This window comes from Rhineura floridana, chromosome 13, assembly GCF_030035675.1.
Source record: "Rhineura floridana isolate rRhiFlo1 chromosome 13, rRhiFlo1.hap2, whole genome shotgun sequence".
NCBI lineage: Eukaryota > Metazoa > Chordata > Lepidosauria > Squamata > Rhineuridae > Rhineura > Rhineura floridana.
In genome coordinates this window covers 33,620,039-34,772,041 of record NC_084492.1, presented here as the reverse complement: position 1 = coordinate 34,772,041, position 1,152,003 = coordinate 33,620,039, and the positions used below count along the sequence as shown (strand labels likewise).

The following is a 1,152,003-nucleotide window of genomic DNA, read 5'->3' as shown; positions in this document are numbered from 1 at the left end:
GTTCGGCTGTAGAACAACTCATAGTTTATTAGAACACACAGTAGCTTAAGCCATTTTAGCATTATGTGTGAGCACACAGATCCCTTTATTCCTCTGGGTCGGGTGGGCTTTCTAGCTTTCTTGTCTGTCTGGACATCTTGGCCAACATTCTGTTGCTGGCATTCACTCTGAGCAGTTATAATGTTTCGGTTCCATGGCAACACAAAGCTGTTCACATTGATTTTAGCCCAGTGGTGAATTCTAGGTTCCAAAACACAGAGGCACATGCTCATAAAGCTGCTGGAGATTCCCAGAGCTCCTCTAGTTTCAGCACCTTGGACAACTTTTTTCTCTGCCAACCAAAGTATTTTTGGAGATAACACCAGTGCCTTAACTTGAGCCCATTGATAAAAGTTGTCCTGTGTATGCCTTGCTTTATGTGGGGATGAAATGTTTGCCATATTTCTACTTCTTACAGCCCTTTCTAGCAAGTGTTTTTTTCCCCAGGGTTGATTATTTGGAGGGTTGTCATGTATCACACAGGCTTCTAATCTATGAACATTCTAACCTGAAAATCTATTATCATTGCCCTGACACAGTAGATAAATGCCTGCTGATTGAATCTCTTAAGATGAGTGGCCAATCTGGTCCTTCACCTGACAGTTCCCATCATCCCTGACTACTGACTATTTTGGCTGGGGCTGATGCAAGCTGGGAATCCAGTGACATTTGGAAGGCCATTGGTTAGCCATCTGTGCTCGAAAAGGATGTACCTGAAACAAAATGTCTCTGTGTGGAGTACATCTCTTTGGTTCTCCATGCTCTCCAGGCTGCTTAATTCCATTCTGCTGCTCTCCTTCCCCCTCCAGTTGTCTAGTCATCCCACTCAATTAAGTCAGCATTCTGTGCCCACTGATTGAGCATGCTCAGTCACAATTGTCTGTTTTGGAGGTCTCTCCTCTCCCCTCCCCCCTTAGCTCCCCCCCATAATATTTCTTGTTCTGCAAACCTTGGGCTTCTCCAGGCCTTCTGGCACCTTTCTCCTGTGCATGGCTGATGGCATTTTAATCTTCCACGCTTGGAGAGTTGAGTTGGTTAGTAGAACGTAAGAATTCTGATTCTGTTGCCTCATTTTTGTGTGTGTTGATAAAAAAAGGTTTCTCTTTGCTTCGGCACTGCTAGTAAGTATCTCAATGGAACAATTCAAAGAGTTTGCATTTACTATATATTAACCTGAATACAAACTCATTTTTACCCAACAGCTGGCCTGGCAGTTGCAAAGCCTTTGCTATAAAGCTTTTCTTCTTTTAAGAGTAATTGCACCCCAGAGCTATGTAGCATAACTAGCAGGCATGTAACATTCATCAGCAAATCAAGAGAAACTATATATCCAGATACCAGTTACAAATCTTACCAGCAGCTCCTGATGGAGACTGAAAGCATATCTGGACCAGAATTGTTAAAAGGGAAACTAAGCGTGTCTCTTTGCTCAACTTGGAGAGTGTATGCCAGAAGGCAGTATTGTATGGGCCAGCACAGCAGTTTGTCAGCATCTGAGTCTTGTCTCTTGGCTACTGGCAAAAAATAAAACTGCGAAGTTTCAAAACAACTGTTTTGAACTGCCTCTGCCATCCTTGTTTTTTAAATCCTTAAATGAGAAGCATTGGAAGCAATGGGAGATTTTAAGCTTTCATTTCAAAATTAGGGCAGTTGATCAGTTAAAGAACTTAGTTGTCTGAACACTGTTAACCTCTTAACTGTTCAGTGAAATTGCAGAACCTCAGTGTAGTTGCCTTTTTTGACATAAGGAAATAAATGGTAAATACAACAGTACAAATTGTTTGAAGGAAAGGGGTTGAAGATAACTTTCTCTTCACTTTTCCTGTCACAGTAACAATGAACCACCATCAAGATAGCAAGAGAGTCCAATTCTTGCATGCAGACTACTTCAAGGGTGGGGGAGGGTAGCTGTTTAGCCAGCATGTGTGTCTACCCTTCAAAATCATGTTTTTGGCTAAAAACACTTGCAGTGGGTAGCAGTCACTGTATGTGACCCCTGCTGAGCCTTTAGATACTGCTTCCTACTGTCCGTGTAATCACCAATGGTGCCGCTTCATTGCACTTCACTGTTATAGAATAGTCACTTGATAAAATCAACACACTCCCTTTGGGCCCTATTAAATATATCTTGGCGGTGAATCATTGCTGAATTAAATTCCTTGCATACATTGTAAAACGCAGGTTGCTCTATTCCTGGTGTGCTGTCTATATGTGCTGAAATTACCTGGTGGTTGAGTTTGTTTATTTAAAACATTTATAATTGCCCTTTATCATAACTGATCTCATGGTGGGATGCAATGAAATTCCATTTAGAATTAGAGGGTTTGCTGTAAGCCATTTTGCTGGCCTGGGAGTATAGCAGGAGTGGGAAACCTGTAGCACAGTCATATCTGGAGGGTTGCAACACCCATCATTCCTCACCATTGGCTGCTCTGGTTGGGGCTGATGGGAGATGGAGTCCAACAACATCTTGAGGGGTGCAAGTTCTCAACCTCTAAAGTAGAACAATTGTATATAAATCCAGTGCTAAGTATATTTACTTGCCATAACATAGGGTGGCCAACTGTGAACTCTTGGTCTTTAAAACTCAGTTTAACAGCAGTTGTACACCTTTCTGGTATGTTACAAAGTGCTTAGGCTGCAAACAGATTGATTTTTATTTTTACAACATCAATACTTGTATTTGGAAAGGTTGTTTAAAGCATCTATGCAGAGCTTCAAAAAAAGTATAGGGTTTACAAGGCTGAATTTCCCCCAGCATGAATGCAAACTAAATGTATAATTATTTGACTGATGTAGTCTTCTGTCCAGGAGCTGACAAATCAAAAACCTGCTTCCATAATATAATACCATCAAGTGCCCTTTAGTCCATTCTCTGGGCCCATGTAGAGAATTGTGCAACATTAAATGGCAATCTTGTCTGCCTACCATTGTCACAATTCTCGTATTCCAGGGCAATGAAAACCAATTGGGTCATGTATCAAATTAACCTCTTGCTGTGTATGTACTCAGATGTTTCTGTACTTTTGCATTTGCCAACCAGGATTAAGAAGGTCATATGAAGCTTCTCCCTACAGTGTCAAACTACTGGTCCATCTAGCAGTGGCTTTTCCTACACCAACCACCTGAGATCCTTTTAAAGCTGGAGTTACCAGGGATCAAATCTGGAGCCTTCTACAAATGAAGCATATACTTTACCACTAAGTTATAAGACATCTGCTTATGGTTAAGAAACCAAAAAGTAGTTAAAGAAGGAATCTTACAAGCTGGTGATGGTGAACTAAAATCAAATGAACCTAAGCCTTTGGTTCCTCTAATCCTCCAGGGCAGCCTTTCCCAACCAGTGTGCCTCCAGATGTTGTTGCACTACAACTCCCATCAGCCTCAGCCAGCATCGCCAATGGTCAGGAAAGATGGGAGTTGTGGTCCAGCAACATCTGGAGGCACACTGGTTAGGAAAGGCTGCTCCAGGGGATGAACACACTAACTCTGCCCCTCCCTTGCAATAGCTGTTGGCCTCCATGATTGGAAGGTAGATGTCTGCAGGTGGAGGTTGCTGTAGTTGCTTGGAAGAGCAGCCTTCTAAAGCACATGGATAACCTATACGAGTAGAGTGTAGAAACTATTTCTCTTAATTTCGGTGGGGGGGGATGATGAGGATGGCAATGGTGGTGTTTTCCTTCATCAAATGAGGGATTGAATGGTCTCAATAGAAGTGGGTGACCTGTAACTCTCCAGATGATGTTGGACTCCCAGCTTCCAGATCATGGGGCTAATGGAAGTTGGTCAGAGATTATCAGGGATGATGGGAGTTGTAGTCCTGCAACATCTGGGGAGTCATATGTTGCCCATGCCTGTTCAATAGGGCTATTGTCCCTGTGCTCCCAATTGTACCTCCACATGAGCTACATAGGAAGACCTCTGCTAGATCAGCCCAAAGATCCATCTAGTCCAATATCTTCCCACAGTGGCCAACCAGGTGTCCAGGGGAAGCCCGCAAGCAGAACCTAGCATTTTCTCCCCACTTGTGATTCTCAGCAACTGGTTTATCTGTTATTTGCTGGATCAGACCAAAGACCCATCTTAATTGAGCATCCTTGTCCCATTGGGGACAACTGGCTGCCTATGGGAAACTCACAAGGAGGACATGAGCAGAATAGTCCACTCGTATTTCCCAGCAACTGGTATTACGAAGCTTACTTTCTCTGATACCGGAGGTACTGTGGCTCTCATGACTAGCAACCATTAATAGTCTTATCCTCCGTAAATTTGTCTAATCCCCTTTAAAAGCATCTAAAGATGGTGGCTAACACTGTATCTTGTGATAGTGAATTCTGTGCTTTATGCACTGTGTGAGACACCAGGGATCCTGTAGTCTGTCTTGCATCATTATGTTCAGTATTTGCAAGGTTGGCAACAGAGGTAACATTTACATGCTGGCCTTGTAACTGTTGCTGTCAAAGTAATGTTTCTAGATGTGCATCCCTAAAATGCTGCTGTTCATTCAGGAGTAAAATTGCATTGGCCATGGCTGTAGGACATGACATACCCATCTGCAAATGCACACCTTTGTTTTTTCTCTTTCCTATTTTCCCAGTCTGGCCCCACAGCCTTCTGTGAAAGAATAACACACACTTTGGCTTTCAAGGTGAATTGTAGCACTGTTCGCAAATATAAGTGTTGTTGTGAACAAAGAGCTTTTATTTGTGGTGGAAATAATTCTCAGGTTTGAGAGGCGGTTCTGCTTGAGGTAAAACAACTCAACTCCCACCCCAGCCCAACCTGAAAGCCGGTAGATATTTTATTTAAGTTGCATTATGGACTGATAAAGTATTCTTTCTCATTCCTGGATCAAGCTTGAGTGTATGAAAGGTGAGCTTCCAGTGTACTGAAAATTGAAAAGCATCTTGCAAATTGAATATTTGTCAATCATGACCTCAAACGGGCATAAAAGTGAGGCTTAGCTTAGCAGGGTGGAAATGAATAGCGTGCTTGCTTCAGCCACATTGTACAAGAACCAGTGACAGCCCTTATGCCAACTTTGCCCTTCAATCCTCTCCCCTTTTTTAACCAGTCTTCTGTTCTTTTATGCTCTGGAAATAATTCCCGCCCTGTCTAGGTCAACCGAGCTGTCCTGTAGGCAGCTGCAGTCCTTGTTTTCTTGTTAAAAGTCTCCTTAAAGGTACACATAAAGAAATTCCAGCAAGGCAAAATATGAGCAGCTGGCTGTACAAGAGAACTACAGTATAACCTAAGAACATAGGAAGCTGCCTTATATGGAGCAGATCTAGCTCAGTATTGTGTACACTCACTGGCAGCAGTTCTCTTGGGTTTCAGGCATGGTCCTTCCCTGCCTTGCCTGAAGATGATGGAGTTTGAACCCGGGACCCTCTGCATGCAAAGTAGATGCTCTGTCACTGAGCTATGACCCTCCCACCTAATGCAAACCACTTGTGAATCTGTTACACTTATCAGCCCTGGTGCAATGCACCAGCTGTGTATCAAGGACAACCAGGAGCTGGAATACACACACACACACTAGTTTTTACAGTTCAGCATAACCAGGTTTATCAACCCCTTGGTGGTCCACCATGCACGGCTGATAAGCTTCCTTCCAACTGGGCGGTTCTCAAGTGTGTAAACCTGAGTGACCACCCAAAGTGTGTGTGTATTGTTGGCAGTGCAACTGCAGTATAGGCTATGGACTACCTGGACTATACCCTTCATCATCCATGGATTTGTATTAGCACCTTGGTGTCTGTTCTCCAACCCCAGTGCACCTGCAGAGTTCTTATTCCCTTGACCAGTAGTTGGCTGGGTGGTTCACCTCATCTGTTTTTCTGATAATTGGTGGCAGGTGTTTCCAACAGCAAATTATTTGTCAGATGAAAAAATGCTGTATTAATATTTCTCCCTAGCTATGCCAAATGCTTTTGCAATCTTTCTCTTTCATCCTCTCAGCAATCCTGTGTGTGTACTCAAGATCACTTAAGAACCACTTAGTTGCCGCTTAACAATCTGCTCCATCTTGTATTATATTCAGGCTTGTTTAAAAGTAACTCTTTCCCCATGTCTGAATGCATGCTGTGATTGAAGTGGGAAGTTCTGATATGTACTGGTGCAGAAATGTGGAGCAAGTCTACTATTAATTGTTTTCTAGGTAGGTTGGCTATAAGAATTGCACTGGCTGCCCACTAGCTACCGGGCCAAGTTCAAGGTTCTGGTTTTTGTGTACAAAGCCCTATGCAGTTTGAGACCAGAGTACCTGTTGGCTCTTACATCTGAGTAGATATGCATAAGATTGTACTGTGACTGGTTGCAATTCTAAGCATGCTTACTGAGGAGTAAACCTTTCACTCAGTCGGACTTCCTTCTGTTTAGGCTTACAAGTCATAATGTGTTTCAAAAAAAAAACTCAGAGAACTGTGTTGGTCTACTGGAAAAAGCACTGCTTCAAGATATATATCTATATAGTCAATAAATCATTATAGGTATTTATTCCAGAGATGAGGAAAAAAGGACCCTAGTTGTATCACTCATTTATGAATTGGGGAAAAGATACAAGACCGAGACGCTGCTGGTGAGTGCCTTCACTGCCCAGATGGAGGATGTTCATCCTGTTCTTGATGGGGTTACACTCCCCTTGAAGGAACAGGTTCGTAGCTTGGGAGTTCTTTTCGATCCTTCCTTGTCTCTCGAGGCCCAGGTGGCCTCGGTGGCACGGAACGCTTTCTACCATCTTCGATTGGTAGCCCAGCTACGTCCCTATCTGGACAGTGATGACCTCACCTCAGTTGTTCACGCTCTGGTAACTTCTAGGTTGGACTACTGCAATGCGCTCTATGTTGGGCTGCCCTTGAAGATAGTTCGGAAACTACAGTTAGTCCAGAATGCAGCGGCCAGACTATTGACGCGGACCAGATGGTCCGCTCATATAACACCTGTTCTGGCCCGTCTGCACTGGCTTCCTATTTGTTTCCGGGCTAAATTCAAAGTGCTGGTTTTGACCTATAAAGCCCTACACGGCATGGGACCACAATACCTGGTGGAACGCCTCTCCCAATATGAAACTACCCGTACACTGCGCTCGACATCTAAGGCCCTCCTCCGAGTGCTATCACATCGAGAAGCTCAGAGGGCGGTGACTAGATCCAGGGCCTTTTCGGTGGTGGCCCCCGAATTGTGGAATAGTCTCCCCGATGAGGTACGCCTGGCGCTGACGCTGCTATCTTTTCGGCACCAGGTGAAAACCTTTTTATACTCCCAGGCATTTAATTTTTTTTAAAAAATATTCTATTTAAAAAAAAATTGCTTTATAGTGTATTTTAAAACAGTATTTCATTACTGGTATATTCTGATGTTGTTTGGTTTTTGTTCTTTGTTTGTTTTGCTTTTTGATTTTCTTATATTTGTTCTATTCATATATTTTCTTGTTTATCCTCTATGTACACCGCCCAGAGAGCCTTTTTGGCTTAGGGCGGTATATAAATTAAATTAAATAAATAAATAAAAATAAATAAATAAAATATATAACAGCCTCAAATAGCCTTTCATGCAAACCTTGTAAATGGAAGTTTTCTGGCACTACAGGAACCTGGTCATTTTACTGTCTGTTTATATAGCGATTTATATGTAAATCTCCTTTGGTAAAACCAAAGCACAGTTCTTTGCTCTGTTTAGGGCACAAACAAGAGGATGCAAACCCACGCCATTTGCATTTTGTGCCGGTTGGCCCAAGTGAAGCATTTGGCGAACTTATTTGCTAGGCTGCTACAGAACATTATCTCTCCCCGACTGAAAGTTTCGCTTCAGTGTTCCTGAAAATTGGTGGAAAACATTTCCATTTTCTTCTATAAAAACCAGTAATTCCCTTTTCCTTCATCCCCTCTCCACCCCTACCCCAAATCCTAAAATACTCTTTCTTTCAACTGTGGGAAGGCTGATCCGAGAAATAGCTTGGCATCTTGTTATTTATTATGACTAAGTTTCCATCCCATTTACTAACCTAACCAAGGTTCTTGAATTATAATAAGACACTGATAAGATTTAAGTTTAAATTTGATGGGAAATGATGTAATTCAGTGAAAATGGCAAGGCCACTAGTTTTGATGGCTTTAAAAAAGTGAGTATGATCAGTTCATGGACCATAGATCTAACAGGCCTGTTTTGCATGCCACGCTAACCTTCGCACCAATGCATGAATGTACAAACTCACAGAGTTGCTCCCAGCTGCTCTGCTCTTCCCTAGTCCTTTTTTGCTGCCACACAACACTGAGCTAAGTCAGCACCAGGCCTGTGGCTTCAACTCATGGTTACTCTAGAGTAGGGATGGAAGGATCTGTCAGTTTGGGTTCTTTTGGTGTCTTGTTTTTCCAACATTCAGTTCTCCATATTTCTGCAGCAATAATCTTCATTTTAGTGCAAAATTCTCCTGTCAACACATTTTTGTATGCGGTTTTGACTAATCCACCCATTTTTGCAAGCAATTTCTCTTAATATTAATGCATTTTGTATGTTATTTTCACCAACATATTCATTTTTATGCTTTCCCCTAATATATGGATTTTTGTAAGCCTTGTTTGGTTGCAGAACTGCATAGCAACATTCGGATAAGTGTGAATTTCAAAGACTGGCTGTGTTTTGATTCTCATATCGTTTCAGAAAGTATAGATTTGACTTTAAATGCAAACTGAATCGAATTTCTCCCCCATCCTTAGTCTGGAGAGAACTTAACCATGAGCCCAGGTTTGGATGGCATGCTAACCCAAACCTTGGCTTAGCTCAGGGCAGCAGCAAAAAGGACGGCCGTGCAACAAAGCAATGACAACCTTCTTTTCATGAGCCTGTGTGTTTATGCTAAGGTAAGCCATGGTTTGGTTTAGGGTTGGGGTGGTGAACCTCATGCCTGGGGGCTAGATGTGGCCCTCCATGCCTTTCTATCTGGCCCTTGGGACATTCCTCGGTCCACACCCCTCACTGGCCTTCTGTACCCCACCGAGTGTTTTTGCCTGGTCAGTAGTCCAGCATGCTCAGTATTGTCGACACTGGCTGGCAGCATCTCTCCAAGGTTACAGACAGGAGTCTTTCCTAGCTCTACTGGGAGATGCAAGGAACTGCGAACTTGGGACCTTTTGATGCAAAACGTGCTCTATCACTGAGCTATTGTCCTTCACTGGTGATGCTACGTTGGTACCTAAAAGGCACTATAGGTAGGTGACCAAAATTAACTAAGCACGCTTGACTGAGGCTGGGGTCCAAAGAGCTTCTTCAAGACTTGATCCTGGCCATACAGCTGAGCTGAACTTTTGACTTTCCCTTCTTTGAATGGCATACCTTCATGCTATAGCCCTCAATTTCAAAATAGGGTTGCCACTTAGCATGGGATGATTAGGGATTTGGTATTCAAGATTAGCAGAATACCTGCTTGGGCAGGTAGAACTCGTCACACATTTTTAGATTGCTAGAATACATTTTACATGGGGATACTTTTGAAAGATGTTTGGAAACCTTACTTGGTTCAAAATGCACTGGAGAAAGCTGTAACAGCGGTATCATAGCACTTTAAACAGTCATGGCTCCCCCCAAAAAATCTTGGGAATGTTAGTTTGTTAAGGGCGTTGAGAGCAGGAGTGTAGTTGTCCAAGGTCTTGGGGGTGTGTCTTAGACCCCTTACTTGTTTGGAAGTAGGTTCCCAGCTGGATCCCCATGTCTCCAGCATCCTACAAGCCAATCAGCATGGAAGGGGAGTGTGTTAGTCACTGAGAAGAGTCTTCTAACATGCTTACTTGTCTGTTTCTGTTGATTGGATGTAATCAGAGTGAAAGGAGATGAGCCAGCCACTGAGAAGACTCTTTTCAGTAGCTAACACTCTTCCCTTTCATGCTTATTGGCTCCTAAGAATGTCTGTTGTTTTGGGAGAAGACATTAACAAGGATTTCATTCTCACACAGCAGCAAAAAGGGGTGTGTGGCTGTGGCTATCATGAAGCGACCCTGTACTTCTCAATTTGCCACTACACTACTGGTTGAGAGTAGTTAGAAGACCGCTGTTCCTCTCACAAAGCTACAGTTCCCTGAGAAGAGGGACTGACTGTTAAACCACTCTGAGAATTGTAGCTCTGTGAGGGGAATAGGAGTCTCTCTTAACAACTCACAGCAGCCTTAACAAGTGACACTTGCCAAGATTCTTTGGGAGAAGCCACAGCCTGTTTAAAGTGGTATAACACTGCTTCAAACATATAGTGCAGATGGAGCCTGGGCCTTGTTGCTTGCATCCTCCAACTCCAACACTAGTGCTGGTGCTGTTCTTCAAAAATGGAATTTGCAGATTGGCCCAGAACAATGTTCTCGTCATACAATGCAAATGGTGTGGCTTGAAAACATTCTGAAAAGTCATGTACATTTATTGAGACAAAGGGTTTTCTTTTGTCAGATAAACCGGATAGAGGGAGAACTCCCAGATATACACACACAGAGAAAAATATTGGCAGTTCCTGGCTGGGAGTCAAGGCAGGTGTAAAAGCCACAGTTTCTGTAGTTGTTATTTTTTTAATTTGTAAGTTGCTTGTTAACCAAAGGTCTCCAAGTGACTTGCAATATTGTTAAAAGCATAAATAAATATATTTTACCATAAAAACAATTGGGGGAGTTTCCAGTAGAGCAGGTGACTGCTGAAGCTCTTGTCTCACTGTGTAACAATGAGATACATCAGGTTCTTAACACAGTCGCCCCTGAGCCATTGTGGAGGCTGGTTTGCACCTTGGGACACCAGTGAACTAAGGGCAATGAAATAGGCTAGACAACGGCTAGAGCACAAGTGGTAAAAGGCACAGTGCTGTGAGGCTGATCAGGCATGAGTAAAACATCATAACTGTGCTTACTGTGTGATGGTGAGAGCAGCGAAGAAGGCCCACTTCTCTGCCTCCATCATTTTCTCAAGTAGATGTCCAGAGGAGCTTTTTTCATATTGTCAGGGGTCTGTTGACATCAACTCCAGGAAATGTTTCGGAGGCCCACTGAATTGCTTGCAAGGCACTTTGAGGGTAAAGTTGCTTGCCTCCATAGCAATCTTGATGCCCCATCCACATCTACTGTAGTCCCCAGTGAGGTGTCCAGTGCAACGTCTTCTGCAACTTCTTGAGATCAGTTTCAGATGATGCGGCCTGATGATGTGGACAAGGTACTTGTGACAACGTGGCCAGCAATGTGTCCTCTCGACCCTTGTTCTTCTTGGCTCATTAAAGCTTGCTGAGAGGGTTTACTGAATGGATCCAGGGTGTGGTACACACATCTTTGCAGGAGGGAGTGGTCCCAGCCTCTGTCCTGCCCGTAGTGGAAGGACTCCGTCAGACGTGTGTGTTTTCTCTTTTTATTAAAGTTATAGATGCATCAAAGGCAGTGTGCCTCATTAACCTAACTAAGCTGGCTAGGAACTTTGGCCCTAAACTAACACTGACTAAGCATGCTTTCACAGCACTAAGATGTTGGCTCAGCAACTGGGTCCCCCTCTTGAGTCAGCTTAAGTAGGTTTGGATTGTGTGTGTACACAAAGGCTCAGCCTCAGCTCTGACTGTTGAACTCCCCACCTCAAGGGCCTCTGAGCGCGAGGCAAAGGTGGTTTGATCTCCAGCTCCAACTCTGACAGAGGGGGGCTTCTAACAGTCAGTTCGGGCATGGGCAACTGGGCAGCGCTAGGCTGGGAAATGTCTGACATGCCCCGCTGTGTCTCAGAGGTGGGCACCAGGGGTGTGTCCAGTTGGAGAGTGTCCGATGAGCCAGGTGGTGATTCTGCAGGGAGATCAGGAGCTGGGGGAGCTGAGCCATCAGAGATGGGTGTTGGGGCACCCTGTGAGTCCACCCTTCTGTCATCCCGCACCCCAGGTTCCCAGTCCAAGTCCTCATCATCTGACTCACCTTCATCTGGCTGCCTCCCTTCTGTCTGGCTCACGACAGCCTCCCTGAAAGAGGTGGTGACTCAGTGAAAATGAGATTTTCATGCCGAAGCTTTATAGTTGTTTCATGAAATCGTAGGATTGCCTTGACGCTGCATCTGTGTTAAAAACACTTCAGCAGGTGTTGACCACGCTGCAGTAGACTATTGAGGACTCCTTATGGCAGCTTTTAGTCTCTTATAATACCTGTAATTTTCTGCTGTGCACACTTAAGTATTAAATTGCCCCTGAATCTGCTTCACTTTAGATAATTATTTTATATAGCACTTTACATATTAAATTCTTCCGGCATAATAGTCTGAAGTGCCATTTTTTTCTCCCCAGGTAATTAGCTGTCGCTGGTTATGAGTCCTAGGAGGCGTCTCCTAAACAAATTAGGTGCAGTATTTATGGTTATTTTTGCCCCTTTTTGTTTTGATGCCTGGCACGGTCATGATTTAATCTAGGTGTTTTGACTTTGGGTGCATTTCCACCCCCTCCTTCTGACAATATTCCAATGCAATTCTCGGAAACATAGCTAGGAAATCACTGTATGATCCTGTGTTTTGGGTCACATTCATTGCTCTTAAAAAAAAAAATACTGTATGTCAGAAAAAAATGATATTTTTTCTAGCTTAACAGCCATTAATATGCATATGAAAATGGTACATATAATATATATGTCACCCTGTCACATAATATATCTATGATTTGCCACATTTTTATTGTCAGTGAGCATAAGAGCTTAAGAAGAGGTTGCCAGGCCCAGCCTCTAAGAGGTCTTCTGTATCTTTAAAAGTTGTGCAGGGGGAAGGGAGAATTCCACCTTGTGGTTTTTCCCATTACAGGGTTGCAAGAACACCTGCACTTGGCTGACTTTCTCTTCTCCTAAAGATACAGGATCAGTCTCAGGCCCTGAACCTGGCAACCCTAGCTACTAGCCCAGCCTTTCCCAACTAGTGGGCCACCAGATGTTGTTGGACCATGTGACGCCCTTCCCTGGCTCTCCCTGTCAGGTTCCTACCTGCTCGTGGCTACTGCCTTTCACTAGGCACCACCAGGGACTCCACCAGTCCGGACTGTCCTTTTTTATGGTTTCTCTCTCCGCTCTAGCACAGATCTCAATAGATGCCCCTGCTAGGCAGCACCACCAGTCACGTTCTACAACCAATGTTCCCAGAGACCTTGCCTGAGTCTCTCTATCTGGTTACATTCATGACTGCGTGCCTATGCTGTTCCCAACCCCCTTGTATCAATGCAGATAACTCATAACTCGGGGTTGCTCTGGATACTTATAATGTTATCTTCTCCTCTTCACCGCTGCCACCATTTGTTACTGTTTCCCTTCAGCCTTGGTTATTATCTTACCCTCCCTTCTGGTCTGTGAAACCCCAGCCAAGGATCAGGCCTTCGGTAAACCAAAATAGTATTCATTAAATAACATTAATAACAAGATAACTTTGATAATGATCTACAAGCTTATGGTTTCATCTATTACTGTGATATTTGACTTATTACTAATCCGAACTCCACCTCCCTCTTTCTCCACACTCTCCTGACATACACCAACTCACACCCACCTCCAAACTCCACCAAAACAACCCACTCACGTCCACCCAGATTCAACTGTCATCCTTCCATTTATACTCTTAGCCATCCAAACACTCAGCCAATCATCCAGCATTCTACTGCTCATTTACTCCCCCTCCTCTTTCATTCCACTTACCACATATCTTCTATACAAACAGCACTTACCATATATACATTAATACAGGTACATCACAGACCACAACTCCCATCACCCTCAGCCAGCATTGCCAATGGTCAGGAAAGATGGGAATTGTGGTCCAACAACATCTGGTGGCCCACTAGTTGGAAAAGGCTGTATTAGCCTGATCCAGCAGGCTTTTCTTAGGTTGTATTCAATACTAGCCCTACTCAGAGTAGACCCATTAAAATTAATAAATCCAAGTAAGTTGTGTCCCTTAATTTCAAGTGGGCTACTCTGAGTAGGAGTAGCATTTGCTACATTCCTGTGATTTCCAGAAGTGTAGGGTGTTCAATATTAGTCCTACTCAAGTTGGTCCACTGAATTTAATAGACATGATTGACTTGAGTTCATTAATTTCAGTCTTTCTACTCTGACTAGGGCTCAGTTGAATACAATCCATACTGCCTCCAACAGTGGAGGTGGAACACAGACATTGTAGCTACTAGCCTTTGATAGCCTTATCCGCAATGAATTTCTGTTTTAAGGCCATCCAAGTTGATAGCCATCCTTACATCTTGTGGGAGCACATTCCATCATTTAACTGATGTGCTGTGTGCTTTCCTTCCTTTCCTTCCCAAAGCCACTTCCAAGGAAGCCCAGAATCTCGAAAGTTGTAGTTTGGTTCACTTAATTAAATTTGCCGAAAGAGCTGCTGAAATGTGCAGAATGCAGGAGACGACATGGTAAATTAAACTGGGGAATTTGCTAAGTCCTTATTTCCCTCTTATCACTGATTTTGTTTTCACACTTTCATACTGATCAGCATATGTTTGGGTCTCTCTCTCTCTCTCTCTCTCTCTCTCTCTCTCTCTCTCTCTCTCTCTCTCTCTCACTCACTCACACACACACACACACACACACACACACACACACACACACACACACACCCTTCCCATTTTTTAAAAATGTGTACCTGTGTGTAGAAAACTGTTTTCTACCACCTGTTCCCGTTTTGTTTTCTCAGTGGGGGGGGGGGACATAATTCTTCTTAATCTATTTAAAGGATTTAAATGGCGCATTGACATGATCCCTTCAGGCTCATGACGCTGTGCCGTTATGGAATGTATAAAATATGTGCTGATTTAATTCAGCCGTCTTGAGCTTTCTTGGAACCAACTAACTCTTAAGGTGAGAAAGCAAATGAAGGTCATCTAGATGAACTACCTAAATCTAGCTACTTTCTTGCTCTACTCTCATCTGTTGGGGGGGTTGGGGGGGGAGGAGGATACTATAGAAACATAGGAATCTGCCTTAAACCAAGTCTGACTGTTGGTCCTTTAACTCAGTATTGTCTGCACTGACTGGCAACCACTCTCCAGGGTTTCAGAAACGGGTCTTTCCCAGCCCTACTTGGAGGTGCCAGAGATAGAACCTGGGACCTTTGGCATGCAAAGAGATGCTCTACCACTGAGCTATGGCTTCTCTCTTTATTCACCCTTGAGATGATGATGATTTTCATTTATTACCTGCCCTGCATCCTGACGTCCCAGGGCGGGTTACAACAGCTTAAAAGACATCATTAAAATCTATTAAAAATCACAAAAAGTAGGGTGGGTCCTAAAAATATACATCTCAAGTGTCAAAGGTGAGGGTAAAGGGTTGTGTCTTCAGCCATTTGCTGAAATTTATTTATTTATTTATTTATTTATTGCATTTGTACACTGCCTCATAGCTGAAGCTCTCTGGGCGGTTTACAACAATTAAAAACATTAAAAACAAATATACAAATTTAAAAACACATTTAAAAAAAAAACAGTTTAAAAACACATGCTAAAATGCCTGGGAGAAGAGGGAAGTTTTGACCTGGCGCCGAAAAGATAACAGTGTTGGTGCCGGGGGCACCTCATCAGGTAGATCATTCCATAATTTGGGGGCCACCACTGAGAAGGCCTTCTCCCTTGTTGCCATCCTCCCTGCTTCCCTCGGAGTTAGGCACCTGGAGGAGGGCCTTTGATGTTGAGCATAGTGTACGGGTGGGTTCGTGTCGGGAGAGGCATTCCATCTGGTATAGTGGTCCCAAGAAACTTGTACAGTGAAGTTGCCTGATGCATGTTAAGCAACCTTGCTTCCATTCTCTAGGGTGCGGTGGGGCACCTGTGGCCCATGGGCCTAATTACGACCACCAGGCTTCTCTGTTTGGCCAAGCTATGCCCACCTGCCCTACACTTCATGTCATATATAATAGATCCAGTTCCTTGCTCTTGCCCAAGAAGCCAAATGTTATGCTTGCGGGGGGTGGGAGAGTTATATCAACTTCCTCCCAATTATTCTTTTCCTCACTGCCATTGGTCAGTGTTAGTGAATAAATAATAAAAAGTAATAAATAAAGCAATTAAGACTATCAGGATAGGGATTGGAGAAGATGACCATGTCAGTTTCCCATGTTTCTAATCTGTTTTCCACATCAGTATGCAATTTTTTTCAAGTCCTCATGAAAACTCATCAGCATTTTAGTGCAGATTTCTCCTAATATACATGTTTTTGTATGCAATTTTAATATAATTCATTTTTGTATATTATTTTCACTAGTATATGTGTTTATATTTACACTTGACCCTAGCATGGGCATTTTTTGTACGCATCACTTGGTTGGAGAACTGTATTGCAAAATTCAGAGGAGTGAGAATTTTGAAGAATACCTGTGTGTTTCACATATTGTGTTGGAAAATGTGATTTAGGTAAGTTCACCTGTAAATGCAGACTGAATCTAACTTCTCCACCATCCCTAGTCAGGGGTATGGAAAACCAGTCCTGTGAGGAAAAGTTGAAGGACCTGGATATATTTAGCCTGGAGAATAGAAGACTGATACGATTGGGGGGGGGCATGAGTGCACTCTTCAAATAAATAAAGGGCTGCTTGTCACATAGAAGAGGGCAAAGATTTGCTCTCTGCTGCCCCAGTAATGACAGGGCAATTTTGGCTGAACTACCTTTGGAGAACCATCATGATGGTAAGAGCAATTTACAATGGGGCCAATTACCTGAAACAAGGCTGGAGCGCCTTTGGCCCTCTGGATGTTGCTGAAACACAACTTCCATCAGCCCCAGCAAGCATGGTCAATCATCAGGGATGATGGGAGTTGTACTTCAGTAGCATCTGGAGGGCCAAAGGTTTGTTTGTTTGTTTGTTTGTTTAATTTCCTGCCCTTCCTCCCAGAAGGAGCCCACCCCAGGAAACAAAAGTATTAAAAGCACTTTAAAACATTAAAAACAAAACATTTTAAAACACATTAAAACAAAACATTTTAAAGGCATCTTTAAAAAACAACTTTAAGAACATCTTATAAAGCAATTCCACCACAGAAGCAGACTGAGATAAGGTATCCACTTAAAAGGCTTGTTGAAAGAGGAAGGTCTTCAACAGGCACCATAAAGATAACAGAGATGGAGCCTGTCTGAAGGTTCCCTATGTTTGACCTGAAAGGGTAGACAGGTTCTCTCTCACTGGAGGTCTTCAAGCAAAGGCTGGACATCCATCTTTGGGGAATTTCTTAAATCAAGCAAGGGGGTGAACTGGTCATCTAACTCTAGGATTCTCAAATTCTGTGTGCCACTCTTGGCTGTTTAGCATGCATATTGGTACAGACACCTTCTGATGTTATTGAACCATGCGTTGTAACCAGCATGCTGCTCTGTGATATCACTGGACCATGTATAGATCACATTGGACCACTGTGATATCACTTGACCAACAATCTTGATCTAGTGCCAAATGAGATTTACCTTTAACATGGATTGTATGTAGTGCTACTCATACACAGAGTAGAACCATTGAAATTAATTGATGTGACCGGTTTGGTCCATTCATTTCAAAGGGTCTACTCTAAATAAAACTTAGTTGGATACAATAGCATAATATCAAGAGCTGGAAGGAAGCTTGTGAGATCAGCCAGCTGCAAGATTCTAAGAAAGGTGTTTTTGATGGAAAGGTACCAAACTTCCCCCTTCTCCACTAATGGACACTGCAGGGTCATAGTCCTAGTAGATCCTTTGACATTAATGAACCTCAGTTGCTCATGTCTATTAACTTCAGTGGGTCTACTGTGAGTAGGACTAGCATTGAATGCCACCCATGGAGTTCAACTTGACCTCAAGAACTCTAGAAGATCCATCTTCTCTGGCTCTTTCATTTGCTCCAACCTCTGCCCATATTTGGAGTGTGTTTGTGAACCTCACAAATGATGGTTGGGAAATTGTGAGTGGGGACCACGGTGTAGCTCGCTTAACATAGCACCTCTTTCTCCTCCATAGGAAAGAGACTCCTGCAGACTTAATGTGAATCAGGTGCAGAAGGAAAATCCTTTGTGCATAAGAAAGTGTTCGATAAATGATTCATCATAAATTAGTGCCCAACTTAAAACATGAGTGCCGTCTCATTGTTTTCAACAGCTGCAATCATAAGCTCAGAGTACTTTGCTGATGCTTTCTAATTGGATTACAGAGGATTATCCTCCCCAAAGTTTGGAGGACAGCAGAGAGGAGGCTGGTAAACAAGGAGGCAAGGATGCCTGGTTGGCTTTCTCCGTCTTGCTGTAGCTCAGATGTCTATTTCCCTCTAGAGATGGATCTGTGTAGGACTTCCGGGAAGGGTGACTTAGCCTGTGCCTGCTTTTGAGACGGGCTCCTGCCTCAAAAGAAGCTTATTCAGATATATCAGTCAGTTTTTTCTTTTTTTTTGACTGATTAAACTTCTCCCGGGTAGGGAGAAACGAAGAGATTAACCTCAAAGCCTATTTTTGTTGGGACGACCAGATCTCATTAATTTATGGGACGAGGTCCAGCCGACGAAGGTGGGACGGATTTTCAACAGCAAGCTCTATCTGTTAAAGCGAACGTTCATCTTATCTTCTAAGAGAGAACGCACTAACAGGCAAGCACCCTTCTTTCTATATTTTTCTTTTACTTGACTTAAATTGTTGCTGTTTAAAAGAGATTTGCCAGATTGATCGGTTTTTGACATCTCACTGGGGAGCCATAACTTCTCTCTGCTACGCACTAATTAATAGCTTATCTCTGTTTTTGTTGCAAAAAGCTGTCCTGGATTTGCATTCTAAAGATATACACAGAAGAGGGATTTCTATTCCAGATTTTTATTTTGAAGAATATTATACTGTCTGAGACTACTCTCTTTTTGGTCTATTTTATTTTGACGAATCTGTTTCTTGACGACTGCCATTAATTGTTTCGATCCTGGGAACTGCATTTTGTTTACTTAATTATGGAGAGATAAGGCTGTCTGCTCTGTTTATACTGTGATGTCACCAAGTTTGGAGTATTAACCCAATTGTTGCTGAAATAAGAAGTGGTTTTCCTATATTTTTCTTTTAAAATGGCAATTAAGAAAGTGGCTGAGAATCTGGAAATAACTATGTTTCAGAAAATAATGGATGAGATTGAGATAACGAAACAAAACCTGCGACAGGGTTGTAAGGAGCTGAAAATTGAATTGAGTAAAATGACGCAGGAGATTAAAGATATAGGGGTCCCTGTGAGAGAGGTGACCCTGGAAGGGGTCCCTGTGAGAGAGGAGACCCCGGAGATTGGAACAAACGTGGAACAGGAAAAAGATTTGGAGTCTATGGACTTTAGAAATAAAATTTATTGTTTGGAGACACAGGAGATTAAAGACATAGGGGTCCTTGTGAGAGAGGAGACCCTGGAGACTGGAACAGGGGTCCCTGTGAGAGAGGAGACCCCGGAGATTGGAACAAACGTGGAACAGGAAAAAGATTTGGAGTCTATGGACTTTAGAAATAAAATCTATTGTTTGGAACTCAATGTTATCTCTGAAGAAATTAATGAAGATTCTAGAGATAAAGTTATCAATGGCATGGATAATCTTCTGGACTGGAATGATGTGATGGAGCCCAATATAGAGAAAATTTATGGAATTAACTGCAGCCATGTAACAATGGAAAAACTTTCAAGAGATGACCCAGTGTATTTTGAAAAAAAGAACAGAGATATGATTTTACAGCAGTATTTCAGCAACCTATTCAGAATGGATGGCAAGAAAATATCTGGGATAGAGGTAATTCCCATCAGACTCTTACTATATGACTATGGCTTTGACAGCAAGATTATTATGGAATACTGATAATGGAAGATTGGATACTGAAATTACTGGACTTAACAAGACTACTGAAGATGGAAGATGGAAAATGGAATTAATAGGGATAATAGAACAATGGCTACTGAAATTACTGAACCTAACAGATTCTGATGTGATGGATTAATTGAAATGTTTATTTTGACTATGGTTATGACAATAAGATTATCATAATTAGTAATGAGATGGATTAATTGATATGCTTATCTGGAAAAAAAAATTGATAGATATATTTCTTAAAGAATTGAAACCTCTCTTTGACTTTTTGTGGAAAGAATAAAGTAATGTTTATGAGATTTGATGATTAAGTAAGATAACTATTGGAGGAAAGTGATTTTATAATATGACTTAAGAGACAGGATTGTTATATATTATAGACTTATAACTGATCTGATCTTTGACAAATGGGAAGTCAATATTTTACTCTTTATTTTTTATTTTTATTTTTATTTTTATTTTTTTTTTATTTTTTTATTTTTGTTTAACTATTTTTGATTTTGTTTTTTGTCTTTGAATGTTTTATGATTTCGTCTTGTATGTTTTATGAAAATTTGAATAAAAATTATTGAAAAAAAAAAATAGAGATGGATCTGTGTACCAGGAAACTTGTTCCACATAAATTGCTGTTGGCCACCAAATTGCAGAGCTGAAGCAACCTAAAGGAGCCCAGATGAACTCTCAATCTCTTGCTGGTCCTGTGGGCAATCCAGAACAAAGCATATACCAAAAAGGAACGTTGTGCCTGCGCAGCAGATAACTCCAAATGACCCAAGCGAGCTGTATATAAGGCCTGAGTTAGAAAAAGTACAGACTCTTGTCTTACCTTGCCTGTTATTTCCCCATGCCCTAATCACTGCTACACTACAATTCTGGATGTAGCCTTTATTTTCTTTGGACTGGTTTTACTTTCACCCCAGCACAGACCAAGCAAAAAAAAAAAAGGGGGGGGGGAAGGATCAACCCAGCAAGTTCCATCTCTAGGCAATACCTATTGTGGCTCTAACTTTTTTTCCCATCTCTATGCCTGCCACATGATTCTGGGCTGCCAAAGGAAGAGTGTTTCGGATGCTCAGGTCACAACAGTTGTATCCAGTAAATACACTGTTAAGAACATTATTTGCTTCCATTCTAAAAAGCAGTGGTTCCCAAATCTCTTTCCCCCCACAGACGACTTGAAAACTGCTGAGGGTCTTGGGAGACCATTTCATGATTTTTATGCCTGGGGTAGCAATTGAAATTCCATATAATTAAAATTGCAATAGAATAAAATGCAAGAAACACAAGAAGCATTAAAATGCAATTAAAATCAGTAAGAATATTTAATATGATGGATGTGCCGTTTCCTACCTTCAGCCACAAATCCACAGGCATGCTATGGACTACCTGAATAAAGCGTGTGGACCACTGGTGGTCCCTGGGCCACAGTTTGGAAACCCCTGGTATAAAAGAATATGCATTTAAAAGTATGGCTGAGAGTCAGGAACCCAGTCTGGCTCCTTAGCTGGTGACTCTATAGCCTCCAGAAGCAGCCACACTGAAATTTAAATGCAAGACCTGTTGCATTTTGACTTTCTTGCTGTATTTTGGCTTTTCGTCATCTTCTTACCTTTTCTCTTTCAGGTAACGATCGCATACCCCTATCTGCCCTTATTTCTGATTTTTTCCCCCATTTCCACTGACCTTTCCATTTACTTATTTACCTTGTGAATTTCCAACCGGCTGCACTCCATGATTGTTAAATACATTCTTTAATCTAAATCTCTCTTTGAATGAATGACTTGATCCAACCTAAGCTTTATCCCCCCCCCCTTTTAACTTCATGACATTTCCCGATTACTTAAAAATGGTTTTTTATATATATAAAAAAAGTAACCTTTTCTTCTTGGACCCTCATGATCTGCATTCTTAGTGACTACATGACTCCTTTCCCCTCTTTTCCTATGCTCCACTCCCCTATTTAAAATGCATTCTGAATCTTGGCCCTTTTTTTTGCTTATGCTGCTGTATACACAGATCATTCATTGAGTGCATACAAATACAGACCTGGCTCATCTCTCTTGCCTACATGGTACTTTCTCACAACCACATCTTTCACTTGATGATTGCAATTCTTATTGGATAGCCCCCAGTGATGGCGCAAGTGGTGAGGCAGAGATGCCCTCCCGACACTGCTGCAGCTTACCTGCATGGAGCTGGGGTAAGGATGGAGCTGTGTGGGTGCACCTGTGGAACCAATCCAATGCTCCTACTAGTGCACCCACCCTGCCTCTACCGTGATGCTGCCCTGCCCCTTCCTAACCCCATTCAGCCAAGGAGCCAAGGTGCCAAGGTGCCACTGTCAAGAGAGTGCCGCTACTGGATAGCCCTGATCATAAGACTCTTTTAGGTCATTACAGAAGGTTACATCCCCCTGACGCCAGCACTATCAGTCATGAGATCTGGTTGAATGGATCTGTTCTACATATTGATGTGAGTTTAGGTCAAATCATAGGGTTGTCTCCAATTAGGTCCTACTCAGAGCAGACCCACTGAAATGAATAAACCTAGCTTTGTCATGTCTATTCATCTCAATGGGTCTACTCTGAGCAGGACTAACGTTGGATCCCACCCATCACTTGAGCTTCAGTGGCCGCATCATGCAAGAGGAGAGTTTGGAAGCAGAATAAGTCAACCCGAAACTTTTAGCTTCCATTTAATCAAGAAGCACTGTGGACAGTTTTCCAATTGGATTCAGGATGAGGTGTTAGGGAGTGTTGGAACCTGCAATGTTGCCCTCATAGAATTGTAAAGTTGGCAGGGGCCTATAAGGCCATCAAGTCCAACTCTCTGCTCCATGCAACAATCCAACTTAAAGCATACCCAGCAGGTGGCTGTCCAGCTGCCTCTTGAATGGTTAGTGTTGTTTTGTTGTATGAATAATAATAATGTAAATTTCACAATTTTTTTGAGGGGGTTTGTATCCAGTGTTAATCCTACTCAGAGGATGGGCATGACTGAGGCTTCAATCCAATGCATGTCTTCTCAGAAATAATTTCCATTGGGTTCAATGGGACTTACTCCCAGGTAAGTGTATTGGATTGCAGCCTTAGTTAGGTCCATTAATTTCATGGGTCTACTCTGAGAAGAACATAATTGGACACAATACAATAGGGACAGATTCTGCTCAGATTTGAAGTTTCCTTGTGTAAACCCTATTGAAATGGATATTTCTTAATGCCACTTGGACCCTTGCTCTTCCTCCAAGGACCTCGGGTGGTAAATGTGAAAATCCCCATTGGATGGAATCCAGCGTAGCATCAAGGCAATGATTCTGTCAGCACAAGGATTTCTGATTGCGCAATGAAATGTCCTCCTCTTCTCCCCTTGCATGTTCCCTAGATCTGTTCTAGGAGTTTTCCCAGCCCTCTGGAGCAGATTTGGGGAGGGCATGGGGTGCAGGGGGGTGGGGGAAAGACAGCGGAGAAGGTCCTGTTTCACAAGCAGAAATCCTTGTGCTGACTGGACTCAGCTCTAGAATGCTTCCCTTTAATTTTAATGAAGTTTACGCAGGAAAATGTCTCAGTAAGTCATGTCTTTTGTGTCCCTAGGATGGACCACTTTAGGGTCTGTTTGCTGTGTTTTTGTTTTTGTATTACTGTATAGTGGCCACAAGGAGGCCAAATCTGAATGAAGACCGTGGGATGGGGGAGGACTGTTAACCTTTTATACCCTCATGCCACAGTTTCCATGCAGATCCCCCACCTCTAAAAATTCCTCTTGATGTTGGGCAGGAATCTTCCATTACTTCCTCTTATAATAAACTCCGACAGTGAGTGACTCCTGCTGATGGACAGAAATGAAACATAGACAGGGCCACAGAAAGACAAGACAGAGGTATTAGCATGCCCAGGGGAACCCAAAGGTTTGGGACAGGAATAAAAGGAGGTGCCGCTGTGAACCTGGCGACAACGACGACAGCAACTAGCAGAGGCTGTAATGTCTGAGCTGCGGCAACACAATAGTTTCTTGTATTTGTATATTGGAATGTTTATTATGTTTGTCATTAATTGATATGTTTTAGTTGATTGATAGTTTGTTTTACAATGACTTTAAATATTACAATGGTCATGTAATCAAACTGAGTTATTTGTTGGATTGTTATGCTTTGAAATGATTTAGCATTTGATTGTTACTGATGTAACGATTTGTATTTTTGTTCCGTTGTGAGCCGCTTTGAGCATGTTTATATGGGAAAAGTGGCATACAAATTTAAATCGTCGTTGTCGTCATCATCAATGTTAGAAACAGTGCGGTGAGGACTCAGCATGCTCAGTAGCTATCAAATTGTGTCAGTCAGAAAAGAAAATGGAAAAGGTGGAGAGATGGAATGGAGTACCTTGGAGGAGGGCATGACGGCCTGGCTGGTTGGAACCCTGACCAGGGGACACTCCTAAGAGTTGAGAATACAACTGCAGTGTTCTGTTGCAGGCCCCACTCATTGCAGGTCCCACAAATGGCTTTGGTGGGGTGGGGTAAGGATTTCCATTAGGACTGAGGTGAGGGAGAAGAGGCTTAGGATAAAACTCTCTGGCTGCTTTCACACATGGGGCTAATAGCGCTAGTTTAACGGATTAAAAATCTAGCGCGTCGTTCCGGATTTCAAAAATCCCTTTCACACTGCAGTACCAATTTAGTGGCATTTCGCGCAATGATCTTTCACACAGCACTCTCACCTACTGCGGCCATTAGAAGACTGCTTCTTTTCCCACCTTTTCTGTTCAAAAGCTCTGCTTGTTCCTTCTGCGTGGGGGGGTTGAAAGAGGCGCGATCGCAATCAGCTGAGAGGCGTGGTAGCGCAGCAGCAGAGGCGCTGGTTGAGCACAAGCAGCAGCAGCACAGGCTGCTCTCAGGAGCAGCTGGGATCGGCTGGGAGGTGCAGCGGTGGCAGTGCAGCAGCGCGTGAAGGCTGCATGCTGGGATGGCTGTTGGTAAGGGTGGGAACGCACTGCATACTGGGATGGCTGTCACGTGAGCAGCGGCAGCTAGTGCAAAACTCCCGCAATCTTCTGGGTTCCCAGCCTGCTGTCAGAATTTTTGTGGTATCATTTATTGCGGAAATTAGCGCTAAACTTCCACTACATTCCACCAGAATTCCGGAGCTACCCGTTATGTCATGTGAAAGCTCAAATTTTATGCGCAATTTAACAGGAAATAAATCATCAGAATAACGGAATAAAGTGCAGTGTGAAAGCACCCCCTGTCAGCACCATGAGCCTGATCTTGATTCCTCTCTTTTTGGGCTACTCTGAACAAGCCTGAACTGATCTCAGAAGCTAAACAGGGTCAGGCCTGGTTAGTACTCGGATGGGAGACCTCCTGGGAATACCGGGTGCTGTAGGTTTAGAGGAAGGCAATGGTAAACCACCTCTGAATACCTATTACCATGAAAACCCTATGAATATATCCAAAACAATATTTATAGGGTCGCCATAAGTCATAATCGACTTGAAGGCATATAACAACAACAAATTTAAGTTAACACCATAAACAAATGCAAGTCTAAACTACACATTTAAGGCAACATATAGTTTGGCCTATTGTGGCTTAGTCCCAAAGGCTTATTAGAGCCCGAAAGTTGTATCCAGGTAGGTTCTACTTAGATTAGACCCATTGGGCTATATCCAGCATTGTCTGCTAGCTCAAGGACTCTGGCAATAGTGGACAGGTGGCTTTCAATGTTGCACAACAGAGGAATCCAACTAGTGCAATATCTGCGCTAGCAGAAATGTGTTGTGCAGCAGAGTGAACCATCTATTGCAAAACAAAAATCATCAGCAACTTGTTTTTATGTTTTCTTGTGCAACAACGTGCAAAGCCTTTCACCAGCAGAACAATTATACCGCTAAGTGACTTTAATGCAGCTCTACAATCCATTGGGTTGCATTTAGTTAAGTCCTCCTCAGTGTAGTCCTCCTCATAGACCAATAGCAATGAATAAACCTAAGGTGGCTATGTCCATTAACATCAATGGGTCTACTCTGAGTTTGACTAGTACTGAATGCCGCCACCCTTTGAAATTAATGGACCCAAGTTAGTCATGTCCACTAATTCCAATGGGTCTTCTCTGAGTAGGACTTAGTTGGCTGCCAAGTGCTTGGCTTAATGTCCATCTGCTTTAAATGCCCCCTTTGCCTTTAACTCTCTTGCCCAGTGTGAATGTTTGTATGTTATCCTTCAACAGATAAAATTAGACAATTCTTGCCTTCCACCCCTCTTTTTACAGGCTACATTTCTTCCTTTATAACTCATCCCCTGAGAAAGGTTCATGACTGAAAAATCATTGCTAACTTCATTTTCTGTCTTCAGCGCACATTTCTTTCCCAGGGCAATCATAAGGAGTAATGGCCAAGACATCTTGAAAGGCCTGCGGAAGGTGGCAAAATGGCTTTTGGTGTTTTCTTATTTGTTGCCATATTTAACTTATTTTAAGGATGCTAATTTGTCTTCCCGGCTTAGCTGTTTGTCTTCCCATTTAGTGATCCTTTCCAGTCTCTCTGTGATGTGTTCAGAGTGAAGGGTTTTCTGTTTTGTTTTCCACTCCCCATCCAACCAGGAGAGGAAAGTAAAACCAGGCGGCCCCAGCCCCATCCTTTCTCTTTGGAATGGCTCATTCATACAAATGTAGGAAGCCGCCTTATACTGGGTCAGACCATTGGTCCATCTAGCCCAGTATTGTCTACACCAGTGGTTCTCAAACTTTTTTGGTTCGCGGTGCACTGTGAAACATACAAAAAATTTCTGGCGCACTTCGTGTACAAAATGTATATATATGTATATATATATTAATTGATCATGGATGTAATAAATCTCTACACAAATGGGTTTCTCATTTTTAAAATATACTTCCTTAATATTCGCAGCACACCTAGTCACCTCTTGCGGCACACCAGTGTGTCACGGCGCATCGTTTGAGAATCACTGGTCTACACTGACTGGCAGCAGCTCTCCAGGATCTGAGATAGGGTCTCTCCCACCCCTACCTGGAGATGCCAGAGATTGCACTGGGACCTTCTGCATGTAAAGCAGATACTCTATCAGAAGCTCAATCGCACCCATATTCACTTAGAAGTAAATCCTACTGATTAAGGCTGCATTTCTAAACCTGCTTACCTGAGAGCAATGGGACTTTCCTCTGATTAAAGATGTATAAGTTTGTGCTGTTAGGAACCTAGGAGGTTGCTTTCTATTGAATCAGACCACTGGCCCATCTGCTACACCAGCTGTCCTCAACCAGGTGCCCTCCAGATATTGCTGGACTATAACTTCCATCAGCCCCAGAGAGCATGGCCAAATGGTCAGGATGATGGGATTTGTAGTCCAAGACTTGGGGGCAGTCCCTCTGGATGTTTTGAATTCTAGCTCCCAACAGCCCTGGCCATTGGCATGCAGAAGGTCCCCGGTTCAATCCCTGGCATCTCCAGGTACAGGCGGGAATTTCCCCTGCCTGAAACCCTGGAGAGCTCCTGACAGACAGTGTAGGAGCTCACGCAATCCTGCTGAAAGCTCTTCCTTCTTTGCAGGGGGCACTGTTTTGGCGATGGATGCAGCAATGCTCACAGCGTAAGCATTAAAAACAGAGGGAATGGTGATAGCTAAATGGAACATTCAGTTCAGAGATGGCATTCCTCTGAATTCCAGCAGCAGTATCTGAACGTTGGTGGAATGCTTCCCATTTGCATCTGGTTGTCCACTGTGAGAAATAGGATGCTAGAGTAAATGAGACCTACATCTTGTCCAGCAGGGTTGTTCCTATGTTATTTGGGGGGGGGGGGTTGGATGGGGAGATTTAGTTCAGTTTGCATTGAAAGATGAACCTACCAAATTCGCACTTCTGGAAACAATATGGAAATCGAAATGCAGCCATCCTTTGAATTTCACACTTCTTTGAATTTTGCAATGTAGGTCTCCAGTGAAGTAATGTGTACAAAATTGCATATATTAGGGTAAAGTGTGCATAAAAATGTATGTATGTATTAGTGATAATAACATACAAAATGCATAATATTAATGGAAATTGCTTGTAAAAATGTATACATTAGGAGAAATTTTCACTAAAATGCGAGAATTGAAGACTGGAATAATTAGAAACAGAGAGAAACCAAAACTGACAGATTCACCCATCTCCACCAGTAAATTATTCCTACATTTATATTTTACCTGTCCCCCAAGGAGCTCAGGGAAGTATATGTGATTCCCCCAATTTTTTTTTTTTAAAAAAGCATGCTCTAATCATTAAGCCATGCTGGCTTTAGAAAAGTTAGCCCTAGAACTTTCTAGAAAAGTTCTCTCCATCATGCCTGATGGTTCATTCCCAAATGGACATGATCATTTCATGGCACACTCTTTTAAAGATAAGACTATCAACAAGGGAGAATTTAGCCCATTTTACACAGTCTGCCAACTGGGACAGGGGATATTTAATTTTCCAAGTGAAAAGAAAACAGAACTGGCAGGGAGATAAAAGCTAGTCAGGGTTCTCCGCAGTCTGTTTTGGAAACCCTGGAGAGTAAATAACAAGCAAGCATTAAAATATTTGTTTAAAATAATTTTGTTGGTGTCCCTTTAGATTTAAGCAGGAAGCATCACCTGTCACGCTGTGGAGTTTCTGCGGCCTCTCTGTCAGGTGGTGGAGGATATACAGCTGCCTGCTTGACAGAGGTAATGAATTCTGAGACAGGTGGTGTTTCTTGATTATGCAGCATTATAATTGTAGACCTTTTCTTGTGACGTCCTTGACAGTTCACTTTTATATCTGGAATGGCATGCAGATTAACTGATGGGATGTGCATGTGTTTGCACCTCATCTAACAAGAGTTGAATAAAATTGCTAACTGGAAAGGAAGAGAAGTGAGAAAATGGTAAAGTGGAAGAAAAAGTGGAAGGTGTCTTTCCGCCTTTGTCTTCTGAGCATGCCAAGGGCCAGTAATAAGAGGGCTTCTATTAGTGCAAAGCCAAAACTGATGGCACCCTCTCTCTGCACTGAATCCCAATAGCAGCAGTAGCCAACAGGGTGGCCCTCCAGATGTTGCTGGACTACAACTCCCATCATCTCTGATCGTTCAGCATGCTGACTGGGGCTAATGGGAGTTGGAGTCCACAACAGGTAGAGGGCACCACATTGTCTTCTCCTGTCCTACATTTTTGTTTTTGACCTATGTTAAAATAATGGAAGGAACCATAGCTCAGGGGCAGAACACACACTTTGTAGTGTGGAAGGTCCTAGATTTAATCTCCAGGATTGAGGGAGCCCTAGGCAAACTGTCTACCTCTCCCTGTGCCAACCTGTGGAGCACCAGGGTGAGGTCTGCCCCCATAAGCTTACCAGAGCAGTCAGGGACGGGAAGTGGTGCTCAGCCCAGCACTCGGCAAGATGTGCATAGCAAAGTGCCTGTAGGTGTGGCCTCCATTGATATGACCTCAGAATGTCTCTAGGTAGGAGCCCAGAGGCATTCTGTGTTAAAAACCAAACACCAGGATTGGGGTTGACCTTTTAGGATTCTTCCTTGTTATTCATGGTGATGGAGGCACACTTTTACTATTCTCATGTTTAATCTGTGATTTGGATTTTAAATGCTTGATACATTGTTCTGCATTTCAATGTTTTGTAAATCCTGTTGATACATTTTTTGGGGGAAAGCCACTGAACAAATATACACAAGAATGTTGTCTGCAACCACTTCTCTGCTGTGTGTCGAGCCTCCCCCAGCTAATATTTTGATTTTTTTAAAAATAACTTTTAAGTGATGACAACTTTGGGCCCTGTGGGCCTTGACATTTGCCCCACTATGCCAGGTGTTGACATTGGGATCTCCAGTTTATACTAGTCAGTACAGGCCTCGCAGGGCTTGGTGGATTGGCGGTCTGACTTAATTCAAGGCAGTGTTAATCTGTTTAAGAACTTTTAATGCACACAATGATTTTTGGAGAGTGGGGGTAGGAAAAATAAAGGGGTTCTTCTAAAAGCTCAGATCTAATTTAAAAGTTAATTGTAGCCACCTTTTCAGAAAAGAATACACCTTTTCTGAACAAGCACCACTGAAATCCGATTGGGGTTGTGCAGGATAATTTCTCCGTGGACCTTTTGCAAAGGCAGCAGGATGCTGAATAATCCAGAAAGTTGTTTGGCTTTTATATAATAAATCTTTTGTTTTTTTCCCACCATTTTGGATTTTTGCCCATCTTTATTGTTTGTTCAGTGCTTTATTGGGTTCTTTCTATTTATACATTGACAGCTGTGCATTACAAAGTGAATAAAGTTTATCATTTATAATGCATGAACATTATGGAGCTCCGTATGCCTTCAATTGCTTAAATGCATCTTCACAGCTATAAAGCATCTTCTATTCCTTCCTTCCTTCCTTCCTTCCTTCCTTCCTTCCTTCTCTTATTCTTGGGGAAGAACTGAACATATGTTTTCATGTATTGATCCATTTGCTGCATTTAGAACTGTATACAAAGATTAGTGCCCTCCTTTGGCACAGAAAGCGTTTTTGTTTTCTCTCATGTTCCTCTTTTGACTGAAGAGCTTTTCTTTCCTGGGGAGGGGGGGAGTAAATCTTAAGGCTGTGATCCTATGCACACTTACTTGAGAGTAAATCCATTGAACTGAGGAGAATTTACTTATGAGTAAACATGGGTGTGATCAGGCTATACGACTGATTCCCCCCCCCAAAAAAAGAAGTATGGCCCAACTTTTGAATATTTACCTCTCTTGTTCACATGAGCCTCTCCTGCTGGGTTAATAACAAAGCCATCTCCTTGGCATGCACCATGGCAGATTAGGGAGATGCTGGGTACAATTTCACACATGACATGGCATCAAACCTGGGTTTTTCACTGCTTTTACCCATGGCAGGTTGCTGAAGTGAATCCTAGCTCTTTATAAGTGTACCTTGTACATTAGGGATGGAGAACCATTTTCACCTCAAGGGCCGCATTCCCTTCTGGGCAATCCCCCGAGGGCCACATGCCAGTGGAGGGCAGAGGCAAAAGTGGGCACAGCAATGCATGTGAAATTTTCCTTTGTACTGTAGGGTAATTTCTACACACACCCCTCATTGTCCTCCATCCAGGCAAGGAAGAATCACGATCAGAGGTCAAAGACACATCCCAGCCAGGCAAAAACGCTCAAGGGAGATTCAAAGTAGGAGTGGTGAGGGATGCGGCCTGGAGAGAAGGTGTGTATGTGTGTATGGCCTGGGGAAAATCCCAAGGGCCAGGTACAGAGGGCCATATCTCTGCTGTATGCAGGCTAAGGCTATCAATGGCTACTAGGGTTGCCAGGTTCAGGGCCTGAGACTGATCCTGTATCTTTAGGAGAAGAGAAAGTCAGCCAAGTGCAGGTGTTCTTGCAACACTGTAATGAGAAAATCCACAAGGTGGAATTCTCCCTTCCCCCTACACAACTTCTAAAGATACAGAAGACCTCTTGGAGGCTGGGCCTGGCAACCAAGAGGTCTTCTGTATCTTTAAAAGTCCTAAAGGGGGAAGGGAGAATTCCACCTTGTGGTTTTTCCCATTACAGAGTTGCAAGAACACCTGCACTTGGCTGACTTTCTCTTCTCCTAAAGATCCAGGATCAGTCTCAGGCCCTGAACCTGGCAACCGTAATGGCTACCATCTATGATGGCTATGTTCTCCCTCCCCTGTTGGAGGCAGTATACCTCTGAACACCAGTTGCTGAGAATCACAAGTGGGGAGAGCGCTGTCACACTCAGGTTCTATTTGTGGGCTTCCAAGAGCATCTGGTTGGCCAGTATGGAGAATTGGTTGTGGGACTAGATGGGTCTTTGGCCTGATCCACCAAGGTTCTTCTTATGTGCTTAGCTTCTCCAGCTTTTGATGCCATTCATCTTTTTTCTTCAACATTTTTCTCCCTAAGGTGGAATTGAAGTATAGCTCCCATTAAATATTTCATCACCCCTCCCAAGTGGATGTGCTAAAAACATTTAAAAAAACACAAAACCTCAGACACCACTTGCATCTTGGCATTGGTGTAATATTCTGACACAATTTGAATTATTGCGAGAGTATTGCTCTTCTAAACAACAGTTCCACCAAGCAAACTCTCTAATAGTGTAATACTGTCTGGGAAAACGCACCAAACTTTTTTCTAAGAGTGTAACCAAATTTTAACACATCCTGAAGTGACTTATTAGTGGCCCTTTCAATCTTTTATATTTCCCAATAACAGCCTGACGTCTTCATCTGATCTCACGGCGCAACAATTGGCTGAGTCCAGATACTGGAGCTGCAGGCCACGCAGTCTTATGGATTTTAATGACTTGTTAGGTACTTGTTCACTTTTAACTTAAACAGCCTGGCCATTTTGTAGAGAATGAGCCTTTAAAACAGAATTAAGGCTTTTTTTTAAAAAAGTAATTGAACCACATAACTTGAACAGCCAGTGGAATTCTGTGTCTGAACAAGCGGCTTTAATCTGGTTTCTCAGTTATTTGTGCCTTTCCTTTCCCCTGCCTGTTCCTCTTGCAATGCCATCTACAACTTAATGACTTTCTCGGGCTTCAGGGTTTATGTCACCAGGATCTCTTGAAACAAATAAAACTAAACTTCCTTCCCTTTTAAACAAACATGTGTGGAACCCAGATTGATCTCTCTTTCCATCCACATTCTGGCTATCACTCAAATTACCCAGAAGGTCCACTCTGGTAAAGTAAGGACAGAGCCTAACTCAAAGTGGACTTGGGCAACCAGCAATCATTGTTTTTTGTACAGTATGTATTATTGGGAGTATCTAACTTATTACTGCTGGTCTATGACCGAATTGAATAAATTCATTCATTCATTCATTCATTCATATCCTTCAGTCATGGTGCTGCCCTCACTTCCCAAGGACTGTGTGACTGGAAGGGAGGTTTGCCAAATGACCAGAGGCCGCAGACAACACATTGTATGCATCTAAACCAGGGCTGGGGGGATGTTGCTGGGCTCCGATTCCCATCATCCCTGACCATTGGCCATGCTGGTTTGCACTGATGGGAGTTGGAGTCTACAACATCTAGAGGGCCACAGGCCCTGTTTTCCTCCCTGTTCTTGGCAATTGCCATAGTTGTTTGTTTGCATGCATATTATATTTTTACATATTACTTTCTTGTGATGGTACTCACCTCTTCTTTGCTGCCCATGGCAATTGCTGAATTGTCATCTCATTTTTTTTTTAAAAAAGCATTATGTGTTTTGATTCACACTATCCCCAAGGAGACACTAATAATAATTAAAAAACAAAATTGAATATTAAAACCATCAACCATCACAACGTTCCCCTCCTTTCCGTAAAATGCAGAATGATTACGATGAGTGGCAGATGCAACTGTAAGCTCTGAAATTAAATTCAGATACCATCAAAGGAGCTCTGCGAGGATTTGCTCATTTGCAAAACAGCTACATTTCAGGAGTGTCGTATCCACTTAGCAAACTCTTTATTAAGGAGACACATGCAAATAAGGGATCTCGCTACATCTCTTTAAAAATCATTGCTGTGTTAATCTAACATCTGACTGTCAATTCTAATTACTAACATGTGCTAAGGGTTGGCAAAGAGGATGGGGGCAGCTCCCAGGAGTAACGTGACTTGGCTGAACCCTGAAGGGATGAAAATCATTGTATTTGTCTATGTGGTCTTGACGTCACATTACAGGATGAGAACCCCCAAAACAAGAGAAAAAAAGAGACTTCATTAAAGCAAGCTGTTATGGACATTTTCTAATGTATAGTTTCTCTTCTCTGCAGAAATTAATGCTTTATTTTGGCAGTTTAGCAAATTTTCTCTTTATTGGGCCGGCTGTTCTTATGAACATCTCAGTTTCTTTATTCCTACCAGTTTATGAGAGAGCTGCAGCTTATAAACATCCCTTGCTGAATACAAAGCTGGAAATGTCTTGATATTTCCAGGTGATTTTTATGATTCATGTACTGCTGTAATTTGGATGCTAATTTACTGTTCAATTTGGCTTGAGTACAACCTTTCTCTCCCTGCCTTCCAAGGGATCGGTGAGGTCTGAGTAACGCTAGAGATATACACATACGTTGCAATTCATTACATTTTTAAGGGGAACAAACGGGTTACGTTTACTGCTTTGTTGTATTTGTGTGCGTGTGTGCAAGAGAGAGGGGGTAATGGTGTGTGCGTGGGGACTGTATGTAACTCTAAGTCTAAACAGCATAATCTGTCTTTCTATCTAATGTAATTATTTGTGACATCTCTCTATATTTGGACTGAAAATGTGTACATATATAGAGAAGTATCCATAAGGGATGGGGAAGAATATCCACTAAATCAGACTTCGTACTAGATTTCGACATAATCCGACAATCCTGTCTTCTCTGACCGGTATTGATTTCTTGTGGAGGGTCGCAGCTGTCATCGGCATTTTTTAAAAGAACAACAACACACATTCCACTCCAAATTTTACATTATTGTCTGTGTAACTGGCTTTCCTCTAAGCAGATACATTCTTTACTGATGTCTAGGTGATAACAATTGCTATATACATCCATTAACCTCCCTCCATTTTTAGGCCATCTGCCTAATAGATACATAAATAGAAAAAAGGTGGAATATCATAAGCATTTTCATAAAAATTACGTTATTTTTGTCGCTTAAAAAACCCAGCGGATCGGCAATTGCAAAAGCAAATGGGAACAAACAAAAGGCAGATTGGCAACGAAAGCCAGACTCTCGGAACTCAAGTGAATTGGAGGTAGGCAGCGAACCCCATCTGTAGCGTACAGCACATCTGCAAGAGTTAGTATTTATAGTGACTTAGGAATATCAGGCCTGTTATGCAGTGCAATTGAGTGAAGAACTGCACAAAAATATACACTGAATGTTGGAGGATTCAGGACAGGCAAAAGAAAGTACGTCTTAACACAGTGCATAGTGAAACTATGGAATTTTCTCCCCAGGAGGAGGCAGTGATGGCCACCAACTTGTATGGCTCATACAGGAATGAGTGGAGCAATTCATGGAGAGAAGATGATCAGTGGCTACTAATCCTGAGGGCTATGTTCTGCTTCCACAGTTGGAGGCAGGATGTTTCTGAATACCAGTTTCTGGAAACTGCAGGAGGAGAGAGTGCACCTGAGCTCATGCCCTTCCCATGGGCTTCCCATAATGGACATCTAGTTGTGAGAACAGGAGACTGCATTAGATGGGCCATTGGCCTAATTCAGCAGGCTCTTCTTATGTTCTTATGTTCCTTCCTTCTTGGAGATGTCTGTCAGTGGAGCACAGACCATCCAGTGTTTGGAGTACTGGGTAAGTTTTGCCCCCATCGTAATCCGCTTTTCCTGTCCGTATGAATGAATGACACCCCCCTCTGATGTACATTTATCAAAGAATGCAGTTGGGATAGTACTGGAGAACCCTCCTCCTCCCCATGAGAGCCATCCTGGTAATTCTAATATTTGGAGCAAGGAACATACTTTGCTCACTCCCTGTTTCATCTCAAATAACAACCTCTTCACTTTATCCTACAGAACTTAATAGGAGCCATTGAGAACTAAGGCTGCTCATTTATGTCAGGGATGAAGAACCTGCAAGCCCTGTCAAATGTTGTTGGACTCCAATTCCCATCAGCCATGTCAGGGATGATGGGAGTTGTGGTTCAACGACATCTGGAGGGCCATATGTTCCCTGGAACTGGGAGTCCCATTGAATCAAGTCTCCACAGTGGGGCTTATGTTTGAGGAGACATGTTGAGGATTGCCCTGTAAGTTTCAATATCACTCCACAATCAACTCAGTTTCTTTGTCATGCTATAACAGGGGAAGTCAACTCCAGATTTTGCTGGACTACAGAGCCTATCAGCCCTGACCATTGCTATGGGGAGGATGGGAGTTTGAGTGCAATATCATGTGGAAGACACCAAGTCAGCTACTCCTGTGCTGCAGTGTGCTATTAGAATGTGATGAAGACACAAATTAATGTGTGTGTACATGTGTGCATTTGTGTGTAGAGGCACAAATCCCGCACAGACGACATCCATGGAGTTCACACAGATTCATACCTCTAGCAAATATGCAGGAGTTGGTAGCAGACTCAACATGGCGCCTTCTTGTAATGACAAGCTGGTCTGTGTTGTTGTTAAAAGGTTGCCCTTTTAATAAGGGTTTGGGCTGTCCTTATTCCAAATCAGAAAGAAACATTACAAAATTTTGGGGCTGACCACCAGATGTCTCTGTTAGACACACAGACGCATAATCCAGTATTATATCCTTCCCCGGTTGCATTCAGTTGCCAGCTGAGGTTTTTGTAGGGATGTTTTATGTTTCATTTTTGACTCTACTCTCAGTGCTAGGTGAGGTTCCCTCTACCTGCCACCCCTGACCATAATACACCATTAGGAAATAATTGTGATGATGAAGGTGTTCGTTGGTATAGGTATGTGTATTTCTCTGTGTAAAGGAGGAGGATCTGGCCTGAGATAAAATTGACAGACTATTTCTGATGTATCAACAGATCTGTTGTGCTTTTTGTTGTGAGAGATCAGAAGGCTGATTGGAACATTGTACTGAAGATGAACTTGCTAACCAACAGCAGGTCTCAGGATGGGTTACAACAACTGAAACTTCAGTATTAAGAACAATTAAAACAAATCACAATCACACGGCACAGATGGCCCCTCCATTTTTTCTTCACAATAATCCCACTCAGGAATGTTCAATCCTGGAATCCATTTTCAGTTTCAGAGTTGGAATGTGTGTAAAGATAATCAAAAGGCCTTTACATGCATGCAGAGTGTTTTCCACCACCGCCGCCACTGAACAATCTAGCAATGGGGGGGGAGGCTCCAAACCTTTCAGGACAGTGAGCATATTTGGAACTTTGAGAAACGGCCATGAGTGTCAGTCCCAAAATGGCTCCCATGTAGGGTTGCCAGGTTCCTGGCCTGAGACTGATCCTGTATCTTTAGGAGAAGAGAAAGCCAAGTGCAGGTGTTCTTGCAACCCTGTAATGGGAAAAACCAAAAGGTGGAATTCTCCCTTCCCCCTGCACAACTTTTAAAGATACAGAAGACCTCTTGGTTGCCAGGCCCAGCCTCCAAGAGGTCTTCTGTATCTTTAAAAGATGTGCAGGGGGAAGGGAGAATTCCACCTTGTGGTTTTTCCCATTACAATGTTGCAAGAAAACTGGCACTTGGCTGAATTTTCTCTTCTCCTAAAGATACAGGATCAGTCTCAGGCCAGGAACCTGGCAACCCTACTCCCATGGGGTGTGTGATGTAACACAAAATGGCTGCGGCGAGAACATTCAGGAGAGGCTGAGCCAGTGTAAGCAGAAACTGAGCAAGAAGAGCATGCACTGTGGATTTTTGTGGGGATATTTACTAAGACCTATCACAGGTGCAGTAGGAGGCACTAGTGGGCATGATGACATCTGTGAGCACCTCATTGGCAACCCCTGACATATCTTGTCCTCTGGCCTAAACAGTGAGATCTTTAACTGCTAACAAATTCCAAATGACTGGTAAGTACAAGCATATGGGAACTTTATGCAAGTGCATTAACACAAGATCATGTGTGGAATGCATGACGATATCTCACAGTATTGCTGATTTGTCAAGCCTCTCTTCTCTCAAGTTGTCACATAAAGAGCACCTTCCAAATTGGATTTGACTCAACTGAATAAACACCATCAACAGCAAACTAGGCCTCTGTTGCTTAACATGGTAAAATGTTGCTCGAGATGGGGATTTGTGCACACGCATTTGTGTCTTTTGCCTTACACTTGAAACCATATCAGTGTTACTTCTGTGTTGGAGTTCAGAATATTTCTTGTCTGTAATTTTTTTCTTGCAGGAAAGACATTGGCTGCATTCAGAAATGTGCCGTCTTTTCAAAGTGCTGATGCTGTTGTAACGCTGGCTGAAATGCTTTTACATAGTTTTTCTGACCCTGAAGCCCCAGTGATAAATAAATATCTGAGCTTCTTTCAAACAATGCATCCGTCCCAGTCCTAAATACAGTGAGATAGATTTCTGAGCCTGACTCAGTAGTTTTGGGAGATGTTTACCTTTGACAGTGAAGTTTTAAATGAGAGTTAATCACATTGAAGAGCTTCTTTCGTCAGACAAATTATATATTTACATACAATTCTCTAATTGCTTACAGTATGTTGCTTTCCAAATGTAGCACCTGCTAGCAGGAGATGCTGTTAATTTAGATATAACGAGATAAACACCAGAGTTCTGCACTGTAAAGCACACACACACATACAAAACTGGACAGTATTTTGCAAGGAGGATTCATTATGCGGCGGCTCGACTACTTATGAACAGTCGCCGCCGGGATCACATCACACCAGTGTTGTTCGATCTACACTGGCTTCCAGTTGTTTTCCGGGCCCAATTCAAGGTGTTGGTATTAACCTTTAAATCCCTATACGGTCTCGGCCCAGTTTATCTTACGGGGCGCCTTCAACGCCACCAATTATGCTGCCCGACAAGATCAGCCACACAGGGCCTTCTCTCAATCCTGCCAACAAAAACAGCCAGATTGGCGGGTACTAGAAAGAGAGCATTCTCAGTGGCGGCCCCCACACTCTGGAACTCCCTCCCACAAGACCTACGGCACGCCTCTTCCCTTAATGTATTCCGTAAAGCCTTAAAGACCTGGCTCTTTCAACAGGCCTTTGGGATTTCCGCGGAGGGTTAATTGCTATGATTAAAATGCCTCTTACCCTGTCTAGTTTTGCTTTTGCTGTTGTATTACTGTATCATTATGTTTTATTGTATTGTGTTCAACTGTTTACATGTACGTCACCTAGAGTGGCCATTGGCCAGATAGGCGACACATAAATTAAATTTATTATTATTATTATTATTATTATTATTATTATTATTATTATTATTATTATTAGCATCACTGTAAAGCAGAGAGGGATTAAAATAACAAGTCATTGGATTTGATGAAAATGTTTTTAAGATAGGGGTTCTCTCATTAGCCATTTCAATGACTTGCTGATTGGGAATTTGGGGGCCACTCACAAAGACATTATCTGAGGTAGGGGACTTTTGAAAGATTTGAGCAGAAATGGTTCCTGCAACTTCACCATGCTATTTTCAGTTCAGAGTGGCCTTTTTTTTTTAAGGGGGGAACGGAATGCATTCGGTTGTGAAATGTTCACCCTACTTACTATCCTGGCTCCCAACCAGAGAAACAGACTCAGACTTGGAGACTGGGTTTTTCTGCATAAAGCTTTATTCCAGAGATCAGAACAGGGATCTAGCATCTCATGCTAGGCCTAAACAGAGATCCAAACAAGAACAGGCATACTAGTTGTTGGAAGCCACAGCAGATGAGTTGTAGCAACAGCAAATGCAAACAGTGTTCATTCTTATATACAGATCAAGGGAGGACACCTAACACTTTGAATTAATTCAGGTTCTTTCCAGCACAAGCTGCAAAGGTGAGGGGGGAGGACATGGCAATCTCTGCCTCTGCTGAATTATTTTCATTTTCTGCTGCTAGAGACATTCCAAAGTGTTCATTACAGCTTATCTCTTCAAGTGTTGTGCCCGGCCTTGATTCCAGCAGAAAGTTCCCACTAGCCGGCTGAGACAAGGGAAGGCTGGCTGAGCCTTCCTCAGCAACTCGAGCAGCTGACTTTAAGGCCTGCGGAGACAGCCCCTCCGTAACCCCCTCAGTTTCATCATCAGTGCTGGCAATGTCTCCCCAATATCTATACCCCGCTTTCCATTCTCCCAAACTTGCCAGGGGTTCCCCTTGGAGCCCATGACATGTACTGACAGCAGTATTCATTCTCTTTGCTGGTGCTGGACACTTTCTTTTTTACAAAGTTTCTTCCAAAACAGTGTTTCCTTCTACTCTCTGATGGGGCCTCTGAAGCCAAATCAGAGTGAGGTCAGTAGCACAAAACAGTCCTTCCTGTCTGGGAAGGAATAGAAGCTCTAGGGGGCTCTAGGTGGGTGTGGGATGTGACCTGTGTCCAGATAAAAAGGCCTGGAGGGCCATATATGGCCCCAATCCTGAGTTTCCCCATCCCTGATGTATAGGATTGCACTATAAAACCTAAGAGATGAGGATGGGATTTTCTGGTACTCAAATGATAATGACATTGGCACTAGGTGGGCATGTATGAGAAAATGTTTGAGGCTGTTGAGGGCCCTGGTGTTTGTGGTAGGTGGGCAGTGATTAAGGGAAGATAATTGAATGAGCGATAAGGCTAGAGATGGAAGGTGGGGTCAGGATGGGTCACAAAGCCCCTCCTAAACTTGGCCCTCAGAACTAAATCCAGCCCCACCCAGCGTAGCCTTCATTCCAAGGTTTCCTACAGAAGAAGGCTCTACTTCTCATCACTTCCTTCTGTCCTTAACACTTTCCAACCGTTGCCTGATAACTGTAGATATCTGAAGAGCAAGTAGAGGTCAAAAGCACGGGAGAAAAAGCATCTCTGCCTTAAACAAAAAATCCAGCTTGGGCAAACAGCCTTAAGAGGATTGGAAAACACAGACAGCTAACACCAAAGGCTACAGAGGGAAAGGTGGGAAGAAAGCAAACCCGACCGAAGGCAAAGGACTTAAATATTGCCGAGATGAATGGTCAAAGTAGAAAAAATACATGTCAAGGCAATTATGGTTAACAAAACAATCATGTCATGGTTGGCAACTCCACCAGCATGCTTGGCAGGAGTTGCTGGTTTTGAAGTATAACTTGAGAGGTGCTCTCCAAAGGCCCTGGCAAACTTACCAATGCCTTACATTATCTGTGAGCAAACAGGTGGCCCTCCAAGTCTCCTAAGCTGCCAGATGGACATGTCTGCCAGGCCGTCTCAATCCTTCGGGTGAAATGCTGATTCTCAGAAGTCCCCTTTGGAACAAGCTTTTCTTTGCTGCTCTTGATGACTGAGAAGTGAAACATCTGTTTGGCCATTGTATGAAATAAGTGCTTCTAATCTACCTCTGGCTTCAGAGCAGAACTAAATAAATGGAAAGGCCTGATGCCCCTTAATTGTTCCATCTGCAACCAGATATAATGATGAGACTAGTTCAGCTCATTCATGCTTTAAGAACATAAGAAGAGCCTGCTGGATCAGGCCAGTGGCCCACCTGGTCCTGCATCCTGTTCTCACAATGGCCAACCAGATGCCTTAATGGGAAGCTCAGAAGCAGGACATGAGTGCAACAGTATCCCCCACCCCTTGTAGTTTCCAGCAACTGGTATTTGCAAGCATGCTGGATCTGACTGTGGAGACGGAAGGCAGGGAGCCCAAACAGGTGGCCAACAAGAGGCAGAGCCAACTAATTCTAGCTTTGTCCTCATCTTCCTCCCTGCTGAGTTCTTCAAGGGCGGAAGACTCGAAGTGAGTCTGACCGAACACGGGCTAGAGCCTCCTTGAAGGCCTACTCCGTGGCAATGCGGGCAGCAAAGAAATCTTTCTTTTCTGCCACCATTGCATCTGCAAGGAGCCATCCAGCGGAGCTGTTTTGAGTGGTCAGAGGCCTTTTACATTCTGGCCCTCGTGAGGGCAATATGGACCACTCAACAGCCTACTGTCAAGAGTTTGCATGACACTTTGCTGATAAAATCACTCAGATTCGTTCCGACTTAGACTCTGGAATTGATACAGTTCCAGGGGATGTAACTTTGTCTTCTGTCTGTCCAGTAATGATGGATTCTTTTCAATTTGTTCGACCCGAGGACGTGGACAAGATTCTTGGAGAGACGAGGGCCACCACATGTCTGCTTGACCCTTGCCCTTCCTGGCTCATAAGAAGTGCCAGAGAGGGTCTGGCTGAGTGGGTACAGAGAGTGGTTAATGCCTCCTTATGTCAAGGCAGAATGCCAGGTTGCCTAAAGGAAGCAGTGGTAAGACCTTTGTTAAAAAAGCCCTCCCTGGACCCCTCTATAATGGACAATTACCGGCCAGTGTCTAATATTCCATTCTTGGGGAAGGTAATAGAGCGTGTGGTGGCCTCCCAGCTCCAGGGATTCTTGGATGAAACAGAGTATCTAGATCCATTTCAGTCTGGTTTCAGGCCTGGTTATGGGACGGAGACGGCTTTGGTCGCCTTGGTGGATGACCTACGCAGAGAGCTGGACAGGGGGAGTGTGTCCCTGTTGGTTCTCTTGGACCTTTCAGCGGCTTTCGATACCATCGACCATGGTATTCTTCTGGGTCACCTTGCGGGGATGGGACTCGGCGGCACTGTTCTGCAGTGGCTCCGTTCCTTCCTGGAGGGACGAACCCAGAAGGTGGTGTTGGGGGATTCCTGTTTGACCCCTTGGCCGCTCACCTGCAGAGTCCCTCAGGCTTCAGTTTTGTCCCCTATGCTATTTAACATCTACATGAAACTGCTGGGAGAGGTTGTCCGGGGGTTTGGGGTTCAGTGCCATCAATATGCTGATGACACCCAACTCTATTTCTCCTTTCCACCTACTTCCAAGGAAGCTGTCTCGGTTTTAAACCAGTGCTTGGTATCAGTGGTGGACTGGATGGGGGCGAACAAATTGAGGCTTAATCCAGATAAGACAGAGGTGCTCCTGGTCAGTCATGAGGTGAATCAGGGAATAGGGATACAGCCGGTGCTGGATGGGGTTACACTCCCCCTGAAGACAGAGGTCTGCTGTTTGGGTGTGCTCCTGGACTCAGCTTTAAACCTGGATTCCCAGGTTTCTGCGGTGGCCAGGAGCGCTTTTGCACGGTTGAGACTAGTGCGCCAGCTGCGCCCGTTCCTTGAACTGTCGGACATGGCCATGGTGACACATGCCTTAGTTACATCCCGCTTAGATTACTGTAATGTGCTGTACGTGGGGCTGCCTCTGAAGACTGTTCGGAAACTTCAGCTGGTTCAACATACTGCAGCCAGGTTGTTAACTGGGGCTGGTTACAGGGACCATACAACTCCCCTGCTGCAACAGCTCCACTGGCTGCCTGTCTGTTTCCGAACACAATTCAAAGTGCTAGTCATGACCTATAAAGCCCTATACGGCTTAGGTCCAGGCTATTTATCAGACCGTATCTCCCTGTATGAACCTGCCCGGGCCCTGAGATCTTCAGGAGAGGCCCTTCTCTCCATACCCACTTCCTCTCAAGTTCGACTGGTGGGGATGCGGGATAGGGCCTTCTCGGTGGCAGCCCCTAGGCTGTGGAATTCTCTCCCTAGGGATATAAGAATGACCCCCTCCCTGCAGTCCTTCCGGCATCAAGCAAAGACTTTCCTATTTCAACAAGCTTTTGGTACTGATGGATGCTAAAGTTAGGACTGCTGGGACCTGCACTACTAATACCAAATATCATTATTTTAAATTGGCTTTGACCCTCTTTTAGCTATCAGTTTGAATGGTTTTAATATTGGATATAGTTTAATTCTATTTTAATGTAGATTTTGTATGTTTTAATTATATGTGTTTTTATCTGGAAGCTGCCGCGAGTTCCAGTGTTGGAAGGATAGAAAGGTAAAGGTGTCCCCGCACTTATAGTGAGAGTTGTTTCCGACTCTTAGGGTGATGTCTTGTGACATTTACTAGGCAGACCGTATATATGGGGTGGGATTGCCAGTTCCATCCCTGGCCTTTCTTTACCCCCCAGCTTATGCCAGGTACTCATTTTACCGACCACGGATGGATGGAAGGCTGAGTGGACCTCGACTCCTTTTACCGGAGATTCGAGATTCGACTTCCTCCTTCCATTGGAATCGAACTCCGGCTGTGAGCAGAGCTTCAGCTGCGTTACCGCCGCTTACCACTCTGCGCCACGGAGGGTCTGACATTCCAGAATATCCTAAACTGTTTTGTATCAGTATCCAGAATCAATTTGTTTCCAGGCCCAATTCAAGGTGTTGGCTTTGGCCTATGAAGCTCCAAATGGTTTGGGCAGTGGTGGTTAGCACCATTTGTGACTGGTGGGGTGGAATGCAGGGAGGCCAACAGCGGGTGGCGCCAGAGCCAATGAGAGGCAGAGCCAACTTATTCTAGGTTTGCCCCCATCCTCCTCCCTGCTGAGTTCTACAAGGAGCAACACGGAAATTAAAGAGGAGGAGGAGGAAGTGGATAGCAAGTGCCACTCCCTGGACTAGTTGTAAATAGGGATGGAAAAATCAGTCTGGTTTTGGTTCTCTCTGTTTCTCATTTTTTTCTGTGTTAAATTCAGTTCTCTACATTTCTAGAGCAATCCCTTCATGAAAATTCTCCACCATTTTAGTGCGAATTTCTCCAAATAAACACATTTTTGTAGGCAGTTTTGACAAAGGTACACATTTTTGCAAGCCATTTCTCATCACTTCATGCCTTTTTGCCTGTTATTTTCACTCATGTATTCATTTGTATGCACACTTTCCCCTAATATGTGCATTTTTGTAAATGTTGTTTAATTGGCGAACTGCATCCCAACATTCCAATAAATGTGAATTTCGAAGGATAGCTGTATTTTGGTTCTCATATTGTTTCGGAAATTGCGAATTTGATAAATTCTGCTTGAAATGTGAACTGAATTGAAATTCTCACCCATCCCTAGTTGTAAGTAAGAAGGCAGACAGGTGGGGGCTGGCTGAGGTGGTGGGCAGGTAGCCCATTCACTCTAGTAGACCAACTTCCACTCCTTTCTGTGTGTATTTCAAATAGGCAACACACCTCTATATTTCTGTAATTCAGTGTTTCTATAATTCAATAAATGCAGGCTGCACCTGCCATTTCCACAAATGGTAATTACCTTGAGGAGCAATCAACAGGCCCCTTTCAACATCTCCATAAACAGCAAAAGGACTTTGCATGCAAACTAATTCAAAGGTACACCCACACGTCCCTCACTTCTCAGATTAAGTTCCCTTGTTATTACTTCCCCCCCCCCCCAAAGAGCTGAAATGGAAAAGGTCTAGAGGTGGCAACAGGAATAATTAGAAGAATGTAGGACAAGGTGCATTTCACATGCAAGAAGAGATTTAAGAACCTGCAGTTATTATTCTCTTAGAAAAGGAGTCACTCACAAGAGAGACTTGGATGAAATAGTAGAAAAGAAAAGAGCATGCCCTGTGGGAACTCCTATTAATTCTGATCAATAATATGAGGATCAGAGGCTTTATATCACTGGCAACTGGGTGTTTTTGTGTCGAGAAAATCAGAATTGGAGCTGAGCTGAAACAGGGAAGTTATTTTTGCAAATATTTTTATGCACCTAAAAAGGGCCCCCCTTTTAGGTGATTTTTAGAGGGGAAGCTTTCCAAGGATGTGAAAGATATTCATGAGGGTGTCTCCATTGCCAAGGCAACTGGGGCTTTGCTGCACAGCAACAACAGAACTGCTACAGCAAATGCACAGGGAAACAGGAAGCCTCAGCCCGAGCACTTCAGTTTTGTCAGTGACGTCATGCAAAGCAGACGCTCTGCCACTGAGTTATGGCCCTTCCCCAAGCAGAAGGTCCCAGGTTCAATCCCTGGCATGTCCAGGTAGGGCTAAGAGGGAGCCCCTGTCTGAAACCCTGGAGAGCCGCTGTCAGTCAGTGCAGACAATCTTGAGCTGGATGGCCCATTGGTCTGGCTCAGGATAAGGCAACTTCCTATGTTCCTATGCTCCCAAAACTGAGACCAGGGAGAAGGGAGCTGGCACTGGACAAGCTATAAGGCCGCTTCCTATGCCAAAACAGCCAAAATCACAAAGCCAAAATAGCTTGGTACGTACCTCTATGGTTGGGTTATTAAAACATGCATTGCAAAAACCAGTTGCCTCTGGGAAGCCCGCCAGCAGGGCCTGAGTGCAAGGCCACTCCCCTCCCCTGTGACTCCCAGCAAATGGCATTCAGAAACATCCTGCCTCTGACACTGGAGGTGGCACACGGCCATCACAGGTAGTAGCTCTTGAAAGCCAGATTCATGGAGGATAAAGATATCCGTGGCTATCAGCCATGCTGGCTCTGCTCGGCCTCCACTGTCAGAGGCTGTATACCTCTTAATACCAATTGCTTGGAATTGCAAGTGAGGAGAGCGCTGTTGCCCTCACGCCTCACTTGTGGGCTTTCCTTGGCATCTGGTTGGCCACTGTGAGAACACAATCCAGGACTAGAAAAGTCTTTGCTATGATCCAGCACGGCTCTTACATTCTTACGCTGAAGAAGATACAGATGGCTGTTTCTTCAGGAGCTTATTGCGCCCTTCAAAAACCTCTTTCAGAAATGTTTGAGTGTGAAAACTGGGTGCAGCTTTGTCCATGGAGCAGCAGACGGCAAGGAGCTGATCTTCACCCTCAGAATGGAATGGTTCCATTAGGACAACCGTGATTCAGATTCCAGGTGCAAACTGGACTTATTTCAAAAGCATAGCAGGTGTCCCCCGCTGAGAATGGCCCAAATCACTTCAAGGCGTGGCGGCCTCTTTGTTGGTGGTATCTCCAAGCGGAGGCCGAGCAGCCGTATGTTGGGGAAGCTCTAGCATTCATTTCCTCCACCAGGGATGGGGAACCTTGTTCAGGTCAAGGGTTGCGTTCCCTTCTGGGCAACTCTCCAAGGGCCACACGCTTGAGGTGGGTGGGGGCCAGAAGCAAGAGCTGGTGAAACAGCAAATGTAGATTTTACCTTTGCACAGCAGGCTGGTTTCTACACACATGTTTGCCTGCTCCTCGCTATCCTCCATCCAGGCAAGCAAGAGGCATGATCAGAGCTCAAGGGCACGTTCCAGCCAGGCAAAAACACTTGGGGCATGAAGCTCATCCAGTGAGGGGTGCGGCCTGGGGAGAGGGAGTGTGGCCTGGGGAGAGGGGATGTGGCCTGGGGAAGTGTACTGAGGGCCAGATAAAGAGTCCTGGAGGGCTGCATTTGGCCCCTAGGCCTGAGGTTCCCCATTTCTGGCCTACATTGAGCAGGAGGTTAGATTAGATGACCTACAAGGTCCCTCCGATTCTGTGATTTTACTTGGAAAGTGAATATCATGAAACAAAGTTCTCACCCAGCCCTGACTGATGAGCTAGCTTGCCACATGCAGGGAGTCCAATTTATTAATGTGGGTTTTTTTCTTCTTTATTTCAGGAGTCCTATTCATCATATTTATTTACAAGGGAGCATTTTAATGTGTAATCCCCCACAAGCAATCTCGAAAGGACTGTATTCCATGGTTATTTGAAACGTGTCAGTTGACTCTGTGAAGTGCAAAAGGGCCGTTCCTTGGCCAAGGGTCACCTTCTTCTCTAGTTCCCAGGTTCTCTTTGCACTTTCCTAAGGGCTGAATGTCTAAATCAGACAAATACCTGGTCTCTCAAGTGGCACCCTCTCCAGGTACCCGACACAAAAGGCAGGCTGCAATTCCTGATGATGAAGACATTCTACATGTAACTGGGCGCAATCTTTCAAATTTGTTTTTCCACTTTCTGTATTTTAGGACTGAGATCTAATATTGAAAGGAGACGTTGGGAGTGAATCTACTGGTCTAGGCCTCAGCCCTGGGTCAAATTAAAGCCCTCATATTCTCCTGCTGTATGGTGAAAAACTACATTTTCACTGCTAATCGCTCCCTCCTGATTAGCCCAGGTTGCAGTTGGCCTTTTCTGAGCTGCCCCAGCCTCCATAAGCCAGCTCAGAGCTTAGCTATCTGAGGAGCTTGCATCCAATTACATGCTTAAAGCAGAGGAAAGCCCGTCCCAGGGCTTGTCGTGAAAGACAGAATCCTGCCATACCAAGGGTCTCTAGCTGTTGAGCTGCTGATTTATCTGAAGAGAGACAACGTTCAATCTCGGAAAAGGAGGTAATGAGGGCTAGCAGTTATGGCCCTTGCAACTTGGATCTGCTTGCAATATGGGGGAAATTGGAGAGGACTGCCTTCTGTCGGTGACAGTCATGGGCTACCCAGCTGGACATGCAACGCTTGCAGGTTAGAAACCCAAAAATGTTTTATCCAGGCAGGCTGTCCCAGTATGTGCAACCCGCATTTTATACTTTTATAATTTCAGAAGCAATGATAAGAATTCCACAACTGTTCAAGGTAGCTTACATCTTGGGCCTCCCATGGCTTGCACTGAACCTTTGTGCATGTTCAATCCATTGCTCACAGTAGCTTGAGTTTTTTGCAAGGGCTGCATGCAGACACTCCCCCCAAAGTTCACAAATACTCCCTACTGCTGACACCTATCCTTTTTCCTACCACAAGAGACTTATCTGGGACAAGGCAGAGCAAGAGTAGCAGTCCCACAGTGCCTGGTAGAACATGACACTATAGATTCCATTTCCACAAGAAAGAAGGTCCTCAAAGGATATATTTTGACCTTGCTCATGAATGTTCAAATAGCATGCTTATAGAGGATGCTTATGACATCCCTAGTTACTGTTTACAGAAACATTCTATGAACAAACTGAAAACAATAAAAGCAGTCACTAATTAAATCAAAGCAACAATAAACTTACAGATATGACACAAAAACATAGGAGCATCAGATGAGACACTAAAAGCCTGGGTTGTGGTTGGTAGTATTAACTACAACAACAGCAGCAGCATTCTAGGTAGGGTAGCCAATGTGGTGCCCTCCATATGTTGCTAGTTGACCACTGTGAGAACAAGATGCTTGATGAGATGGACCATAGGCCTGATCCAGCAGGTTCTGCTTTTGTTCTCTTGTTACTTCCCAGGTCTTAATCCAGGAAAGCCTTGTTTGCTCTCTGGCTGGCTTTGACTATCATTGAGGTTAATGACTGTACAGCATATTACATCCTGCACGGGCTGTATAGATGACTGATAACACTAATAATACACAGCTTCATTGTTTCTGATCATAATGCCAGTATTTCGCACCGTTGGTTTGCAATCAGAAAGAGCTCCTTACCTGCATAGCAGCTCAGCAGGCATTGAAGGCCAATGGCTTTCCACCTTATTCATGCATGTGTGCGTGCTCATATGTGTGTGTGCTTGGGCTGCTTTTTCTGTCCACCTCACAGAATCCTTGACAGGAAAAGCAACCAAGGTGGCATCAACACACCAGGCACGCCATCCATTTTGTGCTTCCACGTGGATTTGTATTTCCATTTGGCTGTTGTTTTTCCAACTCACTGAATTGGCAACATGCATTTCTCTCTCTTGTCGTCAGCAATCATGGGACAGCCAGGAAGAATGTTACACTCTCCTGATAACAGGCCAGGCAGTAGTAATAAACCTCATTGCTTAGATGAAAAGGTAGTTCGCATACTTTATTTGTTCCTTGTCAATCTGATGCTAGGATTTCCCTTGGGGAATTAAAGAGGCAGTCAAATTTGCATCACAAGGTGCTTGTCTAAAAAAACTGTTCCCTTTACTCAATTCTTCTGCTAGATTGGAAATGCATTAACCAACCAGGATATAATAATGATGGATCTCCTTCAGAGGAAATCTTTCAGCCTGATGTTCTCAAGTTATGTAATTCTCTCTCTGTCTAGATATAGATGTATTTTCATTTGGTGGATTGTGTGTGTGTGTGTGTGTACACACACACACACACACACACACACACACACACACACACACACACACACACACACACACACACACACACACACACACACACACACTCACTTGGGTTACATCTCTCCAGGTTTAACTGAGGACCAGGCATGTGTGAGCTCCTTCCTCTTTTCCTCCCAAATAAATTGGGATGAATGACTGGAAATCCTCAAAGGGATTTTGGAGTGTTCATTGAGAATGCTCAAAAAGCACAATTTGACCACTGCTTCTTTTTCTCTGCTAGTCCCCCTCTTCCCCAAGCCAGAAAAATGCCCTACCTTTTGGGAGATGGAGGAGGGCTCTTTTGATTTGTTTATGTTTGCTTGCTTGTTACTATAACACCATCTGTGTGACTGGATCTTTGCAAAGTACAAAAGGACAGGTTCCAATTATGCTCTTCATAGTTTCATCCACATCTTTCTAATATTTCTGAACTTTTCTACTGCTCCCATTTCATGCACATGTCATTGCCAGAGGTGTAGTCATATGGGGAAGCAAGGGGTCGTAGACCCGCTACTTTTTTGGGAGCAGGGTCCCAGCCAGGTCCCTATGTATGAGCCAAAGCCAATCAGCATGAAAAGGGAGCATGTTAGCCATTGAGAAGAATCCTTGTCCTTTCATGCTGATTGGAGCAAATCGGAATGAAAGGAGGTGGGCCAGCCACTAAGAAGACTTTTCTCAATAGCTAATACACAGACTCTCCTTTCATGCTGATTGGCTTGTGAGATGACAGGGAGAGCAAGGTAGATGAGGAAAACTGGAAAAGGGAGTGAGGCTGTGATGGGTGTGTGGCATGACTATCATGAAGGGACCCTGCACATCTGAATTTGCCACAGCAATACTGGTCATTATCATTCACTTGCCAAGAACGTTGATATATATCTGCTGGTACACCACAGTTATGCTTATTAACTCCAACTGTAGTGAGATGCCACTTTAAAGGAACTTTAAAGTGTTTTCTCTTCAACTCATTGAAACTGCATATCTCTTCTCTTTTACCAAAAATACTTTGCCATGTATCTTCTCCCAAATTTATTTTATTTATTTATTTAATTACATTTCTAGACCGCCCTATAGCAGAAAGCTCTCAGGGCGGTGTACAACAAATAAAATCACAATTAAAATATGAGCAAGTGTGGAAAAAATATATATATATAGTACAATTATAAAACATTAATAAAATTGCCATTGAGATTTATAAATTAAGATCATATTAAGTTTAGAATGTTAAATTTAAAATATTTAAAAATTTACAAAATTTAAAAAGCCACTCTATAGTCATTTCCCCATCTTCCTTTTAGCCACTGAAGGGTCCTTTTCCCATCTAGACCTGCCTGAACTGAGCAGTGGTTAATTCCTAATGTAAGGGTCCAAACCTATGACCTCCTTTGGATGCCTTGCTCTAACCCCAATGCTTGCGTATTGATTATGGATGGTCACTGAGGAGAGAGCAAGAGACAATTCATACCTGTTAAGAAATTGGGCTGGAAGTCAGGAATGCCTTGTTCTGAATGCAGCTTCCCCATGTGGTGAAACACTGAATTGCAGCTGGCAGATTCCACAGTGAAGAACCTGCCGGAATGACTCCACCCAGCTAGGCTGGCCAGAAGATCCTTCTGGCCAGGAAGGGGTATAAAGGACTTCCTCTTCCAGCTTAACTGTGCTTGAACAACAAGGTCTTCCTGAGCTCTGTTGTGTTCTGCCATGCTCACCAGTTCTGCCTGCTTGGATTGTTCTTTGATCCTGCATCCTGGCTCTGCCTTGCTCATTGGGTGTGACCGCTGGCTTCACTCACACTTCCTGGTCCCTGGTCCCTGACTCATCTCAGACAGCAATCTGCAGCCCAGCCTTCTATGGAGACCGATGGCTCCAATGTCAGCGGGGCAGCAAATCTGCTCTGAAACTGTTCCCAGGATCTGTTTGGGAAAAGCCATGACTGTTTAAAGTGGTATGATGCTGCTTGAAATGCATAGTACAGATGGGACCTAACACAGACGAGGAACCAGCTAAATCTGGAAGATCAGCAGCACATGCTTTGGAAGCATTGAACCGAGGTCCAGGTCCTCTCGCCAAGCTTGAATCTCTTCAGCCAGATTGCCCACCCACCCAAAAAGCTGGGACTCCCTGAGCCAGATTCTCCTGGGTCCCTTTAGACCAAGGGTCTTACACTATTTAAAGCAGGGATGGGGAACTTGTGGTCTTTCAGATATTGTTGGACTCCAGCTCCCATCAGCCCCAGCCAGTATGACCAATGGTGAGGGATGGTGAGAGTTGTAATCCAGCAACATCTGGAGGGCCAAAGGTTCCCCATCCCTGATTTGGAGCTAGTCAGCAGGAACTAACTGAAAGGTAATGCAAAGATAGCGTCCAGTCCAGACGATTTCCCCCTTAAGACTCTCCACTTTTCAGGAAGAGGGTGGAGCCTAGGAGGCATGACATGGAAATAGACTGCCTTCAAGTCAATTCTGACTTACGGTGACCCTATGCATAGGGTTTTCATGGTAAGCGGTATTCAGAGGGGGGTTACCATTGCCTTCCTCTGAGGCTGAGAGGCAGTGACTGGCCCAAGGTCACCCAGGGAGCTTCATGGCTGTGCGGGGATTTGAACCCTGGTCTCCCAGGTCACAATCCAACACTCTAACCACTACTCCACCATAAACTGTCTGCTTGAAGCTATCCAAGGTCTTGCAACTCTAAGCTGACCCTCTCTGCCTAACTAAGCCACTCTTAGGTATTTGTTGAATCCTAAGGACTCCCACTTGTGTTCACACACACAAAAAATGTCCTGTTCTTAGAGGCACTCAAGGAAAAAATGGTAGCTACTACAAAAAAATATTGATCCTGCTGGCTGAACTCTGGCATTAAACATATGTGTTGATTCCTGGTTAAAATCAAGCCCCACTTTTTAATGTGAGCTGGGATAATTAATCAACACATTTCTACAACTGCTTTCTTGAAACATAATGATTGATGATACCAGCACGTTTGGGGTATTATTTTTGTTTGGTACTTCCCCATGAGAATCTCTGGGGAGTTTGGATAAATGTCTAGTTTTCCAGGGAATATGAATGAGCCTGGTTTTAGAAAGCTAGCCAGAGGAGATCCAAGCCCAGAGACATGAGAGTTGTGCTTGAATCCATCTTACTATCTCAACAAGGATATGATATATTTTGCTTCCAGGCAACCACAGGTGAATAAACCTGAAAAATGGCTTAGATTTTAACTGTAGGTGAGAAGAGGGGGGAAATACCGTTCATGAAGAATGATGATCCAGGTCAAAGTTGCCTTTATGTCTCTGATTTCATGCTCCGAGTCATGGTCTTTTGTGCCCCCAGCCACCACCAGTACAAAAAAGAAAGGAAGAAAAGATCTACATCAGTAATATTTCTTACATGTCAGCCCTGCCCCCCTTGGGTTAATGCATTCTGCAGTCTTGTTGTTTACTTCTCATTAAGCTAAATGTTTTATGCAAATCGTCTGACATAAAGCCAGACGACCAATCTAGAAAGGCTGTAATTCCATCTGATGAGTTCATTCAAATGAAATCTGTACTTAATTTCCATAATTATGCTCCCCTATTCTCATAATGTGAACTGATTGCTACAAAAACACAAAATAACTCAAATGCATTTAGATTTAAAATATGAAAATGATAAGTCCCTTTGGGTACGAGAGTTATGTTTTACAAACAGTTTCTCAATTTTCTTACTCCTTTTGTCTCCCTCCCCTCGTCTAATAATATTTCTTTATTTAAGGCTGTGCTATTTTACAGTCCCCTAAAATGCTTTCTGATACATTTTTGACTTGGCTGAAAAAGTGTGTGTGTTGCAGAATCAAGCTGAAACGTGCAGTTATATGAATGGGTTATGTTGTGATGTTTGGAGACTGCCGTCTTTATAGACATGCAGCTTAAAACCAAGAACAAACTGAGTGGGCTGCCGCTGATAAAGTCTTAAGTAGTTTCTTAATTAGAAAATCAACGCAATTAAGTCACCACTGCATCGGTTGAGGCACAAATGAGAATTAATGCAGCTGCTTCCTGATGGACTCTGAAAACCCACCAAGGATTGCTGTTTCTAGGGTTTTGGAAACTTCAGCTATATTTTGCTCAGCTTGTCACAACTTGCCTTCACACGGTCTGAGAAAGAGGAGCTTAAAATATGGCTCTTCCTTCCCATAATGAGTTGGTAGCTCTTGTACATTAAGTAGATACCTGAAAGCTCATCCTGATATACCCGGTCGATCACTGCGCTCTGTAGATGAGGGCCTCCTTATCAGGAAATCCATTTCTCACAACATAGGAAGCAGACCATAGTGTGGTGGCCCCTGACTTTTGGAATTCACTCCCCTTAAAATGGTGAGAGTTGTAATCCAGCAACATCTGGAGGGCCACAGATTCCCCATCCCTGATCTGGAGCTAGTCAGCAGGAACTAACTGACAGGTAATGCATAGATAGCCTCCAGTCCAGAGGATTGGCTGTTTTATGCAAATCATCTGACATAAAGCCAGACGACCAATCTAGAAAGGCTGTTGTCTTTTTGGTACCTTCTTCTTTCAACAAGCCTTTTAAGTAGAGACCTTTATCCCAGTCTCTCTCAATCTAACCTACCTCACAGGGTTGTTGTGAGGATAAAATGAAAAGAGAGGAGAAGTGTGTACACCACCTGGAGCTCCTTGGAGGAAAGGTGGGGTAGAAATGTAATGACAGTCTGCATCTATACTGGAATTGTTTTTAACATGTTTTGTATATAAGATTTTTTAAAATATAGTTTTAAAGCTTGTTTGCTGCCTGGGTTTCTTTGGGAAGAAAGGCGGGAAATAAATTTAATGTTTTTATTATTAATATTATTAGCTATTGCCTTATCCTTTCAATATCCTCAAAACAGCACCCATGAGTTTGTTTGCCTGTGGAACTTGCAAAGCTTTTAAGGAGATTGCTCCTCTCCAAATATATACACACACAATCGTACACTTCAAAAATCCAGTTTCAAAGCTTTTCTCAATCACTGCACTGACACTTCCCTTTCATATCTATGAAGGTAAGTGCCCTTGAGAAGGGAGATTCACTGTTAACATGGAACGTTCCATCTGCTCACGAAGCTCCTCTTATTCAAACTACCTGCTAAATGAAGGCAAATATGATAATAAATCAGGAGTATTATGGTACCCGACACCACTCCTGGAATCCACTATTGTTAGCTCTGCCTGCTGCTGGAGAACAGAAGGCCTAGCCGTTGTCATTCATTCCAGATTAAATTGCTGCAGTGCAGGGCTCCTCATAAAGACTATCCAGAAACTGCAGCTAGTGCAGAACACTGCTGGCCAAGTATTTGATCAGTACGAACTGCACACCTGTATTTCACTTTTGCAACGGGTTGCACTTTTGTTTCCAGGCTCAGTTCAAGGTGTTACCTTTGACTCCATAAAAACTTACATGGCCTGGGCTTATTACATTTATGCCCCACCTTTTTCTCCAAGGAGCCTAAAGTGGTTCTCCACCTTTCCCTTGTAATCCTCACAACAACCCTATGAGGTAGGTTAGGGTGAGAGACTGTGATTGGCCCAAAGTTACCCAGCAAGTTTCCTGGCTAAGGGGGAATTTGAACCCTGGCCTCCCAGGTCCTAGTCCAACCACTAAGCTATACTGACACTTTACTTTAGATGATTTAGACAGCAAACTGTTTGGATTCTTTTATGCCACCTATCTTTGCTCCTTTCCTTCTGCCATTATATCACCCAAGAGTTAGGGTAAACAGGGAAGTGTTGACAAAAGAAATGGGAAAGTCTAGAGAGCTTGGAAAAGTTACTTTTTTGAACTACAACTCCCATCAGCCCAATCCAGTGGCCATGCTGGCTGGGGCTGATGGGAGTTGTAGTTCAAAAAAGTAACTTTTCCAAGCTCTGATTCATCAGCAGAACTTTGCCCACAGCCTGCTCCCTGAATGTCTTAGGGACATTCTGCTCTGCCCTTGTGAATGCTCTTGATCTACCAGGGACACTCTCCTGCAAACACCATCACCTTTCACCTTAAAGATACCTAAGGGTGCTCAGCTCACCCAAACCCTAACCTGTTCAAATTGCCACACATACCAGCCTAATGTGACCAAATTAACCTATTTAAGGGGACACTAAAACCAGATCGAAATCACAGGGCCGAAACAAGACCAAATTAGAGAAACAATCTGAAACAGCTGAAATGAAAGACACAGTGCAGAGTAGGCAAACAACCCAGCCATCCAAAATTGGCAGGTTGGGAAAAAAACCCTCCTGTTTGGTCTCTCTAAAAGATGGCTGGATAAACCTGTACTATGGAGAGGCAGGGAGGGAGAGCGCTGCAAAGTGTGAAGAGGCCCGAGAAGGGGACAGAGCAGGCTAACAAGGGCTGCTGTCCCATCCCTCCCCTTGAGCCAGTGCAGCATGCATCTGCATGCTTTTTTCCTGGCATGGCCGCAAAGTCTGCTACCCCTGGAGCTCATGTGCTGAACGGGGATTGTTTTACACCTGGAGAACTCATTTTATGAGGCATCTCTCAAATAAAAAATACGACTGCTCTGCAGTGCATATAGGGCTGTATGTATTGCTTTTAGGATAGGTTCCGAAATGGGGAAGTTGCCCAGTTGTGTGAGCTGCTAATGGCCATTGTCCCTCATTCTTGAGCATGTTACACCTCATTTTTTTTTACTTACAAGTTTGGAATACTGCCCTCAGGATCGATTTCCCAAGTGCTGTACAGCCAAAATCCAAAAGAGCCGTAAGAGGAACCCTTCTGGATCAGGACAAAGGACCATCATAGCCCAGCATTCTGTTCTTCCAGTGGCCAACCAGATGCCAACCAGGATTCTCCTGACCTGCAACTCCTAGCAGCTGGTATTCCAAGGCATACTACTTCCAACAGTGGAGGTAGAACATGCTCATTGTGGCTAATACCATCCTGCAGAAACTAATGCCACAGAAGCAAATACTGTGGGAAGACTTTAACATGAGACAGAAGCTGGGAGAATCTGGAGATGTTTATATCAGATAGAAGGCTATTCCACTAAACAGAACGTGAGGCAGAGACAGGTATTTACAGCCTGATTCAATGCATCTTTACCTGAAAGCAAGTTCCTCTTCCAAGTTTTGTGGCCTTAGATTTGCAGCCTTAGATTTTTCTTTCTTTTTTTGCAGAGTGAGGAAAGAAGCAGATTCTTCATTAGTTAAACAAAATATACATAGAAGCTTAACTTTATATCAGGGGTGATGAAGCTGTGACCCCTCCACTGCTTAAAAGGCCTGGGAGTCCAAAAAAGAGGCATAGTCTGGCATCAAAAGGACAGCAATGTGGGAACCAGGCAGGTATCCCCAGGGAAAGCATTCCATAGGTGTGGGCCATTGCCATCTCTTACGTTACTTCAGAACATTCAGATTGTTGGCCCTGCTGCTTTCGTAGTTGCTGGTTATTCTAGATGAACAGATTCTCTCTAATTCAATTAGTTTAATTCAGTGAAAGTGCCTAAGCTCAAATGCTCACTTCCGAGCTCACTGAAAGCCAGTGATTTGTAAGGTTGCTCATAGCCATACGGCTTATTAACTTTGCATAGTTCAGTCAGAGCCTAACAGAAAATATTGTTGTGTAACCCATATCCTGTGAATTTTTACAGCTGAGAGAAGCTTCTTTAAGAAAGCAAATGATATTTTTTTTTAATGTAGCTTAGAAACAATCAAGCTCCGTTGGATTATTGTCTCATAGTGGTAGTGGGGAGAGAGCTAATGAAAGGAAGAGAGATGTCATTTGTTCTGAAAAGTGAGGGTCATGGCACGTTTCTTCATCTGTTGGAGAGAATGCCCTGATTTTATAGAAGACAAGACCTATCTTCAAACTAGCATCCTGTATTTGCATATTGGCATCTTTTCATTCTGCTTACGTTGCTTTGAAGCAGTGTGGATGCGAGATAGTTATTTTAGTTATCAAGGCAAAGTGCAATTATTGATTTTTTTAAAAAGGCTAATTCTCGGCAGCTCTGATGTTCATGAATGGTAAACCTGTCTTGGCTCATGACTGAATTGGGATCAGATACAAATGGAGTGATTTCACCCAAATTAGGAAATAACTCTTTGTCTGATCTAGGGTCATAAGAAGGCACAATTTTCTGTTACGCCCCACGTTCATCTCATGCAGCACCGTTTCCATTCTACTGCAGTTTGTCATCTACCAAAAACCATGTTATTGATCTCACTGTCCACTGTGGTGGAATTATGTAACTTACATAATTCACATAATTAATTAATTATATATTACCAAATTCTTCCAAGCTACACAGGAAGTGGATTAACTGTGAAAGACTGACACAAATTGTGTTTGCATTTTTACAAATTTGTAGGGCAGTCTGGGCATTGCACCTCCAACTTAGTTAGAACTAGGTATGCCTTTTTTATCTACTATGTATTTCTATAAATAAAATACTTTTCTTATTTTACTCTTAAGTCTCAGTGATCTAAATGCAGGGTAAAAGCCTGCTACTTAGGTAAATACACACACTGGCACACCCGCAGCTCAGACCACTGAGGATCTCTGCAAATATACACATAACAAATTATGTAATAGTGGAGGTGGTGGGGCTCGCACTCTGACCTTTAGGTATAAAAATAGGGTAGTCACAAGCCATGTCCATGTTTTCATCTGTTAAATGGTGGTGGGTCAACCACGCAATCCCACTCTTTTATGATGCAGCCGGTTTCTTTGTTAGTCTGTTCTAGCTACACCAAAGGACAATCCTTTGTGAGATTACCAAGAGCAGTTTTATTCCATTTTATTTTGTAAAGGAAAATATCTTCCTTTCATCTCTGGAAATGTGACAAGGCCAACGCCATAAGCTGGAATGGCTTGAGCAGCTGACCTGAAAAGCTGCTTATTTTCCAGTTTAAGACACCTAAAGTCCATTCGGTAGCTTTGCTGTCATTTGTTTCTAAGCACGTATTCGCTCTCCCCGATTCTGAGATCACACTTTCTCTGGCTAAGTGCCTTAAATGCTACATCACACGGCATTGCCGAACATACAAATGGCATTATCTCCTCTCCTTCCCAACCTATTACTTTTCTATCAGTTCCCTCTCCCAACACATACCCATTTTTATCAAATGCCATGCCTAGAGAGAATTCATAAAATATAGATTAAAAAAATGAGAGTACTGCTTATATTTTGCAGTTTTGAAATGCACTATTTTATCATAAATTACTACACAAGAAGCAGATGTATACCAGGAAGCTTGCTTTCATATTACATTTGGAAAGGGAAAGAAAATAGAATTTCCATACTGGTCCTGTATCAATTGCTGCACAGCCAGGGATGTGATGGAAAGCAAATTCAGAAGGATCCTGTTGTCTAAACTCAAATAAATAATTAAAAAAAATGACATTAGATCAGCGGTCGGAATCCTGTTATCTTCCAGATGTGGTTGGACTGCAACTCCCATCAGCCCCAGCCAGCATATCCCAGAGGTCAGGCATGATGCGAGTTGTAGCCCAATAACATCTTGAGAGGCACCTCTGAGCTGTAGGGAAGGTGATGTGTGTTCTCCCTTGCTGGAGCTCTTTGAGCAGAGGCTAGACAGACATCTGTTGGGATACTCAAACTCTGGATTTCCTTTACTGAGCAGAGAGTTGGACTAGATTGGGTTTGGAGAAGGGCCATAACTCAGAGGCAGAGCATCTGCTTTGCATACAGGTGGTTCCAGGCTCAATCCCCAGGAAAGGCTGGAAGAAAACCTGTCTGAAATCCTGGACAGCCATGGCCAGTCAGTGTAAACAGTACTGAGTTAGAGGGACCAATTATCTGACTTGGTATAAGACAGCTTCCTATGTTCCTAGATGGCTTACATAGCCCTTTCAGCTCTATGGGTTGTATTGAATGGCTTTTTATACAGAGCAGACCCATTGATATTAATGGACCTAGTCATGTCCATTAATTCTAATATAATATAATTATAATATAATATCTGGCTTTTATACTGTTTATGTTTATGGATATTGATTATGTATTTTCCTTTGTAAATTATTTGATATGTTTTTTATTGTACCTTGTCTATTCTATTGTAAACCACTTTGAGATCTTTTAGATAGTAAGCGGTCTATAAATGGAAATAATAATAATATAATGCATTTTCTTCATTGACTGGAGGGTTGGACTAAATTAGCTTACATCATTTATACCATACATTTAAAACATATTTAAAGCACATATCTTCCGCCAAAGAATCGTGGGAACTGTAGTTTAAGGGTTCTGGGAACTGTAGCTCTGTGAGGGGTAAATGACACTTTCCAAGATTCTTTCTAGGGGAAGCCATGTGCTTTAAATATGCTTTAAATGTATGGTATGGTTGTGACCATTCCAGTTCTATGATCCTGTAACATTAACATAACCAACCTCTTTATCTAGGCTGCATCATGTTAAATTCTTTTTCCAAATGCTGAACTGGAACAGTCTGACATTTTTCTAGAGCTTATGTAACAAAATTTCCATTGGGTGAAATACCAGAGCATTCTCATAATTCTGAACTTTCGATGAACAGCGCATGGTGGTGTGTTGTCTCACACATGAGAAACAAAACACACTCCTCTTAGATTATTTGTTCTTCCAGCTTGAAGAATAGTTATCTACATAAGAGGTTCATATCATTATTTCATCTGACCCAATCAGTAGCCAGAAATATTCTACTTTGTTATTATTATTATTTGAATGGGTGTCAAGTTTCACACAGTGTGACATTCTGAGCTATTATACAGCCATTCTGATGGTTCCCATAAGCTCATTTCAAAACTTATAGTCCTGAACTCAGAAACACTTGCTTAACAACCCTCTTAAATTTTCATGGCGATACACAAAACAGTCAGAGAGAATAGAGAGTTCAAAGTGTAAAAAGAGAGACAGAGAAAACCAGACCCCTGTTGGACTTTTTTTCTGTCAGAGTACTCATAATTTGTTGAAATTAATTAAAAATCAGCCATGTTCACAGAGTACCTGTAATTGTATTACTGACCTTGTCCCATACTCTGACCTTCATCTTCTGCGGTTTAAAAGTTAAAAAAATCCCTGGCCGATTTTTAATTAATTTAAGAAATTTAACATTGGAGTCAATGATAAGCCTGGGCATGCTCAGTAAGAATCAATTCTCAGTGTTCTAAAAGCCAGAGTCACAGCTGCTTGGCTTGGCTAATCAGGAGGCCACACCCATGCCAGACCTTGATTTCACTTTAGACAGTCATGGCTTCCCCCCAAGAATCCTATGAAGTGTAGTTTGTGAATGGTGCTGAGAGGAGACTCCTATTGCTCTGACAAAGCTGTAGTGGCCAGAGGGGTTTAACAGTCAGCCGCTCTGATTCAAGCTCTGTGATGGGAACAGGGCATTTCCTAGCAACTCTTAGCACCCCTCACTAACCAAACTTCCCAGGATTCTTTGGGAGAAGTCATAACTGTCTAAAGTGAAATAAAGGTCTGGTGTGGATGTGGCCAGTGACAGCTTTGGTTTATATTTGGGTGGGAGACTGCATGTGCTTGCTGTAGAATAAAAAGGTGGGGGAAATGCTGAAAAACAATGATACTGTTCACAATGTTTTCCTTTTGGAATGGAAAGGGGCTTCCCCTCTGCACAGTGCCTACCCACCCAATCTCCTCACCTACCCCTACCCTTCCTGTCCCCTTCCTCCCCCTCCCCCAGGTTGGTTTCACCTATCCTAAGCGTGATTCCACAAGAGTAAATCCCATTGAATGGACTGGACTTTGAAACCATGGACTGCAAAAAAGACAAATAATTGGGTGTTAGAACAAATTAAACCAGAACTGTAACTAGAAACTAAAATGATGAAACTGAGGTTATCAGACTTTGGACACATAATGAGAAGACATGATTCACTAGAAAAGACAATAATGCTGGGAAAAAACAGAAGGGAGTAGAAAAAAAGGAAGGCCAAACAAGAGATGGATTGATTCCATAAAGGAAGCTACAGACCTGAGCTTACAAGATCTGAACAGGATTTTTATTATTTATTTATTAATTAGATTTTTATACCACCCCATAGCCGAAGCTCTCTGGGCGGTTCACAACATGTAAACATCCAATACAATTAAAACATTATTAAACAACTAAAAATACAGGAAAATCATACCAAAAACCAAAACATAATTAAACACATAGACGAGCACAAAACTCAATACTAAAATATTAACTGTTAAAAAAGTATTAAACTGGTTAAGATGTAAAGATGTTAAGATGTTAAATATTAAATAATTATATATTAATTGTTAAAATGTTAAAATGTTAAAATGCCTGGGAGAAGAGGAAGGTTTTTACCTGACGCCGAAAAGATAGTAATGTTGGCGCCAGGCGTACCTCATCAGGGAGAGAATTCCATAGTTCGGGGGCCACCACTGAAAAGGCTCTTTTTCTCGTTGTCACCTTCCGGGCTTCTCTCTGGGTCGGCACCTGGAGGAGGGCCTTTGATGTTGATCGCAGCGTACGGGTAGGTTCGTATCGGGAGAGGCGTTCCAACAGGTATTGTGGTCCCAGGCCGTGTAAGGCTTTATAGGTTAAAATCTTGAATCGAGCCCGGAAGCATATAGGCAGCCAGTGCAAGCGGGCCAGAATCGGTATTATATGATTGGACCTCCAAGTCCCTGTTAACATTCTGGCCGCTGCATTTTGCACGAGCTGTAGCTTCCGAACCATCTTCAAAGGCAGCCCCACGTAGAGTGCATTGCAGTAGTCTAATCTAGAGGTTACCAGTGCGTGGACAACTGAAGCAAGGTTGTCCCTGTCCAGATAGGGGCGTAGTTGGGCCACCAACCGAAGTTGATAGAAAGCACTCTGTGCCACCGAGGCTACCTGTGCCTCTAATGACAGGGATGGTTCTAAAAGAACTCCCAAACTACGAACCTGCTCCTTCAGAGGGAGTGCAACCCCATCCAGGACAGGATGGTTCATGAGATGCTATTGGAGGTCGCTAATTCATAGGGTCGCCATAAGTTGTAATCGACCTGAAGCCACATAACAACAACAATACTTTCAGCAAGCCTTCCAAGGTGATGGTGGTGGTCGAGTTTTGCTGTGTGGCAAAGTTCCATAATTCAAAGTCAGGCATGGTTAATAGTGCCACACCTGCACTATACATTTAAAGCACTACGATAGTCATGGTTTCCCTCAAAGAATCCAAGGAACTGTAGCTTGTTAAGAGTGCTGAGAGTTGTTAGGAGACACCTATTCGCCTCTGCCCCGGAAAGAGGGATTGATTGTCAAACCACTCTGAAAACTGTAGCTCTATAAAGGGAATGGGCGGGGATCTCCTAACAACTCTCTCCACCTTTAACGTTCATGACAGATGCTCTTGGAGGTCACTGATTCATAGGGTCGCCTTAAGTCGTAATCGACTTGAAGGCACATAATCACAACAAACAATATCTCAGAGAGGAGGTCAGGTCTCCTGTCCCCCTGGTGCATTCGCTATAGCTGCCCAATTTCCCTGCTTTTTAAAGTTTGATAGAAATATCTGTGGGCTATAGGTACGTTCTTAAACCGCAAGGTGTTTTTTTTGCCTATTGGTAAATTAACATATGAATATTTTGCCACTGTGTCTGGAATGGGACATGGAATGGGCATAATGAGGCAGAAAAGATTGTTTCTTCCTGATAAAGACATTTCAGCCTGTTAAGGAGAATTCATTGCATCAAGGAATCAAGTGATATTGAGAGAATAATCTCTTTTTATTTTACAGCTAGATGGATCAATGGTATGGCTCAGTATAAGGCAGCTTTCTGTGTTCCTATGCTCCTAAAACTGAGGAGGAGAATTCAGACAGCTGTGGCCACCTTCTAGAATGGTTGCAAGGAGGAAAGCATGTGGTCTTGGAGAAACTAAGACTGAGGTTGGTGGGACAGTGCTCCATTTGCTTCAATAGGCCAACCTCTGTTGACAAAATTTCTAGTTCTGAAAACTTTACTGTATTTGTTCCTTCAGTTGTGGGAATTCAGGAGGATCTTCTTTATGGCCTCTGCAGGGTTAAGAGTAAATTAATTTTACAGAGAGGAAGGGTCTTCTCCTTCCTCAGCTTTGCCCCTTAATCCAAAGGAGAGAGATAAGAAGGATGCCTAGAGACCACATAAATGGATTTTTGTAGCAGAAGAAGTGAAGGCCTAGTCTATTGCATTCACTAAGGAATATTGTTGCAGGAAACTGTAAGCTTTTTCAGAGATGAGGAAGTGCTGTGTTGGCCTTGCATCACCCTGTAAGAAAGCCAGAAGAATTTGACACTGTGGGGTTCAGAGAGTGTGCCACCTTTCACATCCTATATCTGCTTTAGGCTTGATTTGCAAGCACAAATATTTCAGAACAACTTTTGTCAATTGCTCATTTCCAGATATTCTTTGCCTTCGAACATGAGCCCAAAAGACAAATGGATATTTATAGTCTGAACTCTTTTTAACATAACTCTTAAGAATAGCAGCCATTCAGAAATAGCATATAAGTAACTTGTGTGCAAAATTTAGAGCTGTTGGCTAACTTGGTTGACTCACCATAATCGGTTTATTATAAGAACTGACCATGGTTGGTCACAACCAAGTTCATAATTTGCATTTGCCAGACTGGATCAACCCTCAGTATGTTGTTACAGCATCACAGCTTACTCTGAAGGTAGTCAGTGCAGTGCCCTGAAGATGTTGCTGGACTCCAACTCCCATCAATGCTCACCATTAGCCATGCTGGCTGAGGGTGAAGGGATCTGGAGTCCAACAACATCTAAGGGCAGCATGTTGAAAGCCTCTGGTTTATACTGTTAAACTATCATAAGAATCCTTGCATATAATCCTGTACATTTCTTTTGCTCTAAGACCTTTAGAGTGGAAACAAATAATAGCCTTTATTTATTTAGTCACTTATCTCACAGAAGTGACCCACAGTGATCCAAAGCGACAATCAATAAAACCTAAAAGCACATCTATACAATAAAGGCAGTTAAAAACAACACAATCAGCCAATAAAACCTGGGGGGGAAACCACAGCCGGACAAATAAGGGCAGATCTACAGATCCTGCCCCAGAAAAAGATGCCACCAATAGCTAAGACCCCACACATTAAGGGCTAAAAGTCTGGGAAAGAGAAAATTCTTTGTCTGGTGCCTAAAAGTAGATAAAGATGGCACCAGGCATGCCTTCCTGGAGAGAGCATTCATTCCACACTTGGGGGCCGCTGCTGAAAAGGCCTGTTCTCATGTTGCCACCCTCCAACAATGAAGGGCCTCAGATGATGATTGCAGGGTCTAGGTTAGTTCATATGGGGAGAGTCTGTCCTTGAGGTATTGGGGTTCTGAGCCACATGAGGCTTTAAAGGTCAAAACCATCACTGAACCCAGAAACTAAGTGGTAGCTAGTGCAGTCATGCCGGAATTTTACTCATTTTTAATGATCCATCATATGAATAGATATGTTTGTGCACCACCTCATAAATCTTGAACATCTGAAGTCCTTAGAGCTATTTGGAGATAACTGATATGTTGTAAAGCTATAACTTAGTTCAAGATCGATTTCTTCAGTATCATCTTGCACATGTCAATACAGTTAATTTTGGGAATATTAGGGAGCCTCATATGTTCATTACCAAAGACAGTCTTGGCCTATTCTTTTCCCATTCCAGTGTTATGTTACCATCTCTGAAACCATTGATTTCATGTGGTGTGTGTTACCGGTGATATTTTCACTGTTAGTCAATATCTCCCCTCTGTTAGTCGATAGGTAAAAATCAAGGGCATAGCTTCTCAGGTATCCTCCAAGTTCACTTAGAAGTCAAGGAATTTGTATTTTGTGTATGCAAAACATATTCATTTTTGATGTGTACTTTTAGTCATGATTTGAGAGAGGAGGAGCATCATTACCTCCCCCATCAACTCTTTTTTAAAATGTAAAGCCCATAAATGATTTATGCATGGAGTGAGCCATTTCTTAGTAAGGTCAAAATTTATCTTGCAGGAGAAGCTGAAATGCAGAGACCCTCTTAGGAAAGCAATACTGGTCATGGGTAATGGCAGGAATACAAAAGAATTTTACTAATTCAAAAGGATGCAGGAGAGAGAGAGAGAGAGAGAGAGAAAGAGAGAGAGAGAGAGAGAGAGCGCTCAAAATTTGGATGTTTTTCTGTATCTATTACTATCATTATCATCATTATTGGGTTGTATCTGATTAAGTTATACTCAGAGTAGACCCACTGATATTGATGGCGTTAAGTTGGCCTGTTTATTTCAGTGGGCTGTCTCCAATTCCTACGCAGAGTAGACCCACTGAAATTAATGGACATGACTAACTTAGGTCTACTCTGGGTTGAACATAGCTGAATAGAATGCAATAGTACTACTCTGGATGTAGCATCATTTTTGGTCATGCAATGGGGCTTCCATTTCCTCTCCTATTCCCTGCAGCCCCCCATGCACCCTCAAAATCTGATCTAGAGGGTTGGAGGACCCCTAGAGCAGACCTGGAGGGCACAGGGTGGAGGAGGGGAAGGGTAGTCCCGTTGTGTGAGTAGATGTTCACCTGCACAGCCTTGGGCACAATCCGTTATATCTGTTTATAGTGCAGAATCCTTATACATGGACCCATGTAGAAGGCAACCCATCCACTCCCATATAAGCTGACTTGGCAGCTGGAATAGCAATGAGAGCCTCTTCCCAGGTGCCTTTGCTTGTGGAGTTTAAGAACATAGGAAGAGTCTGCTGCCAATGGCCCATCTAGTTCAGCATCCTGTTCCAACAGTGACCAACCAGATGCCTGTTGGAAACCCCCAAGCAGGACCTGGTGGGTGGCTACTGGAGAGAAGTTCAGCTGTTCCCAGACCTTGATGTTCAGTTCACATGAAGAATGAGTGATGTGGATCCAGCCAACATTCTGCCCATTGATGGGCTTGGGTTGTAGATGATAGCAAAGCAATCATGAACACATCTAAATGTGGCAAAAGCGGAGCTGAAGAGAAGGAGCAGAGCTGAATTAATCTGATAAATGTGTCTGTCTTGCCTGGTCCTCTTGGGGCAATTATGCTTCCAACAGGGATGATTTCAGAAGTTTTGAGCATAATTGACAGATGGCAGAACCTGGAGAACAAGCTCACCTTTAGCTTGGGGGTGAGGGAAGCAAACCTCACTGGTGGAGAAATGTCTCTATAATGCTCCTGTAGCAGCAGGAGTTCCCTGACTCCTGAGAAGATGCTGCTTGTCCTTTGCAGAGAGGATTTCTTTTGCTGCTGAGATCCTGTGTGGAAAATTATGCTTCTTTTTTCAAAGGAGTGCTGCTGAAGTACCCACAGCTTTCCTGACCAAGGTGAGCAGATGTATTTGCCTGTTCTTTAACCAGCAGGCCTTACCATACGTGATCAAACAACAGCAAGATTGTGTCAGATTTTTGCCAGCAACACCCCACACCCCCCAAACTAAAGGGAAAGGGAAGACCCTTGGAGCTGTGCTGTGGAGTTAATGGCCACGGGTCAAACTAGACATGATAGTAACAGATCCATGTATTTAACAGTGTAATCGTATGTACTGTATATAAAATATATATTAGGGCACTGCACTGCATTCAGCTGAGGCCCAAACCAAATTGGCCCAATTTTGGACGATCCAGGTGCCACTTGGTTTGAGATAGGCCTGGATCACCATTGGTCAGGCTGGGTGGCCCAGAGTGATCCCAGGCGTGAGGCCGGAAGGAGAGGCAGGTGTTGGATGGAAAGGAGAAATCACAAAAAGAGAGTAGGAGGGGCCTACCTGGCCAACTGCGTTTTCCGAGGAGAAGATTGGGATGGAAAAGATGCCTTTGGGTGCAAGTTGTGGTCTTCCCCACCCAGCCTCTCCTTTCCTCCTGACCTTTCCTTCCAGATGGTAAGCGGAGGATTCAGTCCTGCGGGGTGCAAGTTGCTGCTCCGTCATGAGAGGCTTCCCCGCAGGCCCTTCTAAGAAAATGAGCTGCAGAGTCCATTTAACAAGAGATCCTGGAATTTCTATTTCAGAGACTGTATGGCAGAAATATAAGACAAAGGCTGCTTTCAGACATGGAGCCTATTGCGTTATTTTAATGGATTGAAATGGTAGCACTTCTGTCCCGATTTCTAAAATTCCTTTCACATTGCAGTACCTGTCGTGTTAAGGAACAGTAGCTTTTTCCACCAATGTACAGATATTTCATGCAAATGTCTTTCACATGTCTTGTTTTCATCTCTCACATGTTATACACATGTGCATTGTAGTTCCCCACTGTGTAGAAGATTTCTTCCTGTCGTAATGCAACCCCTCTTCCTTTATCATCTGACATACTTTAAAAAAAATTGCATAGACACAGGAGTGCGTGTGGGAAATGCTGTTGCTACTGGTGCCTATGTCGGAATACTGGTACCGTTTCAACAGGCAAGAAAAGCCTTGTGCGCCAAAAGGGTAGGAATGTACTGCATGTTGGGATGCCTGTCATGTGAGCAGCTGCAACTAGTGAAAAAACTCCACAATTTTCTGGGTTCCCAAGCTTGCAAATGGATTGTTTCTGGTTTTATTTATCACAAAAAGTAGCTCTGAACTTGCACTATATTCCACAAGATTTCCGGAACTAGCTTGTATGTTGTGTGAAAGATCAGATATAATGCGCAAATTACCAGATAAGAAATAGAATAAAGGAATAAAGGGCAGTGTGACAGCAGACAAACAAGTGGGTTTTTTTTCTATCAGTACATCACTGAAAGAAGGCCGGTAGAAGATTATCTATAAATGATATGTGATACCTGAAAGAACGAATAGGGTATACAGAATGTATATGTCTGGATGTTTGACTTGTGGAATGATGGGTACAGATTGATATCATGTGTTATGAAGTTGCCCCATAGTTCAGAAAAATTGTAGGTTTCTGTGATTGCAAGTATTGGCTATCACCATACCCCACCATAGCCCATGGAACCAGCGGTTAACCCCCTGCCATTTCCCCTTCTATTGATCTCTACAGATGATGTAGCAGATCCACTATTTCTGCTGATAGAATCTCTTCTGTAAATGTGGGAAGTGGACTTTTGTTCATCTTTCTTTGCAATTCTTTGTTGTTCAGCATTTCCTTATAAGAACAAGATACATTGAATCAGGACGGGGGTCCTAGCTCAGCGGTAGGAAGTATGGAGCTCAATTGCTTAGCAATGCCAGTTTAAACAACTCTCACAACAGGACTGGAAAAGATTTTGTACCTGAGTCCTTTGAGAGAGCCATTCACAACCACAGTAGACTGTTCTGCACTAGATGGAACAATGGTCTGACTCTGTGTGTAGCAGTTGCATAGGTTTGTAATAAGGAAATAATGAAAAATTAAAGGGTTTTTTGGTACTTGGGGAAAATGTACTTATTGCATTGTTCCTTTTTCTTAAGGTTTCCTCTCTCAGCTGATATTGAAAAAATATTAATTGGGAATTTGATCTAAAGAGCAAGACAGTGCAATTTGAAGAATTTAGAACGAGAAGTTTTTTAATCTTTTCCTGCAAACTGTGTTCCAAAGCTGTGGAGCGAGTTAAATAATAGAAGATAAATTAGACTATTTATCAAGGGTGGTGCTTTTTCACTCTTCTCTTTTTGCTTTTCAAGTCTGCAAAAAGTCAGTAACTGCTTGGGGACTCAGTCCTCCTGACCCACCATTAAGGGGTCTATTATGATTGCATCTTTTGCAAAATATGTAAAAATAATGGACATTATTCTGTCTTAGCACCACTTAAAAAGATATAAACCACTAGGGGGTTAATAGCATTGGAGAAATTCTTGCCTAGTGCAGACTTGATGTTCTCTCTTATTGTGTGGCTTGGGATAGCATAGCAACATTATCTTGTTAAATCCCCCAAAGGATTTTTCATGAATTTACTTAGCTATGGTTGCATTTCGTAGTTCATGATGGAAAATGTCCTTGACAAACTTGCTGGTGGAAGCAGGTGGAGCCTGGGGGTGGGGGGCATGGAAAACTCTGCAGGAAACATTATGACCATACCTGAGAATGGTGAAAAAGTGTAATCTAACTGTGGAATAAAACAGCATCTCTATGGAGTCCATGTTGCTTTATAGGTAATAGTCTGATCCCCTTTAAACTAATTCATCAGTCAAAGGTAAATGATTAATGAACTGATGGATCCTTAACCTATGGATAGCCCTAAACCTTGTTTCTAGCATGAATTACAAGTTGTGGGGGTGTGGTAAAGGGGGGCCAATCCCTTTAACTTTTGTGATGGCCCTTATAGATACCAATTTAAGAATGCTACGGGGGTGATTTGGCTAAAACTGGGAGTCGGGGGGGAAGGATGTAGATTTTATTAACAGCCCTGTACCTTTCCTCCACAATGTGATCATTGACTGTTTAGATATCATCCCTCACACACACACAAACCTGAATTATGCCAACAAAGAAATTGGTACCGGGGCTTGATCTTGTACAGGAGTGGCGAACTTGTCCTCCAGATGTTGCTAGACTCCATCATCGTGTCCATTGGCCATGCTGGCTGAGGCTAGTCAAGTCCAGCAACATCTGGAGGGCTACAGGCTGCCCATCCCTGATCTAGTAGAACCTGACACGCTCCATCCACTGCCATTCCCATGCCTCCCCTCATTGCGGGGGCGAATAACTAAATCAGGAAACCTCACACTTTTTTGTACAGAGAATGGGGAATCTGCCATCCTCCAGATGTCATTGGTCTTCATCTGCCATCATCCCTGACCATTGGCCATGCTGGCTGGTGCTGAATGGGGGTTGGAGTCCAGCAACAACTGGAAGGCCTCATGTTACTGAAGGGGGTAAGGCAGGGGTGGAGAACTGGATCCAGATGATGGGCCAGATCCTGATCTGCCCCACCCTCCATGGACCAAGTTTGACAGGTGGTCTGGGCATCATTGTTATGTTAGGTGACCAACTTTTTCACAGTGTTCCGCAAACATGCTGCGCACAGAAACCCAGATTGCCAGCTGAGTCCAGGGGTTAGTATAGGAAATAATGCTTGAACAGATCCGACTTACTCAGAGTCTTCACAACACTCAGAGTGGGAAAGTTCCAACCACATCATCAGGCAAAGTCTGACTCTCAAAGGCAGACCAAGCGTATCCACAGAGGGAAGCAGCAACATGTTGCCTCTAACTTTTACAGGAATGACTTATGAGGACAAGTTGGAGGAGGGGGAGAGAAGCCCCTTAACCTTATTAAAAAAAAAAAAGGGAATAAGCGGATCTAATTAAAGAGTTCAAACTCCATAATGGTAGAGCTAATGTCAGCATTATTCATAACTCTTTGCAGGGGAAATTTGACAAAAGAGCACAAACGGAATTCAAATTAAAATAAAGACACAAGGGAGCATCCTCCTCTGTCTGAAAGTAATAAGTGTTTTTGAGCGAACTACCTGGCAGGCTTTTGGAGGTGAAGACACCAAGGGCATAGGGAAAGAGTTCCTAGTTTCAGCAGTGTTGAAACATGGTATTAATATGGATGAGCTCTTAATACGCAGAGTAGCTCAACCTGCACTGCAAATGCCGACAGATGCTTGGTTCTTTACACGAAAAGGACACAACCTGGAAGGCAGGATGGTGGAAGGACCAAAGCCCTTCATTAGGGCAAAGACCGGTTTTGCTTGACTTTGACACTTCTCTTGCAATCTTTATGACAGCGTCATTGACCTATGGTCCCCTCCTCCCTATGTTCCTGGCTGAAAGGGGTCTATTTTTGTATTTTGTACCATCTCCCAATGTCTTCTGCAGGAGTCTTGAAATATTTATCAGCCTAGTAAAATAAATGTTAGTTCCCCACACTCACTAAATAGCTGAAAATAAATAATTCACTACAATTTGTTCATAAAACATATTTTAAAAAAGAGGGGGGTGGGAAGAAACTTGATCCATTTTGCATTTTAAAGCAAATATATCAAATTCACACTTTCCAGAACAATATGCGAACTGAAACACAGCTTTTCTTTGAAATTTGCACTCTTCTGAACTATGCAATGCAGCTCTCAAGCCAAGCAATGTGTGCAAAAATGCATAGATTAGGGTAAAGTGAGCATGAATGCATATATTAGTGAAAATAATATACACAGATGCGTTGTTAGGGAAATCTGCTTTGCAACAATCTGTACATTTTTCAAAATTGCATACAAAAATGTGTTTCTTCAGAGAAATTCGCACTACAATGCTGAAGTCATTTTAAAAAAATGAAATGCAAATTGCTGCAAAAATGTGGAGGACTTAATTTAGGATTGGAAAAATGAGAAACGAAGACAACAAAAAACTGACACATTCATCCATCCTTACGGAATGGGGAAGGAAAGGGAAGGGAAGTGAATGGCTTTTGTTTGAGATGCTGAATGATGGTTTCAGCTAATCAGTTTCTACCTTCTGTTGCCTTCTCATGAGACTCCATCACAAGCATCCAGGTTGATCATCAGTCCCAATGGAAACTCTGCTAGCACTGGTGGCATCTGGGTTGTGGCTTCTGATGAACACCTCTTTCATCGTCATGTTGTTCGCCTGCTTGCAATGACCTAATGGGTCTTGTTCTGTTTTTGAACAAATGCTAAAATTTTATGAGGCTCTGAGATTGAATTTAATGTTGCAGAATGTCACATTGTTTGTCATTTTTATGTCCCTTTGAAGACACAGTGTAAATGGTTTTTCCAGGAAGCATCTACGCAGCCTTCGCATTACCACTCACGGATACCTTTATAGCTTGCACTCTGTTATCTGCTGTTCCAGAATGGAAAGGAAGAGATGGATTGCGATAATGATGTGCAGAATTTATGCAAAAACTAAACAAAACACACAAAATCTGTATTGCAATATTTCCCAGCAATAATTAGGGAAGCATGAAATCAACCTGATAATTTGATGAGAAAATGGTGGTCCTTTGTAAAACTTTAGACAGATCAGAGCCATGAATGTCATTTCATCAGTCTGGACACTGAAGAAGAAACAGTTGTTGGCATGCTTTGAATTTTATTTGATGAACCTCTTTTGATATTTGTGATGATATCTCTTGCCAGATGCTTGAGGAAGCATTAATGCATTTTTAAAAACATAGACTTTTAACTCAGGATCCTGCCAAAAAGGGTGTTCTTAGCCTTTCCCATCTGAGGTTTATACTGTATCAGGATCACTCATCAGATGGGACACTACTTGTGCTCACTCCCAGATGTACCTTTTTACTAGGGAGAGGGAGGAAATTCAATTCAGTTCTCATTTAAATCCAACTCTGTCAAATTCACACTTTCCAAAACAATATGAGAACCGTAACACAAACATCATTCTAAATTTGCACTTATCTGAATTTTGTGATGGAGTTGTCTAACCAACCAATGTTTACAAAAATGAATGTATTAGGGGAAAGTGTGCATAAAAATGAATATATTAGTGAAAATAACAGAAAATGATATATATTTTACATATAGTTTTGACTAACGTACACATTTTGCAAGCCATTTCAGGATTGCAAAATATGTACATTAGTCGAAACGTTATAGAAAAATGAGTTTATTTGAAGAAATTTGCACTAAAATGCTGAAAAAATTTTCATGAGTTTTTTTTAAAAAAACCATAGATGGCTGCACAGATGCTGAGAACTGAATTTAAGACTGCAAAAAGGGGGAAAGAAGAGAAATGAAATTGACAGATGCTTGAACCCTACCCTTTAACCCCGCTTTTGCTACCTGAGATATATATTTAAGAACTATATTTAAGGACTAACCCAGAAACTATCTGTAACCCCAAAACTATTTCTAACCCCAACCCCAACCCCAACCCCAACAATAACCCTATCCCTATCCCTACATTTAACCCTGAATCTAACTCTAACCTGGACACTAATCCTAACCCTAACCATAACCCTAACTGTAACCTGGACCCTAAACCTACATTTAACCCTCAATCTAACTGTAACCCAACCCAAACCCCAAACCCAAACCCTGTCAGCTTCGGGGCTGGGGGCTGGGCTGTAACTAAGCAGCCGGCAGCTAGCTAAGTCATAAATCTGCCAAAGCCAGCAGATAACAGGAGCCTGCTGGAGAAAGGAACGCTTCTAGCAACTTTACCAGTAGCAGTGTCCGTAAGCGTCGTCGAGGTGGGGAATCTAGGTTCAGAAAGCCAAGGGTTCAGTCCGAAGGGTCTGGAGTCTGCAAACTATGTTTTACATGGAGGTCACGCCCAATGTTGTAGTCAGCAACACACTGAAGCCAGGGTCTCTCTTTTAAAGAACAGCTCTGCAGACAGGTGGGAACAATCACCCCTTTTGCTTCTGCAAGCGTGCCGGCCTTAAACGGACAGGCCAGCCCCTCTGCTGCCTGACTTTCTGTTGCCTCCGGTCTGCAGGTGGGAGGGGAGCCTCCTGGTCACTGCCTGATTAGGGCTGAAGAGCTTCAGCTGTATCTTGGACGGTCTCCAGCTGAGGGGGAGTAGAAGCTGCATTTTGAGGAGTTTCCTCTGTTTCCTCTTCTGGGTCTGTGGCTGTTACTCCTGAGTTGTCCTCGTCTGATGAGTCCTCTGAAGGGGCCATGACAAACCCAAACCCAAACCCAAGCTCAGAAACTATCCCTAACCTCAAAACTAACCCTAACTGTAACCTTAACCTGGACCCAGTCCCTAACTCACAACATAAACCTAGCCTGGTCCCTAACTCTACGTTTAACCCTGAATCTAACTCTAACCTGGACCCTAATCTTAACCCTAACTCTAACCCCAACCCTAACCCATACCCTAACCTGGACCCTAAACTATGTTTAACCCTGAATCTAACCCTAACGTCGATCCTAATCTCAATCCCAATCCCAGCCCTATTTTCTTGCATGTAATTTGCTTTAACTGATTTTAATATTGCATTTTTAAATGGTTGTAACCTGTTCATGGTGAAGGGTGGTTAAAAAAGCCAACAAACCAACAAACCTCCCCTCTCCTCCTGCTCACTCTCTAACCCCCCTGAGTTGAATGTGAAAACTCTGAAGAGGCTTCTTCCCATGTTTGCTTGAACATGAGTAGAAGCCTCTACACAATCAGGAACCCCTCTTTGTCAGGGGTTCCTATCACATGGAGCTCCACTTCCATCCCTGCCCACTCTGTCCCTGCCCTTCCAGTGTTGTGTTCTACCTGTGTTTGCTTAAATGCGAGCAGAAGCCCCTGCATGATCAAGAACCAGGGTCTTATCAGTGTTCCTGATTGTATGAAGCTCTACTTGTATTCCCCTCGCCACCTGCTTAGCTCCCAACCTTCCCCTATCAAAGGGGAAAAGTCTGAAGGGGCTTCAACTAGTGTTTGCTTAAACATGAGCAGAAGCCTCTGCATGACTGGGAACCCACGTGGAGCTCTACTCTCACTGAAGTGGGTAGATAGCCCTGTACAGAACATCCCCATTCAATAGTGCCAGGGAGGTCAGAAACAGGGCAGGCATATGTGGGGACGCTGGGGGGGGGGTTTACAACAGGCAGAGCCCTATGGTTCCTCTTGATCTCAATATTTCCTGTTTAGGCACAACTCCTAAAGAGGGCTTTAATGATGCCCATTTCTGGAGCACGTGGGAAGGTGAGCATTCTGCTGGAGGAGAAAAGGGCTATTTATAACTAACATGAAAGGTTGAGAAATGGACTAGGTCTAGTTCTCAGTTATATACAGTCCCTCATATTTTATTCCTGGGTGGTACCCTACAAAAATCATAGCTAAAGAGCCAATTTATCTCCAAGCCTCTCACATTACTTCACTCAGAACGGATTATAAATCTCAAATCAAGCCCAGCCAGTTGTACAAATGATGTATTTCTTTCATTACTGACCTTTTATTGCCTCTCTCCCTCTCTCTGGCATGGGCATGCAACTTTTTAATATTTTTATGAGAGAGATGGCTTTCCACAGCATTGTAGTTAATGTACACTGTGGCCCTTACCTTACTTTACAGAATAAACAAGAGTCCTTCTTGATGGCATTATTTCATCCAGAAAGAGGTGCAGGTTCTGAAACTGGCACACAGAGCAGATATTTGGTGCTCTGGGCTGAGTACAGCACAGGTTCGTGGCATATGTCCTAGTAAGAGTGCCTTGGGTTTTAAGGTGCCCTGAGCAAAGTGCCTATGGGGGAGGAGCCACAGCTCAAGGTCCCAGGTTTAATCCCTAGTGTCATCTCCAGGTGGCACTGGGGAAGGTGTACTATTGCTGTGAATAATCACCCTGCTAAATCATCCTGGGAGCAGATAGCCCAAAGAGTGGCAACTTTTAAATGTTGTACATTAGGCAAAATTGCATGCAAACATGTTATATTAAAAGAAATTAGCTGATAGATTTTCATGAGGATTTTTCATGAGGAAAAAATGCAAGTTGATGTGGAAATGTGGAGAAACTGAACTTCAGAATGGAAAAATCCCCCCTCCTATTCTTAAATGGAGAGAAATGGAGAGAAGCTGAAATTGACAGACTTGCCCATCCTTAAAGCTGGGTAGCTTGTCAAAATAGCTGGTGAGGACTGGAGTCACCAAATCACTCACCAGCTAGAAAATGTTCCCATCCCATACCCTGGTTTAAATGATAATAAATGACTTCAGTCCTCCATCGGAGAATAGATTTAAATCCCCAAATGTTAGAGGCTTTCAAGGGCCATTGGATGCTGCTCAATTTCATTACAACCACCTGGAGAGTCCTCAAACTTTTCCCAATGGCTATTGGAGAAATCCTGAGAGTTGCCAACTTCATCCTCTCTCTGTTTTGGTGTTTGTTCTGGAAAAATCTCTTAAAACAAACACATGGAGGCCATGGCGCTGGAGAGTGACAAATCTCTCTCCTTCACCCTCAGGGACCAACTGCGACTTACAACTGCTGAGTGAATAATTAGTTGTAATTAGCACCAGAAATTGATGCCTTTGGAGATAGTCTGCCAACTTTTTAAGCACTTTAATACTAATGGGGTTTTTTCCCTAGGAATAAATCTTTACAGGCGGAAGCAAGCGCAAATTGATTTTTAAAGAGCCTGTCCAACGTGGAATTTATCTTTCAAAAACATTAGGTTTTTAAAAACAATTACCTTTTTTACCTTTACAGGGTGGTAATGCTTTTTTGATAGGCTCATTTTTCTTCAAAATATTTTTTTTCTGTCACCATGGGTCCATTTCCTTTGGAAAAATATGCCTACAGGAGGCATATACATCTGTAGAAGGTGTTGGGATAAAATATGACAGGAACTCCAATCACTTTATTACACAAGTCATTTATTGCATGTGAGGAAATGCCCTGTGTTGGTGATAATGGGATCATAATGCTGTTTCCAGGCTCTTGAACAAAGGCCACATCTGTTTTCTTAAGGCACAAGAATTTATTGGGAAAACCCAACCTGCAAACCCAGTTCAAGTGAATAGAAGCCCTGCATATGAATGGAAGAAATCAACACATCCCATTAGCATGCATAGAATTGGGTGTGTGTCTCTTTAAAAATACCAGAAATTGCAGTCAGGAAAGGATAGGTTCGCCATTCCACCTTGCTATTGGTTTTTGATTTTTTAAAAAAATTAGATGCATTTTCCTCCTCCAACCGGGGGCAGTTTGTTGTTGCTTTGTCTAAAGTGCATCCCTTTCAAAGCAATTCATTGCAATTGATAACATTTGTAAGCCGCTCTGAGGACCTTAGCTGAAAAGTAAGAACATCACTGACTGCCTAAGACTTTGTATCCCAGCCTGATCACTGGATCATCGGAAGAGTGCTGTTAGTTGCCCCCCACCCCATGCTAGAGAGGGTTGACTGACCTAAACCAGAAGTTTAGTGCTCTAGAACATTCTTCCAGCAGAGATTCAACAGGCATTCTTGCTTTTGACTTGAGAAATTATTTTTATGCCGACAGTCCTGTGTGATGGTTTACATTTTTCTTTGGTAGCCAGTCATTTTAACTATTGTTCTGTATTGCTTTTAAATATTTTTTTAAATGTTGCTGTATGGTGCCCTGATGTTTTGTGAAATGGCAGTATATTTATTTATTACATTTATACCCGGCGTTTATTTTCGTCATAGAAACCCAAGGTGGCTTACATATGGTTCTCATGAGGTCTCCCATCCAGGCATTGACCCTGCTTAGCTTCAGGTACTGGCCTCATGTGCCTTCAGACCATAGCCTGGTCTGAAGAAGAAAGTATAGAAATGCTTTTATGAATAAACAAATTCATGCAGTGCTTACATAGGGTTGCCAGGTTCAGGGCCTGAGACTGATCCTGTATCTTTAGGAGAAGAGAAAGTCAGCCAAGTGCAGGTGTTCTTGCAACCCTCTAATGGGAAAAACCACAAGGTGGAATTCTCCCTTCCCCCTGCACAACTTTTAAAGATACAGAAGACCTCTTGGTTGCCAGGCCCATCAAATATCTATACCTGCTACTTGGAACAGTTTCCCCCTGGAAATTAGGCATGCTCCAATGACAATGTGCTTGTTAATTAGAATTATTATCCTTATCCAGGCTTTCTCAGATTACAGAGCATTTCAAACCTCCTTTGCACCAACAGGACTTAATTCTGGGAAGAGCTCTGTAGGACTGCATTGTTAATGTTATAAACAGCTTAGAAACAAACAAACAAATAAATAAATGGCCAGTGCTTGCCCATTATTCCAGTGCCTTTGTGTGGAATTGTGAAAGTCAGGAGAAAGTTTTCTTCCCAGCACGCAATTGTGTAGAAAACTTGTTTGCATACTTTCTCTCATATTTCCACAAATAAAAAAGCCACTAGGGCCTTTTTATTTTTAAATGAAAGTTGAATATTCAGGAAATGGGACAGAGGAAATATTGTAACTGAGTAGCAGAGCATCTGCTTTGCATGTAGAACCTCCCAGATTATAATTCCCTTGCTTGGAAACCTGGAAAGCTGCTGCCAGTCAGTATATGCAGCAGTGGCAGCTGGTGGCTCCATGTCAATGGGGCAGTGGAATCCACTCTGGGTTTTAGCTTGGACAGCTCCTTGAAACGTTCCAACTAAAACCTGGGGCGGATTCCACTGCCCCACTGACATGGAGCCACCAGCCATCACTGGTAGGCAGTCCTGAGCTAGATGGTCTAATGGTTCCTTGTCTGAAACCTTGGAGAGTTGCTGCCAGTCAGTGTAGACAATGCTGAACTACTTGGGCTAAATGTCTAACTCAGTTTCCTATATTCCTATGTATGTAATTCCTTGGTGGCTATAGCCCTGATTTGGTCACTCAGTCCCTAAAAATGGCCACTACCTAGCATGAAAGCACAACACTCTTTCCATCCCTCCAGCTTATGTGGTCCTGGCCTTGGTGTCTCTGTTGCATGTGGGAGAATGACAGAGGGCTGCAGGAGGGGTCATGCTTCTCACTGAGCTGTTCCCAACGTGCCCCGATCACTGCTTCCCTCTTATCCATTCAATCCTAGAGTGTCACTGCACTTAGCCAATTACAGTGCTTTGCATTCACTGGCTGCTTGCTCTCTCCCTTCTCCACACAACTGACTGGGCAGCGCTAGTGCTTTGTTCCCCCACTCCCTAACCCTCCAGGCTCAGGTTGCAAAGGCTCAGCATGACAATAACCGATCTGCTACATCAGCAAAGGTTTGAGGTGCCTGGTGGCCAGTCCCTAGAGATCTGGGACTCCGGACAATAGGGTAGGCTTCAGGCCTTGGGGATCATCTCCCAATGACACCCTGATAATATGACCTGTTTATGGAGCAAAGGCTGAGTCATTAGGGTGAATGGGGCACTGCTCCACCAACCTCAGCCTGCCCACCTGCCTGCCTTCTTACTTACAACCAGTGCAGGGGGTGGCTCTGCCTGTCATTGGCTCTGGCTCCATTTGCTGTTGGTATTCCTCTCTTCTGGCCGGCCAGTCCCAATGAACGCCAATCATCTTCTCCAGATTTCAATGAGCATTATCTTCTTTCCAAGGAATGGGCTGGGTTCACAGAAACATGCAAGTGGTTCAGTTTATCTAAGGGGATTTTGGTTTCTTTTTTTTCTCGTACAACATTCGACTACCACCATGCTACATGGCCAACTATTATTTTGGGGGGATTGAAGGAGCTTCAAAAATAGTTGGCTTGGTGATTTTTTGGCTTGGTGCCTGTAGTAGCTAGTTGGATTCCATATCCACTGAAGCATCTGAAAGTGTAGCTCCTGAATCACCCCTCCCAAATAATCTACAGCTGTATTTGCATGAGCAAAGTCCAACTGATCTATAATTCTAAACTGACCCCCCCCCAATCCTTTGTTGTTGTTATATGCCTTCAAGTTGATTATGACTTATGGCGACCCTATGAATCAGTGACTTCCAAGAGCATCTGTCATAGACCACCCTGTTCAGATCTTGTAAGTTCAGGTCTGTGGCTTCCTTTATGGAATCAGTCCATCTCTTCTTTGGCCTTCCTCTTTTTCAACTCCCTTCTGTTTTTATTTATTTATTTATTTATTTTATTACATTTTTAGACCGCCCTATAGCAATAAGCTCCCAGGGCGGTGTACAGCATTTTTCTGCTTTTTCCCAGCATTATTGTCTTTTCTAGTGAATCATGTCTTTTCATGATGTGTCAAAAGTATGAAAACCTCAGTTTCATCATTTTAGCTTCTAGTGATAGTTCTGGTTTAATTTGTGCTAACATTATTCATCTTTTTCTCAGTCCATGGTATGCACAAAGCTCTCCTCCAACACCACATTTCAAATAAGTTGATTTTTCTCTTATCCACTTTTTTCACTGTCCAACTTTCACATCCATACATAGAGATTGGGAATACCATGGTCTGAATGATCCTGACTTTAGTGTTCAGTGATACATCTTTGTATTTGAGGACTTTTTCTAGTTCTCTCATAGCTGCCCTCCCCAGTCTTAGCCTTCTGATTTCTTGACTATTATCTCCATTTTGGTTAATGACTGTGCCGGGGTATTGATAATCCTTGACAAGTTCAATGTCCTTGTTGTCAACTTTAAAGTTACATAAATCTTCTGTTGTCATTACTTTAGTCTTCATGATGTTCAGCTGTAGTCTGGCTTTTGTGCTTTCCTCTTTAACTTTCATCAGCATTCGTTTCAAATCATTACTGGTTTCTGCTAGTAGTATGGTATTGTCTGCATATCTTAAGTAATTGATATTTCTCCCTCAAGTTTTCACACCTCCTTCATCTTGGTCCAATCCCACTTTCCGTAAGGTATGTTCTGTGCATAGATTAAACAAACAGGGTGATAAAATACACCCCTGTCTCACTGCCTTTCTGATTAGGAACCAGTTGGTTTCTCCATATTCTGTCCTTACAGTAGCCTCTTGTCATTCCTAGTAGGAATGAATTTCTCCCCCATATTCACTCAGACTTGATCTGATTTCTAAGAATATAAGAAGATCCTGCTGGATCACTCCAATTGCCCATCTAGTTCAGCATCACAGTGCGGTTTAACAATTGATCCCTCTTCCCAGGGAACTTTAGAAACTGTAAGTCTGTGAGGGTGTGAAGGACCACCAGGGACTGTCCTCTTGGCTTTGGCCCTATGTGGATTCAGAATCAGGTTCCCGGTCAATTGAAGTGGCTGAGGTAGAAGGACTGAGAGACAAGCCAAATGAGGAAGATCTGGAGGGAAGCTCAGCTGTTGGTAGAGAGCCTTCAGAAGCTTATATAAGAGAAAGCCTGAAGAAAGCTGGGGGAGGCCTTCAACCTGAGAGGGAGAAGAGACTGCTGGAGACCTCGGGGCTGGAAGGCTATAGGATGAGGGGTGAGGCCTCAGCCTAGTCCCCCCCCCCAGGACTGGGAAAGAGCCCTCACTGAGGGAGTGGGAGTGCTGTAACTGCCTGCCCCCAATAAAGCATAAGCAGCAAGGTTGCTCAGGGAGTTGTGATTTTTTTCCCACGGGAAAAGGGAGACCGGGTCATGGACAGTGGGACTTTTGATGTTCTCCTACCCATGGATGCCCTATAAAGGGAAATAGAGGTCTCCTAACAACTTTCAGCATCCTTAACAAACTGCGCTTCCCAGGATTCTTTGGGTGAAGCCATGACTATTTAAAGTGGTATGATACTGTTTTAAAAGAATAGTGCAGATGGGGCTAAAAGCTGAATCTGAGTCCAACTGTAGCAAATGCACATTTGCTTCAACTTTGGCAGTGGCTCACTGGGAACTTGACAGTGATTCCCATCCTCCAAAGGCCTATTAAATTTGCAATGCTTTTTAAAATGCTGACTTTGGCGAAACTATATTTTTGGAACCTCTGCTGAATAAAAATCTTTTGAGAATGAATGGATTTCATTCTCTTTGAAATAAACCCCAAAGATGTGACTCTCTTCCTGTTGTGTTCCAGTGATGAGTTGCATTTTCCATCTCCTGTTTTGCATCAAACTAACAGCTGTTTGTCAATTACACACTGTTAATAATGCTGCATTTGCTGGTGTTTCTTAAATAACTACATTGTAGACTTCCTAATTATGTGGAGTAATTAGACTGTCATTAATACTATGCTATGTTTTTCCTCTTCAGCTCTTTGAAAAGTTGAGGCAGCCAGCCTGTCCTTTAGGGAATCAAAATGGGAGCAAGCAGCTGTGTTTCCAAAGAACAGCATTTGGCCACCATTTTGTGATGCCCCTCATGGCCACCTTTACTCAAAAATTCCAAAATCTGGGTCTCTCTACACAAGGATCCCTCCACCTGATAGCTGCTTAGACATGCCAGTTACTCCATGTTAGACTTCCTGATAAGTATAGTGTTGCTATTTCATTACATGTTTTGCATTCTTTTAAAACAGGGGTCACCAACATGGTGTCCGTGGGTGCCAATGCACTGATCAGTACCTCTGATGGCTCTTACAAAAAGTCTTGGTAAAAATCCCCAAAGCACAAGAGACTGTTCTTCTTGCTCAGTTCCTGTTTGCACCGGATCAGCCTCTCCTACATTAAACATGCTCCCTTAAATATGTCCACATTTCATCGGATGCCAGGACTGGACACTCACCCCCCTGAATAGCAGGGAGGCACAAAGAACTTCTCTTTGTGAGCAACCATGGCAGTGGCTGATGTATGTGCTTTTTTGCTCTTGATGGAGGGGCTGGTATGTGCGTGTGTGTGGTGGGAGTCATGACTGCACCATTCTGTGGTCCTCATTTTCTAGATTCCCACAGCAGCCATGTTGTGACTAACAGCCAAGTCACTTTCTCAAAATTCCAAATGTGCTCACTGGCTGAAAAGGATGGCAATCCTTGTTTTTAAAAAGAACTGGCCATTTCTGAATCTATCTCTTTCCTTGGATCTTAAATCAATGAAAAGTGGAACTCTGGAGGCAAATAAGTTCTTTTGCATAGCCTGGGCTGGTTTTACCCACCTAACCTAGACCAGAGACGGGCAGACTTCAGGCTTGTAGGATCTACTTTGCTGTGTGTGTGTGTTTACTAGAATCCTTAGATGGTGGTCCCCCATAGTTCATGCGCATGGCTCATAACTACTAGAAGCCATGCTTTCAGTATTGTGGGCCCAGGCCTGTAGAACTTCTTTCCAAGCATTTCAAACAGGCTCCAGTCGTATGGATCATGGAAAGCTTGGGGGGGAAAGATATGTCTACAAAAACATCTGAAGCAACTGATAGTTGCTGCTTCATGTATGGCAGAGGGAAGGTCATTCAGCAGAAAAAGAAGAAAATGCCCATTTTGGGGTCACCACCGTATGGTATTCTGTAGGGTGCAGTGCCACAAGTAGGATTTCCCCAGATGATCTAAGTGATCTTTTTGTACCAATATATGGGATGGGATGGACTTATGTATAAGGTCGTGTGAAATTGATCCAGACCAGCAACAGACTGATTCATCCATCCCTTGTCAAAAGCCAGTGAATGAGCTGTTGCCTTTGGAATGACAAATCCTCCTTTCTCCAGCCTGATGCAAGAACCTTAGGGTCCCAGCGCAACATTGCATCAGCTCTGGCTGGTGCTTCCTACCTCTTCTGTTATGTGCCTCCTGTCTCCTGAGGATGCTGTCTGTGCTGCCGCAGCCTCAGCCATGTTTTGTGGGATTTAATATTTTCCTACATATTTGATGCATCCAACTTGTTTATCAGACAAACAGACAAATTAAACTTTATCAGGCTCTGAAATGCCAAGACCTTTTGTGTTCTCCTGACGTGCATATAGAGGATAAAGATTGCGGCAGCTAACGGAGCAAGGAGGCTCGCTGAATATATAGCTTTGATTAATACTTTCAACACACTCCTAGATTAAATATATTGAAAACATTTAATAATAACCTTTTTTTCCCTTGGTGAGATGTGCTTAGCATTTTATTCCTCTCTGTGTCTGGAGGTTAGATGCTGAGCTTTCTGAAGGTTATGTGCTGTACCTCTTTGGGTCTGTCTAGCTCTTGGAGGCAATCTTTATTTCTGCTGATGAGGGCTTGAGAAATGTATTTGCAGGCTTTTCTAGCAAAGCACTTTTAGCAACAAACCCAGTTATTTTTCAGCTGGCCAGGCGGCGATGTGGTAAACATGACTGCAAGTATCAGCACAGGAATCCTTTTAGTTGGCCATGGGAATAAAACTAGGGACATCAGTTGGGCACTTGCTCTGACAGCATGTGGCATTTTTGGAACAGCTCAGCAACAGGAACATGGGAAGCTGCCTTATTCTGAGTCAGAACGTTGGTCCATCTAGCTCAGTATTATCTACACTGACTGGCAGCTGCTTTCCAGGGCTGCAGATAGGGGTCTCTATGAGCCTTATCTGGAGATGCCAGGGATTGAAACTGGGACCTTCTGTGTACAAAGCTGATGCTCTGCCACTGAGCCGTGGTCTTTCCCCAGATACTTGCATATCTGTACTCTGGACTTCCAACTGGGTTAAGGTGGGGATGAGCTGAAATGTCCTTCCCATCCCTCTTTTGGTGGCTCATTTGTAGATCAATGTGCCCACTGGTTTTGTTTTTAAGGGAAGCCCTTCCTTCTATCTTTCTAAAAAAGAAACATCCACACTGATTTCTTGAAAATAAAAAGACTGCTGTAAAACAGTAACATTCAGCAACTGGGAGGCACATGCTAGGCAACCTCTTTCCCACCTTCCTCTTACAGAAAAGCCCACCCGAGGTCATCACAGGGTATTCAGGAAGCAACAGCACCCAAGGAATCTGCAGAATGTAGGCCACTAGACACATGGTTTGCAGAATGGAAGAAAGGACACTCACCCCTTGGTCATCTCAAAAGTAAAGTAAGCACAATACAAACCGGCACCCTACCCAGGGAAAGTTGGCCTATTTAAGCTAATGAGGCCATGCACCATAATCCTCAGTCAGCCTCCTCCCTGCTTCCTACTTGCAACCCGTCTAGGGAATGGCACTGTGTTGTCTCTTGTAGAACTCATCAGGGAGGAGGATGGGGGATAAAACTCGAATGAGTTGGCTCTGCTTGTCCCTGGCTCTGGCTCCACCTACTGTTTGGGCTCTCTGCCTTCTGCCAGTCACTGATCACCCCCCCCCCAAGAATTTAATCTCAGTTTTCTGCCCCTTTTGTTAATTGTTCAGGACAATGTCTCTTTTTTTTTCATTAATTGATGGATCAGTGCTGAAAAAATGCAGAATTTTTTTGAGGAACCACTAGTAAAATACAGAGGGTATGAAACTCTTTAGGAAATACAGAGGGCCCCATGTCTGGTCAGTTCTGGTCACATGAAGTTTACCAAGGGTGCAATCCAACTGCAATTTATGCTGGGCTGAGCGGAGCTGGATATGGAGAGCCCCCGGCTGAGCCAGATGGCTCCCAGCTCTGCTGGGCTCTGCCAGGCTCTGCCGGCAGATGCCCTTCATCCCGGCTCAGCTGTGGTGAAGCTGGGATCCAGCCAGCTCACCGGGAAGCCTGGCCCGGCATTAGGAGAGCTGACAAAAGCTGGTAGAAGGTCCAAAAAGGGGCGTTCCAGGGGCATGTCAGAGGAGGGGCTGAGGGGAGGGGACTTTGGCCACATCCAACTTTTGTTCAGAGCACTCCTGTGGGTCCTGATCCAAACAAAAGTTATACCAGGAACAAGGTTGGCCTAAGAAAATAATTGCAATGGAAGTCAATGGAGAGTGCTTACTCCCTGGTAGGAGTATTTGCAGGGCTAGGCTTTTCCTTTCCGGTCCCTGTGCACAGCTCCCAGCTGAGTCGGCATTCAGCCGACCTGGAGGCTTTTGAATGGCAACTGGATTCCCTGGACCTTCCTGCCGGCTCCTCTTCCACTGGCTGCCCCTGAGTTGGATTGCTCTGTCGGAGATATTTCTTTGAGACTGTTGCTTTCCTTTACTCACTCCAGAGGGCAAGTTCAGGATACACCTAGATAAATAAGTAAAACTGCAATAGCAGCAGGGAGGAAAAAGTGACAGGCATTTGCTTCCCTTTGCTGTCACCCATCAAGGTCTGGGTTTCAGGATAATTTAAAAATGCTTGAAGCCACAGAGGTTCAATGTCTCTGCAAGAGAGAACTCTTTACAGTGACTAGCTCATATGTCAGTTTATAACCCACAGCATGAATCGTTTTTTAAATCCCCTGTAATTTTTTTTTCAACTGCAAAGGATTTGGGGATCTTATCAGTGGAGAAAGAATACTGTTAAGGTTTCTTTTGCTGAAGTTCAAATGAAAGAGCATCCTGATTTAGTTAGACTTATCTAGTGCTTTAAATAAAGTTTAAGGCACAGGAATTAAAGAATCACTGAGCAGCATAGCCAGACTTATCTGTAAAGGGAATTGGCCAGCTGATCAATGCTAGATACTCTTAGATGTTCTGTATTTAGATGGGGACTTATGGAGTCCAAAATCTTGCTCTTGACCTTCGGCAGAGAGACGGAAAGCTTGTTGGCATTGATATTATTCTAAAGCCATGGCTGAATGCTTGTAACATGGGCCTCACTCTATGGAGGCATGAGGTGGCCAGGAAGCCCCATCCTCCCAGAGGTGCGAGCTCATTCTTCTGCAGTCAACTACTGCAGAAGGCAGGGAAACAAGCTGTGAAGCACGGCTGTGGAATCTTTCCTGGCAGGTGGGAGAGACCCTTGTCTCCCCACCCCTGGATAGCCAAATTTGATAGGGGGTGACCATAGCAATATCAGGCCATGCTGCACTTTGAAGCTCTGACTGTCGGGACTTCAAAGCACAGTATGGGGCTGTTTGAAAGCCCTTTTGAAAACAATTTAAAGAGTTGTTAGGAGACCCCTATTCCCTTCCCAGAGTCACAATTTCTAGAGTGCCCTGGGAAGAGGGATTGATTGTTAAACCACTCTGGGAACTGTAGCTCTGTGAGGGGAAGAGGGGGTCTCCAAACAACTCTCAGCACCCTTAACAAACTACAGTTCCCAGGATTCTTTGGGGAAAACCATGCCTGTTTAAAGGGGTATAGTACTGCTTTAAATGTATGGTGTGGATTAGGAATGGGAAGATCTGTCAGTTTTGGTGCTCTCAGTTTCTCATTTTTCCAATCTTAAATGCAGTTCTCCACATTTCTGCAGCAATTTGCAATTTCTAAACAACAAAAATCCTTATGAAAATTCTCCAGCATTTTACTGTGAATTTTTCCTAATAAACACATTTTTTGTGGGGAGTTTTGACTAATGTATGCATTTTTCCAAGCAATTTCTCATCATATAATGCATTTTTGCATGTTATTTTCACGTTCATTTTTATGCATATTTCCCCCAAATTTATGCATTTTTGTAAACATTATTTGGTTGGCAAACTTGCAAAATTGTGCGAATTTAAAAGGATGGATGTGTTTTGATTCTCATACTGTTTTGGAAAGTGCGAATTTGATAGATTTGGCTTGAAATGTGAGCTGAATCCAATTTCTCACCTATCTCTAGTGTGGATGTGGCTTCAGCTCTGGTAATGAGATAGCATTCTCCACCACACTTCATGCTGCAAGCCAGGTTCTCGTCCAAGGACAAGCCATGTGGTAATAGCTAGAGGCTGCTGCTGTCCCTGAATATCTACCATTGAGGCTATTGTTTCACTCTGCCTAATGACAGGGCCAGCCCTAACTTAGAACACCCTGGCTGAGTGGGGAACTCCTTGCTTTGATCTCATCTGATATTTTATTGCTCATCGATTTATTTAAAATCTTCTTTATTGATGTTTAACTTGTACTTTTTAAGTAATATGTAACTGCCTTGGAAATCCATTTTTGACAATACTGTAACAATATATTAATGACAATATTTATTTATTTTATGCATTTATTTATTAGATTTATATCCCTCCCTTCCTCCCAGTAGGAGCCCAGAGTGGCAAATAAAAGCACTAAAAACACTTTAAAACATCATAAAAACAGACTTTAAAATATATTAAAACAAAACATCCTGAAAAACATATTGAAACAAAGCATGTTTAAAAATATTTTTAAAGCTTTAAAAACAATAATTCTAATAATAAAAAACATATAGAAAGCAGCATGTTGAAAGCAACTGTCTTGATCCATGAGAAAAACAAACAAACCCAGAATCCATATTAAGTCAATACTGTTATTTTTGGACACTTTTGTTGGTCTAAGAAAGTTATTACCCTAATAATAGATTTTAAAATTATATAGAGTGTTTCTGATCTACCCATATGAGGTAAGTCAGAAGGTCACATGGAAGCCAAGGAATTGCATCAAGTGATTCTATAACTGCAACTCCAGACCACGCTGAATTTTTTTCTTTTTTAAAAAAGAAGAAAATCTTCTCTTGGATTCAAGACTTTACTTGCAAATTGCCTGCTGAGTTCTGTAGAATCTCAAAGGAGTTTACTGTGTGTTCTGATGCAAAGTCCCTTGGGCAGAGTAACCAAGCAAAATTGCCAAGGGATTCGAATCTACACTTCAGTAGCCCAGAGGCTGTTATTAACACTCTTCAATAAAGCTTTATTTAAGGATGCAAAACTGCTGAGTACCACCAGGGCCAAGAAGATGCCAGCATGGTTAACGAGCAAAGTCAAGGAAGCTCTTAGAGGCAAAAAGTCTTCCTTCAGAAAATGGAAGTCTTCTCTGAATGAAGAAAATAAAAAGGAACACAAACTCTGGCAAAAAAAATGCAAGAAGACAATAAGGGATGCTAAAAAAGAATTTGAGGAGCACATTGCTAAGAACATAAAAACCAACAACAAAAAATTCTATAAATACATTCAAAGCAGGAGACCATCTAGGGAGGCGATTGGACCCTTGGATGATAAGGGAGTCAAAGGTGTACTAAAGAATAAGGACATTGCAGAGAAGCTAAATGAATCATTTGCATCTGTCTTCACAGTGGAAGATATAGGGCAGATCTCTGAACCTGAACTAACATGTGCAGGAAGGGATTCTGAGGAACTGAGACAAATAGTGGTAACGAGAGAGGAAGTTCTAGGCTTAATGGACAATATAAAAACTGACAAATCACCGGGCCCGGATGGCATCCACCCGAGAGTTCTCAAAGAGAGCTATTGCTAGTCGGGCGGTATATAAATTTAATAAATAAATAAAGAACTCAAATGTGAAATTGCTGATCTGCTAACTAAAATATGTAACTTGTCCCTTGGGTCGTCCTCCGTGCCTGAGGACTGGAAAGTGGCAAATGTAACGCCAATCTTCAAAAAGGGATCCAGAGGGGATCCCAGAAATTACAGGCCAGTTAGCTTAACTTCTGTCCCTGGAAAACTGGTAGAAAGTATTATTAAAGTAGATTAACTAAGCACATAGAAGAACAAGCCTTGCTGAAGCAGAGCCAGCATGGCTTCTGCAATGGAAAGTCCTGTCTCAGTAACCTATTAGAATTCTTTGAGAGTGTCAACAAGCACATAGATAGAGGTGATCCAATGGACATAGTGTACTTAGACTTTCAAAAAGCTTTTGACAAGGTACCTCACCAAAGACTTCTGAGGAAGCTTAGCAGTCATGGAATAAGAGGAGAGGTCCTCTTGTGGATAAGGAATTGGTTGAGAAGCAGAAAGCAGAGAGTAGGAATAAACGGACAGTTCTCCCAATGGAGGGCTGTAGAAAGTGTAGTCCCTCAAGGATCGGTATTGGGACCTGTACTTTTCAACTTGTTCATTAATGACCTAGAATTAGGAGTGAGCAGTGAAGTGGCCAAGTTTGCTGACAACACTAAATTGTTCAGGGTTGTTAAAACAAAAAGGGATTGCGAAGAGCTCCAAAAAGACCTCTCCAAACTGAGTGAATGGGCGGAAAAATGGCAAATGCAATTCAATATAAACAAGTGTAAAATTATGCATATTGGAGGAAAATATCTGAATTTCACATATATCCTCATGGGGTCTGAACTGGCGGTGACCGACCAGCAGAGAGACCTCGGGGTTGTAGTGGACAGCATGATGAAAATGTTGACCCAGAGTGCGGCAGCTGTGCAAAAGGCAAATTCCATGCTAGGGATAATTAGGAAAGGTATTGAAAATAAAACAGCCGACATCATAATGCCGTTGTATAAATCTATGGTGCGGCCGCATTTGGAATACTGTGTACAGTTCTGGTCGCCTCATCTCAAAAAGGATATTCTAGAGTTGGAAAAGGTTCAGAAGAGGACAACCAGAATGATCAAGGGGATGGAGCAACTCCCTTACGAGGAAAGGTTGCAGCATTTGGGGCTTTTTAGTTTAGAGAAAAGGCGGGTCAGAGGAGACATGATAGAAGTGTATAAAATTATGCATGGCATTGAGAAAGTGGATAGAGAAAAGTTCTTCTCCCTCTCTCATGATACTAGAACTCGTGGACATTCAAAGAAGCTGAATGTTGGAAGATTCAGGACAGACAAAAGGAAGTACTTCTTTACTCAGCGCATAGTTAAATTATGGAATTTGCTCCCACAAGATGCAGTAATGGCCACCAGCTTGGATGGCTTTAAAAGAAGATTAGACAAATTCATGGAGGACAGGGCTATCAATGGCTACTAGCCATGATGGCTGTGCTCTGCCACCCTAGTCAGAGGCAGTATGTTTCTGAAAACCAGTTGCCGGAAGCCTCAGGAGGGGAGAGTGTTCTTGCACTCGGGTCCTGCTTGTGGGCTTCCTCCAGGCACCTGGTTGGCCACTGTGAGAACAGGATGCTGGACTAGATGGGCCACTGACCTGATTGAGCAGGCTCTTCTTATGTTCTTAAAATAAGGGCCTGTAACAGTATAATTCCTAAGCGTGCTTACTAGAAGTAAGTTTCACCGCCTTCAGTAGGGATTACTCTCAACTAAATGTGCATAGGGTCGTACTGTTAGGCTGCAATACTAAATTCAGGGAATAGGTCCTATTTAATGTAGTGGGACTTGCTTCTGAGTAAACATGCACATAATTGCACAACCAGGTTTGGCCAGCCAATCTCATGAAGAAATGAAATTGCTGTTCCACACTTTCTGTCAACTTTCCTCTCCCCACCCCCAGTCCTCAGTTTCCAGCAGAAGATAGATAGATATTCATGATTAATTCATAAATGAATGCTAACTACAGAATGTGCAGGTTAAAGGTTTAGACTTTGCTAATGATTTCATGAACTGAGCAAATACTTAAGACACAGGCTGGCTTCTCCCCCTTCCCCCGTGCCAATTATGCTGCCTCTATTATGTTTATACTTAATTTTCTTTCTTTTCTCTCTGCTTGTTAATGCCATCACTTTATTCCATGAATGATTTGCAACAGGACTACTGGTATTCCATGAAAATGAATCTCAGTTTACACTAACACCAGAGAGCAGAAGGGATTGGTTACATATGAAAATTGTAAGCCACTGCCTGGCTGGGTGTTGACAATAGGCCTTCAGACTCCTGGGGACAGTTCTGTGGGACAGTAGCTCTTCATAGTTTATGCATTCCTTGTTTGTATCTATAGCATAACCCAGGGGTTGTTCAGAGAATTCTTACCCCTGGTGCCACCCAGGGCAAGAGTGGAGAACCTCCAGGTCATGGGGGGGCACCATGGCTTCCAAACACAGTGAGTGGAGTGTGTTGTGCTGCAGCAGAGCCAATTTGATGCTCCTGCTGCACTGCACTGGCTCTCTGTCCCTTGCTCCTCATTTCGCTCTCAGTCAGTGACAGCAACCAACCTTATTCAGAAACCAGGAGAGCAACAAAGTGCTACCTACCCAACTTCTCTGGCTGCTGCTGCCCATGGGCCAATCTTGGCCCACCAGGGGTTCCAATTTGACCTGTGAGGCCATGTTCCCCAAATCACGCCCACATGTCAATTGCCTGACATCCATCACCCATGGTTGGGGAGTGGGTGCTGCCATGGTGGCGGCAACGCCTCCCAACCTCGGTGTTTACATATAGATTTCACAGATGTACAGAGTAGGGTGTTACGTTTTGGATAAATTAAGAGGGCAGGTGGCCACCATGGATGGGAGCAAAGCCTCATTCCCATTAAAAAGCAGCACTGCTACAATGGCCATCTAGGCTGCTTAAAGGGAGGGTGATGCATGGCGGCACAGTTGGGTCAGGCTGGTGAGGAGCCCTTCTGAGCACCTGGAGTCATCAGCAAGTGCCTGATCTGGCCCAACCTCTGGCACTAGTTCTGTACTAAACATAATAGAAATGGGGAAAGTGTTAGGGAGAGAACAAGAAAATTCAGGTGCTAATTCCTCATAATCACATAGATTATGAAGGTGGAGTGGCTGCTGGAAAAGACATTTCTGGACTTGGAGGAGCTAAATGGAAGTTAGTCATAGCCAAGCTGATGGAGTGGCCTCAGTGTCTCACCTCTCCCTCTGTTGCACCCAGATTTCAGGCCTCTACTCCAGATCTATAGAAGTGAAATCTCTTAGTTGTGGGTGGGGGTGGTGAATGCATCACATACAATATAAATGCACATGCACGTGTCTTAGGAAGCCATGTGACACACTGCCTGCCATTTTGATGCTGCTGAAACTGACTTTATTGATACCAGAATGTAGGGCAATTGGGCATTTCTAGTAGGGATGGGCAAATCTGTCAATTTCAGTTTCTCTCAATTTCTCATTTTCCCACTCTTAAATCTTTATAACCTCTTCATTTCTACATCAACTTTTAAAAAATAAGAAGTCCTCATGAAAACTTGTCGGCATTTTATTGCAAATTTCTCCTACTATACACATGTTTATGTACATAACGTACATATTTTGGCAAAGCTGTGTTCTGTAAAATATTCTTGGTCATTTTCACTAATGTAAGCATTTATATGCACAGTTTACCCTAGCTTAGGCATTCTTGTGCACATTACTTGGATGGAGAACTACTTTGCAAAATTCAGAGAACTGCAAATTTTGAAGGAAGATTCTGTTTTTGTTTGTGTATTGTTTCAGAAGAAATGAATGAGTTAGGTTCACCCTTAAGCACAAGCTGAATCAAAGTTCTTCCCCTCCTTAATTTCTAGTACATCTTTAATCAAAAGAACTCATGCTTTTTTTGATTCTGAAAAGAGCACAAAAGAGGCTAGAACAGAGTAAACCAACACAGCAGACAAGGTTGAACTGTCAGCAGAATGTTACTGGGGATTTGGGATGGCTTGGGCAGTCATCCTTGGTGTGAGAATGTTACAAGCATGTCCCTTCTTTCATCTCTGCAATTTTGGAATGTCTGCTGCCTTTCCCTTCCTCTTCAACTTGCTTTTAAATGTCCACTGTGGATTCTTATTTTTATCCCTCCATTTTGCTGGAGGTCCTGGAGAAGCTGCACCAAAAGATAATTCTACCTTTACCTCCTGTGGAAGGGAGACGAACTAATTAACAACTTTCCTTCAACTGGAGAACCGCAGAATAGTAATTTGTGTCCTGGGAAGCCACTGGTGTGGGGGATTTATTGTCGATTCACCAGATTGTGAATGCCAGCATGGCAATTCTCTACACCTCAACTTACAACTGGGATCAATATTGCACTTGCAGTTTCCCTTTGTATATTTTATTTATGGAGCACGTATTTTGAAACTTTGAAGAGAAAAAAAAAGAAAGGAGAGAATTTATTGTCATGTTTGGTTTAAACCCTCTAGATAGTTTGTTGTTTACTGAAACAAAGAACCTATATTGTGTGCAAGAACAGATTCCAGGTGTGTGTGTGTGCAGAGAAGACCCTGTTTTCAGTTCAGTTTGGAGGAGGAGAAAGAACAAAGGACCCAGCCATTGGGCATATGAGTCCATTGTCCAGAGCATTGGTCCTGGAGGGATGATGATGATAGATATAATGTTTAGTTGACTGATCTAGCTGTCGCTACTGGCATGCTCAGCTGGTTGGATGCCAGTTTCAGTTTGAAAGTGAACTGGGCCTACTACAAAAAGGGAATGGTTTCTGTGTGTGTGTGCGTGTGTGTGTGTCTGCAGTGCTATAGATAATCAGAACTACATCTGTTCTGAATTGAAAAGAAAAATACATTTTTAGCAACATCCGAAATTACCTGGCAAGAACCTGTGAGCTTCCAGAATGCTGATGGCAACTGAGTGGAGCCACAAAAGAAAGTGTATTGGACTATGTTCCTTCAATTCTATATGGAATTTTAAGGATTTCCCCCTTAAAAATCCGCACAGAAATACAATGCAGATTTAGTCCCATTCCCATACAGAACTGGGTTGGACTGGACTTTAATAGGTCTGCCCATCCCTAGTTCTGACCGATTTCCATTCCAAACATTTGGTTTAGCTGTGCTCATCTCTTGAGCACCAAACAACGCCCCAGAATGACAAGAGATTTCAAAAGTGGATTTCTTTCCTGTAAAAGTGTTCCCTCTCCCCAGTGAGTGACTTTTTTGGTCACTATGATAAACTGCATAGCTTCTGACTCCAATGCAAATGTATATATTTGTGAATTCAGTGGGCTACAAGTGCTAGAGTACTTATTTATTTATTTATGCGATATATACACAGTGAAATGACAACTGGGGCTTATTTTAACAGGTGAGTGAACCAGATAAAGCAAGCTTTTAAATTTTAAACATTCAAAACCCGACCAACTTTGAACAGGAAAATAGGCAGTACGTAGTTCAGGGAGTGAACTATAAGAATATGAATCTTCAAATAAAAAAGAAAGGGCTCAGAACATTTTCTATGTAAGAAGAAGTAAAAAAGTGTCCATATGAAGCAAATAGGCTGCTTTCACACTGCACTTTAGTCCGCTATTCCAACAATTTCTTACCTGGTAATTTGTGCATTAGATTTGACCTTTCACACAACATAAAAGCTAGTTCCAGAAATCTAGTGGAATCTAGTGGAAGTTTAGCACTAATTTTCATGATAACTAATACCAGAAATAATCTGTTTGCAAGCCCGGCAATCGGGAAGATCATGGGAGCTTTGTGCTGGCTCCAGCTGGTGACGTGACAGGTATCCCTGCATGAAATGTATTTCAGCCCTTTAGGCGTACATCAATATTGTTTGCCTGATGAAAATTGTACCAGTATTCTGGCACAGGCATGGGTAGCAACATCCCTTTCCTACTTTTCCCATCCCTCCTGTGTCCAGACACTACCATAAGCAGTGTGTTAAGGGAGAACTGAAGTGTGCATGTGTATAACAGGTGAGGGATGAAAGCAAGGCACTGTTTGTTGCAGCAGGGTGAAAGACAGTTGCACAAAATGCCAGTATATTGGCCAAAAAAAACCCAGTTCCTTAACACAACAGGTATTGCAGTGTGAAAGGAATTTTTAGAAATCGGGACAGAAGCGCTACCATTTCAATCCATTAAACTAATGCAATAAGCTCCATGTCTGAATGTAGCCATAGAGCTGCCAACTGATTTCTGTCTGGGCTCCTGTGCCTTTATCTGCTACCTGATATGCATACATTTAGAAGATGACACTTCCCGTATCGCTTCATCTCCATGCCAAGGAACCTTTCATGTGCTAAATTCATAACTGTTAATGGCACAAGATTTCTTTCAGGAAAAAAATAGTTGGATCCTGAGAAGTCTAAATAGACCAAAAATGACCAAGGGCACAGAGCAACTCCCCTCTGAGGAAAGACTGCAGCAGGTAGGGCTCTTTAGTTTTAAAAAAGAAGCAAGTAAGAGGTAATATAAGTTTATAAAATTATGCATGACACGGGGAAGATGGATAGAGAAATTTTTTTCTCCCTCTTTCATAACACCAGAACTTGTAGACATCCAATGAAGTTGAAAGTTATAAGATTCAGGACAGACAAAAGGAAATGCTTGTGCACACAGCTTATAGTTATACTATAGAATTTGCTCTCACAAGAGATAGTGGTGGCCACCAACTTGGTTGGCTTACCCACCATGCCATGTTACATTTTCCCCCCTCAATATGATGGGTATATCCAATGTCAGTCCTATTCAGAGTAGAATTATTTGAATTTAGTAATGTACATTGATATCAGTGAGTCTATCTATATGATGACTGTTACCTCCATTAAAGGAATGTTAGGGTACAATCCAAACTGTGGGCTGGTGGGGCTTTGCAGAGTAGCAGGGACACTGCCATGGCCTCGCCTCCATTGCTCGTGGTCGCCACAGCAGATCAGGCACAATCTGGACAGGCACACTCAGCCAAAAGCAACAGGATTTCATTCCTGCTCAGACCCTTGCAAGAGAGTGGCACTGAAGTCTACATTCATCAGCTGATGAGTAGAGAGTTCAAGGCTGCTTTCAGTCATGCGGCTTATTGTGTTAGTTTAACAGATTGAAATGGTAGCACTTCTGTCCAGATTTCTAAAATTCCTTGCACATTGCAGTACCTGTTGCATTAAGGAACAGTAACTTTTTCAGCCAATATACTGGCATTTCACACAGCTGCAATGAACAACATTTGGTTTTTGTACCGTTATACCCATGTGCACTATGGTTCCCCACTGTGTAGGAGGTCTAAGATCTCATCCCATCGCCATGCAACCCTTCTCCCTTTAGCATCTGACTTTTTAAAAAGTTGTATAGACACAGGAGTGTGTGGGAGAAATACTGCTGCTACCTGCACCTAACCCAGAATACCAGTACAATTTTCATCAGGGAAAAAAACCCTGTGCCTCTAGAGGGCAAGAGCGCACTGCATGCTAGGTTGCCTGTCACGTGAGCAGCTGCAGCTAGCAAAAAACTTCCATGATTTCCAGGGTTCGCAAGCTTACAAACGGATTATTTCTGGTATTATTTGCCATGAAAATTAGCACTAAACTTATGCTATACAAGATCACCAAAGGCTTCTGAGGAAGCTTAGCAGTCATGGAATAAGAGGAGAGGTCCTCTTGTGGATAAGAAATTGGTTAAGAAGCAGAAAGCAGAGAGTAGGAATCAACGGACAGTTCTCCCAATGGAGGGCTGTAGAAAGTGGAGTCCCTCAAGGATCGGTATTGGGACCTGTACTTTTCAACTTGTTCATTAATGACCTAGAATTAGGAGTGAGCAGTGAAGTGGCCAAGTTTGCTGATGACACTAAATTGTTCAGGGTTGTTAAAACAAAAAGGGATTGCGAAGAGCTCCAAAAAGACCTCTCCAAACTGAGTGAATGGGCAGAAAAATGGCAAATGCAATTCAATATAAACAAGTGTAAAATTATGCATATTGGAGCAAAAAATCTGAATTTCACATATACGCTCATGGGGTCTGAACTGGCGGTGACCGACCAGGAGAGAGACCTCGGGGTTGTAGTGGACAGCACGATGAAAATGTCGACCCAGTGTGCGGCAGCTGTGCAAAAGGCAAATTCCATGCTAGCGATAATTAGGAAAGGTATTGAAAATAAAACAGCCGATATCATAATGCCGTTGTATAAATCTATGGTGCGGCCGCATTTTGAATACTGTGTACAGTTCTGGTCGCCTCATCTCAAAAAGGATATTCTAGAGTTGGAAAAGGTTCAGAAGAGGGCAACCAGAATGATCAAGGGGATGGAGCGACTCCCTTACGAGGAAAGGTTGCAGCATTGGGGGCTTTTTAGTTTAGAGAAAAGGCGGGTCAGAGGAGACATGATAGAAGTGTATAAAATTATGCATGGCATTGAGAAAGTGGATAGAGAAAAGTTCTTCTCCCTCTCTCATAATACTAGAACTCGTGGACATTCAAAGAAGCTGAATGTTGGAAGATTCAAGACAGACAAAAGGAAGTACTTCTTTACTCAGCGCATAGTTAAACTATGGAATTTGCTCCCACAAGATGCAGTAATGGCCACCAGCTTGGACGGCTTTAAAAGAAGATTAGACAAATTCATGGAGGACAGGGCTATCAATGGCTACTAGCCATGATGGCTGTGCTCTGCCACCCTAGTCAGAGGCAGCATGCTTCTGAAAACCAGTTGCCGGAAGCCTCAGGAGGGGAGAGTGTTCTTGCACTCGGGTCCTGCTTGCGGGCTTCCCCCAGGCACCTGGTTGGCCACTGTGAGAACAGGATGCTGGACTAGATGGGCCACTGGCCTGATCCAGCAGGCTCTTCTTATGTTCTTATGTTCTTATGTTTAAGATTTCTGGAACTAGCTTGTATGTCATGTGAAAGATCAAATATAATGCACAAATTACTAGGTAAGAAATCATCAGAATAACGGAATAAAGTGCAGTGTGAAAGCTGCCAACTCTTGAGTATCTCTCCCCTCCCAATATCTGGAGGTCATCTCTGACAGCTGGGCAGGACTGCCCACTTATCAGTCAGCTGGTGTTATGACATCAGATGATTGACAGGGAAGTGACCCTGCCCATTTGTCAAATGTGGTCTGTGGGGTTTTGAGGAGACAAAATATCTGGCCCACTGGCCAAAACGGGCTCCCCACTTTTCCTTTATGGCATGCGGTGAGCACTGCTTAAGAATTTGGGGCAATGCTGAAAACCTATGTTTCTTTTTATGTCACACTGTTTTCACTGTAATCAGCTTGGTGGATTGTAACAGTTTTCCACATGATAAACTGTACCGATCACCTCTCTCTTTTTTTGAGGGTGTTATCTTAGATTGACCATCATGAATTGTTCATTCTTTTCACTCCCTGATGATAGACGATGAACTGACATAATCTGTGATTGTCTGTCTCTGATAAGGTTCAGAGAAATTGCTGTGTGATTGTTACAGTTTATCCCATGGAAAACTAAGTTTGATCACATTGACCGATCATATGAAGTTTGTTCTCTAAGCACCTCTGTCTTTTCCACCTTCTTTCCACTTACACTGATGTATTGTCATCCATTGTTAGGTTCATACAATTTTAAAGTTGGAAGGGTTCTTGAAAGTCACCTAGTACAACTTCTGCTCAATGCATAATATTGCAACTACAATTAAGGATGGGGAAGAAATTCAAGCCAGTTCACATCTGAAAGCGAACGTACCTGATTTGTACTTTCCAAAATAATATGCAAACCAAAACTCAGCTACAGTTTGAAATTCACACTTGTCTAAATTTTACAATACAGTTCTCCAGCCACATAATGTGCACAAAAAATACCCTCAGATAAAGTGTGCATAAGAATTCATGTAGCAGTAAAAATAATGTTAAAATCCATTAAATTAGGGGAAATGGGTTTGCAAAAATAGTAGGCAAATGTGCATACAAAAATGTATACAGTAATACTTCAGTTAATAAAATACATGCATTCCTGGACATTAGTTCTTTAACAGAAACTGTGGTACCAGAGGTAGGAATAACATGGAAAAAATAGGAATAGGTTTCTTCACTCTAGAAAAAGACAGCAGTTCAACATATCTCAGCAAACCTTTTATTCAAAACTAACAACTGGATTTACAGTTACAGAGGATAAAAAGAACCACAGATGGTTGTTGTGTTGTGCTCTTTTTGTAAGTTTTCCAGAAGAATCTGGCTGATATTGGACTAGTGTGACAGTTGTGGCTGGGGTTGATGGGAATTGTAGTCCAAAACATCTGGAGGCAATGATGGCTGGTGCCCATTGGGACTGGTAGGGCGGAAGGCAGGGAGACCAACAGTTGGTGGAGCCAGAGCCAATGGCAGGCAGAGCTACCTCCTGATTGATTGTATGTAAGGAGACAAACAGGCAAACTAGCAGAGAGAAGACTGTGGTTGGTGGGGCCAGAGCTTGGAAATGTTACTTTTTTGAACTACAACTCCCATCAGCCCCAGCCAGCATGGCCACTGGATTGGGCTGTTGGGAGTTGTAGTTCAAAAAAGTAACTTTTCCAAGCTCTGGGTGGGGCAGCACCCCATTTGCCCTAATGGACCAGCCTCTACTGTCTGGAGGGCATGAAGCTGGAGAAGGTTGGACTAATTGGACCTTGCCTTGACTCAATAAATTGCTATACTACTATCTTAACTGACAGAGATCTTGTGGCAAATCTTGGTACAGAGCAAAAATCATCAGCTGAGGCATATGTTGTTACACTCATTTCCCTCTCCCCACCAGGCTTTGTAATTAATCTCCACATTTACTTTCCAGACCACTTGCTTAAACAGCAATAAACACTTTGTCAGTGTCAAGTTTTCAATTTTTCTCATCCCTGAATATTTTACATCACATCTATGCCACTCACACTGAACTAAGCAACTTTTTTTCTTAACTCACACACACACACACTTCTCAGGGTTTTGTCAGGGCATCAGTTTAATAGTTACCTTTTTTAAAAAAGAGGAATATAATGATGGAAGTCTGGCTGCATGCTTGATATATCGCAAGGAGGTTTTGCCTGTGAATTCCGAATAGGAGTAACAATTTTTCAAATATATATTGTCAAAGCCATTTTCTCTCCAATAACATTGCACATAATTTTTTTTACACGTGTAATGGCTATTTTACTTGCAGTTAAAAAGTGCATACAATTGCAATATATCAGCAGTTGTTAAAATGACATTGGGGAATATATACAGTGCTTGGTTTTTTTTAACTCATCATATTTCAGTTTTCTTTACTGTCAGTGTTTCCTGGTTTTAAAAACAAACTATTAGTAAGAGATGATGGCAGAGGGAGAGAAAGAAGGCTGATAATATATTCTCTCTCTTTTTTTATCTTTTCAGCTGATGGATGAAGATCTGTAGATACACATTTTGCAGAGAGGGAGCTTAAGAGTCCACACGGGGTGGGACAGAAAATCATTGCAGTCAGACCCTAAATACAGATGCTATACTTTGTTTGGCATAACTAAGAGTCAGAGCAGAGGAACTGCCACTTCTGGAGGGAAAGTGTAGTTAATAGGGCTGTGCATGCCCTCCCCTTCGGATCAGCCCTGACCCAGTGAGTGAAGGTTTCAGTCCTGCTGGGTGCTGCTTGGCCAGCCTGTTCCCATTTTGTTGGGGGAACATATTCTGGGGAATTAGGGGGCTTGGGATCGAGCAATCCAAAGCCTCCCCTCGCACACCTCGACACAACCCCAGAAATGCCTCCTTTTCAGTGGCAGCTTTTGGTTCCATATCAGTGAAATAAGCTCTAGGGCTTAGTCTGAATGTTTGTGGAGCTGTCCAAAGTGCTGAACCTATTCCAGGAACCAGCCTAGGTGGTGCATGGTGGCTGGGTTTGTCTGAAGTGGCGGTGGTGGCAGCTGAGGAGCAGACAAGGCAAGTGGGTTGGCAAGGGGAGTAGGGGGCCTTGGGAGGTGGGGGTTGGCACAGGGTGTGGTGAGGCATTGGGGTGTGGTAGAGGGAGCTGGTGTTGGGGGTTGGAAGGTCTGGGGGTTGGTGAGTGGAGCAATGATGTGCAGAGCAAGCAGGGGTGCAGAGCCCCCCTAGTAGTGAGCATAAAATACTAGCAGAGAATATTTCTAACTTGCCATGCAAATATGCATTCTGTAGCCCGAGGAGAGTCAACAGCAGAGAATGGACATCATTAGGCTAATATGGATTTTTAAAAAAAGTTATCAAACATTAATAAATTGTTTTAAACGTTATAAGGTTCAGTGGGAAAATATGGCATTTTGAAAGGCAACTAATAAATGTATTAAGTAAATAAAACAAATAAACAAATAAAATACGTCTAGTAGTGGGATCGAGAGAGATCCATGACAGGACCAGACCGCAGGTGGAGGTCTGACATGTACACAGCTTTAGTTACAAGAATCAATAGGAACTATATTGATGCCTCTGATAGAGTGTCCATCTGCCCTACTTTTGGTAAGGAGATGGATCCCTATAGATGGGCTCATTGGCCATCCTGGCTAAGGCTGATGGGAGTTGGAGTCCAACAACATCTGGAGGGCCACAGGTCCCACCTCCCTGCTGTGAAACTTCTGCTTATGCTCAGCTTGTTTGTATGTGTAAAGAAAACTCACACCACACACGCTAATGCCATAATACTTCAGGGACCACCTCCTGAAGGAAAACTGAACCTGCATCCCTGAAAAGTCTCACTGCTTAGAAGTGGGCTGCACAGAGACAACTGGATTTTAATATTGCTAATCAGTGTGGGCTTTTTTTTGTAAGAAAAGAAAAGGTGTTGGTACTCACAGCTTAATTAAAGTACAGTGGGTGCCAACACAAAATGGCTGAGCTTGGGGAGCAAAACAAAAGTGGTGCCAGTACTCTGTACCTGTGAGTGTTGTCACAAACAAGCCTCTCTTAGCCCTTTGCTTTCTTCATCCACTGGGATAAACTCACAATAGAGATTAACTGAGCTGACATTTCTCAGAAGAGAAATGACCCCCATACCTGTTGTAGAATTTCACACCCCCTCCCTCGCTGGAGACTATATTTGACAAAATATCCCTTCTGGATATGCTGTTCAATGAAGAATAGACAAAATTCCTAAAGTATGATGATACTAATTTCAAAATCCTTAACATGGGAGGTACACATTAAATTAAATAATCAAAACTCTAGCTCTAGCTCTTAGGAGTTGGGTACAGGGGAAACAACCGCAAGTTTAGTTTTTTTGTCGGAGCTTGCTGGCTTCGTAGAAAATTGGAAGGGGAAAAAATGTCCAAGTAGAGAAGGGATTTAATATGATGCTATCTACCACTGAGAGCCAAAGCTGGGGATGAGCAAGACATTTGAGCAAGGGAATCTGTGCAGTGCAAATGTTGTATCACAAGGAGAAAATAGCCAGTTCATATCCAGGAGTAGATTCTGGCTGGGAAGAAGTAAACACAAACTTTTGATTGAATACACGTTCATCAACAGAGCGGGACTGGGAAGGCTTCAGAACGGGAGACAAATACTGGAACAGAGCTGCAGAAAGAGAGTGAAAAAGAAATTAGGATGGTCACCTGGTCTGAGCAGAAGATGCCGAGAGCTGGGACTCAAAGAAAGATGCAGCTTTCAGTTCAGGACACTGAAAATTATAGCTCTGGGAGGGGAAGAGAGGTCTCCTAACAATTCTTAGAGCCCTTAACAAACTACAGTTCTCAGGATTCTTTGGGGGAAAACATGATTGTTGAAAGTGATATGTTGCTGCTCTAAATGTATAATTTAGATGGGGCCATAGTTGGATATCAACCATTGGAATGCTTATGGTTGTAACAGTGACACACAGATGCAAGTGGCAGCAGTTGTGGCTATATCACATTCATAACTATCTTTTCACAACCCTAGAGTGGCATGACGTTGGCAAAAGGGGTGCCAAACAGATGCTCAGTCTTTTGATGCCTTTCTAGAAGCTTTGGATGTGTCTCTCTGTCCTCTTCTGCCCCCTCTACCTTTGATGTCTGCAGGCATCTGGGTCTCCTGCCAACATCTGGAGCTGAAAGTCTAAGATTCTGCCTTAATCTTGTTCCGCATCACTCTTGACAACTAATGCCTGATTGATTGCCAGAGAGTTGGCCCGGAGAGACATGGATTGATAGTCCAGCTGCTAGAATGTTATATCACTGTCTAGGGGTGGGTGACTGCTTGGAACATATTTCTGGCTCTCTGTGCTATGTGGGCCCTGAGATATATAGATTGGAACTCTGAAACTTGCAAGGGAAGGCTAATTTTCCATTTTACCTTGACTGGGTCCCTTTTGAACACTAAAACAAGGCAAGTGCATTTCAAGAGAAGCGTTTTGGTGACTTAAGCATCAGAATGTTATCTAGCTTAATTCCTTTAGACTCTGTGCTGCTTATTTGGGGGTAGAGGATTCTGACAGGCTTCCAGCACAGGGTGGACATTTATGCACCACCAAGAAAAGAGAAAATGCATCATAAAAAGAAAGAGGAGAAAAAGAGGATATAGATAAGCGTAAAATTTGCATGTACTAATTTATAGGTACAGATGCAAATGCAATACATCTCAATATAGTGGGAAAGATTGTAATCTGATTACCTGTTTGCTGCTCAGTCTTTACTGCCCAGGTGCTAACTGTTGATGGACAACTAAGGATGGACAGATCTGTCAATTTCAATTCTTTCAGTGTCTCATTTTTCCAGTCTTAAAATTCAGTTTGCTACATTTCTGCAGCAATTTGTGATTTTTTTTTCAAAAAAATTAATCCTCATGAAAATTCTTCAGCCTTTTAGTGCTGAATATCTGCGTGCACAAATACTTTTATGCACACATATTGGTATGCTGTTTTGTCTAATGTACACATTTTTACAAGCACTTTCTCCTTATATAATGCATTTTGTATGTTATTTCCCTTAATATAGTCATTGTCATGCACACTTTCCCCTAATGTATGCATTGTTTTGTAAACATTGTTTGGTTAGTGAACTGCATTGCAAATTTGGGTAAGTGAATTTCAAAGGAAGGCTGTGTTTTGGTTCTCATATTGTTTTGGAAAGTGTGAATTTGATACATTTGGCTTGAAATGAGAATTGAATCAGATTTCTCTCACATTCTTATCCTTAGGTTTCATCTTGTTCCCGGTGAAGAACAGCCAGGGAACTGATCTCATAAATTCCCAAAGACATGTGCACCTTTAAGGAACCAGAGAAAATGCCTAGGAATGTTGCATTCAATCATTCTTAGGTGACTGTGGGAAGAGCAGCAAGGCCAGACAAAGAGAGGCCTGGAGGACTCCTGCCCTGAGGTCCCCCACTTCTGATTTAAGGTCTTGAGTATCTTTGGGATATCTTCTTTCTAAGCCCAAAGCTGCATGAAGTACATATAGAGACAAAACTTGCATTTCTCTGTCTTCCAGCATTCAAGAAAAGAAAAGAAAATCTATGCAGGTGAAAAGACTTAAAAAAAAAAAAACCTCTGCTGCGCAACTAATGACAATAATGATAGAGTGAATATCCAGAGCAGTGTCTTTTCTTCCTGCTTGCAGCCAATTTCTCTAAGGGTCTCCACGATTACTTTCTCAGCCCCTGAGAATGGCAGCTACAGCACATTACCGACCTCCTATGATTAGCCAGTACAGAAAGGAAAGGAGATGAAGAAGGCCTAATTCCCTTGGAGGATAGTATTTAGTGGCTGTCTGGTAGGAGATATCATGTAATTGCTGCATTGCAAGGAGATTAGTGTGTGTGGGGGGATTGACTTGAGTGAGGTGAAGTTTCACACAGCTATCAGTCACCAGATGGGCTCTAACTTTTCTTTTTTTAAAAAAAAAAATTAAATGCTCATCACAGTAGGCAAGAGCCAGAAAAAACACGTGCTGAATTCCACAGTGAAGGAAAACCTGTATTTATACCAGAGCTTGGAAAAGTTACTTTTTTGAACTACAACTCCCAACAGCCCAATCCAGTGGCCATGCTGGCTGGGGCTGATGGGAGCTGTAGTTTAAAAAAGTAACTTTTCCAAGCTCTGAACTGAGGTTGGAATTATGAATACAGGGAGCAGACATATACCAGGTCAGATCGTTCATCCACTTAGCCCAGAATTCTGACTGGTAGGCAGAAGGACACAAGAAGAACCTGCTGCATCAGGCCAATGGCCCACTTAGTCCAGCTTCCTGCTCCCACAGTGACCAAGCAGATGCTTATGGGAAGCACGTAAGGGGGACCTGAGCACAAGAGCATTCTCCCCTCCTGCATTTTCCAGCAACTGGCATTCAGAAGCACACTGCCTCAAGCAGCAGAGGCAGAACACATCCGTCAGGCCCCTGCCCCTGTACAAAATACAAATGGCTTTTTAGGCCTTTAAATTGCCTTTAAGACCCATAACTGCAGGAGTAGGTATGCCAGCAGGGGGTAGCTAATAAAATGAATAATGATGTAGAAGCATATGTCTTCTGAAAGTTCATTTTGAAATACATTAGGTTCACATTTGATCTGTTTACTTCGGGAGACATTCCAACAGTTAACCTAGTCAATACTGCTAGAACATGCACTACTATTTCCCAATGTTTTCTTGCTGAAGTTCAAAATGGCATACTGGAAAGCACCAGAATCAGTATAGGGCTAACATCAACTAGGCAAACTAGCTATAGTCATATAATAAGAGTCTGATAGGAATTTCCTTTATCACAGATATTTTCTTGCCATCAATTCTGAACGTATCACTGAAGTATTGTTGCAAAGCCGCATCTCTGTTCCTTTTTTTTACATGATACACTAGCACATCTCTTGAAGATTTTTCCATTGACGCAAAACAGGGATTTATTCTGTTAACTTTCTCCATTTCAAGTTCCATCAAGTCCTTCCAGTCCAGGAATTTTTTTGAACTGATAATATCTTTATCTCCAATCTCTTCAATTCCTTCAGGGACAGCGCTGACTTCCAAACCGTAATATTTGTCTCCAGGATCCATCACAGCCAGGAAATCCAAATCTTTTTCCATGTCCATATTTAATCCAGTCTCCATAATTTGAACCTTGGCTTTAATTTCTCTTTCATCCTTTTTTGGTTTTCCAGATCTATCTTTATTCTCCTTTCTCATAGAATCCTGAATTTCTTTCAGCTCCTGTCTCATTTCATCAAATTCAATTCTCCACGCTTGACAATCATTTCTCAGTTCTTGTTTTATTGACTTAATCCCATTCATTATTTTCTGAAACATGTCTAAAGATAAAGTCCCTTCTTGTACATCCATGATCTTCTTAATTGTCATTCTTAAAGCCAAAGGAACAAAACTCCTTCAATTTTGAATGTCCCAAGCAAAAAGCATTTTATTTCTTTATCCAGTTACAAAGGAGTTAATCTTTCAAACCAACTAGCGTCACACTCTAGACAGCCCTTATCTCTTATATGCCCAGAAGTGCAAAAACAGCTTTAGTTCACAGCATCCAAATAACTAGTAGCAGAGAGAATGAGCAGATTCGTCAAAAAAAAGTAGATCAGAAAAAATAGTCCCAGACGTATATTACACAAAAGTCTTATAAATCAAAAAGATTTCTCTTTTCTCTTCCAATCAAAAACCCCCCATCCGTTGTAATCTTTATAATGCTATTTTCCATGTCAGCTTTTTGCAATAAGAAAAAAGATAGGCTATTTTTATATTCTTCCCTCTTAGCTCCGTGAGTAAAAAAAAAGGAAAGTTTTGGCTTACCCAGGTTTTCTTAATTGCTGTTCCTTTGACAAATCTCTTTAACTGTATAGATAAGAAAGTGATAAGCATAGACAGGAGAATGCTTGCCTGTTAGTCCGTGTTTCTTTAAAGAAAAAAAAACGGATCACTTTTCCAGCTGAGCTAGCTAAAAATCCTCGCTCTGTCTGAGCTGCTGGGAGACCTTCTTTCACAGACAATTCTGACGAATTCCAGTCTCCAACAATCACAACAAAGCTATGTGGGAAATCTCACGTTTCTTCCTTATCCAGAAGAAATTATCCCCAGTCAAAAAAACCCTTCTGACTGGATTTAAGGCTGAAAAAGTTTCATCCAAGACAGGAGCCCGTCTCAGAGGCTGCACAGGCGGAAAGACGGTGCGTAAGACGGAAGATGGAAGATGGAACCAATATGGATAATGGAAGAAGAGCGATTTGAAATTACTGGACTTAGTAGACTTGATGAGTTGGATTAATTGACATGTTTATCTAGAAAAAAAATGATGGACATATATCTCAAGGATTGGAAACTTCTCTTTGACTTTTTGTGGAAGAATAAAATGATATGATGCTAATGAGATTTGAAACCAACTAAGATAACCGCTGGAGGAAGGTGATTTTATAATCTATTTAGAGACAGGCTTGTTATATATTATAGATTTATAGCTGAACTACGACAAATCGGAAGTCAATATTTTTTTTTATTGTATTAGTTATTGATTTGTGTTTTTTCTTTTTGTATTGTTTTGGTTTTGAAAATCTGAATAAAAATTAATTGGAAAAAAAAAAAGTAGGCAAACTAGCTCAGGGTAGCCAATGTGGTGCCCTCCAAACATTGTTTGGGACATCAGGTCCAGCTAGCACAGACAATGGTCAAGGATGATGGGAGTCATAGACCAACAAAATCAAGAAGAAACCACGTTGGCTGTCCCTGGTCTAGTTCCTTGCTTTATTCTTGGTTGACCACCATGATTCCTTTCCTAGCTCCTAGGGAACAGATGCAATGGAATATAAATGCCTTCCCCAATCTCTTGCCTTCCAGATGCTGTTGGACTCTTGCTGCCATCAGGAATAACGGGAGCTGTAGTCCAACAACTTCTGGAGAGCACCACATTGGCTACCCACAAGTCCCTCCCACAAGATCTCCGGCACGCCTCTTCCCTAAATGTGTTTCGGAAAGCCTTAAAGACCTGGCTCTTTCAGCAGGCCTTCGGGGTATCCGGGGAGGGTTAATTGTTATAACTGTAATGCCTCCTGCCCAGTTTTAATATTGTTGCTGCAGATGTATTGTTTTTATATTGTATTATTATATTTAATCAATTGTATTCTAACAAATTTGTAAGTCGCCTAGAGTGGCCATCGGCCAGATAGGCGACGAAGAAATTAAATTTATTATTATTATTATTTATATTACCCCTGCAATACCTCTAACAGAGGCCAAAAGAATAAACTGATAAACATGGCTGTTTTGGTCTAGCATCTGTGAAGCAAAACCCCCCAAAAAACCTCCAAGGTGATATATCCTTTCTTTCATTATTCTAATTGCAAGCAAATAACAGGTATTCTTATGGACTGAATTATCTTGATATCTCCAAAATTCTGGGATTCACTGAATGTGTAGTTTTTTTGTATGAATGAATGATGTTCTCAAAAATCCTGCTCTATCTGGAAAAAAATACGAGTGATTGATCATTGTATTTCACATATCATGAATACGAAATAGGGCAAGGGAACATAAAGGTGCTGGTAAATCTTCACTTATCAGAGAGAATCAGAAAAGTGCAGATATATGCTAATTTTTTTTTATAAAAGCACAGAAAATGCATTTTTGTTCCCCAGATAAGATGATTGTACTGAAGTCTCTCTGGGAGGAGAATCACCAGGGTTTTTAAACTAGAAGAATCACCAGTGGAACAATGAAACTGTTAAAAGTATTCCCAAGTGACAAAAACTAGCTAAACATGAAAGGTTTTGCAGGTAGCCGAATGCCTGCCATCAATAGGCTGATATGGTTATATGGTAGAATTAAACTTATTTATTAATAAAAATGTTTACAATTCGGCCTATACTACTTGGTCTCAGGATGGAATACACAGTTCAATTAAATCAACCACTCAAATAGCATATTATGTGAATAACCAGCACTAATCTAAAAACAACAAGCAAGTCACAATAGGCTTGTTCACATGTTACATGACACATTTACAAGCTGTCTCTACACATGTGCAAGTGTTTATGTGAAAGATTGTACACTTGTTGAGTTGTGCACAGGCACACAGGTTTGACACGTGTTGAATGTTACATGTAAATAACTGTAAAAGTATAGAGCTCAACTATTGTGTACACAGGTACACAGAGTGTACACTCATTGAATGTAATACGTGGACACCTTTACTGTTAGACAACAAACTTAACAGCCCAGAAATTCCCAAGGGAACAACCTGGCACCAAAATGAATGTAGACTTGGCACTGGGCAGGCAGAAGGGAGGGCATTTCATAGCCTGGATACCACCATGTGTAAGGCCTCTCCTGAATTGCCACATAATTGGATTCCTGCATTGAGCAGAGGCTGGACTTGATGGCTTTATAGGCCCCTTCCAACTCTACTATTCTAAGATTTTATAATATATAGTTCCTAAAGGAGAGACATGGATGCCAGCTTCCCCAGCAAATCTTAATGCTCAGGCAGGCAATACATAGAACAGGTGTTCACACATTGCATTCAATGAGTATGCAATCTATATCCCTGTGTACACAAGTAGTTGAGTTGTACATCAGAGTTATTCACATGAAATGTTCAACAAGTGTAGAGTCTGTTAGCTGTGTTCACAATAGCTGAGATGTACAAATCAACACGGGCACACTCTTTCACACAAACCCTTGTACATGCATTGGGACAGATTGTACCTGTGTTCATTGTAACATGTGAACAAGCCTACAGTGATGCTTTTTCAGGTACCTTGGTCTGAATTTATTTAGGGATTTTTTAGGGACCTGAAATGTACTGGAAAACACAGAGCATAAGGTGGCATTTTAGGCTTACTGCAACACTGTAAAGTGGGTTAGGCTGAGAGATTGTAATTTGCTCAAGACCATCCAGTGAGCTTCACTGGTGAGCAGAAATTTGAATCTGTGTCTAAGTTCATCTGTTTCTTCCATCATACTGGCTCTCAGCCACTTTGCTTTTCTCATACTCTGGCTCTCTGAAGAGTGAGATGTGACACACACACACACACACAGAGAGAGAGAGAGAGATGAAAATGAGATGTACTGCAACCTTTTAAAAAAAGTCACCTGCCCATTTTGTGCCATAGAGTCAAAGTTAAGTTTTTGGCGGTTAAAATTACACAGCATGAACTTTTAATTTAAATAACCTGAGCTGCTGCAGAGTGGCCTCAACTAGACAGACAGGTTTGCTCGGCTTCGAATATTTATAGAAACCTGAGCAGTGAAAAGCACATGGTAGCGAGACACTTCCACTGCAGGAAAAGACAAAGATAAAATAATATAAGGCTGACGGGGGTTGAACTGAAATGTGCTCAGTGTCAAAGGACAGGAATGGAAATAATTGATGGTCTATCTCATGCCTATGACTGCTAACTGTGGTCACTACATTTTGGAGCTCAACATGACAGCTCCCATAGCTATGCCCCCAAGGAGAGTTCAAAAATGCCATAAACAGCACACACACACACACACACTCATGCCATACATGTACATATACAACAGAGAGCTGGTGACCTCCAGATGTTGTTGGACTCCAACTTCCATTAGACCCAGGCAACAAGGCCAATGTAAGAGATGATGGGAGTTGTAGTTCAGCAACATCTGAAGAGCACCAGCTCCCCACCCCAATATACAACGAGAGTGAGAGCAGTTACACAGAATAATATCCAATTTATTATGATCAGCTGAAAGTAATAAATAAGGCTGTCAATGGCTACTAGCCATGATTGCTGTGCTCTGCTACTGTAGATAGAAGCAATATGCTTCTGAAAAGCAGTTGCTGGAAGGTAGTTCTTGTGGGCTTCCCATAGGCATCTGGTTGGCCACTGTGAGAACAGGATGCTGGACTAGATGGGCCACTGGCCTGATCCAGCAGGCTCTTCTTATGTTCTTAATCAACCTCGCAAAAGGTGGTTCAGTGGTTAGCAAGTTGGAATTTGACTGGGTAGACCTGGGTTCACCTCTCTGATCACTCATGGGGCACACCTGTAACTCTGTGCATAGTTACCTAGCAGTAAACTCCATTGACCCATTGCTACTTCTGATTTTACTGGCTCAACCTTGTGCAGCACACTGACCTTTAACTAAAGAACTTCAAGCAGCTGAAATACAACATTTAGCTTTTAATTAGATATGCAAATATGCAAACAATCTTGCAAAGAAGTATTCCTTTTGAAACTGCTATCATTAATTATGAAGGAACCCCATCTGATGAAAGGATCCATAAAACAATTAAAAGCAAATATACATAAAAGCATCATTATTGCTAACAAAGGGAAAAATCAATACAACTTTTAAAACAAATATAGATTACTAAATCAATTTTCAGCATGCATCTAAAACAATATCATGAGGGTGCCTGTCTAATATCAATATTTTTTCCTGGGGACAGAATTGTCCAACAGTTAAGGAGAGGAACATAAATTGTTTGGGAAATTTGTTAGAGAATTCTCTTTGGGGAAATTTCAGTTCACTTAACCCGGAATGAAAACTCTACGTATGTGTGTGTGTATGTGTGTGTGTGTGTATATATATATATATATATATATATATATATATATATATATATATATATATATATATATTGTATTTTATGTGTTTTAATTGTATTTTATGTATTTTAATTTATTTTAATGTTTTTGCAATTTTTATTGTGTACAATTTTGTTATGTATGTGTTCAATTTTATTGTAAGCTGCCCTGAGTACCCTCTTATAGGGTAAAAGGGCGGGATAGAAATATTTTAAATAAATAAATAAATAAAATATTGTTAGTTTATTCTGCTGGTTAAAGGATACAAGAGAGAAAGGACTGAAGGAGCAGAAGCCAAGCCACTGCTTCCGTCAAGAATATTGGTTTGGATCCACAGTTGTCTTTGAAATTCTCCATACTATTCCTGGGTGAAGTTGGCTGGTGAGCATTTCATCCAATATTCTCTGGGGACAGGGGGCTGAAATTGGGGGGAGTTGGTACAATCCTCCCCCACAAAAATTCTGAGAGAATTTCTTACGGCATTCTTTTCTGAGAAAGTTTGGGCCAGCTCTTATCTCATGTAGATGAAAAGGGAAGCGAGTGTGGATGTAACTCAGATTCAGTTTGTTTACATTCTGGACAAGATCTTGTGCTCTGAACAGGTATGTCTGATTTCATGCCAATATCTCAATGATCAACAAGGTGATCATCTTGTAAGCAAACTGTGAAATGAACAAACCTCCAAACGAGAATGCCAGATTGGCATGTTAAAACTTTGCTCAGCCGAAGTCCTCGCTTTGCTCTCTATTTCTTTCCCAATGTCCTTATTTTATTTTATTTAGATTGTATGCCTTTTGGGGCAGGGACTTGTATTTATTGTTTTATTTTATGTACAGTGCCATGCACATCTGATGGCACTACAAAAATAAATGATAATAAAAAATAAACGTTGGCATATAGAAAATCAGCTCAGCTGAAGATGCTATCTTTTCTGGGGAAAATAGACAAGAAAGACAGTGTGAGAGGAACGGGAAGTAAACTTTGTTTCCAGGGCTGCAGTGCATATAATGATGAGAGTTCCACTGGTGTGGAATTGCTTGGTTCAGATAATGTTTTGGCAGGTGGGGGACTCGCTGAAGCATGCAGGAACTATGTCAGCTTTGATAAAAGTAGCCAATCATTATGCACAAGCCTGAAATATCAGCGCTGTCAGAGCTGTTCAGGAATCATCAGCGAGACCTCCTTTATGAATAGGGAGCTATATTTTATGCTGCATATGATAATTGCAAGATGGACTGTGCTAAAACAGGAAGAGAGAAACAAGAGGCTACTCTGAGGTGTGATTAATGCAGTCTTTCCATCCTTGTGATGTAGAAAAAGTCTTGAAAGCTGCGAGGCTGCTTTCAAGCAAGAAGTGTTAAATTTAGGGTCATCCATATCTGAGGACATTGGGTTTCCTTGTTTGGCCCATGGCATGATTTGGCCCAAACCACACATCCCTGCCCATCACCTGATGTCATGTGACATCAGCAGTAAGGACGAATGAGGAGCACACTGAGGGGGAACTTCTGTGCCTTCCTTGAAATTCGTATCAGCTGACATCATGTGCTGTTGGGTGACTGACAGGCCACACCCACCTGTAAAACTGGCCTGCAGAAGGTTGGCTATTTTTAGTTTGGGTCCTCTGGCCCAATCCAGTCCTTCACTCCTGCTGTATACTACTAATGAGCTCATTATGTGAATGTGAGTCCTTATGCACCTAAAATAGTACAAAAGAGAAGTATCGAGCAGGTTTGGAGGGAATCACAAGGTTTACAGAACAACAACAAAATGTTTGGGGAAAACCCCTATGGGGTAGGTGGGAGAGGAATGCGAAGCTGCCCGGTGAGGAATGAGCATGCTCAGTGGACATGAAATGCTCACTGAGTGTTAGATGAAATACAGAAAGCTGAGATGGGAGTGAAATGGAATGGAGTATTCTGGGGAAGGGCAAAGCTGAGTGGCTTGCTGGTCGGCACCCTGAATAACCGCACTCCACATGGCAACAATTTATTGCAGGTCCCACATGTGTATGTGCATATGTATAATGGGTTGTATCCAACTAGGTTCTACACATCCGTTAATTTCAGTGGATCTACTCTGAGTAGAATTAGCATTAGATATAACCCATAGGATCATTAATTTCAATAGGTCTACTCTGAGTAGGGCTGCGTTGGATGCAACCCATATAAACTGTATCCCACTTTTCTTCACAATAAATTCAAAGTGGCTCACTGACATGTTTTACAACAGCAACAACAAAAGACCATCCATCAACAAATGCATATCAGCATTCACAAAAACCAAAGAACAATGACACACCAATAATATAGCAGCAGCTTTAGACAGAACATAACACTAACCAGCCATACAGCAACAGGTAGGAGGCACCCACAGAGGACCTCAGCTGGTCCTGAACGCTCTATGAAAAATGCAGTCTTTTGCCTGCTGACTGAATGCATGCATTATTGGGACTGGGCAGACCTCCCTAGGGAGGGCATTCCACAGAATTGGTGCCACCTCTAAAACATTCTTGTGAGGGCACCCAGAGCAAGACATCAGGTGCTGAATGGAGCACACCTTGAATGAAGCTCAGAAAAGAATAGGCAACCCTTACAGATCACAAATTGGAATAATATGCTCCAAACGTCCAGTTCTGGCATGCGTGATCATGGCAGCATGTTATACCATGTTGTGTATTTTAAAAAACAAACAAATAGGTAGTTGCTTGATCCATGCTGGATCAAAAATCCTGCTGTCCCTCCCCCAGCTGTTGGTTGATCCGCCCAGAATAATTCACTTTGAGGAAGGATCCCCTTGGCCTTTCCTTGAGGGAAGAGGGAGAGGGGCCTTGCAAGGAGGCTGATCCATGAACGTAGGAACATAAGAAGAGCCCTGCTGGATCAGACCAGTGGCACATCTACTCCAGCATCTCCTTTTCACAGTGGCCAACTAGATGCCCATGGGAAGCAGACAAGCAGGACCTGACTCCTGACTGCAAGAACACTATCCCCTCCTGTAGTTTCTAGCAACTGGTATTTGGAAGCATGCTTGCTGCCTTGGACAGTGGAGGTAGAATGTAGCCATCGGGGTTAGCCATTGATAGCCTAACCCTCCAGGAATTTGTCTAATCCTCTTTTAAAGCCATCCAAGGTCATAGCCAATTTGGCTGAGGCAGCCAGGCCAGGCCAGGCCAGGCCAGTGGAATTCCCCATCACATATCTTCAGATAATTCAGACGCTGTTAATATGGAGTATTATCGAGTAGTCCAATTATTCTCAGTCAGTCCTGGCGCGTTGGATGAAAGGACGGTGGATCCTGTTTCCCTGAAGCCCTCACTGTTTCATATCTCCTGCTGCAGTGGCTGGTTGGATTAGGGTAAAAATGAAGCAATGAAATGGTCTATGGGGAAGAAAAGGCAGGCAAAGAAACATCAGAGTCTGCTCCAGACTTTCAAGTAGAGACATTATCCCAGTCTGCATCTGTGCTGGAATGGCTTTTTAATGCATTTTTAAAGGTTTTTTTTTTTAAAGATGTTTTTAAAGCTTTTTGTTTTAAAAGATGTTTTGTTTTAATATATTTCAAAGTATGTTTTTATGATGTTTTAGAGTGTTTTTAGTGCTTTTGTTTGCTGTCCTGGGCTCCTACTGGGAGGAAGGGCGGGATATAAATCTAATAAATAAATAAATAATAAATAATCTTCGGCCTGTGACAATTGCCTCAATTTGCCTAATGGTAGGGCTGGCCCCAGCCATCAGAATGTTTTTGTGCAAGCTTGTCTGCCAGTGCTGTTTGAAATAAAAACAAAGCTGACTCTGTTTACTGAGTTAAAGCTAGATGTGATAAAAGTGAGGAAGAGGCATCACTTCAGATGTGTTGTTATTTTGCTCCTGAAACCATTCTGAGGCAGCATACAAAGAGGGGTGACTCCATTGAGTTTTCAATGCTTCTTATGTGTCTAACTATGCCTGATGGACTGCTTACACTCAGAAAGGCCAGCAGGGCAATCAACAAAGTGAGTGACTGTTGGGAGTCTGAAAGCAGCTCAAGTCTCTAGAAATAACCTCCTCTCTCCATTCTTTCACCATTCATGTCCTTTGGCACTCAGGGTATGACCTGACCTGCATATTCTGACCTGCAAATTCTCTCTCAGAGAATCTCACGGAGGACTTAAAAGATGATCTCTCATCCCTTTCTCAAAACCAGTCTCACCACCTTGTGATCAGAACTTGGCTGCAGAGCACTTGCTTTGCATGCAGAAGTTTCCAGGTTCAACTTCTGACATTTCCAGTCAGAAGGTTTGGATAGCAGATGATGGGAAAGTCCTCCTTGTGAGACCCTGGATCCAAGAATTGTCAGGGACACACCTGAACAGGATCCCAGGGAGACGTCCTCATAGTAAGAGGTGTTGGATGCTTCAGAGGACCACAGCACAGCTGAGGATCTGGAAGAACATACTATAGTCTTAAGGCAGCCCAAACTGCTAGGTACAAGGACATGCCTCTTGGGCACCCCAACAACTTCCCCAACCACACCAGGAACCCTCAATTCTAACCCTTTGACTCCCAGACCTTAAAGCTACAGCAGACTCAGGGGAAGCCCAGAGTTGTTGCAGGAGTGCTTGTTTGGAGGCCAGAAGCCTCCTCAAGAGGGTCCACTCAAGAGGACAGAGAAGTCAGAGAAGAGTCAGCTGTCAAGAAAGACCCAGCAGATGACCTGGAAGTGTAGGGGATGGCAGTGAGGATATGAGACTCTCAAGAACACAGGACACTGCCTCATACTATGTCAGACCGTTGGTCCATCTAGCTCAGTAATGTCTATACTGAGTGGCAGCAGCTGTCCAGGATTTTGGATAGGATTCTCTTCCAGAGCTTGGAAAAGTTACTTTTTTGAACTACAACTCCCATCAGCCCAATCCAGTGGCCATGCTGACTGGGGCTGATGGGAGCTGTAGTTTAAAAAAGTAACTTTTCCAAGCTCTGTTCTCTCCTAACCCTACCTGATGGTGCCAGGGATTGAACCTAGGATCTTCTGCATGGAAGGCAGATGCTCTGCCACTGAGCTACAGCCCTTCCCCATAGGTTTCTTCTGGGGTCTTCCTAGGACAGCAGCTCCCTGCTGAATTCTTCTTCTCTAGGTCTAGAAGGTACAAGACTAGAAGATACTGGGTTAACTGAGTAAATAGACTGATGGTGTAAGGCAGCTTTTCTATGATAAGTTTCAGTTCTATTCTAATTTCTTAAACTATGTCAGCCTTTCCCAACCTTGGATCCCCAGATGTTGCTGGACTACAATTCCCATACTTCCTGACCATTGCACGCGCTGGCTGGGGCTGATGGGAGTTGTCGTCTAACAACATTTGGGGACCGAAGGTTGGCAAAGCCTGAACTATGGGACAGTTTGGACAGTCTTCTCCATGAGCAGACATTGCATGTGGTGCAGAAGGACAGCCATACCTTCCTACTCTGCCCACAGGTTTTACCTGTCTGTCTTCCAGGTATGCAAGATGTTCACTTTTGCCTGACTTGCTTGGGTAGGGTCTACCCCTGTGCTTATTGCAGGGAAACCTGGCTAGGAAAAAGTAAATGCCTTGTTCACAAAAGGTTGTGTGCCTTATGCCACTTGAACTTGGGTATGTTGTCTAAAACTAGGAAACAGATCCATTTTACTGCAAACTGATTCCATTCCATTTTCACAACATTCATCAAGTTATCCTTAAGCACTAAGAAGAGCCTGGCTGATGGATCAGGCCAAAGGCCCAGCTAATCCAGCATCCTGCTCTCTCGGTGGCCAACAAGATGCTTATGGGAAGCCCCCAAGAAGGACATAAGTGCAACAGCACCCTCCCCACTTGTGATTCCAAGCAACTGGCATTCAGAGGCTCCAACAATGGAGGCAGAACACAGCCATTGTGGCCAGTTGCCATCACTAGCTTCATCCACCATGAAAGCCATCCAAGTTGGTGGCTGTCACCACATCTTGTGGAAGCAAATTCCATAGTTTAACTATTTGCTCTTGTGGGTGAAAAAATACTTTATTTTGCCTGTCCAGAACCTTCCAGTGTTCAGCTTGCCTTGGGCTGGAAAACACACTTGAGGTGCACATGTCAGCAACAGCCCTTGGGTGGAGTCTCTCTGTTGTCATTGAAACGTGTTCTACACAAAACAACCTCATACATGACAAGCACAATTTGGGTTGAAGCTTCAGAAAGTCCATCTGCAAATTTGACACAGTTGCTCTCCCTTCATCCCAGACAAACACACAGGGACAAATTACTCTGGCTTCATGTCAAGAAGTTTCCTTTTCATTCACTGGGAACATAATTAGTGACTGCAAGGCTTAAGACTCTCATATCCTTTGTTTAGCAGTCATGTAGTATCTGATAAGCTACAGATGATGATGATGATGATGGTTAATCTTCTTTTGCTTAGTCTGCCATTGGTGTGGGCCTGATTGGGGAGCCAACCTATATATTATATGCAGAATGAAATAGCACATGAAAGAGGTTGAATTCTAGATTGCACCATTTCAGATGTCAGGTGGGGAACTCTAACAATCTGGGGCCGCTCTGCCTGATGCAGACAAATTCATCATCCCCGATGGAGAGTGCAGCTCTTGACCCACTGTTGCTAATTCCTAACATGAGTTGGCTGGGGCTGATGGGAGTTGTAGTCTAAAGCGTCTGAAGGGCACCAGGTTGGGGAAGTCTGGTCAAAGGCATATGCTGTACTCTGAAAATAGGGTTCCAGTTTTGTCTGTCATTGCTCATTGGCAGAGAATGCCATGCTTCAGCTGTACCCACATCTGGAATCTGGGCTCTTGTCAGAACAGGAGCAGGGAGAACTCAACCCCTGCTCCCCCCCCCACTAATCCCTACACTACTAGTGACTCGGAAGATCTATCAGATTCAGACATCCACACTGAAGGACCGGAGGTCTCCATACTGGTTGTCTGGGTGACTGGCCTGCCCTCAGACCCCCACTCAAAACCTTAGGAGGAAAGGAGAAGGTGAGATGGGCAAAAGCTTCAGAGCCATCCGTCAAGTCCCTGACTAGATGCAAGGCAGACTGTTCAGGAGGAATTGACAGCACATGTAAGCACCTGCCCAGATCCAGGCCTTTCTGAGAGCCCAGAAAGGATGAAGTCTCCAGCTCCCATATAAGCTCTTAGTCTTAGTGGAGTTTCTCCACTGCTGAAACAACAGACCCCCTTCAGTGCTCCATGCACTAGTGCAAAGCCTTCCTGGATTGGGGCAATGGGTGGACTACATTGTTCTTTCTCACACCTGTTTTAGCCTCACAATAACCCTGTGAGGTAGGTCAGGCTGTGAGTGACTGGCCCAAGTCTGAGTGGGGTTCTAGTCTTGCCTAACATTCTTAACCAATAAACCTCACTAGCTCTCAGATAAACTTCTGTTCTGTTATGTTGGTGGCTATTGCAGCACACTGTGACAAGGAATTCCATGGGTTAATCATGCTTACACTGAAGTTTACACAAGTTAAGCTATGTGGAGTTTATTGCCCTTATGAAACGTCATTTTTCATGGTTACTGTGTAAAAACATGAACAAAGCTAAGGCATTAAGCCATAACTTGTCTCTTCTAATTTATTTCTACAAAATATTTCTTGCCCATCAATGCCTAACTGGCATTCCCAGAGCAGCATTTACCCTACACAAAATATTATCCATTTGTTACCTCAGAGTGGCTGAACTGAGGGGCTCCAGAGTGGATCTATAGAAGCTTTACAATTATACATCTTAGCCCCAATTAAGCAGAAGTCCTCATTTCAGCAAAGTAGATTGATTTGACCCTGTTTGTCTCCATGGCTAACACCTTTCTTCTTGCTTCCCATTCAGGAAAGCACAAAATCAGTTTTTGCTGTACCAGACTTGAGAAAAAGACATTTTGAAAGGCTTTAAAATGTATTTGTGTATGTGTAGATGGAAGGAAAGGTATTGATGGACTTAGCTATCTTGAGCCGAGGTGAGAAACCTCAGGCCTACAGCCAAATGTATCCTTTCAGTCTTCATTACTCTCCCCAGGCCATGCCCACTTTCTAAGCCACACCTTCACCCCAGGCCAAGCCCTCTCACCAGCTTTGCTCCATGCCCTCCTTGAGTGCCTTTGCCCACCTAGCATGTGTCCCTTAATTGTGACAATGATGGGAGGAAGCTGGAACGACTTCCGGTAAGACGCTTGCTATCTCGGCTCCCTCTGTTCACAATTTAAAAACTTCTAGAGCTACCTTTAACTTTTTCCAAACAACTTGATAAAAAGTCTGTTTTGAAGTTAAAAGAAGGAAGTACATTCCTGTGGTGCTCTACCTCTCACTAAAGGACTCCTAGTAGACAAAATAATATAACAACTATTTGCCTGCTCCTGTCCCTACAGTCATCTTCAGGAGAGTAAAGGGAAAGATGGCGATTTAATAAGACGCATTTATCGGAGTTGATGCTAAAACACAGTATAATCTGACTAAGAATTTATCCTCCCTACTTAATTTACTGCTGATATCTCATAATTCTCGGCACCAAATCTCTGGTATGAAATGTATCAACTGACTCAAAATATAGTTTTAGTGCTCTGATGAACTACTTTTAACTGAAGAATTTTCTGGCGGCTAAGAATTTCGGAGACATTCCTAAAGTCAAGCCATCAGCATAAATCTTCTTCCCTCTCTCAGGTTATGATGGACTTCCCAAGATAACATATTTCACTAATTTTTAGACCTTGACTTTTTGTTCTACTAATTTTTAAGCTGTTTTTAAATTAAAGAATAATCCTGACAGACTTAAAACTGCTATAATATCCAATGAGAGGATAAGATGGCGTTGTGAACGACAAAACCTGTCTATTCTTTTAATTTTTAGCTTTTTAGCGTATCTGATTCAAGAAAAATTACTCAAAGACTTGCTTATTTCTACTTATGGGAGAGCTGGAACATTACCACACTTTCTAAGACTTATTCCAGCTCGTAATCTGAAGTGGTGAAGCTAATAAAGCTAGTAATGGTTCTAACAAGAAAAGCTCGAAAAGCTTTGGGAAATACCCCCAACTTTGAGAGCCTACCTGTGACTGGAGGTCTTGAAAGAAAGGATTCAACCCAACTCCTAACATCTAGTCCAAGCTGTCCAGTGGAGCCTCAAAGTGACCAATTAAAGATTACAAACTTTTTTACTATAACCTCAAAGAGAGAAAATGAAGGGGCTTCTTTACAAGACATTCAAGTTTCGCATTTCCCCCTTGATTGGTCTCTATCCCTTAAGGATAATATCCAAGCTGTCCCAGATGAATATCCATCAGTAAATTTGGCCGATGAAATTGCATTGGATGAGAATGTACAAAAACAACTGCCAACTCAATTTAAAAATAATGGTAAAAAGACGGTGATGGAAAAGTTACATCAAGCAGACCCACCAAAATACCAGCTAAATAATGATTCGACCAACATGTCTAACACCAAGCCAAACCCAACTGTGGAGAAATGTTTAGACTCGCTAAACGAAGAACATTCTCAATACTTACACCTGGATTCAGTAGAGAATAACCCACTGATCTTGGGCTGGATGTCTATGCTACTAAAGGATATTGACCTTATGAAGTCATCCCTGAGGGAATGTAATCATCTTTTAATAATTCTTGTAAAATTGTACCAAAATCATGAACAAAGCGAAGAGAAACCACCCTCTCCCGAAAGAAAGTTACAAAAATTCAAATACAAGAAGGCAAGAACAAACCCTCAGAAATGTAAAAAATTCAAGACTAGGAAGCCTAACACAAAAAAACCCAAAAAACTTAAAGAATTTAAAGACAACACGGGGAAAAAAGATGAACTTCAAAAAGCTTTTTGACATATTGGATAAACCCGCCACCCAAACGATCTCAAGATTGCCTCAAAAGAGTGCAGGCATAACATCTTCCTTAATTTCTGGAGCGAAGCTCCAATCTCAGGACACCCCCGTATTCCCATCTACTCTGCCTCCCCTGAAGGCCTATTTACCAACGTCCATGCATCATATTACTCCTCAAAATAGGTTACCAGATATGCAACTAAGGGAGTCTAGTAAACATCTGAAAGTGGAAGCTATAAAAGATTATAATTGGAACCTTGTTCTGAACCCCTACAAACTGGTACTGATAAACTTCCCCAAACCTAATGGTTTTCTATCCCAATTTAATCGTAAACTACATCTCCAAAAGCTACTATGAAATCACCTCCTGATTCATATACCCTTAATAGAAATTGAAAGGATAGAATATATATACCATGATGGGAGAAGAGCTCGTGCACTGATCTCCTTTGCTACTCGGAGTGTGGCGAATCGAGTTCTCAAGGCCAAGGCTCTATTTGAAAAGCTTGGAATTGCCATATCAAGATTCTTTGAAAATAAGGCAGTCCCAGTAGCTCTAATACACTGCTGTAGACCATGTGAAGACCATATGAATGAAAAGGAAAAAGGAAAACAAGAGGCCAATAATGAGCTGACTCTAGAAGATTTATCACCTACCAAACTTAGAGACATCGTTCCAGACAATTATGAGAAGAACATAGATACAGTGCATCAAGAAGACAGCCAATCTCTTAATGAATTTGTGAACTCTTTTGATGAGGATGAGAAAATGACAATAAATTCCTTTGCCACGCTACCTCCTCACAGTCAAATTGATATCCTCATAAGATTTGAACGTCTAAAGTCTCACTTACTGGACATTTTCAAAGAAGTAAAAGTCCCCCTGGACCCCAAAGCTGGAGAGATCGATTTAACGTTAAGTCCTTCCAAGGACAGAGGCACTCTTAAATCTTCAGGAGAGTTGAAAAAAAACCCGAAAACTATACATGATACAACTATATCATTACCACCTTCCTCCAATAAGTCTGTAATTACACCAATCGAACCTATACAAAAAGATGATTATATAGGCCCTACCGGGGTGAAGAATACAGACCAACAGAATCTGGATATAGCGGAGTCAATTCCAACCATTTCAACCATCACACAGTCTCACTTTGATTATAATTCCTCCCCTAATCCATCTGCTAACAAAAGAAACAGACCAGCGCAGAAAACCAATCAACTCAGCAATGCCTGACTGCCATTTAACTCTACTGAGAATAATCTGGCTTTTATATCTTGGAATATCTCTGGATGGCGGAATAAATGTGCTGACCCGAGCTTCTTTACCTATTTAAAAAGATACGATATCATTTTACTGCAGGAGACATGGATCTGTGAGGACATATTTCTAAATGGATACACATCCTATACTTTACATGCATCCCCTAGTATGAAAGGTGGCCGCCCTAAAGGAGGTCTATGTCTCTTCATTTCGACTAAGATACTGGCCTCCTATATAAATTTGGATTCCTTAGATGAGATGGCAATTGCAATAATAATAAACCTCTCTTGGACTCGGCTCCTGATCATGAATGTGTACCTTCCAGTATGTAGTCAAAAGAAATCAGCAAAGTCAACCATAAAAAAGCTTGAAGAATATATTGAAAACCAAACAGCTCTTTTTCCAGATGCTATGGTCATCTTAGCAGGTGATTTTAATGCGAGGATAGGACCCTCTGATGAATGTCTTTACGCCTGTTATAATGAACCGGTACGAATAACTTCATGTCAAAATCTTATTCCAGGCCGACAGTCAAGGATAATGGCACCAATCCTTCTGGTTTTTATTTGATAAAGATGCTAAATAATCTAAATATGACCATATCTAATGGGCGGGTTGACGGAGACATTCCCGGTGAATTTACTTTTCTAGTCGGACCTAAAACTTCTACCATTGATTACTTCAGTGTCTCACAAGAACTTCTGCCGGCTATCTCTGCCTGTTTTGTTGAAGTGCGTCCTGAAAGTGATCATTTACCACTAGATATACTATTGTCTTGTGGTAATAAGTCCACTTTCGCAGAGCAAGCTCCAACTTTTGCTGCAGAATGTGAAAGACAAGCCACTCGGACTAGTTGGTCCTCCAAATTGGATGCAGATATAAAGAGATTACTAAATTCTGAGTACTGTCTCATACTTCGAAACAAACTTATAGCCACTCAGCCTACTGACTCGCCCCTCGACACGCTTCAACAACTGATACAAGCTTTGCAAAAAAGTCTATCTAGCACCCCAAAACCTACCTCTCGTCGACCCACTTACCAGTCTAAATCATGGTTTGACCATGACTGCGTTGCTCAGAAAAAACTTCTAACTGAAAAATATCGAGCGTACAGAGATACAAATTCTCCTGCCCTATTCCTCCAGATGCCGGAAGAAAAGAGACGATATAAACAACTAATAAAAACCAAAAAGTCCTTAGCTCAAGCAGAAGATTGGCAACGTTTACTGAAAGCATCCAGAGAAAAAGATGTATGTTCTTTCTGGAAAATGGTGGCTAAAGGATGGCCCCACTCATCAATTTCCCTGGATTATTATATTTTGGTAAACACCTGGGAAGACCACTATACAACGCTCTTTTCCGGAGCACATCCCTGCACCAAATACATCAAATTACATCAACAAGGTCTCTCCGAGTGGCCACCGGTCACTCCAAAGGAAATCGGCTGTTTAATAGCGAGATTAAAAGCGGGAAAAGCACCTGGTTCGGACTGCATTCCTGCTGAACTCTTTAAAGTCAACGTGGACTGGTGGGCCCCGGTATTAGCCACCCTATTTTCCTATATCAATGCGAACATCACTATTCCAAGTGACTGGGGTTTGGCAATAGTAATTCCGATTTTTATAAAAGGCTCCAGAGTTGATCCAGCTAATTACAGGCCAATTAGCCTTCTGAACATCATCAGTAAAATTTATGCCACGTACCTAAATGACAAACTTACATCTTGGATAGAACAAGAAAACATCCTTGTAGCTGAACAGGCAGGATTCAGAGCTGGACGTTCTACAACTGATCATGGACTACTTCTAAATCATCTAATAGAAAAATATACTAAATCTTCTAATGGTGCTTTGTATGCTGCTTTTATCGATTTTAAAGCAGCCTTTGATTCTATATCGCGATGCAAGCTCTGGGACAAGCTGGAGAACACCAACATTGACAGGCGACTACTAGCCTTGATACAATGTTTATATAAATCTACTTACCTGCGTGTTAGATGTGATAGAGCTGGTCACTTAACAAAAGCCATCCCTACGCTTAAAGGCGTTAAACAGGGATGTATCCTGGCACCTTCACTATTTAACATATATATATAAATTCCCTGGTCAGCTATTTATCACCTCTTGGTTCACATTATCCCAGTCTGACTGGGAGACCAATTCCAGCACTTCTATATGCTGACGATGTGGCCCTCCTTTCATGCTCTCACATTGGCTTGAGGCGTTTGCTAAGAGCGCTAGCCGATTACTCTAAAAAAGAGCTATTGGAAATTAATTATACTAAACCAAAAGTTGTTGTCTTCTCTAGAAGAAGGCTAAAGCATCTTTGGCAGATGGATGGTTACCCCATAGAACAGGTCCCATTTTTCAAATATCTGGGAATGGTATCCCTCACTTCAGGTTCCTGGCAACATCAAATAAACTATGCTGTTTCAAATGCCCATAAAACCACCAAGGCACTTCTCTCTTTCTACTATAATAAGGGTGGTCAACATGTCCCCTCAGCAATACAAATTTTTGAAACTAAAGTAATCCCTCAACTTCTATACGGAGCTCAAATTGGATTCTTTACTAACTTGGAACCATTTGAAAAAGTACAATCAAAATTTCTAAGGGCAATTTTTGGTACCCCTACCTGTGTTTCAAATTCCATCGTACGACAGGAAGCTGGCCTCATAACCTTGGAAGCCCGCATTTGGATAGCTAAGATTAATCTATGGCTGAAAATTTTGTTTATGCTAGTGGGCCTCACCCCTCTCATCTTAACTGATGTTTTTTGTTCAAGATGGCTAACATCTGTAACAGATAAAATAGCCTCTCTAGGGTTCTCTATATCTATAATATTGTCATGGGGCTTTATAAAAGCAAAATCACAGATCCAACAAAGAATACACGATATAGAACTCCAAAATCACCTAATGAGGATGACACCTGCCCCTAATTCTGGCTACAATTTAATTCCATTCTCCATCCCCCGCTATCTATTTAATTTAACTGTCCCTAGATACAGGAGGGCTTTTACTTTAGCAAAATTTAACGTATTGCCATCAGCCCTCTTACAGGGTAGGTATAAGAAAATTACCTACTCTGATAGAGTATGCCCGTGTGGTGCCGATGTAGTAGAAACGGTCACCCATGTATTACTTTACTGTTCCTTTTATCATGAATTGCGTACTAGGCTCCTAGTTCCAATCCTGAACCAAATCCCTACTAAAGATGAAAAAATGATAACTGACTACCTTCTAGCAGACAAGTCTCAACAGGTCACACTAAAGGTAGCTAGCTTTTGTGCAGCAGCAATTCGCACCAGAAAACTTTTAATATCATCAAATTCTCTACAATAGTTTTAATCGTAGAGAAATCACTGAAAACTAAATTTTTAGTTATTTAGTTTCTATAAGTGCTACTCTCTTTAATATAAATGTAATTACAAACCTAACACTTATACTCTAAAGTTATTAAGGAAAAACTGTTTCTTCCTCCCTTCTGTATTTTTTACATTTTGTATACTCTGGCTGGTCTTTGACCGTAATAAAGATATTGTATTGTAATTGTGACAATGACAATTGCTACCCTAGGTGGAGAAAAGTGTGTGTGTAGAAATCTCTGACTTTTGAGTGGCTGGAATATAACCTACTGTACAGAGGTAAGAGTCACATCCATTGCCCTGGAACGTTACCCAGAAGGGAATGCAATCCTTGAGCTGGAAAGCAAGTAGGACCTGAGTGGAGGAGTACTCCCTCCTCCTGCATTTTCCAGCAATTGATATTCAGAAGCATACTGCCTCCCACAGTGGAGGAAGCACATAGCCATTAGGGCTAGTGGCCATTGATAGCCCTATACTCCATGAATTCATCTAATTCTCTTCCTCCTTTGGGAGAAAGGATGGGATAATAATAATAATAATAATAATAATAATAATAATGCCATACAAATTGGTGGATCACTATCTTGTGGGAGCGAAGTCCACAATTTAACTATGTGTTGTGTGAAGTACTTCCTTTTGTCTATCTTGAATATTCCAACATTCAGTTTCAATGGATGTTCACAAACTGTGGTGTTGTGAGAGAGGGAGAAACACTGTTCCCTACCCACTTTCTTCTGAGAGCCAGTGTGGTGTAGTGGTTACAGTGTTGGACTATGACCTGGGAGACCAGGGTTCAAATCCCCACACAGCCATGAAGCTCACTGGGTGACCTTGGACCAGTCACTGCCACTCAGCCTCAAAGGAAGGCAATGGTAAACCCCCTCTGAATACCGCTTACCATGAAAACCCTCTTCATAGGGTTGCCATAAGTCGGGATCGACTTGAAGGCAGTTCATTTCCCATTTTCCATTTATCACTTTCTTCTAAAGGATAGCTGCCACCCAGATCTAGAGTTTACAACTCACCCCAACGATATAGCAGTTGAACTTCACAAGTCGAAGCCCTCCTCCAACAACAAGGGGCTCCCTTTAAGGGGGAGAGCAATGAGAATATGCAAGTTTCTTGAAAGAGATTTAGCTCCTGAGGTCTGGGCCAAAGTCTCACGGGATTTAAGCATCTTGTGAGGGAACAATCCAAAATGAGATTGTTTCCAATGATTCCACTTAACAAGTTCATGATTGCTGCCTCCTTTTCTTCATCCTGAGGAGGTTGCTGTGTGGACATCTATCTCTTATTTATAATTATAGCTACCAGCAATTACTTTGATAACTATGGATTAATTAGTGGAAAAAACCTGTACTATTAAAGTGTTAATAGATAAGGCTGCTGCAATTCCTTTCACTTCCTCATTTACCTTGTCAAATTGGCCCATTAAATCTTTGCACCTATAATTGCAGAGCTCCAATTATCATACCTTTAGCTAAAAGAGGCGATAAGGGTTTTTTTGCCGGAGTGGAATGCGATAAGAGATAAAAGGGGAAGGTTGCCTTAGAATAACTTCCGAAAAGCGATCAACACCAAATTTATAATTCTGATAAGAGCCCATAGTGGATGATTTAAAAATTAGTTCAATTATCTCCAAGCAAGCAGCATCCAAGGATGGAAAGAGGGAAAACTGCTTGTTGGCGGAGATGTCAAAATGGGATGACCCCCCCATCTTCTTGCCTGCCCTCCTCCCCATCCTGCCCCAGTTTGCTTATAGGCATCTGCATTGATCTGCTGCCCGTCGGACGCCAGAGACGAGAAGGGAATAACCTTCAAGAAAATTGTAGTTCAGGAATACTATCTAGAAACGTGTGATCATATTTAGAGCTGCCTGAGTCTATCCATTGGTGCTGACCTTAAAAATTCTCATTTTCTATTTTGGGTTGCCTTTCAGATAGCAATTAACCAGGGGAAAGAGCCTTTCAGCATCCAACAGCTGAGGCAATTGCATATATTCAAAAACAATATTGTCTGTGTGGAGAACCTGGAAGAAATTGGCTTCTAGAAGGTGAAGAGACATAGGCATGCATGTACACATGTGTATGCCTCATAGAATCATAGAATAGTAGAGTTGGAAGGGGCCTATAAGACCATCAAGTCCAACCCCCTGCTCAATGCAGGAATCCAAATCAAAGCATTCCTGATAGATGGCTGTCCAGCTGCCTCTTGAATGTTTCCAGTGTTGGAGAGCCCACTACCTCTCTAGGTAATTGGTTCCATTGTCGTATCCTGATGTCCAGTCGAAATCTGGCTTCCTGCAACTTGAGCCCATTATTCTGTGTCCTGCACTCTGGGATGACTGAGAAGAGATCCTCTGCATGGCAACCTTTCATGTACTTGAAGAGTGCTATCATATCTCCCCTCAAAGCTAAAAGAATGGAATGTTGAATTGTATGAGACCAAGGACTGCACTACATGGGACACTGAACTAGGCATGGGCGACTCTGCTAGTTACAATTTCTCTCAATTGCTCATTCTTCAGGACATTAAAAAAGTACTTCTTCACACAGTGTGTAATTAAATGACGGAATTGTTCTCACAGGAGGCAGCGGTGGCCACCAACTTGGATGGCTTTAAAAGAGGAGTAGATAAAATCATGGAGGATACATCTATCAGTGGCTACTGGCCACGATCATGATGCTCTACCTCCACTGTTGGAGGCAATATGCTTCTGAATTCCACTTTCTAGAAATGGCAGGAAGGGAGAGTGTGTCTTGTGCTTAGGTCCTGCTTGCAGATTTCCCATGGGCATCTAACTGGCCACTGTGAGAACAGGGTGCTGGACTAGATGGGCCATTGGCCTGACCCAGCAGGGTCTTCTTGTGTTGTTTATGTTCCAATCTTAAGTCCAGATCACCACATTTTCAAATCAGTCTGCAAATTGTTTTTGAAAACAACAGAAAATCTGCGAGGATTTTTAGCCCTCATTTCTTCTAATGTACACATTCTTATAGGCAACTTTGCCCAATATGTGCATTTTTGCAAGCAATTTCACCTGCATTTATGATATTTGTTCCCACTAACATATACATTTTTGTGCACATTTCTCCCTAGTATATATTGTTATGAGCATGGGGGGTTGGAATGGATGATTTCTATGGGTCCCCTTTCCAGCCTCTGATTTGGAATCCTGTGCCTTGGAATGAGGAACTCTCTGCTGGTCACATGAGTCTTTTGTTAATCAAATAGATTGGCCAGGTAAGATGATGGGCCGATCAGTTGCCTAGCAATGGAGAATGGCCTAGGAAGACCCCTTTTGTGATTGAAACTCTCCTGGAGAGGCTCTCCCCCACTCCTGGCAGCTAGCAGAAGGTGTGTGCTTATAGTTTTGAGTTCTGTCTAGAGAATGGCTGGGGCTGGAGGGAGGCAGGGAGATGAGCTCTCTGCACCATGGCGTTTTGGGTGCCTCTTGTAACCTTGATGGGAAAGCCGAATATTGGACTGCTGATGCATTGAACCCCTCCATTCTTGAGCTCAGGTTGGAATGTGTGTAAATAAACAAACCATATTTCATAAAGACACCGCAGTCTCCTCTGACCTTCTTCCCAAAGGAAACAAAACCCTGGATGGGCGCAGGGACCCCCGAAATCTCACAGCTCGGAGATTGGGGGAGGCGCGCAACAATATATTTATGTACACTTTTATTTTTTGGTTGGAGGATTGCTTCAGAAAATTCAGAGAAGCTGGTGTTGGACTGAAACAGGCTGGAGAAGGCTATATCTAGATTGTAAGGTCCTTGGGACAGGGATCTACTCTCAGTCTTGTTAAGTACCACCTACATGTATGATGCTATATCATTGCAAATAATATATAAATAAATCAAATCCTATACCATCAATTAAACATGCCTGCCACCAGTCCCATCATGTGTCTTCATGCAGGAGATTGGACAGTGACAGTGGAAAAAATAGTGTCTTTGTAGCTTGCTAGTGTTGGAGTTCTGCACTAGCACTGAACCCCTCCCTAATTGGGTCCCCAGCATGGGGGGGTGATGTTAGAGGAGCCACTTGGAATCCCTACTGAATTCCTGCTTATGGGGGCTCCATCAGATAAGCAACAGCTGAATGAACTAGAAACGAACCTATATCTGATTTGCAGCTAGTCTAGTCTCTAAAATCTGAATCGAAATCTGATTTTTAAGAGATGCTTTACTTTAAAAATAAAAATCTTAAATGTCCTCGACAAATCTCTCTCTCTCCCCCCCCTCTCCCCCCCAGTGAAGTTATCAAATTTAGTATATTTGGGCCTTCGTTGTTTTTAATTAAGTTTCGCTTGTTAATTACTCTCCAAAAATATGTGTTTCAGCAGCAGCATGAATTGGCCAGGCAAAGGTGTCATATATAAATTGTTGCCACTTTGTGCGCGCATTTACGCGCATGCACACGCATGAACTTTTCAAAACCTGTAGTGCAAAATCTTGTCGAGGCTTTAGAGAGCTTGAAATTCAATTTGTGAAGGGGTATAAAGGTGACAGATTGTGTGTAGGTCCAGTAATTTTGAGAAATACATAAAAACAGGAGAAGGGCAACATTAAGAACAGGACAGATAAAAGCTTCGCTGTTGTTAAGCAGAACTTGCCGCTTGGGGGAAATGGGGGGGTCACGGGGAGGGAGGGTGAATAAAAACAATATTAACCTGCCCGTGGGTGGGGGGAGGGGAAGAAACATAAAAAGAGGAAATATTTTCTGAAAAAGCAAGAGGGATTTATCCATCCCGGAAACCGATCCTGGGGGGGTGGGGATGAGTCAAGCAACCATCTGTAGTCTAAATGGCACTTCAAGCACTCTCCCCCAAAAGTTGTTAGTGTTGAAACTGGCCACCGTGTGTTCTCTGTGTCTGGGTTTCTAATTGCTTTTGAAGCAGAATGGGACAGGGCATGCAAAGAGAGCCAAGAAGGGCCAATGTGGCTCTTAAGAAAAGATGGAATTGATTTTTGGCTCCCCCCTAACCCTGCAATTCCTCACAAGCGAGTTCCCCACGAGAGAAAAAGGTCTTTGCAATGCATATAAATCAAATAATAAATAAATATAAAAACAGACCAAAAGAAGGTGTGTGTGTGTATGTGTGTGGAGGCTTCTTGGAGACATGCATGCTTTTGTTGCAGCAGGCATCTGTGGGGGTGATGTTCACTGGTTTATTGAAGAGGGACAAAGGATAAGGGAGATTTCATTTCATTTCTGGCAATATGGGGCCAATAGAAAGTATCAAGTCATCTGGGGCAGCCATGCTTTTGAGAGTCCTGGTCCAAGCAAAACGTCATTCTCTGTCATGCTTAGCCCTGATCTGGTACCAGGCATGGATGATGAACTAGATACTGCACAGGCTGAGGACCCTGGGGAGCAGGCACGCCCCCCACAGTCCAATGCTGAGGATCCCCTTGAGGAATCCTCTAGTTTAAACCTGAAGGGGAAGAGCATGAACTGTCAGTGGAGTCATGCCCCACTACTCAAGAGGAATCCCTAGTACTTCTAGCAGCTGTGGTTAGGGTGTGGCTTAGGAGTATATAAGGCCTCCCTCTTGAGTTTTCCAGTTGCTAGAAATAACACCGCTTTCTGGTTCTAGTTGCCCTGTCTTGCTGTGTTGTGTTCTTGCCTGAACTTCCTGTGATACTGACCTTAGACTAGGGATGGGATCCATTAGTTGGTGCTGATTTGATTGCATTCCATCAAACTGGCAGGCAGTTCTGTTTCGTGTTCATCTGTTTTCTGCTATCATCTGTCTTTATTAATAACCATAATAAATCAAGACAATGTGTTCTGTGCATAAAATTAAAGGGGGTGGGACTGGTGGCCTGGACCAACCCAGTGCTCAGATGTTTAAACAGATACATATGTATAAGGAGTCCATACATCAGAGAACCGCCTAGCTTTCTTGTGCTTATGCAAGGCCACCTTCTTCTACGCTACCAATTCAGCCATGCCTTAAGGACTTTGGTTCCACCACTAAATCACACTAGTTTTGATCTTCATTATGGCTTACTGTTTTCCAAAATTAAGACCCTTGTAACTCTTTGTGAAGATTGTTGTCTCCATGACTCTGACATGACTGAAATAATTCTGCTGAGGCAAAACAAACAACTAATTTTTAAAAATGGAGTTATTTCAAACTGATATCTGACTCACTCACTCACTCACTCACTCACTCACTCACTCACTCACTCACACACACACACACACACACACACACACAGAGAGAAGAATCCAATCTAACTCTGAAATATTTCAAATGCTTTTTAAAAAGGGTACATGAGATCCCAAGATAAAGGGGTAAATACTATTAGATTGTATCTCATAACAGCTCATTGCATATTTAATCTACAGCTCATTGATGCATCTCACCAAATTTTACACTTCTCTGGTTTTGGAAAGCAGAACTGGAAGTCTGTTATTCCATACAAGAAACTTTTAAACATTTTTTTTTGGGGGGGATGCACAATGCCTTATTATTTGCTCACCCATTCCCTGACACCCCAAAATGAATTGCATTTTTTTCAGAGCAAAAGCAAACTATTTCTAAACTGTCTGGGGAAACGTAAACCATTCAGTTGATGCCAGTGGAGACTGGTGGCTCCGATGCCAGAGAATCCACTCTGAATTTCAGTCTGAACCTTCAAGGGGCTGTCCAATGGGCAGAACCTAGTTTTGGAATAAGTTTCAGTACCTTGAAAGTTAACATTAAAACCTGGAGTAGATTCACTGACCTCACTTGGTGCCGTTGCTGGAGAGTGGAGAGGAAGATCATTCTGGCTCTTGGGAGTGGAGATCTCTCTACCCCACATGAGCAAAACTCTGCAGACACCATCAGCATCACACCTGGGTCTGAACTCTGCCAAGGCCATTCTGCAGCATTTCTTTAACAAAAGGGCATTTAGCACTGCCTGGCTGGTGCTGACCCACAACTGGTGAGGTGGCATCTGTCTCCATCACTATGGACTTTCATGGCCAGCGCCAAAGGGCTGCCAGGTCAGGCCCTGGCTGAGGACCCTTGCGGCCCAAAGGGGCCCTCCTTAGGGCGTGGGAGTAGTGCTCCTCTTCTGCGATCCTTGGCAGGGTCTACTCCTGACCCTGCCACAGATTGCAGAGACGGAGCTCCCAGCCCCCCTACAGACCATGCAGGCCCATTGTGCCTGCCCGCTCCACCTACCTCTCCTCCCTTTTTGTGAATGCCCTGCGTGCTGAGTGCACAGATGCCATCAACCAAGATAGCAGCAAAGTCTTCTCTAAGGGTCTGATTACCCTACCACCATCTTGGTTGATGGCAGGCATTGCACGCAAGCGTCGTAGTGCATATGCGTGCCATCAGTGAAGATGGCGGTGAAGGTATCAGCCCCTTAGAGACGCTTCTACCGCCATCTTGGTTGATGGCAGTGACCTGCATGCTCAGCACGCAGGGCATTCACAGAAGAGAGAAGAGGGAGGTGGAGTGGTCCCACATGATCTGGAGGGAGCTGGGAGCAGGGGGACCCGGGTAGGTTGGCACCCAAGGACCCAGTCACACCTGGAGCCAGCCTTGTTCATGAGAATATGAAAACTTTCCTGTCTATCCAGCCATTTGATGGTTGAAGGGGACCTTTCCTGGCAACCCGAAGATCACTGATGAGAGTGTTTTTAAGCTGTATTTTAGTATATTTTAACTGCTTTTCAGAATATATTAACTGTGTTTTAGTATGCTTTTAATTATAATTGTGTTTTGGGATGTTTTAAACTGTTTTTAGTATGCTTTTCTTTTTCTTGTTAAATTGTTTTGCTTATATTTGCCACCCAGGGCTCTCTCAGGAGGAAGGACGGGCTATAAATTAAAGAAAGAAAGAAAGAAAGAAAGAAAGAAAGAAAATCAGGAGAGTACCTGAAAAAAGCACTGTCATTGTTACTTATGGTGTGGTATGGTAAGTTGGTTTATTTAAAAAGTTATGTTTACAGCTGGGAGTGAATCTTAACAAAGGGTGTGTTTAAAAATCACACTACCTATGTTGATTGGCTTATCCTTGCCAGGATGTCTCAGCTATCAACAACTATTTTTTTGTGAGTAGCGACTGTTAATCCGATAATTATATAATTATCACTGCCTGTATTTTTCATCTTTTCCTTTCCTTCTGTTTACAGTTCCCTGCCCTCTGAACCATGTATAGATATATCTGCAACTTGGGATCTGATGCATCTGATAGATTGGAGTCCATGGGAGCTCCTTGGTTAATCATTAAAGTGTCACACAAGACTCTTTTGCTATTTTTGCTGCAACAGATTAACACAGCTACCCATGTGAAATATTTATTTATTTACTATTTAATTAGATTGCTATCCCACTCTTCCTCCCAGTAGGAGCCCAGGGTGGCACTGGGTAGCTGGATATGCTTACAAAATCATGTTCATTTTATTAAGCCTCGTTAATCCCCCCCCAAACCATTTGGTTTTCCTAGACTGGGAGCCCGTTAAGGACACAACTATTAATCTTTAGAGAGTGGGGGAGTACTGTAAGCCACTCTGATCCCATGGGGTTTGTTGTTGTTATGTGCCTTGAAGTCGATTATGACTTATGGCAACCCTAGGAATCAGTGACGTCCAGTAGCATCTGTTATAAACCACCCTGTTCAGATTTTGTAAGTTCAGATCTGTGGGTTCCTTTATGGAATCAATCCATCTCTTGTTTGGCCTTCCTCTTTTTCTACTCCCTTCTGTTTTGCCAAGCATTATTGTCTTTTCTAGTGAATCATGCCTTCTTATTATGTCTCCAAAGTATGATAACCTCAGTTTCATCATTTTAGCTTCTAATTATAGTTCTAATTTGTTCTAACACTCAATTATTTGTCTTTTTCACAGTCCATGGTATGCACAAAGCTCTCCTCCAACACCACATTTCAAATAAGTTGATTTTTCTTTTATCCACTTTTTTCACTGTCCAACTTTCACATCCATACATAGAGATCGGGAATACCATGGTCTGAATGATCCCGAGTTTAGTGTTCAGTGATACATCTTTGCATTTGAGGACCTTTTCTAGCTCTCTCATAGCTGCCCTCCCCAATCCTAGCCTTCTTCTGATTTCTTAACTATTGTCTCCATTTTGGTTAATGACTGCACCAAGGTATTGATAATCCTTGACAAGTTCAATGTCCTCGTTGTCAACTTTAAAGGTACATAAATCTTCTGTTGTCATTACTTTAGTCTGTACTTCTAAATTAACAAGGGGCAGAGGGGGAGAGAGACGTAGCTCATCCTTTCAATCTCCTCCCACCACAAATGAAGTCTGATGACAAAGACGCCTGGGAGGTTCAGAATAATTTACAGAGCCATTTTGTCTTAGTGTTTCTTCTTGGTAGCTCAGTTTGGCTCTCTCTCCTCCATAAAAGTCAGTGCTGGCTCAGGGAAGAGGGATTAAACACGGCTGTGTGAGTAGGTGGTATGCGAGAGGGAAAAGGTTTGAGTGAAAAATAAATGGTAGGTCCCTGTCTGTGCAAACCGACTGGGAGAATTCTTTTGTCTTGCACATCTCTGACAGCATTTTCAGGCTTGGCTCTCACAAAGAAACTGCTCTCTTGATGTATTAAATTTTGATAACCCTTTCATCATTCCAAATGAATGAGAAAGAGGTGCAGGAGAAAGGAAGATCCATCATGTCAGCACAAGTACCTGGCTCTCCTCAGCAGTGGGAATTCAACGTGACACCCACTCCTCCTCCTCCCTTCCTACCCCTGTAGTTCAAGAGGGATTTGGGATGCTTGCAGGAAGCTTTGATTTCCCTGCAGAATCCTTCAAAGTCAGGCTGTTTTGTAACGGAAAAGTCACCCTCCTTCACTTCCCACAAAATATGCAGGTGGCTTTTGGTTGTTTTGTTTTTTCTAAAGGAGCAGCCCTGCAGTGCAAGGATTTCATGCAAGGTGTGATGATGCAGTCTGTCATCGCAGAGGGTATGTGTTACACATGCCACAGTGGTTTGCTGTTTCATCTTGGCCATCCTTCTTTCTAAAAGGGATACAATCCCATAGTGGGAATGCATTGGATTGGAAAGCATGTCCCCACCAAGCGCAGAGATTAACTTTTATTTCAGGGCTGGCCCAAGACATAATGCTGTGTGGGCAAGATGGTGCTTCCCTTCTCTCTTTATTCCATGTACTGAAGCTGACTGGAGTACTAATTGAATCGTACATCATCTACCACACCTGAGGGCTCAGAGCTTCAGGGCAGGATGTGTAACACACACAGCTCTGCTCTTCCTCACTACTGCTGGCCTCCCTTTCCAGCATCTGCTGCCTAAGGCAGCTGCTTCACTCTGCCTAATGCAGGTGAGGGGAAGATTTGGCCCTCCAGATACTAGTGAACGACAACTCCCATCAGCCCCAGCAAGTATGGCCAATGGGCAGGGATGATGGGAGTGGCAATTCAGCAACATCTGTACATTGGGCCCTCCAGATGTTGCTGTCCATTGGCCATGCTTGCTGGGGTTGATGGGAGTTGTTGTTCAGCAACATCTGAAGGGCCAAAGGTTCCCCACACCACTCCTAATGATAGGACTAGCCCTGCTTTGATTATCAATGCATGGTATGAATGTCGTTGTAGATCGGGCTGTCAGATGCTCTTCAGATGCTACACAAAATGGAAATGGACTGCTTTCATGTCGATCCCGACTTATGGTGACCCTATGATTGGGGTTTTCATGGTAAGCGGTGTTCAAGGGGGGTTTACCATTGCCTTCCTCTGAGGTTGAGGGTCAGTGACTGGCCCAAGGTCACCCAGTGAGCTTCATGGCTGTGTGGGGATTCGAACCCTGGTCTCCAAGGTTGTAGTTCAACAGGTTTAAATGAAGTCTGGGTGTGGCATTCACTTTACAGATAGTGAAGAAACAAATCGAAGCAGATTTTGAAATGATGCTGAATCTGATGTTTATAAGCAAAGCAACCATATATATTCAGTCTTCCTGTCATAAGCCCTGTGGAATGTCTATGGAGTGACAATGAAGAAGAGGAGGAGATGGACTAGGATTTGGGGGAGGTTTCTAGTGTCGTGCAGTCAGAGGGCATTAAAGCCAAAGACTGCAGCTCTATTGTCACTGACAGTTCTGCCCCTATAGGTCTAGTTACAACTGACAAGACGTTGATCAATCAAGACATTATCCTTGCACCTCCCTTGTACCCCCTTCCCTGTTCACTTCAGTGCCGCCACCACAGACTCCTCCTCCTGGGGAGGAGGACCTTGCAGATGTGTCTCCACTGCCCTTGCCCCAGACATGAAGGCAACTGCACCAGCAGGCTCAAATTCCTCTAAGGAACCCCCCATTCCTCTAAGGAGGAGTGCTCACGTCCATGAGCGCTCCCGTTCAGGGACACCTTCTTCACTCTAGATGAACCCGTCTACACTTACTTAAGGGATGTAAGGAGGCATACCCAATTGCTGCGACAACATCTTAGCACTGTGTAGCCATGCCTACTTATGCCAAGTAACCTGTAAGCTGATCTATGAAATGTTCTTAACTGAAATGTTCTATTAAACGCATTAAAGAAAAGCAGCTCTTTGCAGCTGTGTCTGACTTAAGCAGCCTAGGTCAGGACTTCTCCAGGCCTTTCTATCTAGCCCTTGACCTTGGGATGCCCCCCCAGGCCACACGCTCCTCCCCAACCACATACCCTCTCTCCCCATTCTACATCCCTGGCAGCTCAATGGGACAGCATCTGCTTTGCATGCAGAAGGTCCCATGTTCAATCTCCGGCACCTCCCAGTAAGGCTGGAGAAAGGCTGCTTTCATGCTGCACTTTATTCTGTTATTCTGATGATTTCTTACAGCAGCAGCATTTCCTGCACACACCCGTGTCGATGCAACAAAAATAATTTAAAAAGCCAGATCCTGAAGGGATGGCGAGGGGACACAGTGGGGAACAGTGTGCATGTGTATAATGGGAGAGGGGTGAAAACAAGCCATGTGAAAGACAGTTGCGCGTAACGCGGGCATATCAGCTTGAAAGAAAAGATGCTCTCCCTTAACACGACAGGTACTGCAGTGTTAAAGGGATTTTAGAAATTGGGACAGAAGTGCTACCTTTTAAATCTGTTAAACTAATGCAACCAGCCCCATGTCTGAAAGCAGCCAAAGACTTTGTGTCTGAAACCCTTGAGAAGTCTCGCCAGCCACTGCAGACAATACTGAGCTAGATGGAACGATGATAAAGCGCTTCCAATGTTCCCAGGCCATCTGGTGGTTGGCCTCTCATGGCATTTTGGTCCCTTCTAGCCCTGGTGTGGTTTCCAACATATTTTCCTTTGATCCCCTATTTTTGCCTTTTTGCTTTTTATATCTTGTATTGAGTTTCACCTTTATGACTATGGAACTAAAACCTTGCTTTTTAAAAAAGAAAGAAAGCTGGTAGCCTTTAGAATGTGAGCCCCAGATATGCACAAGCCTTGGGAGGGGGCACGGTGTCTCTTGTTCCATCAAACTCATCTTCCCCTGCACTAAGCACAGACTAAATTAGGACAACAAGAAGTAACTGATCTTTCACATTATATTTAGCAGTCTTCAGGAAAGGGGAGCCAGAAGGTTCAGGTGTTTGCATTAAGATGAAATTTATAGCTATCAGTTGTTCTGTTACCATCAGCTAACAACGTAACAATTTTTCATGTCTTTTGTTTTTTTTAGAAAAAATATTTTTTCTCTAACTGCATAACAAGACTTCTCCACTGATTAAGCCAGTGGCCCCTGATGGTGCTCAAATCCATTGTTGGTGAATACTGGCAAGCTTTTTAGTTCAACACAGAGATCTAGAGAAACAGGCGGAATAGTGACACAATGAATATGCAAATCCTTGTTGCCAACCATCACCACAGATGTTGTTGCTACGCATCTGGGGTCCATCCACAATTCATTCATCTTCCACATGCTTCCACTCAACCAGCTACTGAGAGTATTTTTGTCTGATAGCGAATGGCTGATTGTTCAGTCTTAATAATATTTTCTGACGTTTACTCCACAAACATCTGTGTACAGTCATTACAGAGCTGGAACCAGCACTGAGACACACTATTTTTTTCTCTCTCAATAGCGTGGAACACTGCCTTTGCTTCCATTGACGACGATGCAAAAAAGCAAGCTATGCTGACAGGTGCAGATAGGCTTTGTATGACCAGAATTGTATGACCAGGTATGGAACACCTCTCCCGACACGAACCCACCAGTATACTACGCTCAACATCAAAGGCCCTCCTCCGGGTGCCTACTCCAAGGGAAGCTCGGAGGATGACAACAAAGGAGAGGTCCTTCTCACAACAACCAGAGTGCAAAAGAGCACAGCTAGGAGGGATAGAGGGTGAAAGGAAGTGCCAGGGATTGAGGAAGATCCCAACTATCAGGAATCTGAACAATATATTGCATACCCTCCATCATTTCATAGATTAAAATAGGATCACGACTAGGATCACTTTGCAACCCCTCACCCCCATTTTATACAGTTGATGCTGGGAACCTTTGGCTCTCCAGATGTCACTGAACTATACCTCCCATCATCCCTGGCCTTTGGTGGTGCTGGTTGGGACTGAGAAGCGCTTTGTTTCTCAATTCAATGTCCACGCTCCTGAGCCACTATTTTGCACTTGTGTTCAGTTGGTGGATGTCTGGCTTCTAGCGAAAAACCAAGGAGGTCCAGCAACCCTGAAGTCTGTCCACCCTTACACAGCTCTTAAGCACTGTATAAATCTGGAATGTTATTAAATAGCAAGAGAGGAATGGGGAGAGATGAGAGTCAGATGAAGAGAGGTGGAAAGATTTATGATAAGGGCTAGAATTTTGAAAAAAATGTGGAAGCCAGCAGGGGTGAATGCAGAGACTTGGAGAGGTGAAATGATTTGCAGAGGTGTGTGGGGCATAAATTATTTCAGCTGTCTAACAGCATTCCTAATAATGCCACTGCAGTTTCACTGGGATTACTTATGGGAGTAAATGCTTGTTAGTGAAAATAATGGAGTCGCTCACAAATGACTTTGCAACCAGCCCTTGAATATTAGCTCGGATTTGATGTGGCCTAATTTTGATACTATTTTATGGAAATGACCTTTTCCAGCAGTTCATTTCCTGACTTATTGTTTTAATAGGGTTGCAAGTATCACATCTTCCAAAGTGTCTCAGAGAGCTTTCTGGAGTTGCTTACCTGTACTATGGAAAAGTGTTAAAGGGTGAATGTGGGCTGCTACAGAGACCTGTGACCCTAGCACAAGGGATCATAGAGCTAGAGCCGGGGTAGCTAACATGTAGTGATGTCTGGTGGCTCCATGTCAGCAGGGCAGTGGAATCCACTCTGAGCTTTAGTCCAAACGTTCAAGGAGCTGTACAAGGTGCTAAAGCTTTCATTCAGGCAAATAACCTGACCAGATCCCACTTTCCCACTGACATGGAGCCATCAGCCACCTCTGCCAACATGGTGAGCTGTAGCTCAGTGGTAGAGCATCTGCTCTGCGTGGAGGAGGACCCATGTCCAATCCCAGGCATCTCCAGGAAGAGCTGTCAATGTCCCCTGCCTGAAACCCCTAAGAGTCACTGCCAGTCAGTGTAGACCAGGTATGGAGAACCTTTGCCTCTCCAGATGTTGCTGAACTACAATTCCCATCATCCATCCTGGCTGAGGCTGATGGGAGTTGTAGTTCAGCAATATCTGGAGGGCCAAGAGGTGGGGTGTCATTAAATTTGGGCTTTCCCTCTTTCTCAAAGATGCTCACATTCAGACATCTGCAATTTCAAGTTTCAGAATAGATAGTTCTGCTTTAAACATGATCTGTGCCTTGGCAGTGGTGTCATGTCTTGGTAGGATTTGAAGCAAAGATAAAGGTACTTTTAGAGCCTCTTTCTTGAGAATTAAATCTAGCCCAAATCCAGGGCTTTCAAGTCTTTTTTTTTCTGAGCAGAGAAATGTTCAGCATGCAGATAAAAATCTTATTTTTCATACCATGACCCATACAATGTGTGTTGCATTAAATTCTTCAGCAGAACGGCATTGCAAAAGTCTGTCTGCCTTCATCAGTTGCTGAAATTTTTGACTTAAATAAATTCCTATAATGAGGCACTTGATGACAGGTTCTGATTGGCTGTTTCTGGACTAGTTAACAAGAATGTTAATTGCTTCAGATGATCCTTTCAGTGCAGATTTAAGGAGCCCATATCAATGATGAATTTTACTGGATTTTCAGTCCGATGACTGTTTTGGTGGCTTAGAAGGATGGAGAATACATTCACCCAGGGTGACTCAGGAAAATTTGGTTGTTGAATAATCCAACATGGCCACCACCAACAGTCATTTGAACACATTTCTTTCTTGTGGAAGAGCAGGAAGGCATTTTGGATACTAAAACCCCAAATTACAAAGATTTCAATGAAAAGAGATATACAATGACCTGGAAAGGTTCAAAACAATTTTAAAAGTTTGACTTTGGCAAAATGGGATTCCTTGAGCCCTATTTAGATACAGAAAACACGCTCTTGGGACATCTGTAGTGTACGTAGGGAACATGTAGTCAAATTATTGTATTGTGGTTATCTTGCATTTTTGCCTAGCAAGTGCTCCTCAGACTTTGGACAGGATCCCCACAAGCCAAAATATTCTCCATCTTTCTAAAATATTAATACAATCATCTGACTTTTGCCCCAGTTAATTATCATAAAAGTTTTGCTTCTATTGCAGCCCTTTTTAGATGTCATTTCATTTGATGGAATGGTGAGATGTAAATTTAACAAATAAAATAAAACGAACACATTGGCAGGGTGGAGTGACATTGCAGCGGCATCTGGGTTCTCCCCTGACCTTCACTAGAACATATAGAGAGAGTCCCAGTGTGTATTCTGGTGTATGCCTAGGGCACTCTTCAAGCACATTAAGAACATAAGATAAGGCCAGATCAAGCCAGTGAAGACTGGTGGCTCCAATGTCAGTGGGGCAGTGAATCTGCTCCAGGTTTTAGTCCTAACTTTGAAGGAGCTGTCTAAGATGATGACACCCAAAATAGGTTCAGCACCTTGGACTGATCCTTGAACGTTTGGACTAAAACCAGAGTGGATTCACTTTCCCAGTGACATCGGAGCCACTAGTCTCCACTCGATAAGGCCAAAGGCCCATTGGGAACACCATCCCATTATTACAGTGGCCAACGAGATGCTTATAGGAAGTGCTCAATCAGGACCTGAGTGCAGCTTTGCTCTGCCCACTTGTAATCCCCAGCAGCTAGTGTTTAGAGTCATACTGTCACCAACAGTGGAGGTAGAGCATTCTAATGAACATGCACAGGTTTGGTAAGATTGCACAATGTGAGGTCTCGGACCTAGCTTTGCAAGACCTCCAGTGATGTCTGAGTCTGACACTGGTAGGTGAGAGTGAAAAGGACTGAAAGCAGAAGGTGTGGTTGCAGAGACTGGAAGTCTGGTACTGGATCAGGGAACTCTATATTTCTGCTCGCTGTGAAAAGTTGCTCAAAATATGAAGCTGGCTTCACAGGGAAGTCTTACAAGGCCTGATATGTCTCCATTGGCTCATGAGGTCACATTATTTTCTTCAGAGTGTTTTCAGACTGGGTTAGTATGAGGGATGGAAGGATCTGTCCATTGTGGTTCTCTCCGTTTTCATTTTTCCAATCTTAATTTCAGTTCTCCACATTTCTGCAGCAATTTGCAATCTTTAATTTACAAAATCCTCATGAAAATCCTCCAACATTCAAATTGAATTTCTCCTAATAAACACATTTTTGTGCGCAGGTTTGACTAATATACACATTTTTGCAAGCAACTTCTCCCAATATAATGCATTTCTGTAGGTTTTTCATGAATATATTTATTTTTATGCACGTTTTCCCTAATACATGCATTTTTGCAAAACTTGTTTGGCTGGAGAACTGCATCGCAAAATTCAGATAAGTGTGAATTTCGAAGGATGGCTGTATTTCGGTTCTCATATTGTTTTGGAAAATGCAGATTTAATAGATTTGGCTTTAAATGTGAACTGAATTGAATTTTTCCCTAATCCCTAGTTAGTACTCAGGCCAATGCAGCAACCTAGAGCCACGGAGCCTTGTCTGATTGCCTAAGGGAGCAGAGAGCTGGTGGTGCAGGAGATAATTCATTGGAGGCCCACTTGAGTTGAGACTTCCTCCCTCAGTGCTTTACGCATAATATCGCTCCCTTTCATGCATGTTTGTATTTGTATCTGAAAAGGGCCATTGGCTCTTGTAAATCTAAACATTCCTCACAGTGTGCTCTCCACGCTTGGCTGTTTGCACATGCTTTGCTCTGTTTTGTTTCAGCCATCCACTCAAACATAAAGGATGTTTTTTGTACTATATTCTTTATCGCTTGACATGGCTCCAAGAGAAACAGAGTTGATTGAGATATTCTGCTCAGGGCATCTGGTCTTTACGATTGGTGAGGGATTTCCGAGTAGCACGCTGAGAGCTAGTTTGTAGCTACTAAGCACTGGAACAGCATTTGCCGCTTCTGCTTTCAGCCTCAGCCTAGTATGGGTTTTGAATCGGGCTTGGTGTCGCATTGGGTCCAGGGTGCAAAGGTGCCCTTTATGCTGTGTTGCTCGTGCAGCCTCTGCAAGTGTCACTCTGCAGCAAACTGCGATTCTCAATAGTGGCTGTTGAGTCCTGAAAGGCACCTTTCCATGCTCTGTCAGCCCTTGCACAGTGACATTTCTCTTGCGCTTCAAGCATCTCTTTTAGTTGCAGCAGTTTACTCTAACCGTGGCAAGTCCTTTGCTCAATGGAACCAATTAGCAGGAGATTCTGGACAGGTAAAAGAAAGTATTTCTTCACTAGGGCACCACTTAATGCATCACCAAACAAAGAGAAAATGCATCATCAAAAAAACGAAAGGACAAAAGGGGACACAGATTTGCAAATGAATAAATAAAATAAAAATACACATGCTATTTTTATGACTAAATGCGAAAGTAGACAGATATTTTAATTTAAACAGAAATTTAAATCGGTCTCAGGCTATGGTCTGAAGGCACATAAGACCAGCCCCCTGCTGAAGCTAAGCAGGGTCAGGTCTGGTCAGTGCCTGGATGGGAGACTACCTGGGAACCATATGTAAGCCACCTTGGATTTCTATCATGGAAAGAAAGGCGGGGTATAAATGTAATACATACATACATACAATGCATCTCACCATAGTAAGGAACGCTGTGTCCAGATGATCTGTGTGAATACAGAGGCATGTTGTTCTCCCTCTGTCATGATGCCAAAATGTGGGACCATCCAAAGATGGTGAAGATGGTGATTCAGGACAAGCAAAAGAAAGTACTTCTTCACACAACAGCACATGGTTAAACTGTGGAATTCACTCCCACAAGAGGTAGTGATGGCCACCAATGTAGATGGCTTTAAAAGGGGATTGGACACATTCACGAAGGATAAGGCTGTCAATGGGTGCTAGTCTCAGTGGATATGTTCTGTCTCTACTGTCGGGGGCAGTATGCCCCTGAATACCAGTTGCTGTGAATCACAAGTGGAGAAAGTACTCTTGCACTTAGATCCTGCTTGTGGCCTTCCCATAGGCATCTGGCTGGCCACTGTGAGAACAGGATGCTGGACTAGATGGACTTTTGACCTGATCTAGCAAGGTTCTTTTTAAATTCCTACACCTGCTCAGTCTCTTGTCTGGGTTCTATCAATTGATGGGCAACTTCAAAGCACCTGCTGCTTTCTTGTCTTATTGTCCTTGTTGGCCTCTTGTTGGACTGGACTTGGACTGGGCAACCCTTTAAATAGAGAACACCTTCAAATCAAGGGCTGTTTTCTGTAAAGTAGGGCACATGACCACCTTGTTCTTCATACAAGGTATGACTTAGTTCCAGAGCACATATTAGTGTGGCAGGTGCAGATCAGGGATGTTTGTATCAGAATTCACAAAGATGGTATTCATCAGGCATCCCTACATTGAACTAGGGATGGGAGAACCTGTCAATTTGAGTTGTCTCAGTTTCTCATCTTTTTTCCAATCCTAAATTCAGTTCTTCACATTTCTGCAGCAATTTGCTTTTTAAAAAAACCCTCTTGAAAATTCTCCAGCATTTTAATGTAATTTCTCCTAATAAACACATTTTTGTGTGCAGGTTTGACTAACATACACATTTTGCAAGTGATTTCTCCTAGTATAATGCATGTTTGAATGTTATTTAAATGAATATATTCATTTTTATACACATTTACTCCTAATATAAGATCCTCCGTTGCACAGAGTAGTAAGCGGCAGTAACACAGCCAAAGCTCTGCTCATGGCCGGAGTTCGATTCCAACAGAAGGAGGAAGTCAAATCTCCAGTAAAAGGGATCGAGGTCCACTCAACCTTCCATCCATCCGTGGTCGGTAAAATGAGTACCCGGCATACGCTGTGGGGGGGGTAAAGAAAGGCCGGGAAAGGAACTGGCCATCCCACCCCATATATATGGTCTGCCTAGTAAACGTCGGAAGACGTCACCCTAAGAGTCGGAAACGACTCGCACTATAAGTGTGGTGACACCTTTACCTTTACTCCTAATATATACTTTTTTGTAAACCTTGTTTAGTTGGAGAACTGCACTGCAGAAGTTGGACCAAAGGGTGGCTGTGTTTCTGTTCTCATATTGTTTCAGTAAGTGTGAATTCAATAGATCCAGCTTTAAATGTGAATGGAATTGAATTTCTCCCCCATCTCTACCTCCAACACAGGTAGACCATCTACATTGTTTATGAACATCATCCCATTTATCATGTGAATTAATGTGAATTAACGTGTTTGCAGTATTGCTGTTAACCTCAAAACAAACACATCAGTAGCAAGAGGGCCAGCCTGGGAATTCCACTAGTTAAAAGAAAGAAAGAAAAACCATGAAACATCTGGCGTCTTCTGGCGAGGATAACAGGCTGGTTCCAGAAGGGGGAAAATGCTTCATTTGCTCAGAGAGTACTTCTGCAGTGCCCTTTCAATTCTGCATGCTGTTGCAAGTACACACAAAGAGCAGACATGTCCCCCGTGGAACGGAAGAGCTTGCTGTGTGTTAATCAATCAGTCACAGATACAAAATCCACTTTGCTGGAGCTGAGAATCAGCTTGCCAATTTAGGTAGAGTAAGAACTACTCCAAATCTATCCCACACCTGAGCCCTCATTGCGGTGTGGTTTGGGAGCACTGGGTTAATGGTTTTTGATGACTAGTCTGCTGTGGGAAGGACCCAGTTGTTGATTGTTGGGGTTGAATTTAGAGAACTCTTATTGGGTTTGCAAGGAGGTAAGGAACAGTAGTTGGAAAATCGGGGTAAATACTAATAATCATTTTTCAAGGTGCCAACTAAGGAGTTGGATGGGTTTCCTGACTTTTCCACAAATCAGATTTGTTTCAGGAAGTTCTGGAAGATGGAAAGGCAGCATACAAAGTTCAAAGACCGAAGTGCAAGACAGCCTTCCCATTTCAGCACTGGATGTTGCAGGTGACAAAGGGATATGCTTCCTTGTGTTTTTAATGTTGGGGGCAGAGAGAGACAGGTGTGGGGGATATTTAACCTATGGGTCACTTCTGACTGTGTGTGATGACGCAAAGAAAACACCCATTCTCAATGGCAACTATTAATTCCAGCTGTGTTGGAGGCAGTATATCTCTGAACACCAGTTGCTGGGAATCACAGGTGGGGAAAGCACTGTTGAGGTCGGGTTCTGCTTGCAGGCTTGCCATTGGGGCATCCAGTTGGCCATTGTGAGAACAGGATACTGAACTAGACGGGCCTTTGGTCTGATCCAGCAGGGCTTGTCTTCTGCTCTGATGGGCTTGCACACTCAGATAGGGAGTCTCTCCCAGCCCTACTTGGAGATGCCAAGGATTGAACTCGGGACCTTCTGTATGCAAAGCAGATACTCTACCACTGAACTATGGTCATTTCCTCTGAACTATAGTCAGTGGAGGCTGGTGGCTCCATTGTCAGTGGGGCAGTGATTCCACTTCTGGTTTTGGTCTGAACTTTCACCATGGACAGCTCCTTGAAAGTTCAGACTAAAGCCTGGAGCAGATTCATTGCCCCACTGACATCGGAGCCACTAGCCTCTACTGACTATAGCATCTCCACTGCTTTGATGATGTTTTAAAGTGTTTTTAGCATTTCTGTTTGCTGCCCTGGGCTCCTGCTGGGAGGAAGGGCAGGATATAAATAAAATAAATAATAAATAAACAAATAAAATAAAAATATAACCAGCACTTCTCTGTTGCTTGTGCCAGAGGCTTCTGTCTGTCCTCTTGGATAACTGATGCTAATTTTATCCACCTCTTAGTAGTCTGCTAATAAATTGATTATCCTTTCAAAGGCAGGATGATCCAATTTGCATCTTCACCAATTTGCGTTTGTGGGCTGCCATTCAAAGCCTTGGATATCTGCAAAGTTCAGATCACTTTACAAAACAAAACATAAACACTTTAAAACCAGAAGGATCTGTCCTGAAAGATTTTAATCTAATGCTTTTAGAGAGGAAGAAAAGTGAAATGAGTGTGAGGGGTATTTTTTTTTAAAGATGATGTTTCAGACAATGTTATTCTAGAAGTCCTGCCGTTTGCCACATCAAGTGAAACATCAGTTTCCAGGTCTCCAGCTGAGTTTCTGAGTAGCAATGCCAACTCCTTTCTCAAACCTAGTCCTTCACACAGCTAACAGATGTGTCGCCTGCAGGGCTGAGCTGCTGGGTGCAAAGGTTGGCTCTGCTTCCAGGAAATTAACATTACTTAGCCTTTCCCAAAGAAATCCCATCACTTATGTTCTTGAAATAATATGTATTGTGGGCTCTCTGACTGTCATCCCTGACGTCGCCTGTCACTTATGACTTTGGTTGCAGACTCTATTGCTCAATTTTTTTTAAAACAAAAGGTTAGAAAATATTAATATTATGAGCCCAGTTAATGTGGCAGAGGAGCCCAATCCTTTTACTCTGTTGACGAATGTCACATAGATGAAAATGGAAATGGACTGCCTTCAAGTTGATCTCGACTTATGGCGACCCTATGAATAGGATTTTCATGGTAAGCGGTGTTCAGAGGGGGTTTCCCATTGCCTCCCTCTGAGGCTAGTCCTCCCCAGCTGGCTAGGCCTGCTCAGCTTGCCACAGCTGCACAAGCCAGCCCCTTCCTTGTCCGCAACTGCCAGCTGGGGGGCAACTGGGCTCCTTGGGACTCTGCAGCTTGCCCACGGCTGCACAGGTGGCAGGGCACGTCACCCCTGAGCCACTCCCTGTGGGGGTGATCTTTATCTGGCCCTTGGCGCCCAGGAGACACGAGTGGGGATTTGAACTCCTAGACTCTGGACTCCCAGTCAGGATCTCCTCCCCTCTGTGCTATATCCAGTCACATAGATAAGAAGGCAAAATTGGAATATGATGCTGTAACTGTTGATATGGAGTCCATTCAAATAACATCTCAAAACAGCTAAAGGTTCTGCCCGGTCCAGATAAGCTTCAGAAAACATCCACGCTTTAAGACATTCGTTTGAACACCCTGGCTGAGCCAGATTCCTATGGATATCCTGAGAGCTGGATTTTCTTGCAAGACCTCCAGTTTGAGTCAACCTGGGCTTGAAATACTGCCAGACCAGAGAAGGAGCTTGACAGTTATGCTAACAAGTAGAGCCTTAAAAAAAGTAACTGGAAAACAGAAACTTCCAAGTTTTCTTTATTTCCTTTTGTTTGTTTTTAAACCTTTCTATTCGCAAAGAATGTTTCACGTAAAATGTTTCAAAATAGCAGGCATAGCTTACCATAGACATGGACAGTTGAAAAAAAATAATGATAGTATATGCATAAAATAAGCAGGGAACAAAATCTATAACACAGACCATAAAATCAGTCTCCATTTCTCATACATCTCCATAGATGAGTTCATTAGAGAACACCAACAATTGCTTCAACATATAAAACCAATAGTGGGGTTGATTACAGGACTCAGAGGACCACAGGTGAGAAGTTTCTACTTACACTGAGGGCCTTTTAGAGTTACTGCCCAAGTGACTCCTGTCTGAAACCTTGGAGAGCCACTGCCAGTCAATGCAAACAATACTGAACAATATGGACCAATAGTCTGCCTTGGTATAAAGCATCTTCCCGTGTTCCTGTGACATTCCCTAGCTGGATGCTCAAAATGCATGTGGATGAGAAGAGACCAAAGATACATGTCTTTGTATCTTTGGATTTGTATCCAACTAGGTTATACTTAGACCCATTGAAATGAATGGACCTATGCTGGTCATGCCCATTCATTTCAGGTTCATTCATTTCAATGGGTTTACTCTGAACAGGATTAAAATGGGATGCAACCCTCAGTAAATACCAAAACAACAATAAAAGCTATGTCCACACCATATATTTAAAGTACATTTTATGCACCTTTAAAGCACATGGCTTCTCCCAAGGAATCCTGGGAACTGTAGTTTACCCTTCACAGAGCTACAATTGCCAGCACCATGACAAACTACGGTTCCCAGTATTCTTTGGGGGAAAGCCATGTGTGTTAAATTTTCTTTAAATGTGTGGTTTGGATGTGGCAAATGTCTTGTGGCACCTTAAAGGCTAACAAATTTATTATAACATTAACTATTGAGGCCTAGAAATGAATGCATTGGATTTTATTAAATGGTCTTTGTAAGGTGTGAACTCATGAATCTGAAAAAGAGATTCAGGAAAACAGCTGGTGCTGCAGATTCTCAGCTGACCATTCAAACACAACAAAAGCTCTGCACATGGTTTAGAACCCTGGGTTTCTTTTACTGCACTCACCCCCTTCGTGTGGGCAATGGCCTTGCCTGGCAACTTCTCTAAATGCAATTTAGCTGGAATAAATAATAGCTGTGTGGAGATTTGACATCTGAACTTAACTTACAAATAGAGATGCACAGACATTTCTACCCCACTCTGTTCATTTAGTGATTGGAGCCGATTCACTTTGCCCTGCCAACCAGTCCTAAACTGACATTCAGAAGTGCACACTCAGGATGCATTCAGCACACCCTACTCTGGTTGGTGTTCTCCTCGTTTCAGCAGAGGTTGCTAAAACATATTGCAACACTTTTCCACTGCCTTTTCCTTACTGTCCTTATTTTCTTCCATTTCCTGCAGCCATGAACATATCGATTTTCAAGTAAAGTACCTCTGCTGCTTTAAAACTGACTTGTTGATTAATTGATTAATTAATTAAATAAAAGAAACTCAGTCATACATAATCAATACACTCAAAAGGAACTCCTTGTGTAGATTATACACAGCAGAAATGCGTATGTGTAGGGAAGGATTGCAAAGTTCCTCCGTGGCGCAGAGTGGTAAGCGGTGGTAACGCAGCTGAAGCTCTGCTCACAGCCGGAGTTCGATTCCAATGAAAGGAGGAAGTCAAATCTCTGGTAAAAGGGGTCGAGGTCCACTCAGCCTTCCATCCATCCGTGGTCGGTAAAATGAGTACCCGGCATATGCTGGGGGGTAAAGAAAGGCCGGGGAAGGAACTGGCAATCCTACCCCATATATATGGTCTGCCTAGGAAACATCGCAAGACGTCACCCTAAGAGTCGGAAATGACTCACAATATAAGTGCGGTGGCACCTTTACCTTTTTAGGGAAGGATCGTAGCTCAATGGCAGAGCATCTGCTTTGATTGCAGAAGGTCCAATGTTCAATCCTTGGCAGGTGGGGCTGGGAATGTCCTTGGTCTGAAACCCTGGAGAGTTACTGCCAGTCTGTTTAGATCAGGTGTGGAAAACAGTTGGCCCTTCAGATGTTGCTGAACTGCAACTCCCATCATTCCTGGCCATTCCTGGTCAGGAACATCTGAAGAGCCAAAGGTTTCCTGTGTCTGGTTTAGATAATGCTCAGCTTGATGTTCTGGTATAAATCAGCACCTGATGTTCCAACTGTCTTATGTTCATATGTTCCACCATGACACTATATGCCATCATAGGATGCCGGACTAGACCTTTGGTCTGCTCCAGCAGGGCTCCCCTTAGGTTCTTATGCTTTTGGGATGTGGCAACCAAATCTGTACACAGTATTCCAACTGTGGTTGTGTCACAGATTTATATAAAGGAATTACCATATTGGCATTTTTATTTTTGATCCCTAACATGGGCTCCAGCAAATTGGAAACAAGCCTCCAATTCAGTATGAATGAATATTCAACAGTGGGAAGTTAAGAGCACAATCAATATGCAAAGTTAAATCTGTGGAGTCTTCATTGTGGACACTCTTGAGCTTTAGATGGGTTATGGGAATTTACTGGAACCATTAACCTTTAGGGAATCTGAAGCTAAAGCGAAAACATTTTGATTAAAAATAAATTAATCAGCTATTAACTGAATTACATTTCTTGTGGTAAAAGTCCAAGGGAGATCATGTGTCATGCAAAGGGTTTAATTGTATTCAGAAGCTGTTGACAGAGTATTGCTGATGAGCACATTCTGGGACTTCGCGTTGAAAAGTGTTTGTGCTGATGCCAAAGTTGGTCATCTTTTGCCCCTTTCTGTGCTCCACAAACTTAACACTGTTCATTAATTACAGTAAGGCGTTATTCTCACTCTTCACCTAACAAAGCTTGCTGGGTGACTTACAGAAGATCAATAAAAACAGTAACAAGTCATGAAAATGTGCAAATGTGATCTTTATGTAGGCTATTTGAAGAGGTGGGAAAGGATGACATTTCACCTTGCTGGTTGCTTCTTCCTCTCCTGATTGCAAATCCCTTCATTCCATTGGCCTCAGTGAAGGGTGGACAGACCAAGTCCCAGCTAGTGAAACAGCATCAGGACAAGGTGGCAATCCACAGTAGCTGATGCCCATTGTGTCTGGTAGGGTGGAAGGCGGGGAGGCCAACAAGTAGGTGGAGGCAGAGTCAATGAGAGGCGGAGCCATCTCATTCCAGTTTTGCCCCCATCCTCCGCCCTGCTGAGTTCTACAAGGGGCACTACTGAGACTAAGGAGGAGGGGGCTGGGAGGCAGGGCCACCCCCTGCACTGGTTGTAAGTAAGAAAGCAGGCAGCTGGCTAAAGGCTGACTGAGATTGGTGGGAAAGTGCCCTGTTCACCCTAATGAACCAGCTTCCACTAGCCATTCACCCTAATGAACTAGCCTCCACCACCAGCTGTGGACCTCCAGATGTCAGACTGCAGCTCTCATCATCCCCACCCACTGGCTATTGCAGGGCCGATGGAGGCATCTGGAGGAGGCCCTGCATTAGATGCAAGTTGGTTGTGGAAGAACATCAGATTATATGTGACATGTCATCAAAACAGTGGGTGAATGAACACTGTGCACACAGATCATGTTATAGGAATATCCAGCAGCTGTTGCTGTGCTATTTTAAAACAGGGAATTTTGTAGCAAAAGTAGACAGAGGTGAATAGGAAACCACTTGGTTCTTCTCCACCAAACGTGTTTAAATCCAGAACAGGTCATCTGGCTACCTCTCAGACCTGAGAACTCAGAACCCATAACATCTCTGTATTAACCAGGATCCTGTTTCAACTCAGTTTTGTGCTTTTTAAAAAAAGAAAATCAACACCCACCCACCCCGAAAAACCCCACATTTGTCATGGTCTGACTCTATACAATTTCCATTTTGCTGGCAGGTTTCAGCTGATTACATTTTGTGAATGAATATTGTTCACCTCAGCCATCCAGAAAAAAAAAACAATTAAAGAGGCAGGTTGTCAGGATCAACAGTTGCAAACTAGCCAGCTATAGCACATCTTTGAATGGGTGGCAGGGTTGAATCTCAGGCTTTGTCATTGCAATTACTGCCTGAGTGATGGAGGTGGCAGCTGGCCGAACATTTTTATTTCTTCTTCAACCTTCTGAAACCCATCATTTTTTTTACAGATTGCAATCAGAGTTGAGATGACAATAGATTTTTTGGCATTTTTTGGTACATCCCTTGTCAATGTCAGTTATTTTTTTTGCAATCTAGATATGCTTTAAAATTGGCTTAGAATTAGGAGATTTTTTATGAAACACACCTTTGTTGGAACTGATTGTAGAATATATATGATTGATGAGGCTAAAATATGTTATGCAGAAGAGGTAAGTGACGGAGCATGGTGAGAGATTTTCTGTTTTGAGCTATGCGATGGGGGGGGACTTTATGATTTTTTTGTTTTTAAGGGTTGGCTTGGGTGATCTACTGCCATGATCCTAGGGTGCCAGTTTGAAATAGATACTTGCTGTCAGAATTTGTGTGGAGAAGGGACTTGCTTGAGTAGGCAGCTAAACCAGCTATTGCCCAGTCAGCCTGAAATCCTTCCCTTTTAGAAGTGCTACTGGGGGCTGGACATCATGAAAGCTGGAAAGCTCAAGAGGGATCAGGCCAGCCTGAACTCCAAGGTAGGACTGGGAAGGAGCAATTCCTGATAGAGTAGGATGATTGTAAGGCACAGAACTTGCCTTGTGGTCAGTGCTGTGGAGACAGAGGCCATTTTTGAACATGAAACTAAACCAGAAGTGGGGAATCTGTGACCCTTCAGATATTGCTGCACTACACCTCCTATCATTCCTGGCTATTGGCCATGCTGGCTGGGGCTAATAGGAGGTGAAGTCCAACAACATCTGGAGGGGCACATGTTACCACCTCTATGCTAAACCATAGTTTAGTGTGATGAGAACCAGCAGCAGAGTTCCTTGGGTCAAACACTTCCCTCCACTTGTGGGGTCTCAAGGAGATCAGAAGCTTTCACTATTAAACACAGTCTAGAATTTTGTCCAAATCCTAAACTGTGGTTAATGCTAACTATGGCTTGTTTAAACAAGTCACCTTCATAAACCATGATTTGCAACTGACGTATTTCAAGAAAACCAAAGTTAACATTAACTGCACTTTATTGCTTCAGATGAATGACATATAGGGTGGGGGAAGGAAATTAAAGCTTCTGAACATCTCCTTGCAGCTGCACCAGAGGAGGAGAGGAATGGAGGAATGTGCATGTATGTAGCATGCTGAAGCTTGAGGTTGGTATGCTAAACTATGATTTAGTGTAAAAATAGAGAACTGGGCCAGATTCTTTTCTCGAGTCCCCAGTACCTTCTGGCAGTAAATTGGACATCTGATTTTATGTTACAGAACTGACAGTTTTGCATGCAGCCACAACCCACTCAATGTGATTGATAGAAGTTTGTGAAACATGTGCCTCTCTAAATTGTGCTAGCTGACCCTAAGTCTGAAATTTTTGTAATATAGGTCGCAACAACTTGTTCTTTGTATATTATATATATATAAGGTATTTGTCATGGCCTTTGGCTAGCACAATAAATATTTTTGGACTTGGACTCCTAAGTATTTGGTTGACCACTGTCGATGGACAATAGTCCTTCAAGTGGATGGGCCCTTAGTCTGATCCAGAAGGGCTCTTTTTACATTGAGGAGACACTTTTGGCTCACCATGAATGTATTAGATCAGGGGTTCCCAAACTGCCATTCACAGACCACTTGTGGTCCATTAACTTCATTCAAGTGGTCTGTGGTGTGTCTGTAGATTAGTGGTTGAAGACGGGAGACAGCACAGTTTCACATTAAATGTTCATATTGATTTTAACTGTATTTTTGTGGCTTCTTTTATTTCTTATATATGATATTATATGGTACAGTTTGAATTCTCTGGGATTCAAATTGTAATGCAAGAGAATTAAATAAACCTACAGCATCTGGCACAGGGCATTGCAATTTCTACAACAGGCAGAAAAAAAATAACGGAGCGGTGCAACAAGGCCCTCCACAATGTTCAAGTGATAGGTGGGGGAGGGGAGTGTGGGAACCACTGTGTTAGATGATCCAGCCACATCAATCAGAAATATACTAAGTATCCACCATAAACAGGATGGTAGTGTACTTCCGGAATGGAGAATCTGCAGCCCTCAAGATGCTGTTGAACTCCAACTACCATTAGACACAGTCAGCAGACCTAGTGCTCCGGAAGATAGGACTTGGAGTCCAAGAACATTTGGAGGGGCACAGATTCCCCATCCCTGTTGTACAGACGTAGAACTGAGCTTTCTCCTTAGCAGTGGCTAAAGGGGTGTCATCTTTATGAAGGGAGGTTTAAGTCATTGGAGCATTTTAGCTTATATTTGGCAGGAGACTTTCCTTCCATACACATTCCCCTGTAGATCTAAAGGCAATGTCAAGAATCTCCAAACAGCTTCTCTGTTGTTTCAGGGGGCACTGGCACATACAATATTTTCCAGGGCATTAATGCTTTCCCACCTGCTTCATCGAAATGTCACTGCTGATTAAGCTCTGCTCCACAAATCAGAAATTGATGTGAATTACATGTTCTGTGGCTGTCCTTGCAGTAACAAGCAAGCTCATCTCTTACTGGGGAAGAGGATCTCGCAACATCCAGGATTGCATAGATGTACCTTTTTTAATTCTGTTGTTACCAGCAGAGGTACTGGTTTTCATGCTAAATTTAGCAATCAAAGCTTTGTCAAGCTGGAATCATTCACTGTGTCGTGTCAAGGTCCAGACATGCCAATTTGAATGGGATTATCCTTGACAATTTGAATTGACAAGATCTTTTTTTTTTTTTTTTTTTTCAATAATTTTTATTCAGATTTTCATAAAACATACAAGACAAAATCATAAAACATTCAAAGACAAAAAACAAAATCAAAAATAGTTAAACAAAAAGAAAAAAAGAAAAGAAGAAAAGAAAAAAAAAAAAAAACAAAAATAAAAAATAAAGAGTAAAATATTGACTTCCCATTTGTCAAAGATCAAATCAGTTATAAGTCTATAATATATAGCAATCCTGTCTCTTAAGTCATATTATAAAATCACTTTCCTCCAGTAGTTATCTTACTTAATCATCAAATCTCATAAACATTACTTTATTCTTTCCACAAAAAGTCAAAGAGAGGTTTCAATTCTTTAAGAAATATATCTATCAATTTTTTTTTCCAGATAAGCATATCGATTAATCCATCTCATTACTAATTATGATAATCTTATTGTCATAACCATAGTCAAAATAAACATTTCAATTAATCCATCACATCAGAATCTGTTAGGTTCAGTAATTTCAGTAGCCATTGTTCTATTATCTCTATTAGTTCCATTTTCCATCTTCCATCTTCAGTAGTCTTGTTAAGTCCAGTAATTTCAATATCCAATCTTCCATTATCAGTATTCCATAATAATCTTGCTGTCAAAGCCATAGTCATATAATAAGAGTCTGATGGGAATTACCTCTATCCCAAATATTTTCTTGCCATCCATTCTGAATAAGTTGCTGAAATACTGCTGTAAAATCATATCTCTGTTCTTTTTTTCAAAATACACTGGGTCATCTCTTAAAAGTTTTTCCATTGTCACATGGCTGCAGTTAATTCCATAAATTTTCTCTATATTGGGCTCCATCACATCATTCCAGTCCAGAAGATAATCCATGCCATTGATAACTTTATCTCTAGAATCTTCATTAATTTCTTCAGAGATAACATTGAGTTCCAAACAATAGATTTTATTTCTAAAGTCCATAGACTCCAAATCTTGTTCCTGTTCCACGTTTGTTCCAATCTCCGGGATCTCCTCTCTCACAGGGACCCCTATTCCAGTCTCCAGGGTCTCCTCTCTCACAGGGACCCCTATTCCAATCTCCGGGGTCTCCTCTCTCACAGGGACCCCTTCCAGGGTCACCTCTCTCACAGGGACCCTTATATCTTTAATCTCCTGCTTCATTTTACTCAATTCAATTTTCGTTATCTCAATCTCATTCATTATTCTCTGAAACATAGTTATTTCCAGATTCTCAGCCACTTTCTTAATTGCCATTTTAAAAGAAAAATATAGGAAAACCACTTCTTATTTCAGCAACAATTGGGTTAATACTCCAAACTTAGTGACATCACAGTATAAACAGAGCAGACAGCCTTATCTCTCCAATAGTTAAGTAAACAAAATGCAGTTCCCAGGATCGAAGCAATTAATGGCAATCGTCAAGAAACAGATTCGTCAAAATAAAATAGACCAAAAAGAGAGTAGTCTCAAAACAGTATAATATTTTTCAAAATAAAAATCTGGAATAGAAATCCCTCTTCTGTGTGTATCTTTAGAATGCAAATCCAGGACAGCTTTTTGCAACAAAAACAGAGATAAGCTATTAATTAGTGCGTAGCAGAGAGAAGTTACGGCTCCCCAGTGAGATGTCAAAAACCGATCAATCTGGCAAATCTCTTTTAAACAGCAACAATTTAAGTCAAGTAAAAGAAAAATATAGAAAGAAGGGTGCTTGCCTGTTAGTGCGTTCTCTCTTAGAAGATAAGATGAACGTTCGCTTTAACAGATAGAGCTTGCTGTTGAAAATCCGTCCCACCTTCGTCGGCTGGACCTCGTCCCATAAATTAATGAGATCTGGTCGTCCCAACAAAAATAGGCTTTGAGGTTAATCTCTTCGTTTCTCCCTACCCGGGAGAAGTTTAATCAGTCAAAAAAAAAAGAAAAAACTGACTGATATATCTGAATAAGCTTCTTTTGAGGCAGGAGCCCGTCTCAAAAGCAGGCACAGGCTAAGTCACCCTTCCCGGAAGTCTACAATTTGAATTGACAAGATCTGAACAGGGTGGTTCATGACAGATGCTCTTGGAGGTCACTGATTCATAGGGTCGCCATAAGTCGTAGTCGACTTGGAGGCACAGAACAACAAATCCTTGACAATTTGACCTAAAATGCGTTATAGTGGCCTACTGTTACTTTCATGCTTTCAAAAGCTGATTCTGTGGCCTGGGGAGAGGGGGAAAATGGCATTTCTTATCTGCTGTGAGATTTTGTAACCACATTTTGAAAGCTCAGCCCAAAGAGAAACAAACCATGTATATGAGGAGTACAGTCTTAATGCAATTTTAATAATCTGCATGAACTTGCGTAATTGTTGCATTTCCCAACTTTGTATAGTCTACATACTAAAAACGGTGTTTTTGCAAACTAATTTCCCACCTTGAACACATCACATGTTAACTGCCATTAGTACCTTTTGAAATGTGTTTTTATTGCAACCTGGGAATTAAAAAAAAATCCCCCTCCCTGAAATTTGTCAATACTGCTGATGTCCCCTAGGAATTTAGGAAGATGTGTTATGCTGAGTCAAACCAATGTCATCACACTGAATGGCAGAGTTTCAGAGAAGGAAGCTTTCTCAGCCCTACCTGAAGGTGCTGAAGATTGAACCTGGGACCTTCTGCATACAAAGCAGATGTTCCACCCTTGAGCTACGGTCCTTCCCCACCACTCTGGCAGGATCCATTGGTGCCGTTGCCAGAACTGAGTCCCCCATGACAGGAGACTGGAAATGGATAACGAGGGTGGATTGATTTAAATCTAGACAATTAAGCTCCACGATTTCAGTCAGCAAGGGGGAGGAAAGGCCAATAGAAACCACAGTTTGATATCAAATTTCCCACTGATACTATTTCATATATTATGTAAATCACGGTGTAAATCTGTCCAGCAACACCGCAATCCTTGCTGCAAACACAGCCAGGAGTAAGCCCCACTGAATGCAATGGGATTTCTTTCTGACTGAATAGACATATATAGGATTTGCTCTGTAGACTATGTTAATTTACAACAAACAGTGCACGCCTGTGCCCATCTACACACAAAAAAAGTTAGAAGAAAAAATGCTTAAAGTGAATTGCACGTAAAACAACACTTGACATCCCATACAGGAAGCACCATCAGTTACCAGCTTCAGATATCTTTTGAAGACACAGCTTCTTTCCCAGACTTGATGATCAAGCTTTACTTGATTATAAAACTGGACCCCGTATTTTACAATCCTTGATTGGTTTGTTGCTGTTTTATATTTTTCCTGCTGTTCTAGTAGTGTGTACTGATGGTTTTACTGTATAGTTGTAATATTGTGTTTTATTCTACTAAAGCAAACAACTGCATATGTTACAAAAACCATCAAAATGCAACAAGATAAACAAATAACATAATTACAATATATATAGTCATAAAAATCATATTCCAATAGGAAACACATGTAATAATAAGATCTCCAAAATTATTCACAATCACGCTACACAAACTAATCTAGACAACTAATCTCCCCCAAACAGTTTTTCAACACTCACACTCTCCTTCATCCACTCAAATCGCATGTCACAAAGCAAATCAAATATTCAACTGGTCACTAAACAATTACCAAAATAAATAAATCCATGGAATAACACAATTCAAGAGTAACACAGAAGAATGAAACAGCATTCATTTTACCCCATCACTCACCTGGGACCTTGCAACCATCCTCTCCCCATCTCTCACCTAGGGAGGTTCAGTCCATCCGACCAAATAGGCTCTCACCAAGTAGGGAGTTGGGCACAGCCACTAGCACACCTGACACTCGTAACCTCAACAAGGAGCATCCCAGTTGGTCAAGCAAAGATCACAAAAAGCAACCTCCATTATAAAAACACACATATTAGTACCAAGGTACATAACAGGACAGAAATGGTACCCTCAGGACTTGCCCTCAGGACTGTCCCTACACTCACCCCCTCCCCAGACACACCCAGTCTCCCCATGCCTCTCACTGGTTCTGCTTCACACCCTCCTTGAATGTTTTTGCTTGGCTGCAATATGTCCTTGAATTCTGAGCACACTTCTTTCTTGCCCGGATGGAAGATGGTGCGGTAAGTTGAGACGCAGGAAGCTGCCTGACACTGACTCAGACCATTGATCCATCTTGCTCATTATTGACGGGCAATGGCTTTCCAGGGTTTCAGGCAAGAGTCTCTCCCACCCCTGCCTAGAGATGTTGGGGGTTGAAACTGGGACCTTCTGCATGCAAAGCAGATGCTCTACCACTGAGCTACGACTCCTCCTTATGGGTGCAGAAACAAGCCCACCGTACAAAGTTAAAATTTACATGTATTGCTCCACCTGTTTTTGCCCACCCATTACTGGTTTGTGGCCCCTGGAAGGTTGCCCAGAAAGGAATGTGGCCCCCAGGTTGAAAATAGTTCCCCATCCTTGGCCTATGTGATAACTCTGAACATGTGGTGGCTCCGACGAGCAAGTGACCCTCTTTTCTCTGTCATTCACAGACATTATCTTTCACCTCACGTTGTGTAGTGCTTGAGCCATCTCAAAGACCTCACAGATATGTAAGTAGCTGTTCTAAGCATCCTCTTAAACACTCCAGGCTGTCAGTAATCGTGCAGCAAAGCGCCAATTAATTATCATCCCTTTGCTAAGTGATTTGTCAATGGGGGCTTAATAAAGTGTGACCCCATTGTGGCCGCTGTCTCCAAAGACTCTGCCTTCAATTGAAACTTCCACCTGTAGGAGCTGCTATTATTATTATTATTATTATTATTATTATTATTATTATTATTATATCCCACCCTTCCTCCCAGTAGGAACCATATTGACTTAATTTTGTCCCCAAACAATGCCCACAACCACCTTTGATCTTTCTCAAATGATGGCAAAGCAATGGCGCCCTATGGAAGAAAATTAGGATGCTTTATGGTACTAAATTATGAATTCAGATAGTAAGCAAAATAATGGTATGTGGTTTTTCTTTCTTGAAATAATGAATTGCTTCTGCAGTTGCTAAGGTGACAAAATGTTTCTGTCCTCCCTGACCTAGCAAGGGAGATCCACTTGTGGAAAAGATTTCTGCATGGTACTCAGGGCCCATTGAACTGCTGTGTAGAGAAAGCCTATGTACATTTACTGAAAAGTAAGTCCTACTGTGCTCTGTCAGAATCACACCCTGGTAAAGTTGCTTTAGAATTATAGCTTCATAGTTAAGGATGGGCAAATCTGTCAGTTTCAAATTTCAATCGGGTTTGTTGCACAAGACCTTCGAATCAGCTAGAATTGCACAACCTGGATTTGATCGTATGTGACTGAATCCCATCTCTAGACTAAATGAGTAGTTTGGAAGTGAGAGTAGTCAAAGGCTGGTTGCAAGGCATCTGGAATGGTCTCCTCCCTCCCCTTAATTTGTACTGGGGGAACCTACGGAGGGTTTGTGAAAACAGGTGGTTTGAGGGCCATGTATAGCCCTTTGTGATGAACAGCATATTTAGAAGCCAAGACATTATCTGGATTTTCATTTGTGTTCTTCGTGATGAGGTTTGCAGTTTCCAGCGGGCTGGAATCTCACTGCCTTACCCATTCTGTTGGTTAATTTATGAAGTGTGAGAACGAAAAGCTGGTTAAAAAAAATAAATTTACTTTGGAGATACTTAATCTTCTCCCCCCCACCTCACACACACAATGTGTGCTGTAATTAACATATTAATCTGCAACAAATGCTACAAGTTTCCTCCTAATCATCCTTCCATATATTAAGTTTGACGCGTCAAGTTATATTTCACTGTTTCGTCCCTCTGTGCATGAAGGGATGGAAACATGCAATGAAATCTAACACATTAATAATACAACGTGTATGACTTTTAAAAAGAAAGAGAGAGATGGGAACCTTAGTCCATAGTTTAACACCAGTTTGCATTTTTTCCCCCTCCAAAAAATTCCTCATAAAAATCCATCAGCATTTCAGGGTGAATTTCTCCTAAAGTACCCATTTTTGTTGGCAGTTTTGCTGAATAGACACACTTTGTAAAGCATTTTTCCCTAATATAATGTGTGTGTTTGTGTTATTGTCACTAATATTTGCATTTTTATGCACGCTTTACCCTACTATATGCAACTTCTGCACATTACTTGGCCTGAGAATTGCATTGCAAAATTTGCAGAAATGCCTATTTTGAAGGACAGCTGTGTTTCAGTTCACATTTCAGAAAGTGTGGATTAGGTGGGTTTGCCTTTCACTTTCTCCCCCATCCCTACCTGTGCCCCACTGCATCTAGGCCTACAACCAAATCTAGCTCTGGAAGCGAAACAACTGCATATTCCTACTCTCTTTACTCTTGCCTGCCCCATCTCTCCCCTTCCTCCGTTGTTTCCTCTGTGTAGACATTTTAGACTGTAAGGTCTTTGGGGCATGGACCAATCCTCTTGTGTCAACTCAAGCTGGTCCTAATAAGAACTATGTAACCTTAAGATATGGTGTCTGAGTTTGCTTTCTTTCTTTTCTCCTTCCCATTCCATTTTTCTTTAGTGTTGTGTTTTTTCCCCCACTGATCTTATTCAAGAAACCTTTTCAGTGGAAAATTGCATAAAAAATGCTTTAAATCAAGGGTAAGGAACATGAGCCAAGGTGCCAGATGTGGCCCTACAGGCCTCCCTATCTGGTCCTTTGGACTCTGCCTCCAGGCCACTCCCTTTCCTAAGCCACACCACTTCCACCAGGCCATTTCCCCTCACTGACCCTACTCCATAACCTCATCAAATGCTTCTGCCTGGCTTGAATATGTTCTTGAAGTATGAAAACATCTCTTCCTTGCCTGGATGGAGAGATGTGTGTGTGTGTGTGTGTGTGTGTGCGTGCGTGCATGTCTCTCTTTCTGTGTGTGTGTGTGCCTTTGTGTAGATACAAATGATGGTTTTCCGGAGACTTCTGAAAATGATCTTGTTCCGGAGAGCCTCTGGGAGGGACTGAAGGTACAGCCTGACACTGATTTTATGCCTTCTATGTTAAATTTTACCCTTGTAGTCCCCTTTAGTACCACTCCCTATATGTATATGTGTATGTGTATGTGTGTGTGTATATAGTATTTTATATATTTTAATTGTATTTTATGTATTTTAATGTTTTGTTTACAATTTTATTATGTACGTGTTTGATTTTATTTTTGTAAGCCGCCCTGAGTGCCCTATTACAGGGTAGAAGGGCGGGATAGAAATATTTTAAATAAAATAAATACAATGTAGCCTACCATAAAAAGGTCATATTCCTCACTCTGCCCACGCTTGCCTGTTGGTCTGCCCACCATTGGCATGTGGCCTTTGGAACATTCCTTGTGCGGGGATGTGGCCCTCAGGCTGAAAAATATTTCTCAGTCCTTGGACCACACCCAAGATTCAAAAGCAGTCATTTCAGATTAGCTGATAGCCCTGAGATGTAACTTGCTGCCCTGAATCCCTGCAAATGGACTCCAAAACACCAGAACTGTCAGCCTTGCATGGATTCCATGCTTATGCCATGAGAAAGGTGTCACAAGATTAGTTGTTGTGATGTGTGCATGCATGTTTTTTTTTTGTAGAATAGTCTTATATTTCTATAATGTATTTCTGTATTATATATATGCTTCAGTACTATCTCTGGAGACAAAAGCCCTATTTGATCTGGGTCAAAGCAGCTTTATTCTGGCAGTGAGCTCAGCCCCCTGCTATTAGCAATGGAGTCAGTAAAGAACAAATAATTGTGTCCCCCTCTTTTCTGCAGTTAGTATTCAAGTAGTAAGTTAACTAGGACAAGCCAGAGATGTCCAGGTTTAGAGGGATTATAATTAAAAGAGAACAAAGGAAGGGGGAACAAAGTTGCAATAAGACCTGATATGTCAAAGAGTCAGAGGGAGTGGGACGAGTTGTCCTAAATAATCAGCAACAGCGTTAGATCATGCTTGGCTTCAGCTGCCTCGTCTTTTTCGTTTTCATATTGAAGAAAAGTTTGCCAAACGGATTTGTTTCCCCTGCTAGCAACCCTAAAGGCAAATGTAACCCTCCTCCCCAAAATATTGTGTCCTCTGTATCCTCACTCTTTCCATTGGGGGCCCATGTGGGGCAGAGCAATCCAATGGTGGCTGGGGGAGAAAGAGTCCACGATGGTGAGCCATCCATTCCAAAGCCCTGCTGAGGACACACTGTCCAAGATGGAAGGTGAGGAGTGGAATTTTCCCCTTTCCCTTCCTGATTCCTTTAATTTTTTTTTACATCCCATTGGTTAGTTTTTTGTTTATGACTTTGATATCCCACCTTCCTCCAAAGGAGCTCAAGATGGCATTCATGTTTTTCCTCTCTCCACTTTATCCTCACAACCATCCTGTGAGGTAGGTTAGGTTGAGCGACAGTGACAGTGAAGGTCATCTGATGACCTGAGTGGGGATTTGAACCCTGGTCTCTCAGGTCTTTGTCTGACACTAACCACTACACCACAATGGCTCCAGTTTATTCCAGTGGGAAGAAAATAACTATTTCAGCTCCAGGGCTGGCATAGATTTTTCCCCTTTGGGAGGTGTGTTTGGGGAATGAGGGAGTTTTGAATCTCATGTATTGAAATCCTTCTCCGATCTGCAGATAATATCCCTCAGAATCTTCTTGGCCTCAGCACTATCAGGATTCTAAAGATAGATAAAAAACAATGACCATTACTCCTTACGAGACCCCTATTTCCCTCACAGAGCTGCAATTCTCAGAGTACCCTAGGAAGAGGGATTGATTGTTAAAACTCGATATTGTAGTTCTATGAGGGGAACAGGGGTCTCCAAACAACTCTCAACAAACTACAGTTCCCAGGATTCTTTGGGGGAAGCCATGGTTGTTTAAAGTGGTATAATAGTGCTTTACATGTATAGTGAAGATGGAGCCTTCAGAGCACAACAAGTAACATTCTGAAGAGTGAGTTGTTGGCCAAGACTGGTCTCTCTAGAATAAAGAGTCCATGAATATGCAGTTAAACTGGAACTTGTAGTCTGAGAGACGTAGAGACTTGTACTTCCCTATGTGACATACTGTCTCAACAACTACCTATCCCACAGTTCCTTGATATGCCGATGATACCATACTACTAGCAGAAACCAGTAATGATTTGAAACAAATGCTAACGAAAGTTAAAGACGAAATCACAAAAGCAGGACTACAGCTGAACGTCAAGAAGACTAAAGTAATGACAACAGAAGATTTATGTAACTTTAAAGTTGACAACGAGGACATTGAACTTGTCAAGAATTATCAATACCTTGGCACAGTCATTAACCAAAATGGAGACAATAGTCAAGAAATCAGAAGAAGGCTAGGACGGGAGGGCAGCTATGAGAGAACTAGAAAAGGTCCTCAAATGCAAAGATGTATCACTGAACACTAAAGTCAGGATAATTCAGACCATGGTATTCCTGATCTCTATGTATGGATATGAAAGTTGGACAGTGAAAAAAGCAGATAAGAGAAAAATCAACTCATTTGAAATGTGGTGTTGGAGGAGAGCTTTGTTCATACCATGGACCGCAAAAAAGACAAATAATTGAGTGTTAGAACAAATTAAACCAGAACTATCACTAGGAGCTAAAATGGTGAAACTGTGGTTATCATACTTTGGACACATCATGAGAAGACATGATTCACTAGAAAAGACAATAATGTTGGGAAAAACAAAATGGAGTAGAAAAAGAGGAAGGCCAAAAAAGAGATGGATTGATTCCATAAAGGAAGCCACAGACCTGAACTTACAAGATCTGAACAGGGTGGTTCATGACAGATGCTCTTGGAGGTTGCTGATTCATAGGGTTGCCGTAAGTCTTGAGGAGGCACATAACAACAACAAATTTGATAACTTCAGCAAACTTTAATTGTGCAAAGCAATGACAGCATGTCAGCTACCATGGGCAGTGCCTTCATAGGAGAATGGAGGGCAAAACATTTACAGTCTAAACTAACTATAATCTCAAGTGACCTTGCAGGTCAACTGAAACTATTACTGCCTGCTTCTCCAAATCAACCGCTCGGAGGTTAGACTTCAGACTGAGCCTCTGAGATCCTGAGTCTTATTAAGCATACTCTGTCCATTGCAGCAAGACAGTTTAATTTTGAGACAAGGTTTATTTTTAGACACAAATAACACTGAAGGGGAGGGGAGATGCATGCTCCCCCCCAGCTGTGTTGTATTTCCATTTATTCCCTGGAAGCATTCTCTTTGAAGGTTTAATCTAGCCATTTTCAAAAGCAGTGCATCGAACCTGTTTGCTTACAGATCCTGGTACATGTATTCCAGCATCGCCTCCTTGCCCAATGGATCATACACATTTGTTCAGAACTTGGAAAAGTTACTTTTTTGAACTACAACTCCCATCAGCCCTTGGCAACATGGCCACTGGATTAGGCTGATGGGAGCTGTAGTTCAAAAAAGTAACTTTTCCAAGCTCTGCATTTGTTTTGTGCTTGTCTTACTTACCCAAGGTTCTGTGCTTGAGGAGCATCAACTAATTAGTTTTTTTTAAAAGGCAAATTAATCTTCAAGTAACACTGGGAGGTGAGAAGTTAATTTTCCCTCACTCCCTGTTTCTTTATGACTATCAAATTATTCATGAACTTTTTATGAGTGCCTTTTTGCAGAACTTCATCTCAGCAGTTTGAATGGAAGTGGTGGTTTGGGGGGGGGAATAGAAGAGGTCAAAGGGTTTGATAGGTTCTAGACCCAGTTCAGGTTGTATGAATGCACTTCTTGGAAGGGAACAATACATGAATATACCCTTCTTAAATTATGTATTTCATGCATCTTCAGAGCAGTTTGCAGGAAAAGGAAATCCAGAAGCCCCACCAATCCAGGATGTTCTAAACCAAGTGTTTAGAAATACTAGATCAAACTTGACAGCCAGGAGGCCGCTTGTCACTGCTTCAAAGAAATATGTGTCTATCAAACAAATGGAGGCAGGCCTAAGCGCATCCATTTTTCCTCTGTTGACTGACAGGATCACATCCAAGACCTGTGAAATTAGCCAGTCATCATGATGAATACACTTGTTAGCAGCACATATCTGTTTAGCTGAATCAAGCTGAGAAGGCTTATTTAGGCAGGAAGTGGGTTCTGTTTAACATCTGGACATTTTATTTAAAAACATCCTCTCTCTGTTTTCTGTTCTTTACATTTTCATCTGAGCTGTTACTTGTTTGCTGTCTGGATAGACCTCCATTTCGTAACTCATTCCACTGGTTTCTTAAGGTCCAACTCCACATGCTGTTCAGGAGTGGACAACCTCAGGCAAGGGGCCTCTTGCTTATCTGGAAGGAGAATGGAGTTCTGTGTGTAGAAGCCTCTGCCATTTGCACGACTAGAATGCAGCTTACTGTACAACACCTGAAGAGCCCTCACTGAAGAGCTAGGTTTCCATCAAAGGCCAGAAAATGGTGGGACCCTACAGGCCTCCCTGAGGAAGATGTTCCACACTGTTGGTACCATAACAAGACAAGTCCTGTTCCTTCTCTACCCCTCTTCCATCAGGAGAATTACAGGGACTACATGACTTATTTCATCGTAAACCTTGAACTTGTTGTGGCTTGCTTGAAGTATAATGGAAGTTCCACTTCTCTACTTCCATTCCCATCAAAAGAGCTTTTTGCTTTCAGTCCAGAGAAAGGATGTAAAAGGATGTCTTTCCATCTTGTCTCCCTCACTTCCACCCTCACTCTGATTTCCAGGTTTCTGAATGTGCCAAAATAATGCACTCAAAAGGGACCTGAACTCACAGTCCTGGGAAGCATAGCTAAATGCATTGTGTTAACTGCTTTGATGCTCTTTATGCAGTGGGATCATCTTTATTGATATGGTTGATGTGGATATGGACTTTTGCTTCTCACCCTCAAGGACTTTGCTTACAGTGCAAGTTATCAGCTTTTTCATATGCTTCGTTGGTATGCTATGACATGCACTTTGTCAGCCATAAGATGGTGTCATGACCCAGGACTTGCACTCCCCATTCTCGGGGAAGAGCCCATGGATTCAGAGGACAGTGAACCAAATGATGAGGCTAGTTGTCCTCATCATAAGACTAGCATCCTAACCACTACACTGCCCTTTGCCAGATCCTATTCTATAACTGTCTGTTGAGCCTAAAAAATAGGATATTACACTGTGTGCTGCTGCTGCATGGCTATGTTATATATGGATCAGTACAGCTGCCTAAATTTGTGGACGTGAATATGGACTTTTTGTGGAGGCGTGTCTGTGGGGAGTGTCATGACAAACTCCTGCACTTCAAACTTGTGCCACTACATCTCTGTTTGATTTAATAGGAGTTAAAACATCACTTAGCTGTCCATTAACATTGACCATCAAGTGTCTCCACTGCCGCCACCACCACCATCGAAATTAGTAGGACTTAAAAGCACCAGTGTGGCTGGATCACGGCCATTACACTGATCACAAACTGCATCGTACAAAAAACCCAAAATGGGTAATCAACGAGCTTACAGCAGAAGTCTGCAACTTTTCTTTCCCCATACCCCATTGACATCCAAGAGTTTTAGGATTCCAGCTAACCTTTCCACTGACCTGCTTTGTGTTATGCACAATGAAAACAAACAAGAGAGTGAACAATTATGCATCACTTCAGATGAAATCAGAGGATGGAGGAGAATGGGCTCTCTGAACCAGCTTTCGATGCCCTTGCCTCCTTGGAAGCTCCAGCACCAGTAGAGCCTGTGGCACCAGCACCTCTTCAGATTGAAAAGGTTGTGTTAACATTTTCAAACTCTAAAGACTCCAGCTCAGAGGCCATAATAAAACCACAGCCTCCTCCAGATGCTAAAACAGTCTGGGTCCCTCTAAAAGTAGAGACTCCATTCATCAGGTGGTGGGCTTAGCTTCTCAAAGGATGGTGAAGGCCTATTTAAGGCTCAGTCTCCACTTACTGATGGAGCAATTGACTTCCAGCTTAGGCTCTGCTTGGAGCTGTCCAGAGTGCTGCCCACCTTTCTTCTTTACCTTACCTTGCTTATTCAGACTTGCCCTCTGCTGTGTTTGACCTTGCCTTGCTGACACACGACCTATCCTTGATTTGCTTTTTTTGATCTAGAAATGGTGCTAGTGGTACATGGTTTGTTGTCTGAACTTTGTGCCTAGCACAAGCCCTCACGTGTCTAGAACCTCATTCCCCAGCTGGGACCACCAAGACAGAACAGATGTCCATGAGAACACACGCGTATGTTGGAACTAGTTGCACACACAACTTTTCTAAGGACAGATCCATGGGAAAAACCTGACAAGATACTAGGATATCTCTTGGCAAATTTCCATGAATCACCAATTCCAATGTGTATTTTCCACGTGCATCCACAGGATCCTTTCCATAGGCTTCCCTGTGAGTCCCAAAGACTCCCACAAAATCACTCTCTTAGGTTGTGAATTATTGGCTTGAACACCCATATTTGCTCATCACGATGGAGCCCCAGTCTCAGCCTAAAAGTGTTACTTCACTGAATTCTTAAAGATGAAAAAAACCCAGAAGTCTGGAAGGAAACCAAAACAGCAGCAAATGAACTGAACAATGTGATTGAACAGAGAGATGTTTGCATGAGGCATCAGTTGAAAAGAGGGACAAAAAGAAGGCTTAGACAGACAGAGGCTGCTTTCAAACTGCACTTTATCCCATTACTCCAACAATTTCTTACTTGGTAATTAGGCATTATATTTGACCTTTCACATGATGTAAAAGCTTGTTCCAGAAATCTAGTGGAATCTAGTGAAAGCTTAGTACTAATTTTCATGAGAAATAATACCAGAAACAATCTGTTTGCAAGCCTGGGAACTCAGAAGATTGCGGGAGCGTTGTGTCAGTAGCAGCTGCTCATGTGACAGGCATCCCAGCATGCAATGCATTCCCTCCCTTTAGGTGCGTGCCAATTTTATTTTTGCCTGATGAAAACTGTACCAGTATTCTAGCATAGGCATGGATAGCAACTTCCCCTTCCTCCTTTTCCCACACACAGCCCTGTGTCCAGACACTAACTCAAGGAGTGAATGATGGGGCAACTATAATGCACATGTGTATAACAGATGAGGGATAAAAACAAGGTGCTGTTGGTTGCAGCAGTGTGAAAGGCAGTTGCACGAAATGCTGGTATATTGGCCCCAAAAGCCACCATTCCTTAATGCAACAGGTACTGCAGTGTGAAAGGAATTTTAGAAATCGGAAGAGAAGCTCCACCATTTTGATCTGTTAAAGTAATGCAATTAGCCCCATGTCTGAATGCAGCCAAAGGAACTGAGAAATGGCCAGATTCTGTTGACTTGGAGCAATGTGATTGAGCAGAGAGACTTTTGCATGGGAAGTCAATTGAAAAGAGGGACAAAAAGGAGGTTTAGACAGACACAGTGGCGTTTGGTAGAATGGCCATCACAGAGGGAGAGTGACAAGTCCATTTTGTCAACTTGGCTCTGTCTCTCCATTTTCAGAGAAAGATCTGATAAGCAGGTGATTAGATCCTTAAGCAGAACAGCTGATCAATTGAACTAAATGTGTGTGTGTGTGTGTGTGTAAACTCAACTGAAAAGAAAGAAGCAGGAAGAAAACAGGAAGCGCTTTGTCATTGCAATAAGGCCTATCTGCTCTGGATTTGCTTTTCAAATGGTGTGCATCCAACCAATTTCATTACCACTGCCTCCTCTTGTCAAAATCAAAGCTATATAGCTTTTTTTTTTTTAAGGACAGCAGTGGTTGTGGTGGAGTATAATTTCTTAAGATATTTTGGCTTGAATTTATAGCTATCTTAGAAGAGGGAATTGATGCCTCTTTCCTCTTTGCATGTTCTTAATACCGCAAGCTGCTGTGCACAGCATGCTATCAATTAATTTAAACTAACTTTCCATCTGCTCTGACAAATGTAAGGTTTTGTCTGAAAGGCAGCATGATGGAGTGACATGAAATACACTAATAGCAAACACTAATGTAATGTGAAAGGCACTCTTCTGTGGAAAACGGAATGATCATGGTGTGGATTCTTCTCTCTCCCCCCCCTTCTTACTCCATGTTAAAGGTTTACATTGGTGAAAAATGATTATTGCTCTCAAATAGTTTCCCAATCGATGCAGGAGTCTTTTAAGGCTTCTGCAGCAGAGACGAAAATTTTTACATAGCTTTGTAATTTTAAGAATCGGAAGCGTCAGATCAATCCATTTTTTAATTACTGCTTTAATCAAGCTTTATGTTATGCAATTATTTCATTAGTTTTCTGCCATTAAAGTAAAGCCAAGGAAGTGCTGGATGTGATTAGAAACTTGAAAGCTTGTGTTTTCATTATCAATTTGATGGCAGCACGACTTTCCCCCCATCATTTGACAAAAGAAGCAACAGAGGTAATGAAATTTAAACAAGCAAGTCTTCTCCAGAACATGAACTGATAATGGCAGAGGCCATATGATAGCTACATTCATTTTTTAAAAAAGCTTTGTCATTGAAGGTGCATTCCACTTTCAAAACATTATTGCAGTTATTTTCATCTCTTTTTATATTTAATTGGTATCTGCGCCAGTATCAGACCTATGCAGTGATTTGTGAATAAACCCCATTGAACCCTGTGGGATTTGCTCCTTCATAAGCATGCATAGCATCAAACTACACATCACTGAATGGTAACATTCTGCAATTGCTCACAAAATCATGTGCATAGTTTTTATTCCACTTTTTTTCCACAGTGAAAAGGGTTCTTCAGTGTAGAGATGGATGAATTCGTCAACGTGTGTTACAGATTACTTTAATTTTAAGAGGGTTTGGCAACCTTCAACCACCCGGCTACCTTTAGAGTCTCCAGTCTATCTCAGGATTTTAGAGGAGACCTGATGAGGCTGTTATCCCTACAGAAAGTCCCAGTTCTCTTTTCATCTTCAGGAACTTAAGGCTTAAATTCACTAATAGGCAAAAAAAATTAAATCTTGCCGTTTAAGAACGTACCTATAGCCAACAGATATTTCTATCAAACTGTAAAAAGTGGGGAAATTGGGCAGCTATAGTGAATGCACCAGGGGAGCAGGAGACCTGACCTCCTCTCTGAGATATTGTACTGCCCTACAAATTTGTAAAAATGCAAACACACTTTGGGTTGGTCTTTCACAGTCCAATCCACTTCCTGTGTAGCTTGGAAGAATTTGGTAACCTGTGCCTCTGAGCAGTTTCTCAGTTCCTCTGAGTATCAATATTTTGGGGGGGTTTCCCCTACCTTTTTATTCTACAGCAGACACATGTAGTCTCCTTCCCAAATTTAAACCAAAGCTAGCCCTGGCCACATCCACACCAAACATTTATTCCTCTTTAAACAGTCATGGCTTCCCCCAAAGAATCATATTCCCCTCACAGAGCTACAATCATCAGAAGAGTGGCTGACTGTTAAACCACTCTGGCCACTGGAGCTCTGTCAGAGGAATAGGAGTCTAACAACTCTCAACACCGTTCACAAACTACACTTCACAGAATTGTTTTGGGAAAGCCATGACTGTCTAAAGTGGAATAAAGGTCTGGTGTGGGTGTGGCCCCCTGATTAGCCAAGCCAAACAGCTGCTAGTCTGTTAATTTTCTTTAATTAAAAATCAGCCATGCATTTTTAAACTTTTGAATTGCAGAAGATGAAGGTCCAAGTATGGGGCAAGGTCAGTAATAAGATTTCATGTACTCGGTGAACATGGCTGATTTTTAATTAATTTCAACAAATTATGAGACCACTGAGAGAAAAAAAGTCCAACAGGGGTCTGGATTTTTCCTCTCTTGTTTTACACTTCGAACTCTAGATTCTCTCTGAGTGTTTTGTGTATTGCCATGTAAACTTGGAGGGTTGCTAAGCAAGCATTTCTGAGTTCAGGACTGTAAGATTTTGCTTTGAAATGAGCTTATGGGAAGCATCAGAATGGCATGGTGTTTTTTTTCAATTTAACATGTGAATGTGAAAAATCCATGCTGGCTATAGTATACAGCCACTCTTGGAGCTGTATAATAATATTGTTTAGCCACTTAGGTTTAAATCTATCATTATACAGTCCCAAAGTTTACTTTCTCTCTTATTTTCCCCCTCTACAGAGCTGTGCTGTTCCACCTCTCACAGTCTCTGCCTGGCTTCTTTGTCCACACTGTCCAGAATACTTCTCTCTTCTCTTTTGTCTGGCTTTCCTCCCTTGTTTTGGCAAAGGCTTCCAGTTGCTAGCCCCAGGTAGGCTGTGGGACTTCCCAATTATATGGCTGCTCTCCCTCTCACTGTTTGTCTGGGCCTTTACCAACAGATAAGGGTGGGTCCGACGCTCTCATCCCGTCACCATGCCAACCAATTTCTGGCCCACCAGGGTTCATACTTGGCAGTGGTGAGGCCAGAGAGGACTGACAGCTGGAGTCACCTCTCAACAGCTCCTTATGAACCCTGTGGAGAAATCTCGGCAGGGCTAAATGATGATGAGGAGTACTGAGATCCCTAGGAGAGGTGCAGTGGTCTGAACAGGTTGGCTGATGAGACCAGGGAGGGGCTCAGTGCTCAGTGATATATCCCTTACTCTGCCCCCAATGGACCTTCTGCTTCTTAATCCTGCCCATGCTTCCCTTCCTGTAGTTTATTATTACTACTACTACTACTACTTACTATTACTACTACTACTACTGCTACTGCTATTACTATTACTATTATTGCATTTATATCCTACTTTTTCCTCCAAAGAGCTCAAGGTGGCATATATGGTTCTCCCCCTCCTCATTTAATCCTCACAACAACCCTGCGAGGTAGGTTAGGCTGAGAGGCAATGACTGGCCCAAGGTCACTCAGTGAGCTTAATGGCTGAGTATGGATTTGAACCCTGGTCTCCCATGTCCTAGTCCAGTACTCTAACCACTACAGAGCATGTACACACTCTGCAGAGTATGAGGTTCAGTTGGAGGCAGAGCCAGGGACTTAACTGGTCAAGTCATCTCCATCAAGGATGCACCACCGTTTACGCAGGCATGAGCAGACCAAGCCTGTTCATCTTCCCACTCGTAGGAGTGCCTGCTTGCTTGCCCAGTCCTGCTCCAAGAGACCATTCCTGTGCAAGTCGTTTGCTTGCCCTGACTCTTCATAAGGGGGTCCTTGGGGGTCTGCTCTTTGTTCCATTGTCTTTGCTTGAGTAGCCATGCCTAGCAGTGCCCTGTAGAGATCCAGAGAGCTGGGTAGTCTGATCTGTATGCCAGTCATGTGCCAAGCTCTGGATTAAAGCCTTTGGCAATCATCACACAGGTGGTTCCGAGTCTGATTCCATAGGGGTAGCCAGGACCCAATCAGCTCCTCATTTATCTAATTGTCAATTCACTTTGCCACATTTCCACATCGATTTGTTATTTTTGTTTTGTTTTTAAAGCCTTCATGAAAATTCATCAGCATTTTCATGGGTGGTTCTCCTAATGTATACATTTTTGTATGCAATTTTGCCTAATATACATATGTTGGCAAGCAATTATCTCTCATATAATTCATCTTTTATTTTTATTTTTTTAAAAAAACTATTATATGCACTTTTATGCACACTTCCCCCAATATATAGACTTTTTTTTGGTAATGGAGCAGTGCATCAAAACATTCAGAGAAATATGAATGTCAAAGAACAGCTGTGTTTCAGTTTGTGTATAGTTTTGAGAAGTGCAAATAAGGTAGGGTTGACATTAAAATGTGAATGAAGCAAATTTCTCCCCCATCCCTACCTCAAGGCCTGTAGTGACCATTATAAACCAGTACCAAGAAAATACAAAAATAAACAAATGACAGCAATTGACCCCATTTTCCGTAACATTCAGAAAAGAACTTGACTCAGTCAGGGTTAAAGGCAGAGGCAACTGGCAGCTCCACATGAGTGGGGCAATGGAATCTAGTCTGAACTGTCAAAGAGCTGTCCAGGGTGCTGAACCTATTCTGGGACTATTGTTCAGCACCTTGGACAGCTCCTTGGAAGTTTGGAATAGGTTTCAGTACCTTGGACTAAACCCCACAGCAGTTTCCATTGCCATACTGAGGAACAAATGGAGCAGTTAAAAAAGCACCGAGTGATGATCAAAAAGACAAGAGGCAAGCTCTGGTGTGATGTGCATGATTTATTTGAGTGCTTTATGTGTTTTGGAGAATATCTCCTTCCTCAGGAGCTAAAAACACGAACATTCAAATAGACAAAATTAATGTCTTGGAGACAATGCAGTGGTCATTGATATGAGCATAACATTTTACAGAGCACATTCGATATTAAAACTGAACTTTTTAAAAACACTTTTTTACTTTGATTATAAGTGAGTGCATCCATAATCACATGACATCAAGTAAAATATTACTATGGCTTAGTTTTAGCTAGATAAATAATTGTCTTATTTTCCCACTGCATAGCTACTTGAAAAACCCCTACCCCCAAACACAGTCATCAACCCATTTTGAACCATGGAGCCATATATTGTCTTCATTCTGTCCGAACAATAAAAATATTTTCCCGAAATGGAGCCAGAAACCATCACTAACTAAAGATATTATCTTTATCTGTTCAGTAACTTGAACAGATTGTTTAGCCCAGTCAAGATAACTGGAGCTACCTAAGTGTGTGTTTTAAGTAGGGATGGAAAGATCTGTCAATTTTGGTTCTCTTTTTCTCATTTTTCTAATCTTGAATTCGTTTCTCCATATTTCTGCATCACTTCGCAATTTTTTTAAAAAATCCTCATGAGAACTCTTTCACATTTTAGTGCAAATTTCTCCTAATAAAAATAGTTTTGTATGCAGTTTTGACTAATGTACACATTTTTGCAAGCAATTTATCCTAATATAATGCATTTCAGTATATTATTTTCACCAATATATTCATTTTTATGCACACTTTCCCCTATTTTTGTAAGCATTGCCAGTTGGAGAATTGCATTGCAAAATTCAGATAAGTGCTATATTTGAAGGATGACTCTGTTCAGTTCTCATATTATTTTGGAAATTTGATGAATTTGATAAATTCATCTTTAAATGTGAATGGACTCAAATCTCTCTCCCATCATTAGTTATAAGCCACTCAGGGAGAAAAAACACCGAAGTTATGTAGTCTTCTAGCATGCTGAAACCCAACTATAATTGGCTGCGTGTTTTGGGGAAGTTGTGGGAAATAATGGCCTTTCTCAGCACTTGTTGACAATTGACTCCTACTGGTGGGCTTCTTATGCACTTGGATCCAATGGGAGTGGGCTTTGGAAAAGGTCTTAGCTGAGCAGTAAAGCACATGATTTACATGCAGAAGCTCCCAGGTTTAATCCCAGACAACAATAGGCAGGGCTAGAAAAATCTCCTGAGTAGTCTTCTAATGCATTGCAGTAATCTAATCTAGAGGTTACCGGGCAGGGCTGGCACCAGAGGGTGGCCAGTTTGGGCCCTGGCTAAGGGCCCTTGCATCCCAGAGGGGTCCCTGAAAGGCCTCTCCTTAGGGTGGGAGGGTAGCACTTCCATTCTGCTATCCACAGCAGCATCAACTGCCAACCCTGCCACAGATTGCAGAGAGGGAGCTCCCAGCTCCCCCCATATAGACCACACAGACTTTAATTAGTCCACATGCATGCCCCACCCCCCTCTCCTGTTGCTGTGAGTGCCATGCATGCTGCACCATTAATCAAGATGGTGGCAGAGGCTTCCCTAAGGGGCTGATACCTCTGCCACTATCTTGGTTGATGGCAGTCATGTGCGCACATAGTGTAGTGCACATGCATTCCATCAATCAAGATGGTGACAAGGGCATCAGCCCCTTAGTGAAGCCCCCACCGCTGTCTTGGTTGATGGCAGGCATGTATGTGCAGTGCACATGACATTCACATGAGCCAATGGAAGAGGTAGACAAGTCGTGCAGGTGAGTGGGTGGGCACCACAGGCCTGGGGCAGGCTGGTGCCCAAGGGCCCAGTTATGCCTGGTGCTGGCCCTGTTACCAGGGCACAGAAAACTGGCCAGGTCCTTGACTATTGTAGTCATTCATAAATCTTTAAGACAGAAAACTGTCTTGGTACCTTAGGGTGACAGGTTTGGGGAAGTTCTTGGTATGAGAACTTGGGTATAAAATCAAACTTAGAGGATGTAATCCCTGAGCAATCAATGGATGCCAATAAATGAATAAAGCCCAGGTCTAAATGAACACAATACATTTCTATCACATAGGTCTACAAAAATTTTAAAACTTTCAAAAAATTAGGTCTATGATTGATAGCCAATAGACTGTATAATATTGACGAAATAATCTTTTGTGGCTTTACAACATGGCAGTGAAATGTAATATTACATAAATAGGTTCTGAAATATCTGGCTGTGCTGACTGAAAATGTCTTACAAATGTTAAGTACACAACAGCAAAAGAATCCAATGTTATGATACCTTGAAATCTAGAAGATGCTTACAAAAGATGCATTTTGAATAACCTGCCAAACATGTTTTGACTTAAACAAGTCTTCATCAGTGGCATCTAGTTGAAGGGCATCTCCTTGTGTGTGGGCTCAGTCAATTCCTATAGTGCATTATGCTGTTGCAGATTCAAAGAATGAGAAAAACGATCTGAAGCTCTTCTGTGACATGGTAATATGCAAGTCCCATACTGGGTCATAGTAGATGTTGTTGGTTAGCAGAGGATGAGGATAATGTAGAGTGTCTATTTGGAGGCTACCTTGGATTGCAACAGTTGCCCTCCATCCCTCGGGATTCTTTTATTTCCCCAATATTAGAATTCTTGCTAGTTTTGCCTCGGTTTTATTACTTTTCAGTTGATGACTTTTGGTTTATTACCTTGTATGTGTTTCATCTGTTTTATTGCAAGCAACTTTTGAGACTTTTCCCAGAAGCATAGCAGGACATAAATTTTAAAGAGTCATAATAATAATGGGAATGATCATTCTTAACTATTGTAGCAGCTTGTCAGTTGCTTCCACCACATTTGTGGCACACCTATTTCTCCAATTTGGCAGACAGCAAGAAATTATGCTCATGTGTGCATGCATGCGCATGCACACACACACACGCGCAATCACCACCGTTGCTGCAGAGGGTACATTATTAAATGCTGAGCTTTGATTTATCAGGGTGCTTGTTCTTTGATTTTTTGAAATAATCTTTCTTTTACGGCCCAAAGGAAAAGAAGGAACCTTCTCTGCTCTCTGAGATGCGAGGATAGATGGGGTGTGCTTCCTACTGCAATCCAAAATTCATGCCCCGAAAAGCAAACTTTCCTACTGTGATAATGGGTGCATTACAAAGGCCCGCAGCAGCTGTGATATTCTTGCAAAACACTAAATAATAAAGCACAGCTGTAGTGTAATGTGAAGTGCTTTGGGCCATGGAGGCTCCTTCCCTGCTGTAATTAGAAGGGCTCTCTGCAGGTTCCAGAACTTGGGCAAAGAGCTGAAGGAGGGATTTTGAGTTTTGTCTGGCTCACAGCAGTGAGGCCAAGAGAGAAAATATCCTCTTAGCATAGCAGCAAAAGCAACGCCCCTGTGTAGCATTCTGTGGAAGAGGCATCTGTAGAAAAAGCCAAGAGCGTGGAACTATCTTGGTAAAGGAGGGGCAAAAATAAAAAAAATCACTGCAAGCAAGAGCTCAGGGTTGGACGATGCAGTCTGATTCCATCCTATCACAGTCTCGCTGGTGCTCAGCCATAGGTCCATCCCTTCCCATTTTCTGCAGATTTTTTAAAAAAGGATGCATGAAAACTCTGCATGTAAATCGCACACATTTTGTATGCACCTTTCTGCAAAGTAAGTACTTTTCAATGCATTCATCTGTAAAATGCAAGCATTTACCCCCCACCCCCTTTTGTGCACCAAACCTACATTGCAAAATCCAGAGAAGTGCATAATCCAACTGGGAGTTGCGTTCTGATCCACAAGCAAATTCAGGGGTGTTGGGTCCAGTCAGTCTATTGTGAAAAGCATGGCAAATAACATCCCCCCATCCTTGTGAGAACTGTGCTACATTGTGCACTGCTGAATATACACAGAAATATAGAAAGTTGCCTTGTACAAAGTGGGTCCAATGGTCTATCTAGCTCCACATTGTCTACACAGATTGGCATGTGGCTCCCAAAAAGCTCTGAGCCAACAGGAGGGAAAGCCATTGCACTTTGCTTACTTTCTGAAACTGCCACCAGATTCATGACAGTGGTTCTTCTCATGGTTGGTAACTGACAGGAAACATCTCTCCCTCCCCCCCCCACACACTCCAGAATTTTCCCATGAACAATGCTAGATCATTGGGTAGCATCATTTGGGGAAGGGCAATAGATCAGTGGTAGAACATCTGCCTTGCATGGAGAAGGTTCCAGGTTCAGTCCCCAGCATCTCCAGGTAAGACTGGGTGAGGCCTCTGTTTGAAACCTTGGACAGCCACTGCTAGACAGTGTCAATCAATCAATCAATCAATAAACAGTAGTTAATACTGAGCTACATGAACCAAGGGTCTGATGCGATGTAAGACAGCTCCCTATGTTCCTAAAGGGACATTCTGGGGGGGGGGGACTGGTACCCAAAAGTTGTCAGTCTTCAAGAGGCCTTTCGCTCAGATTTGTAAGCCCCTCATTTTGTCCTCCAGCAAATCTCACCCCTCCCCAATTTTGTCATGAGAATCAGGTGGCAAAAATTGCACGTGTGAGGTCATTTGAACTCAGCCTTATCTACAATCCTCACTAGATAGAATGTTTGAATGGGAGCCAATTATTGAGGATGAATGGTATCCAAAATACTCCCTTGCGCCATTTAAAACCTGCCAGGGATCCTATTATCTCTCCATGGTTTAATGTTTTCTTTTTCAGCATCAGGAAAGCTCTAAGCCTGGGGTGGGTGTGGAAGTAATATAGTGAAAGTCCAGAAATCCTTTATTTGAGCAGTTTGGAAATAAATTACAAGTTTCTTTGCACACCGTAAATCAAAGCATTTGTTTATACCTCTGAACCAAAAAGGAACTAGAGCCCCCGAAGGAAAAGCAGCTGGAGAAAAGTAGCTGAGCCAAATCTGTTCAAAACAAAGTAAAGAACTCTTCTTTTGTGTTTTTCTCATTTAGTGCCGTGTTGATAATGGAGCCCAATCAGCCCAGAGTTCATCTGAGGGCAAATATATTACTGGCTTTAGGACTATTGGAACAGAATCTACACAACCTTCTCCTTTACCATGTAGAGAAATGAGTGGGGGGGGGGGAAGAGAGAGCAGCAATGGTGCTTGTTGGAATGCTATCCTGCAGTGTCAAGACTGAAACTGAACCCTACTAATGTGCAATTGATCCATGCTCACAGTGGGCACACAATGGGCATGATTCAGCCATGGCAAAACAGTTTGGCAACAGAGTTAACCATAAAGGTATAATGGAGGGGGAATGGGAGGGGGAAGCACGGCTCTAATATAGTATAAGCACAGTAGCATAGTGGGAGCGATGATATCGTTATGGGCTTGGGGTTGAGATAGATGATTTCTATGAGTCCCCTTTCAGACTCTGATTTGGAACTCTGCACCTGGAGGTGGGCTCTGCAGCTGAGAAACCTGCTCTGCTGGTCAGATGAGTTTCATTTGTTAATCTAACAGAGTGGCCAAGTGGGCTAATGGGTCTGTCAAGTGGCAAATGGGCCAGGGAGATCCTATTGTTATTGAAACTCTTCAGGAAAGCCCCCCCCCTCCTGAGGCCAAAAGAGAGGCTTGTGTTTTTAGTTGGGTCTGAGGAAAGGCTGGGAACTGGAGACATGCAGCAAGGCCTGCTCACTGCACGATGGCTTCAGGATGCCTCCTATAAGCTTCATGGAAAAGCACGATCCATTGGACTGCTGATGCTTTGAACCCCTCCCTCTTATGCTCAGGCTGAGTGTGTGTAAATAAACCATATTTCATAAAGACACCATAGACTACGATGACCTTCTTTCCAAGGAGACCAAACCCTGCGCAAGAGCAAGGACCCATGGAGACCTCTCACCCCCTCAGAGATTGGGATGGCACACAACACTGGTGTAGGTAATTATTTTAGTCTCTCCTCATAGGAATTTGTTTCCAGTCCCCTGATCATCCTTGTTGCCTTCCTCTGAACCTGTTCCAGTTTATCTGCATCCTTCTTAAACTCTTCATGTCATGATTTAATAAAACACTTAGGCTGAACTATGTCCATTACCATTGATCACTTTGTACTTAAGTTGTTAGACATTATGAAGTTCACAGGGATTGCTTAATTTTGTTATATATTTATTCAGATGTTTTCATTTGTTTATTGTTTGTGACTATTGTTTGACAATATATTTTGTTTCATTTTTGTAACTGATAGAATGAATTATACAGGCCGTTTTGAGCATGGCTTAGCTATGGAAAGGTGGCATACAAATAAATGATTATCATAACAATCACAAAGAGTTCCCCCTAGCATAGAAATTAATACGACTTAACAGCACCCGTTGGGCTGGATCAATCCATTACATTGATCACAAAACATATCTTAAGAAAGCCCCAAATGGGTGGTTGATCAGCTTATAGCGAAAGTCTGCAACTTTTCCTGCTTCCTCCCCAACCCAAACCCCATTGACATCCAAGAGTTTTAGGATCCCGACTGTGTTTCTTTAACCTTTTTGCTGACCTGCTTTGTGTTTTCACAATAAAACAAAATGAGTCAGTAAACAATCATGCATAGCTTCGGATGAAATCAGTCTGCATAAAGAGAGCCAATTGTGGAATGAATACAACATGAGACGTTTGAATAGAAACCCTTTTCCCTGCAAATTTAGGCTCCTCTTTGGTGGTGCGTTGTGACTCTTCTCTCCAGTGGTGTGTTGGTTCATAATTGATAGAATGCAGTTGCTTATTCCAGATCTCCCATGCTGCATTGACTCTCTTATTTTCCTGCACAGATACTCTCTATATATTTATATAGAGATATATTGTTATACACACCCCAATCTCTCAAAGGTGAGAGACTTCATGGGGTGCCAGCGGCTCTTCAGATCTTGTTGGACTTCCAACTCTCCTCAGCCCCAGCCAGCATGGCCAGTAGGCAGATGTGATGGGAGATGGAGTCCAGAAACTTCTGGAGAGCAATGGTTCCTGACCCTGCTGTAGTGGCGGTAAATTGGCTGACTTGTTGGTCAGAGCCATTGCACCAAAAGTTAAGAAGGATGTGTTCAGGACAGTAACAGAGGAACCTACCTTCTCCTGAGCCCGGCCATTGCTCCATCTATGTCAATATTGTTTATGCTGACTGGCAATGGCTCTCCAGAGTTTTAGACAGGGATCTTTTTAGACCTGGACCCTTTGTGCTTTGCTACTGAAGCCTTTCCTTTTAACTCAACAGAAAGAAGACAACTGTCTGTTCAGGACTGCCAGTTCTGTATTGCCAAACAGTGTAATAGATTATGCTAAAGATTAACCTATGGACATGGGATAAGATTAGCTGATGGCAATTGTTCCCCCTGCTCTTCCCACCTCCTGTAGGTGATAACTTGGGTGATAAGACAAGTTCTTTTTTTTTAAAAAATGCGCTGATTCATTGGCTCTGAATGCCCACCCAAGAGGCTCAAAATATTCACATGGGGCTCCCCATGGAGAAGTGGTGCTCCATTTTCATTAACACTGGAGAACACTTTGTGCATGCAATAAGGCTGAAGGCACAGAGTACAGTTGTGTGCTGGATTCAGCCAAAGCCTGAATCTCAAACCAGTTTGGGGGATCCAGGCCAAATCAGGCCGAGACAACTCCAGATCACCCTTGGTTGCTTCCAACTGCCCAAAGCAGCCAGGAGGTGAAGCGCTAGGTAGGACGTCTGCAGGAGTTCATTTTGCCAGTGTGTTCTCCATAGGGAATGCACCAAGGAAGCTGCACCCACCATGCGGTGAGCAGAGGATCAAGGTGCTCCTTTGCATGTACCTTCTCCACAGGGAAGGTTTTTGTGAAGCAGCCCCCATTAAGACTGAACCCTCTGCTCTCAGTTGGGGAATGGGGAGGAGACACAGTGTATGTATGTTTAATTAGGGCTTAAAAACCTGACCCAAATTTAATCAAGGCCAGATTGAGGCTGGGTGTTCCCATGTTAGCCTGGGAGTTGCTGTGCACAGCCCTGGCACAGAGCATGTGCTGACCCTGGATGGAATGGGGACTCTTTTTGTCATATGTGTGTGTTGCAAATCAAGTAAACAGGTATTAGAATTAGATTAAATGACACAAAAAAAGAATGGCATGGATATGACAAGCCAAATTGTCTTCCACTGGCCATCAGTTTAAATCCAGAAGAAAAACACATAAATGTTAAATAGAAATCTAGCTAAGTAGCTATTCCAGCCAAATGTGGTTTCTCCAATCTAAAATGTTGTTTTGACACCCAGGGGGAAGTTCCATTGGCATTGTTTTGCTTTGATCTTTCAGCTTTGCAAAACCCGAACAAAATGTACCTTAATGTCTGCACACAAGCAAAGCATGAACAAGCTCTCAAGGCACACTGGCAATTTCTCCGTTTACGAATGCTACTGAAAACGGCACACTTACCCTGCTAATCAGCACCATTCTTTGATTAACTTAATAACTGTGATATTAAACTTGTGCTTTTAACAGAAAATACTGTTTAAGGAATGAAATGATTTAATATTGGAGCTGTTTTTATGTGCGCCTTTCTCTAAATGCAGATAATTTTGCATATATATCCTGATTTTTAGTGAATTCCATATCAGAACAACTCAGACAGACAGCTCTAAGGAAGAAAATACAACTAGACTATAAAAGCAGCATGACGTGCCTTAACTCTTAACAAATGTTACACTTAATTCACTGTAAATAAGATGAGGATTTTTAAAAATTTTTTAATGTTGTCTTGCTTTTTCATGCCATAGAAAGTTTTTACAGGTTCTTGCCATCTGGGTGAAATGAAAACAATGATGAGCTAATCAAAGTATTTGTATGTTCTTGCTGTTCCTTAGGCTTTGGAATAGTCCACTGGTTTGTTTGTTTTTTGCTCAATCTACCAAACAAAAGGATAGGGTGGGGTTTACTGACGGGTCAACATGCTAGTGAAAAGGGCTTTTTCCTCCAGCCTTATCTCATAGCCTTACAGTTGGATCTTCATCCTACTTAAGTTGATTTACTTGAGTTTGAGTCTATCTAGGGTCAAGGTGTGTACCAAATTGCAGATGGCACTGCTTGATAAGATGCTTCCTAGATGTATTGTCTTCCTTCCTAGCTTGGATTCTTGATTGGTGTAACTTTCTTTAAAAAAACAAAGCCTGAGAAATTATATTAAGAATTTTGCTGTCTGTTTTTGTAAAAGTAAAATGCTGACAAAGCCTGTGCACTAGAGTCAACAAAAGGACAGATTCAACAAATTCATGGTTTGTTCCCCCTTCACATGATTTGGGAAATAAAGGCATTGTCTTCTGAGAGGTAAAAAAACTGTCATAGAGGTGGTCAAGACAGATGGGTATATTTCCATTGGCCATAGACAGGGCCATATTAATCCTTATGCTTACTATGCAATGTCAGAGAAGCCAAAACAAAACTTGTCAGACAATTACACTGTTATAGGATTCACAAGTTCCCATCTTCTGGTGCCTTTCAACTCCCCCAATCTTTCAAAAGTTGGGTAATCAGGTTGTATCCAACTCAGTTCTGCTTAATTGCAATTAATGGGCCTACATTAGGCCACATCCACACAATATATTTATAGCACTATGATATCACCCTACCAGAATGACAATTCCCAGAAAAGGGGCTGATTGTTAAACCGCTCTGGAAGTTGTAGCTCTGTGAGAAGAATTAGGGAGTCTCCTAACAGCTCACAACACTCTTAACAAACTACAGTTCCCAGGATTCTTTGCTGGAAGCCATGGCTGTTTAAAATGGCATGACACTGCTTGAAATGTATAGTGCAGATGTGGTCTGTGTCATGTCTAATAATATCCATGGGTCTACTCTGAGTAGGTCTGACACTGGATGAAACCCTCAGTAGACAATGTGCAATGGCATTTTCAGGGAATGTGAATGTTCCACCTGTGTTGTCAAAAGCATTTTTATATTTTATTTTATTTATTAAATTTCTATCCCACTTTGCCTCCCCAAAGGAGCCCAAAAGCATATAACAAAGCTTATCCCAAACAATGTAGAAAAATCGACTTACGTTGACATGCATTGCCTCAAATGCAGAATCTTTTATGCACTCTGGTGCACAACAGGAACTCCTACAAGCATGGATTGGGTCTCTTCATGGAGAGGCCAGCTCTGCAACTCGAAGAGCTAAGAAGTGCCCACCAGTGGAGTGAACAGAGAAATCATTGCATATGGTGGAGTAGCATTTGTGCATCCAGTTCTCTTGTCTGCTGTGAATTTTTTTAGACCAGGGGAGCATGTAAAATAAATAACATAACATAACAGCCAGCCTCTGGTCTTGAAATGAATGAACAATCATGGTTGATATCAGAAGGCAGCTAGAGAGAATCATTTCCTCCTAAGACACGTTTGCCACTTAGTGTAAGAGTATGAAAAACTAAATGTATGGTTGGATTTCTTTAATGATTCAAAAAAAGTTACTGTAGGAACAGAGGTAAGACATAGAAGGAAAAGCTTCAACATACAACATGGTATGTGTTTTGTTTGTTCAAATCCAACCCAAAATATACAGCTGCAACATTCTCTTGCATAAGAAAGCTCTGCAATTCAAACTTTAAATAAGCAACTTTATTAAAAGAGTCTAAGACACTTACCTTACCCCTAGTTACTGTCAAATTCTATTAAAAGCCACACTCTGTCACTTCAATATACTTTTTTTTGCTGATATTTCCTTCATTATAAAAAAAATTTGGTGTGAGCTTTGTGGATCATTTACAATTTATTCACAAGATGGTCATCTTGATACAGTTAGAAGTTTGCCATTTCCTTACATGCTCACCGAATAATATTTTTTTTAAAAAAGGATTCATATTCATACATAATGAATACCCTTTATTCCTATAGTTTGCAAACAAGTGTGGTTATTTTGCACACACCAAAAGAAAAAAAAGAGAGTTCTTGTTAGTTTTTGTTTAAACTGTGTGTGTACCTGTGTATGTATGTATATATACTATATTCAAAACAAATTTTATATATATGTATATATTTATATAAGAACTTCCATCCCCCTCCCTCAGGTGTGCTCAAATGTCACTTTAGAGAGAGCTAGCTTTCAAAGATGTTGAGAGAGAGTACTTGGTTCTCAAGTCATTCAGGGGTTTATGCAACAACTTGGAGTTCAGTCAAATATTCACTGGCAGCAGTGGAAGCTAGTGGCTCTGATATCAGTGGAGCAGTGAATCCATTTTGGATTTTAGTGTGAACTTTGAAGGAGCTGTCCAAGGTGCTGAATATGTTTGGGAGCAGGTTTAAGCACCTTGGGCAGCTCCTTCAAAGTTCTCACTAAAACCTGGAGCAGATTCACTGTCCCACTGACATCACAGCCACCAATCTCCATTGACTGGCCACTAGTGTAGTGTTTTGAGGATCACGGTGATTTTTAATGCTCCTGTCTCACTGCTTTTCATTCTCCTTCTGGTGCCCAGAAGGATCATATCATCTCAATTCTCGAAATCACTCAGTGTTGTCATTCTGCCTATAGAATTCTTTCCTGGGTGAAATCAGGATGTCCTCCACTCCAGCTATGCTCAGGTGCAATTTTTGAAAGAAAGATAAAAAACCCACCTATTTGTCCAAGTCTTTGGGGGTATGACTGGTGTTAGAGAGATAGTAGCTGCTGCTGTTCTTATTGTTTTATTTTTTAAAAAAAGATTAATATATTATTGTACACTGTTGGCTTCCTTTGGGGAAGTATAAAAATGACAAATAAATAAAATAGATACTATTCTTTTTTTAAAAAAATCAGAAATATCTAAATAGATGATCCATCAGCAGGACCTACACTTTCCTTTTCTTTCCCGGGAACACTGTTAAGTGTTGCCTTTTCCTTTCTTACAGGCTGCTGAAAGAATAAAATATTTCTTGAATGTAAACAGCAAGGATGAATGAACATAAAGTACATTACATTTTGTAGAATGGTACAGGACTTTTTTTTTAAGTGGATGCCACTGTGGTGATGGTTTCTCATGGTACCACCACATTATGCGCTCTCCTTTTCATTGAATAGTTGTTGGTGACATCCAATATTACTCATATTTGGAGTAGACCCATTGAAATCAGTGGATGTCATTCAAGGCTAGTGGTACTCAGAGTAGACTTACAGAAGTTAGTAGGCATGACTAACTTAAGTTCATTCATTTCAGTGGGTCTACTGTCAGTTGGATGCAACCCAATGGACTTGAGTAACTTAGGCCCTTTCATTCAGAGCAGAACCACTGAAATCAATCGAATGTAAGCCCATTGATTACAATGGGTCTACTCTGTGCATGACTAATATTGGATATAACCCTCTATATGTAGCTTCTACAGTGTGTTGAGCAATTACTGGTGTCTGTTCTGTTACCACACCTCTGTGCTGCTTTGCCCCATTGACCACAAGCCTAAGGGGAATGCCATACAAAAGCTAACCCTATTGTATATCTTTTCTCTCTATATAAATATATATACATATACATACACTCATACATATACAAATACCAACCCACAGACAATTGTTTTTAAAACAGTTGAATAGCAACAAGTCAACAGAGAGAAGGGGGAAAGTGGAGTCATTCTGTCATTCTGCTCCCAGAAGATCTGGTGTATGTGTCGTTGGTGGTGTTTAATTTTTCAACCATTCAGCGAGCGACTGTGTCAGCCATCAGTCTTGAATGAGGGATCCATTGGTAAAGCCAGAGCAAGGCTGGAGGTTTTGTCAGAAAAGTATCGTGCAGCTGGGAAGATAGTGAAGTTGTAAAGTGCCACATCTGGAGCAACCAAGACTTAGGAGTGAAAGTATCATAAGAGTCAAAGGTGATCTTCTGACTGAGATGGTATATCCTTTGCTTGCTGTCACCATGGCAACTCGATAATGTCAGCTTTAAATGTCAGGAGTTGTTACAGACCTAAATGATGGGCAATAATGTGTGGTTGTTAGCAAGCAGATGGTAATTTTTTAAAAAATTATATCTATATCTATATATATATATCCCTTTAATCTGGAGGTCTTGCTGACTCAATTGCTTGAACATGATTAAGCCATTCACTTTAAATTATCCATGTTCAGAAGCAACCATTTATGAAGATTAAGACTGGAGGATAAAGGTCAAAATACCACATTGGTCAATTGCAGCCCTTGCATAGTATATCTTCTGAAATCCAGTCCATGAACCAGAGGGGCAAAATATGGAACAAAGCAGTGGGAAATGACAACTTTTAGGAGAACACAGAACCATTATTGGATTTCTGGAAGCTTCCTCACTACACTCCCATTTCATATAAAATATGTTCATTTAGAAGCAGGGGTGTGGTCAGAGTCTTAGAACCCTTAATTTTGGGGGGAGCAGGATCCCAGCTGGGTCCCTATGTCTCCAGCACCTTATGAGCCAATCAGCATGAAAGGGCAGTGTGTTAGCCACTTAGAAGAATATTTTAATACACTTCCTTGTCATTTCCTGCTGACTGGAGCCAATTAGAGTAAAAGGAGGTGAGTCAGCCTCTGAGAAGACCCTTCTCAGTAGATGACACACTCCCCTTTCATGCTGATTGTCTCCTAGGGACATCTGTTGTTGTGGGAGAAGGCATACACAGGAAGGACTGAGGAGTGTGGAGATGAAGAGGGAGCAAGCGAGAGAAGGGGTGTGGCAGGAACAGAGCATGGCATGACTATCATGAAGGGACTCTGGAGTTCTGAAGTTGTCACTACACTATTGTTTACTATTTACTAGGCAGTTTCCTTTCCCTCTCCTCCTCCTGTGTGACTCCCTACAATGCGCCAAATATTCTATGGAGGGATGGAGAACAGATTTTAGGGAGGTGCATGTGGGAGGAAAGGGAGGGGCAGTTCTGTGGCACAAGCGCCTGCACAATGACTTTGTGGATATAGCCAGATGTATTTGCTTGGTCATCTTTCTCACCAACTTGCAATGGATCTTTATGCTTAAAGCACAGACAGACAAAGATGGGGTGAGACAGAGATGCAGTAAGAAAACTGTTTTTACCAGCCATATGGAAATAACAGTCCCAAACAGAGTGGGGCTTATTAGCATGCAAATAAATTGACAGTTGTAGCCTGAATTTCCACTGTTAACAGATCTAGGCACATTCCACTTAATGCTAAACATACTAGGATTAAGCAAGGCCATAGTGGTTGTTGCTCATTTGCTGGATGGCTACACAGTAGCTGTTAGTTTTAAATAACTTATTTGTGTGCTTCCTGCAAAGGCAAATTCTGTGGGATTTGATATAGCTGATAAAGTATTTGTTTGTTAATATCACAGCGCTGTTTCTCAAATCAAATTTGATGCCGAGTTTCTCTAACTGAGGAATTGTGTGATTTGCAAATACAGGTCAACTATGCAATGACATGATAGCCGCAGTGTAGGTTATCAGCTGAAGGTCATAAAAATACCCTCCTGGCAGCCATCATTGCACATGATTCAGGAGACAGCAGTGTATCTACTACTACCACCATGCTACATACTCTGCATTTTCAAGGTGAGTGCAACCTCATCCAGAGCAAGTTCTACTACCCTACCTAGCTCACTGGTATTTTTGACTAATAGTACTTTTATCAGGTTGTGGGGAATTTACAGCCCTCTAGTGGCCTCTAATGGTGGCCATCACTACTTCTTGTGGGAGCAAGCTGCAACCTGACGGTCAAACGTGTGGTATGAAAATTGGATTTGGAAAGGGCTGGGGAACAGGACCCAACCAGCAAGGGCAGCTCCTGAGTTCTCCCACAGGCCACGTTGACAGCTGGGTGGGGTGGCCCACCTTTCAATCACCATAACATCAAGGGACCCAAATGCAAAGGGACAGAATTGGGAGCACACTCTAAGGGCAGCAACAAAGAGGGTGGTGTGTGTGTGTGTGTAAGAGAGAGAGAGAAATTTGGGGTGGGGGAAAGAAGCTGTGGTAGTGATGAACCCTACCCCTCTGGAAAGTGTTGGAGAATTTCTCCTCCCCAGATTTGGTGAATTGCCCCCCACCCCATTTCTCTGCCTACGAATAGGATGGGGAATAAAAACGCCATCTGCACACAACTCTAGTAATACGTAGTCATTTGGGTGATAAGGATAGATGTTCAGGTTTGCTGGCTGATCACTCAATTTCTTCAGGGGGAGAAGCACAATTACCCTCTCTCTGGATATTTATTGGATTAATCTTCAGATGATTAAAAACATGCACTTTCAGCACAAAGGTTCAATGAAACCTGACCGCTGTTGAACGAGGAGATGGGAAGCTGATCAGAATCAAAGAGCTAACAAGACACTCACCAGCATTCAGATTGATTGGTTTACCTGTATTCCCTCCCTAGAGGAGGATGGGAAGGGAAAATTCACATGACTGTTTTTTTTATCCCATAATGCTTTCCTCAAGGTCAGGGATGGAGAGCCTCAGGGCAGGGAGAGGATGTGGCTGTCCAGATCTCTCTATCTGGCTCTCAGGACTCCCCCCAGGACATCCCCTCCCAACCTTGTTTTACATCCTGTTTGACTGTTTTTGCTTGATTATAATGCATCCTTGAACTCAGATTATTCTTCTTGCTTGCCTGCAAGAGGAATGTTTGAATGTGTGCAGAAACAAGCCCAATGTACAAAGGTAACATTAATGCCCACTTTTGCCTCTGGCCCTGCACACCTCTGGCATGTGGCCCCTTGAAGGTTGCCTAGAAGGGAACGTGGCCCTTGGATGGAAAAGGTTTTCCACCCTTGTCCTAGGCTGTCTGTGATGGAGCATTGCCAGCAGCCTCATCGCTGCACATTTACACAACTTGACAATGAAACTTGAAGGCGAACAGAAATCATGCTTTGCTGAAAGAGACCAAGCACCCATCTAGCCCAGATCTCTGGACACAGCCCACTGGGATGTTCTCTACAAATCTCCTTGAATGGATGGAAGCAATCCAAGAGCGCGGTAGTCCCTAGTCATGCCCAGACGCTGGTAAAGAACAAGAGAGGACTCTCTCCTTCTTCTAAGCTTCCTTAGGAAACTGTGCCAGAGGATCTGTTCCACCAAGATGCGCTGATGCGTTGAACTTCCTTCACATGAGTAGGAGCTGCATATGTTGGTGGTAGTGATGCCACTGAAACGTGGAATACAAAATCCCCATTTCACTCATAAGCATGCATAAGGGGGACTTGCCACAAAATGTTGCAGTCTGGAGGACTCCTGTTCAGGGTTCCAACCAATCAGCTACACTGTCTTCAAGGGTATTCTGTTCTTTTCCCCCTCCACCTCATTTTTTACCTCTCCCACCCCTATTGGCAAAAAAACAGAGGTAGGTGATTTCTCCTTGAATGTGTTTAGGCTATAACACCACAAATGATTTGCTCTCAATGGCTGGAGTAAAGTTCTTTTCAGGGTCCTTCATTATGGGGGAAAATGCAGCCTCTTTGTGTCCTCATAGCCACGTAGCTATTATATTGTGGATCTAATAGATTCATAAAAAACTAATGTCAGTGTTAGGCTTTATGGTGGATAATCAGAGCAAATGCTTAAATAACTGGCTGAGATCAAATTGAACGATGGCATGGATAAACACGCCACATCCCAATGGGGGCATGCAGGGGTCAGGAAAATAGTATGTCCATTGAATCGGTGATGGGGAAGGTCTTGTGGATCACCAAGTCAAAAATTCCTACCAGCCACAGGAATTCTACAACAGCATATTTGGAAAGAAAAAGAAAGAAAAATGCCTGCCTATTTTCATTTCCAATAAAGACCAGTGAATTTCGTATGTTCTAGGAGACAGGTTTGATATATATTATATACTTATAGCTGATCTGTAACAAATCAGAAGTCAAGTTTTTCTTTTTATTTTATTTTTTTTCTGTTGTATTGTTTTTGTTGTATTTGTATTTGTTTTTATAAAAATTTGAATAATAAAAACATTATTATAAAAAAACAACAACTAGAAGATTCTCCCTGATGACCAAAATATTGGGTTGTATTCAACCTTAGTCCTACTCAGAGTAGACCCCTTTGAAATTGATGAGCCTGCCTAACCTAGGCCCATTCATGCCAATCAGTCTACTCTGAGAAGGCTTCGTTGATAGTAGTAGTAGTAGACTTAAACATTTATTTATTTTATTTATTACTATTTGATTTATATCCCACCCTTCCTCCCAGCAGGAGCCCAGGGTGGCAAACAAAAGCACTAAAAACACTTTAAAACACCATAAAAACAGACTTTAAAATACATTAAAATAAAACATCTTTAAAAACATTTTTTTAAAAAAGCTTTCAAGGCATCTTAAAAAAAGGTTAAAAACATTGTGTTTTTTTAAAAAAAGGTTTAGAAACATATTAAAAAGCAATTCTAACAAAAGCAGACTGGGATAAGGTCTCAACTTAAAAGGCTTGTTGAAAGAGGAAGGTCTTCAGTAGGTGCCGAAAAGATAACAGAGATGGCACCTGTCTCATATTTAAATTATGTCTAATATACAAATTATTGTTGTTGTTGTTGCTGGGTGGTATTCAACTAGGCCCTTCTCAGAGCAAACCCATTGGGAGACCAGGGTTTGAATCCCCACACAGCCATGAAGCTCACTGGGTGACCTTGGGCCAGTCACTGCCTCTCAGCCTCAGAGGAAGGCAATGGTAAACCCTCTCTGCATACCTCTTACCATGAAAACCCTATTCATAGGGTCGCCATAAGTCGGAATCGACTTGAAGGCAGTCCAAGTTAGCCATGTCCATTAACTTTAGTGGGTCTACTGTGAGTTGAATGCCACCCTCTATTATTGTATTTATATACTGTTTAAATGCCAAAATGGCTTACATTGTTTTCAGCTGTAGTTTAAGACAAGCTTCATGAATCTGAAATTTCAACAAGTTCTTATTTTCTACTCCAAGCAAAATAAACCCAATTCCATTGGTCTTTCATTGGAGGAAGCTTCAGGGAGGGATATCTAATCTTGGAGGTCTCCTCCCTGCCCCCCCTGAAATTCCTGTGGCCCTTGCACTACCAAAGGCAGAGTTCTAATGTTGGAAGGGATGAAAAGGAGGCATGTCCGGGGTGGATCAAGGGAAGGCTTGGATCCAAAACTATCTGACAAAGCTCATGATGAAAGGTGGCTGGCACAGAAGTTCCCTGCTTGCACTGTGAGCCCATCGTTCAGCTGCGGAGGTGAGCCAAATATACCAGAAGAGGTTGGGCAGGGCAGTCTCAATGGAGAAGAAGAAATGTTCAACCAGCTGGAGGATAAAGGCATGGTGAGTGGCACATTTAGAGGGGGCTCCAAGCAGGGATAGAGCAAGGACAAGGAAGGAATGGCAGAAAAAGAGTAAAGAGCTAGGCTACAGGCAAGCTTTGCCACAGCTTAGGACACACGCTGGGAGAAAGGAAAAGATGGCAGTTCTGGGATTAGCCACCGCAGTGGCGAGTTAAAGAGGGAAAGGTTTAATGGGAGGAAGAGAGAGGCCACTTACACACTGGGTGCTAGAGGGATTCACAGGGGAGCAAGACTGCTTAAACAAAAAGATCTCAGAAGGAGGAGAGCTCTACAGGTGTTTTCTGAAGGCAGGAGAACCCTTTGGGCTCAATGGGTGGAGGCTCTCACACGTAGCTTTCTAGAGGTGCCAATGCTACCGGAGGTTCAGTGTGGAAATGCTACTCTGTAGAAAAGGCTTATCCAATCAGGGGATATGGGGGTAAAAGAAACAAAAACACTAAGTGGCCTTTGTGATTAATCAAAAAACAGCCGACCCAGCTTGAGTTTGGAGTACTGAATATCAGACAACATGGCTTCAGTTTTGGAATATCACACTGTGAATCCCGAATCCCGTGGCAGACAAGGAGATAAACTGGGTTAGATAAAAAAGAGATAAACTTGAGAGGACTGAAACTGTGATTTTCTGCAGCCTCCCTGCCAACGAACCAACAGCCAAAATTTGTCAAGCAAATTGTCTTCTGTGAATTATTGGCTGGTTTTAGCTATAGACTGTTTTAAAACAATTCAAAAAATGACTTGCCAGTCGTATGTCTGACATTAATAAGCCGCCCAGAAAAGAAACACAGTCTATTACAAACCAGTAATTTAGCTCTGTCAAAACCAGGGAATATTAAACATTTTCCCCTCCCTTCAATATATACCACAGAAAGCATCAAGGTTTAATCTTTTCAAGTGCAGCTTTCACCACTGAGCAACAGCTGATAAAAAACCCTGAACCACATAGTAGTAATATTTCCAAATGATCAAGTATTTATGACTTAGGGAAACACTTATCTTTCACATATATTCATTGTTAGTATTTCTCTCTCTCTCTTTGAATGTGAATGTGAATGCACAGAATATATACTGTCTATATGTATTGATTCCAGTGTTTTACACTGTCTGTCACATATACAACTATCTGCTTGTTGGGGCATGGGTGTGTCCTCAGTGCAATGAGATTCTGGCTTTCTGGACACAGGTTTGTTCCCTGCAGGCCAAAGTGGCTGACCTGGATAAATGAAAGAGACAGAGAGATTTCTGGATGAGGCCTTCAGGAACTTTATAGCTGCATCCCACTCTAAGGGTGATAGCTCTCCTGCTGTCATGAGAATGAAGGCTTTGGGGATGGTGAGCTAACTCTGTGAAAGAGGAAAATAATCCTTTCAATGTGTTTTTTAAAGCTTTTTGTTTTTAAAAAAAATGGTTTTAACGTTTTGTTTTAATGTATTTTGGGTCTGTTTTTATGATGTTTTAGAGTAGTTTCAGCATTTCTGTTTGCCACCCTGGGCTCCTGCTGGGAGCAAGGGTGGGATATAAATCAAATAATAAATCAATAAACATATTCCTCAGTGGATGAGCAACTATACTCTCATGCCAAGGATACTTCTCTGGGGAGGTGGGGGAGGAGGAGAGAACCTCCTGGTAGTGGGTGATTTGATGATTAGGAACATAAATAGTGGGGTGTGTGATGGGTGTACATACTGCAAGGTGATTTGCCTACCTGGTGGGAAGGTCATGAATGTTACCTGTCATCTAGATAGCATTCTAGGTAGTACTGGGGAGGAGTCAGTGCTCCTAGTGCATACTGGCACCATGTAGTAGTGAGGAAATGTAGTAGTGAGGTCCTGGAAGCATAATTTAGGTTGCTAGACAGGATGAGGAAAGTTGGGACCTCTAGCATGGCTTTCTCTGAGATGCGACCAGTACCAAATGTAGGGCAAGCACAGCTTTGTAGTCTCATGTGTGGATGAGCCGAAGATGTTGGGAAGAGGGGTTTGAGCATTTGGGGACAATCTGGGCTTGTACAAAAGGGACAGGCTCCACTTGGACAGGAATGGAACCAGACTGCTGGTGCTTAAAATAAAAAAGATGGCAGAACAGCTTTTAAACTGGCTTTCAACACCTGAGATGTATAGATTTAGGAACCATCCTATTTTCTGTAATGTTGTTTAGGTTGTTTTTAAACAGTTCTAATTATGTGTTTTAAAATTGTTGTAACCCGCCCTGGGGCCTCTGGGTAAAGGCAGGTAAATAATAATAATAATAATAATTTAAAAAAAAATCTGCCTGGAGGGGAGAGCTGACAGGAGCTGAGGAGGGGTCCAGTTTGGAACATTTCTCTCCCCCCCCCAGGAAGAAGATGAAAAAATGACAAAAATTTAAATGACGCAGGCATAGAACTAGCCACTATGAGGGCAGGGTACAGGATAGCAATCCAGAGAGGGCAAAGTACCACAAGCCATAACAAAAGTGCCAACGACACTTGAAGAAAGACACTGCATACATGTGTTTATATCCTAATACTAGAAGCTTCTGAGCCAAGGAGGGCAAGCTAGAGTCCTTAGTCTTAAAGGACAGCACTGACATTGTGGACATAATAGAAACTTGGTGGAACGGAGAAAGCCAGTGGGACATGGTTATCTCTGGATATAAACTCTATCAAAAAGACAGGGAAAGACATATTGGTGCTGATGCCACTCTGTACATCAAACAGAGCACTGAGTCCAACAAGCCAGAAATCCCCAAAAGGGTAGACTCCTCAATAGTTATGGGTGGTGCTACTGAGCCCCAAGTGACTTCAATGACTCTCATATAGATGGGCTACATATCTGTTCCAAATAATAAACCAAAGGAAGAGATCCCTCAATAAAGCATGGAAAATAACCATGTCATTGCCCAATAGAGGATTGAAATAACGAGTTGATAATAAAGTACATGTACAATTCAAACCACAAACATAATATAATTGTATACAATAAAGTATAAGAGGCCTGTATATCAATAAGCACGAATAAACACAAAACAATCCTAAACCATGTCCCAGGGAAGTTAAACAACCAATAAAAACCTGTATATAAACAGGAATAATAAGCAGTCCAAGTTCTATATACCAGTGGAATACAACAATAATAGCTTTCAGTTTTTTGTCAATTAGTTATTTTGCATACTATTGTTTTTAGTAATGTCGTGAACCCAGAGATAATTTGGGAGAGTCAAGCTTAGCTCCCATCCATCACAGCAGTTTTCTGAAGAAGCATAGCAACCAAAACACATTCTGGAGTTTTATTCACTGTAAAACTACTGTTTTATTCAACTTATATATAGAACCTGGACTGCTTCAGATATTGTAGATTTGGAAAATCTTCAGAAAAAGGCAACCAGAATGTCAAGGGGACGGAGTGACTCCTGTATGAGAAAAGGTTGCAGCATTTGGAGCTTTTTAGTTTAGAGAAAAGGCAAGTAAGCGATGACATGATAGAAGTGTATAAAATGATGCATGGCATGTAGACAGGGTATAGAGAAATGTTTATTTCCCTCTCATAGCACTAGAACTCATGGACATCCAATGAAGGCTCAATGTTTTCAGCCTTCATTCCGCCTTCATTCCACCTGAATTCAGGACAGACAAAAGAAATCACTTCTTCACACAGCACATAGTTAAACTATGGAATTTGCTCCCAGAGGAGGCAGTGATGGCCATCAATTTGGATGGGTTTAAAAGAGGATTAGACAAAATCATGGAGGATAAGGATATCAATGGATACTAGCCACAATGGCTATATTCTACCTCCACTGTTGGCGGCAGTATACTTCTGAATACCATTTGCTGGAAACTGCACAAGGAGAGAATGCTCTTGCACTCAGGTCCTGCTGGTGGGCTTCCCATAGACATTTGATTGGCCACTGTGAGAACAGGAAGCTGGACTATATGGGTCATTGGTCTGATCCAGCAGGGTCTTATTATGTCCCTGGGTAAAATCAACTACAACTCCTGGTTGCATCCATTCATTTCAATGGAGTAAACATAGATAGGATTAGCTAGCTTAAAAATGGCTGCTTAGAAATCTCTTGCGCAGATGATCTCCAAACGTTCATGGACTCCAACTCCCATCTGTCCTAGCCAGTGTGGTCAGTGGGATTATGGGATTTGTAGTCCTATATCTAGAGGGTGCCAAGTTGGTGAAGGGTACCATAGTGTAATTTAGCATGGCTCTTCTAATCCTCCCAAAAATTCTTTTGGCTTTGGCTCAAATAGATTTAAATAATCTAATTACTAAAATGTTTAATGGTTTACGTCTTCTGGATTTGTAGGAAAATGAAAATATATAGCATCTTAGGCCTTGAGGTTCATTGCTAAAATGGGGGAAGACAAGGGGAGGGAGGAGGACTTGCAAGTGTTACCAGGGATTGCCATTTCAGTGGTAAGGCTGGAGGAAATTAATAGATGATTAAATACAAGGATATCTTTGAGGCTTATTTGCAATCACAGTCCTGGCATCTGTGTGATGTGCCATTCCACTGCACACCTGAGGCCTTTCACACTTAGTTTGACAAATTAATTTCAATGCAGACTCCACAAAACTCATTTAATCTCTTCACATCAAGTTTAGTCTTTGCCTTCTCACTTTCTGGCAGGGTAATGGAGTGTTTTACTTGCCACTGCTGAAGTCAAACTTTAGAGCTTGCAAATCCGGCTAGCCTCAAAGCCAACTTGGGAAGAGATAGTTCACTAGAAGGATATTTAGCCTGACTTCAAAAGGACTAAGCAATTCATTGTACATACAGCTTGTTTCAAAAACAGCATAGCTATTCTCATATCTAGAATGGATAGGAAATGCATGGTAGAACTATGTGCAAATCTCATCAAATTTCTCCAGGGGGTAGGAGAAATTCTCTAACAGTTTCCCAAGGATGGTGCTCACTGTTATTCATGGCTTCTTGATTTTTTCCTACTTTGTTTGGTTACCATTTGCATCCTCCACAATGTCCCAGACCAGAGATATGCTTGGACTACAACTCCCATCATCATTACCCATTGCCCTGGGACTGGCTATCTGGGTCTGATGGGATTTGGCATCCATCAACATCAGGCAGGCCACAAGTCCACCTTGCATGCGACAGACCTAGGCCCTACCTGCACTATATATTTAAAGCACTAGGATACCACTTCATAGTTATTGCTTCCCCCACCCCTCCAAATCATGGGAACCGTAATTTGACAAGACTGCTAAGAGTTGCTAGGAGACCATTACTTCCCCCACAGAATCCCTCTTCCTAGGGAACTCCTCTTAGACCTAGCCAAGACTCTCCCACACACACATTACCAAGCCCCCTGTTCCTGCCCCCTCTCCCTTCTCTAAATAGATTCAGCACCTTGGACAGCACCTTGAAAGGTGAGCCTAAAACCCAATCTTGTCGTCATTTCAGTGCCAGGCAAATATATTCTCATTTTCTTGGGAATCTGGGAAGCACCGGTGATGTGATATGGTTAAAATCTGGCCCTAATCATGTTTATGCAATTTACTTATGTTTAAAAAACAAGAACAAAACTTGGTTGCAAACCACTTTGGGATTAAAGTGGGAAGTGATACATACATTGAACAAACCAAACCTACCACCTATCCCCCCAAACCTGTCTGTAAATCACTGTGGCCCCAACCAAGACTCCACCACACTCCTGCACTGATCAGCACTTTTTCTGCTCATCTTCTCTTACAACTTGATGCTTCCAGGTCACTCCTAGGGGCCTCCTCCCCCTCCATGGAGGGCAGGATTATCTACCTAGGAATTCCAGAGCACATTCTGTTCCTGGATGCTAGATTACCTCGTCCCTTTACACAGTTGATGTAGTTGCAATTCATCCCACCTTTGCTACAGGCGTAGCTGCATATTCCCCTATTGCAGTTTTTCAGAGCTGTTAAACTCATTCAAACACACACACAAACACTTGGAAACACCCCCACCACCACCACCACATATAATTTCAGTGACTTCCTGAACAGGCACATATTCCAAACTTAGATAATAATTGCCTCATTTAAATGATAATACCAAGATGTTTTGTTCTGGCAAGAGATTCATGGAGGGCTCATAGTTGTGTTGAATGGCTCATTCATTGCGTTATCTATCCTCGGCTCCAGATTGTCAAATGTACGCACACAAGCACACAAATCTGGCACAGGAAGCAAAATCCTCACTTGACGGAGGGATTTACCTCCCAGGCAGAAGTGCTTCGTAAAGCATGAGCACCAAGAGCGAAGCCAGACAAGTAAGTTTGTGTGTGTGTGCATGTGCGTGCAGAAATTAAGCCCATCGTTTTGCCACGAGCGATGGGGATATTTCATCTGTTCAATATACATTAAGGGTCTCGGTTTTTTTTTTATGGCATCATAATCTTTGCTTGATAAATATCTGTACTGTGGAAGAGATTGTGCTGGAGTTAATGGCAATTATAAACAAGGATCTCAGTGTGTGGAATTGGGGGGGGGACTCCAGATGTGAAACTGGCAACTTCTGTCAATCCAGCACTAAGTTGCTTTGCTGGTTCTTTGCCCTGATTGTGTTTCACGTTCTGTGGAGGCTAAGGGTTGTATTCAATTACTAACTTAGGCCCATTAATTTTAAGGAGTCAACTGTGAGTAGAACTTAGTTAAAGACAACCCTGAGTGGATACCTGTGGAAAAACTGCAGAATCATCTCTGGCTATTATTGTTTCAAGTTGACCAGTGTGCCCAGAACCAACATAATCTGTATACAAGTGTTCATCTGCACGCAGTGGTTAAGGCAAGTATGGTGGTATGCTTCTGCCTACCAGTTGCTGGAAACCACAGGAGAAGAGAGTGCTCTTGTGCTCAGGTTCTGCTTGTGGGCTTCCCGTAGACATCTGGTTGTCCACTGTGAGAACAGCCTGCTGGACTAGATGGATCACTGGTCTGATCCAGCAGGCACTTCTTATGTTCTTATGTTATATTCTTATGATAGGGTTGGAAGCATACATGCACCCCCCCATGTTTCCTGTACACATCTGCCCTCGTGCATGTCAGTCCCGACTTTCATTTGTTGAATGGTGAAGGTCTGCAGGGTTTTTCTTTTACTTATGTTTGCTTGAATGCGAGTGGAAATCTTCACATGATCAGGGACCCTGATGAAGCAAACTAGCCAACTGTGAAGAGAGTTTTACTCACATTCAAGCAAACAGAACCCACAACGTCAGGGGATAAGAGGACAAGGCTGATGCACACAGGGACTTGTGGTGGGGCTTTTATGCACTGCCCCCATCCCAGGGTTTAACCATCATGTGTCTGGGGGAATGTTTGAATACAGCTATAGCATGGGACTAATGTGGCCAGCAGCTTCCCAGTGGAAACCTGGCTATGACTTGCCCCAGCAATAAGATTACTAATGATATTAACTCAAACAGGTTAATCTTTGGAGAATCCTCCCAATCCTTTTGCTGAATGAACAGTTAGCATAAATCACTGTCTCAAGATCTGCTTTCCAATCATCTGGGCCCCCGCCTCATACTGACCATGGGCTATGCCTCAATCAAAAGGAGTTGGGTCCCCCACGAGGGTGGCACCAAGGAGTAGATCTTCTGTAAGCCACATTTCCTGTGCCCCACTAAGGGGTGGGAATTTGGCACTGGGTTTTTCCCCTGTTTACTTATCATTTATAATGGCAAGATGTTGATGATAACCGATAAACCCCTAAATTACTTGGAACCCAAATACTTGAAGGACTGCCTCTCCCTACATCAGCCTGCCTAGTCTCTAAGATATGCAGAGGAGGGCCTTCTTGTTATCACAGCAATGGGCTTAGTCCATTCAGTGGTGATGCAGGACAGCATCTCCTCACTTATGGAACTCCCTGCCCTTGGCAATAGAGCAGTTTTCAGTGCTGCCTTAAGATCTATTTCAGCTAGGCCTTCCAGAGAGATTAAGTTAGGGGTGAGACAATCTGAAATCGTAATAATCCCTTGCTGCAGACACAGAGTTGTTCGGCCTTTCTGGTTGTATTGATTCATGTGGTTTTATGACTGGTTGTATCGCTGCTTTAATATGAATAATGTAAACTGGCTTGGGATCCTCCCTGATGAAAGGCAAGTTACAAATACAGTAAACAGATACATAAAATAAGCATAATATATCTGATCCTGATGATTCTCCTAAGTCAGGGATGAGGTTTCCTAAGTCATGCCCTCTGGTTGCTGTTGGATTCCAACTCCCATCATCCCTGACCAATGGCATGATGGCTGAGGCTGATGGGAGGTGGAGTCCAACAATATCCAGAGGGCCACAGGCTCCCTGCATCTGCTATACAAACGTTATCATCTGAAATGGTTGTTTTGCTGTTGACACACTGTCTTATGTCCTCTCTGAATTAGCATAATGATTGGAGCCTTCATTTTGCTCTTGTTCCACCTACAGTGAAGTTGGTATCTCCAAGACTGAAAGCTGCCATCCATCAGAGGCAGGCCTGGCAGCAACACCCAGCACCCTCAGGCAACTGCTGGGGCCCCAGCCCTCTGGCAACAGTCCTGACTCTGCTCAGCATCAGGCAACTCCAAGCTGCCTTTTTAATTTCCCAAATGGACTGAAAGTGACACTATGGCAGGGGTTCTGGGGCATTGTGGGAAATATTATATGGCAGCCCATAGCTGCCTGTTATTGCAGTCATAAGCACGTAAGACAAGTCCAGGCCAAAAGCCCATCTAGTCCAGCATCCTCACAGTGGCCAACCAAATGCCCCAACAGGAAGCTCATAAGCAGGACCTGAGCTCAAGAGCCCGCTTGAAATCCCCAGCAATGGAAAGAGGACATATCCACCACAGCGAACAGCCACCAATAGCCTATCTTCCATGATTTTTTTCTAATCCTCCTTTAAAGCCATCCAAGTTGGTGACTATCACTACTTTTTGGGGAGCAGTCAGATAAGCCTGTGGCTGGGATACTGATGAATGAGGCCATTTTGCAAGCCCCCCCCCCAACCTCAAAGCTGGAGCCAGCTCTGATCAGAGATCACATTCTGAATGATCTTCTTCCCTCCTTCCCATTTCTCCACCTCTGTCAGAGGCTTGAACATGTAATCAAGAGAACTGGGCTAAGTGAGAACTCAAACCTATTGTTAGATGTTTTGGGGAAAACTTACCATATAAACTGAAGAGTGAAATGAAGATTAGGACCATGCTGATGTGAAGGGCGGAAGATGCGCTGCAGTCCATTTTGTATTTTGTGCAGGAGCACACTTGGATTTTCAGTTCTGTATTGTTAATTAGAGGAGGTTTCCCTGCGTCAGCCACCAAGATGGGGATGTTGTAATTGGCCTTCTTCAAGTTTTGTGGCAGAGTGACCTGGGCGTGGGTGCCTGCAAGGAAGGAGGAAGTAACAATTAGGATAGATTTATTTATTTATTTTAAAAATGGAACCATTTCATAGAATGATAGCATTGTAGAGTTGGAACAAGCCTATAATGCCATCGAGTGCAACCTGCTGCTCAGTGCAGGAATCCAAAGTAAAACATATCCCCCAGGTGGCTGTCCAGCTGCTTCCTGAATGCCTGCAGTGTTGGAGAGCCCATCACCTCCCTAGGTTATTGGTTCTATTGTCGTACCACTTTAGCATTTAGTTTTTCCTGGTGTTCAGTCAAAATCTGGCTTCCTGCAACTTGAGCCCATTATTCTGTGTCTGCACTCCGGGACGATCGAGAAGAGGTCCTGGCCTTCCTCTGCAAATGTAGTGTGTACCACATGGCAACCATATAAATCAAATACAAAAACATAGTGTACTGTAGCAGCTAGGAGACTGAGCTAAAAATTGAGAGGTCCCCAATTCGAAATCTGCCTTTGCCATGAGCTCCCTTCAGCCACCCATTCTCTGTTTCACCCTCAGTCTCCACATCTGCAATATAAGGATAGTAATATTCACCTATCCCATAGGTTTGTTGTAAGGCTTGCAACTAGATGATGCATGTGAAGCATTTGAACATGTAAAGGTCTCATCAACATCATCATCATCATCACTGAGACCACTTTGACTGTGAGTGCTGCAAGACCCTCTCTCTGCTTGCTGGCCTATTTCCACCCGTCTGGGAGGATAAGCCCCTGGCTGACTGACTGCATCTAAAAAAGCCACTGCTACCTGGAGATGCCAGAGACCATCTTATTTATTTTATTTTATTTATTATATTTACACCCTGCCTTTCTTTCACCATGGAACCCAGGGTGGCCTACATATGGTTCCTAGGTGGTCTCCCATCCAGGCACTGACCAAACCTACGCCTGCTGAGCTTCAGCAAGGTGGTGGCCTCATGTGCCTTCAGACCATAGCCTGGGACCTCTCTTGACTGTGGGGTGTTGTTTAGGGGCTTTTGTTTAGGCCAAAATTTAACTCTGCTGATCGTGTATTTTTGCTATTATTGGGATTATGTCTTTGTATTATTATTGAACCATTATTAATTATGAGCATTGTTTCAATTGTTTTATTTAACTTATTGTTTGCCCATCTGAATGTTGTTTTGTAACAGTGAATGATTATTTTATTATTATGTTTGTTTATATACCACCATCGGTGCATATGACACTGCACAGAAAAGTATGTAACTTTTTTCATGTGAGCTGCCTTGAGAAGAGATTCCTCTGAAAAGGTGGCATACAAATAAACCATGAAGCTGTCATTGACTGAAATCAGATTTTTAGCCTTCAGCATTCCAAAACCTCGGAAAGATGTGGACTGCATCTGATGAATAGGACCTATCCCCCACGAATATGTGTACTGCTTTTTAAATCCATTTACACTAACTGCTTCAGAAGTCTTATAAAGACACCTCTTTTTGCCTAGACTCTCCCTGACTTATACAATTACAGAACTTCTGTGCTGACCTGTTTTTATAATACTGTTTACTGCTTTTTTAAAAAAAAAATGTATTTCTGTTTTTATGATATTGTTCTATTGTTTTCATATTGTATTCCACTTAGAATTAAAAAAATAGGCAGATTATAAATGTAGTAAATAAATAGATACAATTCCATATAGGAATTCTCTCTCTCTCTCTCTCTCTCTCTCTCTCTCAAATTGCTTTAAAAATCAGCATACGAAAGGCTGTTCTATTTCTAAAGTTCTGTCAAGGCCAGAATGTCTATATCTGTAGTCATAACAGAAGAGGCAGAAAAGCCTGTACCGAGGAAAAGATCCAGCAGGAGAAAAAAAAATATGCCAGGAAACACTTGCCCACACCTGTAATGTTGTGCAAATAGAATCCAGCAGGTGTGCTAGTTATCCCATTGTCTGGAATGGCCACAATGCACTGAGCTGGCTCATTCTCCCTGGACCCTTGTTTCCCAGTGAAGAAACGGCAATATTCCCACTCCCTTCAATAGAAAAGGATTCAATGCGCTGCAGAGGCCAGACAAAAATGTTAAGGGTACCATTTAGATAAATGGCATTCTCTACAGGCGTCCTTCGGCAGAAATCTGTCAGCCTCTTGACTTCTTGGAGTCACTGAATTTTTTGGACAGCTTCATGAGTCTGAGTCAATCTTGGAGCCTATCACGGAGACTTTGGCTGGGATTTGAGTATTATGGTCTCAGGCAATGCTTTCAAGAACAGCCTCAGGAAAGTCTTATTGCATGGCTGTTTCCCATGACCCAGATTTAGTTGGACTGTCTTCAGATGGTCCATCAACACATTAGCCCACTTTATGAGCCCACGATACTGTGTTGCTTTTCACACAAAGCTGGGCAATTGAATGAGCGGGAAACCTGCACATTTGCAACCAAGCTTTAGAGGCAAAGGTTCATAAGGAAAAAAGGAACCCCAGAAGGAAACAAAGGAAAACCAGAAAGGGAATGCTTTGAAAGAAAGTTTGCTTTGTGGAAGTGTAGTACTACTATTATTTTCTGACTAGACAAAGACCTCTTTGAGGTAGAGAGGGATTCATCTGCCAGTTTCAGTTTCTCTTCATTTTTTATTTTTCATATCTTAAGTTTAGTTCTCCATATTTCTGCATCAGTTTGCATTTTTTTAAAAAAAAGTCCTCACAACATTTCATCAGCACTTTAATGCACATTTTGCCATATATATTCATACACACACCTTTTTTGGTTGTAGAACTGCAACACAAAATTCAGAGAAGTGGTGGATCCCAAAGAATGGCTGCATTTCGGTTTACATATTTGGGAAAATCCAGAAAATATGTGCATTAAAATGCCAACTTAAGCCCATTTCTTCCCCCTCTCTACTGCTTGCCCAAATCTGACAGTCCTCTTCAGCAGGCAATATATGTTCTACTTGTGCAGGACAGCTTGTTCCTTATCCACAACAATCCACACAAATCTGCTCCATGTGGAGAACATGATCACATCTGCTATTCTGCCTTTCGCTCATGGAAAACAGCATTCTTGCCAATGCAGGGGCACATTTGCCTCCATCACTTTCCTCTTGAAAGAAGACTCAGGTGTGGGGAGGGGACAGGACTGAGAAGAGCAATCCAAACCATCGGAAGCCAATGTAATTTACACTGGGGTAAATTATGCCAGTGTAACCTGCCCCTATTCCAAGCTCCATTTAGGAACGGGGCTACTGCTGGCTGAGCTGACTTATGCTTGGAAGAACGAAAACAAGCCTTTAAAATAAAGTATGACTTTCACCACCCTGACCAAGCTGCATGGACTTTGGAATAGGAGTAAGTCTCCCCCTGTCCCATCCCACCCGACACCCCCAGAAAGCCCCTTTTATAGGACTCACCCTGACCCCTGACTGTGCTGGGATGGAGGACTTCTGCTAAACCCATGCTCACCCAGAGATCCACCTATTCCAATCTCCATTCATCTCAATTGATTTAGAGTTTTGATTGTTTCCTAAGAGAATGAAAATGGAAAGGGGATGTGTTAACTATTTCTAATAGACTTACTGTTGATTCTGGTGATTTTCCATACTTTATCTTGTCCAGATTGCTTGCTCAACTCAAATTTGAATGGCTCTGCATTAGGGTAAACATCCTTATCTAAGGCTCCAAAAATGACCTTCACATCTTTTGCATCTTCACATACAGCTGACGCCACTTGATACAGAGAGGGGGCGTTGTCATTAACATCCTCCAAAGTAATCTGCAGTGTCCCTGTCCCTGTTGCAGGAGGGCTACCTATGGAAAAAGTAACATAGTTTTGTGAATTGGCCATTTATAGACAATGCTGTGTACCCCCATAGTGCATTATAAAGGCATCCATGGACCAAGGTGATATATTTTTATCGTTGTGGCTTCTTCTCATTTGAGATGTTATTTGCAGCCCAGTAGCACTATTTTCAACTCCAGTGCATTCCATCTTTGGCAACTGCAATAAAAAATGTTCCATCAAAAAATTAGTAAATAGAATAGATATGGAAATGCTATCTTGTGGGCAAGAATTACACAGACCACTAGACATGGCAATTTTCAAATGAAACGCATATGTCCCAGACTTGACCCTAGCTGTTCTCACTTGAATGATCCAAAGACTGGGTTTGTGGTGTATGTATTCAATATATGTGAAGCAAGTTGCACATATAATTCAGCTTTTAAAAATGTAATTAAGCATTTTGTATAAACCCAATTTAATAATACCTGGGTTGTTCCATTGATTTCAATCAGATACCACTGCAGTAAATGATGTTGTAGATCAGATGCTGAACCCTGGTAGGAGCAGAACCCTGATTTTGGGGGGCAATGACATCTTCTCCCCACAAACACAATATTAAGTATAGTTAGATCTTTTGACTTCTTCAAATGGCTCCTTATCATGAAACTTTACCGCTTTGTTCTTGTCATGGGTCTTTGCCTTTTGTGGCATCATCAAATTGCTAACAATTTCAATGGGCTAAGTTACCCATAACTAAGCATAACTTAGCATAGCTAAGTTACAGTGCATTCTTTTGAATATTTACTCTGAAATAAGTTCAACTAAATTCAGTGGGAGTTATTCTTTGGTAATTATGCATAGGATTGCAGCCTTGAATGTATGAAGTTATAGATCTTCATATAAAAATTTTTACTTTACAATTTATTATTATTATTATTATTATTATATCCCACCCTTCCTCCCAGTAGGAGCCCAATGGTCTGTGTAATTTCCTCCCCCTGTAGGGATGTAAGAAGGAAGCAATTTGTGTTCTGACCTACTGTCGGCACAATCAGCACTGTCTCTGTTTCACTGCAGTTTGAGTTTTCCCCAAAATTACATTATTCATCTTGCTGTCTGCTATTTAATGTAAGTTACATAACTATTCATGTAACATGTTTAACTTGTATTCATTTTAGTGAAAAGGCAAGGCTGAATTAGACAGATCCCTAGACAGGGTAATTTCAAACTAAAAATAATTGCATATATCCTCATAATTAATTATGTATTGTTTGTGGACTTAAAAGCAACAGAAAGGACAGTGTGAACAAATACCGATTGCATTTGCTTGACTGATTTCCGTTCCTAACCAAAGATGAACATGCAAACTGCAGCAATTTCTGCTTCATTTCCCACATTCATCAGAATTCTCCAACATCCCAATCCACCCTCAGTCCTTGCTTGTGTCCTCAGTTGTCTGATCCTCACAGGACTTTGAACTGCCTCTGAATTGCAAACTCAGCTATGACCATCAACTTGACCATAGAGCATCAAGCCATGAAGCCCCCAGAACTGTGCTGGATGAAAAAAGCCACACCTATGCAATGGCTCCTGACATGTTGGAAGGAAAGAAAAGTTAACACTCTCTTTAAATCTTAAGAAATCACTAACTGTAACAAAACATTAGTTAGAATGATACATTATCCCAATGGTGACACCTCATCTGTTACAGATACATAAGGGCATAACAAAGGCAGAATTGACAGAATTGAAGACTCTCTCTTTCTCATCACAAGGTGAATTCCTTTTAAGGAAAAAGAAATGGTTTCCCTCTTATTGCTGGACTAATTGAATTATTAAAAAGATTCCCATATTTTTTGTTCTTGACATATTATTAAGACAAGTCAGAGAGGAGAATGGATGAAACAGGCATTTGAATCATAAAAAGTCAGCCTTTCATGCTCTTAATTAAAATACTATCTTCTGTGTATATTATTTCCACTGGGCTGATACTGTCTTCTGCTCTGTCTTTTTTTATGTTAACAACATGTCATCATCTTCTTTCTGAAATTTAGAATCCAATACCATTACAAATATGGCCCTATTTTGCCAACTACAGACATAGTTTTCATTTGCCCTAACTTGTTTACATGTCATCTGTCTTCCTAAAAAAATGTTTTAAGGATTTCTCAGCTAATATGTACAATCTGAGGAACAGAAAATGGCCTCTTGTCCATTCTGGTGACTTATCATCCATGTGTATTATTTACAACCAATTATACAAAATGCAGCAGAATTCCAAAAGGAAAAAAACACACAAGTAAATGTCAAGGTCATAAACTGCAACTGGTTAACAACTTTGCTGCAAGAAATACATCAACAGAGAAGCCAGAGATAAATCGACACAGCCGGGGCCAAATTACCCACTAAGCTAAGTATACTATAGTTTTGACATTCATTCTGTTTCAGTTACAGAAATGGATCAGGTAAATAGCAAGTATTTATATAGCTTTTTTTAAGGTTTGTTAAGTATACATATAATAGGGAACAGGTTAATCAAGTCAACCAGAGAAGGGATTATGAGGAATACGTTTAACATGTTCTTAAGCACAGCAGTTCTTTAATACTATAATACTATACATAATACTAATAATACTGTACATAAAACCCTATAATACTACACAGGGCAATCCACCAATTAAAGTCCTAATCAACTACCAATTAAATCTGCATAAATTTGCATCTGAGAAGAACAAAAGAGGGAAAATGCACACACATACTCGATAAGGGCTAGATTACCAGTGCAGTCCTATGCATATCTATTATTATTTATTTATTAAATTTATATCCCACCCTTCCCAGTAGGAGCCCAGGGCAGCAAACAAAAACATTAAAAACACTCTAAAACATCTTAAAAACAGACTTTAAAATATATTAAAACAAAAGATCTTTAAAAACATTAAAACAAAAGATCTTTAAAAACATTAAAACAAAAGATCTTTAAAAACATTAAAACAAAAGATCTTTAAAAACATCTTTTAAAAAAGGTTTTAAAAAGCAATTCCAACACAGATGCATACTGGGATAAGGTCTCTACTTAAAAGGCTTGTTGAAAAAGGAAGGTCTTCAGTAGCTGCCAAAAAGATAACAGAGATGGCTCCTGTCTAATATTTAAGGGGAGGGAATTCCAAATGGTAGGTGCCACAACACTAAAGGTCCACTTTCTATTTTGTGCAGAACAAACCTCCTCATAACACACCCACAGAGCGCAGTGATCCACTGGATATATAAGGGGTAAGATTATAGGTATCTTTCAGGTATCCTAGTCCCTATCTACTCAGAAGGAGAGATGGAGAGAAATTTGCTTTGGTTTAAAACCCATCTAATTTGCACTTTTCAAAACAGTATGTGAACTGAAATGTAAGAATCCTTTGAAATTCATTCTTCTCAGAATTTTTCCTTGCAGTTTGTCAATAAAAGACCTTCAAGTTCACAAGTGACTAATAAATCAAATCAACCAACCAACCAACCAATCAATCATAGCCTACAAGAATGAATATATTAGAGAAAAGTGTGGACAAAAATGCACACATTAGTGAAATTAACGTGAAAATGCAATATATTTGGGGAAATGGCTTATATATATTAGGGAGAAGCATGTACAAATAAATGTATACTAGGATAAATGTACACAAAAATGCACGTGAATTTTCATGCATGTACATATAAAACTGATGCAGAAATGTTGCTTTTGAATAGGATCCCTGAATTATTGGGGACACCTTTATAGTAAGATCTCTGGATATTGCTTGTCTGGGTGGAGGATGGAGAGGGGTGTGTGTTTGTGTAGAAACTAGCCTATTGTACAAAGCTAAAAATTATATTCATTCCTCTATCCACTTTTGCCTCGCACTCTGCCCACCACTGGCATATGGCCCTTGGAAGGTTGCCTAGAAAGGAATCTGGCCCTCATGCTAAAAAAGTTCCCCCACTGCTTGGACAGGGGAAATAGTGGACATCCCAGGAGAGAGTTTTTCAAAACTCTGGTGCCATGACAAGAAATAACCTGTCCATTTTGGCCACCTGCTGACCAATCATTGCCACTGTTGTCAACCTTGATGATCAGGCACATAGATATGTCTGTCTGTCTGTCTTTCTGTCTGTCTGTCTGTCTATCTATCAAGGAGTAACAAAAGGAAAAGCTACTGCTTCCTGTCCCGTTGAGCTTACCATTTAATTTTTGGCAATGATGGGGAGAGATGAGAAGGGCCAGAGTAAGCAAGGAAGATGTGAGCAAAATTGGATAGGACTTGTTAAAATTAGAAAGAAGTGCTCAACATTGGGAGAAAGACCCACAGAGATGAAACACATTGTTCAGGACTGGCTCCTGGTATGAGGGGGTAGAACCTGCTTACATTTATGAGACCTCTTGGGCTTACCAATAGTGTTAGCAACAAGAGGGGAGTGCTTTTGAACTCCGGTCCTGCTTGCAGGCTTCCCATAAGTATCTGGTTGGCCACTGTGAGAACAGGATGCTGCACAAGATGGGCCTTTGGCCTGATCCAGCAGGCTCTTCTTATAACCTTATGCTTCTTCCACTAACTCTATTCTGTTTTTATTGCAAGTATCCCAGTTTTCATTCCACCCCTCAAAACTTTTTTTAAAAATGATGTGCTTCAGCCCAGCACTAAATCTCTTTGAGTAGGGGACGTACATGTTTTGAGCTCACCCGCCCACACTCTGAAGCCTCTGACCATCCCTGCTTCAAAACACTGTGAGCCATCAACTTTAATTCAGCCCCACCAGCCAGCTATTGACTTGACAATTCATTCTACTACCACCTCAAAAACTGTAGTTGCCAACCACATACATCACCCATAATAAGGAACTCCTCATAAAAGTTCCCTAAACCACAATTCAGGGAGCTCTGTTTTGTGCACATTAATAATAAAAAAGTTAGCAAAAATGTAAACACTTTTCTTTCTTTCTTTCTTTCTTTCTTTCTTTCTTTCTTTCTTTCTTTCTTTCTTTCTTTCTTTCTTTCTTTCTTTCTTTCTTTCTTTCTTTCCAGATCAATGCTTTGTATTCCAACACAGTTCACGTTGGGAGCTCTTTCGTAAGAGACAGTACAATTTATTCTGAATTCACCGCTACGTATCAAAGAGCACAATTTGGGCCTGGGATGACCTCAGTGACCTTGAGCTTTGACTTGGATTTTCCTCCCCCAATTCTCTCATTTTAGGCTTTTCTTCGCCCTTGCCTTTAAGGAAGGTGATGGCTGCATGCCACATTCTATAGATTGCTTGCTTTGTGTGTTCATATATATGGAAGGAAAAGATAAATTGAAAGAGTGCTTCAGAAAAATCCTAAAACGATTCTGAGCCTGCCATGTAACCACCCAATCTAACCTCTGGGAGGACCAAAAAGATGTCATTCCTCTTAAAAAAATGCTTTGATAAAAACAACATGCTGCATGGTTGGTGATGCTGAGAGGTATCTAAAAGTTTGCATTAAAGGCCTAGCAAGATAAAAGTGTAGGGAGGGAACTGTGTGGCTCTTAAGTGACTGCAGTCTACCTATGGGCAGAAAATTGTCCTTTGCAAGGTCACACTAATTTCCCCCCAGATTTTTTAAACCTAGAATAAATAAGTGGCAGTACCCACACTTCTGGATAAAAAGAATAGGGCTGTCTGCTGAAACAAAGTGTTGGATCCCAATCATCTTCTGCTTTGTATCCCATTAAGTCCTTTGTCTGTGAACATTGCTATAGATCCAGGATGGGGAACCTGTGGCTCTCCAGATGTTGTTCAATTACATAATCCCTGATCCTTGGTCATGTCTGGTGGATCTGATGAGATCTGGAGTCCAACAACATCTAGAGGGCCACCCCACCCCCTATCTGTAGACATATGAGAGTATGAAGGGGTGGCTAACCTGCAGCCCTCCAGATGTTATTGGACTCTGGGTCCCTTCATCCCTGAACATTAGCCACACTGGCTGGGGCTGATAGGAGCTGAAGTCCAGCAACATCTGGAGGGCACTAAGTTAGCCACCCCATACTTAATAAGTTTCCTTTTTGTATTGTTAAGTGGTGTTCTTCCTTTCAGATGCCAGCATTCTTAACTTTCTAAAGTAAAATGGGGAGGAGAGAGAAAATAAATTGGTGGGATTCCTGCCCTGGAAGATGAAAATCATCACATGATGACGAGCCAACAAGTAATGGACATCTAAGTGTTAATCAGACCTCGGCCTCCCCGTCTACTTGACTCATCAGGCCTACTAGTTGATTTCACATCATGCAATTGTGTTAATATCTTTGCACTTGATTTAAAACCAGTCCATTCTGTGCATCTTAGGTTGATGCAAATGCTCCAATTTAAATGCATTTCTCTCAGTTTTGGAAGAAACAGATCCATATGCAAAAACTGCATTTCGGCGGCTTTCCCCTGCCCCCCAAAATATATTTCATTCCCAATTTATACAAACTGCTCTTTAAAATTACAATCACTCATATATTTCAATAATGTGTGCAGTTCCTATGTTTGAGTAATTATACTTCAAAAAGCAAAGCTCTTATCAAATAGCTACTGACATATGCCATCCATCTCAAACACACTTTGCTGCAAATTAATTTTTTCTTTCCCCAAATCTGCAGCTCACAGTGACTAATTTCGACAATATTTTCTCTGCAATTCATATTTTGCTAAAACTTAAAAATGACATGCAAAGGATGAGCGTTCCATTTATTTTCCCTCTTCAATTAATAGAGCAATTAAAATAAAGGGTGTAAATGCAGCTTAATTGGGTTGCCATGGCCACTAATTGCCTGATTTCTTTCCAAATAGTGTGTTTTAGGTGGAATCAATCTGTGGTAATTTAATTTCAGGCATCATGATGTATATAAACAGGTTAAGGTAGATGGAAAGACAACTTCTAACTGAATTATCAGACATTTCTTTGTTATTTTCTTGGCATCTTTTTCATATCACCTGTCATTTTCTTTGCAATAATACACCTGATGTCAAAGATGAAGACTGGAAATAAAGATCCACAGAGGTTCAGGAGGGTAATTAAGCTCACCTCTATTTATTCATTGGTAGCATTTTAACCTGCATTTCTCTCTCCCCCTTTCCTTAGCTGATTCCTTCTCATCAAGAACAAAAGGCAAGGAGGCCAATTCATGTTGACCTTATGAATATCGGCATTCCAAATACTTCTGTGTGTTTGAAGAGGACTTCCATGTCAACTCAAGTAGACCCAGATGTGAGTCTCCACTGCATACACCAGGGAAGAGGAATCTCTTTAAGTCTGAGGGCCACGTTCCCTTCTGGCAACCTTCCAGGGCCCACATGCAATCAGTGGGCAGGGCCAGAGACCAAAGTGTACAGAGTAACAAATGTCCAGTTAGCTAGTTTCTACACGCACACTCACACAGCCCTCCTCTGTCCTGCATCCTGACAAGCAAGGAGTTCAAAGACACACTATCTAGGCCAAAACACTCCAGGAGGGTGCACAGCAGGGCCACTGAGAGGTGTGGTCTGGGGAAAGTTCCAAGGGCCAGACACAGAGGTCTGAAGGGCTACATTTGGTCCCCAGGCCTGAGGTTCACCATCCTTTTCATATACCAAATAGTCCTTCACACTGAGGTCAGTGGCAAAGTCTGTGTACCAGAGTATTCTCTGCAAATGGAGATTTAAATGAGCCCTTGTAAATAAGCCTACAAAAGTTACTAGCCTTCCAGAAGAGCAGGAACAGAGAGTGCTGCCCCTCCAACAGTAGCCCTCTAACAGATGCAAAGGAAGGAGTTTCCTTCCTCTGGCAGCTCATTTGGTTTCTACACATGGGCACAGAAGAGGGATATAGATTGTAGTGGTTTAGACGCTGCTATTGCGGCAGTTCAAGCCGAGGTGTCCAATGCAATGTCGAACCCAGTGTTGTGGGATCAGTTCCAGTTCGTGCAGCCTGATGATGTAGACAGGATGCTGGCAGTGACATGTCTCACCACCAGCTCAGTAGATCATTGTCCATCCTGGCTTATTAAAGCTAGCCAGAGTGGGGTGACTGAATGGGTCGCAGCTTCGGCAAACATCTTTGCATGATGGTGTGTTGCCAACTGACCTTAAAGAGGTGGTGGTGTGCTCACTCTGTACCCAATGGAGTGTAACAATTATAAACCAGTTGCCAACACCCTTTACTTGGCCAAGGTGGTGGAGAAGGTGGTTGTAGAGCAACTGTAGGTATTCCTGGATATGAATGATTATCTAGATCCATTACAATCTGGATTCAGACCAGTTTCGGGAACCTTGGTTGCCCTGGTGGATGACCTTTATCGTGTGAGAGATGTGGGAGTGCGACCACTGCTTGATCTCGCAGTGCCTTTTGATGCCATTGACCATGGTATAGTCCTGGACTGACTCAATGGGATGGGTAATGGAGGCACCATATTAGGTCCGTTCCACTCTTACCTTCAGGGCTGCATCCAAAGTTTAGCACTGGACGAGTGTTCCTCAGCCTCCTGGCACTTGTGCTATGGGATTCCATAGGATACTGTTCTTGGCCCAGTGCTATTTAACATCTATATGAAGCCATGGGGAGAAGTCATTAGGAGTTTCAAAGCAAGATATCAGCTGACGTCATGCGGCTCTATTTTTCCACAACATCTGGATCCGGAGAAGCTGTGAATGCTCTGGATTGGTGTCTGAATGCTGTAGTGGACTGGATGAGGGCCAATAAACTGTGCTTGAATCCTGGAAAGGCGGACACTCTTGGGGTAGGTGGTTTCCATGTCCAGGAGATAGGTAAGTAGTCCATGCGGTAACCTTGAGGCTGGATTACTGCAATGCACTCTGTGGGGCTGCTCTTGGACCTGGCTCGGAAGTTCTAACTGGTATAAAATGTGGTAGCCAGATTGGTTGATGGGGCACATGGCCGATAACATGTGATACCACTGTTAGACATCTGAACTGGCTGCCCATCTACTACTGAGCCAGGTTCAAGGTCCTTGTATTAATTTACAAAGCCCTTGAATCACATTTCTACCTGTCTCCAACACCATCCCACCTTCCACCTCACCAATGTAAACATGGAAGGATTTTTTGATGTCATGGCATGCCTACCTACAGTTCGCCTCCCCCAGCCCACTTTTGTAATGCTCTGCACACATATAAACTACAACCCACAATGTATGTGTGTGGGCTAAAGCTTTCCGTTACAGCTGTGGATTTCTTTGATGTTTTCAGCTGCTATAGCTCCCACTGCAAATCAGGAAGCAAATAACTTTTAATTATACATGGATATGGATCAAAAACTGTTTCTCTCTTAATTGCCTGAAACCTCTAACATTTTCTGAGTTTTGCCTTTGGCTGTCCCATTTTCAATCCCCTCCCAGATTAATCACGGTTTAATCCATTTTAATGTGCCAACTCTGCTTCGCAGAAGTTTCCCCAGCATTTAATTTCTCCCTTAATAGATTAGAGCCTCTATGTCCACATAAGCCTTTAATAAAAAAAGGAGAGAGAGATAAGAGTACACTACAGATAGTGCCTTGACCTTTACAAAAAGCAGGAGAGTACAAAGCAAATTAGGACATGCATTGAGGAGGGGAGGGGTTTATAAAAAGGAGATCCCATCCACAGAAAAGGTCATATTTTATTATCTATGAAATTAAATACTGTGCTCCATCAACTCTTCAGTAGCAAAATGTTTCCAATAAGAGTTTGAGGAAGCAATCCTGTACCCACTTACTTGGGATTATCTCCCATTAAACTCAGTAGGGCTCACTGCTGGGAATGTAAGAAGAGCCCTGTTGGATCAAGCCAAAGGCCCAGGTAGTCCACCATCATAGGAACATATGCTGCCTTATACAGGGTCAGACCATGGGTCTATCTAGCTCAGTGTTGTGTGCACTGACTGGCAGCTGCTCTCCAGGGTTTCGAACAGAGGTTCTCTCCCAGCTCTACCTGGAGATGCCAGGTATTGAACCTGGCAGGGCTGGTCCCAGGTATGTTGGGGCCCTTGGGCACCAGCCTGCCCTGGCCCTGGCACCCGCACACATGCACGCTCCACCTACCTTCCTACCTACCAGGCGGGTGGAAGAGCAGGAGGTCAAGCGGGCAAGTGAGTGGGGGAGCAGGATGGTGGGCGAACAACCAAGTGGGGGTGGGGTGAGGGTGAATGAGTGGAGGAGAGGGTGAATGAGTGAGCAGGTGGAGAGAGGGCGAGCGGGCGAGCAGGCAGGTGAGCTGGGGGGAGGGCAAGTGAGAGAGAGGGCAGGGGTAGAGGGTGAGCAAGTAAGCAGGAGGGGGAGGGCAAGTGGGTGGGGAGAGGGCAAGTGAGGCAATGGGTGGGGATGGAGGGTGAGTGGGCAGGCGCAGGTGGGCTGGCGAGTGGGCGGGCTGGCGAGCGGGCAAGCAGCTACCTCCCTGTGATCCGCAGCAGGGAGCCTCCCACAGAAGGGGAGCACTGCTCCCCCCACCATAAAAAGGGGCTCTTCAGGGGCCCCTGTGGGCCATGGGGCCCTCAGCCAGGGCCCCACCTGGCCACCCTTTGGAGCCGGCCCTGGAACCTGGGACCTTCTGCATGCAAAGCAGATGCCCTGTCACTGAGCTATAGCCTTCCCTGTTCTCACAAAAGCCTGTTAGATTCCTCAGCGAAGTCCACAAGCAGGATATGAAGCCTACAGCTCTCATCCACTCACATCTTCCAGCAACTGGTATTCAATTTACTTTACACTTGCTTACATTGCATCACATTTCCCCTTTTATACCCCGTCCACGTAGTTTGGAGAGGTCCTTGTGGAGCTCCTTCCGAACCCTCTTTGCTTTAATCACCCTGAACCATTTGGTGTCGTGAACAAACTCAGCTACCTCCAGATCGTTTACGAGCAAACTGAAAAAGAAACGTTTCTCCCAAATGACTTCTTTCCAGGATTGTTTGCCATTCTAATTAAAAGTGTAAAGTTGCATTTCAGTAGGTTGAAGATCTTTAGTTAAAGTTCAATGTGCTTTGCAATTTGGATCTTTGCACTCAGAAGGAAGCATCACTGAATATGGAAGCTTATTCCCAGGAACCTAAACGGTGTTTTATGCTATGTATTGCTGCTTTTGGTGTGTGTGTGTGTGTGTGTGTGTGTGTGTGTGTGTGTGGTATATGTGTGTTCAAGGTGCTGGTACTGGTGTGCAAAGCCCTATACAGCTCAGGATCAGGATACCTAAAAGATTGTCTCATTTCCCTGCATACTCAAACAATCACTGCATTGCATATCAGACAGGCACCTTCTGTATTGACTTTTCAGCACCTGTTAAAGACATTCTGCTTTCAACCAGTGAAAGACACTTCCTCTTTCCTTCTAAATGGAAAACCTTATCCCAGCTGGCATCTGTAAAGGGTTTGAACTGATTTCATGTATGTGCTGCTGTTGTTTTAAACTGTTATATTTGAGGTTTTAAAACAGATATTTAAAAGTTAAAATTTATATTGTAAATTGCATTTGGATGCCCCATGGGAAGTGATCCAGAAATAAGATAAATAAATAAGGAATGGATCAACACAGCTACCTACATTTTTTGGAGTCTCCTTGCAGGTGTGCCTATGACCTCTTCGGTGTGGTGTGGTTATGCAGGCTGTCATGATGAGCTTCTGCCCTTCAATGTTTAAGACTTCTCCACTGCCGAGCAGAGTCAGGAGTCAACCATCTTTCTCCGTGCCACTTTGTGAAATCCTTTCTATGCTAGAGGTTGAACTCTGACATTCTGCACACACACAAAAATGTGCTCTCCCTTTAAGCTGGAGAACCTTCCCAGTAGAGATGGGTGAACTGGTCATTTTCTTTTGCTCCCAGTTTCTCATCTTTACATTCAGTGCATCACATTTCCACATCAATTTGCAGTTTATTTTTAGAAGTCCCCATGCAGATTCATCAGCATTTTAGTGCGAATTTCTCCAAATATACACATGCTTGTGTTCAATTTTGACTATTATATACACTTTTGGGCCAAGCACTGCCTCCCAGAAGAGGCAGTGATGGCCACCAATGGCTTTAAACGAAGATTAGACAAATTCAGGGAGGATAAAGCTATCAGTGGCCACTAGCCACGATGGCTGTGCTCTGTCACTATAGACAGTATGCTTTTGAAAACCAGTTTCTGGAAGCCACAGGAGGGGAGAGTGCTCTTGCACTCAAGTCCGGCTTGTGGGCTTCCCATGGACATCTGGTTGGCCACTATGAGAACAGGATGCTGGAATAGATGGGCCATTGGCCTGATCTTGTGCTGTCCATTTTCCCCAAATATAATGAATTTTTATGCACACATTACCCTCATATATGCATTTTTGTACCATTTCTAGGGTGGAAAACTGCATTGTGAAATCCAGAGACATTCACATTTTAAACAATGCCTGCATTTTGGTTCACATATTGTTTTGGAAAGTGTGAATTAGGTAGTTTCTGAATTGAATTTCCTCCCATCCCTACTCCCAAGCAATAATAAAAGGGGGGGAAAGTGCAGTATGCTAGCACTGACATCTATAGATGCCACTGCTGTTCCTGAGAGAGCAAAACATTTCCATTTCATACTCTTTCAGTTAATTTAACCTTCTTTGAAAGATCCAGGAATCATTTCATACTTGCATTAGATTATTCATACGCCAACCTACATGTTTTATGTAGCTCATTGGGAACATAATAATCTCTAGAAAATTAGGCATTAGTGTTGGTTGGCTAGAAAAATTGTGAAGGAATCAATTTCATTGCATTAGTGCGTTAAGGTTGGCCAAAAAATGACAGAGATCAACAATATTCCTTCAAAAAGACTCCAAGGAATCAAACTCAGTAGAGAGAATTGACCTATGTGGATGCTGAAGCACACCATCACAAATCTTGGGTTAGTCACATCCAAGACTTAGAACCATCAGCTTTCTGCTGGTTTCAATGGTTCAAATCCCTGCTCAGCCATGAACCTCACTGGGTGACCTTGGGCCAGTCACTGTCTCTCTGCCTAGCCTACCTCAAAGGGTTATTGTGAGCTTAAAACGGAGCAAGAGACCCATGTATGGCACCTTGAGCTCCCTGGAGGAGGAAAGGTGGGATGTAAATGTAATAATAAATCAAATAAAAAATAAATGATGTCTCCTCCTGAGCTGTAATTGAAGCAGAGGCACCCAGGAGGGCTGCAGGATGCTGGCCATCAGTGAGATGATTGGTAGAATAAAAGAAAGGACACTCACACACACTCCATTTTCCCCTTTGATAATTTTCTCCTATCTTTTCTCATTGACTGAGGGGGAATGGTTAGAGGAAGAAAATGGGCACAGTATGACAGCCTAGAAATAAAGACTGTATTGTTGGATCACTCCAAGAACATCCAGCCTAGCTTTCAGCAGTCAGACAGATGTATGGGACACTCACAAGTAAAATGAAAAGGTGCTAGCCTTCCCCATCACAGTCTGGACACAATCCAGATTATAATGGCCAGGCCAATTCCAGGCAAAATATCCTTGGTGGACTCACCTCAACACTACTGAGCCATCCCCCACCCCAGGAAGGGTGACTGACAGTGGTGGGCTGCAATAGCACTGTGTTCTGTGGGCACCCCTTATTTGTGGCTTCCCAGCTGCCCTTTGCTGATACTCGATAAGTCTGTGGAGACCCATGAACAGGTGACCCCACCAGGGTCATGTGGCCTCAGCAGCTGCCCGAGGACACCAGGTGCTAATGCTCATAAGAATACCAGCATGACAACTAATGCCACATGACTCAAAGAAGTTAGCCGAACTACAAGCTGAAGGGAAAGGCAAACTCATGACCACCTCTCTTCCTTTCATGGCTGGTGGCTGGGTTGCTGGAACCCAGGAAACTTCAGGCCTGGGGTTAATTGTGGCCCTTCAGGCCTTTAAAGGTCTCCCTAAACCACATCGCCTCTCCAGCCTTCTTTCATATGGTCCCTGAGTGTGCTTGACTGGCTAGAATGTGTCCTTGAACTCATGTTGGCCAGGATGGAGGATATAGAGAGGCATGTGAGTGTGTGTAGAAACTAGCCTGTACTTTTCCCTTGGCCCCACCCACTACTCCATGTGGCCCTTGGCAGGTTGGTGAGAAGGAAATGCGGCCCTCAGGCTGAAAAGATTTTCCCTCTCCTGCTGCAGCCATTGCTCTAAGTGTCTGAAAATTCACCCTCTCTTAATGCCAGTATTACACACATTCTTTTGCAAGCAGCAACTTATAGTTCTAATCATATTACAGTTAACACATACACGCTATACAAAAGACGCATTATCCAAACCCAACAAATGCAGTGTGAGGAATAAATTCAGTAGCGTTTTTTTAATCTCCCACAGAAATGGCTTTGCAAGAGAAGTACATTTATATCCAAGTAAATCCCCATGGCAAAGGGGACTGCCCCTCCCCCCAGTTTGCATTTTAAAGCCATATTCTTGATGAAACCTTGCAAATGTTCCCTTGTTCAGGCTTATGCAGTACAAAAAATGGTAGAATTACCCTCTTAAAAAGAGCATTTCACAATTCATCGCTGCAGCTAAACCAGCTGCATCTCAGAAGTGTTAAGCATATTAGCTTTTTCAACATTACATACAAAGCCCATATTTATTTTGTGTCTTTCGCTGAGCAGGAAAATCGTGCTATCTTTCCCTCCCATCTGCAGTGTATAATGTGCTACAAAAGTAACTTGCAATGAGTTTTCATAAAATCCTTTTAATTTAGGTTATGTGCAACAGAAGGGACTTTAATCCACAAAATACGTTAAGAATATTGCATTTTAACAAGGATTTTTAATTGTCTTTTCGTTCGAATTGCCGTTTTACATTAAATGGGATAAACTCTGGTATGTCTAGTTAGTTATTTGTGCTATGGTGCCCAAGGCTTAATATCAAGTCAAAATTTTGGGGGGGAAATAAACAAAACAAAATCTGTTAATGCTGATATATCCAACTTCCAGAGAACATTGAGTCCAGCCTTTCCCAGCCTTTGGGTCCCCAGATGTTGCTGGACTACAATTCCCATAATTCCTGACCATTGGCCAGGCTGGCTGCGGCTGATGTAACATCTGGGGACCCAAAGGTTGAGAAAGGCTGCTGTAGGCCTTTATTACTTCAAGAAATAAATCTTCATAATGGGTATGGTCCTTTCTAACAGAGTCTGAGATAGAGATGAGTTGAAATTTCTCAGAAGGCAATTTCTCAAGACAATTTTGTTTTGTTCTAAACCCACTGGAAAAAGAAGGCCACTGTGCAGTTGTATGATAGATGAATGAAAGGCAGAGACAGTGGAAGCTTGAGTGCCAGTGCTTGTTTGTGTGAATGGATGTGTGTGGATATGTGAACATAGGAACATAGAAACCTGCCTTATAATAGGTCAGATTATTGGTCCATCTAGCTCAGTATTGTCCTCACTGACTGGAAGCAACTTTCTAGGGTTTCAGACTAGGGACATTCCAGACCCACCTAGAGATGCTCACCTTTCCCCATGTGTCTGTGTATGTGTGTGAGACAGGCTGAAGGATGATGGATGGATAAAGACAACGGAAGAGAGAGAAGAGGAGAAGTGATGTCTCTCCTAGGTTTTGCTTTCACCCTGCCTGCCCCCACTAATATGTGGTCTCCAACTATGTTCTCCAAAGGGAATGTGGCCCTCCATCCCCCTAAAAGTTGCCTACATGTGGCTTAAAGGGTGAGGAATGTCTCCTTCCCCCAGCTCAAAACAGATTGGGAGCTTGAGAGTTTTGAGAGTTAGGAGGAGGTGGCTCAATTCACTTGCTTGAGTTATCTGAGCTTGGAGTTAAGATTATTTATTTATTTATTTATTAATGACAATTATATCCTGGCCTTCCTCCCAGAAGGAGCCCAGGATGGCAAATAAAAACCTTAAAATCACTTTAAAACCTCTTAAAAACAAAAGACTTTAAAACCTCTTAAAACAAAGCATCTTAAAAACATCTTTTAAAAAAACAACTTTAAAAACATCTTAAAAAGCAATTTCAGCACAGACGCAGACTGGGATAAGGCTTCTACTTAAGAAAGCTTGTTGAAAAAGGAAGATCTTCAATAGGCACTGAAAAGATAACAGAGATGGTGTCTGTCTAATATTTAAGGGGAGGGAATTCCAAAGGGAAGGTGCCACTACACTATAAGGTCCACTAAAGATGAGCCCTATTGGATCAGAGCACAAAAGCCATTCAGCTCAACATCCTGGCTCCCACAGTGACCAATCATGTGACTTTCAGAGCCCTATAGGGAGGGCACTTCCTTACGGTTGTTCCTCAATAACTGCATGTACCTATCATGGTAAATCATAAAAAATCCTTGAACTTGTCAAGGATTATCAATACCTTGGCACAGTCATTAACCAAAATGGAGACAATAGTCAAGAAATTAGAAGACTAGGACTGGGGAGGGTAGCTATGAGAGAATTAGAAAAGGTCCTCAAATGCAAAGATGTATCACTGAACACTAAAGTCAGGATCATTCAGACCATGGTATTCCTGATCTCTATGTATGGAAGCGAAAGTTGGACAGTGAAAAAAGCGGATAAGAGAAAAATCAACTCATTTGAAATGTAGTGTTAGACAAATAAATGGGTGTTACAATAAATTAAACCAGAACTATCATTAGAAGCTAAAATGATGACACTGAGGTTATCATACTTTGGACACTTAATGAGAAGACTTGATTCACTAGAAAAGACAATAATGCTGGGGAAAACAGAAGGGAGTAGAAAAAGAGGGCCAAACAAGAGATGGATTGATCCCATAAAGGAAGCCAGAGATCTGCACTTACAAGATCTGAACAGGATGGTTTATAACAGATGCTATTGGAGGTGGCTGATTCATAGGGTCACCATAAGTCGAAATTAACTTGAAGGCACATAACAACAGCACTATCCTTTTCCATGACTTTAAAAGAAGCTTGAAAATTAGACAAATCATGGACTAGGAGGAATGCTGGACTAGATGGGCTTTTAGTCTGTTCCAGCAGGGTTATTATTATGTTCTTAGTGATTCTCCAGGAAAATGTGACATACCATCAATGGGATGAAAACCACCACATCCCATCTCATATCCAACCACTTTCTCCTTTCAACAATTGCCATTACTCACCATTGTCTATTGCCAGTAAGTGTGCAGTGTACACATTGTTGATAACAAGGGGTGATTCACGATCAAGGATACCCCTGGTGCGAATGGTGCCATTTGTAGGGTTAATTTCCAACCATTCAGCTGGATCCTTGTTGATGGAGTATCTGAAGAAAAAAGAAACAGTAATCAGCAATGAATTGGGAATTTAGCCACAACCTGAGACACCTAATATAGAACTTCTCTTAAGTAGTGGTGCCATGGGGTTTGACTTATAGGTTTCACATTTTGAATTGCAGTTTGCGGTTTCAGAGAGAGAGAGAGAGACAGAGACAGAGAGAGAGACAGAGAGAGAGAGAGAGAGAGAGAGAGAGAAACCACTCCAGCTGTTTGCCAGACATCTTTCTGAAATATGCAATCACTGATGACTATGTAATAGTTTGAGTTTACAGGAAAATGAGACAGGTGACCCCTATTAACTAACCATTCAGCAAGGCACAAATTAAAGAACAGTCAATGGGCATGAAATGAAGGATGCAATATGGCAAACAAGTCACAACAATGAAGCCAACTGAGGGTCAGTTCAGACACAAATCATGATCTTGTCTGACTTGTGGACAATCCATCCATCTATCAGACACCTATTGTCTATGAAGAAGAAGGGACACATATCCACTGCTGGCAGCATTGATGATGGACAGTTCTTGGAAATGTGTGCCACTGTTCATGTTTCAGTGCATCTGTGCACTTTGTTATCTGCCATTGTTGACATTGTTTAATTTAACACAGTTGTCTGCTATTAATTGCCGTCGTGAATTGCAAATTTCTGAAGCAAGGAAGACCAACTGCAGTGAGGGCTATGTTGCCACAAAGATGGTCGGTAGCATGAAAATAAGACTTTTGGGCTGTCCTTGAAACCAATAGGAACATAGGAAGCTGTCTTATATTGAATCAGACCATGAATCCATCTAGCTCAGCATTGTCTACACTGTTGGGCAGTGGCTCGTCAGGGTTTTAGACTGGATATCTTCCAGCCCTAACTGGAGATGTGGTGGATCGAACCTGGGACCATCTGCGTGCAAAGCAGATGCTCTTTGTACTGAACTATGGCCCCTCTTGGAGCCTTTATCTTTATTTCAAAACAGAAACTGAATAAATTCAAGAGGCACCTGTCGGAGATGCTTTAACTTGGATTCCTTCATTGAGCAGGGGGTTGGACTCAGTAGCTTTATAGGCCCCTTCCAGCTCTACGATTCTATGATCTGTTTTTAATATGCATATGGTCAGCAGGCGGACTTATTAATTCCTCCTCCTCCACTACACAGCGAGAGCCACAACAGATTGCACTCACTGTATTCCTGACACCAGACTCAAATGTCCAGATTTTCATCTTGCTATATTAAAAAAAAGAAACAAAATCCACTGGCTCAATATGTCCGACAGAATCTTGTCCTGTTTGTCATCCCAGAAGAACATGCATCAATGGAACTTTGCTTAGCTATCTGGAATGAACTGGTGGTTCTTCATCTCTGGAATGCCCAACTGGTGAGGTACATCTGTCTTCCTCATTATTAACTTTTAGGAAGACTCTAAGTACATTCCTGTTTATCCAGGAATTTGGTAGCGGAAAGATCTGTCCCTGGCAAACCTGAAATTATTAGCTATGAGAGCAAGGAATAGGGGCTTGTTTATTTGTGGAAGTTTTAAACTGTTTTTCAGAAGTGTTGCTTTCTATTATTGATGTGCTTGCTGCCTTGAGACCCTCTGGGAGGAGGGGTGGGATATGTGGCCCCCAAGCTTTGGAACACCCTACCCCAAGAAGTCCACTCTGCTCCCTCCCTAATGGTTTTCTGGAGACTTCTGAAAACAATCTTGTTCCGGAGATCCTTTGGAAGGGACTGAAAGTAGAGCCTTACACTGATTTTATGCCTTCTATGTTTAATTTTACACTTGTAGTCCCCTTTAGTACCACTCCCTATATATATATATATATATATATATAGTATTTTATGTATTTTAATTGCATTTTATGCATTTTAGTGTTTTGTGATTTTATTGTTTACAATGTTATTATGTACGTGTTTGATTTTATTTTTGTAAGCCGCCCTAAGTGCTCTATTACAGGGTAGAAAGGCGGGATACAAATATTTTAAATAAATAATAAATAATATAAATTTAATAAATAAACAAATAAATTGTCTGCTCTAGTGTTTCACCAGCACTCATTAAGCACTGGAATATTCTTTCCTGTTTCTGGAATGCTCTAACCTGTTCTCAATGGGGATGAGTTGTTCATTGCTGTTGCCACTGAAACCTCTGCTGAAATTACTCAAACCGCTGCTGATAAATTGGGATGATGGGGCTTTAGAAACAGCTTGGTAGGGTTGATCTGGCCCACACAGTGTAGCTTCACCTCCCCTAATTTAATGCTTTATTTGGACTAGGCAACCAGTGCACAATACATGTGCAATAAGTATGATTGTTGAACAAAGACACAATAGTTGTGATGCCATTAAGACTGTGTTATCTATAGCAACATCTCCATTTCTGTAACATCTCATTAGTACAAATGAGGTTGTTGCTACCGGTATCTCCGGAACAATTTGGTCCCACTGGGAAAGGGCAAATAACTTAATCAATGCAGCCACTGATGAATAGTGAATGATGCAGTCCATCAGCTCTGCCTGTACTTCTGGTTTCATAACCATTTAAACATTAATCAATAGATTAGCTTTATCTCCCATGAAAACTAGCCATTAGAATAATGATAATGATCTTATCTTTATCATGTTTTAAAATGTTTTTAGTGCTTTTGTTTGCTGCCCTGGGCTTCTGCTGGGAGGAAGAGTGGGATATAAATCAAATCATAAATAAATCAAATAATAAAATCTTAACTATAGCATACTATTCATTTGTTCCTTAAAAAGAAGAAGATAGGGTATAAAAAAAGTACAAAGGTGTAAATCAAAACATGAGAAATGGAAAGTGAATCCATTCCCAGGCAAAAAAAAAAAAGCTCAATTAATCCTAAAACAATTTGAAAAAATATATATCAACACTTCAAGTTTGTGACATCTGATGAACAAGAGGTTCTAACAGATCATAACATATTCCCCGGCTGTCCTGCAAAGGATTGTGCTGCAGAAGTGACGTATATAAGATGTAATTTAATTTGACAAAAGGACATTATTATTATTGTTAAAAAAGAAATATTCTCTGAAATATTACCTATTGTAAGTGTATAATGCTGCTTAACTAAGATGATTGTTCTTTGTTGGGATCTTTTTCAAATGTTAATGAGATTTCTGGTAGTGAAAAAAGGGGAAAAAATCCATGGTTAACAAAATCACAGTAGCACTACTTGAAATAATGTAATGGGGGGATTCAAACAATATTTTTTTCTTCAGGAAACACAGTTTCCTCAGTCCACAATCCTGTGTTTCACGGCCCGGTTAGTTTTTTTTTTCATATTTGCTAAGAGTAATAATCTTTCCCTTTTTAGGGGATCTGCCAAGGGGATTCAGCATTCCAAGATTGTTCATGTTTCCTTTTATTTGTGTCTACGTTAATTTCTATTTCTGCTCACTTGCCCTACTTTTATATTATTAAATGTTGTCTTGTAATGATTGAATGGTTAGAAATGAATAAGTGAATCTGATCTGAATAGGGATGCCAGGGAATTCTAACAAAAATGGAAACGGGAACAGAAATTGCTCATGTTCCCTTATTTGTCCTATGTCCGGAGCAGAAATCAATCCAGTGAATATGACTGGCTTTCACTGTTGTAGTAGCTTTCAGTCAGCAACTGATACATAAATGATTTTGTCCCCCCTCCATTTGAATTGCATTTCCTTTACTTGAAAAGAATGAATGGCAATGTAATTCAAATAATTTATATAATTAATTGTGTAAATTCCATGACTGATGTAATTTTGTCACAGCGGGATAGTGAAACAAATAACATAGCTTTTGGCAGAAGATGAACTGCAGCCAGATCGAAACAGTGCTGCATGTGATGGATGCAGAGTGGAATAGAAAATGATGCCTTCTTACATCCCTATTCCTGAGAGCACTGGAACACCCTGGAGGACTCACATGCACCTGGTGGATAATTCAGGTTTGGAAGCTTGCACTGCATGAAAATCTTAGCATATCTAGTGTGACATAGGACAAAGAACACAAGGCTGTTTTGGGGGAAAGTCAGGGCCCCTTTGTTATTTATGATGGAAGAGGGCTTCCAAGAATGGGTCCCTTGCACCTTCAAAAATTCTTCTGGATGGGTCTTTACCCACAGATGTGAGAGTAATTCTGTATAATCTGGGTGCCACCCATGCTGTGAAGGATTATTGCCGGTTATGTATTATAACCATGTACTCTGTCTGTTGCTGATGTGTTTTTTTTACCTTGTGCTTATTGCCTGTACAAGAAAAAAGTTTAATAAAAGATAATTGTATCAGAAAATGATGTGACAATCTCTGTATGTACAAAGGATGAATATTTATTTCTGCATCTACATACTATTTTCCATCCTGCTTTGAAAATAGGTTTGGCCTCCCAAAGCGGCTCACATCAATAAAATGGGAGCAGGAGCGAACAGCCCTGCCAGGAAGCTTACATACTAAAAAGTCCACATAACTAGTGAAGACTGGTCCTTTAGGGCAAATGGGTCAGTTCCCCACCAACTTCAGCCTGCCCTCAGCCAACACTCCCCCCCCACACACCTACCTACCTTCTACTTATACTCAGTCAATGAGGTGGCCCTGCCTCTCAGCGTTGTCCTTCTTTAGTCTCAGGATTGCCCTTGTAGAACTCAGCAAGGAGGAGGATGGGGGACAAAACTGGAATTACTTGGCTCTATCTGTCATTGGCTGTGCCTACTGTCAGCTTTCCACCCTACCAGCCCCAATGGACACAAGCCACCGCTGCACAAGGGAGTGGAGGGAAAGGGTAGAGGAGAAATGTATCTTACGCTTTCCCCTACCATTTCCCATCAATTAATGAGAAAGGAATTGCATTTGAAAATAATCAAAGGGGAGACAAACATTTGATATAGTTCTAATGGGCAACATGCAGGGGCTTTGAAGCATGCTACATTAATGTTGCATAAGAATTTCAACACTCCAGGAAACCAAGGGTGAACGTACATATCATGGGTGTGCACAGACACGCACACCCAATTCACCCCATGGCTCCAAGCCAGAGGGGGGCATCAGGCAGACCTGGGGACTACCTGCCCCAGCTTGGAGCCACTTCCGAATAAGTTCAGAAGGTGGGCTAACATTCAATTAGGGTAAAAAAAACCCCTAATTAAACTTAGGGTGGGGAGGGGGAAGGATATAAACTTAGAGTGGGGAGGGGGAAGGTCCCCTGACTGAGAGTGGGGTTAATTCTGTGCAGGTTTGCTCCCTCAGCTCATCGGCTGCTGACCTAGGCAGCGATATTGGGTGTGGTTGGTTGTTCTGTGGGCTCAACAGCCGATGAGCCAAGGGGGTGAACCTTCACAATGCAGGTTTGCAATGAGGTTTCCTGCAGGAAGCCCCTTTGCAACCCCACCCCACCCTGGATATCTCCTGGGCTCAACAGCCAACAAGCTAAAGGTGTGAACTTGCATGATGCACCCGTAGTAATCCTGTGGAGCAGCAGTGGTGCTCAGCCAGGAAGCAGAGGCATGGTGCCTCTTCTCCTTGTCTGATACCTCACCCCCTGACAGCCCCAGGTTGCTCTGGGTCATCCAGTTTAATCCGTAGCCATCTGTGGCTGTCAGAACCCGACTTGGCTGAGGCCCAAACATGTCCAAATGGGCCTGATTTGGCCCAGGTCTCAAGCCTCAACTGAATATGGTGTACAGCCCTAGTACATACCCCCCCTTTTTTTTTGCTGATGATGGAAATATAACCTTCTTACTGTAATATAGTTGCTCACACTATCAGTATCGACTCCTGTACCAGCTGTCACAACTATCTTGTTTAATTTTCTTTGCACGATTGAACAGTAGCATTGTTAATCTCTTGGGGTTTCTTATTAAAGTTTAAGACACCTTTATACAGCAACAACAAAAGTGAAGTTCTTAATCAAGAGTAGGCAGTATGCTTTCCAGAGGGTTACTTACAAGCTTTGTTTTATGGTAGAATTATTGATCTTTTTGATAAAACAGCCTTATAAAAACAAAGCGCTTTATATTTTATTTTTTATTTATAAGAATATCTATAAAGCGCCGACTCATAAGAAAGATATCATGGCTGTGTACAATAAAATAATTAAAATCTCATTGCATTAGAAAACCATAAAAAGACCACCTACAGAGGTGCATCTGCCACCTTTCCTGTACAGTTTTTGGCAAATGCTAAAAGAAGTGCCTCTTTATCCTGGCCTTTGGCACCTGAGATGTACAGTATGTTTTCAGGATCCATTCTATTCCTCTGAATGTAATGCGTTTAAATTGTTTTTAATACTGTAGTTTAAATTTCTGTAACCTGCCCTGTAATCTACTGGTGAAGGGCAGGCAATAATAATAATGATAATAATAATAATAATAATAATAATAATAATAATAATAATAATAATAATAATAATAATAATACAGAACAAAAAACAACACTGAAACAAGTTAAGTGCTAGGCAAAACTAGTTGGAATACAGCAGGTGATCAAATATCAGGATTGGCCAGTCACTGCCTCTCAGCCTCAGAGGAAGGCAATGATAAACCCCCTCTGAATACCGCTTACCATGAAAACCCTATTCATAGGGTTGCCATAAGTCGGAATTGACTTGAAGGCAGGCCATTTCATTCTGAGTAGGACTAAACTGAATATTTAACCCATACTGCCTCCAAGAAGTGGCAGTACATTCAAAAATGTAAACCCCCCCCCACATTTTGCAGCCTTGTTTCTGCTACTCCACTGCCACAGGTTTCAACTGCCTCATTCTTTTGCATGTGTGGAGGTTTGAAGTCCACAGCAAACAGAGCTCTGCTATGGGAAAAGAATAGGAACAGCAATTGTTTCCATCCAGACCATAGAAGCTTGACCCTACACACAGGAAATATATAAAGAAGTGAGGCTCACTACATCACAATCAGGGCTCACGTGGGCCTACACCAATTGAGAGATTGAATGCACTTCCATCCCTCTGTCAATGGTTCATAAAGACTAGAAGCCATGCTTTCAGGGTGGTGGGTCCAAACCTGTGGAACTCCCTCCCAACTGAGTTGAGACAGGTACCCTCTGTGTGATGAACCTCAGGCACATGACTAAGAGTTTCTTGTTCCAGCATGTCTTTTAAGGCATCATTTGGTTTTGCAATGATTTTATTGTTTTCTTGTGTTGTTTCATTCATGGCTTGTTTTTATGTATACCACTTAGAAATGCAAATGATTGTGGCATATAAATGTCTTAAAATAGAAACAAATATATGAAATAGGAATAGTGTCCAAATTATTGGTGCTGCTGTGCTAAAAGCCTTGGTTGACAAAGAAACTACATGAAGTTAGGAGGGCTTCTCCACATCATCACAGTAATCTGGCTGGCATATAAGAGTTTTGTTTGTTACAAGCCAGAAGTAGACCATCATGGTAAACTGAAGCCATCTCTATAAGGTTTGATTGGTTTGCTGGCAGAGGCTGTAACCACTTTAAAAGACCATCTCTGTAGACTATCTGTGCCTCAGGATAGTGGTGAATATCCCAAGCATCTGGGCAGAGCCTGCTATGCACCCAGCAGGAACAATAAGAACATACAGATCTAATCAGCACCATGACCTCTGACAACAACACAAGGAACGCTCACAGCCAGAGGCAGAAAAATAGCAAGAAGGAGGAGGGTAGTCATCTTGGCCCATGCCCGTACAACATGCTGGCAGAAGTAGGCAGTTTTGGGGAGCTGCCAATGAAAGAAAAAGAGTAGTCTTAGAACTGGGATTCAATAGAGAGCGACAGAAAGCCAATAAATAAATAAATAAATAAGCAACCAACCAACCAACCAAATAAATAAATAAATAAATAAAAATGAAGCATATGGCGTTCCACCAACCGCAGGATATGGCAGGTGCCAAATCAGTGCAGAAAAAACAATGGCCACACCAGTGGGAATGGTCAGCTACCTTTCTGCAGAGAACACTATTTGAGTCCTACAATTTGTAAGCTAGGAAAACATTCCAATAGTATATTTTGGGGTGCTTGTTTATAGAATTTGACAATATTCAAAACATCAAACAGCCCTGCTGGATCAGACCAAAGGTCCATGTAGTGGCCAGCCAGATTCTTCTTCAAAGTAGGACATGCATTCAACTAGGGCTGTGGCAAACATTTGTTCCAGCTGAACTTCACAGGTTTACAAGTTTTTCTCATTTATATTAACTGAATTTCAATGGCACACACAACATAGTAAGTCACACACGTTAAAACTGGTCTCAGATATGCCTGGAGGAAAAATTGAATGCATTAGCATACTGTCATTCCAGGTCCATTGCCAGGGGGGGCAGGGAAATGGCTGATCCCATAGACCTAGCTGAAAGCGGTGAACCCCCTTCCCCTCCCCCAAAAGTTGGAAAAATTATCTCCCCTACCTTTTCAGGCGATGAAGCTCCTGTGCATGAGAGGGAGACATTCAGTACAGCACTAAAGTCAATAGCCTTTCCATGTTATTTGAACCCCACATCTGATATCCAAAACCTGCCTCTGAATATGCAGTGAATCCTATTCTCCTGGGGTGCTGAACTCACAAAGGAAGTGGTAGCAATTTCCAGAACCTCTCTCAGTCAGACAAAGGCAGGTCAGCACCATGGTCAGCTCCAGTGGGTCCTACTGTTTAAGCTATGGAAGATGTCTCAGCAAAGAAGCTTAATTAAGATGGCTATCATAGCCTTTCTCTTCAGTGGCACCTCCACCCCACCCCCAGATGAACTGTCTGCAATCCATAAAGGACTCATAGCTGATTCTGCAGTCACATGCTTCTGCATGGTTGTGGAGAAGTGACAGGGGAATCATGTCCAGAATCTGAGGATGATGAGTCACATACTCAGGCCAGAACAGTGCATAAGGCGGTGCTGAGGGCTCTTCCTCCCCTGAGTAGGATGCCATGTGTACTGTACAAATCTGAGCCCTCCTGGTTGCAACACTGTCACTCAGATGCAGGGGACATGACACCAAGGAATTTTAGCTATTTTCACTGACAGCCATGGATAGATCTATCCTCTTCCATGAATTTAAGAATAGTCCTGCTGTATCAGACCAGAGGTCTATAGGGTCCAGCACCTGTTTCACACGGTGGTCAACCAGAGTCCTATAGGAAACTCACAGACAGAGCAATGAAGGCAATGGCCACTTTCTGCTATTTTTCCTTAGCAAATGGTATTCAGGGGCATGTTGCTATTGATCCCAGAGGTTGTTTAGTCATCATGGATAGCCTTATCCTTCATGAATGTGCCAAGTCCCCCTTTAAAGCCATCCAAGTTGAAGGCCATCACCACAAGTGGAGGAGTCCAGATGCTAGTATTCCCCATGTAATTTTACTGTAAACTGAATACCCCAAAAGAAAACTAAAACCACAGAGATTGAAACCTTTCCTCATAGGGGAGCACTGTCCACAAAGATTATCTTGACCCATTCCAGTCTGGCTTCAGGCCTGCTTATGGGACTGAATCAGCCTTGGTTGCCCTGATTAGGAGGACAGGGGGAGTGTGACCCTGTTATTCTTACTTGATCTCTTGGCGGCTTTCGATACCATTGACCATGGTATCCTTCTGGGCCAACTTGGTGGGATGGGTATCGGAGGCACTGTTTTACAGTGGTTCTGATCCTATCTCCAGGGTTGTTTTCAGAGGCTAGCACTGGGCGATTGTCTTTTGGCCTTCTGGGAGTTGTGCTGTGGGGCACCACAGGGTACTATCTTGGTGATACCCTGCACCAGTGAGCAGTCTTGTTGCCACATTTTGCACCAACTGCAGCTTCTGAACCAACCTCAAGGGTAGCCCCACATAGAGTGCATTACAGTAATCCAGCCTGGAGGTTACCAGTGCATGGATAACAGTGGTCAGGCTATCCCAGTCCAGAAACATCCACAGCTGTCTTACCAACTGAAGCTAGTAAAAGGCATTCCTAGCCACTGAGGTCACCTGGGCCTCTAGCGACAAAGATGGATCCAGGAGCACCCCCAGACTATGGTCCTGCTCCTTCTGAGGGAGTACAACCCCATCCTAAGCAGGCAACTGACCAATTATCTGAACTTGGGAACCACCAACCCACACTGTCTCCATCTTGCTAGGATTCAGACTCAATTTATTGGCCCTCATCCAGCCCACCACTGAGTCCAGGCAGCGGTCCAGGACTTTCATGGCTCTCCCGATTCAGATGTTACAGAGGAATAGAGCTGGGTATCGGCAGCATACTGCTGACCCCTTGCCTCAAATCTCCTGATGACCATACCCAAGGGCTTCATATAGATGTTAAACAGCATTGGGGACAAGATGGTACCCCGCGGTGCCCCACAGCTACCAGGCTAAGTTCAAGGTTCCAGTTTTGGTGTACTAAGCCCTATACAGCTTGGGACCAGGATACCTAAAATACTGTCTTATCCCTTATATACCCAGTTGATCACTGCACTCTGTGGGTGAGGTCCTCCTGCAGATATCATCTTATGAGGAGGTCTGTTCCGCACAACGTAGGAAGTGGACCTTTAGTGTAGTGGCACCTACCCTTTAGAATTGCCTCCCCTGAAACATTAGACAGGTGCCATCTCTGTTATCATTTTGGTGCCTACTAAAGACCCTCTTTCAATAAGCCTTTTAAGTAGAGACCTTATTCCAGTCTGCATCTGTGTTGGAATTGTTTTTAAATATGTTTTTAAACCTTATTCATTTTTTTAAAAAAAATAGATGTTTTTAATGCTTTTTAAAAATATTTAAAAAGGGTGGGATATAAATAAAATAAAATAAAATAAGTAAGTAAGTAAGTTGCAGTTGTTTACATGAATGCTATCCAAATGGATGCATCTGAGAGGTGGGCTGGTACAATTTTCACCCAATTACCATTTCACCCAATGCTTATTTTATTTATTTCCAATATTTACAGACCATTTTCACCATAAGATGCTTACAAAGTGGTTTACTCAACAGTCAGCAAAATAATCCATCAATCAAAATAATGTGTTGTTTAAAACACACAGAAACCACATGTAAAAACATGAAGTAGAACTTACTTAAAGTGCCTACAGAAATAGAAAGGTCTTTGTCAAACTCCTGAAGTTCAACAGGGAAGGGGCCTGTCTGATCCCAGCTGGAAGGATGTTCAACAGAGTCAGGCTCACAATACTGAAAGTGTGGCTCCTGGTGGATGCCAGCCATGCATCTGAGCCATGGGGAACCACCCAACAAAGACTTCTCCCCAAAATCTCAGTGATCAGGCAGGTTTATAAAGAATCAGGAGGTCCTTAAGATCTCCTGGACTTAAGTTGTTAAGGAATGTGTACGTGAAGAAAAATGTATTGCCTCCAAACCCCCGGATTTCAAGCTTTTCAGAACCCTACAGTCTGTTCATCCTGCTGAGTCTACACCACATAACTGAAACACTCAGCTGCTATGTGCTTTTGATGAGCTGTTCTATGAAGAATGATCAGTAGGAATGTATGTTCTCCTTTTCAGTGCTGAAACATCTCAGCATGTTAATTTTGCCCTTCAGTGAGAATGCTCCCCTTTTCTGAACATGAACATTTTAGGCGCCCTGAAAGACATCAGTGCTGGAACCATCACATAATTACAATCACCCCTCAGTATGAAAAAAACACCTGCCTTTGTGAAATATAGTGATTCATTCCAAAAGAGAACAGCAAACTAAGTTATTATGCCACAGACGTAGAGATGGGTGAATCTGTTAATTTTGGTTACTCTCAGTTTTCATTGCTCCAAACGTAAGTTCTTTTCATATTTTCACATCAGTTTGTAAGTTGTACTAGTACTTGCAAACTAGTACTAGTACTTGCAAACTAACATGGAAAACTGAATTTAAGATTGGAAAAATGAAAAACTGGAATAAACCAAAATAGTCATGTTTGCCTATTCCTCCTCAGGGTAAACCCATTGAAAATATTGACCTATGTTAGTTTTATTTGTTAATTTCAATAGGACTACTCTGTGTTGAGGATGACTAGCATTGGATACAACCCCATATACATCATCTATGAAAAAGTCCAGTTTACTGAAACCACTGACATCAGTCATCCACATTTTATCACTGTGCCCAATTTCTGTCCATTTTTGACATAAGGTTCCCTAGGGGAGCAAATCTATTGTCCGACTTATGGAGAAAACTACTTGTTAAATAAAGAAATCCCTATGAGAACGCATGGCACAATTCATATTGAGATGGCTGTTGGAAGCCATCCAATATGACCGTGGCCAAACACTTCATAATTTCCCAGCATTTCCAGATGATGGATTGCATTGACAGAACTATGCCTAGAAGGGAAAATAGCTGCCAGTGATTCTCCAGATGTTGGTGCAGGTTCATCAACTCCCATCAGTCCTAGCTACCATTGATGGGAGATGGAGTCCGGTGATATTTGGAGGGCCAAATGTTCCCTATTTTTTTTATGTAGGCACTGAATATTTTTGGCTGCATTCCAAAATGTTTACATGCCTGCACTACAGAAGAGTTTATGCAGTAGAACAACAGCTAGGTCCTACAAGCATTAATTATATTTTCATAAGAGGCTGCAGAAGCTCTTGCACAAATGGAGGAAAATGTTTAGATGTAGAGTGTACTTCAGATTACCTTGGAAATTATTCAAGGTCTTCTGTAATCAATCAGTCAATCAATCAATAATCAATTACCACATTCCCACTACACATGTATTCCATTATTATTTCACTTTAAACAGCCATGGCTTTCCCCAAAGAATCCTGGAAAGCATAGTTTGTGAAGGGTCCTGACAGTTGTTAGGAGACCCCTATTCCCCTCACAGCACTACTATCCCCTGTGTGGATTAACAGTCAGTCCTCCTTCACAGAGAACTCTAGGAATGGGAGCTCTGGGAGGAAAACAGGGGTCTCCTAGCAACTCTCAGCACCCTTCACAAACTACACTTCCCAGGATTCTTTGGGGGAAGCCATGACTATGTAAAGTGGAATAGTAGTGGAACAGTGTGATTGTGGCCTCTGTCTCTGCTGCCCTCCCCCATTCCCCAAAACAAGTCCCCTCTGCCCAAAATACACACCCTACTCCCCTGATCCCCTCTTCATGGGGATGGCGCAACTTCCCTACAAGGAAAGGTTACAAAGGGACATTTTAGTGAAAAGGTGGAAAAGAGAAGGCATAATGAAGGTGGATACAATTATGGCATGGAGAAGGTGGATAGAGGAAATGTTTTATCCCTTTCTCATAATACTAGAACTCTGGCTCATTCAATGAAGCTGAATTTTGGAAACACAGAGCAAAACTACTTCTGCAGGAGGGAGACACCCATGGGTGGAAGGGGCACCTTTTGATCCAATCCAATATTTATGAATAGCTGCCTTCTTACATTGCCAGACAACTGAAATTAAGACACCCACAGAGGTGTACTTTAGCAGCAAATGATGGGACTTGTGAGTACTATTGTCCCAGCCATCAACCCTTCACCCTCTCTGAGGATATATGAAAACAGTCAATATATTGGTCTAACCTACAGAGTTACTGATTGACAACATGATATATGGGAATTGCTTTGCCCGTTCTCAACACAACATGATGCTTGGTATTATTTTGATAATGATTACCCTTTTCCACACATCTAAATGTTTCTCTGTGATTATTTAGGGTAAAAAAACCCAGCTTTTCAATCATCCATATAACAGAGGACGACACTAGAAAGAAAATTCTCTAGGCTTGATTGTAGTGCCATAGAATAACAGGGCACTAAAATATAAATATTACATTAATCACTCCATTAGATGTTGCTTATCACATGGTCCCAGAAGAAATTGTGTCTCCCAATATTTTAAAATCCCTCGGAAGCTACTTCTTCACACTTGCAACTGAGCTTTTCCACTTCATTTACTGATATGATTCAGCAGCAGCAGTAACAACATTAGCTTCTTGAACGAGGTAGGTAGATTACTGACTGCAATACATCAACATACTCTGCTTGAAAAGGATTGGGTTGTTGTTTTTCCAGTCACACCCAAATCTATAAGACAGTGTTTAATCCAATTCTCCCTTTCAGTATCTGAAACAGATCTAATGTTTTACATTTAATCTGCTACCATGTATTCCTTCCTCCTTGTGTTTACTGTAAAGCAGAGGATGTGTGGAGTCAATAAAGGTGACAGAATATGAAATTAATGGTTTCGGTAGACAAAACATGGTTGGTGCTGATAAGGCATGCATTATAACTTTGCTATCCAAAAGTCCATTACTAGTAAACAGTCCCATGGAAAAGCGGTAAAATCCAGGGGAAGGGGAGGTTGCAAATGTTGCTTTTCAAAAGTGGTACCTACAATGCCTTCTCACTGGGATCTTTACAAAGACACATCAAATCAAGGAAGGAGACTGTCCCTCTCTTTTCCTTGTGGCCGCACCAGCCTCTCCCAGCTTTAATGCAAGGTCAGACATTTGCAGTCTCTTCTTTTTGTGTCAAATTTAACAAGCTGAGCATAAGCAGCCATTATCAGTCTATTCAAATGTGAGTTTTTTGGACAGGCATAACTAACTGACCACTGTGCTGTTTCCAGAGCCCGCCTGGCAACAGTTTTGATGATTGGTTAAGACGCTGTGGACAGATAATGAATTAAGGGGGATGAAAACAGAACCTGCTGAGTCCTTGTGAAAGTTGTTTTCTTCTTCATAAATGTTCCATATTTTCTTTGTCCCTTTCTGTGAATGAACACAGGGAGAAAGAGCAGTGGGATTGCCAGAACCATTTAATTGCTCATTATGCCATCTGATTGCATCCTGCAATCATTTGAGGCAGGGGCGGGGAGAAGGGATAATTTCTACTTGTCTGCTGCTTGGATAACTTCACTTTTAGGTTTCTCCTTCTTATAAAGATGCACCTTTTTTACCCAGGCTTTCCCTAATCCATAAGATTGACCCTTTCATGGGAATGTTACCTCTGCTTTTATTATATTGCTTTAATATTATCAGCTTCTGACTTGCCATTTGATTATCAACGACCCTTGAGGTATGATTTATCATCTTTAGAGTTTTACACACTGGGTGGAATTCAGTGCTAGTCCTACAATTTTGCACTGAGCCAGGGAGAGTCGGATGAGGCAGACCCCTGGCTGAGTTGGCAGGCTCCTAGTGCCACCAGGCTCTGCCAGGGTCCACCAGCAGTACCCCCCATTCTGGCTGAGCCACAGTGCCAGAAGAACCCTGCCAGGGATGGCCAGCCCAGTAGAGGGAGAGCTGGTGGAAGCTGGCAGTGACCCTGAAAATGGGGCCTTCCAGGGGCATGGTGAAGCAGGAGCGCTCCCCCGGATCCAGATCCACACGAGAATTCTGCCAGCAAAAAGGCTGGTGGAGTAAAATAATTACAATGGTGGTCTACAGAAAGCGCTTACTCCCCAGTAGGCCTATTTGTGGGAGCCGGATCTTCCCATCCGGCTCCCACACATGGCTGCCAATGGAGCCTGCATTCAGCCAGGCCAGTGGCTCCCGAGAGACAAGTGGAGCTTCTTGCTGGTTCCTTCTCTGCTGTCCGCCCTTCCTGACGCTACCCATAAACTGGATTGTGCTGTAATTCAGGTTCATTCATTTCAGTGGGTCTACTCTGCAGAGGCTGCAACTCACTGGGAATATTCGTGTGACCAACATGTCTGCTTCTGCGTTGGAATTGCTTTTTAATATGCTTTTAAACCTTTCTTTAAAAAAACAATACGTTTTTTAACTTTTTTAAAAAAATATTCAAAGCTTTTAAAAATGATTTTAAAGTTGTTTTGTTTTAATGTATTTAATGTGTAGTGTAGTGGTTACAGTGCTGGACTACGACCTGGGAGACCAGGGTTCGAATCCCCACACAGCCATGAAGCTCACAAGGTGTCCTTGGGCCAGTCACTGCCTCTCAGCCTCAGAGGAAGGCAATGGTAAACCCCCTCTGAATACCGCTTACCATGAAAACCCTAGTCATAGGGTCATCATAAGTTGGAATCAACTTGAAGGCAGTCCATTTCCTTTTTTCAATGTCTGTTTTTATGCTGTTTTATAGTGTTTTAAGTGCTTTCGTTTGCCGCCCTGGGCTCCTGCTGGGAGGAAGGGCAGGATATAAATCAAATAATAAATAAATAAATAAATGTCCCAAACTGGAGAGCAAAATGATAAACACTGAAGACCTCTTATTTGAAAACACACACATTTGTGCACCAGAAAGGAAAAAGAAAGGGCCCTGAGTTCTTTGCTCTGCGCTCTGTTTGCCCTCCACCTAATCTTTTCCCCATATTTGGCTGTTCAAATGGGAAACCATAAGCAGCTGGGTAGTTTTTTCCATTAAATATTTGATGATACAAAATGCAGAAGTCTGCATGTGTTAGCAAAGCCATGATAATATGTGAAATGTGCAGCGGGCCATAAAAACACTTCCTGGAGTGCAGAAAGATTTCAAAAGATACCAAATGAGTTTCTCTCTCTCCCCCCAAGCTCTAGGTAGATTCTGTGTTAAGACCTGAAATATAATAAAGAACAGAATTTAAAAGAACCACACTATTCACACATAAAGTGGCGTGGGGAAAAATCCCTTAGCCTACCATTTAAAATTCTGCTTTCAGGCAACAAGCTTTTGATAAAGTTGGCTGCCAGCTTTTGAACCCAGTGTTGTAGCTGTGCCTTTAACATACAGGTGCCATGAACTTTCACCTAGGGGTGCTTGATTAGACAACAACAACAACAACCCTGGTTAAGGACATAAGAAGAGCCCTGCTGGATCAGGCCAAAGGTTCTTCTAGTCCAACATCCTGTTCTCTCAGGAGCCAACAACATGCCCCAATGGGAAGCCTGCAAGCAGAACCTGAATAAAACAATACTCTCCTCACTTGGATTTCCAGCAACTGGTTTTCTGTGGCATACAACAGTGGATGCAGAACACAGCCATTGGTAGCATTATCCCCCATGAATTTGTCTAATCCTGTTTTAATCCTATCCAAGTTGGTGGCTTCTTGTGGAACTGAATTTCGTAGTTTAACTATGTGCTGTGTGAAGTGTTTTCTTTTGTCTGTCCTGAAACTTCCAAAATTCAGCTTCACTGTATGCCTTCCATTGAGTTATAATAGTATGAGAAAGGGAGAAAAACTCTATCTGCTTTCTCCATGCCATACATAATGTTATATACTTCTGTTTAAATCTTAAAATGCAAATCCAGTCGAGGTGGGCACAGACCCCCTCTAACTCCAATTGAGCTCACACCTGCTTACACATTTATTATTTTCTGATCAGCGATATTGATCAGTATTATCATTCTTATTCGTATCATTATTTAGAATTATATCCCATCCTTCCTCCCAAAAGAAGCCCTATGGTTTTTTTCTCTCTTCTTCCTGGTTTTGGGTTGTAGTCAATGTTAGTTCTACTCAGAGTAAACCTATTGAAGCTAATAGACATACCCAACTTAGATCCATTAATTTCAATGGTTTTACTCTGGGTAGAAATGAATTGGATACAACCCTCTGTCCTTGAGCAACAAAATAAATTAATTGCTTTTAGAGCAATGGATAATAAGTTACTTAAAAGTAGGTGGTATAGAACTGTCAGTGATGTGTCATTGTGCGTGTATGTGTGAGAGTGTGCAGGGGGAGGGAATTAGATGGAGATCCTTGGTATTAAAATTGAAGTGCTATAAGAGTGTCCACATTTTGATCTGTGAAATCACTGAGGTTATGGCATGTATTATTCTCATTTCTCCTACTCAAGTTCCCACTTATTATTAATTAATTAAATTTATATCCCACCCTAGAAGGAGCCCAAGGCGGCAACTTGCTCCCTCTCTTAACCTTCTGCATCTCTCCATCTCTTCCAGCTCTGCTCTATTGCACTTCGGTTGTGTGCAGATTCAGACCAAGAATGAGCAATCATCAGCCAACTTTCACAATATATTCCAGCTGTAAAATCAGATTTTGGAGGGATGCGTTTTGCTTTCCTTTTTCTTCTTCTTTCCACATTGATTGATTGATTGATTGATTGATTGACTGACTGACTGATTGACTGACTGACTGATTATTACCATTGTAAGGGTTGAACCAAGGCAGCCTACATCAAAAAAAGATAGCACAATGCAATAAAACAAATACCCCCCAATGCCATACACTAACTACATAGCAACACATCAGATGGTATATAGGGGAGCACACACAATAATGGTTCCACTGTCAAAGGCCACGGAAAAGAGCTGTGACCACCTAAAGCTGTAAAGAGACAGGACCTGATGTACCTCTGCAGGAGGAGGTTCCACAGGTTTGGGGCCTTGACCAAGAACCCTTCCTCCCATCACCAGGAGCCTTCCTTCACCCCATCTGTCTGCATTACATAGATAGGACCACACATGAATTCCTATACCTGGAACTGTTACTGTAAGATATTGTAGGATACTTATATACCTTCAACCAAAAACCACACAAAACCCAGCCATTTGGCTTAGAAATTAATAGAGAGCAGGCTATTACAAAATAAACCAATATGCCAGCCCTCCAGATGTCTTGGACTATAAGTTCAATCAGGCTCTGTGAACATGGTCAATGGTGAGGGATTATGGGAGTCCAACAGCATCCAACAATTCAAGGACCAGCTTGGAAAATGGCAGATCACTGTTTTTTTCTCTAGAAATCTATGTCGAAACTCTGCAACAGTTCAGTGCAGGATCTGCAATGCAGGAAGCAACTTCAGCATGCCCAATAAATGAATGTTCCACCTCTGTTTAAATACCTCCAGTGAAGGAGACCCTACCAGCCCCTGCAGCAATATATTCCACAACTGAACAGCTCAAAGCATTAGAAAGTTTACCCTACTGCAGGGGTGGGGAACCTTTGTCCCTGCAGATATTCCTGGACTCCAACCCCTATTAGCCTCAGCAAGCACAACCAATGGCCAGGGAAGATGGGAGGTTCCCCATAGCAGTTCCAATGTTTAGATGCAGTCAGTTTCCTTGCAATTTCCACCCATTGCCTCTACTCCTATCCTCTTGAGTGACAGAGAACAAACATGCTCCATCTTCTACATTACAGCCCTTGAAGACAACTGTCACATCTCCCTTTAACAGTCTCTTCTCCAGGCTAAACATATTGAGATATTTCCATTGTTTCTCAACAGTGCAAATAAGAGCAGACCAGGTAGCTTTTTTAGTTAGTCGTCAATCCTGGCTAAGGTTGAGGATTAGTTCTGCATTGTTTCTCAAACTATTCCTCGTCTCTGGAAAGCCATACCTGAAATGCTCTTCTGATTTACAATATATGTCAGTCAAGAGATTTAGCAGGCTAGTCTTAATCATCATTTTCTGAAATATTTTTACAGAGAGGAATAAAACAACAACAGGCAATTGGCAAGTTCTTTGCCACTGGATGACAGAATCTGGAAAAATGTCCAAGTAATTAATTACATGTGGGAAAATGAAATAAATGGGGAGGGGAGATTAATCTAAAACCTGTGGAATTGTTTCAACAAGAGCTGTTAAACAGAATGTAAATAGTCCTTCATCAAATTAAGATCATAAACTGGCAATCATAGGGCTGTTAAAAAAATTAGATGTTACAGGAAAAAGTTTACTTCATCTGTCTTTTCCTGAACCCCTTTCCAAATTCTTCTAACTGCCACCAACTTACATTGTTGTTCTTCAGTCATCGCACATGGAAATGCACTTCAGAAGAGTGAGATGTTGTTTTATTAAGCAGTCTGAGCTCATGGGTATTAAAATCAATGTTGCTTCCAGCATAGACAGAAGGACTCTAGTTTTATTCCCCAAGTGGAGAAGAATGTAGGGATGGCCAAATATGTCAACGTTGGTTTCACTCAGTTTTTCATTTTTCCAGTCTTAAGTTCAGTTCTCCACATTTTCACATCAGCATTAAAAACAAAAAAGTCCTCATGAAAATTGATTCCCATTTTAGTGCAAATTTCTTCTAATACACACATTTTTGCAAACCTATTTCCCTTAATATAATGTGTTTTTGTATGTTATTTTCATTAAATTATGCACATTGTGCACCCTTTACCATAGTATATGCATTACTTGGCTGGAGAACTGTATCACAAAATGCAATTTTAAAAAGATGGCTGCTCACATATGGTTTCAGAACGTGCCAATTAGGTAAGATTGCCTTTACATGTGAGCTGAATCAAATTTCTTCCACATCCCTAGCAGAATGAATATATGAAGTCAGACCACTCATCGATCAAGCCTACAATTATCTGCTCTAACAGCATCTCTCTCTCTCTCTCTCTCTCTCTCTCTCTCTCTCTCTCTCTGCCTACTTCCGGTCATTCCTGAGACCCTTTGAACTAGAGATTAAACTGATGACCTCTGCCTGCAAAGCATATTCTCCATTGTCATGCCATACATTCTCCCAAACAGCATAGTTGCCTTATACTGTCAGTTCAGCAGGTGGGGAGAGAACTCTTGCATTTGGGTGCTGCTTGTAGGCTTCTCATGAGGTTCCCATTTTGCAACCTGCTCTACATAGGGCTGCCCTTGAAGATGACTCAGAAACTTCAAAATGCAGTGGCCAGATTATTGGCTGGGGTTGCCTTTAGAACTCATATAACCCCTCTTCTAAATCAGCTGCATTGGTTGCCAGTTTGTTTAAGATGCTCACCCTAGCATTTAAAGCCTGAAAAGACTGAGAGACCGTCTCCTTCTCTACAGACTCAGATGTTAAGATTTGCTTTACCTTTTATTAATACTGAATTTTAAATTTTTGTAACCTGCCCTAGGACCTGCTGGTGAAGGACAGGTAGTCAGTTGAGTAGTAGTAATAGTTGTGGAAATAGTAATCAATATCATCATCATCTGGTTGGTCACTTGGGCCACATTCACACAATACATACATTGCCCTATTATTCCTCTTTAAACAGTCATGGTTTTCCCCAAGGAATCATGGGAAGTATTGTTTGTGAAGGGTGCTGAGCGTTGTTGGGAGACTCCCTATTCCCCTCACAGAGCTACAGTTTCCAGAGTGGTTTAACAGTCAGTCCTTCCCAGAGAACTCTGGGAATTACAGGTCTGTGAGGGGAAGAGGGCTATCCTAACAACTCTCAGCACCCTTCACAAACTCCATTTCCCAGGATTTTTTGGGCAAAGCCATAACTGCTTAAAGTGAAACAATAGTGCAATAAATGTATGGCGTGAATGTGGTATTAGAGAACAGGATGCTGGATTAGATAGGCCCTTGGCCTGATTCAGCAGGGTTCTTATTAGGGTTGTATGGTCTTAAGTTTACCTCCCTCATGGAGATTTTGCTTGGAGATGTTGTCCCACTTTTCATTTCCATTAGAATAAGCAAGGACAAAGGCAAAATTTATCTGTGAAAAAGTGATACATTTTATTCAGGAGGATGTATATCCAACCCATGTTATGATTTTTCATTTCAAAGCTGAATTTGAGTTAATAATTGAGAGTGGCTGAAGGAATGTTTTTCTGACGGCAAGGCTTATTCAATAATAGTGGGGTTTTTCTTTTACTTTCCCAATAAGGCATAATGATATGAGAAAAAATTATGGATGTATACAGTGTTTATATATATATGATTCAAAGGTATGTTTCAAATTACTTGGATGATAAAAATAAATTTAAAAAATTGGGTTTTGAATCCCGCAATACAAAAGATGCCACTATAAGTTGCACATGGTTCATTTTGTTACTGTTCCCAGCACAAGCATCTTTCCAAGTGCTGTGGTGATCCGCTGCACCTCCTTGCCTTGTTAGTTGCCACTCTGTCTTCAAAGAGGGGCCGGCCAATGAAACGCCTGAAATGCCAGGACAAAATAAGCTTATTAACTGGCAAAGTGGCTCAGACAGAGTGGCTTTTTCCACCCCAGGAGGGCAGCCTCTGAAAAAAAAGGCATCAAAAGCACTCACTCCCATGAAGCTTTAATCCTGTTTGGATCAACAGTGTTGCAATAGGCCAGCAGTTCTCGCTGCCAAAATTACCGGTGCGAAAATACTTTCAGAGCCATTGGGCAAAACTGAAAATTCTAAAGGAGACATGGAAGATCTATGACTAAGACCTTTTCAAAAAATAGCAGGTGTGTGGTGTGTGTGTGTGTGTGTGTGTGTGTGTGTGTGTGTGTGTGTGTGTGTGTGTGTGTGTGTGAGAGAGAGAGAGAGAGAGAGAGAGAGAGAGAGAGAGAGAGAGAGAGAGGCTGTTTTCACACTGCACTTTATTTCATTATTCTGACGATTAGTCACCTGGTAATTTGCGCATTATATCTGACCTTTCAAGTACAAGCTAGTTCCAGAAATCTAGTGGAATCTAGTGGAAGTTTAGCGCTAATTTTCATGATAAAGAATACCAGAAATAATCCATTTGCAAGCCTGGGAACCCATAAGATTGTGGGAGCTTTGCGCTAGCTGTAGCTGCTCACTTGACAGGCATCCCAGCATGTAATGCATTCCTGTCCTTTAGGTGCATGCCAATATTTTTCTTTTTTGGCTGACAAAAAATGTACTGGCATTACAGTATTTGGAGTAGGCATGAGCAGCAGCACCCCCTTCCTCCTTTTCCAACACACACTCCTGTGGCCAGACACTAACTCACAAACTGAATTATGGGGGAACCACAGTGCCCATGTGTATAACGGGTGAGGGACAAAAACAAGGCACTGTTTGTTGCAGCAGTGTGAAAGACAGTTGTGCAAAATGCCAGTATATCATCCGAAAAAGCCATGGTTCCTTAACACAACAGATACAGCAGTGTGAAACAAAGTGTAGAAATAGGGACAGAAGCTCTACCATTTTAATTTGTTAAACTAACACAATAAGCCCCATGTCTGGATGCAGCCTGTGACTTCCCCTGTAGCGCCAGGGGAGAGGAGTAAAACTCTTCCCCTGGAACTGCTTTCCCAGTTAAACAAACCCTTCTCTTTGAAAGTGCCGTGTGCCCCTTTGTGGATTGTTATGTTTTTCCCTGCATAGCCTTTAATCGAGAGAACAATACAGGAGAAAGGAATTAACTCCTGCTTGTAATTAGGAATGATGAAGAATTCTGACAAAAACAGAATTGGGAGAGGAAATTGTCAATATCCACTTATTCATCCCGTGTCACGAACATAAATTAATCTCATGAATACTATCAGTATTTGCTCTGGTTGTTGCTTTCAGTCACCACAGCAGACAGCAAGACAAATAATGTAGTTTATTTTAGTAGAAGATGAACTGCAGCCGAACGGAAACAGTGCTGAATGAGTTCTCACATCCCTCCCAATCTCATAAGGCCCCTCCCACCAGAGTTGCTGCTGCTGCTGCTGCTGCTCCTCCTCCTCCCTCTCTCTCCTGCTCCTAACCTCAATCTCTTAAATATTTGGGTTTCAAAGGATGTAAAACAGGAATAGGAAACCTATTGTCCTCCAGATGTTGCTAGACTACAACTCCCATAATCCCTGGCCATGTTGATTTTTTCTTCTCCCCCCCCTTTTTTTTTAGAATGGTCCTTTGCAGGTTGTGCTCAAACTGTTGGAGAACATCTGCCCCTTTCCTTGGAGAATTTTTGGTGAAATGGTTAAACAACCTTCCACCACTGAGAGCAGGTTTTTATTTTATATTTATTATTACACTTATACCCTACCTTTCTCCCAAGGAGCTCAAAAGGGCATACATAGGTCTCCCCACTTCCAGCTTTATTCTCACAACAACGCTGGGAGGTAGGTTAGGCTGATAGACTGACCCAAGGTCACCCAGTGAAGTTCATGGCTCAGTGGGGATTTGAACCCTGGTCTTAGTCCAACATCCAACCAAGTCTGCATTGCTCTTTTTTAGCTATTACTTCCATGATTCCCAAACTATTACATATGAAACTTGCTTTCTTACAAATTAAATTATTTTTTTTAAGTATTACAGCTACTTTCCTTTCAGAGGACAAGGAGCAATTTCAGAGGTGTGTGAATAACTAATTGACATGCCAGAAAAACATCAAGGTTCAAAAGCCTTACAGCATTTTTTCTCCTCTCCATGCCAGGGGTGCCAAATAACATTAAGAAGAATCTTGTTCAAACATTTCCTGGGGATGAAGTTGAGTGGTTTCCTGAGATGATAATTGGAGTCTTGTGGCTTAATTGAGCACTACTTCAACAATCAACCTGGGATGTTCTACAAGAGCAAAGGGGGGGGGAGAGACACCTCTAAGTGGAACTTTTAACAAACTCTTTCCTGCAAGAAGATTAGAAATGCCTTCCAATAGCAACCCAGCACTTGGGTCGATTTCTCTCTTGATAGGTCAGGGTGGAAAGGATGCTGAAAGATGGATAGCCTGGCATCTGCACAGCTGTCAAAGAAATCAGAAGTATGATCAACTTTCAGAGAACAGTAAGAGACCTCCTGGATCAAGTCAATGTTACTATTCATTCTAGATTCCAAAATTGCCCAGCCAGCTTCCTGGAAGACTACCAATCTTTGGGGAAGGGCCATAGCTCAGTAATAAAACATCTGCCTTGCATGCAGAAGGTCCCAGGTTCAATCCTTGGCATCTCCAGGTAGGGCTAGGAGAGAATCCTGCCCGAACCCCTGGAGAGCTGCTGCCAGTGCATTTTATTTTATTTATTTATGTATTATTACGTTTACATCCCACCTTTTCTCCAAAGAGCTCAAGGTAGTGTACAAACATGGTCCCCCTCCCGATTTTATCTTCACAACAATCCTGTGAAGTAGGTTAGCAAGAGCGATTGGTGGGGACGCGAGATAGGGCCTTCTCGGTGGCTGCCCCCAGGTTCTGGAACACTCTTCCTAGGGAAGCACGAACGGCCCCTTCCTTGCTATCCTTCCGTCAGCAGGCAAAGACTTTTTTATTCCGACAGGCTTTTGGACTAGAAGCTGTTTAAGATAGGACCTCATAAGGTCTGTTGTATTGTTCTATGGTCCTATTCTTAATGTTTTAAATTGTCTTAGTATTTTAAGTGTATGTTTCCTGGTTTTAATGTCACGAATAGTTTAATTCTATTTTAATTGTATATTTTTGTATGTTTTTTTACCTATGTGTGGTTTTTATTTGTAAGCCGCCCTGAGTTCCAGTTCTGGAAAAAAGGCGGGGTAAAAATAAAGAGTAATAATAAAATAAAGAGTTAGGCTGAGAGACAGTGACAGGCCCAAGTTTACCCAATGGGCTTCATGGCTGACTGGGAATTTGAACCCTGGTCTCCTAGGTCCTAGTCCAACACTCTAACCACTACACGCTGGCTCTAAGAGTAAAGAGAAATCAGCTAGAATGCATGAGACAGCTTCCTATGTCCCTAACCATAAGTGGCTACTAGTAAGAATTGCTATATACTTCTTCTGGGATCAGAGGCATCAAACCTCTGAATAGAATAATGGAGAACAACCATGGGAGAGATTCCTGCGCTGCACCAAGAACAACAGTAGCAGGAGCAACTGAACAAAACCAAGATGTATTTTATGAATAGGAAAGGGTGGTTACTAGTATTATTTTCATGTAGCTTTAGCGGCTTTAGGGTGGCCATGCGACCTACTTTATTTTTATTTATTTATTATTTTATTTATATCCCACCCTTCCTCCCAGCAGGAGCCCTTTACAGAGGGCAGTCCTCTGATTGAAGAGTTCTCTGGTCCACGTCCTGCTTAAAGACAGGAACAAAGGAAGTTGCCTTATCTGGATCCAGACCATTGGCCAATCTAGCACAATACTGTCTACACTAACTGGTAACTGCTCTACAAGGTTTCAGACGTGGACTCTCTCCCAGCTTTATCCGGAGATTGAACCTGAGGCCCTCTGCATCCAAAGCAGATGCTTTGCCACTGAGCTATATGCCTTCTTCATACAGAACCCTCAGAATGCATAGCAGGAGCATTTTGTAGGGCCTATCAAGTAGCGATGGAGGAAAAATTCAATTCAGTTTGCATTTAAAGCTGAACGTATCAGATCCACACTTTCTGAAACAATATGAGAACCAAAACACAGGCATCCTTCTAAATATGCATTTATCTGAATTTTGTAATGCAGTTCTCCAACCAAATAATGTTTACAAAAATGCATATATGAGGAAGAAGTGGGCATAAAAATAAGATTGTTAGTGAAAATAACATACAGCAATGCATTATATTAGGAGATATTGCTTACAAAATGCTCACCAAAACTGTACACAAAAATGTGTTTTTTGGAGAAATTTGCACTAGAATGCTGAAGAATTTTCAAAAGGATTTTTTAAAGAAAAAATTGCAGATTTCTTCAGAAATGTGAAGGACTGAATTTAAGATTGGAAAATTTCAAGTACTTGAAAGGTTGCCACACAGAGGAGGGCCAGGATCTCTTCTCGATTGTCCCACAGTGTAGGATGTGGAATAATGGGCTCAAGTTACAGGAAGCCAGATTTCAGCTGAACATCAGGAAAACCTTCCTAACTGTTACAGCAGTACAACAACGGAGGTGATGGGCTCTCCAACACTGGAGACATTCAAGAGGCAGATGCACAACCACCTGTCAGGTATGCTTTAATTTGGATTCCTGCATTGAGGAGGGGATCAGACTTGATGGCCTTATAGACCTCTTCCAACTCCACAATTCACTGATTCTATAATTCTATGAACATGAGAAACCAAGAGGACCAAAATGGACAGGTGCTTCCATCCCTACCATCAACAGCTCACACCTGGACAGCTGACTGAGCACAGTTTCCTCCACTAAGGAGAGATGCAAAGTATCTCTATTTAAATTATAGTAATATTTGTGTATACGTATAGGTGTGGGTGGGTGTACACACATATACACACAACACATTAACATATTCAATTTTTATGCAAATCTGGGTCCCCTTTCTCATTTTTTGGTAATGCATTTTTTAAATTATTTTTGGGCAATGTGGAAGTGATACCCCTAAAAGTGCTTGCAGTCTAGAAAATGGCACAAGGAAAACAACAGAAAAAGAGGTGGGAAATGGGGGCAAAGTTGAACGGGGAGAATGTGCAATTACTGAACTTACACCTACTTCAGATTCAGTGCAGTACAATATAAAGACTGCAGGATTGTGCCAAAAGCTTAATGGAAAGTCATTCAATATTCTGCCTCCCTCTTTGCATCAAAAACACAGAGAAGAAAGGGAGGAGGTGATGGTTACAGTTGCCAAAGATGGCCCCGGAGAGGAGAGATTTTGTGTTCCATTCAGCAAGTTGCAGTTTCATGCAGAAGAGCAATGAGTAGCTGACAGCTAAACATGATTAACTTGGATGAGGCAAGCAGTACATCTACAGTTTGAAGATAAAAGATGCCTGAAGTATCAGCAGTGATTGGTGCTTGATTACAAACAGGTGCAAGGGGAGATATTTTAGTTGGCTGAGGTGGGCAGAACAACCATCAAAGCCCCAGATACTATAAGCTGATTGCCAGATGAGTTAAGTGAGGTGTGGCTAAGTGGAGTGTTTGATTGTTCTAACTAACAGGTGTCTTCACAGATGTGTCTTCTATTGCCATGGGGGTTGGGCTTGCCATACAGTCGTTTGGTGTTAAATTAAGACTAGAAGATCCAGTAGTAAAATATTCCCTCCACTTCTCCTGCAAGGGCTGTCCCATTTCATTTCATGGAGACAGCAAAGCCATGCAGGTGTTTCTTTCTTTTAACAGTTCCTTTGAAAAGAAGACCACTGTGCACTCATGACAAAGCATGGGGGAGAAATTTGAGCAGCTCATATTTTCATGCAACCTTAACTAATCTGCACTTCCTGAACATAAGAACATAACAAGAGTCCTGCCGGGTCAGGCCATCCAGTCCAGCATCCTGTTCTTACAGGGGACAACCAGATGCCTATGGGAAGCCCACCAGGAAGACCTGAGGGCAACAGCACTCTCTCCTCCTGAGGTTTCCAGCGACTGGTATTCAGAAGCATACTGCCTCCGACAGTGCAGGTAGAACATATCCATGAGGGTTTGTAGGTACTGATAGCCTGATCCTCCATGAATTTGTCTAATTCTCTTCTCAAGCCATCCATGTTGGTGGCCATTACTGCCTCTTGTGGGAGCAAATCCCATAGTTTAACTTTACTGAAATGAATAAGTGAACCAAAAACACAGCTATCCTTCAAAATTTGGACTTCCCTGAATTTTGCAATGCAGTCCTCAAGCCTTAAAAGAGTGGGCAAAAAAAAATATATGAAAGCAATCTATAAAACTACATTATGTGAGGAAAAAAATGATTGCAGATATTAGGGAAAAGATCAGCACAAAAACGCACAAAGATTTTTGTGCATTTTTTTTAAAAGGAAAAATTCACAAATAGATGTGGAAACTGAACTTAGGGTTGAAAAATGAAAAATGGGAAGAAATGGGGAGAAATTGAAATTGACAGATTCATCTGTCCCTAGGAATCCATAAAGTATTGAAAAAAGATATTGTCAAGGGAAACCTTACAATGTGGCAAATATAAATGTAACGCCAAACATAATCAATGAAAGAGAGGCGGGTTTCTTTGTGTGTCTGGTTATATTGAGGCCCTTTCTGAACTACACATTTAAAGCAGTGTGCTACCACTTTAGAGAGTCATGGCTTCCCCCAAAGAATCCATCCCCAGAGTGGATTAACAATCCGTAATTTTCCTGCAGGTGAAGGACAAGTAACATATTCAGTAGTAGTAGTAATTGTAGCAGTAATCATCATCATCATCTGGTTGGTCACTTGGTCCATACTCACATTTATTGCACTATTATTCCACTTTAAACAATCATGGCTGGGAAGTGTAGTTTGTTAAGGGTGCAGAGAGTTGGTGGGAGATCCCACACCCCTCACAGAGCTACAGAGTGGTTTAACAATCAATCCCTCTTCCCAGGGAACTCTGGGAACTGTAGCTCTGTGAGGGGAATAGGGGTCTCCTAACAATTCTCTGCACCCTTAACAAACTACACTGCCCAGGATTCTTTGGGGGAAGCTATGGCTGTTTAAAGTTGTATAATACTGCTTGAGAAGTATAGTGCAGATGGGGCCTGAAAGTTTTTTTAAAAAACTGAAGCAATCACATTTTGCCTTTCAGATTTGCCAACGGCAGTGTCAGGCTCTAACAGCCTGCAAAAAAAAAAATAAAACCTTGAAAGATTACTATGGCTCTCTAATTTGCTCTTCTTAAAACAACTGGGGGGAAACGATAGTGGTGGTGGTGATTGTGGTGGGAAAAACATTGCCATGATTCACCTGGCCTGGAGGAATGTGTATCCCTTTGAATAAAAACATCATATGGGACAAGGAACTGAGAAGAAACAGACAGGTGAGACATCCCACAGGACATGTGACAAACCAAAGACGTGATGCGGCTGAAAAACTGCACAGCTTGATCTGACTGTGAGCTGTCTCTACATAGAAGCCAGTTCCCTCACTCCAACAACTGTAGAGCCGTCCAAGGGCCACATTCCCATATGGGAAATCTTCTGGGGGCCACATGCCCATGGTAGCATGGAGGAAGAGAGGAAAATGAATATCACACCCACAATACAAAGCCCTGCCTCTATACAAACCTCTCCAACCAATAAAAGCAGCATCTAGAGTCTTGATGAAGATAGGATTTAACAGACTATGCAACTCCATAATTATGTCCACTTTAATGGCCTCCTCACCTTTTATTTATTTATTTAATAAAATGCGTATACTGCTTAACTGTGAAAAATGCCTAAGTGATTTACAAAAATAACATTAAAATTGTCAATAAAAACAATAACAAATAATTAAAGACATTTTAAAAAGCTGTTAAAAACAACAGTAGACTAAAAAGAGATTAAAACACATCAGCATGTACACGTCTGGAGAGGGGTGCCTAAAGAAAAATGTTTTAAGCAGGTGCCGAAAAGAGTACCGTGAAGGTGCCTACCAGATGTCAATAGGCAGGGAGTTCCAAAGCGTAGGTGCTGCCACAGGAAAATAATGACTTCTTAGAAGTGCAGAACAAGTATTAAGCGGCACCTGTAACAGTGCCAGTTCCACATGCCAAAGTAGTCAAGTGCAAAGCTTGGAATAGTTACTTTTTTGAACTATAACTCCCATCAGCCCAATCCAGTGGCCATGCTGGCTGGCGCTGATGGGAGTTGTAGTTCAAAAAAGTAACTTTTCCAAGCTCTGTGAGCAGATATGGATTAAGGCGATCCCACAAGTCAAATGATCCCAAGCTGTTAAGGGCTTTATATACCAATAGCAGCACCTTGAACTTCTCTCGGTAACAAATTGGCAACCAGTGCGGATCTCTGAGAAGCCCAATGCAAAATGCCAATGGTTACCTTATATGCTGCAACAAACTGTGACCTCAGTCTCCTCCCACTGGATCGTGCCTGCCTGCTCAAGTTGTCAAGGGAGGTCCCACAACCAGCAGAGAAACAGTTGCCAGATCTACACGAGAGGAACTTTTCTGCTCCACTGCCCAGGTTATAGCTGCTCTTCATAGCACTGAGATACCAAGTGTTTGTTTGTTTCTGCATGCTTATACCATGACAAATGTCAGATTTTTTAAAGAAAACAAAACCCCGGCATTTTGTAAATATATTTTTTTAATCTGCTTCTTTCATAAAATCATAGAATCATAGAATAGTAGTTAGAAGGGGCCTATAAGGCCATTGAGACCAACTCCCTGCTTAATGCAGGAATCCAAATTAAAGCATTATCGACAGGTGCCTGTCCCGCTGCCTCTTGAATGCCTCCAGTGTTGGAGATCCCACCACCTCCCCAGGTAATTGTACCGCTCTAACAGTTAGGTAGTTTTTTCCGGGTGTTCAGCCAAAATCTGGCTTCCTATAACTTGAGCCCATTATTCCATGTCCTGCACTCTGGGATGATCGAGAAGAGATTCTAGCCTTCCTCTGTGTGGCAACCTTTCAAGTACTTGAAGAGTGTTATCATATCTCTCCCAGTTTTCTCTTCTCCAGGCTAAACATGCCCAGTTCTTTCAGTCTCTCCTCATAGGGCTTTGTTTCCAGTCCCCTGATCATCCTCATTGCCCTTCTCTTAACTTATTCCAGTTTGTCTGCATCCTTCTTAAAGTGCGGTGTCCAGAACTGGAAGCAGTACTCAAATTGTTGTATTTTAAATATCTGTTTAAAATGGAACTGATGCCTTTAAATTGCATTGTTGGTCACCTTGGGAATCCTGCTAATGGGATGGAATGATGGGATAGAAATATTTGAAAGAGAGAAAGAACAAATCATAACAAGGAAGGGGTTGTTGCCAGACCTACTATAAAAAGCAAGATTGCTCCGTAACAGTGTAAATATCAGAAACTGGTGGCAACTGCTGTTCCTTACTGGTACCAATTTGGAAGAGCCAAAGTCTTCCTTGCAAGAAGAATGTGGCACCATTAAATGCTTAAAGTTCTATTGAGAGATCTACTTGGATTTTGCCTTAAAAAAAAAGAAAATGGCTGTTTATTTCATTTTTTATTTTTTTGCTCTCAAGAGGACACTGGATTATGTTTTAGGTATTTCATGTACCACATCTCAAGCTTAGTTTCTTACACTTGTTATTACATGCCGTGCCAAAATGTTTTGGGCTTTTTTATTTATTTATAAACTGGCTTGCGCGCTGCCCCTCGAGGCCTATGGAAAATGAAACACTGTTGCTTGGGAGTTAAGCAAAAAAGAAACAAGGCAAACAGCACACCAACCTGATGAAGACATAAAATTTCTGCTGTCAGTTCTGCTGGAGAAAATTGTGCACCCCCATCTCCTGCTGTACTGAAGACCCACTGGGACCTCGCCTAGTGAGCTACCTTGAAGGGGCCATAGCTCAGTGATACAGCATTTGCTTTGCCTGCAAAAAGTCCCAAGTTCAGTCCCTGGCATCTCCAGGTAGGGCTGAGAGAGACCCCTGCCTGAAATCCTGGAGAGCCGCTGCCAGTCAGTGTAGGTAATACTGAGCTAGATGGACCAAGGACCTGACTCAGTAGAAAGCAACTTCCTGTGTTCCTATGGTTTGCATTTACTCTGCCCTCAGCTCCCTCTGCAGGCACAGATAGAAATGTGTGTGTGTGAAAAACCAGCGCCTGCAGAAGCAGGCCAGCGTGGGGAAACTGTGGCCCTCCAATTCCCATTAGCTCCAACCAGCATGAGTGTGCAACATCAGCGCCAGAAGTAGTGTGATTCCCACTCGGCCATTCTGTGGGACAATGTTGCAGTGATGTCGGACTGCTGATTGCCGCTCCTATTGAAGCGTCAGCAAGGCTTTTTAGTTAAAAGAAAGTCTCCTCACTTCCTTTCAAAATAATCACTTGCTCCCCAAAATTAATAGATTTTGCCCTGCCCCAGAAAATAATACTGTTATTCTATAGGACATAATACATTGGGACAACTACTACTGCCTTTGCCAGGTGCTGTTACTGGTTATTTCAGTTGCCATTCAAGACAAGTCTGCATCATATTTCAGGGTGGTGTAGTGGTTAGAGTGTTGGGATAGGACCAAAGAGACTCATGTTCAAATCTCCACTCAGCCATCAATCCCACTGGTGACGCAGGGCCATTCACTATCACTCAGCTTAGTTTATGTTGCAGGGTTGTTTTGAGTATAACATCTACAGGGGAAGAGAACTCCTCTTATTTATTATTTGATTTATATCCCGCCCTTCCTCCCAGCAGGAGCCCAACTATTAATTTTGGGGAGCTCTTGGATAAAATGTGGAATTTTAAGAAAGAAAGAAAGAAAGAAAGAAAGAAAGAAAGAAAGAAAGAAAGAAAGGTTGGTTTCCAGTGTCAGTCCTACTCAGAGTAGACTCATCAAAATGGACATGACTAACTTAGGTTCATTAATGTTAATGGGTCTGCTCTGAGTAGGACTTAGCTGAATGCAACCCAAACTGTTTACTTGCATTGATGTGACCTTTGACGAACCTTTGCATACTTAAGAACATAAGAAGATACTGGTGGATCAGGCCAGAGGCCAATCTAGTTCAGCATCCTATTCTCAGAGTGGGCAACCAGATGACCTTGAGATGTCCACAAGCAGGACCTGAACACAACAGGATGAAATGCAAACATACTTATTCCCGAAAACAATCTGTGTTGGTACCTGATTGTGTTGGATATGTTATCAAGGTTGGATTTATCACTTCCCCACTCTCTGATTCATACAAGAAAACACCAAAGCCATGGTTTCTCTCAGGTGATGAAGGCAGTCCTGTTTTCTGTTCCCCCTTACACTGGATTTCCATATACTGATCAAGCTTACATTATAGGCACACAATCTGCTGTTGGTTATAAGCTCTGAAGAACTTCAGTTCATGGGTGACTTATGGTCTCTCTGATGCCTAACAAAGTGCATAATTTCACTTACACTCAGAAGCTATTTTATAGAAATTGAACCTCTTATTATAAAGTTAATAGAAAAAACACTGGTTGAACTCCATGAGGTATTTTTCCTATTATTGTAATATTATAGAAGCTATTGGATGAAAAACGAGTGCTCATACATTCCAACAATTTCCTAAGTGAACCGAAGTGCAATTCCAATAGCAAATGCTGCATGAAGTCCTTGAAAAGAAACATGAGGGTTGGTTGGGGGGGGGAGGAGGAATTTTGAAAGGGTGTCTCATTCTACTTGAGTCAGACTTCTCATAAAATGCCCACTCGTTGGGCAATTATAGGGACATAGCCCTGAGAATTGTTCCTAGTCTTATCAAACTATTCTGGACTTCCCTTAGAATTCTCCAGATGTTTGCCTGAACTGGAGTGATAAGAGCAGTAGGAACCAAAGGGTTCTAAGAATGGGTGCATGGAGGGAAGCTGTTCTGTGGGACACCCAGTGGCAGCAGCCACTTTGATAGAGGTGCATAATGTTATGTAAAATTTGTTTACTCCACAAGTGTTGCCTGCATTTGCATCCTTCTGTAAAGTTTGCAGCAACAAAGGGCAAAATATGGTGGGAACCTCTGATGACGGAACCACTGCAGGCGCTTCACTATTTTCTGCTGATTACACAATACTAGTCAGGACAGAGTGAGAAAATGGGAACTCCATCCATCATCATCATGCTCAAACAGAGATGAGCCTGAAGCAGAAAACTGGTGGGCCAACTCTGAGAGCTCGGCAGCCTCTGTGTTGACGTCCCTCTGAGCATTCAGATGCAGGGAAGGCACCTGTATTCTTTGGCAGTTTTGTGCTCCCCTACTTGAATGTTAGAATGTGGCACTTGGGCAATCCAATATCACTGGAAAAACTTAATTCAACTGCTTTTCATAGAGACAATGCCTCTACACTTCTGAGAGCTTTTTGCAGGGACAGCTTATTCTCAAGGCTGGGCTGGGGAACCTGTGGCCATCCAGATGTTATTAGACTCCCACCCCATCACCCCCAGCCAGTATTGCCAATTGACAGGGATGTTGGGAGCTGTATTTGGAGAGTCGTAGTTTCCCTATTCCTGCTCTAAGCCAAATTGTACCCCCCCTTTCTCATTTCCTCTGCCATTACCCTTATTTCTTCATCTTCTTAAGGAAGCTAGAGTGGGGCCACATTCATACCACACATTTATTCCACTGTTATTCCACCTTAAGCAGTCATGGCTTCCCCCTAAAGAATCCTGGGAGCTGTAGTTTGTGAAGGGTGCTGTGATTGGTTAGGAGACCCCTATTCTCCTCACAGAGATACAATTCCCTAAGTGATTTAATCAACCCCTCTTCCAGGGAACTCTGGGAACTGGAGCTCTGTGAGGGGAATAGGGCTCTCCTAACATCTCTTAACACACTTCACAAACTACATCTTTGGGGGAAACCATACCTATTTAAAATGGAATAAATGTACAATGTGAATGTGGCTGGGTTCCCACCTCTTTCCCAATGCAACTTTTCAGATTTGGAGATGCACTTCAAGATTCCCAAGGGGCAGTTTGTGGGTCACCTGCAATCACCAGCTCACAGAGCCTATGGGTGTAACTTATGATGAAACCCTCAGACTACATCAAGAGGGAGAAAGGGCAAGAGAGAGACTACATTCAGACATTATAACATTGCGTTATAATGGTGGTGTTTCTGTCCCAATTTCTAGTGTTCCTTTCACACTTCAGTAAATGTTACATTATAGAACTGTGGTTATATGACCAGTATACCACCATGTTAAGCTAAATTTCATGGTATAACACAACAATGAAGGTCATAGATATGTTGCGACTCCCCCACTCTTTCCACACAGGCGGGAAAGAACTGTATGCCAGTATACTGACCCAAATTTTGTCGGTTTCCTCCCATTATTTTCTAGGTGAATGGGGTTGCAAACAGATTTTTTTCTGGATGCAGTTAACATGGAAATGAGCACTAAACTTCCACTAGATTCCGCTAGATTTCCAGAAGTGGCTTTTACATAGAATGAAAGATCCAATGAAATGCGGAAATTATCAAATAAGGAAACATTGGGGAAATGGAATAAACTACAGTCTGAATACAGAGAGAGAGAGAGAGCATGGAGCTAGGCTATTAACTGAGGCCAGTAAATCTATTATATTTGCTGTCTACAGGAGGAAAAGAAATCTCCTGACTTTAGAGTCTGGAGGCAACCTTTTCAAACTCTGGAAGGCATATTTAGACAATGAATCAGTGCCTGGCTGCACAAAAGCAGACACTCTTGGTTCAAGACTCTCTAGACCTTTCTCATTATTTTTTTTATATATAGCGCTTTTCAAAATGAGATTGCTGAGTAATCCAAAGGCAAGCTCATTGCTCCATGCCTACAATAAAGAGAGTGCAAAATTAATCCCCACACCGTTATGCTGAGGAATGATAGTTCTCGGCTCCCATCACATTTTGACAGAGGGTGCTCAGCTCTGCTTGATGAAGCTGGCATCAGAGTATGAAATACATTTCTAGAATTAGTTTCATGACTCATAGCTTATGCTTTCGCTGCACAGAGAGGGCCAGTGATTGGCAGCATAAACAGGGACAACAAAAGTAAGCTACTTCTTGTTCTGTGCCACTGAATTCTGTTTCATTTCTGCAGTTCTCAGGAGTTGGGAGGTAAAGCCACTTCTCAAACACAATTTCCATGGATCAGTGTCCCCTGTAAACGATTTTAGGAAGACTCCGACTCTTTACATATGTGAATTATATATTGGGATTTCATCTGTTTCCATTTTTCCAGGAAGCTTCTCTTTGAACATCTTCCACATCTCTGAACTGGCAATTACCAGTTGCATTGCATCAAAACTTAGATGCAGCAAGGTCAGGTTGTGCTGGGTTATTAGTTTTGTGCCAGGTTTAGTAGGGCTTTTTAAAAAAAAAGAAAAAAGAAAATGGATAGATATTTGCATGAGATCCTGGTATTTGCAATTTGAGCATAAAATACCAGCATTTATAAACAATTAAGTGAGCAAGATTTACCAAACTAGATTAAAACACCAGCCACTGCAATCTGTGAACAAATTATAAACATAAGAACACTACTAAGCAGATAAAATTTTCAAACTCAATTAGAATTATACAGTTTAAAACTCAGGGCATTATTGTGTTATTTTAATGGGGGTTGCAAATAATTTTGCTGTCACCAGCTTGTCTTGATCCACAAGGGGAAAAGTCACATAAAATAATTGGCTGAACACCCTGCCTGAGACGGTAATAACAGAGTGATTAACTCTTTATGTGAATCTCTGTACAAAGCGCAAAACAACAGTTCATAAACAAGAGTTTTGGCACTGCTGTCTCCACAAGGGCATATGCAGTTTTGTAAAGAGATTCTCTTAATGGATGTTTCCTCTGGTTTTAGAATGACAGTATAGCATTGTTTGTACATTGGTGTACATTTCTGTAAGCTGCTTTAGGGAAAACTGCTCTTGAAAAGTAATCCATGAATTTGCTAAATGAATGTAAATATATATTTGGAAGCGATCTTATGGATCACCTTCTTTAATAAAGATTCCTCAGTCTGAACATCTCATCACTCAGCAGTGCCAAACAGACGATCTACTGGCTTCTTGGGTTGTCTCCAGACCACCAGCCTTCAAATATCATTACTTTTCTCCAGTATATATATATTTGATGAAGTAGACTTTTGTCTATTAAAGCTCAAGTCATGAAGGATGTTGAGGTGCCACATGCTTTCTCTTTTACTGCCATGAACTACTCATTTCTCATCTAGCATTACTCATTTCTCATCTGGCATCTCTTTAAGGATTTATTTAACTTCTAAGTCACTTAGTATCATTCATATCTAACCCTCTATCTAACTGTCTATCTATCTGTGGGGAACCTTAGGCCCAGGGGCCAAATGTGCCCCTACAGGCCTCTCTATCTGGCCCTCAGAACACTCCCCAGACTCTTCCCCTCACTGCCCTGCTTTGAATCCCTAATGCTTTTGCCCAGCAAGAATGTGTTGCAAGTACAACAGCAGAGGGCATTTAGTCAGTAATTTAAGGGATTAATTCTGTTATTGGTCTAGCTGACAGCAGGCTCTGATTGGCCTATCGTTCTAGTCAGTTGGGAGTTAGCTACCAGTGAGGAAGACTGTGGAGATTTGACATCTGGAGGTGTTTTGTTTCTCCTCATATCATATACTGTTATTGTTCCACTGACCCTCAGTAAAGTATAACCGGTTTCCTTCTCTCGCTGGAGTCTCTCTACTTTATTCCAGTCGCTGATAACAGAATGCGTCCTTGAACTCTGCTAATACCTCTTGATTGTCTGGATGGAGAACAGAGCAGAATGAGTGTAGAAACTAGCTTACTGTACAAAGGTGCATTGCCCCACACAATTTTGCCTCTGGCCCTGCTTACCACGGGCATGCAGACCCTGGAAGGATGTCCAGAAGGGAATGTGGCTCTTGGGCTGAAAAAGGTGATTTCACACAGACACACACACACTCTTTTCAGATAATATGTATGCTATTTTAATATAGCTATTTAATCAATTAGACATGCTGCAAAATCATAATCAACCATGGTTCTTCCCCTTTGCTAGAGAAAGATCTGCTCATACCATCTCCCGAGAATGAAAGTTGCAGTAATATATTTACATAAATAATTAAAACTCCAGAAGCACAGTAGGTAATAAAAATATATTGCCACAATAAAATATGAAAGCAGAGAGCATTGCTTTAATTAAAAATTACCACTACAGTGCAGTAAACAACTTATTTATACTTAGTGTGAAGTGTAACTCTTTCAAAGCTTGGACTTGTTGAGCCCATGGTGGAAAGGAATATCTTGAAGGATCTTTCCACACAGACAAATTATTAAAGCTGGTAAATATGTTTAATTAAGATCTACTGTTAATAATGGATTTCTGAGAACAAGGCTCTTCTTTTAATTTCCCATGGTAAAAAAGTTATTAAATTTGGCCTTTAACGTCTCGTTGACTCACACACACACCAGAAAGTCCTGATTAACAGTCCAGAGGTGGAGAAGAGGCACCCAAAATTAAACTCTTAAATCTGGTACAAAACTGACAAGAATCCATGATTAAGAAATCAAATTTCAGAATTGTCATTAGGAACCTATTAATTGTTGGCTTGGTTAACTGTTGGATAATAAATGGTTTGGGGACTTCTAAGAAAAACAGCACAATAAATGGGAAACTTCAGGTTGATGTAACATGATCAAAAACTTGCCTCAACAACAGCAAGATTCTCTATTGGTCTCAGGAATTCCCATGCCATCAGAGTGATCTACCTCGTCAATGGCAAGCTGAGCTGCTTCACACTCTAGCTCACTATCTCAAGGAGCTAGGGGAAGTTTTAAATCATCTTTTGCCAACCTGGTGCCTTCTAGATGTTTTTGACTATAACTCCCATTAACTCCAGCCAGCACAGCTGATAGGAGTTGTCCAAAACATCTGGAGGGCACCAGGTTGATGAAGGATGGTCCAGATTGTCCCACTGGCACTCTCTCATGAACCATACAGATTAGGGTTGCCAGGTTCATGACCTGATCCTGATCCTGTATCTTTAGGAGAAGAGAAAGTGCAGGTGTTCTTGCAACCCTGTAATGAGACAAACTACAAGGTGGAATTCTCCCTTCCCCCTGCACAACTTTTAAAGATACAGAAGACCTCTTGGTTGCCAGGCCCAGCCTCCAAAAGGTCTTCTGTCTCTTTAAAAGTTGTGCAGGGGGAAGGGAGAATTCCACCTTGTGGTTTTTCCCATTACAGGGTTGCAAGAACACCTGCACTTGGCTGACTTTCTCTTCTCCTAAAGATACAGGATCAGTATCAGGCCATGAACGTGGCAACCCTAGTACAGATTAATCCTTCCCTTCAAAACAGCAGCTGTCTTAGTATAGCCATTCACCCAATGAATTGGCCGCAGTGCTATTGTGAAAAGGGTTCAGCTGCCACCATACTAGCTTCACTGCAGCCAAACAATAGCTCACAGCCCTTATATCACAGCAGAACGGCAACAGTGCTGTATATGATGATGACAGGACAGAATGGAAGACAATGCCTTTCTACAGTCGTAAACATGGGCCATGGTGGCAGGTCTGGTGCTGATGGGAGGTGAGTCCAACTAGATTTGGAAAGCACCACGTTCTTCACTCCTGTTTTACATCCAGTGAATTCAATCCTCAAGCTAGCAATACAATGTAAAAAAGGACAATGACCATAAAAATCCAGATACTTGTAGGAATATTTAAAAAACCAGGGACAATTTTTCCTTCCAAACTAGGAAGAATGTAATTTTAGTCTCACTCAGGCAAATGTGTTGAAGATACCAGCTTGGCTTTGGATGAGGATGTATTCATCCTACGTTGTGAAGCAAAAATCTACCCTCAGTGCAATTTTCATTGTGTGATTTACACATAAGTAGACCTATAGGGTAGTCTTTCTAAGACATTGTCACAAATTGTCAGGCATACAATGTCGCCAATTTTCAGCCAGTTACCACTTAGCATTTTCCTTCTGGAAACAAAAAACCACCTGCAGCATAATGTCCTAGAAATGCTTTGGGGTATATATTACCCTAAGCAATGTTAGTGGATTGGGGTAGTAAATATACCCCATCATATTTTTTTTCATAGAAAATTGGTCAGGGACAGGGCAACAAAGACCACTATAGTCAAATGCACAGACATATTCTGCTTCCTCTGAATAATTATTTTCTGGCTCTGGGTGTTTGGGTATTTTCAAGCACACTCCTTCTGGCACCACAGACACAAATGCTATTCAAGATCAGCCCACCATACGTTGGAAATCTCATTGGGGCAGAAAATACACCCCAAAAGCCATTAATGTGATTTTTCTCCCTTGACATTGGATGAAGGTTTTAAAAGTGTTTGAGTACACTCTATTCTTGAGTTGCATGAAGCAGGCTAGCTTACATTGTACAGAGCAGGCTAGCTTATGCTGCTCATTACCAGAAGCCTGAAGGGTCTCCTAGTTATTCGAAAAGCAGCCTGAAAATACTCCCCTTGCAATAAATAGCCTTGTAGCTTAGCAATAACACTTTCCAGGAGCACCCTTAGCCACAACAGCAATATATGTATACAAGCACATGTTTTCATTGGGCCTCTGTTGACAAGAAACATCATACAGACAACTGCAGATTTTGAAATTGTTGCAGTCACTTGTGAAAAACTAGTCCAACGTCAGCTCAAGGCATTGCAAGACATAACAGAGGGCTGGACCAACTCAGCCCGTGTGATTTTTTTTTTAAGAATCTGGTTGCCACAAGTTCAAATGGTCATGGCAATGTGATAATCAAACCCATAAGTAGGGGCTCAGTATGTTCACAATTGAGTGGTTAGTCTTGCACAATAAGTATGGACGAATCTGTCAGTTTTGGTGTCTTCCACGTACTTATTTTCCCAGACTTACCTCATTTTCATGTCTGTCTGCAAACTCCCCCCCAAAAGGCAATTTGTACACATTTTTTCTGAGTATTTCTTCTAATATACAAGCTTTTGCAAGTAATATCCCTTAATATAATGTATTTCCGTACATTATATTCACTAGTATGCACCTTTTGTGCAATTTTTACCATGATATATACATTTTTGTACTTTTTTTTTTAATTGGAGAACTGCTCTGCAATATTTGGAGTAGTGCAAATTTAGAAGGACAGCTGTGTTTTGGTTGAGATATTGGTCTGGGAAGTGAATTAGTTACATCCACATTTAAATGTGAACTGAATGAATTTCTCCCCTAGCCATCTCTGTTCCACAATAATTGGAAGATCAGCCTTCTTTGGCCAAGTTACTTCTTTTGGCTAGGCATCTAAACTGTTCTTACCTTTGTCACAGTTACGTGTCTGACAGATTTTATTTATCGCACAATAGTCTGTTGTATCCTGGTTTCATTCATTCATTCATTCAGTGTGTGTGTGTGTGTGGTTTTCATACATTGGTGTAGATGCGTAGCCTTTCATTATAGCCCAAACAGTGCACAAAACAAATTAATCTGAATCCATATGAACATATAGAGTTCAGTGGAGGTTGGTTAATTAGGGTGAATTGAACACTGCCCCTTCAACCTCGATCTACTGTTATCCAGCCTCTATCTGCCTGCCTCATAATCAGCCCAGGGGGTGGCCCTAGCTGTTAGCTTCCTACTCCAGGTTCTTGGGGAGAAATCTTTCCCAGCACCTGATACCTGATCCTGTCCTGAGAGAGCCAGTGTGATGTAGTGGTTGGAATGGTAGACTAGGATCTGGGAGATGAGGGTTCAAATGCCTGTTCAGCCATGAATCTCACTGGGTGATCTTGGGCCAGTCACTGTCTTTCAGGGTAACCTACCTCACAGAGTTTTTGTGAGGATGAAATGGAGAGAGGGAAGAACCTAGTGCACCACCTTGAGCTCCTTGGAGGAAAGGCAGAATATAAAGGCAGAAATAAAATCAATAAACGGAGGGTGCAAAGGTGGTGCTCTTCCATTGAGCTGCAGTGCATCTCCCAATTAATTAAAGGGGAGTTTAGCTAGGGAGGGGGGAGAAATTTGATCCAGGTTGCATTAAAAGGCAAATCTCCCTAATCAGCCCTTTCCAAAACAACACATGAACCAAAACACAGCCATCGCTCGAAATTCCAAATTTTGAAATGCAGTTCTCAAGACAAGTAACATGTACAAAAATGCATACACCAGGGAAAAGTGTACATGAAAAGCGACATACAAAAATTTCACTATGTCAGGGGGGATTGCTTTGTGAAAATGCTTATATTAGGAGAAACGTGCCTTAAAATGCAGGTAAATTTTCATGAGAAGTTTTAAAAAATTAAAAAGAAATGCAAACTGATGTGGAGTCTTAGTGAACTGAATCCCGGTATGAACCCACCCGTTCACTGCGTTCAACATCTAAGGCCCTCCTCTGAGCTCCGACTCACAGAGAAGCTCGGAGGGCTGTAACAAGATCTAGGGCCTTTTCGGTGGTTGCCCCCGAATTATGGAACAGTCTCCCCGATGAGGTGCGCCTGGCACCTACACTTTTTTCTTTTCGGCGCCAGGTTAAAACCTTTTTATTCTCCCAGGCATTTTAATCTATCTTTTAGCTTTTAATGTATAGCAGGTTGTTGAACTGTTCAATATGTATGTTTTTACTGTTTCGTGATTTTGTTGTTCTATTGTATTTTATCCATGCTGTGCACCGCCCTGAGAGCCTTCGGGCTGTGGGCGGTATATAAATCGAATGAAATAAATAAATACATAAATAAATTTAAGATCAGATTTGTCCACGCCTAAGTATAACACTCTGATCTTGCACAGCCTTAAGCAATTCACAGTGACTTCAGCCTCCTCTCTCTTCCTGCTGGTTCCTTCTTGCTTCCAAATCCTTCTCTGTGAACATCCTTGTTCATGTGGAATCTTTGTCTTACCTCCAAATTCATGACTTTGCTTTTCATATTGTTATTGTTGCTCTTTTCTAGATGTTCAGCCTGAGGAAAGAAAACCTCTCCCCAAACTTGGCAGTGCAAGCTATGGTCTAAGTGATGCCGTGAGCTCTGGGAGCATTTTCTTTTGGCTTCTGCGCCATTGTTATTCAAGATTGCTAACTCCTCTGCAGGAGATTGCGACTCACGCTACACGGCCAAGGGGATTTCTGCCGTTCTGTCTGGCTAGGTTATGCTATTTGCAAAGCAAACGAGCGCCCCTGACGAGCCACTAATACCAGCTGCAATTTGCATTTGAAACATAATCATTAAAAAAAATTGGCAAAATCATTTGGCCTGGTTTTGTGGGGAGGATAAAAGGGAGGGGGAACTGGTATTCACGGCAGATTGAGGATAATAACAGCCCACAGACTGTTTTACATCTCTCCCTCCTTCTCTCGAGACTCCATCCCTTCCAGTGTGAAAGATCAAACACTGCAAATAATTAATGAGCCCTTTCTCATCAAAATCACTCCCTTGAAAATAGTTACACCTGTCAATAACTTCTGCACCATATTTGCTAATCAAAAGGCCAACTCCATCAGTGAATGCAGAATGTCTTCAATACAAGCTAGGCTTTAAGCAATGCACCTGGGTGCTTGCTTGCTTGCTTGCTTGGGGTGGGGTCATATATTGATGTTTCTGGCACATAATAGAAATTCCACTGCACTTGTCCATCCATCACCAGCCATCCTCAAGAACAGCAAACGACACCAGGAATCCCTGGAGCAAAGTCTACTACAAAATGAAGTGCGTAAACCTGAATTTTAATAAATACATTTCTAAAAAATCAACAGGGGGAAATGACACCTGTTAAGGGCAGCACTCATAGTTATTCCTGACACAGGTGCATGAAATATTCATACTTAGTTTTAACTAGGTGTTTTAACGATGTGAGGAACTGAACTATCTAAATATGTATCCTCACTTGACTCACCTAACATTATGATTTGAAACACTCATATCTGCTTAAACTCTCATTTGCACTGTTTCATCTTCTGCTGCACTGAGGCCCAATCCACCGAAATAACTAACACTCATTTTTTGACACCATGAGTGTAATGATCAGCAGAAATTCTCCAATTTTAGCCAATTCTCAGCTAAAAATGACTTGCGAAGTTTGACCGCTCTTTGGGTACTGGGCAATCTCAGACTCAAATGTCTGCATGAACTTGGGAATGCAGAGCTTCACCTTCCATCTGCTGATCTCCTGAGAAACTCAGGACATATAGCGTGAGAGAGAAATTTGATTCAGTTCACATTGTCATGTGAAGCTTCCTAATGTGCACTTTCTGAAACAGTACGTGAACTGAAATGGAGACATCCTTCAAAATCTGTTCTTCTCGGAATTTTGTGATGTAGTAGTTCTCCAACAGAATAATGTGTACTCAAAGTAGAGATAGAAAGATATGTCGATTTCAGTTCTCTCAGTTACTCATTTTTCTAATCTTAATTTAGTTCTCCACATTTCTGCAAACAATGTAAAAGTACTGCCTTCAAGTCAATTCCGACTTATAGTGACCCTATGAATAGGGTTTTCATGTAAGCGGTATTCAGAGGAGGTTTACCATTGCCTTCCTCTGAGGCTGAGAGGCAGTGACTGGCCCAATGTCACCCAGTGAGCTTCATGGCTGTGTAGGGAATTGAACCCTGGTCTCCCAGGTCGTAGTCCAGCACCTTAACCACTACACCACACATTTCTGCAGCAATTTGTAAAAACATTTTTTATAAAATTCTCTTGAGAATTCTCCAGCATTTTAGTGTGATATTCTCCTGACCACATTTTTGTAGGCAGTTTTGATCAACACAGACATTTTTGCAAGCCATTTCTCATCATATAACATTTCCCATGTTATTTTCACTCATATATTCATTTTATGCACACTTTCCCCTAATATATGCATTTTTGTAAATATTGGTTGGTTGGCGACTTGCATCAGAAAATTCTAATAAGTGCGAATTTCAAAAGATGTCTTTGTTTTGGTTCTCCTATTGTTTCAGAAAGTACAAATTTGATAGATTTGGCTTGAAATGCAAACTGAATTGAAATTCTCACCCATCCCTAACACACATTCCTATATTGGGAGAAAGTGTGCATAAAGCTGCATTTATTAGTGAAAATAACATACAAAAATACAATGTCAGGAAACATTTCTTGCAAAAAATGTGTATATTAAGCAAAACAGCATACACAATGTCACCAGTCATACTTACAAAATGCTAGTCATTCTTAGTTTTTCTTTTATTATTACATTTATATCCCACTTTTCCTCTAAGGAGTTCAAGGAGGAGTACAAACACGGCTCTCCTCCTTCTCCATTTTTATCTTCACAACAACCCAGTGAGGTAAGGTAGGCTGTGAGACAGTGACTGGCCCAAGGTAACCTAGTGATCTAAACAAGGATTTGAACCCTGTTCTTCCGGGTCCCAGTTTGACACTTTAACCACAACACCACACTAACTGTCTTACTTAGAGCAGACTCATTGAAATTCATGGACATGGTTAACATAGCTCCATTAATTTCAACAAGCCTACTCAGAGTAAAACGTAGTTCACTACAATTCACTATTACAATAACTTATGATGATACATCACTATTATGACTAATGTGCGCTAAATGATGATGAAGCTTTGTTCTCTTTAAAAAACAACAGCACACAGAACCTGATGCAGAAATGTAGTATACTGAGCAAGAGAGGAATAATGAGGGGGAAAGAGAAACCAAAATTGACAGATGAAAGCATCCATTTTTAGCTTGATAGCAAGATAGCGAAGACCCCCTTACAGAGGGTTGCTCCTACATATCTCCCAAGGACATAAAGTTTCATCATAAGGTTGGGCTTTCTGTTGCATTTGCATAACACAGAAATGATGTCTGCTCCATGTCTGCTCAGGAATTCCAGGCACGCTGAACAGAAGAAAATATCCTTACATGTAAATATGAAAACCAAAGGTGGGATTCAATGCTAGTCCTACTCAGAGTAGACCCATTAAAGTTAAAAGACATGACTAAGGCTGCAATCCAATACATTCTTAACTGGGATAAAGTCCCATTGAACTCAATGGAGCTTACTTCTGAGTAGACATGTATTGATTGAAGCCTAACTTAGGTTCATTAATTTCAGTGGAATTGAAAACCAAAATAGAAATCCAGATTTTTGAATAGAACTTTTCAATGTTACATTTTGTCAGTTTTCAGTCTTTAGTTTCCAAGTCTTTGCCAATGCTCAAATCAGGATATGTGCCAGGACATGCACTCCATCTATCAATCAGTCAGTCAATCCAATATAAAAGCCATATAGTTGTGTGCATTTAAAAAAAAAATTGCACCCCCTGTTCTGAAATGTTTGTGGATGCATTTAATCTTTAAAAAACAACAACACCAAGTTTATGAGAAATGACTAGTAGCAACTGAGAGTCAAGATTATTCTATTTACCTTATAGTCTGGTGTTGCAAGGTATCAGGATCTGTGGCATTGACTGTTAACACAACACTGCCAATGGGGATATTTTCTTGTTTGGTGACAGTCATTGGGTCTGGGTGGAAAACGGGGGCTTCATTGACATCCAGAACTGTGATCTGAACGGTTGCTGTGGAACTGGTGTCATATGCTATGTCTGGAACCAACGGATCTTCATTTTCTACTTTGATCAGGAGTGTGTGGAAAGCAGAAATCTCATAGTCCAAAGGCTGAAAGATAAAGAGTATACATCATTGCCTGTGTTGACATGCTTTGATGCTTGTGGTCCAAGTTCCTTGAGACCAAGAAATTTACTTATAGCTCCCGCCTCCTGGATGTTTCTGATTGATCCTCTGTTAAGTCAAAGAAACCCAGAAGACATACCAGTTTGCTTATTTAATTTTAGAGAAGGGGTAGGCAGCTTGCAGGTAAGGGCCAAATGTGGCCCACAGCCAATCACCAATTGATCTACCATCCTCCTATTTCATGCTGTTTTAATTTAAAAAAATCCAGGCCACATTCTTCAAGAAGGAAGGGCAGCTGCCAGAATAACACAGCCTAAATTCCCCACATTTCTCAAAACAATCATACACTCCCCTCAAAAGAGTGTTGGGTATGTCATGGCTACTTTGGCAAGCAGCATAGAAATGACAAATACTGACAAATGGCAGGGTACATTTTACACCCCGAGGGCCACATTCTCTTCTGGGCAACCTTCTGAGGGCCACATGCCAGTGGTAAGTGGACCCAGAAGCAAAATTGAGCAGATCAATTAATATAAATTTTACCTTTGTGCACCCCCTCTTGATCCTCAAAAACACCACTCAGGATGCAAAGTAAGACCATTCAGGGATATGGCCTGAGAAGAGTTCTGAGGGCCCCCAAAAAAAGTCTGGATGGCTACATTTGGCTCCCAGGCCTGAAGTTCCCCACACCTGAAAATAGCAACTCTGAAAATCTAGGGCATTGCTGACAAGGTGCAACCTAAGACTTTATGCCCATGCTAAGAGAGGAGCAGTTAATCTCTCCGTCACTCACCTTTACAACCAATAGCATCCCTTCGTTGTTTTTGGGATTGGTGCAGATTTCAAAGCTCTGCCCTGGGTTGCCATTGATGATGGTATAAACTGCTCGCCATGCTCCTGTTTCAGGGTCATCCTGATCTTTCACCGTTAAATTGACGATCACGCCCGTGCTGCCTTCCTTCACCGTGGCTTGGAACTCAAAATTAATAAAGCAGTAAATATTACTACCTCTCCACAACAAATTTGTTTAAGTTGTTATTAATTATTTGCTGCAAACGCCCCCCCCTCCACACACGAAATGTAATCCTGGATTGAAACTGAAATTTTACAGGCCATAAATAATCCATTCGTAGAGCGTAAAGTACAGGAAACTGTATTACTGTTTCACTACCTGGTTCTTGAAAGATTTCAGATAAAGAACAACATGATTGTTGAAACAGGCTTTGAAAACTCTCCAGAAAGGAGTAAAAAGAAAGAAAGAAAAAGTATTATTGTGTTAACTCCCATTAATATAAAGATATTCGATATTCAATACATAAAGGTGCTTCAGAATGCAACTGTTAAGAAAGGAAATGCATTCAGAATGTATAATGCTTTTAAGAGCAGGGTACTTTAAAGGTGATTTGCACACATTCTGGCTATTTTCCCTCTCTACTTGAACCATACTATTTCAGTGTTGTTTCTGGTCTGTGCGGATGATGGTGTTCTTTGTAATAAAATAACTGGACATCATCCCAAAGCTTATTCCTCAAGCTGTCAAGGTCTCTTTACGTTATCTTTCCATCCCAAAGATTCCACAGAGCTGAAGGAAACCTTTATGGGTGGCTGTAACCATCTACAGGCTAGCTAGGAAGACTTTCACATACCCCCAATCAACCTTAAAGCAGCCCAGCATGGAGTTGGTTTGACCTGGTTTTATGCAATGCCAATTCCTTATGGACAAATAACCAAGGCACACAGAGAATTTAAACTCACAGCAAGCAGATGGTGAAGTCCTAAATTTTAATTAAGCTTTCTCAGCTACTAGCCATGAAGTCTACATTCTCTCTCCACTGTTGGAGGCATTAATGCCTTTGAGTTGCTGAGAATCATCTGTAGGGAAAGTGCTGTTGCACTCAGGTCCTACTTGCGGGTTTCCCATAAGCATCTGATTGGCCACTGTCAGAGCAGGATGCTGGACTAGATGGGCCCTTAGGCTGATCCAGACGGGCACTTCTCATGTTCTAGCTCACCAATGCCAACTACCCAAATATTTTGCTGCATTCTTACTTGAGTGGGTAAAAACATGAACTGCGCCTCCACCCTAGGCCCAACCTTAAAATATCAGTCCTTTCAGCAACGTGGTGTGTCTTCCTCCGGGGTGGAAACAGTGGAGAAAAAGAAAGTTGATACAGGTTTGCTGCTTGTGTTAGAAAACGGTTATGTCTCGAACAAAGCAATGCATCAGAAAAACTGCTGGTTATTTTGAAAGCAGCAGAGAAGTATTTAGAAGCAGAGCAAGTTTGCTTGAGATGTCCTGAGACATAACGTGTTTGTCTTTGAGGTGCTGATGTAGAATACACAACTGAATTTGAAACAGCGTATCTTGTTTGGAGTAAAAAAGATGGAAAGTAAGATTAAATTTGTTGAAGAGCATTTGAGGTCACATGGGGATGTTGAAAAAAATGCTCCTGATGTCCTATTACTGTGACATGAACAAATGCTGGGCGCTGACACCCAGGACTCTGAGTCCGAGGTCCGAGTTTGAGTTTACCGACTTCACCCTGCCCAGCTAGACTCGGATGCCGCCCGAAGCGGGAGGAGACGTGGGCGGCAACAGCGGAGGAGGAGGAGGAAGTTCTGTGCAAGGCACCCCTGGAGGCCCCAGAGGGGCAGTGGGGTTGCCATCTATCGTCTCGCTGGGGCAGCTGGATGCCCAAGAAAATCAGGACATTCCCCTCCCAACAACAAACATGAAACTATAGACCTGGTTGCAAATGCAATTCAGCTGGCTTTGAGGAGATTGGAATTTAACACAGAAAATGCAGTTACTTGTACCACAGATAAAGCCACCATTAAGAGCTACTGTATGTATTGTTATTTAACTTTTGCTGATTGTATTTGGTATTGTTTTATTCATGCATTTTTATATTGTATTTTATATTTGTGCTTTTTGTAAGCCGCCTTGAGGGCCTTTGGCCGAAAGGCGGAGTATAAAACAACAACAACAACAACAACAACATAGCTCAGATCTAAAAGCTAGGGAATGACCTGTTCCCATGGCATGGGTGGAAGGCAAAGGAATATAGGAAAGTGTCCTGTGCCTGATGACAATAGTTATCCATTTAGTCTAGTACTGCCTGCCCTGATCGGCAGCGGCTCTTCAGGATTTCAGAGTGAGGCTGTTCTCATCATTTGCTATTTGATCCTTTTTTAAACTGGAGAGATGAGAAATTGAACCAGGGTCTTCTGCATGCAAAGCATGCACTCTACTACTGAACTATCGTCTCTCCCCAACAGACTGTGCCTGTAATGGCTGCCCATAGATACAGACAACTGAGGCAACCACCTCATTGCCTGGTCATTCCAGCTGGCCTGACTTAACGCAATTTAATGTTCTCTCTTATCCATCTCTTTGGGCTCATCATGGTTCCCTGGAGCTCAGATCACAGGAAATATTGGAAGCTGCGTTTATCATGTCAGACTATTTGCACATGTAGCCTAGTATTGTCTGACTGGCAGTGCCTCACTAGGGCCTCAGACAAAGTACTTTCATATCGCCTGCTGTGTGATACCTTTTTTTTCAACTGGAGATGTCAGGGATTGAACCTTGGACCGTCTGCGTGTGATGCATGTGCTATAATACTGAACTGCTGTCCCTTCCTCTATCCTGAATGGAATATAGAGCATTTCCCATCATCAGAATGAAATGAGGCCCTGTGCATTTAGAGCATCATATGTGCATGGAAACTGGTGCTGTGCTGAACATTTCTCATGCTTCCCCCCCCCAACCATTTCCCATGAGAAAATAAATTTCACTGGGAAATTATCAAAGGGGAGATAAAATGTCTATGAAATTCTCATGGATACAGGATTTTTGATGTACTTACCTTTTGAGGATGTTTGTGAGTGTCCTTTCTTTCCATAAATCATCTCATGTGTTGTCTCCACTTTGCAGCCTCCCTGGATTCCTGCTCTTCAATTAAAGCCCAGGGGAACACATCAGGAGGCAACTCTTCCCATTGGGCTTTTTCAGATCAGGAAGTGCGGGCAGCCAGGGAGGCTGCAGAATGCTGGAGAAAAGTTTAGTGGGAAAGAAAGGACATACACCACCCTGAACCACATTGGAACAAGGAGAAATGATCTCAAAACTGACCTGGAGATGAGGCAGAACAACGTAAGCTTTCTTTCGCAAAGGAAAACATTTGAAAAACTAGAGAACAGATTTCAGCATAGCACTATATATAACTGAATAATGATCACTCAATCATTGTTTCAGTCTTAATCAGATTATATTAAGCCTCTGTGCGTTCCTGTATGCAAGAGAAGAACGCTTCCATTAAAGCCGAAGGGAAGATGTTACAAGGTCACTCCTCCCACAGGGCTATTACGGACCAGGAAGTGTGGGCAGCAGGGAAGGCTGCAGAGTGCTGCAGAAATGTTTACTGTGAAGGAAAACATATGTACCACTCTTGACCACTTTGCAGTGAAAAAGTAATTTTAAAACCATGCACCTAGAAATAAAGTAATTTTCCAATACCCTGAGAATGAGGCCAAAAAATGGAAGCCTATTTCATAGAAGGGGAAAAAACTTTTGAGAAACTAGAGGACAGATTTCTGCACATAGCATAATAGAATCACCCACGTGGGAGCATTAGATCATACATCACCAGCACTCGATATAACATGAGCATAACATCCCCATTCCATCAAAGTTGGAAAAAAGTAGTTAGTCTGGGAGAAGTTGTGCTGGTAGTCAAACCTCCAATGACTGTTAGATATGATTAGATTATGCATTAATTGGCTTTGTTCTTTAATATCTACACATCCCTGAAGCACCACAATCAATTGAGAACAAAATAGATGAGTCCAGATGTGTATTTAAGCTGTTGCCATCAGCATCCATCTAAAAACCATCACTTAGAAGCAGAGCACCTTGGGCCAAATACCCAGTTGGCTTAAACTGGGTCAGCAGATTTGTACTTGTTCACATGCCAGCTAAGATACTCTTCCTGGCATGTTTAACCTCCTTAAAAGATTGGAAGCAACTGGCTGCAAGCAGAAAGTTAAATTCTGAAGTGCAATTTAACATGGATGTAAGTGTCCAGATCTGCATCTTGAGAACATGGGTGAAACAGACCTGTACTGAGATAGGCATATGCCAAAATTGCCACAATGTTTACTCCATTTGTATTCCACTTCGCTCCACTTGTTCCACTCCTTGGACAAATGCCAAGGACAATTGTGTCACACAAATGACACACCTCAGCCTGCATGGTTCAGATCAAGAAGAGCCCCGATGGATCGTACTAAAGGCCCATCTAGTCCAGCATCCTGTTCTCACAGCGGCCAACCAGGTGGCCTCTGGGAAGCCCACAAATAGGACCTGAGTGCAACAGTACTCTCCTCACTTGTATTCCCAGCAATTGTTATTCAGAGGTATAATGTCCGGCAGTGAAGGCAGAACATATCCTGACATGGCTAGTAGCCACTGATAGCCTTATCCTTCATGGATTTGTCTAACCCAGGTGATACTGCATTAATACTGCATTTTACATTGCAATATATTATACAGTAGGGCCCCACTCATACAGCGGGTTATGTTCCAGACCCCCGCTGTAAAGCGAAAACCACTGTAAAGCGGATCCCATTGACTTACATTGACCCAAATGGCGTCCGGCGGCAAAAAAACGCCGTAAAAGCGGAACAAGCGCTGTAAAGCGGGGCCTTTCTACAATTCACAACCGCTGTATTAGCGGAATGCTGTAAAGCGAAGCGCTGTAAAGTGGGGCCCTACTGTACCATAATATAATATACTTTATGTATATTACAGTGTAATATACTTTACATTGGAGAGCCAGTGCAGTGTAGTGGTTAGATTGTTGGATTACAACCTGGGAGACCAGGGTTCAAATACTTTACATTTTACTGTTTGTTGTTATATGCCTTCATGTTGATTACGACTTATGTAGACCCTATTAATATTTTTATATATATATATATATATTTCAAAGGATTATCATAGTATGAGGTATTCAGAGGTGGTTTACCATTGTCTTCCTCCAAGCCTACGGCACCCAGTATTCCCAGGCAGTCTCCCACCCAAGTACTAACTAGGCCTGACCCTGCTTAGCTACCGAGATCAGATGAGATTGGGCGTGTTCAGGGTAGTATGGCCGTAGCACATTATACTGTAATACTGTTTTAATACTGTATTTTATATTGTTGTGTCCCATCCTGGACCTAATGGTGAAAAATGGAAATGGACTGCCTTCAGTCGATCCTGACTTATGGCTACCCTATGAATAGGGACTTCATGGTAAGCGGTGTTCAGAGGGGGTTTACCATTGCCTCCCTCTGAGGCTAGTCCTCTCCAGCTGGCTAGGGCCTGCTCAGCTTGCCACAGCTGCACAAGCCAGCCCCTTCCTTGTCTGCAACTGTCAGCTGGGGGGCAACTGGGCTCCTTGGGACTCTGCAGCTTGCCCACGGCTGCACAGGTGGCAGGGCACGTAACCCCTGAGTCACTCCCTGTGGAGGTGATCTTTAGCTGGCCCTTGACACCCAGGAGACACGAGCAGGGATTTGAACTCACAGACCCTGGACTCCCAGCCAGGCTCTCCTCCCCATGGTGTTAATAAATATAACAACAACAACAACCGCCCTGGTCTCCTACTGGGAGAAAGGGCGGGATATAAATCTAATATATAAATAATAAACAAACAAACCCTTTAAAGCCATCCAAATTGATGCCTATCAATACAGTTTGTAGGAGCAAATTCCATAGTTTGGTCCCATTCAGTCGCAATTTCGTGTTTTTGCTTGATAAAAAGGGAGATCTGATCACAGGTCTCCTATCGTCACAGTCAGTTTGCCTCTAAATTTAATGTGCCACTGCTCATTTCAGTCACTGTGGAGTGCTATAGCAAATATGCCAGGGAAGTTGTACCACGCAGCTGTTCCGCCCTGTGCTGAACTCTGCATGGATCCTCTCAGTCAGTTCAAAACCCAGACTCTTCGAAAATGACCTTCTCAATCATCCGTGCACACAAAACCTTCTTGCAACAGGGGATGGCCGCTTTATATCCTGTACAAATATTGGGCAAAATTAAATATTTGGTAGGGGAGTTGAGAACTAGCCCCTGAGGCTCTTCTAAAGGTACTAATTTCTGCCACAGGCTCTGATGCCAATGCAGCTTGAATGACAGAGCCCCAGAGAGCAGCAAATGTAACGCAAGAGAAAGCACGGCCTGGATTGATGAGAGCCAAACCCAACGAGTCATTAGGATTCCACCCACCGAGAGCACCAGTTGAGAATAACCAAATTAAAAGTGCAAGTCACTTTGCATCAATCTGGGAATCGTTCCTTGGCTGAAGATGTTTGGCGCATCCTATGGCTGTGTTTGTTTTCCCCCCGTAGAGCTCGCAGATGATGGAAAATGACAAGAGAGGCACCAGCTCCAGAACAGGACAGCTACAATGCCCAGAAATGCTGTTTCCTCCATTTTTGGCAACCCATATATTAGGTTTGGACCCCAGGAAAGAAAAGAAACATGTGCTTGAAACTGGATCATAGGGTGCACAATGGGGAACACAGAAAGGTGGCTTATGTGGAGTCAGACCATTGGTCCATCTTGCTCACTGCACTGACTGGCAGCGACAAGGTTTCAGACAGGGTGCCTTTCCCGGCCCTGCCTGGAGATGCCGGGGATTGAGCCTGGAACGTTCTGCATGCAAAGCAGGTGCTCTGCCACTGAGCTACGACCCTTCACAGGGTAGGATGCCGTGTCAAGTAGTGTGAGTTTTACTATTACCATCTGCTTCAGCTTATTGACTTTTTGGGGGGGAGGGAAGGGAGGAATAAACTAATTTAATGTTACATTAAATGAGCTCCATTAAATGAGCTATTAAATATGTTGTCCCCCAAATGTCAATAGAACATTTTTTTTGCGGAGGGGTTGTATGTTTCAAGAAAAAGGGCAGTTGTGTGTGTTATCAAACTCTGGGTTTTATTCTGAACTTTCAAGGAGCCATTTTGGGAATAGGTCTCAGCACCTTGGACCACACCTTAACAGTTAGGAATAAAACCTGGAGGGAATTCACTGCCCCACTGACATCGGAGCCACCAGTCTCCACTGTGTGAGTAGCCAGGCAAAAGAACTGGAGGAAAGTGTGAGCAAGGCCAGTGAGAGGTGGCCTGGAAAGAGTCCCAAGGGCCAGACAGAGAAGTCTGGAGAGCCACATTTGGCCTCTGGGCCTGAGCTTTCCCTCTCCAGTTATCTGGGTTTTGTTTCAAGTCTGTGTTCTGGGCTTGACAGAGGGTCATATGTCTCTTCATCTCTTAAATACCGTAAAGACTTGGGAGAGACCACACAGGCCAGGGGCGGTTCATGCTTTGAGGGCTCTGAGCACAGCACCTTCTGTTGGAGGCTGCCGTTTTAACTTTTCACAGTTTCCCAGAGCAACATTAGGGACCTTGACAGAAGTGAAAATGGCTGCCTGTCCCAGCTGCTGCCACAGAGGGAAAGAGAGGGAGTCATCGACGAACAACTGCTCTTGTATCTATGCAAGCATCAAAAGGAGAAAGAGGGAAGGGCTGGCCCAAGGCATTTTGCTGCCTCAGGTGAAGGACAAGATAGTGCCCGCCCATTCCTCATACAGAATTCAACTGGACCGGGATTTGGATTTTACTTCAACATCAGGAATTGTAGTCCCCAAAACATCTGGTGGGCATCAGGTTGGTGAATGCCACTCTAGAGATAGACCCTCAATTCTCTGCTGCCTTTCCATTCTGCCCCATGAAGATTCCTGTGGAACTTGAAGGCTTGCACATTCTCTCTCTGTGTGTGCAATGCATGTATGTGTGTGCATGTGTATTCTAATATCTCATGGTATCCCTTGGGCAGAGTCCCCCTGCTCAAAATACTGCTCTCTTTTGCTGTTCAAGAACAACTTGACCCCCCCCATGCCCTCTTTGGCATTACTGGCTTTGGAGAAGCTGAGTCCTTCCTACTCAGCTTCTGGAGGTCCCAATGGTAAAGTGGCGTGGAGGTCCCAATGGTAAAGTGAAGGCTTTAATTTTTGCTGTACTCAACAACATTTCTAAGTCCGTGCTCCTAGGCGCACGTAAACACAGCTCTTTGACATTAATCTAAGCTGCACTTATGCAGGGAGAGCAAATTCTCTCTCTCTCCCCCCCCACTTTTAAATGTTTGCCGATCTTTCTAGTGCTTGGATTTTATAGACAGAATGTTGCTTTAATCTTTTTGAGCTGCTGCAAAGTTGACATACTTGGCTAAGCTATTGATGCTTATATGCTAATATAAACAAGGGCACGGAGAAACATTCGGCTTTCCATTAGGAGGGATTTAAGGTGAGTCACAGGATGCAGTCAGACACACTCTCCAGCACCTGCTCCAGTCCCAAGAATTTTTGGGGATGTGCCGGTTAGGATGCCTCTGTATCCCCAACCAGATGTCAAGGCCAGTGTGCAACAGAGTCACACAGAATCTCCTCATTGCAGATATGAGGCTGCAACTGATTAGCAGAAGCATGGGTGCAGACTAGAGACCGGGGAGTAATTCAATTCAGTTCACATACCTAATTGGCACTCTACAAAAGAACATAAGAAGATCCTGCTGGAGCAGGCCAGTGGCCCGTCTAGTCCGCCTTCTGGTTCTCATAGTGGCTAACCAGATGCTTACGGGAAGCCCACCAATGGAACCTAAATGCAAGAGCACTCTTCCCTCCTATGGTTTCCAGCAACTTGTATTCAGATGTATACGGCCTCTGACCATGGAGGCAGAGCATAGGCATCATGGCTAGAAGCCATTTATAGCCTTTTCCTCTGTGAATGTGTCTAATCCTCTTTTAAAGCCATCCAAGATAGTGGCCATCACTGCCTCTTGTAGGAGGGAATTCCATAGTTCAACTATATGCTGTGTGAAGCAGGACTTTATTTTGGCTGTCCTGAATCTTCCACCATTCAGCTTTATTGGATGTCCATGAGTTCTAGTGCTATGTGAAAGGGAGGACAAAAACCCCTTTCTCTATCCACTTTTTTCCATGGCATGCATAATTTTACACACTTCTATCATGTCACCTCTTGCTAGCCTTTTCTCTAAACTAAAAAGCTCCCAATGCTGCAGCCTTTCCTGATAGGGAACTCACTCCTCTCTCATAGCTAGTTCAGAAACATTCCTCCTAGGGGAGTTTCTGAAACAACAAGTGAGCCAAAAAATGCAGCCACATTTCATAATTGCACACTTTTTCTGAATTTTGCAATGCACTTCTCCAGCAAAGTCAGAATTGGTGTCTGAATGGTGCTGCAAGACTTGTTAAAGAATTGGTCCTTTGGGTGGGGGCAGCATTTGGGCTCCGCTTCATGCAGCAAAAGGAGTTGGGCTACCCCAGTTTATAAGTTCTGAGAGAGGGGTGGGAAATTCTCCAGCCCATATGGGCTGGGGGATAACATTTCGAGTGGCCACCATGGATGGGAGCCAAGCTTGGGCTCATTTAAAATTGGCGCCACCACCTGCCTACTGCTAAAACATCCATCCAGGGGACTGGCAAGGAGGGTAGCGAGGCAGGCAGTACAAACAGTTCAGGACGGCGAAGGGCCCTTTTCAGCCACTGGGATCCTTAGCTCATGCCCAGCCTGACTGCTGGCACTGGATCTACTAACACCCAAACCAAAATATCAGACTTTCTCTCGTGACAATGCTGCTTTTCATTCATATTTTTCCACCAAAGGAGATTATTATACCCATGAAATAATGAAATATATCTCTGAAGTTTTGCCTGAAGAATTGCCTTGATGGATCACCAGACCAGATATCTGTCCACATTGCCTAAGCAGCTTAGACCAACAGCCTATCTTGCATCTCAAATACTGGAAAATGTTATGCCCCCAGGAAGCTCACAAGCAAACTGATAGTAACAGCTCCCCCTCTGTTATTCACACCCAGGGACTGGTATTCATTCAGAGTGACTTCAGCTGCTGAATGATTAAAAAGATCATGGCTCCTATGTTGTGCTTTTAACAAACAGCAGAATGGGAAGTAGATTTGATACTTGCCACATGGCTGGTGGAGAACAAGGGCGCCTTTCCAATGATCCCTCTCCTAGCTGACAATGAAGTTATCATCTGAAGAAAGGACAATTTCCCATCTTTGACTGTCACTTCTTTGATGTTCTATCCTGAAGAAATCAGAGCATTCGCTTGGTATGAACCCCATGACATTCTCATTGCTCTTCTCATTGCTCCATCTCAGCTACTGAACCTTTTTCTGTACCTGAACTCCATGTGTTGCATTCAAGTCTCTTTGTCTCTGTTTTGAGCATTACCGTTAAGCATCAGTATACACTTTCAGAGGAGACTGATGCATTGAAGTCCAATACAGATGCCGACTAGGTCTTCATTTAAAGTTCTTCATTTAAATGCTTGTTGGAGACAAAAGGTCTTCAGCAAGAACAGTTAACAGAGATGGTGACTGTCTGATATGTAATGGGAGGGAGTTTCAAAGACAGATGCCCTCATACTAAAGGCCAAATTCCTACATCACATGCAATAGATCTCCTGAAGAGAAGGTATCTGCAGAAGGCCCTCTTCTGCAGAGCACAGTGATCGATTGAGTATTTAAGGGATGAGATTATCTTTTAGGTGTCCTGGTCCCACACTTTACAGGGCTTTGTACCTCAGTACCAGCACCTTGAACATAGCCCAGAACTAATTGGCAGTCAGTGCAATCCTTTCAGCACTGATGAAACATAAGAACATAAGAACATAAGAAGAGCCTGCTGGATCAGGCCAGTGGCCCATCTAGTCCAGCATCCTGTTCTCACAGTGGCCAACCAGGTGCCTGGGGGAAGCCCGCAAGCAGGACCTGAGTGCAAGAACACTCTCCCCTCCTGAGGCTTCCGGCAACTGGTTTTCAGAAGCATGCTGCCTCTGACTAGGGTGGCACAGCACAGCCATCACGGCTAGTAGCCATTGATAGCCCTGTCCTCCATGAATTTGTCTAATCTTCTTTTAAAGCCGTCCAAGCTGGTGGCCATTACTGCATCTTGTGGGAGCAAATTCCATAGTTTAACTATGCGCTGAGTAAAGAAGTACTTCCTTTTGTCTGTCCTGAATCTTCCAACATTCAGCTTCTTTGAATGTCCACGAGTTCTAGTATTATGAGAGAGGGAGAAGAACTTTTCTCTATCCACTTTCTCAATGCCATGCATAATTTTATACACTTCTATCATGTCTCCTCTGACCCGCCTTTTCTCTAAACTAAAAAGCCCCAAATGCTGCAACCTTTCCTCGTAAGGGAGACGCTCCATCCCCTTGATCATTCTGGTTGCCCTCTTCTGAACCTTTTCCAACTCTAGAATATCCTTTTTGAGATGAGGCGACCAGAACTGTACACAGTATTCCAAATGCGGCCGCACCATAGATTTATACAACGGCATGATGATATCGGCTGTTTTATTTTCAATACCTTTCCTAATTATCCCTAGCATGGAATTTGCCTTTTTCACAGCTGCCGCACACTGGGTCGACATTTTCATCGTGCTGTCCACTACAACCCCGAGGTCTCTCTCCTGGTCGGTCACCGCCAGTTCAGACCCCATGAGCGTATATGTGAAATTCAGATTTTTTGCTCCGATATGCATAATTTTACACTTGTTTATATTGAATTGCATTTGCCATGAGGATGATGATTGTCTGTCTCAGTGAGCAGTTGAGCTGCTCTATTTTGCACTAACTGAATCTTCCAGGCCAACCTCAGGGGCAGCCTAACATAGAATGCATCGCAAACCTGGAGGTTACCAGCATGTGGATTTGGCTTGATATACCCACTTTTGCAAAGCAATGTTCACTAATATAATGCACTTTAGTGTGTTATTTCCACTAATATATGCATTTGTTTGCATACTTTCCCCCTGGTATATGCATTTTGTATAACAACAACAAGTCACTTGATACCCAAAGGTCTCCAAGTGACTTACAATGATATTAAAACCAAACCAGATATATCATACTGTAAAAAACGAAACCATAAAATGTCAACAACATAATACCTCCCCCCCCATGCAGCCACAGGAAGCTTTTGCACATACTCCCTAATTTGTACACATCACCTGGCTAGAGAACTGCATTGCAATATCAGAGAAATATGAATTTTGAAGGATGGCTTAATTTCAGTTTGCATATTGTTTTGGAAAGTGCAAATTAGATAGGTTCACCTTTATATGCAAACTGAATCAAATTTCTCCCTCATTCCTGCTGACCCCCCCCCATGGATTTCTGGATCACAGACCTAACATCTAACAAGTAAAATTCCATTGGGACGATCCTGCAACACGTTGAGCTTCTCAGCAAAACTCGGTTGTGACATCCTGATTAATACCAGTGTAGGTTCTCTGAACCTAGCCATGTCCCTGATCTTTCAAAGTGCAGCTCATGCCAGGATAATTAGCCTCCTGATTATTCCGAGTAACTGGAGGGTTCAAAGGTTAGCGAGCGTCACGAAGCATGTTTAATTCAATCAATTTAGCTAGCGAGGCAGTTCAAGAAACACATTCTGGCACCACCGCCATCAAATTTAAGGCGATCTGCTCAAAATTCCCGAGCTGCGGTAGATGAGCATTTTAGCTTAATTTCTAATTTAATATTCAGCTGGGGTATTCTGCTTAATTACTTGTGATACTTCTGCTCAGGAGCTCAAGGACTTGGGCAAGCAGTCGGGGGGGGAGGAAAGGATGAGAGCTGTTTCACGTGGAAATAAAATAAAAATCAATCTTTTTTTTAAACCACAAAGTGGTATTTTATTCCCCCTAGCAATACGTCCTGGGAAGAACTCTCTTGAGTGATGAAACACACACACACACACACACACACACACACACACACACACAGCACTGCCTCCTTTTTTCCAAAGGTTTGAACAGGACTCTATCTCAATGCTGTCAAAGAACTGGCCCACTCCTTATCACTCTGGTGGCTTCCCTGGCTGGCCTGTTGTCACGTCATGGGTTGAAGATGAAAGGGAACACAGAGTCCTTCTAGCATTCTATTTTCAACCACCTTGTACACACACAGAGATATGAAGACAGTCTTCTGGAAGTGTAACAAACCAGCTGTGCATGTTTCAGCCATGACCTTATTTATTTGAAACATTTACATCTCACTTTTCCTGGAAGTAAGCCCCATTAAATACAGAGACATACTTCTGAGTAGACATGTATGCCATTGTACTGCAAGTTAGTTATACAGTGAATTCTTAATGAGTCCCTGAGACTCTTTGGCTCCTATAAAGTGGGAGACATGCCTAAGCCTCTTTGCAAAGATTCCACATTTGCCTTTTGGGGGAAGGGGATTCTTTAACATTCACCCACACTTATTGTGTAGTAGCATTTGCAGAAAACAATTCATAGGTACTACCTGATCTCAAGGGAACCCAGCACGGGAAATATGCATCCTGGTTGTTAGGAAAAAAGGATGGACAAACTATGGAGAGTCCAAGGACTGGGGGGGGGGAGACAGAAGCAGGGAAAGTGCAGTAAAAGGGAGGGCAAAATAGTATCTCTTTAGGACCCAAGAGATTCCTATTGCCTGGTGTCCAAACAACTCACTTAGCAATCACTGCTCCCTCAGCAAACAGTGTGACATAAGAGCAGCCAGGTTGGCTCATTTCACATAACTCACTAAAAATGGTTATCTGCACATTTTGCTCCATAACTTTATTTCTAGGAGGGCTAGAGACTTACTTTTTTTGTTAATGAAAGCTCTGGTTCTGGGCTACCTCCTGGGGACACCACTAAAGGCCTTTGTGGACAACCCATGGGCAATGGGTTGGTGACCCCCACTTTAGGGTGTTTCTAGTCACTTGGAATGCGTATTACTTGCCACTTGGGGAAGCTTTTTAAAAGGCAGTCCTTGGATTCCCTTGCAAATGTGCATATTAATAAGGATGTAGGTAATAAGCTGAGCCCCCCCCCCAAAAAAAATCCTGGAGATAGCCCAGCATCAAAGAGGAAGTTTCCATATAGCTGTGATCCAAAGATTTTTTTCCCTTCTGGCACTTACCACATCAAGCTGTAACATGATCCACTCTTAAGTGAATACCTGCAACTAAGTACTCCTATATTTCCATCTCTTGCCAGGAGTGTTTTGCAAGCTGCCTATGTGTGCATCTTGCTGAGTTAAAACAGATGCTGCAAAATGTTTCTCTCCAGTTTTACTAACATTTTGTTTGCTCACCTCCCCAAGCAGCTCAGAATGAGCCTCTGTGCAAGATGCAGCTTCCGACGACAGCAGTATTTTGCAATTATCTCTCAGCATGCGCACACTCAAAGGCTAGGCTCTAGTCAGCAGAAATGAATCTAGCCAGCTGCATTCTGCACACCTGCATTTTGTTCTTCTTCTTCCCAAAATATGAAAATATCACTGGGACCATTTGTTTGGTGGTGGTTGGGAGGGGAGAGAATTGGATTGGAGGGATGCTTCTGTTGTGCCCTAGCTAAGTTCATTTGAAAATTATCAAACAAATCAGGGCTAGGAAACTTTTTCATCCCAAGGGCCACATTTCCTTGTAGGCAACCTTTCGGGGGCCACATGGCAGTGGTAGGCAGGGCCAGAGGCAAAAGTGGATGGAGCAAAAGATGTGACACAGAGACTGCAGTGGTATAGTCTCTGTTTGAGGACTATACCGGCTCCTTGTTCAAGTTTTGAGTTGGCCCTTAGGTATTGCGGTATTCTGTCTCTTGAAAAGTGTTGAATAGGTCCAACACTGGTGGACACTTAGACTAACAAAGATTGATCCAACAGAAGATAGCACTGTATCTTGTAATTCTTTGGCTCAGCACAGCAGCAACTTTCGCTTTTAGCAGGCTGATGTTATGCGACAAGATTGATTGATTCTATACATTTTAATAGTATGAGCTGCACTACAGGTGATAGCAATGTTATTATAAAAGACATAATTAAAAAAAAAACACAAGCCAGTGTGTTCTTTAAAAGCTGGTGTTACACACACCATTTTTCTCAGCTTTATTAAAATGAATAAACAGATGTACAATTTACCCTGTGTCAAAGCATCATCTAAATTCATAAGCTATATATCTCATAAGTCTGAACTCCATGCTTGTGTCCCAGTTTTTTCCTCTCCCCCTCCCCAAGAAACTAAGGAGAATAACGCTGTCTCCCATTTATCATTTTAAGGAAATGCCTGACAAGGAATTTAAAGCTCATTCACATTTAAATGAATAACCTCAGCACAATTTAAACTCCCATCACTTCATGGCTGCTCAGCAAAAGCAAAGCACTGCAACAGCCCTCCATGATCCAATGGGCAAGTTCTCCTGCCATCTTAAGAGTGACAGGGTGAATCACACAGATCCACAATGAAGTGATCCACTATCGAGTGATCATCTTTTAGCTTGGCTCCACAAAGAACTTTGCGATTCATAGCAAGGTTGTGTTTATGTCCTTTTATTATTATTATTTGGCCTGGCTTGAAGCAAAACCAGGAGAGGAAAAAGAGAGTGCTCAGAAAAAATAGATGTGGGAAAGATCCCAAGCAGAGGCAGGCAAAGTGGTGTCTTTCAGGTGTTGTTGGACTCCAACCCCCATCAGTGAGTAATTTAAATAGAACTTGGTTGCCAGATCGTTTCTGGCCCCAATTTAAGGTGATCACATTAGTATTTAAAGCCCTAAATGACTTAGGCCTCCAAATATCTGAGAGACCACCTCCCTCCTTACAGACGCCCTTGTGTGTTAGGATCAGCAGAGGAGGGGTTCTTCACACTTCTGTCACCCTGGGAGGTTTGGAGGAGGGTGGCCCAGGAGAGGGCGTTCTTTGTGGCAGACCCTAAGCTACGGAAGTCTCTCCCTATAGAGGGTCTCTGGCAACTTCACTTTGCAGTTTTCAGTGAATTCTGAAGACAGGCCTATTTGCCCTGACATCTGAGATGTATATTCTTAGGGCCCACCCTATTTTTGTGATTGTAAGTTGTTGTTGTAACAACAAAACAACAACAACAACAATAATAAATACTTGTTTAACCAAGTCCTCTGGAATATTTGCAGTTCCAGTTTTGTAGTGTACTCCAGTTGTATGCAAGTGGATGGCCTCAATTTTTAAAGGCATGATATAACTGTATTGGTTATAATTAGTTACAGTTGAAAGACTGTCTCCATCTGTACCAACCTTCTTGGGCATTAAGATCTACAGAGCAGACTCTCTTGGAAGCACAGAGAAAGGCAGCCCAGAAGAGGGTTTTCTCTGTGACGGTCCCTAAGATGTGGAACTCTCCCCCCACAGAGGTGCATCTAGCACCTTCATTGTACAGATTCTGCTGCATGTTGAAGACACAGCTCTTTACCTTGCCGTTTGACAGTTATGGTATTTTGTTTTGTGGGGGCCACCTCTTTTTGCTGAATTTAAATTGTTCTGTTCCAATGGTTATGAGCTGTATTCAATGCTATTCCTACTTAGAGTAGATCCATTGAAGATAATGGACATGATTAACTTTGGCTCATTAATTTCCATGGGTCTATTGCAGCCTTTCCCCACCAGTGTGCCTCCAGATGTTGTTGGACCACAACTCCCATCAGCCTCAGCCAGCATTGCCAATGGTCAGGAAAGATGGGTGTTGTGGTCCAACAAGATCTGGAGGCACACTGGTTGGGAAAGGCTGGTCTATTGAGTAGGATTTGTGTTGTTTATCTACTTTTATTATTGTATTTTCTATAGATGTAACCTGCCCTATGATCTTGTGGTAGAGGGTGGGTAAAAAACCCCACATATAAATAAATAAGATTTGGGGCTTTTTTTGCGTGTTGGGCAGGCTCCTGCCAATGTTGATTTTCTTCCCCCCCCCCAAAAAAAAAGATGTTGTGTCTGATGTGGTTCTCAGCTTCATCACTGCAGATGTGTCCCAGCAAACATACAGTGCATGTGAAATGGTGGGAAGGACCAGAGCAATGCTTCTCCCTGCAGGAAGAGTAGAGTAGTGCCTTCTAGATCTTGAAAGTCATTTGGGGCAGGAAAAAAATCTACCCTTGTGGATCCTGTGTTTTGATTGAACTGTTTGTACTTGGATTTATCTACAGAAGGGGAAAAATATACAATGCTGGAATCTGCCCAGAGCAAAGCTATACTTAAACCATACTTTTGCCTTTTCCTCCTTTTCAGCTGCATGCTGAGAGTTTCGCCCTGGGTGGTCTGCAAAATCTCTTCCCTTCTCCTTCTCCCAGGCTACTCTGCTACAAGATGCATGTGTTGGCAGTGCTGGGGTAAAGGCCACCCTGATAATGAATGATTTAAAATGTGCACATGGGAGGCAGGCCTGCCATTACATGGGGCAGAGGCCGCTGCCTAATTTTGTACCTTTGATTTGTGTGCTTTTGCTGTTGGATATGAACAGATATTTCTGCAGAGGAAAACATAAAAGGTTATTATTAACACAGGCTAGATGGATGCACTTGAAGGAGGCCTGATGAAATCTCCTCCATACAGTTCTGCTAATGCACTGAACTTCTAGTCTACAATTAGCCACTTGACCATTCGCTGAGCAGAAGAAAGCAAATAAAAGACTCCCTAACTCGTATATGGATAAACACTTCTGGCAGTCTAGACCAGCTCCTTGCTTGACAGATGCTTTTGAGCCTTGAATAGTCAGCTGGCAGAGAGAAATTTAGCTGATGATACTTTTCCTGGTATAACGATCCAGTGATAGAAAAGGTCTGAGCTGTGGCATTTGTCCTATGTGTCAAGGACACAGGAGTTTCTTCCAAGGAGAGAGTGTTTGTAACCCTATTCTAAACAAGAATTTCATGCTAAGCTAATAAGCCTTCCATGGTCATTCAAAGACAATATCAGTCAGATATCTTCTAGAAGATCATATTGGAATCTATTTAATATCTATTGAGAGCATCCATACAAATCATATTTCAGCTGCCCCAGTTCACACATAGTGCAATATATGCATGTGGGCTAGATCCAGACTTAGGCTGCAATCCAATACATATCTGTAAGCTCCATCAGGTTCAATGGGCCTTACTCCAAAGTAAGCATGTATTGGATTGCAGCCTTAGTCATGCTTTAGGCAGGGCTGGATTAAGCTGAGCTGATTGGTGTTTGGGCTCTCCTATCCCCACGCTTCACCTACCTTTCTGTTGTTTTTTGCGGCGTGTGCAGGTTTGCCATCAATCAAGATGGCGGCCGAGGTTTCCCTAAGGAGTTGAAGCCTCTGCCACCATCTTTCTGGATGGCAGCAACGCGCGCATGTAGCACACATGTGTGCCATCAGCAAAGATGGCGGCAGAGGCTTCAGCCCCTTAAGGAAACCTCGGCCGCCATCTTTATTGATGGAAAATCTGCGCACTGCAAAAAACAATGGAAAGGTAGGTAAAGCAGGGGGATAGTGGGTTGATGGCGGTCCGCGGATGCTTCTGCGAATCGCGGAAGGAGAGCAGAGGGCCCCCTGTAGCTCCAGGGGTCCTTGGGCCAGTGCCCCATGGGCCGCCAAGAGCTCCGGGCCCCTAGGCTTCAGCCTACTAAGCCTAATGGATAATCTGGCCCTGGCTTTAGGGATGTGTGAAAAATTTGATTCAGTTTGCATTTAAAGCCGAATTTGTCAAATGTGTACTTTCTGAAACAACGTGAGAACTGAAACACGGCTGTCCTTCAAAATTTGCACTTATCTGCATTTTGTGATGCCGTTCTCCAACTGGGCAATGGTTGCAAACATGCCTATATTAGGGGGAAGTGTGCATAAGAATGAATATATTAATGAAAATAACATACAAAAATGCATTACATTAGGAGACATTGCTTGCAAAAATGTGTACATTAGTCCAAACTGCATATACAATGTTTTTAGCAGGAGAAATTCTCACCAAAATACTAGAGAACCTTCATGAGGATTTTTTTTAAAACAATAACAAATTACTGCAGAAATGTAGAAAACTGAATATAAGATTGGAAAAATAAGAAATGGAGAGAACAGAAATGGACAGATCCTTCCCTGGCTTAGAATCAACCCACTTAAATCAATGTGACTTAAGTTAGTCATATCCCATTGTTAACAATGGGTCAGCTTCCCTATGCGTGACTTAGGCTGCAATCCAATACATGCTTACTCAGAAGTATGCTCCATTAGGTTCAATGGGACTTACTCCCAGGTAAGTGTGCATTGGATTGCAGCCTAAGTCTGGATCCAGCCCTGTGACTTTTAATACAAAAGTCTCCCAATGAACAAACCTAATGAAAATATATGTGCTCCTGCTGACTTAGGGTTGTTCACTGCCAAAAGGAGTCCATGCAATCCTACACACATGCCTTCTGGCTGACTTTGAGGAATGACCCCCATGATCAGGACTGCTTCAGACGTGCCCGTACATTACTGAATTGCTATACTCCATCTCTCATCGGATGATTGGCAGTGAAATGGGCGAAGTGCCTCTGATGGAAATCATTGTGTTTGAGGTGACATGAATGGAGTTGGAAGGAGAAGCAGAAGGAGACCAGCATTATTAGGCAGTGACTGAAGTCATTTACATCCTACCTGGGAATGCTGGAGATGGAATTTGGGATCTTCTGCATGCAAAGCATGCAGTGAGCTATAGCTCTGTGGTAAAGCACCTTTTGCACATCTCCTGCAAAAGGTCCCAGATTCAGTCCCTGGCATCTCCAGGTAGGGTTGGGAAACACCTCTGTCTGAAACCCCAGAGAGCTACTCCCAGTCAGCATAGACCATCCTGAGCTAGACAGACCAATTGTCTGACTCATTATAAAGCAACTTACTATGTCCCTATGTACTCTACGATTAAGCTATGGTCCTTCTTTTCACAATAGCTAACATCTCTGACCAATGTAATTACTGTTGTTATCCCTGCCTACTATTTCATAGGCACAAAGTCAGAAGGTCCTATATGGTGATGGGGCAACTCCCCATGAGGAAAGGTTGTAGCATTTGGGGCTTTTTTATTTAAAGAAAAAGGTAAATGGTGACATGATAGAAGTGTATAAAATTAGAAAGAGTGGATAGAAAAAAGTGTCCCCCCCCCATCTCATAACATTAGAACTCGTGGACATCCAATGAAGCTGAACATTTGGAAGATTCAGCACAGATAAAAAAAAGCACTTCTTCAAACAGAGAATAGCTAAACCATGGAATTCACTCCCAGAGGAAGAGTGATGGCCATCAACTTGGATGGCTTGAAAACAGGATTAGACAAATTCATGGAGGATAAGGCTTTCAATGGCTACTAGCCGTGATGGCTATGCTCTGCCTCCACAGTCACAGGCAGTATGCTTCTGAATACCATTTGCTGGAAACTGGAGGAAGGGAGAGTGCTGTTGAGTTCAGGTCCTGCTTGTAAGCTTCCCACAGGCATCTGGTTGGCCACTGTGAGAACAAGATCCTGGATTATGGATGGGCCACTGGCCTGATCCAGCAGGCTCTTCTTATGTTCTTAAGGGCATTTTGAAAAATTCAGTACATTCAAGTTGGACCATCCAACCCATCAGCTCTCAACCAGCCACAACCTTTAATACTAAATCATCACATGCAGCAAAATACACAAGAGTGCTATGAGACTGTGTGAAGTGCATTGTGTTTTAAATTGCCCTGTGGGAAATCCTAGATCTCAAGTGCAGCTGCGCTGCCTGATCATTCATATATTTCACAAAATGTATAAGTACCAAGAAACCATCATCAGTGGGTTGTAGAAATTACAATAGGACTTAGGTGATGCTCTGTTACTGAACTACAGCCCTTTATAAATCCATGCCATTGTGCCTGGTTGCAGTGGTGGCTGCCGGCTCTAATGTCAGTGGGGTAGTGGATGCATTCTGGGCTTTAGTCTAAACTTTCAAGGAGCTGTCCAAAGGGCAGAACCTATTTTGGGAATAGATTTCAGAACCTTGGACAGCTCCTTGAAAGTTCAGAGTAAACCCTAGAGCAGATTCACTGCCCCACTGACATCGGAGCCACTAGTCTCCACTGCCAGCTTGTGAGATGTGTCCCTGTGCATTGACCGGCCATGAATGTAAGGCTCAAGCAAGCCATTAAGTACATCATTGCATCATCAAGGAAGAAGGGTCTCTCTCTCTCTCTCTCTTGTGAACCAATTATTTGTACCTGAATGACTTCATTATTTGACCAACTAATATATCAAAAAAGTGCAAAAGAATCTACAAGAGACAGAAATAAAAGAGCAGCCCAGTTTTGCTGTGATGCTGTCTCACCTACACAGCTAATTAATCCATACTTAAGCACTGGATATATGTTCTTTTTCTCCCAAAGCAAAGATCTTTCTTCCAGTAACTGGATCGGCTCATTCATTTGGCAGAACATGTCTTCATTCGGCACAAGTCTATCACTAAGTGTTTTATCCCCACAACACAGAACAATTCCAGCTGGTATTCTGAGAAATGTCATCACAGGCAGCTTGGGTAAACAAGGCTTATGGGAATTTGTTTCCCAAGTGGATACAGGGAAATATAAAAAAGAGTAATATCTTCTGGGGCAAAGAAGCCCCTGAGATATATCCTTATGGTTGAAAGGAAAGATAGTGATGCATTGGCTGCAACTGAAATTTTAATCATAAGACTAGAAGAGATGTCCTCACCATACATTTAAAGCACACCCAATGCACATTTAATGCATGTGACCTCCCCCAAAGAATCATGGGAAGTGTAGCTTGTTATGGGTGCTGATTTGAAGATGAAACTACAGTTTCCAGGATTCATTGGCAAGGCTGTAGTTATCTAGTGTCTTGGGGGGGTGTCTTAGACCTCATACTTTTTTGGGGTCAAGGTCCCAGCAGAGTCTGTGTGTCTGCAGCATCTTACAAGACAATCAGCATGAAAGGGGAGTTTGTTAGCCACCAAGAAGGGTCTTCTAATGTACTTCCTTTTCCTTTCCTGTTGATTACAGCTAATCAGAGTAAAAGGAGGTGAGTCAGCCACTGAGAAGACCGCTTGGAGGCCGGGCCTGGCAACCAAGAGGTCTTCTGTATATTTAAAAGTTGTGCAGGGGGAAGGGAGAATTCCACTTTGTGGTTTTTCCCGTTACAGTGTTGCAAGAACACCTACACTCAGCTGACTTTCTCTTCTCCTAAAGTTACAGGATCAGTCTCAGGCCCTGAGCCTGGCAACCCTACTTTGGAGTTTTTTTTATATGGACATTGGGCAGAGTGAGGTTTTTGGGGAGGAACACCCACTAATACACTGACTTAAGAATGCCTTCAAAGCAGAGAGGCATGTGAGTGTTATAACCAACTCAGTATTCTTCTAACATATCTTATGCTTTAATGTTTGCATTCCCTTTAACTTCTATGTCAATGACGTGACGATGGTAGCTATTAACACTCATTGTTTTATTCTTAATTTATCTCCCCCTTGTATCTGTTTTTTTAACTCACAGGCACAGCAGTCAATCATCTGTCATATATGCCTGCTTAATGACACAGGGCCAAGGCAATGGGGGTGAGGAAGGAAAAAATAATCTTAAATCTTAAAAATGGTCATTATATATGTGAGATTTTTGGTGGATCCAGCAATATAATCATTTGGTTGACAAACAGGCTAATTGCTTCCACACCCCCAAAGAAGACTCAGAGATTTGTTCTGTTGGAATTTTGGCTAATTTGGTAGGAAAAATGGAAATGTACTACCTTCAAGTTGTTTCTGACTTATGGGCTTTAAGGTAAGCGGTATTTGGAGGAGGTTTACCACTGCCTTCCTCTGAGGCTGAGAGGCAGTGACTGGCCCAAGATCACCCAGTGAGCTTTATGGCTGTGTGGGGATTTGAACCCTGGTCTCCCAGGTCGTAGTCCAACACCTTAACCACTACACCATAACGGCTCTCAATTTAGTTTAATCTGGTTTATGTTGGTCTGCAGGTCTCCAACTTTTATTATATTTTAACAAATATAACATTCTTCCAATCTATACCAAGTGTTATAACCAACTCAGTATTCTTCTAACATATCTTACACTTTAATGTTTGCCACTTTGTTATCAACTGTGAAAAGCAGAAGCTCTTTGAGAAGCACAGAAGGATTCCTTGATCTATTAAGCTAGTCTGCAGATTGATGATGTGTGACACGTGGGCTTCAGATGGGAGTATCCAACATGCACCTCTGCCTCCCTGGGCTCCTTCTGGGAGAAAGGGCAGGGCAGAAGTTTAATAAATGAATGAATGAATAAATAAATAATGCCCCTAACAAAAGGAGGAGAGGTCATTTGGGAACAAACCCAACCTATCTGGTCACATCCATGGTTATGTGATGGCACCTGTGGAAGGCAAGCACTGATGTGAAATAGAAGAGGGCAGAAGTGAATCTGAAGTCAAAAGAAAGCAATCAAGCTGTTCCTGGGAGCAAATTTAAGATGATAACATTGGACAGCAATAGAAGAAGAAAAGATCAAAGGCATCTCTGGGCCAGTGAGGCAGAAGGTTGTAATTTAATTTTGGCGAGGCCAGTTGCAGGTAGGAGAGAATGACTCAAATGTAAGCTGCAGGCAGCCTCACTAATGGGACTAAATTGCACATTTCAGAAGAGTTCTGAAAAATTAAAGACTTACAGCATTTGGAAGATTCAGGGAAGCTATCAGAAGCTCAGAGTATTTTACAACTTTCCCAGGGACACTAGTTTATGGAAAGGTAAGTCAGGGGAAACTTCGATTCCAGGGAGATTTCAGAGCACCCAACTGGTTCCTAAGAACCACAGTTTGCTTCCCTCCCCTACAAGGAGAAATATTTATGGTTGTAGGTGAAAACAGTCTGCACTAAAAGTTTTCAGACTAGAGAGTAGGGCTGTGCATATCCCCCCACTCCTCCCACAGCTCTGATCTTGGGGGGGGCATCAGGCCAACCTACCCTGGATTGACTTTGGGACCACCTTCCTACCCTGCCTCAGATTCATTCCCAAACAAGTTTGGGGGCAGAGCTATTATTTAAGTAGGGTTTTTAAACTCCTAATTAAAAATGTGGCAGGGAGAGGGGTGGAGAAAGGGGACCTTGCATCTCATCCCCCTCCCCATGACTGAGACAGGATTAAATTCTGAAGGATGCTGCGATGCCTTCCTCTTGATTTATGCCTCAGTGGAGGCATTGATGGGGAGAGGCATTGCAGCACCCTGCAGAATTGTTCCCGTTGCTGATCAGCAGATCAGCAGAGGGGACAATCCTACACTGGCGATGCTCCACGCCACCTGCACCATGCAGAATTGACCCCTCTGCTGAACAGCTGATCAATGAGGGGTGATTCTGCACCAGTGATGCTGAGCAAGCGACTTTCCTTTAGGAAATCCACTTGCATGGCATCCCCCTTACCTTGCAGAATCGCAGAAGGATCAGTGCTACTGGGGGTGGGGTGGGGAGGCAGCAGGCAGGCAGGAAGCTAGCCCTACCTTCTCCTGGAAGACACAGCCAGGGATCTAAGGTAGGTCTTGGCCTTTTTGTGAGGTTTTCTCACTCCGCTTGCCTCTTCTTTCTGACTGATGCCCCTGACAGCCACAGATTGCTCTGGGCCACCTAAACTGATCATAGCAATTCATGACTGTCTGAACTTAACTCATTCAAGGTCCAGGTACCTCCAGGGCTCGGGGCTTGGCTGAATCAAGTGATCAGCCCTACTAGAAAGGATTTGCACAGCCCTTCTTGTGGCCAAGGAAGCATCTTGTTGTCTTCACAGCATTCTTGAAGCACAAAGCACAGCATGCCATTGAAACAGAGCATGGTGGCACATGAGGATAATGTGCCAGAGCCTGACAGCTCAGACACACAGTTAAAGACTTCTCTCAGATGTAATGCCCAAATTATCTATTTTAAAATTGTGTATTTCTAAACTGTAATAATGTCAAATGTATCCATTTCACCCTATTTCTGCATTTATCTGTGAATTATTATATTTTAAACCAAAGGATGGAATGATCTGTCAACTTTGGTTTCTCCCAGTTTCTCTTGTTTCCAGTATTAAGTTCACTTCTCCATATTTGTGCATCAAAGTCGAAGTCCCCATGAAAATTCACCTGCATTTTAGTGTGCATTTATCATAATATACACATTTTGTATGCAATTTTCCCTAATATACACATTTTACAAGCAATTTCCCCATATGCATATTATTTGGTTGGAAAACTTTTGAAGTCATGTGAATTGAAAAGGATAGCTGCATTTCAGTTTGTGCATTGTTTCGGGAAATGTGAATTAGTTTGTATTAGAATATAATGTGAACTGAATTTCTCCCTTATCCCTAGCAAAATCTAAATTATAACTGTGTTCCAATCTGTACATTCGTCCAAGAGGTGCAATTCAGGGTCAATTCATTTCAGAATTCAGACAAATGAAATTCCTCAAGATTCCTAGTTAGCATGCAGTACAGTCATTCCAAGACTGAAATCATAGGAGAAACTGAGTTGACATAGCAGTGGTATGCTTCCCTGAAATCCCAACCATGACTTCATTAGATGGTCTCATAGAATCACAGAATAGGAGAGTTAGAAGGGGCGTATAAGGTATTCAAGTCCTACCCCCTGCTCAATGCAGGAATACAACTTAAAGCATACCCCACAGGTGGCTGTCCAGCTGCCTCATCTCCTCACTTGCAATATGGGACGTGATAATCTTGGTCTACCCTACAGGACTATTGTCAAGATGACTGGGAGATGTTGCCATATACATGTGAAGCACTGTTACTTTTAATACATAAACCATTCCACAATATTTTTAATGCCATGCATTGCACAAGGCTGTTCCTCCCTGTCTCCCAGTGGCATATGGACTGGGAAGTGCAGAGAAAGCATTTGTACCAACAAATAAATATTAAGTGACTATCAGAGAGTGAGCTCAAGATACAGCTACCCTTTAAGCGAGCAAGTGAGCATCTGGACTGCAAAGCAACACAAGGCCAGGAAGCGAGCCAAAAGTGCTCTGGATAAGTCACTTGGCCAAAGCTGTTTTGCTTGAAAGGAACTTCTGTTGCCAAGACCATTGCATGATGCAAATCCAGACATCTGTGTACCCTGCAACTTTCCCTCGAAGTCAGGGAGAAGAAGGGCCCTAAATATTTTCCCTGCTCCAAGTTGGTAGAGCTACATCTGTGAAGCTGCCCTCAACTGAGTCAAACCAGGTCTACACCTTCCCAGGGTCTTGAGCAGAGATCTGTCATAGCAACTGAGATCCCTTGACCGGAATTGCCAGAGATGGCATCAGAGACCTGTATGCAAATCATGGGCTTTACCCGTGACCTATGGCCTCTCTCAGTTTTCATGGCAACATTGCTTGAGTGGATGTGTGGCAGTTTCTTGTGGCTTTGTTTCCTCTAGCTTAAATGTTCTAAAGCAAGGAAACAAAACCTTTTTCAGTTTGAGGGCCACATTCCTGTCTGGGAAACCTTCCAGGAGCCATATGCCAATGGGTGTGGTCAGTGAGCAGAAAAATTGACCTTGCCCCTCCCCCCCAGTATGTGGCAGCAATGCTGCTGTCAGGAGGCCAGAAGAGGCTGGTCCATGAGGACAAATGGGACACTGCTCCACCAATCTCAATCTGCCTCCAACCCATATCTGCATACCTTCTTACATACAACCTCTCCAGGGGATTGGCTCTGTCTGTCATTGGCTCTGGCTCTACCTACTTTTGGTCTCCCTGCCTTCCGCCCTACCAGACCCAAAGGGTACCACTGCAGGAAGCTACTGTTGTGGTTCCACAACACTGGGGAAGCTGCTCCTGACCAGTGGTGGAAACCCAAAAGCAAGACATAAGGACAATAGTTCTCTTCAACTCTCCAGCAGTGATTATTCAGAGGTATGTTGCATCTGATCATGAAGGTAATGTAGCCATTGTGACATAAGACAGCCCAGCTGGATCATGGCCCATGAGAGTGGAGAGATAATGGGGAAGAAGGCTGTAGAGGAGATTGAAGGTAACATTGAGGAGTTTCTGCTGCATCCAAGAATGGACAAAACGTAAGAAGAGCCTGCTGGATCAGGCCAATGGCCCATCTAGTCAGCATCCTATTCTCACAGTGGCCAGCCAGATGCCTATGGGAAGCCCACAAGCAGAAGCTGAGTGCAAGAGCACTCTCTCATACTGCAGTTTCCAGAAATTGGTATTCAGAAATATACTGCCTCCAACAGTGGAAGTAGAACATATCCATCATGGTTAGTAGCCATGGATAGTCTTATCCTCCATGTCTAAAGCTCTTTTAAAGCCATCCAAATTGGCAGACATCATTGCCTCTTGTGGGAGTAAATTACACAGCTGAACTGTGTGATGAAGGAGGATGACTTCTGTTTTCTTTCAAGGAGGTCAGGGAAGCATATGTGACTCTTCCCCATCTCTCTGCTTGTATCTTCAGAACAACCACATTCATAATTGAGTTGTATCTAATACTGGGAGACATTGAGTTGTATCTAACATTAGTCCTCAGAGTAGACCGACTGAAATTAATAGACATGACTAACAAACTTCCATTACTTTCTACAAGTCTGCTCTAACACTGTGTCACTTGCTACCATAGAGGGTTTTGTATGGCATACACTGACTATGTTTCAGATCAGAATCATAGTGGGTTGTCTTGGGTTAGGTTAACACAGAAGCATTATCACATGGAAGGGGGAAGCATGCTTACACCCACTGACCCCTCCCTCTACTTCCATGCACTCATCCAGAGGTCTGACCAGAGCCTACACATGTACAACATGTACCCCTATTTGCTTTCTCCACACAATCTCTAGAAAACCGTAAAGGGTTCCCGATGGGTTGCATTCTGCTAAGTCCTACTCAGAGTAGACTCAATGAACCTAAGTTAGTCATGTCCATTAACTCAAATCGGTCAATTCTGAAGGACTAGCATGAAATACCACCCAATGGATGTAAACCTGCTTCTCTGCCATGCATTGATCTTCAACACATATGTTGTGTGAAGTCCTCATAAGGCTATTAGAAAACTCTAAATTGCCCCTCTCCTCTCTCTTTGAGATTAGAGGGTCACCGGGGGGGGCACAGCAATGCTGTTTTGGGCTTATTTCTTTCTGTGTTCTAGACATTGCACAGATTGAAAAAAGCCTTCAGAAGATAGTCAGCATTGCAATGGGCTTAGCAGAGAAGATGTTACCAGCTGTGGTGAGTGGGGTTTGCATTGCCATGGGTTTGATGCTGAATTTATGAGCAAAGGCAAAGGTCTGGCAATGTCACCAACTCAGATAGAGGTGCACATCAGGGCTGCTTCAAAAAGCTAATGGTACCTAATCAAAGAACCCAACCTAAAAGGAGAAGGGGTTTTCAGGTGGTTGGATCAGAACCCATGTCAAATATTTAAATCATGCAGACCTGATTATTTGTGGCATCTAAACAGGAGAAAGGATTTTTTAAAAAGTTTATAAAAACAAACCTGTTGAAGGATGATAAGGAAATAGTTGGAGGCAATTGTGTGCAAATGAACCAAACAGAACTCACAAACAAGGAACAGATTTCTTGAGGGGGAAGAGAGAGTACTCTGAAAATGTTGCTGCCAATTTTGTACTGATTGGCCAATCCTTACTAGTCATTGCAACTTCCTCGTGTTTTCACAAGGCTTTGCTGCTTTCTGTTGTCAAAGCCAGCACCATGTCATTTGGCAACCGACTGAAATGTGTTTATCGGGAGATTACAGAGACAACTGCATGAATTCGGTGACCTTGGGAGAGAGTGGAACAAAAGCATCACAGCCGATTCTCAGGAGGAAGAGATAAATGTAAAATGCTGCTATGCTGTATATCCAGGTCTAATTATGTGATAAGTGGAAGGATGCGGTGGTAAATGGAAGCCCTCTTCCCCCCTCCCACACACACATCTCTTTGCAATAAGGTGTTCTTGAGCAAGGATAAGCAGATATCTAAAGAAATCAAATTAACATGCAGGCAGTGTATGTCTGAAGATGTTAAAGGAGGGGGAGCTCTCTTCAAATCCTATTGTTAACATTCATTTTCTCTCTTCTTTTGAAGAGAATATATTGGCACTCTATTTTGTCATTTTGAAATGACTAGTAATCTTGCTTCTTTCCTTTTGGGATGAATTTCCCCTCCACTAAATGTTACGGTCATTCTTTGGATTGGATAGTTAGATGCTACACATGTTTTTTTGCAGATGAATTCAGCATTGAGTTCATAGGTGGAGCCAGAGGATTGTTGGAAGGAGGAGGAGATCTCTCACCAGACAAGGAGCTTGCCCCCACTCCACTCCTAGATTCCTTTAGTTGAAGGAAAGGCACTTTTCACAAACACATGTTTAATTGAATCAGAAACTGGAAATTAAAGTAAGGCTGCAATGCTTATTTGAAAGGGAACGTTTGTTGTAGACTCTGGGCAGCTCTTACCAAACTGCAGCTTCCAAATTAAATCACAAACTGTAACAAACAGCAAATGTGAAGACCAAGACCAAGGTCACCATGGTTTGTGCACATAATGACAAACCATCATTTGTACCAAGCCTATGCATGCACCAAAACCATGTCAAGAGCAAGGGTCTACTCATCAGAATGAGAGTATTAAGAGCCCCCCAAAAAACCTTCAGACAATTTTACTCAACATCATAATGTATTATTAAATCAACAGCTTCACAAAGAATATGACTATTGATCGTAGCTTTTTCAATTGCAATTCAAACTATCATGCAAATGAGAAAGTCCACTAAATGTTTAGATGTTAATATTAAACTAAACAGTTGTGGATTACATCTATTTATACATAATATATGTGGATTAAGCCTGGGGGCAGGGGTTTCTATTTCAACAAGACCTTTAACATTCATTTCAACTAATAATGTAGTCCATTTTTAATTATCTCTCTGTCTGAAAAATGCACTGGGAGGGGTCTTAATCCCAGTTTGGAAGCCAGATTTCTAATAGTGTCCTGTCATTAATATCTGTCAATGTGAGCAATAGACATTTTGTAAGTGAAGCTAAATAGCCACCTTGTAAATGGATTCTGCCTGTAGCACATGTGCCTCTACAATTATGAGCCAGGCTTCAGGATGAAAGGAAACTAATTATGAGCTCTTATGTGTGCATTTGTCACACAAGGCAGCATGAACAATTTCTGAACTGCATATCAAACTAACAAATAAGGCTGCAATTCTAAACCCATATCTGAGCAGACATGGTTAGGATTGTGCTGTAAATATAGGGTGGGCTTGGAGACGACCAGTTCAAATGTACCTTTTAATAATGTAGGGAAGGACTATAGCTTACTGGTAGAGCAAGTGCTTTGCATGCAGATGGTTGCAGGTTCAGTCCCCAGCATCTCCAGGCAGGGCTGGGAGTGTCCTGGGTTTCAGACAGGAGTCTCTCCCAGCCCTACCTGGAGATGTTGTGGATTGAAACTAGAATGTTACTCATGTGAAGCAAATGATATACCACTGAGCTATGGCCCCTCCACCCCCAAGAAAATGATTATGACTTCAAGTCTGGGATAATAGGCAAAACTGACTGATTAATGCATATGTCCTATGTGTATAGATTTGCACAGCAGGTGGGGAATTCCTCTATTAATATTACATCTGTCTTCACATAAAGACTGACAGTCTTCTTTCTGTGTTCTTTGAAAGGGAGGGCATGGGAGGTGTTTCTGTGGGGGTGGAGCCAAATGCACTCCTTTTGCCTCTATCCCCTCCTTTCTGCAAAGAGGATTTGGGTGGCTCAGCCTGAGGGAGAAGGGGGGTCACATGGGCCCTGAAGCCAATCAGGTGGGGGCAAGGAGCATGGCTTATAACCTGGCTCCACTCACAGTTGTGCCTCTTCTGTGTTTGCTGTGTCCACCCTCCCATTCTTTCAGTATGGGTTTGACTAGTCGCCACTTAGGGGCTGAGTAGAATATCTGTGGGGCGGTGAAATGGTTAGACTTTACATACTCCATACTGTGGGGTTTAATTCAGTTGGCTTTTTGAAGTGGTGTGGCTGCTTGCCGGTTGGCATGGAGTTTGGGCAGATGAGGAGGTTGGGGATCATCATGAGGTATACTGAGGAATTTCAGAGGTTAGGGGCTTTATGCCTGGGGTGCACCTGCGGGTGCCTTTGGGGCCTATCTTGCACATTTCTTGCATCTCAAGTCTTTGTGATGGTGTGGGGACAATGATTACAACTTCAAGCCTTGGATGATATCGAAAATTGAACCACAGTGTTTGATTCATGCATGTGATCTATGCATATGGAAGGTGTGGGGAACCTTTGACCCTTCAGATGTTGTTAGACTACAACTCCCATCAGTCCCATCAAGCATGGCCAATGGCTTAGGATGATGGGGGCTGTAGTTCAGGTTTGTCACAATAGCTGGAGAATTTGTTGGAAATCCTTTTATAATATTACATCTGTCTTCACACACTGACTGACAGTCTTTCTTTCAGTGTTTGCTTGATAGGACAAAGGGGAGACATGGAAGGTACTAACACAAGAAGCAGGGGAAATCAGAAGAAGCTGTGCAGGTTTTACATATTCCCTTGAGGACAAGACATAGGGAAGTTCTCCTGTGCATCCTTCATTGAGATGGATGAGAGCTGAGAAATGAGTGCTGCCATGAGAGACCTGAGAACCCTTCAATATTCCTCTGCTCACATTCAGAAGAAAATGTGAGCCTGCAGGAATGTATTGCCTAGAGATTTCTGAGGCAGCTGCATTCCTGGTGTAACTTAATTGACTTTCATTGGGACAATCTTGGCCTCCAATCATTCAAAATTGGGGGGAAAATAGACCTTGAGAACACAGATACACCACGCTACCAGAAGCAACTCCCAGAATGAAAAATAAAAGCGAAAGCTACTTTCAACCAAAAATCATGTGGTCAGTCGATGATATAGACATAAAAAACTGTTGAAAAATATCTTTGGAGAAAAGTAAACAAAGAGACAGATCGATCGATAGATCGATAGATCGATAGATCGATAGATCGATAGATAGCAATGTGATTGGGAAGCTATTTTTCAGGGAAACTCATTTCCATTTAGTGATCTTCCAGCCAATGGAGCCCTCCTGAATTTTTCCATGTTTCCCAGAAACACAGTTTGTAAATCATTGTTCCATTTTATTGGGGATTTTAGCTCTTGGTCTGGGTTAGAAGGGCCATGGCTCAGTAGTAGTAGAGCATCTGCTTTGCCTGAAGAAGGTTCCAAGGTCAATCCCTGGCATCTCCCGGTAGGGCTGGGAGAGAGTCCGTGCCTGCAGCCCCAAAGAGCCACTGCCAGTCAGTGCAGACTGTACTGAACTAGATGGACCAGAGTTCTGACTCAATATGAGACAGCTTCCTAAATTGGGGGTTGCCTCCAACTAAGTTATATCCATTTACATTAATGGACCTAAGTTGGGCAGGCCCATTCATTTCAATGGGTCTATTCTGAGTAAGACTTAGTTGGATGCAACCTCCGAGTCTGGATTGTTAATGAAAGAAAAAAAAATCCATCCTGCTTTCCAGTGAATATAGCAAAGAAAATTTAGCAAGGGAAGAAATCCCACATGTAGCTGTAAAATGTGCTAAACTTACAGGATCTTATTTCATAGCATCTGTAATTACAATCTAAAAGGTTATGCCTCTGTTTCTTTAGTTAATGAGTCTAATTTTCTTTTAAAGGCTATTTTTGGCCGTTCATTCTTTCCTCAGTCCTCCTACTCTAACTGGAGAGAGAGTGGCCACACCTGCAGGCAAATTCAGTTAATGGTCGACACTGCATACATTTACCACCATATTTTACATTCCTTTTTGTTAATTAATTCGTTGACGAACACCAAACGTAGTGCAGAGTAATCGACAGGCGTGTGAAGTACTCGCTACTTGTAACAGCCAATGTTCCTTGAGGCAACATGGGTTTATTTGTGCATATGCTGAGGCCTGGATCCAACGTTCCCCATGGTGGATTCTGTGCACACCTGGTGGTTTTTAGACTTCTCTTTCTAGGACAATGGGCCCACATGTCACCTATGTCACCCTTTCCTCATCTCAAACTCTCCAGATGTTTTGGACTACAGCTCCCATCAGCCAGAATGGCCAGTCATCAAGGATGATCAGAGTTGTGGAATAAAACTTCTGGAAGGCACCAGGTTGGGGACTACCAACTACCTTCAGTGTCCAACCAAATAGTTACAGGAAGCTCTTATGCTCTTATGCATAAAAGGCCCGAATGGCATATTGTCTCTGAACCTGGAGGTACCATGTACTTATCATGGCTAGCTAAGTCTAACAAAACATCTCCTATGGATTTGTCAAATCTCTTTTTTAAACACAGTTAAGGACCAAACTAGACACTATTCACATAATTTACAATTGTGTGGATGCCTTTTTAAAAAGAAAATTGTAGGTACGGGGCTCCAACTCTAATCTGTATTGGGACCCTGGCATGGGTGTTAGGAGTTTGACCCTTTGCTCCATACTGTGGTCCCAGTCCAGATCAGGGGGATCCACACCTGCCACTTGTGTGGGAAAAAGCTCCCATTGGAGAGAAAGGGACTCCCCCTCCATACAAATAGCAGGGCCCAGTCCAGGATTGCAGTGGGAGGCAAATAGAGATGATGTGCTCCTTCCCCCCAAAATTTGCACAGCATTTCCTTTGCATTGAAATGAATGATATGGAATATCATAACAATGATGTAATTAATGATGCAGTTGATTACATAACGTTTTTCTGTAGAGGACAGTGAGATGAATAATGTTGTTTTTGGCAGAAGTCAAACTGCAGTGGAATGCAAACAGCAGTGCATGCTGTAAATATGGGATGGAATAGAAATCAATCCTTCTTATATTTCTGCCTACACCTCACACCAGGATCCTGATCTATAGGGAGGAGCCTTGTGCCTGATATGTCATGTTTAAAAGCCATTCACACAATTGCTAAATGTTGAGCCTCAGCCTAGCAGCCACTTTGCACCATGAAATTCCATAAATTAATTACGGTGCAACTAAAGGCCACAGCTAAAGTCCACTTTACATGTGTCAAAATTCCTACACAGAAGGCATTTAATATGTAAAACATATACATTTGCATGGATTTCTCTTTGTAAGCATTTTGTGACAAACAAGGAATCTCTGGGAAGGATGAGATATTTTAATTCCATCCTTATGCAGCGGTCTCTAGAAAATGTTCTCATTTCTTCTCCACATAAATGAGTTCTGCTCTTCTAGTTACGCGGGAACTCCAGTTTTACACAAAAAGATTTATTTACCACCATCATTGCCGCCACCTCTATCCCCTTTGAAAAAAGATGTTGCTGTTATTTTATATAGAGAATTAATCTTTCAGGGAAGGAAGCTCATACTAAATCACAGAATTACTGTAGCTCAGTGGCAGAACATCTGCTTTGCATGCAGAAGGTCCCAGATTCAATCCCCGGCATCGCCAGGTAGGGCCAGGAGTGTACCCAGTCTGAAATCCTGGAGGGACACTGCCAGTCAGTGTGGACAGTACTGAGCTAGATGGACCAATGGCTTCCCATGTTCCTATTGCATCCAGGTTGTAATGTGTGCTGTACCTTGTCGAGTAAATTGAGAGAACTTTTTGTTTCTTGTTTTATGATCACGCTGCTGCATATGTTGATTGGCTTAACTTTGCCAGAGTTATCAACCACGAATGTGTGAACTGTGAAATGTGGTTGTGGTGAATGGTCACTGCTAATTATGTAATGATCACTACCTCTGCACCTTTTGCATTTGATTTCCCTCTGACCTCACTGCTGACCCCCTCCCCTCCAAAAAAACCCCTTATACCTTGCAACTGCAGATCATGTCTCAGATGAAGTGGACGTTAGTCCATGAAAGTTTATGCTGTAATAAATCTGTAAGGCCACATTCACACTATACATTTATTCCACTTTTATTCCACTCTAAATAGTCATGGCTCACCCCAAAGAATCCTGGAAAGTGTAGTTTGTTAAGGATACTGAGAGTTGTTAGGGCGGGGGCTGTTCCCCTCACAGAGCTACTGTTCTCAGAGCAGGTTTAACAGTCAATCCTGCTTCCCAGGGAACTCTGGAAATTGTAGTTCTGAAAGGGGAACACGGGTCTCCTAAAAACAACACTTCCCAGGATTCTTTGGGGGAATAAATGTATGGTGCAAATGTGGTCTTAGTCTTTAATTTAACTCTTTGTTGTTTTCACTTCAGTTCTCAAATTGTTCCAGAAAGTGTGAACTTGATAAATTTGCTTTAAATGCAAACTAAATCAAATTTCTCTCCCATCCCTAACACACATGCACACACAAGTGAAAGCATCGTTATAAAACCAAATCACTTATTTTCCTCTGCATTTCAGAGAAATATGTTGCTATGCTATAGTTATTAAATTTCCCTCTTCCAGCTTTAATGGGGAAAACAGACAGACAGACACATACACACATGCTCTACTGGCAACTGTGTATGCTGACTGTTTAGGAGCTGAGTTCTGAAACAGCCTTCCACTTTGTCCAAGTATCATTTTGTAGACACCCTTTTCAATGACACCCACAGTTCCCAACAGCAATTAATTATCAACTTTTGCATGGCTGCTCAACTTCCGTCGCTCAAACAGCCTGAGTTTTTGACACTCACTTGTTTGTTTGTATATTTATTTATTTTCACTTTTGTGTGTGTGGAAATGTCAGCAGATGGGATAACAGAACTATTCAATTCATATATTGGACTAAATTAACAGGTTCTAACATTGGAAAAGTCATTACAACACTTAGAATGAACTGCTCTGGAAGGGAAGTATTTGAATATTTCCTGACAAAAGGCAATGATTACCATCCAAGTTTCATTTTGTAACTTTTGGTTCAAATGACATTAAACTCCAAATGTAAAGAGGAAGGATGCAAATAAATTCAAGCTCATGCTCAGTCAGCCCCAGAAAGATGGAAAAGAGGAGCCAAAATCTAACATTTGTTCATTCATTCATACATTCCATTGCCAATTAATATGATGGCTTTCCCTTCAATTTGATAATCTGAAAAAGATGCATCAACGTAACCCTTTGCTTAATTTAACCTCCATCCTATCTGCACATCACACACAATCTAACACAATCAAAATATCATGGTTGGATTTCCATGAGGTGAAGCAGCAAAGAGACTTCACTTGAGGAAGGGAAGACTCCCATTAAAGTTTAAAGGATTGCTCTTGGAAATGCTCAAAGTTTAACCCTCATGCAGACCTGGCAAAAAATTATACTGACTGACTTTGGGATACGTTTGGACCCCAGTGAGATTTCCAATGGAAGGATGGGATCACTTTGTCCCCCAGAGGACCCTCCCACTTTTTTTGGTCGTCACAAGGGTGCTTAACACTACCAAATCACATTGAGCCAAAAAACACTTACTCAGCGAAGGTAGAATTTTTCTGAGGGGTATACTTCGGCCCTTTCTCCATGCATATTGAGTAAATAACACAATTTCTGGAGTGACAGTTTGTGACAATGACCTAGAGGGACAACCCTGTGGGTCTACTCATGTGAAAATTATACAATGAAAAGTGCACCTGGGTCCAACAAGTGCCTTACAAGTCTGCATCAAGATTAATTGAAACACACATACACAAACATACACACCCATTGTATTTTAAGAGCATTTGTTGTGTGTCATGGTAATGCCATCCATAATGCACTTGCAGAAACCTCTAATGGCACAGGCTGAAACACAGAGGGTGCTCACCATGTTTAAATGGCACCCCCTGTATTAGATTCAAGACAGGTCAGGTGAATCACCACTTGACTATTTTGCATTTTAAAATAAATGTTTACCTCTTTCTTGGTGAATTCTGGTGCATGATCATTTTTGTCATCAACAACAATGGTTGCTGTGGTGGTGCCGGTTAACCCAGCATCCAGGCTTCCCATGTCCTTCGCTTCTATGATTAGCTCATACATCGGATTCTCCATCGTCTGCAGGTATGAAAAAGGAAGGAAGCAATACATTAATCAAGTTTTAGAAATATCCATTATTCTACCAGAGGCACCCTTAGGTACAACTCATCTGTAGGATTTGTATCCACTGCAAAGCAGTAAGCAAAGCAGTAAGCAGACAAACTGGAACAGGTTCAGAGGAGGGCAACAACGATGATCAGGGGTCTGGAAACAAAGTCCTAAGAGGAGAGACTGAAATAACTGGGCATGTTTAGCCTGGAGAAGAGAAGACTAAGGGGGGATATGATAGCACTCTTCAAGTATACATGAAAGGCTGTCATACACAGGAGGGCTGGGATCTCTTCTCGATCATTCCAGAGTGCAGGACACGGAATAATGGGCTCAAGTTGCTGGAAGCCAGATTTACTGGACATCAGGAAAAACTTCCTAACTGTTAGAGCCATACGACAATGGAACCAATTACCTAGAGAGGTAGTGGGCTGGACAGCCATCGGTCGGGAATGCTTTGATTTGGATTCCTGCATTGAGCAGGGGGTTGGACTCGATGGCCTTATAGGCCCCTTCCAACTCTACTATTCTATGATTCTATAAGATGAACAATGAATCTTTCTAAAAGAAAAAGCAGGCAATGTGCTCATGACAAAAGTCAGCAAACCCTGACAACATACATGTTGATATTTTTGCCTAGCTCTTGATGGAACATAAGATCATAAGGAGAGCCCACTAGATCAGGCCGATGGTCCATCTAATCCAGCATCCGGTTCTCACAGTGGCTAACCAGTTGCCCATGGGAAACCTGCAAGCAGGACCTGAGTGCAAAGAGCACTCTCCCCTTCTGAGGTTTCCAGCAATTGGTCTCCAGAAGCATACTGCCTCTGACGGTGGAGGTGGAGCATAGCCACCATGGCTAGTAGCTATTGATAGCCTTATCATCCGTGGATTTGTCTAATCCTCTTTTAAATCCATTCAAGTTGGTGGCCATCACTGCCTCTTCTGGGAGCGAATTCCATAATTTAACTATGCACTGAGAAGCCCTTTCTTTTGTCTGTCCTGAATCTTCTAACATTTAGTTTCATTGGATGCCCACGAGTTCTACTGTCATGAGAGAAGGAGAAAAACTTTTCTCTGTCCACTTTCTCCATGCCACACGTAATTTTATACACTTCTATCATGTCACCTCCTACTCTCTTTTTCTCTAAACCATCTATGCTAACCTTCACCAACCTAGTGCCAGATATGTCAAAGTAACCCAACCTGGTGCCTATCATTCCAGATCATTGTTCACCCTGGCTGGGACTGATGAGAGTTGTAGCCTAAAACATCTGGAAGACTCCAGGTTGGGGAAGGTTGATCTGTTCCAGCTTTCTCCAATCTCATGCCATCCAGATGTTTTGGACTACAACTCCCATCAGCTCTCACCAGTACTTGCTGGCTGGGGCTGATGGGAGTTGTAGTTCAAAACTTCTGAAGCACTACAGGTTGGAGAAGGCTTATTTATTTATTTATTTGCCCTGCACCAGTTCAGGTAGAGCAGGGTGTCTTCTTTGGACTAGCAAACATGGTACTTTTTGCTTGTGAAAAGCACGTAAAAGATTTGAAGGTATGACAGCAATGTCTTTGGAGAGACCAAGCTTAAGTCTATTTCAAGCTCAACTAAAAACAGAGATTGTATTAGAAATAGTATTAAAAATTATCAAAGGTGACATTTCCCCTCTCTTTGCGGCTGTCTTGTGCAGGCCCATCTGTTGGAAAACCTCATGGGCCACATTGCTGATGGAGAATGCAGATGGCAAAGAGTGGGTTGCAGGTATCTCCTTTTATATTCTACGTTCCTTGTGCATTCTTGACAGCAGTTACTGCAAACACAGCACAATGGATATGAAGAGATTTAGCTTTTGAAAGAGGGAAACAAATAACCCCACTTCAGAAGAAATTTCCATCCAAACATATCCAGGAAATGGTCACAGATAGAGCATCAGCTTTGCATGGAGAAGATCCCACATTCAATCCCTGGTAGACCTGGGAAAGACTCCCACCTGAAACTCTAAAGACCCACAACCAGCCAGTGGGTGGCATTCAATGCTAATCTTACTCAGAGTAGATTCACTGAAGCTAACAGACATGAGCAACTCAGGCTCATTAGTTTCAATGGGTCTACTCTGAGTAGGACTTAGCTGAATACAACCCAGTATAGATAAAACTGAGCTTGATGGGCCAATTATCAGTCTCAGTGTATAGCAGCAGGAATAAAAGAAGAAATCAAAATATATGATGGATTTGAGGCTCCTTGGGCAGTGGAACTGAATGAGATTTACTTCAGTCATTCTCACATGTAACATTTCAACCTTTTTTAAACCAACAACACTACTACATCTATACAAATACACATGTTGTAACTCTCTCATGCCTCCATCTGCATCATCACAACTGGCAGTGCAATCCCATTAGGTGTCTACTCAGAACGAAGCCCCATTGAATTCAGTGGAATTTATCTTCAGGTTAGAGAGTATAGGATTTCAGCCTGAAACACGGAATAACTATTTACAGAAGACTACAGAACCTATGACACAGTGTGACCCGGGCTGAAGTACAGATCCAGAGCTAGGCATTGATATAAAATGAAAGAACGACTTCCGGGAAGGGTGACTTCGCTTGTGCCTGCTTTTTGAGACGAGCTCTCGTCTCAGAAGAAGCTTTTTCAGATTAAATCAGTCAGAACGTTCTTTTTGACTGGTGAAGATTCTCTCCCGGGCAGGGAGAAACGTAGAGATTAACCATAAAAGCCTGTTTTTGTTTGGGAGGACTGGATCTCATTAATTTATGAGAGAAGGTTCAGCCAGCAATGCCGGAGGACGTCCATCAAGCTCTAACTGATTAAGCGACACGTTTATCTTTTCTTTAAAGAAGAACGGACTTAAACAAGCAAGCATCCTTCTTTCTATCTTTTATTTGGTTTAAATCGTTGCTGCAAAAAGAGATTTGTCAATGAATCAGCTATAAAGATCTTCTGGGTGAGTTAAAACTCTTCTCCTTTATTCACGAAACTAAGGAGGAAAGAAATTGAAAAAAACTATCTTAGTTTTTATTGCAAAAAGCTGGCCTGGAAGTGCATTCTAAAGATACAAACGGAAGAGGGATTTCTATTTCGAGGAGGGAAAAAAATAAATAAATTTGATTTATGAACTTTGGAGCATTATATGTTTGGGACTATTCTCTTTTTGGTCTATTTCATTTTGACGAATCTACTTGTTCACGACGCCACTAACTCTTTTGAAGCTGGGAACTAAATCTGTTTTGTATTCCTGAACATAAGAGATAAGGCAGGCTGTACTGTCTACACTGTGACTTCATCGAGCCTGGAATATTAACCCAATTGTGACTGAAATAATTTTTGTTTTTGTGGTTTTAAGAATGGCAATCAGGAAAGTGGCTGAGACCATGGAAGAAATTATGTTTCAGAAAATAATGGATGAGATTGAGATAATGAAACAAACCCTGAGACAGGGTAGACAGGAGATGAAAAATGAATTTAGCAAAATGACGCAGGAGTTTAAAGAAATAGTGGATTCTGTGAGAGAGGAGATTGTTGAGATTAGAGATGAGAAAAGAAAAATTAAAGGGAAGATACAAGCTCTGGAGATTGGAACAAATGTAGAATTGGAAAAAAGATCTGGAGTTTATGGATACTAGAAATAAAGCTTACTGTTTGGAACTTAACGTTGTCTCTGAAGAAATTAATGAAGATAATAGAGATAAAGTTATCAACGTCTTGGATAATTTTTTGGACTGGAATGATGTGATGGAGCTTGATATAGAAAAAATCTATGGAATTGACTACAGATATGTGACAATGGAAAAATTCTTAAGAGATGAGCCAGTGCATTTTGTAAAAAAGAAGAATAGAGATATGACTTTACAACAATATTTCAGCAACATATTCAGAATTGATGGCAAGAAAAGATTTGTGATAAAGGAAATTCCCATCAGACTCTTATTATATGACTATGGCTATGACAGCAAGATTAATATGGGATACTGATAATGGAAGAATGGATACTGAAAATACTGGACTGAACAGGACTATTGAAGATGGAAGATGGAATCAATATTGATATTGGAAGAATGGCTATTGAAATTATTGGATCAAACTGGTTTGACGAGATGGATTAATCTATATGTTTATTTGGACTATAGCTATGATAACAAGATTATTATGGGATACTGATAATGGAAGAATGGCTACTGAAATTATTGGACTTAATAGGATTATTGATAATGGAAGAATGGTTACTGAAATTATTGGACTTAACAGGATTATTGAAGATGGAAGATGGAATTAATATTGATAATGGAAAAATGGCTATTGAAATTATTGGACCTAACAGATTTGAATGAGATGGATTAATCAATATGTTTATTTGGAGAAAAATTGAAAGATATATCTCTCAAGGAACTGAAACCTCTCTTTGACTTTTTGTGGGAAGAATAAAGTAATGTTTATGAGATTTGATGATTAATTAAGATAACTACTGGAGGAAAGTGATTTTATAATATAATTTAGGAGACAGGATTGTTATATATTGTAGACTTATAACTGATCTGTGATAAATAGGAAGTCAACATTTTATTTTATTATTTAATTATTTTTGTTTTGTTTTGTTTTGTTTTTTGTCTTTAAAAATTTGAATAAAAATTAATGAAAAAAAAAGATATAAAATGAAAGAATGTGAGGCCACAACCGGAAGCAACATTCAAATCATCAGCTGGATTTATGACAGAAATCTGCTGCTCAAGATTGGGAATCGGAACGGCAAAAAATTGGATTTCTCCAGTCAACTCTGAATGCCCCTCTGTGTCACTTATGATATCTCACTTTATATGATTTTCCCCTCCTCTACTTATATTGCTTTTTCAACGGCACGTTCAGTAAATGCACACATCTGTGTAGGGTGCATGTGTGTTTTATGGGAAGAATGCAGGAACAGCTGGCCGGGTGGAGTTGCTTAGCCAACAGGTGGATCATTCTTGCTTATGGGAAAGGAGACAGGGAAGGCTGAAGCAGCATAGGAGTTGGTTTGGTGCAAACACACTGGCAAGAACACCAGACTGGCTCCACTGGTGTGTTTGCACTGTGACGACCTCCCTGCCACCTCTGATTAATAAAACGCGACCCACCTGCTGGGAAGCTAGAGTAGCCGCTCCACCTCACCCAGTGAGCCACTTCTGAAAGACTAGATATGCACTAAGGATGGAAGGGTTTGTTAATGTTGGTTCTCTGAGTTTCTCATGGTTCCAATCTTAAATTCAGTTCTCCGTATTTCTGCAGCAATTTGCTTAAAAAAAAAGTCCTCATGAAAATTCTTCAGCATTTTAGTGTGAATTTCTGTTAATAAACACATTTTGTATGCAGTTTTGACTAACACGCACATTTTTGCAAGCAATTTCTTCTAATATAATGCATTCCATATATTATTTTCACATTCATTTTATGCACACTTTTACCTAATATTTGCCTTTTGGTAAACATTGCTTGGTTGGAGAACTGCATCACAAAATTCGGACAAGTGTGGATTTCAAGGATGGCTGTGTTTCACTTCTCAAATTGTTCCAGAAAGTGTGAACTTGATAAATTTGCTTTAAATGCAAACTGAATCAAATATCTCTCCCACCCCTAACACACACGCACACGCACACACACACACACACACACGAGAGAGAGAGAGAGAGAAAGAGAAAGAGAAACAGAACATCATTATAAAACCAAATCATTTCTTTTCCTCTGCATTTCATAGACATATGTTGCTATGTTATAGTTATTAAATTTCCCTCTTCCAGGTTTAATGGGGAAAGCAGACAGACAGACAGACACATACACACTTGCTCTACTGGCAACCCTGTATGCAGACTGTTTAGGAGCTGAGTTCTGAAACAGCCTTTCACTTTGTCCAAGTATCATTTTGTAGACACCCACAGTTCCCGACAGCAATTAATTATCAACTTGTGCATGGCTGCTCAACTCCCGTCACTCAAACAGCCTGAGTTTTTGCCATTCACTTGTTTGTTGGTATATTTATTTATTTTCACTTTTGTGTCTGTGGAAATGTCAGCAGATGGGATAACGGAACTATTCAATTCATTATCCCAAGAGATAACGATTCACCGAAGCTTTATCCCTATTTGCTGACAATGTGGTTTTTCTGTATCAATAAGGCATGAGGAATCAGTCAGCTAAGCTGGTGATGGTTGCCTACTCTTCAGAAGCAACAGAGATGAATTTGGATGGGATCTGGGAGGGGGTAATCCCATATTGGTAAGAGAAATCCAAGAGGCAGATACAGAGAGAATGCTGATGAAAAATGCATATGATGCTGGGGGGAGGGGGAGAGATTAAGTAAGGCTGGTGACAATTCTTGAGTGCAGATGATAAGCTGCTGCAGAGTCCCACTGTGGCAGATAATCAAAAGGAGAGCCGAGAATGAGATAGGGTCCTCAGAGGTGAGTGTCTATCAAATTCTAGGACCCAATTATGCATTCTCTCTGCACCCCAAACTCCTTAATATCTTGCACATATCCCAAATCATGAATCTAGCCAGGAGATGTTGTATCCTTAAAATAAAATTAATGTATTCTTGGGGGGAAATGTGGATAACAATCTGATCATAAGATCTTTAGGGAACTGTTTCTCCAAAAAAAGGAGGGAGGGGAAAAATGAAAAGACCCCTCACTTCTCCAACAACTTTTCTTAGAACTCAGAAAAAGTTTACAGTGCAAACTTATGGATGCTTACTTAAGTAAGTCCCACTGTATTCAATGGGACTTCCTCCCTGGTTGGTTGTTTTTAATAGTTTTTTAACACTGGATTGCAAGGGTGTTGTAACCTGCCCTGGGACCTCTGGGTGAAGAATGGGCAATAAATGCTAATACTAATGTGAATAACAATAATAAATGTGTTTGAGGCTGAAGTCTTCAGATTGGGTTGCTAGATGACCCCCGTTTCCCTGAGTAGTAAGTCCAGGGGCAGTGGTGTAGGTCTTAGTCCACATATAAAGCACATTTCAAGCACGAGTTCCCCCAAAGGATCCTGGGAACTGTGTTTGTGAAGGGTGCTGGGAGATATAGCTCTATAAGGGGGTAAACTATTGTCCCCAGGATTGTTTGGGGTAAGTTTTAAATGTCCTTTAAATGTATGGTGTGTATGTAGCCTTAGTTCCATATCAATGGGGAAGCAGAGTGCTGGGCCTAAATAGGCCTATGTTTTTTCATCATCATCATCATCATATATTGTACTATGTAAAAAGTTCTATACCAGAAGTCAGATTACTTTTTTGCAGCTATTAATGTGGTTTTCTCCTCTCCCTGTCTTTCAAAGTCTCTACCAGCTTTTTTGAGTTTGGGGGCATGCATCTGTCCTTGTCTGAAGCAATTTTGTTTAGCTTTAGAAGCCTTAGAAATGACAGGAAACCACAGCAAACTTAGAGACTGCATAGCTTCACCCACAGAGTAAGCTCTCACACTCTGTTTCAATTTGGAGGTGGGAGGAGTGCCGGATTATTTGGTTGTGGAACATCCCTTTTAATCACCATTGCTGGAGATATTCATAGATGGACTAGATGAAAGACTTCTTAATATTCAGTAAGGACAATAATGCATTTGTATGGGGGTAGACAAGATTATTATTAATACTGTGGGCGGTTATTCTTGCTGCTGTAAATGGTTTCACAGATATGACAGCTGTGACTGATTTCTGAAAGCAACTTTTTGGAATGCTTTTCAAATATTTTTCACACCCCTTTATTTCTACTTCTGTTGCATTTTGAGATTCTGAATATAATGTATTACCCCTATGGTTTCTGTACTTGTCGTGGCTGATTGTATCTGAATCATTAATTCATTTTCCTACGGAATTGGGATAACACAATCACTTATGATGGTTCACTTGCCATACCTTTCATTAGCAAAATTGTATATGTATTCTGCAAGAGGTCTAGCTGTTGGCATACCAGGACATTGAACTGGTCATTTTGGAGAGGTTTAAATATGGCTGAACTGAGCATTTTTTATAGTAATCATTTTTGGTGAGCCTGAAACTCTCTTTTTCACCTTTAATTTTTTTCATGCCAATATAGGATAGTCTCTGCAGCACCGAAAGACAATTTGGCACTGAAGCAGCAGATAAAGAAGATCCATTTTCCCCTAAGGACAAGAATATTTCACAAAGCCAAACAGGTTTGTCTATATTATGACATCACTGAGGGCAAATAAAGTTAATTCAAAGTGAGGGCAATATTTCTTGAACAGGCATTATTCTTACTCTGAATTAACTTATTTTTTCCACCAATGACGTCATCACACAATCAAACCTGATTGAATTTGTAACAATGTCTCTTGTTCCCAGGAAACGTACCCTTTGTTTTCAGAAACAAAGCTTATTTAAAGCTACAATGAGGTGTAATGATCTTAATGGCTGGGCATTAAATCATGTTTTGTTTGATGTCTCATTTATCAACTGTAGCTACATGCAAACATAGTACTGATGGTATAATTACAGCAGGGAACCTCTTCATTATCCCATAAATTTGTTCTTTAGTCATTTAGCCTGCTGCATGACTAAAGCTTGAACAATTTGTGGCATGCAAAAAGAAAACAAAAGAAAGAAACGAAAAAGAATTGCACCATGTTTTTGTGATTGCTTTCTCCAGCAAAAGTCCATCCTGTCCCAAACTGTGCTACTTTTGACTCTTGCAATTTTGGACTCTCTAAGTGATTGGAGAGCTGTTCTGTGGAGTGTGCAGTGTGGGTTCTAGTGATGTCTGTGCTACCTTCTTTTACATTAGACAAATTCATGGGAGGCATCAAAGGCTACTAGGGATGTGTTTCTCCCCATTTCTCATTCTTCCTGCCTTGAGTTCAGTTCTCCACATTTCCACATCAGTTTGTGATTTTTTTTTTAAAAAAAGGCTTCATGAAAATTTGTCAACAGTTAAGTGTGAATTTCTTCTAATATACACGAGTGTATGCAATTTTGCATAGTATGCACATCAGTGCAAAGCTATTTCCTCTAATGTAACACAACTCAGTATGTTATTGTCATTAATATCTGGATTTTCACAACACTTTACACTAGTATATGCATTTATGCACATGTTACTTCGCTAGAGAACTTCATTGCAAAATGCAGAGAAGTGCGAATTTCAAAAGGTGTCTGATTTTTGGTAAAGTGCAAATTAAGCACATTCGCCTTTAAATGCAAACTGAATCTAATTTCTCACCTATCCATATGATAGATATATGGCACCTTCAGATTCAGAGACAATATGGCATAGAATATCGTAGCCATGGAGAGCTATTGCATGCGGAAGGCAATGTTGTAAGAGCTCCTTTCCACAGATTTCCAGATTGCTGACAAAATCCGCTGGAGATGACAACACCAGGATAATAAACTAAGTGATAACTTTTCAGGCAAGAGACAAATGAAATGAGACATGGCATTTCTGTGCTGGGTTTAATCATTCTAATGTTTTCATTACACTTTCCAGTACGAAAACTGTCAGAACTCCAGGAGACAAAAGGAAGGTGATCTCTACCAGTCAGCCATGTTCCACGTCAACAGCACTAACAATTCTGAGTGATGCTGAAGGTTGAGTGTCTATTGAAGGTTACAAGGAACAGGGGGAAGGAGAAAACTCAGGAAGGCAAAGAGGTTGTCGATTGCACACCTGGCAGCTGTTCGTTTTTTTAAAAAAAATATTTTTGCACAAAGATCTGCATGGAAAGATTTCTTTAAAAGCTAAAAGGGAGCACTTCCCTCAAAAACAAAATCAGGGAGTGCACAAATTTCGGCAACCCTGGCTTTGCATGCTTCAATTAAAGCTTGGAAGAAAACATGAAGCTTTATCAGAAGAGGAAGTGTGAGTGTTCCAGAATGCTAAAAAGTGCTGGAGAAAGGTTTCAATGAAAGAAAGAAAAACCCGCACCCACCTCACAATGTTAGGATAAGCTCAGCCCAACCCCCTGCTAAAATGATAAAAAAGTTATAAAGTGTCCTTTTGAAACAGGGGGGGGGGAATGGACGCCTCTTTCGCAGAGGGAGAAAGTTTTGAGAAACTGGATGATGGGTTTTAGCACAGGACTAGTTCAAAATTAATGCAGGGACAGCCAATATGGTGCACACCAAATGTCATTGGACTACAACTCCCATCAGCCCCAGCCACCATAGCCAATGGCTGGGGATCACAGGAGCTGTAGTCCATAATGTCTGAAGGGCATTATGTTCTAATTATTAGACTTTTGTTGATGTTGTTTCACATAAACTTAAGTGGTATTGATGAAAAACCCCTCTAGTACATAGCTGCAAACCTCCCTGAGCCAATCACAATGTGGACCTGTATAGAGAAAGCAATTATTACTCGACTAATTTACATTTGCAGGAAATAATGGCTGGAGGATTTCATTTTCTCCCCCCGCCCATACACACACTATTAACACCTATACAGTTTACCTGAGGTAAGATCAACATCTAGAGCAGCCAACTCAAACAAGTGCTATAACCATCACAAACGAGAAATCGGAAGAGAAAGAATGCAGCTATTCAGATTATCATAATATTAGCATTTACTCTAAGATGCCCATTGTGTTTGTGGAGGACACAGGAACCATGGGACCAGTTCCACTTTCAGAGCTTGAATTATGGTTTGTCACAACCAAAACTCACAATAGCATTATTATAACTCTCTTTTTAATGCCCAATTTCCAGTTATGATTCTTGAAAGGAAGATCTGTTTAATCATAGCAAAGTGGTATTTCTGCTATGATGAACATAGAGTCTGTTTACTATCTACAAGAGAGGCATAATTCTTATGTAAAGAAATGGATAAAACAAGGAAAGAAAAAAAATTGCCAATCTAAGTACATTTACCTGCTGACTGCCAGCTCACTTTATTTCACTACTTATACATCATGAGCCATGAAAGCTGCATGAAATAAGCCCAGCAATCTCATGCAAGCATGCTGAGGTTCTGGAGGTACCTCACTGATTTCAGTGGGGAGGAGCAGCTCCAGATGTGTGGAAGCACCTATATCAGTACGAATGGGGAGAGACCATCATTCAGTGGTAAGCATATGTCTGGCATGTGGAAGATCACAGAGTCATTCCCGTCCAGGTCCTGTCAGAGAATTTATATTCACAGTTAGGGATGGAAGCATCTGTCAATTTTGTTTCTCTAACTTTCTGATTTTTTCCAATCTCCACCTTTCTGCAGCTATTTGTGATTTATTTATTTATTTATTAAAAATTTATTTAATTTATTTTATTTAATTTAATTTATATACCGCCCTAAGCCAAAAAGGCTCTCTGGGCAGTGTACATAAGAAATAAAAACAACCCCATGAAAATTCTTTGCATTTTAGTGGCAATTATTCCCAATAAACCCACTTTTGTAGGCAGTTTTTACTGATGCACACATTTTTGCAAGCAATTTCACCTGATGTAATGCATTTTTGTATGTGGTTTTCACTAATATGTTCCTTTCTTATGCATACTTTCGCCTAATATATGCATTTTTTGTAAACATTGCTTGGTTGGGGAACTGCATTGCAACATTCAGATAAGTGCAGATTTCAAAGGATGGCTGAGTTTTGTTTCTCATATTGTTTCAGAAAGTGAGAATTTGATAATTCGGCTTTAAAAGCAAAATGAATTGAATTCCTCTCCCATCCCTTTTCACACTGTGCCTCTGAGTACCACTTGCTGGGGATGGACAGAGAAAGGCTATTTTATTCAGCTTCTGCTTGTGGGCTCCACAGAGCCATCTGGATGGCCACTGCGGTAAACAGGATGCTGGATTAGATAGACCAGTGGTTCCCAACCTTTATGAGCATGGGACCCCCTTTATAAGCTGAAAAAATTCATGACCCCCTCCCCCCAGGGAGGCAGGCTGGCTGCCAGGAAGGAAGGGGGAAAGCAGCCTTTCTGTGCAGCCTTGCTTCTTTTTGCTTCACAAAAAGCCCTCTCCTCTCATTCTAAGTAAGGGCGCTGTCAGTAGCGGCAGTGCAAGGAGATGGGAATCAGTTCTAGTAATCCCCTCTTCTTCCTGGTAGCTCCACCCTCAGCCTCCTTTGGCATCTGTCATGTATTTTATAGGCAGATGCCTGCCCTCAGTGCGCCTGAAAGACACTCTGGTGCTTCAGCAAAAGGCCTCCCCTCTCGTTTGGAGCATGGGGGAGGTGTCATCTGCAGCACCAGTGGGAAGCAGACAGTGTCGAGGGAGTGAAGACTTCTTTAAAAAATAATAATAAATAATTCATTTACTGTTCACGGCCCCCTCTGGATTACTTCGCAGCCCCCAGGTTGGGAACCACTGAGATAGACCTTTGGTCTGATCCAGCAGGACTCTTATGAAGTCTCCATGTGTAGGAGATCTGTACATGTAGGTTATTCAGATGAAGGCATCATTTGTGTAATGCTTTGGACTTTGATCATGACAGCCTCTGTTTAAGCACTAGATATGGTGGGATAGTTTCCAAGTCCTTCTTAAACATACTTTTTAATCTGGTCTCCCTTGGAGCAAATTCAATATTTGACCCAGATACAGTTTAGCTCAATAACGGATCTCTCTCTCTCTCTCTCTCTCTCTCTCTCTCCCTCCCCCCCAAAGTCTAGCATTGCAGATAATGTGCGTTTATCACAGAAATCAGCAATGCCTTGATATTGGGTGCTTTCCACACCCATTTAGGCAGGAGATTTGCCTCCTATAATCTGCAAAGAATTCTGATCAGCTGCAGCATAAGTGGAAATAATCCTTAACATTCTGCAATTGAGCTCTACCAGTCCAGGTAGATTTTACATTTATTTTTAAGAAAAACACACCTGAAAGGTCCCACAGTTGGATGTGAAATCTGTAGATCTGATTTAGTGCTGGATTTGAGAATGTGATATTAAAACACAGATACAACCTTCTTGCATAAAAGTGCAAATTAAAGTTTTTTTCTTGAGTGCAGTTTATGATTCTCTAGAATAATATCTTCCACCAGGGTAATAAAAAATAACATGTTTTCTAACATTTCCCTTATGCCAAATTGAACATAATCTCTTGCTTAGAGAAACAAAATGAACCTTATTTGGTTAACTTGGTGGTGGTGGGGGAGAGGAAATGACGCACACACATCACATTGCTACAAATTAGGAGCACTAAAGGTTACTTACCCCTCAATATACCTCCTTATTCCCACACAAGAAAGTAATGCGATAAAGGTCAAGGCAGAAAATTTATTCCTATGCCTAATCTGCCTTGCAAATTAGCGCCGATGGTCAGAATGTCCAGGAAAACTCAATTACCGAAGAGTCCTGTCAACCCTACCTCAACTGGATGAAATCACAGAGGTTATTTTTGAAAATTAGTGCCGTAAGGTGTGAAACATCCTGCAATTCCGATTTTACATCTCTGGCATGATGTTTATATTCTTAAATATTAATGGGAGAGTGGTGTGTTATTTCATCTCCTTTTTTTTCTCCCATCCTGGAATAAGGTAGCTGTTATGGACATTGAAAAGTATTACAAGTTGTTATATCTGTCACAGCTCTTGCCTTATTCATGCGCTTGCATCTAACACATGTTCATAGTAAGTATGGAGGGGGGGTAGAATCTGTCTCCAACTACCATGCATGCATCCAGCAGAATGTCTGGAAAAGGGAGTCTTCATGGTTACAGTTTCACATGCATAGGCTCTCCACATGATTGGAGACCCTGTACAATCAGGGTTCTCAATGGAGTGAAGTGTATGGCCACATCCACACTATACATTTAAAGCAGGATCACACCACTTTAAACAGTCATCGCTTCCCCCGAGGAATCCTGGGAAGTGTAGTTTATTGAGAGTTGTTAGGAGATGTCTGTTCCCCTCACAGAGATACAGTTCTCATAGTTTCCTGAGAAGAGGGATTGATTGTTGAAGCACTCTGAGAATAATAGCTCTGTGAGGGGCATGAGGATCCCCTCACAATTCTCAGTATTTTTCACACATGGCAGTTAACAGCTACAGATGCCTATACTCTGCTGAGCCCAGTTCAAAGTGCTGGTTTGGACCTGAAAAACTATTAAGGCTCAGGACCCCAGTATCTTCTGGAATGCCTCTCCTGATATGAATCTTCCTGGACCCTTAGATCTTCTTCTGAGGCCCTTCTCCAGGTCCCCCCTCTGAGGGAAGCTCAGAGCGTGGTGACAAGGGAGAGGGCCTTCTCAGTTGTGGCTCCCCATCTGTGGGATGCAGTGAGGTCTGCCTGGCACCGTCATTGACAAGCCAGGTAAAGACTTTCCCCCCAGGCTTTTGATAAATGAGGATGGCCCTGTTTGTTATGAGTGTGCTGGCAAAACATTCTGTGTATAGGGGTGGTTCTTGCTGTTCTATTGTGTTTTTTTTATTAAAAAATGGAATTATGCATTTCTTTTTTTGTTTGTTTTTAACAGTGTTGCAACTTGCTTGGAGACTACTAAATAATAATAATACAGTTCCCAGAATCCTTTGGGAGAAGCCATGGCTGTTTGAAATAGTGTGATATTGCCTTAAATGTATAGTGTGAACATGGCCTATGCACATACAGCTGTGCATAAATACACTTACCTTTTCTGACATGCCACAAAACCCTAGCCCTTTCCTTACCTGCCACAAGAGTAGAGCTTGGCTGGGAGTCCAGAGTCTGTGAGTTCAAATTCCCGCTTGTGTCTCCTGGGTGTCAAGGGCCACCTAAAGATCACCCCCACAGGGAGTGGCTCAGGAATTACGTGCCCTGCCACCTGTACAGCTGTGAGCAAGCTGCATAGTTCCAAGGAGCCCAGTTGCCCCCCAGCTGGCAGTTGCAGACAAGGAAGGGGCTGGCTTGTGCAGCTGTGGCAAGCTGAGCAGGCCCTAGCCAGCTGGGGAGGACTAGCCTCAGAGGGAGGCAATGGTAAAACCCCTCTGAATACCGCTTACCATGAAAACCCTATTCATAGGTAGCCATAAGTCAGGATCGACTTGAAGGCAGTCCATTCCCATTTTGCAGAATATGCAAAATAGGTGACTGAGATTTGGTGGAGCAGTGTATGACAACCCTACCTACTATTGAACTGGCAACCACAATAGCCAGCCTAATTCATATATCCAGAGTTTGTGAGCCACCCCTTAGGCAGCTGAAAACTTCCTTGTTTTGCCTACCCCATTGAAATTTCTGTTGTGGTTAGCCACATATTGATGCTGTTGCTGGAACCCACCAGGGTTAGGAGAGAGGTTGCCTCCAACCCTGGTTACACAACCAGTGGAGGCTGGTGTCCAGGTAGGGCAGAAAACAAAATTAGGTGAAGCCAGAGCCAATGATAGGCAAAACCTTGACTGGTTTCAAGAAAGAAGTCAGGCTGTGATCTGAAGGCACATGAGGCTAGCACCCTGCTGAAGCTAAGCAGGGTCAGGTTTGGTCAGTGCCTGGATGGGAGACCACTTGGGAACCATATGTAAGCTGCCTTGTGTTTCTATCATGAAAAGTAAGATGGAGTATAAATGTAATAAATAAAATAATAAATAATAATAAATAATTGGGAACGGGCTGAGGGCAGACTGGGGTTAATGGGGCAGTACCCCATTCATCCTAGTGGACCACCTTCAAGGCTGATGCTACTGAACACCAGACTCGTCAGTTGCAGCTTGCAAACAGCAAACATGGAGGCTGATTCCAATCAGGACTATGGTGAGGAGAAAGAATTAAAGCTCCATCCTTCATGCCATGGTCCTGATGTGCTGTGTGAAGAAATCCTTTCTTTTGTTTGTCCTGAATCCTTCAACATTCAGCTTCATTGCAAGTCCAAGAATTCTGGGGTTATGGGAGAGGGAGAAAAAAGTGTTTTCTACCCACTTTCTCCACGCCTTGCATAATTTTATATACTTCTATCATGTCATCTCTAACTTGCCTTTTCTCTTGACTAAAAAGCCCCAAATGCTGCAACCTTTTTGTTGAATCTTGCTTCAGTATTGGCAACGGGTCAGCATCTTCCACTGGACCTGAGGGCAGCAGACTAGTTTAGAGGGCACAGGAAAGTCTATGCAGAACACATAGCTCTCTCCTCCAACTCCTCACTGCTATTGCCCACTGCCCCCAGAATCTGCCACTTGAGGCAGTTGCCTCCCTCTGCCTAATGGTAGTGCCAGCCCTGGGCAGAGACCAGGTCTGCTTTAACCCAGATTCATATTTCATTACAGGTCTTTCCAATTTCTTTTTGTCTTGATGGGGTTAGTGTCATTGTTACTCAGGAGCTAAATCAGTGAACATTGCTGTCAATGCTAGACTTCTAATGCTTATCAGACTCAAACCTACTTTGTTTTTCACAAGGTCTATCAACCACCAGAGCCCCCTGCAAAAGATGTACAGATAGAATTAAAAAACAGGGGGGTCATTGATCACATTCTGACTCCAGGAATTTGTTTGCTGTACTACAACTTAGCTGTTGAGATGGAAGTCCACTCCTGGTTAGCATTCTCCATTTCAGTGGCCTAGTTTAGGTGGGGAGAGAGAGACCCTCACAGTTCAATTGCAAGTCACCTAGTGACCTACCAATAGCTCCTCAACTACCCTCTGCCCACCCCTAGTTGTCATTCTCTATATTTTTCCTTTGATTTGTCCCATGTTTGGTCTATATTCTGTTCAGATGACTACCAGATCCTGATCGATTGGAATGTTCTAACTTACTTATTTAATATAATAATAACAATAACAATAATCCTATATTGTGATTTTGGGTTTTTTTTAATGCCGTATTTTAAAATTGTTGTAACCCACCCTGGGACCTTTGGGTGAAGGGTGGGTAATAGGATTATAAATAAATCAAATTATTATTATTATTATTATTACTATTACTACTACTACTACTACTACCACCACCACCACCATCACCACCACCACCACCACTACTACTACTGATAATAATAATAATAATAATAATAATAATAATAATAATAATAATAATAATAATAATAATAATAATAATAATAATTGATTTATTTATAAGCCTACCCTTCCTCCATGGAGCTCAAGGCTGTGTACATCATTTCTCTCTCTTTCTCTTCCTTTCTCCCTATCCTTTTCTCTTGACAACAAAACCTGTGAGGTGATTTATAAGCCTGCTATGAAAGTGAGTGGCCTGGGGAATTTCAGAGAACTCTCTCAAAGAATGACCTTGATCCTACAAACAGAGATGGAGGAGAGGTCACCTATCTCTGCTGTCATGATTGGCATTCCATAGGGATGTTAGTGAGCTTTATTTATCATGTGGACTGGATACCCAGTAGCAGGTCCCAGGACATGGTCTGAAGGCAGCCTGATGGAGCAGCTTTAGTGAAGCTGATTAGAAGGCTGTTCAGATAACCCCCATATATGTCTCCTTCACACATAGGAAGCTGACAGAGCCAGACCATTGGTCCATATTCAGAGTAGTCCCACTGAAATTATAGTCTACTACACTGATTGACAATAGCTCTCCAGGGTTTCATATAGGGGACATTCCCTGGAGATGCTGGAGATTGAACATGGGACTGTCTACAAGCAACAAATGTGCTCTATCTCTCAGCTATGACCCTTCTGATAATTGGCAGGGGGACATGACCACCAAGCACTGATCACCACCACCACCACTTCATTTGTATGCCATCTTTCCATGCACACACAAAAAAGATGTTCAAAGTGACTTATAACAATGACAACAATGCACCACAAAATCAACAACTTCAAGAAGAAACTCATAATAATAGCAGTAATAAAGCAGCAACATACAGTAAATGAATCAGAATACAAAAAAGTCAGTATTATAAATGTAGCAATATTATACCTTGTGGCAGTAGCAAAAATAACACGGGAGTTTGAACAGTTTCATTCTAGCCATTGCTGCTATGCTGTGTCTGCTACAGATCAGCCAAGGATCAAGATAACTGGATCAAATGCCTAGGCCTGTGCTTCCCCAAATAATCGCTGCCCCTTAGGGATGGGCAAATCTATCAGTTCTGGTTTCTCTGACTTTCTCATTTTTCCCATCTTAAATTCTTCACACTTCCACATTGATTGAAATTTAAAAAAATGTTCTCATGAAAATTCATCAGCATTTTAATGAGAATTTCTCCTACTGGGCTCATACTGGGAGGAAGGGTAGGATACTACTACTGCTACTACTAATAACAATAACAATAATAATAAAACACATTTATATGCAATTTTGCTTAACAGACATTTTTGCAAAGCAACTTCCCTTAAGATAGAATGTTTCTCCATAAAATGGCATATGCTATTTTCACTACTATGTCCCAGGACATGCATTTGTGTACACATTACTTGGCTAGAGAACTGCATGACAAAATTAACATTGTGATTTTCAAAGGACTGCTGTGTTTTGGTGCTTGTAGTGATTCAGTAAATACAAAATTTGGATCAAATTTCTCTGCCATCCCTACTGTCCCGCTGGCATCACCACTTAGGCCGCAACTCCTCTCATAGTCTCATAGTCCCCCTCCTGCAGCAACTTCTTACAAGGCTTCCAAAGGAGGAGGGTGGAATAGCTCCTCCCATTATGCTGCTCTCCACATCAGTGGGGGACAGGGGAGACCACACAGCCCATGACTTTAATTATATATTGTCCTCTCTCTCTCTCTCTCTCTCTCTCTCTCTCTCTGTGTGTGTGTGTGTGTATGCCTGGGTATATGTAAGGGGATCATCTGGACCTTCCTTAGATCTGAGTGTACACAGTACCTGGATTGGGTACTGCTTGGGTGCCCCACCCACTCCACTTGAGACATATTATTGAAGAAAGGCAGGTTATAAATGTAATTAAGGGGGAATCATAAAATAAAGCATGCACAATCCAGCACGTCACTCTACATGCTGAAGTCCTATTTGAAGCATCAATGATATTTACTGTTTTGTGCCTGATACTTTAATCAAAGCAGGCCATCTAATGTTAGTTGTAATCAGTGTTTTCATTATCTCTTTACGTTTGATTCCCCCTTTCTCCTCTTCTTTTTTTTAATGTAAAGCTTATCTTAGTTTAGTGTTCTATTGCCAGCAATAATTCCAGGTAGCTTTCAAAAACTGAGCACCCTGCAGAGAGTGTAATGAATCAGCAAATGATATCAGCCCTGCCTATGGACAAAACACAATTCTAGCGCCTGCATTTTTTGTGCTTGTTGGGTAGTCCCTGAGAAATAGAAATTGATCTGATCCTAAATGATTAGAGGAAAGACAACATAAAATTGATTTCAATTATATTACTGATGTTTCACCAAAAAACAAATCAAGCACAAAAAACACAACCCTTTCCACATCATGGGAGGTGAAATTAACACCTCTGTAGGATTATTATTTTCCTACAGATGAGAACATCAACAGAATTTTCCATAGATACCCATCCATATGTGTATGTAATATAGAAAATTCCATAAATGCTGGGAGTAAGGGCGGGGTATCAATCAATCAATCATCAATCAATAGTTTCCATTCATTATAGAACTGATTCCTAAACCTAAGAACAGTTTTTTCCTACATCATATCTCAGGGGAAGGAGAATTTTTTTAAAAAAGCTCATCAGGACAGGAACATAGAGACTTCCGGGAAGGGTTGCTTTGCCTGTGCTGCCTCTGAGCCGAACTCTTGTCTCAGAAGAAGCTTTTTCAGCTTTAAAATCAGTCACAACTGACTGGTAAAGATTTCTCCCGGGCAGGGAGAAACGTAAGAGATTAACCACAAAGCCTGTTTTTGTGGGGAGGACTGGATTTCATTTATTTATGAGAGAAGGTTCAAACTGCAATGCCGGACGGACTTTCATCAAGCTCTAGCTGATTACAGCGACACGTTTATCTTTTCTTTAAAGAATAACGGACTTTAACAGGCAGATAAGCATCCTTCTTTCTTTTTTCTTTTTTCACTTGATTTAAATTGGTGCAGCAAAAAAAGAGATTTGTCAATGAATCAGCTGTGAAGAATTTTTTAGGTGAGTTATGGCTTTTCTCTTTCACTAACGAAATTAAGGAGGAAAGAAATCGAAAAAGCTTATCTTTGTTTATTGCAAAAAGCTGTCCTGGAGGTGCATTCTAAAGATACCAACGGAAGAGGGATTTCTATTTCGAGGAGGGGGGGGGAATTTTTTTTATTTTTATTTTGGTCTATTTCATTTTGATGAATCTGCTTGTTCATGATGCCACTAATTGTTTTGATGTTGGGAACTAAGTTTGTTTTGTATTCCTGAACACATAGAGATAAGGCAGGCTGTATTGTCTACACTGATATAAGCAAGCCTGGAATATTAACCCAATTGTGGCTGAAATAATTTTTGTTTCTGTGGTTTTAAGAATGGCAGCCAGGAAAGTGATTGAGACCATGGAAGAAATTATGTTTCAGAAAATAATGGATGAGATTGAGATAACGAAACAAACCCTGAGACAGAGTAGACAGGAGATGAAAATTGAATTTAATAAAATGACGCAGGAGCTTAAAGAAATAGTGGATTCTGTGAGAGAGGAGTTTGATGGGATAGGGAAGCTACAAGCCCTGGAGATTGGAACAAATGTGAAATTGGAAAAAGATTTGGAGTTTATGGATGTTAGAAATAAAGTTTACTGTTTGGAATTCAACGTTGTCTCTGAAGAAATTAATGAAGATTTTGGTGGTAAAGTCATCAATGTCTTGGATAATTTTCTGGACTGGAATGATGTGATGGAGCTTGACATAGAAAAAATCTATGGAGTTGGCTACAGATATGTGACAGTGGAGAAACTCTTAAGAGATGAGCCAGTGCATTTCGTAAAAAAGAAGAACAGAGATATGACTTTGCAGCAATATTTCAGCAACATATTCAGAATTCTTGACTGGAATGATGTGATGGGGCTTGATACAGAAAAAAAATTATGGAATTAACTACAAATATGTGACAGAGCAGAGATGCACCCAGAGCAGAGATGTGACCTTACAACAATATTTCAACAACATATTCAGAATTGATGGCAAGGACATATTTGTGATGGGGGAAATTCTCATCAGACTCTTGTTATATGACTATGGCTATGACAGCAAGATCATCATGGGATACTGATTATGGATGAATGGATACTGAAACCACTGGATTTAACAGGACTATTGAAGATGGAAGATGCAATTAATATTGATAATGGAAGAATGGTTATGGAAATTATTGGACTTAACAGATTTGACTAGATGGATTAATTGATATGTTTACTTGGACTATGGCTATGACAACAAGATTATTATGGGATACTGATAATGGAAGAATGGCTACTGAAATTACTGGACTTAACAGGATTATTGAAGATGGAAGATGGAATTAATACAGATAATGGAAGAATGGCTATTGAAATTATTGGGCCTAACAGATTTGAATCAGATGGATTAAGCGACATGTTTATTTGGAGAAAAATTGAAAGATATATCTCTCAAGGAATTGAAACCTCTCTTTGACTTTTTGTGGAAAGAATAAAATAATGTTTATGAGATTTGAGGATTAATTAAGATAACTACTGGAGGAAAGTGATTTTATAATATAATTTTAGAGATAGGATTGTTATATATTGTAGACTTATAACTGATCTGCGACAAACATTTTATTTTATTTTATTGTTTTTTTTTTTGTCTTTGAAAATTTGAATAAAAATTAATGAAAAAAAAAAAAAGGACAGGAACATAGAAAGCTACCTTGCAGTGAGTCAGCGTTTTGGTTCATCTAGCTCACTATTGTCTACACTGAGTGGCAGCAACTCTCCAGGGTTTCAGGTCAGAAGACGAGTTTAAGAAGGATGATCTTGTAGAACGGCAGAAGGCAGCCACTGAAGTATTCCACTATCACCATCTTGCCTTAGTCTGCAAAGCTACAATTGGCTGCTCTCTTATGGGGTATGCTGGGAATCTGCAACCAATCACAGTGCTCCATCTTACATCTACAGACACAGATCAAATATTTGTTTTCTTATATTTACATAATATTTTCTTACATTTATCTCCCACATTCCTTTCATTATGGAACCTAAGGTGGCATACCTTGCTTTTTCAACTCATGAGCATAAAATAATGGACCTGGGGAACATAATTCCTGCTGGGCAGAGAAAACTACAAATCCCATAATCTCAGTTTAGGTGCATCATTTCCAGTGATATGGAGGGCCACTGGTTACCCCTTGCAACAGTCACTTGTTTTTTTAAAAGCTAGCATCAGGGAAGACCCCCACACACATTTCTCCCATAAGTCAGCCTTGAATGGGGCCAGATTTGCACTATACATTCAATTTTCACTATACAGTATCATCTAAACAGTCATGGCTTCCTCCAAAGAATCCTGGAAACTGTTAAGGGTGCCAAGAGTTGTTAGGAGACCCCTATTCTCCTCGCAGAGCTACAAATCTCAGCATGGTTTAACAGTCAATCCCTTTTCCCAGAGAACTCTGGGAACTGTACCTCTGTGAGAGGAATAGAGGGTCTTCTAACAACTCTCTAAACCCTTAACAAACTGCAGTTCCTAAAATTCTTTGGGGGAAACCATGGCTGTTTAAAGTGGTATGATACTGCTTTAAATGTATTGTACATGTGGGGCCTAGGCTGCCATTTTGTCCTTTGTCTCAGACAGCAAAATGTGTTGGGTTGGCCCTGAATGTGGTTGGATTTGCTTAAAACAGATTGAGAAGAGGAGAAGTTCCAATTTCTTGAGAACATCTTTTCCCCTAATCGGATTTGAATGCAATTAATATTGAGTGCTAAAAACTAGGATATAAAATTAGCACAACAATTTAAGATTATCTTTTTTTTAATGGCACAAAAACAAATGGGAAGAGGTATAATACCAGCTATGTCCTCTCCCCCACTTCCACAACAGCTGCGTGCAAGTGTTTGGTTACAAATTCCATTTTTCAATGGTGATTAAAAGCAGGACCTTTAAGGGAAAAAATGTTAATTTTCTCTGGGTGTCGCTGGGCCAATTCTGTCCTAACTGCTTTGCTTTCATATAATGCTGGGAGTTACATGAGCATTAAAACAGGTTGCTGAGCAAATGCTGCAGGTATTATTTGCTATGAGATACAAGGTGAGCTTCTCTCTCCCTCGAACAGTTGGGGACTCACAACTTTTGGTAACCCTATGGGTTCAGTGGACAATTCTCACTGAGGAAAGATCCATTTAATCTCTTTGTTCAGCTGTGTGAGTATGGAAGCAGAGCTGGAAGCCTGGGGAAATCTAGTCAGTCTGCAGACAGGGAAATGCAGAAGTATGAAGCTTGAATGAGAAAGCTAGTTATATATACTCAGAGTTCATTGAACTGGGAAAGGGCTACCAGCCTTCTGAGGCTCAGCATGGCTGCAACAATCCCTCCTGCATGAATTAATTGTTGATCCTATAATGTATTCCCAAAATGTACATCTAAAAATGACAATAATGCTAGATGCCATAGGCGTGGGCAGAGTTTTGTCTTGTGCAATCTATTTTATTCTCCTTCTGAGGCCCTTCTCCAGGTCCCCCCTCTGAGGTAGGCTCAGAGGGTGCTATCAAGGGAGAGGGCCTTTTCAGTTGTGGCTTCCCACCTGTGGAATACACTCCCCAGTGAGGTCCGCCTGACATAAGAAGAGCCTGGATGCTGGCTCTTACCAAAGGCCCATCCATTCCAGCATCCTCTTCTCATAATGACCAACCAGATACCTATGTGAAACTTGCAGCCAGGAGTTGACTGCAACAGTACTGTATTCAGTTGTTATTCCCAGCAACTGGTATTCAGAGGCATATCATCTCTGACAGGGGAGGTAGAACATAGTCATTATGGCAAGTAGCCACTGATAGCCTTACTCCAGTTATCTAGAGAAAACAGTAGCAAAAGTGGCTCTGATTAGCTAACACAAATGGAGAACTAAACAGCTCTTTGCACAACACTGCACACAAATCAATGGTTTAAGTCAGGCTCTGTTCTCAATGGCTGAGTGATGCATGATGGTTCGTGAAAGAAGCCATAAAACTTGTATCAATGACAAGCATATTGAGCAAAGTGCCCCACCATGCATTCTTGAAAAAAAGGGGGGAAATGTGTCTTCCAAGGTCTAAGACAAGAACTCTATTATTTATGGTCTTGTAAGTAGCATATACATTTCAATTCTTCATAAAGAAAACTTAATGGCCATGGATTATTTGCCTCATTGGTCATGATGCTAGAAAATAATACAATGGAGAGTATTGGTTATAAAACATTCTAGTATTTAAGTTTGTAAGGCAGTGATGCATTAATATCAATGTCAAATAAATCCTTATTGAAAATGTAAAGGGTAAGTGATCTATATAGGAGGAACATTGCCAATTGACTGCGGATTCCTTGTCACCACCTTACATTTTTTTCCTGGTTAGTTTATGATTTCATTGCACCCACAACATCTGTCAGCAACAGCAAACAAGCCGCAGTGTAAATGTTTTTGATTGCACAAGAATTGTAACCCCTTGTGACGGAGAACAGAGAATTGGGAGCCCCAAAGGTCTTTATGCTTTTTCATCCTGTAGCAGCAACTGTGAGGAGTGTGAAGAGACAGGATCTATATTATATAAGCAATGTGTTAGAGAAACAATGATTTTTAGTGGTGTGAAGAGAAATGAGTTGCCTCAGAGGAGGGGAGCATAACTCGTTGGCTGGACACATGCTTTGCATGTCAAAGATCCAAGGTTCAAACCCAGCTTAGGAGGTCTCCAAGTTTAATACAACAGGTAGCAGAGATTTGAAATATAATTTTCTCCATCATACCCTAGAAAGTTACTATCAGCCAGGGTAGTCAGTGTTGGGTTAGACACGGTCAATCATCTAATAATGAAGAAAATAAAGGAAAATCTCCCTCTGTCTTCTGTTTTATTCACCAGCAAAGATATGCCAATTTAATTGATGAATTGATTGATTGGTGAAACCTCATACAATTAATCAAACATGGTTTCTTTAAGTGGGTGACAGCACTTCTATGATGCAAGAGGGACAGCCTGATACGTTTGCAGTTCAGCATTCTATCACTGCAGATGACACAAAGAATCAGAATTTAATCAACAAGATTCCCAGCTTGACCTCTGCAGCTCCTAGACATCCTGAACATTTAGGATAGGGCAGGATGTTGAGGCATATAAAGAAGTTATCTTTTCTGGGTCTGGGGAAGTGCATTGATTTGCGTGGGGGAAATACTTTATCAGCATTAGAAAGCCTTTTTTAAAAAAATACATGCAGCTCAGTCCTAAGTATTCCTTCTTAGGATGTATGGATCAATCTATTTCCAGTCTATGTTAATTTCATATTCATAAGTCTGTTATGAACTATTTTTCACATTGTGATTATCTATCTATCTATCTATCTATCTATCTATCTATCTATCTATCTATCTATCTATCTATCTATCTATCTATCTATCTATCTATCTATCTATCTATCTATCTATCTATCTATCTATCTATCAATCATCTATCAATGTCTATCTATCTATCTATCAATCTATCAATCGTCTATCAATCGTCTATCAATCGTCTATCAATCATCTATCAATCGTCCGTCCGTCCGTCCGTCCGTCCGTCATTTGGGGAATGGCCATATCTCAGTGACAGAGCATGCACTTTGCACACCAAAGATCTCAGGTTCAATCCCTGGAATCTCCACGTAGAGCTATCTATCTATCTATCTATCTATCTATCTATCTATCTATCTATCTATCTATCTATCTATCTATCTATCTATCTATCTATCTATCTATCTATCTATCTATCTATCTATCTATCTATCTAGTCTGTCTGTGTCTCTGTCTGTCTGTCTGTCTGTCTGTCTGTCTGTCTGTCTATGGATTTTTGTATTTAAATACACATTTTGTTAGGTATGTTATTTATTTTTGCATTGTTCTGAGATGAAAACAGTCTCACAAAGTGCAAAATCTTAGCTACAGGTGTGTTCCAATTGACACTTTAGACCAGGAGATGCAGATCGGCCTAGTTTGAACTGGAATTCTAAGATATCAGAGGTAACTAGCATCTCTACTCAGAAGGAAATCCCTCTGAGTTCATGGAGACTTTGCACACCCAAGTAAGTGTTCAAAGGATGTGCAGCTTTAGACAGCATTGATATTCCCCAGTCTCCAGCTCTATCAACCAGATCTCCCTCCAAACTAATAACATATACTAGCAAAATGGTTAGGCATGGTTCTATAGCAAAGATGGTATCATTGGAACTACACAGATATAGTCAAGTACTGTATTTTAGCTATCAGGTACAATTCAATATGTACCAGGGACTGGGGTGTTTCTCCAGGTCCAATTCTTGGTAGTGGCCATTGCCAATTTTCTGCTTTTTGCCATAGAATGGTACTTAGGTCACTTATTTCACCTACAAGTTCCTGTTTAGAGTTTTTGTCCCTTCAACCTCCTGAGTCACTAGGAAGGAAATAAGACAATTGCAGGCAAGATAGCTTGTTCAACCGTTGAACCACTTCAGTCGATGGAGAAACACCTAAGTGCAACCACTTCCTGTTTGTCTTCACCATTAGGTGGCAATATAGTGACAGGGTTTTGGTTTCTAATGGACATCCTGATGAACTTCACTTGCTAGCACACTCTGTTAATGGAATCATTAAGACCTTTTCTTCAATTTCCAGGATACAAGAGAATGATGTTGAGCAGTAGATTTTCTTCATATAATCTCACAGCACTAAATCATACCACTGCTATGTTTTGCTGCTCAAAATCACTTTTCTGATTAGTTTAACTTCAGCCCAACTAGCAGTGTTGGCAAATTTTGAATCATTAATAATTTGTAAGTTCAATATACACTGTCTAAAGAGCTAATTTCTGAGAAATAAAGGGAACAAAGGCAGAAGTTTATTATGCCAATATGATGACTTTAAATTCTATGGGAGTTAGCACTGAACAATGTCCGCAACAGAAAGGCAAATGAAAATGACAGCTGAAGAGATTTGTGATGCAGCTAAAGAATTTAAATTTCCTTCATCCTCTCCCCCCATGCCTGATTAAAAGAATGGGTGGTAGAGCTCTGTCTCTGTGAAATCAACTAGAAGGAGACAGGTGTACAGAGGCCAGAGAAAGAACTGTAAATGGAGAGGACACTCACTGAACCAAACCCACTGTAGGCTGGAAAGGAGTGTGTGGAGTGTAGCTGATTGAATGCTGAGTGGGACATAGCTGTGGGCATCCTGAGGCAGCTCTATCCACCTTGGTGCTTGGGATCTGTTGGCTGGTACCACTTCGAAAGCATTCTGTCGACCTAACAGGCAGTCTTTGCTTGAGTTTGTTCTTTGTCCACTATCCATTGTTTGTATTGGTCCAATTTTTATCTTCCCAAAATGTTATCAATACTGATATTGATATTTTGAAAGAAACGATCAAAATTTTGAAAGAAACAATTGAAAATTTAAAAGGAATGTGGCTTTACATCCCCCTCCGCTATTATAGACTATTATAGGCTTGGCTTGCATCCACCATGCTTGAAGCTTAGACTATTTGAGTGGTGGGCAGTGGCACAGAGAGAGAGAGAGAGAAAGAGAGAGTGATTTTACTCAGATCTGTGCTATGAGTAAGATAATAAAACAAACAATATATTTTAGGGGATATTCGAGGGGGGGAAATCCAGTGTTGGGGGAAAGCTGCTGACATTTGGAGCCAACAGGACTGCTCTGCAAAGATGGAGAATATGTGGACCATTGAAAAATCCAGTGCTAAACCCAAATTCAGCAGAATTCTCCTTCTGCCCATCCCTAGTGCCTGTCCATAAACATAAGCATAGAGGGAAACTGATAAGAGTATGCAAACCAGAACACAGTCTCCTTCAAAATTCACACTTCTCTGAACTTTACAATGCAGTTTTTCAGAGAAGTAGTGCTTATAAAAATGCACATACCAGGGTAAATTGCTTTGCAAAAATGTGTATAGTTGAATAAATTCACATAGAAACGCTGCTGAATTTTCATGGACTTTTTTTTTTTTTAATTAATATGGAAATGTGAAGAACTGAATCTAAGATTGGGAAAATGAGAAACTGGGAGAAACCAAAATTGACATATTTGTCCATCCCCACTCAGTAATCTGTCCTATTGAATTCAGAGCTCACTCCCAGGTAAGCGGGGTTAAGATTGCAACCTAGGTTTGGGACATGCAGTGGTAGTCATTTCCTGCAGGAATTCTCAAAGGTTAAATCCCTCGAGTATCCTTAGTGATATTTGGTAAGAGAGCATATCCTTGTTGTTCTTCATGAAACGTTAGAGGGTACAAAAGCCAAATCCTGAAGCCAGCAACATTGTCAGCCAAATGTTCACCAATTACATTTGTTTCCTATTGACTGCTATCTTTGTTTCCCATTATCAAAAATCACTGTAGCTGAATCATTTGGAAATGCCCAGGGTCAAAAGGGGAAGACAAAACCTTTCAGCAGAAATGACAATGTTTCAGGAGAATATAATACCTTCAAATACTGGTTAGTATATTTCACTAATAACTAAGTGACCCTGTTTCAGGGATTTATGATATTTAAGAAAATGACAAAAACGTCTTTGCTGTTCTCTCAAGGTTTAAGGGCACCAGAGAAGTGGCATTCAAGATCTGGGGAAAGCAATAAGGGTTTAGCCTCACACACTCATTCTTGAAGATAAGTTGACTCTTCTTTTCCACAATGTGCATGTGTTTGTGCGCTCACACACACGCAGTTCTTTAAAATAAGTTATTTTTTTAAAGGCCAAACTTGTGGCATCGTTTCTCATTTTGACAGCTCCTGAAATGCAGATAGATTTTGCATCAGATAAGTGGGCTTATTTATTTATTTCCTGCCCACCTTGTCTCTTGTTTTCATTCCATTTCATTCTGCTTTTGGGCTATCATATAGTCTGAGCACTCTTTCAAATGACCCTGTAATAAGACAAGAGTGAGAGGAAATGAGAAAGGGGGGGAGAGAGAGAGAGAGCTCTTCTGTTTGGAAACTCTGACAGATATGTTAATAGACAAAAATAGACAGGGATTTGCAGTATTGGCGTATGGCTGTTTTGGTGGTGGGGAGAGCTAACAAGACTTGTCATGAATGCCAAAGGCCCTCTTTTTTTCTTGATGGCCTAAGAGTCGTAAGTTGAAACTGCACAAGAACTAAAAGTAGCAAATGAATTCTGAAAATATTCTCTAACACCCTGATCCTAAAACATTTGACCCACAATGAATTACATTAAGGACATGGATAGACGACAACACTCTCTTTTTCCCTGAAAGAGATGAAGTTGCTTTTAAAGAGCGATCACCATGATATACACTCAGTACACTCTTACTACAGGTTGTAGGAACAGCATCACATTGTAGAGCACTCAGTGACAACTTTACTCTGGACATTTTTACTCTGCTCCCCCCCCCATTTAACAGATCCCAAGCGATACTTGCAAAACATATTTGCGTATCATTGGAAACTATGGAGCTCTGCAATAGTTGCACTTAATTAACATCATTTTGGATTCAAATTAGCTACCAAATCACACAACATGTGGCTGCTAAACAGCAATTACAATTTAATTTTATTAATTTTGTTGATCCTCTTCCCCCAAAATCTCATTTGTTTCATCTAATTCCAATAATTCCAATAAAGTATACAAAGACTGCTGACCTGAAATTGCTGTAGGGTTGACTTTATGCGCACACATACACTTCCTTGCATGGAGGAATGGGAAAGGGTCCTCTATGTATCTAGACATTCTCAGCATGATTTATTTATGAGAAAACTAACACCATATGGGCTCTAAATGTGTATTCCATAATGGGATTGGACACTGGGCTATTTGTCTGTGCTGTTGCTGTAGACATGGGGGACATGAGGGGAATGCAAACACCTGGCTATAGGTACCAAAATAATGGAGCCCTGCCTGGGAAAGTGGAATGCTTTTCATCAAACTGATCGTTATGAAAAGAAGCATTTTTCTACAGAGGCTTAAAGGTACTACAGTGAAAATATAATAATAGAATATATCATTTTGTAACAGGATTGGATCTTCAAGAAATGTAATGATGCAAACAGCATTGCTGGATGGTTCCCCACTGAAATAAAGGGAGATACCACCACGAGCGTAAACAAAGGAAGGGCATGCAAATCCCTCACATGCAAGGCACTTCGAGGTGACCTGTATATGTTGAGCATTTTGTCTGCAATTTGTTTGCAGGGGTATCTGTTTGTAGGGAGATTAGATGATGTCTAATATTTAATGAGCAGTCATCTCAATCTGTTTGTGGGGTGGTTAGATGATGTCGCATCAATGCAAGTGTTATCCCACACTTCCTAGTGCATTCCCCCATCACTTTCCATATCACTAAGCTATGTCACAAGAGCTCCCAATCAATGGTAGATACACAAACTTAATTTGCTGGTATGTGGTTGTATCTCACCTGAAAATAGCAACAGGCTGGAAGTGCCCTCAACCCCACCGCACCCACCCACAACCTGTCTGGAAGGATCCAGGACAAACAGTATCCCATTAATACCTTCCTTTGCTTTTAAGTACCACTCGTCAATCCTGCCATTTATGGCATTTTAGTAGAGGGGGGGAGGATTGAAAAACAAGATGGAATAGGGATGAGACCAGAAATGCTTCCTAGGTTCAAAACTGTTGAATTCAGTATTTCGAGAGATCTAGCCGTCCCATAAGCACATCTGTTAGGGAAACTTTGCCGTGTGTATGCATGTGCACACACCAGTAGTCATGCATGTACACATATATGATGAGTAACAGTCCTTCATTAAGCTGCAAGAGAGAAGTACAATTCAAACCTGAGGCATTGCACATTGGTTCATTATTCGTGATTCAAATTAATAATAAAAAAAAACAATTGAATGTATGCCTGGACTGAAAACCTTGCAAAATTCACTGGAACGTCTGATTATTTTACAAACAGTCTTCTCAATTTTTCCCCATTTCTGCAGCTTTTTTAGACCATCTCTGAGACGAGAAGAATATTGGCGATTTATGGCAATTTCATTATTATTCTTTTCTTTATTAATAATAATTGTATACAGCCATTGGCTATTACAACAGGATTACAAACACAAAAATACAATTATATTTAAAACATTCAAAATAAAAACACGAACTGTGAAATGTCATTTACAACCACTATTCATGACATATATAGCTCTAAGCTTTTTTGCTGCCAAAGCAAAATTAGCAGTGGCAATTATTATGTGAGGTTGGATGGAGGACAATAAAAAAATCACAATCTGAAACCTGTTATTGCCTTGATTTGCATGAATTATTGGAAGTAGGAATTTAGATCTTGGTAGAGAAAACAGAGGACAATCAAGTATGTAATGTGTCAAATCTTCTGGTACATTACAGCCGGCTATACATAGCCTTTTAGTGTAAGGGATGCCAAGGTATCTACCTTGTAGGAACGCCGATGGCATCACCTGGAATCGCAACTCGGTGTAGGATCTCCGAAGGGGAGCCCTTGTCAAGATATCCAAATAGTGAGGCCACATTCGGGTGGAGTTAATGTGGGAATACCATTTGGAAAATTGTGAGTTGGCAATCATTGCCCTATCTTGTTGTGCATCAAACTCAAAGATCTGATTTCGGACAGACTTCTAATTAAGATTAAGTAGGTGGGTAGGGGTTAGCAAATATTGAATACCAAGAACAGGGAAATTCCCTGCCCAGCCCCCCTTATCCCACTGCTCCTGCCAGCATAGTTTGGCCAGTGAGGATGAATCAGTATCCGAGAGTTTCTTCCATAGTCGAAAAAAGGCTAGGTCTATCCTAGCCGTTAAAGAGGGAAGATTGAGTTCAGCTCTCAGGAGAGCAGCCGGGGTGCCCTTGGGTAGACCCAGAATTTGTTTAAAGAAAGTGTTTTGAATTGGTTCAAGGGCAAGCCGCAACGAAGGACCCCAAATCTCGCACCCATACATAATTAACGAGAGTAATTTTGTTGAATAAAGCTTGGACATGGGTCTTATGAGTTGGCCTCCCTTAGAATAAAAGAATTTCTTCAATATACCGAGGGCCCTGCTCGCCTGGAGTTTGATATGAGCCAATTGGTGTGACCACGACAATTTATTATTGATAAGGAGTCCCAAATATTTAAAAGTATGAACCTGTTCTATAGTGTGGCTGTTTAAACGCCAGATGGTTTTTGCTTTACTGTGTTTTCCACAGATCATTATTTTAGATTTTATATAATTAATTTGTAACAATTGGGAATCACAATAATTTTGGAGATGCAATAGCATTCGTTTTAGACTGATCTTGTTTTGTGAAAGCAAGAGTAGATCATCAGCATAGAGCAATACAGGGATTTTCCTCTCTTTGATTGAAGGTGGAAAGAACGTAGAGGAAGTCATTTCTAAAACAATATCATTGATAAAAAAGTTGAACAGGAAAGGGGCCAATATACATCCCTGTTTGACTCCATTTCTCATTGGAATTTCTTGGGATAGGAAACCATTGAGACCCAGGCAAATTCTTATAACATTGTCATGGTGTAGGATTTGTAATAACCAAAGAAGTCTTTTATCTATGCCAGCTTTGTCTAGTTTACTCCAAAGGAGATGATGATTGATGGAGTCAAAGGCGGCCGCAAAATCAATGAACGCTAGATAAAGAGAATGGGAAGGTGTCTTTTTTGTTTTCATGATTAGATGCTGTAAAATAAACAGTTGATCAATCGTAGAGGCACCTTTATTATTATGGAAGAGTGGGTGAATAGCAAGGCAACATTCGTCTTCAATAGAGATGGAAAGATCTGTCAGTTTCAGTTTTCTCCTTTTTCATTTTCTCAGTCCTGCTTATGCATAAGCAGATAGTTTAACTAAGATGCAGTGGAATTAAGCTATGTGTGTTCTGTGATATACCTGAAAGGAGCAAGCTTTCCCCTGCTTTTAAATCATGGAGACTCTGTAAAATAAGAAAAGCTACTTTATTTATAGAAAATTTATATAAATATAGTTGATAGGAAAGGCGTAACTAGTTCTAACTAACTAACTAAGTTGAAGAAGCAATGGCCAGGCTTGGTGATTCATCCCATGCTAGAGACAAATGCAAAAATGACTCCTCTGCCTTGGATGGATGGAGAAAAAGGCAAAATGAGAGTTTGGAGGTGAGGTCAGCTCCCTGACAGTATCACTTTATAATGGAAGGAAGACAAGTAGAGGAGTGTTAGGTAAAGACAGACAGCCTAGCCAGCTGGAGGACCCTCTCTCTATCTCTCCTCAGGCATGCAAAGAAAATCAAATGGGAGTTCCTCTTGCCATACGTCCAACAATTTTCATGCATATATTCATTTTTATGCAAACTTTCTCCTAATGTATGCTTTTTTAAAAAACAAACAAACATTGCTTGGTTGTAGAACTGCATTGTGAAATTCAAATAAGTACAAATTTCAAAGGATGGCTGTGTTTCACTCTCATATTGTTTTGGAAATTGCAAATTGTATAGATTCCGCTTGAAATGGGAACTGAATCAAAATTTCATCCATCCCTACCTTCAAAGGACCAACAGTTTCCCACAAAGCCAACAGTGCATCTTTGGAACCCCCTCCCACAAAACACTTCCTCCTTCATCAACTACATTCACACTGATAAACTTATTTTCTCAAGTCCCCACACAAGCAGATGGTGTGTTCAGTAGCTACAAGCCACCAGCCACCAGGACCCATTTAAGCAAGCATATTAGCCATCACTACTCATCAAGAAGCATTTTTGGCTACTGGCTAAATGAAAACCTAAAGAAAATGTCATCCCCATATCCAATAGCCATAACAGTAGAAATTATGTGCAGATCACGTACTTGGTGAACAAAAAGCTTCTCTTGTGTCCAGAGAAATAGTCAATAGTTGGGCCATTAACTTCTAAAAGTACACAGCTGTGTGCATAGAAGGTGAAAAGTTTAAGGTCCAGCACAGCCAGAAAGGAGACCCTTTGTTGCAAGAGCTTGTTAGGTTACAAAGAAAGTCACAAATTAATCCCCAAAGCAGAGTGTCAACAGCATGAATCGGATTTTCTTGCCTCTGTTCAAAACACCTGGGGCCTCAGAAGTTGCGACCCTGAGTAGCAGGTGAAGTCTTGTCAGCCCATAATATTCCTGTCCCCAATTTTCTCTCTCAGATAGATATGTAGAGTTGGGGGCAGCCTCCCCCCTCCTACCAACAATGTACCTTCAACAGAAGCACTGGGGAGTAAGATAGCCCCAGATCAGAGTAGGAAGAACAATGCAAAAATTTAAAAAGAAAGGGGCAGAAAGGAAAGAGTATTCTTTCTTTCTTTCTTTCTTTCTTTCTTTCTTTCTTTCTTTCTTTCTTTCTTTCTTTCTTTCTTTCTTTCTTTCTTATCTTACTTTCTTGTTTATGCATGCTGCATTAAATTCCAGCTTTCCTTCAAGGAGCTCAAAATAGTGTACCTGGCTCTCCCCTACTCTAAATTATCCTCCCAACAGCCTTGTGAGGTAGGTTAGGCTGAGAGACAGTAACTGGCCACCCAGCGAGCTTCATGGCTGAGTGGGGATTTTAACCTTAGTGTCCCAGGTCCTAAGATACTCTAACCATTACACAAAAGTAAAAGGAGTTCAGTGTAAGAACTGGGATTTAATAGCTTTGGTGAAATTGACAGCATATCAAAACTTGGTGCCTAAGTATAAAAATTTGAAAACATTGGAGCTGGTAACAGACTAGATGAGTAGCTCATCTGTGATGATCTACTAATGAGCATGATCTTCCTAATTAAATTTGAAATATTGTACTCTTTATATTAATGCCTAGAATTAAGAGCTTACATGCTTCTCTTTCATTTTGTATTATGAACCGCTAAATATATTTGCTGATTGTTAAGCATTTTTTATTTTAGTAAACACAGAATATGTATGGATCAGTGACTCTTCTTCAGAGACATTAAGGCTGAAATCCACCCCATCTGCCATGCTAATATTGGTTGCAGTTGGGTGTGGCTGTTGGTCTCCCTCTGTCCAGCCCAGAACAGCTCTGCCGATCTCCACCCACGAGCAATGCTAGCGTCACTCCAACATGGAGTTCCCCAAGTCTATCTTCTGGAAGGGGTAGGCAGACAGAAGTACTGGTGGTGGGCTTCCTCAGAAGCTATCAAGAAGCCCCAAAACAGGGCATTTGGAGTAGGAGGGGCTGAACTGGCCCAGGATCCACTGGATCTTGAGCTGACCTCACTGCCATCATGTTATGGCTTTGGCCCTGATGTGCATCCAGATGCTATGCAAGTTCCAGGCAAAATGACTTTGGTTGCCCCCATCTTCCTACCATGACCAGCATGAGCGATGGGGCTGAGCATGCTATGGTGACTCTGCTGTTCCATCATGCTCTGCCACTGCTCAGCCAAGGTTTGAATTGCTCTATAATAAAGTAATATTGCATGCTGTCAATAGGGATGGGAGACACATTCAGCTGTTCACATTTAAAGCTGAATTTATCAAAGTTGCACATTCGGGGGGGAGGGGAATGAAAACTGAAACACAGCCATCCTTCAGAATTCACACTTACCCAAATTTTGTGATTAGGTTCTCCAACCAACCAATGTTTGCAAAAATGCATATATTATGGGAAGATGTGTATAAAAATGAATATATTAGTCAAAATAATGTATAATATACATTATATTAGGAGGATTTGCTTGCAAAATGTGTAAGTTAATCAAAACTGCATACAAAATGTTTTAATTAGGAGAAATTTGACTGAAATGCTGAAGGATTTTCATGAGGATTATTAAAAATACCAATTGCTGCAAAAATGTGGAGAACTTGATTTAAGATGGGAAAAACAAGCAACTGAGAGGACTGAAGTTGAGAGATGCTTCCATTCCTAATCAAAACTAGGGGTGGGAGAACTTAATTTGATTGAGTTCATTTAAATGTGAGTCTACCTAATTCACACTTTCCAGAACACTGTGCGGACCGAAACTCAGCCATCCCTAGAAATGTGCACTTCTCCAAATTATATAATGCCATTCTCCAGCCAAACAATTTGAAGAAAAATGCATATACTAAAGTGAAGTGTGCCTAAAATGCACATATCTGTTAAAATTACAAAAAATGCTTTATATTAGGAAAAATATGCTTTGCAAAAAATGTGTTATATTAGGCAAAATTACAAGCAAAAAGGAGATAGGAGAAATTCACTCTAAAATGATGAATTTTCATGGGGACTTTAAAAAAAATTCACAAACTGATGTGAAAATGTAGAGAACTGAAATTAAGATTGGAAAAATGAGTGAAATTGACAGAATTGCCCATCCCTAATCACAAGAGCTGTTCTTGCGTTGACTTAGAAATGTAACAAACTGTCTTATACCAAATTAGATCAACGTCCTTCTTGCTCAGAATTCCCAGTGCTGATTGGCAGCAGGTCTCCAGGAAAGACTCAGACAGGGAGGCTTTCTGGAACTGGATCTAGACCTTCTGCATGCAATGCAGATGCTCACCCACTGAGCTATGCCCCTGTCTCAAATTACTGAAGTGAGTTAAAGAACTCATTGACTGCCTTGGCTCATTCACATGGGGACTTGCTCTGATGTCGGTGCTACTCACATGCCTGTTAAATTCGCTGAGTTTACATGACATTTCAGCCCATGGGAAGGCAAGTCGCTGCTTTCTCCCTTAAATCCGAACCAAATCAATCCAATTATAATCCAAAAAGGGAAGGAAAAACCATCTGTGCTTCGCATCTCTAGGGGCTTGTAGATGCTTAGCTCTGATGCTTTGGTGAGTCCACACCCACTCCCTCCTCCTCCATTTGTTTTTTTTTTACTCTGGAACAAACTGAGCATGCTTGGTTGCCAAGGTAACCAGAGGGAAAGATAGTTGGACCTTAAGAGGGCATGGTCATTAGGAAGATGCGAGATTAACCCTTCCCCTTCAGTATGAACGCACTACAGCAGATTGAGGGCTCAAATAAGGTAAGAAGTATGAACCTTTAAACTCCATTGCAATGAGAAAAGTTTCGCCTTTAAAACACAGTCCAGCTCCAGTGTGAACCAGCCCAATGTCTCAGAATTTGAGAACAAAATTCCAGCTTGCAGGGGGAGGGAGGCAAGGCACCTCTTTGCAGGGAATATCCTGCCATCTGCTTACAGAACACCATAATAGGCATGCTCATGCAGCAAAATCATATGCCTGCAACCATCATATTATGACCTATACATAGATGGTTCTCCATGTGAGAATTCTGTCATGTCGGAAGCAGCCCCTGGCATATTAAAAATACTGTACTCTCTAAACGTCATGCTCTTGTATTTTTCTCCATTTGGGAAGATGTGCCGCTGTGTATTGCAGTCGCAAATCTCTGTTATGGCCCTCTGAATATGTATAGGCACAGCAGGCCACTTACCGCTGGCTGTAGCTATCTGTGGGAAGTTAGTGGAAAGCATGATGTGTTTTTTAAGGGAGAATTTCAATGCCACCACAAGCAATTTATCCCCTCCTCCCTCCTGTCCCAGCACATAGGAAATACTCAGAATGAGTTGTGTTGCTTAGTAGAATGCGGCTGTGAGAGGAGGGAAAATAAGGCAGAGAACAGAAAAAGGGAAATACTAATTTGGAAAACAAGATTTAAATCCTGTCAAGGAGATGTTCAATTATGTTTGTGATATCAGAGAATAGCATTTGCTAGTAAAAATAGCAGGAAAAATAAGTACCAGACAATAGTCACACTATACAAAGTAGATTATGCATTTTCACCAATGAAAAACAGAAAGCCTTGTTTCATGAAACTTCATCTACTGCATGTTAGGTCACTTTTCAGACTAAGAATAATTTTTGCATGAGAATTCATAAGAGGTTTTTTTTAACAACAACAAAAATACACCTGCTAGTAATATGAACTAGTCTGGACCCTGAAATCCAAATAACACATACGTACCTGCCTGGACCCTGAGTTTGTAATCTTAGATCCTTCTCTGTGTGCTACCTCCAAGGGAGATCCTGAGGGTAGCAATGAAAGAATGCACCTTTTTTTGTAATAGATCACCATCTATGGAATGCTCTTCCCAGGAAGACCCACCTGGCACCAACTTTTGTCATATTTTTGATGCCAGACAAAGAGCCTTTTTTCTTATGGGCATTTGGGCAACACCCAAGATTTGATGTTGACTATGTTGAGGTAGATTTCGATCAATACTGAACAAGTCTGACTGCCATTTTCCCTAGATAGGGGGGCACGTAGACAATAGAGAATAGTGCTGTTGTAGTGAAAATGTGCCAAGGACACTGATATTGCAGGAATGGAGGGAGGACGGATGGAATAGGGGGCAGAGCATCATTGTAGCATTGTAACATAGAATAAAGCAATGTAACTGTTGCCATGATTGTGACGGAGGTAAAGGTATATAACTGTCTGTAACTAACCACCATTTTGAGGAAGAGAGTTGAGTCCTGTACTCTACTCTGGCTAAGCGTTTTGCTAAATAAACAACCTTAAAACAGGCTTTGGCTTCATTATTAAGTCTCCTCAAAAAGAACTCAGTCGTAATTCCACGACAATGTCTCTCATATGTGTGTTTCCTTCTATACTATTGCATTCTATTCTCATAAATCAGGACTGTCTGTTGTGGGAACTGCTTCAGAACTTCAGTCAACTAGCTGACTGTACTATGCACATATTGCAACGTCTTGAAAAAAGGCTTATGGTTGCAGAAATACTGCACACAGATCTTCTCTGCTAGATTTCTGACCTTATTTCACTCAGGCAGACTTGGAAGAGTCACTCTGTGAAAGTCTCACATTTGTAGGATGGTTCCCAATATCATTGCCACAGGAGCATAATATGTTATCTGTGTCACTTGATCACAGGTGATCCTATGAGATACAGTTGAATCTTGTCGATGCCACTCATTGTGTTGATCGGTGGATGACCCATTCTAGCCATTTCCAAATTTTGGCTGAACATTAGGAAAAAGTCCTGTTACAGTGGTATGACAATGGAACCAACTACCTAGGGAGGTGATGGGCTCTCCAACACTGGAGGCATTCAAGAGGCAGCTGGGCAGGCACCTGTCGGGTATGCTTTAATTTGGATTCCTGCATAGCAGGGGGTTGGACTTGATGGCCTTAGAGGCCCCTGTCAACTCTATGATTTTATGATTCTAGGCAAAATTACTTTCACGATGCATATATTAAGTGAAATGCACACAAATCGGTACTGATATTCATGTAAACTTCTTTTTTGCAATGCACTTAATTTCTCCCCATTCCCAAGTTGAGCAAGGGACATGTGTGGGAGTCAGCTTCTATTTAGATTGCTTGAATGTGAATAGAACCGTCCAGACAATCAGGAATCTTAGTCACACGAGGTATTCTACCCATGGTCACGACACCAGGATTGGGGCTTGCACACGTGTCCCTGTCCACACTATGTGTTCAGAGAGAAAATGAACTTGACAGATTTGTGCATCCTGAAAACAGCTCCTTTTAAAGCCCCCACCCCCACCCCAGGTGATCTGTTGTTGTTCTCCACTGTTTTGACCCATCACTTCTTTGCACTATCTACAATCATTTTATTCCATCATCATTTCAAATCACACTGAGTTCCCCCCTTGCTGTGCAGAGAAGGAAGGTGGGCACAAATTTAGCTTAATGACAAGTCTCATTATGGAGAGAAGGATTCCAGACTTATTTATTTATTCCATTTATGTCCCACTGTTCCTCCCAGAAGGAGCCCAGGGCAGCAAACAAAAATACACTAAAAGCACTCTAAAACGTCTTAAAAACAAAGGTTTAAAACATATTAGAACAAAACATCTTTAAAAACAGCTTTAAAAAAATAGCTTTAAAAATATCTTTAAAAGCAATTCCAACACAGATGCAGACTGGGATAAAGTCTCTACTTAAAAGTCTTGTTGAAAAAGGAAGGTCTTCAGCAGGCACTGAAAAGATAACAGAGATGGTGCCTGTCTGCAATGTAAGGGGTTTTTAAATTTTAAAAGTTGAGTACTATAGACCTATAGACCAGGAGTAGCCAATGTGGTCCTCACCAGATGTTTTGGATTGCAACTCCCATCTGCCCCAGTAGATGTGTCAATGGTCAGTGATTATGGGAGTTGAAGTTCACAATATCTGGAGGGCAGCACATTGGCAGCCCAGGCCATAGATTATAGTCCTGGCCTATCACCTGTCACCAGCTCAATAAGCGTGCTGCTCACCATGCTGGTAACAAGGGAACACAGTCTCCAATAGGATCTCTGCTCAAAGGTAAAACCCTTGCACTGTGTGCCTGGATTCTCCATTTCAAGGCATTACCTTCTTGTGATCTTTTCCCTTTAGAAGCCACACAACCTCTGATTTCAATCAACTGTGCAGACAGATGGAACCTGTTCATATGATGCCTAGGAGACAAGGCCCTCCCATTTGATAGTGCCTTGCATCCAATTAGTTACAGATCACTCCATCGCAAGATGCTACCCGTGTGTAACCCAAACCAGTTATGACAATGCCCTTCTCTGTAAACAAGAAAGTGCTTCAAAAGTCCTCCTCCCTCTCCCCTGAGTGGTGAGAGTGGCTTAAATGGATCTTGATTAAAATGCAGCTCAATCCGTTCTGATTTGTGAACACGACACTTGGCCTCATTTGGAGTTTGGAGAGTTGGAGGCAAAATCTCTTGCATGCCTCGTGCTTCAAAAAAAGTGGCAGAAAGCATGGAGGGCTCTTGAAGGAACCAAAGCAGAAATATACTATTCCCTTTGATGTGCCAGCTTACGTCTGCTCTTTTTTCTTTACTGCATTTTAAAATTCCATTTCATTAGCCTCATAAAAGCTGCATCTATCATGCTCCCAAGTCTAACAGCTGTGTTGCATAGTGATACTGATACCCAGAGGCAAAACTCTTTCATGGGGTGTCTCATGGGATCAGAAATAGAGAAAAGGGGGTGCAGGGGGGTGGGGAGAGACTTCCAAATGTTTAAACTAAACAGCAGTGGGGATGACAAATAAATATTTGAAGAATACAGGCACATATTCAGACATTTCACTTTCTATTTCCGAATGAAGCAGTGCATTAAATAGGAAAAAAAATATGCATGTGTTCAGGCTTGCTGAAATCCAGAAGTCCATGGTAGTCAAAGTAAAAGACTCATTATATTTAACAGGAGCATTATGAACTGTTAAAGCAAATGACTCAAATCTAGGGGCTTTTGCATAAGGCTCAGTTTAATATTTATTGCATTTTGTGCCTTTAATCTAAAAATAATAGCACCGGCTGATCCCCTGTGTGTTGCGAACTGCCAGATGTCATTTGGCTCTGGTCGCTCCCAATTTGGTTTCTGAAACAGGTCATCAAGTTTTCATTAGGCCAGGATCTCTCCATATTTCTTGAATGGGTGGTTTTGCTTTTCTTTTATGGACTCATCAGACCAGGACATGATCTCCAAGGTCCTCAAGCTGAACCTTGTTGCACCAGTGATAGATTTGTGAGTGACAAACATTCCCTGGCTGCTCTTTGAGCCAGCCTTTCAACATGCCAGATTATCAGACACTACAATGCTTCCCTAGGACGCGATTCCCCAGTGACTTTATAAATATTCATTCAGTTTGGGTTACTGCAATGCCTTGTGCATGGGAATACCCTTGAAGACAATTCAGAATCAGAATCCTTTCATTGACAGATTCTTTCACTCTCCTAGGAAGCTATTCTACAGTGACATACTTATATTCATCCAGATTTGATTACTGCAATGCATTATGCATGGGGCTGCCTTTGACAACAATTCAGAATCCTAAATTGGTTTGGAATATAGCAGAATATCACTGTTAATAGCAGCTAACTAGCAGGGTACACGTAGCTCAGTAGTACTGGAAAAAACTGGTTACCAATTTATTTCTAAGCACAATTCAATATGCTTGTTCGGGTCTTATTAAACCCTATATGGTTTGGAACCAGAATAACTGTAGGACTACCTCTTTCCATTTTAAAGTGCCTGATATCTGAGATCTTTATCAGAGAGCTTGAATCTGGATGCTCCTCATCTAAAGAAGTCAGGCAGACAGCAATTAGATACATGGCCAGCCCAAGATATTTCACTGCCTGAGACTGAGCAGCAAATGACACTCTCCCCTGCCCCTAAATCAAGGTGCATAGACGAAAAGCCACCCAACCTCTTTCAGAACCTCCCTAATGGCAAATCTGGCCCTCACTGTTCTGATGCCCAGAGAGACTTGTTGAAGATCTTGAAATTTCATGGCATTTGCTTGAAAAATTTCTGCCAAAATTATAGGCAGAAGAAAAATGGCCAAGCCTACCATGAAAATCAAAGGAAATGTGAAAGTCAAGATAAATAAAACTAAGGAGGCTTCAAAAATGAACCAAGAGGGCTTCTGTATGTTTAAAAGTTGTGCAGGGGGAAGGGAGAATTCCACCTTGTGGTTTTTCCCATTACAGTGTTGCAAGAAAACCTGCACTTGCCTGAATTTTCTCTTTTAAAGATACAGGATCAGTCTCAGGCCCTGAGCCTGGCAACCATAGCTAGACACTACTGTTTTATTACCATTGTTATTATGAAATTGTTCTTGGGAGTGCTGGTTTTGTGAAACATTGGTGTTCCTATTGTTGTAAGCTGCTTTGAGCACATTTTTGTGTGGAAAGACAGCATTCAAATCAAGCAGTGATGATGAGTTTATACCCAGAAAAGGTTGAGATCTGTGAAGCAGCTGAAGGAATTCTTTACTGCCTAGCAAAGCAGCCTTTTAACGGAAAGAAGAAAACATTTTGGCTTATTTCATTTTACACTCCCAAATAACTTATATTTAATGAATTATTTAGACACATTCCCGAGGCCCCTTTTCGGCATGTAAATATAGCTCAGCTACTGTTGCATTTTGAAATTACTGTGGACTGGGAGAACTTCTTTAAAAAAACCTCCTGTTTAAATCTCCTGACAACCCAAAACATAGATGGTATCTTACTCAGCCCCTTCAGTGAAGAAAGCATATTTGTCTCAGGATACAGATTTAAGAGTGTAAAGCATCTAGAGATTGATTACAGACTCAAGAGATTTCAATAATAATATAAAAATCAGGCTGAAACTGAAGTAACCTTTTTCATGCAAAACTCTTGGTAGGGCTACCCTTGAAGACAGTCTGGAAGCCCCAGCTGGTGCAGAATGCTGTGGCCTGGCTGTTGCCAGCATCAGCAAGGGGGGATCATAACTTTCCAATCCTTGAAGTGCTGCCCTGGCTGCTGGTGAGGTCCTGGCCCTGATTGTTTAGGCCATAGAAAACCCTAAACAACCTGAGACACAAGTAGAGATGAAGAGAAAACTTTATCAGATCAGAGAAAATGGATCTGTCAGTTTCTGGGTTCTGGAAGAGCTCATTTTAACTGCTACCTGTGCAATGGGGTCAATCAAAAGCCTTGGAAGCTTTTCTATCTGCAAGCATTTCAAAGTCCATATTGACAAACAAACATTTTTGGTTGGATTCAACAATGAATGGTGTCGCTCTAACATTGGGATTTTATGTCATCTCTGTTGAAGGAATGTAAGGGTCAATAGATGTGTTACTAACCAGTAGGGGTGGGCTAGAATTCCTCCCAATTTGGATTTGGTACCAAATTTTCCATTACTTCACTTCTTCTCTACCATTGCAGACCGGATTATTATGTAGTGATCTTCCATGGCTATTTTCGAAAATGGATTTTTAAAACAACAACCTGCCTCTAAAATATCAGTATGAAGAATGATCATTTTCTCAATCTTTCCTCTCATTTATCAATATTTCCTTTCAAAATATTGATATATCAGTATCAATATTTTTGGAGAATGGAAAAATGGGTTGGTGAAAGCAGACAAAGTGGACAAAGCATGAACTCAAGTTGATACCGGCCTGTTAGGTCAACAAAATGCTTTCAACCCGGCACCAGCCAGTGAATCCCATCCCTACTAACCACGCACAAACTGAAAACTGGATTACAGGAAATGTCCAGTGGCACTTCTCACACCAACCTAACCCCTTGCCCCGACAAGAAACCCAACCCCTCATCAAGAGCTAGTCACTAATGGTTTCATTTTCCTGCAAGAGGATCTGTCTCTCATTATGTGTCTGGCAGCCAGGAAGTACATCCCCCACCCGTAATAAGGAGTTATAGTAAGTTGGCTATGTGTCCTTCTTTCGAGAGAACATTACTTGAAGGTGTCCTCTATTTGAAGGGCTGTCCGACAAGGATGATTTAAAGATAAAGAACTCTAGGAAGAGAGAGCAAGAGGGAGCCTTGAAGTTGCCCGTCAAGAGCAGACTGAGCAGGCATGTGAGGTCACCTGATGACAGTTTCCCCCACTATGCTGAGATGGACTGCATTTATATTTAAATTGTAATAATTATTTCTAAGTGTGCATCTATACGTATGCAAATCCGAGTGCTGTTGGTGATGCATAAGTGATTATCTTGAGCTACAGCAGCATCCTAAATAGAAACTGTTCCACTTCTGCCTTATGAGGCTGTTAAGGGCAAGGATCCTTGGGCAATTAGATAGACAGACAGACAGATAAGGAAACCCTACCAACCTCATCATACAAAGCCATACAACGTCACACCAATCCAGAGGCTCCTTGTGCTATGATGTGTATGTGGACTTCCAGCACTAAGAGTCTCAGACACCAGTGGGGATTGAGACAAGTGCTGTAATCGAGCTGCTGTTCAGAGTCCTTTTCGTCTGAAGCTTGCCAGTAGACCAATCTCAGGGGCAAGCTTCACAGAAACAGAAACAACCCAAAAAGCGTGTTAAAATAATGAGAATCAAAAACAGTGCCAAGCACAGCACATACAATAAAGCAAGGGAATTACGGAGGCACCTAATGCAGTAAGAGAGTTTGTTCGCTGCCTCTGGAAGATTATATTGACAGTGTTTCGTGAATCAGGTGAGCCCTCAATCACAGCTTCACCATTTATCTGTAGGTGGTGATGGCATTTCTCACTCATCCCCGACACTCTAGCACTCTGTCTATAGCAAATGCATATCCTGCTCTTGTGTTATCAAACTCATTATCAGAACCACTGATATATGACCTTTTCTTCCTCGACAATGAAAAATAATTTGCCAGACAGTCTAACAGCAGCTGGTGTCTGGTAAAGATACTTACAGAAGAGGTGGGGTGGGTGGCATTGGATCATTTATAAATTCAGAGAGGAAGTTTTCAGATTTGATGCTTGATGTCAAAGCAACTTTAAAAACAACAATACCACATCAAGAAATTCAAAGAAACACCCAGAGCTCCTGAAGCGATGATGGTGTTGTGTTTATATATATCAGGGGTAGGGATGAGATCTCTTGGTCTGTGCCAGTTCAATAGCATTCTGTCAACCTAACAGGTTGGCATCGATTCGAGTTCTTTCTTTGTCCATTAGCCACTGCTTTTACCAATTGGTTTTTTCCCCCTTGAAAAAATATTGATATCAGTATTTTTAAAGGAACTATTTATATTGTAAAGGAAATATCAATAAATTAAAGGAAATATTGATATTAATATAAATATTTTAGATGCGTTTAAAAAAATCTATTTCTGAAAATAGTTGTGAAAAATCACTACATAAAAATCTGATCCGCAACTACAGCAAACAAGCAAATTAATAGAAAATACGGTAGCAAATCTGAATTGGGCTGAATTCTAACACATTCCTATTCAGGGATGGAGAATGCATAGGCCTCCAGATGTTGTTGGACTCAAATTCACATCAGCCCCAGCCAGCATGGCCAATGATCAGGAATGGAAGGAGAAATCCAACAACATCTGGAAGGAAACTAGTATACCATCACTGGCTTATATAAAGCTTGTTCATACGTTGCACTGAACACGTGTACACATGCTTGAGTGAAGGGGTGTACACATGTTGATTTGCATGGTTTAGTTATTGTGCACACAGACTGCATACTTGTTGAACATCACCTGTGAATCCCTGAACAAGTGTACATAGGTACACAGATTGTACCCTTGTAAGGTGTGAACACACCACTATAGTGATAAAAGTGTACGTGGTACTTTGATAGAAAAGCTGCAAGATAACAGGTCTTCACTCCAAGAAGCTTGCAATGTCAAACTGTGCATGGGGGGGGCAGTGGCGGCTACGGAGGAAGGTAAAGAAGACATAGATGAGATGTTCAGTTCATTTACCTGCATTTAAGCCTAGTATGGGTAGGGGGTAAGGATGTAAGAAGGCATTGTTTTCCATTTTGCTCTGTATTTGTTGCATGCAGCACTGTTTCCATTCTGCTGGAGTTTGCTTTCTGACAAAAACTACATGAATTGCCTGAATCACATGAATTTTGGCAAAATTACATAAAGTACATAACTACATTTTCATTACATTTCACCCCATTAATTCCAATGCAAAAGAAATGCAGTGCAAACAGGGGACAGTCAATTGCATATAATTTGTGGATGGAAAGCAGCAACAAGAGCAAATAGCAATTGTATCCTGCATCTACTGGACTGATTTCCATTCTGGACATTGAGCAAATAAGCAAACATTGGCAACTTCTGCTCCTGCTTTTGCTGGAATTCTCCAACATCTCTAGTAGGGGGTGAGGATTACAGAGTTAAAGTTTTGCGAAACGGGTAGATTTTGAGGAGGGGACCGAGGAAAGCACAATTCATATATTGCTCATGTGTAGGACATTCACAGTTTGAAGCAAGAGCCACATTTCTAACCCTAATCCCAACACTGTGGCCCCAATCAGAATAGACCTATTGAAGTTGATGGACATTACTAAGTTTATTAATGTCAGTGGATCTACTCTGAGTAGGGCTACAGCTGAATACTACCCTGCATGCCTGGGCTTACCTGGCCCTGTTGCATCTGTACGTTGAGCACAGTTGTCTGCAAAGTAACTCTTATACATGAGAACCTGCTCATGCACATGGGGCTCCACACCATCAGGACACTCACACAGCCAGGTGTCTCACTTGTGTGGAGCCCCAACATGCAATCTGCTTCTTGCTTGGTAGACAATCATGCTCAATGTGTGGACACTGGAAGGTGAAGCACCCAGGGGTGGGGTGACAAGTGTGGCCTAGGGGGAGATTGATCTGTCTGTTCTGGTTCTCTCAGTTTCTCTTTTTTCCAATCTTCAATTCATTCTTCCACATTTCTGTAGCAATGGTCAGGTTGTTTTTTTTTAAAAAAAATCCTTATGAAAATTCTCCAGCATTTTAGTATGAATTTCTCCTAATGAACACATTTTTTACAGTAGTTGTGACGAATCTACACATTTTTGCAAGCTGTTTAATGCATTTTTGCATGTTATTTTCACTCACATATTCATTTTTATGCACGCTTTCCCTCTGATTATGCATTTTTATAAACACTGTTTGGCTGGCGAACTACACTGCAAAATTCGGATAAGTGTGAATTTTGAAGGATGGCTGTGTTTTGGTTCTCATATAGTTTTGGAAAGAGTGAATTTGATAGATTCACCTTGAAATGCGAACTGAATTGAATTTCTCGCCCATCCCTATTGTGGCCCACTACAGTTTCAAACCCTGAGTGACCTCTGCACATGCATAAGAGTGAATAGGTAAAGAAAACACATCACACAGATGTTTTTGGAGGCAGTTCCAGACATAAAGGGGAAAGGATGGGAATTATTTGAGAGAGTGCAGCAGTAGTATAATGCCAAATTCAGTACAGGGTCTCTTCATGATAGTCACACTGTGCCCCCTCACAGCCACATCCCAAAGATTCGCCATCTGGTTCAATTATAGAACCACAATAAAGGCCCTGTGTGCATAGGCTTCCCCACTCCCTTAACCACTCTCTCTCTCTTTCTCTCTCTCTCTCTCTCTCCCCCCCCGGGGGGAATTAAGAATTCTGAAATGATACCAAGTTTGGGACTAGGATTTGGGAGACCAAAGAACTTTGCTATGAAGCTCACTTCTCAGAGACTGACCCACATCCTTTCACTCTGATTGGATTCAATCAGCATGAAAGGACAAGGAATCATGTTGTTGGCCAAGTCAGAAGATTCTTCTCAGTGGCTAACATGTTCCCCTTTCATGCTGATTGGCTCATGCATAGGGACCCTGCTCCCAAAAAGGCAAGGAGTCTCAGAGCCTCCACAACCATGGATGACTACACACCTGGAGAGCAGAAAACCTCTGGGGGAGCTGGAGGATGAAAGGTCATAGGTAAGGCTAGAATCATAGAATTGGAAGAGAGGTCATTTGAGGCCCTATCCAGCCCATTGACAGTGCTGGAATTCCGCTGCTATAGCATCCCTGATAGGTTGGCCATTGAGTCTCTGCATAGAAATCTCTAATGAGGGAGAGTCCACCACCTTTCAAGGCAGTCTGCTCCATGACTGAACACTGTCAGAAAGTTTTTCCTGACATTGAATTTAACCCCCTTTCTTCGAATTTGAACTCATTGCTTTGGGACCTCCTAAGCGATGGATATATTTTATTTGTTTTATTTGTTTCAGACATGTATATGCCATTTATTCATTAGCATATCTGGGTGGTATACATACAGACTGCAGCTGTATACATGTCCAGGGGTCTGGAGGGTTGGTTCCCTACAAAAATTAGACAAATTCCTCACCTGCCCATACTTTCTAAATGTGGTTAACTTGGTTTGCAGTTCTTCCAGTTATAGTACTAAAGATAACATTTTCACCAATGCTTTGTCTCAAGATGTGGGGGCAATGACCACTTCCTGTCTTCTTACCTCTATGATCCTGTCCATGATAACATCTCTATCTCTGCTATCTTTTCAGCACCTTTTGAAGACTGTCCTCTTCCAACAAGCCTTTTAAGTTGAGACATGCCAGTCTGCGTCTGTGTTAGCACTGCTTGTTAATATGTGTTTTTAATAATATGTTTTAACCCTTTTTAAAGCTTTTAAAAATGTTTTTAATGTTGTTTTGTTTTAATGTAGTTTAAGGTCTGTTTTTATGATGTTTTAAAGAGTTTTTATGTTTCTGTTTGACACCCTGGGCTCCTGCTGGGACGAAGGGCGGGATATCAATCAAATAATAATAATAGTAGTAGTAGTAGTAGTAGTACTAGTAGTAGTAGTAGTAGTAGTAGTAGTAGTAGTAAAACATCAATTAACATTCAGTATGGTTTCCAATGGAAGGCCCTTGTCAGGTTCAGCAATATTACTAACCTATCCAATAAATTTGAAATATGCAGAAGCTGGCAATGTCTGTGTGAGTTCTTCACCTGAACACCACGGGAGAAGGAACATCCCTGTCAATTCACAATAGCCTATCATTCCACAGATCAAAGGGCTGATGTACTGTAAATGGGTTTTTACCGTGATTTAAGATGGATCTATTAAAAATGGGCTGACTCCCTCATTCTATAAATTAACCTGAAGACTCCTCAGTTGAAAAATGCTGAAATATCTCCTAAACACATTGTCATAAAGCTGACAGATGACAAATGGGTTTCTTTCTCCCCCCCCCCCCACGGCGTAGCTAAGGCAGAATGGAAGCCAGCACTTGCATTTTTGGAAGTGGCTATTGCTCAATGCACACATTTGGCACCCCTGTGGTAGTGAGAAGTCCCATTCTCATGTCTCATTGGACTCCCAAAAGGTAGGGATGTAGGAATGTAGCCTTACACTACGTCAGAGCATAGGTCTGTCTAGATCAGTATTGTTGACCCTGACTGCCAGCAATTCTCTGGGGTTTCAGGCTGTTGCAGATGCACCTGGCCTTGGACTTGGCATGTTTTGCCTGCAAAGCATGTGCTCTACCGCTGAACTACAGCCCTTCCATGTCACAGTGCTCCCTCACACCCCTTAGTTCAATCCTTGGTATTACCTGTTTAAAAGATCAGAGAGCAGTCGATGTGAGAGACCTTGGGGAGATAATCCTAGCCTAGATGAAGAAATAGTCACACACCTACTGTGATGTAAGGCAGCTTCCTTTGTCCCTATGATCAGTGTGTATTCAGATCCCCTTGGGATCTGGCTTGAATGAACCAACTGGCTTTTATTTATCCAGATTAATCATTTGTTTCTCTTGAGTCTTCCAGGTTCATACTTGGTAATAACACAGATATGTCCACATACAAATGGGACTCAGTTTGGATGCAACCTTATGATCACTTTTGGATGCAACCTAATAATTATTGGTTTGTGGTTTCACAGAGGCAGGCTTTTTCATTGATAAACACCAGTGTTATGGAACACATATTTCCCTGCTGAAATATATGTTGTCCCATCTATATTGACATTCCACCAGCTTTTGGATACACACCTGCTTCAACAGGCACTCCCGCAATCTCTCAACCCAAATCTCTTGTTTTAATTACATATTTTAAAACATACCTAATTGGTTTTTATAGTTATAAACTGCTTAGAAGCCTGTTTTGGCATTAAGCAGTATATAAATTAAATACTATTCAACAATTGTGCTCCAAATTAATTGGGATTTGGCTATCCAGATGTTATAAATATAGGAAGAACTCTGCTGGATCAGACCAAAGGTGGGAAGGGCTGTAGCTCAGATAAAGAGCACCTGCTTTGAAACTATAACACCCCAAATTCAACCCAGGTAGGCCTGGGAAAGATCCTCATCAGAAATCTTGCAGGGCCACTCCAGTTAGTGCAGACAACATTGAGCTAGATGGACCAGTAGTCTAACACAGTATAAGGCAGCTTCCTCTATCCATCAAATCCCAATGTCTGTTGTCATCTTTCCAGGATGACCACAAGCAAAGACATGAACCCCATTTGTGTCCTAGAAACTGGGAATCAGAGGTCCCCTATCATTTGACTATCATGGCCACTGAACATTACTTCCCCAAGAGACTTATCTTAAGGGATTACTGTTCTAGTGACTCAAGGCACTCACAGTTCCATTACTTCCAAGAAGGAGATAAAAAAGAGGTCACTTGGATTTGCAAGCAGCCACAGAATGCAGGCTTCCACCTGGCCTTGGTTGGAGAGCTCCTTCAGACTGTTGCCTAGCACCATTAGGAGGTTTTGTTTTGGGGGGGGTTGTTTGCATCCCCAGAAGCAGCAAACTAGATAGGCCTTGGGGCTATTGCTCCAGGAAGAGAGCAGCCCAAGGAAAAATAGCACCCTTAAATCAGGCCTCTTCCACTCTGACTTAAATCCATGTCCAGAAACTGAAACACCTGTTTCATTTCAGTTCTTTCCCGGGAACTTCTAAGCAAGGGGGAGGGCGCTACATCTAAACTGCTTGTTAAAGCCCCTTTCAAGTGAGCAGATGTGGGGTGGGGGGGGAGAGAGTATTAGATTGGGGAACAAATTTGGAAACATGTTCCTTGAGCTTACTGCCTGGAGCAATTTGTAAAGCAATTTTCTACTGTGAAGCCGAAAAGTTGCACAAGTCACAAAATAGAAAACACTCCAAATAAACTCATGTTGCCAACACTTTCTTTTCTTCCCTTCCTCTTCCCCCCTCCTTCCGTTTTTCCTGACCATTTGTTTTTCTGTTTGCATTTTTTTTCTTTACTGAAAATGATAATGACTGTATGTTTAAAAAGGCAGGAGAAAAGGCAAATAAAAGATGCAGAAAAGCTTTACAAAGAAAGGTTTGCTATGACAGCACGATTCTTAAAATAATGTGGCTTTATCTGAACATCTGGGACACACTGAACTTAAACGGATGGGTTTATTTAACTATAAAACTTGATAAATTGCAGCCTTTTGTTGAAGTTGAAATGAATACAATGTTCAGCTCCTACTTTCCCCCACATTAATTTGTCCTCATTGGTTACAGTTTTACTTTTCAACAAATGCATCTTAAAGTTGTGACATGTGGATGCCATGTATCAGGTAATCATATACAAACTCTTCTTACCCAGTCACCAAAGGGAAATTTAATGGCAAAACCTGGCAGACCCCAAAGGATTTAGTTCTGTCTGCAGATACGGGGCAGGAAAATGTCACTGCATGTTCCAGTGGGGCTTGCCAGTAGGGAACTCTCGGCAATGCTGCAACAAAATGTATTTGCATCTCTATGATTCTGGCACAGTGTATCATTTCTGATTGTTCACAGCACAGAATGTCCAAGATCTGCTCTGGAAACCGCTAAATTTAGAGAGATGCTTAAGGGATTCAGCCTATAACAAATGACTTGATTCACACTTCTAGGACTATTCACTAATAGGCAAAAATACTTGTGGTTTAAGAATGTACCTATAACCCACAGATATTTCTATCAAACTTTAAAAAGCAGGGAAATTGGGCAGCTATAGTGAATGCACTAGGGGAGCAGGAGACCTGACCTCCTCTCTGAGATATTGCACTGCCCTACAAATTTGTCAAAATGCAAACACAATCTGGGTTGGTCTTTCACAGTCCAATCCACTTCCTTAGAAGGGGATTAGAAGTGGATGGGGATGTGGAGGGAGGGAAAAGGAAGGGCGAGGGAACGGGTAAGAGGGAGGGGATATGTGGGGGGAGGGGGTGGCTCTGATCATTTGCATACTTTTTAGTTCAATGGGATTTATTTCTGTGCAATCATGTTTAGGATAAGATGAAACTGACCTGGCGGAAGGGTAGGAGGAGGGTGAGAGGAGGAGATTGGGTGGGTGGGCACTGGGCAGGGGGCAAGCCCCTTTTCTTTCCAAAAGGAAAACACTGTGAACAATATCATTGCTTTTCAGCGTTTCCCCCCACCTTTTTATTGTACAGTAGGCACAACATAAATTTAAACCAAAGCTGTCCCTCACCACATCCACACCAGACCTTTATTTCACTGTACACATAATGACTTCTCCCAAAGAATCTTGGGAAGTGTAGATTGTGAAGGGTGCTGAGCATTGCTAGGAGAGGCCCTGTTCCCCTCACAAAGCTGCAATCATAGTGTCTCACTGTTAAACCACTCTGGCCACTGGAGCTCTGTCAGGGGATTAGGAGTCTCCTCTCAGTACCATTCAGAAACTACTCTTCCCAGGATTCTTTGGGGGAAGCCATGACTGTCTCAAATGAAATAAAGGTCTGGTGTGGGTGTGACCCCCTGATTAGGCAAGCCCAGCAGCTGTGAGTCTGGCTTTTAGAACACTGACAGTTGGTTCTTACTGAGCATGCCCGACATTATCATTGAGTTCAAGCCAAAATTTCTTAAATTAATTAAAAATCAACCAGGCATTTTTTAAACTTTTAAACTTAAAGAAGGTGAAGGTCAGAGTATGGGGCAAGGTCAGTAATAGGATTACAGGTACTCAGTGAACATGGCTGATTTTTAATTAATTTCAACAAATTATGAGAACTCTGACAGAAAAAAGTCTAAAAGGGTTCTGGGTCCCCCCCCCTCTTTTTACACTTTGAACTCAATTCTCTCATACTGTTCTGTGTATCAGCATTAAAATTTAGAAGGTTGTTAAGCAAGCATTTCTGAGTTCAGGACTATTAAGTTTTGTAAGGTTTTGTTCTGAAATGAGCTTATGGGAAGCATCAGAATGGCAGTGGGTATTTTCAATTTAACACTGCAGAATGCAAAAAATCCACACTGGCTATAGTATACAGCCACTCTTGTGGCTGTATAATAATGTGTGGATAGGAACTTAGCTATCCACTGGATTTTGCCCTTCTCCAAGCATGGTGACACATTTCTTGGCAGTTTAGATGTATCAAAATACACATTGTTAAACAACACGTTGACAGGAAATGCATGTTTAGGGTGCAATCCTAAGGCTGATGGTGGTGGAGGAACTGAAGGTAGCTGAACCACCCATCTAAGATCACATTTGCACTATACATTTTAAATAGTATATCATACCACTCTAAACAGTCATGGATTCCCTCAAAGAATCCTGGGAACTGTAGTTTGTAGAGACCCTTATTCTCCTCCCAGGAAACTCTGGGGATTAACAACTCACAGATGGGGCCTTAATGATGCCCAAAATGGAATTCATGCCGTTTCCTGACATTGACAAATTAATGTTTGGTTTGTCGAGTCTGCTGCTTTTTGGAATAAGGCAGGGGAGCAATGGAAATGGTCAACACATCATTTAGGAATACAGATCATGAGACATTGCTGAGAGGATTCAGCTTGCAGAGGTCTCTCCCTTCCTGCACTCCCCAAGATGTATCAGTGAATTTATTTAAATCCAAACGCTGCTGTTCCTACCATATGGCCCTCTCAAAGCAGCTTAAAATAAAACTGCAAATAGATCATAAAACATTATTCAGTTTAAACCCACAAAAATATGTGTAATTAGCTGCAATTTGGAACCCTGCTCCTATCACCAGCTTCATAGCATAGATACAAACTCGTAGGAGTTCAGAAAGGCCTGGTAGAACCGAGAGGTTTTCATTACTCATGGCCTCCTACTGGGAGAAAGGGCAAGATATAAATGTAATAAATAAATTACTCAGAGCTGGCCCCCTCCTGAGATGGCCAACTCATCCAGATGATTGTGGGTGTCATGAAAGGGCAGCAAATTGTTAATTGTGCAATTTATTATTGTCATGTTTTTGCTTGCAGGATATCCTGCCTGAGGTACCAGAACAATTAGGCTGGCCTTCGAAACTAACCACCCTAAGAACGGACACAGTCATCATGGCTAGGAGCCTTGGATAGCCTTATCGTCTAATCCTCTCTCAAAGCCATCCACATTGGTAGCCTTCACTTGAGATGGAGGAAGGAGGACATTTGTCCCTCTGCCTTTGGCAGCAAAATAACTCTGATTGGATCCTAAAGCAGGGGTGAGAGACCCTTTCCAGCGTGAGGGACCCATTCCCCTCTGAGCAATCTTCTGGGGCCACTTGTCTGTGGTGGGCAAGGCCAGAGGCAAAAGCAGAGTAAAGAATATGAAAATTAGCTTTCTATGGGAGGCTAGTTTCTGCAGACCCCCCCCCACTTCCCTCTCTGTCCTCCATCCAGGCAAGCAAGAAGCATGGGCAGAGTTCAAGGCTGACATTCTAGCCAGGCAAAAGCACTCAGGGAGGGTGCAAGGCATGGCCAGTGAGGGGCATGGCCCTTGAGAGGGGGTGTGGCCTGGGGGATTCCTGAGGGCCACATAGAGAGGGATGGAAGGCCGCATTTGGCCCCTGGGCCGGAGGTCCCTCCATTCCTGATCTGAATAAATTGGACCTGGTAAACCTTTTCTTTTTTTTACGGAGGGAGTCCCAGTGTTTGTATCTTATTTCCTCTTACCTAATACCAGCCTCTACCAGAAATATCATAATATATTGAAGCATCACACTTTCCTGGGTCTCAGTCATAATTCAGGGTACTTCATACTGGATGGTTCAGCTGAGCCATGTGAGTCCTGCTCAGAAATCTGAAATTAATGGCCTTAAGTTAGCCATGTCTATTAACTTTAGTGGGTCTGCTATGAGTAGGGCTAGCATTGGATACCTCCCTCAGACTACATTCACACCACACATTTATTCCACTTTAAACAGTCATGGCTTCCCCCAAAGAATACTGGGGAGTGAAGTTTGTTAAGAGAGTTGTTCGTTTGCTGAGAGTTGTTAGGAGGCCCCTACTGCCCCCTCAGAGCTACAATTTCCAGAGTTCTCTGGGAACAGGAACTGACTGCGGACACTCTTATTAGTAGGCTGGTTAATGGACTCAGTTTGTTCACACCTGCACCACTGACAGCATGTCCATGGTGACAGGTGTGGGGACAACTCTGCCAGATCCTCCTCTGACCCTGCCCTGGACAGCCACACTGTGTGTGTGGGGGGGAGGACTTGGATGCAACTCTGGTACCACAGGCAGTCTGGTCTTCATCCATGCTGACATCTGTCTCAGGGGAGGTGCTGTCAGCAGAAAGACTACTGGGCTCCTCTCCAACCTCCACTGGGCCTCTTTCCTGGATCCCAAGCCTCCTTCTCCTTCTCCTCAGATCAATCCTGCCAAGAGTTCTCCACAGAGCTCATGACAGTAACAAACCCGCTTCCGCAAAAGACTGGGCATTTTGTGATATGGAAAGCGATGGGAATACGCATTGGAAAGTGTGTGGAATAACATTTGCTTTGATGCCACATCATCTAACCTCCCTACAAACAAATTAGAATCCATGTTCATTAAATAGCCAACATCGTCTAACCTCTACACAAACAAATCAGAATAAATGATCAACAAATAGGTTGTCTGGCAGCGCCATGTAATTGCCATTGAGCCATCTTCCTCCATGAGGGTAATTCCCAAACAATTCTTATGGCGCCTGTAATCATGTTACTCTCATTATCATTATTATTTTTTGTCATTTACTTTTAACCTTTGTGTCCTTGACCTTCCATGCATGCCTAGACTTTTTTTTTTTTTTTGCTTGTTGGCTTCCTCAGTGCCACCTGTTTCTCCTTGTTCATTTCAAAGCTGCTATCAGATCCCCGACTCTGTCAATATTTGAATAGCATTCATATTTACATGTAGAGTGATTCAATATTTTTGCCTGGATATATATATATATATATATCCATATATCCATATATATATATATATATATATATATATATATATATATATGTGTGTGTGTGTGTGTGTGTATATATATATATATATATATATATATATATATATATATATAATGCTGGAACTTGGAGGTGCAGGGGAAGGGCTGGAAAAAGTACCGATGTCATTTGTTAATAAAATAGATACACAAAATACCTTAATATGCTTTTCATAATACATTGCATGATACCTTTCGAGATAGTGGCTGCTCTTTTTGGAGGTATTTGATAGTAAAAAGGCTCAAGCATTTTAAAAAGTTGCTCTATCATCACTGTGTATTGCAATATTTACAGTAAATATTGGATCCATTATATTTATCTGCCATGGCATAATATCCAAAAATTTAATTTATCTGTCTGGAAAAGGATTTGAAGAGAGAGCAGAGAAAGAAAGGCAGCATTGCTATAAAGATGGAAGCAGCCAGGCTTATCTCGTCTCGACAAACATCATCTACATTCCGCATTTATATTTCAAAATCCGTGCTGGCTTTCTGTCTCTGGACCAAGCAGCAACAAAAATTACACACATCTCTCTATTTCCTCAGAGATGAAAACAACAATCCACAACTCTTTCTTTTTTTCCCTCCTCTGTCCTCTGGAAGCGAATGACTTCCCAATGCAATTTAAATCCCATTGTGTCTAGACAGGTGACTGGCTTGATGCTGCAGATCAAAGAAGTAAACTTCTTTGCAACCCACATATTGTGCTGGTGTAAGCAGTTGTCAGAAGAGTGTGCAAATGAACACACAACAAGGCGGTGGGGGGACTGCAGTGGCAAGGCCAGCCCCTATCCTCCATGCATTCATCAAAACATGCACACAGGAGGTTACACAAACACTCCATTGTGCATCGGCTGTGAAACCAGTATACTTCAGTTTTGAAGAATAAACATTATGTGCTCAGAGCCTATGGCTCCCATCTACACTCTACACTACAGTTTGTTAAGAGGTACTGAGAGTTGTTACAAGACCCCTATTGCACTCACATAGCTACAGTTCCCAGAGTTTCCTGCAAGGAGGGACTGATTGTTAAACCACTCTGGAAACTGTAGCTCTCTGTGGGGAATAGGTGTCTTCTAACAACTCTCAGCACCCTTAACAAACTATAGTTCCCAGGATTTTTTGGGGAAGCCATAACTGGTATAATAGTGGTATAAATATGTAGTAGGGTTATATCATGGGGTGATTCGTGTGCATAGGCTCCAGTAGGGATGGGGGCGAGGATACAATTCAGTTTGCATTTTAAGGCGGACCTACATAATTTGCACTTTCCAAAGTAATACCTGAACTGGAAGACAAACATGTGGATATTAGGCAAAACTGAATACACCAATGTGCATATTAGGAGACATTTGAAATAAAATGCGGATGGGTTTTCATGAGGACTTTTTGTGTCTTTGTATATGTGGAGAACTTAAGTGTAGCTAAATGAGAAAAACCAAAACTGACAGATTTGCAAAGCAATCTTCCCTTATATAATGCATTCCCATTAGTGTATCCTTTTTTTCCTTCACACTTTACTCCAGTGTATGCATTTTTATACACATGGCTGGAGAACACCACTGAAAAATTCGGAAAAGCATGAATTTCGAAGGACAGCAGTGTTTTGCTTCACACAATGTCTTGGTAAGTGTCAATTAAGTAGATTTGCCTTTCCATGCAAACTGAATTCAATTTCTCCTTCATCCCTAATCCCTAGTACTCAAGACCCACATTTTTTGTGAATCTTTGGCTCAGCTCCTTAGGTCCCATGCCCTTCTGCATTTAAACTTGTAACAAAGACTTAGCTCAGGTCACTCACACATTTTTTTCAGTTTATTCCCCTGCCGCAGCTTCTCTCCCCTTCCTCTGTTTCCCCTGTGTTGAATTCTAGATTGTCAGCATCAAGGCAGGAATCTGTCCTCTGTAAAGTGCTATGCACAGAGGGATGGTCTATTCCTCCACTCCATGCATCCGGTTGTGCCCTGCTTGAACATCTCCACAGGGCTATGGTGGCCAAACCCACATAAGACACTTCTGCACAGGCGAGGGATGGGGAACCTGAAGCCCACCAGATATTGTTGAACTCCAAAAAGTGTGGCCAATGGACAGGAACAATGGGAGGTGGAGTTCAACAAAATCTAGAGGGCTACAAATTCCCCATCCCTGCTCTTGAATCACAGAGTGAAAGGTGGATGCATCCATCTCTAGTGCACATGGATGTCAGTACCTGCACACGAGCACTAAGGCATCTTCCAGAGGGCATCCCTGCCATTTCTTCTTATATTATCTAGAACAAGGCTGAGGAGCCTGTGTTCCTCCAGATGTTGCCAGACCCCAACTTCCCTTAGCCTCAGGAAACATGGCCAATGGTCAAGGATGATGAAAGTTAGAGTCCAACAACATCTGGAGGGCACAGATCTCCCTATCCCTAGACATGGGCACAGACACGATCACTATAATATATTGATTGATGAGAGCAGGAGGACAGAGCAAGGTTTGCAATGGAATGCCAGGGAAGATTCCCCTTAAGCGTTTAGAACCTCCTGCTTAGCATTCTGCTGTTGCTGTTGCTTGTGGCTGGAAGGCAAATGGCCTCGCCTGACAGATCGGGAGGAAGGGAATCCTGCTGATTTAGAAAGCTGCAAATGTTTACTTTGTTTTAAAACAATTACGGCCCATCCTAAATTAAGCTGTACATGCTCTCCCCCCTTTGTCGCCGCCTTGCTGAAAGCCTGCTTTAATTGAATCTACAGCTTTCCACTCGGATGTAATTGCCCTTTCGGCACTAAGGTGCTTATAGAATTTCTGACAGCCACTCCATAAGACAATCACGCTCAGCTCCCCATGTGCTGTCATTTTGAATTAGAAGGATGTTGCTCGGGGGGGGATCTTCTAACAAAAGCCTCAGCAGACAATTAAATATATATATATTTAATTTAATATTAAATATAATAATTAATTTAATATTTAATACAAAGAGTTCAGAAATGTGAAGTGTTTCCTAAAAGTCTCTTCCTTTGCACGGATGAGACTTAAATCTGGAAGGAGGGAAGGGGTTTCTTATATTGCGAAGGTCATCCCAGGGGATAAAACTGAGATCAATGGGGGGGGGGAAACATTCCAAGAGAACCATCTGGAGGCTGTGAAGAGCTGAAATGTTTCATTATGAGGCAACTACTGTTTTTCGTAAGGATGTATATACAGTATTTTCTCAAAGGGAAGAATGGTCATCGCCACAAAGGTCAAACCCAGGGGTGGTATCCAATGCTAGTTCTACCTAGAGAAGACCTATTGAAGTTAATGGATATGACTTACCTAGATTCATGAATTTCACTGGCACAGTGGCAGTTGATGGCTCCATGCCAGTGGGGCAGTGGAATCTGCTCCAGGTTTTAGTGCAAACTTTCAAGGAGCTGCTGCATTAGGTCTACTCTGAATAGGACTTAATCGGATACTACCCCAGAGAGCATCCCTCAATATTACACAGTGTCCCGGAATAGAAGGATAATGCAAATCTAGGGGTGTGCTGAAAATTTATTCCATTTAATTTAATTTCTCTGTCAAATAAATGTTTCTGTTTCTTTGTTAAATAAATGAGAAAACAAATCAAAGGGGAGGGAAAGAATCAGTGAAATTATCGTGGGTGGTGTGCAAGGTTTTTGTCACATCTATATTACTTTCAGGGTGGTGAAGGGGTTTTAAAAGTGTCAGTCCTTTCATTCTAGAAGGGATTGCTCTGGTGGTCTGCATTCTGCAGCCTTCCCAGGTGCCTATCATTCTTGAAAACCACACAACATCCCGGATGGGCTTTCCTGTAAGCATGGGAAGGCAGAGAGGCAGCCTACCACATGTCTGGCAACTGTTCATTGTTCATTAGTCTATCTAATTCAGTATTGTCTACTCTGACTGGCAGCAGCTCTCCAGGTAGGGTAGGCAAAAGCTCCTGTCTGAAACCCTGGAGACAACAGGGATGGAACCTGGGAAGCACTGCCTTGCCCCATTCAAAAGTGGTATCCCCCCCACATGCCATCTGAAATGGTTCAGCCCACTCTTCCAGCCTGTTCTGCTGCATGTGTAGACCCAGAGAAGGAACTCTCAAATTTCGCACCATTAGGGACAACCTGCCTCATAAGTCAGGCAGTTGTTCTATCTAGATCAGAAGGACTGAGAGTGGCTCAGTGACTGGCATCAAGCTCTTCATGTCATGAGTCCTGCGAGGAACTCTTGGCAGGACTGGTCAGAGGAGGAAGCGATCTAGTATGCGGAAGAGGGACCTAGTGGTCTGGGAGTGGCAGATGAGGATGTTGGGGATGGATCCAGTGGGCTATGTGGAGACAGTCCCTTCTCCAAGGTATCAGATGTTGCCAAGGAGGAGGCTGAGCTGTTGGCCTGTTCCCTCACCCTACCCCCCACTGTTGAGCTCCCCCCCCCCAGCCATCCTCCTTCCACCAAACCACTTCCAGCACAGGAGGGAGTAGTGGAGTAGTGGCCAAGTCGTCTCCATCTCAGTTGCCACGGGCATGCCACAGGCTGTGCAGGCGTGAACAGATGGAGCCCATTAGCCATCCACTCACTGGAGTGCCCACTTGTTTGCCCAGTCCCAAGCTGAGAGACAAAGTTCCGCACAAGTAGCCGTGCCTGCCCCATCCTTCATAACGGAGATCCAGGGTGCATGTCAAGTGTTATGACATCTTCACTTGTGTACCCATGTAGTGAACTTAGCTCAGGGAGTTGTAGTTTGATCTATGTTCCAGTTGTGTGCTAAATTATGGGTTAAAGTTATTGGCAATAATCAATCCAAGAGTCCTGAGTTTGAATCTATTGGTGGGAGCCAGGGCACTTCAGGGTTTCAGTCAAGGATCTCTTCCTGTCCTGCCTGATGATATTGGGGATTGAACCTATGACCTTCTGTGTGCAAAATAGGCCCTCTGTCATTAGGGAATGTGGGAGAAATTAACTTCAGTCCACAGTTAAAGGCAAATCTATCAAATCTGCACTTTCCAAAACAATATGAGAAATGAAACAGCCATCCTTCAAAGTTCACACTTTTCCAAATTTTGCAATGAAGTTCTCCAACCAATGTTTACAAAAATGCATATATTATGGGAAAATGTACTTAAAATGAAAAATATTGATAAAATAACATACAAAAGTGCATTACATTAGGAGAAATTGCTTGTAAAAATGTACTCAGTTAAAACTGCACGTAAATGAGGATTTTTTTAAAAAAAAACACAAATTGCTGCAGAACTGGACTTAAGTTTGGAAAAATGAGAAACAGAGAATTGAAATTAACAGATCCTTCCACCCATACCTACCACTGAAACTTGCAGGATATGGGGCAACTGCCCCCCCCTATTTTGCAGGATTCCACAAAGCTTGGTTGTTTTGTTTCATTATTTTAATGATCCTTGCTTATTCAGCCGTCTATTTAATATCTGCAGAGGACTGATTTAATACAATATTGCACAGGCAAAGACAATAGTTGCAGATAGAGCAATGCTTGTGAGCTCACTGAAACAATTTAAATCTTTTCTGGATTGCTGGGGGGAGCAGTACACATTCAGAAATAATTTCTAATTAAAATACTTTCTTGTCAAGAAAATAAAAATAAATTTTAGCTCTAAGAAGAAAAGAAAACGAGCTATGTCATGTTTAATTTCCTTCAGTCCACAAGCTGTCACTACAGCTTTCTTCTTCAGAGAAGTTATTTGGAGATGACATAATTAAAATCCTGGGATGGCAGTTTTAAATATACATGACAGTTGTTTGTTATACTGATATACAACCAGGCCAAATAGGAAGAATGAGAGGTCCTCCTTTCTTGACTAAACAATAGCACATTTTTGACACATTTCTGACACTACTTAGCCACTCTGAAAAAGCATGATGGATCTCATCATGTTTAAATGGGTGGTAAAACAACATCTGGTAGAAGACTCTTCTGCAATGAATGTCATTGCCTTAGATCCACTGAAGATTTCTGGCTGAATGAATAATGAATCAACAAATGTGACATAAAGCAAAATCCATGTTCCTAAAACAAAGGTGAAGATTCCACTGAATTTAAATGTAACAGTTATTCCACATTTTTCATTCTGGGGATGGGAGAAAACATCACTACAAGAGGTAGTGATGACCACCAACTTGGTTGGCTTTAAAAGAGGATTAGACAAATTCATGGGAGATAATGGTCGGAGACCCTGATCTAGACACAATCAGACAGAAGTGAAACAAAGAATTAGAAACTCGCCTAACCCCTGCATAATGGAAAAAAGCAGTATGTAGAATTAAACTAGCCACCCATGACATTAGGTTGATGTTAATCCAACAGAAAAGAAACCTCCAGGTCTACTGGACAGCAGCATGTCTTAAGCACAGGGGCATTACCCCTATGCATGACTGGCAGAGATGCAGAGCCACAAGGCAATGTAATTCACCTACTATGAAGCTGCCTGATAATCAAACCCTTCTGGAAGGAAGGACAGGCTAGGATTAAACTTGGTGCTGAACAAATCCCTGTTAATAAGTGACACCAACACAATAATTGGCTAAATAGCAGCAAGGTGCGGAGATGGGCAAGACATTAGATTTATTTGAATTTGAAGTCGAGTTGCATTTTCAGAAACAACATGAGAACTGAAACAGCCAGCCTGCGAAATCCACATTTATTCAAATTTTGCAATGCATTTTGTCAACCAAACAAGGTTTGCAAAAATGCATACATTAGAGGGAAGTTTCTCATTTTTTCAGTCTTATATTCAGTTCTCCACATTTTTGCAGCAATTTAAAAAAGAAAAATCTTAATGAAAATACAGCATTTTAATACAACTTTCTTCTAATAAACACATTTTGACTAATGCATACATTTTTGCATGCACATTTATCATCATATAACGAATATGTACATGTTATTTTCATTCATGTATTCATTTTAATACATGCATTCCCCTAACAAAAGCATTTTTGTAAACGCTGTTTGGCTGGCAAACTGCATTGCAAATTTCAAATATGTGTGAATTTCAAAGGGTTCTCATACTGTTTAGGAAAGTGCAGATTTGATAGATTTGGCTTGTTCTTATAGATTCTGCTTGAAATGTGAACTGAATTGAATTTATCGCCCATCCCTAAATGCTGCTAACTGAAAAAGAAAAGGAGGTATGAGGGCAGAGGAAGGGAGGGCATCTGAGAGGAAGCACAGAGAAGGGGAATAAAGGACTTGCATTTTTATTGTAATAATGCAAAACCCTAATGAACTATAGATAAAAAAAGAGAAAAGAAACTCCCTCCTTTGAAGCTAGTGTTTACATTGTGAGGGAATTCCCCCATTGACAGCAATACACATTTAAAGTCATATCTAGTTTGGCTTTGTATATGTACACTTTCAACATTATTAAAGTTTTAAAGCTTTTTGCCTGTATGTAAGCCAAATACTTAAAAATGCTGAAGCAATTGAAAACAGTTCTTTTTTTTACTAGTTCCTTCAGAATTTCACAGCTACATTTTAATCAAGATTCCAAAGTTATTTATTTGTTCCTACCCATAATGGTGAAAAGCACTCAAGTCAGCAAAACCTCACATGCATTCATGTTTTATAAATGATTCTCCAGCTGATTCAATGTGTTTTGAAGGGGAAGAAGTTCTCTAATCCAAGGGAAAAATCAAAAGGAAGGTTTGATTGACATCGTGGAGACTTTTTTCCTCATTCTTTAGGGTATAATTCAACGATTTATCTAAATCCAGCTCTTTTCAAGGAGATCACATTTATGTCACAGATGTCTGTCAATATTTATCTCAGTTTTAATTGCACTAACTTAAAATTTTAAGAGCATAATTAGACACAATGCAGAACTGTCTTATTAGTCATATGTAGCTTTCTCACACCAACTTTTACTGAGGCATCCATTATATGAACAAATAAAAATACCTCAACACTGTAAGAATGTGGGATGAATTTAAAACTTAATCCAGTGACCAACTACATCTGTAACAGACATCAAAGGCCACCTTGGCTTCAGTTTGGGGTGAACCAGTAATAGTCACAGTGTCAGGTCTGGTGAAGTGTGGATTCATATCTCCAGTCAGCCATAAAGCTTACTGGGTGACTCTGGGACAACCTCTCTCTCTCAGTTGATCCTGCTTCCATTGCTGTGATAAAATGGGGGAGAACCATGTACACCATCTTCAGATCCTTGGAGGAACTAAATAAATTAGGCCACCCTTCCTATAGGGATATGTACACACACTAGAGTTGGGTGAGAAATTTGATTCAGTTTGCATTTCAAGTCACATCTATTAAATTCGCAGTTTCTGAAACAATATGAGAACTGAAAACAGCCATTTTTCAAAAGTTGCACTTTTTGAATTTTGCAGCTGCACCAACGAAACAATGTTTACAAAAATGCACATGTCAGGGGAAAGTATGCATTAAAATGATTATATGAGTGAAAATAGCATACAAAATGCATTAGATGATGAGAAATTACTTGCAAAAATGTGTACATTAGTCCAAACCGCCTACAAAAATGTGTTTATTAGGAGAAATTCACAATAAAATGCTGGAGAATTTTCATGAGGAATTTTTTTCTTTTAAAAAATTGCAAACTGCTGCAGAAATGTGGAGAATTGAATTTAAGACTGGAAAAATGAGAAACCGACAGAACCAAAATTATCAGATATTTCCATCCCTAACACACACACGGACGCACTCACGCAATGTCTGCCCTGTGGAAGGGTTATTGCTGAGAGGTAGAATACCTGTTCTGCATGCAGAAGTTGCCCATTTTAGTCCCTGGTAGTGCAAAGGATTTTAGGTGGCTGAGAGTTTCTGCCAGTCAGAAAAGATAGTACTGAACTAGCCAATGATGGGAAGAGGTCTCTGTGCCAACTAGGGATATTTATGGACTTTGTTCAGTCTGCATTTTCAAGTGAAGCAGTCTGATCAGCACTTCCTAGATCGAGATGGGCATCCTCCAGTCTATGTAAATCTCAAAGATCTACTAATCACAAAAAGCATCACCTGATATCAATGTGACATCAGGTGACTGGCACGTGGTAAAGCCCACCCAACTATTAAACTCAGTCCACAGGGGTGGGGGACATAATGATCCAGCCTGCCAGCCTCATCCAGCTCCCCACCCATGTCCTAGAATAATACATGGAGAGGTTTTGCACTTCTCATTTGGTTTTTCATGTCTATGAATTTTGTGATATAGTTGTGGGCTCAAAAATATATTGAAATATGTACAAAAGTGCACATTTTAGGTTAAAATGTGTATAAGATGTGCATTTTAATAATAATAATAATAAATTTTATTTTTCAGCCGCCTATCTGTCCGGGTTAGGGACACTCTAGGCGACGAACAACAAGAATAAAAACAATACATATATATCAACATAATCAAATTTTAAGCTAAAAAACCATTCATTAATTCAATTGTAACATAAGTTAATCTGTCCCAATCTTGTAGGCCTGCCTGAACAGCCAGGTCTTCAAGACTCGGCGATAGCTGGACAGGGAGGGAGCATGTCTGAGATCGAAAGGGAGAGAGTTCCAGAGGGTGGGGGCCACAACAGAGATGCCCTCTCTCTGGTCCGTACCAGCCTAGCTGTTCTCACCGGTGGGACAGAGAGAAGGTCTTGCGAGGCTGATCTCGTCAGGCGGCACAATTGGTGATTCTGTAGGCGTTCCTTCAGATATACTGGGCCGAAACCATATAGGGTTTTAAAGGTCAACACCAACACCTTGAATTGGGCCCGGCAGACAACTGGTAGCCAACCCATTTTGGGATGAAATGCATAAAACGTGTATTTAGTGATATAAAAGAAGTACAAAAATGATGTAAATTGTCATGCTTTTTAAAAATTAAAATGCAGATCAAGGTAGAAACAACATGGAAATGTCTTAGGAATCAACACTTTAGAAACTGACATGGCCTGGGAATAGAATGACTTGTCCATTACTGGTGCTGATCCCCAGAGACCCTCCCCCCACATATGCCAATGAAGTGGGGATGGAGAGATGGACACCATTGGTTTGCTTCAGAGATCATTGCTGCATCTCATTTTAGAAACTGACAAGAGCAGCCATGCAGCAGAGGGTTTAGATGAAGCTGAGCTGTCCCTTTGCCCAGTTCTCCACCACCAACTGTGCCCACATAAACAGTAGGTGGCTGGTAGCTGGTGCATATCCCCAAAATGGGCCATTCTGGGATAAAGCTGGGTCAGCCAAGGATCAGCCAGATCCTAAATCACCCGACTACTGGCCATGGGTTACTGAGGCCTTTCTGCTGTGCCAGCCTAGAGATGGCTCTAAAAAAATACAGGATTTTCCTACTCTACCACCATTCATCCTGGCTTGCATGAACAGTGGGACTCTGGATGAGTCCATGGCTCAGTCTCTCCATTAAGCCCCTCTGCTGCCCGGCAGGAGTTTGGATTGCTTTGTAAGTGAACAAACTCCCCTTTAAAAAATTCAAGTCCTGAACTGGGAGTTTTATGGAAGTCAATGGAATTTACTTTGTAAAGGCATAGTTTGGAGTAGGCTTTGGATATTTTTATACTTGTTTGTTTCCGTGCCCCTTGAAAGAGTTTGGGGTCAGTGGATGTTCACTGGGAGCCTGGTTGAGCTAAAGAATGAATGGCTTGGAAGTTGTTTTACTTTCAGTTTGTATTCAGGTCAAACAAAAAAAAATATTGAGAGCAGATAAATCCATAATTTCATTCCGCATTTCACCTCAGATGGCATTGTGATAGCAGAAGTTAGACTGAGTCAACAGTAGCCAGAACTGTGGGAGTCTTTTGGGAGGAAAAAAAGGAGGAAAGAAACCACTGCCTTCTCTTTCATGAAAGCGGGGAGAGGATGAAGTGAGAGGTAAGGGAACACCTCAAAGCAATAAAGCTAGAGTGAATGCAACATGAAGCCCACAAAGCTCTTATGAAGCCAAAGAGTTTGCACAATGAAGAAAAGTCTGGGCTGATGTAGCATTTACAGAGTACTTCAGCAGTCAAAACACTATTGGCCCAATCTGTACTATACATTTAAAGCAGTAATATGCTATTTTGAACAGTCATGGTTCCTGCAAAGAGTCCTGGGAACTGTAGTTTGTTAAAGTTGCTCAGAGTTGTTAGGAGACCCCTATTCCCCTCCCAGAGCTATAATTATCAGAGTGGCTTAACAATCAGTCTGTTCTTACCACTGAACTCTGGGAATTGTAGCTCTGGAAGGGGAAAAGGTGTCTCCTAACAATTTGATTTTCAAAGTAGATGAAAGCCATCGTCACCTTTTAAATGGAAGTAATCCTACCCAAAAGTCAGATGACCTTGGCCATACCTCATGAAAGCCCCACCCTTCAATCTCCCCACCTTTGCAGAAAGATCAAAGTCTAGTGAAGGTGGAAGATCCACTCCTAGTTTGTGTTAGTAGACGTCCTTCCTGTGCCACAAGTTGGGGATCTGATTGTGCTATCAGACAGGAGGATGCTGTTGACTCAAGAAGTTTTTTCCTGAATGGCTTTCCATAAATGTTTACCGCTTCAGACCACCGGAGTTTAACCTGCATCTGCTGTTCTTATTTATATCTTGAATATGAGCTGCAAGAGTGAATCTGCTAATTTTGAAAGTATTACTTAAAAGAAAAACTTCAAACACCTAGGCAAAAATGCTCAAATCAAATAGAAAACTCACAAGTTTTTTATTCTGATTGATGTCTACACACACACACACACACACACACACACACACACATAGGTTAAAGAACATTTTATAGAGAACTGTTATTTCCTAGAAGAACTAATAGGTTTTGTGGTTAATAATGATAACATTTATTTAATAGAAATACATATATGGTAGATTCAGATAACTGTGTTATATTTCTGCTGATCATTTATTGGTTGATATCCTGGTCATCTCAGAATGAGATAATGCTTTCATCTCCTAAAAGCAGTACCCTTTATAGGGGCTACTATCACTATGTGAATGGATCCCTAATAGACCTATTGCACTTGGATACTTGGAAAGGGATTTGTTTTTGTTTCCCATATAGAATTCTGAGATTCCTACTTCTGGACTTGGAGGTTCAAGTCTGGGGGTATTGTAATGTCCCCAAAAGTCTTCTCCAGCTTGGATATTAATGTGAACCAGAGAACATCATCTCTTCTCCTCCCTGACCTTGTCAGCTGCCAAACCTTCTCCCTTTTTTCCACCAAACTTCCAGTTTCCTTCCCTGCCACCCAAATCCCAAGCTAAATTTCCTAAAATGGAGGATATAAATTGAATTAAATAAATAATCCCCCTTTAAAACCTTTCACGATGGTGGCCATATGATTCCCTACCAGAGAGTTCTCTTGTCTGAACTCACACAAGCACCCCCTCCCTTATTATCCCTCTATAATCATCTCTCTATGCCCTGTCTTTTCTGTTCCTCCCTGCCAGTGCCAACTTTAATGGTACACAGCTGAAACTACCACCATCAAGAAAAATAAACACACTGAAGGCTGGAGTTAGGCTGTGGGCTTCATCCAAGCTGCAGGGAAATATAAATATATGTAATATTCTCCTCCCCATGTGCCATTGACACCCGCCCAACAAAAAGAGAGTTCTAATGAATGGCAATTAGGTTTAGAATAAAAAACCCCTCATACATGCAAACAGAAGATTTTTCCTAACTCTAATGCAGTGGTGGCTGGTAGCTCCATGTCAGTGGAACAGTGGAATCTACTCTTAGTTTAAGTCTGAATATTCAAGGAGCTGCCCAAGGTCTTGAAATGTATCCCTAAAATAGATTCAGCACTTTGGACAGCTCCTGGAAAGTTCAGACTAAAAACCAGAGTGGATTCTGCTGACATAAAGCCACCAGTTGCCACTGCCCTAATGGCTGCATGAGGGGAGTGAGGTTAAGGAAAAGAAGCTGCAAGCCAGATCCAAAGGCACTCCTAGGCTAACCCATACTTTATTGTTTATTTATTCAATTCATATACTCTCTTTTATCAACCGGTGATCTCAGAGGTGCCAGGAACAGTATCTTTCAGCCATCAGAAGCCTAAGTAGACAGAAATGTTTTCAGATTCCTCCTGAAAGTCAATCATGAGGGAGACAGACACATCTCATCAGGGAGGGCATTTCACATATAAGAAACTGTCACTGAAAAGGCCCTGTCACACCAACCAGGCAGTCCTCAGGGGCTGCACCACCAGGAACTCACCTCCTAGGTGTAGTTTAGCAGACGGTTAGCCAGCATGGTACCCTCTAGGTGATATTAGACTGCAGCTCCAATTATCCCTTTCTCAAGCATATCAACACCAACAGGCTGAGGTCAAATAATAGTTTATTGTCCCTGCTTTATCCAGAAGGAACTCATACCTTGATAAAAGTGCTGTGGGTGCCAGCCTCCAGCACCCAGTCATTACCATGTGCAGCCAAAAAAGACATGCTAGTGCTCCATACCAGTGAGTATCATCATACACCAAAAAAGCCCGGATAAGAATAAGTCTAGCTAGCTCACTGCAATCAACTTTGAACAGCAGTGGTGTTTTAAGATCCCAGGCAGAGGTCCTTCCCATGAACTACCATATCATCCCTTCACCTGGAGATGCGAGGGCTTGAACCACTGTATAGGGAGGTAGTTTATTCTGAGGCAGCTATGGAGGCACAGAGGATATCAGCAGCACCTTGCAGGTCTAGATGGTCTAGATGGCTGATATCATCGCCTTTCTGCTTGATACCCACCATGCATTTGCACAGTGCTCCACTGCTTCCACTTCACAGCACCAATCTCTAAGATTCAGGACAGACAAAAGGAAAGTCCTTTTTCACAAAGCACATAGTTAAACTGTGGAATTCACTACAGCAAGAGGCAGCAATGGCCACCAACTTCAATGGCTTTAAGAGAGGATTAGACATGCACATGGTGGATATGGCTATCATTGGCTACTAGCCATGATTGATATGCTCTGCCTCCACTGTCATAGGCAGTATGCTTCTGAAGACCGGTTGCTGGAAACCTCAGGAGGGGAGAGTGCTCTTTGTACTGCTTGTGAGTTTCCCATGGGCAACTGGTCCAGTGGGCTCTTCTTATGTTCTTAAGTTCCATCAAGAGCTAACCAAAATTATCAACATGTATTTTGTCGGGGTTTGATGGCTTTCGGTTAGAAAGATTCTTTGTTCATCTTACTACATCACAGTGGAAACAAATCCTACACAGGAGTTGTAGTAAGAGTGCCTCTGATGTAATCAGTTGTACATGCTCTGGTAACCTTGCGTTTGGACTACTGCAATGCGCTCTATGTAGGGCTACCTTTGAAGACAGTTCGGAAGCTACAGCTAGTGCAAAATGCAGCGGCCAGATTGTTAACAAGGACCAAGCGGTCCGAGCACATAACACCTGTTCTGGCTCACCTGCACTGGCTACCAATATGCTTCCGGGCCAGATTCAAAGTGTTGGTATTAACCTATAAAGCCTTATACGGCGCGGGACCACGATACCTGTCGGAACGCCTCTCCCAATACGAACTGGCCCGTACACTACGGTCTACTACGAAGGCCCTCCTCCGGGTTCCGACTCATAGGGAGGCCCAGAGGGTGGTGACAAGATCTAGGGCCTTCTCAGTGGTGGCCCCCAAACTGTGGAATAGTCTCCCCGAGGAGGTGCGCTTGGTGCCGACATTGTTATCCTTTCAGCGCCAAGTTAAAACCTTCCTCTTTTCCGAGGCATTTTAATTTAAGTTAACTTAATTTTTAAAATTTGTTGTAACTGATTTTAGATTGTTTTATTTTTATATGTTTTGTTGTATTATATTGTGTGATTTTATTGTATTTCTTGTGTTCACCGCCCAGAGAGCTATTGCTAGTCGGGCAGTATAAAAGTCTAATAAATAATAATAATAATAATAATAATAATAATAAAAAATAATCATGGATAGCATGCCTCCACTGTCGGAGTCAATTTGCCTTTGAATGTCAATTGTTGGGAATCACAAATGGGGACAGTGCTGTTGAACTCATTTCCTGCTTGCAGACTTCCCAACATAGGCATCTGGTTGGCCACTGTGTGAGAAGGCCACTGAGCTAGGTGGGCCACTGGCATGATCCAGCAGGCTCATCTTGTGTTCTGAAGAAGCCTCTTATTGGGTTTAGGAGGACTTCCCCACCCCCCAGGCCTTAATATGACAATGAAGCGAGGAGCAAGAAGAGAAGGCCGTAGTCCAGATGGAGAAGCTCCACAACCACATCTGGCCTGTGGGCTGGTGGTTCCCCAAAATAATTATTGGGACTGTGAGCAGCTATTTAACATGGAAACAGAAGTGTCAGTAGGGATAAATCCCTCCATTCACAGTAAAACACACATTTCACAGAAAAATTCCCACTGCACTTTGCATATGCCACTTTTGAGAAGACACAAGCAACAATAGTTAAAGCAATGTGTTAAAGCAACAATAACTAATGCAACAATAGTTAAACGAATAGTTAAAACAATAGTCAAAGCAACAATAGTTAAAGCAATTCTTCCAAAGGGACAGGAAAGATCCTTGAATATCTGAGCCTGGCAGTATTACATCATCTTTGGTGTCATCCTTCTCCAACCTGGTGACCTCTAGAAGTTGTTGGACTTTAATTTCCATCAGCTACAGCCAGCATGGCCAATGGTCAAGGATGATAGGAGTTGTAGTCCAACAACATCTGGAGGACACCAGATTGAAGATAATGATAATCTTGGAGATCCACACTATTCTGCATCTTATATAAGACTAGCATAGTTTCTCATTTATCTTGACATTTTTCTCTTAACAACTCAAACAAAACCTATTCACTTCTGGGGGGGAAATCTAACTTTCACTATGGATTTTTTTTACAATAACAAAAATAAGTTATTATTGTTAAATTGTAGGTCTCTTACATAAAATCATGGAATCATAGAATAGCAGAGTTGGAAGGGGCCTATAAGGCCATCGAGTCCAACCCCCTGCTCAATGCAGGAATCCAGCTTAAAACATCCCTGACAGGTGGCTGTCCAGCTGCCTCTTGAACACCTCCAGTGTTGTACAGCCCACCCCCTGATTTCTACCCAGTTCCTGGAAGCCCTGGGGGGGGCACCAGGAAGGACCTGGGAGGACCACAGGGCTCAATCCTGGGCACAAAAGTGAGTCCCACTAAGTTCCATAGAGTTTACCTTCTTCAGCCTTACAGAAGATGGCAGCCTTACAGTGCATTCCTCTACATGTCTACTCAGAAGACACCCCCTTGTGTTAAATGGGGTTGACTCTCTGGGAAGAAAGACTGCAACCGAAGTAACCCATAATGCATTTTATGTTCTTAAAGTAAGTTTATAACTGACAAGTAAATAAGTACCCTATACATTTTAGTCCTTGTCCAAATTTCAATTTTCACCTGGGAAAGGTGGGGTCCCACATGCCCCCCTGGTGGCTTCAGTATTTCCAGATATTTTGCATCTCTAATCCCAGTTCCCAGCTTAGATCATAGCAGCTTCTAGTTATTTGGTTTTTCCTCCCCCTTCCATCACCTTAAATGGCATCTTGATTAAAAGTTTATGACAGGTAACAACCTCATCTTCCAACAAAATCCTTCTGTATTTTCATCATGACACTGTAACATCACCTTGTCGTAGAAGGTGGTGGCAGATAAGTTATTAAAAGGAAATCATGAGTGGTTCAGTTCTTGTGTTACTGTCCTCACTCCAGTCGCAATACTTGTTCAATCTGGAACACATTCTTTGTATGTAAATACAGCATCATTATTTCATGTATCACCAGTGACCTTTACAATGCAGTGGAGAAAGTGGGCTTGTTCATTCCCTCCTATTGATTTTTCAATTTTCAGCAAATTGGTTTTACCTTGAGATTGTTTATATATTAGGGAGGGAGGGAAATGTCCAGCCTAACGTGAAAAACCATGAAAAGCATGTTGAACTTAGCAGCTGGTTATTATGAATACAGGAGGATATTCAATGCTTGTCCTACTCAGAGTAAAGCCATTGAAGTTAATGGATGTGACTAACTTAGTTTTTTTTTAATTTCATTGGGTCAACTCTGAGTAGGACTTAATTGAATGGAACTCAAAATCTTGTATGTAAACTAACAGGAGAGACTTGAGGACGGCACCATCTAATTACAATTATAAGTGTCTTCATTTTCACAACAGAACTTAAAAAAAGAAGCTCCAACCGAATGACAAAAGTCTATCGTTCTTAAACCCTTTGACAAAATGTCACATTTGACAATGCTACCCTTGCAAACAGTGGTGGCTGGTGGCTCCCTGTCAGTGGGGCAGGGGAATCTGCTCCAGGTTTTATACTGAATTTCCAAGGAGCTGTACAAGGTGCTAAAACCAATAGGTTCAAGTCGTTGAAATATTGTTCAGATATGGCAAGGAATCACTTCTTTTCAGCTGCAGCCTCATCACAAGTGTGAGAGTCAAGGTACCCTAAATTAAACTTGACTATCACTAACCATATTATTAGGCAATTCCAGAGCAATTCCAAGCATCCAAAGAAATTTACAACTCTCATCTATTCCCCTCTCCCTGAATAAGAAGAATTGTGACAGATGGCTACTCGGTGAGCCTCACGGTAAGAACTAGAATTATTGAAACTAACATGTCTCACAACCAAATAAAATACTCCCTTCTAACATACTTTAAACTGTTTTCAATAATGTATTTTATATTGTTGTGGCCTGCCCTGGGACCTACTGGTGAAGGGCAGGTAATATATTTCATCATCATCATCACAAATGAACTTCAGTATATATATACAACCTATATATGGGACAACCATTGAATACTCCATCTTAGCAACATACATTACACCACATCCTTAATGATCCCTCAGATTCTGCAAAGGCTTTTTTGTTTTTGCAAAGAGATCTAATGCTATTCAAAAAACATTTTTTCATCATGCAAGGCAGGAACACTCTAAAGAACAGTGGGAATTCACAAAGCTTATCCTATGTATAAGACATTTATCTGTTTTATGAAATTCCATATCAGCAACATCATCTTGGTTTGAAAGTATCTAACAAATAGATGCCCAGATTAAAGCTCCTAAATCATATTATTAATTTCTCTGATTTCATCTCTCAAGTAGCCCTCAGTATGGGTGATCTTTACAGTTGTCAGTCATAGCTTTGATCTGTGTTGAACCAGGAGAAGAGCTGTAGCTCAGTGGTGGAGCATCTGCTGAGCATGTAGAACGCCCCAGGTTTAATCTGTGACATCCCCAGGTAAGACTGGTAGAGATCCATGCCTGAAACCCTGGAGACCCACTTACAGTTGGTGTAGACAGTACTGAGCTAGATGGACCAATGATCTGTCTCAGCATAAGGTAGCATCCCTATGTTTTTAGAAGCTAGAAGTGAATGAAACATAGGAAGCTACCTTACAGTGAGATGATCCATCGAGTTCAGCAAAGTCTCTAGAGTTACTGTTAGCATCTCTCCAGGTTTCAGGCAGGAATCTTCCCAAGCTCTATGTGGAGATTCCAGGGATTGAACCTGAGATCTTTGGTGTGCAAAGTGCATGCTCTGTCACTGAGATATGGCCATTCCCCAAATGACAGACAGACAGACAGACAGACAGACAGACAGACAGACAGACAGACAGACAGATAGATAGATAGATAGATAGATAGATAGATAGATAGATAGATAGATAGATAGATAGATAGATAGATAGATAGATAGATAGATAGATAGATAGATAGATAGATAGATAGATAGATAGATAGATAGATAGATAGATAGATTTGGAAATCTGGATTGCCACTCAGTTCTTTTTCTGTTACACACAATGGATATTAGTGGAAGACAGGAATAGCCAACATGGTGCCTTCCAAATGTTTTGAACTCCAGCTCCCATCAGGCCCATTCACTATGGTCAGTGGTCAGAGTTGATGAACTCAGAGTTGAACTGGAGGCCGCAAGATCAGGAGGCCACCATATTGGGTACTTTTGAACTAGTGTGATTTTTGAAAGCCCCTACATAGACTGGGTTTGGGCAGACTTCAGGTTCACAGAATCCACTTTGCATTGCACTAGGTCCACCAACCGGAACTATGGGGAAAAAGTGGCTCATATGGGGGATGCAGCCAGATACAAACTTTATTTATTTATTTGTTTATTAAATTTATATACCACCCTTCATCAAGAAAACCTTCTTCATCACCTGAAAGATCATCTTACCCCTTATATACCCAGTTGATCACTGCCCTCTGCAGGTGAGGGCCTCCTGCAGATACCACCTTATCAGGAAGTCTGTTCATCACAATATAGGAAGTGGACCTTTAGTGCTGTGGCACTGACACTTTGGAATTCCTCTCCTTAAATATCAGACAGACACCACCTCTGTTATCTTTTTGGCACTTACCGAAGACCTTCCTCTTTCAACACCCTTTTAAGTGGAGACCTTATCCCAGTCTGTGTCTGTGCTAGAATTGCTTTATAAGATTTGTTTTAAATAATAATAATAATAAGAGATGTTGTTTTGTTTTAAATTTGTTTTAAAGTATTTTGTTTTTAAGATGTTTAGAGTGCTTTTAGTGTTTTTGTTTGCTGCCCTGGGCTCTGGGAGGAGAGGTGGGATATAAATTTAATAAATAAACAAATAAATAAATAATAAAGAGACCCCAAGATGGTTTGCAGCATAGAAAATAACAAACAAGATATTCCAATACTTAATATCTATTCCACACATAAATGAAAGCAATTATAATCATCAGAAATATATAATAAAATACAAAATCTTAGATACATCTGTAAAACATCTGTAAAACAAAAATGATGACTCATGGTGGTTCCAGTTATTTACTGTTTATTTCCAGTTATTTCCAATTCATGACATGATGAATTGCTTATGCAAATATAAATCTGCAGCTGCCTTACTGCACATCAGAAATTCTAAGAGTTCCTTAATTCATTCATTTATTTAATAAGACTTGCATCCAGCTTTCTGTTTCTAAAGAGATACCCAAGATGGCTCACAAGACAAAGTTAAAAACAAAAAGCAACAACAGTCAATCAGCAATTGCAAAACATACTAACATTTGAAACTTATAGCTTAAGAAAAAGAGGGATAGCATCTAAGACTTCAGAAAATAACGGATTAGAAAGATATCAACAGTTCATCACGTAACATGTTGGTTAAATGATAACAAGATCTTCACAAGGTAGTGAAAAGCTATCAAGGAAGGAGCAAGGTGGGATTCCACAGGTAGAGCTTCACAGCCTAAGCTCATTACTGAGCAGGTCCTCTCCCACACCCCAACCAACTGCTTTATGTCTCTGATGTTGGGAGATGGAGGAGAGCTTCTTTTGTTTGGGGGTCATATCCAATGTTATTTCTACTCTGAGTAAACGCAGTAAATTAATGGGTATGATTAACTTAGGTCCATCAATTTCAATGGGTCTACTCTGAGCAGAAGTTAATTGGACATAGCCCATTGCTGTTTTTAAAAATGGGAGTCAGGAATACTCACTGAGTCTCCCAGTGATCTGTGAGTAGACAATGATTTGCCCTTCAGGTAGTTCAACCGTATAGACATTATCCTGCCCCATGTTTTGCAGAAGTATTCCAAAGAAAATGTTCAGATAACACATCAGTGAATAGCTGACTGCACAGGTGGGGGAATTATTTAAGCCAAGGGCCACATTCCCTTGTGAGAGACCATCGAGGGCCACATGCCAATGGGTGGAGTCACAGGCGGAAATGGACAGATCAATGGATGCAACTCATATCTTTGCACTACATTACTACTACACATACAAGTCTCCAACCTCCATTCCGGCAAACAAGAGGCATGATCACACTTCAACAATATATTCCAACAAAGTAAAATCACTGAAGGAGGGCATGGAGGAGGACTGGTGAGAGGTGTGGCTTGGGGAACATCCTGAGGGACAGATTGAGACCCCTGGAGGGCCACATTTGGCCCCCAGGCCTAGGTCCCCCTGCCTCAGCCTTCTATACTCCAGAACAGATGACAAAGATAGAAGAAAATAACAAGTACACCACCTTTGTGTGTATTGCATATATCTATCAACAACGGACAAACTTGCAACTTACTTCGCGGTCCAGCAAGACTGGCGACACAACTGTGACAATGTCTCCTTTCTCTGGGTCGATATAGAACATGTTTGGTGATGGCTTGTCCGGAGTCTGCTTAAGGATATTATACCTCAGCAGAGCATTGTCTGTAGCTGGGTCATCAGCATCAAAGGCAGTCACACGCATCACAGTGCTTCCTGAAAATAACAACAATATGAAAAATATTATATTTGGGAAGAAACAATGAAGATAGCATGAACATAAGAAGAAGCCTTCTGGGTCGGGCCAAAGGCTCACCTAGTCAAGCATCCTGTTCTCACAGTGGCCAGCCAGACACCTATGGGAAGCCCACAAGCAGGACTTGAGTACAACAGCACTCTCCCCAGTTGTGATTCCCCAAAAACTAATATTCAACAGCAAAGGTAAAGCATAGCCATTGTAGCTAGTGGCCACTGACAACCTTATCCTCCATGAAACAACTTAGGACTCACATCCAGCTCTCCATGTTTAGGAATCTAATGTGCTTTAAAAATAATAATCTAGTCCTCAAGATTCAAGCAACCCAATGGTGTTGCATCTGAAATCTCAAAGATGAAAGGATTTTCAATTTTATTATAGTTTTACACTTGATATGTCACTATGCATGGCTATTGGTTGATTTGATTATTTTCTGGATCCCCAAATCTATTCATAAACAATTGAATGCACTTTCCCCTGGCATGTACAAACAATGAAATAATTGCACGTGTGAATACCTCAAAGAGCCACTTAAAAGAAACCCAAGGGTTATCTAGTCTGTGATCACATCATTGTCATCCAGGGACTCCAGAGATGAACGGCAGAACACTTTGTCCTCTGCATCAGCCAGGAGGCCAAGGACAGTAGAAGATTTCACCCCTTGCCTCCCAGGAAGACCATCACAGCAAGGGGGAGACCAGCCTGCCTCAATCCGTCAACACTAGAGAAGGAACAGCCACATGGAGCTTGCTTTACCCCTTCTTGGCAGAAACAACTTCATAACTAAGAAACTGTGCCCATGGTTGCTTTTTAACCTCCTCCCTTCCAATCTCTTTTCCTTTCATGCCATGTCTTTTAGATCCCAAGCCTGAGAGCAGGAACCATCTTATTACTGGATTGCAATTTTATTGAATTGTTGCTGGGAACTGCAGGTTGGGAGAGAGAGCCGTTACATTCAGGTCCTGCTTCTGGGCATCTCATTAAGGCATCTGGTTGGCCACTGTGAGAACAGGATGCTGGACTAGATGGGCCGTTGGCCTGATCCAGCAGAGCTTGTCATATGTTCTTATGATCATGATAATGACATGGGCCCTACCTACCAAAGAGAACAGCTTCCCTCCATATGCCACATCACAATCTCCACAGCTAACTGAGGGGTGTGTTCTAAGTATCCCATCTATGCAACAAATCATCTATGCAACAAATCAACAAAGACACTTTATTGATGGTTACCACCTTCAAAGTATGGTTAATGGACATAACAGCCAAAGTTCTCCAATGGACAACGTTATCCTCAGTCAACCAGACAACGCTGCATACACAATGAAAAGGATTTAATGAATTTTCTATACCAACCTCATTAGGCATATTCTTCAGCAGCCTAAAGTATCCCCTTGCTGTGAGCAAGTTGTAATTAAAGGAAGGCAAGGGATTATTAACCCTGAAGGTCTAAGGCCACTCCTTCCTCTCCAAATCTAGCATTCCAATTTGCACAAGCTGGCTCTCTACTCACTTGCCATTTCAGTCCCTTGAACTCCTAATTTCTCTCTTCTTCATGAACAGCAAAACTCCTGAAACTAAGTTCTCACTAGAGATCTGCAGAGACACCTTTCATGGGCATCTTTGCACCACTCTGAAAGGTTCATTGAATAAAGTCCCTTCCTTCCATATACCCAAGTGGGAATGAGAAGATTTCCCTCCATTTTCTTCCGTTATTGTTCTAGTGACTTTGATCTGTGTTGTACCCCCTTTCCTCCTGGATACTTGCTTAATATTTATTTATTCATTGTATTCATATCCCATTTTTTCCTCCAAGGAGCTCAAGATGGTGTACAAACATGGTTCTCCCAATTTCATCCACACAACAATCCTGTGAGGTAGGTGTGCTGAACCCTGTGATTTCCCAAATGTGGGAAACTCCACTGCATAATTTGATTTGAACCCTGGCCTCCCAGGTCCCAGTCCATCACTCTAACCATTACACTGCACTGGCTGTCAACTAGGGGGAAAACAGTTCTGAAATAGGAGCACACAGAGTTTGCACCAGCTTTCACTTCCTTCAGTTCATCTGCATCTTTCCCTTCTCTTTATACGTGCAAAGACTGCAAAATAAAAACAAAAACAAAAACTTCCACTTCCCATGCAACTCCATCGGAGAGTGATGGAACATCATCAAGTTGCATAGCTCCCAGAGAGACTTACTCTATCTCACTAAAAGGCTGATCTATTAGGGCAAATGAGGCACTGTTCCACCAACTTCAGTCTACGCTCAGCCAGTCTCGATCCATGTGCCTTCTTACTTACAACCAGCCCAGACAGTCAGCTTCTTCTGTCTAAGTCTCAGGGTTGCCCTCAAAGAACTCAGCAAAAAGGAAGTGGGGACAAAACTAGAATTAATTGGCTCTGCCTGTCATTGGCTTGACTGCACCTGCCATTGTCTCTGGTTCCACCTACTGTTGGCATCATGCTTTACACCCTGCCAGTCCCAATGGACAACAGTCACCACTGTTCTTTCTGTTCTAAGCATGCACCACTACATTACCCACACCAGCTTGTAAGCAGCTGGAAGATTTTTTTTCTAAACTATTTATCTATATCTATATTATTATTATATCCCACCCTTCCTCCCAGTAAGAGCCCAGGAGGCAAACAAAAACACTAAAAACACTCTAAAACATTATAAAAACAGACTAAAATATATTTTAAAAACTTAACATTTTTAAAAGTAAAATATAAAGGAAAATAAATACTACGGAGAAGACTCAATCCGAGTGAAAGGAGGTGAGTCACCTACTGAGCTACTGAGAAGACTCTTCGCAGTAGCTAACACACAGCCTCCTCTTTCATGCTGATTGGCTGCTAGGGACATCTGTTGTCGTGGAGTGTGAACATGTGAGATGTCAAGGAGAGCAAGGGAGATGAGCGAAAGTGGAAAAGGGGGTGTGGCTGTGAGGGTGTGTGGTGTGACTATCATGAAGGGGGCCTGCACTTCTGAATTTGCCGCTACACTACTGCATCAGGGCAAGCAGCCATTGACAGTCTCATCCTCCATGAATTTGTCTAATCCTCCTTTAGAGCCTACCATGTAGGTGGCCATCATTACTACCTCTTGTGGAAGCGGATTCCAGGACCAGAAGTTCAGGATTCCACAGCAGCAACAAAGATGCCCAACAAACCACCACAGCAAAGGCAAAGTATGGCAAGCTCATGTGGGAGACTCCCTCCCATTATGGGGATGGTGTGCTTGCAGATGCACATTCATCCAAGGCTGGTGAGTCTGTTCCCATTGATCAAGCTGGCAACAGGTTCTCTGTGAGAAGAGAATGTCTTGCACCTGCTCATCCTCCACCTCCTGTTCAGCCACACACACACGACCGATCAAAGTCCTCTCTACTTCCCAGTGAGTCTCTCTCCTCCACAGGAGAGGTGGAGGGGAGAGTCAGCCAGCCTGCTTCTCCTTCCCTAACAGCTAGAGTGAAAGCAACAGAAAATCCTCCCTGATTCAGCTCTGTCCTTTGTTCTCCCCTCCTTCTTATTCCAGGGCCAGATCCTTTCAGAACCACAGGTTCCATGACAGATCCCACCCCTTTCCAAAGGTGAGACTGGGTGTTGCTTTTTGTTAGGGAGCCAAATGACCGCACCCCCCGCCACTGTCCTCAAAGACAACTCAGAAATTTCAACTGGTCCAAAATGCAATGGCCAGATTGCTGGCTGGTTTTGCTTTCAAAGCTCCAGTAACCCCAGTTCAAAAACAGTTGCATAGCTTGCCCATTCATTTCCAGGCCCCATTTTATTTTCTCACTCTAGCATTTAAAGTCCTTAATGACTTAGGCTCCAAATATCTGACCCTCTCGGGTGTTAAGATCAGCAGAGGGGACCTTCTTGGTAGATCCACCATCTTCAGAGGTTCAAGGGATGGTGGCCTGGGAGAAGGCATTCTCTGTGGCAGCCCCTAAGTTGTGGAATACCTTCCCCACAGGGATGCGTTTGATATCTTTGCTGCACAGTTTTCAGCAATTGCTGAAGAAGCACCTCTTTACCCTGGCCTTTGACACTCACGGTGTATGTTTTCAGAACCCACCCTATTGCTGTGATTGTAATTTTTTAAAATTGTTTTTAGCATTGGATTTTAAACTGTTGTAACCCACCCTAAGGACCTGTTGCCATATGGACTGACAGTTGAATCTTACTTCAGCACTGGTGATGGGACAGTGTCCCCCCCGCACTTGGCAACAACCTAGCTTAGCTTAGCAGGATGTGGAGCACACAAGTTTGTTCTCCAATTCCACAAACATCCCCCCACCCATCCTAAGGACAGACATTTTTCTACTAATACTAACACATTCACTTTTGTTGTCTTCGTCCTTCTTCACTACTCCTGCAATGAGATTTTTCTTTTTAAAAAGAAAAAAAAAACCCTGGATTTCTTAAAAAAGGAAATAACATGAAGATCATTCGGTTTTGGTCTGTGCTCATGTAGCTGGGTTCGTATTTCAAAAGGATCTATAGCTTTCAGTTCATCCAAATGATTTAAACTGAAGATGCACACCTCCCTTGCATTGCTCCATCATAAAGTTTTATTCTTCATAAAAGATTCATTTCCCAAGACTCATAAACCAACTATTTCTAATTTGGTGTCATTTTATAAATGCTTCCATTCTGTGCATCAATCAAATGCAGCTGGGTTCCAAGCCACCAAATAACAGCTTGCAAAATTATTGTGTTAAAACAATATGTGTGTGTGTGTGTGTGTGCGTGCGCATGTACATATAACCAAAATGAGGAACAAGTTAACTGATATTACAATCAGCAGAACCTTCGTAGTTCTGACAAATATTTGCAACTAAGTCTCTTGTGCTCACAGTGAACATGGACACAGAGCCCTTTTCCAAGCACCTTAGCTTTTATATATATATAACTTAAGGCTAAGGATGGTGGAGAATTTCAATTCAGTTCACATTTAATGCTGAATCAATCAAATCCACACCTTCCAAAACAATAGGAGAGCTGAAACGCAGCCAGCCTTCAAGATTCACATGTGTCCGATTTTTTGAGATGCAGTTCTCCAACCATAAAATGAATATATTAGTGAACAATAGATACAAAAATATATTTAATTAGGAGAAATTGCTTGCAAAAAACTTATGTTGCTCAAAACTGCATACAAAATGTGTTTGTTGGGAGAAATTCACAGTAAAATGTTCAACAATTTTCATGAGGCTTTTTTTTTTTAATCAAATTGCTTCAGAAATGTGAAGAACTGAATTTAAGATTGGGAAAATGAAAAACGTAGAGAACTGAAAATTGACAGATCCTTCTGTCCCTACTTAAGGCTAGACATGTGATTCACTAATAGGCAAAAAACCCTTGTGGTTTAAGAATATACCTATAGCCAACAGATACTTCTATCACACTAAGTAAAGAGTGAGCACAGGTTAGGAGGGAAAAGATTGGTCTTTGATGCATATGGCATTGAAAGTCTAAATTAGTATTTGATTCACTAATAGGCAAAAAAAAAGTTGTGGTTTAAGAATGCACCTATAGCCAACAGATATTTCTATCAAACTGTAAAAAGCAGGAAAATTGGGCTGCTATAGTGAATGCACCAGGGGAACAGGAGACCTGACCTCCTCTCTGGGATATTGTACTGCCCTACAAATTTGTCAAAATGCAAACACAATTTGGGTTGGTCTTTCACAGTCCAATCCACTTGCTGTGTAGCTTGGAAGAATTTGGTAACATGTGTCTCTGAGCATATGGGGAGTAGTAGCAACACCTGCAATCAGCCCAAATAACAAAAACAAGACATGTGCTGTACTGATCTTGTTTAATTAATTAATTAATTTATTTATTAATTAAACTTATATACCGCCCGACTAGCAATAGCTCTCTGGGCAGTGAACATCAAAAAATACAATAAAATTACACAATCTCATAAAACAAAGTATATAAAAACTGTACAAACTGAAATCAGATTACAACAATTTAAAATTAAATTAACTTAAATTAAAATGCCTCAGAGAAGAGGAAGGTTTTAACTTGGCGCCGAAAAGATAATAGTGTCGGCGCCAAGCACACCTCCTCGGGGAGACTATTCCATAGTTCAGGGGCCACCACTGAGAAGGCCCTAGATCTTGTCACCACCCTCTGGGCCTCCCTATGGGTTGGGACCCGGAGGAGGACCTTCGTAGTAGACCGTAGTGAACGGGCGGGTTCATATCGGGAGAGGCGTTCCGACAGATATCGTGGTCCCGCGCCGTATAAGGCTTTATAGGTTAGTACCAACACTTTGAATCTTGCCCGGAAGCATATGGGAAGCCAGTGCAGGCGAGCCAGAACAGGTGTTATATGCTCAGACCGCTTGGTTCTTGTTAGCAGTCTGGCCGCCACATTTTGCACTAGCTGTAGCTTCTGAACCGTCTTCAAAGGTAGCCCTACGTAAAGCTCATTGCAGTAGTCCAGACGCGAGGTTACCAGAGCATGTACCACTGATGTGAGGTCTTCCTTACTCAGATAGGGACGTAGTTGGGCTACCAACCGAAGTTGGTAGAACGCATTCCGGGCCACCGAGGCTACATGAGCCTCCAGTGAGAGGGAAGAGTCTAAAACGACTCCCAGACTATGAACCTGCTCCTTTAGGGGGCGTGTAACCCCATCCAGGACAGGGTATATATCCAGCATCTGATCAGAGAAACCATCCACCAACACCATCTCAGTCTTATCAGGATTGAGTCTCAGTTTGTTAGTTCTCATCCAGTCCATTGTCGCGGCCAGTCAACGGTTCAGCACATCGACCGCCTCACCTGAAGAAGATGTAAAGGAGAAGTAGAGCTGTGTGTCATCAGCGTACTGATGACAACGCACTCCAAAACTACTGATGACCACACCTAGTGGCTTCATATAGATGTTAAAAAGCATGGGAGACAAAACTGAACCCTGCGGGACCCCACATTGGAGAACCCACGGTGTCGAGCAATGTTCCCCAAGCACTATCTTCTGGAGACGACCCGCTAAGTAGGAGCAGAACCACTGCCAAGCAATGCCTCCGAGTCCCAACTCCACAAGCCTCTCCAGAAGGATACCATGGTGGATGGTATCAAAAGCCGCTGAGAGATCAAGGAGAATCAGCACAATTACACTCCCTCTGTCTCTCTCCCGACATAGGTCATCAAACAGGGCGACCAAGGCCGTCTCAGTGCCAAAACCAGGCCTGAAACCCGATTGAAATGGAAGCAATGAAGGAAACAATGTTAAGACAGTTGATAGAGTTCAGATAGTCACTTTAAATATATTTGATTTACTTCGCAATTTTAGTGACATTTCCTATAGTAAATTATTTTCTTTGGCTTCTGCTTCTGTGAATATGTAAATTACAGCAACACTTTGCATAATTTACTCCTGTGCAATCATGCTTAGGATAGATGAAACTGACCTGGGGGAGGGGCAGGGAGGAGGGGGCAGGGGCAGGGAAGGTTAGGGAGGAAGGTGGATGGAGATGAGAAGGGGTGGGGGGGGAGGAGATTGGGTGGGTGAGCACTGGGCATAGGGAAAGCCCCTTTCCTTTCCAAAGGGAAAACATTGTTAACAGCATCATTATTTTGCAGGGTTTTCCCCACCTTTTTATTCTACAGCAGACACGTGTAGTCTCCCACCCAAATTTAAACCAAAGCTGTCCCTGTCCACACCCACACCAACCATTTATTCCACTTTAAACAGTCATGGCTTCCCCCAAGGAATCCTGGGAAGTGTAGTTTGTGAAGAGTTCTGAGAGTTGTTAGGAGACACCCTATTCCCCTCACAGCTACAATCACTAGAAGAGGGGCTGACTGTTAAACCCCTTGGGACACTGGAGCTCTGTCAGGGGAATAGGAGTCTCCTAACAAATCTGGCTGTGGATGTGGTCCCCTGATTAGCCAAGCCAAACAGCTGTTAGTCTGGCTTGTAGAACACTGACAGTTGGTTCTTACTGAGCATGCCTGCACTATCATAGACTCCAATGTTAAATTTCCTAAATTAATTGAAGATAAGCCATGCATTTTTTTTCACTTTTAAACTGCTGAAGGTGAAAGTCAGAATATAGGGCAAGGTCAGTAAAAGAATTACAGGTACTCTGTGAACATGACTCATTTTAAATTAATTTCAACAAATTATGAGACCATTGACAGAAAAACATCCAACTGGGTTTTGGATTTCCCCCCCTCTCACTTTATACTTTGAACTCTCTATTCTCTCTTGGTCTTGATTAGGCATAAGCAGAAGACAGCAGCAGAAGACAGATCAAAGCCAACTGATGGACTGATAGCGAATTTGGCAGATGTACCATGTAAAGAAGTGCTAATGAACGCATGGAAGCTGGGGTAAGGCCTGGTGATGTGCTCCCATCCTCCCATGTGTTTAGTATCCAATTTGGCCTTGTGAACAGGGTATTGCAATTGTCGCCTTTTCCTTTTTGAGGAGGGTTTGTGGGGGGAGGGAAGCAAACTGGAGTAGTCTGAGAATTATGAAAAGCATGCCTAATTTATTGTGATCGAAATAAATCAACTTTTGGAAAAGTGCAATAGCGAAAGGAAGACGGCTAGCTGCGACACTCACCATAACTAATTACATGTTTGACTGTCAATTTGTACTTCAAAGAAAAGCAAGCCCCAGGGAAGCAAAAACAAATATAAGAAGAACTATCTATTATGTCTCCAATCAAGTACAGTTGAATTGCAGCCATAAATATTAACTTATGGCTGTTATTAAACTTGGAGGTCTTGCTCAATAGAAGGGCATTTAGCAGGAATTAATGAGTTCAGTCTCTTAGCATATCTGAGCGTTTTGCAGGGCCAAAAATTCCCTAACCTTGGGAACTCTGTTTTGTCTAATGCATATTTACATGGCTGTCTAATATAAGGCAGTTTTAAAATTCAAGTCGCCCTTTCAGGATTCATCACAGTCAACATTTCACTTGACCAATATGGAGAGGTCAAGGGAGCTCTAATGGAGACTTCATATTCACAGCCCAATCAGGACAGCCAGTGTGGTGTAGTGGTTAGAGAGTCAGACTGGGACCTGGGAGACCAGAATTCAAATCCCCGCTTGGCCATGAAACTCACTGAGTGACCTTGGGCCAGCCACTGTATCTCAGCCTAATCTACCTCACAGGGTTGTTGTCAGGATAAAATTGGGAGGGGGAGAACCACGTTTGTATGTCACCTTGAGCTCCTTGGGGCAAAGATGGGAAATGAATGTAGCAGCAGCGGCAGCAGCAGCAGCAGTAGTAGTAAATGTTTGATCCCATGCGTTCACCCATACCATATGTCTCTCTCACCCCATTTATCCTCAAATTCACATTTTAGTAGTATTAAAATATGAACTTCTGAATTTTTTATTTGTCCCCTTTTAAAACATTCATTTTTTAAAGTATTTTATCTCAAAATATTAATTTTTAAAACACATTAGCATTTTCTTTTCTTTTTAAAGTCCAGAACTGTGTCACAACATTTGGAAGAGTGTGAATGCAAAAGGATAACTAAGGCTACAGCCACACCATACATTTAAAGCAATATCATACCACTTTAAACAGGCATGGCTTCCCTCAAAGCATATCGGGAACTGTCGTTTGTGAGGGGTGCTGGCAGTTGTCAGGAGACCCCATATTCCCCTCACAGAACCACAGTTCCCAGAATGGTTTAACAATCAATCCTTCTTTCCAGGGAACTCTGGGACTGGTAGCTCTGGGAAGGGAATAGGGGTCTCTATAACAACTCTATGCATCCTTAACAAACGACAGCTCCCAGGATGCTTTGGGGGAAGCCATCATAGTGCTTTAACTGTAATGTGCAGATGTGGCCTAAGTTCCAGTCCACACATTGGTCCAGGAAAGGTAGGTTTCCTATTAGCTACGTATTATTTACAGGGCTAAGTTCAAGGTTCTAGTTCTGGTGTATAAAGCCCTATACAACTTTGGACCAGGATACCTGAAAGACCGTCTTATCCCTTATATACCCAGTCAATCACTGCACTCTGCACGTGAGGACCTCCTGCAGATACCATCTTATCAGGAGGTCCGTTCTGCACAACATAGGAAGTGGACCTTTAGTGTAGTGGCACCTACCCTTTGGAATTCCTTCCCCTTAAATATTAGACAGGTGCTATCTCTGTTATCTTTTTGGAATCTACTGAAGACCTTCCTCTTTCAACGAGCCTTGTAAGTAAAGACCTAATCCCAGTCTGCGGCTGTGTTGGAATTGCTTTTTAGTATATATTTTAAGAGTTCTTTTAAAACATGTTTTTAAAGCTTTTTTTTAATATCTTTTTAATGGTTGTTTTTAAATATGTTTTTTATGATGTTTTAAAATGTTTTTAGTGCTTTTGTTTGCCGCCCTGGGCTCCTACTGTGAGAAAGGGCGGGATATAAATCAAATAAATAAATAAATAGTTTGCATTGGTCTGACCTGATATAAGACAGCTTTGTATGTGTAGAAAGATAGATAAACACATATCCCATATTCTACAATTGAAGGGCACTGTTGCAGTGAGGGCAAAGTCAGGGTAGCAACTTTGACACTAGATGGCTGGGTTTGTCTTGACTGGTTGCAAGGGACAGCAGGACCGCCTCCTCCATGGGTCCATGCAATGGACACATTCTCACAGTCAAGGCTGCACAGGAGGAAGCTGAGAGGAACTACCTCATCAACCTCTGTCAGCCTCCACCAGCCTGCCTTCTTCCTTACAAGAAGTCCGAGAGGTGGCTCCAGCTGCCAGCTTCCTCTTCCATAGGCTCAATATTGCCCCTTGTAGAACTCGGTAGAAAGAAGGATGGGGACAAAAATAGACTTACTTGGCCCTGCTTGTTATTGGCTCTGGCTCTGTTGGGCTCCCTGCCTTCTACTCTACCATTCCCAATGGGCACTAGCCACCATGCACAGAGGTGAGCTGGGCATTGGGTCAGGGAGTCAGAACTGGGGGATGCATAGAATTGCACCACAGCCAGGAGGAAGGCTGTGCCCATTTATAGGTGTTATACTCGTGAATCAGTAAAGACTGCAAGCAAGGACAGTGGAACAAGCATGCAAACTCTGTCCCCATTGCTATCCCTGTTGTGTTCCATGAACTGGAGGGCAATCATCTACAGAAGGAAGCCTGCTTTACTTGTGTAGACTCTCCATGCAATGGGAAATCAGGGGCTCTGCATGATTAGAAAGTCAGGGTTCTACATGGCACAAATAGATCCCCACTGCAAACAGTCACCCTCCAACTCTTGGCGATCAATGGGGAGGGTAGAAATAGCTGTCAGTCAGGAAGATGTTCCACAATGTGGTTCTGCTAGCTCACCCACATGGGACAGCCCCACAGAGGAGCAAGAGTTTCGAGTTCTAAGCTCGGGGATCTCCTAATCTTATACGGATGTTATTTCTAGGCATAATCTATCACAGTGGTTCCCAAAATTTTTCACCACAGACCACTTGAAAATTGCCAAGGGTCTTGGCAGACCACATAATGATTTTTCTACCTGTTGTAGCAATTATACTAAACTGGACAGCCACCTATCCGGTATGCTTTGCTTTGCATTCCTACATTGACCAGAGGGTTGGACCCGATGGCCTTATAGGCCCCTTTCAACTCTACTACTATCTACAGTTCCATGAGTTGTCATGTGCTGTGCTAGCTCCTGCATGATTTTAAATTGTATTTTTATAGACATGCCACGAACCACCTGAACAGAGCTCATGGGCCACCAGCGGACCACGAACCACCGTTTGGGAACCCCTCTTTTATTATAGGCCTGTTACACCATGTCTGTTTTGTAGGATTCTTTTTTCCATGTGTAGTTAAACAGGAGGAACTGACTTTGGGTGTGCTGAACCTTTTTGATGTAAAATAACCTCTCTGCCACTGCCCCCTTCCTTTTTAAAAAATGTTAGAAGCTTGATCGTAACTGGGTGAAATTTAAAACACCAGTGAAGCATGGGAGTGGGGGAGAGGGAGCTCCTAAAACCTCCAGTATGACAGCAATCAGTCAGAAATGACTTATAAAGGCAAGGCAACAGTAGTAAGTGGGAATTACTTTTCCATTCAATGCTTTCATAAAGCATGAGCCAAGTGGAGATTTATGGCCAGGTCAAACTTTAGCAATTCCAGTCCTTAACCTCTCCCTCTCCCACTCCCCATACCTCACTCCAAGGAACTTTATAGGTATTTGGTTAGCAGAAATTATTCATGGGCTAAGGTTACTTGGAAATGAGTTATGTCCACTCTAGTTCCTAGAAATACACTGTGTAGCTGAATGACAGCATATGTTAAACAGTGTTCATTAAGAGTATGGTGCTCCTGAAGGGACTGTGAAATATGAAGCATCCTGGGATAAGGACGTGAAGGTGCATTGTTGGGAAGGAACCATTTCCGATACTGATGCCTTGCATTTGAGGCAGAATCAAACTACTAAATTCAAAGATACCTGGAGACAGCAAGTGAGGAACAGAAGACATTGTGTTCCATTCAACTAAATCTTACTCAGACCTAGACCTTGAAATTAATCTACGTTAGCCATGTCTCTGAGGTTAATTGGATTGGCTGAGTAGGACTAGCACTGAATACCATGAGTTATATTTTACTTCCTTCCTAAAAAAGGTGCAGGGAGCCATTTCCATCCAGCTGACTGGATCCTTAGGTCCCCATTCTCTACAATGCTTAGGAAAATGTAGGTGCTTCCTAAGCACTCAGTATTCATATTAAAACTACTCCTGGTAAAAAATACTTGAAATGCTAAGTCATGCTTTTAGAAAAAAACAATAGAACTCTGGGACAGGAATTCCAGAAATCAGGGTTGTGGCTTGCCCTGTATAGTTCTGTATCTTTTCTACCATTATACCACTATGACACTATGACTTGGGAGTGCATCACCAGTTGCATTAGAGTAGCTGGAGAGGTGTGTGTAATGGGGCTAAGCACATATGAGCAAGGAGAACATTGATGGGGACTATAGCCCTGTGCAGAGAGTTAAAATGTGGGGCTACTGAGTGCATGAAGGAGGAGGAGGAGGAGGAGGAGGAGGACATTCATTGTCTCTGTTCTGAGTGCAGGATCTGAGTACAATATTCTCCCCCACCTGTGATTCCCAGCAACTGGCATTCAGGGGCATTTCTGGGTGCTGTTCAATGCTAGTTCTACTCGAAGTAGACTCACTGAAGTTAATAGACATGGCTAACTTAGGTTAATTGATTCTAGTGGGTCTACTCTGCCAACAGTGGAGGTAGAACATAGCCATCATGGCTAATAGCCTTTGATACCCTTATCCTCCATGAATCGGTCTAATCCTTTTTTAAAGCCGTTCAAGTGGACATCTTGTGGTAGTGAGTTCCATCATTTAACAATGTTCTGTGTGAAGAAGTTCTTTCCAGCATTCAGCTTCATTGAATGGTCCTATTATTTAGAGGATGAAACACGTCTCCCGAAAAACTTCCTTTGTGAGCAGAAAAGTTCCAGGTTCAATCTAGGGCTTTCTCACTTAAAAGAATCTCTGAGAAAGTGGAGAGGGCTGTAGATTAGAGAAGACAATACTGGTCTAGATGGTATAATGGAACCCATGACCTAGGGAGATGGTGGGCTCTCTAGCACTGGAGGCATTCAAAGGCAGCTGGACAACCCCTGTCGGGTATGCTTTAATTTGGATTCTTGCATTGAGCAGGGGGGTGGATTTGATGGCCTTATAGGCCCCTTCCAACTCTACTATTTTATGATTTTATGACTTCTCATTTAGGGGATGTGTGATAGCTCAGTGGTAGAAGACATGCTTTCACACAGAAAGTCCAATTGTAGGTAGGCCTGGACAGAGCAGCTGATTCCCATGCCATGTCAGTATTGCATATGTTCAGTCATGAATCTATTCCATCCAGTTTTCTGTGAATTTTGGAAAAAAAACTGGGGGAAGGGGAACTCATTTAAATTGTATGCAGTTTTGGCTAAAATGTTTTTATGCATTCTCCTCCTAAAATCCACATGTGTATACATGTTTTCATAATAAAAACCACACATTTGTGTATGCATTTGAAAAAACAAAAAGACAAAAATGTTTTTCAGCATTTGATGAAATGTGCCATCCTATCCATGTATTAGCTTGGGAGCTGCAAGTTCTATCCTTCATTATAAGAACTTTGGTTAGGGGGCTGAGAAAACCCTCGGAGAGGGTTTAAGCCTCCCATGTCCTTTACCACCTGAACAAGATGAGCAGGTAGAATCTGTCCCACATCTAGATCAGGGGTTCCCAAACTGTGGTCTGTAGACTTCATTCAGGTGCTCCATGGTGTGTCTGCATTAGATATTCATATTGATTTTTAATTGCATTTTTATCGCTTCTTTTATTTCTCACAATGTGTTTTCTTCTATTACAATTTGAATTCTATGGAATGGAATAAAACAAGCAATAAAGCTTTCAGACATAGGGCTTATTGCATTAGTTTTAACAGATTAAAATGGTAGCACTTCTTTCCCGATTTCTAAAATTCCTTACACTGCAGTACCTGTTGTGTTAAGGAACAGTAGCTTTTTCAGCCAATATACCAGGGCACAAATGTCTTTTACATGGCTGCAATGAACAATGGCTTGTTTTTGTCCCTTGTCCATTATACACATGTGCACTGTAGTTCCCCACTGTGTAGAAGGTCTACAATCTCATCCTGTCACCATGCAACCTCTCTCCATTTAGCATCTGACTTTTTTTCTTTTAATTATATAGACACGGGGGTGGGTGGGAAATGCTGCTACTACCAGTGCTTATGCCAGAATACTGGTACAATTTTTGTCAAACAAACAAACCTGTGGACCTAAAGGGCGGGAGCACACTGCATGCTGGGATGTCTGTCACATGAGTGGCTGCAGCTAGTGAAAAACTCCCATGATTTTCTGGGTTCTCAAGCTTGCAAAGGGATTGTTTCTGATATTATTCATCACAAAAAATAGCACTGAACTTGCACTATATTCCACACGAACTAGCTTGTACCTCATGTGAAAGATCAATCATAATGCACAAATTACCAGGTAAGAAATTGTCAGAATAACAGAATAAAGTGCAGTGTCAAAGCAGCCTAAAAATCATACCGCATTTTTAGCACAGTGCATTACAATTGCTATAACAGACGGACAAATCATTAAGTGGTCTCCCAAGACCATCAGCAATTTTTAAGTGGTCTATGGGAAAGCAAGTTGGGGAATCACTGATCTAGATGATGATCTCTCACCCATCTCTGCCTGGTCTCAACACTTCACGCATCAGCTTTCAATCCAAGCCATTTTTATTGTCGCGCTATTCCATCATAGATGTGCACTTATTCCTGGATTTGCTGTACCAGTTTTCTCGCTTCCCACAAAGCAAGCAGGATTGCTTGCCATAATTCAAATTTGATTTCAGACGTTTACAGGCTGTTTAAATGCAGATGCAAACTTTATCGTCCAGAACGGCTAAACACAGAGCTTACGAAAAGATATAAATCCTGCTAGGCTTTTGTCTTATCCTTCTTTCCATATCTAAATGTCGGTGGGGGGCTGCTCCCCTCCATGCTAGCTCTTTTCTGCCATCTCTCTTATTTTCTTCTTGCATATTCCCCATTTGTCTAAATATGGTGTAGAAGTTAGAGAGTCAGGCTAGGACTAGGGATGAAGGAGAAATCCATTCAGTCTCCTTCTTTGCAATGGACTGGCCCAAATTAATGGTCCTGAACTTGCTTGAGGATTGGAGCATAGCTCCCGACTGGATCATGCACTTCTACAGATGTTGCAATGCACTTTTGATGCACAGAAAGTGAGGACAAAATACATATTTTACCATTTTAAAAATGCATAAAAGGTGTTGTGTTGTATAAAGAATGTGCCAAAAAGCATTGGGGAAAGATGTATTTAGGGGAAATGCATACTGTAAAACAGTGGAGGCTGGTCTACTATGGTAAATGGTAAATGGGGCACTGCTCCATCAACCTCAGTGTACTCTCAGCCAGCCCCAACCTGTCCGCCTTCTCACTTACAACTAGTCAAGAAAGTGGCAGCTCTGTCCTCCTTAGTCTCAGTGTTGTCCTTACACAACTCATCAAGGAGGAAGACAGAGACAAAACCAGAATTGGCTTTGGCTATCATTGTCTGTGGGTGTACCTGCCATTGGATCTGGCTCCACCTACTGTTGGCCCCCTGCCTTACACCTCACCAGTCCCAAATTTGGACACCACTCACAACAGTGATAATGCATACAATTTAAATGCAGACTTCTCATGCATTCTTTCAAAAATATTTGCACCGAACAGGATGCAATGGACTTATGAATGAGTGCCAGTAAAAGTGAAATGGGATGGGCTTAAGCTAATTGGTCTATCCTCACCTAGGACTGGGGAGATGTATGTTAAAATCGCCACTTGGGCATTAACTGAATTGGGTGAGCTTGAACTAGACATCATCTCAGCATAATCTGCTCCACAGGGTTGTTGTGAGGATAAGAAAAGGAGAGCAGCAGACCATGTAAGATGCCCAGAGGTAAACCTTCCTTGTACAAAGCAGGGGAAGAGGGGTGACACATAAATGTAATAACAACAACCACCATAATAATAATAATAAAGTTTGAGGATGACTTGCCTTTACAGTAAGCTGCAATCCAGAGTTGTCTACACCTCTGGATTGCAGTTTACTAGAAAGCCAAAGACATTTTCACAATTCTGGGACACATTTCAGCCTGGTATTCAAGGATGGTGAAGGGTGTGGCTTGTGGGTAGGGATAATGGAGAAATTCAATTTAGTTTCTGTCCTGGCCAACCCCTTTCAATTCAGACTTAGACTCACTGGTGTGCTTTTCTCCATTATGTTTAATGTGAAACCTAAGTTTAGAGTGTTTCATAGAACAGCTTACAGAACACACAGATCTCTGTGACCCTACACAGCATAGCTAAGATGGCTACTCAAGCTAAGATGTTGTTGCAGCAATTAGACACTCCCCTTGAGACCACTTAAGAATACTTGGGGTGGACTCGCTACTTGAGCAGGAAAGGTCTCTTGGATTGGGACTGGGCAAGCAAACAGGCACTCCTTTGCAGCGGCCCCTCTCTTCTTGTGCCTGTGTAGTCAATGATGCGTCCTTGGATTGGTGGTGGAGTCAGCTCAGCCAAGTCTTCCCCAACCTCAACCTCAGGCTGTGCCTCCAACTCCTCGCTTCCTGGAGATGGCACTGGAGGTGGCTCAGGCAGATAGGAGGAGTTGGGAGGCACAACCCTTTTTTGTCTGGCTCTGACTCTTCTTTCACCTCTGGCACCTTGGGAGAGGGGCTGTCACAGGAAAAGCTACTGAAGCTACTGAATCATGGTCTTCTCTTTCTGTTGATGACTTGGCCCCTCCCCTGGATCCCATTTCTCCTCCTCCCTCTGATCACTTTGCCACTTTTCAGGGAGGTCCGTGATAGTTTCCATTTAAAGTGAGTCTATCTAATTCTCACTTTCCGAAACGACATGAGAACCAAAATACAGCCACCCTTCAAAATTTGCACTTATCCAAATTTTGCAATGCTGTTCTCCAACCAAGCAATGTTTGCAAAACTGTCTGTATTTGGGGAAAGTGTGCATAAACATGAATGTAATAGTGAAAACAGCATAAAATGCATTATATTAGGATAAATTACTAGCAACAAATGTGTACCTTAGTCAAAAGTACATGCAAAATGTGTTCATTACAAGAAATTTGCACTAAAATGCTGAAGAACTTTCATAAGGTTTTTTTTTAAAAATATGCAGATCCTTGCAGCAGTGTAGAGAACTGAATTTAAGATTAGAAAAATGAGAAATGGAGAGACAGGGCTATCAATGGCTACTAGCCATGATAGCTGTGCTCTGCCACCCTAGTCAGAGGCAGCATGCTTCTGAAAACCAGTTGCCGGAAGCCTCAGGAGGGGAGAGTGTTCTTGCACTCAGGTCCTGCTTGCGGGCTTCCCCCAGGCACCTGGTTGGCCATTGTGAGAACAGGATGCTGGACTAGATGGGCCACTGGCCTGATCCAGCAGGCTCTTCTTATGTTCTTATGTTCTTAACCAACACTGGCAGGTCCTGTTCCTACTTGGGGGTAAGCAGTGTGGCCTGTGGAGGGAGCATGTTGTAGAAGAATTCTGAGGGCCAGATAGGGAGGATTTGGAGGCCACAATCTGTCTCCAGGCCTGTGGTCCCCTACCCATGATCTAGTCCAACATTCATGCAGGGCCTGAAGGCAATAGCCCTCTCCTGTTGTTGCAACCCATCAAATAATATTCACTAGGATACCAATTCAGAACATGGACTTTATCCAGCATATATTTTGGAAAGTTTGTGATGCACTTGGACACCTCTTAAGATATATTAACCACATTTTGCGTGATGGTCCCTGAGACTGAGGAGCAGGTTTTCATCTATGATTGGATACAGCTGGATGCCATTTTGAATCAAGATGGTAGACTGAACTTGTCGACACTACACTGATTTTAACCACTGATTTAAAAAATGCATTGATTTGAGTGTTTCTTAGAATTCCCCAACAATTCTGAGTATGAGGCTGCTATCGACTAATATTTGCTAATACCATACTCATTCTCCAAGTATAGCCTTGTAGAAAGCCAAAATGGGACAACCCATGGAGGCCTCAGCTCAGGAGAACCCCTAAGTTTGTAAAAATGCAACTTCAACCCAAGAAAACTCCCCCTGCATATAAAACAAAATGAAAATCAACCCAGCCATTTTCCGATTTGCTGTGGTCTGAACCTATCCAGCATGAGCCAGGGGTAAGGGGAAGCTCCCCTGTGAATAGTTTCTGCACAACTGTGGCTATGAGTGAAGTGAGGCTTCAATTTTTTTTAAAAAAGCAACAACCTGAAGCAGCACCTCCATATACTAAAGGAATCTCTGTTGCCTTCTGGCAAGAATCACTCTGACCTAAGTGTCATATTTTCCCTTTGTGAAAGAAAGTCATAATCCAGGTTTCTAAAACATGAGGTCATCAGCAATGTCTTTAATTCCTGGCTCATAAATTCCTTGCAGAGAGAGACTACTCATCCTCTGTGCGACAATATTATTTATCATTATCCATTTCCAACTGGACATAGTGCATTACATGTGGGGGCGGCTGATGAGCAGATGAACTCTTAAATATTCCATGACTTCATCTTTTTTTGTGCTCTGCAGATCCTCTTTTGATTGGCATGCTTAATTGGCTGCGTGCTAATCCTCTGTTATTAAGTGCAGCATCAAAGCAAAGGATGGCCTCTCACCATGCAGTGGCTCATATTCCATCTCCAGGTTTGCGTCTGATCTGATGCTTACAGAGGGGCAAATCAAGGGATGCATTCATATGAATTATATCGTGCAACACAGGATTGTACCAACTCACCAAATCCTGAAAGGAGGTGTTGTCCTTCTAAGCTTGTTCATATGCGACATTGAACAGAGGCCATACACAAGTATTTGTGTGAAGGGGTGTACACTTGTGGGCCGGTACAGCTCAGCTATCATGTACACAGGCACACAAACTGTACACTTACTGAATGTGTGTTATGCATATGCAGACTAATTCAGTCTTCGTTGCTGCATGTGCCAGTGTGTGTATTCACCTAAGAAGTAGGCTTTTACCCTGTATTTAAATCACTGAGATGTAAAAATTAGTAAAATAAGAAAAAAGCTACTTTATTTATAGAAATACATAGTAGATAGTAAAGGCGTACCTAGTTCTAACTAACTAAGTTGGAGGCGCAATGCCCATACTTGGGGATTGCCCTAATGGTTCAGGAGAGAGAAGAAAGACAGAACTCTATAGCCTTATAGACCCCTTCCAACTCCACTATTCTATGATTCTATGAACTCTGACTGGCAATAGCTCTCTAGGGCAGGCGTGGGGAATCCTTTTCAGCCGGAGGAAATCATGTCCTCCCGGGCAACTTTCTAGGGCCCTATGCCAGTGGGGAGTAGGGATGAGGGAGGAATTTGATTCTGTTTGCAAATCTATCAAATTTGCATTTTCTGAAACAACATGAGAACCAAAACAAGTGATTCTTTGAAATTCACACTTATCTGAATTCTGCAATGCAATTCTCCAAGCAACCAATGTTTACAAAAATGCATATATTCGGGAAAAGTGTGCATAAAACGTAAAAATGCATTATATTACAGGAAACTGCAAAGAAGTGTACATTAGTCAAAACTGCATTCAATATGTGTTTGTTAGGAGAAATTCTGCATTAAAATGCTGAAGAATGTTCATTTTAAAAAAATGTACATTGTTGCAGAAATGTGGAGTAGTGAACTTAGGATTGGAAAGATGAGAACCAGATAAAATCAAAATTGATAGATTTTTCCAACCCTTTCAAAATTGTGTTGTTCCACAGTGCCATGGGCTACAACAAATTGTGTGTTTGTTTTTAATCCCTATTTATAAATTGGCTCCATTTGTGTTTGTTTTGAACTCTCTCTCTCTCTCTCTCTCTCTCTCTCTCTCTTTCTCTTTCTCTCTCTCTCTCTCTCTGTGTATGTGTGTGTGTGTGTGTATGTGTGAATGCAGATTATATTTTATTGGTCCTGTTTTTAAACTTTGTTAGTGGGCTCTGAGGTCCCATTGTTGGGACATAAAGATGGAGTGAATAAATACCTTAAAAAAACAGCTAAGGGGTGGATCCAGAGTTTGCTCCTACCAATGGTAGCATCCACTCAGGACACTTCCACTGGTGGAAAGGGTTGAGACCATTTTTTTCACCAAATTTCTGGTCCTTCAGAAGTCTCCCCCCCATTCAACCAGTGCTAGATCATAGATTCCTCTGTTGGATAAAAAGCCTTCTCCAGCTGTAAGGAGCCCTTTTGTGTGCAAAGTCTGGATCCAACCCCAAGTTAGATTGGAGGGATCATAGTCTTGCCCTGCCCCTGAATCCACATTCTAATGGGAAGCTCTGAATAGAGCCGACAGATCCCTGTAGGTTCTGTCAGCTTCTGATGAAGATGCAGAAGTTAGGTGCTCATGGGTTGCATCCAACTATGTTCTACTCATAGTAGACCCATTGAAATTAATGGGCATGGCTAACTTAGTAGAACATAGTTGGATACAACCCCATGTCTCACATATTACAATTTTCTGGCATTTCTTAGTCAGTGCACTATATGATTGCAATTTATCATTTCATCCAAATATTGATTTCAGAGTCAACTCCTGTTAATTTAATCCACTGAAGATCTCAAAATCCAAGTGCAACCAATAACTAGGACCTGTCGTGACTCTTTTATATGGGTGAAGTATTATATACTTGCTTATTGATTCCCCCCAAAATAATCCTCTCCAAATTAATACAAATGATTAAAAACAACATGTTGCCCTTTTCATGGTTTCCCCTTTACAACACTGTTTTTTTTTATACATATAGGCAATCCCATTACAGGTGATTAACATGCATTTTTCTTCTTCTTCCTTTCCCTTCAATGACTGGACAATTTCATATGTGAATGATGGCTGTTGAGTGACCCTTCAGCAGTCTTTCCAATTTTCTTACTGCCATTTTACATGTTTATGCAAATCTTTGGTGATGCCAGTTATGATGGGAGTACATTAGGCTGCAATCCTAACCCTATTTACCTGGGAGTAAGCCCCACTTAATTCAATAAGACTTACTTCTGATGAGACTGTGTGAGGATTGTCCTATTAGTCAATGAGAGAACTTCAAGGTAAGGCAAATAGAAAGAGGATTTTGTTTAACATTAAATCTGAGTGGATCATTCTCCTCCATGCATAGGTGGGTGATAAGTGTTTTCAGGAAGGCTGAAATGTCCCATGACCACTAGCACCCATTCCCCTGTTTCTCTGGCATTTGCTGACCCATCCTTGCAAAAAAGTGACTCCAGCCAACCAAAGATCACATCGTGAGCATGGTAACATCATGTTGCTATGTAGCCAATCAGATGTTCCTATTTCATGCCATTGTGAAGTTAATTCACAGTGATTACTATGCTTCTAGGGACAGCTTTTCCATCACTCTGAATGACCTCTTTTCCCAGCACCTGGGGGGGGGGGGAAGAGAGAATTGAAGTAGAGAAAGGCTTTTTCAAAAACCTTTGTGAAAAAAAATGATCTTCCTTTTAACTGCATCCTCTTTTATGTCAACCCACTTTTTACTCTTTTAAGGGTCTCAGCGCTGTGTTAATTTCCTCTCCCCAGCCATATTTTATCCTCACAATAGCGTTGTGAGGCAGGCTACAGCCAAGAGATAGCAACTCATCCAAAATTATTCATAAACCTCATGATTTAGGCTGCAATCCAAACCCCACATGCATGGGATTAAGCCTGATTGAATTCAATAGGACTTCTGAGGAGTTATGGTTAGGACTGTGCCTTAAGTGGGGGTTTGAATCAACCAATTACAATGGTTAACTAAAAGCCCCTCTGCGCTATAGATTGAAAGTGGTATGATACCACTTTAAAACTCATATCTTCTCCCAAAGAATCCTGGGAAGTGTAATTTGTTAAGGGGGCTGAGAGTTGTTAGGAGGTCTCTTATTCCCCTCATAGAGCTACAATTCTCAGAGTGGTTTAACAGTTGATCCCTATTTCCAACGAGCTACGCGGAAGGCACATCAAGCAAATCCTCATCGTGACCATCTTCCATCTGGAAACCTATGTCCTCACTGTGGAAGGCTGTGTGGATCCAGAACTGGCCTCCACAGTCACTTACGGACCCACCGTTAAATATCTTGTCTTGGAAGACAATCTTACTCGGCCACGAGTGATTGCCAATGAATGAATGATTTCCAGAGAACTCTGGGAATTGTAGTTCTAAGAGGGGGATATGGGGGTCTCCTAACAAATCTCAGTATCCTTAACAAACTACAGTTTCCAGAATTCTTTGAGGGAAGCTATGACTGTTTTAGGTGGTATGATACTGCTTTAAATGTATAATGCAGATAGGACCAAAGGGAGCAGGAGGCTATGACTAAATGCTGTAGGATATTGTTCTCCTTCTATCCTTTGGCTCAAAGAAGGTGGACCGATGCCTCCTTGGATCTCTGTTTATTTGTTATTTATTTATTTAGGTAGTTATTAAATTTATATCCTGCCTTTCCTTCCATAATGAGCTCAGGGTGGCAAACAAAAACACTAAAAGCACTTTAAAATATCTTAAAAACAAAATAGTTTAAAACATATTAAAATAAAACATATTTAAAATATATTAAAACAAAATATATTTTAAAACATTTTTTAAAGCTTTAAAAACATTAAAAAGGCAGTTCCAACAAAGATGGGCTTGTTGAAAGAGCAAGGTCTTCAGTAGGCATCAAAAAGATAACAGAGATGGTGCCTGTCTAATATTTAAGGAGAGCGAATTCCAAAGGGTAGGTGCCACTACACTATAAGGTCCATATGATATCTCCAGGAACTTTATCTTATATTTTACCCCCACCCCCAGCTGCTAAACAGGCATAATGGAAGGCCTGCAGTCTTTTCCTAAGGATAGGAGAGAAATTTGATTCAATTTGCACTTAAAGGCAAACCTACCTAATTTGCACTTTGTAAAACAATCTGCAAATCAAAATACAGCCATCCTTCAAAATTTACACTTCCCTGAATTTTGCAGAGTCCTTCTCCAGCCAAAAATGTATAGACATACCAGACTAAAATGTGCATAAAATGCATAGTGAAAATGACATACAGAAATGCCATATATTAAAGGACATTATGCTTTTTATACACAATTATACACAAAAATATGTAGATAAATTCATACTAAAATGCTGACGAATATTCATGAGGACTTTTTTATAAAAGGAAACAAGCCTGCAAGCTGATGTGGAAATGTTGAGAATTGACCTTAAGACTGGAAAAATGTGAAAATGAGAGAAACTGAAATTCACATATTCCCCTGCCCTATCACCTCCACCTGTTCTGAAAGTCTGCATTCTTGAGAGATGTAGGGTGGTCTGTCAATCAGGAGAACACTATGCCTTAATGGAGCTTTTATACATGCCACAGAACCTTCTGGTGAGAAAGCTGATGGCCATATAGTAATGTTCCTTCTAGCTACTAATGTGTTGAGCTACTTTGAGAACTTAAACCCTGAATTTGCAACTATATGTTTGGTTCCACAAGGACTCAGATGGTTCTGTGACAATAACCCTTCAATACATCAGCTTACATTCGCATGCACAACACATATTTTATGCTTCTCCTGAACCACATATGTTGCAATGGGGGGGTGTCAGTTACACAATCATTCACTTTAATCTCCAACATTTTGGGTTTTTCTTCTTTTTAAAATCAATTATTATTATTATTATTGTTATATAAATAAGCATCCCCTTTTCTCCACAGGACTCACTGAAGCACGCATCATTTTTCATCATCAATTTTATCCTCACAACATCCCCACAAGGAAGGTTGGGCTCAGTTGGACATTAGTCCAAGTTTACGCACTGGAATTTAAGAATGGGGAGTCCAACACTCTGACCACTACAGCTCGCTGGCTTTCAATGCTTCAGTAGATCAAAGACAGCCATACAAAATACTCTCATCTGTTTTCATAAGATATTTCATATTACATAATCAAATCCATAACCAAATAAAGGGATTTCTTCACCCACAAAATCGTCAAGAGTGATTTCAAATAAAGCATGAAAGGGAAGAGATCTTTTGCTTTGGACATTTTTTGGTTTAGAGAATTATTAGTTTCTTTCTCCCCCAACTTATTTAATAAAAAAATTTTTTTTGAAGCCTTACTGTCTGTGAATTTGAACGGTAAGTCTTCAGATTAGTTAGGTAAACAGGTGAAAGTCAATGCACAAGAATACTTTTAAGACAACTACTCTTTTTTTCTGAAGACATTTGCAATTATCTTCAGAATTACAGGAGATTGCATTTATAATTTTTTCTCCTCATAGATTCTATAGCTCAAGAGGAGACAGAGAATATAATTATCCTGCAAACTCTCCTCTTACTACCTATAAGACTTTTTTTGGCAGGGGAGGGGAAGGATGAGTATATAATAAATAACTTCTTGACTTTGATAGACTTTTAAAGATTATTATTTTACGTCTGTTTATCCACCAAGAAATGCCAATGACAGTTTGTGATCTAATAGTAAAGCACATGATTTATATCTATGGATTATGTGTCAGGTTTGAAAAATTATGGTTTAAATCTTTCAGCCCATGGAAAGCCAACTAGGACACTTTCTAGATATATGACTCAAAGTCAAATGAAGTTATTCATACTTTTTTATCATGCTTCTATTATACTTTCAAAATTATCCGAATTTATCCCAGGATTTTTGAGTTCTGAATCACCTGATAAATGCAATTCATGCATTAGGAATCCTCATTGTTCTGTGATGTAACACACACACACACATTTTGTACACAGTTTGTTGCACTTTTTAGTCCCTTCATTTCATACTCATCTTCTCTTCCTCTACATTATGAATGGCCATGGGAGCATGTCATAGGAACATAAGAAAAGCCACGTTAGATTAGGCCAAAGACCCATCTAGTCCAGCATTCTGTCCTCATAGCTGCCAACCAGATATCAATGGGAAGCCCACAAGCAGGACCTTGTGATGTAATGTCTTCTCATAGGCATTCCAGGAAGTGCACTTGCTGAGGTGTTTGCAGCAAGCCAGAAAGAGGTGCAAGTTAAAAGAAACAACATCTCACAGCTAGGAATATTTGAAGAATCTGATTCACATCTCCTAGACTAATTTATGGATCAGAACATAATCATCCTTTTGATTTTGCACTTTTCCAAAATTTTGGATACAATTCTCAGCTCAAAAACAAAACAAAACCTGTTCACAAATGTATACACTGAGATAAAAATGTTTTCATGCAGCTTTTAAAACCTTCATCCAATTTTGTAGGGCAAAAGACTAACCCTGATGCAGTTTTCATTGTGTAATTTACATATAAGTAGACCTACAAAGTAGTCTTTCTAGGACATTGTCACAAATTGTCCCCCATACAACATCACCAAATTCCAGCCAGTTGCCACTTCCTCTTTTCTTTCTCGAAACAAAGAAACACCTGGGCCATAAAATGTCTTAGAAATGCATTGGGGTATATTTACTCCCCGAGCCAATGTTAGCGGATTGGGGTAGCAAAGAACACCCCATTGTTTGTTCATAGAAAAATGTTCAGGGACAGGTTAACAAAGAGCACTGGAGTCAAATGCACAGGCATGTTCCAACTCCTCTGAATAATTGCTTTCTGGCTTTGGGTGTTTGGATATTGTCAAGCACACTTCTTCTGACATCACAGACACAAACGTTATCTGAGATCAAGATTTCAGTCCACCATACATTGGAAATCTTATTGCAGTAGAAAATACACCCCAATACATCCCAAAAACTGTTAGTGTGATCCCCTCCCCCCTCCCCCATTGGATGAAATGTAGATTAATGTGGCAATGGAATGGAATGGGTTAATGAATGAACACATACGGAATTGGCGTAGGAAACTCTGTTGTGCAGCTGACTCCTGAAGAAAGCTGAGCTTAAGGTCAGCACCTTTTAGATGACCAGTCTTGTGCACGTATATGCACATTATTCATGTAACTTTTGCATATGATCCCCAGAGCATGTTAGAAACATAGAGACATAGGAAGTTGCCTTATACCTAGTCAGATCATTGGTCCATCTAGTTAAGTATTTCCTACACTGACTGGCAGAAGTTCTGTGCCAGACAGTGTTTCTCTCCCACGCCTAACTGGCAATGCCAGAGGTTGAACCTGGGACTTCCTGCTTGCAAAACAGATGCTCTGCCATTGAGCTACCCAAACAAAGAAGCAAACAGCACTCCTGAAGGATGATCTCAAACAGAAGCAGGCACTCAGTGCAACAGATAATTCAACATGAAGCCAAATCTAAGCACACCAGAATTCACAAATCCATGTCAAAATCCATTTGAACCAGATTCTGCAATCATCTCGACCAAAAGGGTCCTAACTGCCCTGGCTGGAGAGTCACAGTCTAGGCTAGCCATGTTTTTCTATAGCGATGGAGACACTTCCTCCCCTGCCAGAAAGGCTGGATGTGTGAAGAGGTGTGGTTTCTTGGTCTGGTCCCTAGCAAGCCTGGCAAACTGGCAAGAGAAAGTCTGTCTCAGAGCTCTTTCCAGAAGATGGGGAAAGGGCAGCACCCCAGGGTGGCAAAATAATAACAACAATAAAAGGCTATGTTTAAAAGGAATATCATTCAGTTCATAAGCTACAAACGAAATGCCCTGCTGGGTGACATCAAGGTACATCTAGTCCTGTATTTTGCTTCCAGCAGAGCGGTAGCCAGAATGATGGCTCTGGGATGCTCACAAACACAACATGAAGGCTACGTACTTCCCTGGTTGTATGTCCCCAAACTGTCCTTTAATGTTGCCCTGAAAATCTGACTCCAGCTGGAAATCATATGCTCCCTTGCTCCTATCCATGGTCCTCTTGGTGGGGAGAGAAGCAACCATTTACCATTCTAAGCAATAGTGCAACAGTGCAGATTCAGCAACTGTATTGTTCATGTTATATTGCATTGAAAAGCAACTAGGAATGTGAGGGGGAAGAAACTGATCCTGTTGAAAGCTGCATCATAATTACTGAATACAATAAAAAAGGGAGGAAACGATCATTCTTCCCCCTGCCATTGTGATTGCATAAAACAAACAGAATTGCAGAATATTGGCAGATGATATATATGATTGTCACAAAGACTGAAGATTGTTAAGCAAAATTGGAGCAATTTCCCAGGTGTGCATGTGTGTGTGTGTGTTACCAAGCAGAGGTGTCTGTGTATGTGATACTGTGTGCAGGCATCAAGATGTGCACCACTAATACCCATAGCAACCATAGCTAAGGCATGATATCTCTGCATTGCTGTGATACAAAACAACTGCTGCTTTCGCTAATGCATTCCATTTTCAAACTTGCTAACGATGAAATATATTTACAGAAAACAAAGGCTGGGATTCACAACTGTTTACAGGTTAAGCAATCAGGTTTCATATTACTTCAAGCACAACAAGTGCAGCAAAACACACAGTTCCTCCCCCCTCCCCTTCTCCCAATGGAAAATACTGTTGATCATTTAAAGAAATGTAATTTGCATAATCTCCTACACATGGCTTAATTTGAGCTAAGATAATAGAATGATTGGTTGGAAAGCACAAAAAAGTCATTGCCCAACTTTCTGCTGCCGGATTGGCCCCCTTGGTACTAATTGACTCATACCAATCTAACTGGCACAAGATCAGGAAATTTGCCACTCTTGGTTTCTCACTCCCGGCCATTGCTACAATGGGATTTTCTAGAGCATTATCAGTTATTTCCCAATGTATACTGGATATGGAGCTTCAAACCCACTTAGCATCGGCAGCATCCAGGCTTGATGTTACCTCCTTCTCCAAGGGTTTTGTACCTGTGCAATATTTCACTAATCTTTCCAGCGCTAGACATAGAAAAGCATTCATACTGGCGAGATTTGACGTGCTTCCATCAGCTCTCCTCGAGGGTAGATATCGTAGAATCCCTCGACAAGAGCGGCTATGCCTGTGCAGGATGGGAGAAGCTGAAACGCCATCCCATGTGCTTCTATCTTGTCCATTTTATCATGACATTCGTTCATCAAATATAACTTCAATTACCCAATTGATCCCAGGCCAGGACCTTTCATACTGTACCAGTTACCTTTTATCGGACCAGTATCCAGAAATTACTCACTCTGTTGCAAGGTTCTGTGCCACTGCAATTATCATACACAGAACACTTACTAGCTCAAATGTTCATACAGCCCTAATTCCAGTTGACTAATGTATGACTTTTAACTAGTTTTAATTAATGTTTGATGTTTTGTACTGGTCATGGACTGTAAATAAAATTCATTCATTCATTCTGCTGCAAGACGGAAACCTCAAGGACTCCAGGTTCCTGTGCTCTCTTTCCCCACTGCTGCTGGTGCAGCTGCTGAGAAAGAAGAATGGAAGACCCTTCAAACATTTCTTGCTGGCCCTGCTCTGCACCCTCCTTGAGTGCTTTTGTATATTTGTGAACTGTGATAGCACTTCTTGCAGTGGAGGCTGGTGGGCAGTGAATCCACTCTAGGCTTTAGTTTGAACTTTCAAGGAACTGTCCAAGGTGCTGAAACCTATCCCCAAAATAGACTCAGCACTTTGGACAACTCCTTGAAAGTTTGGACTAAAATCTGGCCCACTGACATTGGAGCCACCAGTCTCCACTGGCCTCTTGCTTACCTGGATGAAGAGTTGTGTATGTGGGTGTTTAAGCAAACCTCTGATTGAATGTAGCCTATTGTGCAAAGGTCAGAATCACACCTGCTTTCCCCCCCTCTGCCCCTGTCCATTACTGGCATGCGGCCTTCAGCAGGTACCCATGGACCCCCTAAGTTAGACTGCTTCCCTCAGGCATAGTGGAGGACATTGCCCTGTTGTCAGCATTCTTGTTCATGTTAGCTGCCTGTCCAGTTTGCTTCTGTATGAGGAACTGGGTGGTTGAGCTCCATCTTGTCCTTTGTCCCAGGCAATAAAATGTCTTGGGTTGGCCCTGATCACAGCCACCAGCAACTGGTCTTACGGATCAGGGTTTCTAAGTAGGGGTGAATCTGTCCCAAGCACCTTGCATTCTATAAACTTGAGCAATTGTAAGTCAAGTTTTCGCTTCATGTTCTCTAGGAGTCTTGATTAGGGATGGAAGGATCTGCCAGTTTTGGTTCTTTCCATTTCTCTCTTCTTTTTTTTCAATCTTAATGTCAGTTCTTCACATTTCTGCAGCAATCTGCATGTTTTTCAAAAAAACTGAAAATTCATCATTTTTGTGTGAACTCCAATGAAAACAGAAATAGGAGTGGATCAGTTCTTTGTCCCATGTCAGGAACAGAAATCCACCCAGTGTACAATCAGTATTTGCTGCTGCTGTTATTTTCATTCTGCAAACAATATGTAATTGATTATGTTTTTTCCCCATTTGCAATGAGTTTCTTTTTTACTAAAATGAATGGAGTGGAATAACGTCATGGTAAAGTAATTTACAAAATTAATTACATAAATTGTGTAAGTTATGTAATTTCACTGTAGTGAAATTACCACTGCAAAATGAATAACCTAAGGGTTTGGGGGCAGAAGATGAACTGCAGTGGAATAGAAATGATGCTGCTTGCAATGAACACAGAATATCCCTACTTGTGGCTGTACAAAGAGAAAAAAAGTAGATCTCTCTCAGAGCACAGCAGGAAGGACTGGTGGCAAATGGGTCTGGTGCTGCATTCTGTAGGTTAATCTGCTTTGTCTGTGTTTCTGAGAGCTTCTGCATGTTCCAGCCCTGAATTCCTGTCCCTCATTTCATAAGTAATAGGTTTACGCTTCTGTAACAGAACAAGTGTGAGCTCCTAGGAGGGAGAGATTTATGACTGTGACACTTTTTACCACTTTAAGATGTTGTTTATGCTGGCTGGTTGAAACGGTGGACTAAAAATAGCTAGAAAGGCAACCTGCTTACAATTTTACATGAATGACTGCTGCTGTCACATGGCTTGGTCCCCCCCCTCCCTCCCTCCCTCCCTCCCTCTCTCTCTCTCACACACATATCACTGAAGACCTAAGTAATGATAACCTGAGTCATAAAGCTGGGTGTCCATAACTGGCCCCACAAGCTGCTTAATAAGCAAGACATTTAAGATTTCCAGGGAACTAAAGACCTGAGTGGGCATTGCAGATCCTATCAGTCTAACCTCCAGGGCTTGTCTGCCCCATGGGTGCCCCCTTGCCTTTTTACCCATCATATAGTTTTCTTGCAAATTGCACAACACCTTTCAAGGGCCCATGTGAGGCTTTTCTTTGTCTCCTTTATAAGAGTCCTGCTGGATCAATTCAAAGTCCATCGAGTCCTGAGTCCTGTTCTTACAGTGCCTGTGAGAAGCCTGCAAGTAGGGCTTGGGTGCAACAGCCTGCTCCCCACTTGTGATTCCCAGCAACTATGCAGAGGCATACTCCCCCCAATAATAATAATAAATTTTATTTTTCAGCCGCCTATCTGTCTGGGTTAGGGACACTCTAGGTGATGAACAACAAGAATAAAAACAATACATATACATCAACATAATCAAATTTTAAGCTAAAAAACCATTCACTAATTCAATTGCAACATAAGTTAATCTGTCCCAATCTTGTAGGCCTGCCTGAACAGCCAGGTCTTCAAGACTCGGCGATAGCTGGACAGGGAGGGAGCATGTCTGAGATCGAAAGGGAGAGAGTTCCAGAGGGTGGGGGCCACAACAGAGAATGCCCTCTCTCTGGTCCGTACCAGCCTAGCTGTTCTCACCAGTGGGACCGAGAGAAGGTCTTGCGAGGCTGATCTCGTCAGGTGGCACAATCGGTGATTCTGTAGGCGTTCCTTCAGATATACTGGGCCGAAACCGTATAGGGTTTTAAAGGTCAACACCAACACCTTGAATTGGGCCTGGTAGACAACTGGTAGCCAGTGAAGATCTAATAACACTGGGGTGATACGATCCCAGCGACGGCTATGCGTAATCAAGCGTGCCGCCGTGTTCTGTACCAGCTGTAATTTCCGGACCATTTTCAAGGGTAACCCCACGTAGAGCACATTGCAGTAGTCTATGTGAGAGGAGACCAGGGCATGAACAGGAAGATAGGGACGCAGTCTCCGTATCAGATGTAATTGATACCAAGCTGCCCGGCTCACTGCTGTAATCTGAGCCTCCATGGACAGCTGGGAGTCAAGTATGACCCCAAGACTGCGGACCTGGTCCTTCAGGGGTAAACTTACCCCATCAAGCATCAGGTCAGTAATTCCTAACTTCCTTTTATCTCCCACAAGTAATACCTCAGTCTTGTCGGGTTTCAGCTTCAGCCTATTCTCTCCCATCCATCCACTTACGGATTCTAGGCACTTGGACATGGTATTCACAGCCAACTCCGGTGAGGACTTAAAGGAGAGATAGAGCTGAGTGTCATCCGCATATTGATGACACTGCAACCCAAAACTCCTGATGATTGCTCCCAGCGGTTTCACATAGATGTTGAATAGCATGGGAGAGAGGATAGAACCCTGTGGCACTCCACAATGAAGAGGCCAAGGGTCTGAAACCTCATCTCCCAATGCCACCTGTTGCTGCCTATCCGAGAGATAGGAATGGAACCACTGCAAGACAGTGCCTCCTATTCCTAATCCCTCTAGGCGGTTTAAAAGGATACTGTGGTCAACGGTATCGAAAGCCGCTGAGAGGTCCAGGAGGACAAGGAAGGTGTATTCACCCCTATCCAATGCCCTCCGCATATCATCTACCAGAGAGACCAAGGCTGTTTCCATACCATGACCAGTCCTAAAACCCGATTGGTATGGATCTAAATAATCCGTTTCCTCCAAGTGTGTCTGTAATTCCGCAGCCACCACCCTCTCAATCACCTTGCCCAAGAATGGTAAATTAGAGACTGGGCGAAAGTTGTTTAACTCTTGGGGATCCAAGGACGGATTTTTTAAGATGGGCTTTATTACCGCTTCCTTGAGGGCTGATGGCATTGCACCCTCTTGCAAGGATGCATTCACCACCGCCTTGATCCCTTTGCCCAGTCTCTCTTTACAGCTCATGATGAGCCATGATGGGCAAGGATCAACCAGACAGGTGGTCGGCTTCACAGTACAGAGCACCTTGTCCACTTCCTCAGAGAGAAGAGGCTGAAACCGATCCCAACAGACCGGAATGCAACTGGCCGACTCTGGCCCACTTCCTGTCTCCACGGCGAGCGGAAGCGTGCTCTTCAGACGTTCGATTTTATCGGCAAAGTGTTTAGCAAAAGTATCACAGGAGATTTTAGAATGTTCCATGGGTTCCTGAGCAACTGGACCGACCAGGCTTTGGACCACTTGGAACAATCTCCTGGGACAACACTCTGCTGACGCAATAGAGGCAGCAAAGAAATTTTTCTTTGCTGCCTTTGTTGCCACCTGGTAGGCAGCTATTGCTGCTCTAACCCATGTCCGATCGTCTTCAGTGCAAGATTTCCACCACCAGCGCTCAAGTCGTCTCACCTCCTGTCTCAGACCCCGCAGCCATGGTGTATACCAAGGTGCTGTCTGAGTTCTGTTCAGGGGGAGAGGATGTTTCGGAACCACCCGGTCCACCGCCCTGGCGATCTCCTTATTCCACTCCATCACCAGGGATTCGATCGGGCGACCTTCAGTCAGCTCCATATCCCCCAGCGCATTCAGGAATCCTTTGGGCTCCATCAGGCGTCTGGGGCGGACCATTCTAATAGGTCCTTGTCCCCTGCGGAGGGCGTGCGGCATCAAGAGATCTATATTCACCAGATAGTGATCTGACCATGACATGGGGTTAGAAGAATTCACCCCCATTTTCAGAGCACTATCCTCCCCTCCCGAGACAAACACAAGGTCGAGAGCATGACCGGCTACATGGGTAGGCCCTATATTACTAAGGTGCAGATCCCAGGAAGTCATGGTTTCCATGAAATCCCGAGGGGCTCCTGTGAGGACAGCCTCGGCATGTACGTTGAAATCCCCCATCACCACAAGATTGGGGGAGAGCAATCGCACAGCCGAGACTACCTCGAGCACTTCAGTCAGGGATTCTGCTGCGCAGCGGTGTGGGCGGTACACAAGCAGAATCCCTAAACTGCCCTTTGGGCCCAACCTCCAGTACATGCAATCAACAAACTTGGTCTCGGGGAGAGGGGGTCTGGCAAAACACAAAGATTCCCGGTAGATAACTGCCACTCCCCCTCCCCGCCTACCAATCCACGGCTGCTGTGCATATCGGAAACCGGCTGGACGCATGGCCTCAAGTATAGGAGCTGAGGCCTCGTCCAGCCATGTCTCCGTAATACATACCAGGTCTGCGTCCTCATCCACGATCATATCCTGGATGAGTGATGTTTTCTGTACCACAGACCTGGTGTTACACAACAGCAATCGAAGATTGGATGGAGTTCTGCTTCCCCCAGTTATCTTCTGGTGGTAAACAGGCCCGGAACAAGGGATGGATATTAAGCATCTATCCCTAGTTCCCCGATGCCGGCTTGGCCTGCTACCCACACCCCTACAGAATCTGCCGCCTAGCCTTTCAATATTGTGGCCCCCCACCCCCTCCACACCAACCCCCTCTGATCTACACATAGCTCCCTCCGGTACGCCGACAGGCAGGCCTTCTCCTTCGGTCACAGTAAATAAAGATAAAAGTAAAATGAAATAAAATAATGAAAATAAAGTAAAAATAAAAATAAAATAAAAATAAGAATAAAATAAAAATACATTCAAACTTCATTCATAGACAAGCACATCCACACACTCCCACACACAGTACAGCAGGTACTAATGCTGTAAATAAAGATAAGAGTAAAATGAGATAAAATAATGAAAATAAAATAAAATGAAACAGTGGGATCCTTTGAGTTATCACTTTCTTAGGACTCTGTTTTTCAGCTCCCTACAATGCTTCTTGGCTGTCCCTTCCTCTGAGTGCCCCTTCCTTCCTAAGGACAGATTGGGCATGCTTATGATTTTTGAGAGAATTATTATTATTATTTATTTTTGTGGGTGGAATTCAACTCTTAAATGGGAATAGGTTCTTGACTGACTGTGCTACTGAGTAGGAAGGCAGACGGGGTCACCACTCCAGAGGGAGGTGAGGTCAAAGATTCATTAAAAAGAAACTGCTTTATAGCATGTGAGATTATTTGTACAGATAGCCTGGCATTGTCAGCTCTGTGACTGACAGCAGCTCTCTGAGGTCTTTCTCCTTGTTCCTGTTGAGATGCCAGGGACTGAACCCAGGTTTTTCTGTATGCAAAACATTGTGTCCTACCATTGAGTGTTGGGTTAATTTCTCTCATTCATTCATGATATTTTTGTCCAGACTTCCTTTCAAGGAGCTCATGTTATTGCATACAGTTGTCTGCCTGTATTTTATTTTCACAAAAACCCTACGAAGTAGGTTAATCTGAGAGGTGATGATTGCTTCAAGATCACCCAGTGTGCTTAATAGCTGAATGGGGATTTTGAACCTGGATCTTCTCCCACATCTGCACTATACATTTTTGAAGCACTATTATTGGTCCCAGGCTATGGTCTGATGGCACATGAGGCCAGCACCCTCCTGAAGCTAAGAAGGGTCAGGTCTGGTGAGTGCCTGGATGGGAGACCACCTGGGAACCATATGTAAGCCTCCTTGGGTTTCTATCATGAAAAGAAAGGTGAGGTATAAATGCAATAAATAAATACATAAAATTATACAACTTTAAGCAGCCGTGGCTTCCCCCAAAGAATCCTGGGAACTGTATTGTTTAGACAAGGCTTTGCAATACAAAGAGAGCCAGTGTGGTATAGTGGTTAAGGTGTTGGACTATGACCTGGGAGACCAGGGTTTGAATCCCCACACAGCCATGAGGTTCACTGGGTGACCTTGGGCCAGTCACTGTCTCTCAGGCTCAGAGGAAGGCAATGGTAAATCACCTCCGAATACCGCTTACCATGAAAACCCTTTTCATAGGGTCGCCATGAGTCAGGATCTACTTGAAGGCAGTCCATTCCCATATTGCAATACAAACTTGTCGTTTATCCAACCATATTTACTGATGTTGTATTGATTTTTTATGGATTCTTTTGGTCGTATTACAACTTCATATGTTGTATTCTGCCATGACATACTTTCATGAAAGTGCAAATTATAAATAAATAAATATATAAAATAGTTCATTAAGGTTGAGAGTTGTTAGGAGACTCCTATTCTTCTCACAAAGCCACAATTATCAGAGTAGTTTAACTGTCAGTCCCTCTTCCCAGAGAACTCTGAGAACTGTAGCTCTATGAGGGGCATACGGGCCTCCTAACATCTCTTGGCACCATTCACAAACTACACTTCCCAGGATTCTTTGGGGGAAGCCATGACTGTTTCAAATGGAATAAATGCATGGTGTGAATGTGGTCACTATCTTGTATTTGGCTCCAGCTGGTGAGCCCAGCAGGGTTCTGCTAACAAAACAAAATATTGATCCCATAAGTCTGAAGTCTGTTTACCCCTGCTTACATTAATTCAGTTTGCATTTAAAGGTGAATCTTTCTAAATTACACTTTCCGAAACAATACACAAACTGAAATACAGCCATCCTTTGAAATTTCCACATTCCAGATGTTGGAATGCAATTCTCCATCTATGTAGCATGTACAAAAATGCATATACTAGGGTAAAAGTGTGCATAAAAATGCACATACTAGCAAAAATAACATACAAAAAAGGAATTATATTAGAGGAAACTGCTTTGCAAATATGGGTGTATTAGGCAAAATATGTATATTCAGAGAAATTCACACTAAAATGCGTATTTTATTAATGAGGACCTTTTTTAAAAATGCAAACAGATGTAGAAATTTGGAGAACTGAACTTAAGAATGTAAAAATAGGAAACTGCGAGAAACCAAAATTGGCAGATTCATCTATCCCAATCCCTGCTCTAAACATACAGCACCAAGACTAGGGGTGGGGGAGAAATCTAATTCAGTTCAGTTTAACTTTAGATAAGTTAAATTTATCAAATCTGCACTTTCCAAAACAATATGAGAAACAAACCATAGACATCCTTCCAAAGTCACACTTATCTGAATTTTGTAATGCAGTTCTCCAAACAAGCAATGTTTACAAAATGCATGTATTAGGGGAAACTATACGCAAAACGAATATATTGTTGAAAAGAGCATACAAAAATGCATTATATTAGAATAAATCACTCGCAAAATGTGTACTTCAGTCAGAACTGCCTACAAAAAATGTATTAGGAGAAATTCACACTAAAGTGCAGAAGAATTTTCATGAGGATTAAAAAAAACCCTCAAATTGCTGCAGAAATGTGGAAAAATGAATTTAAAATTGGAAAAATGAGAAACAGAGAGAACCAAAATTGACAGATCTTTCTAGCTCTACCCAAGACTGGCAAAAGTAACAATTTCCACATTGCTATTATCTCTTTTGCCTGGAATACCCCTGATATGCTCCAACAGAGCATGTATTCAGACAGTCTCTTCCAGCTATTTTGTACAAACAGCAGATATCATAGGAGATTTATTTTATTTATTTTATTTATTAAATTTATTAGTCGCCCATCTGGCTGGCAATCCAGCCACTCCGGGCGACGTACAAAATTAAAACATATAGTTGCATTAAAATATTAAAATCTCAACCAATAATAATAAAACCTGTTGTTGACAGAGTGATAAGTATTGCCTCTGTTTTGGGAGACTAAAAATCTTACTGCAGCAACAGGAGGCTGATGTGGTGAAAACTGCCAAGGGTTCGGTCCAGCAGTCAACAGGAGTCAGGCTTAGAGACTCCTTTCTCTAAGGAAAGACAGATGTAAGTTAAACACACTTTGCTCTGGGGCCACTGGAACTGAACCTAAATGGCCACAATGGTTCAGGAAGCAAAGATTATTTCCCCTCAGTTGGTTTTTTATGGGCCAATTTATCTCATTAGAAAATAAAATGGGAAAGAATGAGCTGAAGCACTGTTGACATGATCAATCCAGGAGGTGTGCTGAAGTAATAGAATACCGTGGATCACTAGCCTCCAGTGTACTCCGCAAATGGTTATTGGTCTTTCAAGTCTAGAACTACTAGAGTTGCACAAAATGAAAAGGCAGCCATTTCATTATGAACACACTTTGGAGTGAAAGGAAGCAGAGAGAGGCAGGAAAAGGAAGGCCGTGATTATGGATTCATCAGCAGGAAACCAGAAACCATCATGGTACGCATGGATGGACAATGCTTTGGTTTTTGTCCTACAATTATGCTAACTTCCTCAAATGTTTTTGCAAATCCATTGTCATAGATTTGCTACTAAATAGGTAGTTGTCATCAGGTGTGGGCAAATCTGTCAATTCCAGTTTCTCATTTTTCTCATTCTAAGTTCAGTTCTCTACATTTCTGTATCAGTTTTCCATTATTCTTTTCTTTTAAAAATAGGCCTCATGAAAATGCATCAGCATTTCAGTGCAAATTTCTCATAATATAAACATTTTTCAAAGCCATTTTCCCTAATATAATGCAATTTTTGCATGCTGTTGTCACTGCCATCTGCATTTTCATGCACACTTTACTGTTGTACACATTACTTGACTGGAGAACTGCAATGCAATATTTGGAGGTATGTGAATTTCAAAGGTTGGCTGTGTTTCAGTTTACACATAGTTTCAGAAAGTGTGAGTTTGCTAGCTTCATCCTTAAATGTGAACGGAATCAACTCACTCCATCATCCCTACTTCTCACGTGCAATTTTTAACTTGCAAGGTGAAGGATGCATGGCCTGGAGTTTTAACCAGTGCTCCAGCTCAATCCCTGCTGGCTATAGTCATGGGTAGGCAAGTAGCCAGGGTGCCACAGCAGTAACAGCAGTGTGGGGCCCCAGTAGTCACTATGATGCCACATTCTGGGTCTGGGCCTGGGCCTGCAGGAATAAAAAAGTAGCTGAAATGTTCAGGATCACAACGGCAAACTGAGGAATTCTATTGTGCTATGAGGTTAAATGCAACTGAGTTTCATTAAGAGAAAAAGCTGATGACTCAGGGGGGAAAAAATCCTTACTTGTGCATGAATCAATAAAGGGATGAAGAGGGTGGCAAAAACAAAGCAAAAAACATTCAGTAGTGGAATAAAGCTAAATGTCTAATCAGCCTTATGATGAAAATTGGTCTCTGGCTGGTACAATGGCCTCATCTAACACACACATGAAATAGCCATAATTGAAGGGGAAACGGCAAAGAAATTACTTAATAATGTGCTAAGAGTACTTGAGCTGCACTAAAGATGTGAGGGGTCCCTCCCTCAAATGTCTAATTTTCCTCTCCTTCTCTCTTAATACAGCAATTCAATTTTTCAAACCAACATCTACATATAACCTTATTCTGTGGTGCTTTCTCAAGGTCATCTCTTGCACTGGGGCACTTGGAAAGAATGGCCGGAGGCATCGCATGAAGAATGCTTCAAATGTGCATTGTGAGACCCACACAGGCATTTGAGCCTGCCTTATACTGGCTGCATTCGGACATGGATTTTATTGTGTTCATTTTACAGATTGTAATGGTGATGCTTCTGTCCTGATTTCTAACATTCCTTTCACACTGCAGTACCTGTTGCATTATGGAATTGTGGCTTTTTGACCAGTATACTGCCATGTGGTGCAAAATGTAATCCACATCAGCTGGCATGTGTGACACAACAATGAATGTCATTGGACATGTTGCTACTCTCCCACCCTTTCTGTGCAGACATACTTCTATCCCCTCAATATTCCACCAGGAGAACGGTTGGGAAAGAACTGTATGCCAGTATACCACCCCAAATTTTGTCACTTGACAGCCATGATTTTCTGGGTTAGTGGGGTTGCAAATGATTGGTTTGTTTTGTTTCTTTTCTGGAAAAAAATTAACATGGAATGGAGTGCCAAACTTCCTCCAGATTTCCAGAAGTGCCTTTTTATGTTGTGTAAAAGATAAAATAAAATGCAGAAATTACCAGGTAAGGAAACATAAGGGAAATGGAATAAGCTCCTGTCTGAATGCAGCCATTGATTCGACCCATTGATCCCCCTAGTCCAGGGTTAAGGAACCACACTTCTGTCATGGGCTGCATGCCCTCAGGGGTAACCTGTCACTGGCTGCATGTCAGTGGTGGACAGAGCTAAAAATGAACAGTGGGTGGGGCTAGCTTTTTGGCACTCCCTCTTCCTTCCTTCCTTCTCAGTTCAACGGGATGCTGTGAGAGAGGCAAATCTATTTTATTTATTTATTTATTTAATTTAATTTATATACCGCCCTAAGCCCGAAGGCTCTCTGGGTGGTGTACATAAAAGATAAAACAAGCACAGTGTATAAGTACAATAAATACAATAAATCAAGAACCAAAAACAAACAAACAATAAAAGAACCAAACAATGTCCAAGATACAAAATAATAGTGAGATACTGTTAAAATACACTTTAAAATGCCTGGGAGTATAAAAAGGTTTTCATCTGGCGCCGAAAAGATAGCAGCGTCGGCGCCAGGCACACCTCATCAAGGAGACTGTTCCACAGTTCGGGGGCCACCACTGAAAAGGCCCTAGTTCTAGTCACCACCCTCCGAGCTTCTCGATGGGATGGCACTCGGAGGAGGACCTTAGATGTTGAGCGCAGTGTACGGGTAGGTTCATATTGGGAGAGGCGTTCCACCAGGTATTGCGGTCCCATGCCGTGTAGGGCTTTATAGGTCAAAACCAGCACTTTGAATCTATCCCGGAAACAAATAGGAAGCCAGTGCAGACGGGCCAGAAAAGGTGTTATATGAGCGGACCTTCTGGTCCGCATCAGCAATCTGGCCGCTGCATTCTGGACTAGCTGTAGTTTCCGAACAGTCTTCAAGGGCAGCCCAACGTAGAACGCATTGCAGTAGTCCAATCTAGAAGTTACCAGAGCATGAACAACTGAGGCGAGGTCGTCACTGTCCAGATAGGGACGTAGCTGGGCTACCAATCGAAGATGGTAAAAAGCATTCCGTGCCACCGAGGCCACCTGGGCCTCAAGAGACAAGGAAGGATTGAAAAGAACTCCCAAGCTACGAACCTGTTCCTTCAAGGAGAGTGTAACCCCATCAAGAACAGGATGAACATCCACCATCTGGGCAGAGAAGGCACTCACCAACAGCGTCTCAGTCTTGTCTGGATTGAGCTTCAGTCTGTTAGCTCCCATCCAGTCCATTATCACGGCCAGGCAACGGTTTAGCACGTTAACAGCCTCACCTGAAGAAGATGAAAAGGAGAAATAGAGCTGCGTGTCATCAGCGTACTGATGACAACGCACCCCAAAACTCCTGATGACCGCACCCAGCGGCTTCATGTAGATGTTAAAAAGCATGGGGGACGTACCGATCCCTGCGGGACTCCACAATGGAGGGTCCAGGGTATCGAGCAATGTTCCCCAAGCACTACCTTCTGGTGGCAACCCACCAAGTAGGAGCGGAGCCACTGCCAAGCAGTACCCCCAACTCCCAACTCCGTGAGTCTTCCCAGAAGGATACCATGGTCGATGGTATCAAAAGCAGCTGAGAGATCAAGGAGAATCAACAGAGTCACACTCCCCCTGTCCCTCTCCCGACAAAGGTCATCATACAGGGTGACCAAGGCTGTTTCAGTGCCAAAACTGGGCCTAAAACCGGATTGATATGGATCAAGATAATCAGTGTCATCCAAGGGCCCCTGGAGCTGGCCGGCAACCACCCGTTCCAGCACCTTGCCCAAGAATGGAACATTCGCCACAGGTCTATAGTTGTTCAGGTTATCTGGGTCCAAAGAGGGTTTCTTCAGGAGCAGTCTCACTACCGCCTCTTGCCAAGGGTTTGAACTGATCGTGTCCAGAAAACTTTCGAAATTAGGCCAAGGGGTGCCCTGCTCTAGTTCAGTATTGCTTGCTCTGACTGTTGGCATATCTCCGGGGGGGGGGGGATCTTTTCCAGGAGAGGCATGATGTCTACTAATATTAAAGTGCCTTATGCCGAATCAGGCCATTGGCTTACTAGCTCAGCACTGTCTAATCTGGATTCAGAAGCAGAGTGGAAGATGGAACTTCTGAGGAAACGGGGGTTTCGTGGGAGGAGGGACTGATTGTTAAATCACTCTGGGAAATTGTAGCTCTGAGAGGTGAACAGAGGTGTACTAACTCTCAGCATCCTTAAGAAGCTACAGTTCCTAGGAACCTTTGGAAGAAGCCATGACTCTTTAAAGTGGCATGATACTACTTTAAATATATAGTGTAGATAGGGCATAGGAGTAAGTTCAGGGAAAAATCTCCAATTTTCTAAACTTCTCCTTAGCACAAGGGCTGAAGTTGTCCAGCATGTCCTCCCCACCCCACTTCTCTGCTTGCTTTTGCAAATGAACTAATGGTGGTTTAGGGTTAAACCATTTGTGATCCATGATCTTTTTTGTCTGTATTCACTCAAAAATCTGTTTTATCCTGTCTCTACATTTTAAAAATGCAAGCAAGAAATGGTTGGTTTTTTAAGATCTGCAGGGGGGGAAATCATATTCAAATACATATTTATAAGACAGTTTTGAAAGCAACAAACAGAACTTCACTCAAGCTTGCTCTGGATCCCTATAAGGATTCCGTTAATCACCTAAAATATATATATGAACGTAATTGTGATTAACCAAACAGAGGTTTTTATTATATTAACAAAACGTTTCAGCTTCCGCCTTCATCAGCTGCCAACTGGCTGAAACGTTTTGTTAATATAATAAAAACCTCTGTTTGGTTAATCACAATTACGTTCATAAATACATATTTATATATACACACGTATAAACTTGGTTTCTCTCAAGCTACACACTTCTCAACATACTTTATCACAAAATGTACATCTCTCAGAATGCACAACTTTCAAAATATGCATTTCAAAACAAGTTGTCTAATAAAAATGCATTTGATATGGCTTTATGGTGTCAGAATATTTGAAAGCCTTGTATTCAACTAAGTCCTACTCAGAATAGGCCCATTGAAATTAATGAACCTACGTTAGTTATGTCCATTAACTTCAGTGGCTCTATGCTGAGTAGCACTAGCACTGAATACCACTCTAAACCCTGATCTGCATGTTAATCCAGGAGATGTGGATCAGGTCAATTTCATCAGAATTCACAAAGATCAAATTACCTAAACTTCCCTGTTAATGAACTACATACCAGGAACACAAGATTTATAAACCTAAGGGAAGATAGCATTGAAAGTGACAGATATGTACATCAGAGGAACATCAGAGGAACAGATATTAGCCATTGGCCAGATAGGCGACACATAAATTAAATTTATTATTATTATTATTATTATTATTATTATTATTATTATTATTATTATTATTAGCAACGTTAATGAACATGCTCTTCAGATACTACACTGTAAGAAAAAAACATTGTGGTTTCACACAGCTTTGGTTCAGCTTCCTAGCTGTGTGGTCTTATGCAATGATAAGCTTCCTGATTCAGCTCTGTCTTAGATGGCATACAAAGACTCTTAAAGTGCAAGATGATTTATAGAATTTCACATGGGCGTCTTTTGCCCACACAGTAAAATGAACAGCTCCAAAAAGCTTGCTCTGAGCAGTGTTTACGATTTACCCATTTATTACACAGATGATCCCAGCACTTAGAAATGGATTGGGGCTCCAGCACAACTCATGAGATCAAGTGCGTAAGACAAAGAGATGTCTGAAAAGCTCCCTTGTCACACGGCTACCATTATTTTTCTTCCTGGCTGCATGGTCTTGTGAGATGATCAACTCCCGGGCCAGCTTGTCCCAATAATTACTAAGGCTGAAAACATTCTTACAATAAAATAATTATAATAAAAAGAAGTGACATGGGCAGAGAGATGTTCCATTTAAAGGGCATCACCTTGGACCAGAGTGCATCAAGATTATGACACAGCCCTGAGTTTCATCTCTATGTCCTAGCTGGGTTTACACCAGGGGGTAAGGAACCTGTGGCCCTTCCAGATATTTTTGGACTTCATATCCTGAACATAGGTCTGGGGCTGATGGGAGTTGGAATCCAATGACATCTGGTGGGTCAGAGGTTCCCCAACCCAATTTACTTGAATCTCCAATACATTGTAAGAAGATGTATCCAACATTGTCTGCCCACTAGAACAAGGGGCTAATGGATGCATGACTTTTAACATTGTACAGGACAGGAATCCAATGCAACAGCTGTGTGAGCAGAAATTGGCTGTGAAACAGACTGTACAATCTATTCCATAACAAAGTCACCCCTAGGGATGGAAAGATCTGTCAGTTTTGGTTCCCTTCCGTCTCTCATTTTTCCAATCTTAAATTCAGTTCTCCACATTTCTGTAGCAATCTGTAAATTTTTTATAAAAAAATAATCTTGAAAATTCTCCAGCGTTTTAGTATGAGATTCTCCTAATAAACACATCTTTGCAGGCAGTTTTAACTAATGTATACATTTATGCAAGCAATTGCTTGTCATATAATGCATTTTTGTTGTTTTCACTCATATATTCATTTTATGCACTTCCCCCTAATATATCCTTTTTTTGTAAACATTATTTGGTTGGTGAGCTGCATCGTAAAATTTTAATAAGTGCAAATTTAGTAGGATGGCTGTGTTTTGGTTCTCATAAAGTTTCGGAAAGTATGAATTTGATAGATTTGGCTTGAAATTCAAACTGAATAAAAATTCTCGCCCATCCCTAGTTACTACCAACCTGCTTATGTATTGTCTTGTGCAACAACGTTCTGCTGGCGCAAAACATTTCGCTGGAAGAACAAATATATAGCTAAGTTACTTTAAATTTGTGCTACATAAGATACAGCCTATAATGTGAGGAAATTGCAAGCTCATGTTGCACAGCATTGACCCGTGTCACTGATATGCATGCGTAACTTTCTGTCTCCTTCTGCCCAGGAATTTGTTGGCCATGTGAAGGAGCCCTAAGTGCACACAAATGCAGAGCTCCTTGGAGAAAAAGAGCAGTAGATTTATTGCTTTTTTTGTGTATTGGGTTGCTGAGACACCTAGCTTGTGCTTATAGAAAAGTGGGGTAAAAATACTTGGTGTAAAGAAGAACACATAATGCCTATTCTTCAATCCAATCCAAATATTCAAAGAAAGGACATGGAACAGCTGTCTTTGGGTTGGACCATTTTTGACTGTTTGTACATGTGTGGTGCGGGTGGGGGACTGCACTACTCTGTGTGTAGAAAGCTGAGCCATGAGTGAAAAGCCTTTAGCCTCAAAGCTCTCTCCCTGATTTTCTCTCTTCCTGTATATGAGGACATTTTTGACACGTATGCAGGTGCTTTGAAATATCATCGTCCCATCTGAAAAAAATAGGGATTCATACTGAGAAGAGCTGGGGAGCAATTCCTAATGCTGCTGTACAACTACCATGGATGGTCTAAGGCAGGGGTAGGGAGCCTCAGGTCACCCTCCAGGCCTCCCTGTGTGGCCCTTGGGCCTCTTTCCGGGCTACACTTCCTCCTCAGCCACATCTCCCCTCCCCAGTTCTGCTTTGTACCTTACTTGAGTGTTTTTTTACCTGGCTGGAATGTGCCCTCAAATTCTTCTAATGTCTCTGGGTTGTGTGTGTAGGAACTATCCTATTGTACAAAGGTAAAATTTACATTTGTTGTCCTGCCCACTTTTGTCTCTGGCCCTGCCCCCCCACTGGCATATAATATAATCACATAACTCTTTCTCAGCCTCAGTTCCCAGTCTTTAAAATGGGCACAATAGCCAGCAATGAGGAGGCCAGATATCCTAATGCACAGCAACTGTTTTGCAAACTGAAAAGTCCTATAGAAAAGAAAGCACTGAAGGAGGAGGGATGAATCTTTGCACGGAGTTCAATGTTGTGTCATCCCCTCCAGAGAACAGAGTGGCTTAAAAGGATGCTCTAGCAGGAAAGCAATAGTGAAAGGTGCATTTAATCAGCCATAAATCACTTTAGTGAGGCAGGCAGGAAAGAATGTCAGTCCTTCACATGTGACAACTGTTGCCATTTCAGACAGATGGTTCTTTATTCTGGGTAGCCTCTCTGGTCTCCCCCCCCTCCCTCCAAAGTAAATAAAGGCTTTGCCTTGCTTCAGATGCTGTAACACATCTCTCTCATCACAGCAGCCCTGTCTCTGGCACTTCTGAGTGCTTGCTAGAAGGCCTTTCACATTTGTATCTAATGCAAGATGGGAGAGGCGTTGTCCTCGATCAGAGGTGGAAGAAAGGGGATTTTGCAAAATCAGGCACATCTGTCTCTCTATAGAAATAGATTTCTTAAAAAGAAGAAGTCAATCAACTTCTGGAGCCAGAAGAGGAAAACAGCCTGATAAGGCATTCTGAACATGGATCCACATAATTCCCCCCTCCCCAAAAAGAAAACTACTAATGACTTGCAGAAGAAGGGGGGAGAAAATCAATATTCTATGCACCCAGAAGTGTGATTGTGTTTAAAAAATGCAACCCTGCTACAGGCAATGCTTCGAAATTATCTTAAACTTTGCAGAGAGAATCTCCAAGGAGCAGTCTGAATGCCAAAGGAACAGGGCCTGATTTATTGCTGTTCCTCGGACTTCATACCAGCCAAACCTCAGTTGATTACAATGAGCTTAAATGAGCACAGCTTTACAGTTGTCCAGTAGAGACTCATTGTCAAAAATGGAGTTGAATTACAGGAAACCCAACATGCTTTTAAATGTTGCTGCTGTGGAGTCTTTCCGTATGCCCTACCTTGCATCAGTTCTACTTCGAAATGAGTCCATGGTTGTGATATTCCCAGGTTGTGAAATTCCTCTCTAGTGGTTATTCTTGGGTTGTAAAGTCCACTGAGTCAGTGGAGGTTGGTGGTGAATGTGCTCTGGGGTTTAGTCCAAACTTTCAAGGAGCTTTCCAACGTGCTGAACCTACAGCAGCAGAAGGTCAGGTAAGTGACTTTGGCCCACCAGAATCTTTGGGCCTTCAGATGTTGCTGAACTACAACTGCCATCTGCCCCAGCAAGCATGGCCAATGGACCAGGGATGATAGGAGTTGTAGTTCAGCAATATCTGGAAGGCCAAAGGCTCCCCACACCTGATCTAAATCTAGGTAAGCCCAAGAAAAATTCTGTATGTGACCCATGATAATTTCAATACATTTTCTCATTTGATTATCTTCAAAAATAATTTCTTTTTTCATTAATTGATGTGATATGGTTGCCCTGATGGACTGAACCAAAGGTCCATCTAGCTCAGTAAGGATTCCTCCAGGAAGCCTACAAGCTACAAAGTAATCACTTTTTCCTCTTGGTTTCTTGTTAGCATCTAGTATTCAGAGATACATTGCCCCATTTAGCTACTGACATACATTTGTCCATCAATTTGTCTAATTCTAACAAAAAGAAAAATCTACAAAGATCTCTGCTCAAGTTCGAAAATCAAACTATTAAAAATGGTGAAGCTGTGAAGTGTGTGTGGAAATAACAAACCCTAAAGCTTCAGAGCCTCAGAATGGACATGGGCTGTCTTCAAGTTGATCCTGACTTATGGCGACCTATGAATAGGGTTTTCATGATAAGGGGTATTCAGAGGGGGTTTACCATTACCTCCCACTGAGGCTGAGAAGCAGTGACTGGCCCAAGGTCACCCGGTGAGCATCGTGGTTATGTGGTGATTCAAACCCTGGTCTCCCACCTTAACCATTACACCACACTGGCTCTCTCAGAGACTCAAAGCAAAAGCAAATGAATTATTATTATTATTATTATTATTATTATTATTATTATTATTATTATTAACAACAACAACATGTTATGCTTTTTGAAAATTCAGACTGGCATTCACAAGTGCTGTTTGACATTCAGATCTTCAGCTGACATAAATCATCATAAAGTTGGCCGATTCATAATTGATTTCTTAGAAATGCCTCATGTAAAAAGAAAAAAGACAGATGCCTTAAAAATCCGTTAAACAAAAAACCTTTAAAAGAAAAACTGTCTGATTCATTTCAGACAGACATCTTCTTCATAGAGACAATATAAAAATAGGAACAATCTGATTTTTTTAAAAAAACATACCATTCCCATGCATTTTTCTCCCGCCCCACAAAAAAACTTTGTCTTTGACCCTTAGATGTGCAATTAAATCATATGCATATGCAGAAGCAAGTCCTGCTGTGTTACTTTCAGACAAACAGGCAGAGAATTGCAAGCTTCCTCACAGCTCATTGGTAGAGCATCTGTTTTGCCTGCAGAAAGTCCAAAGTTCAATCCTTGGACTCTGCTGGTAGGAGTGGGAACGTCCCCTCTCTGAGGCAGTACTGTAGACAATGCTGAGCTAGAGGAACCAATGGTCTGGCTCAGTATAAGGCTGGATCCTGTCTTCTTACACATCTGGTTGCCCAAGACAGGGAACAGGATAGTGTAGAGTTTGACCTTTGGTCTGATCCATCAGGGCTCATATGATCTTATGCTTACCCTAAAGCAGCAATTGACAAAACGGTATACTTTAGAGACCTTTGGGAAACATTAATTTGTCTACCATGGACTTATATATGCTGTGGTATCCTTGTGCAAGTGTACACTATGTGTTCAGGTGGGACACTGGCCAGGTTGATTGGATATCTTTGCTACCCTGACAATCTTAGTGAGTACCACGCAGCATGTTCAACATAGTGTGTGGTGTTTTTTTTTAAGGATAGCCAGAGTTTTATGTTTTATTTTCAATTGTATGCAACCTGCCCTGGGACCTCAGGGCCAGAGGTTCCCCATCCTTGGTATAGATGATAGGAAATGCATCCTCCCCATACCAATCAATGAGCCTCATCTGGTTATACTTAGGGTTTGGGGTTTTTTTGGGACCCACCTTATGAAAGCACTAGGTGTTTGCTTTATCAAGGTAGTATTATAGTTCAGTTATTATATAATAAAGTTGTTTTATTGCTCTTGGGCATATCCTTGTAAAACATGTCTGCACTTTATCAGCTAGGCTTGTTATTACAATCTAGCAGACAGTAGCCCTGTAGACAGTGGTGGTTGGTGGCTCTGTGTCAGTGGGGCGGTGGAATCCACTCTGGGTTTTAGTTTGAACTTTTAAGGACCTGTCCAAGGTTCTGAATCTATTTTAGGACTAGGTTCCAGCACCTCGGACAGCTCCTTGAAAGTTTGGACTAAACCCCAGAGCAGATTCCATTGCCCTACTGACATGGAGCCACCAGCCAACACTGCATGTAGACACGCTGGGCACAATCCTGTATGCTTTCAGCAGCTACTCTGTTCCTATCTATGAGGAGAGAAACCCTGCTTCGCTTCCACATTCATTAGAGAAAATGGAGATGGCCTCGTGCATGCAGAGTTCCCAGAATAACAGCCTAAAGGGAGGATACATTGGAAGGAAAAAAGAGCTAGCCATTCTGCATTGTCTTTTATGAAACTGGCAAGCAAAATAGCAAGCTGTGGTTAAAACGTGCCAGTTGGTTTTCAGGCCAAGTCACCAACAGGGACACTGCATGGTTTCCACCATAAGCAATAAAAACTTAAAAATCTTGCACTGCAATATAACTTGGCCTGAACTAATAATACAAATTTTATTTTGCTTCCAGGTATTCACTCAGCAGAGGCAACGTTGTGATAAACTGCGTGATGTGCAGAAATGGCTAAAAGGATCTGAAGAGCGAAGGGTAACGCGTGAGAAGCTGCCTTATATAGAGTCAGATCACTGGTACAACTAACTCAATAGTGTCTGCACTGATTGGAAGCAGCTCTTCAAGATTTCAGACGGGATAGTCCCAGCTTTACCTGGAGATGCCAGAGGTTGAATCTGGAACCTTCTGTATGCAAAGCAGATGCTCTGCCACTGAGATACAGCCTTTCTGATAACGAGTTGTCATTTTCACTGGCAAAACGTTTGTGCCGTCCCTTTTTGTGATGGTCAGTGGTTTTTATTTTTCACTCTTCACTTCCTTTTTCATTCACCAAGAGGCTTCAGTGATTTTACAAAGCCTAGATATTATCTTAGGATAAAGCAGAAAAATGATGGGGCAGAATGCTTTCTTCTTGCTACCTTGACTCTGTGCTGATATGGACTTTAGAACTGAATGTTTCTGCCTTCCAACAAGTAAAGCAGAAAGAGAAACCAATCTCAGAAAGGCCACATCTCACACAATGGCTTAAAGTAATATTTTATTTCATCCTAGTCTCTTCTGTCTAAAAAAGCTGGTGGTTCTGTTTTTGTGTCCAGGCAAGTGCGTGTGAGAGAAAAATAAGGGATGCTGTGTTAACCAGGTATCCAGCATGGCAAGGGGTTGTTGACAATTCAGGCCACTTATTTTACCTAAGGCCATCAAACTACAAGGCAAGGCCAGTTTTCACTGGGAATATTATCCACAGGCAATTATTCTATGTTTAGAAATGTAGCAATCCTCAAGATAGTCCTGGGCCAACTATATTATCCCCAGAGGTGTGGTTATATATTTCATTAGCTTATAGTATTGATCTTTTGAGCATGCATATTCAGTGAGTGACTGTAATGCTCTGTGTGTGTGTGTGTGTGAGTGTGAGTGTGTGTGTGAGTGTGTGTGTGTGTGTGTGAGAGAGAGAGAGAGAGAGAGAGGATATACTTTATACAGAATGCAAGTAAAGATCATGTGATATTTCAAAATTAACTCTAGAAATTATCCTAAACAAGAAGTAACAAAGGAATGCAACCAGGGAATCCATTCATCTCTACCTTGAGGTTAATGGCTTTCCTTCTCTACCTGCTTTTCTACACATTTGCTAGCTCACCTTCCAATGAAATATTCAGAACTGAATGCTATTTGCTAGATGTTCAGCTGATGAACCATCTTGTTCCTAGTTGTAATTCCTGCCCTATGTTGTTAAAGAATCTGGGGTTGCTTGGCTATGAAAGTCCATCTACTTGTGACCTTGGAGAGCTGCAGCCAGAGTTGACAACGTCTGGCTTTCTGATAGACACAGTGCTCTGACTCATAGAAGACAACTTCATATATTATTGGAGAGGGGCTATGGCAAAGAGACAGAGCACATGCTATTCATAAAGAAGGATCCAGGTTCAGTCTCTGGGCAGAGCTGGGTAAGACCCCTGACAGAAACCCTGGACAGCTGCCGCCAGTCCGTGTCAGTGTACTGAGCTAGATAGACCAATTGTCTCATTTAATATATAGTAATGTCCCATGATTGTAATGGAGAGAATCAATAGCTTAGTGGCAGAGCACATACTCTGCATGCAGAAGAATCCAGGCTCCATTCTTGGCATCCCCAGTGAAATAAAACTCTGGCAGCTGGATTAGGATAGATCTATGCTTGAGACCATATTTGTCAGCATAGGCAATACTGGAAAGATCCTCCGTAGAGCAGAGTGGTAAGCAGCGGTAACGCAGCCAAAGCTCTGCTCATGGCCGGAGTTCGATTCCAACAGAAGGAGGAAGTTGAATCTCCGGTAAAAGGGGTCGAGGTCCACTCAGCCTTCCATCCATCCGTGGTCAGGAAAATGAGTACCCGGCATATGCTGGGGGGTAAAGAAAGGCCAGGGACGGAACTGGCAATCCCACCCCATATATACGGCCTGCCTAGTAAACATCGCAAGACGTCACCCTAAGAGTCGGAAATGACTCGCACTACAAGTGCGGGCACACCTTCACCTTTAACTTTAGGCAATACTGAACTGGATGCACCAATGGCCAGTATAAGGTAGACTCGTATGTTTCTGCTGTGGTCCTGCCCCTTAAGACTACTGTCCTTCCAAGCCTACTATCTCAGTTTTCTGCTGATGGCCTCAGCTTCCCTATGGCACAACACACTAGAATTCTAAGCATGTGCTTTGGGATCAAAGAATATAGTGTGCTGCATTTTAGAAACATGGACTTAAAGATCAAGATCTGGTACTCTTCACTATCAATGCTTTCAGTTCTCTAACACTGGCAAAACAGTGGCCTGGTGAGAAGGCCTGCTAGACCAAGGTCACCATCACCCTTGAGCAATTAGGGAAAGGCAGTTCCAAGTGTATTCAGATTCTACAGCAGACTTCCCCAACCAGGCACTCTCCAGAGGTCTTTGGACTACAGCTGGGTCAGACATGATGGGAGTTGTAGTTCAATAACATTTGGAAGGCATCAGGTTGGGGAAGGCTGATCTATAGATTCTCTTGTGAGGCTAGGTACTTGTTACTGATGCTCAGAAAGGAAACAGCCACCTCTGACTGTTCAGAACCATGGACATTTCCCTACCAAAATTATCTCAATAGGAAACAGCTTGAAGAGCAGGCTGAGTCCTCTCCTCTCTCAGCCTTCCAAGGACATGCCAGTGAATCAAAGGACTAGGAATCATGACTTGCCTGGAGGTAGGAGTTACACAGTAGCAGCCAAAGACATTTTGCCACCTGTTGCAAAGCACAAAATGGAGCTCTCCCCTAGACTTCATGCAGATCAGTTGCTCTACCACTGAGATATTGGCCTTCTGAACAGGGAGGATATACAACTTTGAACGTCGCTTGCTCCTCCCCTTGATAAACCTCTAAACACGCAAAGGTCCCATCCTGCAGCAAGATAACATACACCTTTGACTCACCAGGATGTCCTCATCTTCTCAGTGGTAGTGCATTTACTTTGCATGCATAAGGTTCCAGATTCAGTCCCCGGTGTCTACAGGTAAGGCTGGGAATATTTCTTTCCTAAAACCTTGGAGAGCCATTGCCAGTCAGCACTAACAATACTGAGCTAGGTGGACTGTCGGTCTGACTCAGGGCAAAGCAGCTTCTCATGTAGCCTATGCTCTTTCTAGGAAAGAAGATGCTCTTCAGGAAACAGAGGAAGCTGCCTTGTGCTAAGGCCATACGGCTCAGTATTGTCTACTCTGCAGTGGAGGCTGGTCCATTAGGTCAAGTGGGGCATTGTCCCACCAACCTCAGACGGCCTTCACCTGTCTGCCTTCTTATTTACATTCAGTCCACAGTGTGCTTCCTCTTCCTTTGTCTCAGAGTCGCTCCCTGAAGAACTCAGCAGGAAAGAGGATGGGGACAAAACCAGAATGAGTTGGCTGTGCCTCCGAAGTCTGGCTCCATCGACTTTTTGGGCTCCCTCCCTGCCAGTCTCAGTGGGCACCAGCTGCCACTGTTATGCTGACTGACAGCGGTTCTCACCTGGAAGTTCTGGGGATTAAATTGGGGACTTTTTGCATACAAAGCACCTGCTCTGTCATCGGACGACCACAGCTTCCATCAGTTGTGGGATCGAAGCCTTCCAGATTCTAAGAAGTCAGATCTAGCTGCTTCTCAAACAAACTACTGTAATGGGGAGCTGGGTCCCAAGGAAGGGGAAGAGACCAGAGGAACAAACACAATGAAGACCTTTGTGTGGCCACCATCATCCCTGTTTTGTCCTCAACAGATCCTGGAAAGGGCAGATACTGACATGGAGAGGCACATTTCCATGACTACTGTGAATGATGTAGCTTCAGCTGCCTGACCAAGGAGAGCTCTTTTGCGATACAGGCTGGAGGCTCTGAGTGGTGTTTTTGGGGAAGTAGATTGCAACATCTGAAGATTTTGGAGGAGGGGAGGAAGCCTGAAGCCAGGGCCAAAAATGAGAATTAAAATGATCAAGCTCTTGTTGCCATGAAAGCCCTAGAAAACTCAGTGGGCAAGGCTGACATGAGCTGAGCACAGAGACGGCAAAAGGGTTCTCAATTGACAAAGGATAAGACTAGGAACACAGGAAGCTGCCTTATACTGAGACATCTACCAGTGCAGACAGTGTATTGTCGGCATTGATTGGTAGCATCTCTTCAGGGTTTCAGATAGGGACTTTCTCCCAGCCCTACCTGGCGATGCTGGGGATTGGGTCGGGGACCTTCTCCATGAAAGGCATGTGCTCCACCATTCCGCAACAGGCCCTCCCCATATCTGCAAAATGAAGGCAAGGAGGTATGGGGGATGGCAAGGCAGAACCAGACTATAAAATGGGTGGGTGGGATGGAGAAATCAACATGATGGAAATGGCACAGATGAGAAAGTAGGTGAACAGGAGATCATGGTTCCAACTAAGGCTCAATCAACACTTTAGTCACAGAGCACCACCCTGAAAGCATTTTCAATGTGCCCCTAAAGCCGGATAGGGGCCATAATATTTGGGGGAGTGTGTGTAGGGTGGTTATCACTTTCCCCCTTGCTCCAGATTGAGCCCTGCTTAAGAAATCTGCTTTACCAAAACAAACAAACAAGGTCCCATCTCTTTATTTTTCTTTCTTTCTTTCTATGCAAATTGTAGGCATGCCCTTCCCCACACAAAAAAATAAACAAATCTGGATCAAGCCCATAGTGGGAGGCAAAGAGTGATATGCCCCAGATTAAGTTCTCCATCTGGATTGAGGGATGCATGAAGAATATTTGTAAAAAAAAAAAAATGACAGCCACACCTTGCACATAAGGGTGGTGCTGTGTAAATACACCCCTCCCTTTCCTGTTAAGCCTTTACCTGGCTGGCTGGGAGCAACCTTGGAGAAAGGGAAGGGGAGAGGGAGGTTTATCCCCACCCCATTGTCCTGCCACACAGATCGTAGGAGAAGGAGTTTTCCCAAGGGACACCACACTTGTGAGCGGGGATAAGCCCACCCATCTCTAACAATAGGAATTTTGCCTCAACTGGAATAGAGACAGGAAACGTAGGGTCATCTAATCAGGAAAGAGTGAGAAAGACTGTCTTCAAGGAAATCCCCATGTAGAGTACATTACAGTAGTCTAACTAGGAGGTTACTAGGGCATGCATTACTGTGGTCAGGCTATCCTTGTCCAGGAATGGCCATAGTTGGTGAATACAAATCCAGGACTTGTCCAATTCTATTACCATTCCATACTGAAAGCTGTGTGCCATGGCAGGACCCAACATAGCTCACCAATGTCCCCAGCAAAAGTCCAGCTTGCCCCTCCATATCTGAAGGTTTCAGAAGGAAACCAGACTCCTGAATTGTCACAAAACCTGCACAATCCTGGATAACATAAATAATAATAAAAAGGATTTCTTCATACCATGAGAGGAAAGATTTCTTACATCACTCTTGGGAGTTAAGCCTTGATGATGCCTGAGTGTACAACAGTGGAACCCTTATTGCTAGTTAGGGATGGATCAATCTATCAATTTAAGTTTCTCTCAGTTTCACATTATTCTAATCTTAAATTCAGCTCTGCATCAGTCTGCAATTATTATAATTTTTTAGAATAAGTTCTCATGGAAATTCATCAGCATTTGAGTGTGCATTTCTCCTAGTATGCATGTTTTAAACATAATGTTGCCTTATATGCAGATATTTCAAGCAACATTCCTTAAAATAGCATATTTTTGTGTATTATTTCCACTGAGATACACATTTTTGCACACACTCTCTCTTAATGTATTTGTTTGCACAGTTTTGGGTTGGGGAACCAACATTTGAAGAGGAGTGAATTTCAAAGGCTAGCTGTGTTCCTCTACATGCATTGTTTTTAGGAAGTGCAAGTCAGGTAGGTTAAAATGCAAACTGAACCAAAGCAAATGTCTCCCCCATCTCTACTGCTAGCCAGCACAAACTTTTCCAGGGAGACTGGAAAAAACAGTCAAAGCCACAGGTTTACACAATGACCACAGCAATCATTAACATGCATCTTTCCCACGCACCCGAATATACAAACGGGATGAGCTCCACAAAACTTTTTTTTCAATAGAAAGCTGTCCTGAAAATGTCAGAGTATTTAAATACCTTAAATATACAAAAGGGAACAAATTGGATATGGCTTAATGGAATAACTAATAGCACACTAGTAGTTGGCTGAAAGAAAAACTTGGGAAAAAATCCCCAAACACACACATTGTAAAGTGAGCTTAAAAAAAAGAGTAACGCTAACACATATTGTCTGTCCCTTGTGAATCATAATTCTCAAACCTTTTTCAGAAACAAACAATGGAATTAGAATATAAACTACCCAATTATTTAGAACTGGCATTGGTATCTACCTGCTTTATTTATTTAGGGGGGAAAGGCCATTGAGCTCCTGGAAACACATTTTCATCACGCAGAGTAATAAGAAAAACCATCTCCTTTGTCATAAAACCGCAATGAAACAAATTACTATTGCAGGGGAGGGGGGGAGAGGGAAGAGGCCATTAAAAGTTTTAAAATGTTGGTGGGGGGAAATCATACAAATGCTAAAGTATAATACATCTGATGTGGATAACTTTGGAAAATATAGCGACGGGAAGGGGAAATTAGTTAAAAGAGTAAAGGTTATTTTTCTGCCTATCCAGTCTCCATTGCAACTCTTCATGCACTGTGGGTTGTATCCAGTGCTACTCCTACTCAGTCAATGGACCTGATTAACTTAGGTTCATTACTTTCAATGGATCTACTCTGAGTAGTATTGAATACAGTCCACAGTTGATTACATCTGCGGATCCCTGCATTAGGGATGGGAAACTTTTTCAGTCCAAGGGGCGCATCCCCTCATAGCCAACCTTATGGGGGGAACACACCAGTGGTAGGTTGAGGCCATAGGTGAACATGGACAGAGCAAGGGAGGTTGTACAATAGGCCACATTCCTGCCATGCTAATGTAAAAGATTTCTCTCTGAATTAAGCACTTGCAGACACAAAAGCCCCATCTGCACAATACTTTTAAAGTAGTATTACATCCAGAGCTTGGAAAAGTTACTTTTTTGAACTACAACTCCCATCAGCCCCAGCCAGCATGGCCACTGGATTGGGCTGATGGGAGTTGTAGTTCAAAAAAGTAACTTTTCCAAGCTCTGATTACCGTATATTCCGGCGTATAAGACGACTGGGTGTATAAGACGACCCCCAACTTTTCCAGTTAAAATATAGAGTTTGGGATTTACTCGCCGTATAAGACTACACCTGCTTATGACATGCAAGCGATGTACCTTACCGGCGATTGGCTGGTTGTTGTATACAAAGCCTATCGTGCGAAGGCAAGAATGTCTTTGAAGTCAAGACTAGGGGCGTCAGGCCCCTCCCACTCTCCAGTTCATTCTTGCCTTCGTACGAACAAGATTGAGATCCTATAGCGTAGCTTAGCTAAGTTTTCTGTGTTTTTTGTTGCTGTATTTGTTTGACAGAGTGTGGAGGTTTTGTGACTGTGTGTTTACCAAGTGTTCCCTTCCCTCTGTCTTGTATCTAACGTCGTGTTTTCCATTCCTGGAGAGTTCCCTTGGGGGGGTTCCCTGTTGCCCGGGCCGTTGATTTTCCCAGCCTTTCATCCAACGGCCATCAGAGGGACCGCTGCTGCGGTTCTCTCTATTCCCAGCAGGAGCTTGTGGCTGCAGCTCCCGTCATTATTTCCCTCCCGTTCCTGGCCGTTTGAGTCTCCCCCGTCCCGGGAATATTTCATTGAGAGTCTGCAGCTGCGGCTCTCTCTCTCCCTTTGCGGCTCTTATCTCTGACTGCCTTGAGCCTCGCTGCCTGACAGTTTCGCGCCGCAACGGTCCCTGCATACGGCGGCTGCGGCTGCCTCCTCCTGCTTCCTTAGCGGCGACGGCTTTTTTGCCTCTTTTACCTAGCCGTTCCTTTATTGATTTTCTGCGCTGCAACCTTGCTTATCGGCCCCGCGGCTGCAGCACAAGCAGCTCTACCCCCGCCCGCCATTGCTGCTTCGTTATTATCCACCATTTTTTGACTTAATTTTCCCGCTCTTTTTCAGCACCCGGCGTATAAGATGACCCCCGACTTTTGAGAAGATTTTCCTGGGTTAAAAAGTCGTCTTATACGCCGGAATATACGGTACATCACTTTAAACAGTCATGGCATCCCCCAAAGAATCCTGGGAACTGTAGTTAGTTAAGGTGCTAAGAGTCACTAGGAGACCCCTATCCCCCTTCCAGAGCTACATTTATCAGAGTTCCATAGGAAGGAAGATAGATCATTATTAAACCCCTCTGGAAACTGTAGCTCTGTGAGAGGAATGGGGGGGGGAGTTTGTTTATTTTCCTCATGCCTCAACTCCTTTTCTTTTTGTCTCATGTCTTTCAGATTGTAAGACTGAGGGCAGACACTGTCTTATTATCCATATTAGTCAGCTGCTTTGGGAGATCCTTTTTTTCAGCTGGAGATCTATGTAAAAAAAAGAAAGAAGAAGCTATAAATCAAGCAACTTGTGAGCCTCCAGATGTTGTTGGACCTCCAGCTCCTATCAGCTCCAGCCAACACAGCCAATGGTTAGGAGCGATAGGAGTTGTAGTCCAGCAATGCCTGGAGAGCCACAAGTTCCCCACTTTTGGTATAAATATACAAATTAATAATGATGGATCTGCCAAACATCATGTGCTGCTGACTGCAGAACTGCAACGCTAAGACATTGCTCTTGAGTAGACCCATCAAGTAGCACTTAAGAAACAATATTCAGGCGCACCTAGGATTCACTTGCATGCATTGCCCGTTACAGCAAGATGTTTGCATACCACGTCAATGCACAGAATGAACTTGAAGGGATTGTTTTTAAAATTTTGTTTTAAATTTTAAAATTGTGTTTTCCATTGTTTTTCAAATATGTGTTTTAAATTGTGTATTTGTTTTAATGTTTTTGATTGCTGTAAACCACCCAGAGAGCTTCGGCTATGGGGCGGTATACAAGTGCAATAAATAAATAAATAAATAATAAAATTTTCTACTACAATAAGAAGGAAGATAGGGTGGGGAGAGTCCCTCGATTCAATCTTGCTGGTTTGTTTGGATCACAGGAATGGTGCACTGCCACACAGAGTTACCACCTGCCAGTAGAAAGCGGGGGGGGGGGCTCCACTGCATGAAATACATTCCAACAGATTCAGGAGCGATCAAGGCAGCAGTAAAAGTCATGAGTAAAATGTCCCTCAGCTTTAGACTTTGATGATAATTTGGATATTGGTGAAATTTGTCTGTTTACAAATCCCTGAAAGACAGGCACATCAAATCCCATTAACAACTTGGCAGTCTGAGGTTTCCTTTTAGCCTCGGGGTGTGGAGGCGGGGTGGGGTGGGAAGAGAAGCAGAACAGTTGTGCTGGAATTAAGTCCACAAATTCCATTTGGCATTAACAAGTTTTGTGTGTAACTTGCCACAGGAATCATTTGCAAAGGCACCAGTCATGACTCATGCCAGGGATGTTTGTATGTGTGTGTGTGCGTGTGTGTGTGTAAATAAGCTTATTTCCATAAAGGAAAATAAAAGCACCCTCCTCTGTCTCTGTAATATATAAACAAATATTCTCTCCATTTTGTGTCTGCCATATCGTTTAGACGCATCAAAAGGACCCCAGAGGTGTACTATAGCAAAGAATTGGCACTTAATGATATGCAAAACCCCATGCATACCTGCAGCACATGTGGAAAGAAGACTCGACATTAATACTGTTGCACGTTGCGCAGGAATACAGAAGGAATTAAATCAAGGTCTTTTGTCTCTATGTAAACAGCAAAGGTGAAATGAGAGCTTTCTAGCAAATATCTACTGAGGTAGAAACAGCAGTAGAAACTAACAGCTTTGCCTGACTACATACATATGCATCAAGGACCTCTCTCTATATACAGATAGATACAGAAATGCCTGCCATATTTCTGTCTTTAGAAAATTAGACTTTATCCCCTATAGAAATGCGGAGCAAATCAGCTTCCAAGATTTGCCTTCTATTCACTGGCTTTCTTATAAAGGGATCCCAGTCAATCAAGAATTACACATAGACAGTGTGATATATTCACACTGTCACAGGGTCAACCAGATTTGGGTATGTGATGGGATTATAAAATCAAATCAGATAAATATAGTAAGCATTGCCCTCACTCCAAATAGGCTTCCTGGCAATGTCACATAGCCAGTTGGAGTGAAGGGAATGCCTCCTGTCCTTGCTCTAAGTGGGTGAGCATCTCCCTGTTTTGTAGATCCGTGGAGATTTGCCCAACACTGGGAGTGTGTTCCTTTGGAAGACAAAATTTGCTCAGCCCTACGTAGTGTGGACTTCATAATGCTTTGCAATTAATTCATGACTGCTACTTTCAAAGCCTGCACAGCATACATTCAAAAGTGTCATTAAGGACTTCATTAAAATGTAGCTGTAATGAGCATGATCTGTCACTTCTTTTGAGATGCATTCCAATTATTTTCCATGTGACTAATTCTCCAAAGAAAACCAGAGTTATTAAGCAGAGTTCTTTGTTTTTAGGGATGGACTTCAGAAAATATCTTTTGAAAACTGAGTCAATGAGAACACCCACATGACCTGGTTCAGCCCAAGCATTTTGAACCACTGAAAAACCAAAATTGCTCAGAGAGAAGAAAAGTGAGGAGATAAGTGAAGGTCAACTATCAAACTCATTCAGAATACAATTCTTATGTAATTGGAGCTAAGCCTTAGTCTTGAATCATTGTGCACAGCCACCTGAATTGCTGAACCTGAAATAAAATCCAGCAACTATCTGGATCCAATGGCCCACTAAATTCAATCTGCTTTGCTATCCTCCCCTCTGTCTTTTGTCTCCTGTACTGCAGGAAGTATAAACAAGTTTGGTGTAAACAAGTGTAAAGTTATGCATATTGGAACAACAGGATGCAGGACTAGATGGGCCACTGGCCTGATCCAACCAGCTCTTCTTATGTTCTAAAGGGTTCATATAAGGAAGTAGTGGTACTCATAAGTGCAATTTATTTATTTATTTATTTATTTTCATTTCTAGACCGCCCATAGCTAATAGCTCTCTGGGCGGTGTACAAAACGAGATTAAAATACAATATAGAATAAAATCAGTAACAAAGGAACACATTAAACTAAAAACATTAAACATAAAGCATTAAACATTAAAATGCCTGGGAGTATAGCCAGGTCTTAACCTGGCGCCTAAAAGAAAGAACCGTAGGCGCCAGGCGTATTTCCTCCGGTAAGCTGTTCCATAATTCGGGGGCCACCACAGAAAAGGCCCTAGATCTAGTAACAGTCCTCCAGGCATCCTGGTGAGTTGGTACCCGGAGGAGGGCCTTAGATACTGAACGAAGTGAACGGGTAGGTTCATAGCAGGAGGGGCGTTCCACAAGGTATTGCGGTCCCACACCGTGTAAGGCTTTATAGGTCAATACCAGCACCTTGAATCTAGCTCGGAAACAAATAGGTAGCCAGTGCAAGCGAGCCAGGACAGGTGTTATATGCGCAGACCGATTGGTCCTTGTCAACAGCCTGGCTGCCGCATTTTGCACTAGCTGAAGTTTCCAAACAGTCTTCAAGGGCAGCCCTATGTAGAGCGCGTTACAGTAATCCAGTCTAGAAGTTACCAGAGCGTGAACAACCGAGGCGAGATCATCACTGTCCAGATAGGGGCATAGTTGGGCTACTAAGCGCAGGTGGTAAAACGCATTCCGTGCCACCGAGGCCACTTGAGCCTCGAGCGACAAGGAAGGGTCAAAAAGGACCCCCAAACTACGAACCTGTTCCTTCAAGGGGAGTGTAACCCCATCTAGAACAGGATAAGCATCCACCATCTGAGCAGGTAAAGAGCTCACCAACAGTGTCTCAGTCTTGTCTGGATTGAGTTTCAGTTTATTAGCTCTCATCCAGTCCATTATCGCGGTCAGGCAACGGTTCAGCACATCAACAGTCTCACCTGTGGAAGGTGAAAAGGAGAAGTAGATCTGCGTGTCATCAGCATACTGATGGCAACGCACTCCAAAACTCCTGATGACCGCACCCAGCGGCTGCATGTAGATGTTAAAAAGCATGGGGGACAAAACCGACCCCTGAGGGACTCCACAATGGAGAGTCCAGGGTGTCGAGCAATGTTCCCCAAGCACTACCTTCTGGCGACGATCCGCTAAGTAGGAGCAGAGCCACTGCCAAGCAGTGCCCCCAACTCCCAACTCCGCGAGCCTCCCCAGAAGGATACCATGGTTGATGGTATCAAACGCCGCTGAGAGATCAAGGAGAATCAACAGAGTCACACTCCCCCTGTCCCTCTCCCGACAAAGGTCATCATACAGAGCGACCAAGGCTGTTTCAGTGCCAAAACCGGACCTAAAACCGGATTGAAATGGATCCAGATAATCGGTTTCATCCAAGAGCGCCTGGAGCTGGCCGGCATTGTTGCAGATGCCTATGGATGCCGACAGTTGAGCTTCACCCATTTTCTTTAGAATTTCCAAACAATTCTGACTGATGTCAGTTGGCCATAAATGACTAACTTGATGATAGAAACTCAGTATGCTAAAGATTCCAGGTTCAGTCCCCATCATCCCCAGGTAGGGCTGGGATGAAGGACTTATGTCGGAAGCCCTGGTGATCCTCTGTCAGTTAACCTAGACAAGTTAGCTGGACAAATGGTCAGACTCATTACACGGGGGCTCCTTGTGTTCCTGACCAATGCTTTTGGGCTCCTCCTTTGTGAGCCCGTCTGATCTCTGGACAAAAGAAAATTTCCAAAGGAATGCTTCCAGATGCCACTGAAACCCCCAATAGCTAGAGCAGGTCCTATAAATATTTATAGGTGAGGCCTGGTTTATTAGCCAGGCTGTCTTACCTAACTTCTGTTGCTTGCTGTTGAATAATTCACTTTTTAAAAAAATATATTATAAATGATACCTAACTTCTAGGTCTTTATACAACACCACCTCTTCCCTGCCTCATTCTTCTTGCATTGGTACCCAATGTGACAGTAACAGGATATGCAAGATGCCTTTTTCTTCCATCCCTAAGACATTAACAGGAAACAGATAATAAGGCTTTTAACCCAATCAGGACCAACAAACCCCATCTAATCCAGCATCCTGTTTTTCACAGTGGTGAAGCAGATGCCTCTAGAAAGCCCACAAGCAGAGCTTGAATGGAATAGATCTCCCTAGCTGTTGCTCACTAGCAACTGATATTCACTGGCAGGCTACCTTGGAACATGGAGTTCCATATAGCCTAATACCCACTAATAATCCTATCCACCATGTATTTGCCATCCCCTTTTAATCCAAGTAAACCAAAGGCCATCACCCCCTCTTTTATAGTGAATTCCATAAGCTGATTATGCATCGTGCCAAGAAATAACAGCTGGATTTTAAGTGTCCAGATATGACTGAGGTGGGTTGACGGGTTCAACCATTATATGCTCCTTTTCCTCAACAGCCTTAGATGTAACCTGAAACCTGCATAGCACCTAACAAAGCCTTATCTGCATGTGTGCTACCTCCTGTCACATTTAATCTTGAGACAGCAAACAGATGTAGACTTTGTGGCTTCAGCGTCAGCCAATGTCTTTCCCCCACCTCCCTTCACAACTTGGTTTGTTTATCATCTAGTCGCTGGTATCTGTGGCCATCCAAAAGTTTCTGGACTACATATCAGGTCAGGTCACACTTAGGTTCTGCTTGCAGGCTTCCCATAGTTCTTCTCCTCCTCTCCCATTGTCCCAGTCCATTGACCATGCTGACTCGGGCTGATGGGATTTGGAGTCCAGCATCATCTGGAGGGCCACAGGTTCCCCATCCCTGACCTAGCCTAATGAAGAGCTCTGAAGAACACAAAAGCTTGCCCTGATGGCTATGTTCTGCCTCCACAGTTGAAGGTGACATCCTTCTGAATACCAGTGGCTGGAAACCGCAGGAGGGGAGAGTGCTGTTGGGCTCAGGTCCTGCTTGTGGGCTTCCCACGGGCATCTGGTTGGTCAGTGTGAGAACAAGATGCTAGACTAGATGAGCCACTGGCCAGATCCAGCAGGCTCTTCTTCTGTTCTTAGGTTCACTATTTTTAGGACATTTTATTTGCTCTTATACTGATTTTAATTGAATTTATTAAACACTGTTCTAATATACTTTTGCCTGCCACTCCTCTGTATACTCCAAGCACTGTTCCCCGGCTTGAATGTATATGCCAAGCCTAAGTTGGTGCTGTTTCACCCTCCCCCCCCCCAAAAAAAAGTTTGGTTATTCACTGTTGCTTCCATTTCATACCCCAGCACTAAATAATTAAGAAACAATTGCATCTCTGTTCCTCAGTGTTACTCTTTCCTCACTCCAGGTATCTATTAGGGCATTGCATTATCTTCCTGCCTGACACACACAGGCAGGCACAGGACCTAAATGGTTGTATGCTTAATTTATTGATTTGCAAAGCCTCTGGAAGGAATGTATGGTGAACCAAATGCTTCAAAAACAATTTAAAAAACTCATTCCTAACCCTTGGTGAATGCTAGATTTTTTGGGGGGAGGGTGGAAGGGAAGAGAGGAAGAAAGTCCTGTGCACCTGTTTAGATAAAAAAGAATGATTTTGTTGCATAAGCAATAAAAAGCCCAACTTAGATAATAAGCAAGGTGGATGTATCTTCCTTTGTCTTGTTGAAATCATGGCCATGCATGTGATTTTGCTGTCTTTGTACAGTAGAAAGTGCGACAAACTGGATAAATTGGACAGGTTGGCTTAAAACAGGAATGGGGACCCCCTTTTTAGCCCAAGGGCCACATTCCTTTCAGGACAACCTCCTGAGGGCCACATGCCCTCAGTGATGGTTAGGGCCAGAGGCAGAAGTGGGTGAAGCAATGACTGCCAATTTTACCTTGGTAAAGTAGGTTAGTTTCTACACACAGTCCCATAGCCTTCTCTGTTGTTTATTCAGCAAGCATGACAAGACTTCATGGAAACATCTCAGCCAAGCAAAACTCTGTGTGAAGTAGGGCCGGTGAGGGGCAGGTGGTTAGGGAGAAGATGTGGCCTTCAAAGCATCCCAAGGGCCAAACAGAGAGGTCTGGTGGACTGCATTCAGTCCCAGGACCGGAGGTTTCCCACACCTGGCTTAAAGATGCTCCAATTTTCAGCCAGAAACAGAGAGGACAGAATTGGCACTGAAAATGCTCACCTCCATTCTTGAGTTGTGCCTAAATTGAAAGGGGGATTTGGAAGTTCCTGACAGAACAATAATAATGAGTGGATAACAAACACACAGACACACAGACCCAACCTCCAAGTGCTGTACACTTCATGCTATACATCAAAGCCAACTCTTTAAAAGAGGAAGAAACCATATCTAACAAGAGAGTGTTAAGATTTCAGATTCCACCCCTGACATCTCCAGATAAAAGAAAGCAATGGAAAACAGGGATGAGAAACACCACTGTCAGAGACTCTGGAGAGTGAGACTGGTAGTGTCATCAAGTCAGGACTTTGGGGCAAGCATCCAGGGCCCTGTTCAGCAGTATGAGTATGAACATGTCCTGTTTTAAGCAGTGGCCTCAGCTATACAGAGGCAAGGCCACTATGATGCCCTGGACAGCTCCATGCAGGGCTCATGCTGAAGATGATGTAAAAGCAGAGCTGAAACGTTGCTTCAGCAGCAGTCATCCTCAAACTGAGCCTTAAATAGGGGCTGCAGCTGTATCTCAGTTGCCATCTCTGCTTTTGGGGAGATGAGCCTTTTCATTTGAAGGGGCCCCATCCTACCTGTCAGCTCTGCACTGAGTCAGCAGTGCCGGTGGGGGCTGGAAATTCCTGGGTTGTTAGCAGGGAAGGAAAGTCCTTAGCCGGCAGTCTGGTTGTAAATCTGCCAGGCCGACGAGGAGGGAACCTGATAAGGGCCAGGCCTGTCTGAAGCTTACTTGCCAAGTCAGAAGTCCAGACGCGAGGTCAGTAGAGGTCTGGGATCAATTGCCAAGGGGTCAGTCCAAGAGATGCTGCAGGGAAACTAGGAATACACAAAGCCACACCTGACATTGCAGTCAGCAACAAGCTGAAGCCAAGGTGTGCCTTATAAGGAGCAGGTTTGACAGCAGGTGTGAGCCCTCAGCGTTGTGGCCTTAAGGGGACAGGCCTGCCTCTCTTCTGCCTGACCTTCTGCTGTCTACGTTCTGCAGGTGAGGGGGGAGTATCCTGTTCACTGTCTGCGTCTGGCTGCAGAGCCTCCGCTGTATCTGGGGTGCTCTGCAGCTGAGGGGGAGAAGGAGCTGGATTCTCAGGAGTCTCCTCCGTGTCTCCTTCTGGGTCTGCTGCTCCTGGGTCTGCTGCTGTTACTCCCGAGTTGTCCTCATCTGAGGAGTCCTCTGACGGGGCCATGACACTACCTCAGCAGCTGTTGGCTCTGAAAGGGTGGAGTTTCCGAGATGCAGTCTTCTGAGTCAGAAGAGGGCAACATGATGCCCTCAGGCTGGAAAGGTACAGGCACAATAGGCTTCTCCTACACAAGTGCTTCTGGTTAATTATACAGATCTGGGGCTGGCCCTGAGGTCAATTCCCTCTCCAGCTCCTACTTCTCAGCCTCATTCCCTCCCCCCTAGAAGTGGATTCATGACATTGAAACCTGAAACACTAAATGTGGTTGGCTTACTGCATTTAAAGTAAGTGGAGCAATACACATTAAGTCCAGAGTCTAAAATTACCTAGCTGCACCATGACCATTAAGAGTAGGCAATACTGGACTAGACAGATCAATGCTTTAACTCAGTATAAGGCAGCTTCCTGTGTCCTGATGGACAGATGAAGCATGGGTAAAAACCATGTCTTGCATGTCAAAGGGCCCAGGTTCAATTTCTGGCATCTTAAAAAGTTCTCAGCTAGCAAGGTTAGGGCAGGAAATCTCTGCCTGAGATTTCCACATGAGCTGCTTCCAGCCTTAGCAGTCAAAATTGGACTAGACAGACAGTGGTCTGGCCTGGTGTAAGACACTGCCAACTGAGTATGGGCAACGAATAACTTCATATGTTCACTCTCAGATGTCCAACAAACCAGTGTGTTCTCTATAACACCCCACAGAGAGGACACAGAACCCCAGAATGGTTCCTCACTCCAGGTTCCGCCTGACAAATTCTCATCACGGGATCCCTTTTTGTGTGATATGCAATTCCTTTTGATATCTCTGGCTCGCCACTGAGTTTGTAACCTCAGACTCCCTCCTTCAGATCTCAGTTATCTCTTTCTCTTTCACAGCTGACTCACTTTCCCTCTATAACTACAAGTTACCCATGTGATGTAGTGTCAGAGTGTTGGACTAGGACCAGGGAGACCAGGGTTTGAATCCTCCACTCAGCCATGAAGACTCGCTGGGTAACCTAGGGCCAGTCACTGCCTCTCAGAGCCTAACCTACCTCACAGGTTTGTTGTGGGGATGAAATAAGGAAGGGGGAGAACCATGTACACCTCTTTGACCTCCTTGGAGAAAAGGTGGGATATAAATGCAATAAATAAATAAATAGCACCTCCTCTGTTTTCCTTTCCCCCCACTCTAAATTACATATGAGGGGCTCACTGGGGCAGAGCTCTCTCCCCTTTGCTCTTGCCTCTACTGCTGCATGCTCGCCAGCAACTCTTCCTCCTTGCCTTCCTCTCTTGTGTTTTTTACTGCTACTGTTGCTATCACACTCTCCCATACCCACCTACCATCTTCTATCAAGCTGCAGTGAGTGAGAGAGGATGTTGCCCCCATGCCGCTACCAAAGCGTGCCATTCCTGGTCCCTCGCACAAGTTTGACCAAGGGCTCCAAATATCCTGAATCTAGGGTGTCTGTCTGTCTGTCTCTCTCTCTCCTCTCTCCAATTTCATACCTCACTTTTGCATATATGCCTCCATATATCTATACCAGCAGGATCTCACCTTCTTCAATATCATTTCAAGAGTTCCCCCTTCTCCTTCCAACTGGAGAAATAGGTCACAAGATGTTTTCATCACTTTAAGCCATTATTTAAAGGAATTAGCACATCAAAGCAATGAGAAGCCAATGGGAGAAATAAAAGAGATTCCTTTGTACAGAGTCAGCAAGCTCATGTACAATGCGTTTGTGACTGTAAAAGTGGACCATCTGCAGGGTTTTTTTTAAAAAAACCAAACTGTTAACAGGAGGACACAAAGAAACAGAGAAGGAGAAAAACTGCTAAAGAATAGTGCCTAAAATGCAATTAAAGCAAAAGTTCAAGGAGCATTTAAAACTGCAGTGTTCTCCAGATTGGTCATTGGTATATCCCTTTAAAGGCTACTTTTTCCATTCAACAGCAGCCAGACTGGATTGTTAGCTAAAGGCTCAAGCCTGATCTTTCCAAAGACAATGGGCAACATCTTCTCATTGATTTTTTCCCCCAGTGTTGACAATCTTCTTATCTAATGCATTCACAAGCTCTCAATGCAGGGGGGATGGCTCACTTGTTGTGGCCCAGGAGCCATTCTCAAGGTTGGACAGCTCTCTGAGGGCTATGTGCCCATGGAAGCTATATGTGTGCCCTTGCCACACACATATACACACAAACCACACATACACAGACTCAGTTCAGTCTCTCTCCCATTCTCCCTTTACACATGCGCGCGCGCACACACACGCACACACACACACCCCTCATCTCCATCACAGAGTAGGGCTGTGATGAAAGAATTAAACCTCTGTCGTCCCTGCATACTAGCTTTGCTGAAGATAGCATAAAGCAGGGTTGGGGAACCTACAGACCTCTAGATGTTGCTGGACTACAGCTCCCATCTTTCCAGACCTCTGACCATACTGTCTGGGCCAGACAGGAGTTGAAACCCAACAGACCCAGGCCCTGCAGGAGAAAGAAAGCATCGCCCAAGGGAAGGAGAGGCTGCTGCTGCTGTGCTGCTGCTGCTACTGTGGGACCACCATCTCCACCACCCTTCCCTGAGGGACTTCTGCCTGGCAGGACCAGGCCCCAGGTACCCAGCCAGCCAGGACTGATTCTTACCACCTGTCCCTCTTTGGAGGGATACATAAGCCGGCTGGCTGAGGTGGCCTGGGAGACCCAGGCCCTGCAGGAGAAAGAAAGCATCGCCCCAAGGGAAGGAGAGGCTGCTGCTGCTGTGCTGCTCCTTTCTTTTTCTTTTTTTTACTTTTTGTTGGTGTGTTGATGCAATTTGAGATGAATGGGTGCCTGATTATATGAATGTATGTTTGTTTATATGCTGTATATATGGCTGTATATATAGCTGTTTTTATACGTTTAATTGTTGTATATTTTAGTTGTATTATGTGCTTCAGAGAGAGTTTTATCCATCAGGCGGGGAGACTTGAGGGGGCCCCAATTGCCGTAGTGACGGGCAAAGGAAGGTATGGCGCTGTGAGAAGGACGTGCCAGGTAAGGGGAACGCGGTCCAGACATGTTGTGGCTGTGCCTTGTTCCGGTCCTTCCCACACCCGCAAGGTCGTTGGTAGTCCTATCAGCCAACTCTCAGATCTCCAGTTGCTGTTATTAAATGCCAGATCGGTATATAATAAAACCTCCCTCGTCCACGATTTGATTGTGGATGAGGCAGCCGATCTGGCATGTATAACCGAGACCTGGGTGGGTGAGCAGGGAGGAGTTGGTCTCTCTCAGCTCTGCCCACCGGGGTACCTGGTCCAGCATCATGGTAGATCTGAGGGTCGGGGAGGTGGGGTTGCTGTCGTCTATAAGAGTTCCATCTCACTCACCAAGCACCATGTTCATTCAGTTACTGGCCTGGAGTGTTTGCACCTTGTGTTGGGCCAGAGGGACAGGCTGGGAATCCTTTTGGTGTACCGCCCACCTTGCTGCCCAATGGCTTCCCTAACTGAGCTGGCGGAAGTGGTCTCGGATATATTGTTGAGGTCCCCCAGACTAATAGTACTGGGGGATTTCAACATTCATGCCGAGACCACTTTGTCTGGCGCGGCTCAGGACTTCATGGCTTCCATGACAGCCATGGGGCTGTCTCAATATGTTAGTGGTCCAACACATGTATCGGGGCACACTCTAGACCTTGTTTTTGCTACTGAGCATGGGGAAAGTGATCTGGATGTGGGGAGTTTTACAACACTCCCTTTGTCATGGACAGACCACTGCTTGCTGAAGTTTAGACTTTCAGTAACCTCTTCCCTCTGCAAGGGTGGGGGACTTATTAAAATGGTCCGCCCCCGGAGACTAATGGATCCTGAAGGTTTTCAAAGGGCTCTGGGGGATTTTCCGGCTGATAGGACTGGCGCTCCTGCTGAAGCCCTGGTCGCTCTGTGGAATACGGAGATGACCCGGGCTGTAAACACGATCGCTCCTGCACGCCCTCTCCTGTGTAGAGCTCATACAGCTCCATGGTATACTCCGGAGCTGAGAGCGATGAAGCAAGATAGGAGGAGGCTTGAGCGGAAATGGAGACGAACTCCCGACGGATACAATTATGCGCTGGTTAGTGCTTCGACTAAGCTCTATGTAGGAGCAGTGAAGGCAGCTAAAAAACATCATTTTGCTGCCACTATTAAATCATCTCTTTGCCGCCCAGCGGAGCTCTTTCGAGTTGTCCGGGGGCTTCTCCATTCAAACCCTCCGGACACGGTGGAATCATCGGAGGCCCGCTGTAATCAGTTTGCCGATCACTTCCAGAATAAGATCTCATGTATCCGCCGGGACCTAGACTCTCAAGTTATAGCAGTAGATCCTAGTGAGGTGTCCGGAGCACAGTCTTGTCCTGTTTTGTTGGATGAGCTTCAGTTGGTTCAACTCGAGGACGTGGACAAGGTGCTTGGACAGGTACGTGCAACCACTTCGGTACTGGATCCTTGCCCCTCCTGGCTGATAAAAACTAGCAGGAATGGAACAGGTAGCTGGGCCAAGAAAGTGATAAATGCCTCTTTACGAGAGGGAGTGGTCCCGGGCTGTCTGAAAGAGGCAGTGGTGAGACCACTCCTGAAAAAGCCTTCCTTGGACCCAGACAATTTTAACAGCTACAGGCCAGTGGCGAATGTTCCATTCCTGGGCAAGGTCTTGGAACGGGTGGTTGCTGGCCAGCTCCAGGCGCTATTGGATGAAACTGATTATCTAGAACCATTTCAATCGGGTTTTAGGCCCGGTTTTGGCACTGAGACAGCCTTGGTCACCCTGTACGATGACCTATGTCGGGAAAGAGACAGAGGGAGTGTAACTCTGTTGATTCTCCTTGATCTCTCAGCGGCTTTTGATACCATCGACCATGGTATCCTTCTGGAGAGGCTCGCGGAGGTGGGAGTTGGAGGTACTGCTTGGCAGTGGTTCCGCTCCTACTTGGCGGGTCGTCTCCAGAAGGTAGTGCTTGGGGAACATTGCTCGACACCGCGGGCTCTCCAATATGGGGTCCCGCAGGGGTCAGTTTTGTCCCCCCTGCTTTTTAATATCTACATGAAGCCGTTGGGAGAGGTCATCAGGAGTTTTGGAGTGCGTTGTCATCAGTATGCTGATGACACGCAGCTCTACTTCTCCTTTTCATCTTCTTCAGGTGAGGCTGTCGATTTGCTGAACCGTTGCCTGGCCTCGACAATGGACTGGATGAGAGTTAACAAACTGAAGCTCAATCCAGACAAGACTGAGATGCTGTTGGTGGACGGGTTCTCTGATCGGATGGTGGATATATACCCTGTCCTGGACGGGGTTACACTCCCCCTAAAGGACCGGGTTCGTAGTCTGGGAGTCTTTTTAGACTCTTCCCTCTCACTTGAGGCTCAAGTAGCCTCGGTGGTTAGGAATGCGTTTTACCAACTTCGGTTGGTAGCCCAGCTACGTCCCTATTTGAGTAAAGAGGACCTTACATCAGTGGTACATGCTCTGGTAACCTCACGTTTGGATTACTGTAATGCGCTTTATGTAGGGCTACCTTTGAAGACAGTTCGGAAGCTACAACTAGTGCAAAATGCGGCGGCCAGATTGCTGACAAGGACCAAGCGGTCCGAGCATATAACACCTGTTCTGGCCAGCTTGCACTGGTTGCCAATATGTTTCCGGGCTAGATTCAAAGTGTTGGTATTAACCTATAAAGCCTTATACGGTGCGGGACCACGATACCTTGCGGAACGCCTCTTCCGATACGAACCGGCCCGTACACTACGTTCTGCTACGAAGGCCCTCCTCCGGGTTCCGACTCACAGGGAGGCCCGGAGGGTGATGACAAGATCTAGGGCCTTCTCAGTGGTGGCCCCCGAACTATGGAACAGTCTCCCTGAGGAAGTACGCCTGGCGCCGACTCTGCTTTCCTTCCGGTGCCAGGTCAAAACCTTCCTATTCTCTGAAGCATTTTAAGTTACATTGATCTAATTTTAAAAATGTTTATTGTATTGTTGATTGTATTTTAATATTATTTTGTTATTCATTGTATTTTTATACTATTTTATGTTCACCGCCCAGAGAGCTATCGCTAGTCGGGCGGTATATAAATTTAATAAATAAATAAATAAATAAATAAATAAATAAATATCTGGAAGTTTGCAGATTGCCTAAGCCTGAATATATAGGGAACATGGATTTTGTGCAGTCCACTATGTTAAATTGAAAATAACCCCATAAGCCATTCTGCTGCTTCCCATAATCACATTTCAAAACCACAGGATCAAACCTCTCCTCCCTCCTTGCCCCTCCCTCCCCCTCCTTTCTTCCTCCTCCTCCTCCCATTCCCCCCAGCCTGCCTCTCCCCCAGGTGAGTTTCACCTATACTAAGCATGATTACATGGGAGTAAATCCCACTGAACTCAATAAGCATGCAAATGATCAATCCATTCTTAGCAAACGTGCACAGGATACCATTTCTTACCTCCCAAATTAAAAAGCAGAAAAAATCACTAAGAGTCAAAAAAGCCTTGTGGTTTAAGAATGTACCTATAGCCAACTGATATTTCTATCAAACGTTAAAAAGCAGGGGGATTGGGCAGCTGTAGTGAATGCACCAGGGGAGCAGGAGACCTGACCTCCTCTCTGAGATATTGTACTGCCCAACAAATTTGTAAAAATGCAAACACAATTTGTGTTGGTCTTTCACAGTCCAGTGCACTTACTGTGTAGCTTGGAAAATTAACTATGAAGATCAAAGGATCTGGCCATATCCCCGTTTACTGAAGTTGTCATAATATATTATATGATACAATATAATGATTATCCCTTCTTGTGGGTATTGGGGCCTTGTAGCAGATTTATTATAGTGGGATCTTGTGGTTAAAATATCAAATGTTGACTAAAAGTGTACCTTTTTCCTTTTGTAGCCTGGGTTCCTGTTCCCGATTAGACCAGTTTAGTTAACATCACTTAAGCTAGCATTCACCAACCTGGTGCCCTCTAGATTTTTTAAACTACAATTCCCATCTGCCCCAGACAGCATGGTCATCAGGTTGCCAGTGATTGCCCCACCCCCAAGAACTATTTTTGGGCAGGTTGGGCAGGGGACTGGTGAGGGAAGGAAATATAGGGATGATAGGAAAGAGGGCTTTTGAAGCCTTTGCTTGTCAACTGATTGGCTGTTCAAAATCCCCTGTATGTCTGCTTTTCTCCCTGAAGGTAAAAGATGCGGGTAAATTTTGCAAACTAATCCCACCATCCAACCAGGTTGCAATTGGTCAGCAAGAAAGCTTGAGATAATAAACAAAGCTGTAAAGACTCAACCAAAGGGGTCCAGTCCCAATATTGTGGGCGGCAGAGTGGTGGAGACAGGGCAGTGTTGCTCACTGTCAGGTCCCAGTCAGGAGAGCCCTCATCAGAGGAGTCCTCATTGGAGGAAGACCAGGAGGGTCTGGTCTTGGACCGAGCCCTGGCTCTGAGGGTGAGGGGCCAGGGAGCTATAAGAAGTCCAGGATGGGCCTTCTGGACCTGGGGCCCATTTGGCCTCTGACATTAAGGCTGAACAGCCCCCAAGCCCAAGGGAGAGGCATTGCCTCCATCTACAAGTGGAAACCCAGCCCATCCAGAGGAGTGCCCAACTACAGGCCCAGACTGCCCAAGAGTAAAGGTCTGGCTGCAGGTGATCAATGGGAATCATCAGAGGTTTGGGGTATGGTTCAGCAGCTCCAGCATAAAAACCCCAGTGATAGCCTGGAAAGGTTGCTGGAACAATGTCTATACACCAGTTCTGTACTTGCCCTGTCTAAAGATTACCTGTGGACCCTGGACCCATCTCTTGCCTTGTCCCTTATTGTGTTGCTTACAGACTGCTTGGCTTCTGACTCTGGACTGCTCAGACCCTGATTCTTGCATGACCCCCTTGGCTTTGAGGTAGACTCTGGACTCTGACTTTGGACGCTGTTCTGGTGCTGCCTTTTCTTGTGTTTATGCTGGGGAGCCTCTCACCTCCTTCAGAAGCCCAGTGAGAACAGGACACTCACCTGCCATCCCAATGCTGAGCATCACTGCCGGTTCCTGTCAGAGAGAGGGCCAAGGCATGGGGAGCTCACTGCGGTGTGGGTATGGCAGTGAAGCCAATCTGATGCTCCTGCCACCGTGCCTGCACTGCATTGAACCCCCCATGTCTCACCCCTCACCCTCTCAGGAGCCAGCAGTGATGCTCAACATTGGGGAGGCACCCAAGGCCCCATCCTGCCTGTGCTGCTCCACCCGCTGCTGTGAGCCAACCATAAAGCATTGCTTCAGCTTCCAAAATCAGAGTATTACTTTCAGCCAAGGAGGGGGAGCATGGCTCCGGTTATTTAGTTTTTAAAATGCCATCCTTTAAATACTGACTTCGTTTCAGAGGTACTCCCAGCATGGGCATGAAACATGCAAGGAAACAAGCAAAGGAGCAATACCTGGACAATTACAATCCAGGCATTAGATAATTCTGTTCCATAAAATACACTTACACATAACTCTCCCGATACCAGCTCCGCAAAAGGCTTGTTAACAGACATCTGAAGGAAAAGAGTTCCACATCATTGGGCCTTTTTATGCAACTTTAATGTTCAGGGAAGAAGCCAGTGGAATATATTAGCTTACGCTTACGTTCCGCTTATCGTACTGCTGAGGAATTACTGGTTAAGATGAAAAGCCAGGTGCAATATATCGCCTGTTCTTATAGTGATTACTTGAAATTGTATTTCTGGTTTGGGAAAGTACCATTTAATTAATTAAATTTATATTGATTAATGGAAAAGATAATACTTAATCCTATACTTTTAGCTTACATATATAACACTTAATTCAAGACATACAACCAACACGTCTTCCCTAGGTGGACTCCTTGCTTTTTTTACCTGAAGAAGAACCTTCACATTTTCTTCTGATGACAAGTCAGGATGTCACCAGATCAGCTCATGTGTCTATACACGTATACATGTGAACCCATATACATCTTACACATGTGTTCCCAGAACCATCATCTTGGATGTCAACACTGCATGCCACAGAGGTTATTGCAATGAAAACATTTACTTTGGGAATGCCAAGGAGACAGGTGATGGTTTATCAGTAGACATCACAATGGAATTCTTCCACCAGAGTGTGGTAGATAGGTCATGATGGGCTCTGGCCAATCAGAACTCACAGCCAGGTGACTAAGATGTCCCTTGTGGGGAAAGGTAGAGATTTAATCTGATTTCTGGGAAGCAAAGCTTGCTGGAGAATACCCTACTGTTACTTTCCTAGAATGAATAACAACATTATTTTATTGTGGTTAACCAACCATTAAAATGTATACAGCTGGATAAATACATACAATCAAAAGAGCAAAACTGAGGATTTAAGAACTAACAATCATTGAATGGCTAAGAGATAACTGATTTCAAAACATCTACACTGGCTGTCCATATGCTACTGGGTCAGGTTCAAGGCTCTTATGTTGATATACAAAGCCATAAACAACATGGTTCCAGGTTACCTTAAGAAGCCCTGAGTCCTAATCCTGACTTGATCACTGAGTTCATTCAGAGAAACACTGTTAGTTGTCTCCCATGTTACAGAGGCCCAGCAGGCCTCCACTACAAGCTGGTCATTTAGTGCCACTGGTCCTATGCTGTGGAACACTCTTTTCTAGCAGGCATCCCCACTTTTGCTTTTCAAGTGTTTCCTGAAGATTTGTTTTAAGCTGACAGGCCTATGCAGTTATTTAAACATTTTCTGGAGTAGCCAGTCATTTTAATGTTTGTTCTGAGTTGCTTTTAAAGGTTGTTTATGTTGCTGTCCACTGATGTTTTGCAAGTGGGCAACATATAAATACTTTTATAAATAAGGAACGTTAAGAAGAGCCCTGTTGGATCACACCATCTAGTCCAGCATCCTGTTCACACAGTGCCCAACCAGATGCCTACAGACAGTCCGCAAGCTGGACATGGATGGAATATAGCCCTCTCCACATAATAGAGCTCTTCAAATAGTTTTTGCTTGTGTTGCTTCATTCCTCCCTCCGCTCATAACCCCACACCAAATGCCACTGCCAAATCTTTAGGAAAATCCACACACCTTCAAAAAATTCAGGGGACTATGTTTGGTTTGTGTGTTGGTTGATTTTTGCCCCTGCTTGCAGAATGCAGCGTGAATTATTCTAAAGGGAATTTTGGAAGGAGGATTTAGCCCAAAGATATTCAGCATTTAACAATATACAAATAAATTATATACAGTAAACAGCCATTAGGTCCTTCACTTTTTATTAAGAGAGGAGTTTGAGCATTCAGCAGTTTATTACTCTGAATAATTCAGTCATTCATTTGCCATATGAAAATGTGAGAAGCTGGAATCTGTCTTGAATTGGCTGGTTGTAATGACATTGCTGATAGATAAGTGATGCTTATGGCAAATAGAGGACAGGGGTCAGAAACTGGTACCCTCTAGGAGAAATCAAGCTATCTCTTCCATAGTAATCTCTGTTGTTGTAAAACAATACAATTAAAAATAATATACAAACAAATTTAAAAACATTTTAAAACAACAAAAGATCTAAAAACATTTAAAAATAATTAAATACATCTAAAACATGTACAACAGGAACATACCCTCACAGCTAAAAAATTCAAGGTTGCCAGGAAAAGGACCTTTCAGCCATCAAATGCCTGGGTAAACTGGAATGTTTTTCAGTTCCTCCTGAAAATGAATAATGAGGGAGACAGAGGCACTTCACCAGAAAGGGCATTTCACAGATGGGGAACCACCACTGAGAAGGTGCTCAAAAGAACAGCTAACTGTGTTTTAGGCCATTGGTCTTGCTCAGCATCCTGGCCCCAGGATGTTAAGGGTTTTATATGGTCTCATGGTCTGACTTGTTCCTCTGATACCATAGTTATCTATGTGTGAGAAAAGAAAGATGCATTTATGCACCATCTAATGTTTATGGCCCATGGTAAAATCTGGGAATTGAGTCTGTGAGCTGGACCTACATATATTGGAGTTTGCATACATTTCCCTTTAAGAGCATTACACCAATGTGTGGATGTCTGGTGGCATCATAGATGGGGGAAGTACTCCCAGTGGGCAGAGTTTGAAAGTGCACCCTGACACACCAGTGCACACTGGTAGGGGGTGGATGAGTGGAGACCAAGGTTCAGGTACTGTGCACTCCAATCCCATGGCTGTCAGTCCCAGCACAATTAGACAATCACCTTCACATACTTAGTTGAGGTACTCAAATTGAATCTTACAGCCATCAAGTTTCTAGGCCTCAGAGCTATAGAAGCCAATGCTGCTGTTATAGAGCAACATTGCAGCACTCACTGTATGTGAACTGAGACTCTTTCTGTCCTGGCTTCTTCTCGGCAGTTGTGGCCAGTAACTGCAGAAGCCCTCCCTCTTGGCCACCACAATATCCAGTATACAATCATAAAAGATTATTTTCTCCTGGGTATTATGCACTGGCCACACTTGGCTGGAGAACTACATTGCATAATTCAGAGAAGTGTGAATTTTGGATGGCTGCTTTTCAGCTTGAGTAATCCTTCACAACAAGTGAATTCGGTAAATAATTTAAAGGGAAGTATTGATAGTTTTATAGGAAATATCAATGTTTCACAAGGAAATATTGATATTTTGAAAGAAAACAGTCATAAATGAAAGAAATATCAATAAAATTCACCAATAGGCAAAAAACCTTGCAGTTTAAGAACGTACCTATAGCCCACAGATATTTCTATCAAACTTTAAAAACCAGGGAAATTGGGCAGCTATAGCCAAAATTCTAGGTGTGTTCTATGTTTTGAATTGGCCATGCCCACCTTTCCTTAAATGGAGTGATTTAAGCATAGTAGGCTGAAATCATGCATCTTGAGCAGGCCAGGTTTGTTTGTTTTTCAAATAGCTAGATTCATTGCTTAAGTAGCAACATATTGTAATCAGTCTAATTTTACATCAAAGTGCAGTTGCAGATACAACTCTTAAAGCATCCGAAATAGAAATAGAACATAATCTCCAGTTTGAAACACAAAAGGCTGTCTTCACCATCATATGACATTGGTCAATAAAAAGGCTTTGAAATTAATAAAAATAAAATTGACACAGATTTCTGAATGAATAATGAGAGAAATATAATTTTCAAAGTTAGATTCTCTATAGAAACAGTAGTAACACAGGAAAGAAGCGAAGTAAGAACACCAACAAACATATAAAACTGTAATTCTTCATCTTTGGAGATAGCAGGTGTTGCCACCACTCACCATATGCTCAGAGGCACATGTTACCAAATTCTTCCAAGCTACACAGGAAGTGGATTGGACTGTGAAAGACCAACCCGAATGGTGTTTGCATTTTTACAAATTTGTAGGGCAGTACGATATCTCAGAGAGGAGGTCAGGTCTCCTGCTGCCTTCACTATAGCTGCACAATCTCCCTGCCTTTTTATTTATTTATTTATTTATTTATTTTATTACACTTTTAAACCACCCTATAGCAACATGCTCTCAGGGCGGTGTACAATATGATAAAACCACATTTAGAACCAACGAATGTGGATAAAACATGTAAGTATAAAAACACATTAAAACAGATTAAGACAAAAATAGAACTTACAACTAATTAACAATAACATTAAAATTAAAAAACAAAACTAAAACTAAAACTAAAACTAAAATGCCTGGGCAAAGAGGTAGATCTTGATCTGGCGCCGAAAAGATATCAAAGAAGGCGCCAGGCGTATCTCGTCAGGGAGGGCATTCCATAATTCCATTTTAAAGTTTGATAGAAATATCTGCTGGCTATAGGTGTATTCTTAAACAGCAAGTTTTTTTCCCTATTAGTGAATCAAATACTAATCTAGCCTTTCAATGTCATAAGCGTTAAAGACCAATATTTTCCCTCCTAACCTGTGCTTACTCTTTATTGAGTGATAGTATCTGAACTTCACTTTAGCTGACAACAGAAATATAATTATGAACACAAGCTAACCTCCCACTAACCGAGAGCCCAAAATATGCATATATAGATGCCACAAGAGGACAACAGATTAATAATGCAATTTGATAGGATGTGACCTCTAATTTATATGGGACCTGAGCATCGCCTGCCTGCTCCCCATTTAGCTAACACACTTCCCCATTTTTCTTTCATTTATCTTTCATTCATGTTATCATCTTGAGCAGCAAACTCATAAGAAGTGACCTTCAATATCTCCAGCAATGAACAGCAATAACTTTTATGGGGACAATAATGTTAACAGTCTAATTCCAAAAACATCACAGTGTTGGTAAAATCAAACAAGGAGATAACCTGAATATTCACCTCTGCTACTTTTCTTCAAAAGAAAGAAAGAAAGAAAGATGACAAAATCATTTCACCATTTAGTAGAATTCCGTTTAAGAGCATGGCATCACTGGATATTGGGCCCAGTTTTGTACTTTATGCTGTCATACACTCACATCCATACTACAGAGTTAGGGCAGCCTCTTACGCATCACTGAAAAAGTGGGAATGCATCAACAAAAAAGAGGACAAAAGTGAGCAAAGATTTGCATGGAATTTGCATATGCTAATTTAGATGCAAATGTAGAAACAATGGCTATAGTTGTAAAAAGAAATGCACCATATTTCACCATAGTGGGATGGAATGTGACCATGTGATCTGTGTGCCTGCTCAATCTGCTGTCCAAGTGCTAAATATTGATGAGGAACATCAAGGTCCTACAGGTCTCCCTTTTTAAGGTCATTTAATCTTAAACCAGACTCAGACTAGACACATCCTTTCAAATAGAGGACTATCCAGTGTTAAGTATTTAAACAAATGTAAAGCGATGCATGTTGGGGCAACCCCCCCCTTAATTTCACATTTACACTCATGGGGTCTGAATTGGTTGTGTGACTAACCAAAACGGAGACCTTGGGGTTGGAGTGGAAAGCTCAATGAAGATGCTGACCCAGTGTGTGGTAGCTGTGAAGAAAGGCAAATTCCATGCTAGGGATCATTAGGAAACAATCTGAAAATAAAAGTACTGCTATCATAGTTCCATTATAAAAATCTATGGTGTGGCCGCATTTGGAATACTGCGTACAGTTCTAGTCACCTCACCAGAAGAAAGATATTGTAGACCTGGAAAAGGTTCAGAAAAGAGCATGCCAAATGATAAAGAGGAAGGAGCTACTCCTCCATGAGGAAAGGTAGCAGCATTTGGGTCTTTGAAAGCAAAGGTAAAACAAGAAAAGTATTGGTGCCAAGGCTTGGTCTGTGACAGCATGTAGAACCAGTCCATGGTTGCTGTAGAACCAGTCCATGCAAATTCTGGCCAAGAGGCACAGCTCCTAGATCATCAGTGACTCACTTTCTTTTCTACACTCCCTTCACCTCCAGATTATTTGGGTTTGGGTGGGGAGGGAAGTTCATGAGGGGAAAAAGACTCCTGACTATTCAAACTTCACTTTAAGCTATAATGATGGTGGTGCAGAGTAGCTCTGATCAGCAGTTTCAGGCTATATACAAATTCCACAAAGTCCCAGGATGAAACAAGAGCATCTGATGTCCTCTTGTTGCTTCCCTTTGGCCTGGGAAACCTTCACTACTCAAGTCCGTCTCGTGAACTTAACCTTCCACAGGTCACACAACACCTGTGAGGATGTCAAAAGCTAAAGCCTTCAGGCTACAAATTACCAGATCTTTATAGGACAATAAACAAACAAAGGAAATGACCCAATTTTCCCGCATTTTAATTAATCTCTTCTTTATGTTTTCCAGCCCTTTGGCTCCTACCACGAAAGCTAACTTTAATAACATACCAGCAAAATTCTCTTTCCCCTCTCTTACTTCACAAATATACATTGGGCAATTAAAAATCCTTTCATGATGACTCTAGGCAGCACCTCCCCCCCCATTTCCACTGCCAAACGTATAGTATTTAAGTATTTCACAGACCGATATGGTGATTGCCTTATTGCCTAGTACAACCTTTCCCAACTAGTGTGCCTCCAGATGTTGTTGGACCACAACTCCCATCAGCCTCAGCCAGCATTGCCAATGGTCAGGAAAGATGGGAATTGTGGTCCAACAACATCTGGAGGCACACTGGTTGGGAAAGGCTGGCCTAGTGCCTACTGGGAGTAAGGGTGGGATATACATTTAATAAATAAATAAAAATAAATAGTGCAATGGTAGGCATGAAAAGCAAAACAATATGAATGTTGAAGGCTATGTCAAATGAGTATGTTCCAGCCATTTGCCCAGCAGATATTTCAGGATGGGCATTGTTTGATGCAAACAGAGGCAGCTTTTCAAAATGTTTTGCTACCAATTCTTTCCCATATTCTTGCTCCATACTTTTTGCTTAGGGATGAATGAGTATGCCCATTTCCATTTTTCTCCAAGAATCCTAAGTTCAATTTACCCCATTTCCACATTCACATTTGCAATTCCCCCTCGCACACAAAGTTTGTGCAAAATACACATGCTTTTTTGTGTGCAATATACCCATTTTTGGAAAAAAAATGCCTAGTATATGCCTGCTTGCAAGCATTTTTTGCCCAATAGAATGGATATTTGCATGTTAGTTTCATGTACATACTCATTTCTCCATGCATTTTTCATTAATTTACAAAAATATTGTATACATTCTTTGGTTGGAGAACTGCATCCCAAAATTTGCAGAGGTGCACATTTGCAAGGAGAACTACGTGTTGGCTCATATATTGGTTCAGGAAGTGAACATCTGAACCAAACAGACTTCTCCTATGCATTGTCCCCTCCCTACTTTGGATCCATCATCCTATTGTCCTGCCTGAAACATCAACTTCCAGCATGGTGAGGAAAAGGCTGTGGTACAGTTAGATAATTTGAGACTCTGGTCTTAAGGGTCTTATGCCGCCCTACTATATCACATATGCAATATTTTATATAACAGCATATATAATATTTATAGTTGTTTATGCACAATGCTGAATGCAGTACAGGCTGGGGAAGATCTGGCCCATGAGCCAAATTAGGCCTGGCAGAGATCCTAATTTGGCCTGTGAGGCCATTTTCTCCAAACCACATTGTATGTGACATCAGGTGTGGAACAGGTAGAGACACTGCTTCAAAGGAACTATCAGGAGCCAAAAAGTATGCTTCCAATTGTTCCTTGGCAAGCAGGGTTTGCTGTAAGTGCCAGTCAGCAGGCTGACACATCCACTGGGACCAAGTGCCCTATCAGGAACTCTGTAGTGCAGCCAATCCCTGAACAAAACAAGCCCAGCAGGGAAATGCTTCCTCTGACTGCACAGTTTGATTTCAAACCATGTGGGCAGTGGGAGCAGGGTTAGCAGCTGGTGACAATCAGCTGATTGATGGCTTCTGCACACATTGCTTCCTTTGCTCACCTAATTTGGAATCAAACCATGCAACCAAAGGAAAATGATTCACCTGACATGGAGAGAGTGCTGTTGCTATCAGATCCTGCCTGCAAACTTCCCACGGGCATCTGGTGGGCTCCTATGAGAACAGGATGCTGGACTAGATGGGACTTTGGTCTGATCCAGCAGCCAGGCTTTTCTTATGCCCTTAGATATTCCTCTATATTTCAAATAAAGCTGGGTCATATCATTTGGCCAGTTGTTTTCAGCAAATTCTAAACCCTCTTAGAATATGGTATTAATATTTGGGGGGGTACCAAGAACTTTGGGGCAGGCATCTCCCCCCTCCCATGCCCTTGGGAATGACTCTACTTTGGGATCATTCCCATCATTCCCATGGGGCATTCTGGCCCCCATTGGCAAAGGAATGGGCTTTTGGAGTGTGGTTTAGTTTTCTTCTTATTTTTTTTTAATTGAAGGAAAAGGGATAGCTCATTAAAATGAAAGTCCCAGATCCAAAAATGTGCCAAAGACCCCTCCTGGCCATCACAAGGGACAAATAGCCCCCACAAAGGTAACAGGGAATTATTCCTAGCCCTACCCAAACCTGTCCTCTTCACCTGCAAATAGGGATGTCAGAGAATTCCGGCAGAAATTGAAATTGCCGATGTCAGCTTACTTGATTTCTTGATCAATCCAGTGCATATGATCAGTATTTGCTATTATCATTTCTTTTAATCCATAAATGATACGCAATTTATTTGCATATTGTCTCCTTCTCACTGAAATGAATGAAGTGGAACAACATAAGTTAATGTAAATTATGTAATTTTGCCACAGTGGGCAGTGAGACAAATAATGTAGTTTTGGGAAGAAAACAAAATGCAGCGGAACAGAAACAATTCCGCATGTGACAAATGCAGGGTGGAGCAGAAAATGATGCATTCTTACAACTGTATTGTACCTGCAACCTTCAGTTGCTGAAACATTTGAAAAGAGGGCCATGGAGGGACTCAGTTCAGCCTGGGGATTACTTCCTGCCAACTGCTATCCAAGGGAGGAGCAGGCAGCATCATGAACTAGGCTCATGACTTCAGACCCAGGCTATGGTCTGAAGGCACATAAGGCCAGCTCCCTGTTGAAGCTAAGCAGGGTCAGGTCTGGTCAGTGCCTGGATGGGAGACCAACTGGGAACCATATGTAAGCCACCTTGGGTTTCTATCATGAAAAGAAAGAAGGGGTATAAATGTAATAAGTAAATAATAAATAAAGTAGTGAAAAACATTTGTAAGCCCTGGCCCAGTTTCAATTCAACTACACATTTATTTATAACAGCACCTAGGTATTTATAATGCCTAAATACCTGCCTCTCTGCCTGAAGGCCCCTATGGCTGACATGCAATGTTAAAGCCAGAAATACAATTAATTAAACAGAATTTATCAAAATCAAATGGCATTCAATTATAAGTATCATTGTTGAAAAACAACAGCCACACTTGTAAATGTGAAAGACCTTAAGCCCTCACTGTCATCAAGGCTTTTTAAAATAAAAAAATGCAGATGCACAAATATGTACTAAAAGCAACAGGAATAAGAACCATCATAAATAAGAAACTACTGAGCAGTGAAGTAGCTGTTAGAGCCATAAAACAATGGGGGCCCACCAGGTTCTGCATTATTAATTTAATCTGCAGTAGCGACAATAGAGGTGCGTAACCGCAAGTTCAGGAGACCTGAGCCACACTCCCACAAATGACGGCCCTGGGTGACAGTGACTGAAAAAAGAACAGAAAGGAATCCACAAGCTGATGTGGATAAATACATTTATTATTGGAAGACATGAGAAATGGAGAGAAACTGAAACTGACACATTCACCCTTCCCTCTTAGTGTCCAAGCTGGTTGTGGGGGGAGGAGGAGGGGTTCCTTCAGGTAAGCTACTAATTTTATGTAAGTCTGGCTCCTATCTCTCTTTTCTTAAAAAAAAATTCCCCTTTTCTTTGGCAATGCATAAATACCCCCCCTAGATATGACTAAGTATGGCAGCCTAGGGCCCTTTGAAAGCTCAGCCCTGGGATACCAAAACATAATTTGGAGTGACACCTGAACCATCTCTGACAGGGTGCAGCGATCACAACAGCAGGTAATCTCATAGATGCAACATTACATACTTGACAGCCAGGACCTGACAATCTGTAAACCACCAGATTAAAAGACAAAGCACTGATAGGTTTGGACCCAGGGACGATTAAATCGGAGAGCTTTGATAGACATTTGATATTGAACTGGGCTTGTTGTTGTTGTTTAAACCAATGGTACATAATTACTGCAGTTCTCTTGTAGCAGCGTATACAGAACCATAAGCTTTGCTGAAATTGGGGAGATCAGTAAAGACGGGAGATGGCAGTGTCAATTCTAGCTACAGCAGTGGGATGGTTGGAGGAGTAGCTCAAGACAGCAATAATTCTATTTGTAAATCCTCTCTCCCCCTGTAAAAACAGGGTGGGTGCAGTACAATTAAAACACAATTAGAACAATGTGAAACATTGCCGTGATCTTCATGCTTTTTTCACAGGGTGTGGAAAGGGCAAATTAAGGAAGTAAAATTGTGGGAGGAAAGGCTCTTGGCAAAAGGCAGAGTGCAAAGACCATGAAATGAGCTCATTTGCAGCCGCTGCTGGTAAAGCTGTAGCTAGGCATTCTTACAGCTCAGAATGTTTGTTGCCCAGGGGTCACTCTTTGCTGATATAAGGTGCCCAGAACGGTAGGACTGAGGCTCTTCCCCGCTGATCACATTGCAACAACCTAGATCAGGGATAACTAACATGGTGTTCTTCCTCTGTTACTGGACTCCCAAGCATCATATCCAATTCAAGTCCTACTCAGAGTAAACCCATAGAAATCAATGGGCATGACTACTAGGTCCCTTAATTTCACTGAATCTATTCTAAGTAGGTCTTAGTTGGATACAATCTCATTTCTAACCATGACTTTTTTGTGACATTACCGACTGGTACTGAGTACCGGACCTCTTTTTATTTTTGCTGCCTATGCCAGATATTTTGTGCTGGCTCCTATGACACTTTTATCAAGGTATGAGGACACAGAACCTCATTTTTACCAAAAAGGCATTGTTTCTGACTACTGGCCATGCTGCTTGGGGCTGAAGGGAGTCCATTCCCACCGACCCCAACACAGTAACTCTGACTGTGAAAAGATACAGGATTAGCAAGTGTATAGGAACTGTTCTGCCAAGATCTTTGCCCACACAGACCCAGACTTGTCCCCGTGCTATCATCTCAGCTGCTAGCTTTGTGAATGGGCAAGAAAAATGTAGTGGGGGAATGATTCATGCTTTTGTCCTCTTCCTGGCCAGGAGAGGGGGAAAGCTAGTCTTCAGTTTGGGATGCAATCTTGGAACAGAGGTTGAAGGAGGCACTGAGGAGGCACTGGTTTGCTCTCTGTGAAAATCCAAAGCCATGGCTTTGCTGCCCCCCATCCTAATGGGAGAGTATGATCTGTTAGAGTTTTAATCTTGTGCTTAGCCTGTATATATGTGTGAGCAAACCTTATATCACAAAAACGCCATAAGTCTACAGTAGGGATGGAAAGATCTGTTAATTATGGTTCTCTCAGTTTCTCATTTTTCCAATATTAAATTCCATTCCCTAAATTTCTGTAGCAATTTGCTTTAAAAAAAAAAAAAAAACTTCCTAAAAAGTCTCCAGCATTTGAGTGTGAATTTCTCCCAATAAACACATTTTTGTAGGCAGTTTTGACTAACATGCACATTTTTGCAAGCAACTTCTCCTAGTAATGTAAACACTATTGCTTGGTGACTTGCATTCTAAAATTCAAATAAGTACAAATTGACTGTGTTCCAGTTCTTGTAGTGTTTCAGAAAGTGTAAATTTTATACATTCGGCTTGAAATGCAAACTGAATTGAAATTCTCACCCATCCCTGGTCTCCATTCACCTTCATTCCAAGGAAGCCAAACCCTGGAAGCCTCACACTGCTCTGAGATTGGCATGTGCATATTCTAGGTTTTGGGTTTAGCCTATGTTGTCCTAGTAGAGGCTGGTCCATTAGGGCAAGTGGGGCACTGCCCCACTGTTGTGGGCCTTCTGTGATGTTTCATGTTTAGGCCCTTTCAAGGTCTCCAATTAAATTAAATGTATGAAATCCCTGTGGAATTCCCTCCCCTTAAATATTAGGCAGGTGCCATCTCTGTTATCTTTTTGGTGCCTATTGAAGACCTTTCTCTTTCAACAAGCCTTTTAAGTTGAGACCTATCCCAGTCTGCATCTGTGTTGGAATTGCTTTTTAATAGTTTTTTTTTAAAGAAAAAAAACTTTTGTTAAAACGATATGCTTTTTAACCCTTTTCTAAACCCTTTTTAAAAAAGATGTCTTTAAAGCTTTTTAAAAATATGTTTTAAAAGTTGTTTTGTTTTAGTGTATTTTAAGGTCTATTTTATGATGTTTTAAAGTGTTTTTAGTGCTTTTGTTTGCCACCCTGGGCTCCTGCTGGGAGGAAGGGCGGGATATAAATAAAACAATAAATAAATAAATAAATATGGAAGACAAGAGTTCTTATATAGTGAAAAAAAGCCAGCTAGAAGTACAAGGTTTATGTTTCCTTCACTGTCCGCTCTCTCCTCCCCTATCCATAGAGTAGGCTCTCCCACCTCTCTTTGTTTATACAGCTGTCAAGGATAGCTGCTAGAAAGTCTGGGAAGACAGCTCATCATGGAAAATAGGATGCTGGACAGATGAACGATTTGATCCAGCAAGGATTGTCTTATGTTCTTACTATGCTACATTGAATTATTGGTGGTGGGGAAGTATATGAAGAACCCTCAATACCAAACAGATGTCTAATGCCCTGGGCTTTCCAGCATCTTTGCTTAAAATCAAAGTAGCATTTTCCCTAAACTTAAGGAGATCCAGAATGCAAATGTTGCATCAAATTGGGATAGTTGCATTCACTCACATTGTGATGTGTGTGTTTTTCCTGTGCTGTTTGTCAAGGCTTTGTTGTTGTTATTTATGAGCTTTTCAAGCAGGAAACCTCTTTTTATAAAGACCAAGCTAGTCTAACAAATGAACTAATTAACGCATCCAGCACATTGTCCATAGGGTCTGCCGCTTGCCCTTTTATTGGACATACATTATGTATTATCTACTAAGTTATACATGGGAATAATGCTATGTGCCAGTGAAGTGTTTTGTGGGTTTACTGATTTAGATTTTCGAAGGCCAGATAACCACAGGGAGAGAGGCTGATATTTACAGAGTGGAGAAAACATTAAATCCAATTTCCCAAAGCTTCTTGATTACATTTTTAAACATTTCTCTTGAATAAAGATGTATCGATTTGCTACATCAAGAAGTAATCTATCATCTATCATGCCAAACATCTCCCAGAAGCTGCAGAGGAGTTGCTGGAGGTCATTTTTTTTAAATACTGTGAATTTGCAGTATTAGGTTTCAAAATTCTGTTGAACAAGCATTCCTTTTAATGCAGACTTTTATGAAAATAAATGCCTTAGCAATTTTTTCCCAGAAAGCAATCTTCTATGTCTTCTCATTTTTGTCATGCAACATGGCTATCTGACAGTGGTATCTGCAAATGACTTACACTGCAGTACTTGGACTTGAGTTAAATTTACATCCTTTCAGAGACAAAAAAGAATGGCCTTATGCACTGCTGCAGCAATGAGCACATCAGTGTGCAGATTCATGCACAAGATCTCAAGGCTAGTGCAATGATAGTTCCAGATGCTGACCCCAGCCCTAATGCAAGGTCCATCTGTGGACAAAGCAGAACAGTGCTGTATGATGCACACCAATGATAGAGTGATGGGGATACAGGACTCATAATCTGAGTGCCGTTCTGTGGGCCTTTGCCACAGCAATGGAACATTCTTGTGTCAGCATCAATCAACAGTTACACTCCAGCCTCAAGCTCAAGACTTTGCAATCTGCTGATTGACATCCATCTCCATGTTCTATTGAAACTTATTGATTGCACCAGCAAAGATCTTTGTTCCCTAACTTTCAGCTAGGGGTAGTCAGCATGGTGTCTGACATATGTTGTGGACCAGAGCCCCCATCAGCTGTAGCCAGCATGGCCAAAGCTCAGGCATGATGGGAGCTGTAGCCCACATCTGGAGGGAATCATGTTAGCTAACCTCAGTCTGTCAATGGCTATAATCACTATGTATTACTTTCCTGTTGGAGACAATATGTCTCTAAGTAGCAATTGCTGGGTATCACAAGGAACAAAACTCATGCTTCAGTGAAAGTATACAGGAAGACATCATAAGGTAACTCCTCGCATGGGGCTTTTTCAGACCAGGCAGCCAGGGAGTCCACAGAGTGCTGGAGAAATGTTCACTGGAAGGAACACACACAGAGACAGCACAGTCAACCACCTCGAAACAATACCACAAGCTCAAAAGACCTACATCCTCCAAAATCCCAAAGTGCCCTGTAAGACTATGCCTCCTTCTGATCCTTGGTCTGCCCCCACCTTGCATTTATTTGAATTTTGTGATGCAGTTCTCCAACCAAGCAATGTTTACAAAAATGCATATAGTAGGGGAAAGTGTGTACAAAATGAATATATTAGTGAAAATAGAATACAAAATGCATTATATTAGGATAAATAGATTGCAAAAATGGGTACATTAGTCAAAACTGCATACAGCAATGTATTTAGTAGGAGCCATTCACACTAAAATGCAGAAGAATTTTCATGAGGATTTTTTAAAAAAATCCCACATAGCTGTAGAAATGTGTAGAACTGATTAGAAAAATGAGAAATTGGGAGAACTGAAACTGACAGATTATTCTATCCCTACCAGAGAGCCAGATGAGTAACATAGTTTGAGGCAGAAGTCAAACTGCAGCAGAATAGAAACAGTGCTGCATGTGACAAATACAGGGCAGAATGATACCTTCTTACATCCCTATCTTTAACCAAGACCACCATCACCACCACCACCACCATATACCTATCAAATAAAAAGAAATGTGTTACAAAATAATTCCAAACCAGAAATTCTCTTTCAAACAGTAAAGAAATTACTTTAAACCCTATGCAACTTAAACTCTCCTTTTTTTAGAAGGGAGAAAAATGGAACAGAAAATCTGTATGGCAGCTAGATTTTCCTTCTTCCCCTGCTTTTAGGGAGGGGGTGACAAAGGTGTAGCAAATCTCTTTATTGATTAATATTGGCAGCTCTTCAGATGGCAGATGTTTGTCACCTACATCAACAATTTATACATCGTCCTCTGGAGAACATCCAGCACCAGGCTGCATCAAGTGCATTGCTGCCATGTAAAATGACTCTCCATTGTTATAAGACCTGAGTAGCATAGCAGTGGGATTTATGTCCAGTTGTGTGGGAGGCAGGCAGGAAAGCTGGGGCTTGAATTAATGCAGCTGAGATCATCAGTCTCTAAACCTGATGCCTAAATTTATGTACCACAATTGCAAGGTGTGTGTTTGTGTGTGTGTGTGTGTGTGTGTGTGTGTGAGAGAGAGAGAGAGAGAGAGAGAGAGAGAGATTTATGGCCTTCTTTGTGAATGTTAAAGGGCTCAAAATGACAAAAAGGTTGGGTGAAAAGTAACAGCACCATCAACATACAGTACTAGTCCCTGAAGAACCGTGTGTGCGTGTGTCAAGGTAGAAAGAAGGAGGATGTGTAAAACCAATGATTCACATCTAAAAACAAGACTATGCTCAAGGCTCTCATCATCCCTACAACTCACACATTGCCATCAGTAATTCTACGTGAAAAGGAATAAATACTTGCCTACGTGTTAAGCTACCCTGCAGTTTTGACTTGACTGGAACTTTGGGGAGAAGAATTCTTCTGCAAATGATCCTAACACAAACCCAAATGCAAAAGTCCATCAGGACACGGGAAGCGATAGCACATGACAATCCAAACTCCTGATTAAATTAAACGGTTTTTGTCTACTTCCCAGGAACCAGGTCCAGAAGACTTCACAACTTTCTGGAACTTTCCAGAAAGAAGGAGTCACAGCACAGACGGCCCTGCTCCAAATAAATACCAATGTGATTGTTGGTCAGGATGGCTTCAGAGTACATCCATACACCCCAAATAGTTCAATGCAGGGAAAGGATAATGGAAGTAATCTTATGTCTCAGATTTAAGGACGTAGTATTTAAGATACTTAGAGTTCAGGATTTTAGGGAGGGGGCAAGATGTGGAGGCACTAAAATCAGCAGAGGAAGTATTGAATTTAGCACCTTTGTGTTTCAGATCAAGTGTGGCTCTGAACAAATGTACACCTGTGTAGGGTTTTTTTTGGCAACATCATCACCAAATTTAGCCTAAGTTTTCAATACACAGAGGGCTTACTTTTTTTCTTTCTCTTTTATATTTTAGTTTCAAAGACGTTTCCAGTTATAGAGCTGGCAGACACATGCAGTAGAATTCTCTTGGGCACTTTAATACACTAGCTGAAGAACAAGCACACCTTCCTCAAGCCAACATATTGTGACTTGAGTGCTGGGCATGTGCCCAGTTTAGTCTGTTCGCTTCCCAGTTCATCATCCTGACTCTCAAAATGACGTGGCACTATCCTTCAATTAGCTCATTACACAGATGGATTTTATCTTCTTGGCCCCTCCCCAGATCTTTCTAAGCTTCCCCTGTCCCTCAGAGGCCACACAAATAGATGCTCAAAAAAAGACAATAAAGCCTCTTTTGGTATTCCATAGCACAACTGAGTTTCTCTCTACAAAGCATTGCAGAATTATACTAGCTTGTTGAAGCCCACAATCTTTAGTACCCAGAGGGGATCCTCAACGCTTCCTTAAAAATTCATTTGTTCTTTAATTAAGGAACATGGTTTTTTCCTCCCTAATTAACAAACCAACTGTCTAGTATAAATAGATCCCCAAACATGGTTGCTTTGATTGTTCTGTGCCTGGGAAATAGGTTGCACAGGATGTATTTTGATACAGGAAAACCAATGATAAACAATGGTTGTAGTATCATATTTTTTTCTCCTTAGGACCTACAGACAACAATTGTGATTAAGGCTGAGGTTAAAGTTCTCTGTTGGATTTTTGAGGGGCCAGTATATGTGTGTGGGTAATCTCTCTCTCTCCCCCTACACCAGCTTATCTCTAGATTTCACCACTGCCACCATTTTTACTGCTGCAATGGTCCTTCTAGGAGACTATGGGTGTCAGCTGTCATTCCACCCACCCCATCCCCAAGATTGTCCCCTGAGAATGACACTGTCTGATGCTGCAACTGGGAAAGGACCTCTCTCCTTAATGTGGGTGTGGGTGCTGTTTGACTTGCAGAGAGGTTTGTTGACTTGCTATTTAATATAGGGAAGACACTAAGAACCTGCTGGATCAGGCCAATAGTCCATACAGTCCAGCACTCTGTTGTCATAGTGGCCAATCAGATGCCTCCGGGAAGCTCATAAGCAGGAGCAACAGTATTCATCTTTCTGTGTGCAGTGGAGGGTTTTTAAGTGTCATTACATAATGATTGCATTATCCCACACCATTCATTTCAGTGCAAAGGAAACACAATACAAATGAATGTGTGTGGGGGGGAGTATCATTTGCAGTATGTATGGCATGGTTCCAGCGGCAGCGGTGACTCCATGGTGGGGCAGTGGAGTCTGCTCCAGGCTTTAGTCCAATCATTCACAGAGCTGTACAACGTGCTGAGTCCTATTCCCAAACTAGGTTCGGCACCTTGGACAATTCCTTAAAGTATGGAATAATACCTGGAGTGGATTCCGCTCCCCCACTGACATGCAACCACCAGCCACCACTGCATAGCTCAGTGGAAGATCACATTTAATACACTTCACACAAAAGGTCCTGGGTTCAAGCCCTGTTGTATCCAGTTAACAGGATCTAAGCGAAGTATTGCTGGGAATGACCTCTGTCTGAGACCTGGAGACCTCCTGCCAGTCACAGCTGGATGGACCAATGACTAAAAAAGAAGAAGATCCGCTTAATATGCTGACAAACTTGGGCAAATGAAAGCTGCTATATCAGGGTTAACCATCATGGTGCCTTCAGATGTTTCTGGACTCCAGCTCCCAACCAATGTGGCAAATGGTTATGGATGATGGAAAATATATTGCAACAAACTCTAGAAGGCACCACATTGGCTACCTCTGAAGTACATGAACAAGTTGGATCCTGTTAGATCTAGTGCCAAGTGAAGAGCCACTGAACCCCCAAGCCATATCCATTTCCCCCCCTTCGGTATCAAAGCTAATTCTTGAGTTTTTACACACGAGTTTCACAACAAGTGCATCCCTTCCAGTCTTTACAAACAGGGCCAGTTTAAGGCATGCTTAGACTCTAAGACATGTCAAGACTCAGAGGCCCAATACCACAAAAATTAAAGAAGAAAAAAGCGGTGGGAAGGTGGCAAGGAGGAGATTAGTGGGAATGATGCCTTGTGTGGAACAGGCCTTTAGAATGTGTTGGTAGGCCAGCTCCCCTTGTCTCTCTTGAGGTATGGGCAACATGTGGTCGATGCAAGTAGTCCAGCAGCCCTGGAAGAGAAGTTGATAGGACTGGGTGTAGATTGGGATGTGGAGGCCTAGAATTCTGGTGGTTGATTTTATATGAACAGTTATTTAAGCCAAAGCAATTTCAATTATAGTAAAACTTCTTTGTTATCTCCAAAATATGTAGAGGCCCCTCATAATGTGAGGCCCTAAGCCAAGGCTTACTTGGATTGTTCCTAAAGCTGGCACTGTTTACAAGCAAGCAACATCAAAAAGAATTTATACTGATTCAACTCTCACTGTGAAGTATGTCACACACACACAATTGCTTTTGATGTTGCCTTGAATGTTTTTTATTCACAGTTTTAATTTAAGATCATTAAAGCTAGCAACAGTCTAATTGCATGTCTGTAATTTCCTTCTAACTGTCATTACAAGGTTTTCTCCACTGATCAATCAGGGTGTTGCTTATTTTCACAAAACTCTTAAAAGCAGAATGTTACAAATAATGCCATTGCTTTGAGTGTTTCAAATGTCACATTTAGCATGAGTGCACTTACAGAGAAGCCCACCCTGGGCCAGGGCCAATGCAGACCATCTGCTCTGCATGCGAAAGGTTCCAGGTTCAACCCCTGGCATCTTGAGGAGGGGCTGGGGAAAACGCCTGTCTGATACCTCGGGGAGCAGCTGCCACTCAGAATGGATGATGCTGAGCTAGACAGATCAATTGTCTGATTCACTATAAGGCAAGTTCCTGCGTTCCAGCTCAAGATATTTTGATGCATGAGGCAAAGCTCAAAACGGTACCTTCTCATTCCACAGACCGAAGTCAACTAGATTAACAGCTGGATCTTACTAAGGCTGCATATTGCACCCCAACATTTGAAGCACACACCCCTGCCAAAGAATCATGGGAACTTCAGTTTACCCCTCTCAGAATTACAATCCCCAGTACCCTTAACAAACTACAGTTCCCGGGATTCTTTGGGGTGGGGGGGGGAGAATGTGCTTTACATTATGGTTTTGTACCCAGACCTAAACACCAGTGATTGGATGGCATCCTTCACAGCACCTGAGGGCAGCAAAATTGTTTAAGGTGCTCAGGGCAGCCCACACAACACCGTTGTCAACACTGATCCCTGCCACTCAGCCTCTGCTGCCTGAGGCAGCTGCCTCACTCTGCCTAATGGTAGAGCCAACCTGGGAAAAAGGAACAAACTATGACTGAACAGATCAGGTACAATGCCATCACATTATGGCAAAGGGGCCAGCTGGGGGTACAACTGTCCATGCCCCTGGAATGTTCAGTTTGGGGGCTGTTTGCTGGCTGCTGCCAGTGGCAAAATCGCCAGTGGCATTTCCACTCATCTGTACATTTGGCAGGCCAAAGAGAATGCTCTGCACTGGTGGAGCGATGCTGCCATCACTCTGCAGGCAGAGGCCAGCATGGTTGTGTGCAGGGATATCTCTGGCCTATCTATCCCCCCACCCAAGCCTGACACAAAGGGGGTTTCAATTGCTCTGTTGGTTGGGAATCCTGTACTTCAGGCATAGAGAACCTCTGGCCTTCCAGATGTTGTTGAATGACAACTCCCTTCATCCCTGTCTGTTGGCCATGCATGCTAGGGCTACTGGGAATTATGGTTCAGCAACATCTGGAGGGCCAAAGGTTCCTCACTCCTGCTGTCCTTATCTCATAGGTTCACATTCTTCCCTAAAGCACAAACCCAGAAATGGAAGCCCATTGTCTGCATGCATGCAGCAGGCACGCTAAGGCACAGGGGGTGGGGAAAGATCAGTGTTGGCTGTGGTGGAAGAATAATTGGAACACCTTGGATTATATTCAAGGACAGTCTTATAGGTGTACTCAGTAGCAGGGAAACAAAATTGTCTGTGAATGGGTTCTTCTGCTAGAAGGGCTTTGTCTGTGTGTGTATGTGTGTGTGTGTGTGTGAGAGAGAGAGATAAAGAGAGAGAGAGAGAAAGAGAGAGAGAGAGAGAAGGGGGTGTCTATTCTATCTGCTGGCTACCGAAAGCTCTTAAGAGAACCCCCTGCTGCTTCTCTGAGGTTGTTAGAATCACAGGCCATAGACTAGAAGAGATCCTGCCGTGCTCAGCAAATTGAATGCAATTTTAGTCATTTGAAAGCTTAAGTGGCCCTATTTTTCCCCCTGCCTACACACCAGCCATGATCACAAGCAAAATGGAACTGTACATGCAAAAACACACACACCACCAACAAACTGACCCTTATCATAATCTGTGAGACATACATCAAACAAATATGGCTGCAGCATCAATCACAGGAGAATATCAAGCCCAACTCTGCTCATTTTTCCATGTGAACTTAGGCACGGCTGATTTTGCCTAATATCTTTTAATCCTCACCCCCTGCTGAACAAGATCTCATTTGTGCATATTTTCTTACAAACTGGGTTTGTTGTTGTTTGTCATTAGATTAATGAAAAGAGAACAGCCTTGTATGCTGCATCTGATAGGAAGAGCAGTGGAGGTCAATCCATTTGGGCAAGTGGGGCACTGCCCTGCCTGCCCTCAGCCAGTCTCCACCTATTTGCCTTCTTGTTTCCATCCAGTCCAGGGTGTGGTGATGCTGGCTGTCAGCTTCCTCCTCTCAGGGGCTCATTCACACAGGAGCTGAACTCCATTTAAAGACAAAGCTTTTCCCTTCGTGGTAGAGTTTAAAGGTTCATACCCCTACCTTCCAATCTGCTGTTTTCAGTCCCCACTGAAGGGAAAGGGTCAATCATGCAACTTCCTAATGACCATGCCCTCTTAAGGTCAAACTACCACTTCCTCTGGTTACCTTGGCAACTGAGTATGCTCAGTTTGTTCCAGAGTAAGTTTCATAAAAAAACAAGAAAAATCCCTGAAGTGCAATTATTTGTATTTTCAGAATCCAGCAGAAGTACAAATATTTGTTTGAACAGTGTTATGCTTTTACGCGCAAGTTAGGGAGGAAAGAGGCTTGCAACACGGGAGCCAGCAGGAAATGACATGAACTAAGGGAGGAAGAGGGAGTGGGCTTGGACTCACAAAAGCATCAGAGCTAAGTGTCTGCAAAGCCCTAGAGCAGCCTTTCCCAACCTTTGAGTCCCAGATGTTGTTGGACTAGAACTCCCATCAGCCCCTGTCAGCATGGCCAATGGTCAGGAATGATGAGAATTGTAGTCCAGCAATATCTGGGGACCAAAAGGTTGGGATAGGCTGCCCTAGAGAAATAAAACAGACTTTTTTGCTTCCCTTTTCATATTAGAATTGGATTGATTTGACGCGGATTTAAAGGGAAAAGCAGGAGCTTACCTTCGCCTTGCCTTATATATCATGTAAATGCTGCAAATTAAATGGGGCTGCAAGTAGTACCAGATTCATCCTAAACCGCCATGTGAACCAGCCCTTTGTCTCTATTTTGCCCCTTGTAGAACTCAGCAGGGAGGAGGATGGGGGAAAACTAGAATGAGTTGGAATTAAAATTAGTCTGTCAGTCATTGGCTTTGGTTCCACCTATTGATGGCCTCTCTTCCTTCCACCCTACTGGTCAAAATGAGCACCAACCACTCCTGAAGTGGAGGCTGCTTCTGTTAAACCATCTTCTGTTTTCTTGAACGATAGCCACATCCCACCTCATAGTATGTGGTTATCCTTAATACACAACCCACATTAGACAAGCCCCTTTGCTGTTTCCTCATCCAGTTTTACAAATTATGATTTTATTATACTGAACCTCAAGGCTACTGTTCTTAATTCCATGCCATGTGCCGTTCTCAATGTCCCTTTGTTCCTGCTAATTATTTACAAGCGCTTTCTATCAGTTCTGCTTTGGGGGTTCCTCAGCTGGAATGCAATATACTCAGGTTATTATGGCTTAATGGAAAACAAGTTGCCATCTCTTTTTTTCCTGTTTTTAAAATGTGATTTACAAGCAATTTTAACCATCCACTCATTTTTGTTGTTTAACCCCTTTTCGGTTTAGGAGGATTTGTTCCAAGCTGCATATAAATATAAGTCAAAATGTGTGCAGAAACATTTGCGCAAACGTCCTCAAGCAAATGAACTCGGATCCCATTTTTGATTATTTAAGCAATCCTAAGTGAGGGGGAGAGAGAGAGACAGAGAGAGAGAGACAGAGAGAGAAGAAAAAATAGCAGCTTCCATCAGCTTTGAACTTTCCAAAAGACCAGCATACCCTCTAAATGTTCGGTTAGCTGTCCCCTCGATAAGCTCATTACTAGACAGTAGACGGCTCCTGCTTGCAGACAGGAATGGTCTCCTGTATTCACCTGTGATATGATAACATCTTCACTAGATCATTATGAATATTGTCCTCAGGCACAGCAAAGTATCCTTCTTGAGCTATCTATAATTTTGTTACACTGGTAAAGAAGAGAGGAAATTGGGGATTTGCCCTTGCTCATGGATGGAATTCAGAGTTTCTGTAATGGTGTTATTAGTGTAAATGTATGCCTAAAGGAACTCAGGTTAAAACTGAAAACTTATTCATACAAGAAATCACTTCAGTTTGTTTCGAGAACCATTGAGGCTAGAAATGAGAACTCTTCATTTCTGGGTAGAGCTTTGGATGATTTCTATTTCATCTTCACATTCACTCCCCCCTTCCCCCCCCCCCAAAAAAGCAAGAGGCTCGTAGCTTTCATTTTCTAAAAAAAGTAAGTAAATCAGACACTATAAAGAAAGTTAGAAAGCAAAACCTGGAGACAATTTTTTAAGTTACAGAAGTACTATTGTTGCTAAGGGTGCTTAGTCACTTAATCACTGTTACTAAACAATCAAAATGAAGTAATTTCCTGTACCCTGCTGAAGAGATTCCCTCTCTTCCAACAGGAGCAGCTTGAAGTGAGAAGTACAGGCACAGGGTGGACCTTTTATGAACGAAAACGTTCCACTGGATGAACTTGAACTGAACTTGAACTAGTTCATTTTGTAAAAGGACAAACCTGAACTGGAACTAATTCCTTTTTGGAGGGGATGTACTTTAAAAGTGAACTTTCCAAGCACTGCCTAAAGCTGCCTTGTGCAGCAAGCCATCAGAGCTGCAATTTGGAGCATCTTCAACAGCAGTGAAGTATTCCAAAGCTCTGGACTGACCCTTGCCAGAGGATTAATTTCATAGAATATGTGTGCATGCAATAAATTCAGGATGATGCTCAGTGGCAAAGAAGTACTGAAGAAGTTCGTCTTTGGGCATGTGAATATTGTAGATGGAAGTCCAACAATCATGTGTCTCACCCAGCAATTAACAGCGCAGATGGGCAACCTCAGGCCCAGGGCTGAAATGCGGACCTCTAGGCCTCTCTACCTGGCCCTCAGAACTCTTGCCAGGCCACACCCTTTATCAGCCTCCTTTGCATCCTCCTTCAGAGATTTTGCCTGGCTGGAATGTGTCCTTGAAGTCTGATAATAATTCCTACCTGCCTGGCTGGAGGATAGAGAGGGATGTGTGAGTGTGAAGAAACCACAGCATATCATACAAAGAAAAAATCACATTTATTGCTCTCCTCTCTTTTGCCTCTTATCTTGCTCACCACTGGCACGTGGACCCCGGAAGAATGACCAAAAGGGAATGTGGTCCTTAAACTGAAAAAAATGTTCCCCTACAGAATGATACAGCCTGTTCTGCATGCCCAAGGAGGCTTTGGCATTCCCTGAGCTGAGACATGGATGCCCAAGAGCAACTTGTAATATGGCATGTGAGTCTGCTCTTCACAGGGTTTTTCAAAAATAATAATAACAAAACTGTGGGTAACTACAACATATGTCTTTGGATCTTCGCCTCTTGGTCCAGACCTTTGGACAGGAGCTAGAATTATGTGGTAGAGCACATGCGTTGCCTTGCAGAAGGAGCCAGGATCAATACCCTGCATCTCCACCTAAGAAACAGTATCTCAGCTGACAAATCTGGAAGGACCTCTGCTTGTATCCCTGAAGAGCTGCTGCAAGTTGAATGAGATCATGTAACACCAATTCTGTTTCAGTTACACTGGCTGTCGGTATGGTTCCAAGCCCAGTTCAGCATGCTGGCTTTGCCCTTTAAAGCTCTTTAGAGCTCAGGACCCCAATATCTTCTGGACCACCTCTCCTGATATGTACCTGCCCAGATCTTCTTCTGAGACCCTTCTGCATGGAGGCTTGAGGGGCAATGGCATGGGAGGAGGCCTTTCAGTTATGGCTCCCCATCTGTAGAATGCAATCCCTGAGATCCACCAGGCACCTTCACTGACATCTTTTCGGTGACAGGTATCTTTTCCCCCTAGGCTTTTGAAAGACTGAGATGATCTTGTTCGTATTAGTTGCTGCCCCAGGTGTATGGCTGTACGGGGTGGTGGTGGTGGATTTATTATTTTGTTTTATGGTATGATATATTTATTTTGGTTTTAACAATGATGTATGTTGCTTGGAGACATTTGGGTAACACACAACAAATATATCTAATAATAATAATAATAGTAATAATAATAATAATAATAATAAAATGACCAATGGGCAAGCAGTATTGGAGTGTGTGATAGGGCAGAGCCATACACATCTGGGCAGCACCCTGTTGGCTCTCCCATTTCTAGCCTATTCATTAAAAACTTGTTTTTGTTGGTGTCACCTTGCTGAATGGGAGCTCATTTTGTTTTCTGTTGTGGCCTTCAGCAGTATTTATCTTTGCTTAAAGAGAAAGTTTAATATCACTCCAGCTTTTATGGTTTCTCCCCTAATTAAGGAACCCAGACATTGGATCACGGGGGACAAAGAGCCATTTCACAACACAACAAAAAAGCCAGAACATCTGCCCTGCTAAGAATTTATTTCCTATAAAACCCTCCTGCTATGAAAAATGAAAGAAGAAGAAAAAAAGAGTGGGGATTTTAAAACACAAGATGGTTGATTGGCCACACTGATATCCTGGTTTTATCTCTTCTGTTAGTGATTTGTAGCAGCAGAGTTTAGACTGATAGTAAATAATGAACCAAGACTTACAGCTAGCAAGGATTTGATCCAAAAGGCAACCATGACTAAGGCTGGTTGAAGGTTTAAGTGGGCGCTTGGACCAAATGATTTTAGTGGACCCATACACCTTCCTCCTCAACCACTGTTGCTATTCCCTATTTGCTTGACTATGAGCCCAATCCACCCTACCTTTTGGATCAGTGGAACCTCGGGACCGGATGCAGCCCCCCAAATGCTCTTTCTGATCCTCAAGATTCTCACTAGGCCACACCCCCTTCCTAGGCTACAGCCCTCACAAGCCATGTCCCACACACTTCTCGAGTGCTTTTGCCTATCTGGATTTGTGTCTGTGAATAGTGGCAATGCACAATTGCCTGGATTCAGGATGAAGAGGTGTGTGCAGAAAGAGGTGGCTGATGTGTGGCTGGAATATATACAAAGTAAGAGATGCAACCACTGGTCTGCCTACTATTGCCTGTGGCCCTGCCCATCACAGCCTCTGGAAAGTTCCCCATCAAGGACCATGGCTCCCAGGGCAAAAGAAGCTCCCCACCCCTGTCCTAGTTCCACAGGACAAGGCACGTAGAGGTCAATGCTCCTCTTTGCTCCTCTCTCTGTTTGCTCCCTCAGAAAGGGCAAGTGAACAAAACATGCAACAGCAGTGAGGAGGCAGATCAGTGCTAGAAGGCTCTGGGAACAGATGGTGGGACCTCTCCTGGGCTGTGGGCCTCATCAGATGACTGATGTAGTCAATCCCTGATGCTATCCCTGGCCTTGAAAGCAGTATATAATGCAGGGGTGGGGAGCCCTTTCTCCCCTATCAGCCCTCTAATGTCAAAATGTGCAGTAGCCACATTAAAATGAATCACTATCAGCACCCATCAGAAGACCAGTGCTGAAAACGAGCCCCTTTGAATGTGCACTTTCGGTGCCAATCAGCTGATTGGTGCTGACAGTGCACCTTCAAAGGGGCTCACTGTGAGCCCTGCTTTGTCCATTTACAGGCATATTTTAGATTCAAACTGCACCTACAAATAGTGGTTTTTGTTCTGCAGATAGGAAAATGCAGTCAATGCCAGCTGGGCTCACTATTGGTGCCAATCAGCAGATAGGTGCTGTCAGCAAGCCCCGCTTGCTAAGGATCAACCAGGAACACACTTTAATCTGATTGTTCCTTTGCAGTCCCATCCACCTGCCCCACACCTGATGTTGCATATGACATCTGGGCTGGTGCAGGTGAGTGTGGTTTGGGAAAAATAGCCCACATGCCAAATTAGGACCCCTACTGGGCCTAATTTGGTCCATGAGCCAAAGGTTTCCCATGCCTGACATAGAAGCTTGGATGCAAAGGCACCCTTCTGCTAGGGGAAAGCCTCCTACATATGACATATGCCATTTTTAATGTGCCCTTGCATTAAAAAAAATGCAGGATGAAAAATAGCATTGCAAATTGTGAGCTAGGCTAGAACATTTGTCCCTGACTTACCATTTTCAGGGAGACTGTGAGTGTGTGCATCTGTATGTTTAAACAAGGCATTTCCTACTTATAATCTGAAGTGGTCTGGTCTTGTTGTTCCCTCTCAGCTTTCTCCCACTTCGACTGCATATGTAGCCTAGATCACCATCTCATTATTTTATGTCCTTCTTTACCATATAAATCTATGCCTGGTTTTGCTAGAGGTGAAACAGCCAATGTTTAAATTTCCTGCATCTCTAGGATATCACTGCACTAACTTTCCTCAAGTCAGTACCAAAGTAATAATATGCCAGGCATTTTTCATTCCAGGGTGGGCAAACTCTCAGTAGGAAAGTCCAAATGTGTTGTTTTTCTATTGCAAAAATTGCATCTAGCTAGTTTTTACATTGCTATGACTTCATCTGTTTACAGGAAACATACACACACATAACACACATATCCACTAAATCAGCCTTTCTCAACCTTTGGGACCCCAGATGTTATTGGTCTACAGTTCCCATCAGCCCCAGCCAGCATGGCCAATGGTCAGGAATTATGGGAACTGTAGCTTAGCAACATCTGGGACCCAAAAGATGGGAAAGGCTGCACCAAATAATTTATGTTCAAATAGTCACATTTTGCAAAGGGATGATCTGCACTTAAAAAGAAAATCTGCCACAATAAACCATATCGACCATATTTTTAAAAATCAGGAATAAGTGAACTCAAGGGAAAATGTGTTTCTTGTGACATTGGCAACATAAGAAAAAATAGCTGATTTTAGCATTTATTGATCACATTCGAATACTTCAAAATTCTTTTTTTTTCTTTTTACCCATATTAAATCTTTTGCCCTCCCTTCCCGTATCTTAGTGTGATGCAAATCAGGGGTGGGGAGCCTCTGGCCATTTAGATGTTGTTGAACTCCAATTCCCACTAGTCTTGGCCAACATGGCCAGTCATCCAGCAACATCTGGAAGGCTACAGGTTCCCCATGCTGGCTACAAATGAACGCTATCCAACTCAGTCAACCACTGCTTTCCAGTAGGGGGGAGAAATGCAAAAAAACTGGCAAAAAACAAAAACAAACAAACTGTATGCGGTTGCAGCATTTCTGAAGTTAGTTTACCTGTAGGAGACCCTTCCATAACATGGCCAGTATATGGCCCTCCCAGGAAAAGAGGCCTGTTGTCATTCTGGTCAATAATGATGATATCTAGAGGGACTGGGCCTTCTATGCTTTTGCCACTGACATCGGTGATCTCCACCTGGAGCTATATAAATAAAGGGAAAGAGAAAGTTAACAGGAATCAGACTGCTATTGAGACATCAAACAAGGAGTGAGGGGAGAAGAGCTGACATCAGCATTTTTGCCATAACAAGCCCCTGGCAAGGTTAGCACTTGGGATGGTTGAGCTCTGTGCTAAACACGGGATGGTTGCGAGCATAAGCAATCGAAACAAACAGGGGAAAAAGTTCATGCTGAGATCCCCATTGGGCACTTTGCAACTGAATTGCCAAATTTGCTGGATGAAGCAATGAGAGAAGAGAAAAAAGGGAAACACAATTTGATGCTAATGAAGTGAATATTTGCTTAGAATAAGTCTTTTTTCCTCCTTTCCCTTTCTCTCCTTCAAGCATAATTACACTTAAGGGGAACATATTGAACCACAAAATAAATTGCTAGATAGGCCATAGCTGGAGATGCACAAATAGACTGTTAGTAGAAAAGAAGGGAACTGTTGCAAATATACCCCTTCTATCCAGCATATTCTGTTCTGAGCCTTGTAGTACTTTCAGATGTCACGGGGCCAACTATGGATCAGTCCAACAGAATGGATTAGTCCAAAAAGTCAGGGCTGTGCAGAAAATAGATCAGGATTGCACTGGTAGATCTCTTTGCAGTAGATCCAAAAGATGCCCAGTTGTTTAACAACAGAAACAACAGAATTACTTTTCTCAGCTAAATAAGCTGGGAAATGAAGAAGGTTTAGGGTAACCAGGAATAGACTTTAGTGGGTAAGGAGTATGAGCTCAATTTTGATGCTGCAAATAAATTCCTAGACTCACCTAGAGGCACTCAGTTCTTTAATTTGAACTGTATGGGTGGCATTCAACATGCCCTACTCAGAGTAGGCCCCTTTAAGTTAATGGAAATAATGAATATAGGCTTATTAATTTCAGTAGGTCTACTCTGAGTAGGACCTAGTTGAAAACAACCCCTTTCTCTTTTGTACTTAACTCTGGTTGGTATATCTTGGGGTTCTAGTAAAAGATGAAGTGAATCTGACAATTCCACTCTTGCAGCAAGGAAAAATCCAATGGAAATAAAGGGGTCTTCATCTGTCACTTAAATGATAAACGTTTGTCCCAGCTGAACTTGCTGCAGGAGGGCATTCTATACACAGGGCTCTGTAACGGCCTTATTACCAGTCACTACCTACCTAACCTATGAAGGTGGGGACTCCTGCACCTGGACCTCTGACACTGATTTCGAATTTCAGGCAGATTCATACAGGACAGGAGTGGGGAACCTTTAGCAGTCCAGTGGCTACATTACTGTCAGGCCCAGGATGTGACTCAGGAACCAGACCAACGGCTGTAGTTAATTCGTGTTTTATTAGGGTAATGTCCAAACAAAGACTGCGTTTTCTCATGAAGCAATACAGGGATACAGGTCCTGCGGCATTGGGAGAAAGTTGACAGAGCAAGGGACTTCTTCCCGCCTGTTCTTTAAGAAGGGGCCAAATGGGCGCGCAATCTTTCGCTCCTCCTTAACTGCCCCTCAGGTACTGCCCGCCTTCCCCCCTTCTCTCCTGTCTTTTCAGCTGTCTGCGTGTGCGTGGTGAGGGGGGAAGCATCACCCCCTCCTCTTCTGAAGTTTCCGATTCCAGGATGGGGGATAGGGGAGGGGCTGATGGTAAACTGCCTCCCCGCTTTTCGGCTGTGAGCAGCCCTCCCTCTTTCCCCTCTTGCTCTGAGCCTGAAAGAGGGGGAGGCGTGAGAATGTCCAGGGAGGGCTCAGGCTCCCCGTTGCTAAGCGACCTTATCACTGGCAGTTCCTCTGTTTCGTCTTCGCTCCAAAGGGGGGAAGTTCCTCCCCCTTCCCTCTGCCATCCATCCGAATACTCTTCTCCCAACTCTCCGGGATCCAGCTCCCTGGGATTGAGACCCCAGCTCTGCCTTCCGACACCATCCCCCCTCCCAGGCTGTACCCCCCTCCCCTTGTCTGGCTTGGGACGGTGGGGAAAACGTTGATGGAAAAGTTTTACCAATTCTGGAGCATGCACATCAGCTGCATCTTCCCATGATCTGTCAGCCACCCCATAGCCTTTCCAGTGAATCAAGTACTGCATCTTGTGGCGTCTGATCCTGGAATCTAAGATCTCCTCAACTTCAAACTCAAGCTGCTCATTTACCAGGAGTGGAGTTCCAGGAGGTTCCTCCGGCCGTAACTCACTGGGAGGGGCGGCTTTCGTTAAGAGGGATCGATGGAACACAGGATGTATTTTAAACGTGTCAGGCAGCTTCAGTCGGTACGCCACGGGATTGATTTGAGTTTCTATTTCGAAAGGACCCACCCTCTTGTCTTGTAATTTTCTACATTTGCCCAGCATCTGGAGGAAGCGGGTGGACAGCCATACCTGGTCTCCTGGTTGAAGGGGGGGGGCCCTCCTTCCTGTGCAGGTCAGCAACTCGCTTGTACTCTGTTTTGGCTTCGTTTAACAGCTGTTTCAGTGTCTGTTGCGCCGCTTGCAATTCCTTAAGGAAGTTCTCAGCTGCCGGTACCAGCATTCCTTCTGAGCTGCTTGGAAAGACTTTAGGATGGAATCCATAATTAGCGAAGAACGGGGTTTGTTGAGTGCTGGAGTGCAGAGAATTGTTGTAGGCGAACTCTGCAAAATGCAAATATGATACCCAGTCAGTCTGTTGATAGGACACATAACTTCGTAAATATCTTTCCAAAACGGCGTTCAAGCGTTCCGTCTGCCCATCTGTCTGGGGGTGATGGGCGGAGGAGAGTTTTAATTCCGTCTGCAACTGTTTCCACATTGCTCTCCAAAATTTGGCTGTGAACTGAGTTCCTCGGTCTGAGACTACGCAGTTTGGCAATCCATGCAGCCGGTAGACTTCTTTTATGAATAACTTGGCCGTTTCTTTAGCCTCTAAGGCCCCTGCACAAGGAAGAAAGTGTGCCATTTTGGTAAGTAGATCCACCACTACTAAGATGGCTGTCATTCCTTGGGACTTGGGTAGATCAGTTATAAAATCCATGGAGAGGTCCTTCCAGGGTTCGTGTGGGACAGGCAACGGTTGTAACAGTCCTGCTGGTGTCCCTGTTTGTGTTTTTGTCCGCAGACAGACAGAGCAGGACTTTATATAACTCTCAATATCCCAACGCATTTTAGGCCACCAGAAGTCCTTGGCCACATTCTGAATGGTCTTGTAAATCCCAAAGTGTCCCGCTGTGATGGAATCATGACACTGGCGTAGGATTCTGAGCCTTAATTCCCCTTCTGGCACATATCTGGCGGTTTTGAACCATAACAGTCCATTTCTCCAGTGAAAGGTTACTTCTGAGTCTTGACCTTGTCCCGTCTCCTGCTGATATTTTAGCATGTCTGCATCTTCTTGTTGTGCCTTTTTGAGTTCCTCTTCCCATGAAGGCTGGCATACTCCCAACGTTAATTTCTCTGGCGGGATTACGTACTGAGGCTGGTCCTCGGATTCACTTTCTTTGTATTGTGGCTGTCTGGATAAGGCATCCGCTCTCTGGTTTTTGGCTTGGGCATGGTAAGTAATCTGGAAGTTAAACCTAGTGAAGAACTGGGACCATCTTATCTGTCTCTGGTTCAGCTTTCTGGCTGTTTGGAGGCTTTCAAGATTCTTGTGGTCGGAGCGCACTTCAATTCGATGAGAGGTCCCCTCTAGGTATTGTCTCCAGTTTTCAAAAGAGTCCTTGATGGCCAGCAGCTCCTTCTCCCAAACTGTGTAGTTCTTCTCTGCAGGCTTTAACTTCCGAGAGAAGTACGCACAGGGGTGCAGCTCCTTCCCTTCTTGGTCTAATTGTAGCAGGACCCCCCGATGGCAAAATCTGAAGCATCTGCTTCCACTACGAAAGGGCGGTTCGGATCAGCAAAGCGCAGAATGGGCTCAGTAGCAAACCTTCTCTTCAGCTCCTCAAAGGCCTCGGTGGCGTTCTCTGTCCATTGAAACTTCTTCTTTCCCCTTAAACAGTCAGTCAGAGGAGCTGTTAATTTGGAAAACCCTGGAATGAACTTTCTGTAATAATTGGCAAACCCCAAAAACCATTGTACATCCTTTTTGGTGACAGGTTGGCCCCAGTCCAATATGCAGCTTACTTTCCCTGGGTCCATCTCCACGCCTTCCGCTGAGATTCGATATCCAAGGAAGTCTAGAGACTTGAGGTCAAATCCACATTTCTCTAATTTAGCATACAGGTGATTTTCTCTCAGTCTCTTCAACACCGTCTTCACATGCTGGTCGTGGTCTTCCTGGTTCTTTGAGAACACCAGGATATCATCTAAGTAACAGATTACATACGTGTCCAACAAGTCTCTAAACACATCGTTCATGAATTTTTGAAAAATTCCTGGACTTCCACAAAGTCCGAACGGCATGACCAGGTATTCATACTGTCCGTAAGCGGTCAAGAATCCTGTTTTCCATTCATCTCCCTCCTTCATTCTGATCAGATTGTACGCTCCTCTCAAATCCAACTTCGTGAAGATTTTTGCAGAGCGCAGTCGGTCCAACAACTCTGAGATCGGGGCAGCGGGTAGCTGTTGGGGATGGTGATCTGGTTCGATGCGCGATAGTCGTTACAGGGTCTGAGTTCCCCCTCTTCTTTTTCACAAACAATAGTGGCGCTCCAGCAGGGGATTGTGAGGGGCGTATGAATCCTCGACTCAGGTTTTTATCCAGGAATTCCTTCAGGGCCTCCCTCTCATTCTCTGTGAGAGAGTAGATTCTCCCTGATGGGATGCTGGCTCCTGGCACTAGGTCAATCGCACAGTCGTAAGGGCAGTGGGGGGGTAAAGTCTCTGCCTCTTTTTCATCAAACACATCTTTGAATTCTTCATACTTTGGTGGCAGGGTCACTTGCTCGATCTCTTGCACTGCTCCCGCTAAGGTGTTCTTGATTCCTTCAGGTTGACAGTTCTCCTGGCAATACTGTGAGGTGAACCACACCACCGCCTCCTTCCAACTTATTTTGGGTTCATGCTTTGCTAGCCAGGGCATTCCCAGAATCACCTCAAAGTTTGAGAGATCTGACACGTATAGCGAAATGAACTCTTCGTGCCCAGGGATTTGAAGTTTCACTTCCTCTGTGGCTTGTGTCACCCCTCCTGACTTCAGGGGTCTCCCATCGATAGTCTCCACAGCTAGGGGAGCGTCCAGTTTCCACCGGGAAATTCCATGACACTTTACTAACTTTGCATCAATAAAATTTGTGGAGGCTCCACTGTCAATTAAGGCAGTGGAATTAAACACCACTCCTCTGGAAGTTGTAATCCGAATAGGCAAGACCAACACCCCCTTTGAGGGAGGTTGGATCGTTGGGGGGCCTTTATACAATGCTGCCCCCAGTCCACTGGCCTGCACGTGGACTGGGTGTTCTAGTTTCCCGACGGCTCGGCTTTCCCCCCTTTCAGTCCACAGTCTCTGGCCACATGGCCCGGCTTTGAACAATAAAAGCATAAACGTTCCCGGCGTCGTCTTTCCTTTTCTTCTTCCGACAGTCTTGGCCTAGCCCCTCCCTGTCCCTCAGTTGCATTACCTGCCATCCCTGCAGTGGGAAGGGTCTTGTTGCGGGATGCCGAGGCTGAGTATCTCGGGACCTCCTGCTTCCTTTCCAGGTGCCTTCCTTCCATCCGGTGATCTATCTGTAGGCATAGCCGGATGAGCCCTGGTAGGTCAGCGGGGGGGGAGGTCCTGGCCAACTCATCCAGGATTTCAGCATTTAATCCACTCCGGTACATAAACATCAGGGCGGCGTCATTGTAACCAGTTTCCTGGGACAGAATTTTAAAAGCGTTAGTGTACTCGGAAACAGTCCCTTTAGCTTGCTTCAGAGCGCCTAGTTGCCGCGCTACTGTTTCAGCCCTTTGCGGGTCTTGAAACATCTCGGTCATCTCCTGTATAAATCCTCTGTACCTTCCTAAGACAGTATCCTTTCTCACGAGATACGGAGTCACCCATTTTGCAGCTTCTCCCTCCAGGAGGCTAATCACGAAAGCTACTTTAGCCCCATCGTCTGGAAATTCCGTGTGCCTGACATCCAGATATAACTCACACTGAGCCACGAAGGTTGCTAACTGATCACTTTGTCCCGCGTATTTTGGGGGCAATCCAATGGGAACCTTTACTACGGCAGCTGGAGGGGCTGTTCACTTCTGGTCTATCGTGGCCTTCAAGGTTTGATTATCCGTCTTCAGCGCCTTGACTGCTGCTAGCAGGGCTTGAACATCCGTCTGCAAATCAGCTACCTTAGTCCTCAAGAGTTTCACTTCTTCCGTCTCAGAAGTGGGGTTGGTCCCCCCCGCTGCTCCCTTTGACATCTTGTCCCAGTCAAGTGAAGAGAGCGTTGAGGGTGATTTAGGTGGCTCTGTCAAGCTGTCAGGCCCAGGATGTGACTCAGGAACCAGACCAACGGCTGTAGTTAATTCGTGTTTTATTAGGGTAATGTCCAAACAAAGACTGCGTTTTCTCATGAAGCAATACAGGGATACAGGTCCTGCGGCATTGGGAGAAAGTTGACAGAGCAAGGGACTTCTTCCCGCCTGTTCTTTAAGAAGGGGCCAAATGGGCGCGCAATCTTTCGCTCCTCCTTAACTGCCCCTCAGGTACTGCCCGCCTTCCCCCCTTCTCTCCTGTCTTTTCAGCTGTCTGCGTGTGCGTGGTGAGGGGGGAAGCATCACCCCCTCCTCTTCTGAAGTTTCCGATTCCAGGATGGGGGATAGGGGAGGGGCTGATGGTAAACTGCCTCCCCGCTTTTCGGCTGTGAGCAGCCCTCCCTCTTTCCCCTCTTGCTCTGAGCCTGAAAGAGGGGGAGGCGTGAGAATGTCCAGGGAGGGCTCAGGCTCCCCGTTGCTAAGCGACCTTATCACTGGCAGTTCCTCTGTTTCGTCTTCGCTCCAAAGGGGGGAAGTTCCTCCCCCTTCCCTCTGCCATCCATCCGAATACTCTTCTCCCAACTCTCCGGGATCCAGCTCCCCGGGATTGGGACCCCAGCTCTGCCTTCCGACAATTACCAAATCAAAAGCTGTGGGGGGCCACATTCCCAAAAGTCTTCAGGTCCAGACACTCTCTTTGTCACACATACACACACACACGAACGGACGGACGGACGGACGGACATTATACATAAAACCTTAATACACAATCACAGAATCACACACACACACACATACTTACACACTCAACACAGGGGCACACATCTCACAGCAATCTCCCTAATCCCTGCTGTAATTTTGCTTTTCAGTTTTTTTAAGTGTCTTCTATTATCACCAATAAGAGGCTTTTTCAAAGGCTAATTGTGGTGATGGTGAAGAAAGGGTGAAGAGATGAGGTTGTGGGGTGGATGGGAAGGACCCAGGGCTTTGGCTTGTGTGTGTGTGTGTGTGTGACAGTACTCACCAGCACAGAGTACCAGCACCCTGTAGCATAGTGGCAAATTCAGAAGTGCAAGATCCCTTCATAATAGTCATACTTTCTGCTAAAGATAATAGAGTAATCTGACCAGACTTGAATACTTCTTCCTGCTTTTCTGTCACTGTCACCATTTGACTGTCCTTTTCTCACTCTCAGAGATATTGCCTGAATTACTGAATTCAGTGTCTACACGTTTATCTCCTGTTGCTTCCAAACTGGGTAGATGGGATGTTATCATCAGGATTCACTGTCTAGTCTTCTACAGTTCTCACTCTCCAGAACTTGGCTTTTTGAAGTAGGAACTAATAGGAACTCCTTTTACTCTGATTGGTGCCAATCAGCAGGAAACGATGAGGAAGCAAATTAGAAGACTGTTCCTAGTGGCTAACACACTCCCCTTTCATGCTGATTATCTCATAAGACGCTAGAGACACAGGAACCCTGCTGGGACCTGGCTCCCCAAAAAAGAAAGGGTCTAAGACCCCGTGAGACCCCAGACAACTACACCCCTGCAGGGAACTTTTTTTGTTGCCAATGGCAGCCATATTGTGCTGGCCCGCATGGCACTTTGACCACCGGAATCTCTCTCTCTCTCTCTCTTTTTTGGCCAAAATATCATTAGGAGGACCCATGGGGCACTTCCAGCCCACAAGCAAGTGATTCCCCACCCACTTAAACATGTAAAGGTCCTTTTTTAATGTGCCCAGATCCTAAGCTATTTAGGGTTTTAAGAATCGGGTTAGGGATGGGTGTATCGGTCTGTTTTAGTTTCTCATTTTTCCAGCCTTAAGTTCAGCTCTCCACATTTCCACATCACTTTGTGATTATTATTTTTAAAAAATCCCCATGAAAATTCATGAGCCCTTTACTGTGAAATTTTAATATATACATCTTTGTATGCAATGCTGACTAATATACACTTTTTCTTGCAAAACAATTTCTCCAAATATAATGCATTGTTGTATGTTATTTTTTTCATCAGTAGATGCATTTTTATGCATACTTTACCCCCAATACATGCATCTTTCTACACATTACTTGGCTGGAGACCTGCACTGCAAAAACTGGCAAAGTGTGAATTTCGAAGGATGGCTGCGTTCCAGTTCATTTCAGAAAGGGTGGATGAGGTAGCTCCACCTTTGATGATGTGAAGTGCCTTCAATCAGCTTTGGCTGGTGGCCCAGCTATGTCCTTTTCTGGATAGGGATAGCTGAATTTCTATTGTCTGTGCTCTGATAACCTCAACAAGCACATAGATAGAGGTGATCTAGTGGACATAGTGTACTTAGACTTTCAAAAAGCGTTTGACAAGGTACCTCACCAAAGGCTTCTGAGGAAGCTTAGCAGTCATGGAATAAGAGGAGAGGTCCTCTTGTGGATAAGAAATTGGTTAAGAAGCAGAAAGCAGAGAGTAGGAATAAACGGACAGTTCTCCCAATGGAGGGCTGTAGAAAGTGGAGTCCCTCAAGGATCGGTATTGGGACCTGTACTTTTCAACTTGTTCATTAATGACCTAGAATTAGGAGTGAGCAGTGAAGTGGCCAAGTTTGCTGATGACACTAAATTGTTCAGGGTTGTTAAAACAAAAAGGGATTGCGAAGAGCTCCAAAAAGACCTCTCCAAACTGAGTGAATGGGCAGAAAAATGGCAAATGCAATTCAATATAAACAAGTGTAAAATTATGCATATTGGAGCAAAAAATCTTCATTTCACATATACGCTCATGGGGTCTGAACTGGTGGTGACCGACCAGGAGAGAGACCTCGGGGTTGTAGTGGACAGCACGATGAAAATGTCGACCCAGTGTGCGGCAGCTGTGCAAAAGGCAAATTCCATGCTAGGGATAATTAGGAAAGGTATTGAAAATAAAACAGCCGATATCATCATGCCGTTGTATAAATCTATGGTGCGGCCGCATTTGGAATACTGTGTACAGTTCTGTTCGCCTCATCTCAAAAAGGATATTATAGAGTTGGAAAAGGTTCAGAAGAGGGCAACCAGAATGATCAAGGGGATGGAGCGACTCCCTTACGAGGAAAGGTTGCAGCATTTGGGGCTTTTTAGTTTAGAGAAAAGGCGGGTCAGAGGAGACATGATAGAAGTGTATAAAATTATGCATGGCATTGAGAAAGTGGATAGAGAAAAGTTCTTCTCCCTCTCTCATAATACTAGAACTCGTGGACATTCAAAGAAGCTGAATGTTGGAAGATTCAGGACAGACAAAAGGAAGTACTTCTTTACTCAGCACATAGTTAAACTATGGAATTTGCTCCCACAAGATGCAGTAATGGCCACCAGCTTGGACGGCTTTAAAAGAAGATTAGACAAATTCATGGAGGACAGGGCTATCAATGGCTACTAGCCATGATGGCTGTGCTCTGCCACCCTAGTCAGAGGCAGCATGCTTCTGAAAACCAGTTGCCAGAAGCCTCAGGAGGGGAGAGTGTTCTTGCACTCGGGTCCTGCTTGCGGGCTTCCCCCAGGCACCTGGTTGGCCACTGTGAGAACAGGATGCTGGACTAGATGAGCCACTGGCCTGATCCAGCAGGCTCTTCTTATGTTCTTATTAGATTACTGCAATGTGTTATACGTGGGGTACCTTTGAAGACAGTTCGAAAAGTGCAGTTGGTGCAGAATCCAGTGGCCAGATTGCTGACCAGGGCAAGACGGTTGGAAAACATAACACCAGTTCTGGCATGACTTCATTGGCTGCTAGTTGGTTTCCGGGCCAAATTCAAAGTGCTGGTTTTGACCTATAAAGCCTTATATGGCTCAGGATCCCAATACCTCAACGACTTATTCTCCCTGCATGAACCAAGCCAAACCCTGTGTTTGTCATCTGCAGACCTTCTCTCTGTGCCCCCTCTGAGGCAGATGCAGAGGGTGGTGACATGAGAATGGACCTTCTCAGTGTGGCTCCCCATGTGTGGAATGCTCTCCCTGGAAAGGCATACATGGAGCAGTCTGTTTTTAGGCATCAAATAAAAACATTTTTTTTCACCCAGGCCTTTGGAGTTCAATTCTTTGTTTTTCATCAGGTGGGAATGAGTTGGATCTCGCTTTTATGTATTTTGTAAGTATTTTCAGGATGTTTTATTGTAGTTTTTATATCTGCTTTTCATATATGTAAGTCACCCAGAGTTTCATTTTCAAAAACAAAGGAATAATGATGATGATGATGATGATGTGAACTGAATCAAATATCTACTCTATCCCTAGATTGAGCCCACCACTTCGCATTGTATCCAGTTGCACAGTGGAAGCCAATGAAGTCCTCCTGATGAAGAGGGTTAATATGATTGGATCAGACACATGCCCGTTAACAGCCTCCTTTCACCAGACACCGGGAATTTTTGTACGGCACTTGCTGAGAAGCTGATGCAGCTCATGTGACATGCTGCACAGTGATCAATCACTCCCTTCAGAAAGGTTTCATAATAAACATTTCTTAGAAAATCACCCATGCTCATTGCAACTCCTATTCAGAGGGCACATTCAGATATATTTTTTTTCTTGAGCATATCAACCACCTTTCGCACTTACAGAAATATTTTTTTAAAAAGAAAAGAATTGCTATACTGGTGGGCCTCAGAAAAAAGATCAACTTGCTCTTGTGTTATGGAACGATAATTGGGTTTTCAAGCTGAGGAGCTATTGTTCAAACAGACTGCTTCTCCTATGCAGCTGGTGCAAGGAGAAGTGGTACAAAAAAGGTGGTGAAGACCAAATTGAACAGACTAGAGAGCAGAGCTTGGAAAAGTTACTTTTTTGAACTACAACTCCCATCAGCCCCAGCCAGCATGGGCACTGGATTGGGCTGATGGGAGTTGTAGTTTAAAAAAGTAACTTTTCCAAGCTCTGCTAGAGAGGTGTAGCTTTGCCACCTCCATTTGTCATTAACTTCAGTGGCTCTGGTCTAGTGTCACCAGAAAGGGCTCAGAAAGCCCCCTTTGTTTAGATGTATCTAGGATCTTACTTTTGAAGGAGCAAAGTGACACCTGCCTCTTTGCAACCTAAGTCTTCAAAACCACTCCACACAATTGCACCAAGAAAGCCTGTAGGCAGGGCCTGATTAAATACATGAAGAGCACTGGGCTGGTGGGCTGTGGTAAGCTTTCTAATGCACCCTCAATTCGGCACTCATGCACATGGCATTTGTGTGCACGTGTGCAGCGAGCGAAAGAGAAAGAGACAGGGTCAAAGAAAACAGTGGAAACCATTATTACATACTTTCATGGGATATCACCTTCCCTGCTTTCCTGCAAGCAAAAGACTCTAAAGCCCCTTTCACGCATTCATCATATGCAGATGTCTCTTTGAGTAAAAGTTTCCCCCCACACAGACACACACACATTCCCAACAATGTTGCACAGCTTCCCTGGTCCAGTGCCCAAAATCCACACCCTGAGCATAGCCAGTATGCAGATGTCCACACTGGGATCTGAGGGTTGGGATCACTGCATAGGGCTGGCCTTACCATTAGGCAGAGTGTGGCAGCTGCCTCAGGCAGAGATTATGGATGCCATGAAAGAGCAGCTGCTAGAACGCCGGTGGCGGAAATCCCGCTCCGAAGATGTCCGGACACAGGTTAGAGCAGCAGTAGCTGCCTACCAAGTGGCAATAAGGGCAGGAAAGAAAGCTTTCTTTGCTGCCTCTATTGCGTCTGCGGAGTGCTGTCCCAGGAGGCTGTTCCAGGTGGTCCGAAGCCTGGTCGGTCCAGTTGCCCAAGAGCCCTTGGAACAGTCAAAGGCCTCCTGTGACATATTGGCAAAGCACTTCGCCGATAAAATCGAACACTTACGGAGCTCGATCCCGTGCGCCGTGGACACAGTAAGTGAACCAGAGTTGGCCAGTTGCATGCCGGTAAGTTGGGATCGGTTTCGACTTCTCCCTTCTGAGGATATGGACAAGGTGCTTTCAGCTGTGAAACCTACCACTTGCCTAACTGATCCTTGCCCATCATGGCTCCTTGTGAGCTGCAGAGAGAAACTGGGCATGGGGATTAAAGCGGTGGTAAACGCATCCTTGCAAGAGGGTGTGATGCCATCAGCTTTCAAGGAGGCAATTGTAAAGCCCATCTTAAAGAAGCCCTCCTTGGATCCCCAAGTCTTCAATAACTTCTGCCCAGTTTCGAACTTACCATTCTTGGGCAAGGTCATTGAGCGAGTGGTGGCCAACCAGTTGTCAACACACTTGGATGAAACGGATTACTTGGATCCATACCAATCGGGTTTCAGGACTGGTCACGGAACGGAAACAGCCTTGGTCGCTCTGGTAGATGATATGAGGAGGGCATTAGATAGGGGAGAATTCACCTTTCTTGTCCTCCTCGATCTCTCAGCGGCTTTTGATACTGTCGACCACAGTATCCTTTTACATCGCCTGGAGGGATTGGGAATTTGAGGTACTGTATTGCAGTGGTTCCGTTCCTTTCTCTCCGATAGGTACCAACAGGTAGCATTGGTGGAGGAGGTCTCAGACCCTTGGCCTCTCAATTGTGGTGTGCCACAGGGCTCTATCCTCTCTCCCATGCTATTTAACATTTATATGAAGCCGCTGGGGACAATCATCAGGAGATTTGGGCTGCAGTGTCACCAATATGCGGATGACACTCAGCTCTATCTCTCGTTTAAATCTTCACCAGAGTTGGCTGTGGAGACCTTGTCCAAGTGCCTGGAATCCGTGAGTGGATGGATGGGAAGGAACAAGCTGAAATTGAACCCCGACAAGACCGAGGTGCTACTCATGGGGGACAAGAGAAGGTTGGGAGATGTTGACCTGAAGTTCAACGGGGTGAGTTTACCCCTGAAAGACCTGGTTCGCAGCCTTGGGGTTGTACTTGATTCCAGGCTGTCCATGGAGGCTCAGATTTCGGCAGTAAGCCGGGCAGCCTGGTATCAATTACACCTCATACGAAGGCTGCAACCCTACCTTCCTGTTCACCAGCTCCCATGGGTGGTACATGCCCTGGTCACCTCTCGATTGGATTACTGTAATGCGCTCTACGTGGGGTTACCCTTGAAAACGGTCCGGAAACTACAACTTGTACAAAACGTGGCGGCTCGACTACTTACGAATAGTCGCCGCCGGGATCACATCACACCAGTGTTGTGCGAACTACACTGGCTTCCAGTTGTTTTCCGGGCCCAATTCAAGTTGTTGGTATTAACCTTTAAATCCCTATACGGTTCCGGCCCAGTTTATCTAAAGGAACGCCTTCAACGCCACCAATTATGCCGCCCGACATGATCAGCCACACAGGGCCTTCTCTCAATCCCGCTGACAAAAACAGCTAGATTGGCGGGAACTAGAGAGAGGGCATTCTCAGTGGTGGCCCCCACCTTCTGGAACTCCCTCCCACAAGACCTACGGCATGCCTCTTCCCTTAATGTATTCCATAAAGCCTTAAAGACCTGGCTCTTTCAACAGGCCTTTGGGATTTCCGCGGAGGGTTAATTGCTATGATTAAAATGCCTCTTACCCTGTCTAGTTTTGCTTTTGCTGTTGTATTATTGTATCATTATGTTTTATTGTATTGTGTTCAACTGTTTACATGTACGTCACCTAGAGTGGCCATTGGCCAGATAGGCGACACATAAATTAAATTTATTATTATTATTATTATTGTTGTTGTTGTTGTTGTTGTTGTTGTTGTTGTTGTTGTTATTATTATTATTATTATTCCAGGTAGAGTGAGTGGTGCATGTGGGATGTTTTGCCTTAGGTGCCAGAATAACTTGGCTGGCCATGGCTACCATGCTCTTTGGCTGATGTGGGGGTGGGAAAGGCAATTGCTGCTCTCTCTCAGGCTGCAGAACGTCTTGGGCCAGCCTTCTAGCTATGTAACATCAAGAGTAAAACAAGCAGTGGGAGTCCATGGCCCCTTGTACCCATGGAGACCCCTTTCCAGAATTAACACCTCATACATCAGCAAATACCATTCAGATGCATACCAAAGTGCTGGAGACCACAAAGCTACCTCTATGTTGGGCAAGGACTAGAAGTTCCTACAGACCACTAGAAGTTTCATATAAAGCAATACAATTAAAATGGTATATACTACACAGGGATGGGCAAGTCTGTCAAGTTCTGTTATTCACATTTCCACATCAGTTTGTGATTTTTTTTAAAAAAAGAAGTCCTCATGAAAGTCCATCAGCGTTTTAATGTGAATGTCTCTTAATATACATTTTTCCAAAGCAGTTTCCCCTAATATAATATAGGTTTGTATGTTATTTTCACTAATCCATGCATCTAGAGTCACACTTTACCCTAACTGATGTTTGATTGGAGAACCGCATTGAAGAATTCAGAGAAGTGCAAATTTTGGCCCATACCTTGTTTCAGAAAGAGCAACTTAGGCAGGTTCACCTTTAAATGCAAACCTGATCAAATTTCTCTCCTATTCCTGGTATGACAAAGCCAATACCAAAGCTCTATAGCCTAAATACGGCTAACTAGTAAAAGAAGAAGAAGAAAAGCAAAAGTGTGTTTCAAGCCAATTAGAAGTGAACCAGTTCCACTCCACAAAACTGTAGAGTTAACTTGAAGACATATGACCTGCTCTGCACAGTAGGGATTCAGTTTAAGGTGAGGATTGTATATATGCCCATGTAAAATAAATTATGGCTGGGTTAAGTGCTCCTTTGGTAACATATGGGATCAGATAGTTTCTTCAAAAGCATAAATATTGAGCTCTCCAAGCTTGCATAGCCGAGCGCCCACACAGGCACAATGTATCAGAGTGGAATGAGATAATGATAAGCCATCCATCTTAACAAAGAAATTAGAATTCTGACCTAATTCTCTCCCAGTAGGGTTCATTGCAAACCTATAAATAACTCATAAATATCACGCATACTGAGAAGGAATAGATTAACTGAATAAACAAATGAGTCGGAGCACTTTCAGGCCCCCCAAGGATTATTCCATCTCCTGGGAATGAAGCGGGGGTGGTGGTGGAAGGGCTGGCAAAGTTCTGTTCTCCAAATCTCGTTGCCCTGGGTTGATCTCACAGATAAGTCAGATGATACTGGTAGTTCCTTGTATCGGGTATCTGTTTCTGGCCCTGGTAATACTTACATATTTATCATAAGAACATAAGAAGACCCACAGGCAACAGCACTCTTCCCTCCTAGTTTCCAGCAACTGGTATTTGGAAGCATACTCCCTCCGCCAAAGAAGGCAGACCATAGCCATCATGGCTAGCAGCCATTGATAGCCTTATCTTCCATGAATTTGTCTAATCCTCCTTTAAAACCATTCAAGTTGGTGGCCATCACGGCCACTTGTGGGATCAAATTCTATAGTTTAACTATGCGATGCATGAAGAAGGACTTTCCTTTGTCTGTCCAGAATCCTCCAACATTCAGCTTCACTGGATGTCCACAAGTTCTAGCGTTATGAGAGAGGAAGAAAAATGTTGCTCTACCCACTTTCTACATGCCATGCATAATTTTATACACTTCTATCATGTCACCTCTGACTCACCTTTGCTTTAAATGAAAAAGCCCCAAATGCTACAACCCTAAGAACATAAGAACAGCCTGCTGGATCAGGTCAATGCTCCATCTCATTCAGCATCCTGTGCTCACAGTGGCCAACCGAATGAGTATGGGAAGTTGCAAGAAGGACCTGGGTGTAACAACAATCTCCCCATTTTGGATTGCCAGCAGCTAACATTCTTTTCAGCTCAATGGCCCAATGGTCTTCCTAGGTAATAATAAGCTTCCCATGTTCCTATCAATTGCCATTCAAGTACTGCAAGGCACATATAAATGTGTGCGTGCGTGTGTGACTGAGAAAGCTCAACGTTCGGTAAATTGGTGCTGTGAGGTGCTTACGCTGAGATTAAAGGGACTATTAAAAATTCTTCTTCTTTTCCCTCTATTCCGTAATACACAAAGGCAGCAGAGACCAAAACAAGTGTCTTATTTTTAGATAGAAACCTCTTTTTATTATGCATGTTTTATCTCTTGAATGTTTGACTGGGGAGATATCATTGCCAGCAAATGTTAAGCACTAGAGAGTTATCAGAATGAAGACTTTTTGTCGCCGGTGCCTATGATCACACATTGTACTGGTGTATTTGAATGTGATATCCATATTTCAGAAAGAACCTGGGCCCCCCAGAGTACCAGGCATTGTCCTATTTACAAGAAAGTTGTGCTGGGAGAAATTCAAATAACTGTTTCACAGTGATGAATGAGGGTAATATTATCATTATGAATGAGGGCAAGATTACAGTGGCCACTAACTTGGATGGCTTTAAAAGAGCATTAGACAAATACATGGTGGGAAAAGGTTATTAGTGGCTACTAGCCATGATGGCTATGCTCTGCCGCCTCCTCTAGAGGCAGCATACTTTGGAATACCAGTTGCTGGAAACTGCAGGAGGGGAGAGTGCTCTTATGCTCAGCTCCAGCTTGTAGGTTTCCAATTGGGGCATCAGGTTGGCCACTGTGAGAACAGGAAACTGGACTAGATGGGCCATTGACCTGATCCAGCAGGCTCCTCTTATGTTCTTAATGTGGGTCTCTACACATTTGTAGAGGATAAAGCTAGCAGTGGCTACTAGTATGATAGCCATGCACTACTTCCACTATCAGAGATTGGGTGCCCCTGAATATCCTTTGTGGGAGGGAGCACAAGTGGAGAGAATGAAGTTGTGTTCACATCATGCTCATGGGCTTCCCATAGGCATTTAGTCGGCCAATATATGGACTAGATGGGCCTGCCAAATTGTAGACAAAAAGGTCCAGGGGAAGTTAAATGGATTAAGTTTCCTCCATAATCCTTTGGAGTGAGGGTGGGGGAAAGGGGTTTGTATTTTGCTTTTTCTTATTGTAAAACAATCAAGAGTTAGGCAAACAATGTATCATCTTGCTTACACTTTTTTTAAAAAAAAATTCAGTTTTATAAGAGAGCCTTTCCTTTCTGATGCCTGTTTGTAGCCTCTGATAAGCCTTAAAACATCAGACTGTTTAAAATGTTGCCTGCAGAGTTTTGAAGAGCTCTGGCATGGTTGTGGTTGTTAAGCAGAGAACTGTAGAATTTGTTTTTTTTAAAGAATGTAAATGGAGCTTTTAACTTAAAACTCCTCCACTGCTGTGCATTAATAAAACATATTCCAGAGCTCCAAAGTGCTATACAGGCAGCATTTTGGACAGCCCCACTTTTTGCAGAGCCCATGGAGCTGGAGAAACACAGAGATCTAGGAAACATAGAGCTATATGGGGCAAATAAGTAACATAGCAGCAGAGCAGCAGGAGGCTTTGTAGGGGTCCTGATCTGACTCAGTATGCATGGGAGGGTGTTCTTGACATCTCACTACAACTCAGGAAGGCAGGACAAGCCTCAGATCATCTCATTTTGCCTCATTATTAAGCCCTCAAACAGAGTTGATGCACACCCTTGATATTTACTCCCCTCCCCACCACATATGGACATTAGTAGAGTTCTGTTGGATGAGACTAAAGGCCTGTCCAGTCCAGTATTCAGTATCTGACAGTGGCTGACCAGATTACTCTGGGAAGCCCAGAGCACAACATGAGTTCAATAACACCCTCCTACTGTTCACCTGCAATCGAGCAGCACAGTGCCTCGAAACATAACATGTTCCAAAGAACAGGAAGTATTCATAAACAGGAGTAAACAGAAATCCATGCAGCTGTTGTGCTGCCATTCAGAACTGACCTTGTTGGTCAAGAATCTCATAGTGCTTTGGGATTCCCCCTCCTTCCAATTCTTAGCATTCATTTTGCATTTAAAGGGCATTTTTTCTAGGGCCACATCCACACCAAACATTGATTCCACTTTAAATAATCCTGGGAAGGATTCTGAGTGTTTGTGAAGGGTGCTGAGTATTATTAGGAGACTCCTATTCCCCTGACACTCCAATGGCCAAAGAGGTTTAACAGTCAGTCTTTCTTCCCAGAGAATTCTGGGAATTGGAGCTCTGTGCGGGGAATAATGGTCTCCTAATAACAACAGAAGATTTATGTAACTTTAAAGTTGACAACGAGGACATTGAATTTGTCAAGGATTATCAATACCTTGGCACAGTCATTAACCAAAATGGAGACGATCATCAAGAAATCAGAAGAAGGCTAGAACTGGGGAGGGCAGCTATGAAAAAACTAGAAAAGGTACTCAAATGTAAAGATGTCTCACTGAACACTAAAGTCAGGATCATTCAGACAATGGTATTCCCGATCTCTATGTATGGATGTAAAAGTTGGACAGTGAAAAAAGTGGATAAGAGAAAAATCAATTCATTTGAAATGTGGTGTTGGAGGAGAGCTTTGCACATACCATGGACTATGAAAAAGATAAATAATTGGGTGTTAGAACAAATTATACCAGAACTATCACTAGAAGCTAAAATGATGAAACTGAGGTTATCATACTTTGGACACATCATGAGAAGACATGATTCACTAGAAAAAGACAATAATGCTGGGGAAAAACAGAAGGGAGTAGAAAAAGAGGAAGACCAAACAAGAGATGGATTGATTCCATAAAGGAAGCCACAGAGCTGAACTTACAAGATCTGAACAGGGTGGTTCATGACAGATGCTATTAGCAGTCACTGATTCATAGGGTCGCCATATGTTATAATCGACTTGAAGGCACATAACAACAACAGTTTCCAGCCCTCTTCATAAACTACCCCTCCCAGGATTCCTTGGGGGAAGCCATAGCTATTTAATGTGGAATAAATGTCTGGTGTGGATATGGCTTAAATCAGTATTCATGACACTGATGAAAGTTAAAACTCAGTGGACAATTTCTACCAATATCTCAAAAAGGAAAGACCGCTGTCAGAAGTGATATGCTGTTCAGCATTGTGCTAGGAGAGGACCTGATGTTTGAGAAGCACAAATTCCAAATCTGCTTCTTTGGGTCCTGGATCAAAAGCATAGACATCATTTCTTGGTATATCTGACAATGCTACAGACCTATGAAAAATACTTTCCTAGAAAAATGTTCACTGTAATATTATAACATGTATGTTTTATCTATTGTATTTGTGCGGTCTACTGCTTTGACTTAACTATGCATTTCCATTTACACACAGAAAATATTACTTGCATCCCCCCATCTACAGTGGAGATATTTTAGAAATCTTTATATTTATTTTGGGAAGAAAGTCTTCAGGGAGTTTCAGAACATCAGCAATTTTACAGAATTATGAAAAACTCATTAAAATAACAAAACATTGAATCAGCTATAAATGATGGTTCTCTGGTGTAACTATTGGTTTTGGAGCCACTGCAAATTCAACTTGCAATATACAAAATGAAGAAGATTTTACAGAAAGCATTGTGAGCAGAAATGGGTTCCAAATTCATTATCCATATTGTTGCTTATCTCGTTTCCATCCCCACCAAGAATGTTTTGATCACAACTAACAAAAGGAACAGAGAAGAATTGGAAGCTTATTAAAAAATAATAATATCACACACAGTAATATCGGTTATACACTATTTGAGTCTGTTTTCCTCAAAACAAAGTTGTAGAACACAGAGATGGGGGACAAATTCAATTTGGTTCATGTTTAAAGGCAAACATACTAAATTCACACTTTCCAAACAATACACAAACTGAAACCTAGCCATCCTTTGAAATTCACACTTCTCCGAATTCTGCAATGAAATTCTCCAGTCAAGCACTGTGGACAAAAATTGCATATACTAAGGTGAAGTGTGCATAAAATGCACATATATTAGTCAAAATAACATGCAAAAATGGATTAGGGAAAATATTTTGGGAGAAATTAGTATTAAAATGCCACAGCTGCACAAGCCAGCCCCTTCCTTGTCCGCAACTGCCAGCTGGGGGGCAACTGGGCTCCTTGGGACTCTGCGGCTTGCCCATGGCTGCACAGGTGGCAGGGCATGTAGCCCCTGAGCCACTCACTGTGGAGATGTCATTTAGCTGGCCCTTTACATCCAGGAGACATGAGCAGGGATTGGAACTCACAGACTCTGGACTCCCAGCCAGGCTCTCCTCCCCACTGTGCTATACCAGCTGTTCCTGAGTCGTTAAGGGCTTTATATGCTAACCATAAGGCCTTGAACACAGCTTAGCAGCCAATGAGCGGCCAATGCAGTTCCCTCTGCGCAGGTATACTATGTGCACACCCAGGTGCTCCATTCAACACCCTGGCCACAACGTGTTCTTTCATTCACCTCCGCCCAAAGTGGCTCTTCAGGATGGCTTTTTGGGAAGGCTGTTGGGTTTCTTTTCTGCTTGTTTTGTTTGATGTTGATTCCCCTTTCTATTCTGCTGACTTTCCTGTTCTTGCTGCATGCTTTTTGATGGGCTATTGATTTATGATGATGAGGTGATCATTTGCGTTTTATTATTTTACTTGTGGCTCTGGGACATCCACAGAATTCCTGTCCTGCCTTGGGCATTTTGCTTCTGGGGTGGGGAGAGGGTTGGATAGAGAGGCCCACAGGGCCACATTTGGTCTGCAGGCTTGAGATTCCTCCTGATCCACAGGAGGCCCGTCTTTAAGTGGACAGCTCTTGCAGGACTGTGCTGGTTGCCGCAGGATAGATAGTTGCAGTCGATACCTCCCAGTCCAAGCTTGCCTGGTCCTTCTTGCATCCAGAAACTTCTTCTAAATTGCCGGCATTTAACACGGGGAAGTTGCCAACCCTGTTCCAATGCTCCAGAGTAACTTTTCAATCGTTGAGGCTAACAACACATCATGAAAGATGAAAAAGGCTAGAAAACTCAGATTCTATTTTTTCCCCTCTTTGTTCGCTCTGCCTGGTCTTAATGCTTGTGGTGATGCACAGAAGTCTGGATAGTGGATCATTGCCCTCTCCCTTTGCTTGTTACCTTGAAATAAATGAGTTTCTACTGATTCCGGCTACAGTCATCTCTATTGAATTTCCTATTATGCCTGGGTCTTTTTGCCAATATCATACCCATGTGACATATTTTCACAGTTCTATCAACAGAACTTATTGATAACCAGGATCTTTAAACAAATTTAAGGCAAAAGAAAGTCTAGCTAATTTAACTTTTCTCCTATTCCCCATGTAGGGGCAAAATTGAGAATGGGGATGGGTGAGGAGGAAGGCATTTTACCAGATATTATTGAGAGCAGGTCATACATTGATTTCTACATTTGATTTGATTTTAGTTAATGATGAGCCAAGAGCAGCAGCGGGGAGCACCACATTACAAGGCAGGTAGCCTCTGCGGATGGTTTCACAGCAAAACAGGCCAGCTAACAGGCTCCTGAGTTTCTAATTATCTGTTTTCTGTCTCAAAAAAATTAATCTTGGGAACGGGCCACCTTTGTGCATTAATTGGCAAAGAAATAATGCTTTTGCCAATGAGTACCAAATTAGCTGAATGAATGGCTAAGTGGTTGCCGCCTGGGAGATTGCAAGGGCTTTTTCACCCCAAAGTTCTCAGAAGGCTGCCGGAGCACACCTGCATAGTAAAACATCAAAGGATGATGTTGCTTTGTTTCTTTTGATTGGTGTTCTTCAGTGGGAGCGGGGGAAAAGAGAGCATGTTGACAAGCTTCCAAGCGTACTGAGCAGATTACCTGGAAATGCTCTTCATTGTGTATCGACCATCAGTATGCCCGTGTGAGAGTTTACACATTCAGCCTTGTAGGGGGTTCCAGGAGCCCCTATCTGTTGCTGATAGCCTCAACCTTCCCCAGGAGGGAGAACCCAGGAGGAAAATGGCACCCGTGGCTATCAGGTGCACACATGGAGGGCCCAGTTCAGGCCAGTGGAGGCTGGTCCATTAGGGCAAGGGGGCACTGCCTTGCTACCCTCAGTGCCCTCTGCCAGCCCCCATCTGCCTCTCTTTGTATTTGCAACCAGTCCAGGGGCCAGGCACTGGCTGGCAGCTCTCTCCTCCTTAGACTCAGTTTTGCCTCTGTAGAACTGAGCAAGGAGGAAGGGGGGCAAACCCCCAAATTAGGAATTATTTGGCTCTGCCTGTCATTGGCTCTGTCTCCACCTACTGTTTGGGCTTCTTGCCTTCTGCCCTACCAGTCCCCATGGCCAATGGCCACCATTGGTTCAGGCTATCAGTGTAGGGAGGTGTGGAGATTATGCTATTCCTACACCATACCTTTGCAGCACTGCTCTGGTTGAATGTATGAATTGGGGCTCTGTTGAAAGGCCCCCCCATCTCAAAACAGAGGCCTTCCTGTTCTTCCTGCTATCAGCTTTTCTTGCTCAAGTTGCTGCGGTGCTTGAGGTGAAAAATCCAAGTGGTATGTGATGTCCCACTGCTTAGCATGGATCACAATCCATCAGGAAGGTCTCCTGTGGAAATCCCATGGAAATGAATGGGGATAGCACAGTGGTGCTTTGCTCTCATTCACTTCAACTGGACTCTCTCTCTCACACACACACACATAATTCCCAGTGGATGCCATTCCATGGGTCATATCTTTTTGTCCCCTAATGACCCCCAGATTCGACTTCCTAATTCCCAGCATCTCCAGGTAGGTCTGGGAGAGACTCCTGCTTGAAATCCTGGAAAGCAGCTGCCAGCCAGTGTAGCCAACACTGAGCTAGATGGACTAATGGTTTGACTCAGTATAAGGCAGCTTCCTTTGTTCCTATGAGACCACCACCCCATCTCCCTTTGGTTTTGCTGCTGGGACCAATTTCATAGCACAGATATATGCTATCTGGGTGGGTCTGGGTGGGTCATGGGTCCTGCTTCCCCCAGTAAGTTCATGTGATTTTAACACACACACCAATTTCACCACTTGCAAATAGGGCAACAAAACAGGTGGTTCATTTCAGTTCAGTCTTAGAAAAAAAGATGTATGTTAACTAATACAAGAACGTAATAAGAACCTTGCTGGATCTGACCAAACACCTCCCTTGCCCAACTTCCTGTTTCTCATAGTAGCCAACTAGATGTCTTTTGAGAAACCCAAAAACAGGAAATGAGGGCAATATCATTCTCCTGCTGTTGTTTCCCCCCTCCCAAGGGTGTAGTTGTCTGGAGTGTTCAGGGGTTTAGACCCGTTACTTTTTGGGAGCAGGATCCCAGTCACAGCCAGTCAGCATGAAAAGGGAGCATTAGACACTGAGAAGAGTCCTTGTACTTTCATGCTGATTGGAGCCAATCAAAATGAAAGGAGGTGGGTCAGGCACTGAGAAGACTCTTCTCAGTAGCTAACACACCCTCCACTTTCACACTGATTGGCTCCTAGGGACTTCTGTTGTAGTGGACTGTGGACTCGCAAGATGACACAGAGAGCAAGGGAGACGAGGAAAGTGAAAAAAGGGGTTGTGGCTATGAGGGGATGTGGCATGACCATCCTGAAGGGAACCTGCACTTCTGAATTTGCTACTGCCCTATTGCTTACCCTTTGAAACTGGGGGGGGGGAGTCAGAATCATAATGCATCTGCTCTTAGAGGAAGCATATCACCATCATGATTAGCAACCATTCTTTCACTAGTACAGAGGTAGCTAGCCTGTTGCCCTCCAGATATTTTAGAATTCAGTTGCTATCATAACCAGGTAGCCCAGCCAACAGCCAGGGATGATGGAACGTGCCATTCAGCAACATCTGGAGGGCACCAGGTTGTGGAAGGTTGGATAGGTAGTTTCATTTTCAACTCCCACTGCAGTTGAGAAGCCTGCTAGTTTACACCAAATGAGGAGAGATACCGAGCGACAGTCAACGGCTACATTTTCATTCCCAATCTTCAAAGCCGAGAGCCCCACATCACCTCCATAAACATTATTTGACACAGCAGAGCAGATGTATGCAGAAATGTTACTTGGAAAAAAGGCTGATATAAATGAGCACTCACCAAAGTTGACAGAAAATAGATTCGCTATCTAGTGGGTAAACAGTTTACAAATAAATTCCTTACAGAAAACAACAGCAACCCACTCTCTCTTCATTCTTATATATACATCTGTACTAATATCTATATTCCAAGCAGGTGCAGTAGCAGCAAATAAGACATCCAGTCAGAGGAGGCTGTACTTCCGTGTGATATGAGCAAAGGAATGCATATGCTTTAATGTAACTTCCTTGACAAATGTAATAATTTAGATATCTTCAGGATTTGATTGGTAAACACCAAGTGCTTTCGTAGTGATAATGTCAGACTAGGCTCCTGTTGAAAGAGGGGCTCACAGCACAGGGAGATGAGGTAAAGAGGGAGAACAACCCCTAGCCAGAATACAGAGGTTCATCAGCCGTCTTGCAAAGACTAACAAGCGAGACCGAAACACCTTTATGGTCATCATGCAAATATGTCAGTTTCAATCTTTCTCAGTTTCTCATTGTTCTGTTCTTAAATTCTGTTCTCCACATTTCCATATCAGTTTGTGACTTAAAAAGGGGGGGGGGAAATCACCACAAAATTTTATCAGCATTTTAGTGTGAATTTCTCCAAATATACATTTTTGTATGGTAGTTTGCCTAATATACACATTTTTTGCAATACAATTTCCCCTCATATAATGTATTTTTATTTCCATGAATATATGCACACCTTACCCTAGTATATGCATTTTGGTACACATTATTTGGCTGGAGAACTTGCACTGTAAAATTCAGAGATGCGTGAATTCCGAAGGCTGGCTGTGTTTCAGTTTGTGTATTGTTTCAGTAGGTGCTAATTACATAAGTTCACCTTTAAATGCAAACTGACTCAAATTCCTCCTCCATCCCTAATTACCACCTGACTCATGGTTACATTACACATTACACTTAATGTGTAGCGCAGGGGTTTCCAATCTGGTTTCCATGGACTACCAGTGGTTCACAGGTTTTATTCAGGTGGTCCAGGGCATGTCTGTAAAAATACAATTAAAAATCATAGAGCACCTAGAACAATGCATTACAATTGCTACAATATGGAGGAAAATTATTAAGTGGTCTGCTAAGACCATCAGCAATTTTCAAGTGGTCCATGAAAAAAGAAGTTTGGGAACCACTGGTGTTGTGTGAAGCTACATCTCTTGTTTTTCTTACATTTTCTAAAATTAAATTCATCGGGGGGGTGTTTGTTGTTGGAACTGTTGCATGCAGGAGGGGATTATCACTTTCCTCCCCAGCTACAAGACCTTCCCAAATATCATTCACACACATCCATGTGGGATACAAAGAGTTGTATTGCCACCAGTTGGGACTTCTATCCTAAGTCTGATACTGTGTGTGTGTGTGCGTGATTTTCAGGGATTTTGCATCTGGGGAGGGAAAGGATATGACAAGTCAGACTTTTGGCTCATACAGCCTATATCATTGTCTACACTGACTGACTAGTGGATCTCCTGGATTTCAGACAAGAGTCTCTCTCCCACCTGGAGATGGCAGGGATTGGACCTGGGACGTCCTGCATGCAAAGCAGTGAGCTATGGGCCTTCTTCATAGTTCTTCACTATGTGGATGGTTTTCTTTCAGTTCCACCTTCTAGAGTTGGGTGGTGCTACAAAAGCTGAATCCCCATCTGAACTCCTTAGTTCTAGACTCGTTGAGGGCTTGAGCTTTGACAAATGGTAACTCAACAAACCATGGCCTTCAAATACTGCTATTTAAGCTGTGTTTATTGCCAATGGTATATTAGTCTTTTTGGTTCCTACTGCCTAGTCACAGGTGCTTCTAAGATCAGGTGTGTTCATATTCCTGCACAAACGACAACTCTAGAACCAAATTGGAACACAAAGTTTACATATGTATGACAAAGTGTGTTATGAAATCAGTCACCTCTATTCAGATCTACTGCTAGGAAAACATGAGGAAGCCTACACAAATTGCTTTAAAGACTCCACATTCATAACTCTTTAAGCTGTGACATGTGCCTGGCAATCCTATTTCTAGATTATGCTCCTTCAAATGGGATTTGACAGCAGGTAAATTGCACAGTGTAAGGAATTAACTTAACAGAACAAGCGTATTTAAGACAATAAATGCAACCAAAAACATCTTGAGGGGAACAGGATCTTCAAGGTAGAAAACAGTTCATTGCTCATCACAACATAGCACTTGAAGTTCAGCAGTCTCCCAGCCCCAGGTGACTGAGCTCAACTCCACCCAATTGCTATAGGCAAGGCACTGAGCTTAGATAACTTGAGGGAGACAAGGCATTCACAGCCTTCAGGGACAGCCCCAGGTGGCTCAGCTCAGCCCTCCCTAGATCAGATCCTGCCTGTCTCAGTGCCTTGCCTAAGCCAGTTCAGTGGAGATGAGCCAGGAAGGGCTGAGCAGTCATCTGGAGCTGTTTCTGAAGTCTGTGTATGCCTTGCCTCCCTCATGTAATAATAAACTATTATTTTTGTTGTTGTTGTTATTGTTTACTATTGATATTTTCATTCCACCAAGCTCAGCATAATTTGAGTGTTTGCTTTCACTAGTCAATTACATAGTGAAAGTTGTCATGGACAGTTGTCTCTTTTCTCTCTTTCTGTTCAGCCCCTGGAAACAATGCTATATGATCACATAGTATCTTTTCCTGCCTTGATTCTGAAATGTGTATGGAAGCATTACTTCCTAGCCTCTAGGGGAGGCTTTTAGGTTTAAGTAAGTTGTGCTTTTTTAAAACAGAAGAAAATGGTTAAAAGCCCACAGACCACGTTGTATTCCTGCAAGTTTACTTAGAACCAAAACCTCGATAGTCCTTCCACCACCACCTGAATGCCTCCCACTTTCTCAAAACCACCAAAGGGTACATTGGACTGAATGTTCAAATCAGCTCTACTACTCTTCATTTGTAAAATGCATACTTGATTCTTCGTGTTTTCACAATTCATGGTATCAGTGACCAGGTAATTCAACCACATGCTTCAGTTTTGATTTTAAACACAATCCCCCAAGACATTCTCCCAAGCAAGCTCCTTTATAATGAATGAGCACCGCACAAGAGCATCATTGAAACCAACCATTGTGGAAACTTTCAGACTGGTCTTTAGGATCAGAGGAAATGCAATACAGGATGAGAAGGAGAAGATCATGTCCAGATCCCAAAGTGGGAGGGAAATGATGGTCTTCCTGGAAGAAAGTTTGAGCAACACTACCACAATTTGTCCCCAGATATTTGCTGATTTTCTTTTATGCTTCCGCAATAGGAATGTGTGCCAAGGTATCCTCATCATTACAGTAAACAGGAAAGTTTGGGATCATTAAGAGCCATGTGTAGTGACACTCCACACTCACAAAGATCCTTTGAACCAGGATGAAGGTGAAATAAACTTATGAATAGCTAAAGAGGTAGATAAGCATCACAACATTTCAGGAACATTCATTCATTCATGCATTCATTCATTCATTTTAACCACAGAATATCTGCGGACTGTCTTCTGCTCAGTTACCACAAATGTCATTTTGCAATTTAAGAACCAACATCACTATAAGATTGTTTTAAACAGGTTAACATCTTGTTAACAGGTTAACATCAGCACATGGAGAAGCAGGAACACTTTGAATGTGGAATAATGTGGAACAATGTACTGCAAAATTCACAGTGCCATGAAAGACCCAGGCATGCCACAAGAGGTTCCACTATCAATCCCAGCCTATACTAAGTCTGTCCAGTTTGTTTCACTGGTGTTCAATCATATGTCTGTTCCATCCTGTTTTGCAGGAAAAGTATGCATTGAAATTGTACACAGTGTTATACACATTATTGTATGTACTCATTTCCTCTAAAATATGTGTACTTCAGTACTTTTCCTTTGCATTTTTACCATAAAATACATTTTGTGCACTAAAAATACATTGCAAAATCTGTACAAGTGTGTATTCCAATCAAGAGTTGCACTCCAATCAGCAAACAAGTTTGGGACCATCCAGTTGGGTTGTTCCTCTGCTAAAAGTGGATCAAATAAACTCCTCCTCCATTCCTTTCTAGCACTAACTACAGAGGCAACCTTTGAACAGCTATCCTAATTGCATCCCTATCCTCCATCCATGGGAGACATCAAAAACCTTATGGTTCTTTCAATGTGTCTTTTAAGTTCAGAGGTGCAGTATCATATGAACTAAGCTCAAAGTTTAGACAAAATATAGGGGGGACAGTTAAAAAAACCTGGGTCTTTGAGGATGTCTGGAGCAACCATATAATTAGCTTTGAAGAGAAAGAGAGTAAGGGAAATTGAGGGTGACAGTTAATTCTCAGGAGGGAGCTGGGAAGAGAACTGAAAAGATAGTATCATTACTCTTCAGTTCCTACAGTAAAAGAACAGTATATTTGTTATTACACTCATTCCTGTGGCTGTGAATTTTTGAGGGGAAATTGGCAGAGATCTTGAAAGAACCTCACCGAAATAACAGAGAAGAAAATTGGCCACAGGATCTTAGGTGATTTGAGGTGTGAATGAACACTAAGGCAGGTTGTGAGAAGACACGTTAACGAGGAAAATAAGTGAACTTGAAGTGAGAAGAGTTTGGATTTGAGTTTGCAGCTCAAACAAGGTGAGAGTTAAAACTAACTGTGCGAGATTATAAAGCAGAACTTGTGGAAAGGCTCTGAAGTATGTTGGGCCAAAATTTCCTGTCCAGTAAGTTTTGGCTCATTCATGAGAGATGGGGTGCAAAAGATAATAAACCCCAAAAAAACTTGGGAGTGGAGGGAGAAATTTTGCCAATTTTTTTGGTATGGTTCTCTCCTTACCTTAGTTAAATTTATTTCTTCACTTAGATCCCATTTGCATTACACATTTAAAGCATCATCGTACCACTTTCAACAGTCATGCCTTTCCCCAAAAGAATCCTGGGAACTGTCATTCATGAAGGGTGCTGAGAGTTGTTAGGAGACCCCTCTTCCCCTCACAGAACAAATTCTCAGTGTGGTTGTTAAACCACACTGAAAATTTCTGGAAATCTTGCTAAGCTTATCTCTGCAGATTCTTTTTTTCCAATTCCCATCTTGCTCCTTGATTATTTGTTTATTAGATTTATATCCTGCCCTTCCTCTCAGTAGGAGCCCAGGGCAGGATATAACAGCAAGGTATCAGCAAGAAGTGATTTTTTTTTTTACCAGTTCCACTAAAAACACAAACAATTTTCAGATATTATATGCGCTATTAAATGTATAAATGCTCGTTCTGGGAGGAAGGGCAGGATAAAAATGTAAATAAATAAATAATATAAAATATTATATGTATAATATAATATGGGTTCCTTTGGGTGGAAGGGCAGGATATAGGTATAGCAAACAAACACTCCAGCACCTAAACAGATATATACAACAGCACAAATAACGGTATAAGAATACATATGTATCAATATACTGATAAAATTATGCTGCAGAAATATATGAGGCTTGACTCTTTTTGTTATTTATTTATGAAAGTATTTCTACACCTCCCTGTCACAAGACATCACAATGATGTACAGCAGCATAAAAAAACTCAAAAACGCTACAGAACAATCATTAAAATGTCTGGTTACTACAGAAAATTTTAAGCAACTGCATGGACATGTAGGGCCTGTTTTATGCACATTATTTGTATAATATATGTGTGTGGGGTGCATATAATTTTAGAACATAATTAGTCTAGTTTGCTTTTTTTTCTTTTTTAAAAAATTCAGAGCGTCTCAGATGTAAGTGGGCACTTGATAGAAAAGGCGGTCTGATGTGGGCAAAACTTGATTGCATTGGAATTGCCACATCCCGTGTGCAAATCCATTTAAAATGGATTCACACTCCATCCCTCCACGAGCCTTCAACCAACAACCACAAAAAACTCATTTACCTTATGGAGAATGCAATTAGTAGGTATATCCTAGCTCACCATTTATTTGACAGCTTTCTCATTTTCTCAAATTTACGTAATTTGACAGGGACCATTATGGACCCATAACTGGTCTCTTGGAATGACATTCACAAGGTTGGTTCACTTATTAATTGACCCCTGGTAATGGTAATTTAAGAAGCATATTAATCTCATCTGTCAGTTCCAACACATAGCTGATGTATAAAATAATTTGTCTTTTCAAGGAGCCTTGCAAATGAAATGAAGAACTGTACTACCCTCCCCGTCTTCCAATTAATATACACATTCCTTCCCTTCCACACTTGAGATTATGGTCAAACAACTCTCTCCTTTCTTGACTCTCCTAAAGGTTCTTTGCCTTTTATAAACGGCCTTGTGGCACCATAATAACTAACACAGTTCTTATAAATCTGGGCTTGTGGTGGGCGCCAGGAGAGTTTAATGGGGCCAGGATGAATGCAGATGTTCCTTAATGGTCAGCACGTGGTTGCTGGGCACATCTTTTGTTAGGGAAAATTCAGCTAAATGGCCCACAGTGATTAAAAAACAGCAGGAGATAACTTGGGAAAATCAGAGTATGGATAGGGGAGAAATTTGTTCAGTTTTCATTTTAATGCGAGCCTCCCAAATTTGCACTCCCCATGAGAAGAAACACAGCTATGCTTTGGAATCCCCACTTCTCTGAACTTTGAGATTCAGTTCCCCAACCAAAAAAAAAAAAAGCATCCATTAGGGAAATGTCTGCACATATGTATATATTAATGAAAATGATATGCACAGTCCATTAATAGGAAAAGTTGTTGTCAAAGAATGCATACGTGCGGCAAAATTGTAAACCAAAATGTGTATAATAAGAGAAACGGGCATGAAAGTGCATTCCAATTTTCATACAGACTTCTTAAATAAATAAATAAATAAAATAATAAATCACAAACTGATGTGTGAACTGAATTTAACACTAGGGGAAAAATGTGAAACCAAGGGAAACTGAAATTGGCAGATATGTCCATCCCTATATGAGAGCTATTATGAACATGACATGCTTTTCTCTCCCATTCCCTCAGCTAAAGATGATGTGAGCAAGATCTGTGTCTGTGAGACACATGGCAGCTTTGACAATGGTAGAGAAAGAGACAGAGGTCTGTGGTGTGGGTGCTGTTTTTGCTGTTGGAGGCCCAAAGCCATTTCCTTTAGCCTATACTCAACCTGTACATTTGTAAACAAACACATATACTACAAAACATCCTAAGGGCGCAATCCAAGAACAAGATCCTCTGGAATGAGCAGTTTGGAATAGGGGGGTTTCCAGCTGAGCCCCCTGCGCCTGGACTCAGCCAGGGCTGTGCCAACTGAAGTTCCTCAGCCTGGGTCATCCACAGATCCACCAGCGTAAATCCACCATCCTGTGTCAGCTGGGGCTCAGCCAGCTCAGCTGACGCCGGGATAAGCCCCCCCCCAAAAAGGGGTGTTCTGTGGGAGCAGTGAAAAGGGACATGATGTGGCAGGGGGAGACTTACCCCTAATCCAAACCCCATTCAACTCACTCACGGGACCTCGCAACTCTGTGGAAGTTACAGTGGTAAAAAGGGTGGTGGTGCAAGTCAAACTCTATTTTTAAAGGCTTGGTTTCCTACTGCCAGGCTTGGGATAAATTGCACTGGCTTGCTGTAAACAGCTCCAAAAGTAAGGGATCTTTTCATCCAAAGGAAACCAAATCAAAGTAACCTCTGAGTCTCTGGAATGTACCGTACAATATAGGAATCAGGCCTTTAGTGTGGTGGCACCTATCCCTTTGGAACTCTCCCACAGTACATATTAGACAGGTGCTGTCTCTGTTGTCTTTTCTGCACCCACTGAAGACCTTCCTATTTCAACAAACCTTTTAAGTGGAGATATTTATCCCAGTCTGTGTCTGTACTGGAACTATTGTTAACTGTTTTTACATGTGGAATTAACAGAAATGGCACAACAGTTACTGGTCTCTCAGCTCAGGTTAATTAAGGAAGGATGGATTATGTGGGCAGTGCACAACTCACCCATCACTGCAGGCACCAGTTCACCACTCACCCAAGAGAAAGTTGGAGGTAAACTGGGTCCTGGGTATATCTGCTGCCACTACTGCCAGTGTCATGCCTAGCCCTGACCTGGCACTAGGGATGAAAGCATATATCAATTTAGGTTCTCTCAGGTTCTCATATTTCCAATCTTAAATTCAGTTCTCCCCATTTCTGCAGTAATTTGTGATTTATTTATTTATTTATTTTTTAAAAATGAAAAGTCTCCAACATTTAATGTTTTGTCCCTTGTTTGCTACGTTGTTCCTTCTCGGAGGAAGGGCGGGATAATAATAATAATAATAATAATAATAATAATAATGAAAGGTTTCTTTAATAGATGAAGAAATTTAATCCACTCACAATGTGTCAGGAGAGGAGGAAGGGGGGGATATTATTTCGAACATGAAATCCAACCAGCTCTCCATTCTCAGATATCTGGCAATATCAAACATCTTTTGCCCTTCAGAAGCTGTGCTGAAAGTGGACAACTGGAGTCGAAACAAAGCCAATATGAGTATTTAAAAGAGAAATAAAAATAATGCAAAGATGCCAGTAGAGAATCAGCAGCTGTTTACCCATTTTTCTGGCTTCTCTCATTAACTAAACAGTTGAGAACAGTTAAAGGTAACATGGGGAAACACTAATTCCTGACCTTCTGTGGTGGAATTACTCTCCTCCTCTGCAATTGGCCTCATACTGTCAAATCCCAGCACTTCATACAAACAGATTAAGGAGTCTGAACACTTATTGACGAACAAGCATCATTTACATAAAAGGTTAACTGCAGCGAAGAAAGAAAAACAGGAACCTCCTAGGGCACAAGCTTAATTCAATTTTGTGAATTTTAAAGGATCAGACTCCTACTAACTGACCCCAGAGAAGGAAACTATGTGTGTGTGTTGAGGGACGGGGTGGGGGGGAGAGGAATCAATAAGACCATTTGAAGAATAATGTTTTCAATGGAAGACAGGCACCTTAAGAGCCGGTCCTACCATTGGACAAAGTGAGCTGACCAGCTAGGAGGCACATGTTATGGGGGCAACAGCTGTTCTCCAGCTGTTCATCCCCTCTCTGTTGCCACATAGCTTCTTCTGGAGCCCCTAATCTGTCCTGCTGTCTCAGGCGTGGAGAAGGATGCTCTCCCATCACCAGAGTTAAAGGAAGGTTCAGCTGGTTTCTTTGTGTGGAATGGGGAGGTGGTGTCTTCTTGTCCTTTGTCTCAGATAGCAAAACGCCTTGTTCTGGCCCTGGCGGCTTACATTAAATTGCTGCAAAGTCGCTCACCCCATGTTGCTGCCTTTGCTCAAGACGGCAGGCTGGGACTGCTGCAGCTCATGCTGTTTTGCTGAATCCTCTGACAAAAATAAAATGGGGGGGATAAGCTCTTCCTCACCAAAATTGTAAGCTTCCTCCCTTCTCCCCTACAACTATTTTGGGGGTCATTTTAAGGGTTGTATTATGACCTGCAAAACAGAACTGAAATATCAATTCTTGATTCACCATCTGCATACAAGGGTTTGACAGGTGTACGGTTAGAATTCATCATGGCTGGCCATTTTGGATCACCAAACTATAAATTACATTAGCTGTGCAGCTCTACCTTTAAGCACAAATTACCAGCTCAGGTGACCAGATCTGGATCAGGAACCTAGCATGGAGCATAATGGGGTTGTATCCTATTTTATACTTGGATACAGTCCTGGAATATTTAACCCTTTACCCTCTGTGTTTCTGAACACCACTGTGGATCCAGTGTCCTGCAATTTGCATTAACAAAACCCTCTCCCATTCATTTCAATGGGAACCTTTTTCCCTATGCAAATTGCAGACTAGGGATGGGAGAGAATTTTGATTCAGTTTGCATTTAAAGCTGAATCTATCAAATTTGCACTTTCTGAAACAATATGCAAACTGAAACACAGCCATCCTTCGAAATTCACACTTATTCAAATTTTGCTATTCATTGCCAACCAAACAATCTTTACAAATATATATATATTAGGGGAAGGTTTGCATAAAAATGAATATATTAGTTTTTAAAACATGCAAAATGCATCAACATTGAAGGCCCTCCTCCGAGCTCCGACCCATAGAGAAGCTCGGAGGAAGGTAACAAGAACTAGGGCCTTCTCAGTGGTGGCCCCCGAACTGTGGAATAGTCTTCCCGAAGAGATACACATGGCGCCGACATTGCTGTCTTTTCGGCGCCAAGTTAAAACCTTCCTATTTTATCAGGCATTTTAGTTTTTCTTATATATGTTTTAATCTGGTTTTAGATTGTGGATTTCTATATATATCTGTTTTGTATTGCTTATGTGATTTTATTGTATTCATTTATACTTGTTGTACACTGCCCAGAGAGCTATGCTAGTGGGGCGGTATAAAAATTCAATAAATAATAATAATAATAATAATAATAATAATTATTATTATTATATTATGAGACATGGCTTGCAGAAATGTGTGCATTAGTCAAAACTACCTATAAAAATGTGTTTATTAGGAGAAATTATCCTAAAATGGTGGATGATTTTTATGAAGATTTTTTTTAAAAAAAATCACGAAGTGCTGCAGAAATGTGGAGAACTAAATTTAAGATAGGAAAAAAATGAAAAATTGAGAGAACCAAAATTGACAGATCTTTCCAACTCTATTGCAGACACATGGAGACTAATCTAGAGTGGAGCCACACTGGGAGCAAGCCCCTGCCGCTATGCTATGGTTCTGGTTTGGATTGGGGCTCCCATGCTTGCAATTTGTGTTTAAAAATAATTCTGCAATTAAAGGCACACTTACATAGCTAACAATGCAGAGTTTTGCTAAGCCTTAAGAGATCTGTCAACCCAAACAAGAGGACATTTATGTTGTTAACAGGAAGGATGACGATTACCACCATGGGATTGCCGATAATTTGTCATCTCCTAATAAAATATAGGGTTTGATTTGTCTTGGCACAAACATCATCCTAGTTTTTTCTTTTTTAATTATGTACAGTCACTGCATGGATTTTAACTCCCCCCACATCCCATGCAAACCTTCTTTACTAGTCATTATGCAGTGACTAGTAGGAGATACACTTGCCCCATTGAGTAAGCCATTGAGATGCAACTGCAAATTGGGCCAGTTCACTTCAAAATGTGGACTGGATGAAATTATTGTCCATCCCTAGAACTATCAACTATGTACTCTACCCAAAGTGAACACTCTCCACCAAAACATCACACAAATCCAAACCACACACTCAGTGGCTACTTTTAGGATGTCAGGATACCCAGTCACTGATCCCTTACAGTTAGGGATGGAAGGATCTGTCACTTTCAGTTCTCTCAGTTTCTCATTTTTCCAATCTTAAATTCAGTTCTCCATATTTCTACAGCAATTTCCAATTTAGTTGGAAATGTTTTTTTTAAAAAAAATGCTCATGAAAATTCTTCAGCATTTTAGTGTGAATTTATCCTACAACATCCATTTTATGTGGTTTTAACTAATGTACACATTTTTGCAATTAGTTACTCCTAATATAACACATTTGTTTATTTTATTGTCATTAATAGAATCACTTATGTACACTGTCCCTAATAGATGCATTATCTAGTTGAAGAACTGAAGTATTTACATATTTTTGTTTGTTTTAAAATGGAAATTCTTTTTTTTTTTAAGCACGGATGGAATGCATGAAGGATAAAAGGAAATCGAGACTGTGCTTTTTCCTTGCTGAAAAAATGAAAAAGATACATATAAAGTAGATATAAATTGGATGCAACAACCAGGCTCAAAATACTGTGGTTTGCCTGGTAACAGATATTGACAAAAATATTTGAGACCTTCACTGAGTCCATTTATTTGCTGCTGGACTGAGATTCTAGAAATCTTTGTAGAAATCCAAATTGCAGAAGTCATTTTTAAAAGTGTCTGGGTGAAAAGACAGAAGTGCACATGAAGGGGAAGGCAAAGAATGATCTAAGCACCTTGGTGGGCATTGTGCAAATTGTTTTAACAAGTCAACTGCTGTTCGACTCATACAGTTTCTCTAGAGCGGCCATTCCCAAAACATGTTCCAAAGTGCAGTAGTAGCCAGCAGGAGGGGCTGGAGAGTGCTTTGTAAAATTAATAGCGCAATTCAAACCCAAGATCGGCTGGGATGAAAGAGTTTGGATTGAGACCAGCTGAGCTAGGACTGTGTTGGCATAAGTCCCTCACCATGGCTGAACTGGAGACATTCCAGCGTAAACCCCTCAGCCAGGTCTCAACCATCAGACCTCTCCAGCTGTTTAAACTTCTTCTAGATGAGCCAGTCATTTGTATGATTATTTTATGTTTTGTTGGACTTGGATATGTTGCTGTACACCACCTCGATATTTTAATAAGTGTGTGTGTGGTGTATAAATATTGGTATAAACAAATAAATATAATTAATATGTGGATTATTATGAACACTTTCCCCTAATGTACACATTTTTGTACACATTGTTTTGGTCAGAGAACTGCATCATAAAATTCAGATAAGAGTGGATTTTGAAGGATTTCCGTTTTAGTTTTGTGTATTGTTTTGGGAAGCACACATTAGGCAGGTCCATATTGAAATGTGAACCAAACGGAACCACTCCCTCCCTAACCACAATGCAATTGTTGTACACAAGCTTGATGTTTTATATAAGAAGGGGATATATAAATGTATCTATAAATAAATAACATGAATGAATGAATAAAATATGCATTCTTATATAAACATTTTTGTATTGAAAAGAGCTATCACATAATTTGAAGAGGTACGAAAACTGAAAGATAATTGTGTTCTGATCTGCATATTAATCCCTGAAGTGTGAATCACATCAGTTTACTTAAAAATATTAACTAAATGAAATCACTGAGAGAATGGAAACCAGAATGGATGCAGGCATCCAAAGCGTTGAGGAACACCATCTCAGATTTATATCTTCCCTGTCTAAAGCCTTCCATATCATGCTAAAACATTCAAGAGACTTCCTGGGTTATTATTCATATATATAATGATCTTTTCAGTAGGCTCTTGAGAGTAAAGCATGAACAAATAACCTGAACTGGGGCAGGGGTATAAACAGAAAGACAACCAGTTTTTCCCTTGCCGACTCCTTCTTTAGTAAACCACTTGTTGATGTGCTTTTCTCAGGTTTAACTTCCTTCCTCCTTCACCTTATTAGTTAGATAGTGTGTGAGAGTGCTAGGCATATATGCCTGTACTTAGAATGGCTTTTATTTCCTAGCAGTAATAAATCTTACACTTCTTTATTCTTTCAACCACCAGGCTTACTGGATTACTTATTTTCTGCACTCCACTGCAATACATACCAAACTCCAACAGGGGTGTGTAACATTTTGTATTTTCCACAACGTGGTTTGAAGTGATTAATGTAGCAATAGCAAAGCAAGGGAACTTTCTATTTGCAATCTGATATTATAGAAGCAAGCTCATCAGCACAGAGGGTTTTTGTTTTGTCATGCTGACTTCATCTTCTATCTATTTAAATAGTGGTTGTATTCTTTCCTCCCTGCCCCAGGAGATAAGATGGAAACGGGAACCCTGATTGTATTTTACATTACCATTTATCGATGGCAATCAGTACACCAAATTCTGTGCAGATTAAAAAAAAAAAAACTTCTGTGCAGATGGATTCTCAAATTAAAAATGTATTATTGGCCAATAATTATTGCTATAACAACTATAATCTCTGATGTAGCACTTCCTCCTAGGTAATCAACCCTCCTACTTGTTTAGCTCTCCTGGTCCGCTGGGAATGGTTAATTACAAATGCTATCCATTATCTGACAGTAATAACTATGACATCCAGTATTATTACCTGATTAATCAAATATGACCGAAAGAGAGACGCACTGATGGAATAACTTCCACAATGTACAAGGTAAACAGGAAAGAGACAACTGTTTGTTCAGTAACCTAAAATGTACACTGAAAGAGCTGCTATCCACAGTTTACCTGTAATGTGGGTCTACATGATCATAGAATCATAGCATCGTAGAGTTGGAAGGGGCCTATAAGCCCATCAAGTCCAACCCCCTGCTCAATGCAGGAATCCAAATTAAAGCATACCCAACAATTTGTCTGCATCCTTTTTAAAGTGTGGTGTGCAGAACTGGACACAGTACTCAAGATGATGCCTAACCAGTGCCGAATAGAGGAAACTAATACTTTATGCAATCTGGAAACTATACCTCTGTTAATGCAGCCAAAAATAGCATTTGCCTTTTTTGCAGCCACATCACATTGTTGACTCATATTCACCTTGTGATCAACAACAATCCCAAGATATTTCTCACATGTAGTACTGCTGAGCCAAGTATCCCCCATCTTATAACTGTGTATTTGGTTTATTTTTCCTAGGTGTAGAACTTTGCAGTTATCCCTGTAAAATTTCATTCTGTTGCTTTCAGACCAATGCTCCAGCCTATCAAGATCCCTTTGAATTTCTGTCCTTCAGGGTATTAGCTATCCCTCCCTATTTTGTATCATCTGCAAATTTGATACATTCCCTGCACCTCTTAATAAAAATGTTGAGGAGCACCTGGCCCAGGACCGAGCCCTGTGATACCCCACTCATTACCTCCTCCCAGTTTGAGAAGAAACAATTGATAAACACTTTGAGTATGATTCTGTAGCCAACTGTGTATCTACCTGATGATGATGATGATGTGATGATGATAATTACATTTATTTCTTGCCCATCACCAGAAGATCCCAAAGCAGGTCACAACAATATAAAACACAATATTAAAAAGAATTTAAAACAGATTACATTCACAACTAGAGAGGATCATATATATGTATATATAAAGCATCAAAGGCCAGGATGATGAGATACTTTATTATTTATTTATTTATTTATTTATTTATTTCCTGCCCTTCCTCCCAGAAAGAGCTCAGGGTGGCAAACAAAAACACTAAAAGCACCTTAAAACTTATTAAAACAAACAAGCAAAAACACTGAAAACAGCTTAAAAAGCTATTCCAGCATAGACACAGACTGGCATAAAGTCTTTAAAAGCTTGTTGAAAAAGGAAGGTCTTCAGTAGGCTCCAAAAGATAACAGAGATGGCACCTAATATTTAAGGGGAGGGAATTCCAAAGGGTAGGTGCCACAACACTAAAGGTCCATTTCCTATGTTGTGTGGAACAGACCTCCTGATAAGATGGTATCTGCAGGAGGCCCTCACCTGCACAATGCAGTGATCGACTGGGTATATTAGGGGTAAGACGGTCTTTCAGGTATCCTGGTCCCTCAGAATATGTCAAAAGCTATATAATGAAGGTACCAGAGGCACCTGTGTGGGGAGGAGATTCCACAACTTAGTGGCTCTCCCAGAGAATGCCCTCTATTGGGTCACCCTCCCGAATTTCTGAAGGTGGCGGAACTACCAAGAGGGCCCCCTCTGTGGATCTCAACACCTGAGAGGGGCTATAGTGAAGGAGACAGTCTTTATATTCCCACACACTCACACGGAGTAGATATTTCTACATGGCAAGGCAACTCACCACGGCTGAGTTCTGTCCTCCTGAATTCATGATGATTTGTATTCATGATGGTACCAGGGCAGTGACTCCACATTGAATACTGTTGGCACCTTCAAAATTTGGGGGCACACATGCTGCTTTGGTTCTTATCAGTGCATCTCCTGCAACTTTCTATTGAAATCCTGTAACTAATTTATATCACAAGTGTTCAAGGGAGGTTGTTATCGTGCAAGAGTGCCCCTCCAGACAACAATAATGCAATAACACTTGGGAAGTATCACATAACAACTAATATAGTGGAATGATGTGTGGATGGTCAGGTATAAATCCACCAATAAGACCCTATTATTGTGTCAATGGTAGGTTGCAGAATATACCCGCAAAAAAACCCCACCCAGTCTAGAGGGCCCTCAGTCCCCCACCTATAAACAGGAACAGCCAGCAACATATCACACTTCAAAGACACACAGGATAAATATTTCTGAAGGACCTTTCAAAGCCCTTTTGCAGATTAAAATTCTATGATTATTAGTAATCACAGAGCACCCAAATGGATGAATTATCATTAATAATCGCAATGTCTTAAGGCAGTTCTGAATCAATTTTCCATTCACAGCATGGGTGAATCATTATATGCAGTGCATTATATTATAGTGTGCTAGAGTGCCTTATAATTACTAATAACACCCAATAATTGCAGCGCACAGTCATGAACCCTATATACAACCAGCTACAATTCAGAATGATTTTTTTAAAAAAAGCCACATTGGCAGTAGACAAGGAGAAATTCTTACGTTGCGAACTTAAGTGGAACACTGTGATTGATCTATTTTATTTAAATATTTATAGACCACACTTTCATGTGAAATATTGCAAGCCAGGATACAACCTAAAAACACAATACGGCGCAGGTTTTAGCCCAAATTTTCAAGGATCTGCCCATGGTGCTAACGCACTGGCATTTATTGTTTTTGCTTGGCACTTGCCTGTCAAGAGCCCAAGTCTATTCTCAAATATGCTATGATGGCTTGCCTACGCTAGTCAATACTCCTGTTCTAGGGAACAAGGAATCAAGTCATCACTTTCTGGACAGAATAGTGTTTGCCTTTTGCCAAGGATGCTAGATGTGAATGGCAACTACCATAGCTGCTGTAAAGGAGTCCTCTAGGTTGCTCCCACAGGTCTAATTTAGCCCCCTTATGGGGGTTATAGCCACAGGGGAAAACCAGATCCCCCAATGGGGCAGGACCTGATTACAACAGCACTCTTTCCATTTGTGATTCTCAGCAACTGGTATACAGAGGTACATCTAGGAATTCCTCTCTTCTGAATGTTCTCTTCCCACTCCTTGCACAATGTCTGAAGTTCGCTTCCGAGCCTGTTCCCTCCACCTTCCTCTACCACCTTTCTTGAGACAAGCTTGTTGAAATGTTCCTAGACTGAGAGCCAAGACATATGACCATTGCCAGCATTACATCATTTCTAGCCTGGCCACATACATAGGAAGCCGCCTTATATCAGGTCACGTTATTTCTTCATGAAGCCATGGATTGTCTATACTGCTTGGCATTCATCTCAGGCAGAAGTCTTCCACGTACCCTTCTACCTGCCCCTTTTAACTGGAGGTGCCAGGGTTTGAATTCTTTTGCATTCAGAGAATGCGCTGGGACCAACTGACGGTGCTTTTCCTGAAAAGGTTCTGTGGTTGCGTCACGTTTGATTTTTCCCTCTCTCGGTGTTAAAACTGCAAACAAGTGTTCCCAACCAGTGGCAAAAAGCAGACCAGCAGTAGGTCAGTAAAAACTACTGTGCAATTGAGAAATTCTACTGCAATACGCAACAATAACGTGCTCTTGATTATACTGCTGTTTGAATGGGAAATACGACAGCAGCAATTGCATGCAACGTACCGCAACCATTTGGATGCACTTTGCAATGGCTACATATCAACATTAGTATGTGAGCATCCCAAAAAACAATCTCATAAGAGAAGGTGGAAAACAAAGGGACAGATTTCTAAAGTAGAAGTTTATATATAGTTTGAGAAGCAGCCGTGGAGAGTAAAAAAAAAACCTCTCCCATCCCCAACAGCCAATTTATTATAGCTGCCCACATTTTGTTCATCCCCAACTGAATAGAAGCAGGTCTTTCCAAAATGGGGGTGGAAAAGCTATCAGCAATTATTTGTTCAGGGTCTATCTGTGGAACTCCCTGTTAATGCAGCTAAGTCATATTTCTTCCTTGCTCTGTTCTTCTTTCTCTGCCAGTTTCCACATGATTTATTGCATTCACAAAAGGAGGAGGCAGGGTTTTTTTTTTTTAAAAAAACCACTATTGTATGATTTGCTTTCCCCAGCAAACACACATGTAAAGGGCAGGCACGCCTGTCGTTGCCCTCTGCTCTCAATTGAGATAACATTGGTGCTGCGCCGTTGTCAAAACGTCTCGCTTCTCTTTCCTTTGTGAGACATAAGATGCCTGTTAATGAAGTTCTCTTGTCTGCGAACACCTGATAGCGGCTCACCTCTGCTCTGGAGTCTCATCTCTAGTTCATCTCTTGCTTTGCATTTCTTATGAAGAAGTGCTACTATGTTAGGCTGGAATTACGATGAACTCCAAGATGCATTTTTATTTCTTTTTTAAAAAGTTCTTTCCCCACTTTTCTTTCTTAAAATGAAGTTGTTGCCACACTGAAAGCTCTGGAAGAGAGAGATACCAGATAAGTCCCGAAGATATGAAGCAGCCTTAGGTCATCTGCATCTTTGTTAATATGTATCCTGCTCTGGGATTCTTTTAATGAAGAGCAGGATAGACATCTTGCCAATAAATCAGTAAAACCCTGTCTGCCAGTGGTTCTCCAAAGACTCCAACAGAGGCATTTGCAGCATCATTACTGAGGATCCAATACTGGACAGCATGGCCTCCTAACTGTACACTTTTAAGTGGAGATGTAAAGAATTTAATCTGCCACTGAGCTATTGTCATGAGCCCCATGGAGAACTCTTAGCAGGACTGGTCTGAAGAGAAGGTGGCTTGGGATCCAAGGGAGGGGCCCCATGGCCTGGGAAGGGTGGACAAGGATGTTGGGGAGGAGCCCCATATCCTGCCCATTGCCAGCCCTGCCTCTGAGGGGTATGCTGACTAGGGATGGGCAAGAATTCTGCTGAATTCAGTTTTAGCACTGGATTTTTCAAAAGTCCACATACTCTGAACAGGAGCAGAGGAGGGCAACAAGGATGATCAGGGGACCGGGAAAAAAAAGCCTTATGAGGAGAGACTGGAAGAAATGGGCATATTTAGCTTTGAGAAGAGAAGGCTGAGGGGAGAGATGATAGCACTGTTCACGTACTTGAAAGGGCATCACACAGAGATGGGACAGGATTTCTTCTCAACCATCCCAAAGTGCAGAACATGGAATAACGGGCTCAAGTTAAGCCAGATTTCAACTGAACATCAGGAAAAACTTTTTAACTGTTAGAGCGGTGCAACAATGGAACCAATGACCTTGGAAGGTGGTGGGCTTTCCAAACTGGAGGCATTCAAGAGGCAGCTGGACAACAACCTGTCCAGTATGCTTTAATTTGGATTCCTGCATTGAGCAGGGAGTTGGACTCAGTAGCCTTATAGGTCCCTTCCAGCTCTACTATTCTATGATTCTGTGATTTTCCACCTTTGTGGAGTGATACTGTTTGCGCTGAACTTGGCTTTCCCCAACACTGTTCCCCCCCTTTGAATATTCCCTCCAATATATTGTTCTTTTACTGTTTTCACTCATAGCACATGTTACCAAATTCTTCCAAGCTACACAGGAAGTGGATTGGACTGTGAAAGACCAACACAAATTGTGTTTGCATTTTGACAAATTTGTAGGGCACTACAATATCTCAGAGAGGAGGTCCTGTTCCCCTGGTACATTCACTACAACTGCCCAATTTCCATGCTTTTTAAAGTTTGATAGAAATACTTGTTGGCTATAGGCACATTCTTTGTTGTCCATTAGTTATAATATTAATATCAATAATTTTGGAAAGGGGAAAAATCAGACTGGTAAAAGCAGCTCATAGCAGACAAAGAACAAACTCGAATAGATACTGCCTGTTAGGTTGACAAAATGCTTTTGAAGCAGCACCAGCTAATGGAACTCATCCCTAATGCTGATATAGTTGAAGGTGTTAAGCTGTCAGCCCCTCCAAGTGCACCTGCCAAGGTGGCTGATCTGCATCCAGGCTCACCTCCTGTGGCGGATTCACCCACAGTTCAGGAAGGGGTACTAATTCCACCTCTGAAACTGTGGGCGGATCTAGCAGAGTCATCCATGCCCCCATCATGTTGTCAGTAGCACAGGCACAAAGAAATGGAGCCCATTAGCCAGCCTACCTGTAGGAGTATTCAGTGATGGTGGCTGCCCCAAGGTCACCCAGTAATTTTCGTCCAGTAAGTGAGGATTTGAACCTGTTTTGTTTTTAGTCCTAGGCCCCATCTGCACTATGCATTTAAAGCAGCATCATGCCTCTTTAAACAATCATGTCTTCCCCCAAAGAATCCTGGGAACTGTAGTTTGTTAAGGGTGTGGAGAGTGGCATGATACTGCTTTAAATATATAGTGCAGATGGGGCCCAAGTTTGACACTCTAATTGCTGCGCCACACTAACTCCACCTTAACTAGCTCTTGCATATCAGTGACAACAGGGCTTGCATATAAGGAAAGAACACATGGTATTGCTGCCAGAGCCATGATGGAACATCAACAAGGCTAGTTACTATGACCAAGAGAGCCGACAGATGCTGGTTTCCTTTCACTATATCTCCACTGTGTCAAAAACAGTGATGAAGAGGCCTTGAGATGGATAGGATGCATGTGAATAGAGAGTGTTTGAAAAAGAAACGAGAAAAAGAGGGAAGAGAATATTAACAGTTTGGATATGTCATCTGGAGATCAGATCAAGAAGAAATACTCTTGCCTTCAAACTTTCATAGTTAAGCATTGGCAATCAGAGGTTTGCTACGCATTTTTAATGTTTTCAGTGCCACCCACCTACTGATTCCTACCCCCTTGGCAGAGAAAAGACTTTACATTCAGGACTCCTTCACATGTTAGGGTGTACACCTTGTGTAAACAGTTGCATCCCAAATGGCTTCCTCTTGTATAATCTGCAAAACACATTCTGGCAAACCATAGCTGTTGCATGCACACACAGTGGAATGCAACCACTGATGGTGTGACTAACTTCATGGGTGTGTGCCATGCTTCCTCATCCAGGACCCAGTGTCATCTGACAAAAGTGACTTTATTTAGGTGCGGAACCCTCAACAGCCCCTTCTACACCATCACGGGATGAGGCTTTGGCTCTCCCAATATCCTCAGACTCTGGGGGATGACTCCACTGCTCTATAGATACAAAGGATCATGTGACTGCGGTGCAGACAATTGCCTGGGGGAGGGGGAGCAGAGACACTGGAAGAGAATGGCTCTCCCACACTTTTTAAGCCTTCAGATGACTCTGACCCTTTGCTGAGACAACATTTTCCATAGCTCAACCAGCAGCTCTCACTGGGAGCTGCTCAGGGCCCAGCCTTGCCTGACTGTGGGAAAGACATTGGCAATGGCTTCCCTTGTGATCCCCAAGTCCCAGCAAAATAGAATAGAGTGTGCGATGGATGCTCTTATTCCACAATGGCTTCCATCACAGAGCCACTTGTTCATAAGTGCTTCCATTTTCAGTGAAATTTACCCACAAAAGGTATTTGAGGCACCAAGCAAGTGGGAGTGTCATGAGCTTGACGACCGCTGCAGATACAAAGGCAATCAACACAAACAATTCTTTATTGTTTGCAATATGAGTCAATGTGTCCTCTGTTTGATGAATTTAGCTTAGGGTTTTGAAAGTGATCATTTTGAATCAGGAGCTGTCAGCATGGAAAGGCAGAACTGCAAAAGGGTAACTGCATTGTCGAAGGAAGTCTGTTATTTTCCTGGTTTTAGGAAAACAATAGGGGGAAAAACTTGCCTAAATAATCTTCATTTTCTGCTCAGATTCCGAAAGTACCATTTTTGAACTTTTTACATTTACCAAACAAATGGCTGTAAAGACTACAACCTCCTCCTTCTCCCCTTGTTTGTAGTGATAGCTGAGCAGGCTTAATATACTCAAGTTAAAGAGCTCCATTGCTTTCCAGGGGGGATCACATTTTGACTTTCCTTTATATAAGAACACCTTTCATTAAAACACCATTGAGAAATAATGCATTTGCAACTTTATACAATTGCTGTTAAGTGTATCCAACCTCCCTGCAGAGTGTGAAATTCTGATCCTTTGGCTGACAGGTCAACAAGTCACAATTTGCCCACATTGTGATATTTCTTAACTATTGTCATTTACAGAGAAATCCTTCCAAATGAAAGCCATCTGGGAGGTATTGCCTCTAATCACTGGAACTGAATAGCCAGTTTCTGATGTCTTCGGTAAATTGAGAGATATGATAACTGCAAGACCCTATTATGTAAAGTGTTGCTATTGTGATTGTGTACCTAATGCGATTCTGAGCCAATTTTCCATTCACAGCAGGTGATATATGATGACGACAATTTGGTTAGATCTGCGGGACAGCAGCATACATTTCATCTTTTGAATCAGCTTCAGCTAGATATGATCTAGAGGGCTATCAATGGCTACTAGCCATGATGGCTGTGCTCTGCCACCCTAGTCAGAGGCAGCATGCTTCTGAAAACCAGTTGCCGGAAGCCTCAGGAGGGGAGAGTGTTCTTGCACTCGGGTCCTGCTTGCGGGCTTCCCCCAGGCACCTGGTTGGCCACTGTGAGAACAGGATGCTGGACTAGATGGGCCACTGGCCTGATCCAGCAGGCTCTTCTTATGTTCTTATGTTCTTATGATCTTATGATATATACTATATCCAGAACTGACCACCTACTTATTGTGAATGCAGATTGATCAGTCTTGGATTAAGACTGAATTGGATTAAATTCCTCATTTATCACCATTACTACCCTTCCATATCTTTCATTGACCTGGTTCGCACATAATTATTATTGGTTAATAAAACCATGGCTTAGGCAGCAGCTTAACTATTAACTTTGGTTAAAGGTCATTTATACCAAGGACAGTAGCAAGTTTATAAATCTTTGTTTATGTTAACCATAGCTTACTGTTCACTAATAGACCCCCCCAAAAAAAAACATCCTTGCAGTTTGAGAATGTACCTATAGCCAACAGATATTTCTATCAAACTTTAAAAATCAGGGAAATTGGGCAGCTATAGTGAATGCACCAGGGGAGCAGGAGACCTGACCTCCTCTCTGAGATATTACTGCCCTACAAATTTGTCAAAATGCAAACACAATTTGGGGTGGTTTTTCACAGTCCAATCCACTTCCTGTGTAGCTTGAAATAATTTGGTAACATGTGCTTCTGAGCATATGGAGTGGGCAAAGGAGGAGGAGGAGGAAGAGAGGAGGAGGGGAAGGGAGGGGAAGGGGAAGGGAGAGGGGAGGGGAGAGAGGGAGGGGAAAGGCAGGTTTGATCAATTGCATGCTTATTGAGTTCAATGGGATCTACTTCTGTTCAATCATGCTTAGGATAGGTGAAACTGAGCATGGGGGAGGAGGAGGAGGAGGAGAGGGGGAGGCTGAAGGGAGGAGAGGGGAAGGCAGAAAGGAGAGAGGGAAAAGGGATGGGCAGGAGAGGGGTGAGCTGTAGGGGAAAGGGAGAGGGAAAGGGGGATAGTGGAAGGGATGGGCAGGAGGAAAGGGATAGGAGAGAGGAGGAGGGAAAGGCAGGTTTGATCATTTGCATGCTTATTGATTTCAGTGGGATTTACTCCCATACAATCGTGCTTAGGATAGGTGAAACTGACCTGGAGAAAGGGCAGAGAGGAGGAAGAAGAGGAGGAAGGAAGGTGGAGGAGAGAGGGGGGAAAGTAAGGGAGGGGAAAGGGAGGAAATTGGGTGGGTGACCACTGAGCAGAGGGAAAGCCCCTTTCCTTTCCAAAAGAAAAATATGGTTAATAGCATCATTATTTTGGTGGTTTCCCCCCACCTTTTTTATTCTACTGCATGTAGAATAGTCTTCCACCCAAATTTAAACCAAAGCTGTCACTGGCCACATACACACCAGACCTTATTCCACTTTAAACAGTCATGGCTTTCCACAAAGAATACTGGGAAGTGTAGTTTGTTAAGGCTGCTGAGAGTTGCTAGGAAATGCCCTGTTCCCCTCATAGAGCTACAATCCCCATAATTCTCTGGGAAGAAGGGCTGACTCTTAAACCACTCTGGCCACTGCAGCTCTGTCAGGGGAATAGGAGTCTCCTGACAACTCTCAGCACCCTTCACTACACTTCCCAGAATTCTTTTGGGGAAGCTATGACTGTTTAAAGTGGAATAAAGGTCTGGCCTGATTAGCTAAGCCAAATAGCTGTTAGTCTGATTTTTAGAACACTGTCAGTGTGTTCTTACTGAGCATGCCTGCGCTATCATAGACTTCACTGTTATATTTCTTAAATTAATTAAAACCAGCCATGCATTTTTTAAACTTTTAAACTGCTGAAGATGATGGTCAGAGTATGGGACAAGGTCAGTAGTAAGATTACAGGTACTTTGTGAACATGGCTAATTTTTAATTAATTTCAACAAATTATGAGACCACTGACAAAAACAGTCCAACATGGGTCTGGATTTTTTCCCTCTTGTTTTACACTTTGAACTCTGGATTCTCTCTGTGTGTTTTATGTATCACCATGAAAACTTAGATGGTTGTTAATCAAGTGTTTCTGAGTTCAGGACTATAGGTTTTGTAAGATTTTGCTTCGAAATGAATTTATGGGTAGCAGTGGAATGGCATAGGGAGTATTTTCAGTTTAACATAGCAGAATGTGAAAACTCCATGCTGGCTATAGTATACAGCTACTCTTGCTGGCTATATTATACAGCCAATATAATTATATGTGAAACTGAACGCCTCCTCATCTATGGTTAAGGAGCCATTACCACCCAAAACCTACAGAACAGTAAGTGAAGAAGCCAAAAAAAAAAAAATCAAACCGCTATCAAGACAGCTGCTCTGTGACGTAACAAACCAAAGTTTAAGCGATCATGTTCCAGATGCCTTAGCTTTAGCTGTGGCTGATTAACTATGGCTAATGTCAACCATGGTCAAGCACTGTGGTTCCCAAACTCCCCCCACACACACACAGAGAGAGAGAGACTACTTGAAAATTGTTGAAGGTCTTGGTTTGAACACTTAACAATTTTCCTGCCTGTTGGGAGCAACTGTAATGCACCGTGCTAGATGCTGGCTGTTTTTTAACCGTATTTTTACACACATGCCATGGATCACTTGAATTAAGTTCCCGGACTAATGGCCCATGGGCCACAGTTTGGGAATCCTTGGTTTAGTATTATGTGTGAACCAGGCTATAGCAGAAATTGAACCATTGCAACCTTTTTTCCCCACTGAGCACTTTTAATTCAATTGCTTTCACAGCTTTCCTTCTACATCTTCTTCCTACTCTGCAAATATTTTCAGAATGATCTTATGTTTCACTCGTATTAACTCTCATGTTTCAAAACAAGTTGTAGGCTAAGCAATATATTTCAGGAAAGAGAACCTCTTGACCAGGATCTTCAACAAAGGCACAGCATTATGAATCTAAGAAAACATGTGTCAAGAGCAACCTCTGTGTGCATTAGCAGTCATGCCTTACCTCCAAGTATGGGAAGACTTAAATGTCACCGTAAACAATTCTCAGGAGAAGAGGTCTGGCACAGTAGTAAATTGTTTAAAACATTTCATTTGATTGCTGCTGCCAGCCAATTCTCCTCATTATAAATCAATGGGAGCTTTATTTCTGATTGAACAGAGAACAGATTTAGGCATTCATCAATACCATAACTGAGTAAAACTAAAGAAAACTGCTGCTGACAAAACATTGAGAGAAGACAAAAGAGAGAGTACTTTTTAAAAATGCATTACAACTCTTTCATTATTAGAAGAAGCTGAATTCAACATAGGAGACTCAAAGGAGCAAGAGGAACACAGCAAATTGGACAAAGGCATTTGGGAAGTGCATAAGTCCTATACTTATGGACCAGTCCACTATCTGCTTGTCAGCTTGTCCCGTTTACACTTTTTGAGATCAAGGCATGGCATTTGGTAAATGATTACGAGACTACCACTGCAGTCCCAGACAAGTTTATTCAGAAGTGAGTCCCATTCAGTTCAATAAGGCTTATTCCTACATCAATAGGTATAGGATTTCAGCCTTCTTAGGCTGCAATCCAATGCACGCTTACCTGGGAGTAAGTTCATTGAACTCAATGGAGTTTACTTCTGAGAAGACATGTATTGGATTGCAGCCTTAGCAGTTGAGAAGGACCATAACTCAGTGGTAGAGCAACTGTCTTGCATGTAGAAGGTCCCAGGTTCAATTCCCAGCATCTCTACGTAGGGCTGGGATAGACCCCTATCTGAAACCCTCCAGAACCACTTCCAGTCAGTGTAAACAATACTGAGCTAGAATGGCCAATTGTCTGACAGAAGGCAGCTTCCTATTTCTTTATCAGAGATTTAGAATGTAGCCAGTCCCACAGTTATGTGATTGAATCATTATTTCTCATTCATTTTTTTACAATTGTAGCCACTTTCACTTTCAAGCAAATGTTTGATGAGATAAGTTCTGTGATTTATGGTGGCTCTATAGAAGGGGTAGCCAACATGATATCCTCCACATAGTTTGGACTACAGCTCCCATCATCCCAATCCATAGGCCCTGCAGGCTCAGACTGATGGGAATTGGGAGTCCAGAACATCTGTAAAGCACCATATTGACTACCCCTTCCTTATATCTTAAAATTTTGATTGAATACTAGAGAATTTTCTCTGGGGGATTGGGAGGGTAATTTCTCCAGAAATTCATCCACCAGTATGAATTAACAATAATAAATGAACTGAAATTTATTTATTTATTTATTATTTGATTTATATCCTGCCCTTCCTCCTAGCAGAAGCCCAGGCCGGCAGACAGAAGTGCTAAAACTAGTTTAAAACATCATAAAAACAGACCTTAAAATACATTAAAACAAAATGTTAAAAACATTTTTTTAAAAATCTTTAAAAACATTTTAAAGGGTTAAAAACATTATTAAAAAACATATTAACAAGCAATTCTAACATCTCTCAAAGCATTTTCTTTTTCAGTCCGAACCCAAAATCTATTGGGGAATTCCACCTCAATTTTCCACAAAATTCCTGTTTCACAATTCTAGGATGGAGAATTTTGGAAGGCCATCTTTGCTCTGTCCTACCTTCTGTTTGTTTTGAAGGAAGGACCTTTAACAAGAAAGACCAGAGCTCACTGGTAGAGAATCTGTTTTGAATGCAGAAGGTTCCAGGTTCAATTCCTGGTATCTCCAGGTAGTGCTGAAATAAGACTTCCTGAAGAGCTGCTGTCAGTAAGTGTAGACAGTATTGAGCTAGATGGACCAAAGATTTGCCTTGCTTCTATGAGAACATTCACATTTAGCACCTTAAAATATGTGATCCCTTCTTTAGATGAATTATGATTACCAGGAGGCAAAGTTGGCTGCTTAGAAGCTGACTGCATGTGTGTATAACTGCACAGAAAGGTATATAAAATTATGCATGACATGGAGAAAGTGGATAAAGAAAAGCTTTTTCTCCCTCTCCCATAAGACTAGAATTCATGGTCATCCGATGAAGCTGAATGTTGGAGAATTCAGGACCTACCAAAGAAAGTACTTCTTCACACACCGCACATAGTTAAACTGTGGGGTTCACTCTCACAAGAGGTACCAAAAGTTGCCGACTTGGATGGCTTTAAAAGAAGATCAGACAGGTTTATGGATAAGGCTGTCAACGGCTACTAACTACAATGGCTATGCTGATTCCATTGTCAGAGACAGTATCCCTCTGAATACCAGTTCTGGGAATCACAAGTGGGGAGAGCACTGTCAGGTCCTACTTGAGAGCTTCCCAGAGGCATCTGGGTGGCTACTGTGAGAATAGGATGCTGGACTAGATGGGCCATTGGACTGATCCAGCAGGGCTCTTCTTATGTTCTTATGAGACATCTGTACCCTTTGAGCACTTGGTTAAAACTAATGTTACTAGTCCTTCACACTTCCTGAGACAACTGGGGAAGGGGATGGATAGTCTCTGCCTCGTTGGAAGCTATAAATTATATCCTACCAACATGGCATATTTTAAGCCACCAGCATGTGACTCCCTTGACTACATGCACCTACAGCCGTAGGAAACCTTTGGCCCGCTAGATGTTGCTGAACTACAACTCCCATTACCCTAGCCATTGGCCATAATTGCTACGGCTGATGGGATGTGTAGTCCAGCAAGACCTGGAGGGCCAAAAGTTCTCCACTTCCAATCTCCACTTGGATTTCTTATAGACATTGATCCACTCAAGCAAAGCTTTCAATCCATCTCTCAAGAAAACCCACTTTCCCTTTCTTTCTTCTTTTTCTTCTCCATAAAACATGGAGATCAAAGCTTCTTTTAGACATTCTCTTTAGTGTCAGAACTGAATTCCCTTCATAATGCTGCACATCCCATGTGCGGGTTCAGCAAGAGCTCAGCATATTAATGAGGTAAATTTACAAAGCTTAATACTGTTAAGCTTTGATGTGAAGGGGAGGATTGGCTGGGACATTCCGTTGAGCCCTTCTTTCTTCAATAAGTGATTGCATGCTGCCAGAAAAGTTCACTTTCAGTGGGAGAAAGGGATGCTGCAGATCAGCAGGCAAAAGGGGACTCAATGGGATGAGCCCAATGGAGTGGAGAAGCAACTGAGGACTGCTATTGTGTCACAAACGAAAGAAAGAAAGAAAGAAAGAAAGAAAGAAAGAAAGAAAGAAAGAAAGAAAGAAAGAAAGAAAGAAAGAAAGAAAGAAAGAAAGAAAGAAAGAAAGAAAGAAAGAAACGTAAATTTCAGCCCTTCCTTCCTACAAAATATAGATGGCTGGATATAGCTTATCTCTGTGGCAAGACATTTACATAAGAACACAGGAGGTTGCCTTAAACTGAGTCAGATGGCTGGGTCTATCTAGCTCAGTATTGTCTACACTGACTGGCAGCAGCTCTCCAAGGGTTCAGGCAGGGATATTTACCTACCCTATATTGGGAGTCCAGAGTCTGTGAGTTTAAATCCCTGCTCATGTCTCCTGGGTGTCAAGGGCCAGCTAAAGATCACCCCCACAGTGAGTGGCTCAGGGGTTACGTGCCCTGCCATGGGTGCAGCCGTGGGCAAGCGGCATAGTCCTAAGGAGCCCAGTTGCCCCCCAGCTGGCAATTGCAGACAAGGAAGGGGCTGGCTTGTGCAGCTGTGGCAAGCTGAGCAGGCCCTAGCCAGCTGGGGAGGACTAGCCTCAGAGGGAGGCAATGGTAAACCCCCTCTGAATACCACTTACCATGAACACCCTATTCATAGGTAGCCATAAGTCGGGATCGACTTGAAAGCAGTCCATTTCTATTTTCATATAGACATCTAAGGGGAAGGGACATAGCTTAGTGGTAGAGAGTCTCATTTTCATACAGGAGGTTCTAGGTCTGATTCCTGGCACCTACAGGTCAATCCCAGCAAGCCAGGGTTGATGGGAGTTGTACTCCAGCCTGTCCTGGGAAAGGAGCTTTTCCAGAAATCTGGGCTTTATGTTATCTATGGCTTTGTAGGCCAATACTAGGACATTGTATTTGGCCCAGAAATGGACTGGCAACCAATATGACTGTTTGCCTCCCAGGTCTCCTGTGTGAAGAAGCATGGGAAATAAATATAATAAAATAAATGCAAAGTGGTCAATGGAGAAAGGAAATGGAGTTAAACAGCAGCATTAAAAAAAGGTCCCCAGAACTGACAGTTAACCACCCAAGGCATTCTCTTCCATTGTGTTGCATTGTAGGGAAGCATTAACTAATATTTAGCCAAAATCTGCTTCCCTGCAATTTCCACCCATTATTTGTAGCTGTCCTGCTCTTGGGAGCAATATGCCAGGTTGCAGCCAGAAAAAAGCATCCCTGTATATTCAGCTTTTCCCAGTAATGACTAATAATGCAAAACATATGGATCGATGCCATTGAACTAAGAAATTCTCTTCCCTGACATATGACAGCCACTGAAAACAACAGTGGAAAAGCAAGCGGCATAACGATGTAACATTATCACTCAATGAAAGTGGAACACTAATATCAAAATCATCCTTTATGGACCTGTGTGTTCCAGGCCTGCTGTATATTAGGAAATCTCCATTCATAAACTGAGGGAAAGGCATTATGGAAACACAGAAATCCAACTGGTCCATTATTATGAAACACCTTTATATAAAAGTATTATGGGGAAACTATCAATCAGAACAAACTGGAAACAGGGGCATTTTTACCCTTTGAAACCATTAAACCAGAATTATTAGAGAAAGTCAGGGGAAAGGTAGCAAGGGGAAAGGCATATGGCATTTATTACCCAAAGCCATAATATTACAGTAACCAATATATTCTGAAATATATATTAGATATATTAGAAACAGCTGTGAAGAATGAAGAAAAACCCGACAGAGGTAGGTAAAACATGATATTGTAAATTACCGCTTGCTACATAATGGTTATACTCTGAATAAAAGGCTATTGTTCTTGGTGAAACTTGACTGGCAGTTAATTTTCACTAAGAATTTATTAGAGGATTTTCTTACAATTGTGAGGAGTGAACAACAGCAGTCAAACAGTTTGGAGATAGAAAGAAGGGAGGGAAGGAGAGCAGAATTCAAGGGAGCACACCCTACACGTCATGCTGGTTTATAACAATATTCCACCCCAGAACTTATCAATTATTTCCACTTTTCCATTTAGAAATCAGAAGTAATGAACTTCATGGTATTTATGGTTTTCAGTGGTGCCTTCTGCCATCTCTCTAGTAGTTCCTTCCATTTGTAGCATTTTTTTTAAACTGACATTAATAAGCCATCCTACAGGAAAGAGGCAGAAACTGGGAGACGTACATTTCCCTTTTTAAGTTTTTTAATAATCCCAGTCCTCAACTCTTTACAGTACTTAACTCTCAGAAAAATCAAGGCATGAACCAAGTTAGAAACTCTGCCCTCTTACATAAGACAAGTCCTGCTGGATCAGACTATCCAGAACAGCATCTCATCACCCACAGTGGCCAAACAAGGAAGCTCACCAGTTGGCTGTGAGGGCAATAGCCTTCCCCTCTCATGGGCTGGTGCTCAGACGTCGGGATGAAAAAAAATGTCAATTTCAGCTTCTCTTGGTTTCTAATTTTTTTCGGTTTACTACATTTCTAGGTCAGTATGCAATTTTTTAAAATCGCCAAAATTTTATCACACTTCTTCATGTTTTGCTGGCAATTTTGCTCAACATCCACATGTTTCCAAGCACATTTTACCTATTAGAATGCATCTTTGTATCCTATTTCATGAATACATATATTTATAAGCACGCATTCCCCTCATTTATGCATGTTCTACTTTTTTCAGGGCTGTGTGTGTGTTGCAAAATTCAGAGAAGTGCAAAGTTCAAAGGATAGCTGTGTTTTAGTTTGCATATTATTTAGGAAGTTAGGTAAGTTTGCATTGCTTTACCTCTACTATCAGAGGCAATGTGCCTTGGAATACCAGTTGCTGGGAATCATTGGTGAGGAGAGTGCTGTTACACTCAGGGTCTACTTCTGAGCTTCCCAGTGGGACATCTGGTTGTCCACTGTGAGGACAGAATGCTGGACTAGATGGGCCACTGGCCTGAGCCAGCAGGCTTTTCTTATGTTCTTATTAAAATGCAAACCAAACTTCTCCCTCATCCCTGCTCAGACGTACATTTTCTGAACCTGGAAACAGTGTATAGCCACAGCGACAAGTAGAGATGAGGTTTATTCAATTTGCATTTAAAGCCAAATCTATCAGATTTGCACTTTCCAAAACAATATAAGTACCAAAGCACAGCACTTATACAAATTGTGTGATGGCAACCAAACAATGTTTACAAAAAAAGTGCATAGGAAAGTGTGTATAAAAATGAATATATAAATGAAAATAATATACGAAACACATAATATCAGGAGAAATGCTGAAGTGCTGTAATGCTAAAGAATGAGAGAACCAAAATTGACAGATCCTTTGAATCCTTGTGACCAGTAACCATCATTAGCTTTATCTTCTTCCCTGGAAACGACTCACTATAAGGAGGAGTTGTTTTTTTTCATTTGCCCAGGCATTTCAGCACAGTGCAAGCGGGGTTTGATAATGGTTTCACCACCTGGTGAAAACATTTCTGTTAAGTATTTTTTTTTCAGAGAATTAATTTGATTCAGTGTTGACAATTTGTTCTGTGCTTTATGATTGCATACGTTTATGAGGTCTTAATTATTTTGTTGTACACCATCATGATGTTTTTTGAACGAGATGGCAGTTTAGAAATACTCTCATAAAGAAAATAAAAATAAAACACCACTGGCGTGAGGCAGAGCAATCCAAACCACCTTTATACTAGGCCGGGGGTGGGGAGGAGAAATTGGATTGGGAAGAAGTGTCCCTCCACTGGGGAATGGAAGGCTCTGTTAATTTTGGTCCTCTCAGTTTCTGTTTTTTCCAATCTTAGATTCAGGTCTCCACATTTCTGCAGCAATTTGCATTTTTTTTAAAAAATCCTCAAGAAAATCTTCAGCTTTTACTGCTAAAGTCTCCTGATAAACACATTTGTGCAATACATTTCTTCCAATGTAATATATTTTTGTATGTATTTTCCATTAATATATTTATTTGTATGAACACTTTCCCTTAAGATACTCACTTTTGTACACATTCGTGGGTTGGAGAACTGCATCGCAAAATTCATAAAAGTGTGAATTTCAAGGGATGCCTCCACCTTTGGGCTGACACCACCATCACTCTGCAAACATGGTCCTCCCCTTCCACCCACCAAATGTGGGCAAGTGAAAACACTACTAGTGGAATGAGTGCCAGTGGCAGCTAGCAGAGAGCTCTGAAATAGAGTGTTTGGAGATGGGGAGGGGCTGAGTCAGCCCTGCTGTTGGCATGAACTGATGGCATCAGGCCCAATTGGGGCCTGATCACTCTACCTGTTCCAGGCCCCCTTCCATCTCTGCTGCCATGTAGCGAGGCAGTTAGGGTCGCCACCTGAGTCATCATGCTGGTGCTGTGAATTAAGCGGCTGATTCTGGCCCACCAAAGAAAACTCGAAAGCAACTTCTCAGAATGTGTTATACTGGTTTTAATTAAATGTTGTCCTCTTTCTCTCTTTTGTAATGAAGCTCATTACAATAGATTATTGCCCCGCTGTGTGATCATATATATAAAGGAACAGCAGTATATCTCACTGGTACATTATGGAAATTAAAATTCCTGATACTACCCTAGTAATTAATTTCCACAGGGAAGCCGGTTTAGTTTAGTAACAAGATTAATGAAAGAATGTTGTGCAAGATATGGCAGTTCTGTAAGGGGCATGGGCCATTCATTTCCCCTCTTCTTTAGAACTGCACAAGTGTTTTAAAGGGGTACGCTGCCCATAAAGCAATACCAAGTTGTTCAACCCACATGGCTTGTATAAAACACTGAATTCCACAATACCAAATATTAGTTTACTTAACTGTGAACTCCAAGCACTTTGTTCTCCTGCAAATTGGAAGCTCTTTCAATGACAGCAAAAATGGGGCATCACATGGGAATAAAGCTTTGCTCAATTTTGTGGCAGAAGCACAGACCAGTGGTAGAGGTTCTGTTTCCCATGCAGAAGGTTCCAGGTTCAATTCCCGGCATCTCCAGGTAGGGATGGGAATGTCTCTAGTCTGAAACCTGGAGAGATCCATAGTTCAGTGGTAGAACATCTGCTCCACATGCAAAGGTCCAGTTCCCTGGCATCTCCAGATAGGGATTAGAAGGACCCCTGTCTGAAACCCTGAAGAGCCAGTAAGTTACAAAGCTAGATGGAGCAATGGGTCTGAGTAAAAGGCAGCTTCCAATGTCCTTACGTTGTTTGTCTGCAACTCCCATCATTCCTGACTGTTGGTCACACTGGCTGGGGCTGATGGGAGCTGTAGTACTGCAACATCAGGAGGACTGCAGGTCAGCCACTCCTAGCCTAATCCGTCCTGTCCAAAGGTATGACTATGCATCCAACAATCCACAACACAGGGATAAGATGATGTTACATATCTTAAGAACACTGGAAGAGCCCTGCAAGATCAGCCTAAAGGCTAATCTAATCCATCACCCCATCACCTGCAGTAAGTGTAGACAACAAAGAGCTAGGTAGTCTGGCCCAGTATGAGGCAGTTTCTTATGTTTCTATAGGGCTTTTTTTTTTGGGGGGGGGGAGGGAGGTCTGAATGGACATATGAAGCTGCATTATAATGAATCAGCTCAACTAGCCAACCTAGCTAGCCCATTAATTGACTACCCTACCCGAAGTGGTCTACAAAGGCCTCAGACAGACACAATCTGCAATCAGAAATCCTTTAAATCAGAGATAGAAGGACTGAAACTGGGTCCTTTCCAATCTGTGTCATGCATGCATGAACTTCATTGATTCCTCATTATTTTATTTGCACAGCTCAAATAGAACCTACATTTAATCCCTTCCAATCAATGCTAAAAAGCCATTTAAAAGTGTACAATGCTTGAGTAATATGATAAGGGAAGAGACAAAACCAATATTACCCAAATGCATCAGCAAGCCCCTAAGTAGGAGGGTTCTCTTTCTTTTTAGATGAAACATACATTTGGGCCGTGCAAACATGATGCACTCTATAGCATTCACTTTAAGTCCAAGTGTGGCACAGTGAAGCTCAATTAATGATGGAGAGCTGGCAATACAATGGATTGGATTTAATGGGGCACCAGATGGTTAACAACTCCCCCACGCTGGAATGTCTTCACAAAAAGAATGGATGTACACTTTTATAACTGGTAATTGGCATGTGCCCCATACTTACATTTATATCTAATCTATAGATATTGATATATACACACACAAATGGGTATATTTGGAGAAGAGCACAAAACGCATACACATTTCTGTGCAGATTTTTTAAAATGTAAACTAATGTGGAAACAGTGCAAGCTAAACGTAAAATCCAGAAAACGAGAAAGCGAAACTTGCCAGATTTCCTGATCATTGATGCCAATGCAATTCTGATTTTTCTTATTAGCATTGTTATTTTATTGTTGAAGTCCATCTTGGGATTTATTTTTAAATGAAAAGCAGTATAGAAATGGTTTTTTGATAAATAACATGCATGCATGTGTGTGTATGTACACACATGCAGAGAGAGAGAGAGAGAGAGAGAGAGAGAGAGAGAGAGACTATAGTTCATGTCTTATACAGCCAAAGGTTCTGCCAGAGTTGAATGATGGCAGCAGCTATATCATATCATTATTTTTCCTTGATCTGTGATTTATTTGTTTTTACATAATTTAATTTCCTCTGAAAATGGGGTTGGAGGAATAGCTAAACAATTTGTTCAGAGGCCTATGATCTAATCTTTGTTGAAGGCACGAGTTCTGCCTTTAGCTGTGGTCTCACCACTATTGCATCCTTGAACTGTATACATTCTGTTCACTTTGCCCTGCAAAGCACAACATCAACACAATTAATGCCTTTCCCACAGTAACATATTGGCAAAGTTAAATAATGCCAATGGCAGTGCTAGTACTTCTCTCCCCCTGAAGTGCATCTCCTATCTTCTAAAATAAATTACATTTTCTCTGTACATACGGAACAAAATTAGGGGGGGAAAGCAGTTGCAGCTTATTTTCATTTTTCACATCTTTGCCAAAATGCATAACATTACCAGAGGGCATGAAAAACTTTTTTTAATCTTCTTTTTTGTTTGCAAACTTGATGGAATGAACTTTCCCTTTAGAAGCCTGACTGCTTTTTTGGGGGGGGGGAGTTAATTCCAACTTTCCTAGCAAATATATCTTCCTTTCCCCCATTAATGATAACTTTTTTTCTTCAAAATTCAACTGATCAGTTTGCTAACGCTGCCAACCTGGATTTAGGAGTTAAGTTGACTGTTAGATTTCAGTTCAGGTAGCTCAGTGAAAAAGAAGCTAGAGAAATTACATATACCCTTGCATCTAGAAGTTCAAAGCATGTTCTACACATAGTAAGCACCACATTGATCAATAGCTACTGCTCAAGAAAAGCAATGAGCAGCAATGAGACCCAAAGACATGTCCTAGAATTTCTCAGTCCCCTTAGTAACTTCCTTTCTCTTACTGCATTCCCCTCCAACTGTTTCCGCAATCTCATAAGGAATGAAAGGCTCAGAGTGTGCATTGTGTACCATCACCATCACAAACCAGCATATTTCAAAACACAAATGAATGCTTGGTATTCAGAACCTATTAACTGTGAAAACAGTGGTATATCAGTCACCAGTCTCCCCCCCCCACTCCCCATGCAACATATTCCTTAGGCCAGCCTTTCCCAACTAGTGGGCCACCAAGTGTTGTTGGAGCACAACTCCCATCAGCCTCAGCCAACATTGCCAATGGTCAGGAAAGATGGGGACTATGGTCCAACAACATCTGGTGGCCCACTAGTTGGGAAAGGCTGGCTTAAGTGCACACACGTGCCTTTTTACTCTGGTTAGGTGTTATTGCAATTTAGTCTACTGTGCAAAGAAAAGTGCCCAAGAATTAAATGGCTGGGTGATCAGTGTGATGGGAGGAAAAATCTCTATACAAAACAAATTGTGGTTTAATTTTCTGCTCATAGTTCCGTGGATCAATAAGGTCACTGTGCAGCATTCAGAAGTTGCCCAATTTGGCTTCATGCATATTGGTATCTAAGACAAGGGAAGCAATCCCCACTGTATGCATTTGCAACAAGGAATAGTTCTATCCATGCATAAATCATGTGTGCCAGATTCAGTTCACATTTAAAGCCAAATTTATCAAATGTGTGCTTTCCAAAACAACATGAGAACTGAAACACAGCTGTCCTTCAAAATTTGTCTGAATGCATTTCTTCAACTAAGCAATGTTTGCAAAAATGCACCTAGTAGGGGAAAGTGTGCATAAAAATGAATATATTAGTGAAAACAAAACACAAAAAGGCATTATATTAGGGGAAATTGTTCATACGTTAATGGAAACTGCATACAAAATGAGGTTTTTAACAAAAGAAATGGGCAAATTGCTGCAGAAATGTGGAGAACTGAATTTAAGATTGGAAAAAATGAGAAAAGGAGAAAACCAAAACTGACAGATCCTTCCATCCCTAGTGCCAAATAAAACATTCTGTCCAGTAAATCCATAAACTTACTACTCCCCACTCCTCTTGCTGATGTTTTTCCAGAATCATCATGTCCAGTGAAGGTGGAAGAATTTCTAAAGCAGGCCCAGAACTTGCTGCTTTCCAGCAGATTGCAGGCCAAACAGAGATTTCCTATACAAAGAGAAGGTGTTTTGGACTCTCCCTTCCTCACCTATAGAAATTGTGGCATGCAAGGCCAGGGTTTAGCAAATGGGTGGGGAACCTTTTTGGCTCCAGGGACCAGATGTTTACCTGCCCCACTTTGTAGGCCACCTTGGACAAGTGGGTAGGGCAACCTACCTGACAATTACATGATATCACATGACTGACAGGTTGGTTGTCCTGCCCACCTGTCAAAATCCCTTGCCCTTTGAAGACTCCTTGCATGTCTCCCTTCCATCCCTAATGCCAGAGGTGGAAAGAGGAAACATGGGGATGCTTCCAAACATATATGGCATCATGTGTAAGGCAGGTGGGCGTGGCTTCCCCTAAATGGACTTGTGGACCAAATGGGGAGGTCTGGTGGGCCAGGTTGTCCCATGGGCTGGAGGTTCCCCACTCCTGGCTTAGCACATAGCCACCACATTTCACCTTCCAAGCCATTCCAAGAAGGGTGGAGAGAGGAAGGGAGGGATGTTTTTATCAGCCTGATTCTCACTGTATTGGGGAGCTCTGCTTCAGGGATGGGATGGATTCAAATCCCAAGAGCTGGATGTTATTTTGTTGACCCTCATCACTGTATTGGAGAGAATCTGGGGCATGTACAGTGCAGCTAAACCACATTAGGAAAGTCCATAGCTCAGTGGTGGAGCACCTGCTTTGCATGCAGAAGGTCCCGGGTGCAATTCCCAGAATCTCCAGCAGGTCTGGGAGAGAATCCTGTCTGGAACCCTGGAGAGCTCCTGCCAGTCAGTGTAGACTATACTGAGCTAGATGGGCCAGTAATTTGACTGCATATTAGTCAGCTTCCTGTGTTCCAAGTAGGGGACATTTGTTGTGTCCCTGGAGTGAATTACAGGAGCTCTTCTGGCTTCCACAAATCACACCAGAGATTTGGCGGGAGAGAATTATTTCATTCCACTTGCTGCCAAATCCCCAGGGAGTGGAAGGGGGCACATGTGCTCCTTCCTGAGTGAATGACAGAAGCATGTGGAGGCATTCTCAGGGTGTTTAACTGCCATTTGATTTATAACGGCAAAAACCAGCTTAGCATACTGTGACAAAACGTTAGCTCTAATTTAGTTGTGGGAATGTGCATGTACTCATTATTCTTTCCATCTATACCACTGCATTGCCTTTTAAAAAAACACTGACCTTTAATGTTTTAATGCCAGTGTATGGACTTTTTTGTTTCTACTACAGTAGTATATATATTTCTTTCTTTTTATCAACAGGATTGTCCCCCCCCCTTTCATTTCACCAGTTCCTGGAGATAATGGAAAAGCACTTAATTTCACTCTCCTTCCATTCATCTTTTTCATGTTAGCACAAAGATTTAAAGTTGCTGCCCAGTTCGTGCTGTGATAAAGTGTAAATAAACCTCTTTTGGATTCTTCACATTTATAACATTCATTTCTGTTTTTTCTTGTAAAGATGTAACAAAGTTGAACAAAGATACAACTAGGGATGGGATCCGTTGGCGCGTGCTGGTTCAAAAGCACTCTGTCTACCCGACAGGCCAGTATTGATTTCAGTTTGTTGTTTGTCCACTAGCTGCTGCTTTTACTGATCCATTTTTCCCTCACAAAAATATTGATATTAATCTCAGCTCTTTGAAAGGAAATATTGATACTTTTAAAGGAAATATTGATACAATTATCGTTCTTTTTTTTTTCTTTTTTTTTAAACCCATTTTCAAAAATTGCCATGGGAAATTGATGCTTAAAAATCTGATCCACAATGATAGATAAGTGAATTTATGGAAAATTTGGTACCAAATATTAATTGGGTGGAATTCTAACACATCCTTAGATGCAACAAGGATGAGAGCAGAATCTGGGCTCACCCTACAGGACTTCTACATCAGCTCTGGCCAACCTGGTACCCTCCTGATGACTTGGTCTACAACTCCTAGCAGTCCCAGCTATCACAGCTGACCATAGATGCTGGGAGGTGCAGCTCAAAATACCTGGAGGGCACCCAGCTAGCCAAGGCTGTCCTCGATGAATGATAGAAATGTACTAGATGAAACAGGAAATGAGAATGTGCAATGCCCCCACTGAAACCTCATCACATTTCAAATCAAATCAACAGCTAAAAGCAGCTATTTATAGTAAAATGAAGAAGATATGTAATATCCAGGTGCCTATGCAGATTAACTACACCTTCTCTCTGGAATGTGCTATAAAATCACTTGCATCTAAAATGTATGTAATCCTACAATGTCTGCTACCATTGGTTGTCACTAGGAAAATGCAGGATTAGACAACTGGGAGATTAGGAGTGGCTAATGTGTGGTCCTCCAGATGTTACTGGACTATATCATCCATGACAATTGGCCATGCTGGCTGGGGCTGATGGGAGTTGGAATCCAACAACATCTGGAGGGCCACAGGTTGCCTGCCCCTGCTCTAAAACACAAATGGTAGAAACATAATATCAATAGCAGGGTTGGGAAATCTTTGGCCTCCAGATATTGCTGGATTACAACTCCTATCACTCCTAACCACTGGTCATGCTGGCTGGGGCTGATGGGATTTAAGACCAGCTGTTCTGTTTGACTAAAAGGTAAAGGTACTACCTTCAAGTAGATTCCGACTTATGGCAACCCTATGAATAGGGTTTTCATGAGGCTGAGAGGAAGTGACTGGCCCAAGTTCACCCAGTGAGCTTCAAGACTATGTGGGGATTTGAACCCTGGTTTCCCAGGTCCAACACCTTAACCACTACACCACACTGACTCTCTACTGTATGACTAGTTGCCTGCAATTACAGCTGTGCTTGTGGCCCATCTTAAAAAGAATTCCCCTCCTACCTTTCACATTGGCCAGTAATCCTACCCACCATGTTCAGAAGGGAAGGGAACTGAACTCAGGTCAAAACCAATTCCCCAAGATCTCCCTGTCAGGAAAGAGTGTGTGTGTGTGTGTGTTGTGTGTGTTGTGTGTGTGTGTGTGTAAATGGGCAGTAAATTCATGGACATACCTCAAGCATATATTTGCATGGACAAATATAATGTGTGGATCCAGATGTTCATGGATATGTACATGTTGGATTCTGGGCCCCTAAGGTTAGCTCAAGGGGAAGGGACAGCATGAAGTGGTGGTATGAGCAGACATCCTGTATGCGGGAGGTAGGGAAGCAGAGGGCATGTACATATGGTACTATCTGATGCCCAGGCAACTTCTCAGCTTGGCATGGACTGGACATCTGAGTGAACAGGGTGCCAGGTGAGAAGGTGGCAACCTAAGAAGATCCCTGGTGGATCAAACCAAAGGAACATCTAGTCCAGCTGGAGCAGATGGGCCTTTGGACAGCTCCATCAGGACTGTTCCTGTATCCTTAGATGAAAGCACTTTGTTCCCTTTAGACCTGGCATTCAGTGGCATACCACCAATAACACTGATGTTCTCAGAACCCAAGAGGTTCCAAAGGAGGACAGGGCTGAGAATCTGTTCCTGAGGCACACTCATTCGTGGGGCCAATATGATGACAAAGTATCCTGATCAGAAGCTTTAGACTTGTCAGCTCTAAAGCCTCCAGAGTCAAATTAGGCGGTGGGGAGCCAACCTTTTGGAGTGCTCCAGCCTTTCAGGAGATAATAGCAGTCACTCACAGGTCTTTTATGTAGCTGTTTTCAAAGTACAAATACTTGGAAGCAAGGCACAATTGGAAACTGACACTCTGCAGGCATAAGATGTCCGGGGGGGGGGGAGCAGAGGGAGAAGTCTGATAATGCCAGTCAGCCAATGTGATGAAAATTGGAGTGCTGACAAAACGTACCTAGGCAATCCCTCTTTTTTAAGAGGAGAAACAAAACAGAGATTATTTTATTCTCTTTCTAGGAAAGATTTGTGTGTGTGTGTGATTTGTCTTAGGAAAAAATGTTTAACATGTACCAGGTGTGAAATCAATTGTTAAGAAGCTTTCATTCTTCTTATTTTACTTTATTTCCTTCCCTTGCAGTGACAGGCTGTCTTCCTAGACAAAGATTCCAAGCTTTTGATAGTGGCACAAAACAAGAAAGATTCAGACCAATTATGCCAGCAGTTCTGTGAAAGAAGCCAGGAAATACCACTGTTTTCTCTGGGACAGATTAATTAGGATACTGAACAGGATTATGGAAATGGGGTGGTGGTGATGGGGATGAATCATATCAAATAATGATTGTAGCGGAAGCCTGATTCATATGACAGATGAATGGCATCCAGAAAACTGCTGGGGGGAGGGGCTTGGAAACTCTTCACAAGGCACACAGGAAGCTACCATAAACTGAGTCAGACCAATGGTCCATCTAGCTCAGTCAGATGCTCTACCACTGGGCTTTCCTGAGGTATTGCAACGGCCCAGGACTCAGAAACCTTGCAATCAGGGGAGGAGTCCAATGATATGGCGGGCGGGAGAGGGGAGAGACTGGACTGAGGAAACAGCCCATGAGAGAGTATAATGATTTCTGGAGAAGGGGAGCTCCAGTGGGCAGCCATGCCTTCATCCTCTGGGCTCGAGAAGGTTGCCCTGCAGTTGCCTCCTTCATCTGACTCCAAAACCAGCTGCCACATGGAGAACTCCTCTAAGCTACCACAACATGTGCTGTGGCACCAAGGAGTTTCCCAGCCAGTTTCCAGAACAGGAATCTTTAGAATAAGGCACACTTTCCTTATGCCAAGTGTGGGGAATTTCAGGTCAGGAGAGAGGCAGAATTGGTCCTCCCAGAGCTCTCTATCTGACACTTGGGACTCTCAGGCCATGCCTCCCCCCCCAGGCCACGTCGTACTCTCCCAGACCACACCCATCAATGGCCCTTCCCCATGCCCTCTTCCGCAGGTTTTGTCTGGATGGAATGATTTCTTGTGCTGTGACAATGCCTCTTACTTGCCCAGCTGGGGAGGTGTATGTGTAGATGCCTCTCATTTTTCCATGGCTGGAATATAACCTACTGTACAATGGTAAGAGTTGCATTCTGCACCCCACCCACATTTTGCCTCTGGCCCTACTGGAATTCAAGCCCTGGAAGGTTACTCAGGAGGCTCTGATGAGTTAGAGCTCAAGACACCCACTTTGCTGCAGGCCTATTTTAAGCTTGCAGTTGGCTCCAGGCTATTGCTGGAGCAACATTTCCAGCTTTCTGCTCCTTAAGATGCAGTGCAATACACCTGGGAGTAAGTCCCATTGAACCGAATGGAACTGAGTAGACATGTATTGGACTGCAGCCTTAGTTTGTCTTTTCACCTGCGTGACTTATAACCAGTTCAAATGTGATCTGTCCATGGTGCTGGCCATCTAAAGCAGGAGTGGCTAAACTTTTTTGGCCAGCATTCCACAAATGGAGAGCCACAACTGAGAAGGCCTGTTCTCATGTTGCCATCCTCTGCACATGGAGAAGGGCCTCAGATCAAGTATGTGAGGTCCAGGTTGTTCAGGTGGGATGAGGAGGTCCTTGAGGTATGAGACATATAAGGCTTTATAAGTCAAAACCAGCACTTTGATATGGGCCTGGCATGATGACAATTACAGTCCAGCAACATTGAGAAGGACCATGTTGTCTACCCCACCTTAGCATATCGGATGAGAGGTGGGTAGACTGCAAGGGAAGACTGAGTGACACCCAGCTGCTCAGCTCCACTCATGGGCTTAGAGGATCTCCTGTCTGCCAACTGCCCACAAGGGAAGACTGTTTCTATGGCGGACTGAGTGAGATCCAGCCACTCAGCCCCACTCTCTTCCCTCAAAGTAGGAGTTGGTGATGATACCAGGGAAGAACAAAGCCAGGAAATGTTGCCTGAATAATCCTGATTCCATATGGACACCATATAATTTCTGTTGTTGTACTATGGGGGTGGGAAATCTCAGATCTACAGCCTGAATGTGGCCCTCCAAGCCTCTCTGTTTGGCCCTTGGGACTCTCCCCAGCCACATCCCCTACTGCCCCTCTTCCACATCCTCCTTGAGTGTCCTGGATGGAATACATCCTCGGACTCTGTTAATGCCTTTTGGTTGCCGGGATGGAGGCATGTGAGTGTGTGTAGAAACTAGCCTAGTGTGCCAAGGTAAAATTTGTGTTCATTGCTCCGTCTCCTTTTGCCTCTTCCCCTGCCCACCACTGTCATGTGACCCCTGGAGCATTTCCCAGAAGTGAATGTGGCCCTTGGGCTGGAATAGGTTCCCCATCTCTGCTGTACTAGTTCACAGTGTGCCTTCCTTCCTCCTCCCTGAGAATCTTTTGTAAGCCACTTTGAAAGATGCTTGAAGTTGTACCATGAGATATAATCATGCCAAATACATGAATAAGTAAATAAAATTAGTATTGGCTCCTTACAGACAGGCTTGACTTTCAATATGCAATGGGAAGCGCCAGACAGCTTTTCTGAAAGAGGGATTTTGTTTTCAGTATTTTGTACAATATTATGTGGAACAATATTCTGCAGTAATGAAGGGATTTCCTCACCTCCCACTTTAGCTGAGCACCCTCCGTGAAACAAAAACACATTTGCAATTTGGGGAAAAATAAAATGACATTGGAGACTGATTGTTAGGCAGAAATTATCTGTCACAAACATTGGGCGGTTAATGTATTAATAGCCTCCTGTCCACAAAATTGGATTTGTTATTCCTGTTTATTGAATTGATTTGCAAGCTGTTTACTGGGACTAGTGGAATAATTCATGAATGGCCAAGTCTGTGAAATAGATTAGGAAAGGTGGATACTAATTCCATTAGTTAATCTGTGCTACTTGTTTTTTTTGTTTTTTTTTGTTTAGATGGAATGATCTCCCTTTTGACTTTTTAAAAGAGAAAGTACAGAGCTTGATGGACCAATGACATAAAGCAGCTTCATACATTCATAAAGTTGGTCCACCATTGGATCAGTGGAAGCATCATTTTGGGTACATATAAAACTATCAAAAATCTGTCTTAGAAAACCCTTGCTCTCACAGAGCAGAAAATGGGGGGTTTGCATCATGCACAGGAGATGCTTAATTTGAATCTATGCTTAATCTGAATTCTGGACATCAGTCTGTGCTCACACAGTAGGCAAATCCCCCAAAGAAATTTTGAAGAGTTCAGGGTCTGATGGGTAAGCCCAGTGGCTGTCTCAAGCTTTCCGTATGAGTTGGAGCTAAGATGTGCAGCCTTGAGCTTGTCTGGGAGGTTTCCTAAGCCAAACAGCTAATACCAAAAGCAAAAGTCTTTATTATAGACTCTACTTGATTTATGGAGGAGCCATAGCCATAGCTCAACAACAGGGCATCTGCTTCACATACAGAAGGCCCCAGGTTCAATACCTGGCATCTGTAAACAGGGTGGGAAATGTTCCCTGCCTGAAACCCTACAGAGCCACTGCCAGTTACTGCAGACCATACTGATCTAGATGGACTGTTGGTCTGACTTGGTTTCAACCAGCTCTTTATGTTCCTTTATGTTCCACCCATGTTTCCACGACCTCTTTAGCTTAGGTCAGGGCTGGGGAACCTTTGGCCGTCCAGATGTTACTGAACTACAACTACCATTGTCCCTGAATATTGGCAATGCTTGCTGGGGCTGATGGGAGTTGTAGTTCAACAACATATGGAGCTATGCTACTCTTCACATAATGCTACAGACTAATACACACACACCATCTCTAGTTGTGTTTGCAATTTGTTTCCCACTCCTTGCTTAGGGTTAGATTTAGGGCATCCTCCCAGATGTTCCAGTCTTTAATGCAAATTAATCTCTTCTGGCTGAATTCTAAATCAAGCTAAGGAGAGTTCACCACTTTTTGCTTGGGCTAGTTACGAAGAGTGACAGATTGACTGAAGTCCCATGAGGGCAACCACCTTGCTGAAGCCAAGCAGGTCTGGATGGGAGACTGCTTGGAGTCACCTTGGGCTCCATAATGGAGAAAGATGAAATATACATGTGAGAAAATAAATTGACTGACAACCTGCACAGTGCTTTTTGTCTAAGTTCCCGGGTAGGGATATGAGGACTTCTCCCTTCCTCTGAGACATGCTGTTAGTCTTATTGAAATTATTGTTGCTTCTCTCAAAACCATTCAAATTCCGTGTTCCAGTAGGAACTTCCAAGTTCACCTCCAATTTTGCTTTAAGCAAAAGTCAATGGTGTCTCTACCGAGAGGGCATTCAGCTCATCCATTCACTTAGGGTTAATGTCTACTTGCTCCAGACAAGTGGCAAATCACACCTCTTCTGGAGAGAAAAATTGTACCACAGAAAGTTCTCTGTTGCAGTTATAATTTGAATTTGAGTTGGACCCATCTCTCAAGTCTATTGAGTTGAACCAGATGACCCACTTATCACTTCCAGCTTTGCAGACTGCTGGGATTCTGTTCTGCTGCACTGTCAGCTCAGAAAATATTTATACCTTTCCATGGAGAGTCGTCTCCTCTTATTTTTCACCTCCATTTGTGCTTTTAAAATAATTCATAAGCATTGAATGAAGGAAAGCAATTTTTTTAAAAAAAGATTCCAGAGACTGAAGAGATGTGCAAGAAACTCAAATACTTTCATGTATCAAGAAAAATCAAAGGAGGGAGAACCCCCACCGCTTTCTTGACTTCACAATACATCTTCATTGATTTCAGTTCATTGTTTTTCCAAAGACTGACTAATCAAGTTGAACATTCTCCTTCTGCAGAACTTCTCAACTGCAGTTTGCTCAATAGGGCTCCTGCTGGCCTGCTGAGCACCAGAATTATATTGCGGGTCACACAGAAAGAGTTGCAGCCCATTAAAAGATACATTTGCATCTCGTTTCTGGCTCATCGAGCATGCTGCAATTTTTTTAAATGTGATTTGCAAGGCTTAAGGGCAGTGGGAGGCCATTCTAATGGGAATAAATTTGGGTTGTAATTGAGGATGTGCTGTAATTGGTCCAATGTGTGGTTTAACATAAGAAAGGGCTGTCCTTTGATCACCTCTGGCCACATAGAATTTGACACCTATTGGGAGAATCAGACACTGCACTACTTGAATTTTGACCCCTTAATGACAGGTGCTGCTAGTATTCTATCCCTAGTGCCATGAGGATCACTGACCAAAGAAAATAAATTCAGGATGCAAGCACAGTAGACAAGAATCCTTCTGATCCAGGAGACCCCATCCTGTGTCACCACCTATATAGCCTATACAATTGATTGTTGAGATAAGCCACTAAGATGTACCCCATAATATATCTCTGCCTGTTTTCCTACTTCTTGTCCATACACTCTTCTTTCCTTGTGCTTGTGGTGAGGGTGGTTACCTTTTCCTCTCTTGAAAAGTACATAGAACTGAAGAAGGAAGTTGGAAGAGTGACTCTCTGTTCTACTTCCTCCTTCAGCTCTCTGTGCTTTTCGAGGCACAGATTATTTTTACTGGATCCAACCTTTACCAGATTGCTTAGAAAAACAAAGTGTGTGTGAGAGAGATGTTTCATCTTTCTATCTCTCCAAGGGGGTGGTAATCTTGCACTCGGTCAAAAATCCAAATGTGCCCACAGGCCTAAGAAAGTTGGCAACCCTTGCTCTAGTACTTGTCATTCTCTGGGACATGATCCTCTCTGCACTGAGAGTCTGACGGGAAGACAACAGGAGTGTAGGTTTGGAGAAGGTACAAATCTAAAGATGGACAAATCTGTCCGTTTCAGCTTACCTCCATTTCTTTCTTTTTTTCAATCTTAAATTTGGTTCACTCCATATCTGCATATATTTGCAAGCTTTTTTTAAAAAAAGAGTCCATAGGCAAACTCATGCACATTTCATTTATCCTAATATGCACGTTTTAATGCGGTATTGCCTAGCATATGCATTTTTGCAAGCAATTTTGCTTAATGTAATGCATTTCTATAAGTTATTTTCACTAATTTATTCATTTTTGTTTGCATGTTTACTAGTATACAGTTTTTGTATACATTACGGAGCTGGAGTCCTGCATTGCAAATTTCAGAGAAGTGCAAATTTCAAAAAAGAGTTCCATTTTGGTATGTGTTTCGATCTGGAATGTGTGAATTTCATAGGTTCACATTAAAATCAAACAAAATTATCCCCAATTCCTAGAAGATTCGCACTACATGTTCTGATTTGGGTCATCACTTTGGACATTACACACTTACCTATATCACAATTTAGAACATGATGAAATAGAAACACACTAAAGCTGAGATTATACATGTGCAAGAAGCATAAATCCTAACCCTTCAGATTACTGAGCATTCACCCTGACTTGCTTGTATAAAGCTTACCCAATAGTTAGATTATACCTAGTGTTTATTGACCATTTGTTCTGATTTGTTTGTGGGGGTGGTTATACAGCAACAAACATTCATCCTACAGTACTTCTTATTTGCTTGTGGGATGATTACACATCTTCCCGTTAAATTATTCATTCATTTCACACTTCAATACATTTCCTCATCACTTCCCAAACAATTTTTTTAAAAAAAAAACTGGTTAGTTTTGCTAGGGTGACAGAGCACATTAATCCACTTTAATTGTGCACACCTAAAGCTCTGGCATGTGATTGGAAAACTTGCACAAAAACTGACAACCTGGCAGCGCCCAAAGTTAAAAAGAGAGAGATGACTATATGTTTTCCATGGCAATTTACCTGGTACGTGGCAATTGCTTCTCTGTCAAGTGGCCGTGTCACAAGGACCTCTCCTGTGCTCTCCACAATTCTGAAAGCTCCCTTTGGCTCCTGTTCCACTCCTTTTCCAAAAATTCGGAATTTGGAGCCCTCTGGTCTGTCATTATATATTACCTGCATGAGGCAAATATAATAGTGAGGATCCCAGCAAAGTCAGCATACAGGATATGGGGGAGGGAAGGAGAAAGAGAAATAATAATTAGGAACAATTTATCCTCTTAGAGCATAAACACAGCCATTCTTTCTTCCCAGATAAACCTGAGAACTGGGGAGGGGCTGGGCAAGAGATTGCTGAAAGTATTTCACCGAACTATAGCTCTCAGGATTCTTTGGATAACCATTTGATGCTATACTGATGAAAAATATAGATAAAGGAGTTTGTGTTCAAGGAAGTGGAAGTTTCATTGCTTTGCATGGCAGTCCTTCTTCATACACACCTGAAATGTTTGCTTACCTATAAGCTTACTCTTTCTCCTACCGTTGACTTTTGCCTCTGGTCATGCTTTCTCCAAATTTTGCAAACAAAGTAGCAGGAAATAAACCGATATAACAGACGTGCTTCAGAACACAACCCAGTGCACAAGAATCAAGAACCTAATATGTCTCTTGGTTTGCAAGCTTTGCCCCGTTTTTAAAATGATGGCAATTACCCAAGGTCTTTAAAAGTGTGATATTTTGTTTAATTAGCCACAAGAGGGAGCTACATGCTCCCAGAAATGACAGAAATGTAGACCTCTTCTAATTAAGATGCTTATTTAATGGCAAAATAGTGCTCCTTTGTTTACACTGAAGAGTGTGCAGCTAGGGACGGCACAGAAATCAGGCTTGGCATGTTCTTGAGAGTTCTAGGGATAGTGACCAATATGGTGTAGTGGTTAGAGTGCTGGACTAGGATGTGAGAGACCAGGGTTCAAATGCCCACTCATCCTTGTGGCTCACTGGGTGACTTTGGGCCAGTCACCAACTCTTAGACTAGCCTACCTCAGAGGGCTGTTATGAGGATAATATGGAGATGGGGACAGCTATGTATACTAACATGAGCTCCTTGGATGGAAGATGGGGTATACAGGTAATAAATAAATAAGAACACAACACCGTTCTGACATCTTTTAGTTAATTTTGTGATTGCATTGGTATCCAATGCTGGTCCTACTCAGAGTAGACTCACTGAATTTAGAGGGCATGGCTATCTTAATTAATTAATTTCAGTGGGTTTAAGCTGAGTAGGATTACCCTGGATACAACCCATTGTTGTTGTTTTAGCCCACAAGCAAGAGTGACACCTCTGGGCCTCAAATCATTTTCTCTAAAATAGTAACCACCCTCTCATCTGTTCTCACAATCATTACTATTACCGTGTCGATGAGAGCTGCAACCATAACATCAATTAATTGGCAATAGTAATTGATTAAAATCCTAATGATATGACTGAAGTGTTATTCCTGATTAATCAGACAACACATTTTTTTATTAAAAATATTAATTACTATTTTAATATATACGCTCATAAAAGTGATGCAAACGGAAGGCATCACCTTAGAAGTGCCACCACATTTTCACTCTCACACAGGAGCGATCACTTTTAAGACAGGACCTGCTGAGACACGGGCCCCATCTGCACTATACATTTGAAACAGTATCACAACACTTTAAACAGTCATGGCTTCCCCCAAAGAATCCTGGGGACTATCGTTTGTAAAGGGTACTGATAATTGTTAGGAGACCCCTATTCCCCTCAGAGAGCTACAATTCCCAGAGTGGTATAACAGTCAATCCCTCCTACCAGGGAACTCTGGAAATTGTAGCTCTGTGAGAGAAATAGAGGTCTCCTAACAACTCTCAGCCCCTTAATAAGCAACAGTTCCCAGAATTCTTTTGGGGAAGCCATGGCTATTTTAAGTAGTGTGATACTGCTTTCAAAGTATGGTACAGATGGGACCACATACAGCAACATCTAAAAACAAATAAACAATTATTTATTTTCTTTCAAAACCATTCAATGGGGATCTAACTGATTTCACTAATCGATTAAAACCCATTTCATTAATCAACTTTAATTTCTTTCGTTGGGTGACAGAACCCTATTTCAAATTTAAACCCTATCTCAATTCACCACTCAGCCTTGGGCCAATCTCTCTCTCTCTCTCACTCTCTCACTCTCCGCCACTCCAAAACTTTGGGCTGCCTAAGGCAAATGACAAAATTGTATCCTTCTCCTCATTCCACATACAGAAGCTGATTGAATTGGCAGTTGAATTATTTCAATACTGGCAATGATCCACATTTTCCACTGCACCTGAAGATAACAGGTTAGTTTAGGGGGCACAGGGGCATGGCATGTGGCACACACAGCTCTGCCCTTCATCTCACAGGGCATGGGTTGAATTTCCCATACAGAGATGAAGGTGACTGGGTGATGTTGGACAATTCTTAAGAACATAAGAAGAAGAGCCTTGATGGATCAGACCAATGATCCATCTAGTTCAGCATCGTGTTTCTTAACAATGGCCACTGGGAAGCTGAAATCAGGACATAAGGGAAATAGCTCTCTTTAGCTGTCACTCCTCAGAGTTGGTATTGTGTAGCATACCGCTTCTGAAATTGCAATATCCTATTAGTTGTCATGAGTAATATTCATAGGCAGACATCTGCTCCATGAATTTGAATAATCCCATTTTGAAGCAATCTGAGTCAGTGGTAGGAGTGTGCCCAAATGACAAGATTCTGTTCAGACCCCAAATTAGCACTTCAAAATGCAGCCCATCCCAGTACGAAGCACTTTTTAGGCTTCTTGATTCAGTACTGGGCCCATTTGAATCTGCTCCCCCTATTTGCTATTGGGATTTTTTTTAAAAAAAAGCTATACTGTTTCTTATTCTTTATTTTCTTTTTTGCTTCTGAAAGGAATGGATAGAATTTGCAGGCATACAGTCCAGAATAATTAAAGTGACTTTTGTGCTTATTTGATGAAATTTGCAGGCAAGTTTGTCCCTCCAGAGGATATTAAACCTGCTAAATTTCAGAAGGATAGCTGTAACACTTTTCCCACAGAGGCATCTATTACAATTTGGGGGTCCATTTGTTTCCCCACCTGCTTCCCTTCTGAGAAATAGTGACTAATAATTTAGTAATGTGTCACTGAGTCACAGTAAAAACTACTTCACAGGGTGATAGTGAGGATAAGAACACAAGAACGGCACTGCTGGATCAGGCCAAAGACCAGTCTAGTCCATCATCCTGTTCTCATATTGGCCAACCAGATGCTGATGTGATGTCCATGAGCAGAACATAAGCACAACATCACTCTTCCACTTGTGATCCCCAGCAACTGGTATTTAGAGGCATACTGTCCCTGATCTTGGAGAAAGTATTGATAGCCACTGATAGCCTTCATTAATTTATCTAATCCTTTTAAAAAGCCATCCAATGAAGCAGGGATGAGGAACTTGCAGCCCTCCAGATCTTGTTGGACTCCTGCTCCTATTGGCCCATGTTCTATGGTTAGGGATGACGGGAGTGGTAGTGCAGCACCTGGAGGGCCCAGGTTCTCCACCCCTGCAAGACACTACCTTTGCTTTCCCCTTCCTCCTAGATCTTTTGAAGAATAGCAATGGATACAAAAGTGATACACAAACAATGGCTTTCACCAGATTCCTGAATGTCTTATTTAAATGCTAAAACATCTAAGTAGAAATACATAACATTAATTAACGCAGGCATGGCTTTAGCACCTAAGTTTCATGAACTTTGTTTGAAACTGTATATATATCATAAAAAGCAGCACAGAGGGAAGGCCATAACTTTGCAAGTCTTGTAAAAAAAGTTGACTGCATTGCATTGGTGCTTGTAATGCTCTCATAACTGTTCCTGATTTATACTGTGGGGAAATCTTAAAAACAACAACAACAGAAATTGACTACAGAATATGATCAAATCTAAAGCTAAGCTGAAATTCCAACTCTCAATTTCCCCATCCCATCTGATGGCAGAAAAATAGGGGAGGAGGTTCCAGTGATCTTCTTAGAGAACAGGGGCAAATGAGAATCTTAGCAATGATGGTGCCTCTCCTAGATCTTGGTACCTGGCAAAATACCCCTTCTCATAATTCCCCATTGCAATGATTCTATGCCAGACTTTCCCAACCTGGTGCCTTCCAGATGCTTTGGACTATGATCCTCTTCATCCCGAACCATTGGCCATACTGGCTGGAGATGATGGTAGTCCAAAACATCTGGAAGGTACCAGGTTGGAAATGGCTGTTCTGTGCCATGATGTAGCATTATTCCAAGGAAGTTTATGGGGGTGTATATAGTGTCCCCTACCCAAGAGAAGTCTAATTGTTTCAATAAGAGGGATGATAAGAAAGAAGCGGACTTGTTTGGTCTCCATTTTGCCCTCTCCAATAATCCCAAATTTGGATAAAAGTTCTCATGAGACTCAGGCCTTTCAGCACGATCCAAACCCAAGATCTGCTGAGATGAATGAGTTTGGAATAGGCAGACCTTGGGCTGTCCTGGCTAATATGCCATCATAACTCCCTCAACCCAGTTGAATGGAACATACACCAGTATACATTCCCCCCAAAAAATCATTGTGGGAGTGGGATGAGGCAAGGAGAGACTTAGACCTATTCCAAACCTCTTTCGGCTGAGTCACATGACTTGGCAACAGAGCAGAAGATACATCAATACAAAAGGTGGCGTAAACCAAATTCTATTTGCTTTTTGTCTGCCAGGCTTGGGCCAGCTCAGCCAGCAGTAGCTCTGCTCCTGAACAGAGTTTAGAAGAGAGGCAATTTAATTTAAACCAGCATAAATTCCACCAGCTTCCTATACTGCTCTGCCACTCAAATCTACTGAACAAGGAAATGACCCCTCCTGAAATAGGAAAATGCTGCTTCCCTTGACATTCCTTCATAAGAGAAATCAAAGTTGAGGCAAATGGTATTGGAAGGCTGATAAACACCTACAAGCAGTGTAAAACAAATGGGAAAATTGACTTAGCAGTCCCTTACACTCACAGAATTCTGCCTAGAACAAATTTGCCAACACCGTTTTTCAACTGGTGTTATCGTCTCCCTTCCAGCTAAGCTCATTTCAACCATGTGATCCCTGAGCTGTCCCAATCTTATCACAGAAGTAAATCAGAGAGCATTTTCCAAGGAGTGAGAGAGAAATAGATAAGGGTTGCTGGGCGGAGGGAATGTCAGCTCACAATAACCTCAGGAGAGACAGAGAGTGTGTGTGCGTGATTTTAAAACCAAAGCAATTCTGCTTCCAACAATATAATTACAACTTAGCAGCCTTAGAGGTGATACTACTTAATAACTGTTATTTTTCTAACTCCAAAAATGTCTTCACATTCTGGAACCTCAGGTACCTGGTTGTGGTTCAAACGATGGTCCCACCATCAAAGGATCCTGATTTTAATGAGGACTCTTTACACCAGGGGTAGCCAACATGGTGCCCTCCAGATGTTGCTGGACTATAACTCCCACAGTTACATCCTACAGGTGAGGATGATGGGATTTGTGGTCGAGCAACATCTGAAGGCTGCCACACTGGCCTTGCTCTACACATTCCAGGCATACTGGTCAGCTCAGATTTGCTCTCCACTTCATCCCTGTGTCTATATGAAGCTGCCTTATAACTAGCCACTGCCTGCTCTAACTCATTGAAGCTCTCAAAGGCCTGAGGAAGAAATCATTCCCATAATTGGGATCTTCTGTATGCAAAGGAAGTGCTATACTACTGAACTGGTACATTATGAGACACAATGCCCAGTAGGAGAGGAAAATAGCAGTAACAAAAAATGTTGTCTCACGACACAAAGATGATTGGACAGCTGAGGCGTACAAGCCAAGCTAGTGGAGGGAATCACAGTCTTCTGGAGGAAGGGATCTGGGAAGATTTCATGGGAAGCAGACTCACTAAAGGCAAGGATGAAAAGAAAATATTTAGGCTATCAGATTACTTTGGAGGAAAGGGAACAGGAGGTGATAGCTGGGGCATGCAGCACCACTGTTTATTTTGGCCATCAAGTAGACCACCCATACCTGTAATAGTGGGGGAAAGCCACAGGATTACATTATTTTTAGGAAAGGTCTAGAGTCTGAAGAGGGGTCCTTCAGAGTGGAGGCTATCCTCTGTTTCACATGGCTCTTGGTATATATTATGTGTTGCTTTGGAACTATGCCAAACTGACTCAAGATTCCCAAAATGGCCCCCATTTGGCAGAATGGTGGCATCACACTACAGCAGAACAACAGAGGTGTGGCAGAGAAGGGGATGAGATCATTTTTTTTAAAAAAAAGTTTTTGTACAGTTGCCATTGAGAGAAGTCTAAAACATCACCTATCCACATCTGCAGTACAGGCTGAGGTGGGAGTCAGTCCAACTTTTCCCACAATCTGTGACAGTGATAGTTAAAAATGAAAGGACATAAGAACAGCTCTTCTGGATCAGGCAAAAGGACCATCTAGTCCAGCATCCTGCTCTCACAGTGGCCAACCAGCTGCCAATGGGAAGCCTGAAAGCAGGACCTCAGTGCAACAGCAATCTCCACTAAAATGCAGGACATGAGTGCAACACTGCTCTCCTCTTTGTGCCTAAAGGAACACACAGTACAAGAACTAATGAATCACAGTGGTTAAGTGACTAGGTTGTGGGCCATTATATGGCATGCATTCCTACAGTAGATGGTCTTCTCCCATCTCTCAGTTCACATCCATACCATATATTTAAATCGACCTTGGCTCCCCCCAAGAGCCATGACTCCCCCCCCAAAGAATCCTGGGAACTATAGTGAAGGGTCTCCTAACAACTTGGCTCTCCTCTAGGGTGTATACCTTAACGTGATGAGGGGGTTTGAGAGCGTCAAAGAAGCTATGAGCAATGCCGCCAGGAGTTTAGACCAAGAGGCTAGACTCCTAGCAGGGGCACCCAAGGCGGAATGGTGAAAGCTGAGACACCAGACTAAGATGCATCCAAACTCAGAGGAAGGCAATGGTAAACCACCTCTAAATACCTCTTACCATGAAAACCCTATGAAGGGAGTATCCAAAATCCAACATCAGATAGTGCTGGAAGATGAGACGTCCAGGTCACATGGCACTAAATGAGCTACTGGGGAAGAACAACGGACAAGTAAGAGTAGCGATGTGACTAATGATGCCACTGGGTCAAAGCTGAAAGGAAGCCCAGAGGCTGATGTGCACAGATGTGAAAGGAGAGTCTGGAGTTGTATGACATACACATTAGGAACATGAAATGTGAGAAGCATGAACCAGGGAAAGTCAGAAATTGTCAAGGAAGAAATGGAAAGCATCAGCATTACAATACTTGGTGTGAGTGAATTAAAATGGATGGGAATGGGATATTTTCAATCAGGCAAGTACAAAATATTTTATGCAGGAAATGAGAAATTAAGAAGAAACAGGGTCACTTTAATAGTGAGAAGTGATGTAGTAAAAGCAATTAGGAGCTATAACACAAGGTATGAATGAGTGATATCAATGAGATTAAACAGGAAACCTATTAACATAACCATCTTGTCTATGCTCCAATGGCAAACGCAGAAGAAGAGGAATTTGAGAGATTTTGTACAGAAGTACAGGAAGAAATTGATCACACACCAAAACAAGATGTGCTGATAATCATGGGGGACTGGAATACAAAAGCAGGGAACAGAGAAGAACTAGAAATTGTGGAGATATGGGGCTTAGGATATAGAAATAAAGCAGGAGAAAGACTTATTGAATTCTCTGAGGCCAATAATTTGTTTCTTGCAAACACATTTTTGAGCAACTGAAAAGATGACTGTACACGTGGACATCACCAAATAGTCAATAAAGGAATCAAATTGATTATATAATTGGTAGCAGAAGATGGAGAAGTTCCATACTTTCTGCAAAAACAAGACCAGGAGCAGACTGTGGTACAGATCATGTACTGGTAATATCAAAAATCAGAGTAAAGCTAAAGAAGAACAACAAAGCAATCATAATGCCAAAATACAATTTAAATATCATCCCAGAAGAATATAAAGATTAAATAAGGAACATATTTGAGGCTTTAAACTTCATTGATAAAGAACCAGAAGAACTATGGATTGAAGTCAGAGACATTATCAGGGAAGAATGCAAAAAACCCCACAATACCTCTAGTTAAAAAGAGAGAAAGATCTTAATGGATGACTGATGAAACTCTTAAAATGGTTAAGGAAAGAAGGAAAGCAGAAGGAGATAGAAACACGGTCTGAACCCTAAATGCAATAATACAGTGACTAGTACGTAGGGACAAAGACAACTATTACAATAGTTATTGTATAGAAAAAGAAGAGGACAACAAAAAGGGAAGAACAAGAGCCCTGTTCCAAAAGATTAGAGAAATGAAAGGGTAATTTAAACCAAGAGTAGGGATGTTGACTGACTGAGATGAAATAAAAGGAAGATGGAAGCAATTCACTGAAGAACTCTATAAAAGAGATGCAAGGATAACAGATTAATTCATATAGGAACCGTATGATGACGAACCAGAAATTTTAGAATGTGAGGTGAAAGCTGCTCTTAAAATACTTGGAAGAAACAAATCACCAGGAACAGATGGCATACCAATAGAGTTGCTACAAGTTACTGAGACTGAATCTGTCCAGATTTTGGCAAAAATTTGTCAACAGATATGAAAAACTAAACAATGGCCCACAGACTGGAAGGGTCCATATATATCCCAATTCCAAAGAAGGGATCCCAGGGAATGCAATAATTATTGAACTGTTGCCTTAATATCCCATGCAAGTAAAGTAATGCTCAAGATTCTACAACAAAGGCTCTTACCATATATGGAGTGAGAAATGCCAGACGTCCAAGCTGGATTTAGAAAAGGAAGAGGCACCAGAGATCATATTGCAAACTTACATTGGATAATGGAATGGACCAAGGCATTGCAGAAAGAAATCACACTGTGCTTTATAGATTATAGCAAAGCCTTTGATTGTGTAGATCAGCCTTTCCCAACCAGTGTGCCTCCAGATGCTGTTGGACCACAACTCCCATCAGCCTCAGCCAGCATTGCCAATGGCCAGGAAAAATGGGAACTGTGGTCCAACAACATCTGGAGGCACAGTGGTTGGGAAAGGCTGGTGTAGATCATGAAAAACTATGGAATGCTTTAAAAGAAATGGGGGTGCCACAACATCTGATTGTCCTGATGCACAAGCTATACTCTGGACAAGAGGCTACTGTAAGGACAGAATATAGAGAAACCAATTTGTTTCCAATCAGAAAGGGTGTGAGACAGGGGTGTATTTTATTCAGAGCTTGGAAAAGTTACTTTTTTGAACTACAACTCCCATCAGCCCAATCTAGTGGTCTTGCTGGCTGGGGCTGATGGGAGTTGTAGTTTAAAAAAGTAACTTTTCCAAGCTCTGATTTTATTACCCTATTTGTTTAATCTATATGCAAAACACATCATACGGAAAGCAGGATTGGACCAAGATGAAGGAGATATCAAAATTAGAGGGAGAAATATCAATAATTTAAGATGCAGACGATACCATACTACTAGCAGAAACCAGTAATGATTTGAAACGAATACTGATGAAAGTTAAAGAAGAAAGCACAAAAGCAGGACTACAGTTGAACATCAAAAAGACTAAAGTAATGATAACAGAAGATTTATGTAACTTTAAAGTTGACAACAAGGACATTGAACTTGTCAAGGATTATCAATACCTCGGCACAGTCATTAACCAAAATGGATACCATAGTCAAGAAATTAGAAGAAGGCAAGGACTGGGGAGGGCAGCTATGAGAGAACTAGGAAAGGTCCTCAAATGCCAAGACTGGTTCTCAAATGGCTGTGACCCTACCTTCCTGTGTATCTGCTCCCACGAGTGATACATGCCCTGGTCTCCTCTCGCTTAGACTACTGTAATGCGCTCTACGTGGGGTTACCCTTGAAAACGGTCCGGAAATTGCAGCTGGTACAGAATGTGGCGGCACGCTTGATTAAACATAGCCGTCGCTGGGATCATATCACTCCGGTGTTAGTAGACCTACACTGGTTACCAGTTGTTTACCGGGCCCAATTCAAGGTGTTGGTGTTGACCTTTAAAACCCTATACGGTTTCGGCCCAGTTTATCTGAAGGAACGCCTCCAGCATCACCAATTATGCCACCAGACAAGATCAGCCACACAAGACCTCCTCTCGGTCCCACCAGTCAAAACAGCTAGGCTGGTGCGGACCAGAGAGAGGGCATTCTCGATTGTGGCCCCCACCCTCTGGAATTCCCTTCCTTTTGACCTTCGACATGCCTCCTCCCTGATGGGTTTTCACCGAGCCTTAAAGACCTGGCTATTCAGGCAGGCCTACAGGATTTCTGGGGTGGATTAGTTTTTATGATGTATTACTTGAAGGCTGGTTTTAGATTAACTGATGATTGTGTCTTTTTTATTTGTATGTTGTATTTTACTATGTTATTGTACGTCGCCTAGAGTGTCCGTTAATTCGGACAGATTGGTGACTCACAAATAAAATTTTATTATTATTATTATAAGATGTATCACTGAACACTAAAGTCACGATCATTCAGACCATGGTTTTCCCAATCTCTATGTATGGATGTGAAAGTTGGACAGTGAAAAAGGTGGATAACAGAAAAATCAACTCATTTGAAATGTGGTGTTGGAGGAGAGTTTTGCATATACCATGGACCATGAAAAAAACAAATGATTGGGTGTTAGAACAAATTAAACTAGAACTGTCACTAGAAGCTAAAATGATGAAACTGAGGTTATCATACTTTGGACACATAAGGAAAAGACCTGATTCACTAGAAAAGACAATAATGCTGGGAAAAACAGGAGGGAGCAGAAAAAGAGGAAGACCAAACAAGAGATGGATTGATTCCATAAAGGAAGCAACAGACCTGAGCTTGCAAGATCTGAACAGGGTGGTTTATAACATATGCTATTGGATGTCGCTGATTCATAGGGTCGCCATAAGTCATAATCAACTTGAAGGCAAATAACGGCAGCAACAACAACAACTCGGCTCCCTTAACAAACTACAGTTTTCAGGATTCTTTGGGGGAAGCCAGGACTGTTTAGAGTGGTTTGATGCTACAGGAGTGTTTTAAAGTTATGACATGGAGGTAGCTTTAGTCTACAATAGAGGCCACATCTGCATTACACCTTTAAAGCAGTATCATACCACTTTAAACAGTCATGGCTTCCCTCAAAGCATCCTAGGAACTGTAGTTTGTTTAGGTTGCTGAGAGTTGTTATGAGACCTCTGTTCGCCCTCACAGGGCTACAGTTCCCAGAGTTCCCCAGGAAAAGGCAGTGACTATTAAACCACTCTGATAACTGTAGCTCTGTGAGGGGAATAGGGGCTTCCTAACATCTCTCAGTACCCTTAACAAAGTTCCCAGGTTGCTTTGGGGGCAGCCATGTCTGTTTAATGGCTTTAAAAGAGAATTAGACAAATTCATGGAGGATATGTCTATCAGTGGCTACTAACCACAGTGACTATACCCCATAGTTGGAGGCAATATGCTTCTGAATGCCAATTGCTGAAAACTGCAGGAGGGGAGAGTGCTCTTGGCCTCAGGTCCTGCTTGTGGGGTTCCCATTGGGCACTTGGTTGGCCACTGTGAGAACAGGATGCTGGACTAGATGAGCTACTGGCTTGATCCAGCAGACTCTTCTAATGTCCTTATGTTCTTAAAGTGGTATGATACTGTCTTAAATGTTCACTGCAGATGGGCTCCTAGAGAAAACAATACTATTCACCTACTTTCCAGGCCTGAATTATTTATATTGGGTGGTATTCAATACAAGTTCCACTGGAACCAATGGACACAACGAACTTAGGTTTATTAAGTTCAATGGGTCTACTCTGAGAAAGATTTAGCTGAATGCAACTCTTTATCTTTGTATGTTCTATAGCTTTTTATCCCTATTTCCAGGGTATCTGTACAAGGGGACTTACATATGCAAAAGGAAAATAGAAGAACCATTTTTTAAAAAACAAAAACACATCAACAACCCAAACAATTAAGATAACGATCAACTAGCACAAAATATCAGCGCTAAAATCGTGTTAAAAAGTACAGCAGCCATTTTCTAAAAAAAACACAAGTCCATAAAATTATCCAAATGCAGACCAAATTAAAAATGTCTTTATGTGCCTTCTATCAACCCACAATTGAGGGGTGATATGTATTTTTCTGGTGACTGTGTGGCGGGGTCCCAATAGAAAAGGCCCTGTCGAAATGTGCCAACATGACAGCTCTCACAGTAGATCAGAGTTCAGGACCTAAGAAGCTGATTTCAAGGCTTGGGGAGCTTCATATGGGTATCCTTCAGATCAGAGCTTGGAAAAGTTACTTTTTTGAACGACAAGTCCCATCAGCCCCAGCCAGCATGGCCACTAGATTGGGCTGATGGGAGTTGTAGTTCCAAAAAGTAACTTTTCCAAGCTCTGCTTCAGATATCTTGGACCCCAATCATTTAGAGATACAAAGGCCAATACCAGTATCTCAAACTGGGCCTGGAAACAAATAAGCAGACAATGGTACTATCACTGTAATGTGAAGTAAACACCTAGTTCCAACAACCATTCCAACTGCCACATTCTGCCCTATTTGAAGTTTCCAAACCATCTTTAAGGGCAGCCCCATGTAGAACACATTAGAGTAATCTATCCTGGATGTAAACAAAGCACGTGGCATCTTTTGGGGAACACCCAGGAAAGGGAAATATAGATACAGAATTACAATAATATTGTAGAGTGCCTTTCTCTTTAACAGTATTTCTTGTTCTGACAGGACTACTTGTGAATAAACAGGCACAATTTAACTCAGCATAGAAAACTGTAAGTCTGGCTTTTAACTTTTCCCTATCTTTCCTTTAATTAGATTTCCTCCCCAGCCTCTATTCGATGTCAAATCCCCAAGGGTCAATTTTAATTGGGAGATGCTGCTCTAATTTTACTGTTTTAAGTGCAGGATAATGAAAAAATGGCATATCTGCTGGGCAGTGGAACTCCTCAAAGCTTCCTGAAGGCTTTGGGGCTATACATCCAGCAGAGATTGCCCAAGACACATTGATGCTTCAGGCCAAAAATCAAAATGGTGCCCTCACAGTGCCAATCAACAAAATAATTGACAAACTGCTGCTTTTTAACAGTACCCTATAACAGTGGCAGCTGGTAATCACTAGAGCTGCTGGGGCAGTGGACAGGGCAGCCAATCGGAGGCAGAGCCAAGGGAGGTCACTGAAGGCACAGCCAACTTATGCTGTCCCCCCCTCCTCTTGTATATTTGTAAAAAATACAATGGGCACTTAAGCAATTCTCAGACAAAATCACCAGAGGAGAAAAGCTGGAGAAATGTCACATTTCTAGGAGTCAGCATCAAATACCAAGATTCATCTCTAATTTTACAGTTCTGCTTATGCCAAAATAGATGGGCAGAAAAGACTACATGTAGCTGGTATAGCACACTGGGGAGGAGAGCCTGACTGGGAGTCCAGAGGCTGTGAGTTCAAATCCCCACTCGCGTCTCCTGGGTGTCAAGGGCCAGCTAAAGATCACCCCCACAGGGAGTGACTCAGGGGTTATGTGCCCTGCTACCTGTGATGCCGGGGGCAAGTTGCATAGTCCCAAGGAGCCCAGTTGCCCCCTAGCTGGCAGTTGTGGACAAGGAAGGGGCTGCCTTGTGCAGAGGGAGGCACTGGTAAACCCCCTCTGAATACTGCTTACCATGAACACCCTGTTCATAGGGTTGCCATAAGTCGGGATCGACTTGAAGGCAGTCCATTTCCATTTCAGTCCCTGAATGATAAGGTATTTATGAATATGAGTCGGAAGGGGGGTGCCCAGGATTGCTGGGCTCTAGATATGCATTCTGGAATGCAGAAAAAAAGTATATGAAGGGCTCTGCCTCACCTTGCCCTAGTGACTAACCTCCCTTGCCCCATAATCTTCCACATTAGGCAGTCTGTCTCAACCTGTCTAACAGTAGGACCAGCCCAATGCCATGAGGAATATGTAGCTTAGGGAAGCCATAGGGGTGCCCCAGTAATCCAATAGGTTAAATTTCCAATGCGATGTTATAGTTCTAGTGGTGTAGACAATTATTGCCAACGCTTCTTATGTCTGATGTTATCTCGTGTTTTTTCTTGCCACATGGTATCAGTCCCTCAGTGCATACATTTAAGTTGTTGGGAGGAGGTGGCTAGATGCAGACATGCATAAATTATTTATTGCATTTATATCCCATTCTTCAACCAAAGTACGTAGGTTTTAAAGATGGATGGAACACTCTTTACACTTTGTGTCAGTTTCACATGTGTGCAATCATAAGTCCGTTCTATTTCATTTTATGTGATTTTTTTAAAGACAAAAATCACATTAAAACAGGCACTTAAATTATACACATTTCCCCTAAAATAACATTTTCCAGTGCATTTTGTTCCTTTGAATGGATTTTTCCCTAAAATACACATTTTATACTCATTGTTTCTTAAAATGTACATATTTTGAGCTGAAAACTGCATTGCAAAATTCAGGGAATGGCTCGATCCAAAGGAAAACTGCATTCTAGTCTGCTTATTAGTTTGAGATGTGCAAATTATGTCAGTTCATTTTTAAATATGGACTAAACAAAACCCTCCAATATCCGTAGAGCTATGTTGAAGTTTCCCACACAGGGGCAGCTAGACTATATTGCATCACATGTTGGTTTTGTTGCCAATGCATGGACAAATGAATGAGCATTTCCATCAAGGAGTTCAAAGTAGAATACTTGGCTCTCCCTTCTACCTCCCCCAAATGTTATTTTTGTAATATCCCTGTGAAGTATCTTAGATTGAGTGAGAGAAAGTGATTGGTCCAAATTCATTCAGGGAGCTTCATGCCTTGAGTGGAGATTGGAAATAAGGTCTCCCCAGTCCAAATCTGACATTCTTCTATGGGTGTGGATATGTAGAGAATCGCTGCGTAGTGCACACTTGGATGTGAATCTGAATACAAGCCAATTAAAATCAACACTGTAGCCAGATAATATCCACATCTGGATTTTCATTTCAGTTGATACCCTTCATAATAACACTCAAGCCACTCTGCAGAATTTCCACAGATATTCAAAACTATGGGGTGGAAAAAATGGAATACTGCTCAGAAATAAAAGGGCAGGTTCCAAATTTTCCTGTAAAGATTACTGGCAGTTGCAGGATTGCAGTGAACTGTTGCCACCTATTGAAAGGATTTTGCTTGGATCCAGGGACTACTTCTAGATGCTGAGTTTCTGGAAGTTCTGCCCATTTCTGTGCCAAGAAGAAAGCTACAAGCAGGTTACATGTAGATGTGACATCTCTAGGAAAAGGATAGTCAATTTGGTTCCTTCCAGACATTGTTGGACTACAGCTAACAGCATCCCTGATCACTGACTATGCTTACTGGGGTAGATTGGAGTTGTAGTCCAAAAACCTTTGGAAGGCACCACACTGGCTACCCCTGTTCTAGAAGGAAAACACATTTCCCTCCCATCCCCACTTTGTTCAAAATTCATCATTTTCCCCTTTCCTCACATCCTTGGTTATTCTGAATTGATATTTGTTCTCCAAATTTGTAACAATGCCCAATCCATACATACCAAATACATGAGTTTTTTCTGCAGCATTTGGGTTTACAATGTTTTCAGTACAAATATACTGCATGAAAACTAACATAAAGGGCAACACCCTTGCAAATAAAAATTAAAATGATGCTGCAGAATGTGGGGTGCAGTATTCACAGGACCTTGGTTATATAGCATGGGTGCTTTTTTGAGGTTGAACCTATGCTTCTTTCGCATTTATAAACTAGTGAGGATCACAATGCGTTTATAGTATCTAATAATATAGTGCAAAACCCAAAGGGAAATCAGAAAATCTCTATGACAAACCAGTGTGTAGCATTTTCAAAATATAAGCCTTGGAAAGCTGCTTTTGATATGATGTCAAGACCCAGGTTCAAATCTCAAGTGGGATAAGGCAAGTTGCTATCTCTGTATCACATCCTAAACTTATTCTAAAAAATTGTCATGAGCATAAAAAAAATGGGATGAGGATAAGTCCTTGATGTAGGACGAAGGTAGGACAGAGATACTTTAGAGGTGTTAACATGCATAACAGCACCTTATTTTGTTTTCACATTTCTAATCTCGTATCTCTCCAAGTCACACAGGTTTGGAGAATGAGGACCACAAATTTAGATGTAACCTGAAGAATCAAAGCTGTATATAGAAAGAGAGTGCTTTTTATGAGATAGATAGATAGATAGATAGATAGATAGATAGATAGATAGATAGATAGATAGATAGATAGATAGATAGATAGATAGATAGATAGATAGATAGATAGATAGATAGATAGATAGATAGATAGATAGATAGATGATAGATAGATAGATGATAGATAGATAGATAGATAGATAGATAGATAGATAGATAGATAGATAGATAGATAGATAGATAGATAGATAGATAGATAGATAGATAGATAGATGAGAGAGAGAGAGAGAGAGAGAGAGAGAGAGAGAGAGAGAGAGAGAGAGAGAGAGAGACAGAGAGAGAGAGACAGAGAGAGAGAGACAGAGAGAGAGACAGAGAGAGAGACAGAGAGAGATTTTTTGGTTAAAAAAAATGAGGTGTGAGTACTCGTACCTTGATAAAAGTACCATGGGTGCCAGCACAAAATGGCTGGCATGGGCAGCAAAAAAGTTACCCCACACCAGTGAGTACTGTCACAAAAAAAGTCATATATACCAGGATTCATCCTCTCTCACATGCCCTCACTAAGGACAAGTGGGTCCTGGCCCCAGCCTTTTTCATAAGAACATAAGAGCCCTGTTGAATCAATAGCTCATCTAGTCCAGCATCCTATCCTCACAGGGGCCAACCAAATGCCTACAGGAAGACCCCAAACAGGACCTGAGCACAAGGGCACTCTCCCCTCGTGTGGTTTCCAGCAACTGGTATTAAACAAGACATGATAACTCAACCATCCTACGTAAAACTTCATGGCACTGGGATAGACTTTTTGAGAGAAAGTTGATAAGAAAATCCAGAGTATTTGATATAATTTCTCTAATGAATCCTTAATAATTAAAATGATTTTGGATCTGATTTATTTCATCTAGTTGGTTTACTTCTGCAGGGAAACACTTAGTACCCAGTTCCCATAAGTAGCATATAACCCACAGATCTAATTATAGATTTTTCTCAGTTACTAGTTCCCTAGGAAACAAATCCAGGGTTCATGTACAGAAGGTCATGGGAGGGAGATTTTTGTATGTGTACTACTAACTTATCTAGAGGTCACAGGTCTGGATGTTGACAGGATAATGACACTCCTGTCAAAGACAGACATCTAGCCCACTGGAGCAATTTAATGCCTTCAACTTTTTAATCTTGTAAGTCCTTAATGCTTTAATTATTAATTAGGCACTCACTTTTTATTGCTTCAAAGAGAGGGATCCAAGGATTTTGAAAAAAAACAACAGTGTACATCTTCTGGTTACAAAGTAAGGTTATAAAGAAGAAACCAAAGCAAAGAGCTGAAAACGGGTGGAGTAAGTGAGCATTTTTGATAGCTTATGTGCAATATCTATTCAGAAATCATCTCTACTCATCAGGATAAGACAGCCGCACAGAAACCAATCCAAACAATTTAATCAATAGGCTTTGTGCGGCTACTCTTCCAGAATGGGGAAGATGTATGTGGTACCTGGAATTTATACTGCATTGGTCTTAAGGCATCTAAATGCCAAAAGGAGCATGGCCAAAGGAAAATGGAAGTATAAGACAAGCAGCAGTCAAAATAAGAGATTCTATAGATTCTGACCATGCTATCCATGTGTTGACCAGATATTCTGTAAAATGTGTGCACGCTGTATAAGAATAGTCTCTCTGTATACCATCTACACCCTGTCAATATTCAGCATACAACTGTCTTGTGTACATATGCATACTACAGAGGTGCACAGCCCCCCGATCCAATTCAGGGCCCAATCTGGTACTTCAGGGCATCCCTGATCTGGCCTGGAAGGATCCAGGGCTGAGTGGATCTGGGACCTAAACTGAGTCATGGACCGTGTACAGTCTTTAAGCAGGATTTGAATCCCTAGTTGAACATGCAGTCAGGAGGGTTGGGGAAATAGGCTGCCTACATAAACCTCCTTCTCCCTCTCTCCCTCCCCTCACTGGCCAATCCCTCCCCCTTTTGATAGCTCCAGGTAGCTCCACACAATGGAGACTGGTGTCTCTGAAGTCAGGGTTGTAGTGAATCGACTCCAGGTTTTAGTCCAAACTTGCAAGGGCCTGTCCAAGGTGCTGAAACCTATTTCCTAAAAAGGTTCAGTACCTTGGACAGCTCCTTGAAAGTTCGGACTAAATCTAAGAGCAGATTCACTACCCTGCTAACATTGGAGCCACCAGTCTCTGCTGCCTCTGGATGGACCTGATCTAACCCAGGTCAGTCTTAGGCTGCCTGTGGTCAAGTGACAGCTTGACCTTAATTGACCTGATTTGGTTTGGGATTTGGTCAGAGCCAGTGCACAGCCCCAATGCATGCATAGGCTCTAAACAACACAAAAGACCAACCCATAGAGATGAGAAATGGGCCAGTGGGTATGATCCCACTCCTTGCTGCAAGTATTCCCAGATTTCATGTTGTCTGCACCTGGCTAGGATAGAAATACTGAGCCACAAAGGGGAGAGAGGAGAAGATGAACAATTTCATCTTCAGCTTACAGGTTAGACTGCAATCCTAACTGTGTCTATTCAGAAGTAAATCCTATAGAATTCAATGGGGCTTACTCCCATAAAAGTGGTTAGAATTGCAGTCTTGGTCCCTTTTCCCCATCTGCCATATATAGATGAAAAGTGGCCATCAAAGTGGCCCAGGTGACTATCTGGATCAGGAAGAGTACGCTATGCAAATCACTTATGTAAACTCACCAGCATTCTCAATGATTAATCCCAAAGGCTGAATCTTACCACTAACCTGGCATGCTCCACCAGCTTTCCATTGGGAGCAGCCCATAGCTAGATAAGTCTTTGGAGGAGTCTGCTATCCTATTACCTATGCAGTTCGAGGGGAGTCAGCAGACAAAGACAACCCCCTCAGTGACACTACCTGCCAAGATACCCCCTTGAGGTTACAGTGGAAGGGCAAACAATGTGCCCTTACTGGTCCCATAGCTGCAAACCTCCCAGGATCTCATGTGGGACCTAACCCAGGAACAATGACAATGGTGTATCTGAGTAGAAGCCTCAAACCAAAGACACAGTACCCTTATTTAACATGAGGCCTCCCATCACTGAGCCCTATTCATGAAAATGAGGGCAGACTCCCATGTACTGTAGAACAGGGCCTCCTGGCATGCCGGGAAGAGGTGGGCAGGAGAGCAAAGCAGTTCAGCTGGGGAATACCCAGTGCTGAAGCAACAACTCATCTTGTGACACCCTATGAATCTTTTGCTGGTTGCCTCCTCCATTTTCCTGGACTCCTTGATCCTTGACCAACTTAGTCTCAAAACTAACACAGAATTTTGAACCAGTGTAACAACAGGATGTTATCCTTATGGATATATGCAATTTACAATGAAATTTGGACTTCTGGACCACTGCACTGTCTGAATTTCAGGAAGCAATGGCCATTTTCAATTTCCTGCACCAAAACCGATTAATCTTCTCCCAAGTGGCATGGTGACACAAGACCATGTCCCTGAGAGGAGCTACAATTCAGTGGCAAAATGCAAGTTTAATAGTCCAAATTAGGTTGGCTCTGTCCTACAAAAAGTTCACCTCTTTATACATCATATTCCTTCTCATTTTCAAATAATTTGTAATATAAATAAATGCTCACTTTTGCTGCTCTAAAACACTATTTAATTCACATCAGAGAGACATACTAAATAAACATTTGCTAGCTAAAAAAACATTAAATCAGTAAACTCATTCACATTAAATTGGTTTTAGTGAATATTAAAAGGCACTTTGTGTTGCTATTATGTTAGAAATATGCAACCTGATTTTTAATGCTATTATTTACAATCGGTAATGGGAATGGCTGTAATACTGAATATTAAGCGGGCAAGAAACCGTAAGTCTTTGACAAGGCAAAAGGTGTTTTATCTTCTATCTGCAAGTATAATAGGCTTCTGTATTCCAGAAAGCAATGGGGCAGAGGAACCTGTAGCCCTTCAGATGTTCCTGGACTCTACCTCTGGTAGCCTAAAAGACTGGAATCATATAAGAACATAAGAATCAAAGGAGAGTTTCCTTGGATCAAAACGAAAGCCCTTCTAGTCCAGCATCCAGTGGTCAGTCAGATGCCTCTGGGAAGCCTGCAAGCAGGATCTGAGTGCAGCTGCACTTTCCCCACTTGTGATCGTTACAGATAACTCACATTCCGGGGTGGGGATTTAGGATCAAGGTCTCCCTCTTCCCACCCTCCAACCGTAGACAAGTTCCTTGATTAGGCAAAATATCTCCCCTACCCACCTCTGATAGCTAGGGACTATTCCAAGACACTGAAGTACATAACTCACCTGCTGGGACAGAATCCCTTTGGGAAAAGGTAACTATGGGCACAATCCTAACTCTAGATCTACCAGGATGAACAGATTAGGATCTGATGGATCTCTGGCTGAGCCAGCAAGGGCCTGGCTCAGCTGGGCTATGTTGGCATAATTCCCTCAGCCTGGCTCAGCCACAGGTACGCTGGTGTAACTCCCTCCTCCCGGCTCAGGTGGGGCTCAGCTGAGACCAGCGTAACTTAAGTCACCATTAGTCCTCCAAAATGGGTGTTACAGGAGAATGATGGGGGCTGGATTGAGGGGGAAAGACTTACACTGCAGTCTACCTCCGTTCAGCTCAGTCATGTGGCCTGGGAACCTGGCAGAAGTTATACCAACAAAAAGAATGGTGTATGTCAAACTCTATTTCAAAGGCTTGATTTCCCCCTGCCAGGCATGTACCACCTCAGACGGCAGTAGCCTCTCCCCTGAATGGGGTTTTGATGCGGTGTACTGGGCTTGAGAATCACGGGTTTCCAGAAAGCTGGTTTTACACAAGCTGGCATAAATGACACCAGCTTCCCATAGTTAGGATTGCTACCTAAGAGATTTATAGTAGGCAGAAGCTACCATAGTATTGGGAAGATACGTTATTGATTTCGGAGGGCCAGTGACATCAAATACCTTGGGCTCGAGGAGGGGGGCACTGACAAAGACCAGATGAAGTGCAACACACATGCACACACAGTAAGGTGGAACAAAAGGCCTTCTCTCAGTTCCGCCAGTCAAAACAGCTAGGCTGGTGCGGACCAGAGAGAGGGCATTCTCGATTGTGGCCCCCACCCTCTGGAATTCGCTCCCTTTTGACCTTCGACATGCCTCCTCCCTGTTGGGTTTTTGCAGAGCCTTAAAGACCTGGCTATTCAGGCAGGCCTACAGGATTTCTGGGGTGGATTAGTTTTATGTTGTATTAATTGAAAGGTGGTTTTAGATTAATTGATGATTGTGATTTATGCTTTGTATATTTCATTTATATTATTGTAAGTCGCCTAGAGTGTCCGTTAGTTCGGACAGATAGGCGACTAAGAAATAAAATTTTATTTATTTATTTATTTAAACAAGGGGTGGGGGTGGGGCTGCTAGTAGGAAGCAGAACAGTCTGGTCATCTTCCACAGTGACGGAACTGAGAAAATGCAGCAAAATGTAGAGTTGTATAGCAGGCAGTTGCAAGAGATTTGCTTGCTGGAAACCCATGATTCTCAAGACCAGGAAAATACTGTTCTGTGTTATAAGCACCCTGGCTCAATTTCCTTCTCCAGCAAGAAATCCTGATAGCACAAGAGGTCATGGATTTGTGCTTGGCTCACAGGCAAGTCCTAACAAGCAGCATCTGCAGGCATGTAGCAGGGTGGTTCATGACAGATGCTATTGGAGGTCACTGATTCATAGGGTCACCATAAGTCGTAGTCGACTTGGAGGCACATAACAACATCAAAGCTTTCCCTGAAGGTATGCTGTCTACCTGTTCAGTGTGTACATTAGACCTAAGCAGTTTGCTACAAAATACAAAAGGTAGCATATTCTTGTTATGCTCTCTAGATCAGGGACATGAGGCCCTTTTCAGGCTAAGAGTCACATTCCCACATGGATAACCTTCCAAGGACAGCATGCCAGTAGAGGGTGGTGCCAATGCAAAAGTGGAAAAGGACATCTCTACACACGCACACTCTCTCAGACCACATTCACTCACCGTCTTACAAGGTCCCTGTAGTGTCTAGAACAGCCTTTCCCAACCAGTGTGCCTCCAGATGTTGTTGAACCACAACTCTCATCAGCCTCAGCCAGCATTGCCAATGGTCAGGAAAGATGGGAGTTGTGGTTCAACAACATCTGGAGGCACACTGGTTGGGAAAGGCTGGTCTAGAGCAAGGAATGGATGAACCTGTCAATTTCAGTTTCTCATTTTTCCAATCTTAAATTCAGTTCTCCACATGTCTTTGTCAGTTTTTCAAAAATAAAATAAAACCATTCCCATGAAAAGCCATCAGGATTTTAGCATCACTTTATCCTAATATACACATTTTTGTATGCAGTTTAGCCTGACAGACACATTCTTGAAATCAATTTCCCCTTATAAATAACACATTTTATGTTATTTTCACGAATATAGGCATTTTTATGATTACTTTCCCTTAATATAAGCATTTTTGCACACATTATTTGACTGGAAAATTGCATTACACAATTCAGAAAAGTGTGAATTTCAAAGGATAGCTGTGTTTTGGCTCACATATTGTTTTGGGAAGTGCAAATTAGGTGGTTCACATTAAAATCCAAACCAGGCTGAATTTCTCTTCATCCATACTGACCCGGTAAGAGGCTTCTCTTGCAAATTCCTACCATATGGTGAAAAGACAATATATTTCCAATGGCTTTCTGTGGTTTTCCCCCCCTTTTAAATAGACCTTTTTATTTAAACTTGTTCTGAATTAATGAGACCTTCTAAAGCCCTATAATGCCCTAACATGAGGCCTTGGAATAATTGCTCACCACAACGAGCAGCACAATCTTGCTCTCAATTCCTCTCTCCCAATTTCCCAAGTGATAAAAGCTCAAAATCCACAATAAATCTCAAGATTATTAGTCTTCTTAATGTTATAGGGAGGGGGGAACCCCTTCTCTTCACTGTTGCTTTTTTCTTTCACACTTTGGAAAGATCAGTAGTTACTGTAATGCATGTTTTTACAACGAATTCAAACTCTACTACTGTTTCAAATGACCATATCAATGAAAGCCATCTTCAGATAAGTCAGGGGTGGGGAACCTCTGGTCCACATGCCCAATTAGAACCACATGATCCTCCCCATTTGGTGCATAAGGTGATTTTGGACAAGCCATGCCCACCTGGCCAACCCTGCTGGAATCACATTCAGACTCACTGGTGGTTCCCCCCCCTCTCCATTACTTTTAATGAAAAACTCAAGCTTCAAGTGTAGATGATCTTACAGACTGCACAGATCTCTATGTTCTACAAAGCATGGCTAGGTATGATGATTCATAAGAACATAAGAACATAAGAAGAGCCTGCTGGATCAGGCCAGTGGCCCATCTAGTCCAGCATCCTGTTCTCACAGTGGCCAACCAGAGTGGCCAACCAAACAAAGACATTGCAGCAATTTAACATACACTCAGAGACCATTTATAAAAGCTTAGAGCAGGCTCACTACTTGCCCGGGCATGGTTTCTCAGATCGGGACCGGGTCAGCAAACAGGCACTCTTCTGAACAGGCTGAGGAGGGTGTCCCATCTGTTTGCACCTGTGCAGCTGATGGCACATCCTTGGCCATTGAGGTGGAGGCACCTCATCTAATTCATGCTCAGTTCCCATCTCTGGCTGAGCTCTTGCCTCCTCCTCCCTGGCAGGGGAAGCGGGAGGCGACTCGGAGAGCAAGACGAGGTTGGGAGGTGGAGTGATGACTGACTTGATGCTGGATACTACCTTGTCTGGAGCTATGGAGGTGGGGCCATCACTGTCCAGAGTACTGTAGTCTTCTCCATTTCCAACCCCCTCCCATTGCAGACCACTGGACTCTCCTAGGGATCCCATTACAGTGCCTCTTCCTGATCAGTCTGCCAGGAGTACTGCACGGAACTCATGGCACTTTTTTCATTCATTGGCGATCACACAGCCTCCCACAGTGAGGACATAGGTTTCCAGATGGAAGATGGTCACGATGAGGATTTGCTTGATGTGCCTTCCACTTAGCTTGTTTATCCCTTTCACCCTGTACTCGTGCTTCTTCAAAGTCCATAGCACCTTTGACAATGGCCGGCCTCCAATTGGGAAGCTCATGGGCCAAGGCTTCCCAGTTCTCTATGCTCATGTTACATCTTTTTTAGATTAGCTTTGAGAATACCTGACATCACAGATGCATGGAATAATTGAGGTGGCAGGATAAGAGAAACATTAATGGTGCACTTCATAAGAGAAGTAACACACACAGCCATTAAAAGTCCACCCACCTTTCTATGAGGCCATTAAGCCCAGCATCTAAAATTGCCCAGCTGCACCACTAAACAACAAGGAACACAGCTGACACTTGCTTTAGTAAAACATCCTCCATCTGGGGCACTCTCGCTTTGTCAGTTGCTCCAATGAAATATGAAACATTCTGATTAAACACTTATGAAATACTGGAGCTGGCAATGCTTTATTATTTATAGTGAGATATGATAACAATAAATATGAGGTTTAAAAGGGCTGTAAAAAGCTATATATAAAAGAAGCCATCAATCTGCAAAGAAGGGGGGGAAAAGAACAAAAAAGTAGAAATAAAAGGCTGGAACAAAAGCCCTTGGATAATCCTTTCCTAATCCTCCTTCCATATCTGAGTGCTCAATTTGAATTTTAGAGAGCAGGGCTTCTGTTATAGGTGACTGAGACCATAAGATTTTATGTTTAGTGCTTCTTTGCTGACCTTGACCTAAGAAAAGAAGCTTCCCTCACTGCTCTTTGCTGTTTGTGCAGACTGGGTGATCGCACAAGATCCAGATAACAAAAGGGGCTTGTGCTGTGTGCAGAAACAGCATCAGATATTGAAGGAAATAAGTCTGTAAGCAGCTGCCTGTGTCGATTAATCTGCAAAAATTCAAAGACTTCCTCTCTCTCTCAGGCTGACATTTCATAAATCCAGCTTGGGGGATGAGGCTTTTTCTTCACCTTGAGAGCCATCTACTTCACAGAAGACAGCCCTCTGTGCAGTAGCAGATGGTGCGGTGGTGCTGCGCCACTCACCTGGCCTCCCTCCCGCTGAGTCGCTGCTGCATACTGGGATGGAGAGAGAGGGGAAGTGAAGTAGTGACAAGTTCAGAGTAGTGTGCTGGTGCTGGTGGAGCCAAAGTGGCACTCCTGCCACTGCATTTGCACCACACGGACCTCGCCTCCAACTTGCCTCTCCCTTTCTCTATCCCAATATGCAACAGCAACTCAGCGTGAGGGGTATTAGGTGCATCATGCCACCCACTGCTAAATAGAGATATCTCTTATTTAAGTACATTGCATGACTAAAGAAGCCCTGTTGGAATGCAATAAATGACTGGTGAGGTTTTGTGTTTGGGTGAGGGGTGTTCACAAATTGTTGCCCGCCTGCTCTGAACTAACAACGAAAACACCATAATCTTTACTTTTAAAATATTCTTGTATATAGTCGTTTGATAGGTAATGTGCCTTCTCTAATTGATGTGAGAGTTCATTAACAAAAAAAAAAGGAGGGGTAATCAGCTTCATACTGCAACTGCCAAGGGGCTGAAAAGTTTCCTAAAATAAGCTTTGCGAGGCATGGTACTGCATACCCACTCTAGTATGTGTGTATAATGTAAACTACCTCATTAAAAATTAAATGCAAAAATAGAATTCAAAAATAGGAACCTGTTTTCAAGTCTTTCAGCAATGGCAACTGATGAGCCATTAATGACTTCCCCAAATGAGCATCCCTGTGGAATGATGGACTATTTGACTCCAGAAAGTCAAGATATGCTCCAGAGCTTTTGACAGACTTCTTGCTACAGACTTGAAGTCATTTGGAAAGCCATTTGCTGGGAGAGCCGATAAGGCCTTTCTTGCTATTTTAGAATGCAACCTGGCTGAGTTTCTCCTCTACAGTATTGCTACATGCAGAGATCATGGGGAACAAAATGGCTGCCTTTTTGCAAGTTGCCACTGTCCAGAATGTCCTGCCATCAACTTTCTATCATCAAGTACCATGAGCTTTGAAAGATTTCTCTTCCTTTCATTGTAATGAATGTAGAGTAGATTCAGCACAGACAAAAGAAAGTGCTTAAATCAATCAATCAATCAATAATGTATAAATGTAGATGTAATAAATGTATAATTGATTTCTGGAATTCATACCCTCAAGATGTGATGCTGGCCATCAGCTGAAATGGCCTTAAAAGTGGATTATATAAATGTGTGGTGGTTAGATCTATCTATGGCTATTTCCTTAAACATTCCATTTCTTTAGGTGCTGCATTATCAGAACTGCAGCCCAGATGACAAGTGTTGCATCTCATGTTTGTTTGTGCTAGTCTTTTAAAACCAACATTAAAATAAGCTTTTTATTGATCAGGAAAGTAACTGTCCAAAGTACCAAGTCAATAACAGCACTGACACTTCATTTCTCACCATCACCATAAAAAAACCCAACAATTCACTTGATCCAAACAATTCCAAAATGGCCATTTATCCTTATCTTATGAGTGTCCATCAGCATTTTCGATCTGCTAAGTAGCCCATTCCATCGATGCATTATTTATACCTTCTTTTCAAACAAAACACCCTTTAGGAAAAAAAATTACATTGAGTTTAAGCTCACAGATAAAAATCAATTGAAATCATGACCAAATAGGACTAAAGTATTGTTTAACACAGAGAAGCTGGAGTGTTCATATGCTGTTTGAATTTCATATTTTGATATATGTCATTGGTCTTTGGTATTAACTATCTGAAATAGCTGGCTGGGTAGACAGAATCATGTTGTGGATTATGTCAACTGCTTACTAGCCAACTAAGGTAAATTGTCCTAAAGATCTGTGTCTAGGCAGATTGGAAGGGATGAAGGTGGGCACACCATTGGAAAATTAAATATTAGGCATCCTATAGGATAGAGGTGGGACACCTTTTCCAGCCTCTGGGCCACATTCTCTCATGGACAACTTTCCAGGGGTTGCATACTAGTGGGTATGGCCAAACTGGATGTGGTGAGTAGGGATGGAAAGATGTGTCAAAATTGGTTCTCTCCTTTTCTTAGTTTTCGAATCTTAAAGTCAGTTCTCCACTTTTCTGCAGCAATTTACTATTTTTTTTAAAAAAAATCCTCATGAAAATTCTCCAGCATTTTAGTGCAAATTTCTCCAATAAACACATTTTTGCAGGCAGTTTTGACTAATGTACACATATTTGCAAGCAATTTCTTGTCATATAATGTTTTATATGTTATTTTGACTCATATCTTCATTTTTATGCACACTTTCCCCTATCATATACATTTTCGTAAACATTGGTTGGTTGGCAAACTGCATTGCAAAATTCAAATAAGTGCAAATTTTGAAGGATAGCTGTGTGTTGGTTCTCACATTGCTTCAGAAAGTGAGAATTTGTTAGATTTAGCTTGAAATGAGAACTGAATCAAAATTCTTGTCCATCCTTAGTGGTGAGACATGCATCCCTCTCCATCCTCTATCCAGACAAGCAAGAGGTATTATCACTGTTGAAAGACTCACATTCCAGCCAGATAAACTCTCTAGAGAAGGGTCACAGCAGGGTCAATGAATGGGTGTAGTCTGAGGGTGCTGACCTGGGTAGAATCCAGAGGTCCATGTGGAGAACATTCAGTTCCCAGGCCTGAGCCTCCCTGATCCTGCTATGGAAAGCACAGGTGATTCTTGTCTCAGCTGTAATGGGGTATTACCTGAGTCTCATGTTGATCTGGCATGGTTCCCAAGAAAGTGATGGGCACATTTAGGCTAATTAACCACCAATCTTACCCAGGGATGGTTCTATTGATGACTCAGTCCTGGCTCACCTGTGCTTGCTTCATTAAACGTCCTTCAACAGAGCCAGCTGTTTGGTGAGGCACTGCATGCGAGGTGCATCAATGAAAAAGTGCAATACCAACTCAGCCTTCTGCCTCCTCCCAGTCCACCTGGATGATTTTGAGTCTCTGGGATTTTGTTTTGAGGTGTAGCAAGCTGGAGAGGAGGTAGGAAGCACACCAGGTTCAACTGAGGGCTGGGTTTGGTTCACCCTAATCAAAGGCAGAGATGTCACAAGAAAGCTCCTGCATTATTATAATGCAAATATAGAATTCATTGCAGATCATTATTGTGTTAAAATTTAAATAAAATGTTGGCCCAGTGGACAGTGTCTCCCAGGAAAAGAAGAAATCCCATATAATGAAGAGCAGGTAATTGGGTTTGCACAAAATTTGGCAAAAAAACCAAGATTACGCAAACAGCATGTTCATCAGTGAAGGTAATATTGCCACACACAAAAGCACAGGTAGGGCCTCCCATCCTTCGGCAGGGATTGCCATGAATCACAGCAGATTTTGACAACTGTCCTCCAGATGTTTTGGACTACAACTCCCATCAGTCCCAGTCAACATGGATGTGCTGTCTGGGGCTAAGGGGAGGCTGCCTGGAGATGATGGGAGTTGTAGTCCAAAACATTTAGAGAGTGCCTACTACTACTACAGAGTAGTTGCTTTCAGCCTTGAAGTTTCGGACAACTGACCGGCAAGTGGTACAACAGAACATGGTCTGTTAAAAATAATTTCCCTCAATTATGGAGGACTGGCCCAAGATAAAATGGATTCCCAAATAAATGACACCCTCTGTTCCAAGTTTTTGAATGCCTTCTTTTTAAATTGTACTGATGGTCCATTTCACAACTTTGCCACCCAATCAGCATGCATCATTTATCCCCCTCATAGAATACAATAAATCTGCATGTATGGATCTGATCACAGCCACTCACATTGATTGTCAAATGAGCACTGATGTAGTAGATTTTCACGCACACATAAAGAAATCAAGAAAAAACATTAACATTGACCAAGCATTAAAATTTAAGAACTATTTAAGAAGTGGATAGCTGTGTCTGTAGCCCAGGGATGAGGAACTTTTTCCAGCCCAAATGCCACATTCCTTTCTGGGCAATGTTTTGAGGGCCACATGTCGGTGTGCAGGGCCAAAAGCAAAACTGGGGGAGCTACAAACAATTTTTTTACCTTTATATGGTAGATTTCTACATACACTCACACACCCCTTTCTATCTTCCCTTTCTGTCATTTGGGAATCCATTTGATCTTGGGCCAGTCCTCCATAATTGAGAGAAATTATTTTTAACAGGCCATGTTCTATTGTACCACTTGCCAGTCAGTTGTCCTAAACCTCAAGCAAGAAGTGTTATCAGAGTTCAAGGCCATATTGCAGCAGACAAAAGGACTAAGGGTGTGAAGGAGGGCCAGCGAGGAAAGAGAGTTCCAAGGACCAGACAGAGAAGCCTAGAGGGTCGCATTTGGCCCCTGGGCCTGAGGCTCCCTACCCCTGATGTACTCCATTACAGGTACAACCCCCCAAGACAAGATGCTCAAGTAGTCACCTGTGTCACTTGTCTCCAGCCACCACCATCCACACACACATGCACACACACACTTGCACACAGGATGGTTTGGTTCTCTCATTTTTCTAATTTGTGACTTTTTCTTTTAACAAAATCCTTATAAAAATTCTCCATCATTTTAGTGCGATTTCCCTTGTATAAATACATTTTTGTAAGTCGTTTCGACAAACGCACACATTTCTGCAAGCCATTTCTCATTATATAATGCATTTTTGTATGCTATTTTCACTCATATTCACTTTTATGCACACTTTCCCCCAATATATGCATTTTTGGTAAACTTTGTTTGATTGGTGAATTGCATTGCAAAATCTGAATAAGTGAGAATTTTGAGGGATGGCTGTGTTTCAGATTTCGTATTGTTTTGGAAAGTGAAAATTTGATAGATTCAAGCTTGAAATGCAAATTAAATTAAATTTCTCGCCCATCCCTAATACACACACACACACACACAAATTCAAACCAAAACTTTCTCTCCATAAAGCTTACTTTCAACATTAAGCATAATGGCTTACTAGTTCCATCTACACAAGCAGGCTTTGACTATGTAGTTCCCAAACAGCAGTTCTCTGTTCAATGCGTCAAAACCACTTTTGAAAAAGAGAGTGCCTATCAAGGAGCCCGTTAGATTCCAAGTTCTGCATTAGTGACCTATATATTAGTGAAGCATTTGATGTGCAGTAATAATAATGCAGTATATAATATGCTCTCTGTTCCTTCATCTTTGGGATCAGGATGAAGCAGATGAAAGCTCAAAACTAGGCTGTAGGCTTGAAGAGCTAAAAATTGCTATTGTCTTTATATTATTCTGACACCACAAAGAAGGAAAAAGGAATGATAAGAAACCTCTTTTAGAACAGTTTAAAACAAAGACAGGGGACCTGTGGCCATCCAGAACCTGCTGAATCCTAAACCTCATGAGCCCTAGTCAGAATGGACAGTGGTCAGGGATGTATTATTATTTTTTTGTTATTACATTTAGATCCCACCTATCCCACCACCAAGGAGCACAAGGTGGCATACAAACATGGTTCTCCTCCTTCTCCAATTTTATCCTCACAACAACCCAGTGAGGGTGGTGAGTCTAAGTGACAGTGATTGGCCCAAGGTCACCTAGGGAGCTTCATGGCTCAGTGAGGATTCGAACCCTGGTTTCCCAGGTCCCAGTCTGATACTCTAACCACTACACCACACTGGCTCTCAGAGATGATGAGAATTAGGGTCTCACAAATTGTGGAGAGACACAAATTACCCACCCCTAGTTTAAAAGCTACCAAATGAGCATCAGTCTGCAAAATTACTGAATACCTAATTGTTTTATTTTTAAGTTAATAATTACAATTGTTAGAGGTGTACATGGCTCCAAAGATTCACTTTGTATCTGCATTTAAAAATGAAATAAAGAAATCTGATCTGTTTCAGAGTTCCTCTGTGCTCTCTCCATTTGGATCTCTGCTCAGGTCTCTGAGCTGCTCTGTATAAAATGAAAATGTGTCCCCCATTTGCTACAATGTTTATACTTTTCCTCTTTTGGGCCAAAGTGGATGAAATTTACAGGCATGTGAGCCTCTCCAGAATGCCCAATTCTAGGCAGATACGGAGATTTTCATGCAGGAGACCTTTAAAGCTGCTTTTTAAAACAAAGGAAAAATCTACAAGCTTTTTGATTTTCTGCTAGGCTTGGATGTAAAATTTGCAAGCATGGTCACCTCTTCTGAGGGGATGTAGACTGGCCAATTTCAGAATGACAGCTGCAGTCATTCTTCTACAAGGATAGACTTTACCATTTGGGGTAGGTAAGGTAGGAATCATAGGGGATGGAGGTGGGGGGGAAGCATGGCCCCCAAGAAAGTCTGGGTGGTAAAATGTTCCCTAAATCACTATTATTAGAATGCCCTAGTAAAATAATTCACTGTGTTTGAAAGCCAGACCTGTTCACCAAATGAAAGATCTCATACTTATCCACATTTCTCTGTTTGAGCTCTGGGCATTTCTTTAATTATCCTAGTTTCATTTCTTAGCAGGCATGTGTGTGTCACTGAGCTACAATTCCCAAAGGTCCCTGGGAAGAGGAGCTGATTGTTAAACCACACTGTAGCACTGTTAACAAACCACAGTTCCTATGATACTTTAGCAGAAGTGATGGCTGTTTAAAGTGGTATGATACTCCTTTAAATGTATAGTAGAGGTGAGGACCCTAGTCCTGTTCTTGTCCCATGGAGGAGCCCATAAAGCAAGGCAGGTCAGTTGTTTCAGCACCAAGGAGAGATCCGAGTCAGCAACTTGCTCCAATGGGTTGGAAGTGAACCTTCAGTAAGCCTTTTGAACCTATGCCCCCAGCCCATCTCCCATAGGCTCTGCCCCCTTTTGGAGAAATAGAATATCTTAAAGGTCCAACCCTTAAACCATTGATACTTCTCCTATATTCCCTGGCTCCTTGCCTTGCATGCTCCTTGTGCCAGTGGACTGGAGAGGTATTGTGAGAGCCACTCATTTCCTCCGCCCCAGGGGATGTGCCTACAAAGGTCCTGACTCTAATTCTACAAGCCCCAGTGCTGTGGAAGCTGGTCCACCAGGCTTCTCCCTACCAAGACACAAGTTCCAGACACCATCAGGAGCAGAGCCAGGAATCCAGTCTGCCTCCTCAGCTGTTGACAGTGTGGCCTCTGAGATAGCGTCCTGGTCACTGGTGGGCTGTAAGACCATAACAAATTTTATACTAAAAAGTAAATTATTATATTATTTTAGAAAGCCTTTTCTGTTCAGCTTGAAGATAGATGTAAGAGTCTGCCTAATATAGTAGTGTATTTCCTTACCCTGGTTTGAAGAATGAGATAATTTCCAGACACACACATTTGCTTATCATAATATTATTCACTGTTGTTGTTTTAAAGCCTAATGGTAAGATTATGTGAAAAGTATGGGTTATTAAATTATTAAAATTTAAAAAGTATAACTTTGCTGGATAACGGCTTAGTATTCTACACTTTGATTAATGTAAGCATAGCTGTTAATTTAAAAGAAGGACTGTGATTAGCACCTCAGTATATTCTGTCTGTGGGTGGGTGGATGTGTGTGGAGGGGAAGGGAGGGAAGGAAAGAGGGAGATTTTCAGTTAAATGGCACTTCCATTTGTTGATCTTAAGGCCTTACTGGGCAGTGGAGAGAAAATTGATCTTTCACGTTGCTTAGGGATTTACATGTAAGTAACAAGACCTTAAAATTAGCTCATTGGGTAATAGGCAGCCAGTGTAAATCCTCAGTACTGGCATAATATGTGCTCAGTAAGTGACACAGCCCACCGCAGCATTTTGCACAAGCTGAAGCCTATGGACCATTCATAAGAGAAGCTCCCCACATGGCACATTCTAGTAGTCTAAACATGAGGTTGCCAGTGCATGAGTCACAGTGGTGAAGATATCCCTGTCCAGGTAAAGGGTGCAGTTGTTGCACCAGACAAAGTTAGTGGGTGTTCTTTGCCTCCATGGACAATGATGGTTCCAAGAACATCCCTAAACTGCACATCCCTAAACTTCATGGAGAGTGCAACCCCATCTGGAACAGGCCAAGATCCCAGTTCTTGAACCTGGGAACTATTTACCTACAGTGTCTCTGACTCAGCAGGATGCAGCTTCAGTTTATGAAATCAAATTTTTAGACTTATCCTGTCCCTGGGTAAATAGGGGTAACAGAATTTCAGAGTTGAAAAGGACCTTAGAGGTGATCAGATCCAACTTCTTTTTTTAATGCAGGAACAACAATACCAGACTTTGCAATTATAACATACCTATAGAAACAACAACAATAAAAGCACTCTAAAACATCTTAAAAATAAAAGAATAAAGCATATTAAAACAAAACATCTTTTTTTCTAAAAAGAAGCTTTAAAAACATCTTAAAAAGCAATTCTAACACAGATGTAGACTGGAATAAGGTCTGTACTGTTGAAAAAGGAAGGTCTTCAGTAGGCACTGAAAGGATAATAGAGATGGTGCCTGTCTAATATTTAAGGGGAGGGAATTCCAAAGTGTTGGTGCTACAACACTAAAGGTCCACTTTCTATATTTTGTGGAACACACCTCCTGATAAGATGGTATCTGCGGGAGGCCCTCACTTGCAGAGCACAGTGATTGACTGGATATATAAGGGGTAAGACTATCTGTCAGAGATCCTGGTCCCAAGCTGCATAGGGCTTTGTACACCAAAACGAGAACCTTGAACTTGGTTTGGTAGCTAATAGGCATCTAATGGGCAGATGTCCCTCTCCATCTCCCTAGGACTACCAACATAGGGGAATGCAGGTCAACAATAAATCATGCATAAATCATCAATATGCGGGTCAACAATAAATCATCTTCTTAAGAACTTTTCCTGAATATATGTACACACACGCTTAGGATTTGGAAAAGACGTACCACAGTCATTACAATGTGAGGCTTCCTCTTTCAAGAAAGCTATCCTCATTGCCTCAGTGTCCATAATTAGTTCGTTAAAGAATGGGATGGCAAACCCAACTAAAATCTACAGTTGCACCCACCCACATATGCCAAGATTCATGAAGAATTCAGACACACATTACAACAGGTCAGAAATTCTTTTATATATAATTCAAGAGAATGGCACATTCACTGACAAATAGACTCTAGGGATAAAGACTGGAGTAAATCAAAGTTTTCGCTTAATGAAGCAAGCTCCTTTCCCAGGATCATGCTTTGTTGTCTAATTTTCCCTGAAATGTGAATGCTTCCGGCAAATCAAAAGAACAAATGATTTAATGGCATTAGCAACACTGCTTAGTTCCTGGTAATGAGACAATAACACATCTTGAACTTTGTATGAAAATTCCTCACTAGGTTTATTAAACTTTATTAAATATTAAAATGATTTTGCAAGTCAGTGTGTTGTGGGCAAGATTTATGGTGCTTACTGGGAGATGCAGAGAGATTTCCTGGATTATCAAGGAATGTGGGAAGTCCTGAAGTGTGGAAACTGAAATTTAAAGCATTCAGAGGTGTCACTCTTACAGTAAAAAGGGGGGAAAAAAGAAGTCATCCACTTTGCTTTTGCCTGAAAAATAAGTTTGCCAGAGAGCAGGCCAGAGAACACTATGATACCTCTAAGAGATAAAATAATTGTGGGTTCTCTTTCCAGTTCCCTCCTCTCTTGCAATCCAGCCATCCCATCCTCTTTGATGCCTGTAAGTGAAGGAGGACGTGAGGATAGGACCAGAGGTGAGCCAAAGAGAGAAGGCATGGCTCCTCACCTATTACTTCAGCTGGGATCTTAAAGGTGTAGCATTAACCTCGGAATTGCAATGCAACAAACAGGCTTTATCATTATCATTATCATTTATTACATTTGTATACCGCCCCATAGCCCAAGCTCTCTGGGCAGTTTACAACAATTAAAAGCATTGTACAATGAAAAAGGTAGTGTACCGGTGGCTTTAAAATGGATTCAAATACTCAATAAGAAGAAGAAGAAGAGGGTCACCCCTGCAGGCATGTGATCCTCAAGCTGAAAAGTGTTCCACACCTTTGGCATAAAAGTTTTGCATCATGCGTTCATGTTGGAAGAAAGAAGGGTTACTTTAAAAAAAAAAAGATCATAAAACAGTTCTGCAGTCTTTGCATTAGATAGTTGTTAAGTCTGTCATAGTTCATTCCAGTGCCACCAGGAACGAACTCCCTCTAAGGAATCAGAACCAGCAACAGCAGCAAAAATGTTGCAATGGTGTTGTATTTTGCCTCTAGTTGCTGAATTTAAAGGCTGATGGGGTGGGGTGGAATTAGCTCCTCTCTCAAAACACAATTAACTTTAATAATCTAATAATGTTTTTCTTGTTCCCCTTTAGCAATTTTTGTTGTTGTGTACAATGTGGAAATAAATCGTCAATGTTCAAAGGATGCATCATGACGGTGTATGAATTTTAAGACACATATCTTAAAGGGCTCCCAGAAGAGCTCCTTCTGGGAGTAAAGGTGGGACAGAAATTTAATAAATAAACTAATAAATCTTGCTTTATCATATTTCTGATGTACACCGCCCAGAGAGCCTTTTAGGCTTAGGGCGGTATATAAATTAAATTAAATATAAATAAATAAATAAATAAATTGTATTGTTGGCTACATTATGGCCAGTGGCTGTAGCTCAATGGCAGAGATTTAATCCCTAGCATCTTCAGAGAATTACTCCTGCGTGAAAACCTAGAAAGCTGCTGCCAGTCAGTGTTGATAGTATTGAGCTAGATGGATCAATAGTCTGATTCAGGATATGTCTGTCTGTCTGATATATCACTCTTCACTGATAAGGCCCCAGGAAGTGTACATACAACACCTATTCAATAAAACACATGTCAAATACGTTTTTAAAACTTCAACGACGCTAAGACATGATAGGAAAAGTCAGCATTGAATTATTTGTCACTCTCATATGAATCCAATTGTTCAACCAATATACCACACAAAGCCCTATACTGATGCTCGAAGCATAAGGCACATCCCTACATTCCTAACACAAGTCTGTTAACGTGCAATGATAAACTAGGATCAAGGCTTGTTGGTATCATGATATGGTACAATGTTAGCTACAAGGGAAGAGGATGTGAGGATCATGAAATGCATCAAGCCTTCTCACTCCCTGTTTTAGATCCCTGGCGGAACTACGCCCAAGCAAAACTTCCCTCCCATGGAGGGAGGCTTGCAAAGAATACTTCAGAGAGTTTCACTCAGATCAGGTTACCAGTTGTGTGGCATGAACGATTAATGAGGGAGATAACAGAACTGCCTACCTACATTGCCCTTAAGCGAGCAGATGGAAGACAGCAGAGAAAGATGATGGGGGGGGGGAGAGAAGAGAGAAATGTCTAAAACACTTGCAAAAAGCGAAAATACAGAAGTTGGCCCAGGGGTCAGTAGTACTCAGTGAGAAAAGGTTTTTGATCTGATTGCCACACAATTTAGAAATATAGAAGTGAAAACTAAAACCTGAATGAGCATGACTGTCTTCTTTCACTCTGGTAATCTGATTGGCTGTACATATGTTGCCGGGCTAAGTTTAAGGTTCTTATATTAATTTGGGTCCAGGCTGTCTTAAGGACCACCTGCTTCCTTATATCTCTGCCCGATTACTGAGATCCTTGGGGGAGACTCTGTTAGTAGTCCCTGTGGCTCAGATGCCACAATGGCTCGTATCTACCAGAAGTTATGCATTCAGTTTTGTGGGACCAGTTCTATGGAATTCCCTCCCAGCTGAAATCAGATACATACACCCTTTAACCTCAGGTGCTTAACAAATAACTTTCTATTTCGACCAGCATTTTAAGCACTTTTTCTGCTTTTATTATGGATTTTAATTGATTTTATCCACTGTATGCTTTTTGAATTGTTTCACATATGCCAATTAGGAATGTGGGTGATTAAGTGGTATATAAATAACTGAAATACATCAATAAAATAAATTGGGTAGGAGGAGGAGTTTGCCAGTTTGCCCTGAAATTGTGCATGAGGCAAGATTAGATGGCGACCACTCATATCAGAACTTGTCCCATGAGCACCCAACCAAAAAAAGGACATCCAGTGTTGGCAGGAAGCAAGCGACACCCACAACACACAGCTTGACCAGCAACCTGCATTGATGCTTTCTGTGGGCCCCAAATGGAAGAGTGTGGACCCCCTGCCTAAGATATTTCACTGGGTTTGTAGTAGGCATTGCGTTCTTGGCAGCTCACAGACACAAACTCTCCAGAGAGCTCAGGGGGGTCATTGCATCAGCACTGATCTGACTGAAAGTCTATATAGGAGCTCTGCACCTTCTCAGCTCTCATCCAAGCTCTGACCCAGGTGGGTGTCTACATGAATGCTCCCCATTCCCCAAGCAGCCTCACATTAAGGCCCTTTGTAGCTAGCCAAGGACTTCAACAATGGTCCTGAAGTTCCAGCCTGACTCAGCATCTCCTCTTCTGTGATCTCAGGGTGATGAAACCCTCCCCTTTTGCTGACTGAGAATGAAGGGGGAGAGCACTTTGGGTCAGTCCTACTGGTGAGAGAGGAACAAGAATGAGGGACTGAGAAACCAATTATTTCATAATGTCTTTCCCCTTATCCAACCATCATCCCTGGACCAGCACTATGAGTGGTTTGGCAGCTGATTTTCTGACAGCCCTCCCCCTGAATGATTTTATTAGCCCTTGTGGCATTCCTAAATGTCTCTGGATTCCACCTCTTCATTCCCCATGCTTAGATCAAGAAATCCACCCCAGGACTTTTGCCTCAGCCTGGGTCAGATGTGCCCCCTGAACCCCCAGTTTCAGCCCCACCACCTTTTCTCCTAAAAGGAGACTGTCAGTATAATTAGTATAGGTGTAAGTATGGAATAGGACTCTGATTTGGTAGCATAAATGACCAAGCTGACACACAGGACTTTAAAAAACACACCAAATAAACCGTATTATTTACAAAAGGCTAAATGTTGATAATTGTTGATTAAGATGTTGTTGTGCCTACTCTACCTATCTATCCTACCCCTCTAACCACAATAAAACCTCCCTCAACACTCCAGCCCCTCTACCTAGATGTTCACAATCCCTAACCCTATCTCCTCCAAGTCAATTCCCTATCTAACTCTGTCAAAACCAACCACTTTTCTCTTTCAAAAGCACCTTAGAACTCTCTCTCACACACACCCTCCCACCCTTCAGCCTTACATCATCCACACCTCCTAGCATTCCATGAACTCTTTCCTACCTGAAAAGAATTTCATAACAAATTTATCCTCAAATGCAAAGATGTATCACTGAACACTAAAGTCAAGATCATTCAGACCATGGTATTCCCCATCTCTAGGTACGGATGTGAAAGTTGGACAGTGAAAAAAGCGGATAGGAGAATAATCCACTCATTTGAAATGTGGTGTTGGAGGAGAGCTTTGCACATACCATGGACTATGAAAAAGACAAATAATTGGGTGTTAGAACAAATTAAACCAGAACTATCACTAGAAGCTAAAATGATGAGACTGAGGTTATCATACTTTGGACACATCATGAAAAGACATGATTTACTAGAAAAGACAATAATGCTAGGAAAAACAGAAGGGAGTAGAAAAAGAGGAAAGCCAATAAAGAGATGGATTGATTCCATAAAGGAAGCCACAGACCTGAACTTACAAGATCTGAACAGGGTGGTTTATAACAGATGCTGTTGGAGGTCACTGATTCATAGGGTCACCATAAGTCACAGTCAACTTGAAGGAACATAACAACAACAAACAAGTTTAAACATATAAATAAGTCTGATTTTGTTACACCCCTGTGAGAGTTAAATGTCAATAGCCATTGCTCTAGACTATGAACATGTCAAAGCAAGAATATTTGCTTTTTTACTAGTGGTATAAAGTCAGCATCCTAAGAAGCTTCCAAACCAATGTAACATAACTCACCACTCACTGGCAAAATCACAGCTGAGACCTAACATTAGATCTACAGGGACAGATTGAGAATCAAAGATATAAATAAGGTCATCAGAGAATCAGGGTCTTCAGCAGAGGCTAAAGTTAAACTAACTGTTTGAGCCTATGGCTGCTGCACGTTTTTAATCAATCCATGTTGTAGCTCCAGTGGTTGTAGCTCAGTGGCAGAGCCTCTGCTTTGCATGCAGAAGGTGCCAGGTTCAATCCCCTGAATCTCTTGGTAGGGCTGGGAATGTCCCCCATCTGAAACTCTGAAGAGCTGCCTCCAGTCCCTATAGACAATACTGAACTAGGTGGACTAGATGGCTTGACTTCCTACATTCCTATCCTGGGTGTAAACTATCATGCAACTACCAAGTCTCATAAACTCAGCTGAGCCGGAGTCAGCTTTTCAGGTGAGCAGAACATAAGTTGGCGGCCACATAATCAGCTTGACCCAAAGCGCAGTGATCAGAAGTCAGCATGTATGTACAGTAATCCCTGTTGCCTTATTCATGAGTTCAAAAGAACACATGAGGGCTTAATCTGGGGAGGGAGAGTGGACATATGTGTTCCAGGTCTGCTTGCTCTCCCCCAATATTTTTGTGTTGAGCATGAAGGGCTGAAGGTGGCTTGTCAGCACATTTTTGTATACTTTCTTAGCTTGGAGAACTGTGTCACGCAATATGGAGAAATGTGAGTTTTGAAGGACAGCTGTGCTTTGGTTTGTGATTGGTTCAGAGAATGTGTATTTGGTAAGTCTGCATTAAAATGTGAACCGAACAAATGTCTGGCTCATTCCTGGTTGACACCCACCACACCAGGGACAGAGGTCTTGGTGGCAGGGTGCATTTGATTCCACCAGAGTGAGTATAGCTCAGTGGCAGAGCACATACTCTGTATGCAGACAGTCCAAGGCTCAAACCCAGGTATCTCCATTTTAAAAGAGAAAGGGAAACGCCTCTTTACTGCTTCTAGTCAGGGCAAGATGAACATATAGGCTGAGTCTGACCTGGTTTTTATTCCACCTGCAGCAATATGGACTGAAGGTACATCAACTGATCGGTCCCATCCTGAAGCCTACGTAACGGCCTAGGTAGCCCAGCCTATCCTTTATGTGCTAAGTATCTACTTGCAGGGAGATTTCAAAAATGGAATTTCCCACCTGTAATGTGAAGTGGCTGCTCCTTATGTATGTAAACCAGGTTTAGTATGATCCTGAACATCCATTCCTTCCACTTTCTTATGAAACAAGGTCTGGACTGTAGATAACATTAGATGTGAGAGCTGTGGCCCAGATGTGGCTGTCACTGTTCACACACATATACACAACTGGATTACCCTCCCCAGCTGTGAAATCTTGAAGAGTCATCTAGTTCTGCATAGTGTCATTAGATCCAGGTCCACATGTTCACTGGCTCTCCCAACAACATTCCTATGCCTTGGGTAATGAATGCAGTTACTTATGTAATGCATCCTATCTTTTATATGTGGATTGGTTCTGTGTTATCTCTCTCTCTTTCTTAAAAAAACCAAGCTGACATGGGGCTTAGCCCATCAACTAGTTATACACTCAGCTTTGCTAAAATGATGGTAGCACTTTCCCCTCTTCAATTTACTGTTATCAGGCTTGCCATTAATCACTTATGATTAAAGACAGCTAGCAGCCCAAAGCTGGGGAAAATAGTGTCAAACATCCACCACTCCTCAAGTCTCAGCTATTTACACACACGATGGTGTGCGAGACCCATATAAAACATACTTTACTGTCCTCGGGAATCATCTGTCTGCCACCTTTCCTTAATAACCTTTTCATAATTTATAGCTAACTCTGCTTTGTGGAGACTCAGCTTACCCTTTCCTTAATAGAAACTGTCACCAAAATAAGTGCTCAACTTTTCAACATGGATTGGGAGGGGAGGGAGATGTGAGGACAACCACTGACACCAACACCAGTTCAACCCTTCATTACCTCTGTTTGGTTTTCTTGCCACAGTCATCACGAGTTTATGGATGGATGCAGGAGGCACGGATGTTAAATGTGGCTCTGTTTGGATTTAACCAAACATCTCAGCTGATGAGCTCCCATCTGTCTCAGGTGCCCTGGAGCACTGTCTCACACCCTTGTACAGGGCAATGTTGTGCATGTCTACTTTGGAGTGAATATTACTTAAGTGAGACTTACACCCAAATCAATGTGCACAGGATTGCTCTTTTATTTCCAGTCCAAGAAATCCTATGTTCTGGATTGGTCACCAAGAAGGAGCCTAGTCTTTGGCTATATAAATGTAGCTGCCTGAAACACTGTCTATTTGAGCTTCAGGGAGAGACTCCTGATCCTCCCTCTCTCCCTCTGTCTCAGATTGGAGGCCTGTAAGACCTAGCACAGGGAAGGCTGGTGTGAGCTGAAAAGTTTGTTTTAATTGTACAAGCAAAAATACACACCACTCAGCCACCTCTTAATTGTTTTAAAGTAAGAAAGAATAAGAGAAACAAACCCTCAAACCCCTCAAAAAATATAAAAGGGATATTTTTATATTAAAGGAATAGAGGAAAGCGAAGCCCTTTTTACTTCCCCACAAAAAAATCATTGGATCTTTTTGTCTGCAATTTGGCATGCTTTATCCCTTCTGGAGAAGCACCTGTGCCTGTAGATTTCATCCACTTTGGCCCCAAGGGAGGAAAGTTATAGATTCCTAAACACTGAAACATTGAAGTGGGATTCATTTTATACAGAGTGGTCAAAAACCTGAAAAAGAGACTGAAGTAGAGAGAGCACAGAGAGACTCAGAAAGAGGCCCATTTTTTTTTACAAATACAGATGCAAAGTAAATCTTGGGGCTCATGCACATCTGTACCAAATACAATGTCACATACAGTAGCTGGGGTGTGAACAATCTTGCTGGATCCCTTATTGCAACGTGATCCGGGTAACATTGGTTGCTAAAGGCAGACACTGGGTCATGACTGAGTCAGCAGTGTGAACAAGGTAATGGCTAGCTGAATGGCAAAGCAGATGAGTCAGAAGTCAAACCAAGACTGGTAGCCAGAATCATACCTGTGAAAGCTAGGAAGGTGTTCTGAGAGAGATTGGTGGTGGTGGTAGAAACCTTGGGCTAGAGAACACACCCATCGGGTCTAGATTTAAGTATGGCCACTTGTGGCCCAGCTTGCCAGTGATATACTGGAAACTAGTCAGAAATCCAGGTGGCAAGGGTTACCTAAGACTTAGCATGAGAATGAAGATCCTTATATGACTGACAGTGCAATCCTATGCAAATTTATTCAGAAGTAAGTCTCACTGTTTTCAGTGGGGCTTACTCATTAGTATGAATGTTTGAGAATTCCAATGAAAATGGAAACAGCAGTTGAAATTGCCAATGTTCAGTTATTCATCCCATGTTTGGAATGGAAATCAATCCAGTGAATATGATCAGTATTCATTGTTGTTGCTGCTTTCAGTCTGCAAACTATATGCAATTGATTATGCATCCTCCATTTGCATTGTTTCCTTTGCACTTAAACGAATGTGATAAAATAATGAAATGACAAAGTAATTTACATAATGTACATAATTATGTAATTTCACCAGTGCAGACAACAAGACAAATAAGATAGGGTTGCTGTTGTTTTGCAGGTCAAACCGCAGCAGAATAGAAACAGTGCTGCAAGTGACTAACGGCAAATACAGGCTTTCCTACATCAGTCGTAAGTGTGTTTAGTACTGCAACCTTAACCAGCATTCTCAAAATAGATCTCTTGAGGAAAGGCATTGCTAATAGATACTTGTGTCTTTCACTTGAAGCTGATCGTCCATGATGCACAAACACTTAGGAGAGTTTTTGTTTTGTTTTGAAATCCATTTTTCCAATATGTCATTTTGTAGCAAGGGCACAAGCACATTCATGAAACATTGGGCACCTATGTCTCTGCCTTTCCTTTAACAAAGAAATCAAGATTTCCTTAAATTCCAAGGCTTAGGTCAATGCTCACAGCACAAGAGTTAATCCCTTCATATTATCCTTTGCTAAATAAACTCTTGAGCATAGACTAGATTATATCTCCAAGGTCATTAGTGTGATTTATTATGAAGATACAGGAAATTAGGTACTGGATATTTCAATATTGGGCAGAAAATTTAATTCCACTGTTGCAATAGAGCTAATGCATCTCCCACTCACTTGTTGCCATAGCAACTAGATAAGGACATTCCCTCTGTCTCATTTTTTTTAAAAGAGTTTAAATATGCCTTTCTACTTATTATACCCCAAAACCATTGCTTAAAAAAAAGAGAAAGAGGGGTTATTTATAATTCAGGTCATTTACAATTACTTTTGTCCAAGTGTGGGAGGTCTCCAGTTTAGTTGCAACAATGCTTCCAAAAACATCTTATGCAAACAGAACAATTTGGACCAGAATGTTTCATCAGGGGTGTGGTCTTTTAAAGTAGTGCTGTGCCAAAAATTCTTCTGCGGCTTCTGACCATTTGCCATTGATTAAAGAGAAAAGAAATTGCATTCAAAAATTATGATAGGAGACGGACCTTTTTTATGAGATACTCACGGGTGGGATGTATGTATGGAATGGTGGTGGTGGTTGCACTTGCCTTACTTTTGAGATGTGAGAATGGTGTTTGTGAGTGGATTTTTTTTTCATTTCACCAAGAATCTTTCAGGTGCTCTGCACAATGCAACCTTCCTGGGTGCATGTGCTTTCTGAAAACCGTATGACATCCTTAGCTGGGATTTCCTGTTAGCATGGAAAAGCTGCTACCATGGTTCCAATAGCTATACATTGTTGTTTTCTTTTAAGTGGAAGTCCTTTCACCTAAAAAAAAAAAATCAGTGTGGATTTTTTTCTAAAAAAAAGGTAAAATGAAATAGTTCCCTTAACAAAATTAGCAAGTACACCAATCTAAGGAGCTCGGTGGACAGCTTCCCCACCAAGTTGAGAAGCAGGGGACGATGCCACGTGTAAACTCCTCCCATTGGGCTTTTTTCAGAACAGGAAGTGCAGGAAGCTGAAGAGTGCTGAAGAAATGTTTAATGGAAAAAAATATTTGTACGCAAGCACGCAAGCACACATCACTCCACCGCCTTGGAACAATAAAGTAAGCTCAACACTGCACTCGCCGTAATTAGAAAGACATTCTAAAGGACCCTGCAGATAAGGCAGGAAAGCAGAAACCTCTTTTACAGAGGAAGAAATTGGAGGACAGGCTCATTTCAGCAGAGAGCTAATTTAAACCAGATTTGTTTGTTTGTTTTAATCACTGAAACTTGCTTATGTAGCCACCAATATTTTAAACAGGACAGAACTGTGAGAAAACCCATTACCTCTAAATAAATGTGCTTACTTAATGATCCAAAGGACATCACTTATTCATTCCATTTTGAGAATGAAAATGTCAGCTTAATCACTCACTTGTTAACATTAAAGAGTTGTCGTGAAATATTTTCCAGGCAATGCAACAACAAGGGATAAAGAGCAATGCTAGAATTCTTATGTACATAACGATGGCCAGAATCCAAAGGACCACACAATGATTTCTATACAAACAATGGGAAGGGGTAACCTTGTTTTTCTAAAACACAACCATTTGCAAACACACACAGTGTGGGGTAGTTTTGTTTTCCTTGAAGTCTAGTCCCATCCTATGTTGCATGACAAACTGCTGTTGAAACTAAGGAGAGTTTTAGGGGAGGGGGTCAGCTTTTAAACGGGGGTAGGAATCTAAAATTTCATGTGTCTTTCAACACTCCTATAAAGTAGGAATCTCATCCACTATCTGTGACAAAAGCATCAAAGAATCATACAGTTAGGAAGAACCAATGGATTACCAACTTGTTGCTCGCAAACCAAAAGAGGCTTACCAACAGCCTAACACCCCAAGTCCCCCCCATAGCTCTCTCTCTGTGTGTGTGTGTGTGTGTGTGTTTCAGTACAAAAGCATCATGAGTAGTTTGGGCCCAGGTGTAGCAATGTATAGAAACTTCAAAGGGAAGGGGAGAAAATCCAGATAACTTCATTTCATTACCCTGCATATTGAGAGAACTGGTGTGGTGTAGTAGCAAGAGTGTTGGACTCAGACTGTTGAAGGACCTTGGTCCTGGGTTCAAATTCCTACTCAGCCTCAATGGATAAACTTGGACCAGTCAGCCTGTTCTGACTCCTACCAACCGTTTCAGACTCAGGACTCTTGGCTCAGTTATTGCCAATGGCTTTAATTCACAGTTTAGAACAAAACTGGAACATAGATCAGATTACAGTTCATACTGAGTTAAGATCACTGCAAGGCACTACTTGGCATGGCTACACAAATGCAGACATCACCACAATGCTTGACATGTCCCTCTTACAAAAGATGCAATGGGCACAACTACTTGTGCAAGACTTATCTCCCAACTTGGGACTGGGCAAGCAAACAGGCATTCCTATAGTAGGCTGACAAATGACCTCAGTCTGTTTGCACCTGCACAGCCTCTGGTGCATCGATGACAATGGAGGCAGAGACAACTTAGCCAGACCATCCCCTGGCTCCTCCTCTGACATCCTCTCCTGTGCTGGAGGTGGTTTGGCAACAGGGGGCTGGCTGGGAGGTGGAATGATTGCTGGAGGCAGGGTGAGGGATAGAGTAATAACTCAACCCCTTCATCCATGTTGGCCAACACCTTGAAAGAAGGGCTGTCAATAGGTAAATGACTTGTTCCCTCCCTGGCATCCCCATCCATCACTCCCGTCCCACTGGGTCCCTCCCCTGGATCCCAGACCTCCTCTTCTTCCTTCTCAGATCAGTCCTGCCAAGAGTTCTCCAAGGGGCTTGTGACGTAACTGAATCTGCCTCACAGTTTTGTTGACAAAGCCTGACAATGTTTCATTGCTAAAGGTGTTCCAATAGATGATTCTGCTGTCCCAAAACACATGCAAAGCCCAAGGTTCCTAGTCCTGACATTGTCCCAACCCTGTTGATAACCCAAAACCTCACCACACTAAACAAAGATAGCCAAAGTGATACCCTCCAGATATAGTTGGACTATAAATCCCAACAGCCCCAGCCAGCATGGCCAAGGATCAGGGATGATGGGAGTTGTAGTCCAACAACAGCTGGAGGGGGAGATCATGTTGACTACCCCATTCTAGACCAACTCCAGGCTTGAGTCGAGACATACAGCTCCTTATTGACACAGCTGTCACTTTCTGATCACAATGGCATGTGACAGAATATAAAAAGAGATTGACAAGAGGCAATCACACCAGGTAAGCAGATAAAAACCATTGTCCTTCCATTTGTCGTAGGATAAATATCTGTCATTCTTCATGGAGCACTGACAAATAAACCATCCCAGTAATTAAAGGAGAATTGTTCATCCTGCTGCTCCATACTTCATTCTACTTGATGTGGACAGATAAATTGGAAGAGTAACATGGATTAAGACCAAAAAAATTGCCAGCCCCCAAATACGACATCCCTCTGCTTGTATCAGCAAGAGAGTGTGAGGAAATGCATCAATAATGCCCGTCAACGTTGGTAACCCTGGCCATCTGGCCGTCGAGCTGCAGCCCTGCCAAGAGTGTGTTTAAAATATTTTAATCTCAGTGTTTTCCCACAAGAATGCTGGCTCACGTGCAGAAGTGTAAGAGCCTGTTAAACGGCCAGACTCATCAACACAGGCTCATGCTTGGTGTCTGATAGCTATTTAATTAAGAGATACTGAAGAAGGGGGTAGTCAGTTACAAGGCAATAAGCCGGCTCCCAGGCGGACAGGAGAGGCAGCCAATAATATAAAAAAGGAGGAAACGGATCTCTGCATTGTTTCTTTGTTGTTCTGCCTAATTAGAAGTTATCTTTTTAATAATTAAAGGACACAAATGTCCACCCTGCCTATGAAAGTGTTGCCTCTGTGGTTTTAAAAAAGGCAGATTCTCAATTATTCCCATTTACTGTGAACAATGGAGGGTTGGAAAACTCCCCAAACAAATGTGGCTGGCTAGGCAGAATGCAACAACAATGTCACGTAATTGAAGGTGCATCTGGGTAAGAAACCAAGTTATTGCCAATACTGTCTGGATCAGGGCTAGGGAACCTGTGGCCCTCCTGATGTTGCTGGATTCCAGCTCCCATCAGCCCCAGCCAGGATGGCCAATGGTGTAATGATAATGGGAGTTGGAGTCCAACAACACCTGGAGAGGCACAGGTTCCCCAGACAGGCTCTAGATTTTTCACTGGTATCCCTCTGGAGAGCTTCCTGCCACCCACCATCACCACACAAAGTAGTACTCAACACAAGACCATCACACAATACATTTCTGAATCCCTGCTGGCACCTGCCATTGGAAACAGATCACAGGTGGGGAAACACATCATGCATTTGGCACCAGCTTATAGGGCTGGAAGGGGTAGGAAACCAGCCCCCAGAGCAAAAGCAACACCTTGCCTCAGAGTCTTCCTTACTGAAAGGACCAACATGAGACCTGCAGTTGACCCCAGAGCTAAGACATACACTCTCCTGTAGTTTAGCAGTTCTTAGCCTATAGCCTTTCTCTCCTTTGACAGTGCATTAAGAACTCTAGATGAGCACATACCAACAATACTGAGGCTGCTTTCAGACACTGGGCTTATTGCATTAGTTTAATGGATTAAATCAGTAGTGCTTCTGTCCTGATTCCTAAAATCCCTTTCACACTGTACTACCTGTTGAGTGAAGGAACCACAGCATTTTTGGCCGATATACCAGCATTTCTGTCAAATGTCTTTCATGCTGCTACAATGAACAATGTCTTGCTTTCATCCATCACCCATTATACACAGGTGCACTGTAGTTGCCCCATAATTCACTACATGAGTTAGCGTCTGTACACAGGGATGAGTGTGGGAAAAAGAGAAAGGAAAAACTGCTACCTGCTCCTATGCTGGAATACCGGTACAATTTTCATCAAGAAAAAATTAAATTGGCACGTGCCCAAAGGGTGGGAATGCATTGCATGCTGGGATGATTATCGTGTGAGCAACTGCAGCTTGCACAAAACTCCCATGATCTTCCAGGTTCCCAAGCTTGCAAACAGATTATTTCTGGAATCATTTCTCGTGAAAATCAGCATTAAACTCCCACCATATTCCACTGGATAAAAAGTTTGGATTTCCACTTAAGGAATTGTCAGAATAATGGCATAAAGCTTCATGAGACAGCAGCCTGCATAAAGCACAGTGACATCAAAATGTTGTTAGGCTCAAACTCCCATCAGCCCCAGCCAGAATAGCCAATAGTTAAAGGTGTTGGGAGTTGTAGTCGACACCATCTTGGGACATCACATGGACTACCCTAAGTGTATGGAAAGCTCCACTTCATTTTGCCATTGTCAACATTGCAGAAGTGAGGAACAGTCTGGGGGAGTTAAGAAGATAAACTCTCATGATATCAATGGGTCCAAATGCAGAAGAGTTGTTCAGAAACCAGCCATCCAATACTGCAACATCTATCTATGGGCTGCCTGGGCTTTTAAAGAATCATCACCACAGCCTAATGATTATCGGTGTGAAGTGATGTGGAGGCCAGCCTTTTCTGTGGTGGCACCAGTGGTATAGAATACTAAAATACAAGGTGTCCTGTTTTTATTGGCTTTCCACCAACTTTTGAAGATGCTCCCATTGCCACAGGTATTCCCTCGATCTCTCAACCTCCTGCTTTAATTGCTGTGCTGTTTTCACGGATTGTTTTATTGCACACATGAACTGTGCATTTTAATTATGGATGTTTATATTTTAGTGCTCATGTAATTGCTTTTTATACTTGTAAACCACTTAGAAGTCTATTTTGGCGTTAACAGTTATATACATTTAATCATAATTATATATCAAATCTGTCATCTTCAGTTTCTCTTAGTTTCTCATGTTCCCCATCTTAAATTCGGTTCAGCATATCTCAGCATCAGTTTGCAATTTTTTTAAAGTCCTCTTGAAGAGTCGTTTGCATTTTTGTACACATTTCTCCTAATATACACATCTTTGTGTGCAATTTTGCCTAATGTTGTGTGGTTTTGTATGTTATTTTTCACTGGATGTTCTGGATGGGACTGTGTTCCCTCTGAAGGAGCAGGTGTAGCTTGGGGGTATTCCTGGATACATCTTTGTCCTAAGAGACCCAAGTGAGCTCTGTAGCTATGAGTGCCTTTTACTAGCAATGTAGCCAATGCACTGGTAACTTTAAGACTGGATTACTACAATCTGTTATATATGAAGCTGCTCTTGGGCCTTGTCTGGAAGCTCCAGTTAGTGCAGAATGCTGTCACCAGACTGCTGATGAGGGCAGATGGCCAACAGAATGTGACACCTCTGCTAAAATATTGCACTGGCCGCCCATATGCTACTGAACCAATATACAAAGCCCAGAATATTTGGGTCCACTTTACGTTTAGTATCGTCAGAGCCCTTGTATCCCAGCTTGATAACTGAGATCATCTGGAGAAGCACTATTGTTCTCCATGTTACAGAAGCCTGACTGGCCTCAACTGGATGTTGGGCATTTTGTATCACCAGCCCATGCTGTGGAATATTCTTTCATCAGAGATTTGGCAGGCGTCCTCACTGCTAATTTTCTCTTGATTGACCTTTTTGTGCCAATGGACCTATTCAGTTCTTTCAACTTTTCAAGATGAGCCAGCCATTTTTTTAATGATTATTTTGCAATTTTATGATATTTTATGTTTTTATTATATTTGCATATTGTGCCCTACACTGCCTTCATATTTTGTATGGGGAGTGGTCTATAAATATTTTAATTAATAAATAAATATGCAGTAAATAACATATTAATTTCTCTGCATGTTTTCCCCAATATACATATCTTTGTACATTTTTTTTTTGGTTGAAGATCTGCATCACAAAATTCAGAGAAGTGTACATTATGGTCGATATAATCTTTTGGGAAGTACAAATTATGCACATTCGTATTACCGAAACTGAACTGGATTTCTGCCTGTCCCTAACCACAGTACATTTGTTAGCTTTGAAAGTGCCACAGGACTGTCTTGTATTGTTGTTTTTTCCCTCCCCAAACAGGGTCCCATTAGGATTTTGTATCTAGGCCACAGTATTTAAAGGAAGGAAGACCATACCCAACCATTGCATTGTCAGCTGGACTCCTGGATTTGATGCAGTGGTTCAGATCATCAAGACAGTCGTAAATTAGCCCTGGCTAAGTTAGGACATGTCGTATGTTTATTAGTGAGGAAATTGCAAGCACAAATCAAGTTGTACTCATGTAAGATTCAGTCATGCAAGGTATTACACGCTGTAGCCTCATCTAGCAGAGCACTCAAGCATGTCAGCTTTCAAGGCACTGCTCGCAAGTTTTTAGTAGAAGCACACACTTTAGAATTGTGTTTTGTCCACACATATGGCTAATGTTGGAAGAAGCCACAGAGACGGCATTCATCAGCAACCAGCATGGCCAGGAACCAGACATTAGAACATCACTGGGAGTCAGTCAGCCTTGGTTGCTCTGATGAGTGACCTTCACAAAGAGCGGGACAGGGATAGTGCAACCTTTCTCCTGCTTCTCAATCTCACTGTGGCTTTCAATACTGTTGACCACAGTATCCTCCTGGGCCAGCTCCATAGAATGGGAATTAGGGACACTGTGCTATAGTGGTTCCAGTTATACCAACAGGACCGAATCCAGCCCTGGCAGTTGTGCTGTGGGGTGCAGGAGAATCCCATCTTATTCCCAATGGTGTTTAATATCTACATGAAGCCATTGGGAACAGTCATTAGGAGTTTTAGGGGCAAGGTGTCATTAATATGCTGATGAAACTCATCTCTGCTTCTCCATAACATCCAAATCAGGAGAGGTTGTGAGGGCCCTGGACACAGTCGTGGGATGGATGAAGGAAAATAAGCTGAGCTTGAATCCTGGCAAGACAGAGGCACTTAGGGGAGTGGTCCCTGTATCTGAGAAATTGGTCAATTGCCAGCCCTTCACAGGGCTGCACTTCCCCTAAAGGAGCAGGTACACTGTCTGGGGGTACTTCTGGATCCAGCTCTCAGTAGAAGCCCAGGTAGACTCAGTGGCTAGAAGTGCCTTTTATCAGCTGAACTTGGTAAGACAACTGTGACCATTCCTGGACAGGGAGAGATTGCCCACAGTAGTTCACGCATTGGTGACATCAAGACTGGATTACTGCAATGCATGCTATGTGGGGCTTCCCTTGCACTTGACCTGGAAACAGCAATTAGTGCAGAATGATACAGAGAGATTGCTGACAGGAGTGAGACCCTGTTAGAATATAACACCTCTGTCCAGAGATCTACACTGGTTGCCAATTTGTTACCAGGCCAAATTCAAGGTGTTACTACTGGTATATTCACTAATAGGCAAAAAACCCTTGCAGTTTAAGAATGTAATTCTCCATCTTTGGAGATGCAGTCCTGATTGCAGGTGTTGCCACCACTCACCATATGCTCAGAGGCACATGTTAGCTCTGAAGGGGAAGGGAGGGGCAGGAGGGAGGAGGATGAGAGGGCAGGTTTGATCATTTGCATACTTATTGAGGAGGAGGGGACAGGAGGGGGAGGGGGAAGAAGGGGGAGATGTTTGGAAGGGGAGGAGGGGAGTGGGGAGGAGGGGAGAAGGAAGAGGAAGGGAGGGGCAAGAGGGAGGGGATAAGAGGGAGGAAGAGGGGAGGGGAGGTTTGATCATTTGCATGTTTATTGAGTTCAGTGGGATTTTACTCCTGTGCGATCATGCTTAGGATAGGTGAAACTGACCATGGGGGAGGAGGAAGAAGGGAGGAGGAAGGGGAAAGGAGGGGGGGAAGGGAAAGACTGCTCTGAACATTTGAATGTTTACTGAGTTTAATGGGATTTACTTCCATGTAATCATGCTTGGAATAGGTAAAGCTGGCCATGGAGGAGGGGGACAGGAGAATGAGGAAGGGAGGGAGGGGAAGGAGGGGTTAGAAGGGGATGGGGAGGGAGGGACAAAGGAAGGGGAGGGGAGGGGAAAGAGGGAGGGGTTAGGAGGGAGAAGGAGGAAGGGAAAGCAGGTTTGATCATTTCCATTCTTTTTGAGTTCAGTGGGATTTACTCCTGTGCAATCATGCTTCGGCTAGGTAAAACTGAGTTTGGGAAGGGGAGGGAGGGGGAGGGGGAGGGGAGGAGATTGGGTGGGTGGGCACTGGGCAGAGGAAAAGCTCCTTTCCTCTCCAAAAGGAAAATATTGTGAACAGTAGTATCATTCTTTTTCAGGGTTTCCCCCAATTTTTCATTCTACAGCAGGCACATGTAGTCCCCAACCCAAATGTAAACCAAAGCTGTCACTGGCCATATCCACACCAGACCTTTATTTCACTTTAGACAGTTATGGCTTCCCCCAAAGAATCCTGGGAAGTGTAGTTTGTGAAGGGTGCTGAGGGTTGCTAGGGGAGGCCCTTTTCCCCTCACAGAGCTATAATCCCCAGAAGAGGGGTTGACTGTTAAACCACTCTGGTCACTGGAGCTCCATCAGGGGAATAGGAGTCTCCTAACAACTCTCAGCACTCTTTACAAACTACGCTTTCCAGGATTTTGGGGGGGACGCCATGGCTGTCTAACATGAAATAAATGGCTGGTTGGGTGTGCCCCCCAATTAGCCAACCAAACAGCTGTGAGTCTGTTTTTTAGAACACTGATGGTTGGTTCTTACTAAGCATGCCCAATGTTATAATAGACTTCAGTGCTAAATTTCTTAAATTAATTAAAAATCAGCCAGGCATTTTTTTTTTAACTTTTAAACTGCAGAAGATGAAGGTCAGAGTATGGGGCAAGGTCAGTAATAGGATTAAAGGTACTCTGTGAACATGGCTGATTTTTAACTAATTTCAACAAATTATCAAATTATCCAAGAGGGGTCCAAGAGGGGTCTGGATTATTTTTATCTTGTTTAACACTTTGAACTCTTGACTATCTCTGACTCTTTTGCGTATCACCATGGAAACTTAGAGGGTTGTTAAGCAAGTGTTTCTGAGTTCAGGACTATAAACATTGTAAGGTTTTGTTTTGAAATGTGTTTGGGGAAGCAGCAGAATGGCATGGGGGTATTTTCAGTTTAACATTGCTGAATGTGAAAAAAAACCATTCTGGCTATAGTATAAAGCCAGTCTCGTGGCTGTGTAATTCATAGACATGGCAACAGCAAAGGCAGTGTTGTGCCAACTCCCCAGAAGAAAAGACCTTCAGGCACTGACAGCTCATATCAGTCTCCAATTTCATAAGGACATGGGCTGCAGCTCTCTGTCACATCACTACATGCTCAGGAACAAGAGATGTTCTGCCTTTATTCTTTGTTGACACAGAAGTGGTTTGTAACTGCATTCCTGCCTGAGGAACACAGATTGCCAGCAAGTAGCTTTTCCAGACAAACATCTTTTCTGAAAATGACCGTTTGGAGTTATAGCTAATTCATTTTCCCCACTCCGATCTGATGACTATAACTCATTATAACATTGTATTGATCAACTCAGTTGTGTACGTCCTTATAGGGAGCAAGTTCAATAACACTCAATATTACATTTTTATTACACACAAGTCGCTTGGCTTGCTTGTGGATTTTCATTCTTTGGCTTCCCTCTGAGATTGCTGCCAACATGGACAAGAACAAAAGCTAATGCTCCCATTATCTAATTGCAGTACAAGACACATCTATGTTCCAGTGGTGCCCCTCTGCAGTCTAGTGTTCACAGATCCAGCCACCTGTGGTCTAAAGAACATACAAAGATGAAAAGAGCCTTACTGGATCAGACCAAAGGCCCATCTAGTCCAGCATCAGTGTCTGGCAAGTCTGATTCCTTCAGGGGATAGTGCAACACCTGGTAATTTTGTCATTTGGATGGAAAATTCCAAAGTTACAGACATCAGGAGAAAAGCGAAGTCTCCACTGTAATCAGTGCAGGAACAAAACAAATTAAAAATTAAAAATTAATGAAATTGTAACAAAAGAGAAACAAAACAGTAGCACAATAACAAAAAGAAAATGAAACAAATGGGCCTGTTAGAAATGAAATGAAAAACAATTACCAAACACTTACCAAGGGTATATTCCTACCCCATCCCTTCATAACTTCAAATAAACTTAGCAAATTCCCTGCATCATATGTCCTGGGACTACCATGCTCCCCTCCCTGCTAGTTTTTCATGCAGGATATTTTTGATACCCTTCAGTATTTGACCAAGACACATTGTCACTACCATTGCTTTTGATAGCTACAAATTCCAGACTTCGGGGGTGATTATAAAAATCTGGTCATCCTGAGAAAATATTCTGCATTTTTTGACTGTGCACAGCCCCATTTCACAGTGACTGTGCACTGTGCAATGGAGGATTCAGAGGAAGATGAGTTTCCATCTTTGGAGAAAGAACTGCCAGAACCTTCTTTAGGAGTTCTGAAGCCACAGGACAGAGCCCAGCTGCCAGCAACTGATTCAGAGTAGCTGTCTCCCCAGCCCCACAGGAGCCAAAGACTGAAAATTCAGGTGAGGGGTCTTTTAATAGCCAGCCAGCTTCTCTGGGGAGGTGGGGCTTAATAAATGACAGGTTCATTCAACACATATAAAGCTTTAGTTGGATCTAGGTGCTTGCAGAGACAACTGCTGGTTACAGCTACCTCAGCAGGTCCCCAGGGAGCAGTCCAAGGTCCTGTAAGTGCTCAGGATTCCTGAAACAGGCTATTGACTTGGCCGCTTGATGGACACTGTCACGCTTCCTCTGAGCCTTTAGCTCTCGCACATCAGGACACTGATAGTATCACTCTTTCCCCTCTAGATATTTTCTTTACAATCCATTTAAACCAAAGCACTTCATCCTGGGTTCTCAGAATATCTGTGTTCTCATGAAACCCTAATGTCCTGCTTGTAGACTTCCCTATGGAAAGCAGGATGCCAGACTACATGGCCCCTTAGCCTGATCCATCAGGCTCACATTCTTACCAAATGCTGAGCTGGAGACATGTCAATCAGTATACTATTTGTTGGTTTGATTGATTGATTTATATCCCGCCCTTCCTCCCAGCAGGAGCCCAGGGTGGCAAACAGAAGCACTAAAAACACTCTAAAACATCATAAAAACAGACATGAAATACATTAAAACAAAACAACTTTAAAAACATTTTTAAAAGCTTTGAAGATTTTTTTTAAAAAAAGTTTTAAAAGCATTTTTTTCAAAGGTTTAAAAGTGTATTAAAAAGCAATTCCAACACAGAAGCAGACTGGGACAAGGTCTCAACTTAAAAGGCTTGTTGAAAGAGGAAGGTCTTCAATAGGTACCAAAAAGATAACAGAGATGGCGACTGCCTAATATTTAATATTTACTAGTAGTGAATAAAAACCAGTGGCTGAGCGGGGAAATGGGAGGTGAGAGCTCTTGTCTTCATATCCTGCTTGTGGGCATCCCAGAAGAATCTGGATGGCCACCTTGGGAAACAAGGTTTTATGGTCTTTGTCCTGATCTAGCAGATCACTATTAAACTCATGTAATCATATATAAAGATTTTTCATTGACACCCTCACCATCATTGGATTCAGCTGACCCATCTATAAGCATTATGATTCAAGAGCTAAGTTCACCACTTGAAATGCAAGGGTATTCCAAGTACCCTTTCCCTAGATTTGATATAAAAATGTTTTTGTGGTGGATGAATACAGAGCTGCTGATAAACATCTCATCTTTGTGAAATTTGATTTTAGATTGTGATGCTTTTGTATTTTCCTGTATTTTATTGTATTTATGTTCACCACCCAGAGAGCTATTGCTAGTCGGGCGGTATATAAGTTTTAAAAATAAATAAATAAATAAATAAATAATAAGTGACTTTCCCTTCAAATTTAATATAACTGAAAAAGTCACATTATGCACCTTCCTACATTTACTGCCAGATGTGTGTGTAAAAAATAAGTTTTTTTCTTAGAGATCTGTCAAGTGTTCTAGTACATACAATAGCTCTGCCCTCTTCTCTTGTAACTACAAACCGCTGCAACTGCACATATGGATTTTAGGGCAGGATGACCAGTGACCAGGAGCTACTTTAGAGATGGTATTAGGAACCCATCTTTCTTACCAATTTATATGTTCCAACAAAAAGTCTATCCACTCCATCAACAAAAAAAAACAGGCCTCTCTCCAAAATAAGCAAAGAGTAGATTTATCCCATTCCATTCCTTCTTTATTCTGTAGACTCTCTCCTATGTCTTAACTCCTTCTGAACTCCAGTTTGATGGAAGAATTTCTAGAACCAATTCTGATACTAAAACAAGTGTACTTTACTTTCAGTTCCTTCATCTCATCATTTTCCTCCTCCGTATTATTGATTCCCACATAGGAAACAATGCAAAAAAAGAAAAATATTGGTGTGATCATACCTACAACAGCATTGTTGTTATTTCTGTATGGTGTTTTACTTGTGATTAGTAAACCACAGTACAGAAAGAATGTTGCTACAAACAGCCATACACCACATCTATAGTGCTCTTTTGTTGTTTTTATCAATATCTACAGCTACAAGTGGACATTGGTAAAACAGTCCACAAAAAGAGTTCTGCATGCAATCATACACAGTCACATCAAGATTACCTTTTTGTAGTGTTTTATCAATGTGCCCATGAAAACTGCCTTATATTGATTAGACCATTTTGATTGGCAGTGGTTCTCCAGGATATTACAAGGGTCTTTGCCAGTTGTAGCTGGAGATGCCAGGAATTGAACCTGGGAGCTTTTACATGCAGGGCATGTGCTGTACCACTGAACTACAGCCAGGGAAGCAGGGAAGAAGGAAATGAAAGCTGCAGCAAGCTAATCATGAACTGTGCTCTTCCCAACATTTTGACTGAAATGCTGGAAAAATAGGTGATTCCTAATGCATTGATTTCACTTTGGAAGCAAGACCAGGTGATTCAGAAGAAGCACCCTTATCCCAAATACCTGAAGGAGGAGGAGGAGGAACATTTTACTCAATCACATTGGTGGTAGACATGGATAATTCTGCAAATGCAAGTGGAAACAATCTATTTAGGTTAAGGCTGGTACATTTCACAACTTACCTTGCCCACATGCCTTGGAAAGGGAGGTCTCTGATTTTCAGAAATTATGATTGGAGTTGCCACAATAGACCTTCTTTGCCTTACAGTTCCAAGGCTGCCTTCTGCCTTAAAGATTTCCTAAAGAAAGAAAGAAAAACAAGATTAATTATCCCAAAGCTTCTTGGGACAGCATAATTTATTATCCTTCTCACACATATTTTTGCTTCTGAATAAAAGCATCCATGAGCCAGAGTCCTGGTAACAGACTTTCTCAACCTACATTAGCTGTAGAAGTATTGTTAGTTCAAGATGTGGGATTGGGATCATGATTAATGAAGACCATCATTAAGCTCCTTCAAGTGAAATCTTCCAGATCGGCCTATTTATGATGATGCCATTAATGACTGATGACTCTGGCTTCACCTTGCATTCTTAAACCACATTGCTGGGAGCACACTTGGAAGAAAGCAGTGGCAGTTATATCAGAAATTCTCCATTTCTGCTGATGGAATGGGGAGAGAGAGGCCTTTCCAGCATTAGTCCGTGAGACTGTCAACCTCTTTGATCTGATTAGACACTTGAAGCAAGACTACAGATATATGTGTGGTAACACAGAACTTTGGGGTTGGCTGCATCCTGGATGTGTGCTCATATATCATGATGTCTCAAAAGGTAACATCTAATGACTTCTCACATCATATGTTGAAACTTGCCATTATTTTCCAAACAAAGTTTGAAGAACTCAACAATCTTTCATATGTATTTATTTCCTGATGTTCAAGAATACAATGTACATAAAGAGACACGAATTAAACTGGCACAGTTTTCCTCCCAGTCCCTCCCCTCTTCCTTGTCCTTGAGCGTCTAGATTTCTCATTACCTGCAATGAAACTAAGCAGAACAGCAAACCTGGTCCCCTTCACTGGCTTCGCTGTGGGGAGGGTGGATTGTCTTGTGCACCTGGCTCCAACTTTGGTGAGGCATGACCCTTGGTGCCAGGTGCAGATGTTTAATCTGCTGTGGATGGTATGCAGAGTCATCTGATTGGCTGGCCCTTGCACCCCACCTGCTCACTGCTGGTTTTGGTGGCACCCGCCCTCCCATCCATTACATTTTCAGGGTAGGCTTAGCTAATTGCCACTAAGGGGGCTCACAGGAATTTTACCTTCTGTTGTTTTTTTAACTGGGGAGATTTTTTTTTTCTTTGTCATACTGGATTGTGAATTGGTGGTTGGGTTAGGTTGGAAGGTTGTTTTTGCAAGGTCAGTGTGGAGTTAGGAAAATGGAGTAAGTGGAAAAATTGGTGAGAACCTTTCATTTATTTATTTATTTTTATTTATTCTTTGATTTATGTCCTCCCCTTCCTCCCAGTAGGAGCCCAGGGTGGCAAACAAAAGCACGATATCTGTCGGAACGCCTCTCCCGATATGAACCGGCCCGTACACTACGGTCTACTACGAAGGCCCTCCTCCGGGTTCCATCTCATAAGGAGGCCCGGAGGGTGGTGATAAGATCTAGGGCCTTCTCATTGGTGGCCCCCGAATTGTGGAACAGTCTTCCCGAGGAGGTGCGCTTGGCGCCGACACTATTATCCTTTCGGCAAAACCTTCCTCTTCTCCGAGGCATTTTAATTTAAGTGAACTTAATTTTAAATGTGTTGTAACTGATTTTAGATTATGTTGTTTCTATATGCTCTATTGTATTATATTGTGTGATTTTATTGTATTCTTGTTGTTCACCGCCCAGAGAGCTATTGCTAGTCGGGCGGTATAAAAGTGTAATAAATAAATAATAAATAATAATAAAATATAAAATAAATAAATATTAAAAACACTTGAAGACATCATAAAACAGGCTTTAAATATATATTAAAACAAAGAACCTTGAGACACCTTCTAGAAGGTGAAGGGGTTTTCTACATACCTGTCCTTCAAAGTCTCAAGACCAGATGGTGGGGAGAGGAGCCCATCTTGAGGCCCAGATCACAGGATCAGTGTCTCATGGCTGGAGCTGAAGGTGATCTGGACAGAATTCCCTAGGCACAGTTAACATGCCAACAAGGATGGGCCTAGGAGTAAGTAGCAAAACTACCCTTGGACCTAGAGCCAAGGTTCTTTGTCTGAAAATCTGAGGATCGGGCATATGCTTTATAGCACTCAGATTTTAGGAGCTGGCACTGATCTTTAATATTTATTTAGTTTTCCTCCACAGATCTTAATTTGATAATTGGCTTAATTGGTCATTTGGGTTAATTGGCTCCTTTGTTAGGCGGATAATTGGTTCAATTTGGTATAATTTGGCTTAACAAAAATGTTGCCCTTTTCATCCCATATTCTGTGTCTTGCCTCATCATTTGGGGGGGGTGTCTGAGTGCAAATTCCATACTTGTTTGGATGTTCACATATCATAACATAACTTACCCTGTATTGATCTTAACAGATATACCCATAATTATCCATTGTTACTGGTGGGACCTTTGTTCTCGCCCTGTTTCAAATACACTTAATAAAGTAGTACCAATTATTAGAATGAATTGGCTATGCTTGGACTTAGTGACCATTTCTTTTTAAAAAAGAAATGAGATGAAATTGGGTGCGGGAGTGAGTTATATAATTTTTCTCCTTCAAGAAAAGGACCCTATTTCTTGGTGATTTTTTTTCTTTTTAGTGGGGAGGGGGTTCATAGAGAGAAGACATCCATGGCACACATTGAGACAGTCCCTGCCCCTGACACCCAGCAAGACAGCCTGTGTGTAAAAATACACACTGTACCTGGGGACAAAACAGACACGAGCAGCATGTTTGGCACTCATGCAGCAGCAGTACTTCACTGTGAGCATCTTCGCATCCTCAGTTGGAAGCCATTGCTTTTCTTCATACTAATATTCTTCCTTGCAGCAATCACATCAACCACTACCTTTATTCCATTGTTATTTCACTTTAAACAATCATGGCTTCCCCCAAAGTACGCTACAACAACAGGGTCCAATTCCATACCAAACTATACCTATACCAATCCTGCTAACAGTGTATCACCAGTGGTCACTGGTGGTGGGCTGAAGCTTGTGGTTCAGAAGGTGTATCTGACACAGGCTGAGGCAGATGTCCCATGGGAGATTTCCTGATCCAAGCATGGGGTATCAGGAGGCAGAATCCTGGAGAGGCAAAGGGGTGGATGTCACAGTGGCCATTGTCACACAGGGAATCAGCTTGACTGTGTGATGGAATCACTGTGGTAAAGTAAAGCTAATTTAGAATGAAGGCAACACTTTGCAAACATGTACTACCCTTCTGAATTACTTTGCCCAAACTCTTTAAAAAAAATAATACTCTGAGCACATGTAATGTCCCATGTTAAACTCATTTAAATCAAAGTGCCATGACTACAGGAACAATATGGAGGTTGCTTCTTCTGCCTGGATGCGAAATACTTTTAGTTGGGAATAAGCACCATTCTGTTGGTAATAATAATAATAATAATAATAATAATAATAATAATAATAATAAATATGGCTGCCCCCTGATTATATGAAAGATAAGGCTATCAAAGGCATCTAGCCACAATGACTATGGTCTGCTACCTCCGCTGCAAGAGGAAGTATGCTTCTGCATAACAGTTGCTGGATATGGTGAAAATGCCTCTGCACTCAGGACTTGCTTGTGAGCACCCTACAGGCACCCTCATGGCCACTGTGAGAACAAGATGTGGGTCTATATAGACCTTTGGTCTGATCTAGCAGGACTATTATATTCTTACAAAAACACAATTCAGAAAAAAAAGAGAAGAAAGAATTCTGTGTCAGCTTTGATGAGTCCCAGCATGCCTATGTTAGCCTAGATCCTGATGTTGGGCTGTGGGGCCTTAGTTGCTCCACTGTTCAGAAGAGATGCATAGAGAGAATCCTTCCTTACCATTAAAGGCCAGCTTTCATTATTTGTGAAAGGTTCACCCTAATTATACAGCCACAAGAGTGGCTGTATACGGAATTCACCACCATTCTCAGATCATTGGTTTGCTTCTCTAGCCTTCCACTGCATGGGGCATTCAGGCCCTTGAGCTTTGTTTTGCTTTGTCTTTCAATTTCTCTCTCTCTAAGGTTCTGTATGAAACAATGGGTGTTATAGGGCAAGACAAAAAACACACACGTATATTCGATGTGTCAAAGAAAATGGAATGAAAACTGAATTCTGTCCAAAAGGCAAAAAAGTGTGATGCAGAAGAAGTAAGCTTTCAAATCCACTTACAACAGTAAACACAGACAAAGGGACCCAGGGACCATGTTATCTGTGGCATGGGTTATAAGGATGACATGAATCGGACTTCTGTATTTGTGGAGCAATATAGCTGTTCCCCCTCTCTTCCTCACATCAGCTAAACAACAGTAGCAACAGCAACCACTCTTGTGGACTCCTGGGAGTGAATCCAGAACTGCTTACATGTATGCACTACTAATTAAGCACTACTAATTACCTAAACAAGATTGCACCACCACCATTAATGATGACTAAAATTGTTCCTCCATGCATTCAAGATATGAACTATGGGATCAGGCAACATAAATGACAGACAGGTTTTCTTGGATGTGTCTTCCACTCACTGTCCCTTTAGGACAGAAATGTTAGACTTTGCTCAGAGTCCTTTTTTAAGTGCTGTGAATCCAGCATACTATTATGCAAAAGAGTGGAAGTCCTTCCATTCCATAGCAGCTAGAATTGAAGTAGGACTGGCACCGGTTCAAAAGCGTTCTGTCAACCTAACAGGCTGACACTGATTTGGGTTAGTTCTGTATCCACTAGTTGCTGCTTTTATCAATCTGTGGGGGGGGGTTTGGCTTGGAAAAAAATATTAATATCAATGTTTATATTTTTAGGGATATATTTCCTTTAAAAATATTGATGTTTTGAAGGAAATATCAATATATGAAAAGGCAATATAGTAAATTATAATTCTCACAATCGATGTTTTAGTCACAGAAATTTGCTACATCAAAATCTGATCCTTAGCAACTGAGAATAAACAAATTAATGGAAAATTCAGTACCAAATCTGAATTGGGAGGAATTCTAGCACATTCCTAGAACTGAACCAAATTTTCATCCATGGAATTGAGAAGGTGAATGGAGGGGGGGTGTTAGGAGTTAGGAACCTTCATGAACTCCCTTCCTTGTTTGTGCATGTGTGCGTACGTGTTGATTGCTGCCTATTTGCAGCTACATATTTCCTTGATCTGCAACTTCTGTGCCATTTTTAATGGGGTTTCTTCCTAAAATGTTCCTAGCCAGTCACACAGGTATGCATGTATCCATGTGCAGGTAGTCAGGTGTGGCTAAATAGTGATATTACAAATTCAAATCAGAGTGAGGTTTTCCTGCCCTTACTCTGAATGGGTATCACCCCACCCCTTTCTCAACTCTTCTGAACAATCAGATAAATTAGTTTCACAGGGAAGGTTCACAAAAAGGTGCCTCCCCCATAGCATCACAGCGCTAATTATCACTGATGGGAGATAAGCACCAAGTTCATCACTTTCACTTTGTTGATTTCATATGGGGAATAAACATTTATCTAAACTGTGATTGCACTAATTAATAGGCTCTTTTCAGATTAGAATATAGGTGTAATGTTAATTATCCACAAGAGCAAAATACAAATGTCAATACCGTAACCACCACCACTTCACAACTTGGAAAGTGTTGCAATTCTCAATTTTTGTGGGGGTGGAGGGTGGGGAACCTGTGGCCCTTCAGATGTTGTTGTACTCCAACTTCCATTGGCATCAGCCATCATACTCAATGGTCAGGGATGATAGAGGTTGTAGTCCAAAAACATCTGGAATGCCACAGGTTACCCATCCTTGCTATGAAGTGACTCAGCATTTGATACATATTTCTAGAGGAAAATAACTATTTCTCATTTAATACCTCTAGTACTGGTAGATTTCTAGGGAGTGGGAAAGAGAGACACATGAATCAGTCTATCAGACTATTTCAGGTCTGTGTCATCGTCACAGGTAGGCCGCATTCCCAACATACATTTATTCCATTATCATTCCACTTCAAACAGTTATGGCTCCTCCCCCGCAAGAATCCTGGGAATTGTAGTTCATGAAGGGTGCTGAGAGTTGTTAGAAAAATGCTATTACCCTCATAGAGTTACAATTGCCAGGCCCAGCCTCCAAGAGGTCTTCTGTATCTTTAAAAGTTGTCCAGGGGGAAGGGAGAATTCCACCTTGTGGTTTTTCCCATTACAGTGTTGCAAGAACACCTGCACTTGGCTGACTTTCTCTTCTCCTAAAGATACAGGATCAGAATCAGGCCCTGAACCTGGCAACCCTAGGTATAACAGTCAGTCCTTCTTCCCAGAGAAACTTGAGAACTGTAGCTCTGTGCAGGATATTACTTTTTAAGTGTTGTGAATTCAGCATACTATTATGCAAAAGAGTGGAAGTCCTTCCATCCCATAATAGCTAGATCTGAGGTAGGGCCGGTGCTGGTTTGAAAGCATTCCATTGACCTAACAGGCTGATATTGATTTGAGTTCGTTCTGTGTTCACTAGCTGCTGTTTTTATCAATCTGTGTGGGCTTTATGGCTTGGAAAAAAAATATTAATATCAATGTTTTTAAAGGAAACGTTGATATTTTTAGGGAGATAGTTCCTCTAAAAATATTGTTATTTTGAAAGAAATATCAATATTTGAAAAGGAAATATAGATAAATTATCAATCTCATAATTGATGCTTTAGAGGCAGACGAAAAAATCCATTTTCAAAAATAGTCGCAGAAATTTGCTACATTAAAATCCAATCCTTAGCAATTGAGAATAAGCAACTCCCAGCACTTCCCACAAATGACACTTTCCAGGACTCTTTGGGGGTAGCCATGACTGTTTAAAGTGGAATGACAGTAGAATAAATGTATGGTACGAATGGAATTATACTCACTCAGTTCTGTCCTGTTTCCACATTAATCTGCATTTTTTTTAAAAAAAAAACTACATGAAAATTTGTATTTAAATACTTATCTCTGAACATCTTTTCTCAGAAAATACACATTTTTGTGGTGGAATCCACTGGTCCTTCTAACATTTCACTCCAGTGAGGAGAGAGGAAGAATCTGCAAGGAAGAATATTCAAGGAAGAGGGAGAATCTGCAAAAATCACCTCCCTTCCACTTCTAGTAATAGACACCTCTCACTACATCAGAAGTGCTTGTGCTTGTGCAAGGGCATCAACTGGATACAGCCCATTTTGATATATTTATTGAGCAAAGACCTGCTCAGTAAGAAATTGAGAAATTCAATAAACCGTAATCATTCCTCCTTTAGAAGGAAATATTTACAAAGGAGATATGTCCTCCACAAATGTCATCAACGGGGTCACGGCTCAGAGCACATGCTTTGCATACAGAAGGTCCTGAGTTTAGTCCTCTGCATACCTGCTTTGGAACGCGGCAGGGAATCTCAAACAGGGAATCTGGGAAAGTCCCCTCTTCATCTAAGGCCATGGAAATGGAGAGCTGCAACCACCTAGAATAGGCAGCTTGGGGCTAGATGGACCTATGGTTCAATACATCTTCATATGTTCAAAGTGTCACATCCTTTGGGTATCATACTAACTGCATAACATTTTTTTTTAAAAAAGAAACATTTTTGCACCAACACCTTACAACATCAAGGTGTTTGATTTTCCACTCAAAGTGAGTGATATCTTGTTTTTTTTTATCAAGGCTCTTGTTCACAGTGACACATAAATTGCTGCTGTGGACTCCTACTGAACAGATTTAGGGTCTGTCTATGTCGGGATGCTGTCTGGGCAGAATGTTCTCTCACCTGCTGTCGAATCCTCCATTCTGTTGATTTATTTATTTATTTCCTGCCAGGCAAAGTCTCCTTGGGATTCCAGTGCTTTTTCAAAATTTGAATGAATGGCTTAGCTGCTTGCTGGTAGCAGGCACCATTAGTCTTTGCAAGGAAAACTTCATTAGAAGTTGTCATGGGAATGAGTCAGATGGTGGGACTGTTACCCATTTGTCACAATAAGAGTTGGAATCATCATTGGCGTGGCAATTGGTAACCCATTATGGCTGACCAGGAAAGTAGTTGTGTTCCTTGTTGCTTCCTATATAGCTCTGTATAAATTAGGTTTCAAGGTGTAGATCTGGGACAGGAACATATTTCCTACCCCCCCCCAAGAAAATAATGGAAGTCTGTTTGCCATTGGACTGCAAGCAAAAACCCACTGAAATTTCAAAGTGGATGTGGTGTTCTTCTTAACATTCATGATGTTAGTTGGTGGGATGGGGGACCTCTGGCCCAGAAGGCCATTTTTATCAAGCCACACTCACCTGCCCTGCAGATGACATTATATATGACATCAGGTGTGGGGCAGGTAAAAATCTGGCTCAGCCAAAAAGAATTTTCCAGGCATTGCTGATCAGAGCTAGGAAAGTAGCCCTTTGAAGAGGGCTTCTGAAGATCCAACAATCAGCTGATTGTCGGATCTTCAGAAGTCTCTTTGAAAGCAGTGCACAAAACAATGCTTTGAAGCAGGCTTCTAAAGACTCTTGCGGGAGGAAAAAAAGGTCATCTGATGTCATTGTGGTGTCAGGTGATTGACAGGTGAGTGGCTCTATCCACCTGTCAAACTGGGCCCATTGGGGTAGAGTGGATAACTACCTGAGCCACTGGACTCAAAAGTTCCCTTGGTCTATAGTTCAGTAAGAGAGTACATATTTTAGATATATAAATCTAATAATAAATAAATAAATATTTTATATGCAGAACGCCCCAGGAAACTCCAGGCAGGGAGGGGAAAGATTATCTGAAACCACAGAGGGCAGCTGCCAGTCAGTACAGACAATATTGCTTGTGTTCCTTGCATCAGGTCATCTTGAAGATTGCAGAGAACTCTCCTATGGGTGAGGAGCAACTGGAAAAGAAGGCCCTGCTAACCTTCTTAAGCCTTCAGACAACTCTGGTCCGTTGCTGAGACATGTTCCTGGGGACAGCAGCAGGGCTCACGGGGAGCTGGCCAGGGTGCTGATCTGCTTTCCATGGCTGAGGCTCTGGCTATTACTTTTGCTATCCTCTAAGCCAGTGATTCTCAAACAGTGCGCCGGGGCACACTGGTGCGCCGCAAGAGGTGGCTAGGTGTGCCGTGAATATTATGAAAGTATATTATTATTAAGTTATTTTTATTCATAGTTTAAAATACATTAATATATTTTTAATTTTGTACACGAAGTGCGCCAGAAAATTTTTATGTTTTACAGTGCGCCGCAAACCAAAAAAGATTGAGCACCACTGCTCTAAGCATAAAGCTTAAGCTGAGCAGGACAATACTGAGCTAGATGCACCAATGGTCAGATCTGGTATAAGGCAGCTTCATATGTATATGTTCATATTCTTCTTTCATGGTAGTTTCAATGAGAATTTGCTGATGGACTACTGGGAAAATCATTCTGTCTGTGCTGTAATGCATTTCTGGCCTGCCAGGAGTTCATGCTGATGCTGTTGGACATAATTAATATCTGACAAGTGTGCCAAGTACAAATTATCCCGAGCACCACTTGATTGTTTTCATAGACTGTATATTGGCAGTTAATACTTTCAAAAATGTTTGCCAAATCATTAAAAATCTTGGTACTTATTAACATCCCTCTGGAAGGCTCTGTGGAGCCCTGGGAGGGGGCTTTATAACTGAGTGAAAGAACAGCTGTTCAAATAAATCATAGATCAATGAACAAAAGTAATGTTTTTTAAAGGCATACATATATGCAAGCATTTGCTCAGGGGCAGTCACCTCACATTCCCAACCCCTCCCCACAACAACTCTCTGCCTGTATTGCACTGACCATGGTAATAAAACAAACCCAATTGTAGTTCATTATATGTGAGAGATTCAGCTCTTTTAGAACTGGATTAAGGGTTCTGGGACATCTTCTAGATAATGGCAACTGGTAGAGGAAAAGTGGGCCAACTCCCCTTACATGGCTATGCTTTTAAATATATTTTTAAACCTTTTTAAAATGTTTTTCAAGCTTTTAAAAATGTTTTTAAAGATGTTTTGTTTTAATCTGTTTTTAATGTTTATTGTGTTTTAATATATGTTGAAGTCTGTTTTTACGATGGTTTAAAGATTTTTTAGTGCTTTTGTTTGCCGCCCTGGGCTCCTACTGAGAGAAGGGGTTAGCTATAAATATAAATAAATAAATGCATCTGGCTTCTTTCCTCTTGGTGTTGCATAGACCCGCAACAATTGACTCCTAGTTCTTTTTTTTTCAATTAATTTTTATTCAAATTTTCAAAATCAAGACAATACAAAAAGAAAAACACAAATTAAAACTAATACAATAAAAAGAAACAAAAACAAAAAAAACCCTATTGACTTCCGATTTGTCGTAGTTCAGCTATAGGTCTATAATATATAACAAACCTGTCTCTTGATAAATTATAAAATCACCTTCCTCCAGCAGTTATCTTAGTTGGTATCAAATCTCATTAACATCATATCATTTTATTCTTCTACAAAAAGTCAAAGAGAAGTTTCCAATCCTTGAGATATATGTCCATCAATTTTTTTCTAGATAGACATGTCAATTAATCCAACTCTTCAAGTCTATTAAATCCAGTAATTTCAAATCGCTCTTCTTCCTTTATCCGTGTTGATTCCATCTTCCATCTTCCATCTTTACACACCCAATAATCTTGCTGTCATAGTCATATAATAAGAGTCTGATAGGGATTTCCTTCATCACAAATATTTTCTTGCCATCATTTCCGAACGTATCACTGAAGTATTGTTGCAGAACCGCATCTCTGTTCCTCTTTTTTACAGAATGCACTAGCACATCTCTTGGAGGGTTTTTCATTGTCACAAAACAGGAATTAATTCTGTAAACTTTCTCCATTTCAAGTTCCATCAAATCCTTCCAGTCCATGAATTTTTTCGAACCGATGATATCTGTATCTCCAATCTCTTCACCAATTCCTTCAGGGACAGCGCTGAATTCCAAACAGTAATATTTGTCTCCAGGATCCATCACAGCCAGGAAATCCAAATCTTTTTCCAAGACCATATTTAATCCAATCTCCAGGGCTTGAACCTTCCCTTTAATTTTTCTTTCATCCTTTTTTAATTTTCCAAATTTATCTTTGTTCTCCTTTCTCATAGAATCCTGAATTTCTTTCAGCTCCTGTCTCATTTCGCCAAATTCACTTATCATCACTTGTCTGTTATGTCTGAGTTCTTGTTTTGTTAACTTAATCTCATTCATTATTTTCTGAAACATATCTAAAGAGAAAGTCCCTTCTTGTACATCCATGATCTCAACCACCTTCTTGATTGTCATTCTTAAAACCAAAAAAAACACAATCCCTTCAATTTCCAATGTCCCAAGCAAAGAACAGTTTATTTCTTGATCCAGTTACAAAGGAGTTAATCTTTCAAGCCAGCTGACGTCACCCTCTAGACAAGACGAACTGCCTTATCTCTTGTATGTCCAAAAGTGCCAAAACAACTTTAATTCACAGCATCCAAATAATTAGTAGCAGGAAGAATGAGCAGATTCGTCAAAAAAAAAAAAAGTAAACCGGAAAAAATAGTCCCAGACATATATTACTCAAAAGTCTTATAAATAAATAAAAAAAATTCTCTTTAAATTAAAAACCCCTCAGCTGTTTGTAATCTTTATAATGCTGAATTCCATGCCAGCTTTTTGCAATAAAAATAAATATAAACTATTTCTATTTTCTTCCCCTTAGCGCCATGAATAAAAGAGAAAGCTATGACTCACCCAGGGTTTCTTAATTGCTGGTTCTTTGACAAATCTCTTTAGCTGTATTGATAACAAAATAATGAGAAAAGACAGGAGAATGCTTGCCTGTTAATCCGTTTTTCTTTGAAGAAAAAAAACGGCTCACTTAATCAGTTGAGCTGGTTGGAAATCCTAGCTCCGTCCGAGCTGCTGGAAGACCTTCTTTCACAGAATTCCAGCCTCCAACAAACACAACAAAGCTCTGTGGAAAATCTCTACGTTTCTTCCTTATCCGGAAGAAATTTTCCCCAGTCAAAAAGCCCTTCTGACTGGTTTTAAAACTGAAAAAGTTTCCACCAAGACGGGAGCCCGTCCCAGAGGCAGCACAGGCGGAGTGATCCTCCTGGGAAGTCTACAATTGACTCCTAGTTCTTATCTTGGTTCTGCTGTTTTGCTGCTATTTCTTTCATTCTGATAAGTTTCATTTTGTGAATTGTTTTAAGCTGATTCTGTTGTTTTGTCAAGACTATTTGGGGTGCTGAAGTGCAAGTTTGTTTAATAAATTGAATAAGCAAATACTTTGGTGGGTCTGATAGTTGTTTTAGTATGTTGTAGGCAGGTGCATGGAATATTAGATCCAGCGGTTTCTCATTAAACCTGTGCTATTATAGTAATCCTATCTACTCTCCCTGCCATACACCACACTTTTTTTGTTACTGACCATGCTCGTGCAATCAGAATTTACAAATAAAACCTGAACAAAATGTTACAATATAGGAGGTAAAGACACACAAGTGTTTCTGTTCAGGGTTCCAGTCAGCATAACATACCTTTCTCCAGGATAATATAAGCTCTAGAGGACTTAAGCAAGGCATTCCACTCCATCACCTCCACTTACTCATTTTCTATTTTTCTTTTCCAAGTGACACTGAACATCCCATGGCTACTGAGTACACTTAGTTCTCATGGGACTATTTTGGTGTTATTGTTTTCCTGTCTCCTTAAGGGTTTTTTTTAATGGTGCAGCCTTAAATTAAATTGCAAGTAAAAAATCTGCAGACCTTAGAGTTCCTCTGAGCATGCTGATGCCTCCCACTTATTTCTCAGTGGCTACATTTGGGCTTGATTTCTGTTGGCACGCACCACCTGTGGGAGTAATATAGAACTTTGCTGAAATGCAAAATGTATAACACCCTAAGTTGGCCTCTGATGCATGTGGGAAAAATGCTGTGAGAGTTTTCCACACTTCCTTGCAACGAGTAGACATCCACAGGGAATACTGCTTTCAGAAAGGCATGTGGCCCAAATATGTATTTTTGAGAGGACAGAAATAGTTAGTTCTGACATCCAGAGCACTGAAACAGCCAAGTATCCATATTTAGGGCTTAACTAACAGTGGGTCTATATACGCTAGCCTTCCTCCACCTGGTGCCTTCCAAATGTTACATTACCACTCCCATCATCCCTGATCATTACGTAAGGCTAATGTGTGTTGCAGTCCAAAACATCTAGAGGTCACCAGATTGGGAAAATGATTCATGCAACTCATGACACTCTAATATATATAGGTGTGTGTGTGTGTGTGTATGAGAGAGAGAGAGAGAGATGTCAATATATCACCTTCCTGTACGTCAAAAGCTAGTGTGTCAAGGATAGGAGTTTGGAGCTAGCCTTCTCCTAATTTCCTAGTTTTCTGTGTGCAAGGAGAGAGTTACTTTTTATTCATTTTGGGGGGGGAGATTGCAGGCAGGCTTTCAAATATACTGTATATTCTACCTCCCAAGCAGCACCACATGATTCTCCTGTCTCCTGTTATTCTGAATCGGGACTAAAGAGTAAATCAGAGCCATAGGTCAAACCGGATTGAGGAACAAATAGTCATAAAAAATACTGTAAAACCACCCATCGATTAATGACGTGTTGTATTCTTTTAACGATATTCATAACATAGATGCGGATTTCTCTTTAAACAGCAGAAACAACAAATTCTGAACCCAGAGCCAATCGAGGATACAGAGGCACATCAGAATTAAGGAGGACACTGTTACTTGAACAAGGCTGAACTGGAACAGGAAGCCTCCTTATACTCTTTCCCCTCCAGGGAGAACTAATGACCAGCCTGGATGGGTATAGTCAGTCTAGAGCAACCAGTGTGCCTCCAGATGTTGTTGGACCACAACTCCCATCAGCCTCAGCCAGCATTGCCAATGGCCAGGAAAGATGGGAGTTGTGGTCCAACAACATCTGCACACTGGTTGGGAAAGGCTGGTCTAGAGCCTAGAGGTACTTTGCTGAGAAACTACCTACCACCTGCAGTTCAATGGTTCACCACAGGGGGCAGCTACACACAGGCCCCAAAGCTCTGCACTGTTGGCAAAGTATTCTCAGTGTGATTGTTACATTCAACTAATGTATGGAGTAGTTGGACTTCCTGCGGAGGGATCTGTGTGGAGAAGAATCTTCAATGACTGGAAATGTTTGAGGCACATATTTATTGGTATGTCTGTGGTGTGGATGGTTGTGAGTTCACATGTCCATTTTTATTAGGGGTACAATGAGAGCATCAGCATGTATTTCCTAAATCCTTTAGGAGTGGGCTAACTAGCTTTCACAAGGAGCTGCTCCTCCAGCTATATTTAAATCACTATAAATCTGCTTAGTCTAATAAATTGCCACCACAGCTCCTAATTGAGATTTAAAATTGCAACTCAATAAAAAAAAAAGGTAAGTGGTTCTCCAGCTAAAATTATACTGTGTGTAGAAATGCCCAAGACATTTTGGAAGGAATGAAACCTTTGCATTTTCACAGGGTAAAATGGTTTGTTTGGGTATTATCTTGGAATCACATACTCTCAGATTCGACATTCCAATATTTGTTTGGGGTTTGCCTTATTTTCTGACAGTGAAGAAAAAGTATTTCTCTTTTTTCATCCATTGGGTGCTTCAGTCTTCATGTCAGACTGGTTTTAATTGCTTTAGTTGGTGTGTGTTTTTTAATTTAAACAATGCTGGTTTTTTTTCATTTGTTTTTGCTGAGTGTTTTGTTTTTGCAATTTATTTAATTTTGTTTTCAGTGTTTTTCTTGTGAATTGCATCTTACTGTTTATGTAAACTGCCCAAAGAACTTCACCCTAGAATATCCATTTTTGCTCCACTGGGCTTCTTTGGGAGGAAGGGTCCTCCATAAATTGAAGTTCTCCCTTGGCTGGAGAACTCCATTGCAAAATTCAGAGAACTGTGAATTTCTAAGGATGGCTATGGTTGAGTTCACCTACAACTTTAGAAAGTGTGAATCAAGTAAGTACACATATCAATACACACTGAATCCAATTTCTCCCCGGTCTGTAACAGCTGGTTGTAGACCATGCAAATAGTTTTCACCTTCCAAGCATTCCAACTAGGAAGTGATTGCTCTCCAGAATGATTGAAGGGAGGTGGGGATTTAGGGTTTGTAGTTCTTTTTTATGAATTAACAACCCAAAGTACTGCTTCCATCATTATTTACATTAGTGGGCTTATTTTCATTTGAGCCAATGTAAAGTATGCCTGCGGCAGGGACAGCAGCATGCTGCTCATTAAATATAATGAATATGCAATTATATGCAAACAATTCAACGTATTCTGGGTGACTGAACATGCATAACACAGCTGCTTAAGGGGGAAAAAGACCATTATGGTTCTGACCTCATAACTGGGTCTTCAGTTGGATAAAATAGTCATGTTATTCCTTCCTAAAAAAAAATGACTGGACACACCTCAGGGCAACAGATATTCATCCATTCATTTTAGGCATGTATAAGCCACTTTTCCAGAGCTCAGAGCAGCGAACAAAAATATAAAGGCACTGTAAATCAAATTGATAAATATGAATCACAACAAGAAAAGAATCATCAAGTTAGAAGGGGTCTCCAAAGTCACCTGGTCCAATTCCTTCTCAAAGCAGGAAATCTCCTGCTACAGCATCCCTGAGAGGTGGCCATCCAGCCGCTGCTTAAAACTCTTGTGAGGGAAAGCCTACCACGCTTTGAGACAGCCTGTCCCAATGTTGAAAAGCTCAGACTGTCAAGAAGTCCTTCCTAAGGTTTAGTCTAAATCCCCTTTCTTGGCATGTGAACCATTTTGTGCAAATCCCATCCTCTGGAGCAACAGAAAATAAATTTATCATCTATGTGACAACCCTTCAAAGATTGGAAGACTGCTATTCTACAGTCTCTTAACTTTCTCTTCTCCAGGCTAATATACCCAACTTTTTCAACCTCATCTCATAAGATTTGAGCTCCAGGCCCCTTGCCATCTGTGTAACCCTCGGTTGGACATGTTCCAGTTTGTTGTTTTCAACATCTATAACAATAGCAATAAATAAATTAGTTTAATTTATTTTCTTATATTTCTATCCTGACTTTCTACCATCATGGAAGCCAAGGTGGCATTCTTAGTGTGGTTTCCAAGCAATCACCCATTCAGGCACTGATGAGACCTTGACCTGCTTAGGTTCATCAAGGTGGTGGCCTCATGTGTCTTGCGGCAACAACAACAACAACTTGTTTTTCACTTGCTACATCCAGTGAGGATGGATATTGTTTCATTCCCTAGGTAGAAGGTTCCAGAGGTTAGGGCCCTCTGCTATATAGGTCCTGCTTCTGTCTGTTACATTTCCCCCCCTGTAAGGACTGATCATCTAACAATGTTGGCTGGCTATATCTTGGCTAGCATATGGGGTCATATAGCAAGAGATAGTCTTTCAGCTATAGGAGAAGACTAGTTATAAAACAGTGGGAGTTAAACTGTGGCCTTGCAGATATTGTTAGAATCCACCTCTCAAAGGTATGATGACTGGAGCTGATGGGAGTAATCTGGAACACTATAAGTTAGCCACCTCTGTCATAAAGGATGGAAAGACTGCATTCATACATTTTTTTAGTTTTATATCCCAGGTAATATTAGGGAGTTTGAAGCTGGGACCCAACAGTGAATCACAGAAGCCTTGACCTTTGAGACCTGATTTATTACAAGCAGATCAGACAATTATGCACACTTTAGTAAGATGGTTCATCTTCATCCACAAGATGCTCAGAGAGTGAAGCTTCATTCTGTGACTTCCACACTTCTTAGAATGTTCTCAGGTTTGCATGACCAATGGTTTTAGTGGTCCAATGGTCCCAACACTAGTGTCTGGTGGCTCCATGTCAGTGGGACAGTGGAATCCATGTTTTAGTCCAAACATTCAAGGATCTGTCCAAGGAGCTGAAACCTGTTCCCAAAATAGCATCAGCATTGTAGACAGCTCCTTGAAAGTTCAGATTAAAACTCAGAATAGATTCCACTGCCCCACTGACATGCAGCCACCAGCTGCCACTGGATTCCAACTAAAAATCCAACTAATTTTTCAGGATCCTGGCATGAAATCTCACTGACCAAAATATTAAGTTGAATTAGTCCAGATGTTTGTGTCCTTTGGCATCAAAGCTAATGCAGGGCCCCAGATTGTCTTGCCCTTAATCTATATTTGTTGGGTGCATTCCCTAGTCTAGTTAAAAATGATTCATATCTGTAAGGCAAGCGGCACATGTCTTGAGGGATATGTATCCAGAGCACAGTAAATGATTTACATCTTGTCAGTCTCATTCCATTAGTCATAATGCCACTGTCTGCCACATATATCTCAACAGAATGTGGTTTCAGCTCAGATCCATTAGTTCTCATTGTCTGAAGCTCTGGATAAAGAAATGTGATTTGTTAATCAGTTTTATGCCTCCTATTGCTCTCATATTCTCCCTTTAAACTGTATATATTTCCCTGCAAAATATACCACAGCAATTAATTTCTTCACTGGGAATGTTAGCATTGGCTCTCTCTTTCCTCCTTGATACTATATGTCTGAGGGAATTATCTCCCAGAAACAATAGTTCAGCTGGGTGTGCAGGTTTTAGAAATGTTTTCTAAAAAACCCTCACAGATTAGGAGACAGGGATATAGCCTCCAAGATGGTCCCAAGGTATGGCCTGGAAGCACATGAGGCCACCACCTTGCTGAAACTAAGCAGGTATGGGTTTGGTCAATGCCTGGATGGGTGGCCACCTGGAAGCCACATGTATGCTGCCTTTGGTTCCAGGTTTGAGGAAAGAGAAGATATATGAAATCAATAATGCAAGGATAGGGCAGGGTTGGGGGAATCTCAGGCCTAGGAGCCAAACACAGCCCTCCAGGCTTCTCTATGTGGTCCTTGAGACTCTTTCCAGCCCACACCCTCTTCCCAGCACTACCCTCTTTCCCAGAACCATACCCTTACTGGTTTTATTTATTTATTTGTTGCATTTATACCCCACCTTTCTTTTCATGCTAGAAACCCAAGGCAGCTTACATATGGTTCCCAGGCAGTCTCCCATCCAGGCACTGACCAGACCTTACCCTGCTTCAGCAGGGAGCTGGCCTCATGTGCCTTCAGACCATAGTCTGGGACCTGGTTTTGCTTTTGCATCACACTTTCACTGAGTATTTTGCCAGGCTTGGGTTGGTCCTTGAACTCTGACAATGACTCTTTCCTGCCTGAATGGAAGACAGAGACAGGTGAAAGTTTGTATAGAAACTAGCCTCCTGTATAAAGTCATCACTTCCCTCACTTTTGCCTCTGGTCCCATCCATTCTGGCATGTTGCCCCCTAAAGGTTTTCTCAAAGGAAAAGTGGCCTTTGGGCTGAAAACCATTTCCCACTCTTGTATCCCACTGCAGAGAGTTCATTATATTTCCATGACTTAAAACAACCACTATTCAGAACCATGTGTGTGTGTATTTCTTTACTAATGTACACATTTCATGGAGGAGAAATGCCAACCGCACCACTACCTTTCACATCTCCATTTTCCAACCCATGGACGATAGTCATCATGCCAGCTCTACCTCTAGCATTCCACATGGGGACCGCACATTCAAATGCACAGATGAAACAGAGTAGCCAACCAAATAGTAAAAATTCAACACCAATACTAAAAATATACTATTGAGAGATTAGGCAGCTAAAAACGACAGAGAAATTAAACAGTCATCAACTTACAAAACCTAAGATGCCTGGGAAAGTCTTCACATGGTGCAAAATGGTCACCGTTTCATAAGGATGGGGGAGAAATTAAATTGAGGTCACATTTGAAGGGGAACCTACCTAATTCACACTTTCTAAAACTGTATGTGAACCGAAACACAACCATCTTTTGAAATCCGCACTTCTCTGAATTTTGTGATGTAGTTCTCCAGCCAATAAAAATGCATATTCTAGTAAAAATAACATGCAAAAATGCATTATATTAATGGGAGGGGTTGGATCTGTTCTTTTATATATATTTGTGGAAGAGCATTTTAGGTTTTTATCTTAAAATTATTTTATTTTAGGTTTTAATGTTTTGTTCTTGCATTGCAAGTTGCTCTGAGGCACTTGTGTGTAAAAAGCAAAGAATAAATATGTATAATCATAATAATGAAAATTGATTTGCATATTGTGCATAACAGGCAAAACTGCAAACAAAACTGTGTACATTAGGAGAAATTTGCAGTAAAATGCTCATGAATTTTCATGAGGAATTGAAAAGGTATTTGGCCCCTGGGTGTGGTCTGAAGGCACATGATGAGGCCACCACCTTGCTGAAGCTAAGCAAGTCTGGGTCTGGTCAATGCCTAGATGGGAGACCATGTGGGAACAACAGGTATGTTGCCTGGGGTTTCTTGATGAAAGACAGGTGAGCTATAAATGTAGCTAGTATGTTCAAGTTGATATATCTAGTTGGAGTTAGAGAAGGAAGGATTGTAGACAATTACTTTGTAGAAAAATGGTCCTTGCTTATTGCATATTGGATTTATAAAACACAGGATGGAGTTCAACCACATGTTTTACTGAGTTCAGTCTAGTCATGAACATCAGAATGTTAAGAAATGCAGCTATATAATAATCTGAAATACGACCCAACAGAGATGAATTATGATAAATATTTTCTTTTTTTCTAATAAGATTAGAAAAGATGAGTAAATATATGTGAACATTTGGTTTTTATGCAATTACTTAACTTGAAATCATTATATAATTGTATAGAATATCATGTAACTTTGCTTTTCCTCCCCCCTAAATTAAAAATATTTTCTAAACATAAAATAAACAAGTATATAAAATATCTGCAAATTTCATTCTCACAATATGGAAATGTGGAGAACTGAACTTAGGACTGGAAAAATGAGAAACTGAGCAAAACTGAAATTGACAGATTTGCCCATCCCTGCAACCTCAGCACCCCTTTTACTGAAAAAGGTGAGAATGTCATAGATGGGGCTGTACCACAGAGAGAGCAAATAGCCTTTACATGTAGACCGTATTCAGGCACTCGCTCCCAATCGAACCTGTTACTGAGTTACTCTGTGTTGTCTCCACTACAGTCAGTGCTTCAGGTTCTGTGCTGCTCTGTGTAAAATAAAACTCCATGTTCCCTGTTCACTATAGTGAGGAATCTAAGCATAGTTATCCCCACCTGTGCTTTGGATCAACTTTGGAATATTGTTAACTGACCTTTCAGTAAGCTTCATGATACTAATTCCCTTTGAATATATTTTAAGGGCTCCTACAGGGAGAAACGGCGGGATATACATCAAATATATAAATAAATATATATTTGAAGTCAATTGTTAGCACTATGTTGTAGTCATGTATTTTTAATTATCTATGTTATGATTATTGTACTTTTGTATTTGTTTTTGGAGGATTTTGTACACCACTTTGAGCACAACTCTGTCTTTTGAAAATTTGACATATAAATAAACTGACTGTGACTACCACCCTTGTGTGATTTTAAAAACAGCAAATATAGGAGAATATACAGATGCCTAATATGCTGATGCACATAGCTGTGGATGCTCGTCCAGTATGTATCTCATTCCATTATGAGAATGAAGCACAAAAGCAATCTCGTGTTTCCTTTAAGCAATAGTGCGGCATGTAAAAATTACTTATAGATATTTTATTGGCTCTGCCATACACAGCCCTGGTACTCTTGGTCTGCACTGAACTAAAAATGATCCATCTGTGTCTATTGATGCACTGCTGGCATCTGTGCACAGGAGAGCCATTTTAAACAAATATAATGAGAAGAGAAGTTCATGCGCACAGTGGGTGCACTTTGCAAATTCCTTCTGGTGTTCGATGGATAACTTACAACCAGAAATATCCCCATCTCTAAACAAAGGAGCACAGCAAGATATAACAAGTGGCATCAACTTGCAAGTAAGAGGAGTAGAGAGAGGTGAAAGATTGTCTCCCTAAACTCACAGCGGTGCACCCAGCCCCCTGCCTCTGGTGAAAAAGTAGTGCTAGTACCCCAGAAATTTGACCAATAAAAGCTGATACTCGTCCCTCTCATTTACTTTCTTGTCATTTTGACAGAGCCTGTTTTGCAAACCATTAGCCGAGACATCAACAAAATCTCCTTTCAGCAGATGGTGGGAAAGGCAGGGAAGATGGGTTTGAGCTTTGTCATAGCTGAGTGGCAGAGCTCATCCATGCCCTCATCAGATCCCAGGTTCATTATCCATTACCTTCAGTTTGTTTATTTATTTATTTATTTATTATACTTATATACCGCCCCATAGCCGAAGCTCTCTGGGCGGTTTACAGTTAAAAAGATCCTATGCAGTAGGGCTGCAAAAGACCCATTTCTGCCTGAGAGACTTTGCCGGTCAAAGTAGACCAATATGGGCTAAATGGACCAATGTTCTGATTTGGCATGAGACAGCCTCATATGAGCATTGGTCTCATATTTGGGGCAAGCACTGCAAACTACTAAGATTGCTGTTTCTGAGCCAGGAAATACAAAATTTGGCAACGTCACCAGATAAAAGTTCAATTCTGTACAGTATACAGTACTTGGCAGTGATCTCACTGTGTTCAATGGGGCTTGCTCCCTAGTAAATGTGTTTTGGATTGCAGATGAAATCATTTATTCCAAGAGAGGTCTTCTGCACCAGTCCAGTGTGGATGGATGAGTGGGTGGAATCAAGGAGGATACCATTTCTACTGGTCCTTTTTGCACACTGAGGTCCATTTTACCCCAGCCACAAACATATTGCAGTTTCTTTCCAGCATGGCCAGTGTAATGCATACAAATGCCAAATTCTCTCTGTGTAAGACACATTTCCCCAGAGTTTATGCACAGATATTCTCTGAAAAGATGTCTAAACAGAAGAGATGATGTTCCCACTTCTTCATGCTGCAATCTGAATGCAGAGTTGTAAGGGAGGTCTATTAATTTAGAGAGGACCCTGACCTTCTCTACCGTAGCCACTGGCATATCCCTAAAACAGCCTTTACTCAGTGAGAAGAGGGTTGTAAGAAATGAATGCTCTGCTCATCATTGCACTCTTGTATTTTCCCCTCCCCACCCCACTCTAAGCCTGCCAGGGCTGACAGATGAAGTGGTGGGCTGTGATGAAGACAAAATACCCACTTAGAAGGAGGCCGAGGCCAAACCACTCATTTTAAAACAAGCTAAACTCTGAAACTGGGTCCAAAGAGCTAGGAAATGTAAGTGCATCAATCCACTTCACAGCCTGGCTTTCACATTTACTCCTCCATCCAAATTAATTAACAGACATTAACTGCTTGGTGCTAAGAGCTTAGCAATTCTGCTTGGGGATACAGATAAGGGTGAATGCTCGCAAAGAGCTTAGGGGCAACTTTGCTTTTCACAGTCTGAGTAACACCCCAGCCAGATGCAAACACTTGCCAGTCGTCATCATCCTTGTCTTCTTCTCCTCCTCCTCCTCCTCCTCCTCTTCCTCCTCCTTCTTCAAGAATTATCTAGCTCTCTCTAGTATACACATTAATGCCTGTGCATTGCAAAATTTAGAAGAGTGAGCATTTTGAAGGATAGTTGTATTTCGGTTCTCATATTATTTCAGAAAAGTACAGATTTGATAGTTTTGGCTTTAAAAGTAAACTGAATTGAATTTCTCCCTTATCCAAACATGATGGTGGGGGGGGGGCAGGACATGTTACAGAATCACAGAATGGTTGAGTTGGAATGTATGTATCAGCTGGATTCTTAATCCATCTCTCATTTGAGCTCTGCTTAAAGTGCTATGTTGGGGCTTCAGATGACCCTGTTTGTTTGTTTGCCACATTGCTGTTTGATTATTGCACAGTTATAGTTGTATGCTGCTGCTTTTACTTCAAAGGTTTTGGAAGAGCTCGCATACACCTCCCAGGCAATCTCCATGCAGGCAGTATTCAGAACCACAGCCAGACTGTGACCTGTGCCTTCAGATCAAACTGGGTCAAATACATCCTCTTGTTTAGTTTCACTGGTCTTTGAGATCAATCAGTTCCTGAGCCCATCTGCAGCTCCTTCAGCTGCCACCCCTAAAGCAGTACTGTAGTGGCAAATTCAGAAGTGCAAGTTCCCTTCATGAGAGTCACAGCCACAACCCCCATTTTTGCTGCTGAGTTGAGAATGAGATCCTTGTTACATTCTCCCACAACAACAGATGTCCCAAGGAGCCAATAAGCATGAGAGGGAAGAGTGTTTGCTACTGAAAAGAGTCTTCTCAGTGGCTGACTCACCTCCTTTCATTCTGATTGGCTCCAATCAGCAGGAAAAGACAAGGAAGCATGTCAGAAGACACTTTTCAGTGGCTAACACACTCCCCTTCCATGCTGATTGGCTTGTAGGATGCTGGAGATGCAGGTACCCTGCTGGGACCCTGCTGCCAAAAAATGAAGGGGTCTAAGACCCCCCAAGACTCTTTCTACAACTATACCCATGTCCTGAACAGCCTGTACACACAAACTATGTCACCAGCTGCAAGGGCCATAAGAAACAGCAGCACCATCATTTGTGTGTGTGAATAGACACACATGCATGTATGTGCAAACATACCTATAGCAACATTTATTTATTTATTTATTTATTAGATTGATATCCTGCCCTTCCTCCCAGTAGGAACCCACAATGTACATCTGTATAGTTTTTAATTCTAAACCACTTTGGGAGTCAATCTTGGGTGAAAACCTAGGTATAGATAGATAGATAAATGTAGCCTGCGTATCAGTTATTCACAACCCTTTGAGAATTGGTTGGCTCAGAGGCCCTGCCTTGAAGCATCTTGGTTGCTGCATTTGATCTTTCTTTGCTGAAGGAAGTGCAAAATGGAGAGAGGTTTTTTAAAAACATGCAGCCAAGTAGGAGAGAGAATCTCAAGTCAGAAAAAAATGTATTTGATGATAGACCATTAGGCACTTTGACGCTGTAAGAAATGCTAACGCACAGTGGACGAGTGGGATTTGAGGTCCAGGCTGCAGCTTAGCATTGCTCATGGCAAAAGACAAGTCGTTTTGGAAAAGGACTTAGAAACTGACATAGCTACATAAACTGTCCTAGAACAACTTTAAAAATGTGTGTGTGGGAGGGTGGAAGCTCCAGGCGCCTTGTCAGTTTCTTTCTGCATTGCAGGCCATGTTTAAAATAAAGCAGCTCAACTGACCTAGGACAGATTCATTCTGAGGAACCAATAGGGTTCTGCAAGCAGCAGCCAGGGAGGTGAGTGATCTGTTCTGCGGATGGAAACATGGATAAGAGATTTGCCAGTTTCCTTCTCTCCTTTCCCCACCCCCCCTGTAGTGACGGAGAAACATTCACCTAGCAAGACCTCGAGTGGTTAGAACAGGGCAGGTGCTAAGCCCATCTCTGGGCTTATCTGTATGTAGTTCATTAACTTGTCAGCACCAATTCCTTTTGAGCAATGTGGCAAAATGAAAACAGCGGGAATGGGGGACGGGAGGCGGAGAGAGAAAGATGATGAAGCAAATCAGTACTGGCTCTGAAGGCAAGGACCTCGCTTTGATTCTGAAGCAATGCAGATTCGAACTGGGAATGGGCTTCTCCAGTGTGACATCCTTGCATCATAACGTTACAGCTGAGTTTACTGGTTTTCAAAGCCTGATCCTAGGCAATAGTGTCTTGGCACATTCAGAAGTGGTTCATGATAGTCACACCACACCCACTCACAGCCACGCCCCCTCACTCACTTGCTTGCTCTCTACTGTCATGTCCATGACCCTCAGTCCTTCCCACGCTTACCTTCTCCCACATTAGCAGATGTCCCTAGGAGCCAATCAGCATGAAAGGGGGGGTGTATTAGCTACTGAGAAAAGTCATCTCAGTAGCTGACTCACCTCCTTTCACTCAAATTGGGTCCAACAGCAGGAAACGTCAAGGAAGCATGTTAGAAGAGTCTTCTCAGTGGCTAACATACTCCCCTTTCATGCTGATTGGCTAGTAGGACGCTGGAAACATAGGGACCCTGCTGGGACCTGGCTCCCCCAAAAATAAGCAATCTAAGACACCCCCCTCCACGACCCCAGACCACTACACCCCTGATCCTAGGAATCCTGAGATGCCTTGGGACCTTATAAGGTGCTTCTCCATGAACAAAATGGGTAATGACTTCCCTGAAAGACAGGGGATTTAATTATTAATAGTCACTGTATTCTGAAACTTAGGAAGCTGTCTTCTACCATTCCTGAATTATGAGGCAAATAGGGGCAATTCAGTTTTTACATGCCTGAGTCAGACTGAGCCATTAATGAAGTATGTTGGGTTGGATCAGGGACCCCCTGAAGTTCCACGTTTTTCTGTGAAGAAACCCCCCCAAATGCTGAATCATCATCATCGTCATCAGTGGAGGCTATTGGCTCCGATGTCAGTGAGGCAGTGAATCTGCATCTTGGACAGCTCTTTTGAAAGTTTGGATTAAAACCCAGAGCAGATTCACATCCCTACTGATATTGGAGCCTCCAGCCTCCACTGATGACAATGATGATGATGATGATGATGATAATGATAGTAGTAGTAGTAGTAGTAGTAGTAGTTATTTCAAAAGGTGAAACTGACTAGGGAGTTGCCCTGATCTTGTGTGGGAAGGGGATGGGAAGGTGTGAGAAATATTTCATTGGGTGTTAGAACAAATTAAACCAGAACTATCACTAGAAGCTAAAATGATGAAAATGAGGTTATCATACTTTGGACGCATAATGAGAAGACATGATTCACTAGAAAAGACAATAATGCTGGGAAAAACAGAAGGGAGTAGAAAAAGAGGAAGGCCAAACAAGAGATTGATTGATTCCATAAAGGAAGCCACAGGCCTGAACTTACAAGATCTGAACAGGGTGGTTCATGACAGATGCTCTTGGAGGTCACTGATTGATAGGGTCGCCATAAGTCAAAATCCACCTGAAGGCATATAACAACAAAAAAACAGGTCTAGGTTTGGGGGAGGGATTAAAAATGTGTTTGCTTCCTCCCTCCTGCCATTGCTGTACAGACTAGGGATGGATGAAAATTTTGATTCAGTTCACATTTCAAGCCAAATCTATCAAATGTGTACTTTCTGAAACAATATGAGAATCACAACAAAGTCATCCTTTGAAATTCGCATTTATTAGAATTTTATGATGCAGTTCCCCAACCAATCAGGAAAAACTTCCTAACTGTGGAGCCGTATGACAATGGAACCAATGACCTAGGGAGGTGGTGGGCTCTCCAACGCTAGAGGCATTCAAGAGGCAGCTGGACAGTCACCTGTTGGATATGCTTTAACTTGGATTCCTGCACTGAGCAGGGGGTTGGACTCGATGGCCTTATGGGCCCCTTCCAACCTTACTGTTTTATGATTCTGTTTCAAAAACAGATAAAAATAGTGATACATTCATGTGACACTTTCCAAATTGAGCCTGCTCATCATGCTCCAGCCTAATATTGACTGAATTAAACCAATGGACCTCAAAATATCAGGCCAATCACCAGGGTGTGTGCATGTGGAAAGACGTGTAGCAGATGAGCATGTTTGTCCCAGCCACAGCAGTTTCGCATTGCAGTCATCAAAACACCTATGCCAGTATCATCTGAGAGCTCTCAGTCATAGCTGCTTCCTCCACTCCCACTGTCTTCTCTGGCTGGCTAGGCCTAGAAAGGGGCTGGAGATACCCTGTCCTTCTGCCAATGTCAGCTTAACATCATACTGCAGATGATGTTGGGCTAAAACTTCCAGCATCTCTGACCACTGACCATGCCTGCTAGTACTGAGAACTGTTGTTAGGGATAGGGGAGAAATTCCATTCCATTCTCATTTAAAGGTGAGCCTACCAAAGTCACACTTTACAAAACAGCTCATGCAAGCTTCTCCAAATTTTGCAGTGCAGCCATGTAATGCATACAAAAATGCATACATTGGTGAAAATGACATGCACAAGTGCATTATATTAGGGGAACTCGCCTTGCAAAAGTGTGTATATATTAGGCAAAATTGCATACACAGATTTCCACGTTATGGCGAAACTTACACTAAAATGCTGATGGGTTTTCATGAGGACTTTAAAAAAAATTCTGTAAGCTGATGGAGAAATGTGGAGAACTGAAAATGAGACCACGGGGAAAATGAGAAACTGAAATTGACAGATTCACCCATCCTTAGCTGTATTCCAACAACATGTGGAGGACATAACTATGGCTAGCCCTGCTCTTCACAAGTAGCAGTGGTGGCTGATATCCATTAGGACTGGTGGGGCAGAAGGAAGGGAGCCCAACAGTAGGTGGAGCCACAGCCAATGACAGGCAGAGCCAACTCAGTTTGGTCCCCATCTTCTTCTCTGCTGAGTTCTACAAGGGGCAACATTGAAACTAAGGAGGAGGCAGATGACAGTCAGTGCCGTCCCCTGGACTGGTTGTAAGTAAGAACATAAGAACATAAGAAGAGCCTGCTGGATCAGGCCAGTGGCCCATCTAGTCCAGCATCCTGTTCTCACAGTGGCCAACCAGGTGCCTGGGGAAAGCCCACAAGCAGGACCTGAAGGCAGGTAAGTGGGGACTGCCTGTCGGCAGACCGAGATTGGTGGGGCAGCACCCCATTTGCCCTAATGGACCAGCCTCCACTGACAAGTAAGTGTGAACAGCATGCTTGTGGCTGTGTGTGAGAGGATTCTGTGCATGTGACTGTTGAAGAGACAGCTGTCAGTGCAGTGGGAGGCTCGGGAGGCAAAACAGGTTTAAAATAAAAACAGATTTAACATAGGTTTAAAATAAAACACTGGGGTTGAATGTGTCATGTAACTGGCACTGGTCCCTCTGTTGAAACTGTGACTTAGGAAATTTTCATAACTTGCAAACATGAGCTCAACTTTGACCTGCTCCAAATATGATTACAAACTGAGCATATAAACAGTTGAGCTGCAAAATAAAGTTTAATCGTGGAATGCATAACTTGAAGCTTATCAGCCCCAGTTCTAGCCACGCAGATATCTGCAAAAGATTTCCGACAAATGAGCCAAAGGATACTCGGGCATCCAGATTGCACAGCTGGCTTGGGGAACGTATTGCCATGCCCTTTAAAGGAAAGGGAACAGCAGTTTCCATATTTTCCATCTCTACGCCTCTTTGCAAAGAGAACAGGGTGGAGGCTGAAATAGTTCACGGCCCAAAATTCCACCAGCTGCTCCTCAACAAGGATTTGCTGTGGGAAAGAGAAGTTGCTGGGCCATCCCAGGGACAAAACAAATGCAACTCAACCAGCTTGGTGGCACAAACATAAATGTGAGATAGTTTGCCCAAGCAGTGTCAAGAGTCTGCTATGCTTTGTTGTTGCAGTGACAACACTAAGATAACAAGAATTGTTCATCTGTGTTTAATTGACTTTAAAGGCAGACATTGGATGGAACAGAATCAGGCAACTGCTACAGATGAGAAAGAAACAAAAGATGCATTTCAGACTCCCGCCCGCCCCGGCCAAGCAAAGAGTTGGAATTGGTAGAAGAAACAATAATTCATGTCAAATAGGACAAATTAGGCAGCCCAGTAGGCAAAGATTAGATAGGAAGACTGGCTACAGTGATTGACAGGGTTTCCCCCAAAAAATAAATAGAAGGATAAACTAGGGTTAGCCAACCTGGTGCCCTCCAGGTGTTTAAATACACTAAATATAAGCTAGGGGATAAAATCCCATGAGTGCTGATTAGGAGCGGGCACAATTTTATCAGTGGCATTGAGGAGAAAGAGGCAATTAACCACCCAAAGCTGGAAGGAAAAGGCGAAGGGCCATAGCTTAGTGTGACAGCATCCGCTTTGCATGCAGAAGGTCCCAGGTTCAAGTCTTGGCAAGCCCCTGCTGATCAGTACAGACAACACTATGCTAGACGGAGCAAGGGTCCAATTCACTGTGTATATTCACATATTTCACATATGTATCTGCTTTCAAATCCGGGAGTAAGAAATGGGATCCTGTGCAAGTTTGCTGAGAATGGATTGATCATTTGCATACTTATTGAGTTCAATGGGATTTACTGCCCTGCAATCATGCCTGGAAAAGGTGAAACTGACCATGGGGGAGGGGAGGAGGAAGGGCAGAGGGGAGGAGGGGGAGGGCAGGTTTGATCATTTGCATGCTTATTGAGTGCAATGGCATTTATGCAATCATGCTTAGGATAGGTAAAACTGACCATGGGGGAGAAGGAGGAGGGAGGGCTGGAATGGGGAGCAGGAGGAGGAGGGGAGAAGAGAATGTGGGAGGAGAGGGGGAGTGGAGGGAAAAGGCAGGTCTGATCATTTGCATGATTGTTGAGTTCAATGGGATTTACTCCCTTGCAATCATGCTTAGGATAGGTGAAACTGACCATGGTGGAGGGGCAGGAAAGGGGAGGAGGGGAGGGGAGGAAGGGGAGGGGTAGGGTAGGGGTAGGGAGGAAGGGGGAGGGAAGAGGGGGAGGGGAATTCAGAGGGGAGGGGAGGTAATGGATGGGTGGGCACTGGGCAGAGGGAAAGCCCCTTTCCTTTCCAAAAAGAATACATTGTTGACATTATTATTGTTCTTCAGGATTTTCCCCATCTTTTTATTCTACAGCAGACATGTGTCGTCTCCCACCCAAATTTAAACACAAGCTGTCCCTGGCCACATTCACACCAGACATTTATTGTACTTGAAACAGTCATGGCTTCCCCCAAAGAATACTGGGAAGTGTAGTTTGTGAAGGGTGCTGATTCTTTGGGGGAAGCCATAACTGTTTCAAGTGGAAAAAATATCTGGTGTGGGTGTGGCCGCCTAATCAGCCAAACCAAACAACTGTTAGTCTGGTTTTTAGAACACTGACAGTCGGTTATTACTGAGCATGCCTGTGCTATCATAGAATCCAATGTTATCTTTCATAAATTAATTACAAATCAGTCATGCATTTTTTTTTCACACTGCAGAAGATGAAGGTCAGGGTATGGTGGTAAGGTCAGTAATAGGAATACATGTACTCTGTGAACATGGATCATTTTTAATTAATGTCAACAAATTATGAGATCACTGGGGGGGGAACCAACAGGGATCTGGATTTTTTTTACTCTTGTTTTGGCGTTTAAACTGACAATTCTCTCCGAGTGTTTTGTATATCCCCATGAAAACTTACAGGGTTGTTAAGCAAGCATGCCTGAGTTAAGGACTAAGAGCTTTGTAAGATTTTGTTTTGAAATGAGCTTATGGGAAGCAGCAGAATGGCATGGGGGTATTTTCAATTTAACATGGTGGAATGTGAAAAATCCATGCTGGCTTCAGTATACAGCCACTCTAGTGGCTGTTTACTGAGACAGTTTGCTAAAGTAGGGTAGGACTCCCCTCCCTTTTAATACATCTTTCACCCCCCTTTTTAAATGAGAATGTTAAGAACTTTTCTTTCATCTTGTTTCTGATCTTGTATTTTTTAAAGAAACTCATAGGTAACATACATTTTTAAAAGTTTTTTTTTCCTTGCAGATTGGACAAAACTCTTCTGGTTCACGTCTCAAGCTAAGGAGTGTGCTTCATCCCTAAGAAGATAAATTAGATTGTTGTGGCTCAACAAAAGGAGCCGTTTCCCCTGTAGCCTACTATCCAAGCTGTTGTGTTTGCAATTCAGGGAAACACAGCTGTGATAACTAATCAAGAGTTGTCCCTTTGTGCTTATTATACCCTCTTAATTAGAAAAAAAAAGGTTTAAACTAGGAGTGTGTGTGTGGTGCGGGTGCTGGGAGGGGGAGGAGAAGAGATACACCTCTCACTGGTGGGGAGATCATGAATACACCAAAGAACTAAATTACTTTGCAGAATCGAGTATTTCTGGTTCATCTCCTAACAGATGCAGGTAATAAAAGGGATTCTGTTTTAAAATTTCATACACTCTCCTCTTCCTTTCTCTTCAATTTTTTCCCCCTTTTGAGTTTCAAAGGCATTTAGATCTTTATATCTGAGCCAGGCATCCAACAATACTGAATCCCAAAGGAGCACCGGCAGCACCAAGCACTCTTGCATACTGCTGCCTCTGTTCTCTATATTACACATTTGAATCAAAATTTACTCAGGCCAAGCTGGCTCATCACATTAGTGGTCCTCAAGGGAGCTTCAAATGATACTTGTCGTTGCCTATCTTTTCAGGCTTTTCACACTGGAAGCTCCCAGAATGTAACAAAGACAAGCTGCAGGAACTACTAGTTGTGGGGTTTTTTAGACAGGTTTCCAGTGAGGGGCAAGGCCTTAAAGAAGAGGGTGGGAAAACTCTCAGGCCAAGGGCAGCATTCCCTTCTGCGTAACAGTGGCAGCTGGTGGCCCCATGTCGGTGGGACAGTGGGATCCATTCTGGGTTTTGGTCTCTAAGGTGCCATTCCAGGTGCTAGGTACCATGGACAGCTCCTTGAAAGTTTGGACTAAGATCCAGAGCAGATTCCACTGCCCCATTGACATGGAGCCACCATCCGCAACTGCTGGGCAACTTTTGGGAAGGGGCACATGCAAGCTGCTGTTGTTCTTATTAATTATTTTTTTATCCCGCCCTTCCTCCCAGTAGGAGTTGTGGGTTGGGCCAGAGGCAAAAGCAGGTGGAACAACAAATGTGGGCTTTACTTTTGTACTGCAGGCTAATTTCTACACACACACACCCCTATCCTCCATGCAGTAAAACAAGTCACATTGTTAGAGTTCCAGAACATAGCTAGGCAAATACACTGAAGGAGGACAGTGACAGGCATGGTCTGGGAATGGTGGATATGGCTCTGCGGGGTGGCATCAGGAGAGCCCCAAGGGCCAGATATATTCGGAGGGCCATATTCATACCACAGACCTAGGTTTCTCCATCCTTGCCCCAGAGAGAGTTTCTCAGCCTTGAGGAATGCTGTCAGACTACAGCTACTATCATCCTAGACCGTTGGCCATGTTGGCTGGGAGATGATGACGGTTGTAACTTAACAACATATGGAGTGCCAAGGTTGTATTCTGCTGCTCTAGAAAACAGGAGAGAAGATTCAAATCATGTATGGGCTAAAATTAAAGGGAAACTGTGGGAAAGAGCACTACAATCCTTATGAATTTCCTTTACACCCTTCATAGCATGGTGTAGCACACGTCACATCCGTAGAAGAACTTGGGTGAGATTATAATGCGACACCTTGCCACCAATCTCTCTTGTTTATATGGCCATTAGTTCAAAGCCACCGACAAGCAATTTATTGGGTATGAAAAATGTCACCTTTGGCACCCTAATTTGCATCGGAAAATTGATTTTTGTCACATTGGGATTTTAGGACAACCTCTTTTGGCAGCCAACACCACCACAAAGCATAATAAAAATAATTATGTGGCCACAAAACCATGTTAGGCTCGCTGTAAATTTTAAGTCTCTAAAGGATGGAGCTCAGCAGGGCATTATTGATGGGATCTATGGAAAGTTACCTGGAGTAATCTTTCTTGATGATTTAACATTGACAGCAAAACTTTAGAAGTCTAACTTCCAACTCCCAGGAACATGCAAACCAATATTAACGGTCTTTTGTTAAGTTTAGCCAAATTCTTCAGGTTCTTTCTCACCAAAGCTTACACCGAACATCCCTGTAGCTAAACAAAACAAAACCTAACCTAATCTAACCATAAGGTTAGCAAAGGGGGATCCATTGGATTCAGTTCACATTTAAAGCTGAAGTTACCTGATTTGTACTTTCTAAAATAATACATGAACACAGTCATCCTTTGAAATTTGCACTTCACCTTATTGTTCAGTGCAGTTTTCCAGCCAAGTAATGCACACAAAAATGTGTATGTTACGATAAAGTGTGCACAAAATGCCTATATTAGTGAAAATAACCTGAAAATTGCATTATATTAGGGGAAACTGTTTTGCAAAACTGTGCATATTAGGAAAAATGCATGTGTATATTAGGATAAATTTGCTGGTGAATTTTTGTGAGGACTGAACAAAAAAAATGCAAACCAATGCAGAAATGTAGAGAACTGAACTTAAGATGGGAAAAATAAGAAACCAAGAGAAACCATAATTGACAGATTTGCCCATCCCTAATACACCCACTGTATTGAGAGGAAAAATAGCTACCTGAAAAGCCATGAAATGGTAACTAGGAGCAGAAATGTCAGGTTTTTTGTTTTTCTCTTCCTGTGTCACCTTCCTGAGTTGTTTGTTTAGTTTACTCCCTTTTTTCACTTTCCCATTTGCTTCAATTGTAACCAAAAATGCCTGATTAAAGCCTACTTCTGTGTCTGTCTTAAAAGTGATGAGAGAAAACTAACTCTGAAGCATTACAGTCCCAAGAGCTCTTCCACAGCCTGGATTATTATTATTATTATCATCAACAACAACAACAATAGTTCCTGCACAACAACAACAATAACAACAAAATAGTTCCTGCACATGTTTAAAACTTAAATCTATTTTAGTCCCAATCTTGGACACCAACTAATGCTCACACAGTCAGACAGACACAGTGCTCCCCAAAACAGGGATTTCTAGGGCCCCAGAGACCAGTGGGTCTTACAGATCTTTTTTGCAGCTATTTATTTAGCTCCTGCTAAGGACTAATTCAGACAAGCAGCAGATGAAATTGTAAACTATCTAACAGTGTATGAGAACATTATGTGCAGTGCCAGGTATAAGACTGGGGGTTGGACAAAGTGCTTTCAGTGGACCCCCCTTCTTGAACGAAGCCAGCTCCTCCTCTTTGCCATTGTTGCAGCTGCCTATTCAGTTGCTTTTCTCACTGAACATTATCTGTGCCTCCTTCCAGATGGCAAAGGTCAAGGAGAGCAAAGCCTGTTGCTTATTCTTCTGTCATTGCTCACTCACTCACTCGGAGAGCACAGATAAGCAAATAGAGACAGTCTGGAGGACCAGCAGCATGTCAAGGAGGCTCCAGGGACTGGAAGTGGTTCCCTGATGCCTGATGATGCTGACCTCAGCAGGTGCCTGATGATGCTGACCCCTGACACCAACCCTGATTACCTGTGAATTTGGAACTCTCCAGAGAGGTGCAATGTGGTGTTTCTGAGAGCTCTCCAAAGCAGGTAAATTATTGGGCCAAGATTGGTTGTGGGACCTCAATAGAAGCATTGTCTTTAGCAAGTGCCCAATAATGCTGACCCCCTGGCCCCAGCCCTGATTGCATCTCCATTTAAAAGGGGAATGAGATTGTTTTAAGAGTTCTGCAAAAGTAAGTGCAATGGTTGTGCCAGAGATTGGCAGTGGGCCCTTGACTGTAGCATGGCCATTAGCAGGTACCTAATGATGCCAACCTCTGGCACCAGTCTTGAGTACATGTCTATTTAGGATTCTGGGGGGGGGAGGATTTTTTCCTTGAGGGTTTTCCAAAAGTACATGTGGTTTCTGAGTCATTTCGGAATTCAGGTGAGGTGAGTTTGTGCATCATCATTCTCAACATGAAGCCGGCTTGGACTCCATTTCACGTAGCACAAACATGCAACAACAGTTACGTGTGGGTGTAGTTATATAAACAGCAGCCGTTCATAGCGAACAGTGCATTATAGTGGGAGAAACTGCATGCAGAAATGTGTGTGCTAGTCAAAACTTCCTACAAAAAATGTGTTTATTAGGAGAAATTTGCACCAAAATGTAAATTTTGGTATTTTCATGAGGATTTATTTTTTTATATATAAAAAAATCCCAAACTGCTGCAGAAATGCAGAGACTGAATTTAAGACTGGACAAATGAGAAAGTAAGAGAACTGAAATTGATAGATCATTCCATCCCTAGTGTTGAGGTCAGTCTCTCTTTTGCCTTTCTTCCTTGCCTTCTGTGGTAACTTGTAATGGCTGATGTTCTTAAGTAAAAGAACCTGTTCAAACCTTATAGCCGTGTCTGTCTTCCTTGAGGACAGGCAAAGAACCTATTCTGCAACATACATCGGGGACAGTGAACATGGTGCCATGGAAACTACAACTCCCATCATCTTTGACCATAGGCCATGCTGGCTGGGGCTGATGGTGGTGGAATTCACATTATCTGGAGGGCTTATCATTAACTACCCCAGATCCATACACCCACACAAATGCACACACAACAATAAGCAGATAAATATTATTGGTGAGTTGGTGGAACTGCATTGGTTGTAAGTTAGTTTCCAGGCCCAGTTCAAGGTGGTCACATTAGCATTTAAAGCCCTAAACAACTTAGGTCCCATATATCTGAAAGACTGCCTCCTTCCCTGCAGACTCTCTTGGGTGTTGAGATCAGCAGAAGGAGCCCTTTTGGTAGTTCTGCCACCCTCAGAAGTTTGGAGGGTGGCCTGGGAGAGGACATTCTCTGTGGCAGCCCCTAAGCTGTGGAACACCCATCCCACTGAGGTTCATCGGATAACTTCATTGTACAAATGTCAGCAAATGCTGAAGATACACCACTTTACCCTGGCCTTCGACACCTGAGATGTATATTTTTAGGGCCCACCCTATTTTCTGTTATGTTTTTAACTGATTTAATTATGTCTTTTATAATTGTTGTAACCCACCCTGGGACCTCTGGGTGAAGGGCTGGTAAATAATAATAATAATAATAATAATAATAATAATAATAATAATAATAATAATAATAATGAAGAAGAAGACTGTGTGTGTGTGTGTGTGTGTGTGAGAGAGAGAGAGAGAGAGAGAGGGAGATTCACTTTAGGTCACATCAGTTATTCTAGCAAATCCTCTTGAATGACCTTGCATTAGGGATTGAATGATCTGTCAGTTTTGGTTCTCTCTTAGTGAGGCTCTCTAAACTCTGCCCAAAGACCTCTGAATAGCTCTGAAAAAATGTGCTAAAACATTGGGTTTTTAAAAACAGCTTTATGTGGAAACAGGATGGAATTAACATATGAATGAACTAGGGTTGGAAGGATCTATTAATTTTGGTACTCTCATTTTCTCATTTTTTCCAATCTTAAATTTGGTTAACTATATTTCTGCAGCAATGCACCTTTTTAAAAAAGAAAAATCTTCATGAAAATTCTCCAACTTTTTAGTGCAACTTTCTCCTAATAAGTACAATTTTGTATTTAGCTTTGACTAACGTACACATTTCTGCAAGCAATTTATCCTAATATAATGCATTTTAGTATGATATTTTTACCAATATATTCATTTTGTGCACTCTTTCTTGAAAAATATGCATTTTTCTAAACACTGCTTTGTTGGAGAATTGCATCGCAAAATACAGAAAAGTGCAAATCTCGAAGGATGGCTGCGGTTCGATTCTCATATTGTTTTGGAAATTATGGAATTGAGACATTTGGCTTTAAATGCAAACTGAATCAAATTTCTCCCTTATCCAACATCCCTACCATGCATATCGTTTGTGCAGTGTGCACTGCACTGAACTTTCTTTACGATTCAACCCCATGAAACTCCAAGCTTGTTTAACCTCAAGAAAGTCCTGACACTTGGCTGACAGCTGTTTTCTCAAACCTTTTGTATGAGCAAGAAACAAATACTGTTGCTGACTCACTTATAGGACTGTTAGACTGTTTTTTCCTCTATGTTGTATATCCCTTTATGTGGAACATAACTGTCAGATCCTATCCCACCCTCTCTGGCAGCTTGATATGACACAAAGCAGTGGGAAACCTCACGGATTCCACCACCCAGGGGCTCCTGACTCGCGTCACTACTGTTATGCCTTTGGGATTGCAGCTGAACACTGGTGTGATCCATAAACCAAAACCTGACAGAATTAATTGAACAGTGCTGGGTATTAGTTTGAAAACTGCAAATCATGAAAAAAGAGAGAATGGGAACCAAATACATGGTATTTGGTTCCCAATCTCTCTTTTTTCATACTTCAGTTTGATGAAACTGCAAATCATGCCTCAAATCCCATTTCAGTCATAAAAATTGCAGGGTGACTTTGGGTACCTCTCTCACAGGGTTTCTGTGACTATAAAAGGGAATAACCCCATGTTCAGTGCTCTGAGCTACTTGGATACAAGATGGAAATTTAAAAGATGAAACAGCCTCCAATGTGTTTTCCATATAAATTAATTGGTCATTTATTAGTTACAGAAGTATTTCTATACTGCCATCTTATGTCAAATATCAAGGTGGCGTACAACAATATATACAAATACAATAAAACATAAAATGTCATAAAAGCAATACAAAATAAGAATTAAAATGACTGGCTAATCTTGTACTGCCTTCAAGTCAATTTCAACTTATAGTGACCCTATGAATAGGGTTTTCGTGGTAAGCGGTATCCAGAGGGGGGTTACCATTGCCTTCCTCTGAGGCTTAGAGGCAATGACTGGCCCAAGGTCACCCAGTGAGCTTCATGGCTATGTGGGGATTCAAATCCTGGTCTCCCAGGTCGTACTCCAACACCTTAACCACTACGCCACACTGGCTGTCTTGGCTATTCTTAGGAGAATTTAAACTGAACAGGCCAGTCAGCATAAAAAAAGTAAAGAGCTGCCTGAAAATTAGCAGCATGGATGCCTGCCAAGTCTCTGCTGGAAGAGCATTCCACAGCTTGGGACTGACAGCACTAAGGGTGGTATTCAATGCTAGTATTACTCAGAGTAGACCCATTGACAGTAATAGACGTAACAAACTTTGGATCATTGATTTCAATGGATCTACTCTTAGTTGAAAACAACCCTTCACGTCTGAGTTGTGGTGGCGTCCAGTTAGGCCTCTGCAACACAGGGGTGGGGGCAGCTAATAGTGATGGGGCTAGGATGCAAGGACTCAGGCAGTCCTTAAGGTATCCTGGAGATACCTTCAATTTGATCGGAAATTACAGAGTCAGATTAGGAATACATTTATTCTGCTTCTCCAGTCATGCACAGTCAAGACTCTCCCTGTGATGAACCTTGAATGAACCTTGGAGACCCCAGAACAGCTACTCACATCAAGTGCCCACCAGAGCTTGACAAGGAGTGAATATCCACTGCTGGAGCAGATTTTCCTAAGAAACTGGCTTTGGGGAGATTCTTCTCAAAAGGCATCAGAGCTTTAGAACTTTGGGGAGCAAGTGGGAGAGCACTTGCTTTGCAAGGAGAAGGTCCCAGGTTCAATCCTTGGCACCTCTGATTATGGAAAGCTCAGGAAGGAAGGGGAAAGGCCCTTGCCCAGAGACTCTAGAGAGCCCTGCCACTCTGAAAAGACAATGCTGGACTAAATGGAGATTGACTGACTGACTGACTGACTGACTGACTGATTGATTGATTGATTGATTGATTGGATGATTGATTGACTGGCTTTCTATCCTACCCTTCCTTATGCACAGCAATAGTATTTTATGTATTTTAATAGTATTTTATGTATTTTAATAGTATTTTATGTATTTAATTTATTTTAATGTTTTTATGATTTTATTGTTTACAATTTTATTATGTACGTGTTTGATTTTATTTTTATAAGCCGCCCTGAGTGCCCTATTATAGGGTAGAAGGGCGCGATAGAAATATTTTAAATAATAATCATCATCTACTGGAGAGTTGTTTTAATTACAGCAGGCATTTTAACTGATTTCTTTTTTTAAAAAAAATACCACCTAGAGATGCTTGTCATAGTGTTATAGAAATTGTTTAAATAAATCAATGAAAATACAATTGGAATAAAACCATAGACAAAATGGCATCAAAACTCAAGAACATTAAGCAGCAGGCACAGTAGTTCTTGCCAATGGATTCTTTGTTCCAGCTATATATATACCATGTATTACGGAGACTTGGCTGGATGAGGCCTCTGCACCCATTCTCGAGGCCATGTGTCCGCCGGGTTTCCGCTGCGCACAGCAGCCGAGGGTGGACAGGCGGGGAGGGGGTGTGGCAGTCATTTACCGGGAGTCCTTGGTTTTTGCCAGATCTCCTCTCCATAGGACCAAGTTTGTTGACTGCATGTACTGGAGGTTGGGCCCGAAGGGCAGTTTAGGGATCCTGCTGGTGTACCGCCCACCCCGCTGCACAGCAGACTCCCTGGCCGAGGTGCTGCAGGTGGTCTCGGCTGTACGGGCGTTGTCCCCAGAATTGTTAGTGCTGGGTGACTTCAACGTGCATGCCGGGACCACTCTCACTGGAGCCCCTCGGGATTTCCTGGAAACCATGGCTTCCTGGGAACTGCACCTTAGTAATACTGGGCCCACCCATGTAGCCGGTCATGCTCTCGACCTTGTGTTTGTCCTGGGAGAGGAGAAAAGTGCTCTGAAGTTGGGAGTGGTTCTTTCCACTCCTGTGTCATGGTCAGATCACCATCTGGTAAACATGGACTTCACGCTGCCACATCCTCTCCGCAGGGGTGATGGACCTATTAGAATGGTCCGCCCCAGGCGCCTGATGGATCCTGATGGATTTCTGACTGCGCTAGGGAAACTGGAACCTGCTGAAGGTTGCCCGGTTGAAACCCTGGTGATGGAGTGGAATGGAAAGATCACCGGGGCGTTAGACCGGGTGGCTCCGAAACATCCTCTCCCCCTGAATAGAACTCAGTTAGCACCGTGGTATACACCACGGCTGCGTATTCTGAGACAGGAGGTGAGACGACTAGAACGCCGGTGGCAGAAATCCCGCTCCGAAGGTGTCCAGACACAAGTTAGAGCAGCAGTAGCTGCCTACCAAGTGGCAATAAGGGCAGGAAAGAAAGCTTTCTTTACTGCCTCTATTGCATCTGCAGAGTGCTGTCCCAGGAGGTTGTTCCAAGTGGTCCGAAGCCTGGTCGGTCCAGTTGCTCAGGAACCCTTGGAACAGTCAAAAGCCTCCTGTGACACTTTGGCTAAGCACTTTGCTGATAAAATCGAACACATACGGAGCTCGATCCCGTGCGCCGTGGATACAGTGAATGAATCGGAGTTGACCGGTTGCATGCCGGTATGCTGGGATCATTTTCAGCCTCTCTCTTCTGAGGATGTGGACAAGGTGCTTTCGACTGTAAGGCCTACCACCTGTCTAACTGACCCTTGCCCATCGTGGCTCATCATGAGATGCAGAGAGAAGTTGGGTGAGGGGATCAAGGCGGTGGTAAACGCATCCTTGAAAGAGGGTGTGATGCCATCAGCCCTCAAGGAGGCAATTGTAAAGCCCATCTTAAAGAAGCCCTCCTTGGATCCCCAAGTTTTTAATAACTTTCGCCCAATTTCGAATTTACCATTCTTGGGCAAGGTCATTGAGCGAGTGGTGGCCAATCAGTTGTCGACACACTTGGATGAAACGGATTACTTAGATCCATACCAATCGGGCTTCAGGACTGGTCACGGAACTGAAACAGCCTTGGTCGCTCTGGTAGATGATATGAGGAGGGCATTAGATAGGGGAGAATTTACCTTCCTTGTCCTCCTCGATCTCTCAGCGGCTTTTGATACTGTCGACCGCAGTATCCTTTTATATCGCCTAGAGGGATTGGGAATAGGAGGCACTGTATTACGGTGGCTCCGCTCCTTTCTCTCTGATAGGTACCAACAGGTGGCATTGGGGGAGGAGGTTTCAGACCCTTGGCCTCTCAATTGTGGTGTGCCACAGGGTTCTATCCTCTCTCCCATGCTATTTAACATCTATATGTTAGCCGCTGGGGGCAATCATCAGGAGATTTGGGCTGCAGTGTCACCAATATGCCGATGACACTCAGCTCTATCTCTCATTTAAATCTTCACCAGAGTTGGCTGTGGAGACCATGTCCAAGTGCCTGGAGTCCGTGAGTGGATGGATGGGAAGGAATAGGCTGAAACTGAACCCCGACAAGACCGAGGTACTGCTCGTGGGGGACAAGAGAAGGTTGGGAACCGTTGACCTGAAGTTCAATGGGGTGAGTTTACCCCTAAAGGACCAGGTCCGCAGCCTCGGGGTTGTACTTGATTCCAAGCTGTCCATGGAGGCTCAGATTTCGGCTGTGAGCCGGGCAGCTTGGTACCAACTACACCTTATACTTAGGCTGCAAACCTACCTTCCTGCTCATCAGCTCCCACTGGTAGTACATGCCCTGGTCACCTCTCGATTAGATTACTGTAATGCGCTCTACGTGGGTTACCCTTGAAAATGGTCCGGAAACTACAACTTATTCACAAACAGTCGTCGCCGGGACCACATCACACCAGTGTTGTTCGACCTACACTGGCTTCCAGTTGTTTTCTGGGCCCAGTTCAAGGTGTTGGTTTTAACCTTTAAATCCCTACACGGTCTCGGCCCAGTTTATCTAAAGGAGCGCCTACAACGCCACCAATCATGCCGCCTGACAAGATCGGCCACACAAGGCCTTCTCTCAGTCCCGCCAACCAAAGCAGCTAGGTTGGCGGGCACTAGAGAGAGGGCCTTTTCAGTGGCGGCCCCCACCCTCTGGAACTCCCTCCCACAAGATCTTCGGCACATCTCTTCCCTGAATATGTTCCGCAAGGCCTTAAAGACCTGGCTTTTTCAGCAGGCTTTTGGGACTTCTGGGGAGGCTTAATATTCTTCTGTTTTAAATGCCTCCTATTATGTATTGTTTGCTCTTATAATTTATATATTTCACTGTATTTTTGTATTGTATTCTGCCATATTTATTGTATGTACGTCGCCTAGAGTGGCCACTGGCCAGATAGGCGACACATAAATCAAATTTATTATTATTATTATTTTACCAAAGGTCTAAGTAAATAGATGCATCTTCAACTTAAGCTTGAGTTGAATGAGGGACAGGAGCAGTCAAATTTTTCCAAGGAGGGTATTCCATAAGTAGGGCACCACCACAGTGAAGGCCCTGCCTCATGTTACCAGCCCACATGACATAGCCATCAACATTACCATGCACAGGTCCTCCCCAGTCAATCTCAGAACATCAGTTGACTTTAACCATGGGAGTGCTCACAGTTCTTGGTTTTACCCACACAAGAACCCTGCTTGGCTGAGAGTGAGAGAGAGTGCAACTGATCTAACAGAAAGAAAGTGGGGCTAGTGGCACCTATTGGCAGATAACATTCCATCAGGCTGCAGAAGAGAGGAGAGAAAGGAAGCATGGCTATTCCATCGGCTCTACTGAGTGACCATCTGCCTTTGTCTCTCCCAAACTGCCACCTAGAGGCAGGCCACCTGAACTGTTTCCATCTTAGCTGCTTATTATAAGAACTGTAACCTTAAGAACTGGCACTTGAGCTTGCTTTTGTTCCCCTTCCTCTCTCCCCTTCTTTTTTTCCTTGTGTGCCATGCCTTTTCAGATTGGGAGACTTTCAGGCTAAAGAGCAGGGTACATTTTGTCTCAGTAAATATGTAATGCCAGTGAACCAATGTGGCTCATGCCTGAGCATGCATTCAAATCCAGATCTCCCAAATCATAGACTAACACTCTAGCCACTACAGCACACTCTTATTTGGAAACAAAACAAACAAACAAATAAACCATCCATGTATTTCTCTTGGTTTCCACTCAGTAGGCAACAAATATAAACTTCGTAATAATCAACACTCAGTACACAGTTATATACTTGGATTATGTTTAGCCTTCCTGCTTTTTGATCAGCTTGCCCTTATGAAATGATCCAAAGGGTGAGTTCTATAATTTATAGTGTGTGTGTGTGTGGGGGGGACCTAGCATGGGATTTTGCTCAGCAGCATAACTTCACCATATTTGGCTCTCTCTAGCTGAGCAAAGCAAGCGGTCTGAAAGCTCCACTTTGTTCTGAGTGGCAACCTTGTATTAATAAATCATTACCTCTAAGCGGGGAGAAAAAATATGTATAATCAACAGGCTTATGCAACCAGCAAGCTTGCTCAAAGTCATCTGGGAAGCTGAAAGGTATTTCTCTGTCAATATATCCCTGGGCAAAATTGCTTAGTACACCAGGAGCAGGGATCCCTCCCAAGAGGGCTGCCTTCCCTTCTTGGCAACCTTCCAGGGGGCAAGAGTGGGCAGATCACTGAATGGAATTTTCCCCCTTTGTACAGCAGGCTAGTTTCTACACAGAATTGCACAGCCCTCTCTGTCCTCCATCCAGGAAAACAATTTCTTATGTTCCTGCGACTGGCAGCAGCTCTTCAATGCTTCAGCCCTACCTGAAGATGCCAGGAATTAAACCTGGGACCTTCTGCGTGCAAAGCAGATGCTCTGCCACTGAGCTACAGCCCTTCCCTAAACAGGAAAGGGCCTGGTCTTCTGGCCTCGCACCTGGTAACACCCTGGCTGTTGCCTTTTCACATTCACAGTCATTCCACTTATGGGTTGCTTGGCTCAACTTACTTACATTTCTCACCAAGCAGCCTATATTTATAGGAGCACGGCTTTTTGATTGATTAGTCTCGCACGCGTTCCTGTAATGTGTTGGTGATGGACATGCTTCCTGCCAGTTCTAAGTGAGTGCTCCTTGTCGAGGGGTCAAGATTAATAGCTTCCTCCTTCTCCATCCTGTGTGCTTTGAGAAAGACTTAATCACAACACTTATTGCAATGCATGATCATCCTGAAATGCATTTTTCAATTAATAAGCTGATCTTCACATGCAGCTAACACACTGTGTGAACAGTAATTGATAACAGAGAAGTGGGCTAGAATGATCTTTTTTTAAAAGAAAGAAAGAAATGAGTACATTTTGCTTCAAAGTGCAATGAAACAAGAGCCGCTTGCTTCTCAGTGGGGGCTAGTCTGTTAGAACAATTGGAGGCACTGCCGCACCAACCTCAGTCTGCCTTCAGCTACCCTCCACTTGGGATCGGCTGAGAGGCAACATAAAATGCAACAGGCAAAGCTCAGCCAAATGTCTTAGCTTTCCATATGTGGGGAAATTTTCATGTGTGTCCATGCTTTCAAAAGAGGTGCATGTCCACGATGACTATTATTGTTTTTTGGAAAAGTATGATCGAGACCCATGAAGAAAATTACACGGGTGAGTTTGGGTCGGTGATAGATTAGCTTCTGATAGATTTTATTGAAAGGGATAATTTATATCAGGAGTAGAGAATCTGTGGCCCTCCAGATGTTGCCAGACTGCAAGTCCTGTCCACTGCAGCAAGTATGGCCAATGGTCAAGGATGATGGCAGTTGGAGTCCAGCAACCTTTGGAGTCCTTTGGAGGGAGGGCCAAAGATTCCCCACCCCAAATGAAACCCCTTTCATTTTCTTAAAAATCTCTCCCATGTAAAAAATAGTCTCCTCTTATATGCAAAGCCAAAGCAAAACATGGAAGCGAATTAGGTTGGGACCTTTGCCCATGATGCATGATATTTCTCAGCGACATTAAAAACAAACCAGAAGGTTCATCCCTCCCTTTCTTATTTTTCAACTCTTTCAATGACAAACCAGAAGGATCATCCTTCCCTTCCTTGCTTTCTGACTCCTTCAATGACTTGTAGACCAAATCCTTCTGTGCCCTGCCCACTCTGTTTCCAAAACTAGGCTTGAGCAGTTTTGTTTGTGAACAAGCAAGCAGGAGTGGATGCAAAATGCTGTCAAAATAATACGAGTTTTCAAAACCTCTGACCAGCCAAGTTTTTAAAGATGGGGGAACGAAACATGGACATTTAGATGGCCGCATTCATAATTTGGTCCCAGCATTTACAAAATGGCAGTGACCAAAAGGATCTCACACACTCTTGATTCATAGGTCGTGACACAACTAGGTAGCAATCAGTCATTCATTGTACAGTAAGCCTTATTAAATATTCAGCTGCTCTCAACGGTGATTAGGAGCTATTGTTTCTGCTGCTACAAAGGGAAACACTCAAACCCAGTTTGATTGGTGATGCAAAAACACAATCTCAGGAGAACGGTATCGTGCTGCGATCTTACACTATCAATCCACAAGGAGGAAAAGATACCACAGGCAAGATCCATGACTATTTTTTTAAGGATTAGATTTTGCCAAGTTCTTTTACTTCAGAAACTGAATCCAAGGCTCATTGTTGATGAAGCATAATGTTTACTAGGAGAAAGGAAGGGTGGTGGAAGGTGGGTGGGGATCATTTAAAATGTCTGCCAAGGCTATTGCTGGCAGCAGATTCCAGAGTTGCTGGGTCCATGCACTGAACTGTACAGGGAAATTCCTAATTGTCATTTAATAACCAGTCAGATTTAGCATGCCAGGGGTCAGGGAGATTAAAATCTAGCATGTTGCTCAGAAAAGGTTCCCCACCCCTGATTTATTTGAAAAATCAGAATCTGTGGGAGTGACTGAACTCTGAAGTGGGCTCTCAAAGGCTCTACACAGCTTCATGAGGCCTATTCTCTAGATCACTGGCAGCCAGCAAGGTGGTTCACAAGGCAAATCTGCTGGCTGCTTTGGGGAAGGACCATTGTTCAGTGGTAGAGGCACCTGCCTTGCATGTAGAAGATTCTTGGTTCAAATGTTCCCTGGGCAAAACCCTGGAGAGTCACTGAGTTCGATGTACCAGGTCAAGCTTCCTATGTTCTTACGTAAGGCACTGGAGGAGGAAGGAAAGAAGGAACCCTCTGACCATTCTCTTTCCTACTCTGGTTACTGTGCAAGCAGACCATTGCTAACTACAATTGTCCCTGTTGACATCAGCAACCTAATCCAGGCTGGGGTGACCATCCAGGCAGCAGCATTGCTCATGTCTTTGGTACCACTGGCAAGTTGCTGCTTCCTGATGTGGGAAATGTAACAGCAGGGCAGTTTTACACACACACAATTGATACACCACAGCTGCTGGCTGTTTTACCTCCTGAAAAAAGAACAAGGAAATATGAAACCCAACCCTCAAGAGAAAAAAGTATCACAACACAAAATTGGTTATATTTACACTTTCAAAGTGTCATCCACATCCTTGTTTGTCATATTACTGCTGGATACAACAGCTGATGCTTTGTTGTAATTTTATATACATGTTTATTTTAGACATTTTATTTAGTGGATATACATTCCTTTGGTTTTCTGTATTTTTATATGCATACAACTGTGGTGAGGAGAGTAAAGTTGGGCATTTTTTACTCATTAATATTGAAATTATACTTTAAAGGTTTAAATATACATATCCAATTTTGTACTGTTAGGGTTTTACCTCCTGAACCTCCACAGTGGCTGCTGTCATCTCGACCCCTTTGCATGTTCACTGATGCTATCAGGTACGCCATGTGCAACACACACCTGACCCCAGGATCTATGGTACTACACAGAGAGTAGAACAACCACTTCAACGTCCTGCTATCTTGCAGTTCCATATCCTAAAGCAGGGCTAGAGAACCTTTTCTCAGCCTGAGGGCCACATTCCCTGCTGGGCAGCTTCCAAGGGTCACGTCCCAATGGTGGGCAGAGCAAGAGGCAAAAGGGGTGGAGCAGAAAATGTAATTTTTAGCATTGTGCAATAGGCTAGTGTCTACACACACTCATGCACCCTTCTCTATCCTCCATCCTGACAAGCAAGAGGCATTATTTGTTTGTTTATTACATTTCCGTCCCACCTTTTCCACCAAGGAGCTCAAGGTGGCGTACAAGGTTCTCCTCCCTCTCCAATCTATCCTCACAACAACCCGGTGAGATAAGTTAGGCTGACAGACTGTGACTGGCCCAACATAATGCAGCTTCATGGCTGAGTGGGAATTTGAACCCTGGTCTTCCGTGGTCTTAGTCCAACACCCTAACCATTGCGCCATCCTGGCTTTCTTATCAGAATTCAAGGACTCATTCCAACCAGGCAAAACACTCAGGGGACAAAGCAGGGCCAGTGAGGGGTGTCACCTGGGAAGAGTTCTAAGGACCAAACACAATGGTCTGGAGGGCTGCATTTAGTCCCAGGGCTTCAAGTTTCCATCCCCTGTCCTTGCAGCCTTCAGCGCCTTGTAAGGATACATTTTGTGGCAAAGCCCTGGGAAGTCATGGATATATCCCTATCCTGAGAGCCTGTTTGCTGGTGAAACTAGAGCCTGCGCCCTTGTTATAGCCACCATATGAAGCCCACTTTAAATCAATTTACATGGTGATGTGTCCATTAATATTCAGACACTCACCTATTAGACTGTTTTATTTATTGTTCATATATATCATTGTGAGTGATGGTGATTTACATTTTTATCCTCTTTTCCTTTCTGAAAATTCAACAGAGCTTACATTAAAATAATAACATGGAAATAATCACATCCTCATAAATCATTAAAGCAACCCATCAAAAAGCATGCAGAAACAATAGAAACATCATTAGAGTGAAAAGGGGAATCAACACTAAAGTTTAAGAAGAAAGGGAATCCAGTACAGGCTGGGGGCTTCAGTGTCAGTGGGGCAGTGGATGCGCTCTGGATTTTAAAGTTTGGAGCGGCCAGCCTCCAATGCCAAGTGCCTTCCCAAAAAAGCCACCCTGAAGAGTCACATTGTGATGAGATAAGAGAAAGAACACAAAGATGGGGCTAGGCGGGATTCCCTGGGGAGGTGATTGCATAATGCTGGTGCCACAACTAAAAAGGCCTTGCTCGCATGCTGAATTCCATTTGGAAGGCAAACACAGAGGAAAACCTCATGCATTCTATAGATGACCTGGGGGAGGGGAATGGGCCCTTAAGGACCACACTTTGTGGTGTATCAGTGCACATGGCTTGTTAGTTTTTTTGTTTTGTTTTCTTACATGTGTTAATATTACCATATGTAGATATTTAAAGGGCCTCTAGGTGATGACCATAGCATGTGGGCAGCTCTTTGTGTATATAATAAGTGGATGGGTTTGGGAAGCTAGATTATGATGCACAAAAAGAAAGGAAAAAGAAAAACCCTGAACTCCATTCCTGAGATTTTAAAAAAATGAAATTTTGTCTTCTAACACTTTATCTTGAAAATTAATGCTTATGTTTACCCACTTACTTCTGTAGATTTGGGCTCTTAAAGCAATTTTTTGCAATTTTTTTTAAAAGGTGGTTTCATTTTAGATTTAAGATGCATTTCAAATGTATTCTTGGGACATCTTAGCTCTTCAACCTCATTGGAAATGTGTAGCTTTCTCTCTGAGGATGCCTGTTTTGCTCTGAATGTAGGAAATCAAAAATTTGCCAGTCCACAGAGACAAGTATATTTAATGCTTTATTGTTTCAAAGTGAATTATTCATGCTTTTAGCTTATATGGGTTTTTTTAAAAAAAAAAAGCTGATGATTACCAACTGTTTCTCCATTCTTGATCAAATGACAGAGCTGTATAGATGAGTTGGAAAGAGATAGATACCTCTCAAAAATGTCTTTAATGGCACACACAGTGAATGAAGCAACTTGCTTATAAAAAGATCAAGTGATCCTTTCCTAATGCAGACAGTGACCTTCTCTGTCCAGAATGAACCTCTCATTCATTTTGGAGGAGCTGATCTGCATGCATATTACAGGCATGCAACTGCCAAAAGATTCAGTTTGTATCTGTACTGTCATTTCAGGAAGTAGTCTGATCTGTTCCGAGAATCTTTGTGGCCTATGCAATTTGACCCATGTTTTGGATCCAAACCAGTTTTGCGAAAGACAAAACACTTTTTGCCATTATTTATTATGCAGAATAAAAAAAAATAGCTATTATTTTTCCTTTTGACAGAAGTGGATGAAATGTGCAGGTATAGAAGCCCCTCCAGAATTGATTATGCCTGTTAAGTTATAAGCAAATGTATAGGACTTTTGAATCTGGTTATCTTGATTTTTTTTAGAAAAAGAAAATGAAAAATGGAAATGGACTGCCTTCAATTCAATCCCGACTTATGGTGACCCTATGAATAGTGATTTCATGGTAAGTGATATTCAGAGGGGGTTTACCGTTGCCTCCTCTGAGGCTAGTCCTCCCCAGCTGGCTAGGGCCTGCTTGCCACAGCTGCACAAGCCAGCCCCTTCCTTGTCTGCAACTGCCAGCTGGGGGGCAACTGGGCTCCTTAGGACTATGCAGCTTGCCCCTGGCTGCACAGGTGGCAGGGCACATAACCCCTGAGCCACTCCCTGTGGGGGTGATCTTTAGCTGGCCCTTGACACCAGGAGACACGAGCGGGGATTTAAACTCACAGTTCCCATGAACCCTGAGGCTGATATAGTTAATTCAGTTGCAGCCAACAGGGAAGTAAAGCTATCCCCCCCCCCCAGACACACACCTCCTGCTATGTCCATGGTGAAATGGAAGGGTCCAGGAGGTAAAGGTTGGTCTGTAGTGATTTTACACACATTGTCGATCTAAGACAGGGTTGTTCTGCTCATGAGTAACTCTGCACTGGATTGTGCATGATTCTGGTTTCCAAGGAATCTACCAAGATCTGCCGAGGTTCAACCATTTGATGCATTCTTCTCAGAGCTAAGTTTCCCCCAGCTGACAGTCAAAATATTAGAGACTGCTGGGGCATCAGTCATTTCCAAATATGCCAGGTTTTCAGCTAACAGGGCTATTAACAGTAGGATTTCACCAATGTAGGCTACAAGCATTCCAAACGGGAGCAAGAGTCATGGCCAGTGGGAAAAGACATTAAGATGTACTTATCCTCTCGTTAAACGAGGTTCTGCTCTGTCTGCAGAATGCGGCTAAGCAGCATGCCAGCATAAGTTTTTTCTTAATCCTACAGAATTTGACTAACAAGCTAAGATTCCAAGCAGAGCTCACCCAAGATTCATCTAGTCCACAGATGGAGACATGACACTATTTGCAGGCTGACACGTTATGGCTATCAAGCATGAATAAAAGCCACTGAGCTTGTTGCAAAAATCACACTGGATAGAAGTTTGAGAGGCTGGAACCAGACAGTGGAGAGAACATGAAGCTGGCAACAGAAGTCACTGCTTTATATTCTCCACATTACCTGCTTATGGAAATTTCTTTCATTTTTAGGATAGAACATAAGGACATCAAAAGCTGCCTTTTACTGAGTCAGACCATTGGCCCATGTAGCTGAATGTTGGTGAAATTGTCATGGATAGGGTGAAGGGATTTTTTGAGGTGGCACTAGCTGAGGTGTGTTTCAGGGTGTTCTTTCACCTCACTAGTGGGCTGCACTCTGCAGTATCCCCGGGTGCCTGTGCTTCTGTTAAGGCCCTGGAGAACTCATAATAAGACTCCTCTCATTGGACTTTATCAGATCAGGAAGGGTAGCAAACCAGGAAGGCTGAAGAGCGCTGGATAAATGTTTAATGGAAAGAGGGAAAATTATGTAGCCACCTTTGTCTAGCTCGTGACTATATGGAAAGCACAAAACCTCATACCCATCACAATCCTAAATAAATTAGAAGCTGCCTTGAGGATGAAGTAGACAAATGGAAACATCTTTTGCAGAGGAAGAAAGCTTTCAAGAAACTGGAGAACCAATTTTGTCACAGCAGTAATTCAAGGCTCCAGTCAGGTATAACATTCGCTGGGTAACCTTAGACCAGTCACTATCTTTCAGCCTAACCTCCCTCTCAGGATTGTTGTGAAGATAAAATGGGGAAGAATCATGTATGCTGCCTTGATATCATTCAAGGGAAAGCAAGAGGTAAATGTAATGACTGAAAATAATGTAGATTCCGTCTGAGGTGAAAAAAGTGTCAAAACGATCCTCAAACATTAAATTTAGAGAAGTGGCCAGGCGTTTAAGAGTAACAACCCAATGTTTAAAGAACGTACAGGATTACAACACACACACACCATTATCTATAAAACAACAATATGCCATTTTTCTCTCACTAGGAAACTCAGATCAGCTAATGCCATAGAACTCAAAATTAATCAAAACACTATCAAAACAATAACAGCAGTATTAGCTAATATCAATATCAGTAATAATAAAGCAGTATCGATTCTTTAAAAAATCGGAAGTCAGAACTCATCAGTAGCAAGCAAACAATATTCCATTGGTTTGGCCTCCTCCAAACTTTTTTTTTCTTTTGAAAGAGCCAGGAACTGGTCACAGGGTCATAAGGAGAACATTTCAGAATGTTGACACCACAACTGAAAAGGCCCTGCTCCTTCTCCCTGCCTAACAAGCCTCAGTCGATGAGGGGGGCTAGAACAGGATCTTGGATATTGAACAGAGTGTGCAAGTTGATGCACATGGAAGAATGTGGCCCATCAGGGACTTGAGTCCTAATCTGTTTACAACTTGGTCAGTAAAAGCCAGCACTATGAATTGAAGCCAGAAACAAATAGGAAACCAATGCAGGTCAAATGGGGTTATATACTCTGTCCAGCACAATCTAGACAATACTCTGGGAATGGTATTTATGTATATTTAAATAAGATTTTTCATATATGTCCTTGCGAAGGGGCACGCTGCAGCCAGAGGGATTCAGTTCTGCTGGGAGCTGCTTCCCTGCCATACTTCTTGTGGGGAACCCGCTGGTGAAGCACACCTCTGCAGCCTTCCTGCCTGACACCCCACCCCCTGACAGCCCTGGATCACTCTGGGTGGCCGATCCAACCTGGGGTGATCCAGGGCTGTCTTGACCCAACTCCCTCAGGCTAGGATTCAGGCTTTAGCCAAATCTATGGTGCATAGCCCATATATACCATACATATTAATGCGGAAACAGGATGGAACGGAGTCCTGAATGAACCCATGTGAAACTGCCACAGACTGGAAATAGGCTGATGCCTTCATCCCAGTGCCCGTCTAGTCCCAAATGAGGTCCACACACAGAGAGACAGAAGAAGAAGAAAACACTACATGTCCATACAATTTGCATGAGATGCTCTACAGACCAAAGGTTACGTCCAAACACACTGGACAGAGAAAAGAGTTTGCAAAGTTTGATCAGCCTTTCCTTTACAGCCAGAATTTCTCTTAAATCGAAGATTTAAGCCAAACTACCACATCTGCTGGAAATGTGATGAAACTGCCGCCTGCCAGATGAGCTAAATATTGGAGAGAGACAATGGATCAGTCATCCTTTATAACCTCCTCATTGTGGCTTCTTTGTCGTCCTAAATTATAGGTATGTAAAAAAAAGGTACCCAGCTTAATTGTCTTGTAAGTCACTGTCATGACTGCCTCTTTGCTAAATGCCATGGTACAGAAATGAAGGCTATCTCAGAGATTCCTTTGTTATTTGGCTGCACGTGCTGTAAACATTTCAATCAGTTTGCAAAAGCACTGTGATTCTCCCCACCTCTTTCATTCTTCACCAAGCCTGGATTTAGACTGAAACTGCAAAGAAAGGAGCTTGATATGAGAGAACACAAGAAGAGCCCTGCTGGATCAGGCCAAAGGCCTGTCCATTCCAGGATCCTGTTTCCTGCAGTGGTCCATCAACAGGCTCTGGTAGGCCAGGAGCAGGACATGAGGACAATTACTTTCTCCTGCTGTTGTTCCTGAGCAACTCACAATTCAGAGGCCTCTGATTCTGGAGGTAGTACACATAGACATAATGACTAGTAGTAGCCATGCATTGTCTAATTCCTTTTTTAAAAAAACCATTGAAGGTCACATCCACACCATATATTTAAAGCACTATGATACCACTTTAATAGTCAAGGCTTCCCCCAAATAATCTTGGGAACTGCTGTATGTTAAGGGTGCTGAGATATGTAAGGAAACTCCTATTTCCCTCACAGATTTACAGTTCATGGACTTGTTTAACAATAAATCCTTCTTCCCAAGTAACTCTGGAATTGTACCTCTGTGAAGGGAACAAGGGTCTCCTAACAGCTTTCAGAACACTTTACAAACTACTGTTCTCAGGATTCTTTGGGGGAAGCCATTACTGTTTAAAGAGGTATCATAGTTCTTTAAATATATGGTGCCGATGTATATCTTGCAGAAGCAAATTCCATGGCTTAATGGTCTATTTTCTGAAGAAGTGTTGTGTCTGTCCAGAAAAAAAGAAATTGGAAGCAGCACAACTACGGAAGACCTCATGCCTGGAAGATTCCAAAATGATGTACCCTGGGGCAATCTCAGTGCATTCAGTAGGACTGCTTTAGAGTGGTGCAGTGTGTCGACCTGGATTAGTACTTTGCCAAAGTCATAACCACATAGTTCAGAAACAAATTATTATTTCTATTTCTTACCCGCCCTTCCTCAGAAGGTCCCAGGGTAGGCTCCAACAATAAAAACAGAATTAAAAGAGTAAACAAAAAACCCACAAAAAACCAGCTCATAACCCCAAATCAGTAAACCATACAATACATTACAGGGAGGACACCATTTTCAGAGGTCTGGTACCTTTCAAAGACCTCTGAGTTCACAGTGCTTGGATGCATTGTACCCTTTTTCTTTCAAATGTTCATTTACAGTACAGAACATACAATGTCATTAATAGCGCATTACGTCTTTGGGATATATCTTTGTTGAGTGTCAATATGCTATATCTATAATATCTTTGCTGATAGTCTACATGCTATATGCTTCTCTGTTCAGATGGTGAAATGGCATTGCCACCTAACTGCGAGTCCCAGTTAATTTGCCCCATCTACATTTGTTTTCATCTTACCTTTAAAGAACCTTGTTTCTCTTTTCTGTTGGCAATCAGTACTTGGGCTGTATCTTCAGCTTGAGCTGACCGGGCATGGATGGATAAGGCTCTGCCAGTGTCCGATAAATTTCTCAGTGCAATTAAAACCCCATTAGGTTCCACTTTGAAGTCTGGATTTGAAACTTCAAAGTTCAGTTTGTGATTTCCTTGACAATCATCAAATACCACTAGAGGAGTGGGGGGAGGGGAAGGAAAGAGAAACAGAAACAAGAGTGTAAATGTCCATTACATATCATATGCTTAAATGCATTAATGCTACTAGTAATAAATTAATTAATTGCCTTCCAAACACAGCACGAGGTGATGTACTGAATACAGTAAAAACAGCTTTAAAAAACTAGTTAAAAATAACTAGGGATGGGAAAATCTGTCAATTTCAGTTCTTTCCCTTTCCTAAACTCAGTTCTCCACATTTCTGCAGCAATTTGTAATTTATTTTTTTAGAAAAGCCTCATGAAAATTCTCCAGCATTTTAGTGCGAATTTCTCCTAACAAATATATTTTCGTAGGCAGTTTTGACCAAATGCACACATTTTCGCAAGGCATTTCTCATCAATGAATTTTGGAAGCTATTTTCACTCATATATTCTTTTTTAGGCACGTTTTCCCATAATACATGCATTTGTGTAAACATTGTTTGGTTGGTGAACAACATTGCAAAATGTGAGTAAGTGAGAATTTGGAGAGATCCAGCTGGCACCTTCTATTCTGATTTTGAAACACCTGCTCAAAACTTCTCTATTGTCACCAGGCTTATTCAGGCAAGTGAGATGATATCTTTCTGCAATACTTAGTTGATTTCTGATTTTAAATTTTATGTGGTTTTATTTTGTTTTTATATGTTGCAAACCTCTTCATGTTGTTTTTTTAAAAGAATAGCAGTATACAAATATTTTTGAAAAAATGCACTGCCTTCAAGTCGACCCCGACTTATGGCTACCCTATAAATAGGGTTTTCATGGTAAGCGGTATTCAGAGGGGGTTTACCATTGCCTTCCTCTGAGGCTGAGAGGCAGTGACTGGCCCAAGGTCACCCAGTGAGCTTCATGGCCATGTGGGGATTCAAACCCTGGTCTCCCAGGTTGTAGTCCAGCACTTTAACCACTACACCACACTGTGAGGTCACGCTTTGTGAGGTCCTCCTGAAAAGCAGTACAGTAGGGCTCCGCTTTTCGGCAGCCTGCTTTTCGGTGTTCCGCTAATACGGTGGTTTTCAATTAGAGTAAGGCTCCACTCATATGACACTTGTTCCACTTTTACAGCATTTTTCGGGCGCCGGGCACCATTTTATTGATGGAGTTCCACTTTTCGGTGGGTTTTGCTTTTAGACAGGGGTCTGGAATGTAACCCACCATATGAGTGGGGCTCTACTGTATATAAATATCCCCACCACCACCACCTTTCTTTCCCTAAACTAAAAAGCCCCAAATGTCAATGACCTTAGTTTGTAAAATGGAATTCTTGTCCCATGATCATTTTGGTTGAGCATTTCTGCACCTTTCCCAACTCTGCGATGTCCTTTTTGGGGGATAGGCCAACCATATAGAATGGTCATATGTCCTACTTTACAGAGGGCAATCTGCTATTTGAAGAAGTCCTATATTTGAAGGTCCATCCAGTCCAAATCCAACTTAAAGATAAAGGGTCCAGAAAAAGAGGCCTGGATGCTACCCCTCAATAGGTAGCTGCTGGACAGCAGACTAGGTTATATTTCAGTTATCATTATCATCTTCTTGTTGTTATGTGCCTCCAAGTCGATTATGACTTACGGCAACCCTATGAACCAGTGAGCTGCAAGAGCATCTGTCATGAACCACCCTGTTCAGATCTTGTAAGTTCAGGTCTGTGGCTTCCTTTATGGAATCCATCCATCTCTTATTTGGCTTTCCTCTTTTTCTACTCCCTTCAATTCAATGCCCATCAAGCCTGCTTTCTAGAGGGATAGGTTATGCAGAGTTCCCCATGGGGAACTTGGTCGCACAACCAATCCAGCAGCCAATCCAGCAGACATCAGTTGATATGTGACATCATAGCTGATATCAGATGTGGAGCAGGTGGGTGTGGTTTGTGGGGAAAAAACACCTTCATGGGCCAAATTGAGACCCGTGCCAGCCCTAATTTTGCCTGCGAGCCAGAGGTTCACCACACTCGGCATATAGTATTCCCAAGTATTCCCAAGTATTCTCAATGCTAGGTACCTTTCACATGGTGAAGTCAAAGCCAGTAACACTATCTTTCAGTGTGTGTCCAGACTGAAATTTATTCCCCCAAATGTCTGCAGAAACAGAGTTGTACAAACTTGACATATAGTGTCTGCTTTGGGAGCCGTTACTTCAGGTTTATAATGTGAAAAACAGCAGGCAAGAACAGAAATGTTTTTGGTTAATAATTATAGAGTAATCATCCCAGGCTTGGCCTGGACATCAGAAATCCTTAAGGCTAACAACACAGTGCTGGGTAATAATTTTGTTTCATATTAAGAACCAATTCTGTTTTGTTGGATAGAAATTACTGTAGGATGATTGGTTTCACTATCAAGGCGCCTCCCTGAATATGTGAATTTCCACACTTCAACAGGGCCATAATTGTTATTGTGTAGACCACTGTAATTATGTTCAGCACGGGCTTTTCCTTATGGAAAGCTTATCCTATTTACAGAATTGAGATCCATCTCTAATGGGCTACCGGTCTGTGGCACTTTCATTAGATGCAGATGAAAAATTAAAAACACACAAAGGTTATGAGCTGAGGGCATTTACTGAAATAAAAGAACGAGACCCCCTCTCTCCCTAAGCTAGCCTTTCCCCAACCTGGTGCCCTCTAGATCTTTTGGATTCCAACTCTCGTCAGCCAGACCAGAATGGTCAACGGTCAGGAATGGTGGGAGTTGTCATCCAAAAACATCTAGAGTACACTACATTGGCTGCTCCTGGCATAAAGAGACCCTCTACAAGCATTGGCTCTATGGGGGCACTCAGCTGAGATTGGGAATGCCATTCAGATGCTTCTTTACAACTTGAAAGACCATCTCAGCATAGGAGTTATGTAGCAGTTGTACAATTGAACTAAAATATATGGGTCCTTTTCTGGAAGAACCTGTCTTCCTTTCCTACTTGCTCCTGGCAGCTTTTCCATGAGGATGACAAACAGCCATCAGTACCATTTCCCATCAGCAATGGGAGTTTGTATTACCTGCAATTATTTAAGGTCAAAGTAACTACAATACATGCATTTAAGTAAGACAATGCAGCAAATTCCCTGTTCATAACTTGACACATCTTCACAATGGAAAGCTGGAAATGTACTATGCAGGGAGATGAAGAGATATTGATTAGATAATACAGGAGTTGCTATTTCTACATACCTTGTAATTCAGTATCTTTTTATTGAATTGATATTTTTCTTGAAGAAAAATGCTTTTTTTGCTGATGGATTGAGAATGGGATCCTTGTTAATGCCTTCTCGCACAACTATAAAAGTCCCTAGGAAAGTAAGTATAAGTATGAAAGGGGAGAGTGTTAGCTACTGAAAAGAGTCTTCTCAGTGGCTAACTCAACTCCTTTCACTCAGATTGGCTCCAATCAGCTGGAAAGGACATGGAAGCATGTTACAGACTCTTCACAGTGTTTAACTCACTCCCCTTTCATGCTGATTGGCTCGTAGGACACTGGAAACCTAGGGACCCTGCTGGGATCCTCTCCCAAAAAAGTAAGGGGTCTAAGACCTTCCGAGACCCTGGAAGACTATACCTTTGCTGGAAAGCCACCATCCAAAAAACACAATGCAAAGGAACAACCCATTATTATGGTTGGTGCACAGTAGTGCTTTTTTGGTTTTTAAAAAACTGAGCAGCTGGTACTTATATATTGATAAAAGTGCCATGAGTGTCATGAGTGCAGCAAAAAAAGAGGTGGTGGTACTCTGTCCCAGTGAACACTGCCAGAAAAAAAAAGCCTTGGTGCACAGTGAAAATATCTGTGTGTTCTCAACACAGCATGCAAGGGCTTTTTTCACAGGATGGATTAGGGTTGCCACGTTCAGGGCCTGAAACTGATCCTGTATCTTTAGGAGAAGAGAAAGTCAGCCAAGTGCAGGTGTTCTTGCAACACTGTAATAGGAAAAACCACAAGGTGAAATTCTCCCTTCCCCCTGCACAACTTTTAAAGATACAGAAGACCTCTGGGAGGCCGGGCCTGGCAACCAAGAGGTCTTCTGTATCTTTAAAAGTTGTGCAGGGGGAAGGGAGAATTCTAACTTGTGGTTTTTCTCATTACTGTGTTGCAAGAAAACCTGCACTCGGCTGACTTTCTCTTCTCCTAAAGATACAGGATCAGTCTCAGGCCCTGAACCTGGCAAGCCTAGGATGGATGGATGTTGAACCATCACCAGTGACCTATCAAATAATATTCTGAAGCATGCATTTCAAGCAGTATATAGTTCAATATAGTTCCCAACATTCTTGGCAGGAAGCCAAGGGTTGTATCCAACAAAGTCCTCCTCAGAGTAGACCCATTAAAATTGATGAATCTTAGTTTAGTCCTCTTCACTAACTTCAATTGGTCTACTCTGAGTAGAACTACCACTGAATACAACCTTATGACTGTTTAAAGTGGTATGATACTGCTTTAAATGTACAGAAAAGCAACTAACAAATTTAATAAATAAATAAATAATAGATCCTGAATTCCTCCAACTTCATGTACTCCAGCAGTCTGTTAGACGTGCTGTAAAAATTCACTTAGACATGAATTTTCAAGGTGAAATCTCCAAAAGCAGAATCTTATTTGCTGGATGCTGTCTCACACAGATCCTGATTGTTGTTGCTAAGCAAGCAAAGTTTGCTCCAAATCACACTGCATCATATGATTTGTTGTCTGCTGTTGCGATGTGCAGTTCTTGCACAGATTTATTCCTCATGCACAAAAAATATCAGATGTTCTGATCTACTAGGATCACATTTGTACTTTTTGAACAAAGGATTTCTTCTTTATTTATATATACAAACCTTAAAAATAGAATGTCTAACTCTAAAAAGCCATAGAGATAATCTTAAAAAACCCAAAACATATGGACATTTGCAGCCAGAAACAGGGGGTTAAAATATTCTTCTTCTTCTCCAGCAGCAGCAGCAGCAGCAGCATACAACCCTATATAATAACTGATTTCTCATACTGGGCTTTGCCTTGTGTTTCTCATGTAGATTGTAAGAGCCCTGGTCCATGTCACTCATGTGATGTATGCAGAGTGGAGAATTCAAGTCTGGGGGATTTCTGAAAGCAAACTTCCCCAGTTCAAAAACCTTATATGAGCTGAGCCAATCCCCTCCCCCTGAATTCAGGTATAGTTCACTTTGGAATTCACACTAATCACTGTTATTGTCTAGCCCTCCCTTTTGCCAAACTTATCTAGTGGAAATGATAGGACAAAGTCAGGAAAGTCTCACTAGAAGTATCTTTGGAAGGCCACCCCAATCCTTCCCATGTTCTACACGACAATAGTGTCCCTGAGAAATGTGATTTTCCAGCTCACTTGAAACCCTTGTATGGACTCAGGTATCCTGGAGAATGATGTTTTCCAGGGCTCCCTAGCACCTGAGGAGCTGCTGTTCTAGCCTAGCAAGGGAAAAGGTATTCTACTTAGGGCTTCATAGAAATAGGGGCAACAGACAATTCAGGCAAAAAATGGACATGGGTGTGGAAATTGAAAATGGAAATGGCCTACCTTCAAGTCAATTCCAACTTATGGCGACCTATGAATAGGGTTTTCATGGTAAGCGGTATTCAGAAGGGTTTATATCATTACCTCCCTCTGAGGCTGAGAGACAGTGACTGGCCCAAGGTCATCCAGTGAGCTTCATGGCTGTGTAGGGATTCAAACCCTGGTCTCCCCCACTGGCTCTCGGAGTGGAAACTGGAAATTGGCAATGTTCACCTATTCATCTCATGACCCATTACTTTTTTGGGAACAGGGCTGCAGCCGGGTCCCTATGTATGAGCCAATCATCATGAAAGGGGAGTGTGTTTGCCACTGAGAAGAGTTCTTGTCCTTTCACACTGATTGGAGCCAATTAGAGTGAAAGCAGGTGAGTCAGCTACTGAGAAGACTCTTCTTAGTAGCTAACACAGAGTCTCCCCTTACATGCTGCTTGGCTCCTAGGGACATCTGTTTAGTGGAGGACAGCACAGCAGATAAGGTAACGTGGAAAAGGAGGCATGACTGTGAGGGGGTATGGTGTGACTATCATGAAGGGACTATGCACTTCTAAATTTAGCACTCCACTACTGGGTAGTAACAGGGATGGCTGTGCCCATTCCCATCAGCTGCTGTGTTTATGAATCTTAAGATTGTATCATAAATTCTGTGAAAATACATCTCAAATATGGTTACTTACCAGCCATAGCCAAATGGCGCTAACTCTATCTGTCTAGTTAATTTATGTCATTTCACATTTCAGTCACTCTCTGAGATTACAAATCCCACCAAAAAATGAAACAATATAAGGAACACAACACAAGGTCCACTTTCAAAACCAAATGATACTTCTACTACTAGTCATCATAATCCTACCTCCACATTTTAAGTAACATAATTAAATTTATGTATTTATTTTATTAAATATATATCCTGCCTTTCCTCCCAGAAGAAGCCCAGGGCGGCAAACAAAAACACTAAAAACACTTTGAAACATCTTAAAACAAAACATCTTAAAAACATATGTTTTTAAAAAATATAAAAACATTTTTAAAAAAAATCTTTAAAATATCTTTAAAAAAAACACTTTAAAAACACCTTAAAAAGCCATCCCAACCCAAACACAGACTAGGATAAGGTCTCTACTTAAAAGGCTTGGTGAAAGAGGAAGTTCTTCAGTTGGCACCAAAAAGTTAACAGAGATGGTGCCTGTCTCTTAAACAACTCAAGTAAAACAACTAAGAGCCACAAAAACGGATCATATACAAAGCATCAATATGCAACACAATTACAATATATCATAAGAAATTCATAATTACAACCTGCACACATAATATACAGTCCCCAAACTAATCTAAGCACCCAATCCCCACATACACAATCACTCATCACTGGTCTCGCAAAAAGCACCACATCACTCTGTCCACTCAGTTCTTGTTTCAATAAAACACTCCAGGGTGTATACATTCAAACGTTCATTTCTGTGCAGGCAAAGTTATTTATTGATTAATATAATCTGTATGGCTCTTCTGATACTCCTAGTCAGGTTGCCTCTGCCAAGTGAAAATCTTTATTATGTTTAAAATGCCGTATGGCGTGGAAGAGGATCCAAAACTCAGCATGAGGCACTCCTGCCAACCATCTCCCAATGAAAATCAACCTATATTTCATTCCTCTTGCTGCTCCTCTCCCAGTCTGCTGGCACTAGCTTCAGTGTCAGCTCCTTCAAGAAATATATATATATAATCACTGCTCTCCCATAAAACTGAAGGAAACCCAAAAGAAAAAGCAATTCAAAGCCTTCTCACATCAGGCCCACATAATCATTTAAAGCCAAAGACATAGTGATGCTTTAAAAATCAAACACAAGTCAATCATTCTGGTCTGGAGACATGGTGAAGCCTGGTGGCTCCAATGTTAGTGGGGCAGTGAGTCTGTTCAGGATTTTAGTCCAAACTTTCCAAGAGTTGTGCAAGGCCCTGAGCCTATTTTGGGAATAGGTTTACTCAAATAAATAAATAAATAAAAGACACCTCAGCCCTATGTATGTCAAGGATAGAAGGACCGTGGCATCTGTATAAAGCAGATTCTGCTTTATGCAAAATGAATAAATATATCATAGAATCATAGTAGAGTTGGAAGGGGTCTATAAGGCCATCAAGTCCTACCCCCTGCTCAATGCAGGAATCCAAATCAAAGCATTCCTGACAGATATTCTTTTATTTCAATATGTTCTCATATTTCTAGGGAACCAATGGGCTGCCTGGGGATGGAGCCTGAAGGACTTTTATACTGGTGGCACTATGGTTGCAGAATGCCCTCCCTGCTCAAGCATGGGAAGCGTCATCTGCACTGGCATTCTGCTGGCTCCTGAAAACCCGCCTGTTTAGACAAGCATTCCCCTGTACTTCAATTTCCAATTGTATTGTTTGTTTTTAACTGCTTTAATTGTCATGTTTTAAACTGGTTTGTTTTACTGTATCTTTTAATTAAGGAAGTTTTGATGCTTTGCGATTGTAATTTGGTATTTGGTTTTAAGCCATAAACCACTTAGAAACCATTTTGGTAGTATAGAAATCAATTTAAAAAATAGTGCTGGTCCATTTTCCCTATCATTCTGTAGCTTTGAGTAGGTTTCCACAGAGGACATCCCTAAATCTCCAGCCAGCTATTCGTTTGGGTGCATCGCAAGTGTAAGAGACAAGAAGAGAAGAGGTCAGGAAATTCAAACAATCTATTTGCAAGACAGAGAAAGGGTATCCGGGGGGGGGGAGAGTCACTTCAGGGGGCTAAGACTGTCTAAAAATATATATCAAAAATAAAATCTTAGCACTCTCAAAGACTCTAAATCCCTGACTGTTAACACAGTTTAACACTGATTTGTGTTTGTTTTTTATACAACTTCCCAAGGATTAAGGCTGCAATGCTAAGCAAATGTGTGTGTGTGTGTGTCATAGCACAGTGGTAGAACACCTGCTTGGCATGCAAAAGGCCCTGAGGCTTCAATCTAATACACACTTACGTGGGAGTAAGTCCCATTGAATCCAGTGGAGCTGAGTAGACATGTACTGGATTGCAGCTTTAATTAAATCCCTGGGGTTGCATCCAATTAAGTTCTACTCAGAGTAGACCCATTGAAATTAATCAGCCTAAATCGACTTCCGGGAAGGGTGACTTTGCTTGTGCCTGCTTTTGAGACGGGCTCCCGCCGCAGAAGAAGCTTATTCAGATATTAATCAGTCAGAACATTTTTTTTTTGACTGGTGAAATTTCTCCCGGGCAGGGAGAAACGTAGAGATCAACCTCAAAAGCCTGTTTTTGTTGGGAGGACTGGATTTCATTAATTTATGAGAAAAGGTCCAGCCAGCAATGCCGGACGGACTTCCGAACAAGCTCTATCTGATTAATGCGATACGTTTATCTTTTCTTCAAAGAGAAAACGGACTAACAGGCAAGCACCCTTCTTTCTATTCTTTTTTTTACTTGGTTTAAATTGTTGCAGCAAAAAGAGATTTGTCAAATGAATCAGCTTTAAAGAACTTCTGGGTGAGCTATAACTCTTCTCTGTTATTCACGAAATTAACAGCTTATCTCTGTTTCTATTGCAAAAAGCTGTCCTGGAAGTGCATTCTAAAGATATAAACAGAAGAGGGATTTCTATTCCGAGGAACATTATATTGTCTGGGACTATTCTCTTTTTGGTCTATTTTATTTTGACGAATCTGCTTCTTCACGACGCCACTAACTGTTTTGATGCTGGGAACTAAATTTGTTTTGTATTCTTGAACATAGAGAGATAAGGCAGGCTGCTCTGTTTATACTGTGATGTCATCAAGCCTGGAATATTAACCCAATTGTTGCTGAAATAAGAAGTGGTTCTTTATTTTTGTTTTGTTTTGTTTTCGTGGTTTTAAAAATGGCAATCAAGAAAGTGGCTGAGAATCTGGAAGTAATTATGTTTCAGAAAATAATGGATGAGATTGAGATAACGAAACAAACCCTGTGACAGGGCAATAAGGAGCTGAAAATGGAACTGAGCAAAATGACACAGGAGCTTAAAGGAATAGGGGATCCTGTGAGAGAGGAGAATGAGATCAGAGATGAGAAAAGAAAAAATAAAGGGAAGATACAAGCCCTGGAGATTGGAACAAATGTGGAATTGGAAAAAGATCTGGAGTTTATGGATATTAGAAATAAAATCTACTGTTTGGAATTTAAGGTTATCTCTGAAGAAATTAATGAAGATATTAGAGATAAAGTTATCAATGGCTTGGATAATCTTCTGGACTGGAATGATGTGATGGAGCTTGATATAGAGAAAATCTATGGAATTAACTGCAGCCATGTGACAATGGAAAAACTCTCAAGAGATGAGCCAGTGCATTCTGTAAAAAAGAAGAACAGAGATATGACTTTACAACAATATTTCAGCAACTTATTCAGAATTGATGGCAAGAAAATATTTGGGATAGAGGAAATTCCCATCAGACTCTTATTATATGACTATGGCTATGACAGCAAGATTATTATGGAATACTGATAATGGAAGATTGGACACTGAAATTACTGGACTTAACAGGACTATTGAAGATGGAAGATGGAATTAATATGGATAATGAAATAATGGCTATTGAAATTATTGGACCTAACAGATTTTGATGAGATGGATTAATCAATATGTTTATTTGGACTACGGTTATGACAATAAGATTATTATTATTATTAACGAGATGGATTAATCGATATGTTTATTTGGAGAAAATTTGATAGATATATTTCTTAAAGAATTGAAACCTCTCTTTGACTTTTTGTGGAAAGAATAAAGTAATGTTTATGAGATTTGATGATTAATTAAGATAACTACTGGAGGAAAGTGATTTTATAATATAATTTAAGAGACAGGATTGTTATATATTGTAGACCTATAACTGATTTGATCTGTGACAAATGGGAAGTCAACATTTTATTTTTTTGTTTAATCATTTTTGTTTTGTTTTGTTTTTTGTCTTTGAATGTTTTATGATTTTGTTTTGTATGTTTTATGAAAATTTGAATAAAAATTATTGTAAAAAAAAAAGAAATTAATCAGCCTAAATCAGCCTTTCCCAGCTAGTGGGCCACCAGATGTTGTTGGACCACAACTCCCATCAGCCTCAGCCAGCATTGCCAACGGTCAGGAAGGATGGGAATTGTGGTCCAGCAACATCTGGTGGCTCACTAGTTGGGAAACGCTGGCCTAAGTTAATAATGTCCATTAATTTCAATGGGTCTACTTTGAGGAGAGCTAACATTGAATACAACCCTGGTGTCTCCAAGTAGTCCTGGAGGATAGGGATGCCAGGTCCATGGCCTGAGACTGATCCTGTCTCTTTAGGAGAAGAGAAAGTCAGCCAAGTGTAGGTGTTCTTGCAACATTGTAATGGAAAAACCACAAGGTGGAATTCTCCCTTTCCCCTGCACAACTTTTAAAGATACAGACCTCTTGGAGGCCGGGCCTGGCAACCAAGAACACCTGCACTTGGCTGACTTTCTCTTCTCCTAAAGATACAGGATCAGTCTCAGGCCCTGAACCTGGCAACCCTACTGGGGTTCTTACTGGGACAAAAAAAATTGATCATATAACACCTGTCCTGGCCCAGCTGCACTGGCTACCAATATGTTTCCGGGCCAGATTCAAAGTGTTGGTTCTTACTTATAAAGCCCTTAACGGCATCGGACCGCAATACCTGGCGGAACGCCTCTCCCGCTATGTACCTACCCGGTCGCTGCGCTCGATGTCGAAGGCCCTTCTCCGTGTCCCAACACATAGGGAGGCACGGAGAACAATAACTAGAGCTAGGGCCTTCTCAGTGGTGGCCCCCGAACTATGGAACGCCCTCCCTGATGAGATACGCCTGGCGCCTTCTTTGCTATCTTTTCGGCGCCAGGTAAAGACCTATCTCTTCGCCCAGGCATTTTAAAAATTTTAAAATTTGAATTTAAAATTGAAAATTTTTAATTATGTTTTATTGTGTTTTTGTATTTTAACCTGTTTTATTATGCTGTGCACCGCCCTGGGAGCTTATTGCTATAGGGCGGTCTAAAAATGTAATAAAATAAATAAAAAATAAAATAAAATAAATAAATAAAAAATCCTGTATCTCATTAATCTCATGATAGCTGCCAGTCAGTGTTGACAATATTGAGGTGGATGGTCTGACTAAGTATAAGGATGCTTTCTATGTTCTCAACTTATTAGCAAGTAAATTTGAATGCACTTTGAGGGTCTTACTTCTGGGTAATCATGCTGATTGCGCTGAAAGTGTTGCAAAAGCAGAAGCTACCAGCTGACAAGAAGACTGGAACTCAAAAGCTCAGCTAGTTGTTCTTCCTTATCTTATATATACTTTACCGATATGTCCCTTTAAAAGAAATTAAGCCACTAGACTCAGCAGCAGGAACCAGCATATTTCAGTCTAGAATCTGTAGTCTGTCATCAAACACCTAAGGACAAGCACTCCTGGGAAATAACTGCAGACCAAACAGCACTGCAGAAGACTGTACATCTCTGTAGTTGTTGATATGTTTCCCTGTCTTACTGATAAAAATCAGTGGTTTTTGTTGAGCCAATAATCTCTAGGGCAGGCCTTTTTTTTTAATCCTCTTTTAAAAATGTTGGTCTGCAATTCAAACCACTGCTATCAAAATCACTTTAGCATAGGCTGGTTCACAAATGCATGCACATCATTTGACTACTCAACACTCGAGGAGTATACCCACATTACATACGAGTGTACAATCTGTGTACACAAACAGCTGAGCTGTACACTCATGCAGTTATGTACATATAATGTTCCATGGGTGTACAGCCTGTGTGCTTGTTTGCCCAATAACTGAGCTGGACAAATCAACAAGTGTGCACTCTTTCACATAAACACTTGTACATGTGTAGCAACATCTTTTACCTGTGTGCAGCTGAATAAGCAAACACAGTCCATTGGAAAGTGTGACATATGGGGCAAACAGTTGACGGCAAATTGACACTTAGCTTTTGCCATTGAATGCTGCAGTCATCCAATGGCAAATATGCCTGTGTGAAGTGACCTCTCACCACTGGCCCTTATGTCATGTGCCTTCATGCAGACCAAATCCCTGATTGTGCAGGCTTCCAGATTATAAAATAGCCTACCCATGTAGGCTTTCCCTCTTTTAGGCATCAATGCTCAATGCCCAGACTTTGGAGGGTGGAAGTGGGGAGGCGCATGATGGTGGATGCAAGGCCACTGATATGGCTCTGCATCCCATTTATTATTTATTATTTTATTTATACCCTGCCCTTTTTTCCAAGTGGAACTCAGGGCGTCTTACAACAAACATAAATTCGTATGATTAAAACATCAAAATTCTACATTAAAATAAGATTAAACCATTAGCACGATTAAAACATTTAGCATCCACTTAAAATAAATAAAAACACATTAAGAATAGTGCAATTAAGCAATAAACAATGCATCAACCTCTCAGCAAACTGTCCTAACCACCTTTTATTTTAAAAAGCCTGTTGGAATAAAAAAGTCTTTGCCTGCCGATGGAAGGACAATAAAGAGGAGGCCGTCCTTGCCTCCTTAGGCAAACTCATGGGATTATGTAATGTGTGAAGAAGGCTTCTCTCTTCCTTTACATCCCTCTGCAAAACTCATTTTCCCATGAAGCTTGGATGTAACCCCTTAGACTTCATTCCCAGGTAGAACTGGCATAATGTTTGACCAGGAATATCTGCTATTTTCTAGCATGTGTCTCTAGTAAATCATTATTCCTTTTGTGTCCTTATTTTTGCCTGGGCTGGGTGAGGAGGGCATACAACCGGTGATGCTACTGGGGATCACCATGTACAATGACAGCAGTGTTGGGGAGGAGGAAATTAGTTCAATTCTCATTTCAGTATGAACCCATCTAATTTGCCCTTCCTGAAACAACAGTTGACGTGAAATGCAACCAACCTGGGCTCCTGCTGGGAGGAAGGGCGGGATATAAATCAAATAATAAATAAATAAATAAAACCTTCAAGTTCACACTTCTACACATTTTGTGATGCACTTCTCCAGTCCAAAAAAGCATCCAATGAGGAGTATTTTAGGCAAAAAAAAAGCATGCAAAATGCAAATAGTTGTAAAACTAGCCTACAAAATACATTGTGTTTGCAAAAATGTATACACTTGGCAAAAAGGCATACAAAATGTATATAGCAGTAGAAATTGCAATAAAATGATGGCTAATTCTAACGTTTTTTTAAAGTGCAAATTGATGTGGTGAACTTAATTTAAGAATGGAAAAATACGAAACTGTCAGAAACTGAAAATGACAGATTTGTCCACATGTAATCGGCAGTGCTGCTAACTTCTGATGTTTCACAATGGCATCAAAAGGGTGAAAGAGGTGTTCCTCAATCTCCCTGAAGAACTGCCTATGTCTGGTTCTAACATTACTACTCAAACCAGCTAGAGAAACATTAGTTGGCACTCAGTGGGAAGCAATTTTAAATTGCATGAAATCAATGGAAGCACTATTTATTTTAAAAGCTAGGAGATTTATCTTAAGAGGCATCACCAAAAATAAAAGCCTTTGTCTCTCACCACCTGTGGGGTAAGTGATACCAGTGCATTATTTCCAAAGCGCTTGCTTGTTTTGGAGATAGTACATGATTCATTGTTTATATAGCACACAGAAATGAAAGTGAGTAATAATCCGAGCCTGGACTGTAATATTTCCCTCCCTTTTCAAAATGGGGGGGGGGAGGGAGAGAGAAAATGAAGCTATTTAAAGACCTGTGACAACAGAAACCAAGAGTAAATAAATGTGCCTTTTAACAGCTTTGCAGAAACGTACATTTTGCTGATTCTTGGTGCACATTTTTGCTTATGCTTATGCTCAAGATGTGGCTTCAGGCAAAAACAACAACAACCCACTTTCATTTCATCAAATCATAGGGCTCGGTAGGCTTGGAGGAAGACAATGGTAAACCACCTCTGAATACCTCTTACCATAAAAACTCTATGAATATATCTAAAAAAGATTCATAAGGTGGCCATAAGTTGTAATCAACTTGAAGGCATATAACAACAACAACCCATCTTGGACTCCTTTTCTTATTAGGGTTGCTCGCCACAGAACTTTACTTACAATTGTTCTGAGTTTATTAAAATTGGCTTTCCTGAAATCCAGGGTATGCATATGGCTACTCTCAGCTTTTTCTTCTTTTAAAATCAAGAACTCAAGTATAGCATGGACATTTCCCCCCAGAGTTCCCATAACTGCCATTTCATCTACCAAGTCATCTCTATTGATTAGAATCAAGTCAAGGATAGCTGATCCTCTAGTTGCTTCCTTCACTTTCTGTAGGAGAAAGTTATCTCCAACACATGTCACAAATTTCTTGGAGGGATTGTGTTTGACAGAATTTGTCTCCCAACACATATCGGGGTAATTGAAGTCCCCCATTACTACTACATCATGCCTCCTCAAAACATTGACAATTTGCTTTGCAAAAGGTTCATCCTCATCTTCTCCTTGATTGGGTGGTCGGTAGTAGATACTAACCACCATGTTTCTTTTATTCTTTGCCCCATTTATTTTAATCCAGATACTCTCGGTGGAGCTACCAAGCTCATCCTCCTGTATTTCTGTGCAGGGATATATATATTTAACATATAGTGTGACTCCGCCTCCCTTTCTATTCCTTCTGTTCTTTTTGAACAAGTTATATCCTTCAATCACTGTATTCCAGTCATGCGAGTCATCCCACCAAGTTTCAGTGACACCTTTCAAGTTGTATTTACTCTCCTGTATTAAGAGTTCAAGTTCATCCTGTTTGTTTCCCATATTCTGGGCAGTAGTACACAAATATCAGAGACCATGTGACAGCCTTCCTTCCTTCCTTTACAGCCTTCCTTCCTTCATTTTTATGAAGTCTATTACTGGGCTCCATTAGAGCCATTCCCCCAGTTCCTTAATGTGCACAAGCCTTTATTAGTCATTACTACCAAGTTTACATCTCCCTCCCCCTTAGGATTCAGTTTAAAGCTCTCCTGATGAAGTTCTCCATGCTGTGGCCAAACACATTCTTTTCAGTCCTTGTGAGGTGCAACCCATCACTTGCCAGCACTCCATCTTCCAGGAAGAGTAGCCCATGGTCCCAGAAACCAAATCTCTCACGTTGGCACCACCTTCATAGCCAGTCATCCACCCAGAGTATTTTTTCTTTCCCTTTCAACTCCTCTTCTAAGTACGGGAAGGATGAATGAGAAAACTATCTGGACCACAAAATCCTTGAGTTTCCTTCCCAGAGCTTCAAAGTCTGACGTGATTTCTTCGTAGCTCTGCTTGGCAGTATCATTTATTCCCACATGGATGAGAAGAAAGGGATATCTGTCAGGGTGCTTTATGAGCAATGGCAACCCTTCAGTCACATTTCTAATCTGTCCTCCAGGGAGACAGCATACCCGGTGAATCCATTGATCTTCTCGGCACACTTGGGTTTTAATCCCACACAATAGGGAGCCTCCCGCTACTACTACTCTTTTCTTCTTGTCATGGAGCATGGTTTCATTGCCTCTGCTTAACTGAGTTTCAGCCCCTCACTTGCTGTCACGTTTGGCTTCCTGTAATTCTCCCCCTGCAGGCTGTCCTCCAATCTCAAATTCAAGTGCCTGGAAGCGGTTGTGTAGTTCCACTTGTTAAGGGTGTCTTCTAGCTGTTCTGCTCCTAACTGTCAACCTTTTCCATGGTGTTTCCTCCACTTCATTGTTGCTCTCCACAACAGTCTCATCTTCTGCTTCAACATGCTGCTGTTCATCCACCTCCTTTGCTGCTGTTGTTCCAGGGTTCTATCTAAGAACTCTTCATCTTCTCTTGTACCCTTCAGTGCGGCCACCCGCCGTTCCAGGCTCCACACTAAGATGTGTCTGCGTCTTTGATCGTAACTCTTCCTTCTTTTTAGTCTTTCCCCCCACCCCTTCCCCAAATTTATTTCTTTAAATTAGGGAGGTTGCCATGGTGCAAATGCACAGGTGGACCAAATCCACTGCTTCTCCTGGTACATTTGCACCACACTAACTGCCCTGCTGCCTGGACCCTCCCTTGTCCTTCCTAGAAAGGAAAAGTGACCCACCTGTTGGGAAGGTAACAGAGTGCCTCTGTCCCACCCAGTGAGATCAACAAATGGAAACTGGTTAGCTAAATCTCTCTCTCTCTCTCTCTCTCTCTCATCTGCCCTGAGCACCAGCTTTTCCATCACTGATGCTTCACACATTGGGATTTACAGATGTCCATCTAAACCTTTGAAAAAACTAACGTCAGCTAAAAAATGGCCACTAACTGATCCTCCTGATTATAACTTGCTGAATCTCAGGGCTTTCTAGAGAATGCTAATCAAACCTGAATCGCTGGGGGGGGGGTGGAGGAGGGAGGCTTCTTGCATTGCAGCTACCTAGTTTTGACTCTGCCAGAGCTAAGCATAATAGCTACAAAATGGCATACCTTTCCTTTGAATATTGACTCCCATCCTAGCACCAGACAAGTGCAACTGCTGAGAACAATGTCATTAAAACTGTGCCGTGTCATCTTTCCTTTCACAACCATTCCCAGTGCAGCTTCTATTCACATCAAACACACCCTTTGATACTTCTCACACAAAGAACATTTCTGCTTATCTGACAAAAGTGCCACAGAAAGGGCAAGGGAGCCTTGTCAATCAAGGAACATGGAAAATAAGTCAAACATTTTCTACCTCTACCTAATGCACAACTATTGCCAGGCTAATAAAGGTAGTTTTTTTTCTCCCTCACCTTTCACCAAATTCACAAAGTCTGATGCTACCCAATTGGACCATGCTGTTGTGAGTTGTCCAAATGATGGGGGAAGGTATTCAAATTCAGGGCTCCAAAATCTGATCCAGCCTCTCAAATCAGGTGTGGGGAACCTTTCACATTCTGAGGGCCATGTTCCGTCATGGGTAGGGTTGAAATAGGTTGAAATAGGAATACAGAAAGCAGCCAGATCACACCATTGAACCATCTAGCTCAGCTCTGTCTCTACTGACTGGCAGTGACTCTCCAGGGCTTCAGACAGGGGTCTTTCTCAACCCTGCCTGAAGATTCCAGGGATTGAGCCAGTGGACTTCTGCATCCAAGGGAGATGCTCTATCACTGAGCTATGGCCCTTCCTCAAAGGAGAAACTCATAGGAACTTTGAAGGTGCCTTATACCAAGTCAGACAATTTGGTCCTTCTAGAACAATATTGTTTGGCAGACGCTCTCTGGGTTTTCAGACAGGGGACATTTCCAGTTCTACCTGCAGATGTCATGGACTGATCCAGGAATTGATCTGCAGAGCTCCCCCAAATGGGCAAAAGTCTCAGTGGGCCATGGAGCACCCAAGAAGTCCAGAGTTCTGCATGAGATAATTATTTGTTTACACTGCTCCCTCTTCCAAGCAAAGGGGCCCCAGAGAATGAGGCACCCTACTTGAGGGCCCCTGAAAAGCTGGCGTCTGCATTGCACATCTTGTCCTAAAAAAGCTACTCCTCCAACCTCTTTGGCGAATAAGACTTGAGCCCCCCCTTATCAGAGACAACTGTTTGACTAATAGCCTTTTATTCTTCTGCATTAGAACCATCTTAATGATTATCATGCAAAAGAAGCTTAAAGAGATAAGATACTAGTCAGCCAGGCTTGGCCTGTCATTGCTCATGGTTATAAACCTATTAGAAAGCATGAATCACTAAAACAGAAGTCTCTCTCTCTCCCCCCCCTTCTCCGCCCTTTCTTGGCTTTTGATATTTCTCCAAAGCTGCAGTCTCTTATGGCATTAGCAAGTGATGGAAAAAATGGACTGCCTTCAAGCCGATCCCGACCTACAGCAACCCTATGAATAGGGTTTTCATGGTAAGCGGTATTCAGAGGGGGTTTACCATTGCCTCCCTCTGAGGCTAGTCGTCCCCAGCTGGCTAGGGCCTGCTCAGCTTGCCACAGATGCATAAGCCAGCCCCTTCCTTGTCCGCAACTGCCAGCTGGGGGGCAACTGGGCTCCTTGGGACTCTGCAGCTTGCCCATGGCTGCACAGGTGGCAGGGCACGTCACCCCTGAGCCACTCACTGTGGGGGTGAACTTTAGCTGCCCTTGATGCCCAGGAGACACGAGCAGGGATTTGAACTCACAGACTCTGGACTCCCAGCCAGGCTCTCCTCCCCACTGGGCTATACCAGCTGTCTGGCAAGTGATAGTGCTTCTATATTCTGTTGCATTTCTCCATCTGGGTTGCACTTTGCTACTGGCTCAATATACAACAGTGACATCCACACAGTAAATATGGACTTGCTGGCAGTTTCTCCTTTATTGGGTGCATGTGTGCATGCGTGTGCATGCGTGTGCACAATTTATACATATCTGTGACCTCAGAGCAACTCTGTAGGCCTCTGTAGGTAAGTTGGGATTTATTCAAGGCACACATTCATGACGACCTTGCCTTCTACCTGCCTGACAGAACACAACTTAATGTGGTGGATGAAACAAGCCAGAACTGTGAGAGAAATTGCAAGATTAGATGATTGATGGGAGGGATTCTGCAAAGAAGGCTGGAAACTCTGCAGGACTTGGCTCCAATGGTCTTTCACTGGTACACAATATCGGCATTCCAGACGTCAGTGTTGGCACATTAAAATTGCAGTGGCTGTTACATGGGTGAGGTAAGAGAGTCACAGTAGTTGTTGAGACTCTGTTGTGAGGAGTGATGGCAGACCGAGGCAAGACTATTTTCCCAGGAAGTGTTGAGGTTACAGAGCTGTAAGGCAGATTTATTGAACTGGGAAATGGGCATAGTGAAAGCTTTTGCCTCTGCAGTGAGTAAGCCCTTCCTAAGTCAAGGTCAAGGCTGGGACATATTTCGTTCTCTCAAGGATTGCAGGGTACCTAAATAGGCTGTGAGGAAGGGCAGGATATAAATTAAATAATAAATTCATAAATATCAGAAAGGGAATTTTTCATAGCTGGTTTACTGTCAATAAATGTATCATAAATATATGTGCCACCTCAATCTCTTTGGAAGAAAGGAGGTACACATGTTGTAGCCACAGTAGGACTGGACTGAATCCCCCCCCCAAAAAAAGTGTAGGGCCCTGTCTGCAGGCCTCAAATACCCCCCCATTTAGAGCAATTTTTCGAGGTGCGGTTGCAAACAGGGGCAAAATATTTAACCCATCTATTATGGCATCAATTGCACTCTCTACTGCCAGGAACACATTTCCCCTCTACTCACAACATATCACAATGAGGGGAGGATTCATCACACAAGCACATACCCAGACTCCAAACCGGCTTTAGGGATCATCACATAGCTAGTTCAGAATACAATGTGTTGTCATAAAGCCAAACCAGAGTGAGAGCAGAAAGCAAAACCAGGGTTCAAGCTGCAACACTGATGCTTGTTATGCTTTCCCCAACTGTTGAGGAGCACCCAAGCTTTTCTGCTGCAACCCTTTTGAGACAAGTTGATAACCTTTCACCATTCAGCCACTGGGAGATGAGTCAGGCTTAAAAAAAACCCTACAACAATTCAAGGAGATGGCAGGCAAGGATTGTTGCAGGCTTCCTTCCAGATTCTAGAAGAAGAAAAAGATAATTGCTGCAGAGTGTAGAAAGAGCCAAGTTTATAAAAAAAGATGATTGTTCCATGACAATGGCCATGTAGATATGCACTCTCAATGTGTCATATAGCACATCAATTAATGGCTCCAATTCAATGTGCACAAACGCATACGTGCCCTTGCCATTTATTATTCTACACAATAGCAGAGTATCAATTATCCACAGGAACATTTTAACCAATTGTTAAAAATAACTCAAATTGGCTAATCTGAGGTTTTAAAAGATCATTTGGGCGAGCTTTCTCCAACAGCTTTGGGAAGGAAGATCATGGTGGAATGCAGTTGCTGTGGCTGGTTTCTCTGCCTGTTTAATTTGACGAACATGGGAAAATAGCATGTAAATAGAAACCCTTTGTTTGTCCACCCTAGTATTCAAGGGTATATGGCCTCTGAACACCCAGGGTCCATTTAGCTATTGTGACTAAGAGCTGTTGATAAACCTATCCTCTAAGAGCCTTGCTGGATTAGACAAACAACATCCTCTTTCCTACCGCGGCCAACCAGATGCCCGAAAGAGCCCAGAAGCAGGGCATGAATACAACAGGCCTCTTCCATGGTTCCTCAGCTACTGGTACTTGAAGACATGTCGTCTCTGAACATACCACATCGCCATTGTGACATCCTTTTCAAAGACATTCAAGCTAGCTCCGTGTTTTGCAACAGCACATTCTGTGAGGCACAGCTGGATGCTCTGCACATTTACTCAGAAGCAAGTCCCACTGCATCCAATGGGACTCCCTAGTGAAGTGTGTTTAGGATTTCAGCCGTAATTACACATTGCGTGACATGGTTCCTTTTGTCAGCCCTCAATCGTCTGCCAAATTGGCCTCATTGCAACACTCCTGATGAGCTTACTGATTTGCTTTGGGAAAACTGGGTTAAAAGCAAACAATCAAACCTTGCATGTAGAGGTGTCTGAGAATTCCAAGAACAATGGAAAGGGGAGTGGAAAATGCTGATGTTTCCTTTTTTGTCCCATGTCTGGAATGGGAATCAATCCAATGAATACAATTGGTGTTTGCTGCTGCTGCTATTGTTGTTTACAGCCAGCAAATAATACGTAGTTGATTACTTTTTTTTTACTGCATTTCCTTTGCATTGAAATGAAAAGGGCAGAATAATGTAATGACAATGTAAGGTACACAGTTACTTATGTATGTTATGTAAGTTACCTAATTAATTACGTATGTTATGTAACTTACATATTTTTTCCACAATGGGCAGCATGACAAATAACATAGTTTTTGGTGGAAAACAAACTGCAGCAGATCAGAAACAGTGTTGCATGCAGCAAACATGGGGCAGAACAGAAAACGAAGGCTTTGTACATCCCTACTGATGCAGCACTTTTGTTAATTTGTCAGAGACAGATATAAGATAGCTCTGCCCCACTTAGGCCCAGCTAGGCATCTTCTTCCAAAGTAGGATATGACCCTCAGCACAATGTTATCCTACATCCTACTAAGATTAGTTTTCAAATTGTCCCACGCAGAGCTTGGAAAAGTTACTTTTTTGAACTACAACTCCCATCAGCCCAATCCAGTGGCCATGCTGGCTGAGGCTGATGGGAGTTGTAGTTCAAAAAAGTAATTTTTCCAAGCTCTGGTCCCACGTCCGTTCAACTAACAGCCAAAAAAGTCTCCTGGAGAAAAGAAAAAGGAACAAGAAATGTATACTTTTGCATAAATGCCTCATGGCCAATTCCAATTTGTGTGTACATAAACCAGAAATGGCATCATGCTGGCCTAGCCTCATTAGCACATTGCCTATAGAGCAATAGCCATGCAATATTAATACAGACTGCATGACTCCCCTTTGACAAGACTGTCGCCTGCAATTATTTAAAATAAAACACATGTTGATAACTAGCTACCAAGACCTCCATTTTTTGGACCTCATTATCAGGGCTAAGTTAAGGACAGGAAATGGGGTTCCACGTCTTTGACCAATTAGCTATGCTTTCTGTTATTACCACCTTTTCACCTGGAGAACTATGGGCCATTCGTCTCTCTGTTGCGTTGGGAGAGCAAGCCATGGCAGACCTAGAAAGGCTTATGGTGCGGGCTTTCTCAAGAGCTACTAAAAGGGCTCTTAGTAATGACAGTTTGTTGCTGCTCTCTTCAAGGGCAACACTGAGGCTAAGGAGGGAAGCTGACAGGTAGAGCCACCCTGTGGATTGTTCCTAAGTAAGAAGGCTGACAGGTGGGGGCTGGATGAGGGCGGACTGAGGCTGATGGGGCAAGGCCCCATGTGCCCTAATGGAACAACCTCCCCTGTTGTGAAGGGAGAAGAGAAAATTCTTCACTAGAGACAGATGAGGCTTTGAAAGCATCCACATTAATGCTATTGTGCTCCTGATTATGTCCTGACGACAGGCATCATGGGGTCCACATTTTTTGTTTGGGGAAAAAAAAGAGATCTATTTTAAAGAGAGAAAGAAATAATTCTGTTCTTAAGCCTGTTTCCAAACTAAGCTGAGGGGATTTTGCCTATCGCTAGTGCCAAGGGAAATGTCCATCATGTCAAAGCAATATGAGATTTGTATTGATGAACATTGACTCACATTGATTTTTTAAAAAATATATATTTTAATTCCTTTCATCAACATGGCAAATACAGTGACTTTGACTCATCAGCGACTGCTGTTCAAAGGGATTTAGTTTCTTTTGAGAAAATCTTGGGACTTTGATTGACAATCTGCATATAAACCTTTAAATAAATACAATGAAAATAAAATAATCAGGGTTTATTTTCTAAAGATTATCAACAAGTTTCCAAAAATACAACAGAGTCATTAGAGCTATAGAGGAAAAAGTGGGGGGGGGGCAGCCCCAAGGACTGAGGTTCAGTGAGGAAAGGGGTTGGACGGGTGAAAGTCAAAATATCTGTGAAAATAAAGGGGACAGATTTGAGAAGTCTCTTTTTTAGTGGGAATGTTAATACATTGTTGGCTGACCTGGTATTTAAACCACTTTCAGACATTCTGAGGACACGTGGAAGATGGGAATCAGTATCGGACCTGCAATACCTTCACCCAACCTCTGCACACACACACATGAAGGTGTGGATGTCATTCCTGTTGATTGGTTCAGTGTTGTCTACAATGAATGGCTGTGGCTCTCCAGGGTTTCAGGCAAGGGTCTCTCCCAGGCCTACCTGGAGATGCCTGGAATTGTTCCTGGGACCTTCTGCATGCAAAGCAGACACTCTACTAATGAGCTATAGTCCTTCCCAATGTTTAGGCATTTTTTAGACATTACAAAGAATATTCACAGATCAGAGATAAGGATAAACAACACTGGCAATCTCAGTTACCCACGTTTCTCATTTCTTTTCAATATTGCATTCAGTTCTTCAACTTTCTGGAACAAATTGTATTTCTTTAAAAAGAAATCCTTATGAAAATGCATCATTTAGTCTGAATTTCTCCTAATAAGCATATTTTATATGCAGTTTTGACTAATATGCATTTTTGCAAGCATTTGCCCTAATTAATACATCCCTGTATGTTATTTTCAGTAATATATGCAATTCAGTGCACACTTTAGTATGTGCATATTTGTACACGTTGCTTGGCTGGAGAACTGCATTGCAAAATTTGGAGAGGTACAAATTTAAAAGGACAGCTGTATTTCAGTTCACATATAGTTTCAAAACATGCAAACTGAACTGAGTTTCTCCCCGTCTTTAATTAGCAAGCATACCCTGCAACCACAATTCAACCTCCCCTTTCACACATGTAATGAATTTGGGCTTCAGAATTTTATTTATTTATTTGATTAATTAATATCCTGCCCTTCCTCCCAGAAGGAGCCCAGGGCAGCTAACAAAGACACTAAAATCATCTTTTAAACATTCCCCAAACAAAAAATTCTTAAAAAACATCTTTTACAAATCTATAAATATAAATCTTTAAAACATGTATTTAAAAAAAAAATCTAAAAACAATTCCAACACAGATGGAGACGGAGATAAGGTTTGTTGAATGTGGATGGTCTTCAATAGGCGCCAAAAAGACAGTGTACATGGCGCCTGTCTAATATTTAAGGGGAGTGAATTCCAAAGGTGCCATAACACTAGAGGTCTGTTTCCTATATTGTGCAGAACGGACCTTCTGATGAGATGGTATCTCCAGGAGACCCTCACCTGTAGAGTGTAGTGATCAACTGGGTATGTAAGGTGTAAGACAATCTTTCAAGTATCCTGGTCCCATGCTGTATAGAACTTAGCCCAGTAGCTAATGGGCAGCCAGTGCAATTATTTCAGCAGGGGAGTAACATGTTGGTGATATCCTGCCCCAGTAAGCAATCACACTGTTGCATTTTGCACCAGATGAAGTTTCCAGACCAACCTCAAGGGCAGCCCCACATAGAGTGCATTACAGTAATCCAACCTGGAGGTTACCAGTGCATGGACAACAGTGGTCAGGCTATCCCGGTCCAGAAACGGCTGCAGCTGTACTCCTAGCCACTGAGGTCACCTGGGCCTCTAGCCACAAAGATGGATCCAGGAGCACCCCTAGACTACGAATCTTCCTCTTTCAGAGGGAGTATGACCCCATCCAAAGCAGGCAATTGGGAAGCACCAGCCCACAGTACCTCCATCTTGCTAGGATTCAGACATAGTTTATTATTATTTATTATTATTTATTGAATTTATTAGTCGCCCATCTGGCTGGATGTCCAGCCACTCTCGGCGATGTACAAAATAGGCATACAGTGGCCCTCATCCAGTCCACCACAAAGTCCAGATACTGGTCCAGGGCTTGCACTGCCTTTCCTGATTCTCCTGCCCCAAATCTCCTAGCGACCACTCCCAACAGCTTCATATAGATGTTAAACAGCATTGGGGATAAGACTGTACCCTGCAGCACCCCACAACATAACTTCCAGGGTATGGAAGGGCAATCATTCAATGCTACCCTCTGAAAATGACCCTGGAGATAGGATCAGAACCACTGTAAAAGAGTGACTCCAATACCCATCTCCAACCAAGTTGGCCCAGAAGGATACCATGGTCAATGGTATCAAAAGCCACTGAAAGATCAAGCAAGAATAACAGGGGTGACTCTCCCTGTCATTCTCCTGATAAAGGTCATCCATCAGGGCAACCAAGGCTGATTCAGTCCCATAGCCAGGCCTGAACCCAGATTGGAATGGGTCAAGATAATCTGTTTCATCCAAGAGTACTTCCAATTGCTGTGCCACAATTTAGGGATCACCTTCCCTAAAAAGGGGGTATTTGCGACCGGGTAATAGTTGTCATAAACCAATGGGTCATCTGCAGGTGTACATCATATATGAATTGGCTCTCTATGCACAATAAGGAATTCTACAAAAGATCTTAAAATTTTGGTCCCCCTAGTTTCTCACTTTTCCAATCTTAAATCTGGTTCTCTGGTTTTCTGCAGCAATTTGTGATTTTTTAAAATAAAACCCTCATGAAAATTCTTCAGCATTTTAGTGCAAATTTCTCCTAATAAACACATTTTTGTCTGCAGTTTTGGCTAATGCATAAATTTTGGCAAGTAGTTTCTGTATGTTATTTTCACTAATATATTCATTTTTAAACATATTGTCCCCTAATATATGCATCTTTGTAAACATTATTTGGTTGGAGAACCGCATCACGATATTTGACCAGGTGCATATGGCTTTGGTTCTCATATTAGATAAATTTGATTTTAAATGCAAACAGAATATTGAATTTCTCCCTTGTACATAATTGCACATGTCTGACAGGGGTTGTAAACCTGTAGCCTTGCAGATGCTGTTGGACTCCAAATAACATCAGCCTCTTTCCCCACACAATCATTTAAAAGGGCTGCTAATACAACTATTAGGTTGGATATAAAGAAACCCCATCCATTCAAAAATAGCAATCCCCCCTATCTATCTATCTATCTATCTATCTATCTATCTATCTATCTATCTATCTATCTATCTATCTATCTATCTATCTATCTATCTATCTATCTATCTATCTATCTATCTATCTATCTATCTATCTATCTATCTATCTATCTATCTATCTATCTCACATACACCCCCCATAACCCTGCAAATGTTGTGCTTCATAGCATTTAACACTTTTTAGTCAACTTGATACTCGTACTATGTAGAACATAAAAGACCTTCTACTTAATACGATTGTTCCTTGCATATTGAAAGAGTACCACATTCCCCAAAGGCACCTTGGAGAATGAGAGACTTTTTCAAATGCTCTCTCTCCTGTACGCCTCTCAGCTTTACCCAAAGCATCCTTTAAAAAAAAAAATTAATTATGTATAACTCAGGGTTATGCCAAGCATCTAACACTTTTCATTAAAGCTACATTTCATTTTGCTTCAAAGTGGACATTGCCAAGTGACACTTTTTTTATCCTTCTTAAATAGAAATAGATCTCCCCCACATTTGTAGCACTGATATCCCAAGCACCTGATCAAGGCTCTGATAGTTTTTCCACTGATACTTGAACAAGTCACTTTAAATATCTTTGTTAGTAAACAGCAGGCCTGGGTGAATAATTTATAACCATTCAGTTAGTTAATTTAGTTTTATTTTTTCTTCCTTAACAAGGCAAGCGTTAATTCATGAGCAGATTGAATTTGCTTCCAATTATTCATGAATGTCTGCCACTGTTTTCCTTCCTTTGAACAGTTGTGGGAAAGTGTTGGGTATATTGTTGCTCTATTTTTTATTTATTTATTTATTATTAAATTTATTAGTCGCCCATCTGGTTGGTTGTCCAGCCACTCTGGGTGACGTACAAAGTAAAAACAGTACATAAAACAATTCAAAAATTTAAAAGACAGTAAGAACCTAACCCGCCCCAAAAGCCTGCTTGAAAAGCCAGGTCTTCAAGGCCCGGCGGAAGCTCATCATAGACGGGGTATGGCGGAGATCATTTGGGAGAGAATTCCACAGGGTGGGGGCCACTATTGAGAAGGCCCTCTCTCTAGTCCTCACCAGTCTAGCTGTTTTAACCGGTGGGATCAAGAGAAGGTCTTCTGAGGCTGATCTTGTTGAGCGGCATCCCTGCCGATGCTGGAGGCGCTCCTTCAGATAAACTGGGCCACAACTGTATAGGGTTTTAAAGGTTAAGACCAACACCTTGAATTGGGCTCGGTAAACAACCGGTAACCAGTGCAACTCCTTCAACACAGGAGTGATGTGATCTTGCCAGCGGCTGCCTTTAATCAGACGAGCCGCCGCATTCTGTACCAGTTGTAATTTCTGAACTGTTTTCAAGGGTAACCCCACGTAGAGCACATTACAGTAGTCTAGGCGAGTGGTGACCAGGGCATGTACCACCGGTGGGAGCAGATGGTTGGGAAGGTAGGGGCATAGCCTCCGTATCAGATGAAGTTGATACAGAGCTGCCCGGCTCAACGCTGAAACTTGAGCCTCCATGGACAGCTGGGAGTCAAGAACGACCCCCAGGCTCCGGACCTGGTCTTTCAGGGGCAAACGTACCCCGATAAGCACCAGGTCTGTATCCCCCAACCTTCCCTTGTCTCCCACAAACAGCACTTCGGTTTTGTCAGGATTCAGCTTCAGCTTATTCCTTCCCATCCAGCCACTCACCGACTCCAGACACTTGGACAGGGTTTCCACAGCCAACCTTGGTGAAGATTTAAATGAGAGATAGAGCTGCATGTCATCCACATACTGATGACACTGCAGCCCAAATCTCCTGATGATTGCCCCCAGTGGCTTTATATAGATGTTAAAGAGCATTGGAGAGAGGATAGAACCCTGTGGCACCCCACAAGTGAGAGGCCAAGGATCCGAAACCTCCTCCTCCAGTGCTACTCTTTGCTATCTCCCAGAGAGGAAGGAATGGAACCACTGCAATACAGTGCCCCCTATGCCTAACCTCTGCAGGCGGTCCAAGAGGATAGCGTGGTCAACGGTATCAAAAGCCGCTGAGAGATCAAGGAGGACGAGGAAGGTGCATTCGCCTCTATCCCACACCCTCCTCATATCATCTACCAAGGCGACCAAGGCTGTTTCAGTCCCATGCCCCGGTCTGAAGCCTGACTGAAATGGATCCAGATAATCCGCTTCTTCCAAGTGTGCTTGCAACTGTTTAGCCACCACCCGCTCAATCGCCTTGCCTAAGAATGGCACATTTGAGACTGGGCGAAAGTTATTCAGATCTTGAGGGTCCAAGGAGGGCTTTTTTAAGATTGGTTTTATTATCGCCTCCTTGAGCAGTGATGGCATTACTCCCTCTTCAAGCGATGTATTTACCACCAGCTTGATCCCTTCACCCAGTCTATCTTTGCAGCTCATAATGAGTCACGAAGGGCAAGGATCGAGTAGGCAGGTGGTTGGCTTTAGGGTTGAAAGCACCTTGTCCACTTCATCAGAGGGAAGAAGCTGGAACCGATCCCATGCCACCGAAGCAACACTGGTCACCTCTGGCTCACTCCCTGTATCCACAGTGTACGGAATATCACTTTTAATACAATCGATTTTATCCGCAAAGTGTTTAGCAAACTCGTCACAGGAGACCTTATCATGCTCCATCGGTGCCGGAGCAACTGGACCAACCAGGCTCCGGACCACTTGGAACAGTCTCCTGGGACAACACTCTGCAGATGCAATAGAGGCAGCATAAAAATCTTTTTTTGCTGCCCTTATTGCCACATGATAGGCTGCTGCAGCAGCTCTAACATGTGTTCGATCGTCCTCAGAGTGAGATTTCCGCCACCGGCGCTCTAGCCATCTCACCTCCTGCCTCAGAGTTCACAACCGTGGGGTAAACCACGGTGCCGTCTGAGTTCTGTTCAGGGGGAGAGGGCGTTTTGGAGCCACTCGGTCTAATGCCCCAGTGATCGCGGCATTCCAGCCCTCCACCAGGGCTTCAGCCGAGTGGCTGTGTGCTTGCTCCAATGTATCCCCAAGCGCATTCAGGAATCCATCAGGATCCATCAGATGCCTGGGGCGGACCATCTTAATGGGCCCTCCAACCCCACGAAGGGTTTGTGGTAGCAAAAGGTCCATCCTCACCAGATAGTGGTCTGACCATGACAAGGGGGTGATGGATGTACCCCCAATTTTCAGATCAGTCCCCTCCTCTCCCGAGACAAACACAAGGTCAAGTGCATGACTGGCTACATGGGTGGGCCCCATTGAAATAAGGTGCAGCTCCCAGGAAGCCATGGTTTCCAAGAAGTCCCGAGGTGCCCCAGTGAGACTGGCCTCTGAATGTACATTAAAGTCCCCCAATACCAGAAGGTTTGGGGACTGCACCCGCACATCCGAGACCACCCCCAGCACCTCGGCCAGAGAGTCCGTCGTGCAGTGGGGTGGGCGGTACACGAGCAGAATCCCTAGACTGCCCTTTGGGCCCAACCTCCAGTACATGCAGTCAGCCACCTTGGTCCCATAGAGAGGGGGTCTGGTGAGAACCAAGGACCTTTGATAAATAACCGCCACTCCCCCTCCCCGACTACTGACCCTCGGCTGCTGTGCATACGAAAACCCAGCCGGGCACATGGCAGCCAGAATAAGAGCAGAAGCTTCATCTAGCCAGGTTTCCGTAATACATGCCAGGTCCGCGCCCTCATCCAATATCATATCATGGATGAGAGATGTCTTTTGGGCGACAGACAATCGCCAACATTGCACAGCAGCAATCGAAGGCCAGAGTATGGAGTCAAGCATCCCCCAGCTATCTGTTGGTTCCGGGCAGGCCTGGAACGAGGGACAGATATTATGCATCTCTCTCTGGTTCCTCTTATCTGACCTGACCTGCCCCTAGCTCTCCCCCAGCATTTGGCTATATGTGGCAGGAGAGGTGCAGTAGCTGAAACATCTGCAGAGCAACCTGTTGCCATCTATATTGCTCTGCCTTTGCTACTGCCCTCCCGGTAAGGACAGGTGAGTCCTGAAGGAAGTTCTGCTCCCCCACTGATTTGCAGCAGCTGACTTTGAAGCCAGGGCTTCTGGGTGGGGGAGTCCCAAAACAACACAACTGACCTAAGTCTGGACGGCGGCACAGACAGTTACAGCCTGTGCTGTGCTCCGACCCTTTTTCTAGCCAACTGGGGGCTATGCCAACTTGTCCTCAGGTCTCTGGGTGTGGCTTGTCAATGCAAGTCAGTCCGTAATAAAATCTCTGTCATCCATGATTTAATTGAGGGTGGGGATGCTGACCTGGTGTGTGTAACCAAGACCTGGCTGGGAGAGCAAGGAGAGGTTAGTCTCTCCCACTTGTGCCCACCCAGGTATTTGATTCAGCACCAGGGTAGGCTTGAGGGCAGGGGAAGGGGGCTTGCTGTGGTCTACAGGAATACCATCTTGCTCTCCAGGCTCCCTGTTCATCTGAGTGCCAGTTTGGAGTGCTTGTACCTTGCGTTAAGCCAGCGGGACAGATTGCGGATTCTGTTGGTGTACTGTCCACCCCGCTGCCCAACAGTCTTCCTACCTGAGCTGACGGATGTGGTCTCGGATGTGGTGCTGAGGACCCCAAGACTGCTAGTCATGGGAGATATCAACATTCATGCAGAGTCCACTCTGTCTGGAGCAGCTCAGGACGTCATGGTCGCCATGACAACCATGGGGCTGTCCCAACATGGCATTGGGCCAACACATGTAGCAGGGCACATTCTGGATTTGGTTTTCTCAGTTGGACAGAGAAAGGATGACCTGAAGGTGGGGGACATAAAAACAGTCCCTGTGTCTGGTCAGATCTCCTGCTGGTGAGCTTTAGACTTAAAATGGCCTTTTCTCTCTGCAGGGGTGGGGGACCTATTAAGATGATCTGCTCCAGAGACTGATGAATCCTATTGATTTTCAGAGGGCTCTCTGAAGTTTTCCAGTTGACATGGACAGTTCTTCTGTTGAAGCCCTGGTTGATCTGCGGAATACAAAAATGACCTGGCCAATTGACACAATGGCCTCTCCCAACTGGCAGAGTTCAGAAAGCTCCACGGTATACCCTGGAGCTAAGAGCAGTCAAGTGAGAAGGGAGATGGTGAGCACAGCTGAAGAAAAACTCCTAATGACCTCCATTGCGTCCTCAGCTAGGTGTTCAGCTGAGCTGTTTAGAGTGGCTACTGGACCTGGGGAGGTGGCAGAGCCATCTAAAGCCCTCTGTGATAAGTTTGCTAAGCATTTTGAGGATAAAATTGCTTCTGTCTGCCAGGATTTGGATTCCATTGTTGATGTTGATGATTCAACTGAGGTGTCTGGAGCACTTTTTTGTCAGATGTCATTGTACAATTTTCAACTGCTGTGGACTGAGGATGTGGACAAGGTACTTGGTCAGGTCCATGCAACCACCTGAGTCTTGGACTCTTGCCCTTCATGACTGATAAAATCTGCCAGGGAGGGGAAAGCTGGATGGGCCACAGAGATAATTAATGCTTCTCTCCAAGAAGGCTAGTCTCAGGCTGCCTGAAGGACTACTCTTGAAGATGCCTTCCCTGGACCCGGAAGATCCTAATAATTTTAGACCAGTAGCAAATGTCCCCTTTCTGGGCAAGGTTCTTGAGAGGGTGGTTGCCCACCAGATCCAGATATTCTTGGAGGAGACATATTTTCTAGATCCATTCAATTGGGATTCAGGCCTGGGTTTGGTATGGAAACCAGGTGCTGGTTTTGACCTATAAAGCTCTTTTTGGCTCAGGACCCAAATATATTCTGAAATACCTCTCTCAATATGAACCTACCTGGACCCTTAGATCTTCCTCTGAGGTCCTTCTCCAGGTCCCTCCTTTGAGAGAAGCTTGGAGGGTGGTGATAAGGAAGAGGGCCTTTTCAGTTGTAGCTCCCCAACTGTGGAATATGCTCCCCAGTGAGGTCTGCCTGGTACCATCATTGCCACTCTCAGCTACAGCTGTTTCTTTGCCAGCATCATTCCTGGCCATTGGCCATGCTTGCAGGAGCTGATGGGACTTGAAGTTCACCAAGATCTGGAGAGTCAAAGGTTTCCCTCACCTGGCTTACTGGATGTGTATTTTGTAAATACTATGGAGAGAGAGAGAGAGAGAGAGAGAGAGAGAGAGGGAGGGAGGGAGGGAGGGAGGGGGAGGGGGAGAGAGAGAGAGAGAGAGAGAGAGAGAGAGAGAGAGAGAGAGAGAGAGGGAGGGAGGGAGGGAGAGAGAGAGAGAGAGTCTTTTGCTTCTTTGTGTATGATGCCTTTTCCCAACCTTATGGTGGTGGTGGTGGTGGACCAAGTGTGTTTCCAATGCAATTTATTTCACAATTCAAAATTTAAAAGAGAGAGCGGGGGATGGATACATAACATAACATTTCTGATTTTGGTTCAAGTACCATTTTGTTCATGGATCTCTGCTTACTATGTCACCTTAGTATCAGCAACTTGCCAGCTCTGTGTCTTCCTTTCTAATCTCTAAAATGGGAGCAATGCTGTTCTACCTCACAAAGTTTTTAACTCTAAATAACTCAGAGATGTCAGGAGAAAACAGAGGGCAGGGAATCCTGCACAGAATAAGGAGGTGCTCTTTTTCACACCCACCCACCCTGCCTCCGCATGGAGCTATGTTCTGGAATGAGACAGGAGGAAAGCATGCATGGTGGCTGAGTGGATTCTATCCACAACATGTTCCACCCCTTCTGAATCCCATCTTGCTTAGCAGAATGTCTAAAAAATTAATGCTGGAATTTGAGCCTGCACAGTTTGCTGCTGCTTTCAGTAGCTTCCAATCAGTTTGAATCTTGTCCATCCATAAAATACACCACACAGATACACAAACCTTAAACTTCACTGCATATGAAGATGCAAATGAACATTTGTGCATTGGTAAAAATATTAGTGATGTGCCAAACATTTCTTCTCTCTCTTTGTGCCCCCCAACCATTATCTTTCAATGAATGAGAAAATAAATTGCATTCAAACATTATCAAAGATGAGAAAAAAAATTGGTGCAATTCTCATCAGCGGGATGTGGTTGCTTAATTGTTTTTGTTTGGTTTTTTCTGTTGTTGCACTTACCCTACTTTAATAGTGCCCAAGGGGTGTTTATGAGTGTCTTTTCTTTTATTCTACAAATTATCTTTCCAGGGGTCTGCACTCTGCAGTCTGCATGGGCATCCATACTTCCTGAAAACCCTCTGACATCCTCCCTGCAAGTATGGGAATCAGAGAAAGCTGTATACTATGAGCGTGACAGTTATTATTTTCTTTTAAAGACACTCCCTCCTGAATATTATTCAGCAAAAAGGAATTATAAAAGGGTAATTGCTCTTAAAAAGAGACTGGCACAACAGGATAATTGGAAGGTGCTAATAAACGCGTCTCTAAATAATGACTCTAAGCTATTTTGGGCCCTAGTCACCAATGCTCTCGGATCAACCGCGCCCTCGCAATGTAATATTTCTTCTGAATTATGGGAGCATCACTTCTCTACACAGTTTTCAAACTATAAAGACAAGTTCCACAGAACTACTTTTCTAGTGGATATTTGTACTTTACCTGACTGGCCCCCGGTCGAGCAAGATGAAATAGTCCTCTTGATCAACAATCTTAAAAAAGGAAAAGCCTCGGGAATTGATGCAATCCTCCCAGAAATGTTAACAAAAAATATTCAATGGTGGGCCCCATTACTTACATCCCTTTTTACACAAATAAATTCGACAGGAAAAATTCCATCAAATTGGCTTGAAGCAGTGATTATACCAATATACAAAAAAGGGGACAGGGGTGATCCTGCAAATTATAGACCCATTAGTCTCCTCTCTGTTGTGAGCAAGGTATATGCAAGTCTTTTAAATGTAAGACTCCAATCCTGGTTAGAAGAGGAACACATTTTAGGCAGAGAACAAGCAGGTTTTTGTAAAAATAGATCCACTATTGACCACTGCCTAATTTTAAGATTCTTGGCAGAAAAATACATATATGGCACAAATAGGGGGCTAAATGTTGCTTACATGGACCTTAAGATGGCCTTTGACCAGAGCTTGGAAGATTGCTTTTAAAAAGTAATAAATTACAGTTACAGTTACATGGCCCAAAAAAGTAGTAATTACCGTTACAATTACAATTGCTCTGAAAGTAACTGATTACTTTACTTTTCCTCCAAAGTAATCACTACAATTACATTTCAGTTACTTTTTAAAAAAGCCTACAAGGTGCTGGCCTTGGCTGCTGCACATCTAAGTAGCCTAAAACAACAGTAAAAATAAACACACACATACAGAGGTAGTAGAATAATTATTTTTATTCATAAGATAGCAATGGTGGTCTCTCCACTGGTAAGGGTGGTGGGGAGGGAGGCTGAGGCCACTACTCAGATCTTTGTAAGCCAAACCAAGTACAACCCCCCCACTCAGCCAGCCAGCATAATCTCTCTCACTTAACCACCTCCCAGACCCTGCCCTGCCACCAAGGAACACTCACTCAAGCAAACATTTTCCCCTGAGATGGAAAAAAGTTAAAATACTGCAAATGCAGCACAGTAGCCAGAGAGGGTGGTGGAGGCCACTTTTTGTGCCAAGTGCAAACACAGTATTCTCTCTCTCTCTCTCTCTCTCTCTCTCACACACACACACACACACACACACACACACACACACACACACTATCATCTTTCACCTCCACAGTTCTTTATCTCCATTCTGCTGCTGCCTCCTCCTCCTCCTTTATCCATGTTCTTGACCTCCGGATCGTTTTTCCTTCCACTCCATTCTTCACCACCACTATCCATTTTGTAAAATAATTGTTTTCTCCACTCCACCCCGTCTCACTCTCCGCCGCCTCCTACTCATCCACAGAGCATGAGGAAAGAGCAATACTGCACAGAAGCCCAATTTGAGACACATGATTTTCATCCACAAATCAGAGGGGCAGAAGACCTCCCCTGCCCCCCCCTCAAGTAATGCCCAAAAGTAATTCTGGAAACATTACAATTACTCCACAAAAGTAGTAAAATTACTCCTAGTTCTATTACAATCAAAATGTAAAGGAATTACCCACTCATTACTCGAAAAAGTAATGAATTACAAGTAATTTGTTACTTGTGACTAGTTACTTCCAAGCTCTGCCTTTGACTCAGTACCAAGAGATCTACTTTGGGCAAAACTAAATGCGACCTCAATGGATAAACGACTGCTACTCCTGATAAGACAACTATATAATTGTACTTCATTAAGGGTGAGATATGGAATAAATGGAAATCTAACTAAATCTATTCCTGTAAATATAGGGGTTCGCCAAGGATGTGTTTTGGCTCTCTCTCTGTTTAATCTCTTCCTTAACGATTTAAGTAATGAGTGCCATAATGCATTCTCCTAAAATAGCAGGAGTGAGTTGCCCCCTGCTTCTTTACGCAGATGACACGGTACTTATGTCCTATTCCGAAATCGGTCTTAAACGCCTCCTTCGAATTTTTATAAATTACTGCGAAAAAAATTATCTCACTATTAATTTTAATAAATCCAAGATAATGGTTTTTTCCAAAAAGAGACCGAAAACACCATGGAAAATAAAGGATAAAACGTTTGAACAGGTCAAAAAGTATAAATACCTAGGGATTATATTTTGCTCTGCACTTTCCTGGACCTCCCGTATCCGGGCTGCAATACAAGCTGCATATAACACCATTAGAGTATCAATCAGATTTTTTCATACTAAAGGCGGCTGTTTTATTCCTGCTGCTTTAACAATCTTTAAAACTAAAATCCTCTCACAATTGTTATATGGCATTCCAATTTGGATTTTAAATTTTCACAACAAAATAAAACACTACTTTCAAGCTTTCTTCGTTCTATTTTTGGACTTCCAAAATGTGCCTCTCCTGCTGGTCTTCATTTAGAGGCCGGAATCTCCTCAATAGAATGTACAGCCTGGATACAGGCTTTTAGGTTTTGGCTTAAGATAGTTTACTCCGAGCCCCATTCAGGGTTCTTACACCTAATTTGGAAAGATCCCTTTGAAAGCACATGGACCAAAACCTTTAGTGGGAAGCTAAAATACCTAGGCCTGTCTCTCGAACTTTTATCATCATGGGACTTAGCGATGGCTAAGTCTACCATTACCCAACGAATAAAGGATATAGATCAACAATATCTAATCTCAAAGGCCCACACATCGTGCTCCCCAATTCATTTCAATTTGAGTTTCCGTTTTCCATCTCCAGCAATATATCTGGAAGAGTTAACTTTCTCACACTATAGATTCCTGTTCTCTCATGCCAGATACAACTGTCTGTCATCAGCTCTCCTAACGGGTTGTTACCAAGGTACCCCGCTAGAAAGACACTACTGTATTTGTAATCAGAATTTACCTGAAACCTTGGAACATGTCCTACTTAACTGCGAGATATATAATGACCTAAGAGCCAAATTAATTCTACCATCCATTTCTACCTTTTCTGATAGAACACCAGAATGGATTGTTCACTTTCTTCTGTCCGATAAAGACAAAACTCTAACAGAACTAGTTGCTAAATTTCTTTGTTTCACAATCCATACATAAAAACCAGGTCCGAAATACGCACTGCTGATTTAATTACTTATTTTAATTTCCTGTTCATGACAAATTGCGAGACGAAGAACTTTGGCTACTAGCTTAAAACTGAACTTTGGCTTATTTGTGTTTCGTATTACTTTTAATTCTATAATTGCTAAATGTACTTACCTGTATATTTAAATTGTATATAGCCTGCTCGGGTCTATGACCGTAATAAATAAATAAATAAAAATAAAAAATAAATATTTTAAAGGACTTCAGTTTGGAACTTTTTTTTACTTTTTCACAAAAAGTAAAAGGAAGGATTTTCCATAAAAAAAGAAAATCAACATGCACACCAATTTTGGATATTTAGAAGCCAGGCTTTATGGCTTCCTGCACTTCAATTAAAACCCAGGAGAAAACATCATAAGGAAGTCCTCTCATGGGGCTTTTTCAATTAGGATGTGTCAGTAGTCAGGGAGGGTGCAGAGAGTTTGAAAAATGTTCCCTGGAAAGAAACACACTAACACACGCCCCATGCAACAATAAAGTAAACTCAAAACCCTGCACACACTGAAATTCTACAGACATTCTAAAGCATCCTGCAAATGCAGCAGAAAAATAGAAGCCTCTTTCATGGGGAAAGAAAATTGGAGGACAAGTTTTGGAACAGCTCTTTGAAAAGCAACTTGTTGCAAACATACATACAAATAGCCACATCAAGATTGATGTTTTGAAGTGTTGTGGAGTGAGTAGGAAAAAGGCCAGAATTAATTGCAAAAGGGAACTAACTGTGCATTCTCAGCACTGGGTAACTGTACAAAATCCATCTATTGAGCCACTGTGATCATCATCTGAGGCTCACCATCATTAGAGGCACACTGAGAGAGAGTCTTTCCAATACTGGCTCTTCTCGTTGGATTGACTTTGCCAAGGAAGCCTGCCTGGGGCCCTCATTAGGCAACAGGCAGAAATACACCTTCAAATGCTGGGAATACAGAACTGCTAATGTCAGTTCTTTTCTTAAACTTTGGACAGTTTTAATTTAACATTTATTCGAATGGATTGTTGATGCTTTGGTTTGTTGTGCTGGTTTGTATGCTTTGTTTTTATTATTTTCTATTTTTAATTAAACCTTTTTTTCCTACCTTGAGGGTCACCCTGGAAACATAGCATTATGCTGAAGGGGCAGGATATACAAATGCAAATAAATCAATAAAATTTGGAAATTAAAAACAAACAAAGCAATAGGGGATCCCTGAGCATTAAGAGGGAGGGAGAGAGATGAAAGGAAGAAAGGAAGAAAATATTTTCCCACCTCCATAAGTAGTTCATAAATTTGTCTGAAGAGGAACAAAGAAAGAGAGAGGTGGCTCAAGTAATTTGAGGCTGTCCTTGGCATCCACCTGAGAAGCAATCTTCAATAATGTCCAGGTGAGCACATGAAGGTTGTAGAGTTTATACCCCTGCAAATCCATTCTCAACAATTTAGTTAGCCTCCTAAGGAGCACCCTACACACTAATCCCGTCACAGCCTTCAACTAGGGGGGGAGAAAGCGTTCCAAAATAAATACCATCACCGAGCATGAAAGTGGCAAGATTATATATTATGCAAAGAGTGTTTATTTCTCAAATTAAGGCTTTGTAACTGATGTGTGGCTGGTTAACAGCCATTGTGTCGCTGAAAGGCGTGAAGACAAATGCTGTCAGAGAAGTATTAGTATAATCTGCAGATTTAACTAAAGCCACATTGAGCTTGCTACTGTTTAGCAAAATGTAGCTGTATGTAAGGGGAACAGAGCTGATTGCATGCATTAGCCGGTCTGTAACTACCTTTCACACCTTGCTTCTGCTAAAGTTTGATATACAAGTCTGAGAATTCATATGGTGTCTCCTTTGCATGGATTCTCTGATGTTTAGTCAGATCTGTCCTCCAATTGACACTTTTTCCACACTCCTAATATTTGCATAGTTTATCCCACTGGCTGGATTCTTTGAAGTGAAGTAAGATTTGTAGTGCAAGTGAAACTCTTTACTGTGAGGAATAACTCTGGAGGTAGCTAGCAGCAGAAGTGGGAACCTTTACAGTGCTCAAACCAGGGATTAAGGCTAACCAAAAATATTTTATACAGTTGATGGAGTGTCACTTGATATACTCTGGCCTCCTGCTGTTAAGAGGCTGCCATGCTAGTTCTGTGCTGAAAAATTCCCCCGGTTTTTCTTTTTTTAACCATTCTCCATCAACTAATGTGAAAAGAATTTTGCATCCAACAATTATGAAAATGAAGAGAAAATTGTTGGTGACATTTTCATGGGTGGGGTCCAGGGTATTTGTCAAGTTTAATTTATTTTGGAGGTAGTTAATGGGTTATTGTGAGTGCCATTTCTTTCATTCTGCAAATCATCTTTCTGTAGCGTCCTGAGTGTTCCTTAAAATCTAGGGCTCTGCATGGCCCCACTCCTCAAATCTGATTCAGGGCCTGATCTGGAGAGAGCCAGCATGGTGCAGTGGTCAGAATGCTGGACTAGGACCTGGGAGACTAGGGTTCAAATCCCCATTCTGCTGTGAAGCTTGCTGGGTGATCTTGGGCCAGTCACAGCCTCTCAACCTAACCTACCTCACAGGGTTGTTGTGAGGATAAAATGGAGAGCGAGGAGAACCATATGCACCACCTTGTGGTCCTTGGAGGAAAGGTGGGATATAAATAAATAAATAAATAAATAATCTGGCACTTCGGAGCAGCCCTGATCCCATGTCCAGGGCTGACCCAACACAGATTCAGGCCCCAAACAAGCTTGGGGACTTCGCACAGCGATAGAACCCATGTTTCGCCAGTGGGACAGAAAAAAGGAGTCATCATTTTTGTTCATCCTTACTTATTTCATGCAAAACGCTTCCACTAGGTTGAAACCAGCTGATCCAGAAGCGGAAGAAGTTTTTTGCAAGCAAAAGCAACACCTTTGGATCAGAGCCATTGTGTTTCCACAGAATGGAAAACTTAGGGTGGATGCCATGAAGAAATGACCATTCAGAGGTTTGGAAGGGGCCATATTTCCAGAGTCATCTAACTGAGTAGACCTTTTCAGGTGTTTGATGCTGAGGCAAGAAGATCTGGAACACAGGAAAGCCTGCCCAGCGCAGGTTTTTATCACTGATAACCAGAAAAGAGGGTTAAAATGAAAGAGATGGGCCTTGCATTGTGGAAATCTGTGCTATTGTCAAAAATTGATTTCCCCCTCTCTCCAAGGTTCTGCTGCTTTGTGTTGCCTTTTGAAGAGCAGAAACTAAATGCATCTTGCTAACTTAAGTTCTCTGCATCCCAAACCATTTCCATACATCCTTTCTAGGCAATTAATGCCCTATTCACAGGATCCAAAGGCAATATAAGAAGGGCAACATTTGTTCTTGTGGACAACTGTAATGTTCCTTTCATTGTGTGTGTGTGTGTGTGTGTGTGCCTGGGTCTCTCTCTCTCTCTGAGTTTTCTTGATTCTTTTTTTTTTTTGCCCTACAATGTATGACTCATTACAGGGGTAGGGGAAAACCCATTATAAGGGGAAACTATCACTGTATATCATTTGCAGAATTTTCTGTTTCCAACATAGCCAACTATCCACAGAGATCCTAACCCAATTTATTTGGGAGCAAGCCCCACTGATTTAATAAGATTTACTTCTCAGTAGACATGGTTAGGATTACAGGGCAAACAGAACAGAAATATAAGTATCCCTGTTAATTAGACATCTTATGATTTGTTTTTTAAAAAGCAAAATAGTCCCTACAGTTTTGCTCTGGCATGGAGTGTCCATCAATTCTCTCTCTTAGGTATCTCAAGAAAGTCTGCTAAGTGCATTTTGTCCTTGTTGGAATCTCTGTAGAGCCCCATACATGCAGAAACACCATTTTCCTTCATGTTAAATAAGGCCACATCTGCACCTTATATTTACAAGCACTATGATATCACATCAACAGACATGGCTTCCCCCAAAGCATCCTGGGAACTGTAGTTTCTTAAAGATGCTGAGAGCTGTTAGGAGATCTCTACTCCCCTCTTTGAACTAGAATTCCCAAAGTGGTTTCACAAACAATCCCTTTTCCCAGGGAATTTTGCATTTGTTTTTAGTTATTGTAAACCACCCAGAAAGCTTCGGCTATGGGGCGGTATACAAGTTTAATAAATAAATAAATAAAATTTTCTGGGAATTGTAGCTCTGTGAGGGGAATAGGGGTCTTCTGGCAGCTCTCAGCACCCTTAACAAACTATAGTTCCCAGAATTCTTTGCAGGAAGTCATGACTGTTAACATTAAATGATAAAGAGGGACCCTCTTGGACTTAATGATATCTAAGTGATAACTACCCAGATTTGGATTATGAAGTAGCCAACTTCAAGAGCTATTCTTCAAGACCAAAAACACATTCCACCATTGATAGGTTCTTCCCAGGCCCATCTGCCAATGCTCATTATGCAACTGCTCATTTCTTTTACCTCACTGTGACATTGTTTCAGCCCTCCCTCCCCTAGGCAACATTTCCTGTTGGGCACTCGAGATAAACACTCAACCATTTCCTACGTTTACATCCTCTGAGTTCTTCCATCACAGAAGTATTATAGTGCAAAAATTAATTTAGATCTCAGCCATTTATTGCCAACCCTCCCTTTACTGTTTCAATGTATGTTAAATTCAAATAAATGTTTGACAACACAATCCACACACTACAAAGGAAACTAACCTTTGGGGAGTTGAGTCCACTAGTATTAGCATTATATGTGCAAGCATAGATAGGGGGAAATTGGTCTAAACCTAATAATTCATGGATTACTTTCATGCACTTCACAAATTCTGAACCTTTATTCTTGAATATCTCTCATATTTTACCTCTCAGTTGCCTTAACAAGATTTACTGCTTTGTTCATCTTCACATACATGGAACAGCTACCTCTGCACCATGGCGTGATAGTCCCCTTTAGTCAAGTGAAGGTCCAGCAGTACAACTATAATTGGCTCATAGTGTTACACAATTTTTACAAAGAAAATAGTTAACACTCGGGAGGTGGGGGGATACAGCAAAAATCTTCCCCACAAGTTGTTTGTCAGATACACTGGCAATCACAGCTATTCCTTGTCACAGGCTGCAAAACACAGATCAATTAAGAAAATGCATGACTGTCTAAACATGATTTAGAGAGTGAATTTCAGTTACCAAACTGACAGCCCACACTAGTTAACAGCCACCTAAACTTGACAAGTCTCTTCACTCATACTACAACATTGTTTGCAATGGAATAAATTAAAGGGAGACTAGCTGCAAGCTTTTTGTGGTTACATTTATTTTTCAAAATTGTGACGGTTTGTTTCTTCATCTTTGGAACATAGTCCATCTCCCAACAAAGTAAAGGGAGAGGGTTTTAAAGAGTCGTGCACTTGGTGGCTAGGGAGCTGACGATGTTTTACAAAGCTTAGCCCTGCAAGCATCTCACCACAAACTTGCAAAAACTGTCACTGAGTGATACCCACTTATGAAACGACTCCTGAGTCTTCCACCAGCCCTCATGCTGGGAGAAACCAAGGCTCATGATAAAACAACAGCTTTCCAAAGTCTCAGCTCAACCACTGAAACTAAAACAAGACACAAATTATCAAAATAAATTCAGTCAAATAAAATAGAGAGATAAAAGGAGGAAAATGTACTCTGGGTGGTATTCCGTGCTCGTCCTACTCAAAGTAGACCCATTAAACAGAATGAACATACAGCACAACTTAGTCTCATTAATTTCAATGGGTTTACTCTGAGTAGGACTTAGTTGAAAGCAAGCTTCCCTGCCTTGGTACCCTCCAAATGTTTTGGACTACAACTCCAAGCATCCCTGACCGTTGTCCATGCAGCCTGGGTAGTTGTAGTGCAAAACATCTGGAGCGCATCAGGCTGGGAAATGCTGATTTAATGCCTTGTAGATATGTCTACCATGCTTCTTTGTTCCATAAGGCTGTCAGAGTTAAAACAATAAAACATAAAAGCAATATAATAACACAGTAGAAACAGAGCATTTATTTATTTATTTATTTATCTATTTGATTTATATTCCACCCTTCCTCCCAGCAGGAGCCCAGGGCAGCAGCATTGGCCATTAAACAGCATAAGAAAGCTTTAAAAAAGAAGCACAAAACCCCAGAAGAATTAAAAGATCAAAATGCCTGGGGACATCATCTCCATCTGATGATGAACGGATATTAAACTTGGCCTCACATGAACTACCTGGAGAGCACATTCCAAAGTGAGATTTATTCCCTCCTCCCCCCTCCAAAAGAGAGAGTCTTATTGCTAGCTACCACCCAGCTCTTGAAAATGGTCTTAATATTTCAGCATGTTCCTTTGGGAGAAGGTGGTCCTTAAGGTGTCTAGTCCCTATTGTTTAGGTCTTTAAAGGTTAAAACCACCATATTAAATTGTGCTCAGAAAAAGCCAGGGCAGTTATTTCAAGAATGACAGGAGTTTTATAATAATTAATTAACTGAGCATGGCTTAGCCCAGAACTTGCCACCCTGGCACCCTCCCAATGTTTTGAATAACTACGGCCACCAGCCCCAGTCAAGGTATGGGCAGGCTGGCTAGGTGCTGAGCGAAGTAGAAGTCAATAACATCTGAGACCAGTTAGGTGAAGGCTCTCTTAATCAGGTGCCTACAGGACACCTGTATTGATACCTCATGGACCTCTCTGGACACCTGGACATCCAATGAGGCTGAATGTTGGAAGATTCGGGACAGACAAAAGAAAATCCTTCTTCACACAGTGCATAGCTAAACTACAGGATTTGCTTCTCCCACAAGACTCAGCAATGACCACCAACATGGATGGCTTTAAAAGAGGATTCAACAAATTCATGGAGGGTAAGGCTATCAAAGGCTCCTAACCCTGATGGTTATGTTCTACCTCCATGGTCGGAGGAAGTATGTTACTGAATACTAGTTGCTGGAAATTACAGAAGGGGAGAGTACTCGTGCACTCAAGCCTTGCTTGTATGCTTCCCATAGGCATTTGGTGGTTGTGAGAACAGGATGCTGGACTAGAAGGGCCATTTGCCTGACCCAGCAGGGCTCTTCTTATGCTATTATGTCTGGAGGCAATCTTCCATAAGCACAGCACCACAAGATCTCTGCTTGGTCACCATTTGCCTAACTTCTGATGGCAGGAACATCTGGAGGAGGTTCTCTGAAGCAGACCTTAGATACAGCGCAGCTTCATATGGGAGAAGGGATTTTTCTATTGTTTTTCCATAGACTTGGAAGGGCATTTATTTATATATTTCATTTATATCCCACTTTTCCTCCAATGAGTTTAAGTGAGTGTACATGGCCATCCCCTCCACTCATGTTATTCGCACAACAACCCTGTGAGGTAGGTTAGGCTGAGTGTTGGTGAATAGTCTAAGGACATCCAGTGAACTTTCATGGGCAAGTGGGAATTTCAATTCAGATCTCCCCAGATCTGTTGGTGATAGGCCAGAAAAAAAGGGGGGAGTGTTCCTGAGCACATCCCTGAAAGGGTTCAATAAATCCTGCTAATTAATGGCAACTGAAAGGAACAAATGGCTCTCACTGATTTCAATCTCAGATTATATAGAATGTTGAGCAACACAACTTGTTCTCACATTTGTCACCAACTTCTAAGGGTGGCATGAAAAGAATTAACAAATCCAGGAGGTGCTGGTGTGCTATCATCACAAGAACATGGAAATCTGCCTTATACCAGGTCAGTATATTGGCCAGGGATCTAACATGAAATATTCTGCTTGCAAAACATATGTTCTTCCACTGATCTGTGACCACTACCTGGAAACCTTTTATTGCCTAGGGCACACCTGGTGCCCTTAGGGTTGCCAGGTCAGAAGCATCCCAAACCCTGAGATTTTGGGGTGGCCCCTAATGATATCATAGGGGCAGGCCTGAGTGATGTCATGGAGTGGGACCAAGTGATGTCATTAAGCATGATACATTAAGATTCAACCACAGTTGCTTGGCACATACAATTGAAACAAAAACATTTCTCTGATTGGAAATTAAGATAGAAATATTAGCTAAAAGATGGAGCCTGCGTAGGGAACATTTAATCTAGCCTACTTGCTTCTGGCAAAAAGGATTTAAGTGCCCTCAGGCCAGGCCAGTCACCAGAAGGTCATTGTAGGAAGAAAGGAGCCTAGTGTTGTGGAGATGTTAGATGGGAGCACTCAGGAGAAAAGATGGATGCTCCCCAAGGCTGCAATTCTAAACACACTTACTAAGGGACTAAGCCCCATGGAACTCAATAGGACTTAGTATATATGGTTTGGAGTATGTTGTTGGTAAAGCTTGACTAGTGATCCTCTGCAAAGATATATATATATATATATCCATACAGGGCTGGCAACCCCCTTTCTGGAATGCCCTGCCCCTGGCTTTTAACATGGTTGCTCCAGTATTTTTACAGATTTGACCCTTCACTTCAGAAAGAGGTCTGAGAAATTCCAGTGAATAATAATTGACACAGAGAAAACACAGATGCTTTGGTCTACCTTCATAGGCAGCAGCTACAGCCACACTGCCCAGTATGTTAATTCTCTTTTATCACTATTGGAAAAAAAACAAACAGTCATGCAAACAACAAGGTTCAGTGGATTTAAGGGGGTTGAGTGGAGTGCATAGAACCATTGCTGTTTCTTCTATGGATGAAAGTGAATGAAGTTAAAGTTAAATGAAATGCAAATAGAAAACGGGGAAAAAAAGAAAAAGAAAAGACAGTGATGATTTCCTACGTGCAATACCATACCAACTACAACAAGATTCCTGTGAGTAAGGCAGAACACTCAGCATCCCACAACCAGTTAGGATTCCTAACAAAAACCAAAACCAAAAAAATCATGGCAGCCAGTCAGCCAAGGTCACAGAAATCCACATGCAGCACGACCTGACCTGGGAGCTGCAGTTAGTGCAGAATGCTGTGGCACACATTGCTGACACTAGCGAGACCCTGTCAGCACATAATACCTCTGCTCTGAAATCTGCACTGGTTACTGATTTGCTACCAGGCCAAGTTCAAAGTGTACTTTCCATTTTATGGGTGACACATAGTACTTGTTCTGCTCTTGTAAGAAATCAGTCCTTTTGTGTGGCAGCACCTACTTTTTGGAACTCCCTATCAATTGATGCCTTCATTGTACTCTTTTCAGCACCTGCTAAAAACATGTTTGTTTAGCCTACTCAGGCACATAGATGCTATTGTGTTTTTTATCTGTTTTTAACTCATTGTTGGTTTTATTATTTTGAATATTTTAAATACCTGTCTTTGACAGTTTTTGCCAATAGTTTTACTGTTTTAATTCTTTCTGTAAACTGCTTTGTGGTTTTTTACAATAAAGCGGTATATAAATGTTGTAAATAAAATACATAAATTTTAGATTCACTGTGGCCCTTGGGTCTCTTTCCATTTTTAGGAACAAAGGAATCTGCCTTATACTGACTCAGGCCATTTGGTGCCATCTAGCTGAGTACTGATTACATGGACTAGCATTGGCTCTCCATGATTCCAGGCAATAGTCTTTTCCAGAAATTGAATTTTGGACCTTTGCATGCAAAGCATATGCCCTACCACTGAACTACAGCCCTTCTCCTGTTTTTAAAAAAATCTTTAAACCTTCTTTTCAATTCAATAATGAATGCACATCATACCTAGTGCAGATCCACACTAATCTGCCCCTTACAATGAAAACAACAAAGGGGAACCATGGCCACCCCAAGGAAGAAGGGTAGACTTAAAAGGTAGACGAAATAATCATGTACAACCATAGTGTGAAATCAGATACTTATTGGGACACAGCATGAAGAAATATTTATATAAACATGACTATCAAATATGTTTATTATTTACACAACCTGTAAAGATATTTATAGTGCAATCCTATGTTTGTTTACTCAGAAGCAGGTCCCAATGTATTCAATGGGGCTTACTCAAATAGGGAAGCGTGCACAGAACTGAAACCTCAAGTGATAAGGAACTTCATTCACCCAACCCAAAATTCAGAATTATGCCACTTTAAGCTGTTTTGAAACTGTTTATACTTGTTTTTTGGTTATTGGATTTTAAAGGGATTTATTTCTTATTGTGAGCTGCCTTGGTTTCCAGTCTGCAACCCTACCTCACAGGATTGTTGGGAAGACTCCATACACACACACACTGGAGATGTAAAAATACACCCCCCATATAATAGTTTATTGTCAAAACCAGTTGGTTATGGCAGAACATATTTTTGTTTAAAATAAAATCAGTATTGGTGTTCAACATGATAAAAGCTGTGATACCTAAATAAGTCCTGCCTAATTGCTTTAAAAATAGGATTGGAAGGGAAGAAAAAGATTTACAACACAAACACAATTTTTTGCCATGTTTACTCAAACGTCCCAAGGTTTTCAAAACACTGCCCTCTTCAACAGGCCAGGAAAATTAAGCTTGTTTGACTCCTGCACACAAGAAAAAAAAAGACTGAAAAGCTATATACTCACTCAATTTAGAAATAATAGTTTTCAAGCCTTGTAATGTAGTCTTGGTACTGCCTGGAGGTCAACACTTATTGGCTACAAACCTAAAAGGGCAGGGTTAGAGCAGCCAGATCACCTAGAAACTTTTTAAAAGATAGCTGAGAGTCTAGAGATTAAGGTGACACCCAGAGACCCAGAGAGGACCCCAAAAATCTGGAGTCTCCGGGTGAAAACCAGACACCTGGCAACCCATGTGTGTGTGTGTCTGTGTGTGTTTGAACCTAGCACAGGACTCCACTTTAAACAACCGTGTGATTTTCTGCATTTTCTTCTGGAGTGGCATAAAAAAAAAAAATCTAGTGTGTATGTCCATGTGCCTGTTAATCAATTCCAACTAAATTTCCTTTCTGCACAGCTTTTATTTTGTTTAGCATGTGCCAACAACTATTTGAAAAGTGTTTTTGTGTGTTTGTGTGTGGGCATGCTTGTGTGTGTGGGCATTATTTGATTTCCTTCCAGGTAGGCTTTACAGCACAAAAGGTGTGCACTTTCCTATTGATGCTAAGCATGTCTTCCACAGGGAAATGTTTTTAAGACCATTTCCCAGCATTGTTTCCCACTCCTTATTGTTGTTGTTTTTTTAAGTGGGAGGGTTTTTCCCCTTTTTCCCCTTTTTTCAAAGATGTGATTTTGTTGTTTTTCCAGCAGTACTGTTCTGTGCCCAGTCCAGGAAGAATAACACCAGAATTCCAAACAATGCCTCTTTCAGGGTGCGGAAATGGGATTGGTCTCTCTAAATAAATAGCTATGGCTTCTTTCTCTTTGGCAAGCAGTTTTATGTGAGAACAAAATAAAGGGTTTCTTGTTGTTTGTGTCCACGAAGTGCTCCACACCTTTCTGGTGAAGTTCTTCTTGGCTTGGACTTTTGGCCCCATCCAGCTGAACCAAGTTTCATTCTTGAAATTGTAAAAGAGAGATATTGAAAAGAGTATCTACTCTAGTGTCGTAGATCAGGGCAGTGAAACTTTTTCAGCCTGAGGGCCAGATTCCTTTATGAACAACCTTCCGGGGGCCACGTGCCGATGAAGGGCAGAGTCACAGGCAAAAGTGAGTGGGAAAGTGAATGTTCCTTTTTATTTTGGTAAAGTAGGCTTGTCTCTACGTGCATCCCCCATTCAGGAGTCATTTTTAATATTTTTTTAAGCATATTTAAAAGCAATTCCAACATAGACACAGACACAGACACAGACTAATAATAATAATAATAAGAAGAAGAAGAAGAAGAAGAAGAAGTTCAAGGAGTGTGTGAAGGATGGCTAAATTAACATATTACAAGATTTGTCTTCTCTAATGACCTAGTTGCCTTGAGTTGCCTCTAAACATGGGGTGAGTAGTTTTGGCTCTCCAGATGGTTCTGAATTACGACCAGGGTGTAGTTATCCAGGGACTTCAGGGGTCTCAGACCCCTTACTTTTTTGGGAGCAGGGTCCCAGCAGGGTCCTTATGTTTGCAGCATTCTATGAGCCAATCATCATGAAAGGGGAGTGTGTTAGCCACTGAGAAGAGTTTTCTAATATGCTTTGTTATCCTTTCCTGCTGATTGGAGCCAATCAGAGTGAAAGGAAGTGAGTCAGCCACTGAGAAGATTCTTCTTAGCAGCTAACACTCTTCCCTTTCAAGCTGATTGGTTCCTAGGGACATCTGTTGTTGTGGGAAAAGAATTAACAAGGATCTAATTCGCAACCCAGCATCAAAAAGGGGGGGAAGCCAGGGGGCATGGCTGTAACTATCACAAAGAGACCCTGCACTTCTGAATTTGCCACTGCACTAATGAGTACAACTCCCATCAGCTCCCATCAGCAAACATGGCCAATGGCCTGGGATGATGGGAGTTGTAGTTCAGCAACATCCGGAGAGCAAAAGGTTTCCCACAACTGCCCTAGATTCTCATCTGCTAATAGCAATGTCTAGTACTTTCTAGCGTTCTTAGACCAAGGTGAAACTTTTCAAACTCCCATTTTCTCTTTCGTTATGCCAGAAAGTATAATGTTGCCATATTTATAATACTGAAATATTTTTTGTATGCTGTTGCGTTTGCTGTATGTTGCTGTTATATGATTGCTTTTATTAAGGGATTCATACAGCTGGTATAGCACAGTGGGCAGGAGAGCCTGGCTGGGAGTCCAGAGTCTGTGAGTTCAAATCCCCGCTCGTGTCTCCTGGGTTTCAAGGGCCAGCTAAAGATCACCCCCCCAGTGAGTGGCTCAAGGGTTATGTGCCCTGCCACCTGTGCAGCCGTGGGCAAGCTGCATAGTCCCAAGGAGCCCAGTTGCCCCCCAGCTGGCAGTTGCAGGCAAGGAAGGGGCTGGCTTTTGCAGCTGTGGCAAGCTGAGCAGGCCCTAGGCAGCTGGGGAGGACTAGCCTCAGAGGGGGGCAATGGTAAACCCCCTCTGAATACCACTTACCATGAACCATTACCCTTCATAGGGTCACCATAAGTCAGGATCGACTGGAAGGCAGTCCATTTCCATTTTTATTAAGGAATTATTCTTGCAGTCATATCTTGGTGATCTATTGTGTTCTCACTGTTGTATGCCACTTTAAGCGTCATTTTTGTGTGCGTGGCAAGGGGCATACAAATGCATTGATGGTGATAATGAGCAATGGGTTTTTTTCAACCTCTGATGGCTGAATCTTAATGCAGGGGCAGGTTCAAAATCTGCACAATGTGTTCACTCCTCGCAGGCTTGAAAGGGAGGAACTGTGCTTGCAACCACAGGCAAGAGTAGACGGAGAGAACAAAAGATGTAACAAGCTACCACCTCCCTCCATCATTAACCAAATGCAAATTTTTATTCAAAACTCCTGGTTCCTGCCTGTGTATATTGGTTAGTGCCCTGAAGGGAACTGAACGTTTGTTGGAGAATTTGATGTAAGGCCCAGTCATAAAGGCAATGGGGAGGGGGAGAGAGGGGTGAAGTCCCATTGATTAAATGGGAACAAAACCAGGGCCATTATCTGTTTATAGCTGTCTTTGAAAGGTGAGTTGGTCTCTAAGGCCCCAATTTTCCAAAGCTAATAAGCAGCTTTTCTCTACTTAAAAAAAAGTGAATAGAAATTGTACTTTTTATGTTCCTCAACAGTCTCTTTTGTATTCCATAGCATCTTTCTCTGATCAATGCCCTTAATACTTTAACTCAAAAATGAGAAGAGATTCCTTGTGTTGGGAGTGGGGGAAGAAGAAGTGGGCAACAGGGCTTCCCAGATTGTTTATGTGTGTTTGGAATCTCACTCACACACACACACCACACTCCTTTCCAAGAACTGGTTGGCATTTTATACTTTCCTATGGCAATATCTTTTTATGGGCTAATTGCTGTAGGCAGAATGTAATGTACTGCTAAACTTTTATTAATATTATTATTCTCTCTGCAGTGCAGAGTTGGTTCTGTATTCTGTCATTTGTTCGTTAAAAGATATGCTGAGGATCAAAGGTCCAGGAAAGGTGAAGTGTTTTGTTTCAAGCTCCCCAAATTGTGTTTACCACGGTGTGGGGAAAAGGCTGGAAGCAAGCAGTTTTGCAGGGATCAGTTTAGAATAAGTTGATCCAAAACTTGGGGGGGGGGGAAGCTATAGGCCATAGAGGGGAGGCTCAACCCTGCATCCTTGATTAGTTTAAAGAAAAAGAGTGCAGGCTGCGCACAGACCAGACTCAAAGCTTTTACTTCGGCAATAAAAGTTTATTTTATTTCCGATTCTCCTTCCTAATGGCTGCTATTACTCTGAAACTATCTTGCTGTTTTGTAGTCAATAAAAAGGGCAAAGAGGAGCCTTTTCCTTCCTGAAAAATGTATAAAAACTAAACTCGCTTGCTAAGCCACTTCCTGAAATAGAATGCCCAGGTAGTCTCTCCCTGGAGAAGCAGTTGGAGCCCGTGAATGCACATACAACAGGGCAAGAGGCAGGAAGACGAGTGTAGCCACAATATGAATATACAATGTGTTCTCTCTTAAAAGCTTGTGAGATCCAAGTGGACGAACCTGTCCATTTTGGATTCTCTCAGTTTCTCATACCCCCTCCCCAATTTTAGGTTCATTTTGCCTAATCCCCCTCCAATCCTATTTTTAAAGCAATTTGGCAGGGTATACATAGGCATCACTGCTTTTATTACATAGGGAACTAATACTGATTTTATTTTTGTTAAAATGTGCTGATAGTGTCTCACTCATGTCAGCAATCGTGCCACAACATTCTGCATTAACTGCAGCCCCCGGGTCAGGTTGTACTTCATGGGGATTTCTGTGACCTTGGCTGAATTGCTGCCAGGATTTTTTTAGTTTTAGTTTTTGGTTAGGAATCCTGACTGGTTGTGGAATGCTGAGTGTTCTGCCTTACTCATGGAAATCTTGTGGTTGGTATGGTATTGTATTTAGGAAATCATCACTGTCTCCCATCATCCCAATCATCATTGCTTTAAGACAGTCTCTCTGCTCCCATGCTCAGGCGTACCCATTGATTAAAGCATTTTGCAGTGCTGTTTGAAGCAGTCTCCCCCACTTTAATGATTACTGGAACACAGGAGTGTGGAGACTCTCTTAAGGCAAACACTATTTGAAGTAATCTCTCCCCCTTTAAAGCACCACAAAACAAACATCTGTTCCTCTGTCACTGAGCAATGGAGCAGTCCCTGTCAAGTCTGCTTGTTTTCACTGCATGCACAGCAAACAGAAACAGACCAATTTTTTTTTGGAAGGCCTGCCCCATGCTGATTCTCTTTGGAGGGTGAAATGATCAGGGTAGGGTGGGCTTTTCAAGACTCCCAGTGATCCTCCTTTCAAGCTCTGATTGCAGAGCTTGAAAGGAGGGGTGAAGAGAGGCTTGGAAAGCCCATCCTGCACTAGTCCTTTCAACCTCCAAACTGGGCAGGTTTTGCCAGTACAAGGGATTCAGGCAGGTGGGTGGGACAACCCGGCTGTCAATCACATGCTGTCATAGTGACATCATGAGATGGACGGATGAGTTGCCCCTGCCCATCTGTCAAAGCTGGCCCATGGAGCCAAAAAAAAGAAAAGAGAGAGAGAGTTCACACTCTGCTCTGCCCAAGAGACTTGCAACCTCAGTTTGCAATCCTATGCACACTTACCAGGGCATAAGCCTTGAGGAGTACCAGAATAGGTTTACTTCCAAGTAAACATGCCTAGTATCGGGCTGTTTGGATATGATCCCAAAAACTATAGTGGGCTAATTCCACTGCAATTTCCAGAATCAAGGGATTACCATAGGATTCAACCTGGGTTTTGTTCAGCCTATGGAAGCTTTTACATAGTGCACCAGAAAAAAATGCTTTGCACATCTATTTGCATAGTGGAGAGGAGCACCACATTTGGTACACTGAATGCATGCATGGAGATGCTACCAATTTGCAGGTTAATGGTGTTCCTGTTAGTTCTGTAGGGAGTTTAAGGCTCACAGGGAAAGCAGCAATAAAGGAAGTCAAAGTGAAGGAAGTCGAAGTCAGCTCAAAGAAGAGAGGAAAGAAGCACAGAAGTCCCTGCAGCAAAAAGAAGATGTTGTCTCAGCAGGGAGATAGAGCCAATGGAAGTTTTTTGTATGCTGAGCAGGAATAGGGATGGGTGAGAATTTCAGTTCAGTTCGTATTTCAAGCAGAATTTATCAAATTCACAATTTCTGAAACAATATGAGAACCAAAACACAGCCATCCTTCGAAATTTGCATTTATTGGAATGTTGGGATGCAGTTTGCCAACTAAACAACATTTACAAAAATACATATATCAGGGGAAAGTGTGTGTAAAAATGAATACGTGTGAAAATAACATGCAGAAAGGCATGAAATGATGAGAAATGGCTTGCAAAAATGTCTACCTTTGTCCAAACTGACTACAAGAATGTGTTTATTTGGAGAATGTTGCATTAAATTGGTGGAGAATTTTCATGAGGATTTTTTTTTTAAAAAAAATGCACAGATAGCTGTAGAAATGTAGGAAACTGAATTTAACATTAGAAAAGTGAGAAATTGACAGGACCGAAACAGACAGATCTTTCCATCCCTACCCTGGAAGAACTAGCTGGGTAGTTAAATGCCCTTTGACTTATTTTGGAATCTTTAATTGTAAAAAAACCTCTAAGTGGTTTACAAGAAACATTAAAATTATCATTAAAAACAAGTAATTAAAAACATTAAAAAGACAAAACATCAGTAAACTAAAAAGAGATTAAAAGATTTCAATATCTATATATCTGGATGCACTTCCTTAAACAGAAATGTTTTAAGAAGCCACCAAAAAGAATATAGTGAAGGTGTCTGCCAAATATCAATAGGCAGGGAGTTCCAAAAGTAGGTGCTGCCAAACTAAAATAATAATTTCTTACAAGTGTGAAATGAGTATTATGTAGCACCTGTAACAGAGTCAGTTCCACAGATCAAAGCAGTTGAGTGGGCACATATGGGGTAAGGTGATCCTGCAAGTAAACCATTCCCAAGCTGTTAATATACCAATAGCTTTATATACCAATAGTAACACATTGAACTTGGCCTGGAAACAAATTGCCAACCAGTGCAGATCTCTGAGCAGAGCTGTTGTATGCTGACAGGGTTGTGTCCTCTGGCAGGGAGGGCACCCAAAAGGTACTGATAATTCTTCTCCCGAGGAAGGAGTCTGAACCTAATTCTCATCAGGGTCCTCCATTGCATCTTACAAGGTGCCCGGGGCATTGGTAATGACACCTCTTAAGGGCAATACACCACTCCCGTTTAATTTATTTAAGTCTTCAATTTATTTTGAAGACTTTTCTCCCAATATTATAAGAGGAACAACTTGCAGGAAAAGGGAAAAAATAGATAATATGCATCGTTCCAAAGCATAAAATTATACTCAGTCTAGCCACGAAGCTGTTTCACCCTTCACAACCAGTCTGAGTTAACACAGGTTAAAAGACAATACTCTGTAGTCTATACTTTTAAACTGCTGACACCAAACTGAACGTGCTTTAAGAAGGAGAGACACCCAGAACTATCATCTGAGACAAAAATGGCAAAAAGTAGCTATAAGGCATAAGAAATAAGAATTGCTTTTGAACTTGTGATAAAATTATTGCAAAGGGTCAAGCAAATTGAATGGGCAGCTTTTTACTAGATTACAGTGTGTGACACAATGATAGATTTCAGTCATTGGTATCATAGCTGAGGGCCACTTCATAGTGTTAACCATGTCACGTACCAATGCAATCCTAAGCATGCTTACTCAGAACTAAGCCCCATTGATTCCAATGGCCCCTGCTCCTAGGTAAATGTGGATAGGATTGCAGCCTAAATCTGGGGCAGCCAATGTAGTGTAGTGATTAGAGTGTTGAACTAGGACCTGGGAGACCAGGGTTTAAATCTCCACTCAGCCATAAATCTCATTTGGTGATCTTGAGTCAGTCACTGCCCCTCATCCTAAATTACTACACAGAATTGTCATGAATAGGGAAGGAAGGATCTGTCAGGTTTGGTTCCCTCTGTCTCTCATTTTTCCAATCTTAAATTCAGTTCTCCACATTTCTGCAGCAATTTGCAAAAGAAAAATCCTCATGAAAACTCGTCAGCATTTTAGTGTGAATTTCTCCTAGTAAACACTTCCTAATGCAATTTCTAAAGCAATTTCTCCTAACATAATGTGATTTTGTATGCTATTTTCATGAATATATTTATTTTTATGCTCACTTTCCCCTAATATATGCATTTTTGTAAGCATTCTTTGGTTGGAGAACTGCATCCCAAAATTCACATAAGTGCAAATTTTGAAGGATGGTCGTATTGTGGTTCTCATAGTCCTTCAGAAAGTGTCGATTTAATAGATCCACCTTTAAATGTGAACTGAATCAAATTTCTTCCCCTTTGCTTGTTATGAGGACAAAATGAGGAGAGAGAGGACCATGTATGCCACTTTGAACTCCAAATCCTTGGAGAGTTAAGAATCTGTAGGCTAAAACTAGGAACTGCAGGAGTTTTTAGCCACACATCCTTGCTGGCTGCTGTGTGTCATTTGCAGACACTGGGATCTTCCCCACACTGGAAAATCAGGCTACAAAGTCTTCCCACCACTTGCTCTGCATAGAAAGGCTCCAAGCAAACACTAGCAGTTTGTGGTTACAACTGCTACATTGGAAAGGTGTTTCAAAGCAAGCAGAAAGCAATTAGGTAAGAACAATCAATATCAGAGAATGCAAGCAATGAGACCATGAAGACAAATATGGTTGGACAGAGACCAGAAAAGAAACCTGTGATTCAGTGCTTTTCCCCAAGGGTTTGGGAAAGAGGATTAAACCTGAAGGACTTGTAAGCCTATTCCCTGTTCCGTTCTCCAGTGTACAAAAGCTGATGCCATGATAAAATTGGTTAGTTTTTTTAAAATCCCACAAAACTCTTTTGTTGTTTCTAACCAAAATAATAATCCAGGTACTCTTTGGAAAGACTCCTTAACCTAGAGAGGTGAATCAAGAACACTCTTAGCTTCTTAGCGCTCCCTTTCAACCCAGTGAACTCTCTGGCCACATTCATGCCAACCATTTACTGTATTCCACTTTAAATAGTCAAGGCTCCCTCCAAAGAATCTTGGGAAGGGTAGTATATGAAGGGTAGTATATGAAGGGTGCTGAGAGTTGTTAGGAGGCTCCTATTCTCCTCATAGAGCTACAATTCCCCAAGTAGCTTAACAGTTAGCCCTTCTCCCCAGAGAACTCTGGGAACTGTAGCTCTGTCAGGGGAATAGGGGCCTCCTAACAACTCTCAGCGCCTTTCACACTTCCCAGGATTCTTTGGGGGAAGCCATGACTGTTTAAAGTGGAATAAATGTATGGTGTGAATGTGGTCGCTGAATCATCCCCTGAATATGTACACAAATCCCAGATTTGTTTTTAATGATTTTAGTTACTGTAAAACGCCCAGAGAGCTTCGGCTATGGGGCGGTATACAAATACAATCAATCAATCAATCAATCAATCAATGGAAGCAAGTCAATCGGTGGTTGATATCCCAAGATTCACTCATGAACAGATTTATTGACATATGAGTGGATCTGAATGGGGTTGGCAGCAGCTTACTGGTGAGCTTACACATGTAAACATTTGCAGTTTTGTAAAAAGACAGAAAAGGGAGTGAGAAAATGAAGCACTTTGAATTGTTCCTTCTTTCAGCAAATGTTGGGAACACTGCTAAGCTTGGGTAACGACATCGTCTACGCTGGGTCCATTCAATGAGACTCCTCTAATGTTACTTGACAGTCATTTAAATGCTTCCTTCAGGGAGGGAACAGAGAATGAGACTGAACTTTCTCTGGGAAGCGCCCATAATCATGAGCCGCCATCACTTAGAGCTGTCACAAATATATATGTTTTCGGCTCTAAACTGTACCTCCTACACCCCACAAGCTCATTCTCATGCTTCCATGTGTGCACAATGGATAAGCTCATGAGACAAAGATGTCATTGTATAGTGAAGTGTGTGCTCACCATGGACAGCTGCTAGGATTGCCCAATGCCTGGATTAGTCCTAGACAGTCTGAGAAAAGGCATTTCCCCCCATATCATTCTGGGCTATTCCAAATATTTTCCTGCCAGCAACTTTCTATCCATGACCTTCCAGTTTCTAAGGACCCAGAAGCCCTGACAAACTACAGCTCCCATGGATCTTTGCACAGGGAATATCCTGTGCATTTGCCTAATAAAGGTCAATTCTCCCTCCTTCCTTTTAGTGGCAGCTAGGGATGGGTGACAAATTAGATTCAGTTTACATTTCAAGCCGAATCCTGTCAAATTTGCACTTTCTGAAACAATATGAGAACCAAACCACAGCCATCCTTTGAAATCTGGACTTATCCAAACTTTCCGATGTAGTTCTCCAAAAAATAATGTTTACAAAAATGCATATATTAAAGGCAAGTGTGCATAAAAATGAATATATGAATGAAAATAATATACAAAAATGCATTACATGCCAATAAATTGCTTGCAAAAGTGTGCACATTAGTCAAAGCCGCCTACAAAAATGTGTTTATTAGGAGGAGGGGAAATGAAATGGACTGCCTTCAAGTCGATCCCGACTTATGGTGACCTTCTGAATAGGGATTTCATGGTAAGGGGTATTCAGAGGGGGTTTACCATTGCCTCCCTCTGAGGCTAGTCCTCCCCAGCTAGCTAGGGCCTGCTCAGCTTGCCACAGTTGTACAAGCCAGGCCCTTCCTTGTCCGCAACCGCCAGCTGGGGGGCAACTGGGCTCCTTGGGATGATGCACAGGTGGCAGGGCACATAACCCCTGAGCCACTCCCTGTGGGAGTGATCTTTAGCTGGCCCTTGACACCCAGGAGACATGAGTGGGGATTTGAACTCACAGACTCTGGATTCCCAGCCAGGCTTTCCTCCCCACTGTGCTATACCAGCCGTTTATTAGGAGAAATTTGCACTAAAAATTCACTTAATGTGAATTTGAGGATTCTTTTTTAAAAAATAGCAAACTGCTGCAGAAATGTGAATAACTGAATTGGAAGATTGGAAAAACAAGAAGCTGAGAGAGCTGAAATGGACAGATCTTTCCACCCCTAGTGGCAGCAACAGTGGGAAGCACAAAGGTGCAGTGATAGCATATTTGGAAGAAAAAAACCCATTGGTCTTTGACAAACACAATTTTTGCAAGGGCTACTGTCGCTGCACTTCAAGTCAGATTTACTCAGAGAATAAGCTCAGATATTTCCCATTGTTTGGAAGGTGCTTGGATTATATGTTGAACTAATATGAACTGGGGAGAAGTTGCCTATGACAGGGATGTCAGAGAATTCCAATGAACACAGAAACGGGAGCAGAAGTTGCCAATGTTTACTTATTCATCCCACGTCCAGAACAGAAATCAGTCCAGTGAATATGACCCGTATTCATGGTGGTTGTTCTTGCTTTTGGTCCACAAAAGATTGGTAATTGACTATGTGTGTGTTCACACACCCCTCATTTGCATCCTTTCCTTTGAAATGAATGGGCTGGAAAAACATAATGACAGTGTGACTTACATAATGTAAGTGATGAATGATACAAATGATTTAAGTTACATTAAAATGCCACAGTGGAGAGTGAGACAAGTAATGTAGTTCTTGGCAAAAGATGAACTGCAGCAGAATGGAAACAGTGCTGCATGCGATGAAAACAGGGTGCAATGGAAAACGATGCGTTCTTACATCCCTACCAATCACAACCTCTTAGACACTCCCAGTAGAGCCCTTTTCACTTGTACAATGAACATATAATGGAGAGGTGTGTGTAGATTGTACCCATTGCTTCCACATCTGACCTCCATGTGTTTATTTCAAGGTCTGAACAGACATTAAGCATGTAGGTTTTGTATGTGTAATCAATTCCCTATTTCGTGTGGTTCTTTAGCACTCAGAGATAGCTGTTGCTGCATGCACAGTTTCTTTTCAAACTCATGTAGAGGTCAGGAACAGGGACGGCAGGCATGATCCCAACAGCCCTAGCCACAGTGGCTATGTTCTCCCTCCATTGTCGGAGGCCCTATGTCTCTGAATGCCAGTTGCTGGGAATCACAAATGGGGAGACAGTGCTGTTGCTCTCAGACCCTGCTTTCAGGTTTCCCATAAGCATCTGGTTGGCCACTGTGGGAACAGCATGCCAGACTAGATGGACCACTGAACTGATCCAGCAGACTTCTCTTATGTTCTGAGAACCGTGCGTTCACTGAATGTGAATGAATGAATGAATAGAGTTTATTGCTTACAGCTCGTAGGCCACCGCAGATACATGTAAACATCATATAAACAACAGAAACAACCCAATACAAACACCAGAAGTCCTGCTAAAAACACATAAAAGGTTAAAACTTAAAACTAAGACAGAAGTCTATACCAATGGAACCAACAGTATATTTACAGAATTAAGAGGGTAAAGACGCTGGAGGCGGGGACTGTCTTTGGGTTTTAGCTCTAGTTTTTGCTGCCACAAGGGCGAACTTAGCGACTTGGCGTGATATAAAAGGGTCATTGCCCACAAGCAGGGTGCAAACCTGTTCAAGGGGAGGCCTATCCTTAATGAGATTACTAATAGAGGATAAGAACTTAGCCCAAGGATCTTTGTAAAGGGGGCAACACAGCAAGTAATGAAAAATATCCTCCACATCACCTGAGTTGCATGGGCAGCAGCGAAGGTGAAATGGGATACGTCTATATCTCCCATCCAGAAGCGCGGAGGGCATTGATTGGAAGCGAAGGGCAGTGAATGCGGTTCTCAACCATGGTGCTTCTAGGAAGGAGAGACAGGACTCCAGTTTGAAGGATGTTTTGTATATTGAATACCAATGCGAAAAAGAAGAGTGTGAGGCAGAGACCAGGTCCCATCTTGATGCATAAAAAAGAATTCTGTCCCTCAGCCAAGCCTTTGCTCTGGGGGATATGTATGAGGGGGCAGTTTCAACGCTTATCCCATAAAAAGCTAAAATTAATTTGGTCCTTGCTAGCCAATTTTCTTCCCCAGGGTTCTGAAGTTGCTCAAGATAACATTTCTTTGGCAGCCTTGAGTCATCCATGGCCACCAATTTTAGCCAGAAGGAAGCAAGGGCTACATGAGCCAATGCTTCTAAAGAGTGTAAGCCAGTTTCCAGCCTCAAAAGGGCTGACGGCGTCCCTTTTGGAAGGGCCAGGATCCTTCGAATAAAGGTGTTTTGTAGCTTCTCTAGGGATGGGATCCTCACGTAGCCCCAAATCTCGGCACCATAAAGGAGAGTTGGAATAAGTTTCTTTTGGAACACCTCGACTGCAGGGGGGACAGCCTTTCCACCTTTAAAATAGAAAAAACGGCACAGCGATTGGATGGAATAGGAAGTTTTTAAATTCATTGCTGTGATGTGTGGATTCCAGGATAGAGAAGAAGTAAAAGTGAGGCCCAAATATCTAAACTGGCGTAGTTGGAGAATGGGCTTATCATTTAGTTTCCACACATGCTGTTTGGACTTTTTCCCAAAAACTACCACCACAGTCTTGGAATGATTAATTTTGAGGTGTTCATTACGACAATAGGAACCCAGAGAGGATAACAATCGCCTCATGCCCACCTGTGTGATGGAAATCAATGCTAGGTCGTCAGCATAAAGTAATACTGACAACTTTGTGTTTAAAATTCGAGGGGGGAAGAATTCCGGCCCCGCTAAGACATTAACAATGCCGTTGACATAAAGGTTGAAAAGGAGTGGCGCCAGCAAGCAACCTTGTCGGACACCTCTCCCTGTGGGCACTGCCTCTGTTAGGGCACCACTTGGGCCAACCCTAACCCTAAGGGACGTATTAAAATGGAGTAGTTGTAGGAGGCAGAGGAGAAAGCGGTCGATGTTTGTCCCCGTGAGTTTTTGCCAGAGTCTCGATCAGTCAATCAGATCAAATGCGGAAGAGAAGTCGACGAAGGTCACAAACAGCTCTCTTCTCTTTTGAAGGGCATATTTCTGGATCAAATGCGCAAGAGTAAAGCAATGGTCTAAAGTAGACTTGCCCTTTGTAAAGCCCACCTGTTCCTCTGCAATGCTCTTGTTCTCAAGGGCCCAGAGTTGTAACTTCCCTAACAGGTATTTAGAGTATAGTTTTGCAGCCACATCAATGAGGCTGATAGACCTGTAATTTTTGGGGTCGGATTTGGAGCCCTTTTTGTGAATTGGGATCACAATGCTGTCAGTCCAAAGCTTAGGGATAGAGCCATGCTGGTTTATGAGAGAAAATAGCTTAGCGAAAATGGGTGCCCACCAGTCAGGGGTGGCTTTGAAAAGTTCAGCAGGAATCATATCCTGACCTGGGGCTTTCTTGGAAGGGAGAGAGTTAATTAGTACAAGTACTTCTTCCGGACTCACTGGGGCCCACTCCTTGCATGTCTGGAGGGCCACAGTGACTAAGCTAAGGCAGGTATCTATCAAGGGGTCCCTAGCAAAGATATCTGTGAAATGTGCATACCATTGAGAGGGGGTAATTGGATTGTCAATAGGAGAATAGCCCCCTTTGAGCCCTCTCGATATTATGGCCCAAAAGCTAGCCGAATTATGTTCAGCTAGCGCTAGGGTCAGGTCCGACCATTGTTGGCGTACAAACATTGCCTTTTTTTTCCGAAGTAGGTTTTTATAAGCCTAAGATTTTTGGAGGAGTTTACTCTTCTCAGGGTTCTTATGGCGCCAGCAAGGGGTTTTTTTAGTTGTGTGCACTGGCCATCAAACCATCCACATTTCCTCTTAGATGAAGGGTGAGAGGTGGATAGCCGGGACCTTAATGCCTCGATAAAGACCCCATAAAGGTCAAGGGGGTCAGTGGAACTTAAAAAATGTTCTCGCCAAGCAAGTAAGGCCGGGGAGTGGAGAAAAGTGATCAAATTCTCTTGAAGTCTCCCATCCCAACATAGCCTTCTTATGCCAGTAAGGGAAAGGTTTTCTAAGAGGATACCACTGGGGATTGCTGAAGGAATAGGGAGAGAAAAGGAGGAACTTATAGGCATATGATCGCTTTCTGGTCTAGAAAGCACAGTAAAATCCAGAAAATAATATCTTAAAGCAGGGGAAAGAAACATAAAATCGATGACACTCAGTCCTCTAGGCCCGTAAAAAGTATTTGAGTCTGCATATGGGTTGTTAGAACTACCATTACAAATTAAAAAATGGTATTTGATCACTAGAGCAAAAAGCGAGCAACCCAAAGATGTTATAACCTCGTCTCGTGATGACCTACGGGGGCAAAATGACAAATCTTCCAGAGCTAAGCCCATTTTCTCCCCAATGGCCAGGTTGTTCGCCCCCAGCTGAGCGTTAAAGTCCCCAGTCATGAGAATAAGGGGATCACATACTGACTGGAATATTTCATTTAAGACCGAGTCTAATTCTGACCAGAAAGCCATGGCCTTTTGCTTATACTTGGCTGGAGGAGTGTAAACGTTTATGAGAAACACTTTCAGGTTTGAAGACCATACCATCTGTATAACCAAGATGTCACTAGTAGCTGGAAATGAGAGCTGGGAGGTACTAAGGTTTAAATCAGAAGAGATCAGAGTGGCTAAGCCACCTACTGATCTTCCCCCCTTAGATGACGGGGTGGCTGGGCCAGAGAAAGACTCATATCCTGGGAGGGTGGGACAAGCTGTAGAGGTGGCCCAAGTTTCTTGAAGACATACTATCTGCGATTGCATGCAGAAATCCCTAAACAAATGGTCTGGCAACTTATTAGCCCAGCCTACAACATTCCATGAAATAACATTTAAAGACAGGTGATTTGGGGGAAAACGGGGGCTGGATCGTCAGGGAGAAGCTGGGCCATTCGAAATTTTCTGGAGTAACTTTTCTGGAGTGTCTTGAGGTGGGTGTTGACGAGTTGCTTCACGATTCTCCAGAAGATGAATAGACTGATCTGCAGCCTCTGGCAGCACCTGAAGCTCCATCAGAAGAGGTATAGGGGTTTCAGACTGGAGCATCTTAGATTGTAACCTTTGAGCAAGCGAATGCAATCTCGAAATAATATCCCACTGGGAGGGTGCAGGGAGAAACTCAAAATTCAAAAACAGGTCCCTTTCTTCTTCTATAAAAAAGGAGTTATGGTTCGACAGGTGTCCATCATCGAGGCCGGAGGTGGCCATGCCAAAATCAGGTAAGTGGGGGGGGTCGGGGGGAAGGGATTTCGAAGGACTCGTTTGTGGAAGAGAAACCACTGCTTGTGGGCACGCCGGGGAGGCAATCTGCCTTGCAGGGGGTACCGTGGGGAATAGGACAGATCGCTTTGATGAAGTGGCCTGTATCAAATGATCATTCGAAGAAATTCGACAGAGGTGGTCTCGGACTTGGTGTTGCGATCTCCCAAACTTTTGGTATTGGGGGATCTCAACATTCATGCCGAGGCCGCCTCTGCAGCGGCTCAGGACTTCATGACCTCCATGACAGCCATGGGGCTGTCTCAATTTGTTGCTGGCCCGACGCATGTGTCAGGACATACTCTAGACTTGATTTTTGCCACTGGAATGGGGGAAGGTGATCTGGGAGTGAGGAATCTTACATCTATTCCTTTGTCATGGACAGATCATCGCCTCTTGAGATTTAGACTCACATCGTCTTCTCCCCTCTGCAAGGGTGGAGGACCAATTAAGATGGTCCGTCCCCGGAGACTAATGAATCCTGAAGGATTTCAGAGGGCTCTGGGGGATTTTCCGGCTGATAAAACTGACAATCCTGTCGAAACCCTGGTCACTCTGTGGAATACGGAAATGACCCGGGCAGTTGACACAATCGCCCCGGTGCGCCCTCTCCATTGCAGAGCTCAATTGGCCCCTTGGTTTACCGAGGAGCTAAGAGTGATGAAGCAAGAAAGGAGACAGTTGGAGGGTAAATGGAGACGAACTCCCGACGGCTGTAATTATGCACTTGTGAAGGCCTCCACGAAACGCTATGTGAAGGCGGTGAGGATGGCGAAGAAGCCATACTTCGCTACCTCCATTCAGTCATCTTGTAACCGCCCAGCAGAACTTTATAAGGTTGTCCGGAGACTTTTACACTCTGGTTCTCCGGATGCAATATTACCATCAATAGCCCGCTGTAATGAGTTTGCGAGGCACTTCCAAGACAAGATCATAAACATCCGTCGGGACCTTGACTCCAATATTGTAACAGTTGAATCTAATGAGGTGTCCAGAACACAGTCTTGTCCTGTTTTATTGGATGAGTTTCAGTTGGTACAGCTCGAGGATGTGGACAAGGTGCTTGGACAGATACGGGCGACTACTTCCGCTCTGGACCCTTGCCCCTCGTGGCTAATAAAAGCTAGCAGAAATGGAACGGCCGGCTGGGCCAAGGAGGTAATTAATGCCTCGTTACGAGAGGGAGTGGTCCCACCTTGCCTGAAACAGGCATTAGTGCGACCGCTCCTAAAAAAGTCCTCCTTGTACCCTGATAACTTTAACAACTATAGGCCGGTAGCAAATGTTCCATTTCTGGGCAAGGTTCTAGAGCGCGTGGTCGCTCGCCAACTCCAGGCCCTCTTGGATGAAACTGATTATCTGGATCCATTTCAATCCGGCTTTCGGCCGGGGTTTGGTACAGAAACAGCCTTGGTTGCCCTGTATGATGACCTCTGTCGGGAGAAAGACAGAGGGAGTGTAACTCTGTTAGTTCTCCTTGATCTCTCGGCGGCTTTTGATACCATCGACCATGGTATCCTTCTGGGGCAACTCGCGGAGTTAGGAGTTGGAGGCACTGCTTGGCAGTGGCTGTGCTCCTATCTTGAGAATCGTCTCCAGAAGGTGATGCTTGGGGAACACTACTCGAGTCCCTGGGTGCTCCAGTATGGGGTCCCGCAGAGCTCAGTTCTATCCCCCATGCTTTTTAATATCTATATGAAGCCGCTGGGTGAGGTCATCAGGAGTTATGGAGTGCGTTTCCAGCAATATGCTGATGATACGCAGCTCTATTTCTCCTTTTCATCTTCTTCAGGTGAGGCTGTTGCTGTACTGAACCGCTGCCTGGCCGCGATAATGGACTGGATGAGAGCAAACAAACTGAAGCTCAATCCTGACAAGACTGAGATGCTGCTAGTTGGGGGGCCCTCTGCTCAGATGGTTGATGTCAGACCTGTCCTAGATGGGGTTACACTCCCCCTAAAGGAACAGGTCCGTAGTTTGGGGATCTTATTAGATCCGCTTCTGTCACTTGAGGCCCAGGTAGCCTCGGTGGCACGAAATGCGTTCTACCAGCTTCGGCTGGTAGCCCAACTATGACCCTATCTGGACAGGGAGAACCTAGCCTCAGTTATTCACGCTCTGGTAACCTCTAGATTGGATTACTGTAATGCTCTCTACGTAGGGTTACCTTTGAAAACGATTCGGAAACTTCAGCTAGTGCAGAATGCTGCGGCCAGAGTTCTTACTGGGACGAAGAAATTCGACCACATAACACCTATTCTGGCCCAACTGCACTGGCTTCCAATATGTTTCCGGGCCAGATTCAAAGTGTTGGTCCTTACCTATAAAGCCCTTAACGGCACTGGACCGCAATATCTGATGGAACGCCTCTCCCGCTATGTTCCTACCCGTTCACTCCGCTCGACGTCTAAGGCCCTTCTCCGGGTCCCAACCCATACAGAGGCCCGGAGAACAGTAACAAGATCTAGGGCCTTTTCGGTGGTGGCCCCCGAATTATGGAATGCCCTCCCAGATGAGATACGCCTGGCGCCTTCTCTGTCATCTTTTCGGCGCCAGGTAAAAACCCACCTCTACACCCAGGCATTTTAAAGTATTTAAGCTTTTAATCTTATTTTTTTAGTTTTCTTTCACTTTGTTTATATAATGTTTATATTGTCTGCGCAATACACACTTGCTGTATTTTAAATATTGTGGTTTTATCATGTTGTACACCGCCCTGGGAGCTGCTAGCTATAGGGCGGTTTAGAAATGCAACTAAATAAATAAATAAATCATTTCCCGAATTTGAGGAAGATGACATGAGAGAAATAGGTGGAGCACTGTTATAAAAATGCCTCTCTAGGTAGACTCCCCTGGCAGCCAATATATGCTTATTCAGGGGGATTGAACGCACAACGTCCGGGTTCCTAAGAGTTAACAGGACCCTTGAGTTTGCAGAGGCAACAGGAAGGTATTCAACATAACTAATGTCAGACTCCTTAATCCGTCGTGAAGGGATTGCCCGGAGAAGTGCAAAGATTTGTCTCTTTCGGCGGGGTAACGGATCTCTAATGTTAAGGCCAGAACAGTTCAGGAGGACAACTTTGTTAGAGCTGTACCTTAGATTCCATCCAAATTCTCTCGAAAGATGTACTGGAACTGGCTGAGATGGAGTTAAATGAAGCTCCTTTGAGTGGTTTAAAGTAGAAGTTACTGCAGCAGGGGGATCTTCCTCTTGCGACTTTGATTGATGGAGAAGGGGGTCTTGAGATGAAACAGAATTTCTCTGCGGGTTGCTTTCTTTAACTAGCTGGTCCAGAACTTTAAACAGTTTGGAGAAATTCATCTTCTGTGATCTTGGGCGTTTGAAATTCTTGACATTTTTGGGTTTCTTCCCCTGGGGAGAACTTCTGGACTTACAAGGGTGTTTGCTCCGTCTTGTAATGTATGTGGTCTTAACTGGTTGGAGGGAGGCCAAGTTTTGCCCAGCTTCAAGTGGAATGCAGAGTTTTTTAAATTCCTCCGTCAGAGTGGCAAGGAGGTTATTTGCTTCCATTATAAAGACCTTGATGCATGAAATTTCCTTCCAGATTAAAGCCAGGAAGGGGTCTAACTGGACCGGGTCATTAGAAGAAAGCTCATTTCGAGGAGTGTCCAGTAGAGGGGGGTCAGCCCTCCTATGAGAGACATCATGAGTCAGCGAAGCTGACATTGTAGGTCCAGCTTTGTTTACTGTCAGCTCAGGACTGGCACAAAGCTCATTTGATTGAAGTAGGGCTTCTTCTAATTCCTGGGCCAAAGACCCTGGGGTCTGGAGGCCAGGGGTCCAGAGTAAATTGTCTCCCAGGTCTCTCAAATCAACAGACCAATCTAGGGCCTCATTTACATCCAAAGGTGGAGTCGGAGTCAAATGGCCTGCTCCTGTGTGGAGGTTGACTTTCCCCGTTAAGTTGTTCTCTTCCAACTTAGTTGGTGAAAAAGCTTTCCCCTGGGTCTCTCTACCCCCATCCTTTCGGTAAAGGTAGGAGGTGATTTTAGTTTGGAAAGTATGGTAAGAAGAGTTCTTTATATCCTTTAATGGAGAGAGGCCCAGTTCTTTATGCATTTGTCTCCTAAGGACCATACTCAGTTACTTAAACACAGAGAACAAAGGGAACGAACTAGACCCAAGACAGGGCACTTACGTTGTAAATACTCCTTGTCTGTCAGCTTGATTACACAGGCAGATCCAAATTAGTCCTCCCCAGGAGCTTTCTTTTTCCAGTGATGATTACGCGTTATCAGTCCGGGAAGAGCCGAGCTCACCATAAATTTCCTAAAAATGTCCTTAAAGAAAAATAATGTAGAGTGGTTTGAAAGCCTTCAGGCAGCCGGAGGGGAAAAGTGCTACCCTTTGAAAAAGTGTAGTGGGAGTTTAATAAGATAAAATACAAGGTAAAAAAATATTAGAAAAAAAAACAGGAGTGGAGCTTCGGAACTAGGCATCCTTCCTGATCGCCATCTTGCCTCTCTCCTCACTGAATGTGTAAAAAGGCCTTAGGTCTCCTGCTTTGTGCAACTAGACCAGGCTTCTATTCTATATCTCAGCATTCTCTCTCTTTTTTTTAATTAAATATTTCATTTCCTCCCTTCCTCCTTCCACAGGCCCTGCATTTTCTTGGTGCCTCTCAACTTGATTCCTCTCCCCTGCCTGCAATGCTGAATGCTTTAATTTGTCCACCATTTCAGTGCCTTTTAAGCACCACTTCTTTCCATTCATCACAAGCTGGTTGGTACCATTTTAATTCAGTTAAGTGTTTTTGAGCTAGAAGGCGGCCTTGTACAAAATAAACTTTATATTAAACTGAATTACATGGTGAATTATTTTGGAAGGGGCACGTCAATTTGGCAAGGTCCAGATGGAACTGTTATGTAAAACAAGATTTATGCTGGAGAGCTAGCAAATTAAAGGGCTCTTCTCTACAATCCACTAAGCCATTTTCACCTCAGCACATGTTTAAAGGGAAAACAAAAAGACAAATGTGTGACGTGTAGCTGAGCCCATTATTCCTTCTTCCCTATCAACAAGAGTTGCCACAGAAAGATCACCTATGGAGCAATTCCGTTTGGGGGTCTTTCCTAATGAGAAGCATCTAACTTTGAAAGAAGTGAAAGGAGTTTTGATAAGGCTTAGAGAAATTGGGGGGTGTCTTTGTTACATCCCTACCATAAATGCACACAGATCCTTTGGTTTTGGTTTTGCACTTAACTCAAAGTGCTTTTTCCAGCAATGTGGCCAGCACACGGGGGGGGGGGAATTGAATGATCTTCATGGGCAGCTGTTTCTACGTGGGTGATCACCAAGCAAAATGGTCAACCATAAGGGCTTGTGGAAGGGCTTGTGGAAATGCAGATGAGTCTCTCTTACATAGTTTGTCTCCATGTCACCATCAACCATTCCAGTCAAATATTTGTGGTGCTGTTAAGACAAAATACGCACTTGAGGGCAATCAGCAGGTTGAGTCCAGTTTTTAAAAAAACATGCATGCACACACAATAACATATCAGATAAGGACCTTGCAGCCATTGAGACCATTATCATTATAAATGCACCAAATTGGATTTGTCCATCAGTGGAGGTTGGCCCATTAGGGCAAAGAAAACACTGCCCCACTAATCTCAGTCTGCCCTCAGCCAACCCCACCCTACCCCACCTGCCTGCCTTCTTAATTATATCCATCCAGGAGGTGGCACTGCCTGTCAGCTTGTGGAACTCAGCAAAGTGCCTTGTAGAACTCATCAAAGAGGAGGATGTGGACAAAACCAGAGTTAGTTGGCTCTGCCTATCATTGGCTCTGACTCCACCTGTGGTTGGTCTCCCTATCTTCTGCCCTACCAGTCCCAATGGGCATCAGCCACCGCTGCAGTCAACCAAACATACAATACACGAGAGTTTTGGGGTTAACAAAGGGCTATGATTTAATGGATAAATATTTAAAGGAATCTGCAGCTGCATGAGTTGTGTTAACCTACTTAATGTCTCCCATCCTCCCAAGTTGAATAAACCCTGGCATGCAATGGCTGATCCATCCTGCTTCCACCCAATGTTTCTTGAGTGAGCTCAGAACCCCAGAGCAGTTGAGTGGACCTCTTCACAGGAAGCTCCCTTTCACCCTCTAGCAATGCCTCAGAGTATTTGCTTTCCTATGAAACAACCACTTCACCTGCTAGTTATGACCTGTTCAATGGATGAGCCATTATCGTCACATAAACAGAGCCAAAAATACAGTAACCCAGGGGGACAGCACTGAAAAAGATAGCCATCTACAGCCAATCAGGATCCTCAAAGGTAAGAAAATTTGCTTTGCCACACAGGGCCAGCGACAGGCATCCCGGGGCCCTTGGGCACCAGCCTGTCCCAGGCCCCGGCACATGCATGCATGCATGACCTACTTCTCCCTTGGTGAATGCTGGCTGTGCTGCAGGTACAAGCCTGCCATCAACTAAGATGGTGGCAGAGGCATCAACCCTTTAGAGAAACCTCAGCCGCCATCTTGGTTAATGGCAGGCTTGCACCCACAGCTCAACCAGAATTTACGTCAAGGGAGAGATAGGTGAGGCATGCAGGCAGGTGTTGAGGGCCGTCATGGCAGTAGGAGGGGTTTCTGGGAGCTCCCTCTCTACAATCCATGGCAGCCTGCAGGATCTGGAGCTGATGCTGATGCAGATTGTGGAAGGGAGTGCTACCCACCCACCTTAAGGAAGGGCCCTTCAGGGTCCCCTTGGGACCCAGGGGCGCTTGGCCAGGGCCCAAACTGACCACCCTCTGGCACTGGCCCTATTGCCACATAAAGGTGATCAGATCAAAGATGACCAGATCAGAAGAGTGCTGCTGGATCAGGCCAAATGTGCATTGAGTCCAGTATCCTGTTGTCACAGTAGCCAACCAGATGCCTCTGGGAATATGTCTAATCCTCTTTTATTATAGTTCCTCTGTTGCTGCTCTCATAGCTTCTCTATTGGGGTGGGGGACTTAACACACTTAAAAAAAACACTCTCCCACCCACCACACTATTGGCTGGGTTGGTGCAAGGTTGGCTTGGTTGTCCCTGCCTTGTCTCTTGCCTCATATCTGTGGCACTAGGGAGGGGTATATTAGTTCTGGTCTGTGTCATGCTTGCATATGCTCACCCATAAGTCCATTCCTTCCATGTTCTGCATTCATCTGTTACAACACAGCTATAGAAAGTATTTTCTCTCAAAATATACATTTCGAATGAATGCACTTTGATACTTTTTGAGCTGAAAGGTGCATGAGAACATTCAGAAAATGCACATGATAGTGGGTGGCTAAGTTATGATCCATGCATTAGTCTGGGCAGGAAAAAATCAGGTCAGTTTGTATTGAATTCCCCAAATATCACATTCTTCATGCATTCCTATGTGCAACAAAACTTTCCTCCATCTGCCTGTAATCTGCACAGCAGGGCAACAGGGTGGACAGGGCGCAGCTCAGGGTGCCCTTCCAGGTGTTGCTTTACCTCAGCTTTCATCAATCCCAAAAAGTGTGGCCAATGGCCAGGGACGATGGGACGGGGAGCCCAACAACACCGAGAAGGCTACAGGTTCCCCTCCCGTGGCATGAGGTGGGCAGATTGTCTTGTCTTGGTTTAAGGCAGGTTCCTGCGTGCCTAGCAGAAACATAGGAACACAATGCTGAGTTAGGACTGGCTTCTTATGTTGCTAGCAGATGTGTTAAGCCATGGCTCTGTGACAGAGCACTTGCTTGACATGCAGAAAGGCCAGCATCTCAAGGAAGGACTGAGAAGGACTTCTGCCTGAAACAGGAGAACCATCACTACTCAATATAGAGAATGTAGACTGATCTAGGTGGGTCACTGGTCTGACTTGGTAGAAGTCTTCTTCCTATGTTCCTAATCCTGTAGTAGATAAAGAAGAATTACACATGCTGGCCCCAATAGTCTATGTTCAGCACAACCTCTGAAAGAACCTGAACATGGAAAAACACCACTCTACACATCTGGAAAAGCAAAGTCCCGGACTGTGTATGCAGGCACCTGGGCTTAGTTTAGAAGGTATGCTGAACATCCAGGGGGAAGGTGGGACCAGCAATCCCACTCCTCGCAGTGCGCTTGCTCTTTAACCTTGGTGCTGTCAGCACAATCCTTGTGAGCAGACGTCACACCCAAGCAGTTTCAAGCAGACCCCGTCTCTCTCCCCCAAGGTAGCCATATTGCGAAAAGGAGCCTTGAGTTACAGAAAAGTGCTGCCTTCTTCACATGCACTCCCTAGAGAAAATGTAATTTTCCCAGACTTTGTGCCATGCCACCCTATATGTCATTGTCTTTTACACAAGAGTTGCCTGGCTGGAAATGACAAATGGGCAGAGTTTGCAATGCACAAATGTGTGTATGTACAAATGTGAGTGTGTGTGTGTCTTTTCTCTGCAGTCTGCAGTCCTTGGAATTCTCAAGGCATTTACTTGTCAAAAGCAGTGGAGCAGTGGAATTGCTGCAGTATCTTTCTTTTATGGAAGCCACGGAGTTCAAGGTCAGCTGCCGCACGTGAAGCAAAATGAAGAAAAAGGCTTTTGAGGGACAGGGTTGTGGGACTATCTCAGAAACCAGAGGAAGTTGTCTTATGCCAAGTCAGACCCTTAGTCCATGTAAGTTCAGCATGGACACATAAATCCAGTATTGTCTGTATACAGTAACCCTCTCCACGGGTTCAGAGAAGTCTTAACTGGAAATTCCACAGGCTGAATCTGGGACCTGTTGCTCTTCCACTGAACTGTAGACCTTCCCAAGCTGACATATATAGAGGCAGCTCATAGGTCCATCTATCCTTCGTTGCCTCCACTGATTGGCAGCCACTAGTTAGTGTTTCAGGCAGGAGTATTTTGCAACCTTGCCTCGGGATGCTGGAACAGAACTTGGGACCTTCTGCATGCAATGCATGAGCTCCAGCACTGAGTGATGATCCTTCTCCTAAATTTGTGATGGTGCCATCATGTTTACAATGGGGCCACTACTTACCAAGCTCTTTTAGTATTCTGCAGATCACCAGCCTCAACCCGTTGCCTTGGAGCCAGGCATTCTGGGCGAGGTAGCGGGGAAGAGTGCCTGTACCATCGTCAATTTTCAATGGGGGCTAGAAAATCTCTTTTAAAATTAGGTGAAAGCTTAAACTGACATTCTATCTTTCCATTTCTAACTAAAATTAAAAGAGAATTCCTAGCTATTGTGGAAAAGCTGTGGCTACACAGGCACTCTCCCATCCCACCTCACCTAGGGATGGAAGACCTGTCTGTTTCGGTTCTCTCGGTTTCTCATTTTTCCAATGTTAAATTCAGTTCTCCACATTTCTGCAGCAATCAGTGAATTTTATTTTTATTTTTTTAAAAAATCTTCGTGAAAATTCTCCACCATTTCAGTGTGAATTTCTCCAAATAAACACATTTTTGTAGGCAGTTTCGACAAAGCTACACATTTTGCAAGCAATTTCTCAGCATTTCATGCCATTTTGAATGTAGTTTTCACTCATTTATACATTTGTATGCACACTTTCCCCTAACAGATGCATTTTTGTAAATGTTGTTTAGTTGGCGAACTGCATCCCAACATTCTAATAAATGCAGATTTTGAAAGATGGCTGTGTTTCGGTTCTCATATTGTTTCAGAAAGTGCAAATTTGATAAATACTGCTTGAAATATTATTATTATTAATATTATTTGATTTATATTTCCTCCCTTCCTCCCAGCAGAAATGTGAACTGAATTGAAATTCTCACCCATCCCTAACCTCACTTAGAACACCACACTCTGAGGAAGGACCCCTATCCTCAGAATGAGGCGAGGAAGGGGGAGAGAGGGACAGGAGTGCCATGGTTAGAAGCAGGGGGAGTCCATGAATACAACAGGCTCCTCAATTCACCCTCCAACTCACATGGGTGATAGCAATGGTGACAGGGAAGAGTTACTACCCTTGTCCTCATTGCTGCCACCCCCGCATATGTTAATACCAAAGAAGAATTCTTGATGTGGTCTAGAGAGAGAATAGATAGCAGGTATAAATAATACTATAGATGGTGGATTTAAGAAACCATCCAGTTGTAACTATGAGACCAGCTGCATTAAAAAAAATACTGATGACTCAATGTATCTTCATCAATTAAGTGTTCAGAGATTTAAGCATACAACCTCCATAAGCATAGACAAATTGCATTCATAAATCAAGATGACAATGCAATTTTGAACATCAAGACGATAAGGCAACTCCACATCCCTCTTATTCTAGGGTCAAATTTAACTGACCACATCCACTCTGAAAAGAAAGGGTGGGATCATCACAGGTTCTATTCTGGAACAAGTGGTTTTGTCTAGACGAAACAAGCGACGAAGACAAAGATTTCAGCACAATCCTGATCTTATACTTACATAGTAACTCAAGTACCAAACAAGACTGATGATAACGAGATGTACATTCAAATATAGAAAGGACAGCCAGATCTTCAGATCATTGAGCAGTGGGTGGTGGTTGTTTCACTTTTCCAGCCTTGAAATATATGTCCCTTTGCAGCCAGTTGGATTCTCTTGGATCCAGGAAAGTATGAAGAAGGGGGTGGTAGCTGGGAAACTTTTGGACAGCCCTAGATTTAAACTTTAAATCAAGCCTCACACCAGCTCAGAGCAGTATGAGGCTCTCTGCAGCCCAGGGGAGGCTGGTCCATTAAGGAGGATGTGGCAGTGCCCCACCAGCCCCCCTACCTGATTTGTTTCTTACATTTAGTCCCAGAACTGGCTGTCAGTTTCCTCCTCCTGTCAGCCTTGCCATTGTCGAATTTAGCAAGGAGGAAGATGGAGGCAAAACTCAAATTAGTTGGCTCTGCCTGTCATTGGCCCTGGCTCTACATACCGGTGTAATCTCTGCCATCGGCCTTACCAGTTCCAATGGGCACCCGCCATCACTGCTACAGCCTCACAGCCCAGATGCACTTCCTGGAATGCCCATATGAAAAACACAACATGCCACAGATACATTGTAATAGTAATTGTGTTGGTGGCATGCCAGTGATGCCTGTGGACTTTAACACACCCTCAATAGAATGACTGTGGCTCAGCCCTCTCCCTCACCATCCTGCCTTTGATCAGGCCCTGTGCTCTTCCCATGCTGTCAGTCATCATGCCCTCTCTCCTCACATTTCCCACTTGCTTATCTAGAAGCAGCAACATGCTCCTGATGGGAGTTGAGCAGCCATTACATTTCCAGTCTGATAAATTTTCCAGCATGCAGTGTCCCAAAAATGCAATGCAACCATCCAAAATGAGCACAAGCGGGAGGTAGTAGTGACCAGCATCACCAAGGAAGCCAACTAGGGGTGGGTCTCAGCAGGGCAAGCATCAGCACTGTTGGACCCTACCTGGTCCAAGGGTACCAGATGGTGATGCTGACACTAATTTTTTAAATATCAGGCCCTGCAGAAGTTGCTGGACTCCAATTATTTGTTATTATAATTATATTGTTGTTGTCGTCATCATTCCACCCTTCCTCCCAGAAGGAGCCCAGGGCAGTCCCAGCCAGCATGACTAATGGTCAGAGATGATGGGAGTTGTAGCCTAACAACATCTAGAGAGCCAAAAGATTCTCCATCCCTTTTGTGTATGGAGTCTTCTTTGGCTTGCTTTCTCTGCTATTCTTATCCATTGCATCAAGTGTTAAAATTCAGGGACAAAGGCACAGGGAAATACACTGAACATCTCCAACAGCAATGGCTTTGCTATAAAATTAACAATGGGGAGTGTATTTCAAAAAGTAATGGCAACATGTCTGCGCAATTAGTGTGTTGGAAACTTCTGTTGCTTTCCAAAACACTCGTAGATGGATTTGACTCAGCACAAACAAATTAGTTTGTGTCTTCATTGTCTCTGAAAGATTCACTTTTTTTCTAGGTTGTCGTTGCCACTTTTTTATTTATATCCTGCCATTTAAAAAAGCCACACACATACACACGTACACATAATTTATCATTTTGATCATGTTTTATAGACATCTGGGTGCATAAAGATTTTTATAGTGAGCTTTTAAAAAGGGAGACTAGAAGGAAAAAAGAAATTAATTTTATGCTCTCTTGGATTAATGGTTTAGCATGCATTTTAGCATTACCTTCCTGCTTTCTAAATGCTTTTTTAAAAAAGATGTTGACCATTAATGAATGATACTTTTTATGATAGCTTCTCATATTGGAAGGTTTATTAGCTCATTTAAGATTCTGATTCTTTTACGTTTGAGAAGGCCACGAGATAACAAACAAGATCTAATCTAAGTACAATTGCACAACATCTGATTTTACCACCTAAAGTGCTACAAGCCTCATCACCGCTGTGTTTGAACTCAGCTCTGGAAACATTGTGTAAATGCCTTTGGCCTACAAAGCTAGACAATGCCTGCTTTTCAACACCATTCATTTAGTTATTTTTCTTACTTTTTTTCTTTTTACCCGCCCAACCTGGCTTCTCTTGAAGCTTACAAGTAGTCAAATGAAAATGCAACACAATTTATATGCGCTAAAGCTGACTGAGGGAAAAAACACACACATAACTCACAGTGAAAACAGCCTAACAGCATCCGTTATTTGTCAACACGCCCTAGAAGAAGACACATGAATAATGATGGAAAAGTCATTATTTCTTAAATAAAATAATAGAAGGTCTGAGACCAGTAACAGATCATATGCATGCACTGCAGTGTGGTGTAGTGGTTAGAGTGTTGGACTACAATCTGGGAGACCAGGGTTTGAATCCCCATACAGCCATGAAGTTCACTGGGTGACCCTGGGCCAGTCACTACCTCTCAGCCTCAGAGGAAGGCAATGGTAAACCCCCTCTGAATACCCTTTACCATGAAAACCCCATTCATAGTCGCCATAAGTCAGAATCGACTTGAAGGCAGTCCATTTTTTCCCCCACTGCAGGCAGGTGGCTTTGAATGAACGTCTGTGAGGGAAGCACCCCTCCACATTCCATGATTCCCCAGCCATGGAGCAGGAGAAAATCCTCCCTCCTTGCTAAGTGAACCTTGACTATGTGAGCCCAACATGCACACTCAGGCCCCACAGTCCAGCGTTCACTAGGATGCACACACCAGCACCCCAAAGAATCCCCACCCAACCTGGAGGCTGTGGCAGCAGCTGATTCAAGAGCGTGCCTCACCCCCAAATGCCTCAGTTTGCCTGTACATTAAGTTCGTAAATTCCCTAACATTCCTACATCACATACCAAACAGACCAAATACTAAAGCCAAAAGCCAATAAAAAAAACCCCTACAGTATGGAGCAGGCAAAAAAGAGGAGTCCCAAAGGCAGGGCAGGGGCACCCCTCCTCCCAAAAAATCCTACTTGGCCCCTGTAATGGGCAGGTAGCAAAGCCCACCCTGTAGGGCGGGCGTTGCAAAGAGGAGGAGGACGCGGAGGGGGAGGTGTGGGCTTAAACAGCTCACCTCCCATCCCATTGAGCGCTCATGTCTTCATGGTCTCAGGACCTCCCCACTCCAGATTGGGAGAGACTGCATGCATCTTCTCCCTGAAGGAGTGTAGTTGTGGCAAATTTGCCCCTGCTGAAAGTGGGAGTGGCATTGTGTGCTGTATACAACTTTAAGCCAAATGTGTTGTAGGGATGGGGGAGAAATTTGTTTGGTTCACATTTTAATAGATATCTACCCCTCCTCCCAACACCACCATCTCATCCACACATTGAGACTACCCAGCTCTCAGCACTGTCCAGCTGGCCCAGTACATGGAACCATTAGCATTTCAGTGAAAACTACCAACAGAGTGACTCCCCATGAGGAAAGTTTGTAGCATTTGGGGCTTTTTAGTTTTGAGAAAAGATAAGTATGAGATGACTTGATAGAAGTGCATGAAATTATGCATGGGATGGGGAAAGCGGATGGAGAAAAGATTTTCTCTCTCATAACCCTAGAATTCGTGGACATCTCATGAAGCTGAATGTTGGAAGACTGGGGACAGACATAGGAAAGTGCTTCTTCACACAGCACATAGTCAAACTATGGAACTCATTCCCACAAGAGGAATTGATGGCCACCAACTTGGATGGCTTTAAAAGAGAATTAGACAAATTCATGGGGGAGAAGGCTATCAATGGCTACTAACGATGGCTATGCTCTGCATCCATAGGCAGAGGCTGTATGCTTCTGAATACCAGTTGCTGGAAACTGCAGGAGGAGAGAGTGCTCTTGCACTCAGGTCTGCTTGCAGGCTTCCCATGGGCATCTGGTTGGCCACTATGAAAACAGGATGCTGGACTAGATGGGTCACTGGCCTGATCCAGCTGCCTCTTCTGATGTTCTTACCTTGAAGGTCCTAGCTTTCAACAACCTACCTAGCAACCTACACTTTATTCCCAGGACCGCACAACGACATTTCCCCATGTCATTGACTAGAGCACCCACAATTTGCCATTAACAAATCAACGGATACCATCCAGGTCTAGTGCATACCTTACCACAGAGCTAGAACATTCATCCAATGGAGAGATTGAGAGCTGTATTCAAGCCCTCTCTCAGCTATTGCAGCAGTCAGATCGAAACCCAGCAATCCACCCAACACACACAAACATGCTTTCAGTCAGGGCTGGGGGACCTCAGGCCTGAGGGTCAAATGTGGCCCTCCAAGCCTCTCCATCTGGCCCCCGAGACTCTCTTCAGGCCATACCCCTCACCAGCCCTGCTTGCATTATCCTTAAGTGCTTTCTGCCTGCTTTTAACATGTCCTTGAACTGTGACAATGTCTGTTGCTTGCCTGGAAGGAGAGACGTGGGTGAGCAGAAACCGCTGACTTTGCATGGCTGGAATGTGCTCAACTGTACAAAGGTAAGAGTCACATCCATTGCTCTGCCCAGTATTGCCTCTGGCCCCATCCATCACTGGCATGTGGCTCCCAAAAGATTGTCCATGAGGGAATACAGCTCTCAGTCTGGAAAAGATTCTCATCCTTTGCTTTAAATTATTGTAATGACATAGAAAGCTATCTTATACCAAACCAACTAAACTTTTGACCCATATTTGCTTGTTTAGTATTGCATTTCTATCCCACCTTTCCTCCAAGGAGCTCAATATGGCGTACATAGTTCTCCCCCTCTCCATTTTATCCTCACAACAACCCTGTGAGGTAGATTAGGTTGACTAGACAAAGGTCACCCAGTGAGCTTCATGGCTGAGTGAGGATTTGAACCCTGGTCTCCCAGGCCATAGTCCAACACTCTAACCATTTTGCCACACTGGCTGTCAGTGTTGTAGCTTGGTATTGTTGTCTCTGGCTGGCAGCAGCTCTCCCCAGCCTCAGTGGAGGCCTTCCCCCCATCCTTCAATCCATATTGGAGGGGGAACGACTGAGTTTTGCTAGCTGCCTTGTTACTTGGGCTGCATCCTGTGGCCCTCCAAATGTCTTGGAGTCCAACTCTCGTCAGCGTCAGCCACCTTGGCCAGTGGTCATGGATGATGGGAGTTGTAGCCTAGCAACATTGGGGGGGGCACAGATTCAACACCCCTGTGCTACAGCCTTGTTAAACTGGCACTGTGATGAGGAAGGTGTTAATGAAGGAAACTTGAGACCCTCCAGATATCCTTTTTATGGTGCATCATGATCATGTGCTTTTGATAGTATTGGAATGGTTATATGCAATCTTGCCTCCAATACTGTTTGCACCTGCAGAGGTTTCTGGGTGGACATGTGGCTTCATTTCCAATCAGTGCATGTCCCATAGCGTCCTGCCAAAATCCTATTTAACTCCTCATACCCCCCATGTTCTGGAGTTGTTGTTTTTTGTCCACCTTTTGATGCACTATAATGCAAAAGTGCCCTTCCAGACAGTGATAATGTGGTAACACTAAGGAACTATCACAGCACAACTAATAAAGCAGAATGACATGTGGATAGTCCAGTATAAATCTACCACAAATGCACTATTATTGCATCAATGGCATGTTGCGGGATACACCTGCATAAACAAGCACACACCAATCTGGAGGGCCCCCTTCTCCATGCAAAGCATGTGCTGTATCACTGATCTGTCTCCCATCACAATGGCAGTTAACAAGACGGTCGTGCCAGGGACACGGCAATGAATCTCAGCTGCTCCATGGAACTCCCATAGTTTAAACCAATTTATGAAGTCATGGAAATTGCATATATTACCGAAGATTGCTCTGAATTAGGAATGCATTGGGAGAGTGAGCTATTAAAAACTGTTAGCTGAGATGCTTTCAGGTTGAGAGCCGACATGCTCTTAAGCTTAATTAGGAAGAACTGAAAGTAACATTTCTTATTTGCTTAGCAAAACAGGCTTTTTCAAGAAAAGGGGGGGAAACCCTTTAAATGCAGCTGTTGGCAGCTGCATTACTGGAAGATTATTTACCCTATACATTTGTGATATGCAAATGAAGAAATATTTCACCCTGACATAAGAGCCTGCTATTTGTTGAGGGGTTTTCTATTAGTAGGGTTTTATCTCTCACTAATAGAAACTGGTAGTAAGGATGCACTTCAGACGTACATTTTAAACCAAGCTCCCCCACCATGCATGCTTTCACCAAATTATGCATTTGTCTACTACATTTGTATACTGTATTTAGACTAGAAAACATCATTTGTTTAAAATGGATTGGTAGCCTTTCAAATTAGCATGAGAATTGGAAAAAAAAACTGGCTAAAGGAAAAGTGTATTTAGGTTGGCTTACTTTGCTAGAACATCGGAACACAGGAAGCTGTCAGACCACTGGTCCGTCTAGCTCAGTGTTGTCTACACTGACTGGCAGCAGCTCTCCAGGGTTTCTGGCAGGGAACATTCCCAAGCCTACCTGGAGATGACAAGGATCAAGCCTGGGGTCTTCTGCATGCAAGGCAGATGTTCTACCCCGAGTTACAACCGTTTTCCCAACAGACGTTTACATTGGGTGAGGATTGTAAATGTATTAGCCACTAGTGCTGGGGGAACTGGAAGGGCAGAAGGCAGAGACAACAACAGTAGGTGGAGCCAGAGCCTATGGCAAGCAGAGCCAAGTCATTCGAGTTTGACCCCATCCTCCTCCCTGCTGAATTCTACAAGGGACAATACTGAGACTAAGCAGAGCTTGGAAGTAACTAGTTACAAGTAACAAATTACTTGTAATTTATTACTTTTTTTGAGTAACGAGTGGGTAACTTCATTACATTTTGCTGGTAATAGAATGAGTAGTAACTTCATTACTTTTGAGGAGTAATTGTAATGTTTCCAGCATTACTTTGCATATTACTTGGGGGGCGGAGCAGGGGAAGTCTTCTGCTCCTCTGATTTGTGAATAAAAATCATGTGCTTCAAATTGGGCTTCTATGCAGCGTCACTCTTCCTTCTTGCTCTATGGGTGCTTAGGAGGTGATGAGGGAGGAGGTGGAGAGTGAGACATGGTGGAGAAAACATTTGATTAAAAATGTACAGGAGGGAAGGGAGAAAACAGCCGGAGGCAATATACTTAGATGTGCAGCAGGCAAGGCCAGCACCTTGTAAGCATTTTTTTAAGTAACTGAAATGTAACTATAGTGATTACTTTTGAGAAAAAGTAAAGTAATCGGTTACTTTCAGAGCAATTGTAATTGTAACGGGAATTACAACTTTTTATTACTTTTTAAAAGTCATCTTCCAAGCTCTGAGACTAAGGAGGAGGGAGTTGAAAGGAATGGCCACACCCTGGACTGATAACTAGGAAGGCAGGCAGGTGAGGGGTTCGCTGAGGGCAGAATGAGGTTGGTGGGGCAGTGCCCTATTTTCCCCAATGGGCCAACCTCCACTGGGGAAGAGCCAGACGTGTGAAACTGACATGCATGGTCCATTTCACACATCACAAACTGTCACTCCCAGATTTGTTGTGAAATGTACGCTAACAGAAAAGCTGGAGCCAGTCCCAGTTCCGTTAAAAGTGCACCACTTTTGAATTTGCGAACACTTGTTTGCAAACACTACATGATGTTTTAAGCTGGTTTTAGTGCTTTTGTTTGCCACCCTGGGCTCCTGCTGGGAGGAAGGGCGGGACATAAATCAAATAATAAATAAATAAAATATTGGTCACATTCACATTTTGGGGCGTACACCTGAAGCAGCTTACATAGGGATATAAACAGCTTTAGTTTAGAGTTTAGATTTCTATACCTTTAGTTTAGGGGGGAAAGCAAGTAAGGCCGGAACTCACAGACATCCAATGAAGGTTCAAGGACAGACAAAAGAAAGTACTTCTTCACACAGCACAAGGCTGTATTGAATTTGCTCCCATGAGATGTACAGTAGTGATGGCCACCAACTTGGATGGCTTTAAAAGAGAATCAGACAAATCCATGGAGGAAAAGACAATCAATGGCTACTAGCGATGACGGCTATGTTCTGCCTTCATGGTCGGAGGCATTGTGCCAATTTCTGGGAGTCACAAGTGGGGGAAATGTTGTTGCATTCATGCTTTTTTTGCAGACTTCCTTTAGGCATCCGTTCAGGCTAGATGACAAAGATAGGAAACTGCCTTCAACTAAGTCAGACCATTGGGTCCATTTAGCTCAGCATTGTCTACACTGACTAGCAGCAGCTCTCCAAGGTTTCATGCAGGGCTGTCTCCCAGCCCACCTAGAGATGCCAGGGATTGGACCCTGCATGCTCTACCACTAAGCTACGACCCTTCCCCATTGGTCGGACCCAGCAGGGTTCTTCTTATTTCTTACACCTAAAACTAATAATGTGTGAAGCCAAGTTTAAGAATCTAAAACGTTGTTACAACGCCAGGGCTTAGAAATGTGGGATCTCTCTCCTATCCTGATTCACCTTATGATCTGCAAGCTGCACCACAGTTCACAGACATTTCAAGTTTCAGCGCAGATACTTGCTATCAACTAGCTCCTTTGCACGGCTTGCTAAGACAAATTAAGATTGCTGGGGGCCAAAGGACAGTAAAGACATGGCAGGCCTCCAAGGTGGAATGGCCTCATATACACATCATCTCCCCCCACCCCTCAAAGATTAAAAAAAGCACAGTAAATGTGTTCCAGCTCAAGATTTGATTAGCTCCTATTACTCGCCTTTGCATTATCATATTTTGCCTGGCAGACATTAAAATATTCTCCAGTCGTGTTTTTTCTATCTCCAACAATCCCGCTAGCCTCCAGCAGTGTCCGTGGCTATTAGAGATGGAATGATCTGCCAGTTTCGGTTCTTTCAGTTTCTCATTTTTCCAATCTTAAATTCAGTTCTGCAGCAAATTGCATTTTTTTTAAAAAAAACCCCACACATAATGAACATTCTTCAGCATTTAAGGGTACAATCCAGCTTGTATTTATGCTGGGTTGAGAGAAGTTGGATGTGGCAGACCCCTGGCTGAGCCGGGACCCTGCTGGCTCAGCCAGGGGTCTGCCAGGGAAGACTAGCCTGGCAGAAAGGGTGCCAGTGGAAGCTGGCAGAAGCCACCCCCAAAAAAGGGGGCATGCTGGGGATGTTTTGGAGGATGGGCCAAGGGGGGGACTTACACAAAATCCAACTCCCGTTTGGGTCCCAATCTGAGCAAAAGTTACCCCAAGAAAAAGGTCGTTCTAAGAAAATAATTCTGCTGGAAGTCAGTGTGGACTTGCCTGTAGGGGTATTTGTGAGTCCTGGCTTTTTCTTTTTGGCTCCTGCATGCAGCTCGCAGCTGAGCTGCTGTTCAGCTGCCCCGGTGACTTCCAAATGGCAAATGGATGCTGTGAACTTCCTGCCGACTCCTCTTCCACCAGCACCCCTTCTCCTGGCTTCCCACGAGTTGGATTGCTCTGCCCATGTGACTTTCTCCTAATACACATATTTCTATATGCATCTAATATCTCTCTATATACTGCAAACTTTTTCTCCTAGTATGATGCATTTGTGTGTGGTACTTTCACTAATCTATTCATTTTGATGCACACTTTCCCCTAATATATGCATCTTTGTAGACATTGTTTGGAGAACTGCACTGAAAAAGCCAGATATATGAGCATTTCAAAGGATTACTATGTTTCAGTTCTCATATTGTTTCAGAAAGGGCAAATCTGATAGATTTGGATTTAAATGTGAACTGAATTGAATTTCTCCCCCATCTCTAGTGGTTGGAAGGGAAATTATTATTTTATTACAAAAGGGAAGTACCATAGCTTAATGGTAGAGGATCTGCTTTGTATGCAAAGAGTCCCTGGATGAGTTCCCAGAATCTCTAGGATGGGGAAGATCCCCTCTGAAATCCTGGGGAGCTGATACCTTTCAGTAGATGGACTCCATATAAGGCAGCTTCCTATGTCATATAGCTACACCATGAATAAATATCCACTGGTTAGCTTATAAAGAGCCTATGGCCATGCTACCCTAAATATGCCCAATCTTGTCTGATCTCAGACGCTAAGCAGGGTCAGGCCTGGTTAGTACTCAGATGGGAGACCACCTGGGAATACTGGGTACCGTAGGCTTAAAGCAGCCTTTCCCAACTAGTGGGCCACCAGATGTTGTTGGACCACAACTTCCATCAGCCTCAGCCAGCATTGCCAATGGTCAGGAAAGATGGGAACTGTGGTCCAACAACATCTGGTGGCCCACTAGTTGGGAAAGGCTGGTTTAGAGGAAGACAATGGTAAACCACCTCTGAATACCTCTTACTATGAAAACCCTATGAATATATCCAAAAAAGATTCATAGGGTCACCATAAGTCGTAATTGACTTGAAGGCATATAACATCAACAAAAGCTTATAAAGCAGGATCAAAACAGCAGAGAACAACAAAAACATAAAAAATGGAAGATAAAATGTCCTTCTGAGCATGAATACCATGAAACAATTTGCAAGACTTAAAACCACACTAAAACAGTGAGAGACAAAGGTTTATTTTAAAAAGCCTATTAACTGACCTTTTGTATTTTTTAAAAGGTCTTCAGACCATAAAGAAGGCAACAGGCGATGCCTCTCTCCACAAGCTATTCCATAGCTGGGGTGCCACCATGGTTTTCTCCATGACTGCTCTGTCTTGGTCTGGTCTTGGCTCATCTTGAGCCAGATGTAAGGGGGAATGTAGCTTCCCAGAACAAGGGCTTGGCCAAACTCCAGAGAGTTGGGTAGCCGTCAAATATCAGGGCAATCCAGAAGTGTGGTTTCTTGAGGAGAAGCCAAGGTCAAGCATGGTTAGGCAATCCAAAAGTGGACATGGTCTAATAGCAGGGTTGTGAGGCAAAGCCAAGTCAAACACAGTGGAACAGGATAGCCTAGAAAGTAGGTAGGATTCCAAAAGCAAGGTATTAGCAGAGGTCCAAGGGTCAGCCCGGGTAGGAAGCAGTAACAAGAAGCTGGGTTCTATAGGGCTAAATACCTGGTCCATCAACTAATACTCTCTACCTGGCAACTTATGTAGCCTGGTCACCCAGACCTTGTCCAGACTCAACTGCAACTGGTTAGCCCGCCATCCTGGTCCCCTGCTTTAGAGAAGTCCTTTGTTCCTTAAGGCCTGTTTACTCATGAGGAGCCTGGTTCTTTGGGCCTTGAGGAACATGCTCTGCCACTGAATGGCTGCACCTGCATCCTCTGATGCCAGTGGCTGAAGGTTGTTCAGCCTCCCCCTTTGATTCTGCAGATGAAGCTGCTGCCATAGGCTGTCCACAGATTCTTCCCAGACCTTTGCTATGGATGGGTCAGACATCACTTCTCTGGAGGTGCCAGAGAGGTCTGGGGTAGCACTGAAGTCACCCCCAGCTCCATAAGGCCTCCAGACTTTATGATCTTAGGGTCTTCATCCGACCTTGGGACCTTCATCTGATCGGGCATAGCAATGGCAGCTACCTGCCTCCCTTCACTCAGTGGTGGCTACTGCATTAGATTTAACTGGATGCCTTTTAACTGCAGTGTTCACCCAGTTCTCTGATCAAAACCTAACTCTATATACTTAGTTTTTAACTCAATTTCACTACCCAGAAGCTATCTGGGTATTGGCTACGGTTCTACTTGCCCCTACTATCAAAAACAACTTACCATCCCATGTGCAGATAATGCAAGTATAGTTCAGTCTATGCACACTTGCATGCTGTGAAACCTGTGAATCTTACAACATCATCTAGAAATGTTAATAAAAGAGAGAGTATTCCACAGTTAAAATGGAATTACTCATCTTGCCTGTGTTCACATGCAAGCAAAATTGATTCTTTTCACTTCGACATCTGCGTGCAGCATGCAAGGGCAAAAAATCTCATTATCTTCATTGTTTTTTTTTAAAAAGAGCTGAAACTCCAATACCTTGGATAATTAAATCTTCTCATGAACAGCAAAACAAGGCTGTGAAATACTGTACATTCCTCATGCATTACTACACTTAGGCCATCCTACACTTGAGGACGGGGAACCTTTTTCAGACCAAGGGCTGTATTTCCACTGGGGCAACCTTCTGTGGGTCACATGCCAGTGGTGGACTGAAGCAAGAGGGAAACATTTATTTGTTTAAAGAAAGAAATATGTGCATAGGTGTTTTATTAATTATTTATTTATTAAATTTAGATCTTTCCCTTCCTCCCAGAAGAAGCCCAGGGCGGCACAGAAAAACACTAAAAGCACTTTAAAACATGTTAAAAAGAAAAAGACTTAAACAAAATGCATATTAAAACAAAAACCTTTAGAAACATTAGCAAAAGCTTTTTTTAAAAAAAAAAAGCTTTAAAAACATCTTAGAAAGCAATTCCTACACAGACGCAGGCTGGGATAAGGTCTCTACTTAAAAGGGTTGTTGAAAGAGGTGCCAGAAAAGATAACAGAGATGTCTAATATTTAAGGGGAGGGAATTCCAAAGGGCAGGTGCCACAGCACTAAAGGTCTGCTTTCTATGTTGTGCAGAACGGACCTCCTGAAAAGATGATATCTACAGGAGGCCCTTACTTGCAGAGTGCAGTGATCAACTGGGTATATAAGGTATCCTTGTCCCAAGCTGCATAGGGCTTTGTACACCAAGACCAGAGCCTGAACTTGGCCCGGTAGCTAATGGACAGCAAGTGCAATTCTTTCAGTAGTGGGGTAACATGTTGGCAATACCCTGCCCCAGTGAGCCGTTGTGCTGCTGCATTAGCTGCACCTTCTGGACCAACCTCAAGGGCAGCCCCACATAGAGCACATTTCCTGAAATATATATGAGGATCCGAGAGAATTACAAAAGATTTTTGTCCCAGTTTACATGAGGGCATGTGCTCAAATCACTGAAGATTGTATCTAATGCCAGTACTACTCAGAGTAAACCAATTTAAATTAATGTACTTAACTAACACAGGTGCATTAATTTAAATTAATCTACTCTGATTGTAACTGAGCTGGATACAACTCTGAATACAGAACATGGAGATACACGTCCCTTGACTATCCCAAACATAGGAGGATATATATATATATATATATATATATATATATATATTCACTGAAGGGGGAAAGCAACTTTCCTTCTATCAAAAATAGATAGTTTGATCTTGTCTCTGAAAATGGATTCAGAGAATGAGTCAAATCCACACACATTGTGCTGTTCAGTTCCTGCTTGAATAAGTGCTATCAAAGTTCCATGTTTCCTCAAAGTAGCCCCCTCCCCCAGAATAAAGAAATACAATCTCATATACTATTGAACTTGATACAAATAATACCTATTCTGTCCCAGAGGATTTAGCTCCAAGAAAATCTCTGAACTGTGAACAGACATTTTCAGAGGAAAATGAGATATAACCAATACCAAACATTTAATCTGTACCAGGCTTTATTTCACAGTATAAATCCAGCATCTTCTGTTGACCAAAAACACCCTCCAGGAATTGGACTTGGGACCCAAATGAAACATGATACAATGTCTCAGCAAATGCACAGTTGTCTTTTTATTTTATTTTATTTTTTAAAAAATCTATACAATGCTGGAGGGGGAAATATGCCACTGAAATTAGTTTTCTAATTGACCATGGAGAATATCCTTACTACAGACTTCCAAGACATTTGATGAGCAAAGTTTGAACAGGCTTCTTGTAAGTTTACACATTTTTCCTCAGATGCACCATAATTTCAATGCCACTCTCAAATGCTTTGCAAGTAGATGACAATCTTTTGAAATAGTTCTGCTAGCAAGTACTGGGACTCTTAGCAAAAAAAGGTCTTCCTTTATTTCTGTTGAGCTTTCTGCTTTCCATCCCATGTTCTTGGTATTTTAGCAACCATCATTGAAAAATTATAGAGACTAATAAAGTCCCCGCGGCTCACATCCTATTGGGTTGGAAAATGACCATTATACCATGGTGGCTGGGCCTGATGGGAGTAGCAATTCAGCTACAACTGGAGGATACCACATTGGCTATCCCTGAACTACAGAGCATCCCTGAACTGGTGTATGCTCAATTGGCATCATTTAATGCGCTGTCTGGAAGAAACCATGTTTTTCTCCACCCCACCCCGGTATATAAGGAGCTTTCCCCACAGAATGCTCTTCAGTCTGTGAAACATCTACTGCTTGAGGATCAGACAAATGTGATAAGTGTGTGTGTGTTCTTTTTGTTGTTATTGAAAATGTGTCATACATGCTGGGATAACAGCTGGTGTTCATGTCATTTTGGCACCCAGAGAATTTATTATCTCTGGGAATTTCCCCAGTGGTGATTACGAACAAGGCACATGTACTGAAAAAAGGCTATGATACATTCCCCAAGAGATTTAGTAGTGGTGGTTTTGTAGTAGTACAATGGTTTCTAAGCTGGCAAACATTCACAGCTTGTTGTTTAAATGCTAAAGCTAAACTGACAAAGCATTCAAGGGATTCTGAAAACCGTTGGATGAGGATGCTTGGAGCATCATGCAAAGATGTTTCACAAAAGATATTCAAGCATATATCAGGCATAGCAAACCCATAATCTGATGTATAGATTCAAACAAACAACCCTTAAATATCACTTAAAGAAACTGCATTTCCATTTCAAGGTAGCTTAATGCCAAAAGCCCTAAACTCAATTCCTAGCATCTCGGCTTACAAAAGAATCCCAGAACTAGGAAAGACCCAACACCATCTGAAACCCTGGAGAGCCACTGATAATTAGTGTAAAGCAGAATTCCCCAACTTGATGCCCTTTTGATGTTTTGAATTCTAACTGCCATCAGCTCCAGTCAACTTGGCCAGTGGTCCAGATAATGGGAGTAGAGCTTGGAAAAGTTACTTTTTTGAACTACAACTCCCATCAGCCCGATCCAGTGCCCATGCTGGCTGGGGTGGATGGGAGTTGTAGTTCAAAAAAGTAACTTTTCCAAGTTCTGGATGGGAGTTAAGTCCATCAACATCTGGAGGGCTCCACATTGGGGAAAGCTAATTTAGATAATACTGAGTGACATGGATTAACAGTGAGATGTGGTATAAGTCAGTTTCCTAGGTTATAAACAGCAAATGCCATCTAATTTCAGCTATTGGAGAGAGTGGAATTCTCTCCTTAGAAATGTTCACCTGATACCATATTATTTTTGAGGCACCCAAGTCCACATTTTTGTGATATTTCAGAACCTCTTAAAGGCCATTCACCTGGTTTGGTTTTTTTTACAGTACAATCCTATATGTTTGTTTCCCAGAAGTAAATGCCACACAAAGGAGGGCTGGGATCTCTTCTCGATCATCCCAGAGTGCAGGACACGGAATATTGAGTTCAAGTTGCAGGAAGCCAGATTTTGACTGAACATCAGGAAAAACTTCCTAACTGTTAGAGCCATACAACAATGGAACCAATTACCTAGATAGGTAGTGGCTCTCCGACACTGGAGGCACTCAAGAGGCAGCTGGACAACCATTTGTTGGGAATGCTTTGATTTGGATTCCTTCATTGAGCAGGGAGTTTAACTGGATGGCCTTATAGGCCCCTTCCAACTCTACTATTCCATGATTCTATGAAAAGTTTGCAGCCTTGCAGTGCATTCCTATGCAAGCCTACTTAAAAGTACCTTTGGAGTTCAGTGGGACATAGTGACGGGGAAATTTTGGGTTCTTGGACCGGGGGTCCTTGAAGAAACTGAAGAGACAGGCTTGCATCAAAAAGGTAGTCCTTTATTTTTTACATGCTTATGCAGGGTCAGTCCTCTCAGAGTGCTTGGTGAGGACTGGTCAGGAGGGGAGAGTATTCTTGCACTCAGGTCCTGCTTGCGGGCTTCCCCCAGGCACCTGGTTGGCCACTGTGAGAACAGGATGCTGGACTAGATGAGCCACTGGCCTGATCCAGCAGGCTCTTATGTTCTTATGTTCTTATGACTGCAGCGTGGCACTGTCTGCATGGATCTTTTGTACAGTTCTGGGACAAAGAAATTAGCATTTCCCAATCATGATGCTACAACTAAGCATTACATAGAGATGCTGCTGCTTACATTATTATCCAGCCCAATCAGATAATATTAGGTAATTCCAATATCTAGTTACAAGAGCATGTGTACAGGTAATCTTTCATGGTATGCACAGCCCTACTTTGAACCATTGTGCTGTCCAAGAAACTCAATAAAGGATGGCTTATTCTTTTATCTATTAGCTGTGTACTTCAAATCTTTTTTTTATCTTAGTGTTTACTGATATTTGTAGTAGTAGTAGTACCTCTAGTAGTAGTAGTGAGTTGCCTTGGTGTTATTTGCGGTGAAAGGCAGGATATGAATTCCAAAAATAAATAAATAAATTGTGATTGTTAGAACACAAGGATTTGGGGCTTTTCATTTAGCAAACTCAAAATTCTCCATCTTGCAATCTCATGATTAGTTGGCAAAGATTTTCCACCAAAATAGCTATGTTTGTACAGTTGTTTTGTCAGACCCAGTGACTATGTCTGTATGTGATTAATGAAACATACTCATATCTCTACAGAGAAAAAAACAAAGCTATTTTTGCTATTAAGTAAAACTTTTTTACTATTAAGTAAATATACTTAATCTATTTGATGAAGAATAATGCCATTGGTTGTGGGGAAATGTATGTAGCCTTTCGCCTTTGTAGGATGTGAAAATGATGAATGCAAATTCATTTTTTCTGCACTGCATTATGTTTAAATAGTGTCATTGGCCCAGTTCTCTAGAATGCTCTCCCAACAGACATTCAGCAGGTGCCTTCTGTTTTAACTTTTAAATGCCTGCTGAAAACCTTTCTGTTCTGCCAGGCTTGTGCAGGCAATGCAGGCAACAATGCAAACAATTAAGAAGGTGCCTTTTTGAAGTAGTTGGTCTTTGTTTTTATTCTATTTTTTAATGTTTTTATTGTATGGGGTTTTTAAACTTCTTGCAAACCACTTTGATGTTTTTAACAAAATAGCGGCATACAAATATATTTATAAATAAGTAAATAATAAACACATTTAAACCAAGTTTATAACCTGGAAACAGAGTGTCAGTATTTGCCAAAATGGCTGGCATATGACCAGTAAGGATGTTAGCTTTTCATTGAACATTCCAAAGATATTTTATAAATAGTTTTTGAGCCACCACCCCACCCTTATTTCAAAAGCAGTTTGCCATGCCTTCACATTCCTGCATGTAATTGATCTGGAGGTTGCCCACCCCTGTTGTGAATGGAGGAGATGCAACCGGGTTGACCCAAAGGAAGGATCATGTCATCCAGCTGACCTTCTCTGGGATTCAGTCAGGCTCAGAACTTGTGGAGGCTGATGGAAGGATGCTGCAGAAGATCAGTTTGCAAAATGCAACAGGGTCTGTTCTGGTCCTGCCTCTCCAAGACTGACTATCCTATAGCACATACATTGCCAAGAAATGATGGCCCATTGATTCGCCTACAAAGAAGAAGATGCCACAACACATCTAGACATCTTGTTCCATTTCAGAATGTATCATAATGAGATTGGGGTTAGACTAAATGGCTTTGGGGTTTCCCCCCTAGTCCTGTGGGTTGTATCCGATGTTAGTCCCACACAGAGTAGAGAATCAGGCTTCTAAGACTACAATACATTTTCTTTCTTTCTTTCTTTCTTTCTTTCTTTCTTTCTTTCTTTCTTTCTTTCTTTCTTTCTTTCTTTCTTTCTTTCTTTCTTTCAGCTAAACCCAACCAGTCCCTTCACCCTTTCCTTCAAGGACTTGTTTTCCTGTAGAAGTCATTCCTGTAGTCATGGTGAAAGCTTCCTCCCTCCTCTGGTTATGAAGGATTTATTTTCTATAATGAATTTGATCCTTTGTGCTCTAGCTTGAAAAACATATTTACTTGAAGTTAAAAAAATAAAAAAATAAAGCAAAGCATTTTTTGGTTTTAATTAAGCATCAAGAGGAGAATTTCAAGCAAGCACCAACAATCCAGACTCTGTCCTACTTTACAAGAAGCCATTTCTTCTTCTTTGCCTTCTTCCAGGCACTAAATGCATTCTTCAATCTTTTTTCTTTCTCTCTAAGCAGACATTTCATTGAATCTGCTATGCTGTGCCAAAGTTTTAATAGAAGGCATTGGCAAAATGGTTCCTTTTTAACATGTGGCAACTCAGCCAGCTAATCCCCTAAATCCATGGCTGATGTGTCTAATTTCTGCATCGGAATGAAGACAATAAGGATGGGTGCCCTGGATTTCCACAGGATGTTTGTACCCACATCTGGAAGAGAGGGGCAAGACAGAAGGAACTGGATTAACTAGGGCAGCCTTTCCGAACCAGTGTGCCTCCAGATGTTGTTGGACCACAACTCCCATCAGCCTCAGCCAGCATTGCCAATGGTCAGGAAAGATGGGAATTGTGGTCCAACAACATCTGGAGGCACACTGGTTGGGAAAGGCTGAACTATGGCCTAGAGATGTCAGAGAATTCAAACAGAAAGGGGAGTGGAAATTGTCAATGTTCACTTCTTCATCCCATGACCGGACCCAAAGTCAATCCAGTGCATATGATCAGTATTCACGATCAGTTGCTATTGTTTTCAGTCTGCAAACAATACACAATTGATGATGCTTTGTTTATTTTTTCTTCCCCGTTTGCACTGCATTTTCTTTGCACTGAAATGAGTGGTGTGGAATAATGTTGAAATGGAAATGGACTGCCTTCAAGTCGATTCCAACTTATGGCAACCCTATGAATAGGGTTTTCATGGCAAGTGGTATTCAGAGGTGGTTTACCATTGCCTTCCTCTGAGGCTGAGAGGCAGTGACTGGCCCAAGGTCACCCAGTGAGCTTCATGGCTGTGTGGGGATTCAAACCCTGGTCTCCCAGGTCATAGTCCAGCACTCTAACCACTATAACACACTGGATCTCATGGAATAATGTTATAATAGCACAATTTGTAACGTAATTAATTAGGTAAAATTTTGTCACATTGGGCAGTGAGATGAATAATTTAGTTGCTTTGGTCAGAAGCCGAACTACAGCAGAAAGGAAACAGCACTTCATGCAACAAATACAGGTTTGAACAGAAATCAATGGCTTCTTACATCCCTTCTAGGGCCACAACTTTATTTAATATTAACAGAAGGGGATCTGCAGTAATTCAACTGTGGGGGAACTAGAGGAGACCTCCTCCTCTGATAATTATATTAAAGTTGCTATTTATGTATATTATGAGAATTATGTTTATTGTTCTTGCTTATTGTGCTTTATATTGCCTCTCTTCTTTTCTCTCTCTCTCTCTCTCTCTCTGTGTGTGTGTGTGTGTGTGCGCTCGCGCAAACTGCCTTGTGACCATTTTTTGGTTAAGGATGGGACAGAAATCCATTAATAAACAAATAAACAAGCATACAGTCTAGAGAAAAAAGAACACGTGTCAGTTCAGTGCTAAACACTCCACTGAGAAAAAACAACTATTTCACAAGAAGCTGCCATATACTGAGTCAGGCCCTTGATTCATCTAGCTCAGTAATGTCTACACCACTGTTCTTCACCCTTGGGTCCCCAGATGTTGCTGGACTACAACTCCCATCAACCCCAGCCAGTTTAACCAACAGCCAAGGATGACAGGAGTTATAGTTCAACAACATCTGGGAACCCAAGGGTGAAGATCAGTGGTCTACACTGACTAGGAGCAGCTCTATAGGATTTCAAACAGAGTTTTATCCCAGCCCTACCTGGAGATGCTGGGGACTGAACACTGTACCACTGAGCTACTCAATGTCATATACTCCTTGGCCACCAGCAATTAATGAATAAGGGGAAACTGGAACTGGACTTCTTTTCACTGAGGTGCAAGAAAAATGAGCTGATACCAGCATTGTAGACAACTGGAGCTGCTTAAATGGGAGCTAAAGTGACTCAGACCTTTATCTCAAAATTACCTGTAGATCATACATGGCTGAATAGACTGTTTTCTTTGTTTCTTTGTTTATTTATTTTTTAAAAAGGATTCCAAGAGAGAAGGCAAGGCTTTTCAAAACTCAGAGTAAAAGAGAGTGTCAGCCTGTATGCTGTACCATAATCCCCTATTCATCACTGAAAAGCTATACAGAAAGATATCTCATGCAACAGCAGACGCAAGGTACTGTACATTAAGATAAAGTGGGGTTGGTGCAAAGCGTTTCTGTGCCACTACACTGCATGGGAGGGGGGAGGAAGAAGAGATAAGGACTTGTCATTCTCTGTGCTGAGATACTAAGCATATTATCCTCTACCCTAATGACAATAATGAATTAACTGCTGGTTAAGCAATGAACACAAAGGGCAAGGGGATTCAGGAAGATTGGCAGGGGAGAGAGAGTGAGAAGGGAGGAGGAATCCTCCATTACAAAATGGTCATGCCAGACATCCTATTGAAACTCTGGCACATCATGCCTGTGATGGCAGCGTTTTAAAGTAAGGTGGACCTGCCTTACACCGAGTCAGATCATTGGTCCATCTAGCACAGTATTTCCTACTGATTTTGTACTACAGCCCATGTTGATTGAATGTGATGCCAGGCTCTTTGAAGAACTTAATGTCAACAGGAAGCAAGGGCACCCTGTTCTAGAGAGCGCTGGAGAGAAAATAAGAAAGATACTGCGGGTGATTTGAGCTATTGATGTAATGTGGGCATGTCTGTGGGTGAAGCACTGCCCACTGGAAAGGGACACCTATTGATACAATAATAGAGGTGGAAAAATTATGCCGCCCTGGGCTCCTACCGGGAGGAAGAGTGGGATACTAATACTAATACTACTAATAATTAATACATACATACATACTCTAACCTGGCAGTGATTCTCCAGGGTTTTCAGACAATGAACCTTCCAAGCCCTGCCTGGAGATCTCAGGGATTGAATCTGGGACCTTGAGGATGCAGAACAAATGTTTTACCATTGAGCTATTCTTCTGGTTAGGTGCAACTGCTTATATTGTGCCTAACAAATGGCCTTTCCTCTAGTAATGGGGAAGGGCCATAGCTCAGTGGCAGAACATCTGTTTTACCGGGAGAAAGGCCCAGGTTCAATTTTTAGCATCTCCAGGCAGAACCGGGAATGTCCCCTGCCTGAGACCCCAGAGAGCTACTTCCAGTCAAGGACAGAATACATAAGACCAACTATATCTAAGGTGGCTTTATTAGAAGGCAAACCATCACTAATATAATGTTTGTTTTGTTGTTTACCATGTCCCAAGGTTGTAGCTTGAGGGTGAGGATTGCCCCACCCAAATTTCCTCTGCTTCTTCATGCTTGTTGCCAGACCATGCAAAGAATGGTATTCAGTGTTAGTTCTACTATCAGTGTTAGTAGACATGACTAACTTAGGTTCATTAATTTCAGTGAGTCTACTTTGCATAGGACTTAGTCGAATAAAACCCAAAGATTATGCCTCCAGCAATTTCATAGCAATGTATCACCAGCCCTGCATGTTCATAGCTATCCCACCATTATGGGTCCCAGTCCATTTTTTTTTAAAGAAAGGTATTAATCTACCATTGGCAGCAGACTCAAAGAACCCTCTTACAGATATACTGCTGCCTTGTCCATTTCTCATGGAACAATAAACCAGAGCTTGGAAAAGTTGCTTTTTTAAACTACAACTCCCATCAGCCACAGTCAGCATGGCCACTGGATTGGGCTGATGGGAGTTGTAGTTCAAAAAAGTAACTTTTCCAAGCTCTGCAATAAACCTAATAAGGTAAGAAAGTAGCTTACAAAGCTCTGCACTCTTGAAATTGTGGGTACAAAGAACTAATGGATTCAGTGTTCTCCAGTACAGACATACCCTACAACACTTCTGCCTAAGTCTTATTGATATTAGAAGTATTTTCTAATAGGGAAATAGCTTTATGGAGAGGAGGTATCAACAAACAGTATTTTTATGGGATCTTGTAGAAGCAAGATCAAAACCCATAAAATAAAGACCAGTTACTGCTGTTGATATTTATTGCCTTGTTATTTTATTTTATTTTATTTTAATCCCTCCCTTCCTCCCAACAGAGCCTAGGGTGGAAACATTAAAATGTTAAAAACAATACAATTTAAAATACATTTAAAACCAATTTAAAACAATTTAGAACCATCTAAAAATGTGTTTAAAAGCAATCACATACCCTCACAGTTACTGATTTCAGTGTTGCCATTGTCATCTCTCAGCCAACAAATGCATGGGTAAACAGGAATGCTCCTCCTGAAAGTCAGTAATTAGGGAGACAAAACACCTACCAGGGAGGGTATTCCACCAATGGGAAAACACCACTGAGAAGACCCTGTCACGGGTCAGGGGAGCACCACTACCAGGGCCTTCCCTGATAGACTGACAGATAGACCTGTAGACAGTATTACTCTTGTTGTTATGTCTTCAGTTTCTTGTGGCTACTGCTGTGCATTGTCTTTGAGAGGAGGATTATAATCAATTCACTGCATTCATCTCCAGGGAAGGAAGCATCTATACTAGGTCCATCTTTTTTGTTCTGCCTTTTGGGTACCTTCATGGTAAAGCTATCAATAGACAGATATATAAGCACCTTTCATCCATTTCAGTGAATTTACCCTAACAAACACATTTGTGCAAGCAATTTTTCCTATTGCAATGCATATGTCTGTTATTTTCATTAATCTCTGCATTTTTGTAAACATTGTTTGATTGGAGAAGTGCACTGGAAAATTCAGTTAAGTGTGAATTTTGAAGAATGGCTGTGCTTTGGTTCTCAAGTTGTTTCAGAAAGTGTGAATTTGATAGATGTGGCTTTAAATGCAAACTGAATCAAATTTCTCTCCTATCCCTGCTTCTGACCCGATGAGAGCTGTCCAGCCTTGTGATAGGGAAATAGTCAATGGGCAACACATCACCCAGCACCATCCTCCAGCGACAGAATTTATTTTTCTCACTCTATGCAGCTATTAAAAAGGTACAAGAGTACCTTCAAGGCCAGGTGATGGTGACTCTTCTTTCACGTCCATTCCCAGAAATGGATAATGTGCTGCCCAAGAACTCCTAGAGGCAGCATGTAATGTATGCAAATAGATGCAAGATTTATGATAGATTGGAAATCGTCTGGCCAACTTTTTTTTTTCATTACTGCAAAGAACCCATCTATTCTCCCCCTCCCCACCCTCAAATCCATTTGGAAATGATTGGAACTCATTTCTGCAAATTTCAATTCATGAGCATGAAGAGTGCAACACACAACCCTTCTTGATCTTTGTTGCCAAGAATATTTGGGGAGGGAAGGAATAGCACCCATTGTCATTTATTAAAGGGAAAGCATACTGATGCATTTATATAATCTCTTGCGACTCAAGAGAAGAGAAAATGCATGGCCATCGCATATTGGTCTTCTCTGCTATGTTTGTAGTAGGCTATCTACCTATGAAAGTACCAAAAATGGTTCTTTCCCCTCACAACTTTCCTATCTTCTTAAATGGCTCCCAATGGAACATTCATGGGAACACAGGAAGCAGTTTTGTCTCAAGTCAGACCATTGCTCCATCTAGCTCAGTATGGTTGACACTGACTGGCAGGAGCTCCTCAGGGTTTCAGACAGGGACATTCCTCAGCCCTACCTGCATATGGATCATTCAGAGGTGCCAATCATGGGAGGGGCCTACCACAGGCTTCTCTTTACAGATGTTTTCCCCAATGTGTGGAGGGTGGGGTTGGTAGGTGCTGAATAGGGATGGAAGGATCTGTCAAGTTTGGTTTCTCTTGGTTTCTCATTTTTCCAATCTTCAGTTCTACAGATTTCTGCAGCAATTTGTGTTTTTTTTTATTTAAAAAAAATCCTCATGAAAATTCTTCAGTGTTTAGTACTAATTTCTCCTAATAAACTGTCTGCCGTTTCAACCAATGCACACATTTTTGCAAGCAATTTCTCCTAATAAAATGCAAATTTTCTTATTTTCACTAATACAGCCTTTCCCAACCAGTGTGCCTCCAGATGTTGTGAGATCACAACTCCTATCAGCCTCAGCCAGCACTGCCAATGGTCAGGAAAGATGGGAGTTGTGGTCCAACATCTGGAGGCACACTGGTTGGGAAAGGCTGCACTAATATATTCATTTGATGCACATTTCCCCCTAATATATGCATTTGGGTAAACAATGGTTGGTTGGAGAGCAGCACCACAAAATTCAGATAAGTGCAAAACTTTAAAGGGTGGTTGTGCTTCAGTTTTCATATGGTTTTGGAAACTGCAAATTTGATACTTTCAGCTTTCAGTGCTTCTCCCCCATCCCTAGTGCATCTGCAGGGGCAGCCAGATGTAGTAGCCAGCAGGTGGAATGGGGTGGGGAAGCCTTGCAAACCTGGCCTCCACACACTGCACCTCCACCACGCTGACCTCCCCATAGGGATATGCTAAAATTTTGTCCAGTTTGGATTTGGTTCCAGATGGTCTATTGATACACTTATTCTCGTTCACTGAGGATAAAATTTTAATGTAGCAATTTTTTTTAAAAAAAATCTGCCTCTAAAATGTTGATTTTAAGCATGATGGTTTATCAATATTTCCTTTAAAATATTAATGTTTCCTTCAAAATATAAATATTAATATTGATTTTTTTCCAAGTGAAAAAAAACCCATGGATTGGTAACAGCAGCGGCCCGCAGATAAAGAATGAACTTAAAATGATGCCAGCCTGTTAGGTTGATGGAATGCTTTCGAACTGGCACCAGCCAAGGGATCCCATCCCTACCTCCCCGCAAACCTCACCCCTTCCCCTCTCCCTCTTGGTTACCAGCAGCAACCTCTCCATTGGGAAGCCAGGTGAGCAATGCCACCCCACCCTGCTCTGCTCCACCAGCCAATACTGGCAACCAGTAGGCACAGCTCCATTTCCCCCTTCCATGTATTTATGCTTGCATAGAGGAGAAAGCCCAAACAGAGCTATTGAATCAATCATTTCTATTATACTTGATGAGTCCCAATAAATACATGGTGCCATCTTCAAAGTTGCCAAACTTATATCATCATTTACAGCTATGAGGTTTTAAAATAAATATGATGAACAAAAGCTGTAATAAAGCTGTTAAAAGGACCACAAGAAATCACTCTGGATTGAAATCCCTAGTATCATAAAATCTCAGCATGAGACAAGGATAAAAAATATCTGCAGCAGTATGGAAAGCTATTAATGAATCTGCCATGATCAAGTGTATCAAAGGGCTTTAATACAATCTTTTATTTATACATTTATTTATTTAAAAAGTGGGTCGATAAGATTCCCACAGCAGTAAACACAAGCATGTATTTCTGATGTATTTAATTTCAGCATATTTAGATAATTCAAAAAGATAGGGGGGAAATGTGTGACCACACTTTGAATAAAAAGATACCTTTATATCTTACCCAAAATGGTGAAGAGATAGGGCAATAAATGAGAGAGAGAGAGAGAGAGAGAGAGAGAGAGCTATAACTCTCTGATATTTCCTCAGAGCTATGTTTAATTTGGATCTTTGGAATTGAATCTTGAAAACACTTGCAAAGTGTCAGCACATAAATATAATGAAGTGGGATATACTTTACAAAGAAAACCAGATAGGCTTGCCCAAAAGAACCTTCAAAAGATAGCTGGTATTGTTAGACAGAATATGTCTCAAGAAATTAAAAAAAAATAATGGAGAGGGACATGTTTAAGAGAAACAGCAATACATCATATGCTAATGATTCCATTAAAAATGTTCTGGGTTGAATTCAGATGAGTCCTACTCAGAGTAAACCCGTTGAATAGAAATGACAAATTAATTTCATTAATTTCAGTGGGTGTACTCTGAGTCGGACTTGCATTGAATACCACCTTTTGGTTTCAGGACTGCTTTGCATCAACATTAAATGAAATAAAATTTGGTGGATTTCATGTTGATGGTTCTCCTTTTGAGTGGTGCGTCCTGCCAGAACCATGATCTGCCAGTTCTTAAAGATATTTGTTTAAACTAAATATAAAAAGAAAGATAAAGATACCAAGGAACAAGAAAAGTAAAAGGTAGAAAAGGTACTTAAATACATAAAACACTCACTCCCCCCCCCCATTTTAAACACTTTTTGAGCCAACACTGAAAGTAGTGAACAGGTCTTCTCACAGTTCTTGAAGCATCTTCTAAGATGGACTATATACTGTTAGTATATTCATGCACAACATATTCCTTAAGAGACGCTCTAACATTCCCTCTAATAGCAAGCTAAGGTGACTAACAGGATCAGAACCAAATGGGGCAACTGTGAAACAAGAAAGGTTATCAGGTGAACCATGAGGCATGCAGAAGTTTTATTTATTTATTTATTTATTTATTTATATCCTAGAGTTCCTCCCAAAGAATCCCAGGGCACCAGCACACAAATGATAAAACAATTAAAACAATTTAAATACACCTTAAAAAATTCCAAATCAGATGCAGACTGGAAAAGAATGCTTGTTGAAAGACAAAAGTCTTTCAAAAAGGTGTCAAAAAGGTAACAGAGATGGTGCCTGTTAAATATGCAAGGGGAGGAAATTCATAAAGGAAGATGTCGCCACACTCAAGGCTCACTTTCTATATTGTACAGGATGTACCTCCTGATAAGATAGCATCTGCAAGAGATCCACATATGCAAAGCACAGTGATTGATTGGGAGTATAAGGGATGAGAGTATATTTCAGGTATCAAAGTATAAAACATTAAAAAGGGGGAGAAACCCCCTGATCCCCAACAAAAAGCAGCCTAATGGGGACTGAGTGCACTCAGTAAAGTCTAGGAACGCCAACGGAAAAACAAATAGAACAGTACAGGGAGAAAGGGAGGGAGAAAGTGGCATTCTTGAGCCACTTATAGTTCATAGCATCCTGAACGAGGTCATGGCTGGCTGAAACCCTCTTAGGCCTGTGACCCTGGGATCAGGGTCCTCTTCTTTGGGACTTGAGGTCAGGAGTTCAGAGCAGGAGAGTAAACTGCCTGAAGGGCAAGGTCAAAATGTTCATACTACACAAGAAGTACTTAAACAAGAGAAGGCCATTGTGTCAGTAGTCCTAGTGGAACCACAGTCTCCCCTGCTCTGTTGGACTTCTGGGCCCCTTTAAATGAAGAAGCTCCTCTCGCAGAAGGCAGAGCTAGCTACTGAGATAGACCCTATTTGAGGCTCAGTCGGAGGATGACTGTTGCTGAAACAACATCTGAGCTGCACTCGTATGCAGTTGCTAGCCTGAACCCTGTCTGGAGCTGTCCATGGTACCACATAAACCATGCCTTGGGTCTCTGCTGCTCCATCTTTCAAAACAAACCATTTTGTTGCAGGTCCCACTGGTAATTACTAAGGATGAACTTGGCTTTCCAGGTGGATACCCTTTATCTTTTGCCAACAGCTGAAGAGCCCATAATGTACAACCAAATCATCCCAGGTCATCTGTTTGGTCCTAGGACCTGGGAAGCTGCCTGAAACCAGAACTAATTGTCCATCCAGCTCAGTATCATCTGTCCTCTCCAAGATCTCAGACAGAGGTCATTCCCACAACCGGCTCATTTTAGTGGAAAATGCTGAACCTGAATAGCCATAGCTCAATGGTAAAGCATCTGCTTTGGAAGCAGAAAGCCCCAGGTTCAAAACCCAGCATCCCCAGGCAGGGCTGGTAGAGAACCCTGCCTTAGATCCTGGAGAGCCACTACCATTCAATGTAGACAGTACTGAGCTGAGTGGTCCAATGACTCAGTATGAGGCAGCTTCCCATGTTCCTAAGAGTTTGAACCATTAGCATGAAAATTATAGGCCTTGTGGTATCTATGGCGGTCATCTGCATGAAGGCCACAGTGCTTCATGGCAACCAGGATTTTATAAACACAACAAGGTGCAGGTATGTGACAGAAAGCAGGTTAAAATGGCCATCTAGCATAGCACCCCATTGTTTCCTGAGTGCCTAGGGACAGCCACCAGGAGGAGCTCACTTGTACAAAACAGGGAGAGTGTAAATCAGTCTACAGACACCTGTGAAGGACTTGGTAGCAGAAGGGGCATGGCTAAAACACCCTGGATTTCCTTCCTTGTTATAAAAAAAACACAACCAAATAACTTCTGGATCTTGATATCTAAACATCATCTTACCACAGAGATCAGCAGTTGGCAGCCTATGGGCTCAATGTGGTCAGTTCAGCCCCCTAGTTGTCAGTGTGACAACCAGTGTGATGTAATGGTTGGACTTGGACCTGGGAGACCAGAGTTCAAATCCTCACTCAGCCATGAAGCTTGCTGGGTGACCTTGGGCCGGTAACTGTCCCTCAGCCTAATCTGCCTCATAGAGTTGTTGTGAGGATAAAATGGGGATGAGAGATCCACATACACCACCTTGAACTCCTTGGTGGAAAGGTGGGATATAAATTAGGAGCCCAGGGCGGCAATACATTATTGTTGTTGTTGTTGTTGTTATAAACAAAGCCACTGCCTTGTTCCTCCTTAGGGAGTGGAAAAAGTGATAAAAAAAAAGAGAACCGGCTTGTTTTTGCACACTCCCCTTTATGGCTATGCAATGCTGTGCTACAATTTTGTTTCATTTTGTTACTCTGTTCAGCTTCATTTTTAAAGAGCCCATTTGCTTCATTATTCATAGAAGCAAATCACATTTGTTCTGTTGATCACATTCAAGTTCATGTTCTTCTCCCTTTCATTCCTTCAGTAACGGTTGTTTTCACTGCAGCCTGTGCGTCCTGATAACTCGTAATTTATTTCCCCATAATTAGGGACAGGGAGGATTCCAGTACACTCTGAGTTTTGGAGCTATCCTACCCAACCCCCTGCCCCCTGGATTCATGTGTGGATCTGAATATAGATCTGCAAGTTAAGCTAAATAATAAATGAACTGATTCCTGCATGGGTCAACACTGTACTTACAAGGCGGTCTGAGAGCTAGGTGTGGGCAAATCTCTCAGTTTTGGTTTCTCTTGGTTTCTCATTTTTCTGATCTTAAATTCAGTTCTCATTTCCATATCAGTTGGCTTTTCTTTCTTTTCTTTTTTTAAAAAAGAGTCCTCATGAAAATTCATCAGCATTTTAATGTTAGTTTCTCCTGATGTTGAAATTTTTGTATGCTATTTTATCTGCAAGGCTTTTTTTGCCAAGCAATTGTCCTTAATATAATACATTTTTGAATGCTATTTTCTGTAATATCTGTGTTTTTAATTGCTTTTCGTACGCATTACTTGGCTGGAGAACTCCACTGCAAGATTCAGAGAAGTGCAAAGGTTGAAGGATGGCTGTGTTTTGGTTCATGTGCCATTTTGGAAAGTGAGAATTAGGTAGCTTTGCCTTCAAATGTGAACTGAATTAAATTTCTCCCCCATCCCTGCTGACAACTCCTTCAGCTTTTCTTTCTTTACAGTTGCTGAGAGCAGCTAATACCACCTCTGTGGCCATGCAGTGGGGGGAGGAGAAGCTACTTTGAAATACTCCCTGGAAGCAACAGTACAGAATGCAGTCCCTTCCTGATAAATTGTATGGAGAAAAAGATGGCTGTCCCCATGTTCCTGTGCAGGCAGCCATCTTTCTTTCCCCTATTCAATGTCCCTTGTAGCCTTACAGAGACATTGTATGGGGGAGCTAGATGGAAATGGCAGCAGCAACAAAAAAATGGTTACCCGCACTGGTGGCAGCCATTCCACACACACCAGTGACCCTCAGTGACACAAGGTCTGGGGAACCTGGGAGTAAAATGGCAGCCACAGTCACCTCTCCTGCTGCCACTGCATCTGGCTGAGGCATCCTCATCCCTGCTTCTGCCATGAATGCTACGAACAGGAGTCCCACATGGGAGTCTTTTCACACCCACCTGTGAATTTGGTTTGTCCTGAAGCAAAACAGAACTAACAAGGCTGCATTTGGTCCAATGTTTCATTAGAAATATAGGAAGGTGTCTGATACCGAGTCAGACCAGTGGTCCATCCATCTCAGTACAATCTATACTAGGGGGTGGGGAACCTTTGGCCTTGCAAATGCAGATGGACTACATCAGCCTTGACTATCAGCTATGCTGGCTGGGGTTGATGGAGATGTAGTTCAGCAACATCTGGAGGGCCAAAGGTTCCCCATCCTGGGTCTACCCTGACTTACAGCAATTCTCCAGGGTTTCAGATACCAAATGAATACCTAGCCAGTTGAACCTGGGACCTTGGGCACGAAAAGCAGATGCACTACCCGGAGCTGTGGTCCTACCCAATAGATGCTATGTGTGTTTATGCAATCTATGCCTGTATGAATGTAGTTGCCGGTGGCTTGCGTTACTACGCCCTTGGGATTCTAGACTTGTCAGAGGCAACAAATTGTGGACAAGGAACATATCCCATGAAAGGCTGTATCGGTCATCTATTTAATGTGACACTGCATCTCTGTTGCTAGAATATTGCATCAGTCATGATTTTTTAACCATGGTTTCTCTTTTTCCCCTCCCCCTCTAGAAATTACCAATGTGCCGGGCATGTCAGCAAAAAGCAGAGCTCCTTTTTATCTGTTTTATTTTGCGTGCGCGTGCACACACACACGTATACAAAAAATCTCAGGGAACAATGCTGAATTATTTATTTTAATCACTGAACAAGGGCACAGAAGTCTTGTGTTGGTTTTTGCACAGCCCTCCTTCAAAATTGACACGTATCCAACTTTTGCAATGCAGTTCTCCAACCAAGCAACATTTACAAAAATGCATATATTAGTGAAAACAACATAAGCAAATGCATTATAGTAGTTGCTTGGGAAAAACTGCACACAAAATGTGTTTATTAGAAGAAATTTACACTAGAATGATGAAGAATTTTCATGAAGACTTTTTTTTAAAAAAAATCACAAATTGCTGCAGAAATGTGGAGAACTGAAGATTAGAAAAATGAGAACTTGAGAGAACCGAAACTGACAGATCCGTCCATCTCTAGTGAGCAGACATACAATTCACCTGGAAACACCAGTTTGTCATCATGGTGTATGATTCCCAGCCACATTTCTGAACTCCTTTTTTATTTTTGGCAATATGCAAAGAGAAAGTAAAATATAAAGTACTTATCCCACTCACTGGGGCAGCTGACAAGGCCATTGTTAAGTATGACAATCAACAATTAACCCACTCAAGATTTATACACCAATTAAACAACATCCAATCTTAATTAGTACTTCCAGTATTCTACAAATGAGGTTTAATTAAATCACAATAAATTCACGCCTGATTTATTATATAACCTCTTGCATCTCTTTTCTTATATTTTGATGATTGCTTCTTCTTGTTTTTCTGGTCCCAGTGTTCCTATTTTGTATGCCCATGGTGACATTCATGTTTCCTAGCTACTTGGAATAGCTTTTACATATTTTTTAAAAAAAGATTTTCAAGAAAGAAACAAAATGGAAGAAAGAAGCCCTTGCAGTACCTTGTAAGGGGCAGTTTACTCATTCCTCACTGTCCCAAAGTCAAATGATTTTTTCCCACTCCCCCAACCCCATGGATATTGACAAATCTATCTCCCTACCCCTTCCTTCCATCTTTGGGAGTTAAAATCCAAAAAAGAAATAGATTTGCATAGCCCCAATGAACTCCTGTTCACTGCTCCTGATTAGTGGAGCAACAGATATGTTCATATCCACATATATGCCATGTGAATAGGACACACACACATATACACTTCAATAGAAGTTGTATGTGACATGCTGGTGTCTTCTCCTAGACAGCTTCCTTTTTCCTCATTAAAATACAATACAGTTTTCCACCACATGCGAGAGCAAGGAGGTTTAAAGGAAATCTATACGTCCCAGACCTTGTGCAGGGTTTCAGAACTGATGGGAGGATTTCAAGTTCAGGAAAAATCTATCAATGGTTTGCAGCTGATCAATAGAGTCAAGTCCCCCTCACTGACCACATTATTATGCTTTCATAGCTTGACTTCATTTTCTGAGGATTAAACACTGGATGTTGAAAAGGTTGTGCACAGAGTATCTGTGATGTGGAGGTCACACACAAGTTAATCTTCAGATAAAAACCTGTGATGAGCACATCACAATGTTTTGTTTTGGTTTGGTTTTAATCAAGATAAAATAAATAAATAAATAAATAAATAAATAAAGTTTGCCAGCCCAGTAAGCTCAGAGGTAATGGGGGTGGGAAGTGGAAGACAAGAGAAGGGTTGCTTCATGCCCTATATGTGAGCTAAGACTGTAGGAAGAGTCTGCTGGATCAGGTCAAAGGCCCATCTAGTCCAGTAGCCTGTTCTCACAGTGACCAAGCAGGTTTGTTATTATTATTATTTTAGCTATTTATATACCACTTAATCACTGAAGTTTCTAAGCAGATAGCTATGGAACGTCCATAAATGGGAACAGAGTACAACAACGCTCTCTCTACTTGTGATTCCCATCAACTGGTATTTGGAAACATACCTCTACTGACCGAGGAGGCAATAGAAATAACGACAACAGCAATATAATTGTATTACCCTCCGTTCAACAAAGGGCTCCAGCGCTGGTCACAACAAGATAAAATGCAGTATTAAAAACAGTGCAAATCAATTTACATTCACAGCTAGAGAGGGTCCTAAAGCCACAAGTGTCAAAGGCCAGGGTGAAGGCAGAGCCCAGTCATTATGACTAGTAGCCATTGATATCCCTACCCTCCAACCGGATTGCTTTTTGTAGGCATTTAACTGACATTGTGGAAAGCAGTATACTCGACTAGATGGACCTTTGGTCTGATCCACAGCAGGGCTCACCTTATTATACTTACAGAAACACAGTTGCAGATTTCTTGACTAACAGCCATGACTGCTCATCCTGATTTAAGCTTAAGAGTTGGCACCCATGTATAGTTTTGATGGATTTAAAAGGACTCTGCCTACATTAGACAGAAAAGTTGTGACTGACATTGCCAGTGCTGCATTGCAGCATTTGTCTGAACAGATGGTGAGCATGTACCAGGCAGAGCAGTGGGCAAGTGGTGGAAATGAAAGATATGTGCACTGCATTATTGCTTGCACTGTGCCCCATAATGCACCTGATGTCCTCAAGCATAGTGGAGGACACTGTCCCATTGCCATTGCTGACTACATTGAATGAAGCAGTGGGGGGGGGTGGACCATCTTGTTCTTCACCTCAGATGGTAAAATGTCATGAGCTGGTCCCAGTTGCCATGATCCTGCTCTCTTTCCCATATATTAATCATCCCAAGATATTAAATGTTTGTTTAGGACTAGTCATTCAGGACTTTGAAAGGTAGATTTCTTAATATTTGCTTTGTGGCATTCCATAACTTTTTTTAAAAAAAAATCCCACCCTTTTGATTGTGGTTCCTCCACCTCCTTTAGGTTTTAATATTCCTTCATATCTTTTTATGATATGATTGCAGAATAGTTTTTATTTGTATCTTTGAAGAAACATACTGTTTTAATATCAAAATAGGAAAAAGTGTCATCTAGAAGCAAGTATAATTATTTTGCAAGCCCAAGTCAATTTACAACATGTAGATCTATATAAAAAGGCAACCTAAGCAGAAAATATGTCTACTTTTTGTTAAAAGGGTAAAGACAGACCCTCCATAAGGATGAATGATGGATCAAAATGAAGAAAGTATTTCAAGGAGGAGGAAATATATACCCAGACACAGAGCAACATCAAGATCCAAGAAGAGAAGAACTTCCCAGGAGGATCCCTCCGCCTGTGCAGCTCTGAGACGGGCTCCCATCTTGGATGAAACTTTTTCAGTTTTAAATTCAGTCAGAAGGGTCTTTTCTGACTGGGGATAATTTCTTCCGGATAAGGAAGAAACGTGAGATTTCCCACACAGCTTTGTTGTGATTGTTGGAGTCTGGAATTCGTCAGAATTGTCTGTGAAAGAAAGTCTTCCAGCAGCTCAGACGGAGCGAGGATTTCTATGCTAGCTCAGCTGAATAAGTGACCCGTTTTTTTTTCTTTAAAGAATAACGGATTAACAGGCAAGCATCCTCCTGTCTATGCTTATAACTTTCTTATCTATACAGCTAAAGAGATTTGTCAAAGTAACAGCAATTAAGATAACCTAGGTGAGTTAAGACTTTCCTTTTTTACTCACGGAACTAAGAGGGAAGAAAATAAAAATAGCCTATCTTTCTTTTATTGCAAAAAGCTGACATGGAAAATAGCATTTTAAAGATTACACAGATGAGGGATTTCTGATTGGAAGAGAAAAGAAAAATCTTTTTGATTTATAAGACTTTTGTGTAATATATGTCTGGGACTATTTTTCCTGATTTACTTTTTTTTTTGACGAATCTGCTCATTCTCTCTGCTACTAGTTATTAGGACGCTGTGAACTAAAGCTGTTTTTGCACTTCTGGGCATATAAGAGATAAGGGCTGTCTAGCGTGTGACGCCAGTTGGTTGGAAAGATTAACTCCTTTGTAACTGGATAAAGAAATAAACTGCTCTTTGCTTGGGACATTGAAAATTGAAGGAGTTTTGTTCCTTTGGCTTTAAGAATGACAATTAAGAAGATCATGGATGTACAAGAAGGGACTTTATCTTTAGACATGTTTCAGAAAATAATGAATGGGATTAACTCAATAAAACAAGAACTGAGAAATAATAGACAAGCGTGGAGAATTGAATTTCACGAAATGAGACAGGAGCTGAAAGAAATTCAGGATTCTATGAGAAAGGAGAATAAAGATAGATCTGGAAAACCAAAAAAGGATGAAAAAGAAATTAAAGGCAAGGTTCAAACTATGGAGATTGGATTAAATATGGACATGAAAAAAGATTTGGATGTCCTGGCTGTGACGGATCCTGGAGACAAATATTACAGTTTGGAACTCAGCGCTGTCCCTGAAGGAATTGAAGAGATTGGAGATAAAGATATTATCGGTTCAAAAAAATTCCTGGACTGGAAGGGTTTGATGGAACTTGAAATGGAGAAAGTTAACAGAATTAATCCCTGTTTTGTGTCAATGGAAAAATCTTCAAGAGATGTACTAGTGTATCATGTGGAAAAGAGGAACAGAGATGCGGCTTTGCAACAATACTTCAGTGATACGTTCGGAATTGATGGCAAGAAAATATCTGTGATGGAGGAAATTCCTATCAGACTCTTATTATATGACTATGACAGCAAGATTTTTGGGTGCGTAAAGATGGAAGATGGAAGATGGACCCAATAAGGATAATGACAGAAGAGCGATTTGAAATTACTGGACTTAGTAGACTTGATGAGTTGGATTATTTGACATGTTTATTTAGGGAAAAAAATTGATTGACATATATCTCAAGGATTGGAAACTTCTCTTTGACTTTTTGTGGAAGATTAAAATGATATGATGTTAATGAGATTTGAAACCAACTAAGATAACCGCTGGAGGAAGGTGATTTTATAATCTATTAAGAGATAGGTTTGTTATATATTATAGATTTATAGCTGAACTATGACAAATCGGAAGTCAATATTTTTATATATTTTTCTTTTTTTATTGTATTAGTTATTGATTTGTGTTTTTTTCTTTTTGTATTGTTTTGGTTTTGAAAATTTGAATAAAAATTAATTGAAGGGGAAAAAAAGATCCAAGAAGAGAGAATACACATATGTGGTGGTATCCAATGCTAGTTCTACTCAGGACAGACCCGTTGAAGCTAATAGGCATGACTACTGTAAGTTCATTAATTTCAATGGGTTTACTCTGAGAAGGACTTAGTCAGATACAATCCACACAGATCAAGGACAAGATCCAAAGAGTTAGCTACATCCACAGTACTCCAGCACCCTCTTGGAGGAGGTCAATGTCACAAAAATCATTATGGTTATTTAAAATATTTTGAATCCCACCTTTTCACCTTATCTGCTCAATTTTGTGTAAGCCCCCCGCTCATGGCTCCTCTCTACCATGTCCCTTGAATGCCCTGTTTTAGGGGCTACCACTGGCTTCCACTGGTTCTCTGTCCACCAGACTGGTTGTTCCTAGCAGATCCCCGGCAGCGCTGTGGCTGAGAGATGGGGAGCTTCTGATGGCAGAGCCCAGTGGTGCTGGGAATCAATCAGCTCAGCCAACTCCCCCCACTCCAGTGCAAAATCAAGATGGATTGTGCCCCAAGTCTCATTGAAATGCATTTAAAATGGGTAATTGTTTTTTGAACGGTTTGTACAAAATGTATGCAATTAACAAAACGCTTTCCCCGAGTGTAAGCCAGTCATTTAATGGGATACACATTTGTGGAAATGGTTTTTACTTATTTTTCTTAATTTATTGAGTATCTTTTGTCTTTTATCCTGATACTGAATGGATTTGAAATGGTCTGTCCACCTAATTCCAGATTCCTCATCCCTGCTTTAGCTAAACAAGCCATAGTTTCATGTTACTCCCTCCGGTCCTCCATATCTCTCTTCCTCCTACCACATGCACATAAAACCAAGTTATAATTGTTGGAAATGCATCAGTAGGGATCATTCAGTTTGTACCTTAAGGGTTAATTCTGTTATCAGTAAGAGAGTCAACCTAGAGGGTGGCGGAAATGTTACTTAGCAACCAGGCAGAGCGGCATGATCTTTGTTGAAGTGACATGTGTTCTGATTGGCTATGCAATTCTGAGGGGCTATATAGTTCTGAGGGGTAGTATTGTATGTCTTCCTGCTCTGTACCAGGCCTGAATTAAACTTTTTGTTTATTTCTCCTCAAATTATACACTTTTGTTTGGTTAAGTTTACCCAATACATTGATATCCAGATCTTTTCGCTTTGAACTCTGTCTGCATTATTTAAGTGTCCTGCCTGAAGCTGAGACACTTGGGCTCCACAGTGGTGTTTTAGACAGTTGCAATGCAGCCCACCTCATGAAACTAGCTACTCTTTCTAGGAACGTAGCCTCTCTCTAGCACTAGCTAAGCATGGCTTTGCAACTACAGATGCTGACTCAGCAACTGGGTTCCCCCCCCCCCCGAGTCTACTTAACTAGGTTGGGAGCATGCATCCAAATGGAAGCTCCTCCTTAGCTGAGTCTGTTGAATTTCCCACTTCAAGAGTCTTCGAGAGTGAGGGTAAGCTGGAGCCTCAGCCAGTCTTTTGTCTTCCCCCTCTGATGGAGGTGGGCTGCTAACTGGCAGTTCAGGCATGGGAGGTGGAGGTGCTCCCAGCTGGGAATCATCCAATGGGCCTGGCTGAGCTTCTGCATGGGGGCTGGAGTTGCTGGGGCTGTGAAGTCCAAGAGAGGGGTCAGGGCACCCTTTAAGTCCATTCTGCTGCTAGACCCCTCCCCAAGTGATTCATCCCAATCTGTGTCCTCATCCTCTGTCTCGCCTTTGACCATCCAACCTCGCCCGGTGGGGGTCATGACAATTTAAGTGACTTTGACAAAAATAATTGTCTTAATTTAAGCTATTCCAATATTAGATTGTGTGTGTATGTGTGATCAGGGCCGGCCCCAGACATGCCAGGCCCCTTGGGCACCAGCTTGCCCTGGGCCCTGGCACACATGTGCGCACGCACATATACATGCATGCATGTGCCCAGGGCCAGCCCCAGACACGCTGGAGCCCTTGGGCAGAACCAGGCCTCAGTGTTCCCTTTCCGTGACTCGCGCACGGCGAGAGCTTCGGGACTCCACCATTCCCTTCCTTAACTTACCTTGTTCTGCAGTTGCACACTCAGCGGTGCCCTTAAGAAAGATGGCAGCTGAGGTTTCCCTAAAGAGCTGAAGCCTCTGCTGCCATCTTGGTTCATGGCAGGGATGAGAACGCACATGACCGGTGAGGGGTCATGACAATTTAAGTGATGAAAATAATTGTCTTAATTTAAGCTATTCCAATATTAGATTGTGTGTGTGTGTGTGTGTGATGACTAAAAATCTGGGGCGCCTTTCCACTTGCTTGCAGAACCTTAGCTGTTCATGTCAGTTTGATGCTGAGACTTCATTTCTGTCCTCAGGTTGGCTTTTATTCTAATTGACAGTGAACAGATAAGGGCTCCATGAAAAAAAAGAAGGAAAAAAGAAAACCAAGGGGCAGATGGAGCCTCAGTTGGTGTATGCCTCACCAACACAATTGCTTAGCTCTGTGCCAGCAGCAGAAGTTTCATTGCTGATGAGGGCAACACAAACAATGACAACCAGACTTGAATTTCACAGGAGTCAGAACAGGGCAAAATGGATCATGCCAAGTCACACCATTAAGAACACAGAGGACCCCTCCGGAAGCAGACCAAAGACCTATTTCAGGGATAGAGAACCTGTCATCCTCCAGAAGTTGCTGAACTGCAAGTCTCATGAGCCCCAGCCATTAGGGATGATAGCAATCCAGCAATATGTGCAGAGCCACAAATTTCCCATCTTTGGTTTCCCACAGTGGTCCAACTAGAAGCCTATGAGAAGCCCACAAGCTGGGCACGAGTACAGCAATGCATTGCATTAGAGGAAACTACTTGCCCTAAAAGCAAAAGTGCATTCAAAAATGCATATTTTAGGAGAAATATAGACTTTATTTTTGCAAATTGTTGTGGAAATTTGGTCAATGAAATTTAAGATTGGGAAACTGAGAAACTGAGAGAAACTTCAGTTGACATATTGGTCCATCCCTGGTATATTTTATATTTTGGTTTTGGAATTACAGATCATTATAGGGATGTTCCATCCAGCACTACACCTCATTGCTTGAGATCACACTTTTAGAAGATGATGATCTATGTGAGTGCTTTGCTTGTGTAAACTTGAGGATTTCCATAAGAGACCCTGATATATATGCAGTGTTTAAAAACAAACACCTGTTTTCATCACCCAGGGATGCACAGTAGTCAAAGCCCAATTTCCACTGCGTACAGAGACAACCTTAAGCTCAAATTTGCCCAAAGGCCCATTATTACCTCAAGTTAAGCATCTTGGAATTGTTATATAAAGGCATTTCATAAGCATGCTGTGTCAAAGTTAATTAGCAAGTGTTTGCAAGTGCTTGTTTTTATTACCCCTCTCTGCTATGCCTAAGATTAGTCAAGCCAAATGAAGAGCAGGGAGCTCCCTGTAAATGAGATGTTTGGAATCAATAATCGTAATGGTATTATTTAGTTTCTATCTTTTAAGATTTAGCTGCGATTAAAGAAACAACTTTCTCTGTTGGATGTCATTTGGGAAAAGAGATGAGCATTAAGTTTTCATCTCGCCTATTGCTAAGACAATGGCCAAGTTCATAGAGTATATCATGCTATATATCATGGTTTAGTGTGCCATGCAGGAACCACTACAAGCCTCAGCTTGTGCACTCCCTCGCCACTCCTTTTACTTTTGGTTTTAGTTAACTGTAGCTTGTTGTGATTTCTGGCATGACAAATTGTGATTAACACTAATTATTGGTCAGTTTCAAAGAAGCCAACTTCACTCCATGGATTATGACGTTGGGCTCTTTAAACTAATCATTGTTAGTGTTAACCATAATTCCAGGTCTGGAGAGCAGAGCAAACAGCAATTAATGAAAAAGAAAAAAAATAAGACTTCCAAAGTCAACCTCTTAACCATTTAGAAGGCAAGGGGACATTGTGTACATTTAAGGCTGGCTGGAGTCTGTCCTTATAATGGTTAACTGTGGTTTAGAGTTACACACAAACAAGACCAATGGGACATAATTTAAATCTGAAACCAACTATCACTTAACACCTATGAAACAACAAAACTCTCTTATGCAGTTATGTAGAGATGGAAAATGACTCTATGAGTAAAGTCTAGTTCATGCAAACAAACTATAGATATGAGAGTTCACCAAGGTAAGTCGGACCATATAACTTCAATTCCGGTCAGTCGCACAACAACTCTTTTTCCATTTTAAATCTATATGGATGACGTTTTGAGAGCACAAAGAGCAGCTGGAAAACTGTAAGTGGAAGCCATAGCTGGGGGTCACTCACACATCTTACATTTGTTTCTATAAGGATGAATTTCTGATGTTTAGGAGGTCATATACACACAAGCACTGACCCTACATTAGCGATGTCTTGCTTCTTTCATAGTCTCTGATGGATATCTGTTATATGTATTTGCTTGTAGTTACAATGCATGATAGTTGATGTTGTACTCTAATGCCTGCATAAAACAATCTGTAACCTATCATGCATATCATTAGAATGCATAGGACTTATGAATCCATGGTAGATCCCACAGAAATGGAAATGGACTGCCTTCAAGTCGATCCCGACTTATGGCTACCCTATGAATAGCATTTTCATGGTAAGCGGTATTCAGAGGGGTTTTACCATTGCCTCCCTCTGAGGCTAGTCCTCCCCATCTGGCTAGGACCTGTTCAGCTTGCCACAGCTGCACAAGCCAGCCCCTTCCTTGTCCACAACTGCCAGCTGGGGGGCAACTGGGCTCCTTGGGACTATACAGCTTGCCCACAGCTGCACAGGGGGCAGGGCATGTAACCCCTGAGCCACTCACTACACAGAAGCAGTGCACATTTTGGGAAGCCCAGACATGGTTTGAAAACACTGACCTAAAAAGTCAAAATGATTTGAAGTTTAGTTTAAAATAAAATTCAGAGCAACTATACTGTAGAGAAAAGAAAACTCAGAAATCACCAGTGGTCATAGAGGAAGAAAAATGCATAACTGCTTTTTAAACACACATACACACACCCCTTATAATTTTCTCTATCTTTTTGAAATGCCACAGTACTCTAATCAATCTAGATCTGCTAGCTTCATCTATGTACATAACAATAGCACTGTCTTGGAAAAATAAAAAGATGGATATAAACATTCTGGGAGAGTTTGATTCTATAACCTATGCCCTGACTTCCAACATCAGCAGTTCTGTCATACATATATTTTGAAAATAAAGCAGCAAATAACAAAGGGAAAGCAACTTGGTGAAAATCTTAAGACTTCTGTTTTGCTGACCTTGAACTAGTTAACTTCTAGAGTTACAATGAGTCCTGGTGGTACAGCTGTCACGCGTCTAAGATAATTCATAACAATAAAGAGAAACCCTTTGACACACAGCTTAAAAAGCTGTTGTAAACTTGAAGCTAAGATGAAAGGGGAACCATGTTCCGCTACTCAATTTGCAAGCAAAAGGATAGAGGGTAGTTCTTTGATTAGCAGAGGAAAATGAGCAGCACCAGCTAAGCATGTCTTGTGTCACCCGTGCCAAATTCTAATTTATTGAAGAATGTGTATGTAGCTTGTCAAACGAAAACAAATCAAGCTGTCCTGGTTTTTAAAAAGTGTGTGTGTGGGGTGGAGGGAGACCAAAATATGCATATCTTAATATACCATGGGTAAGTCTTTGCATTTCAAAACTGGAGCAGAGCCAATCAACAGGCCTCTTCTATAACATTCCATATCTAAAGCTGAACTAAAACCCTAGTCATTGTAGTACACCAGGTGACTCCCTTCAAAGAAGCTTTTGCATCTTTCCTGGGAGAATTAGAATGGGGACCAAAGCATAGGTACAGGTCTAATTTTCCACTGCTAGAAGACTTGGATCAGGGAAGTTTTAATCATGAACATTCACCCACATGAAAGGAGGTGGCCAAACACACAAACACAAACACACACACACACTTTTTTCCAGAGGGAAATCCTACCGGATTGCAGGCAGCAGATCATAGTGAGAGGGAGAGAAAATATCAAGAACTGACCACCTGTCAGTTAACTTCTAAAAATGATGTTAGAAAGTAATCAGCGACACCAGAGCAAGGGTGTGGCTGACACATATGCCGTCAACTTCTTCCACCCAACCTAGGAAAATCTGCAATGCATTTGTTTCTTTAGAATAGGCTAACCACTGTAAAGTTAGCAATGAAGGATGCAGTAAGCAGTACCTAAAGCTCCTTTTTCTTCTACAAGTCACAGGGCTGTGTGCAACACAGAATCAAGCCATTGGTCCATCTGCTGCTGTATTGCACACTCCCAGCTGGCAGTACCCCTCCAAAGCCTTGGGAAGAGTCCTTCCCCAACCCACATCACCTCAGACCTTTTTAACTGGAGATGTCAGGGACTGAATCTTGAACATTCTGCACATTCAACTTACCAGGCATGGGGAACCTGTGGCCCTCCAGATGTTGTTGGACTCCAGTTCGTATCAGTCTCAGCCAGCATGACCAACTGTCGGGGTGATGGGAGTTGGAGTCCAACATCATTTAGAGACCCATGGGCTTCCCATCCCTGCTACATGCTAGCATTGAGCTCATTTTTCAAGTGTGCATCCTTATGTAGCCAAAATTTGCATTGGCATTCACACAAAGATGGATTTCCTCAACTACCCCTACATGGAGGGAGACCCAACATTTGCAGAAGTACAAATATATATTATAGACAGATGGACAGACGGACGGACGGATGGACAGACGAACAAACAGACAGACAGATAGCTATGATGAAAGGTGGGGAAAATAAGCTCAATTAGGACTGAGCATGTTCAGTGGGCATGGATTGTAGGCAGACTGTCTGTTGGGAGAGAAAGCAGAAATATGGGGGAGATGCAAAGGAGTATCCTGGAAAAGGGCATGGTTAGCCAGAATCCTGGACAAGAACATGTTACAACATTTTGTAACGGGCCCCACTTGCATGCTCTGCCAGAAAGCTCTGGCTCTTCACTTAGAGCCTTTCAGAAGACTATAAAAAGCAAGCCTTCTGCCCCAGTAATCACCTCTTTGTAAGTCCCCACCAAATTAGCTCTGCCATGCAGACGTTGAGTGTCCCCATGCAATACCAAAAAATACCAAAAAACCATTTCCTGTTCTTTGCCTCGCAGTGCCAGAATGGGTTGACTGGCTAAGACCAACTTCAGCAATTACACCATTAAAAAACACTATGTGTCCACTCTCTTTTAAGAAGGTCACCACATTAGTAATATGATTTGTTGTGTTGTAACCACTGGATATTTATGCAAGTTAAGGCTATGTAACTGGCTAACATTAAGGAGCCCAGCAGTTAATTTTGCTTTTTTATTTTTATTTTTGCTTCTGAAGAACACCCAAGTGCTGTAGCTATTCAAACAACCGGCTGATAGCACCTGTACAGTTCATAAATGTACAGTATGGCCAATTCACAAGTTATACTTTAAATGAGGAAAACACATATAATCAAGGCCTTTAGAGGCGGATGAATGTTATGGAGATTTGATTGCCCCTTCTGATGTACTGCAGTAATTTTGTATTGTAGTAATGCTTTACTACTACTATTATACCCAAGCATCATTTCAGAGAGCATCACAGAAGGAGATTTTTAAAAATGTAAGTGTTGTTATCATTACTGATTATCTGAAAGGTCATGGGGTCTCTTCTCTTGATGCCAACACTGCTTCCCTAAAGGCACCATCTGCACTATACAGTTAAAGCAGTACTATGCCACTATAAACAGACATGGCTTATGCCAAAGAACAGAGCTTGGAAAAGTTACTTTTTTGAACTACAACTCCCATCAGCCCCAGCCAGCATGTCACTGGATTGGGCTAATGGGAGTTGTAGTTCAAAAAAGTAACTATTCCAAGCTCTGCCAAAGAATCCTGGGAACTGTAGTTCCCAGAGTTCCCTGGGAAAAGGGACTGATTGTTAAACCACTCTGGGAATCAGAGCTATGTGAGGGGAATAGAGGTCTTCTAACAACTCTCGGCACTCTTAACAAACTACAGTTCCCAGGATTCAGAGGTTCCCAGGTTGCTCAAAGAGGTATGATATTGTTTTAAATGTATATTGCAGGTGGGGCCTAAGTTTAGTTTGAAGTTTTATTAGTTTAGAGACCACTTCCAAAAAGAAATCTACCTCCAAGCCATTAATACAGAAGTGGGGGAAATCCATTAAAGACACAATACAAAATGAAGAAAATATGATGATAATCATAAAACTAGATAATAAAAACATAGAGAGTGAAAAAACACAGTTAACAAAGCCAGGAAGGCAAAACAAAAAATGTCTCTGGATCTGTATAAACCCAGCTTTTAAAAGCTGAAACAACTTACACAGCCTATATAAACTAGGACATCAGTCTTTCTAGTGCTCAGTTAGTGTGTCAGATTGGTCCCTGCAACTGCCTAAGTTCCCCCTCAGTTGAAGAATCAGACTGAAATTTTAAATAAAAAACTGAAATGTCCGTGGTTCTCCAACACACACACCTGGCTCATTGACCACTTGAAAAAAAATGCTGACGGTCTTGGCAGACCACTTAATGGTTTCTGTGCCTGTCATAGCAATTGTAATGCACTGTGCTAGATGATTTTTAATTGTATTTTTATAGATACGACGAGGACCACCGGAATGAAGCTCATGGTAGTTCATAGACCACTGGTGGTCCATAGACCACAGTCTGGGGACCCCTGACATAAGTGTCAGCACTGAGCCATTGTCAGCCCTGAGTGGGAACTAGGATGACATTCTAGGATAAAGAAAGATGATTTTTAGCAAGATTTTGAAATGCCCTCCTCCCTCTTTTTTGATCAGTAATGATAATAACAGCATAACTAGTATACCTCTTCATGAAAAAAAATGTGTAGATTTGGAGAAATTCACACTAAAATGCTGATGAACTTTCATGATGACTTTTTTTTTTTTTTTACAAAAAACTAGAGTTTAGTGTTTAGAGCTGGGAGTTTGAACCAGACTCAGAACCAGTAAAGACAATAATTGTCCAGGCAAAGTCCTGGCCTGAACAAGAAGCCTTGATTGCCCTTCCTGTTGAGAAGAAGCAATGGCCAGCTTAGATAGTAGGAGTCATACTGGTACTGAAGCACTTTATTGTTTCTAATAAAGGAGTACCCAAATAATGGTCTGTGGATCACCAGCGGTCCATGAGCTTCATTCAAGTGGTTTGTGGCATGTCTGCATTAAATATTCATATTGGTTTCTAATTGTATGTTTAGTGCTTCTTTTATTGCTTACATTGTATTACAATTTGAATTCTAAGGAATACAAATGGTAATAAAATATAAGCAATAAAAGAAGCAATAAACATAAAATGAAAAATCATACAGCATCTAGCATTACAGTTGCTAAAACAGGGAGAAAAAAAATTGAGTGGCCCACCATCAGCAATATTCAAGTGACCCATTGGGAAAAATGTCTGGGGACCACTGGTCTACAGAGACGCTCGAACCTGCACCTACAATGACTCTCCACATGGGGCACTATACACAAAGCTGTGTTTTCACAGACCTACATCCAGTGGCTTCTGTAAGTTCTGCCCATTCAGCTAGAATGACCTGATAGCAATTGGTTTGTGACTCACCACCAGGACTTCCCATGATTAAAAGGAGGGGCTCTAGTACAAGATTCAGACTGAAGCTTCTTTGGGGAGGCTGTTGAAATGGGGTAAACAGCTTTATTCTCTGTCTAAAATGTGATCTGGGGACTTTTAACATTTAACCACATATCTTGTCTATAACATCCTAGGATAAAGAAAGATTAGTTTTTAGCAATATTTTGAAATGCCCTCCTTTTTTAATTAGTAATAATAACAAATTAGTATACCTCTTTATGGAAAAATGTGTAGATTTGGCAAAATTGCATACAAAAATTGGCATATTAGGAGAAATTCACACTGAAATGTTGATGATCTTTCATGAGGACTTTTTTTAAAAAACTGCATACTGATATGGAAATGTAGAGAACTGAACTTTAGATTGGAAACATGAGAAATTAAAATTGTCATATGACCCATCGTAGGTTCCATAACTGGGGTCATGATTGTGGGATAGTCCTTATGGATATTGGCAGGCCAGAGATCCTCAGCTTGGTAGTGAGCAATTTTGTGCAGTATTAACAAGGCCACATTTTTTAAAAAAAAATTACACAAAAGAAGCTTCCATGTTTCGCGTGAATGGGTAATCAAATTCTGAGAAATGGTATTACTATGGGAATTAATCAGCAGGGTTTTGAGCCATGGCATCTGCCTAGATTAATGCATAGGAATCCTTTTAATTGACTTTATCCTATTAAGATAATCCAAGTACCTCCTGAGGACATTGTTTACCTTGACACATTTATCATGTTTTTTTCTCAAAAATATAGGAATTTTTATTTATCATATGAAGCAAAAAAATAAAGAAAAAAATAAAAGAAAAACCCTTATCTTTCCTTCCTGATATTTAATCTCTTCCCACACACTTTTTGTTTGCAATATAAATAATGAGGAGATGGTGAGCAGGAGTGCAATTAAGCTTCAACGAATCATTTCTAAAGCAGTGAGAGCTAATAAATACCATTACACCAACTTGAGTAAGCCATACCTCTAATTTCTCTGCTGAGTAAGTAATAATGAGAATATATCTATAGGTCATCTGACAATTTCTATGCTGATTGCCAGCTCCAAACAACTTGGAAAATTATTACTATCTTAAAGTCATTGCAAGTTGCATTGGAGGCAAAGGTAATTTGGGGCAGGGATGTAGAATGTCCAGGCAGGACTGGGAAAGTTTCCCTGAATGAAATCCTAGAGAGCTGCAGCTAGTCAGTGCACACAATACTGAGGTACATGGACCAGCAGCACTTTCCTACATTCCTGTGCTCTTGGTTTCTCTTGCATCTTGGAAATTGTGAGAATGACAGGGCAATCCCAACGGCCAGTGTTAGGGAAATGTTTCCAAACCACACTAGAAAAGACAATCCATGCATGCACGGCTGTTTGGGAAACATTTGCTCACATGCAAAAAAGAGGTCTGAAAGTAATAAACAGAGTAAGGGTGGTATGTGTGGTGATGCTTGCTAGAGCTGGGAAAGAATGACGCCTTTCTCCCATGCAGCTGGTCAGCATTAACCAGATGGTTAACTTGTCATGAATGAGGTCCCAAGTGAGGTAGGCAATACTGTCCTGGGGCACAAACATAGCCAGAATGTTTGGGTTTGAGAAAACCCAGTTCAAATCCATGCTCAGCTGTAAAATTCACTAAGTGGGTCCTGGATAAGTCAGATGGAAGCATCCTACCTAGTGCCGCGGCCCTGGCCTCAAGTTCAGTGTCCAAGGAGTAAGAATCAGCCAAGTACTGTTTTCTTATCATTTATGGAGGATAAGGCTTACCAGTGGTTACTGACCCATGATGGCTATGCTCTGCCTCCATGGTCAGAGGCAGATGTTTTCTAATACCAGCTGCTGGAAGCTGCAGGAAAGAAGAGTGCTATTGACAACTGGATGCTGGACTAGATGGGCCACTGGCCTGATCCAGAATGGTCTTCTTATGTTCTTATGTACAGGGCTGCTGTGAGAATTGGATCAGGCTCTACATGCTAGTGGTTTAAAGCCAACAAAGACCAAAGCTGAATATTTGGAGCCTACAGGAACCTGAAGCTGGTTATCCAGAGCCTGCAGAGCCTGAGCGGGGACCCTCACAGCTGCTGCTCTATGAGTCTGACACCCTAGAGCGGCCTTTCCCAACCTTTGGGTCCCCAGATGTTGCTGGACTGCAACTCCCATCAGCCCCAGCCAGCATGGCCAATGATCAGGAATGGTGGGTACAGTAGTCCAGCAACATCTGGGGACCCAAGGGTTGGGGAAAGGCTGCCCTAGAGGAACCACATACTTCAGACACTACCCCACCTGCCCAATGGTGCGAAGTCATAGAAAAGCAAAGAAACAACTGACTTCACCATAGGTCTCAATATCTATCCTTGGGGGACTCTGTGATGTCCCGGTACATAGATATTACTGTAAATATGGTAAGTGCAGGTTTATTAAAGTATATATGGTAAGTGGATTGAGTGAGAAGGGGGAGTACATGGGTTAGAATGCTGGAGAATGCTGTATGATGATTGGCTGAGCGTTTGAGTGGCTGAAGGTATAAATGAGAGGATGACAGTTGAGAGAGGGTTGGTTGTTGTTTTGGGGGTTAATGATGAGAGGGGAGTTGGTTGTGGGCTGGATTGTATTAGGCTGGTATTGAGGCAGTTTATATATGGCTAGAAACATAAAAAGTAACACAATATATCCTCCTGGACCGCCTGAAGAGGTTAGGCATGGGGGGCACTGTATTGCAGTGGTTCCATTCCTTCCTCTCTGGTAGGTACCAAAGAGTGGCATTGGAGGATGAGGTTTCGGATCCTTGGCCTCTTACTTGTGGGGTGCCACAGGGTTCCATCCTCTCCCCGATGCTGTTCGACATCTATATAAAGCTGCTGGGGGCAATCATCAGGAGATTTGGGCTGCAATGTCATCAGTATGCGGATGACACACAGCTCTATCTCTCATTTAAATCTTCACCGAGGTTGGCTGTAGAAACCCTGTCCAAGTGCCTGGAGTCGGTGAGTGGCTGGATGGGAAGGAATAAGCTGAAGCTGAACCCTGACAAAACCGAGGTACTGTTTGTGGGAGACAAGGGAAGGCTGGGGGATGTGGACCTGGTGCTCAATGGGGTACGATTGCCCCTGAAAGACCAGGTCCGCAGCCTGGGGGTCATTCTTGACTCCCAGCTGACCATGGAGGCTCAAGTCTCGGCTGTGAGCCGGGCGGCTCTGTATCAACTTCATCTGATACGGAGGCTGCACCCCTACCTTCCCAACCATCTGCTCCCACCAGTAGTACATGCCCTGGTCACCTCTCGCCTAGACTACTGTAATGCGCTCTATGTGGGGTTACCCTTGAAAACTGTCCGGAAGCTGCAACTGGTACAGAATGCGGCGGCTCGTCTGATTAAAGGCAGCTGCCGGCAAGATCACATCACTCCAGTGCTGAAGGAGTTGCACTGGCTACCGGTTGTTTACCGGGCCCAATTCAAGGTGTTGGTTTTGACCTTTAAAACCCTATACGGTTTTAGCCCAGTTTATCTGAAGGAGCGCCTCCAGCATCGTCAGGGATGCCGCTCAACAAGATCAGCCTCAGAAGACCTTCTCTCGTCCCACCGGTTAAAACAGCTAGACTGGTGAGGACTAGAGAGAGGGCTTTTTCAATAGTGGCCCCCACCCTGTGGAACTCTCTCCCAAATGATCTCCGCCATGCCCCTTCTATGATAAGCTTCCACCGGGCCTTGAAGACCTGGCTCTTCAGGCAGGCTTTTGGGGTGGGTTAGGTTTTTTACTGTTATGACCAGAAGGGTGGGCAGGGTATTTACCAAGGTGGAGAAACAGTATCAAATGGTGGCAGTGGTGAAGAGATAGTGTATCATCAAGTATCCAGGGCAACCCAGGGCTGTATGCTTTATTGGCACAAAGATACAGGGGGGTTGTGGCCTGCAAATGTCCCAGACACAAAGTAACAATAAGCCAGAAGGGGACTAAGGCAAAGTCTCAAAGCAATATTGTGAAACAGGGAGTGGCTGGTGGTGCTGCCTAGCAGTAGGATTTTGCGAGATCTGTGCTAGAGCCGGTGAGAGAAATACTACAAACCAGGATCCTGACTGGTGATGACACAGTGTGGGACCTGACACGTGGTGGCAGCAGGAGGGATCCTGACAGACTCCTGTTTCTTTGTACCTCCATCAGTATAAGTCATTACTAACTTGTCCCGTTGGTTTCAGTAGGACCTAGGTTTGATGACTTAGTCTGGATCCAACCCAATGTGTATTTCATGTCACATGTAGCAATAGCAATATTTACCAACATGACAACAGCCACCCATATTAACACAACAATATTTTTTGGACTGGAGCATAATGCTAGCCCACCACCAAAGGTTGTGACATCATGTTAGCCATTTTCCACACCATCAGCACTCATGTGCCATTGCTGCTGGTCCTAGAAGGAGACAACTAGTATTCTAAAAACTCCAGAGGGCTTTCTAATAATTTATTTATTTTTATTTATTTTATTACATTTTTAAACCGCCCTATAGCAACAAGCTCTCAGGGCGGTGTACAAGAGAATAAAAACAGGTTAAAATACAAATGAGCACAAGTACAATACAATACAAAAGATATATAAAACAAGATTAAATCAAAATAAATTAAAATTAGAATTTAAATTTAAAATTTAAAATTTTAAAATGCCTGGGCAAAGAGGTAGGTCTTTACCTGGCGCCGAAAAGATAACAAAGAAGGCGCCAGGCGTATTTCATCCGGGACGGCATTCCATAACTCGGGGGCCACCACTGAGAAGGCCCTAGCTCTAGTATTTACTCTCCAGTCCTCACTATACGTTGGAACCCGGAGAAGGGCCTTTGACATCAAGCGCAGTGAACGGGTAGGTATATAGTGGGAGAGGTGTTCCGCCAGGTATTGTGGTCCAATGACGTTAAGGGCTTTATAGGTAAGAACCAACACTTTGAATCTGGCCTGGAAACATATTGGTAGCCAGTGCAGCCGGGCCAGGACAGGAGTTATGTACCATTGCTTAGGCGTTTTACCAATTGTTGCCACTAACACCAAATATATACATTGTTTATGAAAAAATACCTGTTATTTTACAAAATGCCTCCCCCCTTTACAGAACTCAGCAACTTGCTTATTCGTCATGCTCTAATTTAGTCTCTTGGGATTTCCAGAGAGCATAAAAGGTATTTGTGCATTTTTTTTCTTCATTCTGCCCATTCCAGTGGGGAGATGATTGAAAAATAATTCATTGAACCAGATCGCTCTTATCTCACGCCTCCTTAACATTTAATATTCATCTCCAACTCCATTTTACATTATTTTGCCTTTTTTAAAAATTGCTTGTTCCATTGCTCGTTGGTTTCATGCCTTGAGGCCATTCATGCAACCAGGAAAAGATGCAGCTTTGTAATTACAATGGGATGTGACTTTAACATAAAGTTAAGTTTAAACTTAAGCATTAAGTGACCCACTCAGAACACATGAAACATCTACTTTTGGGGGGGGGTTATTTACACCAGGGGTGATTGAGAATAACTACTATTTGACTCCTCTTCTAGGTCTGTCTTTTGCAGTGGCCATTCCACACTGCAGAATTGGGGAGGGTGCTCCATTGACTCAGCTGTGATGAAGGGCAAATTCAGCGAAACTTACTTTTAAAAATGACCCTGCCAGATCTGCACTTTGTGCAGTTTACTTCATGTAACCTGAAACGCAGTCATTCTTTGAAATTTCACACGCCTGTGAATTGTGCAAGGCAGTTCTCCAGCCAAGAAACATGTACAAAAAGGCAAGTATTAGTGTTCATAAATGTGCCTATGTTACTTGAAGCCGGGGTGGGGAAACAGAAAGGGCCGCATTCCTTTCTGGGCAACCTTCTGAGGGCCACATGCCATTGGTGGGCAGGGCCACAGGCAAAAGTGAGCAGAGCAATGAATGTAAATTTTACCTCTGTACAGTAGGCCGGTTTCTACACCCAGTCACATGCCCATCTCTATCCTCCATGCAGATAAGCAAATGGCAAAGAGTACAAGGATACTTACCAGCCAGGCAGAAACACCACGGGTGTGAAGCAGGACCTGTGAGGGGTGGGGCCTGAGGAGAGTTTTGAGGGCCAAATAGAGAGGCCTGGAGGGGCATATTTGGCCCCCCAGGCTTGAGGTTCCCCACCCCTAAGTTAAAGTATCATACAAAATGCATTACATCAGGGGAAATTGCTTTGCAAAAATGTGTTTTACATTGGCCAAAACTGCATGCAAAAATGTGTTTTAAGGGGACAGATTCACACTAAAATGCTAATGGATTTTCATGAGGATTTTAACAACAACAACAATACTAATATTGTTCCCGAATTATGGAATAGTCTTCCTGATGAAGTACGCCTGGCACCGACATTACTATCTTTTTGGCGCCAGGTTAAAACTTTCCTCTTTTCCCAGGCATTTTAGTATGTGTATAACTGTTTATGTTTTAAATTTAAATTTTAAGCTTTTAACAAAACTGTTTTAAATATGTGTTTTATTGTATTTTATGCTGATTGTTGTGAACTGCCCAGGGAGCTTCGGCTATGGGCGGTATATAAATTTAATAAAATGAAATGAAATGAAATAATAATACTTGCATATTGTTGCAGAAATGTAGAGAACTGAATTTAAGATTGGGAAAAACTGGGAAATGGTGAGAATCAAAATGGACAGGTCCATCTGTCCCCAGCTGTGTTATCTTTGATTTCTCCCCTCCCAGGACTCCTGCAGTAACCATTCCACTTGTCCATTATGTAACTTTATCATGCAACAGCAAAAAAAAAAAGAGCTAGTACCTTTATATGCTTATGTTACAACTGCCCTCCCCTTATTTATTGAATAGCACTTACTTTGATACAACTTTTGATGGCAAGTCATTATGGTGAACAGGAGGCCACTTAAGTCCTTAGACAGAAAGGTGCTATGTAAATGCAGTAAGCAAATAATTAAGGAATTAATACATTTGTTTAAATTTATTACACTCCTTTACCCCATAAAAACGGAAGCTCTCTGTAAATATATACTATAGAGCACATACCTTTGAATTTCACTTCAGCCCATTGAAATCAATAGGTTTAAAGCATACATAACTCCTGATTGGATTGCGACCTTTAACTTTTAATTGGACAATAAATATTCATCTTCTAGGACCTTTTATCATTCTTGTCAGTATCATGTCACTCAGGAAATGTCTCATTTAAATTGTGTTTTTATGGCAAGTATAAAGATATTATTTCCCTGAGAACAGCCATTTGTTTACAACTTTAACTTATCTCTCCCTCACACCGTCACTCCCTTTCCCTGTGTGTGTGCGAGAACAAGTGTGGATGTGCAAAAGAGAGAGGGGCGGGGACTCAAATTGATTGCTCTCTTGTGTTTGAAAGTTCTTAAAGAGCTCAATTTTCTGGGTGCCCAGAAAGGAGTGCTGCCCTCTTCACATTTGTACTGGTGCAAGCTAACACATAGCATCATACAATAGAGGCTGGTGCCTCCAGCGTCAGTGGGGCAGTGAATCCACTTCGGGTTTTTGTCTGGTTTTAACTGAAAGCACCTTGGGCAGCTCCTTGAAAGTTCAGGCTAAAACCCGGAGCAGATTCACTGCCCCACTGACACCAAAGCCACTAGCCTCCACTTGCATCATACAGCCCTATTTTTATGCTCACAGTGCTCTATGTACATTTTTTGCAATGATGTAAGGTAACCGCATGTGTTCATCCCCATTCAGAAATGGCTGGCAGGGTGGCAAAGGCAGGGTGGCACTGCTTACTTGGCTTCCCAATGCCACACAGCCCTGCATTCCTAATGCTGCCATGCAGTCATAGCAGTGGAAGCAATGATGCATCTGCCACTGCACCTGAACCGTGCTGAGCTCCCCACTGCCTTACCCCTTTCCCTCTCAGTAACTAGTGGTAAAACACAGCATTGGGAAGCCAGCTAACCAATGCTGCCCTGGCTGTGGCGGCCCTCTGGCTGCTACTGACCCCCATATTTTATATGGAAAATTCAAAGTAGACAACTGCGATTTGCCTAAAACTACCCAGTCAATTTATGGGTGAGCTGCAATTTGAACCAAGCTCATAGCTCATGCCCTTTGCCACTGACTGCATCACACCAGCTCTCCAGGCACCATCTGAAACTGTTTAAGCAACCAGAAGACAACTAATAAGGGCTCAACAGGTATTATCTCATAATTTCCAAAAGTTTATCCGTCTGGAATAATTTAAGGTACTGAATCATAATGTTTGAGGTTTGCAGGCTTGGAGAAGGACCATGGAACATATGATTAGCATGGAAAAAGTCCAAGAATCTTTGGATAATGCAAAGGAAACCTCCTGTCTGAAACCTGGAGATCTGCTGCCAGCCAGCCTTCCACACCCTGGTGCCCTCAAGATGCTTTGCACTACAACTCCCATCACCCTCTGCCAACATGGCCAGCGATCAAGTATTATGGAAAGTGTAGTCCAACAACATCTAGAGGGTGCCAGGTTTGAGCAAGACTGGTACAGATCGTGTTCAACTAGATGGACCAGTGATTTGACTTGGTGTTAGTTGCTTTCTTTATTCAAAACAGTTGGATGAATGTCACATCACATCTAGAGAATGAGACTTGCCTGCTACCAAAGGTTTGCAATCTACGACATTCATGCAACATAATTGTTTTCAGACAGAGGCAGAATTGCAGGTTTACTGTGGTCTGTCAACACAGCTGTTCATAATATGGCTCTCTTACTGCTGAACACACTGGCTGTCTCAGTCTAATCCCATTCCACGTTGTGTGAGGGAGCCAGAAACCAGAACAAAAACAGGATAACCTGACATATCAATCAACCCATGCCAGGAAATGACTCAATAAAATGTGTCATGTATCTTGATGTTGCCATATTGCAAAATACGAGAAAATTACAAATAAAAAAAGAAGAAATGTACTTTACAGGATAAAAAGAGGAAACCTATAAACTAAATTTCTGTTAAGAAATCCCTTCACATTTGTGGGCAGATGTCAGTCTCATTCACAGCCCTGAACAGCATCCCTTTAAATAGCAAGACCAGAATGTTTCCCCTCATGAAGCAGCATAGTAACACCCACAGGCCCAGCCCTAAATAAAATCACTCTCTAAAAACCTGACTGAATAAAACAGGCTAACAAGAGAAGAGGCTCAGTGGATTTTCCAAGGGAGAGAGATCCACAGTCGCAGCACCACCATCAAGAAAATCCTGTCCTTGGCATCGTTCAATCTGGCCTCTGAAGCCAATCATCAGACTAAGGTACATTGGCACATGTGGCCCTTCAGATAACCTTGTTCTAGGCTGTTTAGAGAGTTCTAAAGGTAGGGGCTGATGAATCAGTCTACTTCCAGCCCATGTCTATTTCAAGTGTATTCATTCTAGGGACAGGGAAGAAATTCAATTCAGTTCGCATTCAAAGCCAAATTTATCAAACTCGCAGTTTCTGAGACAATATGAGAACCAAAACACAGCCATCCTTCAAAATTCACACTTTTCTGAATTTTGTGACGCAGTTCCCCAACCGAGCAATTTTTACAAAAATGCATGTATTAGAAGAAAGTTTGCATAAAAAGGAATATATGAAAATAACATAGAATAATGTATTACATTAGGGTAAACTGCTTGCAAAAATGTGTACATTAATCAAAATTGTATATAAAAATTTATTTATTATCAGAAATTCACACTAAAATGCTGAAGCATTTTCATGAGATTTTTTTTAAAAAAAATTGTGCATTGTTGCAGAAATGTGGAGAACCTAATTTAAAATGAGAAAAATGAGAAACTGAGAACCAAAATTAACAAATCCTTCCATCCCTAGTTCATTCATATGTGCATTTCATCCTGTTTCCACATTAAGTTGTGATTTCCTTTTTTAAAAAGCTGTATTTAAGCACATTTTTCCAGGGCTCTTCAGGGGTCCTTGGGCAGAATTTAGAGAGCCTCATGTCTTAGAAAGTCCAGAGCCAGGCTTAGGATAAACAGCATCCTAGGTGAGGAGTGCCTTTGGTGCCCCCCCAGTCAGCTTTGCAGGGCCAACCAGAGGGTATATGGGGCCTGCTGCAGGTGTGCATGTTGGGCATCCTGCTGCAAAGACCCATGCACTCAGGGGGCCATATACAAGAATTATCCCATGCACTGACTATGTGTGAGAATTCTTACTAGTAGCTCTGCCTTTCCCTGGGATCAGCCAGTAAATTCTTGAAAGAAAAAGGTTACAGACGCTTGCTTTTTACCACCCTAGCTCACTGCAGACAGAACATTAAACAAACACAGCCACTGAGCTCAGCTTCACACACCCCTCAGTTCAGTGGCCCAGGTGACCACTCAGTTTGCCCACCCCTAAGGCCAGCCCTGACAAACCTTGCACATTAGAGAAACAGAGAGAAGGAAACAGTGTACAGAAAAATTACAAAAACAATTTTGTGAGGCCCTGATCCAATTTGGGGCACCTTTCTGACATCATTATTTAGCTCAAGGAGCGGTAAAATCACTCCAAATCATCGTGATTCTCTTCCTCATTTGGACCCAGCACAGGGCGATTGGACATCCCTATGATGGATGCACTTCTAACGTATTTCCTCCTAAATTATAAAAATTCTGTTTCAAGCATTTTGGTACACTTTTTTTTTTGAGCTGAGCAATGGATCACAAAATTCAAAGTAATGTGAAATCCTAAAGATAATTGCATTCTATTCCATGTGTGTGTCTGGGGAGGTGCAAATTAGGTTGGTTTGCTAAAAAATGCACCCTGGATAAAATTCTCCTAAAGTGAGATGATGTTAACTTGGGAAATGGTGAATGGGGAAATGGCTAAACATCCCCCATTGCTAGGGTCCAAACTGGATCTTCCTTCCCTTCCCACACATATTTAGGAACATAGGAACTGGCCATACCACTGGCCCATCTAGCTTAGTACTGCCTACATGAATGGACAGAGCTTAGAAACATTACTTTTTTGAACTACAACTCCCATCAGCTTAATCCAGTGGCCATGCTGGCTGGGGCTGATGGGAGCTGTAGTTCAAAAAAGTACCGTTTCCAAGCTCTGTGAATGGGCAGCAGTGCTTCAAGATTTCAGGCAGGGGTCCCTCCCAGCCCTACCTTGAAATCTGCATTCAAAGTTGATGTTCTACAACTGAGACATGGCCCTTGCTATTAAAACAAACAAACAAACGATGGACAATCCATTCATGGCTTCCCTACCAGCATATTGCTGCCCTGGGCTCCTGCTGGGAGGAAGGGTGGGATATAAATCAAATAATAATACCAATAAATAAATATTGAACTTAGCACAGAGGCAGAGGCAGATATCACAAAACAGACTGAATTACAGACCGCTGCAGAGGTGACTGTGCTGGGACTATCAGGGGCAAGCTTTTCCATCTGCTTTGCCTCCTCACCCCTGCTGTTAGTGACATTTTTTCTGGGGACTGTCCTTTACCAGGAAGATGGCTGCTTTTGGTTTTTAGCTGTTGTTGCTTTTTAGAAATGCTAGGCTTGAATTTTTGTAAATTGTATTGTTTTTATTTGTATTTTCTATTTGTGTGCAAGCCACCAAAAGGTGGACTAGAAAAAAACAATAACATAACATAATTAGATGACTGGAATTCTTTCAGACAGCACTCACCATCTTCACAATATTTGTAGATGAGCCAGAATCAAACTCCTGTATTTACAAGGGGATTTAGCTTTGCAAACCCCTATTCATTCCTGCTAAATCACTGTACTCCCTTTTGAAAATTTAATGGGGAAAAATGTCTGCTCTCCACTGGTTCATTAAATAGAGGAGGGGGTGGGAAGTACTGGATGCTTCTCACGTTCAGAAAATATAAAAGCGTCTATTATGGACCAGTAAGAAATAAGACGACACTCCAATGAACAATCACTGGGGCACTTTATATACAAGTGGGCTCCTACTGGGAGGAAGGGCGGGATATATATCTAACAAATAAATAAATAAATAAGTGTGCATGCTCATGTTACATTAAAAAAAGTTTAAAAACATTAGAAGAGCCCTGCTGGATCAGACCAAAGGTCCTTCTACCCAGCATCCTGCTTTCACAGAGGCCAAACAGATGCTTATGCGAAGCCAGCAAGCAGCTCCTGAGCGCAATAGCGCTGTCCTCGCTTGTGTTCCCCAGTATTGCAAAGTCGAAAAGTATACTGCCTCCAAAGGTGGAGGTAGAACATAACCACAGTGGTGTGGACAGCATGGTAATGATGTGGCACTACCTTGAACTGTGGCCAGATATGTTGCTGTTGCCTCCTGGGAGACACAGGAAGAGGGGGGATGGGCCAGCAGGGTTGCTATGGTGCAAACACACCAGTGGGACCACTAGAGTGGCTCAGACTCTGTCCCCTCTACCTATCAGTAAGCAGGAGCAATGCAACCAACCAGAGGTCAGCTAAGAGCCACAGCCCCACCACACCATCTACGACTGCATAGCCATTGCAGTTAGTAGCCATTTATAAGTTTGGGGGCAGGGCTAATGTTTAATTAAGGTTAAAAAAACCCTCTCCTAATTAAACATAGATTAGGGTGGGGAGCAGGGGAAGGAGACATTGTGTCTGGCTCCCAACTGAGAAGGGGGATCAATTCTGCCAGGTGCTATTCTGCAAGCAGCTTTCCTGCAGGAAAAGCAACAGTCCTGTGTGGTGCTACTTTGCAAGTGACCTTCCTTCATCACCCACATCCCACAAGATTGTTCCCTGTGCTCATCAGCTGTGGAAACATCAATCCTAGAGGATGAAAGTATTCACTCACTGCAAAGCAGCACCTCCACCTTGCAAGACAGAGAACTGCAGCATTAGGTCTACTTTCTTTGGGGAAGATCCTACAGGTGAGCTGTGGCCTTTTCAAGGGTGCAGCCCTAATATGTACACTCCGCTCCACTGGAGACACCTTTGCAGGTACAACCAAACATAGAGATATGACACACAAAAGCACTTGGGGATGAGTTTGTAAAAGCTTTGAAAGCAGCGTGGTGCCAAATGTATTTCTTTACTGTGATAGAGACCAGGGATCTTCTCCAAATGAGTATTTTGTTTATTTCTAGTACATCAGTCATTTAGACTTAGAAGTGCTCTGCACTGAAACCTGCACAAGATTTCTTAAGCATGGAAGAAAACAACGGAGATGGTCACACTACAGGCAATGTAACTCTGCCGACAACAGGGGAGAAGATGGCAATAGCTGGATGTGGCTCAACTGATTTACAGAGATAGATCACAGATCCACAGTACCCAATTCAGCTCATACATTTCTGACAGACGGTCATCCAGCCTTGATTCCAGTGAAGGAGAGCTCACCACCTCCTTAGGTGGCCAGTTTCACTGTTGAAGAGCTCATGCCATGCCTAGTATTTAGACAAAATCTGATTTCCTGCTATTTCTACCCATAAGTGCTAGTTCTGTCCTCTGGAGCAACAGAGAACAAGTCTGTTCCACTTAGTGTAAGACCCCGCTTCAGAAATTTGGAGGCAGCTACAGTGACGTCTGGTGGCTCCATGTCACTGGGGCAGTGGCATCCACTTTGGGGTTTAGTACAAACTTTTAAGGAGCTGGACAAGTTCAAACTAAAATCTGGAGCAGATTCCACTCCCCACTGACACACAGCTACCAGCCACCACTGGGGCAGCTATCTTGTCTTCCATTAACCGTCTCTTCTCCGGACTCAACATATGGTTTTCTTTAAAAAAAATATGCATGTTTCCTCCACAGAATTTCCCAGGAAATAGTCAAATGCTGACTTGACATCAATAAAAGCCACAAATAATTTTCCTGCACACATTATTTTCAGACCTCTCATCATCCTAGATGCCCTCCTTTGAAAATGCACCAGTTTGTCAATGTCCTTCTTAAAATTGTGGTATCCAGAACTCAACAGAGTATTTCAGATATGGCCTGATGAGTGTAGCATAGAACAATTTGTTCTTGTCATCTGGACACTACCATGAACAGGAATACCCTAGGCCTATCCCTCAAAGGAAAGTTAATTTTGACTATCAAGAGGCATTCAAGTTACCTGATGAACTGGGAAGAGAATGCTGATATAGGGTGTCCTGCCATGTTAGTCCTACTCAGAGTAGACCCATTGAAGTTAATAGGCATGACTAACTTAGGTCCATTAATTTCAATGGGTGTACTCTAGGGATGTGCTTTGGTATCAAATTTTCCACGATTTCACTTTTTCTCTAGAATTGTGGATCAGATTTTTATGTAGTGATTATTCATGGCTATTTTTGAAAACAGCTTTTTAAATAATAATAATAATAATAATCCACCTCTAAAATATCAATATTAAGAACAATAATTTTATAAATATTTCCTTTAATTTTATTTTCTTTCAATATATTGATACTAATATAAATATTTTCGTGAGGGGAAAAAACAGATCAGTAAAAGCAGTGGCTAGCGAGCAAAGAACAAACTCAAATCAATACCAGCCTGTTAGGTCAACAGAATTCTTTCAAACTGGCACCGGCCAATCCCATCACTAGTCTACTCTGAGTAGGACTTCGTTGTATGCAAACCATGGCCATTTTTAGCTCTCCACCCAGCAGCGCAAGTAAGATTGATGACCCTGAGAGTTATCTTTGAGAATATTACATACCTGAATATGTGACTAAGATTGAATATGGCACCTGGGAATGAGAGAGAAGGTGAGGGTGTGTTTGGGGTTTTCTTCTTCTTCTGTTTCACCAAGAGTTTCTTCTGAAAACATAATTAATGTAAAGTTTTCTCACTGCACTGAGCAACTGACATACCTACTAATTGTGAGCAGTTGGCCATTGATTTAGGCTATTAGACGAACAGCTGTCTGGCATCACCCAACCAAAGCTGAGACATATTTCAAAAAAAGTGTGATTTGTAAACTAGGCTGGTCCCTGGCACAACTCCAGGAACAGATCTAATCTCAAATCGAGCTACTTGCTACAGTTCAATCACCTCCATTCACAACCAAGATGTTAATGGAGCATGCTGTCCTCAGCATATCACCTTTATTTATGTGCAGGTTACAGTGGAGTGGTATGTTTTGCTAAAATAAAAACAAAACAGTGACAGATGATGCTGAGATACTTGCTTCACATTTTGATTTCTCCAATCTCTGAACAATTATAAAATCTGACGAGGAAGTGAAAAACAGTTCCTTCTATTTATACTAGCACTCCTTCACTTGGGGCCAATTGATACTGTATTTAAAACACACACAAACACACAAAAGTCTTTGCATGCACATTGAGCAAATCATGCTTCACAAAAGAGATTTATACCAAAAGACACCAGGAAGTCATAAAATCACAGAATAGTAGAGTTGGAATCACAGAAACATAGAATCATAGAGTTGGAAGAGGTCTCTAAGGCCATTGAGTCCAACCCCCTGCTCAATGCAGGAATCCAAATTAAAGCAAACACGTGGCTGTCCAGCTGCCTCTTGAATGCCTCCAGTGTTGGAGAGTCCAACTGTGCACTTTGAACTTTTCTATTATATTTGAATAAATATAATCATTACTCTGTCTCGCGCATCTTCGTCCAAGGGGTGTTGGCAAAACCACAACCTCAGTAGAACCAATGATTACTTATTAAATGTGACAGTTTAGAAACTAACAATCATAGCAGGTCTGAGAGACATTACAACATTCAGATGTACTGCCACCTGTTTGGGAACAGATTTATTAAGCCCCTCAGGAAAGATATTCAAAAGGGGCTCTAAGGATCAACAAGGAAACTGCTTCCTAAGGAGATAAATTATGCATTTTCTCACCCCTTGATCAAATCTACAGAAGAAGAATACACAAGAGACTGCTTCAGGCTGAAAGTGGTTGCAAGGACAGCACATATCCTTGAAGGGAACTTCTGCTGTGTAGGATCTTAGAGGATAAAAAATTAAAATGTGCCAGAAAATTACTCTTCTGCTCTTAGTTGTAGTTAGAAAATTTAGACATGGTACACACTTGTTAGAGGCAGACACAGATGAGTGTGGTGTACATGGCTCATTAGCTGATTCATGTAACTTTTGCGCATCTTCACCTTTTATTATCTAACCATAGATTTATATTAGTGTGCTGCCAAAGCTTTCAATGGCTGTAGGGTGGCTGTTATTTTTTATTATTTTGTTTTTAATGATATGGTATATATACTTTTGTTTTTAATAATGTTGTAGGTTGCTTGGAGATAATAACAACAAATTTGGCTCACCCTGGGTCCAAAGACCGTAGATACAGAGGGGACAAACCATCAACACAAATTTGACATTTACAAATTCATTTACAACATTATTGTAACTCTGCACCTCACATACTGAGATGAAAGCTGGAATTATCCACCAGACAGACAGACGGTACCATTCAATACCAGGCATTTTTCATAAAGATGACAGTAAGCACTGGGAATGCATATCAAATCTAACTAATGGGAAGTCATCCACCATTCCTAGCCTTACCACAAAATGTTCTTGAAGCTTCTCCCAGTTTCAAAAGTGGTTTGACACAGGGGATGGGGGAGAACTATGATTCAGTTTGCATTTAAAGGTGAACCTATGTAATCTGCATTTTCCAAAACAATACATGGACTATCTTTTAAAATTCACACTTCTCTGAGTTTTGTGGTACAGTTCTCCAACTAAACAATATGTACAAAAATCCATTTATGGGGGGGGGATGTGCATAAAAGTTTATATATTAGTGAAAGTAACATACACAAGTACATTATTTTAGGGGAAATTGCTTGCAAAAACATATATATTAGCCAAATGCATACACAAATGTGTTTATTATGTTGAGATATTCACACAAAAATGCTGATGAAATTGGTGCAGAAATGTGCAGAGCTTAATTTCAGATTGGAAAAATGAGAAATGGAGACAACCAAAATTGACAGATTCATCCATCCCTATTTGGCACATGCAAAACATACATAGTGAAGACATGCCCAAGCTTTTCTTGCATACATGGACACTGGCAAATTTGGACTTTGTTGTTTGGATTTTCTTTTTAAATCCTGGCAGCACAAACATTAGAAGTAATGAAATGCAAATATTAGCATCTTTCACTGGCTCTCATTTGGACACGGCGTTGGCACTGTAGTTCAGCTGCCAATTAATTCCCTCACACACCGTTCAGCATAATAGCCTTCCTCTGATCTGAAATGTCTTTTAAAAGTTTAAATTAAAAGTATATGCATAAAGATCAAAGCCTGTTTTAGAAGTCATTTCCCCCCTTAGGCCTTATTAAAAAGCTGACATGGACGGCTGGAAAAGGCAACTGTTTTGGCCACATGGCAGTTCTCAACTGTGCTCTTTGCAAGCTTTGATCATGTGTAAAAACAGAGTTTCACAAATTATGCAATGAAGTGATGGGCTCAGACAGACTTGCTGTGTAGATGTTTGCAAGCACAACACTCTCCCATGTGCAATGAGGTTTTAAACACAACCCCTGCACACGCATCTCTTGCACATTCTTTAGTTGAGGATGGTTTTAAAAGCATACAAGACACTAGAGTATCGGATGGGGGAGAAATTCAGTTTGATTCTGTCCTGTCTTCACTAGGCTCCTGAGGAAACAAAAGACTTGCCAGCAACAACACCAACATATGCAACAACCAAATCACTATGTAGGGCCAGTCCAAAGTCAGGGTCCAAACAAGCAGAGTCCACAACAAAGAGTCAGGTAAGAGACAAGGTCCAAGAAATCCAAGGTCAGGGTCCAGTCAGTCCATGGGCAAAGGCAAGGGCAAGTCCACAGGCACATCTGGGGTTGTCTGGGGCCAAGCTTGAAGTTAGCAGGAGATTAGTATAAAGCTGATACATAGACATTGTTCCAGTAGCTCTCCTAGCCTAGCACTGATGTTTTGAGCTGGAGCTGCTGGAACTACACTCCCAACCTCAGCTGATTCCTATCAACTTCAGCCAGACCTTTACTCCCTAGGAGACCTTGCCTGTGGTCAGCTACTTCTTGAGATGGGGCAGGTTTCCAACTGGCACTTGAAGTTACAGGATCATAGAATAGTAGATTTGGAAAGGGCCTATAAGGCCATAGTGTTCAACCCCCTGCTCAATGCAGGAAGTGACGCCTCTCGTAGGGCTGGGACCCATTCAGCCTTGATGTGAGAGCCCAAACTCATACTGGGTACAGATGGACCTTCTTCAGCTTTGTTGCAGGACCCTGGCTCCCCAGATGGAGAGTGACCCAGGGCTGGGTCTAAAGCCAGAGCCTCCTGGTCCCCCTCTGGTGCGGATTCCCCCAGCTGAGACCTGACATATTTGCAATGAATATTTTAATACACTTATGGATACATGTGAATGTTCTGTTGGTTCTGCTATATTGTATCTTGCTAGGCCCATACAATGTGCCTGGTGGATACATATGGTGATCATTAACGTGGTTGCAACCCCACGCTACTAGCCTCAAGTCCAAGATGCTTTTCCAGCCTTCAGAGTTACTTCTCCAAAATTTCCATGAGGGCTATTGGAATTTAAAGAACCAACATGCACAGGTAGGGACAGAGGACTGTCCTGCTAAGCAGACAGTGCTTCAGTTAAGTGAGGGATAAAGATCCTGTAGATGGAGAACCTTCAAATGATGCTTGGCCACAATATCCATCATTGTTGGCTGAGGCTGACGGGAGCTGGAGTCCGACCACATTTGACAGCCACATCCCAGAGCTGGTCTTTAGGAGGCTGGGGGGAGGAGGAGGGAGAGAATGAAAACAAATGTCCTGCACAAAGAAGGGACACATTATGTCTTTGTCTTATGAATGCTTTTCATACATTAATGGGAAACCATCAGGGAACTTTCTTTGCTATGTCAGCTTGTTGTGTTCTGTTTACACAACCTGCATCCCCTGCAATCAGTTAGTAACGGATGCTCTTCAGAGGACCCTGCCCTCAGGCTCAGCAAAAGTGCAACTTTCATCAAAAAATGTAGTGGAGACATCTTAAAGCACCAATGATTAATCAGTTAATAAATCCCCTACAGTGGAAGTAAATGAAGCTAACAGCACTAGGGCAAAATGGGGTTGGCAAGGAAATTCTTCATTAAAATCCAGCAGATGTGAGAACCTGAGGATGGAGAGACAACCACCCACCCTGATCTGAAGGATTGCATGCCCGGAAAACACAATCCATCACGTAAGTGACAGAAGAGGTCAGCCATTAATTAACATCCAAATTAAAGCTCTTCAAGTAAGGGTCACAACTGCCTTTGTTTTGACATTTAAATCATTGGCAATGTACTTCCTAGCTTGGCATGCAAGTCACATTGTTCCAATTGTCTTCATTTTTCATGTGCACTGTTTGATTTATTGTCATCTTTTTAAACACACACACAGAAGCCACAATTCATGTATGTTCAAAGTAAAACATGATTAGTGTAACACAATTACTTTTCCGCATGTAGTAGGGTTGCTTGGTAACTTTCTAACATCCCAGCATAAACAACGGCTGTTGCTACTAGTGATTTATTGACCCAGAAGGTTACTAAAGCTAAGAGGGATAAGCACCCAATAGTATCATGATACTAGACCAAAGATATGTATAACCTACAGATCCAAACCCAACATTTACAAAAGCTGAAAATAAAAGAATTGGGAAAAGTAATGAGCTAACTCAGGTATTGAAAATATATATGCATATGTACTGTTAAATAGTTATCACCATAAAACATACAACATAATAAAAACAAATGTCTTCATAAAATAACATATACCATAGTGTGTAAAATGAAAGGCTATTTCAGCCATAGTTATTTGTGTGCATATATACCAACTTCACCAAAAACTGAAGACAACTTAGCAAAAGACCAAAAAAAGCCATACTCATTTCGACCTCTGTTGGGTCTTCAGTGGTCACTATTAGAAAATTTTGTGCAATATAATAATAGGCTCCTTTGAGGCCCGATAACCTATATAGTATATTGTCTGAGCATCTGTCTTGTTTGGAAAATCTAAAGCTGGTCAGTAGATGTATTTACTCCTTTCTCTGAGCCATTCTAATTCAATACTTTTCTTATATGCAAGCCAATTTTCTTACAAACTGGCTTCAGTATGAGATTCTATACATGTCTTTTTGATCTTTCATCTTCACACACTATGATTTAGGAAGACATTTGTTTTTATTGTGTTTTAAGTATGTTTTATGGTGATAACTATTAAACAATACATACATATCTATATATATTTAATGCCCAAGTTAGTACATTACTTTGCCTAATCCTTTTATTTCAACAGTTCCCCAGGAGACAGTTTAGCTACCAAGGTGGCTCATCAATACCCATAGTGTTGTATGCTTTAATCTCAGAAAGGTAGCAATAGGACAGGACAATTAAGGGTAGAAGGAGACAATTGTTAGGATATACATATTTCTCCATATCAAGATGTAATGGGTTAGAACTAGACGAAGGTTGCATTCAGATGGCAATTTATTTTGTTTTCCTGACAGTTCCTTGCCTGATCACGTCTACATTTTATTTGATCTTTCACACAACGTAAAAGCCACTTCTGGAAAGCTAGCAGAATCTAATGGAAGTTTAGCACTCATTTCCATGTTAATTGCTTCCAGAAGATATCCATCTGCAACCCCATTAACCCAGAAAATCGAGGGAGTAAAGAGACAAACTTTGGGGTGGCATACCGCCATACAGTTCTTCCCTGCCATTTTCCTGGAAGAATCATAGGGGAACAGAAGTGTGCATGTGTGGGGAAAGTGGGGGAGTAGCGACATGTCCACTATGTTAATAGTTGTATCATAGCACACCCACTTGTGTGAGTGAAATGTAGCTCTACATGGTGGCATGTTGGTCAAAAAGCCACCTTTCCATAATGCAACTGTTACTGCAGTGTGAAAGGAATGTTACAAATTGGGACAGAAGTGCTACTATTATAATCAGTAAAACTAACAATAAACCCCATGTCTGAATGCAGTTAGTTGAGCTTAGTTCCCAGTGAATGCAATGGGATTCAAATCATAACTAACTTGTCCCATTGGCTTAATTTGGAGCTAAGTTCCACTAACTCAAGGAGCAATTCTAAATGCCCTTCCAGCCCAGTGGGTCTTTATGGAACAGCATGACCACTACCACATCTGCAGCCCTGCTGCACTTGTTGGCTGGGGTGGAAAGTGGTGGGCAGATAGCTGTGCCAGCATGGAGCTGACACAGCAATTGGGCATAAATTGGACACAATGTCATCATGTGACAGCAGCAAGGCTGGCTTGAGATCTAACATTTTGGGGCTTTCTGCCTGCCCACACTTTAGATGGGCAGAAGGAGTAGGTCCACACCAGAGAAAGCCAATGCTAGAGGAAGGCTAATGGAGGCTGACAATGCTGAGCAGAGAGATACCTCTACTCCAACCAGTAGGGCAGTGAATCCACTCTGGGGTTTTGTCTGAACTTTCAAGGAGTTGTCCAAAGTGCTGAATCATAGACTGGCATAGGTGTTGGCACTCACACCTTGAAAGTGCCATGGATGCCAGTATAAAATAGCTGCAATGGGCAACTGAAGAAGAGGTGTTGGTACAGGTGAGTACCATAAAAAAAAACCACAATGCTCTATACAATCATGAATAACATCAAAAGTTTAAAACAGTCTATTGCACTTGGAGCAGACCCATCGAAAATAATGGGCCCAAGTTAATTGTGTCCCTTAATTTCAGTGTGTGTACTCTGAGTAGAATTACCATGGGATACAGCTCAGTGATTCAACTAATTGGCCATTAGAATGGCACACACTAGGATTGTGTTGTTTTGATGGTGTTTAAGACTTTATTGTACATATTGTTGTACATGACCTAGATACTACATATGAGCCTATAAATATATTTATGAATAAATGTATATTAATAAGATGAGGAGGATCCAAAAGCCATGAAAGAAAAAGGGGAAGATGTAATTTGCCACATAAAGTTGTCAGTTATGGCCAAAGATTAAGGGACGATTGTAAACATGATAGGAAAAAAGCCATTTCCAAGCTGAAAAGATCTAAGATAAGATGAAGTCATGCTAATTTCCTTAGAGAGAGATGGAGGATGGGGCGGGGGGGGGACACAACTTTTTGTGAAACTTCTTGGACATTAACCAAAAGGTAAAGTAAAAAAAAAAAATCAACAAGTGAGGAAACCAACTATGGGAAGTTTGGTGTACATACAACAATGTTTCTGTCACCGCTACATGGCTTTGCCTGCCAGGTTCAATGTTTCCTTTTGAGATCTCAAGGATATTTTCTTTTCTTCTCTTTTTTAGTGCATAGGGGGAGAAAACATGTCCTGAAATTTCAGTCAAAAATGTTTTGAGACATTTTGAAACAGCTGAGTCAACTCCAAACAAGTAGACAGCTTGTTCATCCTAGAGAAGAGATGGGAATCCTCAGGCCAGGGGGCCAAGTGAAGCCCTCTGGGCTTCTCTTTCCAGCCCCAGGCCACACAACCCTCCTGAGACTCACCCCTCACCAGCCTTGCCTTGCACTGTCCTTGAGTATTTTTGCCTGGTTGGAATATGTCCTGGAACTCTGATAATGTTTCTTGGTTGCCTGGATGGAGGATAGAGAGACGTATTGTTGCTGCAACTACTTTCGACTCTCATCATGCTTATCATAGGCATGTGGCCTCTGGAAACTTGTCCTGAAGGGAATATGGCCCTCACGCTGGACAAGTTTCCATGCCCCTGCACTACAGGCACTCTTTGAACCACGGTGATTAAACCATCCACTTTCAGACAAAATGAGAGTTTCTGGGCTGGAGGCCATCTCCATTGTTGATGTAGATTAATAGTCAAAATGTTCATCTCCCCATGCCATTCCAAACTCCACATCACACTTGATTTTATTTCTCATGGGAAGACACTCAAAAGGTCTGCTGAATGCATGAAGCAAAGTTTTTTTAATAGCTTCAGCCTGCATGCAAACAATAAAAGACAGAACTACAAAGGCCTCTTCACTTCCGCCTCTTTCTTTCCCCTCATAACTTTCACATATAATGAACACAATGACATTTACAGCTAAGTTGTAAATACATAAAAACCTTCCTAAAAAACACTTTACTTAATGACTGGCAGAAACAGTGACAATTGAACATGCAGCATAAATACAGCGTCCCTGCCTAAATTAAAAAGATCAGAAGAATTTGCAGGGGGGGGGTTACAGTCAAACAAAATATGATTGTTTCTTTACCTCTTCAGCTGAGAATTAAAAGTACTTGATTTGTTGAAGACTACAAAAGCAATCACCGTTAGACTTGCTTTGCATATTTGCTCTATTAATTTACATACTCATGGTGGGCTGCACATGCAGATGCAACTGCTAAATTACATTGTTCTTGAGTAATGGCAACATTTAAAAAAGTGCTCAGCATAGTCAAACAGACAATTAAAAAATATTGATGAGTCAGCTGAAAAGCCTCCAGTTTAGGGGCACTTCTTCTGCGCTGAACTGCCTTTTGATTTGATTATACCTTCATAGAAAGAGTGAGGCCTCAGTGGTAGAGCATCTGTTTTGCATGCAAAAGGTCCCAGACATCTCTAAGCAGGACTGGGAAAAACTCTCTACCTGAAACTCTGGAAAGCTGCTGCCAATCAGTGTAGACAATGTTATTATTTATGATTTATTTGTTTATTACATTTATACCCCACCTTTATTTTCATGATATTAACCCAAGGGTGCTTACATATGGTTCCCAAGAAGTCTCCCATTCAGTCACCGACCAGACCTGACCCTGCTTAGCTTCAGCATGGAGTTGGCCTTACGTATCTTCAGACCATAGCCTGGGACAATACTGAACTAGATGGGCCAATAGTCTGATTCAGTATAAGGCAGCTTCCTATGTTCAAGGCAGCTTGAACTGTCCATTAGGTGCAAATCAATATAGCCTTATTTCATTCTGCTAACCCCAGGCAGAACACTGCTAATATCCCACACTGAAAAGTTGTGCAGCTAATTCCCAGAATTTCAAGGACTTTGAGGATTGACTGATACAAATGTTTTGTTATTGTCTGGACCTTCTAGCTCCTCATGCCTGTCCAAGCTTGGATCTTGTCAAATCCCAGGGATTCTGATATATACTCTGTGCCTGGGCTCCCCATATACCATTGGGTTCCCTCTGATTATCCCCTAGACCCCCAAGAACCAAAATAGTGATGAACTTGGGAAGTGGAATGTTTGCCTGGCAGAGCTATGCTTCCATTCCCCAAAGGACACAAGCAGAAGTATTCAGCATGCATGGCCTGGAAGGATCAAATATTCATGAGTGCATCCGAACACCAAACAAGATGTCCAACTAGGCAGAGCAATGATGACCAGGCAGCTAAAGCTCAATGTAGTTTGAAGGGAGAGGGCACTGTAAATCAGTGGAAAACAGAGCAATTTGACTCACTTTCATGTTTCATAGGGAACTTACTTTGAGAATTCAAGATCCCCTGGATTATGTAGATCCAGGATGAGTGTACATGTTCTGCATTGCACTAACCTGGAAATATAGTTTTTCATTGTTCCTTCTGACCAAATATTGCATATATGGAAAACAGGCAAAGAAAAGATCAGAACAAGGACCATTCACCCACAGCAAACTGCTCATGGCTGCACAAGGCTTGTTTCACACACCTTGAGAACAATGTTCATTAGACAATTAGATTAGGAACCATTCAGTTTTGTCACCACAGAGACAAGTAAAGAAATTCCGAGGCCTCTTCCAAACCACTCATCAAGAGTCTTCTGCAGCTGAGGCATCATGGTGTCTGGCTTTCTGCATTTCCTCCAGAGAGATACCACCACCATTACAGTTGGACAACTTTGGCTCAAATCCAAGACTTCTGTGGATGCAACCACTCATCCATAGCTAATAAGCCCACAAAAACATGAATGGTAACAGGACATGCTTGCCAGTTGCCCCTTAGCACCTTGATCAAACAACTCAAGTGCAGAAAACACAGTTAAGACTTCATGGGCCATTTGGCCTTATTTTATCTGCCTGCCAAGCTCACAAAGCAACTTCCCATCAGTGCCAGCACTTTAATTCGACACCTGTCTACTGGAAATGGAATTTGGGCCATGCAGTTCATTCATACTCTCAACCGACAATAACATTTGGTCACCGGGGACTCAGATGAGGAGAGGGAGGAAATGTTTTCCAAATAGAAAGTCTCTTATCACATTCCAAGATTCAACATGTACCAATTAATATCTTGTGGACAAATTTTAGGACACTCAACTGCAAGTCAAGGTTCTCCATCATGGTAACTCATTATCAACACAAAACAGACAAATGGATTCAAGAGCCAAATAATTCAGGAGAAAGGGCACAGGGATTGTATTCAAGCCAACAACTGATCAACGTACAGGAGCTTCACAATATAGACAGAATGTCATAATCCACACAGAAAAGGCTCAAGTCTGTATAAATGCATGGTTTAGAAAAAGCTTTCCCCAAATAATAACAACAATAATAGAAGTAATCATGCTACTGTAGAAATCACAGAGGCGAGTCTGTCCTACAGACAATGAATTTTCAGATATATTTATTTATTTATTATTTGATTTTTATCCCACCCTTCCTCCCAGCAGGAACCCATATTCCAAACATGATAGGAACACCCAGGCTGTGGTTAATATAAAGTTTGTGTGTGTGTGCAAATATAACATGAAAATAAGATTTCTTACAATTCAGAATTGGCTGGTCTGCCATGAATGCAGGTGGATGTTGAATATGAAAAACCTTTTGTTGGAATCCAGGGACACATTCCAAATCTTCCGTGAACGCAAGCAGCAGCACCTGAGAAAACAAAGGGAAAATGACTTTTTTTTCATATCTGCATGTTCACCTCTCACGGTGGCTTCTGCAAACGACCCCATGTTGTTATTATTCAACCTTCTGAGATATTAAAAATGCTCCCTGTCATCGCACCTTCCCTTTTACATTTGCTAGTTATTGCCTTGGGGTGGACCACTGTGCTTCATTCAAACTGAAAGAGAGACATTTTCCATACATTCAAATCTAAAGCTGTTAACCAAGCACATCAAACAGGTATTTTAGGACTCTCCTCTTTGGCAAAAAATATTTGGGAGAGCTGGCCTGTTGGGTTGCCCAATGATTGCAGTGCTCGAGCGCTACTGATCTCCCAGGGCATGAAATTCCAGCTCGTGCACAGGCCATTTCCGAGAAGCAAGCTGTCAGGTCTCTTTGAAATGTTAACATCTGTGGGCACGGGGGTGGGGAGAAAACTTTCAGAAAGGCAAAGTTAAGTCCATGGGACTAATTGCAAGCAGTGCAAAACTGTTAATTGAGGCCCAAAGTAGCCATTAGCAGGGACATTATAGGCTGCCTACCAACCGTGACATCATTGAGCTTAGAATTTCCTTCCCCACAAGCAGCCGCCAATGATGCAGACTGGGGACAGGGAGTTCAGTGATGCTCAATGGCAGAGTACATGCTTTGCCTGCAAGAGGTCCCAGTTCGGTGCCTGGCATCTCTGACTAAGCAGGAGAGGGAAAGATTCCTGATTTAAACTCCATCTGTCAGAGAGCCCCTGCCAGTCAGTTGGCATGTTGCTGGACTCCGACTCCCATCAGGCCCAGTCAACACATCCAATGGTCAGGGATAATTTATATCCCACCTCTCCTCTCAGTAGGAGCCCATAATGGCAGCTGCAGTTCTAGGGGAAGGGCTGTAGCTCCGTGGCAGGACATCTGCCTTGCATGCAGAAGGTCCCAAGATCAATCTCTGGCATCTCCAGGTAGAGCTGGGAAAGACCGTATCTGACACCCTGGAGAGCTGCTTCCAGTCAGTGTAGACAATACTGAGCTATATGGGCCAATGGCAGGATAAAACAGCTTCCTATGTTGCTATGGAAAATGAGATGTCAAATTCTAGGAACATATTATACTGAGTCAGACTGGTCCATCTAGCTCAGTAATGTCTCAACCACTACAGCCAATGTGGTATAGTCCAGATGTTATTAGATTCCAACTCCCATCATCCCACAACATTGACTTATCCTCATAATATTTGCAAAGGATGGAAACATTCCAGTGTTGGCAGCATTCTCTGTCATGAGTTTCCAGAGATTGTCTCACATTACAGAAAGGAACAAGTTCCAATTGCCTGCATGGTAGCCAAAATACCTTATTGATAAACACATGTTCTGGACTGAAAAGGCAGAACTCAGGAAGAACTACAGGAGCATGCAAGGACAGGGGACAGCAATAGCTCTATGGTAGAACATCTGATTTGCATGCAGAAGGTCCCTAGTTCAATCCCTGTCTGAAACCCAGGAGAGCTTCTGCCCTTCAGGGTAGACAATACTAAGCTAGACAGATCAAAACTCCGATTACCAATAACTCACCTTCCTATGTTCCTATGTTGTTCCTAACATCTGGAGGGCACCAAATTGAGGAAGGCTGGAATACAATGTCTATCAACTGACCACTGGACATCTGATTTTCCTAAATGGCATTGTGTTTGAAAACAAAATGCAGGAATACTTAGACTACACTGGATTAAAGAGTCAAGAGGTCACTATAATGGCCCAACATCTCTCTGATCCATATGCCATATATTATTTCAATATACACAACCAAACCAAAGATTATTCAGCATTTTTCCCTTATCTGAATCATCTTAGCCCTAAAATGGGGTAGGACAACAGCAGTTAAAATAGGAATGAGGAACCTGCATCCTTCCAGTTGTTGTTGGACTACCATGCCCATCATCCTTGACCAGTTAAGCAATAAGAGAACAAAATATTTTGAGATGGTCAGCACAGGAAGTAGGAAAGGAATGTTTTCAACACAGTGGTGCTCTTGAATAATACATGACAGCATCAGCACTAAAACACAATCAAACCCCCATTCTATAGAATAGTGTGAAGAATGACTAATCCGGCCCTGAAGACAACATGGATGGATGGTTTCCGATGGAAACACTTTCATTACTCAATCTTTCAGACCAAGAAGAAAGTACAGCCTGAGGGATGGTGAAAAATACTCTTTTCCAGTGGAGGCTGGTGGCTCTAATGTCAGTGGGACAGTGAATGCACTCTAAGTTTTATATTAGGGCCCCGCTTTATGGTGCTTCGCTAATGTGGCGGTCTCAATTAGATACAATTAGCCTAAAGCCCCACTCATATGGCGCTTGTTCCACTTTTATGGCGGTTTTTGGGCGTTGCACATCATTCTGTCAATGAGTTCCATTTTTCAGTGGTTTTTGCTTTTCAGCGGGGTTCCGGAACACTGTATGAGTGGGGCCTACTGTACTCCAAATTTTCAAGGATCTGTCCAAGCTGCTGAACCTAGTTTGGGAATATGTTTCAGCACCTTGGACAGTTCTTTGAAAGTTCAGTCTAAAAGCCACCAGACTAAAAGCCACCAGTTTACTATTTTCTGTCTTTGGTCTAAGCCACTATTTGCCCAGATTTGGCCATCATTTAAAAGATGTTTACCTGGAGGAAGACTGAAAATGAAATGTTTGCATCAGGCTGGAGGTGAATCTGAAAGTGAGAGTTAAGCACAGTTTGTGTCAGTGTCTGTATGAGATCCCTGATCTGCTTTGTCACTGTATGTGTGCCTGGCCAAGAGAAAGAAAGAAAGAAAGAAAGAAAGAAAGAAAGAAAGAAAGAAAGAAAGAAAGAAAGAAAGAAAGAAAGAAAGAAAGAAAGAAAGAAAGAAAGAAAGAAAGAAAGAAAAAGAAATTGTGCTGTGTGTCAACACCAACTTCCAAAGGCTGATATGATCCCCCGAGTGCTGCCAAAATCCCAGAAAACTATTTTCCTGGGTAGATTTTAAAAAGTAGCCAGAGATACTAGAGAGATAGAGAAGAAGCAATTCAAAGAAAGACTTCCAATAGTTTGAAAGAATCAATGACCAAAAAAAAGATAAAAATCCAATCAATCAGGAAGCCTAGAGCAGATGTGGCTAACCTGTGGCCTTCTTTTATTATTATTATTATTATATTATTATTCTAAATGTTTGTGGACCATAACTCCTGTCATCTCTGACTATTGGTTATGCTGCCTGTGGCAATGAGATCTGGAGGGACACTGGTTAGCCAGTCCTGGCCTAGTGATATCAACAGGAGAGGTGGGTCTGTTAGGGTGAATGGGGCCCCTGCCCCACCAGCCTTGGTTTGACCTGAACCAGTTCCCTGCTGCCTGCCTTGTTACTTACGGGCAGTCCAGTGGGGCAGTATTGCCTGTTAGCTTCCTCCTCTTTAGTCTCAGTGTTGCCCCTTATAGAACTCAGCAGGGAGGAGGGTGCAAGCAGCTAAAAAGGTTGCTGTGGCCTTGATTTAGTCCGCCAAGGGAAAGTTATTGGATATGAGGCTGCAATATGATATAGCGTGGTGGTTAAGAGGCGTGGGGTAGTATTCACTGCTAATCCTACTCAGAGTAGGCCTACTGAAGTTAGTAGACATGGCTAAGGTTTATTAATTTCAGTGGGTGTACTCAGAGTATTTATTTATTTATTTGTTTGTTTGTTTGTTTGTTTGTATATTTATTTGATGTATTAGTCGCCCATCTGGATGGTTGTCCAGCCACTCTGGGCAACATACATAATAAAAACATATAATTACATTAGAACATTAAAATCAAACATAAAACATAAAAATACAACCCTGAGCTACACATCAGAAAGTCCTCAGTTCAAGTGTCATCTCTACCATGAGCATACTAGGTAGCCTGAGGCAACTGGAATAGGTTCAGAGGAGGACAACAAGGATGATCGGGGTCTGGAAACAAAGCCCTATGAGGAGAGACTGAAAGAACTGGGCATGTTTAGCCTGGAGAAGAGAAGACTGAGGGCAGATATGATAGCACTCTTCAAGTACATGAAAGGTTGTCACACAGAGGAGGGCCGGGAACTTTTCTCAATCGTCCCAGAGTGCAGAACACAAAATAATGGGCTCAAGTTGCAGGAAGCCAGATCTCGACTGAACATCAAGAAAAACTTCCTAACTGTTAGAGCCATACGACAATGGAACCAATGACCTAGAGAGGTAGTGGGTAGTGGCAGCTGGACAGCCATCTGTTGGGAATGCTTTGATTTGGATTCCTGCATTGAAGAGGGGTTGGACTAGATGGCCTTATAAGCACCTTCCAACTCTACTATTCTATGATTATATGATCTATGATATGGATCGCAATTATCCTGGCTTACCTTAACACTGCCAATGCAATAAGACCTATTTAAGAAAGTGCAGCTGCTACAACTGCTTAAATCCAGGATAGCCAGAGTTTAGGGTCTCAGTAACCAAGGATGATCATGTACATTGGACTCCACCCTCCATCACCCTTGACCATTGGCCATGTTAGCTGAACTGATGGAATTTGGAGCTGAAAGATTATCTGAAGGGCACCATGTTGGCTACCTTGGCTTTAGAAGAACAGCTAAATGAAGGAACTAAAAAGGATCTCTGGCCATGTGGTGATATTTCCCTGCAGTGTGCAAATATACTCCAGGTTAATTACAGATACCCTTACTCTCCAAAGAATCCTCAGGATAGTGTTCCGGAAAATATCAGCAGAAAGCATGGAATCTTTTTTGTCCTTGCCATGATGACCCAACATATTTAGTATTCTGAGGTCTTTGTCTGTTTCATAATAATGAGGTTGCATCTAATGTTTACATTGCACAAGCGGAACAGACTTCCACTTGTGCAGTGAGATGCTCCTCTCTAAAAAAATCCTGTACTCCCAGAAATATCTGCTCCAAAGGGTTGGGAGACCTCTGGTTGCATGAACGTAAGTCAATTGTGCAGCATTGGATAAAATCCATTAAGTCATTGATTTAAAAAAAAGATACTCTTGAGAGATCAGTATCCCACCAGATATCTTAGTTCCGTTCCTCTGACTCAAATGGCTTCTTGGGCAGCAGAAGCTGCAAGCAATCCTTGCTGAAAATGCAATGAGACAAGCTAAGGGGGGATGCAGCAAGAATACTTGGTAGCCTGAGAGCTTGATACCAAGACAAATTGGCAGAGCTCAGGTCTAGCAGATGGACACATTTCTTGCCCTTAATGGTGTGCACGAACTTTGCCCTTTTGTTCAAGTGATAAACTAGGACAGTGCCAGGAGTTGGAGCGGGAACAAGCCAAGTTCACTCTACAATGCACAGACTGCAATAGTTTGTAGTACACCCCATCCTGTGGATTCAGAGCAGAGATGGGGGAGAAATTCAATTCAGTTGACATTTAAAGGTGGGCCTACCTAATTCATACTTTCCAAAGCAATATGTGAATCGAACGCGCAGCCACGCTTCAAAACACATTTCTCTGAATTTTGCAATGCAGTTCTCCAGCCAAGTAATGCTATAGAAAAATGCATATGCTGTAGCAACATGTGAATAAAAACGCCCATATTAGTGAAAACAACATTAAAAAATGTATTATGTTAGGGGAAATTGCTTTGCAGAAATGTGTATATTAGGCAAATTTGCATACATACATGTATATATGGGGGGAAATTGGCACTAAAATATTTCCATGAAGACTTTAAAAAATTGCACTCACGTGGAAACATGGAGAACTGACAGATTCACCCACCCGTACCTCAGAGCAGGTTAGAACAATTTAATCCATATCTTAAAAAGGACTCCCTAGCTAAATTTATCTCTGAATTATCTCATCTTATTTCTGAAATGAAATACATATATTATTTCATTGTATTTATAAAACATTTCCGATCCTCATCTGAAGATTTCAGGGAAGCACACAAATGTGTGAAAATGATTCACACAACGTATCTGTGAGCCATCATGCTGTAGTGGTTAGAGCATCAGATTAGGACCTGGGAGACCAGGGTTCAAATCCCCACCCAGCCATGAAGCTCATGGGGTAACCGTGGGCCATCACTGTCTATCACCCTAACCTACCTCATGGGGTTGTTATGAGGATAAAATGAGGAGGGAAAGAACCATGTATGCCACCTTGAGCTGCTTGTGGGGAAAGGTGGGATATACATGTAAACGCAACACATTAAATGCAGTAAAACTCACACTACTAACAGAATTAAGAGCAGACTGAAAACAAAACTAGAGAACACAGTTCTGAAAATCACTGGACAAATAGGAAGATCTTAACAAGGATATTGTTGGTGCCCTTGGAAAGGCCCTTTCCTTTGTAAGCATAATGTGTTTCTGTTTTATAAAAATATGCTGTGGAGAAAGAAAACAGATCCCCCCCAGCTCCTATAACAAGAGAGAGAATGGCCATAGCTCAATGGCAGAGCACCTGTTTTACATGCACAAGGCCACAGGTTCATTCGCTGGTATCTCCAGGCAGGGCTGGGAAAGATTTCTCCCTCAAACCCAGGAGATCCACTCAGGGTCAACAATATTTAACTTGATGGACCAACGGTCTGACTTGGGGTGGGGAAAAAAGGGAAACGTTAAAGCATTGTTCTATATTGTTGAGTTCATAATCATTGCATTTTAGAAACTGCTTTTTCATACGTTTTATCTATGTCCATACTTCTTGTCCGATTGGAGCTGCATATTATTTTTATACATGTTTTAGTGACAATTTATATTTTTGCTCCTACCCAGTTCTGTGCCTTCTTCTGACTTGGTGGAAGGCAGCTCCTTGTGTTCCTATCTGGTTGGATGCTGCTGTTAGAAACAGGAGGGTGGGCTAGATAGCCCTCTGGTCTGATTCAGCAGAGCTCTTCTTAATATCTATTACCAATGCATTGCCAAGCCAGAGATGATGCAGAAATGGAACACTAAAGCAATTGAAGAGAGCTGTGAACCTTTTACCAAACCTCTTGGAGACAGAGACAGATAGGTGTTATTGGTACAGCTGCACACCAGATCCGGCCAAGGGCCGAGCCAAATTGGGCCCATTTGGATGTTTTTGGGCCTTGGCCGAGTCGAGTTCTGACAGCCACAGATCTCTACAGGTTGGATTCAATGACCCAGAGCAACCTGGGGCTGTCAGGGAGTGGGGCATCAGGCAGGAAGAAGAGTCAGCAGCGTCTCTCCTTCCTGGCTGATGAGCAGAGGCAGCAATCTTCTGGGGATGCAGGGGCTATTTTGTCCCGGACTTTTCTGTAGGAAAGCCCTTTGCAAAACAGCATAGCGAAGGAAGGAGACTCAACATAGTCCCAGGCTATGGTCTGAAGGCACAGGAGGCCACCACCTTGCTGAAGCTCAGCAGGTCTGGGTCTGATTGGTGCCTGGATGGGAGACCACCTGGGAACCACATGTATGCCACCCTGGGTTGAAAGAAAGGCCGGGTATAAATGTAACAAATAAATAAATAATAGGCACCTCCTTCCCGCCCTGCCATGTGTTTAAGGGTGTTTTTTTTACCCTAATTAAACATGACCCTTGCCTCCTGAACTTATTTGTGGGTGGTTCCAAGCTGAGGTGGGTTAACCCAGGTTGACCCAGGGTGGGGTAGCTTGATGCCTCCCTCCAGACTGGAGCTACAGGGCAGATGCAGTGTGTGTCTGTGTCTATGCACAGCCCTAGTTATTGGCTTACTGTGGAGATGAAACTAAAGAAATCAGCACCCCAAGGGGCATCAGAAATTCTTCCATAAGATCACCTTAGTCAGCCAAAGTTCTCTGCCTTCTCTCGGGAATAATTACAAGATGCTGGCCTAGCCCTCTTGCAAAATGGAAACTTTCGTTCCGGCTGTGCAATTTCCATCACTTTCTTCTCTTTGCGATGTTCAGCAGGGTGTCAAATTCACCCAAACGCGGAAGGGTTCCTAATTAATTATCTTTTGAAAGTGCAGGCCTCCTGATAGGTATCTTACCCACATACACACACATCACCTTTATTCAAATAAAAAAACACCTTTATTCAAATTAAATGGCTATCTTGTCTGCTAAAAGTCTTTGCTTTGAAAAAACCACAGCCAGAAAAGGAATAAATATATAAACCAAGGAAGGGACTTACCTTGAAAGCAGGTGGGGAGGGTGAGAGAAAGCAGCCGACACAATTTAACCTACGACATGCATTTCAGTACTTCAGCATGCAAGCACAGCTGAATGTGTTAAAACAACACATACTTCAGTGTTCCCCTCTGCAAACAGCTTATTTGTCAGAATCAGCTCAAGTGAGAGCACAACTGCTATGTAGAAGATGAACTGGGAGCTAGGGGATAGGGGCTCTTTGCCCATAACTGACACTCTGTGCCGGTATGCTATAGAAGATAAGATGGACTTTGGCCATTTACAATGATCCAAGCCCTGAAGGCTGCCTCTCACCGGACCTGATGGAGGAACTAAACAAACATGCTCTCTCTTAATGACTCCATCTCTCTATCTGGCCTTTGGAATGCCAAAGCTTTCAACTAGAGGAAACGAGAGAGAAACAGATTGAGGCATTGGAGTTTCAGAAAAGAGTGGGCTGCGATTTTGAAGCTGTTGGCTCAAGGCGAAGCATTTTCTTTGAATCTGACCCACAATTTGTTTTCATGCAATATGCTTTAGAACTCCACTTGCTGCAAATAAATACATTCCATTTGTATATTTGTAAGCAAACAGAGACTGTAAAGGATCTACAAAGCAGAACAAAGAGGCCACAGCTTAGTAGCAGAGCATATGACCAGCACACAGATAACTCCAGGTCCAAACCTGGGGATTTCCAGCTAAAAAAGATCATGTAAGCAGATGCTGGGAAGGTCCTCCACTACCCTGGAATGCTGCTGCCTATCAGTAGACAATTCACTAATAGGCTTCACTAATAGGCCAAAAAAAACCCCACACCTTGTGGTTGAAGAATGTACCTATAGCCCACAGACATTTCTATCAAACTTTAAAGAGCGGGAAATTGGGCAGCTATAGTGAATGCACCAGGGGAGCAGGAGACCTGACCTCCTCTCCAAGATATTGTACTGCCCTACAAATTTGTCAAAATGCAAACACAATTTGGGTTGGTCTTTCACAGTCCAATCCACTTCCTATGGAGCTTAGAAGAATTTGGTAACATGTTTTGTTTTGATTTTGTTTTGTTTTGTTTTGTAATGAGCTTATGGGAAGCAGCAAAATGGCATGCAGGTATTTTCAATTTAGCATTGCAGAATGTGAAAAATCCATGCTGGCTATAATATGCAGCCACTCTTGTGCCTGTATAATACCAGGTGGACAAACAATCTGACTCCAAGGCAGAGTTGTGTGTTTTTTTTTCATTCTGAGGGCCACAATCCTTTCTCGGCACCTTTCCAGGGGCCACATGCTAGTGGTGGGTGGGGCCACAGACAACAATGGGCGGAGCAACAAATGTACATTTAATGATTGAACAATAGGCTAGTTTCTACATGCACTCAACATACCCCTCGCTCTTCTACATCCAAGGAACCAAGAAGCTTTTTCAGCATTCAAGAACATAAGAACATAAGAAGAGCCTGCTGGATCAGGCCAGTGGCCCATCTAGTCCAGCATCCTGTTCTCACAGTGGCCAACCAGGTGCCTGGGGGAAGCCCGCAAGCAGGAAACATTGCAACCCAGCAAAAACACTCAAGGAAGTGAAGGTGTAGCTGACAAGGGGAGTATGGCCTGGTAAGAGTCCCAAGGGCCAGACAGAGAGGCCGGGAGGGCCACATTCACCCCCTGGGCCTGAGGTTCCCAACCCCTGCTCTAAGACAAGCGTACTGCCTTTGACACTGGTCTATAGCCACTGATAGAGCCTTATCCTCCATGGATTTGTCTAACCCCCTTTTCAAGCCATCCAACTTGGAAGCCGTAAGTACATCTTATGGTGGTGAGTTTCATACTTTAATTTTTACATCCTATGTGGAGAGGTAACTCATCATAACTAGCAGCCATTGATAGCCTCATCCTCCCTGAATCTGTCTAATCTCATTTTAATGCAAAAGTGTTGTAATGGTGGCAGAAATTCAGAATGTGAAACTTCCTTCAATCACCGGATAGCCAAGCTGAGGCAACAAGCTGCACTGGTTGAATTTCTGCCCAGCCTGCAGGTATTAAAAAGGGACAGGATCTTGCTGGAAGAAGCTGGTAATTCCCCCCCCCCAAAAAAAAATAAAATCAGTATACTGGCACATTCTTCTGTTTCTTCTTCATTTCTTTTTCCCCTCCAGAGACATTCTGGAGACTTTCCTAACAGCAGAGAGATAGCCTTTGAAACAAGCTGCTGCACAGAACATAAAATTAATTTCCAACTAGCTGGTCTCAATGTCATCAAAATAGATTGGGCAATTTCAGGTTTAGAAATCATTTTCTCAACTTGCTCCACTGTAACTCTTCTCCATTATTTATCACCTTCAGGGGCATTAGATCATAAAGCCATAAGCTCCAGACTGCTAATTTCATTTCAAAGTTGCAAGCTTCTCGGCACATGCAGGTGGCAATTAGATTGTGGCCCATAACTTAAGCACCCGCTCAGCCCTCAACATCATCTTAAGCGGGGCTCCAGCGGAGCACCGAGCCATCTGTCAGCGTGATTTTTCGGCCGGGATTGTTAATACAACACAGACGTGTCGTATGGAGGAACTATAAAAAACAGAACACCTGAGCACAACCATGGAGACAGCTTTGTGATTTTCTGTATTTATAGTTCGGAACAGAGGAGCTGCCTCATGCTGAGACAGATCGTTGGTCCATCTTGCCAAGTACTATCTACTCCAAGGGTTGGGGAACCTGTTTCAGCCTGTGGGCAACATTGCACAAGTACTGGGCAACCTTCTGGGGCCACATGTCACTTCTGGGCAGGGCCAGAGGCTAAAGTGGGCAGAGTAACAAAGGTGAGTTTCACCTTCACACTTGCACATCTCTCTCTGTCTTCCATCCTGGCAAGCAAGAAGCCAGCAAGGGCTGATGAGGGATGTGGGTTGGGAGGCTGGGGAGAGACTTGAAAGCCAGAGAGAGATGTCTGGAGGGCCGAAAGTGGGCCCTAAGCCTGAGGTCCCCCTTCCTGGTCTGCTCTGATTGGTGGTGGCTAGGGTTGCCAGGTTCAGGGCCTGAGACTGATCCTGTATCTTTAGGAGAAGAGAAAGTCAGCTAAGTGCAGGTGTTCTTGCAACACTGTAATGGGAAAAACCACAAGGTGGAATTCTCCCTTCCCCCTGCACAACTTTTAAAGATACAGAAGACCTCTTGGTTGCCAGGCTCAGCCTCCAACAGGTCTTCTGTATCTTTAAAAGTTGTGCAGGGGGAAGGGAGAATTCCATCTTGTGGTTTTTTCCATTACAGTGTTGCAAGAACACTGCACTTGGCTGACTTTCTCTTCTCCTAAAGATACAGGATCAGTCTCAGGCCCTGAACCTGGCAACCCTAGTGGTGGCTCAGTGGGGTTTGGGCAGAGGTCTTTACCCAGCCTGGCCTGGAGGGATGTCCTTTCCACCACCTGATTCCTAATCTTTTTAAATTGGGAACGCCAGGGGTGGCACCTGAGATCTTCTCCATGCAAACAAAGATAAGGCCACTTCCCAGTTCTGCAAAAGAGGGATTTTTTAATCATCATATTTTATTTTACTTTTTTTGCAAGTGCAGTTTCTCATGTATTGGGGTGGAGGAGGTATAAGAAAAACTGTTCCTGGGGAAATTATATTTTATACAACAAGATTGTTGTGAGCTAGTGATCTGATGAGGGGGCAGAGTTACGATGTTCACTTGAGGTTTTCCGATTAGTAGACATTTTCCTTCACGTGGAGGTAGCCTCCACATGCACTGTGGGCTTGCTCTTAACAACTCTTAAGAGATTGTTAACGATGAATTCCAAAGCAACCTTCTTGGTCGCTCTACTGTTTTAGACTGCATTCCTGGCCAGTGTTGCTGGAGAAAGAAAAAAGGGATCAGATATGTTTAAATGTGTTCATGACTACTGGCTTTAAAACAAATATTAAACATATTCATGAAAGGGTCCTCACAAAAATGCATCAACATTTTAATGTGAATTCCTCCTAATCTAGATATTTGTATGCAATTTTGCCTGATATACCCATTTTTGCAGAGCAATTTTCCCTAATGTAATGCATGTTGTATGTTATTTTGACTATGATACGCATTTTAATGAATACTTTACCACAGTTTATGCATTTTGGTGCACTTGACTTGGCCGATGAACTAATGGCCTTGCAAAATTCGGAGAAGTGCAAATTTCAAAGGATGGGTGTATTTTTGTTCTCAGATGGTTTTGGCAAGTGTGAATCAAGTAAGTTTTCCTTTACATGCAAATAGAATTGAATTTCTTCCTCATCCTTGTCTATCCCTCTTCCCCACATTGAGGCAACCCTTGGAACATGCTCATAGGTCATAGATTTGCCATGCTGCTGCTCCACCTACTTGCATTTGTTAGGCCAGCTTTGATGAATATCTGTTAAGTGATGAAGTATTAAAGATGTGGCCATGGCAAGCTAAGAAAACAGCAGTGACCATATTTTACAAGTCAACAGTTCCTTGCAATACAGCATGTATAGTGGGGGAGGGTGGGTGTTGGGTTTGTGTGCACAGAGTTTAATCCTCTACCATATATTTTTTTAAGGAAAAAAACCCAACATCCTCTTCATAACCTGTACAATGTTGCCTCCACATCAGATAGCAAACTGAAGTCATTTTTGTATGAAATGCTATTAAGAATTGGCAGGAAGATCCCTTGGAGATGACAAATATCCCTTTAAAAGGCCTTTCCTTTTTATAGCCAGGCTCTGTCCTGAGAGTGAAAGTCACACTTGGAACATTGAAAGGTGGGTTATGAAAATGCAAATTATAGCAATTTTATTGGCTCATATGAATTCCAAGCTATCTCCTCACTAAAAAGGTATGGCAGCAATAGGCTTCCATCAACTGGAAAAGGAACATGAGAAACTCTTTAGATGAACCATAGCAGCAGGGAAACTTTTTATAAGAAAAGGGATTCATAAAAAAATGATGTGTTTATTATAATCTTGTTTTATCACATGGAAGATAGTCAAAGACAGGAAAACTTGACAGCATACCATTAAGAAGGTGATTTAGCAGCATATATATGCTTGAGGAGACATCTAAAGTCAATTATAAGAAGCACATTGTGAGGATCACACTTTCAATCAGGCTGCTGCTATTAGGCATCCAAAATCCCCCAAAGGAGTTCGGTCTTGAAGTCAAGGCTCAACATGACAGATTTGTGGGGCATTTGCCTTGCCATTTTGGACTTGGGGTAGACTCAGTTGAACTGCCACTGCCTTTGATACAGATAGATATAGGAACTTTCTGTTGCACAGCTTTAGTTGTTTTTGTGCTGTTATATTTTGCTAATTGCACCATGGGTTTTGTAGTCATAAAACTACAAAGCTAGTTGGTTGCTTTTATTTCCTACATATGATATGGAACACAGGTGTATTATTTTATTTTAAATCATTTAAAATGAAAACCGCTCACACTAAAAAATATCACGGCAGTGACAGAACAGGAAGAAGAAGAAAAAAGGTACACCAGTTAAATAAGATGGTCAAATAACAGTACAACACCAGAAGATGATCAACTATACTTCCTGAATAGCATGTACCATGTTTCAGCAACTCAATAACATTCTAATGTTCACAATTCTGCAGTATTAACATCCAGTGACGCAGATTAATTTTAAATCATGCATTCAGGTTTGTGGCTTGACAAAATAACCCTTCAGACCACACACTTCCAAGGTATCTCACTGCCCTCAAAACCACCATATTATAGAGATGCTAGTGACTTTAGAGCATGCCAGACTATCTTTTGAAATCCTCAGAGGAATTAAAAAATCATACCCAATAATCTTTGAAAAGTGTGTTGGCTCAGGAGCTAATTTGTGCTTCATTACAAAACATTTAGATGGAAATTACTGGTATTACCTTTCTGGAAATCTGTTTGTAATGAAGAGAATACTGTAGGCATCTATTACCATTAAAAACTGATTTGAAATGACAAAAATAGACTAAAGTACTAATGGACATCTGAAGTGTTTTAATTGTTTAATATTACCTTGCCTAACTGAAAGAGAGAAACAGTGGAATTTATCCAGGTATTTCTTCTACATATCACATTACACACACACACACACACACACACACACACTTTTTATGAAGTCTGTCTAACCATTCTCTTTGGATTATACGGCACAAGAAGACATTAACAGGTTGTTCTTCCTTTTCATATAATTGCAGATTTGTATGTTCATTTCCTAGAGCATCCCAGCACCAAAGCATCACGTTTCATGTCTAAAAGAAGCTCAAATCTAAAAGGCTACAGTCACACTCAGTACTACAGCAGCTGAATAACCTTTTAATATGTTTTAACTCCTTATACATCACCACACCCCAAAGAAAGAAGGGATGTATCAACCCCCCTAAAAAAATGTAAAAACGTATTCGCATAAAAAGTGCATTTGCTGATTGATACGCATAGATGCAAATTCGGGGGGGGGATCCTGTCATTTAAAGAGAAATTCAATCCATCTCACTATAGTGAGGGAAGACGGTGACCAGGTGACCTGTGTGATGCTAACTTCAAGTCCCCTCCTCTACCTTCTAATGGCTCTTTATCTCTAAACAGGACTTGGGGCATTCAGCCCTTCAAACAGAGGACACTATCAAACAGAGAATTGTTCTCTGTGACAATCCTTCAGGTTAGAGGACTAATCTCTATAAGCAGAACACCACAGCTGTTCTCACCAAGACTGAAGATCAGGCTGGGGCCTTCTGCAGTGGTTATTTAGGAACATAACAAGAGCCTGCTGGATCAGGCCAATGGCTCATCTAGTCCAGCATCCTGTTCTCACAGTGGCTAACCAGGTGCCCCAATAGGAAGCCTACAAGCAGGACCTGAGCACAGGAGAAGAGGTGTAGTTGTCCAGGGTCTCAAGGGATCTTAGACCCATTACATTTTTGGGAGCAGGGTCTCTATGTCTCTAGCATCCTATGAGCCAATCAGCATAAAAGGGGAATGTGTTAGCCACTGAGAAGAGTCTTCTAACCTGCTTCTTTGCCCTTTCCTGATGATTGGAGCCAATCAGATTGAAAGGAGGTGACTCAGCCACCAAGAAGACTCTTCTCAGTAGCTAATATACAGTCTCCCCTTTCATGCTGATTGGCTCTTAGGGATATCTCTGTTGTAGGAGAAGACATTAACAAGGATCTCATTCTCAACCCCACAGCAAAAAAAAAAATGGGGGAGAGGGCATGGCTGTGACTAACATGAAGGGACCCTGCACTTCTGAATTTGCTACTATATTACTGCACAAGAGCACTCCTTGAGAAGACCTGTATTACTTCCCCACACTTCACCCATTATCTTTATGGAATGCAACCCTTCACATGAAGTACCCAAGAATTCTCTTTTAACCTCTTTGAAGGGGGCAAAGCAGGACTGTAACCATGGAGGAACCTTTGGGAATCTACCTTACCCATATGAATATTCTAAGCCCCCATAGATACTTCAGCTTCCAGTCCTTTTATTTGCATAGATATATGGAATAGAATGCAGGCATTATTCCAGTCCATGGATAGCCAACATAGTGTCCTCCGTTTGCTGTTGGACTACAACTTTCATCAGCCCCAGGCACCATGGTGAATGTCTAGGAATAGGGATGGAAGGGTATGTCCATCTCAGTTCTCTCAATTTCTCATTTTTTTCCTGATCTTAAAGTCAGTTCTCCACATTTCTGCAGTAATCTTCATTTTTTAAAAAAAAATCCTCATGAAAATTCTTCAGCATTTTAATGTGAATTTCTCCAAATAAACACATTTTAATAGCCCAGTGTATATATTTTGCAAGCAATTTCTTCTAACACAATGCATTTTATGTTATTTCCATTATTATATTCATTTTTATGCACACTTTCCCCAATAGATGCAATTTTTGTAAACATTTTTTGGTTGCAGAGCTGCATCACAAAATTTGGATATGTGCAAATTTCAAAGAATGGCTGTGTCTCTGTTCTCATATTGTTTCAGAAGGCGCAAATTTATAGATTCAGCTTTAAATGCAAACTGAATAGAATTTCTCCCCCATCCCTAGCTAGGAGTGGTGGGAGCTGTAGTCCAACAACATCTGGATGACCCCATGATGGTAACCCCTGTTCTAACCAATGGCTCATTATGGGGAGGGGAAAAGCTTATTCTACCACCACCCATCTTCTGGCCAATCAGTGCAAAAACACAGGAGTAATTGACAACAACTAGTCTTTTATTTTTAAATGTGATCCAATTGAATTTGATCTGATTTGATTGATATTTAAATACAGTTAAGCAACTATTATTATCCTTCTCTTCCTTGCTCTCCTCCCTCCCCCAGCTCTTCTTCAGAAAGAGATTCAGCACAACAGCTGAACATTTTATGTGTGCATCGTAACAACCAAAGTCTTTATAGCTATTTCCTAGTGGTAACAATGACCTTGCATCAAGAGTAACCTTTTTGAAGGAATAAAACCCATTAGAATTAGAAACAAACCACCAAAGATCAACACTTAATAGCCAAGCCAAAAAGAAAACCCCTATTTCCACCATAAATTAACTAGATCACAACTATGCAACCACGACCTTGGGTCTATAATCCTCAGTTATAATCACTTGCCTTTTCTCACAAAAAGTAAAAATCAGAAGCAGCAGAACATAATCTTTTTTATGTAGGAAGGAGCTATTATTGACCTCATATGCATTAAAGGTCCCCAAGAAAGTTTTTGCATCTGGAAAATGAAATTCTGCACACTTGAGAGCATGTTGAAGACACTCTAATGGGGGGGGAATCTGATTACCCTCCATTGCTTTTCACTGGGTTAGGAATGGGATCCATTGGCCAATGCTGGTTTGAAAGCATTTTGTTGACCAAAGAGGCTGGTATCAATTCAAATTCATTATTTCTCCGCTAGCCACTGCTTTTACTGATCTGGCTTTTCCCCTCACAAAAAAGATTGATATTAATATCGATAAATGAAAGGAAATATCCATACAATTATCGCTCTTAATATTGATATTTTAGAGGCGGATTTTAAAATCTGTTTTCAAAAATAGCCACAGAAAATTGCTGCATACAAATCCAATCCACAAAAACAAAGAATAAGCAAAATAATGGAAAATTTGGTGCCAGATCCGAACTGGGCAGAATTCTAGCATGTCCCTACATTGGGATAAGGACTATTAGAAATAAGAACTTGGACTGAGGCTGTGGTTGTTAAATGTAGAGGTTTATTTTGGTGTATTTTCATTGTTCCATGTTCTGTACAGTCTGGTGTTCTTTCTTCTAGAATTCTCTGTAAGTCCTGGGGTAGACAAGTCTATGCATTCTGGAATCCCTGTCTGGGTCAAGGTATGGATCTGCCACAGATACTACAAGGACCAGTGAATGTTTGACATGAATTAGGTAACTATGTATTTTCAACAGAAGCAGCATACTTAAATGGGCTTTAAAAATCATGACAGCATTTAATGCCATTGTTTACAAAAAGCAAGCAAGCAAGCAAGCAAGCAAGCAAGAAAGAAAGAAAGAAAGAAAGAAAGAAAGAAAACAGCCCAGGACTCTTTGTCAGCTTTTTACTCTACTTGTCTTACCCTTTCATGATACCTGTTAAATCTGTATATAGCTCAAGATGATATTAAGACAATTTTTAAAAACAGAATTGCAGCTCCCATCAGCCAGAGCCAGCAAGATCAGGGGCAGAGATTATGGGTGTTGAAGTCTAAAAATATCTGGAGGGCCTCTTGTTTCCCATCCCTACCCAAAGCTTAAGTTGAAGGATGGCTGAAAATATGGTCACCCTAGATCAGGGATAGGGAAGCTGTGGTCTCCAGAAGCTGCTGGACCACGCCCCCATTTTTGTTGACCATTGGCCATGCTTGCTGTTGAGATGACACTCCAACAACATCCAGAGGGCCACAGGTTAGTCACCCCTGCTCTAGTTGAATAAATGTCTCCATGGTCAAAGGCAGCGGACTTCTGAATACTGGTTACTAGAAACTGCAGGAAGGGAGAACACTCTTGTGCTCTTGTCCTGCATGTGGGCTTCCCAAAGGCATCTGGTTGGCCATTGTGAAAACAGGATGCTGGACTAGATAGGCACAATCCATCAGGTTCTTCCTAATGCAATAGCCTGGATCTACAGAACTGAGTGTTCACATCAAATGGTTCACAAGACCACAAAGAGGAACATGGTTGATTCTGAAATTTCTTGAGGGTTGGGGAAAATAAGAGGCTTAGATTAGGTGCACGTGTATATTGTGCAGAGTGGGGGAACCAACTTCTGTAAGACAACCTGTGTGTTACATATACTACACAGTTGTGCAAGAACATCCATTATATTTAATGAATACAAGTTAACATTTTCTTGGCCAGTAAATGGATGGGTTTGACACATTTAAAACTCTACCTTAGAGGAAAATCTGCTCATCTTAACTTGTAAACAAGAAAAAAAAATCTCAACATACAAGGAACACATCGGCATCCAGTAATTTCAATACTTTTTTTTTTAGTAATCATACATAGCAATTTAAAATTACTGAAGTGCTCCTTTCATTTTTGTTTCTCCAACTGTGCTCAGCACAGAAATGACTTGGGGAAGGGGGTTGTGGTGGCAGAGAGTGAAAAAAAAAATGATTTTCTTTCAAGGGCCTCCTTTCTCCTGCCCTTCCCTTAAGAAAAAAGCTTCTGTTTGACAATGGCTGGGGCATGGTTTTGAGTGGCACTGTGCCATTTTGAATTATTTAAAGCACACATTTGTTCCATCAGTATTTCCCACTTCTTGAAACAGGAAGCCACTTTTAATTGCTAGCATTAATATTAAAAACCATGTACTATTTCTAAACTCAGTAAAAAGATTTCAGCTTGAAAAAGAACTTCAAGCGCTGAGGATTGAAAATCAGTGTCCTGATTATAGGAGGCACCAGAATTTATGGGAGGTGTGTAAGGCAAAATGGCTCTTAATGGAATTCACTCTCAACACTTGGCAAAGGTCTGTAGCTCGGTTGGTAGAGCATCTACTTTGCATGCAGCAGGCCCTAGGGTCAATCCCCAGCATCTTCAGGTAAGGCTGGGGAAAAGTTCCTCTCTGAAACCCAAAAAGTCACACCTTGGAAAGTTCCTTGAAAGTTTGGACTAAAAGCCAGAGTGGATTCCCCTGCTCTACTGACATGGAGCCACTAACTGGCACTGGCTTCCAAATGTTACTGAAGTACCTTGTAAGTTTGGACAAAAACCTGGAGCGGATTTTACTGCTCCATTGGCATGGAGCCACCAGCCACCACTGGCTTCCAAATGTTACTGGACAGCTCCCATGATCCTTGTTCATTGACCATGCTGGCTGGCGCTGATGGGAGCTAGAGTCCAAAAACATCTGGAGGGCCAGGTGTTTCCCACCCTGGTCTTTATCCTTCTTAAAGTGCAGTGCCTAGAACTGGGCACAGTATTCCAGATGAGTTCTAACTAGTGTCAAATAAAGTGGAATCATTTCCTGTGACTCAATCCACATCTGCACTATACATTTAAAGCACCATGATACTATTTAAGGTTGGCGAGAGTGGTTAGGAAACCGTAGTTCTTCACAAAGAGCTACAATTCTGATAGTGCTTTTAGTGGTCAATCCCTTTCCTTTGGAAAGCTGGGAACTGTAGGTCTGGGAGGGGGAATGGGGGTCTCTTAAACTCTTTTAGTATCCTTAACAAAGTACAGTTCCCAGGATTCTTTGAGGGAAGCCATGACAGTTTATAGGGGTATCATGGTGCTTTAAATGTATAGGGTGATATTCAACTAAGAACAGACCTTGTGAAATTAATGAAACTAAGTTGGCCATATCTATAAACTTCAATGGGTCTCCTCTGAGTAGTGCTAGCATTGAATACCAACCATAGTGTGGATGTGGCCTCAGAAATAATGGCTCTGTAAATGCAGCCTTAAGCCACTTTATGGAAGAGCTGTTTAAGGGAGCAATAGAATTTTGGGGGAGTGGTAGATTTGCATGATTTTTGCATATACCAAAGTCAAATAAGTCAGTTGTAGGGTACACTAAATTGAAACAATGGTGTCTTGTTTTTGCAGCTCTGCCTTCCTATCTAGGGCTGTAAAAAGTCTTCCTGTTCCAATTTTAATTGTGGAAAAATATATATTCACATCTTAGATGCGCTGTATAAAGCCACCCTTTATCCAGAGTTAATTGTGCTCACTGCAGTCATTTCCCTAGGATGAAGGTCTTAGAGTTTTCAATTGCTGTGAATCCCTTTTCTTTTATTCCCTCCCCTCCCCCCTCCAAATATATAATTTGATTTGGAAACAGAAGTACAAACATGGCTTATCGTTCAAAAACATGAGTCTTGGGTTTGGGAAAGACACTGCTTTCGTCTCTTCCCCCTAGTGATGTCTGCCCCACTCGCCGAACACAATTTTAATCCATGGGGCATCACTGGAATAACCAGGCTTAAGCAAAGCTTCACATTATTACAATCAAAGGAGATGCAAAGAACCCCAATTAGACCCAAAATGGCCAATATTAAAATCAGAAAAACATTTGCCTGTTATTATGAACACAGCAGGTGCACTCTTGAAAGAAAGAGTTTGAAATAAATGGCAACAAGTTCACTAAATGCCCCAAAGCCGCTCAGTCATGAGTTTCTTTTGTTTATGTGGCTATTGCAGCAGAGGACGGAAGACTCAGAGGATAAGCAAGCTTCTTGCAATAACTTTGCCACGCAAATAAAGATCTAGTCCCAGGGTGGGAGTATTTTTCAGACTAAGGGCAGCATCCCATCTGGGCGACCTTCCCAGGGCCACATGACAGTGGTGGGCATGGCCAGAAGCAAGAGCAGGCAGACCAACGAATTGGTGCAGCAGGCCAGTTTCTACACACATCAACACACTGCTGTCAGTCCGCCATCCCTGCAAGCAAGAGGCTGTATGAGAGTTCGAGGTCACATTCCAGCCAAGCAAAGGTTGAGGGGTGTGGCCTGGGAAGAGTGGGTGTGGCAGATGAGGCCGTGTGGCTTGGGGAAGCATCCTGAGGGCCCCCCTCCCCGGACCTGAGGCTCTGCATTCCTGATCTAGTCCCTTATAGCATTCAAGAAGAATAAAATGAACAGGCATATGCTATAGACAGAGTCTGGAGTGAGATGGGAACCAAAAACTAGAAGTTTGGGTCAAAGGATAATCCAGACCACAGGGCAGATTAGCAGACATGACAAAAACACATCGAGGATCAGAGAGCAGAAATAGGATGCAGGACTAAAAGACAGCCTGGAAATATAGAGCTCCACAAGAGCTAAGGTAGACCTTGCTCAAGGAAGGATCCAGTGTGACAAGGTCTTCTTATACTCCTTCCTACCAAGGACCACCTCGGTGGGTAGAGCCTCGGGGATGGAGGAGAAATGTGATTCAGTTCACATTTAAAGGCAAACTTGCCTAATTCACACTTTCTGAAACAAGATGCAAACTGAAATATAGCCATCCTCCGAAAATTCCACTTCTCCAAATTTTGTAAGGTAGTTCTCCAGTCAAGTACAAAAATGCATATATTGGGTTAAAGTGTACATATAAATGCATATATTACTGAAAATAACATACAGAAATGCATTGTATTAGGGAAAACTGTTTTACAGAAATGTGTAGATTAGGTAAAATTGCATTCGAAAATGTGCACATTAGGAAAAATTTGCTCTAAAATGCTGGAGACATTTCATATGACTTTTTTTTTTTAAATCACAAATCGATGTAGAAATGTGGACAGGTGACGACTGGAAAAATGAGAAACTGAGAGAAGCTGAAGTTAGTATCTTCATTCATCCCTAGTGGAGTCAGACCACAGCTAGAAAGTTCCTCACTGAGAAGCTGCAATTATGCAGCTCGCCACACAGAATAGTGGTTAGTCAGTGTCTTGGCAATGACGCTGAAAACTCAAAAGAAAAGAGCAGACATTCCCAGCTGTTTTAAAGCTCCTGATTATCACTTTTGAGCCCTGACCTTACCTGCCCTGCACCTGATGTGATTTATGACATCAGGTGTGGGGCAGGTGCACATGGCTTGGGGAAAATGGCCTTTCAGATCTAATTAGGACCATGTTGGTGGTATAGATGTTTTTGCTATTTATTAGCTAGGAACCAAATTCTGGACTAGATAGGCCTTTGGTTCATCTTTTGTTTGTATGCCACAACTTGTGCATGCTGCCTCTATAGGCAAAGCACTCTCTTTCTTGGAGTAGAGTATGTCCAAAAGAACTGGAAGTTATTAACTCCATTAGGATATTACTGAGGCCCCAATGGCTTAAATGCAAACTGTGAAGAATATAGATAGAATCAGTATCAGCTGAGTTCTTCTGTTTCTGTATGTAAGTGTGCTTTGGTTACAAGTGCCAAGGGAAAACTTTGTCATGGAGACAGTTCCTCCAGGCTGAATAATTGATATGAGTCTAGTCGTCCAAGGAAGGACTAGGGAATAAACAGTTGAGCCAATAACCTTAAGGTAGGGCAGCAGTAAAGCACTCAGGAAGGGAGAAGATGAAACTAATCTTCAGAGAGGATCAGCAAGTAAATCAAGAGCAAGGTTCAGGATGAAAACACGTGTTTTCCATAGGGAAAACCACAAAGCAGAGCAAAAAGCATCCATTGTTCGCTTCTTGTCGCTGGTGATAAAACAATGCTCCCCCCTACACACACTCACACAGAGTCATTTTTTCTATAGCTACAGAACAGAATACGCTGGGTTGCAGATAACCAATGATCAAGTCAAAACAGTGAATAGTTAAATAATGGAATTCGCTCCCACAAGGTTTAGTGGTGATGACCACCAAATGGGATGGCTTTAAAAGAGGATTGAACGATTCCTTGGGGGACAAGACTATCAATGGCTACTATCCATGATGCCTATGCTTGCCTCCAGTAGGTGGTGTGCCTCCGAATACCAGTTGCTGGAAAGCACAAGTGGCAAGAGTTGTTGCACTCAGATCCTGCTTGTAGGCATCCTTCAGGCATCTGATTGGCCACTGTGAGAAAGGGATGCTGGGTGACACAACCTTTGGTCTGATCTAGCAGACCTCCTACACAGTGGGAAACTACATTGCATGTGTGTATATTGAGTGAGGGACAAAAGCAGACATTCATTGCAGCCACGTGAAAGGCAGTTGCACGAAATGCCGGTATATCAACTGAAAAAGCCACGGTTCCTTAACACAACAGGCACTGCAGTGTGAAAGGAGTTTTAGAAATCGGGATAGAAGTCTTACCATTTTAATCCATTAAACTAAGGCAATAAGCTCCATGTCTGAAAGCAGCCCAGATAGGGCTGGGAAAGAGTCCTGACTGAAACCATGGAGAACTACTGTCAGTCAGTGTGGACAGTGCTGAGCTCAATGGATCAATGGTCTGACTCGGTATGAGACAGCTTCCTACATCCCATAATTCTAAACACTGTGTTAGGAAACTGTATCTCCATCTTCTACTCTCTGCAGGCTGGCAGTTGTATGTTGAACAATAGTCAAGAAATCAGAAGAAGACTAGGACTGGGGAGGGCAGCTATGAGAGAACTAGAAAAGGTCCTCAAATGCAATGATGTATCACTGAACACTAAAGTCAGGATCATTCAGACCATGGTATTCCTGATCTCTATGTATGGATGTGAAAGTTCGGGCTCCTGCTGGAAGGAAGGGTGGGATATAAATAAAAAAATAAATAAAGCTGGACAGTGAAAAAAGCGGATAAGAGAAGAATCAACTCATTTGAAATGTGGTGTTGGAGGAGAGCGTTGCAGATACTACGGATCGCGAAAAAGACAAATAACTGGGTGTTAGAACAAATTAAACCAGAACTGTCATTAGAAGCTAAAATGATGAAACTGAGGTTATCATACTTTGGATACATCACGAGAAGACATGATTCACTAGAAAAGACAATAATGCTTGGAAAAAACAGACGGGTGTGGAAAAAGAGGAAGGCCAAACAAGAGATGGGATGATTCCATAAAGGAAGCCACAGACCTGAACTTACAAGATCTGAACAGGGTAGTTTACAACAGATGCTATTGGATTTCACTGATTCATACGGCTGCCATAAGTCATAATCAACTTGAAGGCACATAACAACAACAACAAAATGTTGTTGCACAGCACACTTTTTCCTTGTTTCCTTTCCTTTTCTTTCTTCCTCTCCCTTTGCCTCTCTGTCTCCTTCAAACATGTCCCCTGCTGTTCCCCCCTGCCCCCACACACATCTTTTCATCTGTATCTCTATACACCATAAGTGAGGCCAGGCTGATGACACTGCAAATGGAGGGACTGAGCCCTGAAGCTGAAAAGAGTCTACAATTTTCTACCTGATTTGATACATTGGTTCATGCTCTTCTATATTTCTACCTTTGAAAAAACAGCGATTCCATAATAGCTGCCGTTTTTGGGGTGAATGACACGCTATGGGCATCATTTTAGCCTGGAGTTCGACCAGACTAAAATTATAGACCCTGCAAACCAACATTCAAAACCCACTTCAAGAAGAAAGTTATTGATTAGAGATTGATAATGCATCTCTACTTTCTGCACTCACCCCTCCCTCCCTCCAGCTCCACATCTTGCCAGGGAAGGCATAATGGGGACATCTAGGGATCATCCTTTTGCCATTCATGTCACTCATATTGTACCTGGCAGGTTGTGCTTTAAGGGCAAGATCTAAATGGTACACCCTTGCCCCTGAAAGCCTTTGCTTCTGAATAAGCTTGTTGAATATGACAAGAGGCACAATTACACAGCTGGTGAAAGTACTACTTATCTCCTCAAGTGATGGCTTTAAAAGGGGCATTAGACAAATCCATGGAGGGTAAGCATATTGATAGCTCTTGGAGTCAACAAGCTAGCCAGAGCCAAACTACATGTGATGCACCTGATATGTTGTCAGTGTCTCCTGGTGCTTTGATCACAGTGGGAATGTCTGGGGAAGTGGACACTATGCTTCATCCATGTGTGCTTCAAGACAAAGTGGGGATTTTAATGCAGATATCCCCACTTTTAGTTTGTCACTCTCAAGCAGGGATGGGAAACCTGTGTTCCTCCAGATGCTGCTAAACTATAATTCCCATCATCCCTGGCCATAGACCATGTTGTCTGGAGCTAATGGGAGTTCAACAGGTCACCACTCCTGGTTTAATAGAACACATTCTTGTTTAATACTGAAGTCTAACCCACTTATCTGAGAGTAAGCTCCACTGAATTCAATGGGACTTACTTCTATAGTTAGGATTGCACCCATTATTTTTTTAAAAAACGATTGCAGCCATTGGCTGCATACACATCATACATTTAAAATACCCCCTCCAAAGAATCCTGGGAACTGCAGTTTACTCCCACAGAGCTGCAGTTCAAAGCACCCTTAATGAACTACAGCTCCCACCATTCTTTGGGGAGGGGGACATGCATTTTTAATGAGCTTTAAATGAATGGTGTGCATGCAGCCTTAGGGTGCAATCCAACTTGCATTTACGCTGGGCTGAGGACAGACCTCTGGCTGAGCTGGCTGAATCCTGGCTCAGCTGGGCTACTCTAGGCGACACCGGTGTAAGTCTTTCACCCTGGCTCAACCGTGTCTGAGCCAGGACTGGCTGGCTCAGCTGGAAGTCTACAAGAGAAGCCCAGACTGGTGTAAGGGCAGCAAGAGGAAGCCGGCAGAAGGCCTGCAAAGGGGGCATTACAAGGGCATGTTTGAAGAGGGGCTAGGAGAAACTAACACGATATCCAGGTCCCTCCCACAGCCCTCCATTGCAGCAGCCAGTATGCAAGGAAAAGGGATGGCGGAAGGAAACGTGTTTTCTTTCCACCAAGCTCTTCCAGAGCAGCCAGCATCCTCCTTTCCAAGAGACTTCCATGTGGCAGGTGGATGCGGTGGCCCTTTCTTCCAGCTTCACCTCCTCCGGCTTCACTCCCACCAGCCTCCAACAAGTTGGATTGCTCTGTTAATTGGTTAGCTTATGGGAGAGATAGGACCATGTGTGTCTATTTTAATAGATAAAAATGTTAATAGATCCCTCAGTCATTCACAACACAAAGAAAACAAAAATACTTTTCACAACTGATCCAGAAAAGGAGAATGATTAGCTTTAGGCCATCAACAAGCACCAAGTCCCATTCAAAAGAGCACGGTGGAGTCCATAATTATATATGAACTAGTAATCAACAAAAATTGAATCTAGGGCTTATTCCTTTGTGTCTATTTTGTGTCACTTCTCATAAGTTGCATCTGGTCAAATGTTCCATGCCCTCCATCTACACAGTTTGCATGCAAGCTATAATTATCTAGAATGAGACAATGCTCTTATTAAAGTAGCTGTTTCCTGAAATTAAATGCTTTTAATTGTCAATTACAGTACATCTTCAGTAACTTGCTCCAAGCAAGTAAGCACCAAACAATCTGATCCCAAGAAGCCACTCACTTTTGGTATTTACCAGCCCTTTACAGATGTTCTGTCAGGGCTGCTGCCATAATGCCACAGATCTCTGTGCATGTTCATTGGATGTGCTTTTTAGCCCTGACAGAACATCTGCAAAGGGCTTTAGGAGGATGTTTGGTATTGCCATCTATCTACAATTCAACCGGCACACCCCTGAACTCCCAGTTTCAACTAAGGCCCACTCTTACGATGACGGTGATTATGATGATTTCATGGGGATTTTAGGAAGTGCAGGCACTTGGGGAAGCGGCAGAGTGCAGACCACTGGAGAGATGATTTGCAGAGTGAAACAGAGAACACTTATAAAACCCTTGATCTGCCTTGAAAGTAAAGGGAGTATAATAAAAACCCTGCACCACGCGAATGAGAATTTCACCAAAAAACCCCTCAAGTCTCCCCCTTGATAATTTTCCAATGCATTTTCCTGATTGATACAGAATAGTGTGCAGGGGGGGATGCAGAAGAAAATGTTGGGTACTGCACTACTGACAATAAATTTCCAGGGTCTCCACAGAGAAGTCTCTTCCCCAACACCTGCCACATGTTCTACTATATATTTTAGAAATTTGTTTGTGTGTTTGCTACGCATTTGGACACCTCTTCAGATATCATAACCAAATTTTGCGTGATAGTTCCTGAGATAAAGGAGCAGGCTTTCATCTAGGTTTGGATACAATTGGATGCCACTTTGGATCAAGATGGCAAACTAAACATTTCAAAACTGCACTCATTTGGGGTGTCTTAAAATTCCCAACTAACGCCAGGCTTGAGGCTGCTAGTCCTTTATAAAAAATAAACAGGTCATGGATTTCACCTAGGAACTTCTACATGCACCACTTGTGCTCTGCCACTGAGCTATAGTCATTCCACATAGGGTGGTTTGCTTTTGCAACATAAAATTTGGCTGGCGTACTTGATGAATAAGAGCCTTGATTCTGGGAAACTTGTTAGCATGGTTGTGCTAGAAATCTGGTCAATTTAGATTTGGTACTGAATTTTCCATTAATTTGCTTATTTTCTATACAGTAGGGCCCCGCTTCTTGGTGCCCCACTTTTCGACATTCCACTAATACGGCGCCAGCTGGAGGGGGGCTGGAGCTCCTCGCACTCCAGCTGATCACGCTGGAGGAGGGGAAGATCAGCTGTAGCGTGCTCTTCTGGTGCGATCAGACTCCCACGCAAACTGATCATGCCCGAGGAGGGGAAGATCTGATCTTCTCCTCCTCTAGTGCGATCAGCGGGTTAGGTTCCAGACCCCCCGTGCTACAGCTGATCCGTTTTTCAGCAGTTTTCGCTTTTCGGCGGGGGTTTGGAACCTAACCTGCCATATGAGTGGGGCCCTACTGTGGATTGGATTTTTATTTAGCAATTTTCTGTGGCTATTTTCGAAATTGTTTTTTTTATATATAAAATCAAAGCCTCTAAAATAGAAATACTAAGAGTAATTTTATCAGTATTTCCTTTCCTTTACTGATATTTTCTTTAAAAATATCAAGATCTCCTTTAAAATTATTGATATATCCTTTCAAAATATCAATATTAATGTCAATTTTTTGAGAGCAGAAAGAATTGGTAAAAGCACCAGCTAGCTCACAAAGAAAAACTCAGATTAATACTGGCCTGTAAGGTCAACCAATTGGCACCAGCCAACAGATCCCATCACTACTAATTAGGACAATTTGTTTTTTTTTTAAAAAAAAATGAACATGGAATCAAGTGTAATAAGCACCCCTTCCTTATTACATTACAACTTTTATTATAGGATTTAATTACATTCAAGAAGGTAAGGTTTATACACTTCTACACCCATGGGCATATATGTATGTGGATTCTCTGTTCTGTTCTTTGTTGGAAGTTAGAAGGGGCCAGGAGGATTAATGAGCTTAAAGGATCAAGTACAGGAAGCTTTGCGGGTTGAATATTAATGCATTGTATGATTTCAGAGGTGAAGAGCCATAGAATGAATCATAAGCCCTGAACTGAACTGGCTTTTGCTTAAAAGGTTATTTGGTTTACAATAGCCTTTGCATAGATGAAATGTTTCTTATGGACAGTCAAGGGTAACTATGTGTTTAGTTTGCAGACTCATGCCTTATCCGTAGCAAAACACCTTGAGCCAGGAGTTTGCTTCCAGGCTGTTTAATCCACTAATTTTTTCAAGAATGTCTAGTCCAGGAGGAGAAAGTGTCTTCACTCCAGTGGTCGATTCAAAGCTAAGCTTCTCAGCAAACCTCCCCAAGTCTGACTCAGAAACAAATTCAGCAGCCCTTAAAAGGCCACCTCAAATGGGAGGTGGCTTAAATATTTTTTTGTTACATTTTAAAAAATAAAAAAAGGAATTTCAATTACATAAAACAATAGCACTGGCCAGCACCACAACATAGAAAAGTGGTATATTATAAATCTTAAATAAACTAGAAACTAAAACATATTCTGACTCAAGTCTCATCTGTAGTGGCTTTTTCCAAAGATTCTGGGAACCGTAACTGAGAGTTGTTAGGAGAGACCCCTATTTCCCTCACAGAGCGGCCCCCACTCTCTGGAACTCTCTCCCGTTCGATCTTCGTCATGCCCCTTCCCTGAATGTTTTCCGCCGGGCCTTAAAGACCTGGCTCTTCAGGCAGGCCTATGGGATCTCTGTGGCGAGTTAGTTTTGCTGCTGCTGTTAATTATAGTGCTTGGTTTTAACCTTATTAATTATTGTATTTTATTATTGTTATATTGTATTTATTAATGGATTGTACGTCGCCTAGAGTGGCCATTTTTTGGCCAGATAGGCAACTCAGAAATAAAATTTATTATTATTATTATTAATTCTCAGAGTGGTTTAACAATCAATCCCTCTTCCTAGGGCTGTCTCTGGGAATTGCAGCCCTATGAGGGGAATAAGGGTTTCCTAACAATGCTCACAACTCTTAACAAACTACAGTTCCCAGGATTCTTTGGGGAAGCCATCACTGCTTAAAGTGGTAGAATGCTCCTTTAAGTGTACAGTGCAGATGAAGTCTCAGTCCAGGACTGATGCCTGATGCTGTAAACTGCCCAGAGAGCTTCGGCTATGGGGCGGTATACAAATGCAATAAATAAATTAAATAAATAAATAACAGTGATATATTTCAGTGTCAGGTCAAGCCTTTCATCTTTTCCCAGGCATCTAATGGAATATGATCCAGCTGTGTCAAGGCTTTATGCAAATATCACCCTTGAGTGCTGAAAAAACCTCTTGTTTTTATTGTGGAGACTGGTGTTGATTTATGTACTGATTTGCTAAATTTGGATGGTCTTTTTTAATATTTATGCATCAATTTGTGAAATGTTGGTGATATTTTGCATGTTTTTAACTTGATTGTAAGTTGCCTAGAGAGAGCAACCTTGTGTTGGGTAACTAAAATCATCATCATCATCATCATCATGGCTAGTAGCCACAATGGCTATGCTGTCCCTCCACTGTCGGAGGCAGTATGTTTCTGAATACCAGTTGCTGGGATTCACAAGTGGAAAGCATCCTATTGCACCCAGGTCCTGCTTGCAGGTTTCCCATGAGCATCTGGCTGGTCACTGGGAGAACAGCATGCTAGACTAGATGGGCCACTGGCCTGATCCAGCGCAGGGCTCTTCTTATAATCTGCCTTTCTACTCAGAAGTGCTCAAGAGTGTTGGCGCGATGCAAAGCTGCTTCTGCCTAGGCTCACAACGGCACATTTGTGTTCCCCTCCCTTCCTTCCCACCCACTTAACCCCCCCATGGCTCTCCAGAGGAGAATCCCCATCTTTTCTTCCACACCCCTTACACCTTCCTACATGGAAGCTGTTTCATTTGCAAGTCTGGCTGGTCCTCCCCTGCCCGCCACCCTCAATGAGATATACACCTAGAAAAAAATAATCAAGGCAATTCTTGGAACACCCTCCCAGTAGCATACTGGATGATGAATGCAACATTACAGACATACCAAACAGCACTAGAAGTATGCTGTACATGTCACTCAGTATAATCCATTATTAAAATCCTGTGCATTAAGCAACTATGCACTCTGTACTATGCACACCAAGGGAAGGGAACCCCTCCATTATCCTCACCACCGCTGCTGCTGCTGTTGCTGCTTCTCCTCCTCCTCCTCAAGATTGCATCTTCCCGCCCTCATCTTTCTCCAAATGTCCTGCCAGAGCCCACATCAAAATGCCTCAGGCACCTTGCCATTGGATGTCACTCCATTAATTTGAAGGAAACAGTGCCAGTTTTGATCTCCATACAGCCTTTTGCGTCCCCCCACTCCCTTATTGTCATGCAGTACTATAATGCACCCTACATTGATGTGCCTGGCGGGAGATGGCGATATTAGCAGCAGGATCTGCGGGCCGCCAGACTCCAGAATGCTAGCAGCAAAGTCTTCTATGAAAGGGGCAGGCAGGGCTTGGGAAATGAGGGAGTAATTTAATGCAAATACTCCATGCTGCTCCCCAGGCACAGAGATTAGGTATGTCAAAAAACTTTAAGTGCTCCTTCTGGTTAATAGTATGGAGAACTAATTATTACTTGCTGTACATAAGGTTTTCTGAAATGGCTGTATTAGTCATTTTCATCCCCTCCCTCCAAGCAATGTTCCCTTAAGCGGTGCCAGCAAAAAAAAAAAAGTGCATTTTGCCAGAGTGCTCAATAGTTCCTTGCCTGCAAAAGTGGGGAGCTAATTGTAAAGTTCTGATTTTAACCATGAGTTTTTGCTTAACTTATTTTTACTCCCTGGTAGAATAGCTAATGGCTTTTGTTTAAAAGCAAAAAGAAAGGGACCACATTTCCCCAATGTAGGTAAGCAAAAGCTTGTGTGGTGGGCCTGGCAGAGTCAAAACGCACACCTAGTTTCTTGAAAGATACTCTTAAAAGCATTATTTAAATAATCTCTCCCCTCCCCCATCACCAGCAGCAGCAGCTTCAAAGCAATCTTCTGTGACTAAAAAGGAGGGGATCTGATCACATATACGAAATACTTTCAAAATAGTTTTTCACTAGGTCATTTAGATTAATTGAGTCATACATACATACACACATACATACATACTAGGGATGGAAAGATCTGTCAATTTCAGTTCTCTCAGTTTCTCATGTTGCAAATCTTAACTTCATTTATCCCACAGTTCTGAAGATTGATTGCTTTATTACGGTCAAAGATGCCATGCTCCTGAGGAGTGAAAGGTTATCCCAGTTCTGAAGCAATTTGCATTTTTTTAAAGATCAAATGCACATTTTTGTATGAATTTCTCCTAATGAACACATTTGTGTAGGCAGTTTTGACTAATGTACACATTTTTGCAAGTAATTTCTCATCATCTAATGCATTTTTGCATGTTCTTTTCACTCATATCTTCATTTTATGCACACTTGCCCCTAACATATGCATTTCTGTAAACATTATTTGTTGGAGAACTGCATCGGAAAATTTGGATAAGTGCGAATTTGAATTTGAATTTGAAACTGTGTTTCTGTTCTCATATTGTTTCACAAAGTGTGAATTTGACAGGATTTGGCTTGAAATGCAAACTGAATCTAATTCCTTGCCCATCCCTAATACATACCTTGAAGCCATTTTTTGGAAACTGCATTATACTGAATCAGAATATTGGTCCATCTAGGTCAGTAATGTTAGCATTGTCTGCCAGTGGCTCTCTTCACAGCCCTACCTAGAGATGCCATGGATTAAACCTGAGATCTTTTTTTTTCTCATGCAAAGCAGAGGCTCTACCACTGAGCTTTAACCCATCCTGTTTCAATAATGCACATATCAGGGATGAGGAGCCTGTAGACCTCCAAATATTGCTCCCATCATCCCTGACCACTAGCCATGCTGGCTGGGGCTGATGGGAGTTGAGCAGAGTCCAACAACATCTGGAGGGCCACAGGCTCCCTGTCCTTGTCAAAAATAATGCTTAAATCCTCTTGAGAATGTATTGGCATTTTAGTGTGAATTTCTCCTAATCAACACATTTTTGTATGCAATTCTGACTAATGCACACAATTTTGCAAAGCAATTTCCCTTAATATAATGCATTTCTGTATGTTATCTTAACTGTTATATGCATTTATAGGCACACTGTATCCCAATATATGCATTTTTGTACATATTACGTGACTGGAGAACTGCTTTGCAAAAGTCAGAGGAGTGGAAACGTGAAAGGATGGCTGTATTTTGGGTCACATCTGGTTCTGGAAAGTGTGAATTAGATAAGTTTGCATTTCTGTGTGAATTGAACTGCATTTCTACTCCATCCCTACTGCCTCTCCACTTCCTCTTCCTTATTCTCAGTGTTGCCTTTGTAGAACTCAGCAGGGAGGAGGACGGGGGCAAAACTAGCATTTGTTGACTCTGCCTGTCATTGGCTCTTGGCTCGCCAGTCACTGGTTCTGGCTCCACCTACTGTTGGGCTCCCTGCCTTCCGCCCTACCAGTCCTAATGGGCACCAGTCACTATTGCTGTAAGGACAACAGCAGCTGACAGGGTGGGAGGATTTTTAACAGAAGGGGATTAAGCAGTTCCTGTTTCCACCATTCCTTTGCTCAAACTTGACTGTCTTTATGGTGTATGTGTGTGTGTTTGGGGGGACAGACATACTGCAGAAAAGTTACATTGTTCTACATCTCTTGTCTAGTTTAGGTTTCAGAACCTTATTTCATCAAAGGAAGTGCTTGAACCTATAAACCTTTCAGAATTTAAGCCTGAAGTCATCACACAGAGGGGATCATCATAGCAGGCAGAATGACTTGGCTGGATTGGCAGACAGAGAACTCGAGTGTTCTTATAAGATGCAAGAACATTTTGTTTGGTGGGGGAAATGCCTTTTTCCCCTTCGAAGAAAACATTCATCCGAGTCCTGCTTAGAAGACCATAATAATTGCCTTCATAATCTAGTTTCCTAACTAGATGGAAACTTTTTTTCTCTCTTCCCCTTCCATAAAGTCAATTTGCGAACCAAGGGGGGTTGGCCAACTACTAGAATTTTAGACTGTGAGATTGAAGACAAACAAATCTGCAGACAAAGACAGTATGTTATTAGAATCAAGATTATGATTAATTAGTCACTTACTTTGAGTGATTTACCCTGTTCCTTTCTCCACTGGTGTTGCCATAGCCTGCTGAGAACATCAGGGTGCGGTTGCATTATGCATACTAATTAGGGATTGGAAACAATACATTGCTAAAAAGGTGGCTGTGCATTGGAATACAGTGGCTCCTAAGACCAAGTCAGCAGAACTTGAGTTTCCAATGAATGCTTCACAATGCTAGACAGAATCTCTCCACAGAGAGCGACTAACTTGGAAAGAGGAGCCCAGACTTTAGAAGGCACTAATTCCCAAATGACAGGATCACACAGGTCTTGCTGGGAAACTTCACAGAAGTGGGAACTGAAAGACCACAAAGCGGAGGAGGGCAAATATGCAGTTACGGTAATATGAATATGTGCAATGATTTTTCATTATCATTATTTCAAATGCTTGGGAAAGCACTACTGTAAAGGTATTCCCTGAGCTCATTTTCAGTGTCGTACAGAAGCTGGGTGTTCAGAAGCCATCTGGACAAGGGCTGTAGCTCACTGGTAGAGCATCTACTTTGCATGCAGAAGATCCTCGGTTCAATCCCTGGCATCTCCAACTTGGGCTAGGAAATCCTGGACAGCTGCTGCTGGTCAGTGCAGACAGTTACTGAGCTAGATGGACCAATGATCGACTTGGTATAAGTCAGGTTCCTATGTTCCCTCCTGTTCCAGGAACCCTTTGGGGAAGGTCTGTAGCTCGGTGGTAGAGCATCTGCCTTGCATTCAGAAGGTCGCAAGTTCAATCCTCAGCATCTCCAGGTAGGGCTTGGAGAGACTCCCTGTCTGAAATCCTGGAGCATTGCTACATGTCAGTGTAGGCAATGCTGAGCTGGATGGATCAGGGTCTGATTCAGTATAAAGCAGCTCCCTGCATCACTCAGCTGAACCTTTACTGCAGGGGTGGGAAACTTGTAGCCTTCCAGATATTGTTGACCTCCAGATCTCATCATCTCTGACTGTTGGCTGGCTGGGGCTGATGGGAATTTTCATCCAAAAAATCAGGAGGGCTGCAGGTTTCTCGCCTCTGGTTTAAGTGACGGTGATCAGATTCAGGTGCGAAAATACATTGTGCTATATGACAGGGATAAATCAAGCACAGGAGCCATACGGAGTTATGAAATGATGCTACAAATGCACTAAAAGATAAGTTGTTTGAAATTCATTTTCCCACGTTATTATTCCCCAGGTTGCTGTTTTCAATTCTGCAGGTTGTGTCAGTAGGCTGGGATTGCCCTGGAGGAGTGAGAAGCTTATTGCTGGCATTGCTCGCTCACTGACACCACTTGAGAAATTTCCTTCCGTTGCCCTGTACCCTCAAGTATACAAAAGCGATTTGATTGTTGCTCTGAAAGCTGTTTAACCTTGAGAATAACAATGCGGAGAATGAATTTGCCCAAGTTACACTGGATATAAAACATTTTTTTAAAAAGAAGAAAAGAAAGGATGCTGCAGTGTCCTCCCGCATCTCCAGGTAGGGCAGGGAAAGGCTCCTGCCTGAAACCCTGGAGAGCTGCTGCCAGTTAGTGTAGGTAATACTAAGCTAGATGGACCAATGGTCTGACTCAGTGTAAGGCAGCTTCCTGTGTTCCTATGGGTCAGCCTATGTGTGAGAAAGAAAGGATGCTGCGATGTCCACAATCAGCCTCTGTGGGACCCAGGATGCCCATGCCAGCTCAGGTGTGGATGCTGGGCTGGTTTGCTGCAGCCCTTATCATTTGCCACTCTTTGGGGTGTTACCGAGAAAAGGGCTGCTGGGCCAAAGTCCAGCCCCAGCTGCATCCCTTAATGTAGGATAGCCTGAGAGATTGTGACTAGCCCAAGTTTATCCAATGCGCTCCATGGAGCAATGTGGATTTGAACCCGAGTCTCCCTCATCTTAGTCGAATACTCCAACCGCTACAATACACCAGCTCAAAAATACATACATAATGTCATAATTCAGCTTGCAGAACAGAAATATCTTGTGGCAAGGAGTGCAAAAGGACTTATGCTTGGCTTCATTCCCAAACCAACCTCAGCAGTTCATTGCCACGCTGGCAAGCCTGACGCAACCCAGATGGGCATCTAAATCAGATAGAGACAATCAGACAGCCAATTTGCCTGATTTAGGTTTCCCCCCCCCTTGCATCAGCTAATTACAGTTCTGTGTCTCCATTTAAGTCTTAGGGAATATGAGAAGACGCTGCTCATCATCACAGACAATGCTGCTAATTTTGCTATGTCTAGGGGGTACTGGGCTCATAAGCTAATGGCTCATTATGTGTTAAAGAAGTATGGCTGATATGAAGGAAGCTTATTTGTAATGCACGGCTGCAGGCCAGCCTGCCGCCACTTCTGCAAAACAATAGCGTAATGAGTGCCTGGATTTGGAGCCTGGTTGCATTCGGAGACTTGCAGATTTAAGTACTGTCAACACTCCTAGGCTTTTGCACGCTGTGCAACAATATAGAGAAAGGCTGTTGTTGCCAAGTCATCAACTTCTAGGTATGGAAAAAGCAAAAAAGGAGTCAGACTCTTATGCAGTACCTGGGATGCCAGGTTTGGATGTGGGAAAACAGAAGAGCAAGCTTAAAATTGAAGAATGTTGCTAAATGTCCTTCCCCCAAAATGTGGATCCCATTACACTGACATGTTCAGGGCTAATTCTCCAAAAGTTAGAGGGTGCTGGTTCCTTCCTTACTTTTAGGCAGCAGTGATCTCAGACCTAGGGTTCACATGTGGTCCTCTAGTCCTTTCTATTTGGCCCTCAGGACTCTCCACAGACCATACCTCTCACTGACCCTGCTCTGCACACTCTTCACATGCTTTATCACGGCTCGAATGTGTATGTGAACAGCGATAATGCCTATTGATGGCTTGCTTGGATGGTTTGCTTAGCTTGCTTGCTTGCTTGCTTGCTTGCTTGCTTGCTTGGATGGATGGATGGATGGATGGATGGATGGATGGATGGATGGATGGATGGATGGATGGATGGATGGATGGATGGATGGATGGATGGATGGATGGATGGATGGATGGATGGATGGATGGATGGATGGATGGATGGATGGATGGATGGATGGATGGACAGACAATAGAGAGGGGAGTGGAAGAGTGTGTAAAAACTAGCCTGCTCTACTTCTCCAAATGTTGCAATAGTTTGGCTAAAACACATCCAAATGACATTATAATTACAGGTACATTAAAAAGAGCAGATTTGATGGCAGGGCTAGTGCCAGAGGGTGGCCAGGTTGGATCCTGGCCGAGGGCCCCTGGGTCTCTCCTTAGGGTGGATGGGTAGCGCTCCCATTCCATGATCCATGGCAGCATTGGCTCCTGACCCTGCTGTGGATCGGAGAGAGGGAGCTCCCAGGCACCCCTACAATTGTGCAGGCCTGTGATGCCCGCCTGAATGCCCCACATACTTCTGCCATTGTGGTGAATGCTGGCCGAACTGTGCACATGGTGGTCGAGGCTCCCCTAAGGGGTTGATGCCACTGCTGCCATCTTGGTTGATGGCCGGCATGCACACGCACATAGCGTGCATGCATGCCATCAATCAAGATGTTGGTGGAGGCATTAGCCCTTAGCGAAGCCTCGGCCACCATCTTGGTTGATGTTAGGCATGTGTGTGCAGCACAGCCAGCATTTACCGCAGCAGGAGAGGTAGGTGCGGGCAGGCGCCAAGGGCCCAGTCATGCCGGGGGCTGGCCCTGTTTGATGGATTAGGAAGGGGATGGAGAGTTCAAATTCAAGGTCACATTCAAGGTTTTGCTGCTGACATATAAAGGCCTAAACAGCTTGGAACCAGGATACTCAGAGGATCACCTTCCCCCAAATAGACTCAGTCAATCCCTACAATCTTCAGAAGAGGCCCTTCTGGCTGTACCACAGACATCATATTGTTATCTTGCATTATCACAGAAGCAGGGCTTTCTCAGTTTTTGCCCTGACCCTCTGAAACACCCTCTCTCCTGGTATCACTCTGATGGGTTTTAAGTCTCTCCTGAAGACATACCTGTTTAGACAAGCTTTCTGGGTCACAAATATATTCAAAGCAAGTTCACAAAACCAAAAACTAATGCAGCAGAAAACGAATTCAGTAAAATGAAGATCACAGCAGCACCAAAATGTCATAAAGCTGAAAACTCCAAGAATTATTTTTTAAAGACTGAAAAGCTGGGGAGGGGGGAGATCTTCAGTTTCTGATGAAACTACCTGGGAGGGGGGCATTCCATAACCAGGATGCAGTGTCATCATTGAAAAGACTCTCTGTTGTATAGCCAACCTTGGTATCTCATTTAGCAGATCTAGAGAAGGGTCTCAGAAGATAATCTTAAGGTCCAGGCAAGTATATGTACACTGACTTTGCTGAAAATCACTACATTGAAGAGTGAAGCAACATGAAAACTTTTGTCTCAAATGTCTGTGCATGTAACTTAGCGATCAGAAATCATACACACAGGCCCACACCATACCTTCCCTGGGCACCTCCTGTTTATTAAGATTCATCCTAATTTCTTTGCAGGGAGATTAGAGAACGTTGGTTACCTCATAAATTCTTATTTGTTTTCAGGGAGGTTAGATGACGTTGCATCAAAGCAAGGGTTGCCCTACACTTTCTAGTCCATTTCCCCATCACTTTCCTTATTGCAAAAAGGCTGGTATTTGAGGAAAGACCTCCCAATAAATTATAATTGTGTAACCTGAATTTGCCAGTAAGTTATTGAATCCCACCTGAAAATAAAAACAGTCTGGAAGTGTTTTCTCTCTCTCTCATGAACACACACATTCACAGACACACATTTGATAAATGGATATCCTGCGTGAGCCAGCCTTGTAACTCAAAGGAGCCAGTCAATGGATGCTGAGAGATACTGACTACCTGTGCAACTCGCTCTTTACTAGGCCTTCTTTTTTTTACTAGGGAAAAGAAATCCACATACTTTAAGCCAGCTTCGGCTCACATAGAGCCCCAGGCACAGCTCCACAAAATAAAAAGTACATGGTGAGAAGCTGTGCAGTCTTGTAACAGTTGCAAGCCAGCAGGATTCAGCATACTTAAGCACAAACAACAGAGTCTGAGTATTGTATCTCAAAACTCATTCCCCCCCTTTTTTTCCACTGCCCCCACCCCCTGCAGCTCTGCAGGTTAGGATTTCTGTCCTTGGCTATTTAAAAAAAGACACAGTAAAGCCTCTGGCTAAACAGATACGGTACAATAGGCACCTTTCTTTCATTGTCTGTGGATTGGAAAGTGGCAAAGAGAGCAAAAAAGAGACAGGATTTCTGCCATACCCACTGCTGGCTGAAAAAGCAGCAAAGTGCTTCGAAAGTGGTATTTGAAAATGATTAAAGCCATCCTGTTTCTAACAGCCCTTCCTCACCACATATAATGAGTTCTGTGTGATTTGTACTGTGCAAGAACAGCCACTGCCCTGGTTTGCACAAAAAACCTTTCTAAACCATGGTTTCTTTAAGAAACCAAGAGTTAACCATGACATATCCTACCGTGGTTTATTATTCTAAGACAGGTTTGTTTTCCAGCTCCTTTTACCTCATGCCTTTGTAGGTGGCGAGTGTATGGGGTGTGGTGCCCAAGCAAGCCGTGGTTAAGGAAGGGTTTACACATAACACCAAACAACTGTTAAAACAAACCAAAGTTTGTGAGCCAACAACAAGCCATAACTTCAGACTGTGGTTTGTTGGCAGTAAACAAACCATAGTTAAGCTGCTGAGCTAGGTTCACACATAACACTAAACCATTTTTAATAAGCCTTAGTTTACTAAACCATGATTTAGCATTATGTGTGAACCAGTTACTAAATTAAAAAATATTGCACTGCTAGAGGAGGATTAAAGATACAGCTCATGCATTTTTCTTGAGAAGGTCCCAAGTTCAATCCCTGGCATCTTCAGTTAAAAAAAGAACAGTAGCAGGTGATGGGGAAAGTCTCTGCCCGAGTCCTTGAAAAGCTGCTACCAGTCAGAGTAGACAATACTGGGATAGATGGACAAATCTAGCCTGGACTGGTATAAATCACCCTAGTTGCACTAGGGGTGGAGGAAAAATTCAGTTCAGGTCAAATACAGACCTAGATAATTCACTTTTAATGGGAAACAATATGTGCGCTAAAACACAACTGTCCTTCCAAATGTGCACTTCTCCAGCTTTTTCTATGCAGTTCTTGGATCCCTCAAAATGTTTACCAAAATCAGTATATTAAGGGAAAATGTGCATAAAAATGCATATATTAGTGAACATGCAAACATGCATTATATTAGGGGAACTTGCTTGCAAAATTATGCTTACTGGGCAAAATTGGTATGCAAATATGTATATTAGGGGATATGTGCACTACAATGTTGATGAATTTTCATGAGGACTTTAAAAAGACATGACGAACAGATGCAAAAAAAGTCCTTTTTGTTTTCAGTATTTTTATTTATTATATTTTCATTGGGGTTTTTCTTGTTTTCTTTTTCTTTCTTTTTATTATTAAATTTGCAAATAAAAATCATTTAAAAAAAGATTGGAAAAATCTCCTAGTATACATGTTTTTCTATGCAATTTTGCCTAATGTGCAGTTTTGCAAAGCAGTTTCCCCTAATATAAAGCATGTCTGTATGTTATTTTCACTGTTGTATGCATTTTATTGCACATTTTGCCCTGGTTTGTGAATTTTTGTACACATGACTTGGCTGGAGAACTGCACTTCAAAATTTGAAAACGTGTGAATTTCAGAGGATGGCTGTGGTTCAGTTTGTGTATTGCTTTAGAACGTGTGGATTAGGTAGGTTCACCTTTACATGGAAACTGAATCAATTTTTCTGCATCCCAGCAACAGAGTTTCTCCATCAAGACACCAGTGTAGCAAAAGAGCAGGATCAGACTACCTCACAGAACTGTTATAAGGAACAAGCATCTTTGTGTGTCAACCTCTGGACACTCTAAAGTCTTAAGGACAATTCTCCACAATTTCCCCAACATAAAAGTATATTTGCAAGTTCCTTTCACTAATATAGGCATTTGTATGCACACTGTACTCTCATATATGCATTTGTGTATACAAGGCTTTGCTGGAGACATGCATTTCAAAATTCAGAGAAGTACACGTTTTGACCGATGTTTGCATTTTGGTTCATGTATTGTTGGTGTATTTCAGAAAGTGCAAATTCTGTAGGTTCGCTTTTAAATGCAAACTAAATCAGATCTCTCTCCCATCCTAACAACAGAGTAGCAAAAGAACAGGATCAGACCCTGAAGTTTACTTCTTGATTGCCTTTTCTTTCCATTGCCGAATGTCCTTGTGACTTCTGAATGACCATCATGTGTTCACTTTGATTTGACAAAATATGAATGGAAAGTGAACAAAAGAGAGAATTGCAGATACCCCGTGTCCCAGTTACAGAGCCAGAATGACAATGAAGGGAAGAGATGGAATAACGCCTGCTGGTTTCCCCCCCCCTCCTTTTCTCTGCACGAACCCAGAGGTGAAATTGTTGGAAAAAGACTAACTGCTCTACAAGTCAATGGGAAGGAAATAAATTGTAATAAGACGCCTGTACTGCACACTCTTGGCAGCTAAAATGCATATATCTGACTCTCAAATTAGCGGTGTTAGTTCCTCAGCATTGCCAAGACTCTTGATTTGTCTCTTGGTGCTTAGAAATAACAGAGAACCTCACCAATTTAGAAAGGGGGAAAGCTGTTTCTTAAACAATGTTCATGTTGTAACAGCAGCCATCCCTACTCGGCATCCAATGATAACACTAATATCTCTTACTTAAAGCTAGCTTTTGGAAAGACGAAAAAGAATAAAGCAGAGAGGGAAGATTTAAGAGGAGGTTTATCTATTGTTTTTATTGCGCTCGCAGAAACACATAGGAAACACAAGGCATTGCCAATGAGTAAGAAAGAGAGAATGGAGTTCTCCAAGCAATTAATCCAGGGTAAACCTCACAAAGGGATGTTCCACATGTTATGGGCTGTTCATATGTTTTTTGTGTAGGAATAACATGAGGCCTGCATTTGGGTTGTCACAGGTAATAATCATGATGGCCTGCCTTCAAGTCAATCCCGACTTATGATGACCCTGTCAATAGGGTTTTCATGGTAAATGGTATCCAGAGGTGGTTTTACCATTTATTTATATTTATTTATTGGATTTGTTAGACGCCCATCTGGCAGGTTGTCCTGCCACTCTGGGCAACGTACAATAAAATACATGGTACATTCAATATAGAAACCATTGCCTTCCTCTGAGGCTGAGAGGCAGTGACTGGCCCAAGGTCACCCAGTGAGCTCCATGGCTCTGTGGGGATTCAAACCCTGGCCTCCCAGGTCGTAGTCCAACACCTTAACCACTACACCACACTGGCTCTCAGTAATAATCATAGACTGATGTATATTTGTATTTGTACCTAAGGCTTGGGGAGCCAACACTTGAAATAGTGATGGCTGCCAACTTGGATGTCTTTAAAAGAGGAATAGACAGGTTCATGGAGGGTAACCCTTTTAAGAGCTACTAGCTATGATGGCCATGTTCTGCTTCCACTGTCGAAGGCAGGATACCTCTGAATACTGGGAAATCGCAGGTGGGAAAGGTGCTGTTGCGCTGGCTGTGGGCTTACCATGGGCATCTGGTTGGCCACTGTGAGAACAGGGGACTGAACTAGATGGGCCTTTGGCCAGCTCCAGCAGCCAGGCTTTTCTTATGTTCTTACTTTTCCCCATATGAGTCTACCTGTGCCCCAGAATCAGCATCAGAAGCCCATCTCCGCATGCCCCCTCCAGCAGTTATCTTGAGGGTGGTGGTGAACAGGCCCTTTCAGCAGTGGCCCCTCATGTATGAAATGCTGTCCCTAGTGAGGCTCACCTGGTGCAGAACTCACCTGGTGCCAGATGAAACTTCGTCTTCTCTCGAGCATTTGAGTGTTATCTTTTTTTCTTTTTCTTTTTGTAGCAGTTGGTGGTATGTTATATATTTCCTTTGGGGGCTGGCTGTTGTACTTAGACCAATGTTAAGCAGATGGCAGGATATTTTTAATGGTCTGATTACCTCGCATTGTGTATTGCTTTTAATGATTTTGTTTTTCAGATGTTACATTTTAGCATTGTATTTGTAGGTCACTTTGAGACACTTGTGTAAAGCAACTGGTAAGCTGAAAAAATAATTATGAAAATAAATCACTGTGTGTACACATAGTTTGTGTGTGTACCAAGTGTAGTGATGTGTGTGCCATGATCAATGATTGACATGTTAATGGTGTTTCTTCTACATAAAGTGGACCTTGAAGCCACCAGCATAAGTAACTTACAATTCAGTTCACCTCTCCAACATTCCTGGTGCAGTTGTATTGAAGGGTGGAGAGGGGAAGGTCTAAGATACACCAACAATGGATTTAGCAGATTGACACTTGACATTTCTTTTTATTTCATCCTTTCTCCAATAAATTACCTGGGGCTATCTCATTTTATTCTCACAATCACCCTGCGAGGTAGGTAAGGGCAATATATGGTGACTTTCCTAAAGCAAACCAGTGCATTTCCTGACTCCGTAAGGATTTGTACACAAGTCTCTCTGGCCCAACTTCTATCCCCAATCTCATACTAAACTTTATATAGCTATAAGCAATTCATAGCACATCTTTAAATTTTCCAGAAGAAGCAGCAAAATTTGACCATGTTCAGGATTCAGAGAGGACCTATGTTCAGTCCTAACTTTGACACATTTCAGATTTGTGTTAAGGTTTAGGTTCAGTTCCAGTCGGAGCTAATGCATGAATCAAGAGCCACATCAGAGAATTCACGCAGAGTGAAATGCAAAAACAATTTTTTAAAGCAAATGCTAATATTCCAACTTTGTCTGAGTCAGAATTCATTCTCTCCCTCCCACCCCAATTTTGTTTAGCTACAGTCGCAACAATGACTTTTGAAATTGTTGTAAAGCTCAACCCGCCTTTGACACCAGGTGCAGAATGGATTTCAGAATTTCCGCCTGAAAGGAACAAGGCAGCCTCTTTTCTAGCAGGCTCCAACAGAATGGGGAGAGCTGGGGGTGGGGGTGGGGAGAACAAAACAAGGCAGGAAGGGTGGGATATAAATTAAATAAATAAATAGAAAAAAACTAAAGCAACTTCGGGAAAAATCACACCATTAAATACAAAGTAAGAAAGGACCAAGTACCCGAGGCAGATCAATACAGAGATGCAGAGAGCACAAAAACCTATTCACAGAACATGTTTGGACAGAATAGGTAATAGAGAATGGATAGCTGAGATATTTCTCTGAAGGGAGGTATTTAGGAGATGTGAAGGGTGGAACTGATGAGCCCTTTTTTTTTTCCTTTTTATGACTTGCCCCATAGGGTTGATCAACTAAGCATCTTAACATATTTGATATGTTTTTAAGCCTTTTTTTTAAAAAAAAATGTTTCTAACATTTTTTTCTCTTTTTTAAGGTGTCTTCAAAGCTCTTTTAAAAATATTTTAAAGATGTTTTGTTTTAATGTATTTTAAAGTCTGTTTTTATGATGTTTTAAAGTGTTTTGAGTGCTTTTGTTTGCCGCCCTGGGCTCCTGCTGGGAGGAAGGGTGGGATATCAGTAAAATAATAAATAAATAAACATGGAAAACTCAACCACGTACGTCCTTAACCCTTACAAACAATCGTGCAAGGTAGACCAGTATTATTATCCTCATACAGCAGACAGATCAGAGGTGGAGAGACATTAGAAACATAGGAAGCTACCAGATCAGACTGCTTCCCTATCTAGCCTAGTATCACCTGCTTTGACTGGCAGCGCCTCTTCAGGATCTGAAGTCTTTCCCACCACCTGCTATCTGATCCTTTTGGAACTAGGATCTTCTGTGTGCAAAACCATCGCTCTACCCCTGAGCTATGGCTCCTCACAAGAGCAACTTGTGAGTATATGCAATAGCTGAGATTAGGACCAGTGACTCCCTCCATCACAGTTCAGTCTTAGCTGCTACACTAGCTTACTTAAAAAAAAAACATGAAGCCCATTACCTTACCCCTAGGCTTGTCTACAAACAGTTTGTTTATGACTGGGTGGCCTGCGGGGGCCTGCCATTTTTATTTGGAAGGGTTATCTATCCTACAATTGACCTCAGTTTCAGAAGCTTCCCCACGTTTTCCCAGGTTGGTTTTCCACCACCCCCATATCAATTCTTCCAGGGATTCTAGAAGGGGGAAGATCAGCAGTTCAGTGGTAGAGCATCTGCTTTGCATGCAGAAGGTCCCAGGGTCAATCCTTGGCATCTCCAGGCAGGGCTGGGAGAGAACCCTCTTTGAAATCCTGGAGAGCTACTGCCAGTCAGTGTAGACAGTGCTGAGCTAGATGGACCCCTGGCCTGATTTGGTATAAGTCAGCTTCTTTCCTATGTCCATATATGGTGGTGCTCTAGCTCAGTAGCAGAGCTCATGTTTTGCATGCAGAAGGTCCCAAGTTCAATCCCTGGCATCTCCAGGGAGGACTTGGAGAGACTCTTGCTTGAAATCCTGGAGATTTAGTTGGTGTAAATAATACTGATGATCAACAGGCCTGATTCAGTATAAGGCAGCTCCCTATGTTCTTATTTACTCTTATTGGATTACAACCCATTATGCACACTATTTGAGCGGTTTTAGATGTTTTGTCTTTGCCCCTGGCCTGTTCCCTATCTCCTAGAAAAGGGACCACTACATGAGATGACATGCAGCGCAGGTCCAGCTCTGGGTTTGATGGCCCTCCTGCATCAGTGTGTCCCCCACCAAGGGTTTACTTGGTGGTAATAATGGGCAATTGCAGGCTGCCTTGTTGAATTTCCCACACTGACATGGAGCCACTAGCCGCCACTGGTGGTCAGCACTTGCATGTCAATCACGATTATTGCATGTTTTAAGAATCTGTTTGGGGAGGGGGGCATAGCTCAGTGGATGAGTACATTTTGCATTAAAAATTCTCCACATGCAACCCTTTGTCCCTGCAGGAAGAACAAGGAAAGAGTCCTCTCTGAAAACCAGTAGAGCTACTGTAATCAGTGTGGACAATACTGAGGTAGATGGGTCAATAATTTGACTCTGTATAAGCCCATCTCATGTGTTAAAGGGTTGACAAGAGTTAGTTACAAAGATATCTTCACTTGCTAAGTATATAGCTGAAGCATTAGCTACCTTTCCATTCATTCTGTGCAGTTCTGGAGCTTATATGTCCCTGAGTCTGAACAAGCAGACGCTGGTTCAGTGAAAAATATTCCCCTCCATCCCTTATTGTCCCATCAGTCCCAGAGAATTGCTGACTACCCCTTCAGCTGGTTATCTATCTGAGCAACAGCAAGCTTCCAGCCACAGCAGTTCAGCAGTTCATACATGCTGCCTCCGATGTTATGCATAGCCAAAAGGCGTGCAACTGTGCAGCTAATTTCTCTGCAAAGAAGCACTTTGTTTTTCAGTGACCTGCATTGCCCGATGTAATAGATTGTTGACTGCTCCATTTTGCAAACCAGGGAGCCTTGTTGTTTAAAAGGGAAACACCATCCGGGGGGGGAATGGCCTGGGGGCTCCAGTTAAACACAGACAAGTCCTCCCATGCTGCGCTGGACCCCTGATGGGGATTGGGGTGGGGTGGGGTTGAACCATGCAGTTCGTATTGATTGCTGCTAGACCAGAGACATTGATCTACTGGTAAAAGCCTTGTGCCTGCAGTTACTAATCCTCCAAGCAGGAAAAGAAGAGCTTCATGCGTGAGTGAAACGGGAGAGATTAAATCAGCAAGGGAGACTGGGGTGGATTGACAGAAGCATTCTTTCTAAACAATTTTACAGAATAGAAGCAGCAGCAGAGGAAGAAGAAGAAGGAATGCAAGAGAATTCTACTAAGGAGGGAGAATGGAGGGCTGATGTTCAACAGATCTTATTCAAAATATTGTTCCATACCTTCCCGATCCACCAGTTTCCTTGTGAGGAGAGGTGTGGAATGCAGATCTAGTCTAAGAACATACATAAGAAGACCCCTACTAGATGAGGCCAAAGGCCTATCTCTTCCAGCTCTCTGCAACGGCCAACCAGATGCCTATCGAAAGCCTGCAATCAAGACCCAATTGTAATAGCACTTTTCCCACTTACCATTTCCAGCAATTAGTATTCAGAAGCATACTGCCTCCGACTGTGGAGACAGTACACAGCCATTGAAAGCCTTATCCACCATGAATTTCTCTAATCCTCTTTGAAAGCCATCCAAGTTGGCAGCCATCACCACCTCTTGTGGAAGCATGAAATCAGGGCCTTCTATGTGGTGACACCTACCCTCTGGAATCAGGGCCGGCACTGGCGTGTTTGGCACCCCCCTGCAAATTATAAATTGGCGCCCTTACCTTTCATAATTTTTTGTGTTCATTTTTCAATTCAAATGTTAGTAATTTATTATTAATTTTTCTAGGTGTTTTTAAAAAGTTTCTGGATTTAGGGGCGCCTCTGGCGCCCCTCAAGCATTGCGCCCTCCTGCCATGCTTACTTTCCTTACTGTGTTACGCCGGCCCTGTCTGGAATGCACTCCCCTGTTATTTGGGAGGGAGAGACTTTGAAGCATCCATTGTTTGATTGCTTGGACTTCCCATGACCGGTAACACTGTACCCGTCTGTCCTGTTATCTCTGTTCTAGTATATACCCCCAGAAATGTTTCAAAAAATAATGGAAGGGATTAATGCTATAAAACAGGAAATGAAACAGGAAATGAAAACTGAATTGACAGATATAAAAGACTATATTAAAACACAAGTGGATGAGATTAAAGGGACAATTGGGCAAATAAAGGAAGATGCAAAAAATACTAAAGAAAAGGTACAAACCTTGGAGAATAGAACAGATATACTAAATCTGGAACTAGAAAAAAATTTGGACTATTTAGCTGTGACTGAAATGAGAAATAAAGAGCATTGTTTGAGATTCCGTGCAATCCCTGAGGAAACAGGTGAAGACATTAGAGATAAAATTGTTAATGCTTTAGTAAAATTTCTGGACTTGAATGAAGATAGGATGGAATTTGAAATAGACAAAGTTTATAGAATTAACTCCAGATATGCAACAATGAAAAAAATTCCAAGAGATGTGCTTGTTCATTTCGTAAAGAAGACGACCAGAGATATGGTTTTACAGCAACACTTTAAATATACCTTTAAAATTGATGGTAAGGAAATACTGGTGATGAAGGAAATTCCTATTAGACTTTTACGTAAGAGAAAAGAATATGCTTTCCTTACAGAAAAACTTAAGCAATGCAAAATTCAATTTAGGTGGGACGTTCCAGAAGGAGTGATTTTTACATTCAGACAACAGAAATACAGACTGAATACTGTTCAAAAAGCAAGGGACTTCTTGAGAAAAGCTTAAAAAGATATGGAAGAAGATAAACTCAAAGATATGGATATAGTTCCTGGGAAACAAAGTCAACAAGGATATGCAGAGGAGGGGAAGGAAGATGATGGATCAAAAGGAGCATCAGGCAAATTTTAAAATACACGCTTAATGATGGATTACAAATACCTAACTTGGAATATAAATGGAGCCAACACGGCGCAGAAGAGAAAGAAAGTGTTTCATTATTTGAAAAAATTAAAATTGGATATAATTTGTTTACAAGAAACTCATATTCAGAAGAAAGATTCCAAATATTTGATTTGTAAAAATTTGGGTGAAGAATTTATTTCAGCTGGACCAAAAAAAAAAAATGGAGTTGTTCTCTATATTAACCCACAATTGCTTCCTAAATTGGTATTATTGGACGATAGTGGTAGATTTGTGGGGGTTGAAATTACTTTACAAGGTACAAACATTTTGATAGTGGGTATTTATGCCCCCAATGAAGATAAAACAAGGTTTTATACAGGACTTATGGAAAAATTGTCAGAGTTTTCATATGAGCATTGGTGTGTCATGGGTGACTGGAATGGGGTAATCTCACCAAAAATTGATAGGCTTTCTGAAAAAAATATCAAAGAGACACAAGGTAAATTACCGAAGATTTGTTTTGAACTCATGGAACATTTAGAATTGGTGGATACCTGGAGATATATAAATGATAATGCAAAGGAATTTACTTATTTTTCAGAAAGACATAAAACATTTTCGAGGATTGATATGATTTGGATGTCAAAAATTTTAGCGAAGGATATTTTTAAAATGGATATATTACCAAAAACTTTTTCGGACCACAATCCTGTGATATTAACTTTAAAAAAAAAAAATCTTGGATTTAGATGGAGACTAAATGAATCTTTATTACAGAATGATAAAGTAGTACAAGAATGTAAGAAGAAATTAAAGGAGTTCTTTGAATATAATTTATATAAAGGAACAAGTGAAAATATTGTTTGGGATACTAGTAAGGCATTTATGAGGGGATACTTTATTAAATGTAATTCTGAATTAAAAAAAAAGAAACAACAGAAAATGCAATTAATTTTGGAAGAAATAAAACAAAAAGAGGAAGAATTGAAAAAAAATCCAGCTAAAGTTTCTATTGTAAATCAAATTAAAATGTTACAGAAGCAAGTATCAATGTTGACAGTTAGAGAAATTGAAAGGAAATTAAATTTTGCTAAACAAAGGACTTTTGAATTTGCAAATAAACCTGGGAAATGGTTAGCATATAAATTAAGAAAAGAACGTCAAAAAAATATTATTTTAAAGATACAAGAAGGAGATGAGACGCTGACAGATAATGTAAAAATCAAAAAGATTTTTCATCAATATTACTCAACATTGTATAAGTGTCAAGAAATTCCATCTGAAAAAATAGAAGAGTATTTATCTAAACAGAATTTGCCGAAAATTACAGATTTTCAGAGACAAGTTATTAATGGCCCTATTACGTCAAGAGAGATATCTGAAGCTATAAATAAAATTAAATTAGGAAAGGCGCCAGGACCAGATGGGCTATCTGCAATGTATTATAAATGTTTGGAGGAAGAACTCTTGCTACCCTTACAGTCTACAATGAATTCTATTTTGCAAGAGGGAAAGATACCGGATAGTTGGAAAAATGCTAATATAACATTAATACCTAAAGAGGACCAAGATTTAACTAAAACAAAAAATTATCGGCCAATATCTCTACTGAATAATGACTATAAAATTTTTACAATGATTTTGGCTGAAAGATTGAAAATAATATTGCAACAATTTATTCAGGAAGATCAATCAGGGTTTTTACCTAAAAGACAATTACGTGACAACGTCAGGAATGTTTTGAATGTGTTGGAATATTTAGAACAACGAAATGATAAACAAGCAGCTTTGATTTTTTTAGATGCTGAAAAAGCATTTGATAATTTGAATTGGAAATTTATGTTCCAGGTTTTGGAGCAAATGGATTTTGGAGACAACTTTATAAAATGGATTAGATCGATTTATACATCACAGAAGGCCCAGATAATTGTTAATGGAGACTTAACGGATTCATGTGAAATACAAAAGGGTACAAGACAGGGATGTCCATTATCTCCCCTTTTATTTATTCTGGTTTTAGAAGTGCTGCTTAGAGATATAAGGCAAGATAAAAGGATTTCGGGATTAAAAATAAAAAAAGAAGAATATAAATTGAGAGCATTTGCTGATGATTTGATAATTGTACTAGAAAACCCTTTGGAAGGAATTCATATATTGATGGATAAATTAAAAGAATTTGGACCGTTAGCAGGATTTAAGATCAACAATCAAAAAACAAAGATGTTGGTGAAAAATTTAACTTTAAGGGAACAGAAAGAGTTAATGGACAAGACAGATTTTACAATAGAAAAAAAGTTGAAATATCTAGGCATCATCATGACAAATAAAAACTCAAAGCTGTTTCATAATAATTACGAAAAATTATGGACAGAGATTAAGAAAGACTTGCTAAGATGGGATAAACTACAACTGTCATTAATGGGTAGAATATCTGTGATAAAAATGAATGTATTACCGAGAATGATGTTTTTGTTTCAAACAATACCTGTAATATCCTCTGATTTACCTTTTAAACAATGGCAAAAAGATATTTCTAAATTTGTATGGCAAGGAAAAAAACCAAGAGTTAAATTTAAATTACTTCAAGACGCTAAAGAAAGAGGAGGACTGGGATTACCAAATTTGAGACTTTATTTTGCTGCCTGCTGTTTAGTCTGGATAAAGGAATGGATCTTATTGAGGAATAAAAGACTATTGGATTTGGAGGGCCACAATCTGAAGTGGGGATGGCATGGATATCTATGGTATGACAAAGTAAAAGTAAACGTAGACTTTAACAATCATTTTATAAGACGTTCTCTGTTGAAAATATGGAATAGATACAAACCAAGGTTTTATTCGAAAATACCATTATGTGTCTCAAGTCAAGAAGCGTTTTATAGAAGAGAAATGTCTGGAAAAGAGAAATGGTTAACTTATCAAGAACTATTAGAAAATGTACATGGAGAATACACAATGAAAGAGAGAGAACAATTGATAAAGGAAGGATATAGTTTTCATTGGTTTGCCTATTTACAATTGTTAGAAAGATATAAAATGGACAAGAAAATGTATGGGTTTGAAATAAGTAAATCTGATTTTGAAATAGGTTTGTATACAAATGATGAAAACATAATTGCAAAAATGTATAAACTTTTATTGAAAATGGATATGGAGGAAGAACAAGTAAAAGAGTGCATGGTAAAGTGGGCAAAAAAATTTGGTCATAACATACAAATGGATCAATGGGAAAATATGTGGAAAAAAGGCTTGAAATTTACATTATGTTATAATCTTAAAGAAAATTTTTATAAAATGATGTACCGTTGGTACATGACTCCAGAAAAGCTGTCAAAAATGTATAGTAATGTCTCTAATGTTTGTTGGAAATGTAAACAACAAGAAGGATCTTTTTATCATATGTGGTGGTCATGTAAAAAGGCGAAATTATTCTGGGCACAGATAGGTAGGAAGATGCAAAAAATTTTAAAGATAAATATTCAGTCAAAACCAGAATTTTTTTTACTGGGTTTTATGGATAAACAAATAGAAAAGAAATATGGAAGAATATTATTATATATGATTACGGCAGCAAGATTATTATATGCACAAAAGTGGAAAATGGAATCAATACCAACAATGGAAGAATGGCTACTGAAATTAATGGACTTAGTAGAAATGGATAAATTGACGTGTTTACTTAGAGAAAAATCGACAGATACATTCCTTAAGGATTGGAAGCCTCTCTTAGACTTTTTGTCGAAAGATCAAAATAAAATGATGATACTGGGATTTGATGATTAATTAAGACAGCTTATGGAGAAAAGGGATTCTGTATGTACATATTAAGGGACAGGTTTGATGTATATTATATACTTATAGCTGATCTGTGACAAATCGGAAGTCAACCATTTTATTTTTATTTTTTGTTGTAGTATTGTTATGTTTTTTCTTACTTTGTTTTGTTTGTTTTTTGGAAAAATTTGAATAAAAACTATATATAAAAAAAAAAAAGCATTGCGCCCTCCTGCCATGCTTACTTTCCTTACTGTGTTACGCCGGCCCTGTCTGGAATGCACTCCCCTGTTATTTGGGAGGGAGAGACTTTGAAGCATCCATTGTTTGATTGCTTGGACTTCCCATGACCGGTAACACTGTACCCGTCTGTCCTGTTATCTCTGTTCTAGTTTCTCTGTTTTTGGTTGTTTTAATATATAATATTTTAGTCAAGAACTGCATCACAAAATTTTGAGAAGTGTAAAATCTGAAGGAAAACTGTTTTCCAGTCCACACTAAGAGGTGCAAGACAAGTCAGGTCCTACTGGAATTCACAAATCATGAACTCCTCAGCCATTCCTAGTGGACCATGCCCATAGTCTCCATGGTCCTAGTTGGTTTTATCAAATGCTTATCAGACTCAGGCCACACCCTCACTACACACTGAAAGCACTATAATACCACTTCAAATAGTGATGACTCCCCCCCCCAAGAATACTGGGAACTGTAGTTTGTTAAGGGTGCTGACAGTTATTGTTGTTGTTATGTACTTTCAAGTTGATTTTGACTTATGGTGACCCTATGAATCAGCAACCTCCAATAGCATCTCTTATAAACCACCCTATTCAGATATTGTAAGTTCAGATCTGTGGCTTCCTTCATGGAATCAATCCATCTCTTGTTTAGCCTTTCTCTTTTTCTACTCCCTTCTGTTTTCCCCAGCATTATTGTCTTTTCTAGTGAATCATGTCTTCTCATTATGTGTCCAAAGTATGATAACCTCCATTTCATCATTTTAGCTTCTAGTGATAGTTCTGGTTTAATTTGCTCTAACACCCAATTATTTGTCCTTTTCACAGCCCATGGTATGTGCAAAGCTCTCCACCAACACCACATTTCAAATGAGTTGATTTTTCTCTTATCCGCTTTTTTCACTGTCCAACTTTCACATCCATACCCAGAGATCAGGAATACCATGGTCTGAATAATCCTGAGTTTAGCAGTTCTCTGGGAAGAAGGACGGATTGTTAAATTATTATGGGAATTGTAGCTCTGTAAGGGGAATAGGGATCCCCTAATAACTGCCAGCAAACCGTTAAATGCCCTCTAACTGGTGGAGGGCTTGGAGGTAGCTTAAGGGATGTTGAACTTCTCATAGGCATTTGGACACTGACAGAATGAATGGATGACAAAGAGTGGCATGCAAATTATGGTTGAATGGCACCTGCTTCAGCTGTCAAACATGCAGTGATTTATTTACATCCATCCCACCCCACCCTGGATGCCAAGTGAGGTGAATGACAGCCTCTTGATTGGGTTGGATGTAATGAAGTTTTATTCAGAGTATACCCATTTTCAGTGGGTCTGCTGTGATGCAACATCTATCCTATAAATTTAAAAATGCTATTGTGTGACTTTAATAGCCATGGCTTTCCCCCAAAGAATCCTGGAAATTGTAGTTTGTTAAGGGTGCTGACAGTTGTTAGGAGACCCCTGTTCTCCTAACAGAGCTACAATTACCAAGGTTACCTGGGAAAAGGGATTGATTGCTTAACCACTCTGGAAATTGTAGCTCTGGGAGGAGCATGGGGTCTCCTAAGAACTGTTGCAAATGGACTGCCTTCAAGTCAATTCCGACTTATGGGCGACCCTATGAATAGGGTTTTCATGGTAAGCGGTATTCAGAGGGGATTTACCATTGCCTCCCTCTGAGGCTAAGAGGCAGTGACTGGCCCAAGGTCACCCAGTGAGCTTCACAGCTTTGTGGGGATTCGAACCCTGGTCTCCCAGGTTGTAGTCCAACACCTTAACCACTACACCACACTGGCTCTGTTAGCATCCTGAAAACAACTACAGTTCCCAGGATTCTTTGGGGAAAAGCCATGACTGTTAAAGGGACACAATAGTGTTTTTAAATGTATAGTGTACACACTGACTCAGAGCAGACTCACTGAAAGCAATTGACATGATTATTGTAGGTTCATTAATTTCAGTGGGTATATTCTGAATAAAATTTCAATGCATACAACCCAATCTGATCAATAGACTGTCATTCGCCTCACTTGGCATCCAGGGTGGAGTGGGATGGATGTAAATAAATTACTTCATGTTTGACAACTGAGGCAGGTGCCGTTCACCTGTAATTTGCATGCTGGTCTTCATCAGCCATTCATTCTGTCAGTGTCCAAATGCCTATGACAAGTTCAACATTCCTTAAGCTACCTCCAAGCCCTCCGCCACTGAGAGGGCATTTAACATCCTGCCTTCCGATCACATTTCCTGACTCAACGGCATGGGTAAGAGGAGGAACCATCTGTCTAAGTCTTTTTTAGCATGGCCACATTTGCATTTCATTAATAAATTAATATTATATCGGAACCCCCGGCCATCTAATTCTATTTCCCCATTCTAGTAATAGCTAAAATGTTAGGAAATTGCTTCAGGCCTAAGTGGAACAGAGGTCATTTCTTAAGTCAACTAAATCTGATAACAAAAAAAGAAGGGAATGTATTGTCATTCATTACAAAAAGAAAGAAAAAAGAAAGAACAGGTCACTTGCATCTTAACAAGATGACATTGCCTGCTGAATTCTTTTTCTCCCAGAATTACAGGGATAATTATTCAAAATGCATTGTGAAATAATTCCTTCCTTCTCCCAGTAATGACAGAAAAATGAAGCAGGATCTTTTAATCACTTCTTTCAGGTTGTGATAACCCATGTTCATTTTTATTACATGCCATTTCAAAATGGTTACATTACATTAATTTCCTTGTGGGAGAGAGAAGCTTATTGCAGAAGTGTAGGCAACAGAACCTTTCCAAAAATGGCTTATCTTTAATATTGAATTAGTGGCATGTCGCTGTTTCAAGATACGAAACTCACCACTCAGCACAACCTCATAGCAACTGTGACTCGAGCCAGGAGCCTACAGGTTTTATGCTAGTGGCCCTTGCACAGAACTGCTTAATAGTGCCAAATGGAGGAAGAAAATAATATATGACAAATTTGGGGGGAACCTGAAGACATGCATGCATACACACAAACACACACACAAACACAAACCCTTTTGGCATCATAATATCACAGTGAGGGACCTTACTACAACACAAACTGTGGGTGATCTTCCTGGGGGACCACCAAAATCTCCTGGGGGCTGAATGTGGCCTACAGATCATAGGTTAGCCACCCCTGGTTGACAGGATCTTGAACAGAAGGCCTTGGGGCACAAGGAGAAAGGCTGTAGTTCAGTGATAGAACATCTGCTTTGCACGCAGAAGGTCCCAGGTTCAATGTTCAGCATCTCCATGTAGGGCTGCGGAAAGGCTCCGCGTCTGAAATCTTGGACAGCTGCTGCCGGCCAGTATCGGCAATACAGAGATAGACGGACCTGTGTTCTGACTTGATGTAAGGCAACTTTCCATGATCATTGACTCTTCTATGGCAATCTGCCCCAGCGTTTCACCCACTCTAGTCCTGATCATGCCAGGAAATGCACCTCAAGCCCCCATGTCCTCGGCTGGCTACAGCCCACCAGTGATGCTCACCAAGACATGGATTGTAAATGGCGTCCCTTGTATTGGTCAGCATTGCTATTCAAGCACTCACTACAACTACAAGATGTGGTAGGATTGTGTGTGCGCAAAACCTGCAAACACAGACCTCCACTCCCAAAAAAACACAACTTGTAACACGACAGAGGAATGCGTTTGTTCAAAATATGATGAACAGATTACTTGCTAGGTGCCTTAAAAGCTGTTCAGCTATCAAAATACACTGATTCTATACACATCCATGTTCCAACCCAGAACCTCATGAGTGCTCTGCTCTGATGGCTATCATTTTGACCCATTTAGGCCCCATCTGTGCTGTATATTTAAAGCAGTATCAAAGCACTTTAAACAATGGTGGTTTCCCCCAAAGAATCCTTGGGACTGTAGTTTGTTAAGGGTGCTGAGAGTTGTAAGGAGAACCATGTACTCCCCTCACAGAGCTACAATACCGACAGTGGTTTAATAATCCATCCCTCTTCCCAGGGAACTCTAGGAATTGCAGCTGCTATAATACTGCTTTAAATATATAGTGCAGAGCAGACACAGACTTAGTTTTATGCATGCATAAATGCTACCGCCCTATTGCAAGTGGTGAGCAAGTGAAACCAAGGGAGAAAGCTAAGCAAACGAAGGGATTTAACTGGGGTAGCCCCTTCATTCAGCCTAAGCATATGCAAGAAGAGATATGCGACTTAACCAAGGGCAAATACATTTGGCGGAGACGTGATTACTCACCCACTTTCAAAAGTGCTGGATGTGTTAAGGGACTCCATGGGCTCTGAAGAAAAGTGACAAAACAGGCTAATTTTTTTCTTTTTCTTTTTTTTTTAAAGAGGGTGAAAATGAAATCCCATTAGTTTTCTAGATGGTGTTTGAAATTACTTTAAAACTGAGCCTCCTACTGGGGTTTGGAGGAATGGGCAGAGGTGGGTGAGGTAAACAGTGGCACTAGCAGGTACCTGCTGTCACTTTGAAACACCACCTGTGCCACTCCGATAAACCCTCAAGATGCAAATGCTGTTCTGTTCCCTGTACATCTCTCTTTGCTTCTGCAGCCTGACTGACACACTCTGGCAGTCTTTAGTGGGTATGTTGTGCCTGCTTTCTCCAGTTAACAGATTTCTCTCTTCCCTCCCATCCACAATCTCTACAAGGCAGGCAGAAAGTCCAAAGGAACCACTTTGCTGGAATTCAAGTTAATGCCCAAGCAATTTCTCCCTATAAGCCGTAAACCACTTTCCCTTCCCACGATGGTTCTGCTGCTGACTCATGTGTTGTTGCCTGGCCCTGATGTGGACGGGCTGACAGACAAACAGGCTCTTCATTGCTATTAAAAGTGAGCCAGATGTCCTTCTGCAAGGACCTCTGGACAGCTGGGGTCTACCATTGCTCCGGTGGCGACTGGTGCCCAGCAGACTGGTAGGACAGAAAGCAGAGAGACCAACAGTAGGCAGAGCCAGAAAGAGTGAGAGGCAGAGCCAATGAATTCTAGTTTTGCCCCTATCTTCTCCCTTGCTGAGTTCTACAAGGGCCAGCACTGAGGCGGAGGAGGAGGAAGCTGACCAGGAGGGCCACCCCCAGGATCGGCTGGAAGTCCAAGGCTGGTGGGACAGTGCCCCATTTGCCCTGTTGGACCAGCCTCCACTGCATTCCCCCTGCCCCAAGAAGCCATTTGTTGTTATTGTTATGTGCCTTCAAGTTGATTACGACTTATGGCGACCCTATGAATCAGCGACCTCCAAGAGCATCTGTCATGAACCACCCTGTTCAGATCTTGTACGTTCAGGTCTGTGGCTTCCTTTATGGAATCAATCCATCTCTTGTTTGGTCTTCCTCTTTTTCGACTCCCTTCTGTTTTCCCCAGCATTATAGGGACATACAAATGAAACTCCCCTTGGAACAACGCTGGATGATAACGCACTGTCATTTCCATGGGACTTGCCTGGGAAAATGGCATCCACAGGCCATCCAGAGAAGCCTTACTGCAGATTGTTGTAAGCCACTCTTGTAAGCCACTTTTTTTTTCTGCTAAAGACCCTTAAACAAATGCCTTTGGAAATCCAGAGAAAATGGGAGTGATGCAGGCTTCCCTGACCTGCTGCCCTCCACTTGTTGTGGGACTCCAACTCCCATCAGGCCCAGCCACAGGCAATGGTCAGGGATGACCCCTCCATCGCATAGCGTTCCCCTCCCCATATGTCCCACAGGAATAGCACCACCTTCCATCTAGAATCCTATGTCCTCACTGTGGGAGGCTGGGTGGATCCAGAATTGGCCTCCACAGTCACTTACGGATTCACCGTTAAAGACCTTATCTTGGAAGACAATCTTACTCGGCCATGAGTGATCGCCAATGAAGTGAATGAAATGAAAGGGGGTGTTTGATAGCTTCCACTTGGCTTCCCCTGAGGCCCACCAACCCACTTGTCATGCATGGCCTACCTTCGATTTTTGCTGGTATCTTCCCCCCCCCCCAAAAAAGAAGGAGGTTGGGAAGATTGGAAACAGCTGGCCTTCATCAGACTGCTTGGCCCACAGCCTTACAAAAGTTGTGCCACCAATGTGCAGTAAGCTGCTGCCATTGGCCCATCCCAGCAGACTACCTTTGCCATGTGTTTTAATTATGGATGTTTACATGTCGATGTTTGTGTAAGTGGTTTTTTTTTTTGTAAAGTAGTATATAAATTGTGCTTGAACACAAGTTCATTCCTCTATGCATTGCGGATCCTACTTTGTCAGAGTCCCTGATCACATACATACTTTTTTTTCTTGCGGTGTTCCTTGATATAATGCATTTTTGCATATTATTATCACCAATATCTGCATTTTTATTCACTCTTTCCCCTCCTAATATACCCATTTGGGTACATATCTTTCGTTTGGAGAGCTGCACTACAAAAGTTGGAGAAGTGCATATTTCGAAAGAGAGGTGCGCTTCAGTTCACATATTTTTTTGTGGAAAGTGCCAATTAGGTAGGTTCACATTAAGATGTGAACTGAACCTAGAGCGGAGACGCGCTTAGGCTGCTTTCAGACATGGAGTTTATTGTGTTAGTTTAACGGATTGAAATGGTAGCACTTCTGTCCCGATTTCTAAAATTCCTTTCACACTGCAGTACCTGTTGTGTTAAGGAACAGTAGCTTTTTCCACCAATATACCGGCATTTTGCACATGTCTTTTACATGGCTGCAATGAACATCTTGTTTTCATCCCTCACGTTTTATACGCATGCACACGGTAGTTCCCCACTGTGTCGGAGGTCAAAGATCTCATCCTGTTGCCATACAACCTCTCTCTTTTTAGCATCTGACATATTTTCTTTTCAGTTGTAGAGACACAGGTGTGTGTGGGGGGGAAATGCTGCTGCAACACATGCCTATGCCAGAATACCAGTACAATTTTCATCAGGCAAAAAAAAGTGCATACCTAAAGGGCAGGAATGCACTGCATGCTGGGATGCCTGTCACATGAGTAGCTGCAGCTAGTTAAAAACTCCAGCAATTTTCTGGGTTCCCAAGCTCGCAAATGTTTTTTGTCTGTTTTCTGCTAAATTTGCACTATATTCCACTAGAATTCCAGAACTAGCTTGTACGTCATGTTAAAGATCAAATACAATGCACAAATTACCAGGTAAGAAATCATCAGAATAACAGAATAAAGTGCAGTGTGAAAGCAGCCTTACAGTTCTGCTAGTTCCAGTGCATCTCCACCTCTCTTTTCTGAAAACCAGGACACACAACACTAGTCAAACCCTGCCCCTTTTTACTCTAAAATCTGGTGGGATCAGCTTGAGTGCAGGTTTTTTGTTTTTTAATTGGCTTCAAACAGATGTTGCAACTGATTGGCAGATCAGCCCGTTGCCCTTCCAGGTGTGGCCAATGGAAACACTTTGCAGCAGGCAATTAGTGCACTCATAGCCCTAATGGTCCTCCCCATCCATAGCTGCAGTTTCTTTATTACTTTTTTCTCAAGGAGATTCAATATGAAAGGATGGAGCAAGGTGATCTTTGGAGCCAAGACAAGGAAACCCAAAAGCATTAGCAATATCCTCATTATGTATAGAAGATAATGACTTTTTAAAACAATTGACTCCACTTCCGTCAAGCCCTTCAGAATCTCAGCTCAGCCTTGGTTTGGATAAGAGACAACCCACTGTTCAGCAGCCTGACATGTTCCAAGGCAATCTGCTAAGAAATTATCTAATCTTTTCAGATAGCAGACATTTCTCCTTTTTGTTTGCCTCGCTTCATCTTATTTTAGACCCACATCTTCCTGCCACCAATCCAAGACTTTATTTTCTCAAGAGTTCCTTATCAAGTGATTCTTCTTTCTAAGTGTGAAAAGGGGCTAATTCAAAACCAAGGAAGCCAGCCACCTCCAACACAAACCAACAGCTACTGAAGTTAATATGTGTCAAGGCAACGAAACAAGAAACATCTGCCTCTCTCTCTCTCTCTCTGTGTGTGTATGTGTGTATATGAGAATGTGAACATCTCTGTTCTAGGACTAGCTTCACATTTGAAGTCTTAATTTAAAAGGCAGCTACTCAAATTCAGTCTCTGGCTACATCTGCACTATACATTTAGAGCACCGTGATACCACTTTAACCGGTATGGCTTTCCCCAAAGAACATCTTGGGAACGGTAGTTTATTAAGGGTGCTGAGAGTTGTTAGGAGACCCCTGTTCCCCACCTCCAGAGTTCCTTTTGAAGAGGAATGGATTGTTAAATCACTCTGGGAATTGCAGCTCTGGGAGGGAAATATGGGGTCTCCTAACAATTCTCCCTCATCCCTAGGCAGAGTGAGGCAGATGGCTCAGGCAGCAAATGCTAGGGGGTAGGGAATGGAGGTGAGGTGTTGGATGAGAGAGGTGTGTGGCTCTTTGGCTGCCCTATACTAGGGTTGCGCATGGTCTGATGTCTGATCTCCTGACCATCCCAGGTCACTCCGGGTTGATCCAGAGCTGTCTCAACCCAACTTGGCTGAAGCCCACGTCCACCCGAATTCGGTTCTGGCTTTGGCCAAATCAGGTGCACAGCCCTACCATATATCTCTTAAATTAGCCTGCTGCCCTCATGTGCAGTGAAGCTCACTGGATGACCTTGGGCCAGTCAGCATCTCTCAGCCAAGCCTATCTCACAGGATTGTTCTGAGAGTAAAATGGGGAGGTGGAGAACCATGTATGCCACCTTGAGCTCCTTGAAAGTAAGAAAGGTGGGACATAAAAGGCAAAATAAAGAAATAAAAATAAAAAGATATTGTTTTTCCTGTGAGGAAGATAACCAGCTCAAAACATGTCAGGCACTTAAATTCCCTAATAAATTCTACCTGTAGTTCTTGGGTCCTCTCTCCTTAAGCATGCCCGAAATAAACTTGGAAATTCACTTTGGTGTTGGGATTGTGGCAGCATTTGTGCAACCAGAACATTGTGTGAATCACCCCAAGAAGACAAACAATCTGAGTCATTAACCACACAGGATATATCACCGTCTACATCTTCTCAAAATAACATGAGGTCCCAAACAACTCTACTTGGGCCCATTACATCCATTATTCTCAAAAAATGTCACTCTGATGTAGATAATGGGAGGGGGATATTTTTAAGCTGGTGGAATGCAAGCAAAGGCCTTATTACTGCAGCAATTGCACGATGTGCAATTTGGATAATTACACATGCACAACTGGCCAGCTGTTTGCACAATTGCCCTGTTTATGGACTTGATCCTGATTGCCACTTGACGTCAAGCTTTGTTGTGATTCTGAGAATGCTAAGAAGAAGAGGAAGAAGGAATGAGCCTGTTTTGCCGACTAGTTGTTGCTAGCTTGCAGTCTCATAGCCCAACTCTACAAGTCCCATGAGAGACATCTTCAGATGCTCTAACACCATGTTCATTAACACTCAAGGGGGGTGAGGGGATGAATGTGCTAGCTCCACCCCACACCATTCATGTCCCAAAAAGGATATGGATCCAGTCCCTAGTCCATCCCATGTGGATCTGCGGCCACTGGAGGCCACATCTCTTCCCCTGAACCCAAAGGAGATCCTTCTGCCATCAGACCCTGTTAATTGGTCCACAAACTCCTTGGAGGTCCTCTGGAGATATTCTCAGAACTTGAAACCACAGGACCTAGAAGAAGCCAATGGCTGCAGAGGAAGACATCAGCCTTTGAATCAGCCAGATTCAGCATTCAGGGTCTGTATGTGTCTCTGTGTGTGAAACTCTAGGCATTGCATAACTAGCCCACACTATAAAGATCTGCCAGTTGCTGAAGGACATCCATGATGCTGATCCTGCCTTGTCTCATCTGCCTGCCTGCCTGGAACCCAGGGACGTTTTACTTCCCTCAAATTTGGGCCGTACCCATGGATTAGGTTGCTTGGAAACTCCCCATAGGCTGCTCTGAGTTTGTCCTGTGAGTGCAAACAATCAAAACAGTCTTCAACTACCCTCTGGACTCCAAACAAGACCTTACTTTGGAGTGTTATGGTTGTTTCCAGTGCTCCATATGCATAGTTCTGTTGGTGCAACAAGAAAACTTCTGTTTCCTCTCATCGCCCCATGTACCCCCAAAAAAATCTGCTCTGGAGGTTACTCTGACCTTCCGGGGCTGATTTTGAAGGCACATGAGGGAATGGGGGAGACAGAAAAGGAAGATGAAGCACATATTTTGCACACATGGAGCTGCAGTGCTGGATGAAGCCTTTAGGCTTCAACTGGGATACTAACAGGTAATTGTTGCGGTTGGCTTCCAAATATTATCGTTTTTGCCCTCTTCACACAGTACATAAGGGTGCCATTTATAGTGGACCAAGATTGCACCTGCTAGCCCCACAACATGATACAGGCATATCATGTGTGACTGTAAAGCCTCAAATTCAGCCCCATGCTAATCTGTGCATCTTTTATGTCTGGTTTTGGCTTCATGCCAAGCCCAAATGATTGTGTGAAACAGCTCTCAAAAACTAGCATTCTTATGTTTTCCCATGCTAATAGAGTCAGAATAGAAAGTTCAGCATTAACATTAATCGAAGTAACACCTTGACGCGTCTCCACTGACTCTTTTCTGAAAAGTGTATATGAACAAATATCACTTTCAAGACACCACTCTGGGAGATTAGTCATGTTGCAGTGATTTTCTAAAAAGACAGTCAAGATTAGCATGCTTCTAATTCTTCTCGCTGCTAGTTAAATGTGCCAGGTAACCCTTGCTATGCTCATCTGCTGAATATAGTTATGTGCAAAGGAAAAGAAGTCTAGTTGGCAGTACTGTAAAATTGCAAAATGACTCTTAAGAAAAGAGCAAAAAAGGAATCTAATAATTTCACATGTATGATTAGGTAGCAGAAGTAACCCACATTTTGATGGAGTTTTGATCTTCACATTGAAAGTTGCCTTTTCTATGGAACTGAACCTTTGTCAAAGACTTATGAAACCTAATTAGGGACATAAATAGGGAAAGGATCATAGCCACTGTTCTTCAAACTTGGGTCCTCAGATGTTCTTGAACTACAGCTCCCATCATCCCCAGCCAGCTTAACTACTGGTCAAGAGTTCATGGGAGTTGTAGTCCAACAACATCTGGGGACCTAAAGCTGAAGAACACTGCCATAGTTCAGTGTTAGAGCAACTGCTTTCCATGCAGACAGTCACAGATTCAATCCCCAACATCTCCAGGTAGGACTGGAAATGTTCCTTGTGCTAAATGCTGAGTAGTGAGCAAGATGGACCAGTGGTCTGACTCAGTATAACGCAGCTTCCTGCATTCCTGACACAGAACATTCTTGAGCATGTATATAGATCTCGATCATCACATTGAAAGTTGCCTTTTCTAGGGAGTTGATCCTTTGTCACAAGGTGTTTGCTTTACCTTGCATGAAACAACCTCAATTTCCTAGCCTCAGAGTCCACAAGCAAGCTCTAAAAAGGGAGGGACATGCAGAGAACACCTTCACAGTCTCCTCTCGGAAAGAAAAGCCAGCGAAGTCCATGAGGCAGTCATAATGCAGGGATGGGGAACCTGTAGCCCTTCAACTCCCGTCACCCCTTCTCATTGGCTGGGGCTGATGGGGTCCAATTATATCTGGAGGGCTAAAGGTTCTCCATCCCTGTGTCATCATAAAACAGCAGCACTGCGTAGTGCAGTGCTGAAATTTGTTCTCCACTTTCTCAAAGGTTTTGCACCCGTGTGAAAAAGACTTCAGTTTTTTTTCTGCCTCATTCAAAGTACTGTTGTGAGGTGGTCATGGGTGGGGTTGTGTGTGTTTCTTTCCAGGTAATATTTCTCCAGCACTCTGCAATCTCCCTGGCTGCCCACACTTCCTGATCTGGAAAAGACCCCGTGGGAGGAGTTACATTTTGATATCTGTCCTGGGCTTTAACTAAAGCACCAGCACCCCGGCCTGCTGGAGAGTGTATGCTACCGGTGAAATGATTTGCAGAAAGAAAAGACATTCGTGAGCACCTCTCAGCCACCTCAAAATAATGTAAGCATAACAAGATTTGCACCTCACCCATGAAAATTTTGCCAGAATTTTCACTCCCATTTCATAGTTTTCCAATGCAACTTTTTTCTTATTAGTTGATGGATAATGGGTTTTATTTCCCCAACACAGCAGTTGTATTGCAATAATGGTCACTGTACTCATGGTGATACTCAATCCAATTATGTAATGCCTGGTATATAGAATCATTACAAATTGTTCACCATGCCACCATGACTTCCCACTGCCACAGTACTACAATCCAGGGGATAGTAGCCAATGGGCAGTCAAGCTGACACAGGGCTCTCCAGATGTTTCTAGACTGCACGTCCCATCAGCCCCAGCCAGCATGGCCAATGATCAAGGGATGATGGGAGTTGTAGTCCAACAACTTCTGGATGACACCGCATTGGCTGGCCCTGTAGTAGCTGATCCGCGTGTCAAGGCAGATGATCATGTGGTGCAGTCATGACACCAACATGGTCTGCTGGTGGCCATTTTGTTTGGCTTCAGGCAGACACCCCCGATTCCCAGTCTTGGAATGCCCTCCAAACCCAGATTTTAGTAGCCCCTTGGATCAGGCTAATGGGACTGAATTCGTTATGCTGTCATTCTCCCTTCTTCAGTCTATCAAATATTGAAGCAAGTGGGACCAAACCAATACAGAGATGGAGAACCGCAATTCAGCATATACTGAAGTGGCTATTTATAAAATTGCATCAGTTAAATCTACAGTCCTTCTATCTCCTTCTTTTCTGAATGACTCCATAAGTAAAAAGGGCCCTACAATAGGCGATAATTGAATGGGATATTTCAAAAAGGAAGGTTTGACACGCCAGAGAGTCCATTTGCTTCCTCATACATAATAATGAAGCAAATTGCAAAGCCCTAGTTAGGCACAGCACTAGAGGCTGGGGTTGCTGGAGAGGGAGCGAGGAAACAATTTGCTGTGCTATATTTTCATTGGAGAGGGTGGGAAGAAGCCTGCAGAGTCATCTTTATTTCAAGATGAGAGGGACTGGGGAATCTAACTTGCATAAAAGCCTATGCCCTTTGACTTGGATGCTGATAACCATAACTTGGACAGGGATAATCTGGCCACAATGACACAATGACCTCAAGACTCAATTACTGCAATGTGCTCTATGTGGGGCTATCCTTGGGCCTGGTGCAGAAGCTCCAGCTGGTGCAAAATGCTGCAGCTAGACTGTTGACAGGGACAGACTATCAGTGCTCAAAAGCTTGCACTCACTGGCCATAGGCTATCAGGCTAGGTTCAAGGTTCCTGTATTAATTTACACGGCCCATAGCAACGTGGGTCCAGGATACCTCAGGGACCACTGGCTCCCTTACATCCCTGCTCAATCACTGAGTCACTGCCCCATGGCTCATATGCATGGCTCATATCCACCAGGAGCTGTGTGTTCAATGTAGTGGGCCCAATTGAACTTACGGCACTCACTGAAGACTTTGTTTTTATTCCAGCAGGCTTTTAAATTGAATTCTGATTTTATAGTTTTAACACATATTTTTTATTTTTTTCATTGTGCTGCTGAGCCTTCTGTACACCACTTAGAGACAACTGTAATTGAGCAGTATATAAATAGTCAAAATAAACAGATAACTCCAAGTGAGCTGCGTATAACTCCCAATGCATTCTCCATACTGATCTCTGAACATCCTATAAGGACCTTTTTCCCAGCAGTTAACACACCATTTCCAGAACTCTTATCCCTAATTAAAGATTAGGACTCGGCCCCAATCCAATCAGCATCCAGGCTTTGGAAGGATTGCTCCAGATTATCCCAGGTTGGATGAGAGCTCATCCAAAGCGCTGGACTGGGCCCCGGTTCAGATCAGGGGATTGATGCATAGCCCTAATATTTAGACACAGACCTCTCTAGTCTAACCTGAAGAATGCTACTCTGGCTTACTTGACCATTTGTGTTTGGACCATTGGCCCATCTAGCTCAGTCTTGTCTACACTGATGGGCATCGGCTCTGCAAGATTTCAGACAGGATTCTCTTCCAGCCCTACCTGGAGATGCTGGGGATTGAACTTGGGACTTCTGCATGCAAAGCAGATTCTCTACCATTGAGCTACAGCCCTTTGGAATCAATGATGGATGCCTCCATGTTCACTGGTGTCCACCTAGAACTTGCCATGTGTTCCAGGACCTCAGTTCTCAAAAGAATTCAGACAGAGTATCACAAAGCCATTGGACACATTATTCTCCCACTGAAATGCAAAATTAGTTTGATTGATGCAACCTGTCTTGCATCATTCCTTGTATTAACACACACACAGAACCACCGCTCCATGTTTTTGTAAGTCCGCATTTGAAAGCATGAAATATACATGTAGATATGAATTATCCATGAAGCAATAAGAAAAAGAGGGAAAGGGTTTAATAACTGTCCTAGCAGATTTCCAATTTTCTGGTGCCTGCATGAACCGCAGGTATAAATGGGTCCCTTCCTAATATTCTTTACTGCCACTTATCCGCTTTGGTTTTCAACAGTAACATTTGCATGAGGGCTGTAAATAAGCAAATAAAAATAAATAAAAATCTAAATTAAAGTTTTGTGGGCTTTTCACCAACCGGATTGATACATTTGATAGCTTTTTTTAAAAAAAAGTAAGATTTTTTATGGACAGTAGCTGCTTCTTATTTTATTGCATTTCCCCCATCAATTGCCTGCAATGAAGGAAGGAAGGAAGGAAGGAAGGAAGGAAGGAAGGAAGGAAGGAAGGAAGGAAGAAAGAAAGAAAGAAAGAAAGAAAGAAAGAAAGAAAGAAAGAAAGAAAGAAAGAAAGAAAGAAAGGAAGGAAGGAAGGAAGGAAGGAAGGAAGGAAGGAAGGAAGGAAGGAAGGAAGGAAGGAAGGAAGGAAGGAAGGAGGGGGGAAGAACCATATGTAACTGTCACTTACAATTTATTACAATTTGTCCCGAAATTAAGTCAATCAATTTATTTTTAATGGACTCCTTACAAGAATTTCTAAATACATGCCTTAGCCTGATTGTAGTACACTAACACTTCCTTCTAGGCCATGATGGATAGTTTCCATTTTGAAATATGACATTTGTTGTAATATAGTTTAAATTACTTTTCTTCCAGGAGCATGTGTTATTCAGAGTTACCATTATGTGGTCTGAAATTGTACATTATGCTGTTCCTTTATCTCCTGTTATAGCTCAAGTTACAGTTAACATTCATTCAGGTGACAGGGCGTGAAAGCAGGGGGGCACAGACACAAACCTCATGTTTTTGTATTTATATTAAGAACAATCCTATTTGCTAAAAAAAAGTATTTAAGTAGGCATGTTAATCAGCAAAATGGGGAGCCAAAAAGAAACTATATAACGATGTGGAGCAGATTTTCCAAATATGCACACTTACCAAACACACACACACACGTCTCATGGCAAAGTATTTACAGGCAAATTGTCATAATTTTCATTTATTATAGACATGCACAGCCATGCAAGAGCTTTTTGCTTAAGAAAATAAAAGTACTTTTTATATCCTCCAGGCAAGACTGACCCACAACATTTCATTGCCCGAAGTAAAGAACAAGATATCCACGCCTTCTACATACAGGTTTGTATCTGACCGTAGTCCTATTCACAGTAGACCCACTGATATTAATAGACATGACTAACTTAGGTCCATTAATTTCAATGGGTTGTGTCCAATGGAATTGTCCCATCAGTGCAAAGACTTCTGCCTTCAGGATGGGACTCCCTCTCCCTCTCCTTTCCATGTGTGCCCCCTAACTCTGCTCCAGAGAGTTCGGGAGGACCTCAAGAACAGATGTGGGGGTCATGGGGTCTTGTGAGGAGTGGAAGTGTCATGTGATTAGTGTCCAGAAGTGATGATGATGCAGACAAAGCTACAGAATGGGACCTGGGGGAGGTCCTAGCAACTTGCAGCCAAGAAATATAGAGACAGTAGGCTTCAGTACTTTTGACAGCTCCTCCTCTTTACTCCAGTTACAACAGTTACAACAGTTACTCTGGCAGATCAGGAGCTCACCCCTTCTCCTCCCTTCCACCCCCTCTTCTCCCAAGTTGCTGCTGCTGTGCACACCTCCTTTAGACGGAGAATATCTCAATGCAATGCCATCGCCCCATCACCCCAGACCCATAGACAACTCAGGCTCAGCTGGCCCCCATTTTCCCACCTAGGAGGAGCGCTCATTCATGCACACATTCCTGTTCCTCACACAAGTAGAAAGAACCCACCTGTGTCTATTTAAGGGTTGTAGAGGAAGTGTGTCTAATTGCGGCAACAACATTTTAGCTTTGAATTGTAATGCCTGATCATGCTGTGCAGAGATGCAGAATCTCGTGTAACCTGTAAACTGACCCATGAAGCATTCTAGGCTTAAGTTTCTCATTAAACATACTGGAGAAAAATACACCAGTGAGTCTGAGTCTGATTCCAATGGGCTTGGCCAGGACAGGAAATCCCACTGCACATCTGGAAGTCCTTGCACTAATAGGGTTACTTTATTGGATGCAACCCAATGAGCCTACTCTGCGTAGGACTAATGTTAAGCACAACCCACTGAACATAACTGGAGCAGATGCTGAGCCTTACTTCAGCACCAACTATCAGCCAATGTTCACCACTATACCTCTGGGCAGAAGGCTAGTTTAGGGGGGTGCAGAACAGGCCCTGTGGCACACATATCTCTCTCCTCCAGCACCTTCCCACCCCTACCTGTCTTCTCCATCCCATCCCCAACCCCTCTGCTTAAAGTTAGTACCATCCCTGCCTCCAAATGACCTTCCAGAACTGGACAATTGCTTACCATTCATGAACCTGATTAGTTATAAAGATCTTTGTCATAGAACCAATTTCCGGAATAAGGTAGATAGGCACATCAGGTGGGGTCTTGTCAGTGGTGGCACCTCAGCAATAGAATTATTTCCATAAATCAGTTTACCAGGCACTGAATTTGATGACAAGGAAGGGTCTGCAACTCAAAGTTCTAGGATCAAACCCTGGTGTGTCCAGCTGAAAAATTCTGTGTCCTTGGAGAACTGCTGCCACTCAGAATGGAGATTACTGGACTACAGGCACCAGTGGTCTGATTTGGGATATGACAGAATCATATGATGTCTTTCTGGTACCTGGTAAAAACAATCTGGCTTTCCTAAAATTTTAATCCTTTTTAAAATGGGATTTCAGTAATCTACTGCAAAAAAAAAATGCTACTGTGTCTGTTTAATTGTTTTCATTGCTGTTCTAACCTGGTGCCTGCCGGATGTTGCTGAACTACTACTCCCATCATCCCTGACAATTGGCCATGCTAGCTGGGGCTGATGGGAGCTGGAGTCCAGCAACATCTTGAGGGCATTTGACCTACAAAAAAGTACATCAGGGTGAGTCTGGCGTTCAAAGATGTGGAGTCAAAGCTGGATTAGAAGCCATGTGGTCAGAAAGTGTGTAGTAAATGAAAACTAGAGCCAGCAGAGGGAATTTCTGCCTTAACCCAGGCAGACATAAAGTGAAGCCAAGGTGAGAGTCAAGAACAAGAGCAAAGCTAGAAACTAGAATAAAGTAAATGCGATACCCTCCTCATGTTGCTGGACTATGATTCCATCATCCCTGATCATTGGCCATGCTGGCTGGGGCTGGCCGGAGCTGGGGTCCGACAACATATAAAGGGCATTTAGTTGGGGAAGGCTGACATAGATGAGCATCTCTGTAGTCCTTTGAGTGACCTGACATTGTAGCTAACTATCCACAATGCTCCAGCACGGTCTCACTCTGGGGCATTGTGGGCAATATAAAATAGTGGCTTCCAAGCTACCACAGCGACTGCTCAATAAGACCAGGCCCTAGAAAGATAGGAGGGTGGGTGAGCCTAGAGCAAGTGTCAGCACCTGTGGGCCCCGTGGAGGCACTGGGCCCCCAGCAGCTGTCCAAGTATTCTCGGTACTGATGCTAGGCTGAGTTATACCATCCTATCCACCTCTCTGCTACCACCACAGTGGTACTTGCAGTGTACAAGGCCATTCTCCACCTGATACCTAACAGTGCAGTCCTGTGCAATGGAACTTACTACACAGCAATAAGTTTCACTGAGTTTAATGGTGCTGAAGCTCAGGTGTGTATAGGATGGAAACCTTAATATCTTTCAGTGAGGGGGAACCCTGCCCTCAAATAAAGTAGACGGCTGTGCGCTAAATATTAATTCAAATCTCAGTTAGCATATTGAATACTGAGTACCTCCTAGCAACAATGTTTGACACATATTAAAATATAAAAATGAGGACGTAAATAATTTTTCTCTCAGCATTTTTGGGTTTTTTCTCTCTGTCATTGTGGTGCCTATTTTATGCTCACCACAACCTTGTGAGGTTGGTTAGGTTGAGAGGCAGTGAATGATCCTGCTTATCCTTGAAGGAGCTTCATGGCTGAGCAGGTGTCCTGGGTCTCAAATACTGTCCCTTATACTGTATTGCCTCTTGCATATCTGTTTATGCGAGCAAGACAACCAAACACTGTTTACTATACATGGATACCAGGAAGGGGACAAGGGCTGTGGAGGAATGTCTGCTTTACATGCAGAAGGGCCCTGGTTCAATCCCCAGCATCTCCAGGTAGGGCTAGGAATGTCTCCTGTTTGAAAACTTAGCAGCTGCCAGTCAGTGTCAACAATATTGAGCTAGATGGGCCAGTGGTCTGACCCAGCAAAAAGGCAGCTTCTGATGTTCCCATAGAATCACACAAAGTAACTGACTGGAGACATAAAAGAGATTATAGATATTTTACATCAGTTGATAATATGTTTTCTTCCCTCGTTTCTTAAGATAGACGGCTACTTGGCAGACTATGCTTTCATTAGTTGCAGTCCCCTTTGAAATGCAAATAGATATGTAATTAGATTTGTATTTCTGAAGAGGTAGAAGCTTATTTTTGTTTGTGTTCAATGATGCAAGTCAAGTACTTTTTAAAAATAAATAAACAAAGGTAACAGAGGATTGGCTTGTCTACGTTTTAAGTAAATAAGCTCCCCACCACTGCCAAAGGAACATTTCCAGTTGCTATCAGTTTGCTTATAGCACTTGAAACATTTCTCTCTTTCCAGGCTCTGCCATTCGCCAGGATCCAGGGCTCCAACTCCCCATCCTCACGGGAAGAGGCTGTGAATACAGATGTCCTGAGAAACAGCCTTTGACCTCCTGACCTCCTTGAAAGTTTCAGCATTAGAGATGCCTCAGTCCAGCCTTCAAGATAAGATGCAATGCTACTTCTAGGCTGATTTTTCTCTATCAACTATATTGGCACCAAGTAAGCATGTAGATGTACCTCTCTCTTATAAGTGGGTGGACCCATTTTGACAACAAATGTGTTGGCACACACTTCCTGAGTCTAGTATTAGAGAGAGTGACAGCTAAATTGAACCACCAGGTACCAGTAGCTGGGGCTAGACGCAATGGAGGCTGGTCTAAGGGGGCTAGTGGGGCACTGCCCCACCATCCTAAATCTGCCGCCCTCAGCCAATCTTCTCCTGCCTGCCTTACTTATAACCAGTCTGGGGGTGGGAGCTAGCTGTCAGCTTCCTCCTCCTCAAAATGCAGCAGGGAGGATGATAGGGACAAACTAAAATTAGTTGACTCAGCTTATCATTGGTTCTTGCTCTACCTCTCATTGGTACTGGGTCCACCTACTGTTGTGTTTCCTACCTTCTTACCAAGGGGTGCCAGCCTTAGGTAGATTTCATGCACTAGTTAGGCCTCATCTTGAATACTGTGTCCATTTCTGGCCTCCGCACTTAAGGAAGGATGCAGACAAACTGGAACAGTTTCAGAGGAGGGCAACAAGGATGATCAGGGGACTGGAAACAAAGCCCTATAAGGAGAGACTGAAAGACCTGGGCACGTTTAGCCTGGAGAAGAGAAGACTGAGGGGAGATATGATAGCACTCTTCAAGTACATGAAAGGTTGTCACACAGAGGAGGGCCAGGATCTGTTCTCGATCATGCCAGAATGCAGGACATGGAATAATGGGCTCAAGTTGCAGGACGCCAGATTTCGACTGGACATGAGGAAAAACTTCCTGTTACAGCCACACGACAATGGAACCAATTACCTAGAGAGGTAGTGGGCTCTCCGACACTGGAGGCATTCAAGAAGCAGCTGGACAGCCATCTGTCAGGAATGCTTTGATTTGGATTCCTGCATTGAGCAGGGGGTTGAACTTGATGGCCTTATAAGCCCCTTCCAACTCTACTATTCTATGATTCTATGCCCTATTGGTGGTCTTCTAAAGGCAAGGAGGATGGAAGCAGGATGCTGGACTAGATGGACCTCTCCTATGATTCAGTAGGACTCTTCTTATGTTCTCATGAAATCTATGTAATCATTCTTTACAGGTGTGGGGCACCTTTGGCTCTCCAGATGTTGCTGAACTACAACTCCCCTCAGTCCTAGCCAGCAAGCAAGTGGCCAAGGATGATGGGAGTTGTAGTTCAGCAACATCTGGAGGACCAAAGGTGTCCCACACCTGCTTTACAGGTTCAGAAAAGTTTGAGTTAACTTCCCTATATAATCTCTACCACTGTACCTGCAATCTTAGTTGAAGTATTGAATTGGAAATTGACTTTCAAGTCTAAAAATAGATCTAAACCCAACTTAAAATGATACTGCAGTTTAATCACAAATCTCTTTGGTGCACTTATCATCCAGGACTGTTTAAAAATAAGTAACATGTTTCAGCAGAGAAAATCTTTCTAAGCACTTGATAAAAAAATAACTTGGGAAACGCATTAACAGCACTTACTTTTGCAGGCCATGTTTTTCTCTAATTTTTTCTTTTGAGGTGTGTGAGAGTGTGTGTGTGTGTGTGTGTGTATTGCAAACATTAGATTTTGAAAGGTATCCCATTTAGGGCTGAATATATTTGTTTAAAAAAGGGGAAAGGAAAAATTGCTTTAAACTGTGCAAGTCACAAAGCAGTCGAGTGTGTTTTTCAACTTGCATTGCACCAAATGGATTTATTTGCCTCTTGAAAGTTCAAGTCATCTAATGACACCAAAGGTAGATGATGGGAAAGGAGAACTACTGAAAAATAAAGTTACTGCACACTCTTGATGGAGACCTCATATAGCTTCACAGAGGGAAGGGGATACTTCTTCATTCTCCAAAGAGAGGGCCTAATAATTTTTTTGGCCGGTGGGGAATAGCCTATTGCATTTGAAGGGCTTGAGGGGCAAGTAATACTGAAGATTTTGAATGTGCCACCTACTTTGAGAAGAGGACATCAGATGCCACCAAAACAGGAAGGAATAGGCATGGACAGATCATTCTATTACTATCCAATGGCCAGTTTCCCTGTGTTCATTCATAACTCTATTATATCCCTCTTCAGCATTAATCTGTACTAAATTGATATTCAAATGTATATTTCATTATAAAACACTTATTTCAGTCCCATTGTATACATTTCTAAATGTATTTTGCCCCCCCCCATATTTGTGTGTGTGTGTAGAATAGCGTTGGGCAAGAAATTCAATTCAGTTCACATTTCAAGCCAAATCTATCAAATTCACACTTTCCAAAACAGTAAGAGAACCAAAACACAGCCGTCCTTCAAAATTCACACTTATCAGATTTTGTGATGCAGTTCACCAATCAACCAATGTTTACAAAAATGCATATATTAGGGGAAAGTGTGCATAGGAATGAATATATGAGGGGAAATTATATACAGAAATGCATTACATGATGAGAAATTGCTTGCAAAAATATGTACATCAGTCAAAACTGCAGACAAAAATGTGTTTATTAGGATAAATTCGTGCTAAAATGCTGGAGAATTTTTTAAAAAACAAATTGCTGTAGAAATGTGGAGAACTGAATTTAAGATCAAGAAACTGGGATAACCGAAATTGACAGATCTTCCCATCCCTAGTATATATGGAGAGAAAGTTTCACATTGGCTACTCCTCAATTTGGACTGAGTTGGTATAAGGCAGTCTCCTGTTTTCTCATGACTTGAGCAAGCACAAAACTGGACTTAGTTTCATTTGAGGCTATGGATTCTAAGCCGGGAATGGGAGATCTGTGGCTCTCCAGATACTGCTGGCCTCCACCTCTCATCAGTCCTGACCAGGGACAATGGTCAGGGGATGATGGGAGTCCAGCGAGATACTAAGGACATCATGTTGGCTCCCTCTGATCTACATGAATCATATGATTATGATAAGTGTGCAATAAAAATGCATATATTGCTCAACATAACATAAAAATGCATTATAGTAAGGAAAACTGCTTTGCAAAAGCTCATGAGGACTTTCTTTAAAAAAGAAAACAATACACAAATTGAAATGTGGAGATTGGAATAAAAATGAGAAATTGAGAGATTCACCCATCCCCATTCCACACATATGCCTCTGATTTGAGGATACACTTTTGTTGTTTTTATGCTGTGCTTTTGTACACCTCTTAGAGATGTTTAAATATTACGTGGTACAGAAAGGCAATAAAGACCTGGGCAAGATCAGGCTTCAAAGTTAATTGCTTTCCCCTTTGATATTCAAGTGTAGTAAAATCTTACCATTTAGCAAATGGAATTCCTTGCCAAAAGCTCCCAACATGTGGCTTAACTAACCCACAAAAATGCCACGGAACGTGGTACAGAACCTTATTACTGACTTTAAAGATAGACCTATAAGGTTGCGTTTTTTTGGGGGGGGATATTTTAAGAAATCCTCACCTTTAAATGTCTTCATTTTGTTCTGAAGTGCTTTATTAGAAGAATCATTATCTGTTCCTTGGTTTCATGCTTAAAGTTTCAAAATACTTAGGGTGACAATCTAGCTTTGAAATTATCTAATTAGAGGCATTCTCTGCTTTACTCATATGGATTCTTACTTCCGTGGCTGAGAGGCAGATTTTCTGACAATCCTGTCAGAGTTACTTAGTCTTGGATGTTCTGAGCTTATTTCTCTGTATCACCTGTCAAGCTCATGAATGGTGTCTCCCTCTGCTTCCCACCCCCATCACCCGCCCATCACCGCCAAAGTATTTTAACATTCAGAATCAATTCAATACATATTTGCAAGAGAGGATGTCAGTGACATCTAATTAACTGAGACAGATCTTGCCTTTTACAAGATTTTGGGGTAATAAACTGAAAACGCAGATGTAGGCATCTCTTCTTCAGCAGTTGCTTAAAGTACCACTCAGATAAACATGATTAGTGAGAAAGGGGTTGCAACAAATTGATATTGCAAAGATGAGGCATTTTAAGCCAGCATAAGTAGCAAAAAAAATGCTTATGGGGGGAAAAACCATTCCAGAGGACCCAGCTTTATACAATAATGCACATCATCTTCTAATTTGCTTTGTACCAATTAGTTTACGACAGACCTAGAGTCTTAAGATCTCAAGGTTGTTGGAATTTTCTTGTTCCAAACCAGGGTGGGGACAAACCTTTTACAGCCCAAAATCCATATTCCCTTCTGGGCAACCTTCTAGGGTCACATGCCACAGTGGAAGGCGGAGCCAGAGGCAAAAGGAGGTGGAGCAATGAATGAAAGTGTGACCTTTGTACAGAAGGCTGTTTTCTACAGATGCTCACACACCCCTCTCTGTCCTGCATCCAGGCAAGCAAAAGGCACGATCTGAATTCCAGGACACATTCCAGCCAGGCAAAAACACCTGAGGTGGCTGCAGAGCAGGCCTGTGGCCTTGGAAGAGTGGGTGCAGCTAGGGAATGTGACCAGGCTTAAGTCCTAAGGGCCCCATATGGTCACCAGGCCTGAGATTCCCCACTTCTGCAATAAGCCAAGGGTAGGCAGCCTTTTTTCTGTCAACAGTCACATTCCCACGAGGGTAAGTTGTCAAGGCCTGTACTCTGACTATGGGTAGGACCAAAGCCAGTGGTGAGAGGAACAAGAGTAAAACGTGGGTGTGGTTACACCTTTCCCCTCTTTCCCACCTTCTCATGTTCTCACCCAAATTTCTACCCACCCTGCAGGCTTCTGGGAGAAAGGACAGCTTGCTCTTCCCAGAGACTGGAACCAATCACTTGCAGAGGGCTTTTGAAAGGATGACAGGTTGCTCAGCCTTGTATTAAGCCTTCCGCTTTTCTCCCCTTTCTCCGAATGACACCATAGTCAGTCTGCAAGTGATTGGTATTCCATATTTAGGAGGAAGATGTGGTGATGCTCAGTAGCGTCAATGGCTTTAAAAGGATATGAGACAAATTCATGGAAGAGGAGGAGAAATCTGTTAATGGCTACTAGTCATGAAAGTTACATGCAACATGCATGCTCAGCTGCTGAGAAAGACCACAGATAAGTGGTTGCTCTAATGTGAAAGCATGTCTCCTGGTTCCAGTTCCAGCAATCTCAGAACCTAAGAAGAGCCCTGCTGAATCAGGCCAAAGACCCATCTAATCCAGCATCCTGTTCTTACAAGAGTCAACCACATGCCTATGGGAATCCCACAAGCAGGACCCAATAGCACTCTCCCCACTTGTGAAACCACACAACTGGCATTCACAGGCATGCTGCCTCTGACACCAACATCATTAGTAGACTTACCCTCCATGAATTTACCTAACCCTCTTTTAAAGCCATCCAAGCCAGTTGCCATTCCTACATCTCGTGGTAGTCAGCTCCATAGTTTAGCTAGGTGCCCACACCACACTGCCATTTATATTTAAGAATCCAATGGCAAATGGCTCCTCAAGTGATTGGAGTGTGTAATAAAGCAAAGGCAATACATTAAGACTTCAGTCCTGTGCACTCTTACCTGGGAGTAAGCCATGTTGAATGCACTGAGCCTCACTTCTCAAGAAATATGGACTGGATTACAAATCATTATGAGCTTTCAAGCTGAAGCTGTTGGATTTCATAAGTGATGTTAAACATGGCTACTTACTTGGAGTGTAGAGTACAGTTTCGTGAGCCAAGCAGCCTCAGCTGACTGCTCAGACTAGTATTATTATATAATGGATCTTGCCTTTTGGGCCCACAGACCATGACTAAGTGCTCTGCTACTGCAAGCATAGCAAAGCGACATTTTTCCTCCTCCTAAAATAAAGTGACTCCATTAAGATGACCTCAGGAAAAGCAATTTCCATGCCATGCATGGTTGGTAGGCCTTTTCCCCTTGAAACTGGCAACAGCTGAGCAGGATGCTTTGTCTTTCTGTGTTTGCTAATCTCCCCTAAAATAAACATCTCGTGGTTGGTTTCCCCATCCGCATAATCCTACAAAAGTCTCAGATCACAGTATGAGTGGAGTAGAGTGGAGGGAGAAAAAAGGAGTGCAAGATTAACTTGGTGGAGCGACACACACAACAGCCTTGTTGCTGATCATCTCCAAATAGGAAAAGCACAAGAGACAAAGAGGGGAGATGTGTTTTGATTAGGGACGAGATGAGTGAATTCAATTTTCTTGATTGTTCTGTGGATTCTCCCTGTCCAGCATTTCACTCCTCATAAGGATATAAGAAGAGCCTACTGGATCAAGCCAATGGCTGGCCATCTACTGTAACATCTGTTATCACAGTGGTCAGATACCAGAATCCTCCAGAATCCTCCTGGATTCTAGTTTAATAGGAGACTTTCTCAAAAGTCTCAAAAGCTTGCATGCTCTTTTTATTTAATTATTTGCAGAATTTACATAGGCCTAACATGGGTATTGCACTAATGTGGATTTTGGGATTGTTCCCAAATTTAATTTCACAATTGGAGCACAGACAGTTTGTCATCATTTCCAGCTCCTTCTGTTCTTGCATGTCTTTCTTCCTCTCTCCTGATGTTCATGTTGATAAAACATTGCAAGCAAACAAAGCTATCCTGATGCTACCAGTTGTATGATTTCATCCATGTCATTTTCGCAGCGTTTTACTAATGGGCCCTTGTTCTCCTGTAGACTGGTAAAACACCACACAAATAGAAACTTCATGCAGTCTTTTTTTTAACAAAAAAAGTAGACAAGTGAGAGAAAAACAATATAAAGAGTATGAGAATAACAGGAATAACACTCTCCAACAACATTCATACTAAGTTAAAATCTACATGTCATGGAGGTGTGATAAGTCACATAGCCAAGTAACAAAAACCTGCAAGACAAACAATGTATTGTATCCAATCCTAATCAAAGTAGACCCATTGAATGTAGGCATTAATGGGCCTATGTTAGCTGTGTCCATTTATTTCAATGGCTGTAATCATAGGAGGGCTAATGTTGGATACAGCCCAATATATTTAAAGAAAAGAGATATCGTAATAATTTAAGGAAAGAAGAAAATTTGTTGAGTTAAACATCCTTAAAAAAATTAGGAATTTTTTATATTTTATTATTACATTTTTATTACATTTTTTTAGACCGCCCTATAGCAATAAGCTATATTGCTTATATATATTATATTGGATATAAAAGTGATAATGAACTTATGTACATATACATATATAGAGCTAAATATTATCTTGGAACTGTGCAATCCAAGGGGAGGAATTCTTGGCCCTTCAGAAGTTGTTGGCTTCCAACCCCTCTCAGCCCTAGCCAACATAACAAATGATCAAGCATGAAGGGAGCTGGAGTTCAATATCTGAAGAGCCACAGCTTCCTTCTTCCTGGTGTGCTCCAATGTTTTATTGAAAACCTCCATCTCTGACTAGGGATGGGGGAGAAATTTGATTCAGTTCATATTTAAAGTTAAATCTATCAACTTTGCACTTTCTGAAACAATATGAGAACTGAAACACAGCCATCCTTTGAATTTTGCACTTATCTGAATTTTGCAAAGCAGTTCTCCAACCAACCAACCAAAGTCTACAAAAAGGCATTTATTAGGGGGAAACGCAGTTATGGCAAAGGCACACATTATTTTAACTAAAACAACATACAAAAATGCATTATATGCTGAGAACATTCCTGCAAAATGTGTACCTTTGTCATAACTGCACGCAAAAAAAAAAATTCACAGTAAAATGCTGAAGAATTTTCATGAGCATTTAACACACACACACACACACACAATTGCTGCGGAAATGTGGAGAATTGGGTTTTAGATTGGAAAAATGAGAATCTGAGAGAGCCACAATTGACAGATCTTTCCATCCCCCCCTCTCAGTAAATGTGTTGGGTGCTCAACCTTCTCTATTTCTTCTATAATAGTTGAGCTTAGTTTAAAAAGCTTCTTCTCAAATTCTGTTGTAACCCTGAAATATATCCAGTGTTCTAGAACTGAATCTTTACTCAACCTTATGCACAATCTAAGGTTATTGGAGGAATCCACACAGCATGAAATGAATCTGTACAATGTGGAATGATTAACAGATCATACAATCTCTTCCTGCAAGTTTACTTGCCACTTCAGCTCCCAAGATTCAGTCATTAGGTTAGATGGCAATGAGTGGGTTAAAACAAGAAAGAAAGCAGGAGTCTTGACTGATGGGAAAGGAGAACTAGTGTGAGGTGCAGAAAAATATTCATGGGGATTAAAGCTGACGCCAAAATAAAAAGAGGATGTAAAAGAAGAGAGAAGTTAGACAGGCAAGAGAGGAGCCAAATTGGGTTGAGGGAAGAGATTAGGATGGATATATTATCTCTCCTGCCAGCTGGGTAACCTCTTGGAAATGGTTTATTGCAAGCCAAAAGAACATTGTGTAAATGAAAAGGGAAGAGCCTAAAGGTCTGTATAAATACAGTACATCCATAGAGTTATACCAAATTTAGCAAACCTATGTTCAGAGGGAGTTCATCACACTGACAATCCTCATTAGAGAAATGAGACAGAGCTTAACCTGCAGGACAGTTCTTGCCAATAGACTGAGACTAGGGAGCCTAAATTTGGATCTATGTGTAGAAATAAGCATATTCAGATTTGTGCAAATGTGTGTCCTGGGCCTGTACCCCAAGATTCTGGGAAACTTTTTCCAAGGGTGAATGCCAGTGGGGGATGGGGGGCAGAAGTAAAAGTAGCCAGGGTAGCTGATGCAAATTTTACCTTTGTACAGTTTCTTTGTATAGTTTCTATACTCTCGTTTCTGTCCTCCATCCAGACAAGCAAGAAAAGAAACATTGTGAGAGTCCAAGGGCAAAATCACTTTAGGAGGGTACAAAGTTGGGCTGGTCAGGGGTGTAGCCTGTGTAGAGGGTGTGTGGCTGGAGAGGAGGTATAGCCTGGCTAGAGTCTCAAGGGCCAGACAGACTTGGAGATCCACCTTTGGCCCCTGACAATGAGTATATATATTCATGTGTCTTTGTCTTGGCAACATGCATTTGAATTACTGTGCATTTGTTGCCCACTGTTTGCCAGTGTCTTCAGTTGGTATTTCATGTGTCAACAACTCCACTGAGCCCCCCTGATGTGTGCCCTTCCTTTAAAGCTTTAAAGATTGTAGCCTCTTCACTGGATCCCTGGAGAGGAATAAATGAAGGTCACTCGCTGTTTTTGTTTGAGAATCAAGGAACCGTCAACTCCATTCATTCATTCATTCATTCATTCATTCATTCATTCATTCATTCATTCATTCATTCATTCATTCATATCAAATCTCACTCACTCGCTCACTGATACAAACACACCCACTCTCTCTCTTGCAACTGATCATTGAGATTTCCCCTGCTGCAGAAAAGATGGTATAGTCTCTCCCTCACTCTGTCACAGTGCCTCCATCACTCACTCCTACTATTTGTGGTGGACATCTCTGATCTTTGATTCTAAACTTCAAGGGTACCTAAACACATCCCCTGCAGGAGAAAATTAATTGCATAGGTTGCCATGGCTACTCTTGCTTCTCAAGAAATCAAGGCAGGCACGTTCATTCAGGTAGTAGGTTATTAAAAATGTGTTACTCAAAATTTGATGAAAAGTTGGGCATTTCATTAGCCTTGTCACTAAAGGTTCAAGACGAGCTAAGAATGTGGCAACAGAGGCCCTCTTTGTTTACTTTTTTCCACTTGTGTCTAAACTGTCATAATCTGTTTGTATGCCACTTTCCCACAAAATTGTACACAAAGTGGCTCACAAAATAGGAAGCAGACAATAAGTATAGTCATTCAAAACATTACAAACAATTATAAATCTGAATGTCAATTAGGGATGGGTGAGAAGTTCGATTCAGTTCACATTTCAAGTTAAACGTATCAAATTTGCAATTTCCAAAACAATATGAGAGCCGAAACACAGCCATTCTTTGAAATTCACACTTGTTTGAATTTTGCAATGCAGTTTGCAAATCAATGTTTATAAAAATGCTTAAGTTAGGGGAAAGTGTGCATAAAATGAATATATGAGTGAAAATAACATACAAAAATAAAATATAAAATGAGAAAATGGCTTGCACAATGTGTACATGAGTCAATGCTGCTTACAAAAAATGTATTTATTAAGAGAAATTCACAGTAAAATGCTGGAGAATTTTCACAAGGATTTTTTTTTAAAAAAGGACATTTGCAAATTACTGCAGAAATGTTAAGTGAGTTTAAGATTAGAAAAATGAAAAACAGAGAGAACCGAAATTGACAGATCTTTCCATCCCTAATGTTAATATATACAAAATTAATACAATATTGTGTAAAACAATATAAATCAGCGGACCCAGTGGTTCTCAAACATCCCCCCCACAGACTATTTGAAAATGGCTGATGGTCTTGGGGGACCACCTCATCTTTTCCCCCTGGCTTTTGTGGCCATTGTAAAGCACTATGCTTGAAGCTGTATGGTTTTTAATATTATTTTTATTGCTTCTTTTATTTCTTACTTTGTATTTTATTGTACTACAATTTGCATTCCATGGAATTCAAACAGTAATAAATAAAAGAAGCAATAAAATGCAATTAAAAATCAATACGACTATTTAATGTGGACATGTCACAGACCACCTACATGACGTTTGCGGACCACTGGTGGTCCACAGACCACAGTTTGGGAGCCCCTGATCTAGCCTGATTTAACAGCTTAAGGGAAGAGGAGAGGACCCTGCAGGCATCAGGGGGCACCTCTGCAGCATGTGCAGATGCCACACTGATGACTCCTGCCATGAAACCCTAAACAGTAGTGTAGTGGCAAATTCAGAAGTTCAGGGTCCCTTCATGATAGTCACAGCCATCCTTTTTTGTTGCTGAGTTCAGAATGAGATCCTTGTTAATGCCTTCTCCCACAACAATAGACATCTCTAGGAGCCAACCAGCATGAAAGGGGGTAGTGTTAGCTACTGAAAAGAGTCTTCTGAGTGGCTGACTCACCTCCTTTCACCTTGATCAGCTCCAATCAGCAGAAAAGGACTAGTAAGCATGTTATAAGACTCTTCTCAGTGACTAACACACTCCCCTTTCATGTTGATTGGCTTATAGAATGCTGGAGACATAGGGACCCTGGTGGGACCCTGCTCTCAAAAAAAAGGAAGGGGTCTAAGACCCCCTGAGACCCTGGATGACTACACCCCTGACCATAAAGGAAATGAATAGGAAAATGTGTCCACTCATGCTTTACATATATCTTTGATTACTAGTTTCTAGGGGGCTATCACCAATGCATCCGATTCATGAGCTTCCCAGATCGCCACTGAAGACAGATTGGGTTGTGTGTGGAAATTCAGTTCAGAAAGACCTTTTAAACTCAGAGTTGCTGTTTGGTAAATATCTCAAGAACACAAGGAATGAATCCAGGAGCTTTCTCTGGAATGAGATAATATTACCTTGAAAACAAGGAGAGTTATGTCCAATACATAGTGCTGCTTTAATTGTACATTAAATAAATGTCATGATTCCATCTCAGGTAGAAAACTGAAGCTCTAATGGACCGTTTTAATTTCAAGGACCTACCGTGGAGGTCTCCTGAGACCAACCGCTCTTGGAATATTGCCTTAAAGGGTTTTATTTATTTATTTTTATTGCACAAGGAGGTTCTTGGCAGATTGTCATCCCTGGTGTCACCTTGTTATTGCTACACCTCTGAGGGCCTCCTTATGAGGAAAAAAAGAAAGTTGCATGCAAGCAAGATGCAGATGGGTCCATGAGGCTCCAGCTACACTATACATTTAAAGCAGCATCATACCACTTTAAATAGCCATGGCTTCCTCCAAATGATTCTGGGAATAATACTTTGTAAAAGGTGCTGAGATCTGTTACGAGACCCCTATTCCCCTCACAGAACCACAATTCCCAGAGGTCCTTGGGAAGAGGGATTGATTGTTAACCCACTCGAGGAACTGTAACATAGGATACTGTCTCGTTCCAAGCCAGACCACTGGCCCATCTAGTTCCATATAGTCTACACTGGCTGGCAGCAGGCTCTCCAGGGTTTCAGGCTGGGTACATTCCCAGCCCTACCTGGAGATGCCAGAGATTGAACCTGGGGACCTTCTGCATGCAAGACAGATGTTCTGCCACTGAGCTACGACCCTTCCCCTTGAACAATGGTAAATCTCCTTGCTTGCCTAGAAGGAGGATAGAGAGATATTGTGCGTGTATGTATGTGCATGAGCTCACACATGCATGCTTTATCTGGGAGGAGGATAGAGAGATGGTGTGTATATGTGCACCTCGTTGCAGGACTGGAAGGTAACCTTCCGTCGGCAAGTAAAGACTTTTTTTATTCCGACAGGCTTTTGGGATAGAAGGTGTTTAGGATTGGGCTTTACAAGGCTTGTTTTATTGTTTTATATTATTATTTGTATTATTTTAAATTGTTTTTAGATTTTAAGTGCCTTTTATGGTTTTAAGGTTGTGCATAGTTTAATTGTATTTTAATTGTATGTTTTCTATGTTTTTAACTACATGTAGTTCTATTTGTAAGCCGCCCTGAGTTCCAGTTTGGAAAAAGGGCGGAGTAAAAATAAAGTTTCAATTCAATTCAATACTGTACAAAGGTAAGAGTCACATTGGTAGCTCTGCCCACTTTTGCATGTGGCTCCCAGAAGCTTGCTCAGGCTGGAAAAGGTTTCACACTCTTGGGCTAAAGCTTTGGAACAGAAACAGCAAGGTGCCAGTTACTTTAATAGACGTTGGGAGCCACAGATGGAATCATGACCCTCTGAAGTTCTCTCTCGTAGCTGAAACCAGCTGGGAGCATTGTGCCGGCCAAATTAACATTTTCCAGTTGTCTTGTTCTGTCCTAATCCTTTATGTCTCTTTGGTTTTCACAGAAATATTGACATGAAAACAAGTGAAAAACACAAATGATCAAGGGAATGCTTTACTACACAGCAGGAGTTTCCCCCTACCCCCACCCCTCTCCCCAGAGCCTGTCAAAGTAGCAGCAAATATGGCTTTATCCTTAAATTTCCTTTTTCTCAGTCTAACTATGAAAAGTGTCAAGAAATTGGGGGATCTTTATATTGTCGACTCCTGGCAATGAAGGAGGAGGGAGAAGTTAGGCAACAACATCATAGTGCTACCAATGTCCATGATGCTTTGCAAAATGAAAGGTCTCTGCCCTGAGAGGCCTACAACCTAACATTCAAAACAGGGGAAGGATGAAACAATGGAGACAGGGGTAATTGAGTTCCAATTTGGAAAAACGGCGAGGTATAAATAAAGTTAATAATAATTGGGAAGAATGTTCATTCATTTCCATTGCATATTCTCAGGCTCGGCTTGGTTACCTCATTTAGGGATGAGGAATCTGGTGTCCTCCAGTTGTTGGCTGGACTACAGGTCCCACAATCCCCGTCCATCAGCCATGCGGACAGCAACTGATGAGAACTGGAGTCCAATGACTTTGAAAGGGCCACAGGCTTCCGCATCCCTGGTGTAACTGCTCTACCCTCTCAGTAAAAAGAAGAGAGGATTTAGACCTCATAAATGTTGGAATTCTTGAAAGATCATGGGTTGTATGCAATGTGACTCCCACTCAGGATCGACCCACTGAAATTAATGGACATGACTAACTTAGGTCCATTCGTTTCTGCTCCGAGTAGGATCAATGCTGGGTATAATCCTAATTCATTCCTGGATGTGATGGAGAATCCACAGAGACGGTTGCACAGTCAAGCAGCCCCATTTTATGGTATTTGTCATCATGGTGTTAAATGCACTTTCAAAAATTTGAAACAAGAAAAGGTGTGTTGTGTGAGCTAATTGGGGAAATGCAAGTGAGAATGGAGCTGGGAATGAATAAAGTGGGTTTTTTTGCTTAGGGAAACAGGTCTATTGGACACTGTCTCTCTCTCCCCACCCCCCCTCACTCATTGTTGCTTCATCCTATTGAAAGCAAAAATCCATTGTTTGGGTTTCTTTCATTGAGAAAAAGAACACTGATTGAAACAGTAAGAGAGGATGGGCTATACATGTTGAACCAGTTTTTGGTGACTAATAATAAGAAAAAACCCTCTCTTCCCTTTTGGACTTCCAGCAGCAGAAGAAAGTTCTGTTACCCAACTCCCATCCCCTGGATCGATTCCATTGGGTCATCCATTTTAAATGGCTGGGTTTTGCCCCAATATAGGAAACTGATTGACCATACCTTTGGTTACCTTAAGTACATAGGAAAAGCCTGCTGGATCAGACCAGTGGCCCATCTAGTCCAGCCTCTTGTTCTCACAGTGGCCAATCAGATACACTAATGAGAAGCCCACAAACAGGACCTGAGCACAAGAGCACTCTCCCCCTTGTGGCTTGCGGCAACTGGTATTCAGAAGCATATTGCCTCCGATCATGGAGGCAGAGCATACCCATCATGGCTAGTAGCCACTGATAGCCTTTTTACTCCTTCACTAATCCTGATCCAGCTATATTGGAAGGGACATTTGTCTGGTACAACAGGAAACATTGGGGGGGAAATGTACCATCATTTGACAAGCACACCTCATGAGAGCTAGACAATTTTTTTTTTTTAAAGTGAAAACCCCAAAGGAACCAATAGTCATTTGGACTATTGCAGAACCAGTGAGGGATATGGCTAAGGAATGGTGTGCAGCCTGTGGAGAGTTCCAAAGGCCAGATAGAGATCTCCCCAGGCCTAAGGTTCTCTGTTCCTGTTCTAATCAAATTTGAAAAATGGGTTTCTAATGGAAACAGAGCAAGGTACTCACACCACAAGGAGGAATGGAGAAGTCTGTCAGTTTTGGTTCTCCAGTTTCTCATTTTTCTAATCTGAAATTGGGTTCTCCCCATTTCTGCAGCAATTTGCAATTTTTTAAAAAAAATCCTTATGAAAATTCTTCAGTAATTTAGTGCACATTTTTCCTAATACATTTGTGTATGCCATTTTGACTAATGTGCACATTTTTGCAAGCAATTTATCCTTATATAATGTATTTTTAAACAAATTTATTTGCACACACTTTCCCTGAATATATGCATTTTTTTTGTAAAACATTGTTTGGTTGGAGAACTGGATTGCAAAATTCACATGTGTGAATTTTGAAGGAGGCCTATGTTTTGGTTCTCATAATGTTTTGGAAAGTGCAAGTTTGATAAAATTGGCTTTAAAATGGGTGAAAGGAATCAAATTTCTCACCCATCGCTAAAGCCAACCTACCAAAATCAGAACATTTCTAATTGAAAATTGGCTCTGACAAGGGATCTATTCTGACTGAGCCACTCCACACCCGTGTTTATCACTTCCATGAGAACTAGACCAGTAACTAGTGAATTTTCTCAGGAGAGGTTTCCATGCGTCTCAGATTCATGCTTGCATTCACATCTGCCACCAATTCATGTAAAGTCTGTTAAATAAATACAAAAAAAAAAAAAGCAGGACTGATGCATTTGAAAACATGGTTCCATCTATTCCAGTGTAGGCACTTAATCACTCCATGGAGTTTTGTTTTGTTTTGTTTTTAAAGGAAAAACCTCAATAGGTAATGTTATGTTGGAGTTGCCCTAAGCGCCCCATTGATCCATGCAAAGTTTATAGGCGTAACACTCATTAGCGCTAATTGAATTTACACACGAGGTCCCATTAACACTAATAAGAACCGGCCCTCTCGCCAATGAGAGAGCAAAGCCCCATGAAATGAAGAGTCGGGTCAATTTTTTAAAAAAAGTGAGCGAGAAAGAGAGAAGGCACAGGGGAAAAAAATGATTAAACACACAAGATCAATGCTGATACCAGAGAGTTGTGAAATTATAAAGCAATAGCAGGGAAAGCTCTGAGACTTCATTGTCAATGACACACCCACAGATTCTTCCTAAGCAAGGCTGTCGACAGGATGTGGGTGTCTGGGAGCCAGTAATCGATGGGGCTCATAATATATAATATATATATATACACACACACACACAAATGCAACAGTCTTAATGCCTGATTAGGTTGACTAAGAGGATTATATTTGTGGATTTCATATAACTTGAACTGGCACCAACTACAGCCAATGTAATTGTTGTTTTGGAAGCGTCATGTTAAAAAGAAAAAGTGCATCACCCACAGACACATATAGAATTCCTATTGTGTGCCAGCCAGGTACAGCAGGCAGTATGGAATATACTCCTTCTTCAGTGCTGGCAGTCTTCTCCCCAGTGTTGGTAACTCCTTGTCCACAATCCCAGCCTTGCCAGAAATTCTCCTTGGGGCCCATGACAAACCAGTTTTCAGAGGCATATATACACTCCCATTGAAAAGTTTGCTTTCCGCACTGAAAAAACAAAACACAAAAACAATGGACTAAATAAAAGCGCTTTCTCACTGGTTTCAGGAATCCTGGGCCATTAGTCGCTTATGGCAGTCGAGCCAGACATACAGAAAAGTGTCATTTTTAAACAGCTGTTTGCTTTTGCATTGGCAGTAAGCAACTCTGAACCAAGACAATGGGGTATTGCAATAAATCATAGCTCATACAAGCACATGTATCTATTAATCATCTGATCGAACTGCCTCAAAGATCTTGCTCGGCCTGGTGTAATGACAGGGATAACCTTTCCGTGATGAGAGGAAGAGGGGGGGAGGACTGTGGAGTCATGTTGACGGAGAATTCAGTTGGCTCCTTAAGTGCCAAGAAAGTGCCTCTACACAGACTAATCATAGGATGAATACCTAGTGAATTGTATGTATCATTACACCATTCGCTCAGGTGTAGCTGCAGGCAGTGGCACTTTGTCAGAAACAAACGCTGATTGAACAGGCAAACCTGGGGCACGTGTGTTTTGTTTTTGGTAGCTCTCCCTGTCTGATTCTGCATGTTGTCAGGAAGGTCTCCAATTTGAACCCAACTTTTTTTGGGTGGGTGGGTGGGAGGGGAAGCAGCATTCCTTTCCTTGGGAAAGGGCCATAGCTCAGTGTTGAAATGCACATGCTTGGAGTGCAGAAGGTCCCAGGTTCAATCCCTGGTATCTTCAAGCCGGGCAGGGAAAGGCCCATCTGAAACTGTGGAAAACTACTGGAAATCAGCATGGACAGTAATTGAGCTGGATGAGCTAATGACCTAACTTGGAAGAAGGCAGGGACAGGCCAGCCATCCTAATTCTGTTCCATGTCAGTTTCACTGGTGCTCAGTCATGGGCCCACTCCATCCTGGTTGATTGGTGTGTGTGTGTGTGTTTGTGTGTGGTTTCCGAAAGAACATACAAAAAGTCTGCATACAAATTGTATACATTTTTATAAATTTTTTTGGAAATATTTAGTGGTATATGGAAATGGAAATGGACTGCCTTCAAGTCGATTCCGACTTGTAGCAACCGTATGAACAGCGTTTTATTATAAGCGGTATTCAGAGGGGGTTTGCCATTGCCTTCCTCTGAGGCTGAGAGGCAGTAACTGGTCCAAGGTCACCCAGTGAGCTTCATGGCTGTGTGGGGATTCGAACCCTGGTCTCCCAGGTCACAGTCCAACACTCTAACCACTACGCTACACTGGCTCTTGTCACATGGTATATAGATGCTTCTAAATAAACACATGCATTCCATATGCTCTCTTCCCATAAAATACGTGTTTTTCAATGCTTTTCAGTGCAATTCCAGTTTATATGCATTTATTACATAAAATAGTATTTGTGTCTGCATTTTTTGAAACCAGAACTGCATTGCAGAACTTAGACAACCGCAGCTGTCGCTCAATGGTAGAGCACATACTTTGCATGTAAAAGATTCCAGGTTCAATCTCCCATATCTCCAGATAGAACTAAGATTCCTGACTGGAACCCTGAAGTGCTGCTGCCAGTCAGTGTCCAGAGTACTGAGTTGGATGGGCCAATGGTCTGACTTTGTTTAAGGCAGCTACCTACATCCCTATGCAGATTCCAACTGATGATTATGCTTTGATGCACAAACAAGTTCAGGAATGTCAAATCAAGTCAATCTGCTGCAAAAGAAGGACCAGACTGGACAGATTCCTCCTCCATCCCTAGAATAAGCAGCTTCCCATATGACACTGGAGAAGGGAAATCCATCTTACTATGGAAGATGCCTTGTCCTCTACAATGAGTGATCAACTTGCCATGTAAAAGGTCCCCAGTTCAATCCCCACCACCTCCAAGCAGGGCTGGAAATGTCTCCGGTCTGTAATCCCAAAGAGCTGCTGTCTGTCAGTGTGGACAATACTGAACTAGATGGATCAGGAGTCTGACTCAGTATAAGGCAGCTTCCTATATTCCCGCAAACTGGCCTACATAGGTGCTTTCCGCCATCTACTCTGAGGCTGGCTCAAGGCATCCATGCTTGGAGAGCACAAATGCACACACTTCACATTTCTGGTTTTTGGAAGGCACAATAAAAGGCAATGATGAAGTAGTATGCAGGCATAAGGTGCACCAGGGGACTGGGGTGAGGGAGTTCACTGAGGCCATCATTGTCCCTCGAGTTTCAAAAGCCTGGTTCAGCTGCCAAGCCAAGTGCAGAAACAGCAAAGTCGCCATCCTCGTTATACAGATAAGGAATAGAGAGCATTACACCTGCCTGCTCTTCCCACAAGCCATCATTCGAGCAACAAAGGCAATTACACCAGCAGATTTGCAATGACTTTAATGCCTTGTCTAGTGGAACACACAAAATATATTGAGGCCTTAAACAATAGTCCACTGGAGGGAAGAAGAAAAAACTAGGGAGGAAAAAACAAAACTAATACTAGTTGAATTACTGAGGGTTGCACAGATGAATGTGCTTTTTGTAGGCTCTCTGAACACAGCTTGATTTTTTTTAAGTACAGAAACAGGAAGAGATTGTTGACTATACGTACCAAGGAGTTCCACAGCAGCTGTTTAGACACTTTAAAAATGCAGTGGCAGCTGATGGCTCCATGTCAGTGGAGCAGCAGAATCTGCTCCTGGTTTTAGGTGGGTTTTAGACTTTCAAGGAACTGTTCAAGATGCTGAAACCTACTCCTACAATAGATTCAGCACCTTGGACACCTCTTTGAAAGTTTGGACTAAAATCCAGAGCAGATTCTCGGGTTGTTACCAAAAGGTGGTTCATAATAGCTGATTAAGAAAACTCATTCCTTGTATCAGCAAGACATCAATGAAAAATTAAAGAGCAGAAAAGGTTTTGGAGCACAATGCAATCATGGTGGAAATCAACTTGACAAAAGTCTAGTCCTAACCAAGGTGGTAAAACTGTGATTAAGCTGTGCCACCCCAGACTACATGTTGGGGTTCATGTAGGAAAGTGGATAGAAAAAAGTTTATTTTCCTCCTTCTCTTATAACACTAGAATTTGTAGGCATCCAATGAAGTTGAATGTTGGAAGATTCAGGACAGACAAAGGAAAGTACTTCTTCACACAGTGCACAGTCAAACTATGGAATGCGCTCCCACAAGAAGTTGCCAACTTGGATGGATTTAAAAGAGGATTAGACAAATTAATGGAGGATAAAGGTATCAATAGCTACTAACCACATTGTCTATGCTCTTCCTCCACTATCAAGAGGCAGTATACCTCTGAATGAAAATTGTTGGAGAATCACAAGAAAGGAGAGTGCTGTTGTGCTCAAGTACTGTTTGTGGGTGTCCCATTGTGGCATCTGGTTGGCCACTGCATGAACAGGATGCTGGACCAGGTGGGCCATTGTCTAAAAGAACATCTTCTGGTGTTCTTAGGTTCTTATGTGCCTGAATGTTCCACCATACAAATAGTTCCCTACATGTAAAAAGCTAGATGTCAGGGATATGAGTTCTAGGTTTACTAATTTTCCATGTTAGAACATTTTAAAATGAAGGAACAGTCAACCATTTCAGTTCCCACCTCTGGTGTGATGTGGTATAGTCCAGGCACAGGTTCACCACTTCACTGAGAGACAAGTCTAAATGGTGCTGTATTTAAAAGAAGACTGAAAGGGAAGATATGTTCCATTAGCTTGTCACATAGAGGAGGGCCAGAATCTCTTCTCTATCATCACAGAGTGTAGGACACAGAGTATTGGGCTCCAGCTACAGGAAGCCACCTGAATATTAGTAAAAACCTCATAACTGTTAGAGTGGTAACTGTTAGAGTGGAATGACAATGGAACTAATTACTTACGAAGGTGGTGGGCTCTCCTACACTGGAGGCCTTCAAGAGGCAGCTGGACAGCCACTTGTTGGGTATGCTTCAACTTGGATTCCTCCATTGAGCAGGGGGTTGGACTCAATGGCCTTATAGGCCCCTTTCCAGCTCTTCTATTTTATGATTCTATCATTCTATGATTAATCATTTGCCATTAAGAGCCAATAGTGCATGGACAAAAACATCAGTGACACCATCACTAGGACCACAAAGTGCATGTATGACAGGATACTAATCTTGCTTCATCAAAGAGACATGTATCATGTCAATTTTAATTTCCACCATTGCAAAAGAGAGGCTGCTGACAAGGTATTTTGACAGAAAAAAATTTAATGGACCCTGATAGCAGTCACTCATCCGGAAAATCTTACCTTCCAGAATCCCCCCTCTCTCTCTCTCCTTGGTTGTACAGGATTCATCCTTCTATGCAGAGGCCAGTGTTAGTTTAAATGGTCTCTTAGATCTTTTTTCCCTCTTGAAGTTCACCAAGTTAAGCATTCTCCCTTTCACTTTAGTTAATTTACAGATGAAACTTACCAGGAGGGTATGGAAAGAACCCATTTATCCTTTGGACTTCACTGGATGTATGTTTAAGCAGGAGACTTCTGTCAGGGATGGCCAGGTTTTATGGCTTCAGAGCCCTGACAGTGTCATTTTAAATGGGCTGTGACACAAAACAAATATCCCCCATTCGTGCTTAAAGCACCAAGATCATCACAAAACATCAGACTTTCGGGGGGGGGGGTGAAGCAAGGGCTGAAATTAAACCCACACATAGATTACCTAGCAAGCTGCATTTTATTTATTTTAAGTCATACACCTCTATTTTTTTCAGATTTTGGTTTTAAGCAAAATATCTGATTGAAGTGGCTCAAAATTCAGTTCCATCCCCATAATTAATCTTCAACCTTAAGAAGGTACTCCAAAGGTCATGGCTATTAACTATACATTTTGCGATCCTTCACTTGAGTTGACTAAAAATATGTGCACATATAGAGGAAGGTAGATAGTGGACACTATGGATGGGGGAGAATATTCGCTAAATTGGACTTAGTACCGGATTCCAACTGAATTTGACAGTCCATTGTCTTTTTGGACCAGCACTGATTTCTTGTGGTGGGCCACGGCTGTAATTGGCATGGATTTTTTTCTGATTCTTTTTCCCAATTTTACTTAATTATCTTCATAATTACATCTAAGTTGATGCATTTGTAACAGTGTGTAAATGTGATAAATAGGAAAAAATAAACCACATGGAAGGCTGTGATAATTTACATAGGCATTTACATTAAAAATTACACTTTTTTTTCAACCAGAAAACAAACAAACAGTGGATTGAATCAGAGAGCATCAAAACAAGCAAGAACAAAAATGGATGGATCGGGATGGACCAATGGACTATCGGAATACAAGTGGATCAGGACTAAGCAGCAAACCCCATCCCTACTCGACACTAGACTATAGATTGAGGTCTCCTGGTTTCCTGAATTGAGACCAGAACGGGTTGCAGGCTGTTACATGTATCCAATGTGTGGATACACATTGATGAAAGTCAGCACATAGAATCATCAGACCTTGAATACATTTGGTATAGCCCACCTCATTGGAAATTACTACAGAACGTGGGGAGGAGACATCAGTGTAAGGATGGAAGAGAAATTCAATTTTGCTTGCATTTGAAGCCGAAGCTATCAAATTCACACTTTCCAAAACAATATGAGTGAACCACAACCATCCTTTGAAATTTGCATGTATCAGAATTTTGCGTTGCAGTTCTCCAACCAAAACATATTTACAACAATGCATATATTAGGGGATAGTGTGCATAACAATGAAAATATTAGTAAAACTACCACAAAAATGCATTATATTAGGAGAAACAGCTTGCTACAATGTGTACATTAGTCAAAACTGCATGCAAAAATGTGTTGATTAGGAGAAATTTGTCCTTAAATGCTGAATAATTTTCATGAGGATTAAAAAGAATTGCAAATTGCTGCAGCAATGTGGACAACTGAATTTAAGACTGGAAAAAGTGAGAAACTGAGAGAACCAAAACTGACAGATCCTTCCATCTTTAGCAACACCAATAAGCAGAACATTTGTTAGTGTCAAGGACTCAGCACAGAAAGGCTTAATACAGCAATAGTAAACAGTAAACACATCCGTCCTTACACCAGGGAAGGCTCTGTTCTTTGCAGGCACACCATGAAAGAAAATGAGGGCCTGGATGCTTCTGAGAATGCCGGCTGCAGTCTCTGGCGATAGTGTGAACAACAAAAATTACATTTCCCATGGTTCAAAGCAACTTTGGATGCTGTTGTGACCAGGGAGGTCCCTGTTCACCATTAGAAGAGGGGGGAAAGCAGCAATGGTTGCTTTAACAACCATTCTGGCTGTTTTTGAAGTGACTAGTGTGCCCACAGCCTAAGACAAGACTGGGGAACCTGGTGCCCTTCCGATGCTGGACTCCAACTCCCATAATTCCCTGACTAAACAGAATACTTTGGAGCAAAATGAAGGGGGTAGGCTGCAAAATGCTCCTTGACCCCCACCAACAGTGGCTTGAAAACCAAGCCTCGAGCCTTGGCATGGGGTGCTAATTGTGGGGTGGAGCACACCCCAGATAGTGACAGGAGGGAGGAGTTAGTATTCTCCCATCCATGCCCAGCTCTTGTGAGATCACCCACAATCCTGTGTTTTAAATTGTTTTTAAAAGATGTGTTTTAAATTTGTATATTTGTTTTTAATGTTTTAGTTACTGTAAACCGCCCAGAGAGCTTCGGCTATGGGGCGGTATACAAATAAAATGCAATAAATAAATAAATAAATAAATAAATAAATAAATAAATAAAATGCAATAAGATCCCTACATCTTAGCTCAGAAATATCCAAGATAAAATCACCCCATTACGAAGCATATATAGAAGAAGGTTATACACGATGATGATGTTATTGCCATGTAGCAATGGGGCAGGGGCATAGGAGCTCTAAATTAGCCTTATTTGGGTGTGCCACTTGTGTGTATAGTCTACAATTTAGCAGGGTGAGGGGACACAGCAGAGCTAAACACTGACCCCCCCACCCACTCACCAGGGGTGGGATAAGTTGGCCAGTGTTGATTCAAAAGCATTCTGTCAACCTAACAGGCCAGTATCCATCTGAGTTGCTAGCTGCTCTTTTACCAATCAGTTTTCCCCTAACAAAAATATTTATATTAGTATCAATAATTTTAAGGGAAGTATTATAGGAAATATTGATATTTTGAAAGGAAACAGTAATAAATGAAGCAAACATCAATAAAATTCTCTAATAGGCAAAAACCCTTGTGGTTTAAGAATGTACCTACAACCCACAGATATTTCTATCACACTTTAAAAAGCAGGGAAATTGGGCAGCTATAGTAAATGTACCAGGGGAGCAAGAGATCATATGCTCAGAGGCACGTTACCAAATTCTTCCAAACTACACAGGGAGTGGATTGGACTGTGAAAGACCAACCCAAATTGTGCTTGCATTTTGACAAATTTGTAGGGCAGTACAATATCTCAGAGAGGAGGTTAGGTCTCCTGCTCCCCTGGTGCATTCACTACAGCTGCCCAATTTCCTTGCTTTTTAAGGTGACCTATTACTTATTAAAACCTATTAGTGAATTTATCTGCTTTTTAATCCGGGAGGTAAGAAATGGGATCCTGTGCAAGTTTGCTGAGAATGGATTGATCATTTGCATGCTTATTGAGTTCAGTGGGATTTACTCCTCTGCAATCATGCTTAGGATAGGTGAAACTGACCACAGGGGATGGGGAGAGGAGGAGGAGAGGAAGGACAGAGTGGTGGAGAGGGATGGGAGCAGACAGGAGAGGGAGGGGTGGAGGACAGGTTTGATCATTTGCATGTTTGTTGAGTTCAGTGGGATTTACTCCTGTGCAATCATGCTTAGGATAGGTAAAACTGACCAGGGGGGAGGGAGGGGAGGGCTGGAGTGGGCAGGGGAGGAGGAAGAAGGAAGAGGGGGAGGAGAAAGGCAGGTCTGATCATTTGCATGCTTACTGAGTTCAATGGGATTTACTCCTATGCAATCATGGTTAGGATAGGTAAAACTGACCATGGGAGAGGAGGAGGGGGAGAGGAGAGAAGAGGAGAGGGAAGGAGAAAGGGAGGGGAGAGGGGAGCAAAAAGAGGGGGAAGGGGAAGGAGGGGATTGGAGGGGGATTGGAGGGCCGATTTGATCATTTGCATGCTTATTGAGTTCAATGGGATTTACTCCTGTGCAATGATGCTTAAGATAGGTAAAGCTGACTATGGGGGAAGGAGCAGGAGGGGGAGGAGGGGGAGGGGGAAGGAGGAGATTGGAAGGGGAGGGGGAGGGAGAGGAAGGGAGGGGCAAAGGAAGGGAGAGGGAAGGAGCAAGAAGGAGGGGATAGGAGGGTTGGTTTGATCATTTGCATAATTTGTTCAGTAGGATTTATTTCTGTGCAATCATGTTTAGGATAGGTGATACTGACCTGTACATCTTTGTATGAGTACCAGTTGAATGCATAGATGGGGATTCTGTGGCTACAGTGGGGTGTTTGTGTGGCTGCAGTGCAGCTGGTAATGCCCTACAACCAGGGATGGGGGAGAAATTAGATTCATTTGCATTTAAAACCGAACCTACAGAATTTGCACTTTCTAAAACATATCAACAAAGCCTGAACCAAAATGCAAGCATTGCTCAAAAGGTCTCTGCAGTAAATTCATGAAAAAAATTGGTGTCAGATCTGGGCACATTTCTAACACATCCCTACCACACACGCACACATTGGTATGCCTGTCAGTCTCCACAAGTTAGAGGGTGAAGTCTGAAGTGTGTGTGGGTAACCTTCTCTATTGTGGAGGGCATCTGTATGATTTAGAACTACTGATGGGGGTGGAATTCAATTCAGCTTGCATGTCTTGTTTTGGTTCAAAAGTGCAGATTAAGTAGGTTCTCGTTAAAATGCTAACAACCTTGAATTTCTCTCTCATCCCTATTTGGGATACAAAGGTCTAACATTGGTACCCCCCCCTCTCTCACACACACACACATATCCTATTGTGAACTTCAGCAAATTAATTATTTGCCAGGTTGTGCAATATCCATTCACATACATAATCCTACCCATCTCTCTCTCTCCCTGTCTGTCTAAAATGTTCTTGAAAGTTTACCAGCACCTGCTCTAATTTGGCAGATTCCTTTAAAATCTCCACCAGCTCCCATTAGACCCAACTAATGGAATGTTATCCGTCATCACTGAGGCCCCATACTTTTCTCCCTGTCATCTCCTCTCTACTGTACTCTCTCTCTCTCTCTACCCGTCAGCAAGTTCACACTCTGAATAAATCCAGAGCTGCTTGGAAAGTAGTGGAAATGCACTTTGGGGCAAAGGGTGCAGCAATAAACAACCTGCCAGTCCCCAGCATGGAAATGACTAGCATCCCAAACAGCTCACATCGTTGAGACGTTTGATGCTGAAACAAATGATTCAATTGTTGGCTTGCAAGAACATGCCTTTCATTCACCTTTATCAGGGATGAGCGAGCAGTCTAGTGCTCCTTGCACTCATCCAAAAAATGCATTTCCCCTGCTGTCAATGTATGTTGCAAACATGTCCCACCGTCACCCATGGCAGAAATGCTTTCCCATCGCCTACATGTTCAGTTAATATAGAAAAGAGCCCCATAAGTTTCCTCATGCTGATGCATAATGCACAGAGCTTGTGCATGTGATGGGTGGCACTGATGTGGTGCAATGTTTAGTGATGGCCTATGACCTGAGAGACCAGGGTTCAAATCCTCACTCAGCCATGTAGCTCAGTAGGTGACCTTGAGCCAGTCACTCTACCTCACAGGGTTTCTGTCAGGGTAAAATGAGGAGGGGAGAACCATGTACCCCACCTTGAGCTCCTTGGAGGAAAGGTGGGATATAAATGTAATAAATACGTGAAATAAATAGGTTGGGGCAGGTCCCCCCTTTTATGGAAGAGCTCTAGGCATGCACATCTTTGTATGAGTACCGGTTGAATGCATAGATGGGGGTTCTGTGGCTGCAGTACGGTGTTTGTGTGGCTGCAGTGCAGCTGGTAATGCCCTACAACTAGGGATGGGGGAGAAATTAGATTCATTTGCATTTAAAACCGAACCTACAGAATTTGCACTTTCCAAAATATTCCAACAATACCTGAACCAAAACACAAGCATTGTTCAAAAGGCCTCTGAATTTTGAAATGCATGTCTCCAGTCAAGTCTTGTATTCACAAATGCATATATGAGAGTATGGTGTGCATACAAATGCCTGTATTAGTGAAAAGAATTTGCAAATATACATTATGTTAGGGGGAATTGTGGAAAATTGACCTTAAGAATTTAGAGTGCCAAGAGGTCAGCACAAACATATGCTTGTTCCTTACAACAGTTCTGGGAGGTAGCCACTCTTTTTGTTCACCCCCACCCACCCACTGCAGTCAGGGTTGAAGCCAAGAGTGGCTTGCCTGAGTTCAAAGCAGAGGGCAGGTTTTAACTTAGCTCCATCTTGGTCACCAGTCTACAGTAGGAGCACATTCATACCACACATTTATTCCACTTTAAACGGTCATGGCTTCCCCAAAGAAGCCTGGGAAGTGTAGTTTGTGAAGGGTGTTGAGAGCTGTTAGGAGACTCCTACTCCTCTTACAGAGTTACAATTTCCAGAGTTCTCTGGGAAGAGGGACTTTCTGTTAAACCACTGTTCTTCAACCTTGGGGCCAAATGTTGTTAGACTACTACTCCCATCATCCTTGGCCTTTGGCTAAGCTGACTGGGATGGATGGGAATTGAAGTCAAACAACACTTGGCCCCAAGGTTGGAGAACAGTGTGTTAAACCACTCGAGGAATTGTAGAGGTCTCCTAACAACTCTCAACACCCTTCACAGACTAACCTTCCCAGGATTCTTTGGGGGAAGCCATAACTGTTTAAAGTGGAATAATAATGGAATAAATGTATGGTGTGAAGGTGGTCTAGGTAATTTATAAACAGAGAGGTGAAAAGGTTCATGCTTGCCTGGAAGCTGTGGCTGCCTCTGGAAACCACCCCCAACCCCCCCAGCCACAATTGGCTGGTGGTCATTTGGGAGGAGGCCAAAATGTGTGGAGCCAGAGCTAGCAGCAGGTGCAGGCAGAGCCAATGGAAGGCAGAGCCAGCTCATTCTACTTTTGTCTCCATCGTCTTTCCTCTACAGTTCTACAAAGGCAAAAGTGAGATGAAGGAGGAGAAATCCAACAGCGACTGCCAAGACCTGGATAGGGTGTAAGGCAGAAGACAGCCTGGTGGGAGCTGGCTGAGGGCAACCTGATGTTAGTGGGGCAATGCTCTCTTGGCCCTAAAGGAACAGCCTTAACTGCCCCTAGCTGTGTTGTGTCAGGTACTCTTACTGCAATTGTGAGGGAATGGCATGCAAGCACACATGCTCAGATCAGATAGCCATCTTTAATGAGCACTCCTAATTTTCTAGGATTGCATCCACCAGGGCTTTCTAAAGAAAATAAAAATCTGGGGCTGGAGATGGGCAAGCCTGTGCTCAAATCAAATCCTTACAGTGTGCCTTACAGGGCCTGGAAGATACAAGGAGTGGGAGGGAAACAATTAATTAACTCTCTCTTACTGTCCCTCTAATTAAATCAAGAGCAGAGAATGTCAGGTCCCCAGCTCAGAATTACCACATACTCTAACTCTTCCCTACATCTCTGTAAGATGCAGTCACAGAATTAATGAGAACATAAATTAAAGACGGAGGTGAAATGCTTGCACAGCAAAAGAGATATACCCTCATCTGCCAAAATAGGGAGAGAAAGCACCCAGGGTGTGTAATGTGTGCATGTACATGCATGCGTGCACACACACATCTAGAATGTTGTCATTTACTGACAAAAGAACAGCATGTCTGCACCCACTCGTTTTCACAGCAGCTGTCCCAAGAAATGCCAGACATGGGTTCATGTCATGGACATTCCCAGTGAGTGCTTCCAGTTCTGGATTTCTCAGCACTGCAGTGTTTATTCAGTCATTCTTGTTATATGGATCACTTGTTGGTTCCTAAGCACATTCCAGGAAAAGATGGGCTTCATTAAGAGGGTTCCCTTAGAAGAAGATTGATAATGGTGAATAGGTTTTCCTGAAAGACAATTGTCCATCAATACCAATCTTCCTTTGTTGATACAGAGCTGCAGGAGAGTATTGGGGGTGTTTCAGTTCATGTGCAGGGGCATGTCCAAAAGTTCCCTGAACTGGCTGTACATCCAAGAATTTAAAAAACAGTTTCTAGTTTAAGCATACAATATTAAGGCTTGTTCAGGTTTAAGCCATCAAACACTCTTCCCAGTTCCTGACAAAGGAGTCTTCTCTGGAACACATTGATAAATAAACTACCTATTCCCAGAAGCACCGGAGCTCATCTCCTTTCTGTTCTACATCCAAAGACATGCCATAGAATCCTTTGCACCATTGCAAGGCTTCCAAGGCAGATCTCAAGGGTGCTTGGCAAGAGGCTCCATCATTCATGTGACAATCCTGGAAAAAAGATGATTAAGAGATGACATGATAGTCATAGTCAACTATCTCTTCTTCAGGCTAAGCAAACCCAACTCCTTCAAACTTTCCTCCTATGACTTGGTCTTCAGACCTTGCACCATCGTTATCAACCTCCTGTGGACATTCCAGTTTGTCAATATTATTCTTAAACTTCCTGCCAAAGCACACAGGAGCTCCATTATAGACCTGCTCAAGAACAGACCAGTACAATAAGTTGGATCCAAATTAAGCCAGTTGAACTCAACTCCCATTGAAATAAAAGCCAGGAGTAATGTATGTCCCATTGCTTCCAAGGGGACCTCAGTGAAATAAATTTCACCTAAATCAGGGATGGAGAATCTGTGGCCCTCCAGTTGTTGTTGGACTTCAATTCCCATCAGCCCCAGCCAGCATGGGCAATGATCAGGGATGCTGGGAGCTGTCATCCAAAGATACCTGGAGGGCAAAAGCCTCCCCAGCCCTGGCTTAGATCAGCCCAATTTTTGTTACAAAACTACACTGTTTAAACCACTCTCCTTTAACCTTTCTTTATATTATTGGGTGAAGGATAATAAATGATACCACTCTGATTTCTATCATTGTCAGCTAGCAATTCCCCAATTATCTTCCCTTTCTCACACAACACATGAAGACTTTGTTTCCACTTGTGTACATCTCCAATGGCTTATTTGGTGAGAGAATCTCTTTGTTGAGCTTTTTCCTGTACTTGTCTCATATTTAGCCTTTAAATTATTCGCTGCATCATCCTTTAGCAAGTTTCACGTATTTTCATACACTTGTTCTGCTTGCTTGAAACACATCCTGACCAGTTGCTCTCAAGTGCAATGTGCAGAAAATTAATCTGCCACTAATAAAAGATTTAAAAGGTGTCGTGTAATGTGGGCTGGGATGGAACAACCTTCTTATGAATAAATACATACTTTTTTTATCAAGGCAAGCCTGCCTCCAAAAATTGATTTTTATAAGCATCTTTCAAGGCTGTACAGATTCAGAGTTTCCCATGGTTTCTTCCATGTGTGATGCTGAATGGAAGGGCATAAACCTGGTCTTCCTTAAGGATATAGCAAGTGGCCTTATACTGAGCAGACCTTTGGTCCATCTACCTCGGTGAGGATTCCAGACTGTAGTTTATCCCAACCCTACATGGAGGTGCTGGGATTGAACTTGGGATCTTCAGCATGCAAAGTAGATTCTCTACCACTGAGCTACAACTCTTCCTTTTAGTAATGGGCATGCACTCTGATGCATCCAAGGACCTCTTGCCTATGAGTGGGACCCTTTTCACTTTAATGGATGAGGTGGACCCAGTATGGAATAGTAGGTAGAGTATTGAGCTGTGTCACAACTCGGGGGGCTAGACTCCCCCCCTTTTTAGGGGATGAGACCATGGACTCAGGATGTGATGGAGAAGTGCCTTCAGGGCCAACTCCAGATGTACATAACCAACCAGAAGCACTTATCCAAGAGGACTGCATTGTGTCAGTACCTCTCTAGCCCAGGGATGCCACATTGCTCTCCTTTGGCTCAAAGGAATCCAGCTCAAGCACCTTAGTGGAGACACCAGCTCCTTGCTTTTTCAGAGTCAATGACTGCTAAAGCAGGCTGGGGGCTTTTAGATAAAGAGGCTTCTCTCACCAAAAGCAGAGAGAGAAACAGAGGCAAACCTGCAGCTCTTATTTAAGGCTCAGTCTGAGGATGACTGCTGCTGAAGCAACATCTGACTCTTGTGGAGTCTCCATCCTGAAACCTGCATGGAGCTGTCCAGAGTACCACTGAAGACTCATTGTGTTTCTGCACTGATGAGGCTATCATAACTCTGGGAAGCCTGCAAAGAGGACCTGAGTCCAATAGCACTCTCCCCACTTTGAATACCAGTTGCTGGGAATTACAAGGCATATTGCTTCCAACAGTGGAGGTAGGACACAACAATTATGGCTGGTAACCACTGGTCTAGTCCAGCATCCTGTTCTCACAGTGGTCAACCAGATGTCCATGGGAAGCCCACAAACAGAACCTGAGTGCAAAAACACTTTTCCCACTTGCAAATCCCACTATCACCTGTACCTCACCCATACACTGATCTTCCATCTCTCACACCTGAGCATATTTCTTATCCTTTTTTTAAAAAAAAAATCCATGTGCTGACTTTTCTTACCTATGTTTAGGGGAAGAAAACATGCTTTCCCCTTCCTTTTAGCTAACCGCTGATTTTACAATTGTCTCAGTCGCCTCCTAGCATCCATTTGTTAAGTACTTGTTAAGGTACCAAAACAAGCAATGTCCTTGCAAGGTTGGCTTTTAGATCTTTCTGTCACAAAACTGGTCATCTATCAGGACTGACTTGAATGCTTGCCACCGGCTGTGAATGGATCTGCCCGCACAAGACAGTAAATTTGTGGTCACTCAGCAGACCTAATTTTACTTGCCACAGATGGAAAAGAAAGGTGAAGGAGAATTACAGTAGGTGAGGCTAAATCACTGCTTTCAGCTTGTTCTCTTCTTGTGAGATGTATGAGGCTACGAAGGAATGGCCTCATAAGCTCCAGAAGCTGACTGGTACAGCTGATGGGCTGGATGGATAGAACAAATCCTCCCCAGTGGTGACTGGTCCCCTTTGGGAATGGTAGGGCGAAAGGCAGGGATGCCCAACAGGGAGCTGGAGCCAGAGCCAATGATAGGCAGAGCCAACTCATTCAAGTTTTGTCCACATCCTTCTCTCTGCCAAGTTCTAACAAGGGCCACTCAGAGACTAAGGTGGAAAAGGAAGTTGATAGGCAGCACTACTCTCTGGACTGGCTGCTGCCCTGGGCTCCTTTTGGGAGGATGGGAGGGGTATAACAACAACAACAACAACAATAATAGGTAAGAAGGCAGGCAGGTAGGGGTTAGCTGAGTGCAGGCTGAAGGAGGGCAGTGCCCAGTTTTCCCCAAATGGACCATTCTCCACCGCTCAGGAGAAAACATGTACTGAATTTATTTTAATTCAATTTCTAGCTCATTCCACAGAAGGCATTTACGAAGAGCTTTAAAAACACAACTTCAAACAACCCAGCCCCCTAATTATAAGTCACCAGTACTACCATGTAAATCACACCCAATCAGAATCAAGGCACTATTTTGCTGAGAACCCAACGTGACATGAAAGTGAATCCTCCATTTGGAATTAATTAGGTCCGAGTGCCCATTTTCTAATTCTTGTCCTCCTGTTTCTTAATATTAAACAAACACTGGGTGCATTAAGTGTGAAATTAATGTTGCTTAATATATATATTTTCTGTATATTCTTTCCACCATCCGCCATCCACATGAAATATTTACACTTCAAAGCTACGCAGCACAAAGCTTTTAAATCAATGTACAGGTAGAGTGCCGGAGGTTTTACACACATCTCTTTCTGTGTGTGTGTGTGTGTGATTTCACAGTAACTCAAACAAGGAGAGAGAGAATAAACGAGAGTTTCTTGCTAAGCATGCCCAAGATAAATTAGTAGCAGCAGATGTGGAGTCATGGATCTCCTTTCCCTGTGACAAATATATTTAGATGCATGGTGTGCTTGGATTAGAATGTCAGGAGGGAGACTTTTAATCATTGTTGGGAATAAACATAAAAAGGAAAGGAGTATTCACATCCTACACCCACAAACTGGCTCTTTTGGACAGAAGCATTCAAAGCGAGTCTCTCCTTGCCGTATCCCAAAGCTGAAACTAGATCGTATCACGGTTCATGGCCTGCTTTCCACAGCAGAGCTTATGGTAACACAAAGTGAGTTGATCTTTTCTATTCATGTGTCAAGGAGCATAACCCTTAATCTGTCTTTCAAGTCAGACATTGTTGAGAGCTTGCAAAAGGACTGCTGCCCAACATAGACTTGAATGCAAAAAGGCAGCCATTTGAATTACACATGGCAGAGTGGATGGAACTGAACAGCTGAACACCACCACCACTATTGAACTTGTTGCTATTTTAGCCAGGACAATGCTATTTTAAAACACCAAAATTCAGAGCGTAGGAATACAACAAGAGTCTACTGGCTCAGGGCAATGGCCCAGGTATTCCAGCGACTTGTTCTCACTGTGGCCAACCAGATGTCTATGGGTAGCCTGCAAGCAGAACCTGAATGCAACAGCTCTCTCCCCTTCTGTGATTTCCAGCAACTGGTATTCAGAAGCATATTGCCTCCAACTGTAGAGGCAAAGCATAGTCATCATGGCTAATAGCCATTGATACCCTTATCTTCCATGAATTTGTCTAATCCTCTTTTAAAGCCATCCAAGTTGATGGCTATTGCTGCCACTTGTGGGAGCAAATTTCATAGTTTAACTATGCGCTGAGTGAAGGAATTTCTTTTGTCCATCCTGAATCTTCCAACTTTCTCCATGCCATGCATAATTTTATATGCTTCTGCCATGTCTCCCCGACTCACCTTTTCTCTAAACTAAAAAGCCCCAAATGCTGCAACCTTTCCTCCTACTGGAGTTGCTCCATCCCCTTGATAATTTTGGTTGCCCTTCTCTGAACCTTTTCCAACTTTGCAATTTCCTTTTTTGAGGTGAGGCAACCAGAACTGTGTGCAGGATACCAAATGCAGCCACACCATAGATGCATACAACAGCACTAGGATGTTGGCAGTTTTATTTCAATTCATTTCCTAATGATCTCCAAGCAAGGAAAGTGTGTGTCAGAGATAGGAAACCTCCAACCTGTGGGCCAAGGGTAGCTCTCCAGGACTCTCTACAAAGACTCGTTCCAGGCCACAGCCCCTCTCATCAGATCACACCCTCTTCTAGTGCTTTTGCCTGGCTGAAATGTGTCCTTGAATGGTGACAATGCTTTTTCCTTGAGGATGGCATGTTGTATAAAAATCTCTTGTTTGGCTGTAGTGCACAAAGGTAAGAATTATATCCGGTCTCTCCCTTACTTGTGTGCTTCTTGTCCTGCCTGTTTGTGCCTCTCACTTATTGTGCAACAAGACTGCACAATCCATTGTGCAACAAAAAGTCACCAGCAGCCTGCTTATGAGTTCTCTTGCGCAATAACATTCCACTGGTGCCAAAGATTTCACTCACTGAACAAGTGTGCAACCCATGATGTGAATTACTCTTAGAATGTTGTTGGTTTTGATACAAACTTGCTTGTATGTAATATTTTTTTTTAGAGGGGGTTGCCAATCCTGCTTGATACAGGAGGCGGGCGTAGCGGTGGCGGTGCCGGCGGCAGCAGGAGACTCACTTCTCTGGATGCTGCCAAAAGCCATGTATGGGAGCAGCTGCACAACACACCAACGCGGTGCTGCAGCATCGAGGCCAACAAGGTGCTCTCATACCGGCTGCAGGTGGCCAACCTTACCCAGGACATGGGCCAGCATCTCACCGTCTTTCTTAATGGTCACCGCCATTATTACCACCATGGGTGTGGAGGCATGCAGGTCCAGCCCTCAGGCGCTGACTTTCTGGGATGTGGAGGAGGCCGAGTTGCTGGGCGCCGACACCCAGGGCTCTGACTCTGAGGTCCGAGTTCGAGTTTACCGACTTCACCCTGCCCAGGTAGACTCAGATGCTGCCCGAAGCAGGGGGTGATGTGGGTGGCGGCGGCAGCAGCAGAGGAGGAGGAGGAAGTTCTGCACATGGCACCCCTGGAGGCACCCCTGGAGTCCCCGGAGGGGCAATGGGGTTGCCCTCTGTTGCCTCGCCGGGGCAGCTGGACGCCCAAGAAAATCAGGACATTCCCCTCCCAACAACAAACATATGAAACTATAGAACTGGTTGCAAATGCAATTCAGCTGGTTTTGAGGAGACTGGAATTTAACACAGAAAATGCAGTTACTTGTACCACGGATAAAGCCACCATTAAGAGCTACTGTGTGTATTGTTATTTAACTTTTGCTGATTGTATTTGGTATTGTTTTATTCATGCATTTTTATATTTTATTTTATATTTGTGCTTTTTGTAAGCTGCCTTGAGGGCCTTTGGCCAAAAGGCGGGGTATAAATAAACTAATAATAATAATAATAATAATAATAATAATAATAATAATAATAATGTGTGCACAAGAAAAAGTGATGCTGAACTTAGAATGTTTCCATGAAGCCACTCTGGTGTATTCAGCTAATGGTGCAAGAGCTCCCGAAAGGGAGTTGGTCAGGTTGGAACCCATTGCATCTCCTCCTCACCTGTTGATTAGATTGTGGAGCTTTTTAGTTTAGGGAGGGGGGAGTTTTATACACCTCTATCATTTATTCATGATAGAGGTGTATAAAATTATGCATGGTGAAGAGAAAGGGAATAGGCCTCTCTCATAGTACAAGAACCTGGGGCCATCCAACAAAATGGAATGTTGGAAGATTAAAGGCAGACAAAAGCCAGCACCTCTTCACGCAGCACATAGTTGCTACTCCGGAATCCACTCCCACCAGAGATAGCGATGGGCACCAACTTGGTTGAGTTGAAAAGAGATTTAGAAAAATTCATGGAGGAGAAGGCTATTGATGGCTATTAGCCATAGTTGTTTGAGGAAGTCTGCCTCTGTATCCTAATTGCTGGGGGACACAAGTGAGGAGAGCATTGTTGTACCTGCTTGTAGGCTTCCCATCAGCACCTTACTGGCCACAGTGAGAACATTATTAGTATTATTATTAGTATTATATCTCACCCTTCCTTCTAGCAGGAGACCAGGGTGGCAAACAAAAACACTAAAACTCTATAAAACATAATAAAAACAGACATTAAAATATATTAAAACAAAGCATCTTTCAAAACATCTTTTTTTTAAAAAAAAGCTTTAAAAACACCTTAAAAAAGCAATTCCAATACAGATGCAGACCGCCAGACTACATGGGCCTTTGGTCTGATTCAGCAGGGCTTTACTGGCGTTCTCAAGCTGAACGGATGACAAAGGAGGGCTTCTCTTTCCAAGCTGGCTTTGAAATCAGCCAGTACGTTTGGCTCTGTTTGAAAGTGATGCTGAAACTATTATTGGTTTATCGCTCTCTCATAAATTTATTTACTCCAAGTTTGACAGAGAAATCCTTTACTCCTTTGGGAGGAAGGGCAGGATAGAAATGTCATAAATAAATAAACACTCGAGATCTGTCAATTGAGGGGCCATAGGATATGACAGAAACTCCACTCTAATGGCTGATTATGCTGCCACCATGACTCCTAGACCCGTGGAACAACTCTGTGGAACATTCCACCATCACTGGTGAAGATATGAAAGCAGAACCACAACTGTGGGTGGAATGAAGGGTGGTGCAGGAGAGGAACACACTATCCTATATTTATTTAATAGCATGTTTATACTGCTTTAATATTTCAAAAATATCTAAGTGGTGCACAATCTAAAATGCAAACAATATATCATTACAACATTTTTTTAAATAAAATACCAGTAAAACACATAATGAGAAGACACAATTCACTAGAAAAGACAATAATGCTGGGGAAAACAGAAGGGAGTAGAAAAAGAGGAAGGCCAAACAAGAGATGGATTGATTCCATAAAGGAAGCCACAGACCTGAACTTACAAGATCTGAACAGGGTGGTTCATGACAGATGCTCTTGGAGGTCACTGATTCATAGGGTCGCCATAAGTCGTAATCAACTTGAAGGCACATAACAATAAAACAGCAACATAAAAGGACATAAACACAAATAAAACAGAAATTCAGAAGATTCAGATATGTAAAACCGGGTTTGGTCTTATGGATCAGGGAAAGACTGGTCAAAAAGATAAGTTTTCACAAGGTGTTAGGAGCAACTGGTGGATGCTGCTTCAGATATGGCTGAGGTAAGGGCATTCCACAGTACAGGGACACAGCAGAAAGATGTCCATTTTGGGGCCACCACCCAAGGATGTTCTATAAGGTGTAGTGCCATGAGTAGGATTTCCTCAGGTAACATAAGTGATCTTACAAGTCTATACAGGAACAGGTGGTCTTTCAGGTAACATGGTCCCAAGGTGTTCAGGGCTTTATATGTTAATAGCAAGACCTTGGATATCAGCCCAGTAGCTGATGGGCAGCTGGTGCAGTTCCCTCAGCACAAGTGTAACATGGGCACATACAGGTGCTCCACTCAGCAACCTGGCCACAGCATTCTGCATATGTCACCAGTAGGGATGGAAAGATCTATCAATTTTGGTATTTTTTGTTTCTCATTTTTCTAATTTGAAATTCAGTTCTCCACATTTCTGCAGCACTTTGTGTTTATATCCTCGTGAAAATTCTCCAGCATTTTAGTTTGAATTTTTCCTAATAAGCACATTTTTGTAGGCAGTTTTGACTAATGTACACATATTTACAAGCAAGTTATCCTAATCTAATGCATTTTTGGATGTTATGCATACATTCATTTTATGCTTCCTTTCCCCTAATATATGCGTTTTTGCAAGCACTGTTTGTCTTGCAAACTTTGAAGTGCAAACCTTTGAAGGATGGTTGTGTTCCAGTTCTCACAATGTTGCAGAAAGTGTGCATTTGATAGATTCAGCTTGAAATGTGAACTGAAATGAATTTCTCGCCCATCCCTAGTTACCAGACTATGCTCATGCCCACATCAGCATTAACACCAGCCTGAGATTTGGCACAGGGCATTTCCCTCCCATTGAGCAATGTTCTTTCCTCGTTGCATAAGAACCAGGTTAGCCTCACCTTATGCCATTTAGTTATTTCATTCAATAGGCTCATATTTCCAAAGACTTTGCAAGTTGAATAAGAAAGGTCTTAACTCAGCTATTCCGCTTTTTCCTAGAGATTATTTATATCTCACTTAAACATTAATAGAGCAATAAAACACAGTGTACACCTTTGGGATATAATACTCTGCTTCTAAATAAAAAATGGGTGTGATCCAGCTGCCAATTTCAGGAAGGGGATACAGGTGTAGATCAGCTTGATTGCAACTCATTGAAAATTACTCAATTTGGAGGGGGGAAAGGATGGAAGTCAGCGGTAAAGTGGTTTGGGCTGCAAGCTTATACACCAGAAGTGTATTCCAGCCCAACGGCTGCATTTTCTTCTGGGCAACCTTCTAAGGACCACAAGCCAGTGGGTGTGTGTGTCAGAAGAGAACAGCCCTGTAGCCAGGTGGGGCAGCCTCTAGGTGGGACATTTGGGGGGGAGAGGCACACAGCACCAGACCATCTCCCCTCCTCACTGGTGGAGAGGACGGGGGGCCAGACCAGAAGGAGGGAAAGGCAGGGCCCTCCCCGCTCACTCCTCCTCCATCCAGAGAGTTTGTTCACTTCCATGACTGATGTTTCATCTGTTGAATTGCCTCAGCCTTTTCAGAGAGATCCCCAGGAATAGCAGGCTCAAATACTTGACTTTGCCTAAAGCTGCAGTCCCCTTTCACCTGTGGTCTGTCCCAGTGTTCTGATTCTTCGTGAACTGAACTACTTGATAAAGACAGTGAGCTCTTGAGCTTAGCTTTGATGCTGCATTACATATCTCACTTTTAGATTCTACACGAAAAACAAACTTGTCCACACTGCAAGTTTAGGAAAGGGCAGGGAGAAAATAAATACTTTAGGGGGTATTGTGTTAACTCCTCCTTGAGAGTCCCTCTTTCTAATCTTGTTGCTGATCTTTTGATTTTCCTTCCTGTTGGACAATAAGGGAAAACTTTTTAACTGGCTGCTACTGACTAAGTAAGCAATTGGAAGCTAATTGTGAAAACCAATTGGATTTATTTTCAACTGGTTGCTGGTTTGATCTTTCTGTCTAGAAATCCTGAAAAGGCCTTATGCTGAGTTGCACATATTGGAAAAATCAGAAATTGGGTCTGAGTTACAGCCTAGGTGGCCAGTAGTGTTCACGGCAATATTTCTATTCCTCTAGGGCTATTTCTATTCCTCTAGGGATGTTTTCATTCTTTGCCATCATGTTCTCAAGAAAAAGGGAAAAAAATAGCCACTGTGATTGTGAGGATAGTAAGTGCTTTAAAAGAGTAAAGGATAACTTAGGGCCAGATCACTTTAGGTTATCTCTTTATTTACACACCCAATCCTGCTCTACTCATCATAATAACTGCAGAATAAATGAACTCTTACTTCTTATTGCAGGCAAACAAACATGCTGGCTGGGTAGAGGACATAACTGAAACTGAGAAGCAAACCAAAGGAAAGTCCAAGGGCAGAGTCAAACTCTAGCCCATAATACAAATATTAAATGAATACAAATACAAATGCTAAATTTAAACTCATTAAGGATCATGTTACCATACAGGTTTTTCCCCCCCAGGATCACTTAAGTAATTATAGGGTGATTGCGATCATGAAAAGTGCACCCTCAGTCAGTGAAAGTCTTGAGTGAGCAGACTTTGGGGGGCTGTTCCAGATGAGGCTTTTGTTACACACCCATGCTTCCTTATTCACTGAATTTTTCAGAGGGCCATGTTCTTAAAACAAGATATCATTGTTTAAACAGGGGTTGTTGTCGTCTGTCATGCCACAAATTAAAAAGAAGACAATTTCCCCCAAAAAATCCTAGGAAGGAAGCAATGCACAGTTCTGGACAGAGCTTGGAAAAGTTACCTTTTGAACTACAACTCCCATCAGCCCAATCCAGTGGCCATGCTGGCTGGGATGATGGGAGTTGCAGTTCAAAAAAGTAACTTTTCCAAGCTCTGGTTCTGGATCTGTGTGTGCCCCCATCCCCCCCTCCACTACAGGGATGGGTCAGAGACAAAATGAGTGTATATTTTACCTTTGTACAGTAGGATAGTTTTGACACACACTTGCACACCACTCTCTACCCTCCATCTAGACAAGCATTCTGGCCAGGCAAAAACATTTGTAGCACAACAGGGCCAGTGAGGTTGTAGCCTGGGGAGCAGGGATCGAGGGACCTGTCAATTTTGGTTCTCCAAGCTTCTCACTTTTCCCATTTTAAATGCAGTTCTCCACATTTCTGTAGCAATGTGACTTCTTCAGCACCTCACTGCAAATTCTTCAGCATTGTACCACACATTTCTCCTGATAAACACAATTTTGTATGGAGTTTTGACTGATGTACACATTTTTACCAGCAAATTTATGCACACTTTCCCCTGATGTATGCACTTTTTTTTGGTTGGAGAACTGCATCACAAAACTGAGAAAAATTGTGAAGGAAAGCTGTGTTTTGATCCTCATATTATTTTGGTATGTGTGCATTTGATAGATTTGGCTTTAAATGTGAAGTGAATTGAATTTCTCCTCCATTCCTACTGGGGAAAGGGAATATGGCCTGGGGAGACTTCTGAGGGCCAGAGAGAGAAGCCTGAAGGGCCACATTTGGCCCACAGGCCTGAGGCTCACCATTCATGCTATTTCTGCTTACTGGAGAGAAAACCTGATTGAATTCAGTGATATTTACATTTGAGTGGACATGTATAAGATTGCACTGTCAGCTCCGTTATTCCAGGAAGAGCCTTCTTAAGCCCTGAGGTTTGCTATTCATATTCTTCTGTTTAAGGATTGCTAATGAATTAGTAGCCATATCATCCCTACTCTTCGCTGAGTCTCTGACATCAGTCTGTTTATTTAAAACCCTTCACATAAAGAGGTATGCATATTTCAATAAAAACATAAAACTTCCAAGAAAATTAACGCCAGCGTCGATTGATAAAATCTTGCTTTGTTTAGGTTTCAGGTACTAAGCAGCTGCTGCCAGAGATTGCAGCCAGATGTTCCAGAATGATATGCAACATTATGCTCAATTTTTAACCCCCCAAAAAACTGCATGCAAATAGAGGAATGATACCACTTTTAAATCCATGATTTATTAAAGCAAAAGCTATTAAGTGCCTTTTAAGTTTCACACCCTGCTACCCCCTGTAACGTGTTACTATGCCCATCAGCGAACAGAGGAAAATGTCTGTACCGATCTGAGAGCTCCTTGCTATCCGATACACTAATCATTATACAACCATATGCCTTTCCCCCCACAGAAAACAGTGTCTTGTGCATCTGTGCAGGTAGAGACAAACCGTTCATTACCCAGTTAAACTACCTGCAAAGACTTTAAAGGGGGGTGGGGCACTTGTTAGACTGCCTCTTTCCCCCCTGCTAGTCAGTGTATATACACACTGCTATAAAGACATCTCATCTTTCATTCTCGCGGAATGAGTGCTTTGAATTTAAATAGGAAGGATGATAAAGTGTATCAAAATACCTTGCTGTGTTTCATTCAGCCCCACTTAGGCCCCTGGCTTTTCCCTAACTGTTTCAAAATGCTGAAGCATTTGCTATTTAAAAGGAAGCCATATACCCCAATGGCAAGTCATAAACCACACATTTTAAGCCATTTGAGCTACCCAATTAAAGCTTCCAAGCAACCCATGGCAGCCAATGCAGGGGAAGCCCATGGCTTTGCCCATACAAACCTACCACCAAACAGGAATGACACCTAGCAACTAAGGTTCAGGAGGGCACGGTGTCCCCTCATGGTCTCCCCCCATTTTCTGCTGTGATGCCCAAATGAAAATAAGTCAAAACATGTTGTAGAAAGCAATGCAAGGTAGGCTCAGAAAGTGCGAAGCATTGCAGTTTGCTTGCTGGGACTCCTGGATGCAATCCAAACATGGGAAGATCCTCCCCTTCTCAGGAAAACAATACAACAGGAACACTTTCCTAAACTGGTGCTATCCAAATGTTGTCAGACTCAGGCTCCCATCAGCTCTTGCCAACATAGCCAATGGTCATGGATGATGAGAACTGTAGTCCAACAGTATCTGCAAGGCATCAAGTTGGCCAAGGCTGCAGTGGAAGGAAGAGGCAGAGGCAGGGTACACCTCACTGAGAATCGGACAGCCACATAGCTGCTGACTGGATAGGTGCCATTGCTGATGTCCATAGCCCACACTTGAAACAAAGATGCCTATCCAATTGCCACCATCCAGTAGATCTATTTATCAGCCTTCCTCGTTGTAGGGTGGCCACTCTCCTCTTCATCAACAACAACAAAAAGATGGCAAAAGAGAACACAGATCTGTGTAACATTATCATATGCTGATTTAGATATAGGTGGAAATCTAGAAATATGAAATGCATTTCTCCATGGCAGGGAACACTGTGAACAACTGACCTGTGTGCCTAGTCCTTCTGCTGTCCAGGTGCTCGCTGTTGGTGGCCAGCTTCCAAACCCTTGTAAGCCTCTATTCTTAGGGGTCTACACACCTCCTGGTTGTGACACAACCTCCAGAGGCTTTCTCAGTGAGAACCATAGTGGTGCCCTTTCTGTGGAACCATCTCCCCTGTGAACTGAGCCAAGAGCCTTCTCTAATGCAATCTCACAGAAGGCTGAGATCACATCTGTCCATGTACTGGCCATGAACACTAGCTGTTTTCTTAAAACACACACACACACACACACACCATCTTCCATGGACCGAATGGTTGCTGTTTTATTTTGAATCTATGTGTGAAAGATAGCTTGGAAATATTCATATGAATGAATGAATCCACGAGCTAGAGGGAGCCCCCAGCTGAAGAAGCATCTCAACCCCAGCTGACAGTGTCAAGGCGAGTTAAGCAGCAGCACGAGAAAATGATAGATAACACCCATTAATTTTATTACTTAATAAAAATAGCTCAGACTAATAAGGGCACCATAATGTCCCTGTGTGCTAGGAGCCAAATCCTGAAATAACTTAGGAGCTGGATTCTAGGGGTAGGAAGCCTATAGAAACCTCAACACTACTCTACCAGGGAAGCTTGTGAGAACACAGTAAACCAGACTAAACTCCAATTTTGGAGAAGACATAAAGAGGAAACTTCACCAATAGTTCAACACTAGAGTCAGCTTAGTTTTAAAAAGGGTAGAGTTAGGGTGCCTTAAACACATGCACACCCGGCAAGCTCTGTTTTCCTAGGATGAAAAAGGTTAGGCTGTTGTAGGTGGGGGGAAAACAGACTCACATGGCAGTTTCAGCCTTCTGTTTAGATTAAAAGCAGCTAAAAGCTAGTGTAGTTTGTCCAGGCTAGGGTGCAGGGCACCACTTAAAACTACAGAGGAACTTGCACTGTTAAAAATGTGTTGTTGACAGCAAATAAAATAAAGTCAAAGCTAGTTAGTTTTTATTTGCAGCAATCTCAGTTCTCTACATTTTCATTTTTTTTAAAAAAGTCCTCATGAACATTCAACAGCATTTTAGTGCTAATTTCTTCAAATGTATACATTTTTGCATACATGTTTGCCTAATACACACATATTTGCAAAGCAATTTTCTATAATGTAATGCATTTTTATATGACAGTAATTTTATTTTGGTCAAATACCAGCAAAATATGTTTATATGTTCTTTTCACTAACATACATTTGTATACACACTTTGGCAAGTGGCAAATGTAACGCCAATCTTCAAAAAGGGATCCAGAGGGGATCCTGGAAATTACAGGCCAGTTAGTTTAACTTCTGTCCCTGGAAAACTGGTAGAAAGTATTATTAAAGCTAGATTAACTAAGCACATAGAAGAACAAGCCTTGCTGAAGCAGAGCCAGCATGGCTTCTGCAAGGGAAAGTCCTGTCTCAGTAACCTATTAGAATTCTTTGAGAGTGTCAACAAGCATATAGATAGAGGTGATCCAGTGGACATAGTGTACTTAGACTTTCAAAAAGCGTTTGACAAGGTACCTCACCAAAGACTTCTGAGGAAGCTTAGCAGTCATGGAATAAGAGGAGAGGTCCTCTTGTGGATAAGGAATTGGTTAAGAAGCAGAAACAAGAGAGTAGGAATAAACAGACAGTTCTCCCAATGGAGGGCTGTAGAAAGTGGAGTCCCTCAAGGATCGGTATTGGGACCTGTACTTTTCAACTTGTTCATTAATGACCTAGAATTAGGAGTGAGCAGTGAAGTGGCCAAGTTTGCTGATGACACTAAATTGTTCAGGGTTGTTAAAACAAAAAGGGATTGTGAAGAGCTCCAAAAAGATCTCTCCAAACTGAGTGAATGGGCGGAAAAATGGCAAATGCAATTCAATACAAACAAGTGTAAAATTATGCATATTGGAGCAAAAAATCTTAATTTCACATATACGCTCATGGGGTCTGAACTGGCGGTGACCGACCAGGAGAGAGACCTCGGGGTTGTAGTGGACAGCACGATGAAAATGTCGACCCAGTGTGTGGCAGCTGTGAAAAAGGCAAATTCCATGCTAGCGATAATTAGGAAAGGTATTGAAAATAAAACAGCTGATATCATAATGCTGTTGTATAAATATATGGTGCGGCCGCATTTGGAATACTGTGTACAGTTCTGGTCACCTCATCTCAAAAAGGATATTCTAGAGTTGGAAAAGGTTCAGAAGAGGGCAACCAGAATGATCAAGGGGATGGAGCGACTCCCTTACGAGGAAAGGTTGCAGCATTTGGGGCTTTTTAGTTTAGAGAAAAGGCGGGTCAGAGGAGACATGATAGAAGTGTATAAAATTATGCATGGCATTGAGAAAGTGGATAGAGAAAAGTTTTTCTCCCTCTCTCATAATACTAGAACTCGTGGACATTCAAAGAAGCTGAATGTTGGAAGATTCAGGACAGACAAAAGGAAGTACTTCTTTACTCAGCGCATAGTTAAACTATGGAATTTGCTCCCACAAGATGCAGTAATGGCCACCAGCTTGGACGGCTTTAAAAGAAGATTAGATAAATTCATGGAGGACAGGGCTATCAATGGCTACTAGCCGTGATGGCTGTGCTGTGCCACCCTAGTCAGAGGCAGCATGCTTCTGAAAACCAGTTGCCGGAAGCCTCAGGAGGGGAGAGTGTTCTTGCACTCGGGTCCTGCTTGCGGGCTTCCCCCAGGCACCTGGTTGGCCACTGTGAGAACAGGATGCTGGACTAGATGGGCCACTGGCCTGATCCAGCAGGCTCTTCTTATGTTCTTATGTTCTTATGAACCTGATCCAGCTCCCCCTTCTGGTACTCCTGCAGCCTCCAACACCATGTGCAGATCACTGCTACATTCATGGGTCATGACACTAACCCTTTTCCAAAGAAGGTGCGGAGGGTGGCAACATGAGAACAGGTCTACTCAGTGATGGTTGTCTGCTTGTGGAATGTTCTGCCCAGGAAAGTATATCTGGCACCATCATGGTTTGTTTTTTAGGCACCAGGCAAAAGCATTGTTATTTACCCGGACCCTTTGCCTTTAATGAAGAAGGTCATCAGGTATGTTTGTGGCCTCTTTTGGGGTGCTTATCCTTTTAGTGGGGCGGGGTGGATCTGTCTTTTTATGTATAATTATAGATGAACATTTTAGGTTCTTGTTGTACTCCTGTTATTGTTTGGCTTCAGTATTTCTTGATATTTTTATGTTTACCCTGTAAGAGGCTCCTTTGTGTAATAAGCAACAAATGTAAAATTATAAGCACTTAATTCAGTTCTCCACATTTCTGCAAATTTTTGTCCTTATGAAAAGTTTTCAGCATTTTAGTGTGATTTTCCCCCTAATGAACACATTTTTGAATGCAGTTTGGACTGATGCACACCTTTTTGGAAGCAATTTCTCATAATGTCCTGCGTTTTGTATGTTATTCCCCCTAATATATTCATTTTTATGCACACTTCATGCATTTTTATAAACATTGGTTGGTTGGAGAATTGCATCTCAAATTTTGGATAAGTGCGAATTTCAAAGGATGGCTGTGTTTTGATTCTCATATTGTTTTGGAAAGTGCAAAATTGATTCAGCTTTAAACGTGAACTGAATCGAATTTCTCCCTCATTCCTAACTGCTGAACAACACAGCTTTTAGCTGTTGAGCAAAGAGTCCACCAGCAGCCATAGCTATAAATAGCAAGAACAGCCGTCATCATCCCCAATTGGCTTAAATAACTGTGATGCCTAGAAGGGCTTTCAGCCCTGCATTGATTTGGGACAATTGAGGATCTAGCAGCATTCAGAACTGTAGTGTGCACCCTTGCGTGACGTTGCTCATCTGACTAATCATGCTGGAGGTAACGGCATCTTAAAGTGTGTAGGTTTAAATTGAACAATATTACCATTAATAACAGGGCTTAATTAAGACATCTATAATGTTTTTAATGAGAAAAAATTGAAAGTCCTTCTGGAATTTTTTCCAGTCAAATTAATATTGAGGACTTTAGACATTATTACAAGTAGCGTTACAGGAATTAAAATTAGGCCTAAATTAGGATGTGACACTTTGCCTAAAAACAATAAAATAAACCCAGAGCTTTTTAGAGCTGTATTACATACTTACAATCTTAACAGTGGAGTTTTATAGTGCACTGTCTGAGAAATGAGAGAATACAATTTGTAAGGTGTATCACTGTACAGCAGGTGCAGAGAGCCTGTGGCCCTTCAGAAGTTGCTGAACTACAACTCCCATCATCCCAGGCCATTGGTCATGCTTTCTGGCACTGATGGTAGTTGTAGTTCAGCAGCTTCTGGAAGGACAAATGTTCCCCAAGCCTGTTATAGAGGGAGATCATAATAGAGTATTATGAATATAAAGTCTCATATTAAAGTTGAATCTTGCTGGGAAGGTTCCAGAAAGTACCTTCATCAAGGTGACTGTTTCATGTGTCTTCTGACCAGTATACTGACTAGTATACTAGGACGGCCAGTATAAGTGGGCTATCTGGTGATGTTATCACATTCTGAGTTGACAGACAACCTACTGAGGATTTTAAAAGAAGATTTTGAAGTACAGAGTAGGCAGAAATCTCTAAGAGAGAGCTGAGCCCCATTCCAGCCATTGCTAGGTGTTGTGATTGTCTTAGTTCCAGTTTCTCAGTTTCTCATTTTTTCCATTCTTTTAAGTTCAGTACACTGCATTTCCACAGAAGTTAGTGATCTATCTCCATACAACAACAAAAATCCCTACAAAAATTCTTCTGTATCTTAGTTACACCTCCTGGATCAAAGGAAACTATGAGTTTGGGCTGGAATGACACACTAAGCCTAACAATGGCTTAGCTCACAGCAGCAGCAGAACTAGTGGGGAGCAGAGTGACTACCATCTTTTCTCTAGGAGCCTGCATGTTCATGCATTCATGCTAAACCATGGTTTAGCTTAGCATTATGTACAAACTGTGCACAAGCACAGGTTCAGAGGACTGCATAACTGTTGGAGTGGAGCTGTACATGACCCTGCTCCCCCCAAAACACTACCACCACCACCACCATCATGCATTTTATGCTCTGTTTTTTCTGCATGGACAAATGCATGAACAGTCATGTTTGGGGAATGGAAACAGAAAACAACAAAAAGAACTATTCTGACAACACTGAAAAAAGGCAAAAATTCAGAAACCCTCTTTTTAATGTTCAGGTCCAGCTGCTCTCTCTTACCCCCATCCCCACACAAGCCATTGTCAGAAAAAAATAATAATTACAAGATCAATTACTTCTTGGGATAACTAACATGGGCTTAAAAGCCATAATCTGAAATAAATCAAACACAATGAGGAAGTTTAAAGGAACACTTCTCCCACTTTATTTTACATTTATTGATGTGCCAGTCATCAATATATTCCCAGTTTATTGAGCAAGAACAAAATGTTAATATTAAAGCTTCTCTTCCAGGTAATGACATTCCGCTAACTGCTATTCCCCAAACGCACTAAAGATATATCTTTGCTGTTTTAAGGAAGTAGTGACATACCTTGTACAGAAGGCCAGGAGAGAGTGGGAATAAATCTTGGCATTAAGAAAAATGAATGCTGGGGGGGAACTAAAACCACATGGGGAATGTCTTTTTCTTCTCAGAATTCAAATGAGCTGAATAATTGGATCAGTAAAAAGATAACAACTTCTACTTCTGTACAAGGTTATGGACAGATGAAGCTGCAGGAAATCTGGGGTCCTCTGGGTGTTGTTGGACTCCAATTCCCATCAGCCCTAATCAGTACTGCCAATGGTCAGGGATTATGGGAGCTGGAGTCCAGCAACATCTGGATGGTACAGTTCACCATCCCTGATTTTATTTATTTTATTCTTTATTTAAAGCACTGATATACTGCTTAATTATTAGCATTTCTAAGCAGTACACCCAGAAATAAACCATACAGAGAATTCAACTATTTAAAAAATCATCATAAAATCGAATGTAAACCCAAAAACAATCTTAAAATGACAACTGGAATAAGGGAGTCTTTGTCATGCTCCTGAAGTTCAGCTAGGAGGGTGCCTGTCTAATCTCCATTGATCTTGCCAGTATTATGTGCTCTGGATGGCAGCAGCTCTCTAGATTCTTAAGTGGGAGCCATTGCCAGTGCTTAAACATGAGACTTCAGGAGCTTTTGCTCTACCACTGAACTATGAGCCATCCCCAAAAGCTGCCTTAGCTGGCTTGCTAACAGGGCAATCCTAACCATGCCTACTCAGAAGTAAGTCTTATAGAATTCAGTGGGGCTTACTCCCAGGTAAATGACATTAAGATTGCGGCTATCAGTCCGTCTAGTCCAGTACTGACACTCCAAGCAGCAGCTCTTCAACGGCTGCAGGTAGAGTTCATTCCTCACCCTAATGATTTGAAACAATTGTTATGTTTTCGAAATGATTCTTATTGATAATAATAATAATAATAATAATAATAATAATAATAATAATAATAATAATAATAATAATAATAATAATAATAAAATTTAATTTATGTGTCGCCTATCTGGCCGATGGCCACTCTCGGCGACGTACATATAGTAAAATGCAGCAAAATACAATGCAATAAAATACAATATAACAATATAAATTAAGATAACAACAATACAGGGTAGGAGGCATTTCAATCATAAGAACATTATGATGTAGTGATTCACATTTTTTGTGCTTTTGTAAGCCACTTGGAGCTCAAAAATGGGATATAAATGCAAGTAATAAATAATAAATAAATAATAATAAATAATTCCCAAGATGGCAGGGACTGAATCCAGGACCTTGCACATGTGTTTCACTAGGCCAGAGCTGGGAAACCTTCAGCTTGTGCATTGAATGTAACTTTCCAGGCCTCTCTGTATGGTCCTGAAGGCTCCCCTTAGAACATGCCCATTACCAGCCCTCCTCAATTGCTTTTGCCATGCTGGGATGTATCCTTCAACTTTGAAAATGCCTCTTTCTAGCCAGGATGGAGAGACAAGAATACTTTTGGCTTTTCTGTGGCTGGAATGTTGCCTATGATACAAAGCTAAGAGTCACATCCATTACTCGCCCCAGAGGGAGTAATGCCCATCATTGGCACCTCACCCAGAAGATTGTCCACAAGGGGATGAGTGGAGAGGCTTTAACTGGGCCTTACTAAATAGCAGCACATTCTCGTAGTTTAGCTCTCTTATAACTCTTTTTTTTAAAATCAACCTGCTCCTCATTTTATATTGTTATGAGCGGGGGGGGGAGCTGGAATGGATGACTTCTGTGGGTCACCTTTCCGGCCTCTGATTTGGAATCCTATGCCCGGGAGGCTGGCTCTGCTAGCCAGATGAATCTCCTTTGTTAACCAAATAGAGTGGCCAGGTAGTTAATGGGCTTGTTTAATTGCCCCAGCAACTGGTGAAAGGGCTAGGAAGATCCTTTTGTCATTTTAAACTCTACTGGAGGAGAGTCTCTCCCCCCTGGGTGGGCAGAAGTGTGTTTGTAGTTGGTAGTGTGTGTTCTAGAGAATGGCTGTGGGGCTGCAGGCATGCAGAGAGGCTATCCCTCTGCATCATGGCGGTAGGATGCCCCTGCACCCAGATGGAAAAGCTGGATATTAGACTGCTGATGCCTTGAACCCCTCCATCCTAAGCTCAGGTTGGAATGTGTGTAAATAAATAAACCATATTTCATAAAGACACCGCAGTCTCCGCTGACCTTCTTCCCAAAGGAAACCAAACCCTGGATGGGCGCAGGGACCCCTGAAACCTCACTGCTCGGAGATTGGGGGAGGCGCGCAACAATATGGATTAGTTTCCATCTGATTAAATCGCATCAAGAATTCAAATGGATCCCTACTTCTGATGGCCTAGAGGTTTGCTCTTTTAGAGCAGTCACCCTTGCAAAACAAATACAGCAGTCTCGTATTCCAGGTCCTAATATAAACTATTAGCTTGTATCTCTGAACATTGCAAGCCACCGCCCTTGGAACAGACATTCAGAACATCACTGAGTTGGCATGCTTTCAGAGGTTTTACTGCCATATTATGAGAAACAGACCAGGCCCAGTACATTCCCTAAACATTACACAGCCAGTCTGAAAATAACCCATGCTGTACCAAGTGGGAGATGAGTGATCCCTCTGAAAAAAATAATATATATATTTTTAAGTCTTGGGGTGGGGTGGAAGTAAGGGAGAAAACAAAGCAACAAATCACTTGCCATTTCAAAGCACCCGCTGCCACATGGAAATAAATCATCTTGCTTTGAAGTAAGTGTGTTTATATAGTGCCATGGTGGTGATTAAAATGTTTAAAAACAAGATTGCTATCGCTAGAGAAAACAGTATGGTGTGAATCCCCAATTTTCATAATCATTAGGCTGTCTAATGCTGGAGGAAGAAACGCAAACAGAAGTATAAAAATGTGAACCAGATTGGGTCACTCTTCTAGGCGGAGGAACTAGATTCAGTTCACATTTAAAGGCAAAGCTATCAAATCTGCACTTTCCAAAACAACATGTGGACCAACACACAGCAATCCTTCAAAATGTGTATTTCTCTGAATTTTGTAATGCAGTTCTCCAGACAAGTAATGTGTACCAAAATGCATGTATTAGAATCATAGAGTAGTAGAGTTGGAAGGGGCTTATAACACCATAGAGTCCACCCCCTGCTCAATGCATACCCGACAGGTGGCTGTCCAGCTAGCTTCAGGCCTCCAGTGTTGGAGGCCACCATCTCCTTAGGTAATTGGTTCCATTGTTGTACCACTCTAACAGTTAGGAAGCTTTTTCCTTATGTTCAGCTGAAATCTGGCTTCCTGTAACTTGAGCCCATTATGCCATGTCCTGCACTCTGGGATGATCAAGAAGAGATTCTGGTCCTCCTCTGCATGTCAACCTTTCAAATACTTGAACAATGCTATCACATATCTCCCCACAGTCTCCTCTTCTCAGGGGTAAATATGCCCAGTTCTTTCATTCTCTCCTCATAAGGCTTTGTTTCTAGTCCCATGATCACTGTTGTTGCACTCTTCTGAACCTGTTCCAGTTTGTCTGGATCCTTCTAAACTGTTCCAGTTTGTTTGCATCCTTCTTAAAGTGTTGTGTCCAGAACTGGACACAGTGCTCAAGATGATGCCTAGCCAGTGCCAAATAGAATCATCTCTGAATCATCAGTTCAACTGTGTCCTCTCTTCTTCTTGCCTTTTGGGGATGCTTGTTGAAATGTGTAATGCAATTTGTTGTTCTTCAAGATTCAGCTGCCTCCCTAGGGTCTTTAGGACATAAAACTGAGTGGGGGAGTAGAGGCACTTTGTCTCCTGTGCACATAGATATAAAATGCATGTGTATGAACTCTAAAGAGTTGTGCACAACTGACACTGAAGCTGCCAGGGTACATTCTGAACAGCAAACATACTGTAGGGCAATTATGTTTTCTCACCCTCCCTTCCTAACCAAAAGAACAAAACACTGCCTTGGTTTTTAAACCAAAACAAGACAGGCTATTCTAGAGGAAAGGAATGCAGCATGCAACCAGCAAAGACGGAGCCTCCAGCAACACGTAATAATAGTGGGAGGTGTAGGGTTTCGTATAAAGATGAGGGCTGCATGAGGAATTTGATCTCTGCAAATTCCAATATGAACTGGACTGATCCACACCTCCTGACTAATGTGTGGACTGGAATTTAGCTAACCATTGGATTTTACACTTCTCTAAATATTGTGGCATAATTCACACCTCATAAAACATAACCAACATGCACTTCAGTATGTGCATTTTGAATTACAGAACTATGTATTTTAAGAGAAATGTGTTAAAAGTATATATTTAACATGCAGATTTATATTAGCTTCAGCACGGTCGCTGGGGCTGCTTTGAAATGACAAGCAGTTGTTGGCTTGCATTTGCCAAGGGTGGGGAAATGAATCCGTCCATGGGCTACTATGACAGGTGGGCTGGGCCAGTCAATTGTTGGACATCACCATGACATCTGGTGAAGCATTTTCCTTTGCCCAGGAGATCTGAAATCAAAACACATGGGCAAAGGTGCAGGGATAGTGGACCCTGGTGATCAGATGACTGGCAGCACTTGCAGTTGCAGACCCCGCTTTCAGTGGGGAACCCTGTCTTTATTTGCCCCACATGTGATGTCATGTATGATTTTGACACAGGAAGCAGAAAGAAGGAGGAGGGCCTCAAATGAACATTCCGCCCCTGGGTCCCTCAAGAATCCTTAAAGGGGCCTGTCAAGAAGGAATGAAAATTGCAGATCTAACAGTAAACAGAGGAGCACAGCAGTTCCAGAGGAAGCCAAATGCCATATCCTACTGAGTCTCCATTTGGCTCTGGCACAGGATCAGATTACTCATGATTTCTGTAGGCCAGAGGAGAACGCCCTGTATAGAAAGCCTGTCCTTTGCCTGCTCCTGCCTCTAAGCTGGCACGAATACTGTACATTGAGCCACAAGGAAAGAACTTTGTGTGCTTCCACTGTTTTTAGGTTGTAAGAGGAATGCAAGTACTTAAGACAATGGTGCCAGCTGAAATATTTGGGAAGATGAAGAAAAGGGTCTTACAGCCACTGATTTTTATATTGTGGGAGAGATGGATGTAAGGATGGGGGGGAAATACATTTGCTTTGCATTTTAAGACAAACCTACCTAATTCGCAATTCCCAAACCAGTACACAAACCGAAACACAGCTGTCCTTCAAAATGCACATGTATCTACATTTTGTAATGCCAGTTCTCCAAACAAATAAAAATGAATTAAAAAAAATTAAATATGGTAAGGGTACACATGCATAAACATTTATACATTAGTGAGACTAATGCACAATAGTGCATTATGATTTTATTATATTTGATTATATATATATATTGTGTTTTTAAAATCATACACACATTTATATATATTAATTGTTTTAAGGATGTACTGTATTTTAAATTGTTGCAACCTGCCCTGGAACCTCAGGGTGAAGGGTGGGTAATAAATTAAATGATTATAACAATGGAAAAAATGCTTGCAAAAATCAATCTATTAGGAGGAATGCACACAAACAGGACTTAAAAAGAAAATTTTGATGCAGAAACTGAACTGAAGATTGGAAACATCAGATACTGAAACTGCCAAATTTGGCCATCCCTAGAAACCTAGAGAAAGGGAAATTGACAAATGTGGCCATTCCTAGACAGATGAACAGACTGCAAGCAATGACAAACTCCAGAAATATACCATTGGCATTACTGCATGGCAGGCTTTAACTAGTCCAATAGCCATTCAGGATTTTTAAATTTTGTAAATTTTTAAATATTTTAATTTAACATTCTAAACTTAATATGATCTTAATTTATAAATCTCAATGGCAATTTTATTAATGTTTTATAATTGTACTATATATATATATATTTTTCCACACTTGCTCATATTTTAATTGTGATTTTATTTGTTGTACACCGCCCTGAGAGCTTTCTGCTATAGGGCGGTCTAGAAATGTAATTAAATAAAAAAATAAATAAATAAATTCCATTCCAACAGTGAACCCTAGAAATGTAGTTCTGAGAAGAAGGACTGGAGCATCCCTAACAGAATTCTTAGCATTTGATTGCAGCCAACTACAATTCCCAAGATAGCCCTTCTCCTCAAACCCTCTGCCTTTTAATTAGATCCCACCTTTTATTTTTCCTACTGGAGCCTCTTCAAAGGAGACAGTAGAAAGTAGATGTGGTACCCCTGCTAAACTCCTGGAAAGATCAGATCTCTTCAGTATCTACTGTCAGATAGTATGGGTTGTGTCAACTAGGGACAGGACCTTTTCAGTCATGGTCCCTATCCAATGGAAACCCTTGCCAAGCAAAATATATCAGGAGGACTCGTCACTATGCTGCTTCAGGAAGGGGTGAAGATCTGCCTTTGGTTAACTGTGTCATTTTGCTGAATCAATTCTCTTGTTATTTTGGGGGCGCTAGAAATTGTAAAACAGGTTGGAGTTTGTTCCTTTGGGTGGTGTTCAGCACTAGTCCTGCTCAGAGTTACTCACTGAAGTTAATGGGTGTGACTATTCTAGTTTAATTAATTTCAACAGGCCTACTCTGAGTATGACTTAGTTGAATGCAATCCTGTATTATTATCTTTGTTTGGCCCTGTTTTTATTACTGTTTGTTAGCGGTCTTGAGTCTCTTCAGAAAAATAGGTAGGATAGATTCTTTTAAACAAAATACATTTTGAAATAAAGGAGGGTTTATTTCTGTTATTTTGAGAGCTACAGAAAACAGGCAGTGGTTGGTCTATCTATTTTCAGTGAAGACATTGATATTGTCAAAGATTATTAATACCTCGGCACAGTCATTAACCAAAATGGAAACAATAGTCAGGAAATCAGAAGAAGGCTAGGACTGGGAGGGCAGCAATGAGAGAACTAGAAAAGGTCCTCAAATGCCAAGATGTATCACTGAATACTAAAGTCAGGATCATTCAAACCATGGTATTCCCGATCTCTATGTATGGATGTGAAAGTTCAGGCTCCTGCTGGGAGGAAGGGCGGGATATAAATCAAATAATAAATAAATAAAATAAAGTTGGACAGTGAAAAAAAGTAGATAAGAGAAGAATCACCTCATTTGAAATGTGGTGTTGGAGGAGAGTTTTGTGCATACCATGGACTGCGAAAAAGACAAATAAGTAGGTGTTAGAACAAATTAAACCAGAACTAAAATGATGAAACTGAGGTTATCATACTGCAGACATATAATGAGAAGACATGATTCACTAGAAAAGACAATAATACTGGGAAAAACAGAAGGGAGTAGAGAAAGAGGAAGACCAAACAAAAGATGCATTGACTCCATAAAGGAAGCCACAGACCTGAACATACAAGATCTGAACAGAGCGGGTCATGACAGATGCTATTGGAGGTTGCTGATTCATAGGGTCGCCATAAGTTGCAATTGACTTGAAGGCACATAACACACACACACCTATCTACCCTTTAATAGGTGTATGTCAGGAAGTGTTCACTGCTGCCTCAGAGGCCTCGAGATCTAAAGGGTTTAAGTTACAGAAGGGTAGATTTCAGTTGCACACTAAGAGAAACCTCTTGTCAAGGAAAGTACTTTGACAATGGAATCAATTACCTACAGGGTTGGTGGGTTTCCTCTTGCTGGAGACCTTCAAGAAGAGGCTGGACAACAATCTGTTAAGGATGTTTTAGCTCTCTGTTTCCTGCATCAAGCAGGGTGTTGGGTGAAATTGCCTACACGACCCTCTCCAACTCTTAGGTTTCTAGAAGTGGCTTAGTGGGAGAGCATCAGCCTTGCATTCAGAAGGTTCCAGGTTCAATCCCCAGCATCTCCAGGTACGACTGGGGGAGATCCCATTCTGATACCCTGAATAGCTGCTGCCAGTCAGGGTACACAATTCTGAACAAGATGGGCCAATAGTTTGACTCAGGATAAGGAAGGTTCCTGTGTTCCTACATTGCATTATTATTAGTGCTGCTTGGCCAACATCTCTGCTCTCTCCTTCTTGGGCTCCTGCTCTGCACGTGGGCACCTTGCAGGACCAGGCTCCAGGTACTCAGCCAGCTGTGCCTGATACTGTTCCACCTGTCCCTTCTTTGGAGGGGATATATAAGCCGGCTGGCTGAGGGGGCTTGGGAGATCCAGTGCCTGCAAGGGAAGAGGACCATCACCGCCCAGGGAGGGAGAGCCATCTGCCTGCTTTGCTGCTGCTGCTTGGCCGGCATCTCTGCTCTCTCCTTCTTGGGCTCCTGCTCTGCACGTGGGCACCTTGCAGGACCAGGCCCCAGGTGGCGTTTTACGTGGGAAGAAGAACGGTCTTAGAGCTGGCGTTCGGGCGCACAGAATACGGGACTGTGTCTTCTGTGTGGGTTTGAAGTGGATGAATGGGTGTTATATGAGTGTATGTTGTGAGTGAATGTGTATTTTTATGTATATGTTTTTTGTATTTATAGTTTATCATGTGCCTCGGGAAGAGATTTTATCATCAAGAGGGGAGACCTGAGGGGGCCCCAGTTGCCGTAGTGACGGGTAGAGGGAGGTATGGTGATATGAGAGGGACGTGCCAGGTAAGGAGAACGCGGCCCAGACATGTAGTGGCTGTGCCGCGTTCTGGTCCTTCTCATACCTGCAGGGTTGTTGGTTGTCCTATCAGCCAACTCTCAGATCTCCAGTTGCTGCTCTTTAATGCCAGATCGGTACATAATAAAACCTCCCTTGTCCATGATTTGATTGTGGACGAGGTGGCCGATCTGGCATGTATAACCGAGACCTGGGTGGGCGAACAGGGAGGAGTTAGTCTCTCCCAGCTCTGCCCACTGGGGTATCTGGTTCAGCATCATGGTAGATCTGAGGGTCGGGGAGGTGGGGTTGCTGTGGTCTATAAGAGTTCCATCTCACTCACCAAGCACCATGTCCATGCAATCACTGGTCTGGAGTGTTTGCACCTTGTGCTGGGCCAGAGGGACAGACTGGGAATCCTTTTGGTGTACCGCCCACCTTGCTGCCCAATGGCTTCCCTAACTGAGCTGACGGAAGTGGTCTCGGAGGTACTGTTGAGATCTCCCAGATCGCTCTCCCATGTAGAGCTCATACAGCTCCTTGGTATACTCCGGAGCTGAGAGCGATGAAACAAGACAGGAGGCGGCTTGAGCGGAGATGGAGATGAACTCCCGACGAATGCAATTATGAGCTGGTTCGTGCTTCTACCAAGCTGTATGTAGGAGCGGTGAGGGCGGCAAAAAAACAACATTTCGCCGCCTCTATTCAGTCATCTCTCTCACGCCCACGGGAGCTTTTTAAAGTGGTTCGTGGCCTACTTCATCCAGGCCTACAAGATACGGCAGATACATCGGTAGCTCGATGTAATAAATTTGCTGAACACTTCCAGCATAAGATCTCATGCATTCGCCGGGACTTAGACTCCTATTTAATAGCAGTTAATCCTACTGAGGTGTCCAGAGCACAGTCTTGTCATGTTTTGTTGGATGAGTTTCAGTTGGTTCAGTTCGAGGACGTGGACAAGGCGCTTGGACTGGTTCGTGCGACCACTTCGGTACTGGATCCTTGCCCCTCTTGGCTAATTAAAACTAGCAAGGAAGGAACAGTTGGCTGGGCCAAGGAAGTGATTAATGTCTCTTTACGAGAGGGAGTGATCCCTGGCTGTCTGAAAGAGGTGGCAGTGAGACCACTCCTGAAAAAACCTTCCTTGGACCCAGAGGATTTCAGCAGCTACAGACCAGTAGCCAATTGTACCATTCCTGGGCAAGATCCTGGAACGTGTGGTTGCTGACCAGCTCCAGGCGCTATTGGATGAAACCGATTATCTAGATCCATTTCAATCGGGGTTCAGGCCTGGTTTTGGCACTGAGACTGCCTTGGTCGCCCTGTTTGATGACCTATGTCGGGAGAGAGACAGAGGGAGTGTAACTCTGTTGATTCTTCTTGACCTCTCAGCGGCTTTTGATACCATGGACCATGGTATCCTTCTGGAGAGGCTTGCGGAGTTGGGAATTGGAGGCACTGCTTGGCAGTGGTTCCGCTCCTACTTAGCGGGTCGTCTCCAGAAGATAGTGCTTGGGGAACATTGCTCGACACCGTGGGTTCTCCAATGTGGGGTCCCGCAGGGTTCGATTCTGTCTCCCATGCTTTTTAACATTTATATGAAGCCGCTGGGGGCGGTCATCAGGAGTTTTGGAGTGCGTTGTCATCAGTATGCTGATGACACGCAGCTCTGCTTCTCCTTTACATCTTCTTCAGGTGAGGCAGTCGACGTGCTGAACCGTTGCCTGGCTGCGACAATGGACTGGATGAGAACTAACAAACTGAGACTCAATCCTGACAAGACTGAGATGCTGTTGGTGGATGGTTTCTCTGATCGGATGGTGGATATATACCCTGTCCTGGATGGGGTTACACTCCCCCTAAAGGAACAGGTGCGTAGTCTGGGAGTCATCTTAGACTCTTCCCTCACACTTGAGGCTCATGTAGCCTCGGTGGCCCGAAATGCGTTCTACCAACTTCGGTTGGTAGCCCAGCTACGTCCCTATCTGAGTAAGGAGGACCTCACATCAGTGGTACATGCTATGGTAACCTCGCGTCTGGACTACTGCAATGCGCTTTACGTAGGGCTACCTTTGAAGACGATTCAGAAGCTACAGCTAGTGCAAAATGCAGCGGCCAGACTGCTAACAAGAACTAAGCAGTCTGAGCATATAACACCTGTGCTAGCCCGTTTGCACTGGCTTCCAATATGCTTCCGGGCCAGATTCAAAGTGTTGGTACTTACCTATAAAGCCTTATACGGCGCGGGACCACGATATCTGTCAGAACGCCTCTCCCGATATGAACCGGCCCGTACACTACGGTCTACTACGAAGGCCCTCCTCCGGGTTCCGACTCATAGGGAAGCCCGGAGAGTGGTGACAAGATCTAGGGCCTTCTCAGTGGTGGCCCCCGAACTATGGAATGGTCTCCCTGAGGAGGTGCGCCTGGCGCCGACACTATCATCTTTTCGGCGCCACGTTAAAACCTTTCTCTTCTCTGAGGCATTTTAATTCCTGTTAATTCTAAATTATTATATTTTGATTTTAGACTGTACAGTTTTTTGTACAATTTTGTATTGTGATATACTGTATTGTGTTATTTTTTATTGTATTTTTAATGTTCACCGCCCAGAGAGCTGTTGCTAGTCGGGCGGTATATAAGCTTAATAAAATAAATAAATAAATAAATAAATATAGTTGTATAGTTTATTTATTGTATATTTATTGTATACATGATGGACAACAATGATCAGTGTAGCTAAATAACATCTCAGTATTTCTTGGCATTTCAATATTTCTTTCTTCTTCTGTGTTCTCACTCCTGTATTGGTATTTAAATGTCAGCAGTGCCAGATGAATCATGCAAGTCACAAGAAAATACTGTCGATACCTGTACCAATGCTGCAACAGTACATTAATTGTTCATGAGTCACAGGACTTGATGGCAAATACTTATTTAATGCAGCTCCATGCTGGACAAAACTCACAACCCTGGGGAAGAGTATCAAAGGCCTTAAAGTTTCAACAAACAAGGCATTTTGCCATTCAGTTTGTCTGGGAAGTTCATAGTGCTTGATCCAGGCACACTGGAAGCCTGTGCAACAAGAGTTTTGACCTTGCTTAGTCTGCTGTAAGGGAAGAGGAGAATTTAATTCCATCCACACTTTTTTTATAGCGAACCAACCTAATTTACACCTCTATGTATGTATGGGTTGTACTTTCAGATTTCACACTTCTCTGAATTTTACAATACAAGTCTCAGCTCAAACAAAATGTATCAAGACATGTCAAACTACCTTAAAATGCCTATTGAAATAAGAGAAGTCTTTGTCAAGCACCAGAAATTCAGCAGGGAGGTGGGCTGTCTAATCTCAATTGGGAGGGAGTCCCACAGAGTAAGGCCTCCAATACTGAATGCACAGCTTCTGGTGGCTAGAAGCCATAAATCTGAACCAAGGGGGACCTCTAACAGAGACTCCCTCGAAGATAAATAATGCTGTCTATTTACAAGGGTCATCATCAGTACTTCGAATTGTGTCCAGCATCAAACCGGAAACCAGTGCATTTGTTTCCACAAGGGACTCGCCTACAGGGACCGACTAAAGGGGAAGAGAGATTCCATCCCTGTCATTAAAGCCTTCCTATTGGCTTCACTTTAATTTGTCAACGTTCCTCGACTTGAACCAATGGGCAATGTAACCCTCAGAGCAGGAGACCAAGATGGTTGCCTTGGCAAAAAGGACCTTTGAGATTACCCTCCATGATATCGCTGTCACATAACCGAAGTTGATTGGCAATGTCATGATGGCATTGCTCTTCCTACAACAGGTAGGAGAATCTGTGGCCCTCCAGATGTTGCTGGACTCCATCATACCCAGACTGCATGAGTGTGTGTGACATCCACACACAAAGTTACTCAATGACTCCACCTCCTTTTCCCACTTTCCAGAGACCACAGGAGTGATATCTCTGCCTCCAGAGAGTTTCTGCCACCTAATAACTTGCTTCTATGAACAATTACAGTATTATTACAATTTCCCCACTTAAATGCCAGCATGTGCAGAAAAGGCTAAGACAAGTGCTGGCTGTTTTGTAGAGTGACTCCGCAGCAGCCTCCCAATGTACCTCAACTCTGCAGCTGGTTAGGTGAGAGGGCACCACAGAAAATTGCCAACAGATGGACAAGCAGCTTCAAAAGTCTGGCAAACGTATCGCTGCAGAGCAAAATAATTCTCACCCGTCTTGTACTGATCTCCTCTGGTTTCCATCAATTCTATACCTTCAGCCCAACAGTGAACCTGGAGGGAGATTTTTTTTTTAAAGGCCTAGCTATTTTCCATGCAACTGCCACAAAGTGGTTTTTTTTTCTATTTTCTATCTCAAAGTGCCAAAGTACTACTGCATTGGGATGAATGCTCACGTGATGACAAACTATATGTCTGCTAACTGGACACAGGGGGAAAAAGCCCTGCGAACATGATCCTGCAAGCAGTGTTCGTTGCGGTTCTATTTTTACTTTTTTGCAGAGCTTTGAGTTTTAAAACAGGGGTCTTTGTCAGCCCATTCCCTTCTGGACAACCTTCTGGGGGGCTGGTGTTTGTTCACCGCCCTGAGAGCTATTCTGCTAAGGGCGGTATATAAATCGAAATAATAAATAAATAAATAAATGCCAGTGGTGGACAGGGCCAGAGGCAAAGGCGGATGGAGAACTGAACATAAATTCTACCTTTGTACAGTAGGCTAATTTACACACACACACAGAGAGAGAGAGAGAGAGAGAGAGAGAGAATATATCCTCAACCCAAGCAAGCAAGAGTCATTGTCAGAGTTCAGGGACACATTCCAACGAGGCAGCTACAGTCGAGGAAGGTGTGAAGCAAAGACAGTGAGGGGCATGGCCTGGGGAAAGGGGCTATGACTGCGGAGAGTCCCAAGGGTCAGACAGAGAGTCCTGGAGCCTATAGTTGCCCTCAATGTCTGAGGTTCCCTATCCCTGTTTTCAAAGGACCATACTCTTTGCTGTGTTTGCAGCAACCAACTAACATGGCTACCCCTCTGGAGATAGGAACAGCAAACATTATTAGTGTGCATTAATATATTCCAGCCAGGAAGAAAACCAAAGCCTTTGTTGGAGCATAATGCATTTTTAGATATAGTACACATGTCAGCTTGTTGACAGAGACTTCCTGCTCATCCTTCCCACCAGCAAGAAATGTAGAAACATTATAATCAACGTGCATAGAGAGTGTGGAATGGAATCATGCCTGCAGGCTCCATTCCGCCCCCTGAAAAATACAGGGCCTTTTTTGTATAGAGCCTACATGTGGACAGTTTTGCTCTTTCATAAGTTGTGCTGAATCACACACAGGGGACAAAGTGTGACCAGCAGGCACAAACCAGCCCCCCTGCCCTCTGTACATGCATGCATGCATGCATGCACTCACTCACACACACACACACACAGAGACACACGCATTCATTGGAGCATTAGCAATCTTCATGCACCAGTTCAAGTATCCATAAAAGTATATAAGGTTCATTCTTTTCTAAAATTGCACAAGGTACAGCTCTTCAGAGTGCAGTTAGATGATCATCATGCACATGGAAAATTGGCATAGCAAGGAGTCAACACAAGGATGAATAATAATAATAATAATAATAATAATAATAATAATAATAATAATAATAATAATAATAATAATAGTGTATTCATTATAGTTTCAGGGCAGTTACTTTCAAAACTGTTTGCACCCCAAAGTGACACACTGCTTCATTTCCAGTCAGTGCACATCTCATAGCTTCCTGCTGAAATCCTGTCATTTTTGTCCCACTTTTGTTGCACTAAAGTGCAAGAATGCCCCTCCGGATGGCAATAAAGTGAAAACACTGGGGAAGCATTGCAAAACAACAATGAAGCTGAATGATGACATGTAGACAGTCCAGTATAAATCCACCACTAATGCACTATTGTTACGTCAATGACATGTTGCGGAATACACCCTCTATCCCCCCCCCAATCTAAAGAGGTTCTCATATGTTTATCTTGCATGTTTCAATCAGTCCATGCAACCTTCATGGGTTAAGAGTCATAAGGTCCTCTGTGTCTCATGCAGTCCACACCCTTTCCTTAAAACAGGATACCATAACAGTGACAGATGTATGTTCTTGCCTTTATTTAGAATCGAAAATGAAAGACATTTCAACCTGCTTAGGCACTTGATCCTACTGCCTGCCATAAGAACATAAGAACATAAGAAGAGCCTGCTGGATCAGGCCAGTGGCCCATCTAGTCCAGCATCCTGTTCTCACAGTGGCCAACCAGGTGCCTGGGGGAAGCCCGCAAGCAGGACCCGAGTGCAAGAACACTCTTCCCTCCTGAGGCTTCCGGCAACTGGTTTTCAGAAGCATGCTGCCTCTGACTAGGGTGGCAGAGCACAGCCATCATGGCTAGTAGCCATTGATAGCCCTGTCCTCCATGAATTTGTCTAATCTTCTTTTAAAGCCATCCAAGCTGGTGGCCATTACTGCATCTTGTGGGAGCAAATTCCATAGTTTAACTATGCGCTGAGTAAAGAAGTACTTCCTTTTGTCTGTCCTGAATCTTCCAACATTCAGCTTCTTTGAATGTCCACGAGTTCTAGTATTATGAGAGAGGGAGAAGAACTTTTCTCTATCCACTTTCTCAATGCCATGCATAATTTTATACACTTCTATCATGTCTCCTCTGACCCGCCTTTCCTCTAAACTAAAAAGCCCCAAATGCTGCAACCTTTCCTCGTAAGGGAGTCGCTCCATCCCCTTGATCATTCTGGTTGCCCTCTTCTGAACCTTTTCCAACTCTATAATATCCTTTTTGAGATGAGGCGACCAGAACTGTACACAGTATTCCAAATGCGGCCGCACCATAGATTTATACAACGGCATTATGATATCGGCTGTTTTATTTTCAATACCTTTCCTAATTATCCCTAGCATGGAATTTGCCTTTTTCACAGCTGCCGCACAATGGGTCGACATTTTCATCGTGCTGTCCACTACAACCCCGAGGTCTCTCTCCTGGTCGGTCACCGCCAGTTCAGACCCCATGAGCGTATATGTGAAATTAAGATTTTTTGCTCCAATATGCATAATTTTACACTTGTTTATATTGAATTGCATTTGCCATTTTTCCGCCCATTCACTCAGTTTGGAGAGGTCTTTTTGGAGCTCTTCGCAATCCCTTTTTGTTTTAACAACCCTGAACAATTTAGTGTCATCAGCAAACTTGGCCACTTCACTGCTCACTCCTAATTCTAGGTCATTAATGAACAAGTTGAAAAGTACAGGTCCCAATACCGATCCTTGAGGGACTCCACTTTCTACAGCCCTCCATTGGGAGAACTGTCCGTTTATTCCTACTCTCTGCTTTCTGCTTCTTAACCAATTCCTTATCCACAAGAGGACCTCTCCTCTTATTCCATGACTGCTAAGCTTCCTCAGAAGCCTTTGGTGAGGTACCTTGTCAAACGCTTTTTGAAAGTCTAAGTACACTATGTCCACTGGATCACCTCTATCTATATGCTTGTTGACACTCTCAAAGAATTCTAATAGGTTACTGAGACAGGACTTTCCCTTGCAGAAGCCATGCTGGCTCTGCTTCAGCAAGGCTTGTTCTTCTATGTGCTTAGTTAATCTAGCTTTAATAATACTTTCTACTGGTTTTCCAGGGACAGAAGTTAAGCTAACTGGCCTGTAATTTCCAGGATCCCCTCTGGATCCCTTTTTGAAAATTGGCGTTACATTTGCCACTTTCCAGTCCTCAGGCACGGAGGAGGACCCGAGGGACAAGTTACATATTTTAGTTAGCAGATCAGCAATTTCACCTTTGAGTTCTTTGAGAACTCTCGGGTGGATGCCATCCAGGCCCGGTGATTTGTCAGTTTTTATATTGTCCATTAAGCTTAGAACTTCCTCTCTCGTTACCACTATTTGTCTCAGTTCCTCAGAATCCCTTCCTGCAGATGTTAGTTCAGGTTCAGGGATCTGCCCTATATCTTCCACTGTGAAGACAGATGCAAAGAATTCATTTAGCTTCTCTGCAATCTCCTTATCGTTCTTTAGTACACCTTTGACTCCCTTCTCATCCAAGGGTCCAATTGTCTCTCTAGATGGTCTCCAGCTTTGAATGTATTTATAGAATTTTTTGTTGTTGGTTTTTATGTTCTTAGCAATGTGCTCCTCAAATTCTTTTTTAGCATCCCTTATTGTCTTCTTGCATTTCTTTTGCCAGAGTTTGTGTTCTTTTTTATTTTCTTCATTCGGACAAGACTTCCATTTTCTGAAGGAAGACTTTTTGCCTCTAAGATCTTCCTTGACTTTGCTCGTTAACCATGCTGGCATCTTCTTGGCCCTGGCGGTACCTTTTCTGATCTGCGGTATGCACTCCAGTTGAGCTTCTAATATAGTGTTTTTAAACAACTTCCAAGCATTTTCGAGTGATGTGACCCTCTGGACTTTGTTTTTCAGCTTTCTTTTACCAATCCCCTCATTTTTGTGAAGTTTCCTCTTTTGAAGTCAAATGTGACCGTGTTGGATTTTCTTGGCAATTGGCCAGTTACATGTATGTTTAATTTAATAGCACTGTGGTCACTGCTCCCAATCGGTTCAACAACACTTACATCTCGCACCAGGTCCCGGTCCCCACTGAGGATTAAGTCCAGGGTTGCCGTCCCTCTGGTCGGTTCCATGACCAACTGGTCTAGGGAATAGTCATTTAGAATATCTAGAAACTTTGCTTCTTTGTCATGACTGGAACACATATGCAGCCAGTCTATGTCCGGGTAGTTGAAGTCACCCATTACTACCACATTTCCTAGTTTGGATGCTTCCTCAATTTCATATCTCATCTCAAGGTCTCCCTGAGCATTTTGATCAGGGGGACGATAGATCGTTCCCAGTATTAAGTCCCTCCTGGGGCACGGTATCACCACCCACAACGATTCTGTGGAGGAGTCTGCCTCTTTTGGGGTTTCGAGCTTGCTGGATTCAATGCCTTCTTTCACGAATAGAGCGACTCCGCCACCAATACGTCTTTCCCTGTCCTTCCGATATAGTTTATATCCAGGGATAACCGTATCCCACTGGTTTTCTCCATTCCACCAGGTCTCGGTTATGCTCACTATATCAATGCTCTTCTCTAAGACCAAGCACTCCAGTTCTCCCATCTTGGTTCGCAGGCTCCTAGCATTAGCGTACAGGCACTTGTAAGCAGTGTCTCTCTTCAAGTGTCTTTGGCACTTGTGGTTAGGCCTGTGGTAATTTTGCTCTTCTGAATTTATATCCTGTGCCCCTGCTCTCACAATGCCTACTTCTAGGCCTACCCCTTTTAAAATTTCATCATTTCTTTGGTTTTTATCCCAGGGGGGAGGTTTATTCCGAACCGGACCTTTCTCAGCTCCTGTCGGGTTTCCCCCCTCAGTCAGTTTAAAAGCTGCTCTGCTACCTTTTTAATTTTAAGTGCCAGCAGTCTGGTTCCATTCTGGTTCAAGTGGAGCCCGTCCCTTTTGTACAGGCCCGGCTTGTCCCAAAATGTTCCCCAGTGCCTAACAAATCCGAACCCTTCCACCCGACACCATCGTCTCATCCACGCATTGAAACTGCGAAGCTGGGCCTGTCTGGCTGGTCCTGCGCGTGGAACCGGTAGCATTTCAGAGAAAGCCACCTTGGAGGTCCTGGCTTTCAGCATCCTACCTAGCAACCTAAATTTTGCTTCCAGGACCTCACGGCTGCATTTCCCCATGTCGTTGGTGCCAACGTGCACCACGACCACTGACTCCTTCCCAGCATTGTCTACCAAACTATCTAAACGACGGGCGATATCCGCAACCTTCGCACCAGGCAGGCAAAACACCTTGCGGTCTACACGCCCATCACACACCCCACTGTCTATGTTCCTAATGATCGAATCACCCACTACAAGGATCCCTCCACCCCCTGGAGATATATCCTCAGCACGAGAGGATAGCTGCTCATCCCCCAAGGAATGGGTCCCTTCTAAGGGATCGTTTCCCTCTTCCTCAGCTGGATGCTCTCCTTCCCCGAGACCATCGTTCTCCATGATAGCAGGAGAGCTATCATCCTTGGAGTGGGACACAGCTATAATGTCCCTGAAGGCCTCCTCCACACACCTCTCTGCCTCTCTCAGCTTTTCCAGGTCCACCACCTTGGCCTCAAGGAAATGAAGTCGTTCCCGGAGACCCAGGAGCTCATTGCACCGAGAGCACACCCACGACTTCTGTCTAACAGGCAGATAGTCGTACATGCTGCAGGCGGTGCAAAACACTGGAAAGTCCCCACACCCCTGCTGGCTTCTTACCTGCATAGTTTTGTTTAAGGTTTATTACGTCAATGGGTTGGAGACTGCGGTTTAGTTGAGGTCAGGGAACAGAAGGGCAGAGTGGGGGGCCCTGGGCTCCTCGCCCTGCTGCCGAACTCGCTCTGCTGCTTAACTCGCCTTGACGCTTCGTCAGCTGGGGCTTCCTCTAGCTCATGGAGCAGGCTCCCTCGCTAGGGTGCTCTGACTTTATATGTGTGGCTGGTTCCTCCCAGCTACTGCTGCCAGCCAATGATGTGTTACTTGAGGCTGATGGCTATACTCTTTAGTATTCTCTCAGGCTTCCTTCCTTCCTGAGCTAGGGGTGGGGCTGTTTAAGCTTTTGGCTGCTTTTAATCTAATCAAGGGGCTGAGCCTTCCAGGCAAGTCTTTTGTGTTTGTTGTTTTCCCACCTAGAACAGCCTGACCTTTCTTTAACCTAGGGAAACAGAGCTTGTGGTTGTGTTTCAGGAAGGCTGAAGCTGCCCTTTTTAGCAAGGACTGAGCTGACTCTCTCCCTGTATGTGTCGGTGGAGTTTCCTTTTCCCCCTTCTCTCCGACTGGAATTTAGCCTTGTTTACAGTGTCCCCTGAAGCTTTCCTGCTAGGGTGGTGTTGAAAACTAGCTTTCTCTGGGCTTCCTTCTCCTAGGATCTGTCTCCTAAGATATAGGTTCTTTCAGGATTTGGCTCCTAGCTCAGGGTGACCTTGGGCTGCCCTTATTACTTATTGCTTAGTTTAGAGAAAAGGCGGGTCAGAGGAGACATGATAGAAGTGTATAAAATTATGCATGGCATTGAGAAAGTGGATAGAGAAAAGTTCTTCTCCCTCTCTCATAATACTAGAACTCGTGGACATTCAAAGAAGCTGAATGTTGGAAGATTCAGGACAGACAAAAGGAAGTACTTCTTTACTCAGCGCATAGTTAAACTATGGAATTTGCTCCCACAAGATGCAGTAATGGCCACCAGCTTGGACGGCTTTAAAAGAAGATTAGACAAATTCATGGAGGACAGGGCTATCAATGGCTACTAGCCATGATGGCTGTGCTCTGCCACCCTAGTCAGAGGCAGCATGCTTCTGAAAACCAGTTGCCGGAAGCCTCAGGAGGGGAGAGTGTTCTTGCACTCGGGTCCTGCTTTCAGGCTTCCCCCAGGCACCTGGTTGGCCACTGTGAGAACAGGATGCTGGACTAGATGGGCCACTGGCCTGATCCAGCAGGCTCTTCTTATGTTCTTATGTTCTTATGCTCTGAGCTGTTTTACTTCAATTAAATAATGGAATAAATGGGAGCTACTTACCCTCTTTTCGCTCTGCTGCTTAACTCGCCTTGACGCTTCGTCAGCTGGGGCTCCCTCTAGCTCGTGGAGCAATCACTGCTGTCTGCTCTCCCCTTTCACATAATCAAAACCCACCTTCTCCTTGATGCCTTGGGCCCAGTCCCGTAAGCCTCATCCCATGACAGGGAGAAAAAGCTGTAGTTTAGAGGTAGTGCATCTGCTTTGCAGAAGGTCCCAGATTCAATCTTTGGCATCCCCAGGAAGGGGTGGGAGAGTTTCCCTGTTTGAAACTCTGGAGAACCACTGCCACTCAATTTTGACAATAGTGAACTAAACTGACCAGTGGTCTGAATCAATATAAGGCAGCTTCCAACGTCCCATACAGAAACTCGGCTTCAGTACTTCTTAGCATTTGCCTGTTGGCCTTAATCTCCCTCCGTTCCTTGTGCAAAATGTTAGATACTAAGCCTTTTGGGGTAACGGGTAAGGAGCAGGGGGCTGCTTTCTCTTTTCCATACATGACATTATCCTGTCAGTCAATTCAGGCTGCTAACTTGACCCCACTTATCTGGGAGTAAGTCCCATTGAATTCCATAGGACTTACTTCAGAATATACATGGCTAGGATTGCCCTGTCAGTGCGGTAACATTTTCTCCTCTTCCTCAGGCAACAAAATGGCTTAGGCCAGCCCTGATGGATGATGAGCAGAGATGGGCCCTTCTGAGCTGCAAGTGTCCCGTATTCAAGACAGCCTACCCAGGAAGGTGTCCACCTTTGTTTTCCTCAGACCAGGTGAATACTGTTTTACATAAAAACTGTAAGAAGGGCCCTGCTGGATCACACCAAAGGTCCGTCAAGACCAGCATAGTGTTCTCACAGTGGCCAACCACATGCCTTTGGGGAACTTGCAAGCAGGACTTGATTGTTCTCAAGCAAGTTTTTCCAAGCTGCTGGACTGCCAGAATCATCCTATCTCTGGCAAGGGAGTGAAGTGACAATGAAGCTTCAAGTTTATCCACGCAATGCATTTAAGGCACATGACTTCCATCAAAGAATCCTGGGAAGTGTAGTTACCCCTTACAGAACTTGGGGAAGGCTAGTCTAGGGGGAGGCTGACCTCCAAAACAGCGTGTTGTCTTGCTGTTGGTCACGGCTGTCCAGGGTCCCAGCAGGTCCCAGTGGTGAATGGAGGCGTTTCTAGATCAGACTGATGTGAAGCCCTTCTGAGTTCCTGGGGTCTTGCCAAGCGCCCAACCTGTCCAACCGCTGGTGCAGGGGCTTGACATGCTCAAGAACAGCTCATTTAAGCACTTGGGTTATTCCCAAATGCCTTCAAACCCTCCGCACAGGGTAACATCTTATTGTCCTCCATACATCACCAACTGCAAAATGATATTTTTCTGCCTCTAAGCAGCAAGTCAACAAAAAAAGTAGACTGAACTGAATTTTTACTTTCGTTCTTCAATTTGTTTTGCACTTTTCAATATATTCAGTTTTTATCTACTTGCTCAGACTCCTCTGTCAGCACATGAGAAGGGATACTAAGTTCAACAGCTACATCAGCAAGAAACCAACACTATATATCACTGCAGTGATACAGTTGGCTTTTCAGCATCTTAAAAAAGCTCTCCATGATGCAAATATTACAGAGAAAAGGGAAGGCTAAGTGCAAAGCCCAGCCACAATTGTCACTAGAGTGTAAGAGTTTTAACAGCACAAGGACATCTTAGTCATAATGCAACAGACACGGACAAGAAAAAGGGACCATGCCAATGACACCCAGCATGTATGTGAGGTGATTAAGATAAAAAAAATGAATTTCAATTTTTAATTATTATTTTTTATTTGCACATTTAAAAGTGAACAGAAAGAAAAAAGAAAAAAAATCATAATGAAATATTTTTTTTAAAAAAGTAAAGGTACAAAAATAAAAAAAGAAAAAGAAATAATATATGAATACTGCTAATAATAACAATATGCTACCATCACTTTACATTAAGGATACAATAACAATCAGTGCATGTATCTTGAATCTGAAATCTTAACTTTTAACCATCACTCTCTATATGAACCTAAGTTCTCACACACAAAACCAACTGTTTCCACGTTAAACACTTAATCCTGGGCTTGTATTATAGAACGTCAATTTTAAAGAATGGTCAGTAGCTCAAGTGCAACAATGCATTTATGAACATTATCCGATTGGTCCAATAAAAAGGGTGGCTAACCTGTGGCCCTCCAGATGTTGTTGGAGCCCAGCTCCTATCAGCCCCAGCCAGCATGGCAAATGGTCAGGAATGGTGAGAAATGAAGTCCAACAACAACTGAATGGTCTCAGGTTCCCCATCTCTGGTATAATTAGTACAACATGGTCCAAAGGTACAAGATGAAGTACTTTTGTTTTTTTTTTTTTTCAATAATTTTTATTCAGATTTTCATAAAACATACAAGACAAAATCATAAAACATTCAAAGACAAAAAACAAAATCAAAAATAGTTAAACAAAAAGAAAAAAAGAAAAGAAAAAAAAAAATAAAAAATAAAGAGTAAAATATTGACTTCCCATTTGTCAAAGATCAAATCAGTTATAAGTCTATAATATATAGCAATCCTGTCTCTTAAGTCATATTATAAAATCACTTTCCTCCAGTAGTTATCTTACTTAATCATCAAATCTCATAAACATTACTTTATTCTTTCCACAAAAAGTCAAAGAGAGGTTTCAATTCTTTAAGAAATATATCTATCAATTTTTTTTTCCAGATAAGCATATCGATTAATCCATCTCATTACTAATTATGATAATCTTATTGTCATAACCATAGTCAAAATAAACATTTCAATTAATCCATCACATCAGAATCTGTTAGGTTCAGTAATTTCAGTAGCCATTGTTCTATTATCTCTATTAGTTCCATTTTCCATCTTCCATCTTCAGTAGTCTTGTTAAGTCCAGTAATTTCAATATCCAATCTTCCATTATCAGTATTCCATAATAATCTTGCTGTCAAAGCCATAGTCATATAATAAGAGTCTGATGGGAATTACCTCTATCCCAAATATTTTCTTGCCATCCATTCTGAATAAGTTGCTGAAATACTGCTGTAAAATCATATCTCTGTTCTTTTTTTCAAAATACACTGGGTCATCTCTTAAAAGTTTTTCCATTGTCACATGGCTGCAGTTAATTCCATAGATTTTCTCTATATTGGGCTCCATCACATCATTCCAGTCCAGAAGATAATCCATGCCATTGATAATTTTATCTCTAGAATCTTCATTAATTTCTTCAGAGATAACATTAAGTTCCAAACAATAGATTTTATTTCTAAAGTCCATAGACTCCAAATCTTGTTCCTGTTCCACGTTTGTTCCAATCTCCGGGATCTCCTCTCTCACAGGGACCCCTATTCCAGTCTCCAGGGTCTCCTCTCTCACAGGGACCCCTATTCCAATCTCCGGGGTCTCCTCTCTCACAGGGACCCCTTCCAGGGTCACCTCTCTCACAGGGACCCTTATATCTTTAATCTCCTGCTTCATTTTACTCAATTCAATTTTCGTTATCTCAATCTCATCCATTATTCTCTGAAACATAGTTATTTCCAGATTCTCAGCCACTTTCTTAATTGCCATTTTAAAAGAAAAATATAGGAAAACCACTTCTTATTTCAGCAACAATTGGGTTAATACTCCAAACTTGGTGACATCACAGTATAAACAGAGCAGACAGCCTTATCTCTCCAATAGTTAAGTAAACAAAATGCAGTTCCCAGGATCGAAGCAATTAATGGCAATCGTCAAGAAACAGATTCGTCAAAATAAAATAGACCAAAAAGAGAGTAGTCTCAAAACAGTATAATATTTTTCAAAATAAAAATCTGGAATAGAAATCCCTCTTCTGTGTGTATCTTTAGAATGCAAATCCAGGACAGCTTTTTGCAACAAAAACAGAGATAAGCTATTAATTAGTGCGTAGCAGAGAGAAGTTACGGCTCCCCAGTGAGATGTCAAAAACCGATCAATCTGGCAAATCTCTTTTAAACAGCAACAATTTAAGTCAAGTAAAAGAAAAATATAGAAAGAAGGGTGCTTGCCTGTTAGTGCGTTCTCTCTTAGAAGATAAGATGAACTTTCGCTTTAACAGATAGAGCTTGCTGTTAAAAATCCGTCCCACCTTCGTCGGCTGGACCTCGTCCCATAAATTAATGAGATCTGGTCGTCCCAACAAAAATAGGCTTTGAGGTTAATCTCTTCGTTTCTCCCTACCCGGGAGAAGTTTAATCAGTCAAAAAAAAAAGAAAAAACTGACTGATATATCTGAATAAGCTTCTTTTGAGGCAGGAGCCCGTCTCAAAAGCAGGCACAGGCTAAGTCACCCTTCCCGGAAGTCAAGATGAAGTACTTTTGTGAAAGCTAAACAGAGTTGGGTCTGGTCAGTAGCCTAAATGAAAGAAATGGAATGGACTACCTTCAAGTCGATCCCGACTTATGGCTACCCTATGAATAGGGTTTTCATGGTAAGCGGTGTTCAGAGGGGGTTTCCCATTGCCTCCCTCTGAGGCTAGTCCTCCCCAGCTGGCTAGGGCCTGCTCAGCTTGCCACAGCTGCAAAAGCCAGCCCCTTCCTTGTCCGCAACTGCCAGCTGGGAGGCAACTGGGTTCCTTGGGACTATGCAGCTAGCCCACGGCTGCACAGGTGGCAGGGCATGTCACCCTTGAGCCACTCACTGTGGGAGTGATCTTTAGCTGGCCCTTGACGCCCAGGAGACATGAGCGGGGATTTGAACTCACAGAGTCTGGACTCCTAGCCAGGCTCTCCTCCCCACTGTGCTATACCAGCTGTTCTAGATGAAAGAGTACCTAGGAAGAAGAAACGTAAGACTCAACTAATAAATAATCTACATCTATACACCTACATGCACTACCCCATTGTGCCAACTGAGATACTGCTTTGCCAGGAGAACCTTAATCTTGTGCCCCCAAGGAAGGTCATAATCAACGGAAATGCACTGGAAATTTAATAAGGGTTATCTTTAATAAATATTTATTTTTCATTACTGTTTTAAAATTCTTATTTTGTTACATTCGTGTGTTTCTTTTTTTGGGGGGGTAGTGTTTTTTTCCCTTTCCTCCAACTTGGCAAGAATGTATATATGCAATTTCAAGGAGAAAGGTACTTAGAATCATAGAAGCACAGAATCGTAGAGTTGGAAGGGGCCTATAAGGCCACTGAGTCCAACTCCCTGCTCAATGCGGGAAACCAACTTAAAGCACACCTGACAGGTGGCTGTCCAGCTGCCTCTTGAATGCCTCCAGTGTTGGAGAGCCCACCACCTCCCTAAGGTCATTAGTTCCATTAACCTACTGCTCTAACAGTTAAGAAGTTTTTCCTAATGTTCTACTGAAATGTGACTTCCTGTAACTTGAGCCCATTATTCCATGTCCTGCACTCTGGTACAATCGAGAAGAGATCCTGGCCCTCCTCTGGGTGACAACCTTCAAGTATTTGAAGAGTGCTATCCTATCTCCCCTCTGTCTTCTTTTCTAAAGGCTAAGCATGCCCAGTTCTTTCCATCTCTCCTCATAGGGCTTTGTTTCAAGTCCCTTGATAATCTTTGTTGCCCTTCAGGGAAACTGTTTCAGTTTGTCTTTACCAGGGCCGGCTCCAGGCATGCAGGGGCCCTTGGGCATCAGCTTGCCCTGGCCCCCCTACCTGTCTAGTCTTTACCATTGCCCTTAATGAAGATGGCGGCTGCAGTTTCTCTAAGGGGAATGAAGCCTCCGCCGCCATCTTTGTTGATGGTACACGTGCGTGCTACACGCGCACATCTCTGCCATCAACTAAGATGGCGGCAGCGGCTTCAGTACCTTAGGGAAACTGCGGCCACCATCTTCATTAAGGGCAATGCTAAAAAGCCGGCTGACAGGTAAGTGGGGGGGGGGCACAGATCACGGAAGGGGAGCAGAGGGCCCCTCAGGGGCTACTCAGGGGCTGCTGTAGCTCCGAGGCCCTCAGGCCAGTGCCCAACCTGGCCGCCCTTTAGAACCGGCCCTGGTCTTTACCACTTTACCACGTGGAATGCTGTAGGGGGGTTATCAGTGATGGCTAGTGCCCACTGGGATTGGTGGGATGGAAGGTGACAGTGGGTGGAGCCAGAGTCAGTCACAAGCAGAGCCAAATAATTCTAGTTTTGCCCCCATCCTTCTCCCTAATGAGTTCTGCACTGAGACAGTGCCACCCCCTGGACTGGATGTAAATAAGAAGACAGGTAGATGGGGACTGGCTAAGGGCCGACTGAGGCTGGTGGGGCAATGCCTCATTGATTGTAATGGACCAACCTCCATTGGGGGGGATATTTATTTATTTATTTAAAATATGAACATACTGCTGTTCAGCAGCTTCTAGCACAGGTTTCAAGAGTAAAAAAAATCCAAGTAAAATCTTAAGTAGCAGCAATCAATTAAAAACAGCAGAAATAACAAAATCCAAAACATAAAGCTGACAGCGGCATCAGCTTCTAGCACAGGTTTCAAGAGTAAAAAAAATCCAAGTAAAATCTTAAGTAGCAGCAATCAATTAAAAACAGCAGAAATAACAAAATCCAAAACATAAAGCTGACAGCGGCATCAGCAAAACATCATCAGCCGCATTAAAAACAGCTTGGGAAACATGCCTGGGAAAAATCAGGTCCTGTTTGCATGCTTCCCAGAGACTCCTGGTGGGCCGCTGTGAGAATGTGATGCTGGACTTGATGAGCCTTTGGTCTGATATGGCAGGCCTTTGATTGGGTGTGTGTGTGTATATATAAAACAGGCTTCACCTGGTCAGAGGGGTGGCACCAGGTGTGCATTCCTAGGTAGATTGCCCTGCATATGGAACACCCACAGCTCAGAATGGTCCATCTCTGTTCACCACCCATCAGGCCTGGCTCAAGACATTTTGTTGCCTAAGGCAGAAGCAGCAGCGTAGCGCTAATTCCAGAAGTTCAGGGTCCCTTAATGATGGTCACAGCCATGCCTCTCACAGCCACACTCCCTCAGTCGCTTGCTTGCTCTCCGTCGACATCTCCACACTCCTCAGCGCTTCCCATGTGGGCCTTCTCTAACAACAACAGATACCCCTAGAAGCCAATCCACATGAAAAGGGAGTGTGTCAGCTACTGAGAAGAGCCTTTCCGATGGCTCTCTTACCTCCTTTCACTCTAATTGGCTTCAATCAGCAGGAAAGGACAAGGAAGCATGTTAGAAGGTTCTTCTCATACTCTCCTTTCATGCTGATTGGCTCGTAGGACGATGAAGACATAGGGACCCTGCTGGGACCCTGCTCCCACAAAAGTAAGGGGTCTAAGACCCCCCAAGACCCTGGACGACTAGACCCCTGGGCAGAAGAGAAGATGGCACCCCACCAAGTCAAAGTGCCTAGAAGCCAAAGCCAGCCAAGTTTATTGTTAATTTATTTCTTTATTACATTTATACCCCACCTTTCTTTTCATGACAGAAACCCAAGGTGGCTTACATATGGTTCCCAGGCAGTCTTCCATCCAGGCACTGACCAGACCTGACTCTGCTTAGCTTCAGCAGGGCGCTGGCCTTATGTACCTTCAGACCATAGCCTGGGATGTGTCTAAGTTATTTAGACACATGCGACAGAAAAACTCACAAGCACCTCTCCCCACCACCTGTCTATAAACATACAATACCAATATAATAATGTTCTGTCTCCAACATGAAAGGCAGTAGGTCTCTGAGTACCAGTTACTGGGAATCACAACTGGGGAGAGCGCAGTTGTACTCATTCCTTCATACGGGCTTCCCATTGGGGTATCTGGTTGGCCACTATGAGAACAGAGAGCTGGACTTGATGGGCCCTTGGCCTGATCGAGCTGGCCCCTCCTTGTGTTCTTAACAAGAAAATGGGGGGGAAATCAATTTGCTGTCCTTTCATGACACCCCAAAGTAGCTGCCCAAGGTGGCAACTTCACTCCACCTAACATTAGCGCTAACCCTGCCATCCATCTAACATCAGAAGGCAGGGGGACTCAAGAGTCTCTGCCTTTTCTCCAGGGGATGGGCTGTAGCTCAGTGACAGAACATCGGATTTTCATGCTGAGGGCCCCAGATTCAATCCTCTGAATCTCCACCTAGGTCTGAGAGAACACCCCTCTCCCCATTTCAAATCCTGAGCATCACTACCAGGCAGTGTACACAATACTGATCTAGCTGGATCCATGGTGTGACTCACCATAAGCAGCCTCTAACGCCCCTGTGTCCAGTGTTGACTTTAGCATTTCAGGAGGCTGCTGTGAGAGAGGGCTGGTGACTAGAGATGCACCACTCATCACATAGGAATGAATGTGGGACAACTGCTGGACATGCCACCCACCACCCTCCATAGTATCCAAGTATTTCCCAAGTGAAACAAGTTCCCACTTCCTCTTAGTAAATTCTAAGAGGTGAACGCAAACATTATTGCAAACGAAAATCCAATCTGCAACGTCTGCCTGTTGCTACTGTCATGTTCTCTCTCTCTTTTATTATTAAGACAGGAAATTATGTTGGCGGCACAGTTTTGTATGGTGTGTTGTTTATTTTAGAACAGCTGCCTCTTAATCCAATGGCAACAATTTGTTGTTCATTAACTTCCTGAGATTAATTCAGATTGGCTAAAATCCAGGCTTAATGACTTCCTTTGGCTAAAACAAAAACACAATGATAAAAAATACCACTTCTTTTTAAAAGGCAAGATGTATTTCTGGACTGGCTCAGACATTTGTGTTTGAATAAAATGAAGAAATGTTTGCAGAACCACAGAGTGGGAAGGGAACTTGGTGGTCATCTAGTCCAGCCCTTTGCCAGTGTAAGAAAACTGCTGCTACAGAATCCCCAGTAGGTGGCCATCTAGCATGAGCTTGAAAACCCCCAAAAGAGGAGAGTCCACCATTTGAGCCATCAGCAGTGACAGCTGGTGCTGATTGGGACTGGTAGGGTGTAAGGCAGAAGGCTAACAGTAAGTGGAGCCAGAGCCAATGACAGGCACAGACAACTAATTCTGGTTTCGTTCCCATTCTCCTCCCTGCTGAGTTCTACAAGGGGCAACACTGAGACTGAGGAGGAGGAGGAGGCTGGCACACAGTGCCACCACCTGGTCTGGCTGTAAGTAAGAAGGCATGTTGATGGGAACTGGCTGAGGGCAGACTGAGACTGGAGGGGCAATGCCCTGCTTGCCATTACAGACCACTCTCCTCTGGACATCAGAACATTCTTCCCACTTTTTGGTAACATCTTGCTTGTAATTTGAACCCACTGATTTGAGCCTTGCCTTCTGCAGCAACAACAAACAAATGTTAATTGTTCTTTGACAATTAATGTATGATTGTCAAGAGAGCCAGTGTGGTGTAGTGGTTAAGGTGTTGGACTACGACCTGGGAGACCAGGGTTTGAATCCCCACATAGCCATGAAGCGCACTGGGTGACCTTGGGCCAGTCACTGCCTCTCAGCCTCATGAAAACGCTCTTCATAGGGTCGTCATAAGTCGGAATCGACTTGAAGGCAGTACATTTACATTTTTGTCAAGTGCCAGGTGGATGTGCTGAACTGGGGCTCCCAGTAGTGAAGCACCAGCACCTTCCCTCTTATATCACCAGCATATTATTTCCATGGCAAGCCTAGAAGACTGTACCCTGTGCTCGGAGGGGGGCACCACCTAGGTTGCAGTACCTGCCTAAGCATTCTGTCAGCTGACCCCAATTGGCCAATCCCTGCATCCTTATAAAGCCTCCTCAGAATGTATCCCCAGCCTGAGCAAATCACCTCTAGAATGAGAAGATGGTCCAAGCTCTCTGACTGCTGCTTTGGATCTTCATCTCTACCTGACTGGGATCATACATATTCCTCTGGTTTCACTGATCCTCTGTTTCTGTAATCGATCTTGACCTTGTTTGGATTTGTGCACTTGCCTTTGACTCTCTGGTTCTCTCGTTGCTGTTCTGGGGCAAACTCCTACTTCTGGCCCTTTGGGGCTATTATGAAGAAAAAAGAAATACAAAAACCCAAACCTCAAAAGGTAGGCTAAGATACAAAAAATTGGATGCAAGTAAAAATATTATAGAATCATAGAATAGTAGAGTTGGAAGGGGCCTATAAGGCCATCAAGTCCAACCCCCTGTGCAATGCAGGAATCCAAATCAAAGCATTTCCAACAGATGGCTGTCCAGCTGCCTCTTGAATGCCTCCCCTGTCGGAGAGCCCACTACTTCTCTAGGTAATTGGTTCCATTGTTGTATAGCTCTAACAGTTAGGAAGTTTTTCCTGACGTCCAGTCGAAATCTGGCTTCCTGCAACTTGAGCCCATTATTTCGTGTCCTGCACTCTGGGACAATTGAGAAGAGATCCTGGCCCTCCTCTGTGTGACAACCTTTCATGTACTTGAAGAGTGCCATCATATCTCCCCTCAGTCATCTCTTCTCCTGGCTAAACATACCCAGTTCTTTCAGTCTCTCCTCATAGGGCTTTGTTTCCAGTCCCCTGATCATCCTTGTTGCCCTCCTCTGAACCTGTTCCAGTTTGTCTGCATCCTTCTTGAAGTGCGGAGACCAGAACTGGATGCAGTATTCAAGATGAGGCCTAACCAGTGCTGAATAGAGGGGAACTAAACCATATATATGAATTGCTCTTAAAATATGTATAAAATATACTTCAGCTTTAATCTTTCCAACATGAGCATACATGGGACATATAACTGAAGTTTCTAAAATGCACTCATTGTGAACACAACAACAGAAGGTGATGTCTGAACATCAAGTTCATATAACGAATAATAATACTGAAAAACAGATGTGTTTCAACCCCAGTGGTCAACAAATATAGAAATCTCACTGTTGTCACCAGAGGTAAAACATTTGGCTGGTCTATATAAATACCATGAGATGGCCTAACTTATCAATAGAATTTTTGTCCATGTATGGTAAATCTGGAGAGGTATACAAGGTGGGATATTTCCAGTGCCCGGCCATGTATATTTCTAGGGTTTCAGACATCACCTTTTAGACAGACAAGCTTCCCTATTGCTGATGCTCTGGACTCTGGAGCCCTGCTGATGTCTAACAGTCAGCCAGTTTTAGGCAAAAGGACTCAGATTCGGGTCCAATCACCTCCTCTTGAGCCCTGTGGGAGGAGTCCCAATCTTAGCCAATGTATATTTATTTTATTTTATTTATTTATTATTTTATTTATATCCTGCCCTTCCTCCCAGCAGGAGCCAGAGCAGCAAACAAAAGAACTAAAACCACTTTAAAGCATCATAAAAACAGACTTTAAAATACATTAAAACAATACATCTTTAAAAACATTTTTAAAAGCTTTCAAAGCATCTTTTTTTAAAAAAAAAGGTTAAAAGCATATTAAAAAGCAATTCCGACACAAACGCAGATTGTTTGGGTGCAACTAAACTGTTGTGGATCCTCCTGTAAAAAGACACTCAAGCAACAACTACGGAAATGTGGAACCGATCAACTGAGTGAAGTTCACACTAATGGATTCCATGCCATGTGACTGCAGCACATGGCACCATCAAGTAAATCCCCAGGGAAATTTTAAAAACAACAGCAGGAGAAAGGGTTGGATCCAGGCTTAGTCATACTTAGGGATGGGCCAGAAATTCAATTCAGTTTGCATTTCAAGCCAAATCTATGAAATTTGCAGTTTCTGAAACAACAAGAGAACCCAAATGCAGCCATCTTCGAAATTCAGATGTATTTGAATATTGCAATGCAGTTTGTCAATGAAATAATGTTGCCAAAAAGGCATGTGTTAAGGGAAAGTGTGCATACAAATGAACATATGAGTGAAAATAACATACAAAAATGCATTATATGCCGAGAAATTGCTTGAAAAATGTGTACATTAATCAAACCTGCCTACAAAAAAATGTGTTTGTTAGGAGAAATTTGCACTACAATGCTGGAAAATATGAGAATTAAAAAAAACATGCAAATTGCTGCAGAAATGTGGAGAACTGAATTTAAGACTGGAAAAATGAGAAAATGAGAAACGGAGAGAACCAAAATTGACAGATCCTTCCATCCCTAACCATCCTTAGAGGAAACCCACTGAAATGAATGGAACTTTGTATCATGACTAACTTAAGCCCTATTCATTTTATTGGGTCTACTCTAAGTCTAGATACACCCTAAGTCTGTTTCCAGTCTACATCACTTTTGCATATATTCACCCATAAATTCACTGTGTGTCCTTTCCACATTAATCTGCATTTTTCTAAAAAAAAAAGAAATTTATACAAAATTTGCATTTAAATATGTGTTCTGAAAAGCATATTTCCTCCTCAATGTATTTTGAGCCAGCTTTTGTGAGCTGAAAGCTGTCAGAACATTTGGGAAATGCAAAACAAACAGAATAAAACCATACCAAACAAAAAGGGGCTGGTTAAGGAAGCAAGACCCATTGACCTCAACAGGGCTTACTTCTGAGCAAGCATGCATAGGATTGCACTGCATATTCTGATCTGCACATCAGTCCTAGAGATTAGATCTTTTAGCTTCAGAATTCTTCAAAGAACCAATTCCTCAAGAAGCATCCCTGGCACTATTTTGCTCCAGTCCTGCATCAGTGACACTTTGCTGCTAAGTCTGATTGCGATGAGAGAGTGAGTTTCCACTGTGTTGTCAGGCCACAGCTATTGGCTGTGTACTGCTGAAGATGCAACCAGGTAAAAATATACACATACTGTAACATTTCACTGGGTATCTACTTAACACTGTAGAAGAATCAATATCCTTTCATTACAGAATGCTACGGCAACCTTGTTACTAGCTGACCATGATACAAGGATTCAAAAGGAATATGTTTTCCTTCCTGCTCGCCACCCCCACTCCCATTACAATCAAATCTTTTAGAGGATAAGGATACAGGTTTGCAGTGGAAGGTCAAGATCTGGAAGAGGAGCCACTACTGGAGTATCAGCATGTACTGGCAGTGGAGAGTGCCCATAAATTACATTATCTGTGTGGTAGAAGGGAAGGTTCACACACAAGAAGAAGAAGAAGAAGGGACACTGATGTCCTAAGGATAAGGACAAGAAAACAGGTAATTCTGAATTTGCAAGAATGCTAGATTTCCATCCTAATTCTACTGTATATATTCAACACCAAGAACAAGGCATGCTAGCACTTTTATCTTCTTCAAAGCAGGATGCCTTCAACTTCCATGAACCTAAGTATATTTGCATTTACCTCAATTCTAAAGGATGATAATTTGATGGTTTTATGATTGCCCTGTTCACTGGTTCCCAGGGGAAAGGACACAGGGCCCATCTCTAGGGAAATTAGTAAAATAAACCTGACAAGGCAGGAGTGAGGTAGCACATAGAAGCAACAAATCTGCCTTCCTGGATGCCTCGAGGCCAAAGAATCCAGAGCTTCAAGCAAAGCTGTTTTCCAGAGCTTCACTTTCCCCTGGGAAGCAGTTTTGGGCTCTGGAAGAGAGAGAAAAAGTGAGACTATTGCATTTCAGAAGTTTGTCATTACACTGGGAGAATGAGAATGAGAATTGTAGGCCTCTTACAGATGAATCAAAATTACTGCAGTTCAGGGGTTTAGAAAGTGAGCATTCAAGAATGGCAGTCCCTTCAAGGAGCAAACAGAAGTGATGAGAAAGACCCTTGTCTGAGAACTGGGACAGCTGCTGACAATCAGAGTAGACAATACTTGGTGGACCGACAATCAATTTGGCCATGTTTAAGGCAGCTTCCTGTATTCACACACTGGCAGTGTCCTACATTTAAGCCAATCCCCCTCTCTCTTTACCAGGAAGTTTGTTCCTTAAAGCAGGTGAACATCCATCAGTTGTGTGAATGTTCCTCAAGAGCCCTAATTTACTCCAGTCTTCTTGGACCAGTTATTATTCCTTGACAGCAGGGGTGGGAAATCTTTTGCCCTCCAAAAGTTGCTGAACTGCAACTCCCACCAGCCCTAGCAAGCCTGACCAACGGCCAGGGATGATAAGAGCTGTACTCCAGCAACATCTAGAAGGCTACAGATATTCCCCACACCTGCCCTACAGTGTTATTGCTGATGGTATTCCTACTGGAATGCTTACAAGAGAAAAAGAAGACCTCAAAGTCCTATTGGGTTGTTGTATACACATGGCCTTGGTAGCCTTTCTGACTTGCAGAGAGTCACACTGGTGTTTTTTGAGAGATGAGATTCCACTTTTACACTTCACTGTGGTGGAAATGGCAGCGGGGAAGGTCAACAGAGAGCTGCCAACACATAATAAAGCTGTTTGATCCAAAGCCTAGCCTAACAGAAAGCGATATGCACATCCAACACAGACCAGGAGCCTGAAGCCAAATGGGCTGGTTCCATCAGTCGAAAATAAGCGGTATATGAGTGGGAAAGAGTCCTGACAACTTGGAAAACTATGAATAGGGACAGGGTGGGTTAATCCTGCAAAACACATTGTATGCCTTCTGTAGAGTTGCACCTGGTAAGGAGGAACCTGAGTAATCAAGAATATAGAAAGGGAATCTAGTTTTATGTTAACAAATTAAGGATTCATAGGACAACAGGGGAAAATCCAAATTAAAAACATTTCATTCGGCGGGTAATTTTGCATTAATCGTCTCTGCTTCTCTTAATTACAGGGATGGGCAAAAACTGCAGTGCAAGGCACTAGTGGTTTGGGCTAACAATGAACTGAAGTATAGTGCATGTAATTTCACAATTGCAGCTAAGCTACCTGCTTAATAAATCTAGAACCACCCTCACAGACAGGCTGGACAAAGATATTATAGCTACCAAATCTGACCTTTTTATTTCTATCAGGGGTGGGGAGCCTTTGGCCCTCCAAATGTTGCTGGACTACAACTCCCATCACCCTTGACCACTGACCATGCAGACTAGGGCTGATGCGATTTGTAGTCAAAGAAATCTTGGGAACATGCGATTGGGGAAGGCTGAACTAGCAGTTTAATTTTCAATCAGGGGACCTCTGGCCTTCCAAAGTTACTGGACTGCACCTCCCATCATCCCTGCTAATTGGCCATATGGGTGGGGATGATGGAAGCAAGAGACCAACAACATCTGGAGGGCCAGAGTCCCCCCACCTCTGTTTTAAGTAGTCACATTCACTTACAATGATGCTCCCATACGTTCTTTTCCATTCAGGGAGGAAATGCTTCAGATTCCTTCAACAGCTACAGATAAAGGGACATTGACCAGGAGAAGGGCCTTTTCTGTTGTGACACCTCTTCTAAGGAACGCTTTCCTGAAGAAGTCCCACAAGCTTCACCCACCTGATCCCTAGAAATCTTGCTCAGCAACTACTCTGAGTTTGGAGATTTTGTGGGCACTGTACACACACATTCTCAGACCTATCCTGCATACAGCCTCAAGGGCTAGTAGCTTGTTCTTTAAAAGATAAGAAATGAGATTGCTTCTCACCGGTGCCAGTTTCTGTGCCAGCATGGTGTGATTGCATAAATCTGCCTGTATGTGGCTCAGCTCTCAAAAGAATCTGCCACGATTCAAGCATGATTGGGAGTGGTGATGAAAATCTTTTCTCTACACCCAAAGATCTGTGGGGTGATTGTGTCATGTGTGACACTGCACATCCTGAAAAGTTCCCCTGTGCTTTGTTTTTGCTTTCTGTTATGGGTATCAGTCTGGAATGGAGCAGCATCATGAACTGTGTCCAAAGTAAGCCCTCAGTATGATCCACATGATACACCTGCAGAGTGGGGATAATCCCCAGATAGTTTGCTCTCTCTCTCTCTCTCTGTGTGTACACACCACTTAAACTCAGGCAAATGTTTCAGCATTTTCCTATCCCAGCATCGCTAGGGTGGGGCACTCTCAGTGGTGTGGGGAGGAACTGCATCCTTCTTCATCTATCTCCCTTTGTAAGGAATTGCTGATCACTGCCCCAAGTGGTGAGCTACATAACTACAGCCTCACAGGGAAGAACGTTTCAGATCTCGCCTGACTCCACCCACCCAGGCTGACCAATGGCTTCTCCAAGGCAGTAAGCACTATAAAGAAATCTGTTCCAACTTCCTCTCTACAAATATTAGGGCATCCCTCGGATCCACCTAGAGAAGAAGGTGGCAGCTCTGCATTATCGTGATAAGATGAACTGGCCCCTAGACAGATGCACAAGTCATGGTTTAATCATGTCAGCAAATAGTATTGACTTCAATGACAGGAACGTACAATATATGGCCCATTCTTTCCAACAACACTTCTACTTGTGTGCATATTCAGGACACTTAACTTGCACAATCAGTTCTACATTTTCATAACGCAGACCAGGATCATAATCACACATATTATCATGCGTGTTATCAACTGCAATATGCCAAATCATGTTCCCCATTCAAACACACAGACATCAATTAAAGTTTAAGCACTCGTAATGTGCATATGCATTATTTTGCTGCACATCATCCAGACTGATTTAACCATGTGTCGCCTTGTGCACCCATCTCCCCTTTCTTTCCTTCAGAGCCAACAATAAATACTGCAAACCTGCTGCCTATTCAAAACACTTATCCACAGTAGGAAAACCTGGTGTTTATTTTTGCTTTCTCATAGGGAAGCAACATTTTCAATCAATTATTCATTCCCCCCCCTCCACAGCCACACTCATCTCTCTGACAACACCTAATGATCGAGTATTACACTAGGTTGGTATCAACAAAAGATCAAGTTGAGGAAGAAACTCAGAGTTCAGTCCTTCAAGTTATTTTGACACCACTTCAGTATGGAATGTGATCTTCCCCCCTCTTTTCCCTATGCAGCTATGACCCATTCCTTCCCTTTCCTTCCAGAGCTGTTTGAATCTTAATGCTAGTTTTCACACTGTGCAGGGAGCCCTCTTCTGGAGAAATATGAAAAAGTTGCTAGTTTGTGTGTTTTCTATAATTCACTATATATTAGAAAAATAAACTTTCTGAGTGCATCATCCTTACAAGCCTTTCCCTTTGCAATTAGAGCTCAAGTGATTGTTTCAATTTGAATGCTGGCTTCTCAAAGCCCTTCCTAAGGCACATATTAGCAAAATAAAAAATGTGGATCAGAGAAAAATCAGCTCATTTGAAATGTGGTGTTGGAGGAGAGCTTTGTGCATACCATGGACCACGAAAAAGACAAATAGTTGGGTGTTAGAACAACCACTAGGAGCTAAAATGATGAAACTGAGGTTATCATACTTTGGACACATCATGAGAAGACATGATTCACTAGAAAAGACAATAATGCTGGGAAAATCAGAAGGGCGTGGAAAAAGAGGAAGGCCAAACAAGAGATGGATTGATTCCATAAAGGAAGCCACAGACCTGAACTTACAAGATCTGAACAGGGTGGTTCATGACAGATGCTCTTGGAGGTCACTGATTCATAGGGTCGCCATAAGTCATAATCGACTTGAAGGCACATAACAACAACAACAAAATTATTCCCATCATTTCTTACATGGCTTGGGACCACAATACCTGATGGAACGCCTCTCCCAATACGAACCCACCCATACACTACGTTCAAGATCAAAGGCCCTCCTCCGGGTGCCTACTCCAAGGGATGCTCGGAGGGTGGCAACAAGGGAGAGGGCCTTCTCAGTGGTGGCCCCCAAATTATGGAATGATCTCCCTGACGAGGCGCGCCTGGTGCCAACACTGTTATCTTTTCGGCACCAGGTCAAGACTTTCCTCTTCTCCCAGGCATTTTAGCATGTTTTTTTAAAAATTGTTTTTATATTGTTTTAAATTTTAAAATTGTGTTTTACATTGTTTTTAAAATATGTGTTTTAAATTGTATATTTGTTTTAATGTTTTTGATTTCTGTAAACCGCCCAGAATGCTTCGGCTATGGGGCGGTATACAAGTGCAATAAATAAATAAATAAATAAATTTCTAGCCAATCTTAGTGGGTGAACAACTCCCTCTCCCCCCCAAAACACACACACACAACAACAACAACAACAACGATTTTATTGCAGGCCATAGGCCATCGCAATCAACATATAAAACAGTCAGGTAAACAGCGAGAATATTATAAATTAACAATTACAGATTTAACTTTATATTAAAATTGATTAAAAACATAAAATGACTTAGAAAACTGTGTAAAACTATACAAAATAATGAACTCTAGTCAACCTGGGCACCATATTTAACTAGATATTTGGCTCTCAGATTTGGAGCTGCGAGGGCATAGTGGGCCACTTGATAAGTGGTCCAGTAATCGTTATCAGCTAAAAGATAAGAAATACGTTGATTAACCATTTCAGGACCAATCCGGTTAATTAATATGTCAATGAATCTAGATCTAGGGTGCTCGTAAATCGGGCATTCAAATAAGTAGTGGATCAAGTCTTCTACTTTCCCTCCTTGGCAAATACAAAGCCGCTGTTCATAAGGAATATTTTGATAGCGCCCAGTTAGCATAGCACTGGGCATGGTTTGAAATCGCAGGGCTGTGAAGGCCTGTCTTAGGTGGCTTGGTAGATGGTAAGTTAGATAGTTTGCCCTTTTATGATCCAGTTTAAAAAGGCCATACCATCTAGAAAACTTAGAGTTAGAAATTTTCAGGTCGTCCATCCAAGAGCAGTAGTATGTTAACTGCTCATGGATATTATACTTATATAGTGCTTTAATAGGCATTGTTGGAATGTGATATTCAGCAAGGATCGCCTGGAATTTAGAGGACCAAAAATTATCATATATAGCCGCCTCAAAACAAGTCTTCGCCAAGATCTTAGAATTTGAGTTAGATAAAGTTGACCAGTATGACATTAGAGATTTATGTATTCGAGCGCGAATTGGGAGAAAATCAGTTTCGGTTCTTAAAAAAGTGGCAGGCGTGCCAGGGGGTAGGCAAAGAAGGCGTCTCAGAAAGTTATTTTGGATCATTTCTAGCTGTGTTAGAGAAGGGGTTATCCAACCCCAGATTGCTGCTCCATAGGTAATCTGTGGGTTTACCTTACTTTGAAAGATTTTTAAGGCAGGGTCCACGAGGTGACCCCCCGAAGTCCTGTAGAATCTAAGGATTTTCCCTACCTCTCTCACAGCTGTTAATTTAGTGACTATCAAATGTCTTGTCCAATCAAGGGTATCTTGGAAATGGATACCTAGGTATTTGAAAGAACGGCATTGTTCTATTGCATGAGATCCAATAGACCATTTATGCATTTGATGCCTCTTACCAAATACCATTATTTTTGTTTTCTTATAATTTATGTAGAGGCCTTCATTTTTACAATAGATCTCTAAACTCGACAATAGCCTTCTCAGACCTATAGGAGTAAGGGAGAGGAGGGTCATATCATCGGCGTAAAGGAGCATGGAGATCTTCCTGGCCCCGGCTGAAGGAGGGAAAAATTTTGGGCCCTTAAGTTCAGTAACAGTGATCCGTGTGTATTTAGATAACTGACGTTTAGCTATTTTACATTCAAAATCAAACCAATTTTCGTTTCTATGGTGAATGGTACTAACAGAAACGTCCTTGGTTAGTAGGGGTTTAAGCAATACTATAATCTGGTGGTATGCATCAAAGGCATCTAACTTCGAGTCTATGACTGCTTGTCAAATTTCAGCAAAGAAGTTATTTCTAAGTAACTGAGACGTAGAAATATGTAGATTTAAAGACCAACGAATTCTACGATCTGCTATCTGGAGGCCGTTCAAAGATGGCAAAGCCGGCGGGGACAGAGGTTGTACTAAATGTAAGACCAATAGCAAAGGAAAATGGTCGCTTTCGGTTCTGTCCAGTACCGAAAACTTATGAACTACAGGGGCCAGCGTGGTCGAAATCATTATATAGTCGATCACGCTGGCTCCTCGGCTGTTAAGAAAGGTGAGCGTACCATTAGAATGGTCTAAATAAGAACCATGCAGGCACAGTAACTGGTGTTCATATGTTAGTTCAATTAACCTCAAGCCTTGTTTATTAGTAATCTGGTCACAGGAAGTTCTAGCATTTGGGAAGAGGGAAAGAGGTGGCCCATGATTGGATGAAAAGTCATCCAGACATCCAGGGCCCATCCTGGCATTAAAATCCCCGCAAAGAATCATTTTATGGGTGGGGAATGAACATTCCAGCGTCGCTAGATAAACAGATAGTTGATTCCATATACTATCCATATTTATAATCCTAGCCTTGTGCGGGGGTATATAGACATTTATAATGTTAAGAGCGCCTGTCACCGGACCAGTAATCCTCACACACACACACACACATCATGTTTGTGACATGAAGTCAAGCATGAAACTAATAGCTGGATTGATCATAAGGCAAACTAAAGAGTAGGGCCTGCACCTCCATTCCAGTGTCAGTTCTAGGGAATACTGGCAGTGTGTACACCTTGCTCCCTCATTTTAGAAACTAAGAGCAATTGGGAGGGGGGAGTTCATTTGGTCTGCAATTTTAAAGCAAACTGATCTAATTTACAGTGCCCAGACTTCACAAACTTCTACACAGAGTTTTCCAGAGCTTGGAAAAGTTACTTTTTAGAACTACAACTCCCATCAGCCCAATCCAGTGGCCATGCTATCTGGGGCTGATGGGAGTTGTAGTTCAAAAAAGTAACTTTTCCAAGCTCTGGAGTTTTCTGCACAGAGGTTTCAATCAGTCAATTATCTATCAGGTTGTGCACTTCTACTACAAGTTTTGCAATGCAGTTTTGGTTCAAAAGCTGCATGAAAAATGCATATTTTAGGGGCAAAATGTATTTCAGAGAAAGTGCATCCAAAAATGTATGCCAATATGTGTTTTTAGGGCAAATGTATGCTATTTAAATGTGAGTGTTTCAAATTTTTAAAACAAAAAACATGGGAAATAAGACTCAATGGACTTATGCTTAAATATATGTGGAACTGACATGGAAGAGACATAGGCAAATCTGTCTCTCCTTAGAAATAGAGGTGAACATAGAAATGAAGTTTTTCCTGATGTTCAGTCAAAATCTGGCTTCCTGTACCCCAAGCCCATTATTCATGTCCTGCACTCTGGGATGATTGAGAAAAAATCCTGGCCCTCCTCTGTGTGACAACCTTTCAAATACCTGAAGAATGCTAAGACCTACTCAGAGTAGCCCCCTTGAAACTAATGAACCAAAGTTAGTCATGCACATTCATTTTCTGAGGGTCTACTGAATACAGCTCACAGAAAGGGGGAATACAATTCGGTCACAGGTCCCCTGCTGTTGCTTCTACGTAACGTGTGAAGACCCAGAGCTTTTGAACACTCCTCAGCCCTGGTTTCCCCTCACCTTAAAAAGAGGATCATTGGGGGATTGTCTCATAAAATTCTGTTGGGAGTGAATTATGAGGTGTTTTTTTTTAAAAAAAAATCATTTTCCCCTATTGAGTGATTTCTGCATGTTTTGACTTTTCATGGGACTGCTGCTCAGCACACATTGCTCAGACAATACTTTTCCTCCCTAATCACCGGGACCCAAACTTAGATTGTTAACTTACATCTTCCCTGAAAGGCACTGCAGCAACAGATTTATATGGCTTATAAATCAGTTGATCAAGATCAATGTCTGCCATTTCCACTTACTGGATATCAAGGAAGAATGAGTTGTAGCTGCTACTTGAAAGAGAAAAATATCACTGCCACAATGAGCCTTGCCAGATGGCTGAATGCAGGTAGCATCTCCCATTTTGTACCCTTTAGTTCTGCTATTGTATGGCATTTATCCGAGTCAAACAATCCATCTGAGTAGCCTCTTTAACAGCAACCTTTTCCTCCCCATCATCTCACCAGCTGTTGCTTAGATTCTCATCAATGCCTCTTTTCCCCAATATTTCCACCACAAAAAGTGCAATACTACAGAGTCATTGCTTTCCAAAAGGAGACTAGCAAATCACCTGTTCCAGCTTGCAAGCTTTGCCCCTCCCTTTTAGCTCTTTCACCACTGAGGGAGGGGCACTTCACACATACTCAGAGTTCAGAGTTAGTCTTTCTCCCCCCCCCCAGTTGCTCAATGTGTGTCATCACTGAGTTCTGACACTGAATCATCTTCTGAGGATAAGCATTAAATCACATTAGGTCCTCCTGTCAACCAATATTGTTTGATCTCTTAACAATGAGATTTCAGACACGGGAGAATGTGGACCATCCACATGTACAAGCCAAGAAATACAGGTGAGAAGGAAAGGGAGAGTGACTTTCACACATACCAGCCATGCTGATAAGAAAGGAATTGACAGATCAGTAAATGAAATTTGAACAGACCGGCATGAGACAGGAAACAGCTCGGATCCTGCAAGGTGTTATTTATTTTTTTTAAAGAAAAATTACATGGGTGTCCCCTGAATGCCCTTCTTCTAAAGAGCTCAAATCAGCATTTGAAACTCAGCACAACCCTGTGGGGTTGGTCAGGCTGAGATATAGTGACTTGTCCAAAGGCATCTAAGAAGCTTAATCGATGAACAGGGTTTGGAACCAATGTTGTGTACTTTATTCCTAGCAAGGAGGTCACAATCAGCAGAATTTTAATCACAACATTTTACTTCTACCAGCCCTTGCTCTTCTCTCTTTCTCCATCTGCCTCCTTCCTTTACTGCTATTTCAGTTCTCTTTCTCCCTGATCTTGGGTGGGAAGTCCAGCTCTCAGGGTACGAGTACAGAAACCTTAAAGGGGTAACCTTCCACATCACAGTGTGCTGCTAGGCAGGAGAGACAATGTGATGCATCATACATTAGGACAGCAAAGTAGATAACTCCAGCAAGTGAGCCAAGTCACATGCTACAGGAAAGGAACATCTGACACCTTTTTTGTCATTAGTAGCAACATCGCAAGTACCACAATCCTCTGAGGTTCAAGAGTGCATGAATGCATTGGACAGTGGCAACAATGTAAACCTTTCATCAGTTGTTTTTATTATTACTAATTGCATTCTGTCCCGTCCACTTCCATTGTCTGTTTGCAGTTTCCCCCTTCCATGGACCACTTGCACACATTTCAAATGTCCTCAACATACTGTATGTGGTTGCCATGTAAATTAAGCCCACACCATACATTTTATTGCTTCAAAGGCACTTAAAGACATCTCAGTTAGCAAATCCACTCCATGGCTTTCACATAAAACTATTAACCATGGTTGAGTCTCACTTTACCCTGAAGATCTCCAAGCCATCCAATTTATACTACAGCCTTAGTCAAGCATCACTAAGAGAGAAGAGCCACAGCTCTTCCTTCCCTAACATTGGGGTATGGGTCTAAGAGCCAATTTCATGCAACCGCATTATTTGAACATGGAGAGTCTGTAGGAAAACCCTCACAACAGCGTTCGTATTTTTGGTGGAGCAACCAGTCGTGAGAGTTGCTCCAGCATTTGCCCAGATCTCCGCTTGCCACATGCCGGAAAACTTTCAAAATATGGGTTACGCCAATAAAAGGCAGACCTTGTCCTTATCTCACTGCACAAGCCATCGCCAGGGCCAAGCAAGTCAATTTGTGGTGCCTTCACTATGTCCCCAGTCCAAGTCATGAGCACTCACTTGAATCTACCCTGCTGCAGCAGGTTTCTTGTGGATTGTTACTTGCACCCATACAACTCCTAGTCCTCATGGCTTCACTTCCAAAAGATACATGGGAATCCATTTCGGCAGGTACAATAGAAGGCTTTAAAGTAGGAGGACAGATGAATCTTTGCAACGTCTTTCTATATGCCATAAACAGAGAGGGTTGGCAAAGTGTGGAGGAGCCAGTGCTAGAGTACCTGCTTTGCATGCAGAGGGTCTCAGGTTCCATCCCTGGCATCTCTAACTAAAAGGATCGGGTAGCAGGTGATAAGAAGGACCTCTACCCAAGAATCCAGAGAGCTGCTGCCAGTCAGGAGGACAGACTGTAGTGTCCTGGATTGACAAATAGGCAGACCTTATATAAGGCAGCTTCCTACATCTGGTCTTTTAGGAACATAGGAAGCCGCCTTACACCACTGGTCCATCTAGCTCAGTATTGTCTACACTGACTGGCAGCAGCGGTCTAGTGTTTCAGATAAGAGTCCTCCCCAGCACTACCTAGGGATCAAAGCGGGCACCTTCTGCACTCAAAGCAGATGCCCTTCCACTGAGACGCCGTCCTTCCCCTCTTTCGGAAGACCTCAGCCCCATGCAACCAAACCCACAGAAGACGACGCCACCTGAAGCTTTTGACTCCTGCACTCCCTCAAGGGTTAAAACCCGAAGCGAGTCAAGTCCCCAAGCCAACGGGGAATTAACTTTTTATCACCATGGAGGACCATCCCCAGGATCCAAGCGAGAGGCTCGTCGCTGAATGAAGGAGCCGAAGCTCCCGAGAGGAGCAAAAGGAGAGGGGGACGAAGAGGGGGATGGAAGAGCATCACGCCGAACGACAACAAAGGAGCCTTGAACATCACACGCTACTTCCTAAAATGACATCTGTATGGTGTTCACGGAGGGAAAGCAGAGGAGGAGCGCAGAAGTTGGAGAGCTCTAGTTCCTCGGCTTTTGACTGACAGCAACAGCGGGGAACCACAGCCTCCTGGCTTTTTAAAGCCCGTGTGCGTGTCTCTGTGTGTGTGTGTTCTCTGCCTTTTGGGAAGAGAGGGGTCTGTCGCACGGAGAAGTGGTGGAGGCTTTCGAGGAAGACATTAATGTTCGATTTTACAAATTCACCAAGGAGGCAGGGCATAGAGGGAGAGGGAGAAGAAAGTATTTAATTCATCCACATTTTCTCCAAACGAATCTTCCCCATACCCCTTCTTCTCCTTTTTTTTTTAAAAAAAGGGAGGGCGAATAAACACGACGATCAGCTTGCAAAGAATCCTGGCAGAAGCCACAGCCAGGGAGAAGCCAATTCAAAGTTGAAGCGTTTAAGGTGCTGGAAAATCCTGCCGCTGCTGCCGCCACCAGCCTTCAGCGATTCCTACTCTCTTCCATGTGAAGAAAATACAATTTGCATTGCACACACAGAGAGAGAGAGAGGTATTATCTCGCTAATTTTCCTGTCACTGGAAACCACAGAGGCATTTTTCACATAGGAGATTCTCTTCTCACATCCACACTCCAACGCATGTGTGTGTGTGTTTTCCCAGCGGTGTGAGATTGTTGAGAAATCAGAGGTTTCCAAATAGCCAAATGCATTTAAAAAACACACAGAGAGAGATAGAGAGAAAGAAACATAGATCAACACACAGGCACGCAACCCCCAGGACCAAACAACCAAATTCCTTACCTGGGACAGGAGGAAAGCCAAGCTGAGTTGAGTGTTGTGCTGCATTTTGCAAGCCTAGAAGATACTGGAGGCTTTTTCATTCATGCACTCAGCTGCACTGAGCATATTTTCACTGTGGAACAGCCTTTGAGGAGAGAGAGAGAGGGAGAGAGACTGCCTTGAGTGCTAGCCAACTTCCCAAATAGATCAGCAGCAGCATCACCAAAGCATTGGATAAAGGCTGATGACCAGAACCAATAGCTTTACAAGGATGATTTCTTCACAAATCATCCTTATTTTTGCCTCACACATATTGTAAGTGCAGCCCTCGCAAAACACAGCGCCCTAACAAAGCTCTCACTTTGGGGTGTACAAGTAACACCTTAAAAGATCACTTAAAAAAAGGATTTCTGGAAAAGGGCAATTTTTCTCCATGCCAAGAAGGAATAGATTTGTGTTGCAGGAAATAATAGCTCCTCAGACCATGAGTGCCAGAAGAAAGGCCTTCTTTATTAAAATGTTAATCAAGAGTGCTTTATTTTCAATAAATCAAAGGAACGAGGGCCACAGCCTTCAGTTACTTTCAAGCCTTAAAAGACTGACAGAACAGAGTTCTGTCAGGGGCACCAGCAATCCTGATTGCATTTTTTTTTTGTTTTCCCTCCATCTCGCAAATCACAAGGAGGACAGATCAATTCTACTTGATGAAAAAATCCATCATGGGGCAATAGATTTTATTAACTGCTCAGGTTATGGTGGGACTTTCACACTCACTGAGCAGTCATCCAAGGCTAAAGTTCACAAAAGTCCATGCCCTTTGACAGCAAAAACTTTTACTCACTGGAAGAAAGTGCCAGCTGCATTCTGCAGTGTTTAGACATCACACCATGGAGGGCACACCACACTCTGCATGCATTGCCTCCTTCTTCCTTACAACAGCACTGGAAGGTAGACTAACATCACCACCAAATTGCAGGGCAGAGATGAGGTGAAGAAAATGGTGAACTGCCTAAAGCTGTCCAAAAAAAGGGGAGGCTTGCCAAGACATTGATGACCCGTGATTGGTTCATTCTTGTAAAAATTCCCAGGGTATGCACGGGGGCATACTCCTTCATAAGCACACATGGGATGGCCTCCTCAGCCTCTACATCACATCAACCACAAGCGGGCAGTGACATAACCGCAAGCAGGCAAACCCCAACAATAAACATATGCCCTTCTTGTCGGGTGATATGCCTCAAATATTTTGCAGCTCTTATGCCAAAACCATTGAGGTTGACAGCTATGAACAGCCCCATGAGCTGCCGTGGAGTCATTTCGAGCCACGTCGAGTGAGACTGTAAGGTACATCTCTCTGTCCCATGATGAGGAACCCTTTTCAGCCCAAGGGCTGCATTTCCTTGCCAGAGGTGGACACGTCTAGATGCAAAAGCAGGCAGAGCAATGAATGCATTTTTTTTTTACCTGTGTTCAGTTGTTTAGTTTCTACAGACACACAACAGCATCTGGTGGGGATCTAATGCTCTCCCTCTTCATCACAACACAGTGGGTCACTGCTGCTGACTGAGAGGGAGAAGGGAGCTTGGTGTAGTGTGGCACATGGCGACAGGAGTGTCAGATTGGCTCCACCCCTGTGCGCTGTGCCACGCTCCCCATCCCTGGCCCCTCCCCCTCTCGGTCCGTGGTCATGTGGCCAACCCTGTTGCATTCAGACTCGGGCTGGTGTGTTGTTCTCCATTATATTTAATGTGGAATCTCAGTTTAGAGTGTGTCATAGATCAGCTTACAGATTACACAGCACTCTGCATCTCTACACAAGCATAACTAGGCATGACTACTCAAGCTAAGACATTGTCGCAGCAGTTAGTCATGCCCCTCGAGACCCTTTAAGTAGGCTTGGGACAGGCTTTCTCTTTGTGTGGGGAAGGTGTCTCTGAACGGGACTGCGTGAGCAAGCGAGCGTGCCTACAAACAGGTTGAAAAGCTGGCACCACCTGTGAGCATCTGCCCATCTGACAGCACATCCTTGGCAACAGTGGCAGTGGCACTTCATCCAGATCCTCTTCTGACACCACCTCTAGCTGAGCCTCCGATTCCTTCTCCTGCTTGGGAGCAGGCTTGGACAACAAGGCAGGGCTGAGAGGCAGACAAGGGCCAACTTATTGTCAGGCATTGCATCTTCTGTTCTAACTGGAACTAACTGGGGGGGCAGCCACTGTCTAAACTGCTGATGCCTTCTTCTGTTTCAGCCACCTCTCTCTGCAGTCCACTGGGCCTTTCCCCAGGATCCTCCTCCTCCAGATCACTCCACCGGGAATCCTCCACAGGGCCATGACAAGCAGCAGTGAGCCACGGTGTTGGGAAGCCAAAGAAGCAACATAGCCCCATCCACCTCACCCCGTCCCATCAGCTGCTGCTACACTCACACACTCACCTCTCTCTCTATCCTCCATCCTGGGAAACAAGAGACATTGCTGGAGTTCAAGGCCTGAGGTTCCAGATCCTTGCCATTCAGGATGCTGGCAGGAGCTTTGTGAGGATCCCAACCTCCTGCCACCACATGTGAGGATCCCTCCTCTGACCACCACCTGTTAGGTCTCTCCAGTCAGGATCCTCGGTTTTATTTGTTCTCTCACTGGCTCTAGCACAGATCTCGCAAGATCCCACTGCTAGGCAGCACCACCAGCCACTCCCTGTTTCACAATATTGCCTTAGGACTTTGCCTTAGTCCCCTTCTGGCTAATTGTTACTTTGTGTCTGGGTGCACTTGCAGGCCACAACCCCCCTGTATCTTTGTGCCTATAAAGCATACAGCCCTGGGTTGCTCTGGATACCTGATGATGTTACACTATCTCTTCACCGCTGCCACCATTGATACTGTTTCCCAACCTTGGTATATACCCTGCCCACCCTTCTGGTCTGTGCAAGCCCAAGCCAAGGATTAGGCATCACAAGCTTCTGGTCCTAGAGCCATGCAACTCAAGCCCACAGCTCTGTGCACAACTGCCCTGTGTTCCTAACCCCAGGGCCACAACAGGCAGGATCTACTAGGGATGGAATCATCTGTCCATTTCTGTTCTCTCCATTTATCATTTTTCCAGGCTTAGATTCACCTTTGCAGCAACCTGCATATATATATATATATATATTAAAAAAATCCTTGTGGAAAATTCTTTAGCATTTTAGTGCAAATTTCTCCCACTAAACACATTTTTGTATGCATTTTTGACTAATGTACACATTTTGTCAAGCAATGCCTCCTAATATCATGCTTTTTTGTTGTTTTCACTAATATGTTTATTTTTCTGCATACTTCCAAATATGCATTTTTAAGCACTGTTTTCCATTGCAAAATTCGTGTTTTGGTTCTCATATTGTTTTGGAACGTGCAGACTTGATAAATTTGGCTTTAAATGCGAACTGAGTAGACTTTCTCCTCCATCCCTAGGATGCTATGCAATATACTAAGGATTCCTAAGTACTGGAGTGACTCTGCCCACCAAGCTAGCCATTGGCTCTCCTCACCAAGAAGGGCAATAAAGGCTTCCATTTCAAAACAAGTCTGTCTTTCTTCTCTGGTCCTGACCTTGCAGCCTCTAATCAACAGCTGCCTTCAGCTTGGCTCTGACGGATGTGATGCATCTCAAAGCCCTTTCCTTGTAATAGATGGGCCCTCACTTTGCCACAGCCATCATAAAGGCAGCCATTTTGTTAATAAAAGAGGCAGAGATGTGTCTGGGTGTAGCTTGCAGGAGCAGCTGACATGCAAAGCCAGAAAAGCACTGGGAGCTCAGGAACGTCCAGTCAGTATGGCCGCAATTGATAATACAGTGTTATTTACATCATGTTATTTGCATCTGTTTATGAATTGCTTCCCTGTAAAATATCTCAAAGCAATTTCACAGTAAAAACAATCAACAATTAAAACCAAACCCATATATACAAGCCATTTAAAACAAATCTAGATGTAAAGACAATTACAACTCCAATACAGATAAAGGCAGGGATAAAGATCTCCGCTTATTGAAAAAGGAAAGTCTTCAATAGGTGCTGCAAAGACAATAGACATGGTGAAATGGAAATGGACTGCCTTCACATCGATCCCAGCTTATGGCTACCCTATGAATAGACATGGTAGCTTAGGAAGAAGTTCTAAAGAGAAGGTGTTACCACTCTAAAAGCCCTATTCCTATAAGGCTTGGACCTCCTGATGAGATAAAATCTGCAGGAGGTCCTCTCCTGAAGAGTGCAATGATTGGTTGGGTACATAGGGAGTGAGATGATCTTTTAGGTATCCTGGTCCCAAGCTGTATAAGGCTTTGTATACCAACACCTTCAACTTAGTGTGGCAAATAACTGGCAGCCAGGTCATGTCTTTCAGCAGCAGTATTCTTCCCCAATTAGCAGTTGAGCTGCTGCATTTTGCAATAGCTACAGCTTATCTACACCATCTTCAATGGAAGCCCCACTCGGAGTGCATTGCTGTAGTCAATACAGTGTTATGTTACATTGGTTGCTATTCAGAAAGGGATGTATCCAACTAAACTATACTATATAGTTTAGTAGAAACATTTAGTTGAAACATATATAGTAGAAACATTGAAATTAATAAACCTAAGCTACTCATGTCCCTTATTTTCAGTGAATATACGGTGAGTAGGAGTGACATTGGATACAACCCAAAGGCTGGAGGAGGATTTTCATATGCTATTAACACGCTGTAAGTGTGAATTTCAGTGGATGGTTGTGTTTTGGTTCTCATGTTGTTTCGGAACGTACAGATTTGATAAATTTGGCTTTAAATGTGAACTGACTTCAATTTCTCTCCCATCCCCACCCAGGGGGCAAATGTGGCTTTCCAGGCCTCTTGAGCTGGCCCTTGGGACCCCAGAAGGATACCTGTGAAGGACTGTGGTCCCTGGGCTGAAAAAGCTTCCTTATCCATGTTTTATATTAACAAATGCATGCACAACATTGCCCAGTTCAGTGCAACTCCTATGCAATTGCTACTTGACAAGATTTTGGGATATGGGGGCTTCAGTCCTGTGCACTTTGCACTCCAACCCCCCAGGCACTCCAAAGTCATCCTCCCTTGCCCCTGGCACTTTCAAATCATCCCCCCCAGGCAACTCACTCCCCTCACCAACCCTCTCCTGCAATACCCACCAGTGCCTGCAGGTGTTGACATACCCCAGCCGCCATGGGCCTGCTCAGGGACCTACTTGTGTTCCTCACCCTCTTGCCTCATCTGTTGCTATACCCCACCACTACCTCACGCCACCACCCAGGCAAATGCCACCACCACCCCATCTACAGTTCTTACGAGCCTCCCAGTTACCTAGTCGCTTAGGTTTATGCCACTGCTGACACCCCATTTAGATCACTTCCTAGCCTCCCTCCTACCCCCATGGCCCGGAGCAAAGAGAGGCTTTCTATTAGCAATGCCGAGGCCTCCTATGAAGTGGGTGTGTGCGTCACCCAGGCCACCACTGCTCACAAACTCTTCTGCTGTGTGCTCAGTCTCAGCTGCCTTCCTTCCTCGCAGCCCCCCACCTTGAGCCCAGCATGGCTCCATCATGCTGTGCAGTTCACAGTGCCAGTCTGTGATGCTGCAAACTGCACAACATGACACACACATTTTTATTATATGTATAGACAGATGAATATAAAATTGGACACACAGAAGATTTGGGATAATGGTCCACACCAAGAGACTAACAGGCTGGATGACAGCTAGATGGCAGCTAGAGCACAAGTGGCAAAAGATGTGGTGTGAGGCTGATTGGGCACATCATAACTGTGCTTATTGTGTAGCGGTGAGGGCGGCGAAGAAGGCCCACATCTCTGCCGCCATGACATCCTCAACTAGCCATCTAGTGGAGCTTTTCCGTATTGTCAGGGGTCTGTTGACATCAGCTCCAGGAAATGGAGTTTTAGACCCTTCAGAGGCCCACTGTGAATTGTTTGCAAGGCACTTTGAGGGTAAAGTTGCTCGTAGCAGTCTTGATGTCCCATCCACATCCACTGTAGTCCCCAATGAGGTGTCCAGCGCAATGTCTGCTGCAACTTCTTGGGAACGGTTTCAGTTGATGTGGCCTGATGAAGTGGACAAGGTGCTTGCAATGATGTGGCCAGCAAGGTATCCTCTCAACCCTTGCCCTTCTTGGCTTATTAAAGCTTGCCAAGGGGGTTTGAGCAAGTGGATCCAGGGTATGGTCAATGCATCGTTGTGGTAGGGAGTGATTCCAGCCACCATGAAAGAGGCAGGGATCTGACTGCTCCTAAAAAAGCACACCCTGGACGCATTAGTTTGTGACAACTACTGCCTGGTCTCAAATACCCCTTTAGGTAAGGTGATTGAGAGGGTTGTGGCACAGCAACTGGATGAAACAGATTATCTTGACTCATTCCAGTCTGGCTTCAGGCCTGGCTATGGGACTGAATGGGCCTTGGTTGCCCTGATGGATTACCTTTATTGGGAGAAGGACAGGGAGAGTGTGACCCTGGTATTCTCATGACCTCTCAGCGGCTTTTGATACCATTGACCATGGCATCCTTCTGGGCTGACTTGGTGAGATTGGAGGCACTGTTTTATTCCTGCAGATAGCATCTTATCAGGAGGTCCATTCCATACAGCATAGAAAGTGGACCTTTAGTGTTGTGGCACCAACCCTTTAGAATTCCTTCCCATTAAATATTAGACAGCCACCATCTATGTTATCTTTTCAGCGCTTACTGAAGATCTTCCTCTTTCAACAAGCCTTTTAAGTAGAGACCTTATCCCAGTCTGTGTCTGTGTTGGAATTGCTTTTTAATATGTTTTTAAAGCTTTTTTTAAAAAAAGATGTTTTTAGAGATGCTTTGTTTTAATACATTTGAAAGCCTGTTTTTATGTTGTTTTAGAGTGTTTTTAGTGATTTTGTTTACTGCCCAGGGCTCCTATTGGGAGAAAGGGTGGTATATAAATTTAATAAACAGACAAACAAATATCCAGAAATGGAGCCTTGACAGCTTCCTGAATTAAAGAAAAGACAAGTCTTGGATTTCTGCAGTATATCTATTACTTCAAAGCTGTTGATGATAAACAGAGCCTTCACTAAGGATGCCTGAGGCTGTATCTACTGACCCTTTCTAAGGACTGAAAATTGCTACCACATGTCACTCATAGGGCATGATACCTCCAGGAAACTTAACTTAATGACACAACACTTTATCCTTGGAGGCTCTTCTGATTAATTATGCTTTCCACAGCAATCAGATTTCCCAAATACCTAGAAATTATGAATTACATCTGGAGCAAATTAAGTAATTTGCCTCTCATTTCAGGGTTTTCTATTTCCACAAAATTCCTGGGGACTTTGAGGGGGGGGGATCTTTAATAAAAATGTTCATTGAAAGAGAAAGTAAGAGTTGCTGCAGCCAATTTTCAGAACTACACGTGACTTGGGAAATTAATAGGCACAATATCATGGGAAATAATAAACTCTGAAAGAGAAAATGGCTAACAAAATTATTATTTTCATAAAGGACTTTTTTATTAGATGTGTCACTAAGATCATGCTTAGGATTGGAATAGCTGCCAGTTGCCCTAGTAATACTTTGAGGTATATCTGGAAGTTGTGCCCAGGTGAAAAATGTGAACAAAGTGAAGGAGGAAGCTATCTTATACTGACTAACACCATTGGCTCTTCTAGTTCAGTATTATCTATACTTACTGGCAGAAGTTCTCTGGGACTAAGACAGCAGACATTTTCAGCCCTACCTGAAGACACCAGGGATTGGACCTGGGACCTTCTGCAAGCAAAGTTTGTGCTCTTCCATTGAGCAATGCCCCTTTCCTTAAAAATAATTGGAGGTGGATCTCCAGGGTTTTAGGCAGTGGTCTCTCCTAGCCCTACCTGGAGATGATTGGACCTGGGACGTTCTGCATGCAAAGCAGATGCCTGAAGAATTTCAAGGAAAGGAACTGAAATAGAAATGAAATTGAAATGGCAACATTCTACCAATACTCCATATATCTCTACCAAATGGTCCATACACTTCTACATTGCCACTGAGGTTGGGGTAAAGTGACATTTCAAGATGAATGTGGATGCTCTTGCTTGGAAGAAACATCCAAGTTATTTTCAGGGAAACAAAAGGGAGCTTTGATAAGACGTGCTCTGGTGGATTAGACCAAGCATCCATTTAGTGCAGTGTTCTGCTTAAGGCAGGGATGGGGGACCTGTATTCCTTCAGATATTTTTGGAGTACAAAAAAAAGAATAAAAATATTGTAAGCTAGGGATGGCTGAGTCTGTCCATTTGTTAGGTTGTTTTAAAACAGTAATGTTATATTTTAAAATTGTTGTAACCCATCCCGGGACCTTTGGATTGGGGGGGGGGGGAGATAAGAAGTGGTTATGGTGATGATTTCAGTTTTTCTCAGTTTCACATTTTCCCAGTCTTAAGTTCAGCTCCTTACATTTCCACATCAGTTTGCAATTCAGGGCACAATCCAACTTGTATTGCACTGAGCTGAGGGGAGTTGGGTGTGGTGGACCCTTGGCTGAGCTGACAGGCTCCTGACACCACTGCACTCCACCAGTAGAAGCTCCTCATCCCAGCAGAGCTGTGGCACTGCTAGGACCCTGCTGGCTCAGCTGGGGGTTCTCTAGGGACAACCCAGCCCGGCAAACAGAGAGCTGGCAGAAGCCAACAGAAGGCTCGAAAGAGGGGCGTTCTGGAGGTATGGCAGAGGAGGAGCTGAGAGCGGGGACTTGTGCAACATCCTACTTGCAATCGGGGTGCTCCCCTGGTTCCTGATCTGGACAATATTTCCACTGGCAAAAAGGTTGGCATAGGAAAATAATTGCAATGGCACTCAATGGGGAATGCTTTACTGTCCGGTAGGGGTATTCGTCAGAGCTGGCTTTTGCTTTTTCGTTTGTGCGTACTGCTCCTGACTGAGCCAGCATTCAACCAAACGGTGAGTGGATGCCACAGAGCTTTCCACCAGCTCTTCCTCTGCTGGCCCCCCTCCCACCAGCTTCCCATGACTGGAATTGCTCTGCCCTTTATTTTCTTTTTTAAAAAATCCTGCATAAAATTCATCAGTATCTTAGCACACATTTATTCTAGTATAGACATTTTTGAAAGCAATTTTCTAATATAATGCATTTTCCTATGTTAGATTCACAAATACATGTATTTTTGTGCACACTTTCACCTAATATATGCATTACTGGGCTGGAGAACTACATCATAAAATGTGGAGAAGAGTGGATTTCAAAGGACAGCTAACTTTCATTTTGCATATTGTTTCAGGAAGCACAAATGAGATAGGTTTGCATTAAATGCGAACAATGAAATTTCTCCCCCATCCTTAATTTGATTCCTACCCATGCCCAATATTTTGCACAGGAACATCCACCTTTGTGCTACTCTTGAGGAACAGGAAGCAATACCAAAGAACAAGAATTCAGCGCTGGGAGTAATATAGTTCTTGCATTTTTCTTCCAACCATTCTCCATCAAGTCATGAGTAAAGTGCAATCAAAAAATCATCAAATGACAGTGAGATGTTTGGTAACATTCTCATGGATGGCACACAGGTTTTGGGTTGGGCTTACAGTAAGGGGGGGTAAGGGGGGTAGACACTCATCAAGCCGAATGGGGCACTGCCAAGAAATCAGAAGAAGGCTAGAAATGGGGAGAGCAGCTATGAGAGAACTAGAAAAGGTCCTCAAATGCAATGATGCATCACTGAACACCAAAGTCAGGATCATTCAGACCATGGTATTCCTAATCTCTATGTATGGATGTGAAAGCTAGACAGTGAAAATAGTGATAAGAGAAAAATCAACTCATTCAAAATGTGGTGTTGGAGGAGAGCTTTGAAGATATCATGGACCATGAAAAAGACAAATAATTGGGTGTTATAATAAATTAAACTAGAACTATCACTAGAAGTTAAAATGATGAAACTGAGGTTGTCACACTTTGGACACCTAATGAGAAGACATGATTCATTAGAGAAGACAATAATGCTGGGAAAGACAGAAGGGAGTAGAAAAAGAGGAAGGCCAAACAAGAGATGGATTGATTCCATAAAGGAAGCCACAGACCTGAACTGACAAGATCTGAACAGGGTGGTTTATAACAGATACTATTAGAGGTCGCTGATTAATAGGGTTGCCATAAGTCGTAACTGATTTGAAAGCACATAACAACAAACAACAACCAGGGGGTGGCAATGCCTGTCAGCCTCCTCTTCCTCAGTCTCAGGGTTTCGCTTGCAGAACTCAGCAAGGACCACCTCATTAATAAGATAGGGGCCACATTCGCACCATACATTTAAAACACAACTATACACATTACTTTAACAGTTGTGGAGAATCCTGGGAACTGTAGTTTGTTAAAGATACTTGGAGTTGTAGCTGCGCGAGGTCAGCACCCTTAACAAATTCAGTTCCCAGGATTCTATGTGAGAAGCCTTGACTGGTGCTTTAAATATATGGCGTGGATGTGACCAATCTCAACCCTGCACCCACAAAAATTCTAAACAGCCCCAAGAAAGAGAAATTGGAAGGCATGTTTCAGCTGTTGTTAGGGTCTTACGTGCATAAGAACATAAGAACATAAGAAGAGCCTGCTGGATCAGGCCAGTGGCCCATCTAGTCCAGCATCCTGTTCTCACAGTGGCCAACCAGGTGCCTGGGGGAAGCCCGCAAGCAGGACCCGAGTGCAAGAACACTCTCCCCTCCTGAGGCTTCCGGCAACTGGTTTTCAGAAGCATGCTGCCTCTGACTAGGGTGGCACAGCACAGCCATCATGGCTAGTAGCCATTGATAGCCCTGTCCTCCATGAATTTGTCTAATCTTCTTTTAAAGCCATCCAAGCTGGTGGCCATTACTGCATCTTGTGGGAGCAAATTCTATAGTTTAACTATGTGCTGAGTAAAGAAGTACTTCCTTTTGTCTGTCCTGAATCTTCCAACATTCAGCTTCTTTGAATGTCCACGAGTTCTAGTATTATGAAAGAGGGAGAAGAACTTTTGTCTATCCACTTTCTCAATGCCATGCATAATTTTATACACTTCTATCATGTCTCCTCTGACCCGCCTTTTCTCTAAACTAAAAAGCCCCAAATGCTGCAACCTTTCCTCGTAAGGGAGTGGCTCCATCCCCTTGATCATTCTGGTTGCCCTCTTCTGAACCTTTTCCAACTCTATAATATCCTTTTTGAGATGAGGCAACCAGAACTGTACACAGTATTCCAAATGCGGCCGCACCATAGATTTATACAACGGCATGATGATATCGGCTGTTTTATTTTCAATACCTTTCCTAATTATCGCTAGCATGGAATTTGCCTTTTGCACAGCTGCCGCACACTGGGTCGACATTTTCATCGTGCTGTCCATTACAACCCCGAGGTCTCTCTCCTGGTCGGTCACCGTCAGTTCAGACCCCATGAGCGTATATGTGAAATTAAGATTTTTTGCTCCAATATGCATAATTTTACACTTGTTTATATTGAATTGCATTTGCCATTTTTCTGCCCATTCACTCAGTTTGGAGAGGTCTTTTTGGAGCTCTTCGCAATCCCTTTTTGTTTTAACAACCCTGAACAATTTAGTGTCGTCAGCAAACTCCTAATTCTAGGTCATTAATGAACAAGTTGAAAAGTACAGGTCCCAATACCGATCCTTGAGGGACTCCACTTTCTACAGCCCTCCATTGGGAGAACTGTCCGTTGATTCCTACTCTCTGCTTTCTGCTTCTTAACCAATTCCTTATCCACAAGAGGACCTCTCCTCTTATTCCATGACTGCTAAGCTTCCTCAGAAGCCTTTGGTGAGGTACCTTGTCAAACGCTTTTTGAAAGTCTAAGTACACTATGTCCACTGGATCACCTCTATCTATATGCTTGTTGACACTCTCAAAGAATTCTAATAGGTTACTGAGACAGGACTTTCCCTTGCAGAAGCCATGCTGGCTCTGCTTCAGCAAGGCTTGTTCTTCTATGTGCTTAGTTAATCTAGCTTTAATAATACTTTCTACCAGTTTTCCAGGGACAGAAGTTAAGCTAACTGGCCTGTAATTTCCGGGATCCCCTCTGGATCCCTTTTTGAAGATTGGCGTTACATTTGCCACTTTCCAGTCCTCAGGCACGGAGGAGGACCCAAGGGACAAGTTACATATTTTAGTTAGCAGATCAGCAGTTTCACCTTTGAGTTCTTCGAGAACTCTCGGGTGGATGCCATCCGGGCCCGGTGATTTGTCAGTTTTTATATTGTCCATTAAGCTTAGAACTTCCTCTCTCGTTACCACTATTTGTCTCAGTTCCTCAGAATCCCTTCCTGCAAATGTTAGTTCAGGTTCAGGGATCTGCACTATATCTTCCACTGTGAAGACAGATGCAAAGAATTCATTTAGCTTCTCTGCAATCTCCTTATCGTTCTTTAGTACACCTTTGACTCCCTTCTCATCCAAGGGTCCAATTGTCTCCCTAGATGGTCTCCTGCTTTGAATGTATTTATAGAATTTTTTGTTGTTGGTTTTTATGTTCTTAGCAATGTGCTCCTCAAATTCTTTTTCAGCATCCCTTATTGTCTTCTTGCATTTCTTTTGCCAGAGTTTGTGTTCTTTTTTTATTTTCTTCATTCGGACAAGACTTCCATTTTCTGAAGGAAGACTTTTTGCCTCTAAGAGCTTCCTTGACTTTGCTCGTTAACCATGCTGGCATCTTCTTGGCCCTGGCGGTACCTTTTCTGATCTGCGGTATGCACTCCAGTTGAGCTTCTAATATAGTGTTTTTAAACAACTTCCAAGCATTTTTGAGTGATGTGACCCTCTGGACTTTGTTTTTCAGCTTTCTTTTTACCAATCCCCTCATTTTTGTGAAGTTTCCTCTTTTGAAGTCAAATGTGACCGTGTTGGATTTTCATGGCAATTGGCCAGTTATATGTATGTTTAATTTAATAGCACTGTGGTCACTGCTCCCAATCGGTTCAACAACACTTACATCTCGCACCAGGTCCCGGTCCCCACTGAGGATTAAGTCCAGGGTTGCCGTCCCTCTGGTCGGTTCCATGACCAACTGATCTAGGGAATAGTCATTTAGAATATCTAGAAACTTTGCTTCTTTGTCATGACTGGAACACATATGCAGCCAGTCTATGTCTGGGTAGTTGAAGTCACCCATTACTACCACCTTTCCTAGTTTGGATGCTTCCTCAATTTCATATCTCATCTCAAGGTCTCCCTGAGCATTTTGATCAGGGGGACGATAGATCGTTCCCAGTATTAAGTCCCTCCTGGGGCACGGTATCACCACCCACAACGATTCTGTGGAGGAGTCTGCCTCTTTTGGGGTTTCGAGCTTGCTGGATTCAATGCCTTCTTTCACGTATAGAGCGACTCTGCCACCAATACGTCCTTCCCTGTCCTTCCGATATAGTTTATATCCGATATAGTTTATATATGCAGATCTCAGCTTAGCTATTCAGCAGACGTCTCTTTTCTTCGAGCATTCCAAGGCAGTTTGTCAGTTTAATGGTATCAAAATACACTTTAAAATGAGTATTTTGAGATAAAATACACATTGGGATATGTGTTAAAATACTAAATGTGCATTTAAAAAACTATTTTGGGAACTATTTCAAAAATGTCAGATTGATGTAGAAACTTTAAAAAAGTGTGAAAGTGACACAGACCAGAAATAGAGAGATTCACCCATCCCTCATCAAGTAAGGTATCATTATTATAAGAAGAACTTAAGAAGAGCCTGGCTGCTGGATCAGGCCAATGGCCCATCTAGAACAGCATCCGGTTCTCACAGTGGCCAACCAGATGCCCATGGGAAGCCCAAAAGCAGGACCTGAGTGCAAGAGGACTCTCCACTCCTGAGGTTTCCAACAACTGGTATTCAGAAGCATGCTGTTTTTGACTGTAGAGGCAAAGCAGAGCCGTCATGGCTAGCTACTGTTTTTATTTATTTATTTATTTTAAAATATTTCTATCCTGCCCTTCCACCTTCTACCCTATCATAGGGTACTCAGGGCGGCTTACAAAAATAAAATCAAACATGTTCATAATAAAATTGTAAGCAGTAAAATCACAAAAAAATAAATTAAAATACATAAAATAAATTAAAATACATAAAATACAATATATCTATATCTCTCTCTCTAGATATAGATATAGATATATACACACACACAGACACATATATATAGGGATTGGTACTAAAGGGACTACAAAGGTGAAAGTTAACGCAGAAGGCATAAAATCAGTGTCAGGCTCTACCTTCAGTCCCTCCCAAAGGCTCTCCAGAACAAGATCATTTTCAGAAGTCTCCGGAAAACCAATAGGGAGGGTTTGTTGATGGCCTTATCCTCCATGTATTGGTCTAATCCTCTTTTAAAGCCATCCAAGGTAGCGGCCATCACTGCCTCCTGTGGGGGCAAATACCAAAGTTTAACTATACACTACATGAAGATTGATGATAATGATGATGATGACTGTGTTCTGTGAAACTTGGAGGGTTGCACAGTTCTTTGCTAAGCTGGCCCAATAAATGATCTCATTTTGTTTGTTTGTTTTGCAGTTTATAAGAGGCAGAGAGCCACACAATTTGAGAAGGATTCTTATTTGTTTCATTTTTCCTGTTTGAATTAGCAAAAAAGAAAAGTCCACATCAAAACTGGCTACCATTCAGATCAATAAGTGGTTCTATGTTTTAGATGCAAGTGTCCAAGTTAAAAAAAAAGTTGCCAAACCCCTCACGTCAGTTATTTTGAGAGCATGTTATTGACATTTCTCCCTGAATAGCTAGTCTACAGCATGCCATTAATAATTTCAATTCAGCCAAGTATGCAGATTTCACCAAGGCAAGCAGGTATTTGTGGAGAAAACATATTAGAAATGCCATTAACCTTAGCCATTAAAATAATCCTTCAGGAATGTACGAACGCTACTCAGCTTCACCTAAACTACTGGATCAGCTCCATCCTTTTTAGCAATGTCAAGACATGTTAGGTTTGCAATGCAAGAAAAGATGGGATTGTCTGTTTGTGTTTGCCCTTCCACCACCAATTAGTCATGGGGAAAGAAATCTTCGTCTAATATCTGAGTTTTGCTTTTTACTTTGTTCTGTTGAGGGACATTCCTAAATTATGTGTGAATTCTTGGCTCTGTGCCCAGCCTGGAACATTAGTGCTTCTTTCTTCATTATCTTCAACGTGATTCTGGGTGAAACACAGTCATGTGGCTAGCTGGCCTACAAGAGTCTAGGATAACTCTGCAGTTGATCAGCTGAATTCCTGGAGCATCGCATGGCTCAGTAAGGTGACTTAATGAGACATCCAATGAGTAGACACTGGGTGTGGTCAGGAGGCAGGGCCAGATAGCGAATATAAAAAGAGGAAGCATCATATATATATATAATATCAGTTGTAGGGCAGACAAGCATGGTTTGGCCAAAATGGCTGTGTGAGCGAAATGGAGAAGTCTAGCTGACCTAATTAGGCACATAGGCTGGAGGTTCTCTACTGGTGCTGTAGAGCATTCACAATTTTGTCCTAAAGAAGAACATTGAGAGCACTGGAATAGCTGCAACAGCTGATTACAGCATCAGCTGCCGGAGGCAGTCACCTCACTTTGCCTAATGGCAGGGCTGGCTCTATGTGTGAGTTAGGGAAGAATTTCAGTTGTGTGTGTGTTCTTTTTTTATGGAGTGGGAGTGGTCAGTGAACCTATTGGGCTGTCATGTTTAGGCCAATTCCTACATAACTACAAGGAGGCAAGATTCTTAGGCTCCATCTGCACATCATACATTTAAAACACTATTATACCACTTTAAACAATGCTGGCTGCCCCAAAAGAGTCCTGGGTTATGTAGTTTGACAAGAGTACTGAGACTTATCAGGAGATTCTCCCAGAGTTCCCTGGTATTAAACCATCTGGGAATTGCAGCTCTGTGAGGGGAACAGAGGCCTCCCAACAACTCTCAGCACCCATATCAAATTACAGTTCCCAGGATTCTTTGGGGGAAGCCAGGAATGTTTAAAGTGGGTATAAGACTGCTTTAAATGTGTGGTGCAGATATGGCCTTAAGCAAGGATATCTCAAAAGCAAGCTTTGTGCTTTATCATATGCAATTCCCAACAGCTTCAAAATCAGTTTCATATATATACACACAAAAACTTTTAAAAAAGGAACAACTACTTACTTAGTAGTTCTATAACTGCAATGAGAGAGACAATTCTCCCTCGCAGGATAATGAGAAATATCTTCGGTTTAGCTTTAAGAAGGAAATTCAATTACCCTGAAATGACATGCAAGACAACTTAATTCTACCCTGGGGAATATTTGCTGTAGTTGTATTGTACAAAAATCTCAGGAGCTACAGAATCATTTGGTTTCCCCAACACATGCTAAAAGGCATTGCCCCTGGATGTTTTGAGATGTCTCTGGAAAAAGCAAGCAAAAACATCTGGCACCCCCCCCCAAAAAAACCCCACCATTGAGAGATATTATGGGGTAGAAAACCATCCCAAAAATCAGCAGGGGTAGACATTCTAGTTGTGGAGGCAGAAAGTCAGGTGAATGTGCAATAGTACTTACAATTTTAAGTTATGAGGTAATACAAGGTGTGTGGGGGGGTAACCTTTAAAGAATAAATCAGGAGCTATAGACCAGGTTCAGAGGAAGGTAACAAGGATGATCAGGGGACTGGAAACAAAGACCTCTAAGAACAGACTGAAAGAACTGGGCATGTTTAGCCTGGAGAAGAGAAGACTGAGGGGAGATATGATAGCCCTCTTCAAGTACTTGAATAGTTGTCATATAGAGGAGGGCCAGAATCTCTTCTCGGTGGTTTCAGAGTGCAGGATATGGAATAATGGGCTTAAGTTACAGGAAGACAGATTTTGACTGAATATCTGGAAAAACCTCCTAACTGTTAGAGCGGTACAACAATGGAACCAATGACCTCGGGAGGTGGTGGGGTCTCTAATACTGGAGGCATTCAAGAAGCAGTTGGACAGGTGCCTGTTGGGTATGCTTTAAGTTGGATTCCTGCATTAAGCATGGCGTTGGACGCAATGGCCTTAGAGGCCCCTTCCAGCTGTACTATTCTATGATTCTATGCATGCATATGCATATATTATTGAATATATAAAATGCATTCTATTAGAGAAAATTGCTTTGCAAAAATATGTACACTGGGAAAAATTGCATAGAAACATTACACAAAGTGTTGCTGTGCTTCATCTAGAAACAGAAGCAAAAGGAAAGAAAGGAAACTTCACTGATATTGCAAAGTAAATCAAACATATTTAAAGTGAATATCTGAACTACACCAACTGTTATTTGCACTGTTGCTTCCTACCTGCTAAAATGAGACCAGAACAGCACATTTTTTAATATATTTGGGCTGATTGCAGGTATTGCCAGCACTCACCATATGCTCAGAGGCACATGTTGCCAAATTCTTCCAAGCTACACAGGAAATGGATTGGACTGTAAAAGACCAACCCAAATTGTGTTTGCATTTTGACAAATTTGGAGGGCAGTACAATATCTCAGAGAGGAGCTCAGGTCTTCTGCTCCCCTGATGCATTCACTATAGCCACCCAATTTCCCTGCTTTTTAAAGTTTAATAGAAACATCTGTTGGCTATAGGTACATTCTTAAACTGCAAGGTTTTTTTTCAAGCTATTAGTGACTTTTAACTAATGCATGCATTTTTTTTTTGCACACTTTATGCCAGTATATGCATTTTTGTGTGCATCACTTGGCTGGAGAACAGCATTGCAAAATTTATAGAAGTGCACATTTTGAAGGATGGCTGTGCTTCAGTTCACGTCTTGTTTTGCAAGTATGAATTAAATAGGTACACCTTTAAATGAATTGAATTTCTCCCTCATCACTGCCCACAGACAGTTTACTTCCCACAGTATGAGTTTTGCCTCCAAATAAAAATGTGTTTGTAGAAGGACCATGTGTCCAGACAGCCAAGACAGAAGAGGAAAAAGTAGTCGAGGAAGTTCTTTCTCCAGCATTGGGTATGGTATGGACAACATAATCATCTGAGAGGGTGTCAACTCTGGACTGGTTGGAGACAACTGTACCATATAAGGCTCTATACTCAATTGCCTGTCTTTCCTCAAGGAAGGGTAGCTATTCTAGCAGCTGAATTCAGAGTAGGGATAGGATCCATTGGCCGGTGCTGGTTAGAAAGCATGCCATTGACCTAACAGGCTGCCATCAATTCAAGTTTGTTCTGTGTTGGCTAGCAGCTGCTTTTACCAATCCGAGTTTTTTTTCCTGCTGGGAAAAAATATCGATATTAATATCAATATTTTAAAATAGGACTGGGAAGAATGTGTTTGGCCACAGCATGGAGAAGTTCATCAGGAGAGCTTTAAATTGAATCCTAAGGGGGAGGGAGATGTAAATTTGGTGGTAACAACTGATGAAGGCTTGTGCACAGTAATGGGAACAGAGAGATCGGCTCTAATAGGGCCCAGTAGCAGTCCTCAGAAAAATGTAGTAAGGAAGACAAGCCATAAATCACATGGTCTTCAATGTCTGTATACTAATACAAAGAGCATGGGAAACAAGCAGGACGAACTTGAACTCTTAATACAGGAGGGTAATTACAACTTGATAGGTATAACTGAAACTTGGTGGGATGACTCCCATGACTGGAATACAGCAATTGAAGGATATAACATGTTCAAAAAGAACAGAAGGAATAAAAAGAGAGGTGGTGTTGTGCTATATGTTAAAAATATATATCCCTGCACAAAAATACAGGAAGATAAGCTTGGTAGCTCCACCGAGAGTACCTGGATTAAAATTAATGGGGCAAGTAATAAAAGAAATGTGGTGCTTGGGGTCTACTACTGACCACCCAATCAAGAAGAAGATGCGAACGTAACTTTTGCAAAGCAAATTGTCAATGTTTTGAGGAGGCATGATGTAGTAGTAATGGGGGACTTCAATTACCCTGATATCTGTTGGGAGGCAAATTCTGTCAAACACAATCCCTCCAGGAAATTTCTGCATGTGTTGGAGATAACTTTCTCCTACAGAAAGTGAAGGAAACAACCAGAGAATCAGCTATCCTGGACTTGATTCTAACCAACAGAGATGATTTGGTGGATGAAATGGCAGTTCCAGGAACTCTGGCAGAAAGTGACCACACCATACTTGAATTCTTGATTTTAACAGAAGCAAAAGCTGAGAGTAGCCGTACACGCACCCTGGACTTCAGGAAAGCTGATTTTAATAAACTCAGAACAATTGTAAGTACAGTTTCATGGCAAGCGACCCTAATGAGAGAAGGAGTCCAAGATGGGTGGGAGTTTCTAAAAAAGGGAATTCTAAAAGGGCAATGAGAGCCAGTGTGGTGTAGTGGTTAAGGTGTTGGACTATGACCTGGGAGACCAGGGTTTGAATCCCCATATAGCCATGAAGCTCACTGGGTGACCTTGGGCCAGTCACTGCCTCTCAGCCTCATGAAAACCCTATTCATAGGGTCACCATAAGTCAGAATCGACTCGAAGGCAGTACACACACACACAAAAGTGCAATGGCAAGCAATTCCAACAAGGAAAAAGGGGGGGAAACAGCAGAAGAAGCCAATGTGGCTTCACAAAAAGCTTAGCAATGACCTGAAAACAAAATAAGGACACATACAGGAAGTGAAAAGAAGGCCAGGCCACAAAGGAAGAGTACAGGCAGGTATCACGGAATTGCAGGGATGGCATCAAGAAGGCTAAAGCTGAGAACGAGCTGAGATTAGAGAGAGATGCTAAAAGCAACAAACAAGCTTTCTTCAGGTACATCCATAGTAAAAGACACAGAAAAGAAATGGCAGCACAGCTACTCGATGAGGATGGCAAAGTGACAACAGATGACAAAGAAAAGGCAGAAGTGCTCAATTCCTACTTTGGCTCAGTCTTCTCCCAAAAAAGGGTCTATGACACACACACCCTGGAAACATGAAGTAGAAGGGGCAGTATTGGATCTTGAGAATGATAGACAAACGGTGAAGGAATACCTAATCACTTTGAACGAGTTCAAATTGGCAGGGCCCAATAAAGTGCATCCTAGAGTATTGAAGGAACTGGCTGAAGAACCCTCAGAACCGCTATCTATTATCTTTACAAAATCATGGAGGACTGGTGAAGTGCTGGATGACTGGAGGAGAGCCAATGTTGTCCCTATCTTCAAAAAGGGAGGAAAGGAGGAACCAGGGAACTACAGACTAGTCAGCCTAACATCAATCCCTGGAAAAACTCTGGAGCAGATTATAAAGCAGTCAATCTGTAAGCACCTTGAAAACAATGCAGTGATTATTAGGAGCCAACATGGATTTATGAAGAACAAATCCTGCCAAACTAATCTTATCTCATTTTTTGATCAGGTCACCTCCCTTGTAGACTGTGGGAATTCTGTGGACATAATGTATCTCAAATTTGACAAAGTGCCCCATGATATTCTGATTAGCAAGCTAGCTAAATGTGGGCTGGATGAAACAACTATCAGGTGGATCCACAGTTGGCTCCAAATCGTACTCCAAGAGTGCTTATCAATGGCTCCTTCTCAAACTAGATGGAAATAACGAGTGGGGTACCACAGGGCTTGGTCCTGGGCCCAGCGCTCTTCAACATTTTTATTAATGACTTGGATGAGGAGGTACAGAGCATGCTTATCAAATGTGCAGATGATACAAAATTGGGGGGCACAGCTAATATCATGGAAGACAGAAACAAAATTCAAAGGGACCTTGATAGGCTGGAGCATTGGGCTGAAAACAACAGAATGAAATTCAACAGGGATAAATGCAAAGTTCTACACTTAGGAAAAAGAAACCAAATGCAGAGTTCTAAGATGGGGGATACTTAGCTCAGCAATATGACATGTAAGACATTTCTTGGAATTGTCATTGATCACAAGCTGAATCTGAGCCAACAGTGTGATGTGGCTGCAAAAAAGGCAAATGCTAGATTAGGCTGCATTAACAGAAGTATAGTTTCCAAATCACGTGATGTATTAGTTCCCCTCTATTCAGCACTGATTAGGCCTCATCTTGAGTGCTGCATCCAGTTCTGGTCTCCACACTTCAAGAAGGATGCAGACAAACTGGAACAGGTTCAGAGGAGGGCAACAAGGATGATCAGGGGACTGGAAATAAAGCCCTATGAGGAGAGACTGAAAGAACTGGGCATGTTTAGCCTGGAGAAGAGAAGACTGGGGGGAGATATGATAGCACTCTTCAAGTACATGCAAGGTTGTCACACAGAGGAGGACCAGAGACATTTGTTTGTAGCTCTTACTACTCTGTGGGGTCCCTTCTCTTTTGCCACTTCTTCCTAGGATTCTTTATCCTTTCCCCCTTCTTCCACCTGTTGTTGGCAATAGCTCAGTAGTCAAAAGACTCTTCACACCTTTGCCTCTCTTCCCATAGTTCACTTCTTCCTTAGATATAATGCTTACTTCCTTATATTCAGCATCCACAGACTCCACCCCTGACCTTTATTCTCTGGCCTCATTTACCATTTCCTGTCTTCTCCTACCATGGGCTTTAAGCTCCAACTGCTGTCCCTGGTGCCAGACCCCTCTTGGCCTTTGCATCTAGAAACCTCTCTAGTTGCTCACAGAGAACCAGAGCAGGAGGTCTAGACCAAGGGAGAATCTTCAGTGGCAAATATTTTCTTCCTCCGGAGATAATCAGAGGTCTAGCATTGCTGGCTGAGTTCTAAAAACACAGTTTTTCAAATTTGCTCTGGTGTAAGCTGGGACCTCAAGCATTAACACACTGAGGTATGGTATCCTGAGCCAAATGCATGCAGCTGAGCCCACTGGCCAAATGAAGAGCCAGTGGCCCAAGTGATGATGGAATAAGAGCAAGTTCAGCAAATAAATTCTGTCATGTAATTAACTGTTTCCCTGCATTCTTTGCCTAATTTCCTCTTGTAGTATCAATGATATTTTCCCTCTCCTAATTTAGGAAAATAAGATTTTCCCCGTGAAAGAAGATTACTGTTAGAAGAATTCCCTCTACCCAGTCCCTAGGTCCAAACTGACAAGGTGGGACAAAAAATGGTTGCATTCAGTGTCCCCCTTTGTTGACATGGTCTGTCAATTTCAATTTCTCTCCACTGGTCAGCTCAACATTCCCACATCAGTTTGCGAATTTCTGCTCACATACACAACTTTGCCTAATATACACATTTCCCCTAATATTTATATTTCCCCTAATATAATGATTTTTTATGTTATTGTCACTAATATATGTATTCTTATGTACACTTTACCTTAGTATACACGTATTTGTACACATTACTTAGCTAGAGAACTGCACTACAGAGAAATGCAGATTTCGATGCATGGCTGTGTTTTGGTTCACATATTGTTTTGGAAAGTGTGAATTAGGTAGATTCACCTTTAAATGCCAACTGACCCAGATTTCTCTCTCTTCCCTAGGCTGCTTTCACACTGCACTTTATTCCATTATTTTGATGATTTCTTACCTGGTAATTTGTGCATTACATTTGACCTTTCACACAAAGTAAAAGCTAGTTCCAGAAATCTAGTGGAACATAATGGAAATTTAGCACTATTTTTTGTCATAGATAATACCAGAAATAACCCGTTTGGAAGCCTGGGAACCCAGAAGATCATGGGAGCTTTGTACTAGCTGTAGCTGCTCACATGACAGGCACATGTCAATTTTTTAATTTTTTTTGCCTGATGAAAATTGTACTGGTATTCCGGCATAGGTATCTTTCCTCCTTTTCCCACACACCCGTGTCCAGACACTAAGTCAAGCAGTGAATTACGGTGAAACTACAGTGCACATGTGTATAACAGGTGAGGGATGAAAACAAGGCACTGTTTGTTGCAGCAGGATGAAAGACAGTTGCGCAAAATGCTGGTATATCGGCTGAAAAAGCCACAGTTCCTTAATGCAACAGGTACTGCAGTGTGAAAAGAACTGGGACAGACGTGCTACCATTTTAATTATTTAGACTAATGCAATAAGCCCCATATCTGAATGCAGCCCTAGTCTTCAGAAATATGGACTTAGGGATATAATACAGTGATTAGGAATGTGCATATGGCCTCACACAGCTGTGAAAATTGCCCCGCAGGGGATAGGGAAGATAAAAATCTGGCTTGACACCCGGATCCAGTACCTCACCTCTGTACTACATCATTCTGGCTGCCATTTTCTGCACTTCTTTCGCATTGGTGTTTAGATCCATTCTCTGTGCTGCAACACACACTGTGAGAATTACAATTGGCCTTTTTGCAAGCTGCTTAGATTTTAAAAATAATCATACTAGTACAACAACAGCCCAGACTTGGACCTATTGAGGCTTTGAGGACCAAGTCCCCCAAATAAGATGCATTAGAAGAACAGAAGGGAAGGGAACATTATGATACTGATCAAAGATGTAATGAAGCAGCTCCTAAATTATGGCACAAAAACATGACAGACAGCAAGGTGCAAGAAGAAAAGCAAGAACAAAGACTAATGCTTTCAAATCCCTGAGGAGAGGGGATTAGTTAGGTGCCTGTTGATGAATGTAGAAGAGACTGCTGAGTTCTTCACAAAATATAGACACCATTTGCATCTATGGGCCAAACCACGCATGATTGAAATTGTGTTAACGCAATTCACGTGCATAGGGTGTTTTTATTATTTATATATTTATGAAATATATATCCCACCCTTCCTCCCGGAAGGAGCCCAGGGCGGCAAACAAAAACACTAAAAACCATCTTAAAAACAAAAGACTTTAAAACAAAACATATTAAAATGAGCATGTTTAAAAACATATTAAGACAAAGTATCTTTAGAAACAACTTTTTAAAAAAGCTTTAAAAACATCTTAAAAAGTGATTTCAGCACAGACACAGACTGGATACTCGCACGTTTCCCACCCCTGGTGTAGATCGACTCAGTGTAGCTACCTTTCCTTTTTAAAGTACTTAATGTCCCACAGTGCCAGGCCCCACCTTACAAGGGGAGTTGCTCCTCATACACACAAAGGTCTCTTCTATGATGGCACTTGGCGTTCACACACGTTTGCTTCACATACAAACAAAAGGCATATGCCTCTGTCCTTAAAACTACTGTTTTTCCTATGCAAATGTACACAGGACTTGACCATTAAAACTGATTTAATGAATGAACTATGGACTTCTCTGACTGAGTGATACCCCTACTTACCGTACTTGCTAAGTGGTAGCCTGACATTTTAAATGTTCTTAAATGGCACTCGAGTCGTAACACAGCAGTCCCCAACCTGGCTCCCTCCAAAGGTTGCTGGACCACAACCACCATCATCCCAAACTATTGGCCCTGTCATATAAATAACACCCAAAGGAATGCGTTGGGACTAGGGAGGGGGATGACAGAAAGCTCAAGTCTTCCTCTTCCTACCATGGACCCATCAAAAACCTCCTCTCTGAAGCTGCTTCTACATTTCAATTAGGGATGGGTGAGAAATTCAATTCAGTTCGCATTTCATGCCAAATCTATCAAATTCACACTTTCCGAAACAGTATGAGAACCAAAACTTAGCCATCCTTCAAAACTCGCCCTGATTTGAATTTTGTAATGCAGTTCTCCAACCAATGTTTACAAAAATGCATGTGTTAGGGGAAAGTGTGCATAAAAATTAATATATGAGTGGAAGTAACATGTAAAAGTGCATTATATGATGAGAAATGCCTTGCAAAAAATGTATAGATGAATCAAAACTGCCTACCAAAATTCACACTAAAATGCTGGAGAATTTCTGTGAGGACTTTTAAAAAGAAAAGAAAAGGAAAAACCTCAAATTATTACAGAAATGTGGAGAACTGAATTTAAGAATGGAAAAATGCAAAATGGAGAGAAGTGAAATTGACAGATCTTTCCATCCCTAATTTCAATGAAAGTCCATCGGTGACAATCCGGGCCAGCCCTACCATTGATAGCCTGGCACCATCATTGCATGTTAAAGGTACCAGTTACAAACAGTTTTGCCTTTGGACATTGGACTTTAGTTTTAATTTGGAGTTTAATTTTAATTTGGTTTCAGTCAAATGGGGAGGAGTTGGATCTTGTTTTTATACATTTTTCTTCTTGTTTTTAATGTTGTAAGTTGCTTTGGGTTTCTTTTTGGAAAGTGTCCTCAGCTGTGGTAGATGCAGCCAGCGCTGAAGTAAAATACTGTCAGAGACTCCATCTGCACTGTACATTTAAAGCAATATCATACTACTTTAAACAGTCATGGCTTTCCCCCACCCCCAAATCCTGGGAACTGTAGTTTGTTAATGGTGCTGAGAGTTGTTAAGAGATCCCCTATTTCTCTCATGATATCATGAGCTCTGCAGTTTCAACAGGGTCTGGACTGGGGTGGCACTGTTTGCAGAAGAGGAGGAACAGGCAGGGGGGAGGAGTGAGCCGGAGCCAACCAGAAGGGAGGATGAAGATCCAGCCCCCATGGCCCAGGATGTTAGGGATGGGGTGACAGAGTTGCTGGCTTTTGGGCCCACCCCTAGAGGAGGATACATTACTGGGTACCAGGGAAGTCACTGACTCAATGGGAGGGCTGGCAGAGCAGGAAGAGGAACCCAGGGAGGAGGTAGGTCACTGTTCTGTAGCCAAGGGCTCGATGCCACCTCCCTCAGTGTGAACAGTTGCAGGCTCCTTGCAGAAGCACAAGCGCAGTCTTCCTTTGTGAGGGGAGAGTCATGAATGAGCTCGCCACATGTTGCTCTCTTAAAACTAGACGAGAAGGGCATGGAGTCGTGTCAGAACATCTTTGTTACTACTATCCAGTCTTGTACTCTGGACCCTGTTCTTAGGATATTGGTTTGGGACCCCTGAAAACTGACCCTACCACTGAACCCACATCAAGCTCTCCTGAATAAATCTCTCTATGTTACTTGAAAGAAAAGCCTTGGTGTGGTGTTTTGGGATGGGAGCCAGGACACACAAAGCTACAGTTCCCAGAATCCTTTTCCCAGGTAACTCTGGGAATTGTAGCTTCATGAGAGGAATAGGGGGTCTCCTCAGCAGCCTTTACAAACTTTAGTCCCCAAGGTTATTTGAGGGAAGCCAAGACTGTTTAAAGTGGTATGATACTACTTTAAATGTATAGTGCAGATAGGGTCTTAGAAGGCTTGCTGTAAGAGGAAAGTGAAATGGTAGGCCCTCTTCCCCAGCCTCCCAGATGTTTTGGGTGCTAATGGTGGTCTTATGAAGGATGGCCATTGATTCATCTGGTCTAGAAGTGTCTATATTTGGGTTCTCCGACATTTGGGGGGTGGCTGTAGAAGTCTGGGGAAGTATTGTGGGCTCCAGTCACAAAATGGCTGCTGTGGAGCATGGACAAAGCAAAAGTTTTGTAATATAGGGTTATAAGGGTGTGGGATAGAGGCGAATGCACCTTCCTTGTCCTCCTCGATCTCTCAGCGGCTTTTGATACCATTGACCACTGTATCCTCTTGGACCGCCTGCAGAGGTTAGGTATTGGGGGCATTGTATTGCAGTGGTTCCATTCCTTCCTCTCTGGGAGGTACCAAAGAGTAGCACTGGAGGAGGAGGTTTCAGATCCCTGGCCCCTCACTTGTGGGGTACCACAGGGGTCTATCCTTTCTCCAATGCTTTTTAACATCTATATAAAGCCGCTGGGAGCAATCATCAGGAGATTTGGGCTGCAGTGTCATCAGTATGCGGATGACACACAGCTCTATCTCTCATTTAAATCTTCACCAAGGTTGGCTGTGGAAACCCTGTCCAAATGTCTGGAGTCGGTGAGTGGCTGGATGGGAAGGAATAAGCTGAAGCTGAATCCTGACAAAACCGAGGTGCTGTTTGTGGGAGACAAGGGAAGGTTGGGAGATATAGACCTGGTGCTTAACCGGGTACGACTGCCCCTGAAAGACCAGGTCCGGAGCCTGGGGGTCATTCTTGACTCCCAGCTGTCCATGGAGGCTCAAGCTTCGGCTGTAAGCCGGGCAGCTCTGTATCAACTCCATCTGATACGGAGGCTACGCCCCTACCTTCCCAATCATCTGCTCCCACCGGTGGTACATTCCCTGATCACCACTCGCCTAGACTACTGTAATGCGCTCTACGTGGGGTTACCACTGAAAACGGTTCGAAAGTTACAGCTGGTACAAAATGCAGCGGCGCATCTGATTACAGGCGGCCACCGTAGAGATCACATCACTCCTGTGTTGAAGGAGTTGCATTGGTTACCAGTTGTGTACCGAGCCCAATTCAAGGTGTTGGTCTTAACCTTTAAAACCCTATACAGTTGTGGCCCAGCTTATCTGAAGGAGCGCCTCCAGCATCGACAGGGATGCCGCTCAACAAGATCAGCCTCAGAAGACCTTCTCTGGATCCCACCTGTCAAAACAGCTAGACTGGTGAGGACTCAAGACAGGGCCTTCTCAATTGTGGCCCCCACCCTATGGAATTCTCTCCCAAATGATCTATGCCATGCCCCGTCTATAATGAGCTTCCGCCGGACCCTGAAGACCTAGTTTTTTAGGCAGGCTTTTGGAACGGGCTAGTTTTACTGTGTTTTTAAATTTTTAACTGTTTTATATACTGTTTTATCGTGTATGTCGCCCAGAGTGGCTGGCTAACCAGCCAGATGGGCGACTAACAAATCTCATAATAAATAAATAAATAAATAAATAAATAAGGCTGAGAGATGGTGGCTAGTCCTCAAAGTCACCCAGGGAGTATCAGTGGGGGATTTGAACTTGGGTCTCCCTGCTCGGATTCTGACAGTCTAATTGCCATCCCTAGGGGAGAAGGTGTTCGGTATTATAAAAATACACACAGAAATAGGAACTAATTTGGTTGGTCTTATTTCTTAGCAGAGTTGTAAAAATACAAGCAGCAGAATGAGAATAAACCAGTCCCACCTTTCTCTATATAAATAACAACAGACACCATCCTTTAGGTAAAAGAAAAAAATGTTTACTTACGACCTCATATGTTAGGAACATAGGCTCTAGCTTAGAAGAAAGAAAATAGGAGTCTCAGTCCACCTTAGTCTTTAGTATTGGATGCTCACCATGCGGCCTCTCTCAATGGTAGGAAGATCAGCAATGGAGAATATTCAAAAATCCCCCAGGACAAAGGAGAAGGAAGTCAGGTAACTAAACCCCACCCATTAGGAAGTTACATCATGGTATACAGGTACATGGGATATTTCCCAAATATCCCTTAAAGTGACCATGCAATATTTGTTTACTCTAACAGAAGGTCCTCGTGTGTCATTCTTAACTCCTTGGAGGGAGAAGAAGGTGACAAAGGTAATAAACCTCCGCTAAAAGGCTTTCAATAAGGTTTGAAGGGTTTCTGCTTGTGCACTGCTGAGACTGCTGCATTATACATACCTGTGCAATACCCAGGAGAAACATGAAATCTCCACAAAGCTGCTATGTATAAGTTGTGTGATTCCCATGATGAAGAAAGGGAAACAAAATATGCTTCCAGGTGGGTGTAGGATCAATGATCCTCATTCATTCCAGGTGGTTCATTTGGTTGCAACATCCACATGATGTCATTGACATCAGAATCCCATCCTGTATTTTTTCCTCATTCCAGATTTATTTTTCACCCAGTCTGGATTTACTTTTTCTGAGGAAAATCCAGTAAATTGAAAAAGAAAAAGGCTGTGTTGTCAGATCTCTTTGTGATATCTCAATGCTCCATTTACAATATTAAGACCCCATCTGGAAAGCACCCAAAGAGTAGGGGAGGGAGAGAGAGAGATCCACTTCCAAAGCAGCTGCTCAGGCACTGCATCTGAAGTGTTCAATGGCCATCCCAGCAAAGAGTCACTGCAGAACTCATGCCAGCAGTGAAGGTTGCACAGCAACAATGTCATAGTCATTGTCAGAAGGTCATTGTGCATCTCTCTTGAGTCTGAAGGGATGCTATTAATGGCTCTTTCTGATCCCCAAAGGTCATTGTTTTGCTCTCAGTCAGTGTGAAGATGAGCTTGGCCTATATACTCTAATGAGGTGATCTAGGAAAAAAATAATCACGGCACACAATAAAATAAGAAATCAAGTCTTTGTTTTGAAGGGGGGGGGATGCACTCAGTTGAAGATGCCCACTTATGGATTAAATATTCCTGGAATGAACATTCATTTGTCCCACATAAAAGTCTTGTTAGCTATCAACAAGAAGGAGAGAGAGAGAGACTCTGAGCGTTATCCAGCTAAGTCATACTCAGTAGACCTGCTAAAATCAATGGACTTAAGCAGTGTGTGTGTGTGTGTGTTTAAAGAGGTGCTAGTACTCGTATCTTGATAACAGTGTCATGGGTGCCAGCACAAAATGACTGCCACGGGCAGCACAAGAAGTGATGTTACTTCATAGCAGTGAGTAGCATCACAGAAAAAGCACCAGGCTTAGATTCTCTGCTGCCTCGGTTCCAGAGTTCCATCGCTTTCTACCTTTTATGGTTCCATGGTGTTGCCTATGGGAGGTAACCTATGCCTGGTTCCATTGCTTTGTGGTTAACATCATTCTCTCTTAGGAAAGATGCCACTTCAACCATCTACCTCATATGTAAGTATTAGGTTAGAAAAGGTTGTTATTTTCCTGTTGTGTGTATGAACTCTCTTGTATGTACCTAAACCCCTGTTTGGGTGTATGGTCTTAAAGGATTACTTGCTGCTATATTTTGATGTGCACTTATCTATTTTAATAAAGCTACTTCTATTTAACCTGGTGTGTTTATTGAGAGAAAGGGTGGTTCTGAATTCAGCACCTTGGCCATTCTCAGTCACATAACTACCAAAGAGGGGAAAAGAAGTTAAAAGCTCAATTCTATTTTGTGGGTTTTACCAGAGGTTTCCTGACAAGGAGTGTAAGTTTGGCTCTTGTCTTTTTGGACCTTGGTTTACCTAGTGTCTGGGCTCAGAGATCCCCTGACTCTGAGTGGTACCAGTAAAAGGGGTGGTGGCAGCCTACTATTCTACCTTGCAGGGTTGGCATTGGACACACAGCCTTGGCAAGGGTGAATTGGTATATTTTGGTTCCAGATCAATTGCCCTAAGGGTGGGAATTGGGTCTGATGCATGATCCTAGTGCCTTGACGGCAGGGATTCATGACATTCCCTGTGGGACTTCTGCCTGGCAGACCTGCATCCTGCAGGACCAGGCCCCAGGTACCCAGCCAGCTGGGACTGATTGCTACCACCTGTCCCTCTTTGGAGGGATACATAAAGCCGGCTGGCTGGGGTGGCCTGGGTGTTTGTTTGGTTTTTTTGTGTGTGTGCTGCTTTTTGTGTGTGGGATTAAGGGGGATTAATTTTATGATGTTTTAATTGGAAATTGGTTTTAAATTGTTTAGGACTGTGGTTTGTTTTTGTATATGTATATTATGTATAGCTTTTTGCTATTGTAAGTCGCCTAGAGTGTCCACTAACCTGGACAGATAGGCGACCAATAAATAAAATATTATTATTATTATATAAATAAACTGACTAACTCAACCGATTTTTCTGTTTTAGGGGTTATTTACAAGGCCTGTTTCTTTGCTTGCGTTGGCCTTTTACCACAGATCTCTTTCTTTGTCACAGAATGGTGAAGACAGGGTGTGTGTGTGTATGTGTGTGTGTCAAATATTAAATGTCTTGGATTACCCAAGGCCAAGCTAGATGCCATGTTACACATAACTGCCACTGAAGGGCCATAGCCTAGAGGCAGAGCACATGCTTTGCATGCTGAAGGTTCTAGGTTCAATCTCTTTCATGTCCAGGTAAGGCTGGGAGAGTCTTCCTGTCTGAAACCCTGGAGAGCCACTGCCAGTCAGTGTGGACAATACTGAGCTAAATGGACACACAAAGCACTACAATAGAAGACAGGGGTGATCCATACCCTATGGGAATTTTAATTGCAATATACATACAACACACACTCACACGGCACCAGAAACATTCGGACACAGAAATTTAACTAATATAACACAATTCTTCACCTATACACTTCATCACACATGCTAATACTAAAGAAGTGCCTTCCGTTTCAATTAGGTATGGTAGAGAAGTTTGGTTCAGATCGCATTTTTGCACTTCCTGAAAAAATAGGTGCACCAAAACTCAGCTCTTCTCTGAAATGTGCACTTCTCCAAATGTTGCAGTGCAGTCCTCCAACCCCAAAATGTGTACAGAAATGGAGGGAACCGGGGCTTTCTGACAGCGAGAGAGCAGCGAGCGACAGCCAAGGCAGACTTCCAGCTCCACCCCCTTCATAAACAAGGCTAGCCACCAAGGCCAACCCTAAGTGGGCCCCTCCCTTGCCTCTTTCTCCTCCTCAGACTTGCCAAGAGTTCTGCACGAGGCTTATAACCCACTCACAGCTATGCACTGAAACTCAAGATTGGCGCAGGCATCATAATCTATATTCAGGAAATGGGAATGTCTTCCTTTGAAAGCCAGAGAGTGGATGTCCTCTCACCCATTGTATGTTAGGGGTGTAGAATGGGGGGGGCATCTGCGGTCCTCCAGGTGTTGTTGGACTCCAACTCCCAGCCGGAATGGCCATTGGTCAGGGATGATTGGAGTGCAGCAGCATTGAGGACCGCAGGTCCTCCATCTATGGTGATTTATTTTATATATATATATATATATATATATATACATATTCCACTTTTCCCCATCCAGGTCACAGAGTGGATTACAACCATAAAAATATACAAAATTTAAAACATAAATTACGCCTTAGAAATCGAAAAACTCAGAAATCAGATTTTTAAAAAAACAGAAGAATTCATGACACAAAGGTCTTGCATATGGTTTTGAAACTCAGCAGGGACTGTGCCTCTCTGACTTCTACTGACAGGGAGTTCCACAGAGTTGAGCCCATGACACTGAAGGCATGACTTCTTGTTGGTATGATTCATGCTTCTGGTGCATGGACCATCACTAATAGCCCCCCCCCGGTGATCTTAGTTATCAAATTGGGATAGATAGGGTAAGGTATAAGGTGGTCCTTAAGGTATCCTGGGCCTTCAGAACTTTACACACTAGTACAAGAACCTTGAACTTGGCCTGGTAGCAGGTGGGAAGCCAGCTGTGTTAGTGCTGTGACTAATTTAGTGCTAATCATTGGCATATTGAATGTGACCAGTCCAAATCTATTCATTAGGTTCCAGTTATATTCAGCAGATGTGGTACAGCCAAGTTTTTCCTAAGCTTAGAGACCCACAACCTAGTTCTAAATTTCCTAGGGCTTTCAGGTCATCCCATCTAGTCAGCACCTCCAGTGTCTTCACAAACAGCCCTCTGTTGGTTCCTACAACCTCCACTGTTCAATGTGTGCACCCCTTGTGCAACCTGTTCCATCTCCTACAAACAATGTGATGAAGTTTTAATAGATTGATATTTTCTCGTTTAATTTGGTGTACACCACCACAATATTGTTTTGTGACACCCCAGTCTCCGAGCAGTGTGAGATTTCCAAGGGTTCCTGCACTTATTTATTTATTACATTTGTTGGTTTGGTTTCCCTGGAAAGGTCAGTGGATACTATGGTGTCTTATAGGATATATGGTTTATATTTACACATATTCACAACCTAAGCTTAAAATGGAAGGATTAACAGCCCAATAGATTTTGCTTTTCCATCAGGCTGAGGCACCCCAAAGCCATTGTGCAGAGAACAAGCATCTCTGTGTCTCCCCAGTTCCTAGCTTCTCCAGAGTAGCCTAATACCACAATCCTCTCCTTGCCTCCAGGATGGGGGGGGAGGACAGCCCCTCTCCTGAAAAGAGTTCCAATCTCTCCTGACCACATTCCTTTGTATATGCAGATGGACCACCCAATAAGTCATTAGCTCACAGACTAACTTGGGTAAACTATTAGCTTATGCAAGGAAAATTGGTTTGACCAGTAGAGCAAGTTTCTTCATTTGCAAATCCCAAAACAGAGGCTAGCAAGGGGATTCCTAGAAATCAATCCATCCCACCCACCCCAAATCCCATAACAATACCCCCTTCCCCGAAAAAGGGCTGTCCCAGACCTGCCATCAAACAACAAAATACCAGCTTTTCCTGCATAGAAATAACAGATACAGGTTAATAAAGGCATTGAAAAACATATATAAAAGTATTGTCATAGCAGTCACATTTCCACTCAACACAAGTACAAAACAGTCTATTCCTTTACAGCAAGTTTTCAGTTAATTACTCTCTCTTTAGGCTTCCTCTCCTTTCTTGGAGCTCCCAGTCCCAGTTCTGCATCCAGACCACTTACCCAGTCTTCATACATGACAGTGTTCAAGATAGTGAGTTCCTGACATGTTTAAGCAGATTGCTTCCTAAATACTGGAGCTCCTTTCTCCTGACTTGTGTCGCTATAGCACAGCAGCTGTCAAACACACACACATTTCCTCCTTGTTCCCCTAAACAGTTGTGTGCACACAAAAACTAATAGGCATAGTACAGGAATGCAAAAACCTATTGACTTAATTCCTAAAAAAAAACTAAGCAGTTCATATACCCACAAGCATGTGAAAAGCACAAATCAGAAGCATTTCAAAAAGCAATATTAAAACCATCAGGCAGAATTCCTACAGCAAACCAGTACACAATCCTGTACACAACCCCCAACCCTAAACCATGCAGTTGCCCACATGGCTCTTTGTCTTGGGGCTTCATGAAGTTCCCAGTCCAAACCGATCCCTGTTGCTGCATCAACAATCTTAGAAATCATCCATCTCACCCGAAATCCCATAACAATATTTAATTAGGAGCTAGTTTGGAAACCCCCTTATAAATAAAAAATACAGCCCTATTTGGCCATAAGGATGTCCTTGTGCTAGTCACTGTCCGTCAGGGTAAATCTACCTCACAGGGTCGTTAGGATAAAACATGGGAAGGAGGGGCATACACCTTTGGAGTAAGGGCAAGGCAAACAGGTGATAAATCAAAACAGGCAGATGATCCCCAAGCTCCTTTTTTAAAATTTTCACCAACAGTAATGCCTTATACAGAATGTCCAACAGCATCCATCATCTCCAAGCTTCCTTGTCTGAACTTCCATCTTTTAAGAGTATATATAGCCCCATTATTATTATTATTATTATTATTATCATTATCATCATCATCTCCAGAGACAGAACCATAAACTTTGATCTGAAAAAGTGCATTAAACATCTGTCTGCAGATAAGCCCCCAATTCATCTCTTCAAAGAGGGTTTTTTTTAAATAAATAAATACATGGCTGGCTTTGTTCCATTGCATTCCCTGTTCCATTCTCTCAGTTTGCTTCTGTTCACTACTACATCTTTCTCGGAGGTACATTGCTAAAAAACAAAATGCAACCAAACAAACAAAAACCGTGACAAACAAGTAATTGCAAAGTTACCTCAAGAGGAAGCCAAGCTGTCATCTCCCCTTGATCCATTTCATCATGCGCATGTCTTCCACCCACTTCACGGTGTAATGTGGGGCTGAAAATGAATGTCTTTTTCCTCCACACACCACACATAGTGACTTTGGAAATTAACCTTTCGTGTGGTGTGCTGTGGCATTTGCATAATATTTGCATTAGCCACTTCACCTTTGTCTACGGATTCGTTAATGTGCTCATTGAATTCAGGCGTGTCACTCAAGAGGACTCGCACTCCGCGTAGGCAGGTTTCATTGGAGAAGAAATTCTTCCAGAGGGAAGGTCCCAGCTGAACTTGGATTTGGTAATTGGGATGAGCATTCTTACAGCAGCTGAGGAATAAAAAAGCTAACAGAGTATTGGCATTGCAGATCATTATTACTGGGCTGTGTACAACATTCTCTGTCTGGTAGTGCAAGAGCTCTCACACAAGCGGATAAGTGAGTGTTAATGTAGCAGAACAGGAGAAACTGTACTAGCAGGAACTGATTGTGCAATCTGCTTGTGCATTCTCTTGTGCCACATTTTGCCAGTGGAACAAATATACTGCCTTGTGACTTTAACTTAGCTCTACATGGCATGTAACCTATTGTTGTTGTTGTTGTTGACTTGTTAGTTGCTTGTTACCCAAAGGTTTCCAAGTGATTCATCCATAGCAGGATGGAATAGGATACAATGGACTGAACAGGATGGAACAGTTTTATGACTGAATGCTGGCAATACTGAAAGTGGATGGGATTACCTACTTAGTTTACTACTTAACTAATCAAAGGGATGGATCTGTTTATTGCAGGTCCCTCCCTTTCTCATTTGTCCAGTCTTAAACTCAGTTCTCCACATTTATGCAGCAATCTGCATTTTTTTTTAAAAAAATCCTCATGAAAATTATTCAGCATTTTAGTTCTAATTTCTCCTAATAAATACCTTTTGCAAGCAGGTTTCAGTAATGTACACATTCTTGCATGTACTTTCACCAAACGTAATGCATTTTTGTATGTTATTTTATCGAATATCTTTATTTCTATGCATACTTTTCCTGAATATATGCAATTTTTTTAAACATTGCTTGGAGAAATGCACTGTAAAATTCAGATAAGTGTGATTTTTGAAGTATGGCTGTGTTTTGATTCTCATGGTCTGGAGATGGGGGGTGGATGTCACTCCATTGTCATGGTCAGATCACTTCCTGGTGAAGTTTAGACTTATGGCTCCTATCCTTCCCGCAGGGGTGGTGGACAGATTAAGATGGTCCGCCCCCAGAGCCTAATGGGATCCACAGGATTCCTGAATGCCCTGGGGGAGTTCCCAGTAGATAGAGCAGGTGACCCTGTTGAAGTCCTTGTCACGCTGTGGAACAGTGAGGCGCATCCAGAGCTTGGAAAAGTTACTTTTTTGAACTATAACTCCCATCAGGCCAATCCAGTGGCTATGCTGGCTGGGGCTGATGGGAGTTGTAGTTTAAAAAAGTAACTTTTCCAAGCTCTGGGCGCATCGGGCTCTTGACACAGTTGCCCCTGAGCACCCTCTCCGGCACTGTGGAGCCTGGCATGCCCCTTGGTACACCAGTGAGCTAAGGGCAATGAAACAGGCTGGACAACGGCTAGAGCGCAAGTGGAGAAAGATGTGCTGTGAGGCTGATCGGGCACGAGTAAAACATCATAACCATGCCTACTGTGTGGCAGTGAGGGTGGAGAAGAAGGCCCACTTCTCTGCCTCCATTGCATCCTCAAGTAGCCATCCAGTGGAGCTTTTCCATATTGTCAGGGGTCTGCTGACATCAACTCCAGGTAATGGAATCTGAGACCCTTCGGAGGTCCACTGTGAATTGTTTGCAAGGCACTTTGAAGGTAAAGTTGCTCGCCTCCATAGCAGTCTTGATGCCCCATCCACATCTACTGTAGTCCCTAATGAGGTGTCCAGTGCAACGTCTGCTGCAACTTCTTGGGAACGGTTTCAGTTGATGCGGCCTGATGACATGGACAAGGTGTTTGCGATGATGTGGCCAGCAATGTGTCCTCTTGATCCTTGCCCTTCTTGGCTTATTAAAGTTTGCCGAGGGGGTCTGACCAAGTGGATCCAGGGTGTGGTGAACGCATCATTGCGGGAGGGAGTGGTTCCAGCCATCTTGAAAGAGGTGATGATCCGACCACTCCTGAAAAAGCACACCCTGGACCCATTGGCTTGTGACAACTACTGACCGGTTGCAAATACCTCCTTCTTAGGGAAAGTGATTGAGAGGGTTGTGGTGCAGCAACTGCAAGCACTCTTGGATGAAACAGATTATCTTGACCCATCCCAGTCTGGGTTCAGGCCTGGTTATGGGACTGAATCGGCCTTGGTCGCCCTGATGGATGACCTTTATCGGGAGAAGGACAGGGGGAGTGCGATCCTGTTATTCTTACTTGGTCTCTCAGCGGCTTTTGATACCATTGAACATGGTATCTTTCTGGGCCAACTTGGTGAGCTGGGCATTGGAGGCACTGTTTTACAGTGGTTCTGATCCTATCTCCAGGGTCGCTCTCAGAGAATAGAATTGGGTGACTGTCTTTTGGCCCCCTGGCAGCTGTGCTGTGCAGTGCCGCAGGGTACCATCTTGTCTCCCATGCTGTTTAACATCTATATGAAGCCCTTGGGAGCAGTCATCAGGAGCTTTGGGGTGAGATGTCAGCAGTATGCTGATGGTAACCAGCTCTATTTCTCCATAACACCTGAATCAGGAGAGGCCATGCAAGCTCTGGACCACTGCCTGGACTCGGTGGTGGGCTGGATGAGGGCCAATAAACTGACTCTGAATCCTAGCAAGATGGAGGCGCTGTGGGTTGGTGGTTTCCGAGTTCGGATGATTGGTCAGTTACCTGCTTTGGATGGGGTCGTACTCCCTCTGAAAGAGCAGGTCAGTAGCCTGGGGGTGCTCCTGGTTCCATCTTTGTCGCTAGAGGCCCAGGTGACCTCAGTGGCTAGGAGTGCCTTTTACCAGCTTTGGCTGGTGAGACAGCTGTGGCTGTTTCTGGATCAGAATAGCCTGACCACTGTTGTCCATGCACTGGTAACCTCCAGGCTGGATTACTGTAATGCGCTCTGTGTGGGGCTGCCCTTGAGGTTGGTCCGGAAGCTGCAGCTGGTGCAAAATGCAGTCGCGAGACTTCACTGGGGCAGGGTATCACCAACATATCACCCCGCTGCTGAAAGAATTGCACTGGCTACCCATTTGCTTCCGGGCCAAGTTCAAGGTTCTAGTTTTGGTGTACAAAGCCCTATACAGATTGGGACCAGGATACCTGAAAGACCGTCTTAGCCCTTCTATACCCAGCCAATCACTGCACTCTCCAGGTGAGGGCCTCCTGCAGATACCATCTTATCAGGAGGTTCGTTCTGCACAATATAGGAAACGGACCTTAAGTGTGGCAGCACCTACCCTGTGGAATTCCCTCCCTTTGAATATTAGGCAGGCGCCATCTCTGCTATCTTTTCAGCACCTTTTGAAGACTTTCCTCTTTCAACAAGCCTTTTAGGTTGTCTGCATCTGTGTTAGAATTGCTTAATATGTTTTTTAATAATGTTTTTAACCCTTTCTTGAAGTTGTTGCTTTTTAAATGTTTTTAATGCTGTTTTGTTTTAATGTATTTTAAGATCTGTTTTTACGATGTTTTAAAGTGTTTTTAGTGCTTTGTTTGCCGCCCTGGGCTCCTGCTGGAAGGAAGGGCAGGATGCTAATGAAATAATAAATAAATAAATAAATAAAATATTGTTTAGGAACGTGTGGATTTAATACATCTGGCTTTAAATGCAAACTGAATTGAATTTTGTCCTCCACCTCTACCTAGCCACAAGTTACGTTATCACAAACACACACACACAATCCAGAAGCCCGTAGCAGAGCAGGCTGTTCATCGCTTCAGCTCTGAAGTTCCAAGGCTAATAATAACAATAGCAATATTGTTGACCTAGCCCACAACATTGTTGTGTTATTAAATGAGACAAGGAACATAAAACACTTGTATGTTATAAATATGATTAAAAAATCATTTTCCATAATAAATAATTGCCCTTTGGAGGTCAGTCAGCAGGAAACGGAGCAAGCAATATTTTCATTTTTAATCTGAGAACAGTTTTTTAAAAAGTGCAAAGCGTTTTCTTTGGGGACCATTTCCACGTGCCAGATTTATGCTGCATGCCAGTGGGATGTTTGAATCATTTATTGAAATTAGGAGTGCAGTGGACCCTGTGCCATAAGCCCTGCCTGTATTTCAGACATATCATTTGTTAAGGAAACACAGAATAAACAGAGGTGTATCAGAAAACCAAATATAATTGGTCTTCCTAGCATTATCTTAAGAGAAGTCCCAGGAAATTTCTCTCTCTCTTGTTGGCCTGGAACTATAAGAGCATGTATCATCAGAAGCAAGTCCCACTGAGTTTGGTGGGACTTCCTTCTAAATAAGAGCATATAGGATACGATTTATATGCATTTTGGCAAGCAGTTTTGCTGAATGTGCACATTTTGTACGTCGCTCAGAGTGGCAAGAAATATTACCCAAAATAATGCACTTCATATGTCATTTTCATTGACATATGCGTGCTTGTGCACACTTTCTCTTAATATATACATTTTTGGTTGGGAAACTGACGAACTGTTATCTTGCTGGGGTTTTTGGAATGCGTTGCTTTGTAGTGATATGATGCTTTTTTATTTCGCATCTTGAATGTGCTACTATATGTAGGCTGTGTTTTATGTGAACTGCTCTTAGCACAGATGTATTTCTGGAAAATGTGATGTATAAATAAACTGCCTATGAAACTGGGGAGACCTGTTTTATCTCCTCCTTAGCTTCAATTTTCATTTGACATCTCACATTCGCTAAAGTGGTATCTATCTGCAAACATTCTTTTTTTAAAAAAAAAAGCTGCTTTATTTAAGATGCTGATTGGGTATTTAATTGTTTAAGTTGTGGCTGGTTTTCATTTTTAATTGTTTTAATTTATTTTATTTTATTTTTAGTGGTGGCTGTATATTATCTTTAGACTGGTGATTTAGTTTTATAATTGTAACCGGTTATGTAGAAAAAGGGATGCAAGGGCGCTTTTTTTTCCAGAGCAGGAGCCCTGATGTCATCTCCACCTTGAACATAAGAGAAACTGATGGACCCACCTTGCTTTGGCAAGTGAATGAGGTGATAACAAAGCTTTCAAGTTTGCTTTTGACAAATCAGCATAGAGGAAGGCAGAGACTTAGAAAAATAAGCAGAGACTGGCTACTTCACTCTCTTTTTATGATAGGACTTCCTACTTCACCCTAGCAATTTAAATGATAGCACTCCTTTGTAAGATTCTTTGTATTTCTAATAAAATGCTAAATATCCCATTTCTGCTGTTAAAGATCTGTTGTTAAAGCTCAATGGGTTTTACAAGTTCTGATCTACGAAGTAAGCACTCTTGAGATCAAAGGAGCCCACTCCCAGGAAACTTACTAAAGAAAATTACTAAAACAAGAGGTTTTATTTATTATTTTTCAAGTGCAGATCACAAATATCTCTCCCCCTTTCTCACAGAAATGAATGTTTTTTTTCTAAGACAACACCTGTTGTGTATCATATAAAAACATTGAAAAACATGTTTGTTTATTGTTGTTTGCCTCAGGTCCTAATAAGCTAGGTGTTATGCAGCACTGCTCTTTGGTGCGTATGTGAGAGGACGTGAGGGCTGAAAGGACTCTCCATCAGTTCTGCTGGTAGTCTAGCAGCTTTTGGGTTCTCCTTTGCATTTTTTTCCATTCCAGCTGATCACTGCAAGAACCACTGCCTGAGCTTGCTTTTTTCCTCATCCTTCCCAGCCCCTTTTCCTTTTCTGTCATGCCTCTTAGACTGTGCACCTGAGTGCAAGGACTTCCTTATCATTGATATTCTCAGTCTTCCCCCCCTATTCAGCTGAAGAATAGGATAATGATGTTCTTGTACTCAGTGTGTGTGTGTGTGGGGGGGGGTACGGTTGCCAGTTCAGGGCCTGAGACTAATCCTGTATCTTTAGGAGAAAAGAAAGTCAACCAAGTGCAGGTGTTCTTGCAACACTGTAATGGGAAAAACCACAAGGTGGAATTCTCCCTTCCCCCTGCACAACTTTTAAAGATACAGAAGACCTCTTGGAGGCCGGGACTGTTTTATTTAAATAAGATTTATGTACCACTTAATCAAAACCCCTCTAAGCGGTATACATAAAATAATATAATATATTCATAGGAAAATTGCAATAAAACCAACAGATCTTAAAAACAAGTTGGCATATAGATAAAATCAACCCTTTCAAAACAGATATACGTAATAACATTGTATATCTAAGTAGGCTTGGCTTGCCTAAACAAAAACGTTTTTAGCAGACATCAGAAACAGTACAATGAAGGCACCTGCCTAATATTAACAAGCAGGAAGTTCCAGATAATAGGTCCTGACACACTAAAAGATTAATTATATATATGGGATATATCTACCAGATGTTTTGGAAAGTTGTTTGCCTGTTTGCTATGCATTTGGACACTGTAACCTCTTAACTTATTGTGACCACATTTTGCATGGTGGTTCCTAAGGAGCAGATATTCATCTATGTTTAGATACAGTTGGACACCACTTTGAACCAAAAAGACAGACTGAGCCTTTCAAAACTGCACTGATTTTAACCACTGATTTCAAAACTGCACTGATTTTTTGGTTTTTCAGAATTCCTGCGCAATGCTGGGTATGAGGCTGCTAGTTATATATATGGGAACTTTCTGGATAAAGAGAAGAACATAAATTTAATAAATAATAGCAATCTCTCCTTCGCCCTATAAATCAGATGAAACTTTGGCCTTCCAGCTGTTGCTGAACTACAACCCCATCAGCCCCAGCAACCTCTGGCCAATGGTCAGAGTTGAGGGGATCTGTAATCCAGCAACAGCTGGAGAGCCAGAGGTTACCCACCCCTGCTCTAAATAAAAAGATAAGATTTGGTAGTTGCAGTACCTTCATCTGGCCATCTGTCATGGTGGTGCTGCCTCTGTGCACCTTTCATACCCACCAGCCTGCCACATTGGCTCAAAAAAGCACGATGCCTTGATTCTGCTGCTATAGCCCACTGTTCCTTCCTCTGTGAGCAACTCATTGGCACATCTTTTTTCCATTACAATCTGGCCTTGTTCCAGAGCAGTAGCACATCTGATTCGGGCCCATAACAACACTCTGAAACTCAAGTCCTGTCTTCATTTGCTGAGCGTGACTTAATTTGTACACAGTGTTAGCCATCACAAAGTTGTCTTGTGTGTGTTCAGTGAAACTCTTCCACACAGAGTGACTGTTTAAGCAATACTGACACGCAAGTTAGCGTATGCTAAGAAGCCACATCAGCTAGGCAGCCGCAGAATCCTATTCTTCATATTGATTGATTTTTTTTCTTGTTGGAGATGAATTGAGCAACCCTAAGCAGGTTATTTCCCTTTGGAAACAAAGATCTTAATGGCAAATCAGAAATGAGACAAGCCTCAGAGGATGTAGTGGGGGAGTGGAAGGAAGGGCCAAAGATATATGGATGAATTCAACTGAGCAATGAATATTAAAGAAAATATTTCCTTCCTTTATTTGTTGCTTCTTTCCATGGCTGTGATGCTCCCTCCCAAATCTTCTCCATGTGTGCAGCAATGGAAGCTGGTCCATTAGGGCAAACGGGGCACTGGCCCACCAACCTCAGTCAGCCATCCGCCAGCCCCCACCTATTTGCCTCCTCACATATAACCAGAACTGGGAGCTTCCTCCTCAGTCTCAGAGCTGCCCTTGTAAAACTTGGCAGGGAGGAAAGTTGGGGACAAAACTAGAATTAGTTGGCTTCACTTGCCATTGGCTCTGCTTATCTCTTGCTCTGGCTCCACCTACTGTTGACCTCCCTGCCTTCCTCCCTACCAGTCCCAATGGGCACCTGCAGAGAGGATGAGCTGTTTTGCTAGACCACATATAAATTCACTAATAGACAAAAAACCTTGCAGTTTAAGAATACACCTATAGCCCACAGATGTTTCTATCAAACTTTTAAAAAGCAGGGAAATTGGGCAGCTATAGTGAATGCACCAGGGGAGCAGGAGATCTGACCTCCTTTCTTGAGATATTGTACTGCCCTCCAAATTTGTAAAAATTCAAGCATAATTTGGGTTGGTCTTTCACAGTCCAATCCACTTCCTGTGTAGCTTGGAAGAATTTGGCAACATGTGCCTCTAGGTTTTCATGGCGATACACAAAACAGTCAGAGAGAACTATAGGTACGTTCTTAAACTGCAAGCTTTTTTGGGGGGGGTTGCCTATTAGTGAATAATAATCAGTAGCCAACACATTCTGGATGACTAGGAGCAATGGTAGCTTAAGAGGCCAGTAGACCTGATAGCTAGACCATTCTATCCCTTGCATTAAAGTCATCTTGGAGTTCTAGCATGGTAAGAGCGGATTGGGTCCACGGGCAGATGTCGGGGAGGTGACTGAAACTGCATGGAGGTGTTGCCCAAAATGTAAAGGCCAGGAGGAAACTGATAGTAATCCACATAGGATTTGGCATGACTAATGGGGCTAGGAACGTAGGAAACTTCCTTATAATGAGTCAGGTCATTGGTCCCTCTAGCTCAGTATTGTCTACCCTGACTGGCAGTGGCTCTCCAGGGTTCCAGGCAGGGACGTCTCTCCCAGCCCTACCTGGAGATGCTGGGGATTGAACCTGAGACCTTCTGCATGCAAGGCAGATGCACTGCTACTGAGCTACAGCCTTAGCAAAAGACAGATCCAGTAGATCCAGTTTGAAAAGGTCCTTCTCTCTTCAAATACAGGTGGAAAGCCCAATGGAGCAGATACCAGCAAGAGATCTCCTGTCCACAATGCTCAGTCTAGCAGGCTGGGGGACTCTGCCATGTGGAAGCAATCTGGTTGGCCACTGTGAGAACAGGATGCTGGACAAGACAGGCTACTGGCCTGATCCAGCAGGCTCTTCTTATGTTCTTAATCTGAAGAGAGTGCTACATTTTATACCCTGCTCAGGCCATCCCCTATGCCTCCCTCATGGCTCCAGCTTGGGGAAACCACCCTCCAAGGGAGTCTAGAGAATGGGACAACTACATCCAATCACCAGGTTAGAACTTTCTCTTGTGTTACCAGATACCAGTGGGACATCTGGCTAAGGTCTCCTGTATATTGTTTTGTGGTTAGCTTCTCTTTCCCTTTCCCCCTTGGGAAGCTCAGAAAAAAGTATCATCAGAACAATTCCAGGGCTACCCTTCCACACCTTCTGACTTTGAAGTGGGAGTTTTGGGACCCCTGGCACATATAAGCTTTCATAGAGCTTGGGTCAGCTTTGACCTTCTAATCAGGCTACACCAAACTGTCACAGCTAGAAAGCTACCTTACACCAAATCTAACCATTGGTCCAGCTAGCTCAGAGTTGTCAACACTGACTGGCAGCAGCTCTCCAGGATTTCAGGCTGAAGACTTTCCAGCCCTACCTGGAGATGCCAGGGATGTCCCATGCCTGCTGCCAGTTAGTGTAGACGATACTGAGCTGGATGGACTATTGGTCTGACTCAGCATTTATTCATTAGAAAGTGTCAAGACCACTACGTCATAGCATAAATAGAGAGGTTTTAAAAATAATATCTAACTTTGAGGGTCAGGAAAGGCCTGAGCAAAATTATATGTTTGCAGAATGTACATGAAATAGATAAATGAAGATACTTTGTGAATTGCAGAGGAAATGGTGTTCCGGATCTTTGTTCTTTCTTTCTTTATTAAATTTATATACCACTTAATGCCAAAACACGGTCATACTATCCTGAACACGCCTGATCTCGTCTGATCTTGGAAGCGAAGCAGGGTCAGGTCTGGTTAGTACTTGGATGGGAGACCACCTGGGAATGTCGGGTGCCGTAGGCTTAGCGGAAGGCAATGGTAAACCACCTCTGAATACCTCTTACCATGAAAACCCTATGAATACATCCCAAAAAAGATTCATAGGGTCACCGTAAGTCATAACTGACTTGAAGGCATATAACAACAAAAATGCCAAAACAGGTTTCTAAGTGGTTTAGAAAATAAAGACCCATTACACAGACATCAGAATATAAACATCAATAATTAAAACACACAATAAAACAATTCCAGTAAAAGAACACAATTAAAGCAGGAGACTCAGGTCAAGGGGCAATGGAATACCTGTGGATTCAAAAACCGACAGAATGCTGACTCAGATGAGGTCTCTCATGTTTCAGGAGTAAACACATTCCATAACGTTAATGCCACCAGTTAAAAAGCCTACTTCCATGGTACCTCCAATAATTATTATGCTGCCTGTTGCGCATCCATGGGTAGGGGACCATCAAAAGGCCCAGTGCCCATGGCCAGGGTCTCCCTCTTCCCATGGGGGAAAAATCACAACTCTCAGAGCAACCTTGCTGCTTATGCTTCATTGGGGACAGGCAGTTACATCACCCCCCACTTCCCCAGTGAGGGCCCTTTCCCAGTCCCAGAGAGACTAGGCTGAGGCCTCACCGCTCATCCTGTTGCCTTCCAGCCCCCAAGGTCTCCAGCAGTCCCTTCTCCCTCTCAGGCTGAAGACCTCCCCCAGCTTCCTTCAGGCTTTCTCTTATATAGGCTTCTGAAGGCTCCCTACCAACAGCTGAGCTTCCCCCCAACTCTTCCTCCTTTGGCTTGTCTCTCAGCTCTCCTTCCTCAGCCAGTTCAGTTGAACGGGGACCTGATTGTGAATCCACATAGGGCCGAAGCCAAAGGGGCAGTGGAGCAGTCCCTGGTGGTGCTTCACGCTGTCGCAAGACCAACCAGGCTCCACCAGTTGATTTTAATTCCATCACCTGGCAGCGTCGTAGCGGCAGGTGGCTTGCAGCAGTAGCAGTGATGCTCCAGTGAGTACTTGGCAGCTTGGACCCACCATTTAAGGCTTCCCAACTATACAGTGGCACAAAGCTATGTTGAGGGCACTCTGCAGCATGGAAGGGAATTTAAATATTGGCTCCAAGATCCCTGGTTGTGATTGGAGCAGTAGGTTTCAGTGGTGGGTTCTGCAAGGGTCTTGGTAGCTGTCCAAGGTTACCATGTGCTGATGTTGTCCCTAAACAAGATTAATACTGGAGGGTTGTTGGTTCTTTTTAATGCACCCCAACGCATGGAGAAAGATGGATCTGGCATGTGGCAAAGATTGCATGCTACCACCTCACCACAAATTGGGGTGCCACTTACAAGTTTTCCACCTGACCTTGGCATGGGAACTTAGAACCGCTCCAATGATCCTTGCAACCTCTTGGTATAATTTTCTCAGTAATTATTCCCTAACAACAGGATTATAGAGATAGTTGGTGAGTTAGTTTTCATACCAGGGACTTAATAATAGTTTATTTAGTGTCACACCCTCCCACATCATTAGGGTGACAAGGTAGCAATTCAGGAAAGCAGCAGTTAAAGCCTAGGCATTAAATTTTAATGGTGCTTAATTATGGTACTATCACTTGGGGGGAGCAATGGATAGCTAGAATTATAAGCAATCTCCTCTGAAATTAAAATAGGATTATCAAAGACAATTTTATACCAGTGGATTCCATTTGCATACAGTATACCTGGCACACTGCTAACAGGTTTGATAGTTAAAAGAGTTCCTGCTCTAAATATTTTACACACACTCACATACACACACATACAGTGAACTTAAACACCTTTCAATGTACTATATGGATGACCCTAAAAGTGTCTTGAGTTTTAAAGCCCCGGCCCATTAACTTTAACAACATTCTCCTACACATTTTTACATTGGTTTAGTTAGGATATTCTATAAGTAAACATTATGTGGACAGTGAGCGAACAATAGGCATTAAGGGAGCCGAGCAAATAGATAAGCTTTCCAATCTTGTAAAGGTTTAAAGGCATAAACGAGGGAAGTGGGTATATTCATTGATGGAGAGAACCCTGAGTGCATTTACCATGAACTTGCGGCTTCCATTTTCCAAAGACCAGCTGGAATGGATTCAGAAAGGGAAAATCCTGCTCTAATAAAAAATGTAAGGCGTTTTGACCCTGCTCTTCAGTCACAAAACGGCTCCCAGAGCATTGCACAAAGCTAATTAATAAGATGCCCCCTGCCTTCAGGCTCACCAGACATGGCATAAAAGGAAACGGGATTGGAAGAGCGGAGGAAAAAAAACACCCAGGTACTATGTCCTTGTTACAAAGTGTTCTTTCCAGCAGGGACCAGTGAAACAAGCTCTAAGCAGTCGGTCCCTCTTTGACCGGTGGATGGGACCAGGTTATTTATTATTTATTTATTTATTGTTTATTAATTATATTTCTATACCGCCCAATAGCCGTAGCTCTCTGGGCGGTGCACAACATAAAAACATCCAATATACAAGTAAAAACATATATCAACAACTTAAAAACAATATACTGTTAGGATCAAAATTGAACCTCAGTCGTCTGCAATACTATAGTTCACTTGCCTTACCCAAACAAATTCAGGCATTATGGGAAATAGAACCAAATTGGCCTTTAGTTGACTTTTGATATAAAATGTCAGTTTATTCCCTGGCGACCTGACCCTTACCTACATTCCAGTGGCTCACATAATAAAAGTCGGTTTAAGCTGGAAACTTCCCTACTATGTATCTCTTGTATCACATCCATGCCTATGACCTTGTTTATTGCTATAAAGGTGTCTTGCATAGAAATGTTATAAGCTGTTCCGCTGCCCCACAGATCTTGACTTATGAAACCCTTTGATATGCAAGCGTAGTAATTTTCATGTCTGTCTCCTACCCATGGGGCGCCCGGTTGCAGCCGGCCACCCCTTTACTCTTCTCTTCTTCTGTAGTTGCATAGTGCTTATCTCAAGGACATGCGAAGTATGCAGACATGGAATCTAAGAGATAATCTTAGTGTTTCCACTTTCGTCCTTCCCCCTACACCCCTTTACCTCCTTTTGTCTGCCCCAAAGCTATAGTGTCTAGGAACTGCTTCTTTTGTATTTTGTGACGTATGCCCAATACTGTAAACTTCAGGGTGAGCCTATATAAACCCTATGACACCAATAAACGAGGTTCCCATGCTGGCCGACTTCGGCTTGTAAGTATTGGGTCCCCTTTGCAAAGGTTCTTTGTCTCATGTTACTTGATCTCTGATAGTGGGTTCATTTGCACTCAACTCCGCACTCTTCCCGGGTGTAATAAGCGAGTTGGGGTTGACAGGGCGACTTGCGTGTTGGGTTTGGACCTAATAAAAAACGTAAGGCGTTTTGACCCTGCTCTTCAGTCACAAAACGGCTCCCAGAGCATTGCACAAAGCTAATTAATAAGATGCCCCCTGCCTTCAGGCTCACCAGACATGGCATAAAAGGAAACGGGATTGGAAGAGCGGAGGAAAAAAAACACCCAGGTACTATGTCCTTGTTACAAAGTGTTCTTTCCAGCAGGGACCAGTGAAACAAGCTCTAAGCAGTCGGTCCCTCTTTGACCGGTGGATGGGACCAGGTTATTTATTATTTATTTATTTATTATTTATTAATTATATTTCTATACCGCCCAATAGCCATAGCTCTCTGGGCGGTGCACAACATAAAAACATCCAATATACAAGTAAAAACATATATCAACAACTTAAAAACAATATACCAAAAGTAGTAAAACATAATTAAACATATAAACAACTACAAGCCTAAAAAATATTAAAAACGTATTAAATCAGTTAAAAGTATTAAGATGTTAAGTAATTAAGATTACTAAAATATTAAGAGCGTAAGTGCAAATGTAGGTGTTACAATAGATGTTAAAAATGTTGTTAAAATGTTGTTAAAAGATCGCAAACATATGCTGGATAATGGAACAGACCAAGGAATTTCAGAAGAAAATCACCCCGTGCTTTATAGATTACAGCAAAGTCTTTGACTGTGTAGATCATGAAAAACTATAGAATGCTTTAAAAGAAATGGGGGTGCCACAGCATCTGATTGTCCTGATGCGCAACCTATACTCTGCACAAAAGGCTACTGTAAGGACAGCATATGGAGAAACTGATTGGTTCCCAATTGGAAAGGGTGTGAGACAGGGGTGTATTTTATCACCCTATTTGTTTAATCCAGTGTTACCCAACCTTTTTCAACCCAACGCCCCTTTGCAAAATCTTTTCGTGTCCAACGCCCCCCTCAGATTAAGTATATGCCAATGCTTCCTATTCTTTCCTTAAAATATGAGTAATGCATAAAAGGTATTTTCAATTATCATGCCTTTTTATTGCACTTAGATTACACATTGAATTCTTAGTATGATTTATTAATATACATACATAGTTATAGAAAAGGAAATAAAATAAAATAATAATAATAATAATAATAATAATTTAATTTATGTGTCGCCTATCTGGCCAATGGCCACTCTAGGCGACGTACATCTCGGTTACAATGAAATACATCATAATAATACAATACAAACAATAAAAACTATAAACAGTGACAGTTCAGAGTAATAGGCAATTTGTCATAGAGATTAACCCTCCCCGGAAGTCCCAAAGGCCTGTCTGAAAAGCCAGGTCTTCAAGGGCAGGCGGAATACATTCAGGGAAGGGGCATACCGAAGATCAAACGGGAGGGAGTTCCAGAGAGTGGGGGCCGCCACCGAGAATGCCCTCTCTCTAGTCCCCACCAACCCAGCTGTTCCAATTGGCGGGACCGAGAGAAGGCCCTGTGTGGCTGATCCTGTCGGGCGGCATAATTGGTGGCTGTTCTCCCCTTGCCATGATGTTCTTTCTGGAAGGCAGAGGGAGCAGCCTCCTAGTGGCCCTTTATCCCCAGACAGTGGCAGAGACCAGAGCATATTGTGCTTCTGCTCTGCAGTGCCAGGGACACTCATGCTGTAGAGAATGATATGGATAAATGGCTCTGTAAATACTGTAAGAGAACCATGGAATCCAATACCCTATACTAAGAGCAAACTCAGTTTTACAAGGGTGGGTCCTTATGCAGCTGAAATGGTACCATCCATACACAAGAGGGAGATATCACAGAACCCCAAGGTAAGCAGGAGGACTTTAGAAAAATGAGGTCTGAGCATGCTCAGTAGCTTCAGAATGTTAAGTGCCTATTGGGTGGTGGGGTGGATCACCGGGCAAGAGTGAATGGAATGGAGCATGCTGCAAAAGGTTATGGCTGGCTTGCTAGAAACCTGAACAGAAACACTTAGGGAACTGTAGCTCTGTGAGGAAAATAGGAGTCTCCTAACAGCTCTCAGCATCCTTCACAAACTATCCTTCCCAGGATTCTTTGGAGTAAACCATGTCTATTTAAAGCGGAATAATAGTGGAATAAATGCATTGTGTCAGTGTCGCCTTAGTCTGTTACAGCAAACCTTAGCAAAAACAAAAAGGGCAGAGGGAGAGAGTTTAAGAGTCTCATAGCACCTTAGCATTCATTTTATTGATTTTTTAAAAAACTTTATTTTAGCATCAGATGCAGGAACTCTTAGTTCGTGTTGACAGACAACAGACACAGATTAGCGCTGTGCTTAAAAATAATTCTGCCTATTCCCCATCCATTAATGAGAAATGAAATTGCATTTGAACATTATCAAAAGGGCGATAAATTGTTGGGATGGCATTCTCTTGGGTGGTTGCAGGGCTTCTGTGGTGCTTACTCTTTGGCCACCTTGAAAGTCAGGTATGTGTGAATGTCCCATGGGCCACCATCACTGATGCTGCTCCTTGCCCTCAAGTGCTTTTGTCTAGCTGGAATGTGTACTTGGGACAGTGATACTTCATCTTGCTTGTGTTGATAGGGAATGGAGAGATGTGTGTGCATATAGAAACCTCTGGCTTTTGCAAGGCTAGAATGTATATTATAATGTGCATTACAAGGATGCACAGTGTGAAAGAAACAGACTAAGTGAAATTGATGCTACTGATCGACTCAATAATTATCAGACAAGTGCCGAAAAGACAATAGAGAAGGGGCCTGTCTGATCATTCTAAAATCTTTATCCCAGTTGGTATCTGCCTTGGAACTGAATAGATTTTATGCATGTACTGTTGTTTTAACTTTTTTATTTTGTTCTTTTAAAAATGCTTTTAACATAGGCAACTGTTTTAACTCTTTTATATATATAAATAGGATTGTAAATTGCTTCAAGATCCCCCATGGGAGGTAGAGGAAGTACACTTCTGAACGCTAGTTCCTGGAAACTGCAGGAATGGAGAGTGCTGGGGTCCTGTTTGCAGGCTTCCCATAGGCATTTTTGTACGCAGTTTTGCAAGCAATTTCTCCTTGTCTAATGCATTTTTGTATGTTACTTTCACTCATATATATTCATTTTTATGCATACTTTCCCCTAATATATGCATTTTTAAAAACATTGGTTGGAGAACTGCATCACAAAATACAAATGTGTGAATTTCAAAGGATGGCTGTGTTTTGGTTCTTGGATTGTTTCAGAAAGTGTGGATTTGACAAATTCAGCTTGAAATATGTACTGAATTGAAATTCTCTTTCATCCCTATCACCATCATGGTGGAACAGTACCATGGAGCTGCCCAGACAACCTCAGTGAAGCCAATCTGCTGTGCCCACTCAGCTGACCTCACCATCACCACCATGCCCTTTACTCCGCATGTAGGTAAGAGGAAGGGATGTCACAATAGGAGGAGGATCTATAGCACTTCCTTACCACACTGGCTGCATTCAAAAGAAATAGCATTCAAAAATTATCAAAGGGGAGAGAGAGGTTTGGTGAAACTTCAGGATGAGTGAAAAATTCAGTTCAGTTCACATTAACAGACACATCTCTCTTATTTATATGTTCTGAAATGATACATGAAATGATGCATGAACTGGAAAACAGCAATTCTTCAAAATTTGCACTTCTCTGAATTTTGCAATGCAATTCTCCAGCCAAGAAATTTGTACAAAAAAACCTGCGTATGCTAGGGTACAGTGGGCATAAAAATGCTTCGCTTCGTGAAAAATAACATAAAATGCATTATATTAGGGGAAATAGCTGTGCAAAAATGGGGAAATTAGGCGAAATCACATACAAAAATGTGTGCATTAAAAGTTCACACAAAAGTGGTGATTAATTTTATGAGGGTTTTTTTAAAAAACAAAATCACAAACTGATGTGGAAATGTGGAGAACTGAATTTAATGAGAAAGTGGCAGAAACTAAAATTGGCAGATTCACCCACCCATTCCTAGGGACATTCTGATTGTACTCTCAGGGTGGCCAAAATGAATTTGTGAGTGTTACTCTTTTGAATCTACAAAGCATATCTCCAGTAGTCTGCACTTGGTACCCCAGATTCCTGAAAATCCCAGGAGGTCCTCAGCTTGTCTTTCCTGTAATCATGGAAAGGCTGGGGGCTGCCTACCCTGAAGCTGACAGCTTTGTTTGCTTGCTTGTTTTAAGTGAAGTCTACTTATTTTTAAAGAAATCAGTGTGGAAATATGTAAAAAGTAAAGGAAGAGCTTCCATTTAAAACAAAATCAGCAAGCACACCAGAATCCACTTCTTCCCCTGCTTCCATCAAACTCAGAGGAAAAGGTCACGGGGTAATGTATTCCATGGGGATTTCGTCAGATCAGGAAGCACAGGAAAAATGTGTCCCAGGGCCTCAGATAAATGTTTTGTGGAAAGAATACACACCATCCACAACCACTTTGCAAGTAGCTCAATCCTGGCCTATATCAACCAAAGTTCTGAAGAAATTACTGAGTGCCCCGAGAATGAGGCAGAAAAACCTTTCACAGAGGAGGAAAGCTTTCAAGAAATTGGAGGAGAGATTTCCGCGCAGCGCTAGTAATAATACGAATGTTGCATTGATTGCACTCAACCCCCATTATCTTCCCAACAAAGAGTCTTGTGTATGGGACATGTGCTCTCAAGCTCTGAAACAAACAACAGACTGCTATGAGCATAGTGTCTGTTCCTAATTGTTAATCATGTTGGCTCCAAACTGTCAGCTAAAGAGCAATCGCTTCATCTCCAAATGGGGAGCCACATGTCAAAGAACTGCCATTAATATTTTAAATTGTGTGGGGTGTGAAGCTTGGAGCTGCCACTTCAGACTGGCAGCCTTTCAGCTGGGAGCCTTTCAGCACAATCCTCAAAGTATCTTCTCAGAAAAAGCCGACAGCCTTGAGCCATGGGGCTGCTGGAGAATTCTGGGGGTTGAATCCAACTAAGTCAGCCTTGGCCAACCTGGTGCCAACCAAATGTTTTGGACTACAACTTCCAAGAACCCCAACCAGCACAGCCATTGAAGGAGACAGCTCAGGAGGTTGTAGTCCAAAATATCTGGAGGCCATTGGATTGGCAAAGGCCGGACTATCAATGGGCATAACTAACTTAAGTCCATGAGTCTGCTCTGAGTATGACTTTGCTGCCTATTGTCTTGTGTGAATTTTACATGTAATTAACCTTGCTTCCATTTTGGTGCCTATTCACAGGAAAATGATTTAGACTGGGTCAGTCCATTGGTCCATCTAGCTCAGGATTGCATACGCTGAATAATAATCATTCTCCAGAGTTTCAGACCATGGTCCCATCCTTACCTGGAAAAACCAGGGACTGGACTTGGGATCTTCTGGAAGCATCTGCGCTACCACGGAGCTGCACCCATTCTCCACTCGTTTTGGAGTTCTTTTGGTATTCTGCTGGATCAGACCAAAGGTCTATGTAGTCCAGCATCCTGTTTCCAAAAGTGGCCACAGATGCCACCTGGAAGCCTACAATACAGAATGTTTGCTGTTAGTGGAAGGGAGTTGTGTTTCTGAGAAGAGGCCCATCTGTTCTTAAGGACACGCATTCTGTCTCTGCCTCCCAGGCAAGTCTAAGAAAGCAGAGTCATCTTTTTCAATGAGCCATTTGGTAGATTTTTTCAAAGAATTTCACAGTTCTGTTGAATTATCCATGTTGCCTTGAACCATACTTTCCCTCCAGTTTTATATACCAAGGCCCTTCCAACTACACGTCAAGAAAAGTTGCAAATATGCCAACATTTGCATATACTTGCTCACTAGATACTTCCCGTTTGATTTATTATGAGATATACTCCTTTTAGGGGAAATATCTGATTTCCTAGCACATTAGAACTGATGCACCACACTTGTTATCCTGGTTCACTCATGTGTCCTCCATGACCCCACACGGATCAGATTGCCAGATGTTAAATTCATCTACGGAAGTGATAATCTAGTTAACTGAGCAGATTCTGTTGATGAGGCAGGACATAGATCAGATTATTCCTGACATTTAAGTTTAAGAGCAGTCCTGACATTTTAGTCTAGTCTAATACAGTTTTGCAGAAATGTACGTGTAAATCTGCCATTAGCCACAATTCAGTGCACAGTTCCCACTGGAAGAAGCCTGTGCACTGAGATTTGGATAAGAGTGCTAGATCCCTTACCATCAGCAATGGTTTGACTCCAGGTTCCATTAGCCCAGGGATGCTAGGAGTTGTAGCCCAGTAATGTCAGATGACAGTTTCCCCAGCCCTGCTCTGTATTAAGCAGGTAAGCACCCCTTTTGATCAGTAATAGCTGGGTGCACTGTAGTATTATAGATTCTCCCAATGTGTTCTTGAACCAAAATAAGCCATGGATAATCCATCAGACCCCCATTTCAGCTCCTTGGCTGAATGAAATTTCCCATGTATCTTTGCATTGATGTTGTAGGTGCTTCACAAACAGAAGCCTTATTCAGCATTATTTCTGTGCTCATATAACTCATGGAGAAAGAGGTGGCACTTCTGGGGCATCAATCGCAAGGAAGCTCTGAAGTACATCCACCCAAATGCATGAAGAATCCCCCTTCAGATCTTCCCACTCAGTGTGGGGTGGATGAAGGGGCTAGTCAACAGCAGTGGGGATTTGGGGAGGGGCGTTAGCATATGTGGCCCTAACCCTCCCCACCGAAGTTATTTAAATACAGAAATAATAACACCTGAATACAGTTGCTGATAAATATATATTTCTATAGTCGTCATTATAATCATATCATCACAGCTACATTTTTTCAATGCTTAGTATGTTTACTACATAAAATGCCTCAAAGCGACTTACAATTTTTGTGTAGTAAGTGACAAATAAATGTTAATGCTAATAATAATAAATAATGAAATATATTTTATTAGCAACTGTATTCAGGTGTTATTATCAACTGTCATTCTTCCATTTATACTCCCAGCCATTCAAACGCTCAGCCAATCATCCAGCATTCTACTGCTCATGTACTCCCCCTTCCTCTTTCACTCCACTTACCATATGTCTTCTATATAAACAGCACTTACCATATTTACAATATAAGCAGGAACATCACAGTGCCCTCAAAGGGTCTCAGTTAGGGAAGGAAAGATGTGTCAATTTTGGTTCTCTCTGTTTCTCATTTTCCCCATCTTGAATTCACTTGTCCACATTTCTGCAGCATTTTAGTGCACATTTCTCCTAACAAACACATTTTTGTAGGTAGTTTTGACTAATGCACATATTTTTGCAATTTGTCATCATATAATGCATTTTTGTATGTTATTTTCACTCATACATTCAATTTGTGCACACTTTCCCCAAAGACATGCATTTCTGTAAACTTTGGTGGGCAAAATTTTATTGCAAAATTTGAAGAAGAGTGAACTTTGAAGGATGGCTGGGTGTCAGCTCTCATATTATTTCAAAAGGTGTGAATTTGACAGATTCAGCTCGAAATGCAAACTGAATCAAATTTCTCGCCCATCTCTAGTCTTCGCAAATATCCCTGCAAAAATCCGCAATGGCTAAGAGACTCTTTGAACATCTTGCTCCGTTCCTGTTCGCACTTCCAGCTCAGTTCCTGTTTACACTGGCTCGGGCTCTCCTGCATTGAGCACACATGTTGCACTGGATGCCAGGATTGGATACCGACCCTCCCATCAATTCGGAACAGAGGAGAGGTGCAAAGAGCTTCTCTCTCTCTCTGAGTGAGCATGGCAGTGACTAATGTAGGTGCTTTTCCCACCATTGGTGGGATGGCTGATGGGGATTCTATCTCTTTTTCTGTGGCAGTCATTATGTCACTCCCCACAGCAGCCATTTTGTGTTATACCATGCCCCATGGCAGCCATTTTGTGTTATACTATGCCCCACGGCAGCCATTTTGTGACTGGCATCCACAGCACTTTCTTAAATTTTCAGATGTGGCTATTGGCCCAAAATTGTTGGTGACCCCTGCAGCAAAAGATGGAAACAGAACAAAACAGCAGCAAGTCATAAAAGAAACACAGTACTCATCAGCTTTAGCTATTGTCCAGTAATGGGAAAGCTCCTCACCATATTGGTTATGGCCAACCTTCTGCAGTCTGCAATCTGCCTTCCAGCAAGTTGGAATCATTTGTTTCTCTCCATGGGCAATTGAGTGTTTTGACTGCTGAGTCAATGTCCTGTGCCCCGGTGTACTACTACAATCAGAGTGATCGCAATGTTAAATGGTGCATACCAATGGCTGCTTTGCCCACAGGTAAGAAAGTGTCCCTCTCTCCTTTCATTCAGCTGGCTGAGTCAAAGCCAGGACATCCTCCCTCACTTCACAAATAGCAGAAGTCTAATTACAGGCTGCTTCAAAATTGATCCCAGAGAGTTTAAGGGGATGACAAAATATTTGGTTTCTGCAAATTAATGAGCAGGAGCACACATACTTCCCTTTGTGTGTCAATTAGCAGCATATGGAGCCCGGCTTGCAAAGCAACATAACTAGAAAGGAATGGGAGGGTATCACCATTTCGCCTTCTCTTCTTGCCAATTAGCTAAATATAGCTCATGATCTGATTTTACAGAGTTCCCCACACAGATTGTTTGAACACCTGTAACCGATCTGGCATTTGGAAAGCCAAAGATACACGTATATATTGTCTTGCCTAAGATGTTGTGTTTCACAACACCGGTAAATATTTACAGCCAAATGAATTTTTATTATTATTATTTAGGAAATGTTCGTCTCTGCTTTAAAAAATGGAAGCAAGGAATGGGACACATCCAGAGACAGGGATGAACAAGTGTCATCTAAGCTTCTTCTTTTTTTTAAGGAGAGTTATGTAAAGCCTGTTCTATTGGCAGACTGACCTCCAAATGCATGTAATGGCCAGCTCTTTTTTCTTCTTTTTAAAAGTGTTTCTACCTCCTGTGGTAAGCCATGGGACGGCAGGTGGCAACTTCTCAGAACCTTCCGGCCCTTGACTGACTCCACCCACTCAGGCTGGTCATTGGATCTTCCTGGAGAAAAGAAAGCATATATATGTGGACTTCCTGTTCTAGTTCAGCTTTGCCTGAGAAGCAAGTACTCCTAATCTCTGCTGCAATCTACTGCTGGTGGTGGTTAGTTTGTTGTTGTTGTTGTTGTTGATGATGATGATGACCTTCTCCAATCATCTCAAAGTGATGTACAATAAAAACATTAAAAGCGCAGAAAAGAGCAGATAAATTTTAAAACAATGCAAAGTACAGACACAAGGCAGACCCATTCATCCAGCCTGGAAAAGCCTGTTGGAACAAAATGTCATCAGTTGTTTCTGCGAAGTGCAGATAGTGGATATCTCAACAGGAATGGTTTTCCACAGAATGGGCAGCCACAACAGAGAAGGCACCCATCTGATATGCAATAGGAGAGTGTTCCAAAGGGTAGGTGCCACCACACCTAATTCAGACGTTGTGCAGAATAAGCCTCTTGATAGGATGATGCTTGCAGGATGCCCTCTCTTGCAGAAAGGAGTGATCAGTTGGACATGCAGAAATGAGGCAATTGTGGTGCCAAACTATATAGACCTTTGTACACCAGTACCAGCACCTCGAACCTAGTCTGATAGCTAATTGGCATATATAATACACACACACAAACTGGGATTCATTGTACTAATGTTTGTGCTCGAGGAATCTCATGCCTGCTTGGTCTCGCAATCAATTTTTTTAAGTCGGCTCTTGTCCTAGCTTGTCAGTACAATGATTTCATACATTGTTTCCTTCCCTATCCCAAGTCACTTACTCCATCCTTGACATGATTGTCTTCTGTTCTGCTGTTTGCCATAATTTTCTCACAGACAGTTTTTAAAACGGGGCCTTCTGTGCCCACAAAACAGGGACACCGTTCCATTTCCCCACTGTGTTGTCCATGCCTCATCCCTCAGCTGTCTTGAACAGATATTCTGGTTTATCTCCATGGCGTGTGTGCTAATGTTCCCTTTAACATGCCAAGAAGCTTCCCACAGCTAACGTCAACAGCTCTTTGAGCATTATTTATAAGGGGAAAGAATAACCAGGCAGAGAGGGTGCTGCGTTTGAAGTTCTTCTCTAATAGACTTCCACTGGATCTCATCACATCTTGACTGTTTTGCTCTCCCTCCCTCCCTCCCTCTCTTACCAGCCTCTACCTCCATCTTTTATTCTCTGAAGGGTTTTCATCAGAAACTCTGTAGAGAAAACTCAAAGGCAGATGCTTAATGTTGCTTTTCCTGTAACAGAAGTATATGACACTATCCTGTGTGAAGAGTTATGATTAGTGGCAAGGGAGAAGCATTACTATGCTGCATTCAGACATGGGGCTTATTGAGTTAGTTTTACTGATTATAATGGTAGCGCTTCTGTCCCAATTTCTAACATTCCATCCACACTGCAGTGCCTGTTGCATCATACAATGGTGGCTTTTGGACCAATATACCACCATGTCTCACCACATTTTATTCACACCAGTAGGCATGGTGTGACACAACAATGAATGTTAATGGGCATGTCTCTACTCACCCACTCTTTCAGCACATGCATCGTTCTGTTCCCCAATGATTCCATCAGTAGGAATCAACCGTACACTGGTATACCACCCCAAATTTTGCCACTATACTCCTATGATTTTCTGGGTTAATTGGGTTGCAAACCGATAATTTTTTTTCCTGGAAGCAGTTAACACACAAATGAGTGCTAAGCTTCCACTAGATCCTGCTAGATTTCCAGAAGTGGCTTTTAAGTCATATGAAAGATCAAATAAAATGCAGAAATTATCAGGTAAGGAAACATCAGGAAAATGGAATAAACTGCTGTCTGAATGCAGTCTAAATCTCATAAATAAATAAGTAAACATTGCATACTTTGGGTTGCATCTGACTTCAGTTATACTCAGAACAGACACTTGTGAGTCATGTCCATGTATGGGTGCAATCCATATTCCAACTGCTGCCTTGTGAGGCTTAATGGAACAGCAAGGCCACCCTGCTACTCAAGCCAGGCAGGGGAGAAGGCAGGGGCAGGTAAATCGATGTTCAGGCTGGAATTGGGCCCAGTGATATCATGTGGTGGCAGTGGGGCAGGCTCAGCTCAGCCCTCCCTCTTTCTGCCCCTGGAACGCTCCATTCTGGATCCCACTAGCTGCACTTCCATCTGCCCATTGGGTGGATGGGACAAGGATCTTCCTGCAAGTGGAGTGACACTGGCTTGGACTGCGATGTTAGGCCCCATCTGCACTATACATTTAATGCAGTATCATGACACTTTAGTCATGGCTTCCCCCAAAGCATCCTGGGAACTGTAGTTTCTTGAGAGTGCTGAGAGTTGTTAGGAGACCCCCATTCCTCTCACAGTTCCTAAAGTCCCATGGGAAGAGGGGTTGATTGTTAAACTACTGAATGGTAGCCCTGGGAGAGGAACTGGAGTCTCCTAAACTCTCAGCACCCTTAACAAACTACAGTTCCTGGGATCTTTGGGGGAAGCCATGGCAGTTTAAAGTGGTATGATAATGCTTTAAATTTAAATTTTGTGTGTGTGTGTGAGTGAGTGAGTGAGAGAGAGAGAGAGAGAGAGAGAGAGAGAGAGAGAGAGAGATTTACATCAAATCACATGGATGGCTGTCAGTATTATTTATAGAATTTCCCCCAAGAGTTAATGTCAGATTGTGCTACATGTCTGATATATATATATATATTGGAAGGAAGGAAGGGGTAGTGGTCTGCATTGCTGTCTTCTGAAGCCAAACCTCTTTGGGATTGGAAAAACGGACTGGCTCCATGCAAATGTTACCATGAAATTTCCTGGTATTTATGTATAATTGTACTGTCATTATGATTTATCTCAGTATGTCTTGCAAACTGAGATACTGAGATTATTGATTTATTGCTGTATTAGCTACATTTTGATGAAATATTTTGTGACAATTTTGTTATTATTATTCAGTATTGATTTTGGTTATATTTCTGATTGAATACTGCTTGACGTTCAAAGCATGTGGTGATTTTTAACATTGTTTTTATGTTGAGATTTGTAGTGCTTAGAGATGATACACACATGCACCCACCCACAATGTCAGATATTTGGTATTTATATATTATCGTATTAGTGTGTTTTCAAGTAGATATGGAATTCTCTTGCACCAAATCAGACTGCCCATCTAGCCCAGGATTGTCTGCCCTGACTGGCAGCATCACTGCAGAACCCCAGCAGTGGTCTATCCCATCACCTTCTTCCTGATCCTTTCTTAAACTCAAGATGATGATCATTGGATGTAGGACATTCAGCAAACTAAGGGTTGGGAATCTCAGGCCCGGGGGCCAAATGTGGCCCTCCAGGCCTCTCTGTGTGTCCCTCAGGAGTCTCCCCAGGCCACGCCCATACCTGTTCTGCTTTTTACCTTGCTGAAATGTGCCCTTGAACTCTGTTAATGCCTCTGACTTGCCTGGGTAGAGGATAGAGAGGGATGTGTGACAGTGTGGAGAAACTAACCCACTGTATAAAAGTTACATTTTGCATTTATGTAAATTTAAATTTACAGAAAATTTACCCACTTTTGCCTCTGGCCCAACCTTCTGCTGGCATGTGGCCCCTGGAAGGTTGACCAGAAGGGCTGGAAAAGATTTCCTGTTCCTGCTGCAAGCAAACTGGAAGAGGATCAGAGGAGGGCAACAAGGATGATCTGGGGACTGGAAACAAAGCCCTATGAGGAGAGACGGAAAGAACTGGGCCAGATTCAAAGTGTTGGTTCTTACCTATAAAGCCCTTAACGGCATCGGACCGCAATACCTGGCGGAACGCCTCTCCCGCTATGTACCTACCCGGTCGCTGCGCTCGACGTCGAAGGCCCTTCTCCGTGTCCCAGCGCACAGGGAGGCACGGAGAACGATAACTAGAGCTAGGGCCTTCTCAGTGGTGGCCCCCGAACTATGGAACGCCCTCCCTGATGAGATACGCCTGGCGCCTTCTTTGTTATCTTTTCGGCGCCAGGTAAAGACCTACCTCTTCGCCCAGGCATTTTAAAAATTTTAAAAATTTTAAAATTTGAATTTAAAATTGAAAATTTTTAATTATGTTTTATTGTGTATCTACATCCACTTGTATTTTAACCTGTTTTATTATGCTGTACACCGCCCTGGGAGCTTATTGCTATAGGGCGGTCTAAAAATGTAATAAAATAAATAAATAAATAAATAAAATAAACTGGGCATGTTTAGCCTGAAGAAGACTGAGGGGATATATGGTAGCACTCTTCAAGTACTTGAAAGGTTGTCACATAGAGGAGGGCCGGGATCTCTTCTTGATCGTCCCAGAGTGCAGGACACGGAATAATGGGCTCAAGTTGCAGGAAGCCAGATTTTGACTGAACATCAGGAAAAGGTTCCTAACTGTTAGAGCAATATGACAATGGAACCAATGACCTAGGGAGGTGGTGGGCTCTTCAGCACTGGAGGCATTCAAGAGTCAGCTGGACAGCCACCTGTCAGGTGTGCTTTAACTTGCATTCCTGCATTGAGCAGGGGGTTGGACTCGATGGCCTTATAGGCCTCTTCCAGTGCTACTATTCTATGATTCTATGAAACCCGAATGACAACCTTAATTATTATGTTTATTAACTGCCCTTCACCAGCAGAACCCAGGACAGGTTACTACAATATTAAAAACAAATAAAACAATTTACAATCACAGGAATAGTGTGGGTCCTGAAAACATACAACTCAATTGCCAAAGGCCAGTGTAAAGAGGTGTGTCATTAGCATTTGCTATTTGCCATTTTTTTAATTATTATTATTATTATTATAAACAGTACAATTTAAAATCAAATAAAAACACATTTACAATTAAAAAACATTTAGTTTAGAACATCTGAAAGCATTAAAAAGCAAACACATACCCTCACAATTATTAATTGTATGTGGCTAGTATCTCGCAGCCATCATATGCCTGGGTAAACACTAATGTTTCTCCTGAACATTGGTAGTGGGGGTTGCCAATAGCAAGGGCTTAAACTTGTCCTGGTGTCACACTGTGAGCCTGTGCAGCTCTTTCAGCTCAAGGATTATGTGCTGTCTATATGGCACCCCCTTTAACGGCCTTACTGTGACGTTCTGCAATAGCTGCATCCTCCAAACCAACCTTAAGGGAAGCCCCATGCAGAGTGCATTGCAGTGATCCAATCTGCAGGTTACCAGTGTCTGGACTAGCCAAGCTAAGGTACCCCAAAGATGGATCCCGGAGCACCCCTTTCAGAAGGAGCAACCCCACCCAGAAAAGGCAGCTGGCCTGCTTCATAGACCTGGGAACCACTCACCCACAGGGCATCCATTTTACCAGGATTCAAGCTCAGGTTACTAACCTACTCTACTCTACTCTGCTCTGCTCTACTCAACCCAGGTACTGTCTATGCTAGGGACAGTTTTTAATTGCATGGTTTTGCACATTTCAAAAGTAACACACACACACACTGATCTGCTCTCTCCATGATTGTAAATGAACCATAATCTATTGCTAGTTTTTGAAACAACCCTCCTCTGTTCATTCTTATTATCGCATGCTTATTTAAGCATTGTGGAGGTTTTTTCCCCACCCACCCTTCTCTCCCAGGCTGAGTCAGGAATAAAAATCCCTTCCCTCCTTGTTGTACCATGAAATCTTCTCTTTCTAATGAGTATATGAACCAGTCATTTCTCTCTTAATAGGCCACTTACAGAATTTGATGGAAATAATTAAATGTGACAGATCTCCGCATACATCTATCTTAAAACTAGCACTCCAGGATTATAAAAGCCATAACATCCCCACTGATGGAACACAACAGAACATGAGCAACACACATTACAATATATCAGAAAACAACTGCACAAGTGTGTAGGCAAACATGGTTAATTCACTTCATCAGCTTTTAAACAGTTGATAGACCATAAGCAATAGTGACACAAACAGAAACCTTGAAATTGTGGGGGGGAACGTAACTTGCATCTAACCTCACATGAGAAGACATCTGCCAACAACTGACAGTCTCTGTTGCTCCTAAAGGAGACATAAAATTCATTGAGAACCTTTGGAATAGCACGGGTTATTCCATTCATTTTTGCTATTCAAAGTCTGGTTCATGTTGCTGTTTGCTCATTGGAATGGCATTCTGTACCAATCCACTAGCTAAGGGATACAGCCCTGTGCCTGAGATTATACTGGTCTGCCCAACCTATGACCCACCAAATCAGACATAGCCTACAAGCAATGTATTGTGTGGTCTGCTTGGTACTTGACAACTTGGTTTTTGGAGCAACAACAGGAAGTGTATGGAATCTTTGGTGGGCTGCTGCTAGGCTTTTGGTGAGCCATTTGAAGCTGCCTTGCACTGAGGTCATTGGTCCCATCTAGCTCAGTAGTGCCTACTCTGATTGGCAGTGGTGCTTCAATGTATTAGGTTGGAGTAGGTTGACCATGTGTCCTACATTATAATGGCAAACAAATGGGAGTTACAGAAACAAGCTGTGGCCTCAAAACTTGACCAAGACCAGACAAAGGCAGAACTGGAGAGACAACCTACTTTCTGGCTGACTTGACAGCTCTTGCTGCTGGCTGCATCTTCATGTCAGGATGACTCCACCTGAGCAAACAATCGCAGCAAGGCTCTACCTGCCTTGGCCCAGCTGAGAAGTGAGCTGCGGTTGTTGTACCTCTTCACCAGGGGGTGTAGCAGCAGATGAAGTAGAGTCAAGTTGGCCAACATCAAATTTCAGTAGACAAAGCAAAAGTACATTTGGCAAAGTGAAGGCTTCGTCATCTAGGTCCAGACTTGGCTGACAGAGCAGAATCTGGCTACAACAAAGCAGAGCTTGGCCATCAGGACCCTGGACAGATCATTGGCTGAAAGCTTCTCACCTATAGCAAAAGGAGCTATTGCTTCGGCATAGTTTAAAAGACTTCTGAGAGTTAATGAAGGTTAGCCAGCATGGTAGCACTGTTGGCTCCACTCAGCTGGGAAGCTACCTGGGATCTCAAAGGGACATTGCTTTATTTAGTAGGCTTTACAAGTTATGATGAGGGGTGATGGGAGCTCTACTGGTAGAGAATTATATGAACTGGATGAATCTGTTCAAACTGTATGTTCTGGTCTGGAAGAACCCAGTAGGGGGACAGAGACTCTTCGTTGAGGTCACCACTTGAGCTTGATGGAGGGGGTTTGAATCCACTGGATGCCAGGGGTCATCATTTGCACATTCATTCCATTGAACCTGCTACCTCTCATGATCCAAGCATCAGGATACCTGGAAATCCTGACAATGAAGCACTGAAGCCAAAACCCCAATTGTTATTAATCCAGATTAATTATAGACCATTTTGCTGATGTCCAGTTAATTAATCATTTTTTAAAACAAGATTAATTATGAATCCACCCAGGAGGTTGTTTTGCACTGTTATTTCCCATCCACAGCCCACAGAACAGGGCAGGCTAAATCCTGAAATTAATAAGGAAACATCTGCCAGAGACTGTCTAGGGGCAGAAGGGTAGCTGATATGACCATTTTAATGATTGTGTGTACTCTCCTACAAAAGCAAAACTGAGTACCTTATGCAATTTCCAACATCTGAGGTTTTTTGTCAAGATAAGTATGCAGAAAGGAATTCAGCAGGTTCTGTATTTGATACAAATAAAATCTTTTTTGTAATCTTGGAGTAGGTGTATTTGCCCAGCTGCGTTCCTTGCATTTACATGAAGTCTGTTTAAACATAGGGACCATCTCAATTATATATATTATTTGTGCCTTGAAGTCATGCAAATAGATTCTTTTTATAAAGTCTGTTTGATGGAACAATCAAGTGTATTGTTTGGAGGTGCATGCACACCTGTAGAGGTTTTTTCTTTTTCTTTTACGACTCCCCAAGGAATCGAGAGGAGAGTGCTAAGAGGTGTGTGTTCGGTGTGTACTCTTTGAGAGAAGTGCTACTAGCTGTAAATATATATTTAGATAGTTGTTTACTAATGGGGGTAGAAAACTCATGGTGTTAAAAAAATGAAAGCTCTTGAAAGAAAATGAAAATTAGAAGCTCCAAAATAATTCAACATAGAAAGCACTGGAGAAAGTTTGGGTGGATAGGCTTCCTTACCAGATACTGTGGGAACATAAGAAGAGCCCTGCTGGATCAGGACAAAGGCCCATCTAGGTCCAGCATCCTGTTCTCATAGTGCCCGACCAGTTGCCTATGAGAAGTCCGCAAGCAGGACCTGACTGCAAACACCTCTCCCCACTTGCAGTCCCCAACAGTGGAGGTAGAACATAGCCATTGTGGCTAGTAGCCATTGACAGTCTTATCTTCCATAAATTTGTCTAATCCTTTTTTAAAAGCCATCCAACTTGGTGGCCACCACTATATCTTTTGTGAGCAAATTCCATCGTTTTAACTAAGCCTATGTGAAGAAGTACTTTCTTTTGTCCCTCCTGAATCTTACAGCATTCAACTTAATTGAATGACCCTGGGTTCCAATGGGAGAAAAATGTTTCTACCCATTTCCTCCACACTGTGCATAATCTTGTACACTTCTATCATGTTCCCTCTTACTCAACCATTTTCTAAACCGAAAAGACCCTATGAGGCTAAAAAGCCTCACAGGGGAGTCACTCTAGCCCCTTGATCCTTTTGATTGCCCTTTTCCAGCTCTACAATATTCTTTTTGAGGCAAGGCAACCAGAATTGTACACAGTATTCTAATTATAGTTATTTAATTTACATACTGCTTACTTACCAAGATGGCTTCTAAATGTTTTACAAGTGTAAAAGCAATTATAAGAATATATCCACACAAAATTAAAATAGAAAATAAAAACAATTTCATCAACACATTTTAAAAAATCCATAATTAAAATGTACAACAAAACAAGCACTTTAAAACAGCATAGCAATTAAAACAGTTAAAACAGCAGTTAAAACAATGAGATCGGATGGTTCAGTTCAGGAGATCATGGGAATGCTTATCTAAAGAGGGGTGTCTTCAAGAGCAGGCAGAATGCCAGTACTGATGGGGGCCTCTCATGTTCAAGGAGGAAGTATTACCTGCTGAAATATCCAAGTATGGCCACACCATCAATTTGTATAAAAGGCATTTTGATATTGGCAGTTTTATTTTCAGTCCCTTTCCTAATGATCCCTAGCATGGAATTAGCCTTTTTCACAGCTGCTGCACATTAGGTCAACACCTTTATTGTGCTAGCCAAGATGACCCCAAGTTCTCATTCTTGGTCAGTCACTGTCCATGAGTGTATATATCAAATGTGTACAAAGATAAAAAAATGTATTCATTGATCTGCCCAGTGTTGCCACTGCTCCTGCCCATCACTGGCATGTGGTCTCCAAAAGTTGCCCAACATGGAATGTGGCCACCAGAACAGAAATGGTTGCCAGTTCCTGGCATAAACAGATGAATGAACATATACCTGATCCACACATTGCCATGTACCAGCCTTTGGGTCCCCAGATGTGGCAGGACTACAACTCCCATCAGGCCGAGCCAGCATGGTCAATAGTCAGGAATTATGGGAACTGTAACCCAGTAACATCTGGGGACCCAAAGGTTGGGAAAGGCTGTCATATACTATGTGATGGCAGGCACATCCACTTGCTCTCCATGACTGCTTATTGCTGCCTGAACAGTTCTGTGAACTGGGCTGACTTCATGATACTGCCGTTATTATTCCATAGAAGAATGATTCAATGACACAGGCCCTACCCTCAGGCTCAAAATCTAAAAGACGTGGTACAGAAGGGGAGAAGGAAGGGGAAGGAAGATGAAAGCAAGCACATTCAGTTGCACAAGTTTCAGATTAGAAGAAGGAGTGGCTAATAAGGAGGCAGTCCCAGGAGGAGAGGAGCCAAATGATCCTTAATCTCACCCAAGACAAGCCAATGGAGTGGGATGTGCAATCTCACCTCTACATCTGCTGTAGCCAGATAGAATGATTGGGCTCCTGCTGGGAGGAAGGGCAGGATATAAATTAATTAAATAAATAAATAAAAAGTTGTGTCTGGAGAGGAGCCAGTATTATACTTCCGTTGAAGAGGTTGTGGAGCTGAAATTTGGAACAGTTGTGTCTTGGTTTGCACTGGTTAACATTACAGTCTGTCCACCTTCCACTAGCACTGAGGGAGAAATTTGTTTGGTTTGTATTTTAATGTAGACTGTCCTAATCTGTACTTCCCAAAGCAATATGGCACGGAGAACGATAACTAGAGCTAGGGCCTTCTCAGTGGTGGCCCCCGAACTATGCAACGCCCTCCCTGATGAGATACGCCTGGCGCCTTCTTTGCTATCTTTTCGGCGCCAGGTAAAGACCTACCTCTTCGCCCAGGCATTTTAAAAATTTTAAAATTTGAATTTAAAAATTGAAAATTTTTAATTATGTTTTATTATGTTTTTGTATTTTAACCTGTTTTATTATGCTGTACACCGCCCTGGGAGCTTATTGCTATAGGGCGGTCTAAAAATGTAATAAAATAAATAAATAAATAATAAATATGCAAACCAAAACACAGCATTCCTTTGAAATTTGTATTTCTCTGACTTGTGTGATGCAATTCTTCAACAATAACAAAACAAGTTGTGCAAAAAAAAATTGATAGGAGAAAATGCACCCCAAAATGCATATATTCATTAAAATAATATACACAAATGCTTTGTGTTCAGGAAAGTTGTCTGCAAAAATGCATATATTCAGAGAAATATGCATGGGGACCCATGCTAATTTTTGTAGAGATGTTTACAAAAAGGATCCATACACTGAAGAAATGAACCAAAGTGAATTTAAGCCCAGATTAATCAAATTTGCACTGTCCAAAACAATATGAGAACTGAAACACATCCGTCCTTCAAAATTTGCACTTACCCAAATTTTGCGATGCAGTTCACCAACCAAGCAACATTTACAAAAATGCATATATTACAGAAAACTGTGCACTAATTGCTGAAAATAGCGTACAAAATGCATTATATTAGGATAAATTGCTTGCAAAAAGGTTTACACTAGTCAAAGGTGCATACAAAAATTTATATGTTAGGAGAAATTTGCACTGAAATGCTGAAGAATTTTCATGAGGGTTTTTTTTAAAAAAAAATGAAAATTGCTGCAAAAAGCTGGAAAACTGAATTGAAGATTAGAAAAATGAGAAATCGAGAGATCTGAAATTGACAGATTGTTCCATCCCTAATTCCTGCCTTCAGCTTCCCTAAATCATCATCTGCTCACTGATGATGAGCTTCCAGACTTGCTTGGGCTGTGATTCTCCTGTTGCTTACTCCAGGGCAGAAGTTGATTTTGGTTGCCAATGCATAGTCCTTGTCTCAGCATCTCAAGTGCCAGCCTCTTAGTGTGGTGTAAATCAGGGACAAGGATCAATAAAGGGAATGGAATAATATCAGCATGTGATGAGAATCAAGTCAGCAAGAGCTTAAAAGTCTAATTTTCCACTGTTTCATATTCATGCCCTTTTAATTTAAAGGGATATTGAGGGGGTGGAGGAGGGAATCACGCAAACAGCAAGCTGCAGGGTGGGGTGGGGGAGCCAGAAAGCTTTTTCCTTCATCAAGATGTTTGTTTGTTTCAGCCCACCCCCTCTGTGCTTCCAGAATACTGATAAGAGAAATATAATGTGTTGTTATAAAAGAAATCAGGTGGTCTGTTGTTCTCTTGAAGAATACATTACTTAAATTCTCCATGCAAACATACCTGCTGTTCCCAAAATGCAGCTTGGCATTTAGTGGGGGACATGAATCTTAAATATTCTGAAAGTCTAATTCAGTGTCTCACCAATATCTGGAATTGTGAGTCAGTGCTCAAATAAAACTTTCAGGAGGTGGTGGAAGCGTACTTCGCTGACTGTAAAGGGTCTCAAAGTGGAGACTCTGCTGGTAGCAGGAACTAATAACTGGTCCCAGGCTATGGTCTGAAGGCACATGAGGCCAACACGCAGGGTCAGGCCTGGTCAGTGCCTGGATGGGAGACTGCCTGGGAACCATATGTAAGCCACCTTGGGTTTCTATCATGAAAAGAAAGGCAGGGTATAAATAAAATAAATAAATAATAAATAAAACTAATATTCCTTACCCTCTGTTGGCCAGAAGAAGGGGTTGCTAGGCTAGGCTGCTTTCTAATGCACAGCAGCGCCACCACTGCAGATGGACAGAGGGTGGAAATGAAGCTACCAGCTCAGCAAGACTCAGATGATGAAGTGGAGACATGTAGATCCATATGGTCCTATGCAGCTTTCAGCTCTGGCCTCGCTCCCCAGTTTGAGAAATTTATTTTTTTATTACATTTATATCCCAACTTTCTTCCAAGGAGCTCAAGCTGTGTACCTAGTTCTCCACTTCCCCATTTTATCCTCACAATAATCCTGTGAAGTAGCTTCAGAAGAAACCCTTTGACTGGCCCAAGGCCACCCAGTGAGTTTCATGGCTGAGCTGGGATTTGAACCCTGGTCTTCCAGGTCCTTTTTTAAAAAAAAAAAATCATTTGCAAATCTAACAATGAAAGGAAAAAGCAAAGAAAAAATAATAATGAAATAAAATTAAAATGTTCCAGGTCCCAATTGAGCACTCTAACCATTAGACCACACTGTCTCTGACTTTCGATTGCCTTCCTGATTCCCAGTTTAACAAGCTCTCACACATGAAATTCGAGGGATGTGGTCAAATTTCACAAATTTGGTATTTGACAGCAGATGTCCTATTTGCTTTTTGGGGGGTCCTTATTGATCAGTTTTTTTTCTAGCAGTTTTCCACAGCTGAAGTGGATTTTTTTTTTAAAAAAAAATTGTTGCAAGCATATTGATATTAATAATATTTTCCCTCAAAAGATCAATATCAGTATTTTGAGGAAAATATCAATGTTTCTTTAAAAAATCTATGAAAAATGATATTTTTAAAAATAAGTATTTATCGCAAATAGTGAACACTGATCCCTTATGAAGCAGTACTGGAAGGAAGTTCGATGGAGCGAAAATCAGAGCGGCACCAAAACGTGGATCCCTTCCTAACATCTACAAGAGAGCTGAACTCACCTTGAAATTCAACATCTTGAGGACTTTCGTATCATCCCTCTTGTCGCAACTGGATGATGAATGCTCACACAAGGGTTTTTGTTGCTGTAATTGCTAAAGCAGCACATACCCTCTTTGTGATCCCTCCTGTTGGAACCCACCTTCTCCTTGTGGTTGTGCTGACTCCATTACAAATCTGCTTTAGATCTACAGCTACTGGCCTCTTCTTTCAAACTGCTTTTCTTTCAGCTTTCGTTTTTAATGGCGCGACTCCCTCTGAGCCTTTAAAATGAATTAGTGTTGGAGTGCAGTGATTGATTTTTATTCTTGTCATCAATTTAGATGAACAGAGTGACCTCCTCAAGAGCATGTTCCCTCACTCTTCTTCTTCCTGCTCCCTCCCTTCTTTCAAAGAGATTCTCCAGAGGGACTTCTGAGGCTTGATGGTCAGCTTGGGGAAAGTGAAAAGATACAAAAAAACCCTCCCAGATCAAATTGGGAAAGGCACAAAATGATTAACATCTCTCGGGGGGGGGGAGGGGGAGAGCATTCACCGGTGGTATTTTGAACTTTGGATGGAATCAGAGGAATGTGTGCAAATCTGTGTGAGCTCTAGAATGTTAGGTCCCCCTAACATGCCTAAGATGGGATATGCAAACCAAGATTTCTCTTATGCTGACTGTTTTTTCTCTGAGGCTCTTTGCAAACTGAGGTTGTTCAGTCATCCTTTCTTGGTTTTGCTCAGGGGAGCAAATGTTAAACTTCACAGTCGGGGACAAATTCATGGTTTTAGTACTTACATATAAGGCCCTATGCAGCTTGAGTCAAAGTTATTTTGTGAGACCACCTTACCCCTTACATACCCAGTAGGTCACTGTGCTCTGCAGAAGAGCGTCTCCTTGAAGTTTCCCTGAATGTATTCCGCCAAGCTTTGAAGACCTGGCTCTTCAGACAGGCCTTTGGGACTTACGGGGAGGGTTAAATTTTTACGACGAATAGCCTACTACTCTGTACTGGAACTGTTTTATTGTTTTATTGTTATATTGTATTTTATGATGTATTTTATTATGATGTAATGTATTGTTGTTAAATTGTACGTCGCCTAGAGTGGCCATTGGCCAGATAGGCAACCCACAAATTAAATTATTATTATTATTATTATTATTATTATTATTATTATTATTATTATTATTATTATTATTATTATTTCTAAAATACCAGAAGTCCACTCCACAGCAACTTGGAGGAAGGCTTTCAGAGTGGCTGCCCGTTTTGTGGAATAGTATTCCTGTTGACATGCAACAGGCATCCACTATGTGGAATTTCCAGAAACAGTTGGAAACATTTTTGTTTTGACAAGCTTTTCCAGCTGGATGGAGAAAAAGAGGTTTCTGCCTTGGGTGTTCAACTGTATTGTTTTAATAGTTGTTTTATTGTACGATTGTAAATCACCTTCAAATCTATATGAAAGGCAATCCATAAATGAACTGATGATCATCATCATCATCTGGCACAGACCATTCCAAGAGATCCCAGGGCTATAATTTGTAATTCTTTCAGATTGGTTCCCCACTGACCTTGAAGGACTGGGTTTTTTCTGTCATGACCCACAACCTAGGCATGCACTATGTGACAGAGGACTCAGAGGATGATGAGGCTCTGGCTCTGTTCTTGGGGGAAGAACAGAGTCCTGCTGTAATCCTGTAATTCAGAGGAGGAGTGCCTTTGTCATCCCAACCGGCTGGAGCCAAGGACTAAAAAATAAGGGGAGGGTCCTTATTCTGGAGAGGCAGGGCTTGCTACACTAAGGGTCCAGTTGACATATATAAGGTTTTGGATGGATGTAGCTTAGGGATGGGTGAGAAATTGGATTCAGTTTGCATTTCAGGCCAAACCTATCAAATTCTCACTTTCCAAAACAATTTGGGAACTGAAACACAACCATCTTGCAATATTCACACATTTGAATTTTACAGAGAGTTCGCCAACCAAACAATGTTTACAAAAAATAAAGTGTGCATAAAAATGAATATATGAGAGTGAAAAATAACATACAAAAATGCATTATATGACAAGGTATTGCTTGTAAAGTGTGTAAACTTGTGTTTGTTAGGAGAAATTGGCACTAAAATGCTGAAGGATTTTTTTTTAAAAAAAATGCAAATTGCAGTAGAAATGTGGAGAAATGAATTTAAAACTGGACAAAATGAGAAACTGAGAGAACCAAAACTGGCAGATCTTTCCATCCCTAATGCAGGTGCTTGCAGACACAGCAGCTCCTATAGCTGCCTCAGCAAGACCCTGGGAGCTCTCCAGGGTACTGAAGGTGCTCTGAGTGCCATGGACTGGTGATGGACCATCAACGTGGCCTCTTGGTGCTTCCTCTTTAAGCATCAAGCTGTCACAGAACAAGACATCTTTTTGAGGTGGGACTTTGCTTAGGCATGCTTTCTCTACAATCTCTGCAAGACCAAATTCCGGACTCCTGGCTGAACAGCTACCTAAGGCCTAACATGGACAGTGATGCCATTTTGTTGGTTGTATATTGAACTGTTGTTCTAGCAAGTGTTCCTCCAGCTTTGGAAGAGGAAATGAAGGCACAATTGTCTCTGTTCTAAAATGCCAATTTTTCTGGGACCAGAGGCAAATACTACACAGACCCAAAGGGCCTTCACTGCCTCCATCCACTAGGTGATCTCACCACCTCCAAAATCTCAGTCAAAGCTGTCTCTGAACAGTTTACATTCCAGCCTGTTCCCAGCACTTGTGATCTCAGGATGGCTGCCTGCACTTTGTGACAACTGCAGAAATGAGAGACCAGTGCACGTACTTTTGAAGGACAGGAGTGAAGGACTTCTGTGGCTCTCAGGCACCTCAAGAGTTTTTTTTATTTCCACTGGACATCATGCTTACATTATAGTTCAAACCAACCTTAAATTGCAGATGCCATGCATTATTCAGACTCCAGATGCACCCAAGAGCCTAGATATCTCTTCTTGTTTACAAATGTGTCTTCAGTAGCTTTCATTGTCCCTGTAATAATACAAGTTTGGATATATTACACACACGCACACACATGATGGAATCTCCAAGGCTTGTACATATTAAGCAGAGAGTTTGAATGAAATCAGTGTTTTCCACTTTGCTTTTGTGATTTAGGCATCAACACTTCCCCTGAAGTGGGCGGCTGTTATTGGGTATTAATCAAAATCTGGATTGTTCAGAAGGACATTACACATGAGGGAGAGGTGGGTTTGCCTGGCTGCTTCTATTCACATCACAAGAGGTTTCAACTGATAAAATGTTAATATGTTGAGCAATCAGAGCCAGCCTAGTGCTGCTGAAACTTAAGCTTTTGCACAAATACCTTGCAGCTTCAAGAGGCCTAATGCCAGGCATTTTAAAAAAGGAAAACAGGCAGGGGAACTTCAGTGCCTTGGTCCTCCATCTGTCATAGGGATCTGTGCTGCTGTCCTCTCCCCTTTGCACCCTTTCCTTCCCCCTGCCTTTTGTAGGCTGGATTCATATGTTACCCAGATTTCTGCACCTGGAATAGGAGCCTAAGAAGAGCCCTGCTGGACCAGGGAACCTGTCTCCTTTACCTGGAAACAGGGCTGATGTTCCTCTCCCAGTCTTGGTTTGGGGCCCACCCCCACATGTTCGCACACCTCCATATGACTGAAGACATGTCAATTTAACTAACCTAGAAGAGGGCCTCTCTTTCTATCAGTGTCTATGGCAGGATGTGTAAAACCATCTTAGTTCAACAGGAGGAGAATGGATATGTAGGAGGAGAATAGATAAAGAAAAGGCCACAGTTCAGAAGAAGCCAGACAAATTCAATCATCTGAGAGGACCTCTGGAGAAACAAGTAATATTTCATACTGTGACAGGAGAGATTTTCCTCCCCAGGGGCATGATTATGAAGGGTAAAGCACCATGTGAATAGAGAGAAGGGCAATCTGCTGAGATGAGCCTTTGTGCAAATGTATCCACAACCACCACCCCCACTCCATTTGGATAATTACAGGAGACTAAGATTGTTCCAGACTCCTCTGATAAGTAGCGATTCACTCCCACTGGAATGGTCAAAATGCACCCAGTTGCATTATGATTCAGACTAAAATGACATTTCTTTTCTTTTTGGGAGATAATGGACACATGCATGGTTTAGAAAATATGGTTACAGAAATGGATAAATATTTTTGCGGTGAAGCATTATTCTATTATTTGGTTGTGCAATATATTTTTGTTAGAAGTAATAAATAAATTTCAAAACAATTGGGGGCTTCCTTAATTATTAAACCTGAGAGAAGAAGAGACTTTCTCCGGATGCAATCCTATACACTTTTTTCTTGGGAGAAAGTCCCATTGAACCCAGTGGGTCTTACTTCCAAGTAAACATGCACACAAACAGGCTGCAAGTCCTACATTCACAGGGAACATCATTCAATCCTTCAGGAAAAGGTACTCCTTATCAGAAGAGGTGCCAGGACAAACAAATTGCCTGTGGAACCAGGAACACATTTGCAAAACGTGAAGAAGGCAAAGATGCTGCAATTTTAGATTGCAAAGCAGAGCCATGCTGAAAGGCTCTTGAAATAGGAGCAGCCAGCAATAGCAGAACGAAGGGGGGTGTTCCATAAAGAAAGGCAGAAATAAAACAAAAAACCCCCACAAAAATGTGGAGATATAATTCTAACAGGCAGCAAGCAAATTAGGCATATGAATATTCATGAGTTCGAAATCAGCAACACTTAAAATTAATACCAAATAAGCTCCACAAATGAGGATTTCAGGAGGAACACATGGCTAAATCAGTAGTTGCCAAGAGAGGATATGTTCTTGCTACAACTCATCATTTCCCTGGCTTTTTGCGTGCATTTCCACTCCTCCGAGCATGCACACAGCGATCCTGAAAGGTAGATAAGAATCTGGGCTAAAAAAATATTAGCCCTTTTCAGATGGGCAAAATCAGGGCTACTCAGCACATGGGGGGTGACAATGGGATCACGTCTACTATCATAGGAACATAGGAAGCTGTCTTATGCTGCATCAGACCATTGGTCCACCTGTATAAATACTGTCTACACAAACTAGCTATAGCTCTCTAGAGTTTCAGGCAGGGGACATATCCTGTCCTACCTTTTTTAAAGTTCAAAATAATTTTGTGCAGGGCAAATTCCTCAAGCCTCCCTGCTATCAGGTGGCCCATGGTGAAGAAAAGCAAGACTAGCTCTGATGCCAAGCTTGGAGCTAACCTAAAAGCCCCATCCCCATCCAGCATGGCAAAGGGTCAGGGCTGAGGGGAGTTGTAGGTCGGGATGAATGAATCTGTCATTGTCAGTTCTCTCCGTTTCTCATTTTTCCAATCTTAAATTCAGTTCTCCACATTTCTATAGCAATTTGCATATTTATTTATTTTTTTAAAAAATCCTCATGAAAATTATGCAGCATTTTAGTGTGAATTTCTCCTAATAAACACATTTTTGTATGCAGTTTTGACCAATGCACATGTTTCTGCAAACTAATATATTCAATAATTATACAGCCACAAGAATGGCTGTATATTTTAGCCTGCATGGATTTTTCACATTCCGACATGTAAAACCCATTCTGCTGCTTCACATAGACTCATTTCAAAACAAAATCTTACAAAACCTAAAGTCCTGAACTCAGAAACACTTGCTTAAAAACCTTCTAAGTTTTCATGGCAATAAACAAAACATTCAGAAAGAATCCAGAGTTCAAAGTCTAAAACAAGAGCAAAATAATCCAAACCCCTGTTGGACTTTTTCCTGTCAATGGTCTCATAATTTGTTGAAAATAATTGAAAATTAGCCATGTTCACGGAGTACCTGTAATCCTATTACTGACCTTGTCCCATACTCCAACCTTCATCTTCTGCAGTTTAAAAGTTAAAAAAATATATATGGATGATTTTTAATTAATTTAATAACATTGGAGTCTTTAATAGCACGGGCATGCTCAGTAAGAACCAACTGTCAGTGTTCTAAAGGCCAGACTCACAGCTGTTTGGCTTGGCTAATCAGTGGCCACACCAGACATTTATTCCAGTTTAAACAGTCATGGCTTCCCCCAAACAATCTTGTGAAGTGCAGTTTATGAAGGGTGCTGAGAATTGTTAGGGGACTCCTATTCCAGTGGCCAGAGTGGTTTAACATTCAGCCCATCTGCTGGTTTTGTAGCTCTGTGAGGGGAATAGGGCCTCTTCTAGCACCTCTCAGCACCCTTCACAAACTATACTTCCCAGGATTCTTTGGGGGAAGCCATGACTGTTTAAAGTGGAATACATGTCTGATGTGGATGTTGCCAGGAACAGATTTGGTTTAAATTTGGGTGGGAGACTACATGTATCTGCTGTAGAATAAAAAGGTGGGGAAAATAAAAAAAATGATACTGTTAACAATGTTTTCATTTTGGAAAGGAAAGGGGCTTTTCCTCTGCCCAGTGCCTGCCCACCCAATCTCCTTCTCTCCCTCTCCTCCTCCTTATATATTAAAGTGAATATCTGAACTACATCAACTATCTTAATATTGCTGCTTCCTCCCTGCTAAAACAAGATCAGCACAGCACATGGCTTGTTTTTTTGTTATTTGGGCTGATTGCAGGTGATACCACCACGCACCATATACTCAGAGGCACATGTTACCAAATTCTTCCAAGCTTACCAAAACTGACAGATTCTTCTATCCTTACTCAGTGCTTTATACACCAAAGGTCCAAGTTTCAGATTCCCTGGCATCCCCATGTAGAGCTGGGGAGGAAATTCCTGTCTGAAACTCTAGAGACCCACTTATCACCAGACAATATACTAACCTTCCCCAATTTGTGTCTCTCTAGATGTTGCTGAACTCATATCCCATCATGCCCTTCCAGCATGGCCAATAATCAGGGAGCTGTAGTACATCAACATCTGGAGGATTCCAGGTTGGGGAAGGCTAGTGTAGACTATACTTACCAGGATGGACTAGATGGTCTGACTTTATTTTAAAGTCGCTTCTCATGCTCTTGTCATCAGAGTAGAGGAGTCATAGCTGTTTACCCAAGAATATGAGAACATTAACAGCCACAGCACTGTGAGAAGGGGTGTTCCCCTTCTAAACACAGCACTGTGTTTACAACCAGGGGTGTAGTTGTCTAGGGTCTCAGGGGGTCTTAGACCCCTTACATTCTGGGGAGCAGAGCCCCTATGTATGCAGAATCCCAGGAACCAATCAACATGTAAGAGGAGTATGCTGGCCACTAAAAAGAGTCTTCTAACATTTTATTTTCCTTTCCTGCTGAATGGAGCCAATCAGAGTAAAAGGAGGTAAGTCAGCCACAGAGAAGACTCTTTTCAGTAGCCAACATGCTTCTCTTTCATGTTCACTGGCTTCTAGGGACAACTGTTGTTGTGGGAGAAGGCATGAACAAGGCTCTCATTCTCAACCAGGCACCAAAAAAGGGGGAGGGGCATGGCTGTGACTATCATGAAGGGACTCTGCACTTCTGAATGTGCCACTACACTACTGTTTAGAACAGTCTGTACCACTAAAAGGTTTAGACATTGGACATCAAAGCATAGTCAGGAGTGGGCTAGGCCTTGTTGTGATTGGGGATTTACTCATACTACTGGCACTGGGATCTCTCTATAGGGACAATACTGTCTGATGCTCTCTCTGACTCTCAAGACTCTGTCTTTTTGCAGACAGTTGCACAGAACTTAAATCCGTTGGTTTGCAAGTGCGACATTGGGTTCACAACGTGGGTGTGGGGATAAAGTTTTATCACAGCATGGCAACAGGAAAAAGACAGTCCTCTAAAACCGATGTGCTGATTCCCTATTTAGTGTTGCACAGTAGGTGTATGTTAGTGTGTCAGACTTCTGTTTGTAGAGCACACATATGCCAACAGATCTTGGTAGAGTGACAAATACAAGCTTAGACAAATCCCAGTTTAATTGGCGATGATTGAGGTGGCAGTCTTCCCCCCTCCCCTTTCACACCCAGCCACTGTCATGGTGATGTTTGAAGCCCTCTACAAAGGAACATAGTTTTGATCTCCCTGCATTCCTCAGATTGCTAATCCTGTTCACTGTTGCAATTACATTTTTTTTAAAAAAGACAAAGGTTTTGCTTAATTGTTAGTCACGTTTAAATGTCATCTGTTCAGCTTCTGGGGTGCATTCTCTCGTGTGGACTCAGCAATCTAGCAAGCACGTGCCAAACAGATGGTGTGGAGTCAATCTTGTTGAAAATAACGGAGACAGCCTCTTTGCACAATTCTTTTGAACAAAAAAGAAATATTTTTTCCCCAATGAGGCAAACACCAGATGCATTTTGTTTGCAAGGGAATTTAGCTTGTATTAGTGATAAAAGGTTGACACTAGTCATGAAGAGCAAAGCTTGCTACGGAAATAATTTAAAAAAGCACTTTATAGCAATTGTCTATCAATTGCAACCAAATCTGGAGAATTAAGCCCTTTTCCTCAAATGAAAGGGATTCTCATTAACTATTTTGTAATTATCTGCCAAAGCAGGTTTTATCTCAGCACATCCAAGTACCATAGTGATATCTATATGTGGTGGGGAACCCCAGAACCAGGAGCTGAATACGGCCCTCCAGGGCTCTCTCTATGGCCCTCATGAATCGCTCAGTGTCATACCCTTCATCAACCCTGCTCCACACTTAAATGCTTCTTTCCTGGTTGGAATCTGACCTTGATAATGCCTCTTGATTGCCTGGATGGAGGATGGAGAAGAGAGGGGTGTGTGTGTATGTGTGTGTGTGTGTGCACGTGTGACTTTTACGTGGCTGAAATGTAGCTTATAAAGGTAAGAATCACATTCATTGCTCCACCTATTTTTTCCTCTGCTTGCATCCCCACTGGTATGTGGCTCCAGAAGATTGTCTATGAGAGAATGTGGCCCTCAGGATGAAAAAGGTTCCCCACCCCTAATGAATATGACTCTCTCTCTTTCTTTCTCTCTTTGAGAGAAGTATCCATATCACAAAGAGGGGATGGTAAAAGCTCAATGTGCTTCTCATTCTCTATTAAGACTGATTGTTGGTCTTCAGCTGGTACATCCTTCCCAAAAAAAAAGCCAGAAAGTGCTTGTTAAACTACTCTTGCCTACAGGCAAACTTGACTGGCCTGGTTTGCATATAAAACTGAACTGTGGTTTATTGAACTATGATTTATTAAACTAGGGCTAAGTGTTCTATGAACCCTGCTTAATTATGGTTGGCTTACTGTCAACAAACCACAATCTGAAGCCATGGTTTATGAACCTTGGATTGTTTTAACTATGGCTTGGTGTTATGCGTGAACCTAGCACCCTTCCTTGACCATGAATTGTTTCACCACCCCACCTCAGATACTTGCCAAACTACAAAGGCAGAAGGCAAGAGCAGCTGGAAAGCAACCCAAACTTTGGAGAAAGAAGCCATGGGTTGTTTGATTGTCCATGGGACAACTTTTGGATGGCTTAGCATTATGTGCAGACAAGACCATTGCCACCATAACCTTCACCTGCATGAGATCTGAGACTCCTGTGAAATGAATTTTGCAGGTTTCTGAAGACCTGCTTTACTAGGATTAATAATGGGGAAATAACTGTCAAGGTCACTGGGTTTCAGCCATTGGAGACTCAACACTCTTGAAGCAACCTCAGACGCCAATCTGGCCAAGGCTGGTAAAAAGAACCCAAAACCAACTCTGTCAGGTAATCACACTGCCACCACCCCTTTTCCACCCCCCAAAAAACAAATAAATAAAGGGGGCTGCCTGGGATTCCAGGGGCCAAGAGCAAAAGTCACACTTTCTGATCTTGGAGCCTCAAGCAAAAAACAAACAAAGAAACCAGTAGCTTGTAGCCAAAAAGGTCAAGATGCTGAATTCAGTACCTGGCTTGCTTGGAAGAACACACACAAAAGTTAATATGATGTAGCTTTATTAAAATATTCTTGTTGTTATGTGCCTTCAAGTTGATTACGACTTATGGTGACCCTATGAATCAGGAACCTCCAAGAGCATCTGTCATGAACCACCCTGTTCAGATCTTGTAAGTTCAGGTCTGTGGCTTCCTTCATGGAATCAATCCATCTCTTCCTTGGCCTTCCTCTTTATCTACTCCCTTCTGTTTTTCCAAGCATTATTTCCTTTTATTATTATTATTATTATTATTATTTATTACACTTATATACCGCCCGACTAGCAAAAGCTCTCTGGGCGGTGAACAGCAAGGAATATAATAAAATACACAATATAATACAATAAAAACATATAACATATAACAATAAACTATCAAAAGTCAGTTACAACAAAAAGAAATCAATAACTTAAGTTAAAAATGCATTGGGAAAGAGGAAGGTTTTAACCTGGCGCCGAAAGGATAGTAGTGTCGGTGCCAGGTGCACCTCCTTGGAGAGACTGTTCCACAGTTCGGGGGCCACCACTGAGAAGGCCCTAGATCTTGTCATCACCCTCCGGGCCTCCCTATGAGTCGGAACCTGGAGGAGGGCCTTCATAGCAGAACGTAGTGAACGGGCGGGTTCGTATCGGGAGAGGCGGTCCGACAGATAGCGTGGTCCCGTGCCGTATAAGGCTTTATAGGTCAATACCAACACTTTGAATCTGGCCCGGAAGCATCACTTTTCTAGTGAATCATGTCTTCTCATGGTGTGTCCAAAGTATGAAAACCTCAATTTCATCATATTAGCTTCTAGTGATAGTTCTAGCTTAATTTGTTCTAACACCCAATTATTTGTCTTTTTATGGTCCATGGTATCCGCAAAGCTCTCCTCCAACACTACATTTAAAAAGAGTTGATTCTTCTCTTATCCACTTTTTTCACTGTCCAACTTTCACATCCATACATAGAGTTCGGGAATACCATGGTCTGAATGATCCTGATTTTAGTGTTCAGTGATACATCTTTGCATTTGAGGACCTTTTCTAGTTCTCTCACAGCTGCCCTCCTCAGTCATCCATTGAGGTCTTTCTCTCTTTTTAACTAGAGATATTATCTTTTTGCATTCTTCCCTGATAATGTCTCTGACTTCAACGATCAAATAAGGAACAGGAAGTTATCAACAAAGTTTAAAGCTTCAAATCTGTTCCTTATTTGATCTTTATATTCTTTTGGGATGTTATTTAAATTGTATTTTGACATTATGATTGCTTTGTTCTTCTTTAGCTTTACTCTTGTTTTTTATATTACCAGTTCATGATCTGTACCGCAGTCTGCTCCTGGTCTTGTTTTTACAGAAAGTATGGAGCTTCTCCATCTTCTGCTACCAATTATATAATCAATTTGATTCCTATATTGACAATTTGGTGATGCCCGCATGTTGGTTGCTCAAAAAATGTGTTTGCAAGAAACAAATTATGTTTTCAAGAAACAAACAGAATTCAATAAGTCTTTCTCCTGCTTCATCTCCTAAGCCCCATTTTCCCACAGTTTCTAATTCTTTTCTGTTCCCTACCTTTGCATTCCAGTCTCCCATGATTATCAGCACATCTTGTTTTGGTGTGTGATCAATTTCTTCCTGTACTTCTGTGTATAATCTTTCTAGTTCCTCTTCTTCTGTGTTTAAAGTTGGAGCATAGACTTGGATGATGGTTATGTTAATAGGTTTCCCATTTAATCCCATTGATATCACTCACTCAGACCTTATGTTATAGTTCTTAATTACTTTTGCTACATCACTTCTCACAATTAAAGCAACCCCATTTCTTCTTAATTTCTCATTTCCTGCATAAAATATTTTGTAGTTACCTGATTGAAAATGTCCCATTCCCATCCATTTTAATTCACTCACCCCAAGTATTTTAATGTTGATATGTTCCATTTCTTGGTTGACAATTTCTAGCTTTCCCTGGTTCACGCTTCTCACATTCCATGTTCCTATTGTGTACATCTTACAACTCCGGACTCTCCTTTTGCATCTGTGCGCATCAGCCTCTGGGCTTCCATTTGGCTTTGACCCAGCTGCATCGTTAGTCACAGTGCTGCTTGTACTTGTCCTTTGTTCTTCCCCAGTAGCTCAATGAGTGCCATCTGACCTGGGGGTCTCATCTTCCAGCACTATCTTATGTTGCATTTTGGATAGTCTATGCATAGGCTTTTCATGGTAAGAGGTATTCAGAGGTGATCTACCATTGCCTTCCTCTGAGTTTGGATGCATCTTAGTCTGGTGTCTCAGCTTTGACCATTCCACCTTGGGTGCTCCTGCTAGGAGTCTAGCCTCTTGATCTAGAGTCCTGACCGCATTGCTCTCAGCTTCTTCAACACTTTCAAACCCCTTCACCATGTTAAAGGTGTGCATCCTAGAGGAGGGGGATTAAAATATTAGAAGTGCATAAAAATACTAAAGTACATCAACATAGTACCATTAGATTCCTTAAACTCGGATCACCCAGAGGTGTAGGTATAAAACATCAAAATACATCAAAAAGACAGTTGAGACATAACCGCAGGACAAAATAACAAAATTTAACTATTTCTAACTCTTAAACAAACCAGCAGAGCTTAGGATAGCAAAGGATACTTGACCCCCTCAGAAACACATGAGTCAGAACAGGAAAATGGGGGCAACTAACAAGGAGCTTTAAAATATTTTATAGTAAACAGCCTAGCAACAGCATCGCAGATTCTTGGACCAATCAGAAGGGCAAATGGACAGAACATTGTAAGTCTAACTATCAAAGGGGCAATTGACAAGAATCTTCTATACCTGAGACAGGCCTTGACCAATCAGAGGGGCAATCTGTTTGAAACTTTCCAGGCTGGGGCAAGCCTTGGCCAAGCAGAGGGCTTCTGGAAGATGTAATATTCCAGGCAATTTCACTACCATCTCACAGTGTGTTCCCACAGTGGCTAAGGCGGATGGCCTTGAGAGCCAGGCAGAGACTATATAGTACAGGTATCTCTAGTTAAAACTCATAGCTTAGTTGTGAGAACAGCCAGCTTCCACAGCACAGATTTCACCCTTCTTTCTCATCCAAGATGTTTCCCAGAATCCTTTAAGGCAGCGCCATATTTTCAGGTCAGAAACATGTTTTCTTGACAAAAACAGGAATGGGTGTGCTTCTGTCACACCCCCTTTGAGATGTTAAAGAAAACTCCACTAGATCATCTTGTTTCCAACCTAACACATGTATTTATTTTCTGGAGTTTGTGATTACACCATCAAGGCAGCCAGTCAATATCAGCCACCCAAGGGAAGAATCGGAATCTCCATCCTTAAATGCCATGAAATGTGCATTAATGCACAATTGCTCAACAGGAGAAAGAAGGCAAAGGTAATTTTCCTTTCTCTAACTTCTGTAATTTTGTTATTAGCACGTAAGGTCAGGTACACCAAACAGATGGCAATTATTTACACTACATTTTACTGATTCAGTGACATTCCTGTCTACGAAAAAAAGGCCTTTTGAGTTATGTCATGCCATTTCAAATGTGTAGGTTGTGCCTGTTTTCAGAGGCACAGCTTGGAAAGAAACCAGCCTTAAAGGGTAGAGACAAACTTCTATAAACAGTCAGGGATGAGGAAATTTTGGCTGTCCAGATGTCATTGGACTATGATTACATTCACATCATACATTTATTTCATTATTACTCCACTTCAAACAGCCACGGCTTCCCCCAAAGAATCCCGGGAAGTGTAGTTTGTGAAGGATGCTGAGAGTTGTTAGGAGACCTCTGTTCCCCTTATAGAACTACAATTCCCGGAGTTTTCTGGGAAGAGGGACTGACTGTTATGCCTCTCTGGTAATTGCAGGTCTGTGAGGGAACAGGAGTCTCCTAACAATTCTTAGCACCCTTTGCAGATGGCCCTTCCTAGGATTCTTTGAGGGAAGTCAAATTAGAATGGAATAATTGTATGTTGTAAATGTGGCCTACATCTCCCATCATCCCAGGCCATTGGCAATACTGTCTGGGATAGATGGGAGTTGGAGGGCCACAAGTTCTCCATCTCTGTTTTAGTTGGTTTATAGATCTCTGCAGCAGAGATCAACATCTTCCCTTTTGAGCTTCAGCATTTTTATTCTCTTCATTTCATTCTCTTCTTCCATCCAACTGTTACAGCCTTGTGGGATTTATCTTGTTTATTTAAAAACAGCAAACATTTTCAATTATTTCTACATTGTTTGTGGAGCATGATTTACCTAGCACACACACACACACACGAAACCCACATTCTTCTTCAGTGCAGCTGGAAAATGTCAGCTTTTAAATGATGGTTTCCTTGGTGGTGGATCAGAGCACACACACTTCCATTTGTATTTTCTTATTTTTATTTTTATTTAATTCACAGACAATTTGATTTTTTCACTATGCATGAATAACTAAATTCATTTCACTTGTTGAGAGAGAGAGAATTTTTAATAATTAGAATTTTAAATAGGATGGCTTTTCTCTCAGTTACCGCATATTTCACATCCATTTTATTTTCCTTTGGCAATTTGTTTCGGACATACTGTGTTTTAAGACCACTTTTCCCTCCCAACAATTTGTATTGCATTTTATATAAATTCAAACAGTCGGAAATGATTCTCTGCATTTATTTGCATAGCATTTATCACAAACATTTATGTTCACACAGACACAGACACACACACACATTTAAGCAGATGGCTAGGGATTATTGCAGGGCTCAGAAGATATAGGCCACATCTGTGCCATACATTTAAAGCAATCAATGCAGAGTTCTTTGGGAAGAGGGACTGATTTTAAACCCATGTTGGAATTGTCGCTTTGTGACGGGAATAAGGGGTCTCCTAACAGCTTTCAGCACCCTTAACAAACCACACCTTCAAGGTTTCTTTGGGGAAAGCCATGGCTGATTAAAGTGGAATAAGAGTGGAATAAATGTATGGTGTGGATGTGATCATAGTGCCATTGCACATGCTCTAATGGAGACTCCAAGGCAGGAGTGGGGAGCCTCTCGGCTGCCGGTCAATTTTAGTTTTCCAGGGAGTCCAAGTTAGCCCATGAAGCCATTTCCCACAAACCACTCTGACATGTCCATCACCTAACATCACTAGGTGGCATTAGCTGATGAGCAGGGTGCAAGATTCAATCCTGCTGGGTACATCACCAGCATATTCCCTGTATTTAAAATATCTCTGTCCCGCCCTTCTACCCTATAGTAGGGCACTCAGAGCAGCTTACAAAAATAAAATCAAACATGTACATAATAAAATTGTAAACAATAAAATCACAAAAACATTAAAATAAATTAAAATACATAAAATACTATACACACACACGCACACACATATATACAGGGAGTGGTACTAAAGGGGACTACAAGGGTAAAATTTAACGTAGAAGGCATAAAATTATATGAGATAAAATCTACAAGGCAGTCCTATGGAGTCAGCCCTCTGCTCACCAGCTAATGAGCAGAGGGTTCAATCCTCCTGGCCACTGCTTTCCCAGTGTGTTCTCTGCAGGGAACGTGCTGGTGAAGCAGACCCTGTGCGTGTGTAGATAGATAGGTCAGTGTATAGTGTATAACTGAGTACTTTTTTTTTCTGCAAGAAATAGCTAGTCTGCATAAATCATCCAGATTGCATAAATCTGGACACAGAAAGCGTATGCCCAGCCTTATGTTAGCTTCCTCCACATCAGACTGAATATATTAACTCTTTTAGTAAATGACAGCCAGCACAGATAAGAATGTTTAGGTTTTCCATCATGTTTTGTCTCTTTGAAAGAGCTCGATAAACATTAATTTATCAATAAATTAGCTAATAAATTATGTATATTCAAGCAGCGAATGTAGGCTCCACTGGGTCAGATATTTTTATTCACTTTCTCAAACTAAGCAGCTCGACTGCTCCCATTGTTGGTGGAAACTGTAATTATTTGAGCAGTTCCAACTCCCCTATAATATTAGTTCATTCCCCTCCATCGCACTTCATTTAAAATGGAAGAACGTTTACTTATGAAAGGAGTTTTCTCTCCTGAGCGCACATTCAATGGCTGAGGATAAGGCCTCCAAGAGGAAGTCAGTAATCCAGCTGGAATCATGTTGAGCCACATTGTAGTGTCCTCCTCTTATAGAGCAGGAGCAGCCAATGTGGTGCCTTTCAGATATTTTGGACTACCACTCTCATCAGCCCCTCCTGGTAGGACCAATGGCCAGGGATGATAAGTTGTATCCCACAACGACTAGAGAACACCTGATGATCATCATGATGATGTTCACATGGTAAAATGGCTTTGAAGCCATTTAAAACATTTATAAAATATCCACACAGAATTAAAAATACCCAATAAAACAAAACATCCATAATTAAAATATACAATAAAACAACCCAGTTCAAATGCATAACCATTTCAACAGTTAAAAGAGAAGGAAGTTCACATTTAGGAGAAGGCTAGCCTGCACAGGCATCTTCAAGAGTCAGCAGAATGCCAGTCCCAATGTGGTCTTTGGTATTTCAGCAGGGATGGCATTACAAAACACTGGCGCTATCTTATTGAAATCCTTCCCTCCCTCGCTACGGGCCTCAATAAAGTCTGTGTCTCTGTATAGTTTGAATGATTGTTGGTATTAGGACTGTGCACAGCCCTCCTGATCCACCCCATGGCCCTGATGTCTGGGCCCTGAGGAGGGCCAATCCATCCTGTCCCGAAGATGGGACCACCCACCCCAGATCCTTCCCCAAAGCTATTTGGGGTGGGGTGGGGTGAAGGGTTTTTTCTTAATGAAAAGTATGGTCAGGAGGGGGGAGGAGATGCTATGTCCTCTGCTGTGTGCACTACAAGCTCTCTTCTTCCTGCCTTAAGCCCTCTCCTGGATCACTCTGGGACACTACACCTGACCTGTAGCAATCTGGAGTACTGAACCCAGCTCAAAAGCCTATAAAGAGGCCCGATTCGGTTCAGGCCTCAGGCCTCAGCTGAATATGGAGCACAGCCCTAGTTGGTATTTCCTGTGTAAGCCTCTGGATTCATTGCTCTGGCTTTTACCCTTGCTGTCTTCTGGTCTGTAGCTCAGTGGCAAGTCTCCTTTACATGAAGAAACAGTTCAATCCCTGGCATCTCCAGATAGGGCTGGGAGAGATTCCTTATCTGAAACCCTGGAGAGCCCCTGACAGTCAATGTAGACAACACTGAACTAGATAGACCAATGGTCTGACCCTATAAGCCAGCTTCCTATTTTCCTATGCTCCTGGCTGTGGCAGGCCCTGGCAGAATAGGGCTTCTCTGCCTCTCTGGACCTGTCTGTGGCTCAGCCCAATCTGGCCTTGTCTTGCTAGGCTTGACACCGGGGGTCTGTGATAAGGACACTCCCCTGGTGTCTTGACATGTTTGATACGAGGTGGCCTGACTTGCTGGATGAGGCCACGAGAAAAGCAGGGAGATGATTTGGAGGGAGGAGGCAAGGCATCAGAAGGGGTTAAAAGTATTCACACATACTGAAGAAGTGCAATTTGAGATCCAATGGGCTTGGATAACAAGAACATGTGTGACTGGTGTAGTGTTAGAAATGAGCTGTTCTTCGCTCTGGTCATAAGAAGGAGCCGGACAGCAGTTTTAAAAGTAAAATACAAAAGGTTTATGAAAAGGCACTCACAAGAAACAACTACAATGTGGGTGTGGTCGACACAATGTGAAGAGCATTGTGCTCTCCTGCCCCCATTGTCAACTAGCTTCAATGACAGTGTTGCATTTTGAAAACTGATTGGCTACCCAGCACTATGAGTCATCATGTTAGCTATAGGATCCCTGATTGGCTAGGATCACTCTTGAAATTAAAAAGAAAGAGGGGAGAATGGTGTTGAAACAACAGCAGAGAGGAGAAACAGTGGCCAAGAACAGTATCAAAATGGTGTACATTAAGAGAGAATTTAGAAAACATTTGGCCTACCCCCTTCCTGATAGTTCTATTTTTGTCCCAAAACATTCCATATAACCTTAATTAATATGCACAAGGGTGGGGGGAAAGACAGGCCCTTTTGCCTGCATTTCCAAAGAAACAACAAGGGATATTTGAGCAAGCCAGTCGTATTTTGCTTATGTGCCCCTTGTTAATTGTTAGTTACTTTGACTAGAGTGATAAAAGCGCGTTTAATATGCAGTAGCCTTTTTTGCCTAATTAAAGACAAATATCATAGAACAGGCAAATGGTTACATTAGTGCCTCTTTTTAAAAAATCTTTCATTTTTAAAAAAAATGCATTTCTAGAAATCCAGTTTTATTTTCTTCTGCCAAGTACACATTGTCACTGTCCCTTATAATTATGATCAGGGAGTTGGCCTAATGCTATTACCTGTCAAATTATTGACAAAGCAAAGTCACAAAACCTTGATTTAAAGTTCCAGAAGTGGGCACCAACTTCTCTTTCGGTCCTTGTAAAGACATCACCTGAGCATCCAGCATCGGCTGACTTCAGGCTGTTTTGCTGCAGCCTATATGGTGAGGATTAGCTTTGGATGGTGATGAATGTGCATGACTAGAGACATGGACCACACCTGCACCTTATATTTAAAGCAGTATTAAATTGCTTTAGGCAAGTCATGGCTTCCCCCAAAGAATCCTGGGGACTGTAGTTTGTTTAGGGTGCCGAGAGCTGTTAGAAGACCTCTGTTCCCCAATTCCCAGAGTTCTCTGGGGCAGAGGGATTGTTTGTTAAACCGCTCTGACAATGCTCATTGTGTGAGGGGAATAGGGCTTGCCTAACAACTCTCAGCACACTTAACAAACTACAGTTCCCAGAAGGGCCATTGCTCACTGGTAGAGCATCTTCCTTGCATGCAGAAGTTCCCAGTTTCAGTCCCTGGCATCTCCAGGTAGGGCTGGGAAAGACTCCTATCTGAAAATGCTGGAGAGCAGTGCCAGTCATCACAATATTGGGCTTGATGGACCAATGGTTTGAGTATGTATAAGGCACCTTCCTGTGTTGCTATGATTCTTTGGAGAAAGTCAATACAGCTAAAGCATAATATCACTTTAAATGTTTGGTGCAGATGTGGCCAGAATGAAACGGAGCATACAGCGGGAATAGAAGTAGAACCATTGGAACAGTCTGTGTAAACCAAGGGTGACTTTTGGGGGCCAAGGGCCACATTGACCCATGGTCAACTTTCCCAAGGTTGGGGATGGGGTGACATGTTTAATTTTCTTATTTTTAAAATGATAAATTTTTGGACAGGGGGGTCTGGGGAACACAAAAGAGTAGGTCATGGTAGGTTTCCCACTCCTGGCGTAAACATACTTGGTATTCGACTTATTGTCCCCTTAATTTTCTGCAAGCCTCACTGGTTACTTTGGATGACAGCACAATCTCCATGAGTGAAGGACAAATTGCACTGATCTTAAGGTGGCCACAGCTAAAAGGGTAATTTCCATTCATTGAGAGATTCGATTGTACCCATTTGGGTCTGAACTGGGACGATGGTATTTGTCGCCACTACAAATGTTAATGAATTCACTGTTGCAAACACAAAGTGGATTGTTTGATCTCCTATCACTGCTGTTGTAAAGGGTCACTGTGTTTGACATGTGTAACTTCTAGTTCTGATTATATTGTCACTATCTGCAGGGTTTTTTGCATTTATTTATTTATTTATTTCTGTCCCGCCCTTCCTCCCAGCAGGAGCCCAGGGCGGCAAACAAAATTACTAAAAACACTTTAAATCTCCATTAAAACAAACATTAAAATACATTAAAACAAAACAACTTTAAAAACATTTTTTTAAAAAAGCTTCAAAGACTTTTTTTTTTAAGGTAAAAAAAAGGTTTAAAAGCATATTAAAAAGCAACTCCAACACAGAAGCAGACTGGGATAAGGTCTCAACTTAAAAGGCTTGTTGAAAGAGGAAGGTCTTCAATGGGCACCGAAAAGATAACAGAGATGGCGCCTGTCTAATATTTAAGGGGAGGGAGTTTCACAGGGTAGGTGCCGCCACACTAAAGTTCCGTTTCCTATGTTGTGCAGAACAGACCTTTCATTTCCTTATGACCTCACTGCTTGCTACTTTGCCCTCCTTACCACCATTCATATCAACATGCCTCTGATGAAGTGGGCTGTAGTCTATGAGAAACTGGATTTGGCAGACAAACTTGGACAAGCAGGCGGGGCTTGTCTGAAACACCTTTGCTGGCCAAATGGAGCAATCTGTTGGGCCTAATTAAGCCTGTGGACTGGAAGTTCCCAACCACTGCCTTATGCCATCGTAGGCAGAGGAAGTCTAGATGTTGTTAGACTCGAACTTCCATCAGTCCCAGCCAGCATTGCCTATGGTCAGGCATGATGAGAGCTGTAGTCCACCAACTTCTGGAGGGTACTACATTATCTATGCCTGCTTTAAGATGTCACAAGACTCTGTTGATTGTGAAGGAATTTCAATCGCTTTCCTGTCCTATTCTCCTGCATTAGGAGGTGATAATTAATTGCTGAGCAGGCTTGTCCCGACACTGCTTGAGATCCATGTGCAGCCAAAGGCAATTACAGCCACTCGTGTTTTGTAAATTCAGTGCAATAACAGAGGTCCATCTCCTCGGAGAGTATATACAAAATGGCAGGGATGGCTACAAACTAGAGTGGAGACATGGAGGGAATACTCATGGAGTGGGATAAGCTCAATCACAGACATCTCTGTGTGTGCACGTATGCAAACAACCTCATCCACACTTTATTGTTTTCTCTACGCACATGACATCATTCTTTTCTTTCATATGAACTCTTTAGGGCTTTTCTGAAAGCCGTCTTCCAATTTCCCAAAGTTTTGTTTCCCCATGAAAAGAGGCTTCTGTTTCTCTGCTTCATTAATAGGGCACTATCATAGAATCATGGAATTGTAGATTTGGAAGGGGCCTATAAGGCCATTGAGTCCAACCCCCTGCTTAATGCAGCAATCCAGGTTCAAGCATAACCGACAGGTATGCTTTAACAAGCAATGCCTCCAATGTTGGAGAGCTCATCACTTCCCTAGGTAATTGGTTCCATTGCCGTACCTTTGCAACAGTTAAGAAGTCTTTTGCGATGTTCTGCCGAAATGTAGCTTCCTGTAACTTGAGCCCATTATTCCATGTCCTGCACTCTGGGATAATTGAGAAGAGATCCTGACTGTCCTCCGTCTGACAACCTTTCAAGTGCTTGAAAAGTGCTAACATATCTCCCCTCAGTCTTCTCTTTAGAATTTTCTTTAATTCCACCAGGTGTAGGGTTGAGTTTACCTTATCATTTCAGGTTTGCTGTGTGTGCGTGCGTGCTTGCATGTTTCTTTCCATTACACATTTCCCCACCATTTTGCAGCCCCCCTGACTGCCCAAGCTGCCTGATCAGAAAAAGGTCAGGGGAGGAATTACCTCATGATGTTTTCCTCTGGGCTTTAATTGAAGTGTGGGAAGCAGAGGGGGCAAACACCTGAGATCATTGCTCTTGCTGATTTTGTTTGTATGGGACGTCCTCCACAAAAAAAAACAAACCTTTCCACACTGATTTGTTGAAAAGCAAAGAAGACTTCACTTGAAATAACAATGAAGAGCTGTCAGCTGCAGCCTCCCTGGCTTCCCGCAGTTACAGGAAAGCCCAGCTGTGCATGTCATGGAATTTTCAAGTGTGAGCACCCAGGAAGGCTGAATACTGTGGACCACCACATGGATGCTATGTAAAATGAAAGGACGGACACTTACCAAAAAACCCAGGAGAACCTTCAAAGTAAGGTGTTGCATCCAATATAGTGCTGAGTTGAAGCCCCTTAGCGGTATGCTTGTTCCACTGGTGAAATATGCTGTTGTGCAATAGAATGCATAAGCAGATTGCTGGCAACTTTGTGGCAAAATAGTTTGTGCAATCAGTTGTGCAATAAGCTTCTGCTAGCACAACTGTTGTATTGGATTCCTCTGCTGTGCTACATTCAAACCCGACCTTGCATTAGAGGACACAGAATATTGAATACAGCCCAGGGTGGGCATAAAAGAACTCTAAACTTCACCCATTAGATTTTCCCCGACATTTCCTCTCCCCTTTGATCACTTTCTAATGCAATTTCTTTTCTCATGGACAAAGAATCATCTAGAAAACACAGGTGTTTTAGTGCACCACTAGAATGCTTTCCTATAAATCAGCTTTCTGCAACTTGACATCCCCATTTGGCTCTCCTCAGCTAGGTTTTCCTACAATGAGGGAAATATTTCTATCAAATAATGATAGATGCTCATTAAGAGCTTAGGTGTTGCTTAAGCCCTGGCAAACAAAAAAGACAGAAAACTAGCAAGAATGATTCATGATTGTTGGGGGGGGCAGGAGAGAAAGTGTGGGACAGACCATTTTAATGTTCCTTCCTTAGCAATCAGTCTACTTTGGTGCTTAGGGAAAATATATATTTTTTCTGTATAAAAATAGCATGTTCTTGGTCTAAGACAAGACTGTAAGCATGTAAAAATGATTCCATATTTAAGGATCATTTTAAATGTATGGAAATCCTGCCTGCGGGCTATTTAAAGACTGGGGTAAAAAAGAAAAGAAAACTGTTTGGTACTGATAATAAAAATGATACGCTTCACTCTGCTGTAGAAACTAACAGCACCTCAAAGGACTTGATTTCAGCAGATAAAGCATCTGTTTCTGGTTTTGACTAGAAAGGTGACATGGCAGGGTCTCAGAGTGAGGAGAAATCCATTTCAAAACTTGCCTTTCATTGCTGACTCAGACCCTGTCACTTGTGACACTTTGGCCAAGCCTCAGGCCATGATTTCATTATCGGGGGGGGGCAAGCAAGTGACGAGGTTTAATGGAACAGAGCTGCCCCCACTGCATCAACAGACCCATCACCACACCAGCCAGGACAGAAGGAGCTGGTGACATGTCTGGGGGAATGCCCCTTTGCAATGCCAGATCCCAGGGTGGTGCAACGAAGAGACCAATATCAAGTGTGTGGCTGTCACATGGCGGCAGCCGAGGGTCACATGAATCCAGTATGCTGGCTTGGCTACACCCCCAAAATGTTCCTTTGGGGAAGGGGCTCCTCTCTTGTGGGGCTCCCTGGCTTAACAGAAACAGACAGATCCAGACCAGGCTGGGTGGAGGGACACCTTTGCCTCCTCCACTAAATCCTCTCCAGCATGGCAAAGAGGGGGCTTCAATTGCTCTGGCTTTAGTAAAACAGAGATTTTAGCAATGTTGTGGTTGCTACATTGCAACATTGCGACTGAACTAGATCTGTTCTTAGAAATGAACATTTCAAAGGACTCTTATAATTTCCCTCGACGTGATGCCACCTCTCTCCCCTCCCCATTTCGATTATTTTTCCTCAGAACAAGCTTTGGCACAACCCATTAGCCTCCACACTGATGCAGTTAGGTAATGTAGGGATAGAGCAGCTTTTTTCATCCTGAGGTAGATTTTTTTCAACTTGAGGGCCGCATGTCAGTGGTGGAAGGGGACAGAGTGGTGTCCTTCATGGCAAAGAGTGCCAGTCACCAGCTCTGTCTGGTACATCAACTGCACCCTTTCCTGGACAGGGATAGCTCAGCTGCTGTGACTCATATGCTGGTGACCTCACATTTAGCTGTGATGCACTCTGTCAGGAGATTCCCTAGCACCTTGTCTAGAGGCTGCAGCTAGGGCAGAATGCTGCAGCTGGGTGGCAAGTGGTATCCTTTACTAGGCACATATCTGAGGATTCTGCACTGACCTATTAGGGCCACAAATCCCCTATCCCAGGTGCACAGTTTTGGCAAAATGTTCAAGGAAGGTCAGTTTTCCTATAAAGGCAAGCATTGGTGTCCTAAATAAGGACCTTTTTATCTCTGAACTAGTGCTGACCTAGGTCATTGGTAATTTCTGGAAAAAACTTTGGGTATTTAGCAAGGCCAGATTAAGACATGCTGAGGTCCTAAACCATGTCAAAATTCAGAGGCCCCATGCAATAAAGACGCTTCCTTATCTCTGGTAGTTTGCAGTTCCAGTGGAAAAGTGCTGAGGAGATTAGCAGAAATGATGCCTGGTGTGGAATGGGACTTTAAAATGTGTTGGTAGGCTAGGTCCCATTGTCTCCTCTTGAGGTCTGAAGTGAGGTTAGGCAACCTGTGGATGATGCAAGTAGCCTGGCAGCCGCGGAAGGGAAGTTGATGGAATAGGGAGGTCAGGATTCAGAAATTTGGTGGTATTTTATTTATTATTTATTAATTAAACTTATATACCTCCCGACTAGCAATAGCTCTCTGGGCGGTGAACATCAAAAAAATACAATAAAATTACACAATCTAATAGAACAAAGTATATAAAAACTATACAATCTAAAATCAGATACAACAATTTAAAATTAAGTCGACTTAAATTAAAATGCCTCAGAGAAGAGGAAGGTTTTAACTTGGCACCGAAAAGCTGATAATGTCAGCGCCAAGCGCACCTCCTCGGGGAGACTGTTCCACAATTCGGGGGCCACCACTGAGAAGGCCCTAGATCTTGTCACCACTCTCCGGGCCTCCCTATGGGTCGGGACCCGAAGGAGGGCCTTCGTAGTAGACCATAGTGTACAGGCCGGTGCATATCGGGAGAGGCGTTCTGACAGGTATCGTGGTCCCGTGCCGTATAAGGCTTTATAGGTTAGTACCAACACTTTGAATCTGGCCTGGAAGCATATTGGAAGCCAGTGCAGGTGAGCCAGAACAGGTGTTATATGCTCTGACCGCTTGGTTCTTGTTAGCAGTCTGGCCGCCGCATTTTGCACTAGCTGTAGCTTCCGAACCGTCTTCAAAGGTAGCCCTACATAAAGCGCGTTGCAGTAGTCCAGATGCGAGGTTACCAAAGCATGTACCACTGATGTGAGGTCCTCCTTACTCAGATAGGGACGTAGCTGGGCTACCAACCGAAGTTGGAAGAACGCATTCCGGGCCACCGAGGCTACATGAGCCTCAAGTGAGAGGGAAGAGTCTAAAATGACTCCCAGACTACGAACCTGCTCCTTTAGGGGGAGTGTAACCCCATCCAGGACAGGGTATATATCCACCATCCGATCAAAGAAACCATCCACCAACAGCATCTCAGTCTTATCAGGATTGAGTCTCAGTTTGTTAGTTCTCATCCAGTCCATTGTCGCGGCCAGGCAACGGTTCAGCACATCGACGGCCTCACCTGAAGGAGAAGAAAAGGAGAAGTAGAGCTGCGTGTCATCAGCATACTGATGACAACGCACTCCAAAGCTCCTGATGACCGCACCCAACGGCTTCATATAGATGTTAAAAAGCATGGGAGACAAAACCAAACCCTGCGGGACCCCACAATGGACAGCCCACGGTGTCGAGCAGTGTTCCCCAAGCACTATCTTCTGGAGACGGCCCGCTAAGTAGGAGCGGAACCACTGCCAAGCAGTGCCTCCAACGCCCAACTCCACAAGCCTCTCCAGAAGGATACCATGGTCGATGGTATCGAAAGCCACTGAGAGGTCAAGGAGAATCAACAGAGTTACACTCCCTCTGTCTCTCTCCCGACATAGGTCATCAAACAGGGCGACCAAGGCCATCTCAGTGCCAAAACTGGGCCTGAAACCCAATTGAAATGGATCTAGATAATCGGTCTCATCCAATAGTGCCTGGAGCTGGTCAGCAACCACTCATTCCAAGATCTTGCCCAGGAATGGAACATTCGCCACTGGTCTATAGCTGTTGAAATCCTCAGGGTCCAAGGAAGGTTTTTTCAGAAGTGGTCTCACCGTCGCCTCTTTCAGACAGCCAGGGACCACTCCCTCTCGCAAAGAGGCATTATTCACTTCCTTGGCCCAACCAGCTGTTCCCTCCCTGCTAGTTTTTACTAGCCAAGAGGGGCAAGGATCCAGTACCGAAGTGGTTGCACGTACCTGTCCAAGCAACTTGTCCACGTCCTCGAACTGAACCAACTGAAACTCATCTAACAAAACATGACAAGACTGTGTTCCGGACACCTCATTAGGATTAACTGCTATTAAATGGGAGTCTAGGTCCCGGCGAATGCAAAGGATCTTATGCTGGAAGTGCTCAGCAAACTCATTACAGCGGGCCACCGATGTATCTGCCATGTCCTGTAGGCCTGGATGGAGTAGACCACGAACCACTCTAAAAAGCTCCGCTGGGCGGGAGAGAGATGACTGAATAGTGGCAGTGAAATGTTGTTTTTTCGCCGCCCTCACCGCTCCTACATACAGCTTGGTAGAAGCACGAACCAGCTCATAATTGCATTCGTCGGGAGTTCGTCTCCATCTCCGCTCAAGCTGCCTCCTGTCTTGTTTCATTGCTCTCAGCTCTGGAGTATACCAAGGAGCTGTATGAGCTCTACATAGGAGAGGGCGCGCAGGAGCGATCGTGTCAACAGCCCGGGTCATCTCTGCATTCCACAGATTAGCCAGGGCTTCGACAGGAGCGCCAGTCCTATCAGCCGGAAAACCCCCCAGAGCCCTTTGAAAACCTTCAGGATTCATTAGTCTCTGGGGGCGGACCAATTTAATAGGTCCCCCACCCTTGCAGAGGGGAAAGGCCACTGAAAGTCTAAACTTCATCAAGCAGTGATCTGTCCATGACAACGGGAGAGATGTAAAACTCCGCACATCCAGATTACTATCCCCATGTCCAGTAGCAAAAATAAGGCCAAGAGTATGCCCCGATGTATGTGTTGGGCCACTAACATATTGAGACAGCCCCATGGTTGTCATGGCGGCCATGAAGTCCTGAGCTGCCCCAGACAAAGTAGCCTCGGCATGAATGTTGACATCCCCCAGTACTAGTAGTCTGGGTGATCTCAACAATACCTCCGAGACCACTTCCGTCAGCTCAGTTAGGGAAGCCATTGGGCAGCAAGGTGGGCAGTACACCAAAAGGATTTGCAGTCTGTCCCTCTGGCCCAGCACAAGGTGCAAACACTCCAGACCAGTAACTACATGGACATGGTGCTTGGTGAGTGAGATGGAACTCTTATAGACCACAGCAACCCCGCCTCCCCGACCCTCAGATCTACCATGATGCTGGACCAGATATCCCGGTGGGCAGAGCTGGGGGAGACTAACTCCTCCCTCTTCACCCACCCAGGTCTTGGTTATGCATGCCAGATCGGCTGCCTCGTCCATAATCAAATCATGGACAAGGGAGGTTTTATTATGTACCAATCTGGCATTAAAAAGCAGCAACTGGAGATCTGAGGGTTGGCTGAGAGGACAACCAACAATCCTGCGGGTATGAGAAGGACCGGAACAAGGCACAGCCACTACATGTCTGGGCCGCGTTCCCCTTACCTGGCACGTCCTTCTCACAAGACCATACCTCCCTCTGCCCGTCACTACGGCAATTGGGGCCGCAATTGGTAGATTTTATATGAATGGTTATTTAAGCCAAAGCAATTTCAATTTCAATTTTCGATGTCGTGGTTTTAGTTTGTTTTTAACTGTTTTTAATGATGTATTTTAAAATTGTTGTGACCCACCTATGGACCTTTGGGTAAAGGGTGGGAAATAATAATAATAATAATAATAATAATAATAATAAATCATCTTAGTTATCTCCAACATATTTAGAGGCCTCTCATAATGTCAGGCCCTAAGCCCTGGCTCATTTGGCATATTCTTAAATCTAGCACTGGTATTTAGTCAGAAGGGCCTTAAGTGGTACCACATATGTGAGGACTCAGACCAGTTTCATGGTAACCATAATCAAGACCCTGTCTGTGATGATCCTTGAGATAGGACACTTCCTAAGCCCCCAAGGAATTCAAGTCCCAGTGAGTGTCCTTCATACACCAGGATAGGCTCACAGGTGCCCTGATCAGACACAGTCTTAGACCTGGTCCACACAGAGTATTTTCTGTTGCATAGTCATCAGGAGTGGATGTCCACTTGAAGCATATGAAGCACATGAAGCACTATGATTTCTAGGAGCGGAGAGATTAATTCTGCGCTAAAAATGTATCCTGCATCTTTTTCAACCAGTCTCCATCCATTAATGAGAAAAGAAATAGCATTCAGGATTTATCACAGTGGAGAGAAAATTGAGAGAAATTCTCGTAGGTGGGTAACATTTTTTTGTTGCACTTTCCTTTAAGTCTGAAGTGGCCAGGGGGTGCCTGTGAGTGTCCTTTGTTCAAATAATCTCACCTGCACTCTGCAGCCTTCCTCAGTGCCCATGGGTCATTAAAGCCCAGGGAAAGACATCAGGAGGTAAACTCCTCCCATGGTGATTTTTGAGATGAACAGACAACTGGGAAGGCTGCAGAATGTTTGCTTGAAAGAAGAACAGAAACGTCATCTTTGATGACCTCGTGATGCCCCATACCCACTGAAATTCTAAAGAACCCTGAGAATGAGGGAGAACAATGGAAGCCTCTTTCACAGAGGAAGAAAACTGACAGCTAATTGGAGGACAGATTTTGACACATCCCTACCAGAAACACTCACTGTTGTTTTCCATGTGGTCATTGCAAACAAACAAGACCAACTGCTGGTTGTTTTTAACAGTGGTTCAGTTTTTACTATTCCCCTAAAAAGCACTAAGGTACAATGACGAGGAAACAGACTCATGAAATGGAAACAAACACAGCCTGGTTAAAGACACAAAATAGTTCACTCTTACTTGACAGATTAACAAACCTTAGGTTATAAACAAGCTGGCCTACTGCCTTTTCCATCACACTAATAGTAACACCTCTTCGCAGCATCGTTAATGATTATAACAATGTGGGTTTGGAGATGAGATCAGGTCAACACTAATGAAAATGAATGCAACCTTCCTGACCGTGGTGTGGCGAGAGCTAATTAATCCTATTCTTAGAACCCTGCATTAGGGAGAACAATGAAGTGCATTGTAGCAGAAAGTTCCCTCAAATAGCTGAGGGGATTCATCATCGCAACCAGCTCACCTGGCAAAATCTGATTCATCCATCAATGTCCATGTATTCTTCCAAATGTAACTGTCTAAACATATGCTCACCCCCCCGCCACCGCCTTTATTTGAGCAATGTAAATAAGGGTCACTTGTGTTACTGCTGTGGTGGCAATCATAACTTGGTTATGGACCAGTGGGCAGCTCCAAGCAAGCTGCTTAATCTTTCATGCTCCTTTGTTTCACATTATAATGGGAGTGAAAATCATTTTGTGGCTAAGAGATTGTAGAATATGAAAAATCTGAAATTCATAGTCCTATTGCAACTATTTTAATGCCCTTTTGATCTTCTCAGACTGAACCCCAAAACCAAAGAGAAACCTCTAATTCTTTAATATCTTTACTGTGATTTTATTTTTTTCTGATTTTTTTTCTCCTTTGGGTATCACAGTCCTTGCTGGGAAATAAAATTTCCTCCACCCCACATTTTACTGATGATTCATACTCTTTTTTTCCACCCACAACAAGTCTCCTATGATTCTAACTGTACCCACCACAAAATGGTACAGTCTGCTTTTGTGGGAGAACCACTGCAGCCATTATTCTGAAATTTGACAGGCTTTCTCCACTCATATTGGCAAATTGCATTTAGTTCTGAGAAAAAAAATGAGAGAGATGTTTTCTTGCACGAAAAGCCCTGGATACGTCTTCCTACATTTTTGCAGGCTCAGTCCGCTCTAGAGAGCCTCCCATGCCTGCAAATTTCATCCACTCTGTGAAAAAGGAAGGGGGAGCTAGCCATTTTTACATTCTCCATTATAGTGACTGGGGTGGGAGAAGCAGAGCTGCATTTTAACAGATCTAAATTGGTCCCAAATAACAAGATCCAGTGGAATAACATCAGGACCAGGCCTGGCAGAATCTCCACTCCTGCACAATCCTTCACAATCACATATTGGTTTGTCTCATAATTAACACACACACACACACACACAAATTAAACAGCCACAAGAGTGGCTGTTTACTATAGCCAACATGGATATTTCATATTCACCAATTAAATTGAAAATATCCCCATGCCATTCTGCTGCTTCCCATAAGCTCATTTCAAAACAAAATCTTACAAAACCTATTGTCCTGAACGCAGAAGTGCTTGCTTAACAACCCTCTAAAGTTTCATGGCAATACACAAAACACTCAGAGAGAATTCAAAGTTCAAGTTTAGTACAAGAGGGGGGGAAATCCAGACCGCTGTTGGACTTTTTTCTGTCACTGGTGTAGTAATTTGTTGAAATTAAGTAAAAATCAGCTATGTTCACAGAGTACCTGTAATCCTATTACTGACCTTGACCCTTACTTCATCTTCTGCAGTTTAAAAGTTAAAAAAATGCCTGGCCGATTTTTAATTAATTTAAGAAAATTAACATTGGAGTCTTTGATAGTGCAGGCATGCTCAATAAGAACCAACTGCAGGGTTTGGCTTGGTTAATCAGGGGGCAACACCCATGTCAGACATTTACTCCACTTTAAACAGGCATGGCTTCCCCCAAACAATCCTGGGAAATGTACTTTGTGAAGGGTGCTGAGAGTTGTTAGGGGACTGCTATTCCCCTGACAGAGCTCCAGTGGTCAGAGTGGTTTAACAGTCAGCAGCCCTTCTTCCTAGAGAATTCTGGGAATTGTAGCTCTGTGAGGTAATGGGGTGTTCTTTAGCAACTCTCAGCACCCTTTACAAACTATACTTCCCAGGATTATTTGGGGGAATCCAGGACTGTTTAAAGTGAAATAAATGCCTGGTGTGGATGTGGTGAAGGACAGCTTTGGTTTAAATTTGGGTGGGTGACTACATGTGTCTGCTGTAGAATAAAAAGCTGGGAGAAACTCTGGAAAACAATGATACTGTTAACAATGTTTTCTTTTTGGAAAGGAAAGAGGCTTTTCCTCTGCCCAGTGTCAACCCACCCAATCTCCTCCCCTTTCCCCCCTCTCTTTCCCCTATCTGTTGGCGATAGGTACATTCTTAAATCACTACAGGTTTTTTGCGTATTAGTGAATTAATGCTCTTCAGCTGAACTAACACTGGATTCAATCCAAAATTTGCTTTATGCATAACTCAGCGAGTATAACTCTAGTTCTAGGTCTTGCCAACCTTACTGACTGCATGGAGAGTTTCTTTGCCACAGATTTCCAGCAAGAAGTCCTGTACTATTGATAGATAGCCCTACATAGTTCCCAAAGAGGGATGCATGCAAAAAACAAGCAACAACGATGACAACAAAAACCTCCCCATGAAATGTCACTATGCCTAGTTTGTTCTCCTTAAAAATCTCACTGCTTAGAGCTGCTAATCGTTAACTGTTATATAAATGCCGTGGAACTAATTAATTTCTTAAATGTATTCCTCAGATGTTCTTCACATAGTTCTTCACATTCTTGCTTTTGGAGAAAGTCGGTGGGAACTCCAGAGTCTACTCCCTGAAAATGAAAATGAAGGCTGGTCCTTAAAGTCTAATAAACAAGTTCCCTATCTCACAGGGTTTGATGAATCAAGGTGATAATAGTCAAATGCAGCCCCTACTTACATGTTGATATACTCTTCATGGTTCTTATGGGGGAGGAGGGGATCCTCTGTAGGTTTCCTTTGTATCTTCTCCTAGCTGTAACACACTGGTTCTTCACTTCAAGATGAACCCTTGCACGTGCTTCTTCCCTAAGCGCTTGGCATTTCAAGAGGATCGCATTAAAAATGAATATATTCCAGCATTGGTTCTCATTAGCATAGCACTAAGATACATCAGAGCTCATATACAGGCTTTCAAATGTGTGCGTGTGGGGAAGAAGTGAGCATTCAAAAAATGGGGGACAGGCTTAAAAATTCAAGCCACCACTTGAAAAATAAAATCCTTGGGAGTCATTCTGAGGTAAGCCAAACCCAAAGGTTGGGCTGATGCTTGATATTACTCAAAATGACCTGACCACCCCTCTGCCAGCTTCCTTCCTGTTTCACATACAAAATGTTTACAAAGGCAGGGGATGGGTGGTAGAGTGCGGGAGCTCATGTCCCTAGCTGGGAATCTTTGTGTCTTGCCCTTCAGCTCCTGAAAACAAACTGTTCAGGAAAGCCATTTCCTGTAAGGGATGTTTCTACTGGAAATAGCCATTTTGAGCATGCTCAGAAGCATCATTTTCACTTTTGTACAATACTGTGGTATGATTTATGGCCTGTCTAGGATGTTCGACTTTCAGTGGGGTGGGGTAGCATTAATCCTTATTTATCCCTTGTTAGATAACACCTTCAGATATTTTTGTTCTATTGTGTTTCATTCTATGTATTTGATTTTAAATGATTGACAAGCTGCTTGATATTGTTTGTGAGTTGTTTAGAGACTTTTCAGATATCTTTGTGCAGTAACTAGAATAGAACAAAGTGAATAAATGCAATAGATTATAATAAAAAGATAATTCAGCCGTTGCAATGGCAGGATAAAGGCATTTCTGTCAACTTCCTCCCTGATTCAGAACAACATGTTAACAAATGCAAAGTGAAGAATTTTCACCAACGCTTGTAACAAGGTATCCTGAACCGATGAGGGGTATTGACAGAAAGGCAATCTCACTGATTCCTTCTTTAGTGATTACTTGTTTATTCTTTCTCAGGCTTTCCTTCCTTCCTTCCTTCCTTTTTAGTAAGAGACAAAATGTCTGTGAGTGCAAGCCTCATGGCTCTTACAATAGTCACATGTATGTCTGTAGTCAGAATGACTTTGTTGCCTAGTAGTTATAAACCTTATGTTTCTTTATTCTTTCAACCAGCAGTCTTATTTATTTCTGCACTCCACACTCGGCTGCAATATATACCAAACTCAGTTCCCACAGCGTCAGTTCCTGCAATCCACAGGAAAAGACATTTCTGAGCATGCTCAGAAGCATCATTTTCACCTTAGCAACCATAGTGACAGGACAGAACCATCTCAGCTAGCGAGATGACCTCCGATCCCCTTCCTGTTTCTCAGTTTGCAATGTGTGCGTGTGCATATGTCTGCACATGTAATGATTTAGCTTTCAACTACTGGGTTTTGCAAGCATTCTTCCTGAGCATACACAAAAAGCCCTATAGCTTTTATGAATATTAAAAGGGGATGCTTGCAAAAATCCAATAGTCTTTGAGCTGAACATGGGGATGATCATGCATCTCTAACTAAGACTCTTAGAAAGTGGCAAAATAAACTCCTACTAGTACCAGAACGGGGGGGGGGGGAAGAAGCTGAGAGTTAATTCATAAGGGCACTTAAAAAGGCACCACATCAAGTTATTTTTGTCATGAGTCTGAGCTGACAAAAAAAAAGTTACCTTAAAATAATTTACGCTATCCATCATAAAAAGGCTCATCAAAAAAAGAAGTTATAATTTTAAGCACTGAACCATAAACTCCCAAGGACTTTTGGACAATGAAGAATGAGCAGTCACACCAATCTTTGGAGGGTTGCATCCTCTCAAGACTTCAGAGCTGGGGTGGGAAACTTTCTTCAGCCCCAGGTCTGCATGTCAGGAGTGGGTGGATGGCAGTGGGTTGGGGGAGCCACCATCAAAAGTGGGAGGAGAAACAGATGAGTCCCTTATCTTTGTCCAGTAGGCTACATGTACAGCCCCACAAAAGTCAAAGGTTTCTACCCACAAAGCCCACATCTCTCCATTCAAGCAAGCAGGAGGCATCTCTGCAGTTCAAAAATATGATCGAGCCAGGTAAAAGCACTCGAGGACCAGTGGAGGGTGTGGCCCCCAAGAGTCTCAAGGACCAGAAAGAAAGCCTGGGGGGGGGTTGTACCTGACCCCCAAGCCTGAGGTTTCCCACCCCTCCTTTAGAGAATATGATATGATGGTCCCAAGTGCTTCCTTATTTGTTGTCCACAGTATTCTTCACAAGAGGCTCCACTGCTGATGAGCAGAAACAGGCAGAAAGTGGAACGTGCATTGTGGGGCCAAAGAGCACACAAAAATCACATTGGGTTGCATCCAATATTAGTTTACTGAGAGTAGATCCATTGAAATTGATGGACCCAACTAACTTAGATATCCAGTAATTTCAATGGGTCTACTTTGACTAGGACTTAGTTGGCTACAACCCATTAAATCTATGCATTGCCCAAGCCCTCAGGAGAAGGGCCGTAGCTCAGTGGTAGGGCTAATTTCATCTGATTTGAAAGCAGAAGTTTCCAGGTTGAATCTCCAGCATCTCCAGGTAGCTCTGAGAGAGACCCCTGCCTGAAACCCTGGAGAGCCACTGCCAGTCAGTGTAGACAATGCTGAGCAACATGGACCAATGGTCTGATCGGTATAAGGCAGTTTCCTATGTTCCTATTCAATGCAGCACCAGGACGAAAAAAGGAAAGGGCTGGGGAAACAGTAGAGGTGGCGGTGCCTCCAGGTAGGGTTGGCAGTGTCCCTCACCTGACACCCTGGAGAGCCACTCCTAGTCTGTGTAGACAATACTGAGCTAGACAGATCAATGGTCTGACTATTTCAAGCATTCAGCTTGAACATGCAAAGGTGCAAGTGGGACATCCATCATGGAGGGCCTATGGGAGGTCCTCGTGTCCTCCCTGGAAATGGGGGGTGAGGCAAATCCACTCCCGGGAGAAGCCAGAGGAGTGTGCTGTAAGCTGTCCCCTTGCCTGTTGCTCGATTCATTCTACTAAATTGGATTGATCATGGGATTTTGAACCCCATTTTGTCTGTCTTGATGTTGTCCATGAGAGACCCCAATATTTCATTCCAAATGGTGATGAATGATTTGTTTCCCAAATCACTTTAAAAAAAAAATCCTTTACAACGTCTGCAAGAGTCCCAAGGACTAGAGATAAAGGCCTGGAGGCACATCTACAAACGGTTTTTTGCTTCTCAGTCCTGGGAAAGTTAATCCATCTTGCTGCTTACTGAATGCAAAAATAATTAATTAATAAATAGGGGGACAGAGAAGGAAAGAAACCCACATATCATCTGAAGATGGGCTGCTGCACAGGCTGACATGGACTTCAGAGTTTCTTTAATGAAAACAAGGAGATGACATGACCAAGATATTAATGACACAATAAGTTACTGAGTGGCTTGCTAGACTCACAGACCGGTCTCTCGAGATCCAATCCAAGCAGCATTGCCTTTGAAGAGGTAAGGCCGAGTGAACGCACTGGCGTGGCGATGAATATTTCATAGCTTGTAAGAGTTACCTCCCTCTCTCCCTTTGCAGATACAAACTGACACAGAAAGCCAAACTCAAAGCTCAGAGGAAATCTGAAGGCTTGTTACACTTGTGTATATTTCATTTCTTTTTTAAGGGGGGTAGGGAATCAAGATTGAAATCAGGCTGTAAGAAATGACATGGCAATCTACGGAGAGATCTGCAGAGAGGTATACAGAGAGAGAGATAAACTATTGAGAGTATATTGTCAAAACCAGTTGGTCATTGCAAAACATTTTTTTTCAAAATAAAATCAGTATTAACATGAAAATGTATCAAAAAGGGAGAGGAAGACTGGAGGGAGGGACTTTTTCAGCCCAAGGGCCACATTCCCTCATTTGCAACCTTCCAGGGGCCATATGCCTAAGGATGTTGGAGAATTCCAACCAAAATGTGAGTGGATATAATAATAATAATAATAATAATAATAATAATAATAATAATAATGATGATGATGATGATGATGATGATGATGATGATGATGATGATGATGATGATGATGATGCTCTGTCTGGATCAGAAATATGACTAGTATTCACTGTTGTTGTTCCTTTCAGACCACAAACAATATGTAATTATGTCTCCCCCTCCTGCCGTTTGCCTTGTGTTTCCTATGCACTGAAATGAATGGGGTTGAATTAATGACAATGTAATTAATGTAATTTATGTAATTAATTACATAAATTATGTAAGCGACATAATTTCACCACACCGGACAGCAAAATGAATAACGTAGCTTTTGGTAGAAGGTGAACTGCAGTGGAACTGAAGGAGTGCCGCTGCATGCAGCAAGCACAGGGCAGAATCAGAAGCAATGCCTTTTTACATCCCCAGTGGGGCCAGATGCACAAGTGGGCAGAGCAATGGATGTGACTCTTACTTTTGTACAGTGGCTTACATTTTTGCTCATTAAAAGTTAGTTGTGTACACACACACACCTCCATCTTCCATCCAGGCAAGCAAGAGGCAATATCACAGGTTAAGGGCACATTGTATCCAGGCCAAAGCACCTAAGGAGGGTATGGTCTGTGAGAGAGGGTGTGGCCTGGTGGAAAGGCCTGGAAATGGAAAGGAAAGGCCTGGAGACTGCATTTCACTTCTGGTCCTGAGCAAGGGTGTAGTCGTCCAGGGTCTCCGGGGGTGTTAGACCCTTTACATTTTGGGGAGCAGGGTTGGGAGTAGGGTTGCCAGGTCTCTAGTTTTCTCCAGTTTGAATTCAATAGGACTGGCATTTGAGTAGACATGGTTAGGATTCTGCTGTAGTTTAATGGGACTTTTGAGTGAACATAGCAAAGGACTGTGTTTGTGTTGTAAATCTTTCCCTTCCTCTCCAATCCTATTTTGTGAAGCAATTAGGCAGGGCTTACTTAGGTGTCACTGTTTTTATTTTGTAGCAAACTAACACTGATTTTGTTTTTTAAAAAACATTCTGCAATGCGACTGGTTTTAACAATAAACTATTATATGGGGTTTGTGTATTTTTACATCTCCAGTGTGTGTGTATATGGAATCTTTCCAACAATCCTGCGAGTTGGCAGGGCCAGGGGCGGGGGGGGCAGGTGAGGCATTGGCTGAGAGCCCACAAGCTCTGAGGTGCTCTACCGCATGAGGACGGCACTGCTGAAATCCTGGAGTTGCCAAGCCATGGTGAGGCTGGAGCTGGTGGGGGAAAAAGTGCCTGGCTGTCTGTGCAGGGAGAGTGAGGAAGGGATTGGCTGGCGGGGCTGTGAGCTGTGGGCTGTGTAGGGTAAGAATTTTGATTCAGTTTGTATATATAGCAGAATTTATCATATTCGCACTTTCCAAAACAATATGAGAAATCCGCATTGATTAGCATTTTGGGATGCAGTTCGCCAGCTAAACAATATTTATAAAAATGTATATATTAGGGGAGAGTGTGCATAAAAATGAATACATGAGTGAAAATAACATGCAAAAGACGTGATGTAATAAGAAATGGCTTGCAAAAATGTGTACCTTTATCAAAACTGCCTACAAATATGTGTTCATTTGGAGAAATTTGCACTAAAATGGTGGAGAATTTTCATGAGGATTTTTTTTTAAAAAAATTGCAGTTTGCTGCAGAAATGTAGAGGACTGGATTTAACGTTAGAAATGTGAGAGATGGAGAGAGCCAAAATGGACAGACCTTTCCATCCCTAGTGCTGTGCTTGTGTTGTTTAGAAGCAGATGTCAAGGAGTGGCGGGCTGGTGCGGAAGGGGATTCAATGGAAGCCTTGCGCCTCCGATAGCAGAGCCTCAAGTGGCGGCAGCAGCAGGGCAGGGGGCCGCCAGAAGAGCAGCAAAGAGTTACAGGAGAAGAGTGGGAAGGAACCAGGGTGGAATTGAACCCCCCCTTTACACTTTCCTGAATGGACAGGAGCTTAAAGTCCCATCCCCCTGCCAGGAGGCAGAGGCAGGAGGAAAGAACCCCACAAAGCACATTGAAAAGAAGAAATTCACCCACTTTACTCATCTGCAAAAGAGAAAACAACACAAGCATTTCTTTCACACACACACACCTTTGGAGGGAGATGCTGCATTTATGGCCCTGGTCCATCATCACCCCCAATCTAAGTTAAGGTCTTGGCTTCCCTTTTAAGAAATGAGGGTGGGGGTGTCATCTCCCCCCCCCACTCCTGTGCCTTTAACAGCAGGGGACATGTTGAAATTGAGCAGGGGAATCACTCCCTGCTGTTTTATCTCTATGGCAGGAACTTGCCCTAATACATGGGTAGGGGAACCTGTGGCCTTGCAGACGTTTGCAGACCCCAACCCCCACTGATCAGCATGGCCAGTGGTGAGGGATGATGGGGAGCTGGAGTCCAGCAACATCTGGAGAACCACAGGCTCTCCTTCCTACTTTAATATATCAAGCTGCTGCTAAACCTTTTTCTCTGTTTTCCCTTTTACCATTTCTCTGCTGTTGACTACCTTTTCCATCTTGTCTGGATTCTCTGGTGTAAATGGAAGTCTCTTATTTAAGTTACTTGGTTTTTGTTATGGGTTTTACCCTAGTTCAGTGGTTCTCAAACTTTTTTAATACAATACAATTAATACACCTAATTAATACAATACAATGAACTACAATATAAGAAATAAATCAAGCAATGAAATACAATTAAAAATCAACATGAATATTTAATGCAGACATGCCATGGACCACCTGAACAAATCTTGTGGATCACGCACCACAGTTTGGGAACCCCTGCTCTACTTTATTTTCATCTTCCTCCTCCTCTTTCTGCTACCAACTGCATCCATTCTGGATTTAGATTTAATGTAGCTATTAACTTCTTTGCATCTCATTGCTTTTCCATGATAATTGTTTTGTTGTCATGCTTTTCATTTATTTTAAAGGGGTAACACTAACAACACAAGGGGTAGCACTAGCAACTGTGTACAGTTCTGGTCGCCTCATCTCAAAAAGGATATTATAGAGTTGGAAAAGGTTCAGAAGAGGGCAACCAGAATGATCAAGGGGATGGAGCGACTCCCTTAGGAGGAAAGGTTGCAGCATTTGGGGCTTTTTAGTTTAGAGAAAAGGCGGGTCAGAGGAGACATGATAAAAGTGCATAAAATTATGCATGGCATTGAGAAAGTGGATAGAGGAAAGTTCTTCTCCCTCTCTCATAATACTAGAACTCGTGGACATTCAAAGAAGCTGAATGTTGGAAGATTCAGGACAGACAAAAGGAAGTACTTCTTTACTCAGCGCATAGTTAAACTATGGAATTTGCTCCCACAAGATGCAGTAATGGCCACCAGCTTGGATGGCTTTAAAAGAAGATTAGACAAATTCATGGAGGACAGGGCTATCAATGGCTACTAGTTGTGATGGCTGTGCTCTGCCACCCTAGTCAGAGGCAGCATGCTTCTGAAAACCAGTTGCCGGCAGCCTCAGGAGGGAAGAGTGTTCTTGCACTCGGGTCCTGCTTGCGGGCTTCCCCCAGGCACCTGGTTGGCCACTGTGAGAACAGGATGCTGGACTAGATAGGCCACTGGCCTGATCCAGCAGGCTCTTCTTATGTTCTTATGTTCTTAAAGGAATAGGTGCATTAGCAAAAGGGTGGCAGCTCTAGGGACAGCGATAAAGAAGGTTACCAATTTTTCATTTTGACCGCCCCTGCTTCTAAGCCAGTGCATGGTGGGTGTAGAGACGTTGGCCAATGTTCATACTTATATCCATTCTGTGAAACACTTCATGGTTTGATTTCTGCACATCACAAGAAGGTGTCTTAAACCAAAGCAGAGCATTGGTCCATCTAGTTTAGCACTGTCTGCATGGATTGCAAATTTCAGAGAAGTGCATCTTTGGTTCCTAATTGATGATGCCAGGAATCTTCTGCATGCAAAACAAGTACTTTTGCCACTGAATTTTGTGTCACAAAAAGGCACAAAAGCAATAAAGGCTGATTTGTTTCTGATCAGTTGGCCACTTCATAATCATTTCATTTATTATGACAGTACATTTATATCCCACTGTTCCTCCAAGGAGTTCATGGTGGCATTCACCATTTATTTTCACAACCATCCTGTGAGGTAGGTTAGGATGAAAGGTAGGTTGACTGGCCTAAGATCACCTAGTGATCTTCATGGCTAAGTGGGGATTTGAACCCTGTCTCCCAGGCCCTAGTCTAATCACTACATCACAATGGCTCATCTAACTGATTGGCAAATGTGAGGCCAAGAGAATCTAGCTGGAGGAAGATTTTAGGACTTGTGGTCTAACCTGTGTGTGTCTCATATCCTGCAGAACATGTAGATTGGCTCACTTGCTTTGTGTCATCTAGAGCTACCTGTTTACCAGGCTACTTCCTCAATGTTTTGATAATTGTATTTTGCATTAGCATTGGTGATATCAAGAAAACATTTTTCTGAATAGAGTTTTTTTTAAAAAAAAAATTGAAGTGTAATTTCTGGTTAAACTTGCTGACACTCTGGTGTATATATTGCTGGCTTTAAAGGGTCCTCCTCCCAAGGTGATTAAACTACTTATTTTGTACCTTAATCCTTGTTCTAAAAATGTGGCAGTTTTTCTTCTTCTGGCAAAAGATCTCTCTTCAAATTTAAAAGCATGCATGCTTATCATTATCTGATGAGAAAAGCCCTTTAACAAGTCACTGTTGCATAATTTCATTGACTCTAGCAGTTCAGTCTAGTAGAATTTCCTAGCCCAGAGTGTTCCCATTGGAGTTAAAAGGGATTACTCCATTTGGTATGTGACTCCCAATAGTATAACAACAGGGTCAATAAAATGACTCCCCCTCTGGTCCAAAATTATACTCCTGAAATGAAGAAAGCTTTAACTAATCAGGGGTAGATTTTTGTGTGAAAGAAGTCAAACTAAGAACACCATTCAGTCTTGGTTCTTAAAATAAATTCCTGGATCCAGAATGTTTAATTCCAAGTAAAAACAACAAAGAGTTGCACATTAAAGGTTAACAAATTTATTCTGGCAGAAAATTTTCATTCAAGCAAACTTCCTTTGTCAGATGTGTGAACTCTTAGTTTGCAGGTATATAAAGGAGAAAATTATAAGGTGGGAGTTGAATGGCAATGAGATTCAGAAGAATACAATGAGTAATAATGAGCTTAAATGCAGGTTCAGTAGGCACCTCTTTTACAATAGCTGATTGGTAATAATTGGTGAGGCCAAGAGAGAGGATGTGGTTTGAGGAGGAAAGCGAATGGCCAAGGGGCCACTAAAGCAACCTGGAGCCAGCCCTGGAAACCAAGGCAGATCACAATTATAAATCCATTTTAAATCCAATAACCATAAAACAAATATAAAACAGTTGCAAAACAGTTTAAAGTGGCATGAGTCTGAATTTTAGGTTGGGTGAGTGAAGTTCCTCATCATTTGAGGTTGCAGTCCTGTGCACACTTCCCAGTTTGAGTAAGTTCCATTGAATACATCAGGATTTACTTCTGAGTAAACATGCATAGGATTGCACTATAAATATATTTATTGGTTGTGTAAATAATAAACATCTTTGACAGTAATATTTATATAAATATTTCTTCATACAGTATTATGTCCTGATAAGTATCTGTTTTCACACTATGGTTGTACATTACTACTTCCTCTACATTTTAAGTGTGCCCTTCTTCCTTGGGGTGGACATGGTCCCCCTCTGTTGTTTTCACTCTGAGGAACAGATTAGGCTGAGAGATGGTGAGTAGCCCATGGTCACCCAATAAACATTGTAGCTGATTTCAAATTTAAAAATTAATTATAATGATATATATGCAGGCAAAGCTTATGAAATAATGCAGACCAACATAATATATTTAAAACACATCCAACTCGCATTTAAAGTGCATGACTTCCCCCAAAGAATCCTAGGAAGTGTGGTTTCTCCCTCACAGTTATAGTTCCCATTACCCTTAACAAACTACAGTTCCCATGATTCTGTGTTGTGATTCATGTGCTTCAAATGTGTGTTGAATGTGTTTTAAATGCATGGTGTGGATCTGCCCTAGGTATGCTGTGCATTCAAGAGTGAATTGAAAAGAACAATTTTTAAAGATACTTTTGTAAACGGGGAAGGGCTGTAGCTCAGTGGTAGGGCACATGCATGCAAAGGTCCAAAATTCAATCTCTGGAAAAGACTATTGCCTGGAATCCTGAAGACCCAATGCCAGTCCATGTCATCAATACTGAGCTAGGTGGCACCAAATGGCCTGAGTCGGTATAATGCAGATTCCTTTGTTCCTAAAAGTGGAAAGAGACCCAAGGGCCACAGTGACTCCAAAATTTATTTATGTATTTTATTTACAACATGTATATACTGCTTTGTTGTATAAAAACTCAACGTGGTTTACAAAAGGAATTAAAACAATACAATTATTGGCAAAAACAGTTGATAGGTATTTAAAAACATTCAAAATAATAAAACCAACAATGAGTTAAAAACAGATAAAAAGCATAGTAGTTTCTACATGCCTGAGTAGGCTTGCCTAAACAAAAATGTTTTTAACAGATGACAAAAAGATTACAATGAAGGTGTTTGCCTAATGTTAATAGGCAGGGAGTTCCAAAGTGTAGGTGCTGCCACACTAAAGGACTGATTTCTTACAAGAGCAGAGCAAGTACTGTATGTTACCCATAACATGGAAAGCACACCGTGAACTTGGCCTGGTAGCAAATTGACAACCAGTACATATTTCAGAGCAGAGGTATTATGTGGTGATAGGATCTCACTCATGTCAGCAATCATGCCATGGCATTCTGCACTAACTGCAGCCCCCGGGTCATGTTTTGCTGCATGGGGATTTCTGTGACCTTGGCTGCCAGGATTTTTGTTACTTTTGGTTAGGAACCCTGTCTGGTTATGGGATGCTGAGTTTCCTGCCTTACTTGTAGGAATCTTATTGTGGTTGGTATAGTATTGCATTTAGGAAATCATCACTGCCTTTTGTTTTTGTTTTTCTATTTGCATTTCATTTACCGCTGACCTTACTCCATTACGTCCATAGAAGCAACAACAGTGGTTCCATATGGTCAGCTCAACCCCCTTAAACCCACTGATGATGCACCTTGTTGTTTACATGACTTTTGCCCAATAGTGGTAAAATGGAATTCACATACTGGGAAGTGTGACTTCATTTGCTGTTGTTCCCAATATGTGAAGGTAGACCAAACCATTTGTGTTTTCTCTCTGTTGGTTATTACTCATTGGAACTGGGTTGGCTATCAAACTTAGTTTATAGCAGCCTACAGAGTAGGCAGAAAAGGATAGAAAATCTTCTTAACTCTTACTCATTTCTCAAACCTCTCCCAGCAGTGAAGGGTCAAGTCTGTAAAGAAGTTTGGAGCAGCCACATTAAAAGGCATGCAGGGCATTCCAGGCAGGGGGTTGCCAGCCCTGCTTTCATGTCGATATCTTTGCAGAGGATCCCTAGTCAACCCTTACCAACACCACAATCTGGTTGGGCCCTGTGAACACAGGAAGCTGCCTTATATTGAGGTTGCATGCACACCATACATTTAAAGCAATTTAAAACACATTGCTTCCCCCAAAGAATCATGAAAACCACAGTTTATCTCTCACAGGACTACCATTCCCAGCACCATAACAAACTACAGTTCCCATGATTCTTTGGGGAAATCATGTGCTTTGAATGTATTGTGTGTACAAAGTTGGCAGGAAGAAAAGCAAAGTTCTCCCCAGGACAGGCTTATTGAAATGAATAGGAGATATGCAAGAGACATTCCTGGTGAATTGCACCCAAGAAAAACTCAATCTGAGATTTGCATCTAAGATATTTCTTGGGGCAGACCTTGCAGCAACAATTAACATGTGAGCCAGACATGTTTCATTTGACATTCATTTTCTCACCAGATCAGAAAAAAGAGTTAGAGACTATGCCTCAACTCTCTCCCCCACATAACTTCTGCTTTTGTCACACTCTGCAAAAATAAGTTAACCAAAAGGATTATTTTTGTCTAAGCCTCCCTTTCAAGGCATCTCTTGTCATCTGGCAGGCAGCTTCACACATTGTCTCTTTGGAGATGTCTGTGCAGCAGAACACCACAGAGGGACTAAATCCAGAAACTGGCCTGGAGATGTGTAGATGAGGCCTTTCGTCTGTTCCATCATGGGATGCTTCCTAACAGAAATAAATCTATTAGATGCTAGAATCACACTCTAGGTGCAGGGGAGATCATCCTGTCAGAAGACTCTTGAGGGAAAGAAATCTACACAGTAAAAAAAACATTTTTAAATAACAATAAAGTCAGTAGATATCGGTATCAATAAATATGAACAAACAGAGGCTTATATATATATATATATATACACACACACACCTCCAAACTCCATCCAGACAAGCAAGAGGCATTATCACAGTTCCAGGACTTGCTGTCTTCAAACCTTTCTAGCCAATGCCGTGCCTTCTCTGATGTCACAGAATGTTCATAATTAACCTAAGCCTGGGGAAGGCCAGCCACTCAATATTAACCATTGTTAGAACAGTTGTGAAGAAAGAAGAGATTTGAGTGGGCTGGCAAGATAGTTTCACCAAGCAGTTTTTTGTGCGGAGGGGATTGTAGAATTTCAGCTTTATTCTGCACTCCAAAGATTGTCCTTTTTTAAAAAAAAAAATCCTTGGTATTATACTGATTTTATGTAAGCCACTTTGTGTCCTTGGCAATGAAGGTGGATAGATCTCAGCCACTTTACTCCCAGACTCTGCCTCTGAGCCCTCCTGACATTCCACAGCCTCATGTATGGCAGGAGAGAGTGAACACTCAGAAGACAGGGGAGATGAGATGTCGGCAGTCAGCCCCACCTCGTCCATGGTGACCCACACCTCAGGGATAGGACTGTCACTCAGCAAGATACTGTGATCTTCCCTGGCATGGTTGCCCCTCCCCTGCAGACCAATAGGTCCCACCCCTGGATCCCACTCTTCCTCCTCTTTGGAGCTGCTCTGCCAAGAGTTCTCCATATGACAACAATCCCTCATGGAAAGCCTTCCAACAGAGGCCAGAGGAAAAATTGGACAGAGAAACTCACATGACCCCTACCTTTGTACAACTCCCATTGTGGAACATGGCCACTATGGAAACTCCAGAGGTTTCTGCACACGCATCTCAAGCCAGGCAAGAAAGTGGTACTATCACAGTTACAGGAGACATTCAAGCTCGGCAAAAGTGCTAGGCAAGGCGGCATGGAGAAGGCCTGGTGAAGAACATGGCCTGGGGAGAGTGCTGTGCACCAGACAGAGGGGCCTCAAGAGCCACATTCTTCCCTCAGGCCTGAGGTTCCCCATCCTGACTGGCACTAGTTCGTCAGCTTCCAGACAGGACCTTTTGCAGTTCTACCTGGAGATGCAATGGACTGCACCTGAGACGTTCTGTACACAACACCTATCCTCTACCAGTAAGCTACAGCCCTCCTCTGCTCCCTCCCCACCAAGACAGCCCGGTATTTTAAAGCCAAAAGTCGGCAGCCCTCATTGTGATGGATGGGCCTACCGTAACACTGTAGAACACTGAATGCAATGACCTAATTTGCTCATGCAAGCTCCAGCTGATTGGGCCTGCCAATCACGCTGTCTCATCGCACATTATTCATCCAAGTATTCATTTGCGTACATTACAGCCTGACCTGCATCCTACTAGCCATAATGATTGTGTGCATAATGGTTTGTGTGCATAATTCTGCATAAGCAGGTGTGTGTGTGTGTGCATGTGTCGGCAGGCAGTGGGGGAGAAAAAACCTCATAGATAGCAATTTGGTTTGGACGGAGCTTTTGTACTTATCTTTGGTGGGGGTTTTTTGTTTCCTCTTTAAAGTTCCTTTTTGATTGACAGCTATTCAGAGGGCTGCCTCTCCAGGCTATGTTCGAATTTTTGCACATTAAAAAGAGAAAGAAAGAAAGAAAAAGACTGAAAAGTCTACGGTATCTAGCGAGACCCTGTGTTGTCTGTCATATTTGCTTTCATTTTATTCAATCATGTACCTGTCACTTTTGCCGAAACATGACTCCCATTCTTTATGTGCTGTTTTCCCACTTCCTAAACACCTCCATCATCTCTTGGAAATTAGCCTTCTTTAAAATGTAAGCTATTTTCCCCCACCACCTCTTCTCTCTCTGTGCCAGCCTTTATATCCACACCAGCAATCAACAGCAGGAGCGATTTTTGCTGTCGCTGCAAGCAATTGTCTCTGGAAATTATCAAAATGAAACATTGAGCAGACCCCCTGATTTGCGAAGCACAAATACAGGCAGGGAGAAAGTCAGAAGGAGCTCCTTAACTGCTCCTAAGCGCCAAAGATCAGGCACATTCTTTGCACCAACAGAAGAGGGGGTAGGAAATCAATTCTAGTAGTGAGACCATCAACTGAATGCAGGATGAAAAGTCTGGTTAAAGGCCCTTCATCTTTGAAATTTAACTTCCTCTGTCTTCTGGCAGAAACAGGGCACCAGATCCTGAAACAGGGCACCAGAACCTGAGACACGGTTGGGGGTAAGGATGGAAAGATCTGTTAATTTCGATTCTCTCGGTTTCTCATTTTTCCAGTCTTAAATTCAGTTCTCCACAGTTCTGCAGCAATTTGCATTTCTTTTTTCTAAAAAAAAATCTTAAAGAAAACTATCATTTTAGTGCAAATTTCTCCTAATAAACACATTTTTGCATGCAGTTTTAACTCATGTATGTATTTTTGAGAGCAATTTCTCGTCATGTAACACATCACTGTATGTTATTTTCACCCATATATTCATTTTTATGCACACTTTCCCCTAATATAGGCATTTTTGTAATCACTGTTTGACTGGCGAACTACATCACAGCGTTAAAATACTGTAAGTCCAAATATCAAAGGATGGCTGTGTTTCGGAAAGGGCGAGTTTGATAGACCCGGCGTAAAATGCAAACTGAATCAAATTTCTCCCCCATCCCTAGTTGAGGCCAAATCTCTGGCCCCAGCCAGGGGAAATGGGGCTCCTTCTAGGAAGGGCCTAGGAAGGGCGGGATGGAAGAGGGGTGAGGAAGCATATAGCCTTGGGCCAAATTCAGCCTTCCAGGCCTCTCTGTCTTGCTCTTGAGACTTTTCCCAGGCCACAGCCCTCAGCAGCCACATCCCTTTCCCCAGGCCACTTCCCCCACCAGCCTTTCTTCACATCCTCTTTTAAGTGTTTCTCCTGGACTCCAAAATCTCTTCTCACTTGCCTGGATGGTAGTTAGGAAGAGGTATGTGAGTGTCTGCAGAACAAGGCTTTCTAACCTGTGGTTCATGGACTGCTGGGGGTCCATGGATGGGCTTCTGGGAGTCCGTAAACCAGGTGCAAAAAAAATTAAAATAAATAAATTTCCAATGCAATAACATATATTTTATTTATTTATTTATGGGGGTCCATACCTTTCATCAGATTTGCAAAGGGGTACATGACCCAGAAAAGGGTTAAGAGCTGCTGCTGTAGAACATAGCCTACAGTTGCAAAGGCAAAAATTTACATGCATTGCTCCACCCACATTTGCCTCTGGCCCCACCAACAGTTGGCATGCGCCCCCCAGAAGTCAATGTGGCCCTCAGGCTGAAAAAGGTTCCTCGCCTCTGGAGTAGAATATCAGTTGCACACTTGCCCTTACTTATTTTTACTTCATTCATAATATTCAACCCTCCACAGAAATATACAAAATACTGAATACAAGATGGAGGTTAAGTGGCAATCAAAGCTAAGAATCAGTACAAAAATAGCAACAGTAGTAGATCTATTCTAAAAGAGAGCACCCCGCTGGACTTCAGACAGCAGCTGGACATGGGTCTGAGCCTCAGTAGACAATAGGAACATAGGAAGCTGCCTTATACCAAATCCAAACCGTTGGATGACCTTGCACAGCATTTTTTGCAATGGCAATGTCTCTCCAGGGCTTCAGATAGGAGTCTTTCCAAGCCCTACCTGGACTTTCTGAGGACTGAACATGGGACTTTCTGCATGCAACACATTCAGGGCTGGTGCCAGGTATGACTGGGCCTTGAACACCAGCCTGCCCCGGGCCCGTGGCACTATAGCCCAACACACACACCCGTACAGATGGTGCAGGGCTAATAAGCCCACCTATGTGCCCCACCTGCCTCTCGTGTCGTGTGAATGACATGCACGCATAGTGCACGTGCCTGCCATCACCCAAGATGGTGTGTGTGAGTGTGGGTGTCAGCCCTTTAGAGAAGCTCCACCACCATCTTGAGTGATGGCAGACATGCTTGCACATGCAGGAGAGGTACATGGGGCATGCGTGCTGGCTTATTGAAGCCTGCAGTGACTGTATTGGGGGGGTTGTGCCTGAGTCTAAGTGATAGGCAGCAGGGTTGGGTTGCAGGACTCAATGCCATGGATCATGAAACGGGGGTGCCACCCTCCCACCCTAAGGAGGAGCCCTTCAGGGGCCCCTCAGCCCCAGGGGCCCTCAGCCAGGGCCCAACCTGGCCACCCTCTGGCTCTGGGCAGCAAACAAAAACACTAAAAACAGTTTAAAATCTTAGGAACAAAAGACTTTAAAACATATTCAAACACAACGTCTTAAAAGAAAAAAGCTTTAAAAACATATTAAAAAGCCATTCCAGCACAGATGCAGACTGGGATAAGGTCTCTAATTAAAAGGCTTGTTGAAAGTAGGTGCTGAAAAGATAACTGAGATGGCATCTGTCTAATATTTAAGGGGAGGGAATTCCAAAGGGTTGGTCCCACCACACTAAAGGTCCACTTCCTATGTTGTGCAGAACGGACCTCCTGATAAGATGGTATCTGCAGGAGGCCCTCAGCTGCAGAGCGCAGTGATTGACTGATATGTAAGGGGTAAGACGGTCTTTCAGGTATCCTGGTTCCAAGTTGCATAGGGCGTTGGACACCAAAACCAGAACCTTGACCTTAGCCTGGAAGCTAATGGCCAGCCAGTGCAATTCTTACAGCAGTGGGGTGACATGTCGGCGATACTCTGCAGTATCTGTAGGAAGCCCTCAGTTGCACAGCACAGTGATCGACTGGGTATGAAAGGGGTAAGTATCTCCCAGGTAGGACTAAATTAGCGACTGTTGTGTAGGAGCTTGTCTATTAGGGCAAATGGGGCATTGCCCCCTGCCAATCCCATGCTTCCTCCACCAGCCGCCATCTGCCTTCCTTCTTACTTTCAACCAGTATAAGAGATGGCATTGCCTGTCTGCTGCCTCCTGCTTACTCTCAGTGTGGTTCTTGTAGAACTGAGCGGAAAGAAGGATGAGGACAAAACTAGAGTGCGTTGGCTCTGCCTCTCATTGATACTGGCTCCACCTACTGTTGATCTCCCTGCCATCCATCCTACCACTCCCAACAGGCACCAGTCATCACTGTGTCGCACAACATAGGAAACTGCCTTGTACCAAGCCAGACCAGCCATTGGTCTATCAAGCACAGTATTTTCTACACCGATGGTTCCCAAACGTTTCCGACGGGCCACGTGAACATTGATGATGGTCTTGGTGGACCACTTCATGATGTTTCTGCCTGCTGTAGCAATTTTAATGCATTGTGCTAGAGGCTGTATGGATTTTAATTATATGGTTATGGCTTCTTTTATTTCTTTGGTTGCATTACAATTTCCATTCCAACTGTAAGGCAATAAAATGCAATATGAGAAATGAAGAAGCAATAAAAAATACAATTAAAAAACCAATATGAATTTTTAATGAAGACATGCTGCAGACCACTTGATTGAAGTTTGTGGACTGGTGGTCCAAGGTCCACAGTTTGGGAAAGACTGGTCTACACTGACTAGCAGTGGCTCTCCAGGGTTTCAGGCTGTACTCATCCCCAGCCCTACCTAGAGATTCTGAGCAACCCAATATATTGTGCTGCCTGCGGCAGAGCAAAGAATCCCCATCCCCTGGTCCCAGAATGCATTGTCCCTATGGCCCTGAAGCACTAGGAACTTGAAATGAACCCTAAAATATCTCATATACTCCGCATTATGAATGGTAAGTTGAACATGGCCATGTATTAGCACTAATCAAGCTCCTTACACAGGGGCATGAAAAATAATCATTTGCTACCAAACTATCTCGAAATTTCATATCTGCATATATCTCAAGGGGTTCAAACTATGTACTTAGTAGTTTGAGCTCAGCCATAATCATATCCTTATTATCTTCCTAAGATTTACTTATCTCATTATCAACTCCCTCCTCCATTGGAGGTCAGCAGTGTATCCTTTTTATTACCCATTTAATCCTTCTATCCACGAGCTCCATTCTGATTCATTCACTTATCAAGCTTCTCAGATGAAAAACACATTTAAAATTTTAAAATAACCACGTCCCTTGTCTCTTTACTCTATCCACAGTAGGAATGAGTGAGAAATTTGATTCAGTTCGCGTTTCCCACCTTTGGGTAGAAAGACAGCTGTGGCCATTTCTGGACCAGAATAGCCTAACCACTGTTGTCCATGCACTGGTAACCTCCAGGCTGAATTATTGTAATGCGCTCTATGTGGGACTGCCCTTAAGGTTGATCCAGAAGCTACAGCTGGTGCAAAATGTGGCAGCATGACTGCTAACTGGGGCAGAGTATCACCAACATGTTATCCCGCTGCTGTAAGAATTGTACTGGCTGGCCATTAGCTTCTGGGCTAAGGTCAAGGTTCTGGTTTTGGTATACAAAGCCCTATGCAGTTTGGAACCAGGATACTTGAAAAATCATCTTACCCCTTATATATCAGTCAATCACTGCACTCTGCAGGTGAGGGCCTCCTGCAGATACCATCTTATCAGGAGGTCCGTTCTGCACAACATAGGAACTTGTTGTGGCACCAACACTTTGGAATTCCCTCCCCTTAAATATTAGACAGGCACAATCTCTGTCATCTTTTCGGCACCTACTGAAGACCTTCCTCTTTCAACGAGCCTTTTAAGTACAGACCTTATCCCAGTCTGTGTCTGTGCTGGAATTGCTTTTTAAGATCTTTTTAATGTTTTTTTAAAGATGTTTTGTTCCAATATGTTTTAAAGTCTTTTGTTTTTAAGATGTTTTAGAGTGGTTTTAGTGCTTTTGGTTGCCTCCCCGGACTCCTTCCGTGAGGAAGGGTGGGATATAAATTTAATAAATAAATAAATAAATAATAGTGTAGTGGCAAATTCAGACATGCAGAGTCCCTTCGTAATAGTCACAGCCATGTCCTCCCACAGTCACACCCCCTTCTAAGATCATACAGCCTTCCAAGATTATAGAATAATCTGGCCAGCCTTGAATACTGCTTTCTGCTTCTCTATCACTGCCACAATTTCACTGTCCTTTCTCACTGTCAGAAATATTGCTTGAATTACTGAATTCAGTGTCTACGTGTTTATTTCCTGCAGTTTCCAAACTGGGTAAATGCCATGCTATCATCAGGATTCACTCTCTCTCTTTCTTCAGTAACAGAATTCTCATTCTCCACAACTTGGTTTTTTGAAGTAGGAACTAATAGGAACTCCTTTCATTCTGATTGGCTCCAATCAGCAGGAAACAAGGAAGCAAGTTAGAAGACTTTATCAGTGGTTAACACACTCCCCTTTCATGCTGATTGGCTCATAGGATGCTGGAGACATAGTGACCCTGCTGGGACCCTGCTCCCAAAAATGTAAGGGGTCTAAGACCCCCTGAGACTCTAGACATCTACACCCATGTGTCCAGGTAAGTATGTATAGGATTGTAGCCTGAATAAGGTGAGAAGAGAAGATTAGAAGTTTGGTCTTGGACTTGTTGGTGGATCACTAACTGTTCTATTCAGTAATATTTCCATTACATCACTCAAAACACCACCATCTTTTATGAGAAGTTCTGGGAACTAATGGAATTAGGTTAAATACCAAATTGATAGTTGGGAAAGAACTCCTCACTCAGTGCCACTTAAAAACTTCTTCTGTCTTGCACCCATTCCTGTGCAGGAGAAGCAAAAAACAGAAATGTCTGAACATGCATGAAAGCATTAAATAATATATAATCTGTCTATTTGCCTTGTACATAGAGGCAGTTGGTGTAGTAAAGGGATTCATTTTGTCTTGTTTTTAATTATTGCTATTTTTAATCTTGACACATATGCCAAGTGAGAACCATCTCAGCCTAATAAATAGTGAGAGACTGTACCAATAGCTGCTATTATCCAGCATGTGATCTCAGGGGTGTTCCTATAAAAAAGAAGTAGAGATCTTAAATGGAGCCGCTTGGCTTCTGTTACTGATGGAGGCACCCCACTCAGCTGCCCCCAATATTTGAGTTGGGCAAGTACCTAATAAAAGAACAAGGCAAACTCTGACATGCAATCAACTCTAGCAAACGGCAAGTATTGCAAGCTATGTCAGACAGCTATAGCAATCAATGGCAAAGTATAACGTAATTGGATCCCAGCCACAGGAGCAAATTTTAATAAGGGTTTAAGTTGGTAGACGAAAATAATACTGATATTGTCAGAAGCCGTATGCTACCTACTGTAAGCCGCTTGCAAAGAGTTTTTTCAGTGGGTCTAGGTAGCCAGATGCGGTTGACTTTTCTGGGTTGGTTGATGTTTGGTGGTAGGGATGCTCTTTGTAACCTTGTGATGCATCTGCTCTAAGGAGCAATTATTGCCTTTTGTTTTGTGACTGCTAATATGCCACTCAGGCTGATTCTGATTGGAAGAGGGAAATGAACACATCCTAGATGAGTGTGAAATTGCATCAGGTCTACAGAGATGAGCATTCTGAAACCTAAGATCCATTAAACTCCATCCCATTCCCTGTCAGTTTCCTTCTTTCGCTTAGGAGGGCTTTCTTTAATGAACGTTGAGTGACTTCCTTTGTGAGCCAGACCAATGGTGAAAGATTCCAGCACCTCAACAGAAGCTTGAAGACAAGATGCAATTGATGACTCAGAGCCAGCGTTTTTAAGAAAAAGAAACTAGGTTTGGGAGGCCTAGAGGAGTTACATGCCTTGCTGAAGCTTATCAGTAAAAGTACGTGCTGGGAAGCTGTTGTGTGATGGACAGCAGATAATTGGAATGCAGATAAGGGTGGAGAAATTAACGTGCTGGGTGCATAAGTAATGATGGGCATACATAAGTTAGAAGATGGACCAATGGAAAGGTGGCAGGATGGCATTAGGGGGCCAATTAGAATGTGCTATGAATTTTTGCTTGCATTGTATAAAAGTGTAGCACACCCCCCCATAAGGGGTGTGATTGTTTTGCGAATTATCGCCTTGCACCTCTTCTGGCCAGAATGAAATAAAGCTTGTTGGACCCTTCAACCTGGGTGTGGTCATTTGGCTGTACTGCGCACTGGGCAACTAACCCATTTGGGAGACAACACAATTATAGCAGTTGCTCCCACATAGTAAGTTACTGTTGGGATTAGGCTGAATTAGTACCTGGATCCAAACCTGTGATGTGTATACTACAATCCAGATTCCTGAAGTGTGTTATGGGGAGAAAGGAACTGGTGAGGGCACATATCATAAGAAGAGTCTGAGGGATCTCATCTAGCCCAGCACTCTGTTCTCACTGTGGCCAAATAGATGCCTTTGGGAAAGCTGCAAGCAGGATCTGAACACAACAGCACTCTTGCAATTGTGATTCCCAGCAACTGGCATTCAGAGGCATAATGTCTCCAACAGCGGAGGTAAAGCATAGTCATCATAACTAGTACCAATTGATATTCTTATTCCCCATGAATCTGTCTAATCTTTTTTAAAGTCACCCAAGGCTTTGATTTGGATTCCTGCATTGAGCAAGGGGATGGACGTGATGGCCTTATAGGCCCCTTCCAACTCTACTGTTCTATGATTCTAAGGGTTGGGAAGGGTTGGATTGCAGCCAAAGTATTTTTACTGTTATTACATTTCTGTCCCATCTTTCTGCCCAAAGGACACCAAGGCGACAAAGTAATAAAATGATACAATTTAAAATAAAATAAATAATTAAAGCATTTAAAAACAATTAAGAACATCTCAAAACATGTAAAAGCAACCACACACCCTCACAGTTTACAGGATCAAGTTGCCATCATATGCCTGGGTGGGCAGGGATGTTTTTAAATTCCTCCTGAATGTTAATAATGATGGAGACAGATGCACCTCTTCAGACTGGGCTTTCCACAAGTGGGGGACCACCCCTGAGAAGGTCCTGCCATGGGTCAGCACCAACTGGGCGGCACTCAGAATAGAAAGATAATCTGATGACTTAAGTATAACAAGCAACAAATACTCTTCCATGGACTAAATATGCAAGCAAAGCTAGGCTCCATGTGTAGTCTGGCCAATGTAGAGCCTTCAAACTGCCTTCAAAGGGAATTATATTGAATAGGCCTATTTCAGGGGTGAGAACCCTTTTTAAGCCTGAGGGTCACTGTTATATTCGCTCCATGTTCATCCACCACCTCCCACCCCTAAGAGGATCCTCAGAGTCAAAGTATAATGTGTGGGGTTGTTGTTCTAAGAGCTCAGGCAAACTTTTCATCACTGGACTCCCCTGGGCTGGTCCTTTACCCTGCTGCCAACTCCTCTTCTCCTTATGTTCTGCCAGTTTCTTACCATAGGCTTGCCACTGGGACTTTTTGTCCCAGCACCTGGATCCAGTGCCTCTATTTGTTGTTCCCTTATTGTATGCTCTAAGAGTGAGGACTCCTGACTCCAAGCCCCTTTTCTCCTCTCCCCTTGCTTTGGATGCTGCTTTAGAGGTCATCACCCTCTTATCTCTGTTCCCCATAACTGTTCGGCTCAAGCAGGATAGGATGCTTCCTGACAATTCCTCCTCCTCCTCCGAGCCCATGCCTCCTCCCACTGTGCTCTCGCTCTCTTTCTCTGCATGCTGACAGGTGTGCCCTCCAGCCTGACATGGTCTATTGTGGGTGAGAGCTCCTGCTAGGGCTTATGGAGGCACAACACCATCTCTGTTTCCTTCTCACAGCCACATTCCTTTCTGGACAACCTCCCAAAGGCCACAAGGCCTGGGGCAAAAGTGATCAGATTCTCCCTATCCGGGAGGATCCAATAACCAGCCTTGGTGTGTGCAGTCAGTCCAAGGCCTTAAGGACCTTCAGTGAAGGTTCTTCTCTGAGAAAGGGCAGCCTGTAGTTCACTGGTTCCACACACAGGGCAACTTTATACTAGCAGGTCCTGTGCTGAGCAGGGGTTGGACTTGATAGCCTTATAGGCCCCTACCAACTTTATTCATCTATGATTCTATGATTATATGGCTATATGTGAGGTTCCTGACTGCAGTTTTGGAGTCAGCAGCCTCAGGTCCTCAGTTGCTGCCTGCTGACTCTGGGTCCGAACAATTTGTGTGGTCCTCCAGATAGGATGAGTGCACTTCCTCCCTCCCTCTTCCTCCCACAATCATTCTATCACAGACCAAGTAACAAAGAACTACAGCGAGGGTGTGTGATCCCATTATGATGCACCTTTGCAGTGACTTGAATTCCACCTCCAGACTGAAGACACTGAGTCTGCCACCTGCTACATTCTCCAAAGTGTTTAATTCCCCAGCAGAAAGCTAATATTTGAAATTTGCAGAATGCAAATCCAAGTAAAGCCCAAGTCAATCAGAAGTGATTGGGGGGAGGGGGAAACCCACCCTGCTTTGGTCCAAACGCATGCTTTAAAAGGTCACAGCTGGTGCAATTATCCTTGTGAGGCTTTGCATGTGTTCAGCTGTGTGCACAGAACTGCCAAGAGTGGAATACAGTCAGAATTCTTAAATAAGTGTCATTTTTTAAAAAAAAATAAAAAAATAAAAAGAGAGCTAGTCAAACCAGAAGAAAGATGAGAAGGAAGGGAGGGTGGTGGCTGCCAAAATGACAGGGCTAAGTTGTGGCCCTCCAGATATTGTTGGACCACTACAACTCCCATCATCCTTGCCCACTGGCCATGCTGGCTAGTGCTGATGAGAGCTAAAGTCCAACAACACCTGGAGGCCACAGGCTAGCTATTCCTGCCCTATGATACTTCCAAAATCACCAGTAAAACAGGGTTGTCTCCAGATTATGTTAAGTGAAACCAGTGGGGCTCAAGTCAGGCATAAGAGCCCTCCTCATTTTTACCCAGCCATCAAAGAAACACTTCCTTGAAAAATATCATGTGGGAAAAGCAACATGAAACCCTGTCTGGGCCTTTTGATCTGTCAAGTCTATCACACATTCATGTCGGTAAGCCTCACTTCATATATTCACCAGAAGCTAACACAGGAACAGCATATTGAAAGACCAGCATGGCTTGGAGTGAGGAGTAACTCAGTGGTACAGCATGTGCTATTATTATTATTATTATTATTATTATTATTATTATTATTATTAGCCCCCTGATTCCCAAGCGACTTACACAATGTTGAAACAAAAACAAATAAAACACACTATAAAAACATAACAATAAACAACAACAATACAATGGCAATAGCACCCCCATGCAGCCACAGGAAGGTTTGGCAGCATATTAAAACAAAACATCATCTCAATCTATCTAATGCCTGATGCAGTCCGGTGGATGGGCAACTGAATGCCAGGCATTATTCTCAAAATATGATCTATCTCAGGCCAAACTGAGCTAAGCAGAGCCGCCCTCCGGAACTGGATTTTTCATAGCGATGCAAGCCAAGACCGGATGACCATAGTGACAGCTCCGTTTTCACCTTGGTATCCCTATTTCAAACTTAACCATTTTTTGTCTGATTATCTCCATGTAGTCGATAGAGCCATCGTTAGAAGAGCTTTCACAGCCCTGCACTTCCAAACCATGCCTACAGCCTATTTGGAAGGCCGATATAGGGGCACTCCAGCTGCTCAACGTCAATGCAGATATGGCTGCAAAGCAATAGAGGAGTTAGTTCATTACCTTTTTTACTGGCCACTCTATGATGAACCCAGGAAAAAAAAATTGACATATTTTTTAGATTTTTTAGCGCCCTGCTCTGATAGAGAGAAGGCCTGCATGCTTTTATCCGATAATTTTAAATCAGTGACCCTTGCAGTCGCTAACTTTGCGTTGGCCACGCAAAAATTGAGACAGGCCTTTGTCAAAGACTCCTCTACATCGGCATATACTTTTATGATCCCAATTATGATATGAACTCAACAATGTCTGTAAATATTTGTGCACAAGGCCTATGGCTATACGTTGCAATAAAGTTTGTTACTACCTATCTAATGCCTGGGAGAAAAGGTACGTCTTTACCTGGTGCCAAAAAGATGTCAATGACGGTGCCAGGTGAACCTCACTGGGGAGCATATTTTACAGATGGGGAGCCACAACTGAAAAGGCCCTCTCCTTTGTCACCATCCTCCAAGCTTCCTTCAAAGGAGGGACCTGAAGAAGGACCTCAGAGGAAAATCTAAGGGTCCCGGTAGGTTCATATTGGTAGAGGCATTCCAAAAGGGATTGGTTGGTTGGTTGGTTGGTTGGTTGGTTGGTTGGTTGGTTGGTTGGTTGGTTGGTATCTCACCCTTTCTCCCAGTAGGAGCCCAGGGCGGCAATTCAATATTGGAGTCCTGAGCCATAAAGAGCTTTATAGGTCAAACCCTAGGAATTGTACAGCAGCCAATGCCATTGGAGCAGGATAGGTGTTGTATGCTCTGTTTGCCTTGAACCCATCAACAACCCGTCACCACTTTACATGCATAAGCAGTGGAAGCAGGTCTGTTAGGGCAAGCCAGGCACTGCCCCCACCAACCTGCCCAACTTATAGCCAGTCCAGGGGTTGGCCCTGCCTGATAACTTCTTTGTTCTCCATGTTGCCTTTGCAGAACTCAGCTGAGAGTAGAATGGGGACAAAACTAGAATGAGTTAGTTTTATCTGTTGGCTCTGGCTCCACCAATCATTGGCTCTGGCTCCGCCTACTGGTAGTCTTCCTCTCTTCAATTTTCAGAGTGGTTTAATAATCGATCCCTCTTCCCTGGTAACTTTGGGAATCATAGCTCTGTGAGGGGAATCGGGGGTTTCTAACAACTCTCAGAACCCTTAACAAACTAGAGTTCCCAGGTTTCTTTGGAGGAAGCCAAGGCTGTTTAATATGGTATAATAGTGCTGTAAATATATAGTGCAGATCAAGCCTGGAAAATACCTCTCTCTTGTGTTAAGCTGAAAGTTTCCATATGATAATATTTGGTTCAAAATCAGGGGGGGAGGGGATGCCTCACACTACCTAATACTAGAGCCAGCACTTGGTTTTGCCATGGACTAGCTTGAGAGAGCTGCTGTAACTCCACGAATTGTTCCTGGTTGGATGGACGGTCTTAGGGTTTGCTGATGGCCAAGGGTGACCTTGGGTCAGTCACTGCCTCTCAGTCCAACCTACCTCACAGGATCGTTGTGAGGATCAGATTGGGAGAGGGACGACCATGTGCACCATCTTGAGTTCTTTGGAGGATATAAAGGTGGGATATAAATTCAATAATAAATGAATAAATAAAAAATACACACTGATGCAGCCTGCTGCGTTGATAGCAGAGCTTGGAAAAGTTACTTTTTTAAAACTACAACTCCCATCAGCCCCAGCCAGCATGGCCACTGGATTGGGCTGATGGGAGTTGTAGTTTTTAAAAAGTAATGTTTCCAAGCTCTGGTTGATAGACCTGGTGTAATGATTCACAATATATATATATATATATATACACACACACACCTCATTTGGTGGAGCCCATCTTCTTAAGAGAGTGTGTCAAGAGGAAACCCAACCCAGTGCATGAAATTACCTTCCCAGAAGGGTTATCCCCAGAAGCTACAGGAATGACCTGACACACCCCCATCTGAGAACCAGGAGGAGAAGAAGGTTGTAACCAGGTTGTAACCCAGTATCACATTCAAGGCTGCAAAGGGCCTCCTGAAAAATTGCAGAGGAAGCTCCCTGCCTGCAGCACGCTGCTGCTCGGAATAAATGCGTAGTAGCACTGGGGATGCAATCGGATACAGTCACGGCTGTGTATGTACTAGATGTGCCACAAATATGCACTCTCTAAATATGACACCATCACAGCCTGTGTTCCAAATACATTATACAAGAATATGTATCTATATACATGCTTATTTTCCATAGCTCTTTCTCTATCTCAGACACTAATTGTCAAAAGAAATTGGTGGGTCTTTGAAAGAGCTGGTGGGAGAAATGTCATTTATATTACTACTACTACTACTACTAATACAGCTGCTGCTACTGTTACTGCTTCTACTACTACTGTTCTGTTTTAATATATATATTTAAAGTCTGTTTTTAAGATGTTTCAGGGTGTTTTTAGTGTTTGCCGTCCTGGGCTCCTATTGGGAGGAAGGGCAGGATATTATACAGCCACGAGAGCCACAACAGGCAGCAATGCTAATTTTTTTTCTTTAAAAATAGCAGCTCCAGAGGTAGAGAGGGGAGGCATGCCGGCTTGAGACCAGGGATAGGGACCTAGGAGCCAAGTGCAGCCCTCCAGGTCTTTTGGGGAGACTCACCAAGCCACACACCCCAGTTCCCCTCCTCTAGTTCCTCCTTGAACACTTTTGCCTGTCTGAATATGTCCTCAAACAGTGAAAATGTGTGTGTGTGTGTGTGTGTGTGTGTGTGTGTGTGTTTACAGAAATCTCTGACTTGACAAAATTTGAACATAGCCTCTGGTGCAAAAGCAATTGTCACACCTGTTGCTCCACCCACTTTCCCCTTGGACCAGATTTGCCACTGGCATGTGTCCCCTGGAAGGTTCTGCATGAAGGATGGTGGTCCTTGGGATGAATAAAATTCCCCATCCCTGCCCTGTTGTTGTTACATGCCTTCAAGTCGATTACGACTTATGGCGACCCCATGAATCTTTTTTGAGATGTATTCATAGGGTTTTCATGGTAAGAGGTATTCAGAGGTGGTTTACCATTGCCTTCCTAAGCCTACGGCACCCACTATTCCCAGGCGGTCTCCCATCCAAGTACTAACCAGGCCTGACCCTGCTTAGCTTCTGAGATCAGTTAAGATCAGGCACGTTCAGGGTAATATGGCCATAGACCCCACCCCTGCCCTAGAGGAGCAAAATATTATTCTCATCCATATGGAAATTTAATCACCTGTTTAACCAATGAATCGACTAAAGCTCTTATGAATAATCTCTCTAGATTTCTTTTATTTGGGTAACGGCCCTGTTACTCATTTTTTCCTCCCATTTTCCACAAACAGGCAAACTTCTTGATCCTACATACATATATTGATGGATGCCCCACTGATTTCACCAGGGCTTACATTATAAGATAAAGGTGTGGTCTATAGCAGGTGTGGGGAACCTTTGGCCCTCCAGATGTTGCTGAACGACCTCCCATTGTCCCTGGCCATTGGCCATGTTTGCTGGGACTGATAGCAGTTGTCGTTCAGCAACAGCTGGAGGGCCAAAGTTTCCCCTTCCCTGATCTGCATCAGTGCTGTCTTTCTTAAAGAATATTGTCTCAGCCGATAACTAGAGAGAGCAGCTGACTGTCAAGGCATGCTTTGGCCTGGCCTAGAGGACAGCCAGTTCCTCCTATTTATAGCCCACGCTTTAAGTTCACATCAGCTCATCCCCCTCCAAGCAGATGGTCTGTTTCTGTGGGCCAAAACAGCTTAACCTGTCAAACAGTTACTCGAAACTATAGGCAGAGAGCTGTAAAAAGGATTCTGTCATCTCCCCCCCCTGCCAGAAATGTTGTGTCCACTTTATTTAAGGGGGAGCAATATGTATAAATGGAGACTTTCAAAACTTTCTAACATTTTATGGTCTGTACCCAGTAATATTTGGTTCAAAAGTGGAGGGCTGGATCCAGCACTGAGTTTTGCCATGAACAATCTCAGGAGAGTTGCTGTAACTCCATGAATTGTTCCTGGTTGGTTGGATTGTTTTAGGGTTTGCTGATCATGGCCACAATAATTTGGCAGTGGCATACTGGTTATAATGTCGGACTAGAACCTGGGAGACCTGGGTTCAGACCCTCACTCAGCCATGAAGCTCACTGGGTGTGATCTTGGGCCAGTCATTGTCCCTCAGCCTAACCTACCTCACAGGGTTGTTCTGGGGATGAAATGAGAAGGCAGAGGAGAATCACATACACCACCAGGAGCTCCTTGAAAGAAAGGTGAGATAGAAACTTTATAAGTCAGGGTTGCGAGACCTTTTTGGCCTGGAGAGCCAGATGGCTACCTGTCGCCACCCCTGGGGAACAAATTTTACAGGTGGGAGGGTCAACCCACCTGTGAATCACCTGGCATCATTATGGGGTCAGATGTGGCCAACTGGTTGTCAGCACAACACAAGGGTCTTTGCTAGTCCTGTGCTTGGGACTGTGCCGATCCAGCAGGGTTGAACTCAGCATCCATCAGCTGATGGGCAATGAGTTCAACCCTGATTTCTGAAGGGATTAGCTGCGCAATCAAGTGCCGCATAGCCAATTCAGCTGTGTTTGTACCTGCAGCACACCTTCAGAGCTTGGAAAAGTTACTTTTTTGAACTACAATTCCCATCAGCCCAATCCAGTGGCCATGCTGGCTGGAGCTGATGGGAGTTGTAGTTTGAAAAAGTAACTTTTCCAAGCTCTGCCTGTCCTGTCTGGGCAGGTGGGTGTGACTTGTGGAAAAACAGCCTCGTGGGCCACATTTGGACCCATGCCAATTGGAGGAGGAGGTTTGCACTATGCTGAACTCCTCACTTCCCCACCCCTCCCTCTTCAGATAAGCAGCAGTGACCAGCCTGTGGGAAACTGGCATAGCGGCTCTGTCCCACCTTCTGGGCTGTTCCTATGACAGAAGTAAGATCTAAAGCACAATCTGACTTTGTTGTTCACAGTGTGGACCCATGGCTACCGTTTCAGCATACTAGTTCTAAAGGCTAAGAATAAGTATGTAGGAGGGAGATAATATGCAGGATAAAACGAGGCAAGATCCGATCAAAGAAACCTATTGACTGACAAGCGGCGTTGCCCATTGTTCTGCAAGACCTCTCCCTTCTTGCAGCCCCCCTGAAACAAAATCGCCCCAGCTATTCATTATTCGGTTGAGATGATCTGCAGTTCCCTTCAGATAACTGGTGTGTGTGTATGTCTGTTTAAGAAAGGGAAAAGAAATAAGCATCAAAATGCTCTGATCTGTGGAACTTGCTAAAAGCTTTGCATGCCAATTTTGAAAAGTCAATATGTTATCAAGCAAAAATATGTGTTGCTATCTATAGCACATACAAATGTAGCACCCTTCCTCCGAAAAAAAAAAATCATCAAATTAAGAAGGTAATCTTTTCTGGAGGGTGGGGAAAAATCTATATCCTGTCTGATGGAACAGACAAAATGCTTGGCATAAAAGGTGGACTAAGCTTTGCTTGGCATGCAGGCACGCAGAAGGGCAATTATATTTATTAACATAATCATTGCCATCATTCTTGACATCTTTGTTTATATTTCCTCCCTTTTATTTTCTTTTTGTCAAACTAGGCAGAGGGAAATAATGGAGGCTGGTCTATCGGGGTGAATGGGGCACTCCCCCACCAACCATAGCCAGCCCCCAACTGCCTGCCTTCTTATTTACATCCAGGGGAGAGTGCTGTTATGCTCAGGTCCTGTTTGCAAGCTTCCCATAGGCATCTGGTTGGCCGCCATGAGAACAAGATGCTGGACTAGACGAGCAGTTGGCTTGATCCAGCCAACTCTTCTGATGTTCTCATGTCAATCCAGGGTGGCACTGCCAGTCAGGTTCCTCCTCCTTAGTCTGCTGCCCCTTGTAGAACTCAAAAGAGAGGCAGAGGAGGATGGGGGCAAAACTAGAATTAGTTGGCTCCATCTGTAATTGGTTCTGCCTCTGCCTGGCATTAACTCTGTCTCCATCTACTGTTGGCCTCTGCCACCCCACCAGTCCCAGCAGGAACCAGCCACCACTGGGGTGTGTGCATCCTTGGGCCTGGCTCCAGCTTTTGTGGGGACCTGGGCAGCTGATTTCATTGGAATCCCCCCCCAGTTCTGAGTACCCCTACTGTATCTGATACCACTTGGACACCCCCTCCCTTCACACTCAACAGCAGTGGCTCATTACACTATATCAGAGCTAGGGAACCTGTAGCTCTCTGGATGTTGTTGGACCACAAATCCCACGACCCATGATCATTGGCCATGTTGTCTGGGTCTCATGAGAGTGGGAGTCAAACAACATCTGGAGGGCCAAAAGTTCCCCAGCTCTGCATCATCTACTCACCAGGTAGTAGCTAGAGGCTGTTGGCTTCTCCACTCTCTCCCCATACTGCCCCCTGGGGGGAGCAGTAGATCATTACAGTGCCACTGGGTGATCCCACTCATGATGGAGTGCTATGGTGAGGAGTGGGTGGGGCACCTAACAACCTCCCCTTGACTTGTGAGTGGGCATGCCCAGCAGTAAGCCGTGGTGAGCGCTGGAGGTGGGGCCAGGCTTTCTCCACACCATGCATGATTTTATACATCTGTGTCATGTCCGCTGCTGGATCACACCAAAGGCCTGTCTCGTCCAGAATTTGGTTCTTCCTGTGACCAGAGGTCTATGGGAAGCCCACAAGCCGGACAGGCACAGCAGCAACTGCTGTTCATAGGCTTTGATACCAGAGGTAACAGCAGGGATGCCGTTTCTATCTCTGCTATTTTGTTTGGTCGCTAATGATACCTCATATGTGGAATTTGTAATGTGTTTTCATATTTGATCTTTACTTGGCATTTTTATGTTTATGATAACATTTTGTGATGATGTTTTAAATGTGAGTCTTTGCTGTATTTTGCGTTTGATCTTTATTTGCAATGTTTTATTTAGATATTGCATAATGTCCTCTTTCAAGTTTTTGGACCCCCCCCCCAGAAATATGAAGCAGTATAGAAATGATTTAGATAAAGAAATAGTCACTAATAGCCTTATCCTCCACAAAGTTTGTCTAATGCCCCTTTGAAGCTCTCCAAACTGGAGGCCATCACTACATCTTGAGGTAGCAAATCTCATAGTTCAGCAAGGAGGGGACCTCTGGTGGGCAGGGGTCCTAATTAGGCCTGTGAGGCTGTTTTCCCCAAACCACACCAACCTGCCAAGCAGGTGTGGGCAGATAAAGAGATCAGCTGCACTGGGAAGTTCAAAGGGATGGAAAAATCTGCCAGCTTCAGTTCTCTTTGCGTCACATTTTTCCAGTCTTACATTCAGCTCTCCACAGTTCTGAAGATTTTTTAAAAAAAAAATCCTCGTAAAAATTCTTTGGCGTTTTAGTGCAAATTTCTTCTAGCACACACATTTTTGTATGCAGTTTTGACTAATGTACACATTTTTTGCAAGAATTTCTCCTAATGTGATATATTTTTGTATGTCATTTTCACAAATCTATTCATTGCTATGCACATTTCACCCTAATATATGCATTTTTGTAAACGTTACTTGGTTGGAGAACTGAATCAAAAAATTCAGACACGTGACTTTCAAAGGACGGCTGAGTTTCAGCTCACATATTGTTTCAGAAAGTGCGGATTTGATAGGTTCCTCCATCCCTAGGAGTTCCCCATCAGGAACTTCCTAGTGTAGCTGATGGACGCTAAGAGCATGCCCCTTTGAAGATAAGCTATCACTGGCAATCAGCTGATTGGCACTGAGAACACATTTTCAAAGAAGGTCCTTCAGCTCATGAGGTCTGATAGGGAGCCCCTTTGAGTCAATTTGCACCTGCAGAGGGACTTCAAAGGGAAGCTCTTCGAAGTCATCGCTTGACACCATAATTAGGGATTGGTGAGAAATGTAGTAAGGTTTGCATTTGAAGCTGAATTTATCAAATCTGCATTTTCAGAAACAATATGGGAACTGAAATACAGCTATCCTTCAAAATTTACACTAATCCAAATTTTGTGATGCAGTTCTCTAGCTAAACAAAAATGCATACAGTTGAGTGTGTGTGGAATGCATACATTAGTGAAAATAACACACAAAACTCATTATGAGAAATTGCTTGCAAATATTTGTACATTAGTCAAAACTGCATAGAAAAATGTATTTACTCAGAGAAATTTGCACTAAAATGCTAAAGAATTTTCATGAGGATTTTTTTTAAATGCAAACTGCTGCAGAAATGTGGAGAACTGAATTTAAGGCTGGGAAAATGAAGAACTGAGAAAACCCAAACTGACAAATTCTTCTGTCCCTAGCTAAAATGCCGTAAGTGGATTGATAGGTGCGTTGCTCCACTCACCTATCACAGTTGGCCCATGAAGGATGGGCCCATCCCTGACATACTGTACATTAACTGTGTCAAGAAGTACTTATTTTGATGTCTTGAATCTCCCAACATTCACTTTCACTCTCATTGGATAAGATGAAGACTATCTCAGATGGGATTATCCTCACCCTGGGAAAAAGAGGTTTGCAGTTTGGGGATATTTCTGCACTCAGATTTCTTCCTGAATGCCCAAGTAACAGGTGCAACCAAGAGAGTCATTATCAAGTTAAGACTGGTGCATCAACAACATCCCTTTCTGGTGAATGCAGATCTAGCCACAGTTATATATGCCCTGTTAATCATTGATCAACTGTACTGACAATTTGATTGATATATTAGGAGAACTTTGCACTAAAATGCTGACGTATTTCCTTGAGGACTTAAAAAAATTCACAAACTGATATGGAAATGTGGAGAACTGAATTTAAGATTGGAAAAAAGGAGAAAATGAAAAAATGAAATTGACAGATTAGCCCATTTCCACTCACATTGCCTAAATTAATTGGAGTCGCCAATGACTCGTGATGTGCTTGTTGTGTTCCTGCAGCTGCACATCTCCTTTAATATTGCACCTGTCAGCTGAACCTGAACCCCCTCTCTGGAGAAAGAGGGAAGCATAAACAACCAGAGCCCAGGAAATGGTGTGCAGGGTTGATTTGATTTAAATCAAATTGATTTAAGTCATGATTTAAATCACTTCTCTGAAGGTCTTAGTTTTAATGATTTAAATCACTGTTCAAAATACTAGTGAGGAAGATTCTATTTAATTAGCATTTTTTTTGTAGAAGTACATTATTGTTTAATATAACCTTCACACATATTCGGAGATGTAGGTTTCATTAGAAGGTAGATACACACTATGCAATTATTCTAAATTGTTTTCAGATTAATTTTCATTAAAAATGGGATGATGATTTGATAATTTTGGTACAAAAGCAGAATGAATTTGTGAAGTCATTCAGGAGATGAACCAGCTCCAGCTGGTTCAATTAAGACATTCAGATGACTGGAGGTGGACTAATGTTATCCCTATTTTCAGTCCCTGTCCCTATGTCCCTCCTGGCAAATGTGAAGTTGAAGGGACAGGACCGCAAATTGAGATTGATAGCAAATGGTCAAAAAGTACCTAATCACTTGAACAAGTTCAAATCTGCAGGGCCTGATGAACTGCATCATCAGTATTGAAGGGACTGGCTGAAGAATGATCAGAACCACTGTCTATTATCTTTGTGAAATCATGGAGAATTTGGTGACATGCCAGATGACTAGAGGAGAGCTAACATTGTCCCTATTTTCAAAAAGGGCAAAAAGGAGGAAACTGGAAACTACAGGCCAGTCAGCATGACATCAATCTCTGGGGAAATTCTGGAGCAGATTATAAAGTGGTCAATCTGTAAGCACCTTGAAAACAAGACAGTAATTACTAGAAGCCAACATGGATTTATTGAGAACAAATCCTGCCAGACTAATCTTATCTCATTGTCTGATTGGGTAACCTCCTGGTGGGAAGTGGACATAATACATCCTGACTTCAGCAAAGCTTTTGACAAAGTGCCCCATGATATTCTGATTAGCAAGCTAGTTAAATGTGGGTTGGATGGAACAACTATCAGGTGGATCCACAGTTGGCTACAGAATCGTACTCAAAAAGTGTTTATCAATGGTTCCTTCTCAAACTGGGGGGAGGTAATGAGTGGGTACCACAAGTCTCGGTCCTGGGCCCGGTACTCTTCAACATTTGTATTAATGACTTGGATGAGGAGGTGCAGGGAATGCTTATCAGGTTTGCAGATGATACAAAATTGGCAGGGTTAGCTAGTCACTGGAGGACAGAAGCAAACTTCAAGATGATCTTGATAGGCTGGAGCATTGGGCTGAAAACAACAGAATGAAATTTAACAGGGATGAATGCAAAGCTCTGCACCTAAGAAAAAGAAACCAAGTACACAGTTATAAGATGGGGGTTACTTAGCTCAGCAATACTACATGTGAGAACAATCCTGGAATTGTTGATCACAAGGTGTGGGAGGAGAAAGATTGGCAAAGGCTGTTGTTGTCAAATGTTGTCCTGGGATTTGGGAAGGCCTGTTTTGAATCAGATAGCATGACAGCTAAGCCACTGCCTCTGGCCAGAATACCATTCTCCACAAGGAATGGTTGCTACTTTGGGGGGGGGGAAGGAACAAAGCCCCAATTATTACATTTTTGGGAACATTTCAAATTCCTCATTGAGGAGTTGTAGAGACTGACATATTATTCATTTGTCTCTCTCTCTCTCTTCCCTTTCACACACACACTTCTTGAGCTTTTGGAGGAAAAATTAAGAAGTTGTCATGAGGAATGGCTTTGAGAACAAATGGACTTTAATTCCTTCACATGGGCTCTTTTCATTGCATAGAATTGCTGAGCTATTATTCCTTTGAGGTGAATAGAGATTTACGAGACGCTTACACCTGCAGGTATGTTTATTCATAAGATGTAGAAAGTAGGCAGCCATGCCAACATGACTGTCCTTACGGGAGGCAATCCTGTCAATCTTAGGGAATGGCTGAACTGTTCGAACTTCAGAAAGAACTGTAAGAGGAGGAGACACCAAATGGTCTTACTGTAGAAAAAAGCATTTCTGGATGCTTTACAAGCCACAGCTGCAAAGTCTGATTAGCGTATGCTCTGCCAGCTTTTGAAACCCCATTTCTTTGGGGCATCTAAGGGCTGATTTGGGCATTCGGCATACTCTCCAACATTTCATGGAAACGTAGGAAATTGCCATATACTGAGACACACCATTGGTCCCTCTAGCTCAGTATTGTTGACACTGACTGGCAGTGGCTCTCTAGAGTTTCAGGGCAGGGTCTCTCCCAGCCCTACCTGGAGATGCCGGGGATTGACCCTCTGGCCTTCTGCATGCAAAGCAGGTGTTCTACCACTGGTCTATGGCTGTGCCTCACAGAAGGGAAGGGGGACACCCTTGTAAGTGAACAGCCCTGTTCTCATACAAAAGATCAGAGGTCACAGGGCTAGCACTACCTTTAGATAGAGGGAAGCAGCTGAATAAGCTTCCCATTCTTACCTTCAAAACTCCCATGGCCTTCATCCTTCTATCTCTGTTCTCCTATATCCTGACACATCCCTGCCAGTGACCTGCTGCTCAACTGAATCAAATTTATCTCCCATCCCTAGTGTCTATCATCATCACCCATCATTTATTTATTTATATAGCGCCATCAGATGCACATGAAACCGTACATAAAATTTTAAAAAATAAACACAAGTCCCCACCCCAAAAGGCATCCAATCTAAATAACATAAAATGAGGACAACAAAGGAACAGAGGGAAAACAAACAGAGGGCAAAGCGAGGGCTTCAAATATTTGTTTGCTTTTTGTTTATTATTTGATTTATATCTCACCCTTCCTCCCGACAGGAGCCCAGGGTGGTACATGTACTCCAGGTATACAAATAATCAAGAATAGAAAACCTAAGCTGAAACTCCAAAAGCTTTGGAATACAGGGAGGTTTTTAAATAAGACTTAAAGGCTGAAATTGAGGGTGCAGTCCACAAGTGCTCTGGGAGACGATTCCAGGAATAGGGAGCATCGAGAACAAATGGATGAAGTCGAGCTAAAGAGCAAACTATCCTCGGATGGGTAAGAAGCACAGAGTTTGAGGAGTGGAGATCCCGAGCAGGGTTAGAATGAGAAGTAAGAACCGAGAGATAAGGAGGAGCCAGACACTGTAAAGCTTTAGAATTTGAAACAAGAAGCTTGTACTGAATCCGGAAATAGACTGGGAGCCAGTGAAGGGGCTTCAAAAGTGGTGGAGTAACACGGTCAAAACGACGGGCCAAATAAATGACCCTGTCATGATGTCTGTGTTCTACCTCAGCTGTCGGAGGTAGTATGCCTCTTCATGACAGTTGTTGGAAATCACATATGGGGAAAGCCAGGGCTGGTGCCATGCATGCCAGGGCCCTTGAGCACCAGCCTGCCCTGGGCCCTGGCACATGCATGCACACACACACGCATGCCCCACCTACCTTTCCCATGGTGAATGATGGTTGCACTGCGGGCGTAAGCCTGCCATCAGACATTTCCCTAAGGGGTTGATGGCTCTGCCACCTTCTTGGTTGATGGCACGCATGCGTGCTACGTGTGAGCATCCCTGCCATCAACCAAGATGGTTGCAGAGGCATCAACCCATTAGGAAAACCTCAGGCGCCATTTTGGTTGATGGCAGGCTTACGCCTGCAGCGCAACCAGCATTTACATCAAGGCAGAGGTAGGTGGAGCATGCAGGCAGGTATTGTGGGCCTATGTAGCAGTAGGGGGTGCTGGGAGCTCCCTCTGGTGATCCGCAGCAGGGCCAGGAGCTGTCACCACTGCGGATCGTGGAAGGGAGTACTACCCACCCACCCTAAGGACCCAGGGGCCCTTGGCCAGGGCCCAACCTGGCCACCCTCTGGCACCGGCCCTGGGGAGAGCCCTGTTGTGCTCAGGTCCTACTTTCAGACTTCCCAGAGGAATCTGTTTGGCCACTGTAAGAACAGGGTGATGGACTAGATGGGTCATTGTCCTGATCCAGCAGGGCTCTTCTGAAGTTATTTTGATATATAGGAGAAGACCTATGTTCGATGCATCTCTCACCAGTTGTCTGATTTTATTTCAAATCAGGTGTTTTATGGTCAAACTGCAAGTAATCAAAGCAACAGATGAAATATACTGTTCTGGGGGTTTGTCGTGGCCTGTTGCACAGCATGCATCACTCCAGAGTCTAAATTTCCAACCAGAATTTATTGTCTGCTGGCATGCTGCTAAAAGGCAGCTGCACACACACCAAAGGATCCTTTAAATGCAATAAAATCCCAGCATAAATTCATTTATCTCTGCTTCCTGGCTATAGTTTCTGTATCAGCTCTGCATTTAACATCAGTAAGCATCAGTCATACTATCATTTTCTTTTTTGCACTGACAATAGCTCACACTGACTGGTTTTTGCTGCGGCTTTGTATGTTGTTATGATTTTTTTCCCCTTTCTGGAATGAGATGCAAATTGCCTGATGCTGTTGTTTGTCCCAGGTAGGGGAGGATTTAATGTGCTTGGTCAGTGCAATGTTGGAAATTTCACATACATTTCCTTAGTGCTGGAGGGCCTGCGTCTGAATAGCAATGATGTCTCTTGATCTTAAAACATTGCTGCTATGTGTGAAGCACTACTAGCTCTAAAAATAAAAAAAACAGGATATCTACAAAACAGGCCAATTTACCTTCATTTAAAACAGGGTGGGGAACCTCAGGCTTGGGAAACAGATGTGATCCTGTAGGCTTCTCAATCTGGTCCTTTTTCACTAGGCACTAGGGATGGAAGCATCTGTCAGTTTTGGTTCTCTCTCTTTCTCATTTTTCCAATCTTAAATTCAGTTCTCCACATTCCTGCAGCAACTTGTGGGGATTTTTTCCTTTAAAAAATCCTCATGAAAATTCCCCAGCATTTTACTGTGAATTTCTCCATTAGTTTTGATCACATTTTTGCATGCAATTTCACATTGTAAAATGCATTTTTGTATGTTTTTCCCCTCATATATTCTTTTTTTATGCACACTTTCTCCTAACATGAGCATTTGCGTATACATCGTTTGGTTGGAAAACTGCATTGCAAAATTCAAATAAGGGCAAATTTTGAAGGATGGCTGTGTTTCAGTTCTCAGATTGTTTCAGAAAGTGGAAATGTGATAGTTTGGGGCTTGAAATGAGAACTGAATCAAATTTCTCACCTATCTCTACTAGGCAACCCCAAATCTTTCTGGGGTTCCCTCAAACCTCTGGAGCAGATTTGGGCAGGTGTGGGGTACATATGGGGGGGAGAGAGGGGAAGTTCCACTGTGCGAGTGCAAATCCTTGTGCTAATGAATGAATGCACTGGATACCAGCCTGCCCTTTTAATGTTTACCTCAAGTACTTCACAGCTTAACTCGGTGAGAGAGTTTGAGACTGTCGAAGAAGCTGAGAGCAATGTCGTCAGGAGTCTAGACCAAGAGGCTAGACTCCAAGCAGGGGCACCCAAAGTGGAATGGTCAAAGCTGAGACACCAGACTAAGATGCATCCAGACTCAGAGGAAGGCAATGGTAAACCACCTCTGAATACCTTTTACCATGAAAACCCTATGAACAGAGTATCCAAAATGCAACACATGATAGTGCTGGAAGATGACAAGATCTGAACAGGGTGGTTTATAACAGATGCTATTGGAGGTTGCTGATTCATAGGGTCACCATAAGTCATGATCCACTTGAAGGCATATAACAACAAACTTATACATCCATCTTTGGTTGAGTTTTGACAGCAGTATTAGATCTGAAATGTTTCGTTTCACATTTGTTTGTCGCTCCATTTTCTCCTAACAAAAAAATATTGATATTCATATCAACATTTTTAAAGGAAGTTTTTATAATTGTAAAGGAAATATTAATAAATGGAAGGACATTTCCATACAATTCTTGTTCTTAATATCCATATTTTAGAGGAAGTTTTTTTTAAGATTTCCAAAATAGCCTCAGAAAATTGCTACATAAAAATCTGATCTGCAATGATAGAGAATAAGTGAATTAATGGAAAATTTGGTACGAAATCTGAATTGGGCAGAATTCTAGCACATCCCTAGTCACAAGTTAGGATCAAAGACCAAGTTAGGACTGAAAAGGAGAAACCAGGAGACAAGTCAAATAAGAACTGGATGGCAAATGAGGAGGTGGGACTAAAGAGTGGCAAAGCTGCAAGAAACCTATCAGAGCTCAGGAAGATCATGTTGCTCAAGCAAGGCTATGCTGCAACATGAAGCCCTTGATACTCCTTCCTGCCCAGAAGGATCCAATGGCCAGGATGGGTGTTAGAAGTCTAGGGCCTGAAGGTGTTTAATTGAGCAGGCTGTCACCTGCAGTTCAGTGTTCTAGCACATGAGGGGGCTACGCACAGATCCAACAACTCTTGGGATATCCCAGTCTTCCCCCACCTGGCGCCAGCTGTTTTGGTCTGTAACTCCCATCATCAATATCTATGGTCATGCTGGTTGGGGCTGATGGGAGTTTTTATCCAAAACACCTGGCCAAGGTTGGGGAAGACTGGCACACCCGTATCTACCTCCCAGGGCTATTGTGGCAAGAGAGAGCCATGTATGCCATGTTGATCTCTTCTAGGGAAAGGTGAGATATAAATGTAATCAAATAAATATATTTAATTCTGATTCACCATCTGTGGGTCAAGAAAACGGTGTACCTTGAAAACTTGCACCTGGTTTTTGCTATTTTCTGTGTTTGTTTTCACATGAGCAGACCCAATCAAAAATATCACTTCATTTGCTTTTTTGGAGAGACAAGTGACCTTCTACCTAATATATGGAAGGGCCATTCTCCCTCCAACCAAGGATTTATGGGTATATTATGGATGCTGCATAAAAACTTGGCATCTCAGAAAGGGGAGTCCTGCAGCTGCTAAATACACTGTAGTAAAAATGTTCTTTGGGAATTGTCTGTTGAATAACCGTGGAGGTTGCTGTAGATCATTTTTATGGACGGTAAGGAAGATGTCATCCAAATGGTTACACCCAGTGGAGGATGGTAGCTGGGAGTGCAGTTTGGCCACAAGCACAGCTTTGCACATTAACCTATGAAGATTTTCAGAGGCCATTACATATAAACAAAAAAAATCCCACTGAGAGTCCTCTGGACAGTTTGAAATGTTTATCATCAGGCTCTAATATTATATGGGCCGATGACACATAATTCTCTGAGTGTTTGGTTGTTCCTTGTGCTTTTATCTCTCTCCCTCTCTGTGGGTTTATTTTTTTTTAAAAAATCCATTTATTGGTAGTTTGCTGTGAAATATTGGTTTCTGCTAGCAGTTCAGCTGAATGGGACGAAGGTGTACAGGCTTAAGACCGTCTGAGTTCAGAATTATACCACTGTCCAATAAATATGGCTGGGGGTATTTCTTTTCTTTTCCCTTTATGAGGGCTGCAAATTGTGCGCTATTAGGTACGAGAGATTGGCTTTATGGGCAAAAATCAGATTCCTCTCATCTCCTCTGTGTGATAGGTCAGGAAGGGGTTGCTCCTCTCTCAGCATTGCTGCACAGGCGGCTTGTGCATGCAACAGCCATTAAGAGAGCTGGAACAAAGAAACCATTAACATGTTCGTGTGAAACTCTGGACAGGTGATGCTCAGGAGCAACAGCAATACAGTCAAGCCTCTTAACCACATTTTCAGGCTGGGTTTGATTTGCTTCACAGAGACCCATTGCAATTTATATACTAGCAGAGCAGTGGCTCCCAAACTCTCCCCTCCCTGGACCACTTGAAAACTGGTCAAGTCCTGAAGGACCATTTAATGATTTTTCTCTGCCTCTTGTAACAATTGTCATTCTATAGAATTTAAATCGTGATGCAATAAAATAATCTAAGAAATAACAGAAGCGATAAAATATAATTCAAAATCGATTATGAATATTCAGTGAGATGGATGTGTCATCTTCAACCACAAATGCACAAGCATGCTGCAAATCACCTGAATGAAGCTTACAGATCACAGTTTGGGAACGCCTGTACTAGAGGTTTAAAGCCAAAGATTTGGCTGCTTCTTTCAAATCAATGGGGAAATCTCTCTCTTCCATTCCTGGCAGATTAACTTTTCTACCCACAATGTCCTTGATTTCCAACATCCCTTTTCTCTTTCGGTGCATAGCTACACTCTGGAATTCACTCCCACAACTTGGATGGCAGGCTGATACAGATTCATGGAGGAGAAGGCTACCAATGGCTACTAGCCATAATGGCTATGTTCTAACTCCACTGTCAGAAGTAGTATGCTTCTGAATACCAGTTGCTGGGAATCACAGGTGGGAAAGATGCTTTCTGTTCATAGCTCCACAGTTCCAGAAGGAAATTGACACGTTTCAAAGGATTCCAAGGACTGCTATGAAGATAATGACAGGTCTAGAAGACTAGTCATATGAGGAAAAGGCTTCATGAATTGGATGAGAGAAAAGGTTAAGGGAAGATACGTTGACAGTTTTTAAACACTACACACATACACAAAAAGCAACAAAGAAGAAATTGTGTTTGTTGCATATGCTAGAATTGTTGTTAGATTTCAAGCTAAAGATGTGATGAAACATAGATTAGACATTAAAACCTAGCCCAAAGTTGGGGAACCTGTGGCCCTCCAGGTATTGTTGGACTCTTCCTCATCGACCGCTACTGAGTATTTACAAATATAGGCCAAATTAGAACGTAACTGTACCTTATGTTAATTACAATTCTTGCAAATACATTCTATAAAATTTAATCGTAGGCACAGAAGGGCAGCAATTTCCACGGAGACCCACAGTGCATGGGAATGTTTAATCTTTCTCTTCCCAGCTGCAACCCCGACAGAAATCACCTCCCACACTGCAATTTAGCGTAAGGCAAAATGCTTCCATTGGCACCAATGGGAGCTTTCCCAATCATTAATTGCAGCATGGGGAGGAAGTGGTTTCCATCAGGACTGCAGCTCGTTAAATAGTGTGAGACTTTGGATGTGTAAGTTATGTAGCTGAAACACAGGGGAGAAAAAAACTGCATCTGTGTTTGATTAGAATATATTCAGAACTTTGAAGGGCTTCCACACAGGACATAAACTGAAACTATGGCACTATAACGTTGTTTTTTTAAAGTTGGGATTCCTTTCTCATTGCCCTTGCTGAGTAAGATGTTAATGTAATCACAGTCTCCCAAGTGTTATCAATTGACTGCTATTCAGAAGGGTGTTTGGTAGACTTTGCTGCTGTGCACAATTGCTTAAGGAGGTCCTTATGAAGGAATCGGGGTCATTAGGTTCACAAATGAAGAAGTGGAGCTTTAGAAGTTTCCAGCAGTCTAATATGGAGTCAGCAACCAGGTTCCAGAACTCCCGCACTGTTGGCCATCTCCTACCAAAGGTGGAAGTATGAACCAATTTGTTCCACACCACTTCCAACAGCACTGACTAGGGATGGGTGAGAATTTCAATTCAGTTTGCATTTCAAGAAGGATTGATCAAATTCACACTTTCCGAAACAATATGAGAACCGAAACACAGCCATCCTTCAAAATTTGCATTTATTAGAATTTTGGGATGCAGTTTGCCAACTAAACAATATTTACAAAAAATGCATATATTAGGGGAAAGTGTGCATAAAAATGAATATATAAGTGGAAATAACAGGCAAAAAGGCATGATGTGATGAGAAATGGCTTGCAAAAATGTGTACCTTTGTCAAAACTGCCTACAAAAATGTGTTTATTTGGAGAAATTCACACTAATATGGTGGAGAATTTTCATGAGGGTTTTTTTTTTAGAGAATTGCAGATCACTGTCAAAATGTAGAGAACTAAATTTAACATTAGAAAACTGAGAAACGGAGAGAACCGAAGAGACAGATCTTTCCATTCCTAGCACTGACTATAGTTTGAATGTCTTGGGTGAAGCCTTGCAAGGTTCACACACCCCACATTACATGTTCCCTGACAACTTTCTATTATTCTCCCTCTGTATTTGTTGTGTCGATTGATAAGATTGTGAAAGAGGCAGCAGGGGCTGATCCACAAGGCTCCACAAGGCTCTGCCCCAGCAACCTCAGTCTGTCCTCAGCCAGACCCCACCTGTCTTCTCACTTTCAACCAGTCCAAGGGGTGGCACTGCCTGTCAGCTTCCTCTTTTACTTTAGTCTTGGTGTTACCTTTGTAGAACTCAGCAGGTACGAGGATGGGAGCAAAACTTGAACCAGTTGGTTCTGCCTGTCATTGGCTCTGATTCCTTGCCTCCCCACTTCCTACTCTACCAGCATCAGTGGGCACCAGTGACCACTAAAAAGAGGTCCAGATACAACACTAATTATCTACTTCCAACATATCTTCTTCCAATTAACTTCTTCCAAGGACTCACCAAACTCATCACCTTATGCCTGTAGGTAGGGTGGGCATTTGATGGATATTACAAATCATAGGTAGCTGGTATGGAAGGATCTATCAGTTCTGGTTCTCTCAGTTTCTCATTTTTAAACCTTAAATTCAGTTCTTCACATTGCTGCAGCAATTTGCATTTTTTTTTAAAAACTCATGAAAATTCTTCAGTATTTTAGTGCAAATTTCCCGATAACTATACTTGTGCAAATTTATCCTAATAAACACATTTCTGTATGCCATCTTTAATAAACCGCAGCATCTATGAAGATTTCAAAAGAACATTAATTAGTTTGAACATCCATCTGATGGTAGTACATGAAACATCAAGGGTGAGAAGCAAATGACAGAGTCTTCTTTTACCCAACCCCAAGAGCTGAAAGTGGTATAATGGAGCATCACTGCCTGTGCCATACATACTCATAATCTCTGCCTTCACATTTTTGCCAGTGTCCATCATATAACTACAGCCTGCTTGACCAGAGAGGATAGCGAACTAAAAGCATAAGCTAGGAGCTATGGAACAATAGTATGATCATGCCACTTTGTGCTCTCTTCTAAAAATGGCAACAACTCTGTCCGTCCCTAGCCGGAGGCTCAGCTGGGTAGCAACACATGCAAATAGGCAGTTATAATGTGCACATTTGCAGTCCATAGCAATAGGGCACAACGATGACAGCCATGGGCACCATTTTAAAGAAAGTCTCATGAATAAAACACACAGCTGCTGCACATGCATTTTGCATGGCCCACCGACCACATGGGATTTTGAACACTTTTTTGGCTCTGACAGCTGAAAAACACCTTAGATGCAACCTGCCCATCAACAAACAGCTCAGGAAGAGAACACAGTGGCAGATGGGCTGGAAAATATTTGGTGTTTGTTTAATTTCCCCCAACTGCCCCTCTTTAACAGCCAGGCCAGCTCTGGATAGAAGACAGTCCTTGTTTATACATGACACAGATAACTAGGGCTTTTTATTATAATTATTTATAATAATTGTGCCTACTCCAAGGGAGCTCGGAGGATGGCAACAAGGGAGAGGGCTTCTCAGTGGTGGCCCCCAAATTATGGAATGATCTCCCTGACGAGGTGCACCTGGCGCCAACACAGTTATCTTTTTGGCGCCAGGTCAAGACTTTCCTCTTCTCCCAGGCATTTTATACTGTTTAAATTTTTAAATTGTGTTTTAAATTGTTTTTACAAGATCTGTTTTAAATTGTATTTGTTTTAATGTTTTTAGTTACTGTAAACCTCCCAGAGAGCTTCGGCTATGGGGCAGTATACAAGTATAATAAAATAAATAAATAAATAAAAATAAATAAATTATTTAACATGGGCTACCATGTCTCCCTGTTACAGAAAGGATGTTTTGTCCTTTCGTGTCTGGCATTTTTTGTAAGCTGCCTTCATTCTATGGCCCAATTCAGGTTCCCAAGGATCTCGTTTAAGCGCGACTTACATGGTCTCAGAAAAATGGTTTCTGCGGTGCTTCGGGATAAACAAATCTGTCAGTTTCACTTTCTTTCGGTTTCTCATTTTTCCAGTTCTTCACATTTCTGCCTCCATATTTGCTATCTTTTTTTTTAATTTAAAGGTCATCACAAGAATTCATCAGTATTTTGGGGTCCATGTCTCCTAATGTTCACATTTTTGTATACAATTTTCATTAATATGCACATTTTTGCAAGCAATTTCCCCTAACAGAATGTATTTTTTGTGTGATTTTCACTTAATAAATGCATTTTTATGAACACTTTCCCCTAACATAGGCATTTTTTTATAGGCGTTATTTGGGTGGGAAACTGCTTTGAATGATAGTTTTGTTTAAGTTTCCATTTTGGTCCAGGATGTTAGAATTAGGTAGTCTTGTAATGAACTGTGAACCGAACCAAATTTCTTCTCCTCTAGCAGTGCTCGATAGCTTTTTTAACCACTCAGTACAAGTTGCCACACCTCAACAGCCATCTGCCCTCCTCACAAATCTATTGAAATGAGGAGGGAGGGAGGTGAACTCTCTTTGTAAAGGTCCTTCACTCTGCCACTTACTACTTCTACAGAAAATGTGTTCTCTTTGTCTTCAATGGAATAGGGCATGGCAGAACAGAATGCCACACTACAACATTTTGTTGCAAGCACCACGTGTTTCCTCTAATTCTAATAGTCTGTCAGGGACCAGGGGTCAAATTCGTCTTCAGCAGGTGATAGAGGCAAGGACTCCAAAACTGCAAGTGAAGAACATTCAGGGCCAACCCCACAGGCTCTGCTATCCTGTGGCTCTGCTATGCCCCCCAGCCTGAGAATATGGCACTGCCATCCTCTGACTCTGAGGAATCCACTGCAGAAGACCCAAGCCTCCCTTGCTCCATTGCAATAGGAGGCTACTGGACAAGGCTGCCCCCTTTAAATAGAGCTGCATGTTGCTGTACAGGTGGTGCTAGTAATTAGGTTGCATCTGGTGCTACTGCTGTACAGCTTGGGACCAGGATACTTGAAAGACCCTCTTATCCCTTATATTCCCAGTTGATCACTGCACTCTGCAGGTGAAGGCCTCCTGCAGATATCATCTTATCAGGAGGTCCATTCTGCACAACATAAGAAGCAGACCTTTAGTGTTGTGGCACCTACCCTTTGGAATCCCTTCCCCTTAAATATTAAACAGGTGCTACCTCTGTTGTCTTTTCAGCACTTCTGGAAGATCTTCCTCTTTCAACAAGCCTTTTAAGCAGAGACCTTATCAGTCTGCACCTATGTTGGAATTGTTTTGAAATATGTTTTTTAAAAGATGTTTTTAAGATGTTTTGTTTTTAAGATGTTTTAAAGGTTTGTGTGTGTGTGTGTATGTGTGTGTGTGTGTGTGTGTGTTTTATTGCTTGTTTACTGGGCTCCTACTGGGAGGAAGGATGAGATATAAAATAAATAAGTAAATATACAGTACAAGTGCTCCATTTCAACTTCTTCCTTGCTGCAGCAACTTCAGAGCTCTGTGCTTCCCAGAGTACAGCCTTGCGATGTGTCCAGCCTGAACTTCACCTTCTCCTACACCCCTGCTGAGACTTGCCACATTGTAAATCAGGTCATATTCAGGCTGTGAATGTCATTACTTATGCAGTCAAAACAGTACCACACACACACACACACACATACACACAAGAAGGAAGTAACTGCAGGCCTGGAGGAATCCTGAAGTTGGGAGAAATACAATTTGGTTTTAGGGGGAAAAACTAAGAAAGGGCAACCCCAACTCAGACAACAGCCCAATGAGGACTGAACATACTCTGTGGCCACAGAATGCACAGCTGGGATGGAAAACTAGTGATGTGTGAAATGGTGTATTCAACATAGCAGAATTTTGTTGCAGGTCTAATTTGTATGAACTTATTTCTGTACATCATTCTGCGCAAAGCTGTTTCACCATCCAATCCCAAATGTAGCCTCCTGTTCTGGCTTCTTTGATATATCAGATTTTAGTGTCTTAGCTGTAAGTGGGTGGACAGATCCCTTTGATTTATTGTCCTCCAGTGTGACTGAAGAGTTATTATATCAAAGAACAGCTCAGCTAGGGTCAATCTTTCCTTCTTCAAAAATTACTCAATCCAGGATAAAGACTATCACTCAGATTCATGTCCCAAGTATTCTTATTCGTTTTGTCAAAACAGAAGAGCTCCTGAAATACGTATCATGTCAATCTCATTCATTTGAAAAGCAAGCTTTTGTAAAGCATATCCCTACCTCCCATGTTACTGTTGCATGCTAACGGTAATTCAGAAGGGGAGGGTATTAAATTGAGTGCATGAGGCCTTCCCATTGAAATATTGTTTGTTGCATAGGCTTTGTTTCACCAAAGTACACATCATGGCAATTTTAGAAGGACAACATTCTTGAGATCGTTCATGAGAGATCTAAGCAGGGTTGCCTCCAAAAAAAACCCCATCTTAATTTCTCCCTGGATTTTAGAGTTCTGGATTGCCTATTTTTATTTCTGATGTGTGATCAGTGCATTAGGAATTCATTACTATTCCATTTTGTTTATTTCTGAATGGTGTACCTAGCCCTGAGGCATTTGCATGTAGCTGCAGATCTCATTCCTTTATATCTTTCCCCTACCCTGCATAGTACTGATAACAAACACTCTCTCCCCAAGCTGTTTTTTTTTTCATGTTAAGAGTTGGAAGGGACCTTTGGGGTGATCTAATCTATCCTCTGCTCAATGCAGGATCTTCAGCACTGGATGCAACTACAGCATCCATGGTGGACGGTTGTCCAGTTCTGTTTCAATACTTCCAATGAAGGAGAATCCACCACCTCCAGACTGCCTTGGCTTCTCCAGATGGCCTGTTTATTCAGCATTCATCCTGATTTACTTCCACAAAGCTTACACAGAGTTTAGACTATGTCCAGTCTTGAATGAGCATTTGTTTTGATTTGTCTGCAGGGATATTATACAACAATGAGCAATCATCCTGATTTGCTTGTGTGCTGGTTATACATCTTCCCATTCATCATTTGTTCCTTCCATACTTCTAAGACCATCTCCCTGTCATTTTCCTAACTGAAAAAACTCTGGTTTTGTTTTGCTTTTAATGGACAGAGTGTTTTAATCCACTTTAATTACATGAACTTAGGGCCCTTCCAGACATCCTTTATATTGTGCATTCATGATTGTTGGTGCTCATGATGCTATTGGGGGTGGTTAGACACAATCCCACTTTCAGTGATGTTTGTGCCTCCAAACATCTTGGTGTTGTCCAGGGATAGGTGAGAAATTCAATTCAGTTTGCATTTAAAGCCAAATTTCTCAAATCCACACTTTCCAAAACAACATGAGAAATGAAACACAACCATCCTTCAAAATTCACACTTATCCAAACTTTGTGATGCGGTTCTCCAGCTAAGCAATGTTTGCAAAAATGCATATATTAGGGGAATATGTGCATAAAAATGAATATATTAATGAAAAAAATACAAAATGAATTAATTAGGAGCAATTGCTTGCAAAAATGTGTTCAGTAGTCAAAACTGCATACAAAACTGTGTTCAATGGGAGAAATTCTCACTAAAATGCTGGAGAACTTTCATGAGGATTTAAAATAAAATCACAAATTACTGCAGAGATGTGGAGAACCAAATTTAAGGTTGAAAAAAATAGAAAATGAGAGAACCATAATTGACAGATCCTCCCATCCCTAGTGTTGTCACACTGCTTCATTTCTAGTCTGTGCATATCGAAGACAATTCTCAGCATGGTTTAATAATCCATCCCTCTTCCCACGGAACTGGGAATTGTAGCTCTTTGTGGGGAATAGTGGCCTCCTAATAATGCTCAGCACCCTTAATAAACTACAGTTATCGGGGGGGGGTTGGGGGGAGGGGGAACCCATGACTGTTTAAAGTGAAACAAAACTGCTTTAAATGTATAGTGCAGATGGGGCCAATGTGGTAGCCTTGGGAAAGCATTGCAGAACAAACTAAAGCAGAATAAATCCACCACTAATGCTCTATTATTGTGTCAAGAATGTGTCACAGAATGCACCCATAATACAACACAAGTCTGGAGGGGCCCTTAAATGTCTGGCATGTACTTGAATCCCTTTTGTAGAACACTGGAAAGTTACTTGGAATGGGAAATGATTGGAAGAGAATGAGTTAAACATCCTCTGCCTAGCCACACTTCTTGTGCTCAGACCAAGCCTAGCCAAGGGTTAAAACTCTGAAGGAAAGAATCACAGGTGCCTCCATCAAGTGTAGCTTGAGCAGAGAATGTTTTGAGAGCAAAAACCACCCACTATGCTTCTTGGCTGAGCAGGGGATTTGAACCCAGGTTCCCCCAGTTGCACTCTGACACTGCACCCACTATACATGTTGCCTCACAATATAAATAAGTGGCATCATTTATGTTTCATAGAGCTGGGGAGCCCTGGAATAAGAAAACACATTTTAAAATGACGGATGTCCCTGAAAAAAATAAGAAGCATCTGCCAACCCTAGGGTTAAAAGGATGTAAAACCAGAGAAATTGTTGGTGTCATTTCTGTCACAGCAGGCAGCCTGCCTAATATATTGGATCCCATAAGCTGTAATATCCACATACAATGGGATCAGTTAAGATAAGTGCATCGGGAAAAGTTAATGTTTCTCCACTGCAATTGCTGTTGTGGTGTTACTATTATGCAACATACAAAGCATATCAAAAGACCAGGCTGTGGGAAACCTTTTTCCATTAATGGCATTCTTTCAGTTGCTGGCACAAAGGGGTAATTACCATAAACACTCACACTATGCGCCCTATTTACCAAAGAGGGTGGTTTTTGTTGTTGCTGTTGTTTTGCTAGTTTTTGTTTTGTTTTTTGGCCGGCTCACTCCTGAAAAAAGTGCAAATTTAACAAGTATGCAATGTACTGGTGAATCAGCTGCACACTTTTCATGTGCATTCAAGCCTTCTTACAGTAAACTGCAGACAAATGGATACTTTACTGACGCGCGAGAGCTTGCCAAAACCTCAGCAGCTTAGAGCAGCCAAGACTGAAGGGATGTATCCTGTTCAACTGATAAACAAATCAACAAACAAAGCCATTGTATACATGCCAATGGGAAATTGGTTTACGTGGAACATAGACAGAGATGAGCTCTGCTTTGTCCGCTTGTTATTAATTTCTTGCTGTCTTTGCATTCATTCTCTCTCCTTTTCCCCATTCATTATCCACTTTTTGCCTGTTTTTTCCCCTTTCTTTTTCTTTACAAGGCATCAGTCGCTTAACAGCTAGACTATAAACAGGGACAGCTCCAAGTTTAAGGAGGCCTGAGACCTTCCTATGTTGGTGGGCCCTCTAGTCCTTATGCTCGGCACTCAGTGGAAGTCGCTATTTTAATTTCCTGCAATGCCCCAGAGCGACGCTACATCTGGAACATCATGGAAAATTCAAACAGCAGCTCTTAAGTAATATCCACACCACACATTTAAAGAGCATGGCTTCCCTCAGATAATCCTGGGAAATGTGGCTTAGCCTTCACAGAGCTATAATTCCCAGCACCCTTCACAAAATGCAGTTCTCAGGACTCTTGGGGTGGAGGCAAGCCATGTGATTTAAATGTATGGTGCTTATGTGACCTTAGATGGGGGATGGGTGAGAATTTCAATTCAGTTCACATTTCAAGATGAATCGCTCAAGTTTGCATTTTCCAAAACAATATGAGAACCGAAACACAGCCATCCTTTCAAAGTTGCACTTATCTGAAATTGACTACTACTACTAATAATAATAATAATAATTTCCAGTTATTGCTTAACTAAAGCCCCACATCAACACAGAGTTCCCATTGCTAGTTAAAGCAGATTAAACTCTGGAATACAGAGTTCCCTGCCCATTGATTGCAGTAGGGATGTGCTGTACTGGACAGATTTTTTTACCTTTTGCAGGATAATCCAGACCTGATTAGCTTCCATTCTATTTAATGTTATGGTTGGTAGGACTCAGTATTTTGATTAGCATTCTGATTATTTGGGGAACCAACCTGGCACCAGGTTTCCTGGGGGAGGGGGGCATCTTGCCCGACATACCTCTGCCTGGCACCCATCTTCTTCTGACAAGGCCTTGTTAAGAGTCCTGTACAGGGATGGGATCCGTTGGCCAGTGCCAGTTCAAAAGCATTGGTTGGAGGCAAGACTGGTTCAAGGTTGGTGACCCACAAAGAGCTCAACAAAAGTTGTGAGCAAGTGGAAGCCTTTTATGCCTCTGTCTCCAGACTGCCTCCTCCAGGCTCCATCCCCTTGACAGAACACTAGAGCCTTAAAAGGCCAACCCTCTGACCTGAAGATGGGCCCCCCTCCTGTGTTCCATAGCCTCCCTCCTGGTGTACCCACAGTACTACTGAACTGGTGATCTGCACTGGGAGGCATCTGGTTCTTGAGGCTCAGGGTAAGGTGGTATGAGAGGTTCATCAGGTGACTCCTGCCCAACAGATGCAAGTGCAATGGTTTCCCAAATTCAGCAGTCAGCTCTGAGCCCTGAACCTGACCCAGCTCCCCATCTGGTACCCTTGCAGCCTCCGCCTCTGTGTCCAGATTACTGCTGGATACAGGAAGCTCACTTATAGGCCACTCATGTCTATACTTTTTTTTTAAAAAAAAGAGTGAATATCTGCTTTGGAGAATTCCTAAACCTAAGCTGTATTGACAAGGGCATGATTGCATGAACGATTTAACATGCGTAGAGTACATAGAACAGCACTGTTCATTTTGTATCTGTGCTGGCAATAACCATTCTATAAATAATTCATGTCACGCATGGAATCACACTGGCACTTGGAGCAATTTGGCAATGTGTTCGGGGCTAGAGACCCTGGAACTGGCATAATCAAAGAAATTCTTCTGCTTCGCTTGTGCGAGATCAAAAGGGCCCAAGTGAGATGCAAGGGTAGCATTAGGTAAAGCAGAGAGAGAGAGTCTGTGAATGAGAGAGAGGGAGGAGAGAGAGAGAGAGAAAGATTACTGCATTGTCTGAACATGCTGGAAAAGGAACTAGTTTCTGAAATTGTAAAGAAGCCTGTTTTCAAGTGAGTGTCTTGGTGAAGGAAGACAAGACCTAAATGTCAGGCTGCATCAAGAAATGAGAGAGGAAGAAGGGGCTAAGGAGCACAAGAACATGGGAAGAGGCCAGCATCCCATTTCCCATAGTGCCCAACCAGATGCCTATGAGATAGCCCTCTCCTGGAGGAGGTTCTCCAGCACCTGGCATCCCCGGGCAGCTGCCAGGGCCCACCTCCACAATGGGCAGCTAGGGCTCCAGTACCCCACTGCAAAGCTACATCAGTTGCTCCCAGACAACACTGTGGGACAATGGCAGCTCCCAGCCACCCTTGGAAATAACAACAACAACAATAATAATTATCTAAAGGCTTTTAAAAGTTTTACTTGAGCCTTTAGTAATGCTTTACTAAATTACTCAAAGCATCTTATAGAATCAGGCTGTAGCTGCTGCTACCACCACTCCTCCTCCTCCTCCTCCTCCTCCTCCTCCTCCTCCTCCTCTTCTTCTTCTTCTTCTTCTTCTTCTTCCCAAAAAAGCCCAACTAAGAGGGCCATCAACTAAGACTAGGCAAATCAGAGGGCACTTTGCCCTGATCATCATGAGTAGCAGCCACAGAAATTCTGCCTTTCATGCATGTGCTTTTTAAAGCCAGTTAAGCCAGTGGGCCACCACTGTGTTATGTTAGTGATATCCATCTGCTAATTATGCATTGTTTGAAGCAAGGTTTTCTTTTGTCTGTCCTAAGTCTCCTGCCAATCAATTTTATTGGACGACCCCAAGAGAGGACATTTTCCCTCTGTCTTCTTTCTCCACACCATGCATAATTTTATAAAACCTCTGTCATTCCCCGATCCGTGGTTGTTCTTTTTTCCCTGCAACAGGGATAAGGAACCTTCAGTTTATGTGGGGAGGTGAATGAGGCCCTCCAGGCCTCTCTATATGGCCCTCAGGATGCTCCCTAGCTTATATCACTCACTGGCCCTGTTTTGCACCCCCCCAAGTGCTTTTGCCTGGCTGACTTGCATTCTTAAGCTGAGATCATGCTTCCTGCTTGCCTGGATGGAGTACCGAGAAGGGTGTTTGTATGTGTAGAAGCCTCTGACATTTGTGTGGCAGCCTACTGGACAAAGGCAAGAGCCTCATGGATTGCTCTTCACCCTTGTTTATACCACACACACATCCCCATTGCTGGCATGATGCCCTTAGAAGGTTGTCCTTTGAGGAAATGTGGTTTTGGGGCTGAAAACGTTCTCCACCCTTATTTTAAGATGAAGAAACCTCTCTTTGTAGAGACGTTGTTCCCAGCTCTTGAACATTTATAGGCAGTATAAATGTAAACCAGCTTGAAACCAGTTTAAGCTGCCACGAGTCTCAGTCATGAAACTGTATCTGTTTGAAAAGGTAGATATTTCTAACAAAGATTTCTCAGCAGTCCACAAAAAACCCTACAACCCCCAAGTTCTTAGGTGTGGGGAACCGTTGGCCTTCCAGATGTTGCTGAACTATAACTCCCATCAGCCTCTACAAGCATGGTCAATGGCCAGGGATGGTGGGAGTTGTAGTTCAGTAACAACTGGAAGGCCAAAGGTTCATTATACCATATTTCATGTAAAGCAGCAGATCCGACTGGCAATTTCACCACCGTAAAGGCAAATCCAGGAATTGCCTCTTAGTACAATAATTAAGGATAAAACATATTGTTCAAAGTAGTTCCATGATTCTGCCCCTGTACATCATTTTAAAATGCTCAGTGTGATGGTAGTGTTTATATTTGGCAGAAGGAGCTGCGTGAAGGACAAAGAACCCTTTTTTAATAAATGCAAACACATTTGCTTCTTTTTTCAGTTTGTGATAGATTAGCTTTTACACGCCATTTTAATTTGTAGCAGGATTTTATCAGGTCTAGACAAAGTTTGATAATCTCTCCTTGTTTAATTAGTGCAATCCTCTTAGGAGGGAGAAATTCACCCACAATAATAGCTCTGTACATTGTATGCCATGTCTGAATTGGCAATATTAATGATTCCTTTTCTCTGGGGAAAATAAATTCACTTGGAGCTTTGGGTGCACTTTGTGAGTAAAATCTCTTCATGTTGCTATAGAATGATTCCCAGGCCACCAAGATTAACCTCAACAGCTCATAGAAACGATACTTGAAGGCTGCAATCCTAAACACACTTATGAGAGAGTAAGCTCCATTCAACACAGTAAGACTTATCTCTGAGTAAGCATGCATTGGATTGCACTGCTATTTTAGAGGCAGATAGGTGGTGGTAGAAAATTGGCTTATTTCAGGCATTGTTATTCTGGCTTCACAAAAAAAAACCCATTCCTTTTTTTTCATTTTACCAAAATAATAATAATATTCACTTATTTATTATTAAATTTATATCCTACCCTTCCTCCTAAAAAAAGGAGTCCAGGACTGCTGCTGCTGCTTCAGACACTTTTCAACATTGTGATACTCAAAGTGGTTTATATCCCACAGAAGTTACAAAATATAGAATAATTTAAAAATTGCCATAATGATTCAACATGTAATTAAAAATAAACAACAAAATGTAAGAATCCATGTTTTCATATGAAATTGCGTGGAAATATATTTCAAAGTATTGGCTAAAGACAGTAGCACAAATCACTCCCATCAACTGCAATAAACCAACTATCAACAACCAAGGCAACGTCAACACTACTGCAATGCATAAAATAGGGCGCATTATGCAAGAGGACCACTTGAGCAGTAGGCTACTTTTCACTTACAACCTGAGTAGGCTTACTAGGGAGGAAACCCCACTCAGAGTCCATGCTAGCTATGTAGGAAGTCCCAGTTTCAGTCAAGGACATCTCTGAAAAGATCTGTCGGGAAACCCTGGGAAGCTGCTGCCAGTAAGTGTAGGCAGTCCTGGGCAAGATGGACCACTGTCTCGCTCAGCATGAAGCAGTTTCCTACATTCCCTGTGGAAAAGCCTTGGCTCAATGGCAGAGCAACTTATTTGCAGAAGGTCCCAGGCAGGGCCGGCACCAGGCATGCCGGGGCCCTTGGGCATCAGCCTGCCCTGGGCCCCTCCACTCCCCTTCTGTGATCCACGGCAGGAGCTGAACCGCGGATTGCTGGACAGGAGCTTCCGAGCCGCCCATCATCCCCCCGCTTCACCTACCTTTCTCTGCTGCTTTTTGTGGCTGCGCGCTGCGTGCACAGGGTTGCCATCAATCAATATGGCGGCCAAGGTTTCCGTAATGGGCTGAAGCCTCTGCCGCCACCATGGTTGATGGCACGCAGTGCGCGCATTGCTGCCATCAACCAAGATGGCGGCAGAGGCTTCAGCTCCTTACGGAAACCTCGGCCACCATCTGTATTGATGGCAACCCTGTGTGCACTGCAAAAAACAACAGAGAGAAAGGTAGGTGAAGCGGGGGGATGGTGGGCGGCTTGGGTGGATCACAGAAGGGAAGCAGAGGGCCCTTCAGGGGCGCCTGTAGCTCCTGGGCCCTCGGGCCAGTGCCCCACCTGGCCGCCCTTTGGAACTGGCCCTGGTCCCAGGCTCAGTTCCTGGCACCTCCAGGTACGGCTGGGGAAAGACCCTTGTCTGAAGCTCTGCAGGGCTTCTACCAGTCGGTGTAGACATGCATTGGACTGTGCTAGGGATGGAAAGATCTGTCCATTTCATTTCTCTCCACTTCTCATTTTTCCAGTCTTAAATTCAGTTCTCCACATTTCTGCAGCAATCTGCATTTTTTTAAAAAAAAATATCCTCATGACAATTCTCCAGCATTTTAGTGCAAATTTCTCCTAACAAAAACATTTGTGTAGGCAGCTTTGACTAATGTACACCTTTTTTTGCAAGCAATTTCTCGTCATATAGTGCATTTTGTCATGTTATTGTCACTCGTATATTCATTTTTATGCACACTTTCCCCTAACCGATGCATTTTTTGTCAACAATGTTTGGTTGGCGAACTGCATTGCAAATTTTGAATTAGTGTGAATTTCGAAGGATGGCTGTGTTTCAGTTCTCATACTGTTTTGGAAAGTGTAAATTTCATAGATCCGGCTTGAACTGCAAACGGAATCGAATTTCCTGCCTTCCCTAGATTGTGCTGTAAAAAATAAATACCTGTTCCTGCCAAGAATTAATCTTTTAGTGTGGCAGCACCCATGCTCTGGAAAACCCTACCTATTCGCATCAGGCAGGTGCTGTAGCTCAGTGGTAGAGCATCTCCTTTGCATGCACAAGTTCCCAGGTTCAGTCTCTAGCATCTCCAGGTAGGGCTGGGAATATCCTCTGCCTGAAACCCTGCACAGCTGATGCTGCCAGTCAGTGTAGACAATACTAGATGGACCACCAGGAAGACAGCTTCCTATGCCCTCACTGTACTGTACTCTTTTAATCACTTGCTAGAACATTTTTGCTTGGGCAAACCTATCCAGAGCGATACTTTTATTTTGTACACTTCTTTTAACATTTTGTTGCTTATATCTATATTGCACTATGTAAACCTCTTGGAGGTTTTCTTTCTTTCTTTTCTGAATAAGTGGCTTATACATTTTGTCAAATGAATGAATGTATACAATTCAAAAGAAGGCCAATTCCTTTGCACAGCTCCCTTTATTTCAAAAGGGATTTTCACAAGAGAAATGTCAAGTGGATTGTCCCCTGTAGTTCCCTTTATCTGAATGGGTGAGGTTCTTTTCCGTTCTTTGGAGTTTTATCCAATGGAGTTACATGATTGTTCATTTGGCTCATAATTGCATGCAACTGGATCTCTTCCCTGTCTTCTCTCTTTCCACACTTTGCCATTCAGTTCTTACCGGGCCACTGTATAACTGAAACTGACAGATATTGCCTGTGTAATAGTGGCCAAATATCTGAAAATAGCACAGTCAGAAACATCATCTTTAGACAGTTTTTGTGTGCTGTTTCCTTTGACCTTTAGGGAAAGCAATGCCACCCTGACATTTATATTGTTTTATGTCAACACAGCCACTTTCAAATTAAAACTCGTCTATAAAGCTTTCACTGACACTCTCTCCGCCCAGTCTTGACACATCCCTCCTTAGGGATGTGTATGAAACCAGCCCCTTAATTCTTTCTTCTTCTTTTTGGTGTCTCTTTCTGACTTCCTAGCCTATATCCTTGGTATTGCATCTTTAGGAATTTTCTCCACAAAAATGGATATGTGATGATGATGGTTTGCAAAATAGATCCAGATCGTGACTTCACATTGCATGTCACTAGCTGCAACTATGCACTGGGTTCCCCATTCAAAATCCCAGGGAGTATTATTTATTTATTTTATTTATTTATTGCATTTGTATACCGCCCCATAGCCGAAGCTCTCTGGGCGGTTTACAGTAACTTACAGAAAGTAAACACTGATGGGTGTTGTGCATGCAATTGACGTAGTGCATGACAGCTAGGGATGGAAAGATTTGTCCGTTTTGGTTCTCTCTCCTTCTCATTTTTCCACACTTAAATTTATTTCTGCAGCAATTTGCATTTTAAAAAAAATCCTCATGCAAATTCATCAGCATCTTAGCTCTAATTTCTTTTAATAAACACACTTTTGTATGCAGCTACACATTTTAACAAGCAATTCATCTTCATATCATGCACTTTGGTATGTTATTTTCACCAAAATATTCATTTTATGCACACTTTCCCCTAATATATGCATTTTGGTAAATATTGTATGGTTGCAGAACTCCATTACTACATTTGAACAAGTGCAAATTTGAAAAGTTGGCTCGCCTATGTTTCATATTGTTCTCATATTGTTTCAGAAAGTGCAAATTTGATAGATATGCCTCTAAACTGCCAAACTGAAATGAAATACTGCCATAGCTCAGTGGTAGAACATTTGCTTTGCATGCAGAAGGTCCTTGGATCAATCCCTGGCATCTCTTGGTAGGGTTGGAAGAGAGTCCTGCCTGAAATCCTGGAGAACCACTGCCAGTCAGCGCAAACAATGCTGAACTAGATGGACCTATTGCCTGATTCAGTATAAGGCAGGTTCCTACGTTCCTATAACAGCCCAGACAGTGCATCTGGCATGCCTTTTTAAAAAATTAATCCAATGATCATATTTGCAAACCTGCTTGCTGTCCAAGACATTTCTATGCCAAACCAAAAACGCAATTCATTTATTTATTTGTTTGCTTCAAGAGTAAAATAGATTCCTAAGCTGTGGATATTTCAGGCATCCCTATACATCCTTCCAATGTGATGTTGTCCCGTTGAACTACTGTCATATATAACAGACTGCACTTCACAAAGCTGCTGTATTTCCCCAATCATTACATGTCTTCTTGATTTGACCTCCCCACTGCTCTCCCTTTCAAATATATTATTTTGGGTCTGGAAAAGCACCTGTGCATCATTCAAAGATGTGGTGTTCCGGATATAGACTCTGTGCGGGGAATAGTCACCATCTCAGAGAAGCAAAGCAAAAGAGAAAGATGCTATCTGTGCACATTCCCCATAATGATGTGTAAGAGTGACAGCTGGCTTTTGGGGGCTGCTTTGACACAATGCTGAGAAATGGAAGATGATTCCTTCTCTTCCAAAGCTGTACCTTCAGTGACTTTGCTTCAGATAATGAGGGCAAGTAAAAGCTATCAGCTCCTTTTTTATCTTTCTTTTTTTAAGAAAAAGGCCCAGTAGTTATGGAGCCAATCCTGAAGGACAAACTGCACCATATCTCAGCAAAATGTGTGCCCCTAAGTCCATGTTAGGATCAGGGAAGGGGAGAGACCTTTTCTGCCCTAGAGAGTCAAGGACAGTCAAGAGAAAATAATTCTAGGCTAGGATAGCAATGCAGAATTGGGTTTGTATATCTAAGTCTGAAAAGTATAATGGCAAAGTTAATAAAATAGATGGGGAAAATCCAACTTTAATCTACTCAAACAATTAATATGTATATAACAATACAGGGAAAATACCACTAAATAAAATGTCTAAAAACTCTGTGTTATTGACATATGTGGAATATATCCAAATATCAACTGATCAGTGGTCAAAAACCTTGAGCCACACAATATACTGTTTGCTGGCTGACCTGTGAGACAATTACTGTCTTTAAGCCCTGTAAACAGGAATGATTGGGAAACCCACACGGTAATTCAAGAGCCATCAAAGAATATAAATATATTTTTAGGAGAAGGTAGGTCAGTACATAGCGTTTTGATACAACAGCAAACTGTTTATGTAGTGACAAAACTGAACCGTATATCTATATTGACCACTGAAGAAGGTAGAAACGCTTTTGCTCTATAATATAATTGTTTGTTATATAATATTTGGTTTGTCACAACATTGTTGGCTATATCAGTCGATATTTGGATATATTCCACATATATGTCAATAACAGAGCTTTTAGACATTTTATTCATTGGTATTTTCCCCTTGTGTTGTTATATACATATTAATTGTTTGAGGAGATGAAACTTGGGTAATTTTTCTCTATTTTATTAGCCTTGGCATTATGCTTTTTAGACTTAGATATACAAACCCAGTTCTGTATTGATATCCATCTCTCTAGGTTGGGTTTATATGTCCTTGTTCATTCACCTAATAATTCTAGGCTTGACAGACTAATATTCTGATCTTGGCCCAATAGCGTTCCTATGTTCTCCCTTGAAAATGCCCATCCAGGCCTGGCTCCAGCAGTGGCCCAGGTGGGGCACTGGCCAAGGGCCCAGGAGTGCAGAGGGGGCCCTCATTGGCCCCAGTGGAATGGGATCTGCTGCTTGTTGCTGACGCTATCCTAATCCAAAGGACTGGAAGTGTTTTCTCCCCCACTAGTTTCTCTTTTTATCCAGTTCATGAGGGTAGAGGGATAATACCACAGAGGTGAAAAGCTGAGCCTGGAGAGTCTCCTCAACTTGACCACTGTCTCACTCAGTATGGCGCTGAGGAGATTGTCTAGGCTAGTCATCTTCTAATCTCTGTTGTATTAACCCCTTAAATGCCCTCCAGCAGAAGGCCAGAGCAGTGGCAGCAGCTCTGAGCCAGGCTGGATCATGTGAGAACAAAGGAAGAAGAGGAGGTTTCCTTGCATGCCATGCTCTGCTGCAGGGCAAACAGCCGGGACTCGGTGCAGCAGCGTGGGCTTCAGAGCCATGGCAGAAATGCCCCCAATACACTTACAGGCAGAGGTTTGACATTCCTTCTCTCTCTCTCTCTCTCTCTCTCTTTTCCCCTTGTCTGATCCCTCTGTCACTGCAGTCTTTCTGTTGAGGTTTAGTTTTATTTCAGAAGGGTGAGGCCAAGAGGAAGGAGGAGACTGGTTTGAGGAGGAAAGCAAGAGGGCAAGGGCCCCCCTGATAGCCTTTGCCCATGGCCCCCCAGAAACCTGGAGCCGGCCCTGCACCCATCCATACATTAATTCTCCCCCTCACGCAATCTCGGCTTACTTCTGGTCTTACAACCCATCAAGGGGTGAGGGGAATAGAATGGTCACTAGTGATGGCTCATCCATTAGAGCTAACGGGGCATTGCCCCACCAACCTCAGCCTGCCTTCAGCCACCTTCCCATCTGCCTGCCTACTTAAATCCAGGCCAGCGGGTGGCCCTGGCTGTCAGCTTCTTCCTCCTTAGCCACAGTGCTGCCATGGCAGAACTCAGCAGGGAGGAGGACAGGGGACAAAACTAGAAACAGTTGGCTCTTCCTGTCATTGCTGGACCCTCTGCTTTCCGCCCCACTAGTCCCGATGGTCACCAGCCACCACTGATGGTCAACATCATGCATTGCATGGTAAAGTCTAAGCTGGGTTGTTGCATGAGGCTGCCAGTGGAAATCCTTGATGTAATGGCTGCTGCCAGGTGAATTAGATCGTCCAAATAGTAGCAAAAGCAGCACATCTTCTCATAAGTAAATGTGGCCCCCAATTACAGTTCCTAAGTAATTTGGGGGGGGGGAACCTCCTAGGCTAGATAGAGAAGCAGAGTCCAGAGCATGTAGGACACATACCTGTAGCTAGGTAGCATAGGCCCAAGGTGGCTAACCTGTGGACCTCCAGATGTTGCTGGACTCCAGCCTCCATCAGCTCACCAGCTCAGGGAGCATGGGCAATGATCAAGGATGATGGGGGTTGTTGCACAACAGTATCTAGAGGACCACAGGTTAGCCCCCCTGGACACAAGCCCTGTTCAAATCTTCATCTAAATACGTGGAGGTCAGGACAGAGCCTGTAGGTGTGGTCTTGATTTCCACCTTGCATTCTTGTGTTCCCTCCTTCTATTTATTTATTTCAATTGGGAAGCCGTGGCTCTCCAGATATTATTGGACTACAACTCTCATCATCCCAGATTATTGGCCATTCTGGCTGGGGCTGATGGGAGTTGGAACCCAGCCAGATCTGGAGGGTCATAGGCTTCCCAGCCTTGGCTTTAAAAGGTCCATGAAACTCCCTCAAACACTGAATCCAGTCACTTAGAAACTGTCAGTAGTTTACTGTGGCCCCCTAATTTGTCATCTGCAGTGTTCCAAAGGTTAAATTATATACTTTTTTATCTAACCCCTTAAGTAGCACCTTATTTTCTGCAGCACTGAATGATTCAGTTCCTTAAAGCGCTGCCAGTATCAATCACGGAAGGGCGATTTAGAAGTTTGCTCATGTAGAAAGTCATAGATCTTGAGAGCCGCTGATCACCCTGGCAATGGGGAGGGGGAAATCCCCCCCCGATAATGGCTGCCACCGACATTACTCTGCAACGGCTGATGGATTGGAGCCAGCAGAATTTCTTTGGGTATGGTTGGAAGTGTTAAGGCACAAGAGTGCATTTAATATGTCCTTTTTGTCTCGTATCAATAATTGGATGGGAGACTGTCATTAGCTGCAATTGGATTAACCACAATGGCCACAGTGATGAATATCCCCATGGGATGCTTTTGAAAGTGCAGTTATGATACATCAGGGAAAACTTTTAGAGTGACTGGTGGGTAAAAAGGCAGTGCATTGCTCTGCAATGTCCTAAAGAATGCCACTCTCACTCTTTAGTGGGGGCAAATTTGCCACATACACCTGGGAGATGACTTGTGTTGATCTGTCCCAGGGGGAGAGGAGCATTGGGGATCTCAGGGGCTGGAAGGGGGCAATAACACTACTATTTTAGCCTGCTCCACCCCCTTCACTTCCTTCCTTTTCTCTTTTGCAGCACCCTCCCTCCCTCCCTCTGCAGTGTGGGTTTTTTTTACTAGTCGCCCTTTCTGGGGGCTAAGTAGGAATTTGGGTGGGGGGAACCCCTGATTGCCTACTTTCCCCAAAGATCAGACTTTTTGCTATAAGAAAATGTTAGGAAAATGCATTGGAAAGTGTGGGATAGCGCTTGCTTTGACACATCATCTTACATCTGCAAACACATCAGAAGAAATGCTCATTAACTAGATAACTTGGCCTAATCTCCCTGCAAATAAATCAGGGCGAAAGCTCAAATAAACAGATCATCTGGAATCACCCATAGTATTATAAAAACAGATAAAAGCAGGAATTCAGTAATAGCATGGTTCAGTCTCATGGGTTATGCAAAAGGATACATCTTCACAAAACATCTGCAACTGATGGCTGGTCCTTCACATATGGCAGAGGAGAGGGCATTCCACAGCGCAAGGACAATGGTGGAAAATACCCATTTTGGGGTCCCTGCCCTGTGATATTCTCTAGCTGCCATGAATCTTCTCGATCGTCCCAGAGCACAGGACACAAAATAATGGGCTCAAGTTGCAGGAAGCCAGATTTCAACTGGACATCAGAAAAAACTTCCTAACTGTTAGACAATGGAATGACAATGGAACCGTAGTGGGCTCTCCAACACTGATGGCATTCAAGAGGCAGCTGGACAGCCATCTGTCGGGAATGCATTGATTTGGATTCCTGCATTGAGCAGGGGGTGGACATGATGGCCTTATAGGCCCCTTCCAACTCTACTATTCTATAATTCTATGAATTCCACAGATGATCTAAGTGATTTTGCAGGTCTGTACAAGAGCAGATGGCCTTTCATTTTCTGCTGTTGCCCCTGTTGTTTGGAACATTCCCTCTTCTCGTAAAATTCAGGAAGCACCATCAGCTGCCTGCTTTGGACACCTTACGAAGGCACATACAAAATTGATTTATACTGAGTCAGAGCCTGGGTCCATCTAGCTCAGCACTGTCTACACTGACTGGCAGCAGCTCTGCAGGGTTTCAAGCAGGGAGTTTCTCTCAGCCCTACCTGGAGATGCTGCTGGGGATTGAACCTGGGACCTTCTGCATGCAAAGCAGATGCTCTGCCGCTCAGCTATGGCCCTTCATACATCTTTCCTCCCACCTCCAAGGCATTAACCTGGACCTTGTCTTTGTGTATATTATAATGCTTTATTGCATTTTTTGTGCTTTTACTGCTGTTTTAGTACTTTGTGCTGATGGCTTTACTGCATATCTGTGATGTTGTGCTTTTAGTTGGCATACACAGCCTATGGCTATATATCGAAAGCATATAGAAATGGCCTTAAATAAATAAGCAAGCAAGGATGTGTGCCTTTGGGGTTTTTTTTTTTTGCCAGCTCAGGGACTATTGATGCTTTGTTGTTCTTTTTAGTATAGATATGCTCTTCCTCTGTTGCTTGGTCCCATGTCACATCAACACTATATCTGTATTTTACACAGGATTTCAGAACAGGGGTCTTTCCGAGCTCTACCTGGAGATGTCAGGGATTGAACCTGGGGCCTTCCCCAGGCAGTGCAGGTGCTCTCCTACTGAGCTATGACCCTGGTGATCCTGCCTGATTTAGCAAGAGATGGGACTTCTTTTGGGCCAGCTGCACTGGTGGTACCAAAGCACAGCCAACAAAAGGCTAGCACAGTGTTGAGGAACTCCACAGGGGATGAACTGTTTTCAGATATGACGAGAGCAGATTTGTGACCTGGGTGGAGAGGGACTTTCTCAGTCCAAAATGGGATCCCAACTATGGCGCTCCTGTCGCATTAGGACGGTGAACTGTGGATTGTGACCTGCGGTTGGTAGACGGAGACGGCTGGAACGGGAGACGTGGAAATCGAGGCCGGGGACGACTGAGGCCTTTACCTTTTGCCGGCGTTGCTGTGGCTCCGCTGGGCTGTGCAGTGGTTCTGCTCTGGCCTGTGCCTTGTTGCTTGTCGTCGCTGCGGCTGTGTTCTCCTGCCGCGGCTGGCGTGGGTCCTGCCTGTTGGGAGGGGTCCTGCCTGCCTGCTGTCGCTTGCGTTGCTTGCTGTCGTCATCTTTGTCGTCTCTGTTGCTGCCGCTGCTGTGTTCTTCGTTGCTGTTACTGCTTCTGTGGCTGCTGTCGCTGTTCTGTGTTGTCATCGTTGCTGGCTGGCCTTCTCGGGATGCGGATGGTCGTCGCTGAGCGGCCTGCTTTCCTCTCTGCTGCTGCTGCAATGGTGTGCTTCTCCATCGCTGCCGTCATTGCGGCTTTGCCCATAGAGACTGCTGCTGCTCTGTGCCTGGCCTGCTGTCGCCCCGTGGCCGCCGCGGCTCTGTTTCTCGCCGCAGCTGGCGTTTTTGTGGCAGCTGTGGTTTGTCTTTCCATCGGTACCGCTGCGGTTCACGTTTTTGCCTTTACCATCATCTGACTGTTTAGGTGGGAAGAAGAGAGAAGAGAGATCTTGCAGCCGGCATCTGCGTGCACAGTGTGCGGGCCTAGGTTTTGGCATGTTGGCTGAATTTGAATGGTGTGGTTGTATATTTGAGTGTGTGTTGTGTGTGAGTGTGTATGTTTGTATATATGGTTGTTTGTATTTTTAACTGCTGTTTATTTGGGTTTTATTATGTGCTTTGGAGAGAGCCTTCTACATCAGGCGGGGAGACTTGAGGGGGCCCCAATTGTCGTAGTGACGGGCAGAGGGAGGTATGGCATTGTGAGGAGGATGTGCCAGGTAAGGGGAACGCGGCCCAGACATATCGTGACTGTGCCCTGTTCCGGTCCTTCTCACACCTGCAGGGTTGTTGGTTGTCCTCTAAAAGAGGCAGTGGTGAGACCACTTCTGAAAAAGCCCTCCTTGGACCCAGAAAATTTTAACAGCTATAGGCCAGTGACAAATGTCCCATTCCTGGGCAAGATCCTGGAACGAGTGGTTGCTGACCAGCTCCAGGCGTTATTGGATGAAACCGATTATCTAGATCCATTTCAGTCGGGTTTCAGGCCTGGTTTTGGTACTGAGACAGCCTTGGTCACCCTGTATGATGACCTATGTTGGGAGAGAGACAGAGGGAGTGTGACTCTGTTGATTCTCCTTGATCTCTCAGCGGCTTTTGATACCATCGACCATGGTATCCTTCTGGGGAGGCTCGGGGAGTTGGGAGTCGGAGGTACTGCTTGGCAGTGGTTTCGCTCCTACTTGGTGGACCGTCTCCAGAGGGTAGTGCTTGGGGAACATTGCTCGACACTGTGGGTCCTCCAATATGGAGTCCCGCAGGGATCAGTCTTGTCCCCCATGCTTTTTAATATCTACATGAAGCCGTTGGGTGAGGTCATCAGGAGTTTTGGAGTGCGTTGTCATCAGTATGCTGATGACACGCAGCTCTACTTCTCCTTTTCATCTTCTTCAGGTGAGGCTGTCGATGCCCTGAACCGATGCCTGGCTGCAACAATGGACTGGATGAGGGTTAACAAGCTGAAGCTCAATCCAGACAAGACTGAGATGCTGTTGGTGGATGGTTTCTCTGATCGGATGGTGGATATATACCCTGTCCTGGATGGGGTTACACTCCCCCCAAAGGAGCGGGTTCGTAGTCTTGGAGTCCTTTTTGACTCTTCTCTCTCACTTGAGGCTCAAGTAGCCTCGGTGGCAAGGAATGCGTTCTACCAACTTCGGTTGGTAGCCCAGCTACGCCCCTATTTGAGTAAAGAGGACCTTACATCAGTGGTACATGCTCTAGTAACCTCACGCTTAGACTACTGCAATGCGCTCTACATAGGGCTACCTTTGAAGACTGTTCGGAAGCTACAGCTAGTGCAAAATGCGGCAGCCAGACTGCTAACAAGGACCAAGCGGTCCGAGCATATAACACCTGTTCTGGCTCGCTTGCACTGGCTGCCAATAAGCTTCCGGGCTAGATTCAAAGTGTTGGTATTAACCTATAAAGCCTTATACGGCGCAGGGCCGCGATACCTGTTGGAACGCCTCTCCCGATATGAACCGGCCCATACACTACGTTCCACAACGAAGGCCCTCCTCCGGGCCCCAACTCATAGGGAGGTCCGGAGGGTGGTGACAAGATCTAGGGCCTTCTCGGTGGTGGCCCCCGAATTGTGGAACAGTCTCCCTGTGGAGGTGCGCTTCGCACCGACACTGTTTTCTTTTCAGCGCCATGTGAAAACCTTTCTTTTCACCGAAGCATTTTAATTTAGTTTAACTTAAATTTATACAAATTGTTGTAATTGATTTTTGATTGTTTTTATGTCCTGTGGTATTGTGTTATGATTTTACTGTACTTTGTTCACCGCCCAGAGAGCTATTGCTAGTCGGGCGGTTTATAAGCTTAATAAATAAATAAATAAATAAGCTTAATTAATAAACTTGACCTCCCCATCATGCCTCTCTATTTGGCCCCTGGAACTCCCGCCAGGCCACACACCCTCTGCCCAGGCCACGACCCTCACTGGCCTCGCTTCACCCTGCACATGCTTTGGCCTGGCTGGAACATGCCCTTGAGTTCTGACCATGCCTCTTGCTTGTCTGGACGGAGGACGGGAAGGGGGGTGCATGTAGAAACAAGCCAACTGTACAAAGGTAGAATATACATTTGGTGGTCCGCCGACTTTTGCTTCTGGCCCTGGCCATCACTGGCATGCTGCCCTCTGCAGAAGGGAGTGTGGCCCTTAGACTGAAAAAAAAAATGTTCTCCCTCCCTGGGCTAGGGATTCCTTCTTCAGCTGAGCCTCCATGATGGTTCCATGAGTAAAGCCATTGGAACTGGCTTCCAGAGTTCCCAGTTCCGGTTCCGACACTCTACCAAGCTGAGATGTTTGGTTTACAAATCATGTTCTCATCTGCAGATACAAGATTGAATCCCAACCCAAACCCTTCCTCTGATCCATCACATTTGCTTCCCCGCTCCTCTTGGAGAGAGGGAGAGAGAGGAAGAGGGAGAGATTCTTACATCCCTTTTGCTAACAATCTCATTCCTATTTCCTATAAGGACTTTTTGTGTGTGTGGTCAGTTTAATAGCCACAAGCTCACTTCTTGCACTCTGTATCCCCTTTGATCTTCTGTGATGCTTATTTGGCAGAATTCCACTGGGTGGGTGCTGCTGCCTTTAATCTTTCTCACCGTGGATCAGTAATAACTCTTGTCTGCTTTGCTTCCCCCCCCTCCCTGTTGTCCCTATGCTCAAATTGGTTCCTTTCCCTCTTTTCTTGTGTTTTTTAATGGATAAAGTGCTGTAACAGAAGCAGCTCTTCATTTGATGATCACTCATATTAGTATTGATGACGGGTGGGTGGAAAACAGAATACTTCACATATTCTACCCCATGTATGTACCTCCTGGATAGAAATGTGTTTTTTTTAGATTTGTATTTGAATTTCAGATATTGGGTGAATTTGCACAGAGCTTCAGACGTTCAAAGAGGGAAGAATGAACATTCAGATCCTGCTTGCCGGCTTCCCATAAACATCTGGTTGACCACCACAGGAACAGAATGCTGTACAAAATGGGCCTTTGAAACCTGATCCGGCCGGCCTCTTCTTATGTTATGTTCCTATGATATGTGGGACGTAAAAGTTTTGAAATGGCTGCATCAGAGACTTCTCTTCCTCTCTCTTTTTAGGGAAAAGACTAGGAATGGAAAGGTCTGTCACTTTCAGCTCTCTCAGTATCTCATTTTTCCCATCTGAAATTCAGTCCTTGCACACTTTCCCCTAATATGCATTTTTGTAAACATTGTTTGGTTGGAGGATTGAATCGCAAAATTTGGATAAGGGCAAATTTGGAAGGATGGCTGTGTTTCGGTTCTCATATTGTTTTGGAAAGTGCACATTTGATCATTTTGGCTTTAAATGCAAACTGAATCGAATTTCTTCCCCATTTGTACCTGTAGCTCAGTGGCAGAGCATGCAGAAGATCCCCGGTTCCATCCCTGGAATCTCTTGATAGGGCTGGGGAGAGATCCCTCTCTGAAATCCCGGAGAGCCACTGTCAGACATTGTAGACAATACTGAGCTAGATAGACCAATGGCCTGACTCCATATAAGGCAGCCCCCTATGTTCCTAACATGACAGTAGGTGTCATGATGGCTATACATTACCTCTAGTTTCAGAGTAAGGGTATACAGTAGCTCAGTGGCAGAGCAATGGTTTTACATGCAGAAGACCTCAGGTTCAATCCCTGGCATCACCTCATAGGGCTGGGAATGCCTCCCTGACTTCAGTCCTACAGAGCTTCTGCCAGTCAGTGTAGACAATACTGAGCTAGATAGACCAATGGACTGAGTCAGTATGAGGCAGCCTCCTATGTTCCACTACAGCACCATGGGTTGCAAGTGATAAAAAGAGGGAGAGAAGCTGCTGGCAGTTGGACTGCGACCTGGGAGACATGGGTTTGAATCCCCATACAGCCATGAAGCTCACTGGGTGACCCTGGCCCAGTCACTGCCTCTCAGCCTCAGAGGAAGGCAATGGTAAACCCCCTCTGAATACCACTTACCATGAAAACCCTAGTCATAGGGTCATCATAAGTTGGAAGCGACTTGAAAGCAGTCATTTTTAAGTCCTTCACTTCTGAAATTTGTAAAACCAACCTTTATTTCCCCCCTCCCCCCAGATGTCGATTTCACCCCCTTCCGACATCAAGAGAAAGGTTTCACTTGGGCCACATTCACTCTCCTTCCTGCCTAAAAAGGATCCCAAAAGCAATCTGAATGCTCATGTTTCTTTCTGCTTCTGGGGAAAATCTGATCATTTTACAAATCAATAATAGGATACCACTTGGAACAAATTGCCACAGATCTGAGACCTCAGAAACCTGACGTATTCTTCTGTCCTTTGCAGGGTCATCGCCGGTATCAGAAAAAGAGAGTACTATCCCAAGAAAATAGGATTGCTCCTTTTAGTACCACCTGCTTTCCTTATTTCATAAAGAAAAATCCCAAACTTGATCCATCCCCCCTCAAGTTAGATGGGAAGCTGCTGGTGCTGAGGATGTCAGAGCAGGTGATGGATAACCAAATGTCATCTGCACAGAGAAAAATTCGCCTTTCCACTCCTACCTAATGCTATACCTAATTCTGGTGAGTTATTGCCCATTGTGTTGGCCAAGGACTTGATTGCTAGAGCAAAGAGTTACGGGGCAGCTGAGATGTCTTCCAGAGCTTGAATTGTGCAGAAGTGAAAACAGGCTGCCAAGGACCATGGTACAATAATCACTAAAAGGCAAAAAAACACACAAAACACTCAACCTTGCAGTTTAAGAATGTACCTATAGCCAACAGATATTTCTATCAAACTTTAAAAAGTAAGGAAATTGGGCAGCTATACTGAATGCACCAGGTGAGCAGGAGACCTGACCTCCTCTCTGAGCTACTGAATATGTAAAAATGAAAACACAATTTGGCTTACTTATTCATTCATTCATTCATTATTTGATTTATATCCCACCCTTCCTCCCAGCAGGAGCCCAGGGCGGCTTGGTCTTTCACAGTCCAATCCACTCCCTGCGTAGTGTGAAAGAATTTGGTAACATGTGCCTCTGAGCATATGGTGAGTGGTGGCAACCGACAACACCTGTAATCAGCCCAAATAACAGAAACAAGACATGTGCTGTGCTGATCTTATTTTAGCAGGGAGGAAGCAACAACATTATGATAGGTGATGTATTTCAGATATCCGCTTTCAATATATTTGCAATTTTAGTGAAGTTTTGGGGAGGGGGGCTATGCAGCAGTGAACAAAGCCAGACATCCAGAATGATTTTTCTGCATGAATCAAAAGGATGCAAACCTAGAATCTAGCCTGGGAGTTTCTTGTCTGAGCAAATCCGAAGGTGTTAAATACATTCCATAACAAGCTTCTATTTAAAGACAAAATGTGCATTTTACACCAGTAATTACACGAACAAAATTGCCCTCATATTGTCAAATGTTATGTGTTGTAAATGCCAGATGACAAGCTGGAAAGACGACTCACAAACTCTTCTGTAATTACCTCTGAAGCCCCCTGTGAGTATATCTAGCTTTTCCCCCTTTCCCTCCAAGATCATAGCCATCCCAAGGACATCAGGTTGAAATATGTCACCTGGCATCCCCAATTCTTATATTATGGTTTAGCCTTATTATTACTGAGAATGCATGAACCAGTATAGGACACCTGTCTGAGAACCTGAGGTTTCTGAAACAGGTCCATACTGAAGGCTGCTTTAAAGATTTGTGTGTACACTCATCTATGACATCCATGCACTAATCCACACCATACATTTCAAGCACATTTAATTCACATTTAAAACTTGTGGCTTCCTCCAAATAATCCTGGGAACTGTTGTTTCTTTCTTAAGGGTACGATGAGGGGTAAATGACAGTTCTCAGGATTCTAGGGGGAAGCTATATGCTTTGAATGTGCATTAACTGTGCTTGAAATGTGTGGTGTGGATGTGTCCCACCAGTGTTGCATGCTGGCTGCAGAAAATACCGTGATTTCCTCCAAAGTATCCTGGGAACTGCTGTTTCTTAAGGGTGATGTGAGGGGTAGACTACAGTTCCCAGGATTCTCTGGAGGAAGCCATGTGCTTGAAATGTGCATAAAATGTATGGTGTGGATGTGACCCACGCAAGTGTATATATAGTTTGCAACGTTATTGATATACCCATTTTCTTTTTGGCTTTAAAACGGAGAACAAAATAAAAATAGAAATAAATAAAAACTGATTAAACTACAATAAAATTTAGAACTGAATAAAACACCAAAGCATAATCAGCAAGTGCAGGGGATTTCTTCATATATCTACAAATATACAGTGCAGATATATGAAGCATTCAGAGAGCTGTGAAGACTACACTTTCTCAAACTATGGTGCTCTGGAGAAAGAGCCGCTTTTCATTGCCCCCACACCCACAACGAAGATATACGAGGAAAAACTCTTAGTAAAAAGTTAGATTTATTAATACAGTATATCAAATGGAAGATCTGCAAACCAAATTAATCGAATTCAGCAAGGATGGGCAGGTGAAGATTTTATAAACTTCTTGTAGAGAAGGATCTCTCTAGGCCCTCAATTAACAGCCACAATTTATGACTCCCCAGCTAAGGATTGGGGGAAAATTACTCCCTCCTAGCTAAGGGAGCCTTGGCTATGTTGTGAACCCAGCATGCACAACAAGGCCCCGCTGCCCAGCATTCACCAAAAGGTGTGAGTCCTCAATGCAAACATGAAGGAGGCAAACACATCACCCAATGAGCAGTAATGACATTATCATCACCCAGCAGCCGGAAGACAAAGAACACCGTGGAAAGAGGGTTGGATTTCAAATGGGGGGTGAGTCAGACATAGTGACCAATCGTTTTAGCTCTTTCTAGGCCAGCTGTGCGGAACGTTTGGCCCTCCAGATGTTGCTGAACTACAAGTCCCATCAGCCCCAGCAAGCATGGCTAATGGCCAGGGATGATGGGAGTTGTAGTTCAGCAACATCTGGAGGGCCCTACAACTAGGGCAGAATATCTGACTTCACATTTGAAACCAAGGAGGATTTGCTTATTTCTTTCTTGGGTTATTTATTTATTTTTAAACTTGCAGTGGTCAATTTCCTCCAGCCTTGCTGGCAACAGTGCCCACCCATTAGGATAAACATCCCTTGGCCCTTCAAAATCTGCTCCACTATTATTTATAAGAATAGCAAATTGTGTTATTGACACCAAAACCTTCCTCTAAAGCATTGCAGATGCTGTGCAGTCTCTCTCTCTCTCTCTCTCTGAGCGGCATAATGTTTTAATGACACTGGAGATGAGTCTGAGTTGCTTGTAAAAAGTCTATAATTACTGTGCAGCACATTTATTAATAATAAAAATCATTGTGGGTAACCATTTGACTGAACTGCCATGAGCCATGGCACATTCTCAGCAGGTATTCTTGTCCCAGGCAGCGATACTCTAATTAACTTTTGTCATGTGCTTGGTTGAGTCTAGTAATGCAGGCTGATCTAGAGCTGCCTATAGATTTATCATGCACAACCTGAAAAATGGCTCAGGCAGCTTTACG

General features: G+C 42.4%; 1 protein-coding gene, 1 long non-coding RNA gene, 2 other non-coding genes and 3 pseudogenes across 4 annotated transcripts; 3 read left to right on the top strand and 4 right to left on the bottom strand.

Moving 5' to 3' along the window:
- Positions 1-116,176: 116,176 nt before the first annotated feature.
- Positions 116,177-116,250, bottom strand: TRNAG-UCC (transfer RNA glycine (anticodon UCC)). The gene has a single exon. It is a non-coding gene; the product is annotated as a tRNA-Gly (tRNA).
- Positions 116,251-184,923: 68,673 nt separating this feature from the next.
- Positions 184,924-978,025, bottom strand: CDH13 (cadherin 13). The gene is made up of 14 exons (XM_061594241.1): positions 977,870-978,025; positions 813,670-813,781; positions 669,429-669,637; positions 616,077-616,193; positions 558,777-558,929; positions 486,848-486,992; positions 384,626-384,804; positions 307,054-307,194; positions 270,135-270,317; positions 269,073-269,326; positions 222,768-222,910; positions 205,476-205,706; positions 201,717-201,932; positions 184,924-187,253 (listed from the first exon to the last, which is right to left on the bottom strand). Exons 1-14 carry the CDS (start codon positions 977,912-977,914, stop codon positions 187,246-187,248), a joined length of 2,136 nt encoding a protein of 711 aa, XP_061450225.1. The 5' UTR covers positions 977,915-978,025; the 3' UTR covers positions 184,924-187,245.
- Positions 261,999-265,922, top strand: LOC133369233 (uncharacterized). The gene is made up of 2 exons (XR_009758842.1): positions 261,999-262,272; positions 265,632-265,922. It is a non-coding gene; the product is annotated as an uncharacterized LOC133369233 (long non-coding RNA).
- LOC133369473 (5S ribosomal RNA) lies at positions 275,386-275,504 on the bottom strand. Its single transcript, XR_009758903.1, has one exon. It is a non-coding gene; the product is annotated as a 5S ribosomal RNA (ribosomal RNA).
- Positions 752,839-752,957, top strand: LOC133369430 (5S ribosomal RNA; annotated as a pseudogene).
- Positions 978,026-1,022,077: 44,052 nt separating the features above from the next.
- On the top strand, positions 1,022,078-1,022,196 carry LOC133369512 (5S ribosomal RNA; annotated as a pseudogene).
- Positions 1,022,197-1,106,968: 84,772 nt separating this feature from the next.
- LOC133369479 (5S ribosomal RNA) lies at positions 1,106,969-1,107,087 on the bottom strand (annotated as a pseudogene).
- Positions 1,107,088-1,152,003: the final 44,916 nt, after the last annotated feature.

Excerpts from the sequence above, each read along its gene's own strand:
- CDH13 (XM_061594241.1), bottom strand. The coding sequence starts at position 977,914 with ATGCAGCACAACACTCAACTCAGCTTGGCTTTCCTCCTGTCCCAG. Across the intron at positions 813,782-977,869 it reads TGGCTTTCCTCCTGTCCCAG|GTGCTGCTGCTTGCGTTCAC; the intron begins GTAAGGAATTTG and ends TTGTTTTCTCAG. Across the intron at positions 384,805-486,847 it reads TATGGAAGGGTCTCCTACAG|GAAGCACTGTGATGCGTGTG; the intron begins GTAAACTAACTT and ends TGTTATTTTCAG.